Genomic DNA, 1,090,000 nt, shown 5'->3' on the forward strand with positions numbered 1-1,090,000 from the left:
AAACAAACAAACAAACAAACACACAAAAAACACCTTGCATACTATCTCTCTGTAGGTTCCTGCTCCTTGGCTAGGAAATCTCAGCTGCTGGTCTTGTGCTATTCTGGTAAGCCTTGGCTTTGGCCTGCTATTCATTCATTAATTTATTTATGTATTTATTTGTAGAAATCATGCCTATTGTCCTGCTACCTTGAAGTCTCTCTGCTTTTTACCCGCATCTTTTAATCTAACATGGGTTCTAATTAAGTTCTCACTTCATGTTGGTTCAACATTTATTGAAGTTAGAGCTCCCAGAAATAAGACTCAGACTCAAAATATATTTACAAATACCTTAGCTATAGCTAAGCTCTTCTCTGACCAGATCATGACTTAGAACAACCCATTTATTTTAATCTACATTCTGCCATGTGGCTGGTTACCTGTGCTCAGGTACCATGCTTCTATCTAGTCGTGGGTGAATCTCCTGTCTCTGACATTATACTAGAATTCTTTCTGCCTCCCAGTTGCCCCATTTCATATTTCCTGTCTAAGCCATAGGCCATCAAATTTATTAATGACAGATACCAAGTCCATATAGACACAAGATATTCTCTCTACAGGTTTTGAATATAAAGAGGTCCTAAGACCAAAGGATTTAAAAGCCACTTCCTTATGTCTACATGATATGTTCCCAACTTCTTGTATGGCACAATAGATGTACTATGTTTTGGATCATTCAGTGGTACTCTACATGAGGAACACAGGTCCATCAGTTACACTTGTTTCTTAGAATTGACTCACAAGCTATAGTCTTTTGTTTTGTTTTGTTTTGTTTTGTTGTTTTTTGTTTTTGTTGTTGTTTGAGACAGGGTTTCTCTGTGTAGCCTTGGCTGTCCTGGAACTCACTTTGTAGACCAGGTTGGCCTTGAACTCAGAAATCCACCTGCCACTGCCTCCCAAGTGCTGGGATTAAAGATGTGTGCCACCACTGCCCGGCTTAGCTATAGTCACTTGAACATAGCTGATTTCTTATGCTAGGGAACACATGGCTCTTGCTTGATCATTCCAACCAAAACAAAAGGCAAAATTATTTCTATAGAGCATATCTTGTATCTCCTTACTTGTATCTTCACTAAGAGAAGCCCAATATACTGCATTTTGGGTAGCACAAACTTAGGAGTGAGTTATGAGTTTGAATGTGTGCTTTTGTGTACATGACCTGTATGTATATGTGCATATTTGTGCATGTGTACACATGTGCATGTATGAGTACACACACATGTTACCTCCTGTGTATGGATGGCAGAAGTCAATACAAAGTGTTTTCCTTAGTCACATTCCATCTTATTTTTAAGACAAGAGCTCACAATAAAGTCGGAGCTCATCAGTTAGGTAGACTTTCTGGCCACTGATTTCCAAGGATTTTTGCCAATCTCTGTACCACCACCTCAGGTCTGGAGTCATAGCTGATATCTTAACTCTAATTTAGTCAAAGAAGTTTCCATGTCCAGGCTACCAGCCTCAAGACACCAGAGGGCCATTGATGGCACATCCCTCACCCTTGTAACAAGTTAACCTTAAATAAATGTACCCATTTCCCCTATTTACCCATAACCTCTAAATCATAAGTTAGCAAGATTCCCTTCCTCCTTGCTGGAAATACAGAATCACTCTTCCATTCCTCTCCTCCTAGTATCAGAGATAGCCTGACTATATGCAGTAAGTTCATTAACTGTGAGATATATACTCCATTCTCTGAAACCTATAAGAAGGAGCTTGCCTTAATCCCTGCCATGTTGTCATCTTTTTAAGATATCACTAACTCTTCTAATAATCTTTCAAAAAAGTCAGCCTGTCTCAATGCCCTCCTCCTTGAATCACAAATCCAAGACCCTTCATAAATATACCAGAGGAGATACAGATTTTAAGGGTAGTGTGGTTTAAAACTTCTGAACCATAAAAGTTTCCTTATACCACATTTTACAGATCATCAGCATCTGATTCAATATTTCCTCAAAAGATTGCCTACTACATTGTTGGGCAATGTAAGTGGTCTAAGGAAACATCCTAAAGGAACATGAACTTGGAAAACCTTTGTTTAAGGTGGCAAGAAGTTCTGTTTATATACTATGAGGCTTGGATGTGATTCTGATCAGTTCAGGAGTTGAATGTACTGTGGTTCTGAGGATGCATAGCCTTAGGGTATTGTCCTAGCCAAGGAATTGATGAGCTCATTACTTCTCATGTCCTCAGTACATCTCACTACTGTTAGAGGAGGGACCAGTCCATCAGGAATCAGCGCTCTGACATTAGATCACAGCCCCTGAAGCTGTGATATGGAGTTTGCTGAAATCATATTCTCTGACATTAGATCACAGCCCCTGAAGCTGTGATATGGAGTTTGCTGAAATCATATTCTTGATTATCAGGAGATTAAGATACCCTACCAAACACCTTGGTACACCCAAGGTAGGGGATGCCTTCTAGAAGATATAATGAGTAGCTCATTTCATAGATTGGCAAAGTAACTTTAAATCTAGCTGAGAATTCATAGACATGATTTCCATAAAATACCAAATAAACTCACTCTTCTGGACTTTTAATAATAACTGAAACTCCACAAAATATTTGTTCTTAGTCTCTGTTCTTTCCCCCACAGAATTCTTAGACAAGCCTTGTGCTACAAGGATAAGAACTTGCTTTTCTCTAGTTTGATTTTACTTATTCTCAGAGCTCAATTCACCTTGGGTTTCCAGATAGATTCTTCATTCTAAGTGACTCACATGTGGCAATATAACTTGATTTAGGATAAACAAAGACCATCCAACAGTAGAAACTCGGGTGTAGAGAACAAGGATGGCATATTGCATGTTGTATTTGGGGCAACCAAATCTTCCTGATGCTTTAAGCTGATAATTCAAGAGACTTCCAAGCTGCTTTTCCTGGACCAAAGACTCAAATGAAAGAGACTGCCAAAGGAAGCAAGTTGAATTCTATTTAATGTGATACTTAGAAATTTTATCTCTATGTACACAGAGTCCCTTCCTTTATCAAAAATTACCCTTTATTCTCTAGTATATCTATATAGCCTACTCACATTGCTCTGAAAAGACTGGACACAAACTATCATTAAAATAGAGAAGTAATGCCTTCTCCAGGGCCACGTACATGCCAAGGGGTTTACCATGATCTCCCTCTGTACTAAAGCTCCATCTTACTCATAGCATCAATTTGAAAGAAAGCAGGACACTAGAATTCTTGGAGAGTGGATCCACCATCTAACACTCAGGCTTAGAGGCAGAATTTCTCATAAAACATGTGATTCTATTAATGGTCCTGAAACCTTAAGAGTGATTTGGACAGTAAATTGTGGATAAAAACCTAGAACCTGTAGTATCATGGTTTCGGTTATGGAAAGTGTCAAAAGGACACTTAGAGGGGTCAAATTGGCAAGCTGTTTTTGTAGCTCATGATAAGGGAGTAAGTATCATGAGGAGACAGAATCATACTCCAGTCTGCAGCATTGCAAGGAGACACGAGAGGCTACCCTGCAGGAACAGTACAGCAATCATGGGCAGGGGCCTCAGAGTAGCAGTATTGGAGCCAGAGAGGGCCAGTGGTACAGCCCTGAAGCCTGCCGGGGTATTGTCCTGAGGTTCCACCTTGCCTCCAGTAGACTCTAAGCATGGTCCTCGAGGAGTTGGTATAATATCAGGAATCCAACCTGTTGTATTTTCTACTTCTTCCTGTAGGAGATAGAAAGAAATGGAGTAGATTCAGAAATATCCCTACCATCTTTCCATTTCTTGAAACTTTACTGTGCCACCCCACCCTTACAAGCTAAACTGGGAGACTGCAACAGCCTCTACAATGCAGGAAAGCAGCAGCTTGCCTTTCTTCTTCCTGTGACTCCCTCTCCCAATTCACACTTCCTATCTTTGTTATTTGCTGCCATCATCCTTTGTGTGTCTTTGCCTTGCCCAGTGCCATCCCTCAACCTTGCAGGGTGGCTTCTACTGTGACACGCACATCAATGGTCTTGATCAATACTGTCTGCTGGGACTCCTTGCAGGCTTTCTCAGCTTTCTTAATGTTCTCTGGAGTCCACTCCACATTATCCAGGACCATCAGGTTCTCCATGGGATTCCTGTGGTTAGAAGGGTTAAGGTAGGGGCATGGCAATAATTGATGTTGACTTATAGCTCAGACGAAATTGTGAAAGAACACCTTCAGTTTTGATTCTGCACTAATATAAACCTTTCACACTAGTATAAGTCACATAGAATGTTGTTTAACTAAGTGGAAATTCTTAGTGAGTTTGGTAAGAAAAATAAATATCAGAGAGGACTTAGGACATAGAAAAAAGGATGCTCTTTAAGGACATAGGCACCATAGGGTCTGAGAGCTGGTTGAATTAGCTTCTGTAAATCTGCAATTATTTGTGGTGGTGCACACCTTTAATCTCAGCATTTAGGAGGCAGAGGCCTGAAGACCTCTGTGAGTTTGAGGACAACCTGGTCTACAGAGCAAGTTCCAGGACAGCCAGGGATACAAAGTAAGAAATCTTGTCTCAATAGAAGAGAGAGATAGAGATAGAGATAGAGATAGAGATAGAGATAGAGATAGAGATAGAGATAGATAGAGATAGAGATTAGAGATAGAGATAGATAGAGAGACAAAGAAACAAAGAAACAAAGAAAGAAAAATCTGAATTTGCCCTGAAATTGTATATGTGTCTGTTAAGAAAGATGTTTACAACCTCTTATTAGAATCACACAAAAGTGGCCATTTACTTATAGGTTGTGATATGAATGCAAATAAGTTTTTGAGTGAAGCCTGAAAGATAGGAATTTATGACAAGGGATCTGACTTTCAAGGGTCAGATACAGAAACTTTCAAGGACAACTTCTGTTTTCAGAGCTTTTTGAATCAACACTGAATGGAACAGGGTGAGAATGGTGAGGTGTGATTCGCCCAGCCCCTGACGAGGTCCCTTCCCATGCACGTGTGGGCTTTTGATGTTAGACTGACTCACTCTGATGCTTCTTCCCCCAGCTCATTGGTCACATAGATGATATCAGGGTATCCCATGCAACTGGAGATGTTAATTCTGGGATAGTAGAAGAAGAAGATGAGGCACATCTCATTAATGGTGCTGGCACCTCCCTGGAGAAGGTGAGAGAGGGAGAGACAAGTACACAAAAGCATGCAGAGAGGGAAAAGGCAAACAACAAACTGTGAAAGTTGTCACTGTTTCATAGTGCTCTTTCTCTTCCCCTCGAGTCCAGTTCACCACACCTTACCAGATCACTTCCTTTCTCCTCAGTTTCCTGCCATTGAACAAGTATTGATATTATTTCTAAAGAATTATTCTTTAGAGTATTCTACATATCTTTCTAATCCTTTACATTTTCACTGTTACCCTCTGGTGTGGGTTAGACTCCCTACTTTGCCCGTGTCAGCCAGCCCCCTGGCTTTATTACATTCTCCTCTCCCTAAAGTCGCTGATCATTTATATATAATATAATATAATATAATATAATATAATATAATATAATATAATATAATATACGTGTGATACTTTATTCTAAGGCAGATTATTTGATTATGTACAGGAACCCTTAGCCTATCTATGAATCCCTCTATCATTGAGCTAGCAAATACAATTTGAGAATTACACCCTGCTATCTAAGAGTTGTGGGTAGGACAGCATCTTTTCTGCTTTGAGAACTCTTCCTAGCCAAAAATGTCTTCCCATGTTCTTTAATCCCACCTGAGCTCATTTTTCTTCATGTATACTGAAAACATTCCTTGCTGATGGATGGCTTTGTCATTTCTGTCCTCCAGAACTCAGCATTGCTATTGTCTAGAACCATACCTATGTACTGTTATCATATGATGAATGTGTTGTCTTATGATTCCTGAAATAGTCCTAAACTATAATCCTATTTTTCCATTTTTATGTCTCCTATCTTGACTTTACAATAACATGTATGGTTGTGTTTCCTTCCTTGAAAGCGTGCAATCCTTTCTGAAGCACTGAATTGGTCTCTATATAAAATTATTGGGTTTTTTTTGTAATCATGGTAACAATAGTTAGCTCTAAGTGATCATCTTCTATAAGGTAAGGATATGGTCCCATTGTCCTTTATGTGGTAATTATGGTAACAATAGTTAGCTCCAAATGAGCATCTACTATAAGGTAGGTGATGGTCCCATTGTCATATATGTGGTAACCAATTATTTCAATAATCTTATGAGTGGGTAGCATTATTTTTTCCTTATGAATTTAGACTGAAGCCAAGATTTTGAATACTTTGTCTAGATAATAAAGCTGCTAAATGATTATGCTGGCATTCCAATCCAGGGCAGTTATGACTCTAAGTTCATTAATGGTGCTGGGAAGATGAGAGATAGAGATACCATAACACATGCTCTTATGGTCTTAGTGGATCACCGATAGAAAGTGTACAGAATCTCTATCTTGGATGCATGGAATTGTAAGAAAAAGCCTCACAGAAGAGAGGAAAACATAAGCTGGAAGAAAGAGTTATAAGACAGTTAAAGCTAGTATATAACTTTCTTCAAAGGCTAAAATAATTGCTACTGCTGTGGAGAAAGCCACTTACAAAAGTCATGAAGTCACGATCCAGTGTCTGGTAATGACATTCTATCAGCAGTTCATCCCCCTATTCACAGTGAAATATGAGAGCAGAGAGTAAGTCAAAGAGAAACTGCTACAGTCTTAGAGCTGTCTGGGCTAACAATGAGCTACAGTCTCTTTGTGCTCCCCCTTGCTCCAGCCGTTATGCCTCTCCAGCATCCTACCGGCTTAATCACCACAGGATGAGGTAAGTCCCGAGACTCTTGCAGATTGAAATCATAGGAAAAATCTTTACATACTACTTGGAGTTGGGTTCCATTTCTAGAGGAAGAGAAGAGCAGAAGGACAGAAATGAGAAGATGAAGCAGAGAAGGCCAGACCAATAAAGATGCAGTATGTATCCTCATTCAGGAAATGCAAATGAAATAAACCTAAAAGATTCTTCTTTCAGTCTATTCCACTCTAGTTTAGCTTCTTCTATTCTTAAACGAGGATAACATCTTGCAGAAGTAGTAACTATTGCCATACACAGAAGGAAAAGGTTCAAGGTTTTTAATTACCTGTATTGCAGAGCTTGCAGTGACCGCCCAGCTAAGTGGGTGTGGAGCAGGCAGGCTGATATATATATGTCAGATACTGGAGCCCCATTCAGCTGTAACAGGAAGGCATACAGGATTGGTCAAGAACTCAAGCTTTATTTTTCCTCCATTGATGCTGATTGCATCTTTTTCTTGATCTAGTAAAGAACTGCTCTCTTAACTTTTTGTGTTTAGATTTCATTGAGTTTTCTTTGACAATTTCATACATGAAGTGTATTCTGGTAACTATCCCACTCCCTTTAATCTCTTTGCTAAGCCTATTACCCACCCTTTTCCATAAAGCCCCCTTCCCATATTCAAAATTTTGCTATTTTATTTTGGTGTGCTGTGTGGCATCCACTGAGTTTAAACTGGATCACCTGTGTGACCATGGGTTTGGAACTAGCTGGTCGATCGTGCTGGGATCATTGGTGAATTCACAATGATTTTTCTTCTCCCACAACCCATCAGTAACCAATACTTTAGCAAGGAAAGGCCCATTTTTAATCCCCAACTGAGAGTTGATAGGACCAGTCTTGGGTTGGCTTACTGCAGGCAGCCATAGCTACTATGAAGTCATGACTGCATTGACTGTGTCATACCATACCAAGAAGACAACATTTCCAACCCTTCTCTCTGCCTCCTGACCATTATATTTTGTTTTCTGTCTTCCCATATGGATGTTCTCATTTACTCTATTCCCACTGAACCATTCTGTCTCACTTTTCACCCAAGTTCTTTGCCCTTAAAGGCCTGACATATTTCTCTCTGGCAGAATGTGTGCTTGCCACTTTTCTGAGCAACAGGCTTTAGTCATCTTTTTTCACATCTGTGGCTCAGGCTGTGAATTTTGGAATTAGACCAGAACTCTGATGGAAAACAAGAAACTTCAGAGAATTTATGTGTCTCAGCTTCACCTCTTCAAACTTGTCTGTTTTGCATAGTCCATAGGACAAGAAAGCCTCTGCACCCGGGGGTATAAAGTGAATAGGGAAAACTGAGATGCCCAGCTGGAGGACTCCCATGTCATATTTGCGAAGGTGCGAGGTGTAGAACAGCCGCATCCCTGAGGTATCACGGATACCTAGAGTACAAAGAAAATATTCTCCTCAGACGGTGGGAGTGGGTCACAATGTTCAGGAAAGTTGAAATGGGCTGTGATTAACAGCATCCAGCATGTATGCCATAGATCTTCCATATCCAGCAGAACCAGTTGCCTCTACCAGCTGCCCTCTCACATGTCCTTTGGATACTCACCAGGAAGGTTCTGAAAATTGCTGTAGTGAATTTCCAGTCTGATCCACTGAGGGTCAAAGGGGGTTCCAATAGAGATGCCCACATCATCTGGAAACTGGTAACTCTGTGAAGATTGAAAACCATGGCAGTGATGTGAGAAAGGGTAGAGACAAACTCTGGCTCTGCCCTGGCTTTCTAACCTTTCTTTTAGAACTTCTATGCCCCCAGTTCTTCTATTAGCCCATGGCCTAACAGCATGTACCCCTTTGTCACAAAATGCCTTCATCTCATGACTCACAAGGCCCCCGACAGCCCAGCCCGCGATGACGTGGGAGCAGAGAGAGAAGGCAGGGTCTGATCCATAGCATTCGCCGATGCCTGTGGGGAGCACACTAGAATTGCCACATGCATACACGAGAACGTGATGCACCATCGTCTCATTGCGTTCCACCAATATAGGTTCAAACTGGACAGAGAAAGGAGGGCAGATGATAGTTAAGATTATGTGTCATATCTTTATTCTCTCCAATCCTTCCTGCCTCCCAAAGCTATGCCATTCTCTGCTTCTCTGAGTTTGTCCTCTTCTGTTTCTCTTCCTTAAACCTATCATTTCCCCTAAACTCTACTAGACTCTTCTGTCAACCCCCATCTCTTTAAAAACATTTCTTGGGAGCACAGCTCACAGTGCTCGATCACCAGGGAGCTGTCTTTAGTGACCTCAGTCAGTTTACAATTTGCATAAGGTGTCCACATTCTTTTGAAACCCATTTTTTAAATGCCCCACCCCCCCATACCTTGGAACTTGCAAAGTTATATTCTTGTACTTGGCCTAAAGTAAAAACAGTTTAAAAAAATAGAAGACTGATTTTGAGTTCATTCTGACTTGATTCTCTTTTTGGCTGACAGTGCATAGCCACATCCTTTTCTTGCTTTTTCTAGCTCTATTGCTAAAAGAGAACAATTCTGTGATCATGATGGGACTTGCAATTGCTATTTTCAAAAACATACTAATTACTATCTTCTGTTAGAATACCCTTCACTTGAATAAAGTGCTTTGGGTAGTTATAGTTCTGGCCCCAGAAATTATGTGGCTTCCAACCCTATAAAACTCCACCTGGCCCTACCCCACATTTCCTTCCCTGTTATTTCCTCATAGCAACCTTTTCAATCTCCAGAATCCAACATGCCCATTGCTTTGCTACAGTGACTTCCTTACTTTGGCAGACTTTGTCTCTTGGTTCACATACCTTGTAGATGTGATGCTTTTTGCTGACAATAGGGAGTGGGAGAAAGGTACAGGCATATGTGGTATCATCCTCTGGAATGATGAACTGGGGAAAGATGAAAAAAAAATACCTGAGTGGAATGGGAATGAGGGTTCCCTAAAATTAGGGAAATAGACAGGTTAGGAAGCAGGGGTTATCTTAGGGCTAGATTGGGACTTCTCACAGGGTCAAGGGAACTCATAGTAACTTTTCTCTAAGGAATGTGCAGGTATTGGGTGCAAGATGAAGGGTCTGGGATGAGTGAGGAGATGGAAAAAGGTGGAGGCAGATAGATGGTATGGTGGGGTCTTACATTACTGATCTTCAAGTCATGGATGATGGTGTCTTCAGGGGCATCTTGATCATCATATTGTAGCATTTGAAGCAAGAAGATGGACTTGACAAAAGTATGCTCCCGACTCATCTTTGGTATGTCATCCGGGCCATAGGCAGCCAGGACCCTCATGGTATCACTCTATGGGTACCACGGACATTGAAGGCCTGACATTTAACAGCAATTTTTATTTACCTATATTTAATTTCTTTTTTGTGCCATTCATCTACACTGTGGAATGAGAATAACTTGAGACAAGATTAGTGTGGCTTTAGTTCTACCTCTGAGGTTAACTCATTTGTCATGCTTAATCCTTTCCCATTCTTTCTTTATACACCTGCAGAATAAGAAGGTTGAACCAAACTTGAACTCAAAATATTGATATTCAATGGAATTGGTTAGAGTTCTTTAATATGGGAAGAATAAAATGGGTAGGCACTTAGTCATTGGGTGAGATCATGCCAAGAAATCATTGCAGATTTCAAGAGGTGATACAGTTGGGCAGTGCCCAAAAAGACCAATGGATACAAGTTCCATGAATTATGACTGGATGCCTGACTCAGGGTAACTATATCTTTCCAGGAGAAACTGATTGTGACTAAATATTTTTCCCTCTTCCACATCTTACCGTAATGTCACGATCATGTGGATCACAGGTTCTGAAAGGCCTGGAAAAGCGCATGGTGGTCGAGACAGCATCTTCTGTGAGCCTTAGGAGTTCAGCATCCTGGCTCCCATCCTGTTCTAGAGTGTCTTCATCCAGAAGGTGCTGATCCTGGGGACCAGTGATCATTAAGAAGTAAGAACCAGGATCCCAAACAATTAAGCTTTGGGACAGCAGGTATATGCTAAAGTGTCAGAAGCCAGCTACCTACATTGCACAAATGGATGTGTTCCTGAGATAGACACAGCTGTTGGAGATTCACAACCTGGCTTTATTATTTTCACTTCAAATGTTAGCTTCATAAATTCTAATAATCCTTCAATGCAATCTTTAGGAAAACCTGTTCTCTAAATTATCTATTATTTTTCATGATGCTTTGATTATACATTTTTGTGAACTGTAATGAGCAGAACACTATATAACTGCAGTTCACAGATGTGATTGTGAGCTTAGAATGTGTGAGTCTGAGGAGACAAATGAACTATTATTTCATTTGTAAAAGGCAGATTATAGCAGAGGTTCTCAACCTGTGAAATGTGACCGCTTAGGGCTATCAGAGGACACTTTCACAGGGGTGACATATCAGATATCCTGGATATTAGATATTTACATTACAATTCATAACAATAGCAAAATTACAGTTATGAAATAGCAACAAAAATAATTCTATGCTTGGGTATCTCCACAACATGGGGAAGTGTGTTAAAGGATCACAGCATTAGAAAGGTTGAGAACCAATGAATTATAGTAATCCCTCTTGGTGATGTTAGAGGTTAAAAATGAAAAGAATTTGGAACAAAAGCACAATTTTGCTTCTTTGGCTGCCGTTGTTCTTATTAGAAAATTTCAAACTGAAGTATAGCTGAGTGGGTGGAAAGGACATTGGAGGCAGAGATTATTCTAATAACTGAATTTCTTCACTGACCTTCATTTACTCTGCTCCTAGAAAGTAAGTTGTATTAGACTCTTACAGTATAAAACCTCTTCTCTCTTATAAGTCTGACAGACAAGTGGCCTAGAAGACAGATTGAAATACTTGAACATTTTTGAAGGGAGAAATCTGCAGTCAACTAGAGTTCAGTATGCTTGGCTGTATTTGCAGAAGAAAAGTTCTTTTCCAGACTCAAGGCACCCTCAGCCCAGTAAAGGAGCTCTTTTGTGGTGGATTGGAGCTTAGAGACTATGGATGTGAAGCCATCTTCAACTCAACACATGTTGCTTATCCCTAGACTTACCGAAAAGTAGACATTGCCATTGGGTAGGACTCCTCCAACTACCAGATCACTTCCCACAAAGGTGTACCGGTCTGTGATGCCCAGGCCAACCCAGCCAGTTGTTTGGACTTGGAGCTCAAATGTGATTATCTCAGCCTCATAGTCAAAGTCCCAGCGCAGGAAAACAGCACGGGAAGGATCTAGGAACCTGGAATAACGAAGGGGAGATGTAGGACCCAGGCGCTTGCCTTGAGAAAAGGCTGCCAGGACCAAAAGTAAGAAAAGTCTGAAGAGTAGAACACAGGCCATGGTTCCTGGGGCCCAGAACAGCTTCCCTGCAGACAGACACTCAAGAGCCCTGGACTTATATGTATCTATACTTGTGCCAGGCACAGTGCCATGTGGGGAGGGACAGGTTGGTATTCTTCTGATCTGATTATCCACTGTGTACAGAGTGGTGCCACTTATATAACTTGAGCCACAAGTGTCCAGGGAGGACACAGAGTAGGATTGTCTCAATTGAATTCAGGAACCTAATGTGAAATTGTAAGCCTGGTGCAAACCTGTAAAGTCAAGGAGGTTCTCAGTCACCGCCCCCCCCCCTTCCTCCATATCTACCCTACCTCTGTTATATCCTTAGCAAATAACATTCCTCTGGAATACACCCTTTCCCTCCCCAGTTTTGTGGTCTTTCACCATTGTGTCCATGTGTAGAATGGAGACAGTGGAACGTAAGCACATCCTTTTGACTTCCTGGTATAGTGGAGGAGGGAGGTGTTAAGGGGAAAGACGATAATATAATTTCAGTCTCCTGCAGGAACCTGTGTTTCTAATGCTAGGAAGAACATTTAGAGATGAATGACTTCTAGAAAGGTGGACAGCTTAGCAATTCATACAGAGGAGCATGAAGTGAGGGGAAGAAAAGGGGAGGGGATGAGAAACAGATGTGAATTTGCCTGTGGGACAGTTTGTGCTTTACTCTTCTGTGCTGCAAATGTGAGTGGCTTTTCAAAGAAATCACAGTTCAGTTATTCTCCCCTCCAGGTTTAGCCAAGTTTTTTTGCTTTCAAGTGCCTTGGTATTATGTAAACATCTAAAGCTGAAAAAGGAATATTTGAATAGTAGATCATAATGAAACGGGTCTGTTTAATTGCACGGTGATTCCAGCTCATTTAATTTTTAGATAAGTGAGGACAGGAAGGAGAAACATCAGTAGTGTGTGGTCACACACTCTGACCATGGTGGAGTTGAATGACAGACTACAAGAAAGCCTGTCTCATCTTCACACTTTGTCTTCCTTCCTCAAGCCACTGACACTCCCAGAATAGCAGACCCCTGAGTGCTTTGATATGATCGTGTATTATAGCAGAAGGAATTAGTGTCATTTGCTTATTACTTCTCAGGGAAGAAGAAATCTGCACTGTACAAGACTTAATGTCTCTTGACTTGAGGAGGTAAATCTTTTTTCATTGGATCCCCATTGCATGGCCTGAAGTTCACTAGACAACAGAGAGGACACATACCCCTAAGATCTAAGTTGAATTACTTATTGAAATCAAAAGCTACTAAAGTTGTTGGCTACTGTTGTGTGCACTTTGAGTAATGATTAAGATGCATTGGGACAGGGGGTGGAGAAATGTCCCAAGGAGGTAGCCATGACCTCCAACACTGGTCCTGTGGAGGCCCCGAGGAGCTAGCTAGCCATCTGATCTGGAAACAAGAGGCTTAACCTGGCTCAGTACTGAAAGCTGGTCAAGATAAGAGGGGGCAGGCAGATACCTGGAGGCACTGACCTTGGGAGGCAGGAAGGTTAGCAAGGGAGATAACTGGAGTGTGAGAGACATTCTGATCCCAATCTTGTTAGAGGATTAGGCTGAAGAGGGTTCAGTGTGAAGCTCAGTAAACTGAGAAGGGCCTAGGTTTCCTTCTCCTGGAGTCTGCTTGGCTGGACAGAGCACACTGTCCTTAGAAAAGCAACAGAGCTCTCCTGGAGGAGCTAGGAGCCACTGACTTCAGACCCAGGGAATATCTTCTCTACCCTCTTCCTTCTGGCTCTTAAGGAGGCTCACAGGGAGCTTATTTAGCTTTTTAAGGAGATTTATAGAGGCTGGAGGAACTTGTTTTTTCAAAAGTAAATGCTCTAGAAAAATGAAGGTTGAAGGTGTTATCAAACTTGTGGGTCAAAGCTAAATGAAAAAAAAAATCAAAAGAAGGACATGTCTATTCCCAACATAAGCAGAAGACTTTTATTATAAATATGGTGGGAGACCATAGTCAGAGACAGAGACAGCTGGGAAAGGCCAGCATGAACTTGACCCTGAGCCTGGACATCTGAGGACTTGGGGGAGCAGGTGGGAGAAAGAAGAGAGAAAAGAGAGAAGAGGGGAGACCAGGAGAGTAAAGAGTAGACAAAAGGACAGCATAGCAAAAATAGCTGGATTTATAGGGGAAGGTAGCTGGGGAAAAGGCAGCCCATCCCCTGGGCTGGAGAAGTTTAGATTAGAGGGTCTGTATTCTGGCCATATCATATACTAGGTAGGGACTAAGGAATGCTGAGTGAAGCTGGCATCCAGGTCCACAATGACATGTTAAATAAGAACTTCAGTTAGCCATTTGCTTTGGGATTGAGGCATAATAAACGCCAGTACCCCAAGCCAGCTCTGTCCACTTGTCCTCAGTAAGTGAACTTAAACAGCCAAACCAGTAATCTAAATAACTAACTAACTAACTAACTAAATCAATCAATCAATCAATCAATAAAAGTAGAAAAGATTTTTTCAGTGTAAACACATTGGTAACATGGAAAAAGATCCAGAGATCCAGTAAACTCCCTGTGTCAGTCTTGGGGGTCCTGAAGCAAGATGGAAGTTTAGAGGGCCAAGGATAAGCAATCTAGCTCAAAGTATGGTCCTGCCCTGCATTGACCCATTGCCTAGGCTTGTTAAAGCTGTGTGAAATCTCTTTCCAGGAGATACATTCCCACTCTCGCTGGTGCCTTTCCTTTCTTCCATGTTTTCCTGGGGAAATTTCTCTTTCTTTGGGGTCACTTTTATCAATAGCCTGCTGTTCAGATTGAAAGACTGTCTCTTTAGAATGTCTTTATTTCTGCCAGGTCAGTTATAGAAAGTGGCATGTTTTCCTTTATTCAGGACAAAACTCCCATTTTGATTTTCTGCTTGCATTCCTGGAGTCAGACAGATGAGTATTCACTGCATACAGCCTCGTATAACCCTGCAACCACCTCCACATGTTCACTTAAATGGAGACATTTTACTCTCTTGCAAGAGCTTGAAACTCAAACTCAGATCTGTGAAAACTATAAATCCAGTTTTCCTTCCATCCCTGCTCCTGGAGTGATGACCCTGAGACTAATTATCAATAAATGCCTAGAGCATAAGCTCCAGCTAGTTCTCTGACTTGCTCTCAACTTATTATGCCTTTTATTCTAACCCAGCTTTAGCTACATGGCTGGTTTCCTCTCCTTGTCTTCTTACTTCAGTCTCCTCAGCATTACAGCTCGAATCTCTGTTCTATTTCTCAAGTTCCTCTACCTGCTGGATTATGTCCTTTTCCTCAGTGTTCCAGGCGAATCTCTACTTTTATTCTATCTTGAGTGACTAGTTACTTCTGCTCAGCTCCCATGATTCTGACCTCCTGTGTTTTCAGGCAAATCTTCCATGCCCTCTCCTACTATTTCCCAGAATTCTCTCTATTCCTGCTGGATGTCCCACCTACTTCCTGCATCAGCTCATTGGCCATAAGCTTTTTTATTGACAGGTGATACTTAACACATATCACTTCCAGGAATATCTGTTCACCACTGAGAAGATGCAGGGGCCCAGTCACTGCACTCAGTTCTGTAGTGAGTGTACAATGTGCATGAGTGTGGATGAGAGAGCATTGCTCAGACCACAGGAAAGGGTGCAAACCTTCAGTTTGAGGTTTTCACTTTAGAGGAAAGCTTAGTCAGTTTCCTGAGGAAGTCACACCCTTTGGAACCTCAGCCCCAAGACTTAAGTTTCTCGTTACCACCTTACTGGTTTGGATTCTCTTCTCTTGCCTGATGCCCTGCATGCCCCACAGAGATAGAGAGAACCTGAGGTCTCAGAGATGTGGCAGTTTTGCATTCTGTGCCTCTGTGTACTCATGGCTTCTGTGGCTACAGGTCAGATGGAAAATGAGGAAGCCAGTGGGTAGAGGGAGAGAGAGAGGCAGGGCTCTTCAGCTTAGAAAGCAGAGAAGCCACCCCAAGTCCTTTAAGACAGCTATCTGGCATAGCCACTCTCCCTACTCAAGGATTTCCACAGCTTTCTATCTGCATAACTCGTGGATTTTCTTCTTCAGGATGTAGCTAAGTTGGCTATACATGAGATTTGCTAGTTTTTCTCCTTTCGTCTTGTTTCAGACCCCACAGTGACTTTGCTGGAGCAAAACCCAAGGTGGCGTCTGGTACCACGTGGTCAAGCTGTGAACCTACGCTGCATCTTGAAGAATTCCCAGTATCCCTGGATGAGCTGGTATCAGCAGGATCTCCAAAAGCAACTACAGTGGCTGTTCACTCTGCGGAGTCCTGGGGACAAAGAGGTCAAATCTCTTCCCGGTGCTGATTACCTGGCCACACGGGTCACTGATACGGAGCTGAGGCTGCAAGTGGCCAACATGAGCCAGGGCAGAACCTTGTACTGCACCTGCAGTGCAGACACAGTGGTAAACTCTGCAGGCGCATTGAAACAAAAACCACACACAGACTACCCTGCCTTCCAAGCCTTGCTCCTCTGCAAGCCCTTCTGAGCTTTCTTCCTTCCTACCCAGACTTCCCCATCACCTTGTGCTAGCTGATTTACCACTTATTCTTTTTGTGCATGAGTTATAAGGTGACTTAAGGTCAGGTTCTAGAGAGCTCAGAGCATAGACTTTGGTTCTTCCACTTGTGAGATTGGAAGACATCTTTTATCCTCCTATACTGCAGTTTTCTATTTTGGATGTAGACAGCTAATGTGGCCGACCCAGCAGGCAGCTGAGCAACACAGTTCAGGTGCACTCTTTGGTACAATATGATGCAGAGCACCATTGAAACCATCGATCGGCATTAGCTCTTCCTTCCACAATATGGGTAGTGAATAGCAGGTTGCATGTGGTGCCTGAATCAGTTCCCAGTGTGAGGTTGGATTAAAACCAAGACAAGTTCTGAGAGCTCATATAAACACTGACTGAATTGCTGAATGTGCAGCTCTGACTACACCCTTTAAATAAACACCCTTATTTCCATAATGCCCAAGTTTTTATTACCCACACCCACATTGACCTCACAAACTCAATTGTAAAAGAGTCTTTGTGTCCTTTTATTAGTCCAATTTATTTTGTATTAATTATGCTCTTTAAAATGTTTCAATATTTCAATATGCCATTTAACATAGCAAAATAAATTTAAAAGAAAACTAAATCTCTTTCCCATATCAAACTTCTGAGCTCAAAACTATTAAACCTAATTCACTTTTTGCCAATTATCAGCTTAGTCAAAGCAGTTAAAGAAAACTATGCCTAAAGAAAAACTTTAAATAAGAAAATCATGTTGAGATGGGGAAATGGCTCAGAAGATAAAGCATGTTTTACAAGCTTGAAACCCTGAGGACATGGGTTCACACACACACACACACACACACACACACACACACACACACACAGAGTACACACACATGTACACATGTATACACACAACACACATGCACACAAAAATACTTACATATAATATATACACACATTCACACACAATATACACACACACAATACACACATACCCACATACATAAACATGTACATATATACAATATATACATATATGTATATGTATATATATATGTATATATACATATATATGCCCACTCAAGACACAATACATACATACACAGAGATAGACACAATATATGCACATACACATATACACCATATACACACATAAATGCAGACACTCATGAATGTGCGTATACACACACACACACACACACACACACACACACACACACAGAGGAAGGGAGACACTTGCTAAAAATCCAAAATATATTCACTGTAGATCTAATTTGATCACACGTTTCAGAAAATAAGCCCCTTAAAAACATTTAAGTGTCTAGAATTGGCATTCAAGGAGCAGTAAATGTTATACTAGAAAGCTCTGAATTAGAATTCGATTTGCAATCTGAGGAAGGCCATGCCTAGAGTAAAGAACAGAGCAAGAAGACTGCCCAAAAACCAGGCAAATAGCTAGAAATCAACAAGGCTGGTTTGGACAGTGGGGAGGAATGGAAGGAGAAAAGGGAGGAGAGTGGATCAGGGAAGGAGAGAGGGAAAGGAGTGGGGAGGGGGAGGAAGAAGGAACGGAGATGACAGAAAGTGAGCTATCATGAAGCACTGGATCCGGAACCAGGTCTGAGGAAGATTGTGGGCAACTGAAAGCCATGGGAGTGAGGAATTGCCAAGACAAATTAAAACTTTTTGGTTGAGATACTGCTGCCTTAGCGCTGTGGAGAATGAAGGGTCTTTCCACCAGGGGGCACCATTTGCCCATAATTCTTCATGGTGCTGCCGTTTATTTGGTTACCCAGAAAGGTCTTCCTTGCTCCCTCACCTGTCTCTCTCATCTTCTTCGGATCTTCAGAAGTTTATCTGTCTGAGTCCTTGACTTGCCTCATGCTGGAGCTGCAAGCTAACCTTGGCCCCAAAGGCTTGGCCGCGCGTTGCTTTCTGTTTATGAACAAGAGCCACTAGTCTCATCTTAAAACCATTGTAAAACAAAGGACCAGAGAAGAAGTTTTTGTTAGTTATTTAAACTGGAAATCGTTTTTGGAAGGTGAGATGTTATGAGCTTTTTAAATTAAATTAAATTAAATAATTAAATTAAATTTTCTATTAGATATTTTCTTCATTTACATTTCAAGTGTTATTCCCTTTCCTGGTTTCCCCTCCAAAAACCCCCTATTCCCTCCTGCCTCTCCCTGCTCACCAACACACCCACTCCCGCATCCTGGCACTGGCACTCCCCTACACTGGGGCGTAGAACCTTCACAGGACCAAGGGCCTCTCCTCCCATTGATGACTGACTAGGCCATCCTCTGCTACATATGCAGCTAGGGCCACGAGTCCCTTCATGTATTTTCTTTGGTTGATGGTTATGAGCTTAATACTACTTGTTTCTTTCATAATTTAAATGTCATAGTTCACACTTAGCAAGTCACACACAGTTTTGGTTCCAGGAAATCTTGGGCGAGGCTTGGATAACTTGGAGGTTTTAGGACCTCTTTGAGGACAAGATTTGGCCTCAGAAACTTTTTGTACTCAAAGGCTCCAGTGATCTACTTGTAGTCTTTGTGCTGCTTTTTAAACCTTTAGTCAACTGGCCAAAGAAAATTCCCCATGACAACCTGTCAGTTTAAACTAAGCGGCCATTAATGAAGCTGTTCAAGAAAGCAGAAAAGTGGAGAAAGGATACTTGAGTGATAACCAAAATGAAGTAGAGTTCCCGAGGCAGCTGATGTTAGTGCATGAAAGCAATGTATGAGCTGAATGTGTGAGGATGTGGTGATGAAACCCATTACTCTGAATATTCACCTCAAAACATTAATTGCATGAATAGGCAGATATACACTGGGAAAATTAATTCTTCAACCCTGTTTGTCTGCTGTTATAAGCACTAATGAACTTTGACCTTTAACATTATGTTGCAAGAACACATTCCGAATGAGTGACTAAGCTTTAACCATGTCTGGTATTAGAGTTGTATGGATAGGAGACTTAATGCAGTGCCTTTTACAGTTCCTATCTTTAAATCCTTCCTCCAACTGATACCCCTATTAGCTCATTCACTCCTTCACTGTCAGTCAACATCTTCCCAAGCTAAGTGTTTAACTTTCTGAAAACATGCCTAGCAAGTTTGATAACCCCAAATGATTGTGAAGTGACACCTTTAACTAGTTCTATCAGCTGGGTTGAGAAATGACAAGCCTTCTGCTTCCCATTCTCTGAGACAGAGGGAGAAAGGGTTGTATGTGTGTGACTACTAAATCACTGACTCCACAGACGTGAGCCGGTGTGCCTCGCACGGTCTAATGAGCCCATTTCCTTTAATTGTGAGGGTGTGGATGTGCCTTGTCACATGTTTCAGAATTCCTCCTGTTGTGGGAGCTCAGTTATTTTTCATGGTATCTTCAATCCAGGGCAAGTAGTGAAAGATGCTAGCATAGATGCCAACATCAGCTCTCAAAACACAGCCATCTGCATAAGACAAGATTCCATAAAGTACCCCGTTGCAGACTGCTGGGGCAGCCGTGACTTCCTATGGAGAAAGAAAACCAGGTCATCTTTCAGGCAACAGATAAGGAATCCAATGAGGAAAGGAGGGCATTAAGAGTCCATTACCTTGCAAGGCAGCCTCCGCCCTGGCACGATGCCTACGCAGATCATGTTTTCTGTGATGTCAAAGGCTTTATAGGCATTACGGCACTCAGCCTTAGAGATTACAGTGACATTCACGGTCTGCAGTGAGTCAGGGTCTTTGGCTAGAAGAAAAAGGAAAACCATATTTCCCATGAGATTTTCTAAATATCAAAGCTTCCTTTGCTTTCCTCCTTTTTTTTTCAATATTTGTTCTATTATCAGGAAAGGAATTCAAATTTTGAGAAATGAAAACCAAGAAGTTTAAACAATAAGTATACAGGAGATTATCAAATTAACAACTTGTCATAATGCAAAAGTCCATCCCCTTAGGTGGGTGGTTGAAATATGTGAGGCATTCTTGCAACAAAATGAAATGAATTGCTTAAATTTTTTTCTGGAAATTTAAACATTTATAGAGTGTCTTTTTCTATGCAAATTTTAGACCTTGAGGCAACTTACAACTTACAAATATATAGACTAATTTCTTATTTGTCATATGGCAAAACTAATTAATTATCTGGTAAATAATAATAATAATAATAATAATAATAATAATAAATAACAACAACAATAATAATAGAACCACCTAAGACACTAGTAAAAGTAAAGAAGAAAAAACAACTAGACTATGTGGTACAGTACAATTTAATACTGTGTCTTCTGGTCTCTAATTCAAGCTGTTTCTTTTACATCAAAGTCTCATAATAAGAAAGGTTTTCTAATTTGTCAAGCAAAGAGAATCGGGAAACCAGAGTACTATTTGTCTACAGATGCTCCTTTTTTAAGGATTCTTGGGCAAAAGTTCTATACTTTGAGATTTTTACTTTTTTAATTTAAATACGTATTTACTTCTAAATCTTTATTTGAAAATATGACACTAATTTTTTCAAAGTTAAATATTGACTTCTTTGCCGTACTTTCTAGTATAACAATACACTCATAGCTCTGCATGTCTTTTGAGAGTAATTTCATAAATGTTTACTTCATGAGTTAGACTAAAATAAGGTACATGGCGGCGGGGGGGGGGGGGCAGGGAAGTCACTTTTCTTTTTTATATCCAGTGAGAGTGACCCAGGTTATAATTTTCTGGTGTTGATAAGAATACTCAAAATTTATTCTTTTATGAAGTTTTGTGTTTTGAAGTATACAATATTATTACTTATTATAATCACTTTATTGTTCACTCAAACACCAGACTATATACATCACTTGATCAACTTCTTTCCATTCTCCCTCTCTTTAGTCTTCAGGGACCTTTTTTCAGTCTTACATAGTAATGCTCTACCTTATTTGCCACAATATTATAGATTGATCTTATACTTGATATCTTATGTATTTCTAATTTCAAGAATTTGAGCTCATTCATTGCTTGAAATGGTTTGAAAACTTTTGATAGTATGTTGTATTTCATTTTAGAGTGAAGAAAATTGAAGCTCTGAGACGAAAATAGAGTCCTGTTACACATTACTAGGTATTCTGTTGAAACTATTTTTTATATTTATAAGCAAAAGATAGAAAGATATATCAGAGAAAAGACTTGAAAAAAATCTTCCAATGAGGTAAAAGAAAAGGAAACAGTGAAAGCAGAAACTTGAAGAAAGTCCCATGAAAGCAGAATTATTGAAGCTCAGGGAAGAGTCCTCAGAGAATGCCAGCAAAGTCAGACACCATCACTTAATGGTTTGAACTCACTGACGTCACATAGATTGTAGGCCCAGGTAGACACGGAGCACATGGCATTCACAGACACGATGTGTTGAGGCAGTTTGACAGCTTTTGCGTAGTTACTATGTTTAATCCGTCTTTTCAGTTTGATTAACAGGAGGTCATGTGAAATAGAAGAGACCAAGAAGTTTGGATGATGGAATATTTTTTCATAGTCAGACACCTCCACATCCCTTTCCATGGGATCTGCTGGATTTGTTATCCCAAGAATCACTTGAAGGTTCCTAGAATGATAGAGGGATATTGATTAAAAATAGTTTATCAATTTTCTGTAACATTCCCTGAAGATCTTCCATGAATCATTTATTGAGAGTTATATACAAGTTGCTGGGTCTATGTGTGACCTGAGAACTCAAAGAGTAAAACCATCTGAAGTTCTTATCACTCACGGTAAATTGCAGTGTGCAGCTGTGATCACCCACAAAGGATGGATCAGGACTCCAGTGCAGGGCAAGTAATCAGACTTCAGGTAGACCAAGTAGGGGGGCGTGGTGCCAGCTATGTGATCTGGATTATAGGCAAAGGTACCTGGAAAGAAAAGGATAGGTTTCTTTTCATTAATCACTAAGAAAAACATTGAAATAAAACCAAAAAGTTCAAAAGTATAACAGCAAAGTAAAAAAAAAGGGGGGGGGGCAGGGAATATATTTCACTAGCTTCAACTTATTGAACCTCTTCTTCATCACTTTTAAATTGTAAGCTAAATCTTTAAAGTGACTTATTTTTTTCTGAAGACAATGACAGTTGATAGAAATAGATACTTTAAAATTTTAAAAAGTGTTCATCCTTTTAATTGTAAAGAAATATTCTTCTACTTGAATTATGAGTTCTCTTAGGCCTGTGAGCCGAGTTCAGTGGGTGGAACAGTTGTTGAGCAAGCCTGACAACCTGAGTTGATTCTTCCAGAACCCAAAGATGAAAGGAGAATACCTACCTCACAAAGTAGCCTACAACTTTTACAAATGTACAAATGCGCATGGACACCCTCATCTTACATATACAATAATAAAGGAATGACTTTAAAAAGAAACACAAGTTCCCTCATTTTATACAATTAAGTGGAATTTGTTAGACTAGCTAATTACTAAACCATTTTACCAATGTTAAATTGTTGCTAACATTTGCACGTAAAATGCCCCACACAGTATCATGTCTTTGAACACTTGAATACCGGCTGATGATGATGTTTGGCGAAGTAGATCTCTAGGGAGCAAGCTTTGAGGTTGTTAGCCTATTCCACTTCCTGTCTAGCCTCTGATTTGCATAAATGTGAGCAAATAACCACATGTTTCTGCTACCAATTCAGAGGTTGCTCTTGTCATCATGGCTTCCCTACCTTAATGGAATGTTCTCTCAAGTCATAAGCCAAGTGAGCCTTTCTCTTTTATGTTGCTGCTTGTCAGTTATTTGTCATAACAATGGGAATAGTACGTGATACAAAGACTTTCACAAGTTATCTCTCTCTTCCAACAACTGTACCATGAACAATGAAAGCCAGTACCATGACAAGAACAGGGCAAATGCTTTCAGAGTCTAAGGACAACAAGGGAGTAAATAAAAACATCAATTAATGTCATACTAGTATATGCCAGGCTCTGTTTAGGAGTTTGAGTTAGCTTCTGAGTGAAACAGATAGCCATGCTCTTAAACATCTGAATCTGTAAACATATTTAAAAATAATAAACCCAAGTAAATAAAATAGCATGTTGAATAGTGATTAAAGCTGTGGGGATAGAGTTAGGCCAGTTAAAGATGTAAAATACCAGTTGTGTGTGTTGGGGTCTGGGGGTTGTGGGTGGATGTTAGATCAAAAAGTAAAACATCATGCATCAGTGGCCAGGGTTGGGTAACAGCAAAGAGCAAAGTCATGGAGACAGAGGATTTAGATTATCAGATGTGTGGAGCCAGAGATTCCAGAAAGAGGAAACAGCTACAGACAGAATATGAAGTCTAGGTCCTGTCTAAGGAATATCATAGAGGCCAGTGTGGCTGACATGGCATGAGGTAAGTAAGGATGGTGGTGGTAGAGAATAATGTACAAGGGATAGTGCATTTTGTGTGATGTTGGAGTTATGCAAACTTGTATTCTAAGTGGAAGTGGGACCTCTTCAAGATTTAAAGTCATGGCATCATCTTCTTAGAAACCCTGGAAGAAGAACATGTAGAAATGGAGGGAACTATTGGCAAGTAAATGAATATTCCAGTGAAGAGATGCTGGTTTGGAGTATCATGAACAGTAAATGTAGTGAGATGTGATTGGACGTAGGATATATTTAGAAGACAGAACAACTAACATTTTCCTAACACAGTGATCATAGAGTGTGGGGAGCTGAGCCATGTCAAAAGTTTATACCTTTAAGTCTGATGCTGCACTCTTTAGTTGAATTCCTCTTTTAACCTGGGCCTTCTCTTTCCTGTTCCTAGGCCACAATATCTATCATGTTCCAGATAGGTTCAAAATAAGCTCCTAATATGGAATGGATATCTTGTAGATGTGTTAATGTCCACGCCTCCTTCAAAGTACATAAGCAATCAATTTGAAGCGCAGAAGGCAGGTATTCTTATGGGAAGTAACTAAAATTGATATGTGCTGTGGCAGTGCTGAGAGAGAAACAGTCAGGTACTAAGTTTCAAATGATGCCTCTATCATTTTTCTATCTTCCATGCCTTCCCTAGGACTCCTCTGGCAAATAGTGAAAGAAGTGAAGATACTCACGAAGCAGGGTTGAAAGAATGCAGAGGAAGGCTAACTTCATTATGATGTTGAAAGCTGTTTTGAGATGGGTTTTAGCTCAGTGTCTCTGTAAAGCATAAAGACGAGAGAATGAGATAAAATACTGATGAATTACTTCAGCGGTGGGATTTACTTTATGAAAAGCTCTCCCCATCAGAGTATAAAGTGGTGTCAGAGTGAGGAAATTACTTGTAACAAACCTGATCACTCACGCTGTCTAGATCTCAATTTTGTCTTCTTTTGAAGAAGTTACTTAATCCAAGAGAGATGTTCACAAAGTCTCCACAGCCTCCTGCTCTTTGACTTGTGCAGGAAGGCTGCTCTCTGGGCTGCACACATGATGCAGACCCCTCCCACCTCTATGATGATGCCCATCCCATTTGTGTGACTCTGGCATTTATCTGTACTCTGGCACTGACAGTAACCACTTGCTTGGCACTCAGTGTCTCTTTGAAGTACTTTAGTTATCTTCTTTATGACCCAAACCAGGCATCATTTAAAACCATGCAAACCTTACCAGAGCTGGAATATGTGTTTTTGTTGGGTACCCATATATTTAAAGTTTCCATTTCTATCTTCAAGGAGTTCCCAAGCTGGAAGAAGTGATAGTGAAACAAATAGGTGCTACCAAAAGTACCCAGACACAAACACACTGGTATATAGATTAAGTAAATCATATCTGTTAAAATATATGCACCCCAAAATATAAGGAAATATTAAAACTCAACAAGCATCAAGGAACCTGATTTGAATGTGGGTCTAAGATCTGAGCAGGTGGTCCCCTTACTGAGTGTTTTGTCTTCTTGGATTGACAAAATAAATAGCATAGTCTAGTGCCATGAGCAACACACATTAGTCTTCTTATAGATCTGGAGTTTGTAACTCAGTTCTCCAATTACTGACAAATTTGGTGATAGTGGCTGATAGACAGGTACCCTCTTCTGGAGGTTCACTTGGCTTTTCCCATATATGTATATGCACAGCAAAAGGGAGCGAATAGAGTATTATTTTTCTTACAAGAATCTAATACTTAGAGAGTTCCTAAAATATGGAACAGAAATTGCTGAGAAACAAATTTAAAATGTGCAACATCCATAGTCATGAGTAATTAAAATTACTTTGAGATTTTATCTTATTTAAGTCAATGGTCAAGGTAATTAAACAAATGCTAGCACATGCTAGTGAAGATGTGAGAGAAGGGGAGAAGGGGGACACTTACTCATTTCTGATGGGAGTGCAAACTAGTACAGCCACTGTGGAAATCATTGAGGGGGTGCTTCTCAGGCATCTGGTAATGGGTCTGCCTCAATATCTACTTATATCGCTCTTGCGCATATACCTAAAAGACTTTATGACCTACTAGAGAAATACTTGCTCACCCATGTTCATTGCTGCTCTCTTTATAATAGCCAAAAATTGGAAGTAGTACATACATCCTTCAAGTGATGAATGGATAATGAAATGTGGCACATTTACACAATGGAACATTATTCCACTGTTAAGAAAAAGAACCATGAAATATGAAGAAAAATAGATGGAGGTAGAAAAAAAATCCTTCCAAGTGAGGTAACCCCCACCTAAAAAGACAAATACTGCATGTTTTTTTTTCTTATATGAAGATGTTAGTTTTTAAGCTTCCTTTGTATGCTTTAATATGCAGATGTGAGTACCCAGCAAGGGACAGGAGGTAGTGGTCCAAGGAAGGGGAACTAGAATATAGTGTTATAATGAGATAAGGGTAACTAGAATAGGATGATTAAATGGTAAGGGGGATGGGAGGGAAGGATAAATGAGGGAATATGACAAGAACAATTAACATTAAAGGCCTTTAGAAAAATAACGAAAAAATACTAAAACATATTCAGGTATTAAAGGAATATAAATGAAATCATCATGTAACAGAAAAGATCCTGCCCTATTTAGATGTCTTGTACCATCAAGTCAGTGTTTCAGTAATAGGAATAGTTTACAGAATTTGGAATCATTGAGTAAAGGGATCCCATAGTACCCTTGAAACATCATGGATTATTACCACGGCTATTGGTTACTCTCTGAAATCTAATGGCAAGGACTTATTGCTGAAAACAGTACTCACGTATGTCATCAAATTGGAGCAATGAAGCTGGCACACAAATAGAAGCTTCACACCCTACTGTCTAGCATTGTACTTGAAGAGAAAATTAATCATTAATCACTGAAAGGCAAATACTCTGGCCTATAACACAATTCTGATTATAAGATATACTGATGTAATACTGGCAAAAATGTCATAAGAGTAACCAACCACATTTTAAATGATGAGAGAGAAAGAGAGAGAGACAGAGAGAGAGAGAGAAAGAGAGAGAGAGAGAGAGAGAGAGAGAGAGAGAGAGAGAGAGAGAGAGAGAGAGAGACTTCCAAAATTGAGAACTGTGAAAATCTATTTGGTTAAATATATTTAGAATGTAGAAACATGACCATTTAGCAAAAACAACATTAGATTCCTCTATCATGTCATTCCCTAGCCTAGGGCTTTTGACTAGGTTTATAGTAGCATGAATCAATTATCTCTGAAATGTGCTTTAGATACAATCAGAAACAAGTTGTTTATCCCCACAGAAGTTATGTCATTATTGTACCAATGGCAGGTTAGTACTGTAGCATGCAAGGTACAGCATTGGGTAAGATCACTGATAAATTTTCTTCTTCTTCTTCTTCTTCTTCTTCTTCTTCTTCTTCTTCTTCTTCTTCTTCTTCTTCTTCTTCTTCTTCCTGAATGGCAACTTCTGGCACAGTTAGCATTTAGAAGATTATCCTGATCAATTTGAAATTGATTTCTCTATGTCATTCACCAAAGTGTGTGACAAAGTGAAGTAGAGTCTTAACATATAGCTGTGCTGAGAAATCAAGGGTATGGCAAGTCTGTGTAACTTTGGTTGCCTGAGGCTTTCCTGACCAATAGCTTATAGGAAGGTAACCCATGTCTCCCTTCTTTCCAACAAATTCCCCCTCTTGTTTTCACATTTAAAACATTTATTTTATTAAGTATATGTAGGTGTGTGTATGTGTGTGTGTGTTTATGTGTGTGTATGTATGTGTGTGTGTTTGTGTATGCAGATGTAGCATGTGTGAATGCAGGTTCCTGTGGAGATCCATTTGATCCATGGGAGCTTAAGTTATAGTTGTAAACCACCTGTAAGAAGTGTTGGGTGAACTCAGGTCCTCTGGAAGAGCAGAATATGCACTTAATGTCTGAACCATCTTTCCAGTTTTTACTTTCACATTTTTTGTGTGGTATTGATGAGTTTAAATGAGTGTTTCTCAAATAAGCATCTATAGTGAAGTTATTAATTATAATAACTATAAGCATCTATAGTGAAGTTATTAATTATAATAACTATAAGCATCTATAGTGAAGTTATTAATTATAATGTGAGGAACTAATTGGTGGCTAGCTCACTAAGGAAACTTTGAGGAGAGAGATGCTTTGAAATTAAGAGTTGCTATGGCGAATTACAATTAAATGTAATGTATGATCATCAAGTGCTGAAGATGTTATTTAAGAATTATGGAAATCTCTGGCACAAACATAATTAAGTATGGCAGCAGGGAGCACTACCAAGGTCCATCTAGGAGTAGGTAAAAACTAGCAGGTGCTCTTCCTGAGATGGTTCACCATGGACCAAAATCTATGACAGATTTGCTTCTCTAGGAAAGGCTAAAAAGATTAAACCTGAGGAAAGATTTCTGCTATTAATATGCTTCTCCTGTTATTATTAAATATGTAACAACCACTAGGTATTGATGTACCCTTTTGAGCAGATATCTACAGACCTACGAAGATATAGTGATGCTATACAGACAAATAGATAATGATTCTACAGAATTCCTGGTTTGATTCAAATAATTTTTAGAAGAATGTTTTTAGAGATGCTCTTAGTTGCGAGAAAGATGTAGTAAAGATAAAATCAAGAATAGAATGTACCTGGGTCTACCTTGAGTGCAAACTCAGAAGCAGTGAGCCCCACAGGCCCCAGAGGAGGCTCCACTCCCAGGCACCATACCACACCCAGGATCTTAGGGTCAGGGGTGAAGAGAACACAACATCCCTCCCAAAAGCACCAATAGTAACTGGGACCAGCAGGATCCAGGGACTCAGGAACCCCGCCCAAAAAAATGGCTCAGGTTCCTTCCTTGGATGCCAACTCAGGGCAGCAGCCAGTCCTACAGCCCCTAGAGAAGGCTCCACTCCCAGGTGATCTAGCAAGACCATGATCTGAGGATCCCAGGATCCCAGGATCCCAGGTGCTTGGTCACACCAGGATCTCAAGGTGTCAGAGGCAGCTTGACTCCCAGGAACTCTGACAAAACCAGAATCTCAGGATCACAGGATCCTGGAATCACAGGATCACAGAGACAGCTCAACTCTGAGGAGCTTTGACTCAACCAGGAGTACAGGAAGGACAGGCTTCAGTCAGATATAGTGAGGGCAGGAAACACTAGAGATAATCAGATGGTGGAAGGCAAGCATAAGAAAGGAAGTAACAGAAACTAAGGTTACTGGGCAACATCAGAACCCAATTCTTCCAGCATAAGAAGTCCTGGATACACTATCACACCAGAAAAGCAAGATTCGGATCTAAGGTCACTCCTTCTATTGCTTTAGGTGATATGGGACTGTTTAGATCATTAATCTGATCCTGATTTAACTTTGGTACATGGTATCTGTATAGAAAATTGTCCATTGCATCCAGATTTTCCAGTTTTGTTGAGTATAGCTTCTTGTAGTAGGATATGATGATGTTTTGGATTTCCTCAGGTTCTGATGTTATGTCTCTCTTTTCATTTCTGATTTTGTTAATTAGGATACTGTCCCTGTGCCCTCTAGTTAGTCTGGCTAAGGGTTTATCATCTTGTTAATTTTCTTAAAGAATCAGCTCCTGGTTTGGTTCTTTGTATAGTTCTTTTTGTTTCCAGTTGGTTGATTTCAGCCCTGAGTTTATTTCCTGCCATCTAATCCTTTTCGTTGAATTTGCTTCCTTTTGTTGTAGAGCTTTTAGGTGTGCTGTCAAGCTGCTAGTGTGTGCTCTCTCCAGTTTCTTTTTGGCAGCACTCAGAACTATGTGTTTTCCTCCTAGGACTGTTTTCATTGTGTCCCATAAGTTTGGGTATGTTGTGGCTTCATTTACATTAAACTCTAAAAAGTCTTTAATTTCTTTCTTTATTTCTTCCTTGGCCAAGTTGTAATTGAGTAGAGTGTTGTTCAGCTTCCACGTCAATGTTGGCTTTCTATTATCTATGTTGTTATTGAAGGTCAACCTTAGTCCATGGTTATCTGATAGGATGCATGGGATAATTTCAATATTTTTCTATCTGTTGAGGCCTGTTTTGTGACTGATTATATGGTCAGGTTTGGAGAAGGAACCATGAGGCGCTGAGAAGAAGGTATATCGTTTTGTCTTAGGATAAAATGTTCTATAAATATCTGTTAAATCCATTTGTTTCATAACTTCTGTTAGTTTCAATATTCCTCTGTTTAGTTCCTGTTTCCAAGTTCTGTCTATTGATGAGAGTGGGATGTTGAAGTCTCCCACTATTATGTGTGAGGTGCAATGTGTGCTTTGAGCTTTACTAAAGTTTTTTTAATGAATGTGGATACCCTTGCATTTGGAGCATAGATATTCAAAATTGAGAGTTCATCTTGGAAGATTTTACCTTTGATGAGTATGAAGTGCCCCTCCATGTCTTTTTGTGATAACTTTAGGACCGAAGTCTATTTTATTCAATATTAGAATGGCTACTCCAGCTTGTTTCTTCCAACTGCTTGCTTGGAAAATTGTTTTCCAGCCTTTTACTCTGAGGTAGTGTCTGTCTTTGTCTCTGAGGTGGATTTCCTGTATACAGCAAGATGTTGGGTCCTGTTTGTGTAGCCAGTCTGCTAGTCTATGTCTTTTTATTGGGGAATTGAGTCCATTGATATTAAGAGATATTAAGAAAAAGTAATTGTTGTTTCCTGTTATTTTTGTTGTCAGAGTTGGGATTCTGTTCTTGTAGCTATCTTCTTTTAGGTTTGTTGAAGGATTAGTTTCTTGCTTTTTCTAGGGCATAATTTCCCTCCTTGTGTTGGACTTTTCCCTTTATTATCCTTTGAAGGACTAGATTCATGGAAAGATTTTGTGTGAATTTGGTTTTGCCATAGAATACTTTGGTTTCTCAATCTATGGTAACTGAGAGTTTTGCTGCGTATAGTAACCTGGGCTGTGTTCTCTTAGGGTCTGTATAACATCTGTCCATGATCATTGTCTCTGGTGAGAAGTCTGGTGTAATTCTAATAGGTCTGCCTTTATATGTTACTTGACCTTTTTCCATTACTGCTTTTAATATTCTTTAATATTCTGTCTTTATTTAGTGCATTTGTTGTTCTGATTATTATGTGTCAGGAGGAATTTCTTTTCTGGTACAGTCTATTTGGAGGTCTGTAGGTTTATTGTATATTCATGGGCATCTCTTTCTTTAGGTTAGGGAAGTATTCTTCTATAATTTTGTTGATCTTGGATGGTTTTGTTCAATTCCATCACCTGTTTAGTTGTTTTCCTGTAATTCTTTCAGGGATTTTTATGCTTCCTTTTAATGGTCTACTACCTGTTTAGCAGTGTTCTCCTGTATTTAAGTGAGTTATTAATGTCCTTCTTAAAATCCTCTACCAGCATCATGAGATGTGATTTTAAATCCAAATCTTGCTTTTCAGGTGTGTTGGGGTATTCATGACTCGCTGTGGTGGACATACTGGGTTCTGATGATACCAAGTGGTCTTGTTTTCTATTAGTAAGATTTTTACTTTTGCCTTTCACCATCTGGAAATCTCTGGTGTGAGAAGTTCTAGCTGCACACAAGTCCCTTCCGCTCGACTCGAGACTCGACACCCGGGCTACCTTGCCAGCAGAGTCTTGCCCAACACCCGCAAGGGCCCACACGGGACTCCCCACGGGACCCTAAGACCTCTGGTGAGTGGAACACAGCATCTGCCCCAATCCAATCGCGCAGAACCTGAGACTGTGGTACATAGGGAAGCAGGCTACCCGGGCCTGATCTGGGGCACAAGTCCCTTCCGCTCGACTCAACACTCGAGCCCCAGGCTACCTTGCCAGCAGAGTCTTGCCCAACACCCGCAAGGGCCCACACGGGACTCCCCACGGGACCCTAAGACCTCTGGTGAGTGGAACACAGTGCCTGCCCCAATCCAATCTCGCGGAACCTGAGACTGCGGTACATAGGGAAGCAGGCTACCCGGGCCTGATCTGGGGCACAAGTCCCTTCCGCTCGACTCGAGCCCCGGGCTACCTTGCCAGCTGAGTCGCCTGACACCCGCAAGGGCCCACACAGGATTCCACACGTGATCCTAAGACCTCTAGTGAGTGGAACACAACTTCTGCCAGGAGTCTGGTTCGAACACCAGATATCTGGGTACCTGCCTTGCAAGAAGAGAGCTTGCCTGCAGAGAATACTCTGCCCACTGAAACTAAGGAGAGTGCTACCCTCCAGGTCTGCTTATAGAGGCTAACAGAGTCACCTGAAGAACAAGCTCTTAACAGTGACAACTAAAACAGCTAGCTTCAGAGATTACCAGATGTCGAAAGGCAAACGTAAGAATCCTACTAACAGAAATCAAGACCACTCACCATCATCAGAACGCAGCACTCCCACCCCACCTAGTCCTGGGCACCCCAACACAACCGAAAATCTAGACCCAGATTTAAAAACATTTCTCATGATGATGATAGAGGACATCAAGAAGGACTTTCATAAGTCACTTAAAGAATTACAGGAGAGCACTGCTAAAGAGTTACAGGCCCTTAAAGAAAAGCAGGAAAACACAGCCAAACAGGTAGAAATCATTAAAGAAAAACAGGAAAACACATCCAAACAGGTGATGGAAATGAACAAAACCATACTAGAACTAAAAGGGGAAGTAGACACAATAAAGAAAACCCAAAGCGAGGCAACGCTGGAGATAGAAACCCTAGGAAAGAGATCTGGAACCATAGATGCGAGCATCAGCAACAGAATACAAGAAATGGAAGAGAGAATCTCAGGTGCAGAAGACTCCATAGAGAAAATCGACACAACAGTCAAAGAAAATACAAAATGCAAAAGGATCCTAACTCAAAACATCCAGGTAATCCAGGACACAATGAGAAGACCAAACCTACAGATAATAGGAATTGATGAGAATGAAGATTTTCAACTTAAAGGGCCAGCTAATATCTTCAACAAAATAATAGAAGAAAACTTCCCAAACATAAAAAAAGAGATGCCCATGATCATACAAGAAGCCTACAGAACTCCAAATAGACTGGACCAGAAAAGAAATTCCTCCCGACACATAATAATCAGAACAACAAATGCACTAAATAAAGATAGAATATTAAAAGCAGTAAGGGAGAAAGGTCAAGTAACATATAAAGGAAGGCCTATCAGAATTACACCAGACTTTTCACCAGAGACTATGAAAGCCAGAAGAGCCTGGACAGATGTTATACAGACACTAAGAGAACACAAATGCCAGCCCAGGCTACTATACCCGGCCAAACTCTCAATTACCATAGATGGAGAAACCAAAGTATTCTATGGCAAAACCAAATTCACACAATATCTTTCCACGAATCCAGCCTTTCAAAGGATAATAACAGAAAAGAAGCAATACAAGGATGGAAATCACGCCCTAGAACAACCAAGAAAGTAATCATTCAACAAACCAAAAAGAAGACAGCCACAAGAACAGAATGCCAACTCTAACAACAAAAATAAAAGGGAGCAACAATTACTTTTCCTTAATATCTCTTAATATCAATGGACTCAATTCCCCAATAAAAAGACATAGACTAACAGACTGGCTACACAAACAGGACCCAACATTCTGCTGCTTACAGGAAACCCATCTCAGGGAAAAAGACAGACACTACCTCAGAATGAAAGGCTGGAAAACAATTTTCCAAGCAAATGGACTGAAGAAACAAGCTGGAGTAGCCATTTTAATATCGGATAAAATCGACTTCCAACCCAAAGTTATCAAAAAAGACAAGGAGGGACACTTCATACTCATCAAAGGTAAAATCCTCCAAGAGGAACTCTCAATTCTGAATATCTACGCACCAAATGCAAGGGCAGCCACATTCATTAGAGACACTTTAGTAAAGCTCAAAGCATACATTGCACCTCACACAATAATAGTGGGAGACTTCAACACACCACTTTCTTCAAAGGACAGATTGTGGAAACAGAAACTAAACAGGGACACAGTGAAACTAACAGAAGTTATGAAACAAATGGACTTGACAGATATCTACAGAACATTTTATCCTAAAACAAAAGGATATACCTTCTTCTCAGCACCTCACGGGACCTTCTCCAAAATTGACCATATAATTGGTCACAAAACAGGCCTCAATAGATACAAAAATATTGAAATTGTCCCATGTATCCTATCAGACCACCATGGCCTAAGACTGATCTTCAATAACAACATAAATAATGGAAAGCCAACATTCACGTGGAAACTGAATAACACTCTTCTCAATGATACCTTGGTCAAGGAAGGAATAAAGAAAGAAATTAAAGACTTTTTAGAGTTTAATGAAAATGAAGCCACAATGTACCCAAACCTATGGGACACAATGAAAGCATTTCTAGGAGGGAAACTTATAGCTCTGAGTGCCTCCAAGAAGAAACGGGAGACAGCACATACTAGCAGCTTGACAACACATCTAAAAGCTCTAGAAAAAAAAGGAAGCAAATTCACCCAAGAGGAGTAGACGGCAGGAAATAATCAAACTCAGGGGTGAAATCAACCAAGTGTTAACAAGAAGAACTATTCAAAGAATTAACCAAACGAGGAGTTGGTTCTTTGAGAAAATCAACAAGATAGATAAACCCTTAGCTAGACTCACTAAAGGGCACAGGGACAAAATCCTAATTAACAAAATCAGAAATGAAAAGGGAGACATAACAACAGATCCTGAAGAAATCCAAAACACCATCAGATTCTTCTACAAAAGGCTATACTCAACAAAACTGGAAAACCTGGACAAAATGGACAAATTTCTGGACAGATACCAGGTACCAAAGTTGAATCAGGATCAAGTTGATCATCTAAACAGTCCCATATCACCTAAAGAAATAGAAGCAGTTATTAATAGTCTCCCAACCAAAAAAAGCCCAGGACCAGATGGGTTTAGTGCAGAGTTCTATCAGACCTTCAAAGAAGATCTAATTCCAATTCTGCACAAACTATTTCACAAAATAGAAGTAGAAGGTACTCTACCCAACTCATTTTATGAAGCCACTATTACTCTGATACCTAAACCACAGAAAGATCCAACAAAGATAGAGAACTTCAGACCAATTTCTCTTATGAATATCGATGCAAAAATCCTCAATAAAATTCTCGCTAACCGAATCCAAGAACACATTAAAGCAATCATCCATCCTGACCAAGTAGGTTTTATTCCAGGGATGCAGGGATGGTTTAATATACGAAAATCCATCAATGTAATCCATTATATAAACAAACTCAAAGACAAAAACCACATGATCATCTCGTTAGATGCAGAAAAAGCATTTGACAAGATCCAACACCCATTCATGATAAAAGTTTTGGAAAGATCAGGAATTCAAGGCCCATACCTAAACATGATAAAAGCAATCTACAGCAAACCAGTAGCCAACATCAAAGTAAATGGAGAGAAGCTGGAAGCAATCCCACTAAAATCAGGGACTAGACAAGGCTGCCCACTTTCTCCCTACCTTTTCAACATAGTACTTGAAGTATTAGCCAGAGCAATTCGACAACAAAAGGAGATCAAGGGGATACAAATTGGAAAAGAGGAAGTCAAAATATCACTTTTTGCAGATGATATGATAGTATATATAAGTGACCCTAAAAATTCTACCAGAGAACTCCTAAACCTGATAAACAGCTTCGGTGAAGTAGCTGGATATAAAATAAACTCAAACAAGTCAATGGCCTTTCTCTATACAAAGAATAAACAGGCTGAGAAAGAAATTAGGGAAACAACACCCTTCTCAATAGTCACAAATAATATAAAATATCTTGGCGTGACTCTAACTAAGGAAGTGAAAGATCTGTATGATAAAAACTTCAAATCTCTGAAGAAAGAAATTAAGGAAGATCTCAGAAGATGGAAAGATCTCCCATGCTCATGGATTGGCAGGATCAACATTTAAAAATGGCTATCTTGCCAAAAGCAATCTACAGATTCAATGCAATCCCCATCAAAATTCCAACTCAATTCTTCAACGAATTGGAAGGAGCAATTTGCAAATTTGTCTGGAATAACAAAAAACCTAGGATAGCAAAAACTCTTCTCAAGGATAAAAGAACTTCTGGCGGAATCACCATGCCAGACCTAAAGCTTTACTACAGAGCAATTGTGATAAAAACTGCATGGTACTGGTATAGAGACAGACAAGTAGACCAATGGAATAGAATTGAAGACCCAGAAATGAACCCACACACCTATGGTCACTTGATCTTCGACAAGGGAGCTAAAACCATCCAGTGGAAGAAAGACAGCATTTTCAACAATTGGTGCTGGCACAACTGGTTGTTATCGTGTAGAAGAATGCGAATCGATCCATACTTATCTCCTTGTACTAAAGTCAAATCTAAGTGGATCAAGGAACTTCACATAAAACCAGAAACACTGAAACTTATAGAGGAGAAAGTGGGGAAAAGCCTTGAAGATATGGGCACAGGGGAAAAATTCCTGAACAGAACAGCAATGGCTTGTGCTGTAAGATCGAGAATCGACAAATGGGACCTAATGAAACTCCAAAGTTTCTGCAAGGCAAAAGACACAGTCAATAAGACAAAAAGACCACGAACAGATTGGGAAAGGATCTTTACCTATCCTAAATCAGATAGGGGACTAATATCCAACATATATAAAGAACTCAAGAAGGTGGACTTCAGAATATCAAATAACCCCATTTAAAAATGGGGCTCAGAACTGAACAAAGAATTCTCACCTGAGGAATACCGAATGGCAGAGAAGCACTTGAAAAAATGTTCAACATCCTTAATCATCAGGGAAATGCAAATCAAAACAACCCTGAGATTCCACCTCACACCAGTCAGAATGGCTAAGATCAAAAATTCAGGTGACAGCAGATGCTGGCGTGGATGTGGAGAAAGAGGAACACTCCTCCATTGTTGGTGGGAGTGCAGGCTTGTACAACCACTCTGGAAATCAGTCTGGCGATTCCTCAGAAAACTGGACATAGTACTACCGGAGGATCCAGCAATACCTCTCCTGGGCATATATCCAGAAGATGCCCCAACTGGTAAGAAGGACACATGCTCCACTATGTTCATAGCAGCCTTATTTATAATAGCCAGAAGCTGGAAAGAACCTAGATGCCCCTCAACAGAGGAATGGATACAGAAAATGTGGTACATCTACACAATGGAGTACTACTCAGCTATTAAAAAGAATGAATTTATGAAATTCCTAGCCAAATGGATGGACCTGGAGGGCATCATCCTGAGTGAGGTAACACATTCACAAAGAAACTCACACAATATGTATTCACTGATAAGTGGATATTAGCCCCAAACCTAGGATACCCAAGATATAAGATATAATTTGCTAAACACATGAAACTCAAGAAGAATGAAGACTGAAGTGTGGACACTATGCCCCTCCTTAGATTTGGGAACAAAACACCCATGGAAGGAGTTACAGAGACAAAGTTTGGAGCTGAGGTGAAAGGATGGACCATGTAGAGACTGCCATATCCAGGGATCCACCCCATAATCAGCATCCAAACGCTGACACCATTGCATACACTAGCAAGATTTTATTGAAAGGACCCAGATGTAGCTGTCTCTTGTGAGACTATGCCGGGGCCTAGCAAACACAGAAGTGGATGCTCACAGTCAGCTAATGGATGGATCATAGGGCTCCCAATGGAGGAGCTAGAGAAAGTAGCCAAGGAGCTAAAGGGATCTGCAACCCTATAGGTGGAACAACATTATGAACTAACCAGTACCCCGGAGCTCTTGACTCTAGCTGCATATATATCAAAAGATGGCCTAGTCGGCCATCACTGGAAAGAGAGGCCCATTGGACTTGCAAACTTTATATGCCCCAGTACAGTGGAACACCAGGGCCAAAAAGGGGGAGTGGGTGGGCAGGGGAGTGGGGGTGAGTGGATATGGGGGACTTTTGGTATAGCATTGGAAATGTAAATGAGTTAAATACCTAATAAAAAATGGAAAAAAAAAAAGAAGTTCTAGCTGACTCTGGCTGGAGCTTGTTCCTCCAGTAATTTTGTTAGCCTCTGTCAGCACTACTGGGAGTCCAACTCTCTCCTGAGTCCCAGTGGTCAGCCCCATCTCTGCAGACAAGCTCTCTTGAGACCCAGGGTCAGAGCCCTCTCTGGAGGCCAAATCTCCTCAGTGATCCTTAGATCCTTGGTGTGCTAGGGTGCCTGCATTGTGGAAAGTCCACTGGGGACAGAAGGACTGTCTGCTGAGTTTGTGCCCAAGGTGGTGTGGGGCTGGCACCCACCAGACCCTCTGTAATATCTCTTAATATCAATGGACTCAATTCACTGATAAAAAGACACAGACTAACAGACTGGATACATGAACAGGACCCAGGATGTTTGCTGCATACAGGAAACACACCTCAGTGACAAAAGCAGGTACTACCTCAGAGCAAAAGATTGGAATACAATTTTTCAAGCAAATGATCTCAAGAAACAAACTGTAGTATCCATTCTAATATCAAATAAAATCAACTTTCAACCAAAAGTTATCAAAAAAGATAAGGAAGGACACTTCATACTGGTCAAAGGAAAAATCTACCAAGATGAACTCTCAATTCTGAAATCTATTCTCCAAATGCTAGGGCATCCATATTCATGAAAGAAACTTTACTAAAGCTCAAAGTACACATTGTACCCCACACAATAATAGTGGGAGACTTTAACACCCTACTCTCAGCAATGGACAGATCATGGAAATAGAAACTAACAGAGATAAAGTGAAACTCACAGAAGTTATGAACCAAATGGGTCTAATAGATATTTATAGAACATTTCATAGTAAGGTAAAAAAGTATACTTTCTTCTCAGCACCTCATGGTACTTTCTCCAAAATTGACCATACAATTGGCCACAAAACAGGCCTCAACAGATACAAGAAGATTGAAATAATCCCATGCAGTCTATCAGATCACAATGGACTAAGGCTGGTCTTAAATTCCAACAAAAACAATGGAAAACACTCATACACATGAAAACTGAACAATGCTCTCTACTCAATATTACCTTGGTCAAGGAAAAAATAAAGAAAAAAATTCAAGACATTTTAGAATTTAATGAAAATGAAGACTCATCATACCAAAACTTATGGAACACAATGAAAGCAGTGGTAAGAGGAAAACACATAGCTATACGTGCCTTCACAAAGAAACTGGAGAGAGCTTGCACTAGAAGCTTGACAGCACACCTGAAAACTCTAGAACATAAAGAAGCAAATATACCCAAGAGGATTAGATGGCAGGAAATAATCAAACTCGGGGCTGCAATTAACCAAATAGAAACAAAAATAACTATACAACGAATCAATAAAACCAGGAGCTGATTCTTTGAGAAAATCAACAAGATATATCAACCCTTAGCCAGACTAACCAGAGGTCAAAAAGACAGTATCCAAATCAATAGAACCAGAAATGAAAAGGGAGACATAACAATGGAGACCATGGAAATTCAAAAAATCATCAGATCCTACTACAAAAGTTCATACTCAACTAAATTGGAAAATCTGGATGAAATGGACAACTTTCTAGACACATACAAGTTGCCAAAGTTAAAACAGGATCAGATAAACCACCTAAACAGTCCCATAACCCCTAAAGAAATAGAAGCAGTCATAAATAGTCTCCCAACCATAAAAAAGCCCAGGACCAGATGGCTTTAATGGAAAATTTTATCAGACCTCTAAAGAAGACCTAATACCTCTTCAAACTATTCCACAAATTAGAAATGAAAGGTACACTACTCAATTCATCCTATGAAGCCACAATTATGCTTAATCCTAAACCACACATAGACCAAAGAAGAGAACTTCAGACCAATATCCCTTATGAATATTGATGCAAAAATATCCAATAAAATTCTTGCCAACAGAATTCAAGAACACATCAAAATGATCATTAACCAGGATCCAGTAGGTTTCATCCCAGGGATGCCCGGATGGTTCAATATATGGAAATCTATCAATGTAATTTACTACATAAACAAACTTTAAAAAATCCAAAACAGGATCATTCCATTAGATGCTGAAAAAGCATTTGACAAAATTCAGCATCCCTTCATGTTAAAAGTCTTGGAAAGATCAGGAATTCAAGGCCCATACCTAAACATAGTAACAGCAATATACAGCAAACCAGTAGCCAGCATCAAATTGAATGGAGAGAAACTTGAAGAAAGCAATCCCACTAAAATCAGGAACTAGACAAGGCTGACTACTCACTCCCTATCTATTCAATATAGTACTTGAAGTTTTAGCTAGGGCAGTTAGACAACAAAAGGAGGTCAAAGGAATACAAATTGGAAAGGAAGAAGTCAAAATATCACTATTTGCAGATGTTATGATCATATACTTAAGTGACCCCAAAAATTCCACCAGAAAATGCCTAAAGCTGGTAAACAACTTCTGCAAAGTGGCTGGATACAAAATTAAGTCAAACAAATAAGTAACCTTTCTCTACTCAAAAGATAAACAGGCTGAGAAAGAAATTAGGGAAATGACACCCTTCACAATAGTCACAAATAATATAAAATACCTTGGTGTGACTCTAACTAAGGAAGTGAAAGATCTGTAGGACAAGAACTTCAAGTCTCTGAAGAAAGAAATTGAAGAAGATATCAGAAGATGGAAAGATCTTCCATGCTCACGGATTGGCAGAATTAATATAGTAAAAATGGCTATCTTGCCAAAAGCAATCTAGAGATTCAATACAATCCTCATCAAAACTCCAACTCAATTCTAGAGTTAGAATGAGCAATTTGCAAATTCATTTGGAATAACAACAACAACAACAACAAAAAACCCAGGATATCGAAAACTATCCTCAACAATAAAAGATCTTCTAGAGGAATTACCATCCCTGACCTCAAGCTGTATTACCCAGCAGTTGTGATAAAAACTACATGGTATTGGTATAGAGACAGGCAGAAAGTTCAATGGAATAGAATTGAAGACCAAGAAAGGAACCCATACACACATGGTCACTTGATCTTTGATGAAGGAGTAAAATCCGGCCAAAAAATACAGCATTTTTTAACAAATGGTGCTGGTTCAACTGGCAGTTAGCATGTAGAAGAATGCAAATTGATCCATTTTTATCTCCTTGTACAAAGCTCAAGTCAAAGTGGATCAAGAACCTCCACGTAAAACCAGAGATACTGAAACATATAGAATAGAAAATGGGAAAGAGTCTCAAACATATGGTCACATGGAGAAAAATTCCTGAACAGAACACCAATGGCTTGTTCTGTAAGTTCAAGAATTGACAGATGGGACTTCATGAAATTACAAAGCTTCTGTAAGGCAAAGGACACTGCCAATAAGACAAAAAGGCAGCCAAAAGATTAGGAAAAGATGTTTACCAATCCTACATCTGGTAGAGGGGTAATATCCAATATATACAAAGAACTCAAGAAGTTAGAATCCAGAGAACCAGATAACTCTATTTAAAATGGGGTACAGAGCTAAGCAAAGAATTTTCACCTGAAGAATATCGAATGTCCCAGAAACACCTAAAGAAATATTCAACATTCTTAGTCATCAGGGAAATGCAAATCAAAAGAACCCTGAGATCCCACCTCACAACAGTCAGAAAGGCTACAATACATCCTTAATCATCAGGGAAATGCAAATCAAACCAACCCCGAGATTGCACCTCACACCAATCAGAATGGCTAAGATAAAAAAATTCATGTGATAGCAGATGCTGGCAAGGATGTGGAGAAAGAGCAACACTCCTCCATTGTTGGTATTGCAAGCTTGTACAACCACTCTGGAAATCAGTCTGGCAGTTCCTCAGAAAATTGGACATAGAACTACTGGAAGATCCAGAAATACCTATCCTGAGCATATATTCAGAGGATGTTCCAACTGGTAATAAGAACACATGCTCCACTATGCTCACAGCAGCCTTATTTATAATAGCCAGAAGCTGGAAAGAACTCAGATGTGCCTCAACAGAGGAATGGATACAGAAAATGTGGTACATTTACACAATGGAGTACTACTCAGCTATTAAAAACAATGAATTTATGAAATTCTTAGGCAAATGGATGGGTCTGGAGGGTATCATGCTGAGTGAGGTAACCCAATCACAAAAGAACTCACATAATATGTACTCACTGATAAGTGGATATTAGCCCAGAAACTTAGAATACCGAAGATACAATTTGCTAAACACATGAAACTCAAGAAGAAGGAAGACCAAAGTGTGGACACTTTGCCCCTTCTTAGAATTTGGAACAAAACACTCATGGAAGGAGTTACAGCGACAAAGTTTGGAGCTGAGGCAAAAGGATGGACCATCCAGAGACTTCCTCACCTGGGGATCCATCCCATAATCAGCCACCAAACGCAGGCACTATTGCATATGCCAGCTAGATTTTGCTGAAAGGACCCTGATATTGCTGTCTTTTATGAGGCTATGCCAGTGCCTGGCAAACACAGAAGTGGATGCTCACAGTTAGCTATTGAATAGAACACAGGGCCCCCAATGGAGGAGCTAGAGAAAGTACCCAAGGAGCTGAAGGGGTCTGCAACCCTATAGTTGGAACAACAATATGAACTAACCAGTACCCCCAGAGCTCGAGTCTCTAGCTGCATATGTAGCAGAAGATGGCCTAGTCGGCCATCATTGGGAAAAGAGGCCCCATGGTCTTGCAAACTTTATATGCCCCAGTACAGGGGAACACCAGGGGAAGTGGGAGTTGGTGGGTAGGGGAGCGGGGGGGGGTATAGGAGACTTTGGGGATAGCATTTGAATGCAAATGGATGGGTCTGGAGGGTATCATGCTGAGTGAGGTAACCCAATCACAAAAGAACTCAAATGATACATGATATGTACTCACTGATAAGTGGATATTAGCCCAGAAACTTAGAATGCCCAAGATATGATACAATTTGCAAAACACATGAAACTCAAGAATAACAACGACCAAAGTGTGGACACTTTGCCCCTTCTTAGAATTGGGAACAATCACCCATGGAAGGAGTTACAGAGACAAAGTTTGGAGCTGAGACAAAAGGATGAACCATCTAGAGACTGCCATATCCAGGGATCCATCCCATAATCAGCCTCCAAACGGTGACACCATTGCATACTCTAGCAAGATTTTGCTGAAAGGACCCTGATATAATTGTCTCTTGTGAGACTATGCCAGGGCGTAGTAAACACAGAAGTGGATGCTCACAATCAGCTATTGGATGGATCACAGGGACCCCAATGGAGGAGCTAGAGAAAGTACCCAAGGAGCTAAAGGGGTCTGCAACCCTATAGGTGGAACAACAATATGAACTAACCAGTACCCCCGGAGCTCATGTCTCTAGCTGCATATGTATCAAAAGATGGCTTAGTCGGCCATCAGTGGAAAGAGAGGCCCATTGGTTATGCAAACTTTATATGCCTCAGTACAGGGGAATGCCAGGGCTAAGAAGTGGGAGTGGGTAGGTAGGTGAGTGGAGGGGGGAGGGTATGGGGGACTTTTGGGATAGCATTGGAAATGTAAATGAGGAAAATATCTAATAAAAATTAAAAAAAAGAAATACAATGATCTTTCTTAATTTCACTAAAAAGAGAAATAGACGAGATAATTTTGTATTCAAGGAAAAATTACTTAGGTCCAAGGATAAACTTACAGTTGTACACTTTGATTAGGGAAGGGCATGTAGAAAATATTGCTCTGAACTTATAATTAATATATTCTAATGAAACACTGCTTTGAACTTAATATCAACATCCTTCTGTAACTTCCATTCTACGTAATACTTTATTTCTGAAGTAATTTTCTAAAGAACTTTTTGTCCAAGAAGGTATAAAAGACCAGAGAAAAGAAATAAAGTTGTTGGTTGACTGGTTTGGCTTGGGAACTTTACCCATCCAACAGTCCATCCATCCATCCATCCATCCATCCATCCATCCATCCATCATATGCCTGCTTGTCTATATATTTGTGTGTATATGTATATATGTAAGTAGAGATGACTACTTGTTGAGTTGATTGTGACAGACAGCCAGGCCTGGCCAGAGTGTGGATATATGAGTGTTTGGATGTATATGTGTCTGTGTATATGTGACTGCATAAAGTGTGAATGTATATGTGCCTGTGTATATGTGACTGTATAAAGTATCTTAAGTCTTCTTCTTTCCTTCCTCTCTGTTTCACAAGGTGTTAATCAGCTTAGCCAGAAAGGCTTCTGGGACTTTCCAGAGAAAAGTGCACTAGCAATAAATCTTTTTAATTCCCAGCTGCTAAACAGCATGTGTTAATCACCAGATATTAGACTCATTAAAGCACAAGTAATAAAGAGTTAAGCTTTTAGCACGTAAGGAAGCACAGAAGAGTAAGAAAGAGTTAAATTTTCCTAGTGCTTATTTAAGCATAGAGAGTTAGATAAAGCACAGAGGGTTATAATGCTTATAAAGCATAGAGTTAAAGAGTAAAGAAGACAGTGTTGTTGGTTTTTAAAAATTACTTATAATTTTTTACCGTCCAGTCATTGCCCCTCTCACAATCTGCCCTCCCACAGTTCCTCATCCTATTCCTCCTCTCTCCTGTTTTAAGAGGATGCCACCTCCATACCCACATCAGGCCTACCACTCTCTGGGGCCTCAAGCCTTTCCAGGGTTAGTCACGTCTCCCACTGAGGCCAGACCAGGCAGTCCTCTGCTGGCCTTGGACTAGCTAGTGTATGCTGCCTGGTTGGTGGCTTAGTATCTGAGAGATCTCAGGGGGTCAGGTTTAGCTGAAACTGCTGAAGTCAGCATTTTTTTAAACCATAGAATAGCAAGAAAGTTTTTAGAACCATGTAGAAGTTATCAGAAAGCATTTGGTATAGTTAGAGAGCTAGTTGTCCATATGATATCTGAAGAACAGCAGTCTTAAAAGCATCATTCAACGCTGAATCCCACTTCAAGCCTATTCCAGGCCAGGCAGGCTTGTGGCGGAGCACCGGTCAGGGAGCAAAGAGAAAGGACTTGGGGAAAATGGGATGAGATCTGAAGAGATGGGTAAAGAGCAGCTTGCAGTTTAGATGTGGCCAGCAACTGACTGTGGGGCACATAAAATTATTTTATTATATTATTTTATTATATTATTTCTCCTTCCCCTAAAGCCAGTTTTCTCCCTCAAGTGTTGTTATATACACATAAATTTGAGGATGCATAACAGGTATATACTTCTTTGGTTTTTTAATCAATTATATTTAGTTTATCTACTTCCTTGGTTATTCTCCCACTGTGCAGAATAGTTAGAGTTATGTTCCACTGTAGACTATTGATCATCTGCATTAGAGTAATCATTACAAGATTACAGAATTGTCTGAATTATGACAAAGGATACTTCATAGTCACACACATTTCTCTTAGCACAATCAGAATCTACTAAGTGTCTGGTGATCGATCATTTTTTGTGTGTGTCTGAATAAACAAGTTTGTTACTAAATTTCTCATTGTTCTCAAAGTTTACATTATGATAAAGATAGGAGTCATAGATTTCTGGTGATATTTTATTGGGTGTTTTCCCTGGGTTCTTTTCAATAAGACAGATGATGAATTGTTGATCCATTGTACAGACGGCATGATTTTATACTGAGTGGTGTCACTTCTCAGTGTGATCGTATCATTTTTAAGATCCATCTTGCATAGGGATGAATTTCAGTGAAGAAGCCTTTGCTTCCATTGGCTACACTTGCTTTCCCCCAGGACAATATTCCATGCACCCTCCCACTGCAGATGGCTGGAGCAGCTGATACTTCCTGACAAAAAGATAAAAGATGTCAATGTTACTTTGTTGTCACAGATCAAGAATAAATCTTAAGAGCTGGGCATGGTGGCACATGCCTTTAATCCCAGCACTTTGGAGGCAGAGGCAGGTGGATTTCTGAGTTCAAGGCCAGCCTGGTCTACAGAGTGAGTTCCAGGACTACACAGAGAAGCCCTCTCAAAAAAAAAAAAAAAAAAAAGAATAATCTTACGATATGGCATGTAACAGTAGCCAAATCACCTGGGGGAATCAATCCATTGTATGGAAGAAGTGATAACTTTTAATTCTATCTGCTGTGTTCTCTCTGTTTTCAATTGAAGTTTTATATAACCTGAGTGCAAGTAGGAGAAGGACAGGTGGTCCACACTAGAGTTCTCTCACTCTAAGATTGGGGAGGGGAATGAAGTACATTGAAGAATGTTAAGTCAAGGAGAGGGACTTCAGCTTTTCTCCTCTTTAATCGGTGGGGGATATTTTTGATATATTTGATATTCCAACACAACCTCCTTTCTTAGTGGGCCCTGTACTACTTTCTTGCATGGAGAAAGAAATGATACCTTAGTTGCAGACATAGCATTAAGTGAATGTCCTATGCACATAATGTTTATTCTTGTTTCTTGTTTCTGTTGATGAAGAGTGTCCAAACAGTCACTTGGGGAAAGAGAATACTCATTTATCCATGTCAAGATGTCAGGATCACTAACTATGGGAAAAAAAGACAGATGAGATTTAGAGCTGTTGTTCTGACCAGGGACCTTGTACCAGCCCCTATTTTGTGAATAAATTAATCCCTGAGAATACTCAATGCAAGTAGCCATAGACACTCCAATCACTCTCAGAGTTCCTCATGCAGAATCTCCATGGTGGAGAAGTAGACTCCAAAATTTTTCATCTATCCATCATTAGACATATATTTCTATCTGCTGTGCATAATTCATAATGTTTTGAAAATGTTGTATGGAGATTGTAAATGTCCACAAAGAAAAATAAGCAATATCTCTGTTTTCTAAAATTTCTACTACAAACCTTGCTGGGTATTTATTTCACCTTCTTTAAATTTATCACATAAAAATGTATATAAAATTACTCTTTTAAGATATTTATTTATTGTGAGTGTTTGTATATGTTTGTGGATGTGTACATATGTGTGCATGTCTTCATGTACTTTTGCCAAAGTGGATCAATGAAGGTCAAATGACAACTTGTGGGATTCAATTCTTTGTTTTGACTGTGTCAGTTCTGGGTATTGACCTCAGGCCATTAGTTTTGGTGTCAAGTGCCTTTACTTAGAAAAGCCATTTTGCTAGCCCCAAAACTTAAGTCATGCCTCACATAACAATGGAATGTTTTGATAAATGTATCACTAGGCAAAGTGTACTTATACAAATCTAATTTGTAAAGACTACTACTTATCTAAGCTACATTTTATAGTTTGTCATGCCTGGGTTATAAACACGCTTAGCATGTGACTTCAGTAAATGTTGTCACACAACTGTAACAAATTATGTATCTAAACATATATGAATATAAAAAATTTGGTATAATACTTTTGATAGGATCTTTTTAAACTGTAAAATAAATTTTGTAGAATTGCTATTACATATCTCTCCTCATTGTCTGAAACACCATTATGTAGTAACCAAGATACTAAGAATGCAAATTGATCCATTCTTATCTCTTTGTACAAAGCTCAAGGCCAAGTGGATCGAGAACCTCCACATAAAACCAGAGATACTGAATCTATCAGAAGAAAAGGTGGGGAACAGCCTTGAACACTTAGGCACAGAGGAAAAGTTCCTGAACAGAACACCTGTGGCTTATGCTTTAAGAGCAGCAATTAACAAATGAGTCCTCTTAAAATTGAAAAAAGAAAAGAACTTTTGAAAAACAAAGGACACTGTCAATAGTACAAAATAGTAACCCACAGATTTAGAAAAAAAATATTTACCAACCCTACATCCAATAGAGGGCTAATATCCAAAATAGACAAAGAACTCAAGAAGGGAGACTACAGAGAACCAATTAACCCTATTAAAAAGTAGAGTACAGAGCTAAATAGAGAATTCTCAACCGAGAAATCTTGAATGGCTGAGAAGAACTTAAAGAAATGTTCAACATCCTTAGTCATCAGGGAAATGCAAACCAAAATGATCCTGAGATTCTACCTCACACCAATCAGAATGGCTAAAATAAAAAGTTCAGGTGACAGCAGATGCTGTCAAGGATGTGGAGAAAGAGGAACACTCCTCCATTGTTGGTGGGATTGCAAACTGGTAATACCACTTTGGAAATCAGTATGGTGGTTCCTGAGAAAATTGGAAATACTTCTACCTAAGAACTCAGCTATTATCACTCCTGGGCATATACCCAAAAGATGCTCCAACATGTAACAAGGATGCATGCTCCATTATGTTCATAGCTGCCTTATTTATAATAGCTAGGAGCTGGAAACAGCCCAGATGTCCCTCAACAGAAGAATGGATACAGAAAATGTGGTACATATACACAATAGAGTACTATGCAGCAATTAAAAGCAATGACTTCATGAAATTCTGAGGCAAATGAATGGAACTAGAAAATACCATCCTTAGTGAGGTAACCCAAACACAAAAGAACATACAGGGTATGCACTGACTAATAAGTGGATATTAGCCCAAAGCTCACAATGCCCATGATACAACCCACAGCATAGGAAGAATGAAGACCAGGGTGTGGATGATTCAGTCCTGCATTGAGGGGAGAACACAATGATTATGGGAGATGGAGGGAGAGAGGGACCTGGAGGGAGAGAGGAGATGGAGGAAATATGGAGGGCAGTATCAGGAACTGGAGGATATGTCAGAGATACAGAGGGTCAGGAAATTGAACAAAAAAATGTAGCAGTGGGGATGAGGTACTGGGGACAGCCACTGGAGGATCCCAGACAGCAGGGAAATGTGAGGCTCTCAGGACCCAACAGGGAAGACTTTAACCAATATATGCAGAGAAGGGGGAGATAGAACCTGTTGAGACCATTTCTAGTAGATAGGCACATCCCCTGGTTGAGGGATGAGGCCACCCACACATCTCAAAGTTTTTAAACCAAGAAATGTTCCTGTCCAAAGGAAAAACAGGGACAAAAAATGGAACAGGGACTGAAGGAAGGGCCAACTGGGGACTGCCTCATTTGGGGATCCATCATGTCTATAGAGAGCAAACCCAAAGCTGTTACTGTGGTCAAGATGCAATTGCTGACTAGAACCTCATGTGGTGGTTCCTTGGGAAGTCTGGCCAGCAACTGACCAATGCAGTGTGGATGCTTGGAGCTCAGGGAACCTGGTCGGGAAGTTAGAGGAAGAACTGGAGGAGCTGAGGGCGATCACACCCCCATTGGAAGAACAACACAGTCTGGCCTGACTACCCAGTTCTCCCAGAGTCTAGACCACTAACCAAGGAGTGCACCTGGAGGGGTCCATGACACTGGATACATATGTAGCAGAGGATGGCCTTGCCTGACAGCAACAGATGGGCGGCCCTTGGTCCTGGGGCCTTGGGGAGGTTTGATGCCCCAGAGTAGGGGGATAGTGGAGCAGTGGGGCAGGAGAGTGTGGGTGGGTGGGGGAGAACTCTCATACAGGCAAAGGGGAGGTGGAAGGGCAGATGTGGGATAGGGGTTGCTAGAGGGGTAACTGGGAAATGGGATATTATTTGAGACATAAACGAATGGAATGATTAATAAAAAAAGAAAAAAATGTATTTTGCTATTGATAAGTAATATTCTCTTAGATTCCTAGACAGTTTGTTTCTAAAGTAAAAAGTTGCAAAATATTGAGAAAATTAACATTCCTATAGTTTATTTTATGTGGAAAAAAAACCTACTTATTTGGAATGGCCTTATTTTCTTTTTATGACACCAAAAAGCTGGATTTAAACCTGACCAAGAAACTTTGAGAAAACCTAAAATAAGCAATCACAGGAAGGAACAGCCATCAAGGACTAATAAGAGTATTAGAAAGCAATGTTGGAAGAGTAGCTTCTGCAGACAGCAGATCTCTCTATTCTGCCCATGTTGGGTCCATAGGAAAGAGAGATGGATGCTCATACTATGGTATATGATTGTTTTCCTATGACAAGTATCAAGTTAGAGACATAACTAAAAGCATGCTATAACAGCCATCTTGTCTATGAACTCTCCAAGTTTGCCCCCACAAGTGAGGCATGTTCACCTGTAGTACAAAGTATGAAAATTATATTCTAAACAGAACCAGCCCTGGCTAGAGGGTAGATTGTGCTCCTTCAACATGTCTTCATTATTCCAGTGGAAAGAATGTGCCCATATGTCCTAGACACAGTCTGAGTTCTCTGTGGTAGAGAGTTGAAAGCACCCTTACCCATCACAAAAAGTTTGCGTTTCTTCTCTTAACCTCTCTTCTAAGAAGTGCATGGTAGGCTTTCAGCAGTTTCCACTGAGAAGGCCACCCTCTCTACCTTCAATATCATCTTAGTCAATGAGGATTCCAAATTTTTTCAAATCTATTTAGATTTGATTCACTAGTCCCAGATCTCAAGTATTATAGAAATAGCACAATCTCTAAATTACTGCCTGCCCTGTTTGTTGCTGTTGGAGTAGCTTCCCTGCACCAGTATCATGAGTTTATCCTGTCACCTCCTGGGAGGCCAAGTCTTGCTGGTAATCACTTCAGGATTAAGACATATATATATATATATATATATATATATATATATATATATATATATATATATAACCACTTTCTATAATGTATATTCAACTACATCTTTCCCAGCCCTGATTTCCTCAGAATGAAGAAATCAGGGCCAAACACTCACGGTTTTTGTAGTTATTCCAGGTCCATGTTGGTATGAAGCAGGATTCATTAAATGCCATTGGTTCCATAGCTATGGCTATAGTTCCCACATACATGTTGATAGTAGCAGGATATGAGAGTTTTATCAGCATCAAGTCATTTTTCAGTAATTTTGCATCAAAATTAGGATGGACTACAGTGAATGAGTAATTACATATCTGTTCTTTCTCATTTTTGATGTTGGGTCGGTAAACTCCCAGTCGGATTTTAGTTCTTGGGGGAAAAGAAAGGCAGAGAGATGGAAGAGAAAACAGTCACTGAATGTCAAACTATTAGAAAAAATGTAAAAAGTCATTTATCCAATCACCTTAGCTTTACTTTTCAACTCCATAGTTAAAGTTTACTAACCTTGTGTATACAATTGTGTATAAAACCTTGTCTTTAGAGGATGATTATGTTTTTGCCAAGCATATGGGATGATCAATCTATAGCCAACTCAATAGATCCTATTCTAATTAAGATTTGAACAATATGAACTAGCAGCCAGTAGAGAATTCACAACATTTGATGGTTTCAGTGCTCTTTATATACTCCATATCTGTACAGACAGCTTTTGAGCAGTACCCAACTGCTTCTAACATTCTTAGCTTATCCACTGCTCTTCTTGGGACTATATAATTATTTTGTCATGCATTGTCTACACTTCCTAGATCCTTAAAACCACATAAATAGTGTTGTAGAGATACCAAGTCATCATTTCATGTCATATTCTCTAGACAAATTCAGAGCCAGATAGATGCCCCTTTGACAAACTAACCAGTCATGCAGCATAGCAAACAAACAAACAAACAAAAAACAAACAAACAAACAAACAAAAAACCCATTCCATTTTAAAAGAAGCTCATAGTAGTTATGGGTAATAGAAAGTCTGATTTGCAAGCTCCAGCACCATGCCAACTGCATTTGTTTCCTATGTAACCATCCTAATGTAGAGAGCAAGCCTCCACACTCTGTTGAGCTTAACTTCTCTTGGACAACTGCAAGGCTAAGCATCTTAAGTGTGAAATGGAGCCAAAGTTCTGAGTAAAACTTACTCATATATTTTTTTAATCAAATAATTTCTTTTCTCTTCTCTTCTCTTCTCTTCTCTTCTCTTCTCTTCTCTTCTCTTCTCTTCTCTTCTCTTTTCTTTTCTTTTCTTTTCTTTTCTTTTCTTTTGTGTGTATGAGTACTTTGCCTGCATGTATTAATGTGTACCATGTACTTGCAAGTATTTTTGAAGGTCAGAATAGGACATAAAATTCTCCTGGAACTTTGAGTTGGGAGTAGGTATGTGGGTGCTGGGAACCAAATCCAGGTCCTCTTGCAAGTGCAGCATGTACTGTTAACTGCTTAGTTGTGTCTCCATCATCTCAATAGATTCTGGACACACAACAAAAATAGATTCTCAGAAAGTAAAAGACACAATGTTCTTTATATGTGTATCCTAGCTTGTACTATATACATGTATATATTAAGCAAATATACACCTGGTTAAAAAATAACATAGAAAGAAGGACAGTGTGTGCTTTAGTACTGTTTAATAAAGAAGTATAACATGCAGATAAAAAACACATGGGTTGTGAAAGGAGATATACTTTTTCCTCCTACTAAAACTACATTTTTTCCTTCTAATTCTGTCATAACTTTTTCTTCTTGTGGTGAATAAGTACATACAAATGTAATTGATAATGAAGCCATAAATCCATAAGTGATGTGCCATGGCTTTAGAGTGGCCATTCTAAATGTATAGAAACTCAATGAGACATATGGAATTTGGGACTGGGCAGTGTTTGCTTGAGTGATTCTGTTACTCTAGCTGTGTGGTGTTTTTATTTGAGTTCATTACAATAGAATGATTGACAGATGGGTTTTTCAAGAGATGCCTTATATTACACAGCGCTTCATTGCTTTCTCTTATTTACTTACATGATGCAATATCCACCCAAGCCTTCAATTTCATCCTGTGACTACACCCCTATAGTCTGTCAGCACTGATTCTTAAACATGTCGTACCCTCAAACCTTTGTTACGTAAGAGACTACTCAGCCTTGTTCCCTTGGTCTGGAACATCCTCAGGCTTTATTCATTTAGCAGACTTGTGTTTTTCCAGATGGCCTCATATCTTCAAAGAGGCCTAACATTGCCATGATACACATCACACATGACACATCCCACACCTTGCTCTACTGTTTTATTTTTTGCTTCTCTGCTTTGGTTTACTCTTTATATCAGAATGTACACTTCATGGGAAAAAGTTATTACTATCTTGTTCTCTCAATGGTTTATTTGAATAGCACTTATGGTATAGTAAATGATTGATGGATGTTTATTGATGAATATTTGAAATAAAGCTTGTAAGACTTCTTATTGATTTCTATACTGAAGTGCATAAAAATGTAAGAAGATTCTATGTTCTTGGAACTTCTAATTCCATGCAAAGTATGGAAAGTTGCTTCTCAGACTAACTTCAATAGCACAGATCCCTCCAAGCTCTTAGGAGTAAGGAACCACTTACGGTAAAGAACAATGAGCAGCGGTGAGCACCCACTGAGGGTCAATGAGAGTCCCAACACAAGGCTCTGGGCTGGACTGCAGATAGACCATATAAGGAACATTAAAATTCTCTGGTAAGTATTCTTCTGAATTGTTATATTCTTTCAGAACGGCTTTGGGAGTATTAGCTACTAGAGAAAGAACAGAAACAAAAATTTTAGTAAGCTAGTTTAGTTACGGTAGCTTTCTCTAATCAAAGTTATTCGAAGATATCAAGGTCTTTAATTTTGACATTTAAAAATTTCACATAACATAATGTCATATATACAATCTGTATATATTAAAGAAACTAATGGCTATTTTTGTTGAGATATAACTATATCAAAGTTGTCTAATACTATCACATGGGCTCTTCTGATGTTGATCAGAAATTCTGACAACACTGTATGTTAGTGAAATTAATAAAATCAGTAAGTACTTTAAATATTAGTTCTTAACAACTTTTGCCAACAATAGAGGTATAAATAAAACACTTTTTGATTTGGGCAGTAAAAAAAAAAACACATGAAAACTTAAAAATTAGCCCACCTCCCTTCATGATCCAAAATTTCGTAACATCTTTTCAGGGAAAAGGAATGGTGGCTGTTCATGGGAAATCCTGTGCTCAAGTGCCTACTGTGAAGTTCCTAGGGATGTTTCTGCAAAGCCTTGGCACAAAGGGTATTCAAAATGCTCCCAGATATCAGAGACACCCGGCGAACATGTTGTTGGGAACATATGTGAAATGAGAGTCTTTTCATTGATTTCCTTCAGCAATTAATTTCGTCTTTAAAATGATTCTTCATCCCCCGTCCTATCTCATAAGCTACCGGTCGTTATATCACCTTTATGTCAACCACTGATACACCTTTCTGGACCTCACCCTAAAGAGAAACAAGACTCTAGACTCACCTGCGAGACTTAAGAGAGTGAAGATGAAAAAAGTCTTCATATCGCGCTATAATCTCAGTAGAGCAAACTAGGTGGTCACACTGTCAACTGTCGCAATCTTGACGCCTGGATCCTTGCCCAGAACAGCTGAAGGAGAAACACTTGTGGCAGGAGGAAAAGGCAAGGATCTTACAGAAATCTTCAAATTCTTTCCTTGGGATCTGATCTATCAAGATGTACGGGAGTCAGCAGGGTTTGACTCTAATGTAGGTGGAGAAGAAGAGGACCAAGACTGGTTCTTGGTGCTTCCTGTGTGATACTAAAACCCTTCCCAGTCACCAAAGGTGCCTGCTGACTGCTTCCCTCCCCTCTTTGTGACATGATTTTTCTTTGTTTCCTTCCCTGGTCCCTGATTTTGACTTTTAACCTGCCTCCCTGGGTATCTCTGTCTTTACAGTCTCTCTTTGCCATCTTCAGAGGCTCTTAGAACATTGATGTATACAATGCACTTATCAACATCTAGTTTTCTTCTCCTCCCATTTTGGAACTGAGAAGTCTACTGTTCTTATAGAAGTTAGTGGCAAAATCAGGACTCAATGAGTTCTTCAGATTTCCTGTGACAAGACAGAACTTTACCTGAGTCCTGGACTCCTAGCAAACACCACTGGCTATGAAATCTTCTCACTTTACTATAACTTGAAAATCAATCAACACAGAATATGATCTTCCCTAAGATTTGGGTCAGGCCTTCGGCACATTTTATTTCTGACTCCAGTAAGTCTTTGCTCACTCCTTTGTTTTCCCACAACAAGTCCTTATGCTTATATCTTCTCACTAGGCCAGATGTAAACCTTCCAAATTCTTTTTTTCTTCATAAACAGTGGGGTAAGATACAAGTTTATTTTTTTAATATTAGCTATCCTTAAGCATTTTCTATTCAATGAACTGGGGTTTCTCAGTTGATTGCAAAACCACCTTGACTCTGAATTTCTCCATCTAAAACTCACATAATTTTCCTCACCCTCATAAAAGTTTGGGGCAAAATTACCCTGCTGATACTATTTGGTTAGAATAGTAAATAAAACCAGTTTTTTAAAAAAGTTTTTATTTTGATTACTGTTTTTTTCCAAATGAACTATATTCTTTTTCTATAAGAAAATCTGACGTGACAATTTCTTGATTGCCACCTTCATCCTGAGATAGGTAACAATTAGTAAATAGGTTCACCTATACATTTTATTGAGAATTTTATTAATGTATATAATAAAATATGATCATACTCATCCTCTCTTTCTCCCTTCCTACTCTCTCCATATTCCTCTCATCAAAACAAAGTAACTTAGTGAGAGCTAAGGAAATTATAATGAGGTTAGTTGTGACTTTACACTTAACAGCCTATTGATTTTCCACTTAAGAAACATCTTTAGCTTCATCTTAGGGGTAACAGTAAAATGGGACCTCATAAAATTGCAAAGCTTTTGCAAGGCAAAAGACACCATCAATAAGACAAAAAGGAAAACAACAGATTGGAAAAGTATTTTTACCTATCCTAAATGAGATAGGGGACTAATATCCAATATATATATAAAGAACTCAAGAAGGTGGACTCCAGAAAATCAAATAACCCCATTAAAAATGGGGCTGAGCTAAACAAAGAATTCTCACTTGAGGAATACTGAATGGCTGAGAAGCACCTGAAAAAATGTTCAACATCCTTAATCATCAGGGAAATGCAAATCAAAACAACCCTGAGATTCCATCTCACACCAGTCAGAATGGCTAAGATCAAAAATTCAGGTGACAGCAGATGCTGGCAAGGATGTGGAGAAAGAGGAACACTCCTCCATTGTTGGTGGGATTGCAAGCTTGTACAACCACTCTGGAAATAAGTCTGGAGGTTCCTCAGAAAATTGGGCATAGTACTACCAGAGGATCCTGCAATAACTCTCCTGGGCATATATCCAGAAGATGTCCCAACCGGTAAGAAGGACACATGCTCCACTATGTTTATAGCAGCCTTATTTATAATGGCTAGAAGCTGGAAAGAACTCAGATGTGCCTCAACAGAGGAATGGATACAGAAAATGTGGTACATTTACACAATGGAGTACTACTCAGCTATTAAAAAGAATGAATTTATAAAATTCCTAGGCAAATGGATGGGTCTGGAGGGCATCATCCTGAGTGAGGTAACCCAATCACAAAAGAACTCACATGATATGTACTCACTGATAAGTGGATATTAGCCCAGAAACTTAGAATACCCAAGATACAGGATAAAATTTGCTAAACACATGAAACTCAAGAAGAACGAAGACCACAGTCTGGACACTTTGCCCCTTCTTAGAATTGGGAACAAAACACCCATAGAAGGAGTTACAGAGACAAAGTTTGGAGCTGAGACAAAAGGATGGACCATCTAGAGACTGCCATATCTGGGGATCCATCCCATAATCAGCTTCCAAAATGCTGACACCATTGCATGCACTAGTAAGATTCTGTTGAAAGGACCCAGATATAGCTGTCTCTTGTGAGACTATGCTGGGGCCTAGCAAACAGATAAGTGGATGCTCACAGTCAGCTATTGGATGGATCACAGGGCCCCCAATGGAGGAGCTAGAGAAAGTACCCAAGGTGCTAAAGGGATCTGCAACCCTACAGGTGGAACAACAATATGAACTAACCAGTACCCCCCAGAGCTCGTGTCTCTAGCTGCATATGTATCAGAAGATGGTCTAGTTGGCCATCAGTGGAAAGAGAGGCCCATTGGTTGTGCAAACTTTATATGCCTCAGTACAGGGGAACGCCAGGGCCGAGAAGTGGGAGTGGGTGGGTAGGGCAGTGGTTGGGGGACTTTTGGGATAGCACTGGAAATGTAAATGAAATAAATAGCTAATATAAAAAACAGTAATATTACATTTTAACTCAGAGTGTAGTATTAATATTTAAATATTCGTAGGCTTTGCTACCCCCACTTCAAAGGTTTATATTCCCAAATGAAAGACACACACACACACACACACACACACACACACACACACACGTACACACACAGTGCCTTTGTATTTTAATATGCCTTAAGCAGCACAGTAGCTGAGTGACTGCTTAACCTCCATGCTGCTAGAATATACCTCCCACTGATTATTCTGAGTTACTACTTATTAATTTTTATGTTCCTACTTGGCTGCTCTTAACTCCAATTCATCAGCCATCTGGGCCACTTCTTTTGGTCTAAGAGTCTTGGGTGCTCTTCTTGTTTCTCTACCCCTTGTGGCCTCTGTGTCTCTCCTCTCTCTACACTCTTCTAAATCATGGCTGATTTCTTTCTCTCTTGTTTCCTCGAAGTCCCAAGGCCGGGAACTCTAAATCTTGCCCCTGTCTCTCCTCCTTAGCTAATGGCTGTTGGCATCTTTCTTTACCGATCAAAATTAACTGGGGGCAGGTTCCCAGAGCTATATGAAGACCCTCTTGTACAAACAGTTTTGGGGATAATTAGCATTAGAATACAAGCAGCTACATGAGGTTTATCCAATCAAAAATCAGCAAGAATTTAAAAGGGTTAGACATCTGGTAACATTGTAACCATCTTCCTGTACACTGTTTATTGTCCAAGTATCCTGTGGACAACATGCTTGTATTCCTCTGATAGTTGTGTTAAAATATTGACCTGGAGTAAGATTGTTCAAAACAGAGGGGGCTTGAGAAGTAATCAGGGTGGAGTAATTTGGAAATGTGGACATCCCATGATGGCCTGTTTTTTTAAGATGGAAGGACCAGAGGTAGTTCAGGTGACCACATGATTACAGGAGGTATGAAGGCACCCCAGAAAATCAGGACTCAAGCCCTCCCAATACCTTCTTTCACCTTGATTGTGAACTCAGCACCCTCCAAAGCTGGGAAGTGTATATGACTTTTAATCCTGTGGGGTCTGGTGTTTTGTGATGGCTACTTGAACTGACTTACACATTTTTTTAACCTTATCACCAAAGTGGGCGGTTCCCTGGTGTGCTTCCTTATTTAAGCCTACTCCATTTATTCAATGCTACCTGTGCTTAGGCTCCACTTGTCATTGTGTCCTTTCCATTGCATCATTCTCATCATTCCAAATGACAACAGGAACTCAGTGGCAGGATTTCTACTGTAGACGTTTCCTTGCATGATTGGCGAGGCAATGATGACTTGAGAGACAGCCAGTAAGGAACTAAGGCAGTGTGTGTGTGTGTGTGTGTGTGTGTGTGTGAGAGAGAGAGAGAGAGAGAGAGAGAGAGAAAGCATGTGTATGTATTTGAATGTGTTTGTTTGTGGATGGGTGTGTGCATGTGTGTGTTTGTGCATGTGTTATGTGCACACATGAATGTGTGTGTGTGTGTGTGTGTGTGTGTGTGATCCATTCTCAGGCTGGACTCAAAGCACAGATAAATAACCACCATCTTTAGAACCTAGAACTTAAATGTATATACATTCACCATTTAAACTTTTCTCCTTAGTTAATTAGTTAATTTCACACACAATCTGGGATGATTGGTGAGCTGGGACAGGGGTAGATTATTGTAGAGGATCACAGCTACTTTAGTGGTGAGATCACCAGCTTTTCACTATTTGGATCAATATCTATGATAATTTGAGGAAGTATTTAGTTTTGCTCATGATTTCAGAGGCTGACTATTTGAGCCTACATTCGTTTTAGGTAATGGTAAGGCAGAAAGGACATGAGACTGGAAACCATGTGTGTTCTACAAAGCTGCACGCTCAGTGGTATATTTCCTCCATTTTAGACCCTAGTTCCTAGAAATTTTATCACTTAGATCCAAATATTCAACGTAGACTCCATGACAAGAAGTAGTGCACTTTTGGAAAACAAGATCTTGGAGAATAAGGGACATACTGGTTGATGTGGTTTAGTAAAATGGAGAAAAGCTGTGATTTTAGATTTTAAAAAATAGAAAAAAAAGAAGAAAAGAGAAGGAGGAGGGAGGGAGGAGGAGGAGGAAAAGGGAATAAACCATTTCCCCTTCAACTTGCTTCTTTGGTTATGATGTTTGTGCAGGAATAGAAACCCTGACTAACACAAATTGGTACCAGCATAGTGGGATATTCCTGTGACAACTTGGCCATGTTTAGGGGAGGACTGTGGAAGGACTTTGGAACTTTGGGCTAGAAGAGCCATTAAGTGTTAAGAGTTCTGTGAGATGTTCTGTAGGAGCTTGGAAGATAATGTTGAGAACAGTACAAATTATGGAGGCCTGGTTTGTGATATTTTAGAGGGAAGATTAAAGACTCTTATCAAGGCTATTGCTATTTTGATTGTGAAGATTCTGTGGTTTTGGTTAGCTGGGGCTGAAGAATCAGCTATGAGTTAACAAGATATCAGAGCTACTAAGGTGAAACCTTTGTATTACTGGGACTATCGATGCTGGTTAGCTGGAGCTAAGAAATTATTGATGATTAAAAAGAACAATGTCATTGAGATGAAATCTTCTGGGAAGTGTTTTCTGAGAGTAAAGAGAAGCTGTGTTCCAGAGATAGCCAGTGTTGTACCTCGTGCTGCAGCTGGACTTGATAATATGTAAGAGTCACCCAGGTGGAACTGGTTTTGAAGGCATGAAGAGGTCATGAAGAGCAGCTGAGGCTCAGCATTGTGAGAGGCCACGGGAGGACACTGATGAAGGTGCAGGGCTGAAGGAGTCATGCAAAGGAGTTGAAGCTTGGCACCATGAAGAGAGCCTATGAGAGGCTATTGGTGAAGCCTACAAACTACACTTTCTTCCCCCCTGTCTAGGGGTTTGTTTTGCCTTGAGTCTGGTTATAGGTCTAGAAAAACCCATTGGTGAGCCTTGAGGAATACCAATATTGTCTTGCCCCTGTATTTTCTTCAGAGAAAGTTACTGCTGGTTTATTAGACTCAGAGGGATTAATTTTTTCCTGTGAAATTTGCTTTACCTGGTCTTCTGTAGAAGTAGGTTCCTACAGATGTGCTGGCAAGTAAATGGAAGCAGGTGAAAAAGAGCAAATCTATCTTCTTCCAATGTTCTTACGTAGGTCTCCAGCAGAAGATGTGGCCCAGATTAAAGGTGTGTACCATCATGCCTGGGTCTGGGACTTGTTTTGCCCTAGGCTGATTTTGAACTCAGAGATCTTCTTGCCTTAGTCTCCTGGGATTAAAGGCATGCACTACTTTGCCTGGACCTAAGGTTTTCATAGCCACTATGCCTGAAGATCTCCATTCCAAGATCCAGGTCAGAAACTTGTGTCTTCCAGCCTCAAGATCTGGGTCACAGGTGATCCTTCCAATTCTGGATTGTAGTTCATTCCAGATATAGTAAAGTTGAGAACCAGAAATAGCTATTACAAGTAATAAAAATTTGGTAGTACTAATATTAAAATAGACAACTCCCTCTTTTTTCCCCCAATCAAATAAAATGTGACTTTATACTAACAAGAATTCATCAACAGTTTTCTAAAAACACAGGTAAAGGTTATCTGTGGCACATGAGAAAGATATCTTTGCCATGCTATATCCCTTTTCCCTGGGAAATAACCAACTCTTCATGCTTATACTTCATGCTTACACTTAACCATTAACACCATATTTTTAGTGATCAAGACCATCACTTCTTTAATGTGGACTACTGTTTCCTTTTCTTCCCTAGTTCAGGGAGCCTGCCAAGAAGTTGAGAACATGTTCCATATCTCCATGCCTCATACACTGGACACTTAGTTTCCATGAATTTTCTCTGATGAAAATTAGACATTTATATACACAAATGCTACATACTAGTTTTCCTATATTTCTACCATCTTGATTTCAGATCCTATATTCAACAGCCATTGTTGATTTCTAAGTTCAAATCATGTATTTATATGCAATGTATATCTCTTGGATGCATTCTTTTGAAAGACTCATCAGCAACTCCAAGGTGAACCAGGGAGAGAAAGATCTTCAAGGTTGCTCACTAGTCCTGCACTGGGCAATAGGAAAAGGGCTTTTTCTCCATAGCTATTTATACCTCCAGATTTGTCATTGACACTCAAGGCCATGGGTGCCACAAGAGAGATTTCACTGAAAAGTAAAAGAAAAAAATAGAGTTCACACCTTGACAGATGAAAGACAATGCAGGACCACTTGTTAGTGTTCCCCACTTTCTGAGATGGCAATGGAAATGGAAGCTGCAAAGTCAGCTAGTGGGGACCGTTCACTGCAATATGAAATTAGTTGTATTCAACTCATGGTACAAAGCTGCATATTTCTTATAAAATATAATATTCTAGTTATGCACTTTTGCCCAAAGGATTATGTTAAACCCTGTACACTTGTTATGTATGTTATGTTAATAGCTGTTTCAATGTACTTTTTTTTATTTTCTTGGCACAAAGCATACAACTAAATGCACTGCATATGCCTGCTGAAAAAAAACCATAGGGCAGTTCTGATCCTTTACCTGCATGCTTTTCACTGTTAGAGGGACTGAGTTTGAGATCACCCTGTGCTAGGTTGCAAGTTCAAGGCCAGCCTGTGAAATTGTCCTGCTTTGAGTTTCCAAGTCCCGGGATTACAGTTGTGAGCCACAGTGGATGGTGTGACATTATTTTATGACCCCTCCTTTGTCTGAACAGTTTTCTCGGAATACACGTCTCATAAAACATTCTATGGTTTGGTTTTAATTGTGCCTTGTCACTGGATGGCACAAAGCTTAAGGCAGACATGGTTCAAATTTGAAGAAAGGCTTCCCACTTGACAAAACAGTTCTACTCTTGATTCTCCATGTGCCATTTAGGGTAATAATTGTTTAAAAATATTGTATCAATACTGTCAAGTTCTTATTATCCCTTCATAAATGTGTTTAAATTCTTGCCTCAGCTTAATAAGTGACATAATTTGTAAATAATAGGATGTTAAAACATAAAACTCAATTTAACTTTGTATTCTGAGGTAATAATGGATAAATAAAATGGAACATGTTCTACTTGTTTACAGTTGAATTCTCTCAGTGACAAATCCTTTTAATTAATAGAGAGATTCTGCTTGGAGTACACTGCCTGGCTCTTCCCAGTTAGATTGATGCAGTTCAGAGCACAAGAGTATCATTGCCACGTTTAGTTTGTAGCACAAAGATTTGGTAAAGTATTCTTTAAAGCTTTGCTCCTTTGAAGGCACATATACTAAGGACACAATTTAATAAAGAAGAAATTAGTAATTACTAGTATTATAGCTACATAGAAATACTTCATATTTTTTTCCCTTTCTACATCTGTAGTGAAATTTAAAATCACTGGGTGCATAAAATAGGAGGTCACATATGAAGCTCAAGAAGAAGGAAGACCAAAGTGTGGATGCTTCTGTCCTACGTAGAAGGGGGAACAAAATTATCATGGAAGACAGAGGGTGGGAGGGACTTAACTTTGGAGGAAGAGAAGAGGGGAAGAGAAAAAAGAGGGGACAGGACCAGGTGTAGAAGGAGACAGGGGAGCTGTACAGAGTGTGAGGAAATTGAACAGAGGTGTGTAGCAATGGGGGATGGGGAACTGTGGGTAGCAACCAGAAAGTCCCAGATGCCAAGAAAGCAAGAGACTCCCAGGACCCAACAGAAATGACATTAGCAGAAATACCCAAACAAAGGGGAGAACCTGTAGAGACCATATCCAGTATTTAGACACAGTCCCTATTTGAAGGATGGGGCCACCTACCCTTCTCAAAATTTTAACCCAGAATTACTCCTGTCTGGAGGAAATATGGGGACAAAGAGTGGAGCAGAGACTGAAAGAAAGGCCATCCAGAGACTGTCCCACCTGGGGATCCATTCCATAGCAGCCACCAAACCCAGTCACTATTGCTGATGCCAAGAAGTGCTTACTGACAGGAGCCTGATATTGATGTCTCCTGAGAGGATCTGCCAGAGCCTTACTGTACAGATGGGGATGCTTGCAGCTAAATATTGGACTGAGCACGGGGACCCTAATGGAGGAATTAGGGAAAGGACTGATGGAGTTGAAGGGGTTTCCAGCCCCATAGGAAAAACAATAATATCAACCAACCAGACCCAACCCCCCAGAGCTCCCAGGGACTAAACCACTAACTAAAGAATGCACATGGAGGAACCCATGGCTCCAGCAGGGCCTTATCTGGCTTCAATGGGAGAGGAGGCCCTTGGTCATGTGAAGGCACAATGCCCCAGAGTAGAGGAATGCTAGGGCAGTGAGGCAGGAGTTGGTGGGTGGGTGGGAGAGCACCCTCATAGAAGCAGGGGGAGGAAGGGTGGGATAGGGGGTTTTCAGAGGGGAAACTGGGAAAGGGGATAACACTTGAAATGTAGATAAAATAACCAATAAAATAATTAAATAATAAGTTACCTACATTGAGGAAAATCAAGGCCCAAAGCCATGTTGCTGTTAGAATGTGAAACATTCCCTACAGGGTTATGTGTTTGAGTGCTTGGTCCCCAGAAAGCCATGTTATTTGTAAAGGTGAAGCAACTTTTAGAATGTTCCTAGAGAAAGCATGGGCTTGGAGGTTTTATTGTGTGACTGTCCTGCCTCTTCCTTCTCCTCTGTCCTCTATCTCTCTCCTTCTCCCTCTCTCTCCCTCCTGCACCTCCCCTCCCATTTCTCCCAGACTTCTGCTGCAAAGTGATCTGCTTCATGGAACTTCATACCAGGATGGACTGTGTCCGCTCTAGAACTGTCAGCCAAAGCGAACACGTTCTCCCTTAAGCTGTTTTTGTCAAGGTATTTTATCCAAGTATCAGGAGAATAAGAGACTGCTTACTAATTTAGGGAGCTGTGTTAGAGACTGCAGAGAGGCTACTTTCAGATCACAACACTGTTTCCCCGCTCCTGCGGACAGTAACAAAAGGGTTGCTTACTCAAGGCACATAGATGCAGACTAGTTTTAAATATTTGAAAATAGGATTTACAAAAATCAGAATGTCAAAAAAGTTAAATGACTGGTTCATACTTTGAAGGACTACATGTAGTGTATATTGTTCAAAAGAGAATACATATTATTCATTTTGCATATCTTAACAGCATGTACCCTAAACTCTAAATCTTTGCATAATATTTTAATAAATAACAACATAATAAAACAGATGTGCACATATCTGGTCATAGATAAATAAAAAGAACTTTCCAAAATTATAGTTATTTATAAATTTTTCATTTAAAAGAATTAACATGAAAAGATATTTCGATGATCAGTGACTCTGATAATGCTTAATTTCTTGGGCCTGAAAAGATGGCTCAGCCCTTAAGAGCATTTGCTGACCTTGCAGAGGACTGAGGTTTGGTTCCCAGAACATATGAAGGGCTTGCCAAACCTCTGAAGGCAGATAGCACACTGGCATATGTGCTGGCAAATATTTATACACATAAAACAAATAAATTTTCTAAAATAAGAATTAAGTAATTTTAGGTCTAAAAGTATCAGGAATATTGATAAAACACAAAATCAATAGTGTTATTCATACAGTATTTAAATAGTTGCCAAGTGACTTAAAAGTAAATAAGTTGAAAATGTAGAAACTGTATTTCAAAGTTCGTATAACTTGGAGAAATGTTAGTAGACTACATGTTGGCTAAATATAAATGAAGCTGAGCTTGATCAGTGTATTTAACTTTGTACGGCACCTATCGAGATGGTCTTAAAAATACCTGTACAGCATGATGGCCTCAGCAAAAAGACAGAAAGAAGTAAAGACCATCTCCCTAGCACACAAGGATGGTGGACTGGTGGAGAAATGTCTCTGTCCCCAAACTAGTTAGCTCAGTTGATGACACAGACAACCTGGAAGGAGATGTCTTAACAGTTAGTGTGTAAGGATGGCTGGGTGAGTTAGACACCTCCAAATGACCATTTCATCCTTCCCAGTGTTCCATGAAGCTGCTCCAGTGTCAACTGGTGCCATCTTCCCAAGTTGCCACCCTACACACTACTTGCCTGGCGAACAGCATGCCCTCTGATGTGAGAGAAGACTCCATTAAGGGATTCTTTAGATGGTTAGATATCAGTGCCATGGCCTTGCCACGTGAACCGTGAACACAGCAGTCCAGACATTTTGAACGATTTTGGTTACGCTGAGTTTAAGGACCTGGATTTCCTGTTCAGTGCCCAGAGTCTCAGTGAAGTCTCTAGGAAACGGAGAATTCCAGCAGACGTTGCCGGGTATTAACCGTGGTGATTGTTCGTTTGGCTGAGCTAGAGATCAAGATTTGACCAGGGACACAGGCTAGAGGGCCTTTCTTGTCTTGGCACAGACAGCTTTGATGATGCCCTGACCAAGAGAGGTGATAATTTTGGAGACAAGCAAGTATGGAGATCTCAAAGATTCAGACTAGTATCGCGATGGGTACGGGCAGTATGAGGATTGCCCATGCCTAGATATGAGTCCTTGGGATGACCTAAGGCACCAGAGGCTACTTCAAAGGTAGCCAAACAAGGCTGCTCTTTTTAAATCTATTTGCAGGCGATGATTCCAGGACAGGCAAGGCAGACATTTGATAACAGTAGTAGGCGCCCTTGGAATGTTGACTGTAGAGGAAAGCGGGGCTGTTGTGTAGTCAGTCACCTCTGATGATGGGCGTGACAAATGGACGATGGCTATGGAGCTCCAGAGATTATGGTCTCCCAGGGATTATAGGTGTAATGACAGAAAACTGGCAGATGGAAGTTGAAAATGATATGCTTGCCTGATGAAGCAAAGCACAGGGCAGGAAAGATTAGGTAAGGATTGCCATACATAAATAAAACAATCATTTACCTTATGACTTTACAAATAGATTTTCAGTTAAGATTTACTTAATAAACATTAGGAACAGAAATATCAACAAAATACCTAGATAATGGCCACCTAGATTTATTTAATGCCCCAGATTTCCCATGAACAGTTCAGAATTGCTAAAAAGATAAATTTATAATACACATAAATAAAATTGTCAATGTTTGAATTTCTTAGTAAGTTTTCTTAAAAATCATGTTAAATCAAGGAATATTCTTCATCAAATGATTTGATTCTTCTCTGAAAGTTACATGTACTGTGATTCTATAGTAAGAAAGAAAAAATATAAAACACTATTAAAGATATTATGATTACTATTATTGTTTGAGGTGTATGTATATGTGTCTTTCTGTTTATGTGTCATATTTTGCATGGGTGCCCATGGAGGTCAGAAGAGTGGAGGTCACAACCGCTGGAGCTGGATTCATGAGTGCTGGGAAGCCAACAGGGATCCCCTGTGAGAGCAGCAAGGGCTCTCACCACGGAGCAGCATCTCTGAGTCTATGAACATGTTGCTGCAATTTGGAAATTTTCAAGACTTTCTGTGATTGGTTGGTGAAGCTTTTGTGAGAACTTGAACTGAACAACAGTACTTTTTAAATTGTGGGTTTTTTTTTAATTGGTTTTTCGAGACAGGGTTTCTCTGTGTAGCCCTGGCTGTCCTGGAACTCACTTTGTAGACCAGGCTGGCCTCGAACTCAGAAATCGTCCTGCCTCTGCCTCCGAAATGCTGGGATTAAAGGCATGCGCCACCATGCCAGGCTGTGGGTTGTTTTGTTTTGTTTTGTTTTTCTTAAAGAGCTTTGCATGTGGCTCAGAGTGGCTTTGAACTGGCACTTTCTAGGCTTATCAGTGCCATGATACTTGGATGCGCAATGTTTCTGATTCTGAAATTAAACTTTGACCTTCTGTACTGAAATGAGAATAAGGTTTGCCTGGAGAGCCAACTTACTCAAATTATAAATATTACCTTTTCTGTGCTTCGTTAACTTGATTAACAGTCAGAACTATGTCAAATAGATGTGTCTGACTGAGGAAGAGAAATGAGTGTTTTATGACTGTGATTTTACTTTACAATTACTCTCTCTATTCTTGTATTTCAAACCATTAATATAATGGTTTAATTAATATATGTAACTTTAGGATTCATCAGGGAAGCCAGGAATTTAAAAATATACAAATCTATATTTATAGATGAATTACTAATGTATTTTCATAGATCGTTCGATATTCATAGGAATCTGATGTGTGTATATTCAGCACATTTATTAGTATCTATACCTGTTTTCTCCTTTGTAGGATTTTGATAGAACTATTTTAATAGTTTTACAAAGTTTTCTTTGGTCTTCCTTCTTCTTGAGTTTCATGTGTTTTGCAAATTATATCTTGGGTATTCTGAGCTTCTGGGCTAATATCCACTTATCAGTGAGTGGATATCATGTGTGTTCTTTTGTGATTGGGTTACCTCACTCAGGCTGATATCATCCAGATCCATCCATTTGTCTAAGGATTTCATAAATTCATTGTTTTTAATAACTGCATAGTATTCCATTGTATAAATGTACCACTTTTTTTTTTGCATCTATTCCTCTGTTGAGGGACATCTGGGTTCTTTCCATCTTCTGACTATTATAAATAAGGCTTCTATGAACATTGTGGAGCATGTGTCCTTACAGTTTTCTTTAGGTATCTAGATATTTTTCTGAAAATGTTTTACAAAAATGTGTTTTTTTTAATTCAAAGGTATGAAAACTGAATACTATTTAAATTTTCTATGTTTTGGTTTTATTTTTCACGTAACAGGTCTTGTGTTTAAATTATGTAAATATGGAACTCATATGAGAGTATCTGGTTGTGGGATGCATGCCTACAGAACAGATGAGATTCACAACAGTGAATTCCAAAATGTACGAATACATCTACTTTTAAATCTTTTGGTTGCTCAATCATGTCAGAAGAAATTATGGTACTGACTCTTAGTCTTTTATAACATCCCTTTTGATATGTGATTAACAATAAGGACAGGTCTATCTACATAGACAAGAACAACAACAACAACAACAAAAACAACAAAACCCTAGACTACAGGATGGTTGTACAGTGATGTCTTCAAGTAAATCACCCAGAGACAAAGTTGGAAAATTGTCACCATCAAATTGTATTCACTTTTCTCACCTATACCAAAAGATTATAGATGCAGTAAAAAACCAGGAAACCAGCCTTTCTTAGAAACCATAAATATGGATACCTTGATGTAGAACTTAACAGCATCCATAAATACAAAATTTAATTATGTTGAGAAGACTTCCAACCCATTGGAATTTTGTCACAATACTCTGAGTTGAATAAATTATTGTGCTGTGCTTGCCTCACCTTACTGTAGAGGCTTATTTCTCTACTTTAAACCTGACCCATATATTCGAGGAGTTTTTGCTCAAATGCCATTGTGATGGTTTATATATCCTTGGACCATGGAGTGGCACCATCTGGAGGTGTGGTCTTGTTGGGATAGGTGTGACCTGGTTAGAATGGGTGTGTCATTGTGGGTGTGGGCTTAAGACCCTCACCCTAGTTGCCTCGAAGTCAGTCTTCCATTAGCAGCCTTTGGATGAAGATGTAGAACTCTCAGCTCTACTTGCGCCATGCCTGCCTGGATACTGCCATGCTCCCACCTTGATGATAATGGACTGAACCTCTGAATCTGTAATCCATCCCCAATTAAATGTTTTATTAAGACTTGCCTTGGTCATGGTGTCTGTTCACAGCAGTAAAACCCCAACTAAGACAGCCATCATGCCCCTTTCTTTGTCTTGTGCTAGATATTCCTAGGAATACTGTCTTGAGCCTCTACTAAAACCATTTTTATTATGTAAATGAAACATTCTTTGATTGAGGGACATCTGGGTTGCTTCCAGTTTCTATTAAGAGTAAGGAGGGTAGGGCGAAGAACTCTGGAAGGAGAGATCTGGAGGAAATCAACATTTAAGATGTAAATAAATAAAATAATTAAAAACTTAATAAAAATATGGTGGGAAAAAGCTGAAAAGAGAAAAAGTGAAAATAAAGTATTCAAATAACAATGTTTTTCTTAATTAGTTTATCTTATCTATTGTGGATAGCCTTTTCAGACTATATTATTAAATTAAACATATAACATGCACAAATGTATATTTATGAGTGATTTTTTTAATAAAAGCTAAACAAGTATTGCCTCTTGGAGCTGGTAGAAAAGTAAATAAAAATTGATCTCTGTATCTAAGACTAAAGTCACCAAATTAGGAAAAAATATGTAGAAAATACTAAAAGTCAATCCAAAATGCTATTAAATTTTCTATTTAATGTAATGGGTTCATATTTGAAGTAAATGTTGACTTAAAATTTTAATTTTTGTATTCTCTTGATTACATCATACTCTGATACAAAAATATTGTTATGTGGTATTAAGTAAAAGTAAGATTTATTCACCAGGAAACAAAACAAAACAAAAAGACCTTTTCATGGTGATCCATGTGGAAAATGGAGGAATTGGAGGAGAGCTTCCAAGGACCCAAGGCAAAGAATGGTGCATATCAGCAAGGTTTGAAAGTTCCAGGCAATCCCTCTAGAACCCAAGAACTTTTTGTCCTCAAAGGAATACACCTGCATTTTGTAGACTTATCTGCTGTGATGTATTTTCTACCAGGTCTTATATCTTTGTTCTGGGTTGGGATTGCATAGATGACTCTGTAAATGGGTTAAAAAGTCTCTCCAGAGGGAACAGGAATATAGGGTGATCCTGGAGAACTGAAACAGGACAGACAGTAGGTGAAACCAGAAAATGTAAGAAATTTGTGAACCCAGTATTTCCAAATAATGAGCATTCCCTTCTACTATCTCCAAGAAATGTTGGGTGGTTTGAAGATGAAAGACAATGTGAGCATCATATTATACAAGGAACCATGCATCAGGGATAAGGCCAGCTTGTGTGTTATTCTACTTTTGCTAATAGCAATTTTTTCTCTTTTTTTAATTAGGTATTTTCCTCGTTTACATTTCCAATGCTATCCCAAAAGTCCCCTATACCCACTCCCCCAATCCCATACCCACCCACTCCCCCTTTTTGGCCCTGGCGTTCCCCTGTAAGGGGCATATAAAGTTTGCAAGTCCAATGGGCCTCTCTTTCCAGTGATGGCTGACTAGGCCTTCTGCAGCTAGAGACAAGAGCTCTGGGGTACTGGTTAGTTCATATTGTCGTTCCACCTATAGGGTTGCAGTTCCCTTTAGCTCCTTGGGTACTTTCTCTAGCTCCTCCATTGGGGGCCGTGTGACCCATCCAATAGCTAACTGTGAGCATCCACTTCTGTGTTTGCTAGGCCCCGGCATAGTCTCACAAGGGACAGCTATATCTGGGTCCTTTCAGCAAAATCTTGCTAGTGTATGCAATGGTGTCAGCATTTGGAAGCTGATTATGGGATGGAACCCCGGATATGGCAATCACTAGATGGTCCATCCTTTCGTCACAGCTCCAAATTTTGTCTCTGTAACTCCTTCCGTGGGTGTTTTGTTCCCATTTCTAAGAAGGGGCAAAGTGTCCACACTTTGGTCTTCCTTATTCTTGAGTTTCATGTGTTTAGCAAATTGTATCTTATATCTTGGGTATCCTAAGTTTCTGGGCTAATATCCACTTATCAGTGAGTACATATTGTGCGAGTTCCTTTGTGATTGGGTTACCTCACTCAGGATGATGCCCTCCAGGTCCATCCATTTGGCTAGGAATTTCATAAATCCATTCTTTTTAATAGCTGAGTAGTACTCCATTGTGTAAATGTACCACATTTTCAGTATCCATTCCTCTGTTGAGGGGCATCTGGGTTCTTTCCAGCTTCTGGCTATTATAAATAAGGCTGCTATGAACATAGTGGAGCATGTGTCCTTCTTACCGGTTGGGACATCTTCTGGATATATGCCCAGGAGAGGTATTGCAGGATCCTCCAGTAGTACTATGTCCAATTTTCTGAGGAACCGCCAGACTGATTTCCAGAGTGGTTGTGCAAGCTTGCAATCCCACCAACAATGGAGAAGTGTTCCTCTTTCTCCACATCCTCACCAGCATCTGCTGTCACCTGAATTTTTGATCTTAGCCATTCTGACTGGTGTGAGGTGGAATCTCTGGGTTGTTTTTATTTGCATTTCCCTGATGATTAAGGATGTTGAACATTTTTTCAGGTGCTTCTCTGCCATTTGGTATTCCTCAGGTGAGAATTCTTTGTTCAGCGCTGAGCACCATTTTTAATGGGGTTATTTGATTTTCTGGAGTCCACCTTCTTGAGTTCTTTATATATATTGGATATTAGTCCCCTATCCGATTTGGGATACGAAAAGATTCTTTCCCAATCTGTTGGTAGTCTTTCTGTCTTATTGACGGTGTCTTTTGCCTTGCAGAAGCTTTGCAATTTTATGAGGTCCCATTTATCGATTCTCGATCTTACAGCACAAGCCATTGCTGTTCTATTCAGGAATTTTTCCCCTGTACCCATATCTTCCAGGCTTTTCCCTATTTTCTCCTCTATAAGTTTCAGTGTCTCTGGTTTTATGTGGAGTTCCTTAATCCACTTAGATTTGACCTTAGTACAAGGAGATAGAAATGGATCAATTCGCATTCTTCTACATGATAACTGCCAGTTGTGCCAGCACCATTTGTTGAAAATGCTATCTTTTTTCCACTGGATGGTTTTAGCTCCCTTGTCAAAGATCAAGTGACCATAGGTGTGTGGGTTCATCTCTGGGTCTTCAATTCTGTTCCATTGGTCTACTTGTCTGTCACTATACCAGTACCATGCAGTTTTTATCACAATTGCTCTGTAGTACAGCTTTAGGTCAGGCAAGGTGATTCCACCAGAGGTTCTTTTATCCTTGAGAAGAGTTTTTGCTATCATAGATTTTTTGTTATTCCAGATGAATCTGCCGATTGCTCTTTCTAATTCGTTGAAGAATTGAGTTGGAATTTTGATGGGGATTGCAGTGAATCTGTAGATTGCTTTTGGCAAGGTAGCCATTTTTACTATATTGATCCTGCCAATCCATGAGCATGGGAGATCTTTCCATCTTCTGAGATCTTCTTTAATTTCTTTCTTCAGAGACTTGAAGTTCTTATCATACAGATCTTTCACTTCCTTAGTTAGAGTCACGCCAAGGCATTTTATATTATTTGTGACTATTGAGAAGGGTGTTGTTTCCCTAATTTCTTTCTCAGCCTGTTTATCCTTTGTGTACAGAAAGACCATTGACTTGTTTGTGTTAATTTTATATCTAGCTACTTCATTGAAGCTGTTTATCAGGCTTAGGAGTTCTCTGGTGGAATTTTTAGGGTCACTTATATATATACTATCATATCTGCAAAAAGTGATATTTTGACTTCTTCCTTTCCAATTTGTATCCCCTTGATCTCCTTTTGTTGTCTAATTACTCTGGCTAGGACTTCAAGTACAATGTTGAATAGGTAGGGAGAGAGTGGACAGCCTTGTCTAGTCCCTGATTTTAGTGGGATTGCTTCCAGCTTCTCACCATTTACTTTGATGTTGGCTACTGGTTTGCTGTAGGTTGCTTTTATCATGTTTAGGTATGGGCCTTGAATTCCTGATCTTTCCAAGACTTTTATCATGAATGGGTGTTGGATTTTGTCAAATGCTTTCTCAGCATCTAATGAGATGATCATGTGGTTTTTGTCTTTGAGTTTGTTTGTATACTGGATTCCGTTGATGGATTTCCGTATATTGAACCATCCCTGCATCCTTGGGATGAAACCTACTTGGTCAGGATGGATGATTGTTTTGATGTGTTCTTGGATTCTGTTAGCAAGAACTTTATTGAGGATCTTGCTAATAGCAATTTGAATGAGTTTCACCAACTGATTTTTAAGTCTCTGTACTTTGTGGAATGTCATGGGAACATGATATACTACATATATTATGACTCAATGTGTATTGTTAAGAACATTTTACACCATGGGTAATCAATCTGACATGTTAAAAGTAATGTTATTAAAGGTAACCTTATTTCAATCATGATTTCATATGTAGAGTCTGGAATACAGGAGATGATTAGTGAAATTGCCTGATCAGGCCACATGAATGAATAACATCTAAACTTTTTTTTAATAACTCAATGTTGTCCAATTTCTTACTTAGCATCAAGAGTCAAAACACTTAGAGCATAAAAAAGTGCTTTATTTCCATATAGATTTAGGCATAGAAGAAAGGTCACCAGAAAGTTACACCTGCGAGATAAAAGCACTTAGTTTTCAGCAATGGTCTGATTAATCCAGTTCAGGTAGTTGCAGACTTTGGTGTAGATACCAGGTTTCCCTTCCAAAGCACAGCCGACACCCCAGGAAACAACTCCCTGGACTTGTCCATTGCAGACCACAGGGCCGCCAGAGTCATACTAAGTAATAAAGGAAAGATAGTTAGACTTGGTTATGCCCAGAGAAATAATGGGATTAAGATGTTCATTGATGTTTCTGGGACTGAATTTGCAGACCAGTGATCTTCACAAAGCACTGATTATCTTTTTTAAAAAATCCAGTTTTCAGGATTGGAGAAATGGCTTAGTGGTTAAGATCATTGACTGCTCTTCCAGAGGTCCTGAGTTCAATTCTCAGCAACCACATGGTGGCTCACAACCATCTGTAATGAGATCTGATGCACTTTCTGGTTTTTGTCTGAAGACAGTTGAAGTGTACACGGATAAATAAAAGTAAATATTTTTTTAAAAATCCAGTATCTCTATCTTTATTACTTTGTTCTTTTTGTAGCCCCACCTCATTTTCCAGGAGCCATTTTGGGGGTGATATGCAAAAAATAGACTGCAGAGTTCTGATATGACTCACAAGCTTTTTCTCTTTCATATGGACTCCACTCCCACAATTCAAGGGTGCTTGGGTTTACAGTTTACACAGAATCAACTCTTTGGGTCCTTCATACTTAATATTTATCATCATACCAAAAATAGAAAACTCATACATTTTCTTAAAGCCTTTCTTCCTCTCCCATAGTGAGACACAGGTAGAGATATACTGTTTTCTGTTTTATCTGAGAAATACAGTGGGTAGGAGAGTTGGCTAACTCATGGTAGACATAGTCATAGATAGAGATAGACAACAAAAACTCACCTGGCAAGAGTCCTTTCCACCTTCCAGGAAGCCAAGACAGAACATGTTGCTAGTGATCTGAAGTGGGTAGGCCTTGTGACAAACAGAGTCAGACAGGACTGGAGCATCCAGACACTGAAGAACAGAAGAAGGACTCTCGACTGTAGAGTATAAGGGTGAAAATTAAATTATTCATGCTGACTCTGAGTATTTCCTCTTCTACCTATTAATTTTTATAAGCATATCCCTCATTTGTTATCAGAGAGAGAGGGAGGGAGGGAGGGAGAGAGATAGAGAGAGAGAGAGGGAGAGAGAGAGAGAGAGAGAGAGAGAGAGAGAGAAGGATTATAATTTAGGTTTTTTAAAATTTGGTTTATTGTGAGTTAAGGTTTCTTTGTGTAACCAGCTTGGCTGTCCTGATCTTGCTTTGTAGAGCAGGCTAGCCTCAAACTTACAGAGATCCACCTGCCTCAGCCTCTTGAGTGCTGGGATTAAACATGTGGGCCACCACACCTGGCTTAGAAGTTTTTAAGGTATGGTTTTCCACAGTTTCTAATAGTTTTACTCCTCAGTTACTCTTCCTCTAACATTACTATCAGTGACCATCATTCTCAAGTCCAGAGGCTTCTATTGGATTGTGTCCAATGACCTCACTTCTAGATATCTCCTGTTTCTATAGTTTTTAACTCATCACTAACGAAGATATAGTTAAAATCCTTGACATCTTTCTAAGTTGATTTTATTTTTTGTTTCCATGGGCTGATTGATTGGAAGTTTCTTAACTTCAGCTAGCATTTCTCAAATGGTCAGTTCAAAGATGTCCTCTGGGAACTGTACTTTGAATGAGAATTTGTACTAACTGTCATTAAGGAGTCATTCACTCCCAGTACTCATATTTACTTCTTGTATATCACAGAGAGACTTACAGCCAAATTGCAGAACACCCCAGCCAGACACAAGGCACTCAGTACCAGCTGATGGACAGGACTGTGGCAGAGAAACAGTAGATACTTTAGAGTTGAGGGTAGCTGGTAACTTCAACTTAATCAGCATGATGTCATTATCAAAAGTCCATGAATTATAATCAGGATGGGGAATCATCTTGGCTGCATCAACAAACTGCTCAGCACCTTCAATTTCATCAATGTTATGTTCTCCAAGATGCACCTGTAGTTGGCTGGGTTTAAGAGTTAAAAGTTTACATGTCCTTGTTCAGCTTGTGTTTAGGCAGTCATGTTGGTTAGACCTTGTGGGTCTATCTCTCAATAGGGATGATACTAATAGACACACTAAGGTTGATTGGAGAAAGGCCCCAAAGTCTCAACCCTACACAAAGAACTACAAACAACTAAGTAATGAGCTCATCAATTGGTTAACCAATATCAAATGATCAACTCTGAAAACATTACAGTAACGTACTATACACATATACATACACAGAGACACAAATAGAAAACATACAAGTAACATTATACAGGCTAAGCAAGTAGGTTGTATACACATCAAACACACACACACACACACACACACACACACACATATGCAATAACGATAAAAAAGAGGCCATAAATTTGAAAGAAACTAATACATGGGTGGAGGGTTTCAAGGGAGGAAAGGAAAGGGAGAAATCATGTAATTATAATATAAAAATAGAAGAAACAATTTACAAAGCTTAAGTATTCAACATGAATATCATTTCTTTTCTCCAGCCCCTTCAATCATGAGCATAAACAATACATTCTATTTAAGCACTGGATCACTGAAGTTAGTACACATTACTATTCCAGGGACAGGTTACAGAATTCCTTCCTAAGTGTCTCTGCTAGTCAGGACTTAGTCCACTATCATCTTACAATTGGGAGTCATAGGAATAGAAACTAAATATACTCTATTAAACATTTTCAGGTGAAAAATTTGATGGGTATTGACTGGCAATTTCCTCTTTTCCTGTTTTTGGGATCCTCAAGGCAAGAGTCAGGAGGATAGAAATAAATATGAAGAACAGATCAAATTATTCATTTGTACTGTTACACTGGAAATATGATATGCTTTGTTAACTGGCATGCTGTTTTGTTATGATTGAGCTATAATTAGGGTTTGGATCGATTCACATTCTAAAGCTCTTTTAAGGATCTATCATCAACTGTTCTATCTCTTTAGTGTTGAAATTAAGACAGCAGTAAACTTTAAGATTATCAAACCATGGAAACCTCTTTTATAATAAATCTTTCATAATAAATTAATACCACATAATAAAACTTTGGAATGACTGATGAGTTCCACAGGGCCAGAATACTTTATCAAGCATCATTCTTTTGCGAAATTTAATTTGGTAAGCCTAGAGCATAAAGTGATTTTAGCATACACAATGTGAATATTGGTTACTTACAGATGATAGCAATGAGCAGCAGACAGTACCCACTGGTCAGTGATGAGAGATCCCCCACATATGTGAGATCCAGCATTCAGTGACACCTGGTAGGGAACAGAATGCTCCTGACAAGTATAGCACCAACAATTCTGTCATCATTATCCTCAGTGGGGAAAGCAGCTGTGAGAGAAGAGTTAGGAAACACTCCATTACATGGCTCTACCATGTTATTTCATGCACCATGAAGTTTTACTTCAAACTGAGGACAAAAGAGATGAGAATGTTCTTCTATATCACACAATCAAGGCATGTCAATGTGATGGGTACATTTTGTTGGCAACTGGTTTTGGAATCACCTGAAAGATATGCCTCTGTGTCTTTGTGAGGTTTTCTCCTTAGAGGTCTAATTGCAGAAGGAAGACTCACTCAAAACCTTGGTTGCAACTTTCTTTGGGGTAGGGACCCAGAGTGAACAAACTGGGAAGGGGGTAGCCTGATGACCACCAGCTCTGTCTCTTTCTCTGTTTCCTGACTGCCAGTTTCATAGAGTGCCTGATCTTCCCACCACCACCATTATGAACAACACCCAGGCCAGCTTCCCTAACAAGGTTGACTACATCCTCTTCAAACTGAGACAAAATAATTTTTCCCTCTTTAAGTTGCTTTTGTCTGGTTTGGTCAAAATACTGAGAAGAGTAGCTAACATGACTAGCTTTAGGTAAGCTTTTTCATTATTCATTATTCTTCACCTTGCACACAGACCCTTCTTATATAATGATGAATAACCATGTACTCTTGAGGTATGCCTTCTTTGATTAAAATGGTCTGTTCATATATATTCACATATTTTATATTCATTCATGTATATTCATATATACATGTAACTCATATACATATCCACAGACTTATATTGATCAGAGGCTCTTTGGAAAATAAATGTCTTGTTTCTTCCACTTATGATATAATCACTTAAAAGCATAGAGTGCTTTACAGTATGGGATGGAGAGGTGCTCAGTGAGCACAGATGGCTGTGCAAGCATGTGGATCTGAGTTGAGCTCTTTTAGCATCCTCACGAAAGTCAGGCATGGTAACATGTTCTGTAGTCCCAATGCTGGTTAGGAGGAGAGCAACTGGAGATAAGAGGGATAACCAGAGCTTATCAGTCAGTCAGTTAAGCCAAAAGTAAAAACATTTAAGTTCAGTGAGTGATCCTGTGTCAAAAAGTATAAGGTAGAGAATGACAGAGAAAGATATACAAATTTGACATCTCGTCTTCACATTCACAGGTAATCCCCCTCTCTCCCTTCTCTCTCTCCCTCTCCCTCTCTCTCTCTCTCTCTCTCTCTCTCTCTCTCTCTCTCTCTCTCTCTTTCTCTCTCTCTCTCTCTCTCTCTCTCTCTCTCTTTCTCTCCCTCTCTCTCTCTCTCTCTCTCTCTCTCTCTCTTTCTTACACACACACACACACACACACACACACACACACACACACACATCACAAAGGGAAACTTTGGAGTAGTTTTCCTGGTGTATTGTGTGGTAGTTGATGAAACATTAGAAGACAAAAAGCTACCTCCTTAAGTTAGTAGAAAGAGAAAAGTTAAAGCCACAGGAGAATATTCTGCCCTATAAAAGAAATGACAGCTTTGAATTTTTTATTCAATCAACTTGTTTTGGGGGTCTAACATGAAACTTTCCTATCATTTGCCTAAATATGAGTTCTAAACTAACAGGTATATGAGTTTCAGGACAGTGTGAACTATATGGAAATATTCTTATCTCAACAAAACAACACCCTCATGTACACAGACACAAATGACAGACAAAAATCTATTTGAATCCTTTTCATTATTATCTGACTACCCTAACATCAAATGATTCATTCATCATTTCCATATTTCCTATCTATTGAGATTTCTCACAGCCCCACATGATTTTATTGAAAAATATTTCTATTATTCCAATACTTTAAATAATTTTAGCAATATTAAAAATTAATTAGTAGTATTAAGTACTTATTTCTTTTTACCACAGCTGCATGAATTGTGAATTTATATCAAAGAGATTTCACTTAAAATCTTGGGCTGCGTTTTAAGACAATTTTTATCAATTAGAAATAAAATATTTCATTTATTGTGCTTTCTTGGGTGAATAATAACAACTCCAGTGTTCAGCATACTCAGGCTTTGGTTATCAGTGCCCTTTCAAGGAGTACAGATTATTATATCAGTTTCAGTTTCTAGGTACGAATTCTTACAAGTCAGTATAAGCACTTGTGTGTGACTGTGTGTATGTGTCTGTGTGATGTGTGTTTGTGTTTGTGTTTGTGATCTCTTGTGTGTGTGTGTGTGTGTGTGTGTGTGTGTGTAAACTATCATTTCCTCTTGTTCCAAACTCTGGGATTTTACAAGAAAGTTGCTTGAGATCTCTGAGTCAATTCTTCATACTATGAACTTCCTCCAACAAGTGAGATTTAATCATTAACAAACATGGGTAAATATATATTCATGTCTCTACTTTTTAAGCTTTTTGCTTTCAGTTCCCATAAGCAACAAACCTTGTTGATTTTTCCAGCAAAAATGCAAACTTACAAACACTTTCAAATTCATTAATTTGGAAGACTCACCAGCAGTTCCAAGGAGTATAAAGAAAATGCAGATCTTCATGGTTGTTTGTTGGGTCTAAACCAGGCAATAAGAAAAAGGCATTTTCTCATGAGTAGTTATACTTCTACATCTGTCCACGACACCCATGTTCTCAGGTGCCAAAAAGTGATTTCACTGGAAAGTAACTAGTCTAAATTTAGAGTTCTATTCTGTGATAGGTAAGGTATAATTCAAGAAATAACATTTTCCAGAAAGTTATGAGAATGGAAGTTTCAAACTCACCTGGTGGGAATTGTCCCTCCTAAAAGGAAAATATGTTGGTGTGAGGTCACAGATTACAGCTACAACTTTCCAGATTCTCAGCCAAATATCTTGATAGTTTTTTTTTTTTTTTCTGACATGTGAAAAGTTTTCCTGAGCGGCTCTCATAAAGACCCAACTCTTGGTATATTGACTGTTTTGTCTTAAAGTAATAGACATACATGGCAATTGCTATTATTAATATGACAAATTGTTCTCCAGCTGCAAGTCATAGTTTTATTATTTAAAATATAGTAGATTAAGAAGAAAAGCAAAGTAATGATACTAAGTTCTAATTATCTAAACCTTGCCATATGTAGGGGATGTAGAAACTCTCCTACAGGAGTTTTACTATTCCTGAAAGCAGTGATCCAGTGACAAGTGGAGAATAAGGAAAATTATTGAATGGAAAATTCTAGATGTGAATAATTCTTAAGTTTGAAATAATGGTGGCCATGCAAAGTTGCACATGTCATTAGTCCTTGAACATGAGGTAGAGGTGAGGAGATCAAACTTTATATGCCCAGTACAGGGGAACACCAGGGCCAAGAAGTGGGAGTGGGTGGGTAGGAGAACAAGGTGGGGGAGGGTATAGGGGACTTTCAGGATAGCATTGGAAATGTAAATGAAGAAAATACCTAATAAAAAATTGGAAAAAGGGAAAAAAAAGAATTTGAGTTATCACAAGTTCAAGGCCAACTTGTGCTTTGAAGCATGACCTTCTTTCAAAACAACATGATTAGGTGGAGAGACCCTCTAGGATGTACCAGAGACCTGGGAGGTGAGAGACTAGCAGGACTCAAATTTTGGGACTTTAGATGAAGTTCCCAAAAGAGGGGAGAGGGAACTTGTAGAATACACCTCCAGTAGGCATCAAGTGGAGGGATGGGGTTGCCATTCCACAGTCAAAAACTCTGACCCAGAATTGTTCTTGTCTAAAAGAACTACAGGGGAAAAAATGGAGAAAAGACTGAGGGAAAGGAGGTCGAATGACAGGCCCAACTTGGGATCTATCTCAAGGGGAGGCTCCAAGGTCTGACACTATCACTGATGCTACAGTGTGCTTACAGACAGGAGCCTAGCATGACTGTCCTCTAAGAGGCCCAACAAGCAGCTGACTGAGACAGGCAGAGATAGTTATACCCAATGAATGGACTGGAGTTGAGGACCCCTGTAGTTGAATTAGGGAAAGGCTGAAAGAAACTGAGGTGTAGGGCAACCCCATAAGAAGACCAGCACATTAACTTACCAGGACCTCTGAGATCTCTCAGACACTGAGTCATTAACCAGGCAGCATACACTAGCTGATCTGAGCCCCACCCCTCACCCCTGACAGATGTACAGCAGAGGACTGGCCTTCTCAGTGAGAGAGAAGACTAGCCTAATCCTCAAGAGCCTTAAGGCCCCCTGGAATAGGGAAGCTGGGGGGGGGGCATCCTCTTGGAGTCAGTGGGGAAGAGGAATGGGATGAGAAACTGTGGGAGGGTGGACCAGGATGGGTGGGGGGAATGACTAGACTGTAAAAAAAATAATAATAAAATTAAGAACCAACTGTGATGGTTTGTATATTCTTGGGCCTGGGAGTGCCACCATTTGGAGGTGTGGCCTTGTTGGAATATGTGTGACCTGGTTGGAGTAGGTGTGTCACTGTGGGTGTGGGCTTAAGACCCTCACTCTAGTTGCCTGGAAGTCAGTCTTCCACTAGCAGCCTTTGGGTGAAGATGTAGAACTCTCAGCTCTGCCTGCACTATGCCTGCCTGGTTACTGCCATGCTCCTACCTTGATGATAATGGACTGAACCTCGGAACCTGTAAGCCATCCCCAATTAAATGTTGTTGTTTTTTTTAAAATAATTTTTATTACATATTTTCCTCAATTACATTTCCAATGCTATCCCAAAAGTCCCCCATACCCTCCCCCCACTTCCCTACCCATCCATTCCCATTTTTTTGGCCCTGGCATTCCCCTGTACTGGGGCATATACAGTTTGCATGTCCAATGGGCCTCTCTTTCCAGTGATGGCTGATTAGGCCATCTTTTGATATAAATGTTGTTTTTTATAAGACTTGTCTTGGTCATGGTGTCTGTTCACAGCAATAAAACCCTAACCAACCAACAAACAAACAAAAACATGATTACAATAAATTCCAGTATTATTCTTATTTTATTGAAAGTTACTGCTGTTGCTTTTTACTTAATAAGCTATAAATTAAACTTTTATTTTATATATAAAATTAAATCTTATGTGAGGTGTATTTTTGTTGTTGTTATTGTTTTGGTTTGTTTTTGTCTTGTTTTGTTTTTTGTTGTTTTGCTTATTTTGTATCTGCTTTGTCATGCATTTAGTGGAGGTTCTGAAATATATCCTTCATGGGTAAAGCTATGAGTGCATGATAAGGTCCCTGTATAATTTTATTCCCCTTAAACTATATGAGATACCTATTGAGCTCATTAAATTTAAGACAGGCATATAAGAGAACAAAGTATTAGGGCACTGTGCTAACAGCACACAGTAAGCACTGGTAGTGTCAGTCTGTGCTCTTTCCAGAATCATATAGAATTTTCTATCTCTACAATGGATGAAATTCAGTGCACAAAATCATTTTGTCCCAACTGATAACTCTACTGTTGTTTCTGTTGTTTTAATGTTACTGTTCTTTCTGAAGATTTAATACATATATAATGAAACATAATCATATACATTCCTGATTTCTCCCCTTCAGCTCCATCTAAATTTCCCCAACTTGTCCCTCTGCCAACTTGATATTTTCTTGGGTTCCATATTTGTGTGTGTGTGTCCCCCACTTTTGTTATCCCACCGAATCCAATAAGTGAACCCCATATGTGTATGAGACCATCCACTGGAACATGAGAAATCAACTAGTGACCACACAGGAAAAAAAAAATTCTAACTACTAACAACAATCTTCTTAGTAGGGGACAGGGTCTGGAGAATATCTCCTCTATTTTTGCCTTGAATTTGGCTTGCTTGATCTTATGAAGGTGTTGTGCAGATAGTGCAAGGTGTTATGAGTTCATGAGTGTAATAGCTAGGTTATGTCAATAATACATTTCATAGCACTTTCCCCCATCAACCAGCTCTTACATTCTTTCTGTTTCTTCCTCCTGAGCTGCGGTGATGGCAGTGGTAATGGTAGAGGTAGTTGTTGTTTGTTGTTGTTGTGGTGGTGGTGGTGGTGGTGGTGGTGGTGGTGGTTGTGGTGGTGGTGGTATGAAAGATTCCCCTTAGTCTCAGTACTCTGAAGAGTTATGAATCTCTTCACTGACTGTTCCCTGTTTAAAAAAAAAAAAAGAAAGAAAACTTTTCTGACAAATTCTGAGATTAACTGATGTCTATGGGTATAAACAAATATTCAAAAAACCATCTGACAACATGACAATTTAGAAAAATGCAATAATAGGCTCTATCCTAGGGTCTATTCCTAACCATCCATGAACATTTGACTAGAATTACCATATCAGGAATGAAAAACTCCCTACTTTGGAGCAGGCCTAAAATTCAGTGAGAATGAGGTTGTTACCTATAACGGTTGTGCCACTATTACAGTAGTTGATACATTTTGCCTGGTAGATTGCTATTGTAGCATGCAAGGTACTGTACTAGGTAAGACCATTGATATCCTCTACCTACTGCCTCTAGTCTATGGAATGATGTTACATATATATATATATATATATATATATATATATATATATATATATATATATACACACACACACATTCCTGGACTGTCTCTTGGCCCATGAGAATATGAGAAACCACAATTTTACATGCTTGTCATAATAAATTCCATCATGTTGTTCCTGCCTTGATGGAAGAAAAACTTTCTGGAACTGTAAGTTTAAACTTTCTCAAGGACATTTTTGTTAAGTGGTTGGTCATAATGATGACATTTTAAATACTTAATATTTTAGTGGTTTCAGTAGAAAAAATAACCATGCTGTTCTCGGGCTCTTGGAACTTATTTGTGGGACAAATGTAGGTAAATTTAGAGATGATCAGTAGGGCACCTTCTGACCACTGGAAGTAGAACCCTGTGGAATGTCCTAGTGTCAGTGTAAAATCCTAGAAAGTTGACAGAAAATAAGACAGTAGAGATTGCACTGAGATCTTAGGAAAAGGCTAAGATTACAGGCAATGTGGGGCAGGATCAGATTCCGTTCAGGAAGCTTGTGAATGGGCTCCGCATGAAGATGAGGTAAAATATCCAAGTTACAATAAAGTTCTTAGATGAATAGGGAATAGATTGTTTTGTTTTGTTTTGTTTTGTTTTGTTTTCTGAGAAAAGCTGGTAGCTTTGAGTTGCATCTGCCTGAGGGAGAGTATAGACTGTGTGGCAAGGCCACAGGGTGGGATTAGCTAAGTCTCTCTGAGCTCAGATGATGGCAGCAGGTGCTCCAGACATTAAAAAACAACAACAACAACAAAAAAAAAACCCTTGTGATTGAATATTTACTCTTCAGAGTTGTGTTGTCACTCTGGTGCATGGTTGCCTTTAGTAATGGCGGTGTCTACTTTGAGCCATGGTATACTGGAAACTAATTTTTGTGGATTTGTAGGAAGTTAGAGCTGTGCTTATCTTCGGTCTTAGAAGAATTTAGAAATAGGACTTGTCAAGTGTTTCCAATGTGGTTGTCCAGTTTCTATGTCCTTGCTGTGGACTTTTCCCTCTTTGACAGTAACCTTTCCCCTATGGCTTACAGTTTGACATTTAATTTATTAGTGCTGCTCTGCACCCCTCCTGCCGGGAGGCTCTGTGTGGTTTATTGACAGTTCTTTGTTTACTTTTCAGGTTTGTACTACAAGGTTTAAGAATAAGAACAAGGTTTTTTTTTTTTTTTTTTTTTTTTTAGAAAAAAAAAAGAAATAGGACTTTTGAAAATGTTTGTTGACAGAATATTAAATTAGTGAAAACTACAGAACTCTGAGAAATCAGCCTGTGTTTTGAAGCCAGGCTACATAGAATTTTTGTCACCGTAGCTTGAACTAAGAAAGTAGACTTTCTTCTTATACTTTTGGTTGTGAGCCTAGCCTTTAATGCCTGAGCCATCTCTCCAGCCCTACTTCCTTCTTCTTATCCCTAAGGGTGTGTGTGTGTATGTGTGTGTGTGTGTGTGTGTATTTTTTCTGAAAATTTTCATTTATTCCAATGTGCTTTACCTCAAACCCACTACATCCTTAATTTCCTTAGATTATTCTAGATAATTCCATGCATTCTTTGTAGGATCTTCTACAACAAAATTTAATTTGAAGATGCATGACAAAATGGTGGGTAAAGGAAATCAGGTGAAGAAATGTGATTTTATCTCACTGTGCACACTGAAATAAAACAATAAAGATGGTAGCTCTTTAGATGGGGGAATATGACACAAGACTGATGTTCTCAACTTTACGAGAGTTCATCAATTACTTTTATCATTTTTTTAACAAAATACCTAAATGAAGCAGCTATGGAAGGATGATATTTTAGTATGTATTTTGAGAAAATAGTCAACCAGGGTGGGGAAGGCATGGTATTGAATCCTGAGGTTGATGGTCACATTGCATCTAGAGTTGCACACCATAGAGAGCTAAAACCTTATGCACCTAGCTGTGTCCTTTGCAAACATTCTAAGCCAAAATTCAACTAAATTCTTTCACTTAAACTAAATGATTTTGCTCAGATTTTGCTTCCCCTCCTCAATTAACCAAATTTAGAAAATGTTTTATAGTGATACACAGAGATTTATTTCCAAGTTGATCAGAGGTCCTGCCAAGTTGAATGTCAATAAAACTGTCATATATTGGGAGTGAAATAACTGTCATTAAATGGTTTTAGTCATTAAAATAATCGTTTCTCTTGAAAGGTGGTAATTTCTTGAATTTGAAATAAAGGATTAAATAAGGTTTATAGGAATAAAAGTGCCTTGAGTTAGTTCTATCTTAGGCAAATTTACTGAGTTGAATTGATCTTAAGCATGTATTGATATATATATTTCTTCTTAATTGAAGAATTAACTCCTGTAAATAGAAGAAACACACACAATTGATGGGAAATCACTATTCCCTATCTCATGTATTTTTGTGACAATGTGTGTGTTTTTATAATTAGCCAAGCTTTTAAGTGTAGGTATTAATTTATTAGGTTCTGTTAAAAAAGAACGTAAGCATGAACTTCAGAGTTCAAGATTCTAGCTATAAAAGGGATGTTATTACCATATTCAATGTTGCTTTATGAAATTGGTCAGAATGCAATTATGCTAAATTAAACATTTTTCTAGAGAAGTAGATCATTTGAAGGTGTCCCTACTGTTATTAGACTTGGACATCACAGTTGAACCCAAAGCCAAGTCTAGATACCCATGCTCAATATGCTAATTAACAAAAATGTTAACAGTAGAAAGCAGAAAAGGAGATTTATCGATGCAGCCACATTGGGAAGAGGAACAATGAGATCCATAGAAAACCTTAACATCATCATCAAGTTTCTGAATTGAGATTCAAGTTTAAACAGAGGGCAAAATTGTGTATATCAAAGCAGTTCCTTTCACTGTATAGCCCTGTTCACCCATCATTTTCTGGGCTTCAGTTTCCTCCTCTATGGTAGTCTGACAAGTTGTAAGAGCAGTGTGCTATTTCTCTTAGGAAGACAGGTTCCCTACTCTGGCTGGTTTCGTTTCCTTCTGTCGCTATGAGATTCCTGAGGGAATTCTCATTGGTTTTGTTCTGTTGTTTCAGTAGTCTGGTACATTGATAGAGCCAGGTGTTCATTAGAATGCCTTAATTTCTGCCTGAGTTCTTACAATATAATTATATAATCTCTCTGTTCTTCTGTCCTTCCCTATACCTTTGGATGAAAGGATCACCATCTACATTGCTTCCACACTAATTGCCAACATATTTTTGCTTCAGAATCCAGAGTCTGATATCTTTTTAGTATCTTTCCTTACTCATCACCTACAAGGGGACTAAACCTATTACCTTGTTTTGCCATAGAAATTGAAGGTGATCATGAGTCTTGATGTTAAATTTGCTGGTGATTATAATTACTCTCACAATACTCTTCTTCCGGTTCTTCAGATCAAGTTGCATGTTTCCTTGTCTCTCCAAGTATATGAGACTAAATAGCTGGCCACTGTATATATCCTTATGTGTTATGTTTATTTATATATCCTTATGTATTATGTTTATTCTCTGGTTCCTCTTACCCATACTCTTTCCCAGTGTCTGTGTTGTGGACACACTGTTCATTTGAACCCTTTAACATTTAGTGACATAAAACAGATATTTTAGTTTCTACCTTGATGAGGAACAGTCAATTTATGGGGGAGGGGCATGTTACTGCTATGATTTCTATTAATCTTGAACATTTTCTTTCTTCATATGCATATTGTTTGGACTGTCCACAGATGTTTTAGTGGTAGAAGAAAATGGTCTTTTATTTCAAATGGCCAGAAAAAGCACAATATGGAAAAGTCACACTAAGACTCAGTGTGGAAAATCTTTGTATTTGTCATTTTTGGATCACTTTTGATATGTGTGTAAGATAAGTAACATTGTATCCATTTGGATTTTTAAATATTTCTGTTATCATATTATTCATCAAATTGTGATATTGAATGTAAGTCACAGGATCCAAAACTGCATCAGATATTTCCCTTGGAGAGTGTTCATTTATTTGTTTAGTCTTCTTTTTATCCCTAGTTTTATTTCTAGAGTTCTCAATTTCAATAGCAGTTTTTGATAGAGTATGAAATACCATGGGGGAGGGGTTGTCATGTGAAAACCTAATTGGTAGAATTACTGTGGAAAGAGGAGGATATTTGGAAAAGATGTGATTGGAGAAAATGGCTGATTAGAGGTACGTCTTTAAATTCCTGAGTCCTTTGCCAATTTTTCCTTTCTATGTGCTATGAAGTAGAGACTGTCCAGAACACTGTACTGCCATCAAAATGCTATGAAGCTCATCATGATGGGCTGAATTTACTGACATGAAAGTCAAAATTAATCTTCCTTCTTATAAACTTCCTTCTCCAGGATTTTTTCACACATAAGGAAATTGTAACACTGAAATTGGTCCCAGAGAGATGTATTCATTATTGTGATAAACCTTCCTCTGAGGCTTTTAAACATTTGCAGGAAGAATTTGCAAGTTTTAGAGAAGAAAATAATGCAAACTACAGGATGTTATAAGCTCAAGAAATAGACAAATCTTATGGGAGCACATTAGAATACATATTGCTAATAAAAATACTGACACTGAAGGCTGGGCATATAAAGTATAATAAGCATGCTGTGTATAGATGAGATAAAGATATGCATGCTCTATTCTACGAAAAACATGCCTACATGGTGAATATCCTAACACTTGGTGGCTGGCTGTGTTGGAAGTTTATAATTATATAGTTATAAAAGAAAATCAGAACAGAATGAATAAGATGTTTTTAGTCTGGTTAGAGATGTTTGTATAATATTTGTGCTTAGGAAGTTCTTTTTTCAGAAAATATTAGATATAACAAAACCCTTCATATGCATTACACTAACGCAATAGGAAAAATGTCATTAGTGCATCCTGGAACTTAACCATATGATACCAGAATATCAAGACTTGGATGTGGCAAACTTACCTGAATGTCCCTGGATAAATAGTGCCTCTAGACATATAGCACAGTCACAGTCACCTAGAAAATTGTCTCCTTAAGTATGATTTTTACAATATTTAACTACTCAGATTCTCAGGGTTTGCAGACTCCATCCATGTAAGCCTAGACATAGCTGAAGTTATCGGCAATTTTTAAAAATATTTTTTTATTATGTATTTTCCTCAATTACATTTCTAATGCTATACCAAATGTCCCCCATACCCTTCCCCCCACTCCCCTACCCACCCATTCCCACTTTTTGGCCCTGGTGTTCCCCTGTACTGGGGCATATAAAGTCTTCATGTCCAATGGGCCTCTCTTTCCAGTGATGGCCTATTAGGCTATCTTTTGATACAAATGCAGCTAGAGTCAAGAGCTCCGGGGTAGTGGTTAGTTCATAATGTTGTTGGACCTACAAGGTTGCATATCCCTTTAGCTCCTTGGATACTTTCTCTAGCTTCTCCATTGGGGGTCCTGTGATCAATCAAATAGCGGACTGTGAGCATCCACTTATGTGTTTGCTAGGCCCCGGCCTAGTCTCACAAGAGACAGCTATATCAGGGTCCTTTCAGCAAACTCTTGCCAGTGTATGCAATGGGGTCATCATTTGGAGGCTAGTTATGGGATGGATCCCTGGATATGGCAGTCTCTAGATGGTCCATCCTTTTGTCTCAGCTCCAAACTTTGTTTCTGTAACTGCTTCCATGGGTGATTGTTTCCAATTCTAAGAAGGGGCAAAGTGTCTACACTTTGGTCTTCGTTCTTCTTCAGTTTCATGTGTTTTACAAATTGTCTTTTATATCTCGGGTATACTAAGTTTCTGGGCTAATATCCACTTATCAGTGAGTACATATCATTTGAGTTCTTTTGTGATTGTGTTACCTCACTCAGGATGATGCCCTCCAGGTCGATCCATTTGCCTAGGAATTTCATAAATTCACTCTTTTTAATAGCTGACTAGTACTCCATTGTGTAAATGTACCACATTTTTTTTGTATCCATTCCTCTGTTGAGGGGCATCTGGGTTCTTTTCAGCTTCTGGCTCTTATGAATAAGGCTGCTATGAACATAGTGGAGCATGTGTCCTTCTTACCGGTTGGGACATCTTCGGGATGTATGCCCAGGAGAGGTATTGCGGGATCCTCTGGTAGTACTATGTCCAATTTTCTGAGGAACCGCCAGACTGATTTCCAGAGTGGTTGTACAAGCTTGTAATCCCACCAACAATGGAGGAGTGTTCCTCTTTCTCCACATCCTCACCAGCAGTGTCCTTTAATCTTTCTCCACTGTTCTTTCCTGCTATGGAAACATATTAGCACCAGCTGCAGTTGTTCCTTCCATTCCCATAACCTTTAGAGAATACCGGGGGAAACAATGATGTGGAAACTTGGTGCTGAATCATCTTCCACCAATCACAGAACAGAATTGTAAGTTTGGTTTTGTGTGTGTTCAATGAAATCACCTTTTTTTGTTTTTCACCATTGAAACCAAAAACTCAAGGTATAAATAGCTGTAAAGGAAAAGCGTTTCACTTCAGACACACTGAAAAACTATGAAGATCATCACCTTCTTCACTTTTCTGGGAGCTGCTGGTGAGTCTTTCAAAGAACATTTCATCAGATGTATATTATACATACAAGTTTGTGTTTTGTGAGTGGGAAAACAGTAACTAAGTAAATATTCCATGTGCAAGGGGCTAAAAGCAGGCAGTCAACACTATTTGCTACATTTATGTATTCTATAGCTTAGTAGATGAAAAGAAACAAACAGTGCAAATGAACTTAATGGGCATCCTGACATTTGTGTGAAGAAGTCTAAATAATTGGAATTATTTTCTGCTCCAAGGAAAAGATGTAAACATTAAATTCTAATTATGTGGAAGATGAAACTCTGCTTATTTATATGAAGTTATCATAATTAGAAGAGATAGGGTATTTTTCATGGGTAAAAACTTTAGGTTCTATTCACAAAATCTTTACTAAGAAAATCAGTCCTATATCAGTGTTGCTGAATACTGAAGAACAGGAAAAATGATATTTTCTAGGGTAATACAACTAAATTTAAAACTAAATTTTCATAATTAAAATGGGTTTTGATTTGTAAAGTTTCTCATGTTTGGAAAATTCAGCCACTATTTTTAAATATTACAATGTTCAACTCATACAGATTTATTATGGTCTTTAGATTATATTAAATATTGAGGGTAGTTATAATCACTATAAATTATGTACATGTATTGAATTTAGTAATAATAAAAATACTAGGACAAACTCTTGATGAATCAGTGTATGAAAAATGCTAAATGCATTAATATATGTCCAACAGATAACTGAAATAACAGGAAACTTTTGGAAAGAAAAACATAGAATTGTGGTTAAATGATTTACACAAATTGTATTCAATAAACTAACTCAGTCACTCATTTGTATGTGTTAGGTATTTTAAAAATTAAAGATAAATTTAAAAGTCCATTGAATGTGATGAAAAATGTTCCTTTGAATAAATGGCTTGCCTCTATGCCTTGGGAACCAGGAAAGATACTGGGACCCTGTACCAAAAAGATAAATTCAACACTTGAAAGTAGTTTTTGCTCTCCAGGGACCACTATGCTACACATAATCACACACACACACACACACACACACACACACACACACACACACACACACACACACAGGCACACACACACACACACGCACCACAAACAGAGAGAGAAAATAAATAATTTTTACTTTTAGATTTGATTCACCATGATATCAAGAGAGTATATGCTGATATTAGAAAATGATAACTTTCAAGAGACTATAAGCATATTTTACCCAACAGGAGGATATGTGTCTTTTCTGGTTGGTCTGTACAAACTTCATTTGGAAGACTAATTTTGAGACAAGTCTTCTTATGCTAAATATACAAAACTCTCCCCCAGTTGCTCTCCCAGCTAACAGTGATGACAAGATTGTTGGAGGCTACACATGTCCGAAGCATTCGGTTCCTTACCAGGTGTCTCTGAATGATGGCATTAGCCATCAGTGTGGTGGCTCCCTTATCAGTGATCAGTGGGTACTGTCTGCTGCTCACTGCTACAAAAGGTAATGAAACAATACTCAAATTTCTATGTTCTACGGTCATTCTGTCCTCCGGTATCACCTTAAGGGCATGGTCCTTTGTGAATCTGTACGGGCAGGACACACCTGATGGAATGCTCTATCCTGAACATTGGCTGTAAGGCACAATACACATTAACTTCATAGCCCTGACAGTACTGGATGCTTTAAGAAGATGATGTCTGTGTTTTTATGTTCAGAACTTTCAGTTTGGTAAAGAAAAACCTCTACAGGGATATTTAGAAATCTTTTATCTTTTAATGCAGAAGACTCCAGGTTCGCCTTGGTGAACACAATATTGATGTCCTTGAGGGTGGTGAGCAATTTATTGATGCAGAAAAGATCATTCGACACCCAGACTATAACAAGGACACTGTGGATAATGACATCATGCTGATTAAATTGAAGTCACCTGCCATCCTTAACTCCCAAGTATCCACAGTCTCTCTGCCCAGATCCTGTGCATCTACAAATGCTCAGTGCCTTGTTTCTGGCTGGGGAAATACTGTGAGCATTGGTGGTAAGTGTCAATGGAACTTGTCCATGTGTAAAAATAAGAGAGACAAAATGTATGTTGGTTGTCAACATGGCAAAATTGTCACTGTGAGAGATACTTGTAGAAGTTTTAAACAAAGACAGTCTAGGAATGTATAATTTGTAGGCCAGAACATTGCTTCACTGGGACCATGGGGGGAAACCAATAGCATTTGAAATGTAAATGAAGAAAATATCTAATAAAAATGTAAAAAAAAAAAAACATGAGCTATTAGCAAGATGCTAAATTATTTACCTGGTGGAGTCAATTATATGAGGGAATGAAAACTCAAGTGATAAACAGAAGAGATGCCTGGGATTTGTTGTTCCCTGAAGAATCTATCTCATGGAGGAAATACTAAAATATTTGAAAATCCAAAAGCCAACAATGTATTGTCATAAAGGACAGCTTATTAAAACTATTGGGGAAAATGTTCTAAAAGAAAAATATGCTTAAATTATGATGTTTGGCAAATAGAATTAGAAATTTCAGGGAAGATATTGAGTGACCTTGCCTTCTTTTTTCTCTCAACAGGAAAATACCCAGCACTCCTTCAATGTCTGGAAGCTCCTGTCCTCTCGGCCAGTTCTTGCAAAAAATCCTACCCAGGCCAGATTACCAGCAATATGTTCTGCCTGGGATTCCTGGAGGGTGGAAAGGACTCCTGTGATGTGAGTGTTCTTTGACTCTTTCTACAAATGATTGTTCTTTGACTCCTTCTACAACTGTCTCTCTCTCTCTCTCTCTCTCTCTCTCTCTCTCTCTCTCTCTGTGTGTGTGTGTGTGTGTGTGTGTGTGTGTGTGTTTGTGTGTGTGTGTCCCTCTGTCTGTCTATTTTTCACTCCATCAGTATCCTTCTCCTTGGCTGAGAACCATGTACATCTGTCTGGAAGAATTCCCATGGGATGAGATAAGTCCTATGAGTAAAAACAGGTTTTCTCACTGTAATATTCATGGATAACCTCAAGGTTGAACTATGTACAAAAGATGGTATGCAAACAGTACATGGAAACAAACTTCTGAGAAGCTGGTTTATAGCATGCAACCACTCTTGAAAGACAGCAAAAGGAACAGCAAGAAATACCGCCAGCCTTTATCTTTTCCTGACCTTTGTCAACTAAGGAACCTTGAGCTTATAGAGACAGTATTAAAAATAAGGGGTAAATTGCAATTAACTGTACAGGGAGTCTTCATTGCTTCAATGTCAGTACCTGTTATTTTGGCTCCATGAAAACAGGAAAACATCGTGGAGTCCATTCTCGCACCTCAACATAAACATATTGTAATCTTATTTTCTTTCTGACCAGGGTGATTCTGGTGGACCTGTCGTCTGCAATGGAGAGATCCAGGGTATTGTCTCCTGGGGTTCAGTCTGTGCAATGAGAGGGAAGCCTGGTGTTTACACCAAAGTCTGCAACTACCTAAGCTGGATTCAGGAGACCATGGCGAACAACTGATTTCTCTTGCCTTCCATAAATCATCTATTTCTTATCCATTTCTCTTTCTTCTTATGCCTGAAATGAGGTTGAAATAAATACATTTCTGCTGCTCTATATATAATAACATTTTGCTCTTGTATTCTATGATTTACCATTCTTTAAAAATTGGTTGATAAATGAGAACATAATTATAGAGTTGAAAATTCTAAATAATTCAACATTCATATAACAATAAGAATTTTCTCATATTTTTCTATGGTCTATGATGTATGGTGAATACATTAGTAAAGTGCTTGCATTAGCATTATATTTTTACAGAATAATGATAATATTTTATTAATAGGTCATATATATTTTGTTTTAAAAATATAGCTATCATACACATATGTTTAAACTTCCTACATTGCATATTTCCATCTTAAAATAGATAGCATGAAATTGTTATTCATTGATAGCATACCAATTGATATGAAACTGCTATCTATTTTACCAATCACCAAGTTATCTAAGTACTCCTTGAAAAACTGAAATTCATCATGAATATTTCTGATGCCTGGTGTCTTGCATGTCCTAAAATACAGTGCTATGTCTTCCTTATATTTTTAATTTTATTGCTAATCTTTTAAAATCTAAGAATCTTTATTGTGCTTAGTGACTGAAAACTACAAATGAAGTATTTTTTTTAGGATTTATTTTTTTTCACTTCCATATCTGTGTGTACATATGTGGAGGTGTATACAATTTAGCAAGGTGACTTTAGAGAAAAGAGCTGTTAGAGACCTTTGTTCTACAGTATAGGGATTTCAGAGATGCCAAACAGAACTTCTGGGAACCAAATCTCAGTCTTTTATAAGAATAGTATATGCTCTTTTCCTCTGAACCATTTCTAAAGCTCTTGAGGAATAATTTTTAAATACATATTTGTCCTAAGTTTTGGCCACTTAACCTCTCCTCACTTAAACACCAAATCAAGACCAGATTGTACATAAATTAAAGCTATATGCAAACAAATATGAATCATTTAAGTTTCACAATTTGGGTCCTCCCCTCTATTGTCATATTTCCCTGGGAACAGAGATAGCATCTGTGTTTTAGCACAGCCTGCAGAATGAGAAACAACCACATTTCCTCACCTGCTTTCCACCAATCATCATTTGATCATGGATCACCAAACCAAATATCTGCTGAAGAAGAACCTACAAATGCTACCTGTGATTAAACAGAATGATAAAGGAAAATTAAGGACACAATGGACTTGAGTCAGTGCAGAGTGGAATAAACAGAATAGTGCAAGGGTTTAGAAACAAAAACTATATCCTCAGAGTCAAGGAAAAGAAGCATAGTGCATTAGGCAGCTCAGGCTGCTATGGTTAGAAGGAAATTCAGACCCCAGCTTCAAAACACAAGTAATCTTCTCATGAGTCTTCACTATCAGAAAATTTTCAATGAGGGGAGGTGAAATTCCAATAGATCAAAAGCACAAGTCCAAAAGTCCCCTCTGAGGCAGACACAAAGCAAGTTCAGCTGCCTATGAAGCTCCTGAAAGAGCTCATAAAGAATTACACACTTCCAAAATGCAGTGGTCCAAGAAAGATGTTTCCATGACAAAATAGAGGAAATAGATAGAAAGGAAAGAATGGACTGAAGCAAAAACACTTGACTCTGAAGCATAAGCACTAAATCCTGAGGCTATTTGTGAAGTGTCTAGAACAGATGATGCCATCATCTGAGCTTCAAGACTTAGACAACCCAACCCTGTGGCCATATGACACAGTCCATATTCTCTCTCTCTCTCCCAGAAAGATGCAACTCGAAGCTACCAGCTTTTCTTGACAAATGCACTATATCTCTGGCACCTCTGAGAATGTAGGCTTTTCACTGCAACATGGGCTTCAACCACAGCCTCATGCAGAACTTGTTCACAAGTTCCCTTAATGAAGGCTGATCTCTCTACATCTTAGCTGAAATGCCAGGATTTTCCTAACTATCTAGACAACAGTTTCCATAACTCTCGAACACTTAGATTCTTCATTCCTGCAATGCCAGTACCTCTTAGACAAACAGCTTTTCTTCCAGCATAAGAAGAAACATGGTCCTTTGGTCTATCACTGAAGTAGTTTCTGGGCAATTGAAATCATAAAAATTCATGTCTAACACAATTCTACTCTCCCTTTTGCTCCCATTTCTCACTATAAACACTGTGTAAGCTGTGAGTATCCTACCTGAAGTTCCTCTCAAGTGTCTCCCCACAAACCCTTAAATTACCAGGGAAAATATCATTCTTTCTTCTTTGAGACATTGGCGTAATCATTGATCAGTTAGAAAGTAATTGTGCAAGGAATATAAAACTATATTCATAGTTACCTCTGAGAGCTTGCATGATAAACTTCTAATCCTAAGTAACTGCAAAGTAGTAATATGTAACTGGCACTACTATTAGCCACAAGGTTCAGAAGAATATCACTTTTGTTAGTCATATGTTAGCCTAAAGCATTGTCCAAAGAGTTTGTGTCTGCATCAAAGAAATCATAAAAAAAGTCATGGTCAAATTTTGTAACTCTATGAGGATTACTTGACATAAAAACTTAAGGGGGGAAAGAATAACCTGGGCCTTTAGGTTGTGAGTCTAACAATATGTGGCTTGATTTAACTGTGCAGTAAACCATGGAGGGAAAAACTGGTGGCAAAGAAGAATCAGTGCTTCATAACAGTCAGAATACAAAGACTAATGAGATACTAGGGCTACATATAACATACAGAGTCACTAGTCTGTTTGCAACTTTCTCCCACTCAACCCCACCTACCAAATTAGTGCTACTAACTGAAGATCAAGTTCAACACATGAAACCATGAGCCATATTTTATAGTTTAGTCCATGTGAACAGGATACTTCTCTTGATTTGGGTCCACTCAAGCCTTCACATTTACTCTCTATACACTTTTATATTGCTGGTATTTCCACTTTTTAAATCTCTCCTTTGTTATAAGTTTTACCAACACAGTTACATGAGCTGTACTGATAAGGGATTGCTACAAGTATTATGAATGCGACAAGTCCCTTCCGCTCGACTCGAGACTCGAGCCCCGGGCTACCTTGCCAGCAGAGTCTTGCCCAACACCCGCAAGGGTCCACACCGGACTCCCCACGGGACCCTAAGACCTCTGGTGAGTGGATCACAGTGCCTGCCCCAATCCAATCGCGCGGAACTTGAGACTGCGGTACATAGGGAAGCAGGCTACCCGGGCCTGATCTGGGGCACAAGTCCCTTCCGCTCGACTCGAGACTCGAGCCCCGGGCTACCTTGCCAGCAGAGTCTTGCCCAACACCCGCAAGGGTCCACACGGGACTCCCCACGGGACCCTAAGACCTCTGGTGAGTGGACCACAGTGCCTGCCCCAATCCAATCGCTCGGAACTTGAGACTGCGGTACATAGGGAAGCAGGCTACCCGGGCCTGATCTGGGGCACAAGTCCCTTCCACTCGACTCGAGACTTGAGCCCCGGGCTACCTTGACAGCAGAGTCTTGCCCAACACCCGCAAGGGCCCACACGGGACTCCCCACGGGACCCTAAGACCTCTGGTGAGTGGAACACAGCGCCTACCCCAATCCAATCGCGTGGAACTTGAGACTGCGGTACATAGGGAAGCAGGCTACCCGGGCTTGATCTGGGGCACAAACCCCTTCCACTCCACTCGAGCCCCGGCTACCTTGCCAGCTGAGTCGCCTGACACCCGCAAGGGCCCACACAGGATTCCACACGTGATCCTAAGACCTCTAGTGAGTGGAACACAACTTCTGCCAGGAGTCTGGTTCGAACACCAGGTATCTGGGTACCTGCCTTGCAAGAAGAGAGCTTGCCTGCAGAGAATACTCTGCCCACTGAAACTAAGGAGAGTGCTACCCTCCAGGTCTGCTCATAGAGGCTAACAGAGTCACCTGAAGAACAAGCTCTTAACAGTGACAACTAAAACAGCTAGCTTCAGAGATTACCAGATGGCGAAAGGCAAACGTAAGAATCCTACTAACAGAAATCAAGACCACTCACCATCATCAGAACGCAGCACTCCCACCCCACCTAGTCCTGGGCACCCCAACACAACCGAAAATCTAGACACAGATTTAAAAACATTTCTCATGATGATGATAGAGGACATCAAGAAGGACTTTCATAAGTCACTTAAAGATTTACAGGAGAGCACTGCTAAAGAGTTACAGGCTCTTAAAGAAAAGCAGGAAAACACAGCCAAACAGGTGATGGAAATGAACAAAACCATACTAGAACTAAAAGGGGAAGTAGACACAATAAAGAAAACCCAAAGCGAGGCAACGCTGGAGATAGAAACCCTAGGAAAGAGATCTGGAACCATAGATGCGAGCATCAGCAACAGAATACAAGAAATGGAAGAGAGAATCTCAGGTGCAGAAGATTCCATAGAGAACATCGACACAACAGTCAAAGAAAATACAAAATGCAAAAGGATCCTAACTCAAAACATCCAGGTAATCCAGGACACAATGAGAAGACCAAACCTACGGATAATAGGAATTGATGAGAATGAAGATTTTCAACTTAAAGGGCCAGCTAATATCTTCAACAAAATAATAGAAGAAAACTTCCCAAACATAAAAAAAGAGATGCCCATGATCATACAAGAAGCATACAGAACTCCAAATAGACTGGACCAGAAAAGAAATTCCTCCCGACACATAATAATCAGAACAACAAATGCACTAAATAAAGAGAGAATATTAAAAGCAGTAAGGGAGAAAGGTCAAGTAACATATAAAGGAAGGCCTATCAGAATTACACCAGACTTTTCACCAGAGACTATGAAAGCCAGAAGAGCCTGGACAGATGTTATACAGACACTAAGAGAACACAAATGCCAGCCCAGGCTACTATACCCGGCCAAACTCTCAATTACCATAGATGGAGAAACCAAAGTATTCCACGACAAAACCAAGTTCACACAATATCTTTCCACGAATCCAGCCCTTCAAAGGATAATAACAGAAAAGAAGCAATACAAGGACGGAAATCACGCCCTAGAACAACCAAGAAAGTAATCATTCAACAAACCAAAAAGAAGACAGCCACAAGAACAGAATGCCAACTCTAACAACAAAAATAAAAGGGAGCAACAATTACTTTTCCTTAATATCTCTTAATATCAATGGACTCAATTCCCCAATAAAAAGACATAGACTAACAGACTGGCCACACAAACAGGACCCAACATTCTGCTGCTTACAGGAAACCCATCTCAGGGAAAAAGACAGACACTACCTCAGAGTGAAAGGCTGGAAAACAATTTTCCAAGCAAATGGACTGAAGAAACAAGCTGGAGTAGCCATTTTAATATCGGACAAAATCGACTTCCAACCCAAAGTTATCAAAAAAGACAAGGAGGGACACTTCATACTCATCAAAGGTAAAATCCTCCAAGAGGAACTCTCAATTCTGAATATCTACGCACCAAATGCAAGGGCAGCCACATTCATTAGAGACACTTTAGTAAAGCTCAAAGCATACATTGCACCTCACACAATAATAGTGGGAGACTTCAACACACCACTTTCTTCAAAGGACAGATTGTGGAAACAGAAACTAAACAGGGACACAGTGAAAATAACAGAAGTTATGAAACAAATGGACCTGACAGATATCTACAGAACATTTTATCCTAAAACAAAAGGATATACCTTCTTCTCAGCACCTCACGGGACCTTCTCCAAAATTGACCATATAATTGGTCACAAAACAGGCCTCAATAGATACAAAAATATTGAAATTGTCCCATGTATCCTATCAGACCACCATGGCCTAAGACTGATCTTCAATAACAACATAAATAATGGAAAGCCAACATTCACGTGGAAACTGAATAACACTCTTCTCAATGATACCTTGGTCAAGGAAGGAATAAAGAAAGAAATTAAAGACTTTTTAGAGTTTAATGAAAATGAAGCCACAACGTACCCAAACCTATGGGACACAATGAAAGCATTTCTAAGAGGGAAACTCATAGCGCTGAGTGCCTCCAAGAAGAAACGGGAGACAGCACATACTAGCAGCTTGACAACACATCTAAAAGCCCTAGAAAAAAAGGAAGCAAATTCACCCAAGAGGAGTAGACGGCAGGAAATAATCAAACTCAGGGGTGAAATCAACCAAGTGGAAACAAGAAGAACTATTCAAAGAATTAACCAAACGAGGAGTTGGTTCTTTGAGAAAATCAACAAGATAGATAAACCCTTAGCCAGACTCACTAGAGGGCACAGGGACAGCATCCTAATTAACAAAATCAGAAATGAAAAGGGAGACATAACAACAGATCCTGAAGAAATCCAAAACACCATCAGATCCTTCTACAAAAGGCTATACTCAACAAAACTGGAAAACCTGGACGAAATGGACAAATTTCTGGACAGATACCAGGTACCAAAGTTGAATCAGGATCAAGTTGACCATCTAAACAGTCCCATATCACCTAAAGAAATAGAAGCAGTTATTAATAGTCTCCCAACCAAAAAAAGCCCAGGACCAGATGGGTTTAGTGCAGAGTTCTATCAGACCTTCAAAGAAGATCTAATTCCAATTCTGCACAAACTATTTCACAAAATAGAAGTAGAAGGTACTCTACCCAACTCATTTTATGAAGCCACTATTACTCTGATACCTAAACCACAGAAAGATCCAACAAAGATAGAGAACTTCAGACCAATTTCTCTTATGAATATCGATGCAAAAATCCTCAATAAAATTCTCGCTAACCGAATCCAAGAGCACATTAAAGCAATCATCCATCCTGACCAAGTAGGTTTTATTCCAGGGATGCAGGGATGGTTTAATATACGAAAATCCATCAATGTAATCCATTATATAAACAAACTCAAAGACAAAAACCACATGATCATCTCGTTAGATGCAGAAAAAGCATTTGACAAGATCCAACACCCATTCATGATAAAAGTTTTGGAAAGATCAGGAATTCAAGGCCCATACCTAAACATGATAAAAGCAATCTACAGCAAACCAGTAGCCAACATCAAAGTAAATGGAGAGAAGCTGGAAGCAATCCCACTAAAATCAGGGACTAGACAAGGCTGCCCACTTTCTCCCTACCTTTTCAACATAGTACTTGAAGTATTAGCCAGAGCAATTCGACAACAAAAGGAGATCAAGGGGATACAAATTGGAAAAGAGGAAGTCAAAATATCACTTTTTGCAGATGATATGATAGTATATATAAGTGACCCTAAAAATTCTACCAGAGAACTCCTAAACCTGATAAACAGCTTCGGTGAAGTAGCTGGATATAAAATAAACTCAAACAAGTCAATGGCCTTTCTCTATACAAAGAATAAACAGGCTGAGAAAGAAATTAGGGAAACAACACCCTTCTCAATAGTCACAAATAATATAAAATATCTTGGCGTGACTCTAACTAAGGAGGTGAAAGATCTGTATGATAAAAACTTCAAATCTCTGAAGAAAGAAATTAAAGAAGATCTCAGAAGATGGAAAGATCTCCCATGCTCATGGATTGGCAGGATCAACATTGTAAAAATGGCTATCTTGCCAAAAGCAATCTACAGATTCAATGCAATCCCCATCAAAATTCCAACTCAATTCTTCAACGAATTGGAAGGAGCAATTTGCAAATTTGTCTGGAATAACAAAAAACCTAGGATAGCAAAAAGTCTTCTCAAGGATAAAAGAACTTTTGGCGGAATCACCATGCCAGACCTAAAGCTTTACTACAGAGCAATTGTGATAAAAACTGCATGGTACTGGTATAGAGACAGACAAGTAGACCAATGGAATAGAATTGAAGATCCAGAAATGAACCCACACACCTATGGTCACTTGATCTTCGACAAGGGAGCTAAAACCATCCAGTGGAAGAAAGACAGCATTTTCAACAATTGGTGCTGGCACAACTGGTTGTTATCGTGTAGAAGAATGCGAATCGATCCATACTTATCTCCTTGTACTAAGGTCAAATCTAAGTGGATCAAGGAACTTCACATAAAACCAGAGACACTGAAACTTATAGAGGAGAAAGTGGGGAAAAGCCTTGAAGATATGGGCACAGGGGAAAAATTCCTGAACAGAACAGCAATGGCTTGTGCTGTAAGATCGAGAATCGACAAATGGGACCTAATGAAACTCCAAAGTTTCTGCAAGGCAAAAGACACCGTCAATAAGACAAAAAGACCACCAACAGATTGGGAAAGGATCTTTACCTATCCTAAATCAGATAGGGGACTAATATCCAACATATATAAAGAACTCAAGAAGGTGGACTTCAGAAAATCAAATAACCCCATTAAAAAATGGGGCTCAGAACTGAACAAAGAATTCTCACCTGAGGAATACCGAATGGCAGAGAAGCACTTGAAAAAATGTTCAACATCCTTAATCATCAGGGAAATGCAAATCAAAACAACCCTGAGATTCCACCTCACACCAGTCAGAATGGCTAAGATCAAAAATTCAGGTGACAGCAGATGCTGGCGAGGATGTGGAGAAAGAGGAACACTCCTCCATTGTTGGTGGGAGTGCAGGCTTGTACAACCACTCTGGAAATCAGTCTGGCGGTTCCTCAGAAAACTGGACATAGTACTACCGGAGGATCCAGCAATACCTCTCCTGGGCATATATCCAGAAGATGCCCCAACAGGTAAGAAGGACACATGCTCCACTATGTTCATAGCAGCCTTATTTATAATAGCCAGAAGCTGGAAAGAACCTAGATGCCCCTCAACAGAGGAATGGATACAGAAAATGTGGTACATCTACACAATGGAGTACTACTCAGCTATTAAAAAGAATGAATTCATGAAATTCCTAGCCAAATGGATGGACCTGGAGGGCATCATCCTGAGTGAGGTAACACATTCACAAAGAAACTCACACAATATGTATTCACTGATAAGTGGATATTAGCCCCAAACCTAGGATACCCAAGATATAAGATATAATTTGCTAAACACATGAAACTCAAGGAGAATGAAGACTGAAGTGTGGACACTATGCCCCTCCTTAGATTTGGGAACAAAACACCCATGGAAGGAGTTACAGAGACGGAGTTTGGAGCTGAGATGAAAGGATGGACCATGTAGAGACTGCCATAGCCAGGGATCCACCCCATAATCAGCATCCAAACGCTGACACCATTGCATACACTAGCAAGATTTTATTGAAAGGACGCAGATGTAGCTGTCTCTTGTGAGACTATGCCGGGGCCCAGCAAACACAGAAGTGGATGCTCACAGTCAGCTAATGGATGGATCATAGGGCTCCCAATGGAGGAGCTAGAGAAAGTAGCCAAGGAGCTAAAGGGATCTGCAACCCTATAGGTGGAACAACATTATGAGCTAACCAGTACCCCGGAGCTCTTGACTCTAGCTGCATATATATCAAAAGATGGCCTAGTCGGCCATCACTGGAAAGAGAGGCCCATTGGACTTGCAAACTTTATATGCCCCAGTACAGGGGAATACCAGGGCCAAAAAGGGGGAGTGGGTGGGCAGGGGAGTGGGGGTGGGTGGATATGGGGGACTTTTGGTATAGCATTGGAAATGTAAATGAGTTAAATACCTAATAAAAAATGGAAAAAAAAGTATTATGAATGCATATGCTTGTCTAGCCTTCCAGGTTTTCCTTTGAAATCTGTGTGGAAGCACCATCCTTCACATTTCTCCTCTTGCATTTTTTATGACGGCAAAACTATCATCAAATGATGACATCAAATTTTGCCAACTCTAACAGAGTCACCTGAGGAACAAGCTCTAACCAGAGACAACTATAACAACTAGCTTCAGAGATTACCAGATGGCGAAAGGCAAACGTAAGAATCCTACTAACAGAAATCAAGACCACTTACCATCATCAGAACGCAGCACCCCCACCCCACCTAGTCCTGGGTACCCCAACACACCCGAAAAGCAAGACCTGGATTTAAAAGCATATCTCATGATGATGGTAGAGGACATCAAGAAGGACTTTAATAACTCACTTAAAGAAATACAGCTAAACAGAGGAGAACACAGCTAAACAGGTAGAAGACTTTAAAGAGGAAACACAAAAATTCCTTAAAGAATTGCAGGAAAACACGACCAAACAGGTGATGGAATTGAATAAAGCCATCCAAGACAGAAAAAGGGAAGTAGAGACAATAAAGAAAACCCAAAGTGAGGCAACGCTGGAGAAAGAAACCCTAGGAAAGAAATCTGGAACCATAGATGCGAGCATCAGCAACAGAATACAAGAGATGGAAGAGAGAATCTCAGGTGCAGAAGATTCCATAGAGAACATCGGCACAACAATCAAAGAAAATACAAAATGCAAACAGATCCTAACTCAAAACATCCAGGAAATCTAGGACACAATGAGAAGACCAAACCTACGGATAATAGGAGTTGATGAGAATGAAGATTTTCAACTTAAAGGGCCAGCAAATATCTTCAACAAAATTATAGAAGAAAACTTCCCAAACCTAAAGGATGACATGCCCATGAGCATACAAGAAGCCTATAGAACTCCAAATAGACTGGACCAGAAAAGAAATTCCTCCCGACACATAATAATCAGAACAACAAATGCACTAAATAAAGAGAGAATATTAAAAGCAGTAAGGGAGAAAGGTCAAGTAACATATAAAGGCAGGCCTATCAGAATTACACCAGACTTTTCACCAGAGACTATGAAATCCAGAAGAGCCTGGACAGATGTTATACAGACATTAAGAGAACACAAATGCCATCCCAGGCTACAATACCCAGCCAAACTCTCAATTACCATAGATGGAGAAACCAAAGTATTCCACGACAAAACCAAATTCACACTTTATCTTTCCACGAATCCAGCCCTTCAAAGGATAATAACAGAAAAATAACCAATACAAGGACAGAAATCACACCCTAGAAAAAGCAAGAAAGAATCCCTCAACAAACCAAAAAGAAGACAGCCACAAGAACAGAATGCCAACTCTAACAACAAAAATAAAAGGAAGCAACAATTACTTTTCCTTAATATCTCTTAATATCAATGGACTCAATTCCCCAATAAAAAGACATAGACTAACAGACTGGATACACAAACAGGACCCAACATTCTGCTGCTTACAGGAAACCCATCTCAGGGAAAAAGACAGACACTACCTCAGAGTGAAAGGCTGGAAAACAATTTTCCAAGCAAATGGTCTGAAGAAACAAGCTGGAGTAGCCATTCTAATATCGAATAAAATCGACTTCCAACCCAAAGTTATCAAAAAAGACAAGGAGGGACACTTCATATTCATCAAAGGTAAAATCCTCCAAGAGGAACTCTCAATTCTGAATATCTATGCTCCAAATGCAAGGGCAGCCACATTCATCAAAGACACTTTAGTAAAGCTCAAAGCACACATTGCACCTCACACAATAATAGTGAGAGACTTCAACACACCACTTTCATCAATGGACAGATTGTGGAAACAGAAACTAAACAGGGACACAGTGAAACTAACAAAAGTTATGAAACAAAAGGACTTAACAGATATCTACAGAACGTTTTATCCTAAAACAAAAGGATATACCTTCTTCTCAGCACCTCACGGGACCTTCTCCAAAATTGACCGTATAATTGGTCACAAAACAGGCCTCAACAGATACAAAAATATTTAAAATGTCCCATGCATCCTATCAGACCACCATGGACTAAGGCTGATCTTCAATAACAACATAAATAATGGAAAGCCAACATTCACGTGGAAACTGAACAACACTCTTCTCAATGATACCTTGGTCAAGGAAGGAATAAAGAAAGAAATTAAAGACTTTTTAGAGTTTAATGAAAATGAAGCCACAACATACCCAAACCTATGGGACACAATGAAAGCATTTCTAAGAGGGAAACTCATAGCTCTGAGTGCCTCCAAAAAGAAACTAGAGAGAGCACACACTAGCAGCTTGACAACACATCTAAATGCTCTAGAAAAAAGGAAGCAAATTCACCCAAGAGGAGTAGAAGGCAGGAAATAGTCAAACTCAGGGGCAAAATCAACCAAGTGGAAACAAGAAGAACTATTCAAAGAATTAACCAAACGAGGAGTTGGTTCTTTGAGAAAATCAACAAGATAGATAAACCCTTAGCCAGACTCACTAGAGGGCACAGGGACAGCATCCTAATTAACAAAATCAGAAATGAAAAGGGAGACATAACAACAGATCCTGAAGAAATCCAAAACACCATCAGATCCTTCTACAAAAGGCTATACTCAACAAAACTGGAAAACCTGGACCAAATGAACAAATTTCTAGACAGACACCAGGTACCAAAGTTAAATCAGGATCAAGTTAATGATCTAAACAGTCCCATATCACCTAAAGAAATAGAAGCAGCCATCAATAGTCTCCCAGCCAAAAAAAAAAAAAAAGCATAGTACTTGAATCCTAGCCAGAGCAATTCGACAACAAAAGGAGATCAAGGGGATACAAATTGGAAAAGATGAAGTCAAAATATCACTTTTTGCAGATGATATGATAGTATATATAAGTGACCCTAAAAATTGCACCAGAGAACTCCTAAACCTGATAAACAGCTTTGGTGAAGTAGGTGGATATAAAATTAACTCAAACAAGTCAATGGCTTTCTCTACACAAAGAATAAACAAGCTGAGAAAGAAATTAGGTAAACAACATCCTTCTCAATAGTCACAAATAATATAAAATATCTTGGCATGACTCTAACTAAGGAAGTGAAAGATCTGTATGATAAGAACTTCAAGTCTCTGAAGAAAGAAATTAAAGAAGATCTCAGAAGATGGAAAGATCTCCCATGCTCATGGATTGGCAGTATCAACATTGTAAAAATGGCTATCTTGCCAAAAGCAATCTACAGATTCAATGATTTGCCATCAACATTACAACTCAATTCTTCAACGAATTAGAAAGAGCAATCTGCAAATTCATCTAGAATAACAAAAATCCTAGGATAGCAAAAACTCTGCTCAAGGATAAAAAACCTTCGGTGGAATCACCATGCCTGACCTAAAGCTGTACTACAGAGCAATTGTGATAAAAACTGCATGGTACTGGTATAGTGACAGACAAGTAGACCAATGGAACAGAATTGAAGACCCAGAGATGAACCCACACACCTATGGTCACTTGATCTTTGACAAGAGAGCTAAAACCATCAAGTGGAAAAAAGACAGCATTTTCAACAAATGGTGCTGGCACAACTGGCAGTTATCATGTAGAAAAATGAGAATTGATCCATTCCTATCTCCTTGTACTAAGGTCAAATCTAAGTGGATTAGGGAACTCCACATAAAACCAGAGACACTGAAACTTATAGAGGAGAAAATAGGGAAAAGCCTGGAAGATATGGGTACAGTCCAGAGACCTCAGGAGCCATTCTCAGATTTTGTGGCCAGAATGACAGAGGCAGCAGGGCGTATTTTTGCAGATTTGGAGCAAGCCGCACCTCTGGTAGAACAGCTTATTTATGAGCAAGCCACACAGGAGTGCCGAGCGGCCATAGCCCCAAGAAAGAACAAAGGTTTACAAGACTGGCTCAGGGTTTGTCGGGAGCTTGGGGGACCTCTCACCAATGCAGGCTTAGCGGCCGCCATCCTCCAATCCCAAAAATGCTCCATGGGCAGAAATGAATCAATGCATAGATCTTGTCCAGGAACAACTAGATGTATTATGGCAAATAGCTCAGCTGGGATGTGAACAAAAGTTTCTGGGATTATGCGTTACTTCCATTCAGTATGAGAAATTTACTAGGGTAGCTAATTTGTCAAAAAGTCTTTCTCAGTATATGTTACAGAATTGGACTGCTGAATTTGAACAGACCCTTCGGAAATTGCCATCATTCAGGTCAACTCCACGCGCTTGGACCTGTCCCTGACCAAAGGATTACCCAATTGGATCTCCTCAGCATTTTCCTTCTTTAAAGAATGGGTGGGGGTGATATTATTTGGAGATACACTTTGCTGTGGATTAGTGTTGCTTCTTTGGTTGGTCTGTAAGCTTAAGGCCCAAACTAGGAGAGACAAGGTGCCATTCGGTATTCCTCAGGTGAGAATTCTTTGTTCAGTTCTGAGCCCTATTTTTTAATGGGGTTATTCGATTTTCTGGAGCCGACCTTCTAGAGTTCTTTATATATATTGGATATTAGTCCCATTTATCAATTCCTGATCTTATAGCACAAGCCATTGCTGTTCTATTCAGGAATTTTTCCCCTGTACCCATATCTTCGAGGCTTTTCCCTATTTTCTCCTCTATAAGTTTCAGTGTCTCTGGTTTTATGTGGAGTTCCCTAATCCACTTAGATTTGACCTTAGTACAAGGAGATAGGAATGGATCAATTCTCATTTTTCTACATGATAACTGCCAGTTGTGCCAGCACCATTTGTTGAAAATGCTGTCTTTTTTCCACTTGATGGTTTTAGCTCTCTTGTCAAAGATCAAGTGACCATAGGTGTGTGGGTTCATCTCTGGGTCTTCAATTCTGTTCCATTGGTCTACTTGTCTGTCACTATACCAGTACCATGCAGTTTTTATCACAATTGCTCTGTAGTACAGCTTTAGGTCAGGCATGGTGATTCCACCGAAGGTTTTTTATCCTTGAGCAGAGTTTTTGCTATCCTAGGATTTTTGTTATTCTAGATGAATTTGCAGATTGCTCTTTCTAATTCGTTGAAGAATTGAGTTGTAATGTTGATGGCAAATCATTGAATCTGTAGATTGCTTTTGGCAAGATAGCCATTTTTACAATGTTGATACTGCCAATCCATGAGCATGGGAGATCTTTCCATCTTCTGAGATCTTCTTTAATTTCTTTCTTCAGAGACTTGAAGTTCTTATCATACAGATCTTTCACTTCCTTAGTTAGAGTCATGCCAAGATATTTTATATTATTTGTGACTATTGAGAAGGATGTTGTTTACCTAATTTCTTTCTCAGCTTGTTTATTCTTTGTGTAGAGAAAGCCATTGACTTGTTTGAGTTAATTTTATATCCACCTACTTCACCAAAGCTGTTTATCAGGTTTAGGAGTTCTCTGGTGCAATTTTTAGGGTCACTTATATATACTATCATATCATCTGCAAAAAGTGATATTTTGACTTCATCTTTTCCAATTTGTATCCCCTTGATCTCCTTTTGTTGTCGAATTGCTCTGGCTAGGATTCAAGTACTATGCTTTTTTTTTTTTTTTGGCTGGGAGACTATTGATGGCTGCTTCTATTTCTTTAGGTGATATGGGACTGTTTAGATCATTAACTTGATCCTGATTTAACTTTGGTACCTGGTGTCTGTCTAGAAATTTGTTCATTTGGTCCAGGTTTTCCAGTTTTGTTGAGTATAGCCTTTTGTAGAAGGATCTGATGGTGTTTTGGATTTCTTCAGGATCTGTTGTTATGTCTCCCTTTTCATTTCTGATTTTGTTAATTAGGATGCTGTCCCTGTGCCCTCTAGTGAGTCTGGCTAAGGGTTTATCTATCTTGTTGATTTTCTCAAAGAACCAACTCCTCGTTTGGTTAATTCTTTGAATAGTTCTTCTTGTTTCCACTTGGTTGATTTTGCCCCTGAGTTTGACTATTTCCTGCCTTCTACTCCTCTTGGGTGAATTTGCTTCCTTTTTTCTAGAGCATTTAGATGTGTTGTCAAGCTGCTAGTGTGTGCTCTCTCTAGTTTCTTTTTGGAGGCACTCAGAGCTATGAGTTTCCCTCTTAGAAATGCTTTCATTGTGTCCCATAGGTTTGGGTATGTTGTGGCTTCATTTTCATTAAACTCTAAAAAGTCTTTAATTTCTTTCTTTATTCCTTCCTTGACCAAGGTATCATTGAGAAGAGTGTTGTTCAGTTTCCACGTGAATGTTGGCTTTCCATTATTTATGTTGTTATTGAAGATCAGCCTTAGTCCATGGTGGTCTGATAGGATGCATGGGACATTTTAAATATTTTTGTATCTGTTGAGGCCTGTTTTGTGACCAATTATACGGTCAATTTTGGAGAAGGTCCCGTGAGGTGCTGAGAAGAAGGTATATCCTTTTGTTTTAGGATAAAACGTTCTGTAGATATCTGTTAAGTCCTTTTGTTTCATAACTTTTGTTAGTTTCACTGTGTCCCTGTTTAGTTTCTGTTTCCACAATCTGTCCATTGATGAAAGTGGTGTGTTGAAGTCTCTCACTATTATTGTGTGAGGTGCAATGTGTGCTTTGAGCTTTACTAAAGTGTCTTTGATGAATGTGGCTGCCCTTGCATTTGGAGCATAGATATTCAGAATTGAGAGTTCCTCTTGGAGGATTTTACCTTTGATGAATATGAAGTGTCCCTCCTTGTCTTTTTTGATAACTTTGGGTTGGAAGTCGATTTTATTCGATATTAGAATGGCTACTCCAGCTTGTTTCTTCAGACCATTTGCTTGGAAAATTGTTTTCCAGCCTTTCACTCTGAGGTAGTGTCTGTCTTTTTCCCTGAGATGGGTTTCCTGTAAGCAGCAGAATGTTGGGTCCTGTTTGTGTATCCAGTCTGTTAGTCTATGTCTTTTTATTGGGGAATTGAGTCCATTGATATTAAGAGATATTAAGGAAAAGTAATTGTTGCTTCCTTTTATTTTTGTTGTTAGAGTTGGCATTCTGTTCTTGTGGCTGTCTTCTTTTTGGTTTGTTGAGGGATTCTTTCTTGCTTTTTCTAGGGTGTGATTTCTGTCCTTGTATTGGTTATTTTTCTGTTATTATCCTTTGAAGGGCTGGATTCGTGGAAAGATAAAGTGTGAATTTGGTTTTGTCGTGGAATACTTTGGTTTCTCCATCTATGGTAATTGAGAGTTTGGCTGGGTATTGTAGCCTGGGATGGCATTTGTGTTCTCTTAATGTCTGTATAACATCTGTCCAGGCTCTTCTGGATTTCATAGTCTCTGGTGAAAAGTCTGGTGTAATTCTGATAGGCCTGCCTTTATATGTTACTTGACCTTTCTCCCTTACTGCTTTTAATATTCTCTCTTTATTTAGTGCATTTGTTGTTCTGATTATTATGTGTCGGGAGGAATTTCTTTTCTGGTCCAGTCTATTTGGAGTTCTATAGGCTTCTTGTATGCTCATGGGCATGTCATCCTTTAGGTTTGGGAAGTTTTCTTCTATAATTTTGTTGAAGATATTTGCTGGCCCTTTAAGTTGAAAATCTTCATTCTCATCAACTCCTATTATCCGTAGGTTTGGTCTTCTCATTGTGTCCTAGATTTCCTGGATGTTTTGAGTTAGGATCTGTTTGCATTTTGTATTTTCTTTGATTGTTGTGCCGATGTTCTCTATGGAATCTTCTGCACCTGAGATTCTCTCTTCCATCTCTTGTATTCTGTTGCTGATGCTCGCATCTATGGTTCCAGATTTCTTTCCTAGGGTTTCTTTCTCCAGCGTTGCCTCACTTTGGGTTTTCTTTATTGTCTCTACTTCCCTTTTTCTGTCTTGGATGGCTTTATTCAATTCCATCACCTGTTTGGTCGTGTTTTCCTGCAATTCTTTAAGGAATTTTTGTGTTTCCTCTTTAAAGTCTTCTACCTGTTTAGCTGTGTTCTCCTCTGTTTAGCTGTATTTCTTTAAGTGAGTTATTAAAGTCCTTCTTGATGTCCTCTACCATCATCATGAGATATGCTTTTAAATCCAGGTCTTGCTTTTCGGGTGTGTTGGGGTACCCAGGACTAGGTGGGGTGGGGGTGCTGCGTTCTGATGATGGTAAGTGGTCTTGATTTCTGTTAGTAGGATTCTTACGTTTGCCTTTCGCCATCTGGTAATCTCTGAAGCTAGTTGTTATAGTTGTCTCTGGTTAGAGCTTGTTCCTCAGGTGACTCTGTTAGAGTTGGCAAAATTTGATGTCATCATTTGATGATAGTTTTGCCGTCATAAAAAATGCAAGAGGAGAAATGTGAAGGATGGTGCTTCCACACAGATTTCAAAGGAAAACCTGGAAGGCTAGACAAGCATATGCATTCATAATACTTTTTTTTTCCATTTTTTATTAGGTATTTAACTCATTTACATTTCCAATGCTATACCAAAAGTCCCCCATATCCACCCACCCCCACTCCCCTGCCCACCCACTCCCCCTTTTTGGCCCTGGTATTCCCCTGTACTGGGGCATATAAAGTTTGCAAGTCCAATGGGCCTCTCTTTCCAGTGATGGCCGACTAGGCCATCTTTTGATATATATGCAGCTAGAGTCAAGAGCTCCGGGGTACTGGTTAGCTCATAATGTTGTTCCACCTATAGGGTTGCAGATCCCTTTAGCTCCTTGGCTACTTTCTCTAGCTCCTCCATTGGGAGCCCTATGATCCATCCATTAGCTGACTGTGAGCATCCACTTCTGTGTTTGCTGGGCCCCGGCATAGTCTCACAAGAGACAGCTACATCTGCGTCCTTTCAATAAAATCTTGCTAGTGTATGCAATGGTGTCAGCGTTTGGATGCTGATTATGGGGTGGATCCCTGGCTATGGCAGTCTCTACATGGTCCATCCTTTCATCTCAGCTCCAAACTCCGTCTCTGTAACTCCTTCCATGGGTGTTTTGTTCCCAAATCTAAGGAGGGGCATAGTGTCCACACTTCAGTCTTCATTCTCCTTGAGTTTCATGTGTTTAGCAAATTATATCTTATATCTTGGGTATCCTAGGTTTGGGGCTAATATCCACTTATCAGTGAATACATATTGTGTGAGTTTCTTTGTGAATGTGTTACCTCACTCAGGATGATGCCCTCCAGGTCCATCCATTTGGCTAGGAATTTCATGAATTCATTCTTTTTAATAGCTGAGTAGTACTCCATTGTGTAGATGTACCACATTTTCTGTATCCATTCCTCTGTTGAGGGGCATCTAGGTTCTTTCCAGCTTCTGGCTATTATAAATAAGGCTGCTATGAACATAGTGGAGCATGTGTCCTTCTTACCTGTTGGGGCATCTTCTGGATATATGCCCAGGAGAGGTATTGCTGGATCCTCCGGTAGTACTATGTCCAGTTTTCTGAGGAACCGCCAGACTGATTTCCAGAGTGGTTGTACAAGCCTGCACTCCCACCAACAATGGAGGAGTGTTCCTCTTTCTCCACATCCTCGCCAGCATCTGCTGTCACCTGAATTTTTGATCTTAGCCATTCTGACTGGTGTGAGGTGGAATCTCAGGGTTGTTTTGATTTGCATTTCCCTGATGATTAAGGATGTTGAACATTTTTTCAAGTGCTTCTCTGCCATTCGGTATTCCTCAGGTGAGAATTCTTTGTTCAGTTCTGAGCCCCATTTTTTAATGGGGTTATTTGATTTTCTGAAGTCCACCTTCTTGAGTTCTTTATATATGTTGGATATTAGTCCCCTATCTGATTTAGGATAGGTAAAGATCCTTTCCCAATCTGTTGGTGGTCTTTTTGTCTTATTGACGGTGTCTTTTGCCTTGCAGAAACTTTGGAGTTTCATTAGGTCCCATTTGTCGATTCTCGATCTTACAGCACAAGCCATTGCTGTTCTGTTCAGGAATTTTTCCCCTGTGCCCATATCTTCAAGGCTTTTCCCCACTTTCTCCTCTATAAGTTTCAGTGTCTCTGGTTTTATGTGAAGTTCCTTGATCCACTTAGATTTGACCTTAGTACAAGGAGATAAGTATGGATCGATTCGCATTCTTCTACACGATAACAACCAGTTGTGCCAGCACCAATTGTTGAAAATGCTGTCTTTCTTCCACTGGATGGTTTTAGCTCCCTTGTCGAAGATCAAGTGACCATAGGTGTGTGGGTTCATTTCTGGATCTTCAATTCTATTCCATTGGTCTACTTGTCTGTCTCTATACCAGTACCATGCAGTTTTTATCACAATTGCTCTGTAGTAAAGCTTTAGGTCTGGCATGGTGATTCCGCCAAAAGTTCTTTTATCCTTGAGAAGACTTTTTGCTATCCTAGGTTTTTTGTTATTCCAGACAAATTTGCAAATTGCTCCTTCCAATTCGTTGAAGAATTGAGTTGGAATTTTGATGGGGATTGCATTGAATCTGTAGATTGCTTTTGGCAAGATAGCCATTTTTACAATGTTGATCCTGCCAATCCATGAGCATGGGAGATCTTTCCATCTTCTGAGATCTTCTTTAATTTCTTTCTTCAGAGATTTGAAGTTTTTATCATACAGATCTTTCACCTCCTTAGTTAGAGTCACGCCAAGATATTTTATATTATTTGTGACTATTGAGAAGGGTGTTGTTTCCCTAATTTCTTTCTCAGCCTGTTTATTCTTTGTATAGAGAAAGGCCATTGACTTGTTTGAGTTTATTTTATATCCAGCTACTTCACCGAAGCTGTTTATCAGGTTTAGGAGTTCTCTGGTAGAATTTTTAGGGTCACTTATATATACTATCATATCATCTGCAAAAAGTGATATTTTGACTTCCTCTTTTCCAATTTGTATCCCCTTGATCTCCTTTTGTTGTCGAATTGCTCTGGCTAATACTTCAAGTACTATGTTGAAAAGGTAGGGAGAAAGTGGGCAGCCTTGTCTAGTCCCTGATTTTAGTGGGATTGCTTCCAGCTTCTCTCCATTTACTTTGATGTTGGCTACTGGTTTGCTGTAGATTGCTTTTATCATGTTTAGGTATGGGCCTTGAATTCCTGATCTTTCCAAAACTTTTATCATGAATGGGTGTTGGATCTTGTCAAATGCTTTTTCTGCATCTAACGAGATGATCATGTGGTTTTTGTCTTTGAGTTTGTTTATATAATGGATTACATTGATGGATTTTCGTATATTAAACCATCCCTGCATCCCTGGAATAAAACCTACTTGGTCAGGATGGATGATTGCTTTAATGTGCTCTTGGATTCGGTTAGCGAGAATTTTATTGAGGATTTTTGCATCGATATTCATAAGAGAAATTGGTCTGAAGTTCTCTATCTTTGTTGGATCTTTCTGTGGTTTAGGTATCAGAGTAATAGTGGCTTCATAAAATGAGTTGGGTAGAGTACCTTCTACTTCTATTTTGTGAAATAGTTTGTGCAGAATTGGAATTAGATCTTCTTTGAAGGTCTGATAGAACTCTGCACTAAACCCATCTGGTCCTGGGCTTTTTTTGGTTGGGAGACTATTAATAACTGCTTCTATTTCTTTAGGTGATATGGGACTGTTTAGATGGTCAACTTGATCCTGATTCAACTTTGGTACCTGGTATCTGTCCAGAAATTTGTCCATTTCGTCCAGGTTTTCCAGTTTTGTTGAGTATAGCCTTTTGTAGAAGGATCTGATGGTGTTTTGGATTTCTTCAGGATCTGTTGTTATGTCTCCCTTTTCATTTCTGATTTTGTTAATTAGGATTTTGTCCCTGTGCCCTTTAGTGAGTCTAGCTAAGGGTTTATCTATCTTGTTGATTTTCTCAAAGAACCAACTCCTCGTTTGGTTAATTCTTTGAATAGTTCTTCTTGTTTCCACTTGGTTGATTTCACCCCTGAGTTTGATTATTTCCTGCCGTCTACTCCTCTTGGGTGAATTTGCTTCCTTTTTTTCTAGGGCTTTTAGATGTGTTGTCAAGCTGCTAGTATGTGCTGTCTCCCGTTTCTTCTTGGAGGCACTCAGCGCTATGAGTTTCCCTCTTAGAAATGCTTTCATTGTGTCCCATAGGTTTGGGTACGTTGTGGCTTCATTTTCATTAAACTCTAAAAAGTCTTTAATTTCTTTCTTTATTCCTTCCTTGACCAAGGTATCATTGAGAAGAGTGTTATTCAGTTTCCACGTGAATGTTGGCTTTCCATTATTTATGTTGTTATTGAAGATCAGTCTTAGGCCATGGTGGTCTGATAGGATACATGGGACAATTTCAATATTTTTGTATCTATTGAGGCCTGTTTTGTGACCAATTATATGGTCAATTTTGGAGAAGGTCCCGTGAGGTGCTGAGAAGAAGGTATATCCTTTTGTTTTAGGATAAAATGTTCTGTAGATATCTGTCAGGTCCATTTGTTTCATAACTTCTGTTATTTTCACTGTGTCCCTGTTTAGTTTCTGTTTCCACAATCTGTCCTTTGAAGAAAGTGGTGTGTTGAAGTCTCCCACTATTATTGTGTGAGGTGCAATGTATGCTTTGAGCTTTACTAAAGTGTCTCTAATGAATGTGGCTGCCCTTGCATTTGGTGCGTAGATATTCAGAATTGAGAGTTCCTCTTGGAGGATTTTACCTTTGATGAGTATGAAGTGTCCCTCCTTGTCTTTTTTGATAACTTTGGGTTGGAAGTCGATTTTGTCCGATATTAAAATGGCTACTCCAGCTTGTTTCTTCAGTCCATTTGCTTGGAAAATTGTTTTCCAGCCTTTCACTCTGAGGTAGTGTCTGTCTTTTTCCCTGAGATGGGTTTCCTGTAAGCAGCAGAATGTTGGGTCCTGTTTGTGTGGCCAGTCTGTTAGTCTATGTCTTTTTATTGGGGAATTGAGTCCATTGATATTAAGAGATATTAAGGAAAAGTAATTGTTGCTCCCTTTTATTTTTGTTGTTAGAGTTGGCATTCTGTTCTTGTGGCTGTCTTCTTTTTGGTTTGTTGAATGATTACTTTCTTGGTTGTTCTAGGGCGTGATTTCCGTCCTTGTATTGCTTCTTTTCTGTTATTATCCTTTGAAGGGCTGGATTCGTGGAAAGATATTGTGTGAACTTGGTTTTGTCGTGGAATACTTTGGTTTCTCCATCTATGGTAATTGAGAGTTTGGCCGGGTATAGTAGCCTGGGCTGGCATTTGTGTTCTCTTAGTGTCTGTATAACATCTGTCCAGGCTCTTCTGGCTTTCATAGTCTCTGGTGAAAAGTCTGGTGTAATTCTGATAGGCCTTCCTTTATATGTTACTTGACCTTTCTCCCTTACTGCTTTTAATATTCTCTCTTTATTTAGTGCATTTGTTGTTCTGATTATTATGTGTCGGGAGGAATTTCTTTTCTGGTCCAGTCTATTTGGAGTTCTGTATGCTTCTTGTATGATCATGGGCATCTCTTTTTTTATGTTTGGGAAGTTTTCTTCTATTATTTTGTTGAAGATATTAGCTGGCCCTTTAAGTTGAAAATCTTCATTCTCATCAATTCCTATTATCCGTAGGTTTGGTCTTCTCATTGTGTCCTGGATTACCTGGATGTTTTGAGTTAGGATCCTTTTGCATTTTGTATTTTCTTTGACTGTTGTGTCGATGTTCTCTATGGAATCTTCTGCACCTGAGATTCTCTCTTCCATTTCTTGTATTCTGTTGCTGATGCTCGCATCTATGGTTCCAGATCTCTTTCCTAGGGTTTCTATCTCCAGCGTTGCCTCGCTTTGGGTTTTCTTTATTGTGTCTACTTCCCCTTTTAGTTCTAGTATGGTTTTGTTCATTTCCATCACCTGTTTGGCTGTGTTTTCCTGCTTTTCTTTAAGAGCCTGTAACTCTTTAGCAGTGCTCTCCTGTAAATCTTTAAGTGACTTATGAAAGTCCTTCTTGATGTCCTCTATCATCATCATGAGAAATGTTTTTAAATCTGTGTCTAGATTTTCGGTTGTGTTGGGGTGCCCAGGACTAGGTGGGGTGGGAGTGCTGCGTTCTGATGATGGTGAGTGGTCTTGATTTCTGTTAGTAGGATTCTTACGTTTGCCTTTCGCCATCTGGTAATCTCTGAAGCTAGCTGTTTTAGTTGTCACTGTTAAGAGCTTGTTCTTCAGGTGACTCTGTTAGCCTCTATGAGCAGACCTGGAGGGTAGCACTCTCCTTAGTTTCAGTGGGCAGAGTATTCTCTGCAGGCAAGCTCTCTTCTTGCAAGGCAGGTACCCAGATACCTGGTGTTCGAACCAGACTCCTGGCAGAAGTTGTGTTCCACTCACTAGAGGTCTTAGGATCACGTGTGGAATCCTGTGTGGGCCCTTGCGGGTGTCAGGCGACTCAGCTGGCAAGGTAGCCGGGGCTCGAGTGGAGTGGAAGGGGTTTGTGCCCCAGATCAAGCCCGGGTAGCCTGCTTCCCTATGTACCGCAGTCTCAAGTTCCACGCGATTGGATTGGGGTAGGCGCTGTGTTCCACTCACCAGAGGTCTTAGGGTCCCGTGGGGAGTCCCGTGTGGGCCCTTGCGGGTGTTGGGCAAGACTCTGCTGTCAAGGTAGCCCGGGGCTCAAGTCTCGAGTCGAGTGGAAGGGACTTGTGCCCCAGATCAGGCCCGGGTAGCCTGCTTCCCTATGTACCGCAGTCTCAAGTTCCGAGCGATTGGATTGGGGCAGGCACTGTGGTCCACTCACCAGAGGTCTTAGGGTCCCGTGGGGAGTCCCGTGTGGACCCTTGCGGGTGTTGGGCAAGACTCTGCTGGCAAGGTAGCCCGGGGCTCGAGTCTCGAGTCGAGCGGAAGGGACTTGTGCCCCAGATCAGGCCCGGGTAGCCTGCTTCCCTATGTACCGCAGTCTCAAGTTCCGCGCGATTGGATTGGGGCAGGCACTGTGATCCACTCACCAGAGGTCTTAGGGTCCCGTGGGGAGTCCGGTGTGGACCCTTGCGGGTGTTGGGCAAGACTCTGCTGGCAAGGTAGCCCGGGGCTCGAGTCTCGAGTCGAGCGGAAGGGACTTGTCGCATTCATAATACTTGTAGCAATCCCTTATCAGTACAGCTCATGTAACTGTGTTGGTAAAACTTATAACAAAGGAGAGATTTAAAAAGTGGAAATACCAGCAATATAAAAGTGTATAGAGAGTAAATGTGAAGGCTTGAGTGGACCCAAATCAAGAGAAGTATCCTGTTCACATGGACTAAACTATAAAATATGGCTCATGGTTTCATGTGTTGAACTTGATCTTCAGTTAGTAGCACTAATTTGGTAGGTGGGGTTGAGTGGGAGAAAGTTGCAAACAGACTAGTGACTCTGTATGTTATATGTAGCCCTAGTATCTCATTAGTCTTTGTATTCTGACTGTTATGAAGCACTGATTCTTCTTTGCCACCAGTTTTTCCCTCCATGGTTTACTGCACAGTTAAATCAAGCCACATATTGTTAGACTCACAACCTAAAGGCCCAGGTTATTCTTTCCCCCCTTAAGTTTTTATGTCAAGTAATCCTCATAGAGTTACAAAATTTGACCATGACTTTTTTTATGATTTCTTTGATGCAGACACAAACTCTTTGGACAATGCTTTAGGCTAACATATGACTAACAAAAGTGATATTCTTCTGAACCTTGTGGCTAATAGTAGTGCCAGTTACATATTACTACTTTGCAGTTACTTAGGATTAGAAGTTTATCATGCAAGCTCTCAGAGGTAACTATGAATATAGTTTTATATTCCTTGCACAATTACTTTCTAACTGATCAATGATTACGCCAATGTCTCAAAGAAGAAAGAATGATATTTTCCCTGGTAATTTAAGGGTTTGTGGGGAGACACTTGAGAGGAACTTCAGGTAGGATACTCACAGCTTACACAGTGTTTATAGTGAGAAATGGGAGCAAAAGGGAGAGTAGAATTGTGTTAGACATGAATTTTTATGATTTCAATTGCCCAGAAACTACTTCAGTGATAGACCAAAGGACCATGTTTCTTCTTATGCTGGAAGAAAAGCTGTTTGTCTAAGAGGTACTGGCATTGCAGGAATGAAGAATCTAAGTGTTCGAGAGTTATGGAAACTGTTGTCTAGATAGTTAGGAAAATCCTGGCATTTCAGCTAAGATGTAGAGAGATCAGCCTTCATTAAGGGAACTTGTGAACAAGTTCTGCATGAGGCTGTGGTTGAAGCCCATGTTGCAGTGAAAAGCCTACATTCTCAGAGGTGCCAGAGATATAGTGCATTTGTCAAGAAAAGCTGGTAGCTTCGAGTTGCATCTTTCTGGGAGAGAGAGAGAGAATATGGACTGTGTCATATGGCCACAGGGTTGGGTTGTCTAAGTCTTGAAGCTCAGATGATGGCATCATCTGTTCTAGACACTTCACAAATAGCCTCAGGATTTAGTGCTTATGCTTCAGAGTCAAGTGTTTTTGCTTCAGTCCATTCTTTCCTTTCTATCTATTTCCTCTATTTTGTCATGGAAACATCTTTCTTGGACCACTGCATTTTGGAAGTGTGTAATTCTTTATGAGCTCTTTCAGGAGCTTCATAGGCAGCTGAACTTGCTTTGTGTCTGCCTCAGAGGGGACTTTTGGACTTGTGCTTTTGATCTATTGGAATTTCACCTCCCCTCATTGAAAATTTTCTGATAGTGAAGACTCATGAGAAGATTACTTGTGTTTTGAAGCTGGGGTCTGAATTTCCTTCTAACCATAGCAGCCTGAGCTGCCTAATGCACTATGCTTCTTTTCCTTGACTCTGAGGATATAGTTTTTGTTTCTAAACCCTTGCACTATTCTGTTTATTCCACTCTGCACTGACTCAAGTCCATTGTGTCCTTAATTTTCCTTTATCATTCTGTTTAATCACAGGTAGCATTTGTAGGTTCTTCTTCAGCAGATATTTGGTTTGGTGATCCATGATCAAATGATGATTGGTGGAAAGCAGGTGAGGAAATGTGGTTGTTTCTCATTCTGCAGGCTGTGCTAAAACACAGATGCTATCTCTGTTCCCAGGGAAATATGACAATAGAGGGGAGGACCCAAATTGTGAAACTTAAATGATTCATATTTGTTTGCATATAGCTTTAATTTATGTACAATCTGGTCTTGATTTGGTGTTTAAGTGAGGAGAGGTTAAGTGGCCAAAACTTAGGACAAATATGTATTTAAAAATTATTCCTCAAGAGCTTTAGAAATGGTTCAGAGGAAAAGAGCATATACTATTCTTATAAAAGACTGAGATTTGGTTCCCAGAAGTTCTGTTTGGCATCTCTGAAATCCCTATACTGTAGAACAAAGGTCTCTAACAGCTCTTTTCTCTAAAGTCACCTTGCTAAATTGTATACACCTCCACATATGTACACACAGATATGGAAGTGAAAAAAAATAAATCCTAAAAAAATACTTCATTTGTAGTTTTCAGTCACTAAGCACAATAAAGATTCTTAGATTTTAGAAGATTAGCAATAAAATTAAAAATATAAGGAAGACATAGCACTGTATTTTAGGACATGCAAGACACCAGGCATCAGAAATATTCATGATGAATTTCAGTTTTTCAAGGAGTACTTAGATAACTTGGTGATTGGTAAAATAGATAGCAGTTTCATATCAATTGGTATGCTATCAATGAATAACAATTTCATGCTATCTATTTTAAGATGGAAATATGCAATGTAGGAAGTTTAAACATATGTGTATGATAGCTATATTTTTAAAACAAAATATATATGACCTATTAATAAAATATTATCATTATTCTGTAAAAATATAATGCTAATGCAAGCACTTTACTAATGTATTCACCATACATCATAGACCATAGAAAAATATGAGAAAATTCTTATTGTTATATGAATGTTGAATTATTTAGAATTTTCAACTCTATAATTATGTTCTCATTTATCAACCAATTTTTAAAGAATGGTAAATCATAGAATACAAGAGCAAAATGTTATTAGATATAGAGCAGCAGAAATGTATTTATTTCAACCTCATTTCAGGCATAAGAAGAAAGAGAAATGGATAAGAAATAGATGATTTATGGAAGGCAAGAGAAATCAGTTGTTCGCCATGGTCTCCTGAATCCAGCTTAGGTAGTTGCAGACTTTGGTGTAAACACCAGGCTTCCCTCTCATTGCACAGACTGAACCCCAGGAGACAATACCCTGGATCTCTCCATTGCAGACAACAGGTCCACCAGAATCACCCTGGTCAGAAAGAAAATAAGATTACAATATGTTTATGTTGAGGTGCGAGAATGGACTCCACGATGTTTTCCTGTTTTCATGGAGCCAAAATAACAGGTACTGACATTGAAGCAATGAAGACTCCCTGTACAGTTAATTGCAATTTCCCCCTTATTTTTAATACTGTCTCTATAAGCTCAAGGTTCCTTAGTTGACAAAGGTCAGGAAAAGATAAAGGCTGGCGGTATTTCTTGCTGTTCCTTTTGCTGTCTTTCAAGAGTGGTTGCATGCTATAAACCAGCTTCTCAGAAGTTTGTTTCCATGTACTGTTTGCATACCATCTTTTGTACATAGTTCAACCTTGAGGTTATCCATGAATATTACAGTGAGAAAACCTGTTTTTACTCATAGGACTTATCTCATCCCATGGGAATTCTTCCAGACAGATGTACATGGTTCTCAGCCAAGGAGAAGGATACTGATGGAGTGAAAAATAGACAGACAGAGGGACACACACACACACACACACACACACACACACACACACACACACACAGAGAGAGAGAGAGAGAGAGAGAGAGAGAGAGAGAGAGAGAGAGACAGTTGTAGAAGGAGTCAAAGAACAATCATTTGTAGAAAGAGTCAAAGAACACTCACATCACAGGAGTCCTTTCCACCCTCCAGGAATCCCAGGCAGAACATATTGCTGGTAATCTGGCCTGGGTAGGATTTTTTGCAAGAACTGGCCGAGAGGACAGGAGCTTCCAGACATTGAAGGAGTGCTGGGTATTTTCCTGTTGAGAGAAAAAAGAAGGCAAGGTCACTCAATATCTTCCCTGAAATTTCTAATTCTATTTGCCAAACATCATAATTTAAGCATATTTTTCTTTTAGAACATTTTCCCCAATAGTTTTAATAAGCTGTCCTTTATGACAATACATTGTTGGCTTTTGGATTTTCAAATATTTTAGTATTTCCTCCATGAGATAGATTCTTCAGGGAACAACAAATCCCAGGCATCTCTTCTGTTTATCACTTGAGTTTTCATTCCCTCATATAATTGACTCCACCAGGTAAATAATTTAGCATCTTGCTAATAGCTCATGTTTTTTTTTTAACATTTTTATTAGATATTTTCTTCATTTACATTTCAAATGCTATTGGTTTCCCCCCATGGTCCCAGTGAAGCAATGTTCTGGCCTACAAATTATACATTCCTAGACTGTCTTTGTTTAAAACTTCTACAAGTATCTCTCACAGTGACAATTTTGCCATGTTGACAACCAACATACATTTTGTCTCTCTTATTTTTACACATGGACAAGTTCCATTGACACTTACCACCAATGCTCACAGTATTTCCCCAGCCAGAAACAAGGCACTGAGCATTTGTAGATGCACAGGATCTGGGCAGAGAGACTGTGGATACTTGGGAGTTAAGGATGGCAGGTGACTTCAATTTAATCAGCATGATGTCATTATCCACAGTGTCCTTGTTATAGTCTGGGTGTCGAATGATCTTTTCTGCATCAATAAATTGCTCACCACCCTCAAGGACATCAATATTGTGTTCACCAAGGCGAACCTGGAGTCTTCTGCATTAAAAGATAAAAGATTTCTAAGTATCCCTGTAGAGGTTTTTCTTTACCAAACTGAAAGTTCTGAACATAAAAACACAGACATCATCTTCTTAAAGCATCCAGTACTGTCAGGGCTATGAAGTTAAGGTGTATTGTGCCTTACAGCCAATGTTCAGGATAGAGCATTCCATCAGGTGTGTCCTGCCCGTACAGATTCACAAAGGACCATGCCCTTAAGGTGATACCGGAGGACAGAATGACCGTAGAACATAGAAATTTGAGTATTGTTTCATTACCTTTTGTAGCAGTGAGCAGCAGACAGTACCCACTGATCATTGATAAGGGAGCCACCACACTGATGGCTAATGCCATCATTCAGAGACACCTGGTAAGGAACCGAATGCTTCGGACATGTGTAGCCTCCAACAATCTTGTCATCACTGTTAGCTGGGAGAGCAACTGGGGGAGAGTTTTGTATATTTAGCATAAGAAGACTTGTCTCAAAATTAGTCTTCCAAATGAAGTTTGTACAGACCAACCAGAAAAGACACATATCCTCCTGTTGGGTAAAATATGCTTATAGTCTCTTGAAAGTTATCATTTTCTAATATCAGCATATACTCTCTTGATATCATGGTGAATCAAATCTAAAAGTAAAAATTATTTATTTTCTCTCTCTGTTTGTGGTGCTTGTGTGTGTGTGCCTGTGTGTGTGTGTGTGTGTGTGTGTGTGTGTGTGTGTGTGTGTGTGTGTGATTATGTGTAGCATAGTGGTCCCTGGAGAGCAAAAACTACTTTCAAGTGTTGAATTTATCTTTTTGGTACAGGGTCCCAGTATCTTTCCTGGTTCCCAAGGCGTAGAGGCAAGCCATTTATTCAAAGGAACATTTTTCATCACATTCAATGGACTTTTAAATTTATCTTTAATTTTTTAAATACCTAACACATACAAATGAGTGACTGAGTTAGTTTATTAAATACAATTTGTGTAAATCATTTAACCACAATTCTATGTTTTTCTTCCCAAAAGTTTCCTGTTATTTCAGTTATCTGTTGGACATATATTAATGCATTTAGCATTTTTCATACACTGATTCATCAAGAGTTTGTCCTAGTATTTTTATTATTACTAAATTCAATACACGTACATAATTTATAATGATTATAACTACCCTCAATATTTAATATAATTCTAAAGACCATAATAAATCTGTATGAGCTGAACATTGTAATATTTTAAAATAGTGGTTGAAGTTTCCAAACATGAGAAACTTTACAAATCAAAACCCATTTTTATTATGAAAATTTAGTTTTAAATTTAGTTGTATTACCCTAGAAAATATCATTTTTCCTGTTCTTCAGTATTAAGCAACACTGATATAGGACTGATTTTGTTAGTAAAGATTTTGTGAATAGAACCTAAAGTTTTACCCATGAAAAATACCCTATCTCTTCTAATTATGATAACTTCATATAAGTAAGCAGAGTTTCATCTTCCACATAATTAGAATTTAATGTTTACATCTTTTCCTTGGAGCAGAAAATAATTCCAATTATTTAGACTTCTTCACACAAATGTCAGGATGCCCATTAGGTTCATTTGTACTGTTTGTTTCCTTTCATCTACTAAGCTATAGAAAACATAAATGTAGCAAATAGTGTTGACTGCCCGCTTTTAGCCCCTTGAACATGGAATATATACTTAGTTACTGTTTTCCCACTCACAAAACACAAACTTGTGTGTATAATACACATCTGATGAAATGTTCTTTGAAAGACTCACCAGCAGCTCCCAGAAAAGTGAAGAAGAAGATGATCTTCATAGTCTTTCAGTGTGTCTGAACTGGGCACTAGGATAAATGCTTTTCCTTTATAGCTATTTATACCTTGAGTTTTTGGTTTCAATGGTGAAAAACAAACAAACAAAAAAAGGTGATTTCATTGAACACACACAAAACCAAACTTACAATTTTGTTCTGTGATTGGTGGAAGATGATTCAGCACCAAGTTTCCACATCATTGTTTCCCCCAGTATTCTCTAAAGGTTATGGGAATGGAAGGAACAACTGCAGGTGGTGCTAATATGTTTCCATAGCAGGAAAGAACAGTGGAGAAAGATTAAAGGACACTGCTTTGTGTCTCAGATGGGCCTTTTGAATTTGTAGTTTTGATACATTGGAACTGTAGTTGATAGTGAAGACTAATGAGAAATGTACTTATGTTTTGAAGCTGTGTTTTTTTTTTCTAAATCATGGCAACCTGAACTACCTAAGGCAATATGATTCTATGATTCTTTTCCTTGTTGAGATAATTTACTTTTTCATTTTCTAAACTCTTCTATTTATTCCAGTGTGCTTTGACCCAAGCCCTTATGTTCTTAATTTCAATTGATCTTTCTAATTTATCATAGGAAACAAATGTAAGCTCTTCTATAGCAAATATTTAGTGTGCTTAACCCTGACTCCACGTTGGTGGAACGTGGGCAAGGATATGTGGTTGTGTCTCACTCTACGGGTTGAGATAAAAGAATGCAAATTATATTTCTCTACCAGGGAAATATGAGAAATGGTTGGCATTTTAAATTTTATTTTCTAAAAGTGTCTCTCAATTACTTTTTTCATTACTTTGACACAATAACTTACCAAAGAAACTTTAAAAAGAGAGAATTCTTTTGGTTTGTAGTTTGAAAATATTGTCCATTGTAGTAAGGAAGGCATGTTACCAGAATCATGAGTTTGGTGTGCACATTGTATCCAGAGTCAGAAATACAAAGAGAGGAAGACAAATTCGGTAGCTCTGTTCTTATACATCCTAGACCCCAACCAATAAAATGGTGCTGCTTAGAGTTAAAGTGAATCTTTCCACTTCAATTAACAAGAGTTAGAAAATATTTTATAGACATGCAGAGAGAACTGTTTTCAAGTTAATCATAGCTCCTGTCAAGTTGACATAAAATACATACCATCATACACCGAAAACAATATACCAATTGCCATTAACTGTTTTTAATCTTTAAAATGGTAATTATCATAAGACGTAACAATTGCTTGGGTTCAATATAATGGACTAAGTCAGGTTTCTAAGAACAAAAGTATCTTGTGTTTGTTCTGTTTAGGCAAGTTTATTGATTTGAGTTCATCTTTACTACATGCTAACATATATTAGTTTTAACCAATAAATTAACTGGGTAAAAGCATACAGTGGATGTGAAATAACTGGTACTTATCTCTTGTATTTTATGTGAGAACATGTGTTATATAAGAATAGTTAAATGTAGATTTTAGTGAATCAGTTTTTGTTATAAGGAATATAAGCATAAAGGCCACAGTTCATAGCTTTTTTTCATATATAACTAGAAGAGATATGATTTTTCCATACCTCACTATAGCTTTAAAAACTCAGAATGCAGTTACGATGAATCATTATTTTTCTACAGAAATGGCTCTTTTGATGGTGTCTCCAGCATTATTGAACACAGGGATCATAGTATGTGCCCCATGTCTGGTATAGCAACGCATGCTCAATAAACCAATAAAAGAACCATGGTAACAATAGAGAGAATAAAAAGGAGATTTATCAATATATCTGCATTGGGAAGTTGGACAATGAGACCCACAGAGAGCTTAATACATCTTAGGCTCCTGAGTTAAAAATGAAATTCATTCAGAGGGCTGAAATAGTGCACATCAAAGCAGTTCCGGTATTATAGCTCTGGTTGCCATCGACACACCATTGTCTGGGTTTCTGTCCCATCATCTAAGGTGGCATGAAAAGTTGTAAAAACTGTGTGGTATTTCTTTTTTTCTTTCAATTTTTTATTAGATATTTTCTTCATTTACATTTCAAATGCTTTCCCAAAAGTCTCCTATACCCTCCCCCCTACCTCCCTGCTCCCCTACCCACCCACTCCCACTTCTTGGCCCTGGCGTAGCCCTGTACTAGGGCATATAAAGTTTGCAAGACCAAGAGGCCTCTCTTCCCAATGATGGCTGACTAGGCCATCTTCTGCTATATATGCAGCTAGAGACATGAGCTCTGGGGTACTGGTTAGTTCATATTGTTGTTCCACCTATAGGGTTGCAGACCCCTTCAGCTCCTTGGGTACTTTCTCTAGCTCCTCCATTGGGGGCCCTGTGTTCCATCCAATAGATGGGATATTAGCCCCGAAACTTAGAATACCCAAGATACAATTTGCAAAACACAAGAAAATCAAGAAGAAGGAAGACCAAAGTGTGGATACTTAATTCCTCCTTAGAATAGGGAACAAAATACCCATGGAAGGAGTTACAGAGACAAAGTTTGGAGCTAAGAGGAAAGGATGGACCATCCAGAGACTGCCCCACCTGGGGGTCCATCCCATAATCAGCCACCAAACGCAGATACTATTGCACATGCCAGCAAGATTTTGCTGAAAGGACCCTGATATAGCTGTCTTTTGTGAGGTTATGCCACTGCCTGGCAAGTACAGAAGTTTGATATTTCTTATAGGAAGATAGTTTGCCTCCTAGGGTTAACACGCTTTCCTTTCCCAGTATGAGATTCCTAGAGAAACTCTCATTTTTTAGGGTCTGCTAGTTTAGTAATATAGTAGACTGATAGTTACAGGTGTTTCTTTAGCAACCCTCCCATCTTCTGGTCAAAACCTCTACTTGCAATCTCAGAGGCTTGCAGCTACCAGAGACAACCAGCTGAGACACCTACCCAAATGCCCTGCCTGCCTGGAATTGAACAAACCAAGCAGGTCTGAGTTCTGCCCTGTCCCCTTTGCCCTCCATTTTCTGGGCCACAATTACACTAGTGTTCCTGGAGGACTGAAGCCATTGGGACTACCACCTCTATCTGTAGCCTTAGAAACCTGCTGCCACCAGGGACAATGAGCTACATTTACAATCCCAGAGGCCTGTTGACATCAGAGATTAACAACTACACCTGAACAACACAGGCCTCCCCTCACCAGAGACTAATAGATCTGACAACACCAGGAAAAAAACAGATGGATAAAGGCTAGTGTAAGAACACAACTGACAAAAGCCAGAGCAAAATGGGTCCACCAGAACCCAGATATCCTACTACTGCAAGTCCTGGAAAGCCTAACACACCTAATTGCAAGTAAATGGCTTTAAATCTAATCTTACTAAGATGATAAAGGCCTTTAAGGAAGAAATGAATGAATTCTTTAAGAAGTGCAGTAAAACACACAATCAAATAGAATCCCTCAATAAGTGAATAAATATAAAGCACAATAGAAAAATAAAACTAAACAAGTAAAAGAAATAAACAAAAGAGTTCAAGACCTGAAAATAGAAATATAAGCAATAAAGAAAGCACAAATGAGACAATCCTGGAGATGAGAAACCTAGGAAAGAGATAAGGAACTTCAGGCACAAAAGATGGAAGAGAAAATCCCAAGTATAGAAACTAAGAAGAAATTGATATATTTGTCAAAGAAAATACTAAAGCAAAGTGTTTCTAACACAAACAGCAAGTAAATTTGGGACCTATGAAAAGACCAAATCCAAGAGTAATCAGAAAAGAAGGAGGAAAAGAATCCAAACTCAAAGGCTGAGAAAATATCAACAAAATCATAGAAAAAAACTCCCTAACCTAAAGAAAGAGATGCCTATAAAAGTATAAGAAGCTTACTGAACACCAAATAAATTGGTCCCAACAAGAAAATCCTCCCACCACATAATGATGATAAAAAAAAAACTAAATGTAAACAACAACAAAAGAATATTAAAATCTTCAGTGGACAAAAGCCAAGTAACATATAAAGGCAGACTTTTCAGAATTACACCTGAATTCTCAAAATTGAATTTAAAAGCCAGAAGAGCCTGGGCAGATGTCTTTCAGACTCTAAGAGACCACAAATGTCAGCCCATACCTAGCAAAATGTTCAGTCATCATAGATGGAGATATTCCATGAGAATACAAAATTTAAAGAAAATCTTTCCACTAATCCACTCCTACATAAGATAGAAGAATAAAAACTTCAACCCAAGATGCATTCAAATATACCCAAGAAACACATAATTTCATACCAGTAAGGTCAAAGGAACACACACACACACACACACACACACACACACACACACACATACACACACTACAATTGACAACATCAAAGTAACAGGAATTAACAGATGGACCTAAAAATTATCTATAAAACTATTCACCCAAACACAAAAGAGTTCACCTTATTCTTAGCACCTCAAAGACCTTTTCCAAAATTGACCATATAATCAGTTACAAAGCAAGCCTTAACAGATACGAAAATATTTAAATAATGTCTTGCATCTTATCAGATCACTATAGATTAAAACTAGACATTTATGACATCAGAAACAGGACAGAAAGACTGCAGATTCATGGATACTGAAAACACTGTACTTTATTTTCAACAAATGGTGCTGGCACAACTGGATATCATGTAGAAGAATTCAAATTGATCCATTCTTATCTCCTTGCACAAAGCTCAAGTCTAAGTGGATCAAGGAACTCCACATAAAACCAGAGACACTGAAACTTATAGAGCAGAAAGTGGGGAAAAGCCTTGGGCACAGGGGAAAAATTCCTGAACACAACAGCAATGGCTTGTGCTGTAAGATAGAGAATCGACAAATGGGACCTCATAAAATTGCAAAGCTTCTGTAAGGCAAAGGACACTGTCAATAAGATAAGACAGCAACCAACATATTAGGAAAAGATCTTTACCAGTCCTAAATCTGATAGAGGACTAATATCAAATATATATAAAGAACTCAAGAAGCTGGCCTCCAGAAAATCAAATAACCCTATTAAAAATGGGGTACAGAGCTGAACAAAGAATTCTCAACTGAGGAATACTGAATGGCTGAGAAACACCTGAAAAAATGTTCAACATCCTTAATCATCAGGGAAATGCAAATAAAAACAACCTTGAGATTACACCTCACACCAATCAGAATGGCTAAGATCAAAAATTCAGGTGACAGCAGATGCTGGTGAGGATGTGGAGAAAGGGCAACACTCCTCCATTGCTGGTGGGATTGCAAGCTTGTACAACCACTCTGGAAGTCAGTCTGGAAGTTCCTCAGAAAATTGGACATAGCACTACCGGAAGATCCAGCAATACCTCTTCTGGGCATATACCCAGAAGATGTCCCAACTTGTAATAAGGACACATGCTCCACTATGCTCATAGCAGCCTTATTTATAATAGCCAGAAGCTGGAAAAACCCAGATGTTGCTCAACAGAGGAATGGATACAGAAAATGTGGTATATTTACACAATGGAGTACTACTCAGCAATTAAAAACAATGAATTCATGAAATTCTTAGGCAAATGGGTGGATCTGGAGGATATCATCCTGAGTGAGGTAACTCAATCACAAAAGAACACACATGATATGCACTCACTGATAAGTGGATATTAGCCCAGAAACTTAGGATACCCAAGACACAATTAGCAAAACAGAAGAAAATCAAAAAGAAGGAAGACCAAAGTGTGGATACTTGGCTCCTTCTTAGAATGGGGAACAAAATGCCAATGGAAGAATTACAGAGACAAAGTTCAGAGCTGAGATGGAAGGAAGGACCATCCAGAGACTGCCCCATCCGGGGATGCATCCCATATACAACTACCAAGCCCAGACACTATTGCATATGCCAGCAAGTTTTTGCTGACAGGACCCTGATATAGCTGTCTCTCGTGAGGCTATGCCAGTGCCTGGCAAATACAGAAGTGGATGCTCACAGTCATCTATTGGATGGAACACAGGGCCCCTAATGAAGGAGCTAGAGAAAGTACTCAAGGAGCTAAAGGGGTCTGTGACCCTATAGGAGGAACAACAATATGAACTAACCAGTACCTCCCAGAGTTTGTGTCTTTAGCTGCATATGTAGCAGAGGATGGCCTAGTCAGCCATCAATGGGATGAGAGGCCCTTGGTCTTGCGAAGATCATATGCCAAAGTACAGGGGAATGCCAGGGCCAAAAAGTGGGAGTGGGTGGGTAGGGGAATGGGGGGGGGAGGGTATGGGGGACCTTTGGGATAGCATTGGAAATGTAAATGAGGAAAATACCTAATAAAAAATATTTAAAAAAACAAACAAGTGGGTTGGGGAGCAGTGCAGGGGGAAGATATAGGGGTTGTTGGGGATAGCATTTGAAATGTAAATGAAGAAAATATCTAATAAGAAAAAAGAATAGGAGACAGGTTGAATAAATCATGGTTTATATATAAAAATCAATAAATAAAAGAAAAAGAAAATACTGTACTCAGTGACTACTGGTTCAGGGAAGAAATAAAGAAGTTCTAGGATTCAATGAAAATGAAGGCACAGCATGCCCAAACTTATGGGACACACGTTAAGCAGTGCTAAGATGTAAGCACTGTGTGCTTTCATAAAGAAATTGGAGAGATTCTATACCAGCAACTTAACAGCACACCTGAAAGCTCTAGAACAAAAAAAAAAAAAAAAAAAACGCAAACTCAGGCAAAAGGAGTAGATGGCAGGAAATAGTCAAAGTCAGGACTGAAATCAATCAATTAGAAACAAAGAGAATGATACTAAGAATCAAAAAAACCTAGAGCTGGTTCTTTGAGAAATTCACCAAATAGACAAATCCTTAGTCAAACTAAGTAAAAGGCAGGGGGACAGTATCCACATTAACAAATTCAGAAATGAAGGATGGATGTAGCAACAGACAGTGAGGAAATCCAAGGAATCCTTAGGCCTTAATTCAAAAGCCTGTACTCCACTAAATAGGAAAATCTAAATAAAGTGGAGGATTCTCTTGATAAACTCCAGTTACCAAAGTTAAATCAAGATCAGATAAACAATATAAATAGTCCTATTTATATAATATAAATAGTCCCACAGAAATAGAAGCAGTCATCAAAATTCTCTCATCTAAAAAAGGCCCGGGGGCAGATGGTTTTAGTGCAGAATTCTACCAGCTTTCAAATACTAGTTAACAGCAATAACCTTCAAACTATTCCACAAAACATAAACCCAAGGAACATTGCCAAACTCATTCTGTGAGGCCACAGTAATCCTGACACCTAACCCACACAGACTCATCAATGAAAGAAAATTTCAGACAAACTTCCTTCATAAACATCAATGCAAATATATTCAATTAAATACTTGAAAACCAAATCTAAGAACACCAAATCTAAAAAAAATCCGTCATATTCAAGTAGGCCTCATAGGAAGGATACAGGGATGATTCAACATACAAAAAAATCTAAATGTAATCCACAGTGTGTGTGTGTGGGGGGGGGGGGGCACACGCAAACTGAAAAAAAAAATCACATTATCATCTTATTAAATGCTAAAAAAAAGCCTTTGACAATATCCAACACCCATTTATTTTTGAGTGCTCCATCAGGGATACAAGGCACATGCCTAAAAAAATAAAGACAAATACAACAAGCCTATAGAAAATATCAAATATAAACATCAATTCCACTATAATCAGGGACAGGACAAGGCTGTCCACTCCACATCTATTCAAAATAGCAATTGAAGTTCTAACTATAGCAATAAAACAACTAAAGGAGATCAAAGGGGTGTAAATTGAAAAATTATCACTATTTGCAGAAAATATGATAGTATATATACATGACCCCAAAACTCTACCAGAGAACTCCTACACTTGATAAACACCTTTAGCAATGTGGCCAAATATAAAATTACTTTAAAAAATCAGTAGGTAGCCTTCTTTTATACAATTAATAACTGGGCTGAGAAAGAAATTAAGGAAACAATACCATAGCCACAAAAATATAAAATATCTAACCAAAGAAGTGAAAGACCTTTATGACAAGAGCTTCATGTCTCTGAAAAAAATAAATTGAAGATATCAAAAGATGGAAACCCTATAGGTGGAACAAAAATATGAACTAACCAGTACCCCCAGAGCTCATATCTCTAGCTGCATATGTAACAGAAGATGACCTAGTCGGCCATCACTGGGAAGAGAGGCCCCTTGGCATTGCAATCTTAATATGCCCCAGTACAGGGGAACACCAGGGCCAAGAAGTGGGAGTGGGTGGGTAGGGGAGCAGGGCCAGGGGAGGGTATAGGGACCTTTCGGGATAGCATTTGAAATGTATATAAAGAAAGTATCTAATTAAAAAAAGTAAAAAAAAAAAATAAAGATTTCCCATGTTCATGTATTGATAGGATGGGCACAGCAAAAATTACCATTTTACAGAAAGCAATTTACAGACTCTTTGCAATTTCCATCAAAATTCCAACACAATTCTTTCAGAAATCTTGAAAGAGCAATTGTCAACTTCAGAAGAAGAAACAAAAAACAAAACAAAACAAGCGAATAAAAAACCCAGCTATGGTGTCTTTTCTTATTTCCAGTTGGTGATTTATCAGAAAATACTCTTTGATTTGAGAAACACTGTTTTGGTAGTCTGATACACTGTTTCATTAGAATGTCTTCATTTTGCCAGAAAACTTCTAGTTATGTTTTGTAACCCTTCTGTTTCTCTTGCCTTACCTAAGCTATTGGATGAACAAGAGCATCATTTGGATTGCTGAAATATTAATTGCCAAAATATTTTTGTTTTTAGAGTCCAGAGAGTTTGATGTCTTCTGAAATATCTTTGCTTAGTCACCACCCACAAGGGGGCTAAGCCTATTGTCTTCTTCCTGTCAGAATTTAAAGGTAGTATGACCCTTGCTGACAAATTTCTTGACGAATGTAGTAACAATTCCTTCCTGCTCTTCTCAGATACATTTGGTATTGAATGAAAGTCTCAGGACCTAAGGTCGTATGACATTTGTTTCCTTGAAAGTGTTCAATTATTTATTCAGCCATTCTCTCTTTTTTTTATGGTATATTTTTTAAATTAATTTATTTACTTTACATCTGCACCACAGCCTTCCCTCCCTCGCTTCTCCCAGTTCCCCCTCCCTCTTTCACCTCTGATCCCTTCATACACACACACGCACACACACACACACACACACACACACACACACACACACACACTCCTCCTGTCTTCCCCTTCTCAGAAAAGGTTCATAAAAAGGGAGGACTTCCATGGTATCAAATTGCCAAACATATCAAGTTGCAGTAGGACTAATCACATCTTCTTTCACCATGGCAGGGCAAGGCAGCTAGGATAAAGAGATCCAAAGGTAGGCAACACAATCAGATACAGCTTCTGCTCATGCTATTAGGAGTTCACATGAAGACTTAGCTGCAGTACTGTTACATATGTATTAAGATCCTAGGTGTGTCCAATGTATGCTCTCTATTTGGTAGTTATATCTCTGTGGGGCTCTATGAGCCCAGGTTAGTTGATGCTATATACTTTCTGGTCTACTTCTTCCATAGAATTCCTCAATCTCTGCCCAATGTTTGGCTGTGAGTTTTTACATCTCATTCCATCAATTGCTGGATGAAGCTTCCCAGATGAGAGCCATCCATGTATCTTTCTGGAAGTATAACAGCATATCATTAATATTATCATGGGTGGGCTCTCTCATAAAAACATACAAAGAATAAGAAAAGAAAAAGAAAACACCTATCTTGCTGTGGAGGCTGTGGTGCATCCCACAGTTTACCTTTTTGTCCAAACAGCTTTACTTGTAAATGTTCATTACATTGAGTTATTGGTCTGGTCTGAGGCCTCTGGCTTTTGATACAAAATCAATACTGGATCCTCTCTGGTGCTCCTCTCAGATATACTGTAGTAGATATCCTGTTGTTGCCCTGTCTCATGGAGATAGTGTGGTTTATAGAGTAGATATTGAGGTGGGCCAACTTAAATCTTGGATCTGTGTCTGAGTGGTGGCTGTTTTTCAGCTTGCCAGCTCTTCTGTGCCTGAGCCACTAGGGCTAGCTTTTCAGTACTGCTCTGGCTAGGTGGTGGGGAAATCTCTCCCACTCCCACTCTCAGACAGAAATTAACCATGTCCATATCACCAAGTCAGCTGTGTTTCTCATGTGTCTAAAGCTGGGGCAGTCATTGGTTGGTCATTCCTTCAATCTATGCTCCATCTTCACCACCGCATATCTTGTTGGCAGGAGAAATTGTGGATCTAAGGTATTGTGACTGGGCTGTTTTCCTAGTTCCTTCATTGGAAATCTTTTCTGTCCAGGAGTTGGCCATTTCAGGCTCCACATCTACTGCTATGAGTCCCAACCAGAGTCACCCTCATAGATTCCAAGGAGTGTCCAGTTTCCTAGGCTTCTAACTAACTCCCAGAGATCCCCCTGCTCACTGATTCCAGTTCTCTCTCCCCATATTCTCTCCTTCCTGCCCATCTCGATCCATCCTGTTCCTCTCTCCAACAATTTCCTCCACTCCTGATGTCCACATTCAATTGTCCCACCCCCCTTGGGTCATCCTTGTTATTTAGGTTGTTTGTACACTTTTAAGTGAGTACATACCATGTTTGTCTTTCTGGGACTGGGTTACTTCACTCAGGATGATCTTTTCTAGTTCCATCCATTTGCCTGAAAATTTCATGAGGTCATTGCTTTTAAAAGTTAAGTAATATTTCATTGTGTAAACATTCTTTATCCATCTTTGGTGGAGGGACATCTAGGTCATTTCATTTTGGGGCTATTATAAATAAAGCTTCTATGAATATAGTTGAACAAGTGTCCTTGTTACCACTGGTGGAGCATCTTTTGTGTATATGCCCAGGATTGGTAAAGTTGGGTCTTGAGTAGAACTATTCTCAACTTTCCGAGAAACCGCCAACTTGATTTCCAAAGTGGTTGTACAATTTTGCTTTCCAACCCACAATGGACAAGTGTTCCACTTGCTCTATTACTTTGCCAGCATTCATTGTCATTTGAGTTTTTTATCTTGGCCATTCTGACTGGAGTAAGATGGAATCTCATAAATGTTTAGATTGGTGTTTCCCTGATGACTAAGAATGCTGAACATTTCTTTAAGTGTATCCCTGATTAGAGATTCCTCTGATAAGAATTACTGTTTAGATTTGCACCCCATTTTTTCATAGGGTTATCTGGTTTGTTGATGTCTAGTTTCTTCATTTCCATATTCTTTGAAGTGGAAAATGACAAGGAAACTTTATTGCTAGTATAATACTGTCCAGGGCACTAGGAAAAGGAGTGATGGGCTGGGTTCCCTGACATTTATGCCAACAGAACAAAACAAAATAAAACAACAACAAAAAAATTTCCTTACTTTTAACTTGTTCAGATATTGTTTTTCTTTTCTTTGTGCCACACATAACATTTTAACCCTAAAATAGGTTCCAGAGGGATTTTTTCATTATTTTTTTATATTTTGTTGTTATTTACTTTTATTTAAAAGAATTTGTTTCCCTATCACAAAAATTAGATAGCCACACTGCCAAGAGCAAAATTCATAGTTACACTGATGGAGGCAAAGTCTCGGGATATTCCCAATGTCCCAAAGGCATAAAGGAGGAAAAAGGTACTCAGAACAAATCCAAATGACAATGGGAGAGACATCACGTGCCATTTCTTTTTCTTCTCATCATCAGCTGCAGATGGCTTTTGGGAGGATCAAACACAATTTGACTTCAGGAAACTCTTTATACCAGTTTTGGCACCTTAATTGTACCCTGGCTGTTAGCAGCAATCAGCACATTAGACTCCCATCTAATAGTGCCCGCCAACACACAACACTGACAAATTCATTCATATCACCTTCTTTCCAATCTTTGTCTAATACACTCTTAACTGTATCAAACTTAAAAGTTAGCAAAGTCTTAGAAAGTCCTAGAGGGAGTCGTTCTCAGCAGGAAGAACTGGGAAAATTTAGAAAAGAAAACAATAGAAATCCCATGCTGTTAAGATCTCAGTTGATACACAAATCATATGGGAGCTCAGAAGTCCATTTTGTCAACAGGAATAAAGACAATGAATACTGAGCTTATGAAGTGTAACTAGCATTCCATCTGTAGGAAGAATAAAAGTCATACTTGCTCTATTCTGGAAAAGCACATATCTTTGTGGTTTATGTCCTTATACTTTTTGTCTCGATGAATGCTTATAAAATAAATTATCTAATATACAAAATGTAAAGGGAGTCTAGCATTGAGTCCATAGCATGAATATTATGCCTATTTTTTTGGCTAAATTGAGAATTGAAGTTAAGACAGAATTTCACAGCAAAATGTATTGGACATTTGCAGTTTAGATTCTGGCAAATGTTAGATTTGGTAAAAGGATGCCATGTGATTCTTACGGGACAAAAAGAAATATGTCTGTAGTGTGTCTTGTGAACTATCTATATGTTGCCCAGCAAAAGTTCAAGGACAGGAATTGGTAAATTTATCTGAATGTTCCTTGAGTAAAGAGTGCTTCTACACATATGACTCAGTCACAAACAAGTAGTAAATTGTATGATTAAGCAGGCTGATGTAGTAAATATTTAGTCTCATTTGGGGTTTTCTACTATGCCTTTCATTATTCAGTTTCCAGATAAGAGACACATAACTCTTATATTTACAAAAAGCCTTAATAGGCACTAAATCTGGTCATATATATATGCTCTAAGTTATTATGTCTATTTTCCTGCCAATAACCCAAGTTATGACTTGCTATGTTTTATCTGGGCTGCTCTTAACTTCAATCGGCCAGCCCTCATGGCCATGTTTTCATGATTTACTAACTCCATGGCATCTTCTACTCTCTCCACCTACTACCAATCTCTCTCCTTGTAGTCTCTCCTCTGAGCCCAAGTCCAGGAACCCAATCTCTGCCTGTCTTTCTTCAGCCCAGCTATAACCTGTATGCATTTTTATTCACCAATCAGTGATACTTTGGGGCAAGGTTATATAGCAACACTTGTGTTTATGTGTGCATTCTCTCATCCCTGGGGGGTAACCAGGCCTTGGGGGCCAGTGTTTAGCATTACAATACATAGCAAAAGACCTAACCTTAACAGTGGGCTTTTCTCAATAAGTAACCATCCAGATTCTTAGATGTTATAGACATCCTACATTTGAGCCTAGACATATCTGAAGTTGTTGGCAAAATTTGACATCATTCACTTGATGGTTTTGCAAATATGCAGAAAGAAAGTAAGGCAAAGCTATGGACACTTACACCCTGATGCCAAAAGGAAACCTGGGAGTCTTGCAATTGACTCCCAAGAAAAATTCCAAAATTAAAATTGGGAGTCATAGTACTTGCAGGAATCCTTGAGAAAATGGCTTGTCCACCTGTAATGGTGAAAACTATTATACAGTGGCAATAAAAAGCTTGGAGATGCCAGCAACACAGAATGTACAGAAAGAAAAGTAGAAGCAGTGCATTTGCCCATACCAAGAGAGACTCCCTGTTTATGTGGCTAAAAATAGCAAGAGTATATTTTTAGTAATCCATATTAAGGTAGCGTATGCCATAGAATCTGTACTTGCTGCTGCAGGACTTACTCTTTTCCATGTTATATATCTGCCTTACTTTGCCTCCTCCTTGCTTTGGCTCATTCATTTTGTTTGTGAATAGATGTTTGCATTTGTTGTTAGAGGTACGTAACGTGATTTAAGATTTTGGCAATATTTGGAAATGGATAAAATTCATTTTTCAATGATGAGATAATCAGAAGCGTTTTCATGTCAGTTTGGGGGAAGTTGTAGCTCAATGCTGAAATGAAACTCATGCTCTCATGTGTTAAAGAGTTGACATGATTGGTTGAATTGGCAGCTGAGTTGGCAGTAGTGGCCTATTGGGATATTACTTGTGTTTTATATTGTGTGCTAATACCTCCTCACTCTTTATTTCATGCATGTCTTCATGTGGTAAATCTTCACTGGCACCAATTTCTGCTACCAAGATTTACTATCAAGTATCTATCACCATGCAATGTTAGACTTAATACTCTCAAACTAGGGACCCAAATGACTTTAAGTGGTAATGTCAAGTCATGTTTGCAGAGTTACAATATCTGACTCCTACATCATTTATGATTTCTTTGATCTGTACAAGAACTCTTTCAACAGTGACTTTACTATCACAGCATAGTACATCAAGATGGTGTTCTTCTATTTTACCATGTGACTCATAGTTATGCTTCATTTGATGACAGTAAACTACTTGACAGACATGACAGACATGTAGGACTAAAAGTTTTAAATGTTAGATCATGTAAGTGTTGTACAACATTTTTGTACAAGCTTTCATTCCTTGAATGATGAGTTTCTTTTTTTTTAATTTTTAAATAATTTTATTCCTAGGTTCTAATTATCCTAGGGATTCATGCTGCTTAATGCATTTAATAAATCATTAAATAAACAAAATGAAGTAGGATATGATATAAATAGACATGAAAGGCTTTCTCTGGGTGGAATTTGATTGTATAAATGAGCCAAGAGACTTGACTGGTGGGAAAGCAGTCACTGCCTCTCAAGGGGGGAAATATGTGACCTACAAACAATTGCCTACGGGTCAAGGTTAAGGTGGCATCCATTTACCTTGTCTCTGAATACAACCAGGGCATCATCCTGAGTGAGGTAACACATTCACAAAGGAACTCACACAATATGTACTCACTGATAAGTGGATATTAGCCCAAAACCTAGGATACCCAAGATATAAGATACAATTTCCTAAACACATGAAACTCAAGAAAAATGAAGACTGAAGTGTGGACACTATGCCCCTCCTTAGAAGTGGGAACAAAACACCCTTGGAAGGAGTTACAGAGACAAAGTTTGGAGCTGAGATGAAAGGATGGTCCATGTAGAGACTGCCATATCCAGGGATCCACCCCATAATCAGCATCCAAACGCTGACACCATTGCATACACTAGCAAGATTTTATCGAATGATGAGTTTCTAACAGACCAATGACTAGTCTAATGTCTCCAGGAGGAAAGAGTGCTATTATCTCCCTACAAACTTCATTGCTTTGAGAAGACATTTGAGTGAAAATTTAGTTAGAAAAGGCATGTGTGGCATGGTTATTACTTCCTGCTTACACAGGTTTATAGTGTGGATTGTGGAGTAAATGGGGAATAGGATAGTGTAAGATGGATACAATAAAGAACCTCTGCAACATTGTGGACAGAATAGGTTTTACAATCAGCTGAAGTTTTATAAAAAGATTATCGTTCTTATAATGAATCTGATCAGTGTGCAGTGAGACCATCAGGAAGGTATCTGGAGTGAAACACTGCATCTGTCAATGTCTCTAGACATATTCTCACTTGAATGAACTTTCTTGAGATAGACGGAGTGTGAAAACAAAACCTCCTGTTGCTTTTCTAGAAAAGAAAAGGGAGTCTTAGGGAGTATTATTTCCATTGTCAAAAGACATGCAGTCATAGAGAGAAGTAAAAAGTTCATACATCAACTTGATAAAGAACTTGCTGTCTATGAGATGATGACAGTGTCATGCAGGGTTCAAGTGTGACAGAGTTATGAGAGCTTGTATCTCAATTATTATTAAATGTCTGTGATTTCAGCCAATGTGAAGAAAGAACATCTTCTATTCGGGAAATCTATGAGCTGGTACGGCTTGAGAATGTAGTGGAAAGCCCTAATTGCAAGGAAGAATTACTGACCTAGAGGTGCCAGGAATCTGCGTCATCTGCTCAGAGTAGCTGGTAGCTTTAAGTTATGTCTTCTTGGGGGAGAGAAAGACAAAGAATATGTACTATTCTGTCAAGGCCACAGGGTGGTGCTAAGTCTCTTGGAGCACAGATGATGAAAGCATGTGCCCCAGACACTTCGCACAAAGCTGTATGATTTAATGCTTATTCTTTAAAGTTAAATCATTGCTTTGGTTCATTGCTTCTTTTGTATTCCACTCTTCCTTTTGGTAACAAAAATTTCTATTTTGTACCATTGTGCTTTGGAAGTGTGTAACTTTTTGTGAATCTCTCAGATTCATCGCCAGCTGTGCTTGCTTTGTGTTTCAGAGGGGATTTTTGGACTTGGGCTTTTGATCACTTGAAACTGTTAAGATAGTAAAGACTGGAATTATAAGGAATTCCTATATAAGGAATTAATTTATAAGGAATTAATTTGTGTTTTTAGGCTGGAGTCTACTGAATTATTGTCATGGCATCCTGAGTGTCCTAAAACAATAATGCTTTCGTTCCTTATCTCTGAGGATAGTTTTCATTTTTAGAACTCTTTCATTTGCTCCACTATGCTTGAGACAATCCCATTATAAATTTAGTAGTCATTAGTCATTCCAGACAATATGGGAAAGCATTGGTAGGATCTTCTATAACAAATGCTTAGTTTGCTTATCTATGAACGAATGGTGTGTGGTGGAAAGCAGCTGGAAAATCATGGTTGTCTCATTCTTTGTGCTGAGAAAAGAGTAAGTGGCTGCTGTGTGGTCAGCAGAATATGACAACAGTAGAGTACAACTATATTCTGAAAATTTACATGATATAGTTTTTTAAAATATAGCTTAGATTTTTATACAATCCTGTGTTGATAATAGGGCTGGTTAGGGTAAGTGACACAGAAGCCAATAATACTGGGGGAAAAATATAAAATTTGTATTTAAAAAGAAATCCTTCAAGGGTCAGAGTCTTGGCTCAGATGTTTAGAGCACATAAGGTTCTTGCAAAATATCAGAACTTGATTTGCAGCACACATGTCAGAGAGCTCACAGTGCACTGTAACTGCAATACAAGTATATCAGACATCTCTAATCATTGCATGCACCTTTCTTATATGCAAAAACCTCCATACAGGAACGCACATATAAGTAATCACAAACAAAAGTAGTTCCTAAAATCTTCTTCACTGACAGTTTTCAGTTACTCATCCCTATGAAAATTCCGTGCTCTGAGTACTAAAGGCAAACAAAACAAAACAAAAAACAAAACAAATTCCAAGTCCATGCCTATCTTCAACTTCTGTGACAAAAACAAAGTAATATGCTTACCCCCCTTATGGTTAGTGACTAAGGAAGAATACTTGTCAGAGAATCAGGAATCAGGAATCAGGACTGCGCATGCTGAATTACTTTAATTATTGCTGTACAAGGTAACACTTGTAGATGTTGGTGAGTGGTAATACCTGCAGTTTCATGTGTCCTACCATAAGATATGGGTGTACAATCTACCATTGAGCCAGTCTGAACATGTGTGTATAGCAGATACATCTCTACCAAAATGTATCCTACTTGCTAATAAAGCATAAATAATTATTATACAAAATGTCAGTGGTGATTGTACTTACTTTCGCCATTGTCTGCTCCGTAACTCACACAGTGCAGAAGGAGATCTGTAGGCTTTTATAAATGTAGGTGAATGACGACGTCTTTACAATGATCCTAGTACAATCGGTCAGTTCTCTGGCTATGTTTTCGTTTTGTACCAAGTTCAGAGAATGCTCCCTAATATTAATTTGTTCTTCGCTCAGAACCAAGACAATCTCGTTTCCTTTCAAGTTATCAATCCTTAGTCACCAACCATAAGGGGAATAAGCCTATTACTTTGTTTTTGTCATGGAATTTGAAAGTAGGCATGGCCCTTAGTGACAAATATCTTGGTAAATGTATTAACCATCCCTTCCTGGCCCTCTTTTCCTGATGATCAAAGTCCTAAGCTCCCCTGTCTTTTCAAGTGTTTGAGGATGAATAGCTGGCTACTGTATATGCTCAAGGGCCTTAGTTTGAAAGACCGATTTCCAGCTACACACAGATCTTCACAGAAGTTGATGTCTTGTTTGTGGACCCACTGTTCATTTGAACCCTTTAACAATTAATGAGCCAACCATTATTGCCTTCCAGGTGACACAGTCATTTTAGTTTCTTCCTTGACAAGGGGAAACCAATTGATACATAGTGTGGCTTCCTGCTACAATTTCTATTAATTTTGGAAATTTCTTTTTTTGCATGCATTTTGTGTTGATTTGTGCCTACAAATGTTGTAGTGGTTGAAGAAAATCATGTTTAATTTCAAATGGCCTGACATGGTCTTTTATGGGAAAGTCACATTAAGGTTCAGTATGAAAAATCTTTATATTTACTATTTTCGGTTTCAGAAACCATTTGGACCTTGTTTGTATCATTCTTTGGATACCCATGTTAGATAAGCAACCTTAGTCTTTTGAAGATTCACAGAATTCTTGGCATTGTTCCCACCGCTTTTGTGTATGTATTGTTGTTATTGAATACTAGCCACAGGACCTGAAATGTTTGTTTCCTTGGAGAATGTTCATTTATTTGTTTAGCCTCTCTTATCCTTCATAATATTTCTAGACTGTTTTATTTTGTTTGAGTATAAAATATCATGGGTAGAGTCATGTGTAAAACAACTTGGTCTCTAAGTGTTATAATTATTGTGGGAAATGGTAGAAATTTGGAAAAGCATAATAGGAGAAAATGGCTGATTAGATCCATACATTTAAAGCCCAAAGTCCTTTGATATTTCTTAATTCTTACCTTCTATTACATAGACAATGACCATTACACTATTATAATTAGGTTCCTGTCCAGAGCAGCAGGTCAAGCAAGTGTGGGATAAATTTGCTGACATGCATGCTAAAATAAAACTTACCTTTTAAATTTGCTCTTCCAGGAATCTTTTTTTTTTCACACATAAGAAAATTTTAGCCAAAGAGGAAACTTCATTATTGTGATAAACTAGCCCATGTGATTATTAAACTTTAGCAAGAAGAGTATGGAAAATTTAGAGAAGATAACAATAGAAACCCCAGGAACCATAAACTGTTAATGGACAACTCATTTGAGACCTCAGAGGTCCATTTTGTTAATAAGAAGAAGGACAGTGAAGGCTGGGTATATAAAGTGTAAGGAACACTCTATCTGTACAAGGAATAAATGTCTTGTAGTCTCTCTTCTGCAAAGCAGATTTCTACAATGATGCATGTCTGTATAATTTGTTTCTAGCTGAATGGTCAAGAAATTGTCTTTACAAAATGCAAAATATAAAGGTAATGCAGAACTAAATCTTTGACAGGAATATTATACCTATTTTTGCCATATTTATCATTGAAATCAAGAGAGAATTTCAAAGCAAAATACTGGATATTTACAGTTTGGTTGGAAAAGACTGTGAAATTTGGGTTTATAAAGATAAACTTCCACCATGGAAAGCATGTGGTTTACATGAGACAACAAAAAAATATATCTGTAGTATGTCTTGGGAATTAACCATATGTCAGCCATCAAAAGTTCAAGGACAGGAAGTGATAAACTTCCCTGAATATCTCTTGGGTAAACAGTGCTTCTACACATGTGATTCAGCCACAGCCACCTAGGAAATTGCAGCAATCAGTGATCTTTCATCATATTCAGTTTTACAGACCTCAGAACTTGCGGGCATTATCCATTTGAGCCTAGACATGGCTGAAGGTAGGGGCAAAATTTGTTGTTAATCACTCGGTGGTAGTTTTGCAAACATGCAGAACACAAATGAAGCATTGCAATGAGGAGCTTATACCCAGACTTCAAAGGAAAAGATGAAATAGTCAACAAGCATAAAGGTTCATGACACCTGTAGGAATCCCTTGAGAAAATGCTTTGTCTAATAAAAAGTACTACATGGTGGAAATAAAACAACAACAAAACAACAACAAGAACACCTCAGAGATGCCAGGAACACAGAATGTATATAGAGAAAATTTGAAGTCCATGTTTACGTAGAACAGGATACCTTTTCTTGTGGGTTAAAGATGGCTAGTTCTATTAACTCATATCAAGACAGCACAAGCCATAGAAACTGGACATGCTATTTCCACAGTGGCTATTTTAAGTGTCAGTCTTATTTTGTTCTGCTTCCTCCTTGTTTTGGTCTCATTCGTTTTTCTTATGTAATACTGGTTTGTGCATTTGTTGCTAGAAGTATAGAACATGATTGAAGTTTGTATGAACTCATAGTGAAGAAGCTTCCTTGAGTCTCAGCAGACATTGTTCTTCCTTTCTTTGAGACTAAATGTCCAGTGGCCCAGGAAGGCCTCATGTCCGTGTTTCTGAGGCTAACCATGAATGTCTGATCCTAGTTCCTCCATCTCGTCTCCCAAATACTGACATTACAGATATGCACCATACTCTCATCTCCAGAGACTTTGCATTTGTACTTTACATGGGTGTTTCCATGGATAAGACATTGGGGCTTCTTAGAAATGAATAAAATACATTTTGAACTATGAGATGGTCATGAGCTTTTGCATGTCAGTCTGGGCAATTTGTGACTCAACTATGAAATGTACCCCATGGTCTCATGTTTGAACCATTTATACTCAATATGAGGTGCTATTATGGAAGGTAGAACTGTGATGGATATAGTGGCCAACCAGATCTTGCCTTGGTATTTATATCCAGTGTTAAAATCTCCTCATTCTTTATTTTCTCAATGCCACCATGTTGTGGTAAAGAATCTCCGCTGGCACTACCTTCTGTCACCAAGATCTCCCCGAGTATATGAAGACAAATAATCCTAGTCTCAGTCATCTCAAAACAAGAGCCCAAGTAACTTGAAGTTGTAATATGTTCATAAATTACAGCTTCTGTCTTGCACACTTATGATTTATCTAATCCATACACAAGCTCTTCATACAATGCTTTAACTACTGTACCATGACTCCACCAAATGGTATTCTTCTATTGTGCTATATGACAGATGATTGTGCTACATTTGATGAGAGATATTTAAGATTTAAAGTTTTTTCATTAATTTATTTATTTACTCACTTTACATCCCAGTCCCAGCCTTTCCTCCTGCCAGTTCCTCCTCATACAACCCCTCCCCTAGTTCCCTATCTCCTATCCTCTCATGATTCGATGCTTATTCTTCAACGTTGTTTTGTTGCTCTGGTTCACTGTTCCCTTTTTTACTCCATTTGGTGATTTCTATTTTGTGCCATTGTGCTTTGGAAGTATGCAACTCTGCGAATTTCTAGGAGCTTCGTCTGCAGCTGTGCTTGGTTTGTGACTTGGTGGGGCATGGGGGATTTTACTCTGACTTTTGATCACACAGAACTGTCTATATAGTGAACTAGAGAACTATGAGGAATTGACTCATACTTTGAAGCTGATGTCCATTGAATTATTGTTGACACACCTTGAGCTTCCTAAGACGATATGCTTCCTTTCCTTATCTCCGAGGATACAGTTTTTCTTTTCAAAACTCTTCATTTATTCTTCTGCACGTTGGAAGAAACAAAAGCTGCATTTACAAATAATTCTTCAAGGTCCAGAGACATGGTACAGATGTTTAGAGCACTTGATATTCTTGTGGAGGACTAGAACTTTTTTCCAGCACCCATGTTAGGCAGGTCATACAACCCAGTAACTGAAATACAAGTGCGTCAAACACCTCTAGTCTATGCATGGACTTTCCTCAGGTGCACACAGTTCCACAGAGACAGGTATTAGTAATTAAAAACAATAAAAATTCTTTTAAAAATCCTCATTGAGAGTTTTCAGTCTCTAAGATTCATAGAGATTCTTTGATTCGCAGGATTAATTTTTTAAAAACAAACAAACAGGAATCATATTTTTAGTGTGGAATTACTGCTTTACAGGGTAGTACTTGTATAAGTTGGTGATCAGTAATACACATAGTTTCATTGTTGTGCCATAAGTTATGAGTGTACAACCAACCATGAAACCAGTCTGAACATCTGTGTATGACAGAAATGTCTTATACAAAATTTATAAGGCTCACAGTATTTACCCAGTCAGACAGAAGGCCCTGAGCACCTGTAAATGCACAGGATCTTGGCAGAGAGATAGTGGACACTTGAGAGTTGAAGGTGACAGGTGATTTCAGTTTAATCAACATGATATCCTTATCCTCTGTGTGTTTGTTGTTCTTGGGGTGGCAGATGATCTTTTCTGCATCAATGAACTGTTCATTTCCTTTAAGGACATTTTGTTCTCCAACGAGAACCTAGATTCTCCTATAACAACAGAAAAGCATTTCTGTGAATCTCATTTGAACTTTTTCTTCTCCAAACAGAGAAACCATATTCTTAAAGCATCCAATCCTATAAGGGCTACCTACTTAAGGTAGAATTGTGACCCACTACCAATAGATAGAGAATTCCTTAGGGTGTGTCCTTTGAGTACAGATTCACAAATACTCATCCCCTTGGAGGTGATACTAGCAGACAGACGGGCCTTAGAGCACAGGAATTTGAGTATGGCTTCCTTACTGTTTATTGGAATGAGCTGCACACAGTACCCACTGAACACTGATGAGGGAACCAACACACCTGTGGCCAATGCCATCATTCAAGGATACCAGGTAAGGAACATAATGTTTCAGACAGGCATAGCCTCCAACAATATCATCATCATCACATCATCATCATCATCATCATCATCATCATCCACAGCAGCAGCAGCAGGAATAGAACTTTGTGTGTTTGGCATAAGACTTGTCTCAAAATTAGTCTTCCATAAGAAGTTTGTACAGTACAAGTGGACTGTATCCTACTATTCAGTAAAATTGTACTGTTTTAAAAGATAATATATTCTATTTTTAGCATATTCTTTTTGATATCATTGCTAAGACAATGATAAATAAATTCTTCAAAAATGTTATTTAATTACTCCGTGTGTGTCTATGTATGTGGCAGAGGAGTATAGGTGTGCCTGTGTATATCATAGTTTATTTTTAGTTAAGAAAAAACCCCAAGTATCAAATATTGGCTATATCTGTCTACCATATGGGTCCTAAAGTTCATAATCTATTTTGAAATCTTGGTGGAAAGCCCTTTCACCCTGTCATAATGTAGACATTTTGCCAACCTAGTTATCTTTCTTTAAAATTCATCCTTTAAATTTAATTATTGTCTTATGACCTAACATATAGAAACGGTTGGAAAATTTAGTTTTTCGACACAATTTGTATTCGGCTTTAATCATTATGCTATGTTTTCCTTCCCTATCTTTTTTTTATTCTAGTTATCTTTAGGATATGAATCAATGAATTCAGGATTTTGATTCATCCACTGAATCACCAAGTACTTGAAAAGAAGATTTTTATTTTCCTTTGAAAGTTCAAAACTTTTTGTAAATTATATTGACATTACATACCATCAAGAGGGCCAGTGGTATAAATTAACCTGGACTCCTAAGATCTCTCAGACACTGGATCACAACCAGGCAGCACACACCAGTTGATATGAGACTCCCAACATATATAAAGCAAAGGACTGCTAGGTCTGGGTTCAATCAGATAAGATGCACCTAACCCTCAAGAGACTGGAGGCCCCAGAGAGTTTAGAGGTCTGGTGGGGAGAGAGGAGTGTGGGGTTGGGACATCCTCCTGGAGGCAGGGAGTAGGGAGGAAGAATGGGATGTGGAACAGTTGGAGGGTGAACCAGCAGGGGAATAAAATCTGGAGTGTAAAAAAAAAAAAAAAAGATTAAGTAAAAAGAAGGAATCTATCTATTTCCATCTACCTATCTCTACCTCTATCTCTATCACTATCTCTATCTCTCTGTATCTATCTCTATCTCTATAGATGTAGATATAGATATATATAGAAAAAATGCTACTAATTTCTGTGATCCATTCGTTCCTGTATTTAATTACAATAGTTGAAATTTCCAAACAGGCAGGGAGAAGTGCATAATAATACCCATATGACATGTGAAAATTATTTTGATAGAACATAGTGGGGATCAATTCCCGATTTGGCGTGCATCCAAAAAATCACGAAGGACCATCTTGATGTAATTACATGAGGTCATTTAATTAAAGAGCTCCGACCAACATGCATCCCACACAGGAGATAATGGATGTCGGCCACGAGGCTTGAAAGCTAGGGGGTTTTATGGGGTAAGGGACTTAGGGGTGTGGAATTCAGCATAGCAACACACTATTGGCTTATTCAAACATCAGCAGAAAAATTACATGTATGTGCAGGGTGTCAGCGTTCTGTGAGTTGTTGACTCAGTTCAGATAGCCCTGTTATGTCCTCACATTCCTCTTTATCTTTAAGGTTAAGCTGTTACCAGGAATGTTTTAACTACAGGGCATACCCGGGTTTGTTTTTCTTTTTTTCTCAGCCCCAGTCAGCCTCTAGCTCACAAACAACCAGCAATTTCTGAGTACTTTATATGACTTACAGGTCTTGAAATTTCATCTTTCTTTCAATTTTAAGTTGCCATCATGGTCATGTCCTCCTGTCTTAGTCAGGGTTTCTATTCCTGCACAAACATCATGACCGAGAAGCAAGTTGGGGAGGAAAAGGTTTATTCAGCTTACACTTCCACATTGCTGTTCATCACTAAAGGAAGTCAGGACTGTAACTCAAGCAGGTCAGGAAGCAGTAGCTGATGCAGAGGCCATGAAGGGATGTTCTTTACTGGCTTGCTTCCCCTGGCTTGCTCAGCCTGCTCTCTTATAGAACCAAGACTACCAGCCCAGAGATGGCACCACCCACAAGGGTACCTCCCCTCCTGGATCACTAATTGAGAAAATGCCTTGCAGCTGGATCTCATGGAGGCATTTCCCCAACTTTTCTCTGTGATAACTCCAGCCTGTGTCAAGTTGACACAAAACTAGCCAGTACACCTCCCTACCAATCTATAAGTTGTATGAAAACACTAAGGGGGTTTTCAGTCCCACCCTGGGCAGTGTCATGGGCACTCACAGTAATAATGATTGATCTTTTTCAAATATCGCTGCTGGAGCAGATTAATGATTTAGTCACAAACCTTAGAAGGAGTTAAGAGATATAAATTGTTAATAAAGTTAGGGGTAAAAATTTTTTTAAGTTGCTTTGACATTAAAAACAATGAGGGAACAATTTAAAGTTCAGAAAGGCACATTTGTAATAATTGAGCAAGGGATTTTTGAGGTAAGGAACAAGAACAATGGCAGCCCAACTAGGAGCTGATGAAACTTTCTTGCTAAAACTGGTCTGATGGTCAGGGTGATGATTAATTTTTTTGTACCCATTTTGCCCTCAGCTTCCTAATACAATTTAATGAAAAATTGTAAATAATTAAGTGTGTACCCTGAAAATTTAAAGTAGAAATGACTGATTTTTATATGTATATGTAAGTTTAGCTTTGTAATTCTTTTTTAATCACACTTTAAAGAACTTTTAAAGATAAATAATAAAATAAATGATTCTTGCTTTATAACCACAAATTGCAGCCTGCCAGTAAGAGAAACTGAGTAAGAAAAATGTCTTGCTTGCTCACACTTTGTTAATCTATAACAAATTTCTTAGACATGAATGCATGAGGGTTCTTAGGAGTAATTTGTTTTTCACCTGTAATACATAAGATGTTTAATCATGTAAGGGCATTGGGGAATGTGCTGTTATTTTTTTCTTTCTTATTCTTTTTTACTTATTGTAATTATTTACTTAAAGAAAAATAAAATGTAACCACATTGTAATTTTTATATTGCTTGAAAGATTTTGCTGAAATATATAAGCTGTGGAAGAAGAAATAAAGTTGTTAATGCTTGTTAGAGCCATGCTTCATCTAGTGTGTGTGTGTGTGTGTGTGTGTGTGTGTGATTTATGTTAATCACTGACTCTATAGCCCCTCCTTGGATTGTTGCACAAACTGCTGGAGCTGGCCTTTAGCAGAATAGCCCTACCCACCACTGACCCACAATTGTCAGGATTTGAGTCACCTTTTTTAATATAGTCTGACAAGTTGTGAGAACTGTGTGTTACTCCATTTGAATCAATGAAGGTGGCTCCAGGGAAGAATTATAGTAAAAGAAGATATATAGCCTGCACTGGCCATCTTCTCTAACCAGGCAATGCTTCCAGTAGACCCCCATCTACCCACAGAACCTTTGACCTATAATCTGTCCTACCTGCAAGATGTACCGAAGCAATGGTCCACAGAACTTGTGGGAGTGACCAACCCATTACTAGTCTAACTTGAGGTTCATGCCATGAGATGAAGCCCATGCTGAACACTGCCTTGATAACCAGGAACTGGAGTTTGGATATCCCAGAGGCCTGAGATAGAACCAGACATGCCTGTCTTAAAGAAAACATAATCATTGAAATGATTTTTTTATATTCTGCTATATTCAAAGATCATTGGTAGCACAATCAACATCTTAGAAGTTTCATCCACTAATTGATGGGAACAGATACAGAGATACACAGCCAAACATCAGGCAGAACTTGGGATAGTCAAAATGGGAGGAGAGATTTTAAGAGTCAGAGGGTTTCCAGGATACCAGGAGGATATAGCCCACAGAATCAACTAAGCAGGGCTCATAAGGGTTCATAGAGACTGAAGAGAAAGCCATAGAGACTGAAGAGAAAATCATAGAGCCTATACGGATCTGCTCTAGCTTCTTTGCATATCTGTTATGTTAGTGTAACTTGGTGTTTTTGTGAGACTTCTAACAGTAGGATAGGTGGGTGTCTCTGACTCTTGCCTACTCTTGGAAACTTTTTCTCCTACTGGGTTGCCTCAGCCAGTCTAGATGGGAGGAACTGTGCCTAGTCTTATTGTAACTTGATAGGCTGTGTTCAATTGATATAACTGGGAGGCTTCTTTTTTATGAAGGGAAATTGTAGAGGAGTAAATGTGGGGGAGAGGAGAGACAGGAAGAGATGAGGAGTGGGAGGGGTGGGGTGAGTAAGGAGGAGAGGAAGGAGGGGGTAAACTGCAATCAAGACATATAGTATGAGAGACAAAAACACATGTTGGTGACAGCAGTGGAGTGGGCACTTGGGCAGGATTTGGCAGGCTGTGCTGTGGCCCGACAGGCCCTGATTGTGGGCAGGCACTGGTGCACTCAGTTGCTGGCCATGGCCAAAGGGTCAGTGTTGCTGTCTGTGGTTAGAGGAACAGAGTCCCTCCTGTTGGTGGCCACAGCAATGTCAGAAAGGCATCTGTGCAGAAGGCAAAATGCTGAAGATAGTTGGCTTGTTCAAGGTGAAAAAACAAAAGGAAAATATGAGACTGCACAGCTATTTCTTCATACTGTTTTGGGCCACAGAGGGATTGTCTGTTTCCCTGTCCAGCCAGACTGTATGACCGGGATGTGGCTTCTGTAGCTCCAGAAAAAGCAGAGAATACTGCTGGCCATCTTTAGAGAGGTAGAAGGCAAAACTCACTCTGACCCTCATGCACATATTATATTTACTCCCCCTGGGTTAAAAACCCATCCTGCCAGAGCTATGTTAGAATAGGACTGTGAAATCCCACACACCCCTATGCCAAAATTCCAGGCAAAGAAGCTTAGATCATGTCAGTGTTGTTGTTTTTCTTACACTAAGGAGATGTTTCCAGTAAAAGAAGATGAATGCCCAACTTGAGACTCCTGCTGCTGTGCTTTCTCAGGCTCAATGACTAGACACCACTAAACAGCAGGGGATCTGGATGTCAAAGCACCAACTAGAGGCTAAAGGGGGTGTGGAGGTAAAGGGACAAACAGAAAACAAGCAACAGGGAGCTGGGATTCGAATGTTAAAGGCTTCTCAGGAACAACGGAGAAAATAGACTAATAGCCTCATGCTGAAACATTCTAAAGTCTGTGGAAAAGACTCAAAGCTAAAGCCTAAATTTAGCTAATACATTGGGTTGTTATTTCAGTTCCAGTGAGATCTGGAAGAACTAGTAGTTGCTGATCACTGAGGTCCCTGACGCAAGCATCTTAGAGCTATTTATGCATTTAAGACTGAGATTAACAGAAAATGCCAAATTATTGAGTCACATTTCCTGTTTCCCCTGCTCCACTAAGTCTCGTGGGCTGCTTTGAGAGCCCAGTCCTTGGCCTGGCATCTGCCCAGTGGCTCTGAAAAGCAAGCTGTGTGCAACCATTTGGTAATCATAAGAGTGGTCAAGGGATGAAGCTGACAACCTGTCTTCATTCTTAAGGACTGCTGATGGCCACACACTTCATTAGACTTACAAATGGCTCCCTCCAGTGATAACATTCTTCTGGGAAGAATCCATTAACAGGGTCAGAGGAGGAAAACCAAAGTCCAAAGGAAGAATTTACGCCCAGATTAGACCCTGATACTTCACAACTCTGGCCTTTCCAGGTGAACTTTGATCCTCCCTCTATATTTTCAGGATCATCATTAAATAGACCTAATTCCTTATTACAAGGCTTTTCCACACTTTCTATACTCTTGAGCATTTGACAGATCAAATGTTGAAACAGGCAGTGTTCTGATTACTTTTCTATAACCAGAAATGCCAGTTCTTTGCTTGATTCTTCATGGAACAGCAAGGAGGGAAGAACTGCTAGGAGAAATGCATTGATTCCCAGTTTTGTCCAGTACTAGGCAGAGGGAATTTTCCAGGATCTCTTTGCTTCTGTTGTCCCTTCTGGAAATTCCTCTTATGGCACCAGGCTTCTGGCTATTCTTACTCCCAGGGCAGGATTCCCTAAGAAACTTCACATATACTATTACCCTATTTCATCTTTGTATTTTTCTCAAATTTTCTACATAGCTCTCCTGCTTGTCTAAATCTTACTATCTCACAAGGTTTATGTATACATGCAAATATATTTCATGGAATCTTCTCCAACTTTTCCCCCTTGCATTTTTGTGTTAAACTGCAGTGTCTTTGAGTGGATATCTTCTCTGATTACATCAAAAACAAATGTAGTTTTCGCAGCCATCCATGTCTTTGTCAACATAGTTTCTTCTTACACTATTTGAGTTAATTAGAATATCTGAGCAAGGGGCTCTTCCTGTTTCTTTTTCACTGTGTGTGTGTGTGTGTGTGTGTGTGTGTGTGTTTGTGTGTGTGTGTGTGTGTGTGTGTGTTTATCAGAAAAAAATACCATCAGCTCTTGATAAGCACTTGATGAGTAAGTGAATAAATATACTATTTAGTACTAATGCTGAGAGAGATAAGTCTTCATGCTTGTAAAACAGACCAAATTCCCCACAGTCTTTCAGCACCATTGGTTCATTCAACGAGCATGGAAACACAAGATATAAGCATACAGTGACTTATATTTAGTTAAATGAATTAAGATCAGATAGAGAAAAGTGAAAGATATTTTTAAAATATAAGAATAATATACAATAGAGTAATGATTTGTAGTTACTGATAACTTATTGACCTAAGCCTGAAATATGAGAAGCAGTAACCATTAGCTTTTTAGGGTATTGAGTAAAATAAGTAGCATGAAGCCCTACATGGAGAAAAACATAAAAATTCTATAGGTTTACTTGCTATCAAAATATCTAGAGGTGACATGCAGTTTACTGGGAAGTTGTACGTAAGAGATTGTAAATACTACCCCATTCTACATGAAGGACTTGAATCAACCAGGAAGTTTGTCATCAAATTTGATGTAATAAGTTGACAGATAGAAATAAGGTAATCACAGGGGTCAGACCTCCCCAAATAGGAAGAAACATTAACTGCTAGCACAATACCCTGTCATTAATTTATCATCCACTTATATTTGTACTATTTTAATGTTAACTTTTCTTTTTGTTTTACATATAACTTATTATTTATAATCTACCATTTACTTATTTATTTATAATGTATGTGTATTTGTATTTTTAAACCATTTATTTATAAGTATATGAGTGATTTGTCTTCACTCTCATCCAGAAGAGGGAAGCAATATCCCATTACAGATGGGTGTGAGTCACCATGTGGTTGCTGGGAATTGAACTCAGGACCTCTGGAACAGCAGCCAGTGCTTTAGCCATTGAGTCATCTCTGTACCTCCATGTATTTGTACTTTAACTGCTTAATCACTTGATATGCTATAACTTAAACTTTATTGAAAAGGGTTTTTAAGCATGACCTTTTTTGAAAACCTAATGTACAATTTTTATCTACTGCTTTTCAAATTTCTAGCATGTATACTTTCTTTCTCACAATTTCTTCTTGTTCCATTTCCTGTTTAGCACCCTATTTAAATATTCATACCTTTGAAAATTACTCTAACCATGGCAAAAAAATCAAAACCAATAACCAGAATAAGACAAAAATCTATAAATAATATTTTTTTCCAAACTGTACTTTAGTATCACAGTCCACAAACCTTTAGGGGACATGGAACTGTTCAACTATCTTTTCCTGTGGCTGATATTGGGACTGTTGTCTAACTTCTGCAATTTCTATAGTCAGCTTTTCCTGAACATAAATCCAACTGCAGACAAGCTTTTCCTGAACATAAATCCAAGTGCAGACAGCTCACATGGAGTAAAACAATCAACTAAAGAGATAAGTGGGGGGGGGCATGCAAACTGGAGGACACATACACTCTAAGGGATGTCTGAAATTAAAAAAAAGAAAAATGTGTGAGGAGACATCCAACAGTGACAGTGTCACAAACCATCAGGCTCTCAGTATTGGAAAACAAAGTTGATGTGGTAGTTGAAATGCCAGAATGATCAGTTTTTACTTCTAGTAAATCTAGGACTATGAGGTTGAAGTGTGTGCTATAGAGTCTTTTCTGCTTCTAGCCTTTTTGATACAACATCCTGAGGTAACTGAGACAGAATGCCTGTACCATCTTATCACTGAAGATAAACATTCCCTTTTCAAAGTTTTTTCCAGGAATACAACATGTCTATGTTCAGGTGCTGCTAAGTTTTCTCTCATGGCCATATCATATAATCATAGGAATTATCATAGGAGCTTCTCCTTCATACACTTCTATCAAAGATCTGTGCATTGGTGTTTGTTGAGGGGGAGTTAATGAAAAACCCGAGTATGTCTTCTCTGGCAGGGCTGAAGAACAGCAATAACACCTCTGGATCCAGAGATTTATGAACTCTGGTTTAACATGTTTATTTTAGAGAAACTGATTTCATTTATTTTTGGCTTATATTTTAGTTAATGCATCATTTAAATTGGTGTTTGAGGTGTGGTTGAGAAAAAGATAGGCCAGATTATCTCCATACACAGTATTTGTTATTAAAACAACATTCCATTAAAAAAACAAGAGGAAATATTAGAGTGTGAATCCTTGGAAAGGTAGGTGTAGTAGTGTTGTGGATAGCCCTGGTGCTGTCTGTATTTTGATGCTAATTCAACTTCCCCAAGAGGAACTGACTGGAAAGAGGAGTGAATCAAATACTTGGGATGTCATGTGACCCTTCTAATGAATAAAGAAACCAATCACTGGGCAAGTAGGTGGGACTTCCGGGGTGGGCAGAGGGACAGTGGAGGAGAAGAGAGTGAGTGGGAGGGCTGGAGATGAGGCAAAAATATAGATAGAGGGGACCTCGTTTCAGGTGGTGGATCCATTTGGATCTGCTTCCAGAGGATTTAACTTAGAATGGCTTGTAAATTATGTTAGTTGTACGCAGTGATTGAGTTCCCAATGATTCTGAACTATGTTTATGTAGTGTTTTCCTTCATGCAGAGAGAAAGGTAAAGTGGCAGAGCGTGGGTTTGCAAGAAGTGCACCCAAAAGTCTGTGGGAATTGGCCTGGTAATGACCCACCAGTGGGAACTTAGTGAGCTGGGTGGAGAGATTTCAGAGCTCTGAGTCAGAGCGTCTCCACAAGATGAGAACAGGCCGGCCATGCCTGCCAGTGCCTGGCCAGCCAGCTCTCCAGGCCCTGCCAGCATAGCATGGATTGTACTTTTTAATATTTTACACAACACAATAGAGTTTTGGATTGACTGAAGAAAAACATAGAAGAAATAGCATTCTGTCATGGAAATGGAAATGACCTAGGAATGCTGGCAGCTTTGACTTCATCTCCATTCCAGTATGAGCCATTTCCCTGACTTTTAGCTATTGCTTTTATCTCTGCATTTTTTGTATCATAATCTATTACAAATAATTAACACTAGGTCTACCACATTGGGGCATAAGAAAGCATATATCATAGCCAAATATTCAACTAAGGTGTGCCAGCTATATTAATAAACTAGCAAATTAGGTTTGAATGAAATATTTAATATCCTTTCTAATTATCTTCACAAAATAGTAGAACACTGTATATATTTTCTTATTGGCAGCAATTTCAAGAGAAAGTTCGTTATTATGCAAGAACCATTCATAGACAGATGTGGTAAAAACAAAATGTTTTTCTCTTGATAGTGGTTTAGGGCATAGAAGGAAGGTGGATTTGACAACAAAGAGAGGGCTTATGAAGAGCTAAAGGCATTTAGTTGGCAGCGATGGTCTGCTGAATCCAGTTCACATACTTGCACACCTTGGTGTAGACACCAGGTTTTCCTCTCTGAGCACAGCCATAACCCCAGGAAACAACACCCTGGAGTTGTCCATTGCAGACTACGGGGCCACCAGAGTCACCCTGAATAACAAAGAAAAGGTAAGATAATAAGAGTTCTCAAATATGTCTAAACAGATTGCAAGTTGTTACTTGATTATCTCGGGCCACTTTTGTAGGTTCTCCATGAAATTACTTTTTTACACCTGTATCCTGAAGCTGCAGTCTCCTTGTATGCCACTGTTCTTTATCTTTCTTACAGACCTACACCTTTCTTTAGTCAATCTATCAACCTACAAATGTGTGAGAACTGGGGAGACTGAATACTTTTTCAAATGTTCTGCTCTTCTTTCAAAGGTAAAGTCTATAATAAAGCTTTTGAGGTACACGGTCAGATAAAATGTTTGTAGTAATTTCTGTATATCTTTTTTACATTTAGTTCTAGTCATCAATATAATAGAGACAATTAAATTTATATTCCAAATCTACTATTACCAATAGTCTAAGAGATGGTTAATGTTCTCTCTCCATCTTTTTTTTTTTCAAAGATGCAGAGGGAGGAGGGAGAATGAATAAGAGGGAGCACAACCACAAATCAACCCACCTGGCAGGAGTCCTTTCCGCCCTCCAGGAAGCCCAGACAGAACATGTTGCTAGTGATCTTGCCTGGGTAAGAACTTGTGCAAGAACTGTCAGAGAGGACAGGAGCATCAAGACACTGAAGGAGTGAAGGGTAGTTGGCTGTCAAACACAAGAATGAAAATAGATTATCCATGGTTTTTGGAAACAACTTTCCCAGCCTTCTGCCTCTTTCTTAACACCTACTCTGTCTTTAAATTCCCCAGTGACTTATAATTTCGGAGAACATTTTTTGAGAAAGTAACTTTATTCAATTCACAACATTTTTTTTTTTTAAAAATCAGGTGCGAGCATTGGTGTCCACCGCTTTCAACAAGTGTATACTTAAAGGAACACCAAAATCTTTAGCCACTGTTTACTTACTTCCCCCATTTCAGTTAAATGCTTTTGAGTGTTTTTTTCTACAAGTTCATTTTTGTTGTCTCTATTGTATGATGTGGGCAGAAGTTTTCTATCTAATTTATGCATGTTAACACTGCCTACATATGCCTCTCTCCTTAGAGAAACTTCCCTTGAGTGAGAATTTGGACCACCTTGCCCCCCACCGTGCTTTTCATCTCTAGTCTTCTCACACTTGGTAATCAAGTCCCAGTGGTACTTACTGCCAGAGCTCAGGGTGTTGCCCCAGCCAGACACAAGACACCTAGTACCAGCTGATGGACAAGATCTTGGCAGAGCGACAGTGGACACTCGAGAGTTGAGGGTGGCAGCTGTCTTCAGCTTAATCAACATGATGTCATTGTTATAGGTGTTTGCATTATAGTTGGGGTGGCGGATGATTTTAGCTGCATCAATGAATTGCTCACCACCCTCAAGGGCATCAATGTTGTGTTCTCCCAGGCGCACCTGAATTCGGCTGGATATAAGGATTAGCAGTTTTTAACATATCCAACTTCAATCTTTCCCTTCCCCCAATTTTCCAATCATGCAAATAAACACAAATATTCACATAGGTGATTTTATATCCTAGGTAAGTGTGCACTCCCTTCCTGCTTGTAGGTCAGAAAATTCCTTGGAATTATTTCCCTCCTCGTTAGTACAGACTCACAGTTCATTATCTATTAAAATACAAGATATAAGATGGGAAGAAGCATTCTTACTAAGTAGTTGGAGATGAAGAACAGATTGGTTGGTGTTTGCTATTTTTCCAATTGTAATTCTTCAAGACTTTAGATATATAAGATATACAAGGATTTAAGATATTAAGATAAATAAACAGTGGGATGAAACAAAATGTCAGAAAAGAAGTGCTGGGATTAAAGGTGTGTACCACCACACTTGGCTGAAAAGCAGAGCAATGTTATAGGACAGAGTTATGTATGCTTGTTTTTCATAATGTATTTAAAATATAGTGTTTTATCTTTACATGCCCATTTCCCTTTGTTAAAGCTATATGATGATTCACAATCTGAATCTATTCTAAGACATCCTTAAAAAATGATGGTTCCCTTCTGGGTCTTTACTATCATCACCTAGAAAGATAGTAATGAATCCTGGAACAACACTCCATAAAAATGTCCCTCAGTAGATCATATAATTGTTGAGATAGAATCAAGTTCTTGATATCTGATTTTTTTTAAATTTACTTTTAATTATATACATGCATACATGTCTGTGTGTAGGTATGTTCATGTATGAATGCAGATGCCCAGTGGAATCCAGAAGAAGGTATAAGATCCCATGACACTAGGGTTACAGGTAGTTGTGAACCATTTTTTTGCTTAGAATCAAACCCAGGCCTTCCAGAAGAGCAGCAAGTGTTCTCAACAACTGATCCATCTCTACAATCCAGTATCTGGACGTTTTAAATATCCTATATAACTGTGCACATTTCCTAATTGTATTTTGATAAGACCAAAGGACAATGGATTTAGAGCATGGAAATGTGAATATTGGTCACTTACGATTTGTAGCAGTGAGCGGCTGAAACAACCCACTGGGAATTGATGAGTGAGCCTCCACAAAAATGGTAGCCGCTGTTCAGAGACACCTGGTAGGGGAGAGCATTCCTCTGGCAGGTGTAGCCTCCAACAATTTTGTCATCATCATCATCCAGGGGGAGAGCAACTGTGAAGAAAGTCAGCCAGAGATGCCTGATTGTGACTATTTGAGGACATAAGGGACAGTTTATAACACAATCTGCTGAGAAGCCATGCAAATGGATAGCTTTGCGTTAATCTTGGCAGGCGATAAGTTGTTGGCATGACATGTTTATCTCCATAAGCAAAGAAGAAAAACTTAAGGACCAGGCTGAAAGTATTCTCACTTTAAAGAAAAAATGTTTAATGTTTTTATTCTGATTATCTCTCTTATTGCTTGTAACTGAAGTTTTTATAAACAATTTCACCAAGCATGACAAGATTTCCCTTACTAACCTTTTCATTTAAGCCAACAACCTTTGCAACATGGACTCCTGCATTGTGTAGTAGGGTCCACTGTTAGTTTCAAGGTCTTACATTATTTTTCTGAGCTAAGACATTTTATTAGCTAAGATATTTCTGGAAGTATTGAGAGAAATGTCTAGTTTATACTTCCTGAGTTCTGGAGAAACTCATATTACCTTTCAGTGCTGCAATTTTAATTGCATCCTTGCATTTTGTCTCAGACCTGTAGTTCCCACTCCACTGCTTTGGTGGATGAGGCAGACTTAAGATCTGTCTGGGCGATAGAATGTGCTGAGTGGTAGCTTGGACGATTTAGCAAGACTCATTATGAAAATTAAAAGTAAAACAGGCATCATATGGGCTGGAGAGATGGCTCAGTGGAAAGAGCACTGACTGGTCTTCCAGAGGTCCTGAGTTCAACTCCCAGCAACCACATGGTGGCTCACAACCATCTGTAATGGGATCTGATGCCCTCTTCTGGTGTGTCAGAAGATTGGACAGTGTACTCACATGCATTTAATAAATAAATTTATATAAAAAATAGGGATTATATATGTTGGAAGTGGTGAATATTTTCCTGGTATTCACTAAGTCTTGAGTTTAGTCCAAAACACCTTCCTTGTACTTGGATCCTTGGGGGTTTCCAGAGATTGAACCACCAACCAAAGAGCAAAGATGGTTAACTCTTAGTGACTTATTCATTAAAGGTACTCACCAGCAGCTCCAAGGAAGGCAAGGAAGATTAAGGTCTTCATGGTTGCTCACTGTGGCTAGAGCAGTCAATAGGATGAAGGCTTTCCTCCACAGCTATTTATACCTTCATGTCTTGTTGACACCCATGGCCATGGGTGCCAGAAAAGTTCTTTCATTGGAAACTCAGAAATCTAAATTTAGAATTCAAATCAGTGAAAGATGGAAGATAATGCAGGACAAAAATCTAAAGGGTGTGGGAATGGAAGAAACAAACTCACCTGGTGGGAACTGTTCTCCATAGTAGGAAAAAAAGTTTGTAAAGTCACAAGGCAAAACTTCAGGTTTTCAGGTTCTCAGACAAAAGTCTTAGGTACTCTAACATTCCAGATGTAAGCATTTTTATAAAGGACTCATTGGAACTCTGGTCTTTCACATGACAATGTCTATTTTGTAATTATTAAAAATGTATAACTTTTCCTAGGGCCCTTCTAGTACTCTACATCCCCATTAAGACACCATTGCTAATGTAAAAGACCTTCTCTTTCAAGGAAAGGAAAACTCTTCTTTAATGAAAGCAGTCACTGGGGACAGAAGGTGGGAGGGACCTGGGTAGGAGAGAGGACAGGGAAGGGAAGGGGGAAATATGATCAGGTATTGGGGGTAATAGAACTGAAGCCCTGAGGGCCATCAGGAAGAATGGAAACAGGCAACCTCGGGAGGTAGGATGTAGGGGTCCCTCTAGAATGTACAGGAGACCTGGGAGGTGAGAGATTCTTAGAACTCAAAGAGAGGGACCTTAGATGAGAATCCCAACAGTGGGGAGAGGGAACTTGCAGAGTCCACATCCAGTAGAAAGACAGGACATCAGATGAGGGATGGGGTTGCCATCCCATAGTCAAAAACTCTGACCCAGAATTGTTCCTGTCAGAAAGATCTGCAGGGACAAAAAATGGAGATGAGCATGAGAGAAAGGAGGTCCAGTGAAAGGCCCAAATTAGGATCAAGTTCAAAGGGAGGCCTGGGACCCTGAAACTGTTACTGATGCTATGGTGTGCTTACAGACAGGAGCCTAGCATGACTGCCCTCTGAGAAGCCCAACAAGCAGCTGAAAGAGTCAGATGCAGATACTAGCACCCAACCAGTGAACAGAAGCCTGAGACCCCTGTGGTTGGCTTGGGAAACAGCTGGAAGAAGCTGAGGAGAGGGCAGCTCCATGGGAAGACCAGCAGTCTCAACTGACCTGGAACCCTGAGATCTCTCAGACACTGAGCCATCAACCAGGCAGCATACACCAGCTGATATGAGACCCTGTATACATATACAGCAAAGGACTCTCTGGACTGACCTCAGTGAGAGAAGATGCACCTAAACCCCAGAGACTTGGGCCCCAGGGAGTGGGGAGGCCTGGTGGAGTAGGGGTGGAGTTGGGAACATACTCTTGGAGATAGGGGGGAGGAGGTATGGGATGGGGAGTGGTTGTAGGGAAGACTGGGAGGGGTGAAGTCTGGACTGTAGAAAAGAATTAAAAAATAATTAAAAAATGGTAAAGTTAAAGGTGAGAAGTTGTGTGTGTTTATCTAGAGCTTGTTCTAATCTAGGATATGGCGGTTCCCTTTTCCGTGCTTCCTTTGCCCGTGTTTCCAATTGACTTCAGTCCATGGATACATGAACCAAAATTATTTTTAAAATTACTGAAATTCATAATGTTAATATAACTATGTCATTGCATATCATTGATTTCTTCCATTTTATTGCTATTACATTTTATGACTCATTGTTTCAATCTCTTAACTTTTTTATTTGTAAACTAAATTTTATCATAAGGATTTATAGGAAAACATTTATATGTATATAAACATGTATATAGGAAAACATATATCTGTATATAAACATATATATGTATATAAACATGCATAAACATAGAAAAAGCTTATATTAATTTAGTGCTCCCTCCTAAGAAGATTGATTTGATATACCTATTTTAATTCCCAGGTTTCAGATGAAAACTTCATGAACCAGATGTGTAAATTGCAAGGCAGTCTCCTAGCAGAATTATGCAGCATTATATATTAAACATAAGGCACACAGAATGAACTACCAAGTTAAGTGAATATTATTGAGTTCATAGATTTTTCAATAATTGCATTTTTGAAGCAGAAATTATAAGAATTAATGGAAGAGTCAAGTATCAAGAGTTAGGCAAGCTTTTCTCCTATGCAGTATTTGGAGTTGAACCCAGGGCCTCACTATGCTAGACCAGAAAGTTCATGTTCTATCACTAAGCTAAGCTAATCTAATCGACAAGACCCTTTCCACTTTTGCTTAAGACAGAGTCTTACTATGTACCCCTGGAACTGGCCTAGAGCTGGTCTTTATATAGACTAGCTGCCCTTAAAGTCATTGGTGTCTGCCTACCTTATTTTTCTGGGTGCTGGGATAAAAGGCATGTACCATTTTTCCTGTCACTTCCATCCTTTATAAATGTTTATTTTGAGACAGTTTTAAAATTTCCCAGGTTAGATTCAAACTCACAGTCCCAGGATGAATGGGATTAGAGATGTGCACTACCATGTCTGGTTAGAGGGATTCTTCATACAAAGTAACTCTCTAGCTAAAGACAATAGTCAGATTCTCTACCTGTCTAAAAATCTCAACTCAAATACCAGTATGTTATTTTTGTTTAAAATGTCATTCTTGAAGACTTGTTCTAAAATTTTGCTGTTACCAAGACAACTTAGTTGGGATGGCGAATCTTCATTATCAACATGATGGGGTTTAGAATTATCTAGGAATTTGAAGGGTTACAATACTGGCACTGTGTATGAGGTCATTTCCAGAGACAGTTAACTGATAGGGAAAACCCTACTTGAATGTAGTTGGTGCCATTGCTGGGTTGGAGGCCCAAGATGACAGACGTGAAGAAAGGAGAGAGTCAGTGCAGTGCCTGGCTTCTCCTCTTCAGCTTCCTGGCTTGCAATAATGGCTCCTCTCTGTTATGCATTTCTTCACATGATGAAAAGAACATTTTAAGCCATGAGCCATTACACTTTCATTTCTTAATGTATCTGTGTTTGATACTTTGGTCGCTGTGACGAAGTAATATATTATATATAATATGTGGAAAAGAGATTCTCAACTTTGACACTATTGACATTTGGAGCCTCTTAAGTCTTTGTGATAGGAAACTCCTGTGTTTACCAGAATCTTGATATAGAAAGAGCACTACCTCTTTCTTGCATTTGTGACAACCAATGCCAAGTTTTCAAGTGTCCTCTCCAAGCAAAACTCTTCCAACATGTCTTAGTCAGGGCTTCTAGTCCTGCACAAACATCCTGACCAAGAAGCATGTTGAGGAGGAAAGGATTTATTCAGCTTACACTTCCACATTGCTTTTCATCACCAAAGGAAGTCAGAACTGGAACTTAAGCAGGTCAGGAAGCAGGAGCTGATGCAGAGGCCATGGAGAGATATTCCTTACTGGCTTGCTTTCCCTGGCTTGCTCAGCTTGCTTTCTTATTGAACCTAGGACTACAAGCCCAGGGATGGCACCACCCACAATGGGCCCTCCCACCCTTGATTACTAATTGAAAAAAGTGCCTCACAGCTGGATTTCATGGAGGCATTTCCTCAAAGGAGGTTCCTTTTTCTGTGATAACTCCAGCTTGTGTCAAGTTGACACACAAAACCAACCAGTACAACTGATCCATTGTCAACTTGACACACAAACTCATCACTATTAAGCTTCAACTCTTACTTTCTTATTCATCCCCAAGATCTAAATAGTTTTAAAAGTCCCACAATCTTTACAAATTCTTACATATTAAAATTTCAATCCCTTTAAAATATCCAGTATCTTTTGAAATTCAATGTATTTTTACAATTCAAAGTCTCTTAACTGTGAGCTCCATTAAAATACTTTCTTGCTTCAACAGGGAAAAATATCAGGGCACAGAACAAGCAAAATCAAACTTGAACAATCCAATGTTTGAGATCCACTCATGATCTTTTGGGCTCCTCCAAGGGCTTGGGTCACTTCTCCAGCTCTGCTCTTTAGAGCAAACATCTTGTGTCTTCTAGGCTCCAGCAGCCTGTACTGTACTGCTGCTATTATTGTTCTTGGTGGTCATCTCATGGTACTGACATCTCCAAAACATTGCTGTCTTCTGCTGCAACTGGGCTGCACTTTGACAAATAGCCTATCATGTGCTCTTTTCATGGTGCTAAGCCTAAACTTCTCTTCATGACCCTTTCAGTCCTGGGCCTTCAACTGCCAGTGAGGCTGTACCTTCACCAATGGCCTTTTCTGGCTTTGTTGTGCCCTGAGGCCACAGGAAACGCAGATGAGCACAAGAATTTTGAATTCCACTGCAACTGGAAAAAGAGTCTTTTATTGTTTCTAGTTCGAACTTGGATCTCTCATCTAACACTCAATGCATGAATGCTGGCAAGCGACCCTGAGTCCAGAAAACATTGGGTTTATATACAGGATAGTTAGGTATAGTGTTAAAGAGGAGTAGAGGGCTGTACTCATTTGGTGGAATAGTACTGAAGCAGGAGGGAGAGTTAATGGATGTCTGTTCAGAAACTAATTTTATGGCTAGCTATAACTGTCTGTGACTTGACCTCTGTTTACTTTTTTCCCCCATGGTCTCCCTTGAGCTTGTTATTTCTCTAAGGTCTCAAGGACAGCAACCTGGAGTTCTGCTGCTAATCAGCAGGAGTGTTGGGTTTTGGAGACACAAAGGCGGGATGTCTTCTCAGAATGTCCTCATTAAGTGCCATCCTAAGGCTAGGGGAAGGGGAGGGAGCCCCAGGCTGCTGAAGGAAGATGCAGCACAGAAACCAGCTGTTTGCATACCCATACCATGTTTTACCAAGGGCTGGAGGGGGATGGGAGTGTCTGGAGTGGGGAAGAGGGGTGCAGGGAATCCAGAGGCAAACTGTCTGTACACAACGCTGATGTCTCTCTAGTATCAGTAATTCGGGGGTTACAACCGCTTCTCACAGTGCCAAGCTTCAGCTGCTACCCCTTCATGTTTCAAAACCAGTGCCACTTGGATGACTCTTATACATTACCAAGTCTAGCTGCCAACACAAGGTCTGTCTCTGGATCAGAGCTTCTCTGTGCTCTCAGAAAATACTTCCTAGAAGATTTCACCTTAGTGATGCTGGTCTCTTCTTAATCACTGCTAAATTTTTAGCTCCAGCTAATCAGCATCAATCATTCCAGTAATGCAAAGGTTTTACTGTAGTAGTTTTGGTATCTTGTTAATCACAGCTGATTCTTTAGGCCCAGCTAATCAAAACCACAGAATCTTTACAATCAAAAAAGCAATGGCCCTGATAAGAGTCATTAATCTTCTTTCTGAAAATTTTTTTCAATTTTTTATTAGATATTTTCTTCATTTACATTTCAAATGCTATCCCGAAAGTCCCCTATACCCTCCCCCACGCCCTGCTTCCCTACCCACCCACTCCCACTTTGTGGCCCTGGCATTCCCCTGTACTGGAAAATATAAAGTTTGCAAGACCAAGGGGCCTCTCTTCCTAATTATGGTCAACTAGACCATCTTCTGCTACATATGCAGCTAGAGACACAAGCTCTGGTGGTACTGGTTAGTTCATATTGTTGTTCCACCTATAGGGTTGCAGACCCCTTCAGCTCCTTGGGTACTTTCTCTAGCTCCCCCATTGGGGGCCCTGTGTTCCATCCAATAGATAACTCTGAGCATCCACTTCTGTATTTGCCAGGCACTGGCATAGCCTCACATGAGGCAGCTATATCAGGGTCCTTTCAGCAAAATCTTGCTGGCATGTGCAATAGTGTCTGAGTTTGGTGGCTGATTATGGGATGGATCACCGGGTGGGGTAGTCTCTGGGTGGTCCATTCTTTTGTCTTACCTCCAAACTTTGTCTCTGTAACTCCTTCCATGGGTATTTTGTTCCCTATTCTAAGGAGGAATGAAGTATCCACAAGTTGGTCTTCTTTCTTAATTTTCTTGTGTTTTACAAATTGTGTCTTGGGTATTCTAAGTTTCTGGGCTAATATCCACTTATCAGTGAGTGCATATCAAGTGACTTCTTTTGTGATTGGGTTACCTCACTAAGGATTATATCCTCCATATACATCCATTTGCCCAAGGATTTCATAAATTCATTGTTTTTAATTGCTGAGTAGTACTCTATTGTATAAATGTACCACATTTTCTATATCCATTCCTCTGTTGAGGGACATCTGGATTCTTTCCAGCTTCTGGCTATTATAAATAAGGCTGCTATGGACGTAGTGGAACATGTGTCCTTATTATCAGTTGTACCATATTCTGGGTATATGCCCAGGAGTGGTATTCCTGGATCTTCTGGTAGTACTATGTCTAATTTTCCAAAGAACTGCCAGACTGATTTCCAGAGTGGTTGTACAAGCTTGCAATCCCACCAGCAATGGAGGAGTGTTCCTCTCTCTCCACATCCTTGCCAGCATCTGCTGTCACCTGAATTTTTGATCTTAGCCATTCTGACTGGTGTGAGGTGGAATCTCAGGGTTGTTTTCATTTGCATTTCCCTGATGATTAAGGATGTTGAACATTTTTTTAAGTGCTTCTCAGCCCTTCGGTATTCCTCAGTTGAGAATTCTTTGTTTAGCTCTGTACCACAGTTTTTAATGGGGTTATTTGAATTTCTGGAGTCCAGCTTCTTGAGCTCTTTGTATATATTAGATATTAGTCCCCTATCAGATTTAGGATTGGTAAAAATCCTTTCCCAATCTGCCGGTCACCTTTTTGTCTTATTGACAGTATCTTTTGCCTTACAGAAGCTTTGCAATTTTATGAGGTCCCATTTGTTAATTCTTGATCTTACAGCACAAGTCATTCTCTCTGAAATTTTACAAGGCAGGCCTCCATCTTTGCACTGTTCTCAACACTATCTTCCAAGCTCCTACAGAACATCGTACAGAGCTCTTAACACCTAATGGCTCTTTTGGTCCAAAGTTCCAAAGTCCTTCCACAGTCTTCCCAAATCCTGGCCAGGCGGTCACATGAATGTCCCACTCCTGGTATCAACTTCTGTGTTAGTTAGGGTTTCACTGCTGTGAACAGACACCATGACCAAGGCAACTCTTATAAGGACAACATTTAAATGGAGCTGGGTTACAGGCTCAGAGGTTCAGTCCATTATCTTTAAGGCAGGAACATGGCAGCATCTAGGCAGGCATGGTGCAGCAGGAACTGAGAGCTCTACATTTTCATCTGAAGGCTGCTAGCAGAATACTGGCTTCCAGGCAGCTAGGATGAGGGTCTTAAAGTGCACAACCACAGAGACATACCTTCTCCACCAAGGCCACACCTACTCCAACAGGACCACACATTCTAATAGTACCACTTTCTGGGCTGAGCTTATACAAACTTAAGAATTTCACATGAAAGGGAGAAACAAAAAGGACAAATAGGTTTTGCATCCAAGGCGACTGTAAAAAAAAAAAGGCCTTAAATGTTGGGCCAATATAGACACTCAATATTCACTAACTAAATGGACTCCAAGATAGGAAGCTGCCACTAATTAATTCCCAAAAGTCAGAAAATATTAAAAAGTAAGAGAAGAAAGAGTACCCAGAATGAGAGGCACTTTTTCACCCTCATCAACGATCTGCTGATGATTCTTTCAACAATGCTAGAAGCTGGGCCATTCCTTATCTCCCTTAGAACTCCCCCAGACTCATCTGAGACTTGGGTCTATAGGAACAATTATGTCTCAGTGCAAAGCTTCTTACAATAATAGACTCATGTATTGCTGTGTTCAACAATGCTTTCCCTGGTGGTCCTACCTGGGCTTTATCACATTCACTCCTTCTCAGAGGAAAAAATGGCTTCCATGGAGGAATGTAAGGGTAAGGTGGATATATGATTATTTTCACTACCTCCTTTTGCCCAAATCCAAGACAACAGAACATGCTACTACTTGACTTCTATGAACATTATTTAGTCATCAAAAAGTGGTAGTAGCCATATGGGAGGGTACTGATCTCCAGCCTTTAGTCATTCTAGTAGCATTTCTACATCTGTGTGCATGCAAAACACTTAAAACAGTGGATAAACATTTTGAACGTTAATCATTTTTCATTTTAAAATAAATATTATATTTTTAATCATGTGTAAATATTTGTGTATCTGAGTTTGTATTTTTGAGCTTGAGTGCAGTGCCTGAAGAGGTCTAAACCTCCTAGAGACAGAATTAAAAGCAATTGTGAACCACCAGATGTGGGTTCTGGACACGTCACTTGAATCCTCTACAAGACCTGTATGTACTTTCATACCTGAACCATCTTTCTAGCACTCTAGACTTCTTTTAGCTTAGTCTCTTCTTAAACAATAATGTTGACCTTTCATGTGCTGGCCATGTTTTATATGATAGACATTAAAATAAATGATCACTTTTAAAATAAAATGATATTCTTCATGCTATCTAAATTCAAGTTGAAGACAAATAATGAGCATATCATTCTTGAAATAAGATGTTTGACAGATGGTTCAGAAAATGGCAAGCTTGTAGCTCCTGTGCTGGTCGGCTGTGAATGAAAATTATATTGATGACTGCAGCTAGTCAGAATATTAAGACTTGATTACCATATGGTTATATATGTTTAATACCTTACGGTATCTTTAATACATATGTAATTATATGTGTATATGAATATGCATAGTTTATATAATTATTTATGTACAGTGATTGAACAAATTTGAGAAAACATATCCAGGAATAATCTACTTTTTCTTAGGCCTATAAGGTTGTCACAAGGCTGTCTTTAATGTCTGATGTTCTCTTAGAAATAGTCTAAGATGCTTGATAAAGATAAGGGAGTTAAAAGTTCCCTGACTTCATAATAATATATTCTTTTCTACTCCTTGTATGAAATATCTGTGCTCAGTGGCACCAGTGAATTCTCAAGTATAACGAGAACTGATCTTGTTATAGACTGGGTGGGTTTTCCTTTTATGTCATTTTCTAAAACAAGAAGCATGAGCTATGGGGAGTTTAAGCACATGGTTGCTTAAAGCCTCAGTTTGTATTTAACTAGACTGTGTTTGTTATTTGTCTTTCCCATGCATGTGGTTTAGTGGCCTTGAAAGAATCAATTAAACTGAGGACTGATTGAGCTCAAATATTGATCTTTGCATTGGCAGGATCAAGAGGAACTAGACATTGAAATCACTGAAGGCTCTTTTCCTATATTAAGACATTGGATTTTTCTTTAGTTTCTCTAACTACTTTCCTGGTTAATGTGCTAGTCATTACTGGGAAGAAATCACCCCTTTTATCATCTCTAATGCCCATGGATTATTCTAAATTAAATTAATGTCATTCAAAAATTCTAGTAAGGCACCTAATATATGATATAAGCAAATGGGACAACCAAAATACAAAGAGCAGGTCACAATTCACAAGCTAAGAATCACTGGTATAGGTAAAGAGGATATCCCCAGTTGAGTCTGGTGTTTAGTGCAAATGAGACACATTAAGCAGCCTCACACAGGCTGTTGAAACCACAGCAAATGGAGAAGGTCATATGAGCAACAAAGGGCTTGCATGGGATGTGAGAAACTGGGCCAAAATGAGGAAGACTTGTACATATTGCTTTTCGGGCTTGAGAATTCAGAACAAGAACAGGGTTGGGAGGATGTTAACAGGTGAGAGGGGGAGACAGCCAAAATAGTCAAGTGGCTGCCTGCAGACTGGGTGATCACATATGTAAACCTATTAAGGATAACAGATGCTAGGTTTCTCAGCACTGCCTCAGAAAACTGCAGACAAGGAAAGGGAGAAGGTCAGAGCTAGAATGAACGGAAAATATTAGTAAATTCCCAGATTTTCACTATCAATGTCTGCAGTTGTCTGTAGACTGCATTTGCTCCCTACATTAATTACTCCAATGCCATGGCAACAGTGTTATACCTCAAATGCGTATCTAGAGCTCACTCCCTGTTTCCTAAATATTCTTGCTCTAATGAAGTAAAGGACAGTTTTTTTGTGTCATAAAGCAATGAAGTCTCCCAAGAATGAGGGGATCCTGACAAGAAAGAGGAATTAAGAACGGAAATGTTGCCAAGTATCCGTGTCACATGCCTTTAATTCTAGCACTTGGGATGTAGAAGCAGACAGATCTTTGTGAGTTGAAAGTCAGCTTGGTCTACAGAGCTAGTTCTAGAACAGTCACGTCTACACAGAGAAACTCTGTGTTAAAAAAAAATAAGAACAAGAAATAAATGAAAATAAATGAAAGAAGGAAGGAGAGAGGGAAGGAAGGAAATATCCCTCTTCCATTTTCATTGATCCTTTAAACAATGTTTGGCACACACTAAAAAACTACTGTTCTATGACCACCTTTAAAGTACAAATGTTCTACTCACATCAGATAAATTTATTTTAGTCATTTACATGCCAGTCTTCCATCTTGAGACTTCACATTCAATTTATGCTAAGCCTCATATATATATTTCAGTGCAGACAATACATCACTGGAAGCACTTAAAGTATTTCAACTTAACCTTTACATGTGATCTTTTATTATTTATCATTGCACTCATTTATTCAACTACTAAGAAGCATAATTTTTTTGTTTGTTTGCTTTTTGCTTTTTTGTTTTGTTTTGGTTTTTCGAGACAGGGTTTCTCTGTGTAGCCCTAGCTGTCCTGGAACTCATTCTGTAGACCAGGCTGGCCTCGAACTCAGAAATCCGCCTGCCTCTGCCTCCCGAGTGCTGGGATTAAAGGCGTGCGCCACCATATCCGGCCATAGCCTGTAAAGCATTGTGACAGAATTGGAGAACACTGGAGTTCCTGCTGCAGAAGAGTAGACATCTTGGTTAATGGTTGCCCGAGTAGTCTGACTGTTTGGCAGAGGGCTATAAATAATTATTTCAGCCTTTATCTGTATCCAACTTTCAAGGGAAATGAGGAGATGAAATTATTTAGATGACTAAAAGCAATTACATTTAAATTTTTCCAAAGTGTGCATTGTAACCTCCACTGTCAGCGTTCAAGAGGAATAACATTATTCACTAGTGATTTTTCAACAAACTAAGGTATCCTATTTCAAAACAGTCTGTTTTTCTCCTCTGTCCCTAGTGTTTGAGAAGAGCCTGGCAAGTGGGAATGTGTTCAGTCGATAGTTTTTTATTAATTTTGGATGTTTCACCAAGAGCTGATGTTTGCAGCCCATATAATGCCTCCATAGTCTATGGATCAATACCCTCGTTAATTTTTCTGTGTATCTCAAGCTCATGAAGGGAAATGATGACAGAGAGGAGTGTAATGTGCTTGCTTTTTCTCTAGGGGGAGCTGTGACCTCACAGAAACTCTTGAGGCATCAATGATGAGGTTAGGTGAGAAGGGAGGATGGGAAGGGAGTTGGGCAGGAAGTAAAACATAAGGCTCTGCTCTTTGTTCTATTTGTGAGATGGTGTGGATGGGGCTCAGAGACACTAGGACTTCCAGAACCTGTAGGGTATTGTTCCTGAAAATTCCTTGGCTCTGTCTCTTTGAGCCAGATATTCTCTGTTCTCCTGTATCTTCCTCTGCTTATTTTCTTGAGGTGTTCCCAGTGTGTGTGTGGTGGGGGGGTGGGGTGGAGGAGGAGGGTACAGCATCTCCTCTCCTTCCTCTCTCAGTACTCCCTGACATGCTTCTTATCTACTTACCATTAAATTATTGTGCCTTGAAATGATGTACAGGTGGCTTCAGAAAAGGCTCTGATGAGCAGTGAGGCTCATCTTAGGCTTTCTTAGGATGAAGGAGAGAAACCCTGGGTATGCCTAATCTGAATCCATGAGAGTCAACAGGAAGGGTGTCTATCCAAGGGAAGTGAATCTGTCTGTCAGGGGAGAAGGGGTAATACAAAGTAGAAAGAAGAAAGGAAGTACCATTTACTGGCACAAGAAACTGTCTGAGGAGACCCAAGAGGTAGCTGGGTATGGTCTAGGTCTGGGAGCCTATGCCCTGACAAGCATGAAGGGCAAAGAGGAAGTGTGAGCTGAAACCATCTACACAACAGGGAGCATCCAAGCAAAGCATTTTACAGGTCAGCAAAAGGCACCCAGACAGCCAGGATCCAAAGAGAAAGAGATCCTATCCTGTGTGACACTGCTATGGGCTCCATTTTCCTCAGTTGCCTGGCCGTTTGTCTCCTGGTGGCAGGTGAGTCCTAGTCTTGGCCTATACACCTTTGTATTTTACATAGAACATCCTTCTACAATTATCTTGAGGATTAAACTTGTTTTCTTATTTCCACAGGTCCAGTCGACCCGAAAATTATCCAGAAACCAAAATATCTGGTGGCAGTCACAGGGAGCGAAAAAATCCTGATATGCGAACAGTATCTAGGCCACAATGCTATGTATTGGTATAGACAAAGTGCTAAGAAGCCTCTAGAGTTCATGTTTTCCTACAGCTATCAAAAACTTATGGACAATCAGACTGCCTCAAGTCGCTTCCAACCTCAAAGTTCAAAGAAAAACCATTTAGACCTTCAGATCACAGCTCTAAAGCCTGATGACTCGGCCACATACTTCTGTGCCAGCAGCCAAGACACAGCCCTGCAGAGCTCTTGCCTCCCTGTACACAAACCTCCTCAGTCTATCCAGGAAACTGTTGATGTAACTGGTCTACCTGAGCCTGGGGACTCAGTTCAGTAGTCCACAGGACTCAAGTAAAAACCTCAGACCACAATACCACCTGTTAATTAGATGTCATGATGCCAAACTCTTGAGTCTGCAAAGCAGCAGCTTTGACTTGAGTAAAAAACCCCTGGGTTTCTACTATATCCTTTCTCCCATAGAGGGCAGTCTGCAGATGATAACTGTTACCACTCACCAATAGCCCTGTCAGACCTTGCCTATGGGACCATAGGATGCTAGCATACCCCTCCTGTTTCTGATGTGCAGTCAGTCAAGCTAGGAGAAACTACATTCCTGCCGTGACCCTACTATGGATATCTGGCTTCTAGGTTGGATAATTTTTAGTTTCTTGGAAGCAGGTGAGTTCTTAGAAATTCTAGAGTTTTCATTTCATATTGAGACAATTTTAAAGTATTCCATTAATCTTTTTTCTCTTTCTACAGGACACACAGGACCCAAAGTCTTACAGATCCCAAGTCATCAAATAATAGATATGGGGCAGATGGTGACCCTCAATTGTGACCCAGTTTCTAATCACCTATATTTTTATTGGTATAAACAGATTTTAGGACAGCAGATGGAGTTTCTGGTTAATTTCTACAATGGTAAAGTCATGGAGAAGTCTAAACTGTTTAAGGATCAGTTTTCAGTTGAAAGACCAGATGGTTCATATTTCACTCTGAAAATCCAACCCACAGCACTGGAGGACTCAGCTGTGTACTTCTGTGCCAGCAGCTTAGCCACAGCCTTGAAAAAACACCGTCTTCCTGTACACAAACTCTTATGTGTCTGCCTCTTTCCTAACACCCTGTCTTCCCCAGGAGAAGGAAGTCTATATGAATATGTTTTTTTTAGTTGCAGTTGTGTTTTGAACAGATAAATATCTGAAATTAAATGTCTAAGATAGGATATCTCACATAGGAAAGACAAGAGGTCATGGATATACAGATTTTCTCTAGACACTACAGAGTGTGGTTGGTAAATAATCTTGAGCAAATACTATGTCATCAAGTAACTAAGTGACCCATGTTGTCTTTTTTTTCTCCATTTTAATTGCATTGCATTAGAAATCTTTTTAATTTCTTTTATTGATTGTTTCTTACATAAAGTATTTAAATTCATAATGTAGAAGTAGGGTCACTGCCCTGTTGATCTTCACTTCCAGTGACTCGGGGGCTGCAATAGTAGTTCCTTTCCTTGTATTAATCAGATCTGTTGGATAAGAAATCTTGGTTTATGAGAAGGAGAAGAAGGAAATTGACACTACAACCACAACACAAAATAAACATCCTGTTAATTGTGAACTGGAACTATGTTTGCTTTTTTTTTTCCCCCAGTGCCAGCATTTATTATTTATTATTTATTTATTTATTTATTTATTTATTTATTTATTTATTTATTTATTGTATTTATTGTATTTATTTCATTTACATTTCCAATGCTAACCCAAAAGTCCCCTACACGCTCCCCCACCCACTCCCCCACCCACCCATTCCCAATTCTTGGCCCTGGCGTTCCCCTGTACTGAGGCATATTAAGTTTGCACGACCAATGGGCCTCTCTTTCCACTGATAGCCGACTAGGCCATCTTCTGATTCATATGCAGCTAGAGACATGAACTCCAGGGGGTACTGGTTAGTTCATATTGTTGTTCCACCTATAGGTTTAGCTCCTTGGTTACTTTCTCTAGCTCCTCCATTGGGGGCCCTGTGATCCATCCAATAGCTGACTGTGAGCATCCACTTCTGTGTTTGCTAGGCCCCAGCATAGTCTCACAAGAGACAGCTACATCTGGGTCCTTTCAATAAAATCTTGCTAGTGTATGCAATGGTGTCAGCTTTTGGAAGCTGATTATGGGATGGATCCCCAGATATGGCAGTCTCTAGATGGTTCATCCTTTCATCTCAGCTCCAGAATTGTCTCTGTAATTCCTTACATGGGTGTTCTGTTCCCAATTCTAAGAAGGGGCAAAGTGTCCACACTTTGGTCTTTATTCTTCTTGAGTTTGATGAGTTTAGCAAATTGTATCTTATATCTTGGGTATTCTAAGTTTCTGGGCTAATATCCAATTATCAGTGAGTACATATTGTGTGAGTTCTTTTGTGATTGGGTTACCTCACTCAGGATGATACCCTCCAGGTCCATCCATTTGCTTAGGAATTTCATAAATTCATTCTTTTTAATAGCTGAGTAGTACTCCATTGTGTAAATGTACCACATTTTCTGTATCCATTCCTCTTTTGAGGGGCATCTGGGTTCTTTCCAGCTTCTGGCTATTATAAATAAGGCTGCTATGAACATAGCGGAGCATGTGTCCTTATTACCGGTTGGGACCTCTTCTGGATATATGCCCAGGAGAGGTATTGTGAGATCCTCCGGTAGTACTATGTCCAATTTTCTGAGAAACCAACAGACTGATTTCCAGAGTGGTTGTACAAGCTTGCAATCCCACCAACAATGGAGGAGTGTTCCTCTTTCTCCACATCTTCGACAGCATCTGCTGCACCTGAAGTTTTGATCTTAGCCATTCTGACTGGTGTGAGGTGGAATCTCAGGGTTGTTTTGATTTGCATTTCCCTGATGATAAAGATGTTGAACATTTTTTCAGGTACTTCTCAGTCATTCGGTATTTCTCAGGTGAGAATTCTTTGTTTAGCTCTGAGCCCCATTTTTAATGGGGTTATTTGATTTTCTGGAGTCCACCTTCTTGAGTTCTTTATATATATTGGATATTAGTCCCCTATCTGATTTAGGATAGGTAAAGATCCTTTCCCAATCTGTTGGTGACCTTTTTGTCTCATTGACGGTGTCTTTTGCCTTGCAGAAGCTTTGCAATTTTATGAGGTCCCATTTGTCAATTCTCGATCTTACAGCACAAGCCATTGCTGTTCTATTCAGGAATTTTCCCCCTGTACCCATATCTTTGAGGCTTTTCCCTACTTTCTCCTCTATAAGTTTCAGTGTCTCTGGTTTTATGTGGAGTTCCTTGATCCACTTAGATTTGACCTTAGTACAAGGAGATAGGAATGGAGCAATTCGCATTCTTCTACATGATAACCACCAGTTGTGCCAGCACCATTTGTTGAAAATGCTGTCTTTTTTCCACTGGATGGTTTTTGCTCCCTTGTCAAAGATCAAGTGACCAAGGTGTGTGGGTTCATTTCTGGGTCTTCAATTCTATTTCATTGATCTACTTGTCTGTCACTATACCAGTACCATGCAGTTTTTATCACAATTGCTCTGTAGTACAGCTTTAGGTCGGGCATGGTGATTCCACCGAAGGTTTTTTATCCTTGAGCAGAGTTTTTGCTATCCTAGGTTTTTTGTTATTCCAGATGAATTTGCAGATTGCCTTTTCTAATTCATTGAAGAATTGAGTTGGAATTTTGGTGGGGATTGCATTGAATCTGTAGATTGCTTTTGGCAAGATAACCATTTTTATTGATCCTGCCAATCCATGTGCATGGGAGATCTTTCCATCTTCTGAGATCTTCTTTAATTTCTTTCTTCAGAGACTTGAAGTTCTTATCATACAGATCTTTCTCTTCCTTAGTTAGAGTCACACCAAGGTATTTTATGTTATTTCTATGTTTGCTTTTTTGTTTGTTTGTTTTGGTTTTGGTTCCTTTGATGGGGATGCAAGAAGGTATGTAGAAAAATTGAGATTATATAAAATAAAGTTTCCAGAAATTGATACCATATGGTTACAAATTTGGTGCTCAATATTGGGAACCAAGGAAAGGTTGTTCTAGATATGAGTGAATTCAATCAAGTTTCTGTATTTTGTGAGTGTGGTGATAGGTAGCAATTTGTTGACTGAGTCAGTCACAATATAAAAAGTAGGTGTACCACAAAAAAAAATAATAAATCAAAGCCATAAGGCAGCAATTCTCACCCTGTGAATCACAACGCCTTTGGGAGCTGAAAGACCCTTTCACACAGGTTGCCTAAGACCATTGGAAAACACAGATATTTACATTATGATTCATAACAGACAAAATTGCAGTTATGAAGTAGCAACCAAAAAATTTTACGGTTGGAGGTCACTACAACATGAGAAACTGTCTCAGCAATCGGAAGGCTGAGGACCACTGCCATAAGGAGTAGAGATCCTACTGAACAAGGAACGTCCACAGAGAAGCAGAGCAAGGCTAGGGGAAATCTAGAATCAGTGGCAGAGCAGAAGACAAGGAACACCAACTCCTTGAGAACCACTGGTTGCATCAGCGCTGAAGTTTAGTCTATGAACCTCCTATGTTTGCCACTGTTGCAGCTGACCACCGTCTTAAAGGCTTAATTACTTGGACTTGATAAAAATATAAACTGTATCATTTGATTCCAGCCACATCTGTGATGAGCAATTCTATGCAGACACAGATTTGCTCTATAAAAATGGTGCTTAGATATTCACATTATGTTCCCAAGGGATCCTGCTGCTGCTATGAGTTATAGTAGTGGCCTGTATGATATTTTTGCAGGCAGATTCCAAAAGTGTGGAACAGGTGGATCAAAAGTTTTCCAGATCTTAGATTTCTGGCCAACCTATCTATACCAATGCCCTAATTAACATATTTTCATTTGTATTTTTCTTTTTTTTTTCTGTCTCTAATTTTGTTTGGGTAGTTTCACCTTATCTCTTCAACTTATCTATTCTTTTAAGCTTTGCCCATTCTCTTTATAAACAAATATAGTGAATGTATATATTAAACAATCAGTATAACTCAGTTCAGAATTTCTATTAGATCATGATTCAAGTTTCAAGTTCTTTGCTAAAATTTTCCACTATATTTACTTTGTTAAAACATTAACTATTTAAAAACCAGTGTCCAGTAACTGTAGTATCTAAATTTTTGAGCCACATTTTTTTTTTGTCTGTTGTCATGTCTTGGCACGTGATGATATTATTTTCATGTGAATCCTAGATTACACGGAACATTAGAGAGTACTTTAGGGCTCTGAATGGTTTCATTTTTCTCTTGAGAGGACTGAGGCCATATCTGCTAGGAAGTTGTGAGAGTGACAGGCCATCTCCATGAAGCTGAGGACTGACTTAAACTGAAGTTGGGCTTTGAGGAGTCCCGGGATCACTGTTAAGTCCTGGCATTAAGTGGACAGTGGTTTAAGTTTTAAACAATGTTTGAGTGTTTAGCAGCTTTATTGACATGAAATTCATGTAACATGCATAACATTTATTCATGTATAATTCCATGAGCTTTGACAAGTCCATACAGCTGTGCCAGTGGCATCATGGTCTAGCTCTAAAACATTTTCACTCTCTTTGAAGTTCCCTTGTGCTCATTTTCAGCAATTCCCTGCACTATCTGCAGGCCCCAGGCCTGGAGCTGCCCCAGGGTCCTTTTGATCAGTAGCACTGAACTTAAGTGTTAGTCTACATATCTAGGAGCCACTGGTTGCTTTACAAAGCACCCCACTCTTTTCATGTTTTCCCCATCTTGTCCTCTTAGCAGATTCTGCTAAACTGGTAAATTGTATTAAGGGAAAATATCTGCAAGAGTTATACTTTCTCTAATTTTTTTTTTGTCTTTTGTGTCCTTTCTGCCTATGCAAACAAATGCCACCAAACACGAATCACTTCCATTAACCAAACATTTTTTTTTTTAGTTTATTTTAGAGTGAACATTGTAGTAATTCGATCAAACTTTAAGGGCCAGAGTATGTTTGAGCATGCTTGATTTAGGGTGGAAACACCCTTAAGAAAAGAAAAGCCTCCTGCAACTTGTTCTAGCAACCATATTCCTATTAAGTCCGAGTATGCAAACTCTTCTGAAGCTATATGGCTTTAGTGACCTGGAGGATACCATCCCTTGTTTTTCACACGTAGAAATGTTTACTCCTCAGAGTCTTAAGGAATACCTACCCGTGTTAGTTAGTATTTGCTAAGTCTTTACTTTCATTGTTTATCAACAGGATCCCAATTGGCATCTGGTCCAGAACATTTGAATGACAATTCCCCATGCGTTGCGTAAAATTTGGAACCCAACCAACATTTCAGGGCATCAAGATACTTACCCAAAAGTTTCTCCCCATTCCCCAAAATGTTAAAGACGCGATGTCTAGTTGAGAACTCAAACATCATTTGCAGAATGTGTGAGTCTGATATTTTCCCTCAAATGATGAACACTAAGAGACCAACTATCCACTAGTTACACTGCAGTTTCAGCTGCTGGACTTAGAACTCCTCCGTTTGGAAACTTCTTGAGAATGCCTGTAGCTCTCAGAGATTACTCCTTGCATGGGCCTCAGGCCATGTGCATTGTGTGACCTCTCAGGCTGAGTGATAGTAGGAGCTTGGGTCAGGCTTGTGTCCTCTGTGAACAAAAGCTCTCTTTCCCTGTGAAATGTGCTTCCGAAGCTAAGGGTGTTTAAAGATAATGCCACTCCTCTTCCAGCATTACCCAGAGAGGCCCTTTATGTCCTTGTGGCCTTAGCCAGCCCCAGCATCACTCTCTTCCTGCCTTCTTACTTGTTCATTGGCCACCACTTCCTCAGATGGTGCGTATTGAGAAATTAGTCTGAGATGGGAGTGCCTTGGACAAATTATAATACCCCTCCTATATGTATCCCTCCTTCTAAGACCTCTGCTACCTCCCAGCCCTAGTACACAGCAGATGCTAAATTCTAAAACATTTTTTCTTGTTGGTGTGCTCTGTTTTCTTTTTTACATTTATTTATTTATTTATTTATTTATTTATTTATTTATACTTACTCACTTTACCTCCCTCTCTCACTGCCCTCTTCTTGGTCACCCCCTTCCCCCATCCCCTTTGCCTCTGAGTGGGTGGGACACCTCCTGAGTGTCCCCCTCATCCCGGCACTTCGAGTCTCTCTGAGGCTAGGTGCAGCCTCTCCTACTGAGGCCAGAGAAGACAGCCCAGCTTGAAGAACATATCCCACGTACAGGCAACAGCTTTTGTGATAGCTCCTGTTCCAATTATTTGGGACCCTCACGAAGGCCAAGATGCACATCTGCTACATATGTGTGGGGAAACCTAGGTCCAGCTCATGTATGTTCTTTGATTGGTGATTCAGACATTGAGAGCCCCAAAGGTCCAGGTTAATGGGCTCTGTTGGTCTTCCTGTTAGAGTTCCTATCCTCTTTGCTTTCTTTTGTATTTTGTTTGAATCATAAGAAGCAGAAAGGGGGAATTTATTCACTGTGCTCACATTGGGAAGAGGGTCCAAAAAAAAAAAAAAAAGAAAAGAAAAAGAAAAAAAATCCAGTGACTCCTTGAGTCCATCTTCAGGCTTCCGATAAAGCAGTTTAGTTTCAGCTTTAAACAGAGGGCCAGAGGTATGCATATCTAAACAACCTCCATCAAATGTGATCCTGCCCATCACTGTTTTAGCTCCATCTTTCTGAAAAGTATAGTCTGATAACGTGCAAATCTCTTTCTGGGAGAAAAGTTTTCCTTCTGGTAGGTCCTGTATGATTCCCAGTAGTTTAATATCTTGAAGTCCATTGTTTCATTCTTATGAAAGCCAAAGGGAGGTAGATAATATACAGTGTCTTTTTTGAATGTCTTCACTCTTTTGATTCTGTCGCATAACCTCAACCTTGAGGTGGTATATATTTGTAAAACAAAAATCATCAACGGGCTCCAAGAAGGAAGAAAAAAGATTAAGAATGCTTTTCATTCCACTGGCCACAAGGGGGAGCTGTGGCAATGAGATTCAGACTTCTGAGGAAGGCCTAAAAGAATTCACTGTTTGAGAGAGGGTTAAGAGAAACTTTGACTTATTTATAGCATGGAAAAGTGTGGTCTGCAGAGGCTCTGAACAGTGCTGTCAGGTGAATGGCTAAACACAGACCTCTTTCTGCACTGAAGTTCCAGCAAATGGTCTGACTGACTTCTTTTATGTGTACCTGCATGGAATTAGAAAGTAGTTGGAGATACAAGAACTGGGAACCCACAGGTAGGTGCAGGTAGAGAATACATCTTTGAAAGCAATATATGAAGCTCTAGGAGCTGGGTTTATGGTCTAACTCAGTCAACTCTAGTCTGGTCCAATCTTGCATGATGTGAGCTCCTATGACTAGCAGTGAATGCTGCAGACCAGGGGTTCCTTAGGACATTTGAGCATACAACCAGTGACAAAATCTACTAGTTAGGACGAAAGAGACCAAGAATCTCATTTCTGTTTCCCTCAATGAATTTCCGTTTATATCATCAAAGAATTAGACTAGCAATATCCTGTGGCTGTTCTTCTTCTGGGCAATCCTCTCCATTCTTGGAGAACTATATTTACACAATAATAGGAAACACTTCCTCTGGGCATATGTTCTATTAAAATAGCAACAGCTTCAGAAGATATCAAGAGCAAAGTCCCATTTGGATTCTATTTTCAACTTCTATCTCTATCTACAAATACCCTGGAAACAGGACTGCCCTGATGCAGACATTTTTGATGCTATCAAAATACCCGAAGATAGAAAACCAGAGGGCATTGGCTGCCACCGAGAACATAGGTCTGAGACAATGTGTTTTAACTCAAGACTCTATCTCACTTTTAATGAATTTGGAATTTCCCTTGCTTTGTGGAAATCTGAGGATGTCATAAAATTGCATTTTCTGTGCGCAGTTGCTCAGTAGCAGAAAGGAAGTTCTAGGATATCTACCCATGCTGCCGTATCTATTCCACCATATTGCACAAAGTGAGAGTCTAGCCAAATAAGTTAACTGGAAAATTATCCACTTTTCTTCAAAGCTTATTTATGTAGCTCATCTTAGAACAAAACAAAGAAATACACTGAAGATTGCCAATTCAATTTTCTAAGCTAAAACCTAACTTGCTTTCTGTGTCGAGCTGCTTTCAAAATCCTCTGAGAACACCAGAAAAGGCAAACACATGCATATCTATCATCAAAATTAAAATTTAATAGTGAGGATCTATAATTTAGTGCATGGAATCTCTTGGATTGTTCTCTTGCACACTCAATTAAAATATTTACAACTCTCTCCCAGTAGTGTAGATCATATTGTTACAAATAAATTTTGTTAACTGCTCTTTTTAAGAAACTGGATTGAAATTAGAGTGATACTATGCAATAGTATCAATAACATATGTAATTGTTGTGAGAGGTTGGATGAGAATTTAATAGTTAAATAGGCAAAACAACTGATAATTTGTAAAGGTAAGTGGGAAAAGGCCTATAATGCAATGTCTTCTTTGGTTTGCTCTGAGTTTTTATTTGGAAAACTGGTTGATAAACCTTCTGGCTCAAGATAACATTAATTAGTGTGTATGTTGACTTTTATGGTTTTTTTGCCAGTGAGAATGTTGATCATTCTTTTCTGGGTCAGTGCCACCGTAACATTCCCTGCACTGAGCAGAACAGAACCAGGCTGCCTTGCTCCTTGTTCTGTAGGAGATGTGAGAAACAGTCTGAGCACAGAGAGATGGAACACTTGTGACAATGACATCTCCATGGGTGCCTGTGCCACACTAACCACAGGTGACAGAGTCAGCTGTGAGACTCTCTCTTCACCATGACCTGCCAGGGCACTGTCCCCTGATTTCTCGGGGGATTTCTTCTGATGGAAATCACTCAAGGCAGAAGCAACAGTGGGAGTTTTGGTCCAAGGTGGACGATTTCATATATAAAACAGATGAACATGTAGGCTTCTCCCACTGAGACACACACTGTCTCAGCGTGTGTCTCAGTGGCCAGATAGAAGGAGCTTAAAGAAAGCTAAATTCAGACTCAGTGACAAAATAAGGCCCTGGCTGCCAGTTAGTCCACTTCCTGCTTTCGCTGGTTCTTCTCCAGCCTCTGCCTCATCCCCACTGCTCCTAGATAGTTCTATTTTTAGGTGACAGCCAAGCTAAAATTGCTTCGTTCAACTCTTGTTAGGGATGGCAGAGTCAGCTCTGGGTTCTCTGTAAGGCTGCCCTCTCTCCAGCTTCGCTAGAGCTTTCAGGAAGTAAAATCTGCATCAATATTTGTTTCTGCCTATCCTTCGGGCAAAACTAACAATGTTTTTTTTTAATTATTTAAAAAGTATTTAACAGTATTTCTAACTAACATTGCTTCCTGTAAAGAAGGTTTCCTTGGGTCAGGGTCCGTTCGGCATCATTTCTAGGCACTGCTCACCTGATTGCATCAAGAATATTTACAGAAAATAGGATAGATAATTACTTTAAATCAGCTTCAAGCATTCTCACTGTTCCTGCATGGTCATGATTACATTGTGACCTGTCCCTTACAATGTCCCCCCTCCCACCTCTTCCTTGTTTTCTATTTCTTCTTATTATCTTCCTTCCTTCCTTCCTTCCTTCCTTCCTTCCTTCCTTCCTTCCTTCCTCTCTTACTCTACCTTGGTTTCTCCACCAAACTTTCTCTCTCCCCTTTCCCACCCTCTTTCTCTTACTTTCCCCCTCCCTGTCTTCCTTCCTTTCTCTCTTTTCTTCTCCTTCTTTCTCCTTTTGTATCTCTTGCTTTCTCCTTTGAAACACTTCATATGTGAGCTTTGTGAAGTAAGGAAACACGATGTGCTAAGGGCACCAATGAATGCTCACAGAATTTTTAAATTATTGACTTTAGCTCACTGTTTTACAGATGAGAAAATGGAGTGCTTAAAAATGAATTGCTGATTTCCACATAACATGACCTGTATGATCCACAGGTAATCTATATATTTTCTACATTTGTTTTGGCTCTTGAACTCTGGCTGACTTAGTCCTCACTTTATGGCCCAGGTTGGCCTTGAACTCAGCAATCTTCCTGTCTTAGCCTTCTGAGTGCTGGGATTATAGGAGTTAAGACCGCATACCTGTATTCAATTCTTTTTGCTCCTTTCAGAATATTAATATCCTAAGTGTGTGATTATTTTCTTCTTGCTTTGCACTGTGTTGGCATTTAATGTCTCAAACAAGTAAGCCACATTTGTCCTTCCGGGAAGGCTTGTGTTCTTATTTCTTCTACTGATGTAGTCTTATGTTCCTTCTGTGTCCAGTAAAACATACATGTACCACCTGGGTTTACTGTTTGGCGGTATTACCAAATTTTTTCTGTTTGTCTCTCTCTGTCTGTGTCTCTTGTGTCACTCTGTCTCTCTTTCTCTTCATGTCTTTGTCTTACTCAATCTGTTTCTGTCTTTGTCTCTCTCTTTTTCTTGCCCTTTCTCTCTCCTCTCCTCTCCCTTCCCCCCCCCACGTGTGTGTGTGTGTGTGTGTGTGTGTGTGTGTGTGTGTTTGTGTGTGTGTGTGTATTTTTGAATCAAGCACCTTTCTGGCTGTGGTGATAGACAGACAAATCACATGTCATCTACAGTTGAATCTACTACCTGGTCTGATAGCTGCAGTAGGTAGGGCTTATTTGCCCTGCCTTGACCCAACTATGGGCTGTAGGCTCCTAAGCTGTGTGGCCTTCTGCCTCTTGGGAATAGGTGAGTAGTTGTGGTCCTAGGCCAGGAGATATGATTTTGTTTGAGTCCTTTGAGAATGACTACTTCTGAAATGTTTCCGAATTATGATTATCTTTCACAGGCCCTTTGGAGACGGCTGTTTTCCAGACTCCAAACTATCATGTCACACAGGTGGGAAATGAAGTGTCTTTCAATTGTAAGCAAACTCTGGGCCACGATACTATGTATTGGTACAAGCAAGACTCTAAGAAATTGCTGAAGATTATGTTTAGCTACAATAATAAGCAACTCATTGTAAACGAAACAGTTCCAAGGCGCTTCTCACCTCAGTCTTCAGATAAAGCTCATTTGAATCTTCGAATCAAGTCTGTAGAGCCGGAGGACTCTGCTGTGTATCTCTGTGCCAGCAGCTAAGACACAGTTGTGCAGAGTCACTGTTTCCCTGTGCACAAACCCAGCCAGCGAGGAAGCAGTGCAAGCCAAGTGCTAACCACCTGAGGCTCCATGTCCCCAGAGCTTTTGAAGCATCAGTGGTATTTCAGTCTGAAGTCCAGCCTCCTACGATAATACATGAGGTGAACCAGTTCTGTGTTTTATGCACCGATGAGTCTCACTGAGTTCTACAGATTAGACAGAAAGGTAGTTCACATCATAGTCATCCAGAGCATCCACATTGCATCACTAACAGTAACACACATCAACTGCTCTGAGTTACTTACTTCTTATAGAAGTACAGTTTTATCCTAGTGTTTGAATGCATTTTGAAGGGTCAAGTTCAGCATTGTTCTTATTATTAGGTAGCCCTAGCATATAGCTATTATTGCCAGTAAACAGACTTTGCATTGAAGTTAAAGTGTAGTTACTTATCAATATCTCTCCCATGTACTGGGGGTTGAATCCCAGAGTTTTCCATCCTAAGTGTCTGCTGAAAACTCCTCTCAGCTCTCCAGCCTTCTAGACTATTCTCCACTCAGGCTTCAGGTAGCCCATCCTCTGCATGCACAAATTGAATAGTGTTCTCCCCCTTCAAAAATGTCTTTACTCAGATTCTTGGGTCTACTTTGCACTTCTATGCACCCCAAGATCTATCTGTATTGGAATCTATTTAACTTCAAACACTATGCATTATGGTGATTTTTCAATATAACCACAGCAGTAAGTGAATACTCCAATTTATTTAGGGATCATGGATCATTTTACTGTGTTTATTAGTATCCTTTCATTTCTTAGCCTAAAAACAAAGACTCAACACTTTCATAAAAATAAGTTGGAATAAAGATAATATCTGATGGCTAAGTGGTAAAGTGCATATACATTTTATTCAAAGGAATAGAAGTTACCATGATGGGCCTCCCCAGTTAATCTCACTGGATGGGCATGGGACATCATGATGATGCTGGTTCCATTTCTAACATTTCAAAAATGGACATAACTGGGGATATTCCATCTCAGCTTCTCTGGTTGTATAGATGTGAAATTGTATTATACATAGGAAATAATTTAAATGCTACAATACAAATGACACCCTTAAATGTATTAGAATTTTATTTTATAGTTGTTATCTATGAATACTCTTAATTGTCCTGCTAATCTGTAGGTGAACATAGTATTTTGTTTCCTGCTCTTAATCATTGGTCACTGAAGATGGAATAAACAAATTTAGTCCATAAACTCTATATGAGCTGCATAGTTAATATCCATTTTACTCGGTGCTATGTAAAAATACTGGCACTGCCAATCTCTGCATAGCAGAAATCAGTGAGACTTAATTGAGTATAAATGGATCACTTTGGCCACAGGGTGGAGCTGTGGTCTACTGATGTATCTGAAGGTGGGCATGGGCAATGTGAGCCACTGGAGAACGGGAAAGAAATGAAGGGACCCATGGCTCCAGCCGCATATGTAGCAAAGGATGGCCTTGTTGGACATCAATTGAAGGAGAGGTCCTTGGTCCTGTGAAGGCTCGATGCTTCAATGTAGGGGAATGCCAGGGCGGGGAAGCAGGAGTGGGTGGGTTGGTGAGCAGGGGGAAGGAGGATGGGATAGGGGGTTTTCAGAGGGGAAACAAGGAAAGGGGATAACATTTGAAATGTAAAGAAAGTATCTAATTAAAAAAAAAAAAGGAAGGGAATCTCACTCCTTATCGAGGAGCTTAGATCACAAACATTCTAAACAGTTTAACTGTAAACAACATAAACATTCGAAGACTAGGTTGTAAACATCTCAAAATCACTGGCAACAGTTTCTAATTGATTTTCTTTTGGTCTAACATCAAATGCTGTTTCTCTCGGCATCTTATGTACAGTGTCTTTTCTCTATGCCTAGGCAAGCTCTATTCCTTAAACAACATGCACACAGGCTGTCTTATCCATTGTATGCTCTGTTTGGTGGACTGACCAGTGTCTGGCTCCTAGATGACACCACTGTTATACACTTCAAATGATGTCTAGGCACTCAGAATCATCTAATCACCAAGCTGCTTCCACAAAGCTAGGTCATCAAAGTTGGGGCATGAAGCAACACTTTGAAGGTGCTATTTCTTGAAACTGAGAAAGGTGGAAGGGGGACTTTCGAAGAAGAAATGGGCTATGTTAGAGATGGTGGTGGGAAAGAGCTTCAGGCTGAGAGTAAAGCTACAAGAATGCGAGTAACTTCTAGAAATACCCATGAGGGTTAAAAGTTTGGGCATTTTTTTAAACATTTCATTTTTATCCCTCCCAGCCCAGTGAATTCAGTTGACAGTTAAAGGGGAAAAAGAAACATCTCTTGATGCCAAGAGAGATAGTGACTTCACAGACAAAACCACCAATCAGGGCCATGCAGAGTAGAGCTAATTCTCATCCAGGGTATCATAGCTACACAATACCCGTCTGGAGCCTGATTCCACCATGAGCTGCAGGCTTCTCCTCTATGTTTCCCTATGTCTTGTGGAAACAGGTGAGACTTGGATTCCACAGGCTCCTAGCTCCAACTTCCTTTTTGCTGAAGCTACCACCCTTTTTTCTGTGCCGTGTCTGAATTTTGTCCTTTTCTTCTTCCAGCACTCATGAACACTAAAATTACTCAGTCACCAAGATATCTAATCCTGGGAAGAGCAAATAAGTCTTTGGAATGTGAGCAACATCTGGGACATAATGCTATGTACTGGTATAAACAGAGCGCTGAGAAGCCGCCAGAGCTCATGTTTCTCTACAATCTTAAACAGTTGATTCGAAATGAGACGGTGCCCAGTCGTTTTATACCTGAATGCCCAGACAGCTCCAAGCTACTTTTACATATATCTGCCGTGGATCCAGAAGACTCAGCTGTCTATTTTTGTGCCAGCAGCCAAGACACAGCCCTGCAGACTCATTAGATCTCTGTACACAAACCTACATATTCAGGAAGCTGTGGGGCAACTGAGGGCTGCATTGAAGATTTCACGTAGAAACCAAAACAGATGTTGCAAACTATAGCACTACCTTAAAAGTCAACCCATGTTGTAACCCTATATGCCAGGCTCATATTTAGAGGTAGTGTCTCCTTACTTCTACACGGCTCTGCTGTCAACAGATGTAAAGATAAGTACTTGTGGTTATCAGTTCTTAAATGAGTTTTATAATTGTGAGAGAAAATAAACCAGCTAGAAAGTGAATCATTTCAACTGATCATTTACCAAATCACCTCACTAGAGAGTTAGATTCACCACAGGGCTAGAAAGTGGGACATTTTGCTGAGAGAGGAATCCTATTCCACATACTTTAGGTCCTGCCATCCTAAACCTCTTCTCCAATACTGTAGCCACCAGGTCTTTAGCAGCACTAAATCTTGAGGAGCCAGGGACTGAGCTTCTGAGAAAGGATCCCAGAGATTTTGAAAAATGTATCATTCCTATATATTCCCTCAGCGGTTCAGTAGTCTTCAGTCGTTCTTTATGTCTGATACTGTGTATGCCATCTTGTCTGGTTTCTGATTTTCTCTTTTTTCTCTACTTTTAGCTAGTCTTAAGCTTTCGCTCTGATCAAAGTGCTACCTCTGCACAGACTCTTTCTCTGAATCCTGCAAGTAGCAACGGCAGTGGTGTGCCCACTCATCCAGCTGGAAGCTTGCACCCTCTTCATACTACCGCCTTACTCTTGCCAACATCTATTCCTTTAGCTTCATAATTTTAAACCATCATGCTCAGAACCTTTGGCATCTAGCCTTTCACTGGACATCAGAAAAAGCAGGTGGTCTGTGGTCTCGCTTTCTGCCTCACTGCTGGGGTGTGGGAATGCAGCCTGGGCGGGGGAAATGGGGGCGGTCTGCTCCATTCCATCTCGCCTCAGGGGTGTGGGAACTCACCTGTACAGAAGAAATGCTGAACACTAGACTGTATTTATCCTATGCCATCACTGGGTATTGGACTTGTGGAAAGCGCTAAGGCACTGCTCAAGAGGTGCGAGAATGTAGCCTAGGTTGGGGGCCTCAGACCGAGCTAGAAACTGAGGCTGAAGTTGAGTTTACCTGATTTACAGGTGTCCAGTTGCTGCTGGAAACTGTGTGGTGTCCAGAATGAAGGGGTCCTGTGGGCTGGGGGGCTGTGGGGAGGGGATCTCCGGCTTAGCTCTGCTGTGACACCGAGTCCAGTAACAGAGGGGTCTTCTGCAGGAGACTTAGGTGGTGCAGCTCTGTAGACAGTGAGTTTCTTCATGCTCCCCACTGTGGTTCTTAATGGGAGAGACACTCTTTGGTTCCAAACTGTTTATTGAGTGTTTGTTGTGAAAAGTGGGTGTATACCACCTCCTAAGGGTGGACCAGAGATCAAATACCTTTTACAGGAAGAAATGTCTGAGAAGAGAAGCTTATTGGCTAAACTCTCATGGCCTCTAGGTACCTCATTAGCATGGAGAACTCTGTTATGGGCTACATACATGGCCACTGGCTCTTTGTGGGAAGTGAAGGGAACCAATGTGAGAATTCTGCCAATTTCTAAGTATATGTACCCCACTTATACATCCTGGAACTGGGGAAATGACCACAGGATGTGTTCAGAGATCTACTGGATCTACTGTGAGTCAGACATCAGTCAAAAAACCCACTAATCACCTGTCCTCCATAAGCCCCTACTTTAACTGGAGAGCCACAATGTTTCTAGTTTTCTCCTGGGATCAGCGTAAATTCAGAACCAGTATCCAATAGGCCCCGCAAAGTCTGATTATTTCCTTTTCCCCACTGTACAGTTACCCTTGTAAAAGGCCATAGGCCCCTCTGGGGAAAAATGGAGAAAGGCGAACAGCAAAACTTTTAGGTGTCTTATCAAGATCCTTCCTCAGGGGAACCTGGCCACCCCTTCATTCAAGGGGTCCTGGGTCTGCAAACTGGCTCAAGTCTGGAAATTAATTCACTGGCCAAGATCACCTTTTGCCATGATCCAATGTAGCCTTCCTTTCATTTGAGAATTTTTCTGCTTATACAGATCAAACAGATATGCAATAGGCTTCCTATCTACTTCATACCTGAAAACACCATGATTTATTAGCCAGTACCAAAGGTCCTTACGAGTCATGCCGTTATAAATTTCACCTCTCCTGTGCTGACCATTACAGGCTAGGTCATTATAAACGTTGTTTTGTCTACTGTGTCCATTATAATAACTATGATCACCTTGCCTGTGGCAATACAATGCTTCTACCTGGCCCTTGCTACCTTGGAACACAATTAAACCCATTGCATTTAATTCATCCAATTGAGCAGCAGCATCTCCAACCCTAAGGTATGGCACAAGGAAAAGGACAAGAACAACCTCTTCAAATGTGCTGGTGCCCCTCTCACCAGTTTGTGTCTTATAGGATTCATGAAGGGCATATCTTCTCAGCCTTTCCATTAGGTTTTACACAACTTTTCCATTATAGCATTGCAATTTCTCTGAGCCTTAAAATCCCTTCCTCAACACTAAGCCAAGGGATATCAGGCACCTCCAATTTCTTTTCAGTAGGCCATCTCTTGATAAATGCTTCAGCCAACCTTCCAAAAAAACTTCTATCACATTTTACTTAACTGTGTGAGCTTCCATATTAAAAATAGAATCTCCACTCAGAGGGCCCATATCAATAAGCTCAGCCTGATCTAGTGTTATGTTCCTTCCACCATTATACCACACCCTTAAAATCCATTCCTACACATATTCCCCAGACTTTTGCTTGAACGAATTAGCAAACTCATTAAGCTCCTTAGTAGTGTAGCACATTTCCTCATGGACTACACTTTCTACCTCCCCTCTAGGGGCCTGTTTTGCCTTGAGTCTGGATACAGGTCTAGAAGAAACTATTGGTGGGCCTTGATGGATATCAGTATTGTCTTGCTCAGCATTTTCTTCAGAGAAAATCACCGCTGGCTTATCAGACTCTGAGGGATTAATTTCTTCATGTGAAAAAGGCATTATTTCAAGGGGTTGGGGGGCTGAGGGTACTACTTCCTCAGGTGAGGTAAGCCCTTCAGAACCTGAAGGTTCCGGGTTCTCAGTATCAACAGGATCCACCCACACATCCCAATCCCAAGTTATAGAATCCCATTCTTTGTCAACTATTGCCCTTACTTTAACAGCTGACACCCCCTGAGACAGAGGCTTGAATTTTCACTGTAATTCAGCCAATCTTATAATGAGGTCTTCAGTTTGATTTTCTGTAACTCAAGCTCTATGGCTGCTGGAGAGAAGATTCTCTTCAAGGGCACACTTAGAAACCTTTAGATTGTTTATTTGCATCTGGAGCCTTTCAATTTCATCATACAGCTCATTCTTTTCCTTCATCAATTTTTCCAGAGATACTAAGAGCAAACAAGCCAGCAAAATTATTTTCTGATTTTTCCCCCAAATTATAGAAAATTTGTACACTGGGTCACCTAATTCATTACCAGTTGCAATTGATGGATCAAGATAATCAAAGGCATTAGCTTCTTTAAGTTTGAAATCCAGTTTCCACCTCGGGCCTTCAATATTCTACAAGCTCCCAAGAGAGAGAGAGAGTATCCTGGAGAGGTTGGAGTAGTTGATGGTGTTGGTGAATTAGAAAATACTAGCACATTACTAAGGTGATTCCAGATTCTTAAAAGATTCTTCTTTATACTTCTGCTCCTCTAGAACCACTTCTGGTACATGTGCATACTTTAATGCACGCTGAATTCTTGAGGATACTCATAGGGCTACACTGTAGCATATTGTGCCCACGATGACTCTCTGGTTTCTATCCTTATTTATTCTTATTAGGTCATCCTAGCATCCCTGAGTGCAGTACAGACTATGTCATTGTGGACTTCTCTTCCAGTTTGTTAGGAACCAAAGCCCTAGCTTTGAAGGTACTCAGAAAATTCTCATCTGCATTTACATAAGAGTAATTCTTAAATTTCTCATGTCTTTTTTATGTCCTCTGTCTTCTCCAGAGGAAATATGGAATCTGGAGTCACACAAACATTCAGTTATGATGTTACAGACATGGGACAGAATGTCATTTAGAGATATAACACAATTTCTGGTCATTTTGTCACATTTTCATACCAACAGACACTAGGAAAAGGTGTGGAGTTTCTGGCTTCATTCTATGATACAGTTCATTTGGAAAGGGCTGACGTTTTCAGTACTCAACAGAGATGCCTGATGGATTGTTCTCCACTCTGAAGATTCAGCATGTTCAGCCAGAGACTCCACTATGTATGCCAGCAGCTTGGCCACAGCCCTACAGAAAATTTTCCTGTCCCTGCAAAAATTGAATATTCTCCCATCTTTCCGGAATGTCACCTACCTTTCATGCCTAAGGAGGTGGAGACAGATGATCAAGGAGAAAGGCACATCCAATGGAAGTAAGAAAGTCCAATAGCCAGAGGCCACCTCCAGTAGATAGGCATGACCTCCAGTCAAAGGATGGGGCCACCCACCCATCTCAAAGATTTTAACACAAAAAGGTTCCTGTGCAAAGGAAAGATGGACAAAAATGGAGCAGAGACTGAAGGAAGGACCATTTGGGAACCACCACACCCAGTGATCCATCCTGTCTTCAGACACCAAACCCCAACACTATTGCTGCTGCCAAGAGGCACTTGCTGAGACGAACCTGGTGTGGCGGGGTTCCTGGGAGGTTCTGCCAGAAATTGATCAAATGCAGATATGGATATTTGCAGCCAACTATCTGACTGAGCTCAGAGTCCCTGATGGGGGACCTGGCAGAAGGACTGGAAGAGCAGAGGGGAATCCCATAGGAAGAACAATGTCAGCTGGCTGGACCACCTAATGCTCCCAAGGACTAGACCACCAGCCAAGAAGTATACATGGCTCCAGATACATATGTAGCCTAGGATGGCTTTATCTTCAATCAATGGGATGGGAGGCCCTTAGTTCTGAGGAAGTTTGATGCCCCAGCATAGGGGGATGCTGGAGTGGTAGGATGGGAGAGGTTGAGTGGAATGGGGAACACTCTCATAGAGACAAAAGGGAGGGATGAGAGGGTGGATGTGGGATGGGGAGGGGTAACCGGGAAGTGGGTTATCATTTGAGATCCATGTGCCATTATGCAAGCAACTTTACCCACAGCACTCCACAGATAACTCAGTGTATAGAAATGACAGTCAAGCAGGGGAGCTGGCAGTGTCCAGAGACGACCAAGTCTTCTCTTTAGGTCTGCTTCATCATGCTGGTAATTCCTGCCCCAGAACTCCTCTGTCTTCATATACTGCTGACTTCAAGGCTTCATTGTCTCTTTTCTTTAATGACAATTATTGCTTCCTTTCATTTGGGAATAAAATTCTAGATTTATCTTAATAAAGTCTCCTTTTCATTTTCCTTATTCCTTACCCTCCTTTATTTCTTTTGGATTCTGATTAAAAGGTTGCCTCATTTTTTGACCCATTCCATTACCCGTTACCATGGTAATCTCTCCTCACATCAAGCCTTAGGTACTGACTAAAATTAACCCAATTTCTACTCTCTATGGCATATAGATGATAACTTCTACTTCACAAATGGCCAGGTGTTCTGATTGTACGTTTGTCAAGGATATAGTAGCACCTTTTCTAAGGGTGTCTTTGATCCAAAAATACTACATCTTACAGAACTGGAGGTTGTACAAGACTCACAGCTTTTTTAAAAAGTCATGCCTATTCTAGTGACTATGCAAACAATATGAGGCAAACAATTACAGAGCATGCTAGAAAGGACAGGTTACTTATATTTCAAAGATTCTATCCAACAGAATGGTTTTATGACAGCTAGAAACCAGCCTCCTACTTGCAGTTTTGATAATCTCTTCCCCCTTGGCATTGGAGGATGCTGTTATGCTTCCAGCCAGGGTTGTGATAGAAGAATAAAGTTATAAACCAAACCTCTTCCGAACCCATAAAATCTCTCTAGAAAACAAGAAAATTGTTCAGTTATTATAACAGAACCCAGACTTTAGCACAACTGACTCCATGGTGGAAGTACCATTCAGGCTGTAAAACTCAGTATGTCGACATCAGCACCTGCCAAAAGTAAAACAAAGACTTAATCCATCAAAGTCCATATAGTTCTTGGAAATTCTCAAAATGTACTAATCTTCCTTTTTAGCTTCGTTAGTTCTGCTTCTGGCTAACTTTTTGTTAACTGAAGCATGTTAATCAAGAACTTAGTTTTTGTGCTTAAAAGCTCACCCTGAGAAAAGGATCAGGCTACACTGGGATTCCAAATATCCAGTGTCTTGCTGTGAAGAGCAATGACCATGGCAACTTTCCTATAAAACAAAACAAAACAAAACAAAAAAACCTTTAAGAGGAACTGGCTTACAGTTTCATAGGTTTAGTCCATTATCATCACGGGGTGAAGCACGGCATCTTCCAGGCCTACTTTGTGCTGGAGAAGGAGATGAGAGTTCTACATCTTGATCCCAAGGCAGCCAGGAAGAGACTTATCTTCCACAGGAAGCCAGGAGGTTATAATAGTCATCCTCACAGGCCAGAGTGTGAGCATAGGAGACCTCAAAAGCCCAAGTGATATACTTCCTCCAATAAGGACACACATCCTAATAGTGCCAAGCATTCAAACATATGAATCTATGGGGGCCAACTTTATTCAAACCACCCCACCCAGTCTAGTCACCTGACAGCTAATAAAAACTTTTTATTGGCTTAAGTCAGTAACTGAGCAGTCTTCTCTGGTGAATGCCTCACAAAAGTTATTTCATAAGCATTACCCATATTGTGGTATGGATATAGATAATCTGCTGAAACTCATGTAAACACATAAATTCACTGTGCACACATGATCTTAAGAGGAATAACTACTAATCTTCAGTGAAGGGGATTGAACAGGTCCGTTGTCACCAGTAGTTCATTCTAGAATCACTTGTTGATTACAGTGATTATCAGGATAGCTAATTGGGTTTACCTGAAGGAAAATATACTATTTTTATCCTTATGAAATAAGGTAGCTTTGCACATTAATGCAAAGCACATATTGTCTATTAAGTTAGACTCCTAAATTAGAGTTTCCTAGTGAAGGAAGCTTGAGCAAAGTGGACTCCCAAGTTAGACTGTAACCCTCCCTCGGACCTTGAGATGATCTTGTCTGTATACATTCTACAATAAGTCAGTGTTACATGTACAACTGCTGTGTCTGGCATGACCTTGGTGGGCATAGAATGACTTGGTTCCTGCCCCTGGGGCAGGGCTAGCAGGTATGGCCCTCCACAAGTGTTAATGGTCACTGTGGGCACAAGACTTATTTGTATAATGTACATATTTTCACATTCTATGAAGAATGTTCTTCCTGTTAATGTTAATGACTCCAAGCCAAGGGTGGTCCTTGGCATTCACTACTCAGTGTCTCTATAAATATGGAGAGGATAAATTCTTTTTTGGAAGTTTCTGTATAGTACATGTCTGTCCAAATATATCTACACATACAGTGGGTAGATACTGGATATATTTTACTTTTTGTCATTACATTTACCTTGTAGGTCTGATTTTATAGCTATATTACACGATGCTAGTTGTATCTTTATATATTATACCCTTTTTTATGAAGTTGACTTCCTAGTGAATAGACAGAATAGTCATTCATTACCATGTTGGCCATACTTGATTAGAGCTAAAAGCAAATATTTGGCCTCTAGGATTGTGTATAATCATAGAGGCAGGATTTTGTTTGTTTGTTTGTTTTGTTTTGTTTTGTTTTATGTTGTGGTGTAAGAGTCTTTTTTACATGCCAAAATTTCTATTAAAATTTTATGGAAATGTATGCAGATTAAAACAAAACAAACAATAGTGTTGCCATACTACCCATCCATGACCAGTCCTAAGTATTTACTCAATGATTCTTAAGTCAACATATCACAGAGGTACTTGGGTTTCAATGTTTATGGCCACACTGCTCACAACAGACACATTGTGGAACCAAGCTAATTGTCTATCAACAGAAAAATGGATAAGGAATTTGTGGTATAGAGGATAGTAATATGTCTCATCAGGTAAAAGTGTTTGTTGATAAGCTTGAAGATGTGACTTCAATCCCTGGGACCCATGTGACAGAAGGAAAAACTGATTCCTGCAAGTCATTTTTTGATGTCCACATGCATGAAGCAGCATGTAATATGCCACTTCCCACAAATTAATGAAATATTTACAAATGTGTTGTACGCACAAACTGGTTATATTTTTTTAGCCACAAAGAAGAGCAGAGTTATGTCATTTACAATAAAATAGGTGCAACTGGAGATAATTATTTCATGTAGAAGTTTGGTGGATTAGAGCAATTGTAGGAAGACAAGAATTGAATATTTTCTTATTTGTAGTCCTTATATTTTATCAGTAATTATATAAAATGATATATGTATATATGAAATAGAAGTAGACCTGAACCTATCTAAGGAAACAAATTATATGCATCAGTGGGGACAAGAAAGGGAGAATAAGAAAACATGAAAATAGATAGGCTCATCAAACAATATACACATATCTGAAAAAATGAAAATACATGACAAAAATGAAATTTTAAAATATTGGTTCTCAAAGATTTTCTAGTCATATTTTTCTCTTAGATTTATTGCTATACTGTTAGAAATTTTAAAGCAAAAAAACATATTATGAAGATGTAATTGTGTAATTATAAATAAATAAAAACAAGTAAGCTGTGATTATTGTTATTTGCATAAGATGCATAAATATCAAAGTGTTCCAAGTGTTCCTGGGTGAGCTCTGCCCAATTGCATGACAGCACTAGGATGTTGTAGTTACAAATGCTCTTTACTGAGAGTGGGGAAAGAAAGAAAAACAATCCATTCCTGATTTATGAACCCTGTCTTCTATAAATCTCTCTTCTTTTGGTTTTAGTTATTTGGAAAGGGGAATATCCATTGAGGATTCTGATTCAATTCATTTTATCATTTCATTTCTACCATTGGATTGGAATGGCATTTCACCCACTGCTCCTAGCCTCAGGCTTCTGCTATTCAGTTTCAGTGTTTTTCCAATTGTTTATTTCCCATTTGGATTTATCCCATGCTCTAAAACTTCTTATTGAATTTCCAGATAAATACCTTCCCCTGAGTATGCTATGGACATACACGAACTCAAATATGGGAAATGAAATTAGTTCACACTACACAAAACCCACTGAAGACTGCCATTGCTTGTGCTATATAATTTGCTCCTTCATAAATATTTTCAATAACTGACTGAGTAACAAGCAATTGAAAATATTCTTGGAAATCATGACTCAAGCACTCAATCAGTCAAGTTACAGAAATCAATAACAAGTCTGCAGAATTTGTGTTACAGCTTCTAATTGGTACCCTTGTTTGAAGGGAGTAAATAACCATTTACTTTGCAAGAAACTCCACACTTGCACAGGTTTTAAAAAGTTCTCCAAGAGAATGACTCATTTTTCAAAAATTTAAGGAAAAGCAATATTTTTCTGGCTAATTCAGGTCCTTTGTGTGTGTGTGTGTGTGTGTGTGTGTGTGTGTGTGTGTGTGTGTGTGATGCTGATGGGAGATTAAAATAGTTTGGCCCCTCACTTTGGGAAAGACTATGGAAGTTCCTCAAAACCTTAAGCATAAAATTACTCTGTGGTCCATCACCTCAGCTCTCAGCTTTTGGATATACCTGTGCAAAGAGTGACTGCTGGACTAGAAGAAATACTAGGATAACAGTGCATTCCAATAGAACAACTGAAAGGTGGGAGCCATGTCTGTCCATGGGAGCATGGATAAATCATTACACACACACACACACACACACACACACACACACACACACACACATTCTCACACACATACATGAACACAAACACATACTAAAATATTATCTAAGCTGAGAAGAATAAGCTTTTGACACAGACAGGGCCACAGATGAATCTGGAAGACATTGTGTCATATGAAGGTAGCCAAATGAAACAAAACAAAACAAAACAAAACAAAACAAAACAAAACAAAACAAAACAAAACAAAACAAAAATGACAAACATTGTATGACAATGACTCCAAATAGAATGGCAACATCTTGACAATTGGAGCAGAGAGAATGGGCAGTTTGCATTCAATGAGTGTGAAGTTTCCCTTTGGGAACATGAAGAAATGGGGAAGACAGATGGTTATAATAGGTGCACAACAGTATGGATTTTTTTAATTAGACATTTTCTTTATATTTCAAATGCTATCCCCTTTTCTAGGTTCCTCTCCAAAAATTCTGTATCCCCTGCCACCTCACCCTGCTCCCCAACCCATCCACTCCTGCTTCCTGGCCCTGGCATTCCCTTATACTGGGGCATAGAATCTTCACAAGACCAAGGCCCTCTCCTCCCACTGATGGCCGACTAGGCCATCCTCTGCTACATATGCAGATAGATACGAGTCCCACCATGTGTTTTCTTTGGTGGTTTAGTCCCAGAGAGCTCTGGGGGTACAGGTTAGTTCATATTGTTATTATATGGATGTTTTTAATGCTTCTGGACTCTATACTTAAAAGTGGTTAAAATTAACATCAAGGAAAATAGTTTCATTGGTGAATTCTATATATCTCTTTATCACAACAACTAAAAGATATTTAATTATTGTAGGTTTATATTATGTAATTTATATGAAAATATCATTATAAAAACTAAAGAATAGTTGACCAATCATTTAGAAAGACAGTCTCAGTCATTTAAGTATGAGTTCCACTTCAGAAGAGATTGGTATGGTGTGAATTTTCATGAAGGGATTTGAACAATTGTCTACTAGCCCAGATCTAGCAGAGGAAGCAGACCAAGAAAATGCTCCACTCATGGTGCATTTGATGAATCAATGAGTTTATTGGAGCTAATTACAGAAGCATATGTGAAGAGTTGCAGGAGCATAGTGACTCAAAGGCAACAGCAGCATCTAAAAACTTATCGTAGAGTGGGTGACCACACATAAAAGCCTGACTTAGTTAGGGTTTCCATTGCTGGGAACAGACACTTTGACCAAGGTAACTCTTATAAAGGGCAACATTTAATTGGGGTGGCCTACAGGTTGAGAGGTTCAGTTCATTATCATCAAGGTGAAACATGGCAGCATGCAGTCAGGCCTGGCCCTGGAGGAGCTGAGAGTCCTACATCTTGTTCAGAAGACAACCAGGAGAAGATTGACTACTATCACAACTAGGAGGAGGGCCTCAAAGCCTTCCCCTACAGAGACACACTTCTTTAAATAAGGCCACACTTCATAATAGTGCCACTCCCTGGGCCAAGCATATTCAAGCCATAACAAAGCCGTATAGCTGAAATGCACTGCCAACCAAAAGAATCTCTTCTCTCTGACCATCAGTAATTTCTTAAACTGGGACAGGGCCTTGTGAGACCTCAAGATTTCAGAGTTTTCTGTATTTCATAAATGTCTTTATCTTCATGAGAAGTATGAGCCTCCTTTTCCCTCCAGGTGGGAATGAATATTTCTATTTTCTGGAGTAAAATGTTATTGGTGGTGGAAAGCATCTTTGTATTTTTTTATGGGTCCTTGGGAATGTGCTTAGCCTTCTGCTCTGGCTCTCCTGCATCAGCCTGCACTCCAGTGAATGATTTGTTGAGGAAGACAAGAAAAGCCACCTCTCTGGCTAGATAATAGGACAGGGCTAGACAAGCAGGAAAAATTGCCTACAGCAATGAGCAGAACCCCTCAGTTTGAATTCCATCATTTTTGAATTTAATGGGCTACATAGAAATGTCACATACATCTTGAAAAAAAATCTTTAGGCAGTATTCAGATTATAAACTTACTAGCTAAAATCTCCCAGATAAATTAAGAGGGGAATTTAATGATTGGACCCATTTCTATAGTTCCTATTAGGAAAAATATTCTTTGAGTATTTTTAACCTTACACACTGATAACATTTTCTTCTACATCAAAATACCTGGAAATGTGGAATGCAAATATATTTGATGTGCTATTGCTGTGACCTCTAATAATTTAACTCTACATGGCTCTATATACTGAAATCTTTTACCTCCCTGTATATTTGCATAAGGTATGTTTACAAAATTTGTTTAAACATTCTTGGTTCACCTACTTGAGTAATTTGCACACTGGAGATATAAACTTATCACCTGGTTACTACCTGTTCCATTTGGAATATGATAACAAAATACCAAAGATCACAAATTCATAAGCAACACACATGTATTTCTCTATGGTCAGGGGTCCTTCAGCAAGGCAGAATGGATTCAGTGTTAAGAGAAGTCTTAATATAACTGTCTCCTGAGAGTCTCTACCAGAGTCTGACAAATACAGAGGCGAATGCTCGCAGCCAACCATTGGACTGAGCATGGGGTCCCCCATGGAGGAGTTAGAGAAAGGACTGAAGGAGCTGAAGGGGTTTGCATCCCATAGGAAGAACAAGAATATCAACCAACTAGACACCCCCAGAGCTCCCAGGGACTAAACCACCAACCAAAGAGTATACATGGAGGGACCCATGGCTCTAGCTGCATATGTAGCAGAGGATGGCCTTGCCAGGCATCAGTGGGAAGAGAGGCCCTTGGTCCTGTGAAGGCTCAATGCCCCAGTGTAGGGGAATGCCAGGGTGAGGAGGAGGGAGTAGATGGGTGGGGGAGCACCCTCATAGAAGCAGGAAGAGGGAGGATGGGTTAGTGGATTTCCAGAGGGGAAACCAGGGAAGGGCATAACATTTGAAATGTAAGTAAATAAAACATACAATTAAAAAATATTTTAAAAAAAGAAAAAAGAAAAAGAAATCTTACTGTCTGGCTCATATATAATCCTTTCTTGTGGTCTTCCCAGCTAATGAAACTGCTATCAGTAAACCTACAATTGATTTCTGCATTAAAAATTCAGCTAGATTATTTCAATGCGAGTGTCAAGTCAAATGAAACAGAACTTACACAATTTTCCTGCCCTGTTTTCTCACTTCAGGCTTAGGCTCACCTCTCTTCTTACCCACAATGCAGCTTCTAAGAAGGTCCTCCCAGGAGGCTCTCACAGTTTGAGGTTCATCTCTGGTCTCTGTATTTCCTTCTTGCTTCATTAGCTTCAGTGGAGAAAAACAGCTGGAAGACGAAGCCACATTGCAGGATTAGAATGAGTCAGGCATTTATATTTCAGACATTTTTATGTTACTATCTGGGCTTCCTTCCATCTGAAATATAATAGTTATTTTCTTCCTGGTGGCTAATGCATTTCCAAGCTATTACTTTGTTGCATTTTACAGTTCAAGCTTGACTGGTCATTTAGAAGTTTGATCTAATTGAAACAAAACATTACTGGGTATTCCCTTTAAGTTAGAAAAATACAATTTTTCTCAATGAGCTTTATAATTTTGAATAAAAGCTGTCATTTTTTTTTTAACCACCGAAATCTCCATTAGGTATGTCAGCTTCTGTTATGAGAGGTTTTAATGAATTTTGTATGCATAACATTTTAAAATCTGTTAAAATAGGATGTGTTTGGGAGAGCTTTATTTGGCTTATAACTATGAAAAATTAGGGTAGAATTTTTCCTTTCATCCTGTCGGGCCACTGTTTCTGAGTAACTGGCTTATAAATAAATGATTGCTTATCTTTGATAATTCTCAGTGAAATATCTATAGATCGTTTGCATTTATACCCAAAAAATGATTGTTTAAAAGTTTCTACATTTTATTATATGTAATGCACTACTTAAAACTTAATAACAGTTAAGCAGACATATTTAAAGAACTTAACACTATAAATAATTTAGCTCAGAAATAGCACGTGTAAGAAGGCCAGTGCTTAGAAACTATTTTCTCAAGTGTAACTGTCAACTGCTAATCCTACATTAATCCAGGCAGGACTCCCCTTCCTTGCTCCATGAGCATAGAGAATAGGAGTAGCTTATGTTCAGCTACAGTATCAAAGAAAAAGTCAAAGAAACTTAATCACCTGTATGCTCCACCTGTCAACTCATATACTGGGAAGTAAGAACTGGATTATCACTAATTGAACAAAGCCAAAAGAGTTCTAGAATAGAGAGAATGAATGAGAAGACAGCAAATACCCCAGAATTCCACTGCTGCTAATTTTCAGGATAAACTGATCAATAGGCACCTGGTAAAGATAAGCCAGAAAGATCTCTTCTTTGAGAGAATTGGCCAGGGCTATCTAAGAACAAAACCTGTCTGCAGTGATGATCTCTGGATGAATTTGATAACTCATTCTAGGTTTACCGTGGAGAGCTTTGGGGGCTGCTTGCTAGGAATCTGACATTGGTCAAGAACAAGGAAATGGGCTTCAAGCAGGAATCTGACATTGGGCCATGACAAGGAAGTAAGCACAGGCAGGAATCTAATTTTAGGCTAGAACAGGGAAGTAAGCTCAGCCAGGAATCTTAAATTTATGGTGGAACAAAAGTAGGCTTCAGGCAGGAATCTCATTTTGGGCTTGGACAAGGAAGTAGGCTAAGATATTTTGGTCATGCTGATAAGTCCTTAGAAACAGTGATGGCAGGACTGCGTATTGCCTTGCTTGTTCCTTGACTATTTGTGTTTATTACACTGTTTTCCCTTATTGTTTACATGTAATTAAAATGGTATAAAAGTGGATTGGGAAAAACATAAACCTGCCTCAGCCTCAGAACTGGATGGGGTCATGCTACAATGTTGTCTAATTGTCCTTTTTTCTTTTTAATCCTCACTCCTGCCCTGGAGAACCTGTTGACTGACTGGGCAGGCTTGGTCAGTTTTCTTTACCATTTCCCTTCCGAAGAGTATCTAAGCTTGTCTCATACTTTTCATCAAAATCTCAAAGGGAATATGTTAATTCTCTATGACTTTTTTTTTCCTCCCAGTGTCAAAAGTGATGTTAAGCAAGGTGCATTCCAACGTTCTGGGGATGGAACATATTTATTTTGTGCACGATGCTTGGGTCATCTGTCTAGCTGGGGAAAGTATGTAACAGACAAGGTTACACCAAAAAGCTGCTATTGTTTCTGGTGAAGAGTCCTGCATTATGGAGGATGAAAAACAGCGCTGTTTAATGACTTTATCCATTAGAAAGTCAAATAGTAAGTGTCCAGCAATGAGCACTTATAAGCTTCCAAGTTCAGTTATGCAATTACAAATCTCTGAGCTTGTAAAGGAGAATGAAAAATGTGTTCCAGGACTAGGGTGGCATGCATATGGAGGTAGGTTAGGGAAGGGAGAGACCGTAACAGGATAGAGATAGGGAAAGAGACAACAAAGAGAAGCAGAGGATACGCGGCCCAAAGCAGCCCAGCCTAGAGCAGTGCAGTCTATCCTCACCAAGTAGCAAGTGGTGTTCTAACAGGCAAGTTGTGGCAGACAATCCCACTTGGGGACATCTCTGGTGACTGTTTGGAAGATATGAGAAGCCTGGCACTTATCATGGCATCCCCCTGCTGACATTCTGTCTCAGATGAAATGCAGAGGAGGTCATATCACACCTGGTCCCAAATAGATTCTCCAACTTCCCAAACATGAATTCTGCTCCCCTGGGTTAATGTTCTGAAACCCATTGACAGATTATGTTTTCACAGATTCTCCCAGAGATGGCTATTGCATCTGTGACTGAAGCACTGTGCGCTTCCCAGAGTGGACAGATGCTGTACAGTGGCAAGACCTGGCTTCCAGTTACTGTGCTTTTCCAAGGCACCAAATAGTCTTGCTTTCTTGCCCTTGCTTTCAAAATAAAGCAATGTATGCAATCTGCCATGATGTTTATGAAACAAAAATTAATACCTGTTTCCAGGGAACCGTAGCCTACTATCAATCACTACTGCCCTCCCTCAAGCAGCCCCCTTATCTACAATAGGATGAAGTGCTATGGGTCATCTCAAGTTTCCATGTACCTTTTGTAGTGCTCTGAGCCATTATGATTTCTCAGTCAGAGTCAGGCACCATGAAATCTCCTGGCTGTATGAACAAAAGGGTGAGTTTGCCAGCATGCTTTTGGAACAAAGACAATGTTATAGCATTGCTCAGGCAGCAGCATAGCCCCTCAGCAAAGAAAACTGACACTGCTGCCACATTTCTCATCATCTCATCTTTAGGGAGTTGATGCAGCTGGAAACAAATTTCTCAGAATTTACATTAAAACTGAAAGCAGACTTAGCTGTGCTGAGTAATAAAAATCTCACTTCTTGCCAATTAGAAGGCATTGTGCCTGTGAGTGAGAGTTTGTGTGTGTGAGCTCTTTCTTGAGACTCGCCCACCTGGGTACAGTTCCTCTCTGGTGTGTTTATGTTTCATGTTTCGTAAGCATCCCTGGGTCACTGGTGAGAGCTCAGAGTAAACTTAGATCCTGCAATATCTGCCATAATTGCTGCATATGGAGTTGAATATTTTGTGAATTTGTAAGTTTGCAAATGAATATACAGATTCTAATGACTCTCTTTATGAAATGGGCTATGTAAATTTTGGTAATGATTTACATATAAAGAGTCAAAATGCCTAGGTCCGATTAATGAGGAGTAGCTGCTGAATAGCAAGTTTCCAGGTACATATCCTTGAGATCACTGCTCATTATTTTTATTATCTGTATTATCCTAGTTTAACACTTCATTTAGCTACTAATTCCAAAGGAGCCACAGGCAACATTTTGTCTTTTTTTTTTTTTTTTTGAACCATAATGTTAGTCCACATGTTTTTGTTTTTGTTTTTGTTTTTGATTCACAGGATGATGATGGATTTGCAAATCAACCCTAAGTTGGGCAGGTTGGGAAAGCAGACAAATGTGTGTGAGGCTGGATGAGAGCTTGGTCGCTGTTTCTGGTTCAGCCAGTCAGTCATGAGCACACTACCTTAGAAGGTAGGACTTCGAGAACTGATGTGTGTCACCCACTTGGAGGTGCTGTGATGCCACAGGGTGACAGGGAGCCCTACAGCGACAATGAAAGCAGGCTCAAAAGGATGGCTTGCTGCCTGGCCAGATCCAGAACCTAGTTAGTCATAGACCTCTCAAAACAGGGAGAGAACCAGGGCTCTTGTGGGTACTAAAGAGTGAGCTCTCTGCTCCTTCTTGGGCAGTGGAGGGTAAAGGCATACGGATGCCAGAGTGGGGAACTCTGGTCAGGCCGGGTGCAGCAACAAGCAGAGGAAAAGTTATTATGGAAGGAAATGTGATACAATATGAACAGAGGAAAATGGAACTGAACCTAACTATCTCCACTTTTGGGGGTGGGGTGCTACAGTCAGGGCGTCCTGCTTCTCTGGAAGAATATATCTTGCCATAGGTATTAAACCAGGGTGTCTTTTAGAGAGAGTAATATCAGAGCCTATTAGGAGACTACAGATCCAAACCTCCAAATAGTTCCCCCAGAAGTCCTGGACCCTGAACAAGGGGATGCTGTCATGGGCTGAAAAATGCTCTGCTGTATGGCCCTTTGTCTCCTGGGAGCAGATGAATCATAGGAACAATTTGCAAGATTTTGCCCTTTGGTTTTCAAGCTAGCCAGTGAGGGCTCTAGCAGGCTCTGTCTTCTGACTTGTGGGACCTGTAAATTCCAGAGTCATGTAACCTGAAACCTCAAAGTCAAAGAATAGCTAGCAACTATGAAATAGTCCCTTCTCTCTGGACACCTCTCTGTGCTCTGGTACCAGAAGACCCTGGGCCCCAGTTCAATACTACAATAAAGAGGAGAAAGGAAGAGGAAATGTCCTTTATTCAATTTACAGCACACCAATTTGGTGACTAGCATCCTGAATTGAATCTGAGCTCTCTAGAGCCAAAGGACTCTGCACTGTTCTTCACAGCACAGCCCTGCCTGATTGTCAGCAGTCTGTACAAAAACATTGGTGATCCTGCTAGGAAGGGGACCAGGATGAGGAGGCTGGCAGTGAACTTACTCAGGCCCTGAGAAGTGGCAGGTCTTTCTTAGACACTTGTGGCTGCGAACATCTGTGGTCTGTTTAATGTACACAGATTTTGTGCAATGTAAACACCACTTTACCTGTGCATGTGTCTAAGGTGGAAGCAGCCATCCTGGCTTCATATTCACTACCTACCTACCTACCTACCTACCTACCTACCTACCTGATATTTCTTTTCTCAATACTTGTTGCTTCCTGCTTCGCCACCCTTTGCTCTAGATCTGCTACCAAACCTGACTTCTCCATCTCAGGCTTCCATTAACAAGGTGGTATGGCATAAGATGATTATTTTAACCTCATCCTGAATAAGCCTAAGGAATACACATTTTGAAGCAAGCATATACAGTGAGAAGAGCTACTATCTTAAACATTGTGAAGTGTATAGTGCAATGTTATATTGCATCTAGGACAATGTTTTACTTCGGAGCTCCAGACTTGCACCTCCTGCATAAGTTAAACTTTGTACCCTTTGTCAGCTCCTCCCACCTGCCCCATCTGCCAGACACTGGTAAACTGCCATTTTATTCATTGCTCACATCGATCTGTCTGCACATAAGTACAATAAGGCAGTCTCTGTCTTTTTATCTATCTTGCTTACTTCAATTAACATAGTGTGCTGGCTAGTTTTGTGTCAACTTGACACAGCTGGAGTTACCACAGAGAAAGGAGCTTCAGTTGAGGAAATGCCTCCATGAGATACAACTGTAAGGCATTTTCTCAATTAGTGATCAAGGGGGAAGGGCCCCTTGTGGGTGGGACCATCTCTGGGCTGGCAGTCTTGGATTCTATAAGAGAGCAGGCTGAGCAAGCCAGAGGAGGCAAGCTAGTAAAGAACATCCCTCCATGGCCTCTGCATCAGCTCCTGCTTTCTGACCTGCCTGAGTTCCAGTCCTGACTTCCTTTGGTGATGAACAGCAGCATGGAAGTGTAAGATGAATAAACCCTTTCCTCCCCAACTTGCTTCTTGGTCATGATGTTTGTGCAGGAATAGAGACCCTGACTAAGACACATAGTGTTCTTCAATTTATAGCTGCAGTTAAAATAGAAAAATAGCCTTTATAATACTTCATAATATTACATAATATAATAATATAGCATTTTACAGAAGAATAATGCTATCTGGCCCTCGGGTCAGTCAATGGGGTCTGCAAGGGAGAGAGTGGGGATGGAGGAGCAAGAGATACGAAGAATGGAGACAGGATGGTCTGTCTGATCAAGTCTCATTTATTGAAAGGCAACTATGGGTATATAAGCACAAGCTGGGGAGTGCAGCTGGAGTCACTTAACCACAAGTTCAGGATGTGTCTGAGAAAAACAGGATGTTATCAGAGTGTGTTCAGTTGTGGTGGGCTGCTTGCAAAAACATCATGCTAGGAAAACAAGTCTCTGATCAGGGTGGAAAAGTACCAACCTGTAAGTAAATAGCCCGAGATGGCTGCAGAGATGATAGTCGCTTTCTACTAAGAGTTGGTTCCCAACATATAACTTATGATTTCTATGAAAGACACTCTGTAGTTGCAAGGTCTAAATGCACTGTGCATGTCAGGGTCCAGCCACAATTCAGTCAAGATGTATAAAACAACTCAGAAACAAGTAGCAGAGGCATCATCATTTATTGAAGAGGTAACCATATTATTGTGCTTTCTTTATAAATAAAAAAAAAATGACCTATAAGTGTAATAATTTGACCACATCAAATAGAGGTCCCGAATGCAGTTAAATTCTTAGTCTAAGTCCCATATTTATAACTCTGTATGACAATGTTTACTTCATGGAAAAGATACCTGTCTTCAAATCAAAATGCTACCCTTTCCATCCCTCTCATATCTGGCAGTTCTGATAAAAATTAGTGACAGAAATTGGTGTGCCTGAGAGATACATATGGAGGCAACTACATGCAATTCTTATTCTCTTCCCAACATGAGCTCATCAAGACAAGCCACGTTCTTAATTTCCCCAACTGATATTTTTCATCTTTAAATATAATTAACAGTATCCAGTCACACTGGTCAGAAGTATCCAAAGAGACAGACCCATCAGGATCAGTCTACCATATTTGTCTATCATCTATCTGTCTGACTGTCTGTCTCCTAGCAACCATATATCTATCACTGAAATTCTAATGAACTAGCTAACGCAATTATGAAAGTCTCAAAATCCAGATGAGCTGGTGCTGCAGAAGCTCAAGGGGGAGCTGTTGTTCCAGTTAAACATCTGTGAGCTGTCTAATGGACACATTCTTCCACACCTGAGAGAGTGGCTCTTTTTGTCTTAGTCACACACTGATCTGCTAAGTCGTATTCTGAAGGGCTATTTAATTTTCTATACTGACTGAATTACTAGTTTAATTTAATGATAAAATATACTGATTTAAATATCATTATTCAAAAGCATTCAAATAGACTAGTCTAGAATGTTTGACAGTCTTGTGGGTACCCATGACCTAGCCAAGTTGTAATATGAACTTAGCCATAATACCATCTTCACAGATGTATAACACCTCAATAAGCATAAAATACATAGTACATGACATGAATCCAGATGTTTGAGTCCATTTTCTAATCTATGATTAGAGGGACAGCCTCCGTCATCATTATCTATGTGCAAAAGCAGATGTAGACATCTGTCGCCTTGTCATTTTATAGTTGAAGAACTAAAAACAACAGAATTAGAAACACATGTAATTGGCAAGTCATCACATGAACTAGAGAACTTAGCATGTATCCCTAGTCAGACATTTAAAAACTTTATTGACATATAATCAAACATGACAGATATTACCTATTAACAGATTAGTGATTTTTTTTGAGCAATGTATATGTATATATAGTCATCTTACATCCACCCTACTGAGATATAGGACATTTATATAATTTAGGAAATTCATTCTTTGTAATGTCTTTCTCCATATATGATAATTTACATTTTTATTTTGTAAATTAATTTGGCTTGGACATTTTTAAAGCAAAAAACCTATATCTATACATATTAAATTATTTTTCTGTCTGGGGCAAGGTAATATTACATATGGATTGTGCCTCAAATAAGATCATATCACTTGTTCCCATGTAGGACTGTGCCATCTCACCCAGGTCTTTCTCACACCTTCATATCCATCTTTGTTACTGATTCTTATCATATTTTATTCATATTATTTTATAATGATACTCTATCATTATAATGACTCTAACAGTCATTTCCAAAGTTATTTTGAGAGAACATGTCGTAGGTCAACAGATTTTGCCAAGAGGTGATCTGTTATACTGAGTGTCCATCACAGTCCATAATGACAGGCCAGTCACCAGCATGGTATGATTCTCTGATATGGTCTTACCTGGAGCATGAGAAGTAATTCATTGGCTTTATATATAAAGGTTCTCTGGCTACAGTTGGCAGGTGTTCTGTTTGTTATAAATTGACAAGAAACAGCAAATAATTCCTTAAAGGCTGATGGGTCTTCCCATTAGGCTTAAAAACTGAGTATGAGAGAGATTCGTTGCAGGGAGAGTATGTTAATAGGACTGTGATTAGTTAAGCAAACAGAAAAGGATAATGTGAGATACATGCATCAAAAGCCACCAGAAAACACAGAGTGTTTGCTATAATTCTAGACCAATATATTAATGAGGAATTATACATCAGTGGGAATATACTATACATGGACTCACAGGCCACTTTACAAAGAAGTCAAGAGGTAGTTGAGTCAATTTGGACAACTGACTTCTATTTGGCCATTGCATAGACACATATTTTGGAGATGATTTTCTGGTGGAAGGAGTGTGGCCTCTGGTGCCCAGGTTGGGAGACTGAGAACTCAGTTGTTTGCTTCAGAGCTCATTTTCTTTCTGCTACACAGAGATTCAGTCAGTGGGCTCTCTCCTATACTGAATCTAGACCATGAACCTCAGTTTACTCTGCAGTGCTGCATTTTGTTTCCTGCAGGCAGGTGAATTCTGTGCAGGTCTTGGTGTGGCATTCTAAGGTACTGAACAAAACCTTTCCATCATTGTGGAAGCATTCACATGTTCTCCTTTTCCACAGGTCCAGTGAGTGCTGGTATCATTCAGACTCCCAAATCATTGATCCTAAAGGCAGGACAACATGTGACAATCAAATGTACTCAGGATATGAAACATGACTCCATGCTTTGGTACCGACAAGATCCATGGTTAGAACTAAGAGTAATCTAGTATTCCTATGATGCTGGAATCATTGACAAAGAAGAGGTCTCTAAGGGGTACAATGTCTCCAGATCATGCACAGAGGACTTCACCTTCACTGTGGAATTGGCCTCTCCCTCCCAGACATCTGTGTACTTCGGTGCCAGCAGTTCTACCACAGAGCTCTGGGGCTGCCTCCACACATAAAGATACATATAGAGAAGAGGCACCCTATCCCTGGGAACTCAGTGGTACATTGGGACTCTCAACACTGGAACCTTGGAGATGTGAATATTCTGGGCAGTATACACCTCCGGTCTCCTCTGAGGGGCATCTTTTGGTAAGCTCAGCCAGGTTTGGTCCAGACCTTGTACTCAGATGTCTCCACTGTAGCTTTCTTTCCTCTGATGCTGCTTTAATTCTTACTTGTGTAGTCTTTTTCTTAAGTCCAAGTGTTCCTGGATGAAAGATGGCTTGTTATTTGAATCTGCATTGACTCCTTGCTCTCCTTCACACAACCCTACTTCACTCTTCCTCTGAAGTTCAGCTCATGTCATTGGAAAGACATGATTGAATATCTACTCACTAAATTAATGAACCAACACCTTGGTTCCTACTTTGCCCTGTAAGATCTGAAGCCTTACTCTGATCAAACATAGCTCCTTGGGCTATGATGAGTACTGGAGTATGGTGCTATGCTTTTTTGTCCCAATGGCCAGAGCGTGATCAAGGCTTCATTAAGTGACTGCATCTCAAGACTTCTAGGTGATTTTCTATAAGAAATTTAGATAGACCAGAGACCCATTCCCAGATTGCTATCCTTAGAGTCTTCATTCATTGAAACCACTTATGGTACTAATACATCTACTAAATTTTCACCACAGTGATGATATGGAACCTGTTAAGCATCATGAGAAGATAGCATTTATCACAGATGTGGTCACAGGTATTCTGATCTGACAAAAAAGCTAGATTGAAAGGTAGAAGTTGTAGATTAGTGAGTCCGCTAGCAGCCAGAGTTTTGGCTTTCTGATGCAGGGCACAAGATGGAGTTACAAGGGAGAGGGATCGAAGTGTGTTAAGACATTCCTAGTAGGAATCATAAGCTTGAACTTCTAGGATCTTTAATAAGAATAAGAAACATATAAACACACCAAATTATCTGTTGCAACCTCTATTTTCAGCTGCCCTCTGGTGCTCAACATGTGGGAAAATAATTAGATACAGAATACAGAAGCAAAAATCCTTTTGGTCTGTAGGCACTTTTGTATTTATGTCATCACCTCACTGTTTCACTTTAGTAACCTTACAAGTACAGTGATGCTTTTTTTAATTTTTTCTAAATTATAAAAAAAAAAGGTTTCACTATTAAGTACAATCTGAAAATGCTTGTAGCCTGGGTAAGTTGATTTGATACCACCTAGCACAAAATGGGTTCTCCTGGACTGAGACTGGACTCATACCTGTCTCAAGCCTGCTTTGGTACCCAGGCTCCTTATCTGAATTTTCCTCTCTTCCCCAGTGAACTGTGACTTTAACTAGGATGTTTCTGTCATGACTGTGATAGAAATCTTCCTCCTACACATCCATGGTTTTATCTCTTGCTTCTACCTTTTTCTCATAATCCCCTATGATGTTGGAGTCTCACCAGGCAGGATTAACTCATGATTAATGTGACCGATTAACCTACTCGAAGTTAGAACACTCATTCTACTTCAACTAAATTGGTATTAAGTAGTAAATAGAGGAACACCAGGGCCAAAAAAATGGGAATGGATGGGTAGGGAAGTGCGGGGGGGGGAGGGTATGGGGGACTTTTGGGATACCATTGGAAATGTAATTGAGGGAAATAAGTAATAAAAAAATATTAAAAAATTTTTAAAAAAAGATCCTATTGTGGGGTCTTGAGAGCCTTTGTCCATCAGCTCAGCTTAAATGTAAGTAAATAAATAAACAATGCTCTTTTAATTACTGTGCTAAAAAAAAAAAGAGTATTTTTGTTCTGTTGCTTTTGTCTGGCCAATGTAGCACATGTCTTTGATGTGTCTTTCATGTCTTTCATATCTTAGGCTCTGAATGTTTTATATATTTTCAGTTACCTCATCTGTGATTCAGAATACATGAGAATTGATGGATTTGTAGAGGAACACTTACTTATTAAACAAGTCTGGATGCATTTGTGTGTGCAATCCAACCAACCTGTCAGTTGGCATAGGGATTTCCTACTAACATATGACCTGTTCTTTAATGCAAATGTGTGTAAACCTATAATGTAGCTCAAGCATCTGGGCTATTCCTGAAACCTTGGAATAGACTAAAGAAGAGAGGTTCTATCTAAAGGTCATATCTAAATGTGTGTGTGTGTGTGTATATATATATATATATATATATTCCTTTCTTATTTCCTTTTAAAGGGATATGGAATCTCTGTCCAGGTAGCATTGAAGCTGAAAATTAAGCCTCATCCATTGGTCCTGTTAAAAGAAATGTATAAATGTTTAAGTCAGTCATCTAATTACTGGTAATGCAAATTGTGTGTCCCTGATGTTGGGAGTAACGTCACAGTGGGAACTTTCATGTGAGGAGATGGATCACCACAGTCTTCCTGTGCTCTTACTCAGTAGGGTAGACATCCACTGAACTTTACACCCTCTGCCAATCTGTTGGGTGATTGTCTATCTCCTTGGCACAGGTGAATCATTAGAACATCAACTGTTTTCTCTCTCTCTCTCTCTCTCTCTCTCTCTCTCTCTCTCTCTCTCTCTCTCTCTCTCTGTGTGTGTGTGTGTGTGTGTGTGTGTGTGTGTATGTTTAATGAACTGTTGCTATAACCATTTTCCTTTTTTGGGGTTTTGTTTGTTTGTTTGTTTGTTTGTTTTGAGACAGGGTTTCTCTGTATAGTCCTGGCTGTCCTGGAAATCACTTTGTAGACCAGGCTGGGCTCGAACTCAGAAATCCACCTGCCTCTGCCTCCTGAGTGCTGGGATTAAAGGTGTGTGCCACCACATCCGGCAATATAATCATTTTCCTTATTCTGTTCACAACTTATATTTTTGCAGACCTCACTAGTGCTGAATTCTCCCAATATCCCATGTACAGAGTTACAAAGAGGGGATAAGATGTAGTTATTAAGTGTGACACAATTTCTGGTCCTACTGGACTTTATTGCTACTGACAGAACTCAAGATGAGGCCCAGTGTTTCTGGTGAATTTCCAGGGTGAGTTTATATCCACCAAATCTGGAATGCCCAGTGACCATTTCTCTGCAGTGAGGCCCGAGGGCTCCTTCTCCATGTTGAAGAGCCAATCAACACATCAAGAAGACTTAGGCATCTATCTCTGTGCCAGAAGCTTAGCCACAGCATGGTACAGGCACTTTCTTTCTGCTCACAAACTTCTGACTATATGTTTCTCATAGTGTGTAGAACCTCTATGCAGATATCAGCTACCATTTATATAAAGTTATCACAGAAAAAATTCACAAAACTGGCTTTAGATATGGTTGACAGAAACAACTGAGACCTGTTGCATTCTAGAAGTCTCTAGAGGCAGCTGGGCGCTACAGGGCAAGGACTGGACATATTAACATTGACCTTCAGGCCACAGTAACCAACCATCTATGGAATCTTGAGGCTCTTGTTACTCATTCACAAGCCTGTGGCACATACAGTGTCCTGCAGTTGGTTGATCACTGTGGTATCTATAATGTCTGCAATCATTAGCTATACTATTTCTTCAGTTTCATCTTCTACTTTAGCCAGATTAGACAATTGGACTATATAGTATGAAATTTGTCTTATTGTTTTGGATTCAAAATCTTCACTACATTTAATGCCGGTTACTTGATAAACTAACTAACTAACTAACTAACTAACTAACTAACTAGCAAAAATGGTACCAAGACTTCACTTTATCTGCATATATTAAACATGTTTTTCATTATATGACTATTTTCCCCCCTCTTGTACTGACAGCTACACTTTAATGCATACACACATTCATTCCCATTTCAGTGCAGTCTTAATATCCTAAAGCAATAACTAGAAATTGAATTTTTCAGATCCTGCCCAAGACTTTCAATTTAAAATAGTTCCCTTGAGGTCTCTAACTTAAAAAGATAGAATTAAAAATTAATGTCCTTATTTTTTTAGGTTAGTATATACTGCTATATATTTATTGTCAAAAATATAATTATATTGTTGAATAGTTTCCTGCCCATCTGTAAGTGAAACCAGTTTCTATCTATGAGACCTAAACATATAATGAGAGTGGATGAAAAGTCCTGCATTTCTGCTACTCCTCATAGACAGCCCAGGGCTCCAAGATTGGAACTATACATCACAGAATCAGGTACCATAGGGTGCACTTGCAAACTGGTTAGAGGAATTCCAGTCCCCCTAAAACCCACTTGGGTGGCTCTGTATGACTAATTTCTTTTCTCTATTATGATGACATTGACAAGGAATTGTCCAGGTCCTATTTTACTGTTGTCATCTTCAAATATCCTACATTTTGTCTTTCTGTCTCCTGGAAGGAAATAAAGCCATACTATGCATGGCTACTACCTGTCCTTGACAATTCAAGTAATTTGTTCTTAGACTTTGTCTCAACTTTGGCTACTTATTCACAGTAGCAGAATAGTCTGTGATTGGTGTTCTGGTTTATGCAGAGCACAAACCTTGGTTATAGATACAATATTTGTAGTGGTGAGATTGTAGGACATGGGCTCTGGAAATTCTTTTCAAATATTTAATAGACCTTGCTGTTTTCTGTTTCATTCCAAATTCTCATTGATTAGAAGAATTCCTCTGGCTTGTGCTGCTTATAGCACTAAGGAAGGGTTTCTTGCTTTAATTATAAGCAGAAATCATTTCAACTTATCTGTTTGGTAAAATTTAAGACAGTAAAAATTAAGCACTAAGCAGCAAGCTATGTAAAACAGACACTGTCCATGTCACACAATGAAGACCTCTTTGAAGGTGTATTGTTAACAACAAATTTCTAGTGTAGTTGAAATGAGAGGGCATAGAGTTTAAGAACATGTGACTAGGGGAGAGGTCTTATCATGAATTATGGAATTTGAAGAAGGAAGACTTCCACATGATACAGTCAGTATTCGGGGGTGGGGGGGAGAAGGAGCCATGAGCTGGTACACAGAAACTAAGGAAGTCAAAACAGGATGAGTAATTCTAACTTCGTGGAGGAAGGAAAGAGACAGGAACACATCTTGGAAATAGAAATGAGCCCTTTGGTCCAGCCCACAGACATCAAATAGTTATAATCCAGCATGTTCTGTTACTGGTCTCATGTTGTCTGTAGTACTAATTTATATCCATGTTACCTTGTTTCCCATAATTCTGCTTTGTATTCTCTTCCCAGGACTCAAACCAGTAGGTGTGCGTTGTATAAGTTATCCATTCACACACTCTCGGCTAATTATACCCAGCCTTGATCCCCCACCACTGCTTGATCCATAATCAGTTGGCTTACAATACAGCCTGCATTCTCTTCCCATTTTATTCTTTATACACATACTTGACCTCATCTTGAAGAAGATCTTGCTGTTGATCAGTTTATTTTGTTTTGTTTGGGCTATTTTGCTTATCTTTAATAAGAAAGATTATTCCTTTTATTTTTTTAATCTTTTTATTGGATATTTTCTTTATTTACATTTTAAATTGTATCCCCTTTCCTGTTCAGTCCCCCGGAAGCCCCCATCCCACTCCACCCCCGCTTCTATGAGGGTGTTCCCCTCACCACCTAGCCATTCCCCCATCCCCGCCCTGGCGTTCCCATACACTGGGGGCATTGAGCCTTCACAGAACCATGGGGTTCTCCTCCTGTTGATGCCTGACAAGGCCATCCTCTGCTACATATATGCCTGAAGTCATGGAGTTTTGAGGGTCTGATTGTTTGATATTGTTGTTTTTCCTATGGGGTTGTAAACCCCTTCAGCTCCTTCAGTCCTTTCTCTAACCCCTCCATTGGGGACCCAGTGCTCAGTCCAATGGTTTGTGAGCATCTGCCTCTATTTGTCAGGCTCTGGCAGAACCTCTCAGGAGATAGATATATCAGGCTATTCTTACACATCAATCCTATGTCTTTATTCCTAATATTTTATACCTAGTAGCAGATCTTTTCATGCCTATGTATCTTGTATAAGAAAAATTTAAGGAAAATATTCTCATAATTGTTTGTGTAGTAGTAAAATAAAGGTAGGATAGATCATAAGTGTGAAAACCCCAAGAATTAATCACAACTAGAATTAAAGTTTAGATTAAGGTTTAAGAAAATTGATTATAGAAATTGTCCTGTAATACTTCTGGAATTTTCCGGTTCCTTGGGTGAATACAAAGAAAAATTTCTGTCATGGCCACAAGATGGCACTCAACTCCACAGATCTCCGGAGAGACTGAGGATGGAGCCAAGGAGGGACATTAAGGCAAAGGCAGACTTGGGAAGGTTTCAGTTACTAGGTTGTCCACAGCTATCTAAGAGGTTGGGGGATATCTCTATGCTTTAATGAGACTCACAGTTAGAGGATTTGGGCAGGGTAGCCTGGATATCAGGACAGGTGCTGACAACCGACAAACTCCTCAGAGAAAAAGGGGAAACCACTGGAATGTGGTTTACTATCATTTCCTGGTATCTCTGAGAAACTCACTTTTCCTGCTGGCTTTGCTGAGCAAGAGAGGAGTTCTGTGACAGAAGTGGTGAGGGGGAGGTGACATCACAGGCCCAACCATCACTCCCTAGGACGGGAAGTTCAGAATTATTTTCTCAGTCCTAAGAGTACAGCTTTCAGTGGGGGTGATTTCTTTCTAGGTGTGACCTGAAATAATCCCCACATTCTTTTGTGTGATGCTTTGTCTGCTAAGAGCAGGTGAGTTCTGCATTTTGTTGGAAAATTCTACCATCATCTGCAGTGTTCTGGCTCCAAAAGTTTCCATTCCTTACACAGACACATCTTGTTTCTCGTTTTTCCTTATGCCTCCTTCTCCAGCAGGAGATGGTGGAATCACCCAGACACCTAGATACTGGATCACACAGACCTCAAGAAAGATAATCCTGAACTATTCTCAGGATATGAACCACTATCGGATGTTCTGGTATCAACAAGATGCAGGGCAGGGGTTGAAGCTGATCCATTACTCAGTAGGCACTGACAGAACTACCAAAAGTGATGTCCCTGAAGGGTACAGTGCCTTCAGAAATGAGATACAGAGCTTTCCCCTGACATTAGAGTCAACCAGTTCCAACCAGACCTCCATGTACTTCTGGGCCAGCAGTGAACAAACACAGCACTGCACACGAAGGTGCTGCCTGCACAAGAAGGACAACCATGAGATTGACATGGGACCTCCCTCTTCAGCCCCTTCCCCAAGCAAAAGAAAAGTCTACACTTTCTGAAACTCTTCATGGCAGTGGAATCTCAGCCAGAGGGACCTTATACAGCATGAACCTTAGTGTGAGCTGAGCTCTGTTATGGCTGTAAATGATATTGGATGTTACCTTTTCTAATTTGGAGTCTCCTTGTAACTGTGCAAAGGGGGTAGTCACCTCCAACATGGCATTTATATTTCATTTTCTTTGCAAAAGAGGAAAACAGCATAGGGAAGCATCCGGTCACTCTGAGCTTCTCGAATCATTCTCCAAGGTTAATGTCAGCTTGTCCTCCATTCCGTATTACTGCTAAGATAAAGACATGCAAGTCAAGACTTACAGGGGAACATTGATAAATGCACCAAACAGCAGCCTTAGATGTAAGGATGTTCAGACTGGAGAGTTACTGAAGTGAGAACAAAGTAAGGACCCATGGAGGCAGAGTGGAAATGAATCTTACTAAGGTAGATCCAGATAAGAAACGAATATACTTCCTTGTCTTAGATTAAAATATGTGAGGACTGCAACATTTTTACCTGTGAATATCGAGTAAGCACTTTCCCCAAAGCTTCCATTATTCCTTAGTACCTAGAGGCAGGAGTCCAGACCCAGGTGCAAGGGCTCTTAATTTAGAATCTGAGCTCCAAAGCCATGAGGTCCAGAGCTGAACTTCACAGAAAACTCAATCCTATGTATCCAATAGTGTGTCCAAATGTGACTCTGTAAAGATGCTGCAAGATTGTACTGGTTCCCAAAGGGAGCCAGCAAATAAAGGACCAGGCTATTTGCCTTATGTAAAATAACTCCTCAGTTGGCCAATCTGAATTTACAAATAATGCCACTTATAGCCATTTATCAATGATTTCAAAAGCTCCGAGCTGTGTTTAGGTTTTTGTTTCTATTCAGCTTTCATCCAGCAATTGATCCTTAGGTCTTCCCAGGCAAACTTGTCAATCCAGCTTACTTTGATGTTAGGTTTGGTTGTCTCTATTCTAATCACGAAGCACTTCTCACATTTTCAATATTTTGTGTAAATATGTGTTCAGGGATCCACTTCTGTGTGATGGATTTGAAATTGTACTATGTAGAATAAAAGTACATATTTGTATAAGACTCCTGTCTTTTAAGGAATTTTAAGACTTTCATTCACTATATAACAGAGAATTCTCATTAAGGTATTACTGTGAATATAATACTCAAACTAATCCATCACTAACTGGTAATACTCACATTCCAGTATGATGACGACTAAAAAGAAAACAAAGCTTCTCCATTGGGGGCCCTGTGATCCATTCAATAGCTGACTGTGAGCATCCACTTATGTGTTTGCTAGGCCCCAGCATAGTCTCACAAGAGACAGCTATATCTGGGTCCTTTCAGCAAACGCTTGCTAGTGTATGCAATGGTGTCAGCGTTTGGAGGCTAATTATGGGATGGATCCCTGGATATGGCAGTCTCTAGATGGTCCATCCTTTTGTCTCAGCTCCAAACTTTGTCTCTGTGACTCCTTCCATGGGTGTTTTGTTTCCAATTCTAAGAAGGGGCAAAGTGTCCACACTTTGGTCTTCATTCTTCTTCAGTTTCATGTGTTTCAGGTATACTAAGTTTCTGGGCTAATATCCACTTATCAGTGAGTACATATCATTTGAGTTCTTTTGTGATTATGTTACCTCACTCAGGATGATGCCTTCCAGGGGAATGCCAGGGCCAAAAAGTAGGAATGGGTGGGTAGGGGAGTGTGGGGGAGGGTATGGGGAACTTTTGGGATAGCATTGGAAATGTAATTGAGGAAAATACGTAATAATAATAATAATAATAATAATAAAGAACAAACTGGATTACAAAGTGAGACATGCAAAAAAAAAGGAAGAAAGAAAGAAAGAAAGAAAGAAAGAAAGAAAGAAAGAAAGAAAGAAAGAAAACAAAGATTTCTTCATCCCTCTTCCAAACAATTTCTCTTGGAAAGATAAAAATAATTTTATTTCAGTTACTACTGTTTGATTGTTCTACTTTTGAAAGTCTTACAAATAAAATTATATTTATTTTTATTAACTTATATTCCTTCAAAATTAACATTTTCTGAAATATACTCATTTTGTAGTCTAATTCTGCACAATGCTCAAGTATATATTACATCAAATTTGTATGCCTCCTTTCCTATGTAAACATATCCGGGTTACTTACCCCAGCCATCAAGCATTTCTGCCACTGAAGCTTCTTTGAATGTTATTGTATAGTTCTTTGTGAATGTGCATATATTTCACTTGGGTAGAGATATCAGAGTAGACTTATTGACTCCTAAGCCACATGCATACTTAAACTTACTTAAAACATTGGGAACATCTTCCAAAGCGGCTTTCTGAATTACAATTCTGAAATCTTAGTAGTCTCTAGCTCCGCAGTCTAATCAGCAGCTGGTGTTCTTCGTCCTATTAGGTACTCATTAGATTAGTAATAGTCTCTCCCTCACAGTTCTCTCTGGTGAATGATAATATTTACTCCATTTCATTTTTAGTTATGTATATGTGTGTGTGTACACATGTGGATGTATGCACAAGAGTCCAGATACCCCTGAAGGCTAGAAGACAGTGTTAAATCTCCTGAAGATCAAGTGATAGGCTGTAAGGTATCCAATGGGTGCTGAGAACCGAATTTGGGTCCTCTATGTCTTAGTTAGGGTTTCCATTGCTATGAAGAGACACCATGACCATGACAATTCATATAAAGACAAGCATTTAATTGGGACTGACTTACAGTTTTAGAGGTTTAGTCCACCACCACCATGGCAGAAAACAGCAATGTGTAGGCAGACATGGTGCTGGAGAAGGAACTGAGATTTCTACAACTTGATCCACAGGTAGTTAGGAGATGTGTACCACATTGGGCAGATCTTGAGCATTTAGAAACTCAAAGCCTGCCTTCACAGTAATATACTTCCTCTAAACCTAGTCCAATAAGGCCACACCTCCTAATAAAGCCACTTCCTATGAGCCAAGATATCAAACACGAGTCTATAGGGGCCATACCTATATAAATTACAACATTCTACAAAGCAAATGTGTACTCTGAATTCCTGAGCTACCTTTCCAATCCACAATATTTGCTAATTTTTTATGTTCTCTCTCTCTCTCTCTCTCTCTCTCTCTCTCTCTCTCTCTCTCTCTCTCTCTCTCTCTGTCTCTCTCTGTCTCTCTCTCTCTCTCTCTCTCTCTCTCTCTCTCTGTGTGTGTGTGTGTGTGTGTGTATGTGTGTGTGTGTGTGTGTGCATGATGTGCAAGTGGCCTCAGATTAACCACAGGAAACCATGCAGGTTGTGTTATGAGACCTTCACTGACCTGGAATGTGTGATAAGGCTAGAGTGACAGATCCCTGCAATGATGGCTTTACAGGTATGTGTGTAGTTTTATAAGAATACTGGGAATTTGAACTCAGGTCCTAATATTTGTGCAGTAGGAACTTTTAACTGCTGATCATTCTCCCTAGTCCCTCCTTCATTTTCTTCATAGATTTTTTTTAAATTAGGATAATTTAACACCTTTATTCAATTCTTTTACATTCTAGAAGGGCATTATAAAAGCCATAAAAGAAGGGTAGAGGATGGCCCATGGGGAAGATTGAGTACAGAAGGACACAGTAAGACAAGTAGTGTATATATGTAGAAACCTGGTTATACATTCTCAGATCCAGGATTTTTTAAAAATTGTACCTGAAGTTTAAAAAAAATGAAATTTTTTTCATTTCATTATTTTTTTACATAAAATTAATCACTTCAGAACAGATTTAGGTTCATAGTAAAGTTGATGAGGATCTAGAGAGTCTCCTCATATTTCCTGATTCCTTATAAGCATGGTTTCCCCCCACCCCCCTTATAATCAACTCCCTGCACCAGAAGCCAGATATGCTATCTTCATAGACAAATTGTCACTATTCCAAGGCCATTGTTTATACCAGGTTTCATTCTTGGTGTCACATAACCTAAGAGATTTTATAGGGAAAACTATCATTACACCTTAGTATGTATTTTTCCTGTTCTAAAATTCCTCTATGGTCTACCTACTCATCCTTTCCCTAATCTTAAGTTTTTATCTTCCCTGAACATTTTATCTTCATGGTTTTAGCTTTTGTTGCCTGTTAAATATTAGAATCTCACATCACATGTCCATTTCCGGTTGGTTTCATCTGCTGAGTAATATAATAAGTATGTATATATAACAATAAGTCCTCCTTCACATATTCTACTGGCTTGATAGATTATTTTGTTTTTAGTTCTGAATATCTGATTATTAACTGTATTGGTTTATAGATCATCTCACCTACTGATAGGTAACAACGGTGCTCTCTACTTGGGACAAGAATTAATAAGTTAATATAAGCATTTGTGTTCAGGATTTTCATTTCATTTGGACAAATAGCAAGGAGGGTACTTCCTAAATCACATGATAAGGATACACATAGTTCTTTAAAAAGCAGCCCAACTGACTTTCAGCATGATAGTGCCACTCTGCTTTCCACCAGCAATGAATGGGAGTTTCTACCTCTCTACATCCTTGCCATGGGCTGCTACTGTTCTTTCTAATTCTGGGGATTGTAACCAGTGGGTAATGACAACTATTATTTTAAATACATTTTAAACTAAAATATAATTATACTTATTTTGCCTTTCCTTTCCTTTCTATCATCCATTTCCTCTAATTTCCTTTTCTGAAATCTTCCATGCCTCCTCTCTTAAATTGATAGTCTGCTTGTAAGAGCCAGAGTACCAGAAAGCCTTCTGTGAGACTGCCTTCTTTAGAAACGGTGGAGGGAACAAGGCTAGAAAGATAATAGATAGCATCAAAAGAGACACTACCTTAGAAGGGGGAAAATGTTACCCCAAACAACAAACAAACAAACATTAAAGGACATGGCTCCTCTGTGTGGTGGATGAGAAAGTTTATTGTAGGAAAAAGGGAGAGCATTACCACAGGCAGACACATCTGGGAGAGTCCAGAGAAGTCAAGACCTTAAGGCAGCGAGGAAAGCAGGGAGGAGAAGGGAGAGGGGAAAGAGCAGAACAAGGTGCAGTAGCCTGGAGGCCAAAGGCACAAAAAAGGCAGGTAACTAAAATGGCTGGATTGTATAGAGTAGAGCCTCTGGGGAAGGGCAGCCAAACCCATGGGTTGAAGAATTAAGGTGTAGGGGCCAGGGTAAGCCAGCAACTAATAGGGATTGAGGAACACTGGGAGAACTTATAGGGCAGGTCCACTTTGATATGTTAAATAGGCACCTGAGCAGTTTGTTCTGGGTTTGAAGTTTAACACTTCCAAAGTTAAACATTCTACCGTCCCCAAATGTTTATTCTACCACATCAGTTCTTAGACATGATTAAGATCACTTTTTGTTTGTTTGTTTGTTTATAAGTGTACTTAAGTTTTCCTTAGGGCCAGCTTGGGGCACACCTCTGAGGGTGAGAGGGTGTCTCCTTAAGAGAGCATTTATATACAGTACCACAGTTTCTATGTACACTATATATATAAGAAGCAAACATCACCTTCCTAAGATCTCCCTACTGGGAGTAGATGAGGATGCATAGCATATTAATGGATCCCTTTGGAGTCTGTGGCCCCAAGCCATAGTGTTTATTTTCACATTCTGAGTTCTTTCTTAGCATTTCTACAGGCTCACTTAGCAATGCTAATTGCAAACTGCTAGAACTTTCCTTACTGCTAATTGCAGAACAGTAGATGCTTTATTGCCTCTAATTGCTGCATGTTAGAGCATCTTTCGCTTTTTTACAGGAGAAAAAATACATTATCAGAGCTCATTTTTGCAGTTTTATCTAGGTCTTTTAGTCAAGGTGCTGGTAAAACTGAGAATGAAGAATGAGGAAGTTGTTTACAAATGTGTGTCAAAATTAAGGAGAAATGACAGGGAAAGAGCAAGCATGGGGCATAGGTGTGTAGCTCAAAAGGCAGTGGGTTTCAGTCCTCAAGCTATCGCACATTGGGAAAACAGCTGTCTGCAATGTATTGTGCCGTTTAAAAGAGCAACCCCTGAGAGGTTCTACCAGCACCTAACTAATACAGATGCAGATACTCAAAGCCAATCATCAGACTGAACCTAGGGATTGCAACCCCACAGGAGGAACAATATCAACTAACCAGACCACCCAGAGCTCCCAGGGACTAAACTACCAACCAAAGAGTACACATGGAGGGACCCATGGCTCCAGTTACATATGTATCAGAGGACTGTCTAATTGATGGGAGGCGAGGCCCTTGGTCCTGTGGATGCCCCAACATAGGGGGATGCTAGAGCAATGAGGTGGGAGTGGGTGAGTGAGTGGAGGAGCACCCACATAGATCCAAAGAGGAGGGGGCTGGGATGGGGGGTTGTGGAGGGGAAACCAGGAAGGGGAATATCACTTGAAATGTAAACGAATAAAATGATTGATTAATTAATTAGAGAGAGGAGAGAGAAGAGAGGAGAGAGGAGAGAGGAGAGAGAGAGAGAGAGAGAGAGAGAGAGAGAGAGAGAGAGAGAGAGAGAGAGAGAGAGCTATGAAGCAATGTGTTCTAGAAAGAAAGTAGCCAAAATATAGAACTTACAAACCTGGACAGTTGGTTGTCTTAGTACCCTCTATTCTCTTCACATCTCTGCCAGACTCTGAAGGCAGGATGGTTTAGAAGAGAAACTGAAATTATGTAGAATGCTATACATGCAAACTTCAGGGTACAAACACCTTTTCGCAGTTCTGAGATATAAGCTGATAAAGTTGCAGAGTGATTGGGAGAAATCATATTCTTAATAATTTACTACCAACACAGGTTCCGTTCAGATTTGATAAGAGCAGCATTACTTGCCACTTAAGGCAAAGGTTAAGAATGCTGGTCTAAAAGGAATACATATAGAGAGAACAAAAACAAACAAATGAACAAGAAAACCCATGTGGTTAGAATCCCAAATCATAAAGATAATGTGAGGATGTCCAAGTAGAGTTGGGAGAGGAGGTTCCCATCACTGCTTGTTTGTTGGTCTCCTGCTCAAGTGTAAGTGTGCAAAGTATGATGTGTAAGTAAGCTCCAGCAATGGCCTCAGTACAGAGTAAGTGAAAAAGGAGAGAGATGAGAACTTGCATATTATGGGTTGGGAACTGCAGGAAACCTTCAAAATATGGTAAAAAGATAGTAAAAGTGACATCACAGGGTAATCTTTGAATCAGAGAAAATAATGTTGGCCAAGAACTCAGCTCTTACCCAAGAGTACCTACCTTCTGCAGCCTAGCCATAATTTCCTTTTCTTAACTACTTTGCTTTGACCAAAAGGCTCTGCTTCTCCCAATCTGTACTCTCTGTGAATGTATGTCAACCTTTCTCCCTGATGCCCAACACCACTTCCTTAAGGAAATGTTCTTTTGACTATTAGATTAGGACACTAGAGCATGTTAGATTTTCCTGATTTTGACTTAACAGTCACTATTTCACATTTATTTGTTGATAAACAAAAACTTCCTCTCTTCTTCTTGGGGCTGAAAAGCTCCTTTTGTAGGAACTGTGGTTTTGTTCTGATTTTATTGCTTGTCCCAAAAGATGTCCTAAGTACTAAAGCCCAATATTTGAACAAAGAAATATAAGGAAATCATCTTTAGTTTTTGACTTGGCCATTTCAGAAGTCCAGCCGTATTATCTGAGAATCTTTATCCCTTTATCTTATGGAACCAGAAATTTCTATCCTGAGTTTTATCGTGATCACACTCCTTTCTGCAAGTCTGAGCTTCATATCCTCTCACTAACCTCCTGGGCTTCTTTCTTCTCTCTATTTCAGTCCCTCATCTTCTGCCTAGATTTTGGTGTCTTCTGAAGATAGGATAGCAAGTCGAAAAATCATCAACACTAGAAATAAAAAGTGATGGAGAAAACAAATGACTTCTCTAATGCCACTTGATTTTCTTGAGAGAAAGATACTTCTTGATAATTTGAGGATAGGACACCTGCTACATTGTCTCATGAGTGTGCATTTGTGGGTTTTTGGATGTCCAAGACATAACTGTGTTTCATCTGCTACCCATTCTCAACCTCGGCCATGGTACAAGGCACTTACCAGAGCTCTCTGCTTACTTTAAACAAGGAAGGTTCAGTTCCTCCTTTATAGCTATAAAGCATCAATTATGACAATGCAGAATCCATTTATAGAGTGAATATAGTATGTGGTTTTGTAAAATTCTGAGAATCATTTGAGGTTGAAATAATCCCTCAATACAGACCGAAAGTAGATTAAAACACAAGCTTCTTGCCTGAATGATTCACATTAAGTCTTCAAAGACTTGTGTAATTTAATGTCCTGAGGCAGAGAAGAACAAAAATAGATGACTTGAGAATCAAAGCTTAAAAGGCATCTTCTTTAGGGAAAATAGATCTTCGCACCTACTTGCTGAAGTCACACTTGACAAAGTTGTAACCTACGATGAATTCTAGAATAATAGTGTAGTTGACATGACCTGAATTATAAACAAAACCGAGTCTCTCTAGAGGCCCAGAGAAATTAAAACATGAATTAATAGAAATTATACAAGGAACTTAATTCAGATTTAAAACACTAGGCACTAGATGGTGCTAATGCACTTTTCCTATTAAATACAGAATTATTCAAATTCTCTGAGAATAAAGAGTCTCTCTCTCTCTCTCTCTCTCTCTCTCTCTCTCTCTCTCTCCACATACACAACACACATACATTTTCCTACTTTGCTTTTTATTGTTGTAATAAACAACTGTAACTGAAAGTAATTTGGGAAGGAAAGGATTTATTTAGTTCACAGGTTGCCCTGACTTTCTCATGGTAGGCAGGATTTAACAGGTCAAAGCCAAGTTAGTTATAATTATTAAAATCAAACAGACATATCAAGTACATCAAACTCCTTTTTACCCACCCCCAGTCATAAGCCAGCCACGATACTTAAATTCTTGGGCCTTTTATGCTTTACAATTTATTAAGTTTATTAAGGAAATGAACCTTTTTTCAGTGTCCCACTGGTATAGATTTTTGTCTTTTTCTATTTAGAAATTATAAAATATTCCACCTGATGAAAAAATTATAAATGTCATAGTTTTATGGAGATAAAATACCTTTTAATATTAAAAATTCAATGGTGTATAAATAAAATGCTAATGATATCCTTATACTCCTATCTATTATTAGTAACCAATTTTTCCACTTTAGTGTTTTGTAATAATTCCTTTTCTCTATAAGCATGTGTCACTGACTCTTAACTGCATATGCATATTTCTTATCTATTTTGATATATATCATATATATGATACATAAATATAAAAGAGAGTAAGACAGACAGAAACACACACACACACACACACACACAGAGAGAGACAGAGAGAGAGAGAGAGAGAGAGAGAGAGAGAGAGAGAGAGAGAGAGAGAGAGAGAGAGAGAAATTCGTTAATTGTCTACTATTCTCTAATGGGAAGACAGGTATAATTCTAATGTCATAATTATCTTAACATCACTGCTGAATGATTTTCAAGTTCTGACAGATCTTTCTTCAACTGTCTGAGCAACTTCCTTTCAGCTTCTCTTCTCTGATGACCTCAGTTCTTCTGTCATTCACAATCCTAGCCTATCTGAGAGTGCCAATCATACTTTTTATATCACTTGATGGGAATGGAGGGGAAAGGAGAGATATGGAGCCCTCCAGAACTTGTTTCATGCCTCAATTAATGCTCACGGAGCATAATTAATGGGAGTTACCTTTGCCTTGCAAAAAGACTAATAACTGTATTTAAATAGAATAAATTCTAGCTCCCTATGACCAGTGACAGTCTGATTACATCTGCATGCAATGCTATCATAGAGACCAGAGGGTCACTGGAGTGGCAGCGGGAGGAGCCCAAGTTGTGGTTGTCAGTCTTCAGAACAGGAACTGTAAATAGAGGGTGCAGTGTAAACCTCTCCATGGGAGGTAAATCATCTTGATGTTGGGAGTGAGAAGGGACTGTATGTGGTTTTTTTCTTCCTCTGTCATGAGAGCTTATATTTGAGAAAACTGCATTTCAAATAAGATGTAACAGAGATGCAGATATGAACAAACTAAGAAAGGAGCTCTGTGAGGAGTTCTCATTGAAATGAAAATGGAGAAAGTGGGGACAAACGCTGGGTACCTTCTCTCCTCTCTCTCTCTCTCTCTCTCTCTCTCTCCCTCTCTCTCTCTCTCTCTCTCTCTCCACATACACAACACACATACATTTTCCTACTTTGCTTTTTATTGTTGTAATAAACAACTGTAACTGAAAGTAATTTGGGAAGGAAAGGATTTATTTAGTTCACAGGTTGCAATCCATCAGTGATGGGAAGAAGTCAGAACAGAACAGGAACTCAAGACAGGAACATGGAGGTAGGAAGTGAAGCAGAGGCCATAGTGGAACACTACTTGCTGGCTTGCTACCCATTGCTTGTTCAGTTTCCTCCTCTGTACAACTAAAGACTACTTTCCAAGGATGGTACCACCTTTAGTGAGCTGGGGTCATCAGCTTACTGATCAATCATTAAGAAAATGGCCAAGGGATTTGATTACAGGCCAATTTGATGGAAGCATTTGCTAAATTGAGGTTCATTTGTCCTGAATGGCTATAGATTTTGTCATGTTCTCCGCCCCCCACCCCCATCCCCACCCCCACCCAAATAAACTAACTAGCCAGGACACACATGCACATACACACATGCACATACACACATGCACACACAGACATGTACATGTAAATGAAAATAGAAGCAAAGAAACCCAGCGTCTTTGGATAGGTTGGGAAGAAAGTACAGGGATGAAGAGGAACAGAGAGGCAGTTGAGAACTCTACAAGGAGACACCAGGATTCCCCAAACCACTACCTAAGCTGTTTCAAGTCTGTTGTATAACCTTCCTTTTTTTATCCAACAGCTAATTTTAATGTCTCAAGCATAGACACATGCCTGGGAAATTGGTTTTGTAGAAATCCAGGGCAAGGAGTGCCATTAAAAGCCAATTAGAAACTCATTTTACAAATCACATCTGGAAATGGAAATAAGGTTGCTCTTTAGAACTTCCCAACCTAGTATATACTAGGTTGTCCCCTTCATAGCAAGGCCAGAAGTGATGGCCTTGGTAGTGGTGGGTGTTGGCCAGCAAGTGAAGAGTGCCTTGCTTTACTGTCCTGAGTGTGAATTGCAGGTCTCTAAAGAATGGCTTTGACTTCCTTTTACCTTCTCTCATTCCAAAACCAACCTCTCCATCATTATGGAAGTGTGGAGATGAGAACCAGGAGAACACAAATTCTTCTGCTTGTTCAGTACATAAAAGGACTTGGAGGAATTGTCTCAAGGATAGAGACAGGGCTTATTTATACTGAAGAGGTGATGATGTTCACAGAAAATAAACACGTGGAAAGTCATAGGGAAGACACGACAGTGTACCTGCAAGATAGTTTCTCTCCAGAAGATGGAGAGAATCGTCTACCTTCAGTTTTGATGGAGTGGTGCTCCATAGATAAAAGTCAACTTGACTTTTCTTATTGACATTCTTCAGAATATCAGTTACCAGACATTGTTAGTGATCCCCTCTAGGGAGTAGTAGACTCATTGGACTGACAGGGAAGCACTTCTTGTGCTGTTTAAGATTAAGGTTATTCTGTTCCCTTGGGGACTTAAGATATATTCCTGAGTATGGAAAGGGCAAAGTCACAAGGAACAAAGGGATAGGAGCTAGGATGAAAGGGTAGGTTTGAGCAATGAGCGTTTCAGATATATTTGTGTCACAGAAGTTTGACGACACCAAAGTGAAAATCTTTCTATCACATCAAGATAAAATTGGAGCCAGGGTGTTAGGAAGGGTGTGGACTCATGCTTGCCTGTCTGAGATAAGGACTTTTCACAAAGGCTTCTGAAGGCTTCAAAGAGAGCTTGTCTCCACCCACCCCATGCTGTACACACCTCCCACACATGCACAGACTTCTATACCAAAGTTTATCTTTAGAATTCTGTAAGACTGCAACAATTCAGACACGATTCTGAGCAGAACACTTGCCCAGCAACAGCCTTTACCACTTCTGCATTGGGTTTCCAAGATCAATGAGTTTTGTATTAAAGTAGCTTAAGTATTTTTTCCTTTATGCCTTTGAAACTTCTCTCTGTTTCAATCTCCTTAAATAATACTCATCTTCCATAACAGTTTTCATCTTCTTCTTCCAACTCTTTCATTATCAAAGTAATATTATTATTTCAATGATGTCTCACTGGTTGCTTAGATTCCACATGTGTGCAGGGTGGAAGCCCAAGCTCCCCTCAGCTCCTAGAGAATGGAGATTGACCTAAAATCTAGGAGACACATGACTGTGCAGCACTTGATAAAAGACTGATATTTTTAGGAATCTAGTGGGTATTTGTTACCTCGAATTTTCCTAGATTCCTGCATCAAGAACATGGTTTGTAACACTGTGTATCTATGATGAATGTCAGCAGTTAAGTCTAAGACTTTCACTACTAAACGTGTCTTTGGATCTATAGATACCTGGAGACAAAGCAATACCTGGAAGCAAAGGGTTCTGCTATCCAAAGCCAATCTCCATCCTCACACTCACTATACCACTCAGAGGCATGTGTACAAGAAAGCTCAGAGAAACAATGGGAAAATAGTATGACTCTTCTTTGAAGTCAGTATATCTTATTATTGAATATTAAAACTCTTACTGCACAAGACAATTACATAAGACAATTGACCAAGCAGAAGATAAAAGACCCAAATATTCTTAGAAAGACCTGTGAGTGGAGCCATGAGCAGAAACAATATCACAGACATATATGTACCAGACTCAGCGGCTCAAAGGAGGCTTTGCCCCTACAGAACTGAAACACTGAGATGTCCTTTACCTTTATGGACCTGGCCCTGTCTTGTATGATCATGAGAATATTGGATATGCTTTTGGAATTTACCAAATCTTACTATAGGATCTATATACACCAAAATTATAAGGGTTCTGGACTGAAAATGAGATTCCTTTTGCTAAGGTATTTTAAGAGTCTGTTTTCCTCTGCTTGACTGCCCTTTGTGTCTTCAGAAGATGTAGCAGCCAGAACCCTTGGGGACGTCTCAGAACATAGAACTGCTGAACTTCCTTTGTTTCCGTACATAGGTATGCTAGCCACTATACTGACACTGCATAGGCTTCTGATATCATCCTTGTGCAGACCCCTTCAAAACAGATGAAGGAGGATAGAGTGACTAAAAATGTCTCACTAAAGTGGCAGCATCTCTATGCAATAACACAAGATGGAACCATGCAGAAGTTTTATAAGATAGTGGAACACCTCAAGTTGAAGATTTGTTATATCCTGTAAGTTGAGTAACTTCTTTAAGTTGGTCTCACTTTGTAAATAGACTGTGGATTCCCTCTTTGGATAACCTAGACTGAGCTAGGCCATCTCTGCTTTTTAAACTATTGACTAGGGTTTTAATCATCTTTCCTAACAAATCTAGCTTCCCTACAGTGTCAAGGGCTGTTATTATTGTTTCTCTCATACAGGGCTCCTTCTGTGAAGCAGTGTGAGTCAAACTAGCAATAGTAGCAAACTATTAATTACTTACAATGCAAACTGTGAGGAAAATCAACATTGATTCAATTGCCAATTTCTACTGTCCTGTTAGAATGTTAGGGTAGAAAGTTCTAACTCCTCCTGAAAGTAAGGTGTATTTTGAAAGTAACATTTTGAAGCATCCTTTAGAAACATCACTGAAAATCAAGAGGTGTCATAGTAAAGTGTTGAGGACCAAAAGCCACATGAAAGTGTGGAGATTAATTAATTAGTAAAGAATGTTTTAACCCTCTAAAATTAACTAAAGATTGTAACTTGCTTTGGTATCTGTCAGAGGCAGAATTTCTTCTCTTGCTTTTATGATTCAATTCAAATAGATTTTGGGACAAGTTTTTTTTTTATTAATTCCTTCATTCAACCTTAAGCAACCAGTGATTTCTTTTAAGCATAATTAGAGACAGGTGAATTCAGGAGCAAGATCAGAAGTAGGACATCTCTGATGGAGTGTGGAGGGCAGAATTTAGATCTCTAATGTGAGGTGGAATTGAAACATCCAGGTGGCAAGAGACAACTGACAATGTGGAAAGAACAAAATGAGCTAAGTGGGACCTGGGGTGCAGAGGAGAGGCAAGTGGTGCTCTCAGAATGAGCATGTGTTAAAATTAAACCATGGTTTTGCCTTTCTCTGAATTCTGCACCATTCCATTTCTATCTTATAGCATTTCCTACAATGCCAGTACTTTACTTCTATCCTCCAAGCAGCCTTATTGATACAGGATAAAATGACAAACCTCAAACTCTGGTATCCTAGGCTTGATATTAGATAGTTCTGAAGCTCATTGATGTCACTGTGAGAACAACCCTGTGGGTACAATGGATACCTGTATTTACTCTCTGTTGCTCACAGGGACTCTGATCTAGATAGTTATCATCCTCTGCAAACCATGCCACGGACACCAGGCACTTCTGATATGTGGCCTCTCACTTCCTAGGGGCAGGTGAATCCTCAGAATATCATGAAGTTCTACTGTCTGTCTGTCTGTCTGTCTGTCTGTCTGTCTGTCTGTCTCTCTCTCTCTCTCTCTCTCTCTCTCTCTCTCTCTCTCTCTGTGTGTGTGTGTGTGTGTGTGTGTGTGTGTGTGTGTGTGTGTGTGTGTAAAAATATATATTCCCAGTCTCCTACTCATAGGATCACCAAAAAGTGAAAGGATGTATGTTTCAGGGTGATCTAATTTCAGGACACAATCCCCTTTACTGGTATCGACAGATCTTGGGGCAAGAGCCATGGTTTCTAACTTATTTACAGAATGGAGCTCCACCAGACAAATCAGGATTTCCTAGTCATCACTTTACTGTTGAGAGGCTTGAAGGATCCTACTCTATTCTGAAGACCCAGACTGTGAAGCGGGACTCGACAGAGCACCTCTCTTTCAGTGGCTTAGCCACAACGTACCACAGGCACCTTCTGTTCACAAACCTCAGATGCTTAGCCCTCTTCATTGCTGTCCTAAATTCTGAAGAAATGAGTTGTCTGGTTCTTCAACATCAAAGGGAGCAAGTAATAACGACAAACAGATGCTTTCTTACAAAATTGCGAATTTGCATTGTATTTACACAATCCAGGTCTCAATGTCACTAACTCAGTCTACACTATGCTAAGCAGTGGCCCAGCCAAAGCAAAGCAATGTCAAGGCCAGCCTTAAAAAATATCATGGATTTTCTCTGAACCTTTTATATAATATATAATAAATATATAATATGCAATATATGGCACATGACATAAGACATATAGCATGTGACATATAATATATACTTTATGGTATATAGTATATAATATATAATGTGTAATATATAAATGATATATAAATAATATAAAACATATAACATGATATAAAATATATGGCATATTATATGTGATATATGATATGTGATATGTGGTATATACTATATGATAACATGATATATAATGATATATATGTATAGATATATACACACATTATATATATATGTATATATATGTATATATATGTGTATATATGTGTGTATATATATGTATATATATGTATGTATATATATATATATATATGTATGTATATATTGTAAGGACCAACAATTATCTGCCAAGATTTTCCATGATTTCTATTTTTCAGTGAATTGAGCACATTACGGAATAAAGCTATGCATGAGTGCACTCGTAAGAAAACTATGGTATCTAGGAACACAAAACATGAATATACTGTTTAGTATTAAAGAAAAAATTGCAGCTTTACAAAGAAGGAAGAAAATGGGGCTTATTACTAGGATAAAAATTAATCACAGGAAAGCAATCTATTTCTGACAAATTGACAATGACATTAAACAGTATAACTGCAACACATACCCTCACCAATTTATAAAAATGAGGGAGATATGCAACAATTCATACCAAACTTCCAGAAGTAAATATTGGAGTCTGTGATGAGAAATAGATGACTGTAATAGTAGATTGGGTCCTTTAGATAGAAGGGTTGATGAATATGAAGATGATATTCATAAGGAAACACAGAAAATGAGAGCAAGGTATAAGTGAAGCAAGGATAATGCCAATAGTCAAACATGCAATCTGAGTGTCCAATGAAAATTTTAATACATAAACTTCTTGAAACCTAGCTAGGAATCTACAACAATAATTTCAATATTCTACCTTTCTCAGCTTTATTTTCTTTAGACTAGTTTATTCTTCCAAGCGCTCAGAAGATGTCTCCATTGACAGTATCGTTAGTCAGTGCATCATGAAAATTCCCTTGGACTGAAGACTGTTTTGCCCAGGCCCACTCCTTCCGAAGGCATCTGATACCTAGTGAATAGTGTATGGACCCCTGCAGCACTATGGCAGGAATTAGAAATTCTTCTTTCTTAAATGAGTTTCTCTCTCAATGGCACAGATAATATTTGAGATTTTGCTGGGTAAACTGCAACTGGCAATCACTCTGATGTTTTCATGCCCACCACAGATGCCTGATTTTGAGAGTTCCCAGCCTCTTCCACACAGCCTGTCAGGTTACAGCCCAGTCAGTGTCTATAGCAGGTCACTATGGGGCACTGAGGAACCATCTAGTGAGCTTCTGGCTTCACATCAGTAGGTGGATGCAGGCAGAGCTTTGGTTTGGAGGCACAATAGGGTATTAGCTGTGGAACCAGAAACAGTTCTGGCTCAGGAGGCAATCATCTTTGCACACACACTGTGCACCACTAGAGGGAGAAATAACTGTAGACTTGAACTGTAGTTTTGGTGATCTAAAGCCTCCGGAGCTAGGTGGAAAAAAGAAAGCAAAGGCTTTGATGTTCATTTCCCTGATGACTAAGGATGTTGAACATTTCTTTAGGTGCTTCTTGGCCAGTTGGTATTCCTCAGCTGGGAATTCTCTGTTTAGCTCTGTACTTCATTTTTAATAGGGTTATTTGGTTCTCTAGAGTTTAACATCTCGAGTTCTTTGTATATATTGAATATTAGCCCTCGATCAGATGTAGGGTTGGTAAGGATCTTTTCCCAATCTCTTGGCTGCCATTTTTCCTATTGACAGTGTCCTTAGCCTTACAGAAGCTTTGCAATTTTATGAAGTCCTGTTTGTCAATTCTTGATATTAGAGCATAGGCTATTGGTGTTCTCTTGAGGAAAATTTCCCCTGTGCCCATGTGCTTGAGGCTCTTCCCCACTTTCTTTTCTATTATTTTCAGTATATCTGATTTTATGTAGAGGTCCTTGATCCACTTGGACTTGAGCTTTGTACAAGGTGTTAAGAATGGATCCATTTGCATTCTGAGATTCCACCTCACACCAGTCAGAATGGCTAAGATCAAAAATTCAGGTGATAGCAGATGCTGGCAAGAATGAAGAGAAAGAGGAACACTCCTCCATTGCTGGTGGGATTGCAAGCAGGTACAGTCACTCAAGAAATGAGTTTGTTGGTTCTTCAGAAAATTGGGCCTAGTACTACCTGAGGACGCAGCTATACCACTCCTGAGTATATAACCAGAAGATGCTCCAACATGTAATAAGGACACAACTATGTTCATAGCAGCCTTATTTATAATAGCCAGAAGCTGGAAAGAACTCAGATGTCCTTCAGCAGAGGAATGGATAAAGAAAATGTGGTCCATTTACACAATGGAGTATTACTCAGCTATTAAAAATGATGAACTCATAAAGCGTTTAGGCAAATCAACAGAACTAGAAAATATCCTGAATGAGGTAACCCAATCACAAAAGAACACACATGATATTCACTCACTGATAAGTGGATATTAGCCCAGAAGTTCAGAATAGCCAAGAAACAATTCACAGACCACCTGAAGCTCAAGAAGAAGGAAGACCAGTGTGGATAATTCTGTCCTTCTTAGAATGGGAATCAAAATACCCATGGAAGGAGATACAGAGACAAAATTTGGAGCAGAAACTGAAGGAAAGGTCCCTCAGAGACTGCCCCACCTGGGGATCCATCCCATATACAGTCATCAAACCCAGACACTATTGTGGATGCCAACAGTGCTTACTGACAGGAGGAGCCTGATATAGCTGTCTCCTGAGAGGCTCTGCCAGTGCCTGACAAATACAAAAGTGGATGCTGATAGCCATCCATTGGACTGAGCACAGGGTCCCCAATGAAGAAGCTAGAGAAAGAATCGAAGGAGCTGAAGGGATTTGCAGTCCCACAGAAGGAACAACAATATGAACCAACCAGTACCTCCAGATCTCCCAGGAACTAAATCACCAACCAAAGAGTACATAAGGAGGGACTTATGGCTCCAGCCACATATGTAGCAGAGGATGGCCTTGTGGGACATCAATTAGAGGAGAGGACCTTGGTCTTGTGAAAGCTTGATGCCCCAGTGTAGGGGAATCCTAGGACTCGAGAGGGAGTGGGTGGGTTAGTAAGCGGGGACAGGGGGGATGAGATTGGGGGTGTTGGAAGGGAAATGGTGGAAAATTACAGCCACATCAGAAACCCTTCATAGTACATTTTCTGACAAATAACACTTCTTTTAGATACCAATATACCTTAATTACTTGAGATCTTTTCCTTTAAGTACCTTTGGAGGGTCCAGTTATTAATACTCACATTTATTCACTTTTCTCATTTTGAAAATCATCTCTGTCTCTCTTTTACCCTTTAAGGATTGTAATGAAGTAGATAGTAACAAAATATCTGCACATTGATGGTTACAGGGAGTGCATATTTGTTTACCCTCTTCAATGAGTCTTAACATAAATTCACGATTAATAGTCAAAATGCTATGCAAGTTAACGAACGTCAACCCTGGGGATGTGAAATGAAAGCAAAGTGAATATCTAAAGTGATACCCTTATCTAGAAACTTCTATTTTCCTTTTCACAAGCTGAGATATAAAATGATGACGACAAGTGGGGAAGAATGAATTGTTTGGGAGAAAACTGTAAATGGTCATTGGAAAATGAGTGATAGACTTTTGTGTAGTCTATCTAGGAGGCTTCTGGTGTCTCCTCACATAAGTCAACTAATCATTCCTGGTTGGTGGGACTTCTGGGAAAGAAATTTCATATTTCTTTTGGGGAATCGGTGCTTAGTCTACTAGGGGAAGCTGAGAGAAAGATTTTTCTTCACTTGCTTTCCCCCAAGCACTTTTTAGTTCAGAAGAAGCAGAAACAAAGTAGAGTATTGGACAGTCATTTTCTGAATTCCATCTGTGTTTTCATATTTATTGTCCCATGATATTGTACAATGTTTATGTACTGTAGAACCATCACCATCACGGCTTTCCCAAGAAGTTTTCATCTTTAAACTCTAAATAGGAACTATTCTTCCCTCAGAGCCTTCATCTTGTCTATTTTAGGAAGTGTATGTTAGAATTGAAGTTTTTTCTCTTTGTGCCTGATTTCTTTCACTTTGCATATGTCTTATATGTGTAATATGTAAGAACTAGACTTATGTCAATACCTCATTGTAATAAAGCTGCACACTTTTCTACCTCACATTCACTTTATGGACTTTTAAGTTCTGACTATATCTATGTTTTATATCTATCTTTTCAAAGCCTACAAAGAGCAATAAAATTGCTAAAAATTTCTCTGACTTTTGTTTCTCAGTGACACAAGGCACATTGCTTAACAAATCTATGAATGTATTAATAAGGAAACCATGGTATCTTACTTCCTCAAACATAAAATGTACAGTTTTACATCTCAAAAAAGATTACAACTTTGCAAAGAAGGAAGTAAATAGGACTCATCACTAGGAGAAAAATTAATCACTAGAAACAAACTTGTTTCTGACAAGTCAGCTACTATGACATTTAACTGTGTAACTGTAGCACATACCTCAACCTGTCTGTAAAAATGAGGGAGACATGCAAAGATCCAACTCATGCTTCCAGAGTAGAAACTGCAGAGTCTGTGATGAGCAATAACTCACTGTAAGTAACAGTAGACTGGATGACCCAGAAGGATGAATTAATGAATTTGAAAATGATGCTGAAAGGAAAACACAGAGGAAATGAGAATAAGATATAAGTGAGGTGAAGATACACTGGTGGTGAAATATGCACTCAGTGGGGCTGGAGAGATGGCTCAGTGGTTAAGGGCACTGACTGCTCTTCAGAATGGTCCTGAGTTCAAATCCCAGCAATCACATGGTGGCTCACAACCATCCATCAAAAGGTCTGACTCCCTCTTCTGGAGTGTCTGAAGACAGCTACAGTGTACTTACATATAATAAATAAATACATTTAAAAAAGAATGTTTATTTAAAAATACAATCAGGAATTGCAACATAAATTTTAATATTTAAGTTTCCTCAAAGGCTATCCAGCTGTCTGCAACAACAATTCCAAAATTCTACCTTCTCAGCTTTCTCCCCCCCCCCCTTTTTTTTTTGGTCTGGTTTATTTTTCCAAATGTCCAGAGGCTTCTTCTTCACTGACAGCAGCTACCATCTGGCCTTCTGGGTATTTGCTTCGACTAAAGCCTTTATTTACTAGTTCCAACCACTTCCAGGGGCAGCTGATACCTAACAATTAGTTTAATGACAACGGGCAAAATTTGAGATTTCAGCAAGTACCTGGTACTGTCAACATCTTTGTGATGTTTTCTGAACCACCACTGATGCTAGATTTGTTGAGAGCTTCAATCCTCTACCTCTCAGCCTGTAGCGGTACAGTCCAGTGATTGCACAGCTGATCACTAGGTGGCGCTGTGGACCCACTGGCATTTCTTCAAAAGTGACTGCAAAGAGAACTCTGGTTTTGGAGCCCACAGTAGGGTATTGTCTGTGGAACCAGATATAGTGATGGCTCCGGAGACCCAGAACAGAGCAGGGAATGACATCATATTTGCAAAACCACTGTGCATCAGCAAAGGTGGCTTTAAACTGTAGTTTTGGCAATCTAAAACCATCTAGAGCTAGGAAAAGGGAGGAAAGCAACTTCCTCAGAGAAAAACATGAAGGGGATTTCCCATCCCCAGCCCTATTTATTCAGTACAGTCATCTCTCCATCCACTAAGCAGGCTGAGCCTAAAGCACAGAAGGGCATAGCCAACACTGTATACCCAAGAGTACAGAGAGCCCATGGGAGTCAGCAAGATCGCTGACCTCAGAACCTGACATCATAGGCAGTAAGATGAAAGGAGGAAAGAGAAAGGAGGAGCCGACTCTCACTTTCTCACCAAGAGGACCAGCATCCTGAGAAGAAGCATGTCTAACACTGTCCTCGCTGATTCTGCCTGGGGCATCACCCTGCTATCTTGGGTTACTGTCTTTCTCTTGGGAACAAGTAAGCCCTGAGTGCTGGCAGGACTGCACCTAAGCTCCTTTATTGCTGCTGCTGCTGCTGCTGCTGCTGCTGCTGCTGCTGCATAGACCTACCCTTTCTCTAGATCACCCCTGTCTCCTTCCTCCCCAGGTTCAGCAGATTCTGGGGTTGTCCAGTCTCCAAGACACATAATCAAAGAAAAGGGAGGAAGGTCCGTTCTGACGTGTATTCCCATCTCTGGACATAGCAATGTGGTCTGGTACCAGCAGACTCTGGGGAAGGAATTAAAGTTCCTTATTCAGCATTATGAAAAGGTGGAGAGAGACAAAGGATTCCTACCCAGCAGATTCTCAGTCCAACAGTTTGATGACTATCACTCTGAAATGAACATGAGTGCCTTGGAACTGGAGGACTCTGCTATGTACTTCTGTGCCAGCTCTCTCCACAGCCTTACAAAGCTACTGGCTTTCTGTAACTTAATCTTTCTGTTTCAGCTGGCAATATACTAGGAAGGGGTTGGGCAATGCCACGAAGGCTTCACCATAGCCCAGAAATGATTTTATCTCTATACTAATCCCCCTATGGTCTACTGGAGCTAACATAGATATTCCTAACACTGAGGTTGAGGTTGGCCTCAAGCCTGCCAGATGTTCTTACCTCTCTGCCAGTACATTTCAGCTCCTAGACAGTTGCAGGAAACCTTATTCTGTGCTGGGGTGTTACCCTAGGGCATGCATTTTATGACTAGGGTAGATATTAACATGCCTGTTTTGGAGACGAAGATTTTTATACATTTTAATAGGACTCAGAATTGAAAGATACACCTCTTTGCCCTCAAAGTAATCATTTGGAATCTCCTTGCTGTTCCCCAGTTTAGGCAAAAATATAATGGAGTATCTTGGTCTCTTGTATTACAGGATATGCTGAGCTTAGTTTGTGTGTGGTGGGATCCTGACAGCTTATAGCTGTATTATATTAAGCCAGATAAGGTTTATCTTGAAAGTCAAGACGAAGCTTAATTTTCAACAAAGAGAAAGTTGCTACTCAACCAATTAAACTATAAATTAAAAAGGAATAGTAAGAAGGTGTTCATGCAGATGGTTCTATCTCCAATGGAATAAGGGTATTTTCCAGAAAAATATCATTAGTGGTAGATCAGACATTATCTTGGAAATGTTCTTAAGAGCTATGAAATTTCATGTTCCATATTCCAACCGTCTAAGTCTAAAATAGAAATTGCTGTTTTCTTAACCTGACTCAACCATGACAATGGCTTCATTTGTTGATGGCTCTTGGTTTCTAAGGACTAGACAAGCTCTGAGCATGTAGGACAATGTCCTTTTTTGGAATGGCAAGACTCTGATACCAGCTTCATCATATGGGAGTTCTCTTGACCCCTTATATCTCTGCTTTTGGATGTGAGTCTTTCCTCACCAGGGCAGGGTTATATAAAGTGTCAATTAAAATCCCAACAGGATGAATGGACACAGAAAGAGGGCTTGATACCGAGATATTATCTATGTAGGGAGTAACTGAGAAATGCCTTACCTAGGAAGGAACCTGTACTGCCCTTGAGTAAAGAAAAGTGCTACATGTTAGCAAAGTTATGACAAAAGTGATACAAGAGCTTTTGGATGACTATGATAAAATTTCTTGGGACACTTCACACACCAGATGGGACTATCACTAGGCAAACCACTTACCCATATTACTAATGGGGATTTCCACTTGAGAGGAAACACAGGAACAAAGATGTGGGCCCACTCTCTATATAGCCTTACCTGAAACAAAGGGAGAATTTCTATGAATGAGGGCAAAGTGAAGGCTGGGCCTAGAATGCAGAGCTGTGTCCCTGAGTTGGTGTGCAAGATCTTAAAGCAATTGTTCACATTGTAATGAACTCAACCTTGATGCTTTATAAGCCACCGGGATGTCACATAGTTATTGTAGCCATAGACTGCACGGACACTATTATTCTTTGCCTAAATGGCAAAGTGAAGAATCAGAACAAATCTCACAGAATGCAGAATTTTGTCATAATGAAGCCGAGATTACAGAAGTACCAAAAATTAAAACAACATAAAATAAGGAATGGTATCCTATTAGGAATAAAATAAGCCTAATATGTTGATTAAAATCAAAGAAATAGTATACACAAGTATAAATACACAAGCCATAAATTCTTTCTGTTCTGAGATGATAATTTATGTCTTTACACTACAAATATTATTGTACAGTTCAACTATGGGATGATAATTAATAGTAGAATTGTCTGTAGAGAAGGGGTGTGGCGTGTTAACTGTGCAGCTCAAACATTTGTTGGAGACAGTGACATCACTAAGTCACTGAAAGCCCCAGCTCTAATTTCCCAAGCAGGGCTGGAACATACAAGAGCCTGACTTGGTCGCGAGATGGGCTCCAGGCTCTTTCTGGTCTTGAGCCTCCTGTGTACAAGTGAGTGCTGGTTAGCCCAAGTGTGCTTCTCTCCCCTGAATTCCCAAGTCTTTCTGCTCAGATGACATCATCAGGCTTTGTCTTTCTCTATCATAGAACACATGGAGGCTGCAGTCACCCAAAGCCCTAGAAACAAGGTGACAGTAACAGGAGGAAACGTGACATTGAGCTGTCGCCAGACTAATAGCCACAACTACATGTACTGGTATCGGCAGGACACTGGGCATGGGCTGAGGCTGATCCATTACTCATATGGTGCTGGCAACCTTCAAATAGGAGATGTCCCTGATGGGTACAAGGCCACCAGAACAACGCAAGAAGACTTCTTCCTCCTGCTGGAATTGGCTTCTCCCTCTCAGACATCTTTGTACTTCTGTGCCAGCAGTGATGCACAGTGATGTGTGGCTTCCTCCCCTTTGCACAGAAAGTGAATTAGGAAAACAAATTGCCTGTGTGCCTCAGGAAGTCCCTGCCTCTATAAGAGTCACTGAGATCTGAGAAACTAGGACTCTTGCAGGATGGGTTTCTAGCTGCCCGAAGGCCATTGTAACACCTTTTCAAGGATGGTTGTCTTATCCCCACTTCTTGTTTCTGCTTTCAAAGACAAAAATGAATTTTTAAGAAGACAGCATTTTTTTCTTTATAACAGTCCTGGTCATTCTGAAACTAGTATTGTAGACCAAGCTGGCCTAAAAGTCATAGAGATCTGTCTGCCTCTCTCTCTCTCTCTCTCTCTCTCTCTCTCTCTCTCCCTCTCTCCCTCTCTCCCTCTCCCCCCCCCCCTCTCTCTCTCTCTCTCTCTCTCATGATGTATTTAAAGGCTTGTGCAATCACATCTGGCTGAAAAATGAATCTTTAATTGGAATTCCTGGTGATGCTTTTGATAATCTCACAGCCATAGTTTCAGTCCCATTGGCCTTCAATTAACTCCCACCATTTTACAATCAAACTGAGTCACTTATATGATCTCATTCCAGCCGGTGTTTATTCTATAGGTCAGTAGCCTCTTCTTTTGTATAGAGCCCATAATGTTATGTGTCACTTTTCTTCACTCATTGGTGTCATCAGCTATTAATCAACATCCTCTGATGTTTTCTTCATCAGCTAATTTTATCTACATTTCAAGTACTTCTTCATATATGTTGTGGTATTTTCTATTCTGGAGATTTTTTTCCCTAGGACATTTCTTCTTCATGGAAGAACTTTATCTTTCCCTCTTGTTTCTAGATCTCTTCTCCCAGTGAAAATATATTTCAGGTTTGATTACTTTTACCTTCTTAAGGTTTCAATTTAATAACATTATTTCCTCATTTAGTTCTAACTCTAACATCTCACAAGTTTTGCTCCCCTTTCATATTCATAGCTTCTTTTTCTTATATTATTCTTATTGGTTTGTGTTTTGTATGTGTGGTATGAATAAATAAATGCAATCTACAAACTCTATTTAGTGTTAATTGATTGTATATTTTTAAAGCTACCCACTTGTGATTGGGCAACCATGTAGGGTATTCATTTTGGGGAAGAGTAATAGAGCTTCTCTCAGTAGTCTTTAATTGAAAAAAAAAAGCAGGCAGAACTACTATGCCAGATTTCAAAATATATATCATTCTTTTTCTATATCTTATTGAATTTACAAATAAAAATATCATATTCTCTTGTTACAATGTGTGAGTAACTTGTGCCACTCAGTGGTAACTGGAAAACTCCACCCAAGCCACACTGAATTTTATATAATGAGCAGTAAGAAAGAGTCAGAATGGAGTTTGGAGATTTGTATGATGGCTACCTTTCTGGCATCATGACAAACCTAAGAATGGAAATGAAGAAGGAATATTTTAATTTTTTCCTCAGTGTTTCTGATGTTTCTATGCATATATGGACCCATTGTTTTGGCCCTGTGGTGTTGCAGAACAGACTGGCAGAAAAAATGTGGCAGAGCTGAGCTGCCCATGACAAGAAGAAAGAGGAGTAAGGATAGATAGGTATGCAGATAGATAAATAGATAGATGATAGGTAGAAAGATAGAGATAGAGAGATAGAGAGACAGATGATAAATAGATCTTTTAATTGCATTGTGTTGTGGTTTTCTTTGGGTTTTGTCTGTTTTTGAAAAATGACGGTCCTTTCAAACTGTTCTCATTGCCATGGGCAAAATTTGACATTTGGGTGCATTAACAGGTACTGCAAACTGTGTTAAGGTTTCTGGAATACCCCAGAAGCCTTATTTTGAGAGCTCCCATCTCTATCATAGTCAGTAGCGATCCAATCCAGTGGCTGCACATTAGGGGGCGCTGCTGATCCACTTGTGAGCTGTGGGCAGTGCTAAACAAGATGGATGCAGTGCTTTGATATGCAGCCCGCAGAAGCTGTGGAACCAGAAACAACGCTGGCTTAAGAAGCACGGGGCTGGGAGGTAAAGCCTATCATCTATGCACACACACCGTGTGTCACCACAGGGAGCATGGATTGTAGACTTAAACTGTAGTCTTGGCAATCCAAAACCCTCTGAAGCTAGAAGAAGAGAAGAAAGCAACTGACTCAGAGAAAAACATGAAGAGGACTTTCCCACACCCAGCCCTATTTACTCAATACAGCCATCTCCCCTTCTATTGAGAAGGAAAAGGGCTGAGACTAGGTCCAGTACTACAGAGAGCCTATGGGAGTAACAGTATCAACAGATCACTGACCTCAGAATCTGACATCACAGGCAATGAGATGATAAGAGGAGAAAGGAGGAGCTGACTCCTGCTCTCTCACCAAAGAGACCAGTATCCTGAGAGGAAGCATGTCTAACACTGCCTTCCCTGACCCCGCCTGGAACACCACCCTGCTATCTTGGGTTGCTCTCTTTCTCCTGGGAACAAGTAAGTCCAGAGTGCTGGCAAGACTGCTCCTAAGCTCCTTCATTGCTGCTGCTGCTGCTGCTGCTGCTGCTGCTGCTGCACAGACCTACTCTTTCTCTAGACACTCACCCCTGTCTCCTTCCTCCCCAGGTTCAGCAAATTCTGGGGTTGTCCAGTCTCCAAGATACATAATCAAAGGAAAGGGAGAAAGGTCCATTCTAAAATGTATTCCCATCTCTGGACATCTCTCTGTGGCCTGGTATCAACAGACTCAGGGGCAGGAACTAAAGTTCTTCATTCAGCATTATGATAAAATGGAGAGAGATAAAGGAAACCTGCCCAGCAGATTCTCAGTCCAACAGTTTGATGACTATCACTCTGAGATGAACATGAGTGCCTTGGAGCTAGAGGACTCTGCCGTGTACTTCTGTGCCAGCTCTCTCCACAGCCTTACAGAGCTACTGGCTTTCTGTAACTTAATCTTTCTGTTCCAGCTGGTGATGTACTGGAGAGGGGTTGGGTGATGCCATTAAACCTTAGCCAAGGACCAGAAATGCTTCTAGCTTGTTACTAATCCTCTGACTGCCTAGCTAAGGACACACAGACCGTTCCTAAACATTGGCCTGGGCCAAGGCCCTTCAGCTACTCTCAGATCTCTACTAATACCTTCCAGCCCCTAGGCAATGGTAAGAAACTCTGCTCTGTCATTGATTATGGCCATAGGCAACATGCTTTAAGACAAGGATAGACATTATCATATCCATTTTCTCAGTGAGGACGTACATATACCACTTCAAGAAGGAATCAGTAGCTTATGAAATTTTCCAACATTTTTTGTTTAAGAACATAAACAATAAAATTGAAAGGTACATCTCTGTGCCTTCTACATCAAAGTTCTGAATTTTCTCGGTGTTACTCAGTTTGTGTAAAAAACATAGAAACTCATGTTTTTTGTTTTTTTGTATTCTCAGATCAGCTGAACTCGGGGTGTGTGTGTGTGTGTGTGTGTGTGTGTGTGTGTGTGTGTGTGTGTGTGTGTTTGGCAGGGTGATAGATTATAGATGTATGATATTAAGCCAGATTATGTTTGTTTTCTCATAGTTCCAAGGTGAGATTTACATTTTCAACAAAGAAAATTTGCTAGTAAACAATCCGTTGAAAAGGAATAAAAAGGAGATATTTACACAAATTCCATTATCTCCAGTGAAGTCAGAGTATTGTTTAGAAGATTAACATTACTGGTAGATCATATTTGAAATGATCCTACAAGCTATGAAACTTAATGTTCCCTACCCCAAACATCTAAGTCTTAAACAGACAGTGCCTTTTCCTTAGACTTACTCTGCCACACGTAATAGCCTCCTTTTTGGTGGCTCTTGGTCTCTAGGAACTAGCCAAGCTATGGGCATGGAAGATAATGTCCTTTCTGGGAAGGTCAGATCCTGTTTCCACCTTCTTTATACGGATTCTGTTCTGAGCACTGCCCTGACCCTGCTTTTGAGTCCTTCCCCACCAGGGCAAGGTTATAGAAAGTTTCCATCTAAATCCCACTAGGATGTGTGGTCCCAGAAAGGAGGCTTCAAACTGAGTTACTATCCTTGTGGTGTGTAACTGGAATATGCTTTATCTAGGAAGGGACTTTTACTGCCATTGAAGAGAGGTGTTTCACATTAGCAAAGTTTGACAAAGGTCACACGAGAACTTTTGAATGATTTTGGTACAACTCTCTTGAACCGTATAAGCACCAGACCTGAACATGACCTGGAAGACAGCTCACTCACATTGATGAAGGGATTTCCGCTTGACAGAAAATACAGTGGCAAAGTCTGAGGTCCCTCAGCTACAGTGTCACCTGAAACAAAGGGAGAATTTCTATCACCGAGAATAGCCTGAGGGTTGAGTTTACAATGTACCGCTTGTGTTCTTGAGTAGGTGGGAGAGTTCTTAAAACAATTGTTCAAATTTAATGACCCCAGTCTTGGTGCTTTGTAAACTTACTGGGTGTCAGGCAGTCTTTGTAGCCACAGATAGCACTGAAAGTTTTCTTTGGCTTATTAGGCAATGTTGAAATCTCATAGAATGCATGAAGCATGTTGTGAGAGTACAACTGAGATCACAGAGGTAACAAAAATGAAAACATAAGGAACATGAAAATATAAGGAATTCTATCCTATCAGGAATAAGTCTAATATGGTGACTAAAATCAGAGAAAGAGTACATACAAGTATAAGTAGAAAACAAGCCATAAACTCTTTCTGCTCTGAGCTGATGCTTTGTGTGTATATACTACAAATGTTGTTGTATAGTCCAAATGTGAAATTATAATCAATAGTAGACTTGTTTGTGTAAGGAAGGGTGTGGTGTGTGCAGTTCAAGCATTTTTTGGAGACAGTGATGTCACTAAGTCACTGAAAGACCCAGCTCTAGTTTCCCAAACAGGGCTGGAACATACAAGAACCTGCCTTGGTCCCAAGATGGGCTCCAGGCTCTTCTTCGTGCTCTCCAGTCTCCTGTGTTCAAGTGAGTGCTGGTCAGGCCACAGGTGTGCTTCTCTCTCCAGAATTCCCAAGTCTTTTTGCTAAGATGACATCATCAGGTTTTGTCTTTCTTTTTATAGAACACATGGAGGCTGCAGTCACCCAAAGCCCAAGAAACAAGGTGGCAGTAACAGGAGGAAAGGTGACATTGAGCTGTAATCAGACTAATAACCACAACAACATGTACTGGTATCGGCAGGACACGGGGCATGGGCTGAGGCTGATCCATTATTCATATGGTGCTGGCAGCACTGAGAAAGGAGATATCCCTGATGGATACAAGGCCTCCAGACCAAGCCAAGAGAACTTCTCCCTCATTCTGGAGTTGGCTACCCCCTCTCAGACATCAGTGTACTTCTGTGCCAGCGGTGATGCACAGTGATGTGGGGTTTCCTCCCCTCTGCACAGAAAGGAAATAAGGAGAACAAAGTGCCTGTGTACCTAAGAAAGTTCCTGTCTCTCTAAGAGTCACTGAGCTCTGACAAACCAGGAACCTTATAACATAGGTCTCAGCCTGACTAGAGGCCACTCTAACACCTTTTCATAGGTGCTTGTCTCATCTCTGGATTTTTTTTTCAGAGAGTAAAATCACTCTTTAGTTGGAGTTCATGATGACCCCTTTAGTGATCTTACAGCCACTATGTCTATACCTGTGGCCTTCAGTGACCTCTTCAACCCCTTTCTGACAGCTGAGTTAATTATGTGATGTCTTTTCTGGCTATATTAAATAGTAGATCATTTTTAAAAAATATTTTATTAGATATTTTCTTTATTTACATTTCAAATGTTATCTTTTTTCTCCCTATCCCCTCCCCCATCCCCCTGCTCCCCAACCCACCCACTCCCATTCCCAATCCTGGCATAGAATGGCCATAAGGTCCCCTGTCATCAGTCATCTTGTATCACCAGTCTTTACCCTTCCCTGGTTCATTCTACCTAAATTTATCTGCAGTCAGTGCTTATTCATTTGTGTTACGCTGTTTTTGACCTTGGGATACTTTTCCATGTCAATTCTTGTGTACCTTTCCCTCTTATTTCTGGAACTCCTTTTCCCTTTAAAAAATGCTTCAGGAAGAATTATTTTTCTTTATCCTTTTAAAAATGTTAGTTTAGTTACATTGTTCCCCCCCCCCACTTCTCCCTCTAACTATTTACCTCCCTCCCCCTCCATATTAAAATTCATGGTCTTTATTCTGTAGTTATTATTTTAATTTTCTGTGTTTGTGGTGTGAATAAATATAAGAATACAACCTCCTGTGACTGTTTAGTATTGCTTGTTAGTATGTTTTTTTTTTTTTTCCGATCACTTGTGTTTGGAAAGCCTTTAAAGGGACTCCTCCTGTGGAGGACTCATTCCCTATGCCTCAGGAAAAAAAAAATGCTGTAGTGATGACCATTCCAGATGTCAAGTTTTAACTCCTTTTCCACAACTTGCTGAGTTTACAAACTGAAGTATCATATCTTCCTGTTACAATGTGCCAGTAACTTGACTCTCAGGAGGTAGTAATTGGGCAGCCAGTAGCAGAAAGTTGTTCATTCATGCTGGATTTTATACTGGAATTATAACAGGACTGGGAAAAACAAAAACAAAAAGGTATGTTTTCTTCAGCGTTTCAAAATTTCGGTCTATGATTATGTGGGTTGTATGTTGCTAGGCCTGAGGTATGGCAGAACAGTCTAGCAGGAGGAACATGGCAGAGCTGAACTGCCTATCTCATGAGAGTAAGGAAAGAAAGATGGATAATGGGAGGGAGGGAAGGAAGGACAGAGGGAGACAGGGAGGGAGAGAGAGGAGTACAGTGGCCTACATGTTCCAATGGGTCTCTTCTTTCTGAAGTTGCCTCCATGATTCAATGTCATTTGTAATATAAAGCTATCTATAGATTGGCCATTGGTGATAAAAAATTCTTCATGATGTACTCTTTCTTGAAGCTCTTTGTCTGAACACTATGTGAAACTAAACCTTTAATATGTGGATCTTTAGGGAATACATAATATATAAAATAAATAAGCACTATTTTGCATCATAATATGACACAACATCCCTGAATATAATTCTTATCAAAAAGAGATAAATAATACTTTTATCAATATAAAATTTAACTCAGTTCTTCTTGAGTTTCATGTGTTTTGCAAATTGTATCTTATATCTTGGGTATGCTAAGTTTCTGGGCTAATATCCACTTATCAGTGAGTACATGTCATTTGAGTTCTTTTGTGATTGTGTTACCTCACTCAGATTGATGCCCTCCAGGTCCATTCATTTGCCTAGGAATTTCATAAATTCATCCTTTTTAATAGCTGAGTAGTACTCCATTGTGTAAATGTACCACATTTTCTGTATCCATTCCTCTGTTGAGGGGCATCTGGGTTCTTTCCAGCTTCTGGCTATTATAAATAAGGCTGCTATGAACATAATGGAGCATGTGTCCTTCTTACCAGTTAGAACATCTTCTGGATATATGCCCAGGAGAGGTATTGCGGGATCCTTCAGTAGTACTATGTCCAATTTTCTGAGGAACAGCCAGACTGATTTCCAGAGTGGTTGTACAAGCTTGCAATCCCACCAACAATGGAGGAGTGATCCTTTCTCCACATCCTCACCAGCATCTGCTGTCACCTGAATTTTTGATCTTAGCCATTCTGACTGGTGTGAGGTGGAATCTCAGGGAACAAAACACCCATGGAAGGAGTTACTGAGACAAAGTTTGGAGCTGAGAAGAAAGGATGGACCATCTAGAGACTGCCATACCCGGGGATCCATCCCATAATCAGCCTCCAAATGCTGACACCATTGCATACACTAGCAAGATTTTGCTGAAAGGACCTGATATAGCTGTCTCTTGTGAGGCTATTCTTGGGTCTAGTAAACACAGAAGTGGATGCTCACAGTCAGCTATTGGATGGATCACAGGGCCCCCAATGGAGGAGTTAGAGAAAGTACCCAAGGAGCTAAAGGGATCTGCAACCCTATAGGTGGAACAACAATATGAAATAACAAGTACCTCCTGGAGCTCCTGTCTCTAGCTGCATATGTAGCAGAAGATGGCCTAGTCGGCCATCAGTGGAAAGAGAGGCTCATTGGTCTTGCAAACTTTATATGCCTCAGTACAGGGTAACGCCAGGGCCAAGAAGTGGGAGTGGGTGGGTAGGGGAGTGGAGGAGGGGAGGACATGGGGGACTTTTGGCATAGCATTGGAAATGTAAATGAAGAAAATACCTAATTAAAAAAAACTCAGAAAATACAGCAAATATATCTAAACTCTCATGTCACAGAACAGTAAATAGAAATTACCACAAAAGATTAATTTTCAATTGTTATTTGAAATAAATCATCATCAGCTGAAGTTATGAGACCTGAATTCAAGATTACCAGATAGGAATATTTTCTAAAGAATTGCAATACAGAATATGTGTTGAACTCTGGACAGCCCGGAACTGTGTTAACTACAAAAGAAAATTACAGCCACAACAAAAATCTCTTCACAGGATGCTTTGTGACAAACATCACTTCTGTATGTTACCAATGCATCTGATTTGGTTGTGGTTTTGTTTTGTTTTGTTTTGTTTTGTTTTGTTTTGTTTTGTTTCTCTCTAAGTGTCTCCCTGGAGGATTCAGTTTCTTTTGTCGTTTTGTCTTTCTTTGTCCCTTTTTAAATGCTTATGATTGTAATGAAACACATGATAACAAAAAACGTTCATTTTGATGCTTGTACATGAGGTATATTTGTTTACTCTATGCCTTGTGTCTATGAAATAAATTCACCGATTAACAGACAAAAACTGCAAGGTAATCACATTTATGGAGATATCAAAAGGAAAGAAAAAATATTTAAAGAACTCCATGTATGCTGAACTTTGAATTCCTTGTCACAGGCTGAGTGCAGGATAATATGTATAAACTGGGGAATATTAAAATATTTGTGAAAAGCTGAGTATTCCCTTAAGAGACTGGTGATAGACTGAGAAATCTCTTCAGACATATTATGGGTATCCAGTGTCTCCTTCTGGGGTACAACTTAATCCTCTCTGGTTGGTGGGATTCCCAGGGAGGTGTTCACGTATATCTTTTGTAGTATCTGTGTGTTTTCTACCAGGGGAAGAATTTTATGCTTCCATAAAGAATTTTTTCTATACTTGCTTTTGTACCTTAAGTTCAAAAGAAATAAAACCCACCAAATTAGCATACTGAACTGCCATTTTCTAAACTACACCACAGTTTAATATTTATAACTTTGTGGTATTTTACATATATTCATTGTGTTGTTAAACCATCATTATATTTCCCAAAAAGTTTTTATCTGTAGCCAATTAGGCAGTAACTATTTTTTATTAGGATCCCGATCTTCCCTATTTTAGCAAGTCTTTATTTAGAATTATAATATTTTTCCCTTTGTGTCTTATTTTTCACTAGCATGTATATGTATTGTTACATTTTGATATGTATAAGAACTTTACTTGTAGTATTTCATTGTATTAAAATATTATACTTCCTTTACATAATTTAATGTTGTGTCCATCTCTAAGTTATATATCTTATATTTTTTTAATGTGGGCTCAGTCTTTAATGGTTGAGCTCCCCTCCAGTCCTCTAAGTTCTATATCTGTCTTTGTTAAAGTCTGAAAAGAGCAACAACTATCTGCTAGGAATAGCTCTGATTTCTATTTCTCAATGACTTAAGCACATTGCAGAATAAACCTACAAGTCTATTAATAAGAAAACTATGGGATATAGAACACCAAAACATAAAATATACTGTTTGGCATCTAATAAAAAATTTAGAGCTTTTCCAAGAAGCAGGAAAATAGGACTTGTCAGTGGGGGAAAAAAAAAATCAGTCACTAGAAACCAACCTACTTCTGATAAATTGGCTGGCAGTGACAATGAACAGTGTAAATGCAGCACATTAAACAGTTTGTAGAAATGAGAGAGACACACACAAATCCAAATCCAACTCCTAGAAGTGAAATTGTAGTGTTTGTGATGAAAATGCCCTAAGTGTAGGTAATCATACACTGGAGGCTCCAGAAGGAAGGATAAATGAATTTGGAAATGGTATTCATAAGGAAACATGGAGAAAATGAGAAAAGGTATAGATGAACTAAGTATAACTGCAGAGTAAAAAATGCAATCCGAATTCACTTAAAATTTTAATATATAAACTTTTTAAAGACTTGTTAGGTGTCTAAAACAATAATTTCATCATTCTACCCTTCCAGGTTTTCTCTTCCTTAGACCAGTTGTTTTTTCAAATGTGTTTAGAAGACTTCTCCATTGACAGAATTCACAGTCTGTGCATCATAAAAATTCACTTAGACTAGAGGGTATTTTGCCTAGGTCCACTCCTTCTAAAGGCATCTGATACCTAGTGACTCGTCTATGTCTCCCTACCACACTGTGATAGGAATTAGAGATTATTCTTTCCTAAGTGAGTTTCCTTTAGGTTTCTCTCACTGGGACAGGTAATATTTGAGATTTAGGTGGGCAAACTATACCTGACAACAACTCTGTGGTGTGCTCTGGCTCACCACAGATGTCTGATTTTGAGAGCTTCTAGCCTCAACCATACCTTGTGGGGGTATAGCCCAGTAAGTCCACACTGGTCACTAGGGGGCATTGAGGAACCATCTAGTGAATTTCTGGTATTGCTTTAGATGTCACAGAGCTCTGGTTTGGAGTCACAGTAGGATATTAGCTGTGGAACCAGAAACAGTACTGGCTCAGGAGGCTCAGAGCAGAGCAGGGGTGGTCAGTCATATGTGCACATTAACTGTGGTGAAGCACAGGGAGCATAAAATGTAGATTTGAAGTGTGTATTGGCAATCTAGCCTCTCTACCAATCCAAAGATAGGTGGAAGAAGGAAGCAACTGACTCAGAGAAAAGCATGAAATGGACTCCCCCGTACCCAACCATCTTGATTCAGCACTGCCATATCCCCTTCCACTAAGCAGGCTAGACCTAAAGTGGGGAGGGTACAGCCAGCAGAGTATGCCCAAGTGTACAGAAAGCCCATGTTAGTGAACAAGATCACTGACCTCAGAACCTATCATCACAGGCAACAAGACAAAAGGAGGAGAGAGGAAGGAGAAGCTGACTCCTGATCTCTCACCAAGGGGACCAGCAGAAGAAATATGTGTAATACTACCCTCCTTAATTTTGCCTGGGGCACCACCCTGCTTTCTTGGATTACTGTCTTTCTCCTGGGAACAAGTGTGTCCTGAGGGCAGGTGAGACTGCTCCTGAGCTCCGCTGCTGCTGCTGCTGCTGCTGCTGCATAGACCTACTCTTTCTCTAGATGCTCACCCCTGTCTCCTTCTCCCCAGGTTCAGCAAATTCTGGGGTTGTCCAGTCTCCAAGACACAAAATCAAAGAAAAGGGAGAAAGGTTCATTCTGAAAGTTATTCCCACCTCTCTGAACATAGCCATGCGGTCCGGTACCAACAGACTCGGGATCAGGAACTAAAGTTCCTCATTCAGAATTATGAAAAAGCTGAGGGAGAGAAAGGAAACCTGCCTGGTTGATTTTTAATCCAACAGTTCAACGACTTTTACTCTGAGATTAACCTGAGTGCCTTGGACCTAGAGGACTTTACTGTGTACTTTTGTGCCAGCTCACCACAGAGCTACTAGCTTTCTGTGTCAACATCTTCCTGACCCAGCTGACGATGTATGAGAGGGATTGAGAGATGCCTCGTAGTCTTATCCAAGGCCCAGAAATGCTCCTAGTTCTATAACAATTCCCCATCGCCTGGGTAAACCCACACTACTGCTCCTAAACACTGGGGTTGGCCTCAAGCTCTCCAGATGTTCTCATATCTCTGCCAATACTTTGCAGCTTTTAGCCAGTGGTAGGAATTCTATTCTGTACTGGGTTGTAGGCATAAACTACATGTTTTAAAACAATGGTAAAAATTAGTGTATCCATTTGCAGATGAAGATTTCTGTGTTGCTTTATAGATAGGCATTAATAGCTCATGAAAAATTGCAACATTTCATGTTTAATAATATCAACACTAAGATTGAAACCTACAGCTTTTTCTCTTCTAACTCAAAGCATGACTTTCTACAGTGTTCTTTACTTTTGGTCAAAAATGTAGCTGTTCACTGTCACTTTACTAACTGGGCTTTCTCTCTCTCTCTCTCTCTCTCTCTCTCTCTCTCTCTCTCTCTCTCTCTCTCTCCTCTCTCTCTCTCTCTCTCTCTCTCTGTGTGTGTGTGTGTGTGTGTGTCCAAATGGGAGAGGGTGGCATGTACAAGGTACAAGTTATAGATGTATAACATTAAGTCAGATCCTGTTTGTCTTGTCACTGTTTGAAGATGCGGTGTACATTTTCAACAATAGAAAAATTGCTACTTTACAATTAAAAATCAATTGAACAGGGATAAGAAAAAGTAGTTATACAAATCACACTCTCTCCAACAAAATAAAAGTATTGTTCAGTAGACTAACATAACTGGTAGAACATGCTTTGGTTTAAAATGAGCAAAAAAGAGGTGAAATTTTATGTTCCCTACTCTAAACTTCTAAGTGCTTCTTTCTTGACCTGACACAACCATGAACAATGACTTCCTTTGTTGGTGGATCTTGGTCTCGGGAGGTCAGCCAAGCTTTAGGTATGGAGCACAATGTTTTTTTCAGGCACAACCAGCTCCTCCTGCCATCTTCTTCATATGGGAACTTTGCTGACTCCCTTTGTCTTTGCTTCTGCTTGTGAGTCCTTTCTCACCAGGGCAAGGTTATGGAAACTTTCCATCAAGATCCCTCCAGGATGTGTAGCCTTAGAAAGGAGGCTTTGTACTGAGATAGTATCTGGGTAGGGAGCAACTGAGCTGTGCTTCACCTAAGAAGGAGCCTTTACTGCCATTGAGTAGAGGTAAGTGTTCATAGTAGCAAAGTTATGAGAAAAGAGTTACAAGAGCTTTGGATGATTTTGGTACAATTCCCTGGGACCCTAGAGGCACCAGATCTGCATATTTCCTGGCAAACAGATCTTTCACATTGTTATAAGGGTTTATTCTTGACAGAAAGTGCAATGGCAAAAACTTAGGTCTGCTATTCACAGCCTCTCCTGTAACAAATATAGAGTTCGTATCAAGAAGGAAACATGGAAAGCTGAGCCTAGAAGTTAGATCTTGTATCCCTGACGAGGTTGGAGAGATCTTAACACAATTGTTCAAATCACAATGACCTCAACTATGGTGCTTGATAAGCTTTCTGTGTGTCAAGCAGTCTTTGTAGCCATAGATAGCACTGAAATTTTTCTTCAAATATTTAGCCAAAGTAAAGAATTAGAAGAAACCTCATAGAACTCAGCATGTTGTGAGGGTGCAGCTGAGACTACAAAAATAGTAAAGATTGAAACCATGGAGAGTAAGCAGCAGAATCATAGTAGGAATAAAATATACTGGCTAAAATCAGAGAAAGAGCACATGCATCGAGAAATAAAAAACAAAGCGCAGCCCCTTCCCTATCTGAGTTGGTAATTACTGTATATTCACTTTAAAATTGTTGAAACTATGAGACTATGCTTGAAAACTGGCTTGCTCATGTAGAGAAGTGGTGGAGTGTCTTAACTGTGCAGCTCTAGCATTTTTTATAGACAGTGACATCACTAAGTCACTGAAAGCCCCAGTTCTAATTTACCAAGCAGGGCTGGAACATACGCGAACCTGCCTTAGTTCTGAGATGGGCTCCAGACTCTTCTTTGTGGTTTTGATTCTCCTGTGTGCAAGTGAGTGCTGGTCAGGCCACTGGTGTGCTTTCTTTTTTTAGAATTCCTAAGTCTCTTTGCTAAGACGATATGATCAGGCTTTGGCTTTCTTTATTACAGAACACATGGAGGCTGCAGTCACCCAAAGTCCAAGAAGCAAGGTGGCAGTAACAGGAGGAAAGGTGACATTGAGCTGTCACCAGACTAATAACCATGACTATATGTACTGGTATCGGCAGGACACGGGGCATGGGCTGAGGCTGATCCATTACTCATATGTCGCTGACAGCACGGAGAAAGGAGATATCCCTGATGGGTACAAGGCCTCCAGACCAAGCCAAGAGAATTTCTCTCTCATTCTGGAGTTGGCTTCCCTTTCTCAGACAGCTGTATATTTCTGTGCCAGCAGTGATGCACAGTGATGTGTGGCTTCCTTCACTCTGCACAGAAAGGAAATAGGGAAAACTAGCTCTCTGTGTACCCCAGGAAGTGTCTGCCTCTGTAAGACCCACTGAGCTTTGACAAACTAGGAACCACACAGCATGAGTCTCATCCTTACTAAGGTCATTCTGACAGATTTTTATGAATACCTGTTATATATCCAGAACTTGTTTCTGTTTTCAGAGAGTGAAATGAACCTTTAGTTGAAGGTCATGATCACTCTTGATAATCTCATACCATCATCTCCTACCCTTTGGTCTTCAGTGACCACTTCAATCACTTTCCTACCCAACTGAAAAGCTTACACTATCTCTTCTCTGGATGCTTTTATTCTATAAGTCAATAGTCCCTTTGTTCGTGAGGACAATAGCCTATAAGTTCCTTTGCCATTTTTCTTCATCCATCTGAATCATCAGCTTTTACCCAGCATTCCTTGCTGTTTTGCATTCTAGCTAAACTTGTCTACATTCAATTGCTTCCTCATTTGTACTGTGCTATTTTCAACTCTCTTTTGTATTGTAGATATGCCTTTCCCTTTTGTTTCTGTATCAATCCTTTGTGTGTGTGTGTATGCATATATGTGCATATACAATATTCCATACATATATATATGTATACATATATGTGTGTGTGTATATATATATATATATATATATATATATATATATGGAATATTTTCTTTTATCCTTTTAAAGTTTAATTTCATTACCTTGTTTCTATTACCTCTCTTTTGTATTTAACCCCTAACATGCTCTTCTCTTCTTTCAAATTAATTTCAAATGTGTGTGTGTGTGTGTGTGTGTGTGTGTGTGTACAACCTGATAAGTACACTTAGTGTTACTTCCATGTATATTCTTTATGTCTGAGCACTTAAGATTGGATAATCATGTAAAGGACTTACCCAGGTGAAGTCTCTCTCTGCAGTCTTCAATTTCCTCTACCAAAAAAAAAAATTCTGGAGGGATTGTCATGCAGATTCCATGATATATTACTTTTTTTTTTTTTTAGGTTTTGAGGAGATTAGAAATAAATGTAACTTGTTTTCTTGTTACAACATGTAAGAACTTTGGCTCAGTGGGTGGCAATTGGCATTTTACAGAATGGACAATAAAACTGAATCAGCACTGAGTTTGAAGATATGTGTGATGCTCACCTTTCTAGCACCAGGACAGGTCTGAGAAAATAAAGGAAAAAAGTATATTTTGGATTTTTGTCCTAGTGTTTCAAAGGTTTTAGTCTATGGTTAATTGGACTTACTATTTTCTTCCCACTAGACCCTGCTTTCTGAAGTTGTCTCCATCTCTCAATGTCCTTGCCAATATAACCTATCTATGGATTAGTCATTGGTGATATCAAAGCCTTCATCACCTAATATATCTGGAAGCTCTTCTTTGAATGAGCACTCAAGCCTTTAATATGTGAATCTTTGGGAAACATCTAACATCTATACCAAATAAGCACTATTTTGCATTATAATGTAGCACAACATGCCTGAATATAATTCTTACCCCCAAAAGATGAAGAATACTAATATTAACCAAAAAAGGTAACCCAGGAAATACAACGATGTTCCACCTAAGTTTTCAAGTCACAGAAGAGAAAAAGGAAATGTTAGAGAACACTGACTTTATCCTTTGTACTGCTCTTAGAAGTAAAGTATTATCAGCTGTTGAAGTGATGATGCCGAGCCTTGATTTCAAGTCTCTTGGTTCCTATGTTACCTACCAGACAGGAACAATTTCTAAAGAGTTACAATACAGAATGTGCATGGATCTGTGGACTGCCAGAACTGTGTTATTACCATAGAAGAAAATTACAGCCACACCAGGAAACCCTTCACGGGATGCTTTCTGACAAACACCGAATCTGCTAGTTACCAACTCATCTGACGTCCATGCATTCTTTCCCTTTGGGAATCTCCATGGAGGACTCAGCCATTGAGAGTTACTTTCATTTTTTTTTTTGTCAGTTTGTCTTTATCTCTCTCTCTCTCTCTCTCTTTTTTTTTTTTTTTACTTTTTAAGCATCATAATTAAAACATAATAACATAAAAATTTTACCTTTACAGTTGTATGGGAGGATGTATTTGCTTACTCTGTGATTTGAGTCTATGAAATAAATTCATAGATTAACAGGCAAAAAAGCTATGCAAGCTAATTTCATGCCTGGGGTCATCAAATGAGAAAATGAAATCCTAATACCTAATGGTCTCTGGAAATTTCTCTTCCCTCTTCACTGGCTGAGGTGCAGGTAGAGGCAGTCAGGTTGGGGAGGAATAAAGTATTTGGAGAAAAGCTGAACACGTCCTTGGGAGAGTGGGTGATAGACTCTGTGAAGTCCCTGTGAGCACAGTATGGACTTTTCCAGTGTCTCCTCCTGCGATGTCTTAATCTTCTGTGGTTGGGGGGACTCACATGGAGGGCCTCACAGCTTTCTATTGGAGAATCTGCATTTAGTCTACCAGGGAAAGCCAAGAAAGAAAAATTTCCTGCTCTGGCTTATCCCCAAGTTCAGAAGAAGAAGAAACCAAAATAGGGCAGTGGACCACCTTTTCTGAACTCCATCACTGTTTTTATATCAGTCACTTAGTCCTTTTACACATATCCTTTGTGTTGTACATCAGTCATTGTCATGTTTCTCCAAAAGTTTTTATCTGTAATCCATTAAGCAGCTACTATTGTTTCATCTGACCCACGATCTTGCTTATTATAGGAAGTATATGTTTAGAAATATATTTCTTTCTCTTTGAGTCTGATTTCTCTCACTTAGCATAAGTATCACTTTTTTTTTTTTTTTCGAGACAGGGTTTCTCTGTGTAGCCCTGGCTGTCCTGAAACTCACTTTGTAGACCAGGCTGGTCTTGAACTCAGAAATCCACCTGCCTCTGCCTCCCAAGTGCTGGGATTAAAGGCGTGCGGCATCACACCCTGCTCTGAGTTATTATTAATAATACTCAACTGACATTGAATGTTAATTCTCTCTTTCCTCCTAGTCTTGAGGTTTTTTATTTATTTTGGGTTTTTTTTTGTTCTTTTGTTTTTGTTTGTTTGTTGGAGTATACAGGAGATTGTGAAGTCATGCAGTAATTCTGTTTGATATTTTCAATATCTGTCAAAGTTTTGTTAAGGGAGCTGCACCATTTTACACTCCAAACATCAATGTATGAGAGTTCCAGTTTTTCCAGTCTTTCCAATATTTTCTCACATTCATGTATTACTATTGTTGTGGCTGTCTGTGTGTGAAGTGATATCTCACTGTGCCCTTTTAAACTACTTGGAACCAGCAAGGTCAAGCATCTACTTATTGTTCATGGCACATATGTGTGTTTTCTTTGGGTGAATATTGTTTGTTGTCAGATGTGTTTTAAAGATTAATATGGCCCTTAGATTATTAAGAGTTTTACTAGGATGAGGGTAAGTAGAAACAAAAATATACACCTTCAGATTTTAGACAACATCACTTCATTTTGTTGGCTGAGATTAGAAAACTTTCTTATGGGAAGAGACCATATGCACATACACAGGTGACTTTTCCAGAGCCTGGCACTATATTCATCTCATAGGGCTTGCGTCTATCATCACTCTACTTATTTAACATTAGGTAGTGTGTGTGGGCTGTAGAGTTGGCTTAGCAGTTGAAAACGCTGGCTGCTCCTGGGTTCAATTCCCAGCACCCACATGGCAGATGAAAAGTGTCTGGAACTCCTGTTCCAGGAAATCCAACATCCTCACAGACATATATGCAGTCAAATCACTAATGTACAGAAAATAAAATTAAATAAATTATTAAAAACTAAAAAATACCCAACACTAGGTAGTGATCCATGTACATAATTAAAGTAATTCTGCTCTATACTTAGAGCCATAAAAAACAATAATTCAGTGGGGAGGGAGCTGGTAATTTAGAGTATGCAACTGCCTTGTGTATGTGTTTAGGACCAACAAGCTGGGATTTGGTAACATATTGAGAGGCTCATCTCTCTCTCTCTCATCAACCTGTGGCTCATGTGTGTGTGTGTGTGTGTGTGTGTGTGTGTGTGTGTGTGTGTGTGTGTGTGTGTGTGTAAAATAATACCAGAAGAAAAATAATTTCATTTATGTGTACCATAATAATTAAAGAAGATGTCATGAATTCAAGAAGGATTTGGAGGAAACATGGCGGGGGATAGGGTAAATGAGGAAATGATGAAGGTGTGGAAATAGAATACTCACATAAGAGATTCTCAAAATATGAAAATGTTATTAGTATTATTATTCCCAAATATTGAAAATGTAGCTATCAGTAGAAGCTTACCATTCCCTATGGAAGTTCAGAAAACTCATTTATTATGATGAACTTTGACATGCCACTCAAAAGCCTGAGCTGAGTGTGAGGACACTGGATGAACTCACATGCAGTCTGTGCATATGCTAAACCATTTTCACTCAGAGGGACTGTGCTAAGACTGATTCTCTGAAGGGACAGTAAAGTCATCATGGGAAGTGTCATGTGGTACTAAGTAATGCAGCTGTCAAGACCTTGCTGTGGTAAGCCCTCCTCTGCCCTCAATCTGCCATGGGCACCAGGCTTCTTGGCTGGGCAGTGTTCTGTCTCCTTGACACAGGTAAGTTTTTAGAAAAACAGTCTCCGTTTTGCATTTCTCTGGGGTGTGTGTGTGTGATTATTTCAATTGTTCCCATTTTGAAACAGTCTGATCTTTTCCCACAGTACTGTCTGAAGCTGGAGTCACCCAGTCTCCCAGATATGCAGTCCTACAGGAAGGGCAAGCTGTTTCCTTTTGGTGTGACCCTATTTCTGGACATGATACCCTTTACTGGTATCAGCAGCCCAGAGACCAGGGGCCCCAGCTTCTAGTTTACTTTCGGGATGAGGCTGTTATAGATAATTCACAGTTGCCCTCGGATCGATTTTCTGCTGTGAGGCCTAAAGGAACTAACTCCACTCTCAAGATCCAGTCTGCAAAGCAGGGCGACACAGCCACCTATCTCTGTGCCAGCAGTTTCTCACAGTAACTCAGAGACACATCCCTGCTGTGCACAAAGCTGATGGTTTTCTTCAAGCCAGCTTTCAGCAGAGACCTGGGACTATTTCTTATACTCCATGGACAGAGTTGGTCTTTAGACATAGGCCATGCTGCGTGTATCCAGAGATCACAAATTCTTTCTTGAAACACAAGGACTGCAAGTGGTTGAAAATAATATCTCAGGGACTCCAAGTAATTTTTTCAGTAACAATTCAAGAACCCCAAACTGAAAGCGACTTTTCACAGACTCAGTCATCATAATTTAGAGATACCTGTGTATCTGTGAAATAAGCAATCAGGAAATCCATCCATAAGCCAGTAGTACAGATGGAGGTTTTCTGTGAGTAACAGGCAGCAGGCTTCCTACTGGAGCTGGAGCAGCTGAGTGTTTAGAATGCTATCCTTCGTGACATCCTTATATTGTGCTTCTAAGCCTTTGTACTAGAACTCTCTAAGGAACAAATACTCTACTCTACTCTCTCTCTCTCTCTCTCTCTATATATATATATATATATATATATATATATATATATATATATACATATATATATGTATATGTATATATATGTGTGTGTGTGTCTGTATACATATATATATATTTATAGGGGTTATTTCTACTCTTGCTTGTATGAAAATGCATTAATAATAATTACATTTATTTTTACTATTATTAATATTATCAATCTTAACTCATCTTTAACCATGTTTTGTCTTCAAAGAAATACGTAAAATGGATAAGCTGACAGGAGTTACAGACTTTTTAGAAGAATACATTTGAGTTTCCATGAAGTCCTGCTCCTCCAACCCATACCTATCAAACTTGGGGTATGCGACCACCACGCCCATTCCAAATCCCCACACAAACAGAATACCACTTTTCACAGACTGCTGCCGCTTTCTAATGTCCCTGGCACAGCTCCCAAAGTATTTCAGGTTTGATCCAGTTAGCTCGGAGGCTATTGAGCATTTCATGTGTCTGCTTTTGTCTATTACAATGCTTCCTTGGAATGTTAAAATACCAAGTTCGTCCCTTTGTTAAGAGCTTCTAAAGCAACCCAGGGGCCTCAGGTACCCCCCCCCCAACACACACACACACACACACACACACACACACACACACACACACACACACGGTACCTTTTTATGTCTGTCTCTATACCTTTACTAACTTCTTCCTGATATTCTACAATAGTAAGAGAAGTTGGTCTGAACTGTTAGGAGTTCTTGGGAAACAGCAGGGTTGCAGGGGAGGGTTCTGCATGCACCTGCACTCTCAGGCCTTCCCGGCACTCTGTCCTTCCTTGCTGAGTCTAAGTGCAGTTCACAAGGTTTGTTCATTTGCCTTTACTTCATATCATCCCATCTATTTATCTAGAAGATCCGGTTGTATGGTCGCTAATGATCACCTATGGCCTCCTTGTCAGAATTTAAAAATTAGACTAAAGTAAGATTAACACCGATTCCCTACTCTCTAACACTGGCACATTATAAAATCTCACATCTCACAGCTCCAGTTTGTGTTGCTTTTTGTCACTGGCCACTAGAGGGCACTGTGGATTCACTGTTAGCTAGAATCTGTGTAAAGGTTTGGGAAAGTATGCAACCTGGGGTTTTTGTTTTGTATTGTTTTGTTGTTTGGTTTTTGTTTTTGTTTGTTCGTGTGACAGGGTATATCACTGGCCTAGAGTTTGCCAAGCAGGCTAAGCAGGCCATTCAGTAAGCTCCAGTGGTCTGCTTGCCATGTCTCTCCAGTATATGATAACAATCTCACATCATGGCCTTTTCTTTTTCTTTTTGCATTTATTTGATTATTTATTTTTATCTTTATTTTATTTTTAATATATTTTTTACACTCCATATTCCATTCCCTGCCCCCCCCATCCACCATCCAACTGCTCCACATCCCACATCTCCTCCCTACCACACCCCACCCCCTATCTCCACGTGGATGCCCCTACCCCCTACTCCACCTGACCTCTAAACTCCCTGAGACCTCCAGTCTCTTGAGGGTTAGGTGAATCATCGCTGAATGCACAAAGACCCAGCAGTCCTCTACTGTATGTATGTGTGTTGGGGGCCTCATATCATCTGGTGTATGCTGTCTGTTTGGTGGTCCAGTGTTTGAGAGATCTCCAGGGTCCAGATGAATTGAGACTGCTGGTCCTCCTACAGGATCGCCCTTCTCCTCAGCTTCTTTCAGCCTTCCCTAATTCAACAATCAGAGGTCAGCTGCTTCTGTCTATTGGTTGGGGGCAAATATCTGCATCTGACTCTTTCAGCTGCTTGTTGGGTCTTTCAGAGAGCCGTCATGATAGATCCCTTTTAGTGAGCGCTCCATAGCCTCAGTAATAGTGTCAGACCTTGGGACCTCCCTTTGAGCTGGACCCCACTTTGGGCCTGTTGCTGGACCTTATTTTCCTCAGGCTCCTCCCCATTTTCATCCCTGTAATTCTTTCACACAGGAACAATTATGGGTCAGAGGTGTGACTGTGGGATGGCAACCCCATCCCTCATCCCTCACTTGATGTCCTGCCTCTCTGCTGGGGGTGAGTTGTATAAATTTCTTCTCCCTACTGTCCTATTGTTCATCTAAGGTCCATCCCTTTGAGTCCTGGGAATCTCTCACCTCCCAGGTCTCTGGTGCATTCTGCCCCCACCCCCAAACCTCCCATTTGCCAAGGTTGCTTGTTTCCATTCTTTCTGCTGGTCCTCAGGGCTTTAGTCATTTTCCCTCACCAAATACCAGATCAGGTTCTCCTTTTACCCCCCTCCCCCACTTTTAAAATGTAGTTTCTAAGAACTCAATTCAGGTCTTCCTCCCTCCCTCCCTCCCTCCCTCCCTCCCTCCCTCCCTCCCTCCCTCCCTCCCTCCCTTCCTTCCTTCCTTCCTTCCTTTATTTCGCTCTCTCTTTGAGCTTTCCCCCTTTTATTAAAAATAGATTCTCTTCTCATACAATATATTCTGATTACAGATTCATTTCCCTCTACTCCTCCCAGTTCCCTACCACCTTCCCTCCCCTTTAGATCCACTGTCTTTCTGTCTCTCATTGGAAAAGAACAGGCTTCTAAGAGATAACAACCAAAGATGGCAAAATAAAATATAGTAAGATAAAACAAAAGTCCTTACAATAGAGGCTGGACATGGCAAGCCAAAAGAAGAAAAATAGCCCCTCAAAGCTGGCACAAGAATCAAAGACTCACTTGTTTGCATACTCAGGAATCAAAGAAAAATACTAAGCTGAAAGCTGTAATATATATATATATATATAGAGGACCTGGTGCAGATAACTTGTATGCTCTCCGCTTGCTGCCTCTGTGAGCTCATATGAACCTTGCTTAATTGACTCAGAGAAGCTTGTTCTGTCTTCTTTTCCCTGGGGTCCACTGAGCTATGAGGGTATGAATTTGATAGAGGCATCCCATTCTCTGTCTCTGTCTCTGTCTCTGTCTCTGTCTCTGTCTCTCTCTCTCTCTCTCTCTCTCTGCCTGATGCCTGGCTTCTGTGATGATGGCTGAATAAGGCACTGATCTATGAGTATAGCAAAATGTCATTAGGAGCCATTTTATTGATACTTTTCTGTTTTTAGAACAGCAGCATTTGGTTTTACCCTAGATCTCTGGCCTATCTAGTGTCTGGTTCTTGATCATCTAACCAGCATCAGGCGAGTATGGGTTCTATCTTGAAGAGTAGGCCTTAAATCAAATGAAACATTGGCTGCTTACTCCCACAAACTTTGTTTGACCACTACCTTAGCATATCTTGCAGGCAGGGCAGAATGTAGACCAAAGATTTTTTTTTGTCTAGCTTCATATTTAATTTTTTCTTTTGGTAGTCTGCAGAGTACCTTTCCATACCAAAGACACAAGAATGTAGGGGTGAAGGTTCTACATAGGCACTGGCTTGCTTTCTCCTTGTTCAATGTGGACTCGGGCGTTTATGGTTGCAGAGCAAACATTTTGCTGACTGAATCTCCAGCCTTGATTTCAGGGTTTCAGACATGAGTCTCATGGATGCTATAGTGTATTACTTTCCAATAGCTGCTATAACAAATTCCAACTAACTTTCTGTATTCAAGAAATGCAAACTTATTTTCTCACAGTTTTACGTGAATGCATTGGTGGTAGCACATTCCTTTTTTAGAGGCTCTATAGGAGAATGCAGTTTCTCATCTTGTTTTTTTTTTTTTTTTTAATTTTCCGGAGTCTACAAATAACTTGGCTCATGGTCGCTTTGATTATAAAAACAAACAATAACAGGCTGATATTTTTCTTTGCTGCTCTTCTCTGACTCTTTTTTTTTTTTTTTTTTTTGTCTTTCACATTATAAGACTACTGTGATTGTCATCTCATGTACTTGGAATTTGAAGATCATCTCCTTGTCAAGGCAAGGTCAAATGGTCAACCACCTTAATTCCACTGGGAACTTAATTCTCTCTTGCCATGCCATCTATCATACTCACAGGACCCAGGGATAAGGCATGCTTGTCTTTGAAGATCATTCTTTCTCCTGCCCACAGACACCAGGTAGCAGGGAGGAAGAAGAATTTTTTTTGAAAGCAGAATCTTCATTCTGCTTATCATGGTTTATATGGTTTATATCATGGACCCAACATGTTGCAAGATAGTGTCTAAAAGAAGAAGAAGTACTGTACATAACACCAGAGAGTTTATAAGTTATTTAAAAATTGCTACTTAAATATAGGTACTCTCAAGTTCATAGAATTTGGCAGTAATTTACTATGTCAACAATAAGAAATTCAAACTATTATATCCTTATCAGTAAGTAACATATTAGACTGGCCCAGGAAACAGAACCTTCCCTCATTTCTCCACAGATGCCACGCTGATGGGATATAGGTAGGCCACAGGTGAGGTGAAAGACCAGGCATTAATGATGAACAAGCATGGCAAGTTTTCAGGGAAGAAGAATACACAGTAAGTACATTCTGCAGTAGTTTATTTTCAAATCTTTATGAACAAGATGTCCCCTGCTTGTTTCATTGTAGGAATATAGGGGAGGCTGTATGGTGGAGTTGGAATATTTGACAAAAATATGATAATACTATATCATAGAACTCGTTCACCACACAAAGCTTTCCATTGTAATCTGCTTTCCAAGACTCACCTCCTGCCTTGTTATTGTAACAGAACTGACATCATTTCTGTGGAGTTTAAAGGATAGTTCTTAATTGACCAATGAGTGATTTGAGTCTATGATAGTGGGACAACTGTGCCACCAATGAGGGAATATGGCAATTTTAGGTTCTTACAAGAGGGAGGGAATAGGAAAGATATCAAAAATTGATAAAGCCAAACCAACTACTAGGAACCTCAAATGTGTAAACCTTCACCTTACTTCAATTGCAGTTGCATCCAGCCCTACTTGCTCTCTAGAGCTTCATTCTCCCCTCAAAACAGCTTTTACACTGCAGTTGGGGTTGGAGGTGTTTGTGGCTTATCTGATGATGTCACTGACCAATAGATGTCACTTAAGAGAATGAAGTGTTCTCAAAGTCCCTTCTCTGCTCATGTACAAGTCCTAGTTTGGATGTGTCACATCAGTGCTCATCCCACTATGGGCATCCAGACCCTCTGTTGTGTGATCTTTTATGTTCTGATAGCAAGTAAGTCCTGAGGATACTTAACATGATCACACTTGTTTTCCGTGTTCATAACTCCACAGCGTTTTCTTATTCTGTCTCCAACTTTGTCTTTTAAAATATAGATCACACAGATGCTGGAGTTACCCAGACACCCAGACATGAGGTGGCAGAGAAAGGACAAACAATAATCCTGAAGTGTGAGCCAGTTTCAGGCCACAATGACCTTTTCTGGTACAGACAGACCAAGATACAGGGACTAGAGTTGCTGAGCTACTTCCGCAGCAAGTCTCTTATGGAAGATGGTGGGGCTTTCAAGGATCGATTCAAAGCTGAGATGCTAAATTCATCCTTCTCCACTCTGAAGATTCAACCTACAGAACCCAAGGACTCAGCTGTGTATCTGTGTGCCAGCAGTTTAGCCACAGAGCTATACAAGGATGCCCTGCCTGTGCAAAAACATTTGTATCCTCCTCTCCCTCCAGGCCCCACCAGTTCTGAACTTTTCTGTGCTCCTTCATTAGCACAAACAAAAACAAGGAATAGAGGCATGACAAAAACAGAAGATAATCGAGTATTAAGAAATCTTGGGTGGAAAATGACCTTGAAGGTAGTTCAGAGATTTCTCACATATGGTTGTGGGCTGAAAGCTCACCTGTCACAGAACTGTAAGCACACATGGTGTAGAGTCTATATTTTTCATCTCTATCTGAATGTGGCAGTTGTGATAAGGGAAATGTCCTGTGAATTATTCTGGACTTTCATTCTCTTTTCACTCTTAAGTTGTGAAGATATTATTTTAATGTTAATGTCAACTTAGTGTTTCCATAGGAATTTCCTTTTTTACCACACATATGTGTAGAGTCTTATGTCAATACCAATCTCTTGTAGTCTCAGAATGTTCTTAGTTTTGATGATGAGCTTAAGCCTGGCCAGTCCCAGTACGGGAATATCAGGAATATCATAAACCATTCAAGTTTCTCTTGTCTTGTTTGTCCTCTACTAATGGTCCCATCTCCTTAAGACTCATCTCTCTTGACTCCTCTCTCTTTCTCTCTCTCTCTCTCTCTCTCTCTCTCTCTCTCTGTCTCTCTCTTTCTCTCTCCATGTGTGTGTGTGTGTGTGTGTGTGTGTGTATATATACATATATATATACACATACATATATACTGAGTATATATACTGAGTATATATACACTATATATACAGTATACACATATACTGAGTATATACAGTATATATACAGTAGCTATGTATGTATGTATATATATATACATATATATATACATACATATATACTGTATATATACTGAGTTTACTGAGTTCTTCTACTATTTTATTTCACACTGATGAATTCCTATCAAATGAACTCATGCAAAAGATGCCTATATTCTATATTTAAATCTCCAAGGCAATTAGGTAGACCCAAGTAACTTCTGCCTTATAGTCAAAATCTTTCTCTTTGAGTTAGTTGTCTCACTCAAGTCCTAACATTTGAGATGAAAACAATCCAGAATATCATGCAGTTGTTTTCATGCACACCAAGAGACCTACACTACATCTTTATATGTAGCTCATCCTGACTCCTTGCTTCTTTCTGCTTATTTCTTCCTCTTATATTATAAGCTCAGCTCATTCACACGTTAGGATACTTCTTCTAGTTAATCCTCCTGCCCTGTACTCGCCCTGATATCAACACATGAAAAATTTACACATTGTTTTTAATCTCCAGTTTTTTGACCTCATTACTCTGGAGGATTCTGCTTATCTCCAAATGTTTTCAAACTTAGACTCATGATTATAGTATATGCACACTGAACAGATGAACACTTTTTTTTCTCCCTTAAGCATCCAGAGAGCATGAATTTTGTCTTTTTTTTCTATAAATGATAACACTAAAGAAGGTTAGAAGTACATATATTTCGAATAACTCGGTGAGTTGCAAAGTTGTTTAGACCTGCTGCTGCTCTGTAACACACAATGTACCCAACATTTCCATAACCAGTCTATTTAATGACCTGCCAGTCCTTTTAGAAGACACATTTGCAGATGGCCAAATCTCTTTTTTGTATCCCAGCAACACCAAGTGCTACTTCACTTTTGTGGATACTTTAAAACGCCACAGTGTCCTACTCGTGTGACATAATGATCTTGAGACACACTTTCAGACTCTTCTTCTTTCAGTGGTTGTCTATTGAAAACAGCATCAACAGCCCTACTGTGGATGGCGGCTGATGCTTCACACTGTTTATGTGTTTACTTCATCTCTTTGCAAAATGTTCTTACACAATTTAACATGTCCCTGTGCATTTGTTTTGCTAGATTCTACTCCCATCTCTATACTTTCCAGCTTTCTAATGACTTGCCATGCTGTTGGATGCTTCTTTGTGAAGCAGAAAACAACTGTACTCAACTCTGAGTATAACAAAATCCACGTTCTGAAGGAACAGCATGTACGTTCATCCAGGTCATTTTTGCTAGTTAAGAAAATGGTACTTGGGGACTCAAAAATGCCTCTCAGCTCTGTGTGCTTCTATTTAAATTTTCAGTGTTTACCAATTAGAATCATTCAAGACAATATTCCTTCACTAAAAAGAAAAAAAACATCGTTCTTTGAAAGAACCTGCTTTGAAGATTAAAACAAAACTGCAAAATATAGTGTTTGCAAATTACCCCTTCAATAAAAACTTAACTGAGTTGAGATTCACAGAAGCAACCTTCTACCCCACCAATTCAAGAGTGTAAATAAATGGTTGTTGCTCTTAATAGTGAATTTGTGGAGAGCTTTGTTCCAAAGCATTACCCTGCTGGTATCATGACTTAGGCAGCATCATTGCTATCTCTAAGTGACTCAGTAGTGGTCACAAGCATTTATTGAGGCTGATTGTCCAATCTTTGTTTTTCTCTTACATAGAAATACAATAATGTTTCTTATAAAAATATAATAAAGGGGGTATGGAGGAGTGACTAGGCACTTAATACTTGCTGTTCTTTAAGAAAACCTGAAATCAGTTCCTGGCATCAAAGTAGAAATCCTCACAATTTCCTGTAACTGCAGCTATAGGAGATCTGATGACTTCTGTCTTCCTCAGGAACCTGCACACACTTGGTACGCGTGCATGCGCATACACACACACACACACACACACGCAATCACACAAATATACCCTAAAAGGTCCAGTTAAGAGAAGAGTTTAAAAGAAGGAAAAAAAATTTTAAAAATATTTTAGAGAAAAATGTTCAGTTGCTTCACGTACAGAAAGGACATATTGTATGTATTTTCATACTAGGTTACTCTAATTATGTGTTGATAAAACACAAAAGATGTACTTGGAGTTAATAATCGTGTTATTAACAGCTCCACTTGCTCATTTCAAATGCAGAATATATACTTTGAATGTTGTTGTTTAAAGCTTCTGGGTTCCCTACAACACACAAAACTATCCAAAATGCCCATTAACATTGTCTGAATATTTTCTGAAGTGATAAATGATTGCAAATTCTTTGTTCATTGGTAAGAGATTTAAAAAGAAAATGTTTCTATGGTCTTATCTAATATTCAGGTTTTTCTGACAGTGAAAAATTTCTCATTGAAATGGACTCATCATCTGGATTATCACTGGAGAATTACTATTCCTAAAAGTCTCTACAAAATCAAGGAGATAAACTATTCATAACTGTGAGCTGCTCCTAGACAGGAATAATTTAGAGTCTGTGATAGTCAGCACAACTGGTCAGGCTCTTTCTGATGAAGAAAATGTGTTTAAGAGGACTCTCAAGGCAGAGGAAATTAGATGATGTATACAAGAAAATCCAAAATCAATCAACACAATTATTGCAAAGCTTAAAGCATAATTAAAGGAACACCTGTGGTTGATGAACTATGCCAAAGGGAATTTACATTTTCTTCAAAAAGAGATGAGATAACAGTGACTCTAATTTGTTTCCTCCTTGGTGTAAGGCAACAAGGAGGATGTTTATAATAGAAAGATGCTGTGGGTTCCTACTACATCTTGAAGACCTCAGTGGATGCTGGAAAGACTGAAACCAATGCATGCACTCATTGGGAAGGAGGAAACTAAAAGGGAATGGATATTGTTTTCTTTTCTCGATGCTGCACCTGATAAATTCAGGCTAACCAAACCCACATGCATTAGAATATTAAGGACTTAAATTATAAAAAGAAATCTACAAATCATGACACAAAAATTAAGTGAGTGAATTGATGTAGAAAATGATTTCTGTGTGAGGAAAAGCAGCATCTTAGAAAGCATACACCATCAAGTGGAAGAAAGCAGGGTATGGAGTCAGGAGGGTTGGATTCTTAAAGGGAAGAAGGAAAGGACTTGGGTCTCGTGGCTCTCTGGGGGAGACAAGAAAAAGGTTTATTTTAGGTTTTACTAAGACAGACAAGGTAATCAGGAAATCCCATTAGAGGGAAAATTCAGCATCTTAGAAGAAGCAAACTGGAACGGTTCCCCCAGGGAAGAGGCAGCATCCAGAAGCCTGTGAAGAAATGGCTCTGAAAATCACAAATATGGAGACTTTTGACACGGATGTCTCGGAAGATTAAGGAACGTATTTAAGTTATGTGATCTTTGGGAACCTGCTTGATTAATTGTTAAAATTACAGCTCTTAGGAAAGTGTGGTGCCGATGAAAGGGGAAACAGGTAAAATATAAGGAGAGAAATTTAGCTAGGAGATCATGTGACAGAAGAAAGAGAAGGTATTAAATATTTATTTTAATAGCTCTTGTTTAAGAGATTTCAGAGTTTATAAATTTCCTATCTCTCACCAGGGAAGATCGTAGAGATAAAGTCTAGCAGAATAGATTTGAAATACTAACTTCGTGAGCCCAGATTCAGGCATCAAGTTAATGGAGGTGTTCTATGCCAAAGAATACTACTTGTTGGATCAAAGTTATTTTAAAAATTCAAAAGAGGCCATTTTAAACATTGGAAATTCAATTTAATCTTTCTTAAAGGATTGAGCAATAGCACATTGAGAGAAAAAATGATAAAATGCGTGTTAGAGTAGAGGAAATTAAAAAATTATAATAGGAAAACCATTAATGACTGGAGCATAGCATAACTGAGAAAAGTCAGTGATTTGATAATAAAAGAGAAAAAAGATGGATTGGTTTTCCCTAGGATACTACAAAGAATTTTTTTCTTTTAAAATTTATTTGTGTGTGTGCCTGCGACAGTTTATGTGTACCACATGCACATAGTTGCACCTGGAAGTCAGAGGGTGTTGGATTTCCTTGGAACAGTAGTTACAGGAAAAATTTAGTTTATACCATACACAAATTTTAGAATGGCTCTGAGTATTGTTGTCATGTTGTTGGTGGCTCTTTCTGATATGACTGAAGCTTGTGATGAATCTTTTTCTTTGTAATAGGAGATAATAGTAATAGTATGTAGACTGGCAAAGGAAGAATAGAAAGTTAATTCCTAGCTTGAAGTTGGCACCAGAACTCTTAGTTCTTCAAGTATCTTGAAAAGTATTCCTAAACACTGCTGGTACAGAGGTTCTCATAGAATGAGTCTGAGGTGTTTGGGCAACAAAAATTTTGTGACCCTTCGGGGGAAATGTTTGTTTCTTCCCTACTTCTCTTGATAATAGGTGGGTCTGTTGAGTAATATCTCTATCCACTTCTCTTCTCACTCTTCTCTATGGTAGGAGACCTGAGTCTAATTATATGAAAGAAGGAACTCAGCATGTTGAATCAAGTCCTCTATATTTATCTTTGTATTTATTTACCTATGAAATGAATGCTGGGTATTTTCCTGCCTCAGAATTATGGGGAAAAAAATAGTGATCAGAGGATTCATTCAAGTGGAGAGGCTGGCTACCCTACGGAAAGTTAGCCAAGTTCACTGTACTAGATTCATATGGATTCAAGCTGGTCAACTTTGGGTAGCTTAATCTTTTCATCTCGAGAGCAACATTGACATTTTGACTTTTGTTTTGCAGACTTCATTATTCCATTTCCATGTGTTTTCCATGTCATATGAGAAAGGGAAGTATTATTTTTGAATATTTACAATTCCAACAACTGTAATTTGCATTGCTCATAGCTATTGTAACAGAATCAGCTACATGGGCTAAAGAAGTCATTTCTAGAGCATCTACCCCAGTGGCCACCAGTAGGTGATGAGGTGACTTTAAAAGAGCTATTGCAGTGGCTGTTAACCTACACAAGGGTTGCTTATCATATATTTACACTATGGCTCATAACAGTAGTAAAGTTACAGTTATGAAGTGCAGTGATAAAATTTTATGGTGGGGGGGGGTCATGCACAATTTGAGGAACTATATTAAAGGGTAGCAGCCACTGACCTAGAGGCTTGTGTGGTAGTGGGGGTATTGAAAATATTCAGGCTCAGGCTTTGAATCACAAAAGGTTGGGCCCAAAGGCTTCTGTTCTTATGTATATTAGTTAAGAACAATAGTGATTAAGGGCTTCAGGAAAAGTCTGGGATATTTGTCAAAGAAACCATTAACATACTTTAACAATAGAGCCCAAATATAAATAATGTTTTATGAAGAGGTTCCCTGAGAAAACAATCAGAAACAAACAAGTTCCCTTGGTTGCTCCACACAAGGTACCTTTCCACAGAGAACTTTGAGGAGGTGGCATTGAGATTGACTGCCAAGATTGTGGCCCATTAGGCACTCAGATTGGGCAGCAAGATGTATCTGTGTGTCAGTAAACTCATTCTTGCTGAGGAGTGTCCTTGATTTAAAAACATATCAAAACACAATCAATCACTCAAGCAAACAAAACTTCCAACAATTCAAAAAGATACTATTCAGTCAGTAAATAAATCAGTGTTGACCAGAGGACAAAAAGAAATGAGACAGGCACTTTCCAGGCCACTTGCCTCTGCCCTATGGACCACCTCTAAGTCTCTGCCCCTGAGTTTGTTGGGCAGCTATATACCCTGATGCAAGAAAAGTAAAGGAGCCATGTCAAGGATATCAGAGCAGCTGTTGGAAAAGGTTTTCTTTAACCTAGTCCAGGCTTCCGCTATCTCTGTGATGGAAAATTCAAAGCAGGTCTCTGAGAAGTACACTGACACTGCTCCAAGCAGAGGGGCCTCTACCTTTAAAATTCCACAAAAATAATAACAGAAGAAATTATAATGTTTTTTGGGTGTCCAGAATATGACAGTTTTCCTATACTAAACATAAAACAGTAAGAAAGAAACAAAAAATTTAGAAAGAGTTGCCCAATCATGTCTTAAAATTATTTCTAAAAATACTATCATCTATCATCTCTCTCTGACTCTCTCTCTCTCTTTACTTTTATTTATTTATTTTAAGTGTATGAGTCTTTCATCTATTTGTTTATGCAACACATGGATGGCAGGTGCCTGCAGAGACTAGAAAAGTGTATTGGATGCCCTGGGACTGCTATTACAGTCAGTTGTGAGCTGCCATGTAGGTGCTAGGAGTCAAACCCATGTCCTCTGGAAGAACAGCCAGTGCTCTTTACCCACCGAGACATCTCTCCAGCACTTACATTTCTTTTGAGTAAAGTATAATTATACCATTTATGTTCCAGTCCCTCCTTTCAATCCTCTATATACCACACCCCCACTGCTTCTCATATTTGTGGCCCCTTTTTCTTGTTACATATAAATACACAAACACAACCTGCTGAATCCCCTTAGTGTTGCTTATATACTTGTCATTAGGTCTGGCCACATGGTATTATAGAAACAATTAGGGGTTCATTTCTGGGGGATACTAATTACCCCTCTCTTGCAGTTATTAATTGTTGTAGTTCTTTATTTGGGGGTAGGGTTACTTAAGAAAGATTTCTTCGTCAGTGTTGAAGTGTCAACTAGTATTGCCATTGTTCACAAGTCATATTTTTGATACTTCCTGGGTGTAGCTCCCATCTCATCTAGAAATCCCAATCTTGCAGCTGCCTTCCTGGCTTTAAAATCTTTCTGCTCCCTCTGCCATGATATTCCTTGAGCCTTAGGTATGCAGATTAGGTTGTAGCTCTGTTGTCAGTTGTTCTCTGAATTTTGACGAGCTCTGGCTTTCTGCAATATTCCCTATCTGCTGCAAAAGAAGCTTCTTGGCTGAGGGACGAGCTCTTCATTTGTTTGTATATTAGGATCGGAATTTAGAATGCAGCTGGGCATGATACTGGTCTGGAAACTTGTAATATGTTCGCCTCTAAGGTCCAAGGCCTTACCAGCCACGGGCAGTCAGCGGTGTTTCCAGTACTAAGTGTGATTTCCCTCCTGCTGAGTAGGCCTTAAGTTCAACTGTACAGCTGTTAGCTATTGCCAAGGTGGAAGTGCTATATTGTGCCATTAGGGTCATCTTACCATGCTGGTCATTGTTGTGGTCCTTGGATTTTACTACCAGGTAGGATTATTCATTGCTTTCTTCCCTTGGTAGCTTACGTGGCACCTTCTGCTACTATGAAGGCTAGTTCTCAGGGAAGATGCTTTTGGGTAATACCTCGTTAGATTCTTCTGTGTCCTGTATCCAAAGTGTGTGGCTTCTTCAGAAAAAAAAAATCATCTTCTGACAGAAAACTAAGGTCAAAAACAATAGCTTACATTGTTTTAGGAGTCTCTTAGAATCCCCTGATTAACAACTTGAAAGAAGGTTTCTCATGCCTGGTATGAGAGGTTTTATTAGCTACACTATGGCTGTTGAGGGTAGCATTGTTACCCCAAGCTATATAAATTAAATTACACACACACACACACACACACACACACACACACAAAAGACATTTTAGGTAAAAATAAAATAAGATGACTCCTTAGAGCTTTTCCAATATCCTTAGTGTTATTTATTACTTCTTTCTCCTTTTTCTTTGTGTTCATAGTTTATTTTATAAATCTTTATACACTGGGGTAGGTCTAAGGCACATTCGAGGATACTGTGGCCTGATTCTGAGTGTTTTCTAGGTGTTTGTATTTCATTTTCCCTCCTAAGTTCTATATCCAGCTTCTGCCTTCTTTGTGTGTGGGTCTCAGGATGCTTCAGCCCATCAAGATACATCATTAGGACGGTAGTATAAAAAAAAGACAGGAGATGTACCATACACACTTACATGCATGCTTTCACCCCGTCCCCCAGTCACACATATACATACAGAGACAGACACACATACAGAAAGACACCCAAATACACACATACCTACACACTTCCATACATATAAATGAATACTGATAGTAATACTAGAGAGGGAGGAATGAACATTTCTGATCTTCTACCATTAAGAATATCTATATAGTAAGCTACCATGCCTATCTATATTTGTTTCTTTTGTGTTTTTAAATTAATCATTCTGTTCGTTTACATATCTAATGATATCCCATTTCCCGGTTACCACTCCACAAACCCTCATCCCCTATCCACCCTCTCTCTCCTTTGAGAGATTACTTCTCCAACCACGTACCTCTCCTGCCCCACCATTCCAGCATCCCCCTACACTGGGGCATCAAACCTCCACAGCACCAAGGGCCTCCCCTTCCATTGCTGTCAGGCAAGGCCATCCTCTACTACATATGTATGTGGAGTCATGATCCCTCCCTGTATACTCCTTGGTTGATGGTCTAGTCCCTGGAAGCAGTGGGTGGTCCGGCCAGCTGATGTTATTCTTCCTATGGGGTTGCAATCTACCTCTGCTGCTCCAGTCCCTCTGGCAGCTCCCCCATGGGGTTCCTGATCTCAGTATGACGGCTGGCTCCAAGCATCCACATCTACACTGGTCAGTTGCTGTCCAGACCTCCCAAGGAGCAGCCACACCAGGTTCCTGTCAGCAAGTGCCTCTTGGCAACAGCAACAGTGTTGGGGTTTGGTGTCTGCAGACAGGTTGGATCCCCAGGTGGGGCAGTCCTTGGATGGCCCTCCCTTCAGTTTCTGTATTTGTTTCTTTCTGTTGTCTTGACACAACAGAAACCAAGTTATTCTCTTATGCTCCAGTAGACGAACCCCAACCTCTGCAGATGGTAAGTTTTGATTAACTCACTGAGATAACAACAACAGTAGTAGTACACTAAAGGAGGATATGATTCTAGTAGGAAGAAGAGTGAGTCGGGGCTCTAACATCAGAGTTATTGGTGGGTGTGGATAAGACCAAAGTACACTGAACACATATATAAAAATTCAAAGAAAAAGTAAAAATTACTACTAAAAGAAGTGTCCAATAGGTAATTTGATATGTAATATTTCAGGAAAAGTAGAATGTGTGTGTTTTGGAGTGTGGGGAGATGGGATAATCATTGAAGCACAAAGGATTTGGTAAATAAATATGTGTAGGGATACTTTAAGTCTTTGGATGAACCACCCATGCCTGTACCAGAACAATTACTTATTTCATGGTTTTATTTTTTTCTTATAAAGGAACAGTGATCACTTTTGAAAGGTGATCCTTTGAGCAGTGACGGAGACAGTGGTGTCATCACAAGCCCATACACCACCCTGGGGGACACAGAGCTCCTAGAGACTTCAGCCTGAGCTTCTCGTGCTTACGTGGAGTTTCTATGAGTGAAGCCACTGCCTCATCTTGCCATGGCCCCCAGGCTCCTTTTCTGTCTGGTTCTTTGCTTCTTGAGAGCAGGTGAGCTTCCAGGAATAAAGAAGCTGCAGCTTTTGATCATTGTTTGTCATAGCTACAATTACATTCTTTATTCTCTATTCTGTTTCTTTCTAGAACCAACAAATGCTGGTGTCATCCAAACACCTAGGCACAAGGTGACAGGGAAGGGACAAGAAGCAACTCTGTGGTGTGAGCCAATTTCAGGACATAGTGCTGTTTTCTGGTACAGACAGACCATTGTGCAGGGCCTGGAGTTCCTGACTTACTTTCGAAATCAAGCTCCTATAGATGATTCAGGGATGCCCAAGGAACGATTCTCAGCTCAGATGCCCAATCAGTCGCACTCAACTCTGAAGATCCAGAGCACGCAACCCCAGGACTCAGCGGTGTATCTTTGTGCAAGCAGCTTAGACACAGAGCTACAGAATCATAGTCTGCTGAGGCAGAAACCATACGCTTCCCCTCTCCTGTCCACCTCCCAGAAGCTGTTCTCAACTGTGATCGTGAGGTTTTCTCACAACAGGAAGTATATGGGTTTAATGTCTTCTCTATCCTAGACAAGGCAACAACAGATGGTAACGAGTATTACATTAAGAAGTCTTGTGGTAGGAAGGTATGTAGAGAAAGGTATGTGGTGGGTGATGAGCAGACAAAACTTGTTCATGGGATCCCTCATATATTTTTCATAAGGGTAAGTGAGTCTATGATTAAGCACATATGTCATTCAGTGGGCCTTTCATACATATATGTGAGCTGAAGACTAAATAGGCTGGGAGGTATGGAAGAATGATCATCCCTGGTTGCTTTTCACTACAGCTTAGACACCAGTTTTCTTCTCCTCTCCTTAAAAAAAAACAAGACTCCATGCTACAAGAGGTAGCTTTTGCCTGACACTGTCTGGATGTCCAGCAAGAACCAGAGGCTAGATAGCCCAGAGACCTAGGATATACCAAACATGACTGGCAAAACAAAACTCAGTGAAATGATTCCTAATGCTATTCTGCTATACTCATATATCAGTGCCTTGCCCAGTTGAGGCTTCCTCCTACATCTGATCAGAACAGATCCAGGCATATGTACTACAACTATTGTAAACATATCCCTGACTAACTTACAAATAAATAAGATCCAGGCTATGGTTAATTTATTTGGTTTTGAGAATTACTAGGGGGTAACCTTTAGCCTACTTGTGTAACTGCTGACATGGCTACCTCCTCACAGCTGATCCCCAAATACTTGCTGTTTTTCCTGGATATGCTCATGACCCTTCTTCTCTTATGGTGTTTTCTCCTCTCTCCTCCTTGTTTTCTTCCTTCTCTCATGCTCAACCAGGTAACAAAAACCCCACCTATCTCTAGTATTCCAGTAATTGGCTCTAGCCATTTTTATTTAACTAATACATATAAATTAATTAACAAGGTTTTCACAACAAAGCCAGTAATTGAGAATTCACTTGTAGACCTAGACCTTCCTTCGGATATAGAATTTAGCATTACAATACATAGCAACAGACATTTCTTTTGTCAAAATATTTGATATATTTTTGAGTTTGTTAACTGTATAGGTACATCATAAGCATCTGAAAATTATAAAAACCTTCAAAATACTAATTTAAAATTAAACATAATATTAAAATATTATGTATATGTATATAAATATTTACATGGTATTTGAACCTGTTTCTTGTTAGAGTGTGGCTTAGCCCTTAGCAAACAACTTTAAACACTCTGGCTGGAAAATAGAAACATCCTTAGTACTCGCCTTTAATTCCAAACAATGAAGGTAAAGTGAGTTTCAGGAAGAAGCACCCATGTCTGAAAGTGATGTCTAATTGAGTGATAGAAAGGTAACAAATCAGAAAAAGATTTGGCAGAACAGAATATTCCCAACTTTCCCAAGATGAGAGGGGAAAGGAAGGCTATTTAGAGAAGAGACAGACAATACTGAAATATAGTAGAGTTTCTGTAGAGCTATGCAGTAGAGAGGAACAGTAGAACAACACAGAGGGAGAAGGAGGCAGTTTTACCAGGAGAGTTTTACAGAGAGAGACTAAAGAGAAAACAAACCAGACACAGAGAAAGACAGAAGAAGCAAGAGAATGAGAATAAGCTAGAAGATTAGAAAAGATTGCTAGAGTTAGTTTGAGGCCAAGCAGAGCAATTCAGAGGCCAAGAGAAATCCACATTGAATAAGTCATCTGGGAGAGGAGTTTGATCCAAAACAGTTGAGTTGAACCAGCCAGCTAGAGTTCAGAAAGAATGAGAAAGGGTGAGCTTATTAGGCAACAAACCTCAGAGACTGAAAACATTCTAGGCTTAGATTAGATTGGACAGAGGCTAGAAGCTTCTAGAACTAGGCCTAGTTAGCAGACTGAGGTCATAAGCCCTTGGAGATGAAAATCACCCAGGTGAATAAGTTATACTTTACAATATATGTAAAACCAAGATGGTAAGTATAATAGCTTATTTACTGGAAGAGATAAGCAAAATAAACTGTAAAAAGAGAGTACTTTATAAAATACTCTGCAAAATAATACAAGGAATATGAGCTTATTTAAAGGATCAGTGACTGGCTCAAATTGGGATCCATCTCAAGGGAATGCTCCAAGGCCTGACACTATTACTGATGCTATGGTATACTTACAGACAGGAACCTAGCATGGCTGCCCTCCAAGAGGCCCAATAAGCAGTGGAAAGAGACAGAACCAGATACTTAATGGACAGAAGCCAGGAACCCTTATGGTTGAATAGGGAAAGGCTGAAGAAATTGTGGAGGAGAGCTACTCCATAGGAAGACCAGTAGTCTCAACTAACCTGGAACCCCAAGATCTCTCACACACTAAGCCACCAACCAGGCAGCATATACTTGCTGGCATGAAGAACCCAACACATATACAGCAGAGGATTGCCTAGTCTGGCCTCAGTGAGAGGCCTGGTGGGGTGGAGGCGGGTGGGGACATCCTCTTAGATATCAAGGAGGAGGAATTTTGTGTGTGGGAGTTGTCAGACAGGGAGGATAATAACAACTGAACTGTAAAAAAATATTAAAGATAATTTAAAAGAAAAGAACAAATCAATAAGTCAATAAATATCTTTGTTGAAATTTGTAGCCACTTTCATAAGGAAGGTGAAAAGTATTTAATACATTTCCAAGTAGGGAATGAGAGCAAAGAGAGGAAGAGCAGAAAGATGATCATTCTTATCTTAGTCTATTTATTTTTCTGCCTAAGCTTGAAGCACTATTACCACCAAATTTAAATGTAAAGGTAATACTGTATACATTGAATCTAAAAAGAAAAACAATTATACCTTTTAAAAGGAGGTAATTGGTAAACAGAAATCTAGGAAAAGAAATATAGGAAAAGCTAAAATCCTAATAAACTACATCTATCTACTCCAGATGTGAGCATCACGGAGGGAATTGGAAGTTTAAGGACCATTTAAAGAGATGCCACAAAAAAAGCTCTAGAATTACATTTCTCACATGAATCTCAGAGCCACAAAATGGCCCCATTCTTTGTGAACAAAAAGTGTTACAGCTGAAAAACCAGAAATGAAGTTAGAAGATTGAATGTTTGATCAGGCCTTTGGGTGAAAGATAAAAAGGATAAATTAGCAGAGAGAAATTGAAACTTCCTGCTGTGCTTCACATGTTTCTGAAATGAAATTTTATGTTACTGTGTAGAAGGAAAATCACAATCTCATGGGACTGGGAAGCTGGCTCATCATGTATCACTCATTCAGAGGACCCGAGCTTGGTTCCAGGCATCTTTTCCTGCTCTTTATGACCACCTGTCATTTCAACTCCTGTGATTCTGAGGCCATTTTATGGCCTCGGCAGGTACTCACACATTTGACACACACATGAAAGAGCACACACACACACACACACACACACACACACACACACACACACACGCACACCTAAAATTAAAAATAAATCTTTGAAAAGACAGAAATTTACATGCTTAGAAGCTCATCAAAAGGAATCTGTAATCATTGGAATCCTTGGGGAAATCAAACAAGAAACTCAATATTGCTCTGGCAGGCACTTTTACTTCTTCTTTTTTTTTTTTAATTAGGTACTTTCTTCATTCACATCTCCAGTGCTATCCCAAAAGTCCCCCCCACCCTCCCTCCCCATCCCCCCCACACCCACTCCCACTTCCCGGCTCTGGCGTTTCCCTGCACTGAGGCATATAAAGTCTGCACGACCAATGGGCCTCTCTTTCCACTGACGGTCAGCTAGGCCATATTCTGATACGTTCCACTGACGGTCAGCTAGGCCATATTCTGATACATATGCAGCTAGAGACACGAGCTGGGGGCGGGGGGGGGGGGAGTTGGGGAGTGCACTGGTTAGTTCATATTGTTGTTCCACCTATAGGGTTGCAGATCCCCTCAGCTCTTTGGGTACTTTCTCTAGCTCCTCCATTGGGGGCCCTGTGTTCCATCCAATAGCTGACTGTGAGCATCCACTTCTGTGTTTGCCAGGCCCCAGCACAGCCTCACAGGAGACAGCTATATCAGGGTCCTTTCAGCAAAATCCTGCTAGTGTATGCAATAGTGTCAGTGTTTGGAGGCTGATTAAGGGATGGATCCCCGGATATGGCAGTCTCTAGACGGTCCACCCCTTCGTCTCAGCTCCAAACTTCGTCTCTGCAACTCCCTCCATGGGCGTTCTGCTCCCATTTCTAAGAAGGGGCAAAGCGTCCACACCTTGGTCTTCTCTCCTAGGCACTTTTACTTCTTACCAAGGCAGATTAACAGGGAGATTAGAGTTAATCTTTCCCTTAAAGTAGCTTTTGTAAAAACAAAATAAAACAAGGGATTATAAAAAGATAGAATTGCTAAGACTTTTACTGTAAACCAGAGAACAAAAGACAGAGGTCTATGAAATATGGAGCACACTGAATGAAGTACTGTGGCCATCTCACCCTAATACTTGCATATTGGAAGTCTGTGGGCTGCGTGGGACCTGGTGCTGACCTGGATGCTCTTCTTGTGTTCAGTACTAGAAATACAAGGACATGTGCTATAGTCAGCACAAGTAAGGAGGTTAGATAAAGAACCACTCGATACAAAGGAGAAAGCAGACAGAGGGAATCTAGTATACCCTATCAGCTGAGACGAGACTAAACTGCAATCCTAGATTGCAAATCTACTCTTCACCTTTTTTATTTAACATCCTTCTCAAACTGTAACGAGCTAAAATGGGTGTGAGGCTCTTTTGTTCTCATCTCCTATATTCATTACATGCCCCCCCCCACACACACACAGAAAGCTCAAATCATCTGTCAAGATTCAACTGTATTTCTATACAATGGAAAAAAGAAAACATCTACAATAAATGGTGCTAGTGTAACCAATTGTCTAAATGTAGAAAAATGCAAATAGACTCCTATCTATCACCTGGCACAAAACTCAAGTCCGAGTGGATCAAAGACCTCAACATAAAATTGGATACACTAATTTGAATAGAACAGAAAGTAGGAAATAGCCTTGAACTCATTGGTATAGGAGACAACATCATGAACAGAACACCAATGGCTCAGGCTCTAAGATAAAAATTTGATAAATGGGACATCATAAAGTAACTGCAATGCAGAGAATATTGTTAATAGGACAAAGAGAAGCCTACAGATTGGGAAAGGATCTTTGTGGGGAATTGCAGGCTGGTATCCAGTCAAGCTGAGGTCTGAACCCCAATGGTCATAATTAACCTACATGACACAGTAGGCATTCCCTCATGCTCCTGGAACTTCGGCCCCTGCCTAAGATACCACCTCCCACAGCCCCCACAAGAGAAGCATGGTCAGTAGTCACGCAAGCAATGACCCAAGCTTCTGACCTTCAGGCTAAACTCCTCCCTAGTTACCTAGCAACTGTGAAGACCATAAAAAGGGGTGCTCAGCCCCAACCTCTCTCTCTCACTCCTTTTTCCTCTCACTTCTCACACTTCTTTCTCCTCTTCCCTTTCTCTTTGTCTTCTCTCCTCTCTCCTTTTTCTTTGTCCTCTCCTCTCCTCTCCTCCCCTACTCTCTCTCTCTCTCTCTCTCTCTCTCTCTCTCTCTCTCTCTCTCTCTCTCTCTCTCCTCTCTTTCCCCTGCATTTCTATAACAAAGCTCTTAAACCATAGAGAGTCTCTGCCCTTCAAGTTCTGCTGGGCCATCTGGTCAGTGTTGGGAACTTCTTCCCCCATTCCCTCTCTCCCACAACCCTGGTGGCTTTAGCAAAATAGCTCTGGGGGGAGGGGGGGAGTCCCCAGGCAGGGTTGCCCCTTGGCCACCCCCTGAAGAGTGGGATAAAGGAATGCCCATCCAGGGATGAGTGGATAGGGTAGATAGCAGCCCTCCCACACCTGACTGACCAGAGACGAGGGAAACTCTGGTGGGGTGTGGGCATCTTTTTCCTATCTAACTTCTCCCCGGGATTCCCCCAGGACCCCCCACCTTTATTTTGTTCCCAACAGATCTTCACTAACCCTCCATCTGACAGGAAGATAATATCCAAAATTTATAATGAACTCAAGAAGTTAGACACCAACAAGCCAAATAACCCAATTAAAAATTGGTGTACAGAGCTAAAGAGAATTCTTAACAAAGGAATCTCAAGTGGCCAAGAAGTACTTAAAGAAGTGTTCAATGTTCTTAGTCATCAGGGAAATGCAAATCAAAACAACTTTTGAGATTCCAAATCTTACACTGGTCAGAATGACTACGATAAACAAAACAAAAGAAAACAAAACAAAACTCAAGAGATATCACATTCAGGAGATGATGTGGAGTAAAGAAACTTTCCTTCAGTTCTAGTGGGATTGCAAACTTGTACAACCACTTTGGAAATCAATCTGGTGGTTTCTCAGAAAACTGGCAATAGTTCTACCTCAAGACCCAGCTATACCACTCTTGGACATATATCCAAAAGATGCTTCACCATTCCACAAAGATACTTGATCAACTATGACCATAGCAGCTTTATTTGCAAGATAAAACTGGAAACAACCTAGATGTCTCTAAATTGAAGAATGGATAAAAAAATGTGGTACATCTAAGCAATGGAATATTATTCAGCTATTAAAAACAGACATCAGGCAAATTGATCAAACTTGAGAATATCATCCTGAGTGAAGTAACCCAGACCTACAAGTACATGCATCATATGTACTCACTTATAAGTAGATATTAGCCATAAAATATAGGATACCCATGCTATATTCCACAGACCCAAAGAAGCTAAAGACAAAGGAAGGCCCAGGTGAATATGCCTGAATCTCACTTAGAAGGGGGAATAAAATAGTCATAGGAGACAAATGGAAGGAGGGAACTGGGTGGAAGAGGGCATGGGGAGGAAAATGGGGGAGGTTCATGATCATGTATGGGCAGGTACAGGATCGATGGCCAGATGATCATGTGAATGAATGGCAATACATAACTGACTGGGGTGGGAAGGTAGGGGGAATCTGGATGACCTAAGAGAGGTTTATAGAGACCTGGATTAGGGGAGGCAGTCAAGAATCAATGGGGGTGACTATAACTGTGATTCATATCATTGATGATATGGAACCTGAAAAGGTCACCTCCTGGAACCAGATAAGAACCCCAGTGGAACAATAGGCACCCACGAAACTTTCAACCCCAATTTTATACTGTCTACAAGAAACGCAGGGAAAGGGGATGCATCAGAGACTGAGGAAATGGCCAACCAATATCAACCCAAACTTGAGACCCATCTCATTGACAAGCAGCCATTCCTGACACTATTAATGATACTCTGTTATGCTTTCAGATAGGAGTCTATCATGGCTTTCTTCTGAGAGGATGTAGAGACACACAGTCAAACAATAGGGGGAGCTTGGGGACTTTTATGGAAAAGCTGGGGGATGGATTGTGGCCCTGAAGGCTATAGGAACTCCACAGAAAGACCAACAGGGTCAACTAACCTGGTTCCTTGGGACTTTCAGAGACTGAACCACCAACCAAAGAGCATGCACAGGATAGACCTAACTCCTCCTACCCTGCACATATGTAGCAGATGTGCAATTTGGTCTTCCTATGGGTCCTGAACAACTGGAACTTGAGTTGCCTCCAAAACTGTTGCTTATCTGTGAGATATATTTTTCTAGCTGGGCCGCCCAGTCTTACCTCAGTGGGAAAGGAAATGCCTAGTCCTGTAGAGACTTGATGTGCCAGGGTTGAGGGATTCCTTGGTGGGTGGTGGGGCGGGTGTTCCACTAACCCACTGGATAAGAAGAGAGGGGGTGGGGAAATAATTGGAGAAAGGGGTGACTGGGAGAAGGGGCAGTGAGCAGGATGTAAAATTAATAAATAAAAATTCAATTATAACATCACTTCCTCTCCAAAAATTCACAATCATTGTTTTTAATTAGTGCACATCAATAAAATGAAAAAGAAGGCAAGGTTTCATGTCTTACTGATGAGAATATTGTATTGTATAGGAAATGCAAAAAAGAGAATTAGCTGGAATGAATGAAGTAAATAACATGTTTAGAGATGATACCTGCTGTAGAGCAAAGGGAGACAAACCATAGGTAAGGCGGGACCAGGGTTGTTTGAGTCTTGAAACTATAAATAAGTTGCTCAGAGAAGAATTCAACAAGGACTGGGCCTCTGAAGTGAGGACAGCAAGAAGATGACACAGAAAGACTTGCAGAAATAAAGGGGAAGAGTATTGTAACCAGAGGAAAGTGTAGATACTGTTAGCTCTTAGAATGAGAGCCCATAAGACATAGCTACCCTGATAATCCTGATTGTAATATTTGACTTTTGAGAGACATCCTCAGTTTGCTATGCTAGAGTCAAAATGTGCATTTGTTATCTTATTTTAAGTTTTTGAGTATATACTATCTTGGGGTAACTGCAGAATTCTGCCCAATTTGCTGGTCTGTAATGTTTGTGACTTGAGTGTCAGCCTACATCTTCTTGTCTTTTCTCATAATAACATTGAGAACACTCCCTGATGGAAGTAAAAACATGTAAACCTAGTTTATTCATGCCTAGTTTGTAGGCTTATTAGTGATGAGGACAGAAACAGGGTCAGCAGGGCACACCAAACAGTTATATTAGTATAGTTTGTATAAGTTGCCCTACACCTTTAAAAAAGTCCCATGGTTGAGTGGATTAGCCACATTCTTTCTCAGATTAAAGCTAATTTCCTACCTAGATAAGGTTTGATTGTTTAATATCTGAAACATGATACTTACAGAATATATATCAACTCAAACCATTTTAAGTTGCAGAAATTTGACTGTGAAATTATTTGTGAGGCTTATAAATAAAGAGACATTAATATAGATCCAGTTGTTCTTTGTAAGTGTTTAGATTCAGATATTCCCTGTTAGCCATATTTTGTAAACAGACCTGAAATGCATTAAAATAATTTGCATTTATCCTAGTCTGATTGGTTTTAGTACTTCAAATAATCATCAAATTCATTTCCTATTCTTTAGATAAATGGATAGCAACCTAGGATTTCAATTTTCTTAAATGTTTCAAATTTTATTTTCTTATTCTAATTGTAAAGGTTTGAAATTTTAGACAATCTGCATTCTATTTTGCTATATATAAGTGGTAATATTCAATTTTGTCACAATACTATGAATACATTTCTTACCTCTAACTTGCCCATTTCCTTCTTTAGAATAATAAGCACAAAAGAAGATTGGTTTTTCAAATAGTCATATAATGCACATAGTTTTCACTTAAAATTCCAGGTGGGGACACATGCAGACTGTTCTTTCTTCTGTTTTACGATGTAATTCATAACCATAACACATAGCAAGCTGTCCATTTATTCTTCAACTTTTTAGTCTCACAAGTACAGCTGAAATAGCAACTAGCAAGAAAACTAGGTTTTCAGTGGATGAATTGTTTGACTCCAAAGCATAGGCAGTGAGAGTTTTGTGAAGTATTTTGACATTTGAGAATATGAACACTCGATATTACCTCTTATCATGGACAGAACACTGTTTCCTTTATGGTCCTGAAAACTCAGACATCTTGTTTTTCTTATTTAATTTATTCAATTTTCTAAACATTTTGAGTTATGATTGGCAGATAACAATGAAATGCTTAGTTTCCAGGAAATGCTTTGATGAATGTGCACTTCAGATATGGCTACTACTTAAAGCTAAATAACATACTCATCATTTAGTAAACATTTCTTCCTTTCATCTTTGTGTGAGAATATTTAAGACCTGTGTTCTTGCCAGTTTTCAAGCAATAGTATGATTCACTACAGTCAGCAGGGTATACAACGAATTTCTCGAACTTTCAAGCATGCTCCATTTACCAGTTTTTATTTGATTAAGTTAAAAAATGTCTCACTGTTACAAATATAGATATTATTAGACAGTTAAATGGCAGAGAGAGCTAGGACAAAAGGCAGCTTTTTGGATCAAGTAGAGATGAGAGTTTTCTGGTCATTCAATTCTCCATGATTTAAAAAGCCACAATTGGAATTCAATATGAATAAGTAAAAGACATTTCCTTTAAACAACTGGCCATTTCTTGCCCATGATGTACAGGATTTATATGTTTAACCACATAGAGGAAATTCCATGTGAATCTTGAAAGAATATAGCCCTGGAATGTAGCTAGGTACTGGAGGCCAGAAGAACTATAAGTAAAGCAGAGTTCTCTGTGGGATGAAGAAGATGAGGTAATGGTGCCTTGTTTTCTCATACTATCCTTAGACTTTGTATCTTGCTTTTGATCAATAATCCATGATGTGGAACATATCTTAATACCTTGCAGGTGTGACCTACGATAACTATGAATGCATTTCCTAGGAATTCCCAACACTCACTGGCACATCTAGACCAAATTTAAAAACTTTCGCCTGTTTTTGCCATAGTTCTTAGAAAGTCTGTGCATATCTGGATACAATTGGGAGTATAGGACATATGACTGAAGGAACTCTGAGCTGCCTTGTGAGAAATTAGGAATAGGATGGGAAGTTCTAGATGGATGCAAGGCAGATGCAGGAGCAACAAAACAGGGATATCATGTCTCTGAGAAGCAGTGATACCTAAGGTAAGTTTCTGCTTTGTACCTGGTGTAGCTGAGCCCAGATTTCTCTGCCAGTAAGGAAGTTGAGTACAGTATTGCAATGAGCAGTGACTCTCCTGCAGTGAGGTCAGAGGCAAGTCTTCCTATAAGGGACCAGCGACTTTCAGAACTTCCACTTCTCAAGAACCAGAAGTAGGGTAAGGCCTTGAAAAGACAAATATTCCTTTCCTGTTCTGGACCATCCATGGATCCTAGACTTCTTTGCTGTGTGATCTTCTGTCTTCTTGCAGCCAGTGAGTTCTGAGCAAAAAAGAAATCATTGAATAAGGCTGTCATGTTCTTTGTTCTATGCCCTACGTTTTTTTGGTGTCAATTTGACCTCTGCTTTAACTCACTTAATGCTTTTCTTTGCAGCTTTTGTGGATACTACGGTTAAGCAGAACCCAAGATACAAGCTTGCAAGAGTTGGAAAACCAGTGAATTTGATCTGTTCTCAGACTATGAATCATGATACCATGTACTGGTACCAAAAGAAGCCAAACCAAGCACCAAAGCTTCTTCTTTTCTACTATGATAAGATTTTGAACAGGGAAGCTGACACTTTTGAGAAGTTCCAATCCAGTCGGCCTAACAATTCTTTCTGCTCTCTCTACATTGGCTCTGCAGGCCTAGAGTATTCTGCCATGTACCTCTGTGCTAGCAGTAGAGACACAGGGCTACAATATCACCTACCCTCTGTTCATAAACTTTTTCCTTTCAGAGACCCAAGGATTTTCTCTAGAACCATCCCTCTTCTCTTGCAGCAGTAGGAAATGGGTTTGTGGCTGTCACTTCTCACCCACAGATAAAAGTTGACCATAAACCACTAAAACCATTTGACAGTTATGTCAAGAGTAGAATAGTCGTTACATGTGCCCAGCATTCAGTTTGTGATATTGTCATTTTTATCTCTAATTCTTTCTTTTTTAGTGGAAAAACAGAGAACAACACACCCAGTTCTTTCATCTAGATAGGATTCTTCCAAACACAAGCCCTGTTATATGAAGGTTGACCAAAACCTTATAAACAGGCAAGTCTCTGGCATTTGGAGAACTCTAGATGTATTTTGTAGTCTATAAGAATCTGTTCGTTTTCATCTCAGTCACCAAATAAATATCCATCTAATGGGAAAGGGAAATTACCAATTCCTCAAGATAAAAATATTGTTAAAAAAGTTATATTGGAACAAAATATTTATACATTGATCTATTCATAGCTGGACAGGAGGTGCTGTTGACATGACTAAATTGAAAATAGTTGATTAATAAATTATATTGAAAGAATAAGGAGAATAAATTAGAGGATAAAGCTCTTACAGTCATCTGTATATCAATACATGATCATGACACAAAAGGAGATGAAATCTCAGGAGAAGTCCCCAAGAAAAACTACAGAGTAAAGACAACTACATATGAGAGAATCTGAGTCCTTTGTCTAAGCTGTGCAAGAATTGAACAGAAAATACTCAAACCTTATAACAGGCACATGAGAGTATATGTTTATATATTATCTTGAAATTAATATCCCTGGTGATAACGGTGTTCTGAAGAAACTGACAGAACCCTGATATAGCTATCTCTTGTGAGGCTATGCCAGTGCCTGGCAAATACAGAAATGGATGCTCACAGTCATCTATTGGATGGACACAGGGCCCCCAATGGAGGAGCTAGAGAAAGTACCCAAGGAGTTGAAGGGGTCTGCAACCCTATAGGAGGAACAACAATATGAACTAACCAGTACCCCCAGAGCTCGTGTCTCTAGCTGCATATGTAGCAGAAGATGGTCTAGTTGGCCATCATTGGGAGGATGCCCCAGAACAGGGGAATGCCAGGGCCAGGAAGTGGGAGTGGGTGGGTTGGGGAGCAGGGCTGGGGGAGGGTATAGGGGACTTTCAGGATAGCATTTGAAATGTAAATGAAGAAAACATCTAATAAATATTGTTTTTTAAAAAAGAAAAACAGAAAATATAAAGGAATAGGGTAATCTTAAAACACTAATTTCTTGGTCACCTCTGCTGTTGACAATAGAGGTGCAGATCAGGAGGGGTCCAGGGTCCTGTCCTGTCCTGCCCTGCCCTGCCCTGTGGGTCTAAAGATGGTCGTCAATGTCAGAAATCTTGGTTCTCCCTTTTATAGAGAGACCAACTCCTGAAGACACATTATCTTGGCCCTGATCCTGCGATGGTCATGACCATGTTCTTATGTTCTGGGACCTTTGTTTTCCAGGACATAGTGCATCGTGATCAAGATGGAACATCCTCACCTTGAAGCTCCCACATATTGAACTCACCACCCAGCTGTGCCAGCAATTTCTGCTCCTATCATACACAAGGTACCAGATCACACAACCTTAGGCTACTGCTCATGGGCACAAAATTAAATATTATGTTGTTGTGTAATCCTTTAAGTGACATTAATAGTCTGTCCTTGTTCAAACAGAATTCAAATATGATTTAAAGATGATGGTCAACTGCCAAGGTTACATTAAAAAAAAAGGTAGACAAAGTGCCTTTATTTCTAGTTATAGTACTATAATAGCCTTTACAGCCTCCTCTAAATTGAGCCTGTGTGTCCTGTCCTGTCCTGTCCTGTCCTGTCCTGTCCTGTCCTGTCCTGTCCTGTCCTGTCCTGTCCTGTCCTGTCCTGTCCTGCCCTGCCCTGCCCTGCCCTGCCCTGCCCTGTCCTGTCCTGTCCTGTCCTGTCCTGTCCTGTCCTGTCCTGTCCTGTCTTGTCCTGTCCTGTCAGACTGGAGATTTAGATCCATAGGTTCATATCCCTACAGAATGGGGTCAGGCCATAAACTCAAACAGGAGAGAACAGAGGGAGGAATCATGGAGGAAAGCTGCTTACTGACTTGTTTCTAGGATCAAGTTCGCTATTTTTAAAATACTTCCCTGGATCCCTGCTCAGGGGTGATACCATGTAGCACCTATAGTTAACCTGTAAGCCCCACTAACCCAAGCACCAAGGACTTTCTGGAACGCTGGGAGTTATAGTTCTTGGAAAATAATAATGCCTCATGAGAAAATACAGTGATGTTTGCATTTTTCTTTAAATAACCCCTGCAAAATATGTCTTGTGGCCACTCAACTGGGAATTCCAGGGAATAGACCTGACAAAAGGGCATCCTGGTCAGTATTTATTTAGAAGCTTATTTCAAAATGGCTCAAAATTGTGAAACTTGTTTTTTTCTGGTGGATCACAGGATTAACAAATACCACAATGGGTTTGGCTCTTCCACAACAACAAACAATCAAAAAAGGCCACACAAAAATGCCTAAAGCCCAAGCTAATGGAGGCTTTTTCCTCAAAGTTCCTCAACTGAATAGAAATGGACTCTAGTTTGTATTTTTAAGTTGACAAAAATTATCCAGCAAAATAAACATACAAATATCAAATATTTATTGTTAGTAAATTACAAATTTATTTGTAAACAATATTTGACATACATATATTTTTATCATCTAATAACCACTGAAGAAAAGTTTATAGTGATAAGAAAATAAATTTGTGTATTTTTGCAAAAAGAATTAAATATCTGTTGGATATTTCATACCACAGGATAGCATGTTCAATGTTTTGCAAACTACATTGATATTTTTATTATGTAATAATGCTGAGAATAAAGATTTACATAGTATAAAGTACAAAGTGGCCAAAATTTAATGCCGCTTCATAAATTGTTGTGCATTGTATTCTAATTCTAAATCTAAGTGTATTTAGTCATTTCTTTTAAGAACCTCCAGTCATCAACTCAAACATCACATTTTAAAACTGAGAATTCCCTAAGAATTGTAGTCAAAATGTATTTAATACTACCTTGCTTTGATGACATGCAGTGAAGTCATCAAAGGCTCTATTGCCTGGTGCTATGTCTCAGATTCATCATATGCTTTATTTTTTAAAAAATGTTAGCTGAACCTTCAGAAACATTGTAATGTTGCCAATTTCTGGTGTGATTTCTCCCATGCTGTTACTTCATGTGTATTTGCAGCTCATAGCTAAAGAAATTATGTCCTAGAAGAACATGTGATACAATATAAGGGGTAGAAATTTGGTGTAAGAAGGGTCAACTAGTCAGTGACATCAGAATATAAAAAGTACAATGCTAGATAATTCTCTCATTGTCTTCTGCCTAGCTTTCTCCCATATCAAAAAAGGACCTGTATGTGTCCCCATTTTCCTAAATGAAGTACAGGGAGAGTCAGTAAGATGCACAGTAAGCTGATTGCTTGTCAGACTTTTGAAATAATGTTTTCATTGGATTCAATTCACTGTTGTTATCATCATGTTCAATTAAAAGTGACAAAGGCGTTAGAATAAGCAGATAGAAAAATAACTAGGGATGCAGACAGTCAACAGATGACTATTAGAAAAGTAGGAAGCCAGATGGCATAGACATTTCTAGGAAAATAAAAAAGAAGCAAGTTCTCTGGAGGAAGATAAGGCCCAAGTACTTTTCCTAGTTTAGGGCACAGCTCCAAGCATTGATGCTTCTTCCTGTCTGGTGAACTTGTGAATAGTTTTGGAAAACTCTGCTATCATCATCTTTATCATTATCTCAACTGGATTAAGAAACATTTGCATGATTAAGAAATATCAAGGTGTGACGGTAGTGTTTCCATGTATATAAGGACCATGGATGGATTCAAAATCTGAATAGAATTTGGGGAGAGGTGGGTTGTGAAATATGGGTCTGTTGGGAGCCATATCTTTGGGGACTGATTCTGACTGTGGCCACTCTCTTATGACTCTCTTCTGATTCCTGTCCATCTGAATGTGAAGTGCTCCTCTATCTGATTTCTGGATGTTGAGATTTTATGTTGCTCTTGTCCTGGGCTGGCTATTTAGTAACTTTGAGCTAAATAAACAACTCTTCCCTTACATTGTTTACAACAGATAACTTGGTCAGAGTTATGCAGAAGTAACTAATGCACATTGCTTTAGGAAGTCAGAAATCTTGACCAGTGAGAAGGCTGGCATGGGATTGAATAGCTATCAGTGTAACAGTTTTTAAATAGCTTTTATTTCCTGTTTCTTTTTGTCTTTTTATTCTATTTTATTTTGTTTTTTTTCTTTTGTTAAAAATAATTTTTTTCATCCAATATATTCTGATCACAGTTTTCTTTCTTCCTATGCCTCTTAGGCTTTCCCCACCTCTCCTCCCATTTGGACCTAGATCTCTCTCTTGTTAGAAAGCAAACAGGTTAGTTCATATTGTCTCTAGCTGCATATGTGGCAGAGGATGGCCTAGTCAGCCATCAATGGGAGGAGAGGCCCTTGGTCTTGCGAAGATCATGACCCAGTACAGGAGAATGCCAGAGCCAGGAAGTGGGAGTGGGTGGGTTGGGGAGCAGGGGCAGGGGAGAAAGTATAGGGGATTTTCAGAGAGGAAACTAGGAAAGGGGATAGCATTTGAAATGTAAATGAAGAAAACATTTAATTAAAAAAAAAAAGAAAAAAGACAACAAACAGGTCTTAGAACGAGCCATTGGAATTCTGTTTAGGAATTTCCCCCTGTGCCAATATGAGTTCAAGTCTCTTTTCCATTTTTTTTCTTCTATTAGATTCAGTGTATCTAGTTTTATATTGAGGTCCTTGATCCACTTGGACTGGAGCTTTGAGCAAACTGACAAATATAGGTCTAATTTCATTTTTCTACAGACAGACATCTGGTTAGACCAGCACCATTTATTGAAGATGCTTTCTTTATTCCATTGTCTATTTTTGGCTTCTATGTCAAAGCTCAATTGTCTGTAAGTGTGTGGTTTTATTATCTCAGTCTTCAATTCTATTTCATTAATCAATGTGTCTGTCTCTGTACCAAAACCAAGCAGGTTTTTATCACTTTTGCTCTGTAGTAAAGCTTGAGGTCAGGGATGGTGATTCCCCCAGCCATTCTTTTATTGTTAAGAATAGTTTTCGCTATTCTGGCTGGTTTTTTTTTTTTTTTTTTTTTTTTTTTTTTTTTTTTTTGCCTTTCCAGAAAAATTTGAGAATTGCTCTTTCCATGTCTTTGAAGAATTGTGTTGGGATTTTGATGGGGATTGCATTGAATCTGTAGGATGTTTGTTGGGTGGCAATTTTTACTATATTAATTCTAATAATCCATGAGCACAGGAGATCTCTCCATTTTCTGAGATCTTTGATTTCTTTCTTGTGAGGCTTGAAGTTATTGTCATACAGGTCTTTCACTTGCTCAGTTAGAGTTACCCCAAGATATTTTATATTATTTGTGGCTATTGTGAAGGGAGTTGTTTCCTTAATTTCTTTCTCAGCCTGTTTATCATTTGTATAAAGGAAGCCTACTGATTTATTTGAGTTAATTTTCTATCCAATCACTTTGCTGAAGTTCAAGGGGAGGTCCCAAACCTGACACTATTACTGAGACTATGGAGCACTCACAAAAAGGGACCTATCATGACTGCCCTCCGAAAGACTCAACAAGCATCTGAGAGAGTCAAATGCAGATATTTATACCCAACCAATGGACAGAAGCTGCTGACCCCTATGGAGGAATTAGGGAAAAGCTGGAAGAAGCTGAGGAGGAGGGCAACCCTGTAGGAGGACCAGCAGTCTTAATTGACCTGGATCTCCGAGATCTCTCAAACACTGGACCACCAACCAGGCAGCATACACCAACTGGTATGAGGCCCCCAACACATATACAACAGAGGACCATTGGGCCTGGGTTCAGTTGAAGAAGATGCAACCAACCCTCGAGAGACTGGAGGCCCCAGGGAATGGGGAGGTCTGGTTGGGTGGGGGTTGGAGACATCCTTGTGGGGACAGGAGGTAAGGAGGCAGTATGGGATGTGGGACAGTCAGAGGGTGGGTGGGTGGGTAAATAAAATCTGGAGTGTAATAAAAATAAATAAATAAATAAATAAATAAATAACAAAACAAAGAAAGCAAACAGGTAACTAAATAATAATAATACAATAAGAAAAAGTAGTTAAAACAAAACATATTAGAATATGAGAAAGCCACAAAACAAAGAAAAGGCATAAGAAATGCATAATACATATGAGTACAGAGACACAAATATTTGCATATACAATCTCATAAAAATAAAAAACTGGAAGACAGAATATATACACAAAAACTTGCAAGGTAAAATTTTTAAAAAGAAAAAAATAGCACCTCTGACAAAAAATAATGTCCTGATTTCACATTATTTTTTTTAATTTTTTATTAGATATTTTCTTCATTTACATTTCCAATACTATCCCAAAAGTCCCCCAGACCTTCCCCCCAACACTCCCCTACCCACCCACTCCCACTTCTTGGCCCTGGCGTTCCTCTGTATTGAGGCATATAAAGTTTGCAAGACCAATGGGCCTCTCTTTCCACTGATGGCCGACTAGGCTATCTTCTGATACAGATACATAGCAGCTAGAGACACGAGCTCCGGGGGATTCTGGTTAGTTCATATTGTTGTTCCACCTATAGGGTGACAGATCCCTTTAGCTCCTTGAGTACTTTTTCTAGCTCCTCCATTGGGGGCCCTGTGATCTATCCAATAGCTGACTGTGAGCATCCACTTCTGTGTTTGCTAGGCCCCAGCATAGCCTCACAAGAGACAGCTATATCTGGGTCCTTTCAGCAAAATCTTGCTAGTATATGCAATGGTGTCAGCGTTTGGAGGCTGATTATGGGATGGATTCCCGGGTATGGCAGTCTCTAGATGGTTTATCCTTTCATCTCAGCTCCAAACTTTGTCTCAGCAATTCCTTCCATGGGTTTTTGTTCTCAATTCTAAGAAGGGGCTAAGTGTCCACACTTTGGTCTTCATTCTTCTTGAGTTTCATGTGGTTTGCAAATTGTATCTTGTACCTTGTGTATTCTAAGCTTCTGGGCTAATATCCACTTATCAGTGAGTACATATCATTTGAGTTCTTTTGTGATTGGGTTATCTCACTCAGGATGATGCCCTTCAGGTCCATCCATTTACCTAGGAATTTCATAAATTCATTCTTTTTAATAGCTGTGTAGTACTCCACTCTGGAAACCAGTCTGGTGGTTCCTAAAAAAATTGGACATAGTACTACCGGAGGATCCCACAATACCTCTCCTGGGCATATATCCAGAAGATGTTCCAACCGGTAAGAAGGACACATGCTCCACTATGTTCATAGCAGCCTTATTTATAATAGCCAGAAGCTGTAAAGAACGCAGATGCCCCTCAATAGAGGAATGGATACAGATAATGTGGTACATTTACACTGACTTCACATTATTAGACAAAGAGCCCCCACAGATGCCATTGAGCTAATTTTATGTTGGTTATCTATGGCTGGGTATAGGGCTTGCCCTTATGAGAGGTTTGCGTTTTCCTTTAGAGAAAACAATGTTTTCCTTGCAAGTGGTTATCCTTTGGCTACTACTTCCGGGTTACTTCCGGGTTAGGGATGAGGTGTGCACCCTCTTCTCTTTTCAGGTTGAGGATCCCATGTGGTACAAGGCCGTGCATGCCTTGTATATGCTGCTAGCTCATTCTCTGTGAGTTTACAAGTTTGCCAACCCTGTTGTTTCTAGTGTTTGAGTGCAGGAGATGCAGTAGTGATTTCTCTGACCTCTTTCTCAGTTTTGGTAATAGGTGGAGAGCCTACTGATCAAGTTCTTTTTTTTAATTTTAATATTTTTTTATTATGTATTTTCCTCAATTACATTTCCAATGCTATACCAAAAGTTCCCTACTCACCCATTCCCATTTTTTAAGCCCTGGCGTTCCCCTGTACTGGGGCATATAAAGTTTGTGTGTCCGATGGGCCTCTCTTTCCAGTGATGGCCGACTAGGCCATCTTTTGATACATATGCAGCTAGAGTCAAGAGCTCCGGGGTACTGGTTAGTTCATAATGTTGTTCCACCTATAGGGTTGCAGATCCCTTTAGCTCCTTGGGTACTTTCTCTAGCTCCTCCATTGGGAGCCCTGTGATCCATCCACTAGCTGACTGTGAGCATCCACTTCTGTGTTTGGTAAGCCCCGGCATAGTCTCACAAGAGACAGCTATATCTGGGTCCTTTCAGCAAAATCTTGCTAGTGTATGCAATGGTGTCAGTGCATAATCAGTTTGGAAGCTGATTATGGGGTGGATCCCTGGATATGGCAGTCTCTAGATGGTCCATCCTTTCGTCACAACTCCTAACTTTGTCTCTGTAACTCCTTCCATGGGTGTTTTGTTCCCAATTCTAAGAAGGGGCACAGTGTCCACATTTCTACATTAGCAAATTCCTCGGTGCTCCAGACCAGCCCTTTGAAATTTGAGCAAGGGAGCTGCAGAGAGACAGATGTGAGCTCTATGTCAAGCACTGTGTTTCTGAGAAACTAAGAGAGAACTAGACTCTCCATGCTCTTTTGCTCCTGTTCTGGCATCTAGGTTGTCTTGTTTTACTCCAGGTCTCTAGCTCTCAGTGCTTCCCTGGCAGCTTCATTAGTATACACCCTGTTTTGACCACATTCCAGGTCCTGCCTCTTGGCCCTTCAGTCATCCAGAGATGATTATGTTTAGTAAAATTCACAGATTTGGACAGACTAAGAGCCTAAGGAATATTTCATATTCTAGTACTTGTGTCTAGGGATGGACAGGGTTGTTCTTCTTGCAGCAGAGTGAATTGTTAAGTCATTCCTAATAAATCTATTCTTACTTTTCCTGTTACTGTAATGAGAGGGAGAGAGAGAGAGAGAGACAGAGACAGAGACAGACAGAGACACAGACAGATTAAGAGAGAAGGCAGGTTTATTTTGGCTTACATTTCAAGGCCATTATGGTTGTGAATTCTTGGTGTCAGGAGCTTGAAGCTTCTGGTCATATTGCATCCACCATCAGAAGCAGAACCAGATAAATGCTGATTGCAATAGGAGCCTGTATTGATGCCAAGTCATGAAGTCAGGCAGCAGAATGCGGAGGTGTCAGTCTCTGAGTTTTAGGGAAGATCAGTGGCCCTAGACCTAACACATCTCAGGAACTCATAAAACGATAAGCAATCCAGTAATTCTCAGAGAAGAATAATGACAAGGCCAAAAAGAAAATTAATGATTAATGCTTTCTTAGTAAAAGCTACTTAGACTTCTCATGGAAGATAATTTCATCTTAGCTAAGGAAAATCTCTCTTGAAGAGTTATTGAAGAGAATTTAGAAGAGAGAAATAAAAATGGCCCTAAGATTCTAAGAATAAGGTACATCCATACATTTTCTGAAGATCAAAGTTTTCCTTTTTTCATGGTTAGAGTTATCACCAGTTGCTAGAACATGTGCACACATGTACACACACACACACACACACACAACACGATCAGACATCAACATAAAGAGATATACAGGCCTACATTAACCTTTCTTTCTACCCTCACATATGTCTTTCCCAGCAGATGGCAGTATTAGATTCACAAAGCAATCTTTTCAGTACAATTCATTTTATTTTAACTTTATTTAAATTAAATTTTGTTGTATAAACTGAAGAGAATGCATTGAGATAGTGAAATGGTTAATAGAAGCAAAACTACTTACCTGTCACTTCACAGTTATTTTATTTTTGTGAAAATGACAGCTAAAGGTTTATTAAGTAAGAATTTTATATTGTGATGCGATATTAACTGCAGTACTAAGGACTCTAGGCTCACTCATCATAGAAACCTGCCACTTTATGTTTGAAGTATGTTTTCCCACTATTCGGCAACATTGATTTTAAATTGACATTATCTTTCTAAATATAAGTAAGATCATGCACTATATTTTTTAAAGATGTCTGGCTAATCTCCCTTGGTATAATATCCTCCACCATAAATTGTTTTGAGGCAATTTTCAGGATGTCCTTTTAAGGGCAGATAGCTACCTGCTATTGTATATATTTACCACAGTTCCTTTTCTATTTGCACATCCATGGACCCTTAAGTTATTGTCTATCCTACCTATTGTGATTAATAGAATGATTAGATCAGGTATTTTTATGAGATACTCAGCTTAACTTTTTCATATACTTGTCCAGGTGTGTCTATTGGTAGTCACATTTTTAATTTCTTTGGGAATATCCATATAAGGTTTTGCATAGTGGCTACATCAGTCTGCATTCCATAGACAGAAGAGAAGGCTTTCCTTGCCCACACCTTCACTAAGCAACACTTGTCATGTCTTGTTGGTTGATAATAGTTTTCCTAATGGATATGAGGTAATATCTCATAATAGGTTTGACTTACATTTCTCTGATCGTGAGTCATCTGAGACACCTTTAATTGTCTGTAGGTGAGGGCTCTCTAGTTCGAGAATTTTGCCACCAGAAAAAAAATCTCACTCCTTCGGGTGCCTAGGGTGAAGAGAGGATCTGTGCTTTCTCTAGGAGATGGAGGATTAGGATTTGAAAGTTGGACCAGACAAATTTCAAGAGCAAAGACTAGCATCCTTGATGTCAGTGTCTCCAAGGCCTAGGGATTCCATCCAGGTGAAATGATGACTTAAAAATAAAATCTTCTTTTTACAGTACCTGGAAAAGAAAGTAAATATTAGAATCATTTTAATTCACAAAAGAAAGGTCTTTCAAACCCAGACATGTACCCATAATTACAGAGAATAATCTAAATTAGATGTGTATGTGAATAACAAACTGTAAAATAAGTTTTCTTCAAAACTATTGCAGCCATTACTGATCTGAGGTGGGAGGGAAGGAGAGAGTGAAACCCTTTTTTGCTCCCACAGATGTTTGTTTTCACCTTCTTGTCTCTTAGCATGTGCATCTAGATGTGACTGCTGGAAAATCTGTCTCACAGCAGTCAAAAATGAAAACCTGCTTTGAGATGATGAAATAAATTTAACCAAAAGCATGTTTAAGCATTTCAATGTTTAATAAAAATAATCTAAAAAGGAAAGCAACCTGAACTGTCCCTCTACCACAAATATGTTGAGCCACATTGTATGTAATTAAGAATAAAATATTCATCATTTAAATTGAAATACAAGATTAGTTTTATATTAACACTATTCACAGAGCAGTGGACACCTCACAGCAAACTCACCTCACAGAAAGTAGCTATGAGCTCTAGCTCTCTGACCTGTGGCTGAAAATGCCCTGCCAAGCTTTGTCTACATCTCACTCTTATGTTCAGGTCTACAGTGACACTAGACTTCTCACCCATGTTACCATTTGTCTCCTTGGAGTAAATATATTCTAAACCAAAGAATCAATATCACTGGGTTCTGTAACACTGCCTATATCTTGTCTTAAAAAAGTATAACCTGGACCTATAAGATATTCAATGATTTTCTGGTCTATACTAATTTCACTGTGGAGTAAAAAGCAAAGTTCTTGTGAGTATTGAGGGAAATATAAGGGACTCAAAGGTATTTGAACTCACATTAAACTTCAATTACTTGTCTACTTCATTTGAAGACACACATTACAGCTCTGTTCTGTGAACTCTCTTCTTTTTCAATGTCTCAGGAATGCTGGTGTCACCACGAACCTAAGATACATGGTGAGGAAGAGATGATAGGATGTGACCCTTCGAAGTGAAAGAACACAGTCATGTTATATGGTATAGTCATGGTTATATGGTATAAGAGAAAGATGTGAAATTTGTGACTTCTGTTCAGAAAGAGTATTAGAGAGGCCAGGAATGCTGGAGAAATCGTTCTTGGATAAATTTCCCCAAGAGGAACCCAACATCCTAAAGTGGGGCCAGCAGATCTGGAAGATGCAGAGCTATACTTCTGTGCCAGCTCCTCCCTCACATCAATACTTCTAAATGTTTTCTCACCTTACAGCAGTACAGCTGAGGGAAACACCTCTGTGCTAACAGCATGCCGACCTGAACACACTCTGCATGTTGTGGATGAAAGTAGGGGATTATCACAGGACATGGAACATCCCAGCTCACCATGCTTACGGAGGAAAACTCCACAAATAAAGCATGAAGGCTTAAGATGGTAGCAATTGTTAAGATAAACCCGCATTGACCAACACAGCTCTCCTTTCTCCACACTGTATATGAAGTTAAATATCATATTTTACACATGTAATTTTATGCCATCCAAAGGAGAGTTAGTAAAGGAAAATAGTTTATTAATTTCATCACAAGGAAATTTGTTTCTACCAGTTAGGTTTCTTTCTCTAAAATAAGAGTAAATGAAAGAAAGGAAAACAAAGATTAACAGATGACAAGGACAGGATTGAAATCCAAGTATGTTGAGTAAAAGCTGTATGCTTTGGATTATAACATGCTGTCTGGTATTCCTTATTGCATAGTCCTTACTTTGTTCTTCAAGAAGTTCCCACACAGGCTTGGATAGAAGCCAGGATACATAACTTCTGCTACAAGATTAAAATGTCTAAAAGGTGGGGCAGATAAGTAACTCACTGGGTAGAGTGCTTACCTAGCATATATGAAATCCTAGATTGCATTCCCAGCTCTGTAAACCTGGTGGCGGCTCATGTGAGTAACCACAGTCTATAATCAGCACTTGAGAGGTAGAAATAGGAGAGTTAGAAGTTCTAGGTCATCTTTAGCCACATAATGAGTTTAATCCCAACCTTGGCTACATGAGACCTTGTCTCAAAAATAAAATAAACCACAAAACTGGAGTATCCGAGAGATGTCGGAAGTTGAACTGTATATAACCTAGAATACAAGGGAATGCTCCAGCCACAGATATTGATCATTGAAGTGTGACACCTTCACTTTTTCAGTGAATTTGTGTTTCTTTGATGGTTTGTTTGTTTCGTTCATTTGTCCATTACATTTGTTTGTTTCATTTGTCCACTATTGGGTACCAGGAATTTTTTCCAGTCTGCTTGTATAAAACAATTTGTGAAACTCAAAAGACAGACAAATGCAGAGTTATTTCAGGTGGCTGGACCTGTGACAAGTCCAGCATCTCCAGCCAGGAAGATAAATTATGGTGTTGCTCTGCATGTTTATAAATCCTGATTTTCTCAAAAAACAAAAAACAAAAAAAAACTTCACGTGGTTCTGGTTTTGTCTCATCCATCTCAAAAAGAATGATGAAAGAAAGAAAGAGAGAGAGAGAGAGAGAGAGAGAGAGAGAAAGAAAGGGAAACAATGGATGAGTGGAAGAAGGAAGAAAAGAAAGGAAAGAAGGAAAGAAAGAGAGAGAAAAAGAGAAAGAAAGAGCGAGAGAGAGAGAGAGAGAGAGAGAGAGAGAGAGAGAGAGAAGAACAAAGCAGACAATCTTCCCATAACACAGAAGAGAGACAATGGTGGCAGGAGACAATACTTGAAGAACATACCCCTGATGACCCCAGAAGAACAGGTGTAGTGAAAGGGGAGGTAAAAGTCACCTCTTCATAGCACAAGGCATACGGTTTATTTATTTCATATTCTGATTTTATTTATTATTAGTATTGTGTGTTTATATATGATATATGTGTGCACACATGTCAGGTGGACACACCCATGAAGATCAAAGGACACTTGTGGGTGTTGGTTCACTTCTAGGAACTAGGCTTGAACTAAGGGAGTTAACTTACGCAGATCCTGTTTTTACTGGCTGAGTCATTGTGCCTGCCCAAGGCTTCTGACTTAAAAGGACACTTTTCAAAAAGTATTGCTTTTAAGCATTTGAAGCACATTTTGAACATCTCAAGTAGAATATTCCTCCTACTCTAGCCCTCATATTGAGCCAGCTGGGGCCCGTGGCAAGCTGCTCTCCTTGTCTCTCTTCTGACTTAAACTCAGGGTCAAAGCACCTAAAATAATGATGATTATTATTATAGCAACAACAATGATAATAAGAATATAATCCTCCATCCAAGGAAGCTAGAGTGTCCTTTGACAACCATTTAAGGAAAAAAGGAGGAAAATGGGGAAAACTCACACCTCACAAAACACAAGTTACAAAGACTCACAATAAACAATCAAACAACAAACAAAAGATTTCATACACAAAAGTTAGAAAGAGCTAGGTAAGAATACTTTTAAAGAGTATTTCAACAACACAACAGCAGGATTGGAGCCTATTAATAAAAGTTAAGAAGAAAAGCAGCAAAACCAAAAAAAAAAAAAGAAAGAAAGAAAGAAAGAAAAGAAAGAAAGAAAGAAAGAAGAAGTTGACTGAAGAGACTCAAGAAAGAAATGAAAGAAAAAAATCAAAATAAATAAATACATGTGAAAGAATGAACCAACACAAATGAAAATTTAGTAAAAAAACATTTGAGAAAGACAACAAAATGCATGCAGGACTGGAAAGGGCTTAAAGAGGTAAAACCAACCAAAGGGAAGAGGCTGAACGGTAGGCAAAAGGAAGCATGGAAATGAGATGGGTTCAGAACAGCACTGGTAGTCAGACAGGGCTGGCCCCTGGGCCCCACTGTCCCACAATTCCACCACAGATACTCTGCACACACCCTGGGAGAGCTGAAGGCTGTAAGCTAAGCCTGCAGCCATTTATAAACAAGGGTATATAATCTTCTTAACGGTAGTCAAAACCATGCAATCTCAAAGATGCAAACCAGAGGGCTGAACTGAGTAAGGACAGCCCCTCTTCTCAGAACTGGTGCAGATGCTTGGAGCCAGTGTCTGGCTCTCTGGTCTCCCTCTCCTTCTGCCACACCAGGAAGCTCCTTTTGAACATCTCAAGAGTCTTCCTACCATTCTAGTCATCATAGTTAGCCAGGTGGAGCCCCTGCATAGCGCGTCTCCTTGTTTCTCTTTTAACTAATGCCCAGAGCCAAAGAAAGTCCCTCCAAACTATGAACAAGTGGGTTTTCTGCTGGGTAACCCTTTGTCTCCTTACTGTAGGTAAGGCTCTGGGCTCTCTGGGTTCCTGTTGCCGAGTGCACATCTTAACCCCCCTGCCCTGGGTAGCAGTGCCAAACCCCTTCCAGACTGATTCTTTTTCTTTTCCAGAGACCACACATGGTGATGGTGGCATCATTACTCAGACACCCAAATTCCTGATTGGTCAGGAAGGGCAAAAACTGACCTTGAAATGTCAACAGAATTTCAATCATGATACAATGTACTGGTACCGACAGGATTCAGGGAAAGGATTGAGACTGATCTACTATTCAATAACTGAAAACGATCTTCAAAAAGGCGATCTATCTGAAGGCTATGATGCGTCTCGAGAGAAGAAGTCATCTTTTTCTCTCACTGTGACATCTGCCCAGAAGAACGAGATGGCCGTTTTTCTCTGTGCCAGCAGTATAGCACAGTGGAGCACAGCTACCCCCTCTCCATGCATAAATGTGTCCAAGTCCTGCTTTCCCCACCAGGTGGCTCTTAGGTCCTCCCCAACCCCTGTACTTTCAGTTCAGGCAGGACTTGAAACAAAGTAGCTACCGACTACTGTACTTTTTGTGGAATGGTGCAAAATTCAATCCATTCATTAAATTATCTTTTAAAATTGCATACATATTCATAATACATAAATATACATCTATTAAACATACATAAGAGAAGGAGTCAGAAAGAAAAGAGAAGACAGGTGTTGATTTTTAGTACATAAAGCTTTCCTTTTTTTAGTGAACACTAGGAAGAAAAAATTATACCTTCTCTTGGAAAACCAACAAAACTGCAGTGGGGGTTGGTTGGAGACAGAGAGAAAGAGACAGAGACAGAGACATAACGAGTCATATTATGTGTGCTTCAATTAACATAATTGGAGTGCAGGAACTCCTGTAGCTGGTTTGGTCTGAGAACGTCTAGAAGGGATTCATAAGACTTAAGGTCTGTGATTAAGAGAAAAGAAATTATGAACAAACAAGACAAGTGTGAAACAGGTAATAGGATGTATGAAAGAAGAGCGATGAGATCAAATCAGGAAGGAAGGTGGACAGGTCCACACTACTTCAGATGTTGTAAGAAAGGGGGGGGGCATTTAGAAGAATAAAGTGTGTTACTTAATAATACATACATATACAAGTGGGGCCTTCATTTGGCTTCTGTGTAGGAGGAATATGTAAATCTATGTCTGGCTCTTATAAAAGTGATTTGTACTGAAGAGGAATTTCTGAGTCACTGCTGAGCAGACAGGTGGTAGACAAAACTATGCCAATGACCTTGATGTAAGTGTTCTTCCTTCATGTGTTACCATCTTATCATTGCATTAGAAAACTAATGTTAAAGTTTAGGATTATGTTTGTTTATAAATATTTATATGACCACATAGCTCTCTTTCTCAAAATATGTAACAGAGACTTCTGCTATCCACAGCATACAACTGTGATTGCTTATTGAAATGGGCTTTTAAAATGTTGAGTAGTAATGTCCAGGTTTCTGTGGTGTCTTTTAGTCTCAGAATTAGCTAATTCAGAGATTTGTAATATAGCCACAGCAGTTATATTAACTTGGGATTTCTGGAGTACCTTTCCAGCGTATACACCTTTGATTCTATACATCCCTTTTAGATTTTTTCTTCAATACTGGATTTACCTTTGAGTTTTCCTCCCAACTATAACTCAGGCAATCACACAAAGGAAAGTTTCAAGGATCTGGTATGTACTGTCTTAGGGTTTCTATTGCCATGAAGAGACATGATGACCATGACAACTTTTATAGAGAAAAGCACTTAATTGGGGCAGGTTTAATCCATTATAGTCATGGCGAGAAGCATTACAGCATGCAGGTAGACATGGTGCTGGAGAGGTAACAGAGTTCTACACCTGGATCAGCAGGTAGCAGGAATGGAGAGTGACATTGGGCCTGGCTTGAACATCTGAAACTTAAAAGTCTATAACTGGTATCACACTTCCTCCAACACAGCCACACCTACTCTTAACAAGGCCATACTTCCTAATAGTGTTACTTCCTATGAGCCTATGAGAGACCCTTTTTATTCAGACCACCACAGTTACCATTCTTGTTGCTCTAATATCATGCTACCAAGAAGCATCTTAAGGAAGAGAGATTGATTCCAGCTTAGAGGTTTGTATGGTGCAGTTCTGTGTAGGTGGAGAAGATATGACAGATGGAAAATATTGGTCTGTGGAAGTAGGGGTTATAGGACCACCTTTTCTTATGGCACCAAACAGCAAGTAGAGTGCTTGGATAAGAACTACAAACATATTGTCTTTGATGATTGCTCAAGCATCTTAACTTCTACTAGTTAGGCTTTACTCTCAAAGGTTTCATAATCTTCCCAAACAGAACTACAATGAGGCAATCAAGTGTTTAAACATATATGTCTACTGTAGGATACATTTGATATTTAACCTATAACATACCATTCTGGGCCTTAAAAGGCTAATATTTTTCCTATAATGCAAAATACATTAAGTGAAACTTCTGTAATCCACGTAATTCAAAATTTCAGCACCATCCAAATATCCAAAATCTAATGCATTCTAAGATTCTTAAGATTCAAGGCATTCTTTTACCCGTACCCCACTCTCAAACCAAACCAAAACAAGTTACACACACATCTGTTGAACAGTGGGATAGAATAAAGACTCCCATTCAGAAATTTGCTATACAGTGACACAGACTAAATACTCTCATTCACAAAAGAAGTGGAGGATAGCAAGAAAAGGACAGACCAGAGCAGTAACCAGAGATGTAATGGGCTTTGGAAGTCTAACATGAAAAGTAGTACTTTTATTCAAAATGCCCCTAAACTTGAAATATACAAGTAGCCATCAACAATGGAATGTATAAGTGGATTGAGTTATACTCAGTACATAAGGAGATTCATTTAAAAACCTGATATGATTGGAAACAAGATAGGTGATGTGGAAGAAAAGATTATAGACAAAGAAATTTGTTCTAATGATGTCTGAACCATGATTTCCTTTGGCTACTATCATCTGTTTGTCTTAGAATGGATAACAAAGACTTGGAACTCTAGACATTTTTTTATATCTTGATATATGTGGTGACTACTTGAATGTATAGATTTGGTTGAGCTTTGACTATTGTCTAAGAGCTATATGGTCTGTGATATGCATTGTATACCTCATAAGAAAGCTCAGAGGATCCCAAGGCTCAGGGACTATCTTTGAAAATGGGCAGAAAAGTTGTAAGATACAGAGTTTGTGGAGAACCGGACAGATACAGGGTCTTCTGGGCATGGGAGTACCCAGCACTCACAAACTCACAGCAGTCATGGTTGCTTAGGAGAGAGTTGTTCAAGATATTATTCAACATCTCAGCTTGGAGTGGGGAGGGATTAGCGGCCTCATAAGTGATGGTATGTCCTATGGTGGCCTCATCATGCTACAGTAATGACTTCATACCATATGTTTTGGTCAGTGCAAAATAAATTCAATGGATTATTAAGAAATAAAAGAAAAGAGGACAGAAAATTGGAAGTGGTGAGGGGTAGAAGTAGATCTTCTGTGAACATGGAAGAGTTAGGGGAAGCAGTAAAGGGTGGCTATGATCTAAATATATTGTATGGATTTATGAGATTCTCATTCTCAAAGAACTAATAAAAATGTGATTTTCAAAAGGAAAATATTTGATATAAGTGTGAGTGCTCAAAGGAGACTTTGGTCAGGTCACACCCTTAAAGGCTAGATATCACAATTATTTGAACATTTGTTATTACTTTGTAAGTTTCTATTAATACTATTTCATTAAATATAATGCTTATTTAGTAATTATTTACTATATTTAGCTTCACTGTCTTTATGATTTTTCAATAGTATTTCATGTACATAAAATGTAAAATTAATCTTAATTGGATTCTGTATGGTGTTTCAACACACACACACACACACACACACACACACACACACACACACACACTAGTGATGGTTTAATCGGATTAAACATACCTAGATCCTCAAACATTTATCATTGCTTACGGTGGAAACATTCAGAGCCTATTCTTGCAGCTTTTAAAAATATTCTCTACATTGGGCAGTAGGACACCAGAACTTCTCACTGGGGTCTAACTAAAACCTTCTTTTCTCAGCCTGTTGTAGCTAGGATCCTTTACCAAGGTTCTATGTGGTGAACCATTTAATTCTACATATGAGTGAGATGACAAAGTATTTACATTTTGTATATGTGGTTTATCTCTCACAGTAAAACTATCCCTGTTTCCACTGTACTGTTGCAGTGACAGAACACCATCTTGTGGATGAATAATATCCCATTTGAATAATTATTACTGTATAATTTTAGACTGCTTCCCTTTGTGGAGAATCTTGTGAATGATACCAGAGTAAATGTGTGTAAGTACAGATGTCTCTAACATACGTATTTCATTTCCTTTGGAGGACTTCTGGATCATATGCAATGCTATTTTTAAGTTTTGGAGGAAATTCCAAACTCTTTTGTAATGGCTCTATCAACTTATATCCCAAATAATCGAGTGCATCAAGGTTTGTTCTCCACACCTATCTCAGAATTTGTTAACATAAATATTGTAAAAAATTATTTTAAGTGTATGATTGTTTTGCCTGCACCTTATGTCTGTACACCATGTGCATGCAGTGCTTATGGAGGCCATAAGGTGGTGTAGAATCCCCTGGGAGGGCAGTTGCAGAGAGCTGTGAGGTTCCGTATAGGGGCCAAGATCAAACGAGGGTCCTTTGGAAGCACAGCCAGTGCTTACAGCGCCTAAGTCATCTCTCCAGCACTTCATCCACAGTTTCTGAGCATAGTAATTATTAGAATAAGGTAGCATCTTGTGGTGTTTTTATTTGTATTTCTTTGATTAGTGTGTTCTTAGTCTTTAAGGGAATATTTCATAAGCATTATGTAATGTCATTTTAGTCTCAAGTTTTTTTCAACTAGAATGCTCAGCCTTTTGCTTTTTAATGCATTAAAATGCTGTAATACATAATGGCTATTATACTTGGATTTATTTTCATTTTTTGCACATTTATTTCCCTACATTCTCTTTTCCCCTCATTTTATGACTTCTTTCGAGTAAGTTTATCTTTTTTCATTGTTCTTTTCTAAAAATACATGCTCTGTTCTATTTTTTGATAGTTAACTATAAAATTTTTATCACAGTAACAAAAGCTGAAATTAATCTTATTTTTATGTTTCCCTTGGAGCATATATAAACTTTACAATAACACTTTTATTCCCTTTTTGGTTCCTAATACTCTAGATGATCAGAATTTTTGGTCTGTTTGACTTTAATGGTTAGAAGTATTATCTTTTTGATAGTATATAGAGTCACTTTCCTGGATAAATAATCTATAGTCAGTATCTCCACTTTATAGCTTTTCTGTATAAATCATCTAAGGGCAGAAAGTTCATAATGCTTTGCCTCTTCCCTTTAAACATAGTACTTGGCTGCTAGCCTTTAATGCTAATGGCAAACATATTTTGAGCAAAGTTGTAGAGTCCCATCAGGGACTATCAGACCACAATACCAAGGTGTTTTTTGTTATTTGTTCTTCAATCCTGTGATCCCTGGCTCTTTATCAGTGATTCTCACAGGTTTTAAGATATTAAGTCTCTCAAATACCAAAAAACATAGACAAAGACAATGACACTGAGATATTCTAGGAAAAATAAGGAACTAAAGTACAATTTTTTGACAAAATATATGGTTTGGTCCATGGCTAATTCAGAATTGTATGGCAGCATTGGTGATAACACAAATATTATCCCAGTTTTAACTAATATGCAACCAGAAGAGAAAAACAGCTGGTATTCAGGAACAGATAATTGATTGTATAAATCAGGCCTAATCCAAGTAGAGGCAAAATTCGATTAAAACAAAACACAAAAACAAACAGTGAGTTAACATTCTCCTGTCTGACTCTGGCAAAGATGGATGGATATGTGAGGTTTCTGGCTATGAATCCTGACTGTCCCATATGTTCTCAGGAAAGCCTCTCGATGCAGGTCCCTATGGATCAGTAAGGAGAGCTGGATATTGAAAAGGGAAAACCCTGAACAATTGGGAATTTACTGATAACTTTTGTCTCTATCATTGCTGAGATTGAAATTGACCAGTTTTACAACTGAGCTATAATCATAGCCTAGCACTTTCGACCTTGTTTGTCATGGCTTCAGACCAATAGTGGCATTCAGTAAAATGATGGCAGCCATTTCCCTTGCAATCCCCCCCACCACCTTAAACAATTCCAATCAAGAACTGTATCAAGACAGAACTTCACAGAAACCTACTCCCTGCTCCTTATCTAATTTTCATTCCAAAAAATGAGGAAGATTTCTTCCTCTGATTCCGAAGGCGTCCAACCCCTTCTACCCAGAAGGCATCTCGAATAAGTCTTTCTTGCCTGTTGCAGAAAATGAGTAGTTTCCATGTGGTAGCCTTATACTGATGAGACTCAAGTCAGACATTAAAAGGAGGATGGCCACAGCAGTGGGCAACTACTCTTCAACAACTACATTAACGTAAGTGTGGGACTAATTATGTTTATAACAATAAAAGCTATTTCCATAAACACAAACAAAAATCTGACAGGTCCGTTCTTAAGTACACCTTCCTAGTGTACTTCAGCATCAGGAATGCAGGTGTTTAAATGTAATGAAAGCACAGTCAGGAGATTGTTATGTAGGGGAAAAAAAGAGTGCTTTAGGAAAAGCAACCTAACAGAAAACCCTCTAGCTCGTAGTGATTTCTGTGTGTTTTCAGTACTTACCCATTAAAAAGATTACCCCACCCAATATTAATCCAGCACACACAAAACAAAATTTCTTAAGCACCATAGGCCAGTGATTGGCCAGAAACTAGTGTGACCTCTATTATAGTAAAATATTTGTAAATTATTATCAATACCCTGTTTACATAAAGACATATGACCATAAATGAATATTGTTACAAGTAAGTTCACCGATTTTAAGAGGATTTCATGTTATATTGTTGTGGTATAATGATGATGTATTTAGAAAATAGGTGTCCTTATCAACATTGTGAAGAAACCCTGAACTTCCAGCCTAGGCACTGGCCTGGGCATTGTGGGTTAATGTGACAGTGTCAATCTGCAGTTCTAGTGGTTAACTATGATCCATGAAAGTCTTAGGGTAAGTACTTTGAGGATATTCCAATGGAAGCAAAAGATTGATTCTAATGCCTTTACCACCCAAGCATACATCATTTCCATTTAAGGAACATATTTATGAGGGTGCTCCCCCACCTACCCACCCGCCCCTGCCTCAGTGCCCAAGCATTCCCCTATGGTGGATCTTCAAGCCTCCACAAAACCAAGGGGCTCCCCTCCCATTGATGCCAGATAAGGCAATCCACTGCTACATATCCAGATGGAGCCATCAGTTCCCAAATGTGTACTCTTCGGTTGGTGGTTTAGTGCCTGGGAACTTTGTGGGGGAGGGGTGGTATCTGGTTGGTTGATACTGTCATTCTTCCTATGGTTATGCAAACCCCTTCAGCTCCTTCAGACCTGTCCCTAACTCCTCCATTGGGGTCCCCGAGCTCAGTCCGATGTTTTGTGGTGTGCATCTGCATTTTTTTGTTTCTGTTTTTTGTGTTGTTGTTGTTAGATATTTTCTTTATTTACATTTCAAATATTACCCCCTTTCCTGGTTTCCCCTCTGAAAGCCCTCTATCCCCTCCTCCTTCCCCCTGCTCACCAGCCCACCCATTCCTGCTTCCTGACCCTGGAATTCCCCTATACTGGGGCATAGAACCTTCACAAGACTAAGGGCCTCTCCTGCCATTGACTCCTATGCTACCTATGCAGCTGGAGCCATGAGTCCCACTGTATGGTTGGTGGTTTAGTCCCAGGGAGCTCTGGGTGTACTGGTTAGTTTGTATTGTTGTTTCTCCTATGGGGTTGCAAACCCCTTCCATTCCTTAGGTTCTTTCTCTGGCTCCTTCATTGAGGACCCTGTGCTCCATTCAATGAATGTCTGTGAGCATCTACTTGTGCATTTGTCAGGCACTGGCAGAGCCTCTCAAGAGACAGCCATATCAGGCTCCTGTCAGCAAGCACTTATTGGCATCCACAATAGTGTTTGGGTTTGGTGATTGTATGTGGAATGGATCAAATGGCTCAGTGGTTAAGAGTACTGACTGCTCTTCCAGAGGTCATGAGTTCAGTTCCCAGCAACCACATGGTGGCTCACAACCCCCTGTAATGGGAATCTGATGCCCTCTTCTGGGGCCTCTGAGGAGAGATACAGTGTACTCACATCTGCATTTGTATTAGTCAGGTTCTTGCAAAACCTTTCAGGGGACTGCTATAGGAAGCAGGGAGGGAGAGGTGATGGGGGTGTTGTGGAGGGGAAACTGGGAAGGGGGATAACATTTGAAATGTAAATAAATAAAATTACCAATAAAAAAAACTTGCCCAATATGGTAGAATGACTTTTATGGGTATAGAATTTTAAGGATATACTAAAGATAGTATTTGGCATATGCTTTTCTCTCTGTCCTTTTCTAACATCTCCAAAGGCTAGGATATCCTAGAAGGTGTAGGTGACAGAGTCAGAATGGTGGGGAGAGAATACATAATGAGAAAAGGAGAAGCATGCCATCAGGTGCTCTCTTCACCTGAGCCCACTCTAGCCAAAGCTAACCACTGTGAGTGACAGCGAACCAATGTCTTAAGAAGTATGTCACATGAATCCAAGCCACCAAGCTTCTCAGTGCCTTGTTCTCTCTCCAGATGACAACCCATCACATCTTAGACTAAAAGCACTTTCTTTTCCTGTTCATGTCAGTAGACGGAAAAAAGAGAGTTGTGTTTTTTATTTTATTTTATTTTATTTTATTTTATTTTATTTTATTCCTCTTTTAGTTGAAGCGCTTGCAATCCCAGATCTTGATGGGGAAGGACCAAGAGGTGAAGTTAACCTGGGCAACATAGTAAGGCTTTATCTTTTATTAAAGACAATATTACTATCCAACTAAAATGAGGAGTGGACACCAGTAGATAGAAAAATGTTAAAGTCTAGATAAGGTAACTGAAGCGGGATATTACTTGTATTCATTAGTCATGTATTGTCTGGAGGCAGATTTTTGCAGTACCTCCTCCTCATGAAAATGCAGAATACTTAAAAACATAGCAAAACAGAATTTTGTAATGACTTTAACTTCATCCAAAGCTCAAGATCATGCCTCTGCTCATATTCTTACTAAGGAATGAGTTTGAGGATCCTAGAGATGGGTTTCTCTGACACGTAGGCCGTTAAGAAAGAACCTCCAATAAGGTACTGAAAGTGGCTTCCATGTGCTCAGAGACTACTAGTCCCAGTCACACATAAACCAACTATTAAAGAAAAAAAGAAACACACTTCATCATTTCACTGGTGTAGACATCAGTGTGTTTTCTGCATTTAAAAGTCAATCAGGAAGATTCTGAGGCTACTTGAGGCATGTATGTTTCTTCAAGACTGATGTGTCACTAGCAAGGACCACCACCAGGGGCAGACTCCAGCATTCTCAGGATTAAACTGTCAAGCATTCTTTCTCTTAGAGCTGGGGAAAGGACTTGGTCAGACCTCTCTTAAGCGAAGGTGGTGTGAAGTCAACACTGAAGATGTTACTGCTTCTATTACTTCTGGGGCCTGGTATGAGCCATGCTATACCTTGAAGTTTGTCTGTGTGAGTGTGCATGTGTATGAGACTGAATGTCTGTATAAGTGTATGCGTTATCCTGAGTGAAATAGTGAAGATTCTTTGTCAATCATTTGTGCTGATCAGATGAGATGGCACATCTGGGGCCACCTAAGGTGTAATTATCAACACCATCCACGGAAAGTGAAGGACTGTGAATTCTTGAGTATCTCAGAAGATACTTGCATAAGTGCAAGGAGGATTTTCCAGGAACTTAAAGAAAAATGGAGTGAACCCAAATTTTCTGGGATTATCTTTGACTCAGGCTCATTCTACTTCTGGGGCTTCTGAAGTCTTTAATAATCCTGCCCTCTGTTTTGGCAGGCTGTGGGCTTGGAGCACTCGTCTATCAATATCCCAGAAGAACCATCTGTAAGAGTGGAACTTCCATGAGGATGGAGTGTCAAGCTGTGGGTTTTCAGGCAACTTCTGTAGCTTGGTATCGTCAATCGCCTCAAAAGACATTTGAACTGATAGCACTTTCTACTGTGAACTCAGCAATCAAATATGAACAAAATTTTACCCAGGAAAAATTTCCCATCAGTCATCCCAACTTATCCTTTTCATCTATGACAGTTTTAAATGCATATCTTGAAGACAGAGGCTTATATCTCTGTGGTGCTAGGGACACAGTGCTGGACAAGAACAACACACTTCAGCAAGAACCTTTGTGATAGCTTTCCTTCCTCACCACACAGAAACTTTAATAGGTATAAGGAAGTAAAAACCACAGCTCTTCTGGTTAAGACATCTGCGTGTACATGAGAGAGAGTGAGAGAGAGAAGGAAGAAATGGGAGGGTACCCAGGAGGGAGAGCCTTTGAAATGATGATGTCTTCCACATTCAGGGTGTGGTTTCTTATTAGGTTAAAAAAAAAAAAAACTTACAGGCAGATTAGCAGGCCAACGTAATCTATGCCCTCCACCAAGAGTCTCTCTTTCCCAAATGGTTCTAGATGGTAGTAAATTGATGTTGTGGGACAAAACTTTTTCTGGGGAAACAGACAACACAAGTCTACTCACTCCAGCTAGAGATTCCATGAAAGGCTGAAGTACGGATAACACCCAAGTCCAAATTGGTGAACCAGTGAGTTTTCTTGGGGTTACTTACAGGTCTATAGGTAAGAGGTTACTTACAGGAGCAGAAACAACTCAGACAGGTTCATTGCAAAGCCTACCTGGGAACCTGGATCATACTGCACAGCCTGCCGGCAGCTAGACAGGTTGCAGAGTGGCCTTTCTGAGGGACTCTGGTCTAGACATCTTTTAGGCTGCTAAACTACTTTCTGCTTCTTCCAGGCAGATAGTCAGGTCTCAAGAGTCTTCTTTGCAGATTTTTCTATTCTGAGAGTCTTCTTTGTAACTCGGCTGCTTTCCCTCTGAGAGGACTCTCAGCTTTTACTGCTGAGAGTAATCTGGTGTGTGTGTGTGTGTGTGTGTGGTGGTGGGGTGCTAGAGATCCTGTCAGTTTCAGGAACTTCTGAAGCTAGTTACATTCTTTCTTAAGGAGCATCCTCCTTTAGGATGGGGTACTTTAATCTAGATGGAAACTGTGATACAACGGTTGGCAATTAAACTAACCATCACATGTTCCTTGACCTTGCCCAACGTGAGACTTAACAAAATAGAGTGGAGTGCTAGTTACTTTTGTCAAGGCTATAGCCAAATACCTGACAAAGGTAACTTTAAATAAATCAAAGTCTTATTTTCATTCATGATTGCAGAATATAATCTGTCCTGTCTGTGAAAAAATGCAGGCAAGGATTTAAGCAAGATAATGACATTTCAGCCTCCCATAAGTGCTAATGCCCAGATAACTGTCCCATCTCTATCCAGTTCATGTCATGGTGCCACTCATGTTAGGGGTGCATTATCTTTCTTTAGCCAAACCTTCCAGGAAACTGTCTCATAGACTCTCCCAGGCATATGTATACACAATGATTTTAATCCAGTAACAATGAAAATTACCCATCCTTGTCACCTTGATACCCAAACACGTTACATTAACTCACAAACTTTCCACCCTTAACTCACAAAATCTCATTTTCATTTCATAATGCAAAATCAACTTAGTCCATCTTAGCAGACCCTTAAATCTTAAGGGTCATTCAAACAGCGACCAAAGCCAAAGATTATCACCGATTTCCACATGTTAGGCAATGTCTTTTACTGTGAACCAAGAAAAACCTTTCTTTCCTTAAGTTGTTCTGTCAGGGTTTCTGTCACTGCAATAAGAGAAGAATAACTAACATGGATGATAACTGTTCAATGATACATTTGCTCTGAATACATGTTAAAAATAGCTTATTGGAATAGAGAGCAGTTCACAAATAGTGTTAGGCCAAACTGCACATGGTTTAGGTACTACAATGGGTGTTTCATGTACGATGTGAAGTGTACTGTGGGAAAACATTACAAGTTATTCCCCAAACCAAGATAAAAAGATTGATCATTTAGGTATATTTGTCAGTTTCTGACTTGCTAAACACCTGCCAAACTAAATTCTTGTCCTTGTTTTGTGTCGTTTTGTTATCTATGACCAGTCACACTGATTCGGTTTTGGATTAATTTTTCTAAGAATCCAGTGTTCAAGCCAATAATGTCTGATGGCTTTTCAATTCACGTGAACAGGAAAATTCTGCAATGAAAATGGAGCCATGTGACATTTACACATTGACTCTGTTTTGCTCCTGATGCTTAGATAACACAAAAGGTTCAGTTATTTTGGATTATGCTTATTAACTCTGAAACTAAGAACTCAATTGCTTCTGCTTCTGTTTTTCCAGTTGCTTCTGCTTTTATTTTTTTTTCCAGTTGTTTCTGCCTTGATAAAATCACTAGTGTAGTACTTCTCAATATCAAATAGCACCAATGACATGGACCTTTAGAAAATATGTCTGAAGTATGGTGAGACCATGGTAACAGGGCTATTGCCCGGAGTAATTTATTTCCCTTAAATACAATGATCTGACAGCTATTTAAGTCTATCACTACAGAGAGCCACTGTGTTCAGACCTGCTGCCCACTCCAGCTGGTGACTGGAGACACAGTCTGCTGCTCCTGTGCATTGCTGAGGAGTATGGCAATACCTTTGAATATAATACAGTTTGGTTTTGTGTTCTTGAATTTCCTGAAGGAGGCTCATAGAAACTATCTTAATAACATTATGATAGTTAATGAGCTCCATTAATGAGCAAGTGTTTTTTTAAAAAAAACTTTTTATTGATTTCTTGTGTCATATCCTGAACCTCAGTCCCACCTTCATATCCCCCTTTCACCCTTGCAACTTCTCCTGCAAAATAACACACACACACACACACACACACACACACACACACACACACACAAGCAGCAACAACAAAGCACTGAAAACATCTCATAGTGGAAGCTGTACTATGTTACAGTGTGTCCCACAGTATATCCTTTGGTCTATACTTCTCTGCTTGCAAATGATCATTGCAATGAGTTGTTTCTCTGGACCAAGAACTCTGGCTTCTGTAACACCATTAATATTTTATCCTCTCCAAGACTCCTTGGATTATCCTGTTGCCATGGAGACCCTACAGCCCTGGATCAGCAGGACTGGCCCCTTCACATATCTCAATCATTTGCAGGTGATATAGACTTTGAGGTGGTCCAATTCAGAGCTCTGGATCTGGGCCTGTGTGGCAGCTGAGCTTGTCAGCATGCCTGCTTTCCCTTGTCTGCACTATCATGGCAATCTCTCCAGCACTGCTCTGTGTAGGCCATGCAAAGCCACCATTGTCAGGAGGCAGGATCAACTATTCTGCTCTCACACCCTCCTGGCAGGTTACATTGTGCCTTCACCATCAGGATCAGTTCTATTGTGTTGGCTAGGTGAGGTGCAGTCTACTCTCCCAAGTGCTACAACCAGTGAGGAGGCAGGGCTAGCTCCCCTTCTCATGACCCTAGGACCAGCTCTTGCTGCTGCTGCGGGTAGTGGTGGTGGTAGGGGACGCAGGAGGGCATCACGTTGTCACCTCATCACCTCATGCTAGATGAGTGGTAAGACAAACTCTCTCAGGCTCTCTTCCTCTGAGGCATCTGTCATGTGCCCCTTGTACCAGGGCCAGATCTACTGTGCTACCTGGAGGAGGTGCAGGGCTTTATCTCCTTAGTGCTGCAGCTGGAGAGGGTCATGGCCGGCCAGAGCACTAGCTCTCATAACCTCGGGGCCAGTTCTCCTGACTGCAGCAAGTGGTAAGAAAGAAGACACCCTTGCAACCCATATCACCTCACAGCATACAAGTGGCAGGGACAGCTCTCCCATGCTCCCACTCTCAGGGCTGCTCACCTGCACTCCCATCATCAAAGCCAGCTCTGCTGTGGTGTCCAGGCAAGGCAAGGCGAAGAGCCTGCTCTTCCAAATGCTGCACTGGTGAGGAGCAGGGATAGCTCTTCTGAACTCATGACCGCAGGTGGTGAGGGGCTGCACTTGTATCACCCCGTGGTAGATGAGATTGGGGTTAGTTTTTCCACACTAATAACCTTGAGGCTGGCTCACCCCCACCCCCACCCCAAGAGCTAGCTCCTCTGTGCTATCTGGGAGAAGCACAAGGCTCACTTTCCTGAGTGTTGCCAGTGGTGAGAGGTAGGGCCAGCTCTCCAAACCACCTCATCTAATGAGGGGCATGGCCTGCAAAACATACTGACCCCTGCAGCTGCATAGCCATGGACCCAGACATGGCTCATAGTCCCCGCTTAAGCTGGGAAGAGACCCAGATGTACACACACACACACACACACACACACACACACACACACACACACCACATCGAGAGAGAGAGAGAGAGAGAGAGAGAGAGAGAGAGAGAGAGAGAGAGAGAGAACCATGCACTGGGCTATCTTGTAATGGAGATGCTACAGGGGAATTTCAGGAGATGCTATGTGCTTTAGGACCTTCCTTTCTGTCCTGATTTGCTTTCCGTTGCTGTGCTAAAATACTGACCAAAACCAAGTTGGGGAGGAGATGGCTTATTTGGCAGACACAGGGTCCAACCATGAAGGAAGTCAGGACAAGAACTCATGCAGAAACCTAAAGACAGAGACTAAAACAGAAACCAAGAAGGAATGCTGCCTGCTGGCTTGCTTCATTTGTTTTCTTAAATGATCCAGGACTACCTGCCCATGAATAGCACTACCCTCCAATATCTGTTTTAAAATGTTCTATATATGTGTCCACTTCCATAGGCCAGGGTGATGGAGGTAATTCCTCAGTTAAGGTTTCTTCTTGGGTAACTATAATTGTGTCAAGTTCACAAAAACTAACCAGAGCAATTCCCTTGGCCATGAACAACATACTTTTATTCTAAGGTTCCATTTCTTATTCAACACCTCTTTTATGCACATGAGGTTAACTGGCATTGCCATTCAGTGCCACACAACAACACTCTTTGGCACAGTTTATGGAACTTTCACCCAATTGCTATAGCACACAGATCTCAGGTGTCTTCATTTGATTGGCTACTTCACAATTGCTAGCCACAGATACCACCCCTAGAATTCTATTTTGATTGACTAATATCTATTCTGAATACCCATAAATATTTAATGTATTTTTATCAGTAATTTACACTCTAGTTAAAAATTATCTTGTTTTTAACAAAAATTGATGTGATTAAGTTTTTACAGGTGGCCCTGGAATATCTGAAGTGCTTGACATTGTACATGTAATTCATGCCCAAAAGAATTGCTCTAGTTATTTTCTTTTTAACAAAAGTTATGAGAAAAAAATTGTAATTACTGTGAATTACTGGTTTATATTGATATGAGCCAAATATATTAAGTGGGAGTGGGGATAATGAAAGCAAAAAGAACTTTAAGAAAGATGAAAGAGCTTTTGAAAAACTGTTCAGGAAAGAAATTGTCATAATTAATGACTAGAAAGGGGCCAGTAATGAAGCTGACTCAGATAATAATTTTATTATTCAAAATATGAGAAAATGAGTTTAAAAAGATGTTTAGGACATGTTTAAAAAGATGGATCTAAAAACTTCAGAACTGATTAGGCATGAGTATCAATATATAAACAGGAGGTTTGGAAATGACTATTGCAGGTAGACGAATTAGGGAATCATGGGAAGAAGATCTGGAGTTATGTTAGGATTCATGGAGTGCAGATCCTAGGAATATGTTGAAATCATTCCAATGTACTCATCAGGCATCAGAAAATGGCTAGTAGGAGAGGCATGCATTTGTGTTATTTAGTATAGTATAGGAAAAACATGTCCCTGTCACAAAGGGTCAATAAAAAGAGCTGATATAGATGAATTTGCTATTCTGAACACTAGGAGGCGATGTAGGATTTTCTGTAAAATACTCAGTGTGGCTTGACTTACAGAGCTCATACAAAGCCTCACTTGGAAAGATTTGTCAGACTGCTTGGATGCTCCAGGGGAGATGGATCAAAAGAGTAAGCTGAGATATCTGAGAAGTTAGTGGAATAAAATATTAGATTTTGCTATCCCCAGAACATCTACTACAGATGCAAAACCTGAAATTATTTGTTCTAGTCATATATGATCAATATTTGGTCAATAATTAAGTAATTGATCAACACCATCCAAACCTTCTATTAAACATTCTTCTGATTATGCAGTTAGTGTAACAAGAAGAAAGGTGACCATGAAAAAGGAGATAAAGGAAAGAATTAGTGGGAGATGAAGTTTAAACAGACAGACAGACAGACAGACAGACAGACACACACACACACACACACACACCACATACACCCAGAGAAACACTGCACCACTAACAGCTAACTTCAGTACATTTACTGGCTATAACACAGACATAAAGGGCCTGTTTTATTTATACACACAAAACTCTTAGTATATAATAACAAACGGTTTAAATTGGAACATTTTGTAAGATTATACAGATAGAGACACCTTAGAAATATACAACAATTAATTTTTTAAAAAGAGGCAAGGGCAGGGCATGGTGGCACATGCTTTTAATCCCAGTACTTGGGAGGCAGAGGCAGGCGAATTTCTGAGTTCGAGGCTGGCCTGGTCTACAGAGTGAGTTCCAGGACAGCCAGGGCTATACAAAGAAACTCTGTCTCGAAAAACCAAAAAAAAAAAAAAAGGAAGGGCATATGGGACCAGGAACAAATACACTAGAAAATAAGCAAGATTTTAATACAAGAAATTACTTAGATTACAGAAAAATACATTTCAGAAGTCTGAAATAAGTGGAAATGTACAGTGTGGTCACAAATAAATGAGCCCGATAGTGAGATTTCCCACCCTTAGCATAATCATTTAAGTGTTTAGGACAACACTAAGTACAGTCACAAAAGGAAGCTCTCTTTTGTAAAAATTGGAGAAAACTAAAATTTAAGTGGATAAAAGAGGAGTATAGGTAAGATAACATTGAAAAACTATAAAGCAAAGTAATTTGCCCTGTGCTTTGAAAATTATTTTCAATATATAGCAAATGGAAATAGTCAAATAACAAAATAGGCATTTATAGATGAATTTAATATGTAATAGAAATGTCACTGCAGATAAAAAAGAGAGTGTTGTGGTATACTATGAACTAATCTAGAACAAGTGGTTTAGCCTACAAGAAATGATAAATTTAAACCTTTCTTCATGGGCATAAAACAAAATACATTACAAATGGATTAAGTGCTTAAATGTATACTCAAAATGTTAAGTACCTTGGTAGATAATCATGAGGTTGAATTTGGAGAATCTCTTGTAAATAATACAAGCGTGTGTATAATTAAAAAAAATGTAATTTCAACAAATGAAAACTGTAACAAAAATCATTTCTTTTTTTTATACTTTTTATTAGGTATTTTCCTCATTTACATTTCCAATGCTATCCCAAAAGTCCCCCATATCCTCCCACCCACTCCCCTACCCACCCACTCCCATTTTTTGGCCCTGGTGTTCCCCTGTACTGGGGCATATAAAGAACAAAAATCATTTCAAAGAGAGTATAAATGCAAATCATGACTTGGAAAGAATAGCAAGACCACCAAAAGGAGTAATATGCAGGAGATACAAAAATACCATGAGTGAAAAAGCTAATCAGCCAAAACCTAAGGGACAAAGGGCCACTTCTAGGACAGACAAGTAGCCTATGAATGTAAAAGATATCAATCTCTTTGTCAGACACAAATAAAAATTAAAATTTTATTTTACCATGTGGCAAAACTTTAGTTTAATAGACAAAATTAGAGAACTACTGAACATCAGTTAAGCCAGGGATGTGGCTCATTAAACACACTCATAAAGTACTGGGATAATTATTTGACTCAGTTAATCCAGCAAGGATTTTGTCATGCTGTGTAAAGTTAATGTGGCTGTGTGTATATTTCTACAGTGAGAGGAAATCTTGCCATATGTACAGTCCAGAGCCATGTACAAGACATGTAAAATATTGTTTGTAGTAGTAAAGATTCTACTTTGATGAAATTATCAAGAATGGTTAATGACCTTCAACAAATGAGTATAATAGGATGCTAAGTATGAATGGGAATGAATTGACTACGATTGTTCATACCGAAATGAATCCAAACAGAAAATAACATCCTAGACTATACAAATATACAAATAGGATAACTCTTTTGAGACAAATTTAAGTGGCATATAACATTGCATGACATAATTCAATATTCATATGTAAGTATTAAAAACCACAATGAAAACAAATAAATGACAAGTTTACTATCTGCACATAACTGAGTGTGGTGAAATCTAAGACCATTATAGACTCAAAACTTCTCAGCCATAATCTATCTCTTCAGCTCACTGTTTAAGTCTGAAAGATTCTCGAATTCCCGGCCAATGCACCAAATGAAAGATTTTCGAATTCCCGGCCAAATGAAAGACCCTCGAGGGGAGACCCTCACTCAGACACTCAAGTCCCGGGACAGCCGCGTACCCAAGAAGACACTGAGACCATACATAAAATGTAGAAGGCAAGATTTAATAAAGTAGCAACATGAAAGCACACAGACCAGAGCTCTGGGGTCGAAATAAAGCAGCAACATGAAAGCACACAGAGCTCTGGGGTCGAAACTCATACACCTTTGCACAGGGTAGAGGAGTCTCGACGACGACTCAAATTTTTCACAAGCTTTTAAAGGAAAAAACCACAAACTGGGAGGGGGAATGGGGAGGGAATAGGGGAAGTTTAACAACCACAAGTTTACTCAACCAAAGAGTCATATCCTGTGATTGGCAATACATCTGGCCTGTTGAAACATTCTGTGGTTGTTCCAGAAAATGTTTTTCTCAAGTATGTTTTCCAGATGGGAGGGGGTGGGCTCCGAGGTGAAAGTTCATGTTCTCACAAGAGGCCAGTAATTTTTCATTCTTCATTCCCCACTTCTTCTTGTAAGTAATTCTAATCTTAGAATTTCAGAAGTCTATATCTCTATGTGGAGAATACTGCATTTACTCTATCTTTAACATGGGAACAAAAACAGAATAAGGCGGATTAGTAAACAGAACTAGGCAGGGACCCTTTTAGTGAGGCTTGAGGGTCTCAGCATGACGCAGGTGTACGTAGATCAGATCTCTGGCTGGAACTGGTAAGATGTCCTTGGGGTACCCAGCTCGTTCACTGTAGCCAGTTGTGACCAGACTTTTTTCTGCACCACCTGTAAGCCTTTTAACAGTATACAGATCATTATTATAACAACATAGGTTTAAACACATTATTTAAGACAGTGATGGGCATAGGAGCCCCATAAAGGATCTTAAAAAGAGTAAAACCGAATCAAGAGTGAGTATTCTCAGTTTTAAATAGGGCAAGGGGAAGGGGCACCAAGTAAGTCTGTGCCAGTCTCTAGGATTAATTTTGTCAAGGTCTGTTTAGAGTTTTATTTATTCTTTTTTATCTTTCCTGAGCTCTGAGGTCTGTACACACAATGGAATTTTTATTTGACCTCTAAATACTTGGCCACACCCTGACTTACCTGGGCAACAAAGGCAGGACCATTATCTGACACTATTGCTTTTGGCACTCCGAACCTTGGAAAATTTTCTTTAACAATCTTCTTGATGACTATCTGATCAGTCTCGTTTTACAAGGAAAAGCTTTTATCTATCTTGAGAACGTTCACAAAAACCAGAAGGTATTTATACACATATTTTTTTTTTCAGTGAAGTCTATTTTTCAGTAGATGTCAGGTCTGTCTTCTCATGAGAGGACTAGTTTTTTTTTTCAGTTTTTACTATTTTATACAGGGTTTCTTTTACCAGTCTTAATTTGTCTATAACTTGATAGTCTTCAGACTGTCAGGATCATTGCTCTTTAGGATGCCTGGGCGGTTAGATTTGCCACCTGATTTTTTTTTTTTTAGCCACAGCATCTTAGGTCTTTCTCTGCTGATGTCAACAGCTCTCTTTGTCTGTATATTGCTCTGTACAGTGGCAAGAGCGTACCTGCTGTCAGTGTAGACTTTTCTTTTACCATTTATAGAGCTTGTATTAAAGCCACAAGTTTAGCTTTCTGGGCTGAAGTCCCTTTAGGGAGGCTGCTGGCCTAGATCACTTGCTTTCTGTCCACCACTGCACTGTTGTCCCCGCCTTCCGCTTACCCTTAACCTCGAGGCTACTGCCATCCGTGTACCAGCTCAAACTCTCAGGCCAAGGCTGATCTGATCCTTCAGATCATTTCGAGTATGAGTTCCTTCTGCCAGAATGTCAGCACAATGATGAGTAGGTGAAGTCTCAGGCAGTAGTGAGATCGAGGATAGCAGGGGGAGCGAAGGTCACTCGTTCAGTCAACAAAAAGCTCTGACAATGTGTCCATCGGTCAGGGGAACAGTTGGATAATGTTTTCAAGAGCGTTAGTCAGCCATCGGTCATGGGGGCTGAACCACACTTTCTAGGACATGTGCCAAGTTTTGTCTCAGAGTGAATTTATCTGCGTCCTTGACCAGAAGCCACTATGTGCAGACAAGCAGGCCATCCTACAGCCACCAGGTCTAATTTCTTACAAGTATGCCACAGGTCTTTTTCAGGGTTCCAATCTCTGAGTAAGAACTTCTTTTGGCAATACCTTTGTTCTCAGTCACATCTAGGAGTCTCATAGCTGGGGATAACATTAGGGCAGTCTCAAGAGCATCCAAGGCCATCTAAGATTGTTCTTTATTTTTCTATACGAAGGGCTGTTTATCTCTTTAACTCAGCAAAACCTGGAATCCACAATCTGCAAAAGCCCGCAGTGCCCAGGAACTTTTTAGCTTGTTTTGCACTGGTCGGTGGAGGAGTATGAAACACAGTCTCTTTTTTTAGCTGTTTCAACAGGTAGGCCACCGGACTCTTTTAAGGACTCAGCTTCTGTGTTAGCACCCCTTTTGTTATCTCTTAAACACATTGATCTTTAGCCAAAAAGCTTTCTTTTGTTGCCAGGTACTATCTAAGTTTTCTAGTTTTCCTGACTTTTGTGACCAGCATTTTATTTCTCTTATCTTTTTGTCTCACAGCACAGCTCTGATTCTGACTTTGGTCTCTGTCTTTGTCAGCCTCATGTTTCTTTAACTCTTTTTCTTGTCTGACTCTTATTTACTGGTTCTTCCTCTAAATATTTCTCATTCAGAGTATCTCTCTCATTTTAGACCTCTCTAATCTCTTTCATCTCTATTTTCACTTCTCTTCACTGTTAACCTATCTCTTCTGGGTCTGCTGAAGATTTGCTTTTAGCTCACTTTTTTGCAGACCTCTATCCTTCCTTTGTTTCTCCTCCTCTGCACTTTCTTATCTACTTACACTAACTTTCTTACCAACTTACCCTGTCCTTCTCTTTGCTTTTGTAACTTCCTGTTACCTTGGTCAGATTGTTGGGACTCTTTTTAGTCCCACAGAGACGAGACCCCCATCAGAGCCTGGCAGTTAGACTCACAGGTGCTCCTTACCTTGGACAGAAGCCCCAAGTGGGCGGATGCCTCCCTCACTGGAGCTTAGAACAGACTCACTGTCAGCAGCTCAGGGAGGGGTCGCCTGAGAAGAGAAAACACGTGGGGCAGGGAAGGGAGTGCAGCTCTCACAGCTGGCTGTATCGGGCCACTCATATCTCAAAGTGAAAGCAGTTTTTCTGTTAACAAGAGACGGGATGCAAGGGACAGGGGAATGAGAAGCTGCCTGGGAACCTGCAGCGCTCTTGGCCGGCTACTCGAACAGCCTCCTCTTCTTTTTTTTTTTTTTTTTCAGCAGCCACAGCATCCAGGCCACTGACTTTTCAGGGACCACCCCTCATTTGCTCCGGATTTTTGAACTCATTTTCCCCCTAGGCTCCAGGTCCATGGACGGGACCACTGTGACCCGCTGGCTGCTCTCTGGAGTTGGAGTGGGAGGCAGGGCAGCTGTTGATCTGAAAGGAAGTGGTCAGCATAGGGATCTGACAGGATTTTTAGGCTTATTTCAGAAGGCATAACTTAAAAACAGTCGTCAGTCATCAGTCCAAGTCCGAACACAAAGAGACACAAAAGACACACACAGAAACCGTAAACCACAAACAAAAACAAGATAGTAACAGACAACATAGACGACTCACAAAAACAAACGTAAACAAACAAAATTACCAAGCGACAGAACCAGAGTCAGAGAAAGGGGAGTGGACACAGATTGTCCCATTTCTAGAAAAACAGTAGTCACAACAAGAGCGGACACGAGACTAAGACAAAAAAGAAACCAGAAGAATCAGATGGCCTCTCTAAGGCCGGCCGATTGAGACCCTCTGCACGAGGTGGGACTCGAACCCACGATCCCGTGACCAGACGCGAGGTGGGACTCGAACCCACGATCTCGCAACAAAACACGAGGTGGGACTCGAACCCACGATCTCGCAACTGGGCACGAGGTGGGACTCTAACCCACGATCTCACAACCCCAAATGGTCTCTTGGCCTTCAAAGGGGTCCACCAGGCGTCCCTGATCCTCCCCTGTTCCTCCTGGGACGTCTCCCAGGGCGAACGGACGGTGGACACCTGGACACGTCTATCCTTATCCACCCCGCACTCCCTCTCGGAGTGCGGTCTCACTGAGCATCCGCAAAACTGAAACTGCGATCGCACCAAACTTAGAAACAGAACACAGACATCAGAACACAGACATCAGAACACAGACATCAGACCAAAGCAGAACAAAGAATCTTACCTCTAAGTGGGTCTAGGACCTCTGGGTGGTCGCGCTGTTTCCCGGCCAACGCACCAAATGAAAGATTCTCGAATTCCCGGCCAATGCACCAAATGAAAGATTTTCGAATTCCCGGCCAAATGAAAGACCCTCGAGGGGAGACCCTCACTCAGACACTCAAGTCCCGGGACAGCCGCGTACCCAAGAAGACACTGAGACCATACATAAAATGTAGAAGGCAAGATTTAATAAAGTAGCAACATGAAAGCACACAGACCAGAGCTCTGGGGTCGAAATAAAGCAGCAACATGAAAGCACACAGAGCTCTGGGGTCGAAACTCATACACCTTTGCACAGGGTAGAGGAGTCTCGACGACGACTCAAATTTTTCACAAGCTTTTAAAGGAAAAAACCACAAACTGGGAGGGGGAATGGGGAGGGAATAGGGGAAGTTTAACAACCACAAGTTTACTCAACCAAAGAGTCATATCCTGTGATTGGCAATACATCTGGCCTGTTGAAACATTCTGTGGTTGTTCCAGAAAATGTTTTTCTCAAGTATGTTTTCCAGATGGGAGGGGGTGGGCTCCGAGGTGAAAGTTCATGTTCTCACAAGAGGCCAGTAATTTTTCATTCTTCAAGTCAAGAACATTTGCTTTATTAGTGTTCTAACTACACTGCGTATTTGTCTAAATCATTTTGTAAATTTCAATATTCAAAATTTACATCTCTAAAGCAGCAGCTATGTGGAGTTGTTTGTGTGGCAAAAGCTATAGTGCGTATCCAGGTATTATTCAGAATCATTTCCTTCCTACAATAAAATGTAGAAATCAAATTAAGTTAAAAATAAGTAAATAATACATAAATAAACTATGAAAAATTTTATTGAGAAAAATGCACAATAGTAAGTCGCTGGAGATGAAAAATAAAAGCAGGCTGAAACTCACATCAGCTAAAACTTAGCTTCAGCTTCCCCTCCTACATCCTGCCTCTGTCTCTTGAATCTAACAACTTCGCAGTCCCTGGGAATGATTGTGTCATGAGAAGGTAGCCTAAGGGTGATGAGGAAACCTTCAGAGAAGACAGCTAGCTGATCAGCACTCTCTATGAATCAACCATGCACTGCAAACTTTTCTACTGTGTGCCCTTTTATTCTGGACATCAAGTAAGTCCCTGTTTTGAGTGGGTTGCATTCCACTTCTAGCATGTTTTCTTATATCTCTGTCAATACACTCACTTCCGGACTTATCTTCAGCTTTTAATTCCTTCCTCCACAGGCTCCATGGACTCTGGGGTTGTCCAGAATCCTAGACATCTGGTCAAAGGAAAAGAACAGAAAGCCAAAATGGATTGCACCCCCATAAACGGACATAGTTACGTTTATTGGTACTACAAGAAACCGGGAGAAGAACTCAAATTTTTGGTTTACTTTCAGAATGAAGACATCATCGACAAAATAGATATGATTGGTAAAAACATTTCAGCAAAATGCCCTGCTAAGAAACCATGTACCATAGAGATCCAGTCCAGCAAGCTAACAGATTCAGCTGTGTACTTCTGTGCTAGCAGTCAATCCACAGTGGTGACTACTGGCTTTTCTCAGAACACAAACTCTTTATAGACTCTGCTCAGGAAATAAGTGGTACATTAGTTTGTTGAAAGCTAACATAAACACAATGTGAAAGTGTATAAGCAAGAAGCAAGAGAGTGCTGATCAGCTGCCTTCTCAGAAGTTTTCCTCATCACCCTTAGGCTATCTTCTTTTCACAGTTGTTAGATCTGAGAGGTTAAGTGAGGAGAGAGAGAGAGAGAGAGAGAGACAGAGAGAGAGACAGAGAGAGACAGAGAGACAGAGAGACAGAGAGACAGAGACAAAGACACAGAGAGAGACAGACAGAGACAGAGAGAAGAAAGGGAATGATGGGGAGAGGGTAAAGAGGCCCAGTTTCCTGAATGTGCTGAGTATAGGCAAGATTAACCAAGGTCCATTGATTTGATTCTATCTATCTGTCTCTGTCTGTCTGTCTATACAGGTCATATACATAGGTAGATGATAGATAGAAGATAGATTATAAATATAGATATTCCCCAGCATTTCTTTGTTGAGGCCTTTGATATTAATAACACCTCAGTATCGATGTGCCATCTTTTACTATGTAGGTATTGCACAAGTTTTGTTAATTATTTTCTAAATATATTTTAGTTTATTGATACAGAATCTCATTATTTAGCTTATTCTGGTTTGAATTCTCAGTCATCCTGCCTGAACTTCCTGAGTTCTGGGGTTCCTAATAGGTCAGCTACTATAGTAGGTCAGCTACTGCATACACCGTCTAAACTTATTTTAGCAAACTTATGAATTATTTTATAATATCCATCAGAAACTTATATATTAAATCATTTTTATACAAAAATGTTATCAGATTAAATCACTATAGTCTTTACATGTCTCAACTGATACTCCAGCATATTACATAAAATTCTTCCAAGTTATAGAGTTAACAATGTGATTAAAATATATTTAATACATCTATGAAACTTTTAAAATAAAACCCATAAATTCATGTAATGGATGCACATAAAGAAATATCTTCTACAATGTCAGTCATTTCAAGAAAACCTAGGTGAATTCTTTATATCATCTTTTTTCACATGAAACAACTATTAGCTGTTCTGTTTTAAGATAGACAATGCTCTTTTTAACCTGTAAAAAAAAAAAAAAAACTTGTAAAACTTATACAGTGTGCTCACTAAGAAGTATATTTTTTTCCAAGCAAAACAATAAACTTCCAAGAATAAAGGGAACCCATATGGGTAAACATATGATATGGTGTGGAGAACTTCGGTGTTGTATCTTGGCTAGTCCAGTCTACACATTGCCATGGCCACATTCATGATGCCTGCAGTCTTATAACACAGATGTCCACAGTAAAGAGCCTAGACAGTAGTTCTCAGAAGCAATAGTCTTCCCTTACCCACTGGTTTTGCTGAAAACTTAACATTTTCTAAAAATAGTTTATTAATTTAATGGTATGTAAGCATTCAGATGAATAACTAGCACAAAGAGGTAGAGGTATCAGTTGGTAAATGTAAAGCTTATAATAATGAATTAATCTGATTTCAATTCTTTTGCAGAAATAATTTGCTAAATAAATGTCTTATGTACACAGAATTTAGTGGCATAACCTTCCTCACTATTTACCCCTTTGAGTTATCTTTAAAGTATTATACTTCCTAACAGAGAATACAACAAAGATCTGTTCCCAGTAGAACTATCTACATTTCTCTCACTAATGTGTACATTAACATATCATATCACTGAATTGTGAGGCAGATTTGGAATTATTTGCACACATTACTGCAAAGAATTTTAAAAGGACAATGTCTCATTGTGTAATCCTGGCTATCCTAGAACTCCCTCTGTAGGCAAGGCTATCCCTAAAAACCACAGAGACCCTTCTGCCTCTGCCTCCTGATGCTAGAATTCCAAGCAAATAGTTTAAAAATATGCAGTGTATATATCTTTCAGTGATTCTGATTAGGATTTTTTTCCTGATTATAGGATTTCTTAGAACAAATTTGAATCTTGCATTTCTGAGGGTACCTGCCATCGTATTACAGTGGTGCTTCTTGGGAATCACATACATATGAGGAGGAGGATGGGGATGATAATGACACAGGTAATGAGATGTGTGGCTGGCAGCAAATATACCGTGTAGAAGAAGTGATTATGCAAATTTTCTTCACTTTCCCAAGACAGGGATACAATTTTAATAAATGTTTGTTCTATTTTAAGTATCAGTGTCAATATAAAAAATTGATAGTGTTATCCTTTGAAATCAGTAGGAATTATACGGGTGTACAAAGGGTTTTAGAAGCTATGCAAGCTTTCTAACGTTTTCCATGCATGGCTTCAAGAGTAAAGCATATTCTTTCCTAAAGCAGAAGTGTTTAACCTATGATCTCCAGGCCTCTTGGAACTGCACAGATAAAATTTAAAGAATACACAGATTTAAATGGAAAAATACATCTATATTTTCATTGTCTAATTAAAACACACCATTTATTTCACAATAAAAATAGTGAATTAAAAAGTAACAGTTTTGGTTATATCTGTAACCAACTTGATAATGTAAATCACATTCATTTTCATTTGCATATATTGCATACATTACAGGGATTTGAAAGTCAATTTTGTCATATTGTATTACATAGCGTAAATACCATTTGTCTTTACCATGGTTTTGAAATCATGGTAGTTTTCTAATTAATCAGCATGTAGTTTATTCATTTGACTTTGAGGTTGTCTATACATTAATATCATAATAAAATGTAAGTAGTATTTTAATATCAGCATTAGAAAAGACAGTTTTATCTGTAATATTATGAATTTCATTTTATACCTTTAGATATACTCAAGAGGGGTCTTTGGGGTTTGTCAGACTGACAAAAGTGAAGAGGCCCTTATAAGGGACGAGGCCCCCACCTCTGTGGTGTGACTGAAATGCAAAAGCCAAGTTGTAGACACTTAAAGCAGCCACAGATCTCCTCTTAGTACCTACTTCTGTTCTTCTTTCGTTCTCCCCCCTCCCCCACTTCCAACCCCTTTCCTTTTCTTTGTTATCATGGTTTCTCTGACTTCCCCTTTACTTTCATCAGTGGTCACAAACAACTACAAAACCTTTGTATTTCAACCATGAGATTATTATAAAACATTATACCTGAAGTGTTACAGACGACCCAGGATGAAGTATACAATAACATTTGTTTAGCAGATGAGCAGCATCTTTACGACATGATTAATGTCCTTTCCATTTACCTAAGATTTTATACAATAAATGTATTCTTGTGGAAATTATAATTCAAATCCAGTGATGAGAAATAATTTTCATTAGCAGGTGAAATTCCATGTCAATACACATCTGATGTCTCTTGACATGGTATTAAATTATTAATGTTTTTATTAGAATATCAGATGCTAAAATTAATGATAGCAAACATACACATAGTGTTTGATTTGGGCTAAGAACTGCTCTAAATTCTCTGTTATTCTGAGAAAGATACTCATCATGGCATGTTACAGAAGAGAAAATTAAATCAAAGAGAGGTCAATATTAGCAGGGATGCTTAGCTGAAAATGGCAGTACTAGGATTTGAGCCTCCCTTACCTCCTAGTCCTGTGCTCTAAACTATCGTGTAAAGCTTTGTGACTTCTGTGGTTGGGAAGCTTCTAGGAGCAGTCTCATCACATTCACCACATTAATTACTTATGGTAAAGATAGGTAATGGATAAAAAGAGTTATTTGAAAGAAACAATAGATCATCTGAGCTACCTCTTATGTGTGGATTTTTTTCATATTAGCAATAAAGTGGGAATGAAAGGAATCAACAGAGTCTGAAACTTACAGGAGTTTACCTTCCCAGCTCTAACTATAGCCAATGCACCTTCACCCCCAACACACACACACCATTCTGAATGTGACTTTGGCCACAAAATCATCCCATTTGGTTAGCTTGCTTTTCATTTATAATGGATATACACAGCTTTCAGAAGCAGAAAAGAAGTGCAAGAGCCTGGAACTTCAACCCTTGTCTTACCATCAGAAAGAATAAATTGACGATTGTCATGTGTCAATGATGATGAATTCTACACATTTTGCTGTGTGGGACACTTGCCTTCCAATTTCTGAGAGCCTATGATGGAGCTATAGAGATTTTTTTTTCACTGAAACTGAGAATTTTATGATTTGCCTTGTGATATTTTGTCTCTATGACTAGGTAAATCTGAGTTTAACACACAGAAAATTCCTTTCCCAGGTTTGCCAGATCCCTGTTCTACACCTACTTCTCTCAACAGCATCAGGCTCACTTCTGAGCACAATCCTCAGTCCTTGTTCATTTTGCCCACAGGATCGATGAATAGTACGGTCTTTCAGATCAATTTCTATTCAGTGGAACTTGACAGGACTAACTCTGCGTTGACAACTGAATTGGTATATAATGCTATGTACTGGTACCAGCAGGGCCTAGAGAAAGGACTGAAATGGAATTATTGTTCAGCAGTTGAAAAGGATGCTCAGAGGGAAGATGTGTGGATAAAGTGTCTTTCTCAAAGAGAGGAGTGTCTTTCCCTCACCATGTAGTTGACCTGCCCTAGCCAAATGGCATTGGACCTCTGTTCTGGTAGTGTACCTCAGTAGCACAGGTCAATCCCCTTTGTACATCAACTTCTCCATGCCTGCTCTCCTCACATATCCTCATTTACTTTATTTCTTCCACTAGCTATTATTTCCTACTCGCCTTTCTGAATTCTCATGAAACACTCATGAAAACAGTTAAACCAGATACACTTTTGTTCTTGAAAATTTTCTCTGTCATGCTACTTTTCAAATACTGAGGGCTAGCTGAATAGTAAACACATTAATCCACAGAGCTAATTATCCAAAGAGTACATAATCATAAGGGAATTTAGCAGGCCTGAATGTATTATGGTAGTAAATCAGACTCTAATTGGACTTGCTTGGGAGGTCAGGGCACATTCCCTAATTTTTTTCCAGTGGAACAGAAGATGCTAAAAGGAGGCCATATCTGATTAAACTGGTCTCAAGCGAATATGAATGGTAAGAGGAAAAACTTCTTGAGAATTTTTCGAAGAAAGCAACATGTGGAAAGCAATTATTAAAGAGGAATCTAGCACACTATGTTCAACTGGACCAGTTTGGGAAAGTAAACTGATTATTTCTTTCTAAGTTCAGTTTTTGACCCTGTGGATATGAATGCATATCTTCCTATTGGGTTCCTCCAATAGAGACAGGCTATTAACACAACTATTTTAGATTTTCTCTCTGTGACACTGGTTCTCTACAAAGACCACAATTTACAATGAAATAGAATCTTATCAAGAATAGTGATTCTCTTTTGGGATAAAAGGCGCTCAATCAAGTTTATAGGACACTGGGTGAAAACCTAGACTAGACCAAGAAGTATCCCAATGTGAAATAAAGATTCAGTGTAGCTGGCATGTGGTTTTCATTCAGCAGAACTCATTTTATAAAAGATTAATTTTCTTGATCCTGAGAACTTTTCAAAAATATAAATATAGACAGCAGAAAAAAAATCCCTGCAAATACAAGCTATAGTTTTCTGTTGATTTGGGGCAATTAAAATGACCTAAGGGCTGGGAATAATTATGGTGTAAAATAAAAGGTCAAAGGAAGACAAACAAATGTTTGATATATCTAATAAAGTGAGAAAAGAAAAAACTAGAGAGTTTCCAGAGTCAGGAACACACACACACACACACACACACACACACACACACACACACACACACACACGGGGGGGGGGGCAGTAAAGCTCAATGAAAGCACAAGAATCAGTTTCCATAGACTGACCAGACATAATACTTGAACTTGAACTTGAACTTGAACTTGAACTTGAACTTGAACTTGAACTTGGGGGTATGGACATGCTGAGAGGCATGAGAAGAGGAAGTGATTAGAAACACACCTTTCCTAAGTAGTTACTTCATAGAATGCAGGTATACACATTTCAGGTTTTTAAAAGTTGAACATGTTTTAATCAGAAAATCTTTAGAAAAGTGTATGTATTTCTCTTCTCTGTAGAAAAGAAGATGTAAAATGTATATGATCCCAGGGGAAAAATGATCATAATGTACTGGTTTGAAATTTTTATATGGAGTGAAAGAAAATTCATTGTTTTTATCCATTTAAAAGTTTTTAAAATGAAAATGTGTATATTGATATTTACTTTTTACTACTGCATACTAATTGTAAAAAAAAAAAAAAAACAGGGAATTTCATTAGGACGTTTTGACCTATGTAGATAAGGTGCTTTGATCACTTACCCTTATTATTTATACTTCGCTTCTGATTGGTTGTCTTTATATTTCCTATTGTGTAAGTTGACCACATTAAACATGGTTATGTGGGGTGTGAAAGTATTGACATATAAAAGAAAATATACAACATGTTCTAAATCTTTCTGAATCTGGATAATATCAATTAACAGGGAACTTCTGGATCTATAAAATTTTCTTTTAAACAACATGATTTCACTCTTTTTTAAAATATATATATATATCTTTTTTATTACGTATTTTCCTCAATTACATTTCCAATGCTATCCCAAAAGTCCCTCATACCCTCCCCCCCCACTCCCCTACCCACCCATTCCCACTTTTTGGCCCTGGCGTTCCCCTGTACTGGGGCATATAAAGTTTGCTTGTCCAATGGGCCTCTCTTTCCAGTGATGGCCTAGTAGGCCATCTTTTGATACATGTGCAGCTATAGTCAAGAGCTCCGGGGTACTGGTTAGTTCATATTGTTGTTGCACATACAGGGTTGCAGATCTCTTTAGCTCCTTGGGTACTTTCTCTAGCTCCTTCATTGGGGGTCCTGTGATCCATCCAATAGCTGACTGTGAGCATCCACTTATGTGTTTGCTAGGCCCCGGCCTAGTCTCACAAGAGACAGCTATAATGTCTATATTACACTCTATTGCATATATGCTACATTTCTTAATCTATTCCCTGATGGAAATCTGCATGAATTTCATAAATTTGCTATTGTGTAACTTGGCCACATTAAACATGGTGGATGCAGGATATTCCTTCTTCATGTAAACTTTGTTTCCTTTGACTATACAACCAGTAGGGGTATAGCTGGATCATGTGGTAATTTTATTCTTACTCTTTTGAGCAACTTTTATATTGAATTCCATAGTGGCAGCACTAGGAATTGAATCCAGTAAATATATTTTAAATGCCAGTTTTCTTAAATTAATTTATCTAATGTAATCAAGTAATCAAAATATGAATAGGTTTTCTTTACAATTTTATAAGCTAAGCCTTTAGATTACATGGAGACATAAAGGGTTACCAACAGCCAGGGAACTCTTGGAATAAAAGAAGAACATAGGAGGGATGAGTTTGACAAAGATAACAGTAGTGGAAATTATGGCAAGCAGCAATGGTGACATAAACAGATCAATGGAAAAATCTTGTATATCCATGAACAATAGTGAAAATGCAGGAGATGAATAATAGAATTTTCTACAAATGATAGTGAAAAATTGCACGTATGAATATACAAAAATGCAACTGGACCATCAATCACAGCACAGCCATCATCAATCCAGTTGTAAAATAATGCACCTAGTGAAATCATGAAGTTCCCTTAAGGCAAAATACTCGTACTGTTTGAGGCTCTCAAGACAAGGAAGTATTTAGTATCTCCTTCATTATTAGAGATTGATTAAAATGGACATATCAAAATTGAGATAGTTCTCAAAGTTAATCATTAAGAGCACACTAATAGTTATGTGCTAAGGTACAGGTATATATCTATATTTCATCCACAAAAAATTAGTTATTTCTATCAATATTTACATACTCAAGAAAGGCTAGTGCAGAGAACTTCTAAAAGTACTTACAAATTCATTTCCTTAGAAATCAATAAAAAAATACATGTAAAAATTAAGCAAAATGCCTAATGAGTATCTTACAAGCTAAGAACTTGGATAAACTGTAAATATCACTAAAATTTACAATTATTCAGAAGAAATACAATCAAGAATCTGTATACAAACAGGAATGACTAAGAACGAGATACATATAAAACATAGTCAGGGCTAGACTTCAATACCAATTTAGAAAGTGAAGGAACCTTCAATTGAATGAGAAAGGAAAATTTCATGGAAATGCATACTTCAGGCTGTTATCTTATTTCTATAGATTGAAAATAGGAATGAGGGAGAGTAAAATAAAGACAAAACTGTCAACAACAACAACAAAAAAAAGATTGTATAACCTAAAACAGTGATTGAAAATGCAGGCAAGAAAAAGCGAGGTTAGCAAAAACAAACACTAGCAAATGAATAAGCTGAAAGACAGTAAAAAAATAGCTACAGGATTAAACATTTTTGAAGCAGTGATCAGTCATAAAGTTATGAAACAGCAGTGATAACAGGGACCAGTAACACAAAGTTAATTAGATGACAAATAGCCTGAAACAATGTCCATCTGTGAGATCGAAACCTATGCATAAGTTAATGAGAAAGGTTCCTTAGGAGAAAATAGAGAAACACTGAAGATAAATTAAATGGTTCATAAGATGAAATATGGTAACAAGGAAGGATAATAATTAGCTAAAAGGAGTCATAAAGGAGCAATTAAAGACCATTTAGTAAAACATAATGTGAAATACTATATATGCACATGTATGAAAATAAGCATGCTTATACACTCACATATATTCTAATGGAAAGAAGACTTAGAAAGAAAATTTCAGAGATTATTACTAAAGCACAAACAGTCTGGTCATTGTCTAGTAGCCGTAAGATGCTTTGTGCAGTGCCTTTTTTGTTTTTAGCTATCTAAAATACATATGTGTTGTTTTTATTAAAAAAGAAAGACAGAAAGAAAACCAAATTTATTTACTTGTTAAAATTTTCCTTCCATACTGTAAAATATGTCAGCAACAACATGCATATATCATGATGGCCATGAATCTGAAAAGGGATCTATCTAGTCATAGAAAAACTGTAGATGAGGTCTGATGTCTCCTTTTGCTAGTCAATGCAATCATGAGCATGTGGCTTCTCTGGTATGTAGCCCTTTATCTCCTAGTAGCAGGTGAGTCTTTGTTCTGGGATTCTTGACAATAGCTCCAAGCCTTCTTTTGTTTGTCAGGATCCTTCTTGGGACACTTGGGCTTTTTAATATTTTCTGTTTTCTTAACTTCTAGGCTCTTTGGATTGCCAAGTTATCCAGACTCCATGACGTCTTTTCAAAGGCAAAGGACAGAAAGCAAAAATGAGCTGTATCCCAGAAAAGGGACATTCTTTTGTTTATTGGTACCAACAGAAGCAGAAAGAAGAGTTAAAGTTTTTTTATTTTTTTTTCAACATCAAGAAGCTCATGACAGAACAGACTTGTTCAAGAAGTGACTCTTAGCTAAGTGTCCCTTAAGCTCACCCTGCAGCTTGGAAATCAGTTCCTCTGAGGCTGGAGACTCAGTGTTATACCTCTGTGCCAGCAGTTGTCCACAGCATTGAAATGTGTGTTGTCTTTAGCACACAAACTCTCCATGGAGCCAACTCAAGAAGCAGGTGATACTCTGGGTTGGAAAAAGTAAGAGAAATTAACTGGAGCCAGTGCAAACCACAGCAGATTTCACAAAAGATTAGAAGGTACCTAGAAGTGGAGCGACAGCTTGACAATTCTGAAAGACTTTGGAGCCAGACCTGGGAAGAATGACCTTCCTATGGTGTTTTCCTCCTCTTTCTGTGCCTTCTGTGTTTCTGTTTGTGTCTACTACTTGTTTTTTTTTTTTTCAATGTGGTACTCATGATGAAAATAAGCTGGTCACCAAAGAGCTCAAACTCAATATCACCATTTTCCCATGCTGATAAGGATCAAGATGGCTCTTTCAAAGTCTGAATTTTAAATGATCTCAAGAGAATAGATTTGCGATGATCTATCATTCCCTTCCCAGGGAACACCTAACACAAGCCCTCTGTGTATGCGTTTTAAGTTATGTGTTGGTTTTTTTTTTTTTTTAATGGATGCTACCTAGATTTTCACTTTGCTCCCAAGGTCAAAGTGAGTGAAATACTCCATATTTCTGTGTGTCATTCACACATGCACTTTTTCCAGAAAAGTATTTCAAGTTTTCTGTAAGCACTAAAGACTTACTGCATCTCACAGTCTGTTATTGTCAATGTGTGGTGTATGTTCAGAGATGTGATTATGGAGAAATGAAGACATATTACTTTCCATATCTGTAAATTATGAAAGGATTCTAGAGACTTATTTTGGATCCATTCTTAATGTAGAATTTCAAAGCCTTTCTCCCAAACCCCATATCTGCCTATGATGTGTCCAACTGACCTACGGTGACCAGTTAAACAGTGCCATGTAGAGATTCTACATTCTTTTCTTTGGATACTACCAGTTTTAACATAAAGTTGAAGAGGGTTATTTTAGAAACACGAAGTCAATACTTCAATACAAAAGGGCAAGGGGAAGAAAGAAGAGAAGAAAGGTTCAGTGGTAGATAGTGCCTGGGGTCCAAGAAAGCAGAAAGCAGGAAGGATTCAAGTGTGAGGCCAGTTATACAATATAATGTAAGTTTTATAACATCTTGATTTAAGATCTTGGATATATATATATATATATATATATATATATATATATATATAGAGAGAGAGAGAGAGAGAGAGAGAGATAGAGAGAGAGACAGAAACAGAGACAGACAGAGAGACAGACAGAGAGACAGACAGAGAGACAGAGAGAGACAGAGAGAGACAGAGACAGAGAGGGAGACAGAGAGAGAGAATGACAATGACAGAGAGAAAGACAGAGACAGAATGAGGCAAAGACAGAGAGACAAAAAGAAGCTAATAAATTAATAATATTAGCACTGTCCAAAAGTAATAAGAGATATTAATTTGGATATTATATTTATCTTATGAATTCTCAAAATATAGATGTGTAGCTTATATTAATGAAACAATACAAGATAGTTCTGAAAGAGTGAAATATCATTAGGTTTTATTTAGTGGCGCAATGAAAGACTATCCTGTCACCACAAATTGCTTTGGTGGTACCGAAACAATAATGTAACAATTGCATCTGTAAAGGGATCCATTCACAGGAAGGTTGCACATGAAGCCTTTAGTGGCTTCCTATGATTATTTTTCTCTTCTTTTGTCCACCTCTTGCTTTTCTCTCTCAGCCTACTTTCCTTCTCATTGATACAGTTTCATGCGGAGAATAAGACAGTCACTAAAGATAACATGTTCCAATAGTCTCATTAAACATTAACACAGTTCCTTATGAGCTTAGTTTTGAAATCTCGAGACAAAAGGAATTTTGAAGATCCAGGCAAGACCGTGTCATAGACAAACCACTGTAGACACATACGTATCTATTTTGACACAGCATAACTGGTCATTTTATTAATGATACAAATCTGATACTTAGATCGCTATCCTTCCTTATCTGAAATGGATTGAAACACCATGTGTGTATGCACAACGCCTATCTGTTTTTTTTTTAATCATAGCTACATACTATTCCCTCCATATCCATTTGTTCCAGGAGATAAATTAAGTTTTTTTCTAGCTTACTGACAGAATTGAAACACCTGGACTGAACCTGTCATGAGCTTTTATAATCTTCAAGAGCACCGTGAGAAACATGAGGGTTGAGACATGGACTATTACATATATAGCTCGCTTTACACATCTTAAAAGTTACTCTTTATCTCCAGAAACATATATCAGAGCACAGCATTTCTTCCATGTCCTCATATCTGTTCCTGACACAACCCAGTGAATAGCCAGAGCTAATCTAGAAGTGATAGTAGGTTTAGTAGATTCCACATTTTTTCACTTTCTCAGATCTGTTTTATGATTAAAATGCAGATGGATAATTTAAGAATAAATAAAATCAAGCCAGATGTGGTGGTGCACTCCTTTAATCCCAGCACTGGGGAGGCAGAAGCAGGCAGATTTCTGAGTTCGAGGCCAGCTTGGTCTACAAAGTGAGTTCCAGGACAGCCAGGGCTATAAAGAGAAACCCTGTCTCGAAAAACAAAAACAAAAACAAAAACAAAAACAAAAAAGAATAAATAAAATCAACAACTCAACAAGAAAGCAGAAGGGCCGAGAAAGAAATCTATTTCCTGTATATAGAGGAGGCAGTACATTGTTGTGGTGGCTCAGGCTTATAATTGATGGGCTACACAGCTGATTTTGACAGAAAGAGAAGGAGAGAATGAGAAAACTCTAAAATACCATTATACCATAAAGACTATAGTTAATGGATTAAAGGTATAAGAATTACCTGACAGTAGTATGAGCCTTTAAATTTGGTATTTTCTTTACTTTATAGCTTTTTAAAATATAGATGTATTGTTATGATAGTAAAGTAATTGGAAAATTTTTTAGATGAATAAAACTTTAACAAATTATATTTAGTAGTTACAGAAAAGCTCCTTTTTTCTTTTTTTATTGACTATTTTATTTATTTACATTTCAAATGTTATCTCATTTCCCGATTTCCGTCCTATCCCATCCCCCTTCCTGCTTCTATGAGGGTGTGCCCCCACCCAGTCCGGACTTCCTGCCCTCACAGTCCCCTACGTTGGGGCATTGAGCCTTTATGGAACCAAGGGCCTCTTCTCCCATTGATGCCCAACAAGGCGATCCTCTGCTACATATATGGCTTGAGCCATGGGTCCCTCCATGTGTACTCCTTGGTTGGTGGTTTAGACGCTGGAAGCTCTGGTTGGTTGATATTGTTGTTCTTTGTATGGGGTTACAAATCCCTTCAGCTCCTTCAGTCCTTTCTCTAATTTCTCCATTGGGGACCCTGTGCTTAGTCCAATGGTTAGCTTCGAGCATCTGCCTCTGTATATGTCAGGCTCTGGCAGAGAAAAGCTCTTTTAATACTGTGAACTGCTTTGGTGGTGACACAAAGCCATAATGTAAGAACTGAATTTACCAAGGGATGATGTCACAGGAAGGATACTGATAAAACAAGAAGACACCACATCCTTTGCCGCTCCAGTGGGGCCATGGGTGCACGGCTCATTTGCTATGTAGCACTTTGCCTCCTGGGGGCAGGTGAGACCTAAGCTTGCAAGATAGATTCAAACACACCCAAATAATTTTCCTTGCTGGAGTCTCTCCTGGCCGGTGTAAATATGCTTTATTTTTTAATTTTCTTCCAGGCTCTTTTGATGCTGCAGTTACACAGAAGCCAAGATATTTGATCAAAATGAAAGGCCAGGAAGCAGAGATGAAATGTATCCCTGAAAAGGGGCACACTGCTGTTTTCTGGTATCAACAAAAGCAGAGCAAAGAATTAAAGTTCCTGATTTACTTTCAGAATCAACAGCCTCTTGATCAAATAGACATGGTCAAGGAGAGATTCTCAGCTGTGTGCCCCTCCAGCTCACTCTGCAGCCTGGGAATCAGAACGTGCGAAGCAGAAGACTCAGCACTGTACTTGTGCTCCAGCAGTCAATCCACAGCGCTGAAGTGTGCACTCCCCCTGCACACAAACTCACCCGGGAGCCACTTGGGGAGCAGGTGAGGTTGGAAGGAAGGAAGAGAAATTAATGAGCCAGTGCAAACCACAACAAATTTCACACAGGAGAGAGTTTAGAAGAGACACTTCTAAAACAGCACACCCAGACCAAGTCAGCTCTTCATATTGCTTCTCTCTCTTCTTTATTTTATTTTTTTTCTGTTTTTTTTCTGACCCTTCTTGCTATGAATTTTCTTTCACGTGGTCTTCATGGTAATCAGATGATTACCAATATCATAAAGTTAGTTGGTATTATTTTGCCAAACTGTTAAGTTTGGTTACTTTGAAACCTATATCTTAAGGGGAAATAGGTTTGTAATGATTTGACCATGGTTTTCTTGGTGAACATTCAAGTCTGCACACATCTGTAGTATCTTAATCACATAGTACAATACTGCTGCTTGTAACTCCCGTGACCTCAACTTGAGTGAAGCACTTCATGTTTCTGTGTGTTCATCTAATCTGTCCCTTCTAAATGAAAGAGTGTATTCAAAATCGACTTTTGCCAGAAAGGAAATACATTGTCCACAGCTTCCTTACAAAATTGAAACCCAGGTACTTATATACATAGACAATTACAATAACTTTGCAGTATTTCATGCCCTGCCATATGAGAGTTGAAATATGAAGCATATGTTCTGTGTGTGTTTTATTTTACATATGTACATATTACCAAATGATTATTCATAATTAATGTGTGCTCCAGTCCCATTGTGAAACACACAAGCCTTTCTCTTGTATTCTCATCTCTCCCACTGACATTATCCAGTGACCAGACCAAGCCATTTTTTGCACTGCCAGTAGCTTGACTATCTCCCACAATCCCATGTTGTTCTGTCCCAAAACATCATCAATTCCATGATAGAGATACAGACAAAAAATAATAAATAAATAAATAATATCACTAATTTATTAGGGGACAATAACGGAAGAGATTTTGGCCAATGATATGTGCAGAGATGAATGGGAGAGAAAGCTGCTGTGGTGGTTCCAGCCTATGACAACAGTGGGGTGGCTGAGAGGAAGAACCACTAATATATTAAGGAAATAGAAGGGAGACTTGTTGGGAAGAAGGTTGATTGGGAAGGGAAGAAAATTAGTGGAGACAATGGCAAGAATATGATCAAAGTAATATGTGCATATATAATGAGTATGTATATAACACAACTGTAAGAGAATAAAATACAGAACATGTACTGTAAACACCGTCCAGTGGTAGCACATTTTGATCTGATATTATCATTTCATGACTTCACAAAAACTCAAGTGCATTGGTTATGTTAGTCAAATACACATACAACTGTTTTTGAATGAATATAAGAGTCAATGAGCTATCTCTAACAAAGGTGAGGAAAAGCTTTCTTTCTGATACTAAGAACTTTCTCATTCTCACTGGTCACAGAAAGCAGTAATATGATAGTGGAGTTGGCAAAAGATCACGTCACAGGAAGACTGCAGATGACAACATGAAAACACTGCATCCTCTGCTGGCCTAGTGTGATCATGGGTGCAAGACTGCTCTGCTGTGTAGCACTTTGTCTGCTTGGGGCAGGTAAGAACTGAGTCAAAAGGGAAAGGACTTGTCCTCACACTCCACACTACAGTTCCCAATGTTTTTCCCTTTCAGAGTCCCTCCTGTCCTGTTCTCATTTTCTGTTTCCCCCTCTTCCAGGCTCTTTTGTTGCTGGAGTAACCCAGACTCCACGATACCTGGTCAAAGAGAAAGGACAGAAAGCACACATGAGTTGTAGTCCTGAAAAAGGGCACACTGCCTTTTACTGGTATCAACAGAACCAGAAACAAGAACTTACATTTTTGATTAACTTTCGAAATGAAGAAATTATGGAACAAACAGACTTGGTCAAGAAGAGATTCTCAGCTAAGTGTTCCTCGAACTCACAGTGCATCCTGGAAATCCTATCCTCTGAAGAAGACGACTCAGCACTGTAGCTCTGTGCCAGCAGTCTGTACACAGCGCTGAAATGTACGTTGCCCTCTATGCATAAAACCATTGTGGACACAATTCAGGAAGCAGGTGAGACCAGAAACGGGAAGGCGGTCACAGAAACTTCCTAGATCTGGCACCAACTGCAGCAGATTTCACACAGGACTGGAGGTTATTTAGAGGCCCATGAGAAACAGGCCAGGTCTGAGATAGCTATTCTTCATACCACTTTCTTATCCTTTTTGGCTTGTCTCTTGTTTGTCTGTACCTATCCACCATCACTCTTCCTTCACACTGTGCTCATGGCTGAAAGATGTTAGAGATATACGGATCATAACTTCTGATTGCATCCTTCCATAACACTGATGTTGATTAGCATCAGTGTTTGAGATTTTGTTTTACAAAACTAGTTAAGTGTGTGTGTGTGTGTGTGTGTATTGTGTGTGTGTGCGTGTACACATGTGCATATGCATAAATGTGTGCATATCTATGTGCAGATGGCCATGGAGTTCAGAAGAGGGGTATATCTTTTGGAGCTTGAGTTGCAGACACTTGTGAGTCACTGGATTAAGTACTAGGCTCTGAATTCCTGCCATCTCCTAGATCCAGATGCCCTTAACTGCTGACCACCTTTCTAGCCTCCTGATTTTATGCTTAATTCTTTTTTTTTTGGACATATTTTTTAATTAGGTATTTTCTTCATTTACATTTCCAATGCTATTCCAAAAGTCCCCCCATAACCCCCCCCACTCCCACTTCTTGGCCCTGGCGTTCCCCTGTACTGAGGCATATAAAGTTTGCAAGACCGATGGGCCTCTCTTTCCAATGATGGCCGACTAGGCCATCTTCTGATACATATGCAGCTAGAAACATGAGCTGGGGGGGGGGGCGGGTACTGGTTAGTTCATATTGTTGTTCCACCTATAGGGTTGCAGACCCCGTTAGCTCCTTGGATACTTTCTCTAGCTCCTCCATTGGGGGCCCTGTGTTCCATCCAATAGCTGACTGTGAGCTTCCACTTCTGTGTTTGCTAGGCCCCGGCAAAGCCTCACAAGAGACAGCTATATCTGGGGATGACATAGTAATTGTCTTCCTGAAGAGAACCCTACTCTAGCCACATTTGTAAATGTTGAAAGTCATGCAAATGTCATTTTATTATGGATGCAGTTCTGGCACTCAGATTCTCTCCTGAGCTTGAAGTGAGCAAAACCATGTTTCTGTGAGTCAAGCAGCTTCTTCCTTCTAATGACCTACGGCACACTGTATCCCCTTTCTCTGGAAAGGAAAACTGTTTTTGTCCAGTCTTCTACCAGCATTGTAAACACTCATATGGAGAATTCCATGCAGTTGTCATGTGCCTTTTAAATCACATTATGGTATTATTTTCCCAGAATAATGATTATAGACACATGGAGCATGTCTTAGGGTTTTACTGCTGTGAACAGATACCATGACCAAAGCAACTCTTATAAGGACCACATTTAATTGGGGCTGGCTTACAGCTTCAGATGTTCAGTCTGTTATCATCAAGGCAGGAACATGGCAGCATCCAGGCAGGCATGGTCCAGAAGAAGCTGATACATCTTCATCTGAAGGCTGCTAGAAGAATACTGGCTTCTAGGCAGCTAGGATGAGGGTCTTAAAGCCCACACCCACACTGACACACCTACTCCAACAGGGCCACAACTTCTAATAGTGCCACTCACTGGGCCGAGCATATACAAACTATAACAGAGGGCTATTTTATTTTATTTTATTTGTTGACATAGCATCAAAGAATGTTTGAAAATCACTATATACTGTACAGTCTAACTTTAACATACACAAGAGACTTCCATTATCCTCATATCAACTCAGGAAATTCTCTAGTTATTTAGTCAAGGAAGTTTTACAATGTCTATACATTAAGAAATACCAGCCTTTTGCCATTTCTTAAGACATCACTGGTTTTTAATCATAAAATGAAGATGATAGCTTAAGATACAATAAGTAAAGTTTTTAATAGAAAAAAATACACAAATAAAAGAAAATCCTGAAGTGTGGTATTCAGTGCCTATAATTCCTCAGTGAGAATGGGGATGACTGAGGATCACAATTTAGAATCTAGGATGCCATATATTGCAGAACTAAGAGAGAGAGAGAGGGAGAGGGAGAGGGAGAGGGAGAGGGAGAGGGAGAGGGAGAGGGAGAGGGAGAGGGAGAGGGAGAGGGAGAGGGAGAGAGAGAGAGAGAGAGAGAGAGAGAGAGAGTATCACCAATGATTACATTGTTAGTAGTATGCTGTTTTTATTATGATAGTTATTGTTTAAATAGAATATGTGTTATTGTACATTTTGATGTACAATACAATGCAGGTAACATACTTTCTTTTTAAAATTTATTTTATTTTATTATTTAAATATTTTCTTTATTTACATTTCAAATGCTATCCCAAAAGTTCACTATACCCTCCCCCCTGCCCTGCTCCCCTACCCACCTACTCCCACTTCTTGGCCCTGGCATTCCCCTGTACTGGGGCATATAAAGTTTGCAAGACTTCGGGGCCTCTCTTTCCAATGATGGCCAATTGGGCCATCTTCTGCCACATTTGCAGCTAGAGACATGAGCTTTGGGGGTACTGGTTAGTTTATATTGTTGTCCCACCTATAGGGTTGCAGACCCCTGTAGCTCCTTGGGTACTTTCTCTAGCTCCTCCATTGGGGGCCCTGTGTTCCATCCTATAGATGACTATGAGCATCCACTTCTATATTTGCCAGGGACTGGCATAGCCTCATACGAGACAGCTATATCAGGGTCCCTTCAGCAAAATCTTGCTGGCATATGCAATAGTGTCTGGGTTTGGTGGCTGATTATGGGATGGATCCCCTGGTGAGATAGTCTCTGGATAGTCCATCTTTCATCTTAGCTCCAAACTTTGTCTCTGTAATGTCTTTCATGGGTATTTTGTTCCCCCTATTCTAAGGAGGAATGAAGTATCCACCTGTTGGTATTCCTTCTTCTTGATTTTCTTGTGTTTTGCACATTGTATTTTGGGTATTCTAAGTTTCTGGGCTAATTTCCACTTATAATTAATACTTTCAAAGTTTAAGATATGCAGCCAAATTTGCTAACTTACTATAAATGATCAGCGACATCACAATTATGAGTCTGAAGTGATCACTTCGCAGGAAAACTTGATACAAAGTGTGAGAACCTCATCCTTTTCCTAGTTCTAAGCCATCCTAGCTTCAAGGCTCTTCTACTGCATAGCTTTCTGTTTACTGGAGCAGATGAGTCCTCAGGGAAAAAGAACAATTCTTGCCCAGAGATTGCTAGTTATACATCCTTGTTTTACTTTGTTGATGCCCCTTTTGGTATGCATTCCGTCTTCTGTTTCTTTTCCATTTTCTTTTGATGACAGAGTTATCCAGACTCACATTCAGACTCATCTGGCAAAGAGGAAAGGACAAAGAGCAAAGATGAGCTGATAGTCCTATGTGGCATATTACTGGTTTTTGGTATCACAGGAACAGAAGAAAGAGTTTAGGGTTCTTTTGTATTTACAGAATCAAGAAGCTATTCAACAAATAGGTTCAGAAGTGATCCAGAGCAGAATGTTTCCCAATCTCATCCTTCATCTTGGAAATGCAGTCCTCAGAAGCAGGAGATTCTACATTGCACTTCTGTGCCAGCAGCTCTGAAATATGAACTCTACTTTGTGCACAATCCCTATATGTAGTCAGTTCAGGAAGAAGGTGATGCTCTTGGTTAGAAGGAAGTAACAGAGTTAACAAGAGTTAATGTAAGCTGCAAAGAACTTTGTTTCTCACAAGGCTTCATGGTATCTAAAAATCATGGAATGATATCCTGAAAATTCTATTATAACTCTTCCCTCTTAAGGTGAGTCTAGATTAAGGCAGTGATTTTTTTATATCACCTTTCCCAACCTTTCTTTACATTCCTTATTGTTTGATTTTTCTACCTATAAACTTTCTTCTTTAATTCAGTACTTATGGAGATGATGAGCTGATAGTCCTAATAGTTCATCAAGATCACAAATAAAACAAACATTACTCTACCCTGTTGATAAATATCAGGTTGCCAACAAAAGAGATGTGCAGATCAATTAATAGAATGGAGCATTAAAAAAAATCTCATCCATTTATAGTCTTCTAATGTTTGAAGGAGACATAAGAATTATGCACAGAAAAGGAAATATGCCTTTTAATAAATAGTGCATGTAGAACTGAATGCCACATATAGAATACTAGAATAAGGTGCACATATCTTCTTCTGCACAAAAATCTATTCAAAATGAATCAAAGATTTCAATTATTTAAGACCTGGAACTCTTAAAAAATCGGGAGAAAAGAAATAGAGTTAAAATACCTAAAGATATAAATATAGGGAAGGTCTTTCAGAAAAGAATTCAAACAGTGTAAGAAATAATTCTGTGGATGTCATGAAATTTGAAATCTTCACACAGTAAAGAAAATAATCTCTAAAGAGATGACCTGCATAATGGAATAAAGTCCTCTCGCTGTGTATCTGAAAGGAAATTTTTATCTATAATATATGAAAAGTTGCAGAAGTTAAACATTGCCTCACATAAATCATCTAGTCAATACAATACATGAATACATATATTAAATAGAATTCTCAAACTATAGAAACAGGTGCTAATGTAAATTGAAAAGGTGTTCAATACACATAGTCTTCAGGAAAGTACAAACAAAATCCACATTGAAATATGTTCATAGTGGCTATGACCAAGAGGATAGACAGCAAGAGATAACTGCTGATAAGATTGTGGAAGTTGAATCCTTTCATGTTGTTGAGGGGAATGTAAACTGTTATAGCTAGAGAAAAACAGGTATGGAGAGATCCAAAAATTAAAAATGAATGTATCATGATCCATTTATGCTTTATGCTATGTGGGTAAATCCATTGGATTTATACTAGTATACTACAGAGATATTTGTGCACCTTTATTTTTTTTTTACTATACTGTTCACAAAGGCAGCATATAGAAAACAGCTAGCACTCCATCAACAGATGAAGGAAAAGACCCGTATACTGCATATATGCGGTAGAATTATGTTCAGTTGTAAATAAGAATGAAAAGTATTTAAAACTAGAAATCATTATGGGAAAATACTATCAGAAAGAAAATATGAAATATGTTTTTACTTATACACAGAAAAATATTCTCTCACATGTAGAATTGCCATGAAAGCAGTCAAAAGAATATGAGATGACAGGAAAGGGCAGTGGAAAGCATGAGAATGTTATGGGATATGTACAACAAGAAAGTAAGAGGAAGTGTTGGTAGGAGGAAGGGGTGAGAATATGGAGGACAAGAAACGGGACAGGGGAGTTTCAAATAAGAACAACATTTAATGTTGCACATACATGTAAGGGAAAAGTGTCATTCTGAAACATGTTTTTGTATACTAATTTTATTTTAATTAAAAAGTAAGCTTGGCCTTTTCTAAGTCTGGCTGAAAACCTCAAGATCACAAATGCCTTATCATAATTTAGCTATAATTTTCTCTGTGAGGCACCTTGTGTACATAAAATAACTCAGATGTTCCTCTACTCTGAATGAATTTCTGTCTCTTACACTTTACCCCTGAGCTCAAGGAAGTGAAATACCTCATGTTTGTTTGCTTACCTTGTCTAGTCCTCATAAATGATGCATAGTACTTCCTCCATATCTATATATCCAGTAAAGAAACCAATTTTTACTCAAGTCCCCTACCAGCATTGAACAACACTTGAAATATTATAATTTATTCATAGCATTGTATAAACAGAAACGTGATGGTTGAGACATAGATGTTTACATGCTTGCTTCCTTATACATAACTCCATATTAACAGAATAGTACACAAAAATACCCTTTATCTCCAGTTACACATAAAGATGCACAGGCCTTTCTCTTATGTCTTCATTCACTAACTGGATTGAGCCAGTCTAGCTGTGACAGTAAATTCAGTCTACCCCATAATGTCTTACTATGTCCTAAAACATCACCAGTCTTATGATATGGAAGCGAATAGTTTAAGAAATAAAAAAGGTAATAATGTAATTAAAATGAGAATGGGGAGAGAGTTAAAGATATATTAATATATAAAGAGAGATGTACATGATGTGTTTGTGTGTGTGTGTGTAAGAGAGATTGTGAGGGAAGAGACAGAGAGGGAGGGAGGGGGAGGGAGAGAGCGAAGAGAGAGAGAGAGAGAGAGAGAGAGAGAGAGAGAGAGAGAGAGAGAGAGAGAGAGAGAGAGCGCCATTGCAGGAAGGGGACTCTTGGGAAGAGGAAAGGGTTTTGTAAGGGAGAAAAGAAGGCAATAGGTGCCAATGGGAGAAAATATGACCATAACTCATTGTTCATATATAGCTGAACAGGCAAGGAACATAAGAAAATGAAATTAAGCTTCTGAGGCCCAATCCTATGCTGAGGAGCTACTGGTAAATTATGCCTGCCAGGGCAGGGAGATCCCCTTTCCTTTGGTAGGTCACAATTAGTAGGATGCCCATACCCTACTGAATGACCTTATGTGTATGGATTACACTAACTGAACTCAATGGGTTAAAACTAACTAACTAACTAACTAACTAACTAACTAACTAATTAAATTAAGAGGAATACATGCTGACATGTTCTGGAAGGATGTTGGGGAAAAAAAAGGAAGGAATGAGGGTGGACACAGTGAAGACACATTGTCCACAAGCACAAAATTTTCAAAGTGTAAATTTAAAATATTATTAAAAAAGAAAATACTAATGTATTACCTAGCAATAATACAATATGTTAACTCTACTATTTGTTGATTTTAGGACTTCTTGAAATATAACTGTACTGTTTATGATAGAAAAATAGTTATAAAATACTTTTTGTGGATAAAATAGAATTTGTGATCTTTAGCTACCAGCTTATTTCTGCTCTGAATACTGTATGAAAAGAGAAAGATGCTGAGCATGGAGAGAATACCACATTGCAGACAAAGGAAGGAAAAAATGTGGTACAGATATCAATCTTCCCACACTGGGCTGTGGCTATATTAAAGCTGCCATCCCTTGACTGCTGAACACACTCTGGACAGAGGAGAGCAGGCTGTAGCTCACACTGACTCCAGTTAACAACTGTTCTTCACTTCCAACTCATATGGTACCTGCTTCCTGGTTTGAGTCTGGGACTGGTTTGTGCACTAAAGAAAACGCACATTTCCCTGCTGTAGACAGACTGTTTGCACAGAGGTTCACTGTCCTGTTAAAGATCAGCCTGAGTCTTTCTTTGAGTCTTGGATTTTAAATCTCAAGGGGCAGGATCAATTTGTGATGAGCTCTCTGTGGACTTCTGGGGAGTTTCCAGCTCTGGTCACATTTATATATGTTTAAAGTCACATAAAGGTTATTTTGTTATGGATACAACTTTGCACCTTGGATTCTCCAAGATAAATGAAGCATCCTGTGTTTCTACATACACATTGCTCTATATTGGTATCTGGTTTTCCATATCCATTTCCTCTAGAAATGAAAAAAATCTTTCAATCTCTTGCCAACAATCAAAGTATTTGTACCAAAAATTTTATACAGTTGACCATATACTTTTATAATCACTCTATATTATCAGATACCCAGAATTGTGACTATTGAGGCATGGTATGCTATGCATATTTTTTGTCTTATGTATTTCTCCATTTATTACTAGGTATATAATCAAAATGTATAGGCTATTGGCAATGTGGAGTGCCAAGATGCTTATTATATGAGGATCTGAAATTGAAATCCAGAATCCACATTAAAAAAAAAAAGCCTGAAACAGGATATATACTTTTAATCACTATGCTGGTGAGGTAAGGACAGTTATATTCCTACAACATGCTAGTCAGCTTTCTTAGAAGAATCTTTGAGCTCCTGGTAAAAGTCAGAGTCTTTGTCTCTCTCCAACATCCCTTCTCAAAGATAACAAAACAAACAAACAAACAAAACAAAAGGTGTAGGAAAGATAATGATTGCTACTGTATGAAGATCTTCTTTTTCCATTCCTGGACCTATGTAGTGGAAAGGGAAAACTGACTCTTGGAAATTGTCCTTTGACTTTCTCATATATATAAGTCCCAACCCCCACACAAAATAAAAAAATAAATGCAAGTAATGTAAAATCTTTTTTATAAATAGATGCAGGATTGAGGAAGTTATTTGGTGTTGACCTCTGCCCGCACATGCATGCATACTCAATGCATACTCAATGCACACATACACATGAATACATACATACATACATAGATACACACACACACACCGTTACTGAGCACAGCAGGCTTCCTCCTTTATCCTTTGTAACGTCTCTTCACCTTATCCTGCAATGTAGATCAAGACAGTCTAAGAAAGGCTATATTAAGAGGTACTAATATCTTGTTTTCTCCTAGTCACTGGTTTTTATCATAAAACACAGATAATAACATAAATATCCAGTATAATAAAATATTTAATAAGACAATTGTCTTGTAAGGATAGAGATGCTGAGGGGAATGAGAAGAGCCTGGCTGCTGTGCATAATCCTGAAATTTCCAACAACTGGGATATGGAGGACTAAGGATGAGAACAATGAATTTGGTTTGGATTTTGGTATTTTATTGTGCTATCATTATAAACACATTTATAAATATGGGATACTGTTTAACTTATTGGAAAGAGTTACAAAACATTTTTGGAAATCCTGGGTATTGAACTTAGGCCTCATACATTGAAGGCAAGCACTTTACCACTGAACTACATACAGCCTTATCCTTATGAAGTAAATTTAAATATATGAAATATCACCCGGTCTGTTTTCAGTCTTAGGGTACAGGATTTTCTACTGTTTCAGGGACTACATTGGAAAGTAACATGAATTAGCAATACAACAGCTATGAATCTGTAGGTGTCACGTCAGTGTCACGCCCCAGGAAGTGTAATGAGGAAGATTGAGAACACTTCAACCTTTTCGTACTTCTAAGCCACCATGGCTACAAGGCTCCTCTGTTACACAGTACTTTGTCTCCTGGGTGCAAGTAAGTCCTAAGGACAAAAAGACAGTCTTTGACCTGGAGATTGCCAACCCATATCTAAGTATTTTTCCTTGTCAAGGCCCCTTCTTGTCTGTATTTACATCTTTTGTTTTCTTCTCTTCTAGGAATTTTGAATTCAAAAGTCATTCAGACTCCAAGATATCTGGTGAAAGGGCAAGGACAAAAAGCAAAGATGAGGTGTATCCCTGAAAAGGGACATCCAGTTGTATTCTGGTATCAACAAAATAAGAACAATGAGTTTAAATTTTTGATTAACTTTCAGAATCAAGAAGTTCTTCAGCAAATAGACATGACTGAAAAACGATTCTCTGCTGAGTGTCCTTCAAACTCACCTTGCAGCCTAGAAATTCAGTCCTCTGAGGCAGGAGACTCAGCACTGTACCTCTGTGCCAGCAGTCTGTCCACAGCATTGAAATGTGCATTCTCTCCAGTGCATAAACCCACCATGGACTTGTCTAAGGAAGCAGGTGATGCTCTGGGTTGAAAGGAAGTAGCAGAAACTAACTGAAACCTGTATCAACCACAGCAGATTTCATGCTAGGCTAGTGAGCATTTTACAGTTGAGGAGTGATATTCTGATATAGCTCCCTCTGGGTCAGGTCGAGGTGAGTGGCTTATGAGCTCTAATTTTTTCTTTCTTTGTCTGCTTTATATTTTTCTCATTTTGCACACTTCCTTTCTCCTCTTGTATTCATGGCAAAAATAATACTGACATCAAACATCACATTTCCAGTTAGCTCCATATTACCACACTGATAATGATAAAAGTACAAGGAAAAACAGACTAGTCTTGTATAATAGAATAAAGTCACAGTTATAGCCACTTAATCTTTTACAAAGGTTTCAAAATATACTTTTGAGAAAAGACAGCCTACTCAAGAAGTGATATTGGGAGAAGTAACCAACTGCTTTCTGATCAAAGTTAAAGGCTGCTGCTCATCAAAGTAAAACCCATGCTAGTTACTGAATATCTGGCCCACTATCGTAGTAGACTCTAACATAGAACCTACTTCTATTTTAATTAATGAGCATAGTGTCAAACTGCCCTTAATATAATGATCTCTACACGCATAGATTAGTGCAGTTCTCAACTCTCATGTCTTCATGTAATTGACATAGTTAATACAGACTCACAACTGGCCAGTATGTCCAGATTAAGTGTCTGTGTAGTGCTCAGCCATAAATGGGTCATTTATAATATGTGTATTTCGAGCTAAGACTCAGGAGAAAGATTTTTAAGAAGAGTATGGAGAGGACTGGGGAGAAATAGTGTCTTCTGGGCTTGACTGGGTCATTCTGCTCATGACATCATGGCAGCTTTGATTACCTGTACAAGACCTGCCCAAAATCATGCCAGTCAACATTTCAACACAAATCGAGGAGATGCTCGTGAACTTTACTGAATTGCTACTTCTAGTTGATGGCTCCTGGGCAGGGCTAGGATGAGAAAGCTGGTTTTCTTTAGGTGTGTGGACCCAGGTTGAGTGACCATGGCTCCACATGCATGAGTAGGTGAGCAACACTTATTAACTCAATAGCTTAGAGACCACTATAAAAAAAAAAAAGAACTAAAAATAGGTAGGATAGGAACCTGGGAGACTGAAATGGTGGGAAGTAGGAGGAGTGATGGGGAGGTAAATATAATCAAACTACCTGTGTGTATGAATAAATAAATATATTTTTAAAATTATTTTTTTATGCTCCGTATTTTCTGGCTGTTCCACATCCCATACCTTCCCCCGACCCCCGTCTCCACATGGATGTCTCATTTCTTAATGATTTTGGAAAAATTGGATAACTACAATATCCAAACCTCTCACTCTGTCACATGATATGAACTCACTGATAAATGGATGTTAGCCCAACAACTTAGAATATCCAAGATAAAATTTGCAAAATACATGAAACTCAAGAAGGAAGATCAAAGTGTGGATACTTCAATCCTTGGAATGGGGAACAAGATACCTGTGGAAGGAGTAACAGAGACAAAGTTCTGAGTTGAGATGGAAGGAAGTACCATCCAGAGACTGCCCCAACTGGGGATCCATCCCATATACAACCACCAAAACCAGACACTATTGCATATGTCAGAAAGATTTTGCTGACAGGACCCTGATATAGCTCTCCCTTGTGAGGCTATGCCAGTGCCTGACAAATACAGAAGTGGATGCTCAGAGTCATCTATTGGATGGAACACAGGGCCCCTAATGAAGGAGCTAGAGAAAGTACTCAAGGAGCTAAAGGAGTCTGCAACACTATAGGAGGAATAACAATATGAACTAACTAGTATCCCCCCAGAGCTGTGTCTCTAGTTGCATATGTAGCAGAGGCTGGCCTAGTCAGCCATCTGACTGGGTGAGAGGCCCTTGGTCATGCAAAGATTATATACCCCAGTACAGGACAATGCCAGGACTGGAAGCAGGAGTGGGTGGGTTGGGGAGCAGGGTGGGGGGAGGGTATAGGGGCCTTTGGGGATATAATTTGAAATGTAAATGAAGAAAATATCTAATAAAAAGAAAAAAATCAGTGACTTTCATAGAAGACCTTAGACTAGAAAGTTCAGGTTACATATATATATATATATATATATATATATATATATATATATATATATATATATATATATATATGTGTATGTATATATATATATAATATGTAATATATCTTATATATCAGATATATAAGATATATGTTATAAATACATATATATATATATATATATATATACATATATGTGTGTATGCATATATATATATGGTAAAATTAAGATTTTAAATCACTGTTCCATAGACTTGAACATCCATGTTTATACTTTCATTATTCACTATAACCAAGATATAGAATCAGTGTAAATATCTATCCAGAGATGAATAGAGCATTAAAATATGCCACATAGATACCATTAAGCATTATTTATTTCCAGAGAAGAATGAAATTATGGCATTTAAATAAATCTGGGTTAAACCATACACTGATATGTAGAGTGAAATAATCCTGAATGGTAAAGACAAATATTATATCTTCTCTCATATATATAATCTTAATTTAAGTTTATATATACTTGAGCATGCACACACAAACACATGTATGCGTGTGTATTTAAAATTATAGAGCTATTCATGAGGGAAAGAAAAAGCTCTCAAGTGGGGAGAGAATAAGAGGGAGTAATAGATCTATGTGACATGATAGCAGATGGAGAGACTATTTAGAGGGAGGACGTGGGTACAGCCAGTGAGGCATATATGAACAAAGCATATTGATATCTTACAGAAAATGAGAATGTCAGTCTTTAAGAGGGGTTATGTGGTAAAGTCACTTTCCACCCTAACTTTCCTGATAACCTTAGTTTGATCTCCAGGATCTATAGAATGGAAGAAGAGAAACATTTTTTTAAAAAAACTCCCAGAGTTTTTGTTTGTTTGGTTGGTTTTATTGTTGTCATTATTGAGTTTTTTTGTTTTTTGTTTTTGTTTTTGTGGTTCCTGGATGGAAACAATTCATTTGGTGTTTACCTGGATCTTTCTAAAGAAACTTGAGATCATGAATCATGCTTAATCAAAAGTATAAGTCACTGGGCTCCATAATTTGGTATATATTTTAACATATTAAATAGATATTAAACTTGGAGGAGAATATTAGTGTTCCCTTCTTGCTCTTTCAACACTGTTTACCTACAGAGTTAAACCTTGTTTCTTTTTATTGTGAAGGGCTGTGGTATTTACTTTATACTTATAATTAATCTTTTTGTCTGCTGATATTTTTTTGGTAATAACTATTTCACCTTGCATGGAATTTGTGAAGATTTGTACCTTAGCTAGCATAGAGTACTTTGAGATTTTTATTGTTATTATTTTTAAATTGTTTGTATTGCTTAAAGTTGCTTGCTTTTATATCTCCCTCTCTTCTCTATTTCTTCTTTCTTTCATTTTTCTTTCTATTGATGTCTCTTCTGTCTGTGTCTCCTCTCTCTCCCACTTTCCTTGTTCTCTTTTAATTCTCTTTTTCTCTTCCTTTTTCTCTTTTTACTGTTTTCTCTCTCCCCCTCTCTCCTTTCTCCCTCCTATCTCTCTATTTTCTGTTTCACTCTCCATATGTATCACTAGTGTTATAATCACAATGTAAATAATAGTCTAATTAGAGAAAACTCCAAGCTTGTAAGAATTGATTTGGAGTATGAAAATGGGAGAAAATTTATCTATCTACATCTGCATTACTCTCATTACCTAGTTTTTAGTACTTAATCTTATGATGATGCTTCCTCTAGATTTCTGTTCTCAAATGGTTCACTTATATCATTAGACTGTTTCTTATTAAGGGTTCTGTATTTTTAACAATTTTTGTAGGAATTTCTGATATGTACTAGATAATCAGTCTTCTGTCTGTCTGTCTCTCTCTCTCTCTCTCTCTCTCTGTCTCTATGTATGTGTTTGTTTGTATCATCTAGAACAATTGGTTTAGAAACAGAATTTTCCATATCAAAGAGATTCCTGCATTCAAATTGACATTGTTTCTGGCCACAACACTTCAGAAAGACAGCAGTTTTCACTCACTGCTGTTTGGGTTCCATTAGATTCAGAGCACAATTCTAGTGACCACATGTGATATGAAAAAAAAAAAGGTATGTGGAAATTGTTACAATATAGTAGAATATTTTTCTGTTCCTCAAACTGGCACAATCTGGGGATTACAATCAGATATATGACTATGTTTCAGTAACCTAGCTACCCACCTCATGGATTCAAACATCTCACATGTTTCAGATGTTGATGTAAATATCTTTAGTTGTGTTCTCTTAGTTTGCCACTCCAAACAGTGAGGGTAGACTATGGACATGGAGATTGGCATAATCTGAGACCTAAAATGCTGTGAAGGTATAGGGAAAACATCAACAAAACAAAAAACAAAAAACAAAAAACAAAAAACAAAAAACAAAAAACACCTGCTCTTGAGGAACTGTGAATACAGAACACAACTAAAAATGACAGAAATAAACAGTATTTTTCTTCATCCATATGAAGCCTCTTCTAAATCCTGGAAACAGACCATTGAGGTTTGAGATGACCTACAAACTGACCATATCAAAAATCACTTTTATAGGATTTGAAAACCCAATGATCTTATAAGAGAAAACATGGACACAAAAATGAAATTCAGTACCTAAATTTCTTTGACGAACTAATAAAGATGGAACAGAAAGGGGAAATAGGTCAGGTTTTTGAAGATTAACTCTTCCCTGAGGAGACGATACAATCTGGCTGAGGTATATAAGGTTCTTCATATTTTTCAAGATGCCACTTGTGAATAGATCCATCAGCAAGACCTGCTGAGATCATGCTGTACAGAGTCCAAGGCATCCAGGCAAAAATAGCCTCTACAGTCTATCACATCTCAGCTTTTATATTTCAAGAGAATATGTCTAGTTCAAAACTCGAATAATGTTGACACTAAGAAAAGTATTAACTATGGTAAAATGGGAAACTATAACCATACATAGGAACCAAAAATAATCAATAGAAAAAATCATGAAATAGCACAGAACTTGGAAGTTTCATTCCACTATGATCCAAAGAAGTTAGAGGGTGATGTTCTCATAATCTGATTAACCAATAACATTTGTTGACCCTAGAAATGAAGACAAGGGAGCAAAGATGCAAGCTACCATGCCACACAGACAAGATGGAATTTCTTTATAGCTAAAACAGACATTAAAACAATAATAGAATTTCATAAACAAGCATATGCCAATTAATTCTACATAGATGAAAGCATTATTGGAGAAGCAGAACTTAAAAACAAATGTTGGAATTTGTGAAGAACTGCATGTATAAGAAATTGAATTATTTAACAAAAGTATTTTTTAAAGAAAACTACAAACCCATATTCCATTCCATAAACCCCATCACAGCATAAAACCAAATAAAACCAAGCAAGTTAAAAAAAATACAGATTTGGGAGGGGCTGGGAAGACCTCTCCTCTGGCTGAGAAGCTCTAGGCAGTGATGGTGGCTGGGAAACAGAGTAATTTTACTTCAGGGATTTCTCATTAGGAGGTTTCCCATGAGGAAGTTAATGATCCTCCAATCATACAGTATTGAACACAATGAGATGTGAAGGGAAAAGAAAGGGAGAGAGGATGTTGGGGAGAGGAAAGGTCTATTGGAGCTCAGAGGAGTAGAAGGGAGGGAAGCATGGAGGAATTAGGGGAAGGACTGAAGGAGCTCAATGGGTTTGCAACCCCATAGAAAGAACAACAATATCAACCAACCAGAGTCTCCAGAACTCCCAGGAACTAAACCACAAACCACAGAGTACACACGGAGGGACCAATGGCTCTAGCTACATATGTAGCAGAGAATTGCCTTATCTGGCATCAGTGGGAAGGGAGGCCCTTGGTCCTGTGAAGGCTTGATGCCCCAGCATAGGGGAATGCTAGGGTGGTGAGGTGGGAGTGGGTGGGTGGGAATGGGAACACTCTCATAGAAGCAGGGGGAGAAGGAGTGGGATGGGGGATAGAGAGTTTGCGGAGGGGGAACCAGGAAGGTTGGTAACATTTGAAATGTAAATAAATAAAATAACCAGTAAATTTTTAAAAGAAAACAAAAGGATTGTGATGTGTTGTATTCTCTAAGTTTGCCACTCTAAACTGCTAGAGTAGGCTATTGCCACAGAAACTATTTTCAGTAAAAATAAAATATAAAAATAAAAATAAGATAACATGATATTGATAGAAAGACACATTAGAAAAGTACTGGGGAAGTTGAAGAGAGATATAGAAAGTAGATATCATCATAAGGTATTATATATATATATGTATAAATTCATCAAAAATAAATACTTTTTATTTTCAATAATAGCAATTTATACCAACTTCACATAAATTTCTTCAAAGCCAGGAGAAAAACACTTCAGACAACATTACTTAAAGACAATAAAATCTAATGACAAAATGTGGCAAAAGTATTTTAGAATGACACTTATGACCACAAAATTCTTCACATTTAGAAGTCAAAATCAGCTATGTTAATGTGTGTTGTACACACACAGATGAACATATAGAGGAAATAGAATGTGATCAACACTTCAGTGAAAACACTGTTTTAGAAGTCATAAAAATGTATCTACCATATCAACTGATGGTCAGGCCATTTTAAAATTCAGAGAAAATATATTTTTAAATCTGGTATTCATTTAAAACAAATGTTCTAAGAAAAGTAGTAACAAATATAAACTTTCCCAAAATGACAGAAGTTATAGACAAAAAATTTATGAGTAACATGCTTTCAATAGTTATAGAAATGTTTTTATATAATATGGAATAGGTTACTATATTTTCTGTCTACTCTTGATCAAATCTTAACTAAAATGAATTACAAGGCAACAAATATGATATTAAAATAAAACAAAACCCCAATATTTTGCAGAATACAAAATTCTTTAAGTGAAAAAGGCCCAAAGAATCAATAAACAAGTAGAAACATTAGTAAATTTAGTAAGATCATAGGGTATAGATCAATATAAATATCAAATGTTGAATTTACTGTTTCAAAGACTATGAAAGTGAATTCCAGAAAATAATAATGTGTCTTTAACATGTCCGGGATCACAGGTGAGGAGGCCACAACATCTGCCTCAACACCCATAGTAACTGTGTCCCCTCAGGATGTTGCACAGCTTATGGTCTGAGCCTGTGCCCTGAGTAGACCTTAGTAGACCACAACACCCAGAGGAAGCTCGACTCCCAGATGTTCTAACATGCCTAGGATCACAGTTGAGGAGGCAACACCTATAGTAACTGGATCCCCCAGGATCCAGGGGTGCAGGAACCCCTGACTAGCCAGTGGCACAGGTTCCTTCCAGTCTGAACTTGCACCTGGAGCAGACCTGGGGTGCTGGTACTGTATCCACTCTTAAAACACCCAGAGGGAGTCCAATTCCCTGGTGCCCTGAAACACCCAGGATCACAGGATCTCAGGATCACAGAGCAAGCTCAACTCCCAGGAGATCAGTCACATCTAGGAGCACTGGAGCTATGACACACTCAAGATCACAGCTGAGGCCACAACATCTGGGACCCCCATAGGAACCAGTGATACATAAACCCCCACCCAGCCAGAAACACGACTTTCTTCTAGCTTGCACCTGTGCCCAGGGCAAACCCAGGGCTCTGGCTCCCCACCCACCTCTGCAACACCCAGAGAAAGCTTGACTCCCAGGAGCTCTGACACAACAGGATCTCAGGAGCTTGGTCATACTAGAATTTCAGGATCCCAGAGGCAGCTTGAGTCCCAGGAGCTCTGACACACCTAGAATCTCAGAATTGCAGGATCCCAGAATCAGAGAATCACAGGATCAAATAGAAAGCTGGACTCTGAAGAGTTCTGACAAAACCAGGATCACAGGAGGGACAAGCTCCAGTTAGAGATAGCAAGGGCAAGTAGCACTAGAGATAACCAGATGGCAAGAGGCAAGACTATAAGCAACAGAAACCAAGGCTATTTATCATCATTAGAACCCAGTTTTCCCACTACAGCAAATTCTGGATACCCCATCACTGTGTAAAAGCAAAATTTGGATTTAAAATCACATCTCCTGATGATGATGATAAAGGAATTTAAGAAAAAACAAAAATAAATCCCATAAAGAAATACAGGAGAACACAGGTAAACAGGTAGAAACCTTTAAAGGGGAAACACAAAAATCCTTTAAAGAATTATAGAAAAACACAAGCAAAAGAAAGATAAAGGAATTGAACAAAACCATCTAGGATCTAAAAATGAAAATAGAAACAATAAAGAAATCACAAAGGGAGACAACTCTGGAGATTAAAAACCTAAGAAAGAGATCAGGAGTCATAGTCACCAACAGAATACAAGAGATAAAGACAGAATCTCAGGTGCAGAAGATACCATAAAAAACATTGACACAACAGTCAAAGAAAATTCAAAATGCAAAATGCTCCTATCCCAAAACATCCAGGAAATACAGGACACAGTGAGAAGACAAAACCTAAGGATATAGAAGAGAGCAAATAATAAGGTATAGAAGAGAGCAAAGATTCCCAACTTAAAAAGCGAGTAAATATCTTCAACAAAAAGATAGAAGAAAACTTCCCTAACATAAAAAAAGAGATGCCCACGAACATGCAAAAAGCCTACAGAATTCCAAATAAACTGAGCCTGAAAAGAAATTCCTTCTGTCACATAGTAATCAAAACACCAAATGCACAAAACAAAGAAAGAATATTAAAAAGCAGTAAGGGGAAAAGGTCAAGTAACATATGAAGTCAAACCTATCAGAATTCCACCAGACTTCTTGCCAGAGACATTAAAAGCCAGAAGATCCTGGGCAGATATCATACAGACCCTAAGAGAACACAAATGCCAGCCCAGGCTACTACACTCAGCAAAACTCTCAATTACCATAGATGGAGAAACCAAGATATTCCATGACAAAAACAAATTTACATAGCATTTTCCCACAACTTCAGCCATATAAAGGATAATAGATGGAAAATAACAACACAGGGAGGGAAACTACACCCTAGAAAAAGCACTTTTGGGTTTCTTTCAACAAACCCAAAAGAAGATATCCATGCAAACATAATTCCACCACTACAACAAAAATAACAGGAAGAAACAATCACTTTTCTTTAATATCTCTTAACATCAACGGACTCATTTCCCCAATAAAGATATAGACTAACAGACTTGATACATAAATAGGATCCACCATTTTGCTGCATGCAGGAAATTCACCTCAGTGACAAAGATAGACACTATCTCAGAGTAAAAGGCTGGAAAACAATTTTCCAAGCAAATGGGACTATAAACAAATCTGTAGTAGTCATTCTAATATTGAATAATATTGACATTCAACCTAAAGTTATCAAAAAAGATAAGGAAGGACATTTCATACCTGTCCAAAAAAAAAAAAATCTTCCAAGATGAACTATCAGTTCTGAATATCTATGCTTCAAATGCAAGGGCACTGACAGTCATAAACAAAACTTTACTAAAGCTGAAAGCACATATTGCACTTCACACAATAATAATGGGAAACTTCAACACCCCAGTCTCAGCAATGGACAGATCATGGAAACAGAAAGTAAACAGAGATGCAGTGTAACTAACAGAAGTTACGGACCAAACAGATTTAACAGATTTAACAAAACATTTTATCCTAAAACAAAGGAATATACCTTCTTCTCAGCACTCATGGTACCTTCTCCAAAATTGACCATATAATTGGTCACAAAACAAGTCTTGTATCAAGAGATACAAGAAGATTGAAATAATCTCATTCATCCTATGATATCACCACAGATTAAGGCTAGTCTTCCATAACAAGAAAAACAATGGAAAACCCACAAACACATGGAAGCTGAACAATGCTCCACTCAATGGTAACTTGGTCAAGGAAGAAATAAAGAAAGAAATTAAAGTCTTTTTAGAATTTCAAGAAAAGGAAGGCACATCACACCAAAACTTATGGCACACAATGAAAACAATGCTAAGAAGAAAACTCAACTCTGAGTCCCTCCAAAAAGAATCTGGAGAGAGTATATATTAACAGCTTGACAACACATCTGAAAGCTCTAGAACAAAAGGAAGTAAATACACCCAAGAGGAGTAGACAGCAGGAAATAATCAAAGTCAGGGCTGAAATCAACCTAGTAGAAACAAAAATAGCTATAAAAAGGAGCAACCAGGGGCCTAGTGAGATGGCTCAGTAGTTAAGAGCTCTAACTGCTCTTCCAAAGGTCCCAAGTTCAAATCCCAGCAACCACATGGTGGCTCACAACCATCCATAACGAAATCTGATGCCCTCTTTTGGAGTGTCTGAAGTGTACTTACATATAATAAATAAATAAATCTAAAAAAAAAAAAAAAAAAAAAGGAGCAACCAAACCAGGAGTTGTTTCTTTGAGAAAATCAACAATATAGATAAACCGTTAGCCAGACTAACCAGAGGTCACAGCAACAGTATCCAAAATATCAAAAATGAAAGGGGAGACATAACAACAGAAACTGAAGAAATAAAAAAAAATCATCATACCCTACTACAAAAGCCTATACTCAACAAAACTGGAAAATCTGGATGAAGTGAACAATTTTTTAGACAGATACCAGGTACCAAAGTTAAATCAGGATCAGATAAACCATCTAAACAGTCCCATAATCCCTAAAGAAATAGCATCAGTCATTAATAGTCTCCCAACCAAAAAAAAAAAAAAAAAAAAAAGCCCAGGATCAGATGGATTTAGTGCAGAATTCTATCAGACCTTTAAAGAAGACCTAATACCAATACTCTTTAAACTATTCCCCAAAATAGAAACGGAAGGGATACTACTCAATTCATTCTATGAAGCCACAATTATACTTATACTTAAACCACACAAACACCCAACAAAGAAAGAGAACTTCAGAACAATCTCTCTTATGAATATTGATGCAAAAATACTAAACAAAATTCTCGCAAACCAAGTATAAGAACTCATCAAAATGATCATTCACCATGATAAAGTAGGCTTCATGCCAGGGATACAGGGATGGTTCAATATGTGGAAACCTATCAATGTAATCCACTATATAAACAAACCCAACAACAACAAAAAAACCCACATGATCATCTCATTAGATATTGAAAAAGCATTTGATAAAATTCAACATCCCTTCATGGGAAAAGTTTTGGAAAGATCAGGAATTCAAGACCCATATCTAAACATAGTAAAAGCAATATGCAGCAAAGCAGCAGACAAAATCAAAGTAAATATGGAGAAACTTGAAGCAATGCCACTAAAATCAGGAACTAGACAAGCCTGCCCACACTCTCCCTACCTATTCAATATAGTACTTGAAGTTCTAGCCAGAGCAATTCGACAACAAAAGGAGATCAAAGGGATACAATCTGGAAAGGAAGAAGTCACAATATCACTATTTGCCAATAATATAATAGTATATATACGTGACCCCAAAAATTCTACAGAGAATTCATAAACCTGATAAACAACTTCAGCAAAGTGGGGCATATAAAATTAACTCAACCAAATCAGTAACCTTCCTCTACTCAAAGTACGAATAGGCTGAGAAAAAAATTTAAGGAAATGACATCCATCAATGTAGGCGTAAATAATACAATGTACCTTGGTGTTACTCTAACCCAGAAGTTGAAAGATCTTCATGATAAGCACTTCAAGTCTCCGAAGAAAGAAATTGAAGAAGATCTCAGAAGATGGAAATATCTCCATGTTCACGGATTGGCAGGATTAATATAGTCAAAATGGCTGTCTTGCCGAAAGCAATCTACAGATTCAATGCAATCTCCATCAAAATTCCAATTCAATTTCTCATAGAGTTAAAAAGAGCAATTTGCAAATTCATTTGGAATTAAAAAAAAACAGGATATGGAAAACTATTCTCAACAATAAAAGAACTTCTGGTGAAATCACCATTCCTAAGCTCAAGCCATATAACAGATCAGTAGTCATAAACAGTGTATGATATTGGTAAATAGACAGGCAGGTAGATCGATGGAATAGAATTCAAGACCCAGAAATGAACCTGTATACCTATGATCTCTTGATCTTTGACAAGAAACTAAAAACGCCCAGTGGAAAAAAGACACCACTTTCAACAAATGATGGTGGTTCAACTGCTTGTCAGCATGGTAGAAGAATGCAAATTGATCCATTCCTATCTCCTTTTACAAAGCTCCTGTTGAACTACTTCCCTTGAAGTAGTTCAAGTACCTTCACATAAAACCAGATATACTGAAACTAACAGAAGAGAAAGTGGGAAAAATACTCCAACACAAGGGCACAGGTGAAAATTTCTTGAACAGAACACCAATGGCTTGTGCTCTAAGATCAAGAATTGACAAATGGGATCTTATAAAATTGAAAATCTTCTGTAAGGCAAAGGACACTGTCAACAGGATTAAACATAAATGAACAGATTGGGAAAAAATATTTACCAGTCCTATATCCAATCAGTCTGGTGGTTCCTTAGAAAATTGGACATAGTATTATACAAGAACACAGCTATACCACTCAGGCATATACCCAAAAGTTGCTCCAACATATAACAAGGAAACGTGCTCCACTATGTTCATAGCAGCCTATATATAATAGCCAGAAGCTGGAAAAACCCAAATGTTCTTCAACAGAGGAATGGATACAGAAATTGTGGTACATTTACAGAGTGGAACACTAAGCTATTAAAAACAATGACTATATGAAATTATTAGGCAAATGGATAGAATTAGAAAATAACAACCTGAGTGAGGTAACCCAATCACAAAAGAACACACATGGTATGCACTCTGACAAGTGGATATTAGCCCAAAAGCTCAGAATACCCAAGATAAAATTCACAGACCACAGGAAGCTCAAGAAGAAGGAAGACCAAAGTGTGGGTGCTTAGGTTCTTCTTAGAAGGGGATACAAAATACTCACAGGAGGAAATACAGATACAAAGTGTGGAGCAGATACTTAAGGAAAGGCCATCCAGAGACTGTCCCACCTGGTGATTCATCCAATATACAGTCTCCAAACAAGGCGGCTATTTTGGATGCTTGGAAGTGCTTGCTAGCAGGAGCCTGATATTGCTGTCTTCTGAGAGGCTCTGCCAAAGCCTGACAAATACAAAGTCATATGCTCTCAGCCAATCTTTGGACTGAGCACAGGATCCTCAATGGAGGAATTAGAAAAAGGAATGTAGAAGCTGAAAGGGTTTGCAATCTATAGGAAGAACAACAATATCAACCAACCAGACCACCAGAGCTCCCAGGGACTAAACCACCAACCAAAGAGTACACATGGAGGAATCCATGGCTCTAGCTGCAGACAACCTTGTTGGGCATCAGTCGGCAGAGAAGCCCTTGATCTGGTGAAGGCTTGATGCCCCAGTGTTGGGGAATGTCGGGGGTGGGGGGGAAGGCTGGAGTGGGTGGATGGATGGATGAACACCCTCATAGAAGCAGGAGGAGGGGGTGTGTGATAGGGGTTTTCTGGAGGAAACCGGGAAAGGGGATAACATATGTAAATAAATAAATAAATAAATAAATAAATAAATAAATAAATGTAAACAAAGAAAATATCCAATAAAAATGAAATAATATCGTTTAGAATAATATCAATTACAAGTGACTTATGAAAAACTTAGTAAAATGCATTGAATAAAAACTACAGAAATTTTTAGGGAAAATTAAAGAAAACTTCAAGAAAAGCAATCTATGTCATGCTTGTGGATTGCATTCTTCAATTCATTAAGGTAGCACAACTTATGTTGGAACAACCATACAAAAATTGAATCTGCGCTGCTACCAACACCATAATGAAAATTAATGAGATGCAACATAGACACAATTTATAAAATGAAACTTGAATTTCTAGAATAATTGCAAAGAAAACTTCTGCAAATGGAGAACATACACAATTTTCTTCTTTAGATGCCATGTGCCAGAATTTGTATCTTATACATATGAAAAATAATTCACAACTAGGAAGAGAATGTTCAGCAATCCTTCAGAACTGAGGATTACCAGGATTCGGGCATCTAAATGCAGGTCATGTGGGTGGTATGCAAATGAGCCTGAATTGTATACACTATGCCTATTACAGAGGCCAATTCAGATGAAAAGTGAATCATACAAGTATGACTTAAGGTAGATGTGCTGATCAAGAGTAGGAAATATAGACCCACACCATTAGGAACCCTATCAGTTATCTAGAAATTGTGTTGCTTTTTAAGTATCTTCTCCATTCATTCCTCTGATAATAATTCCTCACCCATCTTTTGCTATAGATACTTCTCCTGAAATGATTTCTGTTTCTTTTCTCTTCTCCACACATGTAAAGATTTCTGTCAACCTTGACCTTATAATCACAGGACCAAAGTTCTGTGTTTTCAACTGGTTTGGTATCCCAAGACAGTTTATATTCTCCCTAATATCACCTCTGCCCACTGACTCTATAGAATGGGGCAGCAGAAAAGCATATTTGCTTTAGGAATCTCACATCAGGGTAATGATATGTACATATATATGTACATATCATATTTTCATTATGATATATATCATATCGTTATTATATATATAGATATATAGATATAATTACCAGGAGCTGGTAATTAGAAAAGTTGAGTAATTTAGAGATATATTGGCTAATTATCATATCATATTCACAGAAGCCGTTGGCCATGGAAATCTTACTGTCAGGTATGGAATACTAACCTGTGAGTTATTGGTCAAATAGGCTGTTGGGAGCCACCCCCACATTCGCCGTCACAAGATGGCGCTGACATCCTGTGTTCTAAGTGGTAAACAAATAATCTGCGCATGTGCCAAGGGTATTTTATGACTACTTGTACTCTACCTTTCCCGTGAACGTCAGCTCGGCCATGGGCTGCAGCCAATCAGGGAGTGATGCGTCCTAGGCGAAATATAACGCTCCTAAAAAAGGGGACGGGGTTTCCGCCATTCTCTCTCGCTGGCATCTCTCTGGCTCTGCGCGCCCTGCGCTCTCTCGCTGCCTAAAGATGTAAACAATAGAGCGCACTCTGCGCCCCGGCGCGCCGGAGCTCTGGCTCCTAAAGATGTAGATTGAAGGGGCTTTCGTTTTTGGGGCTGGGCGCTGGGCGCTTGCCCTCCTGGCTCCCAAAGATGTAAGCAATAAAGTTTTGCCGCAGAAGATTTTGGTTTGTTGCGTCTTTCCTGGCCGGGCGTGAGAACGCGATTAAGAATTGGTGCCGAAACCCGGGACGAGAAATTCCGGGACGAGAAAAAATCCGGGAAGAAAAAACCCGGGAGGAAACTCGGGACGGGAGTTTCACCGGCGCAGGGAAGATCCCTCATTCCAGAACCAGAACTGCGGGTCGCGGTAATAAAGGTTCCCGTAAAGCAGACTGTTAAGAAGGATTCAACTGCATGAATTCAGAACTTTTCAGCTGGGGAACGGCGGTAACCCGTAAGTATAGCTTTACGAGGTAAGCCTGGCCTTGAACTTTCTAAGGAAATTCAAGACAGTCTATCAGAAGTAAAGTAGAAAATAGCTTTATAAGGTATGTTTGGCCTTGAACTTTCTCTAGTGTTAGAAGCCCTTTTGTTCCTTTTCACATGTTATCAAGTGGTTAAGGCAGGGCGGATTCTGGATGAAGTTCAGGACAATCTATCAGAAGTAAAGCGGGGAGAGAGAATAGGAGCAAAGAAAAAATATGGTTCACAAAATAAGTATACAGGCCTTTCCAAGGGTCTTGAACCCGAGGAAAAGTTTAGGTCAGGTAAGAATACCTGGGGAGAGATTAGAAGGAAGGAGAAGGAAAAAGAAAAGAAAAAAGATCAATTAGAGAAGCCAGTTCTTAGTAGTTCTGAATCAGATGAAAAGGCTATTAGGGCCTGGAAGGCGCTCTCCCGAGCAGGTGAAGCCACTGGACAATAATGACAGAGGCAGGCTCTTGCAGCCTACAAGGTCTTATTGTCCACCCTGGAGTTGTAGATCAGGATTGTAAAGGGGAACTTCAGGTTCTCTGTTCTTGTCCTCAAGTTGTCTTTTCTATATCACAAGGGGACAGAATAGCTCAACTAATAATTTTGCCAAGCCTACATGGCTGTTTTTTCTTCCTCTGGTATTCCTAGAGCTGCCAGAGAGATTGGTTCTACTAGAAATGATTCTGATTACTTAATAATGCCTTTAGATTGTTGTCAAATTTTATCTACTCACGTAGGGGTAAACCCTCGTGGCGTCAGGCCATTACAGGTCTGACAAATGGATGTCACGCATATTTCCTCCTTTGAGAGAAATCAATATTTACATGTTTAGAAGAAACCCACTTAAAAATGGGATTGTGGTATATACTGATGGATCAAAAACTGGCATAGGTGCCTATGTGGCTAATGGTAAAGTGGTATCCAAACAATATAATGAAAATTCACCTCAAGTGGTAGAATGTTTAGTGGTTTTAGAAGTTTTAAAAACCTTTTTAGAACCCCTTAATATTGTGTCAGATTCCTGTTATGTGGTTAATGCAGTAAATCTTTTAGAAGTGGCTGGAGTGATTAAGCCTTCCAGTAGAGTTGCCAATATTTTTCAGCAGATACAATTAGTTTTGTTATCTAGAAGATTTCCTGTTTATATTACTCATGTTAGAGCCCATTCAGGCCTACCTGGCCCCATGGCTCTGGGAAATGATTTGGCAGATAAGGCCACTAAAGTGGTGGCTGCTGCCCTATCATCCCCGGTAGAGGCTGCAAGAAATTTTCATAACAATTTTCATGTGACGGCTGAAACATTACGCAGTCGTTTCTCCTTGACAAGAAAAGAAGCCCGTGACATTGTTACTCAATGTCAAAGCTGCTGTGAGTTCTTGCCAGTTCCTCATGTGGGAATTAACCCACGCGGTATTCGACCTCTACAGGTCTGGCAAATGGATGTTACACATGTTTCTTCCTTTGGAAAACTTCAATATCTCCATGTGTCCATTGACACATGTTCTGGCATCATGTTTGCTTCTCCGTTAACCGGAGAAAAAGCCTCACATGTGATTCAACATTGCCTTGAGGCATGGAGTGCTTGGGGGAAACCCAGACTCCTTAAGACTGATAATGGACCAGCTTATACGTCTCAAAAATTCCAACAGTTCTGCCGTCAGATGGACGTGACCCACCTGACTGGACTTCCATACAACCCTCAAGGACAGGGTATTGTTGAGCGTGCGCATCGCACCCTCAAAACCTATCTTATAAAACAGAAGAGGGGAACTTTTGAGGAGACTGTACCCCGAGCACCAAGAGTGTCTGTGTCTTTGGCACTCTTTACACTCAATTTTTTAAATATTGATGCTCATGGCCATACTGCGGCTGAACGTCATTGTACAGAGCCAGATAGGCCCAATGAGATGGTTAAATGGAAAAATGTCCTTGATAATAAATGGTATGGCCCGGATCCTATTTTGATAAGATCCAGGGGAGCTATCTGTGTTTTCCCACAGAATGAAGACAACCCATTTTGGATACCAGAAAGACTCACCCGAAAAATCCAGACTGACCAAGGGAATACTGATGTCCCTCGTCTTGGTGATGTCCAGGGCGTCAATAATAAAAAGAGAGCAGCGTTGGGGGATAATGTCGACATTTCCACTCCCAATGACGGTGATGTATAATGCTCAAGTATTCTCCTGCTTTTTTACCACTAACTGGGAACTGGGTTTGGCCTTAATTCAGACAGCCTTGGCTCTGTCTGGACAGGTCCAGACGACTGACACCATTAACACTTTGTCAGCCTCAGTGACTACAGTCATAGATGAACAGGCCTCAGCTAATGTCAAGATACAGAGAGGTCTCATGCTGGTTAATCAACTCATAGATCTTGTCCAGATACAACTAGATGTATTATGACAAATAACTCAGCAGGGATGTGAACAAAAGTTTCCGGGATTGTGTGTTATTTCCATTCAGTATGTTAAATTTACTAGGGCAGCTAATTTGTCAAAAAGTCTTTTTCAGTATATGTTACAGAATTGGATGGCTGAATTTGAACAGATCCTTCGGGAATTGAGACTTCAGGTCAACTCCACGCGCTTGGACCTGTCCCTGACCAAAGGATTACCCAATTGGATCTCCTCAGCATTTTCCTTCTTTAAAGAATGGGTGGGATTAATATTATTTGGAGATACACTTTGCTGTGGATTAGTGTTGCTTCTTTGATTGGTCTGTAAGCTTAAGGCCTAAACTAGGAGAGACAAGGTGGTTATTGCCCAGGCGCTTGCAGCTCTAGAACATGGTGCTCCCCCTGATATATGGTTATCTATGCTTAGGCAATAGGTCGCTGGCCACTCAGCTCTTATATCCCACGAGGCTAGTCTCATTGCACGGGATAGAGTGAGTGTGCTTCAGTAGCCCGAGAGAGTTGCACGGCTAAGCACTGCAGTAGAAAGGCTCTGCGGCATATATGAGCCTATTCTAGGGAGACATGTCATCTTTCAAGAAGGTTGAGTGTCCAAGTGTCCTTCTCTCCAGGCAAAACGACACGGGAGCAGGTCAGGGTTGCTCTGGGTAAAAGCCTGTGAGCCTAAGAGCTAATCCTGTACATGGCTCCTTTACCTACACACTGGGGATTTGACCTCTATCTCCACTCTCATTAGTTGGGTGGCCTATTTGCTCTTATTAAAAGGAAAGGGGGAGATGTTGGGAGCCGCCCCCACATTCGCTGTCACAAGATGGCGCTGACATCCTGTGTTCTAAGTGGTAAACAAATAATCTGCGCATGTGCCAAGGGTATTTTATGACTACTTGTACTCTACCTTTCCCGTGAACGTCAGCTCGGCCATGGGCTGCAGCCAATCAGGGAGTGATGCGTCCTAGGCGAAATATAACGCTCCTAAAAAAGGGGACGGGGTTTCCGCCATTCTCTCTCGCTGGCATCTCTCTGGCTCTGCGCGCCCTGCGCTCTCTCGCTGCCTAAAGATGTAAACAATAGAGCGCACTCTGCGCCCCGGCGCGCCGGAGCTCTGGCTCCTAAAGATGTAGATTGAAGGGGCTTTCGTTTTTGGGGCTGGGCGCTGGGCGCTTGCCCTCCTGGCTCCCAAAGATGTAAGCAATAAAGTTTTGCCGCAGAAGATTTTGGTTTGTTGCGTCTTTCCTGGCCGGGCGTGAGAACGCGATTAAGAATAGGCTCCAGAGATCACCCAAACAATACAGGCTATTGTAATTGCTCTTCATTTCCCACTAGAACTTGATAGTAAGACCCTATTGCTGAAGACACAACACACAGTGCTAATGGGACATAGGACATATATATGTGGCCTTCTTCTTCCAGAATATCTTTCTTATTCCAGAGAGTGCAGGATGGTGAGAGAACAAAGTCATAAAAATTCATATCCTGTTCTGAATCCTGTAAGCACTAATAATGACTAGCAAGGCAGGATATGTCTTCTGGTGCAATAGTGGCAAAACTGTTAGTGGGTTAAGCAGTCATTTTCCAATTGGATTTGAGACCTGATCTACAGAAAAGAACTTATAATTGGTTCTGTAAATCTGATCAAGTCTGTGGTTATACAAGTCATTGGCCCTAAAAATAATTACTAATGCTACATTGCTAAATGGTCATGCTCTTCAACTGCCTTCTAGATACTCACGTTTATTTACATAGATTAGTGATAATTTTAACCTTCAGGAGAAGAGTTTCTTCAGTATGGTTATTGCAGAAATCCATATCTTGCCAAAATACTGAAAATAAAAAATATTAGAAATGCTCAACCCTAACATCTATAGCTATAACAATCCGAGCTCTTAGGGATCATTGTGGAAGTGGAGGCAGACAGAATGTAAGAGCCAAAGGATGTGTAGCTATGTAGCAAAAGTATGTCATCTGAACATAATACAGAATTACACTCACAAACTTACTGTGGTCATGTTCATCTTAATAAGACTGTATATGATTGGGCCATCTACATTTTATCATATTTGGGGCATGGGTTCATAATACAGTCCCATGAAGGACTACTGGGAAGTAACAGTAATTAGAGGAGGGGTGCCATTTTCTTCGGTGGTGTAGTTACTGTTATGCTGCCCTTGTTTTAAGAAATAAGCTCTCACCATGCTCAGGCAAAACAAAACAAAACAAAACAAAACAAAACAAAACAAAACAAAACAAAACAAAACTTAAATTCAGTGGTTCACAAACATAAGAAGTGGAACTTGTTGGAAAGATGGTTATTAATGGAAGAAGGAAGATAAAGGAGGGGAATAAAAATGAAAATGACTATAACTCATTATATAAATTTATGAAGCTATCAAATAAATTATTTTAAAAGAACATGGTGATGAGAAAATATTAGTTAACGTACACATTGTTAAAACTAGACAGAAGAATGCATTCTTGTGTGTTATACACAACAGGATGATTATGATTAAAAATAAAAGATTTTGAATGTACTCACCTTTTGCAAATGATAAAAGTTGAGGTGAAAGATATGGTAATTGCCCTGCATTGATCATTACTCAATGTCTCTGTGAATCAGGATAGTTCCTGGAACTTCATAAATATGAATGGGGACTATTTGCTAGAATTAATTAATTTCATTCAAAATATAAAAAAATAAGTAAAAACTTAAAAGAATGCTACCAAATTGATGTGTAATAAGACTGATTAATATATATGAGGGTACATATCTGTGTTTGTGGCAAAGCTGGGTGAAGCATAGGGCCTGAAGTAGCAAGGGGGCCAACTGTTTATTCTAGCAAACAAGGTTTTACACAATAACTGTAGTGCTTGGGTGCTTGCCATTTAATGCATTGAATTGCTACACGCTTTCTCTCTGAAGTTAGGTATAATTTGATGTGATAAAAATCATATTTTTAATAGCTTATTTCCAGTTATCTGAAAACATGAGTGGATACACTATTTCCTAGAAATGTACACTCATAAACTGAACAGCTCTTTCAGTGAAACAATATTTCCAGTAACTATCTCCACTCAGAAACTGTTGACTAAATATGCAGGAGTCAGGGGGAAAAAAAGGAAATTTGGAATGGTCAGTCAGTCAGTCGTTATGACCTCCTTAAAACAAATGAAAGTCTAAATTTTAGAGAACATGTTCCATTTGTAGAATTTACCTTGAAATGTTAGAATCCATTTTTTAAAATGGAGAGAAAAGCTACAGTAGCCTAACATGATGGGGAACTCAGATTCTTCAACTTGAAAGTATTCTACTCCACACAATGAACAACATGGACTTTACTATGACTATACCTAAATACCCAAGTAATTCCCATTATTTGTGTATTATAGCTATACATTTTTTCATGGTATTTTTTAAAAAAATTATTAATTTTTTTACACTCCATATTTTATCTCCGCCCCCATCCACCCTCCGATTGTTCCACATCCCATACCTCCTCCCCACACCCTTGTCTCCAGGTGAATGCCCCCCTCCCACCTGACCTCTAAATTCCCTGGGGCCTCCAGTCTCTTGAGGGTTAGGTGCATCATCTCTGAATGAACACAGACCCAGAAGTCCTCTACTATATGTGTGTTAGGGGCCTCATATCAGCTGGTGTATGCTGTCTGTTTGGTGATCCAGTGTTGAGAAATCTCAGGGTTCCAGATGAATTGAGAGTGCCAGTTCTCCTACAGGATCAACCTTCTCCTCAGCTTCTTTCAGCATTCCATAATTCAACAGGGGTCAGCTGCTTCTGTCCAGTGGTTAGGTGCAAATATCTGCATCTGACTCTTTCAGCTGCTTGTTGGGTCTTTCAGAGGGCAGTAGATCCCTTTTTGTAAGTGCTCCATACCTTCAGTAATAGTGTCACACCTTGGGAACCCCCCTGATCTGGATCCCACTTTGGGCCTCTTCAGATTGTATAAATCTTTCGCCTTTTATTTGAGAATTTTGTATCCCTTTCCTCAAAGTTCAGGGATCCTTTTAGGAAATGGGTCAGAAAGACTGTAAGATCCAGAAGTGGGAGATAGCTTCAAGGATACAGTATTTTCCAGACACAGCAGGCCAGAAGCACAAGAGTACTCACAGCAATATGACAGTATGAACAAGGTAAAGCCATACAAAAGTCAACATGGAAGGCCCATCCTTAGCTGAGGATTTCCTGGAATTTGATTGCTGCCGAGAGAAAAAGAGTCCATTTTCTCTTAGGGTGAAGAGCTCTTGTGTTGTGCGTTCAAGAGGATGGTGTTCTCTTGAGTAAATGAAACAGCCCATGGAAGATAAAGAAAATCAACCCTGGTAACTGTCAATAAAAAGCAAAGAAAAAAGAATGAAGTGGATCGCCTCTGCTTACCAAGAGTATTTACAAGCCAGAATGTCTACTTCCTGCTGAGTCATACAGAGGTACAAAGGTTCCTGCTATAGGATTTTGTCTGCAACCATCTCTCAGCTCCAGTAAAGAGGAGGGATCTACTTTGAGCTTGAAAACTTCCTTTTTCCTATTTTCTTGTCTTAACTCCCCAAATATTTAGACCTGGAAACAGCTTCATCCTGCCTCTCTTGGCATGAGCTCCATGTTATTCTGGTGTGTGTGTGTGTGTGTGTGTGTGTGTGTGTGTGTGTGTGTGTGTCTGTGTGTGTGTGTGTGTCTGTGTGTTGTTTTCTGAAAACAGTAAGGTAGAAAATAAATGGAGAAACCTGAATTTTTCCTGCTGAGAATAAGCTTCTCCCTAGAGACTGTACAATAAAGACCTTCCTCAACTCTCTTTGCACTACTGTCTTGTTTCTTGAAAAGGGTCTATGAATTCAGCTACTAATCAGATCCTATAGAACAACATCATATAGTCAGAAGAGTCTTATTATGGGATGCTCCCATAAGGAGAATTATGTCTAAATGTATGGGTATCAGCTAGACTCGGGATAAAGGTTACAGCTGATCTGCCATTCCCTTTATATCAATGACATTAACAAAGGAGAGCTCTCTTGTGTGTACAATGTCTCTAAGAAGGAGCAAGATAATTATTTTTGCTGTCTTTAAGGAATGTGACTCCTAATCAGACCTTTATACCTGTGCATACTCTATGCCACCTGCTCACTACACAGAAAGATAGGCAGATGAGTGAGGAATTTTCTCAGTTTAGAAGCCTTCCTTATTGTGAGGTGTGGGATACTTAGGTTGTTGGATGTCCTATTTGAGTGAGTCACATCTAAGTGTGACTTTGGGTCAAGGTCTGTAGAAAATACTGTGATTCAGAAATCCCAATGCTTTCCAGAGTGGTTGTACAAGCTTACAATTCCACCAACAATGGAGGAGTGTTCCCCTTTCTCCACATCCTCGCCAACATCTGCTGTCACCTGAGTTTTTGATCTTAGCCATTCTGACTGGAGTGAAGTGGAATCTCAGTGTTGTTTTGATTTGCATTTCCCTGATGATTAAGGATGTTGAACATTTTTTCAGGTGTTTCTCTGCCATTCGGTATTCCTCAGGTGAGAATTCTTTGTTCAGCTCTGAGCCCCATTTTTTAATGGGGTTATTTGATTTTCTGGAGTCCACCTTCTTGAGTTCTTTATATATATTGGATATTAGTCCCCTATCCCATTTGGGATAGGTAAAGATCCTTTCCCAATCTGTTGGTGGCCTTTTTGTCTTATTGACGGTGTCTTTTGCTTTGCAGAAGCTTTGCAATTTTATGAGGTCCCATTTATCAATTCTTGATCTTACAGCACAAGCCATTGCTGTTCTATTCAGGAATTTTCCCCCTGTACCCATATCTTCGAGGCTTTTCCCTACTTTCTCCTCTATAAGTTTCAGTGTCTCTGGTTTTATGTGGAGTTCCTTAATCCACTTAGATTTGACCTTCGTACAAGGAGATAGAAATGGATCAATTTGCATTCTTCTACATGATAACCGCCAGTTGTGCCAGCACCATTTGTTGAAAATGCTGTCTTTTTTCCACTGGATGGTTTTAGCTCCCTTGTCAAAGATCAAGTGACCATAGGTGTGTGGGTTCATCTCTGGGTCTTCAATTCTGTTCCATTGGTCTACCTGTCTGTGACTATACCAGTACCATGCAGTTTTGATCACAATTGCTCTGTAGTACAGTTTTAGGTCCGGCATGGTGATTCTACCAGAGGTTCTTTTATCCTTGAGAAGAGTTTTTGCTAGCCTCGGTTTTTTGTTATTCCAGATGAATCTGCCGATTGCCCTTTCTAATTCGTTGAAGAATTGAGTTGGAATTTTGATGGGGATTGCATGTACAACCACTCTGGAAATCAGTCTGGCGGTTCCTCAGAAAATTGGACATAGTACTACCAGAGGATCCCGCAATACCTCTCCTGGGCATATATCCAGAAGATGTCCCAACCAGTAAGAAGAACACATGCTCCACTATGTTCATAGCAGCCTTGTTTATAATAGCCAGAAGCTGGAAAGAACCCAGATGCCACTCAACAGAGGAATGGATACAGAAAATGTGGTACATTTACACAATGGAATACTACTCAGCTATTAAAAAAAATGAATTTATGAAATTCCTAGGCAAATGGATGGACCTGGAGGGTATCATCCTGAGTGAAGTAACCCAATCACAAAGGAACTTGCACAATATGTACTCACTGATAAGTGGATATTAGCCCAGAAACTTAGGATACCCAAGATATAAGATACAACTTGCCAAACGCATGAAATTCAAGAAGAACGAAGACCAAAGTGTGGACACTTTACCCTTTCTTAGAAATGGGAACAAAACACCCATAGAAGGAGTTACAGAGACAACATTTGGAGCTGTGATGAAAGGATGGACCATCTAGTGACTGCCATATGCAGGGATCCATCCCATAATTAGCTTCCAAATGCTGACACCATTGCATACACTAGCAAGATTTCACTGAAAGGACCCAGATATAGCTGTCTCTTGTGAGACTATGCTGGGGCCTAGCAAACACAGAAGTGGATGCTCACAGTCAGCTATTGGATGGGTCACACGGCCCCCAATGGAGGAGCTAGAGAAAGTACCCAAGGAGCTATAGGGAACTGCAACCCTATAGGTGGAACAACAATATGAACTAACCAGTACCCCGGATCTCTTGACTCTAGCTGCATATGTATCAAAAGATGGCCTAGTCGGCCATCACTGCAAAGAGAGGCCCATTGGACTTGCAAACTTTATATGCCCCAGTACAGGGGAACGCCAGGGCCAAAAAGGGGGAGTGGGTGGGTAGGGGATTGGGGGGTGGGTATGGGGGACCTTTGGGATAGCATTGAAAATGTAAATGAGGAAAATACCTAATTAAAAAAAAAAAGAAAAGGAGGAAGTGAAAAGGAAAGTGGAGATGTGGCAGAAAGAACTAAATTCCCGAGAGGAAGCCTGGGAACGAATATGCGGCGAGAGAGACCCTTTCATCTTGTGCAGTTTGATGTGGTCTTGGGTTGAGCAACTGAAAGAGCCTGTAATCACCAAAGAGGATGTGGACATGCTGGTCGACAGACAAGCAGATACTGCCGAAGCCCTGTTTTTACTAGAGAAGGGGCAGTACCAGACCATCCTCTGTGTGCTGCACTGCATAGTGAGCCTGCAGACGCTTCCCATGGGGGTGGAGGAAGCTTGCCTTTCACATGCCATTAAAGCTTTCACCAAGGTTAATTTTGATTCTGAAAACGGACCAATAGTTTACGACACCTTGAGAAAAATATTTAAGCACACGTTGGAAGAAAAGAGGAAAATGGCAAAAGACAGCCTCTCCTGAGGCTTTCTTCTCTGGACAAGCATCCAACCTGAGCATCCACCCCTCCTGAGGGTGGCGCTTCTGCTCCCCGCCCCGAGGACCAGTGCTGGCCGCGCTTCCTGCCTCAGTCCATTGTCAGTGCCGCCTCCCTGGGCTGAGGATGACGGCTCCTCTTTTAGTTATTTATTTTAAAAATATCTTTGAACTGTGTCTTGAAAAATTGCCATGAAGTTGGTGCCACTTTATTTACTCACTGACTTGATGTTGTTGTGTTGGCATATTAAGTATGTTGTATCTGTGCCCTTACTCTTGTTGACATTTTAGAGGAAAAAAATAACCCTTTCAAAACAGTTATTTTTTTGACAAAACTCTTTGTGGAGTTTTTACCAAATAGATCATTTTAGTAGTAAAACCTTACTATGTATCCTTCCCAAGACATGTGTCCCCTCCCTCAGAAATATGACCTAAGATAGTCACAAAAAAAAGAAAAAAAAAAAAAAGAAATCCCAATGCTTTCTTTCTGTCTGAGGATAAGGTTCAAAGTGTACTTCCAGGAAAAGCTAAGATGATCTAACCACAGTCTTTCAGGATAATGAGCTCAAATATTTACCAGCATCTAATGATTTTTTTTCAAGTAAGATTTAAAAAATGAACAAAGGAATTGAAAATAAAAACTTACAACGAGAAGGAAAAGAACCCAAAGAAAAAGCACATGAAACAGAGGTCAACTCATTTGCCCACTTGGAACTCTATAAAAACACTAAACTGGAAGTCAAAATATATTTAAAAAGTATGGGATTCAGAACTCTTCCGATCCAGGGCATGCTGCCTCGGTCTCTGTGAGGTCATATGTGCATGAGTTATGTTCATTTAGACAGCTTTGTCTTCTTTGTGTCCTTTCTCCACCACTGGCTCTTACAGTATATCTGCCTTCTCTTCCATGAGGTTCACTGATCCCTGAGAAGAAGGATTCGGTGAAGGCATCCTATTGAAGTCTGACTGTTTCAAAGTCTCTCCTTCTGTGCATGATATCTGGATATGGGTCTATGCATTTCTTCCCATCTGCTTTAAGAAGAAGCTTCTCCAATGGAGACAAAGTAAGGCACTGATCTACTTCTCTGGCTTAAATAAATTAATGACTTTTCAAGAATATTTCTTATCGGTTCAAATACACTGTGGTTTTTTTTTTAAACAGGTCTTTGTTTGGCTTCCATCTATTTTTGCACAGTCTACTACTGCACTCTCTCCTGACTAACAATCCCTATAGTCTATGTCAGAAACAGTCCTAGTTTCTCTGAGCTCAACCTCACCCTTTATCTTTATACCCACTTAACTGTATATGAGAACATGCTGTCTTGATTTTAAGTTTTAAGTTTATTATTATACTTAGCTCAGAAGTTTAAAATAGTAGAGAATTTGATCTACAAAAAATAATTATTCATCTAGGGTTATGCATTCTGAGCTGTGCCAAGAACAATTTAGAGCAGATCAATCTTGGAATTATCTAGATATTCTAAATTAAAAATATCAAAATACAACTAGGGGGTAGATAAGACAGTAGAGATGCCCCTTTCAGTATTGTCACTGGATCAATCCCATGATTCTTCTGTAGCAGGCACTCATCTAGAAACTAGTGAGTAATAGGAACAACAGTATTTAATCAAGACCTTCTAGAGTCTCAGAATCATTTTAAAAGCTTCCACATGGACTTTGTCATCTTTCCCAATTAGTCTCAATCACAGCAAAAATCCACTGGTTTTATGGCTGCTCAGAAAGAGAGGAGCCAGCAGGTTTTGTCTTCTACATGTTTTCATTCTCATTCTTATTCTTAAAAGAATGCCACTCTCAATTTTCAGTCTCTTTTGAGTGCTCTGTATCATTTAATTGATCTCTTTAAAGTATTTTTTCATGAGCTTTGTTCTTTCTTACTAGGTAAACTTCAATAGTAATTCCATATGTAACTAAAAGTCTCTCATATAAGCTACTATGTAATTTCCCACTTTATTCAATTATTTTTTGCCTGTTACATTTTCCCTTCACGTTTGCCACCCATAGTCACTGCATCTTCTATGTTTCTTGTTGACAAAATTAGCTGTGAGTGAACAGTGCAAGCTCGCTTCCTCACAGGCAACTCAAACTCAAGGAATTTATTCCTGAATTTGTTGCCTCCTCAACCTGCCCCCATTCTGGGCACACTGTATTTCCATCTCAGTGATTGTAATGATTGTGAAATCCCATTCTCAATTACATTAGTTTCTAAATCTCTTTGTTTCCTGTCCCCACAATGTCATGAATTAAATTCTCACAGGAAGATATATAGTTGCTGGAAATGCCCTGACAGTCAGCATGGCTGCATGGGGGGATGTGTTTGGACAGGAAAGGATCTGGGCTTGGGGATAATTTCAACATAGGACTTTTATGACTCCTCAAGGAAGTTTGGAGCTGGACTTCATCTGGCATAATCCTAATGTGAAGGCTACAGGATTCATGTCCTCTTTTCATGTAAACAAATCATTGGACATGACTGTGCTAAGACCTGACAAGGAACTGGGAAGCAATGAGAAAGAGCCTTCACTAGCTTAGACAATTCACCAAGAAGATAGTTATTGTCATTATTCGTAGAGCAAACATGTTCATCAGATTCAATTTTCCCTCTCTATTTCTGATCTAGTGTACGCTTTCACTGTCCTCTTCCTAGAAAAATAATACAAAGCTCTCATTCCTGGTCTCCCAGCTTGTACCCATAATTTAACATCATGTACATAGGGTGTCCATGTTTAACTTTCTAAATTTATGCAGTACACAAAGCCTTTCATAAACATTTCTGTGCACACACACACACACACAAAATCTGTCCAAGTGTTCTAAATTCACTCTAGCACTTTGAATTTAAGCCTAGTTGAACATGTTGTATTTCCTTAAATAGATCGTGTTGAATTGGGACAGCTGTACCTTTTAAAAGCTCTCTCCTGAGTCTATTTCTTTACCTCTTATACATTATCCCATTCTTCAGCCAGGGAAGACCTATCCACAAAAGCTTTTCTGACCTTTACAGAAAAGAAAAGCAACTTCTCTCCTGTGAAACGATTGCTAGGCGCAGTGATGGGTTTTTATGATTCTTTCCATCTAGAGTCATTATAAGACTTTATAGATAGGAGTGGTATCTTGAGAGCTTTACATGCCTGGTACTGTGGATAATTCCTGGAAGATAGCATGCAGGGAGGAAGAAGGAAGTGGGGAAGGGACAAAAGTAGGCTCAAATGAGTCTTCAAGTAGTTCCTCAAGATTCTTTTGAAGAACATATTTTCTGACTTCTGGTTAATGTCTATTTAAATTCTCTACACCCCTCACATCCAAGTCCTTTTAAAAATAAAACATGTTTGCTTCTAAGAAGATTGGTTCAGAGAAGTTTAAAAATAGACTGTTTCACTGGACCAAAAAATGTGTATATATACACATATATTTCTCACAATTAGATCTGATGGTGATATATAATTGAGATCTAGGAAAAAGCAAATATGAAAGAATGGCATGGAGAAACAGCAGCTCTCTTCTTTAAGGGACTCTTCATTTTGAAACAGAAGATACACAAGGAAATGTTTATGTGTGCATCTAAATATGAATCATGTTTTAATTTATCAGTGTTACTAAATTGTGTGCCAGGCAGAAGTAAAAATTAGAATGTTCTGATCGCTCAGTGTTTGAAGCTACTTCTAAGAGAAAGGTGAACCTAAAATCATTGTAGGGGGAGTCTAACTCAATAAAACCCTAACAAGTCAGTGACGACAGGGTTGAGATGGTTGACTGATGACCACTCAGTCACTCTATGCTTTCTGGGAAATCAGTGATTGCCAGTTGTTGCTCCACATTCTTAACATATTTGTTATATAAATAGATGGTTGATTTACTGCTCACAGCTGCCCCATTGCTGGTTTGATGTAGCAACTCCTGGCTCTTCCTATTGAAGAATCCTCCCTTTCAGATTGTCAGAGTCCATTTATTCTTCAGAGCTCACACAACATTGCTTCCTTTCCACCCTTTATAATTAGATCACATTCCGTTATTACAGACTTTGAAAGCTCTGAAGTGTATTCATCTCCAAACCTTGCAAAATAGTTGCAGTTGAAGGTTTCCTAAGACTAGGATAGAATTAGAATAAATAACCAGAGTGCCAAACCTACTTTGGATGAGGAAATTAAACAAAAATACTTTTCCTTTGATGTGAAAAGCAATATAGATGAATCTGTATTGAATAGGATCATTATGAAACCCTGAACAGTTGACAGGGTTATGCCATAATACACTAACTTCTAGAAGAACCCAATCTCTGCCCCATGACCTAAAACTCCTGCTTTAGCCCAGCCTGTCCCATGACTGCCAAGTTCATGCATTGTCTGGCCTTTAATAATCTGGGAGCAGGTAAGATGCAGAATTTTCAAACTCAGGAAGGAAAATTTTCCTTTGTGTGTGTGTGTGTTTTCCTTATCATTCTGTCCTCAAATCCCACCCTGGACTTTGCTGCCAAAAGTTGTCTCAGCCTGCAGGCCTATTGGATGCTATTATCTCCAAAACTCCAAAGTACTCTATTATGGGGACTGGAAAGAAAATTATTCTGGAAAGTTCTCAAACCATGCCCTGTGACAAAATGTATTGGTATCAGCAAGACCCAGGCATGGAACTATGGCTGCGCCATTGTTCATATGGCATTAATAATACAGAGAAATTAGAGCTTTCCTTTGAGTGTAATATTCAGAGAATGAATCCTACCTCATGTTAAGCACATTTTTCATACACAGCCCTCCACACTCCTGCCTCTTTCCAACCCTAATCTCTATTACTATGGCTTCAGCATCTATTTCTGTGACTTTGTACCTTGAACAATGAAGGACCTCAATTGATGTCCTCTCTCAACATCCTTGCAAGATACCTCCTTATGGGACTTTTGGCTTTAAATATCTGGTCTTTTGCTTCCAATGTGATATGCTGGCTGGGAAGATTTCTTCACAGCACTCATTGTGCAACATCATGAGAACTTAGATTTCTGAAACCTATATAAAATCTAGATGCAGCTATATACACCTATAACTCCATTCCTGTGAGGAGGAGAGTTGAAGATAGAAAGATCCTTATTGGCCGGCCCATCCGTGTTCTAAAGTATTTCAATAACTTCTTATATTCTTAGTGTGGAAAATGGTTGCATCCTGTGGACATGCTTTTCCATCCACTTGTTAAATGCACATTCGATCCATTTCAGTTTTAAATTTTTTATGAATAATGCAGATATAAAGCTTTATTTGTGAAAAAATGGATTTTCTGGAAGTGTATTTGCCAAGCATTAGTGAAATTTTATATTAAAAAAATTTAAGATATTTGAATAGAAGCCTTTGCAAAATGTTTTCATAGATTTAACCAATTCTCAGTCTTATCATCCTCTGTTAGCCAAAATAATGGCTCCAAAAATATCTACCTCCTATTACTCAGTAACTATGAATACATTACTTTATATAGAAAAAGAGAATGAAGTGTGGAGGTGTAATTAAGTGTTCAGCTAACTCAATACAACAAGATTATTGTTTGGATTGTATAGCTGGACTCAGCCTAAACATTCATGTCTTTAACAGTGACTATGGTTAGTGTGATGTTGCTTTCTTTGAAGATAAATAAGAGCAACCAGAGAAAGGCAGTGGTCTCTAAAGGTAAGGGGACAGATTATCCCATGGATACTCAAATCAAAAGATAATCCTTCCTGCCTCTTGATATAAATCCAACAAGAATTATACTTAATTTCTAATCTGTAGTATTCTACATGGTTATCCCGAGCTAGTATCTCGCCAGCAAGAATTCACTCAGACAACTGGATTCTTCTACGGCAAAGCTTTATTGCTTCATCTGAAGGAAGACCCCGAACAAGGAAACTGGTGCTGCTTATATACCCCTCCGTGTGACGTGTCAACTTCTGATTAGCTGCTCACTCATCACCCCACTACTACACCCCGGAATGGGCAGTGACTTGGCACGAATTTACTCTTGCACCTGCGCACATTACTTGTTTACCAGTTAGGCACAGCGGAGGCTCATGATGGCGATTGCTCACGGCTCTCCACACATGGTAGCTTTGTGATTAGTGTTTTATGATATTAATTTTACAGTGATTTATTACACCAGCCATAGAAAAGCATTTCACAACCCCATTTCCAAGCAAGCAAAAGAAGGCAAGGCTATGCTAGGAAGTAGTCCAAGGAAAGGCAAAGAGATAAACTAGGGTTTTCATCAGATAATGCCACTTCTAAGAGCAAATTTAATTTATTGCTATAGCTTGTTCCATTCCTGAAAATATTTCATTACAGATCAAATTTACATTTCATCAAGTGTCTTTCTAGTCATTTTTACCTCAGAGAGGGGCTGTTCTCATAGGAAGAATTCTTTCTTCCATTCTTGTTGGCTGTAGCTAGCAGAGAATGTGTTGGCCTTTGCTAGGTAGCTGCTACCCAGCAAGGCAAGAATATTTTTACAGAGGACAGAAGTAATCTTCTGAGTGTCAAATGATTAGAATGTGATTTGTCCTTGTAACTATGAGTTTCAAAAGAAAACTGACTCACTGTCCCACTCACACAAACAGAAATTCACCTTGTATGAGAAAGTAGCATAAAATCTCTCAAGAATACTACATGATGTTTCTGTAGCAAACATTTAGGAAAAATAGATGGTTAAAGTAGAAGATGAACAATTCCAAATTGTACACAATAATGATAAAGTTACAGTAAATAGAAACTTGTATTTATTTGGACTAAAGGTGTCAACCTTTTACAATACATATTAGGTTGTCAAAACAAAATGAAATAAAACTCCTGCTGTTTTTTTAAAAGCAAAACAAAAGAAAACTAGAAAATTGAAAGGCAGCAGGCACTCATTTCAAAGCTGATTCTGGGATCACACTTAGGCTGTCAGAAGAGCCAGCCCTGCTGGAGAGACCCATTCTCATAGTCCATAACTTATAGAAAACCAGACGAAGATACCACTGAACACATGGGAATGAAATGTGACAAGGAACAAGGCATCAAAGGAGATATATTAGGTATGTTTTAGGTGTTGAAATAGAGTCAATGTGGAAACATTTCCTATAGGGAGAAATAGGCCAGATTGCTTTAAAAATCAGAGATTTATTGCTCACCCAACCTAAGTGTTTAAGTAGGGATACTGAAATATTCAAAACCTGTGGTTGAATGCAGCATCCATAATCAAGCAAAGCTGGCCACTTCATAACTTCAGGAATGCAGTTGCCCCTCTCAGGTTCCAGTTTCGCATCTATAAAATGAAGTAGCTGACATATGCATCTCAGAACTGAGGAGAAATTTCAAAGAAAGCAATATGTGAATAATTTAACACTGGATCCTCACTGAAATAACATTTCAAAAATATCGTTGGAAAAGTAGCGGTGAGATGGCACTATGCGAATATATGATCATCAAAGCTTGGACCTCTTTACTCATTCACTCATTTCATCATCATTGCCTTAACATGCCCTTCAAGTCAGTATTCTTTGTATTTCCATTGTTGCAGGATGAGACGTACCTGTCTGCTGTACTTACTTGATGAAGTCTAAAACCAATGCTTCACAGAACTAGTTACTTGGAGATAGTATCTTCAAAGCTGTAATTAAGTAAAATGAAGTCACATGGGTGACACCCAGTGTGCAAAATGATCAGGCTGCAGATACAGGGAGGAAAGACCTTAAGGGAAAGGATGTCCATCTACAAATCAAGAAGATAAGCCTCTGGGGACACTGTGTCAGCGAACACCTTCAACTCGCCATCAGAAATGGGAGGAAAATTAACATCTGCCATTTAGAGCAGTATGCAGTACTTTGTTATGGCGATGCTAGTAAACAAACAACACCCAGTTACAAAAACTTGACCACACATTGCATAAGTAACTTGCCCCAAGAATGGGATTCAAGTTTAAACACATAAAAATTTGTCTCCCTTACTATAGTAGGAGCTGTGCTTATCTTAAAGAATACATGGCTTGGCAAACAAAGGATATGTCAGAAAAGGTGCACAAATATGACAGGAAATGTGGAATAGAAGGTTTTTTTTCAGAACTGAATTAGCCTAAGAAATACATACCTAGAAGAAGTTCTGTTAAGAGAAGAACTAGATGAGAGGTCAGAGTTGAGGACTCTGGTTTGTGTAGCCTCCAGAGTTAGGAATGTTCAATTCAGGGTCCCAGAGTCTCAACCCATGGATTGTTGCCTTCATATAGGCTTCCTAGTGGGCTTTCCGGTTGGTTTCTACACTGTTCTAACACAGGCCTCCTAGACTTCAACGTAGACTTCAACAAAACATAGGCACTGAGAACCTAGCTCAGAGAAGCTGTAAGTATTCTGTACCGGGATGTTTTCAGAGTATCAAATCAAATTGGATATCCAGGTAAACAGATCCAGGATAAAGCATAAAGTTTATTCATTATTTCTCTGAAGTTGACACCTTTGAAAATGATGCCCTGGGTGAGTATAATATTTCTCACAAAACCAGTGAGGTCTTGGAGTGTAAGTCAGTGGCAAAGCATTTACCCAGAGTGCATGAGGCCCTACGTTCAGACTACCTACCACCACAACAAAGAAAAAGAATTATCACCCCAGACATTTTAATCTTCCAACCTTAAGAAGGCTCTTAGATTTCTCTGTGCTAGCTTATCAATGTAGCCAATCTTTTCTGTACAAAATGTACAAGTCCAAGTTCACAGTGCCCATCTAAGTGCCTAACTCAGAGAAGCCACCCACATACGAGGACCTTCCTGGTCCTCAATTATCCTCCTTCTCTGTCTTCTCCCCATCTTAATCATATCCTACTCCCAGTTTTCTTGCCTTCCTGATCATACCAACTTTTGTTGACATAATATAAATTAATATACAGCTTGGGTCTTAAAATGACACAATCCCAACCTATTCCACACCTGACTGAAATTGGGTAGGAGGAATGCTACATTCCTTTCTGAAAGATTGAGGGAAAAATCCACACTCCATCCATCTGACCCTCTTCTGTATAGCTAAGGAAGGGTCTATGCTTTTAAGGACCTGTGTGATCAGATTTGGACCACCTGGATGTCAAGGATGTTCTCCCTATACCAAGATCTGCTTATCAACAGCCTCAGTGACTTCTGCAAACTTAAGTCCCCTTGCCTGTTTAATTAAGTATATTCACAGATTACACAATTTAGGTTTTAACTTGGTTCAAGTGACGTTCACTATGATACTCCACTAGAGGGCAGTAACAGATTCTGTAATAAATACATCACGTTGCAAATAATAATGTGAGAGTGTGACAAAATTCAATATATATGCACACGTATTTTGAAAACACACAGATTTAATTTGTATTCTCAGGGTCTGGTGGTAGAGAACAAAGTGATATAAGGTAGAGTATACCTTTCAAACTGAAATAGCTTAAGTGTAAAGTGAGTTGGGACTACAATTATGATGATAATTTTGTTAGTCCATACCTGGGCTCAAAATCATACAAAAGTAAAGATAGCCATGTAGCTGAAGTGCAAAACACATGTTCTTGTACAGCTGTTTAATAAATAGCCCCTCCACTGAGGATAAGATACAAGCTTAGAGTTTTGTGAAGATATTTTTACCCAGTGTGGGTAGACAAGAAACAAGGCCTAGAGTTATGCCTTGAAGAAGGGAGAAGATAACAGATACATATGGCAAAATTGAAAAGTGAAAGAAGAACAGGGAAGACAAGACAGTGTACCTAACATTAGAGTGCAAAAGGGAGAAAAAGATTCCTATTTTCTTTTAGGTCTTATTGTTAAAGGCATAAAATTCTTCCTTGTACTGAAAGTGGAACTGTTCCCTCAAACTTTTAAATATGTTGAGCTTGGGCAGAAGAGATCAAAGGGAAGGTCATACAAAGAGTAGGAAGTAGACAACTTCCTCCTGTCATAAAGGTACCAGGACTCAAGCCAACAGCAGCATCTCAGTGCCTTGATTAATACAGAAAAGGAAAGATACAAGTGAAGCTTCAGGGTTGAAGGCAAAGGGCAGGGAAGGCATGTGTCTGGGGGACTAACTTAACTGGAACAGGACGAGAAGGCAGAACTGGCTACTATCTGGTTGTTTCATTTTGTCTTTTATTTTCCATACTGATATGAAAAGTACTTAAGGAGAAGTGATAAAATTGGAAGTGTAACCATATTCTCTATAGAAGTCGAATCATTGTAAACACAGGAAAAGCCTGATAAATTAGGGTTTAATATGATGTGTACGGGTACAGGGCCAGATTTCTCACCGTAAAACGTGGGTGTCAGAGTTTTCGATAATATTAAATTACGTTCTTCAGTATACTTTTGAGGTTAGTAACTACTTTCCTTTTATTAGGAACATCTAAGCTACATGGAGGATTTCTAAGGCAATACAAACACTTCTGTCGGAAGCTAAATCAAACTTGTTCTCCATGCTTTCTTCCAAAAGAGATTGTAGACAAGAAAAGAAAAACTATTCCTTAGATATGATATGACAACAACCATTCTTCTCTCAATATGCGGAATAAAAACTGATGGGCCTGCCCTTTCTACCACGAAGGAGTGTGGGAACAAAAGTCATAGCCATGAGAACTGGAATGAAGGCCTCCAACTTTCCTGGAGTTGAAAATAATGCAGTAAAATTCTAGAAACCCCAGAGAAGCTCTGGCTGTGGGTGGAAGCCTTGGGAAGGATGGAGGATTCTCTTGTATTTCTTCTCATCCCCAAAATACTTTGTTTCCAACACAGCATAAAAGAAGCTTAAAAGCACACTATTAGCAAAAGAGCACATTTTGCTGCAGACCCTCTGTGTCTCTGGTCTGCGAGGAACGGGATTTCTTAGGCAGATGGGCAAAAGAGTCGGATGAAGTGACAATCAGGCACACACAAGAGAGGTGTTGAATCTGAATGTAATGTTCTGGTTGAGCTTCAGACTTATATTACAACGAATTATCAAAGGATACAAATCACAAAAGACAAGATACACTGAAATTCACCAGTTACAGCAGAAAGGAATTTGCAGGGACTAATTAAATGTTTACATTAGGGATAACAAGCCCTGCCTAGGATCAGCCTAATGCCAGGCAAGAATTTCACACTTTAAGGTTAAAAGCATCAGGGGGTTGTTAACTCTTGACAGGCCTTAAGAGTAATGTGTTATCACAGAGCTCTAAATTCTTAGGTCTAGTAAAACTTATCCTGTCTGGAGAGTTCTCCCTTATCAGGGTAGTATATCAACTTATACTTGATATGGAATGTAGCCTGTAGTAAAAGATTTCTATCTCAGTGAGACTTTTAGTCTCTTTCTGCAAAGAGCTGAGTTAATGGCAAGTGCTTTATTGTTTTATGGTAGAGCTTAATTAGTTACTGAATAGGTTAAACTCCTTGCTGCTATCTGCATTCTAAGAACACTGGGAAAAGGCTTTAGCTATGTTAGAATACAATCTTAAAAGGCATTTACTATAAGGTAATACTATATAGAGTGCACGTGGATCCATACACTAGACTAATGTGGATTTGGAAAATTAATTTTATGGGTTAGGGGAATAGCCAAAGATCTGGGAGTAAGTTTCCTTGAAACTCTTTCCTCATGAGAAAGCTTTCAGACTTTCATCTGAAAAGCTGACTCCACCGGAGTCCCGTGACATTTCATACTATAAATACATGCAACCTTTCTTTCCTGGATCTAGGAATTTGACTTATATTGATTATACATAGAAATTAGCATAAGTATATTTTATGTAAGTATATGTGCTTGATCATACTCCTCTCGGCCATCATTTTTTGTAAATATATAATCTTACCCATTAGATATAATTTAATTAATTAATTAATTATTATTCCAAATCTCTCTCTCTCTCTCTCTCTCTCTCTCTCTCTCTCTCTCTCTCTCTCTCTCTCTCTCTCTCTCCTCCTCCTCCTCCTCCTCCTCCTCCTCCTCCTCCTCCTCCTCTCCCCCCCCCCCCGTGGTGTGTGTGTGTGTGTGTGTGTGTGTGTGTGTGTGTGTTCACCACATGGCTGCCTGGTGGCAGTGGTAGATAGAAGATGTCATCAGGTTCGTTAGTACAAGAGTTTCACAGAATTGTGAGTTGTCTTGTGGGCAACTCTGGAACATCATCAACTCTGCTCTTCACAACCAAGCCATCTTTCAAACTCCTATAGTTTTTTTTTCAAACTCCTATAGTTTAATTAGAAGAAGTGGAGGAGGAAGAGGAGGAGGAGGAAGAGGAAGAGGAGGAAGAGCAAAACTCAAACATGCTATGCATTCCGCTAGACTCTTCTGGGAAAGGAGAGGGAAAAAGAACGTCAAGAAGCATATAATAAACACTAGGCAAGCAGGCTCTGGCAAGAACAACTAACTCTCATCTGCTAAAGATCAGGGGATAGGTGTTCTAAGATTTTAAAGGGGATACATGATGGCAAAATAATCTGTGGTGTGAACTGACTGAGCTTTTACACCTTTGCATCTTTTGAAAGCCAGTGACTAAGGAAACCCGTCAGTGAGTAGGCTAAGGAAGATACTTGGAATCTTTTCTGCAGTATAAAAATAGCTTCTAAAAATAAAACACTGTTTTGATAGCAGAGTAAGCTTTCTGTTCTCACATTTCTAGGTGATAGTCACACGTTATCGTGAGGATCTAGAATACACAAATATTTGAAAATTTTACAAGAGTGTGCTAATACAAAAACGTGGCACACGCGTACAGACACATTGCCTTAAAGAAACTGAGGAAATGACATGAATCACAAGAGCTGTTTCAATGCCTGTGAACTCACCAAATAGCTGCAGAAAAGGGAGCAGCTTTCCTATCTCAAATGTTTCTGGCACCCAAGTACTTAAAAGAGGGAGAAACCTCACTATACTATTTGCAGCCTTGAGGCTATCTAGCTGAGGCAGGGGTTTTATTCTGCTATTGCCATGGTCACCAGTCTCTCAAGATGTGTGGTCCTTTATTTTCTATGAACAGGTGAGTTCTGAAACACATGAGTGACCTGTGGCTACAGCTTGTAGACCAAAGCTCAGATCTTATCCTAGAAGGCTTCACCAGTATCTCTTTTCATTCAACTGGCTGTCTCAACCTCTATCTTCTTCAATCGTAGTCTCCACAGAAGCCCAAGTCATCCAAATCGCAAGACACCTCATCATAGATAGTGGGAAGAAGTTGAAAATAACTTGCTCTCAGAATATGAGTCATGACTCTGTTTTGCCATAGATGAGACTCATGTCTGTAATCTAAAGCTGGCTTATTACTCAATTAATGTTGATATTATCAACAAGGAAAAAGTCTCTGATAGATATATCATCTTTAGAAAATCTTCCAGCATCGACCAGGCATGTGTGCACCTCTGTGCCATGAGTGAATGCAGCACTGCACACCCAGCTGCTGTTTACATAAAAAGAACACCCAAAAGGAACAAGAAGTCTCTTCCCTCGGTAGGCCCTACTCCAGCCCAGAGAAAGGAACACCTTTCCCCAATGCCAACAGCCATGAAGCCCTCTATCACTCCCCAGTCTCAAAGGTTCTCAGCAATGCACTTCCCTTCTCTGCTCCAGTTCTTTTTTTTTATTATTATGTATTTTCCTCAATGACATTTCCAATGCTATCCCAAAAGTCCCCCATACCCTCCTCCCCCACTTCCCTACCCACCCATTCTCATTTTTTTGGCCCTGGCGTTCCCCTGTACTGGGGCATATAAAGTTTGTGTGTCCAATGGGCCTCTCTTTCCAGTGATGGCTGACTAGGCCACCTTTTGATACATATGTAGCTAGAGTCAAGAGCTCCGGGGTACTGGTTAGTTCATAATGTTGTTGCACCTACAGGGTTGCAGATCTCTTTAGCTCCTTAAATACTTTCTCTAGCTCCTCCATTGGGGGCCCTGTGATCCATCCAATAGCTGACTGTGAGCATCCACTTATGTGTTTGCTAGGCCTCTGCCTAGTCTCACAAGAGACAGCTATATCTGGGTCCTTTCAGCAAAATCTTGCTAGTGTATGCAGTGGTGTCATCATTTGGAAGCTGATTATGGGGTGGATCCCTAGATAAGGCAGTCTAACTTTCTATACCACAGAGCCTTCCAAAACTCAGACAGAGCAAGTTCCTCCCATTAGGTCTAGAGTGCCATTGTACGACTGTGTACCTTTCTTCCTCTGGGGCTTTGATCTTCAGATACAATGAAGCTGCTTCTCAAGCAGCTCCGAATAAATTACAGGCTTTCATATTGCTAGTTTTATTATTGATATTTTTGTCAGTTTTTTCTGAGTGTGAGTAGGAATGTCACATTCTGAGTTGCTTATGAAATCAAACTGTTATCCACTAGCGTGCAAGCTCACAGTGTAACTGTGCTCTACCATCTGATGACCTTCCACACCAAATCCATAGCCACATTTTACACACTTCTAAGTATTAATTTCATTGTAACATTTACTAATTTTCTCTATCCTTGCTATTGTAGTACAACCTCTCACCTGGATTCCTCTGATCACCATCCATCTAGTCACCCAGACTGCCAGCTTGGCAGCTGTTCCTGCCAGTAAGTCTTCCCTGAGCTGAAAACCCTACAGTTTCTTTATTGAACTATTTTGTGTGAATTATTTTGTGAACTCGTAAGTCTACATCCCTTTTTCTGATTATATTTCTGCTTTCCTTTAGCTGCTCTGACTGCCTGCCTTCTCATACAGAAATTTCTTCCTCCCCAGCCCCAAGGTGTACACTATGCTAATTCCTCTCTCTTCATCGATGATGCCCTTCTATCAGATCTTCTCTCTAAGTGAGGATTTCCTCATGTAATATTAGACACATACTTGCCTCCAAGAATACTCCTCTTGGCATCCTGATGGGTTTAGTGATCTTCTAACTGCCTGGTGAGTTTTCTGTTGAGTATTCTTATTGCAACCTGAGCAAAGTTAGCATAAATGCCCGACACCATCATGAGCTTACCCACAATGGACGGCCATAGTATGCTCTGTTATGTAGCCTTTGTCTTCTTAAAATAGGTAAGTCAGGGCTGGTGAGATGGCTCAGTGGGTAAGAGCACCCGACTGCTCTTCCGAAGGTCAGGAGTTCAAATCCCAGCAACCACATGGTGGCTCACAACCATCTGTAACGAGATCTGACTCCCTCTTCTGGAGTGTCTGAGGACAGCTACAGTGTACTTACATATAATAAATAAATAAATAAATAAATAAATAAATCTTAAAAAAAAAATAGGTAAGTCAGAGGCATGGGTATGACTGCACTTGGTAGGCCAGACTCTATATTTGCTAGCTCTTACACATATATATTACTGTCCTTCCTACATCGTCTGTATTTTGCCCATAATATCTATGTTCACAGTTTCACTGGGGCACTTGTTAGATATTGTCATCAAGACAGATGATGAGTCTGTGATGCAACTAGAATATGTACATTGGCCTGGATTCTGATATTTTACCTATTATTTGCTTGGCTCCTGGAGGGCTAAGTGCAAGCCTTTAAGAGCTATGGGTTTTCTTAAAATAAGACTTAAGTTTTCCTCTCATACTCTAAATGTGTAGATCCTCTTCTCTCTATCATCAGTTAGACCACAATCCTGAAAGTCACATCCTCAATGCACAAAAATGGTTGTCACCAAGGGAAGAGGTGACTCTTACTTCTGAGCCCTGACTTTACTATGGGAAAATGCTGTCCCCACAGAAAGGAAGCACCCAGAAGCATTATTGCACAGGAGCATATTTGAGGTCTCATGTGAAGATCCAGCTATAACACTACTGAGCATATTCCTAAAAGATGCTCCAACATATAACAAGGACTCATGCTCCATTATGTTTGTAGAAGCCTTATTTATAATAGCCAGGAGCTGGAAACAACCCAGATGTCCATCAACAGAAGAATGGATATAGAAAATGTGGTATACTTACACAGTGGAGTACAACTCAGCTAGTAAAAACAATGAGTTCATGAAATTCACAGGCAAATGGATAGAATTAGAAAGTAACAACCTGAGTGAGGTAACTCAGACACAAAAGAACACACATGGTATGTACTCACTGATAAATGGATATTAGCCCCAAAGTTCAGAATACCCACTATACAACCCACAAAACATATGAAGCTTGAAAATGAAGACCAAAGTGTAGATGCTTCAATCTTACTTAGAAGGGGAAGCAAAATAATCACAGGAGGTAGAAGGAGGCAGGGACCTGGGAGGGAGAGAGAGAAGAAGGGGAGAGAAAAGTGGGAGGGGGCAGGATCAGGTAGGGAAAGGGGCAGGAGAGAAATACAGAGGGTTGGGAAATTGAATAGAAATATGTAGCCATGGGGGGTTGGGAAATGGAGAGAGCCACTAGAAAGTCCCAGAAGTCAGGAGATCGAGAAGCTCCAAGGACCCATTAGCCACTGAAATTATGAATAACATTAGCCAAAATACCCTACAAAGGGAAGATAGAACCTGTAGAGACAACCTCTAGTAGATAGGCATGGCCTCTAGTTGAGGGATTTGGTCGCCTAACCATCTCAAAACTTTTAACCCAGAATTGTTTTTATCTAAAGGAAATGTAGGGACAAAAGAAAAAAAAATGGAACCGAGACTGAAGGAAAGGCCATCTAGAGACCACCTCCCCTAGGGATCCATTCCATCTGCAGATACCAAACCTCAACACTATTGCCAAGAAACACTTGCTGACAGAATTCTGCTATGGTTGTCCCATGAGAGGCTCTGCCAGCACCTCATTAATACAGATGCAGATACAGCCAACTATCTGACTGAGCCTGGAAACCCCAATAAAGCTAGGGCAAGGACTGAAGGAGCTGAAGGTGATTGCAACCCCATAGAAAGAACAATATCAACTAACTGGATTGCCCAGAGCTCACAGGGACTAAACCACCAACCAAAGAGAATACATTAAAGGATCCATGGCTCCAGCTGCATATGTAGCAGAGGATGGCCTTATCTGGCATCAATGGGAGGGGAGGCCTTTGGTAGTATGCAAGCTTGATGCCCCAGCACAGGGGGATTGCTAGAGTGGTGAAGCAGGAGTGGGTGAGTAGGTGGAGGACCACCCTCATAGAGGCAAAGGGGATGGGAATGGGATGGGGGTGTTGCAGAGCTGACAACATTTGAAATATAAATAAATGAATTAACCACTAAAAACAACAGATTATTTGCCTATAACTCATACTTTTTTGCTTACCCATGAGTATACTTGTGGTGCACCACTGTCCCCATCAGCCCTTTTGTCAAACTTTTAAATGATATTTACACCATTGCTGTCACCACCACCAATGGAACATAAAGAAAACAAATATTTTGGTGAGAGGAATTAGCTAATTGCATATTAAAAGACATCAATGAAAATTGCCTCTATCTATGGATTCAGAATGGCAAAAATTGGAAGTATCTAAAAATGAATACTTTCAGAAGACTAAACTGGTGAGCTCCCAGACACACACAGTATCATTCCATATACATGTACGTAAAAGTGCACATACACAGAGATACTTCCATGATAACCTCTTTCTTCTCTTGACACCTCCACATGTTTTAATCTACATGCAGGAAGAGAGTCATGGGTGTAGTCAAAGACAGTGACATCATAAGCACTCAATATAGAGCAACAAAAGGATCCACACTTTCCTCAAAACCACCATGAGAGTTAGGCTCATCTCTGCTGTGGTGCTGTGTTTCCTAGGAACAGGTGAGTGGTGGAAATTGGTATGTCTTTGGCAATGAGGACAAACTGTATACTATTACTTCTGTGCCTTGCCTAACAAGATTTTCTAGTATCAGGTTGCTTGATGGTCTTGTCTTCACTTCCTCTTCTTCACCACAGGCCTTGTGGACATGAAAGTAACCCAGATGCCAAGATACCTGATCAAAAGAATGGGAGAGAATGTTTTGCTGGAATGTGGACAGGACATGAGCCATGAAACAATGTACTGGTATCGACAAGACCCTGGTCTGGGGCTACAGCTGATTTATATCTCATACGATGTTGATAGTAACAGCGAAGGAGACATCCCTAAAGGATACAGGGTCTCACGGAAGAAGCGGGAGCATTTCTCCCTGATTCTGGATTCTGCTAAAACAAACCAGACATCTGTGTACTTCTGTGCTAGCAGTTTATCCACAGCTCTACACAGCCACATCCTTTCTACACAAAAATAGTAGATGGGAAGGATATGATTTTCCCTCATGCCTAATGCTGGCTTTCATGTCACACTTACGCCACTTAGAAATAGGTGGCCAGGAAAGAGGACTCTCCATGCACTCACACATTAGAAAAAAGAAAAAGAAAAAAGACAAAGCACAGGATATTCTCACTCCTTCATAACCCAAAAGACTAAAAGACAGTGTGAACTTATCCTGCCACAAAGTATCAGCTATCCCTAAACTAAATTCATGAGCCTGCTACACCGTACCAGGAGAAGTCCTCTTTCATAGTCACACTACGTACAGCTCTGTCTGTCATTTTAATAATTTCACCCTTTTGGTTTTTAACCCTCCATCCCTTTCACTAAGCTTTGTTTACTTTGCACTTTGTCACCAGGGGGCACTCACACCTTTCAGCTCTTTACATCTACTTTACTGTCTGTCCTTATCCAAAGGTTTATGAAGTTTGGATTTTATTTATCCCATTAAAAACGGAACCAGTCTTATTAGTAAAAATGTGACTTCAAAATCTCTTATCAGTTGTATTTCATTGGAAAGTCTCCAGTCGGGGCAAGAGTAAACCATGGTGTAGGTGGTTAGGCTCTAACTACTCTCACAAACACCTGGAAAGTCTGTTTGTTTGGAGTAATGAAACACAGAAAACTGAGCCTCAAATTACAAGTTTTTTTTAAACCATTAATAAGGCAAAACCAAGCTCCAACAATGTATTTAAATTTTTACTTTTCATTTATTTATTTATTTTTTGCAGGTGCATGTGGGTGCATATGTGCACATTTTGGTGTGTTCATTCACATGTATGTCAGAGGACAGCTTGCCTGGAATTAACTCATATTGACAGGGGTGGCTGAAGATGCCAATGTCCACAGAGCAAGAAAGTTGGTCCTGTAAAAAAATTATTATTCCATGCTACACTTTTATGCAAAGGAACACAGGAATGAAAAGTAGATATGTATTATAATGTTGAAGATTAAATTTACAAGGGAGATTAGGTATGAGCGGATGTGGGATAATAGAAGGCAAGAACAGAAGAACTTTGAAAAAGAAAAACTATGCTCTCTGAAGTGAAGGAAAAGACTATCTAGTAAACAAGAGTCTCCCAACTTTAGATAACGTCAAGAAGAGAGACAATGACTCATCACAAAATATAATTACTTAGCATAAATATAAGGATCTTTGGTGTATGTACATGGCTGACATTACCCATAAATCCACAAACACTGCTGAGATTCAGAGCAGGTAAAAGAAAAGGAATGGCTCTGAGTAATGTTTTCATTCCCATCATACCAGGGGTCTTTCACATCCCACCAAACTTGAATTCCTGGTTCCATATTTGCCATGTTTGCCATCCTAGTTTGAGGTCCCTTCCTGCCATAGCTGCCGCTCATCTCCATCACAACCAAGAAAGGAAAGTATGCAGAGATGCAGTAGCATTCATGGAAATAAACACGTACAAAGGGACCAAAAGGTTGTGGAAACAATTTTGAGTTTCTGAATAAATTGAAAATAATGGTTTTTTTTGGCTAATATCTACTTAGTAGTGGATATTAGCCAAGTACAAAATTGCCAGGATATGATTCACAGAACCAAGAAGGCTAACAAGCAAAAAGGCCCAAGTGAGAATGCCTCAGTTCCACTACGAAGGGAGAAGAAAGCAATCACAGGAGGGGGAAGAGAGGGATGGACCTGGGTGGGAAAGGTGACAAGGAGGGGAGTAGAGGAACATGATCACATATTGTGGGTGGGGATGGGGGAGAAACACGACTAAAGCCCTGAGGACAAGTAAAAAGAATGGAAGCAGGCAGCCACTGAAGGAAGGAGGTGGGGGGACCCTCTAGAATGTACCAGAGACCTGGGAAGTGAGAGACTCTCAGGACTCAAACAAAGGGACCTTAGATAAAATGCCCAACAGTGGGAGAGGGAACTTGTAGAATCTACCTCCAGTAAAAAGATAGGGCATCAAGTGGAAGGATATGGTTGCCATCCCACAGTCAAAAACTCTGACCCAGAATTTTTCTTGTCTGAAAGAACTGCAGGAACAAAAATGGAGAAAAGCATGAGGAAAGGAGGTCCAATGACAGGCCTAAATTGAGATCCAGCTCAAGGGGAGGCCCCAAGACCTGACACTATTACTGATGCTATAGTGTGCTGACAAACGGGGGCCTATCATGTCTGCCCTCTGAAAGACCCAACAAGTAGCTAAAAGAGTCAGATGCAGATATTTGCACCCACTCAATGGACAGAAGCTGCTGACCCTTGTGGTTGAACTGGAGAAAAGCTGGAAGAAGTTCAGGAGGAAGGCAACCTCATAGGAAAACCAGCAGTCTCAACTAACCTGGACCCCAAGGATCTCTTACACACTGAGCCACCAACCAGGCAGCATATACCAGCTGATATGAGCCTCCCAACACATATACAGCAGAGGAGTTCTGTGTCTGTGTTCAATCAGAGATGATACACCTAACCCTCGACAGATTTGGGACCCCAGGAGTGGGGAGGTGGGGAAGGGGGCATCCTCTTAGAGACAGGTGAGGGGGGAGGAGGTGTGGGATATAGAACTGTTGGAGGGTAGATGTAGAGCCAGGAGGGGGATAAAGTCTGGACTGTAAAAAAGATTAAAGAAGAAAAAGAAAAAGATAAAAGAAAATAATGTTTCAAGAAAAGTTTACAATATATCTTCTCAAAGGCACATAAAACCTCACTAATCCCCTGAAAATATCCCCTATTATTTCAACACACATCTATCATTTCCCAGAAAAAGGCTGCTTTAAGTCTGCTCATGGAACCACAGATTTTAATTATAAATTTGAGCCAATATAACAGTAAATTTTCCAATACTAAATGGAAGTTTCAGGTGGAGTGAATTTAACCAAAACATGTTATGTGTATACATAAAATTCTCAAACAATAAAGAAAAACAAGTTTTTTTGTTTGTTTGTTTGTTTATTTTTGGTGTTTTGAGACAGGGTTTCTCTGTATAGCCCTGGCTGTCCTGGAACTCACTTTGTAGACCAGGCTGGCCTCGAACTCAGAAATCGGCTTGCCTCTGCCTCCAAGTGCTGGGATAAAAGGCATGTACCACCACCGCCTGGCAGTTTATTTATTTTGATTGAAAAGTAATGTGTACAATGTATTCTGATCAGGCTTTCCCCTCAGGCAACTCTGCCCAGATCCTCCCACCTCCCCTCTCACCCTATAGATCAGTGCTATATGTACAGATCAGTGCCTTACTCTGCCATCCTCAGAGAAGCTTCCTCTTACAGTAGAAGAAATTAACACAGACACCCACAACTTACTAGCATGAAGGGCCTGAGAGATTTTGGAACACTCAGTCCTAAATGCAACAATATCTTTACCAAATCCCTTCCCTTAACGTTCAGGGAGCAATGCAGAAGAGAAGGCTGAAAGATTTTTTTTTTCTCATAAAATATTTTTTTAATTAGGTATTTTCCTCGTTTACATTTTCAATGCTATCCCAAAGGTCCCCCATACCCACCCCCCCAATCCCCTACCCACCCACTCCCCCTTTTTGGCCCTGGTGTTCCCCTGTACTGGGGCATATAAAGTTTGCAAGTCCAATGGGCCTCTCTTTGCAGTGATGGCCAACTAGGCCATCTTTTGATACATATGCAGCTAAAGACAAGAGCTCCTGGGTACTGGTTAGTTCATATTGTTGTTTCACCTATAGGGTTGCAGTTCCCTTTAGCTCCTTGGGTAATTTCTCTAGCTCCTCCATTGGGGGCCGTGTGACCCATCCAATAGCTGACTGTGATCATCCACTTCTGTGTTTGCTAGGCCCCGGCATAGTCTCACAAGAGAGAGCTATATCTGGGTCCTTTCAGCAAAATCTTGCTAGTGTATGCAATGGTGTCATCATTTGGAAGCTGATTATGGGATGGACCCCTGTATATGGCAATTACTAGATGGTCCATCCTTTTGTCACAGCTCCAAATTTTGTCTCTGTAACTCCTTCTATGGGTGTTTTGTTCCCATTTCTAAGAAAGGGTAAAGTGTCCACACTTTGGTCTTCGTTCTTCTTGAATTTCATGCGTTTGGCAAGTTGTATCTTATTTCTTCGGTATCCTAAGTTTATGGGCTAATATCCACTTATCAGTGAGTACATATTGTGCGAGTTCCTTTGTGATTGGGTTACTTCACTCAGGTTGATACCCTCCAGGTCCATCCATTTGCCTAGGAATTTCATAAAAGATTTTAAGAGTCAAAGAGAATGGATGACTTCAAGGAAACAGAAAAAAAATTAAAATTAAAGTGGAAGTTTTCGCAGTGTTCTTTGCTGGAACTAAGTGAGGTGGAGCTTCTGTCTACAGGAATCAAGGACAATGAGAGCTTGAAGCAGTTGTTTCTTCTCTAGAGATTCCAGGAACTATATAAAATATGGTAATGTTGATGCAGAGACAATACTTTGTACAAGAAAAAACAATGAACCTTATTAAAATAACTTGTTCATAGCCACACATCTTGTGAACCTGGTCATTGTGCTTTAATATTTTTTTCTGAATTCTACTTATGATGTGTTGGCTGGTAGCTCTTAAAAAACCCTGCCAAATGACACCCCAATGGTTTAGATATTTTAACACGGGCTAGGTAGCCATTATACTCTTTTCTCTGATTCCTTTTTATACATGACACAGCTGAAGAACCTGATCCTTTTAGCAGGATCATTTTCCCACTGTGGATCTAGGATTTTGCAAGGCTATAAAACCTTGTGTTGTTTAGGGGACACACAGCCTATATTTTGCTAACATTTGTGCCATTGGAAAACTGTGCTTCATTTTGAACTTGTTGCTCATCATTTCTGTTGTCCAGTTGTCACAATGAGACGTATATTTGTGAGTCTGAATTAAATTCGCCACATTGTAGATTCCACAGTCTCTTATTGGTTCACTGTATCAACCTCTTAGGGAAACACAATCTAGCAATGTCCTAAGAAAGGGTCAAAGAAAAGTAAAAGTTTTGTACCTAACATTAAAAAAAATGTTTTTTAAAATATCTTTCATATCTGGGGTTTGTAGGAAAATCTGTATTGAAAATTATAGCCTGTCTGAATTTTATTGACTTTTCCTTGTCATTTTATAATTCCCTGTTATCAAAAAGTTGGTGACTGCCAGAGAAGGAGGAGTCAGTTTTCCTTAGGGATGTTGGACTTAAGAGGCTAGCCATAGCCCAGTAGATGATCCTAAGCCCACACACATACAATGAGCACTAAGTGGACAAAAAGAGAAACATATGGAGTATATATATGGATATACAAAGATATATGTGGAAGCAGGAATGAGGGGAGTGGACTTGATCCAAACACAATATATGCATGTATGAAATTATCAATAAGTAAATAATCTGTTATTTATTTTTCCAACACTTTCAATTTTTAAAGTTTATAATTTTTTATTAGATATTTTCATTATTTACATTTCAAATGTTTTCCTCTTTCCTAGCTTCCCCTCCAAAAATCCACTATCCTCTTCCCCCTTCACCTGCTCCCCAGCCCACCCACTCCCACTTCCAGGTCCAGGCATTCCCCTATACTGAGGCATAGAACCTTCACAGGACCAAGGGCATCTCCTCCCATTGATGACCAACAAGGCCATCCTCTGCTACATATGCAGCTAGAGTCCCTCTGTATGTTTTCTTTGATTGGTGGTTTAGTTCCAGGGAGTTCTGGGGTTCCTGATTAGTTCATATTGTTGTTCCTCCTAGGGGGCTGCAAACCCCTTCAGCTCCTTGGGTACTTTCTCTGGCTCTTTCATTTCCTGTGCTCCATCTAATGGATGACTTAGCATCCACTTCTGTATTTTTCAGGCACTGGCAGAGCCTCTCAGGAAACAGCAATATCAGGTTCCTGTCAGCAAACTGTTTTTGGCATCTGTAATAGTGTCTGGATTTGGTGGTTGTTTATGGGATGGATCCATAGGTCAGGCAGTTTTAGGATTGTCATTCCTTCAGTCTCTGCTCTGAACTTTGTCTCTGTAACTCCTTCCATGGCTATTTAGTTCCCCCTTCTAAGAAGGATAAAAGTGTCCGCACTTTGGTCTTCCTTCTTCTTGAGTTTCATGTGTTTTGTATCATGTATCTTGGATATTCTGAGCTTCAGGGCTAATATCCACTTATCAGTGAGTGCACATCATGTGTGTTCTTTTGTGATTGGGTTACCTCACTTAGAATGACATCCTCCAGACCCATCCATTTGCCTAAGAATTTCATGAATTCGTTGCTTTTAATAGCTGATTAGTACTCTATTGTGTAAATGTACAACATTTTCTGTATCTATTCCTCTCTTGAGAGACATCTGGGTTCTTTCCAGCTTCTTGCTATTATAAATAAGGCTGCTATGAACATAGAGGAGCATGTGTCTTTATTACAAGTTGGAGCATCTTCTGGGTATATGCCCAGGAGTGGTATTGCTGGATCCTTTGGTAGTACTATGTCCAGTTTCTGAGGAACCGCCAGACTGATTTCCAGAGTGGTTGTACAAGCTTGCAATCCCATCAACAATGGAGGAATGTTCCTCTTTCTCTACATACTTGCCAGCATCTGCTGTCACCTGAGATTTTGATCTTAGCCATTCTGACTGGTGTGAGGTGGAATCTCAGGGTTGTTTTGATTTGCATTTCCCTGATGATTAAGGATGGAAATTTTTTTTTTTTTTTTTTTTAGGTGCTGCTCAGCCATTTGGTATTCCTCAATTGGAAATTTGTTGTTTAGTTCCGTACCACATTTTAAATAGGGTTTTTGGTTTTCTGGAGTCCAACTTCTTGACTTCTTTACATATATTGTATATTAGCCCTCTATCGGATTTAGGATTGGTGAAGATCTTTTACCATTCTATTGGTTGCCAATTTGTCTTATTGACAGTGTCCTTTGCCTTACAGAAGGTTTGCAATTTTATGAGGTCCCAGTTGTCGATTCTTGATCTTACAGCACAAGCCACTGCTGTTCTGTTCAGTAATTTTCCCCCTGTGCCCATATCTTCCCCACTTTCTCCTGTATAAATTTCAGTGTCTCTGGTTTTATGTGGAGTTCCTTGATCCACTTAGACTTGAGTTTTGTACAAGGAGATAAGAATGGATTGATTTACATTCTTCTACATGCTAACCACCAGTTGAGCCAGGGCCATTTTTTGAAAATGCAGTCTTCTTTTCACTGGATAGTTTTAGCTCCTTTGTCAAAGATCAAGTGACCATGGGTGTGTGGGTTCATTTCTGGGTCTTCAGTTCTATTCCATTCATCTACCTGTCTGTCATTGTACCAGTACCATGCAGTTTTTATCACAATTACTCTGTAGTACAGCTTGAGGTCAGGCATGGTGATTCCACCAGAGGTTCTTTTATTGTTGAGAATAGTTTTTGCTATAGTAGGTTTTTTGTTATTCCAGATGAATTTGCAAATTGCCCTTTCTAACTCTGTGAAGAATTGAGGTGCTATTTTGATGAGGATTGCATTGAGTCTGTAGATTGCTTTTGGCAAGATAGCCATTTTTGTACTATATTAATCCTGCCAATACATGAGCATGGGAGATTGTTGCATCTTCTGAGATCATCTTCGATTTCTTTTTACAGAGGCTTGAATTTCTTCTCATACAGATATTTCACTTCTTTAGTTAGAGTCACACCAAGGTATTATATTATTTGTGACAACTGTGAAGGGTGTTGCTTCCCTAATTTCTTTCTCAGCCTGTTTATCCTTTGTGTAGAGAAAGGCCACTGATTTGCTTGAGTTAATTTTATATCCAGCTATTGCAGTGAAGCTGTTTATCAGGTTTAGGAGTTCTCTGGTGGGATTTTTGGGGTTACATATGTATAGTATCATATCATCTGCAAATAGTGATATTTTGACTTCTTCCTTTCCAAAATTTAGTTCATAACAGTTTTCTTGTCCAGAGTATTTTTAATCCTCAGGATTTTTAAATTCTGTCAAGAAAAGCCTATGATTCATTTGTTCTATTTTCATTAAACATACAGGTGAACACATGTGTGATGTGAACACATAAATATATGCACACATTTGAAAATAGATGGGAGAGAGAATGAAAGACAAACTGGGAGCATACTTTTATAACAGAGTCTTGGAATCAGGGGAATAAGACAGATTAGTTTTGCACGAGTGTGTTTCTGAATTTTATATTTGCTTTAAGATGTCAAGTTTGCTATTTGCAATTGCCAGGTAGTAAGACACCGTGAACTGTAAAATGACACAATCTTTGGCTAGATTCTGTAATGATAAGTTAAGCTCTCTTATTTAGAAAACTTTCCAGTTTGTAAAATAGAGTGACAATGATGTCTAAATATCCTATCCTGGCACTGGAGTGATGGCTCAGCAGTTCAGAGCACTTGGTGCTCATGCAGAAGTCTTGGGCTTGATTCCTAGCACCCACATTGTAACTCCAGTTCAAGAGGATTTCCTCAGACCTTCTCAGGTACCAAAACATTCATGCACATCAAATAAAACAAATGATTCTGAATTTTTAAATAATTTAGCCCAAAAATAACAATGATAACTCAGAAAAATAAAAATAAAATTAACTCTGACTTTTGCCCACAAATAAACTATGTAAGTACTTATATAAGAAACTGTTAGCCGGGTGTGGTGGCGTACTCCTTTAATCCCAGCACTTGAGAGGCAGAGGCAGGTGAATTTCTAAGTTCAAGTCCAGCCTGGTCTACAGAATGAGTTCCAGGACAGTCAGGGCTACACAGAGAAACCCTGTCTCAAAAAAACAAAAAAACAAAAAAACAAAAAAAAAAAAGGATTTGCTGTATAATAATGACAAACCATAACCCTGTGGTCAAACTTGGAATGACCTGATTCATTAGTCTATACTGAACTAAATTAGAATAAAATAAATATTACTACAAATGTTCAGGGATTAAGGAAATATGCATGAAACATGCATACATATACATTTATCTATTTTTTGTTTTTATAAACAAAGCAGGCAATGAAAAGTACTTTAATGACTTTCTGAACCTAAAAGACAAAAATAAAGGAGATGACACTTATTGGAAGGATTGGACTTCAGAAATAGATGTTAGGTTAGTATTGCATGCATGTTGGGCAAAAATAAGCTCAGTTAGAGACAGCCTGATGAAGACAGCAGACAGTTAAAATTCATTAAGGCCAATATTAGATCTCATTTGTGTTTGTATACTCAAAGAGTAGCACATATGTGGTGCTTGGTAATGATGGATAGATGAATGTTGCACAGGTGGTAAGTGCATTCTGGGATGCCTTTTGAATATATGGCTCATTATAAGTGAATAGCTAAGAAGTTCCCCTAGAGGGCAACATATTTTTTTTGTTTAGTAAGAAGTCAACGTCCTACATAAAGAAATTAACAGAACCAGTGAGGAAGCAATTACACTGTGTGGAGGAAAGATAGTTGTGAATGTGATACTTTAGTGGCTTTTCCCTAGAAAGAGACCACTGCTAAAGGATGTGGACATTCCTGCTACTTCTTTGGAGCCAAGGTAGGAGCCTTGTCCTGAGCTGAGCCTTGGGTTAATGCTAATGCTGAGCTGAGGTATGCAGAAACTTTCTCTCCCCTAAAACAGAATATACTAGTTAGAGGATGAGGGAGACATCTCAGATTAGAGGGTTCTGCCAGAAACTGTTGCTAAAAGGGGAGAGTGTACTGCATGATTTGGGGAATAGAATGATTTCAGGGAAAATAAAACAGTTTTTTCTGCCTGCCGACAAGTCTGAATCCAAACTTGCTTGCCTCATGGATCTCTGTCTCTCTTAAACTAGGTTCTGTATTCAGTGTCCTCCTCTACCAAAAGCCAAACAGGGACATCTGTCAAAGTGGCACTTCACTGAAAATCCAGTGTGTGGCTGACAGTCAAGTTGTTTCGATGTTTTGGTACCAACAGTTCCAGGAACAGAGCTTGATGCTCATGGCAACTGCAAATGAAGGCTCTGAAGCCACATACGAGAGTGGATTCACCAAGGACAAGTTTCCAATCAGCCGGCCAAACCTAACATTCTCAACGTTGACAGTGAACAATGCAAGGCCTGGAGACAGCAGTATCTATTTCTGTAGTTCTAGAGACACAGTGCTGGTTGCAAGGGAGAAATCTCAGCGAGAACTCCATCTCCTTCCACTGAACTCTCCCCAGATGAGCCTGAGGTCCCTGTTGATGAACTCAGTGTGAAAACCACAGATTCGGCTGACACCTGTTCATATGTCTGTGGGCACCATGGATGTAAATGGTAGCTGTGAATAGAGAGAGAATCTTTAGGACTTACTACAGACACCAGTCACGAGAAATGAAGGGCAAATTCAGTTACTCTGTTAAGACATATAATCTGGCTTCAAGTAACAAAGTTAAAATCACCCCTTAGCTTTCATATCGGTGACATAGTCTCCTTATTATTTCTATTTTATCTCACATGATTAGGTATAGTGATGGTATATTATATTAATGTTTGTCGACTTATCTTGACCATACAGTATTCCAGATACACAATATGACACATGAATGATAGATCAGAGTAAATTTTGCAAAATTTCAGTGGCCTGCTATATTTGTGAGCTTTGGAGTATTTATTCTAAGAGGTCTGAGTCACATTGGACTCTCTCCTTTAATAACCCTCAGCACGTTATTATCACCACAAAGGAAGAGGTGCAGTACGCATTCCTTTCAACTTAATTGAGCTTGGATATGTTCCTTTGGTTGTACTATTCTTGTTTACTTGTTATATAATCTGCAAAGCTGAGGTGGTGCTTGAGAGGTCCAGCAGTGAAGCAGGCCTGTGATGAAAGGCCTGTTCCTGTTGCTTGGGCATAAGTCAGCCTGAGCCAGATCTTCTTAAGAGTCTATTGCCAGAAGCAGGCTGATTGTTGTGAGTTTGAGACTAGTCTGGTTTACATAGTTCCAAGCCAGCCATAGTATGAGTATGTCTTTAAAAAGGAAGAGGAGGAGGGGGAGGAGGGGGAAGGGAAGGGGGAGGGGGAGGGGGAGGGGGAGGAGAATATATTGCAAGACAAATGTGGTGGCACAGTCTTTATCCCAATCCCCAAGGAGCTGAAAGTATAGGAGAATTTGGACCTCAAGTCCAGTCTGTACTGAACAGAAAAACCCAGTTTCAAAAATGAAACATCTAGAAAGACAAAGAAAACGAAAAGGGCCTGTAGTTAATAGAGGGTCTTGTCAGGATTCCTTTAGCAATTATTGTCTATGAAAGGAAATTGCAGAGTAATCTGGTAATCAAGACACACGTGCTTCTTGGGCTATTTATGATTTGCCTGCCTCTTTGATGTAGAGAACTCATACCTACAAGTTATATTGAGTGTATGTCATTTATGGATAGGCATTTTAAAAGTTTGATTCTAGAAATATTTCAACGCCCTCCATTATTTCATCAATGGCTCATTGGGCACTCAAACATTCATTATTTAACTCACTGTATGGTCATATTGTTGTTGGTCTGTATACTGTATATGCAGAGATCTCTGGTGCTATGTGGCAGGAACGTTCAAGCAAAGGGGGAGAACACAAGCTCGGAGAGGGATGTGAAACCTTCTTGGTGCTGACTACTCCAGCTGCAGCCATTGCTCTGAAATGGATGGTGAGCTGCTGCGCAGAGCCAAGCTGCATGGGGTGTCGTGGTCATGTGACAGGGGCCTGGTCAGAAGCACGTGAACCTCCCACTGCCCCTTTTTGGGTTCCAGGGCTTCTAACCCAGCCCAACTTTACCTGGTACTGTTTACTACCCCACATATTGTGAACCTTTTTCATTGTCTTTTTTTTTTAATTAAATTTTTAAAGACTACAAGAAACTTTTATGGAAGACTAATGTTATTTCTATCTGGATATACATTTTTCTCATCCTTGTGTTCGGGACCTTGTTCCTTTGCGTTTTCCTTTTTCCTCTTCCTCCTCTTCCCCTTCCTCCTCCTCCTCTTCCTCCTACTCTTCTTATTTTTCATTTACTTTTGTGAGTCACCTATACTGTTGGTTATTCTTTTCACAGTGATTCTAATGAATTTAATGAGCTGTCAATTTCCAAACTATCTTAGCCACATTTAGGGCCATAATTTCTTTGATGAAGTTGCTGAACATGACATGAAACAGATATCTTACTTCATCCACTTATTTTAAAGTTGTTTTTTTTTTAATTAGCTCACTGCTAATTTTTAAAATGAAATACTTGAAATCTTCATTCATATTTGGATTTTTGAGTAGAATAAAATGTACTTATTGGGGTGCTGATATTTTAAAGATATTGTATTCATGCTTTTTAGAAGTAAATTGAGATTTTGATATTGTTATATATTTTGTGCTATGCTGAATATCTTGTTCTGACTTATTCTCTATTATGAGGTTATTCACAACTACTACTCTAATGAGAGAAAGCAACATACCAGTAACAACAACAATAACCACCACCAACACCACCACTAAACAACAACAACAACAACAACCAGAGTTTTAATTTTGTAACTCTCAACTGGAGATAGCAACTCCATCATCAATATTTGGAAAATAAAAGAACTATGATAGTTATTTAAAAACTAAGCATTTACATATTATTAGAATGAAACTACTTATAATTAAGTAATTAAAAGGAGAGAACATGGGCAAAAAGAAATAAAAAAATGAATAGAAAAGTATGTGGGATAAACATATAAGAAAAGATACTGTTGCTGGAGAGGTGGTTTATCAAGTAAGAGTGCTTGATGCTTTCTTCTCCCTCCCAAGTCAAACTGAGACATCCTCACTTACAAGGGGGGAGGGAAAGACCCAAGAGAGAAATGGGGTGGGTGATGGAGAGGGGAACATGATCAGGCATTGGATGGGAGAAAAGGACTGAAATCCCTGAGGACCAGCAGAAAGAATGGAAACAGGCAACCTCTGGAGGTAGGGTGTTGGGGGGACCCTCCAGAATGTACCAGAGACATGGGCGGTGAGAGACTTTTAGGACACAAAGGGAGGGACCTTAGATGAAATGTCCTATACTGGGAAGAGGAAACTTACGGAGTCCACCTCCAGCAGAAAGACAAGACATCAAGTGAGGGATGGGGTTGCCATCCACAGTCAAAACTCTGACCCATAATTGTTGCTGTCTGAAAGAATTATAGGGATGGAAATGGAGAGGAGCCTGAGGAAAAGAACATCCAGTGTCAGGCCCAGAGTGGGATCCAGCTCAAGGGGAAGTCCTTAGACTGGACATTATCACTGAGACTCAGGAGAACTCACAAAAAGTGAGCTATCATTACTGCCCTCCAAAAGATCCAACAAGCATCTAAAAGAGTCAGATGCAGATACTTGCACCCACTCAATGGACAGAAGCTTCTGACCACTGTGGTTGGATTAGGGGAAGGCTGAAAGAAGCTGAGGAGGAGGGCGACCTTGTAGGAGGACCAGCAGTCTCAATTAACCTGGACCCCTGAGATCTCTCAAATACTGGACCACCAAACAGGCAGCATACACCAGCTTATATGAGGCCCTCAGCACATATACAGCAGAGGACTCCTGGGGTCTGGGTTTAGTCAGAGAAGATGCATTAAATCCTCACGGTGGGGACATGCTTGTGGAGACAGGGGTACAGGCAGGACATATGGGATGTGAAACAGTCAGACAGTGGACCGGGAGGGAATAAAATCTGGAGTTTAAAATAAAAAAAAATATATATATAGCTACAAAAAAAGAAAGAAAGAAAGAAAGAAAGAAAGAAAGAAAGAAAGAAAGAAAGAAAGAAAGGAAGGAAGGAAGGAAGGAAGGAAAGAAAGAGAAAGAAAGAAAGAAAGAAAGAAAGAAAGAAAGAAAGGAAAAGAGAAGAGAAAAGGAAAGAAAAGGAAAGGAAAGGAAAGAAAAGAAAAGAAAAGAAAAGAAAAGAAAAGAAAAGAAAAGAAAAGAAAAGAAAAGAAAAGAAAAAATAGCGCTTGATGCTCTTGCAGAGGACCTATGTTTAGTTTGCAGCACCTGCATGAGGCAGCTCACAACTACCTGTAACTCCAGTTTTAGGGAACCTGTGCCCTCTTCTGGAGTCTGTGGGCACCTGCTTTCCTGAGAGAGCATAACTCATACAGGCACAGACATATACAAATAAACAGAAAGCAAAAATTTTAAGAAGAAATGATACTGATGGTGATTATAATATATATACAGAAAGACAAAGCAATCAAATGAAACATTTCTTTCTTATTGAAAATAGGATAGATCCATCTGTCAAGGATGATATTCACAGTTTACCTTGGGGTGGGGAGCAAGTGTTTATACCTACAAAGTCCAAATAAACTAAATCAGAAATGATTGTTTGAAGGCTGAGCCTCATCTTGTCTGCCCAGCCAGAAAGAATGCATGTGGAAGAGTCACATTGCTCCTATCAGAGAGCCTCATTAATGCACAACTCTTTAAAAGTCTCCGACCAGCATACCATGTATGTTTCATGTGAGGAATTTTTTAGGTACCAGTAGTTTTCATTGATCACTGTAACACTCTGGGATTGTTCAAAGAATTCAAGCAAGGCTGTTTTTCAAATGAAGCTTTAATTGATCATATGTCCTGGAATCACAGTTCTCTACTTTAGCACCCCTCACACACAACTTGTTGTAGCAAAAATCTGAGTCCTCCTCTCTCAGTAGAGTTCAGGATTTAGTTGCACTTACATATTACACTTAGCTTATCTCATTGGCCTGACAGTACTTTTCACATAGAAGGATGCTTCTCTTCATTGGAGAACAAGTATCAACCAGATTCCTATGACCATACTGATTCTCAGGATGTATTTATTAGCTATAGAAAATGGGGGACATTTGAGATTTAAAATTTTTTAAAAGTTTTCTTAGCTGATCTCCAGATGAGAGGTTTCACTAGATGCCATCTCCCAAGGTTATGCTCCAACATATATGAGCAACCTGTGCATTGCCAATAAATTACTATTATCTCCTACAGGTTTTGTGGTATATAGACCTGTCTTGTTGGTCTGATTTTATTATCAACTTAGGAAAGAATAATGAAGCCTTTTTAAAGTGAGAACCCTAAACTTCTATTTGGTAGAGTTCCACTTGAGTGCACTCAATTCCTTTTTCAACGATAGAAACAAAACTTCATTAGAAAAGTTGATTTATTACAGTTACTTCTCTTTCTTTGACTTATTTTAATATGTAAGTATATATATTTTAATTATAAGATTATTAAAATGAGAAATATTGAAATCATCCTGTTGCAATAAAATAAGATGCATAATATGAAATAATTTGGAATTGGACCTGGTAATCTAGTAGTCTTTTGTAAAGGTTATTTCATTCAAATGTTACTTTTATATTTGTAAATATATTTTACTCTATTGACCACTATAGTTCATATCTTCATGTTTTTATAAGCTAAAGCAATGGGTGATTCACATGCTTGATGACAGAATTATTAAAAAAAAAAAAGAAAACTGAGTATGTGTTTTGGTTTGTTTTTGTTATAACTTCAGGATAGAATAAGGAATCCTTCTTTAATTCCTTCTTTTCATAGTTCCTTCTTATGCAAGTGTTCATTGTATTATCATCTCCTCAATGAGGACTTCCCTGCCCACTCACCCTGAAAACTATGTCATATTCATGATTTATCCTCAATTGTAAACACCTAATCACTATTTTAAAAACAAAGAATGTATGTTTGTATGTATTGATAAATAGATAGATGAAAGGTAGATAAATTATGCTTATTTATTTTCTGAGTTCTGATTTTATATCCTCATGTGTGTATTGGCTCACAAATATACATATGTAAGCTAAATGAAAGCAAGATCCTATTCTTTTTCCTTTGTTTTTTTTTTTTCACTGTAAGCACTGAAGTCCTGAAATACACCAGAAATTCCATAAATATTTGTTAATTAAATATAACTTAAGTTCACAAAAGAACTCAAATGATATGTACTCACTGATAAGTGGATATTAGCCCAGAAACTTAGTATACCCGAGATATAAGATAGAATTTACAAAACACATGAAACTGAAGAAGAATGAAGACCAAAGTGTGGACACTTTGCCCCTTCTTAGAATTGGAAACAATCACCCATGGAAGGAGTTACAGAGACAAAGTTTGGAGCTGAGACAAAAGGATGGACCATCTAGAGACTGCCATATCCAGGGATCCATCCCATAATTAGCCTCCAAACGATGACACCATTGCATACACTAGCAAGCATTGGCCGAAAGGGCCCTGATATAGCTGTCTCTTGTGAGACTAGGCCGGGGCCTAGCAAACACAGAAGTGGATGCTCACAGTCAGCTATTGGATGAATCACAGGGCCCCCAATGGAGGAGCTAGAGAAAGTATCCAAGGAGCTAAAGAGATCTGCAACCCTGTAGGTGCAATAACATTATGAACTAACCAGTACCCCGGAGCTCTTGACTCTAGCTGCATATGTATCAAAAGATGGCCTAGTCGGCCATCACTGGAAAGAGAGGCCCATTGGACATGCAAACTTTATATGCCCCAGTACAGAGGAACGCCAGGGCCAAAAAATAGGAATGGGTGGGTAGGGAAGTGGGGGGGGGAGCGTATGGGGGACTTTTGGGATAGCATTGGAAATGTAATTGAGGAAAATACGTAATAAAAAATATTAAAAAATATATAACTTAAGTAAAGGAAAAAGTTACAAAGTAGTGGTGGATTTCTTCACATAATAAAGTAAACAAAAACCTTTACACATTATTCTGATAGAATGTTAGGCAGGCATAGGAACATAACTGTAAGCTTAGCATTATCCCTCAAGAGCTGAGGCCCAATTGTGAATATGAGTATACCTGTACTGTTAGAGATTCTGTTACCAAATCTAAAATTACAAGGTTGTTCCAAAAGGAAAGTTCTAAAAACCATTTATTTGAACAAAGCTATGAACTTGATTAAGGCTACCAATGTGTATGTACCCACTTTCCCTCTGATGACTTTCCCAAGGCTGTGAAACACAACAGATGTTATGGGTTCGGAAAAGCAAAGCTAGGAACTGGTTCAAGCATAATGATTTTAATATACAAGATTTTTCACATTGACATCATACTGGTTCCTGGGCAGGTGGACAATTCTTCTATGGGGCTTGGATATCTATACAGGATATTTCTAGTCATGTTAATCTAGAATATATACATTTATCAGCTATTTGTCTTCCAAGTGTATGACATATTATATACATCTTTTTAACAAAGTCAAGTGAAGGGAGCTACTGACTGGTTGACTTTAACATACAGTATTGTCTATGTGATATTATATGGATGAAGTATGGTAATATATATGCATTAAATGTTCATCTCATGGAAGTCACAGGTGCTTCCATAATGACAGTTCACATAGAGATCGCTCCAAGACCTACATTTAGTCTCAAATCATTAAAGAATTCCAATAAATACAGAAGGTGAGTAGAGAAATAGTGTCCGCTGTATAGATCTGAGCTTCCATCATTTCATTGTACGGCATGGTTAATCTTTAATAATCAGATCATTTTAACTGCTAGTCTTTCTTTTATAATCACACCCAAATTATAAATGGTGCCAGATAATGAGTAAAAAATGGTAATAACATCCCCTCAATAGGAAACTTTCAAATTGTTGTTGAGTTCAAAGTGGGCAACAGAAAAGGGGGTGTGAGGGCTTGTATTAGTCATACTTTTCACTGTGAATGAACACCTAATATAAGTAAGTATCTTATAAGAATGAATCATTTATTTTGGACCACAGATTTAAAATTTTGCTGGCACAGTCTGTAACTCTGTTATTTCTGTGTTGTGGATGGGCCCGGTGCTGTTCTTGTGAACCAATCCCCTAATGAATAAAGGAGCCAATCACTAGGTGAGTAGGAGGGACTTCCAGGTTGAAAGGAGGCAGAGAGGAAGCAGGAGAGAGTTAGGTCCTTTTGGACGGGACAGCGTGAGGACAAGATGTAGCTATTAGTGTCCCTGGTTTCAATGATGGATCCATTAGGATTTAGATTAAGGAGGATTTAGATTTAATAAGGCTTACGCGTTAAAATTTTAGTTGTTGTGCCCAGAGATTGAGTTACCGTTGTTTCTGAACTAAGTTTGTATTGCGCTTTTCTTCACACAGAGGCTCATCTGGGTTCAAGAGAGAAAAGTACAGCAACAAAGCATAGGTTTGCCTGGGGTGCAACAAAACGGTCGAGGGGTTCTTGAGTCGTTCTTGAGTCATGGTGTGGTAGTGACCTGCCAGTGGAAACCTAGAGAGCTGGGTGGAGATGTTTTGGGAGCTCCTGGCCAGAGAGTCTCCATGAGATAATAACAGGTCAGCCATTGCGCACCAGTGCTTGGCTGGCCAGGCCGCCAGGGCAGAGAGTTGCTGGCACAAGGGCAGAAATGTGCTGGTTCATTTTAAAAATATTTCCCGCAACACTTCTGCACCTATGGTAAGGCTGAACCTCATACATCTTGTTATAAACAGGACAAAGAGACTCAATGGTACCTAAGCAAGACACTAGTACAAGGACAATGACAGTGATGTAGTATTTCCTAAAGAGTGGTCCCATATTCTACCTACTTTTCCCAGATCACCCCTAAATAGAATGAAGGGCTGTACACAATGCCTTCCACAAGGAGTTACTGTGAGATATTTCACACAAACTATAGTGTTCTAACTTTGTCCATCAATGGCTAATGCTTATGTTTTCATTCAAGGGCATCTGGTGAATCTCAAAGTATAGTGACTATTATACAATGTTTCAAAATCTCAGAACCACTACATCCTCTGAGACTTAAGACACTCTTTTTCTAGCATAGAGCAACTATTAAAATTACTTATTTCCCACCCATTAAAGCACACTGTATATCTTCTCATTGTAAGAAAATAGGGTAGAAGTTTGAGATAAGGAAAAAAATAAATAAAACCAGACCTGGAATGCCATGCAGGAAATTTAGATCCAAGGTCAAGCATTTGGGCCTCTTGGGGCATAAAGTAGGCTGTGAGTTCTACAGGAGCTTGGGCAGCCCATTCTTTTAGGTTGTAGCCCACTTGGCCTCTCTGTTGGTCCAGCTCTACTCATTTTCTCCAGCTTCCCTCCAGATAAGAAAACTTTATATCAAAGGTTTAACCTTACAATAGGTGTAGAAGCAACAGAGCCAAGGATTGTGACATGAAGCTTCTGAATGTGTGACCCAGAATAAATGATCCTCTTTTATAAGATACTTAAATTGGGTGTCTAGTCACAGTGACATGTCTATATTCTTGGTAACTGTAACTTGCTGGGATCTTGACTGTGTCAGCTGCACCTCTGTAGCATCATATAATACCTTCTCCCAAGCTACCTACCATGGACTCTGACAATGGTACATATTGTAAGACCTCTTTTGTCTTTTGAACGTTTTGAATCAAATTCCTTGAAACTGTGAATGAAATTTCCTAGAAAGAAGGCACAAGTGATAATGAATATTCTATAGGATGATTAACTTACTAGAACTCAGCAGTGTGGAGATGTTGGAATGTTGCAGGTTCAAAGGCTAATTACAATTTCTTTCTCCACCTTTTAATAGTCATCACTGGCTCAACTGATGCCACTGAGTGATACCTTTTGCAATGTATTGACATAGTGTTCCAATAACTCAGAAGATAAGAATATCATCAGAGCATCTAAGGCTTCTATCTAAGGTTTCCCAGCTTCACAGCAACCCACAATTCTGATGTTTCCAACAATGCATTTGAATGGGGTCATGACTTCCGGGTTCCTTTGATCTGTTCCAAAAAATTCAAGAAATAGTAACTATATTAGAAGATAAAATTTGGATAACTAAGTCTGTGATCTAGACCATGGTTGCTCATATTTGGCTTTAGAATAAGCTATACATTCTCTTATTCCTTTGATAGAAAGTTTTTATTTTAATTCTATGCTTGTTCATTTCTTTGATTTGTTTGTTTGTTTGATTGGTTAATTAAATTAACAGTTAATAAAATCCAAATGTGGACTCTCCAAAATGACTTACTTGGTACTGGGAGACTCACTTATATCTGAGGCAGGTATCAGCCAGAGTATTGGTGTGAAAATATCCTTTCTGCCTCCTATGATGCAGGGTTTTGTTTTGTTTTTTTAATTATTTCTGTTTTAAAGCTCTTTTAGAGGAATTTTAATCCAGCAACATGGCTGCTCTGGCAATGAATCACATTGAAAAATATGATCTGGCTGGAATGACGGTAAGCCACACATCTTTAATCCCTATGGCTGGAATACTCCTTTAACACCTTTAATCCCAAACAATGAGGTCTAATTGATTGACTAATCAAGACAAAGTGACTAATCAAGAAAGATTTGACAGAATGAGTCAGAGATAGGTAATCCCCAACTCTCACAAGAACAGGCAGGGAAGAGAGCCTACTTAACAAGCAGTGAGGGAGGGGCAATTCAATCCAGCTCAGTTCACAGTAATTCAGTTTGGTGCAGTTCAGTTGAATGCAGTTGAGAGCAGTTTAGTTCAGAGCAGGGCAGTTGATTTCAGGGTAGTTCAATTCAGTTTATAGATTTCAGAGGCAATATTTCCAAGCAGAGCAATTCAGTCAGAAATGAAAGGAGGCCAATTTGTGTCAGTCAGCTTGGAGAGGATTTTGACCTAGAACAGCTAAGTTGAACCACCCATCTGGAGTACAGCATGAACTAGGAAGCATGAGTTTCTTCTGCAGTAAGTCTTTGAAAGCTGAAATATTCTGATCCTAGGTTCGCAGAGTGAGGCTAGACGTTAAGCCTTCAAGGTTTGGGCTTGTAGAAGATTGGATTGTGTCTTAGTCAGGGTTTCTATTCCTGCACGAACATCATGACCAAGAAGCAAGTTGGGGAGGGAAGGATTTATTCAGCTTACACTTCCATACTGCTGTTCATCACCAAGGAATTCAGGACTGGAACTCAAGCAGGTCAGGAAGCAGGAGCTGATGCAGAGGCCATGGAGGGATGTTCTTTACTGGCTTGCTTCCCCTGGCTTGCTCAACCTGCTCTCTTATAGAACCAAGACTAAAAGCCCAGAGATGGTGCCACCCACAAGGGGCCTTTCCCCCTAGATTTCTAATTGAGAAAATAACTTGCAGTTGGATCTCATGAAGGCATTTCCTCAACTGAAGCTCCTTTCTCTGTGATAACTCCAGCTGTGTCAAATTGATACAAAACTAGCCAGCACAGATTGTATGGAGACTAGAACCTTCCACGCCAAGGCCCAGAGGTAAATGGAAACACTTGGGCTCAGCTCAAGCTGACTATTTCCACCGCTTTAGTAGGGCTTTCACCTAATCACTTTATCTAAGAAAATAAAAGTGGTATGACATTTAGATTTACAAGCTATTCCTTGACTTGACGAATGATCCCTTTGTTTATTCTGAGCTTGTTTTTAGAGTGTTAAGTATATTTTGGATTGCTTTCAAAGTATTTGGCTTAAGATATCCATTTTATTTCTTTCCTTTGAAAGCAGTTTGGTTTATGACTATTCAGTTCATGAAGATTCTAGCATTCAGTCTCTTTTTCTCTAGAGATTCCTCCACTATTCAATTGAAAAAGAATAAAATGTTTGGGAAAATGTATTTGGAATTATAGATAGCTTTATTTTGGTAAGTATGTTATTCACCTTGTACTTTTTCAAAAATTTGAAATTCTAAATAGAGATAATGTGGCTTTGTGTCTCCCCCTAAGAAGTGGCATTTATTATCTGTTAACTTGCTTATTTTGTACTCTTAACTGGACATACTAGGCAAGAGAATAAAAATAATTTTACATATGATCAGTTTGCTTTAGTTGGAATCTAATAACATCTGGGAAAAAAACCTGATAAATTGGCAATTTACATATTAGTAAGATCTCTAGAAATAGCTAAGTTAAAGATTTTTTAAAATAATCAGAAACATAATTTAAATTTTAAATTCTATGTTAGAATTAAAGATACATTCTAATAAACCTGACTACCCTAAAGCTACTAATTATCTAAATTCTGCATTAAAGGAAATTATGTTTAGTTATTCTAGGATTATATCTAGCAGAAAAGATATCTCATGATATACTAAGATGTTCCATTTTTAAAGGCCACTCTGCCTTTTAATGTCCATACACATTCTTGAGTATATCTTGCTTTCTCCTAGAATGTCTCTCTTCTAACCCTTCTTCTTAAATGTATGTTAAAACATTTTTAATAAAATCCCCAACTTGGTTTCAAACTGGCTAAGTGTAATTTACTCTGTCAAGTACTAGTCTGGCCCTAGTCAAGATCAATAAAATATTATGGGAACTCATTTGACTGCCAATGGTTACATTATACAACTACATCTTCATTCCTTACATCAGCATAGCAGTCATCTAAGAAGCTTCAGCCAGCAGCTGGTGGAAACAGATGCAGAAACCCCACCCAAACAATAGGCAAAGCTGAGGAAGTTTTATGGGTAGAAGAGTTGGGGGCAGAGTTTAGGGACATGGAGAGGTCAGGACACAACAAAAATCTAGAGAGTCAACTAACCAGGTCCCATGTGGGCTTATAGAGACTGAACCATCAAAAAAGAACATGCCTTTAATCCAAGCACTTGGGAGGCAGAGGCAGGTGGATTTCTGAGTTCAAGGCCAGCCTGATCTACAAAGTGAGTTCCAGGACAGCCAGGGCTATACAGAGAAACCCTGTGGATCTCCTAATAATTGAAGCTGAGGCTGTCTTTGATTCTGTTGCCTGCCTTTGGATACCATTTCTCTAGCAGGGCTGCCTTTTGGGGCCTCAGTGGAAAGGATGTGATTAATTCTGCTGCAAGTTGATGTACAATGGAGGGTTGATGCCTATGAAGGTCTTTCCCTTATCTGATGAGACAGGTTTTCTATTCTCAATATCATCTATATTTGATATGTACATATAAAATCATATGAAATTTTACTCTTTCTTTTATTTTTGTCCTTGATGGATTTTTATAACTCTTCCACTTTTCTTCAAGCCCATATGTCATGTCTTCTCCTTGATCTATTCTGTTAGTGAGACTTTCCATGGAGTTTTGTATTTGAATTATGAGTTTTTTTCCCTTAAAAATTTCAGGTTGGATTTTTCTTCACTATTTTTAATCTATTTTTTTTTCAATTCAGATTTTATTATCTTACATCCATTTTTTCTCTCTACTTAGTTGTTTGCACTCTTAGGTAAGTATGCTGAGGTATACTTTCCCCAGTATTATTTGTGGAGGAAGCTATCTTTCCTAAAGTATGTGTTTTGGGCACAATTCTAAAGATCAATTAGCTGTAGCTATGTCATTTTAAGGAAAGCCCTCTATTCTATTAAATTGTTCTACATATGTAAGTTTTGTTGACAGTGCAGGTTTTTGGATGGGTTTTGTAATGCTGCCTGTTTTTTCCTTTCTGCTCAGTATTACATTGACCACTCAAGCTTAATGTGTATTTTGGTTTTGTTTAATTTAGTTCTGTGAAGAATGTCATTAGAATTTTGAGGCAGATTAAATTATCATGTCCATGGATTTAGTACAGGATCATATCACCTTTAAAAAGTAATAATTTTGCTTTTTACTTTACTTTTTCTATCTGTTGAGTATATAGACTGCACTAATTGGACTTAGTGAGTTATCAAAAGAAAAGCATAATGTTGGGAGAGAAGCATGTTGTGGGAAATGGATATGTTATCATAGTGATATGGGATTGGATATGATGATATTGCCTTGAATAAATGTATGAAATTCTCAAGAATTAGGAAAAGATATTTTTGTTTTTCATTATATTTGAGGTTATATTCAAATATTTCTCCTTTCCAATTCTCCTAAAAATTTATTTTCTATCCTTTCACGCTGTATGCATTCATATATGTATATATAGATATATGCATATATTCATGTATATTCCCAAATATAATGTTACTTTTTACTTTTCTGTATGTTTTAGGGCTGGCTATTTGGCACTTGACAGTCTGTAGGTATGCTTGCTGTGCTCCTCCCTGGCCAAGACAACCTCTCTCCCTTCCAGTTTTCCTCAGTTCTTGCATAGGCTTCCCTCTTCATGGGTGTTTTCCTATTTACTTTGGCATGTCCACTGTTGTCATACTTGTTCCACTAATTTTTGGACAGTTGTGTTGATAGATAAGACTTTGTAGTTATAGGTTCTAATGTTACTAGAAGAGAAAATCTCACAGCAAACTCTCAGATCCAGTGACTCTTATAGTCTATTTACCCTGTCCTCTGCAATATTCTGTGAGCCTTAGATATGGGAGTATTTTTTAGGTGTAGCTACTCGGACTGGCCTTCACAACTCTCTATTTTAATTGAGTGTGATTTTCTGTAGAAGTTAATGTCTGTTGCAAAAAGATTTTTTTTTTTTTTGATGAGGGATGAAGAGTATACTTATTTGTGGGCATAAATAGAAAAACTATTTTTAACTTGAATATGCCACAAGAAACACTCCCCTCTGTAGCAACATAATGGAAAACAAGCCCAGCTTTTAGAGGAATGGTTCAGGTATCAGCTCCACATTTCCCCCTAAGCAGCTATGAAGAAGTCACTTCCTTTCTGAGATACAGATTGATCATATCTGAAAATGAGGTAACAGTATGACTGATCTCCCTCTTTCATGCAACAGAAGCAGGTAATAGAAAAGAACATGCCAACCAGAAAGCTCATGTCGGAGCATGCCAGCCTAGAGTATGGCTAACATGCTCAATGCTTACAAATTAGATATTGCATATGCATTAAAAAAACCTTTTTTTCACTTGTATAGCTCACTGGATCTGTATGAAAAGCAAAGGGATAGAATAAATACAGGTTCATAAAAGACTATAATCTACAGTGTTAAATATATACATAGAAATAAATCATTATTTCCAAATTTTAAATACAATGATTTGAAAATGACAAGCATTAAATTGGGATTAGGAAAATGTTTTACAGGAAAACACAAAGGAATTTGAATATTAGAATGAGTAGTATTGGGTATAGCACGGACCTTCAAATGGAAAGTAAATGTCTGGTTCCCTGAATCTATCATACTCATCTCAGTTTAGTGTTCATACACAACTGACAATACAGCAACTGGTATATCTTAAGCAGTGACCTCTGGAGACTGTGCTGAGGTCAGTGACAAAGAGTTCATCAATGTATCCCAGAGTTGTGCTGTTGACAATGTAGGTTAAGAAAAAAGTCAAGAGACATTTAGAGACCTCCTGACCACAATGCCAAGCAATGCAGGTAGGAAAAGATGACCTGCCTGTAGCCTAACTGCTCAGGTAGGCCATAGAAACACAAAGGCCTGCCTATCACCAAGCAGGAAAGCTCAGTAAGGCAGAGATATTGAGAGATACACCCACTGCCATGCTAAGAGGCACAGGCTGGGAGAGATGCCCAAAGACCTGCCTGACACCATTTTGCTCTGGAAGGCCATAGATACATAGAAGACTACCTGGCACTGTGCTACACAGGCTGGCTGTAGACACCTAGAGGACTGTTTGCAAGCACATCATGTGGCACAGACAGAGGAGGTCACCCAGATGTCCAACAGCTACATGGACCATCTGCAGTGGGAGCCACTGTAATGTGCAAGTGTGTGATTGACAGCTGGAAGAGAAAGAGAAGCAGAAACCTTTGAGCCTTGTGAAGGGAGATGGAATAGGAGGGGAGAGGGAGAAGAAAAATAGCCTGTTGTGGGTACCCAGTCCCATCTCCTAAAGCCATGGGGAAGTCCTACTCTGTGATAACACTGGGGGCCATGTGTGAGACTCTTGCTATGCAGCTTCTGTGACTCATATTACTGCTAAAGACCATAGGGACATTGTCTGGGTAGCCACCTGAGACCACATGGATGTCTAGGGGTTGTGCTGAATTGGCCCACCCTTCACAGGCTACTGTGCTCTTGAGAGTTGGTCCCACCATGGGACTACAGGCCCTGTACCTCAACTGAGCAGCACAATGGGATTGGCCCTGGTGGCTGGGGCTCAGGTGAACTTGCCCCTAGGGTGAGAACATGGGAGCGTTGTTCTGCCACTCCTCTGCCATGAATTGTGCAGGCCTGGATGTGTTACACACCTCACACACAGCTTGTTACCATCTTCAGCAGAAGGAAAAATTGGCCACTGGGTTCTGAGAGCAAGGGAGGTAGCCCTGCTCCTGGCTGCCTGCAGCACTCTGTAGAGCAAGTCTTGCACCTAACATGAAAAGCACAGTAGAGCTGGCCCTAGTGTCAGGAGGTTGGGTGATGAGGGTGAACCAACCCTGAGGGTGTGAATACAGGAGAGCTGCCCTAACACTCATCTGTTGTGAGATGGTCTGGGTAAAGGAGTTATCCCCTGTAGTATTATTTTTAAAGACACATATACAGCCTTTATATTTTAATATGCTTTAAACAGCACAATAGCTGGGCAACTGTAGCTGCCAGCAGCCATGGCTTCCTGGGTTCCTGAACAGAAAGCTGAGGATGGATGGTAAGGACAGTGAGAGAAATAACCAAGACAAGTTTCTCTGATCAAGGCTCAATCCTTACTTTTTGAGTCTGAACTTAAAACGGGGAGAAACCCATCCCCCACTATGCCAGGATCTCATAGCTTGTCAGGATCTCCTTAGAACAAGCTCAGGCTGCTCAGCAGGTAGTAGAGTCTTGCAGGAAGCTGCAGATGTGGCAGACAATAGACTTTACCTAGGTTGGAAGACTTCACCCTAGGTGGGCTAGTTGGCTGTGGCAAAAACAAGGTCTGCTTCAGCCAGATCAAGGCTGGGAGAAGGCACAGTTCCTCCCTTTTTATTTATTAAAAATTGGCTGAACTGGGGCATAAGATTTACTTAGGCTGGGGGAGGGCACAGGTAACTGCCTAACTTCCATGTTGTTAGAATCTATCTCCCACTCGTAACTCCATGGTCCTATTTACTAATTTCTGTGTTCCATCGTGACTGTCCTTGACCCAACTGAGCAGCTCTTTGGGCATGTGTTCTTGCCCCCTTTCCATGGTGGCTTTGCTTCTCCTGCCTGTAAGTTATTACCCTTCCATGGTGGCCTCCATGTCCCACTCCCTCCTCCTCATGGCCCTCAAGTCCAGAAACCCTAAAACCTGCCTATGTCTCTCCTCCCTAACTATTGGCTGCTGACTTCTTTATTTATCAATTAGAATTAAGTGCGGCAGGGTCCCAGAAGCTATGTGCAGACCCTCTGTGCAGTTTGGGAGACCCAATTAACAGTAGAATATAAGCAACTATAATACCCTCTCCTCCTTTAAGCCTCTTGCCACCTGATAGGTCATTAGAGATGACCCCAGCTAAAGTCATGAAAGTAGATGAGCTGCCCTTGCCCCTTTCCAGCTACAGCACTTGGGATAGTGGGCCCTGCACCTAGCCTTGGCAACACAGTAGAGCTGGTCCTATTGACAAGTGTAGAGTTGAGCTAGCCATGTGGGCATTAGCTTAGAAGAGCTGGCCCTGCCACTGGCCTGATGACTGACCTGAGGTAGAGTACACAAGATGGTCAAGTCCTTGCTCCTCCCTACCTACTGTAGTCAGGAGAACTATCCCTGAGGGCACGAGAGCAGGAAAGTTGTTTCTGCCCCTCTGTTGTGGGAGAGCAAGCCCTGTCACTCACCTTGGCTACACAGTGGAGCTAGTCCTGATGGAGAAACCAAGGGTGAGAAATCTCCAAGGTTCTAAGAGCTGCAGAGTGGGCCCAGACCCTTGCTGACTGCAGCACTTATGAGAGTGAGCCCTATATCTAACTGGGCAACACAGTGGATTGACTCTAGAGGCATGGGTGTGGATGACCGAACCCTGAAGTCCTGAAAGCAAGAGTACTACTGACTCTTTCAGGGGTTGGGACAGGATAGTTATAGGGTAACTTGACAGCAGCAGTGTTAAAGAGCTTCCCTGGTGCTATAGATAAGGGAAAGCAAGCAGGCTGCCCTGCTCAGCTACCACCCAGGCCCAGATTAAGGGCTTTAGGTTGGATCACACCAAAATCTACAACCATTGTGAACTGTTGGGGTTCATGAAATGGCCTGTTATACTGATCCAAAAGCTTCAGGAACTCTACAAAACAGGGCAACAATAAGATTAAACAGGAAAGTCCCAGTGAGGAACCAAGTGAGAATCAAGAGACCTCAAACGAGACCAATGACTCATTGCATTGAATACTTGCAAGTAAAAATGTATGAACAGAGGGGCATATTTTGGGATAGAATGTAATACATGACAGCTTATGTTTTAAGATGTTTCATGTATTGTTTTGTTTATGTTGTTTGGTCATTGGTTAGTATATACATTATTTTGGGGAAAGTGGCAAGGGAAGAGGGCAGATATAAAGAGATGGCAGATAACTAGGATTTGAGTGGATATTGATAAACTCACAAAGAAGCAAAAAAAAAACATTTTTAAAAAGAAAAAACATTACAGCAACATATTAACTATATTTCAGAAAATTTGCTTACTGTCCAACTAACCCTAATGATATCCTAACTACCTATCTGCTACCTATGAGCAGCCCTGTGTTGGGTATGACCTATGTGGGTAAGAAGTCATAGTAAGGTAAGGTTCAAGGTTCTGAGACAGAGTGCCAGGTAAAATGGTGTTCAAGCTCTGCCAGGAAAATAATGGTAGGAGGAGCTAGATGTTTAACTTATCTCTCTGGGACTATTGGCATGCTTAGGCTTTTAGATGCCACCTGTGGCAAATCTCACACTTCACAAGGGTTTCCATACCTATTTGGAGCCTTGAGACTATATGCCAATTTTACATAGTTTCTTAGAAAGAAAAAGCATAGATCTGATGATAGTATCTTCCTTATTAATTACAGATAAGTCCTTTTTTTCATCCTCTACCATAAAACAGTTTTCAAAAGAAGCCCTCTTTAGGGTCTCAAAACAAAAATGATGTAGTACATGACTGTTCAGTGAAAAATCTTGAATCTGTCAGAAATTTTACAGATAGAATAGTGCTCCACTGAGGCATGACCCCATGAGGCATTTAATGAGATTCAGTGTACATGAGGAAGGGCTGTGAGAATGAATTCTGTTGTGTAGCTGCGCCAGTTATGGCGGGGATGAGTACAGAGGTCATTAACAGTCCTCACAGGGATGTTTTCCCCCAGAACATTTTGCTGTCCACTTGTTTCACCATTTTCAATAAGTGTCATGTCAAAACAAATCACTAGATCATGAACTCAGACTTTTCTTCTTTGATCAGCATCTCTAGTGCATTTGTTGAACTCTGCTTGTTGTTGTCCATGAACAACACTAAGATCAGACTAACTAAAAAAGTAAGCAGGTTCTGTAAAGGGTTTCCTCAAATTAGCTCATAACAGTACATACAATCTCACACATCATTTCCTCAATACACTACCTCTAGGCAGATTATGTCTCAATAAATTGAGTACCAGGACTCAGTAGCTTTGTTAGAACCATTCACAAATCTTTTACAGGAATGTTTTCTCTGAACTAAGTCTGCTATAATAGTGTCACTGAAAAACATCGAACATCAGAATCCCTCTATATTTTTAATCCTGATTTGTATTCATGACAACTTGATAATGTAGTAATCTCTCTACTGAAGTCAATTCTGTGAACAGAAATCAGACTGTATATTATTCAAGTCCTTCCTCAAATCTAATTAATAGACTTCAATCTCAAACTGCATGTATCTAGAAGGTAGGGAAGTTTTAACCTTTAACAAAGATTATTAATAGAACCATGAAGATGCAGAAAATGGACTCAAAAGAACAAAAAAATAAAGTAGAAGTTCATGACAGAGAAGAAAGAGGAGAGTGTGGTTTTTGTTGTATCTCTGGAACATATTGCAGAAACATCTACTCAAATTTCATTCTTCACACTTCAAAACACTTTTCATATTTAAGCTTTATTAGAAAGGAGAGCCAATAAAAAGCTGATAGTACAAATCATATCTATGTCTTCCTAGTCATCTTACTAAATACTCTAATTTTTATTTCCTCAACAACTAGATATGAACTTTCTATATGATGAATTATTGTATAGCTAATCATCATCTCATAGTTATTAGATCCAGATACAATATTTTTTTCAAATGGGTCTCTAGGTCCTGCATATCTGCCACAGTACCAATACCATTTTCCCATGATGTTTGAGGATATTTAAGGAATATGGCCATTCCCTAACACACAGCCTCTTCAGATCAGCCTTAGAAAGGCTATGATGAATAGACAGACTCTATGTTGCCAGTGTTTCACAAAACCTCTACTCAGTCTTTCCTTGTCTGCACCCGGAGTAAATTTCCTTATCACTTGTACCTCACCCACACACAGGGTAGACAAACAGAACAGAGATAATCCAAGGCACTTGGAAGGAGAAAACCACAGGTGTGCTTGTGAAGAAGTAGAGGGAACCCTCCCCTTAGTACCTCCTTCTCCCTGAACTGGGGTATAAAGGCAGGCTTTCACCTAGTGCTCACTACCTTCTGCCAAAATGAGAGCACTCCTGTTCCTGGCCCTTGTGGGAGCTGCTGGTGAGTTCCATGTCTTAACTCAGGTCTTGCTCTTCCTTCTTTTAGAAGCCATGAACCCCATCATCAAGGTGACTCTTCACCCCATCTCAACTCCAGTGTTCCCTTTCTTCCTTCAGCAACAGTTCTGCTTCCAATCTTTCAAGCTTCTCTGCAAGCCTAGTTTCCTACCCCTTCCACTCTGACTTATTTAGTGATCAGAGAATATAAAAAAAGGAAGACACCTGGAAGATACAGGAAATGAACCTATATGGGCCCAATAGCTCAGGCCTGATTCTCTTTACAAAGGAAATGCCTAAGTTGAAATTTTAAGTCCTCATTAAACTAGAGACTATTGAAATACTTAACATGTGCATAGGAAAATGACTCATAGTAGGAGGGATATTTTGGTACTATATATTTTTTTAAATACCCAAATGACTTTAAGACCTATAAACATGCAATCAAATACAAAAATCAATGATCTTTAACAATAATATTATATCCCTCTCTTCTTTACAAGGACTGCTCTCCATTTTCCTTAAAATACAGACTTAAGCTATAAAACCCCATGAGTACATACCCAGAATATTATCTAAGAGATTTCCAACCATGGGTAACTCTTTAAAATATATGACAGACAAAAGGGTTCAAAGAATGAGGAACATGAGATCAAAACTGGTAGAGGATCACACAACCATCTCTATACATTATTCCTGCATACAGATAGCATCATTTGCCCTATGCCTGGGAATCCATGAGAGTGAAGTCACATACAGATTATCTTCCTATAGTTTTGCAGTGCTGTGTAGTGCAGTACTGTGTTGAACAAGCTGTTCCATGCCTAAGAGAAATACAGTGCTACTATCTTGCCATCTCTTCTTGCATTAATTAAGAACCCCTAGTTAGTTGAGAGCTGAGGGCTCCACCTAACAACACCTTGAGGGATTGTCTTCTCAGTGATCTTCTTGTCTTTATTCAAGTTGCTTTCCCTGTGGATGATGATGACAAGATCGTTGGAGGATACACCTGCCGAGAGAATTCTGTCCCCTACCAGGTGTCCCTGAACTCTGGCTACCACTTCTGTGGAGGTTCCCTCATCAATGACCAGTGGGTGGTGTCTGCAGCTCACTGCTACAAGTCGTAAGTGATGGGCCCTGTCTGTACAGAACACACACTTAACCTTTTGAAGAGCAGATAGAAGATCAGGCAAGAAATAACCTGATACGGTGAATGGCAACAGTCACAGTAAAGAGATTAGTAAATTATTGAGTTTAGAGAGGATAGGAGTACAGAATAGGAAGCCCTCCACACCAAGGTAGATCATTCAAACTACCTCAAATATGTAGATAAAGAATGGAAAGTTGATTGTAGGACAGAATCAAAACTGAAGTCACACAAAGACTTTCACAAAGGGCAATGCTGGGTCCTATACCATGGTGATAAACTTAGAGTTTCAGTGAGTGTGGAAAATCTGTGAACATTTTAAAAAGCTGTGTGTTTCTGTTAGTTTCACTATAAAGAGGGAACTGAGAGACAGTTTGTATACCAGATAGTGTCAGACCTGAACATGCATCAGAAGGAGCCAGATTATAATTTGAAAAGTTTAGAGGGAAAACACAGAGAATGAATGCAGAGCAAGTTGGGAGATGCCACAGTTACAGGGCTATTCTTATTACACACTGGAATAGACTGATCAAAGTAACAATTTTTGGAGGAGAAGATTTAGTATTGTGTATATGTGCAAAGCCACAGAGGAAAAATGAAGATACAGGGGCTATTTTGTTTATAAAGGGTAGAGGGCCAGGAGTTGATGAGCAGTCATTCACCTTAATCATATTACCTGTCTTCAAAACAGAAAGGAATCTGGTCTCACTGTTACTTGTTGTCCACATCACTGTCACTTTTGTGATACTCAATCAGGCACCTCCCTATTCTAAGATCATTCAGCAAAAAGTGTTTAACAACTCTGAACTATTTGCCGTGATGGAGAAGAAAATTATAACATGATTCTCTTCCCAACAGCCGCATCCAAGTGAGACTGGGAGAGCACAACATCAATGTCCTCGAGGGCAATGAGCAGTTTGTCAATTCTGCCAAGATCATCAAGCATCCCAACTTCAATAGCAGGACCCTGAACAACGACATCATGCTGATCAAACTGGCTTCCCCTGTGACCCTCAATGCCAGAGTGGCCACTGTGGCTCTGCCCAGCTCCTGTGCACCTGCAGGCACTCAGTGTCTCATCTCTGGCTGGGGCAACACCTTGAGCTTTGGTGGTGAGTAGGAAATTTCATCTACTTCTTTTGCAACTTTCCAGAAGCAAGAGAGGTTCTACACTGAAATTGTTGGCTTCTAAGATGCAAAACCATTGCAAGTACCAATAACTCCAAGTTCTATAGTGGGTACAAGAGATATTTGCAGACATGTAAACAGAGCAGCATGTAAACAGAGCAGATGAAGAATATTCTGTTATCACTTCTAGGAAGGACATCAATAATAACTATTCTATGATCTAAGTTTCTTGAGGGCCTTAATATCTTGAAGGATGCTCCATGGTCTGTAGACTTTCTCCACTGGAATATTAATGTCTATCCTGGTTTGAATCACATTCTCTCTTATCCTTTCTTCAAAGTGAACAACCCAGACCTGCTCCAGTGCCTGGATGCCCCACTGCTGCCTCAGGCTGACTGTGAGGCCTCCTATCCTGGAAAGATCACCAATAACATGATCTGTGTTGGCTTCCTAGAGGGAGGCAAAGATTCCTGCCAGGTAATTGGCTTCACTCTCACAAAAATAATTTGTTTTCCTAGGATTGGGGTTAGCATGCCCAAGTGTATGAGGCAGGAAGTTTCCTGTAGTGACTCCATGGAAAAGTGAGGAGGGCTATTCTGGAGGTTATTTCAACATGTCAGCCAGAACAGAGGATGGGCTAACCAAGAGAGGCAAAGCATGGCTAGAATGGCATCTTCAGGTCAGAGTAATGTGGTCCTTTTTCCTTGTGCCTCTTCCTTCAATACTATATTTCTCCCTTCCAGGGTGACTCTGGTGGCCCTGTGGTCTGCAATGGACAGCTCCAGGGCATTGTCTCCTGGGGCTATGGCTGTGCCCTGAAGGACAACCCTGGTGTGTACACCAAGGTCTGCAACTATGTGGACTGGATTCAAAACACCATTGCTGCAAACTAAGCATCCCTTTGAAGTCATTATGTCAATAAAGTGAATATTCCCTTACTTTCTGTGTCTCTGATCTCTTTATCCTTTTGTCTGTGGGAAATACCTTACTATTTGAAGTGATTTCTCTTTACCGTTTAAATGTTGTTTGCGTCCTACATCTCCAAATATGTTGCATGGAATAATATTTCAGCAGCAGTTTCAAAGAAAACATTAAATGGTGGTAGGATTACATGTTTTTTTCTTTTAGAAAAACATATATTAATAAGTTGATATTTAAAATGTTCATGTTCACATGAGATTCATTTTTACTTGTGAGGTGTTTTGTTATTGTAATACACCTGAAAATAATTTATATACAGTAAAGGTACACGAAAGCATCAGTTCAGGCCTAATGATTCCTGAACATCAGGACTGTCGAAGGAGATTACCTAAACATTTAAAAAAACTAGAACCTGCAAATAAAATAATCTGATAAAGTCTGTATTAACATTTATGAAGAGTCATGAAGCTCTTGCCATTTTTCTTGAGAGAGCTTTTGCCAGTTGTCTAAGTCTTCCTTTTAGCTGTGGAAGAACAAACAGGGATAGCCTTGACTGGTCCTCATGTTAATTAAAAGTATCCTTGCCACCCCACATGCTCATAGTTCCTTAGTAAAGCAGGCCTGTGATGTCATCACCTGAAAGGGGCTCACAACCATCAGTAATGATGTTTCCTCCAACAGCATCCCCTGTGGCTCTGTTGTGGTTCTGGAGGCTCCAGGGAAGGCAATATTGTCTCATCCAGCATATGCTTTAGGCCTTTCTATGTGAGTACAGAGCAAGACACATATCTGACAGCCTTCAGATGCAGATTCAGCTTTTCACCACCCTCTGGAGTAACAGGTTTCTCTTTGTTCTTGGCAAGTTTCTCTATAGTAGAAAGGTCACCTGAGCCCCATTTGAGTCCCAACAAGCAAGAAAGGAGTCTTTGGACAGTGGTGAATAATCTCAGGCACCCACTTTTCGTTCACATTTTCAAATGAGGATGGAGAGGTCACAAGAATCATACTAGAAAAAAACAGTTGTCTGGGGATAACTTACTAGTCATAGTCTGTCATAATCTTCTTGTCCTAAAGTATCAAAAAGTCCAAGAGTGTATGGCTCCCTACCAATCATTAGAGTGACTCCATAGTTGTCCAAAACAGCTGGTACAGGTACATATTTTTATGGAAATTTATTCACTGAATAGGATATCACTAAACATGTTTTATCAACAGCATCATCACTGACAACCCAATTGTCTGCACTATAGAAATAGTTTTATACCTACTGTTAATATTTCAAAAACAATGATCTCTGATTCTTCACTGGGGCTACATGTGATTTTTAACCCAACACTTTCATTAGCATGTACATTGTTAAGGAACAAATAACATATACTTTAAACAGGAGATTTATCAATGAAAGCTTCCTTTAAAAGTGAGGTGATTGACAGGCACCATGGCTTGGTGGGACTGTTGTTGACCCTCTCTTTTAGAGGCTTGCAATAACACTTTCTGGTATCATAAAAGCTAAGCTTCAGGAAGAAGATATTCAAGTCAGTTCAGCTTAGCGGTCTCTGGTCCTGTGTCTGAAATGCATGGTGTCTTCAACAAAAAGTAATTATTTTCTGCCTCTTGTGTGGTAACCAATTACAGTAAACAGTAGCTCATAATAATGTTTCAAGAGTTTCTTGTACAACCCCAAGAAACAACTCGAAAGAGGGCTTTTCAAAGGCAGGGTGTTAGGCTTCTGTTTGATGGTCTTTGGCTTTTGGAGGGAGTATTCTTAGCCCAGGAAAGAAATTTCATTAATTTGATAATATATGTGAAATAAAACTTTATAACATATGAATATATGCACATATATACATATATACTATACCTTTCTTTTAAGGTTTATTGTTATAATCCCATATCACATTTGCAGGGATTCTTACTGTTATTTTACCTTCCAGCTTTCTTTGTCTATATTTATCTCCCTGGCTCTTTTATCACTTGTCATTTTTCCCATTTCTCCAATAAAATATTTTGTACACCATTATTCCTTCCCCATTGCTCTTGCACTTTCCTATCCTGGGATTGGTCCCTTTACATTCCTGTTTTATTTGTTTTTCTTTTTATTTGTTTTGTTTATTTTTGTTTCTTTTCCTAGGTATTGCATAATACATACTCATATCTTAAGATTAGTAGGTAGTTGCTCCAATGAGTAGTAATATGTGACATTTGTAATTTGGGGTCTGAGCTAGGATATTTTCCAGTGTTCCATTCATTCACCTGAAAAGTTCATGATTTAATCGTTTACAAGTGAATAATATTCTATATTGTGCATGTACACCATCTCATTGTTTACTAATTTGTTTTACATTTAGATTTTTCCATTTCCTAGCTCTGATACCGAACGTGGCACTAACTGGTGACTCTCTTATTGAACTATACAAGCCTGAACAACAAGAGAGAAAGCAGACTAGTACTGAAAACCAACAAAATATCTAAGTCTAGTGAAGACATTTTGAAGAGACACTTATAACCCTGCCTTTACTAAACCAGGACACTACTAAATTACATTCTAAATATTTGTCCTTATACCTACATTGATGTGCAGTATTCAGTTTATATATAGAAATGTCTCTTTGTAACAGATGGGGATCATTAAAAAGTATCATAACCAATAAAAATGTGGACTTGTAGAGTTCAATCCCAGTAGATTTGTCTGCAAAACAACTCTTGCCCTGATGGCTTAGGGAACATTGTGGAGAGAATTTGGAAAGATTTTAAAAATCAAATAATAAGTGAGTATGTTGTGACATTGTATCTCCAAGTTATGTCAGTAGCTACACCCATAAAATCTCACCAATATGATGCCCACACATAAGCTGAACAAGGACAACAGTAACAAAGGTGCCAAAATGAACATGAAAATGCCCATGAGGTCACACACAACCTTAAACAATGAAACACAGGTAAATAAGGAATTTTGAGAATGGGAGAAATACAAATCCCCAGGTAGAATGTATCAGTTGAATATCAAATAAAAAATGGTGAGTCCTGAGACACCATACCCCCTCCCAGCCTAGTACCATGTGACTCTCACAGGCAGACTATGCCCAAGACATAGACAGTAGATCACACTTGAGAAGAACCCAACAGAGTGTCATGACCCATAGAGGCAGAACAAGCATGAGTTAACCCCAAGCCTTGTGACACACAGGCCCAGATGACTACTGCCCAGGGTATACCACATTTTAGAGGACCCTGGGCACCCAAAGGACCAGAAGAACATTAAAATGAGGAAGTAAGTGGGAGAGAGATAGAAAATAAAAAGAAAAGGAAAGAGAGAGAGAGAGAGAGAGAGAGAGAGAGAGAGCGCGCGCAATGGAGACTCAAGAAATAGCCTGATGTGAATAGCTAGGGATGCTATCTAACACCATGGTGAGGCCCAGGCCTGTGCTATGGCCAAGGCCATTTCTGAGCCTCTGTCCCTGCAGCATTGATCATCTGTTCCCACCAAAGGCCAGACAGACATCCCTAGACTTTGATGATCCCTGGGCAAGGTTGATGGGTGAAGTATCCAGAGCTGCCTAGAACTGGTCCCATCACCTGGGAACCAATAAATAGGTAGCCACTAAGGGTTGAGATCAGGAGAGCTGCTGCCACCCCTCCTCAGGTTTAGCACTTGGGAGAGTCAGCCCTGCACATACAGAGGAAACATAGTAGAGCTGTCCTTGGTTACAGAAGTAGCAGATGAACCAGCCTGAGGGTATCAGCTCAGGAGATCTGGCCTTGCAACTTGTCTGCTGCAGGAGGCTATCATCAACTGCAGCAGTCATAAGGGATGACTTCAAGGTCATGAGTGCAGGAGAGCTGTCCCTGACCCTGAACTGCTGCACCACTTGAGAGAGAAAGTGGGTCCTACATTTCACCTGTGTAACACAGTAGAGTCAGCTCCAAAGCATAAGAATATGAGAGCTGGCCCTATTCCCTGCCTGCTGCAGCACTGGATGAGCTAGCCAGCATAGTGATGGAGAGAGCTCATCCTAATGGTGTTGTTGTGAGAAACTGGAAGGCCAACAAGTGCAGCTACCACCCAGATCCAGATCCAGATCCAGATCCAGATCCAGGATTTTGGGTTGGCCCACTCCAACATCTACCCTATCTATGAACTTCTGGAATGTGTGAAGGAGCTGGTGCTGCAGATCCAAAGCTGCAGGATATATATATATATAGTTCACTATACAGAGAAAATTGCGGGTCACTTTCTATATCAGAGGGTGTTAGACCTGAATATGAGTCCAAGTGATAAGCAAACAAATGATTAAATACTTAAACAAACAAACAAGTAAATATGAAATACAAAGATGAGTACATTTTGAAAAGAAGAAGGGTTTGTTTTCTCACTATAAAAACCAATGAGGAAGAAGGCAAATATTTTCATAACTGGTACCTTAGTCCTATGGCAAAAAAAATTATATTCAAGTTTTCAAAACTGTAGCTGAAGATGGCTTTATCATTCATTTTCTTCACCTGTTGTTTTGATACTCTATTAAAGGATGAGTAATCCTGTCTCCAAAATAAGCTCTCAATCTTGTGAGTGTGGGTGAAATTGATAATAAGTTATTAAAATATGGACTGCAGTGTGTTATGGTCTAGATTGTGCCTCATTGAGTTTGAAGTCGAGATCAAGAGAATGAATCTCCCACTAAGTCTCAGAACGCCACTGTGAAGGTTTAGACAACAGATATTGACCCTATCATTTGAAATTCAACAATACAGTGTCCATTCAAGAAGAAATGGGGATGAAGAATTCCCATGTTGCCTGACCAATGACACAGTGGATAAAAAGGGCTTCAAATGACCTCTTAGTTTTATAATGCTAGATACTGGAGGTATTTTAGAATAAAGAGCAACCAACTCTGCAGTCCTTCACCTCAACCCCTGTACACAATCTCTATCTGACAAACAAAAGGAGAGAGGGCCAAACTAAATCCTATCCACTATCCCAATACTTCTTCTATGATACTGAAGCAGCGTCTTTCAGTTTTCAGAACCACAGAAGTGTAAAGAACTTAGAAAACATGAGATATCCTGAGTCACAGAGAAAAAGACAAATCTAAGTGAGACTGGTACATTATATTGAAGACTTTCCAAATATTGAACAACTTCTGCATACCTGGAATGAAGCCTACCAAGTTAATCAAGATGTTTTGATTGTGATACTGGATTTAGATGGACAGCATTTTATTGAGTATTTTTGCATGAAGGGGTCTGAGCTGACCTGACTTGAATGCCTTCTCTCTGAGGATTAGCTTTCATGATACCAGAAAGTGCTCTGCAAGACTCCAAAGGAGGGAGGCAACCAAGAGTCCCACCCAGACATGGTGCCTATGAGTCAACTCAATTTAAAAGGAACTTTCATCAACAGTCTCCCATTTAAAGTATATGTAATTTATTCCTTAAAATCATGCTTGTGAAAGGGTTCAGGTAAGCATCACATGTGATAATACAAGAAAATTAGGAACGTTTTTAGTCTCAACTTATTCATATATGTTTTTCTGGAAGAAAATAAACCTGTAATCCTTCCATCATTTAATTTTTTGAAACTGCTGCTGAAATATTATTCCATGCAACATATTTGGAGATGTAGGGTGCAAACAACATTTAAATGGTAAAGAGAAATCACTTCAAATAGTAAGGTATTTCCCACAGACAAAAGGATAAAGAGATCAGAGACCCAGAAAGTAAGGGAAAATTCACTTTATTGGCATAATGACTTCAAAGGGATGCTTAGTTTGCGGCAATGGTGTCCTGAATCCAGTCCACATAGTTGCAGACCTTGGTGTACACACCAGGGTTGTCCTTCAGGGCACAGCCATAGCCCCAGGAGACAATGCCCTGGAGCTGTCCATTGCAAACCACAGGACCACCAGAGTCACCCTGGAAAGGAGAAATACAGTATTGAAGGAAGAGGCACAAGGAAAAGGGACCACATTACTCTGACCTGAAGATGCCATTCTAGCCATGCTTTGCCTCTCTTGGTTAGCCCATCCTCTGTTCTGGCTGACATGTTGAAATAACCTCCAGAATAGCCCTCCTCACTTTTCCATGGAGCCACTACAGGAAACTTCCTGCCTCATACACTTGGGCATGTTAACCCCAATCCTAGGAGAACAGATTATTTTTGTAGGATAGAAGCCAAATACCTGGCAGGAATCTTTGCCTCCCTCCAGGAAGCCAACACAGATCATGTTATTGGTGATCTTTCCAGGATAAGAGGCCTCACAGTCAGCCTGAGGTAGCAATGGGGCATCCAGGCATTGAAGCAGGTCTGGGTTGTTCACTTTGAGGAAAGAATAAGAAATAAATGTGATTCAGACCAGAATAGACATCAACATTCCAGTGGAGAAACTCTATGGTTCCTGGAGCATCCTTCAAGATATTAAGGCCCTCAAGAAACTTAGATCATAGAATAGTTATTATTGATGTCCTTCCTAGAAGTGATAACAGAATATTCTTCATCTGCTCTGTTTACATGCTGCTCTGTTTACATGTCTGCAAATATCTCTTGTACCCACTATAGAACTTGGAGTTATTGGTACTTGCAATGGTTTTGCATCTTAGAAGCCAACAATTTCAGTGTAGAACCTCTCTTGCTTCTGGAAAGTTGCAAAAGAAGTAGATGAAATTTCCTACTCACCACCAAAGCTCAAGGTGTTGCCCCAGCCAGAGATGAGACACTGAGTGCCTGCAGGTGCACAGGAGCTGGGCAGAGCCACAGTGGCCACTCTGGCATTGAGGGTCACAGGGGAAGCCAGTTTGATCAGCATGATGTCGTTGTTCAGGGTCCTGCTATTGAAGTTGGGATGCTTGATGATCTTGGCAGAATTGACAAACTGCTCATTGCCCTCGAGGACATTGATGTTGTGCTCTCCCAGTCTCACTTGGATGCGGCTGTTGGGAAGAGAACCATGTTATAATCTTCCTGTGTTAATGCAAATAGTTCAGAGATGTTTAACAGGTTTCGCTGAATCTGCTTGGAATGAGGGGACACCTGGTTTAATATCAGAAAAGTGACAGAGGTGTAGAGCGCAAGTGACATAGGGAGAGCCAATTCCTTTCTGTTTCAAAGACAGGTAATATGATTGAGGTGAAGGACTACCCTTTCTAAACGAAATAGCTCCCTGTATTCTCATTTTTCTCTGTGGCTTTGCAAAGTATAAACCATACTAATTCCCCTGTTCTCAATACTGTTACTCTCATCAGTGTGTAGTAAGTATAGTCTATCCATGCAACTGTCCCATCTCCCAACTTTCTATGAATTCATTCTCTGTGTTTTCTCCCTATAATTTTCAAATTATAATCTGGCTCCTTCTGATGCATGTTCAGGTCTGACACTATCTGGTATACAAACTGTCTCTCAGTTCCCTCTTTATAGTGAAACTAACAGAAACACACCAATGTTTGAAATGTTTACAGATTTTCCACACTCACAGAAAACTCTGAGTTTATCACCATGGTATAGGACCCAGGATTGCTCTTTGTGAAAGTCTTTGTGTGAGTTTATGTTTGATTCTCTCTATCCTACAATCAACTTTCCTTTCTTTCTTTATCTATGTACTGGATGTACTTTGGATAATTTATGGGTGTGGAAGGCTTCCTATTCTGTACTCTTATTCTCTCCAAATCAAGAAATAAGTATTCTCTTTTCTGTGACCATGGCCATTCACCATATCAGGTTATTTCTTGCCTGATCTTATATCTGTCCTTCAAAAGGTCAAGTATGTGTTCTGTACAGCCAGGGCCCATCATTTAATGATGTCCCAGTCTAGTGGCACTGTTCTCAGGTAACTATCACTCACGTTTTGTAGCAATGAGCTGCAGACACCACCCACTGGTCATTGATGAGGGAACCTCCACAGAAGTGGTAGCCAGAGTTCAGAGACACCTGGTAGGGGATAGAATTCTCTCGGCAGGTGTATCCTCCAACGATCTTGTCATCATCATCCACAGGGAAAGCAACTTGAATAAAGACAAGAAGAAAACTGAGAAAACAATTCCTCAAGGTGTTGGAAGATGGAGCCCTCAACCTAGGGGTTCTTTTTTCCTCCTCCTCCTCCTCCTTCTTCTTCTTCTTTTTTTTTTTTTCAAGACAGGGTTTCTCTGTGTAGCCCTGGCTGTCCTGGAACTCATGTTGTACACCAGGCTAGCCTCGAACTCAAAAATCTGCCTGCCTCTGCCTCCCAAGTGCTGGGTTTAAAGGCGTGTGCCACCATGCTTGGCTACCTAGGGGTTCTTAATGCATACAAGAAGAGAAAGTAAGAAGGTAGCAGTGTATCCCTAGTAGGCATAAGACAGTTTGGCCGACACTATACTGCAGTACACAGCACTACAGGACAATAGGACGATACTCTCTAAGTGCCTGCACTCTGATAGGTTACCAGGGACATAAACATCGGTGCTCTCAGCCTGCAGAAATATGGTGCAGAGATTGTTGTCTGATCTACTTTCTTTGATCTGATGATCATCATTCATTGACCCCCATTTGCCTAACACTGCTTTCAAGTGTTTTTTCTGTTAGGAAGTATTTTACAAAATATTCTCAATGTATAAAGCTTTGTGTACCCACAGACTTTTATACCTTGATTCAATATATTAACAAAATATAGAGAACAGACAGAAAGTTTCAGTTTATTGCTGAAATCATTGATTTTTATTTTATTGCATATTTTAAAGTCTTAAAAGTTACTTTAGTATTTTAATAGAACATATTGTAGCAAAATGGCCTTCTTAATACAAGTTACTGTTCCAGTCACATAAAGTAAGTATTTTTTGATATAAGTCTCCACTTTAATGGGGATTTCAACTTTAAACTCTATAAAGGCAGCCAAAGATTGGGTAACCTCAGGTGGTGGAATCATAGTCCTGCTGGTTCATTTCCTGGAACTGCCTTATGCCTTCCTTTTCTAGTCTCTCTGACCACATTATACACGAGAGAGGAAAGGATAATAAACCAGGATTACAGAGAAGCCTGAAATATTGGAAGCAGAGTAGCTGCTGGAAGAAGAAAGAGGACATTGGGGTAGAGATAGGGTGAAAAGGCTGCCTTGGTGGTGGGGTCCACGGCTTCTAGAAGAAGGAAGAGCATGGGTTAAGGCAGGGAACTCACCAGCAGCTCCCACAAGGGCCAGGAACAGGAGTGAATTCATTGTAGCAGAAGGTAGTAAGCACTAGGGAGAAGCCTGTCTTTATACCCTAATGTACTGAGAAGGAGTTACTAATGGGAGGGCCCCCACTGCTTCTAGACAAACACAGCTGTGGTTTTCCCTCATACAGAGCCTTACATCATCTATGCTGTTTGTCTGCTCTGTGACTATGTGAGGTACATGTGATAGGGAAACATTTCATCATATTGTAGGCATGAATAGTGGATGATTTTTGCAAAACAGTAGAAACATAGACTCTATGTATGCATCGTAGCCTTAGGTTCATGTAAAGAGGTTATGTGGTATAGAATAGACATCTTCATTAGCTATACCCTAATATCATGGGAAACTTTTTTATTTATATTAAGGAAGACCTGGTATTGGTATGTATTGGTGGATATTGAAACCTCTTGTCCCATGTGAAGAAACATGGTATCTGGATCTAATAACTATGAGATTATTATTATTCGCTCTAGAATAGTTTATCATATAAAAATAACATATACAAGGACACAGACATCAGAATTACAGTATTTAATAGCATGTCAAAGGGAGAAATAGACATGGTTTGTACTGTAGGTTTACTTGGCTCTCCTTCCTAACAAAGTTCATACAAGAAAAGTGTTTTGAAGTGTGAAGAATGAGGTTTAAGTAGAAGATTCCTTAATAAGTTCCAGAGATACACCAATCCCACATTCTCCTAGCTCCTCTTGGTCATCACCTTTGACCCTCATTTTTCATGCTTTTATAAGTCCATTTTCATGGTTCTGTTAACAATCTGCATTTGAGAATCCCTTATTTCAACACAGCCATTTGAGATAGAAGTCTATAGTCGACAGTAGATATAAGGAAGGATTTCAGGAATACTTGGTGTAATTTCTGTTCACAGAATTGCCTTCAGTATAGAGATTACTTTATTAACAAGGATTCATTAACACAAAACAATATGAAAAATATAGGAAGATTCTGATATTCTATATTTTTTAACTACAGTATTATATCAGACTTAGTTCACAGAAAACATTTCTGTAAAATATCTGTGAATAAGTTTTAACAAAGCTATTGTGCCACATCATGAGCATTTATGGAGATATCACCTGCCTAGAGGGAGTATATTGAAAAAAGATATGTGAGGTTATATCAAAAGTTATGAGCTAATTGGAGGAATCCTTGTACAGAATCTACTTACTTTTTTAGCTAGTCTGATCTCAGTATTGTTGAGGGACAAGAACTAGAAGAGCTAATGATTAACTTTCCTCAAATTAGACAATTAACAAATCCCTCAGAGACTAGTCTGTGCAGATGAGAGTGCAGACTATAGAAGCTACACAGCTTGTGGGACAAGCAGAAGTGACACAGATTCTGGGACAGACCCCATTTTGGGCTCCAGACATCCTGCAACTTCCCCACCAGAGGAGAGGTGTCCGCCTGGGAGGGTTCTGCTGGAGCACCTGGGGAGCCATCTTGGGTCCCAGATCCCACAGAGACTAGTCTGCGCAGGTTAGAGTGTGGACTACAGAAGCTACAGAGATTCTGGGACAGGCATAAGCAACACAGCTTCTGGGACAGGCAGAAGCTACACAGCTTCTGGGACAGGCCCTGTTTCGGGCCTTCATTTTCAGCCAGGAGGCAGGTCCGAACGCCAGATATTTGTGCACCTTCCCTGTAAGAGCTTGCCTGCAGAGAGTACTCTGACCACTGAGACTCAGGAGAGAGCTAGACTCCCAGGTCTGTTGACAGAGGCTAACAGAATCATAGAAGGAAAAAGCTCCAATGAGAGACAACTATAACAGCTAACTCCAGAAATTACCAGATGGTGAAAGGCAAACGTAAGAATCTTACTAACAGAAACCAAGACCACTCACCATCATCAGAATACAGCACTCCCACCTCAGCCAGTCCTGGATATCCCAACACACCTAAAAAGCAAGACTCAGATTTAAAATCATATCTCATGATGCTGGTAGAGGACATCAAGAAGGACATTAATAACTCAATTAAAGAAATACAGGACAACACTGCTAAAGAGGTAGAAGTCCTTAAAGAAATACAGAAAAAACACAACCAAACAGGTGATGGAATTGAACAAAACCGTCTAAGACCTGAAAAGGGAAGTAGACACAATAAAGAAAACCCAAAGTGAGACAACACTGGAGATAGAAACCCTAGGAAAGAAATCCGGAACCATAGATGTAAGCATCAGCAACAGAATACAAGAGATGGAAGAGAGAATCTCAGATAGAGAAGATTCCATAGAGAACATGGGCTCAACAATAAAAAAAAAAAAGCAAAATGCAAAAAGATCCTAACTCAAAACATCCAGGGAATCCAGGACACAATGAGAAGGCCAAATCTACGGATAAGAGGAGTAGATAAGAATAAAGATTTTCAACTTAAAGGGCCAGCAAATATCTTCAATAAAATTATAGAAAAAAACTTCCCAAACCTAAAGAAAGAGATGCCCATGAACATACAAGAAGCCTACAGAAATTCAAATAGACTGGACAAGAAAAGAAATTCCTGCTGACACATAATAATCAGAACAACAAATGCACTAAATAAAGATAGAATATTCAAGGCAGTAAAGGAAAAAGGTCAAGTAAAATATAAAGGCAGGCCTTTTAGAATTATACCAGACTTCTCACCAGAGACTATGAAAGCCAGAAGATCCTGGAAAGATGTTATGCAGACCCCAAGAGAACACAAATGCTAGCCCAGGCTACTATACCAAGCAAAACTCTCAATTACCATAGATGGAGAAACAAAAGTATTCCACGGTAAAACCAAATTCACAGAATATCTTTCCACAAATCCAGCCCTTCAAAGGATAATAAAGGGAAAACAACAACACAAGGACAGAAACTACACCCAAGAAAAAGCAAGAAAGTAATCCTTAAACAAATCTAAAAGAAGACAGCCACAAGAACAGAATCCCAACTTTAACAACAAAAAAAGAGGAAGCAACAATTACTGTTCTTTAATTTTTCCTAACATCAATGGACTCAGTTCCCCAATCAAAAGACATAGATTAATAGACTGGCTACACAACAAGACCCAACATTTTGTTGCTTACAGGAAGCCCACCTCAGGGAAAAGGACAGAAACTACCTCAGAGTGAAAGGCTGGATAACAATTTTCCAAGCAAATGGACTGAAGAAACAAGCTGGAGTAGCCATTCATATATCGAATAAAGTTGACTTCCAAACTAAAGTTATCAAAAAAGACAAGGATGGTCACTTCATACTCATCAAAGGTAAAATATAGTAAGATGAACTCTCAATTCTGAATATCTATGCTCCAAATACAAGGGTAGCCACATTCATTAAAGAAACTTTAGTAAAGCTTAAAGCACACATTGCACCTCACACAATAATAGTGGGAGACTTCAACACCCCACTCTCACCAATGGACAGATCCTGGAGAAAGAAACTGAACAGAGAAACATGGACACTAACAGAAGTTATGAAACAAATGGATTTAATTGATATCTACAGAACATTTTATCCTAAAATAAAAGGATATACCTTCTTATCAGCACCACATGGTACTTCCTCCAAAATTGACCATATAACTGGTCACAAAACAGGCCTCCACAGATACAAAAATATTGAAATTATCCCATGCATCCTGTCTGATGACCATGGACTAAGGCTGATCTTTAATAACAACATAAATAATAGAAATCCAACATTCACATGGAAATTGAACAACACCCTACTCAATGATTCATTGGTCAAGATGAAATAAAGAAAGAAATTAAAGACTTTTTAGAGTTTAATGAAAATGAAGCCACAACACACCCAAACTTATGGGACACAATGAAGGCATTTTTAAGAGGAAAACTCCCCTTCCAGTCCGGCCAGCACCGGGGTAGCTAGGGCTCAGAGTTGACTGACACCTGCCAGCTACCCACAAGACCTGCCACGGGATCTTAAGACCTCCGGTGAGTGGAACACAGCATCTGCTCCAACCCAATCACACGGGACCTGAGACTGCATTAATTAGGGAGAAAACCTGGCCTGATCAGGGGCACAAGTCCCTTCTGGTCCACGCCAGCACAGGGGTACCTTGGGCATGGAGTCTACAGACAGAGACAAAGTTTGGAGCTGAGACAAAAGGATGGACCATCTAGAGACTGCCATACCCAGGGATCCATCCCATAATCAGCGTCCAAACTCTGACACCATTGCATACACTAGCAAGATTGTGCGGATAGTACCCTGATATAGCTGTCTCTAGTGAGATTATGCCGGGGCCTAGCAAACACATAAGTGGATGCTTACAGTCCTATTGGATGGATCACAGGACCCCCAATGGAGGAGCTAGAGAAAATACCCAAGGAGCTAAAGGGATCTGCAACCCTATAGATACAACAACATTATGAACTAACCAGTACCCTGGAGCTCTTGACTCTAGCTGCATATGTATCAAAAGATGGCCTAGTTGGCCATCACTGGAAAGAGAGGCCCATTGGACTTGCAAACTTTATATGCCCCAGTACAGGGGAACGCCAGAGCCAAAAAGTGGGAGTGGGTGGGTAGGGGGGTGGGGGGAACGGTATGGGGGACTTTTGGGATAGCATTGGAAATGTAAATGAGGAAATTACATTAATTTAAAAAAAAAGAAAAACTCATAGCCCTGAGTGCCTCCAAAAAGAAACTAGAGAGAGCATACACTAGCAGCCTGACAGCACACCTAGAAGCTCTAGAACTAAATGAAGCAAATTCACCCAAGAGGAGTAGACTGAAGGAAATAATGAAACTCAGGGCTGAAATCAACCAAATGGAAACCAAAAGAACTATTCAAAGTATCAACCAAACCAGGAGCTGGTTATTTGAGAAAATCAACAAGATAGATAAACCCTTAGCCAGACTAACTACAGGGCACAAGGACAGCATCCTGATTATCAAAATAAAAAATGAAAAAGGAGACATAACAACAGAACCTGAGGAAATGCAAAATACCATCAGATCATACTACAAAAGGTTATACTCAACAAAATTAGAAAACCTGGATGAAATGGACAACTTCCTAGACTGATACCAGGTACTAAAGTTAAATCAGGATCAGATTAACGATCTAAACAGTTCCATTTCCCCTAAAGAAATAGAAGCAGTCATCAATAGTCTCCAAACCAAAAATTAGCCCAGGACCTGATGGGTTTAGTGCAGAATACTGTCAGACCTTCAAAGAAGACCTAATTCCAACTATTCTCAAACTATTCCACAAAATAGAAACAGAAGGTACTCTACCCAATTCATTCTATGAAGCCACAATTACTCTGATATCTCAACCACACAAAGATACAACAAAGAAAGAGAACTTCAGACCAATTTCCCTTATAAATATCAATGCAAAAATACTCAATAAAACCTTCCCAAACCGAATCCAAGAACACATCAATATGATCATCCATCATGACCAAGTAGGCTTCATCCCAGGGACGCAGGGATGGTTTAATATACGGAAATTCATCAATGTAATCCACTATATAAACAAACTCAAAGACAAAAACCACATGATCATCTTGTTAGATGCTGAGAAAGCATTTGACAAAATGAAACACCCCTTCATGATAAAAGATTTGTAAAGATCAGGAATTCAAGGCCCATACATAAATGTAATAAAAGCAATCTACAGCACACCAGTAGCCAACATCAAACTAAATGGAGAGAAACTCGAAGCAATCCTACTAAAATTAGGGATTAGACAAGGCCGCCCACTTTCTTCATAGCTCTAGCCAGATCAATTTGACAACAAAAGGAGATCAAGGGGATACAAATTGGAAAGGAAGAGGTAAAAATATCACTATTTGCAGATGATATGATAGTATATATAAGTGACCCCAAAAATTCCATCCGGGGAACTCCTAAACCTGATAAACAGCTTCAGTGCAGTAGCTGGATATAAAATCAACTCAAATAAATCAATCGCCTTTCTCTAGCAAATGGTAAATGGACTGAGAAAGAAATTAGGGAAACAACATGCTTCACAATAGTCACAAAAATATAAAATACCTTGGTGTGACGCTAACTAAGGAAGTGAAAGATCTCTATGATAAGAACTTCAAGTCTCTGAAGGAAGAAATTGAAGAAGATCCCAGAAGATGGAAAGATCTCCCATGCTCATGGATTGGCAGGATTAATATAGCCAAAATGGCTATCCTGCCAAAAGCAATCTACAGATTCAATGCAATCCCCATCAAAATCTCAACTCAATTCTTCACTGAGATAGGAAGGGCAATTTGCAAATTCATCTGGAAAAATAAAAAACCTAGGATAGTAAAACCTCTCAACAATAAAAGAACCTCTGGTGGAATCACCAGGCCTGACATTAAGATGTACTACAGAGCAATTGTGATTAAAACTGCATAGTACTGGTACAGTGGCAGACAGGTAGATCAATGGAATAGAATTGAAGACCCAAAAATGAATCCACAGATCTATGGTCACTTGATCTTTGACAAGGGAGCTAAAACCATCCACTGGAAAAAAGACAGCATTTTCTTTTTTTTTTTTCTTTTTTTTCACAGCTAATATATTTTATTAAAAAATAAGTTGGGAACAAAATAGTTCATATATCAAATTTAAAGGTTTGGGGGACTTTAGAAATGATGATGCATGTGAAAATTTGGACCTATAAAGATGTAGAGATTTTTTTTTCTTCTCTTATTTTTTTTTTATTACGTATTTTCCTCAATTACATTTCCAATGCTATCCCAAAAGCCTCCCACACCCTCCCCCCACACTCCCCTACCCACCCATTCCCATTTTTTGGCCCTGGCGTTCCCCTGTACTGGGGCATATAAAGTTTGCCTGTCCAGTGGGCCTCTCTTTCCAGTGATGGACGATTAGGCCATCTTTTGATACATAAGCAGCTAGAGTCAAGAGCTCCGGGGTACTGGTTAGTTCATAATGTTGTTGCACCTACAGGATTGCAGATCTCTTTAGCTCCTTGGATACTTTTTCTAGCTCCTCCATTGGGGGCCCTGTGATCCATCCAATAGTTGACTGTGAGCATCCACTTCTGTGTTTGTTAGGCCCCGGCCTAGTCTCACAAGAGACGGCTATATCACAGTCCTTGTACCAAATGCTTGCTAGTGTATGCAATGGTGTCAGAGTTTGGAGGCTAATTATGGGATGGATCCCTGGATATGGCAGTCTCTTGATGGTCCATCCTTTTGTCTCAGCTCCAAACTTTGTCTCTGTAACTCCTTCCATGGGTGATTGTTTCCAATTCTAAGAAGGGGCAAAGTGTCCACACTTTGGTCTTCGTTCTTCTTCAGTTTCAGGTCTTTTGCAAATTGTACCTTATTGCCTAGGAATTTCATAAATTCATTCTTTTTAATAGCCGAGTAGTACTCCATTGTGTAAATGTACCACATTTTTTTTATCCATTCCTCTGTTGAGGGGCATCTGGGTTCTTTCCAGGTTCTGGCTATTATAAATAAGGCTGATATGAACATAGTGGAGCATGTGTCCTTCTTACCGGTTGGGACATCTTCTGGATATATGCCCAGGAGAGGTATTGCTGGATCTTCCGGTAGTACTATGTCCAATTTTCTGAGGAACCGCCAGACTGATTTCCAGAGTGGTTGTACAAGCTTGCAATCCCACCAATAATGGAGGAGTGTTCCTCTTTCTCCACATCCTCGCCAGCATCTGCTGTCACCTGAATTTTTGATCTTAGCCATTCTGACTGGTGTGAGGTGGAATCTCAGGGTTGTTTTGATTTGCATTTCCCTGATGATTAAGGATGTTGAACATTTTTTCAGGTGCTTCTCTGCCATTCGGTATTCCTCAGGTGAGAATTCTTTGTTCAATTCTGAGCCCCATTTTTAATGGGGTTATTTGATTTTCTGGAGTCCACCTTCTTGAGTTCTTTATATATATTGGATATTAATCCCCTATCTGATTTAGGATAGGTAAAGATCCTTTCCCAATCTGTTGGTGGTCTTTTTGTATTATTGACGGTGTCTTTTGCCTTAAAGAAGCTTTGCAGTTTCATGAGGTCCCATTTGTCAATCCTCGATCTTACAGCACATGCCATTGCTGTTCTGTTCAAGAATTTTTCCCCTGTGCCCATATCTTTGAGGCTTTTCCCCACTTTCTCCTCTATAAGTTTCAGTGTCTGTGGTTTTATGTGAAGTTCCTTGATCCACTTAGATTTGACCTTAGTACAAGGCATAGGAATGGATCGATTCGCATTCTTCTACATGATAACAACCAGTTGTGCCAGCACCATTTGTTGAAAATGCTCTCTTTCTTCCACTGGATGGTTTTAGCTCCCTTGTCGAAGATCAAGTGACCATAGGTGTGTGGGTTCATTTCTGGGTCTTCAATTCTATTCCATTGGTCTACTTGTCTGTCACTATACCAGTACCATGCAGTTTTCATCACAATTGCTCTGTAGTAAAGCTTTAGGTCAGGCATGGTGATTCCACCAGAGGTACTTTTGTCCTTGAGAAGAGTTTTTGCTATCCTAGGTTTTTTGTTATTCCATATGAATTTACAGATTGCTCTTTCTAATTCGTTGAAGAATTGAGTTGGAATTTTGATGGGGATTGCATTGAATCTGTAGATTGCTTTTGGCAAGATAGCCATTTTTACAATGTTGATCCTTCCAATCCATGAGCATGGGAGATCTTTCCATCTTCTGAGATCAAAAAATGGTGCTGGCACAACTGGTAGTTATCATGTACAAGAATGTAAATTGATCCTTTCCTATCTCCTTGTAGAAAGCTCAAGTCGAATTGGATCAAAGATCTCCACATAAGACCAGAGACACTGAAATTAATAGAGGAGAAAGTGGGGAAAATCCCTGAAGATATGGGCACAGGGGGAAAATTCCTAAACAGAATAGCAATGGCTTGTGCTATAAGATGAAGAATTGAGAAATGGTACCTCATGAAATTGCAAAGCTTCTGTAAGGCAAAAGACACTGTCAATAAAACAAAAAGGCCACCAACAGATTTTGAAAGGATTTTTACCAATCCTAAACCTGATAGGGGACTAATACCCAATATATACAAAGAGCTCAAGAAACTGGACTCCAGAAATTCAAATAACCCCATTAAAAATGGGGTACAGAGCTAAACAAAGAATTCTCAAATGAGGAATACCAAAGGGCTGAGAAGCACTTGAAAAGATGTTCAACATCCTTAATCATCAGGGAATTGCAAATCAAAACAACCTTGAGATTCCACCTCACACCATACATAATGGCTAAGATCAAAAATTCAGGTGACAGCAGATGCTGGCAAGGATGTGGAGAAAGATGAACTCTCGTCCACTGCTGGTGGGATTGCAAGCTTGTACAGCCAATCTGGAAGTCAGTCTGGAGTTTCCTCAGACTTTGCACATAATACTACCAAAAGATCCAGCAACATTTCTTCTGGGCATATACCCACATGAAGTTCCAACTGGTAAGAAGAACACATGCTCCACTATGTTCATAGCAGTCTTATTTATAATAACCAGAAGCTGGAAAGAACCCAGATGTCCCTCAACAGAAGAATGAATACAGAAAATGTAGCACATTTACACAATGGAGTACTACTCAGCTATTAAAAACAATGGATTTATGAAAGTCTTAGCCAAATGGATGTATCTGGAAATATCATCCTTAGTGAGGTAACCCAATCACAAAAGAAGTCTTTAGATATGCACTCACTGATAAGTAGATATTAGTCCAGAAACATAGAACACACAAGATACAATTTGCAAAACACAAGAAAATCAGGAAGAGGGAAGACCAATGGGTGGATACTTCATTCCTCCTTAAAATAGGGAACAAAATACCCATGAAAGGAGTTACAGAGACAAAGTTTGGAGCTAAGATGAAAGGTGGGACTATCCAGAGAAAACCCAACCCTGGGATACATCCCATAATCACCCACCAAACCCAGACACTATTGCATATGCCAGAAAGATTTTGCTGAAGGGACCCTGGTATAGCTGTCTCATATGAGGCTATGCCAGTTCCTGGCAAATACAGAAGTGGATGCTCACAGTCATCTATAAAATGGAACACAGGGCCCCCAGTGGAGAAGCTAGAGAAAGCACCCAAGGATCTGAAGGGGTCTGCAACCCTATAGGTGGAACAACAATATAAACTAGCCAGTACCCCCAGAGCTCATATCTCTAGCTGCATATGTAGCAGAAGATGGCCTAGTCGGCCATCATTGGGAAGAGATGTCCCTTGGTATTGCAAACTTTATATTCCCCAGTACAGGGGAATGCCAGGGCCAAGAAGCAGGAGTGGGTGGGTAGGGGAGCAGCACAGAGAGAGTATATAGGAAACTTTCAGGATAGCATTTGAAATTTATATAAAGAAAATATCTAATAAGAAATTAAAAAAAAGAAAACTAACAAATGTTTTAGTGATGCTGAACAAATAGTAAAAGTGTGAGTTTAGAATCTAGTGCTTGATTTTGACATGCTACTCATGGAAAATTATTAAGGAAATGGACACCAGAATGTACTGGAAATAGCATCCCTGTGAGGCCTATTAATATCTTCTGTACCAATCTCTGGCCTGACTGGCACAGCTATACAACATATTTGGTATTCACAGCCTCCCTGAATCTCATTAAATGGATCATGGAGTCATGCCTAAGTGGAGTACTATTCTATTTCAATTTCTGACAGCTTTTCAAGACATTTAACATAAGAGGCATGTACTACATAGCTTAATGTGTGGAGCTTCACTTACCTTTTAAAAACTGGTGTATGGTGAGGATAAAAAAATAAATTATTTCTAATTAATAAAGAAGATACTAGGACTCAGATGGCTTCCTTTATTTTTTATTTTTTCTTTTTTCTATTTTCTTTTTTTTTCTTTTGCCAAGAACTTATCTAAAACTTGCATATTATCTCAAGGCTCCAAAAGGATGTGGAAACTCTTATGAAATGTGAGATTTGCCACAGGTGGCAAAGCAAGCCAGAGGTCCCTAAGAGATAAGTTATACATCAGGCTCCTTCTGGATTCCTCTCTTGGAAGAGTTTGAACACCAAACTTATAATTTACCTGGTACTGTGCCTCAAAGTCCTGCGTTATAATGACCCCTCACCCACCTGAGGTATGTCTAACACAGGGCTACTTACAGCCATTAACAGGCTGTTAGTATATTGGACAGTAAGCAAATTTTCTGAAATATAGTTAACGTACAGTTGTTTTGTTTAATTTTTCTTTTTGCTGTTAATTATTTCAATTATTTATATTTCAAATGTTTCCCCCTTTCTGGTCCCCTCTCCACAAGCCTCCTATTCCACCCCCCCCATCCCTTTTGCCTCAAGAGGTGCTCCCCCACCCACCCACCCACTCCCACCTCACCCAACTAGCATCCTCCTTCTCTGAGGCATCAAACCTCCACAGGATCCAACATATCCCCTCCCACTGAAGCCAGACAAGGCAGTCCTCTGCTACATATGCTGTGGGGTCCACAGACCACCCATGAATTCTCTTTGGTTGGTGGCTTAGTCCCTGAATACTCTGAGGGGTCTGATTAGTTGATACTGTTATTCTTCTTATGGGGTTGCAATCTTTTTCAGCTCCTTCAACTCTTCCCTAACTTCCCTAATTGTTTCCTTTAGACAGGAACAATTCTGAGTTAATATTTGTTAGATGGGTGTGTGGCTCCATCTCTCATCTGGGGGTCATGGCTATCTATTGCAGGTGGTCTTTTCAGGTTCTATCTCCCTGCTGTTGGGCATTTCCTCTTGTGTCATCTCCATTGGGTTCTTCAAGCCTCTCAGAGCTATGTTGACTGGATTTCCTAGTGGTTCTCTCTCTCCACACCCCACAATGCTGCATATTTCTAGTCATTCTTCTGGCCCCCTGGGCTTCTGTTCTGTCTGCCCCCACCCCAACCTCATCCTGCTCCCTTCTCTTCCCTTTCCCTCTCCCATGCTTAACCTCTCATGTGTATCTTCTTCCCCCTTTTAAGTGAGATTGAAGCATCCACATTTGGGCCCTTCCTTCTTGATAAGGCTTCACAATATCCATGTATCAGTGAGTACATACTGTGAGGAGCGGGTGTGGCGGCAGTCTCAAAGGCGCCAGGGACTGCAGCTAAGTCGTATGACTTGCACCTGACTTCCTCATATAAGCCACAAACATCCTGAGAGCTGCGCAGGTGTACCAGGATACCGGTGAATCCATTTTGATGGAGATATGCCCCTGCTGCCCTGATTAGCTGAAGCTGCGTGCCTGGTGAGGTGGCGTAGCCTGCTGTGCGTGGATGTGAACTGAGAGTATATAAGAGTGAGAGGCCCGGGTTAGAGGGAGGATTATTATTCGAGAGAGGATTATTATTATTGGGAGATATCAACGAGGGGGAGATATAAACAAGGGAGATATAAACAAGGGAGATATAAACAAGGGAGATATAGAGAAAGAAGAAACAGGACTGAATAAACGTGTGCAGAAGGATCCTGTTGCAGTGTCGTTCTTCCTGGCCAGTTGGGCGCGCGCAAGAACATACCATGTATATCCTTATGAATCTGGGTTACCTTACTTAGAATACTTAGTTCTAGCCATTAGCCTGCAAAATTCATGATGCCCTTGTTTTTAATACCTGAGTAGTATTCCATTGTACCACATTTTCTGTACCTACTCTTCCATTGAGGGACATCTGAGTTGTTTTCAGCTGAGTACCACTCAGCTATTAAAAACAATGACTTTATGACCCAGATGCCATGGATGCAAAATGTTCCTGGGACCCAGTGAGGATGACATTAGCCAATAACCCAATGAAGGGGAGATAGAAACTGTGGACACCATATCCAGTGGTTAGGCTCAGCCCTGGTTGACGGATGGGACCACCCACGCATCTCAAAAATATCCAACCAGAATTGCTCCTGTGTAAAGCAAATGCAGGGACAAAAAGTGGAGCAGAGACTGAAGGAAAGGCCATCCAGAGGCTGCCCCCCCCCCGACACTATTTTTGGATGCCAAGAAGTGCTTAGAGCCTGATATGAATGTCTCCTGAGAGGCTTTGCCAGAACCTGACCAATACAGATGCAGATGCTTGTAGCCAATCATCAGCCTGAGCATGGAGATCACAATGGAGAAGTTAGGGGAAGGACCGAAGGAGCTGAAGGGATTTGAAATGCTATAGGAAGAACAACAATATCAACCAACCAGAATCCCCAGAGCTCCCAGGGACTAGACCACCAACCAAAGAGTCCACATGGAGTGACCCATTAATGGGATAAGAGGACCTTGGTCCTATGGAAGGACTTTGGAAGTTGAATTAAATGCAGCTTTTTATTTTGCTATGGCTAGTAATGGCCCCCACAGACTCATGTGTTTAAACAAGCCTATGAGGTCCAAGAAGTGGAATGTGTTGGCCTGAATATGCTTGGCCCAGGGAGTGGCACTATTAGGAGTGACGGCATTGTTGGAGGAAGTGTGTCACTGTGGTAGTCAACGAAGAAATCCTCCTCCTAACCACATGAGAGCCAGTATTCTAGCAGCCTTCAGATGAAGATGTAGAACTCTCAGCTCCTCCTGCATCATGACATCCTTGATGCTGCCATGCTCCCACTTTGGTGAAAATGGACTGAACCTCTGAACCTATAAGGCAGTCACAATTAAATGTTGACCGGTGTTATGGTGTATATTCACAGCAATAAAACTCTAACTAAGAAACCACTCTCCCAAGTGTTAGATCTGACAAGGGACAAGTCCATTTCACCCACTCTCATGAACCTGGGGCCAACTCTCCTGGCTTCTTAGGTGTTGAGAAGCTCAGGGGAGGGACAACATCACCCTTATACCCAGACAATCTCACAGCAGGTGAGTGGTGGGGTTACTCTCTAGCACTAACATACCTAGGGATGGCTCACCCCTGAACACCCCCCACCCCATTACTAGGATAAAGTCCATTGTGCTTCTCATGGTAGGTGCAAGGCCTGATCTTTAGCTGGCCAGGAGCAGGGCCAGATATCCTGCTCTCAGGACCCTGTGATCAACTCTTCCTTCTGCTGCAGATGGTGAGGAGCTGAGTGTGAGGAGGTCAACACATTCAAGCATGTACTATCTCATGGCAGACTAGCACTCCCATGCTACTACCCTGGAGAAGGCTCACCTGAGGCCCAGACAACAGGGCCAACTGCACAGTCCTGCCCAGGTGAAGCCTATATTCCCAAAGTTGGGCCAGCTCTCAACAGCACAGTAACCAGTGACTGTGGGCCAGTTCAGCACAACCCCTGGATATCCATGTGACCTGAGGCTGATTACCAGAACAGGGGCATCTCCATGGTCTTTAGTGGTAACATGAAGTACAGCAGTTGCATAGCAAGGGTCTCAGACATGGCTCTCAGTGGCAGCACAAGGTGAAACTTCACCATGGTCTCAGGAGGTAATGTGGGGTACCCACAACAGGCTATTTTTTTTTCTCCCTCACATCTCTAGTTCCATCTCCCTTCACAAGGCTCAAACATGTCTGCTTCTCTTTTCTCCCATCTGTCCACCACATACTTATATATCACAGTGGCTCCCACTGCAGGTGGACCACGTAGATGCTGAGCATCTGGGTGACCTCTTCTGTCTGTCCCGCATGGTGTGGTTGCAAGCTGGCCATTAGGTATCTATAGCTAGGCTGTGTGGCCTGGTGGTGGCCAGCTCTATGGATGTCTTTCCTTGAACTCACTACATGTCACAGTGCCAGTCAGTCTCCTGTGTGTATGTGGTCTCCCAAAGAAACAGATGTGGCAGGCATGTCTTTGGGCATGTCTCCCAGACTGTGCCTCTTGGCATAACAGTGGGTGGATCTCTTGATACCTCCTTCCAACTGAGCTTTGCTGCTTGATGGCAGGAAAGCCTGTATTTGTCTATGGCCAACCCAAACAGTAAGGCTGCAGGTAGGATTGTGGTCATGTTTGGCATGACCTTCAACAGGTCTCTCAATGTCTTTTGACTTTTCCCTCAACCTCCACTATAATCAGGACAGCTATGGTATGCATTGATTAACTCTTTGTTACTGACCTCAACATATCAGCCAGATTTTTTTCTTGCTGTAAAGTGTTTATATTACTTTAGAGGAAAAAGAGATATTTGTCCTAGTGTTCCTACCTTCCAGCATATATTGGCCAGGTGACCCACAATATTATCCTCAATATCATATGGAAAATCATATTAACCAAAGGCATGTTCAGATTGATTGTTCTCACTCTGAACCTATCTGTGAAGAAACATTTAAGGGCATGATACAATGGCCTTCTATAGCTAAAGTTTGAAATTTAACCATCTAATATTTTGTGATCCTACTAATGAACTAGTATCAATTTTCACCTAGATATTAGGAATCATAGACTTAAAGGACTCTAGACTGAGATAAGAATAGTAACAACATTGAACCAGCCATTTACTTTCTACTTGATGTCTGTGTTATTCGAAATATTATGTACCCTAATATACGGTCTTTTTTTTTCTTCTGTAGAACATTCCCATAGTCCCCAATGAATGCTTGGTACTGTCAAATCTTTGAATTTAAAATTCTTAAATTAAAAAAATATAAAATTAATTTTTGTGTATATTTAAGGCTGGAGATTGTAGTTTTATGAACCTGTATTAATCCTGTCTGATCAAATGAGCTTTACAATTGGAAATAATATTTTTAAGTTTATGTAATAGATGATGTGTCAGCATTGATCACAGTAGTCATACTCTAGGCTGGCATGCTCAGAGAAGAGCTTATTGGCTGTCATGATCATTTCTATTACTTGCTTCTATCTCATGAAAGGGCATAGAACACATACTGTTACCTCATTTTCAGATAAGAAGTATCTATAGATCTGAAAGGAAATGGCTTCTGTATAGAAACCTTCATCTTAAAAATTAGTGTTTTTTTTCTATTATGTTGCTAAAGAGTGGAGTGTTTCTGGAGACTCTATAGTGGCATGGACAGCTTAAGAATAATTTTTCTCTTTATGCCAACATAGAAGTATATTCTTCATCCTTCATCTAGGAAAATTATGTTAGCAACAGATAGTGCCACAGACTGGACTCAGTCGGTCTCTCAACCCAGGGGATCCAAGATTTTGGTAATCCGGTGGACAAGGAGTCGGCAAAACGTGACAAACAGACATTGACACAGAGAGAGTACTGTATCTGAATGTAATTTCTCAAAGCAAGCATCAGACTTATAATACAGAAGAAAAACAAGAAAGCTAGGAGATTTGTCAGCCAAGGTACATTGAGATGCATAATGGTTCTTTATACAAAACAGAGAAAATGCATCCATAAAAGCTGACAGGAGCCAGGCAGTGTTTACAACTGAGATAAGAACAGCCCTATCTAAAATCAGCCATTCACAGGAGCCAGGTGAAAAGTCTGATGCAATGCTAGTCTATTGTTAAACCCACCACCAGGAGTCCCTTACTAAATACCTAATTATGCTATTCCTCTGGGCTTAGTGAAAAACATGCACCATGGGAGTTCTGTGCTACTAATCCTCTCATGAATAATATAATAATCCAGTTCCTCCTTAAACTACAACCCACCTTCTTTCTACTATAATGTAATGTAGGCTGCCATTCATGTCTGTAATGAGAATTCTGAGTTTATTATTTTGAACTAGCCCTGAAATTACTAGCTCCTATCCAGCAAAATGTGAGATGCCTGATTACTGTCAACACTGGGGCATTTCGTCTGAATGAGTAACATTCTTACAAAATTCCAAGCCCAGGGTCAGCTCCAGGGCTGCCTAGGACATTGGAGAAGGCCAGGAAGCAAAGTTCAAACTAGCTTAGGTATTTGATAAATCATTTCTTGGAGGCACCTATAATAAAACAATACTGAAAGAAAGCACACAGATCCATTCACCAACTAATGCAAGGACAAGTTTGGAGCATTCATGCTATGCAATGCCAAAGTTCCAGAAGACTAGGTTTCAATGAAACTTTTTGCCTCAGGACTGTGTCCAGGCTTTTGGGCCTGCCAAATGCAGACTTCACTGGAGTGGGTGTGGCAAGATAATAACCACTACAGAAAATCACAATCAGTCAAAATACAGAATTATGGAACCCATCCCAGTCCTAATGGATATATCTACAAAACAATACCATACCTAGGGCTCAGAGAACATTTCATTTGAGGGGCTAGAAAGACTGTAAGTGCCAAAGTATTAGGGAGTTTGATTAGGGAGTTTGCTTTGTGATTATGTCCTCTAGTAAATTCAGAATCTAGAATCAACAACATGAGTGTCCAAATATGAGCTGAATAAGTACTACACCAAAGGACATGCCAAAGTAGATGAGAAAACAGCCACAAGGCTTCAAGCATACACAAAGAACTATAGGCAACTGAGGAAAACTGTAAGTAGGAGAGTTGGTCTTTCCAGAGAAGAGCACACTAAGCACACTAATTGGTTGGCAGGAATAGCAGTTTGATCCAGAAGAAACCACAAGGCTCTGCCAATTAGCCCAAGTCTGTGGAAGTGGCAAGAAGCTGATAGAATACCACCAAACATTATTTGGTGTGTTTCTCTCTATGAAATCAGGACAAATGATGACCAGTAAAGAATGTCAAGGCTAACTAATACCATATAGTATTGTCAGCATAGACTAGCATCAGAAAAGCCCAACAATGACTAGCAAAGAATGGTAAGTTGTACCAACACTACACTGCATTGTCCACTGTCTGTTGGGTGATATTTATACCCTTTCCAAACGTCAAGTGTTCTTTCAAGCATCTGGTCTAACAAAATAATTCCCCGTTTCCAGAATACTCCTAAAAAAACCACCATGTGTCTGTTCTCTACAAAATATCTTCCCATGTATTTGCTTCACCAAAAATATCCTTTCATAAAACAGTCCCAGAAAAGCATCACATGATACAACTAAGTATCCAAAGAAACCAGAAATTTCCACTTCACTCCCTAGTTCCACCTACTGGATGTTGGCTTCATCTTCTGTTTCCAACAGCTGCTTGATGGAGCTTTTCAGAAGACAGTTATGCTAGGGTCCTATCTGCAAGCATAGCAAAGTATTACTATATTAATACTAATATAAATGCCAGGGGTTGGCTCTTTTCCATATGATGTGTCTCAAGTTGGGCCAGCCATTGGATGGCCATTCCCTCAACCTTGGCTCTATCTTTATCCCTGCACAGACCTTGAAGCAGGACAAATTTTGAGTTGAAGATATTGCTGGTGGATCAGTGCCCCTGTCCCTCCATTGGAAGGCCTACCTGACTACAGGATGTGGCCACATAAGTTTCCATGTCCCCAGTTGCAAGGAGTCTTAGCTTAGGTTACCCTCATTGACTCCTGAGAGTCTTCCCCTTCTCAGGTCTCTGATATATCCCAGAAATGCACACCCACCAATTTCCAATCTATCCCAGTCCTCTCCTTTCCCACTGTCCTATTCCCAATGCACCTGATCCCCACTTCTTTTCCACTCTCCATCCACTCTACACACAGTTCTCTCCTTCCAACCACCTCCAATGTCTATTTTATTTTCCAACATGGCCTATGTAAGAGATAGAGATATAGCTCTGTAATGTAATCAGCAGCAGCCTGACATGTTCACATATTCTTTTATAGGACCATAGTAACATTTAACACAGTGAATCACATTTACTCCACTTGAAACTGAGCAACAGATTTTATTAAAGATGTTTTACTATAGATCTATAGATTAGAAAAAAAAAAGATATACTTATTGAGAAAGCAAGACATACCAAATATGGCTATGGACTACCAGGAGAGAATGACCTTTACAAATGGAAAATCTCAGTATAGCATGAGGTATCTTGTCTAGTAGGTTTCTTTCTTGAATAGGCAATAAAGATAATTTATTTTGATGCTGAATTTAGATAATTAGAAGGTTGAGGACAGTAAAATTTATCAGAATGAATCTTTAGTTCTTACATAGAATTTAAATTTTAAATTTATTTTCTATTTATCTAGACAAGTTGTAAATTTTATCAGTTTTTCTTGAGCTGTTATTAGGTTCCAAATGAATCAAGCTGTCCATATTTTAATTTATTTTTATCCTTACAGAGAATCTTTTTTCTAACCAAGCTCTTGACTTGCTGATATTTGTAGTGGAGAATGTATGAGATTTGAGTAGGAAATGTCTTACATTTGTTTCAAGATATTTCACTCTTGTGTTCATGTCATATCAAGGATACTCAGGAAACATTTATGTATACAAACAATGCTGTCTATGTATACCATGTATTATCAATGTTGCCTTGGGTATTTATATTAAAAAATAGCTACCTTGTATTCTAGGTCAAGTAGCCTGTGCATGAAGTCTACAATAATTTTGAAGAATAGGTTTGAGCAATGTTTAACCTGAATTCTGAACAAGAATAAGGTACACATAAAAATGGAAGACATATTTTGACTATATATGTAACAAGATTATAATGCTGTGCTCTGTCAGTGGTGAGTCTTTTTGTATGTGATCTCCTCCTCCCTTTTTAATTAAGTAATCACTGAGATCCAGCTTTCATTTTTTAAGAGTATAATCCAGACATAGAAGAGCTGTACTTAAATTGTTTGTCAGCTTGGGTCTATGTCTAAGATCCAATTGGAGTATCCTTCCTATAAGAGGCTTTTCTCTCCACTGGCTACGTGTATATGGAAAAGTACATTGGAGGTAAGATCATGTTTTGGTTCCCTGAAAAACAGTGATGGTTCTGGAGCTGGCCATTAACATGGGAGGAATGTAGCTAAAATTGTGGCAATTGGGTCTGAGAGGGAAAAATGACCAGAAGCTGAAGAAATGGGAAATGAGAAAAAAACTGCTAAAACTGTCAATGCTGGCCTCATAGAATGTTTTAGTCCTATGACTGGCATGACTGTATGAGCTTCACATTCCTGAACAGCCATTCAGAGTTGTTGTATCTTCATGCTGGTTCTCGTTTATTTGCTCCTGGGCTTACTCCTATGTGGAAGGTCTGTCATATTGCCATGTCTGTCAGGCTTTTCAGACTGTTCACATACTTTTATTTTTCACACTCACGTTAGTGTGAGGTATTCAAAAAAAAGAGTCATGTGGATGGATTCATTTTTCCAGAGAAATTATCTAAAACTGGCATGCTTCCCCAAGGCCATAGGTGGATATGGAAATTATTGGAGCTTGTGAGACTGGGCCCAGGTGGCAGCTAAATTCTCTGCTGACAATTAAACCAGAAGTTCCAATGGAACACACTACCCACCCATTTTCCTTCTGGCATTTGCCTTCCTGAAAGAACATGAGTGCAGAATTTTCCATTTCCCTGATAGTGCACTATTTCTTACCACACCAGGTAAGTGGGAAAATCCATGTGTAGAAGGGATTACTTAATTATGAAAACAACTCACATGATCATTTTCTTATATAAAGTACTATCCATCTTTCTCACATCATCTCTTCTTAGTCATCCATTCCCTTTTTCCTGTGTCTTTTACTGTTCTATACACCCAGTTTTAATTCTAAGATTTTAGCCATAATATTTCTGTGCAATGTGTAAAGATTATTCTCATATTATTCAAATGCTCATTTCTGTATTTCACTATGTTTTCAATATGAATACAGCATTGTAAGATTTATGTTAAGAGTGTCCTGTCTTACAATAGAAATACCTACAAAGTCAACTAACTTAGGTCCATGGTGACTCACATAGACTGAACCATCAACCAACGCGCATGCAGGGCTAGAACGACTTCCTCAACCACATTTGTAGAAGAAGTGTGGCTTGGGATTCATGTGGGTCTCCTAACAAACTAGAGAGGGGACTGTCTCTGACACTGTTGTGTACCACTGGATTCCCTTCCTGTACCTGGACCACCTTCTTGGGCCTAAGAGGGAAAGGAGGTGCTAAGTCCTGCTGGTGTCCCAGGGCAGGGTTATACCCAAGGGGATCTCCCTCTTTACCTCAAAGGGAGGAGAATTATGGGGAGGGATTTGTAAGGGCAGGACTGGGAGGAGAGGATAGAGGGAGCTGCTATTGGGATTTAATGTGAATAATGTAAACAAAAAAATGCTTCTCCAATCTCAAGTTTGTGTAAACGATGCTTACAGTTTATTTCCTGCCTTGTCAATAAAGCCTGGAAAAGCCAATAACTAGATGATAAAGAAAATAGAGTGGGACTTCCTGGAGGAGAAAGGATTCTCAAAGAGAGGAAGGAAGAGGAAATTCAAGCAGGGAGTTAGGAAAATTAAACTAAAAGATTAGAATAGAATTTTAATGCCTAGTTACTGACCTTTTAAAATTGTTTTAAATTGTAAATAAATCTTGTTCTCTTTGTGTTGTTATTGCGGAACAGGTATGTATTTAAAAAATCTGCCACAGCATACACTTTCTGCATATATTTATAATAATATTGTTACATGGCTTTATGCAAGTAAAGCCTAAAACCAGATAAGGGGTCAAATTAGGGTGACAATGTTGCTGAAGAAGGGCAGGGAGAGAGCAAAAGGACACAGGGAACATGAACCAGAGACTAGAGGAGATGTTATAAGGGACCTAGGGGGCTAGAGATAAGGAAGGTGGCTGGGGGGAATCTACTAAACCATGATTTGGCTAATTTTTATACCAATTGTAAATTTAAAGAAAGGCCAGTAAACAGGGTTAATGTCTTTCTTCTGAGAGGGGTCTGTTGTAAGGAAACTGTTTTGTTTAAGAGGGCAACTCAGCTGTCTCATTTCATTTTGGTATTCTGGGTGCATCAAGGGGCCCCTGATATAATATTGGCTGAATGATAGCCTCATGTTTTTATGTTTCCCAGCCTTTAAAACTAGAAGCCAAACAATAAACTTCTCTCCTCTACAAACAAACAAAAAACCCACAGTATAAATTTCCTCCATAAATTTATAATATTATTGTTACACAGGATATGCCCTTTTATAAAGCAACTGTTTACTCTTATTATTTCTACCCTACTTACTATTTCTTTCATATCACACTTTCATGTTTTTCAACAAGGTAAAATTTCTGATTATGAAATCCAATGTTCCTCTGTATAATGAAGAAATTGTTTCTGTTTTCCTCTCAGGGGAAAAAAATGACAATTTAGTAAATGTCTTTAGGTTCAAGGCTGGCCATAAATAATCAGGTAATTTTCAAATAAATCTCTTTGTATCCCACTTGAAGCTCTTCAACTTGTGTGTGTATATAGCTTTCAATTTTCATGCCCTTGGTAAGTCCATTTGGAGATTTTATTTATTCAGAAGTTCTCTCTTTTTTTTTAAATTAGGTATTTTCCTCATTTACATTTCCAATGCTATCCCAAAAGTCCCCCATACACTCCCCCCCCACCCCCCTACTCACCCACTCCCACTTTTTGGCCCTGGCGTTCCCCTGTACTGGGGCATATAAAGTTTGCAAGTCCAATGGGCCTCTCTTTCCAGTGATGGCCGACTAGGCCATCTTTTGATACATATGCAGCTAGAGTCAAGAGCTCTGGGGTACTGGTTAGTTCATAATGTTGTTCCCCCTATAGGGTTGCAGATCCCTTTAGCTCCTTGGGTATTTTCTCTAGCTCCTCCATTGGGGGCCCTGTGATCCATCCAATAGCTGACTGTGAGCATCCACTTATGTGTTTGCTAGGCCCCGGCATAGTCTCACTAGAGACAGCTATATCAGGGTCCTTTCAGCAAAAATCTTGCTAGTGTATGCAATGGTGTCAGCGTTTGGAGGCTGATTATGGGATGGATCCCTGGATATGGCAGTCTCTAGATGGTCTATCCTTTTGTCTCAGCTCCAAACTTTGTCTCTGCAACTCCTTCCATGGGTGTTTTGTTCCCAATTCTAAGAAGGGGCAAAGTGTCCACACTTTGGACTTCGTTCTTCTTGAGTTTCATGTGTTTTGCAAATTGTAACTTATATCTTGGTTATTCTAGGTTTCTGGGCTAATATCCACTTATCAGTGAGTACATATCATTTGAGTTCTTTTGTGATTGGGTTACCTCACTCAGGATAATGCCCTCCAGGTCCAACCATTTGCCTAGGAATTTCATAAATTTATTCTTTTTAATAGCTGAGTAGTACTCCATTGTGTAAATGTACCACATTTTTTGTATCCATTTCTCTCTCGAGGGGCATCTGGGTTCTTTCCAGCTTCTGGCTATTATAAATAAGGCTGCTATGAACATAGTGGAGTATGTTTCTTTCTTACTAGTTGGAACATCTTCTGGATATATGCCCAGGAGAGGTATTGCGGGATCCTCTGGTAGTACCATGTCCAATTTTCTGAGAAACTATCAGACTGATTTCCAGAGTGGTTGTACAAGCATGCAACCCCACCAACAGTGGAGGAGTGTTCCTCTTTCACCACATCCTAGCCAGCATCTGCTGTCCCCTGAATTTTTGATCTTAGCCATTCTGACTGGTGTGAGATGGAATCTCAGGCTTGTTTTGATTTGTATTTCCCTGATGATTAAGGATGCTGAACATTTTTTCAGGTGTTTCTCAGCCATTCGTTATTCCTCAACAGAGCAATTGTGATAAAAATGGCATGGTACTGGTATAACGACAGAAAAGTAGACCAATGGAATAGAATTGAAGACCCAGAAATGAACCCACACAACTACGGTCACTTGATCTTCAACAAGGGAGCTAAAACCATCCAGTGGAAAAAAGACAGCATTTTCAACAAATGGTGCTGGCACAACTGGTGGTTATCATGTAGAAGAATGCGAATTGCTCCATTCCTATCTCCTTGTACAAAGGTCAAATCTAAGAGGATCAAGGAACTCCACATAAAACCAGAGACACTGAAACTTCTAGAAGAGAAAGCGGGGAAAAGCCTCGAAGATACTGGCACAGGGGAAAAATTCCTGAATAGAACAGCAATATCTTGTGCTGTAAGATCGAGAATTGACAAATGGGACCTCATGAAACTGCAAAGCTTCTTTAAGGCAAAAGACACCGTCAATAATACAAAAAGGCCACCAACAGATTGAGAAAGGATCTTTACCTATCCTAAATCAGATCGAGGACTAATATCCAATATATATAAAGAACTCAAGAAGGTAGACTCCAGAAAATCAAATAACCCCATCAGAAGTTCTCTTTTAATTTGGACATAAATGAGAACTCTCTGTGTTTTAAAGTAACAATGGTTATTTTTATTGCTAGATGAGTTGGTGAAACTGAAGTTTCTTCCATGGCTGGAGATGTCATTAAGTGATTTTCTTGATTAGATAATATGGAAGACCAACCTCAGATCTGGGCTACATCTTGTAGTGGCAGCCCCTAAAAGCACATTGCAAAATATTTGCTTTTTGTCTGCATTCCTCCATGCTCACTGGTAAGTTTGTAAATCCTATAATATTGTGAGATAATGATTTGCTGGTATTGGAACCTATATTATGACCTTTACAAGTTCAAGACAGAAAATGTCCCAGAATTGAAAGGGGAAAGTGGACACAAGGTCCCATCTCTATGAAAGAAGTTATTTACAACTATATCTTAGAAAGGAAATATTAGTTTTCTCCAATGGAGTGTCACTGGGTATATCAATCACAGATTAGGAAAGGCCACATGAACATGCAAGTTGATCAACAGAAAATAATATCCATTGTTATCTAATATACTTTTTTTAGGCTCTCTCTCTCTCTCTCTCTCTCTCTCTCTCTCTCTCTGTGTGTGTGTGTGTGTGTGTGTGTGTATCTTATTAATTTTTTGTGGTAGTTGATTTTTGTTTTTATGTTTTTGAAAGAGCAAGAAAGATGAAGTTGGTTGTGTAAAAAGTAGGATAATAAGTGAAGATGAGTAAGATTTTAATATACAAATTTAATTATTATCATAAGGAATAATAACTAAAGTACTGAATGAATTGGATGTAATGCTAGGCTAGACTAAGATATTTAGCGAAGAGTTAGAAATTATGAAAGAGAATCATATTGGTAGTACAAAACAGTATGAATCAGAAAATAATGCTAGGTTAGACTAAGATATTTAGCGAAGAGTTAGAAATTATGAAAGAGAATCATATTGGTAGTACAAAACAGTATGAATCAGAAAATATACAATGGAAACTATTACTAATAAGAGTAGCCAAGCTGAAGGAAAGAATACCAGGTGTTTGAGACAACCTTGAGAAATTATGAAAGTGGAGTGATGAAGTAAAAAAACAAGACTCTAATCTCCAGGACATCTGAATAGAAAGTCAAACACATAAGTCTGAGGTGCCTTCCTGCTGTGCTTTCCCTGAGAGGGTAGGTACGCTTGCTCCCTTGCTCTTTTCCTATTTGGTACTTCTGCTGAACTCTCATTTTTAGCACCTTACCAAATTTTCTTTTCTTTTTCTTTCTGCTAAAATGTTACAAAGAGTGGGTCTTACTGTGACATTTTCGAGGATGCATACTATTGTCCATTTTCCATATTGATTCTCCTATTACAGTCTTTGACATCCTCAATATTCAATCTTTACCCCCATTTTTCTCTAACCATCTCCATTCTACTTTTATGTATATATTTATCTTGGGAGTGAATAATGTAATATTTGGGGTTTTGAGAATTTTGCTTCACATGAAAAGCTCAAGTTCCATCCCTTTTCCCTGCAAATAACATTTTCTCTATCACTGACTTTAACTTCATGAATTTATGCATAAGTTTTGCTTTTAAATTCAGCATTCCACCCTGAGTCTTTTATTTGAAGAGTTAAGAACATTTATATTTAGTTGTTATTGAGAGCTAAGTACTAACTCGCCTAATTTTGCTGGTTCTTTTCCTGGTTTGGTTATATGTTGTTTGCTCCTTTCTTTCTCATCTATACATTTTAGTAGTTTCTATTATTATTATTATTATTATTATTACTAATTGTTGTTGCTGTTATCACTTAATTTGCCTTAACCTTTTTAAATTTAAACTCTTACCTAAAATAGATTTTTCCATTCACTACATTATGATCCCAATTTTCCCTCACTGAACACCTCTCCATCCATGGGGGCTCAGTTGGCACACAGTTCAATAAGATATACCCCATTCCTGGCACTGGAAGTTTTGTTTGGTGGTGAGAAATGACTAACTGAAGTTTTGTTTCCCCTGATATTTGGTGATTCAATCTAGATTTGATTTATTTATATAATTTTTAAAAACTTATACTGTAATAAGATTTGGTATACCGTCTTTTACAAATTCTATTTAGCCTTCAGTTTAGGTATCTGTCATGATTTTTCTTTCCTTACCTACCTTTTCTCTCCACTTCTCCATTTGATAATTTTGTTCCAACACCCCACCCATGTTTATCCATAATTATATAGTCCATTTCTTTTTCCTCAGGAGAACTTTTACATCCAACTAATCCCTTACTCTATACCTAACCTCTGGGATTATACGGATTGTAGCTTACATATTAAGGACTTAAAACCCCCCTATTGAGTCCTAAATGTAACAGTCTGGACCTTCGATGCAGTCCCCTAGCTCTGAATAAAGTCCATATGGTTACATTTAGCACCTGCTTGGCTCCTTTATGAGTCCTTGCTGTGCAAGTCCTTGCTGCACAAGGACTTGCATGTGAGGCACAAACTGAACAGTAGAGACAGCATTGGAGGCAACACACAGAAGAAATCCAAGCATAGACGAACCTCTGATCAGGTATGTTTGGAATTGTGCTTTTGTGCTAAAGAAAGAAAACAAACTGTGTATAAAAATCAGGTAAACATAGTTTCAAAATAATAAAATAACATCTTTAAGTAGAGAGTTAAATAAAATTTAAAAATGAATAAGACACTCAAGGATATAAGAAAATAATGCAGGATGTTTGGACCAATGAAAAGATAAATGACTTAATTGAAATGAGCATGATACTGATTACAATGATTATTATTTGGGTATTTTTTATTTTATTCTTAATTGCCACAGTGGCTTTCTATGCCTTCCTTTAAAAAATGGCTTTCAAGAAAAAGAGAAATATAAAAAGTAGAGACAAGCCTTAGAAGAAAAATTAGAAAAAAACGTAACTAGAAATGAGAAAGGTACTCAAATTAGAGACAGAGAAATTAAGACAAGAGCTTACTGAACCACCATGTAATGAAATCAAAAGTCAGCCAAAAGTTTTTAGAAAACTGATCTTAGATTATCCAACTACTATGCAACAAACACCAACACACAGTAGTTACCCAAGATATTGAAAAATTTGGATGGCATCTCATAAATATGATATAATTTAAAACATTTAAAGAAGCTCCCGCTTTATATGGTATATGTTCATGGTTCATGAAGCAAATGTTAATTTCTTGGGGGATTCAAATTAGATTAATCATCCAAGACTGGAAATGTATGTCAAAAGCAATATTAGAATCTGGTCCTCATTACAATGGTGATCATGGTAGTAAGAAGAAACAAAGTAGAAAGAACAGAGAAATAGGGACGAAAGTATCAAATTTTCCCAAATCAGATGCTAGGTAAAGGTCAATATACCAAAGTACAGACTCGAGTTGAATATGATGAGGCCACATTGGCATTACATTGTATTGCAGTTTTAAGTGCTTGAGATAAGATTGAAGTAACAAGAAAAAGGTCTAAACTATTTACTCACATTATACAGATTACAAAAGAAACAATCATTTACTTTTTACAAAGGAAGACCTTAGCTGTAAATTGAATGTTATCAGATTCAGATCCTACGAAAGCAGTGATAAAGTGATCTTTGGCTTTTGAAAATGCTAATCCTTTTCCTCTTTCTCCACATCCTCACCAGCATCTGCTGTCACCTCAGTTTTTGATCTTAGCCTTTCTGATTGGTATGAAGTAGAATCTCAGGGTTGTTTTGATTTGCATTCCCATGGTAACTAAGGGTGTTGAACATTTCTTTATTGGTGAGATTGCAAGCTGGTACAAACACTCTGGAAATCAATTTGGCAGTTCCTCAGAAAATTGGACATAGTACTATCTGTGAACCCAGCTATAACACTACTGGGCATATACCCAAAAGATGCTCTAACATGTAATAAGGACACATGCATGTTCATAGCAGCCTTATTTATAATAACCAGAAGCCAGAAAGAACCCAGATGTCCCTCAACAGAGGAATGGATACAGAAAATGTGGTACATTTATACAATGGAGTACTACTCAGCTATTAAAAACAGTGAGTTCATGAAAATCTTATGCAAAAGGATGGAATTAGAAAATATCATCCTGAGTGAGGTAACCCAATCACAAAAGAGCACACAAGGTATGCACTCACTGATAAGTGGATATTAGCTGAGAAGCTCAGAATACCCAAGATACAATTCACAGACCACATGAAGCTCAAGAAGAAGGAAGACCAAAGTGTGGAGATACAGAGACAAAGTGTGGAGCAGAGGCAGAAGGAAAGGCCATCCAGAGACTGCCCCACCTGGGGATCCATCCCATATACAGTTACCAAACCCAGACACTATTGTGGATGCCAGCAAGTGCTTGCTGACAGGAGCATGATACAGCTGTCTCCTGAGAGGCTCTGCCAGTGCCTGACAAATACAGAGGTGGATGCTCACAGCCAACCAATGGACTGATCACAGGATCCCCAATGGAGGAACTAGAGAAAGGACTGAAGGAGCTGAAGGGGTTTGCAGCCACTTAGGAGCAACAATATGAACCAACTAGTACACCAAGAGCTTCCAGGGACTAAACTACCAACCCAAGAGTACACATGGAGGGACCCATGGCTCTAGCCACATATGTGGCAGAGGATGGCCTAGTTGGTCATCAATGGAAGGAGAGGCCCTTGATCCTGTGAAGTCTTGATTCCCCAGTGTAGCATAATGCCAGGATAGGGAAGCAGAAGTGTGTGGGGTGGTGAGCAGGGGGTAGGAGGAGGGGGATAGGGAATTTTTGGAGGGGAATCAAGGAAAGACTATAACATTTGAAGTTTATTTATATATATATATAAAGAAAAATGCTAATTTTGAATGCATAATGATAATCAAGCACAAATAGTTGAGTGGATTAGAACTATAGCTGAATAGCTGATGATGTTGGGTCTCATTTATATGATGAAACTGTAATAGAAATAATCTGTAAAGGTTTTTAAAAATGCCCTACTGTCACATGTCTTTTTTTTTTTTTTTTTTTTTTTTTTTTTTTTTTTTTTTTTTTTTTTTCGAGACAGGGTTTCTCTTTATAGCCCTGGCTGTCCTGGAACTTACTTTGTAGACCAGGCTGGCCTCAAACTCAGAAATCCACCTGCCTCTGCCTCCGGACTGCTGGGATTAAAGGCATGTGCCACCATGCCCAGCCTGTTACAAGTCTTAATTGTGATAATCAAGGTCATTTCAAAAGAAACTGTAGGTAGAGCAAGCTAACTCCAAAAGAAGGTCTGAGCTTTCTGGAGCATGCATTAGGTGTGGGAAAGGCCAGTATTGAACTAATAAATGCAAATCAACAAGAGATAAACAGGGTAACCCCTTGTCAGGAAATTCCCAAGAGGGTGTCTTACCAGTCTTGATATTAAAAATCATATCAGCCATTTCAGGTCAGCAGCAGAGAAACTCATCCACAGAATAATTAAACAACACTGCTCTGATGATAGGCATTAACAATCCAGATATCAATGTCAGAGCAGCTTCAACAGATTATATTAAAAACTCAGAAGAGAACAGAAAACAAGTAGGTTGGAAAACTACTGTAAATGATCAGAGGACAATTACAAATAATATTGAAATTGAAGGCATGGTAGGCATAGGAGCAGATATAACAATATCATGAGAACCTTAATCCCCATATTGGCCTTTAAAGTAAGTAGATATTCAATTTTAGGAGTTTTGAACTTTATTCCAGATAAAACACAGTATAAAATGGCCTAAATGTATAGGTACAGAAAGTCAAGTAGAAAAAATTAAAACCATATGTGGCTAATTCAGTCATGGATTTATGGCGAAGAGATCTATTGCAACAATGGAAAACATGGATTAGCATTCCTCCAACTCCAGGGACAAGACATAAAATAGGAAATGTTCCTGATCAAGGTATTGAAAAATGTTACTGAGAGCAGTCACAGACTATCCAGGATATACATAAGCAGAACACAGCAGAGGCTTATTCACAAACTTTATATGAAGGAACCAATGTTGGCAAAACACCAGTGGCCCTACATTTAAGGTGATTGACTCATGGACCTGTTTGGGGAGAGCAATGACTTATAACAAGAGAAAAATTACAGGCACTAGAACAGCTTGTCCAAGATCAAGTCAAGGCTTAATACAAAGAAGAGTCTACCAGCCCTTGGAATTCTCCTATATTGGTCATTAAAAAGGAGCTAGAGAAAGTACCCAAGGAGCTAAAGGGAACTGCAACCCTGTAGGTGGAACAACAATATGAACTAACCAGTACCCCGGAGCTCTTGTCTCTAGCTGCATATGTATCAAAAGATGGCCTAGTCGGCCATCACTGCAAAGAGAGGCCCATTGGACTTGCAAACTTTATGTGCCCCAGTACAGGGGAACGCCAGGGCCAAAAAGGGGGAGTGGGTGGGTAGGGGATTGAGGGGGTGGGTATGGGGGACCTTTGGGATAGCATTGAAAATGTAAATGAGGAAAATACCTAATAATAAAAAAATGTTAAAAAAAAGAAATTTAAAAAGTGAAAGATCTAACAGATCTGAGAGCAATGAATAAAATCATTCAGCCAATGGTCTCCTTACAGTCTGGAATTCTATTGACTTATTTATTATCTAAAGCATGGCCTATTATGGTGACTTATTTTAAAGATTTCTTTTTCACAATCCCTTTGCACAAACATAGTAGGGAAAGGTTTGATCTCTCAGTACCTACTTATATCAATAGTTGCCCAATAAAAAGGTATGTTTGGAAAGTTCTTCCACAAGAAATCTTTAATAGTCCACCTCATGTCAATATTTTATACTTTAGAAATAATGTATAAGCAGTTTCTTTAGTCCATAATTTGCCATATATAGATGATATATTGCAGGTTGACTCAGATAACAATATCTTAGGAAAAATATTTGATGAAGTAAAAAGAATTTTGCCTTGTTGGGAATTACAAATTGCTCCTGAAAAAAAAAAAATACAAAGAAAAGAATCTTATCTAGACTATAAAATAGATATAGAAAAAAAAAGTTCAACCACAGAAATAGACTGTCTTAGTCAGGGTTTCTATTCCTGCACAAACATCATGACCACAAAGCAGCTGGGGAGGAAAGGGTTTATTCAGCTTACACTTCCATACTGCTGATTATCACCAAAGGAAGTCAGGACTGGAACTCAAGCAGGCCAGGAAGCAGGAGCTGATTCAGAGGCCATGGAGGGATGTTCTTTACTGGCTTGCTTCCCCTGGCTTTCTCAGCCTGCTCTCTTATAGAACCAAGACTACTAGCTCAGAGATGGTCCCACCCACAAGGGGCCTTTCCCCCTTGATCACTAATTGAGAAAATGCCTTACAGCTGGATCTCATGGAGGCATTTCCCAACTGAAGCTCCTTTCTCTGTGATAACTCCAGCTGTGTCAAGTTGACACAAAACTAGCCAGTACAGAGACCAATTACAAATTCTTTTTTAAAATATGATTTATTGACTTTCCATCCCAATATCAGATTCTCCTCTTCCCAGTATCCCCTTCTCATCCCCTTCTCATCCCCTCCTCCCTTCCTCCTCTGACAAGGTGATGGCCCCTGGGTATCATCATTCTACTACCCATACATCAGTCACTACAGGACGGTGCATCCTCTTTTATTGAGGCCAAACAATGTGCATCCTCTTTTACTGAGGCCAAACAATGTGGCAAAATTAAGGGAATGGGATACACAGGCAGGCAACAAATTTAGGGACAGCACCCACTCCAGTTGCATGAAGATCAAGCGTGTGGAAACCTTACATCCAGTCCATGCTTGCTCTTTGATTAGTGGTTCAGTTTTTGGGAGTTCAAAGGTTCATGTTAGTTGACACACTTTTTCTTCCTGTGAAGACTATCCTCTTCTGATTTGTCACTTCTCCCCCCAACTCTGTCACAATACTTCTGGAGCTCTATCTGATGTTTGGTTGTGGGTCTCTGCATCTGTTTCAGTGTGCTGTTGAGTGAAGCCTCTCAAAGGACACTTATGCTAGGATCCTGTCTGCAAGCATAACAAAGTATCTATCACATCTATCTCAGAAAATACAAATCAGAAGAGCCCAATTAAGAACTCTTAATGGTTTTCTAAACTTGCTGGGAGATATTAATTACTTAGAGCATATAATTGGATTAATTATTCAAGAGCTAGGTGATTTATTTTAAAGCTTACAAGGAGATAAGGCCTTGAATAGTTCAAAAAAATTAATAGCTGAAGTTCACAAAGAATTGGCTCTGGTAGAAAATAACTTACATTAATTTTATATCTAGCCACCTTGCTGAAGTTGTCTATCAGGTTTAGGAGTTCTCTGGTGGAATTTTTGGGGTCACAAGTATACTATCATATCATCTGAAAATACTGATATTTTGACTTCTTCCTTTCCATTTTGTATCCATTTGAGCTCTTTTTGTTGTCTAATTGCTCTGGCTAGGACTTCAAGGACTATATTGAATAAGTAGAGAGAGAGAGTGGGCAACTTTGTCTAGTCCTAGATTTTAGTGGAATTGCTTCAAGTTTCCATTTAGTTTGATGTTGGGTACTGGTTTGCTGTATATTGCTCTTACTATGTTTAGGTGTGGGCCTTGGATTCCTGATCTTTCCAAGACCTAAAATGAAGGGATGCTGAATTTTGTCAAATGCTTTTTCAGCATCTAATGAAATGATCATGTGGTTTTTTTTCCTTTGAGTTTGTTTATGTAGTGGATTACGTTGATGTGTTTCCATATATTTGAACCATCCCTGCACCCCTGGTATGAAGCCTAATTGATCACTGCCAATGGGACAAAACAGCAACCAATGGATTGGGAAAAGATCTTTACCAGTCCTAAATCCAATAGAGGGCTAGTAATGAATATATACAAAAAATTCAAGAAGTTAGTCTCCAGTAAACTAAACAACCCTATTAAAAATGGGGTACAGAGTTAAACAAAAAATTCTCAACTGAGGAATGCCAAATGGCTGAGAAGCACCTAAAGAATTGTTCAACATCCTTAGTCATCAGGGAAATGCAAATCAAAACAACCCTGAGATTCCTCCTCACATCAGTTAGAATGGCTAAGATCAAAAACTCAGGTGACAGTAGATGCTGGAGAGGATGTAGAGAAAGAAGAACACTCCTGCATTGCTGGTGGGATTGCAAGCTGGTACAAGCACTCTGGAAATCAGCTTGGTGATTCCTCAGAAAATTGGACATAGTACTATCTGAGAACCCAGATATAACACTACTGGGCATATACCCAGAAGATGCTCCAACATGTAATAAGGGCACATGTCCCACTATGTTCATAGCAGCCTTATTTATAATAACCAGAAGCCAGAAAGAACCCAGATGTCCTCCAACAGAGGAATGGATACAGAAAATGTGGTACATTTATACAATGGAGTACTACGCAGCTATTAAAAACAATGAATTCATGAAAATCTTATGCAAAAGGATGGAACTAGAAAATATCATCCTGAGTGAGGTAACCCAATCACAAAAGAGCATACAAGGTATGCACTCACTGATAAGTGGATATTAGCTGAGAAGCTCAGAATACCCAAGATACAATTCACAGACCACATGAAGCTCAAGAAGAAGGAAGACCAAAGTGTGGAGATACAGAGACAAAGGGTGGATCAGAGGCTGAAGGAAAGGCCATCCAGAGACTGCCCCACCTGGGGATCCATCCCATATACAGTTACCAAACCCAGACCCAAGTGCTTGCTGACAGGAGCCTGATACAGCTGTCTCCTGAGAGGTTCTGCCAGTGCCTGACAAATACAGAGGTGGATGCTCTCAGCCAACCAATGGACTGATCACAGGATCCCCAATTGAGGAACTAGAGAAAGGACTGAAGGAGCTGAAGGGGTTTGCAGCCACTTAGGAGGAACAAAAACAAAAACCAACCAGTGCACCCAGAGCTCCCAGGGACTAAACTACCAACCAAAGAGGGGAGACCCATGGCTCCAGCTGCATATGTGGCAGAGGATGGCCTAGTTGGTCATCAATGGAAGGATAGTCCCTTGATCCTGTGAAGCCTTGATTTCCCAGTGTAGGGTAATGCCAGGACAGGGAAGCAGGACTGGGTAGGTTGGTGTGCAGGGGGAGGGGAATGTGATAGGGGGTTGTTGGAGGGGAAACCAGGAAAGGGGATAATATTTGAAATGTAAATAAATAAGATATCTAAAAAAAAAAAGATATTGCAAGGTGCACATGTAGACTGTTAGGATCCAGTGATGGCTTGTATTTTACTTATATTGTATATAGTTATATTGGCTTATATTTATTTATATTTAGTTTACTTCTATTCATTCTCCCACAAGGACTCTTATGTAGTGAGAAGATAATGGATATTTTTAGCACATGAACAGGTAAAAAATTAAAGACCTGAATTGATTCTAAAAGGAAAAAATGGGACTTTGACAATTAACAGGAGTAGACCCATCAGAAATTGTCGTACCTTTACTAATACTGAAATTGCCTCGTTATTTGTATAAGATGAACGTTGGTAAAAAGCTTATGGTAATTTGGGGGAGAAATTAACAGCAAATAACCAAGAGTAAAAGACTGCAATTTGTAAAAGAACCAATTTGGATTTTCCTTCAGACGACAAAATGAACACCAACCTGAAACCCCTTCATTCTATAATGTTGCAGGTTAATCAGAAAAGTGAGATTATATGTCAGAAAAAAACAAGTAAAGTGTCTCAGAGCCTGTGTGATTCAATTCAAGAATCAGAGTTGTACTATTAAATTTTCTTGGATCTTTTAATAAGGTCACTGACTCTTAATGTGTGGAAAGAGTTGTTTTGCACATAGAAAGTGCTAAACTTATTCAGAATGATTCAGAATTAACATCACTATATATTCAACTACAACAAGCTGAAATAGAAGTCATCTGATCTGTATAACATATATATATATGGGATATGATATGATATATATATATATATCATCCTGAGTGAGGCAACCCAATCACATATCATATCATATCATATCATATCATATCATATCATATCCCAACAAGGAAGGCCTCAGGCACAAGGTAACGATGAGATAGACCATCTCTTAATACAAAGGGCAGTAAAAGTTTCAGAATTTCATAGGAAACACCATGTTAACAGCAAAAGTTTGAAGAAAGATATTTCTATCCATTGGCAACAAAACATGAAAATTATATGGAAATATTGTATCTGTTCTATGCAAACTCCATTACCTGCAGGGTATAACCCAAAGGGTATCCTGAAAAATAAAAATAAAATCTATCAAATGGATGGGCTGTATTTTGCAGAGTTTGGAAAATTGAAGTATGTGCATCATAGTATAGATACATATCCAGGATTTCAATGAGCTCTAAGTTCTGAAAGACCAACTCTGAACTTACTTACTAGATGTTATGGCTATTATGAGCATGCCTGTACAAATTAAGACTAACAATGCTCCAGCATGTTTCTTCAGTAAAATGAAAATGTTATACTTGTCCTCTCGGATATCTTGTCCTTTTTATACAATGTAAAGCACGTTACAGATATACCACACAATTCTACAGGACAAACAGTTGTAAAAGTATATAATTATCCTTTAAAAGAGATGGTTAGTATACAGAAAAGGGTAACAAAGACCCCCAGAGTTATATCACATAGTGCTTTATTAACTATAAATATTGTAAATGCTAATGAGCAAAACCCAACAGTTATTGAGACACTTAAATGTGAAAAAAAACTGCTGAATTAAACCATTCTTATTTTTTTTTAAGGATGTCTTAACTTCAAAGTAGAAGGCAAGAAATGTGCTGTGTTGGTGGGAGGGAGGACTTGCCTTTCTTTCAACAGAAGAAAAAAAAAAGCTGTAGATTTCATGATAACTAATAAAGATTAGATTTGCCTAAAGGAGACCTCCTGTAAAGCTTGTTTGCAGACATGAAGAAAGAAACTAAGGAAAACACCAAAATAGGTAACATGAATGCTGATACCGCTACATAGGAACAGCTCTAACACTGGCTGAGATATCAGTGTCTCCAGCCTGGACTTCAGCTACACAGAGCAAATAGATCTTGTTGGCTATAGAGTCCTCAGGAATTTTTTATTACATGTCATCTTTTCATGAGGCATGGTTGGAAATTTATATTAGAGTTTGGCTATACATTCCAAATGTATTATAAAGTTTTGATTCATTTCACTTGGCCAAACATAGAGTAGATAATTATCTTTAGCTGATTTGTGCACATTCCATATGTATTAGTGCAGTAATGTATAGTGCCTTTAAAGGTTTATATGGCTACAGAGCAAAAGGACCAGACACCAAATAAGATAAGACAAATATCACAGGTGATCCAGCTGCACACATTGCCAGAATTATGTTTCCTCAAAAATCTGCATCTAGGACAACTTAAAAAGACTAGCTAAGATACTCAAGACTTACAAACTGTTCCAGCCAGGACTTGAGTTAAGCCCTTCACTTTCCTGTCACATAGAGACTGGACAGTAAATGATACAGCTAGCTTTCCTAGTACTAAGCCAATATCTTAGGTTTCATAGGGCCTCCAAAAGATGTCATTGCCCATATACAGCCAGAAGCAATCCTAGAAAATGACTCCCCATTCTCAAGAGATAGGGGTGAGTGGGTTTTGGTCATTCAATGTGTGGTGGATGATTGTCATTATTTAAAGGGTTGTCAGTAACAATTTATTAATGGTCTCGGTCACAGAGGAAAGAAGGCATAAATACTCAGGGATCTGTTTTTCCTCTCCTCTATCCCTCTTTGTCTTCTATCCAGTGTTAGGAGAAATAAGGGGAGAAATGATGAAAAGAAAAAGGGGAAATGCAGAAATGATAGAGTAAAACGGTAAATTACTGACTCTACATTTAAACTGAAGAATATCAACAAGCCAAATAGTTTTACATTGGTTTAGATTATTATAAATTGATACAAATTAAGGTTATATTTTGCTACAACATACTGCCTATATGTTTTAACTCTTTTCTGAGGTATTGTTCCTATGCATCTCATTTAAAAATGTAATGTGACATTCTAGTCCTTAAAATATGCTACTGAAAACTGTTTAGAGTAATTAAGAAGTAAAAGGTAGCCATAAATCTATCAAATCTGTGGTCATCTAAGGTACTGGTTTAGTTTATTTAAGAAATAAGCTTTATTTAGTCTCCTGCAGATGTTTTCAAAGATGAACAGATAATAGATAACTAGAAACAAGAAATATTTCCTTATTCAGATATACTCTAGATTCACAGATGATCTTCAGACACTTCAGAGATCTACATAATGTGGCATTTAAAGATGTCTTATTCATAAGATGCTTTTCATGACAGGGAGACACAACAGCTTTTGGTGGCATCTCCATATTACTTTAATGAATATTATGGTCATCCAAGAACCTCCTTATGGAGTATGCTTCAGATACAGCAAAGCTAGAAACTTGGAAAAACAAAAAACAAACAAACAAACCACTGTCCTTGGTTCAGTTGTGAACAGAATGCTCTCCCAGCAATGCACAATCAGGGCACAAAGAATGTCAACTGATGAACTTTGCCAGGACAAGGTAGGCACATCTTTCATAGTTCCTGCTTTACAGAGAAGTCTGTCAAATACACTGGTCCAGAAGGCTGAAGACAGATACTTTATATTTCAATGAAAACTTGGGTGACTTTCCAGGTTTCAAGCAACCTCTGTAATTTCTGTAGTTTTGAAAGCTTCTTGTCCTGCACTTTCAGTTTATTCAGGTAATATTTATCCTTCTCTAATATTTATTCTTCTCAGGTGTCTGATGGGGTTGAAGATTAGATAGTTATAATCTCAAAATTGATCTTAAAGACATTTATAAGTTGATAATGCAAGTTATGATGGAAAGTGATTCAGGGACAGAACTTTGAAGTCATCAAAATAGAGATAGTGGATAGAGAATGGAGCACTTTATCCAAAGGTGACTAATACAAATGGACTGGACATTGTGAATATAATTCTTACCTGATAGTTTTCATAATTTTTCTTATTGTATGTAATTAATATTAGAGAAAGAACCTTTTTTGAACTAACAGGGGTAGATATTGGAGTAATGTCTTATGCATTGGGTAAAGATTATCTCTTTATTAAACAAATACTGATTTCTGAACCAACAGTGATATGCTTACAAGCCAGGCTTTGGGTATTGTTAATAATCAGTGATTTGTAAATACTTCCTCTCTCAGCTTTTTATTGGTTTAAATACAATGCTTATGGCCTATAGCAAAGGCAAGAAAGGAAGGTGGGACAGAGAGGAAATCTGAAAAGTGCCAGTCCAACAGAGAGGAGGAGGCTAGACCAGTATTAGATACTGAGAGGTAGAAACCATGTGGCAGGCATAGATAATATGTATGGGTTAATATAAGTTGTAAAAGTAAAATAAAAAGGGAAGAAGGGAGGGAGGGAGGGAGGGAGGGAGGGAGGGAGGGAGGGAGGAGTAACCATAAACAAAATCTATACCTCACACATGATACTGAAAAATGAAATTATGTAAACAGTCTGCAAATCCCAGCAGACATGGCAATGTGACAGACATTCCACTTATGAATGAGGCCAGGAACAAATAAATAAGAAACAGCATCCAGAGATGCATTATGTTCATATATACATATATAAGTATGAATGTGAATATTTCTGAATATAATCTGCTTGTTCTGTATAACTTATTTATTTGTATGTTTTCAAGCCTGACTATTTGCCACTGGATAACCAATTGGTGTGCTTAGTGTGCTCTTCCCTGGGAAGATCACGTATTCCAATCCCAGTCTTCCTTAGTTTCCTCTTGTTCTTTGTGTAGGCTTAAACCACTTTAGAGTTTTTGTTTGTTTGTTTGTTTGTTTGTTTTTTCTGATCGACAATGGTGTGGCCATTAGTGTAGTATGTGTTCACTTAATATTTAGGACTTTATGTGACTATGGGTGCATCTTCTGATATTATTAAAGGAGACAATCCCTTGGAAAACTCCCTAATCTCTTGGCTCTTAGAGTTGTATTACTCCTTCTTCAACAATGGTCCTGAGCCTTGGATATGGGACTGCTTTGTAGATATTTCCCACCTAATAGTACCAGGTCTTCGACAAATAATTTCCAATGAGGTTAGGGTATATCTAATAAATTAGGCCATTCTTTTTATTAATTATTTTATTTACTTACATTTTAAATATTGTCCCCCTTCTTGGTAAGAAGGCCATTCTTTACTATCTAACCTCTTTATATCTTCCTAAGAAGACCATTTTTTAATTATTTTTATTTTTATTTTTTGCTAAGCCTCCTTTCAAGAATCAACAGTTATCCTTCTCTGAGCCAAGAAGAAAATTTTCCTTATCACATGTCCCTAACCTACCTACAGAAAAGTCAAACAAAGCAGTGATAATGTGAGTCTCTGGAAAGGGGAAAGCTACAGGTGTGCTCCTGTAGTAGCAGACGGAGCCCTCCCCTTAGTATCTCCTTCTCCCTGCACTGGGGTATAAAGGCAAGCTTTCCCACAGTGTTCACTGCCTGCTGTCACAATGAGTACACTCCTGTTCCTGGCCCTTGTGGGAGCAGCTGGTAAGTTCCATGATTTAACTTGGGTCCTGTTCTTTCTTATAGAAGCTGTGAATCCCACCACTAAGGATCATTTTTCGCCCTATCAAAACTCCAATGTCCTCTTTCTTCCTCCAGCAGTAGTAGCTCTGTCTCCAGTCTTTCAAGTTTTTCTGTAAGGTTAAGGTTTATTACCCCTTCCTTGCTCATCTAATATGTGATCAGAAATGAAAGCATATGGTTCCAGGAAATGAACCAGCAGGTCTTCTGCATGGGTCCAACAGACTGGGGATAACTCAGCCCAAGTCATCTGTACAAGAGGAATACTCCTAAGTTGAAAGTTGTACTCTTCATTATACTAGAAATTATTATCTTAAAATTCTAACCTTAGGAGTCTGGAACAATGACTTTTTATTAGGATGGGCATTTATGTATATATATATAAAATCTTCCCTTGTGACCCTCAATGCCAGAGTGGTCACTGTGGCTCTGCCTAGGCCCTCTGTACCTGCAGGTAATTAATGTTGCATATCTCTCTCTCTCTCTCTCTCTCTCTCTATATATATATATATATATATATATATATATATGTATATATATATATATAATACGTGTATATATATCATATATATTATATATTAAATATTACAATGTATTGGATACATAAACATGCAATTAAACTTAAAAAACAATTATCTTCCAGAATAACATCACATTCCTCTGTCCTATGTAAAGCCTACTCTCTCTTTGTCCTTAATATGCAGATGAACTATAAAGCTTGTGGGTACATTAAAATCTCTATATTTTCAGGATATTTTGAAGATGCAGTTCAAACTGCATTAAGCTATTTAAGCTCTGTAAGACACATCAATGAAAGATCAAGGGAGGTAGTGAATCAACCATCTCTGCATCCTATTCCTGCAAGCTGAGAACATCACTTGCCCTTTCCCTGGTAACCCATCAAAATGTAGTCACATACAGAGTACTTTGCTACTGTAAATTTAAGATAATAATGTCCAGCATAATGAGAATTTTAACTTTCAATTTAGGAGTATTCCTCTACAGTCTCTCTATGTTGGGCAAACATTTATTTTTTCCTACAGGGATACAGTGTTACCTTCTTGCCTTCTTTCTTGCCTTCTATTATTGCACTCTTTAAGGATGCCTAGTCAGAGGCCTGAAGGAGTCACCTTCCAGCACCTTCATGAATTTTCTCCTCAATGATCTTTTTTTTTTAATTGAAGTTGCTTTCCCTGTGGATGATGATGACAAGATAGTTGGAGGATACACCTGCCGAGAGAATTCTGTTCCCTACCAGGTGTCCCTGAACTCTGGCTACCACTTCTGTGGAGGTTCCCTCATCAATGACCAGTGGGTGGTGTCTGCAGCTCACTGCTACAAGTCGTAAGTGGTGGTCCCTAATGGTACAGAATTCAAATTTGGCCTTTCTGCAGACACAGTATAAGATCAGGCAAGAACTAAGGTTGTAAAGTAAACAGCAGTAGTCAGAAGGGAAAGATTACCAACTAAAACATTTTTATGAGTTTGGGAAGAGTAAGTATACAGAATAAGAAGCCGTTCACATTCCTAAACAATCAAAAATAAATTAATGATATACATATTGAAGGCAAGGAAAATTGACTTTAGGATAAAAAGAACCAAATTCGAAGTCACAAAAAGACTATCTCAAAGACTAATACTGTGTTCTAAACTCAGAGTTTTCAGTGAATGTCAACAGTCTGTAAGCGTACTAAAACATTATCTTTTGACTAATTTCACCATATAGAGAGAAGTCAGAGTTAGTTTCTATACCAGATAGTATCAGACCTGAATACACATCAGTTTCAGCCAGTTTATTGAGAAAGTCTAGGAAAAGAACCTAGAAAGTAAATTCATAGCAAATTGGAAGTAGCAAAGCTACATGGATCAAGACTATCTTATCCCAAATTTGACTAGACCCATCAGAATAATAGTTCTTAAGAGGAAAGGATTTAAGGTGGTTTACATTTTGCAAAGAGACAGGACAAATGAAGAAACAAGAAAGTATGTGTATGCAAAGGGGGGAGATGTAGTTTTGAGGAGATTCCCACAGCAGTCTTTCATGCCAATCATATTTTGCTCCCCCCCCCCCCCACCTTTTGAAGCAGAGAGTAATTGGGTTTCACAATTGTAGTTGCACATCACAACTCTACTTCTGTTATATTAGGCAAGTCCTCTTCCCCATTCCAGATATATTCAGCAAAAAGAGTTCGATGACTCGGAGCTACTTGGGGTTAATGGAGAGGAAGATCCTCATACACTTCTCTTCCCAACAGCCGCATCCAAGTGAGACTGGGAGAGCACAACATCAACGTCCTGGAGGGCAATGAGCAGTTTATCGATGCTGCCAACATCATCAAGCATCCTAAATTCAAAAAGAAGACTCTGGACAATGACATCATGCTGATCAAGCTGTCTTCTCCTGTGACCCTCAATGCCAGAGTGGCCACTGTGGCTCTGCCCAGCTCCTGTGCAGCTGCTGGCACTCAGTGCCTCATCTCTGGCTGGGGCAACACCTTGAGCTCTGGCGGTGAGTAGGCTACTTTGTTGGCTTCCTTTACAACTTTCCAGAACCATTCAGGTTTCTACTCTTAAGTCACTGGATTCTAAGATGAAAATACATTGCAAGTACACTGAGATGTGCAGTGGGTATTAGAGAGAGTTGCACACAAAATGACCTTGATCACAGAATGTAAACAGAACAGATGAAAAAATTCTATTATTACTTCCATAAATGATATCAATAATCACTATTTTGGAATCCATGTTTCTTGCTGGGCCTTAATATGTAGAATAACGCCCAGTTATCAAAAACAGTTCGGGCTGGTGAGATGGCTCAGTGGGTAAGAGTACCCGACTGCTCTTCCAAAGGTCCTGAGTTCAAATCCCAGCAACCACATGGTGGCTCACAACCATCTGTAACAAGATCTGACTCCCTCTTCTGGAGTGTCTGAAGACAGCTACAGTGTACTTACATATAATAAATAAATAAATCTTAAAAAAAAAAAAAAAAAGAGTTCACCACTGGCATGTTGATGGCTATTCTGCACTGAATCACTTTCCTTCTTATCTTTTCCTCAAAGTGAACAACCCAGACCTGCTCCAGTGCCTGGATGCTCCACTGCTGCCTCAGGCTGACTGTGAGGCCTCCTATCCTGGAAAGATCACCAAGAACATGATCTGTGTTGGCTTCCTGGAGGGAGGCAAAGATTCCTGCCAGGTAATTGGCTTCACTCTCACAAATATAATTTGTTTTCCTAGGATTGGGGTTAGCAGGCCCAAGTGTATGAGGCAGGAAGTTTCCTGTAGTGAATCCATGGAAAAGTGAGGAGGGCTATTCTGGAGGTTATTTCAACATGTCAGCCAGAACAGAGGATGGACTAACCAAGGGAGGCAAAGCATGGCTAGAATGGCATCTTCAGGTCAGAGTAATGTGATCCTTTTTCCTTGTGCCTCTTCCTTCAATACTGTATTTCTCCCTTCCAGGGTGACTCTGGTGGCCCTGTGGTCTGCAATGGACAGCTCCAGGGCATTGTTTCTTGGGGCTATGGCTGTGCCCAGAAGGACAACCCTGGTGTGTACACCAAGGTCTGCAACTATGTGGACTGGATTCAAAACACCATTGCTGCAAACTAAGCATCCTAATCCCTATGAAGTCACTATGCCAATAAACTGAATTTTTTCTTACTTTCTGAGTCTCTGTCTGATCTCTTGCTTTTTTCAATGGGAAATATATCTTATTTGAAGTCATTTTTCTTTACCATTGATATGTGACAAGCATCCTACAGCTCCATATATGTTGAATGGAATAGTATTTCAGTAGTAGCTGAAACGACAAAAGCAATTAGAAGAAAAACATAGTAGAACATTCATGCTAAAAATGTTCTTAATAATCATTTATGTTTACATGTGATTTTTTTTTTTTACTGAGCACTTTCATAAACCAAAATTTTGTTCAGGAATAAATAACATATTTTAAATTGGAAAATCTTGAATGAAAGTTTTCTTTACAAGTTAATGTGATTCATAGGCACCATGGCTGGATGTGATTGTTTGTTGCCTCCCTCCTTTGGAGGCTTGCATAGCACCTTCTGGTATTATAGAAGCCAATCCTAAAAAAGAAGGCATTCAAATCAGATCAGCTCAGGGGCCTCTGGGTCCTGTGCCTTAAATTCATGGTGTGTTCAACAAAAGGGACTTACCTTCCATCTCTCTGGGTAAAAGAAGTGTAATAAGCAATAGCCCATAGTGTTTCTGCAGTCTTTTTGAAAACCCTGAGAATATCTCAAAACAGGACTTTTCAAAGGCAGGGTCATTGTCATTTTGTTAGATGGTCTTTGGCTCTTGAAGGGTGTATTGCTAGTACCAGATAGGAGCCTTCAGTGATAGATAGTATGTGTCATCTTCCAATTGGTTTCTAGGTTAAGATCTTTTACAATGTTCCATTCATTGACCTGAAATGTTGATGATCTCATTTTTTTTCAATAAAATAATCTTCCACATATATGTACCACATTTCATTATATACTCATTTGTTTGAAAGGTGTTTAGATTGTTTCAATTTCCTAGCTAAGATGACTAACCTGGCAGTAACCTGTCACTCTGTACTTGAAGTACTTAACCTCCCAACAAAAGGGAAAGTATGACTGATACTATATTCCTGATCAGGACTATTTAAATAATTCTATAATCCCTAAGGAAATGGAAGCAGACATTAAAAGTCTCTCCATTAGCCTCCCACAAAAGCCCAGGGCCAGATGGTTTTAGTGCAAATTTCTACTAGACTTTCAAAGAAGAGCTAATATCAATACTCCTGAAACTATTCCATGTAACAGAAACTGAAAGAACATTTCCGAAATCATTCTATGAGATTAGTCACCAGGGTTCTTAAACAACACAAAGAATCAAGAAAGTAGCAAGACACAAAATTAAATTGAAGAAATCTGTAGCCCTCCTTTATATACATGATAAGCAGTCTGAAAAAAAAACTTAGGGATATAATATCTTTTATCATAGGCACAAATAATATAAAATACATGTGTATAATTATAACCAAGCAAACTAAAGACCTATATGACAAGAACTTCAACTCTCTCAAGAAAGAAACTGAAGAAGATATCAGAAGATGTTCATGGGTCCCTAGGATTAATATAGTGAAAATAGCCATATTACCAAAAGCAATCTACAGATTCAATGAAATTCCCTGCAAAATTCCAACACATTTCTTTTCATGAATTGTGTTCTCACTTTCATGTGGAAAAAAACAGACCAATAATAGCTAAAACAATCTTGAATACTAAAAGAAATTCTAGAGGCATCACTATCCCTGACTCTAAGCTGTTGTACATGGTAATAGCAATAAATACTGCATAGTATTGGTACAGAAACAGACAGGTAGGTCAATGGAATTGAAACATCTTGCTTCTTCACTGGTCTTCACTTCATAGAGAGAAACTCACCAAAAAATTTCTTGTGATCTTTTGGCTCATTCTGGCCCCTTCCACTGATTTGTGCCTATTCCCTGGAGCATTGCTGCTACTCCTGGATCATGTGACCACTACTTATTCATGTTGCATGTTTGCTATTGAACTGGAGTGCTGGTATTATAACAAGGAAGGGTAGAATAGCCCAAAGAACTTATATATATATATATATTATTACGTATTTTCCTCAATTTCATTTCCAATGCGATCCCAAAAGTCCCCCATACCCTCCCCCCCACTTCCCTACCCACCCATTCCCATTTTTTTTTGTTTTGGCCCTGGCATTCCCCTGTACTGGGGCATATAAAGTTTGCATGGCCAATGGGCCTCTCTTTCCAGTGATGGCCGACTAGGCCATCTTTTGATACATATGCAGCTAGAGTAAAGAGCTCCGGGGTACCATCTAGAGACTGCCATATCCAGGGATCCATCCCATAATCAGCTTAAAAACGCTGACACCATTGCATACACTAGCAAGATTTTGCTAAAAGGACCCAGATATAGCTGTCTCTTGTGAGACTTTGCCGGGGCCTAACAAACACAAAAGTGGATGCTCACAGTCAGCTATTGGTGGAGCTAGAGAAAGTACCAAAGGAGCTAAAGGGATCCGCAACCCTATAGGTGGAACAACATTATGAACTAACTAGTACCCCAAAGAACTTCTAAATAGGCCCACATCACTCTTTTCCTATTAACCCTCTATCTCCTTTACCTCTAGACAATGGGCAATTGAAACATTTAAGAACACTAAATAAAGAGATTTTTGAAAATTTCAAACCTACAGACAAGCATGGTAGATACTCAGTTATAAGTGGACATTAGTTATAAACCATGTTTCAGAATGTAGAACAAAATATATATTAGCAGTGGGTGGAGGAAAGGAATTAGATGGAAGAGATGATGGGGACACTAGTAAGACAGTGGGGAGATTAAATGTAGGGCACTCAATTGAGAGATAATGAAAATTGTCAGTGAGTGGTGATCCTACTGGGGTCTCCAAATAACGAGGGAAACAGAGTCCCACTGGCCTTCTAATGTTACCAAATGAAGTTTTCAGGACCAGGACTATTTTATATGCAGTGGAGTTGTTGGCCAAAAGTGTCCATGGAAATTCCCATACAATTCATGTAATTGCCAGCATAACATGTTGCTCTCTGCAAACAGGTAGGAGGGTTCCATTGTTGAAGGCAACACCCACACAATTCACTGAATATGGTGTCTACATAGAACTTTCACCTAGTCTTCACTGATGATGCTCTTGTATTTGTTAGCCTTGCTTTCTTCTCTAATGTTCACTTATAGTGATTTTATAGAGAAAATGCACCAAAGAATTTCTGGTGGTGTTCTGGCTGCTTCTTGTAATTCAGTGGATCCATGCTGCTTGGTGGAGCCTTGTGACTTCTTCTGGTCAAGCCACTGCTGCTTATTGATACTTGGTGTTTTGCTAGTGGAATGGACTGCTCACAATTAAGATTGGAATCACCCAAAATAACTGCTTTAAACAGGTACATGTTCCCCATGTAAGATTAGCCATCTGCCTCCCCTACTGCTTTGTCTCTGGGCTACTAGGAAGTTGAAGCATTTATGAGCCCTTACTAAAGTAGATTTTGAAAAATATAAATTTACAACATCTTTAGAAGATTTGGAGGGTCTTTGATTTATAACGTTTAGTCATAGTTTATTTTTTTTAATCTTACATGTCCTTTGCATATAATTATGACTTCCAGTTCTGTGTTCTTGTGTTCTTATGAGATTCCAGTGTACATGAACTTATGCTTCTCCGAGTCTTTGTGTGTCTATTGTGCTTTTTTATTTGCTCTTTTTCTTCTGTTACTTTGTACTTTTCTACTTTGTTTTTATTTATTTTATTATAATCCTCAGATGCCTCTTTATTTTGTAACAGGAGCTTGAAAGGGAGTAAGTTTTACTGGGGGGAATAAGTAACATCTTGGATGAGTTGAGGAAGAGATATTATAATGCAAATTTATTCAATGAAAAAATGTGGCACAGGTGAGAGTGTGGAGTACAGAAGCTAACAGGTTCTGGGACAGGCAGAAGACAAAGAGCTTCTGAGGCAGACCTCTTTTCAGGCTCCAGATATCCAGGCTTCTTCCCTGCCAGAGGAGAGGTGTCCACCCCACCCGGGAGGGCTTTGCCACAGCATCTGGTGGAGCCATCTTAGTTCCCAGATTCCACTGAGACTAGTCTGTGCGGATAAGAGTGTGGACTACATAAGCTACACAGATTCTGGGACAAGTCCTGTTTCGTATCTTCATCTTCTGCCAGGAGGCAGGTCCGAATGCCAAATATCTGTCCACCTTCCCTGCAAGAGGAGAGCTTGCCTGCAGAGAGTGCTCTAACCACTGAAACTCCTTCCAGATCTAATCTCCCAGGTCTGCTGATAGAGGCTAACAGAATCACCTGAGGAAAAAGCTCTAACCAGAGACAACTATAACAACTAACTCCAGAGATTACCAGATGGATAAAGGCAAACGTAAGAATCTTACTAACAGAAATCAAGACCATTCACCATCATCAGAACCCAGCACTCCCACATCAGCCAGTCCTGGCCACCCAACACACCTGAAAAGCTAGACCTAGATTTAAAAGCACATCTCATAATGAAGGTAGAGGACATCAAGAAGGAATTTAATAACTCACTTAAAGAAATACGGGAGAACACTGTTAAAGAGTTACAGGTCTTTAAAGAAAAACAGGAAAACACAAAAAACAGGTAGAAGTCCGTAAAGAAAAACAGAAAAACACATCCAAACAGGTGATGGAAATGAACAAAACCATAGTAGACTTAATAGGGAAGTAGACACAATAAAGAAAACCCAAAGTGAGGCAACACTGGAGATAGAAACCTAGGAAAAAATCAGGGAATCATAGATGCAAGCATCAGCAAGAGAATACAAGAGATGGAAGAGAGAATCTCAGGTGCAGAAGATTCCATAGAGAACATCTGCACAACAATCAAAGAAAATGCAAAATGCAAAAAGATCCTAACTCAAAACATCCAGGAAATCCAGGACACAATGAGAAGACCAAACCTACGGATTATAGGAGTAGATGAGAATGAGGATTTTCAACTTAAAGGGCCAGCAAATATCCTCAACAAAATTATAAAAGAAAACTTCCCAACCCTAAAGAAAGAGATGCCCATGAACCTAGAGGAAGCCTACAGAACTCCAAATATCCTGGACCTGAAAGAAATTCCTCCTGACACATAATAATCACAACAACAAATGCACTAAATAAAGATAGAATATTAAAAGCAGTAAGGGGAAAAGGGTCAAGTAACATATAAAAGCAAGCCTATCAGAATTACACCAGACTTTTCACCAGAGACTATGAAAGCTGGAAGATCCTGGACAGAGGTTATACAGACACTAAGAGAACACAAATGCCGAACCAGGTTACTATACCCAGCCAACCTCTCAATTACCATAGATGGAGAAACCAAAGTATTCCATGACAAAACCAAATTCATACATTATCTTTCCACAAATCCAGCCCTTCAAAAGACAATAACAAAACAACAACAACAACAACAACAACAACAACAACAACAAAAATACAAGCACAGAAACCATGTCCTAGATAAAGCAAGAAAGTAATCCTTCAACAAACCTAAAAGAAGACAGCCACAAGATCAGAATGCCAACTCTAACAACAACAAAAAATAGGAAGCCACAATTACTTTTCCTTACTATCTCGCAATATCAATGGACTCAATTCCCCCCCCAAAAAACACATAGACTAACAGGCTGGTTACACAAACAGGACCCAACCTTTTGCTGCTTACAAGAAACCCATCTCAGGGTAAAAGACAGACACTACCTCAGAATGAAAGGTTGGAAAACAATTTTCCAAGCAAATGGTCTGAAGAAACAAGCTGGAGTAGCCATTCTAATATCAAATAAAATCAACTTCCAGGCACAGTCTTCGGCTCCAGACAACCAGCCACCTTCCTGGTGAGAGCACAGGGGTCCGCCCGGCCCGAGAATTTTCTGCCTCAGGCTCCGGCGGGAGCCACCTTGGTTCCGGGACTCCACGGAGGGCAGGCTGCACGGCTGAGGATGTGGAATACAGAGGCCAGCAGTTTCTGGGTCAGACGAGAGCCACAGAGCTTCTGAGGCAGCGCCATCTTCGGCTCCAGACAACCGGCCACCTTCCTGGTCAAAGCAACACAGCTTCTGGGAAAGATCTTGTTTTGGGCCTTCATCTTCAGCCAGGGGGAGGTCCAAACATCAGATAACTGTGCACCTTCCCTGAAAGAGGAGAGCTTGCCTGCAGAGACTGCTCTGACCACTGAAACTCAGAGGAGAGAGCTAGTCTCCCATGTCTGCTGATAGAGGGTAACAAAATCACCAGAGGAACAATCTCTAAACAAAGACAACTATAACAACTAACTCCAGAGATTGCCAGATGGCGAAGGGTAAAAGTAAGAATCCTACTAACAGAAACCAGGACCACTCACCATCATCAGAACCCAGAACGCCCACTTCGCCCAGTCCAGGGCACCCTGACACACCTGAAAAGGTAGACCTGGATTTAAAAGCGTATCTCATGATGATGTTAGACGACATAAAAAAGGAATTTAATAACTCACTTAAAGAAATACAGGAGAACACTGCTAAAGAGTTACAAGTCCTTAAAGAAAAACAGGAAAACACAACCAAACAGGTAGAAGTCCTTATAGAAAAACAGGAAAACACATCCAAACAGGTGATGGAAATGGACAAAACCGTACTAGACCTAAAAAGGGAAGTAGACACAATAGAGAAAACCCAAAGTGAGGCAATGCTGGAGATAGAAAACCTAGGAAAGAAATCTGGAACCATAGATGCCAGCATCAGCAACAGAATACAAGAGATGGAAGAGAGAATCTCAGGTGCAGAAGATTCCATAGAGAACATCTGCACAACAATCAAAGAAAATGCAAAATGCAAAAAGATCCTAACTCAAAACATCCAGGAAATCCAGGACACAATGAGAAGACCAAACCTACAGATAATAGGAGTGGATGAGAATGAAGATTTTCAACTCAAAGGACCAGCAAACATCTTCAACAAAATTATTGAAGAAAACTTCCCAAATCTAAAAAAAGAGATGCCCATGAACATACAAGAAGCCTACAGAACTCCAAATAGACTGGACCAGAAAAGAAATTCCTCCTGACACATAATAATCAGAACATCAAATGCACTAAATAAAGATAGAATACTAAAAGCAGCAAGGGAAAAAGGTCAAGTAACATATAAAGGCAAGCCTATCAGAATTACACCAGATTTTTCACCAGAGACTATGAAAGCCAGAAGAGCCTGGACAGATGTTATACAGACAGTAAGAGAACACAAATTCCAGCCCAGGCTACTATACCCAGCCAACCTCTCAATTACCATAGATGGAGAAACCAAAGTATTCCACGACAAAACTAAATTCACCCATTATCTCTCCACGAATCCAGCCCTTCAAAGGATAATAACAGAAAAAAAACAATACAAGGACGGGAACCACGCCCTAGAAAAAACAAGAAGATAATCCCTCAACAAACCTAAAAGAAGAAAGCCACAAGAACAGAATGCCAACTTTAACAACAAAAATAACAGGAAGCAACAATTACTTTTCCTTAATATCTCTTAATATCAATGGACTCAACTCCCCAATGAAAAGACATAGACTAACAAACTGGCTACACAAACAAGACCCAAAATTTTGCTGCTTACAGGAAACTCATCTCAGAGAAAAAGATAGACACTGCCTCAGAATGAAAGGCTGGAAAACAATTTTCCAAGCAAATGGTATGAAGAAACAAGCTGGAGTAGCCATTCTAACATCTAACAAAATTGACTTCCAACCCAAAATAATAAAAAAAGACAAGGAGGGGCACTTCATACTCATCAAAGATAAAATCCTCCAAGAGGAACTCTCAATTCTGAATATCTATGCTCCGAATACAAGGGCAGCCACATTCATTAAAAAAACTTTAGTAAAACTCAAAGCACACATTGTACCTCACACAATAATATTGGGAGACTTCAACACACCACTTCCACCAATGGACAAATCATGGAAACAGAAACTAAACAGGAACACAGTGAAACTAACAGAAGTGATGAAACAAATGGACTTAACAGATATCTACAGAACATTTTATCCTAAAACAAAAGGATATACCTTCTTCTCAGCACCTCATGGTACCTTCTCTAAAATTGACCACATAATTGGTCACAAAATGAGCCTCAACATATACAAAAATATTGAAATTTTCCCATGCATCCTATCAGATCACCATGGACTAAGGCTGATCTTCAATAACAAAATAAATAATAGAAAGCCAACATTCACATGGAAACTGAACAACACTCTTCTCAATGATACCTTGGTCATTAAAGGAATAAAGAAAGAAATTAAGGACTTTTCGGAGTTTAATGAAAATGAAGCCACAAAATTCCCAAACTTATGGGACACAATGAAAGCATTCCTAACAAGAAAACTCATAGCTCTGAGTGCCTCCAAAAATAAACTAGAGAGAGCACACGTTAGCAGCTTGACAACACACCTAAAAGGTCTAGAAGAAAAGGAAGCAAATTCACCCAAGAGGAGTAGAAGGCAGGAAATAATCAAACTCAGGGGTGAAATCAAACAAGTGGAAACAAGAAGAACTATTCAAAGAATCAACCAATCTAGGAGCCGGTTCTTTGAGAAAATCAACAAGATAGATAAACCCTTAGCCAGACACACAGGAGGGCACAGGGAAAGCATCCTAATTAACAAAATCAGAAATGAAAAGGGAGACATAACAGATTCTGAAGAAATCCAAAACACCATCAGATCCTTCTACAAAAGGCTATACTCAACAAAACTGGAAAACCTGGATGAAATGGACAAGTTTCTAGACAGATACCAGGTACCAAAGCTAAATCAAGATCAGGTTAATGATTTCAATAGTCTTATATCCCCTAAAGAAATAGAAACAGTCATTAATAGTCTCCCAGCCAAAAAAAAAAAGCCCAAGACCAGACGGGTTTAGTGCAGAATTCTATCAGAACTTAAAAAAGACCTAATTCCAGTTCTTCACAAACTATTCCACAAAATAGAAACAGAAGGTACTCTACCAAACTCATTCTATGAAGCCACAATTACTCTGATACCTAAACCACAAAAAGACCCAAAAAAGATAGAGAACTTCAGGCCAATTTCCCTTATGAATATCAATGCAAAAATCCTCAATAAAGTTCTTGCTAACGGAATCCAAGAACACATCAAAACAATCATCCATCCTGAACAAGTAGGTTTCATCCCAGGGATGCAGGTATGGTTCAATATACGGAAATCCATCAATGTAATCCAGTATACAAACAAACTCAAAGACAAAAACCACATGATCATCTCGTTAGATGCTGAGAAAGCATTTGACAAAATCCAATACCCATTCATGATAAAAAGTCTTGGAAAGATCAGGAATTCAAGGCCCATACCTAAACATGATAAAAGGAATCTACAGCAAAGCAATAGCCAACATCAATGTAAATGGTGAGAAGCTGGAAGCAATCCCACTAAAATCAGGCACTAGACAAGGCTGTCCACTCTCGCCCTACCTATTCAACTTTGTACTTGAAGTCCTAGCCAGAGCCCCCAATGGAGAAACTAGAGAAAGCACCCAAGGAGCTAAAGGGAACTGCAACCCTATAGGTGGAACAACAATATGAACTAACCAGTACCTGGGAGCTCTTGTCTTTAGCTGCATATGTATCAAAAGATGGCCTAGTTGGTCATCACTGCAAAGAGAGGCCCATTGGACTTGAAAACTTTATATGCCCCAGTACAAGGGAACGCCAGAGCCAAAAAGGGGGAGTGGGTGGGTAGGGGATTGGGGGGGTGGGTATGGGGGACCTTTGGGCTAGCATTGAAAATGTAAATGAGGAAAATATTTAATTAAAAAAAAAGATCAAGTATCGATAAATGGGACCTCATAAAATTGCAAACCTTCTGCAAAGCAAAAGACACCGTCAATAAGACAAAAAGGCCACCAACAGATTTGGAAAGGATCTTTACCTATCCCAAATCGGATAGGGGACTAATATCCAATATATATAAAGAACTCAAGAAGGTGGACTCCAGAAAATCAAATAACCCCATTAAAAAATGGGGCTCAGAGCTGGACAAAAATTTCTCACCTGAGGAATACTGAATGGCAGAGAAGCACCTGAAAAAATGTTCAACATCCTTAATCATCAGGGAAATACAAATCAAAACAACCCTGAGATTCCACCTCACACCAGTCAGAATGGCTAAGATCAAAAATTCAGGTGACAGCAGATGCTGGCAAGGATGTGGAGAAAGAGGAACACTCCTCCATTGTTGGTGGGATTGCAGGCTTGTACAAACACTCTGGAAATCCGTCTGGCGGTTCCTCAGAAAATTGGACATAGTACTACCGGAGGATCCAGCAATACCTCTCTTGGGCATATATCCAGAAGATGCCCCAACTAATAAGGACACATGCTCCACTATGTTCATAGCAGCCTTATTTATAATAGCCAGAAGCTGGAAAGAACCCAGATGCCCCTCAACAGAGGAATGGATACAGAAAATGTGGTACATCTACACAATGGAGTACTACTCAGCTATTAAAAAGAATGAATTTATGAAATTCCTAGCCAAATGGATGGACCTGGAGGGCATCATCCTGAGTGAGGTAACACATTCACAAAGAAACTCACACAATATGTACTCACTGATAAGTGGATATTAGCCCAAAACCTAGGATACCCAAGATATAAGATACAATTTCCTAAACACATGAAACTCAAGAAAAATGAAGACTGAAGTGTGGACCCTATGCCCCTCCTTAGAAGTGGGAACAAAACACCCTTGGAAGGAGTTACAGAGACAAAGTTTGGAGCTGAGATGAAAGGATGGACCATGTAGAGACTGCCATATCCAGGGATCCACCCCATAATCAGCATCCAAACGCTGACACCATTGCATATACTAGCAAGATTTTATCGAAAGGACCCAGATGTAGCTGTCTCTTGTGAGACTAGACCAGGGCCTAGCAAACACAGAAGTGGATGCTCACAGTCAGCTAATGGATGGATCACAGGGCTCCCAATGGAGGAGCTAGAGAAAGTACCCAAGGAGCTAAAGGGATCTGCAACCCTATAGGTGGATCAACATTATGAACTAACCAGTACCCTGGAGCTCTTGACTCTAGCTGCATATGTATCAAAAGATGGCCTAGTTGGCCATCACTGGAAAGAGAGGCCCATTGGACACGCAAACTTTACATGCCCCAGTACAGGGGAACGCCAGGTCCAAAAAGGGGGAGTGGGTGGGTAGGGGATTGGGGGTGGGTGGGTATGGGGGACTTTTGGTATAGCATTGGAAATATAAATGACCTAATACCTAATAAAAAATGGAAAAAAAAAGAAAATGTAAACGAAAAAAATACCTAGTAAAAATAAAATTAAATAAAATAAATCGACTTCCAACCCAAAGATATCAAAAAAGACAAGGAGGGGCACTTCATACTCATCAAAGGTAAAATCTTCCAAGAGGAACTCTCACTTCTAAATCTCTATGCTCCAAATGCAAGGGCAGCCACATTCATTAAAAAGACTATAGTAAAGATCAAAGCACACATTGCACCTCACACAATAATAGTGGGAGACTTCAACACAACACTTTCATCAATGGACAGATCATGGAAACAGAAACTAAACAGGGACACCATGAAACTAACAGAAGTTATGAAACAAATAGATTTAACAGATATCTACAGAACATTTTATCCTAAAACAAAAGGATATACCTTATTCTCAGCACCTCATGGTACCTTCTCCAAAATTGACCATATAATTGGTCAGAAAAGAGGCCTCAACAGATACAAAAATATTGAAATTGTCCCATGCATCCTATCAGATCACCATGGACTAAGGACTAATAATAACATAAATAATAGAAAGCCAACATTCATGTGTAAACTGAACAACACTCTTCTCAATGATACCTTGGTCAAGGGAGGAATAAAGAAAGAAATTAAGGACTTTTTAGAGTTTAATGAAAATGAAGCCACAACATACCCAAACTTATGGGACAAAATGAAAGCACTTCTAAGAGGATAACTCATAGCACTGAGTGCCTCCAAAAAGAAACTAGAAACTAGAGAGAGCACATACTAGCAACTTGATAGCACACCTAAAAGCCCTAGAATGGGAAGCAAATTCTCCTAAGAGGATTAGATTGCAGGAAATAATCAAACACAGGGGCGAAATCAACCAAGTCGAAACAAGAACTATTCAAAGAATCAACCAAACGAGGAGCTGGTTCTTTGAGAAAATCAACAAGATAGATAAACCCTTAGCCAGATCCACTAGAGTGCACAGGAAGAGCATCCTATTTAACAAAATCAAAAATGAAAAGGGAGACATAACAACAGATCCTGAAGAAATCCAAAACACCATCAGATCCTTCTACAAAAGTCTATACTCAACAAAACTGGAAGACCTGGATGAAATGGACAAATTTCTAGACAGATATCAGGTACCAAAGTTAAATCAGGATCAGGTTAATGATCTAAAAAGTCCTATATCCCTTAAAGAAATAGAAGCAGTCATTAATAGTCTCCCAAGCAAAAAAAGCCCATGACCAGACAGGTTTAGTGCAGAGTTCTATCAGACATTCAAAGAAGATCTAATTCCAGTTCTTCACAAACTATTCCACAAAATAGAAACAGAAGGTACTCTACCCAACTCATTCTATGAAGCCACAATTACTCTGATAGCTAAACCACAAAAAGACCCAACAAAGATTGAGAACTTCAGACCAATTTCCCTTATGAATATTGATGCAAAAATACTCAATAAAATTCTTGCTAACTGAACTTGTATAACCACTCTGGAAATCAGTCTGGTGGTTCCTCAGAAAATTGGATATAGTACTACTGGAGGAGCCTGCAATACCTCTTCTGGGCATATATCCAGAAGATGTTCCAACTAGTAAGAAAGATACATGCTCCACTATGTTCATAGCAGACTTATTTATAATAGCCAGAAGCTGGAAAGAACCCAGATGCCCCTTAACAGAGGAATGGATAAAAAAATGTAGTACATTTACACAATGGAGTACTACTCAGCTATTAAAAAGAATGAATTTATGAAATTCCTAAGTAAATGGTTGGACCTGGAGGGCATCATCCTGAGTGAGTTACCCAAATCACAAAAGAACTCAAATGATATATACTCACTGATAAGTGGATATTAGACCAGGAACTTAGAATATCCAAGATTTAATATACAATTTGCGAAAAACATGAAACTCAGAAGAACGAAGACCAAAGTGTGGACACTTTGCCCCTTCTTAGAATTGGGAACAAAACACCAATGGAAGGAGTTACAGAGACAAAGTTTGGAGCAGAGACAAAAGGATGGACCATCTAGAGAAAGCTATATCCAGGGATCCATCCCATAATCAGCCTCCAAAAGCTAACACCATTGCATACACTAGCAAGATTTTGCTGAAAGGACCCTGATATAGATGTCTCTTGTCAAACTATGCCGGGGCCTAGCAAACACAGAAGTGGATGCTCACAGTCAGCTAGTGGATGGATCACAGGACCCCCAATGGAGGAGCTAGAGGAAGTACCCAAGGAGCTAAAGGGAACTGCAACCCTATAGGCGGAACAATAATATGAACTAATCAGTACCCTGGAGCTCTTGACTCTAGCTGCATATGTATCCAAATATGGCCTAGACAGCCATCACTGGAAAGAGAGGCCCATTGGACTTGCAAACTTTATATGCCCCAGTACAGGGGAATGCCAGGGCACAAAAGTGGGAGTGGGTGGGTAGGGGAGTGGGGGGAGAGAATGGCGGACTTTTGGGATAGCATTGGAACTGTAAACAAGGAAAATACCTAATAAAAAATTAATTCAAAAAAATAAAAAATAAAAATAAATAAAAAGAATGAATTTATGAAAGTCCTAGGCAAATGGATGGACCTGGAGGGTATCATCCTGAGTGAGGTAACCCAATCACAAAAGAAGTCACATGATATGTACTCACTGATAAGTGGATATTAGCTGAGAAACTTAGAATACCCAAGATATAAAATACAATTTGCAAAACACATGAAACTCAAGAAGAATGAAGACCAAAGTGTGGACACTTTGCCCTTTTTAGAACTGGGAACAAAACACCCATGGAAGGAGTTACAGAGATAAAGTTTGGAGCTGAGACGAAAGGATGGACCATCTAGAGAATGACATACCCGGGGATCTTCCCACAATCAGCCTCCAAACGCTGACACCATTGCATACACTAGCAAGATTTTGCTGAAAGGACCCTGATATAGTCTCCTGTGGGGCTATGCAGGGGCCTAGGAAACACAGAAGTAGATGCTCACAGTCAGCTATTGGATGGATCACAGGGCCGCCAATGAAGAAGCTAGAGAAAGTACCCAAGGAGCTAAAGGGGTCTGCAACCCTATAGGTGGAACCACAATATGAACTAACCAGTACCTCCTGAGCTCGTGTATGTAGCTGCATCTGTATCAGAAGATGGCCTTGTCAGCCATCAGTGCAAAGAGAGGCCCATTGGTCTTGCAAAACTATATATGCCTCAGTACAGGGGAACGTCAGGGCCAAGAAGTGGGAGTGGGTGGTTAGGGGAGTGGGGGGAGGGTATGGGGGACTTTTGTGATAACATTGGAAATGTAAGTGAAAAAAATACCAAATTAAAATAAGAAAATGTATTTAAAGAAATGAAAGTAGAAATATATATAAATGTCTTAAAGTGAACTGCTACTCCAACAATGACAAAAGAAGAGAATATAGTAAATAAAAGTTTTGGCATAGAATATTGAAAAATTGCAAATGAACAGTATAAAAGGGAGACACACAGAAATGAAGTTATGTGAAGTTGAGTACAGCCTTTCTAGGTCTATAAAGAACTGTGGTAGAATATTGCATTGACTCTGTAGGTTGATTTTGGTAAGATGGCCACTTTTACTATGCTAATCCTACCAATCCATGAGCATAGAGCATCTTGTCATTTTCTGAAACCTTCTTTCAATTTCTTTCTTCAAAGATCAGGCATTAAGAACAAAATTTTAAAAAAATAGGTTCTTACAAAACGGAATACCAAGCAAAGCTAATCTTTCTTTCTCTAGTTGTTTCTAATTGTTGTTCTTGTTATGGTGGTTGTGGTTGCTGTCTTATTTTGATTGAATTGGTTTGGTTTGTGCTGGGTTGGTTTGGGTTGGGTTAGTTTGGTTTAGTTTGGTTTGGTTCCATTGGTTTGTTTTGTTTGTTTTGTTTTGTTTTGTTTTGTTTTGTTTTTTGTCAGAATGGTATACCCCATATATTCAAATGAAATTAAAACAAGTATTCCCATAGTCATCTGGATACAGCCCTAAACAAATTAGCTGATATATAAATCTTTGGGGGCAATTTTCTCTTTGTTATTGAAAAAGTTGTTTTTCACAAAATATATTGATTGAATATACATGGTCTTCATTTTCCTAAACAAACAAATTTGTGGTTTTTTTTTTCACTATTTAAACCAGGGAAATTACAAAAGAACCCAGACTATTGCCAAGAATCTACATTACTCTTTCTGAATCAATAGAAAGTCATCATTGCTGAGGAAAAATACACAAAACTCATAGAAAACTGGAGAAATTGAGCAGTTACCTACATAGAGCCTTTGTTCCTAAGTCCTAGCTTCCTTGCACAGGGAGGTACAATTCCCACTACCAAAAACAAACAAACAAACAAAACCAACAAAGAAACCAATCCATTCAGAAATCCTTCAATCTTCATTGATGTTCTGCAAATATGCTAGAGCTGGTAGCTTTAACAGTTGTCTTTGGTCTATTCTCTCTTCACATGCTGCTGTTATACATAACTTTATTTTGAGACATAAGAAGCTCTTCAGAACCTTAAGTGAAGATACATATGAACTCAAATGGAAGATAGCCTTAAAGCCAAGGGGCTAAGAATATCAGGCAGAAACAAATATGCTGAAGAAAATTTCACTTTATTGGTATGGTGACTGCAGAGGGAATGGGAATTTCTAGTTGGCAGCAATTGTGTCCTGAATCCAGTCCACATAGTTGCAGACCTTGGTGTACACACCAGGATTGTCTGGCAGGGCACAGCCATAGCCCCAGGAGACTATACCCTGGAGTTCTCTATTGCAGACCACAGGGCCACCGGAGTCACCCTGAGAAAGAGGAACACAGTCTATTAGTAAGGGCATGTGTAATACGATTGCATATAGTAAACTCAATTCCTGTTTATTCTCATGTTTCCATTTGTTTATCTCCAGAGCCCATCTGCTATCCACACTAATGTGTTGAAATCTAAAGGAGATTCCCTTATTCTTCATTCACCATAACACCACAGCACACTTTCTGTCTCACACCACTAGGCTTTGAAGCTCAACTCCCAGAACTGAGGTCTGCATAAGTGGAGAGTGGCAATCACCTGGCAGGAATCCTTGCCTCCCTCTAGGAAGCCAGCACAGACCATGTTACCAGTGATCTTCCCAGGATAGGAGGCTTCACAGTCAGCCTGAGGCAGCAGTGGGGCATCCAGGCACTGGAGCAGGTCTGGTTCACTGACTGTGAGGAATGGAAAAGAATGAAGACTTCTGTATCCAATGTTGAACCAGCTGGCAAGCAAGACTGTTTCCTGTGACCTTAAGTTCCACTAAGAAAGAAGGGCTTTGAGATTCAATCATATTCACTGCTGATATCCTTCTTGAAAAAATAATAGTACATTCTACATGTGCCTGAACAGACTCTCTGGATCAGGTCATTTGTTTTGCAAATTTCTCTTGGATCTCTTGCAGGAGCTAAATGTACTGTGCACCTAAAATATATTTACCATTTAGAAGCCAGGGGCATAATTTCAGGAAAGGAGTTGGTTACAGAGTATATAAAAATACAGAGAGAGAGGGGGAGAGAGACAAGGGGAGACAGGGAGAGAGAGGAAAGAGAAAGAAAGGGAGGGAGAAAGGGAGGGAGGAAGAAAGGGAGGGAGTGAGGGAGGGAGAGAGAGAGAGAGAGAGAGAGAGAGAGAGAGAGAGAAGAGAGAGAAGGGTAGTAGGTGACATGATAGGTCCTACTTACCACCAAAGCTAAGAGTGTTGCCCCAGCCAGAGATGAGACACTGAGTGCCAGCAGGTGCACAGGAGCTGGGCAGAGCCACAGTGGCCACTCTGGCATTGAGGGTCACAGGGGAAGAGAGCTTGAGCAACATAATGTCGTTGTTCAGTGTCTTCCTATTGAAGTTGGGGTGCTTGATGATCTTGGCAGCATTGACAAACTGCTCATTGCCCTCCAGGACGTTGATGTTGTGCTCCCCCAATCTCACTTGGATGCGGCTGTTGGGAAGAGAAAAATGCCACAATCTTTTTCTCTATGACTCAAGACATCAAAATTTTCTCAAGCCTCTAAACTCTTTTGTGACTGTGAAAATTTCACCATGGGGAAAAAATATGGATACTGGAAAGTTTTGTTTGTCTCAGTCTACATTCTTTTTTAAGAAAGATTGAGTGATGGTGTACAGGTGACAAAATAAGGATTGCATGTAGACTGCCCTTTATTCTAATGTACTAACGCCAAATAGGAATAAGACACAAAGAGGCTATTTGAAACTCTTTCCATCCACTGTTTCATTATTCAGTACACACAGAATCTATGTGTTGCAGGGTATTTGATCACAATGTGAATCCCGAAATTGGGTTAAACATGGGAAAAACCTGTCTCTAGTCATGGTGTGCTCATCCCTAACACACACCTTCAATCTCTGAGTTTTCTGTTTATTGTAATCATAATTAAATAAAGTTAAACATAGGTCAAGTGGAAGAATAAGCAACCTGTTGACAGGGAGTGAACATAAGGGGAAAAAAGCAGAGAGTAAGACAGAGTCAGGAGAACCAATAGAGATACACACAGGAAGTAGAAGGGAGGGACCTAGAGTTTGAAGGGGTTTTGAGATGGTATTTAGAATGAGAACTTCTTTAGAGATGTTGATTGTGAAGCAAGGTCAGCTGGGTGCTTTTTCTTCCTCTCTGATATGTCAGGCTTTCATGCCAGCATCTGGCTCCAGAGACTTCTTTGGTAAAGTTAAACAATTGAGATTTTTATTTAAAAACAGGTTTTAATGCTCATTTGTTTTGGAAATGAGAGCTGCACTGTTAAATTTCAAAAACAAGGGTCAATATGTGAACTTATTTCAAAAACAAAAACATTTAAATTTCAAAAACAAGGGTCAAGAGTTCACACATATGAGACCATGTGGGAAAAAAAATGAGACCATGTGAGAGGCTCATTCTCTTGATCACAACTTCAAACCTAATGACTCACAATCAAGAATCTAGGACTGAACAGTCCATGTCTTAATAATTTTTTTTAATATTTTTCAACCATGCACAGTCTGAGAGACCATTTGGGAGACATTATTACTCATCCCATAATAGAATATAAAAACAACAGGTGAAGAAAATAAAGGATAAAGCTATCTTCAGCTATAATTTGAAAACTCTGATGCAATTGATTGCTATAAGAAACAGGTATGGTGGGCAGTGGTGAAGCACACCTTTAATCTCAGCACTTGGGAGGCAGAAGCAGGCAGATTTCTGAGTTCCAGGACAGCCTGGTCTACAGAGTGAGTTCCAGAACAGCCAGGGCTACAAAAAGAAATTATGTCTCCAAAAAACAAATGAACAAACAAGAAAAGAAACAAGTACTAGTTGTGAACATCTTTGCCAGCCTCCCATTTGTTTATATATGGAGAAAATTACCCTTGATTTCTTTCAAGGTATACTTTTCTTTCTATTTCATATTTGTTTGTTTGGTGTGTGTGCCTGTGAGTGTTTGATGGTGAAACCTCCTATCATTTGTCAGTGTTCAATCAAAGGCTGTGAACATAAGCTTCTCTCAGAACCTTCTCTCCTTCATGTGATTCACTTCCCCCTCCAGCTTTACCACATGCCCACACAGATGTCTGGTATAATACTGTCCCAGTCTAGTGGCACTGTTCTCAGGTAACCATCACTCACGTTTTGTAGCAGTGAGCTGCAGACACCACCCACTGGTCATTGATGAGGGAGCCTCCACAGAAGTGGTAGCCAGAGTTCAGGGACACCTGGTAGGGGACAGAATTCTCTTGGCAGGTGTATCCTCCAACGATCTTGTCATCATCATCCACGGGGAAGGCAACTAGAGTGGAGATATAAAGGAGAATCAAATTCATCAAGATGTTGAAGGGTAGATTGCTCAATTCCATATCACCCTCCTACTTTTTTAGTATTATTTTTTGAGTAGAACAGCATCCTCAGTAGGCAACATAGGATTTGATGTGTGCCTGAGAAAAGGAATAGAGGACAAGTAACGAGATGCTAGTGGGCCCACCACTCTTCAGAGTTTCAGGAAAAATAAAAGAATTGACAAAAGAATGCATTAAGTGGGATCCAATCACATTGTAGTTGTCCACACCATTGTTTGCTTCTCTCTACAATTCATCAATAACAATGCTTTTAGAATCCCAGATTAGTGGCTGCTGAGGAAATTGCCTTCTGGTCTCCATTTCAGCCTCTATCAACATTTAGCCCTGAATTCAACATTGAGATGTTATAGTGTATTGACAGAAACTGGTGTAACATAAAATTTGAGAGATTATAAAAGTGGAAAATAGGATTCTGGATAAGAAATATGAACATCAGAGCTAAGGTAGCAGAGACAATTGTGAAGGAGGAACCCATGTTTTCTAATTAATTAGAAATCTGGACCATAGAAGGCATGAAACTCACCAGCAGCTCCCACAAGGGCCAGGATCAGGAGTGCATTCATGGTGGAAGAAGGTAATGAACACTGAAGGGAAGCAGACCTTTATATCCTCAAGGAGGGAGAAGTCTGCCTCTCAAGGTGGGGGTGGGATATCATTGATATTTTCTGAACAAACACAGCTGTATTTTCCTTCTCCTATCACTTCTTTTTGGACTTCAGGTGTCTAGAAAAGTTTTCTTCTCAGGGAAGGTGGGAGGGAGGACAACTGATTCTTGAAAGGATGCTAGAATGAGAAATGAGAATAATGGGTAGAAAGTGCTTTTAGTAACTTTGAAGAAAATAGTAATTGTGAAGAATGCCCAATTCTGGTAGCTATTGGGGGCTCTTTGAACAACACCAACAAAAAGATTCTATCAGTCATTCCTGGAATTTTTACTCAGATCTTAGCCACTCTATTTAATAAAATATAGAAGTTGAGGAGCTCTACGGACCAGCACTTAAATCTCAATGATGCTAAGTAAGGAGGTATAGAGTTCCTGAAATGTGTGGCCTTTTCATTCTTATGCTTTCTAAGCAGTCTCTTGGGGTTCAAACATGGATGGCAGAGAATGTCTAAAACTGAAAGAGGAAATGTGTTTCTTTGTTGTATAGGAGAGAATTAAATGAATACAAAGGTCAAGCTCTGCATCCATTATAGGATATTTGACTCTCATTCTCATGTTACATGATGGATAGCCAGTAACTTTGAGAGTATACAAACTAAATACTGCATATACCATAACAATCTTAAGGAGTATCAAATATGATCAGTGGGCTTTTATTAAAAATAACTACCCTGTATTCTAGATCAAATAATCTCTGCTAGAAGTCATTACTAAGTTTGAAGAATAGAGTTTGAACAATGTTCAACCTCACTTCTTTTTTTTTTATTACATATTTTCCTCAATTACATTTCCAATGCTATCCCAAAAGTCTGCCATATGCTCCCCCCCCCCACTTCCCTACCCACCCATTCCCATTTTTTTGGCCCTGGCGTTCCCCTGTACTGGGGCATATAAAGTTTGCGTGTCCAATGGGCCTCTCTTTCCAGTGATGGCTGACTAGGCCATCTTTTGTTCCATATGCAGCTAGAGTCAAGAGCTCCAGGGTACTGGATAGTTCATAATGTTGTTCCACCTATAGGGTTGCAGATCCCTTTAGCTCCTTGGGTACTTTCTCTAGCTCCTCCATTGAGAGCCCTCTAATCCATCCACTAGCTGACTGTGAGCATCCACTTCTGTGTTTGCTAGGCCCCGGGCATAGTCTCACAAGAGACAGCTATATCTGGGTTCTATCAGCAAATTCTTGCTAGTGTATGCAATGGTGTCAGCGTTTGGAAGCTGATTATGGGGTGGATCCCTGGATATGGCAGTCTCTAGATGGTCCATCCTTTCGTCACAGCTCCAATCTTTGTCTCTGTAACTCCTTCCATGGGTGTTTTGTTCCCAATTTTAAGGAGGGGCATAGTGTCCACATTTCAGTCTTCATTCTTCTTGAGTTTCATGTTCAACCTCACTTCTGAACAAAAATCAGGTACTTGTAGAAATGGAAGAATTAGGGATATTCATCAGTGGTGAATCTTCTTGTATGAAATCCTGGCTTTTTTTTGTTTTTCATTTAAATCATCCCTAAGGTTCAGGTTCCATTTTAGTATAGTACAAACCATCTAGAAGTGCAGTACCTGCCTGAGGGTCATTTGTGCCTATTTATAACACTCAATTGGAGAATCATTTCTATCTGACGCTTTTATCTTCATTGACCCCAGATATAGGAAAAGGTGCATTGGAGATGAGATCATCTTTGAGTTCCTTGAAAAATTGTGATGGTTCTGGAGCTGTCCGTTAATGAGAGAAGTTTAGATAAAATTGTGGCAATTGGGGAGGCAAACTGATTGGAGGCTGAAGAAATTGGAAATCAGAAGAAACTGCAAAAAGAAAATGAGCCTCATGGGACACTTGATGGTCATATTACTGGCATGACTATGTGAGCTTCACATCTCTGAACAGTCGCTCAGAGTTCCCATCTCTCCATGGTGTTTTTCATTTACTTGCTCCTGGGATCATTCCTAAACGGAAGGTCTGTCATATTGTCATCTCTGTCAGGTTTTTCAGATGGTTAACATACTTTCATTTTTCACAATCATGTTAGAGTGAGGTTCAGAAAGGATTGATTTTTGATGGGTTCCTCTTTACCTGAGAAATTATCTAAAACTGGCATGCTGCCTCAAGGCCATAGGAAGATATGGAAATTATTGGAGCATGTGGGAGTGGGTGCAGGTGACAGCTGAATTCACACTCACAATCAAACCAGAGGTCCCAGTGGGACAAATTACACATCCATTTTCCTTCTGGCATTTCTCTTCCTGGAAGAACATGAAAGTGGAATTTTCCATGTCTCTAATGGTGCACCAATTCTTGCCACAATGGGTAAATGTGGCCATCCATGTATAGAAGGATGTTTAAATATGAAAACAACCAATGTGGGTTTTTTCATATTTAAAGTATACTCAAAGTTTCTCAGACCATCTCTTAGTCATCCATACCTATTCTCATGTGTCTGTTAATATTCTATACTATCATTTTGCAATCCTAAGGCATGTCTTTTTAAATCTCAACTCCTATCTCATTATTCTTCCTCTACATATGATCTCTTTCATATCACACTTTCATATTTTCCAATAAAGTGTATTTTTTGAATAAGAAATGCAATAATTCATTCTGTGTAGTGAAAAGTTCTTTGGATCTCTATTCCAGGAAAATGATAATTTAGTAAAAGTCTGTGATAGCAAAGCTGGCCATACATAATCAGGGGATTTGACTCTTTGTATCCCATTTTCTGTTCTTCACATTGCATGTGGACATACTTTCAATTTTCATGTCCCTAGTAGTTCCATATGTTGATTGTATTAATTCAGGGGTTTTGTTCTAATATGAAGTCACATGAGAACTAATCATTTGAGTTCCTAGGTCATTTAGGTGAAACTGAAAATTTGTTCATGGCTGGGTATGCCACTGAGTGATTCTCTCTTTTTTTTTTAAGATTTGGTTATTTATTCTATGTGAGTACACTGTAGCTGTCTTCAGACACTCCAGAAGAGGGTATCAGATTATATTACAAATAGTTGTGAGCTACCATGTGGTTGCTGGGATTTGAACTCAGGACCTTTGGAAGAGCATTGGTGCTCTTAACAGCTGAGCCATCTCTCCAGCCCCAAGTGATTTTCTTGAGTGAATATTTTAGAAAACTAACCTCAGATCTGGGCCACACTGAATAGTAGCAGACTACTTTTTAAAACATGGAATAAGTAGGCTTTTGCATTTTGCCTCCTTTCACTCACTCACTGGCAAGTTTGCCTATCCTAAAATATCCAGAGAGATTGATTTGCTGGTATTGTAACCTATTTCTTGAGAATCCAACTAGATGTAAAATCAGCAGCTCTCTCAGAATCCTCTAGGACGAATTTAGAATTCATAATGTAACAGAAGACTCATAGACTAAACAATACAAGATTTTTGGCCATTGTGTTTTCAGAGAGCCATTGTTGGATTACCAGGAACACAGCCTGTAAGCCCCTCAAGAATACCTCTTAATTAGTATTTATTCATTCTATCAGGTATGTTTCCTTGGAGATCATGGCTAGTTCACTCCATGAGGAGAAACCCATACTTCACACTACTAGACTCTACAAGAATTGAGGCTAGATAATTTATAGACCCATAGAAAACATAATATTATAATTCAGCTATATGAAGATAGTAATGAAATGACTTTGATTTTTTATTTTCAACTTTCTAGTGTTTTATTTTTTATTGGATGTTTTCTTTATTTACATTTCAAATGTTATCCCTTTCTTGGTCTCTCTCCCGCCCAGAAACACCCTATCACATCCTCCCTCCCCCTGCTTCTATAAGGTTGTTCTTCCACCCACCCACCTACTCCCACCTCTCTGCCTTTGATTCCCCTACACTGGGGTATCTATGAAGCCTTCCTAGGACCAAGAACCTTTCCTTCCATTGATGCATGACAAGGCCATCCTCTGCTAAATATGCAGCAGGAGCCATGTATACACTTTTGCTGATGACTTAGTCCCTGGGAGTTCTGGGGGTCTGGTTGGTTGATACTGTTCTTCCTATGAGGTTGCAAACCCATTCAACTCCTTCAATCCCTTTCTAACTTCTCTATTAACGAACCCACAGTCAGTCTAATGTTCGGCTGGTAATATCCACGTCTGTATTTGTAAGGCTCTGGCAAGGACTCTCAGTAGACAACCATATCAGACTCCTTTCAGCACACACTTCTTGGCATCCACAATAGTGTCTGAGGTTGGTAAATGTATATGGGATGAATCCCGAGGTGGGAGAGTCTCTGGGTGGCCTTTCTTTTAGTCTCTGCTCTACACCTTATCTCCATATTTGCTCTTCTGAGTATTTTGTTCTCCTTCTAAGAAGGACCAAAGCACATGCCCTTTGGTCTTCCTTCTTGAGTTTCATGTGGTCTGTGAATTGTACCCTGGTTATTTGGAGCTTTTGGGCTAGTATCCACTTATCAGTAAGTGCATAACATGTGTTTTCTTTGGCAGTTGGGTTACCTCACTCAGGATGATATTTTCTAGTTCTATCCATTTGCCTAAGAATTTTATGAATTCATCATTTTTAATAGCTGAACAGTACTTCATTGTGTAAATGTACCACATTTTCTGTATCCATTTCTCTGTTGAAAGACATCTGGGTTCTTTCCAGCTCCTGGCTATAATAAATAAGGCTGCTATAAACATAATGGAGCATAGTGGAGCATATATAAAATGATTTTCTATGACATATTGCTATACCCACATAGCAGAACATTAAAAAAAAAAACCTTTCATCAGAGAATCTTCTTGCAGCAGATGGCAATTAGCACAGCTACCTACAAGTAGACAATATTGAGAGTGTGAGAAACTTGGAAATCTCATCTCTAAATAGCAGTTCTTCATCGGACTTATCACATCAAGGCTCATGGATCCATGCATAAACGGGCATAAAAAGATTTTTATGTGTCAGAGGTGGTTTATGACACCAAAGTAACAGTAAATTCAAGATTCAATAGAAGTAATTCACACACAAACTTGGAGAGACTATAATCTATACTATTCAGGAGAGACAGGTCCCAGCATTGAGAGGGCAAAGTGGACACAAGGTCCCACATCTATGAAAGAAGTTATTTGCAATTGATACCTTGGAAAGGAAAAATCAGTTTTCTCTAATGGAGTGTCACTAGGTATATTGACCATAGATTAGAGAAAGAGATGTGAGTTGATACGTGGAGATGTAAGTTGATCAATACAAAATATTATCCATTTTCTTTTTACTTTTGAATGCTGACTTTTTATTAATACTTTTTCTAAACTCATATTAATGACAATAATTACATATATTTTGTACTTTAATTTATATTTATTTTTCTGAAAAAATACATTTCTAGTTTTTTTCATTAAATTATTTTATTTACATTCCAAAATTCCACCCCCCCTTCCTGGTCTCCCTTCCCAGAGTTCTTTACCCTATCCCATTCTCCTGCCTCTGAGAGGGTGCTCCCCTCCCCACCTACCCAACCCTATCTAACCCCCACCAGCATCCCTATTCCCTGGAGCATCAAATTTCCACAAGATTAAGCTTAAGCACATCCTCATCCATTGAGGGAGACGAGATAGTCTTCTGCTACATATGTAGCCAGGGCTACAGACCAGTCCATGTATTCTTTTAGTACAGTGGCTTAGTCTCTGGGAGCTCTGAGAGATTTGATTATTTGATTCTGTTGTTCTTCCTATGGGGTTGCAATTCCCTTTAGCTCCTTTACTCCTTTCCCTAACTCTTCCATATGGATCTCTGACCTCAGACCAGTCATTGGCTATAAGTATCTGCATCTGGCTCAGTCAGGTGATGGTAGAGCATCACAGAGGACAGTCATGCCAAGCTCCTATCTACAAGCATAACATGGTATCAGCAATAGTGTTGGAGTTTGGTGTCTGCTCATGGGATGAATCCCAAGTTGGGGTAGTCTCTGGATGGCTTTTCCTTCAATCTCTGCTCCATTTTTGTCCCTGCATTTCATTTAGACAGGCACAATCCTGGGTCAATTTCTTGGGATGGGTGGGTGGTACCATCCCTCAACTGGAGGCCTTGTCTATCTACTGGATGTGGTCTCTTCAGGATTCATCTCCCCACTGTTGGGCATTTCAGCTAAGGACATTCTCATTGGGTCCTGGGAGCCTCCCACATCACTGATGTGTGGGACTTTCTAGAGGTTTCCCCATTCTCCACCCCACAGTGATACATATTTTTATTCATTTTTCCTAACCTTTTAGGTTTCTCTCCTGCCTTCCCCATACATGATCCTGTCCCCCCTTTTTCCTCCTGCTCCCTTCTCATATTCAGGTCTCTCCCTCACTCTGATTCCCATGATTATGTTGTTCCCCCTTCTAAGTGGGATTGAAGCACTTGGGCCTTCCTTCTTGTTAGGTTTCATTTTATATGTGAGTTGTATCATGGGCATTCTGAATTTTTTGGCTAATATCCACTTATCAATGAGTACATATCATGTATGTCCTTTGGGGTCTGGATTACCTCACTCAGGATGAGATTTTTCTAGTTCCATCATTTGCCTCCAAATTCATGATGTCCTCATTTTTAATAGTTGAATAGTACTCCACTGTGTAAATGAATCACATTTTCTATATCCATTCTTTGATTGAGGGACATCTGCATTGTTTATAGCATATAGCTCTTACAAATAAAGCTGCTATGACGATAGTGGAGAATTTGTCATTCTGATATGGTGGAGAATCTTTTGGGTGTATGCACAGGAGTGGTATAGCTGGGTCTTTAGGTAGAACTATTTCTAATTTTCTGAGGAACCACCAGATTGATTTCCAAAGTGGTTGTTCCAGTCTACCTTCTTCAGTTCTTTGTATATTTTTGATATTAGCCCTCTATGGAATGTAGAAGCCTACATTAGTGAAGATCTTTTCCCAATCTGTAGGTTGCTGATTCATCCTATTGACTGTGTCCTTTGCCTTATAGATAGGAAAAGAAGGGGAAATCTATAGAAAACAAGCAAAAGATAGATGAAATTATTTTATAGGAGAAAAGATCATACATGATTTAGAAATAAATAGTATTAGAAGGAGAGTACATGAGGCTATGTAGTTGCTATGATGAAACAAAGATTAAAGCATTAAAATATGATGTATAAGCATGTACAAAGCTAGGACTTCATTTTCCTGGCAACTTGAAGAATTAGAAATGGCATTGCCTAGAGAGATATCAGAGAGAGCTAGCTTCTTAACTTGCATAACTTTTAATACTTTGTAAGCAATGATTTTAAAATCAGTAGTTTGTAACCTTTCTGTGTTTTCATGAAAGCAGTTACTAAAGACTGCTGTCTGCTGAACCAGGAAAACAAAAGAGCTGTGCCCAGCTACCCAAGAAGAACAGACTGTGTGAAACATATAAGGAAATGTGCTTTGGATTTACCTTTAGTTTCAGTTTTAAGAAAGCTGGAGTTGGAACTAATGATCTTGGATTCATAAAATTTATGTATATTTAAGAGTTTCTAAACTATTATTAATAATGATCAAAGCCTTGATAATGTAGGTTTAGTAAATAAAAGACTGGGTTATGTTCTCTGGCCAGAGAAGGTAAAAGGTTGAGAAGAAAGGCAAGGCAAAAAGAATGTAAGGGAGTAAGGAAGAATGGGAAGGGAGAAGGAAAGGGAATGAAAAGGAAGAAGGAAGAAGAAAGGAGAAGAAGCAAGAATGATAATCCTCGGGCAAAGAGAGAGTAATGGAACTGACAGCTTGCATCCACTACTGACTCCCAGACTCTGAGTCATTGTTGAGTCAGCACCATTCCTAGTTCCCCTTTCTCAGGACCCTCCTCACATTGAAGCTGAACATTAGCATTTGCCTAACTCTGAGAAAGTTGTTGTGCATATTTTGAAACTGTTTTCTCTGCCTTTAGATAGAGATTTTATTTTTATACCTAATATCTTTTCATAGAAAATTGTCCCCCACGGGTTTTTGTAATTTCTTCACTGTTCTTTCAAGCCCAGGTGTCTGTCCTCTTTTTGATCCAGTTTGTTAGTGAGACTTTTCATAGAACTTTGTATTTTACTTATGCCTTTTTCCTTTACAAAATTTCAGATTGAGTTTTCTCCAATATTTCTACCTCTTTTATCAATTCTTATTTTATTATCTTATGTGATGGTTTGGATATGCTCAGCTCAGGGAGTGGCACTATTAGAAAATATGGCCTTGTTGGAGTAGGCCTTGCACTGTGGGTGTGGGCTTTCAGACCCTCATCCTAGCTGCCTGGAAGTCAATATTCTGCTAGTAGTCTTTAGATTTAAATGTAGAACTTTCAGCTTCTCCCACACCATGTGTGCCTGAATGATGCCATGTTCCCATCTTTATGATAATGGCTGAAACATCTGAACCTGTAAGCCAGCCCCAATTAAATGTTGTCCTTATAAGAGTTGCCCTGATCATGGTGTCTGTTCACAAAAGTAACCCTCTAAGACAATCTTACATCCCCTTCCTCTTTTCCTGTTTGTATTGTTACTCAGGTAAGTATACCTATATATACTTTTCTCCGCACTATTTGTAGAGGAAACTATTCTTCCTAAATTGTCTATTTGGAACATTTTTGTTAAGATCAGGTAGCTGTATCTACATGGCTATTTTGGTGCCCTGGTGTTTTTCGCTACAATGACAGTGTATAATAACTTGGATAGGTACTGTAATATTGCCTGCTTTTTACATTCTGCTCAAGATTACATTGTCTATTCAAGGTATGGACTTTAGTTTGATTTCATCTACTTCTATGAAGAATAGAATTAAAATTTGATGCAGATTAAACATATACTTAAAATTTCTGTTAGGGTTTTTAATGTTTGATTGATATATAATCATATCACCTGCAGAAATTAATAATTATTTTTGAGATTGTAATTACAAAATTTCTCCTTTTCTTTTTCCTTAGAATTAATGGCCACTTCCTAAATTATTATTACATGCATATATGTAATGTGTATATACACATATATGCATATACACGTATTTTCCTAAATATAATCTACTCCACCTGTATAAAGTTACTTTATATGTATGTTTTCAGGGCTACCTATTTGGCACTGGGAAACCATGAGATGTGTTCGGTGTCTTTCTTCTTGGAGAAAACCACCTTTATCACTTCCAATTTTCCTCAGTTGCTCGTAGTTATTTGTGTTGACTTGAATCCTGATGAGGATTTTTTTCACCAATTTTGGCAGCTCCCTTTGAGTAATAACTGATTAATTTACACTTAGACAGCCTCAAATGAGACATTATGGGTGTAGCTTCTAACAATACGAGACAAGATAAGCTCACAGTAATCTTCCTAATCCTTCTGCTCTTACAGTCTTCCCATGCCCTCTTTGAAATGTTGTCTGACCTTAGATATGGGAGTGTTTTATAGATATATTCACTGGGACTGGGCTCCACAACTCTGCATTTTGATTGGTTGTGTTTTAATGTAGTGGTCACTGTCTATGGCAAAAAAACTATGTTTTTCTTAATGAGGAATGAAGACTACACTTCTCTGTGAGCATAAGAAGAAAGTTTATTCTTAAGCTAGAGAAACACAAGAAACACTCCACTCTAGCAATATGATAGGAAATAAACTCTACTTTTAGTAGAAAGGTAAAGGTATAATCCCTACATTTTTCCTCAAGCAGCTACTAATAAAAGTCGCTTTCTTTCAGAGATATAGATTCTTTATTTTGAAAATGGGGTAAAAGTATCTGTTATCTGATGTGTGTGTGTGTTATGCAAATAATTATGGAACAAGAATAATGCAACCAGAATGCTCTTGTCAGAGCATACTAGACTAGAGTATGACTGTGATGGTGAACCCGTAAAAACTAGTGGTTGTATATGCTTTAAAAGATTTTGATGAAGGGACCCTGGTATAGCTGTCTCATATGACGCTATGCCAGTGCCTGGCAAATACAGAAGTGGATGCTCACAGTCATCCATAAGATTGAACACAGGGACCCCAGTGAAGAAGGTAGAGAAAGCAGCCAAGGAGCTGAAGGGGCCTGCAACCCTATGGGTGGAACAAGAATATGAACTAACCAGTACTCCCAGAGCATGTGTCTCTAGCTGCATATGTAGCAGAAGATGCCCTGGTCAGCCATCAGTGGGAAGAGAGGGCCCTGGGTACTGCAAACTTTATATGCCCCAGTACAAGGGAACGCCAGGGCCAAGAAGTGGGAGTGGGTGGGTAAGGGAGCAGGGCAGAGGTGGGGGGAGGGTATAGGGTACTTTTGGGATAGCATTTGAAATTTGAAATTTATATAAAGAAAATATCTAATAAAAAAAGTATTTCCATTATGTAAAGCTTACTTGATCATCTATGAAAAGCAGAATAAGAGAATAAGTACAACATTAATTTAAAAACTATACTCTACAGCACTAAATATACACAAAGAAATTAAACACTATTTTCAAAATTTAAATACAATGATTTGACAGTGTGAAACATTGAACGGGAATTAGAAGAATGTTTTAGAGAAGTACACAAAGTAATATGTGTATTAGAATAAATAGTACGGGAAATTGCATAGACATTCAAATGAAGAGGAAATGGCTGGTTCACCAAATGTACCATACAGCTCTCAATCTAGAATATAAAACAATAGTTCTAATCTGCAGCAGTCTTCTTATCCTACGATTGCTAATATCATGGTGAAAGATGATTTCATGTGATTAATATGAGCACAACACATTAGATAGTTAAACATTCAAACTTTATTTATAGAATGCTACAGTGTCATGCCCTTCAACGTTTCTTTACAGATAAGGACAGAGTGAGAACAATAAGTCTTGTCATCCTTCTGACTAAAATGATTTCCCATATGCTGTTGAGGATAGTTTTCATGTGGGACACCTGGCCAGTATATGCTGGAATGCTGGAATACTAGTACAAATATTTGACGTTTTCCTCTAAAGCAGCACTCTTATAAACACTTCACAGCAAGTAAATAGAATAGAACTGACTTTTTTGGGGTGGGAGTTCTGGCTGTTGCACTGTAGACGGTGACAAAGAAAGAGGTCATCATAGTATCCCTGAGCTTAGCTGATGGCAATATAAGTTAAAAGTAAAATCAAGAGATATCCATGCATGCAGACAACTATGCCAGTCAAAGAAGGCAGGAAATGGTGGCCACAGACCTTTCTGCTGCCTTACTAGTCAGATGGGCCATAACGACACAGAAACCTGCATGCTACCAAGTCATGTAGTACAGGTGGGGGAAGACAGGGAGTGGCCTTGGGTTATGAGAGTAGATAAGCTGACCTTGCCCCTTGCCAACTGCAGCACTCAGAAGGGAGGTACATCACCTGGGCAGCCCTGATTTGGCTCTGGTAGAAGGGGCACAGATGAACAAGCAAGATGTGCGTGAGAACATAAGAGCTGGACCTACTAGTTCTCTTATGTCTGACGTGAGGTGGAGTAGGTGAGGTTGAATGCCCTTACTCCTAGCTCCAAGAACATGAAAGCAGATCTGTTTCTGTCCCTCAGTGGATGGAGAGTAGAACCTGTAGCTTACCTGGGCAACACTGGAGCTTGCCCTGCTGACAAAGGCATAGGTGAGCCATCCCCAAGTGTGTATGAGCTGGACAATCAGCCCATCCAAAAATCTGCAACATCTGCGATCTGTTAGAACTCGTGAAAGGCAGGTACTGTTGATCCAAAACATCAGGATCTCCATGACACAGGACAACAAGAAGATAACTAGAAGTTCTCCTTAGGATTAGATATTGCTGGTGTCACATAATTCAGAGACCTCAAATGGAACCAATGACACATTGCACTGGGCATATGCATAAGAAGATGTACGGACAGTGGGATGTTTTGGTACAAACTGCGGCACACTACAGCTTCCACCACAAAATATTTTAGTCTGTTTTGTTTTCTTTATTTGTTTTCTTAGTTTGTGTGTGGTTTTGTGGTGGAGGATGCAAGGACAAAGGGAAATATGAGAGGTTCAGAAGAACAGTGGTACAGGGCAGCACATTGGAGCTGGCTTTGTGGGCATGGGTGTGGGTAAGCCAGTGCTGAGGTTATGAGAGCAGAAGAGCTGACCCTGTCCTGGTAACCTCAGGTGGCCTATCCAGAGCAGTGTTGGAGAGTTCACCCTGGTTGTGCAGATAATAGAAACGCTACAGGCTGACCAGATCAGCTACCACCCAGGCCCAGATCCAAGAATTGGAAATGTCCCATGTCCCACCCCAAAATCCATATCATCTGTGTATAGGCTTGTGAAAGGGCCAATCCTTCTCATTCAAAGCTGTTGGATGTCCATGACACAGGGAAACAACAGGATAACTAGTAGAAGTCCCAACGAGGACCCAATATTGAAGGTGTCACAGAATCCAGACACCATGAAACAAACAAATGACTCATTATATTGAATATTTGCAAGTAAAGATATGTGGGCAGATAGGTAATTTTGAGGCATGCTGTGACACACAATACCTTCCACTAAAAGATATTGTACATACTCTGTTTAGATTTTTGTTTTAGGGTGTGTGCATGCGTGCGTGCGTGTTTTGTGCTGAAGATTGCAAAGATAGAGGGCAGATGTGAGGGGATGGGGAGATGAGTAGGACTGGAATGTATAGTATAAAACTCACAAATCAATGAAATATTTTAGAAAAAAAGAAAAAGAAAAGAAAACATGAAATGTTAACTATATTACAGAAAAATTAGTTACTATCTACCCAGCCATAATAATATCCTAGCAATCTGACTGCTGGTTATGCATACCTGTGTTAGACATGATTCAAATAGATACGAGGTCATGGTAATGCAAGTTTATGAGCCACATTGCCAGGTAAAATATAAATTTATTATTCAAGCTCTACCAAGAAGAAAATGAAAAGCAGAGTTGGATGTTGAACTTGACAGGCAACTCTTGCTTGCTTAGCAGTCTCTTTTTAGATGCCATCTGTGGCAAATCTCACACTTCACAGGAGTTTCCATATCATTTTGGATCCTTGGGACCATATGGCAATTTTAGATCATTCCTTGGACAAAAATGAATCCAGTAATATCATCTTCCTTATTAATTAGAGATAATTCCATTTTTATTCTTTATTATACACCAGTTTTAAAAGGACAAGTGGGGCTCCATACATAAACCATGTAGTGTATGACTGTCGTCTGAAACATCTTGTAAAGCTGTCAAACATTTTATAAATTGAATAGTACTCTATTTAGGCAATACCTATGGGCTACTTTCTGAGATTCAGGGCTCAGAGGAAAGGTGTATGAGTCCAAATTCTTTTGTGTAGCTGGGCCAGACATACCAGAGATGGGTACAGGAAATATTTAACAGGACTCTCATGGGTGCCTTTCCTAGTGCATTCTGGGATCCATTTGCTCTAACATTCTCCATAAGCAACATGTCAAAACCAATCACTAGATTCTGAATTCAAATTTTGATTTTGTAAAGCATCTCTAGAATGTTTGTTTATCTTATATATTTTAGTGAATTTAGTTATGATTTTGCTTGTTCTTGTTCCTCAATAAGACTAACTAAAAATGTAAGTAGATTCTATAATAAGGTTCCTCACATTAGCTCATAAAAATAAATGTAATCTAACATATCATTTCTCAATAAACTCCATCTAGGCATGTTATGTCTCAAGAAATTTCAGCGCTACAACTCTGATCTTTGTTAGAATTCATCCATGGAGCTTTTACAGACAAGTTTACTCTTAACTAAGTTTGATATAATATTGTCACTGAAAAAAATAGAATATTAGAATCCTTGTTTATTTTTAATATTAATTTCTATTTTTAACATTGATCCATGAAACCTTGTCAATTTAGTCATCTTTTTACTGAAGGTAATTCTCAGACAGAAATCAGATTGACCATTGTTCAAGTCCTTCTTCACATCTGACCTAGACTGTACATTTCTATATCAAACTGTGTGTTTTTGAAAGAAGGGAAGTTTAATCTTTAGTACAGATTATTAATATAACCATGAAGATGCTGAAAATAGACTTATAAAAGCTTGAAAAAATGAGTGCCAAAGTCATGACAGAGAGGAGAAAGGAGAATGTGATATTGGCCTATCTCTGGAACATATTGAGGAAGCTCTTCCTGAAATTTCAGTTTTCACACTTTGAGGTACTCTCCAAGTAAGATCCCTGCTGGAAAGGAGATTCAGAGAAAAGCCCACAATAGAAATCGTGTCTGTTTCTCTCTCTCCCATATTGCTTCATATTTTATTACTGCTTACCAAGGTTCTTGGATATAATCTTTCTATATGATGAATTATTCTAGAGTTAAGAATCATCAACTCATAGCCATTAGAAACAGATACAAGACATTTCTTTTCATGAATCTCTAGGTCTCAAAAATCTACTCATCTATAAATATCATGTCTTACTCAAAGTAAATCAAAGAAGTTTCCCATGATGTTAGGGTATATCTTAGGAATATGGGCATTCTCTACCACCAAGCTTCTTTCCATCAGTCTAAGGTCAAGCTACATACACAAAGTCTATGGTTCCAGGCTCCTTTCAAGAATCACCTGCTTTCCTTGTCCTTATCACCTACCCACAGAGTAGACAAATAGGGGAAAGATAGTGTAAGGGCTCTGGGAAGGGGAAACCCACAGGTGTGCTTGTATAGAAGCAGTGGAGGCCCTCTCCTTAGTCCCTCCTTCTCCCTGAATTGGGGTATAAAGGCAGGCTTCCATCCAGGGCTCACTAGCTTCTACCACAATGAGTGCACTCCTCTTCCTGGCCCTTGTGGGAGCTGCTGGTGAGTTCCATGCTTTCACCTAGGTCTTGCTCTTCCTTCTAGAAACTGTGAACCTTGCCACTGAGGCTGCTTTCCCATCCTATCTATACACCAATATTTTCCTTCTTCCTCCAGCAGCAGCTCTGCTTCCAATCTTCCATGCTTCTCTGTAAGCTTAAATTTCTTGTCCCTTCCACTGTAATTTATTATATGATCAGAGTCTAAAAAGGAAGGCATATTGAGGTTCTATGAAATTAACCAGCAGACCTCCTGGAGATGAAGGTAAGTGTCTTGCTGTGATACCCAGGGACTGAGGTGGGGTACAGAGTAGCCAGACCAGAGCTTTCTCCTACTGTTCTGGGGCCAGAAGCCTGGATTTTGGCTCTTAACTCTCTTTTGCTTTTCTTAAGCCAAAACCTGATGGCTTCAGGCAATGGAGTTCTTCTGTTGTGTAACAGCAGGGGATTTTAAAAAGAAACTTAGTTACTTAGGCTCTTTACTCTTTAAGGGCCCTCCTGCTGCCCTAGATGGCCTCAAAGCCTATTAACTCTTTGTGAGCCAGAAAGAATAAAAAAGTATAAGAGAAAGTCATGCACATACACACACACACACACACACACACACACACACACACACACACACAAATACATCTGGTAGATGACTTAGAATGAATGTTTTTCCTTGGTTATTAATTTGTTCCAAGCATATTTCTCTTAGTACAATTTATGAAAGTTCATTGTACTACTTTTAATGCAGCTTTACTTACTATTCTATGAAGAGGAACATATTTTATTCTTGATTTGAGCTTTATTATGTCTTTCTGGCAAAACAGCTAAAAACATCTTCTTAAACTTTCTTCCTAAGATTATTTGAATCAAATCAGTAATTCTATAAAGACATTCATAAAACTAAACAGCATTAATTCATGAAAGTTTATCTTTAAATTGATGGCAGGAAATTTGGTCAATAGGCTGAGATGATGCCCAAGAAATACAAGGCTATGAAATTATGGCAGGAAAGGCATATCAGCACTAAGGAGCATCCTGAGACAAAGTCTCTTGTGCTTATAGCTTGCAACAACACAAAATGGTGGACCACTTCCAGAAAACTCATTTGCTTGACATAACCTTTCATACAAGGCTTGTGCCAATTAATATCTTAAAATTCTTACCTTATATGTCTGGGACAAAGACTTGATATTAGGAAGGACACTTCTATTATAGATATAGACACACACACAGAGTTTTAAAATATCAAAGTGATGTTAAGACTAGTAAACATGCAGTATAATTAAAAACCAATAATCTTTGGTTATAATATCAACTAACCTGGAACCATGGGGCTTGCAGACCCTGAGTTACCAATCAGGAAATATGCTTAAGTTGGACCAACCCTATACATTTGTGCAGCTTGGTCTCTGTGGGACCCTTAACAAAGGGGACCTAGGATCAGTTTCTGAGCCCTGTCATTGTATCCCCTTCCTCACACCTGGATTACCTGGTTGGTTGTCAATGGGAGAGGATTTGCCTTGTCTTTCTGGGTCAAGAAGCCCCAGTAGGGAGGTACCCAAGGGGAGCTCCCTTTTTCTGAGGGGAAGGACACATGGCAAAGGGGAGGGATTTTTCAGGGAAGAATTGAGTAGGGAGAGGCTGTGATTGGGGAATTTTTATCTAGAAATAAAAATAAAGAAATAAGGTAAATAAATAAAATAACATTACATTCTTCTCTCCGGTATAAGACCTACTCTCTATTTGTCATTAATATACAGACTTGACCTATAAAAGCTTGTAGGTACATAAATCTCCACATACCCAGGACTTTTTCTAAAATAGTTTCAACGATCCTACCCACTTTAAGTACTGTTAGCCATGGGTGTCAATGAATGATGAACTTGAGATCAAACCAGATAGTTGATTAGAAAACCATCTCTATGCCCTATTACTCCATGCTGAGAACATTGACTGTCCTTGTGCTGTCCTTCAGAATGAAGTCAACTACAGAGTGCTTTTCTATTGTCCTGCAGTAGTGAGGATCACTGTATGTTGGACATGCTGCCACATACCTACTGGGAATGCAGTGATACCTTCTGGCCTTCAGATTTTTATGTTTTTTTTTGTTGTTGTTGTTGTTGTTTTGTTTTGTTTTGTTTTGTTTTTTACTCTTTAAGGACACCTACCTACCTGAAAGCTGAGGGCTCCACTTTCCAGCACTTTGATGAATTGTCTTCTCATTGGTCTTCTTGTCTTTATTCAAGTTGCTTTCCCTGTGGATGATGATAAGATCGTTGGAGGATACACCTGCCGAGAGAATTCTGTTCCCTACCAGGTGTCCCTGAACTCTGGCTACCACTTCTGTGGAGGTTCCCTCATCAATGACCAGTGGGTGGTGTCTGCAGCTCATTGCTACAAAACGTATGTGATGGGTCCTGACTGTACAGAACACACATTTGCTGTTTCTAAGGGCATAGTATAAGATCAGCCTGTAACTGAGGGTATAGAGTGAATGGGAATAGTCAGACAAGTGAGATTACTTACTGCAACTTGTTCACAAGTTTGAATAGAATACAAAAACAGTATAGGAAGTCTTTTAACACATAAGCCATCCAAAATAATCAAGCATAGACATGATCAATGCAAGGAAAGTTGATTTTAGAGTAAAAAGAACCAAACATGAAGTCATGTAAACACGTTGACAAATAGTGACTGTGTATCCTATACATCGGGTGATAAACTCAATTTTCAGAGAGTGTGAACAATTTGTAAGCTTTTGAAAAGTTCCAATTTCAAATAATTTCACTATGTACAGAGCACTGGTGATAAATTTTGATACCAGAGAGTATAAGAACTGAACTTGCATCAAAATAATAAATAAACAAATAATTAAACGGTTAACAAACAAACAAGCAATAAATAAAAGTGAGATGTGAGACGTTCATCTTAAAAGGAACACAGGTATATTTTCTCACTATAAAAATGAATGCAGAAGCTGTCAAAGATTTTCACAACCGGTATCTGAGTCCTATAGCAAGAAATGGTATCAGAGTTTTCAAAAGAAGATAGGTTTTGTCATTCATTTTCTTCACCAGTTATTTTTATACTCTACTAGGGCATGAGTAATACTGTCCCCCACATGGGCTATCAACCTTCACAATGGGTTAAAATTATAAAAGAATGTTATTAAATAATAGACTGAACAACCTGATAGTCTAGATTGAGACTTGTGAGGTTTATAGTCAGTAAAAGAGAATGAACCTCTTACAAAGTCTCAGATTCCCATTGTGTAGGTTCAGATACCACATACTGACCCTTCTGGTGGAAATGCAAAAGTACAGCTTTCTTCCAAAAGGAAATGGGGACTAAAAGTTCCTGTGTGTAGTGATCTATGACACAGTGGATGAAGAGACCTTCAAATGACCTCTTAGTTCCTTAGCCCTAAACACCATCTCTCTCAGGGGAAAGAAAAGGAGAGTGTGATACTTCTGCAAGGTTTTGAAATCTACAGATACAAAAGAGTGAGGGGCCTGAGAAACTTGTAATGTCTTGAGTCAGAGAGTAACAGACTGCAGCATTCTTCTCTTCCCAACAGCCGCATCCAAGTGAGATTGGGGGAGCACAACATCAAAGTCCTGGAGGGCAATGAGCAGTTTGTCAATGCTGCCAAGATCATCAAGCACCCCAACTTCAATAGGAAGACCCTCAATAACGACATCATGTTGATCAAGCTCTCTTCCCCTGTGACCCTCAATGCCAGAGTGGCCACTGTGGCTCTGCCCAGCTCCTGTGCGCCAGCTGGCACTCAGTGTCTCATCTCTGGCTGGGGCAACACTCTTAGCTTTGGTGGTGAGTAGTACCTATCATGTAACCTACTACCCTTCTCTCTCTTCCTCTCTTCTCTCTCTCTCTCTCTCTCTCTCTCTCTCTCTCTCTCTCTCTCTCTCTCTCTCTCTCTCTCTCTCCACTGCAATTGTGCTAAACTCACTGGTGTCTAGATTGTAAATATATTGCAGGTGCAGTACAAGTACACATTTGCACTAAAAATGAACTGATCCCCAGAATGCTGGCCAGGCACATGCAGAATGTACTATTATTATCTGAGGAAGGACATCAGCAGTGCATATTGTGGAATCAAAAAGCCATAGTTTCTAAGTGAATGTTCATATCTCAGGAAACAGTCCATTGCTTGCCAGCTGGTTCGATGCTGGCTTGTTGTGTGGATAAAGGAGTCTTCACTCTTTTCCTTTCCTCACAGTCAGTGAACCAGACCTGCTCCAGTGCCTGGATGCCCCACTGCTGCCTCAGGCTGACTGTGAAGCCTCCTATCCTGGGAAGATCACTGGTAACATGGTCTGTGCTGGCTTCCTAGAGGGAGGCAAGGATTCCTGCCAGGTGATTGCCACTCTCCACTTATGCAGACCTCTGTTCTGGGAGTGTACTTCAAAGCCTAGTGGTGTGAGACAGAAAGTGTGCTGTGGTGTTGTGGTGAATGAGAAGTAAGGGGATCTTTTTGGATTTCAACAAATTAGTTAGGATAGCAGGTGGGCTGTGGAGATAAAGAAATGTTAACATGAGAATAAACAGGTATTGAGCTTACTATATGCAGCCCTATTACACATGCCCTTACTAATACACTGTGTTCCTCTTTCCCAGGGTGACTCTGGTGGCCCTGTGGTCTGCAATGGAGAGCTCCAGGGCATTGTCTCTTGGGGCTATGGCTGTGCCCTGGCAGACAATCCTGGTGTGTACACCAAGGTCTGCAACTATGTGGATTGGATTCAGGACACAATTGCTGCCAACTAGAGATTCCCAATCCCTCTGTAGTCACTGTCAATAAAGTGAAGTATTCATTACTACCTTTGTTTCTGCCTCATCTCTTTACCCTTTAAGCATTAAGGGAAGTTTTCATTTTAAATTATTCTTCTTATCAGTTGAATGTTTCTTTTTTGTTGTAATAAAGAGGATTTATTTGGGGGAAGGGGCAGGAGAAACTGGGTAGAGACAGACAGGAGCAAAGTGATGAGGACAGAGAAGGAGGAACAGAGAAGGGCAGAAAGAAGGAGGGAAGGGAGGCTGCCCCTGGTAACACACACACAGAGAGAGAGAGAGACAGAGAGAGAGAGAGAGAGAGAGAGAGAGAGAGAGAGAGAGAGAGAGAGAACACAAAAGAAGAGTCATGGAATGATAAATACAACAACAAAAAAGGACACTCAACAAATTCTCTCTCTCTCTCTCTCTCTCTCTCTCTCTCTCTCTCTCTCTCTCTCTCTCATTTTTTAATTTTATTTAATCTTTTTTTCCACTCCAAATTTTTACCCCCTCCCACCCACGGACTGTTCTCCATCCCATACCACCCTCTTAGCTAGTCTCCACGAGGATGTCCCCACCCCCACCCCCATACCCTATCAGACCTCTAAACTCCCTGGGGCCTCCAGTCTCTTGAGGGTTAGGTGAATCTTCTCTGACTGAACTCAAACTCAGCAGTCCTATGCTGTATATATGTTGGGGGCCTCATATCAGGTGGTGCATGCTGCCTGGTTAGTGGTCCTGTGTCTGAGAGATCTTGAGGTCCAGGTTAATTGAGACTGCTGGTCCTCCTACAGGGTTGCCCTCCTCTTCAGCTTCTTCCAGAATTTTCCGATTTCAACCACAGAGGTCTGCACCTTCTGTTCACTGATTAGGTGTAAATATCAGCATCTGACTCTTTCAGTAGTTCTTTGGGTCTTTTGTAGGGCTTGGAGCCTCCCCTTGAGCTGGCTCCCACTTTGGGCCTGTCGCAGGACCTCCTTTTCCTTAGGCTCCTCTCCATTTTTGTCTCTGAAGTTCTTTCAGACAGGAAAAATTATGGGTCCAAGATTTGACTGTGGGATGGCAACCCTGTTCCTCAATGATGCCCTATCTTTCTACTGGAGGTTGGCTCTACAAGTTACCTCTCCCCACTTTAGGGCCTTTCATCTAAAGTCCCTCCCTTTGAGACCTGAAAGTCTCTCACCTCCCAAGTATCTGGTACATTCTGCAGCCCCCCTCCAACTCTTGAGGTTACCTGTTTCCATTCTTTCTGCTGCTCCTCGGGGCTTCAGTCCTCTCCCTCTACCCAATACTACATCATGTTCCCCTCTTCTCACACCTCTCCCCTCCCCCACCCATGTTCCTCTCTCTCTTCCCCCTTGTGATTGCTTTCTTCTCTCTCCCAACTGGAATAGGGGCATCCTTACTTGGAACCTCCAGCTTTTTGATCTCTTTTTGAGTTCTGTGGACTGTATCTTGGGTACTCTGTACCATGCATGTCCTTTTGGGTCTGAGTTATCTCACTCAGGATGAAATTTTCTAGTTCCATCCATTTGCCTTCAAAACTCATGATGTCCTTGGTCTTAATAGTCAAGTAGTATTCCATTGTGTAAATGAACCACATTTTCTGTATCCTTATTCTGTTGTGGGACATCTGGGTTGTCTCCAACCTATCACAGACTAGGTTGCTATGAACATAGTGGAACACATGCCCTGTGGCCTGGAGGGACATCTCTTAGGGATATTCCCAAGAGTGGGATTACTGGGTCTTCAGGTAGATCTTTTTCCAATTTTCTGAGGAACCTCCAGATTGATTTACAGAGTGGTTTTACCCGTTTGAAATCCTGCCAGCAATGGAGGAGTGTTCCTCTTTCTCCACATCCTTGGGAATATGTGCTGTCACCTGAGGTTTTGATCTTAACCTTTCTGATTGATATAAGGTGGAGTCTCAGAGTTGTTTTGATTGCATTTCTCTGATCACTAAGGACTTTGAACATTTCTTTAGGTGCTTCTCAACCATCTGAGATTCCTCTGCTATATGAGAGTACTAGTGACTTCATAGAATGAATTAGGTGCTATTCCTTCTATTTTTTTTTAAATTGGACATTTTCTTTATTTACATTTCAAATGTTACCTCTTTTCCCATTTCCTCTCTGGAAATCCCTCCGCTTCTATGAGGGTGCTCACCCAACCACCAACCTACTCTTGACTCCCCATCCTGGCATTCCCCTACACTGGAGCATCGAATCTTTCTAGGATCAAGGGCCTCTCCTCCCACTGATGCCTAACATGGCCATCCTCTGCTACATATGTAGCTGGAGCCATGGGTCACTCCATGTGTACTCTTTGCTTGGTGGTTTAGTTCCTGGGAGTTATGGGTAGGGGGGTCTGGTTTATTGATATTGCTCGTCTTCCTATGGGTTCCAAACCCCTTCAGCTCCTTCAATCCTTTCTCTAACTCATCCATTGGGGATCCCATTGTTTGGCTATAAGCATCTGCCTCTATATTTGTCAGACAATGGCAGAGCTTCTCCGGAAACAGCTGTATCAGTCTCCTGTTAGCCAGCATTTCTTGGCATCCACAATAGTGTCTGGGTTTGGTATCTGTCTATGGAATGATTCCCCAGGTGGGTCAGACTCTGGATAGCCTTTCCTTTGGTCTCTGCTCCACACTTTGTCTCAGTATTTCATCCCTTGAGTATTTTGTCCCCCTTCTAAGAAAGACTGAAACATCCACACTTTGGTCTTTCTCCCTCTTGAGGTTCATGTGGTCTGTAAAGTGTATCTTGGGTATTCTGAGCTTTCAGACTAATATCCACTTATCAGTGAGTGTAAACCATGTTTGTTTTTGTGACTAGGTTACCATGCTTAGAGTGATATTTTCTAATTTCTTTCAAGAAGTCATTGTTTTTAATAGCTGAGTAGTACTTCATTGTGTAAATGTAACATATTTTCTGTATCCATTCTTCTGTTGAAGGACATCTGGGTCCTTTTCAGCTTCTCCCTATCATAAATAAGGCTGCTAGGAACATCGTGGAGCATGTGACCTTGTTAATTGTTGGAGCATCATTTGGGTATATGCCCAGAAGCAGTATAGCTACATCCAAGTCACATCCAATGTCCAGTTTTCTGAGGGACTGCCAGACTGATCTCCCCAGGGCTTATTCCAGCTTGCAATCCCCCAACAATGAAGGGGTATTCCTCTTTCTTCACGACCTCTCCAGAATCTGCGGTCACTGGAGTTTTTTATTTTAGCCATTCTGATTTTGATTTCCATTTCCCTGATAACTAAAGATGTTGAACATTTCTGGACCTCTCTCTCTCTCTCTCTCTCTCTCTCTCTCTCTCTCTCTCTCTCTCTCTCTCTTTCTCTCTCTCTCTCAGTCAGATATTTTCTTTATTTACATTTCAGAGGTTATGGTCTTTCCTAGTTTCCTCTCCAAAAATCCTTTATTCCCTCCCACCTTGGCCTGTTCCTCAACCCATCCACTCCCATTCCTGTCCCTGACATTTCCACTGTATTGGGGCATAGGACCTTCACAAGACCAAGGATCTCTCCTCTCATATGCAGCTGGAGACACAAGTGTTTTCTTTGATTGGTGGTTTAGTCCCAGGGAGCTCTGGGGGTACTGGTTAGTTCATATTATTGTTCCTCCTATAGGGGGAAAAACAGATTCAACTCCTTGGGTACTTTCTTTAGATCCTTCATTGGGGACCCTGTGCTCTGTCTAATAGATGACTGTGAGCATCCACTTCTGTATTTGCCAGGTACTGGCAGAACCTCTCTGGAGACAGCTATATTAGGCTCCTGTCAGTAAAACCTTGTTGGTATCTGCCATAGTGTCTGGGTTTGGTACTTGATTAGGGGACGAATCCCCAGGTGGGACAATCTCTGGATGGTCATTCCTTCAGTCTCTGCTCCACACTATGTCTCTGTAACTCCTTCCATTGGTATCCTGTTTCCCCTTCTAAGAAGGATCAAAGTATCCACATTTTGGTCTTCCTCCTTCTTGAGTTTCATGTGTTTTGCAAATTGTATCTTGAGTATTCAGAATTTCTGGACTAACATCCACTTATCAGTGAGGGCAGATCATGTGTGTTCTTTTATAATTGGGTTACCTCACTCAGGATGATATCCTCCAGATCCATCCATTTGTCAAAGAATTTCATAAATACATTGTTTTTAATAGCTGAGTAGTACTCCATTGTGTAACTGTACCACAATTTGGGTATCCATTCCTCTGTTGAGGGACATTTGGGTTCTTTTAAGCTTCTGGCTATTATAATTAAGGCTGCTATGAACATAGTGGAACATGTGTCCTTGTTACAAGTTGGAGCATCTTCTGGGTATAGGCCCAGCAGTGGTATTGCTGTAAGCATATCCATCATAATAGTGTCTGGTTTTGGCTCTCTCCCACAAGTCGTATCCTTTTTTTTAATTATGTATTTTCCTCATTTACATTTCCAATGCGACCCCAAAAGTCCCCCATACCCTCCCACCCACCCACCCCTACTTTTTGGCCCTGGTGTTCCCCTGCACTGGGGCATATAAAGTTTGCAAGTCCAATGGGCCTCTCTTTCCAATGATGGCCAACTTGGCCATCTTTTGATACATATGCAGCTAGAGTCACGAGCTCCGGGGTACTGGTTAGTTCATAATGTTGTTCCACCTATAGGGTTGCAGATCCCTTTAACTCCTTGGGTATTTTCTCTAGCTCCTCCATTGGGGGCCCTGTGATCCATCCAATAACTGACTCTGAGCATCCACTTCTATGTTTGCTAGGCCCCGGCATAGTCTCACAAGAGACAGCTATATCTGTGTCCTTTCAGCAAAATCTTGCTAATGTATGCAATGGTGTCAGCATTTGGAAGCTGATTATGGGATGGATCCCCAGATATGGCAGTCTCTAGATTGTCCATCCTTTCGTCACAGCTCCAAACTTTGTCTTTGTAACTCCTTCAATGGGTGATTTGTTCCCATTTCAAAGAAGGGGCACAGTGTCCACACGTTGGTCTTCGTTCTTCTTGAGTTTTATGCATTTAGTAAATTGTATCTTATATCTTGGGTATCCTAAGTTTTTGGGCTAATATTCAATTATCAGTGAGTATATATTGTGTGAGTTCCTTTGTGATTGTGTTACCTCACTCAGGATATTGCCCACCAGGTCCAACCATTTGCCTAGGAATTTCATAAATTCATTCTTTTTAATAGCTGAGTAGTACTCCATTGTGTAAACGTACCACATTTTCTGTATCCATTCCTCTGTTGAGGGGCATCTGGGTTCTTTCCAGCTTCTGGCTATTGTAAATAAGGCTGCTTTGAAAATAGTAGAGCATGTGTCCTTCTTACCGGTTGGGACATCTTCTGGATATATGCCTAGGAGAGTTATTGCTGGATCCTCCGGTAGTACTATGTTCAATTTTCTGAGGAACCGCCAGACTGATTTCCAGAGTGGTTGTACAAGCCTGCAATCCCACCAACAATGGAGGAGTGTTCCTCTTTCTCCACATCCTCGCCAGCATCTGCTGTCACCTGAATTTTTGATCTTAGCCATTCTCACTGGTGTGAGGTGGAATCTCAGGGTTGTTTTGATTTGCATTTCCCTGATGATTAAGGATGTTGAACATTTTTTCAGGTGCTTCTCTGCCATTCGGTATTCCTCAGGTGAGAATTCTTTGTTCAGTTCTGAGCCCCATTTTTTAAGGGGGTTATTTGATTTTCTGAGGTCCACCTTCTTGAGTTCTTTATATATGTTGGATATTAGTCCCCTATCTGATTTAGGATAGGTAAAGATCCTTTCCCAGTCTGTTGGTGGTCTTTTTGTCTTATAGACAGTGTCTTTTGCCTTGCAGAAACTTTGGAGTTTCATTAGGTCCCATTTGTCAATTCTCGATCTTACAGCACAAGCCATTGCTGTTCTGTTCAGGAATTTTTCCCCTGTGCCCATATCTTCAAGGCTTTTCCCCACTTTCTCCTCTATAAGTTTCAGTGTCTCTGGTTTTATGTGAAGTTCCTTGATCCACTTAGATTTGACCTTAGTACAAGGAGATAAGTATGGATCGATTCGCATTCTTCTACATGATAACAACCAGTTGTGCCAGCACCAATTGTTGAAAATGCTGTCTTTCTTCCACTGGATGGTTTTGGCTCCCTTGTCGAAGATCAAGTGACCATAGGTGTGTGGGTTCATTTCTGGGTCTTCAATTCTATTCCATTGGTCCACTTGTCTGTCTCTATACCAGTACCATGCAGTTTTTATCACAATTGCTCTGTAGTAAAGCTTTAGGTCAGGCATGGTGATTCCACCAGAGGTTCTTTTATCCTTGAGAAGAGTTTTTGCTATCCTCGGTTTTTTGTTATTCCAGATGAATTTGCAAATTGCTCCTTCTAATTCGTTGAAGAATTGAGTTGGAATTTTAATGGGGATTGCATTGAATCTGTAGATTTCTTTTGGCAAGATAGCCATTTTTACAATGTTGGTCCTGCCAATCCATGAGTATGGGAGATCTTTCCATCTTCTGCCTCTGCCTCTGCCTCTGCCTCTGCCTCTGCCTCTGCCTCTGCCTCTGCCTCTGCCTCTGCCTCTGCCTCTGCCTCTGCCTCTGCCTCTGCCTCTGCCTCTGCCTCTGCCTCCCAAGTGCCGGAATAAAGGCAAGCACCACCACTGCCTGGCTCTCTCTGATCTTAAGTAGACTCTCTTCCTTTGCTAGTCTCCTGTGAGCATCCTATCTCTGACTTCTTTCAAATGACTCTCTGAATTCTTCCTTTCTCTGGTAAATTAGGTATCACTTTTAAACATGGCTGCCTTCTACTACAACCTAACATTACCTTCATTGTTAAGGATTAAAGGAGTACACTAAGGTTTTCTCTGTATTGCAGTCAGATTATACTGTAACCCAGGGTATGTCTGCATTCTGGCCAAATCATATCTTTGGATGTGATCACTTGCAAGGGCAACCATGTTGCTGGAGTCAAATTCCTCTACATAAATCATATTGGACTCATATTATATCTCACAGATAAAATTTGAAGTAAGACTCAACCAGTCAGCAGCTCCCTCACTTGACTTTGTTCAAAAAGTGTATATAGATGATCCCATACATTTACAAACCCAACAGTTGATCAGTGCATACTTCTAATGTGAACATGAAATGTGAAAAACAGCAAGTGGGACACAAAGAGGAGATTCTCAAGTACCTGTTTACCTATGAGTATACTTGGGATCAGAGACTTTAACTAAATGTATTTTTTTCTAATAAAAAGGCTTGACATATTTCTTCACTATGAGGCAGGCAATATTGGGTGTAATAAGAACATTTTATTGGGAACCACAAAAATGTGACATAGCAGATATAGTAGGAAATGAAGAAATAACGGGAGAGTAGAAGTGAGAGTAAAGGGGAACTTGTCCTAAAATTCCATAGTGGGAATGTAGATTATTGAAAGACAGAAGAAATAAGGAATGGATGATTAAAGGACAAATTGGAGGATATGACAAATTGGAGGATACCTTAACTACAAAAACAACTGTGTGCATTGTTTTCATGTTTAAACAACCCCTTCTATGCATGGATAAGCTCCCTTTTTCTGGTGTAGCAAGAAAGAGTGCAATATCAGGAAAATGGAAAATAGTGCATCCCTGTTCTTCTGTGACATGCAGATAAATACCAGAAGGAAAATGAAAGAGTAGTTTGTTCCATTGAGAACTCAGGGTAGATGGTCAGCACACTGCTTATCTGCCACCTGTATCCAGTCTCACATGCTCCAATAATTTCCATATCTACCTATGGCCTTAGGGCAGCATGCCAGTTGTAGATAATTTCTCTGGTAAAATTAATCAATGCAAATCAATCCTTCCTGAATACCTCACACTAACATGCTTGTGAAAAATGGAAGTAAGTAAATACTCTTTAAAAACCTGTGAGAAATGGCAATATGAGAGATGTTCCACTTAGGAAGGACTGTAGTACCAAATGAATGGCAACCAAGTTACATAATTGACAGCACTGAGTGGTTGTTTGCATGTGAGATGCTCATCCAGCATTGCCAGTCTTAAGACAACAACTTACGTTATGAAGCCCATGTTTGCATTTTTTGCAGTTTCCAATTTTCTGACTTCCAATTTCTCCAACCTCCAGTCAGTTTTCACCCACAGATGCAATTGACACAATTTCAGCTAAGTTTCTCCTATGTTACTGGACAACTTCAGAACCATCACCATTTTTCAAAGACTTCAAACATGACATCACCTTCAATATACTTTTTGCTATATCTGAGGTCAATGGACAATAAAACCTGATAATAAAGATACTCCAATTATGTCTTTAAAGTAGACACAAGCACACACAATATCAAGTATTCACCTTCTATGGCAGTTTTGTGCCATGGTAAAATGAGAACTATGTCTTAGGGATAATTTAATTAAAAACAAATGAACAAACAGAATCTCATATGTGGAGATTTATCACTGACTGAGCACAGCATTATATTCTGTTGCATATATAGTACAAATAACCATAATTCTCTCAATTTTTCAGCATACCTCATGTTTATTGAGATGTCATGTTGAACATTTCTCAATCTCTACTCTTCAAAATAAGCAAAGACTTCCAACACAAACTCTTTGACATAGAGTACAGAGTAGATAATTTTAATGGAAACATTCAGGGAAATGCTGATACAACTTAGGATTGTCATGATTTATGTGAACAATATAAATTTACTTACTCTTATATTCATGTATTTCTCTAATTCACTTCAAAGTAAGAAACTGTCTACTCAAACTTCACACACTCTCCATCCACATATCTGAAACCAAAGAGCCTGATGAAAAGCAGATTCTCTAAAAGACCACACATATTAGGAACTCTGTATCTCCTTCCTTAACATCATTGATGTGACATTGCTGGTCCATTGAATTTTTCAATTTCTTCTTATTATTAAGAAGATTGGTCATGACCAGAACCAAAAATTGAGGAAGAACTGATAGACAATTTGAGGAGGGTTGTTTTTCAAAGAGCCCCACTATCCACCAAAACCAGGCTGTCTTCAAAATTACTCAAAGCAACAAACATTCATTAAGGGCTATCTAAGAATACCATAGAGTCATTCTTCCCTAACACACACAAATTTAGTCTATTACACAGAAGCGCTGTATACAAAGGTTAGACTACCACAGTTTCCCTCGTTTAGCATTGATCCTTTCAAGAACCAGCTGATTACATCCATTTTCTCTGAGAATAAAATATTCCTATATACCTGAAGGTCTCCTAATGCCAAGAACTCCAAAAAGAGGTTATGTAAGAATTTAGCAAGGAGAAAATACAGGTGTGTTTGCTCAGGAAGTGTCAAGGATATCCAACCCCCACATCATAAACAGAGTTCAACTTCCTCACAGATATAAAAGTCTGCTCTGCTTCAGCATTCATTACTTTTTGCCACCATGAATGCTCTTCTATTCCTGCCCCCTGTGGGAACTTCAAAGAGACCTTCAAATGATGCTGTAGTTTCTTTTACTGGGTATATTGAAATAAGATCAACTATAGAGTAATCTGCATGGCAGAACTTCACATTGCCATATGTACACTGAATCTCTCTGAGAAAGAAAAGAAAACGCACCTTCCTTATTCTTCTCCTATGATGCTGCAGAGTGAGGACCTTGGGGAACTTGTGATGTCTGAGACATAGACTAACAGAGTGTGGCATTCCTCATCTTCCCAACAGCCACATCCAAGTGAGACTGGGAGAGCATATCAATGTCCTTGGGGGCAATGAGCAGTTTGTCAATGCTGCCAAGATCATCAAGAATCCTACCTTGGCTATGGGGTTAAAATAAATGGAACAAGGGAGCATAATACAGGTATTGAGTTTAATATGTGCAGCTCTATATCACATGTCCTTTCTTATGCACTGTGTTCCTCTTTCCCAGGGTGACTTTGGTGGCCCTGTGGTCTGCAATGGAGACCTCCAAGGTATTGCCTTCTGGGGCAATGGTTGTGCCCTGCCAGACAATCCTGGTTTGAACACCAAGGTCTGCAACTATGTGGACTGGATTCAGGACACAATTGCTGCCAACTAGAAATCCCCTATACCTCTGTATTCTCTTTGTCGATAAAGTGAAATTTTCATTACTGTCTGTGTTTCTGTCTGATCTCTTTAGTCCCTGGGTTTTAAGGATAGATTTCATCTCAGATAATTCTTCTCTCATCTTCAGTTATCTGGGAAGCATCATTTCTCTTAGTATAAGTTACATGTATCAGAAGTACATAAAGAGACCAAGCTCCAAAGAGTTAAAACAAGAAGCTATGTGCTGCCTGAGCTTCAGCCTATTTTGCAGGAAGACAGCATTGTATATGAAAGGTTTTATGGCTGTCTTGGTATTGTTTTTCTCTCATTTGACAGCATTTATAGTGCCATTCTATACCAAAGAAGCTAAGTCTTAGGGACAAAGGCTCTATGTAGGCAACAGCTCAACTTCTCCATGTTTAAGAGTTGTGTAGGTGTTTTCTTCAGCAATAGTGACACTGTTGCTTTGTGAAAATAATGTATGACCTTGGCACCAGTCTAAGTTGTTTTTGATTTCTATTGGTTTGCATTTTAGAGAGAGAGAAAAAGAAAACATATTTCTGTGTTAGGGAAATCAAGATCATGTATATGCATACAAATATACTTTATGAAAAACAAAATTTTGAAAAACAGAGAAATTGCCTTAAATGTCTTACTTGTATGCAAAACTGTTCAAGGCAGTTGTTAGGATTTTATTTCAGTTTCTCGTTATAACCTTCTCAGTAACACCAAAACAAAAGAAAAATAATATAAAACAACAACAAGAAGAACAAGAAACAATTAGGGAAAGAAAGATTATATTTGCCAACTGACAAAGATCAGCTTCTCAAACGCCTTAAAGAGGCAAGGGACTACCACTCTGGTGGCAAGTAGCAAAGCTTTACTGATTTCTTCAGCTTATAAACATGGGGTATGACTTTGCAATTGTTGCTCAAAAAATAAAATTTTTACTTAGTTGCACCTGGCACACAATATTATCATTTTTGGAATAATTTTCTCATAACAAGAAAGGGAACGCCAGGGCCAAAAAGTGGGAATGGGTGGGTAGGGGAAGGGTCGAGGGTATGGGGGACTTTTGGGATAGCATTGGAAATGTAATTGAGGAAAATATGTAATAAAAATATTAAAAAAAAAGAATATTCTTCAGAAGAAGGAACTGTTTATCAGCAGACCCAAGGACATCCTCCTCTCTGGGTAAATATTAACTCTTGACTAGGAACAAGAAAAAACTCTGGCCCACAGAAAGTCATGTTAGGATGTCCCTCCCTTTCAGGAGGGATGGCCTCTGAACTTTCCCCCAGTTAACTGCTCTGATCCTTTCAGCCCAGAACCAAAGGGAAGCCATTGTTCTCCTCAGCCAACTATTTCTCGTTTTTTTTTTTTTATTAGGTATTTCTAGTTTTTTAAGTTCAGTAATTGGAAAGATTAAAAGCCAGAAGGTCAGACGGGTTACATCACATTCACTCACTGCATATTGAATGTGTAGACCATTGGTTATGTGCTTGATTTCATCTTCCATTATTCAAATCATAGTTTGCTGCTATGGACAGTCTGATGCAGCACCATATTCCACACCTGTGATTAAAGCAAAAAGTATTCTTCTAGCATTTCTGCTTTTAAAGAATCCAAAATTCTCACTATAGGAATTCTAATAAAAGAAGGAAAAAGGCAAGGCTGTCTACTCGGAAACATTCAGTATAGGAATTGAAGTTTTAGCTGGTGAAATAAAGCAACTTCAGGAGATCAAAAGACTTTATAACAGAATGAAAACAGTCATAGTATCATTCTTTGCAGATAATATAATGTATAAATAAGCACCACTCAAAATTCAACCAGGGAACTCCTACAACTGACTAATGTCATTAGTGAAGGAGTTGAACACAAGATTAAGCAGTTTTCAGTAGCCCTCTTATACAAATTTCAAAATATTGTATTTGAAAAAAATCACAGAAAAACCATTATTCATAATAGCCATACATAATTTAAATTTATCAGGATAATTCTGATGAAGTAAGTGGAAGACATTTCTTAAAACCTTGAGTCTTTGAAGAATGAAACTAAAGGAGTCAGAAGATGGAAAGATGTCCCATCCTCATGTTTTGATAGGAGTAACATAGTAAAAGTTGCCATGTTACCAAAAGCAATGTGTGTGTGTTCTTCTGTTGTTTATATCCAATATTTTCATTATTTATTTAAAATGTTTAATTCATTATATTCTATTTTTATCATTGGTGGCATAGCAGTTCACAATGCGAAATTTAATATATTTTTTTCTTTCATTGAATGGAGAATTTTTATAAATATATTTGCATTATTGTTTTTCCTCCCCAACAACTCCACTTCTCCCTCCCCCACCCCCACTCCAGGCAAATTTACTCCCATTCCATCTCTTGTCACACAATAAACAGGACTCTGAATAATGAGAATAAAATAAATAAAAACCAGAATAGGATGGAATAAATGAACTCACAGAAAAGACCAAAGAAAAATACAAGAAACACATAACAACTGGGAGAAACATCAATTCATGAGTTCATGCACAAAATAATAAAAACATATTTCTAGAAGTCATAATATGCATGCAAACAGCCTATAAGTTTCAAAAAAGCTATGACTAAACATTATGAAACAAAAAACATTTATAACATCTACAGATGACATTGCTTTCCTTTGTGTTTACTGCTTGGACGGAAGCTTGCTTTAAAGAGTGGTTTGTACATATTGTGAAAGTTCCTTTGTGATTGGGTTACCTCACTCAGGATGATGCCCTCCAGGTCCCTCCACTTGCCTAGGAATTTCATAAATTCATTCTTTTTAATAGCTGAGTAGTACTCCATTGTGTAAATGTACCACATTTTCTGTATCCATTCCTCTGTTGAGGGGCATATAGGTTCTTTCCAGCTTCTGGCTATTATAAATAAGGCTGCTATGAACATAGTAGAGCATGTGCCCTTTTTACCGGTTGGGGCATCTTCTGGGTATATGCCCAGAAGAGGTATTGCTGGATCTTCTGGTAGTACTATGTCCAATATGTACTCACTGATAAGTGGATATTAGCCCAGAAACTTAGGATACCCAAGATATAAGATACAATTTGCTAAACACATTAAACTCAAGAGTACGAAGAACAAAGTGTGGACACTTTGCCCCTTCTTAGAATAGGAAACAAAACACCCATGGAAGGAGTTACAGAGAAAAAATTTGGAAGTGTGATGAAAGGATGGACCATCTAGTGATTGCCATATCCAGAGATCCATCCCATGATCAACTTCCAAACGCTGACACCATTGCATACACTAGCAAGATTTTGCTGAAAGGACCCAGATATAGCTGTCTCTTGTGAGACTATGCCAGGGCCTACCAAACACAGAAGTGGATGCTCACAGTCAGCTATTGAATGGACCACAGGGCCCCCAATGGAGGAACTAGAGAAAGCACCCAAGGAACTAAAGAGAACTGCAACCCTATAGGTGGAACAACAATATGATCTAAGCAGTACCCCGGAGCTCTTGTCTCTAGCTGCATATGTATCAAAAGATGGCCTAGTCGGCCATCACTGCAAATAGAGGCCCATTGGACTTGCAAACTTTATATGCCCCAGTACAGGGGAACACCAGGGCCAAAAGAGGAGAGTGGGTGGGTAGGGGAGTGGGGGTGGGTGGGTATGGGGGACTTTTGGTATAGCATTGGAAATGTAAATGAGCTAAATACCTAATTAAAAATGGAAAAAAAAAGAGTGGTTTGTATACCCAGTGAAACTCTACTAAGGAAAACTAATATTTCATTTCAATTATTTATGTACTAAAGATAACTCCAGTGTTAGGAATGGGGTCTCTGTTCACTTCAGGCTCAGCTATTGGTTTGATGTATATTGCTTATGTTTAGGTATGGACCCTGAATTCCTGATCTCTCCAGTACTTTTAGTGTGAAAAGGTATTTTATATTGTCAAATGCTTTGTCAGAATCTAATGAGATGATCATGTGGTATTTTCTTTAACTTTGCTTATATAATAGATTACACTGATAGATTTCCCAATGTTGAACCACCCCTGCATCCCTGGGATGAAGCCTACTTGATCATGATGAATGATCATTTTGTTGAGTTCTTGGATTCGTTTTGTGATAATTTTATTGAATATTTTCGCATTGACATTTATAAGCAAAATTAGTCTGAAGCTCTCTTCCTTTGTTGGGTCTTTTTGTGGTTTAGGTATCAGTTAACTATGACTTCAAAGAAGATTGGGTAGTGTTCCTTCTGTTTCTATTTTGTGGGATAGTTTGAAAAGTACTGGAATTAGGTCTTCTTTGTTTCCAGTTTCTGGCTATTATGAATAAAGTCACTATGAACATAGCTGAGCAGGTGTCTTTGTTGGATGGTGGAGCATCTTCTGGTTATATGTCCAGGAGTGGTATAGCTGGGTCTGGAGGTAGAACTATTCCCAGTTTTCTGAAAACCTGCCAAATTGCTATCCAAAGTGTTGTACAAGTTTGCACTCCCACCAGCAATGAAGAAGTATTCCCTTCAATACACATCCTTGCCAGCAAATGCTGTCTATTGAGTTTTTGATCTTAGCCATCCTGATGGGTATAATATTGAACCTCGGAGTTATCTTGATTTGCATTTCTCTGATGGCTAAGTAACTTGAACATTCCTTTAAGTGCTTCTTAGCCATTCAGGATTCCTCTGCCAAGAATCTGTTTAGCTGTTTCACATTTTTTAATTGGTTTATGTGGGTTGTTGGTGTCTAACTTCTGGAATTCTTCAGAAATTTTGGATATTAGTCCTCTGGAAGAGATCGGGTTGGTGAATATCATTTTCCAATCTGTGGGTTGCATTTGTTTTAATGAATGTAACCTTTGCCTTAAAAAAGTTCTGTGGTTTCATGAGGTCCCATTTATCAATTGTTGATCTTATAGCCTATGCCATTGATATTTAATTCAGAAAATTGTCTCCTGTCCCAATAGGTTCAAGGATATTTTTCACTTTTTCTTCTGTGAGATTTATTGTATTCAGTTTTACACTGAGGTCCTTTATCTACTTGGACTTGAGTTTTTTGCAGTGTTTTAAGTATGGATCTATTTTCATTGTTCAACATATAGACATGTAGTTAGTTCAGCACCATTTGTTGGAGATTCTCTCTTTTGTCCAATGTAAGGCTTTTGTTTGTTTACCAAAAATCAGGAGTCCTTATGTGTGTGGCTCTATTTCTGGGCCTTTAATTTGATTCCACTGATCAACCTTTCTGTTTCGGTACTAATACCATGCAGTATTTATCACTATTGCTCTTAGTACAGCTTGAGGTCAGGGATGATGATTCCTGCTGAAGTTCTTCAATCTTTCAGGATTTTGGCTATCCTGGGTTTTTTGTTTTTCATATGAGATTAAGAATTGCTCTTCCAAGGACTATAAAAACTTATGCTGGAATTTTGATGGGGATTCCATTGAACCTATAGATTGCTTTTGGTAGGACAGCAATTTTGATTATGTAAATCCTGACTGTCCATGAGAATGGGAGATCCTTCCATCTTCTGAAATCTTCTGTAATTCCTTTCTTTGTGGACTTGAAATTCTTGTCATGTGGATCTTTCACTTGCTTGGTTAGAGTTACACCAAGATATTTTATATGATTCATCACTATTGTATATCATATTATTTCCCTAATTTCTTTTTCAGCACATTGAACATTTGAATAAAGAATGGCTACTGATTTCTTTGAGTTAATTTTGTGTCTAGCCATTTGGCTGAAGGTGCTATCAGCTGCAGATGTTCTCCGGTAGAATTTTTGTATCCTTTATGTATACTATTATGTCATCTGCAAACAGTGATAATTTGACTTCTTCCTTTCCAATTTTTTTCCCCTTATCTCCTTTAGTTGTCTTATTGCTCTGGCTAGAACTTCAAATACTGTATTGAATAGATAGGGAGAAAGTGTGTAGCCTTGCTTGTCCCTGACTTTAGTGGAAATGTATTAAATTTCTACTCATTTAGTTTGATATTTGTTCTTGGATCACTATGTTCTTAATCGGTATTTTGATTATATTAAGATATATGACCTATGTTCCTGATTTCTCTAATACCTTTAACATTAAGGGGTGTTGGATTTTATTAATGGGTTTTTCAGTATCATGAGATATTCATGTAATTTTTTACTCTCAGGTTGTATATAATGTGGATTACATTGGTGAATTTTCTTTTTTCCCATTTTGTTCAGTATTTTTTTATTCAACTTATAAAATTTATTTTTTATTTTTTATTAGGTATTTTATTCATTTACATTTCAAATGCTATCCCAAAAGTCCCCCAGACACCCCCCCTACTCCCCTACCCACCCACTCCTACTTCTTGCCCCTGGCATTCCCCCTTACTGAGGCATATAAAGTTTTGGAGAACAAGGGGCCTCTCTTCCCAATGATGGCTGACTAGGCCATCTTCTGATACAAATGCAGCTAGAGACACAAGCTCCAGGGGTACTGGTTAGTTCATATTGTTGTTCCACCTATAGGGTTGCAGACCCCTTTAGCTTCTCGTGTACTTTCTCTAGCTCCTCCTTTGGGGGCTGTGTGTTCCATCCAATAGCTGACTGTGAGCATCCATTGCTAGGCCCCAGCATAGCATAACAAGAGACAGCTATATCAGGATCCTTTCAGCAAAATCTTGCTGGTGTATACAATAGTATCAGCGTTTGGAGGCTGATTATGGAATGATCCCTGGGTATGGCAGTCTCTAGGTGGTGCATTCTTTCGTCTCAGTTCCAAACTTTGTCTCTGTAACTACTTCCATGGGTGTTTTGTTCACAATTCTAAGAAGGGGCAAAGTGTCCACACTTTGGTCTTCGTTCTTCTTGAGTTTCATGTGTTTTGCAAATTGTATCTTGTATCTTGGGTATTCTAAGTTTCTGGGCTAATATCCACTTATCAATGAGTACATATCATGTGAGTTCCTTTGTGATTGGGTTACGTGAAGTAGGATGATGCCCTTCAGGTCCATCCATTTTCATAAGAATTTCATAAATTCATTTAATAGCTGAGTAGTACTCCATTGTGTAAATGTAGCACATATTCTGTATCCATTCTACGTTGAGGGACATCTGGGTTCTTTCCAGCTTCTTGCTATTATAAATAAGGCTGCTATGAACATAGTTGAGCATGTGTACTTACTACGAGTTGGAGCATCTTCTGGATATATGCCTAGGAGAGGTAGTGTGGTATCCTCCAGTAGTACTATGTCCAGTTTTTTGAAGAACCGCCAGACTGATTTCCAGAGTGGTTGTACAAGCTTGCAAACCCAACAACAATGGAGGAGTGTTCCTCTTTCTCCACATCCTCTTCAGCATCTGTTGTCACCTGAATTTTTCATCTTAGCCATTCTAACTGGTGTGAGGTGAAATCTCAGGGTTGTTTTGATTTGCATTTCCTGGACGATTGAGGATGCTGAACACTTTTTCAGGTGCTTCTCAGCCATTTGGTATTCCTCAGGTGAGTATTCTTTGTTAGCTCTAAGCCCAATTTTTTAATGGGGTTATTGGATTTTCTGGAGCCCAACTTCTTGAGTTCTTTATATATATTGGATATTAGTCCCCTGTCTGATTTAGAATAGCTAAAGACCTTTCCCAATATGTTGGTGGCCTTGTTGTCTTATTGACGGTTTCTTTTGCCTTGCAGGAGTTTGCAATTTTATGAGGTTCCATTTGTCAATTCTCTATTTTACAGCACAAGTCATTGCTGTTCTATGTAGGAATTTTTCCCCTGTGCCAATATCTTCGAGGCTTTTCCCCACTCTCTCCTCTAAAAGATTCACTGTCTCTGGTTTTATGTGGAGTTCCTTGATCCACTTAGATTTGACCTTAGTACAAGGAGATAGGAATGGATCAATTTGCATTCTTCTACATGATAACAGCCAGTTGTGCCAGCACCATTTGTTGAAAATGCTGTCTTTTTTCCACTGGATGGTTTTTGCTTCCTTGTCAAAGATCAAGTGACCATAGGTGTGTGGTTTCATTTCTTGGTCTTGAATTCTATTCCATTGTTCTACTTTTCTGTCGCTATACCAGTACCATGCAGTTTTTATCACAATTGCTCTGTAGTACAGCTTTAGGTCAGGCATAGTGATTCTACCAGAGGTTCTTTTCTCAATGAGAAGAGTTTTTGCTATTCTAGGTTTATTGTTATTCCAGATGAACCTGCAAATTGCCCTTTCTAACTTCATGAAGAATTGAATTGGAATCTTGATGGGGATTGCATTGAATCTGTAGATTGCTTTCAGCAAGATAGACATTTTTACTATATTGATCCTGCCAATCCATGAGCATGGGAGATCTTTCCATCTTCTGAGATCTTCTTTAATTTTTTCTTCAGAGATTTGAAGTTCTTATCATACAGATCTTTCAATCCTTAGTTAGAGACACCACAAGGTATTTTGTATTATTTGTGACTATTGTGAAGGGTGTTGTTTCCCTAATTTCTTTCTCAGCCTGTTTATCCTTTGTGTAGAGAAAGGCCATTGACTTGTTTGTGTTAATTTTATATCCAGCTACTTCACTGAAGCTGTTTATCAGGTTTAGGAGTTCTCTGGTAGAATTTTTAGGGTCACTTATATATACTATCATATCATCTGCAAAAAGTGATATTTTGATTTCTTCCTTTCCAAATTGTATCCCCTTGATCTCCTTTTGTTGTAGAATTGTTCTGGCTAGGACTTCAAGTACTATGCTGAGTAGGTCGGGAGAAAGTAGGCAGCCTAGTTTAGTCCCTGATTTTAGGGGGATTGCTTCCAGCTTCTCACCATTTACTTTGATGTTGGCTACTGGTTTGCTGTAGATTGCTTTTATCATGTTTAGGTATAGGCCTCAAATTCCTGATCTTTCCAAGACTTTTATCATGAATGGGTGTTGGATTTTGTCGAAATCTTTCTCCGCATCTAAGGAGATGATCATGTGATTTTTGTCTTTGAGTTTGTTTGCAGGTACTTAATGTCACATCTCTCTCTCTCTCTCTCTCTCTCTCTCTCTATATATATATATATATATATATATATATATATGTATATATATATATATTATTATATTAAATACTACAATGTGTTGAATACATAAACATGCAATTAAACTTAAAAAACAATTATCTTCTAGAATAACATCACATTCCTCTGTCCTATGTAAACCCTACTCTCTCTTTGTCCTTAATGTGCAGATGAACTATAAAGCTTGTGGGTACATTAATCTCTATATTTTCAGGATATTTTGAAGATGCAGTTCAAACTGCATTAAGCTTTTTAAGCACTGTAAGACACATCAATGAGAGATCAAGGGAGGTAGTGAATCAACCATCTCTGCATCCTATTCCTGCAAGCTGAGAACATCACTTGCCCTTTCCCTGGTAACCCATCAAAATGTAGTCACCTACAGAGTACTTTGCTACTGTAAATTTAAGATGATAATATTCAGCATAATGAGAATTTTAACTTTCAATTTAGGAGTATTCCTCTACAGTGCTCTCTATGTTGGGCAAATATTTATTTTTGCCTACAGGGATACGGTGTTATCTTCTTACCTTCTATTATTGCACTCTTTAAGGATACCTAGTCAGAGGCCTGAAGGAGTCACCTTCCAGCACCTTCATGAATTTTCTCCACAATAATCTATTTTTTTAAAATTGAAGTTGCTTTCCCTGTGGATGATGATGACAGGATTGTTGGAGGATACACCTGCCGAGAGAATTCTGTTCCCTACCAGGTGTCCCTGAACTCTGGCTACCACTTCTGTGGAGATTCCCTCATCAATGACCAGTGGGTGGTGTCTGCAGCTCACTGCTACAACTCATAAGTGGTAGTCCCTAACGGTACAGAATAAAAATTTGGCCTTTCTGCAGACACAGTATAAGATCAGGCAAGAACTAAGGTTGTAAAGTAAACAGCAGTAGTCAGAAGGGAAAGATTACCAACTGACACATTTTTATGAGTTTGGGAAGAGTACAGAATAAGAAACCGTTCACATTCCTAACAATCAAAAATAAATTAATGATATACATATTGAAGGCAAGGAAAATTGACTTTAGGATAAAAAAAACCAAATTCGAAGTCACAAAAAGACTATCTCAAAGACTAATACTGTGTTCTAAACTCAGAGTTTTCAGTGAATGTCAACAGTCTGTAAGTGTACTAAAACATTATCTTTTGACTAATTTTATCATATAGAGAGAAGTCAGAGTTAGTTTCTATACCAGATAGTATCAGACGTGAATGAACATCAGTTTCAGACAGTTTATTGAGAAAGTCCAGGAAAAGAACCTAGAAAGTAAATTCATAGCAAATTTCAAGTTAACAAAGCTACATGGATCAAAACTATCTTATCCCAAATTTGACCAGACCTATCAGAATAATAGTTCTTAAGAGGAAAGGATTTAAGGTGGTTTACATTTTGCAAAGAGACAGGACAAATGAAGAAACAAGGAAGTATGTGTATGCAAAGGGGGGAGATGTAGTTTTGAGGAGATTCCCACAGCAGTCTTTCATGCCAATCATATTTTGTTCCCCCCCACACCTTTTGAAGCAGAGAGTAATTGGGTTTCACAATTGTAGTTGCACATCACAACTCTACTTCTGTGATATTAGGCAAGTCCTCTTCCCCATTCCAGATATATTCAGCAAAAAGAGCTCAATAACTCTGAGTTACTTGGGGTTAATGGAGAGACTGTGAATCCCACCACTAAGGATCATTTTTTGCCCTATCAAAACTCCAATGTCCTCTTTCTTCCTCCAGCAGTAGCTCTGTCTCCAGTCTTTCAAGTTTTTCTGTAAGGTTAAGGTTTATTACCCCTTCCTTGCTCATCCACTATATGATCAGAAATGAAAGCATATGGTTCCAGGAAATGAACCAGCAGGTCTTCTGCATGGGTCCAACAGTCTGGGGATAACTCAGACCAAGTCATCTGTCCAAGAGGAATACTCCTAAGTTGAAAGTTGAACTTTCATATGCTTCTCTTCCCAACAGCCGCATCCAAGTGAGACTGGGAGAGCACAACATTAATGTCCTGGAGGGCAATGAGCAGTTTATCGATGCTGCCAACATCGTCAAGCATCCTAAATTCAAAAAGAAGACTCTGGACAATGACATCATGCTGATCAAGCTGTCTTCTCCTGTGACCCTCAATGCCAGAGTGGCCACTGTGGCTATGCCCAGCTCCTGTGCACTTGCTGGCACTCAGTGTCTCATCTCTGGCTGGGGCAACACCTTGAGCTCTGGCGGTGAGTAGGCTACTTTGTTGGCTTCCTTTACAACTTTCCAGAACCAATCAGGTTTCTACTCTTAAGTCACTGGATTCTAAGATGCAAATACATTGCAAGTACACTGAGTTGTGCAGTGGGTATTAGAGAGAGTTGCACACAAAATGACCTTGATCACAGAATGTAAACAGAACAGATGAAAAAATTCTATTATTACTTCCATAAATGACATCAATAATCACAATTTTGGAATCCATGTTTCTTGCTGGGCTTTAATATATAGAATAATGCCCAGTTATCGAAAAGAGTTTGGGCTGGTGAGATGGCTCAGTGGGTAAGAGTACCTGACTGCTCTTCTGAAGGTCCGGAGTTCAAATCCCAGCAACCACATGGTGACTCACAACCATCTGTAACAAGATCTGACTCCCTCTTCTGGAGTGTCTGAGGACAGCAACAGTGTACTTACATATAATAAATAAATAAATCTTAAAAAAAAAGTTCACCACTGGTATGTTGATGGCTATTCTGGTCTGAATCACTTTCCTTCTTATCTTTTCCTCAAAGTGAACAACCCAGACCTGCTCCAATGCCTGGATGCCCCACTGCTGCCTCAGGCTGACTGTGAGGCCTCCTACCCTGGAAAGATCACCAATAACATGATCTGTGTTGGCTTCCTGGAGGGAGGCAAAGATTCCTGCCAGGTAATTGGCTTCACTCTCACAAAAATAATGTGTTCTCCTAGGATTGGGGTTAACATGCCCAAGTGTATGAGGCAGGAAGTTTCCTGTAGTGGCTCCATGGAATAGTGAGGAGGGCTATTCTGGAGGTTATTTCAACATGTCAGCCAGAACAGAGGATGGGATAACCAAGGGAGGCAAAGCATGGCTACAATGGCATCTTCAGGTCAGAGTAATGTGGTCCTTTTCCCTTGTGCCTCTTCCTTCAATACTGTATTTCTCCCTTCCAGGGTGACTCTGATGGCCCTGTGGTCTGCAATGGACAGCTCCAGGGCATTGTTTCTTGGGGCTATGGCTGTGCCCAGAAGGACAACCCTGGTGTGTACACCAAGGTCTGCAACTATGTGGACTGGATTCAAAACACCATTGCTGCAAACTAAGCATCCTAATCCCTATGAAGTCACTATGCCAATAAACTGAATTTTTCTTACTTTCTGTGTCTCTGTCTGATCTCTTGCTTTTTTCAATGGGAAATATATCTTATTTGAAGTCATTTTTCTTTACCATTGATATGTGACAAGCATCATACAGCTCCATATATGTTGAATGGAATAGTATTTCAGTAGTAGCTGAAACGACAAAAGCAATTAGAAGAAAAACATAGTAGAACGTTCATGCTAAAAATGTTCTTAATAATCATTTATGTTTACATGTGATTTTTTTTTTACTGAGCACTTTCATAAACCAAAATTTTGTTCAGGAATAAATAACATATTTTAAATTGGAAAATCTTGAATGAAAGTTTTCTTTACAAGTTAACGTGATTCATAGGCACCATGGCTGGATGTGATTGTTTGTTGCCTCCCTCCTTTGGAGGCTTGCATAGCACCTTCTGGTATCATAGAAGCCAATCCTCAAAAAGAAGGCATTCAAATCAGATCAGCTCAGGGGCCTCTGGGTCCTGTGCCTTAAATGCATGGTGTGTTCAACAAAAGGGACTTACCTTCCATCTCTCTGGGTCAAAGAAGAAGTGTAATAAGCAATAGCCCATAGTGTTTCTGCAGTCTTTTTGAAAACCCTGAGAATATCTCAAAACAGGACCTTTCAAAGGCAGGGTCATTGTCATTTTGTTAGATGGTCTTTGGCTCTTGAAGGGTGTATTGCTAGTACCAGAGAGGAGCCTCCAGTGATAGATAGTATGTGTCATTTTCCAATTGGTTTCTAGGTTAAGATCTTTTACAATGTTCCATTCATTGACCTGAAATGTTGATGATCTCATTTTTTTTCAATAAAATAATCTTCCACATATATGTATCACATTTCATTATATACTCATTTGTTTGAAAGGTGTTTAGATTGTTTCAATTTCCTAGCTAAGATGACTAACCTGGCAGTAACCTGTCACTCTGTACTTGAACTACTTAACCTCCCAACAAAAGGGAAAGTATGACTGATACTATATTCCTGATCAGGACTATTTAAATAATTCTATAATCCCTAAGCAAATGAAAGCAGACATTAAAAGTCTCTCCATTAGCCTCCCACAAAAGCCCAGGGCCAGATGGTTTTAGTGCAAATTTCTACTAGACTTTCAAAGAAGAGCTAATATCAATACTCCTCAAACTATTCCATGTAACAGAAACTGAAAGAACATTTCCGAAATCATTCTATGAGATTAGTCACCATGGTTCTTAAACAACACAAAGAATCAAGAAAGTAGCAAGACACAAAATTAAATTGAAGAAATCTGTAGCCCTCCTTTATATACATGATAAGCAATCTGAGAAAAAACTTAGGGAGATAATATCTTTTATCATAGGCACAAATAATATAAAATACATGTGTATAATTATAACCAAGCAAACTAAAGACCTATATGACAAGAACTTCAACTCTCTCAAGAAAGAAACTGAAGAAGATATCAGAAGATGTTCATGGGTCCCTAGGATTAATATAGTGAAAATAGCCATATTACCAAAAGCAATCTACAGATTCAATGAAATTCCCTGCAAAATTCCAACACATTTCTTTTCATAAATTATGTTCTCGCTTTCATGTGGAAAAAACAGACTAATAATAGCTAAAACAATCTTGAATACTAAAAGAAATTCTAGAGGCATCACTATCCCTGACTTCAAGCTGTTGTACATGGCAATAGCAATAAATACTGCATAGTATTGGTACAGAAACAGACAGGTAGGTCAATGGAATTGAAACATCTTGCTTCTTCACTGGTCTTCACTTCATAGAGAGAAACTCACCAAAAAATTTCTTGTGATCTTTTGGCTCATTCTGGCCCCTTCCACTGATTTGTGCCTATTTCCTGGAGCATTGCTGCTACTCCTGGATCATGTGACCACTACCTATTCATGTTGCATGTTTGCTATTGAACTGGAGTGCTGGTATTATAACAAGGAAGGGTAGAATAGCCCAAAGAACTTATATATATATATATATATATATATATATATATATATATATTATTACGTATTTTCCTCAATTACATTTCCAATGCGATCCCAAAAGTCCCCCATACCCTCCCCCCTACTTCTCTACCCACCCATTCCCATTTTTTTTTTGCCCTGGCATTCCCCTATACTGGGGCATATAAAGTTTGCATGGCCAATGGGCCTCTCTTTCCAATGATGGCCGACTAGGCCATCTTTTGATACATATGCAGCTAGAGTCAAGAGCTCCGGGGTACCATCTAGAGACTGCCATATCCGGGGATCCATCCCATAATCAGCTTAAAAACGCTGACACCATTGCATACACTAGCAAGATTTTGCTAAAAGGACCCAGATATAGCTGTCTCTTGTGAGACTTTGCCGGGGCCTAAAAAACACAAAAGTGGATGCTCACAGTCAGCTATTGGTGGAGCTAGAGAAAGTACCCAAGGAGCTAAAGGGATCCGCAACCCTATAGGTGGAACAACATTATGAACTAACCAGTACCCCAAAGAACTTCTAAATAGGCCCACATCACTCTTTTCCTATTAACCCTCTATCTCCCTTACCTCTAGACAATGGGCAATTGAAGCATTTAAGAACACTAAATAAAGAGATTTTTGAAAATTTCAAACCTACAGACAAGCATGGTATATACTCAGTTATAAGTGGACATTAGTTATAAACCATGTTTCAGAATGTAGAACAAAATATATATTAGAGGTGGGTGGAGGAAAGGAATTAGATGGAAGAGATGATGGGGACACTAGTAAGACAGTGGGGAGATTAAATGTAGGGCACTCAATTGAGAGATAATGAAAATTGTCAGTGAGTGGTGATCCTACTGGGGTCTCCAAATAACGAGGGAAACAGAGTCCCACTGGCCTTCTCATGTTACCAAATGAAGTTTTCAGGACCAGGACTATTTTATATGCAGTGGAGTTGTTGGCCAAAAGTGTCCATGGAAATTCCCATGCAATTCATGCAATTGCCAGCATAACATGTTGCTCTCTGCAAACAGGTAGGAGGGTTCCATTGTTGAAGGCAAAACCCACACAATTCACTGAATATGGTGTCTACATAGAACTTTCACCTAGTCTTCACTGATGATGCTCTTGTATTTGTTAGCCTTGCTTTCTTCTCTAATGTTCACTTATAGTGATTTTATAGAGAAAAAGCACCAAAGAATTTCTGGTGGTGTTCTGGCTGCTTCTTGTAATTCCCTGGATCCATGCTGCTTGGTGGAGCCTTGTGACTTCTTCTGGTCAAGCCACTGCTGCTTATTGATACTTGGTGTTTTGCTAGTGGAATGGACTGCTCACAATTAAGATTGGAATCACCCAAAATAACTGCTTTAAACAGGTACATGTCCCCCATGTAATATTAGCCATCTGCCTCCCCTACTGCTTTGTCTCTGGGCTATTAGGAAGTTGAAGCATTTATGAGCCCTTACTAAAGTAGATTTTGAAAAATATAAATTTACAACATCTTTAGAAGATTTGGAGGGTCTTTGATTTATAACGTTTAGTCATAGTTTTTTTTTTTTTAATCTTACAGGTCCTTTGCATATAATTATGACTTCCAGTTCTGTGTTCTTGTGTTCTTATGAGATTCCAGTGTTCATGAACTTATGCTTCTCTGAGTCTTTGTGTGTCTATTGTGCTTTTTTATTTGCTCTATTTCTTCTGTAACTTTGTACTTTTCTACTATGTTTTTATTTATTTTATTATAATCCTCAGATGCCTCTTTATTTTGTAACAGGAGCTTGAAAGGGAGTAAGTTTTACTGGGGGGGAATAAGTAACATCTTGGATGAGTTGAGGAAGAGAAATTATAGTGCAAATTTATTCAATGAAAAAATGTGGCACAGGTGAGAGTGTGAAGTACAGAAGCTAAAAGCTTCTGGGACAGGCAGAAGACAAAGAGCTTCTGAGGCAGACCTCTTTTCAGGCTCCAGATATCCAGGCTTCTTCCCTGCCAGAGGAGAGGTGTCCACCCCACCCGGGAGGGCTTTGCCACAGCATCTGGGGGACCCATCTTAGTTCCCAGATTCCACTGAGACAAGTCTGCACGGGTAAGAATGTGGACTACATAAGCTACACAGATTCTGGGACAAGTCCTGTTTCAGGTCTTCATCTTCTGCCAGGAGGCAGGGCCAAATGCCAAATATCTGTCCACCTTCCCTGCAAGAGGAGAGCTTGCCTGCAGAGAGTGCTCTAACCACTGAAACTCCTTCCAGATCTAATCTCCCAGGTCTGCTGATAGAGGCTAACAGAATCGCCTGAAAACAAGCTCTAACCAGAGACAACTATAACAACTAACTCCAGAGATTACCAGATGGATAAAGGCAAATATAAGAATCTTACTAACAGAAATCACGACCATTCACCATCATCAGAACCCAGCACTCCCACCTCAGCCAGTCCTGGCCACCCCAACACACCTGAAAAGCTAGACCTAGATTTAAAAGCACATCTCATAATAAAGGTAGCGGACATCAAGAAGGAATTTAATAACTCACTTAAAGAAATATGGGAGAACACTGTTAAAGAGTTACAGGTCTTTAAAGAAAAACAGGAAAACACAGAAAAACAGGTAGAAGTCCGTAAAGAAAAACAGGAAAATACATCCAAACAGGTGATGGAAATGAACAAAACCATACTAGACTTAATAGGGAAGTAGACACAATAAAGAAAACCCAAAGTGAGGCAACACTGGAGATAGAAACCTAGGAAAAAATCTGGAATCATAGATGCAAGCATCAGCAAGAGAATACAAGAGATGGAAGAGAGAATCTCAGGTGCAGAAGATTCCATAGAGAACATCTGCACAACAATCAAAGAAAATGCAAAATGCAAAAAGATCCTAACTCAAAACATCCAGAAAATCCAGGACACAATGAGAAGACCAAACCTACAGATAATAGGAGTAGATGAGAATGAGGATTTTCAACTTAAAGGGCCAGCAAATATCCTCAACAAAATTATAGAAGGAAACTTCCCAACCCTAAAGAAAGAGATGCCCATGAACATAGAGGAAGCCTACAGAACTCCAAATAGCCTGGACCAGAAAGAAATTCCTCCTGACACATAATAATCACAACAACAAATGCACTAAATAAAGATAGAATATTAAAAGCAGTAAGGGGAAAAGGGTCAAGTAACATATAAAAGCAAGCCTATCAGAATTACACCAGACTTTTCACCAGAGACTATGAAAGCCGGAAGATCCTGGACAGAGGTTATACAGACACTAAGTGAACACAAATGCCAGCCCAGGTTACTATACCCAGCCAAACTCTCAATTACCATAGATGGAAAAACCAAAGTATTTCATGACAAAACCAAATTCACACATTATCTTTCCACAAATCCAGCCCTTCAAAAGATAATAACGAAAAAAAAAAAAATACAAGGACAGAAACCACGTCCTAGATAAAGCAAGAAAGTAATCCTTCAACAAACCTAAAAGAAGACAGCCACAAGATCAGAATGGCAACTCTAACAACAAAAAAAATAGCAAGCCACAATAACTTTTCCTTACTATCTCGTAATATCAATGGACTCAATTCCCCCCCAAAAAACACATAGACTAACAGACTGGTTACACAATCAGGACCCAACATTTTGCTGCTTACAAGAAACCCATCTCAGGGTAAAAGACAGACACTACCTCAGAATGAAAGGTTGGAAAACAATTTTCCAAGCAAATGGTCTGAAGAAACAAGCTGGAGTAGCCATTCTAATATCTAATAAAATCAACTTCCAGGCACCGTCTTCGGCTCCAGACAACCGGCCACCTTCCTGGTGAGAGAACAGGGGTCCCCCCAGCCCGAGACGTTTCTGCCTCAGGCTCCAGGGGGAGCCACCTTGGGTCCGGGACTCTGCGGAGGGCAGGCTGCACGGGTTAGGGTGTGGAATACAGAGGCCAGCAGTTTCTGGGACAGGCGAGAGCCACAGATCTTCTGAGGCAGCGCCATCTTTGGCTCCAGACAACCGGCCACCTTCCTGGCCAAAGCAACACAGCTTCTGGGAAAGATCCTGTTTTGGGCCTTCATCTCTTCAGGAAGGAGGAGGTCCAAACACCAGATAACTGTGCACCTTCCCTGAAAGAGGAGAGCTTGCCTGCAGAGACTGCTCTGACCACTGAAACTCAGAGGAGAGAGCTAGTCTCCCACGTCTGCTGATAGAGGGTAACAAAATCAACAGAGGAACAATCTCTAAAGAAAGACAACTATAACAACTAACTCCAGAGATTGCCAGATGTCGAAGGGTAAACATAAGAATCCTACTAACAGAAACTAGGACCACTCACCATCATCAGAACCCAGAATGCCCACTTTGCCCAGTCCAGGGCACCCTAACACACCTGAAAAGGTAGACCTGGATTTAAAACCATATCTCATGATGATGGTAGAGGATATAAAGAAGGAATTTAAAAACTCACTTAAAGAAATAAAGAAGAAAACTGCTAAAGACTTACAAGTCCTTAAAGAGAAACAGGAAAACACAACCAAACAGGTAGAAGTCCTTATAGAAAAACAGGAAAACACATCCAAACAGGTGATGGAAATGAAAAAAAGCATACTAGACCTAAAAAGGGAAGTAGACACAATAAAGAAAACCCAAAGTGAGGCAACGCTGGAGATAGAAACCCTAGGAAAGAAATCTGGAACCATAGATGCCAGCATCAGCAACAGAATACAAGAGATGGAAGAGAGAATCTCAGGTGCAGAAGATTCCATAGAGAACATTGGCACAACAATCAAAGAAAATGGAAAATGCAAAAAGATCCTAACTCAAAACATCCAGGAAATCCAGGACACAATGAGAAGACCAAACCTACGGATAATAAGAGTGGATGAGAATGAAGATTTTCAACTCAAAGGACCAGCAAACATCTTCAACAAAATTATTGAAGAAAACTTCCCAAATCTAAAGAAAGAGATGCCCATGAACATACAAGAAGCCTACAGAACTCCAAATAGACTGGACCAGAAAAGAAATTCCTCCCGACACATAATAATCAGAACATCAAATGCACTTAATAAAGATAGAATACTAAAAGCAGTAAGGGAAAAAGGTCAAGTAACATATAAAGGCAAGCCTATCAGAATTACACCAGATTTTTCACCAGAGACTATGAAAGCCAGAAGATCCTGGACAGATGTTATACAGACACTAAGAGAACACAAACTCCAGCCCAGGCTACTATACCCAGCCAAACTCTCAATTACCATAGATGGAGAAACCAAAGTATTCCACGACAAAACTAAATTCACCCATTATCTCTCCATGAATCCAGCCCTTCAAAGGATAATAACAGAAAAAAACCAATACAAGTACAGGAACCACGCCCTAGAAAAAACAAGAAGATAATCCCTCAACAAAACTAAAAGAAGACAGCCACAAGAACAGAATGCCAACTTTAACAACAAAAATAACAGGAAGCAACGATTACTTTTCCTTAATATCTCTTAATATCAATTGACTCAACTCCCCAATAAAAAGACATAAACTAACAAACTGGCTACACCAACAAGACCCAAAATTTTGCTGCTTACAGGAATCTCATCTCAGAGAAAAAGATAGACACTACCTCAGAATGAAAGGTTGGAAAACAATTTTCCAAACAAATGGTATGAAGAAACAAGCTGGAGTAGCCATTCTAATATCTAACAAAATCGACTTCCAACCCAAAATAATAAAAAAAGACAAGGAAGGGCACTTCATACTCATCAAAGATAAAATCCTCCAAGAGGAACTCTCAATTCTGAATATCTATGCTCCAAATACAAAGGCAGCCACATTCATTAAAGAAACTTTAGTAAAGCTCAATGCACACATTGCACCTTACACAATAATAGTGGGAGACTTCAAAACACCACTTTCACCAATGGACAAATCATGGAAACAGAAACTAAACAGGGACACAGTGAAATTAACAGAAGTGATGAAACAAATGGACTTAACAGATATCTACAGAACATTTTATCCTAAAACAAAAGGATATAACTTCTTCTCAGCACCTCATGGTACCTTCTCTAAAATTGACCACATAATTTGTCACAAAACAAGCCTCAACATATACAAGAATATTGAAATTTTCCCATGCATCCTATCAGATCACCACGGACTAAGGCTGATCTTCAATAACAAAATAAATAATAGAAAGCCAACATTCACGTGGAAACTGAACAACACTCTTCTCAATGATACCTTGGTCAAGGAAGGAATAAAGAAAGAAATTAAGGACTTTTTGGAGTTTAATGAAAATGAAGCCACAAAATTCCCAAACTTATGGGACACAATGAAAGCATTCCTAAGAGGAAAACTCATAGCTCTTAGTGCCTCCAAAAAGAAACTAGAGAGAGCACACATTAGCAGCTTGACAACACACCTAAAAGGTCTAGAAGAAAAGGAAGCAAATTCATCCAAGAGGAGTAGAAGCCATGAAATAATCAAACTCAGGGGTGAAATCAACCAAGTGGAAACAAGAAGAACTATTCAAAGAATCAACCAATCTAGGAGCTGGTTCTTTGAGAAAATCAACAAGATAGATAAACCCTTAGCCAGACTCACTAGAGGGCACAAGGAAAGCATCCTAATTAACAAAATCAGAAATGAAAAGGGAGACATAACAACAGATCCTAAAGAAATCCAAAACACCATCAGATCCTTCTACAAAAGACTATACTCAACAAAACTGGAAAACCTAGATGAAATGGACAAGTTTCTAGACAGATACCAGGTACCAAAGCTGAATCAAGATCAGGTTAATGATCTAAACAGTCCTATATCCCCTAAAGAAATAGAAGCAGTCATTAATAGTCTCCCAAACAAAAAAAGCCCAGGACCAGATGGGTTTAGTGCAGAGTTCTATCAGACCTTTAAAGAAGACCTAATTCCAGTTCTTCACAAAATATTCTACAAAATAGAAAGGGAAGGTACTCTACCCAACTCATTCTATGAAGCCACAATTGCTCTGATACCTAAACCACAAAAAGACCCAACAAAGATAGAGAACTTCAGACCAATTTCCCTTATGAATATCGATGCAAAAATCCTCAATAAAGTTCTTACTAACCGAATCCAAGAACACATCAAAACAATCATCCATCCTGACCAAGTAAGTTTCATCCCAGGGATGCAGGGATGGTTCAATATACAGAAATCCATCAATGTAATCCAGTATATAAACAAACTCAAAGACAAAAAGCACATGATCATCTCGTTAGATGCTGAGAAAGCATTTGACAAAATCCAACACCTGTTCATGATAAAAGTCTTGGAAAGATCAGGAATTCTAGGCCCATACCTGAACACAATAAAAACAATCTACAGCAAACCAATAGCCAACATCAAAGTAAATGGTGAGAAGCTGGAAGCAATCCCACTAAAATCAGGGACTAGACAAGGCTGTCCACTCTCGCCCTACCTATTCAACATTGTACTTGAAGTCCTAGCCAGAAAAATTCGACAACAAAAGGAGATCAAGGGGATGCAAGTTGGAAAGAAAGAAGTCAAATTATCACTTTTTGCAGATGATATGATAGTATATATAAGTGACCCTAAAAATTCCACCAGAGAACTCCTAAGCCTGATAAACAGCTTCAATGAAGTAGACGGATATAAAATTAACTCAAACAAGTCAATGGCCTTTCTGTACACAAAGGATAAACAGGCTGAGAAAGAAATTAGGGAAACAACACCCTTCTCAATAGTCAGAGATAATATAAAATACCTTGGCGTGACTCTAACTAAAGAAGGGAAAGATCTGTATGATAAGAACTTCAAGTCTCTAAAGAAAGAAATTAAAGAAGATCTTAGAAGATGGAAAGATCTCCTATGCTCATGGATTGGCAGGATCAACATTGTAAAAATGGCTATCTTGCCAAAAGCAATCTACAGATTCAATGCAATCCCCATAAAATTCCAACTCAATTCTTCAACGAATTAGAAAGGGCAATCGGCAGATTCATCTGGAATAACAAAAAACCTAGTATAGCAAAAACTCTTCTCAAAAAAAAAAGAATCTCTGGTGGAATCACCATGCCCGACCTAAAACTGTACTACAGAGCAATAGTGATCAAAACTGCATGGTACTGGTATAATGACAGACAAGTAGACCAAGGGAACAGAATTGAAGACCCAGAGATGAACCCACACACCTATGGTCACTTGATATTTGACAAGGGAGCTAAAACCATCCAGTGGAAAAAAGTCAGCATTTTCAACAAATGGTGCTGGCACAACTGGCGGTTATCATATAGAAGAATGCGAATTGATCCATTTCTATCTCCTTGTACTAAGGTTAAATCTAAGTGAATTAAGGAACTCCACATAAAACCAGAAACACTGAAACTTATAGAGGAGAGTGTAGGGAAAAGCCTCGAAGACATGGGTACAGGGGAAAAATTCCTGAATAGAACAGCAATGGCTTGTGCTGTAAGATCGAGAATTGATAAATGGGACATCATAAAATTGTAAAGTTTCTGCAAAGCAAAAGACACCGTCAATAAGACAAAAAGGCCACCAACAGATTGGGAAAGGATCTTTACCTATCCCAAATCAGATAGGGGACTAATATCCAATATATATAAAGAACTCAAGAAGGTGGACTCCAGAAAATCAAATAACCCCATTAAAAAATGGGGCTCAGGGCTGAAAAAGAATTCTTACCTGAGAAATACCGAATGGCTGAGAAGCATCTGAAAAAATGTTCAACATCCTTAATCATCAGGGAAAAGCATATCAAAACAACCCTGAGATTCCACTGCATTCCAGTCAGAATGGCTAAGATCAAAAACTCAGGTGACAGCAGATGCTGGCGAGGATGTAGAGAAAGGGGAACACTCCTCCATTGTTGGTGGGATTGCAAGCTTGTACAACCACTCTGGAAATCAGTCTGGCGGTTCCTCAGAAAATTGGACATAGTACTACCGGAGGATCCAGCAATACCTCTCCTGGGCATATATCCAGAAGATGTCCCAACCAGTAAGAAGAACACTTGCTCCACTATGTTCATAGCAGCCTTGTTTATAATAGCCAGAAGCTGGAAAGAACCCAGAAGCCCCTCAACAGAGGAATGGATACAGAAAATGTGGTACATTTACACAATGGAATACTACTCAGCTATTAAAAAAAATAAATTTATGAAATTCCTAGGCAAATGGATGGACCTGGAGGGTATCATCCTGAGTGAAGTAACCAAATCACAAAGGAACTCACACAATATGTTCTCACTGATAAGTGGATATTAGCCCAGAAACTTAGGATACCCAAGGTATAAGATACAACTTGCCAAACGCCTGAAATTCAGAAGCACGAAGACCAAAGTGTGGACACTTTACCCTTTCTTAGAAATGGGAACAAAACACCCATAGAAGGAGTTACAGAGACAAAATTTGGAGCTGTGACGAAAGGATGGACCATCTAGAGACTGCCATATGCAGGGATCCATCCCATAATCAGCTTCCAAATGCTGACACCATTGCATAAACTAGCAAGATTTCGCTGAAAGGACCCAGTTATAGCTCTCTCTTGTGAGACTATGGTGGGGCCTAGCAAACACAGAAGTGAATGATCACAGTCAGCTATTGGATGGGTCACACGGCCCCTAATGGAGGAGCTAGAGAAATTACCCAAGGAGCTATAGGGAACTGCAACCCTAAATGGTGGAACAACAATATGAACTAACCAGTACCCAGGAGCTCTTGTCTTTAGCTACATATGTATCAAAAGATGGCCTAGTCGGCCATCACTGCAAAGAGAGGCCCATTGGACTTGCAAACTTTATATATCCCAGTACAGGGGAATGCCAGGGCCAAAAAGGGGGCATGGGTTGGTAGGGGATTGTGGGGGTGGGTATGGGGGACCTTTGGGATAGCATTGAAAATGTAAATGAGGAAAATACCTAATTAAAAAAAAGAATTGGGAACAAAACACCCATGGAAGGAGTTACAGAGACAAAGTTTGGAGCTGTGACGAAAGGATGGACCATCTAGAGACTGCCTTATCTAGGGATCCATCCCATAATCAACTTCCAAATGCTGACACCATTGCATACACTAGCTAGATTTCGCTGAAAGGACCCAGATATAGCTCTCACTTGTGAGACTATGCCCGGGCCTACCAAACACAGAAGTGGATGATCACAGTCAGCTATTGGATGGGTCACAGGGCCCCTAATGGAGGAGCTAGAGAAATTACCCAAGGAGCTAAAGGGAACTGCAACTCTATAGGTGGAACAACAATATGAACTAACCAGTACCTGGGAGCTCTTGTCTTTAGCTGAATATGTATCAAAAGATTGCCTAGTCGGTCATCACTGCAAAGAGAGGCCCATTGGACTTGAAAACTTTATATGCCCCAGTACAGGGGAACGCCAGAGCCAAAAAGGGGGAGTGGGTGGGTAGGGGATATGGGGGGTGGGTATGGGGGACCTTTGGGATAGCATTGAAAATGGAAATGAGGAAAATAATTGAAAAAAAAGATCAAGAATCGATAAATTGGACCTCATAAAATTGCAAAGGTTCTGCAAAGCAAAACACACCGTCAATAAGACAAAAAGGCCACCAACAGATTGGGAAAGGATCTTTACCTATCCCAAATCAGATAGGGGACTAATATCCAATATATATAAAGAACTCAAGAAGGTGGACTCCAGAAAATCAAAACCCCATTAAAAAATGGGGCTCAGAGCTGAACAAAGATTTCTCACCTGAGGAATACCAAATGACAGAGAAGCACCTGAAAAAATGTTCAACATCCTTAATCATCAGGGAAAAGCAAATCAAAACAACCCTGAGATTCCACTTCACTCCAGTCAGAATGGCTAAGATCAAAAACTCAGGTGACAGCAGATGCTGGCGAGGATGTAGAGAAAGGGGAACACTCCTCCATTGTTGGTGGGATTGTAAGCTTGTACAACCACTCTGGAAATCAGTCTGGCGGTTCCTCAGAAAATTGGACATAGTACTACCGGAGGATCCAGCAATACCTCTCCTGGGCATATATCCAGAAGATGTCCCAACCAGTAAGAAGAACACTTGCTCCACTATGTTCATAGCAGCCTTGTTTATAATAGCCAGAAGCTGGAAAGAACCCAGATGCCCCTCAACAGAGGAATGGATACAGAAAATGTGGTACATTTACACAATGGAATACTACTCAGCTATTAAAAAAATAAATTTATGAAATTCCTAGGCAAATGGATGGACCTGGAGGGTATCATCCTGAGTGAAGTAACCCAATCACAAAGGAACTCACACAATATGTTCTCACTGATAAGTGGATATTAGCCCAGAAACTTAGGATACCCAGGATATAAGATACAACTTGCCAAACACCTGAAATTCAGAAGCACGAAGACCAAAGTGTGGACACTTTACCCTTTCTTAGAAATGGGAACAAAACACCCATAGAAGGAGTTACAGAGACAAAATTTGGAGCTGTGACGAAAGGATGGACCATCTAGTGACTGACATATGCAGGGATCCATCCCATAATCAGCTTCCAAATGCTGACACCATTGCATACACTAGCAAGATTTCGCTGAAAGGACCCAGTTATAGCTCTCTCTTGTGAGACTATGGTGGGGCCTAGCAAACACAGAAGTGGATGATCACAGTCAGCTATTGGATGGGTCACACGGCCCCTAATGGAGGAGCTAGAGAAATTACCCAAGGAGCTATAGGGAACTGCAACCCTATAGGTGGAACAACAATATGAACTAACCAGTACCCGGGAGCTCTTTTCTTTAGCTACATATGTATGAAAAGATGGCCTAGTCGGCCATCACTGCAAAGAGAGGCCCATTGAACTTGCAAACTTTATATATCCCAGTACAGGGGAATGCCAGGGCCAAAAAGGGGGCGTGGGTTGGTAGGGGATTGTGGGGGTGGGTATGGGGGACCTTTGGGATAGCATTTAAAATGTAAATGAGGAAAATACCTAATTAAAAAAAAGAATTGGGAACAAAACACCCATGGAAGGAGTTACAGAGACAAAGTTTGGAGCTGTGACGAAAGGATGGACCGTCTAGAAACTGCCTTATCTAGGAATCCATCCCATAATCAACTTCCAAATGCTGACACCATTGCATACACTAGCTAGATTTCGCTGAAAGGACCCAGATATAGCTCTCTCTTGTGAGACTATGCCGGGGCCTAGCAAACACAGAAGTGGATGATCACAGTCAGCTATTGGATGGGTCACAGGGCCCCTAATGGAGGAGCTAGAGAAATTACCCAAGGAGCTAAAGGGAACTGCAACTCTATAGGTGGAACAACAATATGAATTAACCAGTACCTGGGAGCTCTTGTCTTTAGCTGAATATGTATCAAAAGATTGCCTAGTCGGTCATCACTGCAAAGAGAGGCCCATTGGACTTGAAAACTTTATATGCCCCAGTACAGGGGAACGCCAGAGCCAAAAAGGGGGAGTGGGTGGGTAGGGGATATGGGGGTCGGTATGGGGGACCTTTGGGATAGCATTGAAAATGGAAATGAGGAAAATAATTAAAAAAAAAGATCAAGAATCGATAAATTGGACCTCATAAAATTGCAAAGGTTCTGCAAAGCAAAAGACACCGTCAATAAGACAAAAAGGCCACCAACAGATTGGGAAAGGATCTTTACCTATCCCAAATCAGATAGGGGACTAATATCCAATATATATAAAGAACTCAAGAAGGTGGACTCCAGAAAATCAAATAACCCCATTAAAAAATGGTGCTCAGATCTGAACAAAGATTTCTCACCTGAGGAATACCAAATGACAGAGAAGCACCTGAAAAAATGTTCAACATCCTTAATCATCAGGGAAAAGCAAATCAAAACAACCCTGAGATTCCACTTCACTCCAATCAGAATGGCTAAGATCAAAAACTCAGGTGACAGCAGATGCTGGCGAGGATGTAGAGAAAGGGGAACACTCCTCCATTGTTGGTGGGATTGCAAGCTTGTACAACCACTCTGGAAATCAGTCTGGCGGTTCCTCAGAAAATTGGACATAGTACTACCGGAGGATCCAGCAATACCTCTCCTGGGCATATATCCAGAAGATGTCCCAACCAGTAAGAAGAACACTTGCTCCACTATGTTCATAGCAGCCTTGTTTATAATAGCCAGAAGCTGGAAAGAACCCAGATGCCCCTCAACAGAGGAATGGATACAGAAAATGTGGTACATTTACACAATGGAATACTACTCAGCTATTAAAAAAAATAAATTTATGAAATTCCTAGGCAAATGGATGGACCTGGAGGGTATCATCCTGAGTGAAGTAACCCAATCACAAAGGAACTCACACAATATGTTCTCACTGATAAGTGGATATTAGCCCAGAAACTTAGGATACCCAGGATATAAGATACAACTTGCCAAACGCCTGAAATTCAGAAGCACGAAGACCAAAGTGTGGACACTTTACCCTTTCTTAGAAATGGGAACAAAACACCCATAGAAGGAGTTACAGAGACAAAATTTGGAGCTGTGACGAAAGGATGGACCATCTAGTGACTGCCATATGCAGGGATCCATCCCATAATCAGCTTCCAAATGCTGACACCATTGCATACACTAGCAAGATTTCGCTGAAAGGACCCAGTTATAGCTCTCTCTTGTGAGACTATGGTGGGGCCTAGCAAACACAGAAGTGGATGATCACAGTCAGCTATTGGATGGGTCACATGGCCCCTAATGGAGGAGCTAGAGAAATTACCCAAGAAGCTATAGGGAACTGCAACCCTATAGGTGGAACAACAATATGAACTAACCAGTACCCAGGAGCTCTTGTCTTTAGCTACATATGTATCAAAAGATGGCCTAGTCGGCCATCACTGCAAAGAGAGGCCCATTGGTCTTGCAAACTTTAAATATCCCAGTACAGGGGAATGCCAGGGCCAAAAAGGGGGCGTGGGTTGGTAGTGGATTGTGGGGGTGGGTATGGGGGACCTTTGGGATAGCATTGAAAATGTAAATGAGGAAAATACCTAATTAAAAAAAAGAATTAGGAACAAAACACCCATGGAAGGAGTTACAGAGACAAAGTTTGGAGCTGTGACGAAAGGATGGACCATCTAGAGACTGCCTTATCTAGGGATCCATCCCATAATCAACTTCCAAATGCTGACACCATTGCATACACTAGCTAGATTTCGCTGAAAGGACCCAGATATAGCTCTCTCTTGTGAGACTATGCCGGGGCCTAGCAAACACAGAAGTGGATGATCACAGTCAGCTATTGGATGGGTCACAGGGCCCCTAATGGAGGAGCTAGAGAAATTACCCAAGGAGCTAAAGGGAACTGCAACCCTATAGGTGGAACAACAATATGAACTAACCAGTACCTGGGAGCTCTTGTCTTTAGCTGAATATGTATCAAAAGATTACCTAGTCGGTCATCACTGCAAAGAGAGGCCCATTGGACTTGAAAACTTTATATGCCCCAGTACAGGGGAACGCCAGAGCCTAAAAGGGGGAGTGGGTGGGTAGGGGATTTGGGGGGTGGGTATGGGGGACCTTTGGGATAGCATTGAAAATGGAAATGAGGAAAATAATTAAAAAAAAAAAGATCAAGAATCGATAAATTGGACCTCATAAAATTGCAAAGCTTCTGCAAAGCAAAAGACACCCTCAATAAGACAAAAAGGCCACCAACAGATTGGGAAAGGATCTTTACCTATCCCAAATCAGATAGGGGACTAATATCCAATATATATAAAGAACTCAAAAAGGTGGACTCCAGAAAATCAAATAACCCCATTAAAAAATGGGGCTCAGAGCTGAACAAAGATTTCTCACCTGAGGAATACCAAATGACAGAGAAGCACCTGAAAAAATGTTCAACATCCTTAATCATCAGGGAAAAGCAAATCAAAACAACCCTGAGATTCCACTTCACTCCAGTCAGAATGGCTAAGATCAAAAACTCAGGTGACAGCAGATGCTGGCGAGGATGTAGAGAAAGGGGAACACTCCTCCATTGTTGGTGGGATTGCAAGCTTGTACAACCACTCTGGAAATCAGTCTGGCAGTTCCTCAGAAAATTGGACATAGTACTACCGGAGGATCCAGCAATACCTCTCCTGGGCATATATCCAGAAGATGTCCCAACCAGTAAGAAGAACACTTGCTCTACTATGTTCATAGCAGCCTTGTTTATAATAGCCAGAAGCTGGAAAGAACCCAGATGCCCCTCAACAGAGGAATGGATACAGAAAATGTGGTACATTTACACAATGGAATACTACTCAGCTATTAAAAAAAATAAATTTATGAAATTCCTAGGCAAATGGATGGACCTGGAGGGTATCATCCTGAGTGAAGTAACCCAATCACAAAAGAACTCACACAATATGTTCTCACTGATAAGTGGATATTAGCCCAGAAACTTAGGATACCCAAGATATAAGATACAACTTGCCAAACGCATGAAATTCAAGAAGAACAAAGACCAAAGTGTGGACACTTTACCCTTTCTTAGAAATGGGAACAAAATACCCATAGAAGGAGTTACAGAGACAAAATTTGGAGCTGTGAAGAAAGGATGGACCATCTAGTGACTGCCATATGCAGGGATCCATCCCATAATCAGCTTCCAAATGCTGACACCATTGCATACACTAGCAAGATTTTGCTGAAAGGACCCAGATATAGCTCTCTCTTGTGAGACTATGCTGGGGCCTAGCAAACACAGAAGTGGATGATCACAGTCAGCTATTGGATGGGTCACAGGGCCCCCAATGGAGGAGCTAGAGAAATTACCCAAGGAGCTAAAGGGAACTGCAACCCTCTAGGTGGAACAACAATATGAACTAACCAGTACGAGGGAGCTCTTGCTTTAGCTGCATATGTATCAAAAGATTGCCTAGTTGGCCATCACTGCAAAGAGAGGCCCATTGAACTTGTAAACTTTATATGTCCAAGTACAGGGGAACGCCAGGGCCAAAAAGGGGGAGTGGGTGGGTAGGGGATTGGGGAGGTGGGTGTGAGGGACCTCTGGGATAGCATTGAAAATGTAAACAAGGAAAATACCTAATAAAAATAAAATAAAATAAAAAAATCAACTTCCAACCCAAAGATATCAAAAAAGACAAGGAGGGGCACTTCATATTCATCAAAGGTAAAATCTTCCAAGAGGAACTCTAACTTCTAAATCTCTATGCTCCAAATGCAAGGGCAGCCACATTCATTAAAGAGACTATAGTAAAGATCAAACACACATTGTACCTCACACAATAATAGTGGGAGACTTCAACACACCACTTTCATCAAGGGACAGATCATGGAAACAGAAACTAAACAGGGACACAGTGAAACTAACAGAAGTTATGAAACAAATAGATTTAACAGATATCTACAGAACATTTTATCCTAAAACAAAAGGATATACCTTCTTCTCAGCACCTCATGGTACCTTCTCCAAAATTGACCGTATAATTGGTCAGAAAACAGGCCTCAACAGATACAAAAATATTGAAATTGTCCCATGCATCCTATCAGATCACCATGGACTAAGGACTAATAATTACCTAAATAATAGAAAGCCAACATTCATGTGTAAACTGAACAACACTCTTCTCAATGATACCTTTGTCAAGGAAGGAATAAAGAAAGAAATTATGGACTTTTTAGTGTTTGATGAAAATGAAGCCACAACATACCCAAACTTATGGGACAAAATGAAAGCACTTCTAAGAGGAAAACTCATAGCACTGAGTGCCTCCAAAAAGAAACTAGAAAATAGAGAGAGCACACACTAGCAACTTGATAGCACACCTAAAAGCCCTAGAATGGGAAGCAAATTCACCCAAGAGGACTAGATGACAGGAAATAATCAAACACAGGGGCGAAATCAACCAAATCGAAACAAGAAGAACTATTCAAAGAATCAACCAAACAAGGAGCTGGTTTTTTGAGAAAATCAACAAGATAGATAAACCCTTAGCCAGACCCACTAGAGTGCACAGGAAGAGCATCCTATTTAACAAAATCAGAAATGAAAGTGGAGACATAACAACAGATCCTGAAGAAATCCAAAACACCATCAGATCCTTCTACAAAAGTCTATACTCAACAAAACTGGAAGACCTGGATGAAATGGACAAATTTCTAGACAGATATCAGGTACCAAAGTTAAATCAAGATCAGGTTAATGATCTAAAAAGTTCTATATCCCTTAAAGAAATAGAAGCAGTCATTAATATTCTCCCAAGCAAAAAATGCACATGACCAGACAGGTTTAGTGCAGAGTTCTATCAGACATTCAAAGAAGATCTAATTCCAGTTCTTCACAAACTATTCCACAAAATAGAAACGGAAGGTACTCTACCCAACTCATTCTATGAAGCCACAATTACTCTGATAGCTAAACCACAAAAAGACCCAACAAAGATTGAGAACTTCAGACCAATTTCCCTTATGAATATTGATGCAAAAATACTCAATAAAATTCTTGCTAACTGAACTTGTACAACCACTCTGGAAATCAGTCTGGTGGTTCTTCAGAAAATTGTATATAATACTACTGGAGGAGCCCGCAATACCTCTCCTGGGCATATATCCAGAAGATGTTCCAACTAGTAAGAAAGACACATGCTCCACTATGTTCATAGCAGACTTATTTATAATTGCCAGAAACTGGAAAGAACCCAGATGCCCCTTAACAGAGGAATGGATAAAAAAAATGTAGTACATTTACACAATTGAGTGCTACTCAGCTATTAAAAAGAATGAATTTATGAAATTCCTAAGTAAATGGTTGGACCTGGAGGGCATCACCCTGAGTGAGTTAACCAAATTACAAAAGAACTCAAATGATATATACTCACTGATAAGTGGATATTAGCCCAGGAACTTAGAATATCCAAGATTTAAGATACAATTTTCGAAAAACATGAAACTCAAGAAGAACGAAGACCAAAGTGTGGACACTTTGCCCCTTCTTAGAATTGGGAACAAAACACCCATGGAAGGAGTTACAGAGACAAAGTTTGGAGCTGAGACTAAAGGATGGACCATCTAGAGACAGCTATATCCAGGGATCCATCCCATAATCAGCCTCCAAAAGCTGACACCATTGCATACACTAGCAAGATTTTGCTGAAAGGACCCTGATATAGATGTCTCTTGTCAAACTATGCCGGGGCCTAGCAAACACAGAAGTGGATGCTCACAGTCAGCTAGTGGATGGATCACAGGGCCCCCAATGGAGGAGCTAGAGGAAGTACCCAAGGAGCTAAAGGGATCTGCAACCCTATAGGTGGATCAACAATATGAAATAACCAGTACCCTGGAGCTCTTGACTCTAGCTGCATATGTATCAAAATATGGCCTAGACAGCCATCAGTAGAAAGAGGGGTCTATTGGACATGCAAACTTTATATTCCCCAGTACAGGGGAATGCCAGGGTCCAAAGTGGGAGTGGGTGGTTAAGGGAGTGGGGGGAGGGAATGGCGGACTTTTGGGATAGCATTGGAACTGTAAATGAGGAAAATACCTAATAAAAAAATTAATTCAAAAAAATAAAAAATAAAAATAAATAAAAAGAATGAATTTATGAAAGTCCTAGGCAAATGGATGGACCTGGAGGGTATCATCCTGAGTAAGGTAACCCAATCACAAAAGAACTCACATGATATGTACTCACTGATAAGTGGATATTAGCCGAGAAACTTAGAATACCCAAGATATAAAATACAATTTGCAAAAAACATGAAACTCAAGAAGAATGAAGACCAAAGTGTGGACACTTTGCCCTTCTTAGAACTGGGAACAAAACACCCATGGAAGGAGTTACAGAGATAAAGTTTGGAGCTGAGACGAAAGGATGGACCATCTAGAGAATGACATACCTGGGGATTCTTCCCACAATCAGCCTGCAAAAGCTGACACCATTGCATACACTAGCAATATTTTGCTGAAAGGACCCTGATAAAGTTGTCTCCTGTGGGGCTATGCAGGGGCCTAGGAAACACAGAAGTAGATGCTCACAGTCAGCTATTGGATGGATGACAGGGCCGCCAATGAAGAAGCTAGAGAAAGTACCCAAGGAGCTAAAGGGGTCTGCAACCCTATAGGTGGAACCACAATATGAACTAACCAGTACCTCCTGAGCTCGTGTCTGTAGCTGCATCTGTATCAGAAGATGGCCTTGTCAGCCATCAGTGCAAAGAGAGGCCCATTGGTCTTGCAAAACTATAGATGCCTCAGTACAGGGGAACGCCAGGGCCAAGAAGTGGGAGTGGGTGGTTAGGGGAGTGGGGGGAGGGTATGGGGGACTTTTGTGATAGCATTGGAAATGTAAGTGAAAAAAATACCAAATTAAAATAAGAAAATGTATTTAAAGAAATGAAAGTAGAAATATATATAAATGTCTTAAAGTGAACTGCTACTCCAACAATGACAAAAGAAGAGAATATAGTAAATAAAAGTTTTGGCATAGAATATTGAAAAATTGCAAATGAACAGTATAAAAGGGAGACACACAGAAATGAAGTTATGTGAAGTTGAGTACAGCCTTTCCAGGTCTATAAAGAACTGTGGTAGAATATTGCATTGACTCTGTAGGTTGATTTTGGTAAGATGGCCACTTTTACTATGCTAATCCTACCAATCCATGAGCATAGAGCATCTTGTCATTTTCTGAAACCTTCTTTCAATTTCTTTCTTCAAAGATCAGGCATTAAGAACAAAAATTTAAAAAAATAGGTTCTTAAAAAACGGAATACTAAGCAAAGCTAATCTTTCTTTCTCTAGTTGTTTCTAATTGTTGTTCTTGTTATGGTGGTTGTGGTTGCTGTCTTATTTTGATTGAATTGGTTTGGTTTGTGCTGGGTTGGTTTGGGTTGGGTTAGTTTGGTTTAGTTTGGTTTGGTTCCATTGGTTTGTTTTGTTTGTTTTGTTTTGTTTTGTTTTGTTTTGTTTTGTTTTTTGTCAGAATGGTATACCCCATATATTCAAATGAAATTAAAACAAGTATTCCCATAGTCATCTGGATACAGCCCTAAACAAATTAGCTGATATATAAATCTTTGGGGGCAATTTTCTCTTTGTTATTGAAAAAGTTGTTTTTCACAAAATATATTGATTGAATATACATGGTCTTCATTTTCCTAAACAAACAAATTTGTGGTTTTTTTTTTCACTCTTTAAACCAGGGAAATTACAAAAGAACCCAGACTATTGCCAAGAATCTACATTACTCTTTCTGAATCAATAGAAAGTCATCATTGCTGAGGAAAAATACACAAAACTCATAGAAAACTGGAGAAATTGAGCAGTTACCTACATAGAGCCTTTGTTCCTAAGTCCTAGCTTCCTTGCACAGGGAGGTACAATTCCCACTACCAAAAACAAACAAACAAACAAAACCAACAAAGAAACCAATCCATTCAGAAATCCTTCAATCTTCATTGATGTTCAGCAAATATGCTAGAGCTGGTAACTTTAACAGTTGTCTTTGGTGTATTCTCTCTTCACATGCTGCTGTTATACATAACTTTATTTTGAGACATAAGAAGCTCTTCAGAACCTTAAGTGAAGATACTTATGAACTCAAATGGAAGATAGCCTTAAAGCCAAGGGGCTAAGAATATCAGGCAGAAACAAATATGCTGAAGAAAATTTCACTTTATTGGTATGGTGACTGCAGAGGGAATGGGAATTTCTAGTTGGCAGCAATTGTGTCCTGAATCCAGTCCACATAGTTGCAGACCTTGGTGTACACACCAGGATTGTCTGGCAGGGCACAGCCATAGCCCCAGGAGACTATACCCTGGAGCTCTCCATTGCAGACCACAGGGCCACCGGAGTCACCCTGAGAAAGAGGAACACAGTCTATTAGTAAGGGCATGTGTAATACGATTGCATATAGTAAACTCAATTCCTGTTTATTCTCATGTTTCCATTTGTTTATCTCCAGAGCCCATCTGCTATCCACACTAATGTGTTAAAATCTAAAGGAGATTCCCTTATTCTTCATTCACCATAACACCACAGCACACTTTCTGTCTCACACCACTAGGCTTTGAAGCTCAACTCCCAGAACTGAGGTCTGCATAAGTGGAGAGTGGCAATCACCTGGCAGGAATCCTTGCCTCCCTCTAGGAAGCCAGCACAGACCATGTTACCAGTGATCTTCCCAGGATAGGAGGCTTCACAGTCAGCCTGAGGCAGCAGTGGGGCATCCAGGCACTGGAGCAGGTCTGGTTCACTGACTGTGAGGAATGGAAAAGAATGAAGACTTCTGTATCCAATGTTGAACCAGCTGGCAAGCAAGACTGTTTCCTGTGACCTTAAGTTCCACTAAGAAAGAAGGGCTTTGAGATTCAATCATATTCACTGCTGATATCCTTCTTGAAAAAATAATAGTACATTCTACATGTGCCTGAACAGACTCTCTGGATCAGGTCATTTGTTGTGCAAATTTCTCTTGGATCTCTTACAGGAGCTAAATGTACTGTGCACCTAAAATATATTTACCATTTAGAAGCCAGGGGCATAATTTCAGGAAAGGAGTTGATTACAGAGTATATAAAAATACAGAGAGAGAGGGGGAGAGAGACAAGGGGAGACAGGGAGAGAGAGGAAAGAGAAAGAAAGGGAGGGAGAAAGGGAGGGAGGAAGAAAGGGAGGGAGGGAGGGAGGGAGGGAGAGAGAGAGAGAGAGAGAGAGAGAGAGAGAGAGAGAGAAGAGAGAGAAGGGTAGTAGGTGACATGATAGGTCCTACTTACCACCAAAGCTAAGAGTGTTGCCCCAGCCAGAGATGAGACACTGAGTGCCAGCAGGTGCACAGGAGCTGGGCAGAGCCACAGTGGCCACTCTGGCATTGAGGGTCACAGGGGAAGAGAGCTTGATCAACATGATGTCGTTGTTCAGTGTCTTCCTATTGAAGTTGGGGTGCTTGATGATCTTGGCAGCATTGACAAACTGCTCATTGCCCTCCAGGACGTTGATGTTGTGCTCCCCCAATCTCACTTGGATGCGGCTGTTGGGAAGAGAAAAATGCCACAATCTTTTTCTCTATGACTCAAGACATCACAATTTTCTCAATCCTCTAAACTCTTTTGTGACTGTGAAAATTTCACCATGGGGAAAAAATATGGATACTGGAAAGTTTTGTTTGTCACAGTCTACATTCTTTTTTAAGAAAGATTGAGTGATGGTGTACAGGTGACAAGATAAGGATTGCATGTAGACTGCCCTTTATTCTAATGTACTAACACCAAATAGGAATAAGACACTAAGAGGCTATTTGAAACTCTTTCCATCCACTGTTTCATTATTCAGTACACACAGAATCTATGTGTTGCAGGGTATTTGATCACAATGTGAATCCCGAAATTGGGTTAAACATGGGAAAAACCTGTCTCTAGTCATGGCGTGCTCATCCCTAACACACACCTTCAATCTCTGAGTTTTCTGTTTATTGTAATCATAATTAAATAAAGTTAAACATAGGTCAAGTGGCAGAATAAGCAACCTGTTGACAGGGAGTGATCATAAGGGGAAAAAAGCAGAGAGTGAGACAGAGTCAGGAGAACCAATAGAGATACACACAGGAAGTAGAAGGGAGGGACCTAGAGTTTGAAGGGGTTTTGAGATGGTATTTAGAATGAGAACTTCTTTAGAGATGTTGATTGTGAAGCAAGGTCAGCTGGGTGCTTTTTCTTCCTCTCTGATATGTCAGGCTTTCATGCCAGCATCTGGCTCCAGAGACTTCTTTGGTAAAGTTAAACAATTGAGATTTTTATTTAAAAACAGGTTTTAATGCTCATTTGTTTTGGAAATGAGAGCTGCACTGTTAAATTTCAAAAACAAGGGTCAATATGTGAACTTATTTCAAAAACAAAAACATTTAAATTTCAAAAACAAGGTACAAGAGTTCACACATATGAGACCATGTGGGAAAAAAAAATGAGACCATGTGAGAGGCTCATTCTCTTGATCACAACTTCAAACCTAATGACTCACAATCAAGAATCTAGGACTGAACAGTCCATGTCTTAATAATTTTTTTTAATATTTTTCAACCATGCACAGTCTGAGAGACCATTTGGGAGACATTATTACTCATCCCATAATAGAATATAAAAACAACAGGTGAAGAAAATAAAGGATAAAGCTATCTTCAGCTATAATTTGAAAACTCTGATGCAATTGATTGCTATAAGAAACAGGTATGGTGGGCAGTGGTGAAGCACACCTTTAATCTCAGCACTTGGGAGGCAGAAGCAGGCAGATTTCTGAGTTCCAGGACAGCCTGGTCTACAGAGTGAGTTCCAGAACAGGCAGGGCTACAAAAAGAAATTATGTCTCCAAAAAACAAATGAACAAACAAGAAAAGAAACAAGTACTAGTTGTGAACATCTTTGCCAGCCTCCCATTTGTTTATATATGGAGAAAATTACCCTTGATTTCATTCAAGGTATCCTTTTCTTTCTATTTCATTTGTTTGTTTGGTGTGTGTGCCTGTGCGTGTTTGATGGTGAAACCTCCTATCATTTGTCACTGTTCAATCAAAGGCTGTGAACATAAGCTTCTCTCAGAACCTTCTCTCCTTCATGTGATTCACTTCCCCCTCCAGCTTTACCACATGCCCACACAGATGTCTGGTATAATGATGTCCCAGTCTAGTGGCACTGTTCTCAGGTAACCATCACTCACGTTTTGTAGCAGTGAGCTGCAGACACCACCCACTGGTCATTGATGAGGGAGCCTCCACAGAAGTGGTAGCCAGAGTTCAGGGACACCTGGTAGGGAACAGAATTCTCTTGGCAGGTGTATCCTCCAACGATCTTGTCATCATCATCCACGGGGAAGGCAACTAGAGTGGAGATATAAAGGAGAATCAAATTCATCAAGATGTTGAAGGGTAGATTGCTCAATTCCATATCACCCTTCTACTTTTTCAGTATTATTTTTTGAGTAGAACAGCATCCTCAGTAGGCAAAATAGGATTTGATGTATGCCTGAGAAAAGGAATAGAGGACAAGTAATGGGATTCTAGTGGGCCCACCACTCTTCAGAGTTTCAGGAAAAATAAAAGAATTGACAAAAGAATGCATTAAGTGGGATCTAATCACATTGTAGTTGTCCACACCATTGCTTGCTTCTCTCTACAATTCATCAATAACAATGCTTTTGGAATCCCAGATTGGTTGCTGCTGATGAAATTGCCTTCTGGCCTCCATTTCAGCCTCTAATCAACATTTAGCCCTTAATTCAACATTGACATGTTATAGTGTGTTGACAGAAACTGGTGTAACATAAAATTTGAGAGATTATAAAAGTGGAAAATAGGATGCTGGATAAGAAATATGAACATCAGAGAGAGCTAAGGTAGCAGAGACAATTGTGAAGGAGGAACCCATGTTTTCTAATTAATTAGAAAAACTGGACCATAGAAAGCACGAAACTCACCAGCAGCTCCCACCAGGGCCAGGATCAGGAATGCATTCATGGTGGAAGAAGGTAATGAACACTGAGGGGAGCAGACCTTTATATCCTCAAGGAGGGAGAACTCTGCCTCTCAAGGTGGGGGTGGGATATCATTGATATTTTCTGAACAAACACAGCTGTATTTTCCTTCTCCTATCACTTCTTTTTGGATTTCAGGTGTCTAGAAAAGTTTTCTTCTCAGGGAAGGTGGGAGGGAGGACAGCTGATTCTTGAAAGGATGCTAGAATGAGAAATGAGAATGATGGGTGAAAATTGCTTTTAGTAACTTTGAAGAAAATAGTAATTGTGAAGAATGCCCAATTCTGGTAGCTATTGAGGGCTCTTTGAACAACACCAACAAAAAATTCTATCAGTCATTCCTGGAATTTTTACTCAGATCTTAGCCACTCTATTTAATAAAATGTAGAAATTGAGGAGCTCAAAGGACCAGCACTGAAACCTCGATGATGCTAAGTAAGGAGGTATAGAGTTCCTAAAATTTGTGGGCTTTATAATTTTATGCTTTCTAAGCAGTCTCTTGGGGTTCAAACATGGATGGCAGAGAATGTCTAAAACTGAAAGAGGAAATACGTTGCTTTGTTGTATAGGAGAGAATTAAATGAATACAAAGGTCAAGCTCTGCATCCATTATAGGATATTTGACTCTCATTCTCAGGTTACATGATGGATAGCCAGTAACTTTGAGAGGATACAAACTAAATACTGCATATACCATAATAATCTTAAGAAGTATCGAATATGATCAGTGTGCTTTTATTAAAAATAACTATCCTGTATTCTAGTGTCCACACTTCAGTCTTCATTCTTCTTGAGTTTCATGTTTAATCTCACTTCTGAACAAAAATCGGGTACTTGTAAAAAAAGGAAAAATTAGGGATATTCATCAGTGGTGAATCTTCTTGTATGAAATCCTGGCTTTTTGTTTTTTTCATTTAAATCATCCCTAAGGTTCAGGTTCCATTTTAATATAGCACAAACCATCTAGAAGGGCAGTACCTGCCTGAGGGTCAGTTGTGCCTATTTATAACACTCAATTGGAGAATCATTTCTATCTGATGCTTTTATCTCCATTGGCCCCAGATATAGGAAAAGGTGCATTGGAGATGAGATCATCTTTGAGTTCCTTGAAAAATTGTGATGGTTCTGGAGCTGTCTGTTAACGAGAGAAGTTTAGATAAAATTGTGGCAATTGGGGAGGCAAACTGATTGGAGGCTGAAGAAATTGGAAATCAGAAGAAACTGCAAAAAGAAAATGGGCCTCATGGGACACTTGATGGTCATATTACTGGCATGACTATGTGAGCTTCACATCTCTGAACAGCCGCTCAGAGTTGCCATTTTTCCATGGTGTTTTCCATTTACTTGCTCCTGGGATCATTCCTAAATGGAAGGTCTGTCATATTGTCATCTCTGTCAGGTTTTTCAGATGGTTCACATACTTTCATTTTTCACAATCGTGTTAGTGTGAGGTTCAGAAAGGATTGATTTTTGATGGGTTCCTCTTTACCTGAGAAATTATCTAAAACTGGCATGCTGCCTCAAGGCCATAGGAAGATATGGAAATTATTGGAGCATGTGGGAGTGGGTGCAGGTGACAGCTGAATTCACACTCACAATCAAACCAGAGGTCCCAGTGGGACAAATTACACATCCATTTTCCTTCGGGCATTTCTCTTCCTGGAAGAATATGAAAGTGGAATTTTTCATGTCTCTAATAGTGCACCAATTCTTGCCACAATGGGTAAATGTGGCTATCCATGTATAGAAGGATGTTTAAATATGAAAACGACCAATGTGGGATTTTTCATATTTAAAGTATACTCAAAGTTTCTCAGACCATCTCTTAGTCATCCATACCTCTTCTCATGTGTCTGTTAATATTCTATACTCTCATTTTGTAATCCTAAGGCATGTCTTTTTAAATCTCAACTCCTATCTCATTATTCTTCTTCTACATAAGATTTCTTTCATATCACACTTTCATATTTTCCAATAAAGTGTATTTTTTAATAAGAAATGCAATAATTCATTCTGTGTAGTGAAAAGTTCTTTGGATCTCTATTCCAGGAAAATGATAATTTAGTCAAAGTCTGTAATAGCAAAGCTGGCCATACATAATCAGGGGATTTGACTCTTTGTACCCTGTTTTCTGTTCTTCACATTGCATGTGGACATACTTTCAATTTTCATGTCCCTAGTAGTTCCATATGTTGATTGTATTAATTCAGGGGTTTTGTTCTAATATGAAGTCATATGAAAACTAATCATTTGGGTTCCTAGGTCATTTAGGTGAAACTGAAAATTTGTTCATGGCTGGGTATGCCACTGAGTGATTTTCTTTTTTTTTTTTAAGATTTAGTTATTTATTCTATGTGAGTACACTGTAGCTGTCTTCAGACATTCCAGAAGAGGGTATCAGATTTTGTTACAAATAGTTGTGAGCTACCATGTGGTTGCTGGGATTTGAACTCCGGACCTTTGGAAGAGCATTGGTGCTCTTAAGAGCTGAGCCATCTCACCAGCCCCAAATGATTTTCTTGAGTGGATATTTTAGAAAACTAACCTCAGATCTGGGCCACAAAGAGTAGTAGCAGACTACTTTTTAAAACGTGGAAGAAGTAGGCTTTTGCATTTTGCCTCCTTTCACTCACTCACTGGCAAGTTTGCCTATCCTAAAATATCCAGAGAGATTGATTTGCTGGTATTGTAACCTATTTCTTGAGAATCCAACTAGATGTAAAATCAGCAGCACTCCCAGAATCCTCTAGGATGAATTTATAATTCAAAATGTAACAGCAAGACTCATAGACTAAACAATACAAGATTCTTGGCCATTGTGTTTTAGGAGAGCCATTGTTGGATTACCAGGAACACAGACTGTAAGCCACTCAAAAAATTCCTCTTAATTTGTATTTATTCAATCCATCAGGTATGTTTCCTTGGAGATCATGGCTAGTTCACTCCATGAGGAGAAACCCATACTTCACACTACTAGACTCTACAAGAATTGAGGCTAGATAATTTATAGGCCCATAGAAAACCTAATATAGGTGGAACAATATTATGAACTAACCAGTACCCCGGAGCTCTTGACTATAGCTGCATATGTATCAAAAGATGGCCTAGTCGGCCATCACTGGAAAGAGAGGCCCATTGGACAAGCAAACTGTATATGCCCCAGTACAGGGGAACACCAGGGCCAAAAATAATGGGAATGAGTGGGTAGGGAAGTGGGGGGGGAGGTATGGGGGACTTTTGGAAATGTAATTGAGGAAAATATGTAATAAAAAACATAAAATATAAAAAAAAGAAAAGCTAATATTATAATTCAGCTATATGAAGATAGTAATGAAATGACTGATTTTTTATTTTCAAATTTCTAGTGTTTTATTTTTATTGGATATTTACTTTATTTTATTTCAAATGTTATCCCTTTCTTGGTCTCTCTCCCGCCCAGAAACACCCTATCACATCCTCCCTCCCCCTGCTTCTATAAGGTTGTTCTTCCACCCACCCACCCACTCCTACCTCTCTGCCTTTGATTCCCCTACACTGGGGTATCTATGAAGCCTTCCTAGGACCAAGAACCTTTCCTTCCATTGATGCATGACAAGGCCATCCTCTGCTAAATATGCAGCAGGAGCCATGTGTACACTTTTGCTGATGACTTAGTCCCTGGGAGTTCTGGGGGTCTGGTTGGTTGATACTGTTCTTCCCATGGGGTTGCAAACCCATTCAACTCCTTCAATCCCTTTCTAACTTCTCTATTAACGAACCCACAGTCAGTCTAATGTTCGGCTTTTAATATCAATGTCTGTATTTGTAAGGCTCTGGCAAGGACTCTCAGTAGACAACCATATCAGACTCCTTTCAGCATACACTTCTTGGCATCCACAATAGTGTCTGGGGTTGGTAACTGTATATGGGATGAATATGGGATGAATCCCCCAGGTGGGACAGTCTCTGGGTGGCCTTTCTTTTAGTCTCTGCTCTATACTTTATCTCCATATTTGCTCTTCTGAGTATTTTGTTCTCCTTCTAAGAAGGACCAAAGCACATGCTCTTTGGTCTTCCTTCTTCTTGAGTTTCATGTGGTCTGTGAATTGTATCCTGATTATTTGGAGCTTTTGGGCTAGTATCCACTTATCAGTGAGTGCATAACATGTGTTTTCTTTGGCAGTTGGGTTACCTCACTCAGGATGATATTTTCTAGTTCTATCCATTTGCCTAGGAATTTAATGAATTCATCATTTTTAATAGGTGAACAGTAATTCATTGTGTAAATGTACCACATTTTCTGTATCCATTTCTCTGTTGAAAGACATCTGGGTTCTTTCCAGCTCCTGGCTATAATAAATAAGATGCTATAAACATAATGGAGCATAGTAGAGCATATATAAAATGATTTTCTATGACATATTGCTATACCCACATAGCAGAACATAAAAAAAAATCCTTTCATCAGAGAATCTTCTTCTTGCAGCAGATAGCAATTAGTACAGCTACCTACAAGTAGACAATTTTGAGAGTATGAGAAACTTTTGGAAATCTCATCTCTAAACGGTAGTTCTTCATCAGACTTCTCACCTCAAGGCTCATGGATCCATGCATAAATGGGCAAAAAAAAGATTTTTATGTGTCAGAGGTGGTGTATGACACCAAAGTAACAGTAAATTCAAGATTCAATAGAAGTAATTCACACACAAACTTGGAGAGACTATAATCTATACTATTCAGGAGAGACAGGTCCCAGCATTGAGAGGGCAAAGTGGACACAAGGTCCCACATCTATGAAAGAAGTTATTTGCAATTGATACCTTGGAAAGGAAAAATCAGTTTTCTCTAATGGAGTGTCACTAGGTATATCGACCATAGATTAGAGAAAGAGATGTGAGTTGATCAATACAAACTATTATCCATTTTCTTTTTACTTTTGAATGCTGACTTTTTATTAATACTTTTTCTAAACTCATATTAATGACAATAATTACATATAATTTGTACTTTAATTTATATTTATTTTTCTGAAAAAAATACATTTCTAGTTTTTTCATTAAATTATTTTATTTACATTCCAAAATTTCCCCCCCTTCCTGGTCTCCCTTCCCAGAGTTATTTACCCTATCCCATTCTCCTGCCTCTGAGAGGGTACTCCCCTCCACCTACCCAACCCTATCTTACCCCCACCAGCATCCCTATTCCATGGAGCATCAAATTTCCACAAGATTAAGCTTAAGCACATCCTCATCCATTGAGGGAGACGAGATAGTCCTCTGCTACATATGTAGCCAGGGCTACAGACCAGTCCATGTATTCTTTTAGTACAGTGGCTTAGTCTCTGGGAGCTCTGAGGGATCTGATTACTTAATTCCATTGTTCTTCCTATGGGGTTGCAATCCCCTTTAGCTCCTTCACTCCTTTCCCTAACTCTTCCATATGGATCACTGACCTCAGACCAGTCGTTGGCTGTAAGTATCTGCATCTGGCTCAGTCAGGTGATGGTAGAGCATCACAGAAGACAGTCATGACAAGCTCCTATCTACAAGCAGAACATGGCATCAGCAATAGTGTTGGAGTTTGGTGTCTGCTCATGGGATGGATCCCAAGTTGGAGTAGTCTCTGGATGGCTTTTCCTTCAATCTCTGCTCCATTTTTGTCCCTGTATTTCGTTTAGACAGGCACGATTCTGGGTCAATTTTTTGAGATGGGTGGGTGGCACCATCCCTCAACTGGAGGCCTTGTCTATGTGGTCTCTTCAGGATTCATCTCCCCACTGTTGGGCATTTCAGCTAAGGGCATTCTCATTGGGTCCTGGGAGCCTCCCACATCACTGATGTGTGGGACTTTCTAGAGGTTCCCCCATTCTCCACCCCACAGTGATACATATTTTTATTCATTTTTCCTAGCCTTTTAGGCTTCTCTCCTGCCTTACCCATACATGATCCTGTCCCCCCCCCCTTTTTTCCTCCTGCTTCCTTCTCCTATTCAGGTCTCTCCCTCACTCTGATTCCCATGATTATGTTGTTCCCCCTTCTAAGTGGGATTGAAGCACTTGGGCCTTCCTTCTTGTTAGGTTTCATTTGATATGTGAGTTGTATCATGGGCATTCTGAATTTTTTGGCTAATATCCACTTATCAATGAGTACATATCATGTATGTCCTTTGGGGTCTGGATTACCTCACTCAGGATGAGATTTTCTAGTTCCATCATTTGCCTCCAAATTCATGATGTCCTCATTTTTAATAGTTGAATAGTACTCCACTGTGTAAATGAATCACATTCTCTATATAAATTCTTTGATTGAGGGACATCTGCATTGTTTATAGCATATAGCTCTTACAAATAATGCTGCTATGAAGATAGTGGAGCATGTGTCATTCTGATATGGTGGAGAATCTTTTGGGTGTATGCACAGGAGTGGTATAGCTGGGACTTTAGGTAGAACTATTTCCAGTTTTTTGAGGAACCACCAGATTGATTTCCAAAGTGGTTGTTCCAGTCTACCTTCTTCAGTTATTTGTATATTTTTGATATTAGCCGTCTATGGAATGTAGAAACCTACATAGTGAAGATCTTTTCCCAATCTGTAGGTTCCTGATTCATCCTATTGACTGTGTCCTTTGCCTTATAGATAGGGAAAGAAGGGGAAATCTATAGAAAACAAGCAAAAAATAGATGAAATTATTTTATAGGAGAAAAGATCATACATGATTTAAAAATAAATAGTATTAGAAGGAGAGTACATGAGGCTATGGAGTTGCTATGATGAAACAAAGATTAAAGCATTAAAATATGATGTATAAGCATGTACAAAGCTAGTACTTCATTTTCCTGGCAACTTGAAGAATTAGAAATGGCAATGCCTAGAGAGATATCAGAGAGAGCTAGCTTCTTAACTGGCATAACTTTTAATACTTTGTAAGCAATGATTTTAACCTCAGTAGTTTGTAACCTTTCTGTGCTTTCATGAAAACAGTTACTAAAGACTGCTGTCTGCTGAACCAGGAAAACAAAAGAGCTGTGCCCAGCTACCCAAGAACAGACTGTGTGAAACATATAAGGAAATGTGCTTTGGATTTACCTTTAGTTTCAGTTTTAAGAAAGCTGGAGTTGGAACTAATGATGTTGGATTCACAAAATTTATATATATTTAAGAGTTTCTAAACTATTATTAATAATGATCAAAGCCTTGATAATGTAGCTTTAGTAAATAAAAGACTGGGTTGTGTTCTCTGGCCAAAGAAGGTAAAAGGATGAGAAGAAAGGCAAGGCAAAAAGAATGTAAGGGAGTAAGGAAGAATGGGAAGGGAGAAGGAAAGGGAATGAAAAGGAAGAAGGAAGAAGAAAGGAGAAGAAGCAAGAATGATAATCCTCGGGCAAAGAGAGAATAATGGAACTGACAGCTTGAGTCCACTACTGACTCCCAGACTCTGAGTCATTGTTGAATCAGCACTGTTCCCAGTTCCCCTTTCTCAGGACCCTCCTCACATTGAAGCTGAACATTAGCATTTGCCTGACTCTGAGAAAGTTGTTGTGCATATCTTGAAACTGTTTTCTATGCCTTTAGATAGAGATTTTATTTCTATACCTAACATCTTTTCATAAAAAATTGTCCTCCTTGGGTTTTTGTAATTTCTTCACTGTTCTTTCAAGCCCAGATGTCTGGCCTCTTTTTGATCCAGTTTGTTAGTGAGACTTTTCATAGAACTTTGTATTTTACTTATGCCATTTTCTTTTACAAAATTTCAGATTGAGTTTTCTCCAATATTTCTACCTCTTTTATCAATTCTTATTTTATTATCTTATGTGATGGTTTGGATATGCTCAGCCCAGGGAGTGGCACTATTAGAAAGTATGGCCTTGTTGGAGTAGGCCTGGCACTGTGGTTGTGGGCTTTCAGACCCTCATCCTAGCTGCCTGGAAGTCAATATTCTGCTAGTAGTCTTTAGATTTAGATGTAGAACTTTCAGCTTCTCCCGCACCATGTGTGCCTAGATGATGCCATGTTCCCATCTTGATGATAATGGGCTGAAACCTCTGAACCTGTAAGCCAGCCCCAATTAAATGTTGTCCCTATAAGAGTTGCGCTGATCATGGTGTCTGTTCACAAAAGTAACCCTCTTAGACAATCTTACATCCCTTTCCTCTTTTCCTGTTTGTATTCTTACTCAGGTAAGTATACCTATGTATACTTTTCTCAGCACTATTTGTAAAGGAAACTATTCTTCCTAAATTATCTATTTGGAGCATTTTTGTTAAGATCAGGTAGCTGTATCTACATGGCTATTTTGGTGCCCTGGTGTTTTTCGCTACAATGACGGTGTATAATAACTTGGATAGGTACTGTAATATTGCCTGCTTTTTACATTCTGCTCAAGATTACATTGTCTATTCAAGGTATGGACTTTAGTTTGGTTTCATCTACTTCTATGAAGAATAGCATTAAAATTTGATGCAGATTAAACATATACATAACATTTCTGTTAGAGTTTTTAATGTTTGATTGATATATGATCATATCACCTGCAGAAATTAATAATTATTTTTGAGATTGTAATTACAAAATTTCTCCTTTTGTTTTTCCTTAGAATTTATGGCTACTTCCTAAATTATTATTACATTCATATATGTAATCTGTATATACACATATATGCATATACATGTATTTTCCTAAATATAATCTACTCCACCTGTGTAAAGTTACTTTATATGTATGTTTTCAGGGCTACCTATTTGGCACTGGGAAACCATGAGATGTGTTTGGTGTCTTTCTTCCTGGAGAAAACCACCTTTATCACTTCCAATTTTCCTCAGTTGCTCATAGTTATTGTGTTGACTTGAATCCTGATGAGGATTTTTTCACCAGTTTTGGCAACTCCCTTTGAGTAATAATTGATTAATTTACACTTAGACAGCCTCAAATGAGACATTATGTGTGTAGCTTCTAACAATACGAGACAAGATAATCTCACAGTAATCTTCCTAATCCTTCGGCTCTTACAGTCTTCCCATGCCCTCTTTGAAATGTTGTCTGAACATTAGATATGGGAGCATTTTAAAGATATATTCACTGGGACAGGGCTCCACAACTCTGCATTTTGATTGGTTGTGTTTTAATGTAGTGGTCACTGTCTATGGCAAAAAACTATGTATTTCTTAATGAGGAATGAAGACTATACTTATCTTGAGCATAAGAAGAAAATATGTTCTAAAGCTGTCTATACTACTAGAGAAACACAAGAAACATTCCACTCTAGCAATATGATAGGAAATACACTCTACTTTTAGAAGAAAGGTAAAGGTATAATCCCTACCTTCCTGCTGCCTTACTAGTCAGATGGGCCATAACGACACAGAAACCTGCATGCTACCAAGTCATGTGGTACAGGTGGGTGAAGACAGGGGAGTGGCCTTGGGTTATGAGAGTAGATAAGCTGACCTTGCCCCTTGCCAACTGCAGCACTCAGAAGGGAGGTACATCACCTGGGCAGCACTGTTTTGGCTCTGGTAGAAGGGGCACAGATGAACAAGCAAGATGTGTGTGAGAACATAAGAGCTGGACCTACTAGTTCTCTTATGTCTGACGTGAGGTAGAGTAGGTGAGGTTGAATGCCCTTACTCCTAGCTCCAAGAACATGAAAGCAGATCTGTTTCTGTCCCTCAGTGGTTGGAGAGTAGGACCTGTAGTTTACCTGGGCAACAGTGGAGCTTGCCCTGCTGACAAAGGCATAGGTGAGCCATCCCCAAGTGTGTATGAGCTGGACAATCAGCCCATCCCAATATCTGCATCATCTGCCATCTGTTAGAACTCGTGAAAGGCAGGTACTGTTGATCCAAAACATCAGGATCTCCATGACACAGGACAACAAGAAGATAACTAGAAGTTCTCCTTAGGATTAGATATTGCTGGTGTCACAGAATTCAGAGACCTCAAATGGGACCAATGACACATTGCACTGAGCATTTGCATAAGAAGATGTACAGACAGTGGGATGTTTTGGTACAAACTGTGGCACACTACAGCTTCCTCCACAAGATATTTTAGTCTGTTTTGTTTTCTTTATTTGTTTTCTTAGTATGTGTGTGGTTTTGTGTTGGACAATGCAAGGACAAAGGGAAATATGAGAGGTTCGGAAGAACAGTGGTACAGGGCAGCACATTGGAGCTGGCTCTGCGGGCATGGGTGTGGGTAAGCCATTGCTGAGGTTATGAGAGCAGAAGAGCTGACCCTGTCCTGGTAACCTCAGGTGGCCTATCCAGAGCAGTGTTGGAGAGTTCACCCTGGTAGTGCAGATAATAGAAACGCTACAGGCTGACCAGATCAGCTACCACCCAGGCCCAGATCCAAGAGCTGGAAACGTCCCACCCCAAAATCCATATCATCTGTGTATAGGCTTGTGAAAGGGCCAATCTTTCTCATTCAAAGCTGTAGGATGTCCATGACACAGGGAAACAACAGGATAACTAGTAGAAGTCCCAACGAGGACCCAATATTGAAGGTGTCACAGAATCCAGACACCATGAAACAAACAAATGACTCTTTTTATTGAATATTTGCAAGTAAAGATATGTGGGCAGATGGGTAATTTTGAGGCATGCTGTGACACACAATACCTTCCACTAAAAGATATTGTACATACTCTGTTTAGATTTTTGTTTTAGGGTGTGTGCATGCGTGCGTGCATGTTTTGTGCTGAAGATTGCAAAGATAGAGGGCAGATGTGAGGGATGGGGAGATGAGTAGGACTGGGATGTATAGTATAAAACTCACAAATCAATGAAATATTTTAGAAAAAAAGAAAAAAAAATAAAACATGAAATGTTAACTATATTACAGAAAAATTAGTTACTATCTACCCAGCCATAATAATATCCTAGCAATCTGACAGCTGGTTATGCATACCCATGTGTTAAACATGGTTCAAATAGATACGAGGTCATGGTAATGCAAGTTTATGAGCCACATTGCCAGGTAAAATATAAATTTAGTATTCAAGCTCTACCAAGAAGAAAATGAAAAGCAGAGTTGGATGTTGAACTGGACAGGCAACTCTTGCTTGCTTAGCAGTAGCTTTTTAGATGCCATCTGTGGCAAATCTCACACTTCACAGGAGTTTCCATATCATTTTGGATCCTTGGGACCATATGGCAATTTTAGATCATTCCTTGGACAAAAATGAATCCAGTAATATCATCTTCCTTATTAATTAGAGATAATTTTATTTTTATTCTTTACTATACACCAGTTTTAAAAGGGTAAGTGGGGCTCCATACATAAACCATGTAGTGTATGACTGTTGTCTGAAACATCTTGTAAAGCTGTCAAACATTTTATAAATTGAACAGTACTCTATTTAGGCAATACCTATGGGCTACTTAATGAGATTCAGGGCTCAGAGGAAAGGTGTATGAGTACAAATTCTATTGTGTAGCTGGGCCAGTCATACCAGAGATGGGTACAGGAGATACTTAACAGTACTCTCATGGGTGCCTTTCCCAGTGCATTCTGGGATCCATTTGCTCTAACATTCTCCGTAAGCAACATGTCAAAACCAATCACTAGATTCTGAATTCAAATTTTGATCTTTGTAAAGCATCTCTAGAATGTTTGTTTATCTTATATATTTTAGTGAATTTCATTATGATTTTGCTTGTTCTTGTTCCTCAATAAGACTAACTAAAAATGTATGTAGATTCTATAATAAGGTTCCTCACATTAGCTCATAAAAATAAATGTAATCTAACATATCATTTCTCAATAAACTCCATCTAGGCATGTTATGTCTCAAGAAATTTCAGTGCTACAACTCTGATCTTTGTTAGAATTCATCCAGGGAGCTTTTACAGACAAGTTTACTCTTAACTAAGTTTGATATAATATTGTCACTGAAAAAAATAGAATATTAGAATCCTTGTTTATTTTTAATATTAATTTCTATTTTTAACATTGATCCATGACTCCTTGTCAATTTAGTCAACTCTTTACTGAAGGTAATTCTCAGACAGAAATCAGATTGACCATTGTTCAAGTCCTTCTTCACATCTGACCTAGACTGTACATTTCTATATCAAACTGTGTGTTTTTGAAAGAAGGGAAGTTTAATCTTTAGTACAGATTATTAATATAACCATGAAGATGCTGAAAATAGACTTATAAAAGCTTGAAAAAATGAGTGCCAAAGTCATGACAGAGAGGAGAAAGGAGAATGTGATATTGGCCTATCTCTAGAACATATTGAGGAAGCTCTTCCTGAAATTTCAGTTTTCACACTTTGAGCTACTCTCCTAGTAAGATCCCTGCTGGAAAGGAGATTCAGAGAAAAGCCCACAATACAAATCGTGTCTGTTTCTCTCTCTCCCATATTGCTTCATATTTTAATGCTGCTTACCAAGGTTCTTGGATATAATCTTTCTATATGATGAATTATTCTAGAGTTAAGAATCATCAACTCATAGCCATTAGAAACAGATACAAGACATTTCTTTTCATGAATCTCTAGGTCTCAAAAAATCTACTCATCTATAAATATCATGTCTTACTCAAAGTAAATCAAAGAAGTTTCCCATGATGTTAGGGTATATCTTAGGAATATGGGCATTCTCTACCACCAAGCTTCTTTCCATCAGTCTAAGGTCAAGCTACATACACAAAGTCTATGGTTCCAGCCTCCTTTCAAGAATCACCTGCTTTCCTTGTCCTTATCACCTACCCACAGAGTAGACAAATAGGGGAAAGATAGTGTAAGGGCTCTGGGAAGGGGAAACCCACAGGTGTGCTTGTATAGAAGCAGTGGGGGCCCTCCCCTTAGTCCCTACTTCTCCCTGAATTGGGGTATAAAGGCAGGCTTCCATCCAGGGCTCACTACCTTCTGCCACAATGAGTGCACTCCTGTTCCTGGCCCTTGTGGGAGCTGCTGGTGAGTTCCATGCTTTCACCTAGGTCTTGCTCTTCCTTCTAGAAGCCATGAACTTTACCACCAAGGCTGCTTTCCCATCCTATCTATACACCAATATTTTCCTTCTTCCTCCAGCAGCAGCTCTGCTTCCAATCTTCCATGCTTCTCTGTAAGCTTAAATTTCTTGTCCCTTCCACTGTAATTTATTATATGATCAGAGTCTAAAAAAGAAGGCATAGGGAGGTTCTATGAAATTAACCAGCAGACCTCCTGGAGATGAAGGTAAGTGTCTTGCTGTGATACCCAGGGACTGAGGTGGGGTACAGAGTAGCCACACCACAGCTTTCTCTTACTGTTCTGGGGCCAGAAGACTGGATTTTGGCTGTTAACTCTCTTTTGCTTTTCTGAAGCCAAAACCTGATGGCTTCAGGAAATGGAGTTCTTCTGTTGTATAACAGCAGGGGATTTTAAAAAGAAACTTAGTTACTTAGGCTCTTTACTCTTTAAGGGCCCTCCTGCTGGCCTAGATGGCCTCAAAGCTTATTAACTCTTTGTGAGCCAGAAAGAATGAAAAAGTATAAGAGAAAGTCATGCACATACACACACACACACACTCACACAAATACATCTGGTAGATGACTTAGAATGAATGTTTTTCCTTGGTTATTAATTTGTTCCAAGCATATTTCTCTTAGTACAATTTATGAAAGTTCATTGTACTACTTTTAATACAGCTTTACTTACTATTCTATGAAGAGGAACATATTTTATTCTTGATTTGAGCTTTATTATGTCTTACTGGCAAAACAGCTAAAAACATCTTCTTAAACTTTCTTCCTGAGATTATTTGAATCAAATCAGTAATTCTATAAAGACATTAATAAAACTAAACAGCATTAATTCATGAAAGTTTATCTTTAAATTGATGGCAGGAAATTTGCCCCATAGGCTGAGATGATGCCCAAGAAACACGAGGCTATGAAATTATGGCAGGAAAGGCATATCAGCACTAAGGGGCAATCCTGAGACAAAGTCTCTTGTGCTTATAGCTTGCAACAACACAAAATGGTGGACCACTTCCAGAAAACTCATTTGCTTGGCATAACCTTTCATACAAGGCTTGTGCCAATTAATATCTTAAAATTCTTACCTTATGTGTCTGGGACAAAGACTTGATATTAAGAAGGACACTTCTATTATAGATACACAGACTTTTAAAATATCAAAGTGATGTTAAGACTAATAAACATGCAGTATAATTAAAAACCAATAATCTTTGGTTATAATATCAACTAACCTGGAACCATGGGGCTTGCAGACCCTGAGTTACCAACCAGGGAATATGCTTAAGTTGGACCAACCCTATACATTTGTGCAGCTTGGTCTCATGTGGGACCCTTAACAAAGGGGACCTAGGATCAGTTTCTGAGCCCTGTCATTGTATCCCCTTCCTCACACCTGGATTACCTGGTTGGTTGTCAATGGGAGAGGATTTGCCTTGTCTTTCTGGGTCAAGAAGCCCCAGTAGGGAGGTACCCAAGGGGAGCTCCCTTTTTCTGAGGGGAAGGACACATGGCAAAGGGGAGGGATTTTTCAGGGAAGAATTGAGTAGGGAGAGGCTGTGATTGGGGAATTTTTATCTAGAAATAAAAATAAAGAAATAAGGTAAATAAATAAAATAACATTACATTCTTCTCTCCGGTATAAGACCTACTCTCTATTTGTCATTAATATACAGACTTGACCTATAAAAGCTTGTAGGTACATAAATCTCCGCATACCCAGGACTTTTTCTAAAATAGTTCCAACCATCCTACCCACTTTAAGCACTGTTAGCCATGGGTGTCAATGAATGATGAGCTTGAGATCAAACCAGATAGTTGATTAGAAAACCATCTCTATGCCCGATTACTGCATGCTGAGAACATTGACTGTCCTTGTGCTGTCCTTCAGAATGGAGTCAACTACAGAGTGCTTTTCTATTGTCCTGCAGTGGTGAGGATCGCTGTATGTTGGACATACTGCCACATACCTACTGGGAATGCAATGATACCTTCTGTCCTTCAGGTTTTTTTGTTTTTTGTTTTTTATTTTTTTATTGTTTTGTTTTGTTTTGTTTTTTACTCTTTAAGGACACCTACCTACCTGAAAGCTGAGGGCTCCACTTTCCAGCACTTTGATGAATTGTCTTCTCATTGGTCTTCTTGTCTTTATTCAAGTTGCTTTCCCTGTGGATGATGATGACAAGATCGTTGGAGGATACACCTGCCGAGAGAATTCTGTTCCCTACCAGGTGTCCCTGAACTCTGGCTACCACTTCTGTGGAGGTTCCCTCATCAATGACCAGTGGGTGGTGTCTGCAGCTCATTGCTACAAGACGTACGTGATGGGTCCTGACTGTACAGAACATACATTTGGTGTTTCTAAGGGCATAGTATAAGATCAGCCTGTAACTGAGGGTATAGAGTGAATGGGTATAGTCAGACAAGTGAGATTACTTACTGCAACTTGTTCACAAGTTTGAATAGAATACAAAAACAGTATAGGAAGTCTTTTAACACATAAGCCATCCAAAATAATCAAGCATAGACATGATCAATGCAAGGAAAGTTGATTTTAGAGTAAAAAGAACCAAACATGAAGTCATGTAAACACGTTTACAAATAGTGACTGTGTATCCTATACATTGGGTGATAAACTCAATTTTAGGAGAGTGTGAACAATTTGTAAGCTTTTGAAAAGTTCCAATTTCAAATAATTTCACTATGTACAGAGCACTGGTGATAAATTTTGATACCAGAGAGTATAAGAACTGAACTTGCATCAAAATAATAAATAAACAAATAATTAAACAATTAACAAACATACAAGCAATAAATAAAAATGAGATGTGAGACGTTCATCTTAAAAGGAACACAGGTATATTTTCTCACTATAAAAATGAATGCAGAAGCTGTCAAAGATTTTCACAACCGGTATCTGAGTCCTACAGCAAGAAATGGTATCAGAGTTTTCAAAAGAAGATAGGTTTTGTCATTCATTTTCTTCACCAGTTATTTTTATACTCTACTAGGGCATGAGTAATACTGTCCCCCAAATGGGCTATCAACCTTCACAATGGGTTAAAATTATAAAGAGATGTTATTAAACTATAGACTGAACGGCCTGATAGTCTAGATTGAGACTTGTGAGGTTTATAGTCAGTAAAAGAGAATGAACCTCTTACAAAGTCTCAGATTCCCATTGTGAAGGTTCAGATACCACATACTGACCCTTCTGGTGGAAATGCAAAAGTACAGCTTTCTTCCAAAAGGAAACGGGGACTAAAAGTTCCTGTGTGTAGTGACCTATGACACAGCGGATGAAGAGAGCTTCAAATGACCTCTTAGTTCCTTAGCCCTGGATATTAATGAAGACCAATCTACACAGCAGTCATTCACCTCTGAAGAAAAGGAGAGTGTGATACTTCTGCAAGGTTTTGAAATCTACAGACACAAGAGTGAGGGGCCTGAGAAACTTGTGATGTCTTGAGTCAGAGAGTAACAGACTGCTGCATTCTTCTCTTCCCAACAGCCGCATCCAAGTGAGATTGGGGGAGCACAATATCAATGTCCTGGAGGGCAATGAGCAGTTTATCGATGCTGCCAAGATCATCAAGCACCCCAACTTCAATAGGAAGACCCTGAACAATGACATCATGTTGATCAAGCTCTCATCCCCTGTGACCCTCAATGCCAGAGTGGCCACTGTGGCTCTGCCCAGCTCCTGTGCACCTGCTGGCACTCAGTGTCTCATCTCTGGCTGGGGCAACACTCTTAGCTTTGGTGGTAAGTAGGACCTATCATGTCTCCTACTACCCTTCTCTCTCTCTCTCTCTCTCTCTCTCTCTCTCTCTCTCTCTCTCTCTCTCTCTCTCTCTCTTTCTCTCTCCACTGCAATTTTGCTGAACTCACTGGTGTCTAGATTGTAAATATATTGCAAGTGCAGTACAAGTACACATTTGAACTAAAAATGAACTGATCCCCAGAATGCTGGCCAGGCACATGCAGAATGTACTATTATTATCTCAGGAAGGACATCAGCAGTGCATATTGTGGAATCAAAAAGCCATAGTTTCTAAGTGAATGTTCATATCTCAGGAAACAGTCCATTGCTTGCCAGCTGGTTCGATGCTGGCTTGTTGTGTCGATACAGGAGTCTTCACTCTTTTCCTTTCCTCACAGTCAGTGAACCAGACCTGCTCCAGTGCCTGGATGCCCCACTGCTGCCTCAGGCTGACTGTGAGGCTTCCTATCCTGGGAAGATCACTGGTAACATGGTCTGTGCTGGCTTCCTAGAGGGAGGCAAGGATTCCTGCCAGGTGATTGCCACTCTCCACTTATGCAGACCTCAGTTCTGGGAGTTGAGCTTCAAAGCCTAGTGGTGTGAGACAGAAAGTGTGCTGTGGTGTTGTGGTGAATGAGGAGTAAGGGGATCTTTTTGCATTTCAACAAATTAGTTAGGATAGCAGGTGGGCTGTGGAGATAAAGAAATGTTAACATGAGAATAAACAGGTATTGAGCTTACTATATGCAGCCCTATTACACATGCCCTTACTAATACACTGTGTTCCTCTTTCCCAGGGTGACTCTGGTGGCCCTGTGGTCTGCAATGGAGAGCTCCAGGGCATTGTCTCTTGGGGCTATGGCTGTGCCCTGCCAGACAATCCTGGTGTGTACACCAAGGTCTGCAACTATGTGGATTGGATTCAGGACACAATTGCTGCCAACTAGAGATTCCCAATCCCTCTGCAGTCACTGTCAATAAAGTGAAATATTCATTACTACCTTTGTGTCTGCCTCATCTCTTTACTTTTTAAGCATTAAGGGAAGTTTTCATTTTAAATTATTCTTCTTATCAGTTGAATGTTTTTTTTTTGTTGTAATAAAGGGGATTTATTTGGGGGAAGGGGAAGGAGAAACTGGGTAGAGACAGACAGGAGCAAAGTGATGAGGACAGAGAAGGAGGAACAGAGAAGGGCAGAAAGAAGGAGGGAAGGGAGGCTGCCCCTGGTAACACACACACACACACACAAACACACACACACACACACACACATACACACACACACACACAGAGAGAGAGAGAGAGAGAGAGAGAGAGAGAGAGAGAGAGAGAACACAAAAGAAGAGTCATGGAATGATAAATACAACAAAAAAGGACACTCAACAAATTCTCTCTCTTCTCTCTCTCTCTCTCTCTCTCTCTCTCTCTCTCTCTCTCTCTCTCTCTCTCTCTCTCATTTTTTAATTTTATTTAATCATTTTTTCCACTCCAAATTTTTACCCCCTCCCACCCACGGACTGTTCTCCATCCCATACCACCCTCCTAGCTAGTCTCCACGAGGATGTCCCCACCCCCACCCCCACACCCTATCAGACCTCTAAACTCCCTGGGGCCTCCAGTCTCTTGAGGGTTAGGTGAATCTTCTCTGACTGAACTCAAACTCAGCAGTCCTATGCTGTATATATGTTGGGGGCCTCATATCAGGTGGTGCATGCTGCCTGGTTAGTGGTCCTGTGTCTGAGAGATCTTGAGGTCCAGGTTAATTGAGACTGCTGGTCCTCCTACAGGGTTGCCCTCCTCCTCAGCTTCTTCCAGAATTTTCCGATTTCAACCACAGAGGTCCGCACCTTCTGTTCACTGATTAGGTGTAAATATCAGCATCTGACTCTTTCAGTAGTTCTTTGGGTCTTTTGTAGGGCTTGGACCCTCCCCTTGAGCTGGCTCCCACTTTGGGCCTGTCGCAGGACCTCCTTTTCCTTAGGCTCCTCTCCATTTTTGTCTCTGAAGTTCTTTCAGACAGAAACAATTATGGGTCCAAGTTTTGACTGTGGGATGGCAACCCTATCCCTCAATGATGCCCTATCTTTCTACTGGAGGTTGGCTCTACAAGTTACCTCTCCCCACTGTAGGGCCTTTCATCTAAGGTCCCTCCCTTTGAGACCTGAAAGTCTCTCACCTCCCAGGTCTCTGGTACATTCGGCAGCCCCCCTCCAACTCTTGAGGTTACCTGTTTCCATTCTTTCTGCTGCTCCTCAGGGCTTCAGTCCTCTCCCTCCACCCAATACTACATCATGTTCCCCTCTTCTCACTCCTCTCCCCTCCCCCACCCATGTTCCTCTCTCTCTTCCCCCTTGTGATTGCTTTCTTCTCTCTCCCAACTGGAATAGGAGCATCCTACTTGGAACCTCCAGCTTTTTGATCACTTTTTGAGTTCTGTGGACTGTATCTTGGGTACTCTGTACCATGCATGTCCTTTTGGGTCTGAGTTATCTCACTCAGGATGAAATTTTCTAGTTCCATCCATTTGCCTTCAAAACTCATGATGTCCTTGATCTTAATAGTCAAGTAGTATTCCATTGTGTAAATGAACCACATTTTCTGTATCCTTTCTTCTGTTGTGGGACATCTGGGTTGTCTCCAGCTTCTACCTATCACAGAATAGGTTGCTATGAACATAGTGGAACACATGCCCTGTGGCCTGGAGGGACATCTCTTAGGGATATTCCCAAGAGTGGGATTACTGGGTCTTCAGGTAGATCTTTTCCAATTTTCTGAGGAACCTCCAGTTTGATTTACAGAGTGGTTTTACCCGTTTGAAATCCTGCCAGCAATGGAGGAGTGTTCCTCTTTCTCCACATCCTTGCGAATATGTGCTGTCACCTGAGGTTTTGATCTTAACCTTTCTGATTGATATAAGGTGGAGTCTCAGAGTTGTTTTGATTGCATTTCTCTGATCACTAAGGACTTTGAACATTTCTTTAGGTGCTTCTCAACCATCTGAGATTCCTCTGCTATATGAGAGTACTAGTGACTTCATAGAATGAATTAGATGCTATTCCTTCTATTTTTTTTTTTAAATTGGACATTTTCTTTATTTACATTTCAAATGTTACCTTTTTTCCATTTCCTCTCTGGAAATCGCTCTGCTTCTATGAGGGTGCTCACCCAACCACCCACCTACTCCTGCCTCCCCATCCTGGCATTCCCCTACACTGGAGCACCGAATCTTTTTAGGATCAAGGGCCTCTCCTCCCACTGATGCCCAACATGGCCATCCTCTGCTACATATGTGGCTGGAGCCATGGGTCACTCCATGTGTACTCTTTGCTTGGTGATTTAGTTCCTGGGAGTTATGGGGGGGGGTTGTCTGGTTTGTTGATGTTGCTCGTCTTCCTATGGGTTCCAAACACCTTCAGCTCCTTCAATCCTTTCTCTAACTCATCCATTGGGGACCCTATTGTTTGGCTATAAGCATCTGCCTCTATATTTGTCAGGCAATGGCAGAGCTTCTCAGGAAACAGCTATATCAGTCTCCTGTTACCCAGCATTTCTTGGCATCCACAATAGTGTCTGGGTTTGGTATCTGTATATGGAATGATTCCCCAGGTGGTTCAGACTCTGGATAGCCTTTCCTTTGGTCTCTGCTCCACACTTTGTCTCTGTATTTCATCCCTTGAGTATTTTGTTCCCCTTCTAAGAAAGACTGAATCATCCACACTTTGGTCTTTCTCCCTCTTGAGGTTCATGTGGTCTGTAAAGTGTATCTTGGGTATTCTGAGCCTTCAGACTAATATCCACTTATCAGTGAGTGTAAACCATGTTTGTTTTTGTGACTGGGTTACCATGCTTAGAGTGATATTTTCTAATTTCTTTCAAGAAGTCATTGTTTTTAATAGCTGAGTAGTACTCCATTGTGTAAATGTAACATATTTTCTGTATCCATTTTTCTGTTGAAGGATATCTGGGTTCTTTTCAGCTTCTCCCTATCATAAATAAGGCTGCTAGGAACATCGTGGAGCATGTGACCTTGTTAATTGTTGGAGCATCATTTGGGTATATGCCCAGAAGCAGTATAGCTACATCCAAGTCACATCCAATGTCCAGTTTTCTGAGGGACTGCCAGACTGATCTCCCCAGGGGTTATCCCAGCTTGCAATCCCCCAACAATGAAGGGGTGTTCCTCTTTCTTCACAACCTCTCCAGAATCTGCTGTCACTGGAGGTTTTTATCTTAGCCATTCTGATTTTGATTTGCATTTCCCTGATAACTAAAGATATTGAACATTTCTGGATCTCTCTCTCTTTCTCTCTCTCTCTCTCTCTCTCTCTCTCTCTCTCTCTCTCTCTCACACACACACACACACACACACACACACACACACACACTCAGATATTTTCTTTATTTACATTTCAGAGGTTATGCTCTTTCCTAGTTTCCTCTCCGAAAATCCTTTATTCCCTCCCACCTTGGCCTGTTCCTCAACCCATCCACTCCCATTCCTGGCCCTGGCATTTCCACTGTATTGGGGCATAGAACATTCACAAAACCAAGGACCTCTCCTCCCATTGATGACCAACTAGGCCATCCTCTGCTACATATGCAGCTGGAGACACAAGTGTTTTCTTTGATTCGTGGTTTAGTCCCAGGGAGCTCTGGGGGTACTGGTTAGTTCATATTATTGTTCCTCCTATAGGGGGAAAACCCCTTCAACTCCTTGGGTACTTTCTTTAGATCCTTCATTGGGGACCCTGTGCTCTGTCCAATAGATGACTGTGAGCATCCACTTCTGTATTTGCCAGGTACTGGCAGAACCTCTCTGGAGACAGCTATATTAGGCTCCTGTCAGTAAAACCTTGTTGGTATCTGCCATAGTGTCTGGGTTTGGTACTTGATTAGGGGAGGAATCCCCAGGTGGGACAATCTCTGGATGGTCATTCCTTCAGTCTCTGCTCCACACTATGTCTCTGTAACTCCTTCATTTGGTGTCCTGTTTCCCCTTCTAAGAAGGATCAAAGTATCCACATTTTGGTCTTCCTCCTTCTTGAGTTTCATGTGTTTTGCAAATTGTATCTTGAGTATTCTGAGTTTCTGGACTAATATCCACTTATCAGTAAGTGCATATCATGTGTGTTCGTATTTAATTGGGTTACCTCACTCAGGATGATATCCTTCAGATCCATCCATTTGTCAAAGAATTTCATAAATTCATTCTTTTTAATAGCTGAGTAGTACTCCATTGTGTAAATGTACCACATTTTGGGTATCCATTCCTCTGTTGAGGGACATCTGGGCTCTTTCCAGCTTCTGGCTATTATAATTAAGGCTGCTATGAACATAGTGGAACATGTGTCCTTGTTACAAGTTGGAGCATCTTCTGGGTATAGGCCCAGCAGTGGTATTGCTGTAAGCATATCCATCTGGTTTTGGCTCTCTCCCACAAGACATATCTTTTTTTTTAATTAGGTATTTTCCTCATTACATTTCCAATGCCACCCCAAAAGTCCCCCATACCCTCTCACCCACCCACCCCCAATTTTTGGCCCTGGTGTTCCCCTGTACTGGGGCATATAAAGTTTGGAAGTCCAATGGGCCTCTCTTTCCAATGATGGCCAACTTGGCCATCTTTTGATACATATGCCGCTAGAGTGAAGAGCTCCGGGGAACAGGTTAGTTCATAATGTTGTTCCACCTATAGGGTTGCAGATCCCTTTAGCTCCTTGGGTATTTTCTCTAGCTCCTCCATTGGGGGCCCTGTGATCCATCCAATAGCTGACTGTGAGCATCCACTTCTATATTTGCTAGGCCCTGCCATAGTCTCACAAGAGACAGCTATATCTGTGTCCTTTCAGCAAAATCTTGCTAGTGTATGCAATGGTGTCAGCGTTTGGAAGCTGATTATGGGATGGATCCCTAAATATGGCAGTCTCTAGATGGTCCATCCTTTCCTCACAGCTCCAAACTTTGTCTCTGTAACTCCTTCCATGGGTGATTTGTTCCCAATTCAAAGAAGGGGCACAGTGTCCACACTTTGGTCTTCGTTCTTCTTGAGTTTTATGCGTTTAGTAAATTGTATCTTATATTTTGGTTATACTACGTTTTTGGGCTAATATTCAATTATCAGTGAGTATATATTGTGTGAGTTCCTTTGTGATTGTGTTATCTCACTCAGGATAATGCCCTCCAGGTCCAACCATTTACCTAGGAATTTCATAAATTCATTCTTTTTAATAGCTGAGTAGTACTCCATTGTGTAAATGTACCACATTTTCTGTATCCATTCCTCTGTTGAGGGGCATCTGGGTTCTTTCCAGCTTCTAGCTATTATAAATAAGGCTGCTATGAGCATAGTAGAGCATGTGTCCTTCTTACCGGTTGGGACATCTTCTGGATATATGCCCAGGAGAGGTATTGCTGGATCCTCCAGTAGTACTATGTTCAATTTTCTGAGGAACCGCCAGACTTATTTTGAGAGTGGTTTTACAAGCTTGCAATCCCAACAACAGTGGAGGAGTGTTACCCTTTCTCCACAACCTCGCCAACATCAGCTGTCACCTCAATTTTTTTATCTTAATCATTCTGACTGGTGTGAAGTGGAATCTCAGGGTTGTTTTGATTTGCATTTCCCTAATGATTAAGAATGTTGAACATTTTTTCAGGTGCTTCTCTGCCATTCGGTATTCCTCAGGCAAAAGCCATTGCTGTTCTATTCAGGAATTTTTCCCCTGTACTCATATCTTTGATACTTTTCCCTACTTTCTCCTCTATAAGTTTCAGTGTCTCTGGTTTTATGTGGATTTCCTTAATCCACTTAGATTTGACCTTAGTACAAGGAGATAGGAATGGATCAATTTGAATTCTTCTACATTATAACCACGAGTTGTGCCAGCACCATTAGTTGAAAATGCTGGCTTTTTTCCACTGGATGGTATTAGCTCCCTTGTCAAAGATCAAGTGACCATAGGTGTGTGGGTTCATCTCTGGGTCTTCAATTCTGTTCCATTGGTCTACTTGTCTGTCACTATACCAGTACCATGCAGTTTTTATCACAATTGCTCTGTAGTACAGCTTTAGGTCAGGCATGGTGATTCCACCAGAGGTTCTTTTATCCTTGAGAAGAGTTTTTGCTATCCTAGGTTTTTTGTTATTCCAGATGAATCTGCTGATTTTCCTTTCTAATTTGTTGAAGAATTGCGTTGGAATTTTGATAGGGATTGCATTGAATCTGTAGATTGTTTTTGACAAGATAGCCATTTTTACAATGTTGATCCTGCCAATCCATGAGCATGGGAGATCTTTCCATCTTCTGAGATGTTCTCTAATTTCTTTCTTCAGGGACTTGAAGTTTTTATCATACAGATCTTTCACTTCCTTAGTTAGAGTCACACCAAGGTATTTTATATTATTTGTGACTATTGAAAAGGGTGTTGTTTCCCTGATTTCTTTCTCAGCCTGTTTATCCTTTTTGTACAGAAAGGCCATTGACTTGTTTGAGTTAATATTATATCCAGATACTTCACTGAAGCTGTTTATCAGGCTTAGGAGTCCTCTGGTAGAATTTTTAGGGTCACTTATATATACTATCATATCCTCTGTAAAAAGTGATATTTTGACTTCTTCCTTTCCAATTTGTATCCCCTTGATCTCCTTTTGTTGTCAAATTGCTCTGGCTAGGACTTCAAGTACAATGTTGAATAGGTAGGGAGAAAGTAGGCAGCCTTGTCTAGTCCCTGATTTTAGTCGGAATGCTTCCAGCTTCTCACCATTTACTTTGATGTTGGCTACTGGTTTGCTGTAGATTGCTTTTATCATGTTTAGGTATGGGCCTTGAATTCCTGATCTTTCCAAGACTTTTATCATGAATGGGTGTTGGATTTTGTCAAATAATTTCTCTGCATCTAAAGAGATGATTATGTGGGTTTGGGCTTTGAATTTGTTTATATACTGGATTACGTTGATGGATTTCCATATATTTAACCATCCTTGCATTGCTGGGATGAAACCTACTTGGTTAGGGTGGATGATTGTTTTGATGGGTTCTTGGATTCGGTTAGAGAGAACTTTATTGAGAATTTTTACATCGATATTCATAAGGGAACTTGGTCTGAAGTTCTCTATCTTTGTTGGGTCTTTTTGTGGTTTAGGTATTAGAGTAATTATGGCTTCATAGAATGAGTTGGGTAGAGTACATTCTGTTTCTATTGTGTGGAATAGTTTGTGAAGAGCCGGGATTAGATCTTCTTTGAAGGTTTGATAGAACTATGCACTAAAACCATCTGGTCCTTGCTTTTTTTTTTTTTTTTTTTTTTTTTTTTTTTTTTTTTTTTTTTGGTTGGGAGACTATTAATGACTGCTTCTATTTCTTTAGGGCATATAGGACTGTTTAGATCATTAAACTGACCTTGATTTAACTTTGGTACCTAGTATCTGTCTAGAAACTTGTCCATTTCATCCAGGTTCTCCAGTTTGGTTGAGTATAGCCTTTTGTAGAAGGACCTGATGGTGTTTTGGATTTCTTCAGGATCTGTTGTTATGTCTCCCTTTTCATTTCTGATTTTGTTAATTAGGATGCTTTCCCTGTGCCCTCTAGTGAGTCTGGGTTAGGATTTATCTATCTTGTTGATTTTCTCAAAGAACCAGCTCCTCGATTGGTTGATTCTTTGAATAGTTCTTCTTGTTTCCACTTGGTTGATTTCACCCCTGAGTTTGATTATTTCCTGCCATCTATTCCTATTGGGTGAATTTGCTTCCTTTTGTTCTAGAGCTTTTAGGTGTGTTGTCAAGCTGCTAATGTGTGCTCTCTCTAGTTTCTTTTTGGAGGCACTCAGAGCTATGAGTTTTCTTCTTAGAAATGCTTTCATTGTGTCCCATGAGTTTGGGTATGTTGTGGCTTCATTTTCATTGAACTCTAAGAAGTCCTTAATTTCTTTCTTTATTCCTTCCTTGACCAAAGTATCATTGAAAAGAGTGTTGTTCAGTTTCCACGTGAATGTTGACTTTCTATTATTTATTTTGTTATTGAAGATCAGCCTTAGTCCATGGTGATCTGATAGGATGCATGGGGAAATTTCAATATTTTTGTATATGTTGAAGCTTGTTTTGTGACCAATTATGTGGTCAATTTTGGAGAAGGTACCATGAGTGCTGAGAAGAAGGTATATCCTTTTGTTTTAGGATAAAATGTTCTGTAGTTATCTGTCAGATCCATTTGTTTCATAACTTTTGTTAGTTTCAGTGTAAGATGTATCTTAAGTTGGTCAAGACACTGGTTAGCTGTTTTCTCAGTCTCTACTCAATCTTCACATCTTTTAGGCAGGACAAATTTTGGATTAAAGGTTTTGTGAGAGGTGTGTGTGTGTGTGTGTGTGTGTGTGTGTGTGTGTGTGTAGGGGGGGGGGTGATGTTCCACTCTTTCCATTGGAAATCCTGACTTGATAAAGGAGGTAAAAACTTCTTCACATACCACACTGGTAGAAAGCTCAGCTAGGGTCACCCCCATAGACTCCCCATATCCTCCCATACACAGGGTCACCAACTGATCCTAGAGATGAATGATGTTCAATCTTTTCAAAGGTCTACACAGCCAAGGACTGTGTCATGGAACTTCTGAATCAGTGATTCAAAATAAATAACTCTGTCTTTTAAGTTAGTTGTGTTAGGTGTCCAGTCGCAGTGATCAGTCTGACAAATATCTACCGTCACACCCACTTTCCCTGCTTTCTGTAGCTTGCTTTAAACCCAACACAAATACAGTGTTCTGATTAGTAAAGATTGACCATCTACTATAATGACACTATGAGGGATCATCAATCACTCTTTCTCTACACACTTTCTGGGTTTAGTGAAGTTGCTTAAATGAACTGAGACTAATGAAGAGTTAGTTTTTCAAAATCCAATATAGAGTTCAGGAATTGACCCTATGTGAACTGTCATTATGGAAGGACCCATGACTTCCATGAAATGCAAACTTTAATCCTATATATTCGTAAGTGTATGTGTATATTGGTATGTATATGTACATGTACATGAATACATTTATGTATATGATGTATATGCACACACACACACACACACAGAGAGAGAGAGAGGTAGAGAGAGAGAGAGAGAAAATGTCTCTTTTATTTCCACAGATAAAGTAATGAGATGAGCACCATACACAAGCTTTTTGAGTACACATATTGGACTGACTCTAGGGCATTTCCTTTTCTGTTCTATCACTAGACTTAAGCCTAGAAGCTCGTAGCCTCCTTACAATCTAATCAACCAAGTTGACCTATTCAATCTAGCTTTTCTTACCTTCTGACTGAGTTGTTCTACCTGAATTCAAACTAATGTTAGCAATTGGTTCTAATCAACTGGCTCTTTCTCATTCTCTCAGTAGTTCTGACTTCACTTTTGTCTAGCGTGTTCTCTTTGTAACATGTCACCTTAAAACTGTCAGAGTAAAAGTGCCATATACACACATCACCTGCCACACCCACCATACCACAGCTTCTCCTCTCTCAGCTTTTTTTGTTTGTTTGTTGTGTTGTGTTTTGTTTTGTTTTGTTTTGTTTTGTTTGTTTTTCGAGACAGGGTTTCTCTGTATAGCCCTGACTGTCCTGGAACTCACTTTGTAGACCAGGCTGACCTCAAACTCAGAAATCTGCCTGACTCCTCTGCCTCTGCCTCTGCCTCTGCCTCTGCCTCTGCCTCTGCCTCTGCCTCTGCCTCTGCCTCTGCCTCTGCCTCCCAAGTGTGGGAATAAAGGCAAGCACCACCACCACCTGGCCTCTCTCTGATCTTAAGTAGACTCTCTTCCTTTGCTAGTCTCCTGTGAGCATCCTATCTCTGACTTCTTTCAAATGACTCTCTGATTTCTCACTTTCTCTGATAAATTAGGTATCACTTTTAAACATGGCTGCTTTCTACTACAACCTAACATTACCTTCATTGTTAAGGATTAAAGGAGTACACTAAGGTTTTCTCTGTATTGCAGTCAGATTATACTATAATCCAGGGTATGTCTGCATTCTGGCCAAATCATATCTTTGGATGTGATCACTTGCAAGGGCAGCCATGTTGCTGGAGTCAAATTCCTCTACATAAATCATATTGGACTCATATTATATCTCACAGATAAAATTTGAAGTTAGACTCAACCAGTCAGCAGCTCCCTCACTTGACTTTGTTCAAAAAGTGTATATAGATGATCCCATACATTTACAAACCCAACAGTTGATCAGTGCATACTTCTAATGTGAACATGAAATGTGAAAAACATCAAGTGGGACACGAATAGGAGATACTCAAGTACCTGTTTACCTATGAGTATACTTGGGATCAGAGACTTTAACTAAATGTATTTTTTTCTAAAAAAAAGACTCGACATATTTCTTCACTATGAGGCAGGCAATATTGGGTGTAATAAGAACATTTTATTGGGAACCACAAAAGTCTGACATGGCAGATATAGTAGGAAATGAAGAAATAACGGGAGAGTAGAAGTGAGAGTAAAGGGGAACTTGTCCTAAAATTCCATAGTGGGAATGTAGATTATTGAAAGACAGAAGAAATAAGGAATGGATGATTAAAGGACAAATTGGAGGATATGACAAATTGGAGGATACCTTAACTACAAAAACAACTGTGTGCATTGTTTTCATGTTTAAACAACCCCTTGTATGCATGGATAAGCTCCCTTTTTCTGGTGTAGCAAGAAAGAGTGCAATATCAGGAAAATGGAAAATAGTGCATTCCTGTTCTTCTGTGACATGCAGATAAGTACCAGAAGGAAAATGAGAGAGTAGTTTGTTCCATTGAGAACTCAGGGTAGATGGTCAGCACATTGCTTATCTGCCACCTGTATCCAGTCTCACATGCTCCAATAATTTCCATATCTACCTATGGCCTTAGGGCAGCATGCCAGTTGTAGATAATTTCTCTGGTAAAATTAATCAATGCAAATCAATCCTTCCTGAATACCTCACTAACATGCTTGTGAAAAATGGAAGTAAGTAAATACTCTTTAAAAATCTGTGAGAAATGGCAATATGAGAGATGTTCCACTTAGGAAGGACTGTAGTACCAAATGAATGGCAAACAAGTTACAGAATTGACAGCACTCAGTGGTTGTTTGGATGTGAGATGCTCATCCAGCATTGCCAGTATTAAGACAACTTATGTTATGAAGCCCATGTTTGCATTTTTTGCAGTTTTGTCTGACTTCCAATTTCTCCAACCTCCAGTCAGTTTTCACCCACAGATGCAATTGCCACAATTTCAGCTAAGTTTCTCCCATGTTACTGGACAACTTCAGAACCATCACCATTTTTTAAAGATTTCAAACATGACATCACCTTCAATATACGTTTTGCTATATCTGAGGCCAATGGACAATAAAACCTGATAATAAAGATACTCCAATTAAGTCTTTAAAGTAGACACAAGCACACACAATATCAAGTACTGACCTTCTATGGCAGTTTTGTGCCATGGTAAAATGAGAACTGTAGTCTCCCCTCCCCCAGCCTGAAACCTGCTTGCTCAGAGGTGGAGCTTCCCGCTCATTTGCTCTGCCACGCCCACTGCTAGAACCTGCGGAGCCACACACGTGCACCTTTCTACTGGACCAGAGATTATTCGGCGGGAATCGGGTCCCCTCCCCCTTCCTTTATAACTAGTGTCCCAACAATAAAATTTGAGCTTTGATCAGAATGAATTTGTCCTGGCTCCGTTTCTTCTTTCGCCCCGTCTAGATTCCTCTCTTACAGCTCGAGTAGCCTTCTCAGTCGAACCGTTCATGTTGCGAGCTGCTGGCAGCTGCAACATTTTGGCGCCGGAACTGGGACCTGAAGAATGGCAGAGAGATGCTAAGAGGAACGCTGCTGTGGAGCTCCACAGGAAAGGATCTTCGTATCGGACATCGGAGCAACGGACAGGTACACATGCTAGCGCTAGCTTAAAATTTCAGTTTTGTAAAGTGTTGCTGAGGATGCGGTAGGATACGAATTAAGCTTGAATCAGTGCTAACCCAACGCTGGTTCTGCTTGGGTCAGCAGCGTGTTAATCGGAACTAGAAACGGAAACAGGCAGGTTAGCCGCAGCTTTTTAGGAAGCTGCTTAGGTGGAAGAAGAAAGGGTTTAAAGTCATGGATCAGGCGGTTGCCCATAGTTTTCAGGAGTTGTTTCAGGCCAGAGGAGTAAGGCTTGAAGTACAATTAGTAAAAAATTTTTTAGGTAAGATAGATAGCTGTTGCCCATGGTTCAAGGAAGAAGAAACACTAGATTGTGGAACCTGGGAGAAAGTTGGTGAGGCCTTAAAAATCACTCAGGCAGATAATTTTACCCTAGGCCTCTGGGCGCTCGTAAATGATGCAATAAAAGATGCCACTTCCCCTGGGCTAAGTTGCCCCCAGGCGGAGCTTGTGGTATCTCAGGAGGAGTGCCTGTCAGAGAGGGCCTCCTCAGAAAAAGATCTTCTTAACTCAAAAATTGATAAATGTGGAAACTCGGATGAAAAACTGATTTTTAACAAAAATCACTCAGATAGAGGAGCTGCCCATTACCTTAATGAGAATTGGTCCTCTTGTGAATCTCCCGCTCCACCTGTAGTCCCCACTTCAGGAGGTGCCACACATAGGGATACACGACTAAGCGAGTTAGAGTTTGAGATTAAGCTTCAGAGGCTGACTAATGAGCTTCGGGAACTAAAAAAGATGTCAGAAGCGGAGAAGAGTAACTCTTCTGTAGTTCACCAGGTGCCGCTAGAAAAGGTTGTGAGTCAGGCTCGTGGGAAAGGACAGAATATGTCTAATACGCTAGCCTTTCCTGTGGTCGAGGCAGTTGATCAGCAAGATACTAGGGCCAGACATTACCAGACCTTAGATTTCAAGTTGATAAAAGAGTTAAAGGCGGCTGTTGTGCAATATGGCTCTTCAGCCCCATTCACTCAAGCATTACTGGACACAGTTGTGGAGTCACACTTAACCCCTTTAGATTGAAAAGACTCTTTCTAAGGCTACCCTGTCAGGAGGAGATTTTTTGCTTTGGGATTCTGAATGGCGAGACGCCAGTAAGAAAACTGCTGCTTCTAACGCTCAGGCTGGTAATTCAGACTGGGATAGCAACATGCTTTTAGGAGAGGGTCCATATGAGGGACAGACAAATCAGATTGATTTTCCTGTTGCAGTGTACGTGCAAATTGCGACGGCCGCACGCCGTGCTTGGGGAAGGTTGCCAGTCAAAGGAGAGATTGGTAGAAGTTTAGCTAGCATTCGGCAGAGTTCTGATGAACCATATCAGGATTTTGTGGATAGGCTATTGATTTCAGCTAGTAGAATCCTTGGAAGTCCGGACACGGGAAGTCCTTTCGTTATGCAATTGGCTTATGAGAATGCTAACGCAATTTGCCGAGCTGCGATTCAACCGCATAAGGGAACGACAGATTTGGCGGGATATGTCCGCCTTTGCGCAGACATCAGGCCTCCCACCTTGCCTTCACCTTATTTGTCCTAAATTTCTTGCACACCGATATCAAGGGCCAGTCTGCAGCGGATCGCCACTGGCATCCAGTTACTTCTAATTCTTATGCATTGGTAAAATGGAAGGACCCCCTGACTAATGAATGGAAGGGTCCAAATCCAGTTCTAATTTGGGGTAGGGGCTCAGTTTGTGTTTTTTCACGAGATGAAGATGGAGCGCGGTGGCTGCCAGAGAGATTAATTCGTCAGATGAACACAGATTCTGACTCTTCTGGTAAGTATCATTCTAAAGACTAAAATTCCTTTTGTGCTTAGAATTCAGCTGAGAGCGAAAGCTCCCAAAGCTGTTCTCCAGCTACTCTCTGAGCCAGCTCCCAACAGGAGGCCCGGAGACTAGCCTCAGCTTTACAATTTGCATTTGAATAAAGTACCTAGACTTCCCCGAAAGAAGTTCTGCTTTCCTACTTTCTCACTGTCGAGAATTTGTCTTACAAGCAGGTAAATCAACATTCTCGAAGCGGACCAGCGGATGTGCATCCCCGCCCCCCTAGAGCACACAGGTGGCTGCTGTTATCTCCTTTCCAAGGACATTTCCAGCACGTGGCTTTCAGTCTGAGTTAAAAATTAGGTTTACCAAGAGGGCTAGAAGAGTAGATATTTCTATATTAATAAAGATTGGTTTTTATTTTGATAGACAGGCTTAGCCCCTTAGCTGACCTCTGGCTTTTCACCCTTGCTGTTACTGCAAGGTGTCCTTAGCTCAATAAGGCTGTGGAAAAAACAGGGATGAGGAGGAACGACTTCCAGCTCCTATTTTAGCCACAAATCGTGGTGTTACTAAGGACATAATTCTTGCTTAGGCTTTGCTAAATCTGAGGTTGATAATTCTCCTTTAGGAGCACTCAGAACTGTGCATACTGGTTTGTGATCGTACAAATTCAGTATGGGCATCGCTTGGTGCAGAGGCACTGCAGGGGAAGGTCCAGCTTGACCATTTCTGAGTTTCCTGTGAGATAAACCCGGTTTGAAAGAGGTTGGTACCAAATTTTGGCTAAAAATGAAAAATAGTTTTCGGCTCTGCCTCACCTCCCCAAAAGGTACCCAGAGCCACAGGTGTGGGTCTTAACAGTACCCACGGGAAGAATCGGGTCAATGTCCACCCAAGCCAAGGTTAAAAGCCCACTCATCAACGGATGAGAAAATCATTTGATCACCTCAGTTAAGCGCTGCCTTATTTAACTTAATTAATAGGGGGGAGAGAGATTGGAGACGTACTATTGAAAGGGCAAGCCCTTCACTGCCTCCCACCCAAATAAAAAAGCCAATTGGCTTTGTACTACAGAGCCGGCCGAACCCCTTCTCCCTGTTTCCCACCTATCATCCAAAAATGCGGAGGTCAACTAGAAAGTTACCTACCAAGTACTAATTAGCATCTTAAAGTCAGAGCCTGCAGCTCCAGGCCTTTCAGTTAGTTGTTTACTAAGAAAGGACAGTCTTAAGCCAGATACAGTTTACCATAAGAAAAGTTAAAGAATCCCAGTGAAGCAGGTTTTTTCTTTAGCCCTAGATTCCAGGCAGAACTATTGAGCATAGATAATTCCCCCCCCCCCCTCAGGCCAGCTTTTTCTTTTTTTTTAGTTTTGTTAATAAAAGAGAGGAAATGTAGTCTCCCCTCCCCCAGCCTAAAACCTGCTTGCTCAGGGGTGGAGCTTCCCGCTCATTTGCTCTGCCACGCCCACTGCTAGAACCTGCGGAGCCACACACGTGCACCTTTCTACTGGACCAGAGATTATTCGGGGGGAATCGGGTTCCCTCCCCCTTCCTTTATAACTAGTGTCCCAACAATAAAATTTGAGCTTTGATCAGAATGAATTTGTCCTGGCTCCGTTTCTTCTTTCGCCCCGTCTAGATTCCTCTCTTACAGCTCGAGTAGCCTTCTCAGTCGAACCGTTCATGTTGCGAGCTGCTGGCGGCCGCAACAGAGAACTATGTCTTAGGGATAATTTAATTAAAAACAAATGAACAAACAGAATCTCATATGTGGAGATTTATCACTGACTGAGCACAGCACTATATTCTGTTGCATATATAGTATAAATATCCATAATTCTCTCAATTTCAGCATACCTCATGTTTATTGAGATGTCATGTTGAACATTTCTCAATCTCTACTCTTCAAAATGAGCAAAGACTTCCAACACAAACTCTTTGACATAGAGTACAGAGTAGATAATTTTAATGGAAACATTCAGGGAAATGCTGATACAACTTAGGATTGTCATGATTTATGTGAACAATATTATTTACTTACTCTTATATTCATGTATTTCTCTAATTGACTTCATAGTAAGAAAGTCTACTCAAACTTCATACACTCTCCATCCCACATATCTGAAACCAAAGAGCCTGATGAAAAGCAGATTCTCTAAAAGACCACACGTATTAGGAACTCTGTATCTCCTTCCTTAACATCATTGATGTGCCATTGCTGGTCCATTGAATTTTTCAATTTCTTATTATTAAGAAGATTGGTCATGACCAGAACCAAAAATTGAGGAAGAACTGATAGACAATTTGAGGAGGCTTGTTTTTCAAAGAGCCCCACTATCCACCAAAACCAGGCTGTCTTCAAAATTACTAAAAGCAACAAACATTCATTAAGGGCTATCTAAGAATACCATAGAGTCATTCTTCTCTAACACACACAAATTTAGTCTATTTCACAGAAGCGCTGTATACAAAGGTTAGACTACCACAGTTTCCCTCGTTTAGCATTGATCCTTTCAAGAACCAGCTGATTGCATCCATTTTGTCTGAGAATAAAATTTTCCTATATACCTGAAGGTCTCCTAATGCCAAGAACTCCAAAAAGAGGTGATGTAAGAATTTAGCAAGGAGAAAATACAGGTGTGTTTGCTCAGGAAGTGTCAAGGATATCCAACCCCCACATCATAAACAGAGTTCAACTTCCTCAAAGATATAAAAGTCTGCTCTGCTTCAGCATTCATTACTTTTTGCCACCATGAATGCTCTTCTATTCCTGCCCCCTGTGGGAACTTCAAAGAGACCTTCAAATGATGCTGTAGTTTCTTTTACTGGGTATATTGACATAAGATCGACTATAAAGTATTCTGCATGGCAGAACTTCACATTGCCATATGTACACTGAATCTCTCTGAGAAAGAAAAGAAAACACACCTTCCTTATTCTTCTCCTATGATGCTGCAGAGTGAAGACCTTGGGGAACTTGTGATGTCTGAGACATAGACTAACAGAGTGTGGCATTCCTCATCTTCCCAACAGCCACATCCAAGTGAGACTGGGAGAGCACATCAATGTCCTTGGGGGCAATGAGCAGTTTGTCAATGCTGCCAAGATCATCAAGAATCCTACCTTCCAGAGGAAGAATCTGAACAATGACATCATGCTGATCAAGCTCTCTTCCCCTGTGAACCTCAATGCCAGAGTGGCTACTGTGGCTCTGCCCAGCTCCTGTGCACCTGCAAGCACTTAGTGGCTAGGGCAACACCCTTAGCTTCGGTGGTGAGTAGGATCTGTCACCGATTACTATTTTGTTGTTTTGTTTTGTTTTGTTTTGTATTCCCTGTAATCACTCCCTCCCTGAAATTATCCCTCCCCCTGGCTTCAAAATGGTAAATATATTAGATGTGCACAGTACATTTATGTCTGCAAGAGATTCTACAAAAATTTACACAACAAATGAACTGATCCCAAGTATCTGATCGGGCACATGCAGAACATAACATTATTTTATCAGGAAGGATAATAGCAACAAATATTCTAGAATGGGAAAGCTATTCTTTCTGTGGAACTTAGGGTTATAGGAAACAGTCCATTGCTTGCCAGTTGGGTCAACACAGGTCTCCTGTCTGGATATAGCAGTCTTCATTCTTTTCCTTTTCTCACAGTCAATAACCCAGACCTGCTCCAGTGCCTGGATGCCCCACTGCTGCCTCAGGCTGACTGTGAGGCCTCCTATACTGGAAAGATAACTGATAACATGGTCTGTGCTGGCTTCCTAGAAGGAGGCAAGTGTTCCTGCCAGGTGATTGCCACTCTCCACTTTTCCAAACCTCTATTCTTTTTTGTGTGGGGCTTGGAAGTTTAGTATTGTGAAGCAAAAATAGCTGTGGTGGTACTATGAGAAATGAGGAGACATCCTTTAGATCTGAACACAGTCGTTAGGATAGCAGATGGGCTATGGGGTAAAACTAAATGGAACAAGGTAATACAGGTATTGAGTTAACTATGTGCAGCTCTATTTCACATGCCCTTTCTTATGCACTGTGTTCCTCTTTCCTGGGGTGACTTTGGTGTCCCTGTGGTCTGCAATGGAGACCTCCAGGGTATTGCCTTCTGGGGCAATGGTTGTGCCCTGCCAGACAGTCCTGGTTTGAACACCAAGGTCTGCAACTATGTGTACTGGATTCAGGACACAATTGCTGCCAACTAGAGATTCCCAATCCCTCTGTATTCTCTTTGTCGATGCAGTGAAATTTTCATTACTGTCTGTGTTTCTGTCTGATCTCTTTAGCCCCTGAGTTTTAAGGATAGATTTCATCTCAGATAATTCTTCTCTCATCTTTAGTTATCTGGGAGGCATCCTTTCTCTCGGTATAAGTTACATGTATCAGAATCGCATGAAGAGACAAAGCTCCAAAGAGTTAAAACATGAAGCTATGTGCTGCCTGAGCTTCAGCCTATTTTGCAGGAAGACAGCATTGTATATCAAAGGTTTTATGGCTTTCTCATATTTCTCATACATTCTATATTTCTCATACATTCTCAGTAACACCAAAACAAAAGAAAAATAATATAAAACAACAACAAGAAGAACAAGAAACAATTAGGGAAAGAAAGATTATATTTGCCAACTGACAAAGATCAGCTTCTCAAACGCCTTAAAGAGGCAACGGACTACCACTCTGGTGGCAAGTAGCAAAGCTTTACTGATTTCTTCAGCTTATAAACATGGGGTATGACTTTGCAATTGTTGCTCAAAAAATAAAATTTTTACTTAGTTGCACCTGGCACACAATATTATCATTTTTGGAATAATTTTCTCATAACAAGAAGGGGAACGCCAGGGCCAAAAGGTGGGAATGGGTGGGGAGGGGAGGGGGCGAGGGTATGGGGGGCTTTTGGGATAACATGGGAAATGTAATTGAGGAAAATACGTAATAAAAAAATATTTTTAAAAAAAGAATATTCTTCAGAAGAAGGAACTCTTTATCAGCAAACCCAAGGACATCCTCCTCTCTGGTTAAATATTAACTCGACTAGGAACAAGAAAAAACTCTGGCCCACAGAAAGTCATGTTAGGATGTCCCTCCCTTTCAGGAGGGATGGCCTCTGAACTTTCCCCCAGTTAACTGCTCTGACCCTTTCAGGCCAGAACCAAAGGGAAGCCATTGTTCTCCTCTGCCAACTATTTCTCATTTTTAAGTTCAGTAATTGGAAGGATTAAAGGCCAGAAGGTCAGATGGGTTACATCACATTCACTCACTGCATATTGAATGTGTAGACCATTGGTTATGTGCTTGATTTCATCTTCCATTATTCAATCATAGTTTGCTGCTCTGGACAGTCTGATGCAGCACCATATTCCACACCTGTGATTAAAGCAAAAAATTATTCTTATACCATTTCTGCTTTTAAAGAATCAAAAATTCTCACTATAGAAATTCTAAAAAAACAAGGATAAAGGCAAGGCTGTCTACTCTGAAACATTCATTAAAGGAAATGAAGTTTTAGCTGGTACACTACAGCAACTTCAGGAGAAAAAAAAAGACTTTATAACAGAAAGAAAACAGTCACAGTATCATTCTTTTTTTTTTTCGGGACATATTATTTTTTTTTATTTTAAAATTTCAGTTCTTATTACTTTATTTTTTAAGGTATTTTCCTCATTTACATTTTCAATGCTATCCCAAAAGTACCCCATACCCTCCCCCTCCCCAGCCCCCTAACCAGCTACTCCCACTTTTTGGCCCTGACCTTCCCCTGTACTGGGGCATATAAAGTTTGCAAGTCCAATGGGCCTCTCTTTCCAGTGATGGCCAACTAGGCCATCTTTTGATACATATGCAGCTAGAATCAAGAGCTCCAGGGTACTGGTTAGTTCATAATGTTGTTCCACCTATAGGGTTGCAGATCCCTTTAGCTCCTTGGGTATTTTCTCTAGGCATTGGGGGCCGTGATCCATCCAATAGCTGACTGTGAGCATCCACTTCTGTGTTTGCTAGGCCCCGGCTTAGTCTCACTAGAAACAGCTATATCAGGGTCCTATCAGCACAATCTTGCTAATGTATGCAATGGTGTCAGCGTTTGGAGGCTGATTATGGGATGTACCCCTGGGTGTGGCAGTCACTAGATGGTCCATTCATTGTCTCAGGTCCAAACTTTGTCTCTGTAATGCCTTCCATGGGTGTTAAGAATGGGAAAAGTGCCCACACTTTTGTCTTCCTTCTTGAGTTTCATGTGTTTTGCAAATTGTAACTTATATCTTGGGTATTCTAAGTTTCTGGGCTAATATCCACTTATTAGTGAGTACATATTGTGTGAGTTCCTTTGTGATTGTGTTACCTCACTCAGGATAATGCCCTCCAGGTCCAACCATTTGCCTAGGAATTTCATAAATTCATTCTTTTTAATAGCTGAGTAGTACTCCATTGTGTAAATGTACCACATTTTCTGTATCCATTCCTCTGTTGAGGGGCATCTGGGTTCTTTCCAGCTTCTGGCTATTATAAATAAGGCTGCTATGGACATAGTGGAGCATGTTTCTTTTTTACCGGTTGGAACATCTTCTGTATATATGCCCAGGAGAGGTATTGCGGGATCCTCCAGTAGTAACACATCCTTCTGAGGAACTGCCAGACTGATTTCCAGAGTGGTTGTACAAGCTTGCAATCCCACCAACAGTGGAGGAGTGTTCCTCTTTCTCCACATCTTCGCCAGCAACTGCTGTCACCTGAATTTTTGATCTTAGCCATTCAGACTGGTGTGAGATGGAATCTCAGGGTTGTTTTGATTTGCATTTCCCTGATGATTAAGGATGTTGAACATTTTTTCAGGTGCTTCTCTGCCATTCGGTATTCCTCAGGTGAGAATTCTTTGTTTAGCTCTGAGCCCCATTTTTAATGGGGTTATTTGATTTTCTAAAGTCCACCTTCTTAAGTTCTTTATATATATTAGATATAAGTCCTCTATCCTATTTAGGATAGATAAAGATCTTTTCCCAATCTGTTGGTATATTTTTGTCTTATTGACAGTGTCTTTTGCCTTACAGAAACTTTGGAGTTTCATTAGGTCCCATTTGTCAATTCTCGATCTTACAGCACAAGCCATTGCTGTTCTATTCAGGAATTTTTTCCCTGTTCCAATATCTTCGAGGCTTTTCCCCACTTTCTACTCTATAAGTTTCAGTTTCTCTGGTTTTATGTGGAGCTCCTTGATCCACTTAGATTTGACCTTAGTACAAGGAGATAGGAATGGATCCATTTTCATTCTTCTACATGATAACTACCAGTTGTGCCAGCACCATTTGTTGAAAATGCTGTCTTTTTTTCCCACTGGATGGTTTTTGCTGCCTTGTCAAAGATCAAGTGACCATAGGTGTGTGGGTTCATTTCTGGGTCTTCAATTCTATTCCATTGGTCTACTTTTCTGTCGTTATACCAGTCCCATGCCATTTTTATCACAATTGATCTGTAGTAAAGCTTTAGGTCAGGCATGGTGATTCCACCAGAGGTTCTTTTATCCTTGAGAAGAGTTTTTGCTATCCTAGGTTTTTGCTATTCCAGATGAATTTGCAGATTGTTCTTTCTAATTAGTTGAAGAATTGAGTTGGAATTTTGATGGGGATTGAATTGAATCTGTAGATTGCTTTTGGCAAGATAGCCATTTTTACAATGTTGATCCTGCCAATCCATGAGTATGGGAGATCTTTCCATCTTCTGAGATCTTCTTTAATTTCTTTCTTCAGAGACTTGAAGTTCTTATCATAGAGATCATTCACTTCCTTAGTTAGAGTCACACCAAGGTATTTTATAATATTTGTGACTATTAAGAAGGGTGTTGTTTCCCTAATTTCTTTCTCAGCCTGTTTTTTCTTTGTGTGGAGAAAGACCATTGACTTATTTGAGTTAATTTTATATCCAGATACTTCACTGAAGCTGTTTATCAGGTTTAGGAGTTCTCTGGTAGAATTTTTAGGGTCACTTATATATACTATCATATCATCTGCAAAAAGTGATATTTTGACTTCTTCCTTTCCAATTTGTATCCCCTTGATCTCCTTTTGTTGTCGAATTGCTCTGGCTAGGACTTCAATTACAATGTTGAATAGGTAGGGAGAAAGTGGGCAGCCTTGTCTAGTCCCTGATTTTAGTGGGATTGCTTCCAGCTTCTCACCATTTACTTTGATGTTGGCTACTGGTTTGCTGTAGATTGCTTTTATCATGTTTAGGTATGGGCCTTGAATTCCTGATCTTTCCAAGACTTTTTTCATGATTGGGTGTTGGATTTTGTCAAATGCTTTCTCTCCATCTAATGAGATGATCATGTGGTTTTTGTCTTTGAGTTTCTTTATATGATGGATTACATTGATGGATTTTTTTGTATATTAAAACATCCCTGCATCCCTGGAATAAAACCTACTTGGTCAGGATGGATGATTGTTTTGATGCGTTCTTGGATTCGGTTAGCGAGAATTTTATTGAGTATTTTTGCATCAATATTCATAAGGGAAATTGGTCTGAAGTTCTCTGTCTTTGTTGGATCTTTCTGTGGTTTAGGTATCAGAGTAATTGTGGCTTCATAGAATGAGTTGGGTAGAGTTCCTTCTACTTCTATTTTGTGGAATAGTTTGTGAAGAGTCGGGATTAGATCTTCTTTAAAGGTCTGATAGAACTCTGCACTAAACCCATCTGGTCCTGGGCTTTTCTTGTTTGGGAGACCATTAATGACTACTTCTATTTCTTTAGGGGATATGGGACTGTTTAGATCATTAACCTGATCCTGGTTTAACTTTGGTACCTGGTATCTGTCTAGAAATTTGTCCATTTCGTCCAGGTTTTCAAGTTTTGATGAGTATAGTCTTTTGTAGAAGGATCTGATGGTGTTTTGGATTTCTTCAGGGTTTGTCATTATGTCTCCCTTTTCTTTTTTGTTTTTTTTTTTTTTGTTTTTTTTTTTTTGTTTTGCATTACTGGTTTATTTTCTTTTTTTAATTAGGTATTTTCCTCATTTACATTTCTAATCCTATCCCAAAAGTCCCCCTACCCTCCCCACCCCCACCCCCCTACCCACCCACTCCCAGTTTTTGGCCCTGGCGTTCCCCTGTACTGCGGCATATAAAGTTTGCAAGTCCAATGGGCCTCTCTTTCCAGTGATGGCCAACTAGGCCATCTCTTTATACATATGTCTCCCTTTTCATTTCTGATTTTGTTAATTAGGATGCTGTCCCTGTGCCCTCTAGTGAGTCTGGCTAAGGGATTATCTATCTTGTTGACATTCTCAACGAACCAGCTCCTCATTTGGTTGATTCTTTGAAAAGTTCTTCTTGTTCCCACTTGGTTGATTTCGCCCCTGAGTTTGATTATTTCCTGCTACCTACTCCTCTTGGGTGAACTTGCTCCCTTTTTTTCTAGAGCTTTTAGTTGTGTTGTCAAGCTGCTACTGTGTGTTCTCTCTAGTTTCTTTTTGGAGGCACTCAGAGCTATGAGTTTCCCTCTTAGAAATGCTTTCATAGTGTCCCATAAGTTTTGGTATGTTGTGGCTTCATTTTCATTAAACTCTAAAAAGTCTTAATTTCTTTCTTTATCCTTCCTTGATCAATGTATCATTGAGAAGAGTGTTGTTCATTTTCCACGTGAATGTTGGCTTTCCATTATTTATGTTGTTATTGAAGATCAGCCTTAGTCCATGGTGGTCTGACAGGATGCATGGGAAATTTTCAATATTTTTGTATCTGTTGAGGCCTGTTTTGTGACCAGTTATATGGTCAGTTTTGGAGAAGGTACCATGAGGTGCCGAGAAGAAGGTATACCTTTTGTTTTAGGACAAAATGTTCTGTAGATATTTGTTAAGTCCATTTGTTTCAGCACTTCTGTTAGTTTCACTGTGTACCTGTTTAGTTTCTGTTTCCACGATCTGTCCATTGATGAAAGTGGTGTGTTGAAGTCTCCCACTATTATTGTATGAGGTTCAATATGTGCTTTGAGCTTTACTAAAGTTTAATGAATGTGGCTGCCCTTGGATTTGAAGCATAGATATTCAGAATTGAGAGTTCCTCTTGGAAGATTTTACCTTTGATGAGTATGAAATGCCCCTCCTTGTCTGTTTTGATAACTTTGGGTTGCAAGTCAATTTTATTCAATATTAGAATGTCTACCCCAGCTTGTTTCTTCAGACCATTTGCTTGGAAAATTGTTTTTCAGCCTTTCACTCTGAGGTAGTGTCTGTCTTTTTCCCTGAGATGGGTTTCCTGTAAGCAGCAGAAAGTTGGGTCCTGTTTGTGTAGCCAGTCTATTAGTCTATGTCTTTTTATTGGGGAATTGAGTCCATTGATATTAAGAGAAATTAAGGAAAAGTAATTGTTGCTTCCTATTATTTTTATTTTTAGAGTTGGCATTCTGGTTTTGTGGCTGTCTTCTTTCTGGTTTGTTGAGGGATTATTTTCTTACTTTTTCTACAGTGTGGTTTCCATCCTTGTATTGTTTTTTTTCTGTTATTATCCTTTGAAGGGCTGGATTCGTGGAAAGATAATGTGTGAATTTGGTTTTGTCGTGGAATACTTTGGTTTCTCCATCTATGGTAATTGAGAGTTTGGCTGGGTATAGTAGCCTGGATTGGCTTTTGTGTTCTCTTAGGGTCTGTATAACATCTGTCCAGGATCTTCTGGCTTTCATAGTCTCTGGTGAAAAGTCTGGTGTAATTCTGATAGGCCTGCCTTTATATGTCACTTGACCTTTTTCCCTTACTGCTTTTAATATTCTACCTTTATTTAGTGCATTTGTTGTTCTGATTATTAAGTGTTGTGAGGAATTTCTTTATTGGTCCAGTCTATTTGGAGTTCTGTAGGCTTCTTGTATGTTCATGGGCATGTCTTTCTTTAGGTTTGGGAAGTTTTCTTCTATAATTTTGTAGAAGATATTTCCTGGCCCTTTAAGCTGAAAATCTTTATTCTCATCTACTCCTATTATCTGTAGGTTTGGTCTTCTCATTGTGTCCTGGATATCCTGGATGTTTTGAGTTAGGGTATTTTTGCATTTAGTGCTGATGTTCTCTATGGAATCTTCTGCACCTGAGATTCTCTCTTCCATCTCTTGTATTCTGTTTCTGATGCTCGCATCTATGGTTCCAGATTTCTTTCCTAAGGTTCCTATCTCCAGCGTTGCCTCACTTTGGGTTTTCTTTATTGTGTCTTGTTCCCTTTTTAGGTCTAGTATGGTTTTGTTCATTTCCATCACCTGTTTGGATGTGTTTTCCTATTTTTCTTTAAGGACTTCTACATGTTTTGTTGTGTTTTCCTGTTTTTCTTTAAGGACTTGTAACTCTTTAGCAGTGTTCTCCTGTATTTCGTTAAGTGAGTTATTAAAGTTCTTCTTGATGTCCTCTACCGTCATCATGAGATATGCTTTTAAATCTGGGTATAGCTTTTCGGGTGTGTTGGGGTACCCAGGACTGGCTGAGGTGGGAATGATGGGTTTTGATGATGGTGAGTGGTCTTGGTTTCTGTTAGTAAGATTCCTACGTTTACCTTTCGCCGTCTGGTAATCTCTGGAGTTAGTTGTTATAGTTGTTTCTAGTTAGAGCTTGTTCCTCTAGTGATTCTGTTATCCTTCATCAGCACACCTGGGAGACTAGCTCTCAAAGGAGTTTCAGTGGTTAGAGCACTCTCTGCAGGCAAGCTCTCCTCTTTCACGGAAGGTGCACAGATATCTGGTGTTCAGACCTGCCTCCTGGCAGAAGATGAATGCTTGAAACAGGGCCTGTCCCAGAAGCTGTTAGCTTCTGTAGTCCACACTCTCACCTGTGCAGAATAGTCTTTGAGGGATCCGGGAACCAAAATGGCTCTCCCAGGTGCTCCCAAATTTATTTTAAAATATACAACTCAGTGTTAACATTTTTTGAGTCTTCAAAATAATTTATAATAGGTAAATACCTCTTAAATACACATGGTATCTTCTGAAGTTAAAAGTAATATGCATTCAAACAGTTTTTTAAATCTATTGGAAACATTAAACATGACAGAAATAGAAAAAAACTCTTATGAAGTCCTCTATGAAAGGAAATTGTGAAAAGTTCCTGATTAGGCAGAACTCTTCCATCTCCGAGGGAAAATATGCAGAGGAACTATGGCTTCATAGACTAAATTGAGTAGTGTTGCTTCTGTTTCTATTCTGTGGAATAGTTTGAAGAGTATTTTTATTTGGTCTTCTTTAAAGTCTGATAATTCTCCCATAAACCCATCTGGTCCTGGGGTTTTTTGTTTGTTTGTTTGTTTGTTTGTTTGTTTGTTTGGGAGATTATTAATGACTGCTTCTATTTCTTTAGGGATTGTGGGACTGTTTAGATGGTTTATCTGATCTTTTTTTTTAACTTTAGCACCTTGTATCTGTCTAGAAAATTGTCCATTTAATCTGGAATTGCCAATTTTGTTGAGTATAAGCTTTTGTTGTAGAATCTGATGACTTTTATAATTTCCATGGTTTGTGTTACTATATCTCCCTTTTCATTTCTGATTTTATTGATTTGGATACTCTCTCAGGACCCTCTGGTTAATCTTGATAAGGGTTTATGTATCTTGTTGATTTTCTCAAAGAACAAGCACCTGGTTTTCTTGATTTTTTTGTATAGTTCTTTTTGTTTCTATTTGGCTGATTTCAGCCCCGAGTTTGATTATTTCCTGATGTCTGCTCCTTTTGGGTGTATTTGCTTCTTTTTGTTCTAGAGCTTTCAGGGGTGCTGTCAAGCTGGTAGTGTAGGCTCTCTCCGGTTTCTTTTGGGAGGCACTCAGAGCTATGAGTTTTCCTCTTACCGCTGCTTTCCTGTGTCCCATAAGTTTTGGTATGATATGTCTTCATTTTCATTAAATTCTAAAAAGTTTTTAATTTCTTTCTTTATTTCTTCCTTGACCAAGTTATCATTGAGTAGAACATTATTTAGCTTCCATATGTATGTGTGCTTTCCCTAGTTTTTGTTGGTATAGGAGACCATCTTTAGTCTGTGATGATCTGAAAGGATGCATGTGATTATTTTAATTTTCTTGTATCTGTTGTGCCCTGTTTTGTTACAAATTATATGTTCAATTTTGGAGAAGGTACCATGAGGTGCTGACAAGAAGGTATATTCTTTTGATTTAGGATGAAATGTTCTATAAATTAGATCCATTTGGTTCATAACTTCTGTTAGATTCCATGTATCTCTGTTTCGTTTCTGTTTCCATAACATTGTCGAGAGGGAGGTGCTAAAGTGTCCCACTGTTATTGTGTGGGGTACACTGTGTGCTTTGAGCTTTAGTAAAATTTCTTTTATGAATGTGGGTGCCCTTGCATTTGGAGCATAAATGTTCAGAATTGAGTTTTCATCTTGGTAGGTTTTTCTTTTGACTAGTATGAAGTGTACTTCCTTATCTTTTTTTTTTTTTTGATAACTTTTGGCTGAAAGGTAATTTGATGCGATATTAGAATGGCTCTTCCAGCTTGTTTCTTGAGAGCATTTGCTTGGAAATGTTTTTTCAACATTTTACTCTGAGGTAGTTAGTGTTTTTCTTTGTGACTGAGGTGCATTTCCTATATACAGCAAAATGTTGGGTCCTATTTACATATCCAGTCTGTTAGTCTATGTCTTTTCACTGGGGAATTGAGTCTATTGATGTTAAGAGATATTAAGGAAAAGTGATTATTACTTCCTTTTATTTTTGTTTTAGCGATGGGATTATGTTTTTGTGGCTATCTTCTTTTGGGTTTGTTGAAACGTTCTTGCTTTTCCTAGGGTGTAATTTCCCTTCTTGTGTTATTGTTTTCCATCTATTATCCTTTATAGGGCTGTATTTATGGAAAGATATTGTATAAATTTGGTTTTGTCATGGAATGTCTTGGTTTCTCTGTCTATGGTAATTGAGAGTTTTGCTAGGTATAGTAACCTGGGCAGGCATTTGTGTTCTCTTAAGGTCTATAGGACATCTGTCCAGGATCTTCTAACTTTCATAATCTCTGGTGAGAAGTCTGGTGTAATTCTGATAGGTCTGCCTCTATATGTTACTTAACCATTTCCCTTACTGATTTTAATATTGTTTCTTTGTCTAGTGCATTTGGCGTTTTGATTATTATATGGCAGAATGAATACATTTTCTGGTCCAATCAATTTGGCATTCTGTTGGTTTCTTATATGTTCATGGGCATCTCTTTCTTTAGGTTAGGGAAGTTTTCTTCTATAACTTTGTTGAAGATATTTACTGGCCCTTTAAGATGGGAATCTTCACTCTAGTCTGTACCTATTATCCGTAGGTTTGGTCTTCTCCTTGTATCCTGGATGTTTGGGGTTAGGAGCTTTTTGCTTTTTGCATTTTCTTTGACTGTTACATCAATGTTTTCTATGGTGTCTTCTGCACCTGAGATTCTTCTATCTCTTGTATTCTCTTGATTAGGCTCTCATCTATGACTTCTGATCTCTTTCTTAGGTTTCCTATCTCCAGGGTTGTCTCCCTTTGTGATTTCTTTATTGCTTTTCTACTTCCATTTTTAGATCCTGGATGGTTTTGTCCATTTCCTTCACCTGTTTTATTGTGTTTTCCTGTATTTGTTTAAGGGAGTTATTTATATCCTTCTTAAAATCCTTTATCATCATCATAAGAAGTGATTTTAGATTCAGATCTTGTTTTTCTGATGTGATGGTGTATCCAGGACTTGCTATGCTGGAAGAATAGGGTTCTGATGATACCAAATAACCTTGGTTTCTGTTGCTTATGTTCTTATGCTTGCCTTCTGCCATCTGGTTATCTTTAGTGCTACCTGTCCTCAGTATATCTGACTGGAGCCTATCTTTCCTGTGATCCTTATCGTGTCAGAACTCCTCAGAATCCAGCTGTCTCTGTGACCCTGTTATTCTGTGATCCTGTGATCCTGATATCCTGGGTGTGTTAGAGCTCCTAGTAGTCAAGCTGCCTCTGGGACCCTGAGATCCTGGTGTGGCCAAGCTCTTGTGATCCTGAGCATGTTAGAGCGCCTGGGAGTGGAGTGGAGCTTCCTCTGGTTATTGTGGAACTGGCTTCGGAGTTCGTGCCCAAGGTTTGCTCAGGGCACTTGTCCAGACCGGAAGTAACCTGTGCCACAGGTCAGGCAGGGTTCTTGCATCTCTGGATCCCATTGGTCCCAGTTACTCCATGTGTTAGGACAGATGTTGTGTCCTCCTCACTTCTGGATCTGTGATCCTGGGCATGTTAGAGCACTTTGGAGTGGAGTTTCCTCTGGGTGTTGTGGAACTGGCTGCAGAGTGTGCATCCAAGGTCTGCTTAGGGCACTGGCCCAGACTGGAAGGAACCAGTGCCACTGGTCGCGTGGGGTTCCTTCATGCCTGGATCCCACTGATCCACATTGGTGAATTTTCATAAATTGAACCTTCCTTACATCCCTGATATGAAACTTAGTTGATCATGGTAGATGATGTCTTTGATGTGTTTGGGATTCAGTTTGTGAGTAATTTATTAAGTATGTTTGCATCAATATTTATAAGAAAAAAACATACTGAAGTTTTGTTGAGTCTTTTGTGATTTATATTTGAGGGTGACTGTGGCCTTATCTCTTTCTATTTTGTGGAATAGTTCAAAAAGTATTGGTATTAGCGTTCTTTGAAAGTCTTATAGAATTCTGTACTGACCCACTGGCCCTGAGTTGTTTGTTTGTTTGTTTGTTTGTTTGTTTGTTTGTTTTGGGGGGGAGAGTTTTAATGAGTGCTTCTATATCTTTAGGAGTTATGGGGGTACTTAAATAGTTTACCTGATCTTCATTTAACTTTAGTAACTGGTATCTGTCTAGAAAAAAAAATCCTTCATTAATATTATTCATTTTGAGGAATACCGTCTTCCCTCCCCCACCCCACCCCACCCCCGGTTTCTACTGTGCTTATTACTAATATAAAAAAAAAGTTAAAAAGAAAAAAAATCACTCTTAGTTCTCCAACAGTTCTCTCTCCTCTTGTGCACACATCTTCTGACCCACTTCCTTAGGGCCTGTTCAAAACCCAACATGTTCACTGCCATTTTCACAGAAAACACACAGTGCCAGGGAAGTAAAAGAGGGTCAAAGAGATGACAGTACTGTTCAGGTTCCATCCAGAGACAAGTGGAGATTCACAAAGTCAAATCAAAGGGCCGGTGGCCTCACAATGACAAAGCCTAACTAAAACGGGCCAGGCAGGAGCTGTGTGGGGAGGCCTGCCAGAGACTTTCCAAGACATCACTGGCCTGTCAGACCCAGAATGCCTGACACCAGAGGGCATAATGGAGAGGCAGACTGATTAAGTCTCAAACCCTCCTGTGTCAGGAGCAAGATGAACTCTAGAGAGCACCAAGAGCCTCACTTGATTTGGTAGAAAAATTTACTCTGGTGTTGAGAAGTCACAAAAAAATGCCATGGACACTACAAAGGGCATAAAGTTTCACAAAGCACAGTGACCACAGGCTTTAGTGGTGGAGCTCATGCTATGGACAGAAACTAGGACATCCAAAAGCAGGTAAAGACTGTTCAGGGAGCAAGTCTGTACCAGTCGCTCAAATTTGACCTCAAAGCCAGACAACCTGGTACACTTCCTGGCAGCTGCAAACACTGGGGTTTTATGTGAAAGGACTTAAGCAGCTAGAGGATAAGAGACTGCTCCAGGGATCTTGGGAACTGAGGGCAGTACTGAGTGACAGGTGGACAAATGCACAAGAAACAGCACCAAATGTTTCCTGTTGAGCTGTCATTTGGCAGAGGGGAAGATCCAGGAGGCAGTGGAAAGTAACAAGATGGGGTCCCAAAGTTTACTATAGCCCGGATCAGAAGATAGTGTGCACTATGCACCTGTGACAATCACAGCTCTGGCCCCCAAATGGGAGAGATGATGAAAGGGTGGATTTGCCCGTGCCTGAAGGTGACAGAAGAACCTTCAAGTAGTTATAATGAAGACACAGAGAATACATGGCCATAGAGAATATATGGCCACTAGGTCAGAGGGCTCCTTCCAGCCTGGGTGGGAAGTCACAGTCTCACAGAGGAGGTTCATGGGTGCCTGGATGGTAGAAGACACAATGGTCTTCATAACAGCAATGACCTTTCTTAGAAAAGTGTCCAGTAGACAGGGCGGTCAGACTTTTCTTCTATCATCTGGGGGCTGTCCTTAGGTGGGTAGCTATTCTTGACAAGAGACCAACTTTCAAACCTTCATGGATTTCTTGCCTCTTTGTAAAAGCTTTCCCTAGAGGGACCCTATGGCCTGGCCCAGGAAAAGGAGGTTTAGTATTGATACCACACCAACCACAACCATATGGACTAGATCAAGGACCAAGGCCTCCCTAACTGTGGAATCTATCCAGACAAGGAGCTGGGAGACTCAGCAGTGGTGGAGTCATTGGTCCCCTTGATCCTGGAGGATCACCAGGCTTTCCATTAGCCAGAGGGGGAGGGCCCAGAAGGTTGGGTGGTCCTTAACTGTTGGCCTATTACAGTTTTTTTTTTTCTCTCCTCTCCTTACCTCTGTGGAGTACTTAACAGAAGGCTGCACTTTGTCCTAACCAGTGGAAGTGTGGTCATAAATTGTCTTCCGGATCATCACAATCTGTAATATCACTGCCTCCCCTCTCCTCTGCCGTTCTGGGTTTGCACAAGCTAGATGTTTAGCTGCCCCTTCCCCTGCCTTCTCCAGAAAGGATTAGGGGGCAGACTGAGGTTGAGGGTTCATGCAAGCGAAACCCTCAATACAGGTTTCACCAGCAGCCCTCCTCCATCAAGCCCCACCCCACCTCCTCATGTGCCAGAATACAGTCTTTTGAAGCAAGTCTAATGATCTTTGAATTTACTCAGTGTCGGTTCTTATGTCTTTCTTTTCATTACTGATTTTGTTTATTTGGATATTATCTTTCTGTTTCTTAGTTTAGTTAAAGATTGGTCTATCTTGCTGATTTTGTCAAAGAACCAGCTTTTGACGTCATTGATTCTTTGTATTACTTTGTTTCTAGCTGACTGATTTCAGTTCAGCCCTTTCTTTGACTATTTCCTGCCCTCTACTCTTCTTTGATATGGTTGCTTGTATTTTATCTAGAGCTTTCAGGTGTACTTGTAAATTGCTGATATGAGAACATTTTAATTTCTTTATGGGGGGCACTTAGGGCTATGAACTTTCCTTTAGCACTGCTTTCATTGTGTCACATAAATTTGGGTATGTTGTATCTTCATTTTCATTAACTTCTAGAAAGTCTTTAATTTTTTTCTTAATTTATTCCCTGACCTAGAGTTCATTGTGGAGAGAATTGTTACATTTCCATGAGTGTGTAGGCTTTCCAGTGTGTCTGATGTTGTTGAAGTATAGCTTTAATGTGTGGTGGTCAGATAAAATACAACGCATTATTTCAATTTTCTTATATTCTTGAGGCTAGCTTTGCGACCAACTATATGGTCAGCTTTGTAGAAGTAGTCATGAGATGATGAGAAGAAGGTATATCCTTTTGTATTTGGATGAAATACCCTATAGCTGTCTGTTAGTTCCATTTGATTCATAATGTGTGCTAGTTTCATTAATTCTCTGTTTAGTTTTTGTCTGGATGTCCTGTCAATTGGTGAACGTAGAGTGATGAAGTTTCCCCCTATTAGCACATGGGGTTCAATTTAAGTTTTAGCAGTGTTTCTTTTACAAATGGGGGTACCCTTGTGTTTGGGACATATATGTTCAGAATTGAGATACCATCTTGGTAGATTTTTCCTTTGATGAGTATTAAGTGTCTTTCTCTGTCTCTTTTGATTAGTTTTGGTTGAAAGTCTATTTTATTAGATATTAGGATGGCTACTCCAGCTTGCTTCTTGGCTCTGATTGCTTGGAAAACTTGTTTCCAGCCGTTTGCTCTGAGGTAATGTCTATCTTTATTGCTGAGGTGTGTTTTTCTTATGCAGCAGAATGATGGATCCATTTTTACATCTACTTTGTTAGCCTGTGTCTTTTTATTAGAGAATTGAGTTTGTTGATGAGAAATATTAATGACCAGTGATTGTATTTCCTGTTCTTTTGATGTTGTTGGTGGTGATAGTGGTTGTGTGTGTGTGTGTGTGTGTGTGTGTGTGTGTGTGTGTGTATTTTTCTTGTTCCTTCTTTTGCTGGTATGAAATTACATATTTCCTGTGTTTTCTTGGATATGGTTATCCTTCTTTGATTGGAGTTTTCCTTCTATTATTTTTGTAGGGCTGAATTTGTAGATAAATATGGTTTAAATTTGGATTTGTCTTGAAATATCATTTCTCTCCATCTATAGTGATTGAGAGTTTTCCTGAGTACAGTAGACTAGGTCAGCACCTGTCCATTTTTAGAGGTTGCAAGGTATCTTTCCAAGCCCTTTTAGCTTTTAGAGTCTATGTTGAGAAGTCAGATATAATTCTGGTAGGTTTGCTGTCTTTATGTTACCTGGCCTGGAAAAGGTCCTTCCTAAACAAGAGGTGCAATCTGCTTGATCTCATGGAGGTGTATCTGGCAACTTTATGGGTCATAGAGGAAACTTAAGAGGTTATAGAGGCAACTTTGGCCATGCAGGAAACTGTATTGGAAGAGGAGGCTATGGTGGTGGAAGTGGTATCAGTAGAGGTAGTTATGGAGGTGGTGATGATGGATATAATGGATTTGGAGGTGATGGTGATGACTTTCGTGGTGGTCCTGGTTACAGTAGTAGTCTAGATGAGGAGAACATGGAGTTGGTGGGCAGGGTGTGGAATCCACAGTGGTAGATATGATGATGAAGGAGGAGGATATGATAGTTTTAATGAAGGAGAAAATTTTGGTGGATGTAACTGAAATGGAAATTTCTGGTTTCTTTGTGTCATCGTGATGTTTTTCAGGAAACTGTCTTATAAAAGGATCTTTTTTGCTGAGGCAGAAACTTTGGAGGATATTTTGCTGAGACCAGACACGTGGTATTTTTCTGTTTGTCTGGAAAAACGGCATATGATGTTTTACTAGAGCAAACTCTTGAGAGAATATGTAATGTTCGAAAATAGTATATATATAACCACAGAATAATGGTACTGTGTGGTATTGCTTTCTGAGCCTGAGTATCAGAGGTCTACTGAGATATCTGGCCTAGCCTGGTGCGAGGATTCTTGCAAAGGGAAGTGAGTGCGGGCAGGGAGGTGCGAAGTCCCTGTCATGCCTTTCAGGTCATTAGGTAACTCCAAGCAGCTCTGCACTGAGTAGGGTCATGCTGGGCCAAGGAGAAGTCAACTATCCAGTGAGGAGTGTGGTGGAACCTCAGGTAGCACATTCGGGAGAGCAGGTCTCTTCCCAAGTGTTACAGCTCTTGGAACAAAAGACTGAGATGATGGAGTAGTTCTTGCACACCTTTAATTCCCTGGATAGGATTTATATACAGTTTTGGGGGTGATTCAGGGTTCAACAGCAGATACCTCACATTGGATTTGACTGAGAGCTTGGGGGAAACCTTATTTACATGTGGGAAGGCTTAGTGCTGCTCCTATGTGGCTGATAGCCACATACCTCTCCTGCAGGGGCTTTGGGAGCAGTAATTTTGACAGGAGCCAGGGGTCCAGGAGACATGATCAAACACCTTCTTTCCAATGTAGGTGGAAATCACCACCCATCGAGTCCTTGGGGTTCCAGACCTTTGCTTGACTAGAGACCAGGCTGTCTGTGTGCAGCCCACTGCCCCACATTGCTTCACCTTGCCTTCTTTGCTGATTATTGTTTGTCATGACTTCATAGAAAGAGATGTTCAAGCTGAAGGGGTCTGTAACCCTATAGGAGGAAGAGCAATATGAACTAACCAGTACCCTCTGAGCTCTTGTCTCTAGCTGCATATGTAGCAGAAGATGGCCTATTCCGCCATCATTGGGAGGAGAGGCCTTTGGTCTTCCAAAAGATTGTATGCCCCAGTACAGGGGAATGCCAGGGCCAGGAAGCAGGAGTGGGTGGGTTGGGGAGCAGGGCGGGGAGAGGGTATAGGGGACTTGCGGGATAGCATTTGAAATGGAAATGAAGAAAATATCTAATAATTTAAAAAAAAATAGAAAGAAAGAAATGCTCCAAAAACTTCTGGGTGGTGTTCCAGTGGCTTCTTGTCACTTCTGCAGATTTGGGCCAATTGGCAGAGCCTCCCACTTTATTCTGGATCGACCTGTCATTGCTAATTCTTCAATGGTGTTTGTGAGTGGATAAAGCTTTCACTGTTGATTCATGTGAACTGAACTGTTGATGCCCTAACAATGAAATTGGAATTGCCCCAAGGAACAGCTTCTAAACAGGTTCACATCCTCCTTTGCCCTATTAACCTTTCCATTTCACTACTCCTGATGGGTGGTAGACTAGAAAGGATGTTAATGCATTTAAGTACACATATAAAGTAGGTTTTGAAAAATACAAGTAACTATGCTGGTGGTGGGAACTATAATGGTTCTGGAAATTGTAGTGGACAGCAAAGATGAAATTATGGATCCATGAAGGGTGGAGTCAGTTTTGGTGGAAGAAGTTCAGGAAGTTCCTATGATGGTAGCTATGGATCGATGGATCTAGTGGTGGACATGGTGCTATGGTAGCAGAAGGTTTTGTATCAAAACAGAGCTGACTACAATTCTTAGAAGGAGGAAAAGTGAGGAGTTGTCAGGAACATGGCCCATTACTTTCAAACAGCCATCCCAAGTGTTTTAGAGGAAGAGTAAAAATCTGCCACAGAAGGAGCAATGGTCCATAGTCAGAAAAGTTACTGTAGCTTAAACAAAAAACCCTTCTGGTACAGAGCTGTCATAACCACAGTTCATAAAAAGTGCAGCTATTGATTAGTGCAATATAATGTCAATTAGATGTACATTCCTGAGGTCTTTTATCTATTGTAGTGTTGTCTTTTTCTTTTCATTACTTCAGGTAAATTGCCCTGTGCATTGTGCTCATTGTATCAGGAGTAAATAATTGAGAAATTTTTAACTTAAAAAATTAAAATAAAATGACCAATGCTAGTGCCCTAGCAGATTTTGCAGGCAGAACACCATTGCAGCTTGAAGCTTATGGGTGGTGTGGTGTCTGTTTCGCTTTTGGCAGCATGTGCAGTATCTCTCTGTAGCAAAGAGAGTAGCCCTGAGAGATAACGCCTCTATTTAGGCAACAGCTCAACTGTTCAATGAATTGTGTAGGTGCTTTCTTCAGTAATAGTGAATTGCTGTTGGTTTGTGGGGAATAACATTTAATAATCTCCGCAACAGTCTGGGTTGTTTGGAAACTCCACTGCTTTGTTTTTTAAAGAGTGAGGAAAAAAGAACAGAAATTTGTGTGTTTAGGATTCAATGAAGAGCATCTAAGAGTAATGGGATAAGAGCAAACAGTGATCAAAATACATTGCATGAAAAACAATATTTTCAAAAAATGAGAGATATTCTCTCCAAAAAGTTACTTAGAGGCAAATCTGTTCAAGATATTGTCCCATTGTGTTTAAGAGTACTTGTTCTAATTTAATTCAATTTCTGGAGTCTAACACCATGATAAAAAAGAAGTGCCTCATATCTGGCTGGGACAACATCCTCAGCTTCACTGATGAGTAGGGCCATCCTCCTCCTCCTCCTCCTCCTCCTCCTCCTCCTCCTCCTCCTCCTCCTCCTCCTCCTCCTCCTCCTCCTTCTCCTCCTCTCCTCTCCTCTCCTCCCTCCCACTCTTCTTCTTCTTCTATTTTTCTTCTTCTTCTACTTTTCTTCTTCTTTTTCTCTCTAAAATACATCCCATCTCTCTCTGAAGCCAATCCACTGGCTTTTAGACCACAAATATATTGCAAGCACACAGTGCACATAGTGCACTTAGTTCTGCAAGAGATAAACGATGAATTTGCAAAACAAACAAGGTGATTACCAGAATGCTGTCAGGGACCATACAAAATCTGTCATATTTTTTTTGTGTTTGTTTGTTTGTTTGTTTGTTTGTTTGTTGGATTCTCTTTCTCTTTTTAAGCAAAGACGCTAAGAATACTCTGGGGTCAAAAATGTTGGAACTTAACATCTTAGGAAACACTTCACTTCTTGTCAGTTGTTTCAACACTGGATTGTTGTCTGGATACAGTAGTCTACATTCTTTTTCTTTCTGCACTGTCAATGAGTACAATTCCCAGATGTCACAGCAATGCCTCAGACCAACTGTGAAACCTCCTATCCTTGAAAGATACCTGATAACATGGTCTGTGTTGGTTTTCTAGAGGGAAGCAATTTTCCTGCCAGGTGACAGGCAGCATTCACTTGTGCAAATCTCTGTTCCCTTGAGAGTAAGGCTCGAATGCCTGATGCTATGAAGCAGAAAGTTTTCTGTAGATTTTCTATAGGGAAGAGAGGATGTCTGCCGTGCGTGTCAACTCTTTAGTAAGAATAGGATCTCAACTATCTTGAAAAACAAATGGAACCACAGGTTGTCTAGAATGTGTTATTAAGTTCAGTATAAATGTGGCCTTTTCCTACATGCCCCTTCTTTAAACACTCTTCCTCCTCCCTGGGGTTTATTTTGGTGGCTCTATGGTCTGCAATGAAAACTCTAGGGAACTGTTCCCTGAGACTATGTCTGGTCCCTGAAGGACAATCATAGTGTGTACACAATATCTGCAACTATGTCAACTAGATTCAGGACACCATTCCTGCCAACTAAAATTTCTAACCATGCTGTCACTATGTCAATAAAGTGAATTTGTTCTCACTGCCTGTAGCTCTGCCAAATCTCTTTGGCGTCTTGATCATGGGAAAGTTAATTTAAGGTCAGATCTCTTCCCTTCTATTTAAGGTCAGATCTCGTCCCTTGAGAGGTCCGAAAAGCATCCTGTATCTCAAAATAAGTTACTTGGAATAGAAGTTCATCAACACGTAGAAACCCAAAACTCACCAGCAGAGCATTCAAATTCTGTGTCATATCCTTTCATAAAGGGTATCTTATGATGTATAGTATTGCCTGTACTGATTCTGACCACCGGTGTGCTAGCCCAGAGTTATGTTTGTTGACCCCAATCTTCAACACTCTTAGAGATTTCTGAAATACCAGTATATTATTACTAAGTTATAGGATCTCTAGAGTCCTGGAAGCAAAAGAAAATCTGCCCATACCAAAGAATATGAGGTTGAATATGTCCAGCAGCCGTTCCTGCTGGACAGAAAAAGGAAATTTCTTGAGTGTATACAACATCAAAGATCACTGGCATGAGCACCTGACTTACTGCCAATAAGTAAGAAAAGTTTGAGATCACTCAATGAACCCTTTATCTGGCAAACATCAACAAGAGAACTTAAAATTATGATCCAATAATTTTTTTTCTTTCTTGGATAGTTTTTTTAAATCTATAATTTACTATAATAATTTTATATTCTTCTTAAATTTTTTTATCAACACAATTCTTTTGTATTTCTCTTTTTGTTACTTGGCAAGATTTTTTTTTCAATCTTAAACACTTTTACTTGTTGTTCACTCTCCTTTCTGACTTCTTATTATCTTCTCTTTAACTCAAGCTTCTGTTTTTATGTTTCCATTTCTATGTGTTCTTTCTTCTTACTGTTATTAAAATTTTTACAATACATTAACTAATTCATGTCTTCAAAAAATTTAGTTTTCATTTTTTGTTCTCTTGACAGCAATGGAACAGCAGTTGACTTTAGGACATTTTAATGTTCTTATTTATGTTTTTTATTTGCTAACTCTGGTGTTGAATGATGATTGTCAACTGAAAAAAAATTCAGAACTACATTGAAGACAGGCCTATTAGTATACCCCTAATGATTATGAGTACTATTTTCATCTCTGGATGTTTGTAAAGAACTTTTTGTACGTGACTAAGCCACCCTGATTATGTCAGACATTGTCCAGTGGAGTGTGGGAAAGACTGAAAAAAAAAAGTAGACAGCAAGTTGAGCATAAGCACGCACCATTGTCATCATCTGACCTTACAATCCGTGTGACCAACCCAGACACCTTAAGTTCCATTAATAGACCTTTACAACCACAATGGAGTGTCCTTAGTCTGTGACTCAGAATAAAGCCTTTGTCTCTTAGGTTGCTTTCCTCGGGGTATTTTAGAGAAAATAAGGTAACTAACAAAGTAGTAGCATTTTGTTGTTGTTTCTGATTTGTTATCGAAAAGGGGACCAGGGACATACCCATCAAGAGAAAGCTATTTACTAGTAGTATTAGTGAATAGCCCAAAATCTAATGAGAGAAATAGCCATCCTAACAGATATACAAAGTATGACACAGAGATAAAAGACCAGCAATGGTTAGACTGAATATCTGCTTCAAAGATATTAACTTCAGAAATAATGAGTTCAAAGACCATATCAGTGATAATGAAATTTTGGTTGTAAAAATAATGAAGGGGTTCAAAAAGCTTACAAAAAAATCCACATGATGACATAGGAAACAAATTAAGAGACAGAAATATGAGGGAAAATGAGAGGCAGCAACATAACAAAAAATTAGTGATGATGCTGAAATTTTTAAATAAAATAATACAAAAAGATATACAATATGAATCTTAGAAATAGAATGGAAATAGAGATGAGATCACAGGTAAGCAAATCCTGGGACTTCAAGGATGGATTGTAGACTAATAAGAGATATCAGAACAACATACCAGTTGATTACAAGGTCCTGATCTGAAAGATCAGGAGAAGGGTAACACCATAAAAATCATGATGCAAAATCTAAAACCCTCTGTTTTCCTATTATAGATATACAAGAAAGACTCCAGTCTATAGTGACATGTCAGATTCAACCTGATCTTCAGGTTTTAGATACAGAGACCCTCCAGTTCTTAGAGATACCCTCCAAGACACTTTCAAAAGGAAAAGTGAAGAAATCAGTTTTGTTAAAACAATATCCTGGTTTAGAGCCCCTATCAGCACACATGGAAATGGATAATAATAGATTATTCCATAGGGACCTCTGCCTTGATTATCAACAAACCTTTTTGCTGCCACCTGCAGCAGATCTCCCATTCTAAACAATTTCCAATTCTTCCTGTAATTTTGGTGCAATATTACAGGTTCAGATAATTGCTTGGGGGAAAATATTGATTTATTAGATACATCCTTCCTGACTATCTCACGCCAAAATACCTGTGAGAAGTATGTAATAAGTCTTGAAAATCTGGAGACCCTGTACCTCATAGCAGAATTTTAATTTTATCCTTCAATAAGGATATGTAATAATAAATAGTGGTGAAAGCTTAAATAGTGTTGAAAGTCTGATTCCCCACTGTAGAGCTCACAGTTCTATTATGTTCACCCCAATCTTCAACACACTTCAGTTTGAATACGAGTTAAGGGGATGGCAGAAGCTGGGCAATCTTGGGTACAAGGAAGAAAATGCCCAAACCATAGAACATGAAGTTGAGCAAGGCCACAGCAGTTCCTGGTTTATGAAGAAAAGAAACTCAAAGTAAATTCAACCCTAGAAGATAACCTGCCCTTCATCAGTCTAGCTCAGCTCCCGCCCAAATGACAAGAATCACAGGAGATCCTAGCATCACATGATGAGCCTTCTCACAGTCAGTCACTGTGCTAATCAAATAGTAAAATACTGGAAGCTGTTTTGGGGTAGTGGATGGTTATACCTGCTGACACCTAATGAATTGGCTTCTTTCATATCTCTACTGAAGTTGATTTTCCTGTTAATAATGAAAGATCACCAGAGGGTTTACCAGCCATTAGAATTCCGTCTGCTACCAGGTTGTCTGGAGACTGACTACTTCTGTAGAGTCACCCTCATCAGTGACCTATAGGCATGTCTACAGCTCACTGCTGCTAGTTATAAGTACTGGTTTCTTATCTGTAATTCCACAGCCTGAAACATCCTTAGAACATGGCATTATATTGGGCTAGTGGTGAAGTCATAAGGTGAAAGGGGAAAGACTTGTAAAAGAGAAGTTGTTGATAGCAGCTAATATGCATGAATTTTGGATGAACATTTGACATTGACTAGGAAAACCAAAAAGCAAACACATAAAATTTCAAAGACAGGTGGTCATGAACAGAGGCTTTATTTTATGACCATAGTGATCAATGATGAAGCAAGCAAAATAATTCAAAGCAACTATGACCTGGTTCCTATAGCAGGAAAATGAATTCATAGATTTCAGGAACACCACTGAGTATGGGTGAGAAAGCCAAGAAAGAACTGTTTTAGAGGTGGAATGAAGAGCATTCCATACTTGTAGTCTTTTACCTAGGCCTTTGTAGATCATCGTCTCGAAATAAGAAAGGGTTAAGATGGCAAACAAAACCATGTTCACTAGTTCTTCTCCTCCTATGATACTACATCAGGCTCATTCACAATTGTCAGAACTACATATGAGCAAGGATTTTAAGAAACCTGTGGTGTCTTGACCCAGAGTGTGAAAGTCTTAGCATGCCTCCTATTGCCAAGGGACACATCCAAGTGAGACTGGGAGAGCCTAACATCAATGTCCTTGAGGGTAATAAGTGGTTTGTTACTGCTGCTATGACTACTAATCAACACTACTTTATTAAAAATATACAGAACAATGACAGCACTGTGATTATAGTTTCTTCCCCTGTGACCCTAAATGCCTGATTGACCCAGTACTACTGACAACTTCTTGTGCTTCATCTCTGGCTTGGGAAAGTCCCTGAGCTTTAGTGACGAATAGGAACCTTCACCTACTTTCCATGTCTGTGTATAGTTTCCAAAATCTAGCCTGTCCCTGGCTTTAACCACTATCCTTCAGTTATAATTCAGGTACCCAGTATAAGCAATCTTTTGCATTGGGTTTAAGATATTTCTATATACTCAGTAAGCGGATCCAGGGAATATAGAAGGGACAGATGTAGAACGGCTACTATTACTGCTAGAATGAAGACGAACAGAGTCTGTTCTGGAATCTAATAGCTACAGGTCCTTACTAGGACTTGATATCTTGAGAAATCACACCAGTGTTTGCCGACAGCTTAATATTAAACTGCTATGCTTTCGCCTGGACTTAGTCAAATTTGTACTACCTTATTCTTTTTTCATAGTAAACAAACCCAGGCGTGCTGTGGAGCCTGGATGCCCCCTGCTGTCTCAGACTGACTGTGTTACCTCCTAACCTGGGAAGATTACCAATAACATATCCTGTGCTGGCTCCCTTCAGAGAAGCAACGATTAGTGCCAAGTAGTGACTCCCTTTGCATGTAAAGACCCCTGTTTGCCAGGGAATAGAATTTGATGTGCAGGGATTTGGGGTAGGAAAGTTAATGAAGTGAGATTTTTAAAAAGTGAAGAAGTCTCCTCTGGGCAGGTATGTCTCTTCTCCTTACTAAAAGCACAGAGTGGGTCAGCAAGACAAAGGCATGGAGCCACAGAGTTACTAACTAGAATTCATAATTAAGTGACCCTATTACAAATGTCCTCTTCTTTGCACCTCATTCCTTCTTCCCAGGATTTGCAACGAAGAACTCCAGGGATTCATATCCTGCAGAAAGACAAACCTGAAGTAGGAGTATACACTAAGTTGTATATGAATATGTGTGTGTGTTTGTTTGTGTGTGTGTGTGTGTGTGTGTGTGTGTGTGAAAATATATATGAAAATACAAAAATATTCTTGACTCTGGGTGTAGTGGGTGGGTTTTGAAGATGCTAATGTGCATTCATGGGCATGGATAGAAAAAAAACATCGCCTTCTTTGGCTAATTGAGAAGCTGTTTTGTACCAAAAGCAAACACACTTAGGGCCTGTTCATTATCACACAAAAAAAGATAAGGAGTCCCTCTGTTCTTCACACTCTGAAGACATTTGCTCCCATTAATTATACAACATGTAGGCACCATCATATAGACATTTCACACTTAGTTCACTCCTTCTTATAAAGTGGTTATTATTGTAGTTTACATGTTGAAAGAAAGGGTGCAGAAGGCTTATAGTACAATCTCCCCCAGCTGACAATAAATTTATAGATTGCCTCCCCTGATGCCTTTGTGCCTCCTGTCTAGACAGCTTTCCAGACTCTCCTACAGCTACAACTAAAAGAGGTGTTGACACAGGATAGCAAAACTGTACCCTGAGAACTTATCAAGTAGCATGACTATCAACCTTAAGTCTATGAGCAGACCCATGCCTCTATCTCTTTATTATTATTATAATCTTGAACAAGTTCTATAAATTCTCTATATGCTACTTTCTAACTAACAGGATAATAGTAATGTCTAGAGACAAGGTCTCATACGAATCCAAGGATGGTCTCCAACTTGCAGTGTGGTCCTCCTGCTCAGCTTTCTGAATACTAGGATTACATATAGGAGCTACCATATCTTTATCTACTAATAAGCTTTTTGAAAAACTAAGGTGCTGGTTAACCAACTGGTGTGTTCTTCTCTGGGGAAGACTATTTCTCTAGCTCTCAGCATTCCTTAATTGCCTGTAATTTTTTATATTGGTTGACGCCTCATGGTGTTTCTTCCTCCACCTTAGCATGTCTATTGTCCTTGTTCCTTTCATGTTTAAGTATTCATATTGTTGAAACTTTTTTTTCCATTTTTATTAGGTATTTAGCTCATTTACATTTCCAATGCTATACCAAAAGTCCCCCATACCCACCCACTCCCACTCCCCTACCCACCCACTCCCCCCTTTTGGCCCTGGCGTTCCCCTGTACTGGGGCATATAAAGTTTGCGTGTCCAATGGGCCTCTCTTTCCAGTGATGGCCGACTAGGCCATCTTTTGATACATATGCAGCTAGAGTCAAGAGCTCCGGGGTACTGGTTAGTTCATAATGTTGTTCCACCTATAGGGTTGCAGATCCCTTTAGCTCCTTGGGTACTTTCTCTAGCTCCTCCATTGGGAGCCCTGTGATCCATCCATTAGCTGACTGTGAGCATCCACTTCTGTGTTTGCTAGGCCCCGGCATAGTCTCACAAGAGACAGCTACATCTGGGTCCTTTCAATAAAATCTTGCTAGTGTATGCAATGTTGTCAGCGTTTGGAAGCTGATTATGGGGTGGATCCCTGGATATGGCAGTCTCTACATGGTCCATCCTTTCGTCTCAGCTCCAAACTTTGTCTCTGTAACTCCTTCCATGGGTGTTCTGTTCCCACTTCTAAGGAGGGGCATAGTGTCCATACTTCAGTCTTCATTTTTCTTGAGTTTCATGTGTTTAGCAAATTGTATCTTATATCTTGGGTATCCTAGGTTTTGGGCTAATATCCACTTATCAGTGAGTATATTGTTGAAAGTTTATTGGACTGAAATGAAAGATGCTTTTCTTTTAAACTAGGAGAGTATCATTAAAAAATTAGACTGTAGGTATATATGAAATTTTCAGAGTCAATAGAACCAAAGCAAAAGATTCCATATTAAACCAAAGCAAAAGAATCCATATTAAACACATTACATTGTACCTGATAGCTACAAAACAATGATGTAGTAAGTACCTAATTTCTCTTTTGTCTGACATTTCTCTGCTCTCTGATTCCTTTGCCTGACTTGTGTTTTGCCTTCTTTTGTTATACTCTTGACTAGAGTCATTTTCTTTTTCATATTTTACTCATATAAAATACATATTTACCATAAAATATTCATATTACTAATGAGAGAAAAATTCACTCAATTGCCACGTGGCTAGATCATATATATTGCTTCGGTATTTGTCTGATAATGGTAGTTTGCAAGTACCATTTCATGTCAAAAAATACCATGTTTTATGAGGAGAATTCAGTTATGTCATCAGTTTTAACAGTTGAAACTAATTGCAAGCTTTCTATCTGGATGGTGGGTTTATTTCATTTAAAAGAGAAGTTGAAGTTTTGGGGGGTGTCTGGTATGGGGAGGGAGAAAGAAAGGATGTTTGGTTTTGCTACAGACTCAGGAGGGAATAACAAAAGGCATCCTTGTCCCATACTTCCTGTCCTGAAATATACCTCCTAAAATAGAATGTCCCTGGCCACTTTATGACCTTTTGACACTTTTTTTTAATAACATGAAGTCACATTCTCTGAGATAGACACATATTGGTATAGTTATCTATGCTCTGTTTTTCTTCTCTGTCCCACATATATCTGTGGAATCATACAATGTACAAATAAATTTCATGAGAGCAAGGTCTTACTTACTTTTCTATAATACTATTTTCTTAGAACTTAAAATTCCTAGACTACTCTAAAAATATCCCAATAATATATTTCCATAATAATTTTTATCTTTGATTTCTCTTTTTAATTTTTTATCGTTTTTTAATTAGGTATTTTCTTCATTTACGTTTCCAATGCTACAGCAAAAGTCCCCTAAACCCCCTACCCTACCCACTCCCCTCCCCCACCCACTCCCACTTCTTGGCCCTGGCATTACCCTGTACTGAGGCATATAAAGTTTGCAAGACCAATGGGCCTCTCTTTCCACTGATGGCCGACTAGGTCATCTTTTGATACATATGCAGCTAGAGACACGAGCTCCAGGGGGTACTGGTTAGTTCATATTGTTGTTTCACCTATAGGGTTGCGGACCCCTTTAGCTCCTTGGGTACTTTCTCTAGCTCCTCCACTGGGGGCCCTGTGATCCATCCAATAGCTGACTGTGAGCATCCACTTCTGTGTTTGCTAGGCACCGGCATAGCCTCGCAAGAGACAGCTATATCAGAGTCCTATCATATATTTATTGAATAAAAAAATAAAGTCTTTAGAAAAAGAGATATTAAATTTCTTGTGTTCATAGTCAATATCATCACAATAATGAAAGTCAATGTGGTAAGAAGACAGTTCATCTTGAGACAGGAAGCCAGAGATCAATTCAGAGTTCAGTTCATTCTTACAAATCTCTCTTGAAGACTAACTCTGTGTCATACAAGGATAGCTTAACTTCTTCCAAAGGTAGTAGTACCCTTAATCTCTTAAGGAGTTCTCACAAGGTCTGCATCATCTCCTGACATCACAATACTGAGGACCCAATCCTCTAACATGAGCCCTAACCTGCGCATGCAACTGAATCCAGACCATACAAGTTGGTAAGTGGTGCTTCATACTTTTCTAGAAGTTGGATTTGATGCTGGAGAGAAGGCTTATGGGTGAAAGTCAATTGCTGACCTTGCAGAAACTCTGAGTGTAATACCCAGCATCCACATCTATCAGCTCACCACCATCTGTAACTCCAAGTCCAGAAAATGTGACACATTTTTTTGTGGTCTCTGGGAACATCGAAACACATATAGCACAGACACAAACACAGATACACACACACATACATATACACAAACACACACACACACACACACTCACAACCATACATACTCAAACACACCACAATATTGACACACACACACATACACTCAAAAAATAAAAATTTTAAAGATTTAATTTTGTACCACGTATGGCAAGTATTTTCTTTGTTCTGTTAATAATTTGGGTTTGTTTCCTATTATTCTCCACATGGTATATTTTTAAGTTTTTACCTAACTTTGATTTTCTTTTTTGCTCCATGTCAAGTACACTAGCATGTGTCTATAATCTAACCTAATAAGGAGGTTAATATGGAAAAATTGCAATATCCAGGCTAGATAGCTACAGAAAGTGTTTACACATCACTTGTTGAAAGACACATTTTAGACATTGCCTTGAAATAAAACTTTATGATTTGTTACAAAGAAGAAGAGGAGGAGGAGAAGAGGAGGAAGAAGAAGAGGAAGAAGAGGGAGAAGAAGAGGAAGAGAAAGAAGAAGGAGCAGTTTGTAGTGTGGTAAACATGGAAAAGACTCAGCATAACTAGGGAACCACACTATTGCACAAAAAGAATGGGAGGACACAAGAAATCACAAGAGAGGTGATTAAACAGCTGAAAAGCATGACAACAGAAAGACTATGAAACAGATATCAACATGTATCTCCAGGCCAGGATCATATATGAGGAGCATAGATAGAATTTCCATTCAAAAAATATGCTAAGTCCTATGGTGAAAAGGGAAACAATCTTACACAAAGGACAGGTACACAATCATCACAAGCCTTACATACAGGTGAAAGCTCTGGTGTGACAGTAATCCTTTCTGTGGGACAGATCAAGATGAAGAATGTATACATTCATCACTCTCATGCCATGAAGTGCTCTAACAAGATAACATCTTTATAGGTGAGTCTATGAATTGAGATTGTATCACTCTGCAGTCTTGAAAACTTGAAATAACCAAAAGTAAGGGGACCTGGAACATTCTATGACAACATCTCTGAGAGAGATGTTTGCAAGAGGGAGCTGTGGATAATGGGGCAGACAACTATGGACACACTAAACTGAATTGGCCAGATGATTTGGCCTCAAAGGGCATTATGATTTATGGCCCTATCACCTGTAGCAAGAATCAATCCTGTCACCTTTAGATAAGTGGACACTGACCTACCCCCACAGGCCAGTTTACTCTACAAAGGTGTTTCTTCAATGTAGTTTTCTATAATGCAGTGTGAGAAGTATAAAGTTGGGGTAAATTTCTGCAATCTCTTCTTTCCTGTAGCACTGAGATGTAGTGACCTACCTCAGGCTACTGTTGTCACAATTCCCCTGCAATAATGGATTGTACCACCCTATAATAACCTGAAATAAGTGTTTTACTGATTAGACTTGGTTTTTCAGGTGTTTAATCACAGCAATGAAAGAAGAAACCAATTAAGTACTATTGTGAAATTGGTTTCTTTTCTCTGAAAGGTCCTGTTGATTGAGACTTTAATAGAAGGCTACTCACAGGAACACACAAATAAATCTAGAAGTTATATGCATGCCAACAACTGTGTATCTGTGATGAAAAAGCAAGGCATCATAGCTCCTCTAAAAGATAATAGTTTCTTAAATACTAAAACCCAATGGTAGTGAATTAGCTAAAAGGCCAAAAATATAAACATCAAAATTAGTTTTAATCGTTTTTAACATAATTTTTATTCATTCTTTGTGAATTTTACATCATGTATCCCAATCCCACTCATTCTTTTTTTTAATTGGGTATTTATTTCTTTTACATTTCCAATGATATCCCAAAAGTCCCGCACACGCTCCCCCACCCACTCCTCCACCCACCCACTCCCATTTCTTGGCCCTGGCATTCCCCTGTACTGAGGCATATAAAGTTTGCACGACCAATGGGCCTCTCTTTCCACTGATGGCCAACTAGGCCATCTTCTGATTCATATGCATCTAGAGACATGAGCTCTGGGGGTTACTGGTTAGTTCATATTGTTGTTCCACCTATAGGGTTGCAGACTCCTTTAGCTCCTTGGGTACTTTCTCTAGCTCCTCCATTGGGGGCCCTGTGATCCATCCAATAACTGACTGTAAGCACTCACTTCTGTGCTTGCCAGGCCCCGGCATAGCCTCACAAGAGACAGCTATCCTTCAGGGTCCTTTCAGCAATCGCTTGCTAGTGTATCCAATGGTGTCAGGGTTTGGAAGCTGATTATGGGATGGATCCCCAGATATGGCAGTCTCTAGATGGTCCATCCTTTTGTCTCAGCTCCAAACTTTGTCTCTGTAACTCCTTCCATGGGTGTTTTGTTCCCAATTCTAAGAAGGGGCAAAGTGTCCACACTTTGATCTTCGTTCTTCTTGAGTTTCATGCGTTTAGCAAATTGTATCTTATATCTTGGGTATTCTAAGTTTCTGGGCTAATATCCACTTATCAGTGAGTACATATTGTGAAAGTTCTTTTGTTATTGGGTTACCTCACTCAGGATGATGCCCTCCAGGTCCATCCATTTGCCTAGGAATTTCATAAATTCATTCTTTTTAATAGCTGAGTAGTACTCCAGTGTATAAATGTACCATATTTTCTGTATCCATTCCTCTGTTGAGGGACATCTGGGTTCCTTCCAGCTTCTGGCTATTATAAATAAGGCTGCTATGAACATAGTGGAGCATGTGTCCTTCTTATCGGTTGGAACATCTTCTGAATATATGCCCAGGAGAGGTATTGCAGGATCCTCCGGTAGTACTATGTCCAATTTTCTGAGGAACCGCCAGACTGATTTCCAGAGTGGTTGTACAAGCTTTCAATCCCACCAACAATGGAAGAGTGTTCCTCTTTCTCCACATCCTTGCCAGCATCTGCTGTCACCTGAATTTTTGATTTTAGCCATTCTGACTGGTGTGAGGTGGAATCTCAGGGTTGTTTTGATTTGCATTTCCCTGATGATTAAGGATGCTGAACATTTTTTTCAGGTGCTTCTCAGCCATTCGGTATTCCTCAGGTGAGAATTCTTTGTTTAGCTCTGAGCTCCATTTTTTAATGGGGTTATTTGATTTTCTGGAATCCACCATCTTGAGTTCTTTATATATGTTGGATATTAGTCCCCTATCTGATTTAGGATAGGTAAAGATCCTTTCCCAATCTGTTGGTGGCCTTTTTGTCTTATTGATGGTGTCTTTTGTCTTGCAAAAGCTTTGCAATTTTATGAGGTCCCCTTTGTCCATTCTCAATCTTACAGCACAAGCCATTGCTCTTCTATTCAGGAATTTTTCCCCTGTACCCATATCTTCGAGGGTTTTCCCTACTTTCTCCTCTATAAGTTTCAGTGTCTATGGTTTTATGTGGAGTTCCTTAATCCACTTAGATTTGACCTGTGCAGACTACTCTCAGTGGAGTCCCGGAACCAAGATGTCTGCCACTGATGCTCAGGCAAAGCCATCCCAGGCCGGCAATCCCACCCATTCTTCAGTCCTTCAATATTTGCCTTCTACCTTTGTAACCTGTCTTCCCCACAAAAATAAAATTAAAATTAAACAAACAAAAAATCTCACCATGTAAGCTGTGTTATATCATACAGTATACCCTTTTGTCCAAACAGCTTTACTTACAATGAGTCACTGGTGTGTTTTTTAGGTCTCTGGATTCTGCTACACTATCAATACTAGACCCTCACCAAGACTCCTCTTGGATAGCCTGCTATTGGCCTGGGTCATGGAGATCCTGCAGTTCTGGTTCCACAGGACTGGCCCCTTCATGTGCTCCAGGAGCTCATAGATGGGATAGATGTTGGTGTGGGTAGACTAAAAACCCTGGATCTGGGCTTGGGGTTAGTGAAGTTGGTTAGCTTTCCAGCTTTCCTCTGCTCATGTCACCAGGGCCAGCTCTACTGTGCACATATCACTGCTGGCACCACCTGTACACTGCAGTGGCTGATGAGGGATAGGGTCAGCTTAGCTTGGACATCAACATGGCTTCAGGTAGTACCCCAGATAGCATGGACTTTAGTTGTAACACAGACCACAGATATCAACATAGACCCTTGCTCTGTTAGGGCCATGGACCCATGGCCCTGGGGGACAGCACAGGCCTGGACATCATCATGGCCGCAGTGGCAGCACAGGCTTCTCACATCTGGCTGTTCCTCACTGCTGTCATGTCTCTATTTCTGCCTCTGTTCATAGTGAATACACCACTCTGTTTCTTGTATTCTCCCATCTTTCTACCACATAATTGCTCATCTTAGTGGTATCTGCATCTGCCTCTCTTTGCCCTGCCCACACCATAGGCTGTTGGCTGGACCATTCCAAAATCTATTTCTCAAAGAAAAAAATTAATGATTTCAAAGAGGGAAAAACAGAAACATAAATACCATATATATGAGAAATATAGTTATAATACTGAGATATTGGATCAAAACAAAATAAAATAGAAACACCAAACACATGAGTGTTAGAAATAACAATTTCAAAAAATAAAATAAAACAGGAGATGGAAAACTGGAAAACATCACCAGATTGAACAAAATAAAGAATATCAGATCAGGGACAGAAGACAAGGCTAAGGAAATAAATAAAAAAGAAAGCATAAACAAGGTCATGATTTTTAAGAACTCTGGAACTATTGATCAAGAGCCCAGTCTAGAAAGTCAGTGGTCCAGAGGAAGAAGAAAAGATAAAAAATCTCAGTACAAAAAAAAATGGTTCAATAAAATTATAGGAGAAAATCTGCCAAATCCAGAGAAACTAGTGGGCATTCAAGAATCCCGAGTAGGCACAAGCAAAGATGAATATCTCCTTGGCATCTGATAAATAAAATGCCAAGACTACACAATGAGAGAACAATACTGAAACTTCCAGTAAAGAAAGCAAACTCATGAGTCTAAAACCATTAGAATCCCATCCGATCTCTGAGTTGAAACCCATATGAAGAAGGATGCATTAAATGATATATTTAAGTCCTGAAAGTAAGTCACTGCCTGTATATGCTAGATATATACTCAAATACATGTGGAATAAAATCTTTCTAAGGAGAAACACATACATAGAGGATTTCTATAAACCAAAGCCTAAGAAACAAGCAGAACTCAAAAAGTTACCCATATGTTCCTCATATGATAAACACAGACATGAAAAAAGAATCATGACTCTTGAGTGATGGAAAAGTTGGTTGATGAGAAGGCCAAAGAGGGTAATGAAGACCATTAAAGCAAAATAGACAAAATACATACATTAAAATTCTTTAATACTTGTTATTTTATACAATAATTTAAACTTTTAATAAGTCAAAAGATAAGATAAATTCAAGGGGATAGTTAATGCTGGTTCATTAGAAGCATTTAACTTTGATCAGCTTCTCTAGGGATAAAGACAGACAAATAGAGTACTGCCTTCTAAGTGTGAGGCATGATGGGAAGGCAACACAGAGAGTAAAACCTACCTTGATTTCTTAACAATGTCTTCAACAGTTGGTGTCTTTTTTTCATGTTTTCTACTCTATTAGGAATGCTTTCCATTACATTTTTGTTTGATTTGTTGTTTTTTTTTCTTCTATGATAGATTCTTCTTTTTATAATCACCTTTTTTTGAATTTTTTAAAAATTTTAAACTACATGTTTTATTCCCCTCCTGGTCCACCCTCTGACTGTTCCACATCCCATACCTCCTCCCTGCTGCCCTGTTTCCACAAGGATGTCCCCACGCCCCATCTCCACCCCACCAGACCTCTAAAATCTCTGGGGCCTCCAGTCTCTTGAGGGTTAGGTGTATCTTCTCTGACTGAGTCCAGACCTGGCAGTACTCTGCTGTATATGTGTTGGGGGTCTCATGTCAGCTGATATATGCTGCCTGGTTGGTGGTCCAGTGTTTGAGAGATCTCAGGGATCCAGATTAATTGAGACCGCTAGTCTTCTTACAGGGCCGGCCTCCTCCTCAGCTTCTTCCATCTTTCCCCTAATTCAACCACAGGAGTCAGCAGCTTCTGTCCATTGATTGGATGCAAATATCTGCCTCTGAATGTTTCAGCTGCTTGTTGGGTCTTTTGGAGGGCAGTCATGCTAGGTCCCTTTTTGTGAGTGCCCCATAGCCAGCATAATAGTGTCAGGTCTTGGAGCTCTTTGTTTAATTTCATAAAAAATGTCTTCAATTATCTTTGCTTCATTTGATGATCTATGTTAACTCTTCTTAAAGTTGCTGATTGTTTTTTTAATTAGACTTCTAAATTCTTTGCCCAATATTCCATTATATTAGCATATTTGGATACTCTCATCTGCTGAAGAGTGGTGGACTTCTGGTATGGTTGTGTTCACTTGTCTATTCATGTTTCTTGCTCATATGGTAAGAGTTCTCCAACTATTGGTATGGATATTTTTTTCTGGTGGTTTACTGGTGCCTTCTGAGCAAAGAGCTTTCTCTTGGTAGTTCAATTCCTAGCACTGCTCAGAGAGGAGAAAATGAGCCATTGGAATGCAACAAAATCAAAATCAATAAGTTATGAAATCTTAATAAACAAACAGAAGAACTCAGGACCTATTTCAATACTCTATACCCATTTCTCAAAATCTCATCATCTCTATTAAGGCCTCTGTTATCCTATAATGTACTAGTGTTGGAAGATTTTTGAGAAGATGCCAGGAAATGCTGTAATTCCAAATCCTATACATGTGTCTAAGAAAATGAATACACTTAGTTCCATGCCTAGATGAAAATCTACAGGCAAGTTAATGGCTGATTAAAAAGAGAGACAATCAATCTTCCTCAGAAGCAAGCTCCCTGATAGATTATGATTATCCAATCCCAAACAGTTAACCATAAATGCATATATATATATACATATATATATACATATATATACATATATATACATACACATATATATATATATACATATGTGTGTGTGAGTGTGTATATACTACTAAATGAAATTACCAGGTTTTATTTATAAATTCATATGTGTTTATATGTTTGTGTTTTGAGAATGATAAAAAATAAGAGGTCAATAAAATGAGAGGAAGTAGAGATGGAGAATGAGAAACAAAGGACAAGAAGAGAAGAAAAATATTAATATATTACTCGTGTATGAAATATTCAAAATATTGGGTAAAAATTAAAATTAATTAAAAAGCTAAAAATTGAAAATAAATAACTATGGGGAAATACTGTCATTCAAGGGTGTAATTATGACTTTTTCTTGCCAGAAAGGCTAGCTTAGACTCTAATCAGTAGTATTTGCATAGGAATGTAATTTTACAAAATTTCAGAAACCTAATCCTCTGATGGAAGGAATTTGCTAGAGAATATTGATTTCAATGTTAACATTTCTTTTTCTTCTACCTAGAATGCCTCATAAAAGCTTCTATATGACACTAGTGAATTTGAGATTCTAATTTTAAGGAAAACAGTAATCATCATTTTAGTGGTTTATACAAGATATCTTTCATTTTGCCTTGCTTTCTTGATTTTAGCTTTCTCCTTTCTTAAGGAAGTGTGTATCCTTCTCTCTGAGATTGTGTTCATTTTAGGAGTTCATCAACTCAATATATTGTGATCTTTGACTTAAGGTCTGATTTTATTACTGTAGCTAAGAATTTACAATAGTTGCAAGTCAATCTGAAAATGAAAATTCTTTCTCTGTATATCTCAGAGAGCATTCAGAGAGACAATCTTCTCAAGGATTTTGAATTTAAGGAGAATATAGTTTACAGAGTGAGATACTTTTAAAAATACTGAAGATACATGTAAAAATAATATAGGCACAAAGTGAAGGAGAGAGGAAAGAAACAGAGACACAAAAGAAGTGACATTAAATAAAACAAAAGAATTATATAACTACTGGCAGAGGACAGCTGACAGTTAGGCAAGAGCAAGCTCTCTCCAGGCCTGTGAACTAACCCTACCTGGTAGGTTCCCATGTCTCAATGGCATGTTCTACCCAGGTGTATGTGGGGAGCACTAATTGGATATGGTGCCTCTTTGTAGGAGGAGGGGGGAAAGACAGAAAAAGGAAGAGAAGGAAGAAAAATGGAGTTAGTGGAAGAAAATGGTAAAGGAGTTGAGAAGTATTGGAATGTTGGACATAGGCATGGAAACTATCAAAATATGAGTGCACATGATTCTCAAAAATACATATTTTAAAATGTAACTTATAAGAAATATAGACAATACAAGAGGAACAAGAGAATAAAAGTGCAAGAGATTTAAATGCAAATATAAAATAGGGGGGAAATGTGTCCTTGGAGTCAGATGAAAATAAGAATAACTAACCCCAAATGTAAAATACTTTCAAATAAAATAATAACAAAAAAAAAAAGTTAGAGAAAAGGTAAAGGAGATGTTGAGGATGCTGGGTCCTCTACTACTGTAGCTTATTCGAAGGAGAGTACTTCCAGTCTTAGCTGGAGTCTTGTCCTTCTCTGTTTTTATCTCATAGGTAGGAACAACTTGTGGGATGAGGGCTAGCTGCTCAAATGAATGCTGCCAGTGTCGTTCACATTAGAAACTTCCTCATTTTGCATGCCTGGATCATGTCCTAACCTCAGTGAGCTGCACTGTGTGGGCTGGAAGTGACCTCATTCTTTTCAGAGGCTCTCTGATTTTTCATTCCTAAGTACACAAGCATCTAAGCTGAGGCGTGTGTGGTAGGTGTGTGGAAGAGCTGAGGAGGCGGGAGAAGCATTCACATCCGTGCTGGTAGCACAGAAGGATCCGGGTATGCTTCTGGCCATTTTCAATCTTCTCAGATTCTTCTCAGCAGCAAATCATTCTATGGGATGGAGGAGGCTGAGGAACTGGGATATCCACAAGTTCTGAACTCAGAACTCTTGGTCTTACCTGAAAGAAATGCAGCAGAGACGCAGCAACAGAGGCAGGTGGCTACCTGCAATTTCAGAATTCTCAGTGATCCCAATAATATAGAGCCCAAAGATTTGATATTTGCCATGGTGAGAGGCCTCAAACAGAATCACTTTCCAAAGCCCCAGTTTCCTAACTGCTTAAGCTGCTAACCAAGAGTCACCAGGCCCCAGCCTCCTGTATGAATGACTCTCATAGTCGCCTCTTATGCTGGCAATACAGCAAAGTATTCCAGCCTCGCTGACGTATGACATTTTCCTTTGTTTTCAAATTCTCAAAATGGCTCATACTCAAATAACAGGCCCCTTCTCAAGACGGTGTCTGGCTGAATACTCTCAGAGATAGGACCCTGATATTTTCACCCAGACTCACCTTTCTTATTCTGACTTTTCTTCTGCATATGTGTCACAGACAAAACTTGTAATATATTGTCTTATCTGGGATTTCCAATCTATCCTTTATAGTTTAAATTCATAATTGCTAGAGATTTCTCTATTCACTTTAGTATAGAGATTTCTCTATTCACTTTAGTATAGTGAATGAAACCCGAGAATAAATACAACATGCAAATTGCTGGGCATGAGGTTTACATGTTATTTATAAATACAAATGAGTAGTGAAAGAGAGTGCATAAATAGGATGATCTACTCCAACTAGCTGATCACCAACAACTAAACTAAGACTCCAAGCCTCTGTCTCAAACTTTAGAAATTTTGTGTGTGTGTGTGTGCATATGCATGTGTCTGTCTGTCTGTGTGTCTGTCTGTCTGTTTTTGGTAACTCTTTACTAACCAAAGTTAGTGAATCTAGGACAGCATACTCAGGAAACAAAGTTCCTTAGGTAAGTGAATTTCTGCTGGAGAAGAGAGCAAGAATGGAGAAAAGGAGTTGAGATCTACAGGAACGAAAGCCTGGAATTTCATACTTGACTTAAAGAGTAGTCCATAGAACTGGGGCTGAAGAATGAGCTAAGGAATTTAGACGCCTTTCATACTAAAAAGACAACAGAAAGACTCCATTCTGTAGTGATGTGTTAAGTGAATGCTTACCTTCAAGTCTGAGGTACAGAAATGCTTATGTCCTTAAATCGCAGAGTGACAAGGACCAATCCAAAACTCCTCTTAGCAGACATCACTTTTGTAGATATTGATGATGTCCTCACTGTGGGGTGACTCTCGGGGCACAGGGAAGTGAGCAGACAAGAAAGCAAAAGTTTTACATGCAAAGCAGCAATCTCGCAAATACTCCCCAGGAAGCCCCATCTCAACTACATAGCAGAAAGCTTTCATACCACACATAGTAAAACCCTCAGACTCTATGATCTCTGTGAGTGCAGAGACTTGTGCAACTGTGTCTGGAATGGACCTGGTAGGAGTGCATGGCAAGAGTAGGAACTGAGACAATATACAAGTGAAATGCAAATTCCGTGATCACGTTATGCCAGGAAGACAAATGCCAAGAGGAAACAGGATGTTTAATTTGTTTCACGATGACCTCTTATTTGACAGTCACCTGCAGCAAATCTCACACTCTGACAATTCCCACATTTTTGTAGAGACATAGGGGTAGCATGCCAGGTTTAGATTAATTTCTTGGGTAAAATGAATCCATTTTTCTGAAGACCTCATATTAAAACATTTGTGAAAAGTGAAAATTCTGAAAGTTTCAAGCACTTTTTAGTAGGACAGACCTTCCACTTAGGTATAAGCTCAAAAGCCTTTATATGAGATGCAAGATGCAGAAATGAGAGGATTCAGTACAGGGACTTTTTGTAAATCTGCCCTAATAATGTCAGGAATGGGGCCACTGAAGAGCCTGTTGAGCCCCATGTTGGCCTTTCCTGCAGTATACTCTGCATTTCCCCAACCTCTGGTCATCTTACCGTCTCCACCACAATTACAGTTTAAGCTCAGTTTTTTTCACCTTTATTTAGTATCTCTAGAATGTTCAGTATCTTGCAAAAAACACTGACACATAATCTCAGCTCCAATTGAAAGCTCCCAAAGCCTAGATTTGGAGTAAAGAAAAAGATAAACAATTGACAGCAAGGCTCCTCCAACTGACTGTATAACTAGATTAAAATTGATCCATCGCCAGTCAACTGTTTATCTTTTTCTTCACTTTTTCTTCTCTGGCCAGGTTTTACTGCAATAAATTGAGGGATGAGCATATTATAATACTCTTTTTTTTAAATTTTATTCTCTTTTTACAGTCCAGACTTTTATACCCCTCCCAGTCCACCTTCTGACTGTTCCACATCCCATACCTCTTCCCCCATCTCCAAGAGGATGTCCCCAACCCCCACTCCCACTCACCAGACCTCTTTTTATGTTAAAAATAGACATTTACAGAATCCTTTCATATCTATACACAACTAATTATCTCACTGGGACCCAGATTAAACACTGTCCAAACATTTTCTCACATCCAAAACATCATATATACTTTTATCTCAGGATGCATTTTCCTAGAATACGAGGTATTAATACTTAGTGTAATTTTCTGGAGCCTTGATGACCCTTAAAAGTGACATATGACAAGAGCAAAAGGCAACAGAAAAATAGAGCACAGTTTTGATGTGAGCATTCCACCCCTGTAACATATAGAGGAAGTACTTATTTAAGTTTTATCCATCCTCTTCAAAACACACCTTCAATCCATGAGTCTGGTTAGAAAAGAGCTAAGTGAAAGCCCCAGCTTAGATTGAATTCTGCACCTCCTAGTTTTTCATCATGGCTGTTTTAATTGCAGACCTTAGAACCCTTTAATTTCATCTTCTTGTTCAGTAAAATAGTCAGGTTCATAGATAAGGGGCTTAGGCAATGCTGATTTCCTACCATGAGGGCACCAAGCAACCCCACTAGTTACTAGAACCAGTCCTTGCTCAAAGTTCCTTAAAACATTAATGAAGTCAGGATGTCTAAGGATCTTAGACAGTCTTTGCTCTTCCTCTTATCACCTAAGCCTAAGAAATCCCACTGTGGAGACAAGGGCTTGACTTCCCCTGGTTTTTCCATTGCATGATCCTTCCAAGAAGCAATTGTCCTCCTTATGTGACCTGAGAAAAAAGTTCCCTTGTCACCTGTAGCTCGCCATGTGACAAGGGCACCAAACAGAGCAAAGCTGATGCAAGACTCTGGGAAAGAGAAACCTGCAGCTATGTTTGTGCAGGGAAAAAAAAAAATGACCCCTCCACTTTTAGCCAAGGTGCCTTCCTCTTTGTTTAGGGAACTATAAAGACAGGCACTCTTTCTGTGCTCATGACTTTCTGTCACCATGAGTGCACTTCTGATCCTAGCCCTTGTGGGAGCTGCTGGTGAGTTTCACTCTTTTTCCCAAGCTCTGTCTGTTCCACTGAATGAAATATATGAACTATCCCAATGCTGTCTCTTACCTATATTCTGATAGTCTCACCAGCCTCTCAAACCTTCTCCCTACTTTCCTGGCTTCTCATTCCTTGTTTTTCTCACTTAGCCTTTAATCTACTCTTGTCTCCAGTCTTCATTCTAATTGGTGCCAAGAGCAGGGAATGTTGAAAGGTGAAGCTAACAAGAAGGTTCCATAAAATGAGCCTGCATGTCCACTGCTTGACTCCAGCAGCTCTGTGATACTTCCACCACAGGTGTTCTTAAGGAAAAAATGTGTTTACAGACACAAAAAGCTTATTTTTGCTAAATATTCAACCATTAGAATTCTGATCCTATATGTCTTAGGTCTTGCCTGTTTAATAGGTCCATCTCTAAATAAACTTCATCTTACCAGTCAAAGTTAAGAAATACTGATATATTGGCAAGTTCATCGGCTATGTTTCCCTTGATAAGTCTAAGTTGTCTTGCATATTCCTTTCTATTCTTGATTCATTCTAAAGAGTTGATTTCTATGGGAAGCTAGCCTAGGTAAAAATTTTCTGTGAGACACTGGCCCAGGTAAAAAGCCAATATTCAGGTGGAACAGATAAGAAATACACATATATATAAATAAAGCAAGCAATGGGAAGAACTGACTTCTAATGGGATCCAATTAAGTGTTTTCTCAGGTAATTCTTGCTGTCCCATCACGGATGCTCAGAAGAGATCTGGGAACAGATCTAGTTCTGTGGGAACTATCTGTCTGTCCTACAGAACCTGATACTGGGAAGCCCTAAAATCTATGTTGCCTATTAGAGATAGAACGAGTGCAGCTTTCCTACACTCATGGTGCTCAGTAAGAAATCCTAAGGGTTTTAGCTGCCATGGAACCTCCAATACCCAGATGCATTTGCTTATTTTCATTTCCTATCTCCCATGAAGTTGCTTTCCCTGTGGATGATGATGACAAGATTGTTGGAGGATACACCTGCCGAGAGAGTTCTGTCCCCTATCAGGTGTCCCTAAATGCTGGCTACCACTTCTGTGGAGGTTCCCTCATCAATGACCAGTGGGTGGTGTCTGCAGCTCACTGCTACAAATAGTAAGTGACTAACCCCTAAGTAAGAAGCCCACGTTCTGGGAAATATTTAGAACACAGCACTTCGTCAAGTGGTGAAGTTGTAAGGTGAATGGGGGAAAGAAAGCCATGAGGAGAAGTTGCTGGCAGCAGTTAACTATTGTGAGCACTGTGGAAAATTTGATACAGAATAGGAAGGCTCTCATTTCCTCAACAAACTCATAAAATAGCAATGAATGTGAGTCATTAAACCAAGAAATATTTGTTTTGTTACTATACATACTTGTGAGAAAGTCAGGCAAGAACTTTGTACAACCACCACTAGCTAAGAAGAAAAATGAACTCCAACTTTTCAGAAATACAGCTAAAAATTGGTAAAACTCAATGCAGTCTCTACTAGGCTTTCTCAGTCCCAGGTATGTAACATAAATGACAGGGACACTGACTCAGTACTTGTAGAGTTGGGAACAAGAATGTAAACTTCCCTCAAGGTTCCATGTCATAATACTTTGGACTAAACAGGCCTAGGTCTCACATAATAATAGTCCTGAATAAAGCAAGAAATATTACTCATAGATCCTTCTGTCATTAACAAAGACTCAGAAAGTGAGATGAGCATCAAATGTTATCTCGGGTCCACATCTCTGAATGTGTGAGGGACTGTGGGATGGCAGATTGAAAACCATCCCCAAACTGTACTCTTTATATACCACCAATCTCTGAAGAAGAAGAAAAAAAAAGGCAAGGTTGCTTAACCAGAAACTATCTACCCCCAAACAGCTTCTCCTTTCACATTACCTCAAGATCTACTCTAGACCTCCAGAGCCACTCCTGAGCAAGAAGCTTGGGAACCCTGAGGTGTCTTGGACAAAAACCTCTAGCATGCGTTTTCCTTCCAACAGCCGCATCCAAGTGAGACTGGGAGAGCACAACATCAATGTCCTGGAGGGCAATGAGCAGTTTGTTGATTCTGCCAAGATCATCCGGCACCCCAATTATAATTCATGGACCCTGGACAATGACATCATGCTGATCAAACTGGCTTCCCCTGTGACCCTCAATGCCAGAGTGGCCTCTGTACCTCTGCCCAGCTCCTGTGCACCTGCAGGCACTCAGTGCCTCATCTCTGGCTGGGGCAACACCCTCAGCAATGGTGGTGAGTAGGACATTTCACCTACTACATTCCTTCCTTCCCATGTTTTCCAAAACCAGGCATCTATCTGGTATTGAACCTGCTGGCTTATACCTGGCAAATAAGTTTAAAGTACCAATTATAAAAACTGTAGTTGATACCTAAGGGAGATGTGTAACAGGATCAACAATGAAAACAGGATCAACAAGGGTCATTTTACAGATTTAGAAAGCTACAATTCTTTGCTGGAATTTATCTTCTTAATGATCTCTGTGGTGGCTACCCATGACATTCTAGGATAAACTCTTGTTCCTCCAAGTGCGCTGATGAATATTTCTTCTTTCTTTGATCATTACCCTTCCTCTCAGTGAACAACCCAGACCTGCTCCAGTGTGTTGATGCCCCAGTGCTGCCTCAGGCTGACTGTGAGGCCTCCTACCCTGGGGACATCACCAACAACATGATCTGTGTTGGCTTCCTGGAGGGAGGCAAAGATTCCTGCCAGGTAAGTGACTCTCATTGGATATGAAACCTCTGTTCTCCTGGGAGTGGCATGTGAGTGTCCATTATTGGGAAACTTGAAGCTTCACACAGTGGGATCAGGCAGGTATGAGATCTATGCTGAATGTCATTTCATCTCATTAGTGAGAATAGACAATGTTGTGTTTCAATGCAGAAAAAAAAAATGGAACTATTCTAGAGTAAATAGAATGAGGTCTTAAGGTCAGAGTAAATGTGATTCTTTTTCCACATATCCCTTCCCTAAACACTGTATTTCTCTAATCCAGGGTGACTCTGGTGGCCCTGTGGTCTGCAATGGAGAGCTGCAGGGCATTGTCTCCTGGGGCTATGGCTGTGCCCAGCCAGATGCTCCTGGTGTATACACCAAGGTCTGCAACTACGTGGACTGGATTCAGAACACAATTGCTGACAACTAGAGAACCCTAGTCTCTCTTCAATCAGTATTATCAATAAAGTTCATTTGTCATCACTGTATGTTTGTCTCTTTCACCTCTCTAGTCCCTTAGCTCTGGGAAGCATGCTCTTATCTGAGGCTTTTGAGGGCAGCAGAGAGTCTCCACTGAAAAGTATCCTGGATAGCAAAATAGAATTCATTAAATAATCAACAGCAGCATAGGAAACACAAAAATAATTTCAGGGTGTATGATAAAGGTACATGCTTTTAGTTCCAGTACTTGAGAGGCAGTGGCAGGCTAATTTCTGAGTTCAAGGCCAACCTGGTCTACAGAGTGAGTTCTAGGACAGCCAGGGATATACAGAGAAATCCTGTCTCAAAAATCAAAATTAATAATAATTAATAATAATAAATAGTAAATTTCTGTAGAATCATAATGAGGAGCTTGTTTCATTTTACTTTTTCAAGAAATGTTGTGTCTGAATAGTGGACCAAAGCTTCTCCTTTTTGTTTAAGATTTATTTATTTAATGTATATGAGTACACTGTAGCTTTCTTCAGACGCATCAGAAGAGGGCATCGGACCCCAGTACAGATAGTTTGAGCCACCATGTGGTTGCTGAGAATTGAACTCAGAACCTCTGGAACAGCAATTAGTGCCCTTAACCACTGAGCCATCTCTCCAGCCCCCAATGCTTTTCTTCCTTAGAATTTCAATGGGGCTGAAAGTAGTAATTTGTGAATACCTTGTGGTTGAGGATACTACTGATTTCTTTACATCAGAAAGTCTTCATGTTCAATATAAATCTTAGCTATGGTTAACCTCCTTGGCTTCCGAGTTCCATCCTTCATATTCATTTTGGCAGCTTTGATGCAAAGTCTTGCTTTGTAATTCAAGTAGGCCTTGAACTTGTAATTTTCTTGCTTCAGGCTGCAGAATTCTTAGACTGTGGGTTGCACCACTATGGCTGGCTCTCTACGTAAAAATGTTTATGGCAATGCAGTCCTACTCTGTCCTAACAGTTGGGTTACTTGGAGAAGGTCTTACTGTTCATCATCAAATTCCTACTTATGTTTCTATAGAAGAAATAAGAGGTTCTTGGTCTACAACCGTCATAACTCTAAGCAATTCCCCTCTGTTTATCTTACACAGTAATACTAATATGTATGGACCACCTTGAGAATTTCATAGACACTTTCACATTTACTTCATTTTTCCCTTCTGTAATGATTATTCCAGTTCCACAGCTAGAAAGCAAAGACTCAGAGAAGGTTGTTCACTCGCTGCATCCTACACATAGCGGCTGATAGAACTGGCTATTGTCAGAATTTCTTAGATATTTGCATGCTCACTAGTGGCATCCCTTCTCTTTCTACTGTGTGATCTTAGATGAGAAAGATTCCATCTACCTTGATCTTTGATATACCTCCAGACTACTCTCACCAACAAACACCCATTCCTGCTTCCATGCACTTCCAGGAAGTATCTCCTAGTCACTGCCTTTCATGAAGTCTACTCTTAGAGAATTCTTGCTGAGCCAGAACTACTTCTGACATCCTATTTGAACATGAGCATTAAGTTGCCTCAACACTAAACCCAAAACCACATAAAGTTGCTCTATAACCTGATCAGTTGGAGTAACAGGAAAGAGAGTTTCAAATACCTACTCAACAATGGGACCACAAGGTCTCTACACCAAGAAACATTACTATGACATAACTTCAGATACATAGGTCCCATTGCAAAAAATGCAAGCATAGAGAAGCCAAAAATTAATACCCCCATAGAACTGTTCTCTCAGAAAAGTGACTTGGATAATGAAAAAGACAATGATAACTACAACAAAAATTACTATAACAAAGATGGTCAAGGAACTTAACTAGGATATGAATAAGTGCCACAATGAAGACTGTGAAAACACAGTCAAATTAAAAAAAAAAGAATTCAAAATATGAAACTGGAATTTAATGAAGAGGTAGTATCTCTGAAGAATAGTCAAACAAAATAAAACAATACAAAGCTTCAGGAATTTACCCTACCCAGAGAAGCCAGTGAGCTAACTGCAGATCTGTTGCGGTAAATCTCCAACCCAAATGAGCCTGGGCAATGAAAACACAACTCAACTAATATGAATACATGCTGTGCACCTAGATTGGGCAGATCTACACTACCATCTTGCCAGTACTAGAGACCCCTTATAACTTGCGGTTTCTCCAGGCCAGGTGCTTCTGCTCCACTTTCCTTTTTCCTCCTCCTTCATTGTTCGTTCTCTCTCTCTCTCTCTCTCCCCCAAAACCTTCATCTCAACCTTCCCCTCTTCCTCCCCCAATCACCGGCTCTAGCCTTTATTTATAAATTAAGGTTTACAGGAAATCACCTGAGTGCTGACTCATTCCTCATTTACAACCCCTCACAGGAGAACAGAATTGGCATCAAATATAATTAGTTCCGGGGCTATCTGCAACACAGATCTTTATGTCTCCTTTCTCTCCTCTAAATCCAATCCTTGGGCCTCATTCTCAGCTCTGTAGCAGCCTCCCTTCCCTGTCTGACCCCTTCTTCACTTTCATCACACAGACTTCCCCCTCCTAGCTTCCTTACTCTGACCTACTGCTTTACCCCAGCCCCCAACTCTAGCAGGCATTCCTCTGGAACCTGCAGCTCACTCCTGCTAGAGAAGCAAGTTCCCTTAATGGCAAATCTTCAGCTCTCCTTCAAAACCAATTCCCCAATCTCACTCCCATCTCTGTAGCAGACCACACACTGTGGCTTTCTTCTACTTTCTGCCCTCCTCTCTAACAGATCATGGAGATCTTCTCCTCCAAACATCTTTCCCATTCACCCAGTTATCCCAGATCCCGACTCCCCAGGCTTCTGTGAGATCCCATGAGCAAAGCCTGCCAGAGAAGCCAGTGAGGCAGGTAAGTGAGCTTCAGACCTTCATTCTCCCTCCTCTCCTGCATGTATAATGCCCCAGCTTCATCCCCAACTCCATAGCAGACTACTTATTGAGACCTCTACTCACATTCCCAGAGGACTGAGGAGGTCCCTGTGGAATTCCTGATTTCCTCTGTTCTGAGGACCCCATCAGTCTGCTGCAATCCAAACCCATTCATACGTGTCAACTCCCAATACCTAGGAAAACATTTTACCTGGAAGCCCAGCGGCCACACATGGTAGAATACTGGTGGAATTATCTACCAGACAACCCACAACTATCTTCAGTTTATAGCTGAGCAGAAGAGAGATATGTGGAGTTTCAGTTCCCCGGCTTGGAGTCTGAAGCAGAAAACCACCACCGACAGAAGAGGGAAAAGGTGTAGAGAGAAGACACCATGGAGTAAGGGATCCTGAGAACTGGACATAAGGGCTGGCCAGTCAGAGTAAAAGCAGCCCAGGCAGAACATAGTAAGTCATATCTCAGGGCTATTGGCAGGGAAATAGACATAATAGCATAGAGGGTAGATATCTTCCCAGCTTTAGTGCTTTAACAGCTTATTATAAAGGTTTTATGTCTTTTATCTGGAAACTAAATGATCTAAGGTGGAGCAGAAACCCCCAACTAAATATTTTCAACAATATTCTGATACCAGTGAATAAACTAAACTTGACATATAGGAAGTACACAGTGATTAAATGAAAGAAACGTTAAAGAGGAGTAGAGAAAATTACTAAGTAGACATGATGCCTAGTGAGATTTTGCTATACTCATATACTGATACCTAGCCCAGTGGTCATCAGAGAGGCAACCCAGAGACTGTCCCACCTGGGGATTCATCCCATATACAGTTACCAAACCCAGACACTATTGTGGATGCCGAGAAGTGAATGCTGAAAGGAGCCTGATATGACTGTCTCCTGAGAGCCTTACAAATCCAGAGGCAGATGTTAGCAGCCAACCATTGGACTGAACGTGGGGTCCCTAATAGAGGAGTTAGAGAAAGAACTGAACGAGTTGAAGGGATTTGCAACCCCATAGGAAGAACAACAATATCAACCAACCACACCCCCCAGAACTCCCAGGGACTAAGCCACCAACAAAGGAGTAAACATGGCTCCAGCTGCTTAGATAGCAGAAGCTGGCCTTGTCAGGCATCAGTGGGAGGAGAGGTTCTTGGTCCTATGAAGGCTTCATAGATACCCCAGTATAGGGGATTTGAGGGCGAAGAGGTGGAAGTGGATGAGTGGATGTAGGAACACCCTCATAGAAGCAGGGAGAGGGAGGATGTGATAGGGTGTTTCCAGGAGGGAAGGAAACGGGGAAAGGGGATGAATAACATTTGAAATGTAAGTAAAGAGCATATCCAATAAAAAAAGAAACTCCCAATTAAATATTTTCAACAATATCCCAACACCAGTGAGTAAACTAAACTTGGCAAATAGCAAGTACACAGTGATTAATTGAATGAAACATTAAAGAGGAGTGGAGACAGTTACTAAGTAGACGTGATGCCTAGTGAGACTCTGCTATACTCATATATTGGTACCTAGCCCAGTGGTCACTGGAGAGGCTTCACCCAGGAACTGATGAACACAGGTGCAGAGACCCATAGCCAAACATAAGGCTGAGCTTCTGAAATCCTGCAGAAGAGGGGAGAAAGAATTGTAGGAGCCAGAGGGTTCACAGACATCACAAGAAAACCCCCAGAATTAGCCAACCAGGACTCATAAGAGTCCACAAAGACTGAACTAACAACAAGGAAGTCTGCATGGGACTGCCATAGGCCAGCTGCATATATGTTACAGTTGTTTGCTCAGCCTTCTTGTGATACTCCTAACAGCTGGAGCAGGGGCTGTCTCTGACTCTTTTGCCTCTGTTAGGGACTCTTTCCTCCTACGGTGTTGCCTAGACTTACTGCAGCTTGATATGCCAAGGTTGATTGATGTCCATGAGAGGCCTGCCCTTTTCTGAATTGTAGAACAGGAGGAGTGGATGGGAGTAGGGGGTGGGCAAAGGAGAATTGTGGGAAGGGACTCAGGGAGGAGAGAAGGGAATCTACAGACGCAATGTTAGAAAGGAAGAAGGAAGGAAGGGAGGGAGGGGAGGGAGGGAGGAAGGGGAGGGAGGGAGGGAGGGAGGAAGGAAGGAAGGAAGGAAGGAAGGAAGGAAGGAAGGAAGGAAGGAAGGAAAATGTATTCATAAATTTAAAAAAATAATAAATTAAATAAGGAAAGCCTGCCCCCTGCTGTCCATTTGTGTGAATAACTACAACCTGATTTCTGTCCAATGTTATTTGCACAGGTTAATTTTTTTTATGGAAAAAAAATGAATGAATGAATGAGCAAATAAATCAACGAATAAATAAATAGATAGATAGATAGATAGATAGATAGATAGATAGATAGATAGATAGATAGATAGATAGATAGATAGATAGATAGATAGATAGATAGATAAAGTGTTTTGAGATGCTATCATCTTTACATTTGGCCTCAATGTCCAGATGAGTAAACTAGAAAAACCCCATTAGATACAATGATGCCAAGCTAAATGGTACTATAATCTTCAAGGCCAGATGAAATCAAAATACTCAGCTACATGATTAAAAGAAAACGCTGGCTCAGTGAGTCCATCATTGCTAGGGAAAGGGGTTGAGTGAGATGTCAAAAGGTGAAAAAAGATATCAAATAAAATGTACAGCTCAATGGGAAAAAAAGAGAAAAGGATAGACTTTGTCACCTTAAGATAGTTAACTGTGGTTGGCCTTCTTAAGCAGGCTTACAGTAGAGTTTTAAGGTCTGCCGCTAGTGATGAGACAGACTGTCTCTGCTTTGCCCAGTTCAGAGCACCAGCAGCTAGCACTCTGGTCTTATCCTAGTCTTACAACTTTTTGTTTGGCCCAGGGTTGAGGAGCTGGTCGCAGTCCTCCCACTGTGACAAAGCATACACAAGAACCCCTTCTGGTTATTTATTTAGCATTGTTAACAAACCCAGCCCTAGATATTTTTATTCACAGGCTCGTGAAAAATTATCTAGAGATCTGAACCTTGACAAGCTTCGCTGGGCCTCTCTGAACAAGCATAGGATCATGCAACAATGCCTTACACATACCAATCTTTGGAGATAGTAATAACTTAAAACTAAGTCCTTTCGGCAGAAAAATTTCATATATTTTATAGAAATGACATTTTATTGGTTTTCCTTCCTTTTATACTGATTTTAAATTTTTATTTAGAACAAATAATATAGCTATACGGCTCCAAAACTGAAATCTCACCATTAAGCCATCAATGAGAAATGGCCCTGTGCTCTGCTTCTGTGCACTCTGCCTGCTTGTGGTGGGCAATTGCTTTCAATAGATTGTCTTACTTTTTACCAGAATTTCTTTTTTGTTGTTGTTTTGTTTTGCAATTCTGAGGAATCAAACCCCAAGTTCTCAATCATTTCATGCAGTCAGCCTACCAATAAATTAGTGTCAGCCCTCTGCCCAGTGTTTCTCTATGAAGTCTTTTACTGGGATACTTATTAGTTAATTCTTATGCCCTGTCTCTTTTGCTAAACAGAAGGTAGCACACTTCTATAAAACTCTGCAGTTGGCTTTTTCCCAGTTACCTGTGTGAGAGAGAACACACTGACATGATACAAATATTCCACACTCATTTAAACATTTTTACTTTTCAAGCTATTTGAACTTGTGGAAAGAGTCTACTCTGTAGACCATGCTGGCTGTGTTTATAACAATCCTCCTGCCTCAGCCTCCCAAGTACTAAATGTTTCATTTGTATGCAACTATACCTACAAAGTAAATTTCCTTGGGTTGTGTTTCTGGATAAAAACAAAAATGCATTTATAGCTTCATAGTTGTTTTCTAGTTATTTTCTATACAGATTGTTTTATTAAGTTAGCATTCCTATTAGCAACAAATATACTAAAGTCTTTACTTCACTGCAGATTCCCCAGGAAAGCAGTCTCTAATAACCCAGTTTTCTCAAATTGCTGATAGGCGTGATTTCAATGACATTTTTCCTTTGTGTGTCATTGTGAAAACTTTTCCCTACACTTAAGCATCATTTTGATTTCTCTTTCTCCAAAACATCTGGTATTTGCCTTTTTTACTTTATGTATTTATTTTAGCTATTGAATTATCTTATTGATTACTAGCTCTGACGGTGAGAATTGGAAATGTTTTCCCATGTTTTTAGTTAGCTTTTGATTCTGTTTCTTTCTCTTTTTTTTTTCCATTCAAATGTGACAAAATTTCATAGTCGTCTGTCTTTTCATCATCTGGGTCTTAAGTCACCACTTGACAGGCAATAATATGAAGCATCACTAGGGGGAAAGATACCCAAAGCGTGCAAAGGCAGGTTGAATTTTGGAATATGATTGTCTGGTTTTGAGACTAAGTCCCAAAATACAGCCCTAGCTGACCCGAAACTCCATCCTGAGACTAGGCTCAAACTCACAGACTTGCCTGTTTCTGCTTCCACAGTGCTAGGATGTATGTATGTGCCTCCATCCCCAGCCAGATTCTTCTTGAAACAGGAAAATTGAAATATCTACTAATGCATTGAAAAGACTTCAGAGAAGACGACCATGTAGCTGTGATCACATGACCTTGCAATTATATTAGAATGATTTCCAAACTGTGTCTCTACCCAGCTTACATGGGGACTTGTCCTTAACTCCCTTTACCTAGCAAGATAGGTACTAACGTGGTAGGAAACACATGTGGTTACATCACGTCATTTCACACTCGTTGTTAGAAATGTGGTGCATTCTTCACCACCGTTCTAAGAAGTCCAGAGCCTAAGTTAGCCCCTTGAAAAGGCTCAAATTTGTCACACACAGAGTCTTGATTGTGGGACAAGGTATAACCTCTGAGTGACGCACAGCCTTAGGGCAAGGGCAAAGCTAGGCTAGATTGGGGGCTGTTACTTCTTCATAGGGTGGTTCCCTTATATGACAAAAATTTGAGAAGGGCGGATACAAGAGGGAATCCAGCCCCTTCAGCAAAGATCATTTCAATGACACCCAGCGCCAAGAAAAAAGAACATTCAAAAGAAGAACAGGGGGTAAAGAGGAAACCCCTGCATTAGCTCGCATCTTACCACCACCTTGCACAATGGGGGTCGGGGGGGGATGTCACCTTCCTTATCTTCAACTCCCCCCCAGAGGAGCAGCTTATCTGGTGGTTTCTTCCAGCCCTCAAGGGGTAGACCTATGGGAGGGTCCTTTTTTGTATAAAGCTGTAACATTGTGGGGACAGGGGGCCACGGTGATTCAATTCTATGGGAAGCCTTTACAAAAACCATTCTGTCTGTCCCAAGGCCCACAGTCCTCTACTCTTCTCCTGGGTCGCAAGCCTAGATGTGTTTAGATCCAGAATGCTTTCACGTCACCTCTGCAGCCTGCTAGGCCAAGATTGTGGAGAAGAATGGGGCCTTACCAGAGCAGGAGCCTCCTACACTGAATGAACATAAGAAGAATGGCCTAGTGGCCCTAGCAGCAAAGGATGCAGGGAAATCCTCTTCTGCCAACGTCCATAAAACAGACCACCATCAGTGGATAGGTGAGCCAGAGGTGAACAGTTCTACAGGTTTGTTTTGTTTTAAAAGATCTCAGCTCTTGATGAATATCATCATAGGACCAGGAAAACTGTTCTCTGACAGGCTACCTCACTTTGATGGACCTTGAGAGAGGAACAATATATATGGGGGATTCTTCACAAAAGGGATGTAAGTTCCACTGGAGGGAATCTACCATGTTTGACATTGCCACAAGTCTATCGTCAAAATGTTCTTTTGTGCAATACCTGTGATGCACACAAAGCGATTACTCCTCCTATGGTCCTCTAGATACTAGCTGGGAAGAGCCTCTCTTCACCCCTTAAGATTATTTTTCTCCTCATCCTATGGCACTGTGCAAACACAGAAGTCTTCTTTGGTAAAGGAACCAGACTCACAGTTGTAGGTAAGATATCTTTCAGGTAAATTTCCAGGTCTCTCTTCGGACAAAGCATGTCCTCCGTGTCCATATTCGAGTATCTGTATTCTGATGTGCAAACTCCGACTACACCTTCGGCTCAGGGACCAGGCTTTTGGTAATAGGTAAGGCCTGAGGGTCTTTGGGTGTGGGATGGAAAGTGTAATACTGTTCTGGTAATCAGAGGAAGGATGCTGCTCATGGTTCCTCCTTGAGGAAGAGGCTCTCTCATGTCTGGGACTACATTCTAATGAGGCTGGATCCACAAAGGTGGATTCATCATAGGTCCAGGAATGTTTATGGTGGAGTCAAGATGAACCTCGGGTGGAAGTCAGGAAAGAGAGAGGAGAAAGGCTCACAGAGAGGGAGGGGGTTTTGAAGTGGACCCGGGAGGCTGTGTTCTGGAAATACGCTCTATTTTGGAGAAGGAAGCCGGCTCATTGTTGTAGGTAAGTTAGGGCCAAATGGCTGGGTACTGGGTGAAGTTTCTCTCTGAGGTGCCCAGGTTGCAGTGTACTTCTATCAGAAAGAACTAAACTCCTCTGCTCATGCATGCACGAAGGGATGAATGCCCACAGGTGGCTATGCGAAGCCTCGGCATCGTTTAATGCAGGCAAGCTCAACTGGGAGTAAGCCTCATGTACTGTTCACAGTCCTACGGTTTGGCTCTTCCATATAGGCAGAAGACAGGCTTGGGCAGGGAAGATGTATGGGCCATTAGGAAACGTGATTGCTAATTACATTAGTTAATATGGCATAGTTGTCTGTCCTTCTACTCCCCAGAGATAACACCTTCCTCAGGAATGAGGGAAGCTAGCTGCCAGGCAGGCACAGGGAGGAGGGGCAGGAAGCATGAGGAAGTTTTACCACCAGGCTTTAATGTTGTGTTTCCAACGAAAGATTATTTTTCGGTCATGGAACCAAGCTGTCTGTCCTGGGTATGTAAAAGATTTCTTTCTCGGGAGGGTGTGTTGTAAACCTAGAGCCACGGGGAACTCCTCGGGCAAGGTGAGGACTGCAAAGGCAGCCTGGGCTGTGGTTCAGGGAGGAAGGAAGGATGGTGAATGTGCCTGAGCCCCTGGAGATTCTGTGCAGAGTCCTGCCTCAAAGAAGGGTCCCATCAGCTCTTTGGGAGTTTGTCACCCTCATGTTGTACTGTGTAACAACCAGGCTCCGCTTTTTGGAGAGGGGACTCGACTCTCTGTTCTAGGTAAACTATGGGACCAAACTGGTGGGACCATTGTCCTTTGGACCTGGAGTGTCTGTAACCCCAGAGCTGGTGGAAGGGACTGGGAAATTTAGTTATTCCTTTACTTGCTAGGTTCTGAAATGGAACTCTGCCTCACTTATGAGGAGATGCATCAGCACCTGCTTCTTTTCCCCTGAGTCTGCAGTCTAGGAGTCTTTTCCTGCCTTCTTCCCAGGGTCATCCTACAGTTTTGTTTGCATGGGTGTGCTCCTTCTGAGTCCCTTCCCCCTGTCTCTCTCCTGTGACATGCCTCATGGTATTACTGGAGTCTGGAATACTTCCTGCAGGCAGAGAGGTAGTCATTCAGGTCTCAGGGATCTAAGACTCGCTCTCTAGCTTTGGGACCGCTGGTAGGTTTTACCAAGGCCACCTGCAGCTGTGTTCCTATAATTCGCCCCTCTACTTTGCGGCAGGCACCCGGCTCACTGTGACAGGTATGGGGGCTCCATTTCTGACTGGAGGGGTTGTGCCTGTGTTGGATGACCATGGTCTTGGAAAGGAACTTAGGTATAAGATAAGACAGAATCCTTAGGTATAAGGTAAGACAGAGTCGTCCCTTCCCATCTGGAACCCTCTACCTTTCTACCTTCCCCAGAGCCTGGTCGCTTGCTCTTCTCTGGGTTTGTTTTCGTGTTCTGGACACAGAATGCCTTTCTTCAGGGCTTTGAGTCTTCTTGCTCTTCTTTTTACTATTCTTTGGGCTACTGTCTTCAGTGACTTCTGAGCGGATGCATTACTTGTTTTTTCTCTTAGCCTCATCTCCACTCTTTCCATTCTCTATCCGCTTCTGCCTTGTTGGATTGGTTTGATACATAGAGCTCTGTCTGCTGATTTTAAAATATCAACACTGACCTCCTATGCAGACTTCTGCTCCCTCCTTCATCTTCTGCCTGCTCTCTGTCCTTATCAGTTTCTGAGGATACATGTCTGTCTTCCTTGTGTGGTAGAAGGACTGTACAGCAGAAGGGATCAGGTCCTAGTGGTCTCAGGGTGACCTGGGGACAAATCCTGAGGAAAGGCATATGTGTGTCATAGCATTATAGGAACTCTAGCTGCCTACAGGAGTTCAGAGTATATTATACTTGGTGGATATCTCAGGGTTAGGGAAAAAAAAAAACCTTATAACAAGAGAATGATATATTAGCAACAAAATATGTAAAAAGACGGGAAAATAATGGTCCTGAGACTCCAGGTTTGTCTTGTGATATTAAGCTAATGAAAGACTAGCATAAGCAATATCATGCTTGGGAGGAAGCAGAAGAGCTATCAGGCAGGGGGACAACATGCGGTCTAGGAGATACAGGAAAAGGGGAAGAATGGGACGCCTTGGTCCTCCCAGGACTGGTAGCTTCCATAAATATTGTCTTATAGATGGACAGGAACCATGCCATGGAAATTAGAGGAAATTACTGAGCACTGCTTTCAAAGGTCTGGGGCTCAAAGAGGGGGAAATTCATGGAATAATTTTCTTTTGAAAAAAATTAAATGTGTTAGGCTATCCCAGACTCTCTAAGACATGCCAAAAAGAAATAAAGAAAGAAAGGAAGGGAAGGGAAGGGAAGGGAAGGGAAGGGAAGGGAAGGGAAGGGAAGGGAAGGGAAGGAAAGGAAAGGAAAGGAAAGGAAAGGAAAGGAAAGGAAAGGAAAGGAAAGGAAAGGAAAGGAAAGGAAAGAGGAAAGAAAAGGAAAGGAAAAAAAGGAAAGGAAAAGAAAGGACTACTTTATGTTTAAAATTATTGGTTTTGTTTGACTTTTACTTTTGAGAACTTTATAAGTGATTATTAAGTCTACATCTTTCCTATCCTTCCCTCCTCCTTTCTGTCTCCTAAATTCTCTTAAAGGATTCAAAGGTTACCTTATGTGGCCACATGTATTTCTATTTTTAACTATCCTCCAAGCCACTGTCTGTCTTTCTCCAAACTTGTTTCTCAATTTTCCTGTTAAATCCTCAACTTCAGACAGAGAAGAACGATCTTATGTTGTCCTGTTTCTGCATGAGAACCTTACTTCTAGGTTAGAACAGAGCCAAAGAGGGAGAACATGCTTGCACGATGTGTGTGGATTTTGCATCTCTCATGTCTTCAGAGGGGGGTCATTCATTTCAATAATCCTAGGAGTTTTTATCTGTCCCCTCTTCTAAGTGTGTGACTGGGTCCAGGCCTTTCCAGTGGAAACCCACGTCTGAAATGACCCCTGTACTTTATAATTTGTTTACAGGAATCTTTCACTATATTAAAGAATAGAACATTTAGTTGTAAACTAGAATTCTGAAACTCATCAGGGAGGTTCACTGAGCACTGAAAAAATAAGAGTTCAACCTGTGAATAATATCTTCCACAGGATTGCGGCTTTCCTATGCAAGCCACCACAGCTCTCTTACATCTCAGTGTAGGAGTGAATGTGGAACATCAGGTAGGCTATCAGCCAGAGACAAGCTGGAACCTCAAAGCAACTTGGGTGCAGTGGGGGAGGAGGTTGTATTGAGCAAGATATTCAGAAACTCAGAGATGTCTCTGGATGTTCTGTGGGAAATGTCTCTTTTAGGCAATGAAAGTTTATACTATGCAGAATGACCCAAACACATTGATATAACCACCTTACCCCCAAAAGGAAAATAGTAATAAGGAAAAAAGTATCTTGACATTAGTATGACACTTTTGTCTTAAAATTCAATCTCACTCAGAGCCACTGTTTCAAATAGCCATGCATGGATTCTTTTTCAAAAGAAAAAAACAATGGTTATATTCTTTTTAACCAATAGTCAACATCTAAGTACATGAGTCATTATGAGAAAGTCCAAAAACTCGGGGTACCATTCCACCATAGAAAATTGGGGGGGGATATATGCAAAACATATACTTAGAACAATCCATAAAGAAGAGGGAATATGGAAGGAGACCAGGAACAGAGTTGGACAAGGGCAGAAAACAAGCAGGACCTGCTACAACATAGTTGTACTTAATAATGACCATTTTCAGCCCTTTCTTACAAGATCAAGGCAGATCCAGATAGCTCTCAGACCATTCGTACTCTCTTTACTTTCCAGAGGATCTGAGAAATGTGACTCCACCCAAGGTCTCCTTGTTTGAGCCATCAAAAGCAGAGATTGCAAACAAACAAAAGGCTACCCTCGTGTGCTTGGCCAGGGGCTTCTTCCCTGACCACGTGGAGCTGAGCTGGTGGGTGAATGGCAAGGAGGTCCACAGTGGGGTCAGCACGGACCCTCAGGCCTACAAGGAGAGCAATTATAGCTACTGCCTGAGCAGCCGCCTGAGGGTCTCTGCTACCTTCTGGCACAATCCTCGCAACCACTTCCGCTGCCAAGTGCAGTTCCATGGGCTTTCAGAGGAGGACAAGTGGCCAGAGGGCTCACCCAAACCTGTCACACAGAACATCAGTGCAGAGGCCTGGGGCCGAGCAGGTAAGTGGGACCTGGGGAGCTGGCAAGAAGAATAAGCATCAGTCGTGCCAATGAAAAAATGGAAAGATGCAGGTGAAAAGCCAGGAAGTCTAGATACAGAAAAAAAAAAAAAAAAAAAAAAGCAAAATTTAAAAAAAAAATTTAAAAATAAAAACCGTGGAAAGGGATGAAAGCCTCCCAAGAAGCTAAACAAGGCAACTATGTATAATTCTAACTCCAGATCCTCATTCCGGAACCCTTACCTGTAGGGTCTCCATTCCATGCTCCTTGTACAGCTAAGTAACTGAATCATTACCTTTGGTGCCTAAGCCATGAATTTCAATAACAATTGGTACAACAGAAGAGAGACAGTTCTGGAGTCTCCTGGGGGTTGGGGTTCAGGGAAGGCGTTTAATCTGGGCCTGTCAAGATTGTCAATCAATACTATGCTAGCCCCTAGATTGGCTTAATCTTCAATCTTCTTAATAAAAAGAGGTCTCATCCATTTTCCTCTCTCCCTCTCTCTTTCTCTCTTCTTTCAGACTGTGGGATTACCTCAGGTAAGTGAGTTGACTCTCTCTTCCCCTCTCATGATTATGACTGTAGAGCTAGCTAGCTGTCCAAAGGTCCTTACCTGCTCTCCTTTTCTGTCAACAGCATCCTATCAACAAGGGGTCTTGTCTGCCACCATCCTCTATGAGATCCTGCTAGGGAAAGCCACCCTGTATGCTGTGCTTGTCAGTACACTGGTGGTGATGGCTATGGTAAGGAACAGGCAGATGGAGCTTATGGGGAGGTGACACATGCAACCCAGGCATTTACAACCAGTGGCTTAGGCCTCTTCCAGAAGTAGAGGGGAGCAGTAGAGAGAGGTCTGCTTCCATGGTGTAAAAGACAAGAAGAAACTTCAAAGAACTGTAGTGGATAGCTATAGAGGATAAGCTGTGATAACTCAAAAGCCCAAGGGATGTTTTAGTAGCTCTATCGTTTGTCTGAACAATGGGCCTTTGTATATTCTCTCAAGCCACACTATGCAAGGCCATTGGTAAACCTAAAATGATTCTCATCTGCAGGTCAAAAGAAAGAATTCATGAAGCCAGATGTGAAGATGAATACAAGAGCTGACAACACATTGTGTTAATACAGATTTTCTTCTCCCAGAACTTCTGAAGAGCTATTCTCATTTGTCTGTGCATCCCAAATTCTGCCTACTAGTCACGCATAGGTGCATTTGTATGTCTGAAATTCTTGTGACCTGGAAAATGCCTACACTTACAATCAAACCAATAAACATGTTCTAGGACGGCCTGACTCTCTCTTGTGTGTATAGATATCTTTATTTCTTGTCTGTCTCTAAGCTTGTTGATGAATCATAAAAGAAGAGATATTCAAGAAAAGGATGGCCACACTGGGTAAGAAAAGTGAGGGCCCCACCCTCAAACTAACAGAAGAAGATGATTAAGTTTGGAAGGTAGTGACAGGAACTAAAAATTCTCAAGAGAGAAAGACAGAGGTACTGAATACAGGAAGTCTCTTACCTTCAAAAACAAACAAGCAAAAGAAACAAAAAGTTTGTGCTCTGCAGAGCAACAACTACAAGTTACACAAATGTATCCACCTCCAACTTGTCATATCCCTGTGGCTAACAAGGCTTGGTTCCCTGTGTGCCACTAATCTCCCTTTTGGCCTCTCACTCAACACACGTGTTCATTTACCAAGCATCTTTCCTAGATGATCACACATGACAATGCACTGACTTGGAAATTTATATTAAGATAGAAGATGTGTCTTTCATTTAAGATACAAATCTGTTGATAAATTATTCCCCAGTGAAATGGATGGATGTAAGCAACATCCTATGGGTGTGCCTAGAAGGACAGAAAATACAGCTTCCTACAAGTAAGAGCAAGCCCTATTGCTACATCTAGAAAGCCTGCACATCTCTTGAGTTCTCATTGCAGCCATGGAGGTGTAGTCATCATCCTTAAGATGACAGAAATATTTAATGATTCATTTTACCTCATAGCCCCCCCTCTCTCATACTTTTTTCCTTCTATCCTCTTCATGCCATTCTGCAAGTTCTCCTTCTGCCTGCTCCATCTGGAGCAACATGGGACCACTTCTTCCCTCAGTAATCCTTACTTCATTTTAAGGACTTGGATTCATTGCCTTCCTGGAACCTTTTCTAGTGGTTTTTGTCCAGTCCTTCCTTCTTCCTAAAACTAGATCAAGAACATTCTGGACTGTTTAGCTCCTTATAAAGACCTCCCTTGTAACATTTATCATACTCAATGGGAAGTGTTTCCTATCTGACACCTCCCATGTAACTGTTGGCTTCCCCATAACTAAGGTGTTATTTCTGATAGTGCCCTGGGATACTGCATGGTATTTTGCTTCAGGGCAGACACTTAGTGGTAATTTCCTAATAAACACATGAATGGTGAGGGAAATGAAAGTGACCCAGTTTTATAAGCAGCCATTTCAGTGAGGCCTTCCCTCTTGCTTGCATATGATTTTAGAGTTTAATCTGTGCAAAAATACACACAAAGCCACATATAGACAGACATGCTTCATGTGCATTCATATCACACAGTGAGCACCTATCACTGTAACCTCTCACCAATGACAGAACAGAGGTAACTAAACCACAGCTTTCAAGAAAACAATCTGTCCATAAGGGGACTAAGTCACAAGAAAAAAAAAAGAAAGAAAGAAAAGAAAAAGAAAAAGAAAAAGAAAAAGAAAAAGAAAAAGAAAAAGAAAAAGAAAAAGAAAAAGAAAAAGAAAAAGAAATAAAAGCCAGCACTTTGAAATAGCTGAGTAAACTGTCCACAAAATTGTACTCAGCAGTTAGGTTATCAGAGGAGGGCATGCAAACATACAGATTCTTCAAAACTGTGCACTTTGTGCACTCCAGAGAGTGCTCATGCTCACCAGAAGCAAGAGAAAAAGCACAGACAACAAGACAGGATGCTTTGGAGTTTAGCCATTTACCTGGGAACGTGAAAGAGACAAAATTAATCAAAATCAAGGCTGAGAAACCATATCAGCACATGCCTCTCTGAGAATGGACTCATTTCCTGGCAACCAGCTCAGAAGCTAACACATAGAGCCTAATGCATAGCCCACTGCATACTACGGACTAAGTAAATGAGAAAGCTGAACATTGTCCAGTAAGCAACAGGAATGATGATAGTTTCTGAGGCATGTGTCTCTGCGTTCTAAGTTACATCAGCTGTTCTGTGGAGTCTCCTGGTAGGGACCTTATCACTTCACTCCTCCCACCCATTTCTCTATAAATGCCAGTCTAAGCAGGTGGGCACTGTGACAAAGAGGAGGAAACCCAGTGATATAGATGTTCTCCCAGAGTGAGACCACATTCAGAACAGGGCTCCCTGCCCCCATCAACAATACCAGTCCCAAGGACATCTCCAAGCTCCTCCCCTCTTTAGATTTACCCAGCTTGAGACTTTTCCCAGCCCCTCTCAGTCAGACAAACCTCTCTGCCACCTGGTCTCCCTGCCCCTGCCCAGGCTCTGGGGTAGGCACCTGTGGGGAAGAAACTTTTTTGTATCACGATGTAACATTGTGGGGACTGGGGGGGCCACAATGATTCAACTGGAAGAGGTGCTTTTACAAAAAGCTCTACCCAAAAAAACACCAACTCTCAGCCCAAAAAATGCATTTAACATGTGAGGAGGAGTCTATGTGAGTGGACTCACAAGGTCTTATAACATCTATGCATCTTCTTGCCCTAGCAAGTTTCCCACGAGTGTGAAAGGCTATCCAGGGAAGTGGGACCACCATTCAGCCCTTATCATGTTAACCATCAGCAAAGTATCCGTACATGCATGGGAAATTATGAACTTATTAAAAAGCATTAAGTAGAAAAATAAACCCTTTGTGGGAAAGAAGTTACAAGTCCTTTCTCATTGGAGGCTACCTGGACACCAACAGGAAGCCTTCAGATTTCAAATTCACTTTGTCAAACCCTGAGTGAATAGATGGATATCCGTTCCCAAGCCAAAAGTGGTATCTCCTCCTCAATTTGAGATCGGCCTCATGCAAGGTCAAGATTGCCTTACCAGTTCTGGAGGTAGATGGAGAATGTGAGTAACCCCGGGTCTGTATTGAGGAAGGTGAGGAAAGAGGAAGAATTCTTGGTAGCCCTTTTCTGCTGTGTAACTATGCTGAGCAGTTCTTCGGACCAGGGACACGACTCACCGTCCTAGGTAAGAAGGCAGAGGCCATACAGGTGGGAGAGAAGGTAGGACAGTCAGCCACAAAGACCCCCGGAGCAGAAAACCTTAGCAGAGTGGATATTTAACTATCCAAGGCCCTGTATCAGGAAAGAGGAGGTTTGTGCCAGCATTTCCAGGACTGTGCAAACACCGGGCAGCTCTACTTTGGTGAAGGCTCAAAGCTGACAGTGCTGGGTAAGCAGGCAGCTGGGGGTACCATGGGAGGAAGATATTCAGAGCAGGACAGCTACTCAGCATCCTCTTGGACTGAGCTTATCTGCCAGAGCAGAAGGATTTCTGGATTGGATGCTGGGAATAGAGAAACACTCATGGTTGGTGGGGATCTGAGTCAGGGTTGGAGCAGCAGGAGCGGGAAGCACTGAGTTTTTGTCCTGAGCCTGGAGGCTGTGAGTGCAGAAACGCTGTATTTTGGCTCAGGAACCAGACTGACTGTTCTCGGTAAGTTGGGAGCTAGTAATGAAGGGGAGGGAGCATTTCCCAGGCTAAGGATAGCCAGAGCCAGTTTTTGTCCTGTACCAAGAGGCTGTGAGTCAAAACACCTTGTACTTTGGTGCGGGCACCCGACTATCGGTGCTAGGTAAGCTGGGGTATAGTTTTTGTGTTGGGTTCTGGGGCTGTGAACCAAGACACCCAGTACTTTGGGCCAGGCACTCGGCTCCTCGTGTTAGGTGAGCTGGGGCCCCACGTGCGCGTTCTCAGCGGGATTGGGCTGCAGTGGGCGCGGGTCCCTTGGCCGGGTTTCTCTTGGGAGTCACAGGGTTGTGCAGCCCTTGCCCTGACTGATTGGCAGCCGATTGAACAGCCTATGCGAGCTTCTTGGCAACTGCAGCGGGGAGTTCTGGGGCTTCTGGCGTCTTTACCCTGAGTTCCCAAGCCGGGCGCTGGAGAGGGAGGCTGAGTAGCAGGGAGATTTTCCCTAAATGGGAGAATACCTCGCTGAACCCCGCGGGTTTGTGTGTGGGGTTGAGCCTCTGTGCTCCTATGAACAGTACTTCGGTCCCGGCACCAGGCTCACGGTTTTAGGTAAGATTCACATCTCTCGCTTCCACCCAAATTCCTGGGTCCCTGGAGTAGTTTGGAGTAGACCAGGGTTAGGGAATCTCCGGGAGGGAAATCGATAGTAGGAGACAGCTCTCAACTTCACCCTTTCTGGGGGAGCGGGATGAAAAGGGATTGGGTGCCAAACGTTGTTCGCTCTCTCGCAAGCCAGGACAAGGTAGGTTTCTTTCTCTTTTCTCTGAGGTATGCATGCACTGGGTGGGTGGTGAAGAAAAAGAATTAATTAGGACTCTGGAAGCAAACTTGGTTTTGAAAATAAATAGCCGGCACAAAGAACTAAAGGGCAGATAAAAGCAGGGAGATTCCAAGAGGTGGTGCTGGGAAATCTAGAGTTCCCAGTGGCAAAAGTGGGAGAGGGTCTTTTGAAAGGAGCGAAATGAGTAAAGCAAGAAACCAATGACAGACATATATAAACTAGAACAGAAGAATCAAAAGTCTGGTGGTGTTGACTCGCGATTAAATTCCATCCACTGTTGGCCAAGTTTGGGATCACTTGAAGCAGTGTTGGAGACCCAGTATTAAAACACATTCTCACAACTGATTGGCCCCAAGCAGGGGGAGCTTAGTCACTGGGGTCTGGTAATCCTCAGGTTATTTGCCTAAATCCTGACCTGAAATCTTCACTGCTCAGGCTAGACAGACAGGCTATATCATGAAGGGATTTCATTGACCACACGCACACATTAAAATAGAAACATTTATCTCGGGGAAAATGCTTGAAACCCCTTAGGATCCCAGTATTAGAATGGACTTTAAATATCGCGTGGCAGTGGGGGGTCAAAGGTATAGAAGAGAAATAATTCACAGCCTGGATATGTGAACCTGTATTATTTGGTAACCATAGCAACAGTGAACATCATTTGTGGTTGGAACATTAAGCGGGATCCAAGAGAACTCAGCCATGTTAAATTGTGTCTAAAGGAAATGCTGGGCCTCTGTAGACAGGTGGAATAAAGAAAAGAGCCAGATTGTATAGCCAGATGAGGCTGAATTCCAGTCCTGGCTCTTTGATGATAAGGTAAGCTTGAGTATGTTAATGTGTGACCTAGTTCTATGGCTACAGATAGTGAGGTAGTTTGAAAAGAGGACGATGAGTTTTTCAATTTTACTCACAGCTAGTGCAGTTCTCAAGCAAATCACATACCAGCAGCAGCTTACTAAAGCACAATTCATTTTCACAAGCAATTATACCGCCCAACAATCCTCAGGGATTCACACACATGGATATTTAGCTGCCCCCCCCCCCCCCCGTTTTCCCATTGAATTATACAAGTAATACTTCAGGGTGTAGTGAGAATCTGCTTCTATTTGTCCTGACAGTGGTGTTGATTAATACAATAGAAAACAAAATGCCTGACTCAGGCAAGTGTTTGATTTTTCACAACGTGAGCTAAATCATTGCTTAAGTGAGCCGGGTCAGAGAAGTGCATCCCAGAGTTCCCATGGAAAGCTGGGAGAATCTCAAAGCCAATATCTCTGGGACACAGTAAGACTAGACAGACCTAAAGCAGAGTAGATAGAGTCAAGTACCACGGAGGGAGGCAAGAATGGTACTCTTTCTATCTAGGTGCAGCCTGTAAAGACCTAGGTGCATTGAAAATGATGCACTGGGACAAAGAAACTGATCAGAGGCCAGATGTGCTAGGCCCACATCTACACTCCCAACACTGGGAAGACTTAAACAAGAGCAGTGCCAGGAGTGTGAGGCCAACCGGAGCTACACAAAGAGTTCTAAGCCAGTGTGGAATATAGAGAAATTTAGGCCATTATGGATTGCAGATTAAGATCCTGTCCACCCCACCCCCTAAAAATCCAAAGAAAGAAAAGAAAACTATAGAGACTCCTACCAAAAAGAATCAGAATTCCAGCATGATGGCCGAAGAGTTTGAAGCCAAGCACTAAGCTTGTGATCTTGTATAAGGTCTGTGCAGGTTCTTTTACCGTTGTTTCAAGACCAGAAGTAAAGCGATATCCACAGAAATAGGAGAAAGGATCAAAATAAAGTTTCTCCATTATCCAGAAGGCCGTGGGTTGCTAACACAAAATATATCTATCTCTTTATCTTCAGCAAATCACTTGGAAGCAAAGAACAGAGAGAAAGTCACAAAGAACTGGGAATGTTTAGAGGCAGAGAAGTTGATAGGTTTATTTCACACACCACAAAACTCAGTAAATCTTACATACTCATGAATCCACTGTAGACCAGGATGTCTACACATGCAGGAATGAAAATGGGCCATCTATTGTAGTCTGAAGAAAGCCTTCCCATGCCAAATGTTTATCTCAACTTTAATTACCCTTTAATCCTGGCCTCTTAGCTTCCATAACTTGGCTGTGGCAAGATCTTATAAATCCTTCTGTCTCTTCTGGGGAAGTCAGTGTTTCACATTTCACTTTGGAAAGAAATTGATGCAGAGACATTAAAGAGACTCTCATGGTCACACGGGCACAGAAGGTCATTGCTCAGATTTAGATTCTGTAGTTCAGATTTCTGTGGCAGGCTCTAATTAAATATCTGCAGAATATAGTAAGAAATAAGCGTGTCGTGATAGAGCAGGATCAAAACTATGTCAACAAAGGACATAGTTTTACGTTTCCTAAAGAACACTGGGTCAGACCATTTGTTGTATCTCCTTATGAGAATGGATGAATATAAATGACAAGCAAAGTGAAAGATTAATGCCACAGAGAAATGGAATGGTGATTCCAAAGCCAACAGGACCTGCTTGCTTTTTCAGAAACTCTCTCAGCCCTGAACCTTTCCAAATACAAATGATTTGTACCTGATCCAGACAGTTATCAGCAAAATACTAATTCCACCTCTCTTTACTTTCCAGAGGATCTGAGAAATGTGACTCCACCCAAGGTCTCCTTGTTTGAGCCATCAAAAGCAGAGATTGCAAACAAACAAAAGGCTACCCTCGTGTGCTTGGCCAGGGGCTTCTTCCCTGACCACGTGGAGCTGAGCTGGTGGGTGAATGGCAAGGAGGTCCACAGTGGGGTCAGCACGGACCCTCAGGCCTACAAGGAGAGCAATTATAGCTACTGCCTGAGCAGCCGCCTGAGGGTCTCTGCTACCTTCTGGCACAATCCTCGAAACCACTTCCGCTGCCAAGTGCAGTTCCATGGGCTTTCAGAGGAGGACAAGTGGCCAGAGGGCTCACCCAAACCTGTCACACAGAACATCAGTGCAGAGGCCTGGGGCCGAGCAGGTAAGTGCGGAGCTCATGAGGAAAGTAAACAGCACTAGTACTTCAAAAAATATGAAACAATCCATGTAGAAGTGAAGAATAGACCCAGGAAAAGGCCAGAGTGGTGGGACAGATGATCAAGCTCATGGTGTCAGAAAACCATAGCCTATGCTTCCTCCCAAGGAGTATGTATGTAAACTCAGTGGGGCAGCTCAGGCCAATTGGCTTCCCAGTTCTTTAGTGTCTCAGAGCTGTGCTTAAGAGTTCTCCCATACCTCCCTCACAACCTAGCATCGCTCATCCCCATCCCTGCTGCTAGATTTTTAAGGTCACTCTGACAGTGTCTTATAACTTTCCCAGCACCATCAGAAAGACAGTGTGAGGACTATAAGAGGAGAGTGCTTACACCATCTGACATGCATGTGTCTGTGGCCTTTACATTCGGCTTTAAGTTTTGTTGTTGGGTGTTCAATGTCCCCCAAAGTGGCTTTCTTTCACCCAATTTTCTCCCTCTCCTTTCTTTCAGACTGTGGAATCACTTCAGGTGAGTAGATCTTCCGACTTTCTCTACGTCTTCTGTGGTCTTGGCTTTGAAAACAGGACACAAATATCCTATAGACATGAGGGTCGGGGCTGCCCAGAGGAACTAGCTCACAAACACCTACTAACTCTCCTTTCCTGTCAACAGCATCCTATCATCAGGGGGTTCTGTCTGCAACCATCCTCTATGAGATCCTACTGGGGAAGGCCACCCTATATGCTGTGCTGGTCAGTGGCCTGGTGCTGATGGCCATGGTAAGAATGGTAGGATGGACAAATGGTTGGAGGTATAGACTTCAGTGTATGGATATAAAGGGATCTCAGAGGAGGACCCAGCCCTGATATCCTGCCATTTCAAAAAAGACCATAAAAAACACAGTGCAAAGCAAAAACACAGGAATGCTTATGTTTGTACTCCTGGAAGATGAAGAGAACCAAGGAGCTCTCTTCAAGATCATACTTGAAAATCTCCTTTTTGTATCCCCTTCCCTCTGCTCCATGGATTCTGGAGGTCTAACAATGTCTTCTCTTTCTCAGGTCAAGAAAAAAAATTCCTGAGACAAACTTTTATGCATCCTGAGCCGTTCTTCACCCTGGCCATAGATTTTCCTGCACCTTCTCTAATTCCTGTTCCTAAGAACTTGTCTCTTCTTCCTCCATGGATATCCATCCTTCCTCGTTGACACCTTGACTCTGAAACAGACTAAATCAATAAAAACATGGAGTTAACCTGGTTGTGTCTCAGCAGTTTCTTTGGACTCCTGTGGTTACTGACATTCCTACTGGTCTGAAAAGGCAAACAGAATGACTAATCTGCCTTCTTGTCAAAAATTCTTCTTCCTCCTGTGTACTTTAGATCCTCCAATGAGTCATTTGTCTGAAGGGCAATGACTGGACTCCAGCAGGATAAAGACAGAGAAAGAAAAATTACCACTAACAATAACCCCACCCAGTATAGGACAGAAGCTAAGCAGACCTATTTAATTCTCAATTACAGAGTCCAGTTCTTTTTGTTTCAACTTCAGATTTTATCTGTATCTCTCCTCAATATCTCTGGCTTATCTTGTTTGAAAGCTTTACGTGAAGATCTGTTAAACTCTTCAGGTCTAGCCTGGGGTCTTAGATAGGACAAAACTGATAATATGAAGTCTAGAAACAGTAGACTCTCCAGGACTCTGTCTCACAGAACCAGGCTCTAGGTGGGGGTCTAGAAGAGATTAAGGCATTACCCATGAAATGTCACCTTTTCAATGTGTAAATTTCCCTGTCAGCTTTAGACAAGATCATTCTGGGTTGAGGATGTTAGGTACAGATCCTGAGACAAAGACAGTTTCCTTGGAAGGGTAACTATGAGGTTTAATCATTACAATAGAATAATATACTTGACAGAATAGATGCCACGGATCAGCTGGAGGAGTTATGACAAAGTTAATTGTTAGTATTTGAATGAGAATCAAGTTCTGAAGGCAAAGAAAGGAGAGGCCAATGAATTAGTCCCTTGCTGAGAGACTGCTAACTGTGTCTGGGGCTTAGACTGGCCTGTGGCACATGAGCCTATCATAAAAATAATGCTATAAGCAAATTATTTCCTTATTTCATGGCTGTAGAAACTGTAGTTTGCAGATCACACTATAACCACTAAAATTTTAAGTGATTTTTTTTCCCCAGAGATAATGATGCTGGAAGCTCCCCACAACCAGTGACCATGATGATATGCTTGCTCATGGTGTCACAGTGACTCTTACTCAGGGTCCCACAAGCTCATGGAAAGGACTTGCAGAAAGAACCACACTGAGGCCTCCTTAGTTTCACAGAGGGTCAATTTCTCAGGGTTGCTAACAAAATGGGTATAAGATATACAAAAAGTGTGGCTGTGTGGTTTAGGACAGTAGAAATAAAAATTATCTTCCAATTCTGGAGGTCCCAAATGAAAAACCATCACATCAACAGCAGGTCAGTGTTTTCTGACCATTACAAGAAAGCATCCTTTCTTGTTCCTCCTCCTTTCCATGCCTCTTAGCATTACTGGCCTTGTATAAGTTCCCCTCTCATCTCTGTCTTGACCTTCATGTGGTGCTCTTCCTCATGTTTCTATGTGTACATAGCCCTCTCCTTTCTTTCATCAAGACATGGCTCACTGGATTTGAGGCTCATCTAAAATCCTGAACAATTCCATTTGGGTCCTTAACCAATGACAGCCTTGAAGACATTTTTCCAAATAAAGCCACCTTCAGAGATTCTGGGTAGTCATGATTCTAGAGGTACACTATTTCTTGCAAGAGACTGAGTGTTCAGAAAGCAGAGTTACAGGGCTACAGAGGGGGAGTTTTCAAAGTCCAGAAAGGATGAGCTTCATGTCAGGGCTGGCCTAAGAGGTCCTCATGTTCCAGTTACATCTATAAGTGGTAACTTTCTACATACTTCAAATAGCACTACAGTTTCACTTTGTTTTTTTTTTAAATAGTCGTTATCTTTGTTGCAGTTGTTGCTATGCTTTTATATTTATATATAAAATATATAACAAGGGATGAGTTTTAGGCCCTACACATGCATTGACAAAAATATATTTTCTACTCCCTAGATCTATGGAGACAATGACACACATATGGTGTTTCTATTCTCATATGGGATGGAAAGATAAGTACAGGAAAGGAGTAAGCAAATGCTTTAGAGAAAGTGTGGGTGCTGTGTGGACCAGAGGGGATACATTTGGGAGGGGTTTTAGAGAACAGGGTCTAAATAAACAGATCTGTAAAGGGTTAAGCACCCTTAGCACTAAACCAGTGTGTAGGTGGGGTGAAGATAACCCCATGTGGGAGATAATTGGGTCTAAAGGCTTGGTGACTGTTCTTTTTTTTTTTTTTTTTTTTTGGGGGGGTGTGGAAAGCAAGCACATTTAAAAATGGGAAGCTGTGGGATGAAACCTATCAGGTCCTGATTGATACTCTGGAGTTTGCTAACAGGTCAAGTGTTTGGAAGACACAAGGCCAGAAGTAGTTTATTCTCTCAGTCCATTGGGTATAACAGAGATGAAGTTACAAACGCTACCTCACCCCATCCAACACTGTGCATGGCTGAGGGTCCGGGTCCTTCTCCCAGTATAACTGCAATGCCCTTGTCTACCCCCAAATAACAATTTGCAATGCTCATAACTCTCAGAAGTTGAGCTCTCCTGCCTCTGTCTTTCTCTAGAATAAAAGTGGACCCTTTTAGACCAATCTAGGAATCCTTTCCAACTCCCTGAGTGTAAGCTGGGCAAAACTGCTAAAGTAGAGGTGTTTATAATGTTTGCTGTAGGATCTAAGACAAGTGAGTGCCAAGAAGATACTGGAGAATTATGATTTGGGGATCCAGAGAGTGAACCCTGACTGTTCTGATAGGACCAGTGCACAGGGCATCTCAGGGTAGAGATTCTGAAACATCAATTGAGTCCAGAGTTATTTTTGCAAAGGAGAAACACTACAGGGATTCTTCGTTGATCTGAAGAGTTCTACTTGTTCTGGACTCTGGTCCAATGTAACTTGCTTGTCAGTGAGGCAGGTAGAAAGTAAGACAAGGTTCACAGTAAACTCTACAAGTGGTAACAACATTGAGGTAGAAGATCCTTACTGGCTGAAGAGACTTATGTAAAACACTCTCTGAAACAATTCCTGACGGTTCCCAAGTTCTTACAATGTTGTGAAACACAGATGAGTTTTCATAGGTAGCACAGGGAAACTGACTTAAAGCCATTACAGATCTGTCAATTATGAAGGGTAAGGAAAATATCTGGAAGTCATGTGATAATGATAATTTATGTTAAGGAAGGCAAATGATTCTTGTGCAGATAGCACTGGAGTTGATTCCATTCGTCCAGAGGAATTTTCCTATTAACACCAGCCGTGGAGATCTTCCCATTACAGTACTCAATTTGGGCTTTGTCAGCTTCAGGAAGGGAGATGCTTCAGGAGTCTGTAGGATCATCTAGAAGACAAAGGTTTAGTCTTTCTTTAAAAAGCAGTTAAGAGAAAGAAGAAAGAGTTGATGTAACTCTATGGATCACCTATTTCTTGTTTTGAGCCATTTCTCCATTATTCTTTGTAGTGCCCTGGGGAGAACTGTGTGATTCATGCTCCTACATGATCGAGTTTTGTGTGTTATGAAGTCACTCTGACTAGGGATAGTTGTGGAAGTGGAGGATTTGTTCTTAGTCTTTCCTGGTGAAGTTCTGTGTTAAAACACAAATACCATCATGTGTAGATACAGTTCCATTTAGAGTGCTGGGGAATAGGAGGATGGCTAGAGCCCACAGGTCAGTTCTTAACATACTCAGGAAATTTGGACCCAAACACAAAACATGTCATAGCATTAGGTTGTATGTTTTCCTCTACCTCTGAGAGCCTTTTTCTCTGTTTATTTGTAGATGATAAATTCATGGAGCTCTTCCCACTACAATACTCAGTGTTGGGCTTTGAAAGCTTCTTTTCCTAACAATTCCTACCACTCTGCCTCTCCTTAGGATTTATTATGACAGTGTAAGACTTTACCTGAAATATCAACTTTTAACAGAGAAGACATATTCAGTTCACTAGTCCCATCACCTAAGTCCCAGCTACATATTTACCTTCCCTGTCTCCAAGTAGTTTTTTCATCTCTTGTACCTGTTTCTTGAAGCAGGCTGCCTGGGGTGGAGGGTGGGGTGTGGGGGGAGTGGGATATCTCATAAAAGAGTAAACACTACCTGCTGGTCATCGAAGGGAACTGAAAAGGGCCAACGATTATGTCTGCTTCCAACATTTCATCAGGTTTTTAGGAAATTGATTTCAGCTCTCATCTATGAATGTAAGAGTGCCTTGATAGGGAAACCATGCCAAAAGCGGAGCCACCCATCTTGTTATAACCATCGCTGATATAAGTGAAGACTTTGGAAACAGTAACATTGAGTCCAAGTTTTAGGACTTCTTAACAACTACAGCCCTACACATTCACTATACAATGAATTGATCTTCATGAGACCTGGTATCACAAACCATGTACGTGTTAAAGAACAACAACAACATAGCATTGAATCCTCCTTTTCTTCGCAAGTAGTTTTAACTGTCCCCAAAGAGTTCTTAGTTGTCTGAATAAGCCCTTTATCCATTGGGCCGCTCTATGAACATTTGCTGACTATTTGAGTATCTATAATTTTTTACCATGCATATCTTTCTCAGCTTATAATTCTGTTCCCCTAAGAGAGCCTCAGAAGCAGTTGGAGCTTGTAAAGACCATTACTTAAACCTACAAGGAAGAATAATCTTCACTTTAAGAACCACGCCTGCAATAAACATAGACTTGAAAGCCAAAAAGTCTGGATTTGGGCTTCATTTCTATGTTTCCCCAGCTATATGATTTAAGCAAGTGGCCACCAAAGACTTGGCCTCCCCTTGTGTTAAATGGACTCAATCACATGGCTTAATCAATCCACACAATATCTACAGTTCTTAGCACAGGGTAATAACTATCAAGCACTGTAATTTATGTTCACTTAAATATATTTTCCTGGCTCAACACTTCACTTCCAGTTCTCTCTCTCTCTCTCTCTCTCTCTCTCTCTCTCTCTCTCTCTCTCTCTCTCTCTCTCCCTCCCTCTCTCTCTCTCTCTCTCTCTCTCTCTCTCTCTCTCTCTCTCTCTCTCTCATTCCCTCAAATGTACAGTTCTGAGCATTTCTTTCTCCTAGTGGATCAGTTACTTTCTTATAAAAACATTTCAGCTCACTTTTATCCTTCTATCATTCTGAAAGCACTGTATTCAGAAAAAAAAAAAACTCAGCACCAGGTGGGTTCTGACCTACATAGAGTAAAGAGGGAGTTAGTTATACCCCTTGTTTTTGATGTGTTAGGTATCATTTGGGTGGGGCGACTTTTTACCTTTGTATGTCTACATCCTGCCGTTGACTCAGAGATCACTTGGGACTCAAAACTCTAGTTCTTTCACACATGTGCTGCATCTGAGCCATGTACCCCCTCTGTGTGTGCAAATTGTTGCTTTTCTATCTGTGAGGATGTGCAGGAGACCAAAATGTACTTCGGTTCTCTTGCATTTATTTCTTTAGTGCTTCTTCCAAACTTACCAAGTCTCAACAAGATTCTAATTCTGTAGTCCATTATATTTATCCCTCTATCCTCACACTCTCTCAGATGGGATCATGTCGCCTTATTTAATCTTATACAAGTGATTCACAAAATCACAGCAAGATCTCAGCTCGATATGGAGCACATGTTCTCCAAACTCTGCCTGGAGTCCAGGATCTGCTAAAACTCAGAGAATCAGTTCTTCCCCCTCCTCTCTCCCCAGCTGCAGAATGCATTTACCATCTCCAGCTTTCCAGATCCCTTCAATTCCTGTGAACCAAGGTGCTCCATAAGGAGCCTCAGACCCTACTTAGTGGTTTGTTGATGAAAATTCTGCAGGCCTTGTAGCACTGACAGAATGGTAAGTGGGGAAATCTAAGTCCTTCCCAGCTCCAGACACACACATTGTGATATATCTTACAAGGCATCTGACCTGCAAAGGGACAGTGCTGATCTTGAGTCCCATAGTTAACCAGGCACAGTAGGACCCTTAATACTTGTTTCCCTGACCGATTCCAGCAAAGAGATATAGGAACATGATAAAAAAAATAATCTTAAGAAGAACTGTTTTTCATCAAACATCAGCAAGTGAAGAGATGCATTCCTGGGACTTTTCGGTTCCTGAAGACAATGGGGGAAGGGGTGGAAGCATCTCACCCCAGGTCTGGCTGTTTATCTGTAAGTAACATCAGCACCAAGTAAGAATGGCCACCTGCCATAGCTCCATCTCCAGGAGTCACAACAGGATGTGGTTTGACATTTACCAGGTCCTACATCTGGGGTGCCTGTGAATGCTCCCCCACTCACTCACATTCTGAGCATTTTGGGAACCACACTTGCCACATCCTGTCTTCAAACCCTTCTCATGCAGCCCTTTCTACCTCAGCCTCTAGCTATCACCGTGACAGTGAGAACAACCAAGAGGAGGGTCTCTAAAGGGGAACCCATATATCTCATCTCAAGCCCCCCATCTAAACTATCTTACATCTGTTAGAAGTCACACAGGAAACAGAAGCCTTCAGTATGCACCATGGAGACAGGTGCAATAACAGCTCTGACCTCATTAGGGTTCCCATGGCTCCCACATCACCGCTCTTCCCACTTCTCTTTCCACTTAACCCCAACTCCAGTCACCCTCTCTTCACAAGTATCCTCCATTTCCTTCAACTAATGTAATGAGAGCCCATTCATGTAATGAGTCACAGGAACAGAGTCTAAATAATAAACCGAATGAAAAATAGATGGTCTGTCTGTCCTGCATTCATTGGCTGGCTTTCGCTGGGGTGTATCCTCTGTGAGTAAGGGCTGTAAAGTGAATGTGCTTTGTATTTCCTGCCTCATGTGGGTAAGATGAGGGAAACGTCTACACACAACACAGGAAAGAATGGAAAACCAGACCTCCAGAAACTCTCAAATGAGGAAGTGGGAACTCGCAAAATATACAAGCCAATCCTGCTCTATCCATCACACACTCAACTAAATCATATAATCTTTAAAAAATCATATGAAGTAGCCCAGCCTTCCTAAGGCTGGGCCTTTTTCTACCTTCTAGAAGCAGTCAAGGGGCCCCAGTCAATCCCATTATGGCTTAGATCCTTGAGGGGAGTTTCTCTAACTTCTGTGGTCCTCAGCAGCCTGTGTGTGAAAATCAGGCAATGATATCCTTAGGGATAGTTATTGTGACACATTTATAAAGTCAAAGTCAAAATCAGCATCCTTACAGATCTCCTAGAAAAGAAGCCACATTTAACCAGGAACCATGACATTGATGTTGGCAGCAGGTAGCACCTACTATTAGGATATGCCATCCTGAAGTGTTTTCCTGTTTTCCCTAGTTATAATGACTGAGGTTTTGACCTTTGGGTACAATTGAAACAGTTATGGCAGCAGAATCTTTATGCATAAATAGAGGCAGATAACTAAATGCAGGATAATGACTTGCTCTAGTGTGTATACATGGTTTTCAGGACTCTCCTTAAACAGCCTCTTCTTGTGTGCTACATTATCCTTAGCCATCACTAGGATTTTCTTTTTCTCATTTGCTGTTTCCAAGACTTTAAAGACGCTGAGATTTCTGTGTTTCTATTCAAACAATCCTCTCATTTGGAACTTAATTGTATTAAATCTAGCTAAAAATCGTTTCTCCTTTTAATGTACACACACACACACACACACACACACACACACACACACACAGTGTTTCTCCTTGAAGACAGACCCTGAGATTGCACAGAGTTCCAACAGGAATGTTCTAGGATGAATTCAGAGCAGACAGCACATGAGAAAATTGGCATCGGTTTGCCACATAAGCATTGTCATGTTTGTGACATATTTTCTGTTTAAATATTTTTAAATGAGACAATTTGGAGGAGCTACAGTCAAAGTACTTTGTAAGCTTCCAGGGAGGAAAAGGACACCTGCCAAAAGTTAGACTTTGTAATAGTACTTGCAAAATATGATCTCCTTCAATATCTAACAATGCATACAGATAACATTTGCTGGTGAAAAAAAAATGAAATCTAGAAAAACTACATAACTGCCCTCAGGTCTTAGAAACTAGGAAATCTAGACTTGAAGTCAAATGTTTTACTTGTAGCTTTGCCTGGTACCATCTTTAATATACTTCATTGTTTTGATCTTTATGATGGCTCTCTGTATCCTGGCTACTTTACACCTATTCATCAAGTGTGATAGAGACATTTGGACATTGTCAAGTATGTTGTTGATCACTCAGTGTCTCTGTTTTGATTTTTCCTTTGTATATTAATTAAATGAGATTGAAAATACATCAGTGATACATCAGAATCACTCTAGATAGTGTTTGGTGCCAGGAACAGAGGATTTTAAGACTTCTTGTGCCCTCTTGTGGAAGAAAAGAGACATTGGGGGAAATTCCCTTTTGGGAATATGATCTAGAGAGGAGTGAGGGCTAAAGAAATCTCAGTTGCCAAGGTAACCAGTACATCCCTTTCCAACCATTCACATCAGTCTCTTCCTCTTCTTCATTTCCATCCTAGTCACTATTCCATTTTAACCTTTCTGTCACACACACACTCCTCCTCTTTACCCTCAGTCTCCTGTGTTTCTTATGCTACCATCTGTTTGTCTGTTTTGCTACAGAAGAGTAGAGGAGAGACAGAAGTTTAAACTGGGAAGTATAAATGACAATACAACCACTATCAGACCTGGTAACACATGCTTGTTTGGATGAGGCAGGGGGATTGCTTCAAAATTGAGGCAAGTGCAGACTACATAGTAGAAATTTGTGTCAAACAAAACAAACAAACAAACAAACAAGCAACAGGACGCAAGCAGCAGTAAAAATTCCTGAATGAACATTTTCCATATTAACTTTTACATTTGATCTTAGACAAAATGCTAAGAACTTTTCTATATTAAATTCTATCTTGCATAGCTATCTAATGACATCTTGTTCCTCCTTGATTGATGTCTTGAGTATCAGCCTTTATAAACTTTCTAACCTCAGCAGAAAGATGAATGATGGAGATACTCCCAGAGGTGAAATTAACTAATTGAGTTACATAAGATTCTCCTACCTGGTATCAGATACAGATACAGGTATATCCCACTTCTCTCTGCCACATATATCCATGAGCATGCCCAGCGTACCTCAATAGTAATGTAGAACAAGTATAGAGTGTTTAGACAAGAGTAGCCTGGTTTAAGGACGGGTATACAATATCCTACTACTGGATACTACAAACTGGAAATTTTACTGTGTGTAGGCAACTCACAGGTTCTGCATATGTGAGTCACTGATAACGAGTTTAATAAATGTCTTTGGTGACTTCTGACTTGAATCATGTTGTTTTCCAGACTTCAACTTGACTATCAGCCAGAAATTCAGTGGCAAACCCCCTCCACCCATCCCTAGTGAGGGTTCCTAGTGAGGGAGGAAGGACTAAAGAGAGGGTGTGGTTTTTGCACAGATGTCTGCCCCACCCTACTCAGTGTGAGACTCCAGGCACAGAGGTAGAAGCCAGAGTGGCTGAGAAGCAGCTTCTCCGTGCTTAGGATGAATTGGTCGTCCTTCGGCCTGGAAGCTGAGAGGTTCAGTTGCACCACCGACTCTACCTGGCCAACAGTAATAGAGTAGAAGAGTTGCTGGAGGGTGCCTCCTGTGGCCTGCCAGTACCAGTAGAGGTTAGGGCTTGATTTCCCCTTTATGGTACACCCCAGAGACAGTGGGCTGCCCACAGCCTTGATCTCGGCAACTGGCCATTGATGGATAGTCTGAGCACTAACACCTGTAAAGAAATAGAGTCATTTAGAGTAGAAACACACACCTCTACACATACACACACACCAGCTTGCTTGCCTTCCCTCTGAAGGGGTTACATGTAATCAGTCTCAGGGAGTATACTAGAAGAGCCAGGGATGAAAAATGTTACAGGGCAAGGGGAGACAAATCCTTTCTAAAAGATACAAAACTGAGAGTCAATACTGAAAGAGTGTGAAATGCCCATATCTCAGTAATTGGAGGACTGTGGTCAAGAGAGGCAAGCCAGTACCAAAGAATCTACACCTTTAACAGGTGGAGAGATGGAAGCAACAATTTGAAAGTAGGTTTTCAACAGGGGAATGCACCCACCCAAGAACATGCCCAGGAGAAAGGCAAGGAGAGAGTACAGCATAGTTCAAGATGGTCTTTGTCTAGGCTTGTCTACTCTGCACTTGTACTTCCTTTTCTAAGCCAGAGATGCACAGGCCCCTCCTACCTCAAGACTGGCTGCCAGAGTGGAAGTTTAGATCCCCTTGAGCTGGGGAGGAAATGAGGCTGGGCTTTCTTAAGCAGGTGGTGAATCATCCCCACCCTCCCTGGGAACCAGCTGTGCTCTGCGCTTGTTAGCATTATTACACTCCTGCCTGATGTTCTGGTATGTAAATATAGTTAATGATTCGTTATTTATGGGCAAACAAGGGGCAACACTCTAGGTACTCCTGGAGACATCCTGGTGTCTTTGACCATCAGAGCAACTATTGCTAGTAAAATAACAAAAGGGGATTTTATTTTAGTCAGTGCCAAGATATGTCACCTACACTGTTTGAAAGGAAAGACATGAAGGCAGATAACAGCTCAAGAGATTTAGGTCTCTGGAGTTTTCAAAGGAGAAGAGTGTAGTTCTGAGTAAAGGAACCTGTTATGTCATCCAACAGGAGAAGTGCACATCCTCTTCAACCTTGGTAGGTAGGACTAGAGACCCAGACAGGCAGAATTAATTACTAAAGGAATCAAAGCTGGCCTGTGTTCCATGTGCCTACTAAGGCCCATCTAGATCTATTTTATTTGTTCCTTTACTTAAACAACATATTACAAGGCCTCACAATTAGATGGGACCAGGTCAATACTGTAGTTCATTCCTCTTGCTGTGTAGAAAACCTGTGTTAATTCTGAATCTTACTTGTCTCGTGTTTAAGATGTGACAAATAATACCCAGTAAGAAGGACTACAACACCAACAAATGCCAAATGGCTCAAAGATATGTTTTGCCCGATACACAGCAAGCACTCTTACAAACATTGCCTTTAAAGCGCAAGCAAACAGCCAAGACGCAGGGATTCACAAGGGGGTAGATCTGGCAGGTAAGAGCTGAAGATGCCAGAGACACAAGAAGTGTAATGATGCTGGGCAGAGGGGGGAAGATCTGAAGGGTAGTTGGTAGAGCTTCATTCCACTGAGATGAGGCATAGCACCCTGAGATGCTTGGAGGACAGCCAACTGGTCCCTTGGAACCTCACTTGTGCGGTTCTTTGTTCTCTGAAGCATTCATTTATAAACCAATTATTCAATCTTAGATGTGGGAGAGTGGTTTAAAGTGAGGACCTGGAAAAGGCAGCAGTAGGCGTGGCCAGCCAGGGAGGTTGAGCCTGAAGCAAATGAGCTGTTTGAAGTGCTTCATCACTTCATCGGGGTCTGGTGACCTAATGCATTTGTTACTGATGCTCTTGCTTCAGAAGCATGAGTTAAAATTGGAGCTATTCACTCTGATGGCTTCCGTTGCAGCACTTTCCAGTTGCTTACACCGGAGTGCCCCACATTTATGGAGGGAGTGTTTTGTTTGTTTGTTTCATCTTTTCTAAGTCTAATTAACCCTCTTACAATATTTATTTTACTGAGAAAGCAAGTGATACACACAGTGCAGTGCGCATGCAATAAACACTTAGAAGTATGATGAAAAATAGCTACGGGCAATGCAGGAACCTAATGCTGTTGGAAAATTGCTCAATCTCAGTTTGTATAAATCTTTTGCTAGAACGTGATGAAATATATATGCAAGCCAGGATTTGGGGGACTGGACTGAAGATAACATACACACATACTGTCTTTGACTGCCTCTGTTGTTTATGCCACTCTTCTTTTTTGTTCCTGAATTAGTATTTTTTAGGGAGTGGGATGGACTCCCTAGAAGGCCCTTAAGTGAGAACTAAGCACAGAGAAGAGGGAAGGTAGGCAGTGGCATTAGGAAAAAGTGAAATAACTGTTCTTGCTTTCAGTGGGACTATATCGTATTTTCCTTAGGCTGGCAGGTTTAGGTGCCATCCTAGCCCATGATACCTAATATAATCCATTGGTCACACTGGCTCAGTGTCATTGCCAAGTGTAGAAACAACACAATCTTCCTCCTTCGGTGTGAAACAGCAGAGTGGGGGAGAGGAGCCGCATCAGTCAGATCAGAAATACCAGCTGGCTCCTAAATCCTGATCATTATCACAATTCTAGCTTGAAGCTCCTTCCATATGGCTGATGTCTTAGGGGAAAAAAAAAGCTCTCTTCCTTCTCCATTACCATCTGCAATGCTGCTGATTCATTCAGTCATTCAAGGCATTCATCTGTTGATAGGGATGTAATCCCTGGGCTCTGTAGCTGCAAAGCTTTGGAAGGGAAGGGTCTGGCCACCTTTAGCCCCAATGAGGTGTTGACTAAACTGGGTAATCAGAGACTGGTTTGCCCTGTGGCCTGCTCTCTCCTTAACCTTTCAAGGCATTTGAAGGTGGGGGCCCATTTCTCTGATAAACCTCCTATGAAATTCCTTTGCTACCTTCTGGGCCTTCTTCTACCCCTCCCTATGCTAGATTTGATTCTAAATTAATTACTACAGATCTGATAAGCTTCACATTAAGAGAATGGCTGAATTAGTCATCTTCTCATTATCACTTATACGTTTTATGTCTAAATAATAAACTTGGGAGGCATTTGTAATGTCTCTTTTTTCCTCTACAAGAGTTAAAAATTACTACAGCTTATGGAAAGGAGTGGAGAGTCAGTCAAAGTCATGTGTCAGAATTCCTTGTGCCTGTTGTGGCTTGCATATGCCTTCCAAGGCATATGTACTAAAAACTTAATCACTACTTCAATAGCGATAAAAAATCCTTCAAGAGTGATTAGAGCATGAAGGCTTGGCGCTTAAGATGGATTAATTCTGTTATGGTGGAAGTTCCTTAAAAAGATGAGCTTGACATGTTCTCTGCATCTCCCTCTCCTTTTCCCTCTCCTTCTCTCTCCTTCTACTCCTCCTCTATCTTCATACTCTCTCTCTCTCTCTCTCTCTCTCTCTCTCTCTCTCTCTCTCTCTCTCTCTCTCTCCTCTATTTCCCTCCCCTCCTTCTCTCTGGTTCTTACTGTTCTTCTCTTTTCCCTTCCCCTCCTATTTTTCTCCTTGCACTTCTACCATGAAAGAGCACAGCAAGAAGGTTTTCTTCTAGATACCAGACCTTTAATCTTGGACTTTGCAACCTCTGGAATAATAAACAAATAAATTTCTGTGCATTATAAGTACTTGTTTGTATTTCCATGATAGCACCACAAAATACAATACAATAATGGCCTAATGGCCTTCCTTTTGCTTATAGGAGCCCTAACCAGGTAAAGTTTCGAGAGAGAGAGAGAGAGAGAGAGAGAGAGAGAGAGAGAGAGAGAGAGAGAAGATAAAATTAGAAGCTCAATCTTGAAACCAGAGGAGAGTGGTGATTATTTCCTGGGTAGGGAAAAATGTCCTATGCCCTGACATGTCACACTGGCTAGAGCCTGGAAAGCAGACATGCCATGTGGTGAGTAGAATGGCGGCCTCCCAAAGGCGTCTAATGAAGAGGTCAGGTCAGCCATTAGAAAATTCACAGGAGCTCATAGACACATTCTGAGTCTGTTGGCCACCCACCTCATTCCCTACAGACCTATCAGTTTAATAAGTCACACTGTTCTGCCAACAATATTGTGCCTAATGGCGGTGGCCCTGAGAACTGTATAAATTCTCGCTTGGATGAGCTGCGTGGGGTCGCTATCTTCCTATGTGCAGAATGACCCCAGTATGCTGGATTAAATAAAATCCCTATGGCTTTTGCATCGATTTCAGCTCCATATGGTTCACTCATGGAGTCCCTGGTAAGCTAAGGCTCAACAGTCTTACATCTACACCCTAAATCCCAAGAACCTGCACATATACTTGTTTACGTGAATATGAAAGAAGAGATTAAGCAGTCTTGTGAGATTGCCTTAAATTAAGCATCTATCCAGAATTTTCTAGTATGTCCAATATACTCAATCTTTGAACATGACTGAGAAAATCAGGGGAAAAAGAAATGCAGCCAAGGACGGAGGGTAAGGGGGTGTTAGACTACAGGCATTGAAGATTGGTCTGAGCTAAAGACTGCAGGTGGTTTCTAGAATGTGAAGAAGGTTTCAAAATAGCCATCAGACTGGTTCTAGGCCTTGGACAGCAGGTGGAGCAGACAGCAGTCCCTGCCAGAAGAGTGAGAAGCCCCAGCCACCAGAAGCTATGACGTGTTTTCTTAGGCAGCAATATATAAAGAGAAACCCAAACCAACATCATATGAGGTAGGATAGAAAGACAAGGAAAAGTAGGAAGACGTGGGAAGAAAATGAGCCAGCCCCTCATTTGGGGGTCAGTGATACCTTCTCACCAGCTTAGAAGCGAGAGTTCCAGCACAAGTAGCATTTGATGGGAAGGCGTCTGCCATAAAGCATTTGTTTCATATCTAAATATGTTATGCTAAAATAACAGCGCCCTAGGCTGATGGCCTGAATGTATGTGACTTGGATAGTAAGGCCTTATTCTTGTCTCATAGTTTCTATGAGTCTCAAACAAACCTTGTTCACAGTGAAGCCATTCTAACTTCCTGCATCTCTGTGGCCTAAACATTTACCTCACCAACTGCAATTTTGTCACCACCATGGAACTGCTCTGTCATTATTTAGTTAGTTTCCTTAGAAATAATTCTAAGAGCTTCAAAATCCAACAGAATAGTCTTATACGCGTTCTCACGCCCGGCCAGGAAAGAACACAACAAACCAGAATCTTCTGCGGCAAAACTTTATTGCTTACATCTTCAGGAGCCAGGAGCGCAAACCCCCAGCCCCAAAAGCGAAAGCCACCCCAATTACATCTTTAGGAGCCAGAGCTCCGGCGCGCCAAAACGCAGAGCGCGCTCTATTGTTTACATCTTTAGGAGCAAGCGAGCAGGCGCCAGAGCCAGAGAGATGCCAGCGAGAGAGAATGGCGGAAACCCCGTCCCCTTTAAGGAGGAGTTATCCTTCGCTTAGGACGCATCACTCCCTGATTGGCTGCAGCCCATGGCCGAGCTGACGTTTACGGGAAAGGCAGAGTACAAGTAGTCGTAAAATACCCTTGGCACATGCGCAGATTATTTGTTTACCACTTAGAACACAGGATGTCAGCGCCATCTTGTGACGGCGAATGTGGGGGCGGCTCCCAACAGAATAGTGCTTAAGGCTATTGTGAAGACAATACAGTGAGACTCTTTAAGAAACTCACAGTCAGCTTTGCAATGTGTCTTATTCACTGTTCCAGAGCCTCTTTCTTTCTCAGTCTTCATGTTTATGATCTACTGAAAAGTTCTTAACTCTATTTCTGTTTTTACTGGCTCATCCTGAAAAGTTTTTTTGAGCTGAAGTCAAGAATCCTGGTTTTGCCAGAGTAGAGATCTCTGAATAGAACTCCCCAGACTGTTGAGGGAGACCTTGTGGTCTGTACCTGTGACCCTGCTGGCAAGAAGATGCTCTGAGTCAAGATTTGAGTTGGCAGGTCAGGAAGCCAAAGTGGCTAATTACCAGAAAAATCAGCAAAGAGGAATGCATACCATAAGAGCTGAGAATCCTCACAAGACTTGTGACTCCTTCTAATAAACAACTGCATGTGAAGACACTGGGCACAGTTAGGGAGCATCCACTGAGAGTAAGCAAGCAGACCACTCCGAGTTCAGCAGGGCTAGAAATAGGTGGCATCTTCACAAAAAAGAACTGCCAGCTCCTCATTCAACCAGCACTGACTGGAATCCTGACAAGCCTATTACTTCAGCCATGGGGTCGATTGGCCATGTCTGAAAGGTGGTTTTAGATATGACTTATAATCCTTTAAAATAAGCTTTGAAAGTATCAGTTTGTCTCCATATAGTTCCTGTACCACCAAACAAAATCCAGAGTTCTATATTCTACCGGTATAAAATTCAGATATTTGACATTTAATAAAAATATGCAAGAAAGGAAATATTGTTCATAAAAAGGAAAAAACTACTTATTAGAGACAGATAAAGGGATGATACACATGACAGTAGCAATAGATTGGGGTATTAAAGATTAATTCTGTTATATGTTCAAAATGGTAAAAGAAAATGTAGCCATTAATAAAAGATATGAAAAATAATGTCTGAAATAAAATACCTTTAAATGAAAAATGCAAGGATTATGGTTTGAAAATACATTGCATTTGATTAACAGCATATAAGATATTTCAGAGGGAAGAATGAGATAAAGTAATAAATATCTTGAATGAAAGTGGGTTAAAAAAAACTATAAAAAAGAATTAAGCACTCATGAGTTTTAAGACAACTTAAAGCCAGGTAATATTGAGACTACGAAAACACTGTCAAATTGATCAGGTTGAGAGATGGCTTGATTAGTAAAACACATATTTGTAGGTGTCTGCATCGAATAGATCATGAGGGCTCTGATGTAAGCAATGGCTTAATCCATTTAGGAACTCTAAACTTGAATGGACTATAAAGTGTGTGTGGTGGGAGGGAAACTGTAGCAGGTCATGGTGGTAGATATTTGAATAGTACCTCTTGGCTCCAGCTCCTTCCTTTTATTTTTCTTTACTACCTAGCTTCCACATCAGGAAAAAACAAAACAAAACAAAACAAAACAAAACAAAAAACAAACAAACAAACAAACAAAATCTCTTGTATTTAAGTGGCAGTGTGGCTCCTTAGCATGGGTAAGAACCTGAATTCAGTTTCAACAACTTTAAAAGTAAATAAAGAAGTAAGTATAAAAAAGAAAAAAATAAGGCATGGTCCTGCACATCTGTAATTCCAGCACTATGGAGGCTAAAGCAGAAAGACCTCAAACTTTGAACTAACTTGAGCTCCATAATAAGTTTCATGCTAACAGAGCTATGAAATAAGAATTTAACAACATCAAACTGAAGGGGGGCATGTAGCTGTGTCTGTCAGTAACGTGCTTCCATGAAAACCTGACTTCAATCCCAAAATAAGCATAAAGAAGGAAAAAAAAAAAGCAGTGTGTGTCCATAATCCTCGCACTGGAGGAAGCCCTGACAGGGAGATCCCTGGAACTTGCTGGCCAGCCCAGTAATAATTCAGTGAGATCTAGGTTTAATGAGACCATGTCTCAGAACTAAGATGAAAGGCAACTGAAGAAGACACCCCATATTGACCTTTGACCTCCAGACACACCCACCACATATAAGTGCCCTGTCCCATAGAAATGTTAAAATATTTTAAAAGGCAGCCTGAGAATAAAAGACACAGCATTTGTAACTGAATAAAGACATAGAATGTAAAATTGAATAAAGGCAGCTGAGTCCAGTCAAAAGACAACAACTTTAAAGTAACTAGGGAATCTACAAATCTAGAAGTTTGCTCCAATTAAAGTAACTTCCAAAACGTTTGATTAATCTTCCTTTGACTTGCAAAATTTCAGATACAAAAATCATGAAAAGGATGAAGGAATATACTTTAAGAAATATTAAAGTATGAATCTTTCAGGTAAAAAAAAAAAAATCCAGACCACATTGGTATTCTAGCATTGAGTGGGGAGAAGGAGTTTAAAAAAGAAGGAAAAAAAATGGAACTTAAAGCTTTTGAAAATATTGTGTATCTTGCCACCAGGCAGATTCAAACTGACAACAGTTGAATAACTAATTCGTGAAATTCCGTAACATTTAGCAATTAGGCTTCCTGGGCTACTACAAGTCGATAGTAATGGTAAAGTATCAGTTGCAAATGTAAGTTAAGTATTAAAACAATATCCATATTCTATTTTAATTTAAAAATTATTTTTATTTGCAACTAAAATGAACTAAAATGCAAAATATAAGTCAACCATTTTCCAGTTATTAGACACCATACTTGGTCTAACCCTGAGCTACACAGGTCCCAGGGAGTGAATGACATGAGCTTTAGGACTGCCTAAACTGATCCTTGAAAGCATCTCCAGGCCACAGCACAGAGAAGCAAAGCCCAGGGAAATACCAGTAAGCATTCTGAGTTCAGGAGATAGAGGGGAGGCCAGCAGGCCTAAGGCAGGTGTACTGCATTGGGTCACGCACGTGTGGGAAGAGAAGAGTGAGCATAGAGAATGTCCTAGGAAGTTTCCACTTTCAAAAAGTGTTGATGAAGGAACAGATGTGGAAATATGCCCAAAACTAGAAAGGCAACTACAAAAAGGAGTAAAGAGAGTGGCTGTCTAGTTCCAAAATGGGAAAGGATTGGCATATACTCTTCACAGAGAGACTGAAAAATCTCAAAATTTATAAGACATTGGACATCAGACTCCTAAGTACTTTTTTCCCTTTATAGAAAATAGGTTTTTTTTTCTGACATAATATATTCTGATCATGATTACCCCTCCCTCTACTCCTCCCAATTCCTCCCCAAGTCCCCTCCCATAAAGATCCATCCCCTTTCTCTTATTTGTAAACAAACAGGTTTGTAAGGAATAATAATAAAATATGACAATATAACCCCAAAACCTAACATATAAAACAAGGACAAAACCGAACAGTAGAAAAAAAGAACCCATGAGGAGGAATCAGAGACCCACTGATTTGCACACTCAGGAGTACCGTAAAAACATGAAACTGGAAGCTGCAATAGGTAAGCAAAGGACCTGAGACAGACCCACTCACGCAGGCTCTGTACACGCTGCCTCTGTCTCTGTGAGTTCATATGAGCTTTGACCAAGTAAGTTGACTTAGGTCTTGTCTTGGTGTAGACACTGGATCTTACACTCATTCTGCCTCCTTTTCTACAGAGTTCCCCGGCCCCTGGGAGATTTGATGGAAGTAGCCCATTTAGGGCTGAGTGTTCTAAGATTTCTATCATTCTCTGCATATGTCTTGCTGTGGCTCTCTGTATTTGTTCTCATCTGCTCGAGGGAGGAGCTTCTCTGATGGTGACTTAATGCGACACCGTGAGTGAGTACAGCAGAACTTCCTTAGGAGTCATTTCATTGACACTTTTCTTTTTCTTTCTCTCTCTCTCTCTCTCTCTCTCTCTCTCTCTCTCTCTCTCTCTCTTTCTTTTTTTTAAAAAACAGCAGTATTTGGTTTTACCCCAATTCACCAGCCCACCTAGTTCTAGGTTCTTGGTTACCCATTCCAATTAGATATTGGTTGGTGACTCCAAGTTTTGTACCACACCCTTGGATTTGCATATCTTGTAGGCAGGACTCCACTGTAGATGAAAAGATTTGTAGCTGGGTTGATATTTTTGTAGCATGCAGATTTGGGTAGCACGCTGAGAACCTTCCTATACCAGAGATATTAGGATGTAAATATGAAAGATCTATATAGAAACCAGCTCAATTTCCCCATGTTCAATGAACTGTGTAGATGCTATCATCATCAATAGGGCCTTGCTTTCATTTTGTGGAAAGCAATCTATATACTTGACAGCAGTCTGTCTTGAGTTGTTTGGGGATTCCTATGGGACCTTTTTGTCCAACAACTTTAATAGAGGTAAACAAATCCTGGTGCTGTAAGCTTCATCTGGTGACAAGAGATGGCTAGTTGGAGCTGTCTTCCCTATTATTTGGTAGTTTCATTTAGATTACCTCCATATACATTTACCCTTTTACAAAGAATCTACTGTAGTAGGTTTCCATACTAAACTTCGAATGGTCTTTAATTTTACCTGCTTTCCATGTATTCTCCCATCTCTGCCTTGCCTTGCCTCACTGCATCCTGTTCCAGCCCCCCTCCCTAATCCACCTATAACCATCTATATAGTTCCCTTTCTTATGAAGGTTTATCTCCTTCACTAGTTCATTACTCTATATGAAACCTTTGTAATTCTTTGTATTATAATTTGGTTATTATTGATTTAACAGCTAATAGTCACATGTTGGGAAACCCGGCTACTTAAGGTCATGGTCTACCATGTCCAGATAGTCCCTCTCAGCTCAGTGAAAAATGGAGGGCTCCCTTTTCCAGCAGAGCTTCCCTTCTCTGACCTTGTCTGGGAAGAGCAACCCCCATACCCTCTACCTAAGGAAGGTCACATAGCTCTTGGCAGACCTATAGGTATATCTGTGGTAGAATAAAGCAACTTTTGGTATATGTCCAAGAGTCATATAGTTAGGTCTTGAGATTGCCATCTTCTAGAGGGACAGCCACACTGATTTCCCTGGTAGCTGTACAAGTTTGCAGGCCCACCATCAATGGATGAATAGTTCCCTTCCCCATATCCTTGCCAGCTTGAGCTGTCCTTTATTTTATTGACCTTAGCCATTCTGACTGGTGTAAGATGAAATTGCAAAGTAGTTTTGATTTACATTTGCTTGATGACTAAAGATGTTGAACATTTCTTTGTTTCTCAGCCACTCGATTTTCATCTTTTGAGAATTCTCTGTTTAGATCCGTACCCCTTTTTTAAAATTGAGTTATTTTTTTTCTTGATAAATGAAGTCAAATTGAAGACCCAGATATAAATTCACACACCTGTGGACACTTTATTTTTTTATAACGAAGCCAGAAATACACACTGAAAAAAGACATCACCTTCAACAAATGGTGCTGGCCAAACTGAGCAGCTGTATGTAGAAGAATCCAAATACATTCATACTTATAACCCTGCACAAAACTCAACTCTAAATGGATCCAATACATTGAACACGATAGATAAGAAGGTGCAGACTCTTAAGTATTTTGACTTACAAATAAAGAAAAATTACCCTTGAACTTAATGCTGCTTTGCTCCCACCACACAAATCTTTAAAACCAGACTCTACAGAATTAGACTGCTCCCATTTTAAAATGTTCTAAAGTGGAGCTCAATGATTATTTTTAATCAGTATATATCAATTTTTAAAAAGGAAAAAATAATGGATAGCATTTAATTAAAATGTAGCAGGCACATAAAGAAATGTAGGAAACATAATTCATAAAGAAGATAAAATTAATTAATTGAGCTGTCCCTGAAATGACACAGATGTCAGAATTAAAGACAAAGACATTCAGGCAGTAATTATAACTGTGTACCATATGTTCACGGGGAAGCAGAGAGACTGGCTGTGTTAAACTCAGATAGGATATTATCCCGAAGCACCAGATCAAATCAGTGGAAATTAAAAACTATAATGCATGACAATAAAAACATACTTGGTAAGATTAACGGTAGATTATATTATGTCAGAAAGCAATGTTAAAAGTTTGATGGCCATAATGAAAATAAACCACAGTGAAGTGCAAGAGAAAACAATTATTGAAAATTGATTATCAATGACTTATATAAAACATAAAGTGATTTCATATACTTGTAGTTACATTCCATCCTCAAACAAATAAATATATACAAAAATATAAAATTAAAAGAAATCCCTATTAAACCTATAAAAACTCTAAACTCTGACAGGTGAGATTGCTCATAACTGTAACCCCAGCACCTGGGAGGCAAGAGACAGTAGTATAGACATGAGTTCTAAGCCAACCTGGGCTATGCAGAGGATCATAGACAGCATTTGCTACAGAGAGAAATCATGACTAAAACTACTAGTCAAACAATGAAAATTATGCCTCAAGACAAAGTCTAAGTTTATATACAGACACACACATACACATGCACACGCATGTGCACACACACACACACTACAAAACAATATCACTTAAATTGCTCAAAGCTTGTGTTAAGAGAAAACATCGCTACTTTAACTATATGAAAGTTTTTTGAGATGTTTAGACTCAAGGGATAGTTAATTTTGGTATGTGATTTTTTTTTATTTGCACATTTTTATCATAAAGTTTAGTTGAAAGTTTAAAAAGAAAGCATTAAAAGCAGTCAGATTAAAAAAACAAACAAACAAACAAAAAAAAACCCAAAAAAACAAAAACATGTTTTGCACCATGCAAGAAAACAAAAGAAACTAAGTCCTCTGCATATATAAAACAGTTGTGTAGCTTGATCTTCTTGTGGAATTCCTAACAGTGGGAATGGGGGCTGTCTCTGACTCTTTTGCCTGCATTAGGGACTCTTTCCCCCTACTGGGTTGCAGCCTCTAGCCAGGATAGGAGGAGAGGTATCTAGTCTTACTGCAACTTGACTTGCCAAGGGAAGCCCTTTTCTGAAGAGAAACACAGGAGAATGGATTGGAGAAGGGGACAGAGAGGAGACAGTGGGGACAGGCTGGGAGGGGGAAAGGAAGTAGGAGAAGCTGCAGTCCACATGTAAAAAAGGAAGGGAGGGAGGGAGGGAGGGAGGGAGGGAGGGAGGGAGGGAGGGAGGGAGGGAAGAAAGGAAGGAAAGGTAGAAAGGAAAGGGAGGGAGGGAGAGAGGGAGGGAGGAAGGGAGAGAGGGAAGGAGGGAGGGAGAGAAGGAAGGAGGGAGGGAGGGGGGGAGGAAAGATATATGTGTATATTTGTGTGTGTATAGAGGAGATATTTGTATATGAAAGAAAAAAAGAAAAGAAAAGAAAAGAAGAGAAGAGAAGAGAAGAGAAGAGAAGAGAAAAGAAAAGAAAAGAAAGAAAAGAAAAGAAAAGAAAAGAAAAAAGAAGAGAAAAAAAATAGATTTCCTGATTTAAAAAAACAAAACAAAACAATAGGCAGGCAATGCTGATTCATGCCTTTAATCCCAGCACCTTGGAGGCAAAGGTAGTCTGGTCTATAGAATGAGTTCCAGGACAGTCAGGGCTACTCAGAGAAACTTGGTCTCAAAAGACAAACAAACAAACAAAAACAAAAACAAAACAAACAAACCAACAAACGAAAACCCAAAAGCCCTCCTTATATTTAAGAGATTGAAAAACACCTGCTGTTGTCGCATTGAGCAGCTTTAGGATCGATCCCTTTGATTTATGAGTCCTAATGACAGCGAATTGAGCATTACTTCACATGCTTAAAAACTAAGGGGTGTGGTTATGCTCTGAGGAAAAAATTTACCATTTTTTAAATGGATATTTTTTGAATCTCTACTTTCATAGTTGAGCTCTATAAATTCCTTCCATAATTTAGATATTACTCAAATATTTTGCTTCATTTCAAGGGTTTCTTTTTTATTTTATTAATATTTCCTTTGTTGTGCAGAAAACCTTTAGTTCAAATTCAGTTCCTTAGGGACATCTGTTCTCAAACATTTTTATTTTTAGTTGTTGTAAATGGACTTGCTTTGTCTTTCTTTTTGATAGTTCAAGGTTAACATTTGAAAATGGAACTGCATTTCTCACAATAATTTGCTGTTTGGATTAACCTGGAACTAGAAGTCCTTGCCTGAGGTAGTTGACCTTTGGGTGTAGATTAAGGGAAGTCCTGGTAAACAAAATCCCTCATATTCCTGAGAAATGCTGAATTTAGGCTCCTGTTTACCTAATAACAATTATTTTATTTATCCAGACAGAATCCTCCTGTTTAGAACATTGTGATCAGCATCGCCATTTTCGGAGCCTGATTTGGACCTAACATTTGTATCCTAAGACTGAATTCAATTATTATATTATTTAATTATAACTCATACATTATCTCTGCCCAGAGAAATGAGCCAGTTCAAGCCAAATAAAGACAGGTTTACTGATCTCTCAGGAGGAGGTCAGAGAAGTCTCCACACAGATGGAAAGAGTGGGGGGTGGGGGGTAGAGAAAGAGGGAGGGAGGGAGGGAGGGAGGGAGGGAGGGAGGGAGGGAGGGAGGGAGGGAGGGAGGGAGAGAGAGGAGAGATGGGAGAATGCTGGGAGATCCTAGAAAATGTTAAATATACACCTCATCCGTTTGCCCAGGGTCTGAAACCCTGCACTGATGACTAGTTTAAACATTTTGTTCAAGGTAGACCACTTTAATTTTTTTCTATCAAAGATTATTTTATTTAAAGAGACAGTAACTTTTCTGAGTTGAAGGTCCAGGATGTATTGTTGTTTGGTTTTTTGGGGTTTTTTTTGTTTCTGTTTTTGGGGGGGGGTGCGGTTACCTAATTGACCTGGCAGTGACTTTTTGAATGACAAGAGTGAATAAAAGATTATAGATGGATAGATTCATAGACAGACAGACAGGTAGATGGATTGATCGATCAATAGAACTGGTGATCGGCAGCTGAGGACTACAATTTTTTAAAGATTGGTTTTTATTTATGTGTATTTGCGTGCTTGTGTGAGTTTATGCTTATCATGTGAGGGCAGATGCCTGCGAGTATTGTGTTTTATAAAAATAAAGAGAAAAAGAAGAGGTATATTTGGTGGAGGCACGGTAAGGTGTGGGGGAAAGGGGTGCCTCAGCAGGCCATGCTGAGACATCCCTTCTCCCTGTGATACCAGCCACGTGCCAGTATAGTATGGAATAGAGTTTATTTAGGGCGGGGGAGGGGGAGAGAGAGAGAGACAGACAGACAGACAGACAGACAGACAGACAGACAGACAGACAGACAGACACAGGGGTTGGGGGTGGGGAGAGAGGAATAGAGGCTGGCCAAGAGGAGAGAGAGGAGGGAGAAGAATGGGGAGTAATGGGGAGAGAGGAGAAGAGAGCAATAGAGTGAGGAGAGGCAAGCAGCCCCCTTTTCTAGTGAGTCAGTCACACCAGGCTGTTGCCAGGTAACTGTGGGGCGGAGCCTAGGCAGAATGTCAAGTGCAGGAGCCAGGTTTAATCCATAATTTCTGGAACTGGAGTTCTTCTTGGCTATTGTGTCCCACCTGATAAGGGTGCTGGGAAACCATCCTGAGTCCCTACCTCCCAACCACAGTTTCCCCTTTCTCCAGGGGGTTGCTCAGTCTTCTATAAGATGGAACACAGGGCCCCCAATGGAGGAGCTAGAGAAAGTACCCAAGGAGTGAAGGGGTCTGCAACCCTACAGGTGGAACAACAATATGAACTAACCAGTACCCCCAGAGCTCGTGTCTCTAGCTGCATATGTATCAGAAGATGGCCTAGTTGGCCATCATTGGGAAGAGAGGACCCTTGGTATTGCAAACTTTATATGCCTCAGTACAGGGGAAAGCCGGGGCCAAGAAGTAGAAGTGGGTGGGCAGGGGAGCAGGGAGGGGGGGTGGAGGGTATAGGGAACTTTCGGGATAGCATGTGAAATGTAAATAAAGAAAATATCTAATAAAATTAAATTAAAATAAATTTTAAAAATCTTTATCTGACCCTCATGCCACATTTCCCAAGTCCTTTAGCATGCAGTATCAAAGAAAAATGTTATATTTAATTTCAACATTTGAAACTTCTTTAAGGACACTATTAAAGGAATGGAAAAGCAGGAACCACACTGAAAAATATATGTATATACACATACAAAGTCACAACTAATTATAACTTTATCTGAAATAGTCCCGACTTAGAAAAAATAAAAGCCTTCTGTCTCTCAGTGGATGATAAATGAGTAAACGATTTGTTATATATCCACACAATGGCACATCTCTCAGCAAAAAAAGGAATGAGTGAGTCACTTATACTTGCAACAGTATAGAGAAATCCCCCAAATAATTATCACAGACAAAATCAAAGAGACAAAAAAGTACATATTATTCTAAAAAACGTATAGCAGTCTATTACAAGTAAAGCAGAAGTAGAGTGAGAAGAGAGTAAGATTACCAAAGGACACAAGGAAACTTCTGGAAATTCATTTCCTTAGTACTGCTGATTAATTTATAAATATTTAATAGGCTAAAAATTATCAAAATATGTTTCAATATTTCATTATTTGTCAGATACACCTTAAAGAAAGCCAGTATAAAAAAAAACAACAAATGTAATTAAGCATCTAACAACAGAAAACCACCAGCATCATTTGAAAAAGAAAGCCTCATAATGAATATACTATTTTAATTAATTAACCACAGCTCATCAGAAGCAAGAAGCAAGCAGGTTTAACACTGAAGAGTTTCCAGAGAGACAAGTCACATCATTTACCGTGTGTGTTACACAGCACAGCCCAATAAACTCCCTCTTCCCCAGGCTTGTTCTTTTGCCAGATTTCCATTCTGGTTGCCAGCCACCTTTTTCTTCTGTCTTTCCACAACTACTCTCAACAACATTATAGCAGCAGACATTCAGCTTGAAATGTGTATCCAGGAAAACAGCAGCACACCAGACCTACGTGACCAGCTTTTATTTTACAGGCTTAATTAACCCTTGTTGCTACCCTCTGACCTACTTGCTATCCACAAAAGCAACTCACCAAAGAGTTTCCTGGATAATGAATTTCTCTATTCAGGAAGCAGACGAATCATTTACTTAGACAATTAATTTTCTATCATCTTACTGTACATACATACAACAGATGATGTAAAGAAGAGTAAGAATAACTTGACTGAGTAAAATGGGATAGTAAAAACCACTTTATCCTCTGACCTTGGATTCATTGTTATTCAATTTACTAGAGAAAAGTTAAAGTTAATGTAGATTTTTAATAAGGCATCAGAACTAGTGATGGTCTCTTCAGAGTCTCCTACATACAGCTTGTACAAGCATCAGTTGAAATATTTGCACTTATGAGATCTCCAAGAAGCATGTGAAATACAAATACCCAATATACAAAAGCAGTATTGCTGAACATCCACACTTTTAGTTATAAGAGGAAAGAAGTTTTAGAAATAAAGGAGGCAATCAGAGGCAAGTAAATGGGATTCTGTGTTGAAAGTTGTGATTAGCAACATAGAGCAACACCTACAAAGATGCATCAAGATGGATAATATTAGGACTGAGAATCATCACTAATCACACTGATTGGAGGTGCTGAGAGTAGCGGATATTGAGCATCCATGCATAAGCTGAGGGATGCAGAGGCCAGAGAACAGGGGAGAAACTGAAGGGAATGGAGAGTAAAATGCACTCTTTTATGTCAAGGTATTGACCATTTGATTATATTTGAAAGACAAGAGAAAGAAATCTGTGAAGATAGAACATCTGAAGATGCTAAAGGGAAACTATAGTAGAGTATAAAAGAATCATGAGGAAATGATTTCATTGAGAAGGGGTGTCCTACCTTTGAAGTAGGATGAAAAGAAGATTATATATACACACACACAGATATATATATATATTCACTGAAGAAGACCAATAAACTCCCAGAGATGCTTTATCTCAGTGGAGTATGAATTTAAAAACTGAATACAAAGATTTTCAAAATTGAAAAAAATCAATAATATCTGAGTTGGTACGCACGTGGGGAACATTTTCACAGCCAGTGGGAAAGAAAACTTCAGCTGACTTTGTGGAGGGAATTAAGCAATGTTCATTAAAAACGTACATGCCAGTTTTCTCTACAGCACAACAAAAGAACTCCAGGAAGCATATATACATTTGAGTAATTAATAGAATTTAACCTATAGCATTATTTATAAATGACAAGGTATATGGAATGTGTATGTATCTGTCAGTAAATAAATGGACAGATAACTATCCATGCCATGCAATATGGGAATTAAAATGAATGGAACAGAGCAAAGTGTGGTAATATGGAGAAGTTCCAAAGATGTATTATTTAGTTGCAAAGGCAAGTTGCCAAAAGAGCATGCATGAAGCAATATGGTTTCTATAAAAATATGCTAAAGAGTACAAATGTAAGCCAGTCTATATGTATATATATTGACTGTGGATGTGTATATATATTGGATTGTATGCATAAACTTATACATTTGAGCATATGCACTTTCATTCATTCTGTCTACAGTGATGAGCAATTTTACATTTCTGTTTTACTTTCTTCGTGTGGAATACTAAAGTACATAAAAAGAAAGGCTAGAAAAATGTACACCTATCTGATAATGATGATTATTTTTGTGTAGAAAAATCAGAAAAGGATATTTCCAGAAAAGACTCAATTTCATTTGTAGTGTGTATTCTTGAGTGACATAAAATAGAAGGCCTAAGAAGCTACTCAATAGAGAGATTGTCAGCATAAATAAACAACGTTCAGCGGGAGGAAAATACAGAAAGGAACGTGAATTAGGGACAGAATCATCCTTGGATGTGAAAATGGGTCAGCAGAGAGTGCAGAACCGTCCATTTCAAGCAGGCGGTAGTCATAAAAAGAGGAGAGTTCAAAGAATGACAAGCAGAGAAACAGAAGTAGAGATGACCAAACGTAAGATTGGTCTGCCACCTGCTGTGGTGCTGCCTCCGTACTCATTTTGGAGACCTCTCAATGGGAAAGTAATGTGTTTTATGCCATATGAAAAGCCAGGCCTTGGATCGCACAAGTTGGAAATCTAGAAAATGGTGAGAGAAACAAAGAACCATGTTTGCAAAGAGCAGGTGCTGGCTGCACAGTAAGGATAATCCTGTGTGCTACATACAGCAGGGCGGCCATAAGAGATAGTCACAGCCGACCAGGCAGAGGGCGGGTTGGTGTGTGCTGGGTGTGGTTAATTGGGATAATAATAATAATAAAAAAAATATTTGAGCAGGCAGCAAGGAAGAGGGCCATCAGGGGAAAGTCAGAGTGAAACCTAAGCTGTCTGGTTGCTCTTACCCCAGCCAATGGTATGTCAAACAGGAAAATCATGTTTGGGAGGCAAGAGGCCAGAGGACACAAACATGTGCACACATATTTTTTTCTCTTATACACACACTCCCTAATACTCAAATGCAAGGCTCCTAATGAGTCACAATAATAGCGACAATGACCTGACCTGTCAGGTATGTTTATTCCTGACTCAATAAAAGCAGGCAGGATGAGAGGGTTTCATTTTCCTCCTCCCTTTGAAGTCTCTCCCTGTGCTCCCTTCAGAGTTGGTGCTAGATTCTAATTGAATTAATCTTTCACTAACGGAAGCTGAGACAGAAGCAGCTTGGAAAAGTTTCAGGATGGTAAAGAGTTGCCAAAGAAAGCGCTTATGAACAAAGGAACCAGCTTTATATGCAGATTGAAAATAAATGACAAAGAACCTTTCAAAATAAGTATTAAAATTATGCCCATAAGAATCAGTCTCTTCTCTCTTCTCTTCTCTTCTCTTCTCTTCTCTTCTCTTCTCTTCTCTTCTCTTCTCTTCTCTTCTCTTCTCTTCTCTTCTCTTCTCTTCCTCCCTTCCTTTCTTTTCTCTCTCTCTCTTTCTTTCTCCCTCTCTCTCTTCCTTTCTTTCTTTCTTTTCTTTCTTTCTTTTAAACAAGTGGCATGAGTACTTGCTGTGTCCCCTGAAATCAGGCTTCTGTCAGACCTTCCCACCCTTAAAGTAAAGCTCCAAAATGCCGAAGGCAGTTGGCAAGCCTCCCAAAATGAAGGCATCGAGGCTTGAAGAGACAGAATTACTTGCCTAGGGTCACACCACACAGGCGGCATCTGGGTCCAATCTAATACCGACTGACTGCAAGGCTCAAGTGTTTAATCTGCAGAAAGCCTTATTTCTCATCACAGCGAGAACAGTAGGGAGTCAACTGCTACTGTGCAGAGGCATTGCCTTTCTCTGGCTCTATTAGAACTCATTGCTCCTCAGGCACAGTTCTTAATAACTTTATCCTGACAAGGACCATGTGATATAAGAGGTTTTCTCATCACCCTAACTCCACAGACAAGAAAGAGAGGGCAGACGGGTTATACATTTCTGTCCATAGTCACACGCTTAGAGAGTAGTTGAGTTGAGATACCATCCCAGCTGCCGTGAGATGTGCTATATTTGGGTGGATGTTTGTCTTTGATTCGAGAATACAGAAGAATACTAATTCATTTTCCTGTTCACAACAGTGTTGAACAGACAAATCTACCACAAAACAGGGCCCCGTCTTTGTCTGTACATTCTAGGTCTTAAGAATTGAAAATAATTTGGAGGGCTAACAGGCATGTTATGGAAATGTAGAGTTTCAAGATTCTTAAACATCTCTGTGTTGAGCAAGTAATCCAAGGACAGTTTGTAAAGTCACCAGGGAATATGGGAAACAAAATTTAAGAAAAGGAAACATAACTGAAGTGCAAAATCACAATAAGCATATATTGGGTAATTACATGTCAGACACTGCACCACAGAGCACCTACTCCATGCTAGAACAATTCTTGTTTTCCCCCTTTATAAAGGAACAATCAGATTCTCTTCCAGAACAATGAGTTAGTGAACCAGTGGATAGAGAATTGGAACCCAAGACCAAGAATGTCTCATGAGTCACAATTCTCTCAAACTTGTCATTAACACAGGTCAGTTCTTTAGACTCTTAGATTCTATAAATCTAGAAATAAGATAGGCTTTCTGAGAATATAGCTGCCGGGTGGTGGTGGCGCACGCCTTTAAATTAATTAATTAATCCCAGCACTTGGGAGGCAGAGGCAGGCAGATTTCTGAGTTTGAGACCAGCCTGGTCTACAGAGTGAGTTCCAGGACAGCCAGGGCTACACGGAGAAACCCTGTCTCGAAAAAACAACAAAACAAAACAGAACAAAACAAACAAACAAAAAAAAAAGAATATAGCCAATAAATTTTTAAAAAAGGGACAAGAGAAAAGAAAGAAGGAAAAAGAAAAGAAAGGAAGGAAGGAAGGAAGGAAGGAAGGAAGGAAGGAACAAAGGAACAAAGGAAGGAAGGAAGGAACAAAGGAAAAAAGAAAGGAAGGAAGAGACAAACAAACAAAGAATGCTTGAAGACTGGTCTATTAGAGAACTTAAAATATAAGGAGGGGGAAAAACAGAAAATCAGAGAAGTGAGACACCCATGCTGTACTGACAAAGAATTAAGGAACTTTCAGGTTTACATCATGGAGAGAAAGCAAAAGGTCCAAGAACACTGTTCAAGTGATAACAGCTGCTGTAATGTATAAGTAATGAAGTAGATGTCAGTAGATAATATATTTGGTTCCATCTAGGAACCAACAGAGAAATGCCTTGATAGTTGGCTTCATCCTTAAGCTATATATATCCCAAAGATGCTATTATTTCATTTGATCACAGTGGTGAAATGGAGAACAGTGCACTGATGTGTCTGTGGGGCTTTAGTTTTTAAAATTACCATTAAATTTAATGTATATTTAAATCAAATGTATCTCTCTATTCATAAAGAAATGGCCTATTGCTATAAGAATACAATGAAGAACAATGTGAACAATTCAGTTGCTCTGCACAGCTGGCCAGGGGTTGTGGAGTGGTGCTCAATCTATCCTGTGAAGTTTGAAAGCCAGGCAGGGTAAAGTGGAGGGGAGTTCCTGCAATAGGTGAATAAAGGTGATAGGAAGCTATCAGCAGTCAGATCAGATTTTCAATAATTTATGTCTGAGGTGATGTAGCTGAGGCAAGCACAGTGCAGAGTTGTGTACATATGTTATATATACATACATATACACACACACATATATATAGCGTGTGTGTATATGTGTGTGTATGTGCATGCATGCATACATACATACATACATACATACATACATACATACATATAGCTGTGGGCTAGCCATAACTTCCAGGTACTGAGGCAGCCAGCAAAAAGGTGGGATATGGAGTCAACGTGGTTAAAGCTGCTTAAAAGCTGCTTACTTTGGGCAATTTCTACCTTCTTTAACTCTTTGCTATTCCATGGTCAAAACCCATTGGATTCTGGTAAATTAACTCCTGCTGATAGCAGCAGGAGATTAAGAAAAAAAGCTTAGTTATCTGAGCTCTTTTCTCTCTGGCTCAAGGGCCTCTTGTTGGCCAGGTGAGAGTCTCAGAGATTGTTAACGCTTTGTGAGACAGAGAGGAAATAGTAGGGATAAAGGAGAGAGTCAAGCAAACACATAGGCACACACCAGGTTCAATCAACCACCTGCTTCATTAATTCCACAAGTGTTCATGCATACTTACATACATACAAATCTACCTACATATGCATGTATATATATACATACATATAGACACACACACACACTTGGTGGATGGAGCAGAGCCCCAAAAACCACACTTTATTTTTTTCTTTCTGACAATTTATACCTTCTTAGACAACAGTTCTTTATAAAATTATATCATAGATAAAATGTTACATAAAAGAAGAGTTACAGAAGGATGTTGATAGTAAGTTCAAAGCAGTGTTTCATTCTGTAAGCTCATTAAAAGTTAATAGCAACTCTTTCACATAGTCTTGCTTTACCATAGTGCACATCTGTGGGTTCATCCTTGGACTTGACCTAGAATGAATGTTTTTCCTTGATCACAAAGCCTTTTTCTCTTCTTAGTGCAATTTATGAAAGCTTATTTTACTCTTTATTATGCAGTCTTTACTTAGCTATGCTATGAGGAGGGGGCACATTCTATTCTTGATTCTAACTTTATTACATCTTTCTGGCAAAACAACTAAATCCATCTCCCTAAACTTTTTTCCTAAAATTATATTATTTGAGTTAGGAATTCTATGAAATCATTAATTCATATAAACAGCATTAATTCATGAAAGTTCATCTTCACGTTGATCTACAGGAAATTTGCCCAATAGGGTGGGCTGATGTCCAGGAATCATTAAGCTATGTGATAGTTGGCAGGAAAGGCATATCAGCAAGAAGTAATCCTGGGACAAAGTCTTTGGGGTTTTGCCTCTCCAGAGTGCATCCATCTCAGCCATGTAAAATGGTGGGCCATCTCCAGAAAACATGCTTGCCATAGCCTTTCTAGATAGCTTCTGTCCAGAAAGAGAAGAGAGGAGAGAGAGGGAGAGAGGAAAAGGAGAGAGAGGAAGAGGGAAAAGGGAGGGAAGGAGAGAGAGAAAAGAGAGACACACAGAGACACGCAAGTGCGTGCACACACACACAAAGAGAGAGAGGGAGAGAGAGAAGAAAGGAGGACAGAAAGGCATTCTTCATGGACCTTAAAACTCCTATTCTGGAAAAACAAACCAAACACCCTAGTATGATCTAGATTTAAGAGTGCTGTAATTTTTAAAGAAGAAACGATTACAAACCAGAAATATTTTCATCAGCAGCAGAGAGAAAGCAGAAAGCTGCACAAAAGCCAAACCAGATGAACATTCTTATTCCCTCCTAACAATGCCCACATCTGAGAAAAGGAAAGGATCAAAAGACCAAGTTTGAAGAACCATTGTTACATGACAGCTGGCCTAGAGTCTTCAGGAGAAGAAAAAAAAAAATCAATGCAGTGTAAAACCAAGGGAGAGGGAATTAAAAGATACTTTCCCTATGTGTAGGTAGTATCATTTGAAACTGTTAGATCGGCTATAGAGATAGGACAGCAAACAGAGAGGGCAACAAAGCCTGTACGGAAACAAGCAGCTTCTGAGACAGGAGCAGAATGGCATGACATTAAACGCAGATAAAGAGAGAAGCCGGTGGCCCCGAAACATGCGCAGTAGGATGAAATGAGATCTGAGTAGTTCAAACATGGGCGAAGGAGGGGGGAAAAATAGGAAGCAGCTGCTGTCAGTCTGCCTGATCATAATCCAGAGGGTAGAAAGCAGAGTCAGGGAGCAGGGAGCCAGGCTGAGGGAGCAGAGAGAAAAGCTTGGGGGAATAAAGAGCTAGCCTTGGGGAGTAGGGGCACTGGAGGTACAGAGCCAGCCAAAGGAAGCCAGTTCCTATCACAGGCCAAAAGGACAGACACAGTCAGACAAGTGATGATAAAAACACACCAAAGGTGTGAGGACTCTTCAGTAGAGCCTGCAAGCAGAAGGACACAGCTCTTGGCAAAAGAAATTATATTGTTTTAAATCTAAATTTTTAAAAAATGCCATCATTTAAGAACCTTTGAATTATTGCATCATGCAACATCTCTCTTCAGCTGAGTGTAGGGAATTATGGTTTCATGGTTATTTCTACCCCATGTGAGAGCGCAGACACATTGTTTGCCACCGTGGATGTCCTTCAGTTCATGGAGAGCAATTCACTGCATTTATCAGTGAAAACAATGACTCTAAAACATGATAAGACTTTCTTTCTTTCTTTCTTTCTTTCTTTTTTTTTTTTTTTTTTTTTTTGCTTCAAACCATACATTGGTCATGATAGAACAAGGCTTTGAATAATCCCAGTGTTGAAAGGAGAAAGAAAAAAAGAAAGGAAAAAACAAAACAAAAACAAAAACAGAACCTGATACTGAAGTGAGGAGCTGGACGAGGAGGGACAGCAGTGACATATATTTATATTTGGATATTTCTTGGGGTACAGAGAATCAGTAATTTTTTTTCAGGACCACAGTAAAATGACATAACCAAACTAACAGAATAAAAATTTGTTTTGGCTCAGTTTCAGAGGGTTGCAAACCACAAACACAAGGAAAGGGTTGCAGGGTTCATGTCAATGAGAGTATGTAAGAGACATTCCTCACACCACCACAGACCAAGAATCAGTGAACATGACAAGCAAGGTCTGGATCTAATGGCCTATTTCCTTCAACTACACCCTACTTTCTAAAGGTCCTACAGACTCCCAAAATAGTGTTGCCCACTGGAGAACAATGTTAAAAATATGAACCTATAGTTTGATAGCAGGGGATGGAGGACTTGAGGAGCAGGTAGTGTCATTTCATATACAAAGCCTAACAGGTTGTGTGGAGTACTTTTAATCTAGGGATATGACTGCTCTGGCAAGGAATCACATCCAAAGTTCTACGTCTGTATGATCTGGCTAGAATGACACACCTTTAATCGTTCTGGCTAGAATATAGACATGCCCTAAATTCACACCTTTAATTCCTAACAGTGAAGGTAAGGTTAGTTTGTAGAAAGAAGCAGCCATGTTTGAAAGTGACATCTAATTGAGGAGCAGACAAAGTGATGAGTCAGAGAAAGATTTGACAAATGAGTCAGAGACTGGATAAACTCAACTATCCCTAGGACAGGAAAAAGAGGTTACTTAACAGCAGCACAAATTGGGTCAGAATGGAGGGAAGATCAGTGAGTGCAGTGGAGCTCAGTTGAATTCAGTTTATGCAGTCAGTGCAGTAAGTGCATGTAGTTCAGTTCATAGAATTCAGAGGTACTTTTTCTGAGCATAGTGATTCAGTGAGAAGCCAAGAGAAACCAGTTTGACTCAGTCAACTTGGAAAGGAGTTTTGAATCAGAACAGCTAAGGTGAACCAGGCAGAGTTCAGAAAGAACTAGAAAGAGGGAGATTATTCAGAAATAAGCCTCTGAGATGACAACTGCATCTGGTCAATAAAAGTTACCTTTTCAATGATGAGTATTAAAATGTCCAAAATTTACAAAAGGTCTGTTGTTTGATGAAAGAAGAAAACTTCAAAGAAAGCTTCCTGGAGAGTAAAAAATAAATAAATAAATAAATAAAAATCGGAGTTTAGATCTTGGGAATACTTCTATAGAGAAGAAGACAATTTAAAAAGTGGTCTACAAAGTGAGTTCCAGGACAGCCAGGGCTATACAGAGAAACCCTGTCTCGAAAAAAAACAAAAAACAAAAAACAAAACAAACAAACAAACAAAAAGGTGATAGCATCTTGAAGGTTTTTGGTGGCTAGTTAAAGATTCCTCTACACACACCTGACTGACATCATCATAGGTCTAGCTATAATTCATGTTTTTTCTTCCTTGGTAGTTTTGTTTTTCCTTTCCTAGAAAAAGTCCATCTATCTCTCATGGTCTAGTCAAGTTCAAATAAAAGGTTGCTATGTGATCTGTATGACTGTATCTAGATTTTCCTGATTCATCCAGTTGAGGAAGAGGAATTCTCCAGCATCAAGGAATAGTAATCCATGTATCTAATTAATTATATAGTCCTCCATGCTTTATTGTTGTTTGTTTGTGTTGTTTGCAACAGGCTCTCATGTAGTCTAAGGTGACTTTAAACTCTTTCCCACATACTGGGAATATATATTTATACCACCTGCCCACTGTATGCCTTTTTATACAATCCACACCAATCGTAATTGCAATTCCTTAACTCTCTCTCAGTGTACATATGTGTCTTCTCCATGCCCACAACTATATTGAACACTAAGATGCTGCCTCATTGGGAAGGTGGGTCCAAGAGCAGTGTGGTGGCATAGAGCACTCACAGTATTGAACCTTCTCCTGACTAAGCTCCCATACTCCCATGTGGTTGTTTTACTATTTACAAAATTACAAATGAATTATTTTTGTACCTCAAAGAAATATTCCCACTCCTCACATCCTTACACTATTATTCTTCAAAACTTCAAGAAAAAAAAAAGATCTAGCTTCTCTTGGCTCCTTTTCTGATAATATGATGCTATTGGTACTGATATCCTCTCTCTTTTTCTTCTTTTCGTGCAAAAAAAAATTGGTCATCTTCAATTTTATCTTCATATTGTCAAGGCTGACAATATTTACATTCTATTCTTTAGCAAAATCAACTTTTTCCATCTTGTTTATAACTTAACTCTATAAGTTTAAAACTGGTACTTATTAAATATTCATAATTGATTTCTTACTACAAAGTATTACAGATCACTAGTGCTACATTCCCTCTTTTTAAAAAGATTTATTTATCATTATATGTAAGTACACTGTAGCTGTCTTCAGACACACCAGAAAAGGGAGTCAGATCTCATTATGGATGGTTGTGAGCCACCATGTGGGTGCTGGGATTTGAATTCAGGACCTTCAGAAGAGCAGTCAGTGCCCTTAACCGCTGAACCATCTCTCCAGCCCCAGCTACATTCTTTTATAACTTTTATTCTTATTTATTTTTACTGTGCTCTATAAAGTAATTGACTTTGTCATATTAAATTAAATTAAGATGGTTTTTATTCCAAAAATTCAAAGGAGACTTAAATGTACAAATGAGTAAGCATAATACATTACAAAGAAAATTTAGCATTCGATCTGTATGAGACTTTACCATATTCTTCATATATATTTCATATTCCCCACTAAGTAAAATATTCTTTTATAGCAAAAATTACTAGTTGCCTCCAAAGGCTTGTTCTCTACTCCTACCATAATAAGTTGACATTATATTTAGTTGAACCCATGGCTATTTGGAATAAGAATAAAAACCCAAAACACCTTTGCCTAGGTGATCATATAGCTAGGTACAGTTTAAAGTCAGTTCTGGTCATAGGATATAAGAATGGTAACACATTTTATACAACGTTCACTTGGTATCAAAAAAAGAAACTCTGTAAGCCCACTTTCTCCTCTTTATTCTACTTCTTAGCATTCACATGGGATAGCTTGTGTTCATTTTTGGTTCCTAAGGAAGGCAAAGCAGAGCAGGGACTGGATTGCAGAACACTCCACAGTGGCACCAGTTACCCTAAGTACTTACATTCAGACATTTATATGGAAAGAAAATGCCTAGCTTACCCACACTTCCACCTTGCCTGTGTGCTGGCCTGGCACAGCCTCACTCCTTACTTACTTTCCTATCTTACAGATAGGTAAACAAATTTATTCCCTTCGTTCCACTTATGTTTGTGAGCCATCCATATTTGACATCATGCCCCACCAGAAAAATGGACAATCTACTGAAACAAACCCAAAATAGATGTCATTGAGGTTCCCCCCCCCCTTTGGAAGGAGATGGGGTTATTTAGTCGTTTGCATATTCATTCTTTTACAAATGAAAAATTTGAATGTAAACTTTGCAATATGAATTTTGGCATCAAAGCTGTTCACTTTCTAGGTAGGCATGGTGACAAAAACCTAAGTGCTACTACTTGGGAGACTGAAGCAGAAGAAAGTTGGGGACAACCTGGACTAAAAAAAAATGTGTCTTGATATTTCATAACACTTTTTAAAATAAACAAAAAAATCCACTAAAATGATAATATCATGACATTTTCAGTTGAAATTTTTAAATGGTTTTCTTACTTTGTGTGTGTGTGTGGGGGGGGGGGGGAGCAGGTGCAAGGTCCCTGTCCATTTGCATACATGTCAAAGCCAAAGGTCTACTTTGGTTTTCTTCCTCAATAGCCCTGTGTTTTATTGTTTGAGGCAAGGTCTCTGACTGAACCTGGAGCCCATCAGTTCAGCTAGACTGGTTCATTCACTTCACAAAGGAGTAAATACATGGAGGATGCTGAGATTTCAGAGCACAGATGTGAGAGGCAAAACAAGACACAATGACTACTCGAATGGGCCTAGTGCTGTTTACTCTGAACCAAAACACTGTTAGAGCTGAAGAGCAGTATAAAACAATTGCTTCGTGTAGCAGGCTACAGTGTACTCTAGAACATAACGCTTAGGAGAAGAAAAGATGACAAAGGAAATAAGAGTCTAAATATAAGCTATTCTTCATAATCAGTCTTTCATTCTTAATTCACAGAAAAGGCCGGGGCAGGTATACAGCTAGAAAACGTATCTACCAGTTAAACTCAACTTTTCTTTCATCTCATAACTTCAGAACCTGTTTCTCCAATATTTTATATCTGCCTTTTCATCAGACAAGATTATCCATTTAACTACTCACAACATTTATTACTTAAGGTTTTTTTTTTCCTCTCTTTTTCTATTCTTTCCATAATGTGTCCCTTCAGTTTTGTTATCAAAGTCTCTAGCACTCTTGACAGCTAGAAACGTGTCCTCAGTGTTCCATGTTCCATTCACAATGTGTGGCTCTCTCACTTGCTCCTTTTCACACAGGCAGACACACAGTAAAAGTACTGCAGGGGCAACAGAAAGTTGCTGAAGCACAGAGCTATGGAAGGGAAAGTGAATGGTGTGCCCATAAAACAGATGTGTGGATGCATTCTGTAAATGAGGGGGCTTGGAAAGCTTGATCAAAAGGAAATGAATCCCCAAAGGTCAATGCTTTGTTGTCCTCTTCTATCTTCATCAGTGATGGATTAAGTTTATTGCCCAGAGCTCAGATGTTACACACATGATTTGTTTGCTATCCCTATGTCCTTGCTAAAATAACTTGAATAGTCACTTAAAGGAGCTTAGAAGACAAATTGTGGAACAAACAGAATGTGTTTATATTTTAAAACTTGTTTAGCTTATTATTTGTATAGAACAGACAGAGTTATGTAGCCACAGCAATTGATATATTGCTAACTGAAAACAGCTTTTAGTTAAGCACAGAGATGAAAAAGTACTTGCACTCATTCTATTTACAATCCAGCCTTGATATGAGGGTTTGTGCCTAGTCTTATTGTAACTTATTATGCCGTGTTTGGTTGGTATCTCTGGGAGGCCTGCTATTTTTTGAAGGGAAGCAAAGAAGGAATGGATCTGGAGGAAATGGGAGCTATGGAGAGGACCGGCAAGAGTTGAGGGAGGGGAAACTGTGGTCGGGAGGTAAGGTATGAAAGAAGAATTTAAAACAACAGAATACAAGTTGTAGCTTAAAAGGTATATGAGTATATGGAAATGTCAGTGTTATTAGCAAAATAGATTATGGGTTTCTGAAGACTATTGACTATGTCTAAAGTGTTATGCAAATCAAAGTGCAGGGATATGCCAGTTGATGCAGATACAGGAGAGAGGAGCAGGTAAGGCAGGGCCCTTAGAGATACAGCTAGAGCCTGGGAAAGGACGTAAAGTGTGACTCAGTACAACAGAGAATGCTTCCAATGGATGCTGAGTCAGGTCCCCTTTTGACCGTCACATCTGTGAGTATACCTCCAGAAGCCTCTGAATAATGTGACTGAGCGAAACAGCCTGAGGAAAACGGCTTCCAAAGCAGAGGCTGCCGATCTTTGAGCAGGGCCTGCCAATCCACTCACCTCGCCCACCATCAGAGAGCTTGCAGTGAGCCTTTTCACGCAGGCAGGACAGCACTGCCAAAGGACTGTTAGTCAGTCATGGGTAATAAACAGCATATCTTTTTATTTATAAACACATTGGACAACTGAGCATCAGCAGATACTTGGTTTTAAATACTGTGGCAAGAACAAGTCTACAGATTTATAAAAATCATTCTGTTATTCTTTTTTGATACAAGAGAGAAACACATTGTACCTAGGGCCAGATGATTAATTCTCCATAATGGAGTATGAGTAGAAATATACTACTCCTAGGTGTGGCACAAACACAAAATCTCCACTGTGTTATCTATCTCCCTCCACCCTCATGGCAGCAATGAGGAGCTGTGCAACCTCTCATGGAGAGCTTCAACTCAGGAAGGACTCCTGCCTGAGATGACAAGCACTTGCCTGTCATGAGAAGTAAAACCAGCTTCCATTTGGCTAAGAAGCTGAGGAACTGGGAGTTTGATATAACCAGTGGTGTCATTTTCCCTTACTGCTACAGCAGCACAAATCACACAGGGCAGGATTATCCAGCAAGATGACTCCAGAGGAAAGAGAGATGATTGACAGGAAGACAAGAACTTCAGATGAACCCTATGTCTCTTGTGTTGTATTTCCTTTGGCTTTATTTTAGACAAAGTCTTACCCTATAAGGAGAATTCATTAACTAACTTCATTCACTTAGTAAAATTCACTCAGTGTTTACTCAGAGGAGAATTTTTGAGGAAAACTAAAAATTATCAAACACAGGCAAACAACAAACAAATAAGGTAAAATAACAAATAATATTAAGAATAAAATATACACACAGTTTCATTAAAGTATATAATAATACAAAGATAAAATAGATTTTTTTTAAAAAAATTTGTTTCTAATCCATTTGAACTGAAGTTTTTCCTCCCTCCACTACTCGACCCTCCCAACCCCTCCCATCTCCCCAGAACGACTCCTCCTGTTTCCCTTCGGAAAAGAGCAGGCCTCCCAGTAATATCCATCAAACAAGCCCTCATATCAGGGCTGGGTGAGGCAACTCAGTAGGAGAAAAAGAATCCCAAGAGCCAGAAAAGAGTCAGAGACATCTTGATTCCCACAGTTAGGACTTCCCATAATAATACCAAACTACACAACCATGTGCAGAGCACCTAGCTGCAGACCCATGCAAGCTCCAAGATTGCTGCTTCAGTCTCTGTGAGCCCCTATGAGCCCTGCTTAGTTGAAGTCTGTGGACCGTGCTCTCCTGATCTCCTTGACCCCTTAGGCTTCTGAAATGAAAAGTTCTTAAAAACAAATTACAGGAAATACTAAACCAGGTATAAGTCACCTACAAAGGATTGTGAATCCTAGTGTGAGCTGAATTCTCAGTGACAGTATGATTACCAGAAATAAAAGACGCTGGTCTTCCATCAAGCTACAGAAGAAAATCTTATACACCCCATACTCTATACCTAATCAAAATATTCACCAAGCATAAAGATAGTAAAAAGCCGATTTCAGATATGTGAGCATTGAATTATTCTTGAAAAACGTGTCAAAATAGGTACCACAACAAAGTACAATCTTCAGAAAGAAAATGGGAGCATGAGAAATCTGACATAGGATGAAACAAACTCAAAAATTCACTGAACAACAGTGAATAGATAGCTTAAGAAAAAAATGAGTATCTTTTAAACATTTCAAGAATTGAAATATTAAAGAAGATGAGCAATCATTGGCAGAATGTTAACAGCTATTCCACCCCAGGACTTTCTCAGTGAGCTCTGTGTAAACCAGACAACAACAAAGGCATCAGTGGAAGCTGTGCATTGACTCATCAGCACAGGCTTCTGTTGTCAATACTGATTGGAGTCCATCAAAAGCGGCAACTACAGGTGCCAATGGTTAGTACTCACTGTATAACATTCCCCAGGGTTTGGAAGAGACTACCTAGCAACCTGGTTACTGGTGACCCCCTTTCATCATCAGGAAACCAAATTCAACTTCAGAGTAGAATGATATATTTTAAAGGAGGACAGTCTTTTCTTTTCTATAGTGGTTCTATCAGTATCTATGTCATTGACCATTTTTGACAAAATAACACTGCATAGTTTTATGATTTACATCCATACAATGTTCAGCTTTTATCACATACCTCTCACCCTTCAGAAGCAACTTGATTAAAAAAAATAAAAGTGAAGTGGCTTGACCATGCATAGTTTCACACATGGCTAGACTAAGAGGCCAGAACAGTATGCTAGAAAGAATGACATATGTCTCATCATGGCAGAAATGTGACACTTTAGCTCTTACTGAGGGCTGAGAACTCAAGGAACAGAAATAGGAATGATCCTTTTACTATTGTACCTGACAGAAGAGCAAAGAAGTTTTTTTTTTTTTTTTTTTCCAATACCTTGTTTCATTTCTAGTCAGGAGAGAATTATTTTCACAAAGAGGTTATTGTTTCGTTAAAAAGGAAGTTGATAGTGGCCTCTGACATTTGTTGTTCCTCCTGCTACTAAAGCAGCAAGCAGCAAAGGTGGACAAAGGCTTGGATTCTCACGGCCATTCATGAGAAAGTTGATGGCTGTTATATTATGGAAGAAAGCAGATCTATTCCAATATTACCCAATATTCCTAAATAAATTTATCAATTCACAACCTAAAATGATCAAATACTCAGGTTCTTTAAAAATGAAGATATAATTCACTCTAAGAAAGAAGAGCTCCCTCCATGTGAGATGTTTAGGGAGAGGAAAAACTGAATGGGTGGGGAAAATGGCTGTAAATATTTGTTCTAACAAGTAAATAAGCATGGCCTGCAGCAGGCAGCAGCCAGGTATTGCATTATTTAATCCTCTGTTTTTTCTCCCTATGTTACAGCAAACACACACTTTGAGATGTCTGAGATAGTGGCTACAGCTTCAGATTTCAGGTGGATTCAAATTAAATTATTGTTCTTTATTCCCTTGTTAATTTACATAGCTCAGACACCTGCTCCTTTTGATGCTGGGCCCTTGCTTCATGCAAAAACAGTCTTTATTCAATCATGAATCTGCACACAAAAGACATTCGAAGGCAGTATCAGCTGCTGTAACCAGCAGGCGCCAAGCTGTGCACCTGTAATGAAAATGTTATTTCTTGGTCGTGGAAAGTCCTAAATGTTTGATTTTGGCTGATATGAATTATCTCCCTAAGGGAAAAATTCAAAGACCCAAGTATGGTTGTTGTTTTCCTGATTGCCCTTTAAGAGAATTTAAGTTCCAATATCCTTTTGTGCACCTGAACGATCAGGAAACAGAAAAGAAAACATAAAGTACACTATGCTTGTTGACCTGGACACGTGACAGGTCTTCAGTACTGCCTCTGACAGCAAACACTAGAAGTCAGAAGAAAATCAATCTCTCTCTTGCTCTCTTCTTACCTCTCAGTTCTTGTCTTCCTCCCAACTTCTTTTCTACTTTTCCTATACACTCCTGTTTTATAGGAACCCTTATAAAATCTCCAAGTAGTCCTCCAGGCAAAACCAACTGGTGATATTTATATCATCCATATCTATATCATATATATATATGACAGAATTTAATTATGATAAATTAAATTACATGACTAGCTATAGCAAACAATGAACATTATCTAAAGAAAGAGAGATGGTGTGGCTGAATGAATTCCTAAAGATACATGTCCATGTACCCCAAAGCCACCTATATTCAGTACAAGTGAGCATCAAGACTTGTTTACTTCTACTTCATTAATAAATATTGTGCCTTAATTCAGTAAATGAGGCAAGTATAACTGCTAATGAATTTTACCACAAAATTCCTAGAAATCATGATGAGGGTCCTGTCCTTAGATGAGTAACATTCTAGCAACAACTCTCTCTCTCTCTCTCTCTCTCAACCTCTCTCTCTCTCTCTCTCTCTCTCTCTCTCTCTCTCTCTCTCTCTCTCTGGAAGGACAGACTGTATAGGGCAGTCATAAGACCATCCTGAGGTTCTCAACAGGCATTACACTCCTTGACCCCAGCAAAGTCACCTCGGAAACCTAGAGAGCAGAACTAGAGAGCCGATTTGCAAGTCTCCTTTGATTAATGTTTTATTGAGAAAGAAAACCAAAAGGATGACCCATTTTTGACATCTTTGTCTTTGGCTCCTGGTACCTTGTCTTTTCATCTAACTGGTATTTTAAAAAGAAACATGAAGCCTAAACACCTCTTTGTTATTATGAAGCACTTCGGCTCTGCCTAATGGCCGATATGGAAATTTGCAGTTGTGTGTTACATTTAGTACAAAACAAAAAGTTTTAAAAACAAGCTGACTTACTTACTGTACTTAAAGGGCTATTTAAGAGAATATTAGACCATGCCATGTGTCTCTCCTCTTTGGGAGAGCTGGTAGAGCACACTGACCGCTTTCTTAATCACATTCTACTCACTTTTACCACAAGAATGGTTCAGAAATCTGCCTGCCAACTCCTTAATTTAAAAAAAAAAAAGTGTATACAATGTCATTTAGCATCTGAAAAAAACTATTAGATAGTTGCAAAAAGCATACATCACAACTATTCACAAACTCCTTTGAGTCCCAACAAAACCCTTTTAAAAGACTCTAAAGACCTGCTTACAAAGACATAAAATTGTTTCTGGTTGGAAAAAAATAGACTAAATTATACAATTCAAAATCAAATTTATTACTGATAAAAGAACTAATTTGGAGTAAACATTTGACGTACAATCAAATAGCTTCAGTGTGATTAATTTAGACCGTAGACCTCCCATCTTCATTACAGTCCCTGTCTCTAGCACCACCAATATATATATATATATAAAAGACTTAATTGAAGGAGAATTAATTTGTAAAACTGTTTATAGAATACAGTTTTGTCAATATTCTTCTGATTGTTCAAAATGAAACGCATTCATCAGAGAAGCCGTTCTAAAATCTTAAATTCTCTAGTCTGAACCAAGAAGAGAGAAAAAAAATGCAAATCCCATTCCTCTTTATCTGTTGGTGTTTATGCCTTAAACGATGAGTATTTATCTAAAAAACTTACTCTAAATTATAAAACAGAAAAGAGCATAGTACTCTATTAGCTTATTTGAAGATTTGAGGCTCTCACAGGGGAGTTATTTAACATACCATCATTATTAGTCTTCAGAATGAATTACGGGAATTTGGAATGCATTGCTAAGCCCCTTCTTAATCAGCCACCTCACTCAGTTCCTACCACATTCAAATTAAAGAAAATGATAGCTCTTGGAGACCATTAGGAATAATTATCCCTTTTATAATCTATAATTTGATCATAGATAATTATGTGATGTAACAATAGAATAATTAGACTTGTTTCTCTATCTGTGTTTGTGTGTGGCCTAATCATTCCACAGTTGCCAGATTATATTTTTCAATGTTTTCAGATTATAATAAAACCACATCATTTTTCCTTTCTTCCCTCCAAACCCTTCCATGTACCACACTGGCCTTCCTAGACTTGCTCCCTTTCAAATCCATGTCCTATTTTTCTTGTTACATTTTGTTGGTGGTGGTGTGTGTGTGTTCCTAAATGAATAAATACAAGCTGCCAGTCTTCATATTGTTTCTTGTACGTACATGTTTTCAGGGCTGACCATTTTAACATCCTGTGATAACTGGTCAACTCAATCAATGTCACAGATACAAAAGACTCAGATGATTGGAACGTACATTGTACTCAAAGCAGTGTTTCATTTTCCTTTCTCAATACTGAAATGAAGACAAATTCAGCAGAAAAGTATATACTAGATTATTTCAATGAGCAGACACTGTTAGAGGAAAAAAAAATAAGCAAACCAACTCAGAAATGGTTATGGGATGTTGGTCAGTCTAGGAGAGGAAAAATAGCCAAGTTTACAATCCAGAAAGACTATAGCCTGAGCAGATAATCTCAGGCTCCTCTGTTACAACAACATAAGAGATGAAATACATTTTTTTCACTCCAGAAAGAAATAGACATAATAATATGTATTTTTTTTCTCCCTTTGAGACAAAGTTTATCTTAATTAGCCAGATTGGCTTCTAATTCACGATTTTTCTTCCTCAACTTTGGCAGTGCTGGGATTACAGGCATGTACCACCACACATGGCCAATATTTATTATTTTAACTACAGTCTAGTGTATTAAATTTATCCACAAATTGTACCATCATTACCACTATCTGTACGCAAAATGTCCTTTGCTAACTTTAATTAAAAATTGTATTATTAAGTAAAAACTTCTCACCTTTATTCACTTTATATTGCTGTAATAAATACTGTGCAAATGTACCTTGGGGAGAAAAAGGTTTGTTTCAGTTTATAGTTTACAGTCCTTCCTGAAGGGAAAGAAGAGAACATTAGCAAATAACCTGGAGGCAAGTACTAAAGCAACAGCAATAGAGGAGTCCCACTTACTGACCATGGAAAACTTACTGCTCTCCATAGCTTGCTCAGCCTACTTTCTTATACAACTTAGGACAATCTGCCTAGGGTTGGAGCCATCCATGATGGGCAGAGCCCTTCCATATCAATCATTAATGAAGAAAATGCCCCCACAGACTTGCCCACAGACCAGTCCAATAGAGGCAATTCCTCAGTTGAGATTCCCTCTTCCCAGATATGTTCTGATTTCTGATATATTGACAAAAAAACCAATGAGTACAATTCTCCTCTATCTTTGCAGCCCTGATAGCCGCGATTCCATCTTCTATGTTTGCTAATTTGCTTATTCATGGTACATGATTGTTATGATCCAAATGTTTGGCTTCCCCCACATTTTCACATATTGAAATTGTAACATAAAATATTGATGTCAGAACGTGATGCATTTGGAACATAGAATCATCATAAATGAGATTGCTATGCCATGAAAGAGAAGCCCAAGATCAATACATCCTCAATGTGGCCAAACAACAAACTCACGAACCTGAAAGTCAGGTAGGGCCAGATGCTGAATCTACTGGTGAATTCCGGAGTTGTACAATTTCAGAATTGAAAGAATTATATTTACGTTGCTTTTAGTCTATGGCATTTTTTCTTTGAAGCATTCCATGAAACTATAACACTCAGATAACTGGAAATGTATACTATTTGCCCCTCTTTCCCTGGATTGTGTCATTAAGTATAAGAATTTCAAGATCCATTCAGGTTGTGGCATATTTTGGAGTCTCAAACCTGTGGAAGAGTGTGATAGCACACATTTGTAGAAAGAATATCTTGTGTATTGTCTGAATGCAGCACCTGTCAATTAAAAAAAGCCTATGACCTGTAGAAAAGGATAGATAGAAGGTGGAATATCTAGGAGGCAGAAAGAGTTCTGGGATAGAGCCAGGCAAGAGATGCCGCTGGGAAGATTTAACAAGACAAACATATGGGACCTAAGCACAGGTAACCAGCCATGTGGCAGAATGTAGGTTAAAATAAGTGGGTTATTTTAGTTATGATCTATTAAGAAAAAAGCCTACCAATATGGCCAAAGCATTTGCAAATATATTTTGAATTTTTATTATTTTTCTTTCTTGAATGAGTCCTCTCTGTTGCATTTTCGATAATCCAACGACAAAGTTTTCTCCAATGCTTTCTTCTAGCTCTTTTGTAGTTTAAGCTTTAACTTGAGACCATTGATCCATTTTGAATTCACATTGGTTTTTGGTGTATAGTGAGGACCCAACTTTGGTCTTTAACAGATCAATATCCAAGCACCATTTGTTGAAAAGATTTTTTTTTTCCCACTAAAGTGATTTGGCACACTTGTTGAAAATCAATTGGCCACTTATGTGAGGGTTATTTCTGAGCTCTCGGCTGATATTTTGAGGATGAACAGGAAGTAAGTCATGGACAAAAAAGAGAAACACCTCTCAAAGAAGAAAGATTGATTTGTAAGCAATAAGCATTGACTTCCTTTTCTAGGTGTGAAGGAATGTGGTATTGATGAATCTCCTTGCAGTCTGCTCATAGAAAATGTATTAAGTTATTCCGACATTTAAGTCTCTTGCAGAAAATTTGAGTTATTTACTTTACCTTGGTGTCTCCAGCAGAGAAGGGTGTCACTTAATCCATTCTTCTTTGTCTCACAACCACTGTGTCACATGCATGCCTCTTTTATCTTTTTAGAAACCAGCAGGTATCAGTGACACAGAAAGCACATCTCTTAAATAAACTGATCATTTACAACAGCATTGCAAAGAGGAAGAGCCTAATTATCTTAGTATGCCCACTTTGCCAATGATAAAAGTAGTATTCTATGCTACTATGAAGAGTCGAACTAGAATAGTTTCATTCATCTATCTAGAAGCTATTAACATGGGAAATTGCTGCAATGTATGCCAATTATATTTATGAGTCTATATTCTCTGTCAGTTTTTGCCCATCAATTCCCTTTGAACAGAATTAATAGATGACATATCTAGTTAGGAATGTACTGCTTTCTGATATAGAAATAAACAATTTCATGTCATTTATTTAAGATATTTAAAGTATCTACGTATATAGGCTTTTATTCGAATGTGTGTTAATTAACCATGATTTTTTTTTTTAAAGATCTCTTACATCCATACCACATCCTTTTAGCTTTATAAAAAAGAAAATATCAGCTAATTTCTGACAGGTTATTTCTCCACCACCAGTGAAATGAGCCAATTTAAACCAGATTAGACTATATTAAAGGCAGTTTTATTGGGAAGCTGCTCTCCGATGGGCAAGGTCACTGGGCTCAAGGATTGCCTGTAACCCTCCTCCATGGGGAAGGGTGGAGGTGGAAAGAAAGAGATAAAGGACACAGGGGCAGAGAGAGACTGAAATATCTGGGTTATACAGGGAGGAGCCTCTGGGGATGGGGGGAAGGGCAGCTCAGCCCCTGGACTGGAAAGCTTAGGGTTGGGGTCAGGGTATGCCAGGTAGGAACTGAGGGATACTGAGGAAACCTGGAGGTCAATTCTGCTTTGGAATGTAAAATATGCACCTCAGTTCCTTGACCTGGGGTGGAAACCAAACCATTTCTAAGGGATATATATGGCGGGCATGGCTAAGCAAAGACTCAGATGAAGCTTTGAAAGCGTTTCTTACAGGAGCCTCCTCAATTCATTAGACAGGTCACTGTCATCCTCCTATAGCTCTTAGAGATGTCGATGTACAGGAAAGAGATGAAGAAAAGCGGCGGGGGGTGGGGGGGTGAGGGCATGGGAGAGGAAGAGGGGACAGCAGGGAAAGAGATAAAAGACAAAGCCACTGTTCTCCAAGTATGTGGGCACATGTGTGTGTGTGTCCAAAATTTATGGTTCAACTGTTTCAAGTTATATACACTTAGTTTCAACAAACATTCATTTGTACTGTCACTGATGGTCCTGTTGTTGTTTGAGAAATCAAAGGGACATATACTTAGAAACTATTGTCGTTTTTATAAATATTTCCAAGAATGTAAGACAACAGCAATGCTTTTGTATATGTAATAAAATAAGAAAGAGCTTTTGTTACTTGCTGCAGGAAATTTCACAATGCACTGATTCTGCCAACTTATCACAGAAATTATTCTAGAATATTATGTTCCTTAGACATTGTACTGTGCCTGACACCTGTCACAATTACGCTTTTTATATTTTTTTGTGTTTCTTTGTTAACTCTTATGTATTTTGCCTTTAGATGAATGAATTATGTCCACTTGTCTTTATCTTTTATCTATCACTTGAAAGGTTACCACCCTATTTTAGAGATAATCTAACATGTTATCTTAAGTCATTAAAATTCTTTTAACCTAATTATGCCAACAGTAACTCCTGGCTTCCTCTGATGGATGTCAAGGAATTCAGCTCAGGCGACGTTCCATCTTTGCTGTTCCTTTTTCCTATTTTACATTATATTACCTGGAGTTTAAGATCTTTAAAAATAAAATTTTGGGGGGCTACAGAGATGGCTCTGTACTCATGTACTTGCTGAACAAGTAGGAGGACTTGAGTCCAGGTCCCCAGCATCCTCTTATGTGCCTGTAACCCCAGTGTTTTGGAGAGAGGAGACAGGAAAATGGCTAGGGCTTGCTGGCCAGTCAGCCTAGTCAAAAGGGGCATGCTCAAATTTAGTTACAGCACACATGACACATTCATGTACACACATGAATACACATGAACACACACTCACACACTCACACTCACGTGCACACAGCTTTATGTTTATATGGACACTTGATATTTTGTGTTGCTACAATTACCCTCAGTTATAATATTTTTCTCCAAGTACAGCATAGTGATTTTTCTGACCTACATTTTGTTTGTGTTTTTTTTTCTACTGTGATTTTAGACAATTTAAGTCGTTATAAGCACTTTTTCTAGATCACTATTTCCATAATGAATAATCTGGTTATTTATCTCCTAGTCTTTCAGAGTATTACAGCTTCTAGTTTTACAGTACACATTGTTCAAAAATTGTCTTAGGTGACAAGTTTTCTAAACACCGAAGCTCTGAAAATAACCTAATGAAATCTTTTGAAAATAATAATCCTGTAACTGAAGACAAAATATTTGAATTTGCATATTAGTAATCTTTGGGTTTCATGGAACAAAAAAAAAAGTATAATTACTGGTAGCCCCGCCTTGCAAGGGGTGTGTGTGTGTGTGTGTGTGTGTGTGTGTATTGTGTTATTTTTTTTCTCATAACAGAAGTCTGCAGGCATATGGTTGCTAGTTTTGACTCAGTTACCAATAGGGTTTTTCAACACTTGTCCGTGTGTGTCCCACTCCCACCCCCACCCCCGCGATGTTCATACCACATTCCCCAGCACACACTTTGCATGAAAGGGGATTGAAGCTTGCTAATTAGCAAATCTATGGAGGAGAGGTTTTCCTGGATTATTTTGCTAGACTCATTACAATCCCTAGAGTCCTTAAGAATAGAACAAGGTGAGGGTTAGAGGGCCAGCAGGTTGTTTTTAAAGGTTCATTTTCTGGGATGTTACATCCCTGGTTTGGAAGACACAAGACAGGCCCATGAGGTAATGTCCCTCTTAGAAGCCATACTGAGAAAAGCAAGGAAACAAGCTCTCCTTATAAACTCCAGAGAACAGCTGCCCACATCTTAATTTCAGTGCTGGGAGAAGGACTTCAGACTTCTGACCTTCAGGAGTATGAGATAATAGGCTTGTGTTGTTTTCTGCTGGTAAGTTCATTGTGACATTGACAGGAACCAATATGATGTCCAAGTAATTACATAAAAGCCAGAGAGAAAGGACCTACCTAGTCAATGGAACCTTCTGCCAGAGATTTAAACCTTTCTCAGAAATGCCGTTGGCAGAATTCTCTTTTCTTCTGCTGGACAACAGTCAGGTCGTTTTGTTTTGTTTTGTTTTGTTTTGTTGGTTTTTGTTTGTTTGTTTGTTTTTTGAAAGAGGGTTTCTCTGTGTAGTCCTGGCTGTCCTGGAACTCACTTTGTAGACCAGGCTGGCCACAAACTCAGAAATCCGCCTGCCTCTGCCTCCCCAGTGCTGGGATTAAAGGTGTGCACCACCACGCCCGGCATCAGTCAGGTCTTATAACCACTTTTACTTAAAGGAAAGATATAGAAGACAATTATTTCACTTTTTAGTTTCAGTATTAGGACAACCTACAAGATAGCTGGAAATGGCTTGTGAGTGCCTCGATTGTGTCAAATTACTCTTTTCTGCTAAGAACTCTGCAGACATCACCCCCATTACTTTCTCACTTGTTAATGTCCCCTGAAAGGAATTATAAATATGTCACAGCTAAATATAAGATCTCTGTGTGTGACCTTACGACATATGGATTAGAAAGTATTTGCTAATATGTGTCTGAGATAGATATTACTTTCCCCTCTGATGTAGAAGATGGGACAGTCTCCTATTTTTTTCAATACTTTAAGTACTTAATAACTATTTGTTAAAAATTTAATAATATACTTCAAATATTTAAATTGTTTTCTTAAATTTCCCTTTTTGTCTTCTCTTGTATATTTGATCTTCCTTCTCATACCGAAATTATTTCCATATTAGACGTTTATTGTCTCTATTGCCTCATTAAAAATGTGCTTCACATCCTTTCTGTGTTAGGGTCTCACAAGTCTGTTATTGTAGTCTTGAATTTGTTATCTTCCTACCTCATGGTAAGATTACAGGTATGTGCCACCATGTCTTGCTTTAATGTTTCACGTATTGAATGCTTTGCAAATTCATCTTATATTGCAGTGGCTTGCTTTTCCTACAATTATGAGTCACCTTGTTGTCCTCACATGACAGTTTATTTTCATTAATTTGTTTCCTTTTTTTCTTTGTCATCATTTTAATGTTCTAATCTTCAAATGTAGCTTCCACATCTGCTTGTAATCCATGAAAGACACAGAATAATGACCTTTCCTGTTAACTCTTTTATCTTTGTTCATTGTCTACTTCATCTCCCAGAACCTTTACTGATTGAAAGTTTGGTTGTTTACTCATTCCCAGCAGTGAATAGTCCACTTAGTTACTGGTGCTTGAAGTTGTGACACAGCGGATTTCTAGAATTGGTGAGCAAGATTTACAATTTAGAGTGAGGGAGAGCTGAGAAGGCTGAGAAAACATTCCCATCATATCTAGTCCCCAAATGTAGATCCCACAGGAATGCAGGTCTACTTTCCTGTTGGGCCATGTGGACATGCTCAGAGGTCACTTCCTGAACCAGAGCAGACAACGAAACTACGTGTGACTGGAGGAGCAGGCCTTCAGACCACTTGCTCTATGTGAGTTATTATCCCATCACCCACATGGAACTGGAGACAAGGGAAGGAACAGAGCAAGACAGGAAGCATTGATCAATCCTGATCCGCGTTTGTAGTGTGCTAAAAACATTACTAAATGCTATGGTCCTTTCAACTCTTATTGTATGCATGAGAAATTGCCTACTGCTTTTCTTCTGAGATGGTGGCATGCTTATTTTACTGAAAGAAAGCTCCCAACACTTCCATTCACTCTACCTATTAACTTTCAGGGATACACACACGCACACACATTAACTTTTTTTTTTTCTCAGAAGGAATAAACATTGCACACTGAGCTCTGGATAATATGCTGAGTCCCTGAAAGCAAGACTATACCCTAGAAATGGAGTTCTGTTGAGCTGACAACTTCCTGACACTCCTGGTCATATGTATCGCTGAAGTCAACTCCTGAGAAAGCATCTGATTGTTAAAGAAGAACCATTCTCCTCTCCTTGCACAATGCATCAGCCTTGTTACTATTGTTTACTGAGAGCAATATCAAAGTGTACGACTGTGATGGGTAAACATTGAAGACCAACAGTCAATCAGCTTTGGTTTACAAATTAGTCCTCCTCCAGGTTTGCCTTTTAAACAAATTGGTACCTTAGGAAATACCCTGAAAGTTTCAAACTCAACAGTTTTTCTTTGTATAAAAAGGCATTTGGCACTTTGACTAGCAAAAAATCTTTAGAGGGAACACACTTCAGCTTTGAGGAATTAAGAGTGTAACTTGGGGCCATGGGCTCTCAAGACAATTCCGTGAAGAGCCTGGCTTTGGGAACTGTAACTTCTGTCTTGAAATAGCAGATCTGGAAGCTTAGGAAGGGTTCTTTTATTGCTTTTTGCTGGATTTCTTATCACTGAAATTACTTGTAAAGCTGTTTGTTTATAATAACATCAACTTGCATCAGCTGTTCTAAGGGGAAATAAGGAAGCAGAAAATTGCATATCTTTGGGGAGTGATAGATATTGGAGAAAGAAAAGCTTAAGAAGGAAGAAAAACATCAGCAGAAAAGTGGCAAAGCCAGCCAAGGAGTCATGCCATCTTGCTGAAGTTTTCTGCTCAGGAGACCGCTTAGGCACCACATTTACATTAGAAGTTGTGTGCGCTGGAGATAATGAATTCTGTGCGGCATATGCTTTATTAAGGTCTGCTTTTCAGCTTTAAAAATGTTTAAAGATTATTATTCTTTATTTATCCTTTCTAAAACACCCCTAAGCACCTAATATGGGACAAGTATTGAGCAAATTACAGCAAAGATTTATGCTAAACTTCAAATGGTACTCATTGCTTTGGTTTTTCATAGCTGCAGACTACGACATACTTTAGCTGATGTACTGTATACTCTCTTCCCACTATGAATACCTGGTTGAAGACTGGAGAGATGGTCCAGTTGTTAAAAGCATATCTTTACCCAGGACTGATTCCCAGCGTCCACATGATGGCTCACAATCATCCATAATTTCAATTCCGGGCAATCCGATGCCCTCTTCTGACCACTGGCACCAAGCACACTCACAGTGTGTGCCAAGGGCCAGCCTTGGCTTGGTTAGGGAAATCCTGAGGAAGGAATGTTTTGGAGTGGTGGAAGAAAAAAAAACCTCGAATTCAGTGATGAGTGTAAGCTGACAGCTCTGTAGTCTGCTCAAGACAGCTCTCTCTTGATAGGAAAAATTCTAAACACATTCTGGATAGTTCATTTATTTTCTGACCCAAGTCAGAAAGAGTGCTAAAAAAAAAATTCTTGTGTTTTCTGACCAAAGTCAGAAAACTTGCTAGGAAAATTCTACAAGAGCTCTGTTAGCTCTCTAATTAGTTTTTTGGTTTTCCAAACAAAGTCAGAAAACTTCCCAGACAAATTTCAAACAGGAACTACAATAGCTTTCCAGACAGTTCATCTTTTATAGACCAAAGACTAGTCTTTGATGTATATATCAATTCAGTCATTTGCCCTAGGTTCCCTTTTGATTATCCCATGAATCAGCATTTTATGACCTTAGCCCCTTGATTCTTGAAATATAACAGCAAATACATTGTTTTTAACATAGCAAATGAATTCAGAAATCTGTGTGCCTTTGTAAACATAAATAATAAGCTAGCTGAGTGGATCCCAAGATCACCACTCTCACCATTCCTGGACCTAAAGCTGCTCTATTCCAGGCTGACCTTGAACTCAGAATTCTATCTGCTTTTGTAAGCATAAACACTAAGTTTATCTGGGTGGGATCTTGGCCTGAGGTCACCTTTCCCTTAGTCTCTTTATCTCCTTAATATTCTTCTGTTAGGGCTGCTCAGAGAAACCCTGTCTCAAAAACAACAACAACAACAACAACAACAACAAACAACAAAATATCCGTCTGACAAACCGGCTACCTCTGTTCTTTTAGGTTCATGAAGGCCCTCATAAATTCATGTTACATCCTTATATTTTGCATAGGTGCAAAATTATACACTCTTGAACCCATTTTTCAGAGTTCTTTGCCATAGCCTTAAGGTCTGTCTTGAAAGTCTCAGTGTCACAGAGACAAATTCTCATTTCCTAGGATCGTTCTGTTCTTAATTATCATGGAATCATTAACCTTGGCAGAAAAGACTTTCCCCCTGGTGGGGGAGCATATATATATATATATTATGTATGTGTGTGTGTATATATATATATATATATATACATTTATATATGTATACATATGTGTGTATATGTGAATATATATGTGTGTACATATATATGTAAATACTATATAGTATACAACTTTATATAGATATATATAAAGTTAAATATATGTATTATTATACTGTCCAAACAAGCCTTACACCTAGCAACCATCAACACTAATGGAGGCCCACTCCCTGTTGGCTGCTACAGCAGGAACCTTGTGATGTCTTCCTTTCCCTTCCCTTCCCTGCCTGGGCAGGACTCAGCAAGTGTGTATACATACATCCAGGCAAAACACTGATACACAATAAAATAAAATATAAAAACTTGGTTTGAAATCATGTAGATTAGGATATAAGGCTAATTGTAATAATAAATTGAATCTTCTATGCATCCTGGATACAATAGTGTTTTTTTTGAAAACCAGACACATTCATGTTTTCTTAGCAAGAAAAAAATTGACTGATTACATAAGTCTAAATTAATAGAAACAGAATTTGTAATATGTCATACAATAAAAAGAAAACAAAGATTTTATTGTAATCACAATGCAAAGTTTTGCTAGAATTTCTGGGCTTCATAAAGAAATATCTATATTTTGGTTTTGTGACTATGTTTAAACATGCTTTATGTACTTTCTTACTTTTTAAAGTTTCCAGGCATGTAGGAAAGGCTGGAGGTACAGGGTATATGTTTAATGAGAGCACCAACAGCATTCCAGATGGTAACAGGAAATACATAGATGCCCAGATAGATGTGATGATAGATACATGGTAGAATTGTCTAATAATGAAGATGTTGCAAGATCAGCCTCCCCCCTTTTTTCAGTCGTTGAAAGCATTGGAAACAGTTAACCACAAATAAAGAAAGCTCTTTATCAGAAAGCTTAGAAACAAATGGAAGAAATACGAGTTATAGGCACACCAGTGTAATTGAAGTTTTAATGAGGTCCAAATGCAGGTCATTAAACTTAATCAGGCTTATTAATTGATCCTCGATATTATGAGCGAACAACCTCCTGTCCAAGTAGGGACTCGTTATTTGTCTTTATCTTTCTATCACTCATTCAGCCAATTCATTAACGACTGTTTCTCTCGCAGTACCTCAAGGAGTTTCATTGTTTGGTTTCTTGTGCATGTTGGCTCATAGTCTCTTTCACAATTTTCATTGGTTTCTAAATGTTCTTTAAGTACCAGTTATGATCAGCCCATAAGCAGCTAGCTAGTACTTTCATAAGGATGCCTTTGAATAAGTGAAAGGGGGTATAAGATGGGACAGGGTAATAGGGGCGAAGGGGTGTGCAGATTTCACAGGATACCTGTTCTCCCTCAAAGAACCAGCAGGTGGTAGCAACACTTCGTGCGAAGGCTGCAGCCCTGCTCCGCGGGACCTAAACAATAGACCCCCACAAACCAGTACTCTAGTTTAGAAATGGTTAGGGCTGGGTAGAAACTCTTCTCCCTAGTAGCAAGCTCGCTCTGTTCCGCCCCTGCATCCAGGTACCGACTGAGTGGACCTTCTACGGCCTCTCATCACTGTGGGATGGTACTCTGCGGAGCGCGCGCCAGGGAGGTGGCACCTAGACTGGGTGCAGCGACTTGTCCAAGCCAGGTCTGCGCCAGGCACAGACATCGGACTTCCCGGACTCCGCCCCAGGCTTCCCTGCCTTTGAGGCGGTTGAAGGTTCAATTCAGAGGCCCCATCGCTGACCCAGATTCAAGGCACAGAAACAGATACAAGTCTGAAGCTAGCACAGGGACCTTTTCCTTCCCAGACGCTTGCACTGTCTCTGGTTGTTCTGCCCTCCCGTGCTCCCAAGACTTGTTTCTCCTTCCACCTCCTCCTTTTTTTTTTTTTTTTTTTCTTTTTTCTTTTTTCTGCTCACGCCCACCTCAGTTCAATCCAGAGTAGAAGCCCCACTGGTTTAGTTCCTAGAGTTAAAGAAGAGAAAGGGAGGAGCCATAGGCGCAGCGCCTGGGCTTCAGCCTGGCCATCAGCTGCCAGCCAGTAGCGCTTTGCTCCGCTGATGCTCGGGCGCGAGCTACAGGGTTTTAAACACGCCTCGCAGCGGCGCCCACTGGCCGCCTCCTCCCGGACCCTAACTCGTGCGGTCCTCCTGCCCACGTCCCCTCCGCCCGCCAGGACCTGCGGGAGGAGGCCGACCCTCCTCGGCACACGGGCGGGCCCAAGGCGCGCCCAGCGTCTCCACTGCACGCCCCGCTGGGGATCCGGCGCCGCGCACTTGGGTCCTAGGCCCAGAGGGCGGGCTCGGCTCCCGGAAGAGGAGAGCGAGAGCGGCTGAAGGGGCTGGAGAGGGGCGGGCCAGGCTGGGAGAGACGAGAGGGGGCGGGCCCGGCTGCGTTCGCCCAGCTAGCGCTGGGGAGCAGCGGGCGTCCGAACCCGAGACCACAGCTCAGCGACTCCGATCGTGACACCGGCCCCCGCACGATTCCCCAGGGCCCCGCCTAGGGAGCAGTCCCTGCTTGCAGCCTTGGGTCCTCTCCCAGAATCCCAGAGACTCTAAGCTGCGAGCAGACGCGGGCCCCTGGGAAGCGAGGTCCCCAGACCAGAGAGGACACGCGCGACGCTAGGAAAGATCTGCGAGGTGCAGATCCACCGCGGGGGCCTCGGGGGGCGCAGACCTGCAGAGCTGGAGGCCGGCGGGAAGGTGAGCCCGGGATTTGGGAGGTCGGAGGGTACTGTGTCTGGAGAGTAAGGGATTAAGGTTTGCAAAGTAGAGGATCTCTCTAGCCTGGGCCTATGCACACCCTGGATGGGGGTCTTTTATGGGGGAGTACTGGGTATAGCTCTCCAAGGCGAGAGTAGGTTTCTGAGAGACTGCCCCTTCATCCATGCTCTTTATTCTGTGTGTCCTGGGTATTAAAATTCTTCCATCACGTTTCCATCGACCCTCCTGTGCCTGTGACTTGGTGTGTGTGTGTGGGGAGGGGGGTAACCTCACAAAGGTCAGGCTCCCAGCATTCAGAAAAGGTTTGTCCATGCCTCTGACTCCTGTGGCATCTCTCCAATCCCCTCGCTGCAGGGTGGAGCTGGCAGGGGCAAGGGGCAATCGACATCTACAGCCCCCTTAAGCCTGGAAATAGAGGCTTGGAATTTGAGCCCCAACCGTAAGCACGCCCCCTCCAGTGGCAAACAAAGTATCCTGCTTGCTCCTGCCCCAGCTCCACCCCCTCTATGCATCTGGGTGCTTGGCCCAGCCTGCCTCTGCCCCTGCCCACTGATCTTGGCCGTCTGGCACCCTCTCTCCTCCCATCCCTGGGGGAACTGGCAGGGGACCAGCATAGCTGATGTTGTAATATCCCTGGCAGTGCCCATGTAGAAGTGCTGCCCAGCCTGTTCCCAATCAGTTAACTCAGGCCCTCCACCCATCAGGGGAACTTGACTCAGGTGGCTCTGGAAGGGAAGATGATGCTTCTCAAAGGAGAGACCAGTGGGAGTGACTGGTAGGGCTGTTGAGAGTCCTTGGAGGCTGAGCCAGTAATAGGACATTTAGGGACTGAATCTTGCTCATAGCAACTATGGACCCTTGAAAGCTGTGAGCCTTTTGTCTTGAAGGAAGATTGCCATGAGTGCCCCAGTGTACCTACCTAATGACGTATGGATGAGTCTTCTCCAGTCTATTGGCCCATTCATCGTACAAGAAGATGAATGATAAAGACCAGGGAGTTACCAGTGTGCTGGGAATAACAGGCCATGATGGCTGAGCATGAGAAAGGCAGGGCCATTCTCTGGGATAGCCTTTCCCCAGCTCTTCACCGACTCATGAACCTGTCCATATGGTTTCCTATCATTCTTCCATGCCTCACTGCAGGTAGGAGGACTATGGGAACATCTGAAGATGCAGGAAGCCTTGGTTCCCCTTCCTCTACCCAATGCCCACCCAGTGCTTCAGCAGAAGCATCTTGCTAGAGAGCAGCTCACAGCCAGTGAAGATGGAGCAGGGTCCATAGCAAGGACAGCATTTCATTAGACCCCTGAAACTCAGTGCTCTGTGTTTTGCTGCTGTCTACTGACTCTCATGTGCATTTCCTTATACTCCACCAGTCATTTGCAGATTCAGGAACTACTCCAGGCCCCCAGGGCTTTCTCCCATCACCTTTCAGGACTCATTGCTCCCATATATTTGCCCCTAACCTCCCCCCCCCCATACTCTTTCCCAGCACTGTTATGACCCCAGTCAGTGAACAGCCAACGTGATTCATTTTCCATGGCTGTCTGGCTAGACCTAGACATTGCTTGCATCTTAAATGCCTCTCTTGTCTGCAAAGACTGGGAGTAGGAGGTACAAGTGCTTGAGCCAGCATGCTTCTAGGGTACATTCTTGGAGGCCAGAGATCTCCAGGGACATAGAACTGTCCTCGGGTAGGTAATCCACAAATTGGCTCCTCCAATTTGGTCAGCAGAAGGTCAAGAGTCAGATGATAGCTACCTCCTCCCTGTCTGTCCTGAAGGCTGCCTTGAAGCCTCATGGGATCCTTTTCAAGGCACAAGGCCAGAGCACGGAGAGAGCTCACCCGAGAATCTCCAGGGTGCAGATTAAAGGGTAGAGACTGCAGCAGTCAGCTGAACAAGGATTATATTGGAATTTCCTGGGTGTTCAACAGCTGCAGAACAGGACAGAGGACTAGCCTATAGTACTGACCCCTCCCACGCTGACCCTGCAGCTAACAGGTGTGAAAACCAGCTCAGCAACCACAAGGGACCTAAAGCCACTGGTCCCTCGCTTTGGGAACGCTCCCCATCCTTGCTGGACAGCAGCTAACCATACCTCATGAAACTCTCTCCCAAGCCTCCCTCTGTTGCCAGAGAGGCCCCTCCTGACACCTTACAAGTATCCAGTTCCCTCTGTTTCCCCTCTTCCCCTTTGTAGACATAGTCTTTAGCCCAGCATGGAGAGAGAGGAGCATGCTGACAGCTTAAACTTCTTGGGAGAGAAGCTTAAAAGAACACCCAAGTCCAAAAGTTACTTTGCCTTTGTTGCTGACATCCTTTGGCTCCATCACTGCAGTTTTGCCCCTTGGGTCTTATAGTTAAAAATTCCTAGTTGTTCCCAAAACTAATGGGGAAAGGGGAAAATGAGAGAATAAACATACAAATATAACATATGCCCTATGTGTGCAGTTTCAAAATTATCCCGTTATATATCCTTGCTTTGTTTAGACTTTAATTTTGAAAATAAGGTGTGCTTATTATAGTAAGAACAAAACAGCTGAGGCATGTACAGAGTTAACTGTCCCCACCATGCATCCTCCACTAGCACCCTCTTACAGTAACCAGTTTTAATGATCCAATATATTTCTTTTGTACCTTGATTTTGCTTACATCTTTTTTTTTTTAATTTAGAGTGAGATACATAAACTATCAAGTAAGCTGGATTTGTTCATGAAAGTATCACATTTAGTATTTCATTTAAGCACAGTTAGTTTCTAAAGCTCTTGCAGATTTGCTGATTTAATTTCTTTCAAATCTTTCATTCTCATAGAAGACAAAAATCACAATCGATATCTGATGAGCTAAAATGTTACATATCTCTGGGTTTTGGCAGTTTCTGAAACCAGACACAGTCTCAATGGCTAAGACCCTGCCTTATTTTATTTTATTTTATTTTATTTTATTTTATTGTGATCTAGTATCTCCATCACACCCAAAAGGTAGATCGAAAAGAAGAAGTTGAGGAAAAGAAAGATGCAAAAATCATAGAATGTCATTTTTATCACATGAAACTGTCCTGTTGGTTATTTTCTGAGCTACCATTTACATCCACATTTCAGCCACATTGGGTATTTTATATTTTATAGCTTCACGTACAACTAAAATATGAATGTTTCCCTGATTAAGATCTACTGTAGCCCTTTCTCAAGTCTAAGGACTTCCAAATCCTGGCTAGTTCCCTTCTTGAGCTGCAGTAGAAATGGGGTTGTCAGACAAGCTGAGAGGGCCGGGCTCACAGAGGCGCCTAGCTGATCCCTTCCCCTTTGGTGACAGGATGCTTAGCTGAGCCCAAGACATTCCTCCTGGATGTTGTGGCTACAAGCTGCAAAACAACCTTTGAAAGTCAGGTGCTATGCCCTGGCTCCTTAGTATTCCAGGCAGGAGGAGCACTCCTGTCTTGTCTCTTGTTGCTCTCCTTTCAGAACTTGCTTCAGAAGAATCTGCAGTGCTATGACATAGTTGACAGCAATTACTTCATATCTCAAGGTTCCTTCTTTTTTTTATTCTGGCAATGGAGATACACTGTGAATCTTTTAATTTATAAATAGGAGACTTGGTTGGTTGGATTAGCAAGAATTGATCTAACTTCCTCCTCTGACTCAGCAACATTTTCCCCCCTGAATATACTTATTTTTAATCTTCTATATTCTGGTTCTGAATCTGAAGATTTATTTCAAACATCAAATTATATTTCTGAATATTTTAAGATCATCCATTCTTTAATTTTTTTTTTTAACTAAAGTAAAATACCCAAGTACTCAAATAACAATCCACGTTGGATATCTATATTTCATTCTTCTGGGTTCCTGATGACAGGACCTGTGCAGCTTTAACCTATTTCATCATTGCTTTTGTTATTTTCTGGATTTTCTGGAGATAAGCCAGCTTTGTATAGTCATCAAGCTGCATGCTAAGGCTATACTAGTAGACCTTATCCAAGCAAATATTTTTGTCATTCATCATCTTCTAGAATATTCCATATTGTACAACTGATGCTATCTTTTACATTTTTTTCTGCCTTGCTTTTCTTTTCCAAACAAAAAGTCCTATTAACAATGTTAATAAGCTGTTATTTCTTCCCCATGATTGTCCAGTTATAAGCAGAAGAAGGCTCCGTCTTTACTGTTTTTTCTTTGTACAGAATCAGAACCCACTCATGTTCTGCTTGAAAGAGACTATTTTGAGGAATATCTTCAGGGCACGTAGTAAAGTAGCCTTCACTGTTTAAAAGCCTGCCTCTGGCATCTTCTGTTCTTGATAACAATGTATCTAAAGACAGTGGCTCTGGATGGGACCTGGGTGGGTTGTTTTGACTTTATGGCCCTGGGATTTGGGGTGGGGGTGGTTACACGTCCAGCATATATTACTTTGTGGTATTTATGGAATGACGAGTGATGCTGGAGCCAGTATTACAGAACTTCAGACAGCTACATAAGCTCTGAAGTTTTTCTCTGAGCATTTACTTGACCTGCGAATGATCCCGGCATCATTCAGAACAATGTTTTCAGAGAATCTATGCTTTCTACCAGCTTTTTACCACATGGAACTGCTTCGTACTTGCCTCTCGCTACAGGCCGTGAATTGTCTATTTCACAGACAGGACATTAGTGGTAATGAGGGAAGAATTCACTGGCTACTTGATTGCTACTCATCAGTCCTCAGGTGTTTTCAAAAGGTGTCCCTCTGGGATGGCTTCATGGGGTGACACTAAAGGCTTTATATTCTCACACAGATAACAATTTTCTCAGAAAAGAAAATCAGATGAGCAGGCACAACAGTGCTTCTGCTGACCAAGTACAGTTTAAGTTTAACTTCCCTTCACTGGGAAATGTGTTTTTCTCTGTCACTGGGGACAACCAGGCCAGACTGAGGCTGCCTTTCCAGTTGGCTTCTGGTTTTGCTTTTTGGTTTAATTGTTTGCTTCTCTTTTAAGTTCACTCAGTATTGTGAGCAATGTGTATCTCATTATTCTCCTCAACTGAAATAAATGGGTCCTGCCAATCTTTTCCATGTGCCATGTGAACTTTTGAGACCAAGTTACAGAGAAAGGCAAGAGCACCACCAATAGTGGATGTGGTCTTCCCTGTGGCCCTGGAAGCATCCATTCCTTTTTAAGCTATTGGGTGTAGAACTGTATTTACTAATGGTTATGAAAGTTTCCTGTAGGGGATGGCTCTAGAAATCACTCAGACAGCATAAGCACTATTTTGATCCATTTTACTAGGCAGGTGTTAGCTACAGCTTTAAAAGGGAATCTTAGTTCATTGTTAAGTTCAAGAGATAATTAATAGTTGTAGAAGATTATTTTGCTATAAAAGTTAAGAAGACAATGGAAATATCTCCCCAGCCTCTGTCATTTCCTTTCTTCCCAAATTTCATGTATCACTTCATAATTTCCTTGTACATGCATATATATTTGTTTACTTTGTATTTGTAGTGCTGGGATTGAATGCAGGGCCTCACATGCTAGACAAATGCTCTACCAGGAGCTAAATACCCAGCTCGATAGCTATTCCTTTTAAGTTAACAAGTAAGAGCTTACTTAATACCATTCTGCATATTCTGTTTTCTCTTGGAAAGCATTTTCATATCCTTACATAAACATCTCACATTGTTGCTTAGGATGTGCCATAATTTCTCAACCATCTTCCTACTGATGTTCAGTTTCTTTACAGATTTTTTTTCCCTTACGAACAATTCACAGTGGCTAGAGACAAAGCTTGGTAATAGAACTCTGCCCAAACCCCTGCATTGCTCTACACCCCCCGACCCAACAATATCATAAATGCTGCTATTTAAGCAAATATCATACAAGTCCATGACATTTGAAGTACTTCTAGAAGTCAAGTTATTAGATGTTGACAGTCATTCTCCACATGTATATACAATATGAGTTTAACAGTACAATAGGGACAGGACCCTTATCATATCATGTCCAACACTGGGTTCTCAGTCTCATCGGCTAAAATGATAAGGTAATTATTTCAACTTACAACAACAAAGGTCCATCAACTGGACAGTGACAGCTAATAAGAAATACAAGTGTGTTCTTCACCATTCAGAGGATGCTCAGAGATCAGGGTACCAACATGTCTGGATTCTGGTGAGGATCATCTTTGTTGCAGACTGTTCTCTACTCATTGTACCTTCACAGCATGGAAAGAAAGCTAGAGAGAGTGCTTTGGGGTCTCTTCTGAGAATACTAATCCACTCATGTAAATCCTCCATGCAGAATTACCTCCCAAGGCTCTACCTCCTAAAATCATCACACTGGGGAGTAATATTGTAACATATGCATTCATGGTGAAGGCACAAACATCCTTCTGTGACAAATGGCATTTCCCTGTTGTTTCAACATGCCTTCCTGCAGTTATGAGCAAATAAGAAGCATCTTTTCATGTGTTTATGCTATCTGCTTAGTTTTCTGTAGCTCCAAGAGAAAACATGCCCCTTGGGGAAGAGAACCTTTGTTCAGAATGAGTGCCAGACCTACATAGCTTTGTCCTCTCCTAACACAGCCTCATTTATCTTTCAGAGTCCCTATGCCTGTGTTCTTTTTACATCTGTTCTCCCACCTCTCTGTCATTCTTACCCCAAAGCCATTTTTCTTTGTCCCCTTTGCTTCACTTTCTCTGCGAAATGCCTAGAGTATTCAGGGTGCAATTGCTGGGTCCTAGTGAGAACCCACATGTCCATAAGGATGAACTGCTTCTTGTATACCTGCTTTTAATGAGAAGAGACTTCTAACTACCATACAGGTTGGCTGCTGGAGGAACGGTGCAGAGTAAATGAAGAGAGCAAACTGGAATAACTCCTACCAGACAAGAAGGGTAAGACTGAATCGGCAATTTGTTGTGCTTCCTCTCCAAGAATGAGGGCATTGAGACACAGTCACGTAAAGGGTTATGATGGAGGCTTGGCATATGTCTCTACAGCCGTGGTTCTCAACCTTCCTAATGCTGTGACCTCTTAATGCATTTCTTCATATTATGGTGACCCCAGCCACAAAATTATTTTCACTGTTTACTTTATAACTGTAATTTTGTTATGAATTGTAATGTAAATGTCTGCTATGCAGCATATCAAATATGTGACCCCTGTGAAAAGGGCCTTCAGCCCCTAAAGGAGTCAGGACCTACAGACTGAGAACTAATGCTCCACAGAAAAGTGGAATTTGCATAACAGAGCCAGATGAATCAACCCTTACTGGCTTCTGCCCAAGGTTTGATCAGGGGCCATGTGAGGGTTATAGAGCAGGCACTATTGGGCCCCTATACCATGTGTGAAAATGACTTCTCTCTGTGCCTTTTTGTCCCGTGTCCTCCCAAGGAAGCAAGCCTGGCTGTAGACACCAGGTCTTCTGAAAGCCATAGCAGTGCCTCAGAACAGGGCAGTGGCCGAGGCAATGGTGGGAGTGCCGAAGAGACCGCATGGCTACTGAGGGCACGACTGGCTCAGGGAGCAGAGTGGTGGCGGGCATGGTGTGCAGTCTGTGGCTCCTGGTTCTAGGGTCATCAGTTCTAGCTCTGGAAGGTAAGGAGGGGAGGCAGGAGAGTCCCATCAGCCAATGGTGTCGGGTGGGGGGAGCGGCAGGCGGGAAGGGGTCAAGGAGGGGGAGACGGGGGACATGACTCAAAAGCAAAAAAGAGTGACAATGTTAAGGAAGCAAAACTATGGGGAGAGTGGTGAACAGAACTTGTATCAAGTATTTTAGACTCAGGATCCTCACCAGTACTGAGCTTCTGCAGGGGAAAATTAAATGGATCTGGGAGAGACAGTATTTAGTTTTCCATGGAATCGAGTGGGAGTATAGCCTTGCCAGCTGGAGGCTTTACACAATGTGTCCCATTATGTCCGCTGGAACAGAGGTGCTGCTGGATACCACAGGAGAGACCTCTGAGATTGGCTGGCTCACCTACCCGCCAGGTGGGGTGAGTACAACCCCTTATTCTGAACCCATCCTCTGGCCCACACTATATAGCAGAAAGGGGAACTGAGGGAGGAAATCCCAGATAGAAGGTGTGAGATAAGACTCCATCCATTGTAGGGAACAGAGTTTTCAGTGTATCCTCTCTGCACTTTGCTTGCCATGAATGCTAAATCTCAGTGTAACAGATACAGCCCCACAGTGACCCCCTGTCACCTCCCTCTGCAAACTCTGAGCAGTTATTGTTTCTCCTGGTCCCCTTGCAGTGGGATGAGGTGAGTGTTCTAGATGACCAGCGCCGTCTGACTCGGACCTTCGAAGCATGCCACGTTGCAGGGCTCCCTCCTGGTTCTGGCCAGGACAATTGGCTGCAGACACACTTTGTGGAACGGCGAGGGGCCCAGAGGGCACACATCCGCCTTCACTTCTCTGTACGAGCCTGTTCCAGCCTGGGTGTGAGTGGGGGTACCTGCCGAGAGACCTTCACCCTTTACTACCGGCAGGCTGATGAGCCAGACGGCCCCGACAGTATTGCGGCCTGGCACCTCAAACGCTGGACCAAAGTGGACACAATTGCCGCAGATGAGAGCTTCCCTGCCTCCTCTTCCTCTTCCTCATGGGCTGTGGGACCCCACAGGACCGGTCAGCGGGTGGGACTGCAGCTGAATGTCAAAGAGCGCAGCTTTGGTCCTCTCACTCAGCGTGGCTTCTATGTGGCCTTCCAGGACACAGGGGCCTGCCTGGCCCTTGTGGCAGTCAAGCTCTTCTCCTACACCTGTCCCTCCGTCCTGCGTGCCTTTGCCTCTTTTCCTGAGACACAGGCCAGTGGAGCTGGAGGGGCTTCCTTAGTGGCAGCTGTGGGCACCTGTGTAGCTCATGCAGAACCAGAGGAGGATGGAGTAGGAGGCCAGGCAGGGGGCAGCCCCCCAAGGTTACACTGTAATGGCGAAGGCAGGTGGATGGTAGCTGTGGGAGGCTGCCGCTGCCAGCCTGGACACCAGCCTGCTCGTGGAGACAAGCTCTGCCAAGGTGAGACACTTTTCCATAGGCCTTGGCCTTGATTGCTCTCCTGAACCCCCCAAATCTGGCTTTGTCCACAAAGTATCCGAAATAAGCCACCTCCGGAAAGGTCCCATTCTCCTCAATTTTAGTTTCTATAGCATACAGACTTACTCACTGTTCTTCTCTGAAATTTCTGTGGTTTCCCATATTTTGTGCCCTGAGACCATGGGCCCAGGAAGTGACAGACAGCCAAAGTTGCTCCATTCTTGGGCTATTTGATGTGGGCTCCTCTGGGCTCATAATCCACCCGGCTGGGAACGATTCACTGTAGGCTGGTGGCTGTGAGGCAGGCAGGCAATAGCAGCAGATTGGCTAACAAGACCACAGAGAGTTTATGTATCCTGGCCAGTAACACCTACTCCTGAACTTGCCCTGCCCACAGCCCCCAGCACACCCAGCACAACCCCCACACACATTTCCAACATAAGTGGAAATGAATTCTATCCCCGGACTGACTAAATAGATCTATGCAGCCCAAAACAGGAGGTAGAGACTGGCTCTCAGGACAAAGAACCATCTCTGGGGAACAAAGGACACCTTATACAGATGTCTAGAAACTCAGAGTGAGTGGATGAAGTAAACATGACCCCTTATTCTCCCCTTTGCCTCTTTAGCCTGCCCTGAGGGATCCTATAAGGCCCTGGCTGGGAATGTTCCCTGTTCACCGTGTCCAGCCCGCAGCCACTCCCCTGACCCTGCAGCCCCAGTTTGCCCATGTCTCCAAGGCTTCTACAGGGCCAGTTCGGACCCACCAGAGGCTCCCTGCACTGGTGAGTCTCAGTTCAGCTCAACACATTAAATCAGGGAATGGGTGAGGATTTAGGGGACCTAACAACACTGGAAGTGAAAGGTCTTTGGAGTTCACTTGAGTGACTTGAATTCTCCTGTTTTCTTGGTCCCCTCCCCTAATGACCTACTCTTCCCTCTTTCTCTATCCTTCTTTCTGGCCCGGTTTTCTGCTCTTTTGACCACACCTTCCGTCTTCCTTTATTCCTAAATCACCTACACCTCACAATCCCCATCCCCAAAACACCCCTTCCAGGTCCTCCATCGGCTCCCCGGGAGCTATGGTTTGAGGTGCAAGGCTCGGCACTCATGCTGCACTGGCGTCTGCCTCAGGAGCTGGGTGGACGAGGGGATCTGCTCTTCAATGTTGTGTGCAAGGAGTGTGGAGGTCACGGAGAGCCCAGCAGTGGGGGGATGTGTCGCCGCTGCAGGGACGAGGTGCATTTCGACCCCCGCCAGAGGGGACTGACTGAGAGTCGAGTGTTAGTTGGGGGGCTCCGAGCACACGTGCCATACATCTTGGAAGTGCAGGCTGTCAATGGGGTGTCTGAGCTCAGCCCTGACCCTCCCCAGGCAGCAGCCATCAATGTCAGCACCAGCCACGAAGGTGAGCTCTTTTCCTTCTCTTTAAGGACAGCTTGCTTCAGCTCCTCGGATCCCCTCTTCCCCATGCCTGATTTCCAGCCAGCCTGCATTAGACATCTTATTCTGAACTCTATCCCCTCCACCCTTGGGTGCTGCTGCTTGCAGAGACTCCAGACCCCCCCCCCCAACAATAATCCTCCACCCTGCACTTTAGTCCCTTCTGCAGTCCCTGTGATGCACCAGGTGAGCCGGGCAGCCAACAGCATCACAGTATCCTGGCCACAGCCTGAGCAAACAAATGGGAACATCCTCGACTACCAGCTGCGCTACTATGACCAGGTGGGCAGGCAGTTGGGGCACCTGAGCAGAACTAGTGAAAGCTCTCAACCATTACAAAGCCCAACCCTGCAGGGGCGTGGCTTGGAGGAGGGCACTAGGGATATCACGGAGGGAAAGAGGGGATAAGGCAGGGGAAAAGTGAGTGAGTGATTGTTGTCCCTAGGCAGAAGATGAATCCCACTCCTTCACCATGACCAGTGAGACCAACACTGCCACTGTGACACGGTTGAGCCCTGGCCACATCTATGGCTTCCAGGTGCGGGCACGGACTGCAGCTGGCCACGGCCCCTATGGGGGCAAAGTCTATTTTCAGACATTGCCTCAAGGTGAGAGGAAGCCTAGATGGGCATTTGGGTCCCGAGACACTCAAAGCCACAGATCTTGTCCCCTCGTCCTCCAGACCAGAGTGTCTGAGAAAAGAGGATGCTGTGGGTGACCCCTGACTTTAGAGGTTGGATGAGGCGAGCGGGAGGCTGTGAATTAATATGAGTGGGGTTGTAGGTCTGAATGCATGGAGTGTGGACAGTTCTTGAATACAGAGAACTGGAAGGATGTACAAATGGATGAATGTACACGTGGCATGTATGCATGTGGTCCTGTGGATGGCCAGGGGCATCAGAGGCATGTGAACACAAAGCAAGCCTGGCTCCTCCCTGTGACCCTACCACTGATCCCTCAGGTGAGCTGTCCTCCCAGCTTCCAGAGAAGCTGTCCTTGGTGATTGGTTCCATCCTGGGGGCCTTGGCCTTCCTTCTACTGGCAGCCATCACTGTACTGGCTGTCATCTTCCAGCGGTGAGGCCCCTGTCACTCCTGTCCAACCTACCCCAGTACCATTCAAGTCCTGACAAACCCAGGAACCCCTGCAGCACTTCGCACATCCTTCTACTAGTTCATTGCAAAGGTGGGAAGGAGGGGCCTAGTAGTGTCCCCTCAATCCTTAGATCCACGGGCTGGAATGCTGTCTGCTGGGCCAGGGTGGTTGGGGACGATGCAAGCCGATAGAAGCAAGTGTCATTCTAGGCTATTGGTTTGCCTCTCAGGAAGCGCCGTGGGACCGGCTACACAGAACAACTGCAACAATACAGCAGCCCAGGTTGGGAAGGGGAGAGGGACTAACTGGGATTTGTGGGCTTGGAGCTAGGCACTTGCCTGGTGAGGAAAGGGTTCTTCCTCACCTTCTTTCAGAGGTAGAAGGGTATGTCTTGGGTACTTGGGTACTCATGCTTACAGCATACCTTCATAGCACACTGCCCTCTTCAGGACTTGGAGTGAAGTATTACATTGACCCTTCTACATACGATGACCCCTGCCAGGCCATCAGAGAGCTTGCTCGAGAGGTTGACCCTACATATATCAAGATTGAAGAAGTCATTGGGGCAGGTATTTAAGGGGAAAGAGGTATCTGGGAGGGCCTTGTGATTCCTTCTTAGCACAGCTGAACACATTAATACTTTTATCCATGTTGGTATCAATTATTCCAGGTTCCTTTGGAGAAGTGCGTCGGGGCCGACTGCAACCCCGGGGAAGGAGGGAACAAGCTGTGGCTATCCAGGCCTTGTGGGCAGGGGGTGCTGAGAGCCTGAAGATGACCTTTCTGGGTCGGGCAGCACTGCTGGGCCAGTTCCAGCACCCCAATATCCTGCGGCTGGAAGGTGTAGTCACTAAGAGTCGGCCTGTCATGGTGCTGACAGAACTCATGGAACTTGGTCCCCTGGACAGCTTTCTTAGGGTCAGTTCTGCTCTGGTGAAGGAAGGTCCGTGGGTTGAGGAAAGATGACAGAGCCTTGTGTGTCTGTCCCATCTCCTATCATGGGATGGGCCATTGTCCATCCTGGTCTTTCCATCCCTTCCTCCATCATGATCTTCATCCTTTATTCATAGACCATTTTGATTCCCAAATTTGCCCCCAACTGCCATTGTTTGCTAATGTGTGTGTGTTGCAGTATGTTTACCCTGCTGGTGACCTCTGTTCTCTGCTCTTTAGCAGCGAGAGGGCCAGTTCAGTAGCCTGCAGCTGGTGGCCATGCAGCGGGGTGTGGCTGCTGCCATGCAGTACTTGTCCAGCTTTGCCTTTGTTCACCGAGCACTCTCGGCCCGAAGTGTGCTAGTGAATAGCCACCTGGTGTGTAAGGTGGCACGTCTCGGCCACAGTCCTCAGGTGAGCTCAGGGCCTTGGAGCATCAGTGCCCTTCAGCAGGTGCTGGGGGGAAAAGCTAGAATATGGGATGGGTGCTTCAGGTAGGGTATTCGGGGAGTTAGGGACTTTGTCATGCGATGAGGAGATGTCTGGATCAAGAGCAACTAAGAGGCTTAAGAATCCAAGAAATAAAGGGGTAGTACGGGAGACGGGTAAAACTAGTACCAGTTCCTCCTTACTGTCAATGCAGAGGTCGTGCAGGCTGCCGAGTCAGCATAGTGATATTAAAAATCCACATGCTTCACTCAAGCCCCATGACCTTGTGCAGTTTTATATTTTCTAAGCCTTGATTCTGGGTCTTGATGTGTGTCTACTCTCAGGATGGTTAAGGGACTTGAATGAGATGCTGATGGGAAACTCCCAAGACAGCTTAAGCATTTAAATTGCCCAATGAATTTGACACTCACTGTGGTTATTAATTAGTTTACCTCTGGTTCTGCTCTTTAGGGTTCAAGTTCCTTGCTTCGCTGGGCAGCCCCAGAGGTCATTACACATGGAAAGTATACAACATCTAGCGATGTCTGGAGCTTTGGCATACTCATGTGGGAAGTGATGAGCTATGGAGAACGGCCCTACTGGGACATGAACGAGCAGGAGGTGAATCTGACATAGACCTTTGCTGATGTCCCTCTCTGGTCTCATATCCTAAGCCCACCCTTTTCGGGGCCATTCTACTCTAAGAGCTTGCAACTGGAGCATTTTGTATTTTTCTAATTCCCTTTTCACTTCAACTCCACGCTGCAGCCAAACTCAGCCCATTCTCCACTTTCCTAACACTTGTACCGGTATTAGCTTCTCATCATATGATCCTCTTGGCCTGCAGGTACTAAATGCAATAGAGCAAGAGTTCCGGCTGCCCCCACCTCCAGGGTGCCCCCCTGGACTACATCTACTGATGCTAGACACTTGGCAGAAGGACCGTGCCCGTCGGCCTCATTTTGACCAGCTGGTAGCTGCATTTGACAAGATGATTCGCAAGCCTGATACTCTCCAGGCTGAAGGGGGCTCCGGGGACAGGTCTGAAGTTTGGGGCAGGAGCCCGGGAAAGCCAGGGAGGGTGGATAGAAACCAAAAGGAAAATTAAGCAGAGAGAATAAGATGAAGAGGAAACCTGACTTGCTTGCTCCTCCCCATCTTAGGCCTTCCCAGGCTCTTCTGAACCCTGTGGCCTTGGACTTCCCTTGCCTGGACTCTCCCCAGGCCTGGCTTTCAGCCATTGGACTAGAGTGCTACCAGGACAACTTCTCCAAGTTTGGTCTTTCCACCTTCAGTGATGTGGCTCAGCTCAGCCTGGAGTAAGCAGAGGGTCGGTGAGGTGGGAGGGTGACCACTCTGGGCCCCAGGCAAGGAGGTAGGTACATCTGGGATCTTAAAGACACTGATCCAAGTCTGATCCGCTCCTTCCCCACCAGAGACCTGCCAGGCCTGGGCATCACCCTAGCTGGCCACCAGAAGAAACTTCTGCACAACATTCAGCTCCTCCAGCAGCACCTGAGGCAGCCAGGCTCAGTGGAAGTGTAAAGCCTGCTCAGGAGTCTGTGAGCCGCCGATGCCCCAACCCAGTCCTGGCCATAGGGTGGAGAAGGGGCGTGTGAGACTGAGTCAGGCTCTACTCCAGCTTCCATGCCTGTCACATTAAACCCAGCCCTCTGGACATTGCACCCCCAAATCCTGCTCTTCCAACAGCCTCCCCCATATTAAAGGGAAAGAAGGGAATTTACAAGTTGAGGTGTGTCCATGCCTCAGTCTGCAAAGGGTTAGGGAGGCCTCGGAGGAGAAGCAGAGCGGCGTGACAGGGTGGGCCAGTGCTTAAGTTCACTGAAACAGAAAGGGAGTTGGGTGGGGATCAGGAAATGATTTTATTGGAAGGTGGCAAGGCTCAGTCTAGCTTCCCCACCCCTAGACTGGTGCCTGTATCTGTCCATCACACACCTTCCCACAATCTCAGTGTTCTCCATCCGTCGTCTGGAGCACCCTGGGAAGAGTTCTGTGCCCTCCCACTTATTAGACCTGGGAGGAGACAGGTGCCTGAGATAGGAAGCCTGTCTTTAAAGTGCTCTGGTGTGCAGGGGAGCTTCCATAAGAGAACAAGGAAAGCTTGGATGAGGCACGGACCACAGAGTCGTCTTCCTTTTGCTCCAAGATAAAGGAGTTGTGGAGCCCTGGAGCATTTATTCCCAGTGTACATTCCTTGGCATGTTCCTCTTCCTTCTCCCTTGGACTCGCAGGATGACCTTAGCTGTCTTTCTTTCATTCTGTTCTGATGCTTGGTGAGAGCCAACATTCAGATCTGGTACTCCCAGCCCTCCCCATCTTCTAGGCCCCGGTTGATTATCCCCCGCAGGTCCTTCCTCAGGGCCCCTTGTCGAAGCCTTTCCCAATTGGTGCTGCTTCGGGAGGTACTTCGAGATACTGAGGGTGTAGGAAAGGACAGATAGGCACCAAAGGGACGTGCTGTCTCCAGTTTTTCTCCTGAATCTTTTTCCAAGTCCTCAGAGTAGAGGCCATCTTGTTGCTGGAAGGCCTGTGCATAGCGGCGGATGCGTTGTCTGTTGAGATCTTGCCTGTCTTCCACCCTAGGGAGAGCGGAAGAAGGGATTACTGAAAAGAAGATCCAAGTTCAACACTTGTCATCCAGCCCTACCAGTGTTGAAGGTTCTATGCAGCCAGTGTGGGAACACAGAGCACCAACCCTTCAGCAGCCAAGCCTCAGAGAGCTGCAGGCTCATCTCTGATGATGCTTAGGGGCCCAAGCTCAAAACTGAGTCTTGTCCTCAGTAGCCACACTTAAGACAAGGAACACGAGGTCTAGAAAGCATACAGGCCTCCACAGAGCTTCTAGGAACAAGAGAAATCATCTAAAGTGACTGCTTAAGGAATACCACTTCACTTACCTCAAGAACCAGCGGTCGCCAAGACCATACTCTCGCCCACATATCCCAGAGCGAGGCCACAGGCAACGAGGTAGCTTCCGCTCTAACATCACAGTGGTGGCCACAACCTTTATTTGGGTAGAGAAAGGGAAGTGAGAGAGGAGGTCAGGTGCTTACTGAGAGGACCAGAGTCCAGGCAGAGAGAAGACAATTTAGTAATGGAGAAACTCAGGGACTTGTGGCTTTCTAGAAATGGAAACAAGCCCCCAAACCAAGATGGCAGTATGAACTTAATAGAGCCTCTTCCGTGGAAGAGAATGGATGAGACTTGAACCCCACAATTCTTTATCTTGTAACTTGAAAGCCATGGTAAAGCCAGGTGGCATATAAGAGGCTCTCAGGAGAGACCTTGATCCCAGGTACAGGTAAGAACATGGAAAGCATAAAGGAGTTTCGCAGGTTTCAGAATGTTTTGACCCCACATGCATAAAGTGATTTCAAAATATAAACATCCTACTTGGAAATCTAATATCCACAGATTTTTCAAAAGGTTTTCTTCCAGCAAACCCTTCTTCTTAGCCAGCTTAGGATTTTACTCCATTTCCACACATCACAGTTAAATGCTTTCCAGGGTTTTATAGCTCCATTTTTATTTTGCTTAAATTATTTTTGGTGAGATAAATTCTTTTCCAGGAATATTTTTAAATGGGAACCAGATTCATCTCATTGTCTTTTATGTATGCCCATCATAATGATCTGACTTAAGATAGCTTCTGCTGCTAAAGAGAGGGTTTTTTTTTTTTAATGTCATTTATAACACATTCAGTTTTTCTGGGTCAAATTTTGCAGGCTTCAGTGTGTTGAAGAAGACTAGATCATTCTGTTCTTACTTGGGAGCGAAACTGACCAAATATAGTTTTAGCCATTTGTTCACTACTTTTCTAGAAAAGACCAAGGGTTTAATTAAGAAAACTATACAGAATCCTTCCCAACGTTTCCAGAAGTGCTCTTCGTTACTACTTAAATCCCCCTGGGCATGTTTCATTATTTTACAATTTGTGCAGAACCCTATCCAAACACACATGGAGTACAAATGACTTCTTTTATCTGAGCATGGCCAGATAGATGCAGTAACCCTCCTAGCCGCCAGAGGGCTCACCTGTGCTCTCCAGAGCTCATCTCGCTCATGGGCAACTCTCCAGTGAGTGTCACCCATCATGGCAATGAGGAGGTTAAGCATGAGCAGTGTGGCGATGATGGCAAAGGCAGCGTAGGTAACGCTGTACATGAAGGGCAGATCCACGTCATAGTTGGCAGGGCCATCGATGATGGTGAGGAAGAGTTCAAAGGTGCTGAACAGTGCCATGGGGTAGTCATAGAAATGACCCAGCTCATCGGGATCCTCTGTCTGGAAAATGATATAGAAGGCTGCTCCACCCAAGGGGTGAGAGTTGCCATGGCAACTGTGTCATGAATAGCCCACCACTTGTCCATTCTATTCCCTTCATCTCATATGGTGGTCTCAACTCTAAACAATACATTTTAAATTATTTCTTTAATTTTCTGAGATGACAAAATTATTACCTCCCTTCATTTTTCTCCTTCCAAACCATCCCATAAATCCATATATATTTCATAAATCAATAAATATGGCCAGCTCAGTCTTACAATGTTAATTGTGGGTAGGTTACCCTTTTGTATAGTTCTAACAAATTGGTATATTCTTTCCTGGGGAGGAATATTTCTTCTCTCAGTATTCCTTACCTGTCTGTGGGTTTGTGTTTTGTTTTGTTTTGTTTTGTTTTGTTTTGTTTTGTTTTGTTTTGTTTTGTTTTATGTGTGTGTAGGGCTGAGCTTTCCCCTGTCCACATTAGCATGTTTTTTGCAGTTGTCCTTGATCAGCTCAAAACTGATAAATTTTAAGTTATTATGCTCCACTATTTTCTACAAGACTCATGTTCCTAATCTGACCCTGACACTACAGTCAGTCCTTTACTTCTGAGCAGTATTCCATCTTTAGACATTTCCTGGCCTCTTATCATGTCTGGCCTCCCTCCAAGTTCAGTGTGAAGATTTCTGTATCCTCTAAGCTCCTTGCAGCCCTTCCCTCCCACAGATTCCATCCTGGTGACTTACCTGAAGCAAATCCCAGAATTACCACAGCCATCAGCCAGCAGAATCGCATCAAGTCACCAAAAATCATCTACAAAGAGGAGGAGGCAGAGAACACTACCTTCAGAGCAGTTACCCACCTGACACCAGCAAGTCTAACCCCAAACATCAACCCATACCAGGATGGGCTGGCAAACTACAGCCTGCCAGCTAAGTCTGCCTGCCCTGTCTTGGTGAGGTTCTTAAACTAAGGAGTTTTAAAAGCTTGTAAGAGGATTTTAAATGTTTTCAAAGAAAGACAGTGAGAAAAGTATATAAAAAGAATGATGTCAGGGTCACAGCACCTGCAATATGTACCTCCTGGCCCTCTGGGAAAGTGTTAACCTTGGTCTGAGACTCTATTAGAAGCGTGGGGGAGGAACTGACCTTCTGAATCATGATGGTGAAGGGACCCAGCATCTGGAATCCTCTGGCAAAGTACATGACATTGCACCAGCCCAACACCAGAGCAAAGGACATGGGCACCACTTCTCCATCTACATTGGTGAGTCGCATCACCATGGTCACCAGCACCATGAAGGCATAAGTGATACTGGGGGGGCAAGAAAAGTGGGTCTAATGAGAAAGAAGCCAGGCTCATCCTGGGGACCTAGCAACAAGAGTGCAGCTGAAATATACCTCATACTATATCAGACTCAGCCTTGACAACATTCAGTACTCTGAGGTTACACATTACAGAGAGAACTCGGAGATAAGGGAAGGTGGGAGATGCTCTAATGAGATGAAGGATGGAAATGAAATGGAGACACTCACATGATGACATGGAATGGCCCCCCGAGAATGGTCTGTCCAAAGAATCGAGTGACCCCCAACCTGAAGATGTCTGGAATCTGGAAAGAAGTCAGAGACAAAGGCATTTGTAGCCCAGAATGCAGACTGGACCCCTGGGTCAGATGGCCTCCAGTAGGATTCTATCCACACCTCACCTCCACCAGCAGGATGATCACAGCCCCAACGATGCTCACGAGTTCCCCCACCAACCGGAGGTCATCCTTAGGGGTCACATAGGCCTCCTAAGGAGGAAAAATGTTGGTAAATCACCTGTCTTTGACATAATCTAGTTTCCAAAGTCCCTGGCTCTTTCAGGTTTTTGTTTGTTTGTTTGTTTTCTAGCCCATCAGATTCAGCTAGTCTCAAAACTCTGCTCCTAGAGTAAGAATGTATGCATGTCTCTGTGTGTATTTGTGGACTCTGTGCCCTCTTAGGAGATCTAGGTGAGAGGGGAAAAGCTGGTGTGGAGTCAAAGTGGGACAGCGCTATGGAAAACAGATTCCTAGTGTACTATCTGTCCCTCCCCAGGTGTCACCTGAAGGAGCTTCTGTTGCATCAGAGTGTTGTCCCGGGGGTTGGTGCGGTTAGTGATCCTGGGCTTGAGCGGGCGGTAGACACAGCACATGGTAAAGCAGATGATGTACAGCACATAGATGGCACCCAGCACGCAGAAGTAGGGCCGCCCATACCTCTTCCACTTGAGGCTCACCAGTTCCTTTACAGGTGTCTGGTCCAGGATCTGGCGAGCCTGCCACAGAAAGAATAGAAAAGTGTCTCCATGACCCTATCACCCCTCACCAAGGCCTGTGCTGTGAAAGACTGTACCTCCCGTTTCTTGGTAGTAACAATAAGTTCCAGTAGGGATTGATCATCTCCTGAGGAGTCAATCTCAGTGAGGTCATACAGTGTGGAGGTCAATGGCCCATATGTCCACTGGATGTGTTTCCGCTTCTGCATCAGGTGTTGGAACATCTGAAAGAGAGGTGAGATAGTCAGGACTCAAAGCTGCATGGAATAGCACAGCCCAGAAGGAAAGGACTAGAGGAGAAGGGATTTTCATTCTCTTAAAGAACACAGCCTTTGGAAAGCCAAATAGTGCATGCCACCCAAATCCTAGATTTATCTTGCTCCAGGAATCATTCCAAGCCTGGAGCTATGAGGGGATTGGCAGATCTCTTCTGGGAAGGACAAATTGGCTTGGGCATTGCAGAAAATCTCAGCATGAGGTCTAGACTACATGAATTCTCTGTACTTCACTAGGAGTAAACATGCAGGGAAAAAAAAAAGCAGGATGGTGGTGGGGAGCAGGGGCATGAAAGACATAGGCTGAAACAGAGCCTAATTAAAACAGAATGGGATCTAAGGCTTGTTTCAGTTCTCTTTCTTCCCAGAAAAAAACAAAACAAAACAAAACAACAACCCTAGGGTAATTAAAGACCCCTTAGGGTATGGTCTCACCACAATGTTGCCTTCCACCCCAGCCAACTTGAAGGGGGTGAGTCCCTGGTTATTTGGCACAAGTTCCAGGGACTTCAGGTGGTCTCCCCCATCATAGGACAGTAGCAAGTTGTACATCTGGCAGGCAAAGGTTTTGTTGGGCTGCAGGATGAGTATGTGTAGTACTGTATTTCCTGGGGAGAACGGAGACTGTCATCAGGTTCCCTGGTGACTCATTCTCCATCAGAGAGAGAGAGAGAGAGAGAGAGAGAGAGAGAGAGAGAGAGAGAGAGAGAGAGAGAGAGAGAGAGAGGGAGGGAGAGGGAGAGGGGGAGAGGGACAGGGAGAGAGAGAGGAGAGAGAGAGAGAGAGAGAGAGAGAGAGAGAGAGAGAGAGAGAGAGAGAGAGAGAATCCAGCACTTTCTCCTCATCCCAGCTCTTACCCAGAGAGTCCTGGGCACGGATGTCAGCTCCATGCTCAATGAGCAGTCTAACAATCTCCTCACTACCCACACAGGCAGCAAAGGACAAAGGGTGCTCTCCTGTGGACACAAAGAAATCCATGGTAGGAAATAGCAGGATTAGGCGATGAGAGTGATATCTGCCCTCCAGGCCCACAACTGTCTCCTCCCTCCCACATCTCAGCTTGTGGCTTGGGATCATTTGGCCAATATAAACCTCAGGAAAGAACTATGCAGAAGGTTATGGGGGGAAACTGGCCCCTGGCCCTAAGTTTTGAACACACCACTCTTCCAGCCTCCCAGAAGATATAACCAAGGAAAGGGTCCTCCTTATCCACTGCCCCTCTCTCTACCACTGAGCCTGCTCCTGGCTCCTTACCATAGTAAATGAGGTTGTGAGGCCTGTAGTGGAAGACAGAGCCTGTAGCTCTGGCAGAGACACTGGCCCCTCGGGCAAGCAGAGCACGGACCAAGTTTACATTCTGGTTTATTACTGCAATGTGTAGTGCAGTCTGACCTGGCCAAGAGAGAATTATGAGTTGCATATCTGTTCCCAGGACCCTGATGGAATCCCTTCTGTGTGTCCCCATAATTTCCTTTGTGCCACCATCTGGGATGGATGAGAGAGACCCTGTGGGTATTAGAGGTTCCCAGGAAAGCCTTTTGTTTCCTCTGTCCAATTCTGCTCCTTCTCTGGGCCTCTGGACCAGATGTAATGAGTTGTCATTAGGACTTAGCAAAAAGACAGCTTGGTGACTAATAATATTAGAGATCTTCAGAAAATTTCTCTGGTTCCCCAAGTTATCGACTTGAAATTGTTGGAAAACAGCTTACCATCCTTCTTTGGGCCTCACCTTCATATAGCTCCGAAGTCATGGGCTCAAAGACTAGTTCTGGGGCAGCCTCCATTAGCACCATTGCAGCCTCCAGGTTATCATAGAGGGCTGCTATGTGAAGTGCAGTTTCCCCCATGGCTCCTAGCATTAGAGAGGGGGAAAGAACATATAATGTCTTTGGGGCAGTCAATGGAGAAAAAAACAGACTCTAAGTGTGGAGCTCTCTTAGGGTAGTCTGTAGGATGGGGGACTAACCAACAGACCAAAGCTAGAATTCTGCTGCATACCTCTCTGGTGCACCTCACATCCTTCAAACTTGAGCAGCTTGCTCAGAGCCTGGACATCGTTTTCTTTGGCAGCTAGAAGAAGAGGTGATTCCCAGATCCTACCAGGAAAGGCGAAAACAATGGTGATAACAGTAAACATACCCAGCTGCAGGACACATTATAAAGACTTCACTCAGAGGTGTGACCTCAACAACAATGAATGGTAAGGTTCCTGCACCAGGCAGGAGGGTCCATTACAGTGTAAGTGTCACCAACTATTTTCTCCCAATTATTCAGTTCACCTAAACTGACTTTGCCCATTTAGCCTGTGTAAGAGGGTGCACTAACTAGTTTTCTATCCTGTAGGACTGAAAATACTGAAAATAAGAAAATGCAGGATATAATACAGGATATACTGCTATACAATATATTATAGTATGATATATAACATATAATATTATATTATGTATAATACATGCATTATATAATATATACAATAATATAATTTATATTACATTATATATAATATATATTTCTTAAGTATATATAAATACAATATATTGATATTTATATAAATACATAATTGTATATGATTTTTATATTTATATATAATATAATATATTTATGTATTATACACTATATATAAAATGTCTGGGCACATGGGACCAAGAAAGAGGAGTTTGTTCAAGTATACATTCACCCCATGACGTCATCTTGCCTGGAGTGGTCTTATTCTGAACTCAGAAGTGCTCTAAGATTGCCCTGAATGATAAGCATTGTTTTTTATGTACTGGAGGTATAAGGAGTTCCTTCCTCATATTTGTGGAGGAAGTTGACATGCAGAGACTGGTGGGTTTTCTTCTTTTACAAGATGTCTTGCTATTTGACCTTCAGAATGGGACATTTGATTCTCCCATTTACCCTGTTCTCTGGCAGTATCTTTAGGACTCAATCTAAAACCAGCAATGGCCCTTGTGAGAAATCTTGGCTCCAGGCAGTGGTCACTCATATCCCCCACTCTCTCTTCTCACATCTTAATGTCTACATTTTGTCTTTTGTAAGTCAGGAATCCTATGGGTGATCAGCCATCTTATGCAAATTAATATGAGATTTCAACTCTCAGATTACCCTTTGGTCTGAGTATGTTCAGGTCTGCAGTTTAGGAAAAGTCCCAATGGATTCTTGTGAGAATGAAAGTTCCAGAAGTCTTTCTCAAGTCAAGAGTTATTGAATGTGGTTCATGCGTGTGAAATTATTGAAGTCATAAATCCAAGGAATGCCTTGGAATAGCAGCCTCTAAAGAGCACACCTTAAGGACATTTAGGAAGTCAAGCCGTCTGTCATTCTCAGACACTGTCTCTAGGCTGCTCCTGTCTTAGGTGCTACTTTATTTCTACCATTAGTACCCGTGAAGATATAAATGGAAGATGAAGGGGAAGGAAAGAGTCTACTTTAGAGAATCCATTTCTTGAATTTCATGTGGATGTGACTGCTGTCGTTTTCCCCTTCCATTCCTTCTCGAGTGCATCCAACTTGGAATTCAGATCCTCTCTCAACTCCCATCTCCCACCATTTCCTTACTTATTATTTTACTTTTATGTGTTATAGGCAGAAGTATGTCCTTTGGCTCTGCAAATCACCTCTGTACTCTTATCCCAACTAAAACACATGGCTCCAATTTTACTGGATTTTTCTTTCAGCTTGGAGTAATTTGGTCTTTCCACGGGAGTAAAAGCAATTATTATATTTATGCATAGATAGCCTATTACATGGCATACAAAAGCCATCTGTACAAGCTCCCATCCTAAAGTGTTGGCAGTGGTAAGAAGCTTACTGCAAAGCTGGGGATGCAAAAGTGATAAAGAGTAGAAAGTGACTTCTATCTCCTCCAACCATAACACCCAGCTCCATCATAAGCCAACAGGTAGCAACCGGTTCAATCAGTCATTTAAGATTCTGACTCCATTTAGTTCTTCCTCTTTTGTTGCTACTAAAGCTCATTAATTCACGTCTTTATTCTCTGGCCCAGGATTAAGAAGACATTCAGTTGGTTTTCCTGTGCCCTATTTACCTCTAGTCTTTTTCTTTTTCTTTTTTTTAATGCTGTCAAGATAGTCTTTCTAAATGGTGAGGCAGTCACAGCTTACAAAAAGCCGACCGGTCTTTCAGTGCCCAAGGATAAGGAACACAGAGGCCCTTCATGGTCTTTGTGCAACTATTTTTCCATTCTGTGATCCTCCCCCTCACTCCTTACACCTGGCATTTAAGTCTCACCACAGGCCTCAGCCCCACAGAGCACACCGTTCTCGCTGGGCCTGTGCCCACAAGACTGCTTCTTCCTGAATCCACTCCCCTAACCCAGTGATTGTCCATTGTGAATTCTGCACTTCTGTGCCTAGCAAAATCACCTAGTGTGCTGTGGGTGCTTACTATGACTGTTGTCGAATGGATGAATCAGCGCTGGTGCCAAGGTGGCTTCACACCCCCTCCTTGTTGACTTTATCTACCACCCCCTAAGTCAACCTTAAATAAACATAGAATCGAAATGGGAAACGGGGTTTGACTTGAAGATACTGCTGCAAGTTTTCTATACTCTTCACCACAATGATGACTCCAACCATTTTCCCAAAGCTCTCTTACGCACATGTTTTAGAGTCAGCACTAGAATGTAGGGGAAACAATGCTTCCTACAAAACATACACAGCACCACCACCACCACCACCTTCTAATATTTTTACTCTTTCCATTGGTCTCATATTTATTATAACATATACTTAGTGTTGTAAATAAAATATGTTTCTTCCTCTACACTTGGAAATCACAGAGTTTCGTTTTATTCATGACACATCTCAGAAACTGGCAACTGTCCCCCATGAGCCTCTAATGCATATGTAATCTGTTCTCTTTTGTCTGTTGCTATTCTAGTAGGCCCAGGAAAGACCAAAGGCTGCTACATATACTGGGAAAAGTTATATGGTGTTCAATTAATATCGAACCTTAGTTATACAACTATTTCAGTACTACTTCATGTGTGTTCTTTGAAAACATAATGCATTTATACAATGTATTTTGATTATTCCCATTCACAACTACGTCCCTCTAGCTCTATAAATATATCCTATGAAATATTTTAAGACATCCCTATAGTAACAACTTATCCATTATTTATCAGAAAGTCAAATCAAAAGAAGTGCCCCGTGTCTTATCTGTCAACTTAGTCAAACCACACCCCTAGTAAAGAAACAACTAGTAATCCAACTCAAACAATGTTTATCAGAAATGACCTTCTCTGGTTGCAAACTCCAGAATTCAGTAAAATGAAGGAGAAATGGTCAGGCAGCATGTCCCAGATTACTTTATTACTTGTAGTAACTATATAGGGCCACAAGGTGATAGCAGAGAAAGCCCTAACTTCCTAACATAGTTTTGCTTCACAATTCCTGGGCTCCAAAAGAAGTAGGAGGTATACCAAAGAATCCTGTAGATTCTCTAACAGCAGTCAATTGTAGAAGCTTAGAGGACAACTAAGGGATAGGGGATAAAGGGGAGAAGCAACGCTGAACATATCACACAGGACCATCTACAAAGAAATATCCTGCTCAAGGTGAAACCATGCCAGGATAGAAAAACCCTGATTTACAGGGGGTAATGATTCATAGCTTATTAAGAGAAAAAATTCTTCACATGAAGAACAATTAAATGTCCATGGATAATATTTCCTAGTAACATACAAAATATTTTTAAATAATTAAAGCAAGAAAGAAACAAAAATGTGAAATTACATAAGCTGTAGTGAGAGAGTAACAAAAGGAAATGGAAAGTATTAAAAACATGAAGGATATTTTAAGGTTCCTCAATATTTTGTTTTACTTGGGAATTAAGTATAAAATTGAACAGTCCAGTTCCATGATGGCTTGGGAAAAACTCAGTTAATGGTGTTCTTGACACAAAAACCTAGCACGTTGTTGTTGTTGTTGGCATAAGATAGTGTTCACTTGTTCAATCCCAACACTGTGTCTCCAAAGTAAGTCAATGGCTTCCCTTCTCTACGACTTCTGCTTCCCAAGCCCTCTGTTTCTGGTTCTTATGCACGTATAAGTCTATGTGTGCCATGTACATGAGTCATGTTCCATCGTTTATTCTGGGAAACAAGGAAGGATCCACTGAGTTTTAAGAAATATTCAAATCAGAAAAGCAGCAATTTGCAGAAATGCAATCTAATCTGTTCATGTAACAGATGGAGCCTCAGGGTGAGTACTCTGAAGTGCTTCATCCAAGCAGGTCAGAGTCTGAGCTGAGTGCCTTGTTAGCTATTTCTCTGTCCTTCTTTGTGTTAATTAGAGCTGGAAGTAGGGGGTCTCTGAGGATATACTTAAGTTTTCCTACAAATACCATTACAGATGACTGTAGGCACCAGTATATCTTGTATATATATATATATATATATATATATATATATATATATATATATATATATATATACACTGTCAGTTGGTGTCTTCAGACACACCAGGGGATTCTATTACGGAAGGTTGTGAGCCACCATGTTGTTGCTGGGAATTGAACTCTGGGTGCTGGAATTGAACTCAGCACCTCTGTAAGAGCAGTCAATGCTCTTAACCGCTGAGCCATCCAGCCCCGGTACATACATTTTCATTCTGACTGGATTCATTTCTGTTAACAAGGAGGTCGTTCATAGCCTCGCTGATTTTTGTCATCTTCAGTAGTTGCCTTTTTAATAATATATTTTCTTTGTTGTGATTTCATTTGTTCAATGTGCCTTTCAGTTTCCAAAGCAACATCACTTAATCCCATATTTACTTTCCATAGCCATACAACACCAGCTGAGTAATTTTCCCATTGTTTTTAATGAAAAGGAAACTGAGGCAGCAAGGTTAAACAGTTGCCAGAAGATCACAGAGGGTTAAAAGGCAGACTTGATTAACAAGAACATAGCCCAAGGCACTTTCCACTAAATTATGTGGTTCTTCTAGTTTTTATGGCTCTTTCTGAGTTTTCTTGGGAGGTGGGGGTCAAGCCCAGAGCAATGACCACAGATGAGAAAGACCAGTCATGTGTGGTAGCATGGCATACACTGGGCACTCATAGGCCACCTCCCTCCAGCTGAGATAAGATGAGGGAGTCAAAATCTGGAGAACATGGCTCTTTCAAGATTTGAAACCAAGCTGTTTCTTAACTGCCACAACTCCTTCCCTTGGGCAAGTAAACAAGTGTGTGTGTATGTGTTTATCAAGGCAAGAACTGAGGTCTACAGAAGAGTGTCAGAGCTTAGCTTGCATAGAAACTTTACCTCATATACATTATTTATACAGGTATCTATGGAACCCAACTCAAGCAAGAATCCCTGTCTTCCCAGGAACTGAAAATGCCAGCACTCTAGGGGTGGGAAGTCAGGTTGGGCAGCCTCCGTGAAGTTCTCAGCACACCCCACACTATCAGAAATCAGATACCAGATAGGACAGTTTCTTTCTGTACTCCCTCAACTCTCGTTTAAACCTTTGCATGACCTTCACCCATGCTTACCTTTAGCCTAAGTATGATTATTCTTCCAAAATCTGTAGGGCAGTGGCTCTAGAAGATCCTACTCTCTACCATACATCATATAAACTCAACTCCCCTCCATACAGTGATATAATATTTGCACATAGTTTATACATTCATAATGCACTTTAAAGTTATGACTATACTCTGTGACCCAGGCTGGCCTGGAACTCACTGTGTAGTTCATGGTAAACTTGTGGCAACACTCCTGACTCAGTCTCCCATGTCCTGGGGTTACAAGTGAAAGCCACAATATTCATCTTATTTACTAACTTTTGGATTTTTGGAGACAGGTTTTTACTATGTTATTTAGACTTGCCTTGAGGTTTTCAGTCTCCTGTTTCAGTATTCTAAGTACTGAGAGTACAGGCATGTACCACTTCTGTGACTTCAACCTGTGTACTTTAAACAATCTCTAGGTAGCCAATAATGCCTAATGGAATATACATGCTCTATCAGTTGCTATTGTACCATATTGTTTTGGAATGATGACAGAAAAAAAATGCTGTACATGTTACATATTGATGTAACTACCATGAACCTATCTATATAGCACATATAAGCAACAAAATAACTTTTTTGTCTTAGTATTTTCTCTATGAGCTTGATTTAATCTGAAGATATGTAGGGACAACATGCACTTTGGTACACTTTGCTCATCAGAACACAGGCTCCTTGAGAAGCAAGAACTATATCAGATTAATTTCCCACAAACCTAATGGAGTACGAGTTATGCTCAATCGATGTTTGATGCATTGGATATACAGAAATGAGAAATTCAGGCCAGAAGAAATAGCTTAGTAGAAATGCGAAAGAGGTGAGAATTCAGTTAATATGGGATTAAACTAGGGAGCTGCATAATTAAGACCCAAGAGAAGTATATCACAAGGAGAAAGGCTGACTTCCCTTTCCTCATCTTACAGAGTTCTTTAAAAAGCTTTGCCTTATTGAGAGACCATCCTCCATGAAATCCTATCCAGGCCTGTTCCTAGAATTTCTTTTTGGGCCCCGTCTCTTGAGCTCTAACTTGCTTTTGTGGGGATGACAGAATCTCCTTCCCTCCAAAGCCTATGTTTGACTTTATACTGGATAAACCAGGTGATGGTACTATCGAGGAGGAGATTCTTTCACAGTTCATGATGCTCATTTAAGTGTTCACCCCCGGCTTGTCTAATTTCTGCCATGTCTTCCTTGTATATAGCTGATCTCTCAGGCCAAGAAACTCCTAGTAAATTTCAGTTCCTTCTGGGAAGTACCATCCAAAGAAGGCCATTACCATAGACACCAACTGTCTGGGAAAAAGAGAGTTTAAGAAACTCTGGAAACAGATGTGTTGGGGTGGGGGTGGGGGCAGAATCCTGTTACTGATGGCAATAGGCCTTTCTAGCCTAATACTGCAGAGGAGGCCCATCAAAAGGAAGGAAGAAATGGATGCAGATTAGATGGGTGCCAACAGCATATGCTTAACCAGGCTGCCTGCCTGCTCAGGCCCAACTCCTTTACTTTGTTCTTCCTGCATATGAGATGTTGGAACCTCACCTGCCCCTTTCAAAGCCCATGGACTTTCTGCAGTCTGTGTCTGATGCCCCCAGCGACAGGGTCCTGAGAGTGGGAAGAGGAGAAGTGAAACCAATGAGGAATTATTCTCTAACAACAATGTTATTCTATTGTCCTAAGATGTCATCAGCCAGACATGTGCCCTACCCCCCACTCTCCCAGGCCTGGGGGGAGAGAGGTGGGTGGCTGCCATGAGAGACAGGAAAACCACAGCTCTAAGAAGGGGCACATCCCAGCAGGGAATGTTTAATCAAAAGCATAGGAAATCCCAGGCAGCCTTGAGGCCAGGCTAAGACAAGCCCTGCATTCAGAGATGGAGAAAAACCTGAAGACAAAAACTTTCTGCCTTTCCTCTGTGAATACACATGCTACCTGTCACTGAATTGCCTTGGAGGGAAGCCACAAAAGCAGGACTTCCTTTTAGCATGTCACCAAATGGATGTGGAACCCCAATGGCAATGTCAGAGAGAAGAGTGCTCACAGGTTGGGCCCAAGATCCAGTGGATCATCCATTTTCCTGCTCTCAAAGCCAACTCTAAGATGCCATGAGTCAGGAGTGGCTACCAAGTAAATAGAAGGAAGTCTACTTTTAGCAGATAGAATCAAAATAGGAGATTTTCTAAGGGCTTAAACTCCAGACTCTCTCCCAGTCCCCCTAGCCTGAAAGATAGCATGGTGAGCATCTTTGGCATTGAGCCCAGGAGTCCATGCCAACCCATGAATAGAGGGGGAAGACACTCCAGGCTGCAACCGAGCATTGTTGGTTCTTTAAACTCAAGTAGCTGAGACAGATGCACAGGAATGATATGTATTTTCATATTTTTTGCCATCTTTTCTTACCTCTTTATTTATTCAGTCACTCATTCATTTCCACATGCATGCTTCTATATAAAATGTGTTTCTGTTATAGTCTGCTGTAGGGGCATGGAGTAGAGATACATAAGATATTACGCTGCCACCATCACCTTTTGGGGAGATAGCTTACAAGGGGGTAGTGAGATGCCTGGCTACTGGGGAAGTACTCACAGGAATCCTGCAGAAATGAATGGTACCTTAAGGGAAACTAACAACTGTGCCCAGGCAACTTCCCACCTGACATTCTGGCCAGCTAGGCTCACAGGCTAAGGCTCAGGAGACGGTGCTAACAAGGGGCACAAACTGTCCAGACAGGGTGCTAAGAGAAGACTCAAGCAAGCCAGGAGGGGTGGGGTGTAAGCCCTGCTGCTGCAGAGGTAGAAGACGCAGAAGCAGATGGCAAACTTACCTCTTCTGCTGCAGCAGGTTCTGCTCGTCTCGGCTCTGAGCCCAGGACTCTTGTCTGTGGAACCATCTGCAGAACTTGTTCCATAGGCAGAGTATTAACCCCTTCTCCTTGGGCAGGGACCACCCCATGGGGTGGAAGGCTGGTTCCTTGGGGGGCTGAGGCTGATGCCAGACCCCAACTGGGCTCGACCCTGGGGCCACATTGGCACCCCCAAGAGCCGGCCTGTCCTCTCTCTGTAGAGGTCCCGTCTCCTGTCTTCTGTCTCCTACTTCACCTGTGGAGCTGCTGAGGCTTCCCGTGGCTGCCCCTAGGAGCCTGAAGAGGGCTCCTGCTTTGTTCCTCTTGGCCGGGCTGGAAATCTGCTGGGCTTGTGTCTCTGGAGCTCCTGTTGGGAGTGAGCAGGAGCTATGTGGGCACTCCCTCCCTCCTCCCAAATTACCTGAGATTTAAAGAGACAGGCCCCAAAGTCCTGCCTACTGAGACCATGCGTCAGCTGCAACTCTCTCCACCCTGGAACTCTTCCCCTGTTCTTAGGTCTTCAAAGAGATTAAAGAGCTGGCCCCTGGACTTTGGGATACCCAGTGACCTTTTTCTAGGAAGGCTGGGACAGGTCAGGCTCATTGCAGGATGGAGGAACTTCTGTCTGTTTTTACTGAAGGTCTGGGTTTTAAGTTCTCTTGACTCTCAGGGTTAAATGTCTCACCTGGCCCTGAACAAATATATAAATAGCAAAAATCTCACCCACTTTGAGTTAGCACTGGTTTCTGTAAAGTACCAGACACTACATGTAAGTATTTTAGGCATTATAAACCCAGTATAGTCTTTTCTCTTTGGCTGTGGGTGGTCTCCATTATCACCATTTAATGATGTAATATCCATCCCCAAGCTAGTGAGTCAGGGTATAAAATCTAGTGGTGGAAGATTGGGATTTTTCTAGGGGTAGGTGGGTTACCAAATAAGACACAGGTTGGTCCCAGTGAGGTGGCACCAACCTGTAATTCCAGCCCTGTATATGTAGATGCAGAAAATGGAAAGTTGGAGGGCAGCCTGTGCTACACAGGGAAACTTTGTCTGGAAATTAAAGCTATAAGAATGCCTAGATAATTTTTTTCAATAAATATAAATATTTTATATGCTCTAGAGCATTTTATCTAGCAACCTCCCCATAAAGACATTGGGTCATTGCCACTGGCACTAGGCGCAACAATTGAGTGTGTCTCCACAAACTCACGTGGAACCTATAAGGCAGTTACTATTCATATTTTGCCCATGGAGATAATAGAGGTTCCAAGTGCTAGAGCGAATCCTTGAGGTCTGAGAAGTGAGAAGTGAAACCCAAACTCACCTGGTGCTCTGTAGTCTGCCCTGTTTAGGCTTTTTCATGCACTCACGCTAATAGGCAAAATGATTTCTGCCAGAGTTAAGACTTCCACAGACAAAGTCACAGGCATCCTGGGTCGCAGCAGCAGGAGCAGCAGCAGCATTGAACTGCAGCAGGGGCCAACCTGCAGATAAATCTGGCTTATTTGCCTTATGTGGAAGAACCTCTGCCTCATTCAAAATTCTTCTGCCTCCCAGGGGGCTCAATTATCTGGGATGGCAGATGGCTGTTGAAGTCACAGGTGTCTGTATGTCACTCTCCAGCTTCAGCTTGTTGTTTTCTATGTCTGATTCAAAGATCAGGAAGGCTCAATATGTGTGTGTGTGTGTGTGTGTGTGTGTGTGTGTGTGTGTGATATGCCTGTGCTCTGGGTGCTATATTGTGTATACAACATGTGTTTGACATATGGTATGTATATTTTATATGCACCTTTGATCTGTTTGTGGTGCTTCTTGTATGCAAGCTTCGTGTTGACTATGATACTGTATGGGGGTCTTATGTATGTGTATGTAGGATATGCAATGTATATATTTTTTGTTTATTGGCATTGTATGTATTGCATGTTTAATGAATGATACATCCATGGAATATATGCTTTTCATGTAATGTACACGGTACATGAAATACGTGTTTATGTTTTATGCTTAATATGCATGTAATAATGGTATGTTGTATGTATGTGTTTAGTATCTAGGTGTGGTATGCATGATGTAGTATGTGTTTGCTTGGTGGGGTGTGCCATATGTATTGTGTGGGACTAAGTTTGCATGACCAAGCTCAAGCATATGTGTGGGGGGATTTCTTGGGAGCAAAAGTAAGGTAACTGTGTGGGTGGGGTATGGAAAGGCCACCTTCAAAAGGAAAGCTGCTTGTGTTCCTGCTCTTGGGCCTAAGGCCAGGCCATACAGCCCTGAGCAAACAATGCACTTCGATTAGCTGCCTTCCCCACCCACCTAGGGTCAGTGAGTTCGAGCTGGGTGGGGGGAAGGCTAGAATCCAAACCTTGAACCCAGGACCTTTGTGCCCATTAAGCCAAGTGTTTGTCTGACGCTGACCAACTCCACCTTCTCTGTTCTTTTCAGCTCTAGGAAAGGACCCCAGTTTAGTCACCAGCGGGTGAGTGGACAACACAGCCAGGCTTCTATCATGCTGTGGAATGAAATGATAGAAAGTCAGAAGGAAGAAGTAATTTTCTAATATCTTTCCTCTTTTTGCTTGGCTTCCTTCACTTGGCTTTGTTGTCAGACGGGTAGTGCTACAGATGGGACATTGACAATAGTATCAAAATGAGTAGAGGTACAATTGGGGTGACTTGACAGTCACAAATTTGGACATCAAAATTCTCTCTTTTTGTAGCCCACATCACATTCTTAGGGCAGAATGAGGCTGTAGACTATTGTCTTTATCCAAGGTCTGACACTGGCACCCCCATCAGGCCCTTCCAGTCCTGCAGTTGACAGGTATGTCCCCCTATACCTCCTGGACTTCTGGTTTTGAGGGGACAGAAAGCATCTGAAGATCACAGTAGCTTTGTCCCCATGCCACCACTGAGAGAGGAATTAGTTTGACCTCCTAGAGCCAAGAGATACTCTCATGTTGCATGCTATCTGTGTTTGAGTGAGGGGCACACACAGGCTATCACAGGGATTGGTCTGAAGTTGTGAGACTTGTAATCTCACTATTTCTAAATCCTGATGACAAGCCTGAGGAGACTTGTGACACCGAGCCTGCGATTTAGCATCCTCTACCATGGTCAGCAGACGACAAGTCTAGAACAGGCCAAGGCACTGCACAGGAGCAGTTCATTCTGTCTGTTTCTTTTTGCTTTGAACTTAACCTCCACTCCCATTATATGCTGGGGTGATGGGGAGGCATCAAAATATTAATGACCCCCTCTAGGGGTCACATGAAGTGGGGCTAGAGAGGTTAATGAGATTATATGTGTCTATCTGGGCTTCTGTGTGAGAATGGGCCTGAAATACCAGATTCTGCATTTGGTATGGTTGCTGAACCTAGGTACTGTGCATTCTGGAATAATTTGTTTTCCTGTAGGACCTGATGCATGCATCTTTCAATGCTTAGCAACTTCTGAACCTCTAGTCCCTAAGTGACAATAGTCTCCCTTGCCAACATCTTCAAGAAGCAAAATCAACTTTCATTGAAAGCCACTGATAGAGTATAAAGTATGTGTGTGCTTTATACTTGGCTAGTGGGTAGGCAAAAATTGCTTTGGATATATATATGATATGATATATATGTAGCATACAATGTGTGCTTCTGTGTATGTGTGTTGTATATGTCATAGTTTATGAAGTGTACATATAAGTTGAATGAAATGTATGTGGGGGTGGTACATACTATGTTTGGGTGTGGTGTGTACAGCAAGTAGAATTTGTAATACGTGCAGTGTATATACATGTGGGATATGCAGTATTATGTGCTATGTATGTATTTAACATATGCTTGCTAATATGTATATGTTGTACCTATGATGTATTGTTAGGGTATGTATGCATTTGGCATATGTTGTATGTATGTTTATTATATGTAGAATGTACATGTGTATGTGGTACATATATGTAGTTTTACTATTATGCAATCTATGTTTGTATGCCTTATATGTGTATGTGTTTGTTGAGTATGTATGTATTGTGTTATATGTATATGTAGTGGATAGTTTGTTCACATGTGTGTGTTGCACATGTATGGTATGTAGGCATGTATATCTATGTCTAAAGCTCTTTGTAGTCTCTGCAGAACTCTGTATTTCTGGCTTCATCGTCCTCTCCAGTTCTTCTTCTTTCTCTTTCTAGTGACTCTCTCTGCCCATGCTTCTTATTTTGGGCCCTCCAGGAAAATGTTTATAGGCAGTTTGTTCAGCAGAAGATCTGGACTGCTGATGGCTGGCAGACAGTGGGGTCTTTAGGGATGAAGCTAGGGCAGGACAGGGAGGAGAGAGAGGTCAGAACCGGTGCTCACTGAGAGTGGAGTTTGTTCCAGTCACTGGGTTCAAAAGCCCTGAATGCCAACTCATAAAGCCAGTAGAAGAGCTTGACAGGTTAGCAGGTGAACGGGCACATACCACACACACACACACACACACACACACACACACAAACACAGCACCACCCAGGGGCCACCATGTCTGATTAGGAGGGTGGCAAACTGGGCTCTCACGCTAACTCTGTTGCGTCCCTGTCTGTGACTAAAAGACAGTTTGTGCTGAAACTCTTCAAGGTCCTTTTCAACTCAAACATCCTGTGATTCTGAAGAAATAGGAGTCAGGTGCAGTTCCGTGTGTACATAAAGACACTTCAGTTTTCACAGGTCAGGAGGTCTAATTCCTTGCAGAGCTTTTGTGCACATTTTCCCCAGATGTGCCTTTGTTCCCCTTCTCTTCCTCCTGTCAACTGCCATTGTAGCTCCATTAATTTGCCCCACAGTAAATGAATGCTGTGATCATTTCTGCTGCATCCTGTGCAGGCCTCATGGAGCTTTACAACAGGAGAAGCCCTCTGGAGTTTCACACCTTGTGTTTCTTTGGAAAGTTCTAGACAAGGGTCAAAAGGAGGATGGTTGAAAGGCCAAGGTGCCGACTACTGGCCCCTGGAGAGGCAGAGGCCGTGGTGAGCAGCAGGAAGCTACTTCTTCTCCCCGAGAAGTATGCACAGTTTAAAAGTAGTTGATGCATCCTTTGTGTGGAAAATGTATCAGTGTGTTAGAACAATGTTTTGTTGTTGTTTGTTTGGTTGGTTTTGTTTTGTTTTGTTTTGTTTTTGGCATGGGGCACTGTGTAAGTGTGCCCATGTTTATTTTCTGGTGCCCTATGACTAGTCAGTACATTTCAAAATCTACCTTGCCTCATGCTTTGCAGGACTCACCCAGGTCATATATGGGTATATGGATGGAACCATCTACCCTCCTATTGTCCTTTTTCCTGTGCTGACTTCCTTGATCTGACTCCACCACCTTCCTAGCCACATTACTCGTGGCGGTCTGTTTGGCTCCACCTTGATGGGGGTGCAACAGCTGTAGACTTGTTTCACCTTGACAGTGCTCGTGCTGATGATGGTGCCTGCCTAACCCAGTCAATGAGTCAGGCACTTGTTCCTCAGTCTCCAACTCAGAAGACATCTGGGGAGGGTCTGAGCTTTGTTTTCTGAGGAACTTGGAACTATCTATTATGGATTTGTGAGAGAATTTGTTACTTTAGAGGAAGCCCGTGAATCCTAGGGACCCCACAAGCTCTGACCTCACTCACTCAGCACCAGGATCAATGTCACTTAAGCCCCAGCAGGGGCCCCCTGGAGATATGATGTGTAAAACAAGGTGTCAAAGTCCATAGCCTGCCCCTGGGTGAGCGGCAGTCCTACAGGCCTTGTTTTCCCCAGCCCTGTTTTGGCTCTGTTGCTTCCTTCTTCGGCTCTCTTTCCCACCAACCATGAGGTCATCTTCCTTCCAAAACAGGACCTCAATCTTCTTAATCTCACTCACTGTTCTGCATCTCTTTGTCTGCAGAACCAAAGAGAAGGAAGACTGAAGAAGCGTACACAGCACTTGAAGCCAATGAACTCTGCCAAACTATGCAGCAAAGGTGGGTTGTTAAGGTGGGTTGGCATTCTAGAAGAGAAAAGCAGAGAGAACAATTGATTTTTAGTTGTGGAAGCTGCGACCCAGCTTCAATGCTGTTGGAAGCTTGACTTTGACTAGTCACTGATTTGTAAAAGTAATTCCTGATTTGTAAAACTAAAGACTCAGTGTCTTAACGGTCCCTGTTCCCCACTTCTTTCTCTGTATTTTCAGACCACCCCTCTTCCCTTCAACTTCCCCAAGCTGGAATGAAGGCATTTTCACCTGGAGGAGCTTCTTAGAAATGGATCTTACCTTCTCTGGTCAAGTCTACATGACTCTATATAAATAACACTGGCAGGTGCTCCACTAGGGAGGGAGACAAAAGAGAAAGCCACAGGGTAAATCAGGGCAAACATGCTTCTGATCACCTTCTAGCTCGGGGTAGCAGAAGTGTAATGATTTCCAATCTTGTCCATTCATAGAATTCCATAAAGCAAAATGGGGGGGGGGGTGGGGGGACAAGGTGTGTAGCTCCTCTAGTCAAACAAGAGTAAGCAAACTTACTATTACACAGCGTCTGAATTCTAGGTTCACATCTACCATCGGTTTCTATTCTTCATGAATTATCTCTTTATGTAGCCAAAGATTTGGAGATGTGGATGAGGTACTAGGAGTCTATAAGAAATAGTATTGTTTAGGGCTCAGGCAATGGTCCTGATTTTCTTTGTGGCTGCTCAACCCCCACCCCCACCCCCACTTTGGAAAAGGTGTATTTGCTTCTAGTCAGAACCTTTCAAAAGCACATTTTATCACTGATCTTTCCCCCGATTTGCTCCCACCTGCTCTTATTCTTTTTCTCTCTCCACCCCAAGAAACTCAGTGAAAGGGCAGCCGGTGAGGTGATAAGAACTCTTTTAAATTCTATTTATTCAACACAAGCACTCACCGAAACACCCCATCACCTCCGTCATAAAACTAAGCAAAATGCCAGACTTGTTAAAGAGTGGGGATGATTGCTTAATGTGCGTAGAGATGAGGAAAACTGTGGGCAGAATTTGCTTCTTCTTTTTAATGCTACTAGTCTAAGTGGAGGGATGGGGAACAAACATCATAGAGCAAGAAGAAATGTTCTAGGGGCTGGAGGCATATGTGAGGTTAGGGGAAGATTCTGAGCCCTGGAATCAAGATACAAGTCCCCATTTCTCACAGGTAGGGGATTACAGTTCAATCTGTGATATAAGAGAAGCTGGGCTCCATTGGGAGGATGTTCCAAAAAACAAAGCAGCACCAAGATGGGGCACAAGGCCTGGAGAGATTCTGTGGTAGATACCTGAGCAGGGTGTGGTAGGAGACTGAGAGGAAAGTGAAGAGGTAGCAGCCAAGGGGGCCAAGAAAAGGTGACCCAGCTAGGAACAAGGCAGGGCCTGAAGCCAAATAGCAAATTCTCTGTGTAGCTGTTGGGCAATTCTGGGTCTACCTAGGCAGAGAATGTGAGGTCCCTGGTCAGCCACTAAAATAACAGGAAATAGAGAGAAGGCGGGGTGTGGGGGGAAATCTTAGTTATTCTGCAACTCCTGCCAGTCTGTCCCCTCCCTGCCACTAGGCACAATTCCAGGACAAGGGACAAGGGACTGTCCCATATGTAGGTCTCTATGTATCCTCGAATGTGGATGTCTGAGCATGCTACCGGCGCTTATTCAGCTTAGGTGTACTAGAACACGCATGGAGCTCTGGGAGCTAGGAACAGAGTACGAGATGAATGGACGTGAGCTGAGTGAAACATGCAATGGCGTCCTGATAGGGATCTACTTGCACAGTGCCTCATGCTGTCACTGGGAGACAATTCCCACACAGGGATCCCGTTTGCCTTCCTTTGCTCCCTTTCCTCCTTCTGTCTCCAAGGTACGCAGCTATCTAGGCTGGGCCATAAGTCCTGGCCCACAGATCAGAGTGTACAAGGGAAACATCAGAACACGGGACTACCAGTGAGAGTTAACATTGAAACCACCACTGTGTGAGTTTTTGGCCAAGGGCATCTGACCATTATGGAGGACATTCTCCTAAGGCATATTGAGAGATACGCAAGTAGCCCCGAGCTTGGCATCACTTCAAAGTGTCACTGGGTTTCAGAATTTGTCAAGAATGTAGTGTCCCACATAGGTGGGTTGATTCTCTACCTGTCCATATGGTCAAGGGAGATAAGTCTTTCCAGGCGTCCGTAAGCCCTGGATTATCTTCTTGCTCTGAACTACTCAGGCCTATGACCTCAACTGGACAGCCTGAGAATTGACTTCCTTGTCTGTAAAGAGGAACATTCATCCTACCCTATTAACTTTATAGGGCTGTTGTTAGGATTAAAGGTGATAATGGACATGAAAAGATTTTATATACTATAAAGTAAGGCAGGAATGCAAAGCACTGACGTGATCAATGTTGCTTGGATGGGAGTATTTGAAAATGAAGAGTCTTAAGAGATAGCTTTATCTCAAGCTGCATAGCTTACAATGGAAGCACTGGCTTTGAGGCCAAAAACACTTGAGTCATAAAGTCAGATTTGGCTAATTTCTGCTTGGGTGATCTTGGGCAAATTGTCCACCTGTCTGAAACTGAACTTCCTTGTCCACAAACTGAGCACAGCAATAGTCACTTCACCTTTGGCAAGAAACTCACCTTTCTTTGGCCTTTCATTACCTGTTTGTGAATGAGTATAATAACAGTTAACTTATAGGCTTGTGGGAATTAGACGTGACAGGTGTACAGGACACCTGGCCACTGTTAAATATACACTAATAAATAACCCATTTTGTTTGATACCTTATTCTTTGGAGACTATCTTCTGTCCTAAAGCCTTTTTGGAGGCTAGGTTAACTTCCATAAAATGGAAGTCCCGTTCCATTTCAGAGGTGAACATATCCAAACGTTGATTGTTATCACCTATACAAGTAAGTTTCTCTAACCTTCATTGTATATGTCTTACCTCATCCATCCTGTGGAGTGTTTAAATATGACGATTAAATATGACCATAGGTAAAGGAGAAATTCTTAGCTTAAGTAAGTCTAATATTTCCTCGATAGGCTCTTCTAACCAGATCAGCCCTGTCCAAACTCAAGAGGATATCTTAAGCCAATGGTTCTCAAGCTTCCTAAGGCTGTGACCACTTAACATAGTTCCTCATGTTGTGCTGACCCTCAATGATTATTTTCATTTCTACTTCATATCTGTAATTTTGCTACTGTAATAAATTATAATGCAAGTATCTCTGTTTTTGAGGTTCTGTAAAAGGGTTATTTATTTCCTCCAAAGTGATAGTGACCCACAGATTGAGAACTGCTGCGCCAAAGTTGTCTATCCTTTAATCACCAGCTCATTCAATGAAGTGTGGCCCAAATGCTGTGCTATCTCCTTTCCACACTTTCCAGCCAGTTCCATCATGTTCCATAAGTCTAGACTCATTGGTGATTGTGTGTTTCATCTCTCTTCTCAGGGTGCACAGTGAACTACAGCACAAATGGCTTTCCTACCTTTACCTGTTTCTTTCACTTTGAAATCCTCCAAGGAAGAGGCCAAACCACAGTATATTCCTACTTCGCTCCATTAGTGCCCTTGGCATAACGAATTTTGAACTCCATTTTGTGAAAAACAAACTGTGTCACAGGACTTGCAAATCATTTGTATGTATATTTACTTTCCAGGGTAAAAGTTAGGTCAGTGCAGACAGAAGAGACCTGAATATGGCAAAACTACTAGGGAGAGGTGACCATGGGAGTTGGGCGTGTTGATCAATCCACAACCCACATACAAAGAAGTGTCTGGCCATCTGCTCCTGAAAGATTTATTGTCTTGAGGTAAGCAGGGAGCAGCAGATGGGATGAAGAGGGCGGGGTGCATGTAGTAAAGCCACCTGTGTCTCCAGCTACTGCCATCTTTTCTGACGTGAGCTACCCCATCACAGGTACCTCTATGGACCTGTGACAGAGTGATAAAATGTAATCCTTGACCTCGGGGACTATGGTTCAAGGACTCAGTTTTTTCCTATGAAGGAAGAAGGGAATACTGAGAGTTTCATGAAAGGAAAAGAACAAAATAGCCCTCCTTTACAGTGGCCTTCTCTGAAATTGTTTTATATGGGCCAAGAGGAGAAAAAATGAAAGCCTAGGAGAAGGATGGAGTCTAAGGAGTCCCTAAAGAAGAGGAGCTGATCATGCTCTGGGGGTTATAGTTTTTGACCCTAGATCTCAAAAAAGGCTTTGAAGGACACAACCAAGGACATTTCCCTGATATTTCTTTGATGTTGCATTATTCTTATTCTTTATTCCTGAATTAAGGAGGCAACTGGGTGCTGAAGAAGAACAGAGGGAATGAGGACAGAGCCCAGCCCAGGCCAAGACATTACAGTGCTACCTTGCATCACATAATCTTAACCTGCATGCTTTCACATGCATGCTGCTGTTTTGTCATCACAACTCTGCCAGGTTGACAAGCCAGAAATCAAGATGATCACTGACTTCTGTCCAAGTTCCCTCAGTTAATCCCATTAGCAGAACGAGGGTTTGGAATTAAGTCTAGTTCTGGGTATATGATTCCTGAACGACCCAGCTCTTCATCGGACTCTATAAGAACAAGGAAGGAAGCAATTGCTTCTTGAGCTCACTTTGCCTATGTCTAGAACCTTCAGTGGTCACTGACCAGAGCAATCCACAGTGGGACTAGGAGATGGAGTCATGATGCTATAATGAAAACATTGTGTCAGTCTCATAGTTGACTTTCTATCTGGGTGAGGAAGGTGTCAGGACTTTGGCCTCAGAAGGCAGGGAATGAGGGCAGTTTGATTGGATAATATTCATCTGCAAGAATCTCTAAGCAGAAGCCTTCTACTTGGCACTGCTTGGGAAGAAGCAGACTCATATTCTATTTCCAGCTGCAGCTCAGCCTTGCATAAGCCTCTGCACCCTCAGGCCCAATTGGCTCTAATTGCCACCTCCTCAATCTTGGGATGACAAAGAAGACAAGAAGAGTAAAGAAGGTGTGTCTAGTCCTTCCCCAGGTGGCTCCTGACTGGCTGCTATGCCAAGCAGAGAGAATGGGCCACATGGCCCAAACCTCTTCCACCAGTGGGACTACTTATCACCTGGTCCAAGTGTTTCTTTCCTTGGATAGGTTTTCACCTTTCCTTCATTACCCCTTAAGAAACAAGCATGCCTTGACAAAGAGGTAAATAATTCATGCCCCCTACAGCATAGTGTTTTCTCAGCTTTTCAAAGCGTTCCTAGAAGGGCTAAAGGCCCAATGCTTGGCTTTTCTCTCCATCTCCTTTTCTGCCCATGGTCTACGACAAGCCCACTCTACTCTGAGGTCTTATTAAACCAGCTCCCCCTTCCATATTTCTCCCTCATTTTAAATTTGTATCTTTCAATTCTAGTCTGTCATATTTTATCTTGCATTTCTTTAAGCATGCCAGCCCTACTGGTGATATTCTGATCCTTGGCCTTTTCTCCAAAGACTGAAAACAGAGCCATTATCAGGGGCAGCTTACCCTCCTCACCAGAAACTTGTTAAATCAGTAACATACTTTGCAAACACCTGAGAGTGAACATCTTCTTAAGTTGCGCGACACCTGTAGGAACAAAACATTTTCATCCCTCCCCTGCCTCTGGCCTGCAGGACATGCAAGAGCAAGCATTTCCTGCATTCTCTCAGTAGAAACCAGAAATGGAGCAGGGCAGGAGAGGCCATACTGGGATAGCAGGGTATCTTTCACTCCATCTTGCACTTGCATCTCCTCCCCCTCCACTGCTGTCTAGGGAGCCCATAAAGCAGGTAGTTCACTCCGCTCCATGCTTTAGCCCTTCAGGTCATGGGGCACTTGCTACATCTGCAGAGCCTTTCTATTTTCTCTCCTCCTCTTGGGCCCTTGAGGATGGACTTGGAAGCTAGTAGCTCAACCAAATGCTTCTCACAGAGACTATCATCACACACGTGTATGTTCCAAAAGTTCCATCCAGAGACCTGCTGTGAGATTCTTCTGACGAATACCCCTCACCTTTCTTCTTTCTCCTTTCTCCTTTCCTGTAAATCCTCTATTTCTGCTGTCCTTTCTTCTTCCTCCTCTTTCTTTCGTCTCTTAATCATGTGCACATATTCACAGAGAAGTATGTTGAAGTGAACAACAAAATGACCACTAGTAAGTTCCTCATTTTTAAAAGTTCATTCAGGATATTCTACTCATGTTATGTGCATCTTTATTATAATCTCACTCAAAGGCAAGAAGTAAAGAAAAAAATTAAACAAAACTAGTTCATGTATGTGGGGGCGGGGGTAGCAGAACTTAAAACAGGTCAATTATTCATAGATTCAGTTAATGAATATTTATTTTGTAATGCATGGTACCATAAATTGTATAAGGTCCTGAGAATACAATAGTGAATAAAATGAATGTTTCCCCTGTGCCACTTATAGTCTAATAAGAAAAATAGATATTAAAGTCCAAGAGAAAATTTAAGTGATCTGGAAACAAAATGGATGTGTTCTAATTTCCCTTGGGGGTAAGGGATTAGATACACACACACACACACACACACACACGCACACTCAGAACATACAAACACACACACACACACACACACACACACACACACACACACATACCCAGAATATACGCACACATACACAGATGCAGATATACACACATATATACAAATATACACATATACCCAGAATACACTGCTTTTTAAAGGTTGAAGGAGAATGGATGCCAAGGGTAAGAAGATCTGTAGAGTCCTGTCAAAAGGAAGAAGCACCAACCAGGAACTAAAAATAATTCATTGGATGAATTACATTAGGAAGGAGAGAGATGCCCATAGAAGCTGCAAAAGTTTAAACAAGGAGCTGCTTTACCAAAGGCCATTATTTGTACCAGGGGTTACATTGTTACGTTTCACAAACAAATTTTGGATATAGTGTACACTAGGGACTTGAGTTGACCAAAATCACATGCAAACAGAGCAAGCAAGAGTATGATCCCGGCATGCAGAAGTAAGGTGTTGGTGGCCTATTTTACGAATGGCAACAGTTTGAAGAGTTGAAAACAAATTTTCATTTTTTGTTTTTTGAGTTGTGAAACAGGATCTCACTTTGTAGCTCGGGATAACTTTGAATATATATTCTTATTGTCTCTGCCATTGTCTCCTGAGTTTGGGGAATATAGGTGTACACCATTACATTATTTTCTAATGTTACAATGATATGAAGTAGTATTCATAACATATCTAACGATAAAAAGAAAGAATTGCTTTTCAAATATACTATACTTTGATATTCTTAAAAGTATAGATACAAGTTCTTTGTCACACTGAAGATATCTTTGGAAGCACATGTAACAAATTTTTATTAGAAATATCACTAGAGGAAATATATAAGGAATTAAGGTTTGTGCTTCATAAGAATTAGTTTTCTTTAACAGAAACGTCATGGGCTGTCTATCCATGGGTCTTGAAAATGCTGGATATGAGGGTTGAGACAGAACATTAAGGATAATTCTCAGAACTGTGGTTCCGGGAATCTTGCCTGTTATTCTAACACTTCACATGGTTGAGAATACTGGAGAGAAGCAGGTTTGATGGTGAAGAAACACTGAGCTTGAGATGCCGCTAAAACATCCCAGTGGAACAAGTCTAATGGTGGAACATCTAAGCTGATCATGTCTGGAGTTCAGAAGACAGATGTGAGATGAAGATAGACCCTTCAAAATCATGAGCTTACATGTGGTGATCTATGGCAGTATGAGAGATCATAAGAAACAAAAAGCCCCGTAGACCAAAATTATTATAAGTTGTGGTAAAACAAAATCAGCCAGACTGGTAGGAACATGAAGAATGTTGAGTAGTCTTTTGTAATTTATAGAGTTCAACAAAAACTAAGATGACTGAGCAGGTTGACCTTCAGGGAGTAGCATAGAGAAGCATAGAGTAGCATAGAGTAGCATAGAGAAGACGAGATCAAATCACAAATGGCTGAGAAATCAGAGGAAGCCAGTACATAGTAGAGTCAACTCCTAAGATGTTTGACATTGATCAGGGAATAAAAGTGATGGGACAGTTGTCAAAAGGAGTGGACTTGAAGGAGAGTGTTTAAATAATTCAACATACTTGCTTGGAAAGGTAGTGGAGGAGAGTTGACACAAATAAGAAAGGTCAGAAGATGCAGTGATAGGCACATCACTGGTATCTGAAAATGCAGAGGGATCTGGATCTTGGACAGTCTAGAACACTGATGAAGTTTAACTATACATAAGATGGAAGTGCTTCCACTATGAAAGAAAATAAAACATAATCATGACGCAGCCCTGTCAAGTTCCATACCACCAAAGGTCTGTGCACAGTTTTATGATAGTTCACTATTGGGCATACAGCTTTGAATATGTGAATTGGAATGCACCTGTCTAAAATTTCCCAAATCTTATTTGTTCCTTTACTTTTCTAACAGCAACAGCATGTTTGGCTCTCTGGCTGAGGTGATGAGAGAAGGGTGTGTGGAATATGGTAGTCTCACAATAAAAATAGGAGTCTATTTTTTTGTTTTTTGTTTTATTAGATATTTTCTTCATTTACATTTCAAATGTTATCCCCTTTCCTAGTTTCCTCTCTGAAAGTCTCCTATACACTCCCCCTGCCCTGCTCCCCAACCCACCCACTCCTACTTCCTGGCCCTGGCATTCCCCTGTACTGGGGCATATGATCTTCACAATACCAAAGGCCTCTCCTCCCATTGATGTCTGAGCAGGCCATCCTCTGCTACATATATAGCTAGAGACACGAGCTCTGTGGGTACTGGTTAGCTCATATTGTTGTTCCTCCTATAGGGTTGCAGACCCCTTTAGCTCCTTGGGTACTTTCTCTAGCTTCTTCATTGGGGGTCCTGTATTCCATCCAATAGATGACTGTGAGCATCCACTTCTGTATTTGCCAGGCACGGGCATAGCCTCACAATAGAGAGCTATATCAGGGGCCTGTCAGCAAAATCTTGCTGGCATATGCAATGTCTGGGTTTGGTGGTTGTTTATGGGATGTATCCCCAGTTGGGGCAGTCTGTGGCTGGTCCTTCCTTCTGTCTCAGCTCCAAACTTTGTCTCTGTAACTCCTTCCATGGGTATTTTGTTTCCCATTCTAAGAATGAACGAAGTATTCACACAGTTTGGTCTTCCTTCTTCTTGAGTTTCATGCGTTTTGCAAATTGTATGTTCGGTATTCTAAGTTTTTGGGCTAATATCCACTTACCAGTGAGTGCATATCATGTGTGTTCTTTTGTGATTGGGTTATCTCACTCAGGATGATATCCTCCAGATCCATCCATTTGCCTGAGAATTTCATAAATTCATTGTTTTTTAACAGCTGAGAAGTACTCCTTTGTGTAAATGTATCACATTTTCTGTATCCATTCCTCTGTTGAAGGACATCTGGGTTCTTTCCAGCTTCTGGCTATTATAAGTAAGGCTGCTATGAACATAGTGGATCATGTGTCTTTATTACAAGTTAGAACATCTTCTGGGTATATGCCCAGGAGAGGTATTGCTGGATCTTACGGTAGTACTATGTCCAATTTTGTGAGGATCTGCCAAACTGATTTCCAGAGTGGTTGTACCAGCTTGCCATCCCACCAGCACTGGAGGAGTGTTCCTCTTTCTCCACATCCTTGCCAGCATCTGCTGTCACCTGAAATTTTGATCTTAGCCATTCTGACTGGTGTGAGGTGGTATCTCGGGGTTGTTTTGATTTGCATTTCAACAGGAGCCTATGTTTCAGCATCAAGAAAGAAGACTTGCAAGGTAGTACCTAAGAGATAGATGGTCCTATAGAAAAAAAAATTATTGGGTCATTCAAACAAAGGAAAACATGCCTCACCACTCATAAAATACATCAGGATTCAAATGAGATGCTAACATGTTAGACTCTGAGGCTCTGGACACCAGAAGGCAGGGCAATGATAAAAACTACTCTATAAATAAAAGAATGAAAAGAGACTCAATATCCTTAGTCTTTAGAGACAGGCAAATCAAAGCTACAATGAGATAGCATTTCACACCCACTAGCAGAAGCAGTAAAATGCTGAAGGCTACTATTGGAAACGGTATGGTAGTTTATCCGAAGAATTAAACCCAGGGTTGTCATGCAACATGTCAGTTCAATTTCTAGGCATATAATTCTTCCACAACACCCAAGAATTAAAAACAAGGGCCTCTATAGACATGCACACTTTTATTTTCATAGCAGCAATGTTCCCCATAACCAGAAGATAAGAAAAGCCATTGCTACATGGATGAATAAAATTTGGTGTAGGTATATTCAGACTTAAAGAGAAATGAAATTCTGATACTTTTAGAGAAGAGAAGAAACCTTGAAACTATCTTACTAAATAAAACAAGGCAAGTGCAATGGAACGTGTCTTGTACAATCCTCCTTAGATAAAGCAACTACAATCAATTCCCGGAGAGGAAGTAAAATAATGGTTAGTGAGGACTAAAGGAAAGGACTAGTGGAGAGTTACTGTTCAGTGGATGGGAGTGTCTGAGATGAAAAATGGTTGTAGATGAATTCTAGTAATGGCTATACAATAGTCTGAACGTACTTTATGCTGAAAAATGATGCTTTACATAACATATAGTTTTTGATAAAAGAGAAAAATTAAAGAAAACAGGATAAGGAAGTATTTTTTTCTATAGTTTTCTACATGGGATTTGCTAGCTGGGAAGAGAGTCCCTAGAAGGGTAAGGAGATGGAAAGGATGTTCATGGTATGATGGTTCTTTCCACATTATGCATTATAAAATTAGGCAAGTCTCCTGGCTTGCTGCCTTCTGCCTTCTGTTCAAGGCATAAGAAAGATGGTCCAGATGTCAACCAGAAATGTCAATTAGCCCCCATTTTATATCCTTAGTTGCCAGGCTCTCAGGATATGAGCTTTAGAGGAACTGAAAAGGTACATACAACACTTGATGACCATTGCCCATCTCTACAAATGCTCAAATGTGAAATATTGCTGCTTAGAGAATATTTTGTGTATATCATCCAGCTATTCATAACCATAGAATTCAAACTCTTGCAAAGCAGCTCTCTTCTCCCTGCCCACCTTCAACTACCCCCAACCCCCTTTCTCACACCTTGGCCTACTTGGGGCTAAGTCTACAGAAACAGGATTCTCTTCAGAACTGGTAGATCTCTTCCCCATCCCCTTCACCAGGGTCTAGTCCAAGATTCAAATGTCCCAGGGTGTTTCGACGGAGAATTTCCCATCCACGGTGGCTATTGCTGCTTAGGGATGTAGTCCTGGACAAAGGAGGTGTTTGGAGAACCACAGAGCCTCTAGCTAAAGTCCCAGTCTCAGTCCCAGAAGGTTGTTTCTCAGATAGCTGCTCTTGTACTTCCTCTTTGTCTGAAGATTTGAAAGCTTCCACATATCGAAGTACTCGATAAGGATTCTGCTCCTGGTGGTGTTCAACCCTGGGAGGAAACAGAAAAGACTCATTGGAGGATGGTGAAGGTAGATCATAGAGAGAAGCAGAGGAGGGCATGGCAGAAATGAGATATTAATAAAAGGAAGGACAAGAAATGAAGCAAGAAAAGCATCTGGGGGGAAGGGGCAGAAGAGAATGGACTGAAAGCTAACCTAAGAATGAGGTGAGAGAACTAAGGAAGTCAGCTTTGGAGAGTAATGGAATACAGGATGTGCTATATGTGGCAACATGATGGAGGAAGGGGGAGAAAGAAAGTGAGAGAGTGAGAGAGAGAGAGTGAGAGAGAGAGAGAGAGAGAGAGATCAGAGAGTCATGAGCTTTATGTTGGTATTCACTTCAAGGAGTATAAAAGAGGGGTGAGGAAAGTCAGGTCAAGAAATAAGGATTACTCACAGTCATCTAGAAGATGGAACACAAGGCCCCCAATGGAGAAGCTAGAGAAAGTACACAAGGAGCTGAAGGGGTCTACAACCCTATAGATGGAAAAACAATATGAACTAACCAGTACCCCTGAGCTCGTGTCTCTCGCTGCATATGTAGCAGAAGATGGCCTAGTCGGCCATCATTGGGAAAAGAGGCCTCTTGGTCTTGCACACTTTATATGTCCCAGTAGAGTGGAATGCCAGGGCCAAGAAACAGGAGTGGGTGTGTAGTGGAGCAGGGCCGGGAGGAAAGTAAAGGGAACTTTCGGGATAGCATTTGAAATGTATATAAAGAAAATATATAATAAAAAAATAAATAGAAAAAAAATAAGGATTAGCCGGGCATGGTAGCTCACACCTTTAATCCCAGCACTCGGGAGGCAGAGGCAGGGGGATTTCTGAGTTTGATGCCAGCCTGGTCTACAAAGTGAGTTCCAGGACAGCCAGGGCTATAAAGAGAAACCCTGTCTCAAAAAAGAAAAAAAAAAAAAAAGAAAGAAAGAAAGAAAGAAAGAAAGAAAGAAAGAAAGACAGACAGACAGACAGAAAGAAAGAAAAGAAAAGAAAAGAAAAGAAAAGAAAAGAAAGAAGGAAAGAAAGAAAGAAAAGAAAGAAAGAAAGAAAGAAAGAAAGAAAGAAAGAAAGAAAGAAAGGATTGTCTATGAAGAAAGAAGTTAGAGGCAAGGTCAAAACATATTGGAAACGAGGATAAGGAAGTAACATGAGTAAACATGAGTAAAGCAAGTGGGACAACCCATATCCACACCTGAGCCTATACGCATACCTTTTCACACACCACTACCTTGTAGTAAACACAGCTTGCTATTGTTTTCCAAACCCCCAACAACATGGCACCTCTCCCTATCTCTCAATCTAATGCAATCCCATAACGTTTCCTGGTTGCTCTCACTCTCAGAAACTCCATCTGCAGGTTTCACATTCATACTGTCACTCACCGTAAGAACCAACGGTCTCCCAGGCCGTATTCGCAACCACAGATACCAGAGCGAGGCCACAGGAAACGAGGCATTTTCCTCTCCAGCATCACTGTGGTGGCTACAACCTGGAAGGAGATAAGGTAGGGAAAGATCTCAGAAAGGGTCATGAAGAGCAGAGAGAGAGAGACCAAGTCTACCAACAACAGAAACAAAAACGCAACCAGTTCAAGGAAGACCCTGGAGACCAGTTGTAAGGGCCATAGTTCATCTATATCTAAACTTGTTCTACAGCCATGCTAACCTGGCTATCTCATTAAAACAGGACAGAGGATAGTTTTGCTTTTAAAAGAACAATAAGTTCTACATTACTATTTATATTCACAGAAAGTGACTCATTCCAAACTAATGTGATTTCCCCTCCCCCACCATAAGAAAACAAACAGACCAGTGACATTGACTTAATACAATTACTAAATAGGATCTGTATATATCAGGAATGAAATGAGGCAGCTCCAATTCAGGGCCTTCTTAGCAAATTAAAAACCCATATCTTAAAAAGGAAATGGTTTGATTAATGTCTGTGTGCTTGGCAAGGAAATTTCTAGTAGCATGTCCCATGCTCTGTCCTTTGTCCTGCCCTCATTAGTTAGCTAGATGAAACAGACATCAAGCTTATCAAATGTGCCTGTGACACAAAACTGGGAGGATACATAATCTGTGGGGTGACAAAAGCAATATAAAGTGATTTCACCAAACCGGAATGCTACTTTGAAGCCAACAACACCAATAGAACAAAATGACTGTGCACTTAGAGTGGGCCAGTTGTCCATCTGGTTGAAAAACTGACTTCATCGTACATGTGGTTGACAATAGGTAGTATGTCTTCCATAAGAAAAAGCTTCTTTTGGCACTGGACTGGTCCCACCATATCAGAAGCTATGCTAGCATCAAAAAGATTGTGAGCAGAGTGTGCAGTCAAGAGGGCTAGGGGGCAGAAAACTATAGATGCAAGGAGCTGTCAATTCTTAAAATAGCCGCCCTTGGTAGCACACCCTTGTCCCTCTTCTCTTCCTTCACTTGGTCCCTTGGTTGTAACAGGTTCTCTTGCACCTCAGGTCTTCCAATCACGTTGTTCTCTTCTCCTGGGTAGCTGTTCTTCTTTTCTTAGAAATGACTTACGGTTCTTCTTCACTTAGGCTTCCCTTGACCCTTCTGTTCTACCAGAGGAGCTGATGTTTTTCATCCAGATTACCAACTAGTCACTTTCAGTTACCTGGTTATAGTCAGTGGGGCTTCAGAGTTAGTCTCTTCTTCCTAACAGACTGGAGATGAGAGAACATCATCTCCTCACTGCTGCTACTGCCTCCACTATCCAGCCCTTGACTTTGTCTTAAGTTTAAAGAATAAGATTTTCACCTAAGCTTTGTTACAATCCCCTGGAAATTAAGATGAATTTTCTTGGGTCAAGTATGTTTTTAATTTTATTTTTTGAGGTGTTGGGAATTCAACTCCCAGCCTTGGACATGTTAGTCAAGCAAACTACGATCCAGCCACATCTCTAGTCTAAAGTTGTTCTTCTAAAGCATGCCTGGTTATACAATGTCAGAAGAGTCTTGAATGGAACTTGAGTCTTCAATGCAACTTGAATGGGACCATTAGAATTGTGTAAAGCAGTATGCTCCGCCCATACTCTCTCAGATGGATTGCACTTCTTAGATGTTTTGTCAATACAGTGGGGGTGATATACTTTAGAAGAGCGATTCAGGTTGAGCATGCAGAACATGAATACTGATGGAATGTGTAAGGTAGAGACTGAATTCTAAACAGATATGTAAATCTATTTTGATTTTCTAAACTTCCCAGTTATAAGAATTAGCTCATCCACTTCAACTCTTTACAAAAAGCTGTTTAGGGTTGATTTAGCTCTCTTTGTGGCCGTGCACCTTCACTAATATAAACTCTGACTTGTGTCCTATTCTAGATCAGCTAGCTAGTCTTACCCATATTTAGCGTGTGTCATAAACACTCCTCCTTTGATAAGAGAATTTCCTAACTTTCTACTTAAATCCCTCAGTTTCATCTCTTCTCAGCACAATGCACATTTCTGTATCAATTTTACTTCTATGAGGGTTCAGCCTCCTGTGAAGTGATTTTCTTGGTGTCTAAATTTTCTGTAGCTTGGCACTTCAATTGGAGCACAGAGTATGTCTTTGATGGTTGTGTTTGTGTCTCAAATCCTAGACATATAATAGGCTTTGAAGACCACTGCTACATTCCCACTATATATTTACCTGAAGGGTAAACAATTGTTAGATTCAAATACTTATATAGTATTTATGTGAAAGAATATGTCTGAGGCTTAAGAGTAGAATTATAGCAAGATAGGTTTTTTTTTATTCCAATATGAATGCTTCTAATAATAAACTTTTCACAATATAGAAAACTCCTATTCCCTGAAACCGCACTCAAATATACAAGGTAATAAGGTCATAATTAGACTAAAGAATATGCTGAATGACTCTCACACCAATACATAATTATTCTGAGAAGCAGCTCAATTATTTCTTAGAAGTATTTGGAATGTAACTCCTAACTCTAGTATTTGATTAGCTTATTGTGATACAAAGAAAAGATATAGTAGGGATTTAGGGATTTATACAATCTAATAGAAGGAAAAGTCCAAATTTAAGAGCTATGTTATACAAGAACAAAATATCCTTGCTCCCTGTGGATTCAAAGACTACAAGCTCTGCTTTTTACCTGAAATAAATGGCCAAACTCTGTGCTTAGATCCTCCAGTGTCTCATGCTTATATCCCTCAATCAATTCACACATACTTCAGGTTTATCTAAATGTAACTGGAACGGTAACCTCTTGGGGCTCTTCTGTGACTCTATGAAGAGTGGCTCACAATAAACATATCCTACTGTAAGGTTTCTGCCCCTTTGCAGGACTAACACTAATAAGCTTACTTGTGCTCTCCAGAGCTCGTCCCTCTCCTGGGCCACTCGCCAGTGAGTGTCGCCCATCATGGCAATGAACAAGTTGAGCATGAGCAGTGTGGCGATGATGGCAAAGGTGGCATAGGTAACACTGTACATGAAGGGCAGATCCACTCTGTAATTGGCAGGTCCGTCAATGATGGTGAGGAACAGCTCAAAGGTGCTGAACATTGCTGTGGGGTAGTCGGAGAATTCCCCCAGATTATCTGGATCCTCTGTCTGGAAAATGATATAGAAGGCTGCTCCGCCCAGGAAGAACAGTTGGGGAATTAAATTGTCATGGTAAGTAAGGCCTTTGTTACTATTAGTTCAACTTCTGATCTATATACATCTATCAGTTTACACACATGCACACACTACTATACATCAACAATGTAATTATCTTAGAACTGGCTTATCCTAAGAATCCTGACTATATCCACTGTTCTGGATAATGATAACACTCAGCCATTTATCAAAAAGAATTATAGGTGTACGTATATGCATAATTACCTTTTGGAAAACCAAATATTTGAAAGATAAGTCATTAAAATAATGTATTGGATCTAGAATGATTTCAAAGAACAGTGTACATGACAAGACTAAAAGAAGAGTACCCTTTAATCTTCATGACATCTAGATAACTATCCATTACTCTGAGACTTGCTAGGCCAGCTTTGACCATCACAGAAAAGTTATCTCTGACTAGTGTATAGCCTACCATATGGCAGATTATCCTGGATTCTTAAAACACTAGACCCTTGACTTCTTTCTGTATGGCATACTGAAAGGTATGACAATGTGATTTCAAGCCCATACAGAGAGTCTCTGTGAACCACAAGCCTCCTTAAGTAAAATCACAAGCACAGTCAGTGCACCACCAGTGACCAGTTAGGGGATCAGAGCTATAATCTTTAGGAAACAACTCTGTTGCTGGTTCTCCTGATAGCAGTCTGCATACGGCTGAGGGAAGAAAACTTATATCAGGCTTCATAGGTCAGAATACTCCAAACAGACTGTCAGTTTGATTCTTTCACACTTAAGGTCTTAGTATTTTTTTTTTCTAACATTTTCTGGGAAACCTCATTGGCCAGAGAAAATTTTAGAGATAGTAATAAAGACCTGAAATGATGGAGGAGAGGTTTCTTCAGAGATCACTTTTCTTGTGCACCCACTTCACTAATGGGTGTCCAGTTACAGCCATGGGAGATTTAGTTAGAATTGAAAGTTTTTCGTTAATCAGACCTTAGCCTTCCTCCCACCTATATGAACTCCCTTTGAACCACTTATGCTCCTCCTGTTCTCTCTGCTGGCCTTTCCTTCCTGTCCTGGACTTTCTCTGTTACTTGACACTCCCCACTATATCTATTTGTCCCCATTCTCTGTCTTTCATTGTCTGGATTTCTCTTTTTCTGGACTCTCTGCCATGTCCCAAATTCTCCAAACTCTCATTCTGAACATCTGTTTTATAAGTCTTTCCTTTATCAAAGACTATATAGAGAAAGAGGACAGTTTCTGTCTTATTACATACCTTTTATTTCTCTTTCTGAACTGTAAAAATAGCAGAGTATAACATGACATTGCTCCTATTTGCATAATGTTTAAAAGATCTACAACTGTTCAGTGTTCATGTCTCTCTTTTTGCAATATTCCTTTAAGGGGCTTGCAGCACAGTTAGCTGACATGAATCTTAACAGCACAGAACTCATTAAGTCTACCTTCCAGGCCAACCTGGGTGGTCCTTTTCTTTGAACTAAGGTGTGTTTTAGACTTACTTTCCCATAGGGAATGACAATAATGAAACCAAGTGAACGTGGGAACAGAGAAGTCAGTTTTCTGAAGAGCTGCATCTAACAGTCTAGAAGTAGTGATGTTACCTGAGGCAAATCCCAGGATGACCATAGCCATTAGCCAGCAGAAGCGCAGTAGGTCTCCAAAAATCATCTACAGGAAACAAAGTAGAGGAAGAAAGATGAATGTCTCTGTGCAGCTGTTGCTAACAGATCTAAATATCCCGATGAAGCTCTCAGCTCGGCTCCTTCCCATCTATGAAGGCTCTGAATCCAAGTCAGAGAAACACTTAGGAAAGCACTGACCTTCTGAATCATGATTGTGAAGGGGCCCAGCATCTGGAATCCTCGGGCGAAGTACATGACACTACACCAGCCCAGCACCAGGGCCATGGACATGGGCACTACCTCGCCATTCACATTGGTAAGCCTCATTGCCATAGTCAGTAGCACAAGGGAGGCATATGTAATGCTGGAGTGAGAGCAGAAAGAAGAACGTTAGGTATGAGCTGTCAATATTCTGGATCTACTGTATGATGATGGTGAGCTGGCTGACACCCACACATTCAGGCCAAGTCTTAACAGCTGAAACACAAATCAACTAGGCAGAAACCCCTGGAGTGTCACCTGATATCTAAGTCTTAGAAAATGAACTGGAGACCTGCAACATTCTTGTAAATGGAATCAGGGCCTATGAGAAAAAAGACACTCACATGATGACATGGAATGGGCCCCCAAGAACTGTTTGTCCAAAGTAGCGAGAGGCACCAACTCTGAAGATGTCTGGGATCTAGGGAAAGATGATAAAGCAAAAAATAATATAGACTGCAATTCAGTATGGGACCTAGGTGAATTGCTTTATCCTGAGACCCCCATGCTCCTCACCTCTAGGAGTAGAATAATTACAGCCCCAATGACTGTCACCAACTCCCCGACCAGCCGGATCTTATCCTGGTAAGTCACATATGCTTCCTATGAAAGGAAATCAAGACAAGAAATATTTCCTGATATGAAGAGTTGTATGTAATGAGATTAGAACAGTTGAATTCTTTCCATGGCAGGAACTATCATCACCATCTCCTAAACTCTCTTATTCACTTGGCACACTTTGTTGTTTTGTTTTATTTTGCCACTTCATTAGACAGGATTTCACAGTGTAGCCCAAGCTAGCCTTGCCATTTGTTCCTACTGTGTAAAGCTGTAAAGATGTATGCAAGACAAAGAGAGCTCTTTTTTTCCCCCCATGAGCACTTTCCCCCCATTATAACTTTTATTCTGACTAACTCTGTAACCAGGACATGAGGTAGGTGTTCAAGGTTTTCATGTGCTGCCTCCTTCATATATGCTGTGAGTAAAATTTCTCTATATACTGAGCAACAGAGAGCACATTTCATAGCACCAAAACGGCCAAATGAACGACTGAGTATGGTGGTACTTGCCTGCAACTCCAGCCTTCAAGAGAATGAGATAGAACAATAGAGCACAAGGGCAAAGTCGGTTTTGGGTACACTGTGAAGTCTTGTGTGATGAGGTAGCAAAATAAAATAAGCAAGACAACAAAGCATGCCATGTGAATAAGAGAGTTTAGTAGATGCTGATGATGGTTTCTGTCCTGGAAAGAATCCAACTGTTCCAATCTCACTGTGGCTCCCACACCCTTTTAAGACATCATAAGCATATCTCAGAATTCAGGGGCCACTATAGGCTCCAAACTCAATACCTCTGATGAGACCTTGAAACATTTAAAACGTCTGAACTTAAGGGTTCTCATTTGTAAGATGGAAACTCTAATCCTCACCTCCCGGAGATGGTGGCGTTGGAGTGTACCTTAACCAAAAAAAGGCCACAGAAGTATTTATTGTAGTTTTACTATGATTTGGCAATACAGAATAAGGTAGAAATGAGCCTAGACATGCGTTTTAGTTTTCTAAAGGGACTCAGATTATTCTGAGAAGACAAGACAGTTCTGGGGTCAAGGTCAGATGAAGGCTATCCTACGACTACATCATGCAGATGTGATGATGGAATTCTTCATTAGTGATTCTTACCTAGTTAGAAGTCATGATCTCACTTGACAATATGAGAAAGTTTTGTGGAAAAAATATGTACAATTTTAACATGGAATTGTACGTCTAAGCCTTGGAAATGCTTTGGGGCTGCTTCAAGGTTTCTTGTTTGCTTGTTGTGTGTTTTCTTTGCTTATTTTGTCCTCAGCCCTGGCAACTCTATGAGCTCACTTTATCTCTACTGAAATTCAGTACGCAGAATATGTCCTTTTATTTATTTACTGCCCTTGTAGAATCTATCTCTTACTGCAAACCATGTCAATTCATTCTAAGACCTTCGGTAAGTAGGGAATAAATAATAAACACATTAACTGAGAAATAATTTTAAATACAGAAAGTAGACCAGTCGATCTGTTTTTGCACAAAAATTTTAAATTATTTTAAAAACTTTGTATCTTGGTGAGTGGGTCTAGACCAGTGGTTCTTAACCTTCCTAATGTTGCAACCCTTTAACACAGTTCCTTGTGTTATGGTGACTCCCCAACCATAAAATTATTTCTCTAGCTGTTTCAAAAACTGTAATTTTGCTACTGTTATGAATTGTAATGTAAATAGCTGTTATGCAGGATATTTGATATGAGACCCCAAGGGGTCATGACTGATAGGTTGAGAACCTCTGATCTAGATTATGTCAACTTTTTCTCCCTTCAATCTCTCCAGAGACAGAGACAGGAATGATAGTAAACATTTGTAATCCCAGAAATCTTGAGGTAGAGGCAGAAGGACTGTAAATTCAAAGTCAAGTTCTAGCAACCAAGAGGTGGAGTTGGGAGGGTTCGGAGTCTACACCCCATTGTTTTACTACATAACAAATCTGAGTCCTTCCTGGTCAATCTGAGACTTTGTTTCGAAAGAAAGAATGTGGGAGGCTGTAAGCACTGCTGACAAAAGAAGTCACAGAGCTCTGAAGACAAGAGTGCCCCTAGAGGTCAGTGCAGCAATAATACCATTTGTAGAAAAACAGGGATCCAATCTCTCTAGGTTTCCCCACCCCACCCCAGCAACACCTCTTCTCTCCAGCAGATTGTTTTGCCTTGTTTTGTTTTGTTTTGTTTTGTTTTAAATATGAAGACATTCCCTTCCACAAATCCAGCAGTCAGATAGGCATCCAGGGATTGCAAGTTTTTGCTTGAGCACCAGGCTGCCCTTTCTCCTAGAGTCTGATCTCTTAAACCTGGCTGCAGAATGTGGGGTCTTCTGTGAGCCCACTAAACAAAATAAAGGGCTTTCCTTGTTGTTGTTATATATACATATATATATATATTCTGTGTGTGTGTGAAATATGTCATAACAATTGTATTAGGCACTTAATGTATTGGCCTTCTTATTGTTTTATTACTGACATAAAACATTTTTTCATCTAGAATGAGTATTTTTACAGTGTAAAGAAATGGCAGTGCTTTAAAAATGAGAAGAGACCTTGAATTTTAATGATACCTCTCTGATGATCCAGGAAGTGATAGAGATTCCTCTTAACTAATTACCGTAAGCTTCCCCCAGAATTAAGCCCAGACAAATAATAAAATTGCCTTTTGAAGATTTAAAATTTTATTCTTTAGGGGTTGTAATCAAGATGTTCTGTCTAAATTAAACATCTCATTCATGCTTCTTTAGATCTGCAGTTCTTAAAACAAGGTTTGGGGATCAAGGTTGTGTTTGGCAAACTATGCTTAAGGTACCACAGCCGCACAGCCTCAGCTCCTGTTTGCTCCGCAGAGGTCTTACAGTGCTTCAGGTCCTTTCATTTAGCAGGACCCAGTGCCTTTAGGCAAATACAAGGCTGTCTGCCACCTTGTTTACCCTCCATCCCTGGATTCTTTTTCCCTCCAAGTTCCCAGACTAATCTTTTGGAAATATGAACATTATCACATGACGTCTATTTATGTCTTCCCTAGCTGTTCAATACCTTCAGGATAAAAATCAGATGGTATTAGACAGTGTTCCATAAATATTTTTCAGAGGAGAAAGTCACTAGGTACAGTCTGAACACCTTAACAAATAGAGATAGAAGGAGGGACTCCTCTGAAAAAAAGGTAAAACCTGTCTGAGCTCCCTGGAATGAGAAACGCCTGGAGAAGAGTGCTGGCCCAGGTTGTAACTATGTAATTGCTAATTTGTTTTATTTGGTTCTAGTTCTGTTTTTCTATCTATCTATCTATCTATCTATCTATCTATCTATCTATCTATCTGTCTGTCTGTCTGTCTGTCTGTCTGTCTGTCTGTCTGTCTGCCTGCCTGCCTGTCTGTCTGTCTGTCTACCGACCTACCTACCTATTGTTGATGGGTTTTTTTTTGTTTGTTTGTTGGTTTGTCTGTTTGTTTGTTCTTTGAGACCAGGTCTTACAATTTGGCCCATGGGTGACCTGGAACACATTGTATAGAGCAGGTTGGCCTCAAACTGATGGGTGATCCTCTGTCTCAACTTCCTGAATGCTAGAATCCTAGGTTTATGCCATCACACCCAGCAATGGTCGCTCCTGCTCAGCACTTTTGTTTGATTTTTAAAATCTATGTATGTATATGTGTTCTTTTAATTAGGAGTGTTCATTGTAAGATAAAGATCAAATGTAAAGCCTAAATTAATTATCACTACAAACTCATTACTCTGACCTCTCTCTGCCTTGAGTTTTTATGCTCTATGTAGGCTGCAGACACGTTAAGCAATGGAGTTGTGTTAACCAGCCCTTAAAGTAGAATATACAAATCTTTCCTTAAAAAACCTGTGTGACCACATATGTCTAGTTCACTCCTTCTTATGCTTCAGGATACAGGCCAGGCCAGCATTTTCCTGAGTTCTCCTTCCATGCCCTTCTGCAACTAGCTCAGATGTGCCCCTGTAGGCACCTAGTGTACTCTGATTATAGACCTTGCCTGGAGCACTGATATGTCGGAGTACTATGTATCTCTTAGAGCATCCTGGGGACATTAGCATCTGACACTTCCCTTTTATACACAGTTTACAACATTTTGAGAAAGAAAAGCAAAGAAAGAAGGGGGCTGTGGAAGCTGTAGAGAAGCAGCTTTCCCTGGAAGATGCGGACGAAAGAGGGAAATAAACAAGTGAGTAGAAATGGAGAAGGCTATTTGGAAGGAAACCAGTACAAAATATGGCACTTGCCTACGTTGTTTTAAGACTACCAACATCCTTGCTCAAGGTCACTTGGAATGTAAAAAAACATCTCATACTCTACTCCTCTAAAAATAAGTATTTCCCGAAAGTAACCAGAATTCTCTACATTGCCACATGGCTAAGAATTCTAGGAATTATTAACAACCTGAAATTTTAGGAGTAGTGATAACCTGGAATTTAATTGTTGCCAGTAATCAGATTGCTTGCAGGGACTCACACTTCACTGAACTATTCTTTATGAGCTGACTGTTCTGGGTAGAATGCTCAGGAGAGTGCAGAGTAGAACCTAAGACGCCAGTGATCTGGAAGAGCTAGGTGTAGACCCTCTAGATAAAGGCTAGGAATACCAACCTCTCTAGATCACAAAAACAAGTTGAAAAATCCAGTTTAGACTTTTGATTTTGTTCCCCAAATCACAGACTTACAAAGGGCCTGTCGCCAGTCAAAGGAGGATTTCTCTGATTCTATAGATTGAACAGTTTCCTACCAGTACTGTCCACAAGAATCAACTGATGAGGGTTTAACCATGACACAAATGGGGAGCAGGATCTCAGGATAGTTTATGTCAACTCATTGATTTTCTTCAAGGAATCTAAAGGTTTTTATGGTATGCATCCTGAGGTAAGGACTGACGGCCATAGGAAAGTAGAATCCTTTTCCAGGAAATATTTCCTTCTCAGAGTTTATGACCCAGGAATTCATTTACAGGTGTGTGTGGGGGATACTGGGAGACTGGGAAAGCTGGGGAGAAGCAGCTTTCCCTCAAAGCTGTAGATGGAAGAGGGAAATAAACTAGTAAGTTGGAATGCTTTTCTCAGGAAAATGGATTGAGAATTTTTTTTCTCTCTTCCAAGAAGTCATTAAGTAAGTAAGTGTGGCCACTCCTTTGTGAGTTCTTTTGTAAGGCTTGCACCCCTTTCTCCTTTTGTTTTACTCTGTTCTGGTATTCTTAGTTTGATACGGTGGGGTGGGCATCTCACTTCATAGCTCAGGCTGACCGGAAACTCACAACCTTGGCTCACCCTGGCAGGTGCTGGCAGGGATCACTTCCCTTTGTAAGGGCTTAGCCCAGTCTCTCTCTCTCTCTCTCTCTCTTTTTTTTTTTTTTTTGCCATTTAAGGTCTAAATTGAAATAACACCTAAATGGCTATGTTGCTAATTGCTATAGAACCCAGAACCTCTGGTCATCTTCATTTGTTTTTAGCTTTGAACATTAAGTATGTGGAACCATGGAGATTACTGATAAATTTAAATTGAAAAAAAAAAAAGTAGGGCTGGAGAGATGGCTCAGTGGTTAAGAGCACCGACTGCTCTTCTGAAGGTCCTGAGTTCAAACCCCAGCAACCACATGGAAAAGAAAAAAAAAAGTAGTATCTAAGTAACTACAGAAATTAGGCCAAGAAGGTCAAAATTCGTTCCAGTGTTTTAATAAGAGAATAAGGAGAGAGAAAGAGGCAAAGATAGAGGCAGAGAGTCAGACAGAAAAACACACAGAGACAGAGATAGAGACAGAGATTCTGGATGCTAAGACTCCATGTAGCACAAAACTTTTACCCAATACAGTATTCTTGCCCTTCCTTCCGTACACTTTTATAAAACTCAGTATGGTTCTGAGCCCTCCAGAGAGGGCTTTGAAATTAGCAGCTCCCCCCCCCCATCTTCTAATAGTGAATAGAACCATTTCTCCACAATGGTCTAAGAACAATTACCTATTCCCAAAAAAGTGCAATTTACTCTATATCTAATAGGCTAGGGACATAAGATGATAGTTAAGATTATAAAAACTGGAGAATAGAGAGTAGTTCAGCAGCTGGGAGCAGGAGATATTTCATATCTGGTAAACGTCCCTCATTTAGGGTATGCTCACCTTTACAAGGATTTCTACATAAAAGGTGACGATGGTGGATCCCAGCTAGGTCAAAGCCTTGGGACATTAAGTTGCCAAGTAATGCATATACAATGAAAAATGACTGGGAGATAGCCTATGATTCTTGAGGGATAAATCACCTGTCTCTATATTTATAATACAAGGTTGTAAGGTGATGGACACTTGAAGTCTAACTTTGCTAACTACATCTCTTTGTCAAAGTGTGTAGTATCTTTTAGCTTTGTAGCTGCCACTGTTTCAATGGAGCTCATTTTATTTACGAATAAGAACAATATTAAATGATGTGTTGCTTTGTTGTATAAAAACTTGATCTAAAGAATCACATCGTCTTCACCTGGTAGCTTATTAAAAATGGAACATCTTGGTCTTACTCCAGCTTTACTGATAGAATCTTCACATTAGCTTAACCAGGTCTCCAAAGTATATCCAGGGTGCACATAGTAAGGACTCAGTAGAGGGTATCTTTATCTCTCAGGCTCCTTATTTCTTGTATATCTTTACTTGGCTTTAACTGGGATGCTTGTTCCACAGGAAGCTGAAAAAAAAGTCTTGAATAGGGATTGTACAAAATTGGAGATCAGATGGGTGTTAAAGAGCTATGGTGCCCTGGGTTGTCTGGAACTTATGAGAGAGAAGGGCATATGGAATCATCTAATTTTCTGTGCCAAAAAGATGATTTCAAATGGATAGGAAACAATGTGTAATTCTTGGAATTGTCTTCCCCTTCACTGTCTATATCCATCACAAAGAAGTGATGATTTTCCCTTCATTAAGTCTCCTGATGCCAACTCTTCTCACCACCTCTCTATGAAATCACTATGCCAAATCACCACATTCTCTTGCATGGAAAACTATAATAGGCACCTGAGTGATATCTACATAGCTTCTTAATTCTTAATAATCTGTTTTGTGCCCTAGTGCACTATTTGGCAGGAAGATTTTATTAATGTCCATTATATACAGGTGGGGTGGTACAAGGCTGTAATCATAGGACACAGGAGGCTGAGACAAGAGTCCTGCCAAGAGTTTGAAGCCTCCCTAGCCCATGTAGAAAGTAGTACTCCATTCTGGCCAGGCTAATTTCATATTTAAAATTTTGAGCATTCCTTAACTTTGAAGATGAAGATTAACCTTGAATGTGGTCCAAAGTACCCTACCCAATTTGGGAAGGATCTGCCTTCACAGCCTCATCTCTGGCATGTAGCTCAGTCCTCTGTTTCAGAAAATCTTCTTTTCTAGACACTGAAAAGGAATTTCCTGCCTTAGGATCCGTATATATGCATTCTTCTTGCCTAAAATTTTCTTTTCCCCTAAAGTTCATTTTGACTTTAGTTCAAGGCACAAGATTCTTCACAATCCTTTTTTTTTTTTTATCCCTGACATGAACCATTCTTGTTTTATATGCTGTCTATCTTACCACTGTGCCCTTTCTCTTACTCTGGGTAAAGTTTTAATGATAAGCAATTTGCAACCTATATTATTATGCTAATTTGTTTACTGTATTTCAATTTATAAATTTTTAGTCATGAATTAGGCTTTATTGGATTTTGCATGAATCATAGTTGTTGAATTTCTAATATCTACACTACTATTGAGCATTATTTTTCATCAATAGAGTATTGAAATGTTTCTAAGAAAAAAAGCAAAGAACTTGACAGGATCTTTTCTAGAAGACAAAAGGGATAGATAGATGATACATACATACATACATACATACATACATACATACATATATAGATACATAGGTATTTTGGTTAATAGCCCTGGATTGTCTGATACTCTCTATATAACATTAAGCAAACCATTTGAGTGCTGGGATAATGGCATGCATAACCAGGCTCAGTTGTAATGGTTATGGTAATAAGTCAATATTCTCATGTCAAATAGTCCACTAAAAATCTTAGTGACCCTGTGACCAGAAAATTAGAAACAAACCTGCAGGATGGAATCTGGTGGTTCTCAATCCTAGTTGAGTATTAGTCACTTGAGTTCCTTTAAAATACCAAGACCAGGGGTCTACTTCATACATTCTCAGTTTTTAGGTCTGGTTTGTAGCATGAGGACCTGTCCTTTTACTAGCTTCCCAAACCTGTACATGTAGTCTTGTTTAAAATAGACAGATCTAGAAAGCAATAAGATTTATTACTGGCCACACGGTATTTAAAATCTAAGGAATCTGGCTCCTAGGCCTTGAACTTCTCAATTACTTGAAAACTCTGTGACTGACCAATCGAGCACATAGTCATTTTGACATCTCTAAATTTGAGTGAAGATAAATTAACCCCACCCTCATAGAGTTCAGTCTTTATGTACTTTGTGCTACCTCGTGCAAATAAAAGATTTTTCCCCTTTCCTTCCAAATGTCCAGGGTAGAGCTGTTGGACTGTTATCATAAAATCCCACACATGAAGCTGGAATATTTCTTTAAGGTCCTAGAGCCCAGTGGTTTCCACAGACCATAAAAGATGGTCAAAAGCAGTCCTAGAGTGCCCCCCAAAGCCCTGGGTTACCAGTGCTATTAGTATTGTTGACTGTTAGTCATTTATTGAAGCAATTTGAATTCATTTATTTAATCAAAAGCTCCCTGGGGTAACTACTTGGTTAACAATTGAATTCAAGTCTAGACAGCATATTTTTGTACCTTTGTATTTCTGAGAGTTTCAAATAATAAAAAAAAAGTAGAAAAAAAGAGAATTTCCTATTATTCAAGCAATTTGGTATAATGTAACAGCAGAACAAAATAATATTGAAAAGATCAGGAGCTCCTCATGTTATCCAAACTGACTTAGAACCAGAACATTCTAGAAACTCAGGGCTAATGCTTAAAGATTAACCAAAGCATAGGGACCATTCATTGATGTTCTTTGTTATCTAAATCTCTTATTACTGTATGCTTGACCTTCTTACTCCTTGCCCGATTGCCAATGAAAGAATATTTAATAAGAGTCCTTTATTTTGCCCAGGGTAACTGACTGAAGCAAAAATGAAAGGACTAAAGATGTTAAAAAGAAAATAATCTGGCTCCCAGAAAGAAAGGAGAATGACTGGGGCATTTAGCTATCATTATGCTATATACAGTCTGGAGGCAAAAAATGGATCTTTTAAACATAATTTAGACTATCTGGGTCAAAGAAATATGTTTATGCATAATTCTTGAATTATCTTTCCTCAGTGAGAAAAACCACATGTGGGACTTAGTCTTATTTAATTGCTCATCATCACCAAAGTGCATTTAGGGTGGAACCTCATCTGCATTGCCAATGTGTAATCTCAGTGTAAGTGTGATACAAAAGTTGGGAAAGAACATGCGGGAGGACTCAGAGGCAAAGATAATGGGAAAGCTTATCTACTCTCAGCTGGTTCATGGTTATATTATTTCTCTATTTCTAGCATTTCCTTCAACCTCCTAATTACAATTAGTGTCACTCGTCTTTCCTAGCTACTCCTATTGCTTATATTCAGTCTGAACTTTCATGCCCAGATGGAGCTATAGAAAGAAAATTCCTTTAAGCACCCGTGTCTACTGACATGCTGGTGAATGCCATCCTTTATGTTGTGCTTTGTGATAAAACAATCTCTCTCCCTCTCCCCACATTCACAAATAAAACCCTCAAATGCTCTACTGGTCGACTACATGTGTTCAAAGCTACTCATCAGAATCTATTCTCTTTGTTACAACAAAACGGACATTTGCTCTTTTTGACGTCAATTTTAATCTTTCCATGCTTTTACTTGTCCATCTTTACCACCCCAGCCCTCTGCAGGGCATTATAAAATGGCAGGTCCTACAGAGGTGATTCACACTTAACCACTGCCCATTTTGAGCATCTTTCGGTAGCTATAAAGAGGAACTCATTTCCACAAATGAACAAGGTTGGTAATACCAAACATTTAATGAAGATTTTATGAGAAAATCTGTAGCTTCCTACAGAAACACTTTTACTGATGAGGCTCCATCTATGGCCCCCTATCTCCTGTCTAATTCCTATGTTACTGATGAGTTATTGGCAACTTCCTAGGCCTATGAATAGTGTTTTTCCTGGAGAGCATTAAGATGGTCTGGAGACAACATCATCATCCCATGACACCATTCCCTTTCATCCCTTTGAAGAAGAATTACCTGTAGTGATTTCTGTTCCATGATGGTGTTATCTCGAACATGTGTACGGTTGGCATCTCGGAACTTGAGGGGGCGGTAAACACAGCATGTGGTGAAGCAGACCATGTAGAAGATGTACAGAGCACCCAGGAGGCAGAAATAAGGCTGTCCATATTTCTTCCACTTCAGGCTCACCAGCTCCTTCACTGGGGTCTGTTCTAGAATCTGTCGAGCCTGTCAGAAATAAAGAGCAATATAGAATGAACAACACAATTTGCAGTGTTGAGGTTTGAACTGCATTCCAGGTGACAGGGCAGCAACTATCATCACCATCATCCAAGCACTTATTTCCTTGATAAGAAATTATTCATTTCTATTACATGGTAGGCTTTGTGGTAGTGCTATAGAAGTATTACAGAAGTAATCACAGCGCATACAACAACATTGAGTCTATAATAGATGAGTAGTAGTTAGGGGACTGAACTACTGTAGAAAGATTCGAGAAGCCATTGCTCATTTGCACATAAAATGTGGTTGGGACCATGGGAGAATCTGCTGAGACTGATAGACAGAAATTACATGGGAAAAATAAATGATAACAATGATAACTGTACAGATGCACTATAAATTTTACAGTAGGAAGTTTGACTTCTTTTTCTGAATGTAATAGAAAGCAATTGGGAACACCTAGCGAGAAATAGTTCAATTTGCATTGGATGTATAGTAGCAATATAGGAGATGGCAGAATGGATGGTACTCTAAGAGAAGTAAGTAGCAAGATGCAAAGGAGAGAAGATAGTGGATGAGACAAAACATCTGAAAAGAGGCAAATTCAAAGTGAAACAGACAGGATTAGGTAGGGAAAAATTCCCTTGACGGAGGAGGGAGGAAAAAAGTTTCCACATATGTTCAACAATCCAGAGGAGGAGGTTGAAGGATCCCCCAACCAGAGAATCTATTTTTGCCATAAAATAGAAAAATTTTTATTTTTAAGATGGTACTAAAAAAGTATCAATTGCTAGAACTATAAATAGAAGCAAGATAGGTGGTGTTAAAGAAAATTACTTGGTACAGGTTGTGTAAAACCCATAGGATAATGTAAGTAACTAATATTTGATATGAAAGTGCAAAGGAGAGATAGAAGAAATGGCCAACCAATGACTGGCTCAACTTGAGACCCATCCTTATAGAGAGAGCCAACCCAGACACTATTAAAGGTACTATGCTATGTTTGCAGATAGGAGTCTGACATAACTCTCCTCTGAGAGGCTTCACCCAGTAGCGAATGGAAACAGATGCAGAGACCTACAGACAAAAATTGCAGGGAACTTGGGGATTCTTATGGAAGGGTGAGGAATAGTAATGAGTAAGCCAGAGGTGTCAAGGAGACTATAAGAAAGACCTACAGAGTCAACTAACCTTGGCCTGTGGGGGTTCATAGAGACTGAACCACCAAACAAAGATTATGCATGGGTGGAGCTAGGCCCCCTATACATATGTAGCAGATAGCAGCATGGTCTACATGTGGGTCCCCTAACAAATGGAGAGAGGACTGACTCAAACTGTTGGCTCCCTTTGGATCTTGCTCCCTTAGCTGGTGTTACTTTGTCTGGTCTCAGTGGCGGAGATGCCTAGTTTTTCTGTGCCTTGATGTGTCAGTACAGGTTGGAACCCATGGGGGATGGGAGTGGGGCTTCCCTTCTCAGAAAAAGGGGAGGGAGAAAAAGGGAGTGGGAGGTGAGTGTGGGACTGGGAGGAGAGGAGGGCCTTCAATTGGTGTGTAAAATGAATAAATAAATTAAGTGAAAAAAGAAATAAACTCTACGGTTTAGATGGAGAGAGAGAGAGAGAGAGAGAGAGAGAGAGAGAGAGATAGAAAGGAAAGAAAGGAAGGAAGGAAGGAAGAGAGAGAGAAAGAGATAGAAAGGAAGGAAGGAAGGAAGAGAGAGAGAAAGAAAGAAAGAAAGAAAGAAAGAAAGAAAGAGAGAGAAAGAAAGAGAGAAAGAAAGAAAGAAAGAAAGAAAGAGAGAGAGAAAAAGATAGGAAGGAAGGAAGAAAGAGAGAGAGAAAGGAAGGAAGGAAGGAAGGAAGGAAAGAAGGAAGGAAGGAAAGAAAGAAAGAGAAAAAGATAGGAAGGAAGAGAAAAAGATAGGAAGGAAGAAAGAAAGAGAGAGAAAGGAAGGAAGGAAGAAAGAAAGAGAGAGAGAAAGGAAGGAAGGAAGGAAGGAAGGAAGGAAAGAAAGGAAGGAAGGAAGGAAGGAAGGAAGGAAGGAAGGAAGAAAGAAAAGGAGTGTGGTGGCCGAATCTACATAATAGGGTGGGGGGTTGTACTCCTAAGAAAACTTGCTCAAACTTTAGGTGTTTCTAAGATTGGTACAGAATCATACAAAGTGTTTTTTCAGTTTTTCTGCTGCTCATTAGTTATAATAGTCTTTCATGCTTTCTGGTTCTATGAAAGTTCTTAAGAAATTGTTATATAGCAGATAGTCAACAGAAACTCAGTTTTACCAATATCTCTAGGTTTCCGAAAGACAGAGCTATTTTCTTCACTCTAGTCTCTTCCTTTCTCTATGCCATTCAGTCCATTGTGTCTCAACGGTCTTTATGTTGCTCCATCCCTGGAAAATTTTATGTGAAAAAATCTTATAGTTTTGTAATTTGGTTTTGATTTTTTGTTTTTTGTATCCTCAGCAATGAACAACTTTTAGGTGTGGGTGGGGGTAAGGGTGGGGAGTACACTTCCTCTCTGGAGGCTCCTCCAAGCTTTCTGCCCTGGATTGGCAAGCATATCTAGAAAGTCTTCCTCCACCCTCAAATGAATTTTTTTTATATTCCGCCTTAATTTGAATCTGTCTCTCCCTACTTTTAGAGATGTCTCTTCATCTCATCAATTATCTTCTCCTCTTTGTATCTTGCTGTAGATGTTTTATCACATCTATCCAAATTATCCCCACCTCCACTTTCCTGTTCCTATACACAGTGTATACTGCCAGCACTGTACAGATCAAACTCTACTGAATTTTATGAGAACATTAATCCAAAACTGAAGAAATTGTCTGAAAGCATATGTATTTTTGCCTCTATACATCTCTTTGGTTTCTGGTATATTGTCTGTGACAAATAGGCACTCAATATGCTGAATGATGGAAGGAAGAAAGTAAGGAAGGAAAGAGGAATGAAGGAACATAGGAAGGAAGTGACCTCAAGTTAGAAGGTTCTTTATTTGAAAAATTAGAACGAGATATGTAATGAGAGAGACTAGAGCCAAGCAGGACGAAAGTAGTCTCAGAAGATAAACATTGGCTGTTATTTGCACCCATAGGAACTATTTTCTCTTAGAGAATGTTGTCTATCTATTGTACATCTCTGGAGTGTCTTGGGATCAAAGTGTCTCAGTAGATGGAAAAGCCACATCTCAACACATCTTCCTTCACATGAAGTTTATGGACTTGTTATGGCATCTATACCTCTTTCTTCTTGGAGGAAACCACAAGCTCCAGAAAGGACAGCTCCTCACCCCAGGAGTCAATCTCTGTGAGGTCATAGAGGGAAGATGTTAGGGGCCCAAAGGACCACTGGATGCGCTTCCGTTTCTGCATTAGATGTTGAAACATCTGGTGAAGCAAGAGAAGATTTGAATGGTTAGTGTGTTAGAAGATGATCCGGAGAACATCCATGGACGAAGTCATTTACCCATGTTAGTGATGGGAAAATCACTAAGGAGACACCTTAAGGATGGTTCTCACCACTGTGTTGCCTTCCACCCCAGCCAACTTGAAGGGGGTGAGTCCCTGGTTGTTGGGCACAAGCTCCAGGGACTTCAGGTGGTCTCCTCCATCATAGGACAGTAGCAGGTTGTACATCTGACAGGCAAAGGTTTTGTTGGGCTGCAGGACAAGTATGTGTAGTACTGTATTTCCTGGGGAGAACGGAGACTGTCATGTGACCATAGTATTAAGAGTTGGTGAAGATTTCATCCTCTATCCTAAGGTGGTATCTCCCTCTCCCTCTCCCTCCTCCTCTCCCTTTCCCCCCTCTCTCTCCCTCCCTCCCTCTCTCCCTCTCTCCCTCTCTCTCTCTCTTGCACACGTGTGTGCTCACCCTCCCCTTATGCTCCTCTCAGCATCCTGGAATCCCTCCTCATCCCAGCTCTTACCCAGGGAGTCCTGGGCACGGATGTCAGCTCCATGCTCAATGAGCAACCTAACAATCTCCTCACTACCCACACAGGCAGCAAAGGACAAAGGGTGTTCTCCTGTGGACACAAAGAAATCCATAGCAGTAGACACTAGGATCAGATGATGAAAAAACCCACAACTGCCTCCTCCTCCTGCATCTCATCTAGGGGTTTGGGATCACCTACCCAGCACAACCCAAGGAAAAAATGTGATGGAGTGTTGTGGAGGGATTGGCCTCTAGTTCTAAGCCTTAGAAGGATTAATCCCTCCCAACTTCTCACAAAATGAAACCAAGCAAAGGCTACTTTTCCATCCCCCTTTTCTCTAGGCCTGCCCCTGGATCTCACCATAGTAGATGAGGTTGTGTGAACTTCGATGGAAGGCGGAGCCTGTAGCTCTGGCGGAGGCACTGGCCCCTCGGGCCAACAGGGCACGGACTAGGTTCACATTCTGGTTCATGACTGCGATGTGCAGTGCAGTCTGACCTGGCCCAAAGAATACTGTGAACAATAGCTCTGTCTAGAAGATAACACCCCAGCAGCCCTTACAGAAGCTTCCTGACAGCTCTTCAGACATATTTCTACTGTAGATTGGAGAATAGTCAGGAACTAAGGATAGTTAATCCCTCAGACTCCTGAAACAATGCCACTTTACTTCTTTTATTTAGGGGTTGTTATATATATAATCAGGAGAGAGGAGAGAGAGAGAGAGAGAGAGAGAGAGAGAGAGAGAGAGAGAGAGAGAGAGAGAGAGAGAGAGAGAGAGAGAGAACACAAACAAATGGTCTGAGGGGCTCTGAGGAGACTAAAGAGAAATAGGAAAAACTAAAAGCCAGCCATGGGAGCTAAAACCTAAGCTTATGTATTTGTCTTGACTCATGAGGACACTCCACCACTTCCTGAGCCTACCCTATATAGATATAGATCACCCACCCACATTTACTTAGCTTTTAGTTATTGTGAAGCCTCCTCACCTACAAATGGCTCACACAGTGTGGACTCTGTGACCAAGTATGGAGCAGCCTCCATCAGCATTATAGCAGCATCCAGGTTATCATAGAGGGCAGCTACATGCAGTGCTGTCTCTCCCAGAGCTCCTGGAATGGAGTAAGCCAAGAATACCAAACCATTGCAATTCTCCTTCCAAAGAGTCCTAGCTCCAGAAGCACCTCAGCAGTTTCTCTGATCTCACCTCTTTGCCGGAAGTCACAGTTCTGGTCATGCTGAAGTTTCTTAAGTGTGCACATATCATTTTCCTTGGCTGCTCTAAGCAGTGGAGACTCCCAAATACTGGAAGAAGATGAGAAGAAGCCCATTAGTGACCATCAAAAGCAGGGCTATGATCAGAGAATGCAGAAGCATTCCCTGAGATAGTCACAATGTTCACAGTATGAAGTAACACATAAACTTTGTCTCTCTTGAGTTATTGGTTGGACTCAAGGGATAAGTAGACCTTGGGAAAAGAACTTATTTTAAGGCTCATCAGATTTCCTTTGTCCCTCTCATGTTAATTGACCCTATAAAATTAGATGACATGTGTAGCCTGAGTCTTAGCTATGAGTTGATCAAAAGATGGGACAATTCTTCATATGTCTGAAGAAACTGAAATTAGACATGTCTTAAATTATTCAAGCTGGATTTAACCTGAAAGCCTCTTGTCTGTGGTCTATCTTCCATTGTACCAGAAAATATTATGCAAGCTGCCAATGGACAAAAGCAACCAATAGTCCTATCTAGCTGTTGACATCTATGAACCACAAAACTGACTAGAGTGGCAAGTTATCATTGAAGGTGCAATAGTCGTAGTCCTATCTCTGCAGTAACCAACAACTGTCTAACTGAACTTAAGGTCCAATAAACAGAAAGGAACTCATGCCTGGTACTAAAAACATAACCAAGTACATGGGACTAGTGAGGATATGAATCTTAGAAGAGGGCCGATTACCACCAGTTTGCTAGACCAGTATAATTCTTAACAATATTCTAATACTTGTCCCTATACCTACAGTTGGGTATAGCTCTCAATCCTTAAAGAATCTCCTGTTTACAGCAAATAGAGACTGTTACAGAAATCCACAACTGGAAACCATACAGAGATCAATGGAATATGGGGTTATAAACTCCAGTGCATTCATCTTCAACACTCCTACTCAGGAACATCACAGAAGAGAAAGCAGAAAGACTGTAAGAGCCCGGGGACCAGAAAGTCTGCTATTAGACTATGTCTCTTAGAAATGGCTGCCTAGACAAGACCTGAACAGCAACAGGGTCAGTAGACATATTAACTTGGAGTGGAGAAAATATCAGAGTATCATACCTAGACAAAGGACCACAGACAACTAGTAACTGCTGAGAGAGGGAGAAACAGCCTCTCCCAGAGGTGAGCTCCTTAACTGTTTGTCTAATACAAAGTGATCCACACTGGAATTATTTACACACAAACAATGAAAGTGTATTCAGCATGTTGTATTCATATTTTTGCACACACACGTCTGTGTGCTTGTGTGTATGTAAAACCATCAAAGAAAATGAGGCCATTAATTTGAGGGGTGTGGGGAACATGGGAAGGAATGAAGGGAGGAAAGGAAAGAGAAAAGATAATGCAATTATATTTTAATTAAAACATACAAAATTTAAAAATCAATTAAACAAACCAATCAGAAGGGATATTTCTTGAGAAAGGAGAGCCCAAGGCCTGCAGTGGGTTTTAGAGTATTCTCATGAAAAATTAAAGACCTTTAGGCCTGGTGGACTTCATATAAAAGTCAGGATCCTGAAAGTTGGATTAGGGGGAGGAGAGGGAGGAGGAAGAAGAGGAAAAGGAGGAGGAGGAATAAGAGGAAGAAAAGGAGGAGGAGGAGAAAGAGGAGGAGGGGGAGGAGGAAGAGGAGCAAGAGGAGGAGGAGGAGGAGGGAGAGGAGGAAGAGGAGCAAGAGGAGGAGGAGGAGGAGGGGGAGGAGGAAGAGGAGCAAGAGGAGGAGGAGGAGATATTTCTCTCAGTTCTCCAGGCTCCCAGGCCAGCTAGATATATTCTTTGAAGCCAAGGTGAGTTTTGAGACCAGGCACTTAAAGGACTCCAGCTAGTTTTAGACCCTACAAATTCATGACCTAGGCATAACAAAAAAAAAAAAAAAAAAAAAAAAAAAAAAAAAAAAAAAAAAGCTAAACCCTGGACTCTTACATTTGTCCCCACTCAAGTTCTCACTACTACTTTGTGTTGCTTAAATCCACTTCTCAGCTGGGAATAAAGTGTTTGAGCTGCCTATAGTGTTGTGTTTTATAAAAAGAAAAAGAAGCCAGGGATATGTTTGGTGGAAGCAAGGTATGGTATGGGGGAATGGGGTGCCTGTGCAGGTCTGCATCTCTTCCTTCTGAGGTACCAGACACATGACCAGTGTACTACAGAATAGATACTATAGAATAGAGTAGAATTTATTTAGGGTATGGGGAGAGGAGTTGAGAGGGTAAAGGGTAGTAGAGACAGAGAAAGGCAGAGAGAGAGGAGAGAGAGAGAGAGAGAGAGAGAGAGAGAGAAGAAGAAGAAGAAGGAGGAGGAGGAGAAGGAGGAGGAGAAAGAAGAAGAAAAGAAGTAGAAAGAAGAAGAAGAAGAAGAAGAAGAAGAAGAAGAAGAAGAAGAAGAAGAAGAAGAAGAAGAAGAAGAAGAGAGGAGGCCGCGTGATGGGGGTGGGAGGGAAGGGACAGAGTGGGAAAAGGGGAAGAGAACAAGAGAAGAGCAGAAGCCGGGCAGTGGTCGCACAAGCCCTTAATCCCAGCACTTGGGAGGCAGAGGCAGGCAGATTTCTGAGTTCAAGGCCAGCCTGGTTTACAGAGTGAGTTCTAGGATAAATAGGGCTACACAGAGAAACCTTGTCTTGAAAAAACAAAAACAAAAGAGAAAGAAGAGCAGGAGAAAGTGAGGAGGGGGCAAGCAGACCGTTTTATAGTGAGTCAGGAATACCTAGCTGTTGGCAGGTAACTGTGGGGCAGAGCCTAGAAGAAATGCAAACATATAGGCCATGCCTTCCTTCCATATTTAACCTTTAAATCTAAAACTCTAAATACTTTGTTTTCAACCAAAGAGAATTGAACTCTGGGCTTCTCAGCTGGTTGAGATGGTTCTCTTACAAACATCTCTGTGTTAATCTTTGCTTTTGATTTTGCCTGCATCTAAATGAAATAGAAGATAAAGATGAAGCCAGACTTCCTGACAACATAATTTGGGCTCCAAAGGCAAATACAAATCTAGCAATTTGGGAGCCATAGGGAAAGCAGAAGAGAGAGTTGATGGTTATTTCTTCTTTATTTCTCTACGACCCCAATTTTTCTCTTCCTGCGTGTCTTGAGGCAATAAGAGGAAAGAGGAAGAGGGGAATTTTATAGTTAAAGATTTTTTCTTTTATTCCTCATAATGCTCTCAGGAGGATAATAAAGAGGCAGAAGTCAGACCCTGCCTTATTTCAGCTAAGCTCTTGGTCTCAGTTGAATCGTGTGGCCCTGACCAGCTTGGAGTGGCTAGGGCTGGATTCCAGAGTTTACCTTTTGTGTTGAGGCTACGATATAAAGCTCTTGTCCAATCTAACCCTTGATCCCACTGAAGCTTTGCTGAGGAAAGTCCAGAAAACAAGTGAACTCAAAGTCTACCCTAGTTCAGCTCAAATGCAAGACCTGGAGAAGCTGAAGTTCCCATTTCATAACCTAGGGTAGAGCTTTGTGAATAAACAGAGGACCTAGACAGTGGAAGGACTCAGTACAAATGGAAAATGCAAGACTCGTTCACAATTATTAACACTGTCAAGAAGGACAAACTGAACTCTGAACCCAGCACAAGGCTCTTCTGAGCCCTGGCAGGCATTCTGTCATCAGCTTATTCTGTGTTCCAGGGGGAAGCAAATCCCACAAGCTCTGATGTAGAAGCTCACCTGAGGGAGGATCTTGCCTGGACAGCTTTTCCTACTTCTGGATCAGAGTTCAGTCAAGGAATGATCTACCTGGAGATGGAACAACAACTCTACACTAAAGGCTTTTAGTTATTTCCCTGATTGCTGGCCAGCACCACACTGTAAGAAGGTAGAATTGAAGTTAGCACTCCAATCTCACCTGAGTTGCCTTCAGCTAATCACCTGCAGGCATTATACAAACAAACAAACAACCCCTCCTCCCACTTGCCCAGGTAATCAACTGTCATTCTTCCTGATGACAACTCCAAGATTCTTCTTTCCTCAAGTCCTCTAAACAAAAGCTCCTTCAAAACCTGCAAGATATCATCCCTTTGCCAAAAAAAGCAACTCCCCAGCACCTTCTCTTGCTTGACCTCCCCACTAACCCACCTAGCTTCTATCTGTCTCCTTGGGTCCCATTGCTACCTCTTTTCTTGAGGCAGGAAGAGAAGTTTAACTCTTGGCTGTCATTCTGGCTTTGCTTTTACATACACATTCAAGGTCTCCACATTCAAGCCCATACCACGGGCTAGCTGGAGTAGCATGCCATCAGGCTGGAAGGGGAGAACACAGGCAAGAGCCTGGCGTTGAGTTTGAGTGTTTTCTCAGGGAAACAGGCTAGGTACCAAGGGACTTAAGATTCTGTGCAGTAGTGTGGGTACCCTGAAGAGCCTACCTTTTTTGCTGTAGCATATGTAGCTGATCCACGTGCTGGTTCCAGTCTTGGTCTCTGACCCACCAATTGAGAAGTTTCTGAAGTTGGATCCAAGGAGTTTTAGCCCCCATGTCTTCTTGCACGTACTTACAACTTGTTCAAATCTCATGGAAGGAGCCAGTCTAGGATGACAGAGGCAGACTGAGAAGTCTAGGTCTGTTGGGAGTCAAGAAAGGTTTATATATTATCTCTGAGTAACTTGTGCGTGCTGTAGGTTGTTGTGAGGTGTGAATATATGCATGTGTGCTGAACAACTAGCCACATTGCTGGGAGAAGGGGAGGGGACCTTCCCAGAGCTGAGCCTGGGGGCATAAAACAGCCTGGTGTAGGGAGGGGGAAGGGGAAGAACCTGATTCTTGGCAGTGGGCTGGGCAGCTGAGACTGGGAGAGGCTGAGAGGTGGGGCCAAGGAATTTGGGGAGGGAGCAAGGCTAGAGAATTCTGAAGGTGAAACAGGTACCCTGGGATGTAAATCCTAGAACATTCCTGAGGAATTCTGTGTAACTCCTGATGTTAGACAGCAGAAATTGAGAGTGATCAAAGGACAGAGAAACCTTTCTACACTGAGACACTTTCGACGCGGCAGGAGGAATGGGTTCTGGTAAAGGCAAATGTTCCTTTATCAAATACTATCTTGCATTGTCTTTATGGCTTTCAGTGAGACACATTACTGTTGTTGAATGTATTCCTTCAACGGGCCTGTGAGATTAGTGGAAATAAAACAAGGGCAGCTTTTGAATGAGAATATATCACACTGAGAGGAAGTGAGCTCTCTCATCTCCTGGGCTGGAGACAGCATTGAAGCAGGCTTTCAATTCATAGGCTTGTGACCTTAGTTTCCAATTCATACTTCTCCCGGTCTTTGTACTTCTTAGGAATCTTTGAGTCAGACAGACTTGGGTGGGATATGCTTGAGACGCTCTCCTGGAGAGCCTCAGGACCTCCCCTTCCTTTTGAGGTAAATGAGAGAGTTCTGATCAGAGAACAAAATATTTATAGCAGAGCAAGAATGGAAACAAAAGGAGATATAGAAAGGAAGAAGAGCTACATGAGACAAGGAGAAACAATGTTCTTACCCCAGGAGTGGGAGGGTCACCTTGTAGAGCATTTTTATGCCTCACTGGGGGTTGGGGCGGTGTGGGTGCTAATGGTCTCTGAGACCTGTGGCCTTCTAGTCTAAGGAGATGGAGGGAGTGATAAGGTTGAGGTGGAGGTTATAGATGCGCTGATAAGTAGAGAGGGAGCAGGGCATGAACAGTGCACTTGCCAAGGAAACACTAAGGCCATAAAGCTGATCCTTGAGGGGGTGGGGGTGGGGCGGACAGGGGTTGTGCTAGAGAAGTCTGGCTCAGTCAGAGTCACCGAGCAGGCTCGGTCACTAAGGACATTGGCCATAGGTGTCTGAAGGAAGAAAGGAAGCAAGCACCCACACATCTTCAACTTTTCTTTTCCTTGCTCCTCTTGCCTGTACTCGATTCTTCAATGGGAGAGGTACGGATAAATTGGATGAGAAGCAAGGTATCCCTTGTCCCATCTCCATCCATCTGCTGGTGAAACAGAGTTTTGAATCTTTCCTCCTCTGGCTTTTCTCTCCTTTTCGTCATGTCTGACATGTCACAGTTCTGTTGCCCTTTTTTGTCATCTCTTTCTACTCAATGCTCCTGTCGCTTTCTGCACTAAATGCCACTGCAGCCTTTCTTCCAGACAGCACCTTCTCTTGTAATACTGTTCCCAGCAGGGCAGTTGCATCTTAGGTGCAGACACGATACCCATTGTTGAGTTCACGGGATGTCCCACCTTTTCACGGGTATCTAGGAGGAGGAAGTTAGGGTTTTTTTCTTTTTTCTTTTTGGTTGTTTCCTTGTACTTTTATATGTTTTTTTTTTTTTTTTTTTTTTACTTTGTAAGAAGATTCATATTGAGTAATTCCCAGGTTCTGAATGATTTACTTCTGATATTAAGAGTCAGGCATGTGATGTGGTTAAGAGGTAGAAGTCATTGATGGTGAGCCTTTGTTGGCTCTTTCCACTCCAGATGCTCCTCCCACAGCTGCCCTCCCATTCATGTTTACAGAGCTGTGAGTTTCTCAGAGAACCAAGAAGCTATTCCTCCAAATTAACCAGGAGGAGATGTGTGTGTGTTTCCATTCATTCATCACTCTCTGGATCTGCAGGTCAATGGGTACAAAGTTGGGGTAAGCGAGGTTACTGCATTTTTACACCTTTATGCCACCACCATAAAGTGTCCTTCTATATTACCCCCCCCTGTCTCCCCGTGACCAGGCTTGGAGCTCAAGGAAGTAAGAACTGGGATCTGGCTGGCTTCATGTGAGTACCTGCTAGAATGGAGGGAGTGAGAAGACACGGAAAGCATCTCATCTCTCATCTCATCTTCTCATCTCTGCAATACTTTCTTGCAGAAAAGTATAGGTTTGTGTACATTGCTTGACCCTGGGCTAGCATACCTGTTTCCAGGCAATCTGTGCATGGTGAGAAAGAGTGACAAACCTTCCCTGTCCCTGGGCCCTGCTGCTGCTCCTGGCCCATGTCTGTTTTGTTTTGTTTTGCTTTTTGTTTTTTTGTTTTTGTTTTTGTTTTTTCCCCAGCAAGGACCATTATGCAATCTTCTTTACCCACAACCCTCAAGTCCTCCTTGCCACCTAGCCAACAGGTCTGACTTGTGGAAGGCAAGTTCTCTCCAATTGCACTATTTGGAAGCTTTCACTCCTTGCCACACTGTTTTCTATCCATTGACTTCCGCCCCTCTATCCAGCAAGGAGTTATCAGATACCCTTGAAACAGCTCCTCTGTGTCAGAGAATACAAGAAGATAGACAATAGGAAACAGTATTTCAGCCTAGATGTAAAACAGGGCAAAGTCCTGGAATGAAGGGAAATAACTGAAAGAAGAAAAAAGAGAATAATACCCTTAGTGAAGAGAGAAGATAACTATCTCTTTTATTCTATTTTATTTTGGGTTTATTCATTTGTTTGTTGGGTTGGAGATTGCACACAGGTTCTAGCTCATGCCAGGCATTTTGCCACTGAGATACATCTCCAGCCATAAAAAAAAAATGTACTTTTATATGACAGGGTCTCACCAAGTTTCCCAAACTGGCCTGAAGTCACTATGTAACACAGGCAAGCCTTGGAGCTGTGATTTTCTTGCTGCTCCCTCCCCTCTGGAGTAATGGGAGGAAGGACTATACCACCAGCCCAGCACTCAGCCTCCATCTGTTCATCCCTCTGCACCATGCATAAGTTCTGTGTCTCTGACTCTCTCTGCCTTATTGGGTGTGTGGACCTTTTCACCCTCCCTCATGCCCTTAGTCCCAGTTTTCAACAGACCGAGTTTCATGCAAAGCATCAGGCATACATATGGGCCTGAGGATACTGATGTGTAGAAAGTGGTTGCCATCATCTGTGCCAACCACTTTGCATATTGAAAAGCTACATGGAATTATAGACAGGTGTCAGATCTAGGCTTAAAAGCTCCAATGGAGGTTACTGCTATGCATACTGATGCCTGTCATCTTGTGTGGGAGATGTGTTTTTCCAGTGACTTCTCATCTAAGTAGTGACTATGAGAATATTGTTGCATTAGAGTATAGGTAGCTATGCAGATCCAACAGTGTAATAGATATGATACTTAGCAACTTTTGGAACCCTTTTAGGTTGTGGTATATAAGGTGATCCATTATGACCATCTCAGATGCCTCTGCCATCTCCCACCCTTCTGTCTGGCAATGGAATGGTATAAAGATCTAGAATGTAGGATATAGCCATGGCAGCGATGTCATAGGACACATAGAATCAGAGGTCCTATGGAAGAGAAGGAGGAAAAGCGATGCTGTCAAGGGGTAAGAGCTAAGAAAGGGATGGGGTGGTGTTGGTAGCTGGGGATTGGGGCCAAAGGAAGCATGGGAGAGGAGACCCATGACTTCTCTGGGCTCCCAGCTCCACAGAGCAACATTCCTGACAGCTTTGTTGCTACTGCTGCTGCTCCAAGTGAAGGGGGTGAAGACTCTGATAGTGAGTGCAAGCTTGGATGGTGACAAGAGTCAGAAAGACAAAGTGTCCTCTGAAGGTGGGTAGAGGAGAGAGGTAGAGGATGGATGGTGGGGGAGGGGTGCTGGACATAAGGGTTTTCTTGGATTCACATCAGGCTCCAGCAGCAGACTAGGTCATGGTTAATATGGGGTTTGAATTTTGGCAGATAACTCATGTTCCCTATCACCATAGCATGAAATAATAGCTGTAGGTAAAATTGTTTAGTTTTACAAAGTCTCTTAGCCAGGTCACAGAATGGGGCTACCTACAGTTGTCAAAGGCTTCTGAGGAAGTAGAGTGCCTAAAGAGGGCCTCTTTGCCTTCATGTTTGAAGTTATCTCTCACTCCTTTGGAGGAGGGAACTAGAGTAAGACATGGTTATCACCTGTGTTTGAGATGGGGCTATGGTTGAAGTGAGACTTGAAAAGCCCTCTAGATAAAGCATTCTCTCACTGCGTCAAGGCCAGTGTTATGACTGGCAGTAGTTACGACTTATCTCTCAACCGTTCCCCTCCTCCCCTTTCTGATAAAGAATAGAAGTTCGACTGGAGCTGCCCATCTCTGCCCTTCTTTTATGTTGTAGACCAGGGTGAGGAGGAGTATGAAGAACACTTTGAGGCTTCATCAGAGGGTGAGCAGTGGCAGGAGATAGATATGGTCCAGCAAGAAGACACGATCTCCCAGGCAATAACTCTCCAGGACCACCTCCTTGACCTAGCCTTCTGCTTCAACCTGGCCAGCATCATGTTTTTTTTATGAGAGACTTTGAGGTGGAGGCAGTAGTCTGGATCCTTCATGAGGACTTAGACATCCACCTCCCCTTCCTGATTGCTTACTGACCTCCTCTCCTAAATGCCTCCTCAAAATGCACACCCTGGTCCCTGTCTCTAAGAAGTACCTGACCTTAGGGTATATCAACAGAGCTTTCCCAACTCTCATATCCACCACCTAATTGCCACCCCAACCCAGAATTTCATGTCCCGGGGCCAAAGACACCAAACCCACACCCTTCTCTCTTAAGCTTTGTCTGAAACAGGGAGGAGAGAGTGACAATAAAGTAGCAATTGCAATAAAATCCTGAAAACATTTGCGAGTGGCTTTGTGCAACTTAAGATCTTGCTTGGTTTTCTAACTGGTCTATTTAATTTCCTGGCCTTTGGCCCACTGACCGACCTTTAGACCCACCAGCTCCCCAACTGCTGCTTTGCCAGTGTCCATGAAGCTTGCTTGGTACTTTTCCCTCTTATCCTTCCTGACTTCTAGGACTAGAACATACCAGGAAAGAGGCATCAAAAGATGTCAGAGTGTACTGTGGAGATGTGGACTAAGTTGTTGCTTCAGAAGTGTAAGCACCTGTGTTTGAACACTTAGAATACACTTAAAGCTAGATGCAGTAGTCCACATAACTAGTATCATCACTCTTACAGAGTGAGGCAGACGGACAGGATGTGGAGAGAGGAGAGTCCCTAGAAGCTGGATTTGCAGTGTATACACACTGGGATGTATACCTGTGCCAAAACAAGGTAGATGGCAAGGACTATAATACCCAACGTTGTCCCCTAACCTCCATACCTAAGCTATAGCACACATGGGCTCACAAGTGCCCAGACTGAGTATTTGCACGCACACACGCACACACACACACACACACACACACACACACACACACACACACACTGAACAATAAGAGAGATAGCAAAAGCTAAATACACGCTTTTATTTGGGAACAGAAAGAAGAGAGAGATTTATTTTGACTTCAAGGATGGACTCACAAGCAGCCCATGCATTTACATCAGTCTCTTTGGTAGCCAAGTTTTACCAGAGCTTGCAGCGGGCAGAGGGATTCAGAAGGGTCCCACGTGGACAATGAAAATGTTTGGCAAAATCTGGAGTATTGCTCAGGGGCCCATGGACTCGAAGGCTTGGAGGACTGTGAGGGTCCTGAGGGTCTTGTGAGCTCAGCCCCCTACACATTACCTGAGGAAGAAGATGGCCCAAAAGGGTAAGGAGTAGAGAAAGTCCCATAGGGTGATAGGGATGGGTTAGATACAGGATTAGGAGATCTTAGGCAGAACAAAGAGGAAGAAGGGCAGGGAACTCAGGAGAAACATGGCTAATATATCACATGTAAATCATTCAATATGGCACTAGCCATGTAGGAGGACAATTGGTTATATATCATTACCGTTTATAATGACCAAAGGGAGGGCTAGTAGTGGAGTTATGTAAGTGAACCACTAGTGTATTGGAAAATTGTAGTCCATGCCTGCTGAAAGAGCACAAGGTCCTTAAAGGAGGGATACCAATTTGAGACCAGCCCCCTGGACTGAGGTCTCTGAGTAGTGTGGTCATATGTTCAGCCTGTTATTGGCTCCTTTTAAAATATCCTATTTCTTAAACATGAGGGGAAAAGAAAGAAAGGAAGAAAAGAAAGAAAGAAAGAAAGAAAGAAAGAAAAGAGAGAGAGAGAGAGAGAGAGAGAGGGAGGGAGGGAGGGAGGAAGGAAGGAAGGAAGGAAGGAAGGAAGGAAGGAAGGAAGACAGACAGACAGACAGACAGACAGACAGACAGAAAGAAAGAAAGAAAGAAAGAAAGAAAGAAAGAAAGAAAGAGAGAAAGAGAAAACAGGCTTATGTTATAGACAGACTTGTGGAGAGTCTTTTTCTCTTGGGGATGGGATGGGGAGACAGTTTTAGGATATGGTTAAAGAACCTGTAAACATCTAAAGGTGGTTCCAAAGCAACAAATGATAAGCAATAAAAGTGGGGATTCATAGTGTTAGACTTGCAAGTATGGAACAGTGTAGCAGGGGGCAAACATTCTTTTAGCAACAGTGATAGGGTCCTTAACTGATATAAAGCAAGTATAGAGAAAGATGATAGATGTTTACCTGGGCATAGCTTCGGAAGAAAAGTTGATAGGGGCTAAGATCCAGGTTGGGCAGGGTCAACTCCCCAGTGTGCTCTACTATCCTCTTGCTATATGCCTAAATAAGGGTATGGGATGAAAATTTCTTTTAGGCTTCAAATCTGTAGACATTTAGAAGTCAGACACCAGCTACATAGCATGGTACTCTAATAAGTTCCTAATCCTGCTTATTCAACTCTGCACTGATGTTGTGATCTAAGCCAAGAAGAAATAGTACTCACTGAAAGACCTACAGATGTCTTAGTAGGTGGGGGATCTACAGCGTAGGAAGAGGGTCCCAAGTTGCCATCTGTTCAATGGGAATGTGAAGGGCAGAAAGCTATGCAACCACATTTCTGTGAGGGATAGTGGAAGAGAAAATGGAAAGACAGGGACCTCAGCACACCTGGAATGCAATGGCTACGCCTCCTATGTCTGCAGCATTTTCCAGGAGTGTGTGAGAACCATTGAACGAGGATATGCTAGGCAAAGGGAAGGCAGCATAATGGCGCTCCAGGCATAGAAGTGCTTCTTGTAGGACATGGGTGTCACAGGCTGGGCAGCCCCCAGGGAGTACTGTTAAAGATGAAACAAGACAATGAATTGGTGAAGGTCATTGGAATATAAGGGATATCGTAGACTAACCTGGCTGCCAGGAACATGGAACATTTTGCAAACTATCCATCCTCTAGCCTTTGAATAGCTTTCACCTTCCTTTTGGACCTCCTTTATTGTCCTCCCTGGTGATCCCTCTGGCCCTACCTTCCATTGACTCATTACTCACAGAGTTGGTAGAAGATATGCAACAATTCATGGGCCATGATGCTGCCAGCAGCGCCAAAGTTCACAGCTCTAAAGAGATGAGATCTGGTTTTACTTGCAAAATCCTTCAAAAGTATTTACTCCAATTTTCCAACTCCTAGTCTCATCCATCCTAACACCTGTTAATCCCTCTTGAGATCTCCCACCAAAAGACTCACCTTCAGAGAACGATCCATACCTGGGGTAGCCAGGGTGGAAGAATGGAGGTTGGAGAAGACCAGCAGGGAAGACCACCATATGGTCAGATATTGAATAGTAAGCATTGACCTCCCAGGGAGATTTCTGCCATCTGTGTGAAGAATACACACAAACAGCTCTATCATTTACTGTCTATGCAAGGCAATGCAGTCTCTCCCAACCATCGTCATGGCTTTGTTTCTGTTATCACTGTCCTCAGCCCATCTCTAGGATGAGGTATCTTGTTCTCATACCTGTGGTAGGGAAAGGGCTGCAAGAAGCTCTGGACATTTCTGGCCCGGAGGGATCGTACACAGCTCAGGAAAGATTGAAGGAAACTAGGACCAAGTTGTATCTGGAGAAGAGGCAGCAGGTCATTTGATGCACAGAAATGTATACAGATAGATGGTACTGGGAACGTGTACACCTAAACAGGTAATCCCTGGTATACATGCCACTGCACCCTGTAATATCACCTCACATTTGCCCAAAGTTCACATGCATCATCATGCAGATAAACATAGACACATCACAGAATGCATGTGTGTACATGTGAGCATATATACATGAAAGCTCTAGAAAGTTTCAATATTTTGCTTATAAGATCCATCTAGCATGGTGGTAAAGAAGAGGTTGGCTCAGAATTGGCCACAGAAAATAGATTGCTTTGCAGACTCAGTTGCATCAGAGGAGTAAGAAACCAAGGGCATAAGGGACACTGAGATGAACAAAGACCCACATCATTATATTCCTGTGTGGCTATGTCAGGCTTCACGGCCCGTTTTGGTGCCCCCATCTCCACCTGCAGTTGGGCAAGCTGGAAAGAGACACAGAAATTTGTAAGTTGCCAGAATTCCCTCATAAATCCTCATGAGCTATTAATACTGTCACTCAGATATGTGATCTTTACCACCTTCTCTTTCTTCTATCCCCATTTCTTCACCCAGTAATCAACTACCTCTTAAATGGCTTCAAGTTGGCGTGTAATCATGCTGGCATTACCTTGTTCAAGGCCTCTTTCTGGGTCTCCTCACTTATCCAGGAAAGCTTTTTGAGGCGTATGATGACAGCATCCTTTATCTCAGCAAATAATTCCATGGCCTATGGAATGTGGTCAGGAAAAGGAAAAAAAGGGTAAGAATTAGTCTGTCCCTGGTCCTTCAGTATTCTGTAAAGAGACCTTGACCCTACTGGACTCCAAAGCTGTCAGAGAAAGGGGAAGGGCTCACAAGAAGGTTTCTTCCCCAGATTACCACAAATATCCAAAGTACAATGATTTGTGCGGTTACTAGGACAGTGTCAGTCTCAGAGAAGGTAAATAGTTGCTCCAAGAAGCGACCACACCAGTGCTTTGGCCATTGTGATGGCAGAGATTGATGGGTGCTCTCATTTGGGTCCAGCAACTCTCCCAGAAAAGCATAGAGCATGGGGAACTACTGTTTCCGGCTCTGTTTTCAGGACTTTTGTCTTCATACCCTCCCACTTAAGTCATACTTCTTCTCTTCTAAGTTCCTTAGCTTCCCAGCCAGTTGCAGTCTCCACAGCGATATGGCCTGAACTTTATACCTCCTTAATTTGCAATTACTCATTGTCTTATGTACATTCTTTCCAGGTGGAAGGAATTGGGTGACAGTTTCAGAAATGACTCTGGCTTCAGACTGAGCAGGTTCAAATTTTGACTGCTATTTGGTGACTCCATGAAGTTAAATAACTCATTTGACTACTCTTGGTTCAATCCCCTCTTCCATTAAATCAGGAAAATAATTGTAATTAAACATATTTCATGTAAAATGCTTATATGTTTCCCACTCATTCAGAAGTTGCTTGTTTGTTCTCTATAAGATTACATCATCCTGTGCTTACGGTATATCATATGTTGTTCAAAACTCTTAGACAAACATAGAGATAGCCTTAAAGGTCAAGGAGTTTGTTTGTTTGTTTTTCTTTTTCCTTTTATGGTTGAAGAAACACAATACCAGGAATGTCCAGTGAGGTGTTTAAATTAATTCATGCTGGGAATACTTTGTGTCCTGTGCCTAAATTGCACTTGCCAAAGGGATTGAGCAGGACCTAGGTTATCTCTTAGTTAACTTTCTTTTTTACCTGATTTCTGCTTTGCACACCACAAAGAAGTATACACTTCACAGAATAGGGCAAGGTGTATTGGGTGGAAAGGGTAGAGGGTTGCAGGCAGGGGTAAGCTCTCACATACAGCACTTTGAATGCTTGGGCCAAAAGCTTCACGAACAAACAGAGCTGCCAGAGTAGGCTCAAAGAAGGCTCCCGTCTGTTCCACACACTTCATCCATCGAGGGTAGGCTGGCTGCAAAAATATATCGGAGTGAGTAAGATCTGTTTAGGCCTCTGTTTTTATCACATTCCAATGCCAGTCATCCCAAAGGATGTTTTCTTTGATAAATTTAAAAAAATATATATTTCCAAGGGATAGGAAAACAACTCAGGCACTAAAGTGTCTGCCACACAAGTACAAAGACCTAAATAATGGACCCCAGAACCAACATAAAAAGTCAGGTCTGACAGTCCATACCTTTGGTAGGATGGAGAAACTGATTGGCTGCCATTCAGCCTATCTGAACCAATGAGTTTTAGGATTAGTGAGAAAACTGCCCCCAAAACTAAAGGTGAAGAGTGATAAAAAGACAGATACCTGATGAGGTCTCCATTTGCACACACAACTGCATATATGACATAGACATGCATACACTATACATGTAGACAACAACATATACATACACACACACACCTACACACACACACACACACACACTTTTTTTTATCATTTTCTCTCTCAATACATACTATTGCTCAGTAGAAAGAGGCTTCCCTTCTCTCTCAGAACCCAGTCTTGTTGCCTATTGGTACAAAAGCAAGGCCCCTAGGAGGCATACCTATGAGGAATATAAGGCTCCTGGGAAAGGGAAGAAGAGTCTCCAATCCTGAGATTGGGTCCAATCTACCACTCAGATAGCCCAGGAGTTCCACCATACACTCCTTCCTCCCAGACCTCCATTCCTAACTTTAAACCAATGAGAGAAACTCTTTTTTTTCTACAGCACCCACACCCAGTCTCAAAGGCTGTGTATCATATGGTAGAACCCTATAAATGAGTAAATGAGGGCTTCAGGTGATGCAATGTTTCCCATTAAAAACTGAGGACCAAATATGTCAAAATAATATAAAATGTAACAATTTAAAGGGCTCATTTAACTGGGATACAAGGCAGACTAGGAGCTACAAACACAGATAAGAACCTGCTTGCTATAAACAAAGAATTGGGCCCCCAGTAACATAACAGAGTCCCATATAAAAAGCACAGGACACAGAGAGGCTACAGCAAACTGGAGTATGAATTAAGCAGAAATGACCAGCTCCTCAAATAAGTCTGTTTGCTTACACAAATGCACAATGCATATATGTTCACAGACTGTAAATCTATCAGAATGTTTCCTCCTAATTTTTCAATGTAAATTACTCCAAACACCAATGAATCTTGTCTGTAGAATAAATTTGTCCTTAAAGACCCCTACAATCCTGCCCTTACACATAATATCCAGCATTTACAAATGTCAGCTATTAACTTAAATCCATGTACTTTAGGTAGACCAGCTGTACAAACAAGAGAAACGCCTGTTCTACCTTTCTCACAGGCTTGAAGATCAGGTGACATAATTCCTTAAAAGCACTCTGTTTATTCTAACTTTCCAGGGAATTTGATTAGCATTACTCAGTACATCCCATTTCCATGCTGATGGCATTTTCTTAACATCAGGAAAGGATCTGGAAACATTGCAAATCACATACTAGTAGAGGAGATAAAGAAATTGATGTGGAATGATGGTGCAATATGAGTGGACTCTTGTCTGATTCAACCATAACTAAATGTCACAAGAATGACTCATGGTTAATTTGACCATTCTGCCCTGCCTATGGATAATCATAACTGCTATTTTTCTTGCATTCCTTTTCTCCATATGATATTTTGCCTTTGTTCTAATATCACCCAGCACACATAGCTTATTCTCTCTCTCTCTCTCTCTCTCTCTCTCTCTCTCTCTCTCTCTCTCTCTCTCTCTCTCTTTCTCCTGAACTATAAATACTCAAAACATGGACACTTGTGTATTTGGTCCACTGGTACATAATGGGTGTCATAGAAACATGTTTGTGCAGTTGGCACACAACAAATATTATCACATACTCCACATGCAGTGAGTGATGGCACATACCTGCAATGCTAGCAGTTGAAGGGCAGAGGCAGGAGAATTAGAAGTTCTAAGCTATCATGGTGAGACTCTGCCTCAAAAAATTTTGAAAAAAATATCACATAAATGAATACATGAATCTGTAGCTAAATCCTGTAACCTGACCTAATACTTTTCTACCAAGATCTTGACAGTTTTGTTGATTATGAGCTTTTGTGTAAAATTTGCAGATAACTTAGAATCCGAGAAGAAAGGTAACTGAAAAGACTTGTTTAAACAAAAATTTCAATTGTCTAAATAAATTGTGTTGTTGGGCTGAATAATAAATAGTTCTCATTGTACAGAGATAAATGTGAAATCTTGCTTCCATTGTCCCAATTCTAGTTTCACGAGTTTCATAATAAAAATAGGCATTTCCATTGATCATGTTCTCAAAATTAACTAACAAAAAAGGGTCAGATTTGACACTTCTTGATTTTTCAAAATAAGAATATACATTAGAATTCCCCAGAGAAATCAGAAGGCTAATAAACATTGTCTGGACCTAAAAAAAAAAAAAAATCAAGTCTAGAATCTGGTACTGCCACTGACTCCTCGCTTCCTCTTTATCTACAAGTCAGGAAATTCCACAACTCATGTTCTTGAAACACGCTCTTTTAAAACATAAATCAGATAATTTCTATAAATTTTCTGCTTCATGAAAAGAAAGGCCAGTATCTTTATAATGACTCTCTAGACCTCCTTTTCTCTGAGTTTTACTTCCGAGCTATCCTATTTGCTTATTCAGTTATCTATCTGTCACCCTGGATATACTTCAGCCGTAGCACTGGGCCTTACATGCAGAATCCCATTATTTTTCTCTGCCAGAGTTAGGAGGACGACCACACGTGCTACACCAATTTTTACCTAGTCTCTTCCATGCATTTTTCTTGGGAAATAAGGCCAGGCAATATCTTCCATGATCTAAATATTGCTTCAGTTTTATCTGTTACTAAGAGTTCCTACTGATATTCAACCCTCTCTGATCACCCTGTTTTAGGAGCCATCAAGGGTATCTATTGTCTAAATTGTATTCTTTAGTAGCACAGCTCTGTCTTTTATGTACCAAGACCATCAAGTATTAGCAGCAAAAACTATGTGGAACCTAAAGCCAAATATACTCAACCATCTTGTCATTTATAAAAGAGTTTGCTAGCCCAATGCTGTAGAACTCATATATTTCTCAGTCTGGCCTGGTGTGTTAAGATATAGGTTCATGGGGCTAGAGCGATGGTTCAGCAGTTAAGAGCACTGCTGGTGCTCTTCAAGAGGGCTTAGATTTGAATCCTAGCACCCACAAGATAGTTCATAACTGTAACTCCATCTCCAGGGGTCCTGATAGCCTCCCACAGACATACCATACATGCAGGCAAAATGCCAATGGACAGGAAGTAAAATTAAATAAATAATTTTTTAAAAGATATAGATTCGTGAGCCAAACAGATTTATTTTGGATCCTGATTCTTCACTTAAGAGCAATGATATGTTAGGGGAGGTTGTCATTCTTTTACCTGTTTCTGAACATGGGACCTAAAACCTTGTGCATTTCTGGGAGGATTAAATAATATGTTTAGTGAGTGGGATACATGGATGACTGACTAACTTTAAGCCTTATTAGATGGTGTAACATTATTGCTCTGTGTCACTTTTTGTTAGTTCAGAAAGGTGACACAGCTTTTCCAAGGCCATACTTTATTTTCATAATTCTATACCCCAGTAAAAAGGATGGTGATTACAGGCTTTGTAAGCCTTTCACATTCTTTAAGCATGAGTCTCTGTTTTGACATGTTTATACCTTCTAAGACATGACCTCATGCCACAGTCTTGGTATTTACAGGAAGCTATTTTTATTTTTTCCAGGAAGTTTGCAGCTAAGGTTTCGCTCTGCTTCATCTGATCAAGAGATAGGTTGCATAGTAGCTTCTTGTGACTCTACCCCTCACTGAGTGACCATCCTAGTGGATAATGGTCTAAGATACAATGAAAAACCATACTGACCTTGAAGCCAGACAGTCAGAGAAGATCCCTGCTCTAACTTATTACTATAGTCAGGTTCCTGAAGACTCATATATTTGTTAATCCATTTCTAAAGTAAACATAAAATGAGCTTGATGTGGTAGAGCACACGTTTCTCCTCTGTTGGGAGACAGAGACAGGCAGATCTCTGTGAGTTCTAAGCCAACATCATCTACACGGTGACCTCCAATGCAGCCACAGCTACATAGTGAGACTATCTCTAAAAGACCCAAAGGATAAATAAATTAAAAACCATATAAAGATATTATGCTAGATCATACAAATTTGAGAATTAGATCAATAAATGAAATTATCTAGGCCTTTAATACCATAAATAATCAATGTCTATGTGTCAGCCTCAACAAAAAAAAATTTCTTTATAAATTTGAGGAGGGGGAAATTAATTAGTGCACATGTAGAGTTCAGAAGACCACCTCAGGTGCCACGCTTCCTTTTCCACTGTACTTGAGTTGAGACTGGATTTCTTTGATTTGCCATTGTATATACCAGGCTATTGGGGCCCTGAATGTCCAGGGGCTCTCTTGTCTCCACTCCATCTTGTAGTAGAACCACTGGGACTACAGACCACACCATTGCAATTTTCTTCAAACTAGAGACTCAAACTCAAGGCCTCTCCCCTGAGTGGCAAGCACTTTAGTCACTAAGCCATCTTCCCAGAATTGAACAGAGATTTTAAGATAGCTTTTAAAGTAGAGAACTTATCCATAGATTAACAAGAGTAAAGGTTATTTTCTTTCAAGGCAGACCATAACGGAAGGCCTTCACTGAGGTAAGGATGTGCCTCATGCTCTAGACGTTTCCACTTGGATTTGAAAAGGTCTGACACAAGATGCCAAGGAACTCTGACTGAAGATCTCTATCATATGATGCATCTGACCGGTTAACTGCTTCTACACACTTCTTATATACCCTACTCAGATATGTGAAGAGCTGACCAAGCATACCCCTTTGTAACTAAACAATTTCATAGGATCAGGGGTAAACTCTGTGATGCACATTTAAACACTGCCAAATACTGTTCTTTACAATAAATCTTTTTTTTTTTGATTTTCTCTTAAAACACTGTGTTTTATTTTCATGTTTCATCAGAAATGGGGGAAATCTTTTAAAGTAGAGAAAAACCCAAGAATTTTTAAAAAACAAAATCTGGGTCAATTTTCCATTTTCTTAATGTGCCTTCCATTTACCCAGTCACCATTTTCCTATCAGATCAGTACAATCCTCTGGGACCTGTAGATTTCTTCACAATAAATCTTAAGCTTTAGGGTCAGGTCTTCAAACCATAGAGTCCAGGAAAACAGAACATTGCTTAAGAGTAATGGTAAAGGTCTCCTGGGCATATATCCAGAAGATGTCCCAACCAGTAAGAAGGACACATGCTCCACTATGTTCATAGCAGCCTTATTAATAATAGCCAGAAGCTGGAAAGAACCCAGATGCCCCTCAACAGAGGAATGGATACAGAAAATGTGGTACATTTACACAACGGAGTACTACTCAGCTATTAAAAACAATGAATTTATGAAATTCCTAGGCAAATGGATGGACCTGGAGGGCATCATTCTGAGTGAGGTAACCCAATCACAAAGGAACTCACACAATATGTACTCACTGATAAGTGGATATTAGCCCAGAAACTTAGAATACCCAAGATATAAGATACAATTTGCTAAACGCATGAAACTCAAGAAGAACGAAGACCAAAGTGTGGACACTTTGCCCCTTCTTAGAATTGGGAACAAAACACCCATGGAAGGAGTTACAGAGATAAAATTTGGAGCTGTGACGAAAGGATGGACCATCTAGTGATTGCCATATGCAGGGATCCATCCCATAATCAGCTTCCAAACGCTGACACCATTGCATACACTCAAAAGATTTTGCTGAAAGGACCCAGATATAGCTGTCTCTTGTGAGACTAGTCCGGGGCCTAGCAAACACATAAGGGGATGCTCACAGTCAGCTATTGGATGGATTACAGGGACCCCAATGGAGGAGCTAGAGAAAATACCCAAGGATCTAAAGGGATCTGCAAACCTATAGGAGGAACAACATTATGAACTAACCAGTACCCCGGAGCTCTTGTCTCTAGCTGCATATGTATCAAAAGATGGCCTAGTAGGCCATCACTGGAAAGAGAGGCCCATTGGACTTGCAAACTTTATATGCCCCGGTACAGGGGAATGCCAGGGCCAAAAAGTGGGAGTGGGTGGGTAGGGGAGTGGGTATGGGGGACTTTTGGGATAGCATTGGAAATGTAAATGAGGAAAATACCTAATAAAAATATTTAAAAAAAGAGTTATGGTAAAGGAAGGGTTCTTTCTTAATTTTACTTTTATGCCAGAACTCTAATGTTCAGTCAAAGGCCACAGAAGTAGCCAGTTAGTATCTTGATTCTAAAGATATACTCTGACTTCCTATCTTGCCTACATCCACGGTGTGGCACCTCTCCTCCTATGCCTTTTTACCTCAATAATTATCCCAATAGAGAAAATACATCGCCTTCTCTCCTCACCAGGGGTGGTCGTTCTTTCAGTTTCCGTAGTTCCTGGATCAGTTCTCTGCGTGCCTCCTGGAATTTAGTGTCCAGTGCTGGTGAAAGGGTATCCACCAGCCCCAAGATCATGTAGCTCTGTATACTCTCCCTGTAGATACAAAATTCCCAACCCAAAGCTAAAACTCCTAAACATGCTCATATGAATAATCCCTTCAACAAACTACTGTGGTACACTTGTACATAGCCCCTTCTCCTCTGTATTTATACAAAAGTAACTGCTATATAAGCAAAACCATCAAGAATAAAGTCTTTATTGATTTGGCTTTTGGGAGTGACAGAGGAATGGTGGAAAGAGGCTCTCTTCTGAAGTTACTGGGAGAGGACTTGATTCATCTGTTTTCACACCCAGGAAACCTCAGCTCATCTAAAGGCAGATTTCTAAGTATAACAAACTGGGTTTGTGGATTACCTTCATCCTGCTGATATCTCTATCTCTCTCTCTCTATCATCTCTATCTCCATCATCTCTATCTCTCTATCTCTATCTCTATCTCTATCTCTATCTCTATCTCTATCTCTATCTATCTCTATCTATCTCTCTATATCCATGTCTTTGCCTCCCTATAAAGGATTTCTAGACAGTGGTGCCACTAGGGTGCTATAGAGATGACTTACTTTCATACCCTTCAGAGTTGGGCTTTTCTGCATTTCAAAGAGTGCACAAACTCTGTAAAGGATGATGGTACATTCCTGGTAGACACCTCATCTATCTCAACCTTATATCCTTGATGTGTCACATGGTTATCACATCCCAAAGCCTTACATAATTCTTGATTTTTATGTTTCCTTCTGTGCCACCCACCCTATCTTTTTGTGTCTCTCCATGTCACAGGTGCCTTCCACTCACGGTGCCCCTGATACCTCATTCGCATCCCATCCCCAATATCTGTCCAACTCCACCTGGTCAAACCTGTGATTCAGCAGCCCTTCTTCTACAAGTTGTGACATGTTTCTCAAGTAGTCTAGGTCATGGACCACGAGGGTCTGGGAGGAATTCAGTGACATCGGTGTGAATATTGCTTGTAAACAGGATAACCAGTCGATGGCTGGGGCCATTTCCTTAGAGAAAAGACACAAAACTAAAGAGGAGGACAACAAAAGGAATAGGAAGGAGAGGGAATAGGATATGCTAGAGGAAGTATTGAGACTAGAGTTAAGAACAAACTGAAATGAAGGGAAGGGGGCAACAAGATGGCAGTGGTTACAGGTACTTGCCACCAAGCCTGACTACCTGACTTCAGTCTCCTAGCCTATATGGTAGAAGGCAAAAATCCAAATCCCAAAAATTGTTCTCTGGCTTTCATCTTCACACCTAGTCACATTTCTGCCTAAAGTCCCACAGAAAGAATAAATGAATAAGCAAATAAATAAATAAACAAACAAATAATTGCATCTGAAAAGTAAAGGAATTAACACAGTAGAAGAAAGAAGATTAAAAAAAGATAAAAGTTTGAGAGACCATCAAGCACAGAGTCCCCAGACCCTCAGTTTTTGGCACCTGCAGTTCGTCAATAGTAACCACATGAAAGAGCTTGTCCTGTGCCTGCTGCTGCTGCTGTGGCCTCAGAAACTGGAACAGCCGGGAGGTAAAGACGATGGACCAGGAGGCATGCTGTTGTGCTTCCTGTGGGTTACTCCCCAGTAATGTTCCCAGCCTATTCAGGTATGTCACATATTCCCGTAGGATCTAGAGGAGGGGAATCTTAGTCACAAAAACTAGTAGGCTTTCACTTGGAGGGCAAGGGGGCAAGGTGCATGTTGTGTGGCATCTTACCTGAGCATAGACCTTCTGTTCCTGCTCTTGCTGGAGAAGAATGTCAAACTCCGGCTGGTCTATCTGGACACAAGAGAGACTGGAGAGAAGTGGGCACATAGGGGGTAGAGCGAGTAGGCATGGGAAGGTAGGAGAGGTACCATGGAAGGTGGGAAGATGAGAATAAAGAGATGAAAGAGAAGATACCGTACTAAGAGAGACAGTGACTGGTAAAAGTCTATGCATTCAAATGTTGAGCTTCTCAACAACAGAAGAATACAGATTTGTTTAGCCAGTATAGATCTAGAGTCAAGGATGTGAGACACCCATGTCAGGTATACTAATTAAAGCATATTCAAACTCAGTAACAAAATGTGTTTTTAATACATATTTGTAAAACACAATTAATACAGAGAATTCATCATGAATAAAACATCAAACTTTGCTTATCATGCTTTTACTTTTTACAATAAATTCTGCAGTGTTCTGTGCTTGTGGCATGGTTCTGCAGTAGAGTAGTTGCCTATTACAGATGAGGCCTGAGAGCCAATCTCAAGCACCAAATGTCACAATGTACTTTAACCTATTTTAAAATTGTAATTATTTTTTTTAGAGACCCACAGTAGTTTTGTTTCATTTCGAGAAAGCAGTATATCTTTAGAATTACAAATAAATGCAAATCTGATAGTTTGTTCACCATAGACTTTGCATTAATTTATATTTTGAAAATTATTCATATTTAAATACATTTATACTGATACTATGTGTAGAGGACCTGTTAAACTTTGCACCCTAAGCAAGTACTGTACCCTAATTTACATTTGATTCTTTGTTTTCAAGTTTTGCTTTCTCTCTTTTGATTTCGATATTCTACTCCTATTCCAATATCCCAATCCCACTGGCCTCTATCCTTTTCTTATATCTTGAAAAAAAAATGTCTTTCTATTACACTGAGCTCCACTAATAATCTCTGTGCATTCTTACATTGTGTGTGTGTGTGTGTGTGTGTAGCTGTAAGTTTTCAATGGCTCTACTCTGTCTGTGAGGGAATCTCTGAAATCCTTAGTTCCTTTCTCCGATCGCTCCTCCCTTTATCCTTGTAATGCCACCCATGGTGGTCCATCTTCTTTCTCTGTAATTCCTAGTACTCTTCTGTTCCTCCTGCTTCAGCTTCTTATGGGCTCCTCTGCATTCCACTCTAATAGAGCTAAGCTTACTGTAAGAGCCTAGCTACTTACTCTAAGGCAGACTGGAGCTAACTAAGTGACTCAGTGTTTCCTCCATCTCCTTTATTTATTTTTAACTACAGAAACCTTGGAAAGTCTCTGGGACCATCAACAATGTGTTTAAACTGACCATATTCTCACGCTCGACTCATTTTCCATTGGCTATTATGCATCAAATTCAAATACGTTAACTTAGATTAAATATGTTAACAGCTGCTTCAAGTTGCCTCCAGAACTGATTCCACTTGAATTCTACATAGATCCATGGTAATATCTGAAAGGCTTCAGTAGCTCCTCTCTTTTTCTATATGTTAATATTTACCAATTCTTCTTGACTTTCTGGGCCAATAATCACCAAGCCCAGTCTCATATTTTCCTTCCCACTTTTCTTCCCATTCAAAGTCCAGGCCAGCTTCTCACTGATCGTGTGCCGAGGCCACAACATTCCAAGTGTTCTCCTTAACTCAGAATTTCCCTGTAACCCCTTTATGGTGTCTTTTAGTTTCATTTTGTCACCTGTATAATTAGCCATGTCCCAAAGCTGCATTGATGGCTTCCTATCTAAATTTGTCCTTAACCACTTCAGATTTTAGTTAATCCTACCAAACCATAATAGTTAAATTTATGAATGCACATGTTAAAGCCGAATCTTAGAATACCACATACTGATGGCCATGTCTTCTGGATTAATTATTCTGTACAAAGATGTGGAATTCAGATACAACTATAGAACACTCCAGTGTTTACCACAGGAGTGATGGCTCCTTTATTTATTTATTTATTTATTTATTTATTTATTTATAAACTCATCCAACACCTCGCAGTGCTCACTAGTTGTTGAGAAGAACTCCAGTCTGTTGAGGGCACAGACTTTCCGCTTACTTAATGCTGAGAGAATCTAATGGATGACAGAGAGACTTAGAACAAATTGTATCTAGCATGTCAGGGAAGACTTACTGAAAGAGACTTCCAGTGGAAACACATAGGAGCCCTCTAGGATTGTTACAGGCAAGAAAGCAGCATGAGCAAAGAGAAGACGAATATTTTTGACACTACATGTGAGTCAGCAGAAAACAGAGTATAAAGGACAGAAGGAATGCAGCAAGAGATAAGGATAGAGGTCAGATCACAAACTTAAAATTCTTTGTTAAGGAATAGGGGCCATATCTTGATGACTGAGTGATCCATTAAAATGATAGGCTCTTGGCTATCAAGTTTAGAAAGATGCCTTAGGGAAAATAAAGAGAAAATAAGAGAAGAGGCATTTTGGAGACAGGATAAATGAAGGGTCCAGAAGAAATCAGTATTTGCAATAAAGAAAGCTGAAAACTTACTTCACTCTTCAAAGTGCTGGCTCTGCTCGAGCTTTTCCTCTACCTGGTGGCCCTGATCATTGTAGTACTAATTTTCCCTTACGGAAGGGCTGCTCCCTACATTGTACACGTATCTTATCTCCCAGTCTGAGATCTCTTTTGTAAGTAGTGATAGATAGACTAGAGTTCCAGACTCAGGTGCAACTGTGGTTTTGCCCGTTTATCCCTCACCTGGATGATTGGTGTATGTGGAGGGGCTGGATGAGGTCGTAGATAGGCTCGGAAGAATGGAAAGTGGCCATACTGACTCATCAGAAGCCTCAGATTTTGGTTGAAGTCCAAGGACGTCCAGTTGCCAGTGATGTTCCAGCCTCCAAGCTTCAAAGAAGAGAGACAAACCTGAACCTTGGGACCATGAGATCAATACCCAACTGTGTGCATCTTCCCCTTCTTCTTATCCATAAGCTCCTTTTTTTTTTTCCTGAGCGCCTTGCTGCTTCTAACATTTCTCCTTTCTCCAAGTCTTGATTCTTCAGAGTAGTTTCATTTATACCTCCCTCACAGAACTTGGAATCTCTAAGAAAGAACCCTATAGTCTATAAAATCTTGGCAACCCTCAAGCATGCGTTCATTGTTCATATGAATGACTTAGAAAGTTGACACCCCAATTTTCCTCACCTCTTCAATAATTTGTATGAGTGGACCAGACCCTGAAGCTTCAATGGCATCTGTGTCCATGCAGGAGTTATAAAATTGGAAGGCTTTCTCCTCTCCAGATCCTAGGTGCCAGGACCCTGGGGCCTCTAGAAAGGAACCATAGGAGAATGCAATGAGTGGATACTGTTACAGGGACAAACAGGAGATGGCTACCTCATGGGGACGTTGAGAAGACTTTCCCTTAGGGAAATAGAAGAGGATCAAGCTCAAATAAATAAGGGGAGCTCCCAGTTTTTATGGGTTCAGCTTGACAGCAGGATAGATGAGCAAAGAGAAGGAGTGGAGACAAAAAGATAATGAAGACAACAAAGAAAACACAGAAAGGGAAGCAAGAAAGAAAACGGGTGGAAAAAAAGAAAAAGATTCAAATAGTAAGTAGGATGTGAATAAAGGAGAATGGGTAGGAGTGGAAGGCAAGAAGGAAGTTTTCTAGACTTGTGCACAGTTTAGAACTATCAAGATCATATGAGACTCAGTTTTGTACTTGCTCAGACTCTGCCAATGTGTCCTCACCCAACAGTCTCCACAGTCGGCTCTTGTTCTCTTCTGTAAGTGCTTGGAAAGAGTCACTGGTCCCATTGGCTTTTTCACAGGCAAAGCTGAAAAAGTCAGTGCAGGGGGCCACGCTTCTGTTTCCAGAGGCCAGGTAATGGTCCAGGAGCTCCATACACACAGGTGTCTCACATGGACCTGTGAAAGAAAAGCTCAGAGCTAGGTAAGAAGAACAAAGTGAACAAGGGCTCCCCCCAGGGGCTGGCAAAGGACTTTTAGTGAGGTGCATAGGAGGGACAGACCTTAGGACTTGTTGCCTGCTGTGTGTTGGATTCAGAGAGAAAGCAGTCTAGATCCCCAGGGACCATGAAGATAGGGGCAAGTTTGGCATGGGGCAGGAGTATTAGAGGTAGGGACCAAGGCATATGACAGAGGGCTGCCTGGGTCAGGGGTGTTCCATGATCTTACAAGGACCACAGTTCCGGAAGATGTAAAACCAAAGCATAGAAGAACCAAGGAGCAGGCCACAGAGCAGGACAGCTAGCAGCACCCATCTGGCTCTTGTCAACTGTCTGCTCCATTCAGTGGGAAGCCTCTCTTCTGGAGAACTCTAGTCAGGGAACCAAGAGGGGGAAAAGAAAAACATCACAAAGAAGTTTGGGAGGATAGAGAGGACAAGATTATAAGGAGAAGGGGGTAAAAGGGTTAGTGTTATTGTTCCTTTGTATAGAGGCAATTCTGTTTATTCTCCTTAAAAGCCAGCCTTTCTTAGATCTTTAGTACAGATTGCATTCATTTGATGAAAGGATCAAACAGGATTTTCAGGACTTTAGAAAAAGAAGATATCAGTGTGATGGCAGAGGCCACTTACCTCCTGGCTCCAGGGAGGTCCCATTGTGCTGCTCTGGCTCTGTCCCCTCAGCTTTCCCCCTTTTTGTCCTTCTCCTCCTGAAGTGACTAGAGGAAGGAGGAGGGCAAAGAATCTGGTTCCAAAAGGAAGGATATATTAAAGATAGAATTGTCATGCCACTCTGGCCCTCCTCCCCACATTTTCATCTTAAGGCCATTTCCCGAATGAAGCACTTCTTGGGTGTTCCAGTTTCCCCACCTTCCCCCATTAACTGCCTTGCTTGTCCCTTCTATTCTGGAGGCTTCAGACTCCCTCCTCTCTAGCACTTGTTGGGGAGACACAATATTTGCACATAGCCACCCTAACCCCCAACTAGGCTCTGTCTCCAGAAGGGGATGTTTCTCAAGAACACTTGCCATCTGTCTCTGCTCCTCTCTGGCTCCCAGAATCCTCTCTGGTTTTGTTTCAGCTGCTGTATCTAAAGCATTCAGAAAATGACCTCCCTTTTGCCCCTAGTCCCAGTGGCCCTGGAGAAGGGGCAACTCTTCCACTCTCTCTGTCCCCAAATGTGTACTGTTGGCCTCTGGGTGGAGCCTGCTTATCAGTGAGGGAACACTCAGGCCTCACCTCCTCTTTTATCTTAGTTTCTCAGGGGAGAGAGGGAGGAGCTCACTCAACAAGCAATCTTGCCCTGCGTCTGCTCCTTGTGTTTGGCTCTGTAACTTTGTTCATAATGTCTCTTTATTTCTTGAATATCCTTTTCTCCTCTCCTCTCTTTTTTGATTGAAATCTCCCAGATTCTTTAGTTCCTGAGTCAAATGGCACTTGCCAGGGAGAGCTCAGCATCCCATTAAACACTGTTCCCAAGCATGCTTCATTGCTTGTCCTTGTGAGCCATGGCCCTGTTGGTTGTAGTCAGAGCCACACATTAAAAAGATCACCCAAGTAGCAGACCCCAATCTGCTAATTATTAGCTTTGTAACAATAAACAAGCCACTTGTACTCTCAGAAAGGTAAGCAAGTTTTATCATCTGGAAAATGAAGGTAATAGTTTCCCATGCCTGCCTCACAGGGTCTCATATCTGCTGGAAAAGAATGAAGCCCTTATGAGACTCTTTCTTTACTCTGCACTATATTATGACAATGTGATCCTCATCTCCTTATCGGTTGAGAATGTTTTACGGTAGGTACAGTATTTCTTTTTCTTCTTAATCTACAAAGATGTTTCATAAATGTTAGTCAGAATGGATGAAATTTTAAAGCCCAAATCCTGCTTTCCACATCACACTGAGCCCCCGTTAGCAGTCGCAGCAAAGCACACACATTTCTGTTCTCTATATTCTCATCATAGGCAAAATGAGATGTATTAAGATAGTCAAGCTAATGGTATGTATCAGCAGTTTGAATTCACTGGGAGGGGCATGGATGCAGCAGGGTGGCTATGCAATTTGAAAAGTAAGGCAAAGCTAGAGTGTCACTTGGGACAAGTGTCATGAAGGAAGGTCTAAACTTAATGCCATATAAAGCAAGATATTGGGAACAATGAGCCCCTTGAGGGAACGTGTGACAAAATAAAATAATATTTGAGAAAGAACTGTGTGATACTGTGATTTGGAAAGATTGAAACAAAAACTCCAGAAGGTAGTGGCTACCCTGCCAGTGTGCTATGATGAAGCAAGATCTGGCCTAAGCTGATGGCAAATGAAACGAACATGTAGTAAAGATTTCACAGGAAAATAGTCATGGAATCTGATTTTAGGGCTAGGAAATTGTAAAGGGGTCACAGATCGGCTTTGTTGTTGTCTTGGATGGCTAGAAGAATGGTGAGGCCAGAAACAGAAATGGGATTTTGGTTAAGGGTGGGAATGAAGATCAGATTAAGGGAAAATTGATGCTTCATAATATCAGGAGACCAGAGTCTGGGACCCAGCAAGATGGGCCCCATAGGCAACACCTTGTGTGCAAGCCTGAAAACCTGAATTCAATCCCCAGAGCCCATGGCAGAAGGAGAGAACTCATTACCAAAGGTTGCCCTCTTGGGGCCAGAGGAATATTTCAGTGGTTAAGCAAACATACTTGAAGAGGACCTGACTTCAGTTCCCAGCACCCATATTGGGTGACTTCCAATTCCCTATAACACTGGCAGCAGGGAATCTGACACTCACTTGTAGCCTTCATGGACACATGCACTTGCATGTGGAGCACGCACACACACACACACACACACACACACACACACATTAAAGAGTCTATTCTGCTATTCTGCTCTGGAATATACTAAGGTGTGTTCCTTTCTCAGTAAGTCTAAGGCTCTCTATCCATGAGTACTCTGACTTTCACTCCATTCATTTTCTCCCTTATTTTGTGGCAGCCAACCCCTTAGTTGACAATTCTCTAGGAAAATGATGATAAGGACATTTCAGAGTGTATGAGTGTAAGCTAGCTTCCGGTGCCCTTGGTGACATCATGGTCCTGATCCATGAGAGTAACTTGAGGAAGCAGTGGGCTCTGTGACATTAGCCCTGTGAACAACCTCCATAGTCTGCGCTTAGCTTCTCCCCTTGTTGGTGAAATTGACCCAGTAATCTTAATGATACGGTAACTATGACGATAGAAACTGGAGTTGACCCTCCTTACCAATATGCTCAGGATGGTAAAGTAACCACTATTCCTGGAGTTGCTTAGGAGTGAGGCCTCCTTATCTGCCCTGTCCTGCTATGGGTGAGTCATCACCACCACAGCCATGCCCAATACACTCACGGAGCTGGGCAGTGAGAAGAGAGAACCGAACACACACTTCATGCAGCAGTCTTCTTTCTCTCCACAGACAGTGCTGCCCAATGACGATAATTCCTCTCTACCATTTATTCTAATTCAAAGATCATTTCCCTGGAGACATATGAACAGAAGTAGCACTTACGATAAAAGTACTACAAGCAATCTACAGAGTACATGCCATGGGTGAACAGTGTGTAGTTCCCATTCATCTGTATAGCTCTATCAATGTTCATAGCAGTTCTATGGGAAGAGATAAGAGGTATTAATAACTTGATTTTCTTTCAGATGAAAGTGAAGGTATATAGAAGTACTGTAAGCTTGTCCAACTGTTGTAAAATCAACAACTAATCAGGTCTGAGAATTGAACCAAAACCTTAACAATTGAGCTTCTCTGGCATTAGACATGCTTTAGTAAGTATTTTAGTCAAAATTTTGTTTTGTTTTTATGCATTGATTGGGTGTGAAGGTGGTAATCTGTTATTCTCCAAAATTTGGTTTCCCATGCTCATAATCTGACATAGGGCATAGGGTATGCTGGGCAAGTTTTCAAACACTAATCTATATGCTAGCTATATTCTTCAATTTATTTTTATGTGTATGTATTGTATATGCACATGTTCATATATGTGCATGTATTCACACATGTCAAAATATGTATTGAATCCAGAGGTCAATATCATGTGCCTTTCTCTCTTTCCTCCTTTTTATTTTTTGATACTGAATTTGGAGCTTACCAGTTTAGCAATACTAGCTGGTCACTGAGTTCTAGTGAGCCTCCTATCTGTGTTGAGGACTAGAACTCAGCTCTTTATACTAGTGCAGAAAGCCAACTTTTGTTTTTTTAATCTCTAATGTGATCTCTAGTTCTCAAGTATGCCCTCCACTGAGGAGTGAATAGAGAGTCTTAAACCTGTCAAAAGGGACCTGGGTCTCCTTGTCTTCTTGCCAAAGTCCTCAGCACTGCTAGAGGCATCAGGACTAATTACAATCCATTCAGAATCAGGTCTATTATATCTTTGTGAATAGCTTCTCAATTATCAATGTATTTAGATGATCTCAGAATCTCCACTGCTGTGTGCACATGAGTGCCACAGTATGGACATAATTGTTCTTCACTTTTGAAACCTTAAGTACTGTAGACTGTAGCTTATTATGGATCAACAACAAAGATACTGTTTTCAGAAGATAAAACTGAATATTCAAGAAGATAAATTAAATATCCTAATCTCTGTCTGTCTGTCTCATTCTGTCTGTCTGTTTTATTCTCTCTCTCTCTCTCTCTCTCTCTCTCTCTCTCTCTCTCTCTCTCTCTCTCTCTGTGTGTGTGTGTGTGTGTGTGTGTGTGTGTGTGTGTTTGTATATTTGCTTTGGGACAGGGTCTCACTAATGTAGATATGATATTATGCCTGGCTGGCAGAAAGTATTTTGTGAAATCACTTAACTGGCAAAATTTAAATATTTTAATTTTCACAAGCATTTTATTTTATAAATACATTATTAGAGTAACATTACATGTAGGCATCCATATTCAATTAAATGAGCAATTGCATTTAAAATATAATTAACTAGATTTGATAGCACATGTGTGACTCTAATCCCAGAACTCAGATAGTGAAGACAGGAAAATTGTGAGTTAAAAATACAGCCTTGTCTAGTGAGTCTCTGCCCTTACCTCCACCCCACCTCTCCACACATATATGTGTGTGTATTTGTGTGTATAATGTGGGCATATATGTGTATATACACACATGCTTATATATGTGCATATATATGTGTGTGTCTGTATATATGTGTATATATTTGAATGTACATAGATATATTTATGTGCATTAATATATAGTAATATATATGTAAATATATTATGGTAAATGTATAAGTAATTAATATATTTAAGAACATTCAGTTTTATTTTCTAAAGACTATGTTCATATATTTCTATGTTCATATATATATATATCCAATATATACACCCAAATATATACATGAGAGAAACAGATGGACAGACAGAGAGAACGAATGGGAGTTTATTCTTTGATATGGCAAAACATTAAGAGTAATTCTCAAAAAGTGAAAATTTGAAGTATGTACAGAGACAAATATGATAAGGAAGATCCTTGCTCTACTTTATACTTTAATCCATGTCACCTCTTTTTCTTTCTCAATCCAGTAGATAAGACAGTACTCTGGATACATACAATTCTAATAACTTTTGTCAATTTAACATGTGTGTATGTATGATGTGTGAGTAATTTGTTTGTATACATGTTTGTGCATGTAAACTTGAGCATATGTATGTCATGGCATGCATAAAAAGTTCAGAGGACATTCTTGGGTTGGTCATTCTCTTCCAACTTATTTGAGACAGCATCTCTTGTTGACTGGGTCATACAGGAGACCAGGTGACCCACTAGCTTCTAAGGAATCTCCAATGTTTACTCTCCCCTTTCACTGTAGATATGCTCTGTACCATATCCATCTTCTTGATACATTGTCTGAAAACCCAAAACTCTAGTCCTCATGCATGCGAAGTCCTTTATCCACTGAGCCATCTCTTCAGCAATATTTTAATATTGACCTTTGACAGTGCTATTTATTCCTGGCTCTGCTTCAGACACTTGTTTCTATCCTCTCTTATGCCTTTAGCACAGGCTCAGTCACACCCTCACATGGAACATGAACACTTTGGAGTTCCATTTGCAGCTTTATTTGCATGTATTTAGATCCTTCACGTCTGGAAAACTAAGATAAAGTCCTATATTCAGGTTCAGACTCCTAAGTCTATTATTTTCATTATTAAGTAATTAATTATATTTCTGAGGCAGGATCTTGCTATGCAGCCTGGTCTAACCTTTAACTCTAAATCTTCTTGCCTTCGCCTTTTGAATGTTAAGATTATAGAGATAGGACACTATGCCCAGCTTAATTTAATTTATTTGTTTTAATATTTTAATGACTTGAGAATTTTATACATTGCATTTTGAATGTTTTTATCCCACTTCACTATCTCCTCCCAGCTTTACACCCCAATTTCATGCCTACCTAACATTGTGTACTTTTCTAATAAATTCTAAATCCCTTTAGTGTTTTCCATATACTTTTAGGTATGTGGACTTCCACTGAGGCAAGAGCTACAGCCTTAAGGAAAACTGGTCTTCATCTTCAACCAGCTATTGATTGCCTGTGAGGAATAGGACTTTGTGTTTACCTCCACACATCATAGTGGGATTTCATCTGGCTTGGTGTTACACAAGCCTTAACCAAGCTGTCACAACCACTGTGAATTCACGTATGTAGCCACTCTATTTTGTCTGGAAATTGCTGTTTCCCTGAGGTTATTCACTGTCTCAGGCTCTTACTGTGTTTGAGCCTCATCTTCTGTAATGATCCCAGTGCTCTGGGAGGAAAGATGAGATATGGATCTCCCATTTAGGACTGTGCACTCTGTAGTCTCCTATGATCAGTTGTGGGTATCTATGTTAATCATCATCCACTACAAAATGAAATTTTTTTATTGGTTATTTTATTTATTTACATTTTCAATGTTATCTCCCTTCCTAGTTTCCCCTCCGCAAACCCCCTATCATATCCTCCTCCCCAGTGCTTCTATGAGGGTGCTCCCCACCCACCCACTCCTGCCTCACCAGTTCCTTATGCTGGGGCATTGAACCTTCATAGGACCAAGGGCCTCCCCTCCCATTGATGCCAGATAAGGCCATCCTCTGCCACATATGCAGCTGGAACCATGGGTTCCTTCATGTGTACTCTTTGGTTGGTGGTCTAGTCCTTGGGAGCTCTGAGGGGTCTGGTTGTTTGATATTGTTATTCTTATGGGCTTGAAAACCCCTTCAGCTCCTTCTGCCCTCCCCCTAACTCCTCCATTGGGGTCCCCATGCTCAGTCCAATATTTGGCTGCAAGCATCCATATCTATATTGGTTAGGCTCTGGCAGAGCCTCTCAGGAGACAGCTATTATCAGGCTCCTGCCAGCAAGCACTTCTCGGCTTCAGCAATTGTGTCTGCATTTGGTGGCTGCATATGGGATGAATCCCTAGGTTGGACAGTCTCTGCTCCACTCTTTGTCCCTGTATTTCCTTTAGACAGGAGCCATTCTGTGTTAAAATTTTTGAGGTGGGTGGTTGACCCATATGATGAGATTTGAGAGATACCAACTATTAACATTGTATACATTTATTGTGAATAAAATGCTTAGAAATATTTGTACACTGAAATAGTTGAATGAGGTAGATTAACATATATAGTACCTCATGCATTTTTTTCCTTGGTTGGGGATTATTTTTTTCTTGATTTGTCTCTGTTCTTCTCCCTTTTAATTAGTTTATTCTTTGTTAATTTCATATGGGTGTATAACACACTCTAGTCACGGTTACCCATCTATCTTCTTTATTCTCCCTCCCGTCTCTGTAAATTCATTCTCTTCCAACCAAGTTTTATTTGGGATTTTTCTTTCTTTCTTTCTTTCTTCCTTTCTTTCTTTCTTTCTTTCTTTCTTTCTTTCTTTCTTTCTTTCTTTCTTTCTTTCTTTCTTTCTTTCTTTCTTTCTTTTTTGCCTTTTGTTTGTTTGTTCGTATGTTTTGTTGTCCATTTGGCTTAACCACAGTCATCCCTGTGGCCATGGCTGTGGATGTATCCACTGGAGCACAAGGAACTCACCAGTTGTATTGCTGAAGCCATTATGTTCTTCTGCACAGCAGCTATAGATTGTCAATAGCTCTTCTGGGTCAGATTGGATCCCACGGACTGATCTCCCATCAATGACTGCATGTTTATGGGATTGTAGACTTGGTGAAACAACCAGTAAATTGCAACGTTTGTGAACTCATGAGTGTCACAAATTTGTCATGGCTATAAGACAGCATTTCAAGATTCCTCTCCTTATCATCAGGAATCAAGGGTTCTTTCAGGATATTTACTGAGCCTTGGTCACAGTGATATAAATGCTTTGTTTAAGGCTGAGTGCTCAACAGTCACTTGTTCTCCCTATATTGAGTATCTTGAGTAGCCATGAGTCTAAGTGGTGTACACTGCAGAGAGAAGTTTTTGATCAGCAGTGAGGGCAGTGATAGTCTCTGGATACAAATACGTTTAGGAGACCATTGAGAATATGTCCATTTTGCAAAACAGAAGCAATAGGTTCAACCTTGGTGCTTGTTACCTCTAAAACAATGGCCATTTGACCAGGTCCCCAGTAACAGACAAGAACTTCCTTCTGTGGAGCAGACCTCAGATCGAGTCCGAAATTTGTCACATCAGTATTGCATTTGTAGGCAAAGCATGCAAGGTCCAAAACTTGGGAATACTATCCCTGGCTTTTCTTGCTCCACTGTCTGCATAGTGACTAATGTCACTATAAAAACTAGGCATAGGTAGGAAGACTCCAGGTCCCCTCCAGTGTAGTTTATCTGCATTCTTCAATTAGTAACACCATCTTAGAATTTACTTCTAGCCAAGAGGAATGGTTATATGTTATATAGTTTAGGGAATAAACCAAGAAGTTATTTCCTGGTAAATAACTCCTAAGAACATACCTTGCCTTGGAACTTTTATTCAGTAACTCAACTGCCTCCACTGGGATTAACATTACCTACCCATGTATGATACCTCTGCTCAATCTTTAAATTGATTGTGAGTTTTAATTAGCTTTTTTTTTTTGGTTGGAGGAACTCTCCAGGATTTTAATTAGCTTATAATTCAATGTGGCTACCTCAGATGTTCTTGGATTTGGTTAATTTTTCTCCAAACTTTGTCTTGAGACTAGATCTTTCCCTGGCCTGTATCTTGCCATACAGGATAGACCAGTTGGTCACTGAGTTGTAGGAATCTTCCTGTCTCTGCCCCTCCAATGCTGGAATGATAAGAATGTGTAACCATTTCTGGGTGTGGAGTTTGTTGTTGTTGTTTGTTTGAGGATTCTAGAAATAAACTTAGGTCTTCATGCTTGCATAGCAAAAACATTCCTAACTCAGTGCTTCTTTATATTTCTGATGGTATTCTAATAGATGAGAGTTGATAGGCCATTGACTTTAATTTGCATTTTTCTGAGGTTTAGAAGTGTTGAACATTTATGGTCATTTTTATGTCATATTTTTATAAATATCTTTTCTAACTATTTGTTCACTTTTTTATTAGATATTTTCTTTATTTACATTTCAAATGTTATCCTCTTTCCTACTTTCCCCTCCAAAAATCCCCTATCCCCTCCCCACTCCCCCTGCTCCTCAACCCACCCACTCCCATTCCCAGTCCTGGCATTTACCCATACTGGGGTATAGAACCTTTTCAGGACCTAGGACCACTCCTCCCATTGATGACTGACTAGGCCATCCTCTGCTTCATATACTGCTAGAACCACAAGTTCTACCATTTGTTTTCTTTGATTGGTGGTTTAGTTCCAAGGAGTTTCGTGGGTACTGGTTAGTTCATATTGATGTCCCTCCTATGGGGCTTCAGACTCCTTCAGCTCCTTGGGTACATTCTCTAGCTCCTTCATTGGAGAGTTTGTGCTCCATCCAATGGATAATTGTGAGCATCCAGTTCTGTATTTGCCAGGCATTGGCAGAGGCCCTCAGGAGACAGCTATATCAGGCTCCTGTCAGCAGGCTCTTTTTTTTAAATTAGAGATTTTATTTATTTACATTTCAAATGCTATCCTGAAAGTTCTCTATACCCTTCCCCCGCCCTGTTCCCCTACCCACCCACTCCCACTTTTTGGCCCCAGACACTATTGCATATGCCAGCAAGATTTTGCTGTAAAGACCCTGATATAGCTGTTTTGTGTGAGGCTATGCCAGTGCCTGGCAAATACAGAAGTGGATGCTCACAGTCATCTATAGGATGGAACACTGGGCCCCCAAAGGAGGAGCTAGAGAAAGTACTCAAGGAACTGAAGGGGTCTGCAACCCTATAGGTGGAAAAACAATATGAACTAACCAGTACCCCCAGAGCTCATGTCTCTAGCTGCATATGTAGCAGAAGATGGCCTAGTCAGACATCATTGGGAAGAGAGGCCCCAGGACAGGGGAACACCAGGGTCAAGAAGTGTCAGCAGGCTCTTGTTGTCATCTGCCATAGTGTCTGGGTTTGGTGGTTGTTTATGGGATGTATCTCCAAGTGGGGGAAGTTTCTGGATGGTCGTTCCTTCAGTCTCTGCTCTGAACTTTGTCTCTGTTACTCCTTCCATGGGCATTTTGTTCCCCCTCCTTAAGAAGGATTCTGAGCTTCTGGGCTAATATCCACTTATCAGTGAGTGCATATCATGTGTGTTCTTTTGTGATTGGGTTACCTCACTCAAGATGATATCCTCCAGATCCATTCATTTGTCTAAGAATTTTATAAATTCATTGTTTTTAATAGCTGAGTAGTACTCCATTGTGTAAATGTACCACATTTTCTCTATCCATTCTTCTGTTGAGGGACATCTGGGTTCTTTCCAGCTTCTGGCTATTATAAATAAGGCTGCTATGAACATAGTGGAGCATGTGTCCTTATTACTAGTTGGAACATCTTCTGGGTATATGCCCAGGAGTGGTATTGCTGGATCTTCTGGTAGAACTATGTCCAATTTTCTGAGGAACCGCCAAACTGATTTCCAGAGTGGTTGTACCAGCTTGCAGTCTCACCAGCATTGGAGGAGTGTTTCTCTTTCTCCACATCCTTGCCAGCATCTGCTGTCATCTGAGTTTTTGATCTGAGCCATTCTGACTGGTCTAAGGTGGAATCTCAGGGTTGTTTTAATTTGCATTTCCTTGATGATTAAGGATGTTGAACATTTTTTAGGTCCTTCTTGGCTATTCGGTATTCCTCAGTTGAGAATTCTTTATTTAGCTCTGCACCCCATTTTTTAAAATAGGATTATTTGGTTTTCTGGAGTCCAATTTCTTGAGTTCTTTATATATATTGGTTATTATCCTCCTATCAGATTTAGGATTGGTAAAGATTGTGTCCCAATCTGTTGGTTGCCTTTTGGTCTTATTGACAGTGTCCTGTGTATTTGACCACTTTTAATTGGACTATGTGTTTTCTTACTATTAACTTCTTGGCAGAGTTCCCCATGTATTGTGGGTTTTAGGTTTACACCAGATATATAGGCTTGTTTCTTTATTTTTATGATTATTCTATTTTTAATTATATTTAATCATTTTTTATAGTCCATTCATTATCCCCTTCCAGGTGAGCCCTCTGGCAGTTCCTCATTCCATTCCTCCTCTCCTATCTATAAGACAGTGCCCCCACTCCCATCAAGCCTCCCCACTCTTTGGAGCCTCAAGTCTTTCCAGTGTTAGGGGCAGCTTCTCTCACTAAGGCCAGGGCAGGCAATTGTCTGCTGTGTATGTATTGGAGGCCTCATATCAGCTAGTGTATGCTGCCTGGTTGGTGGCTCAGTGTCTGAGAGATCTTGAGAATCCAGGTTAGTTGAGTGATTCCTGGTAGTTTTCCTATGGGGTCGTTCTCCTCCTCAGCTTCTTCCAGCATTTCCCCAATTCAAACACAGGGGTCCCCAGCTTCCTCGAGTGTAAGTATCTGCATCTGATTCATTTAGCTGCTTGTTGGGCCTCTAGGAGGGAAGCCATGCTAGGCTCCTGCCTGTAAGCACACCATAACATCAGTAATAGTGTCAAGCCTTGGAGCTTTTCCTTGAGCTGGATACCAATTTGGGCCTGCCACTGGATCTCCTTTCCTGCAGGCTCTTCTCCATTTTTCTCCCTGCAGTTCTTTTAGACAGGAACAGTTTTGGTCAGAGTTTTTGACTGTAGAATGGCAACCCCATCCCTCCACTTGATGCCTGTCTTTCTACTGGAGACAGATTCTATAAGTTCCTTGTCTTCACTGTTGGACTTTTTATCTAAGATCCTTCCCTTTGAGTCCTGAGCGTCTTTCATCTCCCAGATCTCTGGTACATTCTAGAGTGTTTCCCCACCTCCTACCTCCTGAGGGTGTCTGTTTTCATTCTTTCTGCTGGACCTCAGGGATTCACTCCTGTTTTCCCCCAACACCCGATCATGTTCCCCCTTTTCCCTCCTTGTCCTCTCTCCCACCCAGGTCCCTTTGTTCCTTTGCTCCCCATGATTGCTTTCTACTCCCTCCCAAGTGGGATTGAGACATCCTCACTTGGGCCCTTTGGCTTGTTAACCTTCTTGAGTTTTGTGGACTGTATCCTGGATATTCTGTACTTTTTTGGCTAATATCCACCTATTAGTGAGTATATAATATGCATGTCATTTTGGGTCTGAGTTATATCACTCAGGATGATATTTTCTAGATTCATCCTTTTGTCTGCAAAACTCATGGTGTCCTTAATCTTAATAGTATTCCATTGTGTAAATGAACCTCATTTTCTGTATCCATTCTTCCTTGTAGGACATCTGGGCTGTTTCTAGCTTCTGGCTATCACAAATGAACATAGTGGCGCATGTGTCCCTGTGGCATGGTGTGACATCTTTTGGGTATATGCTCAAGAGTGGTATAGCAAGGTCTTTAGGTAGATCTATTTCCGAATTTCTGAGGAACCTCCATATTGATTTCCAGAGTGGTTCTACCAGTTTGCAATCCCACCAGCTATGGAGGAGTATTCCTCTTTCTCTGCATTCTCACCAACATTGCTATCACCTGAGTTTTGATCTTAGCCACTGTGATTGGTGTAAGGTAGAATCTTATGTTCATTTTGACTTGAATTTCCCTGATGACTAAGGACCTTGAACACTTCTGTAAGTGCTTATCAGACATTTGAGATTCCTCTGTTTTGAATTCTCTGTTAGTTCTTTATTCCATTTTTTAAAAATTGGATTGTTTTTTTTTTTTTGGAGGTTAGCTTCTTGATTTCTTTATATATTTTAGATATTAGTCCTCTATCAGATGTGGGGTTAGTGAATATTTTTTCACCCAATCTATAGGTTGCCAATTTGTCCTTTTGACTGTATCCTTTTCCTTATAGAAACTTTGCAGTTTCATGAGGTCACATTTATCAATTCTTGATCATAGAGGTTGAGCCACTGAGTTAGAGGCTCTTTTCCACTTTCTCTTCTATTTGATTCAGTGTATCTGGTTTTATGTTGAGGTATTTGATCCACGTGGACTTGAGTTTGGTGCAAGGTGACAAAGATGGATCATTTTCATTTTCTAGACAGATACCATGTATCAAAGTTAAATCAAGAGCAGGTAAACTATCTATACAGGCCCACATCACCTGAGGAAATAGAAGTCATTAAACTCCTCCCATCACAAAAAAGCCCAGGGCCAGATGGCTTTAGTGCAAAATTCTATCCAACCTCAAATAAGAGATAATATCAACACTCCTCAAACTATGTCATAAAATAGAAACAGAAGGCACACTACCTAATTTGTTCTATGAAGCTACAATTACTCTAATATCTCAAGCACACAAGGTCCCCACATAAAAAGAGAACTTAAGACCTATTTTGCTTCTCAATGTTGATGCAAAAATATTCAATAAAATTCTGGCAAACTGAATCCAAGAACACATCAAAGCCACCATTCACCACAATCAAGTAGACTTCATCCCAGAGATGCCTGGATAGTTCAATATAGGAAAATCCATTAATGAAATCCAGTATCTAAACAAACTAAAAGTAAAAGATCAGATGATCATCTTATTAGATGCTGAAAAATCATTTGACAAAAATACAACACCTCTTCATGTTAAAAGTCTTGTAGAGATCAGTAATTCAAGGCCCATACTTAGACATAATAAAAGCAGTATACAGTAAACCAACAACCAACATCAATTTAAATAGAGAGATACTTGGAGAAATCTCACTAAAATCCGGGACAAAACAAGGCTGTCCACTCTCTTCTTATTTATCCATTCTAGCTAGAGCAATAGACAAAAATAAATAAATAAATAAATAAATAAATAAATAAGAGAGAGAGAGAGAGAGAGAGAGAGAGAGAGAGAGAGAGATCAAGGGGATACACATTGGCAAAGAAGAAGTCAAGGTATCACTATTTTCAGATGATTTGATAATATACATAAGGGACCCCCAAAATTCTACTAGAGAGCTTCTCCAGCTTGTAAACAACTTCAGCAAAGTGGCTGGATATAAAATTAACCCGAACAAATCAGTATCCTTCCTTCGAACAAATGATAAATGGGCTGAGAAAGAAAGCAGGGAAGCATCACCCTCCAAAATAGTCGTAAATAATATAAAATTCCTTGGGGTAACTCTAACCAACCTGTGATAGATCTGTATGATAGATAGTAACTTCAAGTCTTTGAAGAAGACTCCAGAAAATGGGGAGATTTCCCATGCTCATGGGTAGGTTTGATTAACATAGTAAATAAAATTGGCCATCTTATTAATGAAAAAATCTACAGATTCAATGCAATCCCCATCAAAATTCCAATACAATTCTTCAAAGATATGGAAAACTCAATTATCAATTTCATATGGAAAAACAACAGCCCCAGATAGTGAAAACAATTCTTAACAGTAACAGAAACACTTTTTGATATCATCCCATTTGCTTATTGTTGCCTTTGTTGGCTGTGTTTTGACTTTCATATCTAGACCATGAATACAGACAATTTGTTAATCCTGACTATGAGAGCTCTGAGTTGACAAAGATGGCAAGAGATGAAAACCTTTTAGAGAAAAATCACAGAAGTAATTAGAAGTAAGGAAATCTAGGCTGAGATTAACTAAGTGATCAGTGAAAAGTATTACAGCAACAAGAAACAGAAACTAGTTTTGGTCACATTCGTCAGTAATCTCCAGCAAGTAGGGGGCTGAAACAGGAAGGAGGTTTATGAGTTAGAGGTTACCCTGCACTAAATAGTGAATGAGTTCTAGATCATGCTGGTCCACAAAAATAGACCTTGTTTCAAAAAAGGGACTTCTAAATGAGTAAAATAGAAATGCAGTAAAATTGATAGTTATAGCAAGAAATGTAACCTCTGCAAGTAGGCGTCTAATCTTAGTAAGAGTTTGTATAGAAAACTGTAAGCTGTGTCTGGTTGGGAATCAAAAACCACACTTGTGCCTGACCTGATTTCTGAGGTCAGGTTGTTTTCCCTGCCAGTATTTATTACCTATGCACTGTTGGCACAGACCAGGAGATCTTTTTTTCTGACGTGAAAGAAGTGACAGTGAATGCTCCTTAGGTTTCATTATAATGTTAGGAAGACAAAAAAAAAAAAAAAAAAAAAGAAAGAAAGGAAGGAAGGAAGGAAGGAAGGAAGGAAGGAAGACATGAATAATGTCTGCAAGTGTTGTTCATGACTTTCTAAAAAATAAGCCCCTAACAGCCCCATGGCAAATGAAGAAGCTTAACAGTTCCATACAAACATAACAAATACATAAGTAATAGAATTCAGTCACAAATGTATAACTACTTTTTGATTCCACTTACACAACATACTTGAAATAGACAAATTCACAAAAACAGAAAGGCAGACAGTAGTTTCCAGTGTCTAGGGGAAGAAGAGAATGAGATTTAGTATTTAATGAGGGGCAAGTTTAGACTTGAACAAATGAATAATGTCTGCAAACAAATGGTGGTGATGGTTGCCCAGAAATTTATATGTGTTTGCTTAGGTTATGATTATTTAGCTACAACCAATTTTTAAAAAAATATTTTTAAAGAAACTGAGATTATAGTCATATTTTCAACTCCAGGAGCTATTACACTTACTCCACCTTTTCTTTAATCGCTCCATACTTGGGAGGGTGGTGGAGTGTGATAGAAAGAGGTGTTTTGTTTTTGAGAAAAGGTCTCAGGTATGTTGCCAATCTAGCCTTAAACTCATTATCACCCCTGGTGTTGAGATTACAGATATGATACGCCACATTCATTCTCAGTTTGTTATGTCCCTAATAACACACACACAAACACACACACACACACACACACACAGACACACAGACAGAGACACACACATGCATGGAGGACTGGAGAGAGGGGGAGAGAGAGAGAGAGAGAGAGGGAGAGAGAGAGAGAGAGAGAGAGAGAGAGAGAGAGAATATGAGCCTCTTGGTTTATGACTTTCTAAATCCTTATCTCATTTTTCAGTTTTTTCTCCCTGGAATTGTTTTGAGATAATTTTGGTATTGTTTTTCCCCCTGCTTCCCTTCTCTACAGAAGATTAAACCAGGGACATCTCTTGTGGTCAAGTCTTCCCCATGATCTAACCTTTTCTAGACTTCTGTGTTAGCTTTGGTTCTACAATTCTTCACTAATGAGCATATATAAATATATATGAGTGTGCGTATATATAATCTATAAACATATTGAGCAGATTTAATGCAATGAGCAGGAATTTGAAGTGCTGACAGCCTGGGAAACTCCCTTCATTTCTCTATGTTTAATTTCTTCATCTGTTAAACAATAATCATGTCTTCTTTAATATGATTGACACAGGGTTGGAGAAGTGTATGTTTTGTTAATTTTTTTGGCATGTTATAGACAAACAATAAATGATAGACACCTTCACCCACATGTACTTGTTCATCATGTGTCAGAGTCTTCAAGGGCAAACCAAGACCACCTTTACAAAAGAGCATGAAAGGCTGTGAACCTTGCCTGTCCAATCTTGATTTGCCTTATTTCTCTATAGGATGCAAAATAAGAATCACTGAAAGTTAGAGATCAGCTACTGTGGACTTCTATATAAAGAATTTGAGGATAACATCTGAAATGTTACTTCACAAATATCATGTTAGATATGTTACACTTTCATAGATACACATTTTTTTGTACTTTTTGTACTCTGTAGGTTCTATGGGGATGCGATGGCTATGCACACTATTCAGATATATATGACTTGAGAGTTTCCCGACAGAGGAAGGACAAGGCAGGAAAGGTCTGGGCATACATAAATAAAACATTAAGGTAGGATAATTAACAGTAATCCAGAAAGACAAGATCCAATTCAGAAGTCTTTAGCTATAGATTCCTAGGGAAAGTAACTCCAAATAACTAACAAAAGTATCCCATAGGATATAGAGAACTTGTGGACATTTACTGTCTTTCAGAGACCTCTTGCCTCAGTTAAATATAAAACCTGTTCTATCTGGAACCAAAGCAACTGATCCAACTTAGTAAATAGATCGATAAAGAAGATGGTGATTATGACTTGCATTTCTCACTATGGTCTCCACACCTTAGATGGGTATGAGCAGAAGAAAAGCAATTTTGTAGGAGATCACAATCTAGAGTTTGGATAGTAGATTTAAACGCCTTTTTTATTGCTTGTGAAAGACTGGAGGAGACCAATTGCCTAGAGTACCTGGGAAAGCTACTGGACTGGCCTTAAATCTCAGCCGGACAGATGAGCAAGCTGACAGAGCAGGTTCTGCAGGAACAGTTGCATGAAAGAATAAAATCAATTCTGGCAGCACCCTGTTGGATCTAGCACCATTATTAAACTAGTCTCATTAAGCACATGACGAAGGACAAAGAATTTCATGTCTTTATTTCATCACAAGAAAAAAAATAAGAGAACTATATACAAGCATTACATAAACTGTCTTATTAGCACAAATATCAAACATATCAGTACATGTTCTGTATTGTCTAAAGTATTAAAGACAATAATTTTTCCACTTGGGAGAGCAGAGAACAAAACAATGGGACAAATTTTATGATCATCTTTTGTGAACTCTTTAAAAGAACACAAGAAATATTGACCAGAATGTGCGATAGTAAATAGTTTTTTTATTTCTGATAAAAATAATTATCAACACTTTTATGTTTGGGTATTTTGCCTACTTGTAAAGACGAGGAGAGGGTCTTGGGTATAGTGGAACTTGAGTTAAACGGGTGATTATAAACCCTCAATTTGAATGCTGAGAATTGGACCCTGGTTCTCTGAAAGAACAGTTATTAACTACTGAGCTATCTCTCTCTCCAGCTTTAATAATCTGCAACTTTGATACTAACCATTTGTATATAGGCTTTCTCTTCAATGGATTGTTCCACTGACTATAGCTGTGTTCATTGAAGTATTTGTTTTCCTATAACAGGCTGACCCAAAGCTGGCCATTTCTAGACAGTCTCTCTCACATGTGACTACTGAGACTTTTGGCTGAAGCACATCTTATCACATGCAGCTGTCGATCTGTGCTAGAATAGCAGCTACATTCTACAAGAACAGCAGTGGATGTTGCAATACTCTGCAGGTCTAAGCTTGGAAGTTATCTAATATCACCTTCCAGGAGGTGAGGGAATCTTTACAAGATAGGGCCAACTGGGTGTCTTTAGTTAAATAGGAAAGTATCATTGAAGGTTTATCTGGACCCTAACCCATCCTCCTTCTGTTTTTACTTCCTAGTTGCCGTAATGTGAACAATTTGCTGTCATGTATTTTTTTTTCCATTTTTTATTAGGTATTTAACTCATTTACATTTCCAATGCTATACCAAAAGTCCCCCATATCCACCCACCCCCACTCCCCTGCCCACCCACTCCCCCTTTTTGGCCCTGGTATTCCCCTGTACTGGGGCATATAAAGTTTGCAAGTCCAATGGGCCTCTCTTTCCAGTGATGGCCGACTAGGCCATCTTTTGATATATATGCAGCTAGAGTCAAGAGCTCCGGGGTACTGGTTAGCTCATAATGTTGTTCCACCTATAGGGTTGCAGATCCCTTTAGCTCCTTGGCTACTTTCTCTAGCTCCTCCATTGGGAGCCCTATGATCCATCCATTAGCTGACTGTGAGCATCCACTTCTGTGTTTGCTGGGCCCCGGCATAGTCTCACAAGAGACAGCTACATCTGCGTCCTTTCAATAAAATCTTGCTAGTGTATGCAATGGTGTCAGCGTTTGGATGCTGATTATGGGGTGGATCCCTGGCTATGGCAGTCTCTACATGGTCCATCCTTTCATCTCAGCTCCAAACTCCGTCTCTGTAACTCCTTCCATGGGTGTTTTGTTCCCAAATCTAAGGAGGGGCATAGTGTCCACACTTCAGTCTTCATTCTCCTTGAGTTTCATGTGTTTAGCAAATTATATCTTATATCTTGGGTATCCTAGGTTTGGGGCTAATATCCACTTATCAGTGAATACAACATGTATTACAGCAATAAAGTAATGCTTTATTGCTATACCAGAAACAGTAAGATCAATTAAGTAGACTGAAGCTGAGTTTAAATAATTTTTCTCTTTTTTTACTTTTTATTAATTATTCTATTTATTTACATTTCAAATGTTTTCCCTTTCCCAGTATCCCCTACACAAATTCCACTCCCCATCCCTCCCTCCCCTTGGCCTCTAAGAGGGTGCTCTTCCACCCACCCATCCTCTTCCAGCTTACCCTTGCCCCATCCCCATTCACTGGGGCAACAAGCCTCTACAGGACCAAGCACCTCCCCTCCCACTGATGCCAAATAAGGCAGTCTTCTGCTACATATGTAGTAGTAGTCATGGACCTACTCATGTATGCTCTTTGGCTGGTGGTCTAGTCCCTGGGAGCTCTGTGGAGTCCTGTTAGTTGATATTGTTATTTTTCCTATGGGGTTGTAATTCCCTTCAGCTGCTTCAGTCCTTCCCCTGTCTCTTCCATTGGGGTCCCTAAACTTTGTCCAATGGTTGGGTGTGAGTATCTCCATCTGTCTTAGGTGCTGGCAGAACCTCTCAAAGAACAGATATACCAGGCTCCTTTTAGCAAGTGCTTCTTGGTATCAGCAATAGTGTAGGGGTTTGGTGTTTGCAGATAGGAAGGGTCCCAAGGTAGGCTGGTTTCTGGAAGGCCATTCCTTTAGTCTCTGCTCCATTTCTTTTGTCCCAGTTTTTCCTTTGGACAGGAACAATTCTGGGTTAAAAAATTTGAGATGGATGGGTGGCCCCATCCCTCAACTGGGGGCCATGCCTATCTACTGGAGATGGTCTTTACGGGTTTTATCTCCCTTTTGTTGGGTATTTCAGCTAAAGTCATCTCCATTGGATCCTGGGAACTTTTTGCATCCCTGGTGTCTAGGACTTTCTAGTGGTTTCCCTTGTTCCCTACCCTCTACTGCTACTTATTTCTCTTTATTCTCCTGGTTCTCTGGACTTCTCTCCTATCTCTTCATACTTAGTCCTGTTCCCCCTTTCCCCTACTCTCTTCAAACCAGATCCCCCCTCTCTCTGTCCCCCCATGATTATTTTGTTACCCTTTCTAAGTTGGGCTGAAGTATCCACACTTTGGCCTTCCTTCTTGTTAAGTTTCATATGGTCTGTAAATTGTATCCTGGATATTCTGAACTTTTGGACTAATATTCACTTATCAGTGAATACATACCGTATATGTCATTTTGTGTCTGGGTTACTTCACTCAGGATAATATTTTCTAGATCTATCAATTTGCCTACAAAATTTGTTACGTTGTTGTTTTCAATAGCTGAGTAGTATTTCACTGTGTAAATGTACATTTTCTATATTGATTCTTCCACTGAGGGACATTTGGGTTTCTTTTCAGCTTTGGGCTATTATAAATAAGGCTGCTAAGAATGTAGAGGAGCATGTGTCCTTGTTATATGGAGAATCTTTTGTGTATGTGTCCAGTAGTGGTACAGCTGGGTCTACAGATAGAAATATTTCCAGTTTTCTGAGGAACTACCAGATTGGTTTCGAAAGTGGTTGTTCCAGCTTGTAATCCCACAGGGAATGGAGGAGTGTTCCTTTTTCTCTATATCCTCATCAGCATCTGCTTTTACTTGAGTTTTTGATCTTGGCCATTCTGATTGGTGTGAGGTGGAATCTCAGGGTTGTTTTCTTTAGGTGCTTCTCAGCCATTTGAGATTACTCAGTTGAGAATTCTTTTATTTAGCTCTGTATCCCATTTTAATAGGGCTATTTGGTTCTCTGGATTCTAACTTTTTGAGTTATTTGTATATTTTGGATATTAGCACTTTATTGGATGTAAGGTTGGTAAAGATCTTTTTCCAAACTGTAGATTCTCCTTTTGTCCTATTGACAGTGTCCTTTGCCTTACAGGAGCTTTATGATGTCCCATTTGTATATTGTTGATTTTAGAGCATAAGTCATTGGTGTTCTGTTCAAGAACTTTCCCTCTATGTCCATGTGTTCGAGGCTTTTCCACACTTTCTCTTCTATTAGATTCAGTGTATCTGGTTTTATGTGGAGGTCCTTGATTCACTTGGACTTGAGCCTTGTAAAATGAGATAAAAATGGATCAATTTGCATTTTTCTGCACGCAGACCACCAGTTAGACCAGCATCATTTGTTGAAAATGCTGACATTTTCCCACTGTATAGTTTTGACTTCTTTTGTCAAAGATCAAGTGATCATAGGTGTGTGGGATTATTTCTGGGTCTTCAATTCTATTTCATTGATCAAACTATCTGTCTCTGTACCAATACCATGGGTTTTTTTTAATCACTATTGCTCTGTAGTACAGCTTGAGGTCAGGGATGATGAATTCCCCAGAAGTTCATTTATTGTTTAGAATTGTTTTCAATATCCTAAGTTTTTTGTTATTGTAGTTGAAGTTAATAGTTGTTCTTTCTATTTCTGTGTAGAATTGAGTTGGAATTTTGATGGGAATTGCTTTCAATCTGTAGATTGCTTTTGATAAGATGGCAATTTTTACAATGTCAGTCCTACTGATCCATGAGCATAGGAGATCTTTCTGTCTTCGGAGGTCTTCTTCGGTTTCTTTCTTCAAAGACTTGAAGTTCTAGTCATACAGAGCTTTCACTTGCTTGGTTAGAGTTATACCAAGATACTTTATATTATTTGTGACTATTGTGATGGTTTGATGTGTTTTGGGATTCTGTTTGCTAAATTTAATTGAATATTTTTGCATCAATACTCATAGGGAAATTAGTCTGAAATTTTCTTTCTTTTTTTTTTTTTTTTCTGTGTCCTTGAGTGGTTTACATATCAGAGTAATTGTGCCTTCATAGAATGAATTAGGCAGTGTTCCTTCTGTTTCTGCTTTATGGAAGTAGAAGTACTGATATTAGGTCTTCTTTGAAGTTCTGATAGAATTTTGTACTAAAACCATCTGGCCCTGGGTTTTATTTTTTGGTTGGGAAACTTTAATGATTGCTTTTATTTCCTTAGATGTTACTGGAGTGTTTAGATGGTGTATCTGGTCCTCATTCAACCTTAATATGTGCTGTCTAGCTAGGAAGTCATCCATTTTATCTAGATTTTTTTAGTTTTGTTGAATATAGTCTTTTGCAATAGGAACTGACGTTTTTTGAAATTCCTCAGTTTCTGTTGTTATGTCTCCATTTTTCTTTCTGAATTTGTTAATTTGGATACTGTTTCACTGACCTTTAGTTAGTTTGGTCAAAGGTTTATCCATCTTGTTGATTTTCTCATAGACCCAATTCTACACAGTTTTGTTGATTTAGTTTTGTTGATTCTTTGTATAGTTCTCTTTGTTTCTAATTGGTTGATTTTTGGCCCCAAGTTTGACTATTTCCTAATGTCTATTCTTCTTGGGTATGTTTGCTTCTTTTTTTTCTAGACCTTTCAGATGTGTCCTTAAATTGCTAATTTAGGATCTCTTCAATTTCTTCATGAAGGCACTTATTGCTATGAGTTTTCCTTTTAGCACTGCTTTCATTGTGTCCCACCAGTTTGGGTATATAGTACCTTCATTTTTTAAATTCTAGAAACTGTTTAATTTCTTTATTTCTTCCCTGACCAAGTTGTCATTGAGTAGAGAGTTGTTCAGTTTCCATGAGCATGTGGACTTTCTGTTGTTTTTACTGTTATTGAAGACTAGCCTTAGTTCGTGGTTATCTGATAGAACACATGGGATTATTTCAATCTTCTTGTATCTGTTGAGGCTTGTTTTGTGTCATATTATATGGTCAGTTTTGGAGAAGGTACCATGAGGTGCTGAGAAGAATATATATTCTTTTGTTTTAGGTTGAAATGCTCTATAGATGTTTATTAAATCCATTTGTTTCTTGACTTCTGTTAGTTTCACTGTGTTTCTGTTTCCATAATTTCTCCATTGGTGAGAGTGGGGTGTTGAAGTCTTCCACTAGTATTGTGTGAGGTTCAACATGTGTTTTTAGTTTTAGTAATGTTTCTTTTACAAATGTGTGTGCCCTTGAATTTGGGTATAGATGTTCAGAATTGAGAGTTCTTCTTGATGGATTTTTCCTTTGATGAGTGTAAAGTGTCCTTCCCCATCTCTTTTGATAACTTTTGGTTGAAAGTCGATTTTACTCAATATTAGAATGGCTACTCCAGTTTGTTTCTTGGAACCATTTTTTGGAAAACTTTTTTCTAGTCTTTTTCTCTGAGGTAGTATCTGTCTTTGTCACTAGAGTTTGTTTCCTGTATGCAGCAAAATGCTAGATTCTGTTTACATAACTATGTTAGCCTACGTCTTTTTATTGAGGAATTGAGTTAATTGATGTCGAGAGATATTAAAGTCCAATGATTGTTGTTTCCTGTTATTTTTGTTGTTAGAGGTGATATTATGTTTGTATGGTTCTCTTCTTTTTAGTTTGTTGTGAGATGATTAATTTCTTGGTTTTTCTTGGGTGTAGTTTCTCTCCTTGGGTGTAGGCTGTGTTGGGCTTTTCCTTTGATTATTCTCTGTAGAGCTGGATTACTGGAAAATATTGTTTAAATTTGGTTTTATCCTAGAATATCTTGGTTTCTTCATCTATGGTGATTAAGAGTTTTGCTGGGTATAATATCCCGGGATACCTATTGTGTTCTCTTAGGGTCTTTCATGACATCTGTCTAAGATCTGGCTTTTAGAGTTGCTGTTGAGAAGTCTGGTGTAATTCTGATAGGTCTGCCTTCATATGTTCTGTGGCCTTTTTCCCTTACACCTTTTAATATTCTTTCTACATTCTGTACATTTAGTGTTTTGATTATTATGTCATGGGGGGAATTTCTTTTCCAGTAGAATCTATTTGTTGTTTTATAGGCTTCTTATACATTTATGACCATCTCTTTCTTTAGGTTAGTGATATTTTCTTTTATAATTTTGTTGAAGATGTTTTCTGGCTTTTTGAATTAGGAATCTTCACTCTATTCTATACCTATTATTCTTAGATTTGGTCTTTTCATTGTGTCCTAAATTTCCTGGATGCTTTGTGTTAGGAGCTTTTCATACTTTGTATTTTCTTGGACTGTTGTGTCAGTTTCTTCTATGGTATCTTCTACCCCTGAGATCCTCTCTCTGTCTCTTGTATTCTGTTGGTGATGCTTCTGACTTCAGATTTCTTTCCCAGGTTTTTGATTTCTAGGATTGTATCTGTTTCTGATTCCTTTATTGTTTCTATTTCAATTTGTACATTGTGTATCATTTTGTTCAATTCCTTCACCTGTTTGTTTGTGTTTTCCTATATTTTTTTAGGGATTCATGTTTTTCCTCTTTAAGTGCTTCTATCTGCTTACCTATATTGTCCTGGGTTTCTTTAAGGGAGTTATTTATGTCCTCCTTAAGATCCTCTATCATCTTTAGGAGATGGGGTTTTAGGTCAGATTCTTGCTTTTCAGGTATGTTTGGGTATCCAGGACTTGCTGTGGTGGGACAACTGGGTTCTGACATTGCCAAGTGCCATTGGTTTCTAGTGCTTATGTTTCTTGCACTTGCCTATTTCCACCTGATTACCACTGGTGTTCCATGAGCTTACTATCTCTGACTGGAGCTTGTACATCCTGTGAGCATGGTTATGAAGGACCTCCTGGCAGTCAAGCTGTCTCTGGATATGGGAGGGGTTCTGGAGTGCTGCCTCTGCCCCTGGCAGAGTTTTGGGCTAGAAGGAAGATGTGTCTTTGGTAGAGTGGATAGGTCTCACCTCTGCTGGGACCCATGGGGTCTCAGTTAGGTCAGGTATTTGGATATGGGGAGGGTGTGTCTCACCTATGTGCTTGGTTGTGATGGACCTCCTGGGAGTCAAGCTGTCTCTTGGTGTGGGTGAGAGGGTGGCTGGAGCACCTGATCTGCCCCCTGCTGGGCACAGTACAAGGCTACTCTTATGTAAGACAATATTTAATTAGGATTGGCTTTTTGGTTCTGAGATTCCACTTTTTATCATCGTGGCATTAAGTATGTCTGCATCCAGAAAGGCATAGTACTGGAGGAGCTGAGAGTTCTACATCTTGTTCAGAAGGCAAACAGGAAAACACTTTTTCTTTTCCTATTTTGTAAGTTGATGGTTTCAGGTATTTTTTTTTTTAAACTAACAGAAATCCAACTAAAAATTGAAACATATTGCCTTGTAATACGTACTATAACAGAAAGGGTTAGAAATAAACATGCAGACAGGCAAACTACAAGCACAGAGCATTTGTGAAATTATATGGCTCATTCACTTGTAAGTCTTTGGGTGTGGACAGTACTGTGTCATACCCTAGATCATTAGGAATTGCTTAAAGCTAAGCATAAATCTCTTGTTTCTTTTGTACATAATTCCCCAGATTCTTAATAATGATGTTTTTTTTTTTAAATCTGGACACAGCATAACTGAAATAGACATGATATCTTATAGCAGCAGTGACAATCCTTGCAATCCTTACCTCTCATGATAACAAGAATTACTTATGCAAAACAGAAAAGGACAGTCAAGGGAAGGACAGGAAATTTGTGTTGGTGGTCGATTGTTATCACATTTATTTACAGGCTGCAATGAAAGAGGCAACATTTGAATTTTGTGAGATTTTTATTAAAAGAAAAGTGGACAGTAATTTCATTTTTATAAAATCACATGTACTACTAAAATGCCAGTAACTGTATATGAAGTAATCAGAAGACATTAAAGATAGAAGAAGCCAGTGACCGTGTATTACAGGAGTACAATCTAGTGATTTCTCTGGGTTTTCTTCTGTTTTTCTATAACTCATACAAGTGTTTCAACAATTATTTAGACATCCATTACCACAATGTATATAGATAAGAAAAGCTCTTAAAAAAGAAATCTACTCTCATAATAAAATGGCCAGAAAAGGAAGAGCCTAGCAAGACAAAACAAAGAAACAAATACCTCTTACAGTAATGGCTGCACACACTGGAAATCACAGCCAGCCTTCCCAGCCAAGGTAAGTGAAGAACCTGTACTTCCTTTGAAAGGGTACAATAAGGCATTCAAAGTATTGCCTGACATGCATACAGATTGATGGAATCAGAAGATTCAAGTAGGGTTTGTCATTGTTATAAGGCAAAGAGACCCTTCTTGTAAGAGGAGGACAGTGGAGGGTCAGGACATTTACTATAATTATTTAGTAGAAAGGGCAAACTCCCTTTCCAGACACACCTTCACTAGAGACTAGATAGGGAGCATGAAAGAGTCACCGCTAATACTCCCATATGAGGAAGTATCAGAAGTACCTTCCTAATATCTATCCGTAGTGAAGAACCCCAAATGGAATATGAAATCTTAGCTTCTACCTACAACTACCGGTACAAAGAAACAACACAATCTGAATGGGGAAGAAATAGACTGAAGAGAGAAGAGTAGAACATCAAATAAATGCTAGCTGAAAACTCCTATAATTTTGCAAGAGATGTATACCTACATGTTGAAGAAGCTTAAAATAATCCCAGAGAGATAAAAAAGATCTACAGGAAAACATAGCACAGAGGGCTGAGAGGATGGCTCAGTGGTTAAGAACACTCGTTGCTCTTCCAGAGAATCTGAGTTCAGTTTTCATCATCCATATGGCAGTTCTCACTTATCTGTCACCCTCCTCTGACCTCCATGAGCATCAGGCATGCAAATGGTCCCCAGAATGCATGCAGGCAAAGCAGTCAGTCACATAAAATAAATAAGCAAATGAATAATTTATCCATACCACAGCTTAACTACAGAAAACAAGAATATTTGAAAACAATAAAATATCTCAAATTCAGGAGAAAAATCCATGTGGAGAAAAGTGGAGTGAAAATTCAAATTATGGTGGATTTCTCATAAGAAATAATGCAAGACAGGGAGAATATTTTTCAAGGGCATATACTGTAAAGAAATGTTGGAAATAAAGAGTAACTCAAGACATGTCAGATGAAACAAGAGTAAGAGAATGTATTGACAATAAAGTAAGCCTAAAATACTGGTAAGGGAAATTCTCCCAACATGAAATAAGAAGCATTGGAACATTGAGATAAGCAAACACATTGTGCAGAAATATTAATAAATACAATGGAGAGAATCTATAATTTATGAGTTTTGGTGTGGTAATTGAGGCTAATTAAAGATATGATGTCTAATTGAACTCTATATGCATACAGAGAATATTTAAAGACTATTATTTTGTTAATAAAGAAGGCAGGGCTTGTGAAACTGTCTCATCAGGGAGAAAGGCTTGCAGTGAAGCCTGAAGACCTGACTTTGATCCCTAAGAATTATATCATGGAAGAAGAGCGCCAACTCCTACAAACTGTCCTCTGAGATCTACACATGCACCATCGCACATGTAGCATAGCACATAAACACACACACACACACACACACACACACTAACAAGCAAGCAAATAAATAAAAAATAAAGAAGATAATAGAGTTGTTGTGATTGGTTGTTTATATGTAGTATAATAATACATGAATCATCAAAGAACAATAAGATCTAAACTAAAAGTCCAAGTATAGAAATTTCAAATAATATATTAAAATAAGGGCTGGAGAGATTGCTCAGAGCATTGACTGCTCTTCTGAAGGTCCTGAGCTCAAATCCCAGCAACCACATGGTGACTCACAACCAGCCATAATGAGAACTGACACCCTCTTCTGGTGCGTCTGAAGACAGCTACAGTGTATTTAGATAGAATTATAAATAAATCTTTAGGCCAGAGAGTGTGGACCGACTGGAGCGAGTGGGGCTGACTGGAGCAAGCAAACAGGGTTGACTGGAGCGAGCAGGGCTGACTAGAGCGTGCAGAGGTCCTGAATTCAAATTTCCAGCAACCACATGATGGCTCACAACCATCAGGACAGCTACAGTGTACTCATATACATAAAATAAATAAATAAAATCTTTAAAAAATTAAAATAAAATTCTAAATGAACAAAAATAGATAAGATAGCATTTGAATCATTCTCAAGCAGCTTATAGAAGGCGTGAAAAATGAGAAGGCAAACACACAAACAAAAATTAAAAAATTACATTTTAATATACTAATTACATTTTAAATAAATACTGTAATAGGCTAAGATAGAGATTCATAGAGTAGATTATCCCGAGCTTTTGTACCCGCCGGCAAGAACACACTCGGGACAACCAGAATCTTCTGCGCCAAAAGCTTTATTGCTTACCTCTCAGGAAGACCCCGACCCCAGAAAATGGAGTCGCTTATATAGCCCTCAGCCATGGCGTTTCAGCACCTGATATGGTATGTCAGTCCCTGATTTGTTGCTCGCCCATTACCCCACTACTACGCCCCGAGATGGGCAGTGACTAGGCGTGAATTCACTCTTGCACTTGCGCATAAGGCTTACTAGTTAGGCGAAGTGGAAGCCAGCGCCATCTTATAATGGCGATTGCTCGCGGCACAGCTCTCCACAGTAGATTGTAAATCTCACTCACTAATATGATATTGAAATTCACTTCAAAGTCAATGGTATAGGAAGGCTAAAATGAAAAGCTGGGGAAAGATATAATATAAATATTAATAAACAGAAAATTGACAGTTATGTTAACAACATATAGAATTCAGATCAAAGCAACTTATAAAGGACAAAAGCTGCACAGAGAGATCCTGTCTCAAAAAATACAAAAATGAAAGTAAGAGTTTTCTTCAAATGTGATCCCTGATAGGTTGTCCATGCACAGTAGATAAATCTCCACGCATTTTTCCAAAGGTATGCCGTTACCTGTTAGGGGAATAAAACTGAAAGCCCCAGGGAAGCTTAATGTGGCATGACATGTCTGTAACTCCAGCACTTGTGTGGCTGAAGAGGAAGTATCTAGTGTTCAAGATGTTCTCTGGGCTACACACAAAGTCCCTGTCTCAATTTTTACAAAAAGCCAACAACTAAGTACAATGAGATATCACTACATACTTACCAAAATGTCTTAAAATGATGAGAAAGATAAGCTCGAAAGAATGAAAAAAAAATCAATCATTCATCATTATTACAAGGAATCAAATGATATAGTTTATAGAAATATCAAATTTGAATTCATGTAAACTCTCCACATAAATGTTTGTGTTAGCTTTATTCAAAGACACAATCAGGAAACAGCTCATATTTCTTCAGTGAGTAACACTTAAAGACATTATGAGGATCCATACCATGGTGTATTATTAAACAACAGGAAACAGGTAACTCAATGCATAAAGATTGGGTTCATGTCCAGGGGATCACCTAAGTGAGACAAAAGCCAGTCTCAAAAGTGGTGTGCTATACCATGCAATTTACATAATATGCTTCATGTGTACAATTATAAAGTTGGATAGCAAATTAATGGCACTGGAAAATGAGGAGATGTTTCAGGTAGTACACAAGTAAGTATATACAACGGGAAAAGTTGGGAATCCTTGTGGTGGTAGAGCAGTTTATTTATTTGATAGGACCAATGTCAATATCCTAGCTGTGAAATTGTATGCTCACCTTGCAAAATGGTACTATTTGGGAAAACGAAGTAAAGGATGTATTGATTTCTCTGTATTATCCTTTGGACCTGCCTCAGAATTGTCAAGACTTAGGACTTAATGAAAAAATTATTTTCAACTTGCAAGATTATTAAATTTTTTTCTATGGAATGAATTAGATAATGCAATGGCTTGAGTTTTACTGCAAAGAACAGAATATAATTTAGAAAGTTTGCTTAGAATGAAAACTTATTAAATGGTGTTTGGAAGTTTACAGTATCTAGAAAAGACAGAGATAGAAGTTCTGTTCTATCCAGAGAATAGATTAGAAACTCATTGACAAAGCATCACCCAGATATCATGGTTCTTTTCTGGGTTGCTGGGGAGCAGTCATAGAAGTCCTAAAACACATATGATGACGTCTATACTTCATATTTCTCCTTTCATTTTCACTGTGCCACTGAACATTGGTTTAGATGCACCTGAGAGAAAAGCTTGGGTGGGGAGTTTGGGAGAAGAGGGTTCGTTTTCTTCCATAGACAACTGGGGATGAGAGAATAGAAATTCTGCAAACAAAAAGAGACATTGAGAAGGTCTTTGATGGTCATAAAGAATGGCATGACAATGGAGTCACGGTCAGAGATAAAGCAATGCTTTATAACAAAAAGGATGTTTGCTTTTTGGAAATCTAACCCAAAAAGCTGAGCTGAGGAGATAGCTCAGCAGGTTCCCGTGCTTGTCTCCAAGCCTGATTATCTGGGTTCAATCCTTAGGACCCACATGGTGGAAGGAGAGAAAGGATGCCAAAGAGTTACTCTCTGATCACATGCAGACCATGGCACTCAGGCTCCTGCACATGTACACATAAATACAAATAATATTACGCACCACACACTATAAACATTTTAAACGTTGAATGCTAGTAAATAGGATGGATACAGGAAGTCAGTTTGATTCCTTGATCATTTATCTATTTTCTCCTGCAGCTCTTGGTGTTCTTTATTTTACCATGTGTAGTGAATACTGTGTTTATTTTTATTTTTATTTTTAGAAAGTCATGCATTTTCACTTATCTTTCCAATTATAATAACATGTAAATGTACCTAGGATTTCTTAATTAGTTCTATCATTCTCTTCCATTTATGTGTACCCTACTCAATTGTAATTTTATATGTACTACCTATGATAAAAATTTTTATAACAAACTTAAAAATCTCAAAAGCATACTAGGAAAAATCATCTGAATGATAGAATCCAACAATAACTGCCTCAAACTCTGATATCCATTCCAACCAGATGTCATTATAATATACATGAGCAACTTATATGTGATTAATTATATACCTTTTCCTGGGTTGGGCCCTAAGTCAGCCACAGTTATTTTGTTTCTCTGTACAGTGTGGTTCATTCGGGTGGAGGCACATGGTGATGGGTTGAATGAAAAATGTCTCACATAGGCTCAGATAGTGGGACATTCCCAGGTAGTGGCACTGTTTGGGGGAGGCTGTGAAGCTTTGGAGGGGGAAGTATATCGCTGGGTGGAGGCTTTAAATGCTTACAAACTTGCCCCACTTTCTGTTTGTTTTTGTTTTGTGCTTGTAGTGAAGGACACAAGGTTTCAGAATTTTTTTTCTATTGTCACGCCTTTGCTACTGTCCCTGCCATGATGAAGTCTTATCCTCTTAAGTCCAATATACACTTTCTTCTTTAAGTTGCCTTAGTCATGGAGTTTTGTCCCCGCAACAGAAAAGTAATTAGTTCATGTAGCCAAGCCCATCGATGGCTGGCTTACATACTGTTGTAGTCATTGACCCATGAGTAGAGTCTAGTTTTCAAGAAGTTCAATATTTATATCTGTTAAGAAGAACAGCTCTCTTCCCGCAGCACTCCCCAGGCATAGTAAGAAAGCATTTGGTTCCAGAGCTGCAGGAGGGCTATGCAGAAAATAGAATGGGTTCTCAGGAGTTATAGTCTAAATAGAGAAACTGTCTTGATCTCAACATCATTGTCCCTAATACCAGGTTCTCAGAGGTGCAGTATCTGATGTCTTTACTTTTACTGAGCAAGATAATGCTTGCCCATTTTTATTGGTATAAGCAAATATTTAGATTGTCTAAAAATCTACTCTAGTTACATTTGTGTTGCTGACTTACTTACAGATAATTGTCTTTTGGAGACTTGAAATCTCCCCTAGCAAATCCTATTTTTAAATGAGATGTTCTTTGCTTTCCAGATTGTCCTCTCAATTTTCTAAAGCCCGAGGTTCATAAATATAGAACTGGCGGATGCAGTTTGATTTTAGTGCAGCAGCCTGAGTTTAGATGCCAAGGCTATGCTAAAATGTAAGAGTGTTTTTAAAAGTGCTGACTATATTTAAAAGATTTTAGGTCACTTGAACTTAGAAGGCCTAAGCACTTTTGATACACATTGAAACCACATCTGTTAACCCTCAAAAAGTAACTAGAAGCTGTCCATCTGTGGGTATCTGAAGATGCAGGGCATTCACCTAAGCCAGGCAATTAACTTCAATGCAGGACCTAAGCCAGGCAATTAACTTCAATCCCATTGAGAAATGCTACTCTTGCCCTAATGAAACTCAAAGGCCAACACATTGTCACAGTGAACTTTCAACATTATCCCAACACTTCCTCACAACTAGTACTGGAGCATGGAGAAGTCACATGAGGGCTTCAATCCTCTGAATCACCATTTGTGAGGACAGGTAAATTAAAGATAAAGTGCCCCATTCATATGTTGAATTCACTCTGAGAAATAAAGCATGCAATCTAGGTCTACTGTGCCCATTCTCATACTTATGGGTAGATAGTAGGTGCCATTTCAGGCCTGCCTTTATTCTAATAGACATTCATTAGTACCAGGGTCTCAGTTCTTAATTATTCTCAATTCTATATAAAACAACAATCTCTAGCATTTACTAAAATCTTTTCACTTATTGTATTTATCTTTGATCTCAATGTGGATGTATGAGGTTTTATTTGTTTTTTTTTTCCTCCTTTTTTGCCTCTGACTTAAATGGATGGGGTCTTTCCTCAGTTTCAGACCATGAACTCTGTCTTCTGGATTATATAATTTTGAATACATAAAAGGTTCTAATGGGATAGGGCAGAGAAAGAGCACATGTAGTTTTCTAGCATGATTTCAAGAGAGGTAGGTAGGTGACGACTCATTTCAGGGAGTGATAGCGACTGTGAAGAAAATTTGAGAAAGAAATATGGAAGATATAGAGAGAGGTGGTAATAAGTTGTATCACTTTAATGAAGTGATTTGGCAGGAGTATAGGAATTAGTGTGAGACAGTTTGTGGGAAGACTTCATGGACTTCCCCAATGTAGTGAGAAGTCACTGGACTGTGTATAAAGGACCATCTTGACTTCTATAAGGATGGCCTCAAATGGAAGCAGGAAGACTACTTGGAAGGCTGCTAGAATCAACATAAGATCCAGCTATGAATTAATGAAGATCTGGGTTAAAGTAAGAAAACAGAACTTGGATGGATTGGAAAGATAGACAAATAGTAGTGAGCTAGGAAAATAGACAATGGATAGATAAGTAGAAGATAAATTTAATAGACATATAGACATACCTATAAATACATATACAATCATCAAAGTATTAATGCTAGTTGGTGGGCCCCATGTAAAATGAGATTGGGAGATGGCCATATAGCACACTGCTAGTGTTTGATGACTGGGGTGATAGTGACACCATTTTATCAAGAAAAGAAGAATGAGTTGTGAGTGGGGTTTTTTAGTAATGAGCTTGGCTTTTAGAGTTATAACTTTGAGACTCCCTACTATACATTGAAGTATAAATGTCCAGTAATAATCTAAAGAAACAAACAAAACCAAAACCATGAAGTGGGGAGGTAATGAGCAAAGTATCATTATATATATGTGTTAAAATATAGTAGTGAATCTGATTACCCTTTTAATTAAAATATTTTATGATTTCATATATGAATACTATATTTAGATAATTTACACTGCTCTTTTTTTCCCCTCCAACTCCTCCAGAACACACACACACACACACACACACACACACACACACACAGGCTCACACCTGCGCTAACGAACATGTACACACACCTGTAATGCTGAGTTCATTTAGTGATGCTCATATATTTTTGTGTTTAGGGATAATGGCTTCGATGAAACCAATTATTTTTTTCACTAGATATTTTCTTTATTTACATTTCAAATTTTATCCCCTTTCCTGGTTTCCCCTCCGGAAACCCCCATCTCCTTCCCCTTCCCCCTGCTCACCAAGCCACCCACTCTTGCTTCCTGGCCCTGGCATTCCCCTATACTGAGACATAGAATCTTCACAGGACCAAGGGCCTCTCCTCCCATTGATGACTGACTAGGCCATCCTCTGCTACACATGCAGCTGGAGCCATGAGCCCCACCATGCGTATTCTTTGGAAACCCATTATTTTTATATACTAGTTATTTAAAAGGATGAGTTGTCATTTTCAGATAAATGAGACAATGTACACAAACCACCTATGATAAATTGTGTATGTTTATGTGTTTGCGTTTCTAAATAAAGTATCTCTAGTTTAACAGGTAATAGAGCTCAAGAATGGTCAAGGCTGAAGATAAACACTTAGATACCTGAATTTATGAATATTATCTTTAAATCCAAAGGATCACAAATAAGACCAGATCATAAGTATCTTCAACTCAAAGGGAGAGAACAGAGAGAGTAGCAAAGGAGATCAAGTCTGAGAATATTAGGATTTTAACCTTGTGTGTACATGCACGCATGTGTGTGTGTGTACAGTGTATATTGATATTTTTTAATAGAAGAAAACAAACTTGTTTACCATACAACATGTACATCTATAAATTAGCTTGTTATATTGCCATAGATTTATGAATTTTCTTTGCTTACATAATCAGCTCTTAGTTTTATATATGATTATGCCATTTATTTTCTAGGTTATCATTTTACACTTGCATATTATTTTTAGCTTTGTCTCAGAATAATATTTTGTTCTGTTCCTGAATTTATAGTATATTAGCTTTTCTCATTAATGGTTCTTTTTTCCTTCTTATTAAAGACCTTTAAATGAGTACATTTTCTTCTAAACACTATTTTGGCCACATCACATTACATTTTGATATTCACATCCCTGTTTGTTATTGCTTTAAAATAGATTTTCATTGCATTTCTAATTTCTTTCCTAAGCCAATTTGACTTATAAAAAGTATTTTAATATCTTAGGAAATTAAGCAATTTGTTAATATTATCATTATTCTTTCTTAAATGTGTTATGTTAAAGTATGTGTTGGGCAGAATCGGTTCCTAGGAGATTAGTGGCTGATATTTTAAACACAATTTTGTATCTTCTTTATGACATTCTTTGGGACACAGCTATGTACAGATATATTTAGATTTTCCTTGGCTAATTTTAAATTTTGTCAGAATTTCTTGAGTTGAATTGCCTACATTTTTGGAACTTTTATTGATTAGTTTTCATTATCTTAATACTCTTAGTCCTTGACTATCTTGCTCTTTAGAATCACCATTACTCTAGAGGTAATTGAAATCTTTAAGAATGATGGTAAGCATCTGTTCTCTAAGGTAAGAAGAGTTTATGGTGAAATCTCTTATTGCTAGTGTGTGCGGTGGGTGAATAAGTCTGCAAGACTACTGCTTTCTTACCATGCCTTCCTAAATGCTCCCAGGACATCTAATGTCAGGGAGAGTTCTGCTTTCATTTCTTCCTATAACTTCTCTCAGAATGGATTCCACCTTCAACATACCATTTCTCAGGGGTGGGGGTTGGAGGGTGGTGTGATTCTGCTTCCTGGTCTTTTGGCATACACCTGGATGAAGAGACGAACCATCACAATTATTTCTCTCCACTTCTGACCTGCTATTCATGTTTTCTGCACTAATTCTACTGTTTGATATTTCCTCAAGACACTGAATTCAATAAAAATAAAAAGAAAGAAAAAAAAAACCTAAGTTGACACTGGGGAACGGAGTCATTATATTGCTAAGTTTTCATTCTGATTCTCTCTGACTCAGGACGTAAGAAATATTGACATTCTGATGTGTGTGATGTACTAGATACTTTTCTCCTTGCTGTACAAAAATACATGACAAAAAGTAATTTAAAGGAGGAATTATTTATCCTGGCCTCATGGTTTGATGGGACATAGTCCATCAGGTTGGCATAGACATGAAAGCAGGCAATTCCATGGCAACTGGGGCTTGTAGCAACATTATGCTACATTGCGGCATCCTTCAGTAAGCGGGGTCAGAGTTCTGGGGGATGTGGAGCTGAGTTATAATCCCCAAGACCCACCACCCGGTGACCCATATCCTTCAACTAGACCATGTCATCTAAGATTGCATAATCTCCAACAAATAGGCCTCTCAGCTTGGGACAATGACCCCCAAACACATGATTTCACAGATTTGTCTCACATTTAAAGTATAGCATTCCTCTCTACCCTTCACAGGCCCAAGACATTCCTAGAATGCATAGCCCATTCAGGTCAACTTTAAAATCAAGTGTAACACTGCTTGAAAAGTCCAAAGCTCAGAGTCTCTTCGGAGCCTGAAGTAATCTCTTAACTATGAACCATGTTAAAAAATAAAAGTCAAGCTACAAACCTGTACCACACAATGACATAGATTAAATGTTCCTATTCCAAAGGAAAAAATGGAGAGTTAGAAAAAGTGGCTACTTTCAGGTCTGTGTTCATTCAGAGATGATGCACCTAACCCTCAAGAGACTGGAGGTCCCAGGGAGTTTAGAGGACCAGGTGGGGTTCAGGGTGGCAGTGTCTATGTGGAGATAAGAGGGTGGGGAGGAGGTGTGGGATATGGAATAATCAGAGGGTGGATGGGGGGCAGGGAATGGAAAATGGATTTTAAAAAACAAATTAATTAAAAAAAAAAAAAGAAAAGAAGAGCTGGCCAAAAGTAGAGAAAACACCAACAACTCAAGAGAGTAAACACCCCAAACAATGGCATTTGGATATGATAACAGCATTTTTTAATGAAACAAGCTTGGGTACTTCTGACCTTCCAGTTGTGCCACCCGTAGCATATGTGACCTCTTGTGTCTGCTCTTGAGAAAGCTCTACTTGGTGCCTGCAGGGCTTTTGATTTTGTCCTTTTGGTTTTTTTGTTTTGTTTTGTTTTGTTTTGTTTTGTTTTTTGTTTTTTGAAATCCAATGTTTCTCGCATCTCTGATGTTCTGGAGTCTTTATTTCAATCTAGGTTTTACTTTCAAAGCTTCTTAAAACAGCTTCTCAGGGTCAGGGCCTCCCTGTCTAAAATTTGACCCTGCCTCACATTTTCTGACACCAGTATCTTTCTGGAAGCTTAATACATACCTCTATGATTCTATAACTCTTGGATTTTATGTACTTACAAGACCAGAACTACATGGGTGATGCCAGGTACTGCTATTAGCTCAAGACATGCCCTTGGCTCCTTGTCCAGAGATGCAGTAACCACTGTGTATCTTTATGGCTGAACCTGAAGAGATGGTACCCAAACTTCCCAGCTCTATAGGAAGCCCTGGAGACTGGGTACAATTTCCCCCAGGTGACATCTTTCTCTTGTCTTGATGCAAAGTTACTGTTTTTCTCTTTACTGGCACCAACCTCCAACTATTACAGCCATTTTGTTTGCCCCAGTATTGTCTACAATTTGAGACCCCTTTTCAAATATTTCTGATACTCTTTTTGCTTGAATTACCATATTATTGAGAGCAACTAGCAACAACCACACTACACAATGATGGTATACTGCCCTGAAATTTATCAAATTTATCAACTCTATTAAAATCAGCCTCATTTAATTTTTAAAAATTTTCAGGACATAGGCAGAATACTGCCAGACTCCTTGACAGTATACAACATATATGAGCATTAGTCTGATTTCTGACAGAGTCCTTGTTCCTGTCTGAAACCTCGTTATTCCTTATTCCATCTTCTACAGTCTGCACTTCTTTCTGATCTTCCACATTCCTACCAAATTACTTATTAATTCTACTTCAGAGTTGTTCTAGAACTTAACATTCTTCCATATTTATCCCACAAAACAGTTCTGAAAACCAATAATGTGGTCAGTTTATCATGGCAAAAGTTTACCCTAGTACCAATTTTCTGGATTAGTTACTTTTCTCAGTGATATGACCCAGTGCTCAGGAAGCAGAGGCAGGAGGATCACAAGTTGAAGGCCATCTGTATCTTGCCCTTCCCCCAGTCTTGAATGGGCTAAGTCAGACTTTGTTTGCCACAGTCAGCTAGCCCACCTAGGGAGTAGTCTTCTGATCTATTGTCTATTATCTGCAGCTTCCTGCAAGAAGCCACTTCCTACTGAGCAGCTGACATTGTATGTCTTACATTGTGCTGTCAGTCAGAAATCACAGAGAGGCTGAGGCCAGAAGTATGGCCAAACTATACTCATAAGGCCCAAAGTCCTACAACCTACTTTTATCTTCTAGACTCTATCTCATAATGTTTTAACAACCTTATAGAATATTTCCATTAGCTGGAGACCAAGTTTTTACACACAGCAGACTATGAGGGACATTTCACATTCAACCCATTGATACATGCTAGCAGAATTTGCTGGAGTTTCATGCACTCAAACACAGTGCAATTTAGATCTTTCTCTCCAACTGTAGTATTTCATTACAATAGTCTAGAAGCTCCAAGGAGCAAGTATTAAAACCAGACATGCAAGCATTTATTATGGGAAATACCTGTATAGAACTGTAGTAAGGGAATGAGAGAAGGCTAGAAAGAGTCCTGACATTACAGCATAAGCTTTTCAGGGATGGAGAGTATTGCATGGCCTGGGATGGTTTGCAAGGATCAGTCAGGTGAAATTTGTCTAAGTCATCCCTTGTCTTTCCAGGAATTGCTTGTGGGTTGAGACCCTTGGGAGCAGAATGGGTGTGGTCCAGTTCCAACAGTGATGGATTCCAAAACCAGCTGGAAGGCTTCTCAATTAGTTCTGTGAACTTGGACATCTGTAATAGACTTCTTATGGTACCTGCTTATGTCTATTGTAACAAGATTTTTGTTAGTGCTAGATATTACAATGATAGAATGCATAGAGAAGTGTATTTTTTATTGTACTTATGATATCACATCATTAGGCAGTACCTATCATGTTTAATAATTTAGAGACTTACATCTATTACTTTGAATATCATTTATTTTTTTCTTTGTATTTCTATATTCTATTTGTTTATTTAAATTTAGGCCTTCATTATTTTGTTTTGGTCCTAAATATAAAACAAGACTACTTTAGGTGGCTTTTAAAATTATTTTAAAATTATTATTATTATTATTTACTTTTGAGACAGGACCTTACTAAATGACCTAGGCTGGATTAGAACTCACTGTGTAACCCAGGCAAGTATTGAACAGGTGATCTCACTCTCTCGAGTATGTACTTTAAGGACAGTATACTAGGCCTAATGGCTGACTTTTGTGAAATTGTATTAAAGAAATAATATTTAAAGGTAAATTATACTCTAGTTAGTTAACTTCCATTGGCAGATACTGTTTCACTGACAGGTGTACCCTTTCATACCTAGATTGAATTACATGTTCTCCTAAAATGGTTGAAGATGACTTTATTTAATTCAATTCTACAATGAAAATCATGAAAATGTATTCATTTATGTTTATAATTAAATAGGAAATATGAATTATCCATTTTTTCTTTTCTGACATTTTATACTAATTGTTCTATGTCTGAAAGTGTCTCTCCTTTATTTCTTTTCAGTTTTTTAATATTGGTATTTTATTATAAAATGTATTTGCAAATAAATAAAACCACCACACACCCAAATTCACTAGACCTTAAATCTATACAACTCTGTGAATTTTATATAGTTTAAATAGGCATTCAGAACCGAAGCTGTGGAGCTTCATATTAAATTTTACACTTTTAGTATTGAATTTTTTTGGATGTATCCACCACCTGTCATTTTCTTTGCTAGTCTCTTATACGGTACTGAATTCATCATTATGTTAATCATGATATCAATCCAGTTCCTGCCAGAGTTCTCAACATCATGTTTTCGAAATGATTTTTCTTACCACTGTAAGCTGCTAAGATATTATCTTTGAGTGTTATTTAGAAATGAAATATGAGGACAGGAAGTTAGCCTAGGAACCTGTGAAAACTGACCCCCCTTTTTCAAATGAATATTTATCCAACTAGAAAGGGGGTGTTTAGAGGAATAGGAGAATAGGGTTTGTTTGCTTTCTTTGTGTAGGCTTTGGAAACAATATTTCATCACATATCCCCAGCTGTCCTGAACTCCATGCCTTGGTATCTTGGGCTATAGGTGTACATTAACCATTCCCAATAAGGCTTTCTTTAAGCACATCTGACACCAGGATTTACTTCATTCAATTTGCCATTTCAGGATTTTATAATTCAGGCTCTAAAAGTTTTAGTTATCCTAATCTGTAATCGTTGAGTTCAGATTAAGCTGTCAGTTTGTAGTTAGATTTGTTCACTATTCCTGTGCCTTTGAAAAGAAGATAGAGAAAAGCAGATGTGCTAGTGGGCTTCTTGTTTTCTCTATTAGTGAGCATGTTTCTGGTTGTGACAGATACTTGGCCAGCCCGACTGGAGTAAAAAGACTTCTTTTCTCATATAAGCACACAGAGAAAATTTGAGCAGTGATACAGAAGGGCTGTTCACATTATATCTTCTAAAACTGGCTCTGCTCTGTTGCTTCTTTTATGTATGTGTGGAAGCTCTCAGGGTGCACCTGTGAGATCTACCATTATAAAAGGACGCTCTCAGTCCAGTTTTTAAAATGCTGGCAAAGAGCTACGATTGGTGTTGCTTTGAAGTCCCACATCATCTTTTCTATTGGGAACAGGAGAGTACTTAGCTGATTGGCCCAGGTTACTGGCCATTAAGCCTGTTGTCTGGTCTGGTAGGAGTATAGTCTTTGAAAGGTAGTTATGTATTCTGAGATGAATGTTTATAGAAGGAAAGATGCATTTTCCAAGAGAAAAAAAAAGTACTTCACAAGGCAACTAGCTTGGCCAGACAATCCCTAGTCATTATAATAATCTGTATTCAATTGATACTACTTATACTTATCCTTTCACTTTGAGACACATTATTATATAAAATTTTCAGGTTCCGTCATTTTTAATGCTTACTTTTAAAACAATTATAGCTCAATTTTGAATTTTTTGGTTTGCCCTACTGATGAACTTTGCATGATTAATACTATTCTTTTTTGTACCTTAATTGCATTTTATTATATTTAAAAACTTTGTGGAAACTTCTCCTGTTGTATAATATTTATCTTTAATTAGCATCCAAAGTAGAACATTTCATCACAGTGTTTTCAAATTAATTTGTTTTTGTTGATCCTCTTCCCTTCTCCTTCCTAATCACTACAAGGAAAAGTGAAGTTTCAGGAAATGAGCAGACTTGGAAATTACTATATTAAATGTGCTTACCCAGATTCAGAATGGTAGGTGTCCACTATTGTCTCATATGTGGACCCTAGGTTTAAATATTTATGCATATGTATATGTCTGGATATGAGTGTGAGTACAGATCATAAAAGTAGAAAGGGAAATGTGAGAGTAGAAACAAAGGTGTTAAAGGGCTATGAATGGGCACACCTCACACCCAAGTGGAAGGGGAGCCAGTGAGAGTTAAAGCAAATAACATTATTTCCCAATATTAAAATAAAAACATGTAGTTAAAGAGCAAATGCTATAAAGTAACATAAAGGTATGTGGTTTAATGTCTATTTCTCCAAATCCTCAGTCAACTGCTTGCCCCATAGCTTTCTAATTCTATATAGCCATATTCAAACACACACAGTTCTTATGACTCTTTGTAGGAGGTTCTACAACTTTATCTTTTCGTTTTTTTGAAGTCAATTTTTGTATCTTAGTATTTTCATAGTAGTTCTTCATCTTAATTAATGATTATGTAGTATTCCAGTGTGATAATATAATGGAAATTGTTTAATTAATCTCTCATTGTACATGTAAGTTGCTTCTAGTTTCATTATTTCAAAGCAAAGGATATGTGCGTTTCAAAGAAGTACAGGCATATCTTTGTATATGTACCTCCGTGTTCTTATGCGACTGTATCTGGAAGAACAATTCCTAGAAATTGATAGCTGGGTCAAAGAGTACACCAGCAGTATCCTTAATTACATTACTGTGGTTAATGATTACGCTGCCATCTCTTTGATTCTAACCTGTCTAGGAGTAGTGACTGCTGTAAGTACTCTCATGTTTTTGATAACAGGTATTACTCCTTCTTTACATTTGGATTGGGATTTCTAGACCTATTCCATGGCAAAGTTAGAAGTTGTTTCTGAGAGTGTGTATGTTATGACATTGTTTTCTTGGGCTGAAATACTTTTCTTGCTGTAGGCTTTGTTTGTTTTGATATAGCTGCTGTCAGTTTTTAATATTGATGTTTTCATTTGTTAAATCTTTCTGTTAGTATTCAACTGTGTTCAGAGGGAAATTCTGGCATTTTGGGTGAAGTTTTCAGAAGACGAGGAATAGCATGTATCTCTGATGTCACAATGGATCAAATGTCAACCAGAAGTGGGACTTCACATGCATTGTCGACTTAGGGACAGTTTCTCATTTACACTGGATAGATTTCTGGAATGTTTTATTTTAACTCCGGATTAATGTAAAGTATGCTTACTCTTGATAAAGTTGCTGCTATTTCTTTTTATTTGTATTGTTATCATCAGGATAGGCGACCAGCCATTCCAAGCATAGGCCTTTCTATAAGTATCTCACCATTAGCAAATCGAGGCAGATTTATCATGCTTGTGTGTGCATGGTCACCAAATTTTGCCACATTAACTTCTACTAACATGACAATAACAATTACACAGCTCCAGACTTTAAAAAATAAACCTAGACTCTAAATCATGAACAATCTCAACTGTGTCACTGTTTTTACTAGAATTCTCAACTGAGGATACCAAAGGGCTGAGAAACACCTGAAAGAATGTTCAGCATCCTTAATCATCAGGGAAATGCAAATCAAAACAACCCTGAGATTAGATTTTATGCAATCTTTTCTTCACCCTTCTCTTCCCTTTCCTGTTCCCTTCTACCCCAGTCCTTTCTTTTCAGGGTTAACATGCTACTGAACACCCTTGAATGTCTTGTTGGTACCCTAGAGTAACATGAGGCTTCTTCATAACAAGATGACAAATGGACCAAAATGGAGAGAGCTTTGCAGAGGTTCTCTTCTTACAATCTGCCCGTCAGTTATGAACTATTATAGAACTTGCTGTCAAAGAAAGCAAACACTTCCCTTTTTAAAAAAAAATTATTAGATATTTTCTTCATTTACATCTCTTCTTTTTCTTTTTATATTAAGTATTTTCTTTATATACATTTCAAATGGTATCCCGAAAGATCCCTATACCCTCCCCCCCGCCCTGCCCTGCTCCCCTACCCACTCACTCCTACTTCTTGGCCCTGGGATTCCCCTGTACTGGGGCATATAATGTTTGCAATACCAAGGGGCCTCTCTTCCCAATGATGGCCGGCTAGGCCATCTTCTGCTACATATGCAGCTAGAGACACAAGCTCTAGTGGTACTTGTTAGTTCAAATTGTTGTTCCACCTATATTGTTGTTCCCTTCAGCTCCTGTGTGATTTCTCTAGCTTCTCCTTTGGGGGCCCTGTGTTCCATCTTATAGATGACTGTGAGCATCCACTTCTGTATTTGCCAGGCACTGGCATAGCCTCATATGAGACAGCTATACAAGGGTCCCTTCAGCAAAAATTGCTGGCATATGCAATAGTGTCTGGGTTTGGTGGCTGATTATGGGATGAATCCCTGGGTAGGGTAGTCTCTGGATAGTCCATCCTTTCATTTTAGCTCCAAACTTTGTCTCTGTAACTCCTTTCATGGGTATTTTGTTCCCTATTCTAAGGAGGACTGAAGTATCCACACTTTGGTCTTCCTTCTTCTTGATTTTCTTGTGTTTTGCAAATAGTATCTTGGGTATTCTAAGTTTCTGGGCTAATATCCACTTATCAGTGAGTGCATAACAAGTGACTTCTTTTGTGATTGGGTTACCTCACTCAAGATGATATCCTCCAGATCCATCCATTTGTCCAAGAATTTCATAAATTCACTGCTTTTAATAGCTGAGTAGTACTCCATTGTGTAAATGTATCACATTTTCGGTATCCATTCCTCTGTTGAGGGACATCTGGGTTCTTTCCAGCTTTTGGCTATTATAAATAAAGCTGCTATGAACACAGTGGAGCATGTTTTCTTATTACCAGTTGGAACATCTTCTGGGTATATGTCCAGGAGAGGTATTGCTGGATCTTCTGGTAGTACTAAGTCCAATTTTCTGAGGAACCACCATACTGACTTCCAGAATAGTTGTACAAGCTTACAATCCCACCAGCAATGGAGGAGTGTTCCTCTTTCTCCACATCCTTGCCAGCATCTGCTGTCACCTGAATTTTTGATCTTAGCCATTCTGACTTGTGTGAGGTGGAATCTTAGGGTTGTTTTGATTTGCATTTCCCTGATGATTAAGGATGCTGAACATTTTTTTTTTTCAGGTGTTTCTCAGCCCTTTGGTATCCTCAGTTGAGAATTCTTTGTTTAGCTCTGTACCCCATTTTTAATGGGGTTATTTGAATTTCTGGAGTCCAGCTTCTTGAGCTCTTTGTATATATTGGATATTAGTCCGCTATCAGATTTAGGATTGGTAAAAATCCTTTCCCAATCTGTTGGTGGCCTTTTTGTCTTTTTGACGGTGTCTTTTGCCTTACAGAAGCTTTGCAATTTCATGAGGTCCCATTTGTCAATTCTTGATCTTACAGCACAAACCATTGCTGCTCTGTTTAGAAATTTGTCCCCTGTATCCATATCTTTGAGGCTTTTTCCTACTTTCTCCTCTATAAATTTCACTGTCTCTGGTTTTATGTGGAGGTCTTTGATCCACTTAGACTTGAGCTTTGTCCAAGGAGATAAGAATGGATCAATTTGCATTTGTCTACATGATAACTGCCAGTTGTGCCAGCACCATTTGTTGAAAATGCTGCCTTTTTTCCACTGGATGGTTTTAGCTCCCTTGTCAAAGATCAAGTGACCATAGGTGTATGGATTCATTTATGGGTTTCCAATTCTATTCCATTGATCTACCTGTCTGTCATTGTACCAGTATCATGCAGTTTTTATCACAATTTCTCTGTAGTACAGCTTAATGTCAGGCATGGTGATTCTACCAGAGGTTCTTTTATTGTTGAGAATAGTTTTCGCTGTCCTAGGTATTTTATTATTCCAGATGAATTTGCAAATTGCCCTTTCTAACTCAGTGAAGAATTGAATTGGAATTTTGATGGGGATTGCATTGAATCTGTAGATTGCATTCAGCAGGATAGCCATTTTTATTATATTAATCCTGCTGATCCATGAGCATGGGAGATCTTTCCTTCTGAGATCTTCTTCAATGTCTTCCTTCAGAGACTTGAAGTTCTTATCATACAGATCTTTCACTTCTTTAGTTAGAGTCACACCAATGTATTTTATAATATTTGTGACAATTGTGAAGGGTGTTGTTTCCGTAATTTCTTTCTCAGCCCGTTTATCCTTTGTGTAGAGAAAGGCCATTGATTTGTTTGAGTTAATATTATATGCAGCTACTGCACTGAAGCTGTTTATCAGGTTTAGGAGTTCTCTGGTGGAATTTTTGGGGTGACTTATATATAGTATCATATCATCTGCAAATAGTGATCTTTTGATTTCTTCCTTTCCAATTTGTATTCCCTCTATTTCCTTTTGTTCTCGAATTGCTCTGGCTAGAACTTCAAGTACTATATTGAAAGTGCCTTGAATTCTTGATTTTCCAAGACTTTTATCAGGAAGGGGTGTTGAATTTTGTCAAATGCTTTCGCAGCATCTAATGAGATGATCATGTGGTTTTTGTCTTTGAGTTTGTTTATATACTGGATTACATTGATGGATTTCCGTATATTGAACCATCCCTGCATCTCTGGGATGAAGCCTACTTGATCATGATGGATGATCATTTGGATGTGTTCTTGGATTCGGTTTGCAAGGATTTTATTGAGTATTTTTGCATCGATATTCATAAGGGAAATTGGTCTGAAGTTCTCTTTCTTTTTTGGATCTTTGTGTGGTTTAGGTATCAGAGTAATTGTGGCTTCATAGAATGAATCAGGTAGAGTACCTTCTGTTTCTATTTTGTGGAATAGTTTGAGAAGAGTTGGAATTAAGTCTTCTTTGAAGATCTGATAGAACTCTGTACTAAACCCATCTGGTCCTGGGCTTTTTTTTTTTTTTTTTTTTTTGGTTAGGAGACTATTGATGACTGCTTCTATTTCTTTAGGGGAATGGGACTGTATAGATCATTAATCTGATCCTGTTTTAACTTTGGTACTTGGTATCTGTCTAGGAAGTTGGCCATTTGATCCAGGTTTTCTAGTTTTGTAGAGTATATAGCCTTTTGTAGTACGATCTGATGAAGTTTTGGATTTCCTCAGGTTCTATTGTTATGTCTCCTTTTTCATTTTTGTTTTTGTTAATTAGGATACTGTCCCTGTGCCCTCTACTTAGTCTGGCTAAGGATTTATCTATCTTGTTGATTTTCTCAAAGAACCCGCTCCTGGTTTGGTTGATTCTTTGAATAGTTCCTTTTTTTTCCTATTTGGTTTATTTCAGCCCTGAGTTTGATTATTTCCTGCCGTCTACTCCTATTGGGTGAATTTGCTTCCTTTAGTTCTAGAGCTTCTAGGTGTGCTGCCAGACTGCTAGTATATGCTTTCTCTAGTTTCTTTTTGGATGCACTCAGGGCTATGAGTTTTCCTCTTAGGACTCCCTTTATTGTGTCTCATAAGTTTGGGTATGTTGTGGCTTCATTTTCATTAAACTCTAAAATGTCTTTAATTTCTTTCTTTATTTCATCTTTGACCAAGGAATCATTGAGTAGAGTGTTGTTCAGTTTCCACGTGAATGTTGGCTTTCTATTATTTATGTTGTTATTGAAGACCAGCCTTAGTCCATGATGATCTGATAGGATGCATGGGATAATTCCAATATTTTTGTATCTGTGGAGGCCTGTTTTGTGACCAATTATATGGTCAATTTTGGAGGAGGTACCATGTGGTGCTGAGAAGAAGGTATATCCTTTTGTTTTAGGATAAAGTGTTCTGTAGATATCTATTAAATCCATGTTTCATAACTTCTGTTAGTGTCCATGTGTCTCTGTTTAGTTTCTGTTTCTAGGATCTGTCCATTGGTAAGAGTGGGGTGTTGAAGTCTTCCACTGTTATTGTGTGAGGAGCCATGTGTGCTTTGATTTTACTAAAGTTTCTTTAATGAATGTGGCTGCCCCTGTATTTGGAGAATAGATAATCAGAATTGAGAGTTCATCTTGGTAGATTTTACCTTTTATGAGTATGAAGTGCCCCTCCTTGTCTTTTCTGATAGCTTTGGGTTGGAAGTCAATTTTATTTGATATTAGAATGGCTACTCCAGCTTGTTTCTTTGGACCATATGCTTGGAAAATTGTTTTCCAGCCTTTTACTCTGAGGTAGTGTTTGTCTTTTTCCCTGAGTTTGGTTTCCTGTAACGAGCAAAATGTTGGGTCATGTTTGTGTAGCCAGTCTATTAGTCTATGTCTTTTTATTGGGGAATTGAGTCCATTGATGTTTAGAGAAATTAAAGAAAAGTAATTCTTGCTTTCTGTTAATTTTGTTGTTAAAGTTGGGATTCTGTTCTTGTGGCTGCTTTTTTTTTTTTTTTTTTTTTTTTGATTTGCTGAAGGATTACTTTCTTGCTTTTTCTAAGGTATAGTTTCTGTCCTTGTGTTGGTATTTTCCATTTATTATCCTTTGAAAGGCTGGATTAGTGGAAAGATATTGTGTGAATTTGGTTTTATCATGGAATACTTTAGTTTCTCTGTCTATGGTAATTGAGAGTTTTACTGGGTATAGTAGCCTGGGCTGGCATTTGTGTTCTCTTAGGGTCTGCATAACATCTGTCCAGGATCTTCTGGCTTTCATAGTCTCTGGTGAGAAGTCTGGTGTAATTCTAATAGGCCTACCTTTATATGTTACTTGACCTTTTTCTCTTACTGCTTTTAATATTCTATCTTTATTTAGTGCATTTGTTGTTCTGATTATTATGTGTTGGGAGGAATTTCTTTTCTGGTCCAGTCTATTTTAAGTTCTGTAGTAATCTTGTATGTTCATGGGCATCTCTTTCTATAGTTTTGGGAAGTTTTCTTCTATAATTCTATTGAATATATTTGCTGGCCCTTTAAGTTCAAAAATTTTCATTCTCTTCTACTCCTATCATCTGTAAGTTTGGTCTTCTCATTGTGTTCTGGATTTCCTGGATGTTTTGAGTTAGGACCTTTTTGCATTTTGCATTTTCTTTGATTGTTGTGCCCATGTTCTCTATGGAATCTTCTGCACCTGAAATTCTCTCTTCAATCTCTTGTATTCTGTTGTTGTTGCTTGCATCTACGGTTCCAGATTTCTTTCCTAGGATTTCTATCTCCAGCGTTGTCTCACTTTGGGTTTTCTTTATTGTTTCTACTTCCCTTTTAGGTATTGGATGGTTTTGTTCAATTCCATCACCTCTTTGGTTGTGTTTTCCTATAATTCTTTAAAGACTTCTACCTGTTTAGCTGTGTTCTCCTGTATTTCTTAAATAAGTTATTAATGCCCTTCTTGAAGTCCTCTACCAGCATCATCAGATATGATTTTAAATCTGAGTCTTGCTTTTCGGGTGTGTTGGGGTATCCAGGACTGGCTGAGGTGGGATTGCTGGGTTCTGATGATGGTGAATTGTCTTGGTTTTTGTTAGTGAGATTCTTACGTTTGCCTTTCACCATCTGGCAATCTCTGAAGTTAGGTGTGATAGTTGTCTCTGGTTGGAGCTTTTTCCTCCTGTGATTCTGTTAGCCTCTGTCAACAGACCTGGGAGTCTAGCTCTCTTCTGAGTCTCAGTGGTCAGAGTACTCTCTGCAAGCAAGCTCTCCTCTTGCAGGGAAGGTGCACAGATATCTGGTGTTCAGACCTGCCTCCTGGCTGAAGATGAAGGCCCTAAACACATCCAGAAGATGGGTTGCCTCTGCAGTCTGCACGCTCACCTGCACAGACTGGTCTCTGAGGGAAGTGGGACACAAGATGGCTGTCTCACCTGCTCTGGGGATAGTGCCCAGATGTCAGGAGCCCTAAACAGGGTCTTTACCAGAAGCTGTGTCCCTTCTGCAGTATGCTCGCTCACCCTTAGCAGTCCGTGACCTGACCTGTGCAGACTGGTGAACTCTCCCCTTTTTGTCAACACCCATGAACTTATTCTTTTGTTGAAATGAACTGTAATTATTTTCATAGTAAGTAAAGAGATTAAATCTTAATCATTAAAGGGAGTCTAGAGTGTATCATATGAATGACGTCTCTAAATCTTACTAGATAAGAGAGTATGTGATTTCTATTTTTTCTTTTTACAGGCTTACTTTGTGATTTTTAATATTTGTTTTTATGTTCTTGAAAGGTATTACATTTTTATTTTATTTATGCATATAATATATATATGATTGATGCATAACATATATACATATATATGTACTAGTGAATTGTGACAGCAGTATATTGAAAACCACATACTATCTTCAGTACAAACGGTTTAAACTGCCCAAATATATAAGAAAAATATTACAAAGCTAAAATATTAAAGGAGTCAATTATAACATCATACAATAAAAAAAAACCCTTATAAATCACCCCTTTCCAATTTTCTAGTACTATGTGACCTTCCTTTATCAATATTACCTATTTCATCAATTTCATATATTTTTAAAGATAATATTTAAGTATACATAATAAGCTTCATGCAGTGCTTTTCTTTTTTTCAACAAATGATAGTATAATGCAAATGTGTCCTATGTAGCCCAGGCTGGCTTCAAACCTCCAGCCCTTCAGCTCCAGATCCCCACATGCTAGGGTCATGTACATATACCACCACACCAATGCACTTGTCACATTTTAGTGGTTTTATAGCATTCCTCAATATGAATGGATGTGTGTTAATGGGACTATACCTTACTGTTAAGTATTTGTTTTTGGTCTGTTGCTTTTATGTTCAATGTTGTATTTAGTAATCCAATACATATATTACATCCCAGTGCCTGAGTGTCTGAGTTACAATTCTTAGAAGGATCATTATTCCAAAGGATGAATATTTGCAACTCAGACAGACACAGCGAAGTGACTGTGCATTCAGGCTATGACAGTTTACACTGTTTGCCTTAGGGTTTTATGGAATGCTTTGGCATGGGCAATGTAAGATGCTAAAGAGACATATCAGTATAGCTTTAATGCTTTGTTTTGTTTTCATTACAAAATCTTTTTATTTATTATTTTATTTTATTTTATTTTTTAAAATTATTTTTCTATTTTATGTATTATGAGTACACTGTTGGTTTCTTCAGACACACCAGAAGAGGGCTTCAGATCCCATTATAGATGGTCATGAGCTACCTTATGGTTATTCAGAATTGAACTCAGGACCTCTGGAAGAGCAGCCAGTACTCTTAACTGCTGAACCATCTTTCCAGCCCCTATCTAATTTATCTATCTATCATCTATCTATCTATCTATCTATCTATCTATCTACCTATCCATCTATCCATCTTTCTCTAACTATATATTTTACATCACTCTCCTGGTCCCTCCCTTCCACAGTCCCTTCCTCCATCCCACTCCCCTTCTCCTCTGAGAGACAGGATGTCTACTGCCTATGCCAGTAATGAAGACAAGGTTATCATATCTTTTTACCTTTTGCCCATTAGTTTTTTCATTTGTTTATACTTTTTCTTATTGACCTAACAAACTTCTTTATGCAGCAGGCCCACCAAATGTTTATGATTTAGATTATAAATATGTTTCCCAGCTTGTTTATATATTGTTTTATTTGAATTAGTATGAACCATAATAATGTGAAACATTCTTTTTGTTTGTTTTCTTTCTTTTTTGTTGGTTATTTTTTATTCACATTTCAAACATTATCCTCCTTCCTAGTTTCCCTTCTACAACCCCCCTATGCCATCCCCTGTTCCCCTTGCTTCTATGAGGGTGCTCCCCTGCCCACCCACCCACTCCTGCCTCACTATCCCAGCACTCCTCTACACTGGGACATCAAGCCTTCACAGGACCAAATGCCTCTCTTCCCATTGATGTACGACGAGGCCATCCTCTGCTACATATGCAGCTGGAGGCATGGGTCCCTCCATGTGTTCTCATTAGTTGGTGGTTTAGTCCCTTGGAGCTCTGGGGATGTCTGGTTGGTTGATATTGTTGTTCCTCCTGTGGGGTTGCAAAGCCCTAGAGCTTCTTCGGTCCTTCCCCTAACGCCTTCTTCGGGGACCCCGTGCTCAGTCTGGTGGTTGGCATAAGGTTAAATTTCTCAAGTTTTGCTTTTGTGCTTTATCGTTTGAAATAGCTTAAACATTCCCGTATGAATTGTTTTTCTTATTTTAAAGAGTGAGCCATATTTTTAACTCAGGCATTGATGATTTATGAAGAAGCCTGCTACGATTTTTCCTGTGAAGCGAGAATAACTTCACTTGCCATAGCAGGCATCTACATATCTTCACCTTGGAAATGTGACTTCAGGCTGGAGTCAGGGTCGATTATTCATTTTTTTTTCTTTCACAGCTTTTATACTGTTGCCAGAAATCTCGGCATTTACTCTGAGTTCTGTCTTCTGTGCCTCTCTCACCGCGTCTGCACCAATCTGGGAGAATTCAGATGTAGCTGAGCTCAGCCTGTCACCAGCATGCCACCACAACGTTGCAGGAGTAGGATCTTCTAAAACTTATGTTAAATTTATGATATTTTACATTTAAAAGCTTCACACATCTCAAATCCACTCTGGTGAAATATATGAAGAAGTGGATTTAAGATATTTCTTCTAGATGATTACCTCCTTTGACCATTTAGTGCATAATTCATTTCCCTCCTGATAATACTAAGTGCTTTTGATATAGCTATGCATTCGTCTTTGCTGGTATAATTGAGCTTCTTTTTATTAATACTGCTAACAATGTAGCATTATAGTAGGTCAGATTCGTTTTTATTTGTCTCTTTGTGTTTGGAGGTTTTGCTTTCTTTTGCTTTGTAATCCTGAAAGCAGACACCTGGGATTTGCAAATGACAGGAAAACATCCCCACAGGGCCACATAGCCCTGGGTGTTTTTTTTCCAGAAAAAAAAAAAAGGAGAGGCTATTTTTAATTTCTAAATTACAATTCAATCAGTTCATGTGTCAGAAAAACCTTATTAATATTTTTAATTGATTGTATGACTTTTGTGGGTAGGTTTAGAGAATACCCTGTGTGTAGTGTTCATTTTTCCATTAGTTCATTCTTCTGATCTCCTAAAGGGCACCCTGAAGCTTTCTTATGCGAGCCTTACCTTGCTAAGTCTATTCCTATTATTATTTCTTGGATTTTGCTTTTGTAAGTAAGTTCATTTTCTTTGGTTATGTGTTATAACTGTATTTGTTTGTTTATTTAAAAGCTTTTAATTATGAATGTAAATTTGGTGTTTGGGTATTTTACTAATTTATTTTGCCAGGGCTTGCCTTCCTTCCTTCCTTCCTTCCTTCCTTCCTTCCTTCCTTCCTTCCTTCCTTCCTTCGTTTCTTCCTTCTTCTCTTGCATTTTCCAGATATGCATATTATTTGAAGGGAAGACTAGTACTAGTTTCTGCTTCCCAGTGTCTTACACTTACATTTTCTCTCACGTCTCACATGTCATAATTTTAAGTAATTCCCTTAAGGGAAAAGTGTATAAATTTATGCTGAAGCTCTGTCACTTTAGGTGACACATAACCTGAAATGATTTATTATAGAGTGATTTGTCCTCTCTCTGGGAGCACAGACAGTTGCAGAGCTTGGGTGAAAATCTGAGAAGCATGATGTAGTGTGGGTAGTCAAAGCCTTGCATGAACTCTATCTAAGACAAGAGTGTGACGGCCCTGCCTAACCAACTGCCTGTTGCTGAGAGAGCAAAGGCTGGTTTCAAAGCTTTTGTTGACCTCTTCGAGACAAATCTGAAGCCAGCTAACAGCTGGCAGGATTCTGTTGTATCCTTTCAATCTACATAATGCCAAGAATCCCAAAGTCTTCCTGGATTGCATATCTTAAACAGCTCCCTGACAAACTGTTGCTTACTGACGTATTTTGAGGTACATTGTTTTCTGTCACCTCCAATTCCAACCAGCAGAAAGGAATGACGACACTACTTTCTTCTCAAAGCAGTTTATTCAGGAACCTTTCATCATGCATGCATGAATATCTCTCTAGGAATAGTCTGTTGTGTATCTCTCCTCCCCCAATCGCAATCCCTTATATATCCTCTCAACCACGCCCCATCAGCCCAGTCCATGTAACAGCAGTCCATTGGCCAGAATCATCACTCGTCATATGGTCCGATCTTGCATCATGGTGCACCTGAACAGTTCTCACGATGGATGTGGCTTATTTTCAGGTGTATAAGGAAGTAAGGTGCAAGTCATAAGACTTGGCTGCAGTCCTGGGCGCCATCTTGGGACTCCTGCCACGCCCGATCCTCACAGTTTTCAATGCACATCGGATATGAGCCCAGCAGGTTTCAAGGGATGGTTCAAAAACTACTATTACACAGATGATCCTGGTTAAAATCAGTGGAACATAGACAAAGCAAAGAACACAAGTTCTCCAAAGGAATGCTTTGGAAGGTAGGGAGAGGGGTGTCCTAGTGGGAGGAAATAACAGAATGGGATATGAGAGTAATCAGAATGTACTATATACGAAAATGTTAAAGACCTAATTTAATCGTAAGAATATTGAGCAGAAAACAAATACACACACACAGAAAACAAACTTTCGATATTCTAGAAATTATCTTTAAAGTTCACATTGAATTTTACCTCTGCCCTCTTTCATCCCTTTTTTTATAAAACACATGAAGCTTTCTTTTCCTTCCATCTCTTGAGTTCTGTGCTCAACATTTGGTTCTGAATCTACGACTATGCTCCCCAGTTGAATTTATGTCTAAATTCCACACAGACATACTTCTTGGGAAGAGAACCACTGGGAAGTAGCTTTCTTCTGGGCTCAAGCAGAGTGAATAGGGATGGGGCGGGGAGAGGGAGAAAGTAAAAAAAAAAAAACATCTTTCTGATTGAGAAAATGAGCAGAGAGTGCCAAATGAAGAACAGTAGCTACACTTTGAGTATAGGAAACGTGGTGGAGAAGGGAAGATAAGATTGGATGTTAAGGCCACAGTTCTGCAAAGATAAAAGGGGGTGTGCACTGCTCACTCCCTGTTTAGACTGTGTGTGCAGTGACCATGCACATGCAACTGTCATATCCCATACTATCTGTAACGATAAGGAATCAGAATGACTAGCAGTGCTGTGAACTCCTTCACCTCTTTCCTCTGAGTCTTGCTTCCCACAAGTTGTTCCCAGCTGATCAGTGTGGGTGGCTGAGACAGCCAAAAAGGGTGACAGAGACTCAAGAACAGTGGCTTTGATTAATTTTGTTAGGTCTTCCTCGAGTCTCATACTGATCCATGGACCAGTTCACCTTTTATTTTTCTTCATTTGTTTTTATTGGCCCCCATAGGAAGAACAGCAATATCATTCCACCTTTTCTTTCACAACAGTCTCACATTTGCATCAAGATCTGCCTTCTCTACTCTAGGATTTCTTCTACTTCTCTTGCCACATTTCCCTAGGGAATCTTCTAGACTCTTGAGTTTACTTAGTGTTTGCTTCTTGGAGAAACTATCCTGACTCAGGGTAGACCTGCCTTGAGTAAATTTACAGGATACAAATGACTATTGGCAAAGAGGGATTCATGTATCTGGTAGTGTTCCCTTAGAAATTCCCTAGTGTTCTGTTTGCAGGCCGCAGGTCCTGTTGCTGGGTCACACCTTTTTCCTTGTTCTCCTAATGGGACCATTGGCTCTGTCTGAACTTTGAATCTCATATTAAGCTTTCAATCTAAGGGCATCAAAGGATTCTGAGCTTGCTCCTGGCCTGGTTTCTGCCACTGAAACATTACTCATTTTGTGGTCACAACAGGGACAATTGAAAATGATCATTTTTCATTGTTAGAACACCACTAATGTCAAGGCTCAGGAAACATGTTTGTGCTAATAAATGCTGAAGAAAAAGTTCCAGAGAAAATACAGCAAGATAACATGACAGTCTATTGACCTTCAATTCTCCACCCATGCAGGCCAAAGAGCTAAGAAGCATGCTTACTGGAAAAAGGAAATTCACAGGAGCTAACATGAAAATGCATCTCCACAAGGCTCATATGTGTGGGTATCTTATACAGATCAGCTCTGCAATCTCTTATACTCTACACGTCCACCCTGGTGGGCTCAAAAGAGCAACATGAAGAAAGTTCCAGGAAATAATGAACACCTATCCTCAGACTAAAAAAGGAGAAGGCTCTTGTCTTCTCCCAGGGAGGATGATGGAGAGTTTTGTGCTGATACAGAAATAGGGATTATGCAAATACTATGGTGACTCATCTTGAAGAGTCTTCATCCAAGTGGGTCACCCTACTACTCACTTGAACTAGGATGATCAGTCAGCAAAATCCTTGCCTGAAGCATGAAGCCCAGACTATGATTCTCAAAACCCAAATAAAAAGTTGGATGTGGTAGCATAAGCTTTAATCCCAGCACTAGCAAGGCAGATGATTTCTTGTCCCCTGCCACATACATATCAGCACCCATGCCCGCACCCATGCCCCCCCGCCTTCAAGCATACTACCCGACTGAGATAAGGAGCCTTCAGTGTTGCAAAGCTTTCATTTGAACAGCTAGTGAAGGAGTTGAAGGTAATTGCAAGCAGTGCAAAATGCAGATGCACTTGTATGAACTTGTGCTGTGAGAAGGTCATTTGAATGTCTGTCTCCCAAAGGCATCATCAGCTAAGGAAAAGACAATGAATTCCAGGTAAGTAAAAAGTCATCATCTCTTTTTCTCTGACATGATGTCATAGGATTCAGGATACAAATGGAGGACCACAATATAATGATGAGGGATAATAGAACATGCTACTCTTGTTCCCCTTCAGTGTCTACATTAATGGGCACTAGTGGTCAAGGAAGAACATATTCATTGAATTAGGTGCAATACAGACAGAACGGGCCTTAAATGCCACACAAGGGAAGACAAGGCACATTTGATGAAGCATGTTGAAGGCAGTGGTTGAAGGAAAAATACCTTTTCTATTTGTAATTCTATTATGTAGGTATGTCTCTGTATCACATGTGTGCCTGGTGCCTATAGAGGCCAGAAAAGGGTATCGGATTCCATGAAGCTGGTATTTCATACAGTTGAAAACCATAAAGTGGGTGCTGGAAATGAAACCCGGGTCCTCTGCAAAAAGAACAAGTGCTTGTAACTGCTGAGTCTATTATGGCAATCTTTAGAGACAAGTATCTTCCAGTGCTTTGGGTTTATCCAATTTGGTGATCATCAAAATTGTGTAGCCCCGCAGATAACTTGGTGGTTGTGTGGCAATTTAGGAGTTCTATTGACTTATTCAGAATGAAACTAAACTAACCCTCTGGTAGACAAAAGGAAAAACAGAGTAACATAAATTTTACAGCTTAGATGGTTTTAAGAGTAGAGAAGAAATAAATTGCATCTCATCTAGCTTGAATTGGAGCTGCCCAATTTAAGAACAAGTACTAATTAGCTAACAGGAAAGCTCAGCTGTGACTTGGCTAAAAATGGGACCTCTTGCAAAATGCACTTAAAATTGAGCTCTACGGAGCTGATTCACATTCAGTCCATGTGAAAACTGGACTCGTACTCACAAAACAACATGTGGAAAAGAGTTTGGCATATTTTTAAAACTGAAGTGTACTTTTTGAAGATATGGCCATCTAGCTTGTGTATGGTATCACTGCAAGTGATCTCTGGACTGGAGAATTGAGATGACGCCCTTTAGGTCATGTGTCCCTAGCTGAATTTACTTGATTGGCTACAAGTCAATCTAATAACCAAGAGAGGATCTGGGAATAAGAAGGGCATCTTTAATAAAAGAAAGAGAAGGGAGATAGGCTTCGAATGCTTTTGAAGCTTTGCAATGATGTTTGGAGAATATAATGAGCTTGGGAGAAAATTGAAGCAGTCATTTTTAAAGCCTTACATTAGTGGCAACTCCAAACCTTTCAAGTAACTGAATCATAAATTAACATGGTCTATTTTAAAAACCATTCTGATTGAATTTAAAACTTTGTCTAGGTATGCATGGTAGTTTTGATTTCGATGCTTAATTTAATTCATCCACACTGTAACTTTATCATAAATAAAAATTATAATTCTTTAAATATTGGAGATGGAATCATTTTTGTTTTTGCATTTGTTTGGTAGCCAGCTCTGAGTGCCTCAAAGTCATCATCCTCCTGCCTCAGCCTCCCAAGAGTTGGCATTGCAGGTGTGAGACATTGTGCTGACATCTCTTTATCATAGTCTTGCTGAGATACTATAGAAAAGTGTGCAACTCATGAACGACCGATCAAGCCTCAAGGAAAGGGGGCTCCATTAGTGTTAGGAGACAGGAGAGTAACTGCTTTCCATCCACTTTTGCACTGTTTGGAAACCATTTAAAGTTATTAATAATTCATCAAAACACATGGAATAATCCTTGAAACAAATAATTACATGTGAATCAAAGAAAAGCAATCTCATGTGAACAGAGTGCTATCAGGAGTTGTCCGACCAAGTTTGAACCCCATCTTGGCCCTCTACTTCATAAATGGGCTTGAATGTAGGATTTTATTTGAGTCTATCTTATTTTCTTTATTCATAACATGTGACAGACCATAACTGAATTCTGGCAGACTGGTTCCAAGTCTCCCGTAGATGCAAAACCATGAATACTCAAATCTCTGATATAAAATGATGTAGTATTTGCATATGACATACACATGTCTTCCTATGTCCATTTTTATTTCCCTGTTACTTTAAGTCATCTCTAGTTAATATGTATTATGAGGGGGATGCTCCCCACTTTCTGTTATACTATAGCTCTTCAGGAACAGTGATGAGAGGAAGTCATCATGTACTCAGAACAGATACAACTGTCGGGAGGGGAGCTCTGCATCAGAGCGTGGTTGAATTTGCATTTGCAGAATCCATGACTTTGGACCACTGCTGGTGGTTAACTTAGATGGCTGTGGTGGAGATCAGAAGACACATCTGTATGGTTTTTGCCGCACAGAGAAAGGTTATGCTACCACACGAACCAATGAGACACCTTCTGCTACTTATTTTTCTCCAGACAGTAGCTCAGTACAGTCTTCATTTTAAAACTATTCATAGTTTCTGGCTCATACAAATAACTGTTATCATTCTCAAAAAGTGACATATGTGGCTACAAAGATGGCTGAAGGTGCTCACCAAGACTGAAGACCTAAGTTTGACCTGGAACTCACATGGTAGGAGAAAAACAACTGCTGAAAATTGTTCTGATCTCTATTTGTGTGCCATGGCATGCTTACACACTTACACCAATTAATTGATTAATTATATGTAAACAGGAGAAAAAAATCATGGACTTCTCTGAAGCAAGTTTTTGAAATTCAAATTGCTTCAGAAATTTATCCTTCTTAATTTTCAAAATTTGTGTCCCCAATGTGCTCACTTCTCTTTTTTTCTTTTGCTCCCCTAGCATTGGAAATGCACATTTACTCTAATCCCTGCCCCATTCTTCCTAACAGCTTCCAGACAGTTCAGCCTAGGGGAGGTCAGATATCCTGTGTGCATTACTAATAGTGACCACTAGGTGGAAGTGGTGACACACCTTTGGGAAGACAGGGATCTGAGCGATGGCAAAGTGCCCATGTAGATTCTGGCTTTTTAGAAGATGGGCCCTAACAATAATTATTTATTACAGTTAACTAATTTATAAACATGAGGAAATTATATTAGTGTCAGCAATTCCCTCCAGCCAAAGTGTTTTCATATCACCTCTGGCCACTGTAATTGGCATCATCCAAAGAAACAGCAGGTTTGCTCTGGGCATATCCTAATTTAGCAGTCTAGTCTCAGGTCTCTTGTCTCTCCATCACTGTGTACTGTGTCCATCTGTGCACCACATATTAACATGGACATAACATTCACAGTGCTTGTGTACACTGTGAGAGCCTTTGGAAATTGGAGGATAATCTGGACTAGTATGAGGTAGAGAGCATGGCTGGCTGCAAATAACAGAAGGGGGTGTCAACCAAAATCCTTTAGTGAAGGTTTCCTTGTCTCAATGGTCAGAAATCCTGAGCCACCCTCTTTCACACAGTTACAGGTTATAATCTGTATCCATTTAAATATTTGATAATGCAAAATTGCAAAAGCAATAACATGTCCAAAGAGAAGGTGTTTTGTCAGAGAACAGATGACATCTCTCAGGTAGTTAACATGTGACCATGCCTGGTGTGTGCATGCATATGTCAGCATGTTGCAGTGGTAATGGTTAGGAGGCACCAACATGTGCTTTGGTGTTGGCCACACTTGAATTAAATTTAATTCGTGTTTAGGTGTTTCTTAACTTCCAGGCCCCCATTTCCCATTTGTAAAATGGAGACCAAAATTTTTTCTTAACCAAGTCATTGTGAGTATTAGAAACCATGCTGACAATGTACAATCATGACACACTAAGTTCACACTTGTGCAGTCTCAGGCACTCCTATTCTCCAGTCCCACTGTAAGCCATCCAGGCTTATACTCCCTGGATTTTGTTTGCATGGGCTCTTGCTGTCTCATAAGCCCTCATTCCATTCCTCACTAACTCATATAACCTCTGTGAATCCACCTTTCATATCCTCAAATCTCCCGTTCTGCTCTAGAGGGAGTCATTCTTTGTACTACACAATACTATCGATCCTCCATTTTATGATGAGATAGATTCTAAAGCCATTTTAAATGCAGAAACTACTTCAGGCAGAAGTCTTTGCATATCATCTCTAGTCACTGTACCTAGCAGCACCCAAAGAAATAAGAGTTGCCCTACAGTAGATTCTAGTTGAATATCTCAGGTTCAGCCCAACGTCTTTTCTCTATTCTCCATCATGTCAGTCACATTCTGTATATCCACACATTTACTTAACATTAGTAGCATCCTGTGGCCACTGTGAACATATTATATTGTAGCAAACTTCCTAGCTTAGCCAAGCCCAATTTAAATGTATCCACATTCTATTCCTCTACATTTGAGCAAGATCTTCTAACACAAAGCCTACTTCATACTGATCTGATGACTACCTCTTACACACATAGATGAGTGTTTGGTAGACATGAAGAGATGCAGAAACACAAACCACAGCACCAAGAACAAATGTGTAGCAAGGATACTAGGGCATCAGTTGTTCACTGTACAGCAGCATAAGAGAGCATTGAACACATATTGGCAACTCAAAATCTGAAATGTGATATCTACTGGATGCAAATTGCATCACAGCATTGTAAGTTTAAAAATCTGTAAGTTAAAATACTGTAGATAAAACTTCTCTAAATGGGAGACTGAGTGCATTTTTTCTGTTTTTTTCCCTCTCTTCTACACATTTTATGGCCTTAAGTTGACTTAACACCTACTTACCATCCTCTTTTTCTAGATCCTTCTCCCCTCTTCAGTTTCCCCTTCAAATACACACACACACACACACACACACACACACACACACACACACGATGTTTAACTAAATGGAAGGAATTAAAATATAATCCATATATACATAAAGAGATCAGTCAATTTTTGTCACTAGATACTGTCATTCTTTTCCAGATTGTGATTATGTCCTTCTAATATGATAACCTGTATCCAAGAGTTCCCTTTAATTACTGACTATATAATTCAGCAATATCTGTCCTTACAGTTTTTCCGTTGTCCTCCTGACAGGCTATCTAATACTACTAACAATGTTTTTATATTTTACAAGAAATACCTAAGCCTGGGTAAATTGGTAAGTGAGGCTTTATTTAGCTCATTGTTCTAGGAGTTAAGGGATCACAAAGAATATGGTTAAAATATCTAGTTAGTGTCTGAAAGGACCTTCTTCCTGCATTGTGCTGTGACAGAATGCATCACAGTGACATAGAGCAAACCTGTGCACTTGTGTCTCACTCTTCTTATAAAACCATAGATGCCTCATGGTACCCAACCCTAAAGTCATCATCTATTCCCATTTGCCTCCTGTTAATAATTTCCTTTCTATTAGTGTGGAAAAAATCATGACAAAAGGCAACTTGGAGGAACAAAGGTTTCCTTTTCCTTGACGTTCCAGGTGAAGGTCCCTCAAGGCAGCAAATTGGGGTAGCATCACAACATCACATCTACAGTCCAGAGCACAGAGAGGCTGAGAGCATGCATGCTTACTTCCTCAGCTCATTTTCTGTATTCTTACCCTGCTCAGATTAAGAAGTAGTCCAGGCCGGGCATGGTGGCATACACCTTTAATACCAGCACTTGGGAGGCAGAGGCAGGCGAATTTCGGAGTTCGAGGCCAGCCTGCTCTACAGTTTGAGTTCCAGGACAGTCAGGGCTACACAGTGAAACCCTGTCTTAAAAAGAAGAAGAAGAAGAAGAAGAAGAAGAGGAAGAGGAAGAGGAAGAGGAAGAGGAAGAGGAAGAGGAAGAGGAAGAAAGAGGAAGAAGAAGAAGAAGAAGAAGAAGAAGAAGAAGAAGAAGAAGAAGAAGAAGAAGAAGAAGAAGAAGAAGAAGAAGAAGAAGAAGAAAGTCCAACTCACATTCAACGCGAGTCTTCCCATTTCGATGAACCTAATTTTAAATAAATCCCCTATAGGCATGCACATAGCCAATCTGATCTAGGATTGAGAAACTCTTGCCAGGTGATTCTCAACAGTGGCAACCTGACAACTAAAGCTGAGCATCAGACCTCTGAAGGGCCTGCGTACATTCATGTTCGGAACTCGGTTCATAATCAGAGCTTCCAATACACTGATTCTGATGACATGTGTGAAGCATAGCACTCTCTTCTCTTTCAGCACAGCGTGGGCCTCAAACTTCCGTCTTATATGCAGAACTCAACACATGAAGAGTGACAATGACTCCCAGGATTGGTCAGACAGATGCCCTGCTCTGCCTCTGAGTCCAGCATGCTGTCTCTCTAATGGCTGCCCAGTTCCTCTAGGAACAGGGTCTCTTCTTTTGAGTCTGTGGTCCTATTCATAGATCAATCAACCAATTACCATCTTTCCTCTGTACTTTTCTTTAATTTATATACAATTTTTTTTCTATGTGCGACAAAATGTTTATGAGCATTTGACCCTGCATCTTTCCTGATTTCCAATGGTTTTCCAAGCATCATTTCTTTCCATGGTTATCTTTCATTTCTCCTTCTTCCCCTCCTCCCCCACATCCTCCTCCCTCCTCCTATTCTTCCCTTGTTTTTGATTTGTTTTTATTCATTACTTAGTTTTGAAGGTTTTGTTTGTTTGCTTGGGTTTTGTTTGTGTTTGAGGGAATTGGGCCATAAGGCAGTTCCATACATCAAAGACAAGTCCTACTGAACTGTGTGGATTTGAACAATGATCTAAGATGGTTATTCCACATATAACATTTACCAATAACATGGTATGTGCCTTTTCCTTGGAGTGTTGAATTTATTTTTCATTTCCTCAAACTTTGAAGAAAAAGAATCATAAAGATTATATATCTCATGTTCGATCATATGGCTCAGGACTGGCAGAATAGAGCTAGAGTCTAAGTTGCCTGTAAATTCCATGTTTTTCACTAACCAAAGACAAAGTGAGATTTGAAGGAAAAAAAGGGGGAAAATACGAGGCCACTGGGAAAGCTGTTTTTCCATATGTTCAGATCCTCTAACCATTTTTTCTTTCTTTCATTTTTTTTTTTCTGGCTGAAATATAGAGTTTTTGGGGCAACAGGAAGGTAGCTCATCCGTAAGTGAGAGAACAATAAAACAACGTGGTGCAAGCATCTTTCTTCCCTCCAGAATACAGGCTCCTTAGGGGGTAGTTCCCGTTCATATCTTTCCAAATGCTCTCATGGTTGGTTTAATACCAGCTGAATCTTCTACAAAATGTTTGCTTTACATGACTAGAAATACATGCTAGATTAACCTTGAAGGAAGCAAGCCCTCAATGAAAGTAAGGACAGAAAGCAGGAGCCTGCATTTTCTGCCTGATGTCACTTGATGTCCTATCAAATATGAAGTCAAAACTCACTGAGCCCAAAAGCTATTCTTTATCTCCTGGCTCTCAGCTGCACTGAACGCTCCCTGCTCACTGATCCTCTATGTACAAACCTTTGGGGACCTTAACACAATGTTCTGTTCACTGACCTCTTCCCCTATATCATTGGGGTTAACTCTATTTTTTTTTTCACTTAAAACTCCTGCTTTTAATTTTCAAAGCAATAAAATGAAGACCTGTATAGTCCAGGCATTCTTTGTAGTGTGAAAAATATTATGATTGATAGATTTCTTTCCAAAATTTATTTTATTTTTGTTTTCATTCACTTTGCATCCCATTCGCAGCCGGTAAGGAGAATATCCTGTATATTTTATGGATGCATCACCTGTCAATTAAAAAAGGAGACCTGTGGCCTATAGAAAAGGATGGATTAGAAGGTGAGACTAATGCATGGTACCTCTGCACTGATAATCAGCCACATGGCAGAATATAGACTAGAATAAATGGGATAATTTAAGTTTTGGTCTAATAGGAGAAAAGCCTAGCAGTATGGACAAGGTATTTGTAAATATATTTTAAGTCTGAGTCTTATTTCTGGGAGCATTGCCTGGTAGGAAGAACCATACCAAACTTCTACAGCACTCTCCCTCCCTCCTCTCCTTCCAGTCCTGCCCTTACAAGTCCCTCCCCCCATTATCTCCCCCTTCTCTGAGGAGAAGGTAAAGCTCCCCCCACCCAGGAATCTACTCCCAGCAGGACTAAGCAAATTCTCTCCCTCTGAAGCCCAACCAGGTATGATAAGGGGATTCAGTGGCAAGCAACAGAGTTAGAGACAGCCCCCACTCCAATTGCTAGTGAACCCACATGAAGAACATCATGCTCATCTGCTATGAATATGTAGGGGGTCCTAGGTCCAGCATGAGTCTCCTTTGATTGGTGGTTCAGTTCCTATGAGCCCCCATGGGCCCAGGTTATTTGACTCTGCAGGTCTTCCTGTGATGTCCTTGACCCCTCCTGCTCACTCAGTTCTATCCCCAACCCTTCCATAAGACTTCCTGAACTACTCTTGATGCTTGGCTGTGCTTTTCCAAATCTGCCCTCATCCCTGCCTGATGAAGCCTCTCAGGAGATAGCAGAGCAGTGTATCACTAAGACAGTGTGTCACTGTCCCCCTCCATTGGGATGAGCCTCAAGCTGGGCCAATCATTGGCTGGCTGCTCCCTCAGTCCCTGCCTCATCTTTATTCTTGCCCACCCTGTAGGTAGGACATACATGGGGATGAAGATTTTGTGGGTGGTTTGGTGTCTCCCTTCTTCCTCTGGAAGTCCCACCTACCTATTAGAAGTGGCCCCTTTGATCTTCACATCCCTGGCTGATAGGAATGTAGGGTGATACCCACAGACTAGCTCCAGCTAGTCCCAGGATTCCTCCCCACTGATTTACATTCTCACTCCCAGCCCTGACTTGCCTCTCCTCCTGATCACCAAGCCTACATCCCTTTTCACCCCCTATTCTACCCAGTTTCCTCTTTCCATTCACCTCCAGAGATAATTCTGTTTCCTCTTCTGAATGAGATTCACCCATCCTTCTTTGGACCCACCTTATAACTTAGTTTCTTTGCGTTTGTGGATTGTAGCATGGTTATCTTGCATGTTATGGCTAATGCTCAGTTATAAGTGAATACATGCCATTCTGGGTCTGTGTTTCCTCGCTCAGGATATTGATCTCAAGTTCCATTCATTTGCTTGCAAATTTCATGATGTCTTTGTTTTTAATAACTGAATAGCATTTCATTGTATAGATATACCATATTATTTTAAACCCATTAAGTTGAGGGGTGTAGAGGTTGTGTACAGTTTCTGGCTATTACAAATAAAGCTGCTATGAACAAAGTTGAGCAAATGTCCCAGTGGTATAGTGAGTCATCTCTTTGGGTATATTGGACTCTAATCTTTAGTGAACAAATAAGTCTGGATTCCATCTCTACTCTTAGAACCTAACACAATGTCTTATAGTTTGCCCCTATCCAGTGTTTATGCATGTGCACATGTGTATAAGATGAAGAGAGAGACAGAGAAAGCTAAGAAGGGGACAGAGAGTTTGGAGAGGTATTATTTGAGAGTGAAGAGAAGAAAGGAAGAAAGGGGGTGGTAAAGAGAAGAACAGGAAGAGGGTTCAGTATAAAATGCCTTTAGAGGGATACTCCACTAACAACTTGTATCTTTTGTATTAAGGAATTCACTGATACTGCTTTTGTGTTACAGCTCAATAAATATCAGATTATCCCTCTTGTAATACCTTTAACTGTCAACTTGAAAAAAACCCCTAGAATCTCCTCAGAATAGAATCTCAATGAGAGATTGTCTACATTGGGTTGGGTTGTTCATAAGGTTAATCAATTAAGTTAATTGATAGAGGAAGACTCAGATCAATGTGGGTGATACCATTCCTTAGTCAGGAGGTCCTAGACTGTATAAGAGTGGGGAAGTCTAGCTGAGCACCAACAATCAAGTAAGCATGTGTATATTTCTCCTTGGTGTTGACTGTGGATGTGATGTGACACCTGTTTGAAATCCCTGCCTTGACTTTTCAGCAAGGATGATTTGTAGTGTGGAGCAAGACAAAATACATTCCTTTCACATCTAAGTTGTTTTTGTCAGGATCATTTATTACAGCAGCAGAAATAAGACTATTTATAATCACTCCTATTTATAATTACGACTACCTGTAAAGATGGCTGATAGCCATTTGGGAAAGTTGAAGAAACGTTTACAGGATCTATTCTCACTGAGTCACAGAATACTCCTTTCTGTTTGACTACTGCAGCCAATTTTCCATTTGATAAGCAGTGGATCTGAGAACTGGCTCAAATCTGGAGGCTGTGGGAAGGACCACCACTTTCCATTACAGTGAACACCTTCAACCTTCTCATTTACCCTTTGATTAGGTATTCTAAGTGGTACTCAAATGAGTGTCCTACCCATAGACATCATGTTCTATTACTTATCTCTAAAGATCATCATTTATGTTACTTTCTCTGATATTTTAACCATTCTGCCTAGTAAGATAGGTGAGTATATTTCCCATCTAATAGTTAATTCATCTGTCCTTTGGTGTTGCAGCCAGCTCTATATCCTGCTATTAAAAAGCCAGCTCTGAAATGGTAGCTTATAACAAGCCATATCAAGCAATAGCCTCCTAAATAACACTTTTGAAAATTACCTTGCTTGACAGACTATCCTGAAGGCCTCTGAGGAGCAGGATCAGCTGGTAGGATTTCTGCCTAATGTAGCATAGCAATTATAGCATTTTTACTTTCTAAGCCATTTAGTCCCTCCTTCCATAGTTTTCCAGCTATATTTGGAAGGTCTATTTAAAAACTTTCATGAGCCATCAAATGACATATATTAGACTCATATTTCTAGACCACTGGCTAAAGTGTTAAATCCTGCATGATGGAGGAAAACCCTAAATCCATGCTTTCCCTCGTCCAGCATTGTCTTCCAAGTACTCTCCTGGTGGTTCACTCTCTGAGCACACTTGCCCCTCCCCCAGCCATTCTTTCTCTTGCACATGCCAGCCCTGTGGCTTGATCTTCTGTCTTTCCCAGGTGTTAAAGTCTTTGTGCCAGGGAATGTGCTTGGTGAACCCTCATATGACCACTAACAACCCGGTTACACTATAAAAACTAAAACTAGAAAGAATCCTGTAATCAGCAAAATTATTTTATAAATGTGGGGCAATCCCACACAAATGAGAGGACTGGTTGCTGAAAGACCAAACTTACAGGAAACATTAAAGTTCTTGAGTGTGGAGATAAGGCTTAGTGGGTAAAAGGTTGTCTAACAAGTGAGTGAATAGGTTCATTTGCTAGTACACACACACACACACACACACACACACACACACACACACACACACACTTCAGATATGAAGGATCTACTGATTGATGTCATGTAAATTTCTTCCTTCTAAACTTCTTCTAATACTACTTGAAATCCCATAACTCCCAAGCCCCCAAACCCAAACTCTTGAATTGCCTCTCATTTTAAAAATTCTCCATGGAGAGAAGTCTTTTGCAAGGCCTCAGGAATTTGAAGTCAGAAATCTTAGACTGGAATAAGTTTGAAGAGAAATGGCAGTTTTCAGCAGTTTTCACAGTACTATATTTCTAGAATTTAATTGTTATTTGTTTTTTTTAATACCTGCCTTTAAGAGGATCATTTTATGCAATACTCTGAAGTTTTAGAAAAGAAATCTTCCCTATTTCTATCCACAATTATTCTGGATACTACTAAGAATTTCCAGAGGAAATATTTGCCATGTCACCATTCTAGATTATTTTTGTGGCAATATACAAACAATGCTGTAGTCAATTATGTACCAAGTGAGGAACATTATAATATGATCTACAAATATAAAGAAAACCCAAATGTTTTTTAAATGTAGATGGACACCTTGTCACATAATTGCAAAATAATCTCTAAAATATGGAGAATGTCTTAGCAAATTGATGGACCAAATCGAACACGTTTGTCTTTGTATTCTCTCAATGGTACCTCTTATACGTCAACATTTTTGCCATTACTCCTCTTCTCTAGGAAATACATCTTCAGAGTAATGTGTCTAATAAGATGCTAAGGAAACTGTGTTTTCTTGCTCTGATTCATCCAGCGCTTTCAAGAACATTCTTCCTTGTGCTCACTAGTGTAAAGAATGAAGTCTGTAAGGTTCTAGTTATCATAAGAAGAGATTCATTTAAAGTACCTTGGGGCATGCCTTTAATCCCAGCACTTGGGAGGCAGAGGCAGGCTGATTTCTGAGTTCCAGGCCAGCCTGATCTACAAAGTGAGTTCCAGGACAGCCAGGACTACACAGAGAAACCCTGTCTTGAAAAACCAAAAAATAAATAAATAAATAAATAAATAAATAAAGTACCTTGGGGAGGAACTTGGAAGTATATCTTCCATGACATGGTTGTAATTTGTGCCCAGGATTCAGAGTTTACTACAACTCTAATGGACTAGGGAAATTGAGATTTTCTAGGTCCCGTCACCTAAGAGTGACTGAGAGAAGAGCTAATCCCTGAGGAGCAGACAGCAACGCTTCACTCCATCTCTAAGGGCCTCTTTGACTTTATCATTTCGAAGTGTGAAGATGAAGGGGTTCAGAAAAGGCGTGACCACAGAAACCAGCAGGGAGGCCACTCTGTTGTACTCTGCTGCCTGTGTTTGCTTAGGTTTCACATAGAGGAACAAGCAGGTGCCGTAGCCAATCACAACAAAAGTGAAATGGGAGGCACAGGTGGAGAAGGCTTTCTTCCGGCCAGAAGCTGAGGGGATCTTGAGGATGGTGGAGATGATATAGGTGTAGGAGACAATTGTAGGGATCAAGGATCCAACAATAATGAAAATAGCCATTATGAAAAGAATGAACTCTGTGAGAAAGGTTTCATTACAAGATAATTTGAGCAATTGGCCCCGGTCGCAGTAAAAATGATCTAAGAGATTTGATTTGCAGAAAGTAAACTGGAATGTGGCATAGACTGGCCAGATTTCAGAAAGGAACCCAAACATCCAGGACACCATGACCACCCAGATGCAAGTGCGGCTGTTCATGATGACGCTATACCTCAAAGGATTACAGACAGCCACATAACGGTCCACAGCCATTGCTCCAAGCACTGCAAACTCTGTGGTCCCTAGAGCGAGGTAAAGGAAGAGTTGGGCAATGCATCCATTCAGAGATATTGTCTGCTTTCCAGGGAGCAGAAGCCCCCAAAGCATCAAGGGAACAATTGTAGTTGTAACCAGGATTTCCAGGAGTGAGAGGTTGCCCAGGAAGAAGTACATGGGGGACTGTAGACGTTTATCAACACAGACAATAATGATGATGACCATGTTTCCCAGCAGTGTCACTGAATAGAAGAAAAAGAATATGGCAAAAAGGATGTAGTGTAGCTCTTGGGATCCAGGGAAACCCAGAAGGCAGAATTCAGTTGCACTAGAGAGATTGTCCATCATTTGTGTTTGACTTTTGCTTCCAAGTTGTAGGTCTGCATCAAACAGATCCTTCTGGTCATGGAGTTGCCCTTCTTCCTCCTACGTTAACTGCACCATAAGATATAAAGGCATTCCAAAGAAAAGTTAAACCATAGAACTTTGCATAAGCAGTGTCACACAAAGCCATCCAAAGGCCAACAGAGCAAAGGTCAGGACAGTTTCTAGGGCCAGCATTCTTGCTGTCCACAGATTTTAAAACATCACAGAACATCAGTATCTCCACATGAAAACCCGAGGATGGGGGTAATTTTCCAAAACAGATTCATTCTTTTCTAACTGTGTTTATCCTCAAGAGCTTAGAAATAATGATGGATAATAGCTGACATGGATAAGAGCCCATTCTGATACCTGGATCTCTCTGTTCCTCACTTCTGTGGTCTTAACTGTCATTTTCTCAAATACCCCTTTACAGTCACTGTTCCCCAAACAAGGAAGCATGCTCATTAGTGAACTCTAGTTTTCTTCATAGCACTTACTACCTGATATTACATATCTAATTGCTTATTCCCCTCCTTAATATTAAACTGTATAACTATGAAGGGGACAAGTGGAATAATCCCTGATGTATGGAATTTATATTCAGAGAAAATATATGCACTAAACCACATGCCAGAAAATTAATGGATTGCATAATAATTTGTTCCCCAATTGTATGATATAGACATGATTACTAAGAAATTTAATTTTAGGGGTTGGAGAGATGGCAGGAGTTAAGAGCACTGACTGCTCTTCCAAAGGTTCTGAGTTCAAATCCCAGCAACCACATAGTGGCTCACAACCATCTATAATGAAATATGATGTCCTCTTCTGGGGTGTCTGAAGACAGCTACAGTGTACTTACATATAATAAACAAACAAACAAATAAATAAATCTCTTTTAAAAAGAAATTTTATCTTATTTTTCATTTATGACATTAAAATATACATTCTATGAAAACAAGAACATCTTCAAATCTGTGTTTAAGACTGTCATATACTTTGGTCTTCGTTCCTCTTGAGTTTCATGTGTTTCGCAAATTGTATGTTATATCTTGGGTATTCTAAGTTTCTGGGCTAATATCCGCTTATCAATGAGAACATATCATTTGAGTTCTTTTGTGATTGGGCTACCTCACACTTTGCCCCTTCTTAGAATTGGGAACAAAACACCCATGGAAGGAGTTACAGAGACAATGTTTGGAGCTGAGACAAAAGGATGGACCATCTAGAGACTGCCATATCCAGGGATCCATCCCATAATCAGCCTCCAAACACTGACACCATTGCATACACTAGCAAGATTTTGCTGAAAGGCCCTGTTATAGCTGTCTCTTGTGAGACTATGCCGGGGCCTAGCAAACACAGAAGTGGATGCTCACAGTCAGCTATTGGATGGATCACAGGGCCCCCAATGGAGGAGCTAGAGAAAGTACCCAAGGAGCTAAAGGGAACTGCAACCCTATAGGTGGAACAACAATATGAACTAACCAGTACCCCAGAGCTTGTGTCTCTAGCTGCATATGTATCAAAAAATGGCCTAGTCTGCCATCACTGGAAAGAGAGACCCATTGGTCATGCAAACTTTATAAGCTCCAGTACAGGGGAATGCCAGGGCCAAAAAGTGGGAGTGGGTGGGTAGGGGAGTGGGGGGGAGGGTATGGGGGACTTTTGGGATAGCATTGGAAATTTAAATGAGGAAAATACCTAATAAAAATATTAAAAAGGAAAAAAGTCTGTCATATACAAGTTATACATCTATATACAAAACAAAAACTAAAAACTAAAACTTGAAAAAAAAACAGCCTCAGGAAATTATGACACATCCCTAAGTATACTAGCATACACATAATGAGAGTACCAGAAAAGTAGGAGGATACAGACACAGATAATTATTGCAAACTTCCTAAATTTAGTTACAAACAAAGAAAACATCAGTCTACACATTCACAAAAGTCAATAAACTTCTAGGAAAATAAGTGCAAAGAGAAAGAAAACAACCAAGCAAGCTCATATGTAATGGACACTCAGAAAGATCAACAACTGACTTGTGGTTAGAAATAATTATCTCCAAAAGGTAGTGGATAGAGTGCTACATGCTAAGAGTAATGAGTAAAGAAAATATACATATATACATGTGTACATATATAATACCACAAATATATATATATATATATATATATATATATATATATATATATATATCCACAGGAATAGTGTGGAAATTTTTCAGCTGATGATAGAGGTTAAGTATTATATATCTTGGTCAGGACTAGTTCAGCTATTTCCTCAGTCTACTCACCTTAGTTTCCTCTCCTTTTTCACTTCAACACTGTCCTTCCTCCCTGCCCTTCCTTCAATTGCCCTTTCTATTTCTCTGTGGCTCTTTTACTAATGGAAACTCTCAGAATTCAAGGCTCAAATGGTTGGGAGGGATCAATGTCTGCTTTTCTTTCATAGTTTTTGAGTTAACAGTGGAAAATATAGATAAAGGCAGAACAGGGAGCAGTCCTCTGATTTTTGTTAGGGCAGCCCAGATCTAAAAGGGCATACTGTATGAGGTTGTGTGAAGAACTGTCCAACCTGCTGCCCCTCCCCTAGTCTACACCTCTATTTTTAAAATTTCCATAAGACAGCGAAGTCCCAGACTTTCCACCCCAATTCCCCGAGTTTCTCCTTCACAGAGGCAGAATTTTTACAAAGAACTGACCTCTTTAGAGGGGTTTCATGTTGCTTTTGACATTCTACAGATTTAGCAGAAATGAATTGCTTCCTGGCTAGTGCTGAGCAGTATGATATGCTGGGGCCTCTCCTCATGGCGAAAAGGGTGGGGGATCTATACCGGAGCTTTGGAAGAAGTCTAGCAATGAACATGTACCGACTTGAGGATTTGTCCTTCTCCTCCCTCCCCTCCGCTCCTTTTCTCCTTCCCAAAGGAACTAAAGTCACCGAGGTATGTGTTCTTAATTAACCCAAGTTCTGAGAGGTCTCTCAGCAAGCTATCTGGGGAGATCAGGGAAAAAAGTTTCAGTTTTCTTCATTTTTGGCCAATTAAGTTGCAGAACTTTTCCAAGTCTGTTAGTGGGGAAACTGAAATCTTGTTGATCGGGGACTTCCTAATCGAAGGGTGCTTTCCCACAATGCCCCAAGGCCTGTTGCCTGGACTGTGTCAGACTCCAAAAACCTCATCTTCTCAGTTCATTATCTTAGGCTCTTCCCATGCTTCTAAGTTATTCAGAACTGGATTAAGTTCCATCCTCTCAGAGACACCATAATTCTCCTGGAAAACGTGCAGTGATATTTTTTAATGCCTGCATCTCAAGCACAGTGAAAGCCTTAAGTAGACCTTAACATTTTCTTGAAGCCTGACACATTAACCATCTGTGTTACAGTGGGTCTCACAGCTGGCACTGACCGTGACCCTGCAGAATGCTGTGGAGAAGTTCTACCCGCAACTCGAATCACACTCTATAGAAGGTCTTGGATTTTCCCTCTTCTAAATATATATGCATCTGCATGTGTTCCAGCAAGGTTCTTGCCACTCTTTTTCTTGTCCTACGGTTGTGGTGCTGAGTCCCAGCTGGACCACTTCCAAGTAGGGAGAGCCGAGGAAGCTTCTGGAGACAGCTATGCTCACAACCTGGAAGAACTGACAAAATGCAAATCAGAAATCTGTTTGGTGCTGGAGAGAGCAGAATATGTGTGCATTATAAAACATTTGTCTGCGTTTAGGTTCTCATTTTAAGTATGCCTATTCATTCTGAAATGTCAATTGGCACCTAAGGGGATAAATTGGGAATAATTTTCCTTCCTGTGTGTGTTTTTTTTTAAATTGCTAAAGCCCAGCTTGTCATGTAATTTTAGAGGGATTTCTAACTATGGATCCTCAGAGTCCTTTAAAGAGAGCGCTATGAAAATCTGTTGTGCAACCTTTCCTATCTCAGTTAACAACATGTAAAATATATAACTCCATAAAACCGTGCATCATCACACCTTTTCTCTTACATGCTACTCAATAAGGTTGATGTTTTATTTTTTATTTTTGGCAAACATTTTGTTAATCAGTTTCTGTGTTTTTCCATGCTCATTGTTTTAAAAAAAATACCATAAGTACTCTTAAGTCTTTATAAATAAACAAGCAATTATTTTTTTTCTAGAATAAATTTCTACAGTTGGAATTTTTAGGTCAAGCTGTAGAAAAATTGAAACTTTTGTTTTCATCTGGCACAAAATTACATTCTAGCAAGTTTAAATTTACTTCCTTATATAACTGATCCATTATGAAATAGAGGTATAATTTAATTTTTATTTTAATTATGAATTTTAGAGAACAAATTAAAATATGTTAGAAAAGAAACCCAGTTGATGCACCTGATAAAATGAAAAAAAATCTTCTGAACAATAAAACTACCTACTGATTCAAAAATAAATGTAACTGAATATCCCTATGTATGTTAAACAAATGAAATTCATAGCTAAAAACTTCCTACACAGAGAACTGTAGATCCAGATGGCTTGTCTGATATATCCTATCAAATATTTAAAGAAAAATGCAAATCTTATATGTCTAGTCTTCTAGTGAGTTGAGAAGCAAGCACTGTCCAATTAATTTCATTAGGTCAGGTTGACCTCTACACCAAAGACTTTACAGGAAAATAAGTCAACTTAGCAATAGTGTCGAGAACATAGAACATGGATAGTTCTCAATTCCATACTAAGCAAGGAGAATCCATAATTAAAATGTTGTCATTTAATTCTAGAAATGAAAAGTTTACTTAATATGAGATAAATCATTAATTTGGAATGTTAATAAAATCAAAGAAGAAAATTAACAACCACCCCTAAAAGGTCAGGAAGGACATGGGAAGTAAGTCAGCACTTACTGGTTCAGAACTTTGAGCAAATTAGAAACCAAACAAAACTTCCTTAAACTGAAAAATGAAATCTATGAAAAAATCTAATACTAAATATTATCAAATTTATTGAGGAGAAACTTAATACTGTCTTTCTAACATGGGAACTGAGGTAAATATAACTATTCTGATGAGTTCTATCTAACAACAGATTAGAAGTTTTAGCTAATTCATAAAAAAAGACTAAATAAAAACCTTCAGTTAGTAAATAAAAATAACATTATATATTTATAAATGGGATAGTCTTGCAATTTGAGATCCATAAATCCATTAAATTAATAGGTATAATCATCAGTAACAGAAAGAAAAGATAGATGTGTAAAAATTTATAGATGTACAGAAAACCTAAATACCCCATCAATCCATTATAAATGAAAAAAATATCAAAACATGAAGAAAATGAAGACACACATTTAACAAGCTATATACAAGACATATATTTAAAATTATAAAATCTTGCTGAGACAAATGAGAACTAAATAGATAGTCAAACATTCTATTGTCATACATTAGAAGACTCAATTATGCTAGAATATCTATTCTTCTCGAATTAGTATATAAAGTTACTGCAAGGCTCACTCAGAACCTTATAAGGCTGTTTATCATACTTAAAATATGTCTCAAAAATAGTATGGAATGTAAAGAACCTACAGTAGTTAGAATAATCATGAAGAAGAACAAGACAGAGATGTATGATATGTAAATTTAATACAATAAAGCTACAGTATAAAGACAAAAGGATTTTGACACAATATTGTGCGAGTGAAAGGAAATACTGATCAATGAGACTCAGATTTAAACACTTGAATTGACTGTAAGCATACTATTGATAAATAGGATGGGCAACTGAAATTCTCATATATTCCTTAGTGGAATGTGCAATGGATACAAAGAATATCTAAATACATGCATCTAATATACACCTATTATGTTACTCTTAGATCTTTTCCAAAGGTAAATGAAAACACAAATCCCATGAAAAACACTTTTAGGAATGGTGATGGCAGTTCAGTCCACAAGGAACTGTAGTGATTCAAATGGTAACAAGTTAATAGCCAAATAAGCTGTGGTATATTCGTGTAGAGAAAGGCTATTAGACAATTAAAAGAAATGCAATATTGACAGAAGCATTATCACGAGTCATGGTGAGTAGGAAAGAGGTTATATTAAGCCAAAGACTAAATATGTTAATAAGCTCAAAAATAAAAGTAAAAGTATTAAAACCCAAATGATTAGCCAGGGATAAAAAATAAATTGGAAAGGGCACAAAGGAAAATTTTCCATGCTGATCATGTCATACAACTTGGCTGTGGTGTAAACAACGCATGTGCAGAAATATGAAAAATAAATTATTGCAACTTGAATTGAAAGTATTACTATCTAGTGTAAAAAATTTAGCCTGCATTAAATTGAAAACATTTGAAAAATAAACACAACTGTATAGCAAAGGATGTATCTTTGTGGAATGATGGGGAAAGACATGAGATAGATGCAAGAATGAAGACAACATTGATGTGGATTCTAAAGCAGTTAGAAAAAGAGAAGTATTCATTCCTTTTTTTTAAATTTTAGTATATGTTGTGTGTGTGTGTGTGTGTGTGTGTCTAGTATGTGTGTGCTCACCCATGAAAGCCAGAGGTTGACGTCAGGATGCCTTTTCTTAATTTCCCTTCACCTAATATTAAGACAGGATATCTCACTGCAACTAGAGTTTGCCATTTTATTTTAGCTAGAATGGCTGGTCAGCAAGTCTCTGGAATCCACGTGTCTCTGCCTCTATGCACTCGGATCACAGGTCTGTGGCTCTACACTCAGACCCATCTCTTCTGTGAGTGCTGGAGATCTTAACTGAGCACCTCATGCTTTGACAACAAGCACTTTACTCATTGAGATATCTCTCTGGCTTCTACATATAGGTGAGATCAATTGTCTTGCTTGATCAGAAGCTTTCTCACTCTCTCTAAGTTAAAGCCCAGTTCCTATAAAGCCCCATGTGACTTGTAGAAACACTTTTCTCTAATGTAATGTAGTACCATTCCTATTCTACTCAACCTCATCCATAACCCCAGACACTGGTCCACCTCCTACAAGGGCTTTAGCACACATTGTTCCTTTGCCCATTCACAAAATTCACATAGTGAAATCAGATATCAACAAACCATCACTTTTGCAAATGTCCCCTCTAACCTCCACAAGCATATCTAAAGGCGATCACATGTGCTTTCTACCTGTTCTTAGAATGGAGGCTATACCCTATTTATAATAGCCAGAAGCTGGAAAGAACCCAGATGTCCCTCAACAGAGGAATGGATACAGAAAATGTGGTATATTTACACTCAGCTATTAAAAACAATGAATTTATGAAATTCCTAGGCAAAGGGATGTATCTGGAGGATATCATCCTGAGTGAGGTAACTCAATCACAAAAGAAGTCACTTGATATGCACTCACTGATAAGTGGATATTAGCCCAGAAACCTAGAATACCCAAGATACAATTTCCAAAACACAAGAAAACCAAGGAGAAGGAAGACCAACGTGTGGGTACTTCATTTCTCCCTAGATTAGGGAATAAAATACCCATGGAAGGAGCTGCAGAGACAAAGTTTGGAGCTAAGATGAAAGGATGGACCATCCAGAGACTGCCTCACCCAGGGGTCCATCCCATAATCAGTCAGCAAACCCAGACACAATTGTATATGCCAGCAAGATTTTGCTGAAAGGACCCTGATATAGCTGTTTCTTGTGAGGCTATGCGAGTGCCTGGCAAATACAGAAGTGGATGCTCACAGTCATCTATAGGATGGAACACAGGGCCCCCAATGGAGGAGCTAGAGAAAGTATCCAAGGAGCTGAAGGGGTCTGCAACCCTGTAGGTGGAACAACAATATGAACTAATCAGTATCCCCAGAGCTCATGTCTCTAGCTGCATATGTAGCAGAAGATGGCCTAGTTGACCATCACTAGGAAGAGAGGCCCCTTGGTCTTGCAAATTTTATATGCCCCAGTATAGGGGAATGCCAAGGCCAAGAAGTGGGTGTGAGTGGGTAGGGGAGCAGGGCAGGGGGAGGCTATAGGAGACTTTTGAGATAGCATTTGAAATGTAAATGAAGAAAATATCTAATAAAAATAATAAAAAAATGGAGGCTATAGTACATTGATATGACTCTGTACAGGACTAAAATATTCTGATTTTAGTCTTTAAAAGTAAATACACCTGTATATATAACAAAGAATGTATCTCATTTTTGTGGAATGATGGGAAGAGACATGAGGCAAAGGCAAGAAGAAATGAAGACAACATTGATGTGAGTTGTAAAGCAGTTAGAGAAAGAGGGGTATACCTACCTTCCTTCCTCCCTCCCTTCCTTCCTCCCTCCCTCCCTCCCTCCCTCCCTCCCTCCCTTCCTTCCTTCCTCCCTTCCTTCCTTCTTTTTGTATGTATTGTGTGACACAGGATGTGATTGTTTGCATATATATATATATATATATATATATATATATATATATATATATATATATATATATCACCTAGGGAGTGGCACTATTAGGAGGTGTGGCATAATTGGAGTAGTTGTGTCACTGTGGCATGAGCTTAAGACACTCACCCTAGCTGCCTGGAAGCCAGTATTCTGCTAGCAGCCTTCAGATGAAGATGGAGACCTCTCAGCTCCTGCACCATGCCTGTCTGGACACTGCCATGTTTCTGCCTTGATGACAATAGCCTGAACCTCTAAACATATAAGCCAGCTCCAATTAAATGTTGTCCTTTATAAGACTTCCATGTTCATGGTGTCTGTTCATAGCAGTAAAATTTTAACTAAGACACAGGACTAAAATATTCTTTCTCTCAGCCCACAACTAAAAAAATGTCTTCAGAATTACCCCATAAAACTGAAATGTCTCAATAGTATGACCTTTAATCTAAGACAGTCTGTACCCAAAGTACCATTGATGTAGATGTAGATATGTTCAGATCCTATCTTTCAACCCAAGTGACAATTCAGAACAACTGTGAAGGACATTCTAGCTCTGAGCTTTCCATGGGATTAAAATGTTCAGACAACCTCATTGTATCCTGTCACAAACTTTCCTTACTTACAAATGTTAGATAACCATGTAGTTTCTTTCTCAACATGGTTCACTATGTATCACCATATATGTGAATACACACACACATATATACACATATACACATATACATATATACACATATACACATATACACATATATGCACATATACACATATACACATATACATATATACATATATACATACACACATACACACATATACACATATACACACATATACATATATACATATATACATATATACATATATACATATATACATATATACATATATACATATATACATATATACATATATACATATATACATTTGTATACCTTTCCTAATTTTGTTACTTCTTTTACCCGCTCTAGGAAAGGGTCTCACTATGTTGACCACTATAGATCCAAACTACAGCCTGTGATCCCTCTGCCTCAGCCTATCAAGTAATAATACTTTTACAATATTTGGTAGGGAATATTAGTCTTCATTAAATATGCTTCATTGAAGAAGATATTATCTTTATTCTGTTTGTTGATTCATCTTTAGCACATTGAGAAAATAACTGTTATTCAAAACTATTCCTTCACAGATATAATTCTTACAGTTGAAAGTGTAAAGCAGAAATACCAACACAGGTTCAAATCTGGACCAAAATATATAGTATGCTGCAATAGACCTTGGGATACAGAGTAAGTAAGACTTTGTTTCAAAGGGCCAAAACAAAGCAAAATATGCTTGTTAAGTTTTCTTTAATATAAATTTTGAGTAAGATTTATTTCCTATGTTTAAAACCATTGTAGTTCTCCTTAATTAATAGATAGTTTTACAAAGGAACTTCAAAGAAAACTGTATGATATTTTTAGTTTACTGTAATTATGCACTCATGTAAATATTTTAGCATTATGAGATTACATTTAAAAGTCTTCAAGGCTTCTGGGAGCTGGTTTTTCTTTAGAAAAATCCCACATTTATACTTCAAAGTAATTTTTAAAAATCTCATTTGCTAATTTTTATATTTAAATCTGTTTGAACCATCTAGAATTTATTTTTATAAGTATGAGCTATAAATCCTGAGTAGTTTTTAATCACATGTACTCTCATTGATAAAGTACTCTCAGTACTAGGATAAGGCAAAGGAGGGAGGAAGACATGGACAGAGAGAAGGAAGGAAGGGAAAGCTAGAAAGCAACGGAAAGACCTCATCTAGAAGGTAGCTATGATAAAAACCAGAAGAACAACAACAAAAAACTTCTCTACCTAGACTTACCAAGGAGATCATCCTATTGTGCCAGGGGAGCAGAGATTGGAATGGCTAATATTAATGACGATCAGAGAATATCAGCAAAGGGAAAACAAATCTTTTAACACTTTATCTTTCACATGGTGAGTCTGAAACTCAAGGCAAACTTGGTGACTTGTTAAGGTCATATAGCAATTTACTAGCTGAATTATAATGTGAAAGTACATATTCCCGATTCCTAAATCGATCTTCTATAAGTTAGAAAGAAATGTGGTCAACAGGGAGTCATACACGTCACTCAATGAGCACCAATTAAACTAACTTACAAAGGCCCAAGCACCTAAAACATTCTTAGAAAAAGAATTATTCCCATATCTTCAAGGCTTTTCCCCACTTTCTCCTCTATAAGTTTCAGTGTCTCTGGTTTTATGTGAAGTTCCTTGATCCACTTAGATTTGACCTTAGTACAAGGAGATAAGTATGGATCGATTCGCATTCTTCTACATGATAACAACCAGTTGTGCCAGCACCAATTGTTGAAAATGCTGTCTATGCCCCTCCTTAGAAGTGGGAACAAAACACCCATGGAAGGAGTTACAGAAACAAAGTTTGGAGCTGAGATGAAAGGATGGACCATGTAGAGACTGCCATATCCAGGGATCCACCCCATAATCAGCATCCAAACGCTGACACCATTACATATACTAGCAAGATTTTATCGAAAGGACCCAGATGTAGCTGTCTCTTGTGAGACTATGCCGGGGCCTAGCAAACACAGAAGTGGATGCTCACAGTCAGCTAATGGATGGATCACAGGGCTCCCAATGGAGGAGCTAGAGAAAGTACCCAAGGAGCTAAAGGGATCTTCAACCCTATAGGTGGAACAACATTATGAACTAACCAGTACCCCTGAGCTCTTGACTCTAGCTGCATATGTATCAAAAGATGGCCTAGTCGGCCATCACTGGAAAGAGAGGCCCATTGGACACGCAGACTTTGTGTGCCCCGGTACAGGGGAACGCCAGGGCCAAAGGGGGGGAGTGGGTGGGTAGGGGAGTGGGGGTGGGTGGGTAAGGGGGACTTTTGGTATAGCATTGGAAATGTAAATGAGCTAAATACCTAATAAAAAATGGAAAAAAAAAAAACAAAATAAAACAAAAAAAAAAAAAAAAAAAAAAAGAAAAAGAATTATTTTATACAAAGGTCTAATAATGATTTTCTACATATAGAGGTCTAATAATTTTCATCCAGCCTCAGATTCTACCAAGCCAGAATATTCACTGGTTACAATAGTGGCATGAGTGTTTCAAGGGTAACCAAGCAATTTCTGCTTAGATATGAGGCCCACTCCATAGAACAGAATACATGTGTGGTATTGTAAACCTCGTCAAAATCACGTGATTGGGAGTGGTTCGTGCACCTAAGGGAGGAACATACTATTGTATTTTTTGCTAAATTGTCATGTTGTCAAACTGCTTTCTTCATAATTATTTTATGCATATATATATATATATATATATACATATATATATATATTCAACATTGGAAAAATGCTTCTTTTTACAGTGGTTAGTAGTGAATGCTGAGATTCATAACTGGTCAAAGTATTGAGAATAAGAGACTGAAAGCTCAGCCTTAAATGGAACACCTCTCTCAACTCCAATACCAGCAAGGCTCAGGGAATATTATGAAAGAAGTGTCAGAAATAATATAAGAGCTAGAAGATGAGAAATAATGTTGTAAAATGTCTTCTGGACATGGCATGGCCATTGTCCTCATGAGTTCTTAGCCCCTATGATAATCAATGCAAGACCCACATAAGATTATGTCAAAATTCTGTCAGAGGGAGGAGTTCATGAGATGCCCACCATGGCTGAGGAACTATTGGCAGTGATGGCTGCTGGGAGAGGAAAGAACAGTTTTCTTTGGGACTGTGGCCACTGGTAGATCACTGATGTTCTTATGGATAGATCCATTCACTTGCACACACAGGCAGCAATAATTAGATTTAATAGGTTGTAAATATATTTCTTAAACGATAAGAAATTGAAAGAGGGATGGAGGTGAGCAGTTGGAGGGGAGAAATGAGAGGTGATGTAATGATCAAACTACATTGTACAAATGTGTAAAAAAAATCAAAGAATAATTTGCTTTAAAATACTTAGTAATTATTATTATAAACAAAATTCTTTCTTTGAATTGAATAATTCACATATTACCATAAACCAGCTGCTCAAAAACTGCAAAGCAAGGAACCTGGATTGTCCTTGTAAATAATAAAACTTTTGGATGTAATGAATGCTTCCTGTATAAGCTAGAGTGTGTGGTTTGCTCCAACCTTAGAACTTAGGAGTTTGGATAGGATAGAGCACAAAGGGGTCTTCATTCTTGTGTCCTTACAGCTGAGGTTCCTCAAGCTTCATACTCTTACCTAGTCTATAACTGCGTACATGGCCCAAGGACCTCAGAGGACAGTGAAGGGGTAGAGAAGAGCATTGAAGAAGCACATACTGACTTGCTTTTCCCAGCTCATTAACATGCACACTGTGCTTTTAGAGTCTTGGGATTAATGCACTTTGCCTCTGGGTGCTGGCTGAGAGAATATGTGCATGACTGTGTTAAGTGTAACATCAGCTCCCAGAAGGCTCTTTGTTTTCTCTTATTCCTCTTTCCACAGTAAAAACCAGACTGGAGTCTGTAAAGCCCAGATTAGTTCTAGAAGTCAACAAGACTAAGGTTGTTTTGGGCAGTGAAGACAGGAGAACAGGAACAGATAAACAGAGACCCACAGAAAGAGACATAGAGACAGGGAAGAGAATCATCAGGGATACTCACTCTAGGGAGCAAAGCACAGCAGGAGGAATGTCCTCTGATTTCCCATAGACCCCAGCCTTTCAAGCTACACATTAGTCATAGAGCCTGCTGTCTTGGGATGCAGAGAAAGAAATGCTCTTTCCTCACCAGAGATTCATTATAAGGATTTGGTACATTTTAATTTATGAAATCTCTTGCCACTCCCCCAGGCACCTGAGTGCCAGGATCTATTGTTCACTTGAAAGTCATATCTCTGTGCCAAAACTTGAGTAGCATAGGAGGCTCCACTAATAACCTGAGGTAAACACCTCAATAACAGCTCTTTCTGTATTTACTACAATGCCCTGACCAGGTATGAGGACTGAATGATGAGTTAGGATTGGATTTAGATTCAGTCAAAGCTGGAAACTGAAGCTAGACCTGCTGTTGAGGATTATGAGAACGCTTCATATATATATATATGTATATATATATATATACACACATATATATATATACATATATACATATATATATGTATATATATATGTATATATGTATATATATATATATTTTCTTTAAATTTCAAGTGTCATCTCTCTTTCTGGTTTCCCCTCTGAAAACCCTCTATCCCTTTTGCCTTCCTCCTGCTTCTAGGAGTGTGTTCCTCCAGTCACCAACCAATCCCACTTCCCTGGCCTGCCATTCACCTACACTGGGTTATCGAGCTTTCAAAGAACCAAGGTCCTCTTCTCTCATTGATGTCTGACAAGGTCATCCTCTGCTACATATGCAGCTGGAGCCATGGGTCTCTCCAAGTGTGCTCTTTGCTTGGTGGTTTAGTGCCTGGAGCTCAGGGGGTTCTGACTGGTTGATATTGCCGTTCCTCCTAATACTTGAGGATCAGATCCAACCATAAAACCCAGAGCTCTGGGAATATCCTCAAGGCCACAGAGGAATAGCTAAGTGTATCTCCCTGGCACACCATTTGCTCCATGGTCAAGTACATCGTTTATGGAATCATTCAGTGACCTAGATTAAAATGTGCAACCTGAAAGAAATAAGATACTGCAGCACCAGGAACATAAATGCCATCACACACACACAGACTTCCACATCACTTTCATATTAAAAATCATAGTGAGATTAAGAATGATAATTTTCTATGCCAGCAATAACAACTCCAATTAGTGAAGTCTTTCTCTGTGGCAGTCATTACCCAGTTTGACATGCATAATATCTCCATTGTTTTTATTTTACAACTGAGAAATGTTCAGCTCCAAAAACAGTGATATTGGCCAAGTGGCAATTAGTAGTGCCAAGATTTAAATACAGGCAGTCTAGGGTCCCTAATGTCAGCTCCCTCCCATGCCAGAGAAAACAGGGTCAGGAAAGAGGTAAAGTGAGGCGCTGATGCACCAAGAACTGCCCAACAGTTTGCATACATTTTGTTCCATCTTTTGAGCTTTGCAGCACCCACTCATCTTCCTTGCCTTCCACAGCTTAGGTCTCAGGCTTGATACATTTTCTACCAGCAGTCACTGTAAACATGCAGCAGATGGCCACCCAATGGATCCCAGGGTTTCATTGCTCCCTCTTGCTCCAAGTACAGAATAGCTTTGCTATTGACATAGAGCTGCAGATGTGACTCTAGAAGGGTTCTCAGCCTTAGGGCATCCAAAGAGTCTCCATGGGTAGTTTGGTTTGTGTTTTGGCCCTGCCCAGCCACTAATAATGCCAACACCGACTGGATTTTTAGGTGACTTCCATTAATCCTGTCCCTTCTTCCTTTCTACACCTCTGGTGCCTCAGGGTTCTCTCTCCTTCCTTCCTTCCTTCCTTCCTTCCTTCCTTCCTTCCTTCCTTCCTTCCTTCCTTCCTTCCTCCCTCCCTCCCCCCTCCCTCCTCTCTCTCTCTCTCTCTCTCTCTCTCTCTCTCTCTCTCACTCTCTCTCCTTCTCTCTTTCTTTCTTTCTCTCATTTTTTCTGCTTCCTTGCAATTTGTTTTGGTCTAATTTGAATGTCTCTTCAGCTTTCTCTCAGCAGTTCTGTGTTTATTGTTTCCTTTTGTTTTCCTCTTATCTAATTGTTGCTTTTGTAACTCAGTCTTTGGGGTCACAATACCCACAATCATACTTTGTTTTTTTGGTCATCTGTTCTGTGAACCTCTGCCTGCCTTTATCTTTGAACACAAAGAGCATATAGTTTAACCCAGAAAAAGTCAAAGCAGGCTAAGGCAATCTGGGTAGGATAAACACAGCAATTGCTGCTGTGCACTCATGCTGAGTGAATAAGCAACTCAAGTGTTACAACTGAGTTTATTTCTCACGAATGCCACATATATGTCATTGTCCAGGAAGCATGCAGTGCTCAAAATTACCCTGCGGAGACCCAGACCAGCAGAAGCTTTATTTTAATACATTCTTCTATCCACAAACAGAATGGTGGATTAAATGCTGCTTCTCAAGTCTTCTGCAAAGGAATGACTCATGTGCCCATCCCCATCTATCTTACCCAAGCAAATACTTGACTACCCCTGTGCTGAAATGAAGCAAAATCATGTGGTATTCCTACTGAGAAATTACCTTCAGGAAAGACCAAAAGTAGACATGACTATAATGCCCCAGCAATGTTAGGCTTAATTTTCAAGTAGTGTGAGTAATTTTAGTGAAACTGTTTATTATTGGGGTCATTGCATTACTCTTCTTGGTGTGAGATAAAAAGCATGCTTGTTTTTCAGGTTGGTAAAATCATAGCTTGATTCTCAGCCTTCAACATATAATGACATAGAAACAGAGGATATCACTTAAGTTCTATGGAGTCTATAATCTTGTCTAAGAAGCTAATAAAAGTATCATCAAGCCAGTCACTTGGGTAATGGAGGCAGGAAGATAAAGGGTTCATGGCCAGATATGGTTAAATAGTAAGTTCACAGCCAGCTGAGGCTATTTACTGCACTATCTCAAAACAAGCAAGCAAGCAAGCAAGCAAGCAAGCAAACAAACAAATAGTATTCTCACACATTAATAATTCCATGATTATTATAAATGCAGAAATATGAATTCCTTTACTTCTGTGCTTCATAGATCATCCCAAATAACTAGCACCAAGTTTTCTTTTATATAGTGGATCCTCAATAAATAGCAATTGTTGGTTATACATACATGTTATTAGCCCTAAGCTGGTAAGGCAAAATAACAGAAAAAGTTGAGGCTGAATATTTGGAATCAATCTTTATCCAAAGTATGTCCCTGACACATAGAAATTGATTTTTAGCAACAGTTATTAACAGAATTGAAAATTGAAAGTGATTCTAGTCAGGTATATGTAATGCTGACATTTATCATGGCTAACATTGGTATCCAAGACTTTCAGGATAAATTTGCCTTGCTCTTATTTTAGCTCTTTATTATTCTGACAAATTAGAATAATAATGGAAAAATATAGAATTTCTCTTCTTCTATGTGCTTGAGGATGGAAGAAATGGTAGAAAGAACATAAATAAAAATGGGAAGACTCTTACATTAGCTTAGAAAATCCTCACAGATGACAGAATTGTTATAGAAATGTTATCTTTTGTTGAAATATTTTAAGAGCAATTTATCACTCTGATAAGTAGACATTGATTATCATGTGATAATTTATTTCACATCTTTTTCATTTTTATTTATTTATTTATTTTTGGTTTTTCAAGACAGGGTTTCTCTTTATAGCCCTGGCTGTCCTGGAACTCACTTTGTAGACCAGGCTGGCCTCGAACTCAGAAATCTGCCTGCCTCTGCCTCCTGAGTCCTGGGATCCCCTAGCCAGGCTTCCATGTCTGGCCTCAATGGGAGAGGATATACTTAATTCTGATGTAACTTCACCCGCCAAGCCTGGTTGCTACGGAGGTTATGAGGAGCTTACCTTCTGGAGAAGGGAAGGGGAGAAAAAGCAAAGGGGAGTGGGAGAGTGGGACTGGGAGGAGAGGAACGAGAGGAGCTGTGATCTGGATGTAAAGCGAATAAATAAAAGTACTGAAAACAAAAAGAAAAATAAGCAACACATACACAGTTTCCCTTTTTAAAATGTTTTTTCCCCATCAATTTATCAGTCACAGCCCCCTTCCTTCTCTCTTCCTAGTCCCAACTTCATAAACCCCTTCTCCCATTACTCCCTCCCTGAATTCAGGTACTAAACAGGCTATGTGTGTTTTCTCACACCATTCTAAAGTAAAAACAACAAATAAGCCATCATAAAAAATAGATAATCAACATATGACAATAAACCACCACTTTGTGGGAAATTGCAGGCTGGTCTCCAGTCGAGCTGAGGTCTGAATCCCAGTGGTCGTAATTCACCTACGTGATACTGTAGGTGTTCCCTCATGTTCCTGGAACTCTGGCCCCTGCCTAAGGTGCCACCTCCCACAGCTCCCACAAGAGAAGCATGGTCAGTAGCCACTTAAGCAATGGCCCAAGCTTCTGACCTTCAGGCTAAACTCCTCCCCAGTTACCTAGCAACAGTGAAGACCATAAAAAGGGGTGCTTCGCCCCCAGCTCTCTCTCTTAACTCCTTTGTTCCTCTACCTCTCACTTCTCACTCCTCTTCCCTTTCTCTTTTTCTTCTTCTTTCCTCTCCTCTCTCTCTCTAGCCTTTCCTCTCTCTCTCTCTCTCTCTCTCTCTCTCTCTCTCTCTCTCTCTCTACCTTCTCTCTTTTCCCTGCATTTCTATAATAAAGCTCTTAAACCATAGAGTCTCTGCTCTGCTCCTTCAAGTTCCGCTGGGCACTCTGGTCGGTGTTGGGAACTTCTTCCCATATTCCCTCTCTCTCACAACCCTGGTGGTTTTAGCAAAGTAGCGCCCCCCCCAGGGGGGTGGAGGTTCCCCAGGCAGGGCTGCCCCTTGGCCACCCCCTGAAGAGTGGGACAGAGGAATGCCCACCCCGGGATGAGTGGATAGGGTGGTAGCAGCCACCAGAGAATAGGAAAACTCTTGCGGAGTGTGGGCATATTTTTCCTCCCTTCTTCCCCAGGCCCCACTTTTTATTTTGTTCCCAACATCACTTCTTCCTTAATCTTCTTGACTTGAGCTTTGCCTACCATCTATTGTGACCAACAAGGATTGCTTAACCCTCCTTAGTCTATTAATGTGCCAGAGGTGAAGGATCACCTTCTCTTTCCTATGTCCAGAGTAGAAATCTGCAACAATGTACTGAGGACCATTGGCGATGAGGCAGAGATACAAAAACATTAGAGGTCAAAGCAATAACATAGATCTATGAGAACCAGCAGAAGTAATGAAAATCATATTCTTGAAGCATATAAGGAAAAGAGTGGACAGGAGATTTGGCTTGCCAGGTGAAGGTGCACACTGCCAAGCCTGATAACTTGAATTTCATACCTAGGATTTACATGATGAAAAAAGAGGACCGACTCCTGCAAGTAGTTTTCTGGCATGTATATGTGGACTCTGGCATGTGAACACATGCATGTGAACAAATATACAGAGAGTAAATACTTGTAAAAATTTCAAAAGAAAATACAACTCAGAGACCTTACCTCCTTTCACCAACAAGAGGAGGCAAATTAAGTAAATGCTTTTGTCCCAACTGCCAAACATGATTATCTATTCCATCATCTACTCATTCTCTATCTAAACACCCTCATATTACTTCAAGTTTGTTTTATGGCACCATTTCAGAAAAAGCATTGATGTGCTACAATAATACTGGGACCAACATTCAAAGAAAAGAGGACATCAGAGAACTATTAAACTAAATGGCCTGGCACAGTGTAATGAGACAGAATCTGATAAGGCAAGTTAAAATGTCAAAGAAATATGTAGGTCAGAATCTTAGCTTGATTGTGTATTACAATGTCTTATTGCAATCCCAGGACTCTCTCCACCCCCACCCCCCAATGAATGTGCACTCAAAGATGGCCATGATATTATCTAACTTCCTCTGGGAAAATATGCATACCCTTTCTAACTTTAAGCATTTTCTTTCTTTAGAGTTTCTAAACTGTAACAATGATTGCATTAAACACTAACTGAAACAAGTTACTTAGGTTTCCAGTGCCTGATGAGCAGATGTGCTTTACTTTTTGTGTGCACAAGGGTACTGCAAGTATGTAACAAAATCTTGACTATGATGATTACATACCATCTGACAGTAGAAACAGATGTTTTAGTTTTATATTTCCTAACATTTTCTAGGCTGATTTACAGCAGTGGTTCTCAACCTTCCCAATGCTACATTCTTTTAATAAAATTACTCATGTTGTGGTGACTCCCAATCACAAAATTATTTTTGTTGCTACTTCATAAGTATGATTTTGCTACTGTTATGAGTTGTAATGTAACTATCTGTGTTTTCTGATGATCTTAAGCACCCCCTGTGAGGGGGGGTCATTTCACACCAGAGTTCATGGAGCACAGGCTGAGAAGTTCTATCTTAGATGGTTGTCCTTCCTAAACATGGGAACTAGTTAACAACAGAACTCATTGATAGTCAAGCTTGACATCACTCGCTTGCAATATCTCAAAGTTCATTTTGCTTTTGCAGTCTCAGGGGAAGAGAATGAAGTTAAGACAAAGGGCCACCATGAAAATCAATAGGAAAGGCTTTGTTTAGTCAACGATCATTTGCTTGGGCCTAAAACAAGAGAATAGACAGCTGGTGTAGATATTGATAGTGCAAGTAATGTAGGAGGCCAGAGTGAAGAAGCAACAGGATCACTGAACAATGGTATTAGTATAGGAATGCCACAGACTGGACTCAGTCGGTCCCTCAATCTGCAGGAGAATCAAGGTCCCAGTACTCAGGTGGGAAAGGTGGCAAACACCAGAGAGAGTGTTGGATCTGAGTGTAATTTCTCAAAGCGAGCATTTAGACTTATAATACAGAAGAAAATAAGGAAGTTAGGTGACACATCAGCCAAGGTTCATTGAGGTTACCCGATGCTTAATGACTCTTTACACAAAACAGAAGAATGCATACATAAAGACTGGCAGGTACCAAGCAATGTAACAACTGATACAAAGTCAGCCCTATCTTAGGTCAGCTATATTCTTAGAAGCCAGGTGTGAGGTCTTTACACTCCAGGGGCAAGGGCTTTCACACCCACACCATAGTTCTAATTCTGATTTATTGTTTAATCCACCACCAGCCAGCTCTTAGTAAATACCTAACTATGCTATTCCCCTGGGCTAGTGAAAGTCTGTGCTAGGGAGTTCTGCTCTTGCTAACCTTTTCATGAATAATGCAATACTCTAGTTCCTCCTTAAACCACAGCCCAATCTTCTTCCTAAACCATTGTAAATTCCTATATATGGGAGTGACTCAGCTGTTACTCTAAGTGATTTTGTGGGGAACTTTCTTCTATTAAGCAATGTAGTCTGCCATACATAATTATAATAAGAATTCTACATTTTGTTAAGCTTGCCCTGAAATTTCTAACTCTATAGAGTGCATAATAATGCCTGATTTCTTTCACTATCTCTCAATACTGGAAGCAACTCATCTGAATAAGTAACATTCTTACTAAATTCCAAGCCCAGGGTTGGCTCAAGGACTGCCTAGAACATTGGGACATTGGTGAAAGGCCAGGAAGCAAAGTTCAATCTAACTAGCTATTTGTTAAATCATTCCTTGGGGGTACCTATAATAAAACAATACTGAAGGAAAGAATGCAAAACTCTCAGGGACACATCTGAAACATATCTGTGTTATAGGATGCCAAAGAACTTGGAGAAGACCAGTTTCCATGAAACATTTCATGTCAGGACTGCTGCCAAGCTTTTGGGCTTGTCACACAGATTGCACTGGAGTGGGTGTGGCATAGGAATCAATAACAACGATAAAAGAAGTTAAAACCATGAAAACACATACTATGTAAAGATTCAACTATGTGAAAAGAAGTTTCTCAAGGAGAGATCTACAGCAACTAAAAATTTCACCTACTTAGAGAACTACAAGTATGGCTCTATTTTCCTATTCATCTCAACAAATAAAGGAAGACAGTAAGAAAAGGGATTCATGATGAGTCTTCCATGTGGGGAATCCCAGGAGACAGAAATAAGTGGTACAGAACAATTCTCTTCGTCCCTAATGTTCCAGGAAACTGTTTGGGAAGATTGTAGAGGTAAAAAAAATTGACAGTTGTTGCACATGCTTTGAATCTCAAAGGAAATGTGCATATTATTCAGAACCACACTCTTAGCACTTCTTAATTATGCCATATAATGAGCATTTAACAGAGTTAATGCTTCATAAGTCTTAATAAATGCACATACTTGAAAACAAGTAAATAAATCTGATAAGAAGGGTCTTACCAGACACCAAAGCTTTACCAGAGCCATCCTAATGGGTAAAACAAAGGCCTCTCAACAATGCTATAGACCAATCAGTGGAAATGATGACTATGTTGTTTTGAATAACAAAATCTACTACTATAGAAGCTTCCTAAAATATGCCTATAAACATACATAAGAAATCAAACTTTTCCATCCACTTCCCAACCCAGGCAAGATCAGTGGCCCAATACCCATCCAAACATTATAGCCTGCTTTCCTATTAGGAAGTCCCTAGAAACCAGGGAGGGATGGGGAGCTGGGGTAACCACTAGAAAATTCCAGACCCCAGGGAAGTGAAAGTCTTCCAGGACCCAATTGGGATGACTTTAGCTGAAATGCACAGAGAATTGTAGATACAACCTGTAGAGACCTCCAGTAGATAGGCATGGCCCTCGGTAGAGGGATGAGGCCACGCACCCACCCACCTCAAAGTTTTTAATCCAGAAATGTCCCTGTCCAAAGGAAAGACAGGGACAAAAAATGGAACAAAGAGTGAAGGAAAGGTCTCCCAGAGACTGTTCCACCTAGGGATACATCCCATCTGCAGACACCAAACCCCAATACTATTGCTGATACCAAGAGGCATTTGCAGACAGAAGACTGATATCGCTGTTCCCTGGGAGGGTCTACCAGCACCTGACCAATACAGATGCAGAAACTCACAGTCAACCGTGGGACTAAGCCCAGGCCTGAAAATTGAAGAGCTAGCAGAAGGACTGAAGGAACTGAAGGGGATTGCAACCCCATAGGAAGAACAATATCAACTATCTGAACCACCCAGAGTTCCTAGGGACTAAACCACCAAACAAAGAGTACACATGGAGGGATCCATGGCTGCAGATACACATGTAGCAGAAGATGGCCTTCTGATATCAATGGGAAGGGAGGGAAGCTTGATGCCCCAGCTTAAGGGGATGCTAGAGGTGTGAGGGAGGAGTGGGTGAATGGGTGAAGGAGCATCCTCATAGAGGCAAAGAGGTGGGGGAAGAGGGGAAATGGAATGGGGGAGTTTGTGGAAAGGTAACTGGGAAGCAGGATATCATTTGAAAAGTAAATGAATAAAGTGATTTTAAAAAGGATAAAATGAAAAAAGAGGAAAAGAAAAATTTCTCACACATTATGATAAAAGGAGTCTCCAAAGCTACTGTTGAGCTCCTTTTCTGTTGGCCATTTATTGCCCAGCATTCACAAATCACTTCGAGGCCAGTCTGGTCTACAGAGTGAGTTTCAGGATAGCCAGGGCTACACAGAGAAACCCTGTCTCGGGGAAGGGGGGGAGGGGGGGGAGGAGGGCGGGGCGGGGAAGAGTGATTTGTTTCACAGTGAGACCTCTTCGGAGAAGAATAACTTTTCATTAGCAAGTGCTTATTAACTGGAGATTGCTTCTGGGTTAGAAACAAGGGCCTATGTCCACTTCATTCAGTTCTTGAATTCAATCAGCCATCACTGTCCTCTTATGGATAAGTGCACCAAATGTTTCTAGAATCCAGTTTTTAACTTAATTTTGGAAATTTGAATGTCGCTAAATTCCTTTTCAATGTCTTTATAACTGAACCTTTCCTCACTTCTCTAACATGCCTACTCCCCTACCCCTACCACCACTGATAGCTATAAGTGACAATATCAAATGCTATCTTTAGCTATTAAACAATTTCCAAATTTACAAAATGATCATGTTTATTTGTATTCAAAGTGATATTACTGAAAGTGCTTATCTCTGTTCTTTTACCCATTTTAGTTAATTTTTAAAATTTTTTGAAAATATGTTTTGGGATCCATATATGTTACTCAAATCCTTTCTTGATATATACATTATAATATTTATTAATACAATTTACTAATAAAACTAATAGATCTTGTATAGAAAACAATTATTTAACATTTATGTAAATATTTCATGTATATGTAGATGTCAGTCATTTCATATTTTTCCCAACTAAATGGATCAGATTTGTATGTGTATAATCTGTGTATTTCTAACATTTCATATGATTCTGATTTCACATATTAGAATGAAGACTCAGTAACTTACATTTAAATTTCTCATTTGTTCTTCATGAAGAACTTCTAAATTCTTTACAAACTAGGGGGTTAGAAAAATAAAGCTAGCCCGGCAGTGGTGGCACATGCCTTTAATCCCAGCACTTGGGAGGCAGATTTCTGAGTTTGAGACCAACGTGGTTTACAAAGTGAGTTCCAGGACAGCCAGGGCTACACAGAGAAACCCTGTCTCAAAAAAACAAAAAAAACAAAAAAAAAAAAAGAAGAAGAAGAAGAAGAAGAAGAAGAAGAAGAAGAGGAGGAGGAGGAGGAGGGGGAGGAGGAGGAGGAGGAGGAGGAGGAGGAGGAGGAGGAGGAGGAGAAAAGAAAGGGAAGGAAAAGAACAGAAAAGAAAAGAAAAATAAAGCTAAATAGTAAAGTGATGACATTGAGAATAAGTGTCCTGCATCATTGTCTCTGGATGCTGTAAAAATCAACCTGTGTTATAAACATGGTAGCAATACTCTATAATACACCATAAATGAATTCCTCCCCAAAGTGGCTGCTATAAATAGATTATGTTTTAAGTAAAATATTAGTGTACTGACTATATGACAGATTATCCTAAAGGGCACTGCATCTTTGCATGCGCGCGCGCGCGCACACACACACACACACACACACACAGAAAAAAATTAAAACTTGGCTTGAATTCATATGGCATAGTTTTTCATAGATACATTAATTGTTTTAGAACTAATTTGAACTGAACTTCCTTAAGAATACTTAGACTTCTCCATGACCAGCATTACAGAGTGATAATTTCATATTTTCCAAAATTCAGAAACCACAGTGATTGATAGGTGATTAAGATATAGTTTGAATCTATGCTAATAATACGTAATAATATCTAAATTGACCATATTTTAATTATTCAAATAACTATTATACTATCACTATAGCTTTTTCTTCCCAAAGCAGAATTTTTTATTGGATATTTTCTTTATTTACATTTCAAATGTTATCTCCTTTCCCAGTTTATACCCAGAAAGCCACTTTCTCCTCTCCCTCTGCTTCTATGAGGGTGTTCCCCCACTCATCCACCTACACACACCCTCCTCCATGCCCTGGAATTCCCCTACACTGGAGCATCAAGCCATCAATGGACCAAGGACTTTTCCTCCTATTGATTCCTGACAAGGCCATCCTCTGCTACATATGTACCTGGAGCTATTGGTCCCTCCATGTGTACTCTTTTCTTGGTGGTTTAGTCACAGGGAGCTCTGGGGGGGGGGATCTGGTTGGTTAATATTTTTAAATAAAGATATATTTTTATTGAATAACAGCGGGCTAGAGAGATAAAATTCTATCTTTGATGGCTTCTGCAGCGTTTCCTGAGAGTCTGAGAATTGTCTTAATTTTTGTTTGTATTTTTTATGTTAAAATATACGTACTATATCTACATCATGAACCTCTTCCTTTGCATCCCCTAATGCTTTAATCCTTCCTACATACACCCAGCTCCCTCTCAAATTATTTGAGTATGTATTGGCCATTCTCTGGACACTAAGTCTATTAGCATGAAGGAACAATTGCTTCACTAGCCAATAAAAATAGAATTGAAAATGATGAAGCATTCATGAACATAGTAGAGGAGTGACATTGATTAATCAGGTACTTGTCTGGCTGCTTTCTAATAAAACTCCACTCAGCCATCTTCAAAAAATTTAACCCAGAATTGTTCCTGTCTAAATGAAATACAGGGACAAAAATGGAGCAAGAAAGTCCACCCAGTCACCAGCCCAACTTGGGATCCAGCCCAGGCATGTACACCAAATCCTGACACTATTACAGAGGTTTCATTATCTGTGCAGACAGGAGTCTGACATGGCTGTCCTCTGAGAGTCTGTACCAGCCACTGCTGAGACAATGCAGATACTTACAGCCAACCATTGGGTTGAAGTCAGAGTTCAATATGGAAGAGTTAGAGGAATGACTGAACAAGCTGAAGGGGATTGAAACCTCATAGGAAGAACAACAGTGTTAATTAACCCTGACCCATCAGAGCTCCTAGAGACTAAGCCAAAACCCAAGGAGCATACATAGGCTGGTTCGTGGCCTTAGGCACATGAGTAGCAGAGGATGGGCTTGCATGGCTTCAGTGAGAGAGGTTGTGCTTAAATCTGTGGAAACTTGATGTCCCAGTGAAAAGAGATGTTGGTAGGTGTGGAGAGTTGGGTGACCATCCTCTCAGGGGCATAAAGGTGAGGGGATATAGGATGAATAACTTGGGGAGGAGGGACATGGAAGGGAGCAACTTTTGAAAAGTAAAAAAATAAAATAATTTATAAAAATAAATAAAATGGAAAAAGAAGAAAGGAAAAAATGTGGAGATATAACGGGTGCAACAAAACATGTAGCACTGGAGATGTAATTAAGCAAAAGACTAAGATGAAGATTATACTAAGTGATCTAGGCAAATAGAATCCACTGGACATATTAACATCGAGTATTTCTCCAGAAAGTTCCCCGAAACCTTTCTATGTTCTGTAATAGAGAGATACTATGGTGAAGAATGGACAGACACACAGTCAATGGCTTTGATTACAGAGGAATAGAACTATGTATCAAGGTATATGGCCAAACACTGAAAGCATAAAGGCACAAGGACCCTGCAAGGATGTTATGACTTAGGCCCATGGAGACCTATGTCAAACTTCTGACCTGTAAAGTTTATGAAATAGCAAATTATATTGTTTTATTCACCAGAGATTTGGATTTTTTTTCCTCAGAAACTACAGAAAATGCATAAAATCCTAAAGTTCCATATAATGATTTGCATAGTTCTGCCCCCATAGATTTATATATTTGAATGCTTAGCCATAGGGAGTGGCACTATTAGGAGGTGTGGCCTTACTAGAGAATTTGTGGCCTGGTTGGAGGAAGTGTGTCACTGTTTAGGTGGGCTTTGAGGTCTCCAATTCTCAGGATCTTCCCAATGCAGAAGAGAGGTTCCTCCTGGCTACCTGCAGAAAACAGCCATCTCTGGCTTTCTTTATATCAAGATGTAGAACCCTCAGCCCCTATTCCAGTAACATGTCTCCCAGGGTGCTACCATGCTTTTCACCATAATGATAAAGGACTGAACCTCTGAAACTGTAAGCTAGCCCCAAGTAGATGTTTGCCTTTATAAGAGTTACCTTGGTTATGTTGTCCCTCTACAGCAATGAAATTCTAAGTAAGATACCTTATAACCCTATTCTCTGTGATTTCACATATTCAAGGCTTCCTGTTACCAACAATCATACCCACTATCCTAAGTTTCCTATTTACACTATATCATTTCCTCACCAAATTGTTTCTATTACCTTATTCCAGAATTGCATGCATGTATACACTGTATCTTGATTATATCCAACCTCTCAAACACTCTCAAATGTCTCCCAACTCCCTCCATGCTTTTTTTTTCATATAATTCACGGAATACAATTAATTCTCCCTGAATATGCATAAGTGTAGGGCCATCCATGGATTCAGGGCAACTTGAGAGAGGCCACAGTCCTGAAAAAAAAGAAACTGTTTTTCGTTTCTGTAGATGCTATGACTGCCAGTAACTCTCAGTAACTCTTGGTGAGTCTCTCCCTGACCCAAGTTTTTGACTGGCTTGATGTTGTGCAGATCTTGTTCAGGCAAGCACAGTTACTGTGACTTCATGAGTGCAATGGTTCTGTCATGGCCAGAGACAGTATTTTATAGTATTCCTCCCCAACTTCTGGTTGTTATGATTTTTCTAACTCCTATTCCCCAGTATTTCTTAAATGTTTTGGGAGTGATTTAGTCTTCCCATACTTAATGATGTAAATTCATCTTTGCTATTTATGGTTCAGCTTTAAAACTGAATATCGGACTCAGATGCTATTGATTCTCTGATCAACTCTTCCACCTCTGGTTGTTCTTACATTTGAGGCCCTCTTGTACCATCTTTATTGTTAATCTTTTGCTTAATGTCTTTATTAACAGAGTTGACCTGGGTGCTACACAGGAGTTTGAATATCTCTGAGTTTAAGGCTGTGACTGAAAAGTTACTGGGGCCTGTAGTCATAGAATAGACCTTAGCAAGCTCTGTTTGCCTTTGTCCCTCAGGTGAGCATTTTGTCATAAGAATTTGAGACAATGTCTTCTTTGTGGCCTGAACTAAAGAGGTATATATTAGCAGGGTCAATGTCCCCTTTTTATCTCTTTTCAGTCTCAAACATTTCCAGATAATGCTGGGGAGAATTTAGAAAAGGACTCACCCATGAGAGTCTTTCAGGAATTAATGTCTCAGTGACAGCAGTACAATGAAATATGGCTTAGAGGGTAAAGTAAATGGCTTTTGCTTGTGTACTCATCATAGTCACACACATAAGGACTGATTTTAGTAATTTAAAATTACAGTTAAGGTTTATCAGTGTCACTAGTGAATAACTTTTTAAAATTACACTGTGATTAATGACATTAGTGACTTACCAGAACACTGCCTCAAAAGAAATCCTGCTAGGTCCAAAAAAATTAAAAATTGTCTATATATAGCTTTGTTTTTTTATGCTCTTAGTAGTTTGTGTTGCAATAATCTTTGTGCTTTAAATATTTTATAATATTCATGTAATGAATTGTTATTCTAAGGTGCTTCATCAAGCTTTGACCACACACATGTTGGTCTTCAAAAGCATATGAAAGAGTGATAGATAAAGGACATGAAACTTCTATCAGCATGATAATCATAAAAAGAAAACAGTAGTAACAGTTATTGTGTTTTAAATTCTTAATACAGTTGTGTGGATCATGATGTTGAGTTTACTGTTCAAGCTAAAATACTTGTAGAAGCTGAGTATTATCACCATCTTTAAATTATAACTGTGTAAAGAGAGCCCAAGGCAGTAAGAGACTGAAAGTGGCAGGACCGAAATAGTTTGTTTGCTTTGTGTTTAATAAAGAGTAGCCAATATGTACTTTTTGATCAAAATGTGTTATGTATTTTCATTGTACATACATATGTATATATGTCTACATGTGCTTTTTAGGTATAGCCATCACCCATGAGGGAGTTCCTATGGCTGAGTACATGTATTATGAGTTCTTGAGCTACATGAGAATAGTGGGAGATATAACAACAAAACACCATGCTTATTTCTCAATGTATGTGAAGAGTATTTAGTACAAAACAAATGATTTGATTTGTTTTCTATTTATTTTTCATTCATTTCTCCAAGATCAACTGGCTTCTCTACCTGTTAATCACTATAACAGACATAAGGTAAAGAGTGAAGAAGGAATATCCAACTCCTACATCCACAAACAATTAGCTCAATGAAACAATCATTATTTGGAGTCATTTCTAGAACACGCTCTTCAGAACACGTTCCTATTGGCTACTGTGCTTCAACAGAGGAAGATGATTTCACAAGAAACTTTCATGAGAATATGTGAGAGAGACTAGAAGTCTCAACCAAAGCTGAGAGATGTGTTCTTTTTTTTTTTTTTTCCATTTTTTATTAGGTATTTAACTCATTTACATTTCCAATGCTATACCAAAAGTCCCCCATATCCACCCACCCCCACTCCCCTGCCCACCCACTCCCCCTTTTTGGCCCTGGTGTTCCCCTGTACTGGGGCATATAAAGTTTGCAAGTCCAATGGGCCTCTCTTTCCAGTGATGGCCGACTAGGCCATCTTTTGATATATATGCAGCTAGAGTCAAGAGCTCCGGGGTACTGGTTAGTTCATAATGTTGTTCCACCTATAGGGTTGCAGATCCCTTTAGCTCCTTGGCTACTTTCTCTAGCTCCTCCATTGGGAGCCCTATGATCCATCCATTAGCTGACTGTGAGCATCCACTTCTGTGTTTGCTAGGCCCCGGCATAGTCTCACAAGAGACAGCTACATCTGGGTCCTTTCAATAAAATCTTGCTAGTGTATGCAATGGTGTCAGCGTTTGGATGCTGATTATGGGGTGGATCCCTGGATATGGCAGTCTCTACATGGTCCATCCTTTCATCTCAGCTCCAAACTTTGGCTCTGTAACTCCTTCCATGGGTGTTTTGTTCCCAAATCTAAGGAGGGGCATAGTGTCCACACTTCAGTCTTCATTCTTCTTGAGTTTCATGTGTTTAACAAATTATATCTTATATCTTGGGTATCCTAGGTTTGGGGCTAATATCCACTTATCAGTGAATACATATTGTGTGAGTTTCTTTGTGAATGTGTTACCTCACTCAGGATGATGCCCTCCAGGTCCATCCATTTGGCTAGGAACTTCATAAATTCATTCTTTTTAATAGCTGAGTAGTACTCCATTGTGTAGATGTACCACATTTTCTGTATCCATTCCTCTGTTGAGGGGCATCTAGGTTCTTTCCAGCTTCTGGCTATTATAAATAAGGCTGCTATGAACATAGTGGAGCATGTGTCCTTCTTACCTGTTGGGGCATCTTCTGGATATATGCCCAGGAGAGGTATTGCTGGATCCTCCGGTAGTACTATGTCCAGTTTTCTGAGGAACCGCCAGACTGATTTCCAGAGTGGTTGTACAAGCCTGCAATCCCACCAACAATGGAGGAGTGTTCCTCTTTCTCCACATCCACGCCAGCATCTGCTGTCACCTGAATTTTTGATCTTAGCCATTCTGACTGGTGTGAGGTGGAATCTCAGGGTTGTTTTGATTTGCATTTCCCTGATGATTAAGGATGTTGAACATTTTTTCAAGTGCTTCTCTGCCATTCGGTATTCCTCAGGTGAGAATTCTTTGTTCAGTTCTGAGCCCCATTTTTTAATGGGGTTATTTGATTTTCTGAAGTCCACCTTCTTGAGTTCTTTATATATGTTGGATATTAGTCCCCTATCTGATTTAGGATAGGTAAAGATCCTTTCCCAATCTGTTGGTGGTCTCTTTGTCTTATTGACGGTGTCTTTTGCCTTGCAGAAACTTTGGAGTTTCATTAGGTCCCATTTGTCAATTCTCGATCTTACAGCACAAGCCATTGCTGTTCTGTTCAGGAATTTTTCCCCTGTGCCCATATCTTCAAGGCTTTTCCCCACTTTCTCCTCTATAAGTTTCAGTGTCTCTGGTTTTATGTGAAGTTCCTTGATCCACTTAGATTTGACCTTAGTACAAGGAGATAAGTATGGATCGATTCGCATTCTTCTACACGATAACAACCAGTTGTGCCAGCACCAATTGTTGAAAATGCTGTCTTTCTTCCACTGGATGGTTTTAGCTCCCTTGTCGAAGATCAAGTAACCATAGGTGTGTGGGTTCATTTCTGGGTCTTCAATTCTATTCCATTGGTCTACTTGTCTGTCTCTATACCAGTACCATGCAGTTTTTATCACAATTGCTCTGTAGTAAAGCTTTAGGTCTGGCATGGTGATTCCGCCAGAAGTTCTTTTATCATTGAGAAGACTTTTTGCTATCCTAGGTTTTTTGTTATTCCAGACAAATTTGCAAATTGCTCCTTCCAATTCGTTGAAGAATTGAGTTGGAATTTTGATGGGGATTGCATTGAATCTGTAGATTGCTTTTGGCAAGATAGCCATTTTTACAATGTTGATCCTGCCAATCCATGAGCATGGGAGATCTTTCCATCTTCTGAGATCTTCCTTAATTTCTTTCTTCAGAGATTTGAAGTTTTTATCATACAGATCTTTCACTTCCTTAGTTAGAGTCACGCCAAGATATTTTATATTATTTGTGACTATTGAGAAGGGTGTTGTTTCCCTAATTTCTTTCTCAGCCTGTTTATTCTTTGTATAGAGAAAGGCCATTGACTTGTTTGAGTTTATTTTATATCCAGCTACTTCACCGAAGCTGTTTATCAGGTTTAGGAGTTCTCTGGTAGAATTTTTAGGGTCACTTGTATATACTATCATATCATCTGCAAAAAGTGATATTTTGACTTCCTCTTTTCCAATTTGTATCCCCTTGATCTCCTTTTGTTGTCGAATTGCTCTGGCTAATACTTCAAGTACTATGTTGAAAAGGTAGGGAGAAAGTGGGCAGCCTTGTCTAGTCCCTGATTTTAGTGGGATTGCTTCCAGCTTCTCTCCATTTACTTCGATGTTGGCTACTGGTTTGCTGTAGATTGCTTTTATCATGTTTAGGTATGGGCCTTGAATTCCTAATCTTTCCAAAACTTTTATCATGAATGGGTGTTGGATCTTGTCAAATGCTTTTTCTGCATCTAACGAGATGATCATGTGGTTTTTGTCTTTGAGTTTGTTTATATAATGGATTACATTGATGGATTTTCGTATATTAAACCATCCCTGCATCCCTGGAATAAAACCTACTTGGTCAGGATGGATGATTGCTTTAATGTGTTCTTGGATTCGGTTAGCGAGAATTTTATTGAGGATTTTTGCATCGATATTCATAAGAGAAATTGGTCTGAAGTTCTCTATCTTTGTTGGATCTTTCTGTTGTTTAGGTATCAGAGTAATAGTGGCTTCATAAAATGAGTTGGGTAGGGTACCTTCTACTTCTATTTTGTGAAATAGTTTGTGCAGAATTGGAATTAGATCTTCTTTGAAGGTCTGATAGAACTCTGCACTAAACCCATCTGGTCCTGGGCTTTTTTTGGTTGGGAGACTATTAATAACTGCTTCTATTTCTTTAGGTGATATGGGACTGTTTAGATGGTCAACTTGATCCTGATTCAACTTTGGTACCTGGTATCTGTCCAGAAATTTGTCCATTTCGTCCAGGTTTTCCAGTTTTGTTGAGTATAGCCTTTTGTAGAAGGATCTGATGGTGTTTTGGATTTCCTCAGGATCTGTTGTTATGTCTCCCTTTTCATTTCTGATTTTGTTAATTAGGATTTTGTCCCTGTGCCCTTTAGTGAGTCTAGCTAAGGGTTTATCTATCTTGTTGATTTTCTCAAAGAACCAACTCCTCATTTGGTTAATTCTTTGAATAGTTCTTCTTGTTTCCACTTGGTTGATTTCACCCCTGAGTTTGATTATTTCCTGCCGTCTACTCTTCTTGGGTGAATTTGCTTCCTTTTTTTCTAGGGCTTTTAGATGTGTTGTCAAGCTGCTAGTATGTGCTGTCTCCCGTTTCTTCTTGGAGGCACTCAGAGCTATGAGTTTCCCTCTTAGAAATGCTTTCATTGTGTCCCATAGGTTTGGGTACGTTGTGGCTTCATTTTCATTAAACTCTAAAAAGTCTTTAATTTCTTTCTTTATTCCTTCCTTGACCAAGGTATCATTGAGAAGAGTGTTATTCAGTTTCCACGTGAATGTTGACTTTCCATTATTTATGTTGTTATTGAAGATCAGTCTTAGGCCATGGTGGTCTGATAGGATACATGGGACAATTTCAATATTTTTGTATCTATTGAGGCCTGTTTTGTGACCAATTATATGGTCAATTTTGGAGAAGGTCCCGTGAGGTGCTGAGAAGAAGGTATATCCTTTTGTTTTAGGATAAAATGTTCTGTAGATATCTGTCAGGTCCATTTGTTTCATAACTTCTGTTAGTTTCACTGTGTCCCTGTTTAGTTTCTGTTTCCACGATCTGTCCTTTGAAGAAAGTGGTGTGTTGAAGTCTCCCACTATTATTGTGTGAGGTGCAATGTATGCTTTGAGCTTTACTAAAGTGTCTCTAATGAATGTGGCTGCCCTTGCATTTGGTGCGTCGATATTCAGAATTGAGAGTTCCTCTTGGAGGATTTTACCTTTGATGAGTATGAAGTGTCCCTCCTTGTCTTTTTTGATAACTTTGGGTTGGAAGTCGATTTTATCCGATATTAAAATGGCTACTCCAGCTTGTTTCTTCAGTCCATTTGCTTGGAAAATTGTTTTCCAGCCTTTCACTCTGAGGTAGTGTCTGTCTTTTTCCCTGAGATGGGTTTCCTGTAAGCAGCAGAATGTTGGGTCCTGTTTGTGTAGCCAGTCTGTTAGTCTATGTCTTTTTATTGGGGAATTGAGTCCATTGATATTAAGAGATATTAAGGAAAAGTAATTGTTGCTTCCTTTTATTTTTGTTGTTAGAGTTGGCATTCTGTTCTTGTGGCTGTCTTCTTTTTGGTTTGTTGAATGATTACTTTCTTAGTTGTTCTAGGGCGTGATTTCCGTCCTTGTATTGCTTCTTTTCTGTTATTATCCTTTGAAGGGCTGGATTCGTGGAAAGATATTGTGTGAATTTGGTTTTGTCGTGGAATACTTTGGTTTCTCCATCTATGGTAATTGAGAGTTTGGCCGGGTATAGTAGCCTGGGCTGGCATTTGTGTTCTCTTAGTGTCTGTATAACATCTGTCCAGGCTCTTCTGGCTTTCATAGTCTCTGGTGAAAAGTCTGGTGTAATTCTGATAGGCCTTCCTTTATATGTTACTTGACCTTTCTCCCTTACTGCTTTTAATATTCTATCTTTATTTAGTGCATTTGTTGTTCTGATTATTATGTGTCGGGAGGAATTTCTTTTCTGGTCCAGTCTATTTGGAGTTCTGTAGGCTTCTTGTATGATCATGGGCATCTCTTTTTTTATGTTTGGGAAGTTTTCTTCTATTATTTTGTTGAAGATATTAGCTGGCCCTTTAAGTTGAAAATCTTCATTCTCATCAATTCCTATTATCCGTAGGTTTGGTCTTCTCATTGTGTCCTGGATTACCTGGATGTTTTGAGTTAGGATCCTTTTGCATTTTGTATTTTCTTTGACTGTTGTGTCGATGTTCTCTATGGAATCTTCTGCACCTGAGATTCTCTCTTCCATTTCTTGTATTCTGTTGCTGATGCTCGCACCTATGGTTCCAGATCTCTTTCCTAGGGTTTCTATCTCCAGCGTTGCCTCGCTTTGGGTTTTCTTTATTGTGTCTACTTCCCCTTTTAGTTCTAGTATGGTTTTGTTCATTTCCATCACCTGTTTGGATGTGTTTTCCTGTTTTTCTTTAATGATTTCTACCTGTTTGGCTGTGTTTTCCTGCTTTTCTTTAAGGGCCTGTAACTCTTTAGCAGTGCTCTCCTGTAATTCTTTAAGTGACTTATGAAAGTCCTTCTTGATGTCCTCCATCATCATCATGAGAAATGTTTTTAAATCTGGGTCTAGATTTTTGGTTGTGTTGGGGTGCCCAGGACTAGGTGGGGTGGGAGTGCTGCGTTCTGATGATGGTGAGTGGTCTTGATTTCTGTTAGTAGGATTCTTACGTTTGCCTTTCGCCATCTGGTAATCTCTGAAGCTAGCTGTTTTAGTTGTCACTGTTAAGAGCTTGTTCTTCAGGTGACTCTGTTAGCCTCTATGAGCAGACCTGGAGGGTAGCACTCTCCTTAGTTTCAGTGGGCAGAGTATTCTCTGCAGGCAAGCTCTCTTCTTGCAAGGCAGGTACCCAGATATCTGGTGTTCGAACCAGACTCCTGGCAGAAGTTGTGTTCCACTCACTAGAGGTCTTAGGATCACGTGTGGAATCCTGTGTGGGCCCTTGCGGGTGTCAGGCGACTCAGCTGGCAAGGTAGCCCGGGGCTCGAGTGGAGTGGAAGGGGTTTGTGCCCCAGATCAGGCCCGGGTAGCCTGCTTCCCTATGTACCGCAGTCTCAAGTTCCGCGCGATTGGATTGGGGCAGGCGCTGTGTTCCACTCACCGGAGGTCTTAGGGTCCCGTGGGAAGTCCTGTGTGGGCCCTTGCGGGTGTTGGGCAAGACTCTGCTGGCAAGGTAGCCCGGGGCTCGAGTCTCGAGTCGAGCGGAAGGGACTTGTGCCCCAGATCAGGCCCGGGTAGCTTGCTTCCCTATGTACCGCAGTCTCAAGTTCCGCGCGATTGGATTGGGGCAGGCGCTGTGTTCCACTCACCAGAGGTCTCAGGGTCCCGTGGGGAGTCCCATGTGGGCCCTTGCGGGTGTTGGGCAAGACTCTGCTGGCAAGGTAGCCCGGGGCTCGAGTCTCGAGTCGAGCGGAAGGGACTTGTGCCCCAGATCAGGCCCGGGTAGCCTGCTTCCCTATGTACCGCAGTCTCAAGTTCCGCGCGATTGGATTGGGGCAGGCGCTGTGTTCCACTCACCGGAGGTCTTAGGGTCCCGTGGGGAGTCCTGTGTGGGCCCTTGCGGGTGTTGGGCAAGACTCTGCTGGCAAGGTAGCCCGGGGCTCGAGTCTCGAGTCGAGCGGAAGGGACATGTGCCCCAGATCAGGCCCGGGTAGCCTGCTTCCCTATGTACCGCAGTCTCACGTTCTGCGCGATTGGATTGGGGCAGGCGCTGTGTTCCACTCACCAGAGGTCTTAGGATCCCGTGGGGAGTCCCGTGTGGGCCCTTGCGGGTGTTGGGCAAGACTCTGCTGGCAAGGAAGCCCGGGGCTCCGAGAGATGTGTTCTTGATAGCACAATCCATTAGGTACTCTGAGAAAATGTAGAGAGAGTGATTTTTTAATTAAACAAGGTAGGAGCTAGAGAGATGGGTCAATAGTTAAGAGTGATTCTTGCTCTTCATTCCCAGCAATAATGTCTGGTAGCTCACCATTTCCAGTAACTTCAGCTCCAAGGACTTTGATGGCCTCTGCAGGTACCTGCATGTATGAACATAAAATTAACTTTTCTCTGGTGTAAGCAATGTATTGGTAATTTGATTCCAGGGAGCAAATATTCAGAGAAAGATAAAATGAACTACTATCTAAATTCATCTGCATCGAGAATTATAGTTAATCTAGCAAGTTTCTTTGAATAAGCCTTATATGTTTGTGTAAATAAATATACATATAAATATATACACATACAGTTATGTGTGCATGTGTGTATAACATTATGTCTCATGTTAACTATAGAATAAAATAAAAGCTCCATTTTTATTCCTTGCCTCAATTATAGTATAAAATTTAAAAATAATTCAGTTACCAATGCCTTAACAAGAAACTATGGCTGAGAGAAAAATGGTGTCAGCTTAATCTATGATTTTCTGTAATAGTTTCAGTTTGAGTTATTCTGACACAATCTTTCTATAAATATATCTTAATTGATCAAAGCATACCACCCCTATTTTGGAACTATAAAATATAAGCAAGGATCTATTCTTAGATATAAGAACTATTCATTGTAACCATGATCTTTCCACACATGCCACAGTTCCCAAAATAATGATTCTGAGACCTAATTTTTCTTATGAATAAATGGCTAAGCCATAAGCTTGGGTTTATTTTCCAACAAGCTCCTAACTTAATTAACCCATTTTTCTATTCTACGTGTGCCACATGGCTGCTTACCTCTCCTTAGTTTCAAACATCTGTCTCCTCAGAGTTTGGGGAGATTCTCTTCCCATGCCTGACTCTATCCAAGGGGTCCACTCTTCCTAGCCTATTGTTTCCTGCCTCAACTAATTACCCATTAGCTATTTATCGATAGGTGATGCTTCCATACAGTACACGAGAGTTTCTTTCATGAATTCATTGAAAATGTCAAGCTTTAAAACAATGTCTACTTGAGGGGTTGGCAGAAGGAGAGGGAAGTGAAAATGATGTGATAGTTTAATTTGAAAACTAAATAATAAAAAATAATATTTTTAAATTAATTTAATTTTTACACTCCATATTCCATTCTCCATTCCCCCATCCACCCTCCTACTGCTCCACATCCCATACCTCCTCCCTATTCCTTTGTCTCCACTTGAATGTCCCAATCTCCCATACCACCTGACTTCTAAACTCCTTGGGACCTCCAGTCTCTTGAGAGTTAGGTGCATCATCTCTGAATGAACACAGACCAAGCAGTCCTCTACAGTATGTGAGTTGGGGGCCTCATATCAGTTGGTGTATGCTGCCTGTTTGGTGATCCAATGTTGGAGAGATCTCTGAAGTCCAGATTAATTGATACTGCTGGTACTGCAGGATGGCCCTTCTCCCCAGCTTTTTTCAGCCTTCCCTAATTCAACAACAGGGGTCAGCTGCTTTTGTCCATTGGTTGGGTGCAAATATCTGCATCTGGCTCTTTCAGCTGCTTGTTGAGTCTTTAGGAGGACGGTCATGCTAGGTCCCTTTTTGTAAGCACTCCATAGCCTCAGTTATAGTGTCATGTTTTGGGACCTCCCTTTGAGCTGAATCCCACTTTGGGCTTATTGCTGGACCTTCTTTTCCTCAGGCTCTTCTTCATTTCCATCCCTGTAATTCTTTCAGACAGGAACAATTATGGGTCAGAGATGTGACTGTGGGATGGCAACCCCATTCCTCACTTGATATCCTGTCTTCCTGCTGGAGGTGGGTTCTAAAAGTTCCCTTTCCCTGCTGTTGGGCATTTAATCTTAGGTCCCTCTCTTTGAGTCCTGAAATTCTCTTACCTCCCAGGTTTCTGGTGCATTCTGGAAGGTTCCGCCAACCTCTTATTTCCCGAGGTTGCCTGTTTCCATTCTTTCTGCTGGCCCTTGGGACTTCAGTCCTTTTCCCTCACCCAATACCAGATCAGGTTCCCCCTCCCCGCCTCCATTCCCCCCACCCCACCCCGAGTTGTGGTGGTGCACACCTGTAGGATTTACTGAAGAAGGCAGAGGCAGGAGGATCATGAATACTATTTTTTATTAGATATTTTCTGTATTTATATTTCAAATGGTATCCCGAAAGTTCCCTATACCCTCCCCCCTGCCCTGATCCCCTACCTACCCACTCCCACTTCTTGGCCCTGGAGTTCCCCTGTTCTGAGGCATATAAAGTTTGCAAGACCTAGGGGCCTCTCTTTCCAATGATGGCTGACTAGGCCATCTTCTGCTACATACGCAGCTAGAAACATGAGCTCTGGGATGCCAAATGGCTGAGAAGCACCTGAAAAAATGTTCAACATCCTTAATCATCAGGGAAATGAAAATCAAAACAACCTTGAGATTCCACCTCACACCAGTCAGAATGGCTAAGATCAAAAATTCAGGTGACAGCAGATGCTGGCAAGGATGTGGAGAAAGAGGAAGACTCCTCCATTGCTGGTGGGATTGCAAGCTTGTACAACCACTCTGGAAGTCAGTCTGATGGTTCCTCAGAAAATTGGACATAGTACTACCATAAGATCCAGCAATACCTCTCCTGAGCATATATACCCAGAAGATGTTCCAACTGGTAATAAGGACACATGCTCCACTATGTTCATAGCAGCCTTATTTATAGTAGTCAGAAGCTGGAAAGAATCCAGATGTCCCACAACAGAGGAATGGATATGAATACTATTTTTTTTAATGGAGCAGGTTAGGTTGTTTTAAGACAGTGCACAGAGTATAGCCTAAGAGACAGCTCTAGAAGGAGTTCTTTGGCTCCTCTTGTGCCATTCTACAATGAGGTGTCAAGAAGTCTCCACTTTCTCTGTCTTTCTGGAAGTATGCTTCTTCCTGCAACAGTTTTCACCCAACTCACACACTCTTTAGGTTCCTGGTTTCAGTTTCTGCCCCCAAAACTCTGGAGTTGTGTCTCTTGAACCAATGGATACATTTTAGATGAAATGAAATTCTGCTTATTGTTCTGTAGATTATTCATATTATAAACTAAAAAATGATGGATAAAATGATTCTAATAACTTCTATGAATAATGCTTTGCTTTTACATATCATCTCAATCTTTACAAACTGATTTTGCACATAATTTCCATTCCATTTTCTTCCATAGTGACAGTGAAATACAGATTCACTAATCATCCACCCAAGTGAAACACTTCGCTCAGCCTGTGCTTTTGAGTAGTAAAGAAATGGAGAGTGAACTTTCGCAAGTTTCCCTATATACTGAATGAAAGGATGGGATTGATCTCTTCCTTAATAAGGAGTTTGTCTGTACATAACAGAGTGATATGTGAGGCCACAACAAAGGTACTGAATCTAGGGCTACAGTTAACATTCCTGACACTGATGGGTCAGAAGTTGGGTGAGAGGAAAACAAGCTATTAAGAGAGATGGAGGACCAAGGGGCCTCTCTTTCCAATGATGGCCGACTCGGCCATCTTCTGCTACATATGCAGCTAGAGACACGAGCTCTGGGGTACTGGTTAGTTCATATTGTTGTTCCATCTATAGGGTTGCAGACCCCTTCAGCTCCTTGGATACTTTCTCTAGCTCCTTCGTTGGGGGCCCCATTACAGGGAAACGCCAGGGCCAAGAAGTGGGAGTGGGTGGGTAGAGGAACAGGGCGGGGGGGGGGGATAGGGAACTTTCAGGATAGCATTTGAAATGTAAATAAAGAAAATACCTAATTAAAAAAAATAAAATAAAATAAAAAGAGAGATGGAGGAACTGCTAACAGAATTTGATTAATGCTTATTTCCTTAGCCTTGGTATATCCTCTTCCATCTGGCTGTTAACATAGACTTAACTAAATGTAGGAATCTTTAGGATATCTGGAAATGCTCTGCTTTCCTTCATGTAAGGCCATGTTTAGTGTTGATCTATTGAAATTTAGTCTGGTTCTTAGTTCTACATTGTCAGTAACACTAATAGCCCTTCTAACTGTGATGGTGTAGTTAGCATCACTTGAAAGGGACACCTGATGGTAGAAGGCAATTGTAGATTCAATGTCACTTGTACTTACTTTAGTTTTTATATAAAACCACTTTATTTTGATTAACTCAACAAATAAATGCACCACACAGCTAGTTATGGAAGCCATTCAAATACCAATGTCACTTTTAAAGGTTAATGCTATATTTATTGCAATAGTATCTATAAATACTTCAAAGCCTATGTATGATATTTCTCTTTTAAGTGAATGGTTTTATTCATTCATGCTCAATGTTAATTGCATGGTGTTCTACAGTCCTTTGCTATAGTGCTCCTTTCTCAAGGAAATGAGAACAATAGCTATGTATCAGTACAGAAGTCCTCTGGTAGAGCAACTCATTCCATTCTACCACACAAAATTAGCTTATACTAGCAAGCCATCTCAGGATGGCAAAAGGGCAAGGCTATGGCACATGATGAGAACTCATTTAAATAGAGGCAAGATTTCAAGGCTGTGAGATTCTCTTTAGACTCACTCTCTGATTGTCTACTATTCCTACCCCAGTGTTCTAGAATAACTGGAGTTCTAAATGACTAATAGAAGAATCCATTGTCACACACATACCACCCAGTGGAAACTGAAAATTAGACTGTTTTTCAACCGACAGGATTATAGCAAGACATGAGGGTGTGCATAGTTTTGTTGAGAAAATGTAAAATAAATTAACTTTATAAACCCAGGAATAAGTCTTTTATGGCCAACAGAAATGGAAATTGCATAAGTAGGATTTTAGCAGCTGGGAAAGATGAAAAGTGTCTCTGTACCAAAGTTTTAAAATTTTGCCAGTTGTTCAGTTCCTGGTGTCCATTGATTTGAAACCCTTACCAGAGAAGCTACATTTTGCAGTGGATGACAATTATTACAGAGATCCACTACCAGTCAATATGTGGAAAAGAGACTGTGGAGTTTCCAGCTCTACATGTGACTGATATTACACCCTATATCTTTCCAGGCTTGGGGATCATCAAGAAGAAAGCAGGTATCTGTAAGTGCCAGAGGAAGCCTGTGGTAAAAACATCTTTTTCATGTCAACACCATTGCACACACAAACTCACAGCAGCTGTGACTGCTTGCACAGACCCTGGCACGGTCAGGTCAGCAAAATATCTGTGTTGTTCATGGAGTTACACCTCTAGCCAATGAGCTATTGGCAACTGATGACTTAATGGGGAGAGAGAGTCAGTTTACTTGAAGAACATGATTCTTAAGAAGTTACCCATGCTTCAGTGGAGGGTCCCACACTCCGGAACATACAAATAGCACTAACTGGACCCAGTAAGTTTTTTGTTTTTGTTTGTTTCTCAGGAGCAGTGGTAGGAACAACTTAGCTGCTCTTCCAGAGGACCTGGGTTCAATTCCTAGCACCACGTGACAGCTGATAATCGTGTGTAATTCAACTACCAGGGGATCCAACATCTTCTGGCATCCACAGGCATTGAAGACATATGTGATGTGATGTACATACATACATGAAGATAAAACACCTACGTACATAAAATTTAAAAAAATGGTAACCCTAAAAATTGTATGAAAGAATACATGAAGCTAATTAAGGGAAGCTTGTGGAGGGGATAGGGAAGGATTTGGAGGTGAGGAAATGTGTAATCAATTTAATCAACATACATTAAAATGATGTATGAAATTCTCAAAAACAAGTTTCATAAAACTGAAACCAAGTTTGAATTTTTCCGTAGTAGTCATGCATGTTAGTTTCAATAATTATTTAACCACTTAATTTCCCATTACATTTCTTGTCATAATGCCCGACAGACATCAAGGGAGGTGGTAAATTTTTAGCCACCATTCTCCATGTGCTGTCATCTAGAGAGTTCCCATTTCTATGGTGTGAATATTCTCATCATATCCACTTCCAAACTACTCATCACTGAATGTAGCACTGAGAAAAGATAGGCAGTAGTGCCATATTTCTGCCACCTTGATATGCTATAGGTGACTTAAAATTTCTTACCTGCTGTTAAGGGTAAGACACGGTAAGGTAATTTAAATAGCACTGCCTTTGTGTCACCATTACTTCCTTGACTGTGACTTTGTTACTTGTGGTTGTATCTAATTCTTGACAAATTCACAATGGGTTCTGTGTACGGAGTGATTGTCTCCAGGGTAGAAATATCATTCTGTCTATGGGTTTTCTCATTCAGTCTCAGCACCCTTTTCATTTGCTTTACTTCCAGTTCTATGGAAGTAAGCTTTACCCTTCTGAGTTTTTATTTCTCATGTATACTAAGATCCACAAATGTGAGAAGACCTGCCTTCTCCACCAGCATCTGGGTTGATTCCAATGCTCGTCCATGTTCGTGTTATGCCTGCAGGCTGAGGGAAACTTACGCCGAAGTTTTTGAAATTGTGTTCAAAAAAACTCATTTGAATTCCTTGTCTTTGTCATGATACATGATAATTATGATTGAAGAAGAGAAAATGCCACATAATCACTCCCTCTAACATTCCACAAACTTAGGAAAAAGTGACCAAAAGATAACTTCAGCTCCTTAGCTATCATTGAAATACTTCCACTCAATGGAAGACCTGAACAAAATATGGTTGGACCAAATGAGATGCTGCTAAAATGTAAACCAAGTGTCTCAAAGAAACTAAGTCGTCTCAACTTTCTCTAGTTATCTGAAGTTTTGTAATCAATAAAATCCTATAAAACAACCTTTTGTGAATATACCATTGCCCTGAAATGCAAGGTATCTATGCAGATGCCCACAGTGTAATTTGAAATTTATTGTAGCAAGATGCTGCCTATTTCAGGAAGCACAGAATCTTTTAAAGAACATCCACAAATCCCCCAAGGAATGAAGATCTGATGATTAATACACATGGCCACTCTCTAGAAATTCAACTTATTAATTCCACCCCCCAAACTTGATTGCTTATGCTAGATACTATATTTATTTACATTAGTTTATATTTTCAGTTGACTCTCAGGAATTCATCTCTTTTTTTTCTCAGTCTGTGAAACTCTTCCTTACACCTCCAAGTTCAGCTTAAGTAGCAAATTTTATTTTTTCAAATTAACTTTCAAATTAAGCAAAAATAATGAGGTTCTCCTCCACTGCATGCTCAGAATGCTTTACATATGGTAACTTATGCAGTTTTATCTTCCCAGGCAAAATTCTGATCTCAAATCAGGCAACATGTTTTGTAGGACTTTATATCTTCTGCTTCCAAAATATAATTGGATTTGTTGCTAAAACTCCTTCTGTGGGGGATATATAAACATCTACTTCTTTTCCTAAGGTTCCTAAAACAAACCAAGGCATTATTCATCCAAAGTTCACTCTAGGCAACCAATGAATTTATCATGATTGTTTACAAAGCCATGGATGATAGATTATGGCTAGGACTATGGGTGGCTTTAAAGCAGCCACGCTGGAAGGTCTGTGCATAGCATGGATGGTGACCTCTCTATGGATGGAAAGATGAAGCCCTCTCTCCAAGTGCTTTCCAGACTATGTACTCTAACCTGTCACTGACATCCAGATGCCACATGGAGTCAGGACAGAATTATATTCAGCTGGCTTGAAGGGGTGGCTGGCTACTCTGATGATGGTCCTATAACCCATCCTGCCTTCTCCTTTTATGAGGCAATGATAGCAGTCAACAACTCTGTTGAAATGTTCATTTGCAAGTAGGCCCAGTTAAACTCCTAAAGATGAGGGTGGCTTGGCATGGAGGATAACCCTGTACATCAGTATTCAATAATTGCTAGCTATCTTTAAAACTGAGATTTATTTTTTTAGATGAACCTGGAACATGAGTTAACACTGTAACTTGTACCATGGAGTGCCATCTTCGTTAATGGTAACAGAAAAAATTAATCAACAAATCAAGGAAAGAGAGTTCCCACTACATATTATCACTGTTAGTTTTGTGCATGATTAATAGTACTTAAACAGTCCAAAATCAGTCAAAAAGAGAGACCAGAAGTAGCAATGAGGGCTACTTCCAGTGAGGGCTCTAGGAAATTGGTCAATGGTAAGATCTGACTCATAAATACTCTGTAAGGGAAATATGTAATAGCTCACTTTCCGAATAATTAGCTTATGTAACACAAATAGAGACATACCAGATAGGACGTAAATTTTAAAGGGAGTCACATTTAGCATAATGATGGCAAGTTAAAATTTAAATTTTCTATAATTAAACAGAGTTGCTGTTGTTGCTGTTGCTGTTGTTGGTGGTGATTTTGGACTGCTCCATCACTAAGCTTTCTTTTTTTAGTAAACTCTATAGACCAAGAGGATGGATGAGTTATCCAGGAAATGTGTACACATAATGGGGAATGGGCAGTAAGCCTCAGAGAACTACAAGCTCCCTTGCAATTTTATGACACTGTTGTTTAGTAACAACATGACTTTAATCAAGGTAAGTTTTCCTAACATCTATTGTAGATTAGAACTGGAATCTCATGCTGAAGGAAGCATGAGATATGTCAATTCAGGTGGCTGATTTAACAGTGTGCATTGTTGACCATTGTCTCAGCAAGGCAGATATATGAAACCAAATTATCTCCATGTCTCTCTACACAGTATTCTAAAACCAATGCAAAGGCTAGGCCATCTGGCTAAAGTTACTCAGTAAGTGAAATAACAGAGCAGGATGGGACTCTGAGGAGTTTTCGTCCTCATTACTGATGCTAGAAATAAGGCTTGAGGAGAATGTTACTAAGGGAGATTGGCTCTTCTAAAATTTAATGTGGATATGCTATCAAATTCTTTTCTTGGGACCTTCACATTGCAATTGGGACAATCTCTCTTCTCTCTTCTCTCTTCTCTCTCTCTCTCTCTCTCTCTCTCTCTCTCTCTCTCTCTCTCTCTGTGTGTGTGTGTGTGTGTGTGTGTGTGTGCGCATGTGTGTGTGTTTTGATAGGATTTATCCCAGGACATTGCACATGCTATGTTAGGTTCATCTACCCTCTTATATTCTCCAGGTCTCATACAAGAAAATTCATATACAATTTTCTACTTGAAAATTCCAACAGTAAATCATATAGATCAGTGCAGCTCGAATATTACTGTGTATAGAAATCACCCGGGAATCCTTTTTTTTTTTTAAAAAAACAAATTTTAATTCAGGGCTTGCATAGGCCCTGAGATTCTAACAAGTTCCCATGAGATGTTGATGTAGGAGCAGCTGAGGACCATTGGTAAGAGAAGCTGAGGACCATTGGTAAGTTTGCTTGAGAATGCTATGTATACAGAGGGATGCTGAATGTGATGAGTGATGGCTGTGGAGCCCTTAGGCAAGTCCCCTCTTCCTTACCTTGCCTATACAGTGGATATGCTTCTGAGAAAACATAATGAAATACAGGCAGTACAGTGCCACAAATCCCTCACTTTTCTTTTAATATTTAGAGAATGTAATGTGCAGAGATGAAAGAAAACAGGAAGGTGACTTCTCAGAGGCAATTCCAAGAGGACTATGAGCTGATTAGTTTAGGAGGACAAGATAGAGTGAGTCTGTGTATCAGGAATAATTGTTCCCCACTTGGTACTTCAGTTTTTCACAAAGTTTGTAAGAAGGGAAAATAATTGATCCCTTGAGAGGTGGAGGAGGGAAAGTTCTCAGGCAGAAAGCATATTTTCTCAGCGAATCCTTTTCGAGAGAATCTGAAGTTTGCAAGATGTAAGAATACAAAAAGTTCCTGTGGTGATTGACAAAATTGTACAATATCAAATTTGAATATAGTAAGAGATCAGTGCCTCCAGCATGTTCTGTCTGGGTTCTGTACACCAGAGTGTCCTTTTCCCCCCCTTTTTCTGTTCTCCTGGTAGCTCTACACTGTGACTATTCACACTGAATATTGCTTCTTAGGTTCCTTCTTAAGCTGTCCTGTGGACGGAGACAGTTTTAGAAGAGAGAGGCAGTTTATAACTACTATTTGTTCTGCTCTGTTAATCCTAGATCAATTCAGGCTGAATCCTGTATAAGAAATTGGACACCAGAGCAATTCCCACCTTCCAAGGTTCCATGGCTTCCCCATATACACACATATTTTCAAGGAATGTCTTGTTGCATATCCTCCCTCCTTGTTACCCACATCATGTTTACCATCTTTATTCCTTTTCTGGTTTCTACCATCATTGCTTTACCAACCACAGGCCCTGGTGGTTTGGTCAGGCTACATTTAAAAAAGCAGCCCCAGGAGCATTATGCAGATGACGCTAACTCTGGGACTTGAAGATGAGTCTTTTGGAGAAGGGGCAGGCCATATGGAAGGGAAACCATCAATTCTGTCTGAGAGTTCTGACAAAGGTATTTGTTTCTGTGATCATTGAGTATTACATCTGTGACACTGCCCATGACTCAAGCTCTAGTCTGACACCCACTACATTAACTGTATGGACATCTTTCCATCCTTGTGCTAATCACTACACTGCATGATGGTATCCCCAGCTTCACAATGGCTGTTTCTCTGTTACTGTACAAAAATCCTCAGGGTCTTGTCTCATTCATATATCTGGGAGAAAAGGCAAATCTTTGTCAGCACACAAGAATTAGATGAAAAATGGATTATGTGGTTTATGGTCTAAGCAGCCAAGGATTCACAAAGCTTGTGGAGAGAAGCTTAATGAATCAGGAAGAAGCCAAGGATATTCCTGAGCAAAGGCATGTGGTGAAGGAAAGCCTAGGCTTTTCCCCAGTGTGAAAGCAAGAAGAAATCCATGTGGAGGGTCCATTACAGCATGCCATTCATGCTGAGTAGGACTCCTCAAGTCACTTACTCACTTAGAAAAAGATGATGCACTGCATGCCAGATAATGCCAGATGTGTTTGTGATGTAGGGATAAAGAGTGAACAAAACCAAGCTGGTACAGACAAAGTGTTTAAAATGACAAACTGGAATGTATGAAGAGATGGAGAGTAAAGCAGAGGGACTCACACAAGGCAGCCCTATCCTGCTGCTGAGTTCCACATGCATGACTGAAAGCTATTATACAGTTGACAATAAGGACACAACAGTGGGCATACTGAGGCTGTTTCCCATCTGCCTGTGCAAGTACATTTCCTCACTCAGATCTCTATACGCCACTAAATAACAAACCATCAGAATAGGGACCCTCTGTCTAAACTGGGCCTATGTCTCTGTGTCTTTCCTTTCTCTTATTCAATTCAGGACCTTTCCATGGAAGACTTGCAACAGTAATATGTCAGCCTTCTTGAGAAAAGTCCCACTACCAATGCATATAGCACAGCAAGTTCTGGAAGAGTAACTAGTGAGACCCAGGAAAAAGCAACCTAGATCAGTGGTGTATCCTCATCCAAGTACTAGCTTCAGCTTAAAAACCATGAACTCCTAGAGGGAGATGGGCCAGGAGACTCTACAAGTCTCATAAGAGACGAAGATTAGAGAATAAAGACACTGATAGAAGAAAATGAGAACTTGAAGATCTGTTAAGAACTTTGAAAAAATTGTCATATATATATAACTCTTTCTCTCTCTATATATATATATATACACACATATATATTTATATATGTATGTATATAGGTTTGTGTGAGTGTAGGTTTGTGTGACATTGTGGGAGCCAGCGCTTTTATTAACACATTCATAGAATTAAATGGATCTTTAATTAGACTTAGACTCATACAGTCATATGTACCTTCTTTTAAACTTTATTCTTCTCATATATATGTATATATACATATATATTATTATTAAATTATTTTATTTATTCCAAAAGTTCTTCCCCTTTCTGGTCTCCCCTCCATGAGTTTTTCACCCTATCCCCCTCCCTCCCACCTCTGAGAGGGTGCCCCCCCCCCGCCTGCCCACCCAACCCCACCAGCATCCCTCTTCACTGGGTCATCAATTTTCCACAGGATTAATCCCACCCTCTCCCACTGATGCCATACAGGACTGTTCTCTGCTACACATGTGCTCAAGGCCATGAGGCAGCCTATGTATGCTCCTTGGTTTCTGGCTTTGTCTCTTGGAACACTGAGGGACCTGGGTTAGTTGACACTGTTATTCTACCTATGGGGTTACAATCCTCTTCAGCTCCTTTAGTCATTCCTTTAACTCTTCCATATTGGTCCTTGGCTTCAATCCAATGGTTGGCTGTAAGTGTCTGCATTTGTCTCAGTCAGTTGATTGTAAAACCTCTTAGAGGACAGCCATGCCAGGGTCCTGTGTGCATGTACAATATGACCTCAGAAATATATCAGGATTTGGTTTGTGGTTGGTTTGGTCCCTAGAAGCTCTCTGAGGTCTAGTTGGTTGATAATATTGATCAGACCATCTCCAAGCTCTTCCATTGGGTTCCCTGTGATCAATCTGATGGTTGGCTTTCAGAATCTGCATCTGTATTGGTCAGACTCTGGCAGAGCCTCTCAGGAGACAGCAATACCAGGTTTCTGTCAGCAAGTGCTTCTTGGCATCAGCAATAGTGTCTGGGTTTGGTGTCTGCAGATGGGATGGATCCTTGGTGGGGCAGTGTGTGGATGTTCTTTCCGTCAGTCTCTGCTCTACTCTTTGTCCCTGCATTTCCTTTTGATAGGAATTCTGGATTAATATGGCCACATCCTCAACTGAGGACCTTTCCTATCCACTGGATATGGTCTCTACAGGTTTTATCTCCTCTTTGTTGGGTATTTCAGTCATGTCCTCCCTGTTGGGTCCTGGGAACTTCTTGGGTCCCTGGCATCTGGGACTTTCTAGTGGCTACCCCCAGTTCCTCTCCCTCACTGCTACACACCTTCTTTCAAATTCCTGACCTCCAGTACTTCTCCATCTCTTCCGATATCTAAACCAACCCCACTATTTCCCTTGCACTCCCCTTTCCCTCCCAAATCTCTCTCTCCTTCTACTTCCTGAGATTATTTTTCCCCCTTCTGAGTAGAACTGTAGCATCCACACTTTAGAGTGGTCTTCCTTCTTGGTTTTCATATGGTCTGTGAATTCTATTATGGGTATTCAGAGTGTTTGTTTAGCTAATTTCCCCTTATCAGTGAGTACATACCATGTGTGTTCTTTTGTGACTGGGTTTCCTCATTCAGAATGATATATATTCAAGTTCCATGCATTTGTTTGTGGATTTCATGAAGTCATTGGGTTTTTTTATTAGATATTTTCTTCATTTACATTTCAAATGCTATCCCAAAAGTCTCCTATACCCTCCCCCCTGCCCACCTCCCCTGTCCACTCACTCCCATTTCTTGGCCCTGGCATTCCCCTGTACTGGGGCATATAAAATTTGCAAGACCAAAGGGCCTCTCTTCCCAATGATGCCAACTAGGCCATCTTCTGCTACATATGCAGCTAGAGACACGAGCGCTGGGGGTACTGGTTAGTTCATATTGTTGTTCCACCTATAGGATTGCAGACCCCTTCAGCTCCTTGGGTACGTTCTCCCACTCCTCCACTGGGGCCCTGTGTTCCATCCAATAGCTGACTGTGATCATCCACTTCTGTATTTGCCAGGCACTGGCATAGCCTCAGAAGAGACAGCTATATCAGGGTCTTTTCACCAAAATCTTGCTGGCATATGCAATAGTGTCTGTGTTTGGTGGCTGATTATGGGATGGACCCCTGGGTAGGGCAGTCTCTGGATGGTCCATCCTTTCATCTTAGCTCCAAACATTTTTTTTAAATAGCTGAGTAGTACTCTGTTGTGTAAATGTACCACACTTTCTGTATCCATTCCTCTGTTGAGGGACAATCTTGGTTGTGACTTTTTCATGTTGTGATGGTAGTGTAAACAAAAAAGCAGGACAAGGAAATGGGACAGAGCATCACACACACACACACACACACACACACACACACACACACACACACATACACACACACGCATGCACATATATATATACCTTTTTACTTGATATCTTTTTAGATTTGGCTTAATTTGTTTAATATGTATACTTTTCAAATTCCACAATTTAATTTTTCTTTATGGTTAAACAAAACTCTGTGTTTGGCAGAGGTTGCAAGATGACTCAGTGGATCCACATGTTGTAAGTACCAACATTCATACACCATTCATACAGCATTCCATACATTTTTGAACTTTATAACCTATTTTCTTTATCCATCTGCCTGTTAATGTCATAGACTGAAATTTGATTTCTTAACTTTATTAATATGAACAGTTTTACCATAATCTTTGATAAGTTTAGATTCCTTTGACTTTATTCCCCAAAATCAATATTATAATTCAGTTATGGAAGTATTTTCATTGAAAAAATTATGAAGTAAAATAGAAGTTGATCTTGGTAAATCTATTTGTATAGCTTTTTGTACAAAAATATCAGTGAACTAGCTAACAAGTAAAGGTACTGGATGCCCACCATGGCATCTGAGATAGGATGAAAGAACCAAATCCCATCCCCTAAGGTGATCTCTCACCTACACACGAATAGCTCCCAATATATAAAAATCATTGTAAATAAGTAAATGTAAGTATTTTTAACAAAGTGCAAACACACTAAATATGCCCCCCAAATTAAGCTCTAGGTAGAGTGCCAGGTTCTGGAAGAAAGCAAGTATAGGTAGTTTTACTTTCCTGAGATATGTGCCAGATTGTTTTCCTAGACATATCAACTCTTCCCAAATTGCTGTGGGACTATATAGTTGATTTGATGAGGTTCATTTTAAATTTGGCAGTGAATACCATCATTACTTTCTTCGATATTCAAACAGCAAACATGAAGAGAAATCCAGTGTTTTTCCTTCATAGTTCTGACAACTTAAAGAATATGGAATCTTTTACAACCAAAACTTTAGATTCCTTATTAATTAAGCTCACAACTCTACCATGCCTTACTCAACCTCTCTAAAATTCGAAGTTTCTAACAAATTCTGTGCATCTATATTGGGAAATCTAGGTTACACTCTTTTTGTGACAGTTTCTTTCCTCCTGGAACTACATCTTAGTCACTTTTGCTTCCTGGAAACAGTGCATCACTCTCTTCTTTACTATACTGATTTCTTTGTTATGATCATAAAGCCCCTAATAGCAAATATCACTTGTTTTTCTCTTCTATTTAACACTTAAGGGCTTAGGTTACCTAAGAGCTGAAACCATTATCACTTCTGATTGAAGCTTGGATGGGAGAAGAAAAAGCAATTGTGAGGAAATTATAAATTGATGAGAATTAATAAAGGAGTTAGAATACTGTCATTCTTAGATATCCAGAATATGACATTGCCCATAATGAGAATTAAGTACTCATTAAGGGAATGCTTCCCATCTCAAACAAGTCCTAGTACCTCCTGTAGAGACAGAGCTTTGAAAGTCCCCTTACATCTCTTAGGTATCAGTCTGTAGTCTTTTTCTACAGAAGAGAAGCATCATTATCATTGTGTATTACACACTCTGACAGCAAAATGGCTGTAGAGGAGCAATGGTTTCCCAAAAGAGTGCTAAACAGTTATTACAGTGAAATTATGTTTCTCTGATGTTGCCTCCTAACAAATATTGAACATTATTTAGGAAACACACTCAGAAATAAATGAAAAATTCAAGAGCTTAAGGCAATAGCTGCCTTTGCCTTGAGAAATTTATGTTCAGATACTGAAAGTAGAAGTTATCTAATAAAAGTGAGATTACGGCCTAAATTTATAAATGTTTGATCCACACAAAAGACCTGCTGATCTCTATCTTCCCAAAATATTCCACCATTTTCCTTCAAAGCAAAAATCAAGAATAATCTAACAGTATATATGTTGGGGAACTCTTGCTCACTAGATCTCTGAGTCTTCATTATCTTAAATATCTTAAGTTCATGTAAAACTTTCCCACTATCTTTTTTTTCCCAAAAAGAGTAGGCATTTCCTTGACAGAAATAAAAATGAAATAATTCAAGACAGAAATCTAGAGAGCTTAGGATTTTTCTGGTTATTCTGTAGTCTGGAAAGCCCTTCAGCAAGTTTGGCAGTCAAGCCATCTCTGAGATCTGGGCTCTTCTCTGTGTTCCCATATATACTGCACCACATTGCTTTTTTGCCTCTGGCTGCTGTCTCATCCTGTTTCTTCTCTTGACCAACTTTTTCTGAGTTCCTACTACCTGACAAAACTGTATGACAGTAGATCCATAATGATTACCTTGTCCTAACTTATCTTTCAGGTCAAATATTCATCATTGTGTCTGGACTTTGTTTTACATTTCTAAGACAGACTGTCCAAGTTGCAAAAGTCAAAGTGTTAAGACTTGCCTACTGAGGAGCATAAAACTTTGATAAAAAAGAATTGCTCATCTTTCAACTATCTCTAGCTATAGGCAGGTGGTTGAATATTCTAAATTTGGCTTCAGGCCTAAATATACAATTGCAGTATTTTGCAACCTTTGCAGCATATAATTATTTTCTGTAATGTTCCTAAGCATTCAGGAAGGACACTGAGAAATTCTGGCATTATTTATTGTTCTGAGGTGATGCTTTCCCAGCCAACTCTAAGACTTTAGAACATTTCTATGAGATGATTGCATTAGCCATTAGTTCTTGAAATCTTTCTAGCCTGATCATCAGTATTAACTAGGGAGCCAGATTGTCTCTGTTATCCTCCAATAACATTCTCAGCTGGCCTTCCTGCTCCAAACCAAACTGGAGAGCTTCAAAGAAAGTTACATGTTTGTTTAAATATCAATAGCCTTCCCTTAAAGAAACACTGGCGTTCCAAACTATAGAATGAATTAAGGAATGAACAATGGAGAAGGTGAGGTGATGTATGCTAAACTAGATTCTTCTGACAAATCCTAGATTATTACATTAACAAGTGTTCTCATTAGCTTTATGCTATGAGAACTATTCTCCTCATTATTTACTGTACACAAATTTCTTCCATGTTGGTCCAGAAGCAATAGCTTCAATGATCAGGTAGAGATATCATTTTCATTGCACTCTGTTCCAGCTTCTAGTATCGTCAGAAGACAGGAGACATCGGTAGTCTCCTCTTTGTCAGGATCATCTTGTTAAAAGTTACCAGAGGAGGACATTGTTTCTTGAAGTGTCCATTTATTACAGTAGAGAAACAGATCTTTCTTTTTTAGATAGGAATGGTCAATAGCTGTGAAGGCAGTTAAGGACAAGAAGTCACAAGGATACTTTCTGTTCTAAAAAGCATGATAAACAATACTGTGAAATTAGCCCAATGTCGTAAGTGATTAAGTCAAACAGTTCCTTCCATGGGCCTGCAGCCAGATATTTGTCCTGGACTAAGACTTACACAAATATCATGTGCAAATATGGCAATGCAGATGATAACTAACTCTGAGAGTGCTCATATTCAGTACTCACGTGTTAGAACTCACAGACTCACGTAGAAAGATATTGGCATATATCAGGACCACTAGATTAAACACACTTGCTCATACACATCAGAGCATGATCACCAAATCCCAGTTCATATGTGAGTCCTCAAGCACTTGTATACTTTGTGTCCTGAAACCCTGACTCATGTCTCACTATCAATATTCACACATATTCACATTAAAGAGACAGTAAATTCCTACTCCTTTATACTGCCTTTGCTTCCATGATGAACAACTACAGATATCTATTCCTCATCTTCTCTCACATCCTTATGTATCACCCTATGGGCAATATAGCAGGGGTGTGGTGTTCATCTTTGAAATGTATGAAAAACAATTTTGTTTCTTTTGGTAGGTGAACTTACCAAATCCATGACTCTTCTCTCAGCCAAGTGGGAAAGGAGCTAATCCCCTACTTGCAATAACAGGAAATGCAGAGATAAATATAAACAGTGAAAGGAAGAAGCAGGTCTCAGCCATCTTGACAGATAAATTCGCATCCCTGCAACTATAAAACACTGGCTATGCTAGAGGAATGGAGAACCACTTCAGTGTTCCTCCCCAGTCCCCCCTCTTTTCTTCATATTGCTCTACATGTCAGAGATTATTTCAGTGAAGAGATCATCTTCATGCTTCCAAAGAATGGCAATCACCTCTGTGAAAGTACATATATAATTCTGTCCCCTCACCTGTCTCTAAAATTTCCCAAAGGTCAGACACACTCAACTCACCCAATGGTAAGAGTTTTGTAGCAATACTCAGAAGCTACAGCCATGCGGTATCTAGAACAGTTCCAACATACAGCCAATAGAACTTGCAAGATATTTTACAATAGCCTATATATCCAGCTAGGTAGGTTGTGGGAGCAGTGCTTTCTGGTTCTTGTATCCTATATTACCTACTGTTTATGCTGGGGCCCCCCCCTGGAATAATACAGAAGCAGAGCATCAAACTCAGCCTGATTCTTCAAAAGTTATCTGATCACTGCTGAGTGTAGGTCACTGTTGTGACTTGTGTGATTAAAGCCTTAAAAGTTTGCTGTTTAAACCGACCTTTATTTTGTCACAGCAATTGATAATTTTCATCTATGCAATAAATGATTTTGCATTTGACTTTCTACTAGAAACTGTAGCAGAAAGGGGAGTGTGGCATAGATTTCATTTCCAAGAAACTCAAAATACAGTCATTTTGTGTTCTGTTAAGTATTTGGTAGAATGCTTTTTATTGAGTATTCATTATCCTTTCCTTAATTTTGTCACACTCGTTAATGAATCTTATTCTTATTAATCAATTTTGAAAATTTAGTTTGAAGTGTATTACTTTATTAACTTAACATTTATTGATAGTATAAAGGTTAAGGGACAAATATGGCTATATAATGATAAAAGAATATTTGTTAGATTGCTTTACACAGCCAGAGGTTGAATAGCTCACAATGGCCACATGAGGGCAGGAAACCTGGAGAAACATGTAGCTACTTAGTACAAAAACTAGAGAAAGCAATGATTTAGCCCCAGTCTGAGTCTAAAGGCCTGGCACCATTAGCTGGAGCCAGAGAAGCATCTGGAGTCTGTTATCCAGCAGCAGAGTAAAATCATATTTGCTAAAAAACCCTTTGTCTTCATCATTTTTTTAAACTATCCAGACTACTACAGCCAGAATAGGGGTTAGCCTACAAGATTGCTGACTTGTAATTCAGTCATTCATAGAAACCCCCTCAGAAAGATGTATGTTTTTCCAGTTGTCAAGGTATCTCTGGAGTGCTTTTCTAGAGCATAAAATGCTTTCATGGAACATGTAAAGATAGTGAAATGAGGCAGCTAGAGAAATGGTTCTCTCTAATAAATCCACATCTACCATAACCAAAAGTAACTAGAGAGTATCTAAATGTGACAAGTCAATTGAAATGAATGTTCATTTATGATTAAAATATATGAAAGGGGACTAAGGACATGACTCAGTCAATAATAATGTTTGCCACCAATACCTGAGAACCTGAGTTCTATGACAAGAGTCCTTTTAAAAATGTCTGGCATAGTGACATGTACTTGCTTGCCTAACCCTGGGGAACAAGAGGCACGTAGATACCTGTGACTTACTGATCAGCTAGCCTTGCCCACTTGGTGAGCTTCAGGCACTTGATAGGTCTTGTTTCACACAATACAGAAGATGGTTTAGGGAATGACACCCAAGGTTGTCCTGTCCTCCACAGACTCATAAGAAAACACACATACACACACATATGCACACTTACATACAAACAGATACACACCAACATATACACACATACATACATATACATACATACAGAGATATTCACATACATACACACACATATAGATACATACATATACACAAATGCATAGACACATGCATACAAACATAGATACACATATACCCACATGTACATATATAAAAATCCATACATAACAAAAACATAGTACACACATATATACTTATACATTCACAACACATATACATGCATACATATGCAGAAAAGTCAATAAAATAAGTGTGATTCTAAATATTTGGAAGACATAACATAATTAACACTATATGAATTTCCTTTCATTAAGAACACAAGCCTTGGCCGGGCAGTGATGGTGCACACCTTTAATCCCAACACTTGGGAAGAGGAGGACGAGACAGGCGGATTTCTGAGTTCAAGGCCAGCCTGGTCTACACAGAGAAACCTTGTCTCAGAAAAAAAAAAAAAGAACACAACCATTGAGCAATTTAATCAACCATTAGTTGCTGACCACAGAATCCAAATCCAAACATGGCAGGTAATTATTATAGTTTTCTCTTTCAAGGGCAGGATATGATCCACAGTAAAGTAACCAGATCCCAAAACAACCTGTTTTCCACAAAATATATTGAGTCAAGCAACACGATTTGCCTTAATTTTCAGCAGGAAATTGTCACTGAGTCCAGATGGAGGGTTTAATGACACATCTTAGCAGTCTTTTGTACATTGAATCATTTCAGTTCAAATTATACTTTCACTGGATAACAGCAATTTACATATCCAATATATTTCTCTCAGGACTGTCATTCAGACAGTCTTTATTTTATTTATTTTATGTCTTTATTTTAGCCATATTGGTCTTACTAACATTTTTCCTCTGTTTAAATCAGCCTTGGTCACACCCTTCACCATTTCCCCAAGCATATCATATCCTTTCTGCTCTATCCACCCTTCCCAATGCTACCTTTCTCTCAGTAATCAGTAGCTCAATGTCTTATTGCAAGTTTGTGATCTCCAAAGACACAGTCCTGCAGTAGTGAATTCTCTAAGAACACAATAGAACCCAAAGTAGGTATATGGTTATAAAACAGGGAAAAGTGAGGCTATTTCTACAATGTATATTCAAAATGCCAAGGAGTCATGAAAATACATTGTTGACACTGACTGAGAAGGAATACAAAACACTGAAGAGATCACATAAGACACATCTCAAAGAACGCATGTAGCTGTTTTTTAAATAGATAAATATGAAGTATAGGGAAGTTCTTTGGGGGCCATTGTTTAAGATCAAGGAAGACTGTGCTTTGTCTAGAAGGTAAAATGATCTATAGGTAACAACGAAAATTTATTTGTAGATACAAGATGGCTGTACAGAAGGTTTCAAATGCTACTTGGTATTTTTACTACCTTGATAGACAAATGAACACCTAAATGTCATAAACAGAAGTGTCATGATGAGAATATCACCTTAGAAAGAATAATTTAATAATAGCTGTTAAGATTGTTTGACAGAGTGGAGGGGGAATGGGATGAGGAATTATCAGAAGGCAGACAGGGAGCGGAATAATGTCTGTATTATAAAAAAAATATTAAAGATTTAAAAAAACGGAATGAAGAAAAAAGATTACTTGAAGTAAGAAAAATAAAAGCCAAGACAGCGAACAGAAAATTGCTGTAGAAATCCCAACTGACAGGTGTAAAGGGGAAATCATTATGAAGAAAATGTAAGAAGGGCAGAGATGGAGTGGAAACCCACATGACTTGGTGGCTGATGTTTTAGCTCTGATGCTGAATACAAAGAAAATAACTCCAGGTTTCAGAGCTGAGAGACTAAAGGAATGAGAGATGCAAGGTGGGGAAGGGGTTCTTTGAATATGTTTTGAGTTCATTGCATTCGAATGTTAACATGATGTGCAAATATAAGGAAGCAGCCGGGCACTGCAATGAGTATTAGGAGTTCAGCTTACAATGGCAAGCAAGCAGATTAAATTGATCCCTGACACAAAGACACCATTGCACATTTGAAACTAGGAAGAACACCCTGTCTCCTGCCTTCTGGGCAGATTCATGACATGTGCAATTGTGCAGATGCTGTGGACCTTTCCTGTAGGAGATCCTGCCAAAAATGCACATTAATGAAAGGATAAGAAGAAAGGATGGCATGCCAACTGGCCTGAAGGCACTCTTGATCTTTCCCTACCTCTGGATCCCTCCAGAAAACCCACTGAGGAAAGCAGACTGGTTCAGTTTCTTGGACTTCATGAGCTGAAAGCCAGTGGGTCTTAATCCTAACCTTTATGTGCAAAGGTTTACCACAAAAATGGATTTAGAATTTTAACCTAAGCATCGTACTATTATAAAAGAGTATTTATTTTAGAATTAGAAAGCCTTATCTGGCCACATAATATTTATGTCATCATGAGTGAATTAATTTCTATACTCCTTAATTTTCTCTTAATAATATGTTAAGTGTGACACAGACACACCCACATGAAACAAGTACAGGATAAGTAAAACAGGGATCTCATTCTACCATGTTGTCCAGTCATGTAAATTACTGTGCATATAACATATGGTGTGCTGGTTTGGAGAAGGGGTCTATTTCTCCACTTTCCTCATAGCCTTTTATCCTCAAATAACATTTGACCTCTTTTACATTGTAAAGGGGACTGGAACATGTTTTTACTTCCAGTAGTAGAAGAACCTGAAGCCAATATTGCCCTGGAGGTATTCAGCCCCAAAGGTTTGTATTTAAGGGGTTTGGAAAGTTTGTTGAGAAAACAAACCCTTTGTTAAGCACCAGGTACTCAGGTCCCTTGAAGAAAAGAAACCAAAGACTCTGTTTTTACAACACTCACAGCTCTGTCTTTCTGTAGTCATTTTTCTCATTTTGTACATCATAAACTCACCAGAAATGCCAAAGTCCTTAGGAACGTCTTCCACAAAAAAAGGGTATCACATTTCTAGAAAGTACAGCTTAAAAAACTCTTCAGAAATAGAAATTACTGGTTTTGGAGAGATCAATAACAGACACTGGTGAACTGCTGTGTGGGAGCTAAAAACCAATCCCAGTTCCCTTATAAGAGCCATGAAAGCATTTACCTGCTGAGCTATTGCTCCAACTCTTCAGACATTTTAATTCTGGAAGAGATTTACTCATTTTATTACGTTCAATAAGTGTTTGTTAAATAGTTATCTTTTTAAAATTAATTCATTATTTTTTTACACTCTATTTTTTACTCCCCCCACCGCCATCCATCCTCCAACTGTTCCACATCCCATACCTCCTCCCCACCCCCTCTCTCCACGTGATATCCCCACCCCTCACCTCACCTGAACTCTAAACTCCCTGGGGCCTCCAGTCTCTTGAGAGTTAGGTGCATCATCTCTGAATGAACACAGACCCAGCAGTCCTCTACTGTATGTGTGCTGGGGGCCTCTTATCAGCTGGTATATGCTGCCTGTTTGCTGGTCCAGTGTTTGAGAGATCTTGGGGGTCCAGATTCATTGAGACTGCTGGGTTCTTCTACAGGATCTCCTTGCTCCTCAGTTTCTTTCAGCCTTCCCTAATTCAACAATAGAGGTCAGCTTCTCTGTCCATTGGTTAGGTACAAATATCTGCATCTGACTCTTTCAGCTGCTTGTTGGGTCTTCTGGAGTGTGGGCATGCTAGGTCCCTTTTTGTGAGCACTCCATAGTCTCAGTAATAGTGTCAGGCCTTGGGACCTCCCCTTGAGCTGGATCCCACTTTGGGCCTGTCACTGGACTTTCTTTTCCTCAGGCTCCTCTCCATTTTCATTCCTATAATTCTTTCAGACAGGAAGAATTATGGGTCAGAGTTGGAAATGACTACTATCTTAGAGTTAGTGTTACTTGCCTTCATTATATACAGGGGATGAGATATGAAATTTCCTACCCTATGTCCTGCTGAAGGATGGGAAAAACAACACAAACAAATAATAAATGCTGGTCTATGCCTCTAATCCTAGAACTTGAGAAGTAGAGACTAGAGGATCATGATCACAAGGGCATTCTTGGCTACATGATGACTTTTAGGCCTGTGGCTACATAACAGTACACAAGATCATGTCAAAAAAGAGATAGGGAAAAAGAAAGAGATGTGGGAAAAAAGAGAAAAAGGAGCAGGAAGAGGCAGAGGTGAAAAAAAAAGCATAGTGGCAGTAAAAGAGGTAAACCAAAAGCCCTACAGTATTAGTGAGAGATGTAGGTATTTCACTTCTAGTATTGGAAATATTGAGCCATTATTTCAACCCTCATTTCTATAAAGAAGTCATTGAGTACTTTAAGTGAGATTCTCTTATACAAGCCACAGGAAGAAAATGGTAGCTAATTGTTTTAAAAGTTGTAACTACCAAAAAGAAAGAAAGAAAGAAAGAAAGAAAGAAAGAAAGAAAGAAAGAAAGAAAGAAAGAAAGAAAAAAGAAAGGAAGGAAGGAAGGAAGGAAGGAAGGAAGGAAGGAAGGAAGGAAGAAAAAAGCATTAGATACATAGAGAAAGTCATGAAAATTTTGCAAAAAATATTGAATGTCTACATTTCTTGGTTCATCTCTGCAGAGTTACTAGAATAAAAGACGTTCAAAAACATAGCTCTAGAGGTTTGATGAATGGGAAAAAAATGAGGAAACAAACACAAGCTCTGGTGGAAGTCAAGAGGGGACCTGGCATAAATAGTGGTGCCCATTATACCAGAGCCATTGGTCAAGGGAAATGACTCAGAAATTATCCAAGAGCTTCACCAGGGACAAAAGAACCTTTGTGAACATAGCAGTAAAAAAGAAAGACATGCTTTCTATATTTTCCTCAAATAACTCAAGTAGGAAGGAAGGAGGGAAAGGAAAGGAAAGGAAATATGGAAATATGTAAGTCAGGAAGGAATGAAGTAGGAAAGGCTGCTTACAAATAAGAATTATAAACTTTCACCAACATTCTTCATACCTTTGATGACATATTATAATCTGCTGTATAGCTTTGTAAAAACATCGTTTCTATTTAATTTTATTGAACTCCTGAGTCTAATCTTATAATGACAGCCCCTGGTATTTTTTTTTTAACTTGGATTTGGTTACAATCAGTCAAATACAACATTCAGAATCTTCTCCTCTGGTTTCAGAGTTGGTCAACGTTTATCCTCTGAGTCCAAGCCAGTGAGGCTTCTTCCTGCTCAGTCTTACAGTCTATTTATAGTTTAACCTTTTGCTTCAGGTTCTATCACCTGATTCCCAACCCCACAGGAAATGTAACTTTAAAGTGTGATTCTTCTGTGAACAAGTTCAATGTCAAAAACTGTGTCTTCTCAAGCAGCCTAAAACACTAAAATTTCTGAAGAGTAACTGAGATTAAATACACCTATAGAGAATATCTACAGTAATTTTGATTTTAAGTACTATATCTTTGGAGGTTATGAAATTTAAGAGAAATCTGAACGTTTCTAAATGACATATGTAAACATCATTGTACAGAAGAAGGAACAAACAAGATGGTCAAAGGACACAGTGTATTTGAAAAGATGTGACACCCAGGCTGTATCAATTCCAGCTAAATTTTGCATCACCAATACAATGGGAGCATTATTTGAGCAGAAACCATAACTATTCTAAGGACAGGTCAAGGATTTAAAATCATACTGTGTTAAAATGTAACATATAGCAGTTCAATGTTCACTGCTCAGAGAGGGATGTGTGATATTCTAAATCGGTGGGCTTATATAGAATAGTTTTTAAACATAGACCCAGACCTGAACTCTCCTAAAATGTCAATGTCAAACAGTACCTGGATTTAGCCAACCACTCTGTGGAACTCTCTTAGGATTTCTATTGTTGTAGTAAACAATATAACCAAAAGCAACTTGGGGAGAAATGGCTTATTTCATTTTACATTTCCAGGTTAACAGTGCATCACTTAGAGAAGTCAGGGCAGGAACTCAACCAGAGCATGAAACTAGAGACAGAAATTTATGCAGAAGCCATGGAGGATCATAGTTTACTTATGGAATTCAGGATCAACTGCTGGGGCGGTGGGAGTGGACTGCCTTCTTTGAGATGAGTATTTGCACATCAATCTTTAATCAAGATGATTCCCCAACAGATTTTCCATTAATTACTAATGACATTAAATATACTTTTGTGAAATATGTGATATATATATATATATAATGAAACTTCATATTGCTAGTAAATATAGTACTAACACAGCAATATTTTGTAATGCTTACTGTGAAAGGAAATGAACATAGAGCAATCCATGGCAGTACATGGCCATTTCTCAGGACTTGGGAAACAGGCAGGAGGGCAGGAGTTTGAGGACAGCCTTGGTTACATGGGACACTGTCTCAAAAAGCATAAAATAGAGAGCAAAATTATACCACCAAAGATCAATCCAGGTTTTAAGCGAAAACCTACCTTATTTCAAGACCTCTTAATTTTGTTTTTATGGGAAAATCATAAGTTCATTTATTATGTTTTGATGTATGTACATGGTTTGGAATAATTTAGTCATATAAATTGGCATAATTATTACCTTGTTTATTGTTTTATGTTAGAAAACTTTCAAAATTCACCCTTTTAGTTACTTTGAGATATACTGTTATATAATGTTAACTGTAGTCACCAGGCCATGCAGTAGAAGTGAAAGCTCTTCCTATATAACTGAAAATGTTGTGCCCTTTAACCAGTAACTTCCTCTGTCCCCAGCTTCAGCCTCTGGCAACTGCCATTCTCTTTGCACATATAAGATTCTGTGGTATTTGCTTTGTATGCCTATATGATTTTATTTACTACAATATTCTTTGAGTTCATCCATTTTGGTACAAAGAATAATTCATTTATTTTAAAGACTAAAGATTAAAGGTCTTTTCCCAATCTGTGGGTTGCTGTTTTGACTTATTGTTAGTGTTCTTTGCCTTACAGAAGTTTTGAAATTTTATAAGGTCCCATTTCTCAATTGTTGATCTTAGGGCATACTGAAGGAAAGGTGATCCAGAGACTGCCCCACCCTGGGATCCATCCCATATGCAGCCACCAAATCCAGACACTATTGCTGATGCTAAGAAGTACTGGTTGTCATGAGCCTGATATGGATGTCTGCTGAGAGGCTTGGCCAAAGCCTTACCGATACAGATGCAGATGCTTGTAGCCAACCATTGGACTAAGCCCAGGGACCACAGTGGAGGAGTTAGGGGAAGAAATGAAGGATCTGAAGGGGTTTGCATCCCCACAGGAAGAACAACAATATCAATCATCCAGACCTTTCAGTGCTCCCAAGGACCAAACCACCAACCTAAGAATACACATGAAGGGACCCATGGCTCCAGCTGCATAAATAGCAGAGGATGGCCTTGTCTGGCATGGGAGGGGAGGCCATTGGTCCTGTGAAGTCTTGATGCCCAATTTAGGGGAATGCTGGGTAGTGGGGTGAGAGTGGGTGAATGGGCAGAGGATCACCCTCGTGGAGGTGGGAGGGGTGGGGTGGAAGATAACATTTGAAATATAAATAAACAAAATAACCAATAAAAAATTTAAAACCTGGGCAGATTCCTTGCCCACCAGGAGACCCTCATTCCTTCTAGTTCCCACCTGAGACAGGAAACAGAGCCCTGGTGCTGACTCTGATCCCACACAACCCACACCCCAGTCATAGCTCAACTCGCTAGGATCACAGGATTGCAGGATCACAGGAATATAGGAAGGATAGGCTCCAGTTACAGACAGGGAGGCCAGATGACACCAGATAACCAGATGGCTACAGACAATCATAAGAACACAAGCAACAGAAACCAATTTGACTTGACAACATTAGAACCCAGTTCTCCCACCAAAGCAAGTCCTGGATACCCTAGCACACTTATAAAGCAAGATTCAGATCTAATCACTCATTTGATGAAGATGATACAGGACTTTACAAAGGACACAAATAACTCCCTTAAAGAAATAACAGAGAATACAAGTAAACAAGTAGAAGCCTTTAAAGAGGAAACACATAAACCCTTTAAAGAAATATAGGAGAACAAAATTAAACAGGTAAGGGAATTGAACAAAACCATCCAAGATATAAAAATGGAAAATAGAATCATTAAAGAAAACTCAAAGGGAGATAGCCCTGGAGCTGGAAAACCTAGGAAAGAGAACAGGAGTCACAGATGTAAGCATCACCAACAGAATACAAGAAAGAGAAGAGTGAATCTAAGTGGCAGAAGATACAGTACATTGAAACAACACTCAGGGAATATAGAAAAAGCAAAAATCTCCTATCTCAAAACATACAAGAAATCCAGAATATAATCTGAGGATAACAGGTATAAAAGAGAGTGAAGATTCCCAACTCAAAGGGCCAGCAACATCTTCAACAAAATTATAGAAGAAAACTTTCCTAGCCTAAAGAAAGAAATGCCCATAAACATACAAGAAGCCTACAAAGCACTAAACAGATGGGACTAAAACAGAAAATTCTCTCATCACATAATAATTAAAACACCAAATTCACAGAACAAAGAAAGAATATTGAAATCAGTAAGGGAAAAGGGTCAAGTAATATACAAATACAGACCTATCAGAATTACACCAGTCTTTTCAGCAGAGACTCTAAAGGCCAGAAGATCCTGGACAGATGTCATGCAGACCCTAAGAGAACAAAAATGCCAGCCAAGGCTACTATGCCCAACAAAACTTGCAATTACCATAGATGAAAAAACCAAGGTATTTGAAGACAAAATCAAATTTAAACAATATCTTTCCACAAATCCACACCTATGGAAGATAAAATAGTCAAAAGTCCAACACAAGGAGGGAAACTACACCCAAGAAAAAGCATGAAATTGACTCTTTTCACAACAAACCCAAAAGAAGAGAAACACACAAACATATTTCCACCTCTAACAACAACAACAAATCAAGTAACCAACAATCGTTGGTCCATAGTATCTTTGAATATCAATGGACTCAATTCCCCAATAAAAAGAAATAGGCTAGCAGACTAGATACATAAACAGGATCCAGCATTTTGCTGCAAATCGGAAAGACTCAGTCAGAATCAAAGACAGACATTACCTCAAAGTAAAAGGAGGGGAAAATTTTTCCAAGGAAATGTTCCCAAGAAACAAGCAGGATTAGCTTAGCCATTCTAATATCCAAAATAAAATAAAATAAAATAAAAAATAGAATTTCAACCAAAAGTTATCAAAAAGATGGGGAGAGACATTACATACTCATCAAAGGGAAAAATCTAAGATGAACCCTCAATTCTGAATATCTATGCCACAAATGCAAGGGCACCCACACTCATAAAAGAAACTTTACTAAAGCTCAAAGCACACATTGTACCTCATACAATAATAGTAGGAGATTTCAAGTCCTACTCTCACCAATGGACAGATCCTGGAAACTGAAACTAAATAGAGACACAGTGAAACTAAAAGGAGTTATGAACCAAATGTATTTAACAGAAATCTACAGAACATTTCATCCTAAAACAAAAGAATATATCTTCTTCTCATCACCTCATGGTACCTTCTCCAAAACTGAATATATAATCAGTCACAAAACAGGCCTCAACTGATACAGGAAGGTTGAAATAATCCCATGCACCCTATCAGATCGCATGAACTAAGGCTGGTCTTCAAAACAACAAAAACAACAGAAAGCCTACGTACTTATGGAAGCTGAACAATGCTCTACTCAATGATAACTTGGTCAAGGAAGAAATAAAGAAAGAAATGAGAGACTTTTTAGAATTTAATGAAAATGAAGGCACAGCATACCCAACCTTATCGGACATAATGAAAGCAGTGCTAAGAGGAAAATTCATAGCTCTGAGTGCCTCCAAAAAGAAACTAGAGAGAGTATACACTAGTAGCTTAACAGACAGAGATTGGTTTTAGGTCTTCCTTGAAGGTCTGATAGAATTCTGCACTAAACCCATCTGCTCCTGGGCATTTTTTTTCTTTTGGCTGGGAGAATTTTAATGACTGCTTTTATTTCTTTAGGGGTTATGAGCCTCTTTTGATGGTTTATCTGACCCTAATTCAACTTTGGTACCAGGTATCTGTCTAGAAAACTGTTCATTTCATCCAGATTTTCCAGATTCGTTGAGTATAGACTTTTGTAGTAGGATGTGATGATTTTTTGAATTTCCTCAGTTTCACTTGTTATATTTCCCTTTTCATTTCTGGTTTTGTTAATTTGGATACTCTCTGTGTGCCCTCTGGTTAATCTGGATAAGGATTTATCTATCTTGTTGATTTTCTCAAAGAACCAGCTCCTGGTTTTGTTGATTCTTTGTATTGTTCTTTTTGTTTCTACTTGGATGATTTCAGCCCTCAGTTGGATTAGTTCCTGCTTTCTACTTCTCTTTGGTGTATTTGCTTCTTTTTGTTTTAGAGCTTTCAGGTGTGCTGTTAAGCTGCTAGTCTATGTTCTCTCCAGTTTCTTTTTGGAGGCACTCAGAGCTATGAATTTTCCTCTTAGTGCTCTTTTCATTGTGTCTGATAAGGCTGGGTATTTTGTTGCTTCATTTTATTAAATTCTAAAAAGTCTTTCATTTCTTTCTTTATTTTTTCCTTGACCAAGTTATCATTGAGTAGAGCATTGTTCAGCTTCCATAAGTATGTAGGCTTTCTGTTTTTGTTGTTTTGAAGACCAGCCTTATTCCATGTGATCTGATAGGATGCATGGGATTATTTCAACCTTCCTGTATCAGTTGAGGCCTGTTTTGTGACTGATTATATATTCAGTTTTGGAGAAGGTACCATGAGGTGATGAGAAGAAGGTATATTCTTTTGTTTTAGGATGAAATGTTCTGTAGATTTCGGTTAAATCCATTTGGTTCATAACTCCTTTTAGTTTCACCGTGTCTCTGTTTAGTTTCTGTTTCCAGGATCTGTCCGTTGGTGAGAATGTGGTGAAGTCTCCCACTATTATTGTATGAGGTGCAATGTGTGCTTTGAGCTTTAGTAAAGTTTCTTTTATGAATGTGGATGGCCTTGCATTTGGAGCAAATGTCTTTAGAATTGAAAGTTTATCTTGGTAGATTTTCCCTTTGATGACTGTCCTTACTTATTTTTTTTTTGATAACTTTTGGTTGAAAGTCTATTTTATTCTATATTAGAATGGCTACTTCAGCTTGTTCCTTAGCACCATTTGCTTGGAAAATTGTTTTCCCATCTTTTACACTGAGGTAGTATCTGTCCTCACTGAGGTGCTTTTTCTGTATGCAGCAAAATGCTGGGTTGTATTTATCTATCCAGTCTGTAGTCTATTTTTTTTTAATTGAACAGGCTTGCACCTGCAAGTAATCCTCTAACCATCACATGTACATTATAATACATGTAAGGCGGAGGAGGGAAAGAATGAAGAAAGGAAAAAATTGAAATAATGTAATAGAAGTATGTATGTGTGTATTATGTATGTATGTGTATGTATATATGTACATTGAATCTATGTATATGATTTCATTAAGAGCAGGATATTCAAATATATTTAGGAGATAATAAAATCCCAGTTTTTCCAGTTACCATCACTGGAACTTATGGTCATAAGCAGACAATAGGGTTCATCAATACTTAGCTCTAGATTCAGATTTCCTGAGTTGAACATCTGCCACCATTCACAATGTGTTTTTACTCTGGTTTAAAGTGAAAACTCCAGGCTCCTTTCTTGCTGGTGCTTCTTTCAATGTCCTCTCTATATAATATTTGTCAGTTTGTATCTTGTCTGCATTATATTGTAAGTAAAATTTGTCAGATTGCAAAAACCGTGATCCAAAATTTGGTTTCTTTGAGTGCTGAGTGATAAGTTGTGCTGGGAATTTGTTTTTCTTGTGCTTCAGTTCTCCAGTTGTAAAACAAGATGAAAATAGAAACCATACACATAATATTACTACAAGATGCAGTGAGGGACTTCATCGAGAAAGTTTAGAATGTACTTGTCCTATTCCGATGTGTGTCCCCTTCTGCAACTCTCTTTGGGAGCCCCTCTTTATCTATATTATATAAGGTAATCTGACTGATATATGCTTGATCACGTTTTTCACATTTTTTTAAATGCCTTCAAAGCTACATTTATGTTACTGGGTACTTTCTTAAGTCAAAGTGACTCATAAAAAATTGGACAAGCCAATTTTACTATGGTCATTACTTTTTGTTACATATTTTGAAGTATTATGGGTGTCACACATCTCTGTTGGCTTATAGAATAATGTTTTTATTTAGTATACATCTCAATTCATGTTTATCTGTCCTTGTTAAGTCCTAGTTATTCAAAAGTGGCATTAATGCACACTAAAGTACAGAGATGACCCTTGGAAGGGGGTTATAGTCCAGCAAAAACATTTCTGGATTTTCTAGGTAGACTTAGTCTAGATTTTTTCCTACTTCCATTTCTAATATAAGCTATGATGGCCCTCTAGTAGAGATTATTCAAGTAAATAAGAAATGAGATTGGTATAAAGAACATTAAAACATAAAAGAGAATTTATGAAGGAGGTACATTGAGTCCAAGACAAGGAACAATAGAAACATTATTCTTGGAACATAGAAGAAAGTATGTGGTTGTAACTACAAACAACAAATAGTTATTGGTGTCCAGTGTAATATAGAAAGATTAGCACAAGAATAAGAAGCAGGAGAGGGATTTAAAAATCCATCCACTGTGAGCATACAGATAGATGTTATTTTTCTAACTCACACCATAGCAAAATACATAGGTAAGTCTTAGATGGATGACTTTCAAATTCATACCTCTGATCATCTTCCTTGGCTTTTGTCATTCCACATATAAAAAGAATCTTAAAATAAAAAAATTTAGGTTAAAGAACAGCTTTAAATACAGTAGGGATATATAAGGAAACATGAGTCAACCTATTATTTCATAGAAAAGAAATTCATGTTTTAGGAATGTCTCTAATATATATATATATATATATATATATATATATATTATATATACACATATATAATGTCTCTAATATAATATATAATGTAATATTATATGTATATATGTATAATATATGTTATATATTATATTACTAATATATATAATTTAAGTCGTGGACAAGTGGAGAGAACTCTCATAATTATTTTGCTATATGCCTTACTACCTCAATTCAAAGGTGGAAAATGATTGGATTTTTAATGCTAAATGATCTGTTTTAGGGATGTTAGTATGTGGATGAATTCTATACAATGAGAAACATTTCATTATAGAGACTTTGAGCATCTGGATAACTTACTAATAAGTCCTGAAGTAGAGACGGCCTTAACAATCACAAACACCTGAGATTCTCTCTTCCATCTCTTGTATTCTGTTCCTGATGCTCACATCTATGGTTCCAGATTTCTTTCCTAGGGTTTCTATCTCCAGCATTGCCTCACATTGGGCTTTCTTTATTGTATCTACTTCCCTTTTTAGGTCTTGGATGGTTTTATTCAATTCCATCACCTGTTTGGTTGTGTTTTCCTGCAATTCTTTAAGGGATTTTTGTGCTTCCTCTTTAAGATCTTCTGCCCGTTTAGCAGTGTTCTCCTGTATTTCTTTGAGTGAGTTATTAAAGTCCTTCTTGATGTCCTCTACCATCATCATGAGATATGTTTTTAAATCCGGGTCAAGGTTTTCGGGTGTATTGAGGTGCCCTGGACTGGGCAAGGTGGGAGTGCTGGGTTCTGATGATGGTGAGTGGTCTTGGTTTCTGTTAGTAAGATACTTATGTTTACCTTTTTCCATCTGGTAATGTCTGGAGTTAGTTGATTTAGTTGTCTCTGGTTAGAGATTGTTCCTCTCGTGATTCTGTTAGCCTCTAAGAGCAGACCTGGGAGACAAGCTCTCTCCTCTGAGTTTCAGTGGTTAGAGCACTCTCTGCAGGCAAGCTCACCTCTTACAGGGAAGGTGCACAGATATCTGGCGTTCAGACCTCCCTCCTGGCTAAGGATCAAGGCCCAAAACAGGACCTATCCCAGAAGCTGTGTTGTTTCAGCCTGTCACAGAAGCTGTTAGCTTCTGTAGTCCACACACTCACCTGTGCGGACTACTCTCTGTGAAGTCCCGGAATGAAGATGTATCCCACCAATGATCAGGAAAAGCCCTAATACAAGAGATGGAAGAGAGAATCTGAGGTGCAGAAGATTCCATAGAGAACATTGGCATAACAATCAAAGAAAATGGAAAATGCAAAAAGATCCTAACTCAAAACATCCAGGAAATCCAGGAAACAATGAGAAGATCAAACCTATGGATAATAGGAGTAAATGAGAATGAAGATTTTCAACTCAAAGTGCCAGCAAATAGCTTCAACAAAATTATAGAAGAAAACTTCCCAAACCTAAAGAAAGAGATGCCCATGAACATACAAGAAGCCTACGGAACTCCAAATAGAGTGGACCAGAAAAGAAGTTCCTCCCGACACTTAATAATCAGAACAACAAATGCATTAAATAAAGATAGAATATTAAAAGCAGTAAGGGGAAAAGGTCAAGTAAAATATAAAGGCAAGCCTACCAGAATTACACCAGATTTTTCACCAGAGACTACGAAAGCCAGAAGAGCCTGGATAGATGTTATACAGACACTAAGAGAACACAAATGCCAACAACAGGCTACTATACCCAGCCAAACTTTCAATTAACTTAAATGGAGAAACAAAAGTATTCCACAACAGAACCAAATTCACAAATTATCTTTCCACGAAACCCACCCTTCAAAGGACAGTAACAGAAAAAAAAAAAAAACAATACAAAACAAGGATGGAAACCATGTCCTAGAAAAATCAACAAAATCCCTCAACAAACCTAAAAGAAGATAGCCACAAGAACAGAATGCCAACTCTAACAACAAAAATAATAGGAAGCAACAATTACTTTTCCTTAATATCTCTTAATATCAATGGACTCAACTCCCCAATAAAAAGACATAGACTAACAGAATGGCGACCCAAACAGGACCCAACATTTTGCTGCTTACGGGAAACCAATCTCAGTGAAAAAGATAGAAATTACCTCAGAATGAAAGGCTAGAAAAAAAAATTCCAAGCAAATGGTCTGAAGACAAGCTGGGTAGCCATTCTAATATCTACTAAATCCACATCCAACCCGAAGTCATCAAAAAAGACAAGGAGGGGCACTTCATACTCACCAAAGGTAAAATCCTCCAAGAGGAACTCTCAATTCTGAATATCTATGCTCCAAATACAAGGGCAGCCACATTCATTAAAGAAACTTTAGTAAAGCTCAAAGCACACACTGCACCTCACACAATAATAGTGGGAGACTTCAACATACCACTTCCACCAATGGATAGATCATGGAAACAGAAAATAAAAAGGGACACAGTGAAACTAACAGAAGTTATGAAACAAATGGATCTAACAGATATCTACACAAAATTTCATCCTAAAACAAAAGGATATACCTTCTTCTCAGGACATCATGGTACCTTCTCCAAAATTGACCACATAATTGGTCACAATGCAAGCCTCAACATATATAAAAATATTGAAATTGTCCCATGCATCCTATCAGATCACGATGCACTAAGGCTGATCTTCAATAACAACATAAATAATAGAAAGCCAAAATTCACATGGAAATTGAACAACAGTCTTCTCAATGATAACTTGGTCAAGGAAGGAATAAAGAAAGAAATTAAGGACTTTTTGGAGTTTAATGAAAATGAAGCCGCAACATACCCAAACTTATGGGACACAATGAAGGTATTTCTAAGAGGAAAACTCATAGCTCTGAGTGCCTCCAAAAAGAAACTAGAGAGAGCATACATTAGCAGCTTGGCAACACACCTAAAAGCTCTAGAACAAAAGGAAGCAAATTCACCCAAGAGGAGTAGACGGCAGGAAATAATCAAACTCAGGGGCGAAATCGACCAAGTGGAAACAAGAAGAACTATTCAAAGAATTAACCAAACGAGGAGTTGGTTCTTTGAGAAAATCAACAAGATAGATAAACCCTTAGCCAGACTCACTAGAGGGCACAGGGAAAGCACCCTAATTAACAAAATCAGAAATGAAAAGGGAGACATAACAACAGATCCTGAAGAAATCCAAAACAACATCAGATCCTTCTACAAAAGGCTATACTCAACAAAACTGGAGAACCTGGATGAAATGGACAAGTTTCTAGACAGATACCAGGTACCAAAGTTAAATCAAGATCAGGTTAATGATCTAAATAGTCCTATATCCCCTAAAGAAATAGAAGCAATCATTAATAGCCTCCCAACCAAAATAAAAAAAAAAAAAGCCCAGGACCAGAGGGGTTTAGTGCAGAGTTCTATCAGACCTTCAAAGAAGATCTAATCCCAGTTCTTTACAAACTATTCCACAAAATAGAAACAGAAGGTACTCTACCCAACTCATTCTATGTAGCCACAATTACTCTGATACCTAAACCACAAAAAGACCCAACAAAGATAGAGATCTTCAGACCAATTTCCCTTATGAATATTGTTGCAAAAATCTTCAATAAAGTGCTCGCTAATGGAATCCAAGAACACATCAAAACAATCATCCATCCTGACCAAGTAGGATTCATCCCAGGGATGCAGAGATGGTTCAACATATGGAAATCCATCAACGTAATCCAGTATATAAACAAACTCAAAGACAAAAACCACATGATCATTTCGTTAGATGCGGAGGAATCATTTGACAAAATCCAACACCCATTCCTGATAAAAGTCTTGGAAAGATCAGGAATTCAAGGCCCATACCTAAATATGATAAAAGCAATCTACAGCAAACCAGTAGCCAACATCAAAGTAAATGGTGAGAAGCTGGAAGCAATCCCACTAAAATCAGGGAGTAGACAATGCTGTACACTCTCTCCCTACCTATTCAACATTGTACTTGAAGTCCTAGCCAGAGCAATTAGACAACAAAAGGAGATCAAGGGGATACAAATTGGAAAGGAAGAAGTCAAAATATCACTTTTTGCAGATGATATGATAGTATATATAACTGACCCTAAAAATTCCACCAGAGAACTCCTAAGCCTGATAAACAGCTTCAGTGAAGTAGCTGGATATAAAATTAACTCAAACAAGTCAATGGCCTTTCTGTACACAAAGGATAAACAGGCTGAGAAAGAAATTAGTGAAACAACACCCTTCACAATAGTCGCAAATAATATAAAATACCTTGGCGTGACTGTAACTAAGGAAGTGAAAGATCTGTATGATAAGAACTTCAAGTCTCTGAAGAAAGAAATTAAAGAAGATCTCAGAAAATGGAAAGATCTCCCATGCTCATGAATTGGCAGGATCAATATAGTAAAAATGACTATCTTGCCAAAAGCAATCTACAGATTCAATGCAATCCCCATCAAAATTTCAACTCAATTCTTCAACGAGTTAGAAAGGGCAATCTGCAAATTCATCTGGAATAACAAAAAACCTAGGATAGCAAAAACTCTTCTCAAGGATAAAAGAACCTCTGGTGGAATCACCATGCCTGACCTAAAGCTTTACTACAGAGCAATTGTGATAAAAACGGCATTGTACTGGTATAATGACAGAAAAATAGACCAATGGAATGGAATTGAAGACCCAGAAATGAACCCACACATCTATGGTCACTTGATCTTTGACAAGGGAGCAAAAACCATCCAGTGGAAAAAAGACAGCATTTTGAACAAGTGGTGCTGGCACAACTGGCGATTATCATGTTGAAGAATGCGAATTGATCCATTCCTATCTCCTTGTACTAAGGTCAAATCTAAGTGGATTAAGGAACTCCACATAAAACCAGAGACACTGAAACTTATAGAGGAGAAAGTAGGGAAAAGGCTAGAAGATATGGGTACAGGGGAAAAATTCCTGAATAGAAAACCAATGGCTTGTGTTGTAAGATCGAGAATCGACAAATCGTACCTCATAAAATTGCAAAGATTCTGCAAGGCAAAAAACACTGCAAATAAGACAAAAAGGCCACCAACAGATTGGGAAAGGATCTTTACCTATCCTAAATCAGATAGGGGACTAATATCCAATATATATAAAGAACTCAAGAAGGTGGACTCCAGAAAATCCAATAACTCCATTAAAAAATAGGGCTTAGAGCTAAAAAAGAATTCTCACCTGAGGAATACCAAATGGCTGAGAAGCACCTGAAAAAATGTTCAACATCCTTAATCATCAAGGAAATGCAAATCAAAACAACCCTGAGATTCCACCACACACAAGTCCGAATGGCTAAGATCAAAAATTCAGGTGCCAGCACATGCTGGCAAGGATGTGGAGAAAGAGGAACACTCCTCCATTGTTGGTCGGATTGCAAACTTGTACAACCACTCTGAAAATTAGTCTGGCCGTTCCCTAGAAAATTGGACATAGTACTACAGGAGGATTCTGCAATACCTCTCCTGGGCATATATCCAGAAGATGTTCCAACCGATAAGAAGGATGCATGCTCCACTATGCTCATAGCAGCCTTATTTATAATAGTCAGAAGCTAGAAAAAACCCTGATTTCCCTCAACAGAGGAATGGATACAGAATATATGGTACATTTACACAATGGAGTACTACTCAGCTATTAAAATGAATGAATTTATGAAATTCCTAGGCAAATGGATGGACCTGGATGGCATCATCCTGAGTGAGTTAACCCACTCACAAAAGAACTCGCACAATATGTACTCACTGACAAGTGGATATTAGCCCAGAAACTTAGAATACCCAAGGTATAAGATACAATTTGCTAAATGGATGAAACTCAACAAGAACAAAGACCAAAGTGTGGACACTTTGCCCCTTCTTAGAATTGGGAACAAAACACCCATGGAAATGAGTTACAGAGACACAGTTTGGAGCTGAGATGAAAGGATGGACCATCTAGAGACTGCCATATCCGGGGATCCATCCCATAATCAGCTTCCAAAAGCTGACACCATTGCATACACTAGCAAGATTTTGCTTAAAGGACCCAGATATGCCTGTATCTTATGAGACTATGCTGGGGCCTGGCAAACACAGAAGTGGATGCTCAAAGTCAGCTATTGGATAGAACACAGGGCCCCCAATGGAGGTGCTAGAGAAAGTACCCAAGGAGCTAAAGGGATCTGCAATCCTATAGGTGGAACAACAATATAAACAAACCAATACCGCGGCCCCCCAGGAGCCAGTGTCTCTAGCTGCATATGAATCAGAAGATGGCCTCATCGGCCATCAGTAGAAAGAGAGATCCATTGGTTGTGCAAACTTTACATGCCTCAGTACAGAGGAATGCCATGCCAAGAAGTGGGAGTGGTTTGGGGGTGTGTGAGTGGGGGAGCGTGGGGGGGACTTTTGGGATAGCATTGGAAGTGTAAATGAAATAAATATCCAATAAATGAAACAATCACAAACACTTCCATGTTATCAGGTATTACAGTCACTCTGCTCCATCATCTAGAGAGCTCAGCCCTTTCCTAGTTCTGTCATGATTGGAAGTGGCTTCTGGGTAACAATGGCTGATAATATTAAAACTTTAGTAAAATTTTTAGTGGCATCTACTTTTGAATTAATAGCAAAATCATCAATGAATGTATTGTACATCTTTAGCTTGGGACCAATCAATCAGAAAGTCTACTCTCTGCCAAGACCAAGCAAATAATAATTTAAAGTAAGGAGCAGGAACAGGAGTAAATGACACAGAAGAAAAACATTTCTGTTAGCCAAGAAAGAACCTTTATAGAAGGCCTTTGACACTAAGAAAATAGGGAAGAACAATCACATATATTATAACAATTTAATTGAATGATGACATTTTTTTTTCATAGAAATAACAAACTTCTCCCCAGTAAGGAAAGATCATGATGAGGAAAGTGTTTAGGTGATTCACGTCATGGACCTAACTGCCAGCTTTTCTGCTTCTGTGAACTGTATATAAAACCTGCGCTGAGCACCAAGGACAGTACTGGTCTGGTGTTCTGACTTCTCCACTATGCAGGGTCTCTCATTCACATTCAGTGCTGTGACACTCTTCTTGGTCCTATGTCTGCAGCTGGGGATCATTGAAAGCCAGGATGATGAGTAAGTAAACCCATTCTTGTTTTTGTGCAGGAAAGCATAGAGAGTGTCTCCTTCTGGCCTGGAAACCTGTACACAGTTTCATATAGATTTTTTAGGTAGCAAAGGAATCTGTTCTTGATATTTCTCATGGATCATATGTCAAGTTCCATTCTCTCCATAGCCTCCATAGATTCCCCTCATGTTTCCACTGGGTGTATAGGCTTGCATATACAATAAATCCCCGATGTATATGATAAGTTGTCCATAACCAATTATTTTTACTCTCTCTCATATGTGGTTCTCATTTTTTCTCAGTGTACTTTATAAAGATAAAGAGGTCTCATAGTTCTAGCAACAGCTTCAAATGTCATTTGCAGGAGTCTCTGAGAATGAGAGCCTTTATTACTAACACATAGGTTAGGTTGAACTAACAAAACAGTCATCATAGGTGTCATCCCAGTGATAACACCTAAAGGTAAAGATGAAGACCTATAGTAACAGTCATCCTTGGATCTGGAAGCCACCACATTGAGAGTAGATGTTTGAAGAAAGCAGAAAGGGAAAAAGCAGAAAATGTGAAGGAATTAATGAAGTAAGAAATTAAGCCAGAGGGCAAATGAAGATAGGGGAAGGAAAGACACCCAATTGAACTAGAGATCTCTACACTGGCAGCAGGCTGACTGTGCTGGCTTTCTGGATTTTGACCGTATTAGTGCTCTGGGAAGCTTGGCCAAATGTCCTTTTCTAGCAGAAATCACAAGGTTCTAAAGAGCTGATGCAGGCAGCCTGAGAATCCCTGTATGTTCTGGTGTAGATGGCATTCTTCCTGGCCTAGAGGAAGCCCATGCTAAAATAAGCCTTACAGTTAAGTGCTTTGAAAAAAATGTATCCGGGCAGTGGTGGCTCACGCCTTTAATCCCAGCACTAGGGAAGCAGAGGCAGGTGGATTTCTGATTTCGAAGTGAGCCTGGTCTACAGAGTAAGTTCCAGGACAGCCAGGGCTATACAGAGAAACCCTGTCTCGAAAACAAAAACAAACAAACAAACAAACAAAATGAAGGGCTTTGGCCATCCCAGCTTCTGAACAACTCTCCTGTACTTATTATTCACTATCTCCCTGGTATGGAATCCCTGACCTCAGGAAAACACTGGCATGGTTAATTGTTTTATCTAATATGATCATCCTACAATCCTGAAGTCATTCACAAATGGGAATTTTGAAGATAATTGATATTAATATATGTTTGATAGGAACTGAATCATAGAAAAATTGGTGCCATTATTGAAGTCTAACATGTTCGGTCCCAGGGAAATGTAGGAATAATGTTCTCTAAGAATTCTTTTCTATCACACAAAACACCAAAGGACACTAGTTACGTTCTTTGGTTGATTCCTTTGGCCCAGAGCAAGCATTGTTGGTTAAAGAGGAAGACTTGCTCTTTGCTTTTATCTCATGTACTTTCCCCCAACTGTGGTGTGTTCACAATTACAACATGTGCAATTTCTTTGTTTTAGTAAATAGCTCCACATTCCTATGTCCTTTCTAGCAATCATTAGGGGTGATCTTCGAGAAAGATCTATGTAATCCTCCAGGACAGTGTTGTTTACTTGATTCTGTGGGTATGAAGGTTTTCCTAAGGATGACTTGACTCTAGCGTTCTAGTCAGGGATAAGGAGCTAACCAGCTGTAGGGCAGTGGTTTGCAAACAGTTCTTCATGTTTTGGTGACCCGCAACCATAAAATTATTTTCACTGCTTCTTTGTAATGTTGCTACTCTTATGAATAATATTGTGAATATATGTAGGTTTTTTTTTTTGGTGATCTTAGGTGACCCCTGTGAAAGGATCACATGACACACAATATGAGCACAACTTGCTATAGGGTATTAAGAAATAGCATGAGATAGTAGATAATCTTTTCTTTTAAAATTTGTCATTTGTAACTTGGAAAAAGGATGCTTCATTTTAAACAACATGTCCATTTCTTAATTAAACAAAGAAAAGATTCAAATCAACACACAAAGATTACTGGGGATGCTGCTGCTCAGGAATTGAGTCAGGCTATATCATTCTTACCTTTATTTTCTCCCCTTGCCCCATGTTAGAATAGTGCTTTCTCCTATAATCAGGTCTTTGATCTCTGTGCCCTATTTTTTCTTCCCAGAAATGTCCGAAAGCCACTTTTGATTGAAATAGATGTTCCATCAACAGCACAGGAAAATCAGGAGATCACTGTGCAAGTTACAGTTGAAACACAATATAGAGAATGTATGGTGGTAAGTAGATAGATGGACAGTAAGTCCAAGGCAAAATCTGACTGGAATTATGAATATAATTGAATTAATCTCTTCTGCTAATACTGCATGACAAAGTTAACATATTCATATGTGTTTGGTTATATGAATCTCACAACAATGTTGAGAACTTGGAGCAGATGATGATTTCCATTTCACAGAGAAGAAACCCTCATCCACAACAGTCCAGGAAGAAAAAGAGTGAGAAAGAGAATGAAAACATCTAAGATAGAAATAGGTGGAAGAAGACAAAGAGCTCACAGAGAACTGATAGTTCACCCTCCAGGGTCCCCCTGAGCATTAGTGGATTTTGGTGAGGACTTGAGAATAGGGTTCTCATATGAACATCTGTAACCATAGTTTGGAGCAGGAGTGAGAGAATATGAGGGATCTGTTTCTTCTTCTCCATTAAGAACTTAAACTGAGCCTGTTTTCCTCTTGCCTTTCTGTATAATAATTATTCAGTATAAATTTGCTAGATATGGGAGAAAGCATCAGAAATGTATACATGGGATATGTCTTCAGCTCTAATCATACCACTGCCCTGATACTGACCATATATTCAAAGTAAAGATGAGTGCAGGCAACATTTCAAAACAACTGAGTCTGAAACTTAATATGAAATGTTTTCATGCAGTTTGTAGTAAAAATCGTATCTACTCCTGATTTACTGCATGCATTGATGACTGTAATTATGATGAAAGGTTGAATCTCATTTAAATGCATATTTTTCTTATCAGTTTTTGTAATCACTGAATTCTATTCACAAGTCCATCTGGTTAGATATACCCCTAGGACAAAACTCCTAAGTTAGATGCCAGGAACAGGAGTGTGTCTCTGTGTGTGTGTATATTACATATTTAATAATATATATAATTATATAATAATATAGTATATTAACACACATATTAATATGTGATGTCTGAAGTTAACAGGCATTCTCAACTTTAAGAAGCAAAGAAATTGGCCTGCAAAAATTTACTTACCAAATAATGGCCAGACATGGGCAGAGGGAGTAACTTTTAATCTAGTGGTTGTAATTGATGAGAGTGAGAGAATAATTCAACATGATGGAGTTAGACTTGGCTGAGTCAGGGGCCTGGCCATCATTCTCACAAAGTCTTGTCCTGGAATCAACACTTAAACAACTGGAATGCTATTCATTGGGTCACATATTAAAAGTTCACATGAGTCATTTCCAAGAACTCTAGCTGGTACCAAGGACAAGCCTTCACGTAGGAGACAGGCACAGGAAGATGAACCTCCTTGACCAATGGAATCACTTACATCCTCTTGAATCTCACACTTGGACGTCTGGGCTAAGTATGATGGTGTGAAGAGAGAAAGTCTAGGAAAATTAGCATGCAGAATGATAATACATTGATGACTGAATGGTGTCTGTGTTCCCTAGGCCATGCCTCAGCTATTTCCTGACTTATATTGCCTTCTATTTACCTTTGTTGTACTAACAGTGGGCTTTCTCTCCCAACCAGATCAAAGCTTACCTTGTAAGTAATGAACCAATGGAAGGTGCCTTCAACTATGTACAAACCCGCTGCCTCTGTAATGATCATCCTATTAGATTTTTCTGGGATATAATAATCACAAGTAAGTAAAAAGAACTACTTGCCAAAAAAGGAAAATTAAAAACACAAACATGGCTGCAGAACTTCCACTTGGAAGCATGGAAAAGCAGTGTATAGTTGGAAAGGAAGCATAGGAGGAGCATTTCTGGGATCTAAAGCTATAGAAAGCATAGCCTGAGAAAGGACAATAAAAGGGAGTGACTTGCAAATGACTTGGGGAAACCAGCCCTGGAAGGACTTAGCTGGCCCTACAGGAAAATCAGAGAACCCTAGAGTGTCTGAGAGATGACTTTTGTTTTTATTTCTTCCAGGAACTGTAACATTTGCAACAGTGATTGATATTGTTCGAGAAAAGAATATCTGTCCTAATGATATGGCAGTGGTGCCCATCACAGCAAACCGGTACTATACTTATAATACTGTGCGAATGAATTAACGGAGGCTTCTTATGCGTCTTTCAAAACCATTATCATTTTCTCCAAGTACAATTGACTGGAATATCCATTGTAGTCTGTCAAATAAACTTCTTACAAGCATATCCATGTGTTATTGTGTCCTGCCTAAAATCTATCCTCCAAATCAGAAAGTACTGCTAATTTCTTACATTAGTCTTTCAAAGTACCATTCCTGAGATTTTGTAAGGTTTTTTTTTGGTTTCTATCCATTGACATAAAAAAGTAAGAAGGTGACTGGGGAGTTACCTTAGTGTGTGCACTACTTACCATGCAGGATTGAGGACAGATTTGAATCTCCAGAACCCACATAAAGCCAGAAATAGTAGCACACATTAATGACCCCAGTGCTTCTACAGTGAGACAGGAGGCAGGCATAGAAATCTCTGCAGAACCTGTTGGGTAAACTCACTCTGGGTACGCAGTGAAGAACAATTGCAGATGCTCCTGTTAAGTGAGTAGATGGGAAAGGCCAACACTTGAAACTGTTGTTTGATCTTCTTGAGTGTGCCATGGCACAGAAACACTCACACTCACCCATGCACACAAATCATACAACCACATAACCAACACTTTTAAAGAAAAGAAGAAATTCCAAAGAGTTGAAAGATCACACCTGTGATAATCCAAATACTCAGGACAAATAAGAGGAAGCCAGGGCTGGAAGCCAAGATGTCTACTGCTTGACTTTTCTCTACTCCGTCCTCTCCAATAGCTCCACCTTCAGTTCCCAGAGGATAGGAGTTATTTGTAACCAGGAAGGAACACCCTAGAGTGCTCACCATGAGTTAGTGCATTGTGTTCCATTCTATTGCTTCTGTTCAATCTGTTCCAAACAAGAAAATATGACTCACTGGAGCAATGCATTGCAATTGCTATACCTCAGGCATACCGATTGTGGCTGACTATAAACGAAGGCTATGAGTCCTGAGTTGCTTTCTCAGATGGGACCAGCTACTGCTTTTTGATAGAAGTGAAACACGAACAAGGGTCCCAAATAAATGAATGAAATTATGGCAAGTGGAAAATTAGACCTCAAGAACCCAAAGCCAGAATGGTAGAATGTGCTTGTCAGGTAAGCTTTCTGGTACTGGGTTTGGAAAACTGAAAGAACTCTAGAGGATGCAATGAGAAGAATCAGAATCACAGCAGACTGAGTATATCTGGGTAAGAAAATAGAATAATCCTCTCAGGCCAGTTGTCCTAAACGAGGATCAGAATTCAGGTAGCTAAAATTCATTCTTCCTTCTGAATATACGTATTATTTCTTGTAGAGATTTACATCTTTTTGAGGGACAAAGCCCTGTTTCCTTTGAAAATACCTTTGCGGATACTTTTTCTTGTTATTTTGCTTTTTAATACTGCCTCAGACATTGCCCATGTATACCCCTTTTTTTATCCTGGGGAATTTTTGGTGGGAGTAGGTTCCTTTCTGAAGGAATTTAATATTTAGAAGACCAAGGTTGTCAGCTAGTTTTGTTTTTGTGTCTATAATTATTTTCCTGGGTCATTGGCTCAATATTTTATATGCTTTAGAAAATTCAGAAAGCCACATATAACAGGTAATTTGAATTGCTTCAGGTCTTCTGTTTATGCAATTGTAACCTTTTCTTAAAGTCTGTGGTAGATTACCTGAAAAAGTAACCATCATTCAATATTTAACATTAAGAAAAATTAATAGTCTTTAATTATATTAAACACATTATATATTTGCTTTATCATTATATATGTATATGTGCAAACACATATATGTGATGGTGCTAATTCCTTTGGTCCTAATTCCTTTCTATTCCAGTTTTGGAACAATATTTACTTAAGGACAATGATACATTGATGTGTGTGGTTTTTTTTTCCTTCAGTAACTAAACGTTTTCTTACCAATAAATTATTGGTTAAGTTCTACAGAATGGATGAATTTTTATTATATCAGCATAATAAAATGATTCCTAAAGATTTGTTATTAAATTTTAACATTTAGGTCCCAATGTACACAACAAAATATTAATTATAATGTTAAATATTTAATATTTTGTACACAACAAAATATTATAATGAAAATATAGAAACACTCCACTATGATAGTTGAGGAGAAACATCTGCAAGATGTCTTAATTTTGTAAAGAAAAAAAGTAAACATATTGGGCCTTTTGTGAAAAACACATCTCTAAATCAAAAAGAAATTACTACTAAATTGAATAAACAGAAAGATAAACTGTATGTACTCATGAATAACAGCAGCATATTCTCTTATATCTGTTTAGATTCAATGCACACTCACAATAATCACCACTATGACACTGTCACCTCCAAATAGAAAAGGCAACATACATCTTAATATGAAACATGATGGTTATCTACAAAGAACAAAGGCTAATTCTTTGACTCAAAAATAAGGAATGTATCCAAGGAAGATGAAATATCAAAATAATACTAGCTCACAGAGAACCTCAAAACAGGCCCAAGGGAGGAAATTTTGTGCAAGAGTCATTAATTTGTCTGACTTAATATCCTAATAAAAATGTCAAAGTGTATAGTACTTTCATTTTCTCTCTCTTTCTCTGTCTCTCTGACTGACTCTCCCTCTCCCCACACCCACCCCTACACACACAACTGTCATACACACAGCTGTAAGCAACACACATAAAACACAACAGTACAAGATTTCACTTACAGGGGAAGCCCAAGATAGCTCAGGAGAAATTGGCCAATGGCATTTTCAAATTTTCAACACCAAAACACTTGTTTACTACTCAGAGGCAGAGAGGGGACCTTTGTTATGTAACTTAATAGAAACACCCAATTCAATGACTGTGTTATATACTATCTCCAATACTCTGTGTTCCAAGTTAATTGCCCCAACTCCCTATCATATAACATGAAAGAAACATTAACTTTCTTACTACCATTTTGTTAAGTAAAAATAAGGAGACATAGTAAGTTAAATGAGAAATGGTACTCATAGGGAACTGTATCACAAAACCTAGTACATGTCTGAGGATGAGATTTGAAAGCTGATTCCCTCCCCCCTCCCCTTTCCAAATTCATTGTTTCTCTCAGCCTTCAGATCTTGTCACCATGCTGCCACCTGCCGCCATTCCTCTGCACAATGCTAGACTCTTCTCCCTGCAACTGAAAGCCCAAGCAAATGGTATCCAAATAGCTTTTGATTGTGCCCTCTTAGCACAGAAAAAAATAAAAAAGGAACCAACAACACATTTCTAATTTATTGTATGGATTATACAATTATAAAGTCCAACTATATCAGAGCTTCTCATGTACGATAATATGAAACTTGCTGTGTTTATTAGTTTTCTCATATAGCTAAGGCACTTGTAGATCTCTTTTAGTGACCTTTTCACTCCCCTGTGATCTTTCCCTTTTCTCCTCAGATCCCAGATTCTCAACACATTGCACACTCAGGCCTAAAACAGATATCTCCATAGTTGAATTTATTAAGTTAAACTGTGTAACTTAATCAAGCCAGGAAAAAGGATAAGACATTATAAGTAAATTTTTCTTATTATAATAAATAAGTAAATTTCCAAAATTATGAATGGTACCCCTAGAGATATAAAAGAAGAGAATAAATCTATTTTCTTCCTCTCCATAAAAACTCCATGACCCACTCCAAACTTCCAAGTTCTATAAAATACACCAATGGAAAGTCTAGAGAAGACTGTCAATAATTCCTTTGTCTACAGATTAAAACAAACAACACTGCTGGCTTGTTTAATAGACTCATGCCAAAATTGCTGAGGTTACATAAATAAATAAAAGGCGAGATAGGACACATAGTCCAAGCCATGTATTATTTTCATCTGCACAATGCCCTTTTTATCTTCGATAACCAACCTTTAGGCCATTGATTCAATTGTTTTTGTTCTTTCTAATGTAAGGTAAAAGTATTCTTGGAACTGAGTAGAGGAACTGAGTAGAGGATCACGTACAAACCTGTCACTTTCATAAAGAAAAGAAAACCAACAATCTGCAATGTTTTACTTCACCAACAGTGTACTAAACTATGCTCAGAAATGACTCTGAGAAAGAGCTCACATTACAACTTCATGGATTTATAAAAATGACACCAAGGCTAACAATATGATTTGCTGTGCAGTACAAATTCAATCTTTTCCATAGAAAAATTAAAGTATGTTAAATGTATTCATACAAATTGAGGTACATACCTGAATTTTAAAAATGTAAATTATCCTTCCTGCCCACATTCTCTGGACTTCGCACTCACGCACATCTGTCATGACGGTTGGAACGCACATCATCATTCTTCCATGTCTTCACAAGACTGACTTTTATGGTGCTGACCACTTTACCACCATCTGAGGTCCTGCAAATGAAAATCAAAGAAATACTAAGTTAAGAACCTCTCTCTCTTGTAATACACCCAGAACACATTTACTTCTAAGGACCATACACCCCATACATTCATATTTATTTTAAGCATGTATGCTCTATACCCAGTAAATCACATTACTAGCCTTTATGTCAATTTCATGAATTCATGAGGGTGTAATGTGAAAATGAACCCCTCAAAGGCTCTCAGCAGCACCCTTAGGGAAAAACACAACACAAGAGATCAAAACTCTACACATTTTATAGGCCAGGTGGTATAAACACAATCACTACAACAGCATAAATGATGACTTCTAAACCCTAACCACATGAGATAAAACCCATGTCTATCACAGAAGTAATTCTTGATAGAAGAGAAAAGAAAAAACGCTGTGTATATCGGTAAGGCAAGCCTGATGTGCTGGCTCCAAAATCTGATCTTACTTGCTTTCTATTCTTTCATATTTCTTTTTGTTTTTCATTTTGTTGAAAATTATTTTTTTCACATAATATAGCTGCATTTTGGTTTCCCTTCCCTCTACCCATCCCAAATCCTCCCTACTTCCCTTCCCATGAAAATCTATTTCTTACTGTGTCTCATTAGAAAACATAATTCCAAGGAATAATAACAAAATACAATAAAATAGTTAAATAAAATAAAACAGAAACTAACACATCAGAATTAGACAAAACAAAACAACAAAACCAAATAAATAAATAAATAAATCCCAAAACTCAAAAAACAAAACCAAACAAACAGAGGGATAAGAGCCCCACTAAAATGTCTAAGCTACAGGGACACACCCATTTGTATACTCAGGAAGCCACAATATATACAGAGAGAACCTGATGCAAATCCATGCAGGCCCTGTGCATTTGCCTCTGTCTCTATGAATTCATAGGAGCTTTGATAGTGCTGATTTAGAAGGTCTTGTTTTGTTGGTTTCTTCTGTCCCTTTCAGCTCTTACACTCTTTCTGTCTCCCCCGATGCAGAGTTCCTTGAACACTGAGGGTAGAAATTCGATGGAGATATCTGTTTTAGGCCTGAGTGTTCCAAGGTCTCTCAGTTTCTGCATATTATCTTGCTGTGTGTCTGTGTATTTGTTCCCATATGCTGCAGGAGTAAGCTTCTCTAATAATGGCTGAAGAAGATACATATCTATGCCTGTAAACGGGTGTCATTAGAAGTCATTTTTGCTACATTTTGCTTTGTTTGGTTTTGTTAATTTTAAAACTTAGGTTTACCCTAGTTCCTTGGCCTTCTATTCTTAAGTTCTTGGTCACCTAAGCAGTATGGCATATGGGTTCCATCTGGTGCAGAGGGACTTAAGTCAAATCATATAGTGAGTAGTTATTGCCAGAATCTTTGGGTCATGATTGCAATAGCATATTTTGTAGCCAGAACTCCATTGTTAGAATATATGGTTTGTGTCTGTGTTTGGTGTTTATGCATCATCTTTGGTAGCTACAGAGTACCTTTCTGTAGGAAAGGCACTATACTATAGTGATGCAGTCTCTATGTAGATACAAAGTACCTTTCTGTAGGAAAGGCTCTGTACTATAGTGATGCAGTCTCTATGTAGGTACCAGCTAGACTTCTCCATGTTCAGTGAGTTATGTAGGTCTTGTCTTTAGCAATGGGGCTTTGTTGTTAGATTTTGAGGAACAATCTTTAATCTTGGCAACAGCCTGGGTTGTTTGGGAATTCCCACTGAACTCCTTGATCTAACAATTCATTTTACTGTAATTCAATCCAACAATGGGATTTTCCTTTGGTAACATGGAATGTCCATTTGGGGGCCCTGTCTCCCCAATTATTTAGGGGGCTTTATTTGAATTGCTTTCTGTTATGCATACTTCTTAGGGAACTTCTACTGGATTACATTTCTTTACTACTCCTAAAATGTCCCTTAATTTTAGATATCTTTCTCCATATTCTTTTTTTCACTGTACACTGATATGCTTAGAGACAAAGCTGTTAATTAGTCTTTGAAAAAGAATAGTTTCTGAGGTTGAACAAGGTGCCAGGCTTTTCCATACACATATGTAACACACTTTGATTATGTTTCTGTTGCCATATCTTATCCTCTGTAGAAAGCTTGTTTGATCAACTGTCTTTTTCTCTGAGTCCCCAATGCATAGAGAAATGACATAACTCCTTCTTAAAACCAGGAACATGCTTGGTAGAGCCAAAATAGACTGAATCCATGGCTTTGGGAGTTTTCCCCAGAGGCCTTGATGTATATCTAGAGATGCTGAGAACCCAAATCTTCACTGAGTATGGGGATATGACTATCAGTTCCCAGGATGCTCTGTGCCCAGCCTGTGATGTTCTGAAGAAACAGTGTTCCTCTCATGCAACAGGTTTTTACTAGCTTCTTGCTATTTTCCAGATAACATATGATAGGTTCTACTAATTTCATCCCATTTCTAACCCAAAAAGAGTATATAAGAAAATGCACTTCATAATAAAGTTGGTTGGCAAAAGATGTGTCTTTTAGAAGACCTCCTGATCCTAACTTTTCTTATGTTTTCTATCTTTTATCCTTTTTATCTTATGATATCCTGGTACTGTCTCCTAAGACTCAGTCACTGAGCAATGACCTGTTTGTCCTGGTCATATTTCTTCAATTTTTTGAACTCCATGCAATAGAAACTTCAAAAGTTATAAGGAATCAATGAAATACACAATGAATTCTCACAAGCAACATTAAAGAAAAGAGAAAGAAGATGAAAAATGAATTTTAGGGAAGATAAAGTAAGGTAGCTAATTCAATGCATTTATTTAAGGGGAAAAACAACCTAGGGTGCATGGCATCTGATGTTTGTCAGTAGCTCCTCCGAATCCATAGGTAACACTAATACAACAACAATGACAACAAAATCCAAATGAAACAGATGCCATCTCAAGCTATAGCCATCTCTAGATCCTATAACCTAAGCACTCTGTCTCAAGTAGAATCATGGATTAACAGACACTCTGAATTCTGAATTATCCTGAACCTTCATTCTGGGCTAGCACCTTGACATCTTTCTCAGGATTCTGAAATTCTCCTACATCAATGGTGAGAAGGCAAATCCATGGATCTGCTGTTTACTTTAACACTTTGTAAGTTTCTTCATCTTTCATATTATCTTGCAGCACCATAGTGATGATCAGAAATTTCCATGAAAAGTGGAGTCTGGAATCTCTCTCTCTACACCTGAACTCTCCAGTGAGAAAAAAACTAGGCAGAGCAATAGCTGAAGTTACGATTGACAAGATCTTCTTTGGAAACTTCTAAATTAAGCTCCCTAACATCTTATATGCTCCCAAGTCTTGTGAAAGAACCAATATACAAGAAGCAAAGCTGACCAGGTCTTATTCTCTGACGATATGGTTAAAATGATATTAAATATATTTGAACTCCCTATTCACATGTGACTTCTTTATAAATATATGCCTTTAGTTTCCAATAAAGTTCCTCTGAATGAAAGGGAAGATCATCATCTCCTACAGAACCCTCCCTGTACCTCAGGATGCAAATCAGGAAAGTTAAGTAATAATAATATGTTGGTTATTACTCAACTGAAGAATATTTTTGAGTTGGGACTCTGAGTTATCAGGGAGGTGAGAGCTTGTGAAGAAAAAAAAAGAAGAAAAAGAGAGGTGATTAAATTTTACATATTTCCATAGTAACAGCAGATTAGGGAGCAAAGAATAAAAAAGAACCGACCTTGATTAGAAAAAAATGGGACAGGATCAGTTCTAATAACCTAAGAACACCCTAATCTCATACTGACGAAAGAGAAAATCTCATTCTTATTCACTAGAATCCACTTTGAAGATCCAGCTGGATAGTGACCTTTGTTACAGAAGAATAAACAATGTGGCAATGGGAGGCATCCTAGCATATGATGGTTTTACCTAAGTAGCCTGGCAACTGCTCCATCGTGATCCTGCTGCAAATAAAAGGAGAGATATGGGTTTCAGATGGCTAAGGCTTGTGAGTGTCAACTCTTACTTACAGCATGGCTTCTCTTCAAATGTTCTATCAGCCTGGAGCTCTTATGCATCTCTTGATTCTGTGCTTGTTTTTGGAGACTCCTTATGGTCAGGAAAATTGGTAAGGCCTTCTCTTTTCTGCATCACCTTCCTAGAAATGTCTTCCCAGTTGGTGATGATACATATGGAATTCCTGAAATTTATGGTTTCATTTTTCAAGTTTCTAAAGTGTGAAGCAATATGTCACTTCTTAAGCCTATATTCTGTGACTAAATGTCTAGGTAACAATTGAAAGATTGTGTTTAAACTGATTTTTCTGCCTAGATTATAGTATTATTTTTGGTTATACTACACTATTTCTCATTAATATGGCAAGTATGAGAGGAGAGATGAGCTTATGTTTTTGGGTTAAGCTATGGCTAAGACTTCTCTCTAATTCTAAATTTGGTGTATAAAAACAAAGGATTGTTTGTTGATGACTCACCTGGTGACAGAGTCAAACATTTTGTCTCAAAAAAAAAGCAATAATAAATCACTCATAGAAGAATTATCTAAATTACACAATAAAGGTCTATATCCTCATCAAGTCTACTATTCAGGGTTCTGCTAATCACACCTGGAGGAGATCTATTTAAACAAACCTGTTTCTTTACATAAGCTTAGTTTTGTGATAAAATTATTCTTTAAGTCTATGACTAAATAGGGAAAGAAATAATCAGATTCCAGTTCTTACAAAGAGAAAATGAAATGTAAAATTTTCTATGACATTTAGCAAGAGGAAAGCATTGAGTTACAGGGAGAAGTCAGAGTCTACCGCAGTACAGAATCATATGGGAAAAGAGGATCTACCAGATGGTAATGAAACCATGGAGGTTTGGATGGGGAAACATTACATGCCAAGGAAGTTTTAGTAGAGAGGCAGAGGACTGGACAACAGAGGGAATAATGTCAAGATGATTTGAGTTGGGAATCTAATTTTTGTCAACTAGAATGTCTTATGTTTCTTATGTCAGGACTAAAGAGTAGTGTGATGAATAAAAAATATTGAGGTGCGTGAGTTTTTACTGTGAGGACAGATTCATTTATATGATGAATTTAGCAGATCCTGAGCATATAATATCCTTATCCAAGTTCTACTATTGGAAGAAGGTGAGCTCTGGGGTATTTTTAGAAAATTGTCGAAGGAAGACAGAAAGGTAAGTGCACCAAGGTAGACTCTGAAGTCATAAATCTCTACCCTGAGATGATGACTGGGGACAGAAAAGATAAAGTGGCTTTGTTTCCCAAGGTCCCCACATTCACCTGATGATTAGGACTGGGGCCATGTATTTTAACTTCTATATGTCTCATCATATTGGATGTGTGTTGACAAGAAATATGGAATACTTTGGGAGAAATCAAATACAAAGGGTCTTTCCAGAGTAAAGTGTTGAACTTTACAAACATCTTGCTGACACTTGATACCTAGAGCTCTGTCTGCCTTTCCATACAGGAACTCTTAAGTCTTTGACTCCAATATGATTTGGTGTTTCTACCTTTTCTACTCATACAGGAACAATCCACTTTCACTAGATATGATAGTTTCTCCAATGAAAGGAAAAAATGAATTTACAGTAACACTCCAGGTTAAAAATAATGTGGGCCAATGTATGGTGGTAAGTAAATAATTGAGAGCTAACTTGAAAAAATTATTACAATAGAAACTTTCAATGATTTAATATTTTTCAAAAATTGCCCTTTTTTTCTGTGTACATAGATTTGTAACTTACAGATATGTTATAAATGCATGTTTTACAAAGTCTACCCTAAAGGTAATATTATAGTGTTGTGAACACTATAACAACTGGTAACAACTTTTAATTGTGATCTGAGGGTCTTCACAGGGAAACAAGATGAAAATTTAGAGGAAAAAAATAGGAAGACTAAAATTCAAGGGAAATGGCAATGAAACAAAGATAAATATGACTGAGTGACAGTGACCAGGAAACGCTTTTGGACTCATGGTTCCACCTCCACTCATCTGCTGTCTCCACCTCATACAGTAATGATGGAGACTCAAGAAGATATGAGCAGTTGTAAGAAATATAGGAGTGAGGTGACTGTGAACTGTCCCTCAATGTGAGGCCTTACTTGCCCCCAATAAACACAGGCACATATTGTCCTCACCTTCCTTTGATCTATTTTCCTCTTTACTTCCTGCTCAATTTCTTTACCAATTCCTTCAACATTATCCTTTGTCTCTTAGAAAAGAGATGCAAAAAGAAGGTTTGAGGATTGGAGATATACTTCAGGAGTTAATAGCATTTTTTTTCCTTTGAGTATGGCTCACAGGATATATCAGTTCAGTTCCAGAGCATCTGACACTATCTTGTAGTCTGTGTGGGCATTGAACATACATACCCACTGACCCACATAAAATAAAAGTAAGTAAATAGTTTTTTCAAACTGAATTTAAAAATCATGAAAAAAGAAAAGGGGAAATTTTACTTATGCCAAAATCCACAACAGAAATATGAGTCCTCAATTTTTACCCATACAAAATAATGTTATAAGAAATGATTTTTGATCTCGTATTGGGTGGATATCCAGAAATTCTTTCTATTGCATTTTTAGCAGAGTATATTGCTTAAGCTACAGAGAAGTCATTACTTATATCTGATGATAGATTGAAAAATTTATATCATTGGTTGAAGAAAAACAATATGTCAAGACTAGTCATCCAAGAATTTTAAACCTGGGTTTTTTTCTATTTGTATAACAAACATGTTCTTTTTATGTCTAAAATGATACCTTTCATTCAAAAAGTAAAAAGACTCACAAACTCTTGCAAGGGATCCAGTTATCAACCCTTTCATCTCACAATGACAAAAATAAGACACAGTGTAACAAGTTCAAAAGTATCAAGCTAGAAAACCAAAGTTTTGGGTTATAAGATCAATTTGCTTGTTAGTCTTTGTCATATTCATTTCAGCACATCAAAGTAGAATATGTGGTGTCTCCTGTCTTATAAGGGTCTTATAAACCCTTCTTTGTTCTTGAGAAGTTTATATCACTCAGCTTTGACTTTGATTTGGAAATCTTCAGCCTCAGGCTAGACCAACTAATGCCTTAAACACAACTCAACAGCAATATATACTCTTTGGCCATCACATTCCTAAGTGTTCTTTGCAATCCATTATACAATCAACTGATAAGTTAAACATGCCCATCCATGTAGTTTCTTTAGTATGCCTCCCCTCCCATCCCCAAAATCAGTTGTTTGTCTTATTACACTGAATAGGGGCTAAATTTGAATTTGACTTATAAGGTACACAAAACCTGGTAAGCATTTACTATATCTGCATAGCTAGGTGGAAATACTTAGGCCTTCTTACCCATAGTGCTCTGTGAATTTTATATTTTGCTGAATGGTCAAATCCGGGCTGCCATTTCTATATTGATACTAGCCCTTCCTCTCTTTCTTCACTCAGGTAAAAGTCAGTACTGTGATGAATCCAAGCATCAAGTACCTTTCTGCTCACGCCATTTACACTTCCTGCCTTTGCAGTGCAAACAAATACTTCTGGGATATTCAAGTCTCTGGTAAGTGGTAACATTTCCTACCTGCTTATGAATGTTGGATAACAATGATTGTCAGGATGGATTCGAGTGGGAAGAAACTAAAAGAAACCAGATCCTAGCAGGAAGAACTGGGGTGGGGAGTGACTGTATACTGATAAGAAACCAAAGTGAAAAAACATGAGGGGACAGAGGACACTGACACTGAATAAAGGGAGTTCAAGCAGCAATTTTTACTTTGGAAGTGGACTCAGACTTTGCTAAATCCAGAAGTGGATGAAGCTATGTAGATTTCATGATTTAACACTTAGATTTTCTTTCCTATAGACAATACTGCCTTACAAGGGAAGGCAGAAGTTGTTCCAGCTAAGAGCATATGTCCTGATGATGAAAAGATATTTCCAGTAACTTCCTACGTAGAAACTGCTACACAAAAAATCATTGTATCATGAACCAAAAGATGTCTTCCATAGATACACGTCACCAAACTATCTGTGAAGAAGAGTGTTCTTTTCTGTCAGCAAATAAAATAGGGTGAAATGATCTGAGGTCAAATTCTGTTTGGTAAACTAACTTCTACAGCTTCACAATGAACTCTGTATCTTGTATTTGTTCTACAAACTACTGTTCTAGCTGCTCAGACAGCCAAAGGTTGAACATTGTTTTTACAGGACACATTAAATAAAAGTGATAGAGTAAGTGTACAAATCCCAGTGAGTGAGGTGTGAACTGGTTCTCACCACTTAATGTAGAAGAGAAAATGCCCAAAGATAAAATGAGCAGCTGATGGCAGAGTAATATTGAAAAGTCAAAGTGGGGTTGAGGAAATATCTCAAGTTCTTCTATATTTATAGTTCAACTACATCTTCCTGTTCTTCTGAACTATCTGATCTATACCTTTCTTCTTTTCAAATACTGGCCAGAAATAAGCTCAGAGCTTGTGGTGCATTTGAATGTCAGATCATTTTGTATATTGTGTCTTTCATTAAGAAAAATTTGAAGAGTTGAGTTTTGCTGTGTGTGTGTTTGTGTGTTTCTGTGTGTGAAAGGTATTCTGGAAATATGATGTACTGCCAGTGGGAATATATAAATTTGCAAAAGTTCTTCAACAATGGTCTGACATTATTTTATCAAATACTTTGCATACACACCTAATCTTCCCATATGTTCACAACTGAAAGTGATGACAAGAGATAACACTTCCACTCTCTATTTCCTGGGCCAATATATTCTCTCCAGCAATGATATACTGCTACTTAACAGTTGCTCTCCCAAAATATGTGTCATATATTCCACACAAAATATATGTCACCCAATGCCTCAAAAAGAATGACATCATAGTCAAAAGAAGTACACAGGAATCTGGATACACTGGCATAGTAAGAGCGTAAGAGCTTCAGATATTAAACCTATATTAACAGTGAAGACAAACAGAAGCAAAATTGTGGTAAGAATGTCTGAAGCTGAAAGATACACACATATCCTCCCATATCCCATCCCACCAATTCTCACATTAACACCCAGCTTCCTCCAGTTCTTCCTACCCATATCTCCACATACCTAGCCTGCTTAGGACCAGATAATGGCATATAGGATTCCTGGAAGTTGGTGGTAGAACTTTCTCAAGTAGCCTAAGCACAGACAAAGATAAGTATGGATCTCCACACTATTTGACAGACTCAGTTAACCAAAGTCTAGCATATAGTTGCTACTCTGTTACACAGGGTAGCTATAATCAAAGAAAAAAGAAATTTTTTGTAGAAAATAGTCTTTATCCACAGGAATCTCTGGAAATACTGACCTAACTTCTTTAAACTTCTTACACTAGTACCCCTCTCAACACCTTGGGGAGTGCGATGTAACAACAACAATAACAACAAAAACATGAGATGGGATATACTTCTTTGGTAAGATGCTTGACTGGATATTGGAGACCCAGAATTCAATTTCCAGCACAAAGAAAAGAGAGAAAATAAAAGATTGTTTTAAAAGGACAAAATAAAAATTGTATATCCCAATTAGAAAGAAATAGACTGTGGGCATAATACCTTCCATTTTAGCTTACTGATGTTCTCTTTTTATTATTTATTTTATTCTACTTTATTAGGTATTTTCTTCATTTATGTTTCAAATGCTATCCCCAAAGTCCCCCATACCCTTCCCTTCATTCCCTACCCACCTACTCCTACTTCTTGGCCCTGGCATTCCCCTGTACTGGGGCATATAAAGTTTGCAACATGGAACATCTAGAGACTGCCCCACCCAGGGATCCATCCCATAATCAGCCTCCAAACGCAGACACCATCGCATACACCAACAAGATTTTTCTGAAAGGACCCTGATATAGCTGTCTCTTGTGAGGCGATGCCAGTGCCTGGCAAACATAGAAGTGGATGCTCACAGTCAGCTATTGGATGGAACACAGGGCCCCAAATGGAGGAGCTAGAGAAAGTACTCAAGGAGCTAAAGAGGTCTGCAACCCTATAGGTAGAACAACAATATGAACCAACCAGTATCCCCAGAGCTCATGTCTCTAGCTGCATATGTAGCAGAAGATGGCCTAGTCAGCCATCTTTGGGAAGGCAGATTAAGGATCTTTTTTTCTTTTTTTTTTCATGTGCAAAAACTTAGTTTTTATTTTTTTCTTCCATTTTTTATTAGGTATTTAGCTCATTTACATTTCCAATGCTATATGAAAAGTCCCCCATACCCCCCCACTCCCCTACCCACCCACTCCCCCTTTTTGGCCCTGGCATTCCCCTGTACTGGGGCCTATAAAGTTTGCAAGTCCAATGGGCCTCTCTTTCCAGTGATGGCCTACTAGGCCATCTTTTGATACATATGCAGCTAAAGACAAGAGCTCCAGGGTACTGCTTAGTTCATATTGTTGTTCCACCTATAGGGTTGCAGTTCCCTTTAGTTCCTTGGGTGCTTTCTCTAGTTCCTCCATTGGGGACCCTGTGACCCATCCAATAGCTGACTGTGAGCATCCACTTCTGTGTTTGCTAGGCCCCGGCATAGTCTCACAAGAGACAGCTACATCTGGGTCCTGTGGGCATAATACCTTCCATTTTAGCTTACTGATGTTCTTAATATGTTCCTTTTTATTTTTACCTCAATTTTAAACTTTAATTTCAGTGTAGTTAGTTTAAGTTTTACTGTAATTATTCACTTGAATTTAAACCTATACCAAGGATTGAAATATATTTTATGCTTCTTTTCTTTTTTGGTTAGGATTTTCATTTTTTAAAAAATCAAATTTTTTTACAGACCATATTTTATTACCCCCTCCTGATCCACCCTCTGAATGTTCCACATTTCATACCTCCTCCCCATACCCCTGTTTCCACGTGGATGTCCCCAACCCCAGCCCCTCCTGACATCTAAACTCCCTGGGGCCTCCAGTCTCTTGAGGGTTAGGTACATCATTACCTAAAATAATATATGTTTCTATCATCTTTCATATCTAGATCACACATGCGTTTCTTGTTATACCTTTTTAGTACATTTATCCCTTCTTATTCCTTTCTAATTCCACTAATTGAAATGATTGGATGCAGAGAAAAAATGTATAAGCTACAATTTATCCACCAAATATTTTTTAATTTCTGAAACTTGTAAGAGACAAACTTGGAGTACACAATTGTCTTCTCCTGCATCTAAGGTCATAGCTGATCTCAAATCATGGTATTTCTTACTAGCTTTCCTATTGTATAGATTCAAGATAAGAAATTATATAATATTGAAAGTAACATAAAATAAGTAACCAAAAGCATTGTTAAAAGGAGAAACATGTCAACTATTATACAGATTAACATCAAAACTGTTGCCAGCATCTCTAAGTGACAGGAAAACTTGAAGTGTTAAATTTCAACATTGAAGGTAAATAACTTTCAACTGAGATTGTCATACCAATGAATAAATAAGTATATAAGTAAATAAGTAAATATAAAATAAAGAAATAAAAATATTTCTTTTTTTCCCATTTTTTATTAGGTATTTACCTCATTTACATTTCCAATGCTATACCAAAAGTCCACCATACCCACCCACCCCCAATCCCCTACCCACCCACTCCCCCTTTTTGGCCCTGGCGTTCCCCTGTACTGGGGCATATAAAGTTTGCGTGTCCAATGGGCCTCTCTTTCCAGTGATGGTCGACTAGGCCATCTTTTGATACATATGCAGCTAGAGTCAAGAGCTACTGGTTAGTTCATAATGTTGTTCCACCTATAGGGTTGCAGATCCCTTTAGCTCCTTGGGTACTTTCTCTAGCTCCTCCATTGGGAGCCCTGTGATCCATCCATTAGCTGACTGTGAGCATCCACTTCTGTGTTTGCTAGGCCCCTGCATAGAATCACAAGAGACAGCTACATCTGGGTCCTTTCGATAAAATCCTGCTAGTGTATGCAATGGTGTCAGCGTTTGGATGCTGATTATGGGGTGAATCCCTGGATATGGCAGTCTCTACATGGTCCAACCTTTCGTCTCAGTTCCAAACTTTGTCTCTGTAACTCCTTCCATGGGTGTTTTGTTCCCACTTCTAAGGAGGGGCATAGTGTCCACACTTCAGTCTTCATTTTTCTTGAGTTTCATGTGTTTAGCAAATTGTATCTTATATCTTGGGTATCCTAGGTTTTGGGCTAATATCCACTTATCAGTGAGTACATATTGTGTGAGTTCCTTTGTGAATGTGTTACCTCACTCAGGATGATGCCCTCCAGGTCCATCCATTTGCCTAGGAATTTCATAAATTCATTCTTTTTAATAGCTGAGTAGTACTCCATTGTGTAGATGTACCACATTTTCTGTATCCATTCCTCTGTTGAGGGGCATCTGGGTTCTTTCCAGCTTCTGGCTATTATAAATAAGGCTGCTATGAACATAGTGGAGCATGTGTCCTTCTTACCAGTTGGGGCATCTTCTGGATATATGCCCAGAAGAGGTATTGCTGGATCCTCTGGTAGTACAATGTCCAATTTTCTGAGGAACCGCCAGACTGATTTCCAGAGTGGTTGTACAAGCCTGCAATCCCACCAACAATGGAGGAGTGTTCCTCTTTCTCCACATCCACGCCAGCATCTGCTGTCACCTGAATTTTTGATCTTAGCCATTCTGACTGGTGTGAGGTGGAATCTCAGGGTTGTTTTGATTTGCATTTCCCTGATGATTAAGGATGTTGAACATTTTTTCAGGTGCTTCTCTGCCATTCGGTATTCCTCAGGTGAGAATTCTTTGTTCAGTTCTGAGCCCCATTTTTTATGGGCTCATTTGATTTTCTGAAGTCCACCTTCTTGAGTTCTTTATATATGTTGGATATTAGTCCCCTATCTGATTTAGGATAGGTAAAGATCCTTTCCCAATCTGTTGGTGGTCTTTTTGTCTTTTTGACGGTGTCTTTTGCCTTGCAGAAACTTTGGAGTTTCATTAGGTCCCATTTGTCAATTCTCGATCTTACAGCACAAGCCATTGCTGTTCTGTTCAGGAATTTTTCCCCTGTGCCCATATCTTCAAGGCTTTTCCCCACTTTCTCCTCTATAAGTTTCAGTGTCTCTGGTTTTATGTGAAGTTCCTTGATCCACTTAGATTTGACCTTAGTACAAGGAGATAAGTATGGATCGATTCGAGTTCTTCTACATGATAACAACCAGTTGTGCCAGCACCCATTGTTGAAAATGCTGTCTTTCTTCCACTGGATGGTTTTAGCTCCCTTGTCGAAGATCAAGTGACCATAGGTATGTGGGTTCATTTCTGGGTCTTCAGTTCTATTCCATTGGTCTACTTATCTGTCTCTATACCAGTACCATGCAGTTTTTATCACAATTGCTCTGTAGTAAAGCTTTAGGTCTGGCATTGTGATTCCACCAGAGGTTCTTTTATCCTTGAGAAGAGTTTTTGCTATCCTAGGTTTTTTGTTATTCCAGATGAATTTGCAAATTGCTCCTTCTAATTCGTTGAAGAATTGAGTTGGAATTTTGATGGGGATTGCATTGAATCTGTAGATTGCTTTTGGCAAGATAGCCATTTTTACAATGTTGATCCTGCCAATCCATGAGCATGGGAGATCTTTCCATCTTCTGAGATCTTCTTTAATTTCTTTCTTCAGAGACTTGAAGTTTTTATCATACAGATCTTTCACTTCCTTAGTTAGAATCACGCCGAGATATTTTATATTATTTGTGACTATTGAGAAGGGTGTTGTTTCCCTAATTTCTTTCTCAGCCTGTTTATTCTTTGTGTAGAGAAAGGCTATTGACTTGTTTGAGTTAATTTTTTTTTAATTAGGTATTTTCCTCATTTACATTTTCAATGCTATCCCAAAGGTCCCCCATACCCACCCCCCCCAATCCCCTACCCAACCACTCCCCCTTTTTGGCCCTGGTGATCCCCTGTACTGGGGCATATAAAGTTTGCAAGTCCAATGGGCCTCTCTTTGTAGTGATGGCCGACTAGGCCATCTTTTGATACATATGCAGCTAAAGACAGACCCGGGTACTGGTTAGTTCATATTGTTGTTCCACCTATAGGGTTGCAGTTCCCGATAGCTCCTTGGGTAATTTCTCTAGCTCCTCCATTAGGGGCTGTGTGACCCATCCAATAGCTGACTGTGATCATCCACTTCTGTGTTTGCTAGGCCCCGGCATAGTCTCACAAGAGAGAGCTATAACTGGGTCCTTTCAGAGAAATCTTGCTAGTGTATGCAATGGTGTCAGCATTTGGAAGCTGATTATGGGATGGATCCCTGCATATGGCAGCCACTAGATGGTCCATCCTTTCGTCACAGCTCCAAATTTTGTCTCTGTAACTCCTTTTATGGGTGTTTTGTTCCCATTTCTAAGAAAGGGTAAAGTGTCCACACTTTGGTCTTCGTTCTTCTTGAATTTCATGCGTTTGGCAAGTTGTATCTTATATCTTGGGTATCCAAGTGGATAATAGCCCAGGAACTTGAGTTAATTTTATATCCAGCTACTTCACCGAAGCTGTTTATCAGGTTTAGGAGTTCTCTGGTGGAATTTTTAGGATCACTTATATATATTATCATATCATCTGCAAAAAGTGATATTTTGACTTCCTCTTTTCCAATTTGTATCCCCTTGATCTCCTTTTGTTGTCAAATTACTCTGGCTAATACTTCAAGTACTATGTTGAAAAGGTAGGGAGAAAGTGGGCAGCCTTGTCTAGTCCCTGATTTTAGTGGGATTGCTTCCAGCTTCTCTCCATTTACTTTGATGTTGGCTACTGGTTTGCTGTAGATTGGTTTTATCATGTTTAGGTATGGGCCTTGAATTCCTGATCTTTCCAAAACTTTTATCATGAATGGGTGTTGGATCTTGTCAAATGCTTTTTCTGCATCTAACGAGATGATCATGTGGTTTTTGTATTGAGTTTGTTTATATAATGGATTACATTGATGAATTTTCGTATATTAAACCATCCCTGCATCCCTGGAATAAAACCTACTTGGTCAGGATGGATGATTGCTTTAATGTGTTCTTGGATTCGGTTAGCGAGAATTTTATTGAGGATTTTTGCATCGATATTCATAAGAGAAATTGGTCTGAAGTTCTCTATCTTTGTTGGATCTTTCTGTGGTTTAGGTATCAGAGTAATAGTGGCTTCATAAAATGAGTTGGGTAGAGTACCTTCTATTTCTATTTTGTGAAATAGTTTGTGCAGAACTGGAATTAGATCTTCTTTGAAGGTCTGATAGAACTCTGCACTAAACCCGTCTGGTCCTGGGCCTTTTTTGGCTGGGAAATTATTAATAACTGCACCTATTTCTTTAGGGGATATGGGACTGTTTAGATGGTCAACTTCATCTTGATTCAACTTTGGTACCTGGTATCTGTCCAGAAATTTGTCCATTTCGTCCAGGTTTTCCAGTTTTGTTGAGTATAGCCTTTTGTAGAAGGATCTGATGGTGTTTTGGATTTCTTCAGGATCTGTTGTTATGTCTCCCTTTTCATTTCTGATTTTGTTAATTAGAATTTTGTCCCTGTGCCTTCTAGTGAGTCTAGCTAAGGGTTTATCTATCTTGTTGATTTTCTCAAAGAACCAACTCCTCGTTTGGTTAATTCTTTGAATAGTTCTTCTTGTTTCCACTTGGTTGATTTCACCCCTGAGTTTGATTATTTCCTGTCATCTACTCCTCTTGGGTGAATTTGCTTCCTTTTGTTCTAGAGCTTTTAGATGTGTTGTCAAGCTGCTAGTATGTGCTCTCTCCCGTTTCTTCTTGGAGGCACTCAGAGCTATGAGTTTCCCTCTTAGAAATGCTTTCATTGTGTCCCATAGGTTTGGGTACGTTGTGGCTTCATTTTCATTAAACTCTAAAAAGTCTTTAATTTCTTTCTTTATTTTTTCCTTGACCAAGGTATCATTGAGAAGAGTGTTGTTCAGTTTCCACGTGAATGTTGGCTTTCCATTATTTATGTTGGTATTGAAGAACAGTCTTAGGCCATGGTGGTCTGATAGGATACATGAGACAATTTCAATATTTTTGTATCTGTTGAGGCCTGTTTTGTGACCAATTATATGGTCAATTTTGGAGAAGGTCCCGTGAGGTGCTGAGAAGAAGGTATATCCTTTTGTTTTAGGATAAAATGTTCTGTAGATATCTGTCAGGTCCATTTGTTTCATAACTTCTGTTAGTTTCACTGTGTCCCTGTTTAGTTTCTGTTTCCACGATCTGTCCATTGATGAAAGTGGTGTGTTGAAGTCTCCCACTATTATTGTGTGAGGTGCAATGTGTGCTTTGAGCTTTACTAAAGTGTCTTTAATGAATGTGGCTGCCCTTGCATTTGGAGCGTAGATATTCAGAATTTAGAGTTCCTCTTGGAGGATTTTATCTTTGATGAGTATGAAGTGTCCCTCCTTGTCTTTTTTGATAACTTTGGGTTGGAAGTCGATTTTATCTGATATTAGAATGGCTAGTCCAGCTTGTTTCTTCAGACCATTTGCTTGGAAAATTGTTTTCCAGCCTTTCACTCTGAGGTAGTGTCTGTCTTTTTCCCTGAGATGTGTTTCCTGTAAGCAGCAGAATGTTGGGTCCTGTTTGTGTAGCCAGTCTGTTAGTCTATGTCTTTTTATTGGGGAATTGAGTCCATTGATATTAAGAGATATTAAGGAAAAGTAATTGTTGCTTCCCTTTATTTTTGTTGTTAGAGTTGGCATTCTGTTCTTTTTTTTTTTTCCATTTTTTATTAGGTATTTAACTCATTTACATTTCCAATGCTATACCAAAAGTCCCCCATATCCACCCACCCCCACTCCACTGCCCACCCACTCCCCCTTTTTGGCCCTGGTATTCCCCTGTACTGGGGCATATAAAGTTTGCAAGTCCAATGGGCCTCTCTTTCCAGTGATGGCCGACTAGGCCATCTTTTGATATATATGCAGCTAGAGTCAAGAGCTCCGGGGTACTGGTTAGCTCATAATGTTGTTCCACCTATAGGGTTGCAGATCCCTTTAGCTCCTTGGCTACTTTCTCTAGCTCCTCCATTGGGAGCCCTATGATCCATCCATTAGCTGACTGTGAGCATCCACTTCTGTGTTTGCTGGGCCCCGGCATAGTCTCACAAGAGACAGCTACATCTGCGTCCTTTCAATAAAATCTTGCTAGTGTATGCAATGGTGTCAGCGTTTGGATGCTGATTATGGGGTGGATCCCTGGCTATGGCAGTCTCTACATGGTCCATCCTTTCATCTCAGCTCCAAACTCCGTCTCTGTAACTCCTTCCATGGGTGTTTTGTTCCCAAATCTAAGGAGGGGCATAGTGTCCACACTTCAGTCTTCATTCTCCTTGAGTTTCATGTGTTTAGCAAATTATATCTTATATCTTGGGTATCCTAGGTTTGGGGCTAATATCCACTTATCAGTGAATACATATTGTGTGAGTTTCTTTGTGAATGTGTTACCTCACTCAGGATGATGCCCTCCAGGTCCATCCATTTGGCTAGGAATTTCATAAATTCATTCTTTTTAATAGCTGAGTAGTACTCCATTGTGTAGATGTACCACATTTTCTGTATCCATTCCTCTGTTGAGGGGCATCTAGGTTCTTTCCAGCTTCTGGCTATTATAAATAAGGCTGCTATGAACATAGTGGAGCATGTGTCCTTCTTACCTGTTGGGGCATCTTCTGGATATATGCCCAGGAGAGGTATTGCTGGATCCTCCGGTAGTACTATGTCCAGTTTTCTGAGGAACCGCCAGACTGATTTCCAGAGTGGTTGTACAAGCCTGCACTCCCACCAACAATGGAGGAGTGTTCCTCTTTCTCCACATCCTCGCCAGCATCTGCTGTCACCTGAATTTTTGATCTTAGCCATTCTGACTGGTGTGAGGTGGAATCTCAGGGTTGTTTTGATTTGCATTTCCCTGATGATTAAGGATGTTGAACATTTTTTCAAGTGCTTCTCTGCCATTCGGTATTCCTCAGGTGAGAATTCTTTGTTCAGTTCTGAGCCCCATTTTTTAATGGGGTTATTTGATTTTCTGAAGTCCACCTTCTTGAGTTCTTTATATATGTTGGATATTAGTCCCCTATCTGATTTAGGATAGGTAAAGATCCTTTCCCAATCTGTTGGTGGTCTTTTTGTCTTTTTGACGGTGTCTTTTGCCTTGCAGAAACTTTGGAGTTTCATTAGGTCCCATTTGTCGATTCTCGATCTTACAGCACAAGCCATTGCTGTTCTGTTCAGGAATTTTTCCCCTGTGCCCATATCTTCAAGGCTTTTCCCCACTTTCTCCTCTATAAGTTTCAGTGTCTCTGGTTTTATGTGAAGTTCCTTGATCCACTTAGATTTGACCTTAGTACAAGGAGATAAGTATGGATCGATTCGCATTCTTCTACACGATAACAACCAGTTGTGCCAGCACCAATTGTTGAAAATGCTGTCTTTCTTCCACTGGATGGTTTTAGCTCCCTTGTCGAAGATCAAGTGACCATAGGTGTGTGGGTTCATTTCTGGATCTTCAATTCTATTCCATTGGTCTACTTGTCTGTCTCTATACCAGTACCATGCAGTTTTTATCACAATTGCTCTGTAGTAAAGCTTTAGGTCTGGCATGGTGATTCCGCCAGAAGTTCTTTTATCCTTGAGAAGACTTTTTGCTATTCTAGGTTTTTTGTTATTCCAGACAAATTTGCAAATTGCTCCTTCCAATTCGTTGAAGAATTGAGTTGGAATTTTGATGGGGATTGCATTGAATCTGTAGATTGCTTTTGGCAAGATAGCCATTTTTACAATGTTGATCCTGCCAATCCATGAGCATGGGAGATCTTTCCATCTTCTGAGATCTTCTTTAATTTCTTTCTTCAGAGATTTGAAGTTTTTATCATACAGATCTTTCACCTCCTTAGTTAGAGTCACGCCAAGATATTTTATATTATTTGTGACTATTGAGAAGGGTGTTGTTTCCCTAATTTCTTTCTCAGCCTGTTTATTCTTTGTATAGAGAAAGGCCATTGACTTGTTTGAGTTTATTTTATATCCAGCTACTTCACCGAAGCTGTATATCAGGTTTAGGAGTTCTCTGGTAGAATTTTTAGGGTCACTTATATATACTATCATATCATCTGCAAAAAGTGATATTTTGACTTCCTCTTTTCCAATTTGTATCCCCTTGATCTCCTTTTGTTGTCGAATTGCTCTGGCTAATACTTCAAGGACTATGTTGAAAAGGTAGGGAGAAAGTGGGCAGCCTTGTCTAGTCCCTGATTTTAGTGGGATTGCTTCCAGCTTCTCTCCATTTACTTTGATGTTGGCTACTGGTTTGCTGTAGATTGCTTTTATCATGTTTAGGTATGGGCCTTGAATTCCTGATCTTTCCAAAACTTTTATCATGAATGGGTGTTGGATCTTGTCAAATGCTTTTTCTGCATCTAACGAGATGATCATGTGGTTTTTGTCTTTGAGATTGTTTATATAATGGATTACATTGATGGATTTTCGTATATTAAACCATCCCTGCATCCCTGGAATAAAACCTACTTGGTCAGGATGGATGATTGCTTTAATGTGTTCTTGGATTCGGTTAGCGAGAATTTTATTGAGGATTTTTGCATCGATATTCGTAAGAGAAATTGGTCTGAAGTTCTCTATCTTTGTTGGATCTTTCTGTGGTTTAGGTATCAGAGTAATAGTGGCTTCATAAAATGAGTTGGGTAGAGTACCTTCTACTTCTATTTTGTGAAATAGTTTGTGCAGAATTGGAATTAGATCTTCTTTGAAGGTCTGATAGAACTCTGCACTAAACCCATCTGGTCCTGGGCTTTTTTTGGTTGGGAGACTATTAATAACTGCTTCTATTTCTTTAGGTGATATGGGACTGTTTAGATGGTCAACTTGATCCTGATTCAACTTTGGTACCTGGTATCTGTCCAGAAATTTGTCCATTTCGTCCAGGTTTTCCAGTTTTGTTGAGTATAGCCTTTTGTAGAAGGATCTGATGGTGTTTTGGATTTCTTCAGGATCTGTTGTTATGTCTCCCTTTTCATTTCTGATTTTGTTAATTAGGATTTTGTCCCTGTGCCCTTTAGTGAGTCTAGCTAAGGGTTTATCTATCTTGTTGATTTTCTCAAAGAACCAACTCCTCGTTTGGTTAATTCTTTGAATAGTTCTTCTTGTTTCCACTTGGTTGATTTCACCCCTGAGTTTGATTATTTCCTGCCGTCTACTCCTCTTGGGTGAATTTGCTTCCTTTTTTCTAGGGCTTTTAGATGTGTTGTCAAGCTGCTAGTATGTGCTGTCTCCCGTTTCTTCTTGGAGGCACTCAGAGCTATGAGTTTCCCTCTTAGAAATGCTTTCATTGTGTCCCATAGGTTTGGGTACGTTGTGGCTTCATTTTCATTAAACTCTAAAAAGTCTTTAATTTCTTTCTTTATTCCTTCCTTGCCAAGGTATCATTGAGAAGAGTGTTATTCAGTTTCCATGTGAATGTTGGCTTTCCATTATTTATGTTGTTATTGAAGATCAGTCTTAGGTCATGGTGGTCTGATAGGATACATGGGACAATTTCAATATTTTTGTATCTATTGAGGCCTGTTTTGTGACCAATTATATGGTCAATTTTGGAGAAGGTCCCGTGAGGTGCTGAGAAGAAGGTATATCCTTTTGTTTTAGGATAAAATGTTCTGTAGATATCTGTCAGGTCCATTTGTTTCATAACTTCTGTTAGTTTCACTGTGTCCCTGTTTAGTTTTTGTTTCCACGATCTGTCCTTTGAAGAAAGTGGTGTGTTGAAGTCTCCCACTATTATTGTGTGAGGTGCAATGTATGCTTTGAGCTTTACTAAAGTGTCTCTAATGAATGTGGCTGCCCTTGCATTTGGTGCGTAGATATTCAGAATTGAGAGTTCCTCTTGGAGGATTTTACCTTTGATGAGTATGAAGTGTCCCTCCTTGTCTTTTTTGATAACTTTGGGTTGGAAGTCGATTTTATCCGATATTAAAATGGCTACTCCAGCTTGTTTCTTCAGTCCATTTGCTTGGAAAATTGTTTTCCAGCCTTTCACTCTGAGGTAGTGTCTGTCTTTTTCCCTGAGATGGGTTTCCTGTAAGCAGCAGAATGTTGGGTCCTGTTTGTGTAGCCAGTCTGTTAGTCTATGTCTTTTTATTGGGGAATTGAGTCCATTGATATTAAGAGATATTAAGGAAAAGTAATTGTTGCTCCCTTTTATTTTTGTTGTTAGAGTTGGCATTCTGTTCTTGTGGCTGTCTTCTTTTTGGTTTGTTGAATGATTACTTTCTTGCTTGTTCTAGGGCGTGATTTCCGTCCTTGTATTGCTTCTTTTCTGTTATTATCCTTTGAAGGGCTGGATTCTTGGAAAGATATTGTGTGAATTTGGTTTTGTCGTGGAATACTTTGGTTTCTCCATCTATGGTAATTGAGAGTTTGGCCGGGTATAGTAGCCTGGGCTGGCATTTGTGTTCTCTTAGTGTCTGTATAACATCTGTCCAGGCTCTTCTGGCTTTCATAGTCTCTGGTGAAAAGTCTGGTGTAATTCTGATAGGCCTTCCTTTATATGTTACTTGACCTTTCTCCCTTACTGCTTTTAATATTCTATCTTTATTTAGTGCATTTGTTGTTCTGATTATTATGTGTCGGGAGGAATTTCTTTTCTGGTCTAGTCTATTTGGAGTTCTGTAGGCTTCTTGTATGATCATGGGCATCTCTTTTTTTATGTTTGGGAAGTTTTCTTCTATTATTTTGTTGAAGATATTAGCTGGCCCTTTAAGTTGAAAATCTTCATTCTCATCAATTCCTATTATCCGTAGGTTTGGTCTTCTCATTGTGTCCTGGATTACTTGGATGTTTTGAGTTAGGATCCTTTTGCATTTTGTATTTTCTTTGACTGTTGTGTCGATATTCTCTATGGAATCTTCTGCACCTGAGATTCTCTCTTCCATTTCTTGTATTCTGTTGCTGATGCTCGCATCTATGGTCCCAGATCTCTTTCCTAGGGTTTCTATCTCCAGCGTTGCCTCGCTTTGGGTTTTCTTTATTGTGTCTACTTCCCCTTTTAGTTCTAGTATGGTTTTGTTCATTTCCATCACCTGTTTGGCTGTGTTTTCCTGCTTTTCTTTAAGAGCCTGTAACTCTTTAGCAGTGCTCTCCTGTAAATCTTTAAGTGACTTATGAAAGTCCTTCTTGATGTCCTCTATCATCATCATGAGAAATGTTTTTAAATCTGGGTCTAGATTTTCGGTTGTGTTGGGGTGCCCAGGACTAGGTGGGGTGGGAGTGCTGCGTTCTGATGATGGTGAGTGGTCTTGATTTCTGTTAGTAGGATTCTTACGTTTGCCTTTTGCCATCTGGTAATCTCTGAAGCTAGCTGTTTTAGTTGTCACTGTTAAGAGCTTGTTCTTCAGGTGACTCTGTTAGCCTCTATGAGCAGACCTGGAGGGTAGCACTCTCCTTAGTTTCAGTGGGCAGAGTATTCTCTGCAGGCAAGCTCTCTTCTTGCAAGGCAGGTACCCAGATATCTGGTGTTCGAACCAGACTCCTGGCAGAAGTTGTGTTCCACTCACTAGAGGTCTTAGGATCACGTGTGGAATCCTGTGTGGGCCCTTGCGGGTGTCAGGCGACTCAGCTGGCAAGGTAGCCGGGGCTCGAGTGGAGTGGAAGGGGTTTGTGCCCCAGATCAAGCCCGGGTAGCCTGCTTCCCTATGTACCGCAGTCTCAAGTTCCACGCGATTGGATTGGGGTAGGCGCTGTGTTCCACTCACCAGAGGTCTTAGGGTCCCGTGGGGAGTCCCGTGTGGGCCCTTGCGGGTGTTGGGCAAGACTCTGCTGGCAAGGTAGCCCGGGGCTCGAGTCTCGAGTCGAGCGGAAGGGACTTGTGCCCCAGATCAGGCCCGGGTAGCCTGCTTCCCTATGTACCGCAGTCTCGAGTTCTGCGCGATTGGATTGGGGCAGGCACTGTGATCCACTCACCAGAGGTCTTAGGGTCCTGTGGGGCGTCCTGTGTGGACCCTTGCGGGTGTTGGGCAAGACTCTGCTGGCAAGGTAGCCCGGGGCTCGAGTCTCGAGTCGAGCGGAAGGGACTTGTGCCCCAGATCAGGCCCGGGTAGCCTGCTTCCCTATGTACCGCAGTCTCATGTTCCGCGCGATTGGATTGGGGCAGGCACTGTGGTCCACTCACCAGAGGTCTTAGGGTCCCGTGGGGAGTCCCGTGTGGACCCTTGCGGGTGTTGGGCAAGACTCTGCTGGCAAGGTAGCCCGGGGCTCGAGTCTCGAGTCGAGCGGAAGGGACTTGTGCCCCAGATCAGGCCCGGGTAGCCTGCTTCCCTATGTACCGCAGTCTCAAGTTCCGCGCGATTGGATTGGGGCAGGCACTGTGGTCCACTCACCAGAGGTCTTAGGGTCCCGTGGGGAGTCCCGTGTGGACCCTTGCGGGTGTTGGGCAAGACTCTGCTGGCAAGGTAGCCCGGGGCTCGAGTCTCGAGTCGAGTGGAAGGGACTTGTGCCCCAGATCAGGCCCGGGTAGCCTGCTTCCCTATGTACCGCAGTCTCATGTTCCGCGCGATTGGATTGGGGCAGGCACTGTGGTCCACTCACCAGAGGTCTTAGGGTCCCGTGGGGAGTCCCGTGTGGACCCTTGCGGGTGTTGGGCAAGACTCTGCTGGCAAGGTAGCCCGGGGCTCGAGTCTCGAGTCGAGCGGAAGGGACTTGTGCCCCAGATCAGGCCCGGGTAGCCTGCTTCCCTATGTACCGCAGTCTCAAGTTCCGCGCGATTGGATTGGGGCAGGCACTGTGGTCCACTCACCAGAGGTCTTAGGGTCCCGTGGGGAGTCCCGTGTGGACCCTTGCGGGTGTTGGGCAAGACTCTGCTGGCAAGGTAGCCCGGGGCTCGAGTCTCGAGTCGAGTGGAAGGGACTTGTGCCCCAGATCAGGCCCGGGTAGCCTGCTTCCCTATGTACCGCAGTCTCAAGTTCCGCGCGATTGGATTGGGGCAGGCACTGTGGTCCACTCACCAGAGGTCTTAGGGTCCCGTGGGGAGTCCCGTGTGGACCCTTGCGGGTGTTGGGCAAGACTCTGCTGGCAAGGTAGCCCGGGGCTCGAGTCTCGAGTCGAGCGGAAGGGACTTGTGCCCCAGATCAGGCCCGGGTAGCCTGCTTCCCTATGTACCGCAGTCTCAAGTTCCGCGCGATTGGATTGGGGCAGGCACTGTGATCCACTCACCAGAGGTCTTAGGGTCCCGTGGGGAGTCCCGTGTGGACCCTTGCGGGTGTTGGGCAAGACTCTGCTGGCAAGGTAGCCCGGGGCTCGAGTCTCGAGTCGAGCGGAAGGGACTTGTGCCCCAGATCAGGCCCGGGTAGCCTGCTTCCCTATGTACTGCAGTCTCAAGTTCCGCGCGATTGGATTGGGGCAGGCACTGTGGTCCACTCACCAGAGGTCTTAGGGTCCCGTGGGGAGTCCCGTGTGGACCCTTGCGGGTGTTGGGCAAGACTCTGCTGGCAAGGTAGCCCGGGGCTCGAGTCTCGAGTCGAGCGGAAGGGACTTGTGCCCCAGATCAGGCCCGGGTAGCCTGCTTCCCTATGTACCGCAGTCTCAAGTTCCGCGCGATTGGATTGGGGCAGGCACTGTGGTCCACTCACCAGAGGTCTTAGGGTCCCGTGGGGAGTCCCGTGTGGACCCTTGCGGGTGTTGGGCAAGACTCTGCTGGCAAGGTAGCCCGGGGCTCGAGTCTCGAGTCGAGCGGAAGGGACTTGTGCCCCAGATCAGGCCCGGGTAGCCTGCTTCCCTATGTACCGCAGTCTCGAGTTCCGCGCGATTGGATTGGGTCAGGCACTGTGATCCACTCACCAGAGGTCTTAGGGTCCCGTGGGGAGTCCCGTGTGGACCCTTGCGGGTGTTGGGCAAGACTCTGCTGGCAAGGTAGCCCGGGGCTCGAGTCTCGAGTCGAGCGGAAGGGCGGCATTCTGTTCTTGTGGCTGTCTTCTTTTTGGTTTGTTGAATGATTACTTTCTTGGTTGTTCTAGGGCGTGATTTCCATCCTTGTATTGCTTCTTTTCTGTTATTATCCTTTGAAGGGCTGGATTCGTGGAAAGATATTGTGTGAATTTGGTTTTGTCGTGGAATACTTTGGTTTCTCCATCTATGGTAATTGAGAGTTTGGCCGGGTATAGTAGCCTGGGCTGGCATTTGTGTTCTGTTAGTGTCTGTATAACATCTGTCCAGGCTCTTCTGGCTTTCATAGTCTCTGGTGAAAAGTCTGGTGTAATTCTGATAGGCCTTCCTTTATATGTTACTTGACCTTTCTCCCTTACTGCTTTTAATATTCTATCTTTATTTAGTGCATTTGTTGTTCTGAATATTATGTGTCGGGAGGAATTTCTTTTCTGGTCCAGTCTATTTAGAGTTCTGTAGGCTTCTTGTATGATCATGGGCATATCTTTCTTTATGTTTGGGAAGTTTTCTTCTATTATTTTGTTGAAGATATTGGCCAGCCCTTTAAGTTGAAAATCTTCATTCTCATCAAATCCTATTATCTGTAGGTTTGGTCTTCTCATTGTGTCCTGGATTTCCTGAATGTTTTGAGTTTGGATCCTTTTGCATTTTGTATTTTCTTTGACTGTTGTGTCGATGTTCTCTATGGAATCTTCTGCACCTGAGATTCTCTCTTCCATTTCTTGTATTCTGTTGCTGATGCTTGAATCTATGGTTCCAGATCTCTTTCCTAGGGTTTCTATCTCCAGCGTTGCCTCGCTTTGGGTTTTCTTTATTGTGTCTACTTCCCTTTTTAGATCTAGTATGGTGTTGTTCATTTCCATCACCTGTTTGGATGTGTTTTCCCGTTTTTCTTTAAGGACTTCTACCTGTTTGGTTGTGTTTTCCTGCTTTTCTTTAAGGGCCTGTAACTCTTTAGCAGTGCTCTCCTGTAACTCTTTAAGTGACTTATGAAAGTCCTTCTTGATGTCCTCTATCATCATCATGAGAAATGTTTTTAAATCTGGGTCTAGATTTTCGGTTGTGTTGGGGTGCCCAGGACTAGGTGGGGTGGGAGTGCTGCGTTCTGATGATGGTGAGTGGTCTTGATTTCTGTTAGTAGGATTCTTATGTTTGCCTTTCGCCATCTGGTAACCTCTGAAGCTAGCTGTTATAGTTTCTCTGTTAAGAGCTTGTTCTTCAGTTGACTCTGTTAGACTCTATAAGCAGACCTGGGAGGGTAGCTCTCTCCTTAGTTTCAGTGGGCAGAGTATTCTCTGCAGGCAAGCTCTCTTCTTGCAGGGAAGGTACCCAGATATCTGGTGTTCGTACCTGCCTCCTGGCAGAAGTTGTGTTCCACTCACTAGAGGTCTTAGGATCCCGTGTGGAATCCTGTGTGGGCCCTTGCGGGTGTCAGGCGACTCCGCTGGCAAGGTACCCCGGTGCTCGAGTGGAGTGGAAGGGACTTGTGCCCCAGGTCAGGCCCGGATAGTCTGCTTCCCTATTTACTGCAGTCTCAGGTTCCGCGAGATTGGATTGGGGCAGGCGCTGTGTTCCACTCATCAGAGGTCTTAGGATCCCGTGGGGAATCCTGTGTGGGCCCTTGCGCGTGTCAATAAAAATATTTCAAGACAAACAGAAGATAAATCAATACAAAACAACTAAGCTAAAATTATAGAAAACTCTTAATGAAATGCCATACACAGGCAGAAGAAAGGAAAGCCTCATCAGTGACAACGCAAGAAAGAATACATTTCATAAGATGAGCAGATAAACAAAAGAGAGCCAGGAAAAAAATCAATCATGTCTAACACAGCAAACTGGAAGAGCCTTCATAACAATATGGAAGGTTCCAAAGAACTATCAAGTAGTCTAACCAACTGGAACAACTACAACAACCATGACAAATAGCAGACATCTCTTAATAATACAATGGCATTAGTTCAAGAATTAAAAGATTCTGAACAACTGATTTGATTAAAAGATCAATTCCAACATTCTATTTTATGTAAGAAACACACCTATGTAACAAAGCATGAAAAAAACTTTTAATCAAAGGATAGAAATTAGCCTACCAAGCAAATAGATAGAAGCTTTAAGTAGCCTGGGGCTATGGTGTTAAACTTGATCAACAAGACTTTACAACAAAACAAACCATAAGAGATAAATGTATCCACTAAAAATTAACAACTCATCAAGAAGTTGTAACTATAGCAAATATAGAACACCAGAACTGTTTATTTAGTAGCAAAACCATCAAAAGACATATAATGTCACATCAAATCTGAAATAACAATAATGAGTGACTTCAAGATTTCAGTTTTCAATTTAGATATTTTCTTCTTTAATACAAGACTCTACAAATAAGAAGAGAAACCAAAGTCTGTAGACTGCAAAACGTAAGAATAAAAATGAATTCACAAATAGAATCAAATAAGCAAATAAGTGTTTCTTTGAAAGTATGGATAATACTGGGAGAAAAAAAAAAAACAGAGGCAAACTAAACAAAAGAAAAAACTCCAAATTTAGAAATTAGTGATAAATAAGGACTTGGTGCAACATACCTCAAAGTTTTAGAAAATACTTCGCAAAGTTATACTACGTTTCAGAAGACTTGGATAAGTTTCTAAACTAATATTTTAGAATTAAATGGAGAACTGTAAAATGTAAATAAATTAATATCAGCTATGATATTGGCACAGAAAGTAAATGTCTGTCCACAAAGGAAAGGTGGCTAACAGGTTAAGAAAAGATTATTGTGAACTAGAAACAACAACAACAACAACAACAAAAAATAAACAAACAAACAAAACCTAAAAGCCTATTATCTAAACTCCAGAATGTCACAGGTGCTTATTCTGTCCATTCTGATTCAATACAGGATTCAAAGTCTTTGATAGAGGAAAAAAAAATTGAAAAAAGAAAAAAAAAAGGAAATGAAGCAATAATAATTTTTAAAAAATCATCATTAATTCATTTTTTACTCTCCATATTTTATTCACCAACCCCCATCCACCCTCCAACTGTTCCACATCCCATACCTCCTCCACATGCCCCATTCCCACATGAATGTCCTCATCCTCCACACTACCTGACCTCTAAACACCCTGAGGCCTCCAGTCTCTTGAGGGTTAGGTGAATCATTTCTGAATGAACACAGATCAAGATGTCCTCTACTGTATGTGTGTTGGGGGCCTCATATGAGCTGGTGTATGCTGTCTGTTTGCTGGTCAAGTGTTTGAGAGATATCAGGGGTCCAGATTCATTGAGACTGCTGGTCCTCCTACAGGATCGCCCTTCTCCTCAGCTTCTTTCAGCCTTCCCTAATTAAACAACAGGGGTCAGCAGCTTCTGTCCATTGGTTGGGTGCAAATAACTGCATCTGACCTTTACAGCTGCTTGTTGGATCTTTCAGAGAGCAGTCATGCTTGGTCCCTTTTTGTGAGTGCTGCATAGCCTCAGTAATAATGTCAGGACTTGGGATGTCCCTTTGAGGTAGATCCCACTTTGAGCCTATTGCTGGACCTTCTTTTCCTCAGGCTCCTCTCCCTGTAATTCTTTCAGGCAGGAACAATTATGGGTCAGAGTTGTGACTGTGGGATGGCAACCCCTCCCTCATTTAATGCCCAGTCTTCCTGCTGAAGGTGGGCTCTGTAAGTTCCCTCTCCCTACTGTCAGGCATTTCATCTAAGGTTCCTCCCTTTGAATCCTGAGAGTCTCTCATTTCCCAGGTCTCTGGTGCATTCTGGAAGGTACACCCAATCTCCTACCTCCTGAGGTCACCTGTTTCCAATATTTCTGTTGGCCCTCATGGTTTCTTTCATTTTCCCTCACGCAATACCAGATCAGGTTCCCCTCTCCCCCCAACCCCTCATCTACTTTCCCTCCCAGGTCTCTTTCTCCATCCCTGCTTGTAATTGCTTTCTTTTCCCTCCCAAGTGTCACTGAGGCATCCTCACTTGGGCCATTCAGCTTTTTGACCTTTTTGAGTTTTGTGGTCTGTATCTTAGGTATTCTGTACTTTTTTGGCTAATATCAATTTGTTAGTGAGTATATACCATGCATGTCCATTTGGGTCTGATTTACCTCACTCGGGATGTTGTTTTCTAGTTCTATTCATTTGCCTGCAAAACGTAGGATGTCCTCATTCTTACAAGACAGGTAGACCTATCAGAATTACACCAGACTTCTCAAGAGACTATAAATGCCAGAAGAGCCTAGTCAGATGTGATGCAGACTCTAAGAGAACACAAATGCCAGCCCAGGCTACTATACCCAGCAAAACACTCAATCAACATAGATGTAGAAACCAAAATATTCCAGGACAAAACCAAATTCAAACAGTGTATATCTACCAATCCAGCCCTACAGAAGATTCTAGAAGGAAAACTCCAGCACAAGAAAGGTATCTTCACCAAAGAATAGACAAGATATTAAGCATATCAAAACAAAGCCAAAAATAGAGGACCACAAGCACATAAAGCCACCTACAAAAACAAACATATCAGGAACCAAGAGTCATCTCTCTTTAGTATCTCTCAATATCAATGGATTCAACTCACCTATAAAAAGGCATATGTTAACAAATTGGATACACAAACAAGATCCAGCATTTTACTGCTACTAGAAGCACACTCCAATAACAAAGACAGGAACTATCTCAGAGTAAAAGGATGGAAAAAGGTCTTCCAAACAAATGGTCCCAGTAAACAAGCTGGAGTTGCTATCCTAGTATCAGATAAAATAGACTTTCAGCCACAAGTTATCAAGCATGATGAAAAAGGACAATTCATATTCATCAAGGTGAAAATCCACCAAGGGAAAGTTTCAAACCTTAATATCTATGCCCCAAATGAAAGAGAACCCACATTAATAAGAGAAACTTTATTAAAGCACAAAACACACATTGAGCCCCACACAAGAATAGTGCGAGACTTCAACACCCCACTCTCCCTATGGAGAAGATATTGAAACAGAAACTCTCTGTCTCCTTTTAACAACATTCTAATGCCCAGAGTGATCTTAGAAATGGGACTAACAGTGGGTGTTTCTAAGAGATGGGTTGCCTTTTAAAAGTTTTTATGGAAGATACAATACAAGTTCTACTAACTTCCTTTAATTTTATGATGAATCTAAGAAGGCAGCTAGCACATTGTTGTCTACACATGAGTGTATACACACAAGCACACACACACAGAAACACACACAGAATCCTATTCATGTTTTTCTCAGATGGACTCTGATTTAAATATCAACTTTAAAAAAATTTTTTCTTTTAATTTTCTCCTATGCTATATATCTCATGGAAACCTCCATGTAAGTTGACTCTTTTTTTAAAAAATGTTTTAATTAGGAGCTAAAGGGATCTGCAACCCTATAGGTATGTATGTATGTATGTATGTATGTATATTCTTCATCAAGATCAGGATGGGGGTTAGTATCCTCCTCCCTCCACTGGAAGTCCTGCCTGGATACAGGAGTTGGCCACATCAATCTCTATATACCCAGCTGCTAGGAGTCTCAGAAGACTTACCAACATAGACTCCTGGGAGCTTCCCCTGTTCCATAGTTGCACTCCACAAATTTCCATCCTCTCTTTCAGTCCTCTGCCACCTCCAATCCCTAGACCTGATCCCCATTCCTGTTCTCCTCCTCGCCCCTCTGTCACATCCACCTCAGATGTCTATTTTATTTTTCCTTCTGAGTGGGATTGAAGCCTCCTACCTTGACCCTCTTTGCTATTTTATTTCTTTGGGTGTGTAGACTATACCATAGTTATCCTGTACATTATAGCCACTGTCCACTTAAAAGTGAGTATATACTATTTCCAATATTCTGAGGAACTGCCAGACTGATTTCCATAGTGATTGCACCAGCTTGCAGTTCCTCTTTCTCCACATCCTTGGCATCATCTGCTGTCATGTGAGTTTTTGATCTTAGCCATTCTGACTGGCATAAGGTAGAATATCAGGGTTGTTTTGACGTGCATTTCCCTAATGCCTAATGATGTTGAACATTTCTTTTCTCTCTCTCTTTTTTTTTAATTGGGTATTTATTTTATTTACATTTCCAATGCTATCCCAAAAGTCTCCCACCCACTCCCCCACCCACCCACTCCCACTTCTTGGCCCTGTCATTCCCCTGTACTGAGGCATATAAAGTTTGCATGACTAATGGGCCTCTCTTTCCACTGATGACCAACTAGGCCATTTTCTGATTCATATGCAGCTAGAGACACGAGCTCCAGGGGGGTATTGGTTAGTTCATATTGTTGTTCCACCTATAGGGTTGCAGATCCCTTTAGCTCCTTGGGTACTTTCTCTAGCTCCTCCATTGGGGGCCCTGTGATCCATCCAATAGCTGACTGTGAGCATACACTTCTGTGTTTGCTAGGCCCCGGCATGGTCTCACAAGAGACAACTCTATCTGGGTCCTTTCAGCAAAATCTTGCTAGTGTATGCAATGGTGTCAGCGTTTGGAAGCTGATTATGGGATGGATCCCCGGATATGGCAGTCTCTAGATGGTCCATCCTTTCATCTCAGCTCCAAACTTTGTCTCTGTAACTCCTTCAATGGGTGTTTTGTTCCCAATTCTAAGAAGGGGCAAAGTGTCCACACTTTGGTCTTCGTTCTTCTTGAGTTTTATGTGTTTTGCAAATTGTATCTTATATCTTGGGTATCCTAAGTTTTTGGGCTAATATCCACTTATCAGTGAGTACATATTGTGTGAGTTCCTTTGTGATTGGGTTACCTCACTCAGGATGATGTCCTCCAGGTCCATCCATTTGCCTAGGAATTTCATAAATTCATTCTTTTTTGATAGCTGAGTAGTACTCCATTGTGTAAATGAACCACATTTTCTGTATCCATTCCTCTGTTGAGGGGCATCTGGTTTCTTTCCAATGACTGGCTATTATAAATTAGGCTGCTATGAACATAGTGGAGCATGTGTCCTTCTTACCAGTTGGAACATTTCTTTAAATGCTTTTCAGACATTCGAGATACCTCAGTTCTGATTTCTCTATTTAGCTCTGTACCCTATTTTTAAATAGGGTTATTTGGTTCTCTAGAAATAATTATACCTGAGGACCCAGCTACTCCTGGGCTCCACAAAGATGCTCCACAATGTTCATAGCAGCCTCATTTGTACTAGCCAGAAGCAGGAAATACCTCAGATGTCCCTCATCATAGGAATTGATACAGAAAATGTGGTACATCTACACAATGGAGTACTACTCAGCTATTAAAAACAATGACTTCATGGAATTTGCAGGCAAGTGGATGGATCCAGAAAATATTATCCTGAGTGAAATAACCTAGTCACAAAAGAACACAAATGGTGTGCATTCACTGATAAGTGGATATTAGCCCAAAAGCTCAGAATACCCAAGATACAATTCACAGACCATATGAAACCCAAGAAGAAGGAAGACAGCACCATAATGTGATGTTACATTCCTCCTATGAAGTGGAAAGAAAATTTCAGGAAGTAGAGGATGAGAAAGGTCAGCGAGGGAGAGAAGAGGGGAGAGAAAAAAGAGGCTAATTCAGATATGGGAGGAGATGGGAAAGAAGTACAGAGGGTCATGAATTTGATAGGAGAAGAGTAGCAGCTGGGGAGAGGAAACTAGGGATAGCCACTAGAAAATCCCAGATGTCAGGGACCAAAGAGGTTCCCAGGGCCCAACAGGAAGGACACTAGCCAAAGTATCCAACAAAGGTGAGAGAAAACCTGCAGAGACCATATCCAGTGGATAGACATGGTCCTCTGATGAGGGATGGGGCAGCCCACCTACCTCAAAATCATTAATCCAGAATTGCCCCTGTGAAAACGAAATTTATGGACAAAGAGTGGAACAGAGATTGAAGGAAAGGTCATCCAGAGACTGCCTCACCTAGGGATCTATCCCTTCTGCAGACATCAAACCCAGACACTAGTGCTGATGCCAAAAATCACCTGCTGACAGGAGTCTGGTAAAGCAGTCTCCTGAAAGGCTCTGCCAGAATCTGATCATTACAGATGCTGTTGTAAGCAGCCAAACATCAGACTGACTGTGGAAACCCCAATGGAGAAGTAAGGGCAAAGACTGAAGGAGCTGAAGAGGTTTGCTACCACATAGAAAGAACAACAATGTCAACAAACCAGACCCCTCAAATTTCCCAGGTACTAAACTATCAACCAAAGAGTACACATGGGGGCCACATGGCTCTAGCTGGATATATAGCAAAGGATTGTCTTTTCAATAACTGTAAGGGGAGCTCCTAGATCCTGTGGAGGTTCCTAAAGTACAGCAATGCTAGGTTGCTGAGGCAGGAGTAGATCAGAGAGTGAGGGAGCGCCATCATAGAGGCAGGGGTGAGGGGGGAGAAAGTGAGTTTTTGGAGGGGAATTTGTAAAGGGTGACAACAATTGAAATGTAAATAAATAAAATAACCAATAAAAAGATAACAGAAATAAAAAGTGAGTCCCCTCTCCAGATGCTCAGAATTCATTTGCATCTGTCCTTTCTGAAGGAGGTAAAGTTTATCATTGGTAACATAGGTACATACTAAAGGACATAGACCTACAGCTGGATGGGGGTTATAATCCAGCAAAGATCCATTTCTGGGTTTTCTGTGTGGACACTGTCTAGATTCTTTTGCTTGATACCTTGGATAATATCAGCAATGATGATTCTCTAACAGAGATTACTCAATGAAATAAGAAAACAATTTCATTAAACAAAACTAAAACATGAAAGTGTATTTATGAAGGAGGGTCATTGACACCATGACAAGGGACAATGAAAGTATTATTTTTAGGACAAAGAAGAAAGTATATGGTTGCAACTCCAAATTAATTATTAGTGTTCATCTTAAGAGAAATTGACGATTAGGGCAAGATAAAAAGGCAGATAGGGGAATTTTAAAAATTCATCCACTGTGAGCATACCACTAGAGCGTAATTTCTCAACTCAAACTGTACTAGAACACATAGATTGATGACTTTCTTATTTATATATCAGAGAATTTTCCTGGGCTCTTGCCACTCAACAGCTAAAAAAGAGTCTCATAATAATAAATTTTAAGTTAAATGACAGCTTTGAGTCAGTAAAGACAGTAGGGGAGTGAGGAAGAAAAATACAATAGGGAAGTAAGAAAAAAAATGAGTCTTCCTGTCATTTCACAGGGAGAAGTTCATATGCCAGGATGTCTTTGTGATATTGTGGGGTTTTAGTCCTGTAAAGTAAATCCTTGTCATTATATATCTTCATACTTCATAACACAATACGAGGTAGAAAAATGAATGGACATTTTTATGATTAGAGGTCTGCTTTGGGGGCATATTTGTGTAAATGAATTGTATGCAATAAAAGGAACATCTCACTCTAGAGAATATCTGGATAACATGATACTAAAATGATCCCTTGGAACATCTTGATAACATATTACTCATAAAGTACAGAAGGAATTAATAATCAAAAATATCTCCAAGTCATCAGGTACTGTGGTTATACTTCCCCATCATCTAGGGAGCTCATCCTGATCCTAGATCTCTCAGCAATATGACTGGAAGTGGCTTCTGGGTAACTATGCCTAGCCATATCAGCACTCTAAGGGAGCTTTTCAGTGGCATTCCTTTTGGAATAAATTGAAAATCATCAATGTGTGTGTTGTACATCTAGGACTTGGAACCAACCACACAGAAAGCCCACTCCTCTGCCAAGATCAAACAAGTTGTATCTTAAGTTAAACAGCAGGACACAAAGGTGAATGACAAAGAAATAGACCACACCCATTAGCCAAGAAAGGGCCTATAATGAAGGTCTCTGAAACTGGGAAATAAGGAAACACAATCACTAATATTCTAACAATTTTATTGAATGAAAACATATATTTTTATAAACTAAACAAACTTGTCTTCCACAAGGATCATGAGTAAGGAGAGTAATTAGGTTATTCACTTCATGGACCTATCTGCCAGCTTTTTGGCTTCCTTGAACTGTATATACAACCTGTGTGAAGAACCAATGAAAATACTGCTCTAGTGTCCTGTTTTCCTGCACTATGTATTGTACCTCAATTATGTTCAGTGCTGCCACTCTCTTCTTGGTCCTCTGACTGAAGCTGGGAATAAACAAGGCACAGCATACTACATGTATCAAACTATCTTTTTTTTTCTTCAGGAAAACCATAGAAGAGTCCCATCCTGGCTGAGAAATCTGAACACACCTTTGTGTAGATTTTTAGATGGCATATATCTCTATCCTTTTGGGCTCTCTTGGATCTCATGACAGGTTCTATTCTTTTAGTAGCCTCCATCTCTACAAATTCCCTCTGTGTGGACAAGCTTGCCTAAGGAACAAAGTCCCCAGTGTCTATGATGACTGGGTTATAAAAATTAGTCTTATGCTCATTCACTGTTCAGATTTTCACTCAGTTTAACTTGTAAAGGTAAAGAGATCTGTGACTTCAACAAGTTTAGATGTCTTTGGCAGGAGTAACTAAAACTAAGAGCCTTTGTCACTAACTCATGGTCTCACGTTGAGCTAGACAAACAGGCAACATAGATATTATTCCTATAATAACAGCAAAGGATAAAGACTAGGGCCTAGACTAACACTCATACTAGCAGATGGAAACATACTGAGAGTACAGGTTTGAAGAAAGCAGAAAAGTTGAAAGAGCTGAATGAAGTAATAAACACTGCCAGATCCGAGAGATACCCAGTCATTTTGGCAGCAGGCATGGAGGACTGACTCCATATTTTGATCCTATGGGTGCTCTGAAAGCTTGGCCAAATATCTTATCTTAGTGGAAATGTCAAGGCTTTTAAGAACTGGTGGCGGCACCCTGAGAAGTCCTGAATGTCCCTGCTTAGATGACATTCCCCCTGGGCCAGAGGAATCCCATGTTGAAATAAGCCTTAAAAGTAAGCCGACTTGGATATTCTAGCTGAACAAGAACCATGCAATACAAGCAAAGATAAATTATTTTCATCAAGCCACTGTCTATGATAGTTGTGGCTAGCTCAGCTTAAAGAATGAAGCACTTTGATGGCCTTCAATGTCATAACACAGGTGATGTAGAACACATTACTTGGATGCTGATTTATCCTTTGAATTACATAATTCTTAAAACTTATGAAGAGATCTTGTGGCAAAGTTAGTGAAAAGGAAACAAGGCCTTCTCTCAATATCATAATGTGACTTCCCAAGTTTTACCATACTAAATAGGATCCTAGTTGTAATATTGTTTGGGAGTTGACCATTATTATGTATAGAGTTATCAAATATCTGAGAAAATTTCAGAGATGGACATACAACAAGCGTTCTCAGCCCTACTCATACTGCCACCATAATAATGACCATGTATTCAAGGTAAAGATAAGTGCAGGGAACATTTCAAGATAACATTTCAGGATTTGAAAATTGTTATGAACTGCCTTCATGCTGCCTGTAGTAAAAATCTACATATTTCTGATTCACTATGTTGCATTTATGACTGTAACTATAAGAGGAATGTTAAATTTTTTAAAAATGCATTTTTCCCATGGGTTTTCATATTTGCAAAATTCAATTCACAAGTCCATCTGGATAAACATACCCCAACACAAAAATCACCTTAAACAGGACTTGATATGTATGATTTTCTGATGTCTTAAGTTGACAGGTACTCTCAGGTTTAAAAAACAAAGAGTTTGGCCTCTGAGAATTATTTCCTTATCTAATAATGGCCAGAATGGAAAGAGGAAACAAATTTTTATTAAATCTTTTATTTATTTCCATACCAAAAGTTGCTCCACTTCCTGATCTCCCCTCCCTGAGTTCTTCACCCCATCTCCTCTCTCCCACCTCTGAGGGGGTGCTCCCCCACCCATCCACACATCCCCACCTCATACCACCAGCATCCCTCTTCCCTGGGGCATCAAGTTTCCACAGAATTAAGCACATCCTCTCCTACTGAGGCCACACAAGGCAGTCCTCTGTTACATGCATGCCCAGGGCCACAAACCAGCCCATGTATGCTCCTTAGCTTTTGGCTTAGAACCTGGGAGTTCTGACAGTTCCAGGTTAGTTGACACTGTTGTTCTTTTTATGGGGTTGCAATCCCCTTCAGCTCCTTTGGTCTTTTTTCTCTAACTCTTCAATATTGGTCTCTGACCTCAATCCAATAGTTAGCTTTAAGTATCTGAATTTGTCTCTATTGCTGGTAGAGCCTCTCATAGGACAGCCATGACAGGCTCTTGTCTGCATGTATAATATGGCCTCAGAAAAAAGTGTCAGGATTTGGTGTGCAGACATGGGATAGATACCAAGTTGAACCAGTCACTGGGTGGCTTTTCTTTCAGTCTTTGCTCTATTTATCACTTCATTTTCTTTAGACAGGAACAAGTCTGGGTTAAAAATTTTGGAGACGGGAGGGTAGTTCCATGCTTCAATTGAGGGACTTATCTATCTATTGGAGTTGGTCTCTTGCAGTTCCTTCAACTCTCCACTGTTGAGCTAGAATATTTTCTCGCTGTGTTACAAGGTAAAAGTTCATATGAATCATTGCCCAGAACTCTAACTGGTACCAAAGACAAGCCTTGCCTTAGGAGGCAGACACAGTCGGATGAATTTCCTCGCCTAGTGGAATCACTTGCATCCTCTGGAATCTCATAGCCAAACTTCTCAAGCTGAGTCTGAAGGTGTGAAGAGAGAAAGCTTTAGAAAACTAGTCTGTGGAACAATAACACAATGATGGAAAGTGTATGTGCCTGTAGTCTGCATCTTAGCTATTTCTTCTCTTTTATTGGCCTCCTCATTCCATTTTGTTAAATAGAAGTGAGGCATCAAAGGTTATCTTGTAGGCAATGACTGAATGGAAGTTCCCTTCAAGTACAAACTTGATACCTCCATAATAATTGTCCTATCACCTTCTTCCGGGAATTTTCAGATAACTCTGTGTAGGAAGGAATACTTGCTAAGGAGGGAACAGTAGACACATAAACATGGCTGAAGAACATCTTATTGGAATCATAGAAAGCCTTCCAAGGGAGCTCATGTGGAAAATTCAGGGATTGATTTGGAAATGATTTGGGGAAACTGAATCCCAGGACACAGTTACTTGGTCATAGCAGAAAAAAAGTGGAAGATCCAAGGGTGTTTGAGAGATGACTTTTTTCTTCATCTCTTCAAGGATCTGTACCTTTTGCAACAGTGGTACACACTAGTCAAGACAAATATCTCTGTCCTAATGATGGGACAGTGGTGCCCATCATAGGAAACAAGTATGATGCTTATTTTACTGTGCTCATGTGTAACTTCATCTAGCTAAAATTAACTAAAATATCCATTACAGTCTGGTAAAGAAATTTCATATAAATGTCTCCATGTATTATTGTGTCTTCCCTCCAAAATCTAACCTCAGAGTCAGCAAAGTGACCCAAATTACTTACATTAGTATTTCAAAGAACCATTCCTGAGATTTTATGAGTTCTTACTATACATTGACATTAAAAAAAGAAGGAAGGGCCTGGGAATTACCTCAGTGTGTACAGTACATGTGATACAAGTGTTAGGACCTGAGTCTAAATACTAAAAATCCACTAAAGCCAGAAATGGTAACTTACACTTGTAATCCCAGGGTTTCTACAGTGAGACAGGAGGTAGACACAGAAGTCATTACAGGAGCACCTGGGTAAGATTGCTTACTGTGTAGTGTTGAAATACATCAGATACTCTCTTAAACTGAGTTGCAGGAAAGCACCAACACTTTATACTGTCCTTTGGCCTTCCTGAATATGCCATTACACAATAACACTCACCCACCTATGCACCCTAATCAAAAAACACACAAGAAAACCTTTTAAAGTAAAGAAGAATATGAAAGAAAAATCTACTCTCAAAGAGTGGAAAGATCACTACAGGGGTAATACAAATACTCAAGAAAAATAAAAGGTAGAGCTCTGGTTGGACACCAAGCCTTATATTGCTTCCCTCTTCTCTATCACATTGCCTTACAGGAGCTCCACCTTCAGATTGCAAGAGACCATAGTGATCTGAAACTACCGTGCTAGGGGCTGTCTGTGGTCCTCACCAAGAGCATTGTATTGCATTCTATTTCCTTTTTTCCTTTTTTTATTAGATATTTTCTTTATTTACATTTTAAATGTTATCCCCTTTCCTAGTTTCCCCTCTGATTATTCCCCATCCCTTACCCCCTCCCCCTGCTTCCCATCCCATCACTTCCATTCCTGGTCCTGATATTCCCCTATTCTGGAGCATATAACCTTCACAGGACCTAGGGCCTCTCCTCCCATTGATGACCAACTAGGCCATCCCCTTCTACATATGCAGGTAGAGCCATGAGTTCCACCATGTGTTTTCTTTGATTAGTGGTTTAGTTCCAAGGAGCTCTGAGGGTACTGGTTAGTTCATATTGATGTTTCTCCTATGGGGCTTCAAGCAGCTTCAGCTCCTTGGGCACTTTCTCTAGCTCCTTCATTGGGGACCTTGTGCTCTGTCCAATGGATGATTGTGATTATCTACTTCTGTATCTGCCAGGCTAGAAAGAACCTAGATGTCCCTCAACAGAGGAATGGATACAGAAAATGTGGTACATTTACACAATGGAGTACTAAGCAGCTATTAAAAACAACGATTTTATGAAATTTTTAGATAAATGGATGGATATGGAGGATATCATCCTAAGTGTGGTAGCCCAATCACAAAAGAACACACTTGATATGCACTCACTGATAAGTGGATATTAGCCCAGAAGCTCTGAATCCTTCTTAGAAGGGGAAACAAAATACCATGGAAGGAGTTACAGAGACAAAGTTCAGAGCAGAAACTGAAGGAACGACCATCCAGAGACTGCCCCACTTGGGGATCCATCCCATAAACAACTACCAAACCCAGACACTATGGCAGATGCCAATAAGAGATTGCTGATAGGTGCCTGATATAGCTGTCTCCTGAGAGGCTCTGCCAGTACCTGGTGGCAGATACATTCTATTTCTTATCTTGATTAGTTACAAACAGGACGATGTGACTATCTGGAGCACTCATCTTTGGCTATGAAACTCAGGTATATCAAATGTGGCTGGCTAAAGATGAAGGCAGAGTCTTGAGTTGCTTACAAAGAGCTGGCCTGCTACTGATTTTTGCTAGATATTAGTCATAAGCAAGGATCAAAACTAGGTGAAGGAAATTTTTACAAATAGAAAACAAGGTCTCAAGAAACTATAGCATGAAAGGTATATCCAAAGTTCTACAGGCACAATTTCTGATATTGGGCAAGAATAAGTGCAAGGTCTAGAGAAGATGCTAGAAGAAGGATCAAATAAGAACACACTGAGCATACCTGAACAAGAAAATAGCATCACACTCTGCAAGCCAGTGGTCATAAAGGAGGATCAGAATTCAGGAAAGAGAAAGATGGTTGCTCAAAAAGATTATTTGAGAGGTTATTGGGATACTAACAAACTCCATGTGTAATACACGATAGCTAAAGTCCATGCTTCTTTCTGAAGGTAAGGCTCTGTTTCTTTAGCCTAGGGTTCCTTCGTGGGGGTGGTTAATTTGTTTCTGAAGAAATTTATAACTTTTCAGGACAAAAATTATCAGTTAGTTAAATTGTTGTGTCTGTGTCTATAATTATTTTCCTGAGTAATGGCTTCAGTTTTGTACCTTTTTTAGAAAACTTAAAAAAAAAAGGCCATACATAAAAGGTAATTTGAATTGTATAAGTTGCCCAGTGTAAGCTTTTGTAGCCTTTTCTTTTGCTTTTCTTTTTTATTCTTTTTTTGTTTCTTTGCCTTTATTTTTACCCTTCCAGGTCTCCCTTCCACTTTGCTTCTAAGAGCATGCTCTCCCATCCACTCCTGCTTCACCCATCTAGCATCCTCCTACACTGGGGTAAAAAGCCTCCACAGGACCAAGGGCCTCCCCTCTCATTGATGCCAGATAAGGCAATCCTCTGCTACATATATGTAACTGGAGCTATGGTCCCATCTGTGTATACTCTTTGGTTGGTGGTTTAGTCCCTGGGAGCTCTGGGATGTCCAGTTAGTTGATATTGTTGTTCTTCCTATGGGGTTACAAACCCCTTCAGCTCCTACAATCCTTCCCCTAACTGTTCTGTTAGGGTCCCTGGGTTCAGTCTAATGGCTGGCTGTATCTACATCTGTCCTCATCAAATTCTGTCAGAAGGATTGTTCATCAAGACTGCAACCTTCTTCCAGGTCAATATGAAAAGGTTGTAACCAAAGTGACTTTTCTGCCCTTATTATAGTATCATAATTTTCATCAATTTGGCAGGTATGCGAAGAGAGGTGAGTTTGACCCATATTTCTGGGAGTGTGGAAGCAGAGAACTACACATTCAAGACTACCCCATTAAAAGAGTAGAGTGTCTTGACTCAAATACTGAAACAGAAAGCTAATAAATTTTCCATAGTATAATTATCTAAATTGTGCAATAATTGCCAGTGTGTTCATCAACTCTAATATTGAGACCTTTGTCACAACACACATGGAGCAGATTTGTTTAAACAAAAATATGCAAAAACTTGATATTGTTTTCTAATTATTCTAATACAAGGTTCCTTAATACAAGGTTCCTTGTGTAATAACTTGTTATCTACATTTGTAACTAAAAACAGAAGGAAATATAATATTTCAATTCCTACATTGTGAAAATGAAAATGGTTCATAATTAGTTCTATAACTTTTGAAAAAGGAAAACATTTAGTTACATGGGGAAATAAGAGGCCACTAGTAGTACACAGAATCAGTGGGAAAAGAGAATCTACTAGATACTAAGGAATCTGGGGAGGTTTGAATGGGGAAATTTTACCTGCTGAGAAAGAAGATTTCTATAAGGAAGGCAGAACACTAGGCAACACTGGCAATAATATGATGAAGATTTGATCATGAAATCTAACTTTTGTCAAGTAGAACTTTTGATGTTCCCTACTTAACATCTACAGAGAAGTGATCTGAGCGTAAATATAGATGTGAATCAGTTGTTACTATGAAGCTGGGTTGTCCCACCTAATATATTTGTCAGACTATAATATCTTTTACTAACTCTACATTCAGAAGCAAAAAAATGCTTTTGAGATTTATTTTAGATAATTAGGGAAGGAAAATATAGAGGAGAGCACACCAAGGTGGACTGTGTAGTCATAAATTTCCACTATGGAATGCTGACTGGGGACAAAGAAAAAGTATCCTTGCCAGCCTAGGTCCTCAAACTTAACAGGTGATCAGAACTGTGACCTTTTATTCTGACCTACAATTGCTTCATCCTGTTGGATGTGTCTGTTGACTAGAAATAAAGTCTCTCAACATTTGGCCCCTGGTGCTCTAGCTACCTTTCCATACAAAGATACCTGTATCTTGCACGTTAATCTTGTACATTAATATGGTTTTGCCTCTGCTACTACTACTACAGGAACAAGCCACTTTCACTGCATATAAGACTCTTGGATGAACATTGAAAATGTATTTATAGTAGAACTCACAAACAATGTGAATAAATGCATGGTGTTAAGTGAATAATTGAGAGTTAGCACAAAAGAGATGTATAATAAAAACAACATTTTTAATACAGTGCTAAATGCTTTACTTTTAGTTTTTCTTTGTATATAGACTAGAAATTCAAAGAGATTGTGTTAGAAATATTTGTTACAGATTCCATTTTAAAGGTAATATAATGGTGGCATAAAGAAGATTGTTAGGTGAGCATTTTATCTGTGGGCTATGGATTTTCACAAAGAAATAAGATGCAAATTTAGGAGAAAAAAAGAACGAGAACAGAGAAAACATAGGGAGCTAGCAATTAAAATAAATATGAATGAATAGTAGTGATCATTAAATGTTATTGGTCCTATGTTTCTACCTCTACTCACTTCTGGACACAGCATCATTCAGTAATGATGGAGAGTCAAGTGGATACAGATCTGTGCACAGATAGCCTGGTCAAGCAAAGGTTTGGAACCCTGGTGACCTGATGGGTGGTGACTTCCACTTGCCTGGGATGGCAGGTATTTGGCCATGCCTCCTGGGTCCCTGGCTCCTGTCACATAGCTACAGTCTCCCACAGCCCTCCCCACAGCCCAAAGAGAGGTATGTGATCATCAATCATATAGAAGCAGCACCAAGCCCTCCCACATGAAAATAAGGTTTCCCCAAACCAATGAGAAGTACCTGTTGTCAGACCCTAACCCACCCCAAAACTGTATATAAGAATCCTATCTGGAAGGATTAAGAGGCTCTGAGATCCACTCTATCACCCGAGCCTTTTGTCATAAGAGTTGTAACAACACTTGGGAAGAAATCTCTCCCTAAGCACCACGTGAGGCTCAGCTGCATTCCTCACTGGCCAGTTGACCTCTTGTCGCCCAGCCTGACCCTGTAACCTGGAAGGCACAGCAGAGACGGAGGTGGAGCCAAATGCAGCAGCAGAAGCAGCAGAAGGGACATCCCCTCTGGTTTTCAGGCACATAGATCAGCATACTTTGGCAGGTGTAAAAATATAGGGGTGATGCGACTGTGAGCTATCTTCAAATATGAGGGCTTACGTATGGTAAATAAGCTCAGACACAAATCATCTTTACATTTATTTCTATGTCTAATATCTTCTTCAAGTTTTTCAGATGCTCCACTGATGCTCGGTGTAACTACAATCAAACAAGTGAAAAACCTGTATGACAAGAACTTCAAGTCCTTGAAGAAAGAAACTGAGGAAGATAACAGAAGATTGAAAGATCTTCCCTGCTCATGGATTGATAGGATTAACATAAAGGAACTGGTCTTCTTACCAAAAAGCAATCATTAAATTCAATGAAATTCCTATCAAAATTCCAAAATAATTCTATAATACCTTGAAAGAGCAGTTCTAAACTTCATGTTGAAATAAAAAACCACGATAGCAAACCAAATCTGTATAATAAAAAAACTGGACTTATTACCATCAGTGATATCAAGCTTTACTCTTAAGCAATAGTAATAAAAACTGCATGATATTGGTATAAAAACAGACAGGTTGTTCATTGAAATAAAACTGAAGACCCCGAAATAATTCCACATGTCAATATATACTTGATTTTTGACAAAAAAGCAAAAGCAATATAACAGAAAAAAGAAAGCATATTCAACGACCATTGCTGGTACAACTGGATGTCTACATGTAAAAGAATGCAAATAGATTCATACTTATAACTCTGCACAATACTAAAGTCCAAGTGGATCAAAGACCTCAACATAAAAGCAGATACACTAAATCTAGTAGAAGAGAAAGGAGAGACCTGCCTTAGCATAGCAGACACATTATTCAACCAAACACCAATAGCTAAGGCACTAAGATTGCCAATTAATAAGTGGGACCTCATGAAACTGAAAAGCTTCTGCAAGCCTAAAGATACCATCAATAGGACAAAACAGCAGTCTAGTGAATGGGAAAGAAATCTTCACCAACCTTAACATCTGACAGAGGAATAATATCCAAAAGATATTTTTAAAAAAACACAAAAAATTATACAACAACAAGCCAAATAACCCAATTTAAAAAAATGGTTTACAGAGCTGAACAGAGAATTGTCAGCAAGGAAATCTTGAATGGTTGAGAAGCACTGAAAGAAATGTTCTACCTCCTTAGTCACTAGGGGAATCCAAGTCTAAATGACCAAGATTACACCTTACACCCATCACAACGGCTGAGGTCAAAACCTGAAGTGACAGCATGAACACTTCTCTATTGCTAGAGGGAACCAGACTTGTATAACCACTTTACAAATCAATTTAGCAGTTTCCCAGAACACTGGAAGTAATTCTACCTCAAGACCCAGCTATACCATTCTTAATATACCCAAAAAATGCCCCACTCTGCAGCAAGGATGCTTGCTTAATTATGTTCATAGCAGCTTCATTTGTAACACCCAGAAGTTTGAAACATCCTGGATGTTCATCAACAGAAGAATAAATAAAGAAAATGTGGTACATTTACACAGTAGAATACTATTTATCTATTAAAACCAGGACATAATGACATTTGCAGGCAAATGGATGGAACTAGATAATATCATACTGAATAACCTAGACCCCAAGAGAGATGCATGGTATAAACTCACTTATAAGTGAATAGTAGCCATAAAGTACAGGATGACCATGCTACAATCTACACACCCAAAATAAGAAAGAGATAAGGAGGTCCCAAGGGAGGATGAGTGAATCTCACTCGAGAAAAAACAGTCATTGGAGGTTGGTAGAGGAGGGGAATTCTGGGGAGGAGGTGGGAGAGGGTTTTGAAAGAGAATGTAAATAGACGACTGTGGAAGGAGTCATATCTGGGACTAGTTGGAGGTGCAGAACAGAGGAGGCTCCTGGGAGTCTATGGGGGTGATCCTAGCTGAGCCTCCTAACATCTGGGGATATGGAGACTAGAGTGGTCCCCTCTTGTAGCCATGTGGGACTTCCTGTGGAGGGAGGAGTACAGCAACCCACCCAAAATATCTTCAACCAAAAATTTGTTCTGCCTACAAGGTGGGCAGGGATAAATATGGAGTAGAGATTGTAGGAATGGCCAAACAATGACTGGCCCAATTTGAGACCCATCCCATGGAAGAGAGCCAACCTCTGACACTATCAATGACACTCTGCTATGCTTGCAGACAGGAGCCTAGCATAACTGCCTCCTGAGAGGCTTCAACCAGTTCACAAGATGCAAACAGATTTAGAGACCCATATCCAAATATCATGGGGAACTCGGGAATCTTGTGGAAGGATTTAGCAAGCCAGAGGGGTCAAGAACACTACAAGAAGACCTACAGAGTCAACGAACCTGGGCCCATTGGGGCTCCCAGAGACTGAACTAGTAACCAAAGAGCATGCAAGGTCTGGGTCTAAGCCCCCTACAAATTTGCAGTAGATGCGCAGCTTAGTCTCAACTGGATCACCTAACAACTAGAGAGAGGGATGTTTCTGACTTTGTTGCTTGCCATTGGATCCCCTTTCCCTAGCTAGACTGCCTTGATGGGCCTTGGTGGGGGAGGATGCACATAATCCTGCTGTGGTTTGATGTTGCTGGGTGGGGTGGTACCCATTGTGTGCCTACTCTCTCCTCAGCAGAAGGGAAGGGGTTAATGTGGGAGGGTTATAGAAGGGTGATACTGGGAGGAAAGTATGAAAGGGGGTTTCAATCTCAATATCAAGTTAATAAACAAATGAATTAATGAAAAAAAGAAAAGAAAATGACCATATTAAAAATAACGTTTTACAAATGCCATATGATCCTAGTCAAAATTCCCATCTTATTTTTCAGATAAATAGAAAAAAAAATTGGTACTGGGAAAGTTGGATGTCCAAATGCAGAGAAATGAGCTACCAAGTCTTCCACTTCATCAGTGACCTGAGAAGGAAAAATTTACTTGAGTAAGCAGGGAAGCCAGCTCCCAAATCTAGAGAAATAGACTGACGGGTACATGGACAAGCACCTAAGGTTCCTCTCTATCATCAGGGTATTCACCCTCAGCTCCTAGGCCCAGAAGACCTGACAGACTTATCTGTTAAGCAGGAAGTTTCAAGGATTGTTTTGTCTTGTCTCAGAGAAGTGGTTAAATCGAATTCTCAATGTCCTGCTTGACCACAGATTGGACAGCATTCTGTCAGCAGTCAAGGTAAAAGGCTTATTTATTTATTAGATTTTTTTCATTTACATTTCAAATGCTATCCTCAAAATCCCCTATACCCTCCCCCTGCCCTACTCCCCAACCCACCCACTCTAGCTTCCTAGCCCTGGCATTCTCCTCTACTGGGGCAAATAATTTTCGCAAGACTAGGGGCCCCTCCTCCCAATGATGGCCAACTAGTCCATCCTCTGCTACATATGCAACTAGAGAATCAAGATCTTGGGGGTATTGGTTAGTTCACATGGCTGTTCCTCCTATAGTGTTGCAGACCACTTTAGCACCTTGGGTACTTTCTTAGCTCCTTCATTGGGGGCTCTATGTTCTAGCCAATAGATAACTGTGATCATCCACTTCTGTATTTGCTAGGAACTGGCATAGACTCATAAGAAACAGCTATATCAAGATCCTGTCAGGAAAATCATGCTGGCATATGCAATAGAGTCTGGGTTTGGTGGTTGTTTCTGTAATGAATCCCCAGGTGGAGCAGTATCTGGATGGTCCTTACTTCTGTCTCAACTCCTAATTTTCTCTCTGTAACTCTTTTCATGGGTATTTTGATACCCATTCTAAGAAGGAACTAAGTATCCACACTTTGGTCTTCCTTCTTGAATTTCATGTGTTTTGCAAATTGTATCTTGGGTATTCTGAGTTTCTGGGCTAATTCATTTATCAGTGAGTGCATATCGTGTGTGTTCTTTTGTGATTGGGTTACCTAACTTAGGATGATATCCTCCAGACACATCCATTTGTCTAAGAATTTCATAAATTAATTGTTTTTAATAGCCGAGTAGTACTCCATTATGTAAATGTACCACATTTTCTGTAGCCATTCCTCTGTTGAGGGACATCTGTGTTCTTTCCAGTTTCTGGCTATTAAAAATAAGGCTGCTATGAACATGGAGCATATGTTACTATTAAAAGTTGGAACACCTTCTGGGTATATGCCCAGGAGAGGTATTGCTGGTTCTTCTGGTAGTACTATGTCCAATTTTCTGATTTCTGGAGTGGTTGTATAAGCATGAAATCCCACCAGCAATGGAGGAGTGTTCCTCTTTCTCCACATCCTCACCAGTATCTGCTGTCACCTGAATTTTTGAACTTAGCCATTCTGACTGGTGTGAGATGGAATCTCAGGGTGGTTTTCATTTGCATTTCTCTGATGATTAAGGATGTTGAATATTTTTTCAGGTGCTCCTCAGCCATTTGGTATTCCTCCAATTAGAATCATTTGTTTAGCTCTATACCCCATGTTTTAATGGGGTTATATGACTTTCTGGAGTCCAGCTTCTTGAGTTCGTTGTATATGTTGGATATTTTGTCCCCTATTGGATTTAGGACTGGTAAAGATGTTTTCCAATCTGTTGGTGGCCTTATTGTCTTATTGACAGTGTCTTTTGCCTTACAGAAGCTTTGTAATTTTATGAAGTCCCATTTGTAGATTCTTGATCTTACAGCACCAGCCATTGCTGTTCTGTTCTGGAATATTTTCCCCTGTGCCCATATCTTTGGGGCTTTTCCCCAGTTTCTCCTCTAAAAGTTTCAGTGTCTCTGGTTTTATGTGGAGTTCCTTGATCCACTTAGACTTGAGCTTTGTACAAAGAGATAAGAATGGATCAATTCGCATTATTCTACATGAGAACAGCCAGTTGAGCCAGCACCATTTGTTGAAAATGGTTTTAGCTCCCTTGTCAAAAATCAAGTGACCATAAGTGTGGGGTTCATTTCTGGGTCTTCAATTCTGGTCCATTGATCTACCTGTCTGTTGTTGTATCAGTACCATACAGCTTTTATCACAATTGATCTGTAGTACAGCTTGAGGTCAGGCATGGTGATTCCACCAGAGGTCCTTTTATTGTTGAGAATAGCTTTTGCTATCCTAGTTTTTGTTATTCCGAATGACTTTGCAAATTGCCCTTTCTGACTCAGTGAAGAATTGAGTTGGAATTTTGATGGGGATTGCAGTGAGTCCTTAGATTGCTTTTGGCAAAATAGCCATTTTTACTATATTAATCCTGCCAATCCATGAGCATGGGAAATTTTATCAACTTCTAAGATCTTCTTCAATGTCTTTCTTCAGAGCCTTGAAGTTCTTATCATCACTGCTTTAGTTAGAGTCACGCCCAGGTATTTTATGTTATTTGTAACTATTGTGAAGGGTGTTGTTTCCCTAATTGCTTTCTCAGCCTGTTTATCGCTTGTGTAAAGAAAGGCCACTGATTTCTTTGAGCTAATTTTATATCCAGCTACTGCACCGAAGCTGTTTATCGGGTTTCAGGATTCTCTGGTGGAATTTTTAGTGTCACTTATATATATTACCATATCATCTGCAAATAGTGATATTTTAAATTCTCCCTTTCCAATTTTTATCCCCTTGACTTCCTTTTGTTGTCTAATTGTTTTGGCTAGGACTTCAAGTACTATATTAAATAGGTAGGGAGAAATTGGGAAGGCTTGCCTAGTCCCTGATTTTAGTGGGATTGGTGCAAGTTTCTCTCCATTTAGTTTGACGTTGACTACTGATTTGCTGTATATTGCTTTTATTATGTTTATGTATGAGCCTTGAATTCCTGATATTTCAAAGGCTTTTATCATGAATTTTGTCAAATGCTTTCTCAGCATCTAACAAGATGATCATGTGGTTTTTGTCTTTGAGTTGGTTTATATAGTGGATTACATTGATGAATTTTTGTATATTAAACCATCCCTGCATCCCTGGAATAAAGTCTACTTGATCATGATGGATGATCATTTTGATGTGTTTTGGATTCATTTTGTGAGAATTTTACTGAGTATTTTTGCATCGATATTCATTAGGGAAATTGGTCTGAAGTTCTCTTTCTTTGTTGGATCTTTGTGTGGTTCAGGTGTCAGAGTAATTGTGGCTTCATAGAATGAATTGGGTAGAGTACCTTCTGTTTCTATTTTGTGGAATAGTTCGAGGAGAATTGGAAATAGGTCTTCTTTGACGGTCTGATAGAACTCTGCACTAAACCCAGCTGGTCCTGGGCTTTTTTTGGTTGGGAGACTATTAATGTCTGCTTCTACTTCTTCAGGGGATATGGGACTGTTTGGATCACTGATCTGATCATGCTTTAATTTTTGTACCTGGTATCTGTCTAGGAATTTGTCCATTTCATCCAGATTTTCCAGTTGTGTTGAGTATAGCCCTTTGTAGTAGGATATGATGATGTTTTGGATTTACTCAGGTTCTGTTATGTCTCCCTTTTCATTTCTTTCTTTGTTCATTAGGATACTGTCCCTTTGCCATCTAGTTGGTCTAGCTAAGGGTTTATCTATCGTGTTGATTTTCTCCATAAACAGCTCCTGCATTTGTTGGTTCTTTGTATAGTTTGTTTTGTTTACAGGTGGTTGATTTCGCCCCTGAGTTTGATTATTTCCTGCCATCTACTTCTCTTGGGAGAATTTGCTTCCCTTTGTTTTAGAGCTTTTACGTGTGCTCTCAAGGTGTTAGTGTATGCTCTCTCTAGTTTCTTTTTGGTGGCACTCAGAGCTATGAGTTTTCCTCTTACGAATGCTTTCTTTGTGTCCCATTAGTTTGGGTATATTGTTGCTTCATTTTCATTAAATTCTAAAAAGTCTTTAATTTCTTTCTTAATTTCTTCCTTAACCAAGTTATCATTGAGTAGAGTGTTGTTCAGCTTCCACGTGAATGTTGGCTTTCTATTATTGATGTTGTTGTTGAAGATCATCCTTAGTCCGTGATGATCTGATAGGATGCTTGGATAATTTCAATATTTTTGTATCTGAGTCCTGTTTTGTGAAGAATTATATGGTAAATTTTGGAGAAGGTTTCATGAGGTGCTGAGAAGAAGTTACATCCTTATGTTTTAGGGTAAAATGTTCTGTAGATATCTTTTAAATCCATTTGTTTCATAATTTCTGTTATTTTCAATGTGTCTCTGTTTAGTTTCTGTTTCCAGGATCTGTCCATTGATGAGAGTGGAGTGTTGAAGTCTCCCACTATTATTGTGTGAGGTGCAATGTGTGTTTTAAGCTTTCCTAAAGTTTCTTTAATGAATGTGGCTGCCCTTGCATTTGGAGCATAGATATTCAGAATTGAGAGTTCCGCTTGGAAGATTTTACCTTTGATGAGTATGAAGTGCTCCTCCTTGTCATTTTTGATAACTTTGGGTTGGAAGTCGATTTTATTCAATATTAGGATGGTTACTCCAGCTTGTTTCTTCAGACCATTTGCTTGGAAAATTGTTTTCAAGCCTTTCACTCTGAGGCAGTGTCAGTCTTTTTCCCTGATGTTGGTTTCCTATAAGCAGCAGAATGTTGAGTCCTGTTTGTGTAGTCAGTCTGTTAATCTATGTCTTTTTTGGGGGGGACGGGGGAATTGAGTCCATTGATATTAAGGAAAAGTAATTGTTGCTTCCTGTTATTTTTGTTGTTAGAGTTGCTATTTTTCTAGATAGTTGAGGCTATCTTCTTTTAGGTTTGTTGAAAGATTACTTTCTTGCTTTTTCTAGGGCTTAATTTCCCTCCTTGTGTTGGAATTTCCCCTTTATTATCCTTTGAAGGACTGGATTCATGGAAAGATAATGTGTGAATTTGGTTTTATCATGGAATACTTTGGTTTCTTTATCTGTGGTAATTGAGTGTTTTGCTGGGTATAGTAGTCTGGGATGGCATTTGTGTTCTCTTAGGGTCTGTATAACATCTGTCCAGGATCTTCTGGCTTTCATAGTCTCTGGTGAGTAGTCTGGTGTAATTCTGATAGGCTTGCCTTTATATGTTACTTGATCTTTTTCCCTTACTGCTTTTAATATTCTATCTTTATTTAGTGCATTTGTTGTTGTGATTATTAAGTGTCAGGAGGAATTCCTTTTCTGATCCAGTCTATTTGGAGTTCTGTAGGCTTCTTGTATGTTCATGGGCAACTCTTTCTTTATGTTAGGGAAGTTTTCTATAATTTTGTTGAAGATATTTACTGGCTCAATAATTTGAAATTCTTCATTCTCATCTATACCTATTATCCTTAGGTTTGTTCTTCTCATTGTGTCCTGGATTTCCTGGATTTTTTGAGTTAGGATCTTTTTGCATGTTGCATTTTCTTTGACTGTTGTGCCTATGTTCTCTATGGAATCTTCTGCACCTGAGATTCTCTCTTCCATTTCTTGTATTCTGTTGCTGATGCTCACATCTTTGGTTCCTGATTTCTTTCCTAGGATTTCTATCTCCAGAGTTATCTCCCTTTGGGCTTTCTTTATTGTTTCTACTTCCATTTTTAGATCTTGAATGATTTTGTTCAATTCCATCACCTGTTTGGTTGTGTTTTCCTGTAATTCCTTGAGGGATTTTTGTGCTTCTTCTTTAAATACTTCTACCTTTTTAGCAGTGTTCTCCTGTATTTCTCTAAGTGAGTTATTAATGCTCTTCTTAAAATTCTCTACCAGAATCATGAGATATGATGTCAAACCCAAATCTTGCTTTTTGGGTGTGTTGGGGTATCCAGGACTTGCTTTGGTTGGAGTACTGGGTTCTGATGTTGACAAGTAGTCTTGGTTTCTGTTAGTAAGATTCTTTCATTTGCCTTTTGCCATCTGGTAATCTCTGGTGTTAGATGTTCTAGCTGTCTCTGGCTGGAGATTTTTCCTCCTGTGATTCTGTTAGCCTCTGGTAGCACTCTTGGGAGTCCAAGTCCCTCTGAGTCCCAGTGGACAGAGCACTCTCTGCAGGCAATCTCTCCTCTTGCAGGGAAGGTGCACAGAGGTCTGGTGCTCAGCTCAGGCTCCTGGCTGAAGATGAAGGCCTTAAGGGACCCTGTCCAAGAAGCTCTGTTGCTTCTGACGTCCGTTTGCTCTCCTGAGTGGACTGGTCTCTGAGAAACCAGGGATACAAGATGGTGCTCTCCCCTGATCCCTGTGTCAGAGCCCTCTCTGGAGGCTGATTCTCCTCAGTTATCCTAAGATTCTGGGTGTGCTAGGGCATCTGCAGCATGGAGAGTCCTCTCAGTACCATTGGACCATCGGCCGCGTTCATGCCCAAGGTGGCCCAGGGCTGGCAATGACCAGAATGAACCTCAGCCAATGGTTGGACAGATTTCCTGTGTCCCTGTTCCTGCTGTCACAGGTCCCTCCAGGTTGTTTTGGAACAGATGTTGAGTTCCACTCACCAGTGATCCCAAGATCCTGCTTGTGCTAGGGCACCTTCAGAGTGAAGAGTCATCTGGGGCCATTGGACCGTCCACTGAGTTCATGCCCAAGGTGGCCCAGGGCTAGCACCAACCAGAATGAACCCCAGCCACTGTTTGGGCGGGTTTCCTGTGTCCCCGTTTCTCTCCCTCTCTCCCTCTCTCCTCCTCTCCCTCTCTCCCTCTCTCCCTCTCTCCCTCTCTCCCTCTCTCCCTCTCTCCCTCTCTTCCTCCCTCCCTCCCTCCCTCCCTCCCTCCTCCTCCTCCTTCTTCTTCCTCTCTCTCCCTCCCTCTCTCTCTCTCTCTCTCTCTCTCTCTCTCTCTCTCTCTCTCTCTCTCTCTCTCTCTCCCGCCCCAAGTGGCTGACCATCTTTTTCACAATTCGAGCAAATTCCAGGTGGAGGTTATCCAGGGCCCATCATCTTCTTCAGAAAAGGTGGTGCTGCCTGAAGCTGATGTGTCAGAATAGTCTTTTATTATTAAAACATCTTAAATGTCATAATCTGCAGATCTTTGAGGACCACCTACTAAGGTTATCTCAATAGACAAATGTTGCTTGCTTATAGCTATATATTTGCTGCTTCACTTTGAAAACATATCGAGCAGGGTAAATAAAGCTTATATCTGTAATTTACTATCCTTTTGCCTAAAATGACTGTGAGAATATTATTTATAGGTGACTGACTACTAACTTGCATCTCCTAATTATGTTTAACTGTTGACAATGGTAGCTTTTATAGGACTAGAACTTTCCATTAAATTTTTAAATGTGTTACATATACATATACCTTAACTGAGAGTCAAATCATATATGTAGTATGTTGTAAGAAATATTTTAAATTTCTATATTCATAAAAAATTCCATAACAATCTAAAATATTTAAGACTTGTTTTCTAGTAAAAAAAATAAACACAATAATCCACACACCTTTTTCTTTCAACCCTACATCCCCCTTTTTTACCCTCCTTTACCCTCTACTCTTTGTCCTCTCATTTCTTTTCCCTCTTTCCCCCTAACACTAGATAGAAGAAAAAAGAATGGATGTGAGTAAAACAAGAGAATGAGATTCTTGACTCTAACCTCCCTTACTTTGTTTCCTGTGGGTTTCCCCTTCCTCTTAGGTCATCAACCACCAGCTCATCATGGTGTGGAGGGCAGAGGCAGGGAGCAGGATTCAGTTGACTATCAGTACTGACAGAACGGCTTTCAGGATCAACTTCAGTGAGACAGCTCAACTTTACTTAGGGTGAACAAAGGCTAAGTATATCTTTGGGTGTGGGTAGGGATGTCCAGGATGAGTGTGTGTTATTCAGATATGAGGTGCTGGAAATGGTTCATTTACACAAAGAGAGATTCCAAGAATCTGCAGAGCAGGTTCTTCTCATGAGAGAGGAAGGTGAACCTGTAATTCAGCCAAAGAATATGTGACTGCCTTCAGAGGTGGGGGAAGTAGGGGTCATGCACACAAAATTTTAGGCTAAGAGCAGAGAGAGACAGAGAAATAGAGAGAAAGAGAAAGAGAGAGAGGTTAAAATACTTGTTGTAAGTCCTATCATGCTTTCTTATTTTCTCTCTAAAAAGTCATTCCTTGGCTGATATAGAATGAATGGCTCATGTTGTCTTTTGGTGGGCCCAAGAAAAGTCTGTTAGGTAGTTTATGGAAATAAGGAATTGGTTTATATATATCTGGATGATCTATACTTATAAGCCCTATGTGTGTTCCTTCCATATCTTTTGCATATCCCAGAAAGCTTATTTTAGGAATTACCATTAAAGAAAAAATTATCCTTAGGAACTGTTTACAGTATTTTAGAAAAGGATCTGGTCTTCCACAACCAAAGCACTGGACTTTCTAAGCTTTCATACCTTTTGCAATTGAGTGTCTAATCATAACTGAATCATAAGCATTAAGTTCTATATCCACAGTAATTTTAATCCATTTATAACTAGGTACAGATCTGGTCTTTAAAGGTGTAATATCCTTTTTGCATTAAGCATTAGCATTCTCAAAATATAAAGATGCAATTAAAATTTCTCTAGCATCTGGATCTGATATTGCTCTATTTATAGCAGAAGTTAATCTTTGTAAAAAAAAAAATCAATGAAAGATTTGTCTGGACCCTAGGTGATTCTTGTAAATGATTCAGATTATGTTCCCAGTTGGTTGTTCATCTTTGTCTTAAGCACTTAAAGGTACTTACAACATTGCTCTAAGATAGCATCATTAAATATAATTTGCATTCTTAATTCAGCATATTGATCTTTACCTAGCAACTGATCCTTGACAATATCAATGACTCTAGTCTGATTACATTGTTCAATAGCTGAAGCCTCTTCTTTCCATCATGTCAGCTGCTGTAGTTGAGGCCCAGACACCAAGATGCCTGACATTACATTTTTTAACCTTTTGGAAATATACTATTATTTATGGCACAATTAATAACTCCATCAGTATCTGTTTTACATTAACTGAATGCATATCATTGGCTGTCGCTGTTTCTTAAATCTTTTTCTATCAAGTACTTCCATGGGCTACCAACCAAATCTTTCATAATCTTATGGATTTCCGTCATCTAGATTTCATTCTCTTACTGGAAGTGGAAAAAAAATGTATTGTTGGAAGCTATTTTGACTACTTCTGTGACAGCCTGCATGTCTGTCAAGAACTTGGCAAGTCAAGTCAGGCCAAGTTCTGCTGGTGGCGTTCCCAGCCTGCTGACGCAGCATGAAGCTCGAGGCAAGGGCCTGAATGTTCTGTTAATCTTGGAGGAAGGAATAGGGAGGATTAGGGTGGCCTCTGGCATTGGTACAGATATGGAATATACTGTTGGCTTGTGACTTTGTTTCCCAGGATACTGTAAAGTATATAATGCCTAAGAGAATTAAACTCGGGGCTGCCACAGTTCTGACTGGACAGTCCTCCTAATTTCTAACCTTTATCTCTGAGTCTTCTCCATCTTTTCTGTAATCCTCATTGCCCGCTCTAAGGACTTCTTGACTTCGTACCAGCTGGACCAGTACATTGTATGTCTTCTCAAGGGCTTAGTTTGCCATCTTGCAATCTCATCACTAAGTGACACAGTAGGCTTACTTTGGATTTTTCTGACCTAGCTTGAGAAAAATATTATGATTTAAAATATCATTCAACTTTTGTTTTATAGCTTATAACACAGCATTCCATTTCTCAGTGTGTTTTATTCTTATCTATCCTAGAAAGGACATAAACTGCTATCATTACCAAACATACTGTAATTAATTCCATGTTAATAATTAAAACAAAATTATATGATGTCACAATGCCCTCTGCCATAGAGGTTTTTATGTTTTAATGCAGAAAATATTTTCTTTATTAATCTCACTAACTCTTTCCTTCCTTCTGAGATTTCACTTTCTTATTTAAATGTTATGCTTCTTTCTATGTCTATCTATCCTTGATTTTTCCCCTTTTCAACATCTATGCATGTTTACAAGGCGGTTTTATCCATTTCTCTTTTACTGCTTTTAAACTTAATATTTATTTCGGTATCTAAGTTTCTCTAAACTCTGTCCTCTGAAAATTGCCAGCAAACATTCATTACTGGTTCAGAATTTTTTTTCAGTTCATGGTCACTATGTGGTCAACATTTGCTATGAGCTCTGGGGAACTCAGGTTCCTGCATGCTGCCACTCTTCTCAGTCATGGGTGTTTGCAGTCCCATCTACCCAATTTCCCACATCTGTTTTCTTTCCCTGGTGTTAGCATTCTGCCTGGACTCCACCCCACAGTTACTTGGCAACAACTAGGTAGACCTGACCCACTATAAAACGGGCTGCTTGCCCCTTTCTCTCTCTCTCTCTCTCTCTCTCTCTCTCTCTCTCTCTCTCTCTCTCTCTCTCTCTCTCTCTCTCTTCCTCGCACCCTCTTGCTCCCCCTCTCTCCCCATTGCCTTCTCCTCTCTCTCCATGTGGCCATGGCTGAGCTCTACTTCTCTTCTCTTCTCTTCTCTTCTCTTCTCTTCTCTTCTCTTCTCTTCTCTTCTCTTCTCTTCTCTTCTCTTCTCTTCTCCTCTCCTCTCCTCTCCTCTCCTCTCCTCTGCCTCCCCTCCCCTCCCCTCCTCTCCCTCCCTCCCCTCCTCTTCCCTCCTCCTCTCTCTCTCCCTTTATCTACTTCTACTACCCTCTTAACTCCCCTCCCCATGTCCTGAATAAATCCTATTCTATACTATACTGTCATGTGGCTGGTCCCTCGGGGGAAAGGGATGCCTTGGCATGGGCCTGCTGAGGCACCCACTTCCCCCATACCTCACCACACCCCCATAGAACATATCCTTCTACTTCTTTATCTTTTTATAAACACATCACCTGGCTCATTCTCTCTGCCATTCAGCCTCTATTTCCTATCAAGTGATTGGCCACTAGTTCGTTATTACAACCCATTGTCATTGAGATAACCTCTGATGCTATTCTAGATTGTCTCTAGGCATCGAGAGCTGCCTGAACTTCAAGTGTCTGAACAAGTATGGAGGGAAAAATATTTACAAATAAAAGGCTTATATTGGACCATATAACTGACAATACTAATATACTGCCAACATTGAAGTCTCTGCTGGTACAGAATTAAAAATTGAAAATACAGAAACATACCTTCACATAATATAAAAAGATTGCACCGACATGTGTCTATAATTGAGCATATAAAAATAGTTAGTAAGTATAAGAAATAGCCTAATTGTCAGTAGTCTTTAAGTAAATACAAATTAATGTTATAATGAGATTTTAACTGCAAGAAGTCCTAGACCTAAATGAAGTAAGCACATGCACCCATCCCTAACTCAGAAGGAATCTCCAATTGACAATCAATTGCAAATGAAAATTTTGTTTCTTCCAAATGAGTTTAGCTGAGGAAACAAACTACTCTTAAGTGTTGGCCGCATGATCAGCAGTAGGTGACCAACACAACATGAACTTAATAGCTTCCTGGGAGATTACTGAATCATAATGTCGTGTCAGGGCTTTTCATTTTTAAAACTTTTATCTTACTATTTTTACTTCATTTCACTCTACTTACATATATACGTTTCTTCCTTCCTTCTTCCCTTTCTTTCTTTCTTTCTTTCTTTCTTTTTTTCTTCCCTCCTTTCTTTCTTTCTTTCTTTCTTTCTTTCTTTCTTTCTTTCTTTCTTTTTATTTCTTTCTTCTCCCCTCCCTCCCCATAGGTCTTGTGAATATACATTATGGCTTCCAGTTGAGTGTTTTTATGGGTTTTCTGTGAACACAAACAACTGAGTCTCTGTTTTCTTGGTAGATCCAGATAATAAGATAGATGGGGAAGAAATCAGGATATAATGTTTGGGAAAATACCTATTTTCAATAAAAGAAAAAAATGACAAAGAAAAGAAATTATAAAACTAGAGAGTTGGTGAAGATGTGGCTTTGCAGGGCTTCAATGCAATGCTTGCTAAGTGAAAATTGGAGCTTCTGCTTGCATTAAGTAAATCTGATAACTGTGTCAAAGTATCCCTTACAAGAGAAAGTCAATTCTGTTTTAGTGCTTGTTTTGAAAACTCAAAGTTGTTCCAATGCAATTGATTTATTCATGGAAAAATTAATCATAGGATAAACCCCACATCTCTTTTAAAAAATCATTTCTTTTAATTTTTTGATTTTGCCCATTCTTTCCTATAAACACTCTCATACATGTCTTTCTACTCTCTTTCAAATTTCATGGCTATGTTATTATTTATTATTATTATTATTATTATTATTATTATTAATTTTTATTAATTAATGGTGTGTGTGTGTGTGTGTGTGTGTTACTATGAGAGGACTGAGACACGCTGAATCCATGACAGGTTTCAAACTGGCAGTTCAGGAGACTAGTCTCAAATTTCTGTTTTCCAGAACTGAGCAAGTTATTGGAAAAACCACAGGCCACAGGCAACCAATCAGTAGTTGCCCTGCCATCAGAAGCTGCCCCGCCACCTGGCCTGAGGCAAGAACTGTGAGTCAGCAACAGTTTCCAGGCTTCCCCAGCAACTGTTTTAAGATCTCCCTGGCAAAAGTTTTGAAATGTCCCCAGAATCCTAGCCAATCTCAAAGACACCCATACCTATAGAAATCTACCCAACCAATCAAGGTAAAGGTTATCTACCCCTCCCTGGTTTTCCCCTAATCTGGTTTAACTTGGGCCTGTGAGCTTACCTGGGCATCTCCATCTTGGTAAATGGTAGACAACCCCACCCCCACCCCACCCCCCCACACACATATGTTGTAGTTCAGCAGAATAAATCACTCTTTGCTTCTGCATACTATTTGAATCCGGGATATCATTCTTCAGTGAATCATGGACTCTTACATCTAAATATATAATTATAACCTGTAACTCTATACAATATTATTTGTATATATGTCATATTTCTTTACAGGCAGTTTCATCTGAATGAAACACATGGTATGGGAGAAAAATGACTCACTAGAAGGGAAGAAGTGAGCAAAAGAAAGGGAGGGTGGCAGGGAGGGTGGCCAGGAGAGCAGAAGTTTTTTCAATGATATGTATGAAACTCAAATGTCATAGTTAAACCAGTTATTTTATATGCTCACTATGAAAGAACTAAGACAATAAAATTCAGTTCAAAAAGAAAAAAAATAACCTTATGAAGTGTATTCAGCTCCATCAGTCCTGGGAATTTGTCTGCTGTGGAACAAGTGGGACACTGAATGTTATCCATATATATTCTCCTGCTCTCTGATATTAAGCAAAATAAATCCAGGGCTAGTAAGTAAGGAAAGATCCTGCTGCAATGTGTGCAGGGTTCTGTTCTCCCGTCTCATTAGGGCATTTAGTGTAACAACAGAGGAAACTGTAACAGTGGTATGATGCTTGTAGTGTGGGGACTTTTTGGAGAACAAGCACGATCAATTTGCAAAACAAATCCTATTAGCAAGAACTATTCTCGACAATAAAAGAATCTCTGGGGGAATCACCATGCTTGACCTCAATCTGTACTAGAGAGCAATTGTGATAAAAAAAAACTGCATGGTACTGGTACAGCTACAGACAGGTAGATCAATGGAATAGAATTGAACACCCAGGAATGAACCCACACACGTATGGTCATTTGATCTTTGACAAGGGAGCTAAAACCATCCAGTGGAAAGAAGACAGCGTTTTCAACAAATGGTACTGGCACAACTGGTGGTTATCATGTAGAAGAATGAGAATTGATCCATTCTTATCTCCTTATATGAAGCTCAAGTTTAAGTGGATCAAAGACCTCCACATAAAACCAGAGATACTAAAATTAATAGAGGAGAAAGTGGGGAAAAGCCTCGAAGATATGAGCACAGGGGGAAAATTCCTAAACAGAGGAGCAATGGCCTGTGTTGTAATATCAAGAATGGACAAATGGGGCCTCATAAAATAGCAAAGCTTCTGTAGGGCAAAAGATACTGTCAATAAGACAATAAGGCCACCAACAGATTGGGAAAGAATTTTTACCAATCCTAAATCTGATACGGGACTAATACCCAATATATACAAAGAGCTCAAGAAGCTGAACTCCAGAAATCCAAATAACCCCATTGTTAGGAGCAGGTGTGGCGGCAGTCCCAAAGGTGCCAGGGACTGCAGCTAAGTTGTATGACTTGCACCTGACTTCCTCATATAAGCCACAAACATCTTGAGAGCTGCACAGGTGTACCAGGATACTGGTGAATCCATTTTGATGGAGATATGCCCCTGCTGTCCTGATTAGCTGAAGCTGTGTGCCTGGTGAGGTGGCATGGCCTGCTGTGCGTGGATGGGAACTGAGAGTATAAAAGAGTGAGAGGCCCAGGGTTCGGGGGAGATATAAACAAGGGAGATATATAAACAAGGGAGATATAAACAAGGGAGATATATAAACAAGGGAGATAAAAACAAGGGAGATATAAACAAGGGAGATATAAACAAGGGAGATATAAACAAGGGAGATAGAGAAAGAAGAAACAGGACTGAATAAACGTGTGCAGAAGGATCCTGTTGCAGCGTCGTTCTTCCTGGCCAGTTGAGCGTGCTCAAGACCCCATTAAAAAATGGGTACAGAGCTAAACAAAGAATTCTCAACTGAGTAATACCAAAGGGCTGAAAAGCACTTGAAAAAAATGTTCAACATCCTTAATCATCAGGGAAATGCAAATCAAAACAACCCTGATATTCCACCTCACACCAGTCAGAATGTCTAGGATCAAAAATTCAGGTGACAGCAGATGTTGGTGAGGATATGAAGAAAGAGGAACACTCCTCCATTGCTGGTGGGATTGCAAGCTGGTACAACCACTCTGGAAATCAGTCTGGCGGTTCCTCAGAAAACTGGACATAGTACTACTGCTAGATCCTTCAATACCTCTCCTGGGCATATACTCAGAAGATATTCCAACTGGTAATAAGGACACATGCTCAACTATGTTCATAGAAACCCTATTTATAATATCCAGAAGCTGGAAACAACCCAGATGTCCCTCAACAGAGAAATGGATACAGAAAATGTGGTACATTTACACAATGGAGTACTAGTCAGGTATTAAAAACAATGAATTTATGAAATTCTTGGGCAAATGGATATATCTGGAGGATATCATCCTGAGTGAGGTAACCCAATCACAAAAGAAGTCACTTGATATGCACTCACTGATAAGTGGATATTAGCCCAGAAACCTAGAATACCCAAGATACAACTTCCAAAACACAAGAAAATCAAGAAAGAAGACCAACGCGTGGATACTTCATTCCTCCCTAGAATACGGAATAAAATATCCATGGAAGGAGTTGCAGAGACAGAGTTTGGAGCTAAGACAAAAGGATGGACCATCCAGAGACTGCCCCACCCGGGAATCCATCCCATAATCAGCAACCAAACACAGACACTATTGCATATGCTAGCAAGATTCTGCTGAGGGGACCCTGATATATGGTGTCTCCTGTGAGGCTTTGCCAGTGCCTGGCAAATACAGAAGTGCATGATCACAGTCATCTATAGGATGGAACACAGGGCCCCCAATATAGGAGCTAGAGAAAATACCCAAGAGCTGAAGGGGTCTGCAACCCTATAGGTGGAACAAAAATATAAACTAATCAGTACCCCCAGAGCTCGTGTCTCTAGCTGCATATGTAGCAGAAGATGGCCTAGTCGGCCATCATTGGGAAGAGAGGCTCCTTAGTCTAGCAAACTTTATACAGGGGAACGCCAAGGCCAATAAGCGGAGTGAGTGGGTAGGGAAGCAGGGCAGGGGAAGGGTATAGGGGACTTTTGGGATAGCTTTGAAATGTAAATGAAGTAAATATGCAATAAAAATATGTGTGTGGGGGGGGGAAACAAATCCTATGGTAAGCAAAGTTAGAATGTTTCATCAATGTTTGTCAACCTTTAAATCAACCTAAAACACCCAGGAATCATTTTTGCAAATATTTAGGATGATGATTGGGGTAAATATAAAAGTTATGGAATTACTGATGATCCATAAGTAATTTCAATGTATTCCTTTATTTTGCAGCAATGGTGGATTGCATATGATGTTCCTGTCATACAAACTACCATATAGTTCTGAATTTTCATCTAATACACAGCTAATTAGATTTTATAGTTCCTCTTAAAATTATAGTTAAAATTATTTTCAATAGGCAACTTTTCTCTTTTATACATGAGTTCTTTCATAAATGAAATGATGTGGAAACAGACTTTAAGCTTGGCAATAATAGTACTTGCTACAGTGAGCCTAAGAGACTTACCTCCTCCATTGTATTGTATTTTGTTCTGTTCTGAAACTCTCTGAGGGTTTAAATTTTCATTTCACACAAGTATTTGAAAAAGGTTTTTCTTTTCTTAGTATCTTTTTAAAAAAAATACCAAAACCATCTGTGTAAGAACTGTTCATAGAAATTGAATACATGAAAAAAAGAGATGAGAAGAAAGGAACGGAGGAGAGGGGAGGGGACAAAACAGAAGAGGACAAAAGAGGAGAGATGAGAAGAAAAGATCAGGGAGAGAAGAGAAGATCAGGGAAGAAGACAGAAGAGAAGAGGGGGGGCAGGGAGGAAGAGGGGACAAGAGAGGAGAAAAGAAAGAAGAGAAGAAAAGAGAAGAGAAGAGGAGAATAAAAGAAAAGGGAAGGAGAGAGAGGAAAATTGGTTCTTACCTTGTAGAGTTGGCATAGGTAAAATCTGCAGGATAGTGAAAAGTAATCTCAACAATAAAATAACTTCTGATGGAATCACCATCCCTGACTTCAAGCTATAGTGCAGAGCAATTGTGATAAAAACCGCATGGTATTGTTACACTGACAGACAGGTAGATCAATGGAATAGAACTGAATACCCATTAATGAACCCACCCAACTATAGTCACTTGATCCCTGACAAAGAAGCTCAAACCATCCAGTGGATAAAAGAGCATTTTCAAAAAATGGTGCTGGTTCATTTGGAGGTTAGCATGTAGAAGAATGGAAATTGATGCATTCTTATATCCTTATACAAAGCTCAAGTCTAAGTGGATCAAGGAACTCCACATAAAACCAGAGACACTGAAACTAATAGAAAAGAAAGTGGGGAAGAGCCTCCAGCATATGGGCACAGGGGAAAATTTCCTGAACAGAAAACCAATAGCTTATGCTATAATATCAAGAATTGACAAAGGGACCTCATAAAATTGCAAAGCTTCTGTAAGACAAAGGATATTGTCAATAGGACAAAATTGCAACCAATAGATTGGGAAAAGATCTTTATCAACACTATATCTGATAAAGGGCTAATATCCTATATATATATATATATATATATATATATATATATATATATATATATAGAACCCAAGAAGTTTGACTTCAGAGAAACAAATAACCCTATTTTAAAAATGGGGAGCAGAGCTAAATAAAGAATTCTCAACTGAGGAGTACTGAATGGCTGAGAAGCACCTAAAGAAATGTTCACCATCCTTAGTCATCAGGGAAATGTAAATCAAAATAACCCTGAGATTCCACCTCATACCAGTCAAAATAGTTAATATCAAAAACTCAGGTGACAACAGATTCTGGCGAGGATGTGGAGGAGGAACACTTCTCCATTGTTGGTGGGATTGCAAGCTGGTACACGACTCTGGAAATCAGTCTGGTGGTTCTTCAGAAAATTGGACGTAGTACTACCTGAGGACCCAGCAGTACCATTCCTGGGCATATACCCAGAAGATGTTCCACCATGTAATAAGGGCTTATGCTCCACTATGTTCATAGAAGCCTTATTTATAATAGCCCGAAGCTGGAAAGAATCCAGATGTTCCTCAACAGAAGAATGGATATAAAAATATGGTACATTTTTACAATGGAGTACTGCTCAGCTATTAAAAACAATGAATTCCTTGATATTTGCAGGTAAATAGATGGAAGTAGAAAATATCATCCTGAGTGAGATAACCCAACCATAAAATCACACATATGGTATTCACTCACTAATAAGTGGATATTAGCCCAGAAGTTCTGAATACCCAAGATACAATTCACAGACCACATGGCGCTCAAGAAGAAGGAAGATCACAGTGTAGATACTTTGGTCCTTCTTAGAAGGGGATCAATATACCCATGGGAGGAGATACAAAGACAAAGTGTGGACCAGAAAATGAATGAAAAGCCATCTAGTGACTGTCTCACCTGGGGATACATCCCATATACAGTTACCAAAACTGGACACTATTATGGGTGCTAACAAGAGCTTGCTGACAGGAGCCTGATATAGCTGTCTCCTGAGAGGCTCTGCCAGTGCCTGACAATTACACAGGTGGATGCTCACAGACATCCATTGAACTGATCACAGGGTCTCCAATGGAGGACCTAGAGAAAGTACCCAAGGAGCTGAAGGGGTTTGCAGTCCCATAGGAGGAACAACAATGTGATCCATTCAACATCCCCAGTGCTCCCAGGGACTAAATCACCTACTAAAGAATACACATGAAGTGTCTCATTGCTCCAGCTGCATATGTAATAGGGACATCAATGAGAGGAGAGGCCCTTGATTCTGTGAAGGATTGATGCCCCAGTGTAGGGGAATGCTAGGATAGGAAAGCAGGAGTAGGTGGGTTAGTGAGCAGGGGGAGATGAAATATGGGGATTTTAATAGGGGAAATGGGGAAAAGGGATAACATTGGAAATGTAAATAAAGAAATAACTAATAAAAAATCTGAAGGATATACAGGCACATTAGACATGGTGCAATGATACAACTCCAATCTGATTGTGACCTGAAAGCAATTTGGGTTTTTTCCCAGAGGAACCCAGACTTTTCTCACAAAGCCTTGGATTAACAAGATCAGGCAGACGTACATTATTCAAGGTACTCTTTACTAAAAATTGTCCAATTTCAATGTCAATCATATTTTTTAGAAAAATTATCTTTGAAGCAACATCTGTATTATTGAGTACATGTTTAGTCAAATTGACTCATAAAACTATCACACCAGCCAATGCCATATGGTTGTTACATTTTTAAAAACATATTTTGAAGGATTCTGAGTGCCATAAGTCTCTGTTGGATTATAGAATGATCTTTTTACCTTCTATACATGCTATGAAGTCACTTGAATCTCATCCTTAATCTATCAAAAGTGACACAAATGCACCCTAAACAACAGAGATGTACTTGGAAAGGGGTTATGATTTAGCAAAGAACTATTTCTGGGTATTCTATGTGGATATGGTATAGATTGTTTTGCTCAGTCCTTGGCTAATATTACTTATGATGATCCTAAGGCTTACTCAAGAAAATAAGAAAAGAGTTTGGTATAAAAGCATTAAAATAAAAGTGTTTATGAATGGGGGTCACTGAGACCAATGAAAATGAAAACATTATTCTTAAGACAGAGAAGAAAGTATGTGGTTGCAACTACAAGCAAATTGAAAAATAACTAGTGTCCAGCTTAAGAGAAAAAAGTGATTAGCACAAGAACAATGAGGCACAGCAATTTTAAATATTCTTCCATTGTCAGCATATAGCTAGACTATAATATCTCAACTCACTACAGCATACATAGGTAAGTCTTAGATTGATGACTTTTAATTATACCCAAGAGATTCCTTTGAGGATCTTATTATTCAACACAGAAAAAGAATATCATTATAAAAAATTTTAGGTTAAAGCTTTGAGTCAGTAAATTCAGTGGGGATATGTAAAGAGGAGTGAGTCTTATTGTCATTTCATAGAAGGAATCCATTTGCTAAGATATCCCTCTGATATAGTTTGTGTTCTGATCCTGTAGAAGAAGTCCTTATCATTTTTCTTCCTACATGCCTTATACCACAAGAAAATTGTAAGGAATGGTGGGGCTTTTAATGTTGAACAATCTGTTTGAGAAATGTAAATATGTCGAACAATTCTGTACAATGAAAGCAACATCTCATCCAAGGGACTTTGAGCATCTGGATAACTTACTATTACTCCTGAAGTCCAGAAGGGTTTAATAATCACAAACATTACCATGTTATCAGGTTCTATGGTTGCATTTCTCCATCATCAAGACAGATGAGCACTTCCCTATTTCTCTCAGCTATAAGATTGGTAGTGGCTTCTGGGTAACTGTGACTGATTATATTAGAACACTAAAACAGGTTTTTAGTGACATCTCCTTTTGAATTAACTACAAAATCAACAATCAGTGTGTTGTGCAGCTATGGCTTGGCACACAGCTTGTGACCTGCCATGCAGAAAGTCTATTAAATGCCAAGACCAAACAAGCAGTGGCTTAAGGTAAAGAAGGGGAACAGAGGTGAATGACACAGAAGAACATCTGTTAGCCAATAATGTGGCTGGAAAGAAGGTCTCTGACACTGAGAAATAAGGCCAAACAATCACATATAGTCTAACAATTTAATTGAATGATCATAATTTTCCATAGAAAAACAAACTTCTTCTCAATGAGAAAGATCACTTTAGCAATGATTCATTCCAGATTTTCTGCTTCATGGATCTGTAAATAAAACCTGTTTTGAGTACCACCAATCCTACTGCACTTGTGTCCTGTTTTCTCCACCATGTATGGTCACTTACTGATGCTTAGTGCTGCCATCTTTTTTCTGGTCCTCTCCTTGCAGCTAGAGTATAACAATGATCCGGATACCACATGAGTCAAATCCTTCTTTCTTCTGCAAGAAAATCATAGAGCAGAATCCCCTCCTGACCAAGAAACTGACAGGCACTTTTTCTATACAAATTAAGATGGCCAAGATCTCTATTTGGAGATGTCCTCATGGAATTCCTGGCAGGTTACATTATCTTAGTGGGCTCCATCCAATTCTGTCACATTTCCTTTGGACATGTAGGCTCACCTAAAAAAAGAAAATCAAGACACCAATATATATGATGATTAGTCAGAAACAATTATTTTCTCTCTCTCTCTCTCTCTCTCTCTCTCTCTCTCTCTCTCTCTCTCTCTCTCTCTCCCTCTCTATCTATCTATCTATCTATCTATCTATCTATCTCATCTTCCATTTGTATTATTGATCAGTTTATCTTTAAAAGGTCTGTAAGTTTAACAAAGACAGTTTTGTATATCTTTGGTAGGATTCACTGCGAAGGACAACGTTTTCCACTGATATATGGCCTCAGGTTGAGCTGGCCAAAGAAGCATCATAGATATTATTCCTACAATAAAACTAAAAGGTAAAGACTAGTACTCATGGTAACACTCACAGTAGGACCTGGATGTACAATGAGAGTCTATGTTTGAAGAAAGCAGAATGAAGTAAGAAATGAAGCCAGATAGGGGAGGTGGGGAAGCATACATATCCAATCAAACTACATTGGTAGCAGGCCTAGAGCACAGGCTTGTTGACTTGTTACACTAAAGGTCTTCTCTGAAGCTTGACCACATATCTTATCCTAGAAGAAAAGGTTTTCAGGAGCAGATGTAAGTACAATGAGAATCCCTGAATAATCCAGTTGAAATAGGATTCTTCTTTGGCCCTTGGAAGTCCATGTTGAAATAACCCTCAAAATTAAGGAACTAGGACATCTCAGCTGGCCAAGAGCTCCCCTATGTTAAGTACCAATGCTTATGTTGTATGGAATTCCTATCCTCAGGAAACAAAACAACAACAGCAACAAAACAAAACAAAACAAAACAAACAACTAGCCTGGTTAACTTCCATATCTAATCTGGTCATGCTATCAACTAACTCTAACCTCATTCACAAAATGGGAATTTTGAAGATACTTGGTCTGCATGTGTTTTTCCTAGGAACTGAGTCATTAACAGTTCATATACGAATTTAAATCTAACATGTTCTACCCTAGGAAAATGGAGCTATGAATAATGCTGTCTGAGAATTCTTTACAACCCCCACCCCCCATAGCTCCAAAGAACATTAGCCAAGTATCTTTACAAAGATAAAATAATACTTTGGCCCTGAATAGCCTTGTAGATTAAAGAAGAACACAGTGAAACTAAAAGAAGTTATGAACCAAATGGACTTAACAGATATCTACAGAACATTTCATCCTAAAGAATAGAAGATAACTTCTTCTCAGCATGTCATGTTACCTTCTCCAAAATTGACCATATAATTGGTCACAAAATGGGCCTCATCAGATATAAGAAGATTGAAATAATCCCATGCATCCTATCAATCACCATGGATTAAGACTGGCGTTCAATAACAACAAAGACAATGGAAAACCCACATACACAAGGAAGCTGAACAATGCTCTACTCAATTATATCTTGGTTAAGGAAGAAATAAAGAAATTAATGACTTTTTAGAATTTAATGAAAATGAAGGCACATTATGCCCAAACTTATGGGACACAGTGAAAACAGTGCTAAGAGAAAAACTCATAGCTCTAAATGCCTCCAAAGGAAACTGGAGAGAGCACACACTAGCAGGTTAACACCACACCTGAAATTTTGAGGAAAAAAAAAAAAAAGAAGCAAATTCACCCAAGAGGAGTAGATGGCAGGAAATAATCAAACTCAGGGTTGAAATCGGCCAAGTAGAAACAGAAAAACCTATACAAAATACAACAAAACCAGGAGCTGATTCTTTGGGGAAATCAACAAGATACATGAACCTTTAGCCAGACAAACAAGAGGGCACAGAGACAGTATACAAATTAATAATATCAAAATTGAAAATGGAGACATAGCAATAGAAACTGAGGAAATTCAAACATATCATCAGATCCTACTATAAAAGCCTATAATCAACAAAATTGGAAATTCTGGATGAAATGGATGATTTTCTGGACAGATACCAAAGTTAAATCTGAATCAGATAAACCTTCTAACCAGTCCCATAAACCCTAAAGAAATAGCAAAACACTGCCGAATTCATTCTACGGAGCCACAATTATGCTTATACCTAAACAACACAAAGACCCAACAAAGAAAAAGAACTTCAGACCAATTTCCCTTATGAATATCAATACAAACATACTCAAAAAGTTCTCGCAAACAAAATTCAACAATACAACAAAATGATTATTCATCATGATTAAGTAGGCTTCATCATAGAGATGCAGCGATGGTACAATATACAGAGATCCATCAGCAAAATCCACTATATAAACAAACAATGAAAAAAAGGACATGATCATCTCATTGGATGCTGAGAAATCATTTGACAAATTTCAAGACCTCTTCATGGTAAATGTCTTGAAAAGATCCAGAATTCAAGACTCATATCTCAACATAATAAAAGTAATATACAACAAACCAGTAGCCAACATCAAGCTAAATGAAGAGAAACTTCAAGCAATCCCACTATAATAAGAGAGTAGACAAGGTTTCCCACTCTCTCCCTACCTACTCAATATACTACTCAAAGTCCTAGTTAGTGCAAGACAACAAATGGATGTGAAAGGGATACAAATTGGAAAGGAAGAAGTCAAAATATCACTACTTGCAGATGATATAATAGTATATTTAAGTAACCCCAAAAATTCCACCAGAGAACTCCTACCTTATAAACAACTTCAGAAAGTTGCTTGATATAAAATTAACTCAAACAAATGCGTGGCCAACTTCTACTCTGCTTTGTCCTAGGCTGAGAAAGAACAAATCATCCATCACAATAGTCACGAATAATATAAAATACCTTGGTGTGACTCTAACTAAGCAAGTGAAAGATCTGTATGACAAGAACTTCAAATCGAAGCTCTCAGAAGATAAAAAGATTTCCCATGCTTATGGATTGTCAGGATTAATATAGTAAAAGTGGCCATCTTACCAAAACCAATCTACAGATTCAATGCAATCTCCATCAAAACTCCAACTCAATTATTCACAGAGTTAGAAAGAGCAATTTGCAAATTCATTTGGGATAACAAGGAAACCCAGGGTAGCCAAAACTATTCTCAACAATAAAAGAACTGGGGGAATCATCATCCCTGACATCACGTTGTACTGAGGAGCATTAGTGAAAAAAAAAAAAGAAAGAAAGAAAAACCTGTATGGTATTAGTACAATGACAGGTGTGGGGAGCGGGTGTGGCGGCAGTCCCAAAGGTGCTAGAGACTGCAGCTAAGTCATATGACTTGCACCTGACTTCCTCATATAAGACACAAACATCTTGAGTGCTGCGCAGGTGCACCAGGATACAGGTGAATCCAGTTTGATGGAGATATGCCCCTGCTGCCCTGATTAGCTGAAGCTGCGTGCCTGGTGAGGCGGTGTGGCCTGCTGTGCGTGGATGGGAACTGAGAGAGAGTAAAAAAGAGTGAGAGGCCCAGGGTTCGGGGGAGATATAAACAAGGGAGATATAAACAAGGGAGATATAAACAAGAAGAAATAGGACTGAATAAACGTGTGCAGAAGGATCCTGTTGCAGCGTCGTTCTTGCTGGCGAGTTGGGGGCGCGCGCAACAAGTGGTGCTGAAACCCGGGAAAAGAAACATCTTCAGGCAAGAGCGAAGACCCCCTGCTACAGGGAGGATTCAGAACTGCATCACGGGGAAGAAGTGGTTAATAAAGGTTCCCGTGAAACAGACTGTTGAGAAGGATCTGGCGTGGATTCAGAACTATTCAGCTGGGGAACGGTACTGATGAAGAGAAAGAAGAGAGATGAAGACTGAATAAACTGCTGTTAGAAGGACTGGTGGTCGCGTCGTTCTTGCTGGTCGAGAGCGGGCGCGACAATTGGTGGCCCCTATGGGGAACCGACTCCCCCACCGAGTTCAGAACTTTCAGCAGTCAGTGGTTGCCGGCAGCGTAAGTTCACGGTGAGTGAAACTTGCGACCCCAGGACTTTGGGAAGGACCTCGGATAAAATAGAGGTGAGCATAAAGTTGCCAGGAAGTAGGCACAAAGTAACCCAGGAGTTTGGGAAGGACCTCGGATAAAATAGAGGCAAGCATAAAGTTGCCAGGAAGCAGGCACAAGGTAACGATAGGTTCCCGGCTTTGGGACAAGTTTAGGTTCAAGGCTTTGGGACAAGTTAAGGTTCCCGGTTTTGGGACAAGTTAAGGAATTGTGATAACCCCAGTGTAGTGATCAATAGATCCTCGCTGTGTAGTTATGCTTTTTTCTCCCATTGACCCTTTGTGGGTAGGTCTGATAGTTTTGGTCTTGTTTGTTCTGATATATGGACTCTGTTACTGTTTGAATTGAGAGGCAGTCAAGACAGGTCAGAAAATCCTTACAGAGCAACAAGAAAGTATGTCGGAAGAGGAGAAGGGCTTTAAAAGAAAAAGGAAAAAGAAAGGAGACACAGTGTTATCAGGTGGACAGAAAGGACGAAATAAAAGAGCCGAGGTGGAGGAGGAAGGCGAATTAGCTTTTGCGCCGCCTCCCTATGCCTCCTCAGCATCCACCTGTAGGTGGACCTTCTGTCCGGAGATTTGGAGAGGATCGAGTAGATCAGGTGTTGATGTGGGAGAGAGGGTCTGTTTGTGTGTTTCCACAGGACCAGATGGAACCTCTTTGGGTGCTGGAGAGATTGGTGAGACGCTGCAAGAATGAGCGTCCTGATCCAGTTGCCCCTGTGGATGTGGTGGATGATCCCACAAGCACAAAGGATGGAGCCGAGATGAGAGATCCTTTCGGTATTCCAGAAGCCGATACCAGCTCGACATGACATTCAAATTTTTCCACGCTTTTTGATCCCTGAATTCCCCTTAAAGAGATAGCCCCGCTGGCCATCTATCCCTTGCTTCAGGGAAGATGAGCGGGGATGAGAGCCCTGGGATGTATGCTTGTTATAGTGTGTGTGTGTTTTGTGTTTGGCACATGTGTTAGGTGCAGAGTGTGCGGCCCGCATTTTCGCCATGGTAGCATAGGCTTTTGCTGCAGTGGTGGCGGGACAATCTCCTCAGATTCGGTTTGCCGCTCTAAAAGAAATTATGCTGCATTATGCCGTGGGGTGTGAGGCTAAGCACTGCACAGAGGATAGCTTGCTGTTGGCATCCTGTGGAAGGCACGTCTGATTGCATGAAGGTTCAGTGTCCTAGTTCCCTTCCCCCAGGAAAAACGACACGGGAGCTGGCCAAGACCTCTCTGGGTGATGAGCCTAAGGGATGGTTTTGTGTAGGGCCCCTATGCTTGCACACTGGGGATCAGACCTCTACCTTCACCCATGAGGCTTGCTTGCAGCAATTAAGATCTGGCCATAGGTTAATTAATATCCTGGCCTTTTGATGCACCTGCCGCAAGCAAAACACAATCTCCCCAGGAGTGGCTTGGCATGATAGAGAGGTAGTCAGTGATAAGACTCCCTGGGCATGTCACCAACCTAAGACAGGGATCAAACCAATGCTGTTTGTCACCCAAGGACGGGTAAGGGGCATGGCTGCGGGGGGCTATCTACAGACATTCTCTCTGCCAAAAAAGAAAAAAGGGGGAATTGTGGGGAGCGGGTGTGGCGGCAGTCCCAAAGGTGCTAGAGACTGCAGCTAAGTCATATGACTTGCACCTGACTTCCTCATATAAGACACAAACATCTTGAGTGCTGCGCAGGTGCACCAGGATACAGGTGAATCCAGTTTGATGGAGATATGCCCCTGCTGCCCTGATTAGCTGAAGCTGCGTGCCTGGTGAGGCGGTGTGGCCTGCTGTGCGTGGATGGGAACTGAGAGTAAAAAAGAGTGAGAGGCCCAGGGTTCGGGGGAGATATAAACAAGGGAGATATAAACAAGGGAGATATAAACAAGAAGAAATAGGACTGAATAAACGTGTGCAGAAGGATCCTGTTGCAGCGTCGTTCTTGCTGGCGAGTTGGGGGCGCGCGCAACAGACAGGCAGGAAGATCAATGGAGTAGAAGACCCAGAAATGCCCCCAAAAACCTATGGTCAATTGATTTTTTTTTTTACAAAGAAGCTTAAATCAGCCAATAGATAAAGTATCCAAGGAGATAAGAATTTTCACCTGAGGAATACCGAATGGCAGAGAAGCACCTGAAAAAATGTTCAACATCCTTAATCATTAGGGAAATGCAAATCAAAACAATCCTGAGATTCCACCTCACACAAGTCAGAATGGCTAAGATCAAAAATTCAGGTGACAGCAGATGCTGGCAAGGATGTGGAGAAAGAGGAACACTCCTCCATTGTTGGTGGGATTGCAAGCTTGTACAACCACTCTGGAAATCAGTCTGGCGGTTCCTCAGAAAATTGGACATAGTACTACCGGAGGATCCAGCAACACCTCTCCTGGGCATATATCCAGAAGATGTCCCAACCGGTAAGAAGGACACATGCTCCACTATGTTCATAGCAGCCTTATTTATAATAGCCAGAAGCTGGAAAGAACCCAGATGCCCCTCAACAGAGGAATGGATACAGAATATGTGGTACATTTACACAATGGAGTACTACTCAGCTATTAAAAGAATGAGTTTATGAAATTCCTAGGCAAATGGATGGACCTGGAGGGCATCATCCTGAGTGAGGTAACCCAATCACAAAGGAACTCACACGATATGTACTCACTGATAAGTGGATATTAGCCCAGAAACTTAGGATACCCAAGATATAAGATACAATTTGCTAAACGCATGAAACTGAAGAACGAAGACCAAAGTGTGGACACTTTGCCCCTTCTTAGAATTGGGAACAAAACACCCATGGAAGGAGTTACAGAAACAAAATTTGGAGTTGTGACGAAAGGATGGACCATCTAGAGACTGCCATATCCAGGGATCCATCCCATAATCAGCTTCCAAAAGCTGACACCATTGCATACACTAGCAAGATTTTGCTGAAAGGATCCAGATAGAGCTGTCTCTTGTGAGACTATGCTGGGGTCTAGCAAACACAGAAGTGGATGCTCACAGTCAGCTATTGAATAGATCAAAGGGCCCCCAATGGAGGAGCTAGAGAAAACACCCAAGGAACTAAAGGGAACTGCAACCCTATAGGTGGAACAACAATATGAAGTAACCAGTACCCCGGAGCTCTTGTCTCTAGCTGCATATGTATCAAAAGATGGCCTAGTCGGCCATCACTGGAAAGAGAGGCCCATTGGACTTGCAAACTTTATATGCCCCAGTACAGGGGAACGCCAGGACCAAAAAGGGGGAGTGGGGGGGGGTAGGGGAGTGGGGGTGGGTGGGTATGGGGGACTTTTGGGATAGCATTGGAAATGTAAATGAGGAAAATACCTAATTTAAAAAAAAGAGATCTGCAACCCTGCAGGTGCAACAACATTATGAAGTAACCGGTACCCCGGAGCTCTTGACTCTAGCTGCATATGTATCAAAAGATGGCCTAGTCGGCCATCACTGGAAAGAAAGGCCCATTGGACACACAAACTTTATATGCCCCAGTACAGGGGAATGCCAGGGCCAAAAAGTGGGAATGGGTGGGTAGGGGAGTAGGGGGGAGGGCATGGGGGACTTTTGGGCTAGCATTTGAAATGTAATTGAGGAAAATATGTAATAAAAAAAAAGAAATTAGGGTGAGCAAAAAAAAAAAGAAAGAAAGAAAGAAAAAGAAAAAAGACAACATTTTCAACAAATGGTGCTGGTTTAACCATCACTCTGCAGGTAGAAGAATGGAAATCAATCCATTCTTATATTCGTGTACAAAGCTCAAGACCAAGTTGATCAAGGACCTCCACATAAAACCAGATATAATGAAACTAATTGAAGAAAAATGGGGAAGATCCTCGAATACATGGGCACAGGAGAAAAGTTTCTGAATATAACGGCAATGGCTTAGGCTCTAAGATCAGCAATAGATAAATGGGACCTCATAAAACTGCAAAGCTTCTGTAAGGCAACAAATACTGTCAATAGGACGAAATTGCAACCAACACATTGGAAAAGATCTTCATAAACCCTATATCTATTAGAGGGGTAATAAACAATATATCCAAAGAACTCAATAATTTTGACTCCAGAGAATCATATAACCCTATTAAAAATGGGTTCAGAGCTAAACAAAGAATTATTAATGGCAGAATACCAAATGGCTGAGAAGCACCTAAAAAAAATGTTCACCATCCTTAACCATCAGGGAAATGCAAATCAAAGCAACCATAAGATTCCATCTCACACCAGTCAGAATGTCTAAGATCAACAACTCAGGTGACAGCAGATGCTCGAAATGATGTAGAGAAAGAGGAACACTCCACCACTGTTGTTGGGATTGCACGCAAGTACAACCTCTCTGGAAATCAGTCTGGTGGTTCCTCAGAAAATTGGACAAAGTACTACCAGAGGACCCAGCTATATCACTCCTGGGCATATAGCCAAAAGATGATTTAACATATAACAAGGGCACATGCTGTACTATGTGCATAGCAGCCTTATTTATAAGAGTCAGAAGCTGCAAAAAAGCCAGATGACCTTCAACAGAGGAATGGATACAGAAAATGTGATATATTTAAACAATGAAGTACTACTCAGCTATTAAAAACAAGGGATTTGTGAAATTCTTAGGCAAATGGGTGAAACTAGAAAATACCATCCTGAGTGAGGTAACCCAATCACAAAAGAACACATATAGTATGCACTCACTGATAAATGGATATTAGTCCAGATTCTTGGAATACACAAGATAATTCACAGACAACATTACCTTCAAGAAGAAGGAATACCAAAGTGTGGATATTTTGGTCCTTCTTAGAAGGGAGAACAAAATGCTCATGGGACTCCTCCCATGATACAGAGATGAATTATGGAGCAGAGACTGAAGGAAAGGCCATCCAGAAACTGCCTCTCCTGGGGATCCATCCCATATAAAGTCACCAAATGCAGACACTGTGGTGGTTGCCAAGAAATGCATGCTGACAGGAGCCCGATATAGCTGTCTCCTGAGAGGCTTTGCCAGAGCCTGAGAAATACAGAGGCAGATGCTCTTAGCCAACCATTGGACTGAGCACAGTTTCCTCAATAGAGGAGTTAAAGAAAGGACTGTTGGAGTTGAAGGGGTTTGCAACCCCATAGGAAGAACAACATTATCAACCAACCATACACCCCAGAGCTCCCAGGTACTAAGCCACCAATCAAGGAGTACACATGGAGGGACCCATGACTCCAGCTGCATATGTAGCAGAGGATTGCTTTGTCCAGCACCAATGGGAGAAGAGGCCCTTGGTCCTGTGAAGGCTGGATGCGGCAGTGTAGGGGATTAGGTATTTCTCAGACATTCAATATTCTTCAGTTGAAAATTCTTTGTTTAGCTTTGTACCCCATTTTAATAGGGTTATATGAATATATGGAGTCAAACTTCTTGAGTTCTTTGTATATATTGGATATTGGCCCTCTATCAGATATAAGATTGATGAGGTGGGTAGATGCGGGAATACCCTCATAGAAGCAGGGGCAGGGGGAATAGGATAGGGAGTTTCAGGAGTGGGACAACAGGAAAGGGGATAACATTTGAAATTTAAATAAAGGAAATATCCAAAAAAAAAAAAAAAGGAAAATACTGGAAAATACAGTTGATTAGGTAAAGGTCTCTAAATAGGAAACAAATATTCCCTTAAAGATATATAGTAAGATACAATTTAAAATAAAGCTGTGCAAGACCTAAAAGTGGAAATAGAAGCACTAAGTAAACCTCAAACTGAGGGAGTCCTGGAGATGGAAAAGCTAGGGAAGAAAACAGGATCAACAGATATATCATCAAGAGAACACAGGAGATGTAAGAGAGAATCTCAGGTGTAGAAGATACAGTAGAAGATACATAAATGATACATCAGTCAAAGAGAATGTTAAATGTAAAAAATTCCTGGCATAAAACATCCATGAAATCTGGGATACCATGAGAAGACTTAATCTAAGAATAATAATAATAGAAGCCAGGACTCACAACTCTTAAAACCAGAAAATAATTGCAACAAAATCAAAGAAAAGAAAAAAAAACCTTACCAACCCAAAGAAAGAGATGCATACAAGAAACTTACAGAAAAACTATTAGACTAAATTAGAAAAGACAATCCTTCCAACACATAACAATCAAAACACAAAATCTACAGAACAAAGAAACAATACTAAAAGCAGCAAGGATAACATACAAAGGCAGACCTATCAGAATTACAACTGCTGTCTCAGCAGAGACTCTCAAAAACTAGATAGGCCTGGGCAAATATCTTGCAACTTGTAAAGAACCAGAGATGCCAACTAGAGTACTATACCCAGCAAAACTCTCAATCACCATAGGTGGAAAAAAGAAGATATTTTTAGACAAATCAAAATTTAAACAATATCTATCCACAAATGCAGTCCTACAGAGACTACTATAAGGAAAAGTCCAACCTAAAGAGGATAACTACATCCTAGAAAACACAAGAAATAAATAATTCCATATCAGCAAAAGCAAGGGAATCACACACACACAACACAAGACCACCAATCTTAAAATAAGAATTAACAATCACTGGTCATTAATATTTCTCAACATTAATGGACTCAGATCACCAATAAACAGGCACAGGCATAGAGAATGGATGCAAAACCAGGATTTATCATTCTACTGCATACAAAAATCACACCTTAGCAATAAGGAGAGACATCGCCTCAGAATAAAGGGGTAAAAATATTTCCAAGAAAAGAAACCCACGAATCTAACTGGAGTATCCATTCTAATATCTACTAAAATAGACTTTCAATCTAAATTAATAAAAAAAAAGACAGGAAAGAACAGTTCATACTCATTGAAAGGAAAATCTCTGAAGACAGTTTCTCAATTTTAAACATCTATGCCCCAAATGAAAGGGCACTCACATTTCTAAAAGAAACATCATGATAGCCTAAATCTCACATAGAACCCTACACATTAATTGTGGGAGAGTGCAGTATCCTACTCTTACAATAAACAGGTCATTCAGACAAACATTAAATAGAAAAATAATGAAACTAACTGACATTATGAATCAAAAGGATTTAATAGACATCTATGGAATAATTCAGACAAACAGAAAAATATATACTTTCTTTTCAGTAGCTCATGCATCTTTCTCTACAATTGGCCATAGAGTTGGTTATAAAACAAGCATCAACAGATACATGACAACTGAAATAATTGTCTTGTATTATTATTATTATTCATTCTCAGGGATGAAATAAAGAAAAAATTAAAAACCCTCTAGAATTCAATGAAAATAAAGGCACAACATCCCCAAATTTATACAACACAACAAAAGCAGTGCTAAGAGGAAATTTCATAGCACTAAATGCTTCCATAAAGAAATTAGAAAGTTCTCATACCAGAAATTTAAAAATATATCTGAAAGCTCTAGAAAAAAAAAAAAAAGAAACAAATACCAGAATTACGAGAAGTCAGGAAATAACCAAATTCCATGCTGAAGTCAATCAATTAGAAACAAGAAAACAGTACAAAAAATTAATAAAACAAAGATCTGGTCCTTTGAGAAAATCAACAAAATAGGTAACCCTTAGCCAAATTAACTAAAAGACAAAGAGACAGTATCCAAATTAACAAAGTCAGAAATGAAAGGGGAGACAAACAATGGACAAGGAAATTCACACAATTGTTAGGTCTTACTTCAAAAGCACGTACTCCACAACTGCGTTCGCGTTCTCCCCTTTAAAAAAAAAAAAAAGAAAATCTTATAGAGACAGATGATTTTATGTAAAGATATCACTTTCCAAAATTAAGTCAAGGCAAGATAAACTATTTAAACAGCTCTATAACCACTTAGGAAATAGAAGTAGTCATTTAAAGTCTCCCAGATATCTGAGAAAACTTCAGAGATAGACACATGGCAGATGTCCTCAGCCCTACTAATCCTAATAATGACCATGTATTCAACATAAAAATGAGAGTAGACAAAATTTCCAAGACAACAGTATCTAAAAATTGATATGATGTGTCTTGATTCTTTTTGTAGTAAAAATTATCCATACCCTCAATGTACTATGTTGCATTGATGACTGTAGTTTCAGGATGAATGCTAGATCTCATTTAAAGACAATATTTCCTATCAGCTCTTATACTTATCACATTCTATTCACAGGTCCTTCTGGTTAGACATTAAAACTCCTATGTTACAAACCAGAAATAAAAATTGATATATTCAATAGTCTAATTATTAAGTTGACAGTCATTCTCAGGTTTAAAAAGCAAAACCAAAAATGGGTTTTAAAGATTATTTGCTTATCTAATAATTTGCAGACATGGGCTGACAGAGTAACTCCTAATCTCACAGGTGGAACAAGTGTAGTGAGATATTAATTCAGTTGTCTTAGAGCTAGAAGTAGCTTCTGTAGGCATAATCTTTTTGTGCACTCTATAAAGGTTATCCTCAAATTATTCAAATGCTGATTTCTCTACCCTCATATCTTGTTTCAATATAGACACATCATTGTAATGCTTATGTCAAGAATATCCTGTCTCAAGTTGTGATTCTTACCATTTCTTCTCTGTCTTGACAGTAAATGTTGATCACACAATGGTTGGGCACAGGAGAGGATAGTCCAGGACTTCCACCATCCAGGGTAAGGGAAAGAAAGCAGGAGGTGGAGTTGGAACCCAAGGAAGGGGTCTGGAGAGCAGATTGGCCACAGAGAGGAGGAATGAGTTCTTAAGAGTTCAAACTGGAAAAGGGAACTCCAAATTGCAAGTATCTGGGATGATAGATGGGAGGTAGTCAGATTATCTTAGGGGTTAATATAAATCATTTTACTGCCCAAATATTGAGTTGAAACCTTAAATTAAGTCTTGGTCTTTCTATGGTGTTATTGGGAACTAGCTAGGATAAAGAAATACAGCTGCCATATTAATTCACTGTTTTCAGTTATATTAAAAATGTCATTGACAGCTGCAGCTGGGGCTTGGCCATCACTCATGTGTCCTGACATGTGTTCTTACACAGCTGGGCTTCTATCATTCTGAGTTACCTATTAAAAGTTCATAAATCACAGTAGTATGAATTTTCTTGCCTAGTGGATTCCTTTGCATTCTCCTGTTCTCTTGGGTCCCACCCCCATTGGTCATTGTTCACCAGTGTTCTCAGGGTGTAGAGGAGCTGGGTAGCAGAATCTTGGGTGGTGGTAAATAAGATATGTAGGAAAGACCCAGAAGATTGTCTTACAGGACAACTCATTTATTGAAATAGTGAGCTAGAATATATACCTTGAGTCATGGAGAAGTAGAGGAAAAGAGACAAGGGAGGAAGCGGTGCAGCAGAAGGAAGAGCATTCCAAGTGTATCAGTTAGATTAGCAGAATGCCAGTTACATGATGTCTGAGACACCAGTTGTCTGGCTAGGAAACCAAATGAGAGAGACTTGAGAAGAGCACATGTGTGATGTGGTTGCCACCAGGTAACGGTTATCCTTCCAGGTGATCTGTTTCTTGGTCACAGATGTTTCCTTCTGGGTCCCCCCTTCCTTTCCTTTTCAATGATAGGGAGGTCATCTTCTTGGTGGGTGGAGAAATGTTGGATATTTTGTGCCAGTTTTCAGATAGGCCAAAATTGACCCTATGGAAATACACAAACAAAACCACTTCCTATCACAAGGAAGGGGTCAGATCCATTCCAGATCTTGTCTAGAGGGTACTACCATCTCACCAATAAGAGGGGCAGGTCAAGTGTGGAATATGCCATTGAAAAATAATTTGGGGAGTGTGTGTGTGTGTGTGTAGTGTAGTGTAGTGCTATTTTGTTCACTGTACTTTAGGTGGATAAGAGGTTGCATCTTGCCTTTTTAGCTGTGTTTTGAGGGTTGCTGTGCCCTTTTCATTATACCTTTTCCTTGAGGATTATAAGGGATCACTATATGGTGGGTAATTTTCCCTGTAGAGCAGAATGTTTGTAAAAATAAATGCTGGCAAAGGCAGGGCAATTATCAGTCTTGATTGGTTGTGCAAGACCCATAGCAACAAAAAAAGGAGAGCTTGTAGGATATAAGCTTTCTGTTTGCTTCTCTCTCTCTTCCTTCCTTCCTTCCTTCCTTCCTTCCTTCCTTCCTTCCTTCCTTCCTTCCTTTCTTTCTTTCTTTCTTTCTTTCTTTCTTTCTTTCTTTCTTTCTTTCTTTCTTTCCTTCTTTCTTTCTGAGCTTTCTCCCATACAGGCGTAGGCCCTTAAGTCATGGGAGTAAATGTCTACTGTAACATAAACATATTGTGTCGCCCAAATTGGAGTATGTGGATGACATCAGTATGCCACAGGGCGCTTGTTTTGAGGACTAGGAGTTAACTCACTTTTTTTTTGTATTGCAGGTATGGTAATTAATAAGGCACATGAACTGCAAGGTTTTATGATCTAGTATAGTTGATTTGATGAAATACAACATGGTCAGCCAAAGAATTTCCCTTAGATATAGGGCCAGGTAGGGAGATATGAGATTGAATGTGTTGGCAAGAGGAACGGTACTCCTCTAAATCAAACTGGAAACTCTCATGAGCATGTGAGAGCAGGAACTTTTATCTAACTACCCAAATTCTATGCACACTCCAGTGAAGTTTACTTGGCAGGCTGAGAGGCCTGGGAACACTCACGAGGCAAAGAGTTTCATGAAAACTCACCTCATGGAACTTTGGCGTTCTCATAACCTGTATACTCATACCCTATCCCCGAGTTAGTCTGGTATATGGATCCATGTGCTCTCTTTTAGTATTATTTTATTATAAGTGCCTTTTAAGATTGAATTCTGACATAGCTAAGCCTCCACCAGTGTTCCAATGTCCTAGAAAATGCTTGAAGCCAAGGATCTTGGAAGAGACAGTGAAACTAATTAGGCATTACAAAGAATGGAGCTGAAATAGCTCAGGACTGGTCTGCAGAGTGTTTACTTAGGACAGTAGCCAGTCTCACCCAAACAAGGGAATTCTCTATGGCCTAGCTAATAGGTGGGTTTACCATGTAAGAGTTAGGGAATCCCACTGAGATAGAAATCTTCACTACAGCCAGGTATAGCAGGCTACATTGCATATTAGAAGCAAGTTGGTGAATTCTTCTGACAAATGGAGATTCTCCACAGATACTTGAAAGAACAGCCAAGTTACACTCATATAAGAATTTATAAGGGCCTAGGAAATAGGGGGGTTGTGGTATTGCATTACTCATGAGAAGGTCTGCTAGAACAGAAACCCCCCCTGCCCCCATGCTAGCTTTCACAAGGCTCAAAGGAGTAGCACAAATTGCGACTAGGGTGTGAAATCATTAAGCTGACCCTAGGCAGGACTGCTTTATCTTTATTGTAAACATTTACCTGGTTCCTGTAAGTCCTTCTGAAGTCATTCCTTTGTTTTATGTCAAAGAACTTCAATGTACTTTGTCTACTGTGATATCCTTCCCCTTTATTTTCTGTATTATATAAGACTGGTGTTCACTTTGTGACAATACATTCAAATTCTACACAATCTCCTGTGTTGATCTGTCTGTCATTCCCTGACTCCTTGCTCATCTGCACCCAGAGACCCATCCTATACAGACAACGGACCCAAGAGGGTGTGCGGCAGACAAAGGATCTAGTGAGCCACAGAAGTAGGTTAACAGCATACATGCTGTCAGCAAATAAGTTGTAAGGGCTGTCTTCCTCCTTAAGAGCTGGAAGTCTTCCTGGAAATGAATAATTGGGAGTCGATTTCTGAACTGCAAAAGTATGACTGCACAAGGGGCCTTAGGAATTGGTTTTCATGAACAGGTGTGTATGTCAGAGGTAGGGGCAGCCATGTCAAAAGTGCCAGAGCAGGGCCCAGTTCTCATTGAGATAATTTTTATCATTTTGTCCAGAAACCCCCAGTAGGATGATGGTAAATTAAGAGTAATTTTAAAGTAACCATTGGATATCAGAAAGAGAGAGAGAGAGAGAGAGAGAGAGAGAGAGAGAGAGAGAGAAGTCATCCAAGGATATCTGGTTCTTTGCCCATTATATTTAAGGCCCTGTCTTTTCCTTGCTTTATTATAGAGGATAGGGCATCAACCTCTGTTAGGAGTCTGGTAGCACAGTCAATAAGAGTGTGTAGCCATTCCAAAACTCGCTGTGGTTTATATAGGGTCCATATGAGGTTAGGGTGAGGGTTGAATATGAGGAGCTGGTAAGGTTTGTCTGGTGTATATTGGGCCTAGGACATGGCCTGGAGTGACCCTTTAATCTTGCAATGGTCTTGTTTGGCCTTGGAAGTGAGTGTTCCTGGGCAAGAGGGAATTTTATTTCCTTTTAAGAGGTTTAAAAAGAGGCTATAGGGTTTTTGTAGAGATTGGAGACATGGCCAGAAATAGCTAAGGTTTCCCAATAAACTCTGGAGGTTATTAAGATTGAGCATCTGGGGTAATGTTAGGGCAAGCTTATGAAGACTTCTGAGGTTAGGGAAATTTTGTTCCAAAGGTGACCTGGGTGGGGTGAATGTCATTTTGGGGCTGTTATGATTCTTATTCTTGTTAGAGTGGTATCTGTAAATCTTTGAGATCATGAGGTGAAGTTTTTTTATTTCCCTGAGACAAGATATCATCCATGTAATTATAAATGTGTATTCTCTTATTAAAATATGGTTTCAGGATAACAGCAACTATTTCCTGGCATATATTGGGGCCGTTGACCATCCATTGGGGTAGAATTCTTTATTCATATCTGGAGGCTGGCCCAGAATTCTACTTTTGGGGGAATCAAAGGTGAAAGGTTGACAATGTTTGGGAGTAGGGGGATAAAGAAAAAATAATCTTTAATATCAATAGAAAATAGTGAAGTATTGGCTGGAATTGTGGAGACAAGAGGATGGTCCTTCTGTTGAAATCTCTAGATGTGTATGGTCTTTTTAATGGCACATGGGTCTTATAATAGTCACAATCCTCAGAATTATTTTTAATTGCAAAGATAGGATTATTCCATGGGCTGTGGTAGAGGTGGACATGTTGGAGGTATGAACAGCTCCAGGAGACTCTTTCAGAAGAGAGCTTAGTTGTTAAAATAGCAGACTAGATTGTATAGCTTGAGTTAGGGGCAAGGGCAGGAAAAGGGACAAGGGAGGGCAGGATCTTCCAAGCTTGTCACCTAGATTAGCAGACTATCAGACACCTGATTTCTGAGAAGCCAATTCTCTGTCTGGGAAACGAAAGCCTAATTGGTTCTATCATGACATGGCTTTTGTCTTTATGAAGTTCAGTAGGCCCAATCCAGATTGGGGTAGGGAGCACCCTCTCTGCTGCTATGCTTTGAGGGATTTCTGGGCTACAAGCAATGTTCTACCATCTGTATCTCTCTTGGTAACTCAGAGAATGACTCTCATACTCAGACTACTTAAGCATGAGTCTGAAGGGGTGAAGAGAGAAAGCCTGGAAAACCACCGTGTAGAATGATAATATAGTGACAAATGTAAGGAGTATTTGTCTCTAGTCCCCCATTTCAGCTATTTCCTCTTTTGTACTGCCCTCTTCTTTACATTTTCTGGACTAAGCTTGGGCCATCTCTCCCTACCAGATCAAAGATTACCTTGTAAGTAATTATCCAATGAAAGATTCCTTCTACTATACACAAACCTGCTGCTTCGGTAATTATAACCCTGCCACCTTATTCTAGGATTTTCTGGTCACAAATAAGTAGAAAGAACTCATTTCCAGAGAGAAATAAAATGTATAAACATGGCTGCAAAACTTCCATGTAAAAACATAGAAAGGCAAGGTAGTGGGTAGGAAGAAGGCCCATGAGACAATTCCTGGGTTCTAAACCTGTAAAAGACATACTGTGAGAAAAACTAAAGATGGAATGATTGTCAAATGATTTTGGAAAACTGCATCACTGCCAGCTCTAGTTTGAAAATAAGAAGACCCTCAAAGGGTCTGAGATATGATTTTTGTCTTCATCTCTTCTATATTTTTCAAATGGGGTTTAATATCACTAAGCCCAAAGGTATCTGCCCTAATGGTGCGGCAGTGGTACATATCACAGAAGACTGCTATTACACTTGTTGTACTATGCTCATGTAGTAATGGAGGCCTCTTGTGTGTCTTTAAAAACCAATGTATTTTTTCTAAGTAAAATAGACTGGAATGATCATTACAGCCTGTTAAATAAATCACCTACAAGGTTTTCCATGTGTTATTTTGCCTGGCTTCCAAAAATCCATCCTCAATTTCAGCAAAGTGCCCCCAAATTTTTACATTTTTCTTTTAAAGAGCCAGTGCTGAGATTTTATGCAATCTTACTAGCCATACAAAAGGAAGGTAGGGACAAGGAGTTAACTCAGTGTGTACAGATCTTACTATACAGGTGTGAAGACCTGAGATTGAATCCAAAGAAACCACATAAAGGCAGAAATAGGAGTACACACTTGTAATCCCAGTGTTTCTACAGTGAGATAGAAGACAGATATAGAATTGCCTATGCAGAGGCAATTGGTCAAGCTCTCTAGGTGTATGCAGGAGGAACAAGTTTAGATGCTCTCTAAACTGGGTGGAAGACATGAAGCAACACTTGATACTGTACTTTGATCTTCCTGAGTGAGCTATTGCATATACACACTCACATTCACCCATGCACACAAATCATACAAATGTACAACAACAACTTTTAAAGAAAAGAAGAAACAAGAAAGAAAAGAGTTATTCTCAGAGTGGAAATGTCACCAATCTGGTAGGCCAAATACTCAGGACAAATAAGAGCAAGAGACAGGGCTGGAAGCCAAGCTGGATATTGCTTTGGCTTTCTTTATAACATTTTCTTTCAATAGCTGTGTGGCTCAGTATTAGCGCACAATTTTAATCCCTTTGGCTGAATACAGACATGCCATTAGTGTGTACTAAGGGCTTCTAAAATTAATCCCAAACAATGAAGGTAAAATTAGTGTGTAGAAGGAAGTAAGGCACCCATGTTTGAAAGTGATCTCTACCTGAGTTGCAGACAATAATGAATCAGAGAAAGCTTTGACAGAATAGGATGTGTCAAACTCTCATTAGTAGAGAGAAGAAAGGGACGTTACTCAATGTATGAAAGACATGCAGAGAAACACACACACACATTCAGACACAGAGAGAGAAAGAGACAGAGACAGAGAGAGACGGAGAAAGAGACAGAGACAGAGATAGACAGAGTGACAGAGACAGAGAGAGGCAGTTTTACTGGGACAGTTGTGAAAAAAGATGTTGCAGATAAAGAACAATTTAGACTCAGGCAAAGACAGAATGACCCAGACAATGAGAAGAAGCCAGAAGCTTAGAACAAAAGTATAGAAGGTAGTGTGAGTCCAAGCAGAGCAATTTAGTCAGAGAACAAAAGGGAAACCAGATTGTATCAGATTGGAGAGGTGTTTGCACCAGAACAGCTGGTTTGAACCTGCATTGTAGACTGCAGAAAGGACAAGAAAGACTCATTCATCAGTTGCAGTAGCTGAAAACATTCTAGGCCTAGATGAGATTGTTTGTAGGCCTACGTTAACAGACTGAGGCAATAAGCCCTGGAGATGACAATTACATCAAGAGAGTTCCACATTCAAATCCTAGGAGATGTGAGTGATTAGAATCCAAGGAAGACAGAGATAGGCTTCATCTTGAACTGTAGCACTGGGCTACATTCTATTGCTTATCTTAACCAGCTAGATAAAAGAACCTATGACTATCTCAAGCATTACAAACAGCTTTGCCTATGGAACTCAACCATAGCAAATGGGACTGGTTAAAATGAAGGTAAGGAGCATGAGTTGTTTCCTTACAGAGGACTTACTACAGATTTTTGATAGAAATGAGATATGAGCAGGTGTCCAAAGTAGTGAAGGAAATTTTGCAGATAAAATAGTAGCCTGAACTACTATACCCAGCAAAACTCTCAATTGCCATAGATGGTGAAACCAAAATATTCCATGACAAAACGAAATACACCCAATATCTTTCCATGAATCCAGCCCTTCAAAGGATAATAAAGGGAAAATTACAAAACAAGGAGGGAAATGACACCCTAGAAAAAGCAAGAAAGTAATCCTTACACAAAACTAAAAGACAATCTCGGCAAGAACAGAATCCCAACTCTAAGAACAAAAATAACAGGAAGCAACAAATACTTTTCCTTAATATCTCTTAATATCAATGGACTCAATACCCTAATAAAAAGACATAGACTAACAGACTGGCTACATAAACAGGACCCAACATTTTGATGCATAAAGAAACCCACCTCAGGGACAAAGACAGACACTACCTCAGAGTAAAAAGATAGAAAACAATTTGCCAAGCAAACAGACCAAAAAAACAAGCTGCAGTATACATTCTAATATCAAATAAAATCAACTGCCAACCCAAAGTTATTAAAGAAGACAAGGAGGGGAACTCATACTCATCAAATGTAAAATCTTCAAAGATGAACTCTCAATTCTGAATATCTATACCCCAAATGCAAGGGCAGCCACATTCATTAAAGACACTTCAGTAAAGCTCAAAGTACACATTGCACCTCACACATTAATAGTGGGAGACTTCAACACCCCACTCTCATGAATGGACAGATCCTGGAAACATAAACTAAACAAAGACACAGTGAAACTAACAGAAATTATTAAACAAATGGATTTAACAGATATCTACAGAACATTTTACCCTAAAACAAAAGAATATACCTTTTTCTCAGCACCTCATGGCACCTTCTCCAAAATTGACCATATAATTGGCCACAAAACAGGCCTCAACAGATAAAAAAATACTAAAATTATCCCATGCATCCTATCACATCACTATGGACTAAGGCTGACCTTCAAAAACAACGTAAATAATAGAAAGCCAACATTGACATGGAAGCTGAACAACACTCTCCTCAATGATGACTTGGTCAAGGAAGAAATAAAGAAAGAAATTACAGACTTTTTAGAGTTTAATGAAAATGAAGCCACACCATACTCAAACTCATGGGACACAATAAAAGCAGTACTAAAAGGAAAACTCATAGCTCTGAGTGCCCCCAAAAAGAAATTAGAGAGAACACATACTAGCAGCTTGACAGCACACCTAAAAGCTCTAGAACAAAAGGAAGAAAATTCACCCAAAAGGAATAGACAGCAGGAAATAATCAAACTCATAGCTGAAATCAACCAAGTACAAGCAAAAAGAACTATAGAGTCAACCAATCCAAGAGCTGTTTTTTTGAGAAAATCAACAAGATAGATAAACCTTTAGCCAGGGTAACAAGAGGGCAAAGGGACAGTATCCTAATGAACAAAGTAAGAAATGAAAAGGGAAACATAACAACAGAACCTGAGGAAATCCAAAGCATCATTAGATCCTATTACAAAAGGCTATACTACAAAACGGGAAAACCTGGATGAAATAGACAAATTTCTAGACAGATACCAGGTACCAAGCTTAAATCAGGATCAGATTAATAACCTAACCAATCCTATATCCCCTACAGAAATAGAAGCAGTCATTAATAGTCTCCCAAGCAAAAAAGCTCAGGACCAGATGGGTTTAGTGCAGAGTAATATCAGACCTTCAAAAGAGACCTAATTCCAATTCTCCTCAAACTATACCACAAAATAGAAACAGAAGGTACTCTACCCAATTTATTCTATGAAGTCACACTTACTCTGATACCTAAACCACACAAAGACCCAACAAAGAAAGAGAACTTCAGACCAATTTCCCTTATGAATATCGATGCAAAAATACTCAATAAAATTCACACTAGCCGAATCCAAGAACACATAAAAAGGAACATCCATCATGATAAAATAGGCTTCATCCCAGGGATGCAGGGATGGTTTAATACATGGAAATCTATCAATATAATCAACTATATAAATAAACAAAAGACAAATCCCACATGATCATTTCATTAGATGCTGAGAAAGCATTTGACAAAATCCAACACCCATTCATGATAAAAGTCTTGGAAAAATCAATAATTCTAGGCCCATACCTAAAAATAATAGAAGCAATATAGAGCAAAACAGTAGCCAACATCAAACTAAATGGAGAGAAACTTTAAGCAATTCCAGTAAAATCAGCGACTAGACAAGGCTGCCCACTTTCTACCTACTTGTTCAATATAGTACTTGAAATCCTAGCCAGAGCAATTGGAAAACAAAAGGAGATCAGAGGAACAAATTGGAAAGGAAGAAGTCAAAATATCACTATTTGCAGATGATACGATAGTATATATAAGTGACCCTAAAAATTTCACCAGAGAACTCCTCAACCTGATAAACAGCTTCAGTGAAGTAGCTGGATATAAAATTATCTCAAGCAAATCTCTATAGAAAGGATAAACAGGCTGAGAAAGCAATTAGGAAAACAACACCCTTAACAATATTCACAAATAATATAAAATACCTTGGTGTGACACTAACTAAGGAAGTGAAAGATCTGTATGATAAGAACTTTAAGTATCTGAAGAAAAAACTCAAAGAAGATCTCAGAAGATGGAAAGATCTCCCATGCTCATGGATTGGCAGGATCAACATTGTAAAAATGGCTATCTTGCTGAAAGCAATCTACATATTCAATGCAATCCCCATCAAAAGTCCAACTCAATTCTTCACTGAGTTAGAAAGGGCAATTTGCAAATTTATCTGGAAAAACAAAAACCTAAGATAGGAAAACCTATTCTCAACAATAAAAGGACCTCTGGTGGAATCACCATGCCTGACAAGCTGTACGACAGAACAATTGTGATAAAATCTGCATGGTACTGGTACAGCGACAGACAGGCAGATCAATGGAATAGAATTGAGCACCCAGAAATGAACCCACACACCTATGATCACTTGATTTTGACAAGGGAGCTAAAACCATCCAGAGGAAAAAAGACAGCATTTCTAACAAATGGTGCTGGGTCAACTGGCAGTTATCATGTAGAAGAATGAGAATTGATCCATTCTTATCTCCTTGTACAAAGCTCAAGTCTAAGTGGATCAAGGAACTCCACATAAAACCAGAGACACTGAAACTTATAGAGGAGAAAGTGGGGGAAAGCCTGAAGATATGGGCACAGGGGAAAAATTCCTGAACAGAACAGCAACTGCTGGTGCTTTAAGCTCGAGAATTGACAAATGGGACCTCATAAAATTGTAAAACTTCCATAAGGCAAAAGACACTGTCAGTAAGACAAAAAGGCCACCAACAAATTGCAAAAGGATCTTTACCAATCCTAAATCAGATAGGGGACTAGTATCCAATATATATAAGGAACTCAAGAAGATGGACTCCAAAAAAATCAAATAAACTTATTTAAAAATGGGGTACAGAGCTAAACAAAGAATTCTCAACTGAGGAATACTGAATGGATGAGAAACACCTGAAAAAGTGTTCAACATCCTTAATTATCAGGGAAATGCAAATGAAAATCACCCTGAGATTCCACCTCACACCAGTCAGAATGGCTAAGATCAAAAAGTCAAGTGACAGCAGATCCTGGCAAGGATGCAGAGAAAGAGGGACACTCCTCCATTGTTGGTGGGATTGCAAGCTGGTACAACCACTCTCGAAATCAGTCTGGCAGTTCCTCAGAAATTTAGACATAATACTAATGGCGGATCCAGCCTTACCTCTCCTGGGCATATACCCAGAAGATGTTCCAACTTGTAGTAAGGACACATGTTCCACTTTGTTCATAGCAGCCTTATTCTTAATAGCCAGAATCTGGAAAGATCCCAGATGTCCCTCAACAGAGGAATGGATACAGAAAATGTGGTACATTTGCACACTGGAGTACTACTCAGCTATTAAAAACAATGAATTCATGAAATTTTTAGGCAAATGGATGCATCTGGAGGATGTCATCCTGAGTGAGTTAAACCAATGACAAAATAACACACATGATATTCACTTAATGATAAGTAGCTATTAGCCTATATACTTAGAATATCTAAGATACAATTTGCAAAAGACATGAAACTCAAATGGAACGAAAACCAAAGTTTGTATACTTTGCTCCTTCTTATAATGGGGAAAAATACCCATGGAAGGAGTTACAGAGAAAAAGTTTGGATCTGAGATGGAATGAAAGACCATCCAGAGACTGCCCCACCTCGGGATCCATCTCTCATTCAACCACCAAACCCAGACACTATTGAATATGCCAGAAATATTTTTGCTGACAGGACCCTGACATAGCTCTCTCTTGTGAGGCTATGTCAATGCCTGGCAAATACAGTAGTGGATGCTCACAGTCATCCATTGGATGGAACACAGGGCCCCTAATTATGGAGCTAGAGAGAGAGTATCCAAGGGTTCTGCAACCCTATAGGAGGAAAAACAATATGAACTAACCAGTACCCCCCAGAGCTGTGTCTCTAGTTGCATATGTAGCAGAGAATGGCCTAGTCAGCCATCAATGGGAGTAGATACCCTTGGTATTGCGAAGATCATATGCCCCAGTACAGGGGAATGCCAGGGCCTGGAAGGGGGAATGGGTGAGCTGGGGAGCAGGGCGTGGGGAGGATATAGGTGGCTTTGGGGTTAGCATTTGAAATGTAAATGAAGAAAATATCTAATAAAAATGTCTTAATTTAAAAAAGAAAGAGACTTTCTAGAGATAATAACAAATTAAATGATAAAATAAAAGAAAGGATATCAGAACAGTAGAGAACAAAGAAACAGAAGCAAAAGGTCACAAAAGAAGGTCTAAGACACAGAGATGTACTCGTTTGCACACTCTTATTAAGTCACTATTAAGTATCCTATTCAATTTGATTAAATCACTATTAAATCCTACTAATCACTATTAAATGCGATTAAAACACTAAACTAGAAGCCATAATATACACACAGAAGACCTGGTGCAGACTCACTCAGGCCCTGAGCATATTGCTTATGTATCTCTGAGTTCATAGGAGCTTTGATCCTGCTGATTTAGAAGGTCTTGTTTTGTTGGTGTCTTCTGTCCCCTCCAACACTTACACTCTTTCTGTCTCCTCCTCTGCAGAGTTCCTTGAATCCTAAAGGGAGTGGTTACATAGAGGCATATGTTTTAGGCCAGAGTGTTCCAAGTTCTCTAACTCACTGCAGATTACATTGCTGTGGGTCTCTGTATTTGTTTTCATGAATGTGTTTTCATCTTAAATAATGTCTGAGTAAGTTTACTTATCTTTGAGTGTAACAGGGTGTCATTAGAAATCACTTTATTGCTACATTTTATTTTTTGTTAATTTTAGATCAGTAATATTTAGTTTTTTTCTAAGTTCCTTGGCTATTATATACAGTGTCAGGTTCTTGTTCACTTATGTCCAGTTCTATCTCATGGAAGTCATAGACTTAAGTCAAATCTGATATTGGGTAGTTATTCTGACAAGCTATGTGTCACCATCACATTAACATATTTTGTTGGCAGGACTCCACTGTAGGAAAAATGGTTTATGGCTGGTTTGATGTTTACATTTGTCCTTTGATAGCTGAACAGCAATTCTCTGTAGGAAACTAGGTGTGAAATCTCTATGTAGGTCCCAGCTTGACTTCTCCATGTTAAATGAGTTGTGTAAGCATTGTCCTTAGCAATAGGACTTTGGGATTCATTGACAGATTTTAAGGAACAACCTATAGTTTTGGCAACAGCCTGAGTTGTTTGGATTTCTTAGGCCAACAAATCAATTGTCTTTAACCCAATGCTGGTAAAGGAATCTTCATTTGATAACAATAGATGAACATTTGGGCTCTGACTCCCCAATTATTGTTGTATTCGATTTGGAATGCTTTCACTTTTATATATACTTTACAGAGCTTTGACTATAGTAAGTTTCCTTACTACTCCTAATAATCTTTAATTTTAGTTCTCTTTCCCCATATTCTGTCCCTTATGATATGCTGATATGCTTAGAGGTTAGTTAAGCTATTATTTGTCTTTAATGAAGAATAGTTACTGAGGATCAATAAGGTGACAGATTTTTCTATATAATTACATATCACACTTTGATTATATTTCACCTTCAGTTAATTTATCTTATCTGTTGTTGAGAGCAAGTCTGAGCTTTCTCTGAGGCCCTGTTGTACCAGGAAGGAACATACCTCCTTCTCAAAACCAGGAACATACTTGGCAGGGCTTTGGGAACACTTCCATGAGGCCTTGATGTATATACAGGAATCTTGAGAACCCAACTCTTTGGATTAAAGGGTACTATAGCTGTGTCCCAAGGCACATTCTATAATGTTCTTAAGATATTCTGTGTTTCCTTGGGACAACACTGTTTGAATAGCTTCTTTCTGATTTCCTCCCATTAAATGATGATTTCTGCTGACTTCATCAATATTTCCCTGCCAGAAAAAAGTATATAAGATGATCTATTTCATAATAATGTTGCTTAGTATAAAGTAGCTTTTGCAAGACCTTCTAATCCCATGCTGGTTACCTTTTCTATCTTCCATCCTCTATATCTTTTGATCTCCTGGTACTTTTTCCCAGGATCTAACTCCTGAACCTGCTTGTTCATGACATAAACCTCCCCAGTTTCCTGAACTTCATGCAAAAGAAACTTTAAAATTTACAAGAAATCAATGAAACATAGACCTAACTCTATGGCTTATTTAAGGTTCACAAACAATAAAGTTAAAGGAATGAGGAAGGAGACTTAAAATATTTACATAACAAATGAATGTATGGGAAGGAGAAGTGAGATAGTTCATTTAACAGGTTTATTCAAGAGGGAAAAATCCACCTAGGGCAGCATGGCATCTGGTGTTTGACAGTAGCCACTCCTAGTCCAAAGCCAACATTAATAAAATAAATAGTATATGGAACACATGCCACCTGACACAATAAAACATCTCTAGATCTTTTAACTTTGGCACTATATCTCAAGGAGAAACATGCTGAATTCTAAGCTATCTAATCCATCTACTCTTAGATAGCATCTTGCCATCCATCAATATCTCCTACTTCAATAGTAAGTAGGCAAAACCATGAATCCTTTGGTTACACTAACTCTCTAAGACTTTCATCAGCTTGTGTATTATCTTGCAGTTCAATGGAAGTGACAATGGTTTCTCTTTGAAAATGAAGTCTGGCACGTTTACCCACAGCTGTCCTCTATACACATGAGGACAAAGCAAGCTGAGCAGTAACTGAAGTTAGAGAACATAGAACTAGGATGACAAGAAGTTTCCTGGAAGTTTCTGAATTTGTCATCCTACATAGTTACTGTAAACCTAAGTGTCATGAAGAACCAGTATACACGGTACTGGCCAGTTTTGTGTGTCAGTTTGATACAAGCTGGAGTTATCACAAAGAAAGGAACCTTCCTTGAGGAAATGCCTCCATGAGATCCAGCTGTAAGGCATTTGCACAATTATCAAGTGAGGGTGGCCTAGACCACTGTGGGTGGTGCCATCCCTGGGCTAGCAGTCTTGGGTTCTATAAGCAAGCAAGCTGAGCAAGCCAGGGGAAGCAAGCTAATAAGCAGCATTCCTCCATGGCTTTGGCACCCATCCTGCCTCTAAGTTCCTGCCCTATGTGAGTTCCTGTTCTGACTTTCTTTGGTGATGAACAGCAATGTGGAAGTGTAACCTGAATAAAACCTTTCCCCCCAAACTTGCTTCTTAGTCATAATGTTTTGTGCAGGAACAGAAACCCTGACTGAGACACACACGAAGTGAAGGTATCCAAGATCTTTCTGATAATATGGTTAAAATCATATCAACTATATATGTATACCCTAGTCACATATGACTTGTGACTTGAATATATGCCTTGAATTTTCCAGAAACATTCTCTGTATGTAAAGAATGGCCATCATTTCCTGCAAAAGATCACTATACCTAAGAACCCTAATTATTGGGGAATTGAGTAATAACAATATGCTGAGTCATTAATCAACTGCAGAATATTTTTGAGTTTGTGTTCTCTGAGTTATCAGGGAGGTGAGGCATGGTATCCAGAAGAAAAAGAGAGGTGGTTGAAGTTTACATTTCTCCACAGTAAGATCAGGTTAAGAACAGATGTTGCTTAAAATAATTAGAACTGGGTCTATCCTAATAATCCAAGAATTTTCTAATCTCATACTGAAAGAGGAGAAAATCCCATTTCTTATTAAATATAATCCATTCTGAGGTTCCAGCTGGATACTCACCCTTGTTACAGAAGAACAAACAGGATGGTAGTGGGAGGGATCATAACATATTATGCCATTAACTGACTAGACCTGCCCATCTGTTTCACTGTCTTCCTGCTGCAAATAAAAGGGGACATCTGGGTTTCAGACGGCCAAGGCTCACAAGTGTCAACTCTTACAGCATGGCTTCTCTTCAAATTCTCTCCCAGCCCCAAGCTGTTACACACTTCCTGATTCTGTGCTTAATTCTGGAGATTGCCTCTGGTCAGGATAATAGGTAAGGTACTACATTTTCTTCACCACCTTCTGAGAAATATGTTCCTACTTAAAGGGGGAACATATTGCATTCTTGCAATTTGTGGTTCTGCTATTGATTTTCTACACTGTGGGACATTACATAGCTTCTCAAGCCTATGTCCTGATACTAATGGCTGGGAGATAATTAAAAGACTTTGTTCAAACTGTGGTGTCTATATAGATTATAATCATCACTTTCATCAACATGACAATATGAGAGGTGAGCTTGTCCCATATTTTTGGGATAAGTTATGGACAAGATATAATTCAACTCTAATTCTAAAGTTGATGTGTGAAAGCAAAGAACTGAATGTTCAAGACTCCCAGTTGATGGAGTGGAATATCTTGTCTCATATAACAAAAAAAAACTAATAAATTCTCTATAGAAAAATTATCTAAATTGTTCAATGAATGATATGTCTTCGTCAACTCCAGTAGGCTGGACACTGTTGACCATACCTGGAGTAGATTTTTTTTAAACAAAAGAAAGAAATTCAGGAGCATTATAGTGTATCCTGCTCTTTTTAGACCCATTTCTTTGTGTAAGATTTCTTATGTGATAAATCTGTTGCCTAAGTCTATAACAAAGTGGGAAAGAAATAATATCAGATTCCAATTCATATAAGGAGAAAATGGTATGTATTTGATTTTTTGAGTTTTGAAAATAGGAAAACACTGATGTACATGGAGAAATCAGAGTCCGTTACCAGTCCACAGGATCATGAGGGGAAAAAGAAGCTATCAAATGATAAAGAATCCATAGAAGTTTGGATGAGAAAATTTTACCTGCTATGGAAAAACATTTCTGAAGAGAAGCAGAAAACTGAGAAACTAGGGCAATGATATCAAGATCATTTTATCATCCAACTTTTGCCAATTAGAGGTTTTGATGTCCCCTAATTTAGACCTAAAAGACCAGTGAAGTGAATAGAAAATATTGAGGTGAACCAATTATTACAGTAAAGACGTGTTCATCCACGTGTTTGATTTAGCAGACTCTAGGCATATACTATTCTTCTTCAAGTTCTGTTTTTAAAAGGAAGAGAACTTTGGAGAATTTTTAGATAATTGTAGAAGGAAAACAAAAAGGTGAGTACACCAAGGTAAACTGTAAAGTCAGAAGTCTCTAACCTGGAATTATGAATGGTGACAGAAAAGAGAATGTATCTTTGCCAGCCCAGCTTCCCACACGCGGTGACTAGGACTGCAACCTTCTATTCTGGTCTTCATTTGCTTCATCGTGTTGGATGTGTGCGTGTTGGCTAGAAACATGGAATACTTTGGAACTCACATGCAAAGTCCTTCCAGAGGAAAGGGTTGAACTTCTCAAGCATCTCCCTGATACTTGGCCTCTGGAGCTCTATCTGACTGTTCATACAAGAACACCCACCGGAGTCCGACTTTTTGTTTTGATTTTATGTTTCTGTTTTTCTACTGATACAGGAACAATCTGCTTTCACTAAATTTGAAAGTTTCTTCAATGAACAAGGCAAATGAATTTGCAGTAACACTCACAGTTACAAATAACGTGGATAAATGCATGGTGGTAAGTGAATAATTGAGAGGTAACATGAAAGCGAAGTATTATAGTTAAGACATTGCAGTGATTTGATATTATGCTAAATGTTACCCTTTTATGTTTTCTGTGTACATAGATTTTAAGCTAAGTGAAATTGTGTTTTAAATGTATGTGTTACAAATTTTATTCTAAAAGTAAAGTGATAGGGTTGTGAAGGATAATGGTGAGACAGGGATAAGCAACTTCAAAAAGAACCTAGATAAAATTTTAGAGTTAAAAATTACGGGGTAAGTGAAAAATCAAGAAAAATGCCAATGAATCAAAGATAAATATGATTGAATAGCAGTGAAAAGGAAACACGATGGACTTACAGTCTTCTCTCCACTCACCTCTTGATTCTACGCCATGAATTAATGATGGAGATTCATGAAGATACAGATCAACACGCTTTTGGCAGGTACAAGAAATATAGAAGAGAGGGGACTGTGCACTGTCCCTCAGTGTGAGAGCTTACTTTGCCCCCAATAAGTAGAGATACACATTCTCTCCACCTTTATTCCTAGGTCTCCTTTCTTCTTCAATTGTTTCCAACTATTCATCTCCTGCTTGTTCATGACATAAACCTCCCCAATTTCCTAAACTTCATGTAAAAGAAACTAAAAATTGCAAGGAATCAATGAAACACAGACCCAATTCTACAACTTATTTAAGGTTCACAAACAACAAAGTTAAAGGAAGAGGAAGAAGACTTAAAATATTTACATATCAAATGAAATTTTGCAAACTGTCCCTAATACTCAAACAAAAATGATGCTAGAAATACTTTTGGCTCTGGTGTTGTCAGATACCCTAAAGTTCTCAGTTTTCAGTTTTTTAACACAGATTTCTTAACCCATTTTGAAGTAATTTCTTACATCTGACCATTGACTAAAAGATTCATATCCTTGGACTGATGAAATACAATGCCTAAGTACTAGGCATCCAGTAATTTTCAAGCACGGGTTGTTTTATTTGTATAATAAACATGTTGTTTAAATTCTAAAATAATACCTTTGACTCAGAAAGCACAAAGACTGAGAAACTCATGAAATGATACAGGTATCAATATTTTCATCATATAATTATAGGAAAAATGTCAGTGTAACATATACTATATCTTAAAGCTGGGTAACTAAAGTCAGAGAGTATGAGTTATAAACTATGGTCTGTTTATTAACCTTTTTTATACTCATTTCACCACAGCAGAGTAGAAACATTTTGTCTCTTCCCTTAAAGCCACATGGTGGCTTACAACCATCTGTAATGGGATCCAATACCATTTTCTGATGTGTCTGTAGAGAGCAACAGTGTACTCATATACATAAAATAAGTAAATAAAACTGTTGCAAATGAAAAAAAACCGCTTCTTGGTTCTTGAAAGGTTTTTTCACTCCCTTTTGACTCTGATTTGGATATCTTCACCCTCAGACTAGATGAAAAACTACTGCTGTCCTAAATATATGCAACAATATTCTTTGTTGTCCTTAAGTTACAGAAATAAAGCACTTAGTAATCTATCCCACAAACTGGAGACTCAATGGTGGTGAGGAGCAGGCACATATGAGGAAGCCATGGTGAGTTCCTGGACCTGGGTGCTGTTAAGAGCTACGTCCAAGTCTGTGGTTCTGCTGCACCTGGGGTCTGTGTAAATGTCTATGGTCTGAGTTATAAACAAAGGGCCAAGGAGCTGTCCATCATTTGGACGGCCACTGGAGGTAAACATGCCCAGCTGCCCCACCCCCAAAATACAAAACAAACAGACACACATGCAGCTTCATTCCATTAGATAGAAACATGTAATATCTTATAAGTTCTAAGAAAACCTTTTGAATTTCAGTCATTCATTGTAATAGCAGCAACAACAACAACAAGAATCAGTGGTTTTCCTTCTTACACTGAATGGAGCTAAATTTGAATTTGACCCATAAGTCACAAAAATATGCTAAGCATCCAGTATATACAGCTAAAAGGAAATACTCCTCCATTCCTATAATGCTCTGTGAATTGCTTATTTTCCATAATGATCAATACCAGGCTGCATTTTCTATATTGACACCATTTAACCCTTCCCCACTTTATTTCCTTAGGTGAAAATCAGTATTGAGGACAATCCGAACATCAAATATCTTTCTGCTAAAGCAACTTACACTGCTTGCATTTGTACTGTAAACAACTACTTCTGGGATATTCAAGTCTTTGGTAAGTGGCAATAATTTGTATAAGAGTGAATGTCAGGATGAGTCAGAGTGGGAAGAAAATAAAAGAAAGCATGTTGTAGCAGGAAGAAATGGAGGAAATGACTTTCTACTGACAAGAAGCCAAACTGAAAGGAAATGAGGGACAAATGATACTAAAGCTAAGGGAAGGGAGTTCAAACAGCAACCATACTTTGCATATAGGGCTAAGAATTAGAGTACACTAAATCCAGAAGTGGGTTTGGATGAAACCATGTGGAGTTCATGATTTAATACTTATACTTTCTTTCCTGTAGCAAATACTGTTTTACAAGGCAAAGCAGAAGTTGTTTCAGCTAAGGAGATATGTCCTGATGGTGAAAACATATTTCCAGTAACTTCTTATGTTGAGACGGTTACAGGTGAAATCCTTGTAACACCAAGAACTAGATGTCCCCCATAGATCCATGGCACCAAACCACCTGAGGGAATACATAATCTTTTCTATCAATTTCTGTAGTAAAATATAGGTTGCCGTAAAAAATTAACCCTGAAAAATATCAGTGAGATAAATAAACTTCTACATCTTCAAAGTGAACTATTTGCATCTTTTCCCCATGGATTGCTACCCTATTTGCCTTATGGCCAAAGGTTTAATTAACACTGTTTTTTTCCAGGACACAATTATGACAGTTATGTAATAAGCATTTAAATTCTAATGAATGAGATCAGAACTGGTTCTTGACACTTAGCATAAAAGAAAAAAATACTCAAGTCAGGATAAGCAACAGTTTCCAGAGAAACACTAAAAAAATCAAAGTAGAAATGTAAGAGATTTCAAGTTCTTTTACCATGACAATTCACTACATCCATCTGTGCTGCTCAATTATCTGATTCATAACTATCTTTTCACCTACTGTTCAGAAAAAGATTCAGAGCATATGCATTTGAATGTCCACTTATTTTACATATTATGACTTTAATTTTCTTGACGTAAGGAAAATTCAGCATCTAGAGTGATGCCAAGTATAAGTTTGATATAAGGGATCCCGGAAACATGATGTACTGCCTGTGGAGGTTTATTATTTATTTTTAAAAATAATTTTTATTGGATATTTTCTTTATTTACTTTTCTCCTTTCCCAGTTTCCCACCATCCTGGAAAACCTCTATCCCATCCCTCCTCTCCCATGAGGACATGGGACATGAGGGTGTTCTTCTCCCCACCTGCCCACACACTCCACCTCCCTGCCCTCTAATTCCCCTACACTGGAACATCTATCGAATCTTCATAGGACCAAGGACCTCTCCTCCCATTGATGCCTGACAAGGCAATCCTCTTCTACATATGCAGCTGGAGCCATGTGTACTCCTTGTTGGTGGCTTAGTCCATGGAAACTCTCAAGGGTCTGGTTGGTTGATATTATTGTTCTTCCTATGGGGTTGCAAACCCCTTCAGCTCCTTCATTCCTTTCTCTAACTCCTCCATTGAGGGCCCCGCATTCAATCCAATGGTTGGCTGTGAGTATCTGCCTCATTATTTGTAAGGCTCTGGCAGGGGCTCTCAGAAGACAGCATATCAGACTCCTTTCAGCAAATATTTCTTGACATCCACAATAGTGTCAGGGTTTGGTGACTGTATATTGGATGAATCCCCAGGTGGGACAGTCTCTGGAGGGTCTTTCCTTAAGTCTCTGCTCTACACTTTGTCTCCATATTTGCTCCTGTGAGTATTTTGTTCCCCTATCTAAGAAAGACTGAAGCACCCATACTTTGGTCTTCCATCTTCTTGGGCTTCTATTCAATATAGTACTTGAAGTTCTAGCTAGAGTAATTAGACAATGAAAAAAGGTCAAAGGGATACAAACTGAAAAGGAAAAAGTCAAAATATTACTATTTGCAGATGATATGCTCATACACTTAGGGGGCTCCCAAATTCCACCTGAGAATTCCTAAGCCTTATAAACAACTTCAGCAAAGTGGCTGGATATAAAATTAACTCAAATAAATCAGTAGTCTTTCCCTACTCAAAGGATAAACAGACTGAGAAAGAAATTAGGGAAACAACACCCTTTTCAACGGTCACAAATAATATAAAATACCTTGGTGTGACTCTAACTAAGCAAGTGAAAGATCTGTATGACAAGAACTTCAAGTCTCTGAAGAAAGAAATAGAAGAAGATCTCAGAAGATGGAAAGATCTCCCATGATCTTGGATTGGCAGGATTAATATAGTAAAAATGGCTATCTTGCTGAAAGCAATCTACAGATTCAATGCAATCCCTATCAAAATACCAAATCAATTCTTCATAGAGTTAGAAAGGGCAATTTGCAAATTCATTTGGAAAAACAAAAAACCCAGGATAGCCAAAACTATTCTCAACAATAAAAGAACTTCTGGGGGAATCAACATCCCTGACATCAAACTGTATTACAGAGCAATAGTGATAGAAACTCTGTGGTATTGGCACAGAGACAGGCAGGAAGATCAATGGAATAGAAATGAAGACCAAGAAATGAATCCACACACTATGACCCCTTGATATTTGACAAAGGAGCAAAAAACATCCAGTGGAGGGGTGGGGGCAGCATTTTAACAAATGGTGCTGGTTCAACTGGCAGTCAGGAGGTAGAAAAATGCGAATCTGCCCATTCTTATCTCCTTGTACAATGCTCAAGAACAAGTGGATCAAGGACCTCCACATAAAACCAGATCTACTGAAACATATAAAGGAGAAAGTGGGGGAGAGCCTTAAACACGTAGGCACAGGGGAAATTTTCCTGAACAGAACACCAATGGCTTATGCTCTAAGATCAAGAATCAACAAATCAGACCTTATAAAATTGCAAAGCTTCTGTAAGGCCAAGGACACTGTCAATGGGACAAAAAGGCAACGAACAGATCAGGAAAAGATCTTTACCAATCCTACATCCAATAGAGGGCTAATATCCAATATATACAAAGAATTCAAGAAGTTAGACTTTAGAGAATCAGATAATCCTATTAAAAATGAGAAACAGAGCTAAACAAAGAATTTTCAACTGAGGAATATCGAATGGCTAAGAAACACCTAAAGAAATGTTCAACATCCTTAGTCATCAGGGAAATGCCTGTGGGAGTTTATAAAGCAGCAAAACTTTTAGACAATGGTCTGACATTACTTTGTCAAATACTTTTCATCCATCCATAATCTTCCAATTTGTTCACAATTGCAAGTGATGGTAAGAGATCACATTTCCCCTTTGTTTTCCTGGGCTAATATATTCTCTCTAACAAGGATAGAGTGCAACTTAACAGCCATGGTTTCAAAATATAGGTCACATGATTCAGTATTCTTATTCCTTCTCTCTTCATGAGATGTTGCCTGGAAGAGAAAGGGTTCAGTGTCATAAGAAGTACACAGAGAATTTGATATACTAATATGATACTTAATGCAATAGATCTAACCTTCACTGAAAGTGAAGAAATATAAAAGTAATATTGTGCTAAGGGAGAGTGAAGCTAGAATATGAACAAACCCACCCATATTCCAATCCAGCAATCTGGACATTTCCCCCACTACTCCCTACCCATATCTCCCCATACTGCCAGAACATTGTGTATAGTATTACAGGAAATTGATGGTAGAATTTTCTCCAGTAGCCTAAACACAAACAAATGTAGAAATGAATACACACGATCTCCACATTGCATCAGAGACTCAATTAATTAAAGGAAGTCCAGCACAGACTTACTAATCTGCCCCCCAAAGTGCCAGGTATAGGGAAAAAAGGAGAAATTACAGTAAAACGTTCTCTTTAGTAACAGAACCCTCTGGAAAAATGATCACTGACTTAATTTGCTTGAATTTCTTAGATTAGTACCACTTCTTATGCTTTTAGGGAATGATATGTACATAATAACAACAAAAAAGCATGATGTAGAACTATAGTTCAGTGGTAGAGTGATTACCTGGATTTGAAAGGTTCTAAATTCAATATCCAGCACAACTTCAAAATGAGAAAATTAATATTTAAAAATTAGGAATTAAAAAACTGAATATCCCCAGCTATAATATTGTCTATTTCACCTTATTGATCTTTTTTAAACATTTAATTTTATATCAATTTTAAACTTTAATTTCTTTATTATTCATGTTTAATTTTTACTTAATTATTTAACTGTACTTGAACTTATATCTGGATTTGGGGCCTTGTTGCTCTTATATCTGGAAAAATTGATGAAGCAAAAACATGAGCTGTATGATAAAATCAAATGGCTCCAGATGCAACTAAACAGCCTAAAGTTTTCTTAGTGTGTCCCTGAAGAGAATCGACTTTCCAGCAGCCATAGAGCTTGAGTTACAGAAAATCAAACTGAAGTCCTTATTATAAGGTTGGCTGGATTACAGCAAAAATTCAAGTCTCAGCCTCAGATGGTGTCAGCATTTAAAGTAAGGGCATTAATTGGCAAAGAATGGGATCCTATAGCTTGGAAAGGGGACCTGTTAAAGCTCAGAACTTTGACTCTTCAGATTCTCAAGGGTTTATGCCACCTGAGGAAGTAGTACCCTGAGCCCTACCCCTTGAAATAATGCCTTTTTCACATGAGGAAATTAATTCATCAGAGTCTGATAAACCAGCAGTTACTTTTTCTGAAGAAAATGCTGGAGAAGACAATACTGGTGTTCCTCAAGGCCCACTAATAGTTTCTTTCAGACCTATAATAAGACTCAAGGCAAAACAGATCTCTAGAGAGGAGGATCTGTGGGTCTAGGAATCAAGGAATGAAAAAGGAAATAGTTCCACTCACTATCACTCCTGGTGACCCTCTAGGAAAATTTTTGCTTTCTGTCCCCACAACTGTAGGTTTTTCTGACCTAGAAATTTTGTTTGAAAGGGAGAAGTGCTCCTACCAGTATCCACACCAGCATTCCATTGAACTGTAAGCTCAAACTATCCCCTGGTCATTTTGGGCTTCTAATGTCCTTAAACCAACAGGCTAAGAAAGGAATAACTGTGTTAGGAGGTGTGACATATCTGGATTACCATGGGGAAATTGAATTGCCTCTCTACAATGAATGTAAAAAGGATTATGTCTGGAGTACAGGAGATCCCTTATGGCATCTCTTAGTACTACCATTTCCTATGAATAAAGTCAATGGCAGCCTAATCCAAGCAGGATGACAAAGGAGGCAGACCCATCAGGAATGAAGGTATAGATCACTCCTTCAGGAAAAGAGCCAAGACCTGCTGAGATCCTTACAGAGGGTAGAGGAAATACAAAATGGGTAATAGAAGGAGGTAGTTATAAATACTATCTAAAGTCATGTAACCAGTCGCAGAATCAAGGATTGTAAAGTAATATGAATGCTTCCATTTTATTTTGTTAAAAACACATTTTTATGCATAGTTGTGTTTTCTTCCAATTTCTTTAACATCAATTGGTGTTTAAGTTGAGATACTAAAAGAATGTTCCCAGGAGACTTTGCCCCATTGTAGATTTACAAATGTATTTGAGATTGTACCAGGAATACTTAAATCATGTTAGGCGTATTCATGACCTTGTCATTGTTTCATGTGGACATTAGATATTATGTGTCCCAAGTTGACAAGTGGTGGATTGTAATAAATATTCCTTGTTGTCAACTTGACTGTATCTGGAATGAACTATAATCCAGAATTGAAAGGCTCACCCGTGATCCAGATCTTAAGGCTGGGAGATTCAAGTTTCTGACCTGGATCTTGGCATGGAGATCTTGAGGCATAGTGGCTATGAATCCCAGGAAAGCAAGGCAAGAAGATCTCTGAAATCAAGGTCATCTGGGACAAAACAAATCCCTGATTCAGGCATGTTGGTAGACACCTTTAATCTGGGCCACAACTGTTGGAGACCTACATAAGGACATTGGATGTAAGAAGAGTCACTCTTCTTCAACTGCTTGCCTTGTAGGACTTTGCAACTACTAAATCCTTGGACATCCATTCAAAGTTGACCATTGTTGGGGAGTTGGACTACAGACTATAAGTCATCTTAACAAATTCACTTACTATATAGAGACTACCCATAAGTTCTGTGACTCCAGAGAATCTTAACTAATATGTCCACCATACTAGACTGAGGTTATTCTAGAACTACAAGACTAGATCAATAACACAGATCAATAAAATTAATAAATGATGTAAATAAATAAAAGTGAGAATTCATACTATTATCTTTATTAATATAGAATAGTAATTTTGGGGTGCTCCATCTTCAGGTCCTCTACCTGCAATTGCAAATCTGCAGTCCACTCCCCAGGCCAGAGCTCTGCCTGCATCCCAGGAGGCTTGCTGCCTTCCAATATAACCAGTCCCAGACAATAGCAACAACCAAGGAATACCAGGCCAGTCAGAACCAGAGGCAAACAAATGGCTAAAGCAAGCACAAGAAACCAATCAACAAATGCCAGTATAATATGACATCACTAGAACACAGATCTCTTATTACAGTAAGCCCTAGATATCATAGCATGCTTGAAGAGCAAGATTATGACCTTAGATTTCATCTTATATGGATGCTAGTGGCCTTGAAAGAAGAAATAATAAGTAAATACCATAAATAAGTACATGAATACAATCAAGCAGGTAGAGGCCTTCAGAGAAGAAACATAAATATAAATACAGGAAAATGCAATTAAACAGGTGGAAGAAATGTATAAAACTGTTCAAGAAATGAGAATTAAAATAGAAGCAATAAAGAAAACACAAATGAAGGCAACTCTGGAGACATACAAACTAGAAAAAAGAACAGGAATTACAGATGCATGCATCACCAACAGAATATAAAAGATAGAATCAAAAATTTCAGGCATAGAAGATACAATAAAATAATTTGATACAAAAGTCAAAGAAATGCCAAATCTAAAAAAGCTTCTAAGACAAAACATACAGGAAATTTTGGATGCAGTGAAAAGACCAAACCAAATAATAATAGAAAGAATAATAGGAAAAGAGTTCCATCTCAGTGGCCCACAAAAATATCTTCAACAAAATCATAGAAAACCTTCCCAAAACTAAAGAAAGAGATCCCTATAAATATACAAGAAGCTTACATAATACAAAATAAATTGGATCAGAAAAGAAAATCATCTGACAAAATAGTAATCAAAACATTAAATGTACATGACAAAAGAGGATATTAAAAAGTTGCAAGTTGAAATGTCAAGTAATAAATATAAACCTATGACAATTATAATGGACTTCTCAACAGAGACTCTAGAACCCAGAAGATCATGGACAGATGTCTCAGAGTCCCTAAGAGACCACAGATGTTAGCCCAGACTACTATACCCAGCAAAACTTTCAATCATCATAGCTAGAGAAACAAGATATTGCACAACAAAACCAGATTTAAAAAGGATCTTTCTATTAATTGAGCCCTACAGAGAATATTAGAAGGAAAACTGGAACACAATGAAGGAGGTTAACTATGCCTAAGAAAACACAAGAATTAAATCATCTTACAACAAAACAAAAAGAAGAGAGAGAGAGAGAGAGAGAGAGAGAGAGAGAGAGAGAGAGAGGAAGAGAGAGAGAGAGGAAGAGAGAGAGAGAGGAAGAGAGAGAGAGAGAGGAAGAGAGAGAGAAGAAGAGAGAGAGAGAAACCACCAACAAATATGAAGAACTAGCAATCATTGGTCATTAATAACTCTCAACATCAATAAATTCGATTCACCAATAAATCAGAATAAAAAGTAAAAATAATAAAAAATAAAAGTACTTTTGGGAGATAATGGAAATTTATTTGTCTTTTTTTTTCCTTTTTGAGATTATAAATCAATTATGTCATTTTTCCCTTCTGTTTTCTCCCTCCAAATCTTCCTCTGCAAAGGCCATGCTTTCTTTCAAATTCATGGTATATTTTCCTTCATGTTGTTGTTATTTTTGATGATGATGATGATGATAAAGACATTGTTGCTGTTGATAGTGGTGGTGGTGGTGGTGGTGGTGATTATGATAATGGTGGTGGTAGTGTGTGTATGTAGGCTCCTAAATACATAAATAAAAGCCCCCCCCCACAGTGTCTATAGTGTTTGTTGTATGTAGATGTTTTCATGGCTGATCATTGGCATAAAATCCTAACAGATGCACTACAACACATCTCCTGTACCTCAAGCTCAGAGATCAAGAAAGAAAGAGGAACAAGGAGTTTATGTTGAGATTTTGTTTCTCAGAAATGGCAGAAGATACACCCATCAGTCACACCAACATAACTGACTAAACATGGCCTGAACCTGAATGAAACCAATTGACATGTTAATTTAGAATGAGAAAGATCACAAGACCTCTCATCTATGCAAAGTACTACAAGGTACTGAGGAATGCTGAGTGAGAGTAGGAGAAATTGGAGGAATAGTCTTTCCCAAAGAAAAGTATACCTATGGTTAACCAATAAAGAGGAAAAAGATCAACATGTCTACACGTAAAAGTCCTAAGAAATTAAAAACATAGAATATACCATGTAAACAAACACACATAAACTAATATGCACATAAGAGCGAGGTGGTTCAAATTTTGTATTCATAAAAATAAATAGTAGTAGTAGTTGTATATAAAAAACATGAGAACAGATATTTTGTGACAATGTCAGTGAATGTCAAAAGTTCTTCAAAATAGTTCAATGTCGATAATCATAAAAAGTTCTGAGAACACCAGAAAGAAAAGGATCTTAACAGAAAAATACAAACTGATAGCCAAGATTATAATGAACTAGAAAAAAAACGGAAGCCTATTATCTAAACTCTAGACTGTCACTGTTGTCTATTCTATTGACTTTTATTCAAAACTGGATTCTATGTCTTAAGTAGAGCAATAACAAAAAATTAAATAATATAAATAAAGGAGGAAAAATATTCTTTATACAGCATAATATGTACTTAGGAGACTGTAAATAATCTACCCATCCTATGTTTAGAAGTAATAAATACATAAGACAAAATAACAAGATATAAAATCATCATCCCTGAGCTATATAGTCTCAGGTTCTTGGTCACCTAAGCAGTGTCATGTATCAGTTCAATCTAATGGAGTGGGATGTAAGTCAAATCTTATGTTGAGTGATTACTCTCACAAGCAGTCTATCACTACTACATTAGTATAGTTTGTAGTCAAGACTCCAGTGTAGGGGAAATGGTTTGTGGTTGGTTTGTTGCTTACATTTCTCCTTTTTGTAGCCTTCAGAGTAACGTTCTACATTAAAGGCACTAGAATATAGGGTTGAAGTCTCTAGGTAGGTACCAGCATGACTCAATGAGTTTAGGTTTTCTTCAGCAATCAAGCTTTGTTGTCAGTTTTGAGGAACAACAAAGAACTTTGATAACAGCCTGGATTAATTAGAAACCCCCCCCCCCGCCCCGCCCCACATTGGACTCCGTGAGCCAACAACACAATTAGCTGTAGTCCAGTTCTGGTCCTGGGAGCTTCATTGTTAAAATGTGATGGCCATTTAGGGATCCGTGTCTCCAATTTTTGATGGTTCTATTTGGATTACCTTCATTTATGTAAATACTTTAGGGCACTCCCACTACATGGAGTTTTTTTTAACTATCTCTAAAATGGCCCTTTATTTTAGCTATCTTTTTTCATATCCCCTTGTTGGCCTGCACTGAGTGTTTAGAGGCTTAACTATTATTAGACTTTGATGAAGAATAGTTACTGAAAATCTGTAAGGTACCAGTATTCCATACATGTATGTAACATACCTTGATTATGTTTCACCCCTTAACAACCTTATCTTACCCTCTGTTGAGAGCTGGCCTGATGAACTAAGGCCTTCTCTGAGGCTCTGCT

The 1,090,000-nt window shown here is 39.8% G+C and overlaps 23 protein-coding genes, 3 long non-coding RNA genes, 1 other non-coding gene, 19 pseudogenes, 39 gene segments (V, D, J or C) and 1 further gene; 69 read left to right on the plus strand and 17 right to left on the minus strand.

Annotated features, from left to right (window-relative positions):
- Positions 1-3,482: 3,482 nt before the first annotated feature.
- Moxd2 (monooxygenase, DBH-like 2) lies at positions 3,483-12,183 on the minus strand. The gene is made up of 13 exons (NM_139296.2): positions 11,896-12,183; positions 10,625-10,771; positions 9,976-10,137; positions 9,645-9,728; positions 8,696-8,863; positions 8,419-8,521; positions 8,079-8,245; positions 7,144-7,235; positions 6,808-6,904; positions 6,609-6,668; positions 5,015-5,145; positions 4,009-4,126; positions 3,483-3,725 (listed from the first exon to the last, which is right to left on the minus strand). Exons 1-13 carry the CDS (start codon positions 12,181-12,183, stop codon positions 3,483-3,485), a joined length of 1,860 nt encoding a protein of 619 aa, NP_647457.2.
- On the plus strand, positions 15,985-16,574 carry Trbv1 (T cell receptor beta, variable 1). The segment is given in 2 exon segments: positions 15,985-16,039; positions 16,280-16,574. Coding segments are annotated over 2 exon segments (350 nt in total).
- Positions 15,985-683,060, plus strand: Tcrb (T cell receptor beta chain).
- Prss58 (protease, serine 58) lies at positions 19,951-25,076 on the minus strand. The gene is made up of 6 exons (NM_175020.3): positions 24,961-25,076; positions 24,743-24,827; positions 22,416-22,554; positions 21,994-22,250; positions 20,284-20,423; positions 19,951-20,200 (listed from the first exon to the last, which is right to left on the minus strand). The coding sequence occupies exons 2-6, from the start codon at positions 24,780-24,782 to the stop codon at positions 20,051-20,053; spliced, it is 726 nt and encodes a 241-aa protein (NP_778185.1). The 5' UTR covers positions 24,783-24,827; positions 24,961-25,076; the 3' UTR covers positions 19,951-20,050.
- Positions 45,126-65,730, minus strand: 1700074P13Rik (RIKEN cDNA 1700074P13 gene). Of its 15 annotated transcripts, none has more exons than NM_028550.4 (7): positions 65,042-65,246; positions 63,872-63,939; positions 54,130-54,255; positions 53,201-53,369; positions 50,666-50,916; positions 46,396-46,541; positions 45,126-45,830 (listed from the first exon to the last, which is right to left on the minus strand). In NM_028550.4, the coding sequence occupies exons 3-7, from the start codon at positions 54,167-54,169 to the stop codon at positions 45,681-45,683; spliced, it is 756 nt and encodes a 251-aa protein (NP_082826.1). In that variant the 5' UTR covers positions 54,170-54,255; positions 63,872-63,939; positions 65,042-65,246; the 3' UTR covers positions 45,126-45,680. The 15 variants fall into 15 exon arrangements, with proteins under 15 accessions (NP_082826.1, NP_001348859.1, XP_017177269.1 ...); XM_017321780.2 differs by having other exon boundaries at positions 45,565-45,830; positions 54,130-54,269; positions 65,042-65,640; XM_017321779.2 differs by having other exon boundaries at positions 45,565-45,830; positions 54,130-54,334; positions 65,042-65,640.
- Positions 73,151-79,041, minus strand: Gm4744 (predicted gene 4744; annotated as a pseudogene).
- 1810009J06Rik (RIKEN cDNA 1810009J06 gene) lies at positions 89,461-93,116 on the plus strand. The gene is made up of 5 exons (NM_023707.3): positions 89,461-89,517; positions 90,852-91,014; positions 91,296-91,549; positions 92,099-92,235; positions 92,872-93,116. Exons 1-5 carry the CDS (start codon positions 89,478-89,480, stop codon positions 93,019-93,021), a joined length of 744 nt encoding a protein of 247 aa, NP_076196.1. The 5' UTR covers positions 89,461-89,477; the 3' UTR covers positions 93,022-93,116.
- Gm2663 (predicted gene 2663) lies at positions 120,511-124,168 on the minus strand. Its single transcript, NM_001102660.1, has 5 exons — positions 124,109-124,168; positions 122,622-122,784; positions 122,087-122,340; positions 121,403-121,539; positions 120,511-120,766 (listed from the first exon to the last, which is right to left on the minus strand). The coding sequence occupies exons 1-5, from the start codon at positions 124,146-124,148 to the stop codon at positions 120,617-120,619; spliced, it is 744 nt and encodes a 247-aa protein (NP_001096130.1). The 5' UTR covers positions 124,149-124,168; the 3' UTR covers positions 120,511-120,616.
- On the minus strand, positions 154,957-160,198 carry 2210010C04Rik (RIKEN cDNA 2210010C04 gene). The gene is made up of 5 exons (NM_023333.4): positions 160,128-160,198; positions 158,933-159,095; positions 157,631-157,884; positions 156,994-157,130; positions 154,957-156,473 (listed from the first exon to the last, which is right to left on the minus strand). The coding sequence occupies exons 1-5, from the start codon at positions 160,165-160,167 to the stop codon at positions 156,324-156,326; spliced, it is 744 nt and encodes a 247-aa protein (NP_075822.3). The 5' UTR covers positions 160,168-160,198; the 3' UTR covers positions 154,957-156,323.
- On the plus strand, positions 172,245-172,684 carry Trbv2 (T cell receptor beta, variable 2). The segment is given in 2 exon segments: positions 172,245-172,293; positions 172,390-172,684. Coding segments are annotated over 2 exon segments (344 nt in total).
- Positions 173,083-173,513, plus strand: Trbv3 (T cell receptor beta, variable 3). The segment is given in 2 exon segments: positions 173,083-173,131; positions 173,216-173,513. Coding segments are annotated over 2 exon segments (347 nt in total).
- Positions 184,132-184,575, plus strand: Trbv4 (T cell receptor beta, variable 10). The segment is given in 2 exon segments: positions 184,132-184,180; positions 184,281-184,575. Coding segments are annotated over 2 exon segments (344 nt in total).
- On the plus strand, positions 187,048-187,492 carry Trbv5 (T cell receptor beta, variable 5). The segment is given in 2 exon segments: positions 187,048-187,096; positions 187,201-187,492. Coding segments are annotated over 2 exon segments (341 nt in total).
- Positions 191,560-191,843, plus strand: Trbv6 (T cell receptor beta variable 6; annotated as a pseudogene). Its single transcript is given in 1 exon segment — positions 191,560-191,843. A coding segment is annotated over 1 exon segment (284 nt).
- On the plus strand, positions 204,942-205,343 carry Trbv7 (T cell receptor beta variable 7; annotated as a pseudogene). Its single transcript is given in 2 exon segments — positions 204,942-204,990; positions 205,046-205,343. Coding segments are annotated over 2 exon segments (347 nt in total).
- On the plus strand, positions 209,358-209,796 carry Trbv8 (T cell receptor beta variable 8; annotated as a pseudogene). The gene is given in 2 exon segments: positions 209,358-209,406; positions 209,502-209,796. Coding segments are annotated over 2 exon segments (344 nt in total).
- On the plus strand, positions 212,680-212,977 carry Trbv9 (T cell receptor beta variable 9; annotated as a pseudogene). Its single transcript is given in 1 exon segment — positions 212,680-212,977. A coding segment is annotated over 1 exon segment (298 nt).
- Positions 216,624-216,917, plus strand: Trbv10 (T cell receptor beta variable 10; annotated as a pseudogene). Its single transcript is given in 1 exon segment — positions 216,624-216,917. A coding segment is annotated over 1 exon segment (294 nt).
- Trbv11 (T cell receptor beta variable 11) lies at positions 231,494-231,992 on the plus strand (annotated as a pseudogene). Its single transcript is given in 2 exon segments — positions 231,494-231,547; positions 231,725-231,992. Coding segments are annotated over 2 exon segments (322 nt in total).
- On the plus strand, positions 238,256-238,756 carry Trbv12-1 (T cell receptor beta, variable 12-1). The segment is given in 2 exon segments: positions 238,256-238,334; positions 238,464-238,756. Coding segments are annotated over 2 exon segments (372 nt in total).
- On the plus strand, positions 240,725-241,157 carry Trbv13-1 (T cell receptor beta, variable 13-1). The segment is given in 2 exon segments: positions 240,725-240,767; positions 240,864-241,157. Coding segments are annotated over 2 exon segments (337 nt in total).
- Trbv12-2 (T cell receptor beta, variable 12-2) lies at positions 243,553-244,053 on the plus strand. The segment is given in 2 exon segments: positions 243,553-243,631; positions 243,761-244,053. Coding segments are annotated over 2 exon segments (372 nt in total).
- On the plus strand, positions 246,085-246,521 carry Trbv13-2 (T cell receptor beta, variable 13-2). The segment is given in 2 exon segments: positions 246,085-246,130; positions 246,228-246,521. Coding segments are annotated over 2 exon segments (340 nt in total).
- Positions 252,281-252,765, plus strand: Trbv12-3 (T cell receptor beta, variable 12-3; annotated as a pseudogene). Its single transcript is given in 2 exon segments — positions 252,281-252,359; positions 252,473-252,765. Coding segments are annotated over 2 exon segments (372 nt in total).
- Trbv13-3 (T cell receptor beta, variable 13-3) lies at positions 254,836-255,274 on the plus strand. The segment is given in 2 exon segments: positions 254,836-254,881; positions 254,981-255,274. Coding segments are annotated over 2 exon segments (340 nt in total).
- Trbv14 (T cell receptor beta, variable 14) lies at positions 259,856-260,305 on the plus strand. The segment is given in 2 exon segments: positions 259,856-259,904; positions 260,009-260,305. Coding segments are annotated over 2 exon segments (346 nt in total).
- On the plus strand, positions 265,900-266,347 carry Trbv15 (T cell receptor beta, variable 15). The segment is given in 2 exon segments: positions 265,900-265,948; positions 266,050-266,347. Coding segments are annotated over 2 exon segments (347 nt in total).
- Trbv16 (T cell receptor beta, variable 16) lies at positions 276,480-276,919 on the plus strand. The segment is given in 2 exon segments: positions 276,480-276,528; positions 276,622-276,919. Coding segments are annotated over 2 exon segments (347 nt in total).
- Positions 287,781-288,245, plus strand: Trbv17 (T cell receptor beta, variable 17). The segment is given in 2 exon segments: positions 287,781-287,829; positions 287,951-288,245. Coding segments are annotated over 2 exon segments (344 nt in total).
- On the plus strand, positions 299,826-300,297 carry Trbv18 (T cell receptor beta variable 18; annotated as a pseudogene). Its single transcript is given in 2 exon segments — positions 299,826-299,877; positions 300,004-300,297. Coding segments are annotated over 2 exon segments (346 nt in total).
- Trbv19 (T cell receptor beta, variable 19) lies at positions 303,278-303,737 on the plus strand. The segment is given in 2 exon segments: positions 303,278-303,326; positions 303,435-303,737. Coding segments are annotated over 2 exon segments (352 nt in total).
- Trbv20 (T cell receptor beta, variable 20) lies at positions 312,962-313,666 on the plus strand. The segment is given in 2 exon segments: positions 312,962-312,992; positions 313,363-313,666. Coding segments are annotated over 2 exon segments (335 nt in total).
- Trbv21 (T cell receptor beta, variable 21) lies at positions 327,276-327,733 on the plus strand. The segment is given in 2 exon segments: positions 327,276-327,323; positions 327,436-327,733. Coding segments are annotated over 2 exon segments (346 nt in total).
- Positions 336,764-337,223, plus strand: Trbv22 (T cell receptor beta variable 22; annotated as a pseudogene). The gene is given in 2 exon segments: positions 336,764-336,812; positions 336,925-337,223. Coding segments are annotated over 2 exon segments (348 nt in total).
- Positions 340,762-341,215, plus strand: Trbv23 (T cell receptor beta, variable V23). The segment is given in 2 exon segments: positions 340,762-340,810; positions 340,918-341,215. Coding segments are annotated over 2 exon segments (347 nt in total).
- Positions 342,780-343,246, plus strand: Trbv24 (T cell receptor beta, variable 24). The segment is given in 2 exon segments: positions 342,780-342,828; positions 342,949-343,246. Coding segments are annotated over 2 exon segments (347 nt in total).
- On the plus strand, positions 346,363-346,899 carry Trbv25 (T cell receptor beta variable 25; annotated as a pseudogene). Its single transcript is given in 2 exon segments — positions 346,363-346,406; positions 346,623-346,899. Coding segments are annotated over 2 exon segments (321 nt in total).
- On the plus strand, positions 352,214-352,602 carry Trbv26 (T cell receptor beta, variable 26). The segment is given in 2 exon segments: positions 352,214-352,262; positions 352,385-352,602. Coding segments are annotated over 2 exon segments (267 nt in total).
- Positions 377,917-379,016, plus strand: Gm2719 (predicted pseudogene 2719; annotated as a pseudogene).
- Trbv27 (T cell receptor beta variable 27) lies at positions 382,810-383,268 on the plus strand (annotated as a pseudogene). The gene is given in 2 exon segments: positions 382,810-382,858; positions 382,984-383,268. Coding segments are annotated over 2 exon segments (334 nt in total).
- Trbv28 (T cell receptor beta variable 28) lies at positions 391,386-391,839 on the plus strand (annotated as a pseudogene). Its single transcript is given in 2 exon segments — positions 391,386-391,434; positions 391,568-391,839. Coding segments are annotated over 2 exon segments (321 nt in total).
- Positions 396,092-396,570, plus strand: Trbv29 (T cell receptor beta, variable 29; annotated as a pseudogene). Its single transcript is given in 2 exon segments — positions 396,092-396,140; positions 396,276-396,570. Coding segments are annotated over 2 exon segments (344 nt in total).
- On the plus strand, positions 406,065-406,679 carry Trbv30 (T cell receptor beta, variable 30). The segment is given in 2 exon segments: positions 406,065-406,098; positions 406,379-406,679. Coding segments are annotated over 2 exon segments (335 nt in total).
- Try4 (trypsin 4) lies at positions 426,961-430,222 on the plus strand. Its single transcript, NM_011646.5, has 5 exons — positions 426,961-427,013; positions 427,973-428,132; positions 429,015-429,268; positions 429,625-429,761; positions 430,028-430,222. Exons 1-5 carry the CDS (start codon positions 426,974-426,976, stop codon positions 430,175-430,177), a joined length of 741 nt encoding a protein of 246 aa, NP_035776.1. The 5' UTR covers positions 426,961-426,973; the 3' UTR covers positions 430,178-430,222.
- On the minus strand, positions 430,892-431,436 carry Gm18964 (predicted gene, 18964; annotated as a pseudogene).
- On the minus strand, positions 435,921-439,399 carry Try5 (trypsin 5). The gene is made up of 5 exons (NM_001003405.4): positions 439,345-439,399; positions 438,038-438,197; positions 436,876-437,129; positions 436,382-436,518; positions 435,921-436,115 (listed from the first exon to the last, which is right to left on the minus strand). The coding sequence occupies exons 1-5, from the start codon at positions 439,382-439,384 to the stop codon at positions 435,966-435,968; spliced, it is 741 nt and encodes a 246-aa protein (NP_001003405.1). The 5' UTR covers positions 439,385-439,399; the 3' UTR covers positions 435,921-435,965.
- Try10 (trypsin 10) lies at positions 478,794-482,633 on the plus strand. Its single transcript, NM_001038996.2, has 5 exons — positions 478,794-478,920; positions 480,141-480,300; positions 481,212-481,465; positions 482,019-482,155; positions 482,422-482,633. The coding sequence occupies exons 1-5, from the start codon at positions 478,881-478,883 to the stop codon at positions 482,569-482,571; spliced, it is 741 nt and encodes a 246-aa protein (NP_001034085.1). The 5' UTR covers positions 478,794-478,880; the 3' UTR covers positions 482,572-482,633.
- Positions 498,448-502,302, minus strand: Prss3 (protease, serine 3). The gene is made up of 5 exons (NM_011645.2): positions 502,247-502,302; positions 501,497-501,656; positions 499,563-499,816; positions 498,916-499,052; positions 498,448-498,652 (listed from the first exon to the last, which is right to left on the minus strand). Exons 1-5 carry the CDS (start codon positions 502,284-502,286, stop codon positions 498,503-498,505), a joined length of 741 nt encoding a protein of 246 aa, NP_035775.1. The 5' UTR covers positions 502,287-502,302; the 3' UTR covers positions 498,448-498,502.
- Positions 517,045-521,945, plus strand: Gm5771 (predicted gene 5771). Its single transcript, NM_001038997.2, has 5 exons — positions 517,045-517,117; positions 519,351-519,507; positions 520,682-520,935; positions 521,345-521,481; positions 521,743-521,945. Exons 1-5 carry the CDS (start codon positions 517,078-517,080, stop codon positions 521,890-521,892), a joined length of 738 nt encoding a protein of 245 aa, NP_001034086.1. The 5' UTR covers positions 517,045-517,077; the 3' UTR covers positions 521,893-521,945.
- Gm5409 (predicted pseudogene 5409) lies at positions 541,596-544,326 on the plus strand (annotated as a pseudogene).
- On the minus strand, positions 566,903-570,786 carry Gm10334 (predicted gene 10334). The gene is made up of 5 exons (NM_001103153.1): positions 570,715-570,786; positions 569,959-570,118; positions 568,026-568,279; positions 567,373-567,509; positions 566,903-567,109 (listed from the first exon to the last, which is right to left on the minus strand). The coding sequence occupies exons 1-5, from the start codon at positions 570,752-570,754 to the stop codon at positions 566,960-566,962; spliced, it is 741 nt and encodes a 246-aa protein (NP_001096623.1). The 5' UTR covers positions 570,755-570,786; the 3' UTR covers positions 566,903-566,959.
- Prss1 (protease, serine 1 (trypsin 1)) lies at positions 583,619-588,475 on the plus strand. Its single transcript, NM_053243.2, has 5 exons — positions 583,619-583,671; positions 585,870-586,029; positions 587,224-587,477; positions 587,874-588,010; positions 588,273-588,475. The coding sequence occupies exons 1-5, from the start codon at positions 583,632-583,634 to the stop codon at positions 588,420-588,422; spliced, it is 741 nt and encodes a 246-aa protein (NP_444473.1). The 5' UTR covers positions 583,619-583,631; the 3' UTR covers positions 588,423-588,475.
- Gm29813 (predicted gene, 29813) lies at positions 618,070-619,841 on the minus strand (annotated as a pseudogene).
- Positions 646,465-649,768, plus strand: Prss2 (protease, serine 2). The gene is made up of 5 exons (NM_009430.2): positions 646,465-646,532; positions 647,506-647,665; positions 648,544-648,797; positions 649,142-649,278; positions 649,562-649,768. The coding sequence occupies exons 1-5, from the start codon at positions 646,493-646,495 to the stop codon at positions 649,709-649,711; spliced, it is 741 nt and encodes a 246-aa protein (NP_033456.1). The 5' UTR covers positions 646,465-646,492; the 3' UTR covers positions 649,712-649,768.
- On the plus strand, positions 657,890-657,901 carry Trbd1 (T cell receptor beta, D region 1). The segment is given in 1 exon segment: positions 657,890-657,901. A coding segment is annotated over 1 exon segment (12 nt).
- Trbj1-1 (T cell receptor beta joining 1-1) lies at positions 658,553-658,600 on the plus strand. The segment is given in 1 exon segment: positions 658,553-658,600. A coding segment is annotated over 1 exon segment (48 nt).
- On the plus strand, positions 658,690-658,737 carry Trbj1-2 (T cell receptor beta joining 1-2). The segment is given in 1 exon segment: positions 658,690-658,737. A coding segment is annotated over 1 exon segment (48 nt).
- Trbj1-3 (T cell receptor beta joining 1-3) lies at positions 659,012-659,061 on the plus strand. The segment is given in 1 exon segment: positions 659,012-659,061. A coding segment is annotated over 1 exon segment (50 nt).
- On the plus strand, positions 659,500-659,550 carry Trbj1-4 (T cell receptor beta joining 1-4). The segment is given in 1 exon segment: positions 659,500-659,550. A coding segment is annotated over 1 exon segment (51 nt).
- On the plus strand, positions 659,773-659,822 carry Trbj1-5 (T cell receptor beta joining 1-5). The segment is given in 1 exon segment: positions 659,773-659,822. A coding segment is annotated over 1 exon segment (50 nt).
- Positions 660,243-660,295, plus strand: Trbj1-6 (T cell receptor beta joining 1-6). The segment is given in 1 exon segment: positions 660,243-660,295. A coding segment is annotated over 1 exon segment (53 nt).
- Trbj1-7 (T cell receptor beta joining 1-7) lies at positions 660,331-660,376 on the plus strand. The segment is given in 1 exon segment: positions 660,331-660,376. A coding segment is annotated over 1 exon segment (46 nt).
- Trbc1 (T cell receptor beta, constant region 1) lies at positions 662,908-664,354 on the plus strand. The segment is given in 4 exon segments: positions 662,908-663,282; positions 663,804-663,819; positions 663,918-664,024; positions 664,334-664,354. Coding segments are annotated over 4 exon segments (519 nt in total).
- On the plus strand, positions 666,852-666,865 carry Trbd2 (T cell receptor beta, D region 2). The segment is given in 1 exon segment: positions 666,852-666,865. A coding segment is annotated over 1 exon segment (14 nt).
- Positions 667,443-667,492, plus strand: Trbj2-1 (T cell receptor beta joining 2-1). The segment is given in 1 exon segment: positions 667,443-667,492. A coding segment is annotated over 1 exon segment (50 nt).
- Positions 667,646-667,696, plus strand: Trbj2-2 (T cell receptor beta joining 2-2). The segment is given in 1 exon segment: positions 667,646-667,696. A coding segment is annotated over 1 exon segment (51 nt).
- Trbj2-3 (T cell receptor beta joining 2-3) lies at positions 667,912-667,960 on the plus strand. The segment is given in 1 exon segment: positions 667,912-667,960. A coding segment is annotated over 1 exon segment (49 nt).
- Trbj2-4 (T cell receptor beta joining 2-4) lies at positions 668,051-668,099 on the plus strand. The segment is given in 1 exon segment: positions 668,051-668,099. A coding segment is annotated over 1 exon segment (49 nt).
- Trbj2-5 (T cell receptor beta joining 2-5) lies at positions 668,142-668,190 on the plus strand. The segment is given in 1 exon segment: positions 668,142-668,190. A coding segment is annotated over 1 exon segment (49 nt).
- On the plus strand, positions 668,287-668,334 carry Trbj2-6 (T cell receptor beta joining 2-6; annotated as a pseudogene). Its single transcript is given in 1 exon segment — positions 668,287-668,334. A coding segment is annotated over 1 exon segment (48 nt).
- On the plus strand, positions 668,499-668,545 carry Trbj2-7 (T cell receptor beta joining 2-7). The segment is given in 1 exon segment: positions 668,499-668,545. A coding segment is annotated over 1 exon segment (47 nt).
- On the plus strand, positions 671,419-672,870 carry Trbc2 (T cell receptor beta, constant 2). The segment is given in 4 exon segments: positions 671,419-671,793; positions 672,300-672,316; positions 672,461-672,567; positions 672,850-672,870. Coding segments are annotated over 4 exon segments (520 nt in total).
- Trbv31 (T cell receptor beta, variable 31) lies at positions 682,382-683,060 on the minus strand. The segment is given in 2 exon segments: positions 682,382-682,673; positions 683,018-683,060. Coding segments are annotated over 2 exon segments (335 nt in total).
- Gm27549 lies at positions 726,933-726,994 on the minus strand. Its single transcript, XR_003956572.1, has one exon. It is a non-coding gene; the product is annotated as a U7 small nuclear RNA (small nuclear RNA).
- A 1,528-nt stretch (positions 726,995-728,522) lies between these two features.
- Positions 728,523-745,198, plus strand: Ephb6 (Eph receptor B6). 5 transcript variants are annotated; one of them, NR_166495.1, is made up of 18 exons: positions 730,200-730,509; positions 737,333-737,404; positions 737,904-738,107; positions 738,441-738,505; positions 738,768-739,530; positions 740,178-740,333; positions 740,606-740,956; positions 741,149-741,273; positions 741,437-741,599; positions 741,953-742,176; positions 742,316-742,368; positions 742,536-742,655; positions 742,757-743,004; positions 743,260-743,433; positions 743,920-744,069; positions 744,296-744,489; positions 744,612-744,767; positions 744,885-745,192. NR_166495.1 is itself a non-coding variant. In NM_001146351.2 (18 exons), exons 3-18 carry the CDS (start codon positions 738,005-738,007, stop codon positions 744,991-744,993), a joined length of 3,045 nt encoding a protein of 1,014 aa, NP_001139823.1. In that variant the 5' UTR covers positions 730,200-730,509; positions 737,333-737,404; positions 737,904-738,004; the 3' UTR covers positions 744,994-745,192. The 5 variants fall into 5 exon arrangements, 3 of the variants coding, with proteins under 3 accessions (XP_030111004.1, NP_001139823.1, NP_031706.3); NM_001146351.2 differs by having other exon boundaries at positions 741,953-742,067; NM_007680.5 differs by having other exon boundaries at positions 737,908-738,107; positions 741,953-742,067.
- A 109-nt stretch (positions 745,199-745,307) lies between these two features.
- Trpv6 (transient receptor potential cation channel, subfamily V, member 6) lies at positions 745,308-761,094 on the minus strand. The gene is given in 15 exon segments (NM_022413.4): positions 745,308-746,048; positions 746,367-746,473; positions 747,505-747,773; positions 748,482-748,548; positions 748,884-749,049; positions 749,271-749,347; positions 749,444-749,530; positions 749,824-750,036; positions 750,114-750,260; positions 750,747-750,919; positions 751,169-751,267; positions 751,566-751,703; positions 752,041-752,163; positions 752,310-752,407; positions 760,672-761,094. Coding segments are annotated over 15 exon segments (2,304 nt in total). The 5' UTR covers positions 760,920-761,094; the 3' UTR covers positions 745,308-745,756.
- On the plus strand, positions 746,463-750,651 carry Gm38795. Its single transcript, XR_869004.2, has 2 exons — positions 746,463-746,770; positions 748,462-750,651. It is a non-coding gene; the product is annotated as a predicted gene, 38795 (long non-coding RNA).
- Positions 761,095-766,418: 5,324 nt separating the features above from the next.
- On the plus strand, positions 766,419-782,706 carry Gm34642. 2 transcript variants are annotated; one of them, XR_869005.3, is made up of 3 exons: positions 766,419-766,646; positions 770,318-770,470; positions 782,621-782,706. It is a non-coding gene; the product is annotated as a predicted gene, 34642 (long non-coding RNA). The 2 variants fall into 2 exon arrangements; XR_377574.1 differs by lacking the exon at positions 782,621-782,706 and adding an exon at positions 770,951-773,214.
- Positions 776,350-805,913, minus strand: Trpv5 (transient receptor potential cation channel, subfamily V, member 5). 5 transcript variants are annotated; one of them, XM_017321463.2, is made up of 16 exons: positions 805,235-805,807; positions 800,814-800,911; positions 800,596-800,718; positions 799,970-800,107; positions 799,601-799,699; positions 799,191-799,363; positions 798,912-799,058; positions 795,466-795,678; positions 785,147-785,233; positions 784,975-785,051; positions 784,568-784,733; positions 784,349-784,415; positions 782,463-782,731; positions 779,509-779,615; positions 777,777-778,116; positions 776,350-776,469 (listed from the first exon to the last, which is right to left on the minus strand). In XM_017321463.2, exons 1-15 carry the CDS (start codon positions 805,342-805,344, stop codon positions 777,819-777,821), a joined length of 2,172 nt encoding a protein of 723 aa, XP_017176952.1. In that variant the 5' UTR covers positions 805,345-805,807; the 3' UTR covers positions 776,350-776,469; positions 777,777-777,818. The 5 variants fall into 5 exon arrangements, with proteins under 5 accessions (XP_017176952.1, XP_006505833.1, XP_017176953.1 ...); XM_006505770.4 differs by lacking the exon at positions 805,235-805,807 and adding an exon at positions 804,541-804,615 and having other exon boundaries at positions 776,350-778,116; NM_001007572.2 differs by lacking the exon at positions 776,350-776,469 and having other exon boundaries at positions 777,459-778,116; positions 805,235-805,412.
- Positions 805,914-809,075: 3,162 nt separating this feature from the next.
- On the plus strand, positions 809,076-810,406 carry Llcfc1 (LLLL and CFNLAS motif containing 1). 4 transcript variants are annotated; one of them, NM_001381952.1, is made up of 3 exons: positions 809,076-809,130; positions 809,228-809,357; positions 809,904-810,395. In NM_001381952.1, exons 1-3 carry the CDS (start codon positions 809,095-809,097, stop codon positions 810,077-810,079), a joined length of 342 nt encoding a protein of 113 aa, NP_001368881.1. In that variant the 5' UTR covers positions 809,076-809,094; the 3' UTR covers positions 810,080-810,395. The 4 variants fall into 4 exon arrangements, with proteins under 4 accessions (NP_001368881.1, NP_001368882.1, NP_001368883.1 ...); NM_001381953.1 differs by having other exon boundaries at positions 809,076-809,357; positions 809,909-810,395; NM_001381954.1 differs by lacking the exon at positions 809,228-809,357.
- Positions 810,407-811,017: 611 nt separating this feature from the next.
- On the minus strand, positions 811,018-829,023 carry Kel (Kell blood group). Of its 10 annotated transcripts, XR_001785127.1 has the most exons (20): positions 828,846-829,023; positions 828,451-828,562; positions 828,048-828,189; positions 827,601-827,777; positions 827,049-827,173; positions 826,602-826,748; positions 823,853-823,915; positions 823,577-823,765; positions 822,989-823,137; positions 822,038-822,167; positions 815,439-815,549; positions 814,229-814,327; positions 813,966-814,043; positions 813,481-813,581; positions 813,228-813,338; positions 813,012-813,079; positions 812,634-812,803; positions 812,470-812,537; positions 812,211-812,306; positions 811,018-811,297 (listed from the first exon to the last, which is right to left on the minus strand). XR_001785127.1 is itself a non-coding variant. In XM_006506057.4 (19 exons), exons 2-19 carry the CDS (start codon positions 828,472-828,474, stop codon positions 811,136-811,138), a joined length of 2,142 nt encoding a protein of 713 aa, XP_006506120.1. In that variant the 5' UTR covers positions 828,475-828,536; positions 828,846-829,011; the 3' UTR covers positions 811,018-811,135. The 10 variants fall into 10 exon arrangements, 7 of the variants coding, with proteins under 7 accessions (XP_006506120.1, XP_006506122.1, XP_006506121.1 ...); XR_377447.3 differs by lacking the exon at positions 812,470-812,537 and having other exon boundaries at positions 813,208-813,338; XM_006506057.4 differs by lacking the exon at positions 812,470-812,537 and having other exon boundaries at positions 828,451-828,536; positions 828,846-829,011.
- Positions 829,024-830,875: 1,852 nt separating this feature from the next.
- Gm38796 lies at positions 830,876-834,829 on the plus strand. The gene is made up of 3 exons (XR_869008.1): positions 830,876-831,397; positions 831,493-831,618; positions 834,309-834,829. It is a non-coding gene; the product is annotated as a predicted gene, 38796 (long non-coding RNA).
- Positions 834,830-896,041: 61,212 nt separating this feature from the next.
- Olfr459 (olfactory receptor 459) lies at positions 896,042-896,986 on the minus strand. Its single transcript, NM_146576.1, has one exon. The coding sequence runs from the start codon at positions 896,984-896,986 to the stop codon at positions 896,042-896,044; it is 945 nt and encodes a 314-aa protein (NP_666787.1).
- A 75,251-nt stretch (positions 896,987-972,237) lies between these two features.
- Pip (prolactin induced protein) lies at positions 972,238-976,754 on the plus strand. Its single transcript, NM_008843.4, has 4 exons — positions 972,238-972,357; positions 974,501-974,612; positions 976,124-976,238; positions 976,528-976,754. The coding sequence occupies exons 1-4, from the start codon at positions 972,269-972,271 to the stop codon at positions 976,650-976,652; spliced, it is 441 nt and encodes a 146-aa protein (NP_032869.2). The 5' UTR covers positions 972,238-972,268; the 3' UTR covers positions 976,653-976,754.
- An 8,241-nt stretch (positions 976,755-984,995) lies between these two features.
- Sval2 (seminal vesicle antigen-like 2) lies at positions 984,996-989,102 on the plus strand. Its single transcript, NM_032542.2, has 4 exons — positions 984,996-985,122; positions 986,554-986,656; positions 988,472-988,583; positions 988,887-989,102. Exons 1-4 carry the CDS (start codon positions 985,028-985,030, stop codon positions 989,009-989,011), a joined length of 435 nt encoding a protein of 144 aa, NP_115931.1. The 5' UTR covers positions 984,996-985,027; the 3' UTR covers positions 989,012-989,102.
- Positions 989,103-1,076,316: 87,214 nt separating this feature from the next.
- Sval1 (seminal vesicle antigen-like 1) lies at positions 1,076,317-1,080,787 on the plus strand. Its single transcript, NM_027832.3, has 4 exons — positions 1,076,317-1,076,439; positions 1,077,903-1,078,005; positions 1,080,105-1,080,216; positions 1,080,509-1,080,787. The coding sequence occupies exons 1-4, from the start codon at positions 1,076,345-1,076,347 to the stop codon at positions 1,080,652-1,080,654; spliced, it is 456 nt and encodes a 151-aa protein (NP_082108.1). The 5' UTR covers positions 1,076,317-1,076,344; the 3' UTR covers positions 1,080,655-1,080,787.
- Positions 1,080,788-1,090,000: the final 9,213 nt, after the last annotated feature.

Source organism: Mus musculus, chromosome 6, assembly GCF_000001635.26.
Source record: "Mus musculus strain C57BL/6J chromosome 6, GRCm38.p6 C57BL/6J".
In the NCBI taxonomy this organism is placed as follows: domain Eukaryota; kingdom Metazoa; phylum Chordata; class Mammalia; order Rodentia; family Muridae; genus Mus; species Mus musculus.

Excerpts from the sequence above, each read along its gene's own strand:
- Moxd2 (NM_139296.2), bottom strand. The coding sequence starts at position 12,183 with ATGGCCTGTGTTCTACTCTTCAGACTTTTCTTACTTTTGGTCCTGGCA. Across the intron at positions 10,772-11,895 it reads ATGGCAATGTCTACTTTTCG|GATCAGCACCTTCTGGATGA; the intron begins GTAAGTCTAGGG and ends ACTGGTCCCCAG. Across the intron at positions 5,146-6,608 it reads ATCGTGACTTCATGACTTTT|GGAGGTGCCAGCACCATTAA; the intron begins GTAAGTGGCTTT and ends CACCTTCTCCAG.
- Prss58 (NM_175020.3), bottom strand. The coding sequence starts at position 24,782 with ATGAAGTTAGCCTTCCTCTGCATTCTTTCAACCCTGCTTC. Across the intron at positions 20,424-21,993 it reads CTACAATCTATGTGACGTCA|CCAAAGACCCTGACTCACTG; the intron begins GTGAGTTCAAAC and ends TTTTTCTTCTAG. Across the intron at positions 20,201-20,283 it reads GGCGGAGGCTGCCTTGCAAG|GAAGTCACGGCTGCCCCAGC; the intron begins GTAATGGACTCT and ends CTTTCTCCATAG.
- 1700074P13Rik (NM_001361930.1), bottom strand. The coding sequence starts at position 54,169 with ATGAAGACTTTTTTCATCTTCACTCTCTTAAGTCTCGCAG. Across the intron at positions 46,542-50,665 it reads CTGGAATAACTACAAAAACC|TTAGTGATCCTGACATCTTG; the intron begins GTGAGTGTTTGG and ends TTTTTCCCATAG. Across the intron at positions 45,831-46,395 it reads ATGCTATGTCTGCAACTAAG|GAAGTATCAGCTGCTCCAGC; the intron begins GTATCATTTCTT and ends TCTTTTTGTCAG.
- 1810009J06Rik (NM_023707.3), top strand. The coding sequence starts at position 89,478 with ATGAAGATCATCACCTTCTTCACTTTTCTGGGAGCTGCTG. Across the intron at positions 91,015-91,295 it reads GCTGCTCACTGCTACAAAAG|AAGACTCCAGGTTCGCCTTG; the intron begins GTAATGAAACAA and ends CTTTTAATGCAG. Across the intron at positions 92,236-92,871 it reads GTGGAAAGGACTCCTGTGAT|GGTGATTCTGGTGGACCTGT; the intron begins GTGAGTGTTCTT and ends CTTTCTGACCAG.
- Gm2663 (NM_001102660.1), bottom strand. The coding sequence starts at position 124,148 with ATGAAGATCATCTTCTTCTTCACTTTTCTGGGAGCTGCTG. Across the intron at positions 122,341-122,621 it reads GCTGCTCACTGCTACAAAAG|AAGACTCCAGGTTCGCCTTG; the intron begins GTAATGAAACAA and ends CTTTTAATGCAG. Across the intron at positions 120,767-121,402 it reads GTGGAAAGGACTCCTGTGAT|GGTGATTCTGGTGGACCTGT; the intron begins GTGAGTGTTCTT and ends CTTTCTGACCAG.
- 2210010C04Rik (NM_023333.4), bottom strand. The coding sequence starts at position 160,167 with ATGAAGACCTTAATCTTCCTTGCCTTCCTTGGAGCTGCTG. Across the intron at positions 159,096-160,127 it reads TGCCTTCCTTGGAGCTGCTG|TTGCTCTCCCCCTGGATGAT; the intron begins GTGAGTACCTTT and ends CTTTCTTCACAG. Across the intron at positions 157,131-157,630 it reads CAACACCCTGAGCTCTGGCA|CCAACTACCCTTCACTCCTT; the intron begins GTAAGTACCACT and ends TGTGTTTGACAG.
- Try4 (NM_011646.5), top strand. The coding sequence starts at position 426,974 with ATGAGAGCACTCCTGTTCCTGGCCCTTGTGGGAGCTGCTG. Across the intron at positions 428,133-429,014 it reads GCAGCTCACTGCTACAAGTC|CCGCATCCAAGTGAGACTGG; the intron begins GTAAGTGATGGG and ends TCTTCCCAACAG. Across the intron at positions 429,762-430,027 it reads GAGGCAAAGATTCCTGCCAG|GGTGACTCTGGTGGCCCTGT; the intron begins GTAATTGGCTTC and ends TCTCCCTTCCAG.
- Try5 (NM_001003405.4), bottom strand. The coding sequence starts at position 439,384 with ATGAATTCACTCCTGTTCCTGGCCCTTGTGGGAGCTGCTG. Across the intron at positions 436,519-436,875 it reads CAACACCTTGAGCTTTGGTG|TGAACAACCCAGACCTGCTT; the intron begins GTGAGTAGGAAA and ends CTTTCCTCAAAG. Across the intron at positions 436,116-436,381 it reads GAGGCAAAGATTCCTGCCAG|GGTGACTCTGGTGGTCCTGT; the intron begins GTATTTGGCTTC and ends TCTCCTTTCCAG.
- Try10 (NM_001038996.2), top strand. The coding sequence starts at position 478,881 with ATGAGTACACTCCTGTTCCTGGCCCTTGTGGGAGCAGCTG. Across the intron at positions 478,921-480,140 it reads GGCCCTTGTGGGAGCAGCTG|TTGCTTTCCCTGTGGATGAT; the intron begins GTAAGTTCCATG and ends TTTTAATTGAAG. Across the intron at positions 481,466-482,018 it reads CAACACCTTGAGCTCTGGCG|TGAACAACCCAGACCTGCTC; the intron begins GTGAGTAGGCTA and ends TTTTCCTCAAAG.
- Prss3 (NM_011645.2), bottom strand. The coding sequence starts at position 502,286 with ATGAATGCACTCCTGATCCTGGCCCTTGTGGGAGCTGCTG. Across the intron at positions 499,817-501,496 it reads GCAGCTCACTGCTACAAAAC|CCGCATCCAAGTGAGATTGG; the intron begins GTGAGTGATGGT and ends TCTTCCCAACAG. Across the intron at positions 499,053-499,562 it reads CAACACTCTTAGCTTTGGTG|TCAGTGAACCAGACCTGCTC; the intron begins GTAAGTAGGACC and ends CATTCCTCACAG.
- Gm5771 (NM_001038997.2), top strand. The coding sequence starts at position 517,078 with ATGAGTGCACTCCTCTTCCTGGCCCTTGTGGGAGCTGCTG. Across the intron at positions 519,508-520,681 it reads GCAGCTCATTGCTACAAAAC|CCGCATCCAAGTGAGATTGG; the intron begins GTATGTGATGGG and ends TCTTCCCAACAG. Across the intron at positions 520,936-521,344 it reads CAACACTCTTAGCTTTGGTG|TCAGTGAACCAGACCTGCTC; the intron begins GTGAGTAGTACC and ends CTTTCCTCACAG.
- Gm10334 (NM_001103153.1), bottom strand. The coding sequence starts at position 570,754 with ATGAATGCATTCCTGATCCTGGCCCTGGTGGGAGCTGCTG. Across the intron at positions 568,280-569,958 it reads GCAGCTCACTGCTACAAAAC|CCGCATCCAAGTGAGATTGG; the intron begins GTGAGTGATGGT and ends TCTTCCCAACAG. Across the intron at positions 567,510-568,025 it reads CAACACTCTTAGCTTTGGTG|TCAGTGAACCAGACCTGCTC; the intron begins GTAAGTAGGACC and ends CATTCCTCACAG.
- Prss1 (NM_053243.2), top strand. The coding sequence starts at position 583,632 with ATGAGTGCACTCCTGTTCCTGGCCCTTGTGGGAGCTGCTG. Across the intron at positions 583,672-585,869 it reads GGCCCTTGTGGGAGCTGCTG|TTGCTTTCCCTGTGGATGAT; the intron begins GTGAGTTCCATG and ends TCTTTATTCAAG. Across the intron at positions 586,030-587,223 it reads GCAGCTCATTGCTACAAGAC|CCGCATCCAAGTGAGATTGG; the intron begins GTACGTGATGGG and ends TCTTCCCAACAG.
- Prss2 (NM_009430.2), top strand. The coding sequence starts at position 646,493 with ATGAGTGCACTTCTGATCCTAGCCCTTGTGGGAGCTGCTG. Across the intron at positions 646,533-647,505 it reads AGCCCTTGTGGGAGCTGCTG|TTGCTTTCCCTGTGGATGAT; the intron begins GTGAGTTTCACT and ends TCTCCCATGAAG. Across the intron at positions 647,666-648,543 it reads GCAGCTCACTGCTACAAATA|CCGCATCCAAGTGAGACTGG; the intron begins GTAAGTGACTAA and ends TCCTTCCAACAG.
- Ephb6 (XM_030255144.1), top strand. The coding sequence starts at position 738,005 with ATGGCTACTGAGGGCACGACTGGCTCAGGGAGCAGAGTGGTGGCGGGC. Across the intron at positions 739,531-740,177 it reads TGGAGACAAGCTCTGCCAAG|CCTGCCCTGAGGGATCCTAT; the intron begins GTGAGACACTTT and ends TTGCCTCTTTAG. Across the intron at positions 744,070-744,295 it reads GGGACATGAACGAGCAGGAG|GTACTAAATGCAATAGAGCA; the intron begins GTGAATCTGACA and ends CTTGGCCTGCAG.
- Trpv5 (XM_017321463.2), bottom strand. The coding sequence starts at position 805,344 with ATGGGGGCTAAAACTCCTTGGATCCAACTTCAGAAACTTCTCAATTGG. Across the intron at positions 800,719-800,813 it reads CTGTGACTTCCGGCAAAGAG|GAGCTCTGGGAGAGACAGCA; the intron begins GTGAGATCAGAG and ends ACTCCATTCCAG. Across the intron at positions 785,234-795,465 it reads TGGAACAGAAATCACTACAG|GAAGCATATGTGACTTACCA; the intron begins GTAATTCTTCTT and ends TTCCTTTCATAG.
- Llcfc1 (NM_001381952.1), top strand. The coding sequence starts at position 809,095 with ATGGAAGAGAAGGAGGAAAAGCGATGCTGTCAAGGG. Across the intron at positions 809,131-809,227 it reads AAAAGCGATGCTGTCAAGGG|CTCCACAGAGCAACATTCCT; the intron begins GTAAGAGCTAAG and ends CTGGGCTCCCAG. Across the intron at positions 809,358-809,903 it reads AGACAAAGTGTCCTCTGAAG|ACCAGGGTGAGGAGGAGTAT; the intron begins GTGGGTAGAGGA and ends TTTATGTTGTAG.
- Kel (XM_006506057.4), bottom strand. The coding sequence starts at position 828,474 with ATGGGACCTCCCTGGAGCCAGGAG. Across the intron at positions 813,339-813,480 it reads CAGCCCTTTCCCTACCACAG|ATGGCAGAAATCTCCCTGGG; the intron begins GTATGAGAACAA and ends TTCTTCACACAG. Across the intron at positions 812,804-813,011 it reads GCATATCTTCTACCAACTCT|TACTCCCTGGGGGCTGCCCA; the intron begins GTGAGTAATGAG and ends CATCTTTAACAG.
- Olfr459 (NM_146576.1), bottom strand. The coding sequence starts at position 896,986 with ATGATGGACAATCTCTCTAGTGCAACTGAATTCTGCCTTCTGGGTTTC.
- Pip (NM_008843.4), top strand. The coding sequence starts at position 972,269 with ATGCAGGGTCTCTCATTCACATTCAGTGCTGTGACACTCTTCTTGGTC. Across the intron at positions 972,358-974,500 it reads ATTGAAAGCCAGGATGATGA|AAATGTCCGAAAGCCACTTT; the intron begins GTAAGTAAACCC and ends TTTTCTTCCCAG. Across the intron at positions 974,613-976,123 it reads AATATAGAGAATGTATGGTG|ATCAAAGCTTACCTTGTAAG; the intron begins GTAAGTAGATAG and ends TCTCCCAACCAG.
- Sval2 (NM_032542.2), top strand. The coding sequence starts at position 985,028 with ATGGCTTCTCTTCAAATGTTCTATCAGCCTGGAGCTCTTATGCATCTC. Across the intron at positions 985,123-986,553 it reads CCTTATGGTCAGGAAAATTG|GAACAATCCACTTTCACTAG; the intron begins GTAAGGCCTTCT and ends CTACTCATACAG. Across the intron at positions 988,584-988,886 it reads CTGGGATATTCAAGTCTCTG|ACAATACTGCCTTACAAGGG; the intron begins GTAAGTGGTAAC and ends TCTTTCCTATAG.
- Sval1 (NM_027832.3), top strand. The coding sequence starts at position 1,076,345 with ATGGCTTCTCTTCAAATTCTCTCCCAGCCCCAAGCTGTTACACACTTC. Across the intron at positions 1,076,440-1,077,902 it reads GCCTCTGGTCAGGATAATAG|GAACAATCTGCTTTCACTAA; the intron begins GTAAGGTACTAC and ends CTACTGATACAG. Across the intron at positions 1,078,006-1,080,104 it reads ACGTGGATAAATGCATGGTG|GTGAAAATCAGTATTGAGGA; the intron begins GTAAGTGAATAA and ends TTATTTCCTTAG.